At 35.5% G+C, this 1,153,433-nt stretch overlaps 1 protein-coding gene and 1 pseudogene across 2 annotated transcripts; both read left to right on the top strand.

Moving 5' to 3' along the window:
• The first annotated feature begins 322,199 nt into the window (after positions 1 to 322,199).
• On the top strand, positions 322,200 to 323,723 carry LOC125166232 (transmembrane protein 184C-like; annotated as a pseudogene).
• Positions 323,724 to 515,800: 192,077 nt separating this feature from the next.
• Positions 515,801 to 1,107,009, top strand: KHDRBS2 (KH RNA binding domain containing, signal transduction associated 2). Of its 2 annotated transcripts, XM_047859594.1 has the most exons (12): positions 515,801 to 515,891; positions 619,813 to 619,940; positions 748,779 to 748,895; positions 822,348 to 822,494; positions 907,676 to 907,803; positions 913,469 to 913,667; positions 964,210 to 964,225; positions 973,602 to 973,624; positions 1,023,239 to 1,023,250; positions 1,061,669 to 1,061,751; positions 1,087,329 to 1,087,387; positions 1,106,857 to 1,107,009. In XM_047859594.1, the coding sequence occupies exons 1-12, from the start codon at positions 515,801 to 515,803 to the stop codon at positions 1,106,952 to 1,106,954; spliced, it is 1,101 nt and encodes a 366-aa protein (XP_047715550.1). In that variant the 3' UTR covers positions 1,106,955 to 1,107,009. The 2 variants fall into 2 exon arrangements, with proteins under 2 accessions (XP_047715550.1, XP_047715549.1); XM_047859593.1 differs by lacking the exons at positions 964,210 to 964,225; positions 973,602 to 973,624; positions 1,023,239 to 1,023,250.
• The last annotated feature ends 46,424 nt before the right edge of the window (positions 1,107,010 to 1,153,433 follow it).

Raw genomic sequence — 1,153,433 nt, 5'->3', positions numbered from 1 at the left:
AAATATTACAAAGTGTTAATGGTGTTCGTTTGCTTGCATATTTGCTTTACACAGTGTTAAATCTGGGAGCATTGCTTAATGGTGAGGAGTATGCCACAGACTTATGTCCATATTTTTGATTAGGATTCTGACTCTGCTGTTGACTAGTTATGAATCTGAGCAAGTTATTTCACTTCAGCTTCTTTACCTGTCACTGGATTTATAACCAAAGGGTTTATTCTAAGGGATAACTCTTGTTGCGTTTTCAGAATATTATCTACATTCAATACACATTCAATAGCATTTTGCAATAGTGTTATTAATAAAATAATTATTATCCATCAGAGTAGGAATCTCTAGCCTTTAGGTGGAAAAGAAGTACATATTTCTAACAAGACAATGATTGATTGTTATGCTTATATGCTTATGGTCACGGGTCATGCCAAAGGCATGTGCACTAATAGTGACTTTGATATGTAGGAAAGGAGGGTTTTTAAATGCTAATCTGGAGGCAAAAATATCAAATAAGCAAGTGCCCATTGTGGCAATTTTCTGCAACCACAAACCTATTGCAGTTTTGGTGCAAGTTCTTGACAATCATTCCCACCTTGTATCATTTTCCAATTTCACTGGTCCAAATCCATATTTCTTCAACCCTAGGGTACATATATTTACTCTAAAATAGTCTCCATCACCAGACTCTCTCCACCAAACCTATCATGCTCATCAATTTGCAAATTAATTTTCAGAAAACACTGTTTTCATAATATCACTCTCAGGCTTCAAAACCTTCATTGATTTGTCTCATGCCTATTATAGAGCAAAGTTCAAGTGCTTTAACTTTCACTCAAAAAACTATATTAGCCCCATATACATTTCTAAATCTTGATTTGATTTATAATCCTGCATAATATTACTTCTCTAGATACCTTATCATTACATTCCATCACATATTATTTTATACACCACCTTACATATCTAGTCATTTAGATTGTGTCTTAGGCACTTCTTGAGGCAGATAATAAATTCAGTAAATATATGAATTCCATGTAATGCCTAACAGAGTGCTTAGCATAAAATAGATACTCAAGTGATATTTTTTTAATACAGTGGTAGAAATTTATATTCAACCTCAGGTTGGGAAGCTCCTGAACCAGAGATTATATAGCCAGTTTAGACAAAAATAAGTCATCTCACATCTCTCCCTCTTTCTCATCTTCAATGTTCATGGTAATAATTTTTCTTAAATATGTTTTTATATCTTATTTCTCCTTTTTTTTCTCCTTTTTTTCCCCCTCCTAAGTCTTGCCAAAATTCCCATCCTCCTTTCTCTGGATTATTGAAAGAGTGTGCGAGCCAATCCCCCTATTTCCAAATCAGTCTATTGTATCCATCTTTCTCACTGGTTCCAGACTGATTGTACCCAAGTTCTACTATGAATATTCTTCAATAGCTTCTGACTGGATGGAACATGGGATCCAAACTTTTTCAAAAGATACTCAAAGCTAATAGGTTCTGATCTTTATTTACCTCTACCCATGTTACATTCTATCTTGCTACTGTATGGAATTTCAGTACTTGCGGTTTTGCAATACTGCATTATTTCATGAGTACTTGTCTTTGCCCATTACGGAAGTCAGACCCTAGAGTAACTCCCAACCATCCCCAGCCTCTGGTGGCCACACCTTTGAATAATCCTTTTCCCTAAGTGTGGGTGATAACTGTGATTTGCTTCTAATCAATAGAATATGGCAAAAATGATGGAATATCAGTCTTGTGATAAATTTACATTATATAGCAAAAGTAAAGGGATTTTTCAAAAGTAATTAAGGTCTCATATTTTGTATTAATGAAAAGAGAGATGCTCTTAGGTGGGCCTGACTTAAACAGCTGAAAGCCCGTAAAAGGGAGAAATTACCTTGCTGGCCTTAGAGAGACAAATATCCATGTTTGAATTGCCCATATTGAAGGGACCTGGGTATGGTCTCAACCTAATGTCAGCTACCCACCTTCAGATGGTAGCAAGTCAGGATATCAGCCATACAGCCACAGGGAAATTAATTCTACCAACAACCTTAAAGAGCTTAGAAGCCAATTCTTCCCTAATGGAGTATCCAGATGAGAATGCAAACCAGGACACCTTGATCACAGTCATGTGAGACCCTAAGCAGATAACTCAGATAAGCGTGCTTTAGCTAAGATGACACAAGGAAGCTATAAGATAATAAATGTGTGTTGTTTCAAACAAACAAATACAGTAGTATTTGTAATGTAGCATTATATAACTAATAAATCATGCCATTGTCTTTGCCTGCAATATGCTTACACTCTGCTTTCTACTCAGTTCTGTATCCCACTAAAATAATCCTTTAAGAACCAACCTAAATATCACGTCCTCCATGAATCATTTTCTTATTTACTACCATTGGTTAGTGCCTTTTCATGTCTTCTCAGAGTGTTTCCTACCTATCTTTATGAATACTAAATCATATCATATTGAAGTTTGATTTTACCTATTTTTCTTCCATGAGCAATGACCTACTTAAGAGGAGAGCTCATATCTAAAAAACATTCAATATATGCTTTTGAATACACAAAATAATAAATTAAGTCTAAATATAAATTAATGTCATTTTATATATTTATCAGCACAGTTTTCTTATCAGCAGAATTTATGGGTTAATATCATACTTTGGACTATTTATATCTCACAGTTTCCTATTTAAAAAGGTGGTGGGGAGGGAATAATATCCTTGCAAAAGTACAGGTAACAGAAATTGTGAAAGTGGTAAAATTCAGGGAGAAGTATTAAGACAAAACCTTAAAGGATGATTTTTTTTAAAGTTATAGTTGGGCATGAGAATACTAGTTTAAAGAAGTGACTTGATCTTAATGAGAATGACTTCTACATTTTACAGTTACTCTAAAAAGAAATAAAAGGAGATGAATTAAACAGAAACAAGAGAAGAGAATGGTTGCTTGTATCTTGAATTCTGACAACGTGAATGAATGATGACAGTTTCATAGTATCTAGTTTATAACATGAGAAGTAAAACTTCAAAACCTACATAGCAGATGGTTGGATTAGAGGGAGATAATGTATGCTAAAAGACTAAGCTAAGTATAAAGAGTCTGATACACACGTGCTACAAAGAGTGATGACTGGATTTAAACATATCTCCTATACCATAGAGAAAGAGAACAAATATTTAAGTCTCTTCCACAGTTGGCAAGGTTTTCTGAGATGGCAATATGTTTTGATGACCCATAGGATGTAGTATGTCATCACAATGCAGAACTTCCTCCAATCAAACAAGTATTTTGTTCTATCTCTTAATATAACCAACCATATCAAATGTGAAATATCTAGAACTGACAGAGTGATGGTAAAGTTATCCACCATGATGATATCATATAGTCTATGATTTATCCTCACATCAAGAATTTAGTTTTATTAACAGAAAGAGAATGCAAAACACCTTCAGCAATGGCATATTCAAGGGCTTCGTGCTGCATTTTATTTCTGGTTGTAGAAACTCACTTCCGCATAGATATTTTAAAAACTATAAAACTATAAATCAGATAAGATATCAAAGCATGTATTTTTCAGAGTGATTATTTTTGCCAACAATTATACAGCTAACATGTGGCAAAGTATAACACCCCTCTCCAGCGTGGATTCTGAGATTTTTGTTGGTCAAAAGCCAATCAACCAACATACCAGCCTACTCCCACTCTGGCATATGAGGTAGGGGGAATAATTGTGTAAGAATTTTCTGTTGTTTCTGTACAGATGGGTGATTCTCTGAAAGAAAAGACTGAACCACACTGAATCTTTGAGAGAAGTGTCAGACTATTTGTAAAATTGGATTAATTATTCCTGCCCTGCCTATATCACAGAGCAATTGTGAAGATATGATGGATTAATATGGAGGATACTTATTTGAAAATTACATTATGTATTAGAAGTATATGCTACCATCTATATGAGTATATAGAACTCATTCCTAAATATTTAAGTTGATTATTCAGCAAAACCCCTTGAATCATGTAGAAAAGAAGATTGTTGAAGCTCTTTCTTGCATTCACCAACATAGGCCATTCTTTTTGATGCTTCATAAGATATTAATTTCATTTATCCCTTAAAGGATCAAGATTAATTAGTAACAGAGAAAAGAAATTAAGTCCTTGTCTATGCTTGTATTTCTCCATATGTGGGACCACATGGTCCTCACTTAGTTGATGGACATTGATCAAGCATATATATAATTTTTAAAATTCTCATTCAGTATTTTTAAATTAAAAAAATTATGTATATAATTATATATTACATTATAATATAGTATTATGTAATAATATATAATATATAATAGACATAAATACTAATGTGTGTGTGTGTGTAGAGAGAGAGAGAAAGAGAGAAAGAGATTGAAAATCCCTACCTTTGCTGGCCTTGAACATGAAAATAAGAGGCTCAGGAGCCAAGGAATGTAATACTCTCTAGGAGCTGTGGGTGGCCCTCAGGTTAGAGCCAACAAGAAGTCAGAGACCTAGGTCTTATATCTTCAGAGAACTTAGTTTTCCAACAACTCAAACTAAAGGGATTCCTGCCTTCCCTCCCAGTGCTTTCAGAAAGGAACACAACCTGGTAACATTTTGATTTTAGCTCAGTGAAAACTGTGTCAGATTTCTTCCTTACGAATCAGTAAAAAATCAATCAATCAATCTATCTGTGCTGTCTTAAGCTATAAAGTTTGTGGAAATTTGTTGTGTCAGCAACACAAAACCAATACAACTCTATTAGAGATTATTTATACAACCACAAACAGAACATATTCTCCACCTTTGAGAACTTTACAAATTTTCAGTTACTAGATAATAGTGGTCATTGGCCACTTAGAAAACTGGTTGTGTTAGCCATTAGTGCTGTTCAGAGATATTCTGTCTCTCTTCCTAGACACATAGTAAGATTTAATGTCTTTGTGTCCTTGAAGTAAGGCCTAGCAATTTCACTTGACTTGGCTAATAGAATGTGAGCAAAAGAGATGTGTTATATGAAGGTGGAACATTTAAGACTCATAACTTTACGTTCAGTGTCTTTTTCTATCTTTCACTATGGCTAGAGATGTTCCAGATCTCTCCAGATCTTTGATGAGATTAAGCAAAAGCAGAGCCCTTATTACCCCAACACACATGAAGTGTGAGTATTAAAAAAAAAAAATGGAAAAAAAATTTGTTTTAAGTCACTAAGTTTAGATTTTGTTTATTTCCTAGTATAACCAACTTTGTCTATCCTGGCTGATGCAGTGACCAAAAGGGGGGGACAAAAGCTCTTTTCATGTTCTGGACTTATTAATAGCTAAGTTCAGACTCTTAAAGATAGAGAAAAAACTGAGGGATGATGGAGAGAGGTAGGTGGGAGATGGGCTAGATGGGTGATGGGTAATAAGGAGGGCACTTGTTAAGGTGAGCATTGGGTATTGTACATAATTGATGAATTACTGAATTCTACTCCTGAAACCAATATTGCACTGTATGTTAACAAATTAGAATTTAAATAAGTTTGGAAGAAAAAAATAATAGCTAAGCCCAATCAGTTTCATCATATAAACTCAGTTTAATCATAAGCAGAAGTAAATACAATTATATTGCTTTGTTTTACAAAATTACACAGAAATATAACAGTGCAGACAAATTAGATGAAGTAATAAGAAAATCAAATGAAAAAGAGAATTCTACTTTCAGCAATAGTGGACTAATCTAAGATCAACTTTGTTACTGAGAATAATAGAAAAACTGACTAACATTACAAAATCATTGTGAAACCATCAGAGACCTCCCAAGGGAATAAAGATACACAGGACTTCAACATATGAAGTTGAGGGAATATAATTCAACCCATAGCACATATCACTGACCCAACAACTGTGCACTGGAAATTTCTACCAAGATTGACACATACTAGGTCGTAAATCTAGCTTCAACAAAGTCAAAAGAATTGGGATAAGAAGTCAATTAAACTAGCAATTCCTTTAAGAAAAGAAACAGATCAATTCTCACTATTTCCATTAGTTATATTTTATAAAGTGAACTCTGAATAAATTAATACTGAACAGCACTGCTCTTAGGGGAAATACATACATATATTTACAGATATCACATAAATTATATTCTTAAATAATAGAAATACTTATTCTGGTGGATTTTATTTTCTTTCTTTGGCAAAAGAAAAAACAACGTTCAGGAATGTTAAGTGACTTTCCTGGAGCTTCCCCACTAACAGGTGCCGGAGTTGGAGTTAAAATCCCATCCAGCTGGCACCAGAACCAGAACTTCTCACACTATACACTGCTATCCTTTATCATGCCCATCCATTTCTATATAAAAGCTGAAACAAGAAGGTTGTGTGTTGCCTTCTCCAAACTTAGCTGGGAACATATGCATCAGTTACTCACTTTTTTTGCCACACTATTCAAGTCCACCAATGCCCAGCAAAGTGATAGGAGTACTGATTTTGGGGTTGCAAAAAAATTTTAGTGACTCATCAAATTCTCAAATACAGAATCCATGAATAGTGAGGATAGAGTGTAACTAGAAAATCTTCATAAATATAGAAATTAAGTAATATACTTCTGAAAACCCAAGGGGTGAAGAAGAAATGCAATGGAAATAAAAAATATTTTAACATCATAATAATATGCAAACATCATATCAAAACTCATAAAAGATGAGAAAGCACAATTAATTAATATCAGGAATGAGGAAAAAATGGTTTCAGCTCAGATCCTACAAATGTTGCATTGTTTATAAGTTTTGACAAACTTTTTAATACCAGTGAATAATTTTATGGCAATAGGAGATAGTAGATGCAATAAAGATATCCTAGAGGGAAATATCTAAAAACACAATTATTAAGAAGACAAATGGAACACCTAAATAACTTTTGTATATTTAATGAAGAAATTAAATCTATAACTTAAAGCCTTTCCATGAAGAACATTCTTTCTCTAGTTGTCTGTTGAATTCTTCCATGCATTTTAGTACAGAAATAACACAACACACATACACACACACACAAAACACTTTTGTTGATATTATGAGCCAGCAGAAATCTTGATAACAAACCTCAACAAGAAAACTACACATATCCAAAAAGAAAAAAAAATGAAAAGAAAAAAAGAAATATAGGTCAATGTTTTTCATGAAAGTAGAGTTATATGATATAATGTAGAATAGAATCTGTAAGCTGACCCATAATAATTTGGACACTTGATTTATGAAGAAGGTATCATTGCAGAGGACAGAAGAAGGCAAAGCACAGAGTTGGAGATATTTAGAACATTTAAACCTGAAAATGAAACATCTATCCAGAATATATTAAGAAATCTTTCAAATAACTAGAAAAATAGAGACAATTCAATAGCAAAATGGGCAAGAATCTTGAACAGGCACTTCAAAGGTGAACATATTAGAAAGCCAATAAAACATGAAAAGATTTTCAGCTTCAATGATCATTAGAGAAAGGCTAATAACATCATAATGAGCCATCATTATGTACCTCCCACAAAACATAAGATGACAAGGACTATTCTGTTAATAGCAAATATTGGAAATATTGTAATAATGAAGAATTTACTAGATGTTTTTGGGAGTGTAAATTATGTTCAATCCCTCTAGGGAGCCGTTAGGCAGCATCCCATATAATTGAATATATTTGTGTAACTCAACTGCTAGTATACAAAACTGAAAGACATGAACTAGAATTCTAATAGCAGCATTATTGATAAAAATCACAATATACATGCGATAAATACACAAATAAAGTGCATGGATGAAGTAGAGATGATTTGAATGATGGTATGTTATACAAAACAATGAAAAAGAATTAACTGCTACGTGTAACCACATAGATTAATCTCATGAAAATTATGCTGAGTGAAAGAAGTTTAACAAAAAAATAATATTGCATAAGTATTACAAAGTTTAAAAACAGTAAAACCTTTCTATAGTATTGGAAGTTCGAAGATAAATTAAATTTGAATTGAGAGGGAACACAAAGCCTGATACAGTGACTCATAATGTCCTATTTCTTCATCTGTGAGTCTCTTACATTGTTGCTTTTACTTTGTGACAACTGGTTGAACTGTTCACTTATGGTTAGTTTACTCTTCTGTAGCTATGTTATAATTCAATGAAAAATTTTAAATAACTTTCAAATGCTAAAATGTGATTTAATTATTCAAAAACAATGAGACAATCTAATAATATACAGCAATTTTAGAAAAGAGCCTTTAGAAATCACCCCTCTAGGACTCTGCTTTGCTGGTAGAAGATTTATAATATGTTATTTGGACTTACAAAATGACAAAAGGTTAATTATTTAGATGAGTGATCCAGTAAAAAAAAAGTCAACATAAATATTATAATATTTAGTTTCAGCCTGCTATCCTGGAAAATTAACTTTATAATTAAAATTGTAAATGTTATTACAGAAATAGACTGCTAGAGTTGATTTTGATTTGGGAATCTTATGGAGTACATTTTAGTAAAGTCGAATAAATTTTTCTAGAAAACTCTATCACTTTTTAAAATTAGCAGCCCCAACTTCATATATTGTTAATTATAACTATGAATTACCTGAAAAAAGTCTTCTCTTATCTAGTCATTTCCACATACTCTCAGTAATGAAATCCATATTAATGTAAATGCATTTTAAATAATTACCTTCTGAAATAGCTCTCTGGTTGGAAGTTTGTGGACAAAACAAATGCAAAAGTATTGAAGTTGCCTCTATAGAATTAAATTAGTGATAGCACGTCTCTGTTTTGGACCATGTCTCATAGTTTGAGTGCTGAAGATCCAAGTATATCAAATCATGAGACTTCAAAATATTGCTACCTTATCAGGCATGTAGCCATTTCTCAACAAGATACTGTAGTTCTTAAAATTACCACATACTAAGAAAGAAGGGATCAAAGATTACTCAGGACTTTTGAATTGAGCCAGCTTCACAACAGTTAGTTTACCAACCATTTATCATAGAAAAATATAATTATAATTATACATTTGATTCTAATGATGAGCTCCATTTGGATAAATGCATACTAGCTAACACTGAGATTTACATCAGAGATTTAAAAAGTTAGCAAACTTATCACCTCTTCTTATTCCTAATTGTTTCACACACACACACACACACACACACACACACACACTCATACACATGTACACACTCCCTGTTTCTTTCTTGAATCTTAGAAAATCTCATAGACTGAAATAAAATGCGGAGACGGGCAAAAGAAGGTCAGTAAATATGTGTTCATAAAGGCAAAATAGGCAAGTAATGAACAGGCCTTAATCTAGTTATTGTTTATTGATAGAACAACTACTACACACATTTTTAATCTTTTCAGATTAAACAACAGTTCTTCAAAAAGAAAACCAGTTGTTTTTTATAACAATTTATGGTGCATAAAGCTATTTCATATGCCTGATCTCACTGTGTCCTTATAATCTCATACACTTGTCAAGGCAGTTTTATAGATGAGTAAAAGATACCTCAGAGAAGTTAAAGGAACAACTCAAAGTCATATATACTGATAAATGTAAATTGTAGCTAGAACCTCTTGATAAATCAAATCAATGCTTTCTCAGTGTGGTAGTTACTATTGCATTTATGTTGTCATACCAGAAAATATACCAAGAAACATTATGATAATAAACAGATTCTTTCCACTCACAAACATAAAATATACTCCTAATGTCTTCAGTAAACAATGGCTCAGAATTTCTTGGTTCTAATCTTTGTGTCACTTTTAAAATTTTAAGTATCTTCTTCAGAGTTCTCAGCTTCATAGATGCATAAATATTGAAAGTCAGACCTTGGAAAATTTTGTAAGTAATCGGAGCTTGATATTGAATAACTGACGAACTACTTGGAAATGATATTTACATGACCAATGGAGAGAAATGAGAAATACAGATCTTTTATTTATTTTTTTAAATTTAAACCCAAGTTATTTAACAGATAGTGTAACAATAATTTCAGGAGTAGAATTTAGTGATTCATCCCTTACATGTAACAGCCAGTGTTCATGTCAACAATGCCTATCGCCCCTTTAGCTCTTCTGCCCACCCAACACCTCGCCAGCAACCCTCAGTTTGTTCTCTGTATTTAGGAGTCTCTTACAGTTTGTTTCCCTCTCTGCTTTTGTACTGTTTTTGCTTTCCTTCCCTTATGTTCATCTGTTTTGTATCTTAAATTCCCCATATGAGTGAAATCATCTTATGTTTGTCTTTCTGACTGACTTATTTAATACTTATTTCTCTGACTGGCTTAGCATAATGTATTCTAGTTCCATCCATGTTTTTGCACATGGAAAGATTTCACTCTAGTTGATCACCAAGTAATATTCCATTGTATATATACACCACATCTTCTTAATCCATTCATCAGTTGGTGGACATTTGGGCTCTTTAAATACTTTGGCTATCACTGATAGCGCTGCTATAAATATTGGGGTGCATGTGCCCCTTCAACTCAGCACTCCTGTATTCTTTGGATAAATACCTAGTAGTGCAATTGTTGGGTCATAGGGTAGTTTTATTTTTAGTTTTTTTGGGGAAACTCCATACTGTTTTCCAGAATGGCTACACCAGTTTGCATCCCCACCAGCAGTGTAAAAGTGTTCCTCTTTCTCTACATCCTTGCCAACATATTTTGTTACCTGAGTTGTTAATTTTAGTCATTCTGACAGATGTGATGTGGTATTTCATTGTGGTTTTGATTTATATTTCCTTGATGATGAGTGATGTTGAGCATTTTTTTTTTCATGTGTCTGTTAGCCATCTGGATGTCTTCTTTGGAAAAGCATCCATTCATGTCTTTTGTCCATTTCTTCACTGGAGAAATCCAGTTCTTTTAAAGACTGGGTATTGAGAAATATTTATATATATATATATATATATATATATATGGAAAATAAATAAAATATATAACAAGTTAATGCTTCCATGAAAAAAGAATTCTGTGTTCTAGAAAATATATGTGTGCAAAGATTCAGTCAATGACAAATTTTTTAAACATATAAAATGATTACAGGCCCAGAAATTCAGTTCATAAGTTGCTATTCAGAAAAACATCTGTTTTGTAAAAAATGGTGAACCATACAACAGTCACAAGATCTTGGCTATAGAAACCCTTTCGTGGTCCTATCCAAGGTCAAATAGACCTTTGAAACTAGAGTTGGAGCTAGAGCTGAGGCATAACACTTCTCCCCCACGTCCATTACTCCGAAGAAGGTGACCACCACTGTCTCATTACATTAAGCAGTCTTGAAAAAGGGGTAAGGCGTGTAAACTCTGAAGATAGTATTATTTTCAAAACCTATTACCTATGTCACCTTAGGAAAACTCTCTGAGTTTGGATTTCTCTATGCATAAAATAGTAATAATGATGAAATCTAAAAAAGAAGTGAGAAAAATAAACACAAGGAAAACACTTTCTCACAGTTCTTGTCACATAGTAAGTACTCAATATATAATAGTTACTATTTCCATCTTTATTATTAATGTTATGTTTCTTTTAGTCTTTGATGTAACTAATGTAACACAATCTCACACCCTCAGAGTCATGCTGATCTTGTATTTTAAGTTCCCTGATAAGGTTAGCGATCCCTGAGAAACTAAGGTGTTTGTTTATTTTTATGCTGTCTCATATTTCTCATTGGTCAAGATGGATAAATCAGTGAGGTTTCTCATACCTGGGAACACACGTGTCTCACGACAAGGGCTGGCAGTTTTGTCATTAGTTTTCAACAGGTCACCATCTGCACTGTAATCTACTTAAACTCCAGGAAAAGAAAAGGTCTCAATCATACTTCACATTATTGCATTTTACTTGTTGGAAAAAGTGTGGCAGAGTGTTTTGGTTTGAGAAAAGGTTATTTTTTTGAGAAGTTGTAGGAAATGAAAATTGGAATTAAAAAAGCAAGACCAGATTTTAAGGAATCTATTTAGGACATTAAGCTTAAAAAATTAGACCAATGCTACAAAATTTATTTCATCTTTCAGGTCTACTTTGATGGATTATTAGAGGCTTTCAAATTTTCTGAGTTAAAAATGATTATAAGGGTATATCTTGTCTCCTCAGGAAAACTTACAGTCATCAATTACCAATGTCAGTGTTGAAATATGAAAGAACACATGAGCTGTATCTGCAATACTGAGCTAGAATATGTGGTCAAAAATAAGGACCAGAGGAATCTCAGATTTCAGAGTCTTTAAAGAAGATCAGTTTGGTTAAGCTCTGTAGGGCAGATTGAAGAAGCAAAGCTGAATCAGGGGTATTCAAAAAATCATGCAGATTCTTCACTACATATATATATATATATATATATATATATATATATGTATGTATTTTGTGAAGTTATGCCCAGAAGACTTACATCACTGAAGTATCTAAAGCCAACCTGCAATCTTGAAGATTGGTACTGAAAAGGAGATGTGCCTATCAGTCACAGTAGACTTGCTTATATTAACAACCCACTCTAAAATCTCAGGGGCTTAATGCAAGAAATGTTTATTTTTTATTTATGATATATATTGACCACCTGCCAGCAAGGAATCTCACTTATACTCAGGGACTCAGATTGATGGATATTCCACCATCTAGAAGAACCAGGCAAAAGAGAGAAGAGACCACTGAAAAGTCTTACTTTGGCAAATAAATGTTCCTACTGGAAAGTGGCACTTTAGTCCTGGACCACTGACCAGATTGGTCATGTGGCCCTGCCCAACACAAGGGATTAGGAGCAGTGAAGTAAAGTCCCTACATGTGCCTGGCCACAAAGAAGAAGTAGATATGGGAGAGCATTAGAAAAAACAATATTGTAGTATCATAGAAAAGACATATCTTACTTAGAAGGTAATGGAAAATGTCAATATATCTGAACTGGTGAAATAAGGGCTCCCTAGTTAATAATGGTAACAGTGATTGATAACCTAAGGTTGTCAGATACTTTGCTGCATGTTATAGCTCAATCTTCATAATAACTGCATTTGAGTGTCAGCACAGATTATTATTAATTATTGAATTGATATGGAGCCTAAGGCTCAGAGAGGTTAAGGGAATGGCGCTGGCTGTATGGAGCCATCTGTATCCCATATTCAAATGCAGTAAAGTAATATTTTAAATTATTGTTTATCCAAATGCTCATGCAATTCATTTGGGGAATCTTATTAAAAGAAGATTCTGAATGAGTGGTTTTGAGGTGGGCATAAGAATCTGCATTTGTAACATGCTCCCATGTGATGCTCAGGCTGCTGATCCACAGACCGTACTTTGAGTATCAAGACATTAGATGAACCACACATCATTTCCTGTAACTTCTCAGTCACCACAATCTAGATTCCCTCTCTGCCACTCTTCCATGTAGGAAGGCCTTTCCTACAAAGGCAGAACAGGAAGTGAATGATAAATTACACAAATGTCCTTGAACTTCATAAAACTTTTAGTAAAACTTTCCAAAGTGTACAGATGATAGGAAAAAAAACACATTATTTTTGAAACTATCATTTGGTTCACCTCTGAATTGCAGTGAGATTTCAGCTGATGTGTGGACTGGTGATGTATGCTCTGCCTTCTCAGCAACAGGTCTACACCCATGGAGGTGAGAGTTAAGAAGACAGTTGAGTGCTGACTCAGTACCAATTGTAAATTTCATTGTGTTTATAACACACTGATAGCTATTAAAACTGGTGTTTTGTGAAAATTACATTTATTACTTTCTTACTTAAGTCTCCACAGAGAAATCACTTTTTGCCACCTGACTACACATTTGACATTTTGAAAGGTAGGTGTAGCTCTCTATCGTAAATAACATCTTGAGGTCACCGTGTACTATTCAATTCAAAGCAGAGGGGCTGAACAGCAAAAAAAAATCTTTGTGCTTCAAGGACAAAACAAAAGACAATTGACTAAAAGAATCTCTTTGGGTCTGGTTAGTCAGAGAGATTTGGGGGAGAATTTGTCTGAGACTTTGGTGATCAAGTTTCCTGCCAGAATCTGAAGGGACACATCAATCAGGTTTGACACACTGCTGATTGCAACATTAAATCACTATCATGGGCTTGATTTGTCTCATCAGGTCAAGTGAAAAAATTTTGATGGTAAGCTTTTTTTCAAATTTTCTTATTGAAACTTCTCCAAATAAATCTGTATTTTGCATTGAGCTAAGCTAATCAACCATTAAGTTCTATACTTAATAACAAGATATTTAGAGTAGGTGCCATGTTTCCTGAAGCAGAGTAAAATTACTATTTTTACCAAGCTGGGGAATATTCACAATGTTAACTCTCCAGAAAGATATTTTAGTGGACTACAGGTCATTTTGACTTTAACTGTATAGGAAAAGGGAAAGATATAGAGGTTATCATAGATTATTGGACAAATGACTAATTATCCATAAAATCCACATTTGAATTCAGTTAATGTTATAACTTAGCACTCATGGAGATTGTCATGAGTCAATTTTTGGTTTACATTATATGCTAAGTGAAATAACTTAAGATGCTAAATATTTATGTCTTATTTAGAACCACTGGAGTATAAATATGTGAAATGCTAATATGTTTTAGGGATTCAGATACAATTGTTTACTTATTAGGGTATAACAAATCTGAGATCCTATTCCATTCCAAAACACTAGAGTAGGTATTGAGTATAACAAAGACAATTTACTGATAGAAACACTCTATCTTCATTATAGTGATAATCACTGTTCTTCTAAGATCTTAGATATACAAAACTTATCAATAACTATTATAAATAGGATGGCACCAATTTATATTGCCTCCAGTTGTATAGAAAAGTGGACATTGAATGAACATTCATCAGCACTATTACCATTATTTAACTTTTTCTAAGAGAGAGAGAGAACTCTCAATTTGGAGAGGTTTTGGTTATATGTGCTTTTATTCATTTGTATTTATTTTGTGAATTACTTGCTCATTTTAGCAGACATCTTCATCTTTTTATTTACTTAGAAAATGTCTTAAAGAATCTAACATTTTGCCATATTTGCAAAATGTTATTTATCATGTCAAGATATATAAGGATTAAAAAATCTGCAAGACTGTTTTTAGAGCTGTATTAGATTCAATTTGGCCATATTGGTATCATCTGTAAAAAGTGTAATGCCTGCTTTTGTAGACAAAGTAGTGGTTAAATAAATTACCAGATAATAAAAGCCTAGATTTTAGAAGTGTGCTCTTTAAACATTTAAAGTATAGATAATTTCGGGGCGCCTGGGTGGCGCAGTCGGTTAAGCGTCTGACTTCAGCCAGGTCACGATCTCGCCGTCCGTGAGTTCGAGCCCCGCATCAGGCTCTGGGCTGATGGCTCGGAGCCTGGAGCCTGTTTCCGATTCTGTGTCTCCCTCTCTCTCTGCCCCTCACCCGTTCATGCTCTGTCTCTCTCTGTCCCAAAAATAAATAAACGTTGAAAAAAAAAAAAAATTTAAAGTATAGATAATTTCAATCACATAGAATCTCTATCAGAGAATAGAAAAGGAGATAAAATTCCCCAACTATTTTTATGTAGCTGGAAAAACCACTGAACCTAAGCCAGACAAAGACAAGAGAAGAATAAAAATTACAGACTAGTTTCACTTATAAATATAGATGCAAAAGCTCTAATAAGAGTAATGGCATAATAATTGTGGAGATAATCCTAGAAATAAAAGGATTAAGTGAGATAAAAGAAGAATAAAAAGAAAAACCATCTGGTCACATAAATGGAAACAAAAAAATACCATTTGATAAAATCAATAACTCTTCATGGTAAACTATTTCTACTTAAAAATAAAAGCAAAAGAGGGGCACCTGGGTGGCTCAATCGGTTAAGCGTCTGACCTTGGCTTAGGTCATGATCTCGCGGTTTGTGAGTTCAAGCCCCGCGTCGGGCTCTGTGCTGACAGTTGGCAGCCTGGAGCCTGCTTCGGATTCTGTGTCTTCTTCTCTCTCTGCCCCTCCCCCACTTGTGCTCTGTCTCTATCAAAAATAAACAAATGTAAAAAAAAAACTTTTTTTAAATAAAAAATAAAAAAAATTAAAGCAAAAGAAACACCTTCAACATACTGAAGATTATTAAGTCAGTTGAAGGCTAGCTACTAAACATTTATGAAATAAGTTATAATTAATGGTAAAATATTGAAAGCATTTTATTTAAAATATGAAAATAGATAAGGATGTTTGCTATTCTTGATAACATTAAATATTATTAATAAGTTGATAAAAGTTAATAAAATATGTAAGAAAGAAGCAAAGGTATCATTATTTACAGGTAATATAATTTTATATAAGAAAAATAAGAGAAAATACAAACATACATTTGGAAGTAATTTTATATGTCAATATATAGCAACCAATTGCATTCTTACACAACCACAAAATTACTAAAAATGTAATTTAAAAATGTATCATTTACTAAAGCAACAGAAGCAAAGAATGAAAGCTATCTATAAATAAATCTAACAAAATATGTGTATTACTTTAATGGAGAATTTTATGTTATTAGTTACTAGTTATTTATAAAATTCTTAATAAAGGAACACATAAATAAATTATCATTTTGACTCAATATCATACAATGATGATTTTTTTCCATGTTTAAATATTTAATGCAACTCTATTGGAAATGCTAACAGAGTTTTCATTGACATTTTTAGGATGACTCTGACATTGACTCTGACATGACTCTGACTCTGGTATAGAAAAGTAAAGGACTAAAAACTACCAAAATTTGTTATATTGAAAGAACAAAGTGAGGTTAACTGTCCCATTAGATATCGAAATTTACTCTAAAGCTATAGACAGTCATATATTAACCCTATGGATAGACATATTAATCAACTACTTAGTGAATCAAGAGAAGTATTTCTATACGTGAAGACTTCACAAATGGCAAGAGTGACATTTAGATCAGAAGAAAAGAATGTACTAGTCCGTAAACAATCATGAAACATGGTAGTCTATTTTTTAAAAGTCAATTCACTCTTTCAGGAACCACATAAGAAAGAATTACATGTAATTGAACTAAATTTGAAAAGTAAAATTTACAGTTTTTAGAAGAGAAATGAATGTCTTTATGATACTTGGGTAAGGACTGTTTTTAAAAAGTACCAATGATAAAGGAAAGGAGTTAATTTGCATTAGAATTACAGAAAAAAATTTGTGTTATCTAAAATTGTGATAACAATTACAAAGATAATCCACACATTTGGAGACTATATTTGTCATGCATAAAATCATTATACATAAAGAGCTTCTACAAATTAATACAAAAAGGCAACTCAATAGGGAAGTGGGCAAAGGATATGAATATTTAATTCATAGAAGACAAACTGGGTGGGCCAAAAAATAAAATAAAAGGATAGTCAACCTTACCAGCAATCAGGCAGATGTGAATTAAAATCACAATAAAATGATATGCTTACCAATCACAAGAGAACTTTTGTACCTAGAATTAGCAAGCACTATGAGAAACAGAAACCCTCATTCTCTTGAGTGGGAGTGTAGTAGAACTCTGAAAATGCGATTTGATTCTTACTTAAGAAAGTCAAAAAGGTGGTATTCCCTAGGCCAAGTAATTTCACTCCCAAGTTTTCTCTCATGTGAATACAAGAGGACATCAGTAGGGTTTGCAATAGTAAGAACTAGAAACAAACGGTGATCTGCTCGAAGCCGAGCTATCCCAGTCTGATGGCAAGGCCCACGCTGTGGACGGATTGGTGACTGCAAGGCGGCCCATCGACAGTGAAGCTTCTTGTACTCCGCTTTTAGGTAATTTGGCCTTAATAAAAGTACCTGGGGTATTGTCTGTTGGGGAATTGCCCTCGACAGGCCCCCCTGGGAAAAGAACCATTAGGAAAGAAAAGGTTCCGCAAGAAATTGTACGGCCTAACATTTAGCCCTTGCCATTCCCTGTGGAGACTCCTCCACTTACAGGAAAGATAGCCTCATACATTTGCCAGCAAAGGAGGCCGAAAAAGGAGAGACATATGGATTTGAAAGCCCCACTCTGGCAACTAAGGAGTGTATCTCTGGGCACAGGTGACTTCAACCCCTAGGCATTCCAGATGATGACTGAACCTAGTTGGTTAAGGTACAGAATGTTTCATTGGTTCCTAGGTGCATTGTCTCTCTGAGAATGTATGAAGCATGGGTTTCTAAGGTTGTTTCGGCCCCTTCCTGGCACCTTGGACGGAGGCAAACACATTGTTCCTCTGGCTTCAAATGGTTCAGGGAAACAACTAAGAGGTCATGTCCCTGTAACTGTTTCACTTGAGGTGTTGAGAGATGGAAGGCCTTTCATGAGAACAGCAAAGCAAATGCTTTATAGATTATAGATAAAGGCAGATGCATAATAAAATAATGTATGAAATTAATCAACAAGCAAAGGGCAGGATGGAACATTATGAGAAAATCACCATGTTATTTCTTAAAGGTTGATTATATGTAGGAACATTTTCAAAATTAGGCAAAATTAGCAAAACATAGATGACGTATGCTACAAGGAAATCACTAGCAAATATAATGCCACGTTTGCTACAATAAATAGGCCAGTTCAACATACTGCTGTTGCCTGTGCCCATTTTTATTTTTTGTTTTAGTTTTTTATTTTACCTTTTTATTTGAGTTGTTTTATTTTAGTTTTGTTTTGTTTTCACTTTTTCACCGACGCTGTCCTTCCTCCGGGAACCCCTGGACCTGTTGGAGCTGGACTCTGGCTGATTCTCTTTTCCTTTTGAGGTTTATGGAAACTACTGTCCTGAGCTGAGCCACATGACTGGTTCTGGACAACAAATTTGGAAGGAAAGTGAATTGTACAATAATTCTGTTTCTTTCCCCACATCTGGATGACTGTCATTTTCTAGATGGAAGCCATTGTCACCTGGAACCCTGACAATTCCATAGAGCTGAACATCTTAAATTACAGCAGCCTGCATGAGCAAGGAGTAAATTTTTTTTGATATTTTTGGGGTGCTTCTTATTGCAGCCTGAACTTTGACTCTCCTAACTGACATACAACTCAGATATAATCAATAGAAGAATTAATAAAGAAATCATGGGGGGTTCTGGGTGGCTCAGTCGGTTGAGCATCTGGACTTTGGTCAGGTCAATCTCACAGTTCATGGGTTCAAGAGCCCCATGTCCAGCTCTGTGCTGACAGCTCAGAGCCTGGAGCCTGCTCCAGATTCTGTGTCTCCTTCTCTCTCCTGACCCTCCCCTGCTTGCTCTGTCTCTGTCTCTGTCTCTGAAAAATGGATATACATTTAAAAAAAAAAGAAAGAAAGAAAGAAACTGTAGAACACTAATATGATGAGATATTACAAAGCTACGAAAGATTAGTAAGCTAGAATTATACATCCCAACTTGAACACATCTCTCCAAAATAATTATAAGCAATTGCAATAGAATATATAGAAGATGATTGTCACATATAAAGATTAACAACTTGAGAGATGGTATTCTATATTGTTTAGTAATGCTAAATACTTATTAATAAAACATAATAAAATACTAGAAATTGAGAAACTCAACTTCAAGACAGTGGTTGAACTCTTAGAAGGGAGAAGAAACAAACTTGTTGAAACACTAAGGTGTTTTTATCTGTCCTCATAATGCCTTATTTCCTATGGTTGGTGGTAAATCTGTGGTGTGTGTTATATTTCTCTACATTCATAGTTGTCTGAATTAGTTCAGCTTTTTTTTTTTTAGAGCAGACTTCTTTGAGATTTCTGGATACCTCTGAAATATCTGTTTGGGGATGAAATGGTAAGTTATACTTATTTTTTTTTTCTTCTCCACTCTGCAGATGTACTTCTTTCAGATTTGGAATGATGTCACAGCTGATAATTTCCAATTTTGTCATCCAGAGTGGCAGCTTAAATATTTTTGGTATCAGCCATAATAATGATTTCTTAATCTTAAATCAAAAGCCATTCCTCAGTTTATGACCAAAAGCACTCACAAATTCAAGCATGTTATGAATAACTTCTCTTTATGTACCATTTTGGGAGTTGGATTTGCTTTGCTTTCAAAAATGTGAAATCTCTGCTCAAATAGTGATCAAGAGCTTTCAGTTTTACTAGCTAGAAGAAAAGAAAAAGGAAAAGAAAAAGAAAAAGAAATATCTGTGCTTGTGGAAGCCATATTATATTTATTTGCCAATTTTTGAAAATCATGTAAAAAATAGAAAGTCAAATTGCTGGATCTGATGTTTTCCATGATTTTGGGGGTGATGGCCAAGGCTACATGTAGATTATTAGCAGAGCCTGATACAAATACAGTGGGGAAATTATTAGGGATAGCTTTTTTCCAAATCAAGTCAACAAAATCACTTGTGTTTCCAGGCATAGTTCCACTTATCTGTGCATCGGGCATTGATATTTTTTTCTGATCTAAATTTTGCCTGTCAAATTTCAACTTTTTGATCAACATTACAGTTATAAAAGGATGTTGTCAAATAAGAATTTTTCCCTAATGGAATAAAAATTCTCAGGATGAGTGAAAACCAGGAGCTGGCTATATTGGGAAAGTTAGAATTTTTATCATCTCACATGCCAAAAAAGGTGCTATTGCTGCCAAACAACTTGCTTCAAAAGATGAGAAAACGTTATCGTTGAACCCAGAGTAAATGTTATTTCAAAAAGGAATTGTTACATTGTACTTTTTTTGCCTTAAGCCACAACTTAGCAAGAACATGTCCAGGGCACATGGTTTTACCAAGAACTCCAATTGTGCGTGACTTCTTTTGCTTGGCAGTGCAGAAAAGTAAACATTTAGAGTACTTCAAAACTTGGCTCTTTTGTGACAGCAAATTGAGTTTTGCTAAAGTCCTATCCATTTCAAATGGATCATTCTCAAAAAAAAAAATTCCACACAGTCAGAACAATTTTCAGGTCATTTTAAAAGTAAAAGTATATATAGCTTTCTTTTCTTTAATAATCTTTAATATATTCTAACTTTATTTGACCTCATGGAAACAAAAATGTGTCCTCGTCATAATGTTACAATAGTTTAATTCCTTTCAAAGGGAACTATTTTAGGAGTGAGGTTTGGTAATATCAGATATTTCTTTCTATGTTAGCAGAATCTTTCATTAAATTATTTTGCCCTTATTAGAAAGAATTCACTAAAAGATTCTGCTGAGAGAGAAAGAGCTCTCTATATATTATGGATAATAATATTCTCTACTACTACTTTTCATCATCACAGAGACACTTTTTTACAATATTATAAAGAGGTTATTCCTCAGTTTGGAAAATGGTGCATTCTAAAATATGCCTTAAATATTTGAGGGCTTGTGAGCATGTTTAATTTTTACTTTAGTTTTGAATATTCACTTTGATGTGATATTCATTTTTCCATGCCTCTTGACTTACTCCAGGGAATTTAGCCCTCAAATCACTGTATTATTTTTATGGTTGTTTAAACAGAATATGAAATTAAATGCTTGAAAATGCTTACAGTAGCTGAATTTATCATTGACTTTCAAGTGTTTATAAGAATAATCAGAATAGAAGACTAAAATAAAGGTGGTAAATTCACACTGTATAAACATTTTCTTATATATACATATTCAAACTTTTGCCTATGAAAAAGCAAAAATGTACTCATCAAATACTTACTATTGAATATAATCTGTAATTGATACTATCATATAGTAATTCTTCACAATAGATACTTCACATCTTCTGAAAATTTGTTTCTGTCTTAAATATTTTATAGTCAAAAGTCCCAAGATCTTACTTAGAACATGCCTTTTTTTTTAATGTGCAAAAATGTTTATGGCTGTAACTGTTCCAACAAGATTTCAAAATTTTGATGCAAGTATACCATGGGGAATAGCAGACAACACTATAAAAAACAATGAACAATACTGATATTCCATAACAGAAATTTTTATCGAGTGTTCTATACAAGGGACGGATAGTAGATAAGCAGAAACAGTTAACTTCTGAAGGTTTTCAGTTGTTGAACAACTTAAAAGCAAAAACAGTAATTGTAAATTAACATTAATAATCATGAATTCTCATTCTCGCCTTCAGTGTGGTGACATTTCAAACTTTTAGGACATATTTTTAATTTTTGGTGTTTGGTCACGCATGCCTTTCATAGTCATTGACAAGTATAAATAAGCCTTTGAAGTAATGAAATATCTTGTTATAGGAATAATAGTGATATAGCTTCAGAATAATTTAACTCCCTTGAACCAGAAGGTCAAATATTTTACATTTAATCCTTTAAATTGAGTTTCATGCCATTTATTCAGATTTTGACAAGGTCTTATAGTGCAAGTTTCTATATACTCCATGTGAATATTGAATATCTGTGGACGTTGCTGAAGACTACAAAATGTTCACTACTATTATGTTCAACAGGGGAAAATAACAAATAACCCAGCATTAGTGAGTTAATTAATCGCCAGAAATATTTATGTGATATTTAAAAACAGATTTCAGTTTGTAAGGCAGATTCTTCATGCAAAGTGTATTAAGTCCTACTTCAAATACTTTGATAAAATCTGTGAAATGAACCACAAAAAATGTCTACTGTGCTCTTGCCATTATCAAACTCATTGCTAGACATTGAGTGTACAGCAGTGGGCTTAGCATTCGAAATCTCTGTCTTCACAATGCTGAAATATACAGGATGCCCAAAGAATTGGGATGTGATCAGGGGTGGGTAAATAATTAGATAGCTATTTTACAAATTTAATGATAAAGTGTATAAAACAACGCAAATGAATTCAAACTGGTGGGTTGCTTTTGCATAACCATTCTAGCGAAAACTTTGTAAAACCTATATCAAATACTAATTACTTATTTTGAATAATTAAGATAGCGTTTATTATTTGAATAATGCTCAACTCAAAACCGTCAGTCTGCGATTTTAGATTTAAAAAAATCTATGTACCATGAACTATTAAAGTTTTTATTTTGGCATATTTCCACCAGGGGGCACTAGCCCTTTCTAAGTTGTAAATGTGCCAATCTCACAAATATTTATCTACAAATAATAATTTGTTAGTCTAAAAGTTAACCTTTTTAAAAAAAATTTTTTTTATTTTTTAGAAAGAGAGAAAGAGAGAGAGCAGGGGAGAGGCAGAGAGAGAGAGAGGTGGACAGAGGGTCCGAAGCTGACTCTACCCTGACAACAGGACCCGGATGTGGAGCTTGACTTCATGAACCTTGAGATCGTGAGCTGAAGTCCCACGCTTAACCGGTGAGTCACCCAGGGGCCCCTAAAAATTAAGCTTTTGAATAAAAATGCAGTGTTTTATTCCAGCATATTTACCTCTAAAATTTAGGCAGGCCATTTGATTTAAAAATGCCCTTTATGATATCAGCATTTAGACTGCTTCACTTTATTTAATCAACAACTAAAATTCATACTCTTGTGCCAAAAGGATTTAATTAATTATCCTTTGAATAGTAAAGAAAATATTTTCCTTAATTGAAATTAGTGGATTAAGTAATTGTTAAAGTAAAAACCATAAATCTTAATTCAAATGGATCAAAAGAATTTAGGGATTTTATTAAGATAGAATATATGTGAAAAAAACCCTATATTTTTTGTAGTCTATTCATGAGGCCTTACACTCTGTTAGTTCCATTAGTATGTCAAAATTCTGGTATATATTATTGTAAGTTATTTGTATGATTACAGGAATTAAATGCTTTCTCACCCTAAGATATATAGTGTTAGTATCTATAGCTCCTAGAATTAAAAGTATTCCCTACATTTAAAAGAGTTGATTTTCAGGTTGCATTTGGTTTTCTATTTTTATACCTATAAGAAAAAAAATGTGTAAGTACATTTTCATGAAACAATCCATCTGAAACATTAGTTTATTTATAAGTGTAATTGGAAAGAAAGGTTGCTATTTTTGTAATTTTAATGAAAGATTATCAAGGTGCACTACAAAAGTAACAAATAACAGCAGATATCACTGTCTAAAGTGCAGATAATTACATTGCTTGAAAGATCCATCTTAAGATAATAAGTAAGAAAGCAGAAGTCTACAGCTTAGATCAAGAGAAAGCATTGCTCACAGTGTTAATCTCTTAAACACTTAAAAGCCTCTATCACTTAAATGACAAATCAGTTATAGGGTCCTCTGTAAATCACTAGGCTGATAACCCTTTTGATTTCTTAATCTTTGTAACACTGCTGTAACTGTAGGTATAAGATTAACATGGCCTTACAAGTTTCAAAACTTAGTCAATCAAAAAAACAACGGCTTATTGAGCATCCAAAAGACACCCAGATAATTCCACTATGATAGAATTTGAACGTTAAACTCCTCCCAGTCAGACCCTACTCTCTCATTATTGTTTTGTATCAAATATCAACTTTCCTTTTAAACAATGTCAAAAAAACACATATACAAAAACTCTCTTGTTCATTCAAACAAGCAGTTATAATTTATTTTAAAGGGGTATAAACATATGTTTTTTTCATATATTTTACATGGACAAGAACAAGGAAGGAGAAAGAAGGTGGAACATGGTTACAAATTATTGTAAGTGTAGGTTAGTGGTTTCAGAGTACATTTTCTATTTACTCATATGTTCCACATTTTTGAAAGCTCATTGTGTGACAAGTACTATGCCGTGCACTGAAGATACGGAAAATAAGACAGTATGTGCCGGTCTCTCAGCAGAGTGTTAGCAAAAGATTCAAGGGGAGAGTCTATGATGACTTCCCTTCTTTGAAAGTGGATATTCCAAACAATAAATGTGTGTTTCAGTGGAATGCTATGCATTGCCTACATCGAGCATAGCCTGCAGGCCACGTGATTCTACCCTGTGCGTTGTCTTGAGTAATTTTGTGACTCTAAATTGGAGGTGACTAGTTGACATGCAGATTATGTCCCATCTGGTGGAGGTCCAAATGACTTCGTACTTCCAAATTCTTCCTTACCCTCATCCCCATGGCAAAACCAGTTTTGCCTCTATTTGTACATTTATTTCAACATATCTTTATGCTCTCTATAATTTGTTAAAACTTTTGTGAGCTGGTATAATATATATGTTTGCCAGCTCTGGTACCCTCATGAATGAAATAAAATCTTTAACACAGATTCATTTGTCTGTCTGTATGACAGTCACGGTTTTGCCTCATTTTTGAAAATTGTCTTTTAACTTGATACATACTTAGATTGGATAGGAGAGTTTGGATCTCAGAAGTTTCCTGGTAGCAGGCACCTGAATTCATGAGAGCAGATGACATCTCCCAGGGAAAGTGGATATAGAAGGAAGAAAAGGATGAAACCAGAATCTTGAGGAAGGCTACAATTTAAGAAGCAAGGTTTCAGAAGGATTCCCTTATATCAAACTTTTTTTTTCATTTAAATTCTATTAATGCAATTTTTATTTCTCAGTTCAGATTAAGGTTTTTATTGTTGTTATAGGAATTTAGGTTATAGGAATATAGGAATATAGGTTTTACATTGTTATAGGAATTTATAATTCCATATTTTAAAGCTAAATTTGTAAACTAGAGCACATTGAAGATAGTGGTTTTCAACTGCCAACCTTGTAATTACATGTGAGATTTCAAAAGCCTCATGACTTGGGGTGCCTGGGTGGCTCACTCAGTTAAGCATCCGACTTCAGCTCAGGTCATGATATCACGGGTCTTGAGCTCAAGCCCCATATCGGGTTCTGTGCTGATAGCTCGGAGGCTGGAACCTGCTTCAGAATTCTGTGTCTCCCTCTCTCTCTGCCTATCTCTCTCTGACCCTCTCCTGCTTACACTCTCTCTCTCTCTCAAAAATAAATGAACATTAAAAAAATAAAATAAAAGGCTCATGACTTGATTCCATCCCTGGAGATTTTGATTTAACTGATTTAGGGTGGGGCCTGGGATATTTATAAAGGCTTCCTGGTAATGTACAGCCAAGGTTGAGAAACACTGATCTAGAAAGGGAGGGTGAGGATGCTAAGGATAATGAGGAAGTGATAGTGAGGATGCTTTAAGGAGGTAAGGAGAGGTATGGAAGAAGTTAGTCTATAAGAGAGAAAATCCAAGGAAATAGAGCTGTTTAAAAATGTTTAAGTGGTTGTCAGATAATGTTCAGTTTTGCCCCATACATAAATAGGACATTAAATAGAGATAGTTAGGCTTCCACTAAGAGAGAAACTTAAAAATTTTAAATGTATTAAAATAGTATATAGACTGCTTTGCAAAATAGCTAAGTCAACACATAGGCATTCGAGGACGTCTAGCATAGTTATTTCTCTGACACAATATCGTAAATGTGTCCAAATCAGTCATCTTTTTCAAAAACAAACATTGACTATCCTAAAGATTGGCACTTGAAAGAAACTGGAGAAGTCCCATTGAATATATTCATTATCTGGGGGATTTAATACCTACCTCATGTTCTACATCCTAATCATGACAAATCTAGTGCTATCAGCTTTCTCTTTCTCAAGGTCAAGATAAGGTCATTTTCATAACATTCGAGTATCTCTGTCAGACATGGGTCACTGGTTTGAATAAGGACTCTACGGACATGTGGCAGAGTAGAAGGACACTGAGAAGAACATCCAGAAATTTTAAAAAGCATAGAAGTTATGTTGGGGGCACATAACTTATGGCAAAGAGATATGCATGTAGCTTTTTGGTTCTGTGGGAATCTACAGCAAGATAACAACAAAAAGAGACGAAGAATTTAGAAATAGCTTACAGCACATCAAAAAATATGAACTACCTTGAAGAGATGCCTAGGTGGCTCAGTCGGTTGGGCATCAGACTTCAGCTCAAGTCATGATCTTGAGGTCTGTGAGTTCAGCCCCATGTCAGACTCTATACTGGCAGCTCAGAGCCTGGAGCTTGCTTCGGATTCTGTGTCTCCCTCTCTCTTTCTCTGCCACTCTCCCCCACTCTCACTCTACCTCTCTCTCTCACTCTTTCTTTCAAAAATAAATAAACATCAAAACAAACAAACAAGCATGAACTACCTTGGGAAGGCAGGCAGTGGGGAAAGGGATGTGTGGCATGGCTTGAATCAAAAGCTCTAGAGACAACGACAAGGATATCTTCTGCTCTGAATATTTCCTAAGAGTATGAAGTGGAAAGTCTTGTTGGTTTACAAAACAGTTTCTTTAGTCACACCTGCTGCTCAAATCCTAATCACTGTGAGTTTTGCTTCCCGCAAAATAAAAGACTATGATACCTGTATACTTGCTGCACAAAATTTTACTTTCTTGTCTTTATTTATTATAAGCTATCAATCTCTTAAATGTCTGCTTTATTAAAGGAGTACTCCAAAAATGACATTTTAGGGGCGCCTTGGTGGCTCAGTCGGTTAAGCGTCTGACTTTGACTCAGGTCACGATCTCGCGGTCCGTGAGTTCGAGCCCCCCCCCCCCCCCCCTTGGGGCTCTGGGCTGATGGCTTGGAGCCTGGAGCCTGCTTCCGATTCTGTGTCTCCCTCTCTCTCTCTCTGCCCCTCCCCCGTTCATGCTCTGTCTCTCTCTGTCTCAAAAATAAATAAACATTAAAAAAAATTTTTTAATGACATTTTAAAGTAAATTTCAAATATACAATTAATTATTACTAACTATAGTCACCATGCAGTAAATTAGATCTCCGGATTTGTATACTTTGACCAACATCCCCCTGTTTGCTCCTCCTTTCAGCCACTGGTAACTATCTTTCTACTTTCTTGTTCTACAAGTCCAATTTTTTTAGATTCTACTTATGAGTGAGATCACAGAGTATTTGTTTTTCTGTGCCTGGCTTATTTCACTTAGAACGATGTCCTCTTGGTTAATCTACATTGTTGCAAATAGGATTTTCTTCCTTTTTAAAACTGAGTAAGACTCCCTTGTATATTTTCCTGATCCATTTTTCCTAATGGGCACTTGGATTGTTCCCAAACCTTGGCTATTGTGAATAATCCTGCAGTGAACCTGAGAGTGCAGGTTTTCTTCAAGTTCTTGATTTCATTTCCTTTGAATATATGCCCTGAAGTGGGATTACTGAATCACATGGTTCTATTTTTAAAAAAGAAAATGGGGGTGCCTGGGTGGCTCAGTTGGTTGAGCGTCGAACTTTGGCTCAGGTCATGATCTCATAGGAGTTTGAGCCCACGCTGGGCTCGCTGCTGTCAGCACAGAGCTGACTTCGGATTCCCTGTCCCTGTGTCTCTGCCTCTCCCCCACTCGTGCTCTCTCTCAAATATGTAAACATTAAAAAAAAAGAAAACAGGGGCGCCTGGGTGGCTCAGTCGGTTGAGCGTCCAACTTCAGCTCAGGTCACGATCTCACGGTCGGTGAGTTCGAGCCCTGCATCCGGCTCTGGGCTGATGGCTGGGAGCCTGGAGCCTGCTTCCGATTCTGTGTCTCCCTCTCTCTCTGCCCCTCCCCCGTTCATGCTCTGTCTCTCTCTGTCTCAAAAATAAATAAACATTTTAAAAAAATTTAAAAAAAAGAAAACAAAAAAATAAGATAATGAGTAAAAAAAAATAATGAGAAAATTCATAGTAAAGAAGGCAGAGAGTAGAGTGGTGGTTGCAGGGATTGGAGAAGGGAAAATGGGGAGTTATTGTTTGATATTTATGTTTTGCGGGTTAAAAAGTGCTGTGTGATGTGTGATGGTTGTGCTACAACAATGTGAATGTACTTAATGCTATTGCACACTTAGCAATGGTTAAGATGGAAGATTTTACATTGTGTATATTTTATCACACCTAAAATAAGTAATGATAAAATAATTTGTAATTTAACTTAAAATTAAACTAAGCAATGATAAAATAGAGCAGAATTTTTAGTCTTCCTTCATAATTTGTTTCTGATTTTGTATTTATATAAACATTTTAGAGATTATTTTTTAAATTTTACTTGTCTGAATACCCGAAAATAACCTTTGTACTTTTTTTTTAGTATTTTTTCTAGTCTATTTTTCTTAATTGAATATTGTGGGTTATTTTCTTTACAAAATCAGGTTTTGTAGTTAAATGCCAGTGCTTACTGAGCTGTGTTCAGTTGAGAGCAACTAACAAGATTTATGCTCTGTCCAGAGTAAAACTTACTAGACCAGCATTCTGATCTTGGTATCTATTTGACTTTAGTTTAAGAAAATGTAAATTCAACTCTACTTCATTCACTTTAGCAAGAAAGACAGACCTATTACATATTTAAGTTCTCTCTCTTTTCCATTAAAGGATATGGTTAATAAGAAAAATGAAATTGTTGCTGAAATAAAACATTATTAAGCCAGCTCCTCTCTTGAATAGAGTCACTCATAATTTTATTATACTTATTATACTGTCAGTTGGCTCAAGTATTATGTGATGCTGATATTAATCTTTTGATGCTATTTCTATACATAAAATATGTATTAACCTTTAACCAACAGTAATGTATATAGTAGGGCACCTGGGTAGCTAAGTTGGTTAAGCGTCCAACTCTTGACTGAGGCTCAGATCATGATCTCACAGTTCATGGGTTTGAGCCCAGGGTCAGCCGTTGGGAGCTAACAGCATGGAGCCTGCTTGGGATTCTTTCTCTCCCTCTCTGACTGCCTCTCTCTCTCTCTCTCTCTCTTAAAATAAACAAATATTAAGAAAAAAGGATATAAAACAGAAAAAAGAATAATCCTTTCTTCCTCTTTCCCTCCTTCCCTGTTTCCTATATAATCTTCCTTCTTCCCTCCACCTTTCCTCTCTTCTTCCCCTCCTTCCCTCCATGCTTTTGGATATATCTTCATTCTTTCCATCGCTTTGCCTTATTCCTTCATTCTCTTCTCTCCTTTAATTTCTATTTTTCTTCTTTTATGTCTTTGGCTTGACTTGGAACAACTCTACAAAAAGAGTCCAGTCACCCTGAAGGCAACTTTCCTTAACTGAAATATACCTATCAATAAAAAGAAGAAAACATTTATATTATGGATAGCTCCTTTCTGAACTATCTTCCTTATTTTTATCTTCCTTGATATCTTTATTATATAGAGAATTACATCTACTATCTTAAAGCTCTCCTTATTTACAAATTTCCGGTACATAACACACTGCTTGTTCATTCCTCCCTAATTTGAAAGCCTTTCAATCCCATTCTTTTTTCCTTCCTGGTATTTTCCTGACACTTCCTCCCCCATTCCTTCCCCAAAGCTCTCTTTTTTGTTTTCATTCTTTTAAATAAACTCACAAATTCAACTTTAATTTATAAGCAGGTAGTTTATAATTTAGCATCTCCTGATAATTTGTGCCTACCCCAAGCATGTATTTTTAATTAGGACAGGTTGACCTTTGCATTACTCTTTATCTTTCCCCTTCCATGGAGAAGCAGAATATTACTAATCTTTCTGAGTCTGTTTCCTCATTTATAAAATAGAAAGAATAGTAGTACCTGCCTCCTAAGATTCTTGAAAATCAAATGAAATACTGCATTTATAACACTTTTAAAAGTGCCTGGCACAGAGTGAAATCTTCAGTACATGATACCTGGTATTGTTGGGTTGTAGACATCAGTTATCCTCGTGTGGATTCCTTATTACCTTTGGCCTAGATTAGGAAAGTATTTTTCTAAATGTATTCACTTTTTCAGGTATGATTACTGATTTATTAGGCATTGTATTTTAAAAATAATCTTCTAAAATATCATTTTTATCATTTTACTACACTCCTCAAAAAGTGCAAAAAAGTACTGAGTATTCCTGATGTTTCAAATATTACATAAACATTCTTTCCTGACAATTCTGAACTTAATGTTTGTTTCCCCCTCAAATTTGAATATATGTCTCTCTCCCTCTTCCCCAAGTTCTTGCACTGAAGAAAGGCCATGTGAAACATAGCAAGAAGCTGGCTATTTGCATCCTAAAAAGAGGACTCTCATCAGGAACCAAATTCCCTGGCACCTTGATCTTGGACTTCTCAGCCTCCAAAACTGTGAGAAAATAAATTTCTGTTGTTTAAGCTACCCAGTTTGTGGTATTTTGTATGTCAATCTGAGCAAGCTAAGACATTGACCATAGTGATACTTCCTGAATTTTAATTTTCCATCATGAGAAATTCTCAAATATCTATATTTGATCTTTGAAACTTTTCTGTACTTTTGAATTGCATTTCATAGTAAGTCACTTCCATTGAGATTAATTATGAAAATAGGAACCAGTTGTTGGGAAGAGAAAAATGGAGATAAAATATGACACAGAGAAGAATAGACACTGTGTTCTTTTGCAAGGGAGCCATGAGAGTAATCAAAAAAAAGCTCGGGCTGTCTCTGGAACTACATTTTTGTCGTTGTTGTTTAGCTCTCACTACTGTTTTATTATTATTTTTACTGAAATATAATTAACATACAATGTTATATTAGTTTCAGGTGTACCACATATTGATTTGACAATTCTGTACATCACTCCATGCTTGCCACGATAAGTGCACTCACCATCTGTCACCATACAATGTTATAATATTGTTGACTCTATTCCCTGTGCTGTACTTTTCATCTCCATGAATTATTTATCTTATAACTGGAAGTTTGTATCTCTTAATCTCCTTTTTCTATTTCTTTTCTATTTCCCACCACCCACCTCCCTCTGGCAAGCATTAGTTTGTTCTCTGACTATATTTTTTAATATTTTAGGAGAGAGACAACAGACCCACCTAAGAATAACTAATTGGAATGTACTCCAGTAAATTTGCTTATTAATTGACTTAGAACTTGCTAAAACTATGTAATACAGGGTACTAAAAAAAAGGTAGTGATGGAAACTAATAGACCATAACAAAACTTGCATTTATATTGAGAAAAGCAAATTGAATATCATACATTTTAAACTTCAGTGCAGACTTAGATTGTAAGAAACATCATTTTTTAAAAGAAGAAACACCCTTCAGTTAAACTATGAAACATGCTGTCTTTTCATTTAGAAATTTTATACTTATTGAAAGAGATCTTTTCATCTTAATTTAACATAAATTTTACTATCTGCTTTTGTTCATCCATAAAAAATGAGCAAATACAGTTTATTTTTTTATTTTTTTTTTCAACGTTTTAATTTATTTTTGGGACAGAGAGAGACAGAGCATGAACGGGGGAGGGGCAGAGAGAGAGGGAGACACAGAATCGGAAACAGGCTCCAGGCTCCGAGCTCTCAGCCCAGAGCCTGACGCGGGGCTCGAACTCACGGACCGCGAGATCGTGACCTGGCTGAAGTCGGACGCTTAACCGACTGCGCCACCCAGGCGCCCCGAGCAAATACATAGTTTAAAGTATGACTAAATTTCTGACATCCAGAGTCTAAAGCATTTTTCAAGTCATCAGCAATGTTTATGATTTTTCTCACCATTTGATCTGATTTGTCATCAGATGCATTGGTGACACAGCAGTACCTTTAAAATTCCATAAGCCAATTAAATTATTAGTAGCGTGTTTCTAAGCAAAATTTGTAATTATGTACAGCTAGCCTGCTTTTGATCGTATTAATAAACACCCCTGATCACCACATTTCTTATCCCTTCCTCACCAGAATTTGACTCCTAAGGGTCAATAGATTACATCACTATCATTCCTTGGATATTTTTTTTATTAATTTTTTTTAACGTTTATTTATTTTTGAGACAGAGAGAGACAGAGCATGAACGGGGGAGGGTCAGAGAGAGAGGGAGACACAGAATCCGAAACAGGCTCCAGGCTCTGAGCAGTCAGCACAGAGCCTGACGTGGGGCTCGAACTCACAGACAGTGAGATCGTCACCTGAGCTGAAGTCGGACACTTAACCGACTGAGCCACCCAGGCGCCCCTCCCTGGATATTTTTATAAATTGAAACCCAACAGACAAGATTTGATTCTGGATTACCTGACACTTGAACATGCATTAATAATGAAAAATTGATGAAATTTTTGCCTTTTTGGCACTGATGGTAAAACATTTTCTTTTTTTTTTTTTTAATTTTTTAAATCTTTATTGTTGAGAGAGAGAGAGAGAGAGCAAGGGTGGGGGGAGCAACAGAGAGAGAGGGAGACACAGATCCTAAGCAGGCTCCAGGCTCTGAGCTGTCAGCACAGAGCCTGATGCGGGCTCGAACTCAGGATCTGCGAGTTCAAGACCTGAGTCGGAGTCAGACTTTAAACCGAGTAAGCCACCCAGTGCCCCGAGAGTAAAGCATTTTCAACTATAGGATGTTGTTGATGAAAAGATATGACCCAACTTCATTTAACAAGTTAAAAGTTCAAAAAAACTGTGTCTGTGTGACTATGAAATTTGGTAGATACCATTGAAAACTTTCTTCCATCTCAAGCCTTTACATCCTTCTCCATCTCTGCTTGTTGTTGTAATTCTAGAAGTGGAAACAATTCCAAGTAGAGAAATCAAAAAGCATCAAATATTTATTTATTTATTTATTTATTTAAAGTTTATTTTGAGAGAGAGAGCATTTAAGCAAGGGAAGGACGGAAGGAGAGGGAGAGAGAGAATTGGTAGCAGGCTCCATGTTGTCAGCTCCTAAAGCCCAATGTGGGGCTAGAACCCATGAACCACGAGATTATAACCTGAACCAAAATCAAGAGTTGGACGCTCAACCAACTGAGCCACCCAGGTACCCCAAAAGGCATTGAATATTTAATTGGAGTACTAGAAAGCAAGAAAGGTAGGAAATAAAAAAGCTTCTGGGTACATGTATATCTATAACAAAGCAAATAGGCAGGCCCCTGAAACTGTTAGGAAGAACCTGAGTGGTGCAAGGAAACTCAGGTTAGAGGGGAAACTGTTGGAGGAAAGTTGGGGTGGAATCAGGATACAAAAGGGAAATAGCATTCATTCACCAGGCTATTACATGCTGGGCATTACACAGATGTTTTACACATTTTGCTTATTTAACCCTCACAAAATTCCCATGAGGTAGGTGTCATTTCCACATTATGATTATGAAACTGAGTCACATTAATTGAGTCACATTATGTAAAAGTAACACGATAACATACCAGAAGTGTCAATACCAGTATTTATGCATAAACTTGCATATTACTCTACTTTGGCCTAGAACATTGTTTCACATCTTATTTTTAGAAGAATACTATCAATTATTTCCAAACACATTTCCATCCCTAACTTCTCTTATTGCATTGATTCTCAAAGAATGAGGCAAGAAAGACAAGAATGGGGCTCAAGCTGGAAATTCTCCTGGACAGAGAGAATGCCAAGCATGTCAACCCCTTCCTTTGAGAATATTTAACAAATACACAATGCATTTTCAACAAAGATAATTATATCCATATTAAAGAAAGAAATTATATACATATAAGATTGTCAAATGCTGTTTTAGGACATCAGTTGCATTTAAGATATCAGTCTAAGACATGCAATCTATTGCATCATTCAATTAAAAATAAACACTTGTCAAAAGTAGATGAGAAAGGACAGTTTATGGAAGAGATAAATGAAGAAGAGAGTGCATCAGTTTGTACCGTAAACATGACTGACTGACTCACCCTTTACTGATTTGGTTGGGATCAGATAGGAATGGAAAAGACAAGCTGAAAATAATGACCTAGATGATTATCATCATTTTCACTATCATTATAGCTACATGAATGCTTATTATGGGTCAGGAACTATGCTATTTACTTTATAAACATTAACTTGTTCAATCCTCACAAGAAACTTATTACTAACAGTGAATAACCAAGTATAATGGAAGGATTTATCCAATTAAAAAAAACTCATTTTAAGGCAAAATTCACAGCTTTTAGACATAATAAGTGAAATCTGTTATTGTTCCCAAAACACACGATACTGATTACATTAAAATTTGTAGGGAAACTCTCTCTGAGTTAAAAGTCTTTTGATAATGGTTTCATTAATTTGAAATATTTGATTATTAGGTGAAATGTGGGAAGAAAGACACCATGAATTTTAACCCATTTCACTGCAGTTCCATGGGCTGCTCTCCAGTGCTTGGAGAGAGTGAGAATGCTGGAGGAAGATGTTCTTTAAACTCTGCCTCAAGGAAGAGGGTTCCATGATCTCCTTGTAGGATTTAATGGAGCCCCAAGAAGTTCATGGAAGACTGTGCTAATAATGAAAACCTCTTTCTTCATTTTTCTTGGTCAATTTTTACATATTTTCACACATTTTAGACTAAAAAAGGGAAATATTTGAATACAAGGAAAAATATAAAATATATTCCACCTAAACCTTTGGAAATCAGATTAGACATTCCTCTGTGCTCTGATCTGTTGTAAGTAACGTATTAGGCACTGGGTCAAATTTAAATATTCAAATCATTCCACTTCTGCCTTCAGGAAACTTGTAATCCAGCATTCAGCCCTGGGGCAGCAAGGGATAATAACTGGAGTCCAGGAAGGGCTGTGTGAATTCTACTATCTGTTTACATTATTAGAATCTTATCTTAGTTCCACTGGCTGCACTTTATTTGGCTTAAAATGACTCAGCCCAATTCTGATTTTAATGGTGTGTGTCTAGCACAAGCCATCAATTGTTCTTATTAATCCACGGCTTGGTAGTGAACATTGACATATATGTTGGAAAAATAAACAAGACTTAATGAATGTTTAAATTGAACCATGACCTTGAAGGGCTTGCACAATATTGATAATTTGTCTTTTCAAAGTTGAACATTATCTGAATATAAACCCAAGGATCTGTATATGGAAGAGAACTTCCCATTCCTAAAATACATCATTTGATAGTAACAACGTTTAATAGACACCTACACTAAGTTAATGACAATCATTTGTTTCCTTAGAGATGAGAAGGCTTCCTGGCAGGAATCATCGTTACTATGAAATTAGGTTTCCCTAAATTGTTGTTACTCACTTTTTAATTAGTAGTTGACTCATATTTATTTCATGATAATCTATTATTTCATGAGTTACATGCTCTATCTGATTCTTGGAGACTGCTCTATTAACAGCTTTGAATGCAGTTTGTATCCTTAGTGCCCCAACTTTCCTTCTTACTGAATGCAATAAAGATTTAAAAGTATTCTAAAAGCAAAATTCATGTATCATATTTTTCATGCTATAAGATTCTTCAAACAAAAATCAATTAAGCTCAATAAGCTATTATTGAAAATTGGCCTTGAACTCAGGACTATATCCAGTAGGAGGGTCTAAGTGTAGGAAAGGGTCAAAAGAAATTATTACCAGTTGTAATTTACTCTTTCACTGGAGAGATAGAGCATTTATGTCATATATGTTCACACAGATATGAATTTATATATGATGAGTAGACATACAGAGCACATATGTGTACATGTGTATGCATATATATATTCATACTCTAAGTAATGTATTAGGCACTGTACATATATGTGTCTATATGTTCAACAGTTCAAGGTACTGAAAAAATTTTTATTCTAAAGTAAAACCTAGAAGTTTTTTTTTAATTTTTAATGTACTATATTTTAAAAGGAAGTATCATGCCAAGGTTATAACAACATAACTGTTAACTGCTCATAGAGTCTTCAAAGTTTTATATTTTTAATTTCTTTACTGAAAACATGAATGAAATGCTTTAATTAGAAATTTCATAGAGACGGTTTTTCAACCCAAAATATACAGAAAAGAGATTCATATGATCATAGTACTTTCTCTCTTGCTAAATTTTCTCCAAAATAGTTTCGTTGTGTAACTCTAACATTTTCCATGTTGAGTGCTAACATTTCTTATACGAAACTTCTATCAGACTCAGAACACATGAATCATTCATAGCATAGCTAGCTTTCATCCCCTCCTCCCCAAATCAAGATACTGGTGTAGAAATGTAAATTGAAACATGTCCAGGTCAGAAACAGTAAGCTTAAACTAATGATATACTCCTAATGATTTCATTAATCATAGTATTTCCACATTGGAAGAGGCTTTAATCTAGTCCAAGCTCCTGTCCAAAGCCAGAGTCTTTTCCAGAATATGTCATACATATTGCCATGTAGCTTCTGCTTGAACTAACTGCCTCACAAGACAAGCCTTTCTAATAATGGATATCTCAAATTGTTAGGAATTCTTTAAGATCTCTCCTAAAATTTCTGCTTGCTTGTCCTAATCCCACTTTTTTATACATATGCTTTAAATATTTAAAGTCAATAATTATGTTCTCTTCTATGTCTCTTGCACATACTAAATAAATCCTGTATCGTAAACTATCCATCATGTGACTTGCTTTATATATCTCTTCAGGTGTCTTATTAGTTGCCTTCCTTGGAGCATATTTCAATGGGTTGATGTCTCTTTAACATGGAACATAACTGAATGCCTTGGTTTAGGCAGAGTATGGCTTCAGATTTCAAAGAAATGATTATTTCCCCTTTTTGGTGCTTGTACTTGTGCAATATAAACTTGCACTGGGTTTTTCATGAATATTTCATATTGCTGATTCTGAGCGTGCTTTTTGTCAAATAAAATTCTTTCACATAAATTTATGGTAAGCCCAGATTCTCCCATTTTGTAGTTGAGATGAAAAGCGAACAAAGAAGAGAGAACAAAGAACAAGGTGATAGAGTTTAAGAAAGAAGAGTGGCTCACAGCGTGTAATGCAGCAGGAGACTGAGGAAGATGAGGCCTGCAGAGGAGGTTTGACCCAGGGAGGTCAGTGCACTCAAGCTTAAGATGGTAACTTCAGTACAAATGAAGTGATATAATACAGATATTAAGAGATTAAGGAATGAATAGAGTAAGTATGAGAAATTCCTTCAAGAATTTGGCATTAGAAAGCAAGGATGGATGCAGTTCTGAGAAAAAAAAATTGCTCTTGTGGTTTGTTTTTGTTTTGTTTTGCTTTTTGTTAGGACAGAGAAGACAGGAAACAAGTTTATAGCAATGGAGAAGGAGCTAGGGACTATTCTGCCTTCTTTTATACTTATAGTTATTTGTGTGCTGACATTCTCTGTGCAGTGTTATAAGCATCTTGAGAGTGGGACTGATTCCCATTCGGCTTCTTAGCACTGTGTCATTCACATAATAGGTGCAACACAGATATTTGTTGAAGTGAATTGTGTCATTTCTCCCAATGGGCATGTTTCTTCAAAGATTGCTGTGAGTAATTCTGCAATCACAGCAGCAACTTTATTTCATTTTCTGGTTTGTTTCTACCTTGGTCCATAAAAAATAAAATAGGAAGTAGAAAGGAGAAAAAAACAATTAAACAAAGAAAAATTATGGAAACATATCAGCAAATTTTTGTATTTTGGTTTTCTTCAACATCTGGATAATATATGAAGTTGAGAGAAAGGAAAGATCATCAAGGGAATGAAGTAAATAGACAAGAGAAGAGAAATGGGGACTGAGCCTTGAGACACTCCAATATTAAGAAGTGAAAGAAAGAACAGTTAAAGTTCTTTGGAAATGAACAGCCAGTGAGGGAGGAAAACAAAGAGAATTTGATACCCTGAAAGTCAAAAGAAGGTATTCAAAGAAGAGGAAATGATCTCAGTGTCAAGTAACTGTAACTGGGAACTGACAATTACCTTCAAAAACCTAAAGGTCATTGGTGACTTTAAAATAAAGTTTCAAGGGGCGCCTGGGTGGCGCAGTTGGTTAAGCGTCCGACTTCAGCCAGGTCACGATCTCGCGGTCCGTGAGTTCGAGCCCCGCGTCAGGCTCTGGGCTGATGGCTCAGAGCCTGGAGCCTGTTTCCGATTCTGTGTCTCCCTCTCTCTCTGACCCTCCCCCGTTCATGCTCTGTCTCTCTCTGTCCCAAAAATAAATAAACGTTGAAAAAAAAATTAAAAATAAAATAAAATAAAATAAAGTTTCAAAATATCCAGATATCACATACCATTGTGACAAAGACTGTGTGTCCTATTTTTCTAGTCACTTTGAGATTGGGCTACTTGTCTCCTATTGTGCTGTTTGGGGACTATACATTAGTATATTCATCAATATTAGTATTTGCATTATTCATGAATCCATTTCCCAAATACTTGATAAACACCTACTGTATAACAGGCACTGCATTAAGCCTTTGAGACACTGCAATGAATAAGGAATGCCTGAGATTTGCTTTCATGGAGCTTACAGTCTATGGCAGAAGTGATTCATTTGTTGCCTATCCACATACTGATGTCCTCATATTTTTTGCATATAGTCATAGTCTTCCTTTTTTTTTTAGCCATTGGACAGCTTTGTGCTACACTCCTTCCAAATCACAAGAAAAGAATGCTGAATACTTATTATAGCCCATTATGTTAATGCCATTTTTCTGCCAGTGACTAAAGAATGGGCATGTCAGCCACCGATGGCCATGAGACCTGAAGGGAAGTCTGTGGGTGGACTTCTGGGAAGGATGCCAGGTTAAAAACATTTTTTTTTCAATGCTTATTTATTTTTGAGACAGACAGAGACAGAGACAGAGAGAGACAGACTGTGAGCAGGGGAGGGGCAGAGAGAGAGGGAGACTCAGAATTCAAAGCAGACTCCAGGCTCTGAGCTGTCAGCACGGAGCCCAACACAGGGCTTAAACTCACAAACTGTGAGATCATGATCTGAGCTGAAGTCGGATGCTTAACTGACTGAGCCACCCCTGATGCCCAGGTTTTAAAAAGGGATCCGTGAAGGTCAAAGGAGTTTCTTTCTACTTCTGGACTGGTGCCAATGATGGGTTTCAAGACATGCTGTCCCAAAATATAGCATCTTGGCATATTGAATATTTTAAGCTGAAGGAGTTGAGAAAATGGCAGAAGCAAAAAGGTCACTCTGACTCCTCTCCCTCATATGAGAGGTGCCCTTCTTATACCTGGAGAAAAGGAACAACCTATCTCCAAAGATATAAGGATGCCAAGAAGAATCTAAATAGGCCTTGCTACATTTTCCACAGTTTACTACAATTACCTCAGACTCCTTTACCTATCATGTCTATAGGACTGCCCACTCTTCCTTAAACCTAGTATAAAATACTCAGGTCTGTTTCTTCAGATCTTCCTTTCCTTATGAAGGCTTCCATGTCATGCAGAACTTGTATTAGATATATTTGTATTTTTTTTGTTGTTAATCCTAGAAATATAAGACTAAATAAAGCATCATAGGAAGGAAAAATAAAAATGGCTACTAAGTGGAAATATGAAAATTAACCTGAAGGTGTCCTGAATACTTATAATATTTTGTTACTTGGGTTACTAAGCTCTTTATATTGTGGCTACTATTTGGATGTGTCAAATACATTCTGATATCAATCAATAAAAGCATTCTTGGTTGGTTGGAGAAGACCTAGGAAGAGTGATGAGGTAAGTGATGAGGTTTTTGGGGGTGATAGTGGGGTTCGTGGGGTCCGGAGCCGACGGCCAAGAGAGAATTCTTGAAGACATCTTTGGTGCAAAAAGGTGATTTATTGAAGCATGGGGACAGGAGTGCCAGCATGAAGAGCTGCCCAGGGATCATGAGGAGAGACTAGTTATATACTAAGGGAGTTGGGGAAGGTAAAGTCCAGGGAAAATTTCTAGGGAGATTTTCACATGCTAAAGAAGACTCCCAGGATACTGGAGGCCTAGTTATTGTCAAGCTAAGGTTGCATTTCCCTCTACCAAAGTATTAGCATTAAGACAGTAAAAGGAGTTCCTAGAGGAATGTTTTACTCTGCCTTCCTCAAGTATTTGTCAATGGGCTGCAGGCTCTAAGGAAATTTAGCTCTATTTGCCATTTCCTTCTGCTTTGTTTCCCACATCACTACGGAGGGGTGATGGAGACTTCCATCCAGCAGGATTAGGATCCCTTATCAGTTAGCCATTTGTTTTCCCCCTTTCCTTTGTTCTTGGGCAGCCAGGAGTGCTATCATACTTACCCCATCTGAGGGTGGGAGTGGTGGTGTTTGCAGCCTGTCAGCTTGCCTTATGCTCCTGCATCAGTAAGGGGAAAGAAAATGAACTGAAAAAATAAAGTTAAATGTCATATATTTGGTATATTGGAGGAAAGATGAATGAAGCAAAACAAGACAAGATAGCAAAACCAGTTTTGAAAGCAAATGACAAGTACGAATCATTTATGATGAGAAAAAAAACTAGTAAAAACAAGATAGAAGGGGCCAGCCAAATGTCCAAGGCTGGATACTCCCCTTGCATACTTTTGGCTTCTGTAATCTTGCTTGCCTCCTGCGTCCACCAACAGCCTGGATAGCACCACTGATAAGTGCCCCCTCCCTTTTTCTTTTGTCTCTCAGCTCTCTACCATCCCAGCAATAAAAGGAGGCAGATACCAAGGTTTCAGTCTCAGCCTTTGGAGGTGATTCTGCTGGGCTGGCACCCATGTGCAATAAACAGTCTTTTCTGATTCCCTGAGTGTGTGTGGCTTGTCCTTCCTGAGCGCTGAGTATTTGCTGTAACAATGACAGCAAATTTATGTAACAAACCTGCTGGTCATCTTTCCTCAAAGAAGGAATCATGTATTGATTCCACACAAGCAGACTCCATTTGGATAATGAATTCTAATATTAACCTAGAAATATAAAGATTGGATGAAAGAGATTGTTAAATAACAAAAGTGACCAAGAGCTACCAAATACATTCATTTACAAAGTTTTTTTTTGAAGCATATATTGTTAGGAAAAATCTGTTATAAGATGGCCGACAGGACTGATAAGGAAATTCCGGGATTTCCTTCCCACTCTGCTTACCACAGGTGCCAAATTACTACTAACGAGGGGTGTGGAAGTAACAGACTATACATTGTCCCCTCTGTTGATGCTCTGGGCTCAGATCTCTGGAAAATGATCTCCTCTGGGCCCACCGGTGTAAAATGAACCTCCTTCCTTCCAAGATCTCCAAGTGTCACTTAATTCTTCTGCCAGGTGATCCAGATCAGTTTCCGTAACATTATGACTTAGTGTAACTTTAAAAGCTAGTTTAAATGGTAAGTTCATGCAATTGTCTTCAGCCTAGTTAAGTTAGAGCACAGAGGAATGTTAATTCAAAATTAACCTCGGAAAATTTGATCTTTGACTTGTAAGGCAGAGTAAATACATTGGGGAAAGGCACATGCTATAAGTAAGTACACATCAAGAAAGAAAAAGGAAATGTAAAGGGAAGAGGGAGAACAGCAAGATAAAGGAATGCTGAAGACAACTACAAATTTAAAAACATTATTTTCTCGGGTCCTTATGATCACCTTCAAATATAAGGTAGCCCAGATTGAGACCTTTCTCATGGGAACTGATTTTTCTATCTTTAAAATACTATTCAAGTTCTAGTTTACGTCTCACATTTCAACAGAAAAGCTTTTTCACTTGTGAAATAGCACGTTACTTTTAGGAAGCCTGCAAAAGTCATGTGATGATCTGTTCTTAGTGTAAAATCAATTTTAGGATAAAGAAGGTTAAAAAAATTTGCCATTTAGTTTCACTGTCTAGAGATTTCCATCTTGAGTGTTACAAATACAACGAAAAATATACTTTTAGACTTTAAGATAAATATTTTTAATTTTCAGCAGCTTCTAAATGGTTAGTAATAAATATCAAGTTTATAACAGCGGAGCAGTGTATGGATTGTTTATAAGAATGAATCTACCATCAAGAGACATGGAATGTGATGGAAAGAACTGAACAACTCAAAAGGTGATGCATCTAAAAACCACATAATTCACTTTGGGAAGAAAGAACAGGGATTTTTAAAATACTTTGTGATTCATTCAACAGGAGCACTTTAAGTAGGAAAAAATATGCTTACCTTCAATCTCTGTTCTTTTAAAAGAATTTCATCGTTTCCATTCTCATTTTTAAATTGTTGATGTTAGAACACTATATAGAAATTTGAACAAAGGAAACAGAAGTATTTTAGAGCATGCCCTCCTTAAATACTACCAAATGTATTATCATTCTGCCTTGTGGCTAACCCCCACCTTCTATACTATTCAAATCAACATTCACAGAATTCAGAAAGAAGAAGGTGGAATAGAAGAAATGCCTTTATCTAGTCCTGTCTTGGGAACAATATTGTAATAGGTCAACTTATAAGATGTCAGAAAGCTTATTGTATAAAAGTTCGGCTTAAACTCACCTTTCATGAATAATTGAGATAAAAGCTTATGTAGTTCCCTATTAGGGTTATCAGAAATTACTAACCACCCTATCTCATTTCTGTAACTTCACCTGCTTGCTAAACAGATAACTTAGGTTGCAAAACGCTCCCCACCCCTTCTACCAAGACCTAGCCTAGGCAAGACCAACATGTAAAAAGTCAGGAACTCACTGTCCCACGGTATCTTAGGTGTCTATGATTGGTCATTTTAAACCCTCTTAGGACAAAGAACTTTAAATTGATAGGTTCCTGCCAAGACTAACATCTGTGTGTCACAATATGATTGGCTACCATGAAATGCTTGTAAATTGTAATTGGTTAACTAAATAATGACATACTTGCTAAAATCCATATAAGCTCACTGCTACCTTTTTTCCGGGCCATTCTCTGCACTTTTCTCCTTAAGATCAGCAGATCAGGTTTGGCCTGGCCATGAATAAAATCTTGCTCGCTTCTATTAGGCATCTGGTGGTTTTTGTTTTTTTTTTTTTCCGACAGCACCCTGTTTCAAATATAAGTAACATTTTGTGTATTATTTACTTGCTGTATATTAAAAAAATTTTTTTTAACGTTTATTCATTTTTGAGAGATGGAGAGAGATAGAGCTTTAGTGAGGGAGGGGCAGAGAGAGAGAGAGAGAGAGAATCCAAAACAGGCTCCAGGCTCTGAGATGTCAGCACAGAGCTCCACATGAGTCTCGAACTCATGAACCATGAGATCATGACCTGAGCCATGTCGGATGCCCAACCGACTGAGCCACCCAGACACCCTTACTTGCTGTATATTTAAAATAATCATACAGCAATCACTTGTTTTACTTATAAACATTTTTTTTCATTTAAATCTATTTGTATTAAATAAATTGAGGTATTGAAGGTTGTATAATTAACTAGAAATTTGGGGGAAAAAAGACTTTTCCATGTAGAAAGAAAGATGCTTCTCAGCAAGATACCCTAACGTAATTTTTTTGATTATTTCTTAAAAGAGCATCTAAACTGAATGCCAAAGATTTAATTTAATTTGGTCAGCTCCCCTACATTCAAGAAGCTGTACTCTTGCTCTCTTACAGAAAAACTGACTCATATATTCAATTTACATATAAGATCTAAATGAGTCTTAATTGATGGAATTAATGGGCACCTAGAGGCTGAAAAGTCTGACCATCTCAATGAGCACTTTGATTACCATTACCATTTGATTGACAAGTAAAGGAATGGGTTCTTGTTTTGGTCAAAACAGTTGAACTGTTGAACTGATCACACCTATGTGAGTTACTACTAAATAATTAATTTCAACTGGAAATGCATTAGCACCACTTAGGGGAAATAATGCTGCACCTCCCTCAGCTTACCTAGGCAATCACTTGATCTTTCTGACAGGTAAGATATAATTTAGAATTTAAAAGATGAGCAGAGCATATATGATTAAACATATTTTCAAATAGAAAAAGAATCCTGAGTGTGTATTGAAATATAAATACCAGCAATTCAAGTTTGGAGGAAATTTAGACTTTGAAACAGACAGCACAACTGTAGTAAAATTACTATCTGGATTGAGAGATTTAACAACTGCAAAAAGAGCCAGTATTTCAGAAGACATGAGGAAAGTAAACTAGCATCTTTCGTTGTGCTGCTGTATGAGGACTAATAAAATAGAAACGACAAAAGCATTTTTGGAACATGATTCCAATGCAGTCTTCATATACAAGTCATTTTATTGACCAATTTAAGTGTGATGCCCAGAAGGCAGAGTGAAAATACCTATTTAAGTGGTCAGTTCTAAGGGTTAGGTGTAAAAGCAAAACGGGGAGAAAAATTTAAGGATTGGGTAGGAGATAGTTGTTTAGGATTTATTCTTTTATCTGCCCAACCTCTACACATAGCAATTTTTTTTATTGTTACTCTCCAATGTCTATAAGAACCTTAGTCATAACACATCAACAATAAAGGCATTTGAAAGGAATTTTGTGTGTGTGTGTGTTTTAATATAAATATATAAAATTGGATAATTGTTATAGACTGAATGTTTCTGTCTCTCCCAAATTCATATGTTGAAAATGTAATCCTCGATGTAATGTTGTAGGAGGTGGAGCCTTTAGGAGGTAATTAGGTTTAGAAGAGGTTATCAAAGTAGAACCCCCTCATGACGGAATTAGTGCCTTTATAAGGAGAGAAAGTAAGAAATGTCTATCTCCACATGTTCACACTGAAAAAGGGCCAACTAGAAGGTGGCTGTCTGCAATGCAAGAGAGGAGGAAGATTTTTACCATGAGCTGAGCTCTACCATAAACCCACTCTGCCAGCCCCTTGATCTTGGACTCTCCAGCCTCCCTAACTGTGAGAAATAAATGTCTATTGTTTAATTTATGGTATCTTGTTATAGCAGCCCAAGCTGAATAGGACAGTAATACTTGTACATCTTGAGTTTCTCTTCTATATTATTTGTTTGTGTGGAACATAGGAAGTTTTTTAAAGCAATGCAAAAAACACAACTGAGATGCATTAAACCTGAATTCTAGGACTGGTACTTCAATCCATATAATAAATAATATAATATAATATAATATAATATAATATAATATATATACTTTTTACTTTACTTACTTTTAACTAGATAAACTTTACAGTAACTTCCTGTTTTAAAAGTGTTTGATTGGGGCGCCTGGGTGGCGCAGTCGGTTAAGCGTCCGACTTCAGCCAGGTCACGATCTCGCGGTCCGTGAGTTCGAGCCCCGCGTCAGGCTCTGGGCTGATGGCTCGGAGCCTGGAGCCCGTTTCCGATTCTGTGTCTCCCTCTCTCTCTGCCCCTCCCCCGTTCATGCTCTGTCTCTCTCTCTGTCCCAAAAAAAATAAATAAACGTTGAAAAAAAAATTAAAAAAAAAAAAAAAAAAGGGAATAGCAGCTCAACAGCTGGCTGCTGAAGTAGATGTCCAGATGGCAGAATACCTCCTTGGCTGTGTTCAGCACATAGCAGCCAGCACTGAGCTCCTGGATGGTGCAACTTTGGTGGCTCTGAAACTCTGACTTCACAGACATCAGGTGCTTCTGGCTGTTTGCAGCTGATATACCCTTTAAAAAAAAAAAAAAAAAAAAAAAAAAAAAGTGTTTGATTTTAGGAACCTGGGTGACTCAGTTGGTTAAGCCTCCGACTTCAGGTAATGATTTCATGGTTCGTGTGCTTAAGCCCCACATCGGGCTCTGTGTTGACAGCTCAGAGCCTGGAGCCTGCTTCAGGTTCAGTGTCTCCCCTCTCTCTGCCCCTCCTCCACTTACACTCTCTCTTTCTCAAAAATAAATAAACTTTAACATTTTTTTAAAGCAGTATTTGATTTTATAGCTACCATTGATGGAAAATGAATTAGATTGTCTTTTTTATAATCCATGAGTACAATAGAATGTGCTGACTTGAGTTTTTTAAAAAAGTATTTCATAAATTTTGAACAGACTGTCTTACCAAATATCATAAACTAGCTACAATTTGTTTCAAGTTTTTCCTTTTATTCTGCCATGTAAATGTATCTACACATGACCAGTGTTAAGGTGAGAGGAGGTTAATAAGTGACATACCTCTGTCTAAACTTCCTAAGTTTGGAACTGATTGAGCTTTATTATTGATACATCTACTTAAGGGAAAAAAGCTTTGATCTACAGTCAAACTGGCTTTCTATTGTGTCCGGCCTGCAACAACACATTCATCCCTTTACCCTTCTTATGTTATTTATTGGCATAATACATCTGAGATTAAAGATGAGTTTGCAGACCAAACACATGTATCCTGAATTGTTGCCTCACAGAGGCTTGGGAAAGGGGAGGTGGGCAGCCAAAAAAAAAAAAAAATTGTTTCTGTAGAATTTGACTAGATTACCCTCCCACCCAAATAAAAAGCATGGTTCAATGGATGTAATCAGTAATCAAACAGCTAATATTTTTCCCATATGGGCTAAGGATAAATAAAGGAGTGAGTAAAGAGACTAGTAGTGTTACTCTAGTAGATGTTGCTTAATATGGAGAAGTAAGGAAAAAGTATTTTGTATCTCCAGCTCAGCACTAGGGATTTTTACACTGAGATCCAGCTTTAATATGTTCAAAAATATTTTGAAAATGATGTGTTGTTTGTGTGTACATGAATGAACACATTTTTCTAAAATGTTCAGTAAAATAAATGGTGAGAATGAATTGTTTTCCTCACTGTATCCAAGTGAATGGATCAATATTTTCAGTTATTTTGACATGCACTAATAACTAATTCAGTGCATATTTAATTATCTGTCTTTGAAAGTCCTTGTTTGATTTCAGGGAAATGTAAATTCTATATAAGATGCTTGGTCATTCCCTAAATTTGTTAAGTTTGTACTCTGCATCTCACATAAAGAGTGAAACACAGTTATTATGCCATAACCTGATTGGCTTGAACCATCCATAAACATTAATATGAACTCTAGTCTTTACAGTAATTTTAAATAAAACTCATTGTTAATTCTTTTTTTAAAATATTTTTAATGTTTATTTATTTTTGAGTCAGAGAGAGACAGAGCATGAGCAGGGGAGAGGCAGAGAGAGGGAGACACAGAATCCAAAGCAGGCTCCAGGCTCCAAGCTGTCAGCACAGAGCCCAAAGCGGGGATCGAACTCACCAACTGTGATATCGCGACCTGAGCCTAAGTTGGGCACTCAACCAACTAAGCCACCCAGGCACCCCAAAACTCATTGTTAATTCTTTAAGTAAATAGTGAAGAGCACATTTAAGAGGAGGCATATGTGGGATTTTGAGACAGAAGTGGAAGTTGTAGTGGGGTCCATGATTACGATGTTGACATAATAACAGTTGTTGCTATTTTCTTTTCCTCCACTGCTTTCTCCTCCAGGTATCATTCTTCTATTCTCTTCCAGTAGGAAGACATACTGAAGGCTTTTTTGTTACATGCTTTCTTTTTCATATTCAAGTCTGACATCATTTACATAATTGCAGATGTAATAAGTCAAGACATTTTGTCCTTTCATTCACCCAACAAACATTTATTAAGTACCTGCTAGGTCACAGGTGATGAGCTAGGTTCAAGCAATACAGAGATGAATCAAAGATTAGAGCCTTAGAAAAATTTGCAGCTCAGTAATCTCTTCTATGTGTGCATATATACAAACTTATTTTACAACTATTCATAATGTATATATGTGTATATATATATATATATATATGGTATATATAAGTAAAGATATATTTGACATAAATATTATTTTAATGCACTCATATTTGTGTTAACAATAAATATTCCAATTTAACATAGTCACTCATTATTTAAATTTAATACAATAGTTATTCAAAGGTTTGTTTTTTAATTGAGTTGTGAGCAATATTTTAATAATAAGACAATGGATACGTGGGTGAAACAAATATTTTTTAGTCATTGTCAAGTTTTTGCATAGCAAAAGAAAGAAGACTATGTGTAATTTCCATATAGTCAGTTCAGATGAGATACAATTTGTAGCTATCAGAAAAATTCTAATTCACCCGTTGAACTTAGATATGAGGAGGCCAATTGATTTTCCAAACTTAAAGGATGAATTAGTAGTTGGTCAGGAAATGGAAAAGAAGACACTTTTGATTTGTAAGTCTTTTACTGTAAACACCTGATAACCCAACTATCCTTGGAAAGAATACAGTACCACAATTATTGGCTTTCTACATTTTGCAACCAAATAAAGTAATAATAAATACCAATTATATTTCTGTGAGACCCTGCAGAAAGGATTATCCTGAAGTCGGCTTTCTGCAAATCATAACGTATATAAAATTTCAGAAAGGAGCAATTTTAATTTGGTGAGATATCTGTTTCTTAGGGAAAAAAAGATACATGACAAAAATGTCTGATATATCACAAGTTAGGACAGTTTGGGAAGAATACTGTGACCATATGGAACCATAATGTATTATGTGGATGGAATAGAAATATCAAAAATAAAATGTGACTATTATAACTAGGGCATAAAATTAACAGAATTTTTCCTGATAAAAGAACCTATGAAGCCTAGTGGCTTAAGCAATAACCATTATGTTTTATCTCATTTTCTAAGTCCCAATAACATCTACCTGTAGTAATGTTTTGTTATATACAGTATTTCAGTACAGTCTAATAGACCTGATGTTGCAGATGAGAAAAGAGAGATGTCAAACTTGAAACAGCCTGCCTTTTGAGTATGATGGTGAGATAGAAATAATGGTTTACCCTTAGTATGGAATGCTCTCTTTACACATACATAAAAGAAAATTAAATTATTTAGTTTCTATGAACTATTTAACGGTTTTAAATTATACAAATATTCAAAAAACTGCCAGAGAAATAAAGAGAAGTAATTAACCCAGCCCAGGGGAATTGCACTGGGAGAGACTGAAAATTTCTTGATGTGGTGATGATGTTCTGGCATCATATTTCCTTTCTTTTTTTTTTCTTTTTTATATGTAGAAAGTATCATCCTTATCATCCTTTCATTCCGTAATCCCCACATCCATTTATTTTTTTCTTCTTCACTCTGTCTGGTCTATTTATATTTCTAATTATCCATTTTCTACCACCATCAACTAAAGTTTTGTGACAATTTAGGTAAGAATATAGGGAAGTGAAATAACTAGATCCAAGTCTTAATTTTTTTGCTTAACATCTTAAGAATCCAATTCGGTAATAATTTCGCAAATGATCCTGGTTTTCAGTGTGCCTTCAAGAATTTTTATACATGAACACTCTCTCTCTCTCTCTCTCTCTCTCTCTCTCTCTCTCTGTCTTTCTCTCTCTCTCACACACACACACACTAGAGGAGAAGAGGAGAGAGGAGTGCACCTAACAAAGCAATTTTCAAACCATACTTTGAGTGGGCCTAGAACTCCATCAGGTGCTGTGTGTGTGTGTGTGTGTGTGTGTGTGTGTGTTTGAGGTGGGGGCCATAGGTACACAGAAATAATATGGACCTCACTTGATTCAAGTCAGAAAATCCTTTAAGCCTAGTAGTCATTTGGGTAAATTTTTGGTTTGAATAAAATGTTCTGAATTTTGAAGAAACTTTGAAAATTAATTCCCTAGGATTTGCATTTGTTTATTAGTTGTGAAGTTCAATCCATAAAGTATGTATAAGTGAAAATAGTGGCATAAAATTATACAATTGCTTTTACTGTTTTTTTTTTCAGATGTTTGCTGAGTTCTTGTGTTCATGATACTCTGCTAAAATTATAGCGAGGAAGACTAAGATTATCAGAAAGACTAATTATCTAAGGGAAGTAAGACTTTAGCATAGTGATTAGGAAGAAAAGAAAGGGTAGCTTTGGGACATATGAAAGGGAAAAATGATAAAGGCACAGAAATAGGAAATTTTGCAGCGTGTTCAGGAAATCTTTTCAAAGGAATTCAGTTTGCCTGACACATATGTTATATAAAGATATAATGGGCAGCAGATACATTTGGAAAGGTGACTTAAGAAAAGTTCACAGAAGGCCTGGAAGACCAGACTTGGAGGCATTTGGATTGTATCGTACAGTAGGTGAATTGACTATTAGCGTCTGCAATAACCTCTTTCTGTTGTGCCTTCCTTCCTGTACAGTAGAGGGTAGAAATTTAAATGTCATGTTTCGTGTTCTACCATGTAGCTAGGATTCGGACTGAAGCTTAGGTTATACCAATTTGATGCGTTTGTGTGAAATTTGGAACCACAGAATTTTTCTGCAGCAACGTCCAACTTTCCAGTCTCTGGCTTCATGGATGCCAAGCAGCAGACGGTTTGCCAAGCAAAGGATAGTAGCAGCTGTCATTGCTAGAGAGGTATGTTCCACGGATGGCTCTCCATTTTCCACCATCCTGATTGGGCAGACTCCCCTAGTAACTCAGTTTGCCAATGTTGCTGTGGAGGTCATCTCTCAAGGCCCTGCCTCTGAGCTGTTCGACCATATTGTAAGCCCCTGATTCCTGTCATTAAATCAATGTTAGATTAAAAGGTTTCTGTGTCATGCATCTGAATCCTAAACAAAACATTGAATTTGATAGACAATGCAGAGGTCCTGAGTGTTTGAAGAATTTTGAATGAATTATGTAATATTCTAGATTGACCTACTCAGTCATATTTCACTTAAGCCAATTAAGGCTAAATTACATTTCATGCTGGATGGTGTACAAAGGCAGCTCAAAGTGTTCTGTGAGATGCGGAAATACCCTTGTGGGAATTAAAAATAGATGAAGCTCCAAATGCAATGTATGCCTTAGCAGCAGTGCTGATTTCAGATTTGAAATCTTAGGGGCATTGTCTTCCTATTATAGCAGTCCATAATGGAGAAAAAGAGAATATATAAGTTCTTCTGACCATAATAAGAACAGAGTAATTAGGAAAGTAGCTTGATTTCTCCATTCTTGCATGGAAAATTATAAATAATTTCTTTTTGCTTGTGGAATAGAAAGAAGATATAGAGCAAACCTGTGCTTGTAAACCATTCTGGCTTTTAATTGCCTTGCCTGGCTGATAAATCATAATAATGATAGGAAGAAACAATAAAGAATGGGTTGGAATTACTTTTTAACTGTTTAGAACCATTCAGAACAACATTATGTCTGAAAGAAAACATCAATTGTGGATTATGAATTTTAACTATTGTTAGTTCTCAAGCAGAAATGGTAATAAAGTAGTGAAGTTTCCAAACCATCAACATTTCAGCAATTTAGTCCCTACACCCGGTGAAAAGAAGTTGACTACATTCTGTAACAATTGTATCAAAGGCTATCAGATTATTGATGGCAGTGAAACCATGAACAGAGAAATGGAGAAAGCCAGCCTTCACTTTAAAGGGATTTGTTTTGATTTTCCCCAACCAGCTTGTTTTATGTCAGTAAAATCAGGTCGTGGCTATGGACCTGGTGGGACACAGCCTCCAGCTTCCTGGACATTGACTAAAGCTGGCTTATGTCCTCAATCTCCTAGTGTGATTTGGATCAGAGGACATTCTCCAGCACAGCCAAGTGTTTCTCGGTTAGAAGATTCCTATCACTCTCCCTCCTCCCCAGGGTTCCTAAGGCCTAGAACACTCACCCAGTGTATTGGTTCTCACATATGGAAAAGAGAAATCCTCACTCACACAATGAAAGGTTTGCAGGGACATTAAATTATAACATTGTGTTTTCAGAGTAGGCATGGAGCCCAGGAGACTAAGACTCATTATGTTTCTATGTTCTTATTAAAAAGTTATATTCTCTAGACTAGAAAATGGAAACCTTCAAACTTCAGGATAAATATTTTATAAAAACTAAAATTACTTCAGACTAAGAAGAAGGAAGTTGCATGTTAGTAATGATGGTTTTCACTACTGAAAATCACCAGCCAAGATAAAACGAACTGGATAAGGAAAAAAGTAATATAAACTCCCTGAAAGTATAAGAAATTCACTCTTTGGTTGAAGGATATTTTTAGTATTTAGAAAATAAATGAACATCATCATCTTTGTATTAAAAATAAAAATATAAAAATACCTATTTGTTAGCACATACCTTTTGCAACAAGAGCACACAATCATTAAAATGGCTGTGTGTGTGTGTGTATGTGTGTGTGTGTGTGTGTGAGTGCATGTCCATTTCAGGCCTGCTTCTAGGACGAAAAAATTAACTACCATTTTAGTTGGGGAAAAATCCATTTATTCCTCGGTATTTGAAACAGAACTACCAGTAAGACTGTCTTTTCTGGTGCAATTAACTTTTTCAATTTAACTTTTGAAAGTATCTAGAGGAATTAGCTACCATAAATCTGAACATTTTTTTCATAATTTATGAAATTTAGCCTGGAATATTTAAATGACTTATTTAAGGACACAAGTAACTGGTAACAAGCACAAGGTTCCTTTTTAAAAAAAAAATTTAAACATTTATTCATTTTTGAGAGACACAGAGAGACAGAGTGTGAGCAGGGGAGGGGCAGAGAGAGAGGGAGACACAGAATCCAAAGCAGGCTCCAGTCTCCAAGGTGTCAGCACAGAGCCCAACACAGGGCTTGAACTCATGAACTGGGAGATCAGGACCTGAACCGAAGTTGGACACTTAACCAACTGAGCCACTCAAGCACCCCAACAAACACAAGATTCTTGAGACCTTGTAAATGCATGAGCTTTGGGTCCAACAGTAGTGTTGGCATTTGTTAGCTATGTGTCTTCATGCATGCTCTGTAATCTATGTCCAATTTTTTTAATCTGCATTTTTATTCCTTTATTTCTTTTTTTTCAGAGATTATTACATAAGGGTGCAGAAAACATCTATTATTAATTGAACAATTTGACCCATTTATTTCCAAAATAAATACTTTTCTAGAATATGAAATTTAATATGGCCATCTTATAATTATTTGATATTGTTTGTTTTAAATAGTGAAAAGTATCTTCTTACAGTTATTAGAGCCATTTATAATAAGAAGGGGAATAATTAGATGAGTCTAGCTATGTAAACACAAAGAAAACCTCTGTGGTGACAGTGCAGAGCCTGCTTGAGATTCTCTCTCTCTCCCTCTCTCTCTCTGCCCCTCCCCTGATTGTGTTCTCTCTATTTCTCAAAAAAAAAATAAATAAACTTTAAAAAAATTTTAAAAAGAAAGAAAATTGACTTATTACTGAATAAACTCATTAATGCACATGTGCATAGGTAGCCTGCAAAAGACTACAAAATCAAAATGAAATTTTACCTTATATAATAAACCAAAGGAAAGACCAATAAAAATTATATTCTTGACAGACGAATGGTTACTTAAGAGATAGACTCCTTAGTTAACTCTGGAGGTGTGTGACTACATTTCCAAAGATGATGAGTTCCATGAAGTTAGAAATGTCTCTGTACTGTAAAACCAGAGCTTGGGTTTATATAAACCCTGGAGAGATTAATTTACATTCCAGAAGTTTAAAGCTAAGACTCAGGACCATTATGTTTTCAAGGAGGTCCCAATAATCACCAATATTATAATTATTACTACTCGATCTGCAATTTGTGTCTCTCCAAATGGTGCATAGGAGATAACGTGGGATTAATATCTACTACAATTCTGCTTCTGAGAGATGGGGGAAGGATCAGAGGTCAGGCAAAGCCATATCACACTTTGTTTTGAGATTGTTCATCATTCTTAGCTTGTTGTTGATGAACCATTTGTTTATTTTAAAATTATTATTTCTTTCTTGAATTTTGTTTTTGGCATTGGGGAAGGGAAGTTCTATGATCCATCCTCACTCTGTCATGTTACCTAGAAGTGCCAACTTTATGTTTTTTTTTCGGTTTGTATGTCATACACGCATTTAACATTTTTAATTGTCTTTCACATTCAGACTTAATATCCATAACCTCACCTCAAAAAAAGTTAATCCTTACATCCATATTTATTTATTTATTTAGTTTTAAAGTTTATTTATTTTGAAAGAGAGCATGAGCAGAGGAGGGGCAGAGAACAGAGAGAGAGAGAGAGAGAGAGAGAGAGAGAGAGAATCCCAAGCAGGTTTCATACTGTCAGTACAGAGCTGGACGTGGGGCTTGATCTCATGAACCATGAGATCATGACCTGAGCATATATCAAGAGTTGGATGCTTAACCGACTGAGCCACCCAGGTGTCCCATACATCCATATTTAAAAGAGTTTTCAAAGGACTGAATAGTCTGTTCAAAAGAAATCAGAGATCTGGTGTAGGTACTGACATTTATATGTAAACTATTGTTTTACAGATAATTGCTGCTGAAAATACTTTGTTGCTGCTAACAGTATTTGACCCTCCACTGTCTTCATGGCTGTGAACTGATATCCAAGTGTTACTAAAAATGACCAAGGCTGGCATACCCCTGTTGAAGGCCATGAGCTGATCAGCCCGTATTAACACAGAGGGTAATTGAATGCCTACTGTTCTGTATTCAGCCACCTACAACTTCTTGCACAAACACATTTCTCACAGTGGTGTCATCACTAATGAAATTTAGGAGAGATGAAAGTCTCCAAATTAGCAATGCGTCACTTAAAACTTCCAGCCTACTCTTTTTATAGCTTCCCTCCAGAAGCTCATCTTACTTTCTGTAATCATCACCAGAACGAATCACTTGCTCCTTGTTAAGCTTTTATCTCCATGAAGTGAAGGTGACAATGAAACACTTTTCTGTAAGACCTTTTTGGCAGCCATCCCACAACGCCTGCTGGCCTGTTTTGATCCCATTCCATATGTCCACAATTTAAGTGGCAATACAACTCTCTCTGAATTGTATCATACAGCACTGCAGGGCACAATCCTGTGTTACCTGGTTTTGGAAATAATCTTTTCAGCCTATTTCAATTTTCACATTAAAGAACTGGCTGCCTGAAACTTGATGATTACAGGCTTGTAAGGACAGGATCAAACAGAAGAAGATGCTAGCAGGGAGTCAAATGTGAGGGTTTTATTCTGCATGCATAATAGACTCTTTGTTCTCCTTTAATAAATTTGAAGCCATTGGGAGTGTTATTGACTCAGATACAGGCTTGCAGTTAGCTATTCTTACAAACTCATTCTAATGAAATGCTTAAGTGCAATACCTTGTAGAAAAGTAACTTCTAAGGTGTACTAACAAATATTTATTGATTGCTGGAGAGTTTAAAGAGTTAATATATAAATGAGTTTCAATCTGGAAGTCTTCCCATTTAATGAATCTCAAAGGAAAAAAAATGAAGTAATCAATTATTTTTCTCTTGATTAAAGACTGTGTGCATTGATTTTCTCATAGGAAGAATTTCATTTTCTTTAAATGAAATTGGTGTTAATGAACAGACATAGTTGTCCTTTTGTTGAATCTCTCAAGTGTGTTTGTTTTTATCTGAGATTTTCTAGAATTACTTTCTGTTAATTTAGTAATTCTTTGATGATAAGACAATTTTTCCTGTCAGTATATTTATAAATGAGGAAGTAAAGATTCATGACTATTGTTAAGGATTGATTTTTCTGTTAATTGAAAAACAATTTACTTGAAAGTGAATCCACTCTTAGTCACTACTTGGGTTAATAAACACAGATTTTGACATTCAAACATAATAAATTGAAAGATTTGTAGCTACACTTTAAATCAACAATTTTACCATGTATTTCCCTATTTATATTTTGAAGATGTTGGTGTGCTAATGACTGAAGGATGAAATTAGTCAACTAATGATTATAAAGTTTATCATGACCACATCAGCAATTCATTTTAAATTTAGTCACAAAGGCATTTTAGCTCATTTTTATTGTCACCTCTTTTTCCTGATTGATATGTAATTCCATCTGCAAAATTGCTTGGACTTCAAACTTTACCATGATGATGGCTGCGCAGCTCAATATCTGTTTACAAATAAATTTTAATATCCTCTTTGAACTTACAGGTACAGACAGATAAGACAAAACTGCCTATTTACAAATACTAATTTAGCTGCGGCGTATCCATCTTGTCTATCCTCACAACTTACATCAGGTTAAATTTCCTGAGTTTAAGAAACAATTTCTTATTATTCTTTCCAGCCTGCAGATCTAACCCATTTTTGACAAATGGTAGCCATTTAGTAAGTTCTGGTTAAATTATTGACTAGAACAGGTGTGACAAAATTGCCAAGGAGGCACCAAGCATAAATCCTCTGAAGGACTTAAAAAAAATCTGTAAGTTAGGGTGTGCTATTTTAACATCAACTTGAGTGTACCATCTTCTTTCATGATATATTGGAGTATTCAAGTGAAAGGCTTAAATCTGAATTTCACTTATATTGTATATTTTCACAGGGGTTTTATCATTTTTAATTACTTGTTGAAAACTTATTATAACTCTGCTATATAGTGGGTTGTGAATAAAACAATTTCTCTAATCTCATAAAGTTTTTTTTAAATGTTTTAATTATTTATTTTGAGGGGAGAGGGTCAGGGAGAAAGAGGGAGAGAGAATCCCAAGTGGGATCTGCAGTGAGATCAAGACCTGAGCTGAAATCAAGAGTTGGATGCCTAACCGACTGAGCCACCCAGGTGCCCCTCATAAACTTGACTTTCTATCCCTATGTTTTACTAAACAAACAAAAACCACATTCTCTGAAAAAGAGAATGGAGGAAACAACTGAAGTGTACTTTTGTATTGGTACATTAAAAAGTTACAGAAATTATAAAATAATAACAATAATAACATCACTTATTGACTATTAACAATTTATATACATTTACTGTATATACAATAAACTGAACCTGGCTATTGCTATTGTCACTTAACAGAATAGAAATCTGGGACCCAGAAGGAAGTATATTTGGGATTCTTGAATATTGAAAACTATGATCAAAATGAACGAAGCAGCACATAATTAAGCCTTCGATATAAAGTTCTAATTCTTTGATCCAACATTCAAATCCTTTTAGCATTTGCCTTTTGAATTACAGCTATTGATAGTTTTCTTCTTTTTTTAAAAAAATATTTATTTATTTAGAGAGAAAGAGCTGGGAAAGGGCACAGAAAGAGGTGGAGAGAGAGAATCCCAAGCAGGTTCCATGCTTCCAGCACAGAGCCTGATACGGGGCTCCAAGTCATGAACTCTGAGATCATAACCTGAGCCAAGATCAAGAGTCAGGTGCTCAACCAACTGAGCCACCCAGGTGCCCTGATAGTTTTCTTCTTGATATTTCACACTATGATTAGTCTCTCCACCACACTGAGCTGGTATGAGATGGTGATAAGAATACTAATTAGTCTAGTTCTCATGTGACTTTGGACAATTCTTTTCCCACCTTGCCCCCCCCAAGTTTTAAATTCCAGCTAGTTAACATACCAGTGTAATATTAGTTTCAAGTGTAGAATTTAGTGATTCATCACTTACATACAACACCCAGTGCTCATCACTAGTGCCCTCCTTAATGCCCATCACCCATTTAGCCCATCCCCAGCCCTCAACCCTCAGTTTGTTCTCTGTAGTTAAGAGTCTATTTCTTGGTTTGCTTCTCTCTTTTTTTTTTCATGCGTATATGGAATTTAAGAAACAAAACAAATAAACATGGCAGGGGTGGATCTCTAGTCCATTAAATACTCCTTTGAAAATGAGAAGACTCCATCAGACATTCTCTGAGGCTGTTTTCAATTCTTATTTTCTGCACATTTTCTTTGTTTCCTTTTTTAATTTAACTTTTGCTCTTCTTCTCTTAGCCTGAACTATCTTCTGCCTGAACCCTGCTTATTACATGAAGTTTATCTCAATTCCTCTAATCTTCCCAAATTTCCATAGACTATGGTGAGAGCTCTGACTTGTAGTGGTAGGAACTCCTATGCTCCGTTGTCAGTTCGAGTTCCCCTTATTGTGTGGTGACCTGTGGCAGAGGAAGAGAAGTGGGGTGAGAAACCAAATTGAAGTCAATGCTTATGTGTTTTGAGTGGGAATTGAAGCATAAAACTCTCAGATGAAAAAGATAGTGTGCATAAAATAGCAATAACAGCAAGTCAAGATTGTGAGATGGCAAGCAGAGAATAATGAGATATGATTTTGGAGACCTTAAAGGACAGATGGTGTTTGTGAAGGTGAATATATTGTTCCCAGCCAAGTTCATGCCTATTATGAGATATTTCACTGGGTCTGAGATTGTTCTGGACTCTGTGTGGTCTTCAATAGTAATTGAAGGTTAATATTGGTGACGAGGCTTGTGTTACAGATAGTTTAACTTTGTCCATTCTCCATTCTCTGCAGATCAGTGTTAGAAGCTTTCTACATTCTCAATTTGAATTGTTTTGTTAAATGTTATATTCTTACCTGTTTCAGTATCGATGGAAGTTTTCATAACCTTTCTTTTTAGTCATTTGTTTAGTTTCCCATTGAAGTATTTCTTTTATTTTATTTTATTTTATTTTTTTGCTTTTTAAAACCTTATTTCAACATAACTATGCTTACAGAAATACACTCATATTGGTTCACAGAACACAATTTCATTTTAACTTATCCTATACAATTTGAACCAAAAACATTAAAATAAAAAGAATTTGCAATCTGGTTTATGTTTCATCTACTATAAATGTATGTAAAGGATCCTCCTTCAAATGCCACTAAAGCAGGCAATAAGAACCTTGAGAAATTAGCCTTTGGTTTGCCCCAGAATAATAACATATATTGCCCTGTAAAAGTTTCTAAAATTGGTCCAACACAACATTGTTGTAATGTGTCAATGCCAGTTTACAAAGTTCAATAACCAATGAATGCTGAAAAAGGTGGAGAGAGCCTACGTACACATGTCAAAATGTAAAAGCTATCCATTCAGTTAACACTATGTCTAGATCACAAATCTATACAAACTGAGATTCAGATAATTTCTCGAATCTGAATTAACACTATCAATTCAATTCATTTGCTGAAGTCAACAAGGGCACTGCACATTAGCTGCCTTTCTGATTTTTGTAAAAAAGAAACCTGAACAATTTCCCCAGCTTTTCACATCAGAATTGCTATTATACTATTCTCAAGGTATTCCTTCTGTTGCCAACATTCACGGGGTGATGTGCACTAAGATCTGCTTGGGTTTAAATTTGCATTAGCACTCATATGCCACATAATCTTCCAAGTTCAAGACCACATGACTTTAGAAGTGACTCTAAAAAATAAAATGGCCCTTCTTGGAATACTAGGGCAAGACATCCAGCCATAGTTATAAGAGCCTTATCAAAAAAAGTACCCCTTGTAAATTACACCTCAATAAAAAAAGTAGCCCCAAAGAAGGAGCTTGGAAAGGAGGAAAAATATAACAAAATGTTTTGAAAACCAACGTGAATATATTTTCAAAAGATAGTTAAAAAATACACTTTCATAAGACTACCTACGATTAGACTTAAAATGTATTCTAGTATTTCACGTTTATCTCTGGTTAATAAACCTAACTTTATAAATAACATGTTCACGTTTAATTCCTTTATCAGAAAGGAAAATTATAGCCTCAATTCTATCCGGTAGAAGGGAAGCTGAACAAAGATTCAAACAGTTCCATGCAAATAGCACATTTTTGTTTTTCAAATGGAAAAATCTTCCAACTAGACCAGAAGTTCATATTACTAATAGGCTTTTCACTGAAACCATTCTTAACAAGTAAAAATACATGGCATTAAGGTTCGGAACCTAATATATCCTGACAATCAAGTCCTTGTTTTCTAGAAGAAAGGCTTCAAGTCCCCCTTAAGGTCCAGTAACAATGTTTTATTGAAATAATTTTAGATTTACAGGACAATTGCAAAGATTTGACACAGGGCTACCATACACCCTCTACGCAGCTTCCCCCAACATTAACATCCTATATGACCGCAGGAACATATTTCTTTTTTTGACAAAAAATTGACATTGGCACAATAACACTAAGCTACAGACATTTTTTTTTTATATTTCACCAGCCTTTCCTCCAATGTCCATTTTCTGTTCCAGAATCTTTTGTTGTCATGTCTCCTAAGTTTCCTTCAGTCTGTGACAGTTCCTCATCTTTCCTGGCTTTTCATGCTTCTAAAGAGTACTGACCAACTATTTTGTAGAATGTCCCTCTGCGTGGATTTGGCCGATGTGTTCTCATAATTGGATTGAGGTTTTGCATTTTTACTTGAATACCACAGAAATCTCTTATCATTCTCAGTGTATTTTGTCAGGGATACATGATGGTAATATATCATAATACTGGTGACATTAACTTTGGTCAGTTGGTTAAGATAATGTCTGGGTTTCTCTGCTGTAGAGCTACTGGTTTTCCCTTTGGAACTAATAACAAAATGGGGGGAGATACTTTGAGATTCTGTAGGTATCTTACTTCTCTTCAAATTTCCACTCACTAATTTTACAATTCATAAATGGATCCTGCTTGCAATAGTTAATATAATGGTTTTTTAATGATAGTTTCTTAGACTTCATATATTCTAAATTTAATAACTGGAATTTTTCTGTGAGGATGAATTGCCTTTTATAATTTGCTTATTCAAAATTTATATCACTATGGTTTTATTTTATGAATTTGAATCCAATACTACTGTTTATTTTGTCATTGAAATTATTCCAGTTTTAGCTAATAGGAGCTCTTCTTGGATAAATTCTGTGACTTTTCCACATTCTCTCATCCTTTTTGTGCATGTCCTTATGTTCTGATACTACAAGATGTTCCAAGTTCATCTTGTACTTTCTGGGACCCAGGGTGAGAATCAAGGACTTTTTCATTATAGAATAGTATTTGGGAACCACGATCTGGGTGCTAGATGTGTTGGCAGCTACTGGAGTATTATTGCTTCCAACCCCCTCTCAGTGAACAAAGCTGGCATATATGTATGTTTACTAATCCATATGCATCCATACACAACAATGTGTCTCTGTAATAATGCATGTTTGCAAGTGTATATGTATCTATATTCTCTATATTCTCTATCTATCTATCATCTATCTATTATCTATCTAATGTGATTGAATCATTTATATTTAAATGATTATTGACATATTAGGATTAAATCTATTATTTTGATAGCTGTATTCTATTTTCTCTCTGTTACTTTTTTCTTGGTTGCTCTTCTCTGGATTTAATTGATTCAGATATATATTCTTTCAACTTATTATTTATGCCACGTTTTGTATACACTCAAGTTTACAATATACATCTTTAACTAATAAGAGTCTACTTTCCAGTATTATTAATTTCTTTACATGCTACATAAGGGCATCACAAAATTATATTCCCAATCTACCCTGCCATCCATGTACTATTGTCATATTTTTTACTTTTACATATGCTATCAACAAGATACATTGCTACCATTTTTGCTATAGACAGGGAATTATCTAAGGACAATTAAAAAGAAGGTATAATTGGGGAGGAGCCAAGATGGTGGAATGGCATGGAGGTTTTTTCAGTGTCTCCAGTCCATGGAGTACAGTCAGACCAACAGTAGGCCATCCTGCATACCTAGAGGACTGATTTGAGGATTAACACAGTCTGCACAACCTGAACCACAGAATTCAGTGGGTGCGTGGCATGGAGAGGTGAACTTGGGGAGGGGAAGGCTGCAGAGAGCGGGGAGCCACTTTTGCGTGCAGAGAGAGGACAGATGGGGGGAGAGTGTGGGAGGATCACCTCTCCACAAAAGCAGCTGGAGAGAAAGTGGAAAACTGGAAACAGCCATAAGGACTGAGCTAAAAAGGGAGAGAGGAGAAAGGAGAAGGTTTAAATTCCATTAAAACTGTAAACAATGGAGTCTGAGGCTCTGCATCTTGATGCCTGGCAGTGCTCTGGTGGGAAGGGTGAGTCCCCAGGAGCAGAGTGGGGTCTGGGAGGTTCTCGGGCCACATGGGGAGAAGTGGTTCCACTGTAGGAAGGATATTTGGTGGCTGCTGTGAGGCCACCTAGGCCCAGCAGACCTCAGAGGATGGCCACATTCGCTGGTCCTGGAACAAGGTCACTGGGGATGAAGCCTGGTGCCAGACATGTGTGTGATTTTCCATTATCGCTGAGGTGCTGCTACTACACTGTCTTGTGAACTTTTTCTGGGGCAGGCTGGCACCTGGGCATTGGCAGCAGCATGGTCCTGCAAGCGTTCCTGGGTGTGGCCAATGCCCAGCCATTTCTTGGAGAGACCCTCTGCAAAGGGGCAGAGCAGGTCAAAGCTGCAGTCTTTCAGAGGTGGGGAGCCAGGGAAGGCAGCCACATCTGAGATGAAACTCAGGAAGGAGGTGCTGCCTGAGACTTGGTCACAGACAGTGTGGAAGCAGCGAAGGATAGAAGCCAAAGATGGACAGATGCACGATTGCTGATCCAGGAGAGCAGAGTTCCGATACTGGAGACTTTGTGGCTGGGTGGCACCATTTTCATCGCTCATGCACATGCACATCTGAACCTACAAGCGCCAGGGAAATCCACCCCACTGGGGTGGGCTGGTGGCGCCATCTAGTGGAGAGCAGAGCCATTGCACTGGGCCCTGGCCAGCTGGGCCAGCCTCACTCATCAAGAATGTAGGTCTCACCACCTGTTTAGTTTGTGGACTATGGAGCACTTCATGGTTTGACTTCTGGGGAAGGGGAAAGTAATTTCAGTCATGTTTCGGTCTGTTGGCCAGTCCATCTACTCAATTTTCTTTCTTTCCCTTTTTTTGTCTCTTTTTCATTTCTTTCTCTTGAATACAGAAAGAGAAAAAATTCATTTCTATTAAAAATATTTTTCTTTAATTTTTTTACTATATTTTTTACTTTTGTGTAAATTTTTTCAGATTCTATTTTACTTCTGTCATTTCATTTTAGTCTACTTGAGTGTATTTTTTTTCAAATTCTCAAATCATTTCCTTTTCCAACTCCCTTTTTTCTCTAATCTATTAAGCCACTTTCAACACCCAGACCAAACACACCTAGGATCTAGAATCATTTACTCAATTATTTTTATGAGTGTGTTTGTTTTTAATTTTTTAATTTTAATATTTTTTTCATTTTAATTTTTTGTTTTAATTTTTTCTACCTCATTAGTTCCTTTTCTCCCTTCAAAATGATCAAATGAAAGAATTCACCCCAAAAGAAAGAGCAAGAAGAAATGACAGCCAGGGATTTAACCAACACAGATACAAGCAAGATGTCTGAACCAGAATTTAAAATCACGAAAATAAGAATACTAGCTGGAATCAAAAATATATTAGAATCCCTTTCTGCAGAGATAAAAGAAGTAACAGCTAGTCAAGATGAAATAATAAATGCTACAACTGAGCTGAAATCTTGAATGGTTGCCACGGCAGCAAGGATGGACGAGGCAGAACACAGAATCAGTGATATAGAGAACAAACTTAAGGAGAATAATGAAGCAGAAAAAAAGAGGGAGATGAAGGCCAAAGAGCACGATTTAACAATTAGAGAAATCAGTGACTCATTAAAAGGAAGAACATCAGAATCATAGGGGTCCCAGAAGAGGAAGAGAGAGAAATAGGGGAAGAAGGGTTATATGAGCAAATCATGGTGGAAAACTTTCCTAACCTGGGGAAAGACACAGACATCAAAATCCAAGAAGCACAGAGGACTCCCATTAGATTCAACAAAAACCGACCATCAACAAGGCATATCATAGTCAAACTCACAAAATACTCAGGCAAGGGGAAAATCATGAAAGCAGCAAGGGAAAAAAAGTCCCTAACCTACAAGGGAAGACAGATCAGGTTTGCAGCAGACCTATCCACAGAAACTTGGCAGGCCAGAAAGGAGTAGCAGGATATATTTAATATGCTGAATCAGAAAAATATGACAAACCAAGAATTCTTTATCCAGCAAGGCTGTCATTCAAAATAGAAGGAGAGAGAAAAAGTTTCCCAAACAAAAATTAAAGGAGTTTGTGACCACTAAACCAGCCCTGCAAGAAATTTTAAGGGGGACTCTCTGAGGGGAGAAAAGATGAAAAAATAATTACATAAATAAATAAAGACCAAAGCAACAAAGATTAGACAGGACCAGAGAACACTACCAGAAACACCAACTCTACAAGCAACATAATGGCAAAAAATTCATCTTTCAGTACTCACTCTAAATGTCAATGGACTCAATGCTCTAATCAAAAGACATAGGGTAACAGAATGGATAAGAAAACAAGATCCATCTATATGCTATTTACAAGAGCCTGACTTTAGACCTAAAAACACCTTCAGACTGGAAGTAAGGAGATGGAGAACCATCTATCATGCTAATGGCCAACAAAAGAAAGCCAGAGTAGCCATACTTATATCAGACAATCTAGACTTAAAATAAATACTGTATCAAGAGATGCAGAAGGGCATTATATCATAATTAATGGCTTTATCTACCAAGAAGACCTAATAATTGTAAACATTTATGTGCCAAATGTGGAAGAACCCATATATATATAAATCAATTAATCACAAACATAAAGAAACTCATCCATAGTAACACCATAATAGTAGGACACTTCAACACCCCACTCACAACAATGGACAGATCATCTAATCAAAAAATCAATAAGGAAACAATGGCTTTGAATGGCACACTGGACCAGATGGACTTAACAGATACATTCAGAACATTTCATCCTAAAGCAGCAAAATATACATTCTTCTCCAGTACACATGGAACGTTTTCCAGAATAGACCACATACTGGGACACAAATCAGCCCTTAGCAAGTACAAAAAGATCAAGATCATACTATGCATATTTTCAGACCACAATGCTATGAAATTCAATGTCAACCAAAAGAAAAAATTTGGAAAGGTAACAAATACTTGGAGACTAAAGAACATCCTAGTAAAGAATGAATGGGCCAAAAAAGAGGTTGAAGAGGAAATTAAAAAGTATATGGAAGGCAATGAAAATGATAACACCACAACCCAAAACCTCTGGGATGCAACAAAGGTTGTCATAAGAGGAAAATATATAGCAATCCAGGCCTTCCTAAAGAAGGAAGCAAGGTCTCAGATACAAAACCTACCCTTATACCTTAAAGAGCTGGAAAAAGAACAGGAAATACAACCCAAAACCAGCAGAAGACAGGAAATAATAAAGACTAGAGCAGAAATCAGTGCCATCAAAACCAAAAAAACTGTTGAACAGATCAATGAAACCAGAAGCTGGTTCTTTGAAAGAATTAACAAAATTGATAAACCACTAGCCAGTTTGATCAAAAAGAAAAAGGAAAGGAACCAAATAAGTAAAATCAAGAGTGAAAGAGGAGAGATCACAACCAAGATAGCAGAAATAAATAATAATAATAAGAGAATATTATGAGCAATTATATGTCAGTAAAATGGGTAATCTGGAAGAAATGGATAAATTCCTAGAAACATATACACTACCAAAACTGAAACAGGATGAAATAGAAAATTTGAACAGACCCATAACCAGTAAGTAAATCGGATTAGTAATCAAAAATCTGCCAAAAAACAAGAGTCCAGGGCCAGATGGCTTTCCAGGAGAATTCTAGCAAACATTTAAAGAAGAGTTAACACCTATTCTTTTAAAGCTCTTCCAAAAAAATAGAAATGGAAGGAAAACTTCCAAACTCTTTCTATGAAGCCAGCATTACCTTGATTCCAAAACCAGACAGAGACCCCACTGAAAAGGAGAACTATAGACCAATTTCCCTGACGAACATGGATGCAAAAATCCTCAACAAGATATTAGCTAACCGGATCCAACAATACATTTAAAAAATTATTCACCACAACCAAGAGGGATTTCTACCTGGGATGCAGGGCTGGTTCTATATATGGAAAAAAATTAACGTGATTCATATCATCAATAAAAGAAAGGGCAAGAACCATATGACCCTGTCAATAGACGCAGAGAAAGAATTTGACAAAATACAGCACTCTTTCTTGATAAAAACCCTCAAGAAAGTAGGAATAGAAGGATCATACCTCGAGATCATAAAAGCCATATATGAATGACCCAACACTAATATTATCCTCAATGGGGAAAAACTGAGAGATTTCTCCCTAAGGTCAGGAACAAGACAGGGATGTCCACTCTCACCACTGTTATTCAACATAGTATTGGAAGTCTTAGCCTCTGCAATCAGACAACACAAAGAAATAAAAGGCATCCAAATCGGCCAGGAAGAGGTCAAACTTTCACTCTTCACAGATGACATGATACTCTATATGGAAAACCCAAAGTTTCCACCAAAAAACTGCTAGAACTGATTCATGAATTCAGCAAAGTTGCAGGATATAAAACAAATGCACAGAAATCGGTTGCATTCCTATTCACCAACAATGAAGCAACAGAAAGAGAAATCAAGGAATTGATCTCATTTACAATTGCACCAAAATCCATAAAATACCTAGGAATAAGTCTAAACAACGAAGTGAAAAATCTATACATTGAAAACTCTAGAAAGCTTATGAAAGAAATTGAAGAAGACACCAAAAGATGGAAAAAGATTCCATGCTCCTTGATAGGAAGGACAAATATTGTTAAAATGCCAATACTACCCAAACCAATCTACATATTCAATGCAATCCCTATCAAAATAACACCAGCATTCTTCACAGAACTGAACAAATAACCCTAAAATTTGTATGGAACCAGAAAAGACCCTGAATAGCCAAAGAAATCTTGAAAAAGAAAACCAAAGCAGGAGGCATCACAATCCTGGACTTCAACCTATGCTACAAAGCTGTAATCATCAAGAGTGTATGGTACTGGCACAAGAACAGACACTCAGATCAATGGAACAGAATAGAGAGCCCAGAAATGGACCCACAAACAGATGGCCAACTAATCTTTGACAAAGCAGGAAAGAATATCCAATGGAATAAAGACAGTCTCTTCAGCAAGTGGTGCTGGGAAAACTGGACAGTGACATGCAGAAGAATGAACCTGGACCACTCTCTTAGACCATACACAAAAATAAACTCAAAATGGATGAAAGACAGGAAGCCATCAAAATCCTCAAGGAGAAAGCAGGCAAAAAGTTCTTTGATCTTAGCCGCAGCAACTTCTTACTCAACACATCTCCAGAGGCAAGGGAAACAAAAGCAAAAATGAACTACTGGGACCTCATCAAAATAAAAAGCTTCTGCACAGCGAAGGAAACAATCAGCAAAACTAAAAGGCAACTAACAGAATGGGAGAAGATAATTGCAAAAGACATATCAGATAGAGGGTTAGTATCCAACATCTATAAAGAACTTATCAAACTCAACACCCAAAAAGCAAATAATCCAGTGAAGAAATGAGCAAAAGACATGAAGAGACACTTCTCCAAAGAAGACATCCAGATGGTCAACTGACACATGAAAAAATGCTCAACATCACTCATCATCAGGGAAATACAAATGAAAACCACAATGAGATACCACCTGACACCTGTCAGAATGGCTAACATTAATAACTCAGGCAACAACAGATGTTGGCAAGGATTTGGAGAAAGAGGGTCTCTTTTGCATTGTTGGTGGGAATGCAAGCTGGTGCAGCCACTCTGGAAAACAGGATGGAGGTTCCTCAAAAAACTAAAAATAGAACTACCCTACGACCCAGCAATTGCACTACTAGATATTTATCCAAGGGATACAGGTGTGCTGTTTCAAAGGGACACATGCACCCCATTGTTTATAGCAGCACTATCAACAATAGTCAAAGTATGGAAAGAGCCCATATGCCCATGGATAGATGAATGGATAAAGAAGATGTGGTATATATTTATATACAATGCAATATTACTCAGCAATCAAAAAGAATGAAATCTTGCCATTTGCAACTACATGGATGGAACTGGAAGGTATTATGCTAAACGAAATTAGTCAAAGACAAATATCATATGACTTCACTCATATGAGGACTTTAAGAGACAAAACAAATGAACATAAGGGAAGGGAAGCAAAAATAATATAAAAACAGGGAGGGGGACAAAACAGAAGAGACTCATAAATATGGAGAACAAACTGAGGTTATAGGAGGAGTTGTATGAGGGGGGATGGGCTAAATGGGTAAGGGACATTAAGGAATATACTCCTGAAATCATTGTTGCATTGTATGCTAACTAATTTGGGTGTAAATTAAAAAATAAATAAAATAAAATAAAATAAAATAAAAAATAAGGTATAATTAATTCTATTTTACCTTCATTTATTACATTTCCTACTCTCTATTTCCTTCTGTTGTATATATGTATACATGTATATATATATATACATATATATTGTTGTATATATATACATATGTATACATGTATATATATATACATATATATTGTTGTATATATGTATACATGTATATATATATATACATATATATATCTGTGTGTGTTTAGAAGTATATGAATTTGTGCATTTGTATTTATCCTATTTAGTGTTCTCTGAGCATCTTAGATTTTTAGTTGTCCTGGCATTATTTTTGGAAAATTCCTAACGCGGTATTTCTTCAAATATTTCTTCTGCTGCTTTCTCTCTTCTCTTTCTCTCATCCCTGATATTCAAATACTCATCTATCTTACAGATTTTGGATGCTGTATTGTTTTATTTCTCTTAATGTTTCAGTTTGGATACTTATTATTGACCTATGTATTTTTTTAATATTTATTTATTTTTGAGGGGGGGTGCAGAGCATGAGTGGGGGAAGCCTAGAGAGAGAGAGAGAGAGAGAGAGAGAGAGAGAGAGAAACAGAATCCAAAGCAGGATCCAGGCTCTGAGCTGTCAGTTCAGATCCCAATGAAGGGCTCAAACCCATGGAGTGGACCAAGAGATTATGACCTGAACCTAAATTGGGCGCTTAACTGACTGAGCCATCCAGGGGTCCCCTGAGTTTTCTCTCTTAAGCTTAGTTTTGAATCTGTTCTCAAATGAGCCTGACCTAGGTGTTGGGGATCCTTTTAAGCTGCCTTCCATGTCATCCTTCTAGCTTTAGACCTGTTTTATGATAAAAAATAGGATGTTCCAACCCCGTCCCTCCAAAAGGCATTATTAGTTTCTGTCATTTTGTTTTCCACTGCTAGAATTTCTGTGTGATTTTTTCTTATATTTTACATTTTTCTGTTAAAATTACTTATCTGTTCTTGCTTGTTATATACTTTTGCCATCAGAGAGTTTAATCAGAAAGCGACTGGGTGGCTCGGTCAGTTAAGCATCTAACTCTTGATTTTGGCTCAGGTCATGATCTCACCATTTGTGAGTTTGAGCCCCATGTCAGGCTCTGTGCTGACATTGTGGAGCCTGCTTGGGATTCTCTCTCTCTCTCTCTCTCTCTCTCTCTCTCTGTCTCTCTCTCTCTCTCCCTCTCTTTCTGCCCTTCCTGCGTGTGATCTCTCTCTCTCAAAATAAATAAACAAAAAGTTATGGTTTAATATGTTAACCAACTCAACAATTCAATTTATTTTAAATTCTCCATCAAAACTTTCCCACATCTGTGTCATATCTGACTATATTTCTTTTGATTGTCTTGTCTTAAGGGTGTTTATTCTTCTAGCCTTTTGGCATGCCTTTTGTTGAAAGATACACATATCATATAAGACTATACAGAGTAAAATACATGGTTTCTATGATTGGAAAGGGACCCGGTTTTCTTTCTTCTGGATGTAGGAGTTTGCATTAATCAAGTGAAGACTTGGGGTTGGTTAGAGTTTTTACTATTTCCATGGTTAGCTACAGTGCACATTTGGTTTAGTGTGAGGGCTGTTTGCCAAAAGGTTTTTCTCAGTGTCTGATCCACCCACAGTTTTCGATCTTCCTTTGTCGTATCTCAGAAAATATCTGTGTCTTGTAGCTCTCCCATTAACATTTATCTATTACTTTTATTCAGTAATTGTTTGCTTGAAGGCAACAGGGAGTTGTGCTCTGCTGCTCTGATTGAGCCTCAAGCGTTAGACAGGAACTGAACCCCTGGGTCCTGACATGGTCCTCACAAGTACTCCTGTTCTTCTTTCAGGTCCAGATTGGACCCAGCACATACTCAACCTCCCCTCCACTGGTGGAGTTGCTTTTACTTTTATTTTTTCCCTTGTTCCTTTCTTCCAGTTGTAATAAATTCTCACCACCCTCCTAAGGATAAGATTTTCTGTTGCTTTTTCCTGTCACAGATTCAAAAGTTTGTCCCACAGGTCAGATGAGGGAGAAACTGGACAGCTTCATTTCAGTGTGGCTGCCGTTCCCCTCCCCCAGGTCTGTGCCTGGAGTCAGTTTTTCTCAGGATTATCTCCAGGCTTCTCTCCAGCACCTGGTAAGTTTCATCAAGCGAGAGGGTATCACTTGGCCCATATATTTGGTCTCCAAGAGCTTCCCACTTTATCATTAGCCTGCACTCAGCCTCTTTCAATATGTCTTTTAAATTTTCTTATTATCTGAAAGACATTGCTTTCACAGAAGCCAGTGTTTGCACCTCCTCTTTCCCTGAAGGTACTTGCTTCTCCTGAGGTTTCCCTGCAGGTACTTGCTTCTTCTTGTGGTGCAAATTCGTATCTCTGAAAGTTCCTTTAAAAATCACACACTTGTATCTAACTCACCTTTTTTTCTCTTTCTTTCTTTCTTTCTTTCTTTCTTTTTTGAATTTTTTTTGTTTTTGTTTTTGAGAGAGAGAGAGACAGAGTGCAAGTGGGGAAGGGGCAGAGAGACACAGAGACACAGAATCCAAAGCAGGCTCCATGTTCCGGGCTGTCAGTATGGAGCCTGACCCAGGGCTCACAGAGAGAAAGATCATGACCTGAAACTTCTTTTCTTAAAAAATATTACAAGGTAAATACTTTTCATGTGTGCAGAGACTGTTATCGTTCTGTCACCTCTTTCTCTCCAAAACACATACTTGTATTCATCCCCCTTCTTTCTGGGTGAATTTTCTTTCTTTCTTTTTTTAATGCTAGGTACAAGCTTTCCCAGGCTTTCTTGTGGTTAAGTATGTCTTACTAACTCGATAAGAGGGTGTGCTATTTATGTAATATGGAATTTCCAGGAAATCTCTTAAAGATGGATAGAAGCAACACGTCTTCCTTTCAGTTCCTGCTCATTGGAATACGGAAACAGTAGCTGGTTCTCAGGCAGCCATCTCAGACCTGAAACTGCACACTAAAGATAATGGAGCAGAAAGAAGAACCTAGGTGCTTGATAGTGATTATGGGGCTGCAATACTAGGTCTAAATCTTCTATTTTGCACTTCTATATGTGAGAATTTTATAAGTCATGTTTGAGTCATTTTTAAAAATGTAGCCAAGGGGCATCTGGGTGGCTCAATCGATTGAGTGACTTGGGCTCAGGTCATGATCTCACGGTTCGTGGGTACAAGCCCCACATAAGCCTCTGCACTGACAGCTCAGAGCCTGGAGCCTGCTTCAGATTCTGTGTCTCCCTCTCTCTCTGCCCCTCCCCCACGCACTCTCTGTCTCTCTCTCTCAAAAATAAATAAACATTAAAACTTTTTTTTCAATGTAGCTGAAAATTTTCTAACAGATACGTCATGTTGTTATTTACTTTTGTAAGCTCATAGTAAGTGTCTATGAAACATTAATTATGTAAGATGTATATTTACCATTTGCATAAGCTATTTGCAAACTTTTATTGGATATTTTCTGCTATCAGTTACTCAATAAAATAAATATTTTTGGAATTAATATAAAAGCACCTATAATCTTTTCTGCATTATTTCCTAGATAGATTGTCTGAAATGGAATTATAGGTCAATAATCCTCATCTGAGACTGGGTGAGATGTATTTCAGAATTGAGAAGTTTTTGTATTTTTGAAAAATAACACAGTGTTTATATTATATATTAATGACCCTGCTGGTGGGGTTTGAGACAGCATACTCTTGTGAAATACATTTGTATTTCTACAGTAATATATTTAAAGAGTTATACTAAGCAGATCTGGTTTGCTGACAAATGATCTAAGAAAAAACTTGTTTCTCAGAGATTTTTGGATTTTGTAATTATGCATGAGATTTTTATTTGGTCCAGTTTATGAGTGAATTTTGTAGACTGTTATTAAATATGTGTTCCATTATTTTCATAATATTAAACATCAATATGATTATATGTTTGTAATAATTTTTTCATAAGCATGAACCAATATAATCTTTTGTTAGCAGTGTATGAATAGTAATTTCACTGTAGCATTACCAGTGCTAGTATTTTTTTATCCTCTTTTTCCAAGGTGAAAAAGGATATCTCATTTTTTTTCATTGTATAATTCTGTGATTGCTAGTAAGTAATGATTATTTGCAGTTCCTATTTTGTAATTAACTAACCCTTTGTGCATGCCTCTTGATTACTACTTTTGGGATTTTAACATTTTGAGTGACCTTTAATATGATATTTTTCAAATAATTGTTCTGGTTTATTATTTTTATTTTAAATCATTTTATATCATTTAAAAATATAGATATCAAATGCATGAAGCTTTTTGTCATTTTTCCCTTTGGATTAGAAAACTTTCCCACAAAGGAGATTTAGAAGTATTTACACAAGTTTATTCTAAACCTTTAGTTCTGGTTTAAATTGCACCCCAATAATTTTTAACTGCTTCAGCACCATTAATTTTATATTTTTCACCAACCTCACACATCTGTAGTGTTTTAATTACAAGTAAAATTTTATTTATTTATTTATTTATTTATTTATTTATTTATTTATGTTTATTTATTTTTGAGAGAGAGAAAGCATGAGCAGGGGAGGGGAAGAAAGAGAGGTAGACACAGAATCAGAAACAGGCTCCAGGCTCTGAGCTGTCAGCACAGAGCCTGACGAGGGGCTCGAACTCAGAAATGGTGAGATCGTGACCTGAGCCCAGTTGGATGCTCAATGGACTGCGCCACCCAGGCACCCCACGTATAAAAAAATTATATGCACAAGAGTAAAGAGACAACCTGCCGGTGATACGTCTTGGTCACCTTTGTCAGAGAGAATAACCAATAAAGTATAGGAAGTATTTCTGATAGCCACGTACTTCTCCCCACCCCATGCTTCTCCCAGGAGATATGGTCCATAAGTACGGGGCCCATTAGAGAAAGCATGTTTCACTGCTGGAACACGAGTATTTAATAAATTGCTCCTTTTTGTTTCCAGTGTTAAAAAGAAAAGCCTTATCCTAGAATGTGAAACACTGTATAATCATTGTCTCCTGTGTGTACAGGAGACCAAAATAAATTCTGACATATGTAAAGACTTGGGGAATACTATGGTCTGAGTTGTGGGCAAATGGAGGCTATTTTTAATTTATTTCCATTGATTTTTAAATTGGCTTTTTAATTATTATTTATTTTTATCCACTGATCCTAAATTGGTCTTTCAAATTGATCAATAAATTGATTTTTAGAATTCTTTGGTGGGCCACCAGTTGATAAAGTTAACAAATCTTAACTAACATCAAGAACTAAAGGAACACTTGGTGGATATTTGAAATAATATAGTAAGCTTTAGGCAGCAAAGTATGAGAGATTTCTTATAGCTTGTAGTTGTCTCATTATGAACCCAAACTGCTGATGATAGAAAGCTTCTTTGTATTATATATCACTTAGAATTAAACTTTTACTAAATAAGTGCTAGAAAAATGAAAGTGTGCTATGTTGAAATTTATTTAGGTTATTTTCTTATAAAATATTACATGTAAAATGGATATTACTAAAGTAGTGTAATCTGATTCCATACACTCAGTAAAAACCAATTTTTCATTCCATTCCTTAGCAAAAAGAAGCCAGAAGTGCCAGGTTTAATCCAACATAAGTGACTTTTATTATTAAAGGAGTTTAAACTTCAATAAAATGAAACTATTAAATAGATTAAGAAACAAGTTATGACTCAAATCTCATTTAAGGGTAGACAAGTGCTTCAAGTTACATACTTAAACTAGTTCATCTATTTCTTACCAGGGGCTGGGCTCGCCTATTCATTTCCTTTGCAGCTACCACAGAAATCATAGCTAAACAATAAATTGTAGTTTAGTGTCTCTTCGTTACTATCAATCCCATCATTTTAAGCAAAGCACTATAAAAAATTGGAAATATTCCAATGCCCATGAACATTGTAGAATCAGTTTGTGTTTTATCTCATATGACACAAGTAATTGAGTAAAATACCTCAGCTAAAGGAACTATTAAATTTCTCCCTCAGTGATTCTTTAATTTCAACATGTATCATTTGGTTATTTGTCCATCAAAGCTATGTAAGTATGGTCTTAGGCTCTCTGTTCCTGGATCTAAAGTGTTTGCTAATAATAGGTAAAATGTGAGAGAAGAAAATCTGTGGCAGGCCAGTGGATTGGAAGAACCAGCTGATCCTGTTACTTATAGGGCTGTACTCCTGAGCTGGACTTGGCATATAAATAATGGGTAGGGTATATAATATATCGAATAATATCTACCAAATAGTTTTGACAGTTCTCCAACACATGGCTTAACTGTCATCTTTATGAGTTCTTATGATACCAAAGAGCAACAGCAGTACAAAAATAATAAACAAAATTGAGGGGTGCCTGGGTGGCTTAGTCAGTTGGGCATCTGACTTTGGTTCAGGTCATGATCTCATGGTTTGGGAGTGTGAGCCCTGCATCGGGCTCTCTGCTGTCAGCATAGAGCCTGCTTCAGATCCTATGTCCCCCCCTTCACTCAGCCCCTCCCCTGGCTTGCACTCTATCTCTCAAAAATAAACAAACATTAACAAATTAATAATAAAAATGAGGCTTTTAATCATCATCTCCAAACAGGATGATTTTTGGGAATTGAGGTCATAATAAGATGAAACATTATTTAAATGACAGATGTCTTGGTATAATACAGATATATATTTGCCACCTACCACTAATTTTATGACCATCAGTTTGAACTTTTCATGCACACTCAGCAAAACAGTTTGAAAAGAAAGATGAAAAATTTTAACATTCAATTTCTGACACCATTTTTACTTTGCTCCTAGATCTATTTGTATTCATTCATTCATCTTCATTCAATCTTGATCTAAGCAAAACACAGAGCTTTTCATATAGAAGCTTTTATAAAATGACATTTAATATACTAACTGTATCATTTTTTTCCTGGAAGGAAATCTGTACCAATATAAGTAGCATAAACCAGTAAGTTAGCTTCTCTCTGAAATCACAGCTACTCTAAGAATGTCAGCATGTACAATGGCACCATAAAGACAAGCTGTTTGCTATCAAGGTGTGACAGCAGCACCATCTAATTTTCTGTAACAAAGCTAACCATTTACTCCCAAGCAAATACCAAATCAAGTTACTACAAAATTTTATATTTGAGACATAAAAACTTAAAAATTTGAACAAATTATTATATATCAACACAGAATTATAACATTTATACCTAATTCATGTTTATAAAAATGATTCTTGGCATATATCTAATGATAAGAAAATAATGACTAGAAAAGAGAAGAACTCGCTAATTGAAAAAAAAAGATCAGTGTCGATATAGAGACATCATGTACTGTGATCATTACATCTTTTAAATTTTTTTCTGTATTTTTACCTTATTAATATTCAAGATTTTTCTCCTCATTTCTTTCATTTGACAAAACATTTTTGAGAGTCTAGATCTAAGGTAACACATTTGGAAAAGAGAAATAAAGGCATGGTGTATTCAATATTGTTGCTTTGTAATGCATTACTGGAAACCTAGTAAGTTAACAAACGTTTCTTACTTCATTGCTTTGGGTCAAGAATCTGGACATAGCTTAGCTGAGTGCCTCTGTCTCAGGTCTCTCATATGGTTGCAGTCAAGCTGTGGGGATGGAGTTGTGGTTTCTTTTGAAGGTCAACTTCAGGGAGGATCCACCTCCAAGCTCCCCATGTGGTTGTTGCCAGGTCTTTGTCCCTATCTTCGTGAGGCTGTCCATGGGGCTGTCTCATAGCAAGGTGGTTGTATTCCCCCAGGGTCAGTGACCCCAGACAGTGAGAGTGTGCCCAAGACAAAAGCCACGAGTCTTCTTATAACCTAATATTACTTCTGCCGTACTCGGTTCATTAGAAGCAAGTAAACAAATCCAACCCACTATAAGGGTAAGAGATTATACCAGCGCATGACTACTAGAAGGTAGGGCTCATTTGGGATCACTCATTTTAGAAGCTGTCTTCCTTTAAGGAACTTATCCTATAGATATTTTTAACTTCAGATATCTTGGTAAGTTAACGTACTATGTTCATAGCATAATGTTTATTTAATGAATGAAGTAATGAATGAGTAGATATTTTATACTACAGTAACTTTTTATAGCAAGTATCACATATTTCTTACGGAGATTAGTTCCTGCAATATCATATGCAGATTTTCTTTTAATAGTTCCATTTCCAACATCTTCCTTAGCTTTCAAAAATCATACCACACTAGCTACATAGGAAGGAAAGAGCAGAATGCTAAACAGAGAGTGCTGTAAAACAATTTGTCCTCTTTCATTTGTGTGTAAGCTTCCCACTCCATTCTAGTATGGTTGGATAATTTAGAGAAATATTAGTTTGTTTTCATTCTCCTGATTTTCCCTTTTCCCAGATAATCAGATATCTTTTAATTTATTACCTTGGTATGTTGGGGAGAATGGAAATTGTAAATGGAAGGAAGTTGGATAGGCGTGTTGAGAGGATATGCTGGGGATAATGATTGACTAATGACTAATGACTAATTTCTCATCTGTATAGAAGGTTGTGAACTTGTAGTATGATATGTATTGACTAAAATAATAAAGAAATTTGATATTTCTTACACATATGAGCTGTGGTTTCATGTTCATATCTACTTATTGAGCTTTAAAATTGGACCTTACTTAACTTTCCAAGAATGGGACTGTAATAAAAACAAGTGAGAATTCTAAACATTGATTCTATACCATAAAGCTAGTTTGGAAAAAAGAAGTTTCGGCTCCAAGAATCATTTAAAAACATGAAGTTACTCTCTTCATTTTTTTAACTTATAAAAAAGTCCTTGTTTTTTTGTAAAAGTTTATATGTTTACTATATTAAGTAGCATTCTAAGCGTGTGATGTGAGGATGGTATTTTTTCTGAAAATATGTCAGTTTCCTTCCTGTGGGAATTTTTTTATTTTTTATTTTTTAATCTTTTTTATTTATTTATTTTTTCAATATATGAAATTTATTGTCTAATTGGTTTCCATACAACACCCAGTGCTCATCCCAAAAGGTATCCTCCTCAATACCCATCACCCACCCTCCCCTCCCTCCCACCCCCCATCAACCCTCAGTTTTTTCTCAGTTTTTAAGAGTCTCTTACGCTTTGGCTCTCTCCCACTCTAACCTCTTTTTTTTTTCCCTTCCTGTGGGAATTTAATAAAGCCTGACCTGGGAATTAGAGTTGACTTAGCAATACTGTTGTGTTCTAAGATTTTTACTTAAATATTGTATATACTTTTCCATATAATCACAGCAATTGTAATTTTTTGCTGTTGGATGGCAATTCAACAATTTCAGGTGCTGGGTTTACTTTAAATCTCTCCCTCTGCTGGATGTTTTATGGTGTGGAATTTACTTTGAAAGTGTCAATCAGTAGGGCTGCCTGGGTGGCTCAGTTGCTTAAGCGTCCAACTTTGGCTCAGGTCACGATCTCACGGTTTGTGGTCCAAGCTCCACATCGGGCTGTGTGCTGATAGCTCAGAGCTTGGAACCTGCTTTAGATTCTGTGTCTCCCTCTCCCTCTGCCCCTCCCCTGCTCATGTTGTCTCTCTTTCTCAAAAATAAATAAATATTAAATTTTTTTTTTAAAGAAAGAAAGTATCAATGCATGAGGAAGGGAAGTGTGAGTGTGCTTGGTCAGATGTCAATCTTTAAAAGTTTCTGAGAACAATTTGAATATAGCATGTTTTGGTAGGTGGATTTTTTTCCTCAAATAATTTTTTCTGTGATTGTGTGGATTTAATTTACCTGATCTATTTTTTTGGCTCACGCAGTATGAATTAAGGAAAGGAGACATTAAATCTCAGATACAATGAAAATGAAAATACTGTAGGTTTCTTCTTGATGTCAAATCTACCCTTAGATGAAATTTGTCAGTGAGAAATTGGAAAAAGAATTATTACAGGAAGTATAGATACATATCAAAGATAAATTTGAACATAGATCTCCACAAGATATTCCATAAAAAGATATCTAAACTTGGTTAAATATAAAACAAATACTTTCCAAGGAAGAAATGATTTAGCTTTTATAAGATTTGCTCTGCCCAAGGATCTCTCCAATAAGTGTTCTGTTTTGAAAGTCTCTGAAATGTACTCAAAGGAGTGATGGATATTAAGAATTCTGTTGACCTTTTCTTAATCATTAATAATGTCAATGGCTAATTCAAAATACTAAGGAGAATACCATCTAATGAAAATCAATAAAATTAAAGCTAATTATTAATACACAAGTTACAGTACAGTCAACACTTGCCTCCTAGGTGGCCCTCATGAAGCAAGCATATGTCTCTTTCTTTTTTTTTTATTTAAAAATTTTTTTAACGTTTATTTACTTTTGAGACAGAGAGAGACAGAACATGAAAGGGGGAGGGTCAGAGAGAGAGGGAGACACAGAATCTGAAGCAGGCTCCAGGCTCTGAGCTGTCAGCAGAGAGCCCGAAGTGGGGCTGGAACTCACAGAGTGCGAGATTATGACCTGAGCCCAAGTCAGACACTCAACCGACTGAGCCACCAGGCACCCCTGTCTCTTTCTCTTTGTATTCCCAGCCCAGAGAAAATACAGGACATGTAACAGGCATCAGATAAATGTTTAGTGAATTCAGGGAGTAAAACTGACACCACAGGAGACCCAAATCTTAAAAGTCACAACTGCTATTTCTGAGATATTTCCGTTTCCCTACAAATACAGGGTTCTGCATTTTAGAGGTTTTATCCCATTTAATTGTCTCTGATGTGGAATAGGTATCATTAAGCCATTGTTCTACATGCAATAAAAATATAATGTAATTCTTTATAAGTTTATTAGGAGACTAGGGGTTGGGACATAAAATTATGCCATCATAATATATAGATAAATCAAATATGGATAAATTCAGAGTAAATAGTACTGAATAGGTGGCAGAATGAAATTACTTACTTAACCTTGTACAAGAAATTTCACTGTTTAGAAATTACTTCCCTTCTCTTAGATTTGATTCAACCAAATTAGAACTAAACTCTTTTAGAATTGCATATTTGCTTTGCACCTGCAGAGCAGACATGCATGTGGATAGCCAGACCTTGACAAAAGGCAAGAACTAAGCTCTGAGGCGCCTATTCTGAACATTAAATCCATTAACCTGATAAAGTCAATATGAAAGTGTGGTCCTTGTTTCTGTGTCTCAAATGAAAAATAAAATCTGAATGCAAAAACAGCTATCAAAGAAAATTTCAACACAAAGACACTTGTAATATCAGGATTTAAAATTCACTTTATTTTGAAATATTTGTTTTTCCAAACATGGGCCTAATACAGAAATCCTAGCACTACCACTAATATTAATATTATATTACAAGAAGAGATGCATGGAATGGAAATATTATTGGTGTGTACAGATCTCATGAAGATCTTTCCATGGGTTAATCATTTCTTTAAACATTTGTGGAAAAAGCTAAAAAAACCCATTATTTTCTCTTTAATAGAAAATAGTGGCTACCCACTTCTCTATACCATATTTAACTACATTATGTAAGTGGATGAACACTCAGTTCATTTTGGGTAGCTTAATGAAATGGAGTTCTGTCAGGAAACATTTAATTAAAACATGATTATGACACTATTACAAAGATACTAAGGCAGTCTTAGTACATTTTTTTTTTTTTGAATTATTCCTTGGAGATATAATAGGAATTCCTCTTAAAGGTTTTTATCTCAGATTCAGATTACCTACATTTAAACTCCCCCTTAATAAGGCATCAATATGAGAAAATAGTCTTACAGTGGGCTACATACTTTTTCTATCATGTTCATTGTCCTCCATGTTAAAGATAGGAAAGGCAAGGGAAAAGAGAGATGGGTTCTTCCACACCATGTTTTAAAACCCCTTCTTCAAAGAAAATAGCACAGACACAGAGTCAGATATATATTGTTCCCTATGAACTGAACTAAACCTATTTTTTTAAGTATATATAAAATTTCCTTTTCCTAAATCTTCACATCTCTCGAGACCATACTGAAATCTATCATCGGAGCTACAGAAATATGCCTGTCATCCATTCGGCAGTATTTGCTTAAAGCCTATAAACCTTAAAATATGCCTTCAGTTGCCTATGCATTCACCTTGCAAACATTCAGCTGTTCCTTATTGATGAAATATTATTGGATAAAGGTAAGGAAGATTAACTTCATAACAGTGGCCTACAGATTAACAGATGCAGGAAGAGGCTTTTTTCTCCCTTTTTTCATACACAAATATACAGACATATTCTGTTTACTAGACAGAAAAAAAATAGTCTTAAGTAATTATGAGGGTTTTCCTTTCCTTCACTGCATTTCACAAATCTCAGAAACTGCAGGCTGATGACGTTGTTACTAAGCGTGGACAGAGATGTTAAAAATCTGTGTGGACATTTGTTAAAAACTTTTTGCTACTCTGAAGCACTTCTAGTATCTGCTTTTCAATAAAGGATTATTCTGAATGTGCCTTAAAGATTAGCAAAGCCTTCATCTTCAACCGTTTATTACTTGTATGAATGGGGAGGGAAATTGTACAAAGAGGTTTAACCAGGAAGAGTAGGAAAAAGCTCCAGTGACCTTGAAATATGTGTAGCTTCTACTCAGATTCTATTCTAGCCGTTCTGAATGTGAGTGAACTTCAGTGAAAGAAAATAAGACAATGAAAATTATTTATGCGTAACTAAGGCAGGGAGGCTTCAAAATGATCATTGGTTCTGCTATGTGCCATTGTGCAATAATAATTCAGCCTCACTTGCCAAATCAGGCATCAATTTGTTCAAGCCCTAGCTTTGCCACTTCTTTGGCTCTATGTCCTTGGAGACTTGTTTTATTATTGTCTCTCAATTTCTCATATGCATACTTACTGTAGATTTCTCAGATTTGGGGCTATTGTTTTAAGCACTTGAATCTCAATTAAGTCATTTCATTCACAATATGCTAAAATGGAGATAGTATCACTATGCCAACTTTGCAGACCAGGAACCTCAAACTGCAGTTGTAGGTAAGCTGTGGGTGTCACATAACTGTTAAGTGGACTAGTAGGGATTTGAACACAAGCAACGAAGTTGGGGCAAAGCATGTGATCTTAACCACTTCATTTACTACTTCTCAAGCTCCTAGGATGGATCTCACATAAAATGAATGCCTAGAGTCAGCCTCTTACACCGGCAATTATGTTTTCTTTTTTTATATTTTATTTAATCACACAAGAAATGAATTAGAAATATCATGGGCCCTCCTATTCTATATTTTGTTATAAGTTGAAACAGTTTACACAATAACAGAATGAAAAGGTAAAATATCTAAAATACCAATCAAAAGTTAGCAGTTTAATCACTGGGTGTATCCAGTGTCTAAAATAAATAATGAAATGGTGAAAATATAAACCGCTAGCAACAATGCCATGACTTTTGAGGAATACTCATGTGTATATCCTGAGATTTAAAAGAGGAAGCCTCATCTGGTGGAAAGAAGATGCACTGGCATCAAACTGATTAGGCTCCTGGGGTGTCTGGGTGGCCCAGTCGGTTGAGCTTCCAACTTTGGCTCAGGTCATGATCTCATGGTGGTTCGTGGGCTCAAGCCCTGCGTTGGGCTCTGCGCTGACAGCTCAGAGCCTGGTGTCTGCTTCTGATTCTATATGTCTCTCTCTGCCCTTCCCCTACTTACTTTCTGTCTGTCTCTCAAAAAATAAATAAATAAACATTAAAAATTAAAAAAAACTGATTAGGCTCTAATCTTAATTTACTAGTTGTGGAACCTAGGAAAATGATATGACCTATGTGAGACTTGGTTTCTTCACCTCCAACACTGGATAAATATTTAACTTTTAAGTAAAACTGATAGATGAGTTGAATGAACAAAAGTCTAGTATGGAATGTAAAGACCACAGAATTGATCCTAAATAGGTCTTAAAGTCACTAAAATAAACTCACTTGGACTGTCATACATTTCAGTAAACACAAAATGGCTATTATGATCTGCGTAACCGTACTTACTTGTCAGAGATGAATGAAAAGCACAAAAAGAAGAAATTGTCATATGGAAGCCCTACATATCTTTTCTTACATCCTCTCTAGAGCCTCTCTTGTTCTCTTTTCCCTTCTATCACTCTCCGTCTTTCCAACTCCTTTACCTTCTGTTTGAAAACAGAGCACTGCAGAGACTTGACTAGATAGCTGGGGAGTTGATTTGATTGCAACTCACATTGGCTGACTGAAGAGTTCACTCACTACCACACCAGCTGTTAACAAAGTGCCTGGTGCAAGCACAGAGCTTCCTGACTGGTTGCCAGGAAAGACAGAGATGTTCAATAATAACCCTCCTTAATATGGCGCGATTATAAAGACAGTTTGATGGCAAAACAACAGTTTGATGGAAAACTGAGGGCAGTTAATCTGTCCTCAGTTCCGTTGCACCAGAGACAACTTCTTTCTTTCTTTCCTTTCTTGCCTACTTGTCTTTGACCAAATTAATAAGAATTTTCAGGTGTTAAATTAAATACCAGAGGGAGCTGTACAATGCCATCAATATATTTTAGACAATGATGCTGTGATAGTGAAAATGAAATCAACTAAATGTTTTAGCTCTAGTACTTAGATTCCAAAATAAAAGCATGGCTAGTTTATATCAAATGTTAAATGCACACAATTGGAAAATTGTGAATATTTTTTTATTGCTCCAAATTTGCCATTTCATCCAAAAGTAAAAGTCCCCTAAAGTATGATTTTGTGATTGCAGAAATGAAATATTTCTGGAAAGAAGCACTCTACAAAAAAATATTATGTCCAATTCAGATGTCCAGTGAAAGCAAAATCACCCGTGAAAGAGCAAGCTCTGATGAAAGAGACGCTAGGATGACAGTTAGTGGGAAGTTGGACATCTGAGCACTTCCTGCCAGAGCAAAGTCATTTCTACAAAAGAAATAAAAGGATGCTGTTCGCTATCATTATTTACAGCATCTATGAAAGAGGGGAGAGTGCGCAGACAGAAAGACGCTTACGGGAGGTTTTTTATGCGGGAAGAAAAGAGGGTACATCACTCTCCCTGCCCCATCCTTACCTAATACTCTATCATCCAACCTTTCCCCTTTCTCCCACCATGGAGAGAAACACTTCAGGGATGTTGTGAAGGTAAGTCTGGTGCTTTTTCTTTGCTACCAACACATAGTACCAAAAGTGTGTGAGAAGGAAGCTGCATCCTGTAAAGTTGTTTTTCTGTGACTTACAGAAAGCTCCTCAACTTTTTGAATTGAGGCTTAGACCTAATACTTGTAAAAGCTGCACAAGACAGCCCATCTGGCAGTCATCCCACAGGCTCCTGTCACCATGCATCCATTCTACTCTCTTCAGCCAGCAATAGAAAATGGGCAGAAGCCTGTGTCTGTCTGTCTACTGGGCTGTCTTCATTATGAAGAAGCTGGAAGAATTTCACATATGAACATAAATCTTTATTGTATCAAAGGGAATATCAAGTTTCAGTCAAAAATAGACTTGTAAGACATCCTCACAAAAGAACTCTGTTGATATTGTATTATTATAATTACAGGAAAATCTAACATAGCCCATGTGGGGTACACATCATCTCACTAAAGGAAAATACATAATTCAAACATTATTTGGGGAATGCTAAAACAACAAAGGAGAAAAATATTAGTAACAATACCATTGAAAGAGGTAGAGCATTATTTAATCTCATCTTTAGTTATACTAAAGGTATGCTTAATTACGTATTAAAATTACAAGCTATACTGATCACATAAGTCTCTAGTTACATGCGCATCATAAAATTATATCATATAAATCTTTCCAAGCACAAGATCAGCCTTTAGTTGAATTCATGAATAATTAGCTGGGACTCAAGAGTAAAAATAAAATGCCATTCACATTCCTTAAAAAAATAGTTTCTTTTTCTTAAAATAAGTACATCAGCATATAAGTTTTGTTTACTCTTGCAAGTTAAGTGAGACCTGAAGTTCATGTGCAACCAAGTGGAATTTTTTAATTATATAAATCAGTTTGACTACACTGCTCAAGTGTTACATACAGTTATTAAAAGTTTCATTGCATTTGTTTCTCCACATCCTGCTCAATTTTAAGTAGAATTGACAAAAAATACATAGAAGTATAAAATGTGATGTTTTTATATACTTCTACATTGTGAAAGGATTGCTACAATCAAGCTATTAACATAACCATCACCTCACATAGTTACCACTTTGTGTGTGTGTGTGTGTGTGTGTGTGTGTGTGTGTGTGGTTAGAACACATAAGATTTGCTCCCTCAGTAAATTTCAAGTATACAATAGTGTATTATTAACCACAGTCACCATGCTATACATTACGTCTTTATTCATCCTGCATAAGTGATACTTTGTACTCTTTGAACAATGCCTCCCCATTCATCCCTCTCCCAGCCCCTAGCAACCACTATTCCACTATCTGCTTTTATGTGTGTGAATTTTTGAGATTCCACATACAAGGGAAATCATGCAGTTTTTATCTTTCTGTGCCTGGCTTATTTCACTTAGAATAATATCCCTAAGTTTCATTCATATTGTTAGTAATGGCAGGGTTTCCTTCTTTTCAAAAGCTAAATGGTACCCGGGCACCTGGGTGGCTCTGTCAGGTGAATGTCTGACTTCATCTCCGGTCCTGAAATCATGGTTTCTTCATGAGTTTGAGCCCCACATCCATCTCTCTGCTTCAGAGCATAGCCTGCTTCAGATCCTCTGTCTCCCTCTCTCTGCCTTTCCCCTTCTTGCGCTCTCCCTCAAAAATAAAGAAACATTTAAAAAATAAACAAATAAATGAAGGCTAAATAATATCCATGGTACATATTTTCTTTATCCATTCATCCATCAATGGATAAGTGTATTATTTCCATACCTTGGCTATTGTGAATAATACACTGCAACAAACATGGGAGTGCATATATCTTTTGGAAGAATTTACAGATGAAGCCATCTGGTCTGGAGATTTTCTTGGTTGGGAGGATTTTGATTATTGATTCAATCTCATGTCTCATTATTGGTCTGCTCAGATTTTCTATTTCCTCTTAATTCAGTCTTGGAAGGTTGTATATTTCTAGGAACTTAACCATTTCTTTTAGGTTGTTCAATTTGTTGACGTTTAATTGTTGATAGTAGTCTCTTATGATTCTTTGTATTTCTGTGGTACCACTTGTGATGTCTCTTCTTTAATTTTTTATTTTATTTATTGGAATCTCTCTTTTTCATTTATCTTTTTTTCACATTATGAGTTATGAAAATATATAAATAACAAAAGGAAATGTTGTAATTATGAAATTATTTAGGCATATTATAGACTTCTATAGCTTTATTGTGCAAGGACGAGGAGGATAGATCTAAAATGAACATGAATCTCACCATAATGTAGAACAGATTTTCAAGACTATCAGACAGGGGCTGATCTGACAGGCTTTGATCAGTTAATTCTGGAAAGATGATACCTTTTTTGTAATTATAAAGAGTATCATTTGGACAGAGCATGTACTGAACATTTTTACAAATTATATGTTATTTGGTTCTCACAGTAATCTTAAGAACTCAGTATTATTTCTTTTTAATTTTCTAATGTTTATTTTATTTTTGAGAGAGAGAGAGAGAGAGAGAGAGAGAGAGAGAAACAGAGGTGAGCAAGGGAAGGACAGAGAGAGAGGGAGACACAGGATCTTAAGCAGGTCCAGACTCCGAGCTATCAGCACAGAGGCTCAAACCCAGGAACTATGAGATATGACCTGAGCTGAAGTCAGCACTTAACTGACTGAGCCACCCAAGTGCCCCAAGAATTCAGCATTCGTTATCGACATTTCACAAATGAAGAAACTTAGGTTCAGAGAATTTTTTTTAAGAGAGAGAGAAGGTGCACACACCCTCATATTCAGAGAATTTTTGCAAATTTAAATTTTTGCAAATTAAAAAGTTCAGAGAATTTTTGCAAATTAACAACCACCATATATCTAGTAAGTTTTACATTAGTATTTAAACCTGAATTTCATCTCTTTATTCCTTAGAACTTGATTATTTTCTTCTCTAAGCAGGAAGCTACTTTTGCCTTTTATATCAGGTGCTGCTATTACCATTTAAATAATATCCATGATAAATCATTTCATTATTTTATTTTGTAATTATTATTATATGTAAGCTTTTTATGTTGTAGACTTGTTTGTAAGTCTCTCTCACACACACACACTCCATGAGGTAAATATTATGGTTCACCTAGACTGATTCTTTGCTACATCCCCAAAGAGACACTCAGGTTTCCTAATATTTCCATCCTATCTGATATTAAACTAGTTCTAGTCTCTCTGAGTGGGACATATATTTTAGGTTGTCTGATATACTATGTACCTATAATAAGATCCAAATCAGCACCAACTTTCTGTCAATAGAAATATTGCTGAGATTTTATGTGTCCCAGCTATTCATCTTTCCCTTGTAGCCTACATGTTACTTGAAAGCCATCTATCAATAATACATTTAAAAGAAAATTTTTATAAGTTAACAATACTGGCCACTACACCTGCATATCATTGAATAACAATGTTCTTTTCTGAATAACTATAAAAAATTTTCTCCCACTCCTACTACTGCACTTTAGTTTGTTCTGAAGATGTGGACTGGATAAAAGAGAAAATGAGAGACTTCTTAAACAGACAAGGACATTTCTTCAGTTATAATTTTTCAAATTATATAAAATTCCATGTGAATTTTATATCTCAGTGTTTTTCACCAACCTTAACATTAAGGAAAATTGTAACCTTAATATGTGCATTTCTATTGTAACCAAAATTAGTAAACTGATTAAGTCTAAGCAATACTAAAATATCAACAAGTGAGAAGAGACTTCAAGCTTCAAAAACCTGATCTACAGGCACCTGGGTGGCTCAGTCGGTTGGGTGTCCAACTTCAGCTCAGTCATGATCTCACGGTTTGTGGTTCTAGCCCCACATCCGAGCCTGCTTCGGATTCTGTGTCTCCTCTCTCTCTGCCCCTCCCCAGCTCACACCCTGTCTCTCTCTCTCTCTTTCAAAAATAAATAAAAATTATAAAAAAATTTTTAAACCTAATCTAAGATGATGGTCTATAAACTTTTATTTCCTGAGTTTATAAAAATGGGCTTTTTAAAAAGAAATACATGCATTATTTTACTGAAGTTCTCGTCTTTTTTTTCTTTTTTTTTTTTTGATATCCATTTATTCCGTAAAGAAATCTCTTTGCACGCTTCCCTTCTTAACAAATATGTGACAATCTGTCCCTCAGAGTGTAGAAAATGAAAATAATGTTATATGCTGTCATTCAAAATAAATGTAAAAAAAATAAAAGAAATGAGGTATGATTACAGATCATAAAAATAAGGATTGTTTATATTATTCCAGCTGAGCAGAATGAACCACCTGTTAAACGTCTGTTTTATGTATTATTGTCTTCTTCCAAAGGGAGGATGTCAACATAAGTCAACACCAATCATAATTTGTTTCCAACAAAACACTTATATTATTTTTTGTAAATCTATGGATAACAGAATTGATTCCAGACAGGTTGGGAAGAAATTATCTTTTGCTAATTCTTATACAAAGTTGTGTGTGTGTGTGTGTGTGTGTGTGTGTGTGTGTGTTTTCTTTTTCTTTTTCTTTTTCCTTTTCCTTTTCCTTTTCTTTTTCTTTTTCTCTTTCTTTTTCTTTTTTTCTTTTGTATGGAAAGAAGAAATTCCACAAGTTTGGATCTAAATACTGTCTTCCAAATTGATCTCCACAATTAAAGCTATTTTTACCATTGATGTGCAAGATAGCACAAATAATTATTGTGGATGTACATGTACCTCTAAAGAGAAATTGAAGATTCAGTTAATTAATATGGAATATTATCTATGTATCTCAATTTTTAAAAATCTACTCTTGTGTAACATTAACAAGATGCCAGATAGGAGTTTTCAGCTCTCACCACCCCTTCCCCTAGACACATTAATTTTTGCAACCATTCATAGATGAGAGTACCATTGTGGGAGCCCAGCAGTCCAGCAGACAGGTCCTAGCACATATAGGAGCAAAAAATCCAAGAACAGACATAATGAAGAGGATAGGATGAATAGTTTACTGGCATCATTCCTTCCCTAAGGCAGTACATTTTAGCATCAAGAGAGGAAGCCTTGGCCCGTGATTTCTCACACTGGAGAAAATGAGCATGTAGTGAGCACCCAGTTTTCCCATTTATGTGGGATGCTGCCCAAAAGGCCCAATTCTTTTTGACCCATCCAGAACACTGAGGAGATCAGCATGACTAAATAATTAGGGAAGCTTAAATTAGAGAAAAGAGGTGGGGACCCACAGAAACCAGGGTGCAAGAAACCAAACAAAAGTCTCAATTTCACTAGCCACCTCCTGGTTTTATCAAAAGGCCCAATGACACTTGTAGCACACATAACGCACAGACCCCTAATCCTCATATGCCACCAGCCCTCCATGCATCCCTGCCCTCAAACACTCAGTGTATACCTATCCCCCACAGCTAATACCTGGCCCACTTCACAGAAGGTGTGCTCAAGTCTCTATGGATACTGCACAGCCCTGAACAACCAATGGATCAGAGAATAAACCAAAAGGGAAATCAAAAAGTATCACAAAGCAAACAAATATAGAAACACAACATATCAAAACTTATGGGATACAGCAAAAGCAGTTCCAGGAAGGAAGTTTATAGTGAAAAATGCCAGTGTTAAGAAAAAAGAAAGCTCTGAAATATATAACCCAACTTTATACTGCAAGGGGATAGAAAAAGAAAAACAAACTAAGCAGAAAGTTGGCAGGAGGAAAAAAAATAAATATTAAGGGCAAAATAAATGAAATATAAAGTAGAAAAGCAATAGAGAAGATCAATAAAACCTAGAGTTGTTTTTTTTAAGATAAATAAAGTTGACAAACCTTTAGCTAGACTAACCCAGAGAAAAGGAAGAAGAGTCCAATAAGTGAAATCAGAAATGAAAGAGGAGACATCACAACTGCTAGCACAGAAATACAAAGGATTATAAGAGACTAGTATCAACAATTGTATGCCAACAAATTGGATAATCTAAAAGAAATTTATAAGTTCTTAGTAACATACAACTTTCCAAGACTGAATTATGAAGAAATAGAAAATTTGAACAGACCAAACATGAGCAATGAGATTGAATCACAATCAAAATCCTCCCAATCAAAGCAAGATCAATATCAGATGACTTCATGGATGAATTTTGCCAAACACTTAAAGAAGAATTAATTCCAATACATCTTAAAGTCTTCACAAAAATGGAAAAGTAGAGAACACTACCAAACTTGTTTTATGAAACAAATATAACCCTCATACCAAAGCCAGATAAGGACACAACAAGGTAAGGAAATTATAGGCCAATATCCCTGATGAGCATAGATTGAAAAACCTTCAACAAAATACTAGCAAACTGAATTCAGCAGTACATAAAAAGGATAATACACCAATGTCATGTGGAATTTATCTCTGTGATACAAGGATGGCTCAACACACACAAGTAAATGTGATGTACCACATTAACAGAATGAAATATAAAAATCATGTGATTATTTTAATAGATATAGAAATAGCATTTGACAACATTTCAAAATGTCCATGCTATCCAAAGTGATCTACAGATTGAATGCAATGCTTATCAAAATTATAGTGGCCTTTTTCAAAGTAATAAAAATATTATTTTAAAATTTATATGAAACTACAAGAGACCCCAAGTAAACAAAGCGATTTTGAATGGGAAAATCAAAGCTAGAGACATCACACTGCTTGATTTTATTTTTTAAATTTTTATTTTTTTAACGTTTATTTATTTTTGGGACAGAGAGAGACAGAGCATGAACAGGGGAGGGGCAGAGAGAGAGGGAGACACAGAATCGGAAGCAGGCTCCAGGCTCTGAGCGATCAGCCCAGAGCCCGACGCGGGGCTCAAACTCACGGACCGCGAGATCCTGACCTGAGCTGAAGTTGGACGCCCAACCGACTGAGCCACCCAGGCGCCCCGACACTGCTTGATTTTAAACTACCAAAGCTATAGTAATCAAAACAGTATGCTACGGATATAAAAACAGACACAAAGACCAATGGAACCAAAAAAGAGCTTTAGAAATAAATCTACACATATATGGTCAATAAACCTTTAACAAGGGCACTAAGAAAACACAATGGGGAAAGGATAATCTCCTCAATAAATGGTGCTCTGAAAACTGAATATCTACATAAACATGAATAAAAGTGGGCTCATATAACACCACACACAAAAATAACTCAAAATGAAAACCATTAAACTCCTAAAATATAAGGAAATATTTTGGATATGACACCTAAAATACAGGTTAAAAAAAAAGCCAAAATAAACAAGAGACTAAATGAAATTAAAAAGATTCTGTAAAGAAAAGGAAACAATTAAAAAAATAAAAATCTACTTGCAGAATGGGAGAAATATTTCCAAAGCATACATAATTAGCAGTTAATGTTTACTACATATATATATATATATATATATATATATATATATATATATGGAACTCCTGTAACTCAATAGCAAAACAAGGCAAAACCAAAACCAAATAGCCTATTTAGAAATAGGCAAAAAACCTAGACAGATACTTTTTCCCAAAGAAGACAGAAATGTGTAACAGGTATATCAGGTGATCAAAAGGTACAAACTTCCAGTTATAAGATAAATAACTTCTGAAGATGCAATGTACAGTATAATGCCTAAAGCTAGTACTAAATAGTGTATTTGGAGGTTACTAAAAGAGTAGATTTTATTTTTTAAGTTTACTTATTTTGAGAGAGAGAGAAAGAATGTGCCCGTGAGCAAGGGAGAGGCAGAGAGAGAGAATCCCAAGCAGGGTCTGTGCTGTCACCCCGGAGCCCATGAGGGGCTCAATGTCGTGACCATGAGATCATGACCTGAGCCAAACAAGAGTCAGATGGCTAAGCCACCCAGGCACCCTGAGAGTAGATCTTAAGAGTTCTCATCACAAGAAGAAAAATTGTAACTATGTGAGGTGATGGATATTAACTGAGCTTTTAGTGGTAATCATTTTGCAGTGTGTACATACATCAGATCATTACACAATATTAATATCATTTATGTCTCCATAAAGCTGGAAAAAAATTTTAAATGAAAGTGATAAGATTGTGACACAGAGAGGGGCCATGGGATTTTCCTCTGAGCCTCCTCACATTCTGGAGACAGAAACAGTATGATTTTCTGACAATTACCTAGTGCTTTATAAATGAAAAAGGATGTATTATGGTAAATGCAAAGATATTTACCAATTCTAATTTGAGAGTCACTCTAATGTTATTCTTTCTTACTTTCTAAAATGGTATATTATGAAAATAAACACAAATGGTTGGTAGCTATAATTCTTTATCTGCTTGTTCTTATTAACCAACCAAGAACAAAACTAAACTACAAGGAACTCATGACAAATAAAATATTCATGGAAATTTTGGAATATCTCCACTAGTTGAAGGATAAATTGTAAAAGGATGGTTATATCTTCATACCTCATAACAGGTTTATATTTTTGCAAGTATTTAACTTGATTTCATTATAGAATAAACATAATTTCTGCTAATTTCTAAAGAGATATTATTTCATCAGTGTATGTCTATGAGAAATATTAACAAAAATAATACATTAGTTTAAAGAACAAGGCAAATAAAACATGGTTCTGCTCTGAATAAATTTGAAATCCAGGACAGGGAGGCAAGCAAATACAACAGAAAAAAACAAAACAAAACAAAGTCAAAACACTACACAGAGATATAACCTCACACCTGTTAAGATGACTATTATAAAAAAGAGAGAGAGAGAGAGAGAGAGAGAGAGAGATGAGATTAGGAGAGGGAATCCCTGTGCACTGTTTATGGAAATATAAATAGGTACAGCCATTGTAAAAAACCCTATGGTGGTTACTCAGAGGATGAAAAATAGAACCACCCCAGGATCTAGCTATCCCCCTCCTTAATACATGCCTAAAAGAAATAAAATCAGTATCTCAAAGAGGTATCTTCTCTCTTCTGTTTTTTTGCAAACTTTTTTCACAATAGCAAAGTTATGAAAATAACCTAAGCATCTATTGATAGATGAATGAATAAAGAAAATGTAGTACAGAATGGTATGCTATTCACATAAAGAGAAGAAAATCCTGCCATTTGTGACAACATACATGAATCTGGATGATATCAGGCAAAGTGAAATAAGCCAGACACAGAAAGAAAAGATAGTGAATGATATCACTTACATGTGGAATCTAAAAAAGTTGAACTGAGAACCAGAGTAGAATGGTGGTTGCCAGGGGCTGGGTGGTGGGAGAAATGGGGATATATTGGTCAAAAGGCAGAAACTTTCAGTTATAAGGTGAATAAATTTTTGCGATCTAAGTACATCATGATGATTTTAGTTAATAATATTGGGTTGTATATCTAAAATTTACTAAGATGTAGATCTTAAGTGTTCTCACCACATTAAAAAAGAAAAGGGTGCCTGGATAGCTCAGTTAGTTAAGTGACAGACTCTTGGTTTCAGCTCAAGTCACGATCTCACAGTGAGATGGAATCCCATGTAGGACTCTGCACTGTCAGTGCAGAACCTGCTTGGGATTCTCTTTCTCCCTCTCTGTCCCTCTCCCACTAGTGCACTTTCTCTCCCCCTCTGTTTCAAAATAAAAAATAATAATAATAAAAAAGGTAAATATGTGAGATGATGGATGTGTTAATTAACCTAATTGTGGTAATTATTTCACAACATATACAAACATTAGACCATCATGTTGTACCCTTTAAAAAATAAAAATAAACATTTCACCATGCTTATAGTCTTTGTTTTTCTGTCATCAATTGTAATTCTCTTCCAAGCTTCCATTCTCATATCCTTCAGCAACCCAGCACAAAACATTTAAATGAAACTCAACTTTGTTTTGTTGTTTGAACATTAAATTATTTTATATTTAGGTCTCCTGATCTAGAATTTAGTAGACAAAAAGAGGATTCTTTTAAAGCATTTAGAAAGTGGAAAATACAGTCAATTAAAAAAAAATAACGTAAGGCAAAAAGAATATGGGAACTCCACCTCTTTTAAGCTTTAATTTCCACTTTTATTTCCACTATATTTATTCAGAAAATTTAGATGGTTTTACTTTTTTACTTTCAGCCACTGAATCATTATTCAGGAAGCAAAGTGATTGTTATAAAGGAGCACAAGAAAGAAAGTATGGCTGGGTAAATAAAAAGGTTGAGAAAAAAATAGATAATGGAAGCAAAAGAATTATATCAGTTCAGTGGCTAACAGGAAGAATGTACAGAAATGTAGTCATGAAAGGGAGACAAAATTTGGAGGAAAAATGAAATGAAAATTTTTTCCAATTTGAGAAAAAAATGAGGGAGTGATGAAATATTATAAAAGTTTCCAGACAGTCTTTTACTAGTTCATTCATTCATTCCTTTATCTCTTTACCCATAATTTATTCACCTATCCCTTATATTATGAAATAACTTATACTTTAGAAAAATATTCAAGTGTAGGAAGAAAAAATGTTTCTTTGGAAAATTATGCACTGTCTGGAACATATCCTGCCAGGTTATCTGCTGCTGTCTCTACAGGAATGGTTTTATAACTGTAAATTTAGAGAGTCAGTAACAGTGCCAGATAATTCTTGCTCGTAAACCTCTAATTCTGTCCAATGGAGGTAAAATTGACTTCCTTCCCCAGCTATAGATATTTTCCTATTCATTTCAATATTCTGGATTTATAATGTTCCTGTTGTTTGGATTCTCCTTTGGATTGGTTTTAATACATTACCAATTTCATCATTAGTGAGTTAAAAATTTTTAACTTGTGTTTATTTTTATATGTATGATAGTCATGGTTTACTTACCTTTGAAAATTGTTTTTTAACAGTCCTCTTATGGCACCAAAACAGACACATAGACCAATGGAATAGAATAGAAACCCCAGAACTAGATCCACAATCGTATGGCCAACTCATCTTTGACAAAGCAGGAAAGAACATCCAATGGAAAAAAGACAGCCTCTTTAACAAATGGTGCTGGGAGAACTGGACAGCAACATGCAGAAGATTGAAACTAGACCACTTTCTCACACCATTCACAAAAATAAACTCAAAATGGATAAAGGACCTAAATGTGAGACAGGAAACCATCAAAACCTTAGAGGAGAAAGCAGGAAAAGACCTCTCTGACCTCAGCCGCAGCAATCTCTTACTCGACACATCCCCAAAGGCAAGGGAATTAAAAGCAAAAGTGAATTACTGGGACCTTATGAAGATCAAAAGCTTCTGCACAGCAAAGGAAACAACCAACAAAACTAAAAGGCAACCAACGGAATGGGAAAAGATATTCGCAAATGACATATCGGACAAAGGGCTAGTATCCAAAATCTATAAAGAGCTCACCAAACTCCACACCCGAAAAGCAAATAACCCAGTGAAGAAATGGGCAGAAAACATGAATAGACACTTCTCTAAAGAAGACATCCGGATGGCCAACAGGCACATGAAAAGATGTTCAGCGTCTCTCCTTATCAGGGAAATACAAATCAAAACCACACTCAGGTATCACCTCACGCCAGTCAGAGTGGCCAAAATGAACAAATCAGGAGACTATAGATGCTGGAGAGGATGTGGAGAAACGGGAACCCTCTTGCACTGTTGGTGGGAATGCAAACTGGTGCAGCCGCTCTGGAAAGCAGTGTGGAGGTTCCTCAGAAAATTAAAAATAGACCTACCCTATGACCCAGCAATAGCACTGCTAGGAATTTATCCAAGGGATACAGGAGTACTGATGCATAGGGCCACTTGTACCCCAATGTTCATAGCAGCACTCTCAACAATAGCCAAATTATGGAAAGAGCCTAAATGTCCATCAACTGATGAATGGATAAAGAAATTGTGGTTTATATACACAATGGAATATTACGTGGCAATGAGAAAAAATGAAATATGGCCTTTTGTAGCAACGTGGATGGAACTGGAGAGTGTGATGCTAAGTGAAATAAGCCATACAGAGAAAGACAGATACCATATGGTTTCACTCTTATGTGGATCCTGAGAAACTTAACAGGAACCCATGGGGGAGGGGAAGGAAAAAAAAAAGAGGTTAGAGTGGGAAAAAGCCAAAGCATAAGAGACTGTTAAAAACTGAGAACAAACTGAGGGTTGATGGGGGGTGGGAGGGAGGAGAGGGTGGGTGATGGGTATTGAGGAGGGCACCTTTTGGGATGAGCACTGGGTGTTGTATGGAAACCAATTTGTCAATAAATTTCATTAAAAAAAAATAACAGTCCTCTTATTTTGTAAATATTTTGCAGTTAAAATTTTCTTTGGGGAAGAAAGGGGTCAGTGGTAGCAGTTATATGACCATAACATTCTGTGTGGGAATTTAGTACTTTAATTATAACCTCATGCCTTATTATGACTAAGAATGGATGGTTTCTTGAATTTAGTAGTTATCCGTATCTTGGTTGTTTACATTTTGAAGTAATCAATTAATATTCCTTTTATCAAGAGGGATATGAACATAGGGGGACAGTTGGATTCCATGGTACAAAGATTTCATATTTTATTTCCTAGAGCCAGAAAACATCTTCCAACTAAAGAAGTAAATCTCTGTGTTTCTCAGCGTCTTCCATTCGTTCTGATTTCTCCCATGTCCCTGTAACCTTAGCTAGTTGAGAACACCACTTACATCTATCTGTATACCACAGAACCATCTGACTATTCCCTAGCCCTTTGCCTGAGGAAAGACTAGTATTATCCTTTATAGTTTCCACTTTTATCTTTTATGAAGACTTGCTTAATGTTAAAGGCAACTCCTAGAGATATCTATATTTTCCAAAAATACTCAATGTTCATATTACAAATTTTATAGGAATCATAAGCCCTCACTTCACTGTATTTAAAGTGTAGGGTCAACCATAATTTTATGGTTATATTATTTTGCAAATAAATGAGTATTCTGACAATTTGCCTCTGTGTTGATTCCATTATAAAATTGATTTTGTCATGATGTCAGTAAAGTTACAAGAAAAATGTAAAAGAGATGAGAAATAGAAAAGGAGGAGAAGGAGAGGAAGGGGAAAAAGAATGATCAGAAAGGAGAAGGAGAAAAGAAATGAAGGAAATAGGAAGGAAGGAAGGTGGGAAGAAAGGAAGGTAGGAGTGAAGGAAATGGGGGGGGGGAGGAGGGAAGGGAGGGAGGGGAGAAGGAAGGAAGACTTTCTCCACTGCTCTGTGAGTAAAAGAAAGCAAATTCACTCATCATTTTAAATCCAGAGGGAATTTCCTTCTGGTGGTTTATAATTGGGTCAAAGATTTGGTTATCATTTAAAAAATTACTTTAGGCAGGGAGATTCAGTATCTGAAATTAATATAATTAGAGCTTTTAGAATAATAAAGCTTTTTTAGAAAAATCTTTATCCATTTATAATAAATACGTTAGTAATTTGTGACCTGTAGGACTAAACACTGGTTCCTGATTGAAACACACTATTATATTGTTTAACTTCAAAACTTCTGAAAAAGAGAGAAAGAAGTACATTCATAAGTACATTTTGAGTGTTGTATTATTGATTCAGTTCATAGACACTCTTGTATCTAACTGGCTTTCATCTTGTTTAATAATCCCTGAGCATCCTAGTCACGTTTTCAAAGCTGTACTGAAGGAATGCTAACTTATCCATTAAGATAAAAGACACAAAATGTCACTCTTAACACAAAGGGATTAGGGTCTTCGTATGTAGCATCACAACCCCTCTAGGCTAAGCGAGGAGGCTGACACTGAAGTGATAGATGACCCCAACGTCTATTATACACGGTAACACGATCCAGAAACTCTGAGTCACAGCTTGAGATAACTTTCAACTGCACATGTGAATTTTCTTAATGAGACTGCTTCTGAGACTATCCGTTTAAAAATAAGCTCTTGCATTCTTATTTCAGTACTCAGACTCCTATTTAAGCATACTACAGCACTTGATTTTATTAAAGGGCAAATTCATATTCAAGAGGTGGGGGGGAGTCAATCAAAAAGTGAATATGAAATAAAAGGCTTGCTTGAGAAGTACTTTAATAAATCTGGAGGACTTCTTTGTTTAATTTTTTTATATCTTACATAGCTTGATAGCTCATGTTAAATATTCTTAACACACACACATGCATGCACACATCACAAAGCAAACCAAAACACACATATCACAAAAGCAAAACAAACAAAACAAAGGGCCAGGGCAGAAACTTCTGGAGGTGATGGATACATTTATCATCTTGATTGTGTTGATGGTTCTGTAGATGTATACCTATGTCCAAACTCCTCAAATTGTACGTATTAAACATGTGCAGTTTGTGTTTAACAAGTATACATTACAAAAGCTGTGAAGAACTGGTTTGAAACTTTAGTTACTAAACTGTGTTCAGGAATTTTTTAATTAAATTGTGAAAAAAAAAAAGACCCACAGAAAACAAAAAACAAAACTAAGTAAGGATATCCTGAACCAGTCCTCCATAGTTTGGCTGAAAAGTCAGCTGATCTGGATGGTTTAAGCTTTGATCAGTCCGTGCCCAGTGGCCAAAAAAGTTAATGAGTCTTTTAAAATCTGAAGACATTAGTCAAATAATTAAAGAGAGCTAATTATCTTTAAGAAAATGCCCTCTTAGCACTATTGATGATAATAATAATCAGCAAGGTTATTTTAGAAGGGTTGGCATTTTCCAATTTGATTGACTGACAATATACAATGTTGGTATTTGGTTAATTTGCATGTCTTGGCCCAGGACAAAAAGACAAAAAATTTTAAAAGCATAGTAAACTAGAGACAGTAACTGAGAAAACTATTTGGAAACAGGAATTAGGGTGATAGTAAGCGATGTGAAATATAAATTCACTTATATGCACTGAAACCATGTATTTAAGATGAAAACTATATATATATATACATGTATATATCAATACTTATAATTTATACTTGTCATGGTATCATAAGCTATTGAAATGAACATGATGATTTTAATATGTATGTAATTTGTAGGCTGTATTGCAAAGAAATCAAACACTGTTTCACTGTTAAACACAGGCATTATTTTGCTAATATGTGAAAATCACTAATGTAATTACATTCATGCATCATTATGATCCATAAAAACAATATACTTCTATGCTAAGGCAATTAGATCAAACTTCATGAATAAGAAATTTGGTAATGTAATAAATTGATCTTCTGGGAGATGCTGATTTTTCTTTGTATGCTTTATGGCTTTGGTCTGTGTCTCAGGAATATTTTCATATCCCATCTGAGATAGAGTAGAATGACAATGAGAAGTATAAAAAAAGAAAACATGACTTGTTACATTGGCACTCTGTGTTACATTTGTTGCTTGGCTATGTTTAGATACTATTATTATGGTTTTGACTTTTTTTTCTGCATTTATGTGTTTATTTTGTACTGCAAGACACATACGTGGAGACCAAGTTATGCATCCTGTAATTTAATATTGAAATGATCAATTATGAAAGTGATTAGCAGATGTTTTCTTTATTCATTCTCCTAGCTTTGCTAATGCATGCAATTAGAATAGTCAGTATTTTCATGAAATGTTGACAGTACAATTGCCACATTATCTTACAAAGATCTCAGAAAAAACTACCAAGCACGAAGTACCAATTAAAGTGTAAATCCTTTGATTTCCAATTTAAATTTATAATTTATTTGTGTACAAAATAAGAATACAAATTCTGAATAGATATATATGCATGAGTATGAAAGACTTTGGTAGTTTTTATGCATCACTGGTAGGTTCAATGGCAAGGTAGGAATGTTATTTTGCCAGTGCTTATCCATATGTGGGTCTCACTGCTTATAAGTCATTTTGTTCCTTGTAAAGGCCCTAGGCTGCTGAGCACAGGCCTAAACTTCTGTTGGCCTCCTGCTTCCGCATACTTATTGATACTAAAGTCATTTCTTTTTATCATCAATTAGATTGAGTATAACACCTGGAAAACATAGGCTATTTTAAAGACTAACATTGATAACAGGTTATAAAAATAACCCAAGTTCAATTAATATATTCACTTCAGATATTCATACTATTTGAAGATAAAAGGCCATGGAAGTAAATATGGGATATCATCCAATTATATGAAATTATATCTTAATTAAGTACAAAGGGGAACACTTTAGCTTTAGAAATCTGGAAATGAATTATGAGCTTAAAAATTTATAATACTTTCATGGCTTGAAAAATTTCATTTTCACAGCTCTAACTTCTTCATTTCATGTTTACACCATTTCAATAATTTTGTAATTTCTCTACCTGCATATAAGATCTTAGCTCTCTATGTTTAGGCTGATGCTGTAGCTATTTTACTAGAATCCAAGTCATGTCTTAGTTCCATTCTTCACAAAAAGCTAGGTGGCCCCCAAATGCCCATCTCATAAAGCCAAGTTTCTTCGCTTGCCTCCAGAGCCTTCCGCAAACTGATCTCAATCTGTCCATTCACGAGCTGGGTTCTCCATCAAGTGCCAGACACATCAGACCCTTGGCCTTCCTCAACAACTCGTGCCGCTCTTGAGCCTCGGCAGTTCTTTGGGTTGCTGCCTCTGTGTGGAATAGTCTTGCCCATCTTTTCCTTGCTGTACCTCCACTCATCCTCCTAGGTCCAGCTCAAAGGCATGTTTACTTTGACACCTCCAAGATGGAATCATTCTTTCGTATGGAATATTGGGAGCATGTGTTATGTATTTTAATAATCGTATCTAATTTAATGATAAACAGCAACGATGAGAAAGCACCAGAAGCATGAACTCTGAAGTCTGAGAGAGTTAGGATTAATTTATGTTTGCTCCTAAAAGGGTGATTTGGGGAATTCTACTTAAACTTAATTAATTAATTTAATTAAATTAATTAATTAATTAATTAATTAATTTAATTCTACTTAAAAATAAATCGGCTTAAATTTTCTAATCAAAAAAACCAAGGATAATAATAGGACTCGTTTTGTGGGTTTATTTTGAGTATTAAATTAGATCATGCATATAGAACGTTGTGCATAGTGTCTGGAATATGTATCCATTTTTATTTCTTTACAGTTACTGTTCTAGGGAAAACACTAAACCTTTGATGTGCCTGTCTCCTGAATCATATTAGGCAAAACTTTTTTGATCTCTTCCCAATAGTAATTCAAAACACATGTCTCTTTGTATCATATAAACTATTTTATTAAAAACACTGAATTACGAATTTGTAAGAGCTTTGTATTTTTAGCATTTCTTAGATTTTACATACAATAATGTATCAAAACATCCTAGTTGGGTATAAATGAAACACCTAGATTGAATCTGATCAATCAAGATAACATAAACTCTTGGAAACATTTGATATCATTAGAGAATCTCTGAGTTTTACTTTTAGGTACATATACCATGGATAAGGTGTAATATTAATGTTGATACTGGTAATGATGATAATTATCACCTATTAAATACTTTTAATCTGACAAGCACTAACTCAGAAAACCTTCAGAATATTTGGACACTATTGTTATCCTTATTTTATGGATGAATGAATCTATTTTAAGTTCATTTAAGAATATAACATTAATAACTTTAAAAATATAACAACACATTTTGTCCATGTGACAAATGAGCGACTTTTAAAAGGTCTCTTATGCAAAACAACTAGTGTTTGGGTGAAGGGTATTCTAAAGACCTTTCTGGGTTGGCAGAAGTAAGGGAAACTGCAAGACCCTTCCTGCCCAAATAAACAAAGCTGGAGCAAAAAGTCTTGAACGCTTAGAAAATGCCAATAACTGCTTGATCTGAGAGGGAGTGACAATATCTGCACTGTAATTAAATTCCTAGTTCTGGGCCAGGGGCGGTTTATTAGAGCTAAATCTGATATGACCGCTTTAAATTTGAAATCTTATAAAAGGATTAAAGTGCCCAAGGTTGGCAACATCTCCAGGTTTGTGACAAAGCCAATTGTGTTGTCTCTCTGAAGTAAGGGCTTCAGAATTGCCACTGATGAAAACTAGTGACATCTGAATTAGAGTCAAAGATGACCAAGCACTGAAGAAAATTGCCACCATGAGCGAGAATCATCAGGAAAAATAGAGATTTAAATCCCTCAGAAGCCGGTAGGTATTAGAAATACCAGACGCAGAATGTAAAATAACTACATACAAATTTTTTTTAAAGACTCGTGGGATCACAAAACTGAGCGATATGAGACTATCAAAAATAGTCTTTTTCAAATACATTTGAAAAAGAATCAAAGGAAGTCTTCAGAAGAAAATGAGATAGTTAAGAGGGAAAAAAAGAGAAAAAGATGGGTGGACTAAATAGCAGGTAACAAGATGCAACATAAAGGAAACTAGGGAATGGAAGATCTGAAAAAAATATCCATATCATTTAGAGACAGAAGATGGAAAATATTTTTTTTAATGTTAAAAACTTTGGAGGAAAACAGAATCTCTAACATATGTCTAGTGAGTGTTTTCAGAGGATAGGATAGAGGAAAGGCAGATGAGGTTGCTATAATTATAATGAAAATAATTTTCCAGAACTGAAGAAAAATAAGAACCTATATTTATTAAATCACAATTCATACCAAACAGGATAGGGTAAAGCAAGAATAACCACAGACAATTCCTCAATAGCCCCAAATATATTTGAAAAGAATAAACTATCTTTAAATTCATGAAAGAAATTATCAACTTAGAATTTGGTACCTATAAAATATCTTTTTTTTAAATGTTTATTTATTTTTGAGAAAGCACAATTGGGGTGGGGGCAGAGAGAGTGGGGCGGGGGGGAGCACAGGATCTGAAGCGGGCTCTGCCCTGTCAAGCTGATAGCAGGGACCCTGACGTGGGGCTCGAACTCATGAACCACGAGATCATGACCTGAGCAGAGTTCAGACGATCAACTGACTGAGCCACGCAGATGTCTCTAAAATATATCTTTTCAACCAATTTGGGAAGTATTGACATTTTCACAATATTAAGTCATCTGATCCAGAAATATAAAATGACTTTCCTATTTAAGTTTTCTTTAAATTTTTTAACAATTTTTGTGGTTTTCAGAATATGTTTTACATTTTGCTTTTTAAATTTATCCCTGAATATTTTATCCTTTTTGATGCTATTATAAATGAAATTGTTTTCTTATTTTCATTTTTTGTTTGTTCATTCCTACCTCACAGAAATACAATACTTCCCAAAATTGATTTACAGATTCAAGGCAATTCTTACCAACATCCCAGATACCTTTTCTTTTTCTTATATTTAGAAATATAAGAGAACCAGAATAACAAAAGCAATCTTGTTAAAAAAAAATCACCGTTGCAAGACTCACACTTCCTAACTTCGAAACTTACTAGAAAGTTCAGTAATCAAAACAGGATAGTGTTAGAATAAGAATAGACACACAGATCAATGAAATAGAATTGAGAGTCTAGAAGTAAAACTCACATTTATGGCTAATGGATTTTTGACTACTGTACCAAGACAATGGAAAGAGAGAAATCTTTTCAACAAATGGTACCAAATTACCTGTATGTCTACTTGCAAAAGAATGAAGTTGGACCAATACTTCATGCCATGCACGAAACTTAACTCAAAATGGATTGAAGACCTAAAAGTAAGAACAAAAACAATAAAATTGGTGGAATAAAATCTATGAGTACAACTTTATAGCCTGGGATTATATAGTGATTTCTTAGTTGTGACACCAAAAGCGTAAGTAACAAAAGAAAAAAATCAAATATATTGGATGTTATCAAAATTAAAGATTTTGTGCTGTAAGAACACCAGCAAGAAAGTGAAAACACAATCCACTGAATGAGACAAAATATTTACAAATCATGTATCTGCTGTGAGACTTAGATCCAAAATATTTTTTAAAAACTTATATATCAACAATAAAAAGAAAAGTAACCCAATTCTAAAAATAGGAAAGGTTTAGAACAAACATTTCTCCAATGAAGATATATAACTGACCATTAAACATGTGAAAAGATGCTCAACATCACTAGGCATTAGGGAAATACAAATAGAAACCACAATGAGATATCACTTCATACCTGCTTAGGTCAGCTAGCATCAAAAAGACAGACACTAACACATGTTCGTTAAGATACAGAGGATGTACATTGGCAGTGGAGTTGTAAAATGGTGCAGCCACTTTGGAAAACAGTTTGGCAGTTCTTCAAATTAAATAGTCTTAAGACCCAGAAATTCCACTCCTAGGTGTTTGACTAAGTGAGTTGAAATATATCCACACAAAAACTTGTGCATGAATGTTCATATAATAACAAAAAAGTGGGAATAATCTAAATTTCCATCATATGATGAATGCCTAGACAAAATACCCATAAAATGGAACATTATTTGGCCATAAAAAGAAAATAAACATTGATACATGCTGCAGTGTGAAGGCACTTTGGAAATATGTACTAAGTCAAAGACACCAGACACAAAAGGCCATATCTTTTATGATTCCATTTATATGAAATGTCCAGAAAAGGCAACTGCATATAGATAGAGAGAAGGTAAGTAGTTACTAGGGGAAGGGGGGGAATGGATATGAGACTTGTTGGGGGGGTTGATGAAATATTCTAAAATTAGATAGTGATTGTGATTGCACAACTTCATGAATATACTAAAAACAACTGAAATGTACACTTTAAAATGGTGGGTCTTATTGCATATATATCAGATCTCAATAAAACTATTATAAGAATATAAATGTATATGTGACACTTGAAGGTATGTGAACACTGGTTGAATAGTTGATGATACTAAGGAATCATTTTTAATTTTTTAAAGCATGACAATGTTACTGTGGAATGCTTTAAAACAAGACCAGCTATGATTTGATCATTGTTGGATATAATTGATAGATACATGGGGGTTTATTATTTTGTTTTCTACCTTTGAAGAAGGTTGATTATCTAAATTTTCCAGCAAAGTGAGGGAAAAACAAGAGTAACATTTATAGATAGATAAATGTTATCTATAGATAGTATAATTATCAGCATGAAAAAGACTCTAGCTCCCAAAGAATTTCTTAGAAATAATAAAAAGCATGATAAGTTGGTTGTATAGATGATCATTGTACAAAATATCAATTGCATTTCAATACAGAAGCTATAGTGCAGTGCAGTATTTAAGATGATAATTTAGACTTAATATTTTGTTCAAAACAGAAGATTTTAAAGACAGAGAGCCTCTTGATTTGGTCATAAAGTGGCATTAGCCTTTTAATGCACAGAGTTGACCACAGACTAATAAAATTATCACATTGACATAAATTTCATAATAGAAAGTGAAAAATTGCCTAAAATAACACTACCCTTTGTGAGAAAGTTGGTAAGAATTTCAAATAATACAGAAGGTTCCATTCCAAGAACTATCCATATCAGATATTCATTTATCCTTCTAAACCAAAAACAAACAGTAAATTTCAGATAAGAGTATTTGCTATTCTCATGTTATATCAGTGTGTCATGTAACTTAATTAACATTTTATCTCTTTAATGACTTAGCAGTTCTAGTTTAAAAAATGCTTTCTGTAAATCTACTCTGTCTTATAACATGTTACATTCTCAGTTTGACTTTAGGATGAGGTTTTTATTTTACTTAAGAGATGAAAGCCAGTGTCGGGGGGGGGGGGTACGTATAAAGCATCTCTTAAGGAACATTGAGTAAAACCAAACTATCTTCTTATTCCTCACATAGAAATGTATTAAATCCTATAAAAATTGTTGGATATTAATGATTAGAAAATGTAGTACCAGCACACATTCAGTAAAATAATCTTTGCCACCACAACCTGGGGACCAAATACTAGCCTAACAAGGTATAATATCTAACTGAAAATAACAACTAACTAACTGAAAATAAGAAATAACTGCTGGTACTTGCATATTCAAATGATTCCTATAAATTCTAGAATTATAATGATTTTTCTCTCTTAAATTGTTGTATCAATATTTTAATTCTAACTAGGAAATACATAGCCTTTGAAAAAGTAATTATAGCTTCTTCCATTAAAAAATGAACTAAGAGGACTGATTTATCTCTTTGAGCGACTGAAATATTTTAATTTCTTATTGGGTGAATTAAATGGCATGTTTATTTTTTTATGGAACATATAACTGTTTGTTAGTAGAGAAGTTGCCTTCCTTAGAGTAAAATGTCAAGGACAGCATGGGATTACTTATATAACTTATGAGTACAAAAGTATCAATAAAAGTCTTACATAAATTATAGCGAATATTCAGTAATTCACAAATATAACTACGTAAGCCATGATGAATTTGATGATAGAGGTATGTCATTTGAGAATTGTTCAAAATCATGAAAATCTTCAATTCAATGATAAAATTTAGAATGTATTCTGAGTACACTACTTACTGTTAACAAATCTATTACTAGCATTCTCGGTCTGAGTTTCCTAATCTTTACTGAGAAAGATATTAAGGCATTATAGCAAGTTATTATTTATTCAACATGTACTGTTTTGTAAAGAGCAGTGTACAAGCCATTTGCATCAGAACAGATGCCTTGATCTCACACTGGACTTTTATGACTCAGAATATTTGGCCATTGTATCCAGAAAAACTACATTTTAAACAGATTCCCTGGTGATTGTTATATACCCTTCTATTTAAGGATAATGGCCTTAAGGAGAACACTTTGAGATTTCTCCATTGCTTTATGGAATCCTTACCTGTGGCTAGTTATCAAACCATGAAAGTCAGTGTCTTATAATACAAGGAGAATGTAATGGAAGTATTATTCTAGCTCTGTACTAATTTATGTGACCTTGGGTAAATCACTTCTCTTGTCTAGGCTTTAGTTTCCCCAACTATAGAATGAGGGATTAAACTAGATGACTTTTGATGAGCCTTTTGGTTTTACAATTCTATTCAAATTCAGTATGAAGAATGCTACGAGCTTATTCCTATGCTACATACAAGGGATGTCAACATTTCATCACACATATGGGCACACATAATTCCTGTTCTCATCTCTAGTTAAAATTTATTGTGATTTTACATGTATAGACATTAGAAAGAAGACATATGTAAAGCTATGTTAAGAGAAATAGCATTGTCATTAATTAGTACAGAGCTTTCCATTCCCCTGCCTCTGGAATAAGTTTGAAATGGAGTTCTGAAGTCTGGTTGTTTTCAGATATATAGCATCTGGAGTAGTCACAAAGAGGTGATGAAATTTCTTTTTTAATAAGCATAATTTAGGGGTGCCTGGGTGACTCAGTCGGTTGAGGTTGAGCATTCGACTTCAGCTCAGGTCATGGTCTCGTGGCTCATGAGTTTGAACACCCTGTCGGTCTCTGTGCTGATAGCTCAGAGCCTGGAGCCTCCTTCAGATTCTGTGTCTCCCTCTCTATCTCAGCTCCTCCCCCACTCATTCTCTGTCTCTGTCTCTCTCTCTCCAAAATAAATAAACATTAAAAAATATTTTTAAAAAAAGGCATAACTTGGGGCACCTGGGTGGCTCAGTTGGTTAAGCGACCAACTCTTGGTTTCGGCTCAGGCCATGATTTTGCGGTTTCATGAGTTTGAGCCCCACATGGTTCTCCACATTGATGGCACAGAGCCTGCTTGGGATTCTCTCTCTCTCCCTCTTCCTCTGCCCCTCTCCCACTTGTGCTGTCTATGTCTCTCTCAAGAATAAATAAACTTTAAAAAAAGCACAATTTGACATGAACTCTTTTTCTCCAGAGAAACTGAGAGAAATTGAAAATACTGGATCTGAGAACCCTGGACTAAGTTTTACTATGAATCTGTGAAAAAATATTTATGTTAAAATATCCATTTGAAATGCATTGCATACTGTAAACAAAATGATTTGGAATTTATAGCATATAAATATTGAAAAACAAAAAGCTCCTGTATGCTTTCTATCACTATGTCCTCTCAGAGCCTTGGATTTCACCTTGCATCACAGAAGAATATAACACTCTGTGGAGTACAATAGGGAATCTGTCGAAACATTACACAGCTGGCATGGCCCAGGCACCAAATAATACAACTATGTAGTTCATAGTCAAATGTTGTTCCATACCTATTGGGAAAGATTCCTTCCACAGCTAAGATCTATAAAACTCAAATCCCTTTGGTTTTAGAAGCTTGTTGAACTTTATATACATAGGAACAAAACTCTACTAAAATAACTTCTTTGGCCCAAATAAAGGATAATAGATCAGTCACTCATTGACTATTTCTGCAGTTCCAAAAAGAGGCCTATGGAAGTCTTCCTTTGTTATTCGCTGGAGATCAACAGCACTTTCTGCCATTTCAGCTGTTTTTCTTTGCATGATGAAATTAAATTTCCACGTCTACCCTTGTAAGAGCATCTTCTGAATTCCAATGTGTTGATTTAGGTGTGTGATTTTCCAAACAGTCTTTCAGAGCCTTGGAAATATTCCATTCACATCTCTGAGCACTGTATTTCTACATTTGTTTTCTTTTATTTGATTTCAAACTTACTCTGTGTCGGGGAAAAAAAACCTGCCTAATATCTATACATATTTTGACAGCTTTTCTTCAACATAGACTGGGTTTCTTTTCCCCTGTTTGATTATGGATTTGTAAAGTTTCATTTTGAGTGTTCAAACAATTAGTGTCAAGTGGGTATGCCATTTAAAAGTCACTGATTTTCTCTCCATGTATTCCTTAACTTTCTTTTTATGATTTGTTTTGGTTCTTTTAGGATTATTTACTCTTTTCTTCTTCTTTTAGATTGAATAATTCCCAATTACTCTTAGTTCAACTCTGAACAAAAAGAACCAATAAAAAAAGAATTCCTAAATCAATCACATACATCAAGAGACAAAGGTGACCACAGAGCTTGTGAAGGAAGCAACTTGTATTAGGTGAGCTAATAGTACCTCTGATAACTAACACATTGAAAAATATTAGTGACTTTTACAATAAAAACTTACTTCTTGTTCATACAGCTGCGTAATAAAAGTGTTCTTGATTAAGGGTTGGGTAAGTTTTCTGTCCTATCATTTAGAGATTAGTCTAGGAGACACTATCTTATTCTGCCAGTTAGTACACAAGGGAAGAAATGATGGAGAATGAATAACTTCTTCTCATCCAATCTGACTTGGAGGTGATGTATGTCTCTTTTCTTATTCTAGGGGTGGAGACTAGTCAGATGGTTCCATGTAGCTTCAAAGGAATCTCGAAATTGTAGCACCTGTCTTAACAGATGACTCTTAGGAACAGTTAACACCAATATGGAAAAAAAAAAGGCACAAATATTTGTTGGACTATGAGCTGTTTCTTCTACTTAACAGAGGTGAATGAAGACCTAATATCAAATGTACGAATTCACACTTAATATCCATTATTCTCAGCTGTATATTCTTTTATCAAAGGCACCTTTTGAAGCTAAATACTTATTCTCCATTGCAAAGACAACCATGCTATCTAAAATGTATATAGTTCAGAGCAGTTCTTATATTTTGAATTGTCCGTGTGTCTCAATATTTGGAAATATTATAATTACTTAGATATTAATTAAAAACTAAATAGTACAGACCTTCACTTTTAACAAGCATTTATTAATTAACTACCTGACTTAATATAACAATGGGTGGTGCTTTCATCATGCTGTAGTAAAAGTGATAAAATATTTTATTTGCTGTGTGAGGAATTTATAAGTTAGTTATCTCTTTGGTTCTAATTTACTCAGTTGCAAAATGCAACTTCCAGTACAGTTGTAATGAGACCACCAAAGGAAACAACCTTAAAGTTTATATTACATTTTATTGCACAGAGAAAAATTCTTCATGCATTTTTGTCTTATCTAGGGACTTATATATTCAATGAACAAAAGAAAGGAAGGAAAGGGGAGGAAAAGAAATAAGGATACAAAAGGGAAAGGGAATATAAAGGAAAAGAAAGGAAAGAGAAGCAAATGAGCTAATGTAATTTGGAGCAGGGAGCTTTCATTTTATTTTGCCTTTGAGATCAGGGTCTCTGTCATTGGCACTTTGGTATTTAGAGCAGTGCCTAAATAGTGCCTCATACTTAATTGAGAGTTAGAAAATGTTAATTTGAATGGAATTATTTATATCATAATTATAATGGGAAATATATGTTAGGATGATGGCCAAGTGTATAATTTAGGTGTGTTATATACTTAAATAGCATTGTAGAAAGAGGTACTTACACTCTGACCAAAGAAATCTTTGGAGGAAAGAAATGTGTACTTCAGAAATTCTTTCAATTATACAAATAATTCTACAAATTTATATTCCATTTAAAAAATAAACATTGGCATGAGTAAATATAGTAGAGAAAAGAAAGAATTAATCAAGTGTTAAAATTTTTTTTCACTCCCTGAGCAAATTTGATCTTTAAATTAGAATGCCTCAAATAAAATTTCACTTTCTATTGAAGAAACAATTCAATCATTATCATAGGTCCTTTTCGTTATGCAATTAAATATTACACTCTTGTTTTTTTAAGAGACAGAGAGTGTTAGTGGGGGAGAGGGGGAGAGAGAGAGAGAGAGAGAGAGAGAGAGAGAGAGAGAGGGAATCTTAAGCAGAGTCCATGCTCTGTGTGGATCCCAACACAGGGCTCAATCCCACTGAGATCATGACCTGATTCAAAACCAAAAGTTGGACGCTCAACTGATGGAGCCATCCAGGTGCCCCCAAATATTGCAATCTTATAAATAATTGAGAATCTTTAAAAACTCCTAATTAGGAAAATTGTTAACATGTAAGGTCTACTGAACTGCTGAAATCACAAGCATATTCTTGTGTGATCATTAATGCTTTGTCTTCTAAGAGGAAGATGTTGTTTTTATACATGGAAAAATGAAATGATAATTTACAATGTATCTCTTTAATTTACAAAGATGGACTGAAACTTTAGATATTTTTCATGAGAGAGATCATTTAAGAAATATATATGAAATATATACTCAAAGTGTTTTAGTTTGGGGAAGTACCAAGTGTTTACTCAAAATTTCTGTTTGAATATCAGAAATATTATCATTAGATTCTTATCATTGCAATACAATGAGTGCTTTCCCTTTTGGAAATTAACCCGCTGTCATTCCATAAGAAAACCTGAAAGAATGAGGGACGTCTGGGTGGCTCAGTCGGTTGAGCGTCTGACTTCAGCTCAGGTCATGATCTTGTGGTTTGTGAGTTTGAGCCCAGTGTCGGGCTCTGTGCTGACAGCTCAGAGCCTGGAGCCTGCTTTGGATTCTGTGTCTCCCTCTCTCTCTCTGCCCCTTCTCCGTTAATGCTTTCTCTCTCTCTCTCTCTGTCAAAAATAAATAAACACTAAAAAAAGAAAACCTGAAAGAATGCAGTTTTTTCCAATAAATTAAAAATTCTCTCTCAATATTAATTTCTCTCTCTCTCTCTCTCCACACACACAGCATTTTACATAAAATAATTACATTATGAAATCAATGAATTAAAGTTAACTACACTTCTCCTCACAATATCTACATTACTGAAACAACTGCTTTTCACAGAAACAGAATCTGTTTAACATACCTATGCAGACAGGTGCATGTTTTAACATCCTTGTTACTTAATTTTTTTCTTCAGATTTCCCAGGATTTATGATTAACTAGTTATGGATTTCAGGACAAGTCACATTGCATAACAGGTTTTCTGGGAAATATATTTAGTCTCCAGATCTGGATGCAACACTTAACATAAAAGATGAAGTATTGCTCCCCCAAATGTTAAAAATCGATTTAACAAAATGTCTACTTTTATTGTTATAAGATTCAGATATCTTCTTTTAAGCAACCACAAGGCTCAAGGTTGCATTAGATAAGTAATTTAATAATCACTAAATATTCAATGGTAAGGAAGTTACCTTTTTACTATTACTCTCAATTATAGCTCTACCTATCAATTTAAATGACAGTTACTAATGTGTCATTTAAAATTAACAGCTTAGCCAGTGTTTCTCAATTATTCTGAGATTAATGTTTCCCAAGGTACTAGTAGCAGGAGAAAAATATATCTTGACACATTTTATGAGTAGAATTGAAAGAAAATTATGTCAAAAACGATTTGGATAGACATTTAGTATCTCCTTTCTATGTTAAGAACATAGTGTCTCCAGTTATTCAGAATTAAGATAAATTAATATAAATTTACATACACTTTTAGGAAAAAAATATCCAAAATTAGAATCAAATTGTTTGAAATTGAAGTTAGCATTTGAAACAAGAGATATGGCAGCTGCAAATTAGTTTTGAACATGCTATGTATATTTTATTTATTTGGTTTTTGTTCATATAAGAAAAACTGCATAGCACAAAATTGATGAGCAAGGAAATAAATGTTTGTTGATTTTGTATTTAAGAGAAGATGGCAAAACAGGAAAGGCTTCTGACTTCTTTCACTGAACACAGTCTAGAGATGCTATAGAATGAGGATGTATTTTTTTTAATGTTTATTTATTTTTGAGACAGAGAGAGACAGAGCATGAATGGGGGAGGGTCAGAGAGAGAGGGAGACACAGAATATGAAGCAGGCTCCAGGCTCTGAGCTGTCAGCACAGAGCCCGACGTAGGGCTCGAACTCACAGACCGTAAGATCATGACCTGAGCCGAAGTCGGACGCTTAACCGACTGAGCCACCCAGGCACCCCTAGAATCAGGATGTATTTTATGCACTCCAATATATGCCACTGATGGAAGATACCCATTGTTAGAGGTGCCACATTAGACATTTTGAGGATCACTGTCTATTACCATTTCAGAGCAGGAAGCTGGAATATCATAGCAATGAAATCTGCAAAAAAAAAAAAAGATGGATAAAGAGATGAGAAATATTTTCAGGAATATGGGTGACAAGAGTTGAAGTAATATTTCTGTGTAATAAAAACCCTGGAAGAGGAGAAAAGGATGTGGAGAGAGTAATAATAATTTTAAAAATAATGTATCTGCACTACATGTTCAATGCAAGATTGTTCACAATATCCAAGACATGTCCCTCAGTTGATGAATGGATAAAGATTTGTGATATATATACAATAGAACACTATTCAGTCTCAAAAAATAAGGGAATTTTGCCATTTGTGACAACCTGGATGGACCTGGAGGGCATTGTTCTAAGTGAAATCAGCCAGATACTGAAGACAAATAGTACATTATCCCATTTAAACGAGGAGTCTAAAATTGTCAAACTCATAGAAACAGTAGAATAGTGGTGGCCAGGGTCAAGGGGAGGAGTAAACAGGAAAGCATCAATCAAAGTGTGCAGAGTTTCAGTTATGCAGGAGTAATTTAGTCCTACAGATCTTATTGTACAGCATAGAGACCATCGTTAACAATACTGAATTCAGATGCAAACAGGGTGGAGCCATAATGCAGCTGGCCTAATCTAACCTGGCAAATGTACAGTCGGATGGAATTGGAGAAGCATTTGGAATTGGACAGCTTTGAATTCAATTTTGTTGCAACAAAAGATTGCTAGAGCAGTGTCACGGTCCCTCACCTGTATAACCATATATCAATAGCTATTCAATCTCTAAAAGATTTACTTCCTATACTGAACTACTAAAGATTTTGCTGACAGATGAGAACAGTTAAGTATTGGGCATGGGGCTTTTACAGAGAGAATAAACAATGGTGGAAAATGTTGCTCAAATTATACATACAAGAGCTGACATTTGGTGTACGCAGGTTGAAAATGCTAAAAAAAAAACAAAACTAGCCTATATTGACGAAAAGGAGTTAAGCTTTCTTTTTCATTGATATGGAACAAATATGTTTAGATGAGTACTTGTCATTCAGGGAGACTCTGCATTAACTTTGATTCAAATATTGACATTGAAAAATAAGAGAAATGGCCAATTGGATGGGGAAAACTGAACCCTATTCCTTACAACTTAACAATTCTCCATGTATCTTATAATGAATACCCCCTAATTATACTTTAATAATGGATAACAGACCTGCTGTATTATATATATCTTATATTAGAAACACTGTATGAGGATAGCGGTACTACTTCTACTGATTCTAGTTTAACCTGTAAGAATAATATGACATATGATAATGGATATTCACAAAAAATATATTGACCTATGAAGAAAAAATCCAACTCAAAACCTTAGACTACCAAGTCCCTAGTCTTAATTATGCATTAGGTACCTACTGGGAAAAAATGAAAGGAGCTGAAGAATAGTTATCAAATTGGTAAAGCACTTGGAAAAAACAAGCTACTAAAACATATCAATAATTTGTAAAGTTTTTGTAGAATTAAGGAGAATCCTTACACACAGCTACCAAGAATCTGCTTTAACTGTGTATTGCTGGCTATTTTCAAAAACTATTAATCTAAAGCTAAGATCCTTAACTTTATAATTCACCCTATTGTAACATTAATCATTGCTTTCATATCTATGTTATGCATACATTTGTACTTGTTGGCTATATACAAATTAAGAAAAACTCAAAAAGAAATTAATACTGCCATGCAAGTTAATTTTTGCCATGCAAAAAATCTGATACTATAAGTGGCATCAAAAGTTGGAATGCTTGTGAGAAATTGAATTTAATTTAATCTTACTGAGGAATGTTTAAGACTGTGACTAAACTATATGCACTGTCAAGAAGATGCACTGTTAGGGGTAGCCCTAGGAGGTACTGATAAAGAATTACAAAAATCATGTCAGAGTAAACTTATTGTAACTGCTGATGCAAATCGAACAGGTATTGACTGTTTGCTGGGAGTACAATGATGTATGACAACTGGAACTTCAATTTCTTAAAACAGAGAAAAAATTCACTACACCTTTGTAGCCATTGCGGGCTACTTTCATGGATTCTGTTTCTCTTTATCCTTTTTTCCCCTCCTTCAATAATAAGCTTAGTGAATCCAATTTTTTTGAATTGGCACGTTCTTTGGGTTGCATTTTTTTTTTTACTTCTCTAACAGCTGCAAAGTATAGCCACAACTGAATTTTTCAAAGGTAATTTTTAAAAAAAAATTTTGTAGTTCTATTATTTATTTTTGAGAGAGAGAGAGAGAGAGAGAGAGAGAGAGAGAGAGACAGTGTGTGAGCAGGGGAGGGGCAGAGAAAGAGGGAGACACAGAATCCAGAGCAGCTCCAGGCTCTGAGCTGAACTAACAAGCTGTGAGATCATGACTTGAGCTGAAGTCGGATGCTTAACCAACTGAGCCACCCAGGCGCCCCTGAATTTTTCAAAAATGTCAGATCTAGGGCACTGGGTGGTTCAGTTGGTTAAACATCTGACACTTGATCTTGGCTCAGGTCATGATCTCTGGGTTTGTGAGTTTGAGCCCTGCATCAGAATCCTTGAGATTCTGTCTTTTCCTGTCTCTCTCTGTCTGCCCCTCTCCTACTCTCTCTCTGTCTCAAAATTAATAAATAAACTTAAAAAAACAACAACAAAAATGTCAAATCCCTCTTCATCAGCAAAATCCTTATAGATACTGTGATCCCAAGTTGTAGGAGCGGGTCCCTGGAATGTTCAAAATGTAATGTGCTTGTTATTGAGCTGGTCCAACATCTTGAGCAACTGAAGTTCAATCCTGTTGGAGATCATCAGGGGAGTTGTGTAGAATTTCCATTAGAATTGCCTTTCTGAGAAACAGAAAAGAGAAGTATTTATCCTCTCATCTCTGTGAAGCCCCAGTTTGTCAAGTTATGACCTATAGACAGCTAACTCCACTGCAGTTCCAATCTCCTGTATGTGTCAGAAAAGACCTCCCATCCTGGCAGTAAAGAAGCCCTGGGCAGAAAGCCAGAGATAGATAGTGTAGTTGAGGCAAGGTCTGTCAAGTTTTCTCCACACACAGATGCTTACCAGATTTGGAGTAAAAAGATACGCAGTTAGGAGGGTCACAATAAGTTTCTGGTATGATGCCTTCTCACTACCCATAAAATTATCATGTGCATTTTCAATTTTTTTAAAGCTTATTGAGGCAGAGGACAGAAGCAGGGGAGGGGCAGAGAGAGAGGGAGAGAGAGAATCCCAAGCAGGCTCCACACTGGCAGCATGGAACCAGACATGGGGCTCGAATTCACAAACCATGAGATCATGACCAGAGAGGAAAACCAACCGACTGAACCACGTAGGCACCCCCATTTTCACCTTTATTGTATTAATGGGGTAAGATTTGTTAATAAATTATATCATGTATAATCATAATTACATTCCCCATATAAACTTTACTTGGGCATGATGTACAAATAATACATAGCTGGATACAACTAATAATTTATTTAAGATATTTATATATATAATTAATGAGAGAAGTTATCTCTAGTTTATTTTTTCTTATTTTCGATCTTGATATTGCCAGTTTCTTCAAAAAAAGTACACATTTATACTCTGGAAGGAATGAAATAACAAACTTTACTTAACAGTTCTTAACACATATTTAATACTTAATAGAGTTTAGTTCTTTGGGAAGTTTTTAATTTTAATTCATAATTATCTATGCATATTTGTTATCTCTTTTTGAATAAGCCTTCACAATTTATATTATTATTTTTTGAATATGTCCATTTTATTAAAATGGCAAAATTAAAACTAAAGTTACATATAGCATTCCAATTTATAAAATGTCTTTTGAATCTGTGATTATGATTTGTTAATAATTTATTATGTTATGCATATAATTTTATTCATTTTTCCCCTTAGATTAGAATTGCTAAAGATTTGCTTAATTTATTAGGATTTCAAAACACAACTCATGGTTTTTATTTATAAATTCCACTGTTATTTTTTAGGGTCTAATTTAACATATAGCTGCTTTCATTAATAACTTCTGCCTACTTGTCTTTGAAAATCAATATACTTTGCCAACAACTCACAAAGCTACATAAAATCAATCTTTTGATTTGATAAAAATAAATATTTACTACTTTAAATTTCCAGAAATACAGCTTTGGCCCCATTTCATAAGTTTTGTTAAATGGCAGAATTTTGTTAATTTACACATCATTTGTATTAGAAATTTTGTATCTTTTTTTTGAAATGAGGGTTATTTGAAGGTGTAATGCTTATATATGTGTAGGAATCATTGTCATTGACTTTGTGAGAGTCATCAGGCCTCTTCACCAAAAAACATACACACATGTGCACCATTACTCAAAATTTTACAATAATGCCAAGATGCCTATCAATCACCTAAATTTGAACCAATTAGAAACTCACAATTAAAATAACTTTTAATAATTTCTACACAATTACTATTTATTTGTTTCTTTTTTTATTTTTCACATTTATCTGATTTTTCTAACAGGTTTGGTTGTAAATTTCTACTTTGGGGATTATATTAAAAGTGATTATTTGAAAAGAGATATAAATTTTTCTGTATATTTAAGTATAGATATTAAGTATATAGTACATGGCCTGTATTTTAGGAAGTTAGTCATCGAAACATTATGAATTGCATTATTTGGATTTACTATACAATTTTTATCTTTTTTATACTTCAAAATATCTTAGTCTAAAAAATACATGTTAAAGGATACTGCCTCAATACACAGGTTTTTGGATTTCTAAGAGTTTCTGTCTTATATATTTTGCTACGTATATATATAGGACTTCATACTTTCATTTGTATACTGACATCAATTTAATGGGATCGATTCTTTGATTTCTCTTTCTGTGGCTTCATTGTTGGTGTAATAGGAATGCAACTGATTTCCATGCATTGATTTTGTATCCTGCAACTTTGCTGAATTCATGAATCAATTCTAGAGGTTTTTGGTGGAATCTTTTGGGTTTTCCATATAGAGTATCATGTCATCTGCAAAGAGTGAAAGTTTGATCTCCTCCTGGCCGATTTGGATGCTTTTTATTTCTTAGTGTTGTCTGATTGCAGAGTCTAAGACTTCCAATACTATGTTGAATAACAGTGGCAAGAGTGGACATCCCTGTCTTGTTCCTGACTTTAGGGGGGAAAGCTCTCAGTTTTTCCCCATTAAGGATGATATTAGCATTGGGTCGTTCATATATGGCTTTTTATTATCATGAGGTATTCTCCTTCTATCCCTACTTTCTTGAGGGTTTTTATCAAGAAAGGATACTGTATTTTGTCAAATGCTTTCTCTGCATCTATTGAGAGGGTCATATGATTCTTGTCCTTTCTTTTATTGATGTGATGAATCATGTTAATTGTTTTGCAGATATTGAACCAGCCCTGCATCCCAGGTATAAATCCAACTTGGTCGTGGTGAATAATTTCTTTAATGTATTGTTGGAGCCAGTTGGCTAATATCTTGTTGAGGATTTTTGCATCTGTGTTCATCAGGGAAATTGGTAATGTTGGCTTCATAGAAAGAGTTTGGAAGTTTTCCTTCCATTTATATTTTTTGGACACCTTCAAGAGAATAGGTGTTAACTCTTCCTTAAATGTTTGGTAGAATTCCCCTGGAGAGCCATCTCGCCCTGGACTCTTGTTTTTTGGGAGATTTTTTTATTACCAATTCAATTTCCTTACTGGTTATGGGTCTGTTCAAATTTTCTATTTCTTCCTGTTTCAGTTTTGGTAGTGTGTATGTTTCTAGGAATTTGTCAATTTCTTCCAGATTGCCCATTTTATTGGCATATAATTGCTCATAATGTTCTCTTATTATTGTTTTTATTTCTGCTGTGTTGGTTGTGACCTCTCTTCTTTCATTCTTGATTTTATTTATTTGGGTCCTTTCCTTTTTCTTTTTGATCAAACTGGCTAGTGGTTTATCAATTTTGTTCATTCTTTCAAAGAACCAGCTTCTGGTTTCATTGATCTGTTCTACTGTTTTTGTTTTGTTTTTGTTTTTGTTGTTTGGTTTTGATAGCATTAATTTCTGCTCTAATCTTTTTTATTTCCTGTCTTCTGCTGGTTTGGGGTTTTATTTGCTGTTCTTTTTCTAGCTCCTTAAGGTGTAAAGTTAGGTTGTGTATCTTAGATCTTTATTCCTTCTTTAGGAAGGCATGTATTGCTATATACTTTCCTCTTGTGATTGCCTTTGCTGCGTCCTAGAGGTTTTGAGTTGTGGTGTTATCATTTTCATTGACTTCCATTTACTTTTTAATTTCCTCTTTAACTGCTTGGTTAGCCCATTCATTTTTTTAGTAGGATGTTCTTCAGTATCGAAGTATTTGTTACCTTTACAAATTTTTTCTTGTGGTTGATTTTGAGTTTCATAGCTTTGTGGTCTGAAAATATGCACCGTATGATCTTGATCTTTTTGAAATTACTTAGGGCTCATTTATGTCCCAGTATATGGTCTATTCTGAAGAACGTTCCATGTGCACTGCAGAAGAATGTATATTCTGCTGCTTTAGGATGAAATGGTCAGAATATATCTGTTAAGTCCATCTGGTACAGTGTGTCATTCAAAGCTATTGTTTCCTTGTTGATTTTTGATTAGATTATCTCTTCATTGTTGTGAGTGGGGTGTTGAAGTCTCCTACTATTATGGTGTTACTATGGATGAGTTTCTTTATGTTTGTGATTAATTGATTTATATATTCGGGTTCTCCTACATTTGGCACATGTTTACAATTTTTAGGTCTTCTTTGGGGATAGACCCCTTGATTATGATATAATGTCCCTCTGCATCTCTTGATAGAGTCTATTTAACATCTAGATTGTCCGATATAAGTATGGCTACTCTGGCTTTCTTTTGTTGACCATTAGTATGATAGATGGTTTTCCATCCCTTTATTTTCAATCTGAATGTGTTTTTATGTCTAAAGTGGGTCTCTTGTAAACAGCATATAGATGGATCTTGTTTTCTTCTCCATTCTGTTACCCTATGTCTTTTGATTGGAGCATTGAGTCCATTGACATTTGGAGTGAGTACTGAAAGATATGAATTTATTGCCATTATGAGGCTTGTAGAGTTGGAGTTTCTGGTGGTGTTCTCTGGTCCTTTCTAATCTTTGTTGCTTTTGGTGTATATATATATACATATATATTTTTTTTTTTTTCATATTTTCTCCCCTCAGAGAGTCCCCCTTAAAATTTCTTGCAGGGCTGGTTTAATGGTCACAAACTCCTTTAATTTTTGTTTGTCTGGGAAACTTTTAATCTTTCATTCTATGTTGAATGGCAGCCTTGCTGGATAAAGAATTCTTGGCTGCAAATTTTTCGGATTCAGCACACTGAATATATCCCGCCACTCCTTTCTGGCCTGCCAAGTTTCTGTGGATAGGTCTGCTGCAAACCTGATCTGTCTTCCCTTGTAGGTTAGGGACTTCTTTCCCTTGCTGCTTTCATGATTCTCCCCTTGCCTGAGTATTTTGTGAATTTGACTATGATATGCCTTGTTGATGGTCGGATTTTGTTGAATCTAATGGGAGTCCTCTGTGCTTCCTGGATTTTGATGTCTGTGTCTTTCCCCAGGTTTGGAAAGTTTTTCGCCATGATTTGATCACATAACCTTTGTACCCCTATTTCTCTCTCTTCCTCTTCTGAGACCCCTATGATTCTGATGTTGTTCCTTTTTTATGAGTCACTGATTTCTCTAATTCTTAAATCACGGTCTGTTGTTTTAATCTCACTCTTTTTGTCTGCTTCATTATTCTCTATAAGTTTGTCCTCTATATCGCTGATTCTCTGTTCTGCTTCATCCATCCTTGGTGCAGATGCATCCATCCATGATTGCAGCTCAGTTATAGCGTTTTTAATTTCATTCTGACTATTTTTTACTTCTTTTATCTCTGCATAAAGGGATTCTAATCTATTTTTGACTCCAGCTAGTATTCTTATTATTGTGATTTTAAATTCTGGTTCAGACATCTTGCTTGTATCTGTGTTGGTTAAATCCCTGGCTGTCGTTTCTTCATCCTCTTTCTTTGGGGGTGAATTCCTTCATTTTGTCATTTTGAAGGGAGAAAAGGAATTAACGAGGTAGAAAAATTAAAATTAAATAAAATTAAAATTAAAAAAATATTAAAACTAAAAAAATACACACACACACACACACACAAATCCAATAAATGATGCTAGATTTTAGGTGTATTTTTGTCTGCATGCTGAAGGTCATTTGACAGATTAGTGAAAAAAAGGGAGGGAAGGAAATAATTTGAGACTTTTAAAAAAATGAATACACTGAAGTAGTCTAAAATGAGATGATGGTAGAAAAATGGAATTTGAAAAAAAATTTACGCAAAAGTAAAGAATATAGTAGAAAAAAATTAAAGAAAAATGTTTTTAATACAAATTAAAAAAAATTATTTGTTTCTCTTTCTGTAGTCAAGAAAAAGAAAAGAAACGAAAAAGAGAAAAAAGAGAAAAAAAGGAAATCGTTTGAAAATTTGAAAAAGTGTATACACTGTAGTAGACTAAGATAAAATTATGGAAGTAAAATAGATTTTGAAAAAATTTACATAAAAGCAAAAATATAGTGATAAAAATTGAAGAAAAATATTTTAATAGAAATTGAAAGTAAAAATGAAGTTTTTTTCTTTCTGCATTCAAGAAAAAAATAGAAACAAAAAAGAGAAATAAGGAAAAATAAAAAAAGGAAATCATTTGAAAATTTGAAAAGGTGAATACACTGAAGTAGACTAAAATAAAATGATGGAAGTAAAATAGAGTTTGAAAAAATTTACACAACAGTAAAAAATATTGTAAAAATTAATGAAAAATATTTTTAATAAAAATTGAAAGTAAAAATGAATTTTTCTCTGTCTGTATTTAAGAAAAAGAAAAGAAGTGTAGAAGAGGAAAAGAAAAAAAAAGAAAGAATGAAAATTGATACATGGACCTGTTAACAGATTGAAGTAGGACTGGAATTCGTTTTTCCCTAGAAGTCAGACTATGTAGCACTTTATAGTCCATAAACTAAGTAGGTGGTAATACTTGTGTCTTGGAGAGGAAGGTTGGCCCAGTTAAGGGGGGGGGCCCTCAGTGTAACGGCTCCATTCTCCACTAGATGGCGCTGCTAGCCTACTGGGGTGGAGTGTTGTGGCGCTTGTAGGTGCATATGCATGGGAGCGGTGAAAATGTCACCACCCAGCTACCCAGTCTCTAGTATCGGAACTCTGTTCTCCCAGATCAGCAATCCCGCACCCATCCTCTGTCTTCAGCTTTCGTCCACTCCCTGTTTTTTCACTGTTCGTGACCAGGCCCCAGGCAGTACCTCTATCCTGAGTTTTGTCCCAGATGCAGCTGTTTTCCCCAGCCCCTTACTTCTGAAGGACTGCGGCTTTGACCCGTTCCAGCCCTCTGAGGGAGAGTCTCACTGAGCAATGGCCGAATGAGCAATGGCTTAATGTTGCTTGCACCCAGGAACGCTTGCTGGACCCTGCTGCTACCTGTGCCACAAGATTATGGCCAGGTGCCAATCTGCCCCAGAAAAAGTTCACAAGATAGTGTAGCAGCAGCATTTTAGGAATTATGGAAAATCACAACACACATCTGGCACCAGGCTTCACCCTTAATGACCTTGTTCCAGCACCAGCAAATGTGGCCATTTTCTGGGGTCTGCTGAGACGAGGTGGCTTCAACAGTCTCTACCAAATGTCCTTCCAGCAGTGGAACTGCTTTCCCTGTGTGGCTGGAGAACCTCTTGGACCCCACTCTGTTCCTGGAATTCGCCCTTCCCACCAGAGCACCGCTAGGTATGGAGCTGTGGAGTTGCAGCCTTTGTGCTTCCCTTATTTACAGTCTTAATGGAATTTAAACCCTCTTCTTTCTCCTTTCTCCTTTCTCCCTTTTTAGTTTAGTCCCTGTGGCTGTTTATAATTTTCAACTTTCTCTCCAGCTGCTTTTGGGGAAGGGTGCTTTTCCTGTATTCTCCCCTCCCCCACCAGTCTCCAACCTCTCTCCGCTCACAAAAGCACCTCCCTTCCCGTGTCTTCTTGCTCCCCAAGTTCACCTCTCTACTCCATGTACCTGCTGAATTCTGTGGTTCAGTTTGTGCAGATTGCTGTGCTAATCATCCAATCAGTTTTCTAGTGTGTAGGATGGTTTAGTGTTGGTCTGGCTGTAGTTCATGGATGTGAGACACACAAAACACTTCCATGCTGTTCCACCGTCTTGGCCTCTTCCATGGTAAATCTTTGAATATTGAAAAGTATCTGTCTTTTGATCTTACATTTGAAAAATGATTTGGATATGAATAGAGACTGTTTGTTAATATTGTTTCTTCAAAACTACTATCATGACTATATTCTCCTCTCTTTGTTGCTGTGGAAAAGCAAGAATTATATTCTTTTTCTTGAATGTTTAGATTTTTCTTTCTTTACTGAGTGCTTATATTAACTCTTTATTTTTCAAATTCAGATATTCTTCTAGAAGAAATTCATTAATGTAGCTATGAAAAATGAAAGGTTCTGCGATAAAGTTAGGCATAGATTATTTGTTACTTCTGCCTTTCAGAATTGTCTTATTATCTTTGAATCTGTATTTGCCTACTAAATTATATGATGAATAGAATATGCAGAAATTATGGAACTTCTGAGGCTAGGTAATAGGAAACCTTGTAACTTCTACCCAGGCTTTTTATAAAAGGTAAGGCCAAACTGTCAGATCAGAAGCCCAACTAACCAGAGATCACCATGCAAAGAGGAAGCCACGTTAGCCCCCAGGAAAGGTCATATGGAGAGAGATGGAGATGCTGAAGTAACGCCACCTTACCTCTTTCAGCTTTCTCAGTCCCAAGACTGTACAGGCATATGACAAAGCTGTATTGCATACACCAGCCCCAACAGATGCTACATGAAGCAGAGAGGAACCCCTATAGTATCCAGATTGAAAGCCCCAGACATATGGTCCAAGTCAAGCCTTCAAAACCAATCAAACTACCATACCTGAGTACTCCATCTTCATGGGAAAGATTAACTGATTCTGCCTAAATTTAAAACCCACAAAATAGTGACCATGACAAAATAGTTAGCTTTAAGGTAGTTTGTTAGCAATAATAGAAAACCAGAACAATTCCAAATATAAAAAGTAATGGTGTTTTCTTCTTTCCCCGCAACTTAAGTTTATACCATCATTTCTTTGATAATTTTTTTTTTTTTGGTCTTCACTGTTTTTTTTCTCTTTTGGTAATGCTACTATTTACAGATTTGATAACTTAGGTTTGCTCTCCATATCTACTTCAATACCTACTTCATATATTTTTTTTCAGTCTATCTTTTCACCTTTTTTCCCTGAGAAAATTCCTCTTGTTCCCTTTTAATTTGGGAATCTGGCTTATGGCCATATCTAATTGGTTCTTTTTTGCTGCATTTAGGTTATTAATTTAATAATTATATTTTATATCCCAATACTCTTTTCTTTCCCAAATTATTCCTTTTCTGTAAAAGCTTGGTCATCATATATCAATGCAGTATACTGTTAAGTTTCATAGTAAATACTGTTTGGATTGCTTTATAATGCATTCTCCTTCTTTTAGGAACTATGTTTCACTAGTCATCTGAATATTTACATTGGTTCTTGTGGAAGAAAATTGCTATAGGTTCTTTACAAAGTAAACACCTTATTAAATAAAATCCTTAACACCTGACTCAGACTTTTCTCTGTTTCTTCCAGGAAAATTGAGGTCTATAGAAAGATTTCTTTCTTATAATGGTAAATAATGAAATTCCAGATCCTTCCCTTAGAAATTCAGGTTTGCATAACTAACAAAGGAGTCCAAGAAATAATGAAGTATAGTCTTTCTCTGCATATTTGGGGAGAGATACTCTTTTGCATCATAAAACTTGTTTTAAATAGTCTCAGATGGTAAGATGTTAAAATGAGAACTTTCCCAAGAATATCAATTTTATTCTTTTGTGTAAAATGGATACATATATGAATATTCATAACTATTATTAACTTGTTCTGTTCTCTGTTAAATACATGTGCCCTTGATAATACATTTTGAATAAAGGAGTATTATGGTCTTATGAACCTCCCAAGACTTTAGAAATTCTTGCTACAATCTGTGAAAAACATGTGAAGATTGAATCTTATTCAGCTATGTTTTTATATTAACAACATTAAATTGACATCTTAAATAGCTAAATGGTTTAAATACTTAGTATTCTCAGCCAAATGAGAAGATCATTCACACTTTCATCTCCCATAGACACAGTAGAAAAATAAAATAAAAAATCTAAAAGTCCTTTAGATTTATTCTTTAATAAGTAATGACAAAATTTGTTTCATTTAAGTTCTTCTCTTTTGATATAATGAGTCTTCTTTTGTTTCTTTTGATTTTCCTCTATTTTCATACATTGACAAAAGAAATATTGATGGGTAATTGTGGAATATTATATCAGAGATTGCAGATCTTAATAAAATCCTTTATCTAGAAATAGTCTCCCTTTCATGTATTCCTTGACACAATTAGAGCCATTCTTCATTTGACCCACCTTCATAAGAACTAATCTTTGTGTCCTTGTTTCTCTCCATGGTTTATCCCCTTAGGGTACTAGCTTTGTGTTTGGGCTGCAAGCAGCTTACTCATGGACGATTGTCTCTAACCTCTGTTAGTAGTTTAGTAGGGCCATCACCAGCCTTTATCCTGAAAGGAGGATGTTAATTGAGTTCTGCAAGGTTGGGGAAAGACAAAGAAGAAATAGAAATTTTTGTGTCCACCATCTCTTCAAAATTTCACACAGATTAATAAATGAAATCTAGTTGATGCTACAACCAAGTTTTTTCCTCTCGCTTTGTACACATTTCTTCTGAGAGTTGTTGGAGGATTCCCTGTCTAATATCCACATTTCCCAATTGTACTGTTGGGTCATTTGGGCAGAAAAAAATGTTGGAACTTCAATTTTGGCATTGTTCTTTCAGTATTTCAATTTATTCTTTGAAGTAACACTTCTGACATGTGTCAAGTGAGTGGAAATGAGTGTTTATTCAATTTCTAAGAACATAACCTCAATTAAAAGGTTGCAACACTTTATATCTATCATTTATGTGCTCTAAAAATATTTGGTAAAATGCTGTTCTTATTCAAATGTTCAAATTCCTTTCGTATAATTTACTATCTTAAAGTTATTGTCCTTGATGCCAATATAATATATGGAGCAAAATAACTGATAAAATAGAATTAAACATTGAATCAATATTGGTTTTTGAATAAATTAAAGCTAGAATTTATGTCTTTGCATAAGTATTAATGTCTAAGTTATCAATCCATAAAGGACATATTAAAGAAAATATTAAAAATTAAGACCATAAATACTAAAAGCTACATGATAAAATGTCATAGATAAAATTTAAAAAGACAGTTTTGGAGTATATCATTGAATATATGGTAGGCAAACACAAATATATAAAGAGTTACTTTTTTTAAATATAGGAAAAATATTAAATAAATATAATTCCTGTAAAATAATTGCTAGTAAACAAATATAGAAAATTTCAATTTTCATGTATATCAAAATTGTTTAAAAAGCAATTAAGAATTATTCTATATCTATTAAATAAATAAAACTTAAAAGCAATTATAGTTCCCAATTCTGACTATTGGCTATTAAAAAACTGATATATGTCCTGGGTAACAATGTAGATTTTTGTAATATTTTAAAAGGTAATCTGCTAGTTCATATCAAAACATCTAACACCTTTGCACACTTTGTCCAAAGAATCTCTCTCTTTTGAAAATTTATTTCTTTTAAATAGTCAAAAATGTTAAATATCTATGAATCGATATACATGAAGATCTTCATGAATATGCTTCTTATAATAATGAATTCAAACTGTTGTAAAGTTTTGAATAAAAACTGTTGTAAAGTTTGTATAAAAAACTGATTCAGTGAATTATGGTGCCAAATTTAATGGAATGTTTGCTGAACACTTAATATTTAATAGTTTCAAGACACTAAAAGTTTAAGTATAAAAATGTATATAAGTGGAAACATACTTTTGTATGATGTTGAAACAAAACAGTAAATTTAAAAAGTATGCCTATCTTATGCTCATACCCAGGTAAAATAAATTTTATATACTAAAAAAAAACTTGAAAGACCTGTGGAAAAAATGTTTCTTGCAAGAGGGTTGGGATTCCTTATGACTTTTTTTTCATAAAATAAAAACAATCTAATGAGGTCATGAATCGGAGTAGAATCCACCATAAATCTAAAATTTTTTTTCCAATTATTACAATTGTAAATTTCAAAGAGGGCTTTATACAAATAATTACAATGTTTATATTTGTTTAAAGAAAATACCCGTGAATTGTAGAAATAGGCGAAGTGTTATGGAACCAAGAATTTCCATAATGCAGAATAATAAATAAATGAATAAATAAGTAAATAAATAATAAACAGAAGAATTTCTGTGATGTGGAATAATAAATAAATAATAAGTTGAATGATAAATATAATTTATACAAAGGAGCACAAGTTATGTGTGACATAAAGATGTTTGGACTAGCCTTCACAAAGAAACCATGATGGCAAATTGACTTTAAAAACACCATGAAAAACTACATTTATGAAAAAAAGACTGCCTAATCCTTAAAGCTATAAGGCACACTTAATTTTTTTAATATTATGACATTTGAGGGAAATAAGATTTTATAAAGATGAATTATTTCATCTCAGAGAATAATTGTGAGCTCAAAAAACCAAATAGACAGTGAAACTAAAATATTAAAATATTATCTATTTTTACCCCTGCAAGGTAGCTTAAATTAACTTGAAGTGACTAAAGGAAAATGAATAATAACCACATAATTAATGAAAAGCTGATGAAATTTTTATGTAAGGCAGAAAAGAATACCAATTATGCTACTGTTAGTTCAAGCATGTGGAGTGGCTCACTCAGGTGGGTATAATGACTGCCATTCTTTTTCTTCGTTTCTCCTTTTTTTTTGTTTTGTTTTGTTTTGTTTTAGAGAGAGAGTGAGTAAGAGTCGGGGGAGTGGAGAGGGACACAGAGAGAGAGAGAGAGAGAGAGAGAGAGAGAGAGAGAGAGAGAATCTTAAGCAAGCTTCACGCTGAGCACCATGCCTGACATGGGGCTTGATCCCACAACCCTGGGGTCATGACCTGAGCCCAAATCAAGAGCTGGATGCTCAACTGACTGAGCCACCCAGGCGCCCCCTAACTGCCTTTCTTTTGGAGCACTGAGCACATATACTCTACCTATACTGCATACAGCGAAGGTCCATTCTCTGTTTCTCAGACAAAGCATTCACAGGGAACGGTTTTTCATTCTCTGCCCCAATGACTTATTAGTTGTTTTTTTTTTTTTAACTCAGATACTCATTATGTTATTAAGATCATTATCTGGTTCAGTTTGAGAATTTAATATTTTATTCTTGAAAATATTTATGGTTTCAAATCCTGTTTGAGGAATATGATGCTTGTGACAAACTGCAAATAGCTAGGTAAGAGACTGAGTTAAGAATATAACTAAAATATGAACTAAAGTAAAAACCTCTGCTTACTTTCAGATTAATCATTTTTCCCCGATGCCAACCTAGACAGCATTGTATGTGTTGTTGACACTGTCAAATATGGCTAAATCATGTACTGACACCCTTCTTCAAGGAAATACAGCCTCAAAAACCAACTTCACTACTTTCTTGACTAATTTGATATGTAATATATATTGCTGTTTATCTTCTTTTGTCAGCATGTTTTGTTATAAATTTTAACTACTGTGGGTAATATGTCATGTTTGCCCTTTATATAGCTTTCAAACAATAACTCTTGTACTATCAAATTCCCTCTGAGAACAGTACATTACAGAGTTATCACAGATTTCACGTTTCCAATAGCCTTTTAAAAAAAGTCAGGGTCTTAATGTTTTCTAATTGAACTTAATATATATATTCTTTATGGTCTGTATTAAGGTTCTCTTCCAGAGAAACAGAGCAAAGAATCTGTGTGTGTGTGTGTGTGTGTGTGTGTGTGTGTGTGTGTGTGTTATATTATAAGGAATTGGCTCATATGATTATGGAGACTAAGAAATCTCTTTTTAATAAAAAAAATCATATTTACTTAGGCCCATTCAGACCGAGGCTAAGAAATCTTAAGATCTGCAGTCAGAAAGCTGGAGGCCCAGGAAAACCAATACTGCAAGTCCAGTTTAAAAATTGGCAGGCTTGAGACTTAAGAAAAGCGAATGCTTCAGTTTCAGTCTGAAGGCAGAAAATAAAAAGCGATGTCTCTGCCTGAGCAGGCAGGCAGGAGGAACACCACCTTACTTGTGGGATGGTCAGCCTGTTTGTCCTACTCAGGCTTTCCACTGATTAGATGAGGCCAACCCACATCAGGGAAGGTGATTTGCTTTATTTACTCAGTCTACTGGTTGAAATGTTAGCCTCGTCCCACAACACCTTCACAGACATCTGCAGAACATTTTTTGACCAAATATCTCGGCATCCCATGGCCAGTCAAGTGGACATATAAAATTAACCATCACATGGTCTTTGGCCAAATGAAACTTTGTGAAGAATGCCATAACAATACAAAACTGTCTGCTTTCTAACTCTACATATCTGCATTTTGAGGTGTAAAATTTTTATTTTGGCTAATTTTAGAAAGAGTGAAGTTGACCTTAAGTTTAAGACTAATGTAGGAAATCACACAGCATTTCAATCTTGCTCATTTAGCAGTTTGGCTACTTTTATTGTATTGATTTCAGAGAATTTTGAGGATCTTCTGAAATTGACTATATTTGTGTACTCTTGCCTTCAGCATTTTCAGATGTTGACCCTAATACAAAAAGAAAACTATAGCACAGAACAAGCTACATAACATTTTGGGGCTAAGTAAAGACTACCGGAGTTTTTAGATAGTGCTTTTGTGGTAGCTAGTTCTTATTAAGGAGTGGGGGTAGTTATTTTGTAGCATCCAGGATCCCTCTTGTGATTCCAGGGATTAGCTTATTTTCCATATTTAATTGCATCATAGGGCTTTTGACTTTAAGGTTTACTGGGGTTGGAAGCTCTCACTTTATATACTGAGAACATCCCAAGACATCTCTATAAGTGGTTGGACTTTTCTTTATAGAAAGTTTAGCTTTAGTGGTTAAAAGAAACATAGACTAGGTAACTCTAACAATAAACCTACAAAGAATGTATGAAAAATTTGAAGATGTGAGTTTTTCATGTAAGAATCTAAAAACTATCAATAAATAGTGGCTTAATCTCCTAAATACAAATTACTTGATCTCTTAAAGTAAAAGCTTTCATTGATCCAAACTTGTGTCCTCAATTAAAAAGGAAGACCACTTTACTTGATTCTAAAATCTCATTGAAACAAAAATCTTAACAAGTGATTTAGAGGGACCTCCCTGACCTGTTTATAAACTCATTACTTCTTGCCTCACAATAAATGCATGTGCTTTCAAACATGTATCGAATCTTGTTGCTTAGAAAACACTAATATTCTCTACAGACGCAGTGAACTGCTTGCAGCTCTTTGCACTGGCTCTACTGATTCTCATTCCTCTCATTTGCTCATTCTCACATCTCTAGCTTTCTCCTTTCTGAGCCCTACAGTGCCTATCCATCCTTCAAAACTCTGCTAAGGAGTCACTTTCATCCCCAGGAAACCTCTTCTAGTCCTTATCCACACATCAAGGTGTGTTAGATGATATCCCTCTTCTTGTTTCAGTGTTATTATATGAGTTCTTGCAATTCTCTTGCCTTAGGTGGCAGCATGGTGGGAAATAATGATTGGGATCATTTTCTGCTCCAAGCGATTACTAACTGTTGCAGGAATTACTATAGAAATGGATTCCAGTGAGAAAATTTACAGAGTCTACGGGGACAATTTCAAAAATGGCACAGTTCTTGGCATGAAATTATCGTGCTCACTTCAGTAGTAAGAGAGGCTGAACTATTTGTCTACTTTCTTTTAAGAGATAAAAGCATGGAGTGGTAGGAGCAAGAAGAGATTATTATAAAAGATGAAGGAAATGGTACTTGATTGGTTTCCCCTTCCTTAAAGCTAACAAAGAAAATTTTCTGCACAAACCAAAGACTGGCATGCTATTCCTGAGTGGGCATGTGTTTGTGCACTGAATTTATTGACCTACTCAGTGTTACTGGAGGCAGGGGGAAGGTTAGTATGGGACAGAGATACCTCATGATATGACCAGGCAGAGAATGGAAAAGAATAATTCACTGACTTTCCAATTCTGAAGCAGTACAGAAGGTGGATCCTGCCTATTTCTATGGGCCTTAGACTGGAGCCTTGGACTGACTGGGAGTCAAGATGTGTGAATCAGAGGTAAGCAGCTGAAGATTGCCCACAGAGGGCAGCAGGAAGATAGAATTCCTCCAGAGGAGGAAGCCTCCAGAAGCCTCCAGAGGCTCATCAATACCAAGGGAATCTGCTTGAGGTTGATTCCTTCATCAGCAGGGTCTGCATCACAGACAATGAGCTACAACAGTGGTGAATATCAACAATGAAAAGGTAGCAACATTGCCAGGGAAAGTCACACACGAGATGTTTTCTCCCTCAGACTTCTCACAGTTTTAACCCTAGAAGGTAAGCATAGGAAATATAGAAAGTTAAGCATAGTGCAAAAGAGAGAACTGCATGCCCCTTACTAATTCCCCAGACTAACCAAAGCTGGGAAGAGAGAGAGAGAGAGCTTTTTTTTTAAGCTTATATATTTATTTTGAAAGAGAGAGCACAAGTGGGGAAGGGGCAGAGAGAGAGGAAGAGAAAGAGAATCCCAAGCTGACTCTGCACCACCAGTGCAGAGCCCGATGCAGGGCTCAAACTCATGAACCGTGAGATCATGACCTGAGCCGAAGTTCGATGCTTAACTGACTGAATCACCCAGGCATCCTAAGAGAGTGCTCTGAATTAAATATGATGTCATTTATTACATTCTTAAAAACACACTTCCTTTTGTTTATTGTAATTCAATAATGTAAATTACACATATAACTGGAATTAAAATATAGAGAATTTAAAAAGAATAAAATCAGGAGGGAGACTGGATTATTTTACACAGAGCTACTGCTATATATAGGACTATTTATTTGGTCATTCCTTAATATGGTAAGGAAAATCGCTGTAGGTCAACTTTTTAAAGCAGTAACCATCCCAGAACTTTGTTTTTCCATACTGAACATAGGGAATTCTGTATCACCGCATCCATTAGGGCCGTGGTAGAGAGAAACTGTTTTAATATGCTACAGCGGCAGGTGATTTTAAAGGCAAATACTAAAGACTTGAGTATAAATCTCTAATTCTTCAAATTTCTACAGATTTTGCACTGATGGTAGGAATAGAAATTATTGGAACCATAAAAATGATAAGTTAAAATATAACTCTAAGGTGACTTTAAATTCTTAACTTGTAGTAATTACAGACAACAAAGCTAAATGTGTTTCTTGGCAGTTGACCTGTCTACTCAAATCCCAGGAGCAAATGAGTAGGTGTGAACTGGCATGGTGCCCAGAAGAGGATGGGAAGTCGATATTTAATAAGAACAACAACAAAAAAAGAGCTAAAATTGGAACTGAGCAACTTCTATATGAAGTGCCTAAACTAAGGTCTTCTTCTATCAGTAGAGACTGGTATTTCACAACAGAGACATGTGGAAATTTACATACACACACACACACACACACACATTTTTATGCATGCACACACACATAGTATTTGTGGTTTATGTATTTTTAAACTGACTTTTTGGAAAACCACATAGTTTATCTTTCTGCTTTCTATTCAATAAATTCTTTGATTTTACTCATTTCTAAATGAAATAGTTGCTTCAGTAATTGTGAAAGACAAATATCCTACCAAATGAATATTTACAGTCCAAATTAGAGCATTCACAGTAGGCAAGCAATACACTGTAGTTCCAAGTACTATGGTAATAAGCACCAGAAACCGACTAGCTTCTTATGAAAAATAAGACAGTTTTTGGAAGAAATTTAAAGCAACCTTCCCACTCCCTGCCAGAAAGATATAAACTATAAAATTTTAGAAGGCAGGTTTTTGGTGCAGCTACAGAGACCAAAGACAAAGGAACTGAATTCTGTTCCCCACTCCTGACTGAAAACTTTTCATGGAATTATATTAATTGAAGTGCATCTTGAAGAAGAGTAGGATTTTGATAGATAATAAAATAAATGAAAGGGAAGGACTCCATTCAAATCATCCTTTTAGGTTTGGTATCTTTTCCTTAGGAATGTGCGCCCACCCCCCCCACATCTATTTTTAAAAATCCTTGCAGTGAAACGTTAATAACTGGAAATTTTGAGTTATTTCCCAATCAGCTCTGTATTCACCAAGTTTAGTTACAGTCAATTTAGGTATCACAGTTAAGTCCTGTTTTGCTTTTTTTAAAAATCTTACCTGACAACTGTCTTTTAATCAGGTATGTAGTTAATTTATATTTAATGTGTTTATTGGTATCAGTGAATTTAAAACTACCATGTTATTTATTTTCTGTTTCTCTCATCTATTGTTTTCCTTTTCTTCATTTTCTGCCTTCTTTTGGAGTTAGTATATTTTATGGTTCTATTTATCTGCTTTTTTGACTTATTAGCTTCAAAACTTTTTATTTTGCTTCATTTTAAACAGTTAATTACCATTTGGGGTATTTAAAAATATTAAAAATTAACTTTATATTTGCTCATATATTTACCATTTTTGGTGTTTTTTATTCTGTTAGCATAGGCAGTTAGGTTCTAATAGGAACATGGAGTTAGGTTCTAACAGGAACATGTGGACGTCATGGGCAGCTATCAGGAAGTCAGAGACTGTCCAGGCAGGCTTCCACAAGAAGCCAGACAGGCCCTAGATGGCAGATGCCATGACAGGAGCCCCCTGGCCAAATTAGGAAGAAAAAGCACAAAACTCTGCTTTGCACCCCAAGTAATAAATATTTCACTTTCTACTTAACAAGTGTCAGTTAAAGATAGAAACCCAGTCCCCTATGGCACACATCTTCCTCTCTCTTCCTCTCTCTCTCCCTCTCTCTCTCTCTCTCTCTCTCTCTCCCCTGCTCTCATATCTTAAGAGTATATCTTGCACTTTAATAAACTTCCCTGCTTGCATCATTCATCTGCTGTGCTGAATTAATTGTCCTTGAATTCTTTGTTAAGACAAGACCAAGAACTTTTTGTGACTCCTTCAGGATGGGCTAGGTCAAGGTCCCAGGGTCATGGGTCTCTGCAGCTCTCCCAGCAACAATTCCATTGTGCAGATCCAGATATCCAGCTGACATCATTTTGATTTTACCTGAAGAATTTTGAAAATATTTCTTGAATAACAGATTCTGATGAAGAATACTTTCAGCTTCTGTATGTTTGAAAGGCTTTATATCACCTTTGTTTTTAAAACATATTTTTGCTGGATATAGAATTATAGTTTATGGTTTTTGTCTTTCAGTACTTTAGAGATACGTATTTTATTCTTCCATCTTTTGGATTTCTTTTTTGCTTTTAAATAAGAATCTATTGTCATTCTTTCTTTTTTCCCTCAATATGTAATATGGTTCCTCCCCTCCGCCCCCCAAATTCTGGTTGCTTTACATTTTTTTCTTTATCATTCGTATCAAGCAACTTGATTATCATATGTTCAAGGTTTATTGTGCTTTTTGGATCTGTAAATTACAGCTTTCACCAAATATGGAGAATTCTCATTTTGTGTTTCCTCCTTTCTCAGAGATCAACAGTTATAACTGATGCTTGTTGCCCAATGTCTAAAATTTATTATTTAATATAATTTATCTGGTTTTTTAGTTGTGTATTTTAGAGTGCAAGTTTGGTCTCTGTTATTCCTACCTGTCTGGATATGGAAGCTGAGCCCAGCAGTATTTTTCAAGATAATTTATATTGAAATTATTTGAAACTTACAGAAAAGTTGCTAGAACAGTATATAGAACTCCAATTTTCCTCAAGATAGAGAATTTGTTAGAAATGTATAGGATTTGCTTGCTACCCTTCAAAACAAACATACACACACACCCACATACCTCCATACACATTATTATTAGTCTTTTTTGAATCTCTTGAAAGCAACTTGCATACATAATGTCTCTTCACCACAAACACTGTAGTATCTATTTCACCACAATGTGAACCTCTTTGACGTAATCAGCATACATCCTACAAATCAGGAATTCATCATTGATATATCACAACCATTTCCATACACAGAACTCATGTAAAATTTTCCAACTGCACCAACAATGTTTAGCTTTAATTTCTTGCCCAGAATCTGATCCAGTTGTTTGTGTTACATTAGAGTTTTAAATCTGAAACAGTTTCTCCTTCTTTTCCTGTCTTTTCTGTGCAGGAGAGCTTTAAAGAGTACAACTCTTATATTCTGGATGAGGCTGCATGACCCTCCACCTGTACCTGTTAGTTGGTTTCTCATAACCAAACTCATTTCATAAAGTCTCAGAAATAATATTACTATTGATGCTAATTAGTATTACTAATTACTAGTATTACTAATGATGCTATAAACTTCATGCACTGTTTGGTTCCCGTTATCATGCAGTCACTAGGGGCGTTAATCTTGTTCACCTTGTCATGCTGGTATCTGCCAGGTTATTTTTTGCCCCCCACCACATTTTGACTATTTTTTCCCTTTCAATTGATCAGCATTTTGTGGGAGGTGTTTCATGATTATTAATCGAACTTTTATCCATCAATTTTATCCATTGTTGAATCCTACATGAAATAACCCAATATATGATGGTTGACTGAGAGAGGAAGAGAAGGGAAAGGAAGATGAGAGGGAAAGAAAGATGACTTGGGAAGAGCAGAGAGGCAAGGAAAAGAAGATAGAAAGTTATGAGAAGACGGGCAGAAAAGTGGAGATAGGAAGAGAGGGGACAATGGACAGGCAAAGCAGAAGTATTGTTCTGAACTGTTTCCATCTCTTCTTCAAAGAAAGTAAAATTGTATAAAATCATATAAAACCCTTGTCCTTGGTTTATATCTGACTAAACTTCATATTAGGTATTTATTATTTAAAATATTGTCTAAACAAATACTGTGTAGACTCTGACCCAAATCTAGTCATCATTTTGAAAGGTATTGAAATGTGAAAGGGCTGAGGGTTTGTTGAAGAGCAGTTTAGCATGTTATGTGTGCTCATTAATCCATAGGAATCCCCAGCTGATGTGGCCAACTTAAGTTTTATAGCATAGGGTTTGGGTCATGAATTTTAGGCATTAGGAGAAAAGTAGTGTCTGCCTGGGTGACACTGTTGGGTGACACCAGGGAAAAGGGTAAGAGTGAAGAAATCATCTTGTTCTTCCACAGCAACCCACACTTCAATCATAGCAACTGTAACTCCTTATTAGACTTCTGGACTATGCATTTGCATATCTATTCTATGATTTTTCTTTGTAGGCAGAAACCTTGGCTTACTCATTTTTATACACCATCCACTTAGCTCAATGCCTAGCCTATAATAGGAATTTAATACATATTTTTTGAAGAGACAAATAATGACTAAAGTTTTGTGGTATAGAGCTTGATGAATTAATAGGACAGTATCTGAGAAGTGCCTGGGTGGCTCAGTCACTTAAGTGTCTGACTTCGGCTTAGGTCATGATCTCATGGTTCATGAGTTTGAGCCCCATGTCCGGCACTGGGCTGACAGCTCAGAGTTTGGAGGCTACCTCCGATTCTGTGTCTCCCTCTCTTTCTGACCCTTCCCCACTCACTCTCTCTCTTTCTCTTTCTCTCAGATATGAATAAATGTTAAGAGAAAAATAAATAGGACAGTACCTGAGGCTGAGATTTGATTGCACAGACCTTCTGAATTTGTTGTATGGCCAGCAGGAGAAGTTCATAACAGTAATCCCTCTAACAACTCCAAGTGTAATGCAGCTACCTTTTAACTTTGAAACGTTTTCTCTAAGTGTTCAAGGCATTTTGCTTGGTCAGATCTTCAGGATGTGAACGGCTTTTGATGATCTGTGATCAGGTTCCCTGAAGGCAGTATCTTCACTATCAGGGGCACTTTTTCCAGATAAAGGGTAGATCCTGGGGAAAAAAAAAAGCCAATATCCTTAGGAGTTGAGACACAATTCATTCTCTTCCCTGTGGTGATTAATCTGTGAGGCAGAATGATAGAATGGTTAATGGTGTCAGCATCAAAAAAAACCCGAGTTGAACTCTTGACTCTGCCAAATCCTAATCAAGTAACCCTAAGGCAATTTACTTAACCTTTTTATGTCAGCCCTGGTCCCACAGTCAACAATTGGCATACTTCAAAGTGTGTAATTGAAGGGAACATAACAAGGGTGTGCAGGATTCAGGAAGTAATGGAGAGTAATGAAAAGCCAGAACTAGCAACAGCAGGAAACTGTTTCCACCTGGGGCCTGAAAAGGAAAGGAGGGGGAAAGGTGTAACCATGTTACAGAGACAGCTGGAGACACAGAAGTGGGACCACTAACTTGAACTATGGTCATGAGGAAAGTCAGTTCCTGCCAGAACCTTAGCAAGGTGAGTCAATCTCCTGATCTCTTCTCTTACCCTCGTTCTTCCTCCTTCCAAACCCAACCAGGAGACAAAAGGCCACGGAGCCCAGGAAAAGAAATCCTTAGGGGTCAGATTCTCAGTGTGCAGAACAGGGCAGAAAAAATGCAAAGAATAGATATTGAGAAAAATAGAGAATAAAGATATTCTTTAATCATCAATTCCCCTTTCTACAAATTTCCAATTATAATAATTTCTTCCTCATAGTTGAGGGTTGTGGATGAGATAATGGATGCAAAGCATTTAACATGAAGCTTAGCACATTGATAATACTTGTTAAGTATTAAAGTATCCTCTGAAATATGCCCAAGGCTTTGATCAGAGGGATCCTAACTTGTGAAGATAATTCTTCTCTAATTTCTTATTTCAAAACAGATAACTAGAATCCAAGAATATGTCTTCCATTTTCAGGATGTACATACACACATTCCTGGTGTGAGATTTGGATTCAGAAAGACCCAGGCTCCAATCTGGTCTCTAGTTTCTTTACTAACCATTTCCTTTTTCCTGAGCAATTGTGTATTTCATATGATCCAAGGTTTTTTAACTATAAAAATAAGGGAATAATATCTACTACTTTTCAGATGTGTATCAAAAATAAAACAGTTTGATAACATGATAGGTAGTCAGAAGTTAGTAATGGGATGCTTTAATATCATTATAGAAGCTAAATATGGTATTATATACTAGAAAGCATAAAGAGATATAATATAGATCTTTATTTTGTAACTCAGAGTGTTTTCTTTCTAATATTATAATTATATTTCATGGATAGTTACATGGCTAGTTCACTTTAAAAACTGCCCACAGATTATCCTACATTAATATTTCAATATCTGTGTATTGGAAACTAAGGCAAATATCCTCACACCAGACACTGAGATTAATATTAATATACAATCTACAAAAAGACAGCAAAACTCAATAATCCTCAAATAGACTTTTATGTTCTCCATTACCAAACAAAAAAGATAACAGGTTGACTCCAGATGTTCTCAGTAAAATGCCTTCTTGTTTAACCTGACTTTATTTTCCTTAGACTAAGCTATACGGAGTCATTTTGGACAATTACACAATTTTCCTTGCCCTGCTTGGTCAAGAGACTAGAGGGAAAATGTTTGGGGAAAAAATAGAATCACTCTACTTTTTTCTTAGAGGAAACCAGCAAATGTCACTGAATGAGAAATGTTCTTGATGCAGAAGAATGCACCAGTGATGAGCATATTTACCATTCTTGATGACTACATCAAGCCCACACCACCATCAGCATTCAGTGCAGAACCAAGACCTGCAGGAAACCATTCCATTTGTAAAAGGTCAAACGTTGGTGGCCCTAAGCTTTTGAAATGAAGCAGAGAAAACAATTTCAGAGCTATTTACTACCCTGTTCTCTGACAGCTTTTGTCCCGGCTTCCAGTAAGAGAGATTTGCTTTTATAGTCACAATCCTTTAAGTAAATATGATGCTTGTGGCTACAAAAATGCATTTGATTGCTTTCTTTGAGTCATAAGGCTTTTATCTTGTTTCTAAAATCATAAAGCCCACTAGACATTGCATTTTTCCAGGAGTATTGACTGGTGTCCACCCTATACATTTAGGTAATCAGATAAGGGTATAGATGATGATAGAGTAACTTGGGTAATGCAGGAAGGAATTTATAATACATGAAGGCTCTTTTACAGGAGAAGTAATGTGCCTTTTGGAGGGTAGAAAAATTGTTATTGTTGTTTGGCTGTAACATTTAGCATTTCTTATATAATTCCTAGCCTTTTGTGTATTAACAAGAACATATTTGGAGGTCCTTCAATACTGTTTAACAGAAAGAAACATACATACAAATGATCAAACTTGCTGTGATACCTCAAGAATACTGTGTCAATATAAGGAGCAGCAAATATAAAGCAGACAGATGTCTACACACAATCAGGTGTAGTTCCTATTAGGAATTGATGGTTGGAATATATTCTACATGTACTTTCAGTGAAATAAAGGCACACACGAAAAACATTTTAAGAAAATGGCATCTCTTCAATTTTAAGATTATTTACGTTTACAGTGAACATCCTAATTCATTTATTTCACACTTTTTAGAAATCCAAGCAATTCAGAGTATCATTACTACTTTCATTTTATAGGGAGGAACTTAAATGATTATGTGATTTTCCTGAAGTCACATAATGGGTAGAAAAAATTTGCTTTCAGGTAATATGAAGCAAGTAAGAAACATGAAAATGAAAAAGATGTATTCTCAAATGTTTTCTCTAGGGATGTTTTTTACACTGTTGTAAATATAATAAAGAGCTTTTCAAAATCCACTCAATGGCCATAAGCTATTTTAGGCCAACAATTATGGTACGGAGTTATTTTAGACCAACAATTATGATATGTTCCAAGATAGTCAACTGTGTTCAACATGTATATATATATAGCAGTTATGTAACAAGCTTTGTTAAACTATGGTTAAGAACGGTGGCTAGAAAAGATGAGATTCTTTCCTTCACAGAGTTCAAAGTCTTATAGATGTAGTCAGTGCTACTGAAGAAGTATTAAAGGATGTTATTGTGACATATAGATAGAGGGTCAGAAAGTCTTCACTAAGGAAATTCTACAGGAAAACTAAAGATTAACAGACAAAAAGAGTGACTATGGTTGTTAAAGAGAATAAAAAGGCAGAGATGAGTGAGGAGAATAACATTCAAGGTAAGGAAACAGCTTATTCAAAAGCTCAGAGTGAGACAGACACATGAGTGCACTTAAGGAACCAAAATGAATCCAAGAAGTCCAGTAAGACTGGATTATAGGGTTTATGATGGAAAAAAGATGAGGCTCAAGGACTTAAAATAAACTAACTGCATTAAGACTTATTAAATTAACTCAAAGGATAATATTGTCAAATCAGACTCCTAAGAATCAGCATTCTTATCTAGTATCAAGCTTTACTAATTATATGAAGGGTATAAGCAATCTCAAGAACTAGGAAAAACAGAGAAGTTTGGGACAACCAATGTGTAGCTCCACAGAGCCTTCTTGACATATTAAATGTATTCTTTGGCTCACATTTAAACACAAACTATCTACATGATGCATGGAGTCATCATTTACACAAAAAGGAATTACTTTCGTCATTACACAGGTTATGTAATAGTCTCCCTGGACCCATGCCCCGTAAATCCAGAGTTCATGTTTGTTTGCCATTAACAATGCTGTACAAATATAGTACATCATGTTCAATATGGAGAGCAGATCGAAGAAGAATAATATTATAGGAAGGAAGAACAGTTGCAAGCTTATGGAATGGTGAGCATGACTTGACCTGGGGTATGCCACAGTAGTGTCCAAGAGCAAAAGGCTGATGGGAGAGATGTTTGCAAGTCAGATTCCACGGGATTTGGTGATTAAATACATACAAGGAGATGAAAGAAAGAAAGGAGTTAAGGGTCATCTATATTTGAACCATGAGGCAGATGGGGCCATCCGCTGAGATAAGTAAACATCAGAAGAAGAGTAGATTTGGCACCTGGCTGGCTCACTCAGTTAAGTGTCCAACACTTGGTTTCAGCTCAGGTCATGATCTTGTAGTTTATGGGCTTGAGCCCTGCATTGGGCTCTGGATTGGCAGTGTGGAGCTACCTTGGGATTCTGTCTCCTTCTCTCTCTGCCCCTCTCCTGCTTGCTCTCTGCCTGTCTCTCAAAACAAGTAAATAGGGGCGCCTGGGTGGCGCAGTCGGTTAAGCGTCCGACTTCAGCCAGGTCACGATCTCGCGGCCCGTGAGTTCGAGCCCCGCGTCGGGCTCTGGGCTGATGGCTCAGAGCCTGGAGCCTGTTTCCAATTCTGTGTCTCCCTCTCTCTCTGCCCCTCCCCCGTTCATGCTCTGTCTCTCTCTGTCCCAAAAATAAATAAAAACGTTAAAAAAAAAATTGCATTTAAAAAACAAGTAAATAAACACTTTTAAAAAAGGTGTCAATCTAGAAGTCAAAAATGTGGTCAATTTTAGATACGTCAAGTGTGAAGTGATTAGGAAATGTAAAAGGAAAGTTTCTAGTAGGCAGTTGGATAAATGGGTCAGGACCTCAGTAAAAAGACCTGGATGGGAGAGTTGGGGGTTACTAGCACAAAAATATCCAGTGAGGCCATGGGAATGACTGAGTTTGTCTGAAGAGATCAATTCAGAAGAAAGCCAGAAGAAAATCTAGCCAGTTGTAAAGAGCACAAAGTAGGTAAGGAGAACAAAAGGACCTTGGTATGAAATTAGGAAGACAAGAGCTAAGTTTTAGATGAATAAAGAGAATGTTTGTGTAAAAGCTTTTGAGTGTCCAAGCAAGTGAAAATTGTTCTCTTGATTTAATAATGTGGATGGGACATTGGAATAAAGCCCAAATACAGAGATGGAAACCAAGTGGGTAAGTAACTTCTTGCAAGGGTTGTTTGTGAAGTCAGGAGCAAGATAGGGTTATAAATATAAGATTTAGATTCAATAAATTAATGAGACGGGTGCGTGGGTGGCTCAGTTGGTTAAACATCCCTCTCTTGATTTTAGTTCAGGTCATAATCTCACAGTTGTGAGACTGAGCCTTGCATCATGCTCCACACTCTCAGCGTGGTATATGTATTCTCTCTCTCCTTTCTCTTTGCCCCTAACCCCTCTCTCTCTTTCTCTCTCTCTCTGTCTCAAAATAAGTAAACATATAAACATTAAAAAAAGAAATTAATGAGTAATATCTCAAGAAATATGAGCGAGTGATTATGTTTGAGTGCTGATGGTGGAGCTTCAGCAGAAAGAACTTTAAAATGGAAAGATATCCTACTTAGCTCCTTATCTAGGCTATATTCAGTTTTGAGGCTAGTATCTTTTTCTATATTCCCCCACATCAGCAGAGCGAGCAGAGGGACCTATGCATAAAGGAGCTTAAGAAATACTTTTTGAAAAGTAATCTTTTTGAAAATTACTCTCTGAAGAAAAACTGAGTCCAGATTAATTCTTTGTTGGTATGTACAAGGTAAAACTTCTAAGTAGGAGTTCAGTATAACTGTTCGGGGTGCCTTTACTGCATTCTTCCTATTTTTTTGTTTTTGTTTTGTTTTAGTCTACCAAATCTGGTGAACATGCATATGCTTAGGAAATAAAATAATCCATTCACTTTAGCTTTGTCAAAAGATCTAAAAAAGACAATCTATTATACAAGTTATTACAAAATGCAATCCTAGTACAGAGAGGAATTTCAAGGACTTGCTATTATCCATACTACTTTCCTCTTCGGTTTTCTGAATAATGGAAAATAACTATATTTCAAATGAAAAAGAACTGGTGTGAATTGATACACTGATATGCTCATATAGGTCCTTACAATTTAAATATGAAAATGTTTGTAGGATTAAAAGTATTTGTTTTTGGCTTGTGACAACAACAATAATAATAGCAATAATAACAATCTCTTATTTTTAAAAGAGGTCATGTCACTGATTTCATCATCAGCATGATATTTTTTCCTATAGAAGAATATGCATTTATACTAATTCACCTCTTGATAATCAATGGCATTCAGTTGAGAGATTGTTTATTGAATTTAGGAATCAACTATTTAAGCAGGGAAGAGAAGAAGAATATTTGAATGTGAAGAGAATCACTACTTATCTTTTATAATATTATTTTTAATCAACTGAACTTATTAACTCTCATTGTAGAATTTTTAAGAATCACTCCTAAGTAAGAAGAAATTGATGTTTTACCTTTTGATTGAGAATTAGGCTGTTCAAGTTTTTAAATTCATCTAATCATCAAGGGTTACTTAGGATCTAAGTGCAAAATATCCATAATAACCTGCATTTCAGTGAATTCATTAAAAGAAAAAAAACTGCTGAAACATAAAATAATTGCCATGCAAGATAACATTTCTATTTGTTATAATTATATTGATGCTCCTTATTGCTTTCCGTTGTGAACATCCCTAAAATGCTATCACGTTTATGACTCCATAAATCTGGAAAATGCCTTACAGTGAAATAATGGTCATCTGTTTCTAAATTAAAATGATATCATAACACTGGGGGCCTACGTGTATAAAGTTGTTAACTCCTATAAGCAAAACATTAAACAAAGGGAAATCTTTCTCAAATTTGATATTTCTAAAATAGCTATGCAGATAAAGAATTTCAAAGAGACAGATAAGTTGTTTTTTTTTTTTACACTGAAAAATAAATTAAGATGTAGCCGACCTCTTGATCCAGGCTTGGCTAAATATATATGGTTGGAGATAAATAGTGGGAAGTGTAAAGAATTCAGTCAGTACTTTTAAATTAATACATGAGTAACTTCTGAGTAGGCATTCCTGAACAGAGTGTTCACAAAATGAATTAATATGAATAGATAGATAGATGCTCTGACCAAGGCCATGTCAGAAGAAAATGTATTACACTAATTGGACCAGACTTCTGCCATTGGGTCCTTGTTTTCCATTGAAAAGAATGTAAGCCAACAGAAAACTTCCCATACAAACTGCTTACTACAGCTAAATAAGATATAACTTTAGCTTGTGAATGTGCCTTCTGAAATAGTATCTGGAAATACCACCACTAGTATCAGTCTAAAGGTTAGGTACACTATGTTGCCTGTGACAAGAAACACATTTATAGGGCATAGTGTTGGAGGAGGTCATGGAAAGGATGTGATTTCAGAGCTGGGCCCTGGTCAATCAGAAGTTCTTCACCCCCTTCCTTGTCCTTGGAATGTGCATCCCGCCCACCGTTCCCAAGGTGGGAGCCATTTTCAAGGATGCAGACTTGAGAAAGCAACGCGTTGTTGGGACCATCTAGATGGTGTATGTGAGTGAAGAATCCCATTAAGGCCTCTAAAAAACATAAGATTCCGGCAGGTCGACTTGGACGTCTATTTGTCTTGCAGCTGCTAAAGACAAACCTCGTAAGTTCCTTTGCTTATCCAACCTGCCACCTACCAGCCTGGAGTGGCCTGCCTCTTTCTTCAGTCTCATCGTGCTCAATGTGCAGAGGCCAGTTTCGGATCTCACTCAGGAAACTCCCAAGGTTGTGAACCAACAAATAGTTTGGTTAATTCTTTACTAGACAAAAAAGAACAGATACCACATTTGAATGTGTTCAAGGAATGTGATAAATATATATGGAATTAATGAAGTGTCAGCACAGAATAGAAAAAGACAAAAAGGAGACAGTGTACTCTACTTAATCTTACTATGTCTGAGACTGAGTGTAAGCTACACGGTTTGCTCTCATTGGTTCCCATTTTGCTTAGGAATCCTGTGGCCTGGTCCCTGTATACTGCAATTCTGCTCTTTGTGAAACTTTATTTTATTACAATAGTTTCTCTGGTATACCGCGACGAGTCCAGTGCGAATCCAACCAGGATCCTGTTCTTGGATTCCTTACTAATTATGTGAATTTAAGCATAATTTAAGACTTGTCTGTTTCCTTGTTCAGAGTGGTTTTGTTATTTTCTCTCTTTGGTGTGTATGTGTATGTCTTCATCATTATATCAACACTGCAAATAAACTTTCTTACAGATATCTTTCTGGGGGCATTTGTGTGAGAGTTCTTTCACTAGATAAATGTTCCTCTGCCTTTCAGAGTATAATTGCTGGGTCATCAGTTAAGAGTAGTTTCCACTTTACTAGGCATTACCAAATGCTTTCCAAAATGGGCCAATTTACATTTATACAAGAAATGGATTAGATTTTTTTATTTTATCCTACATCTCCATCAACCCTTGATATTGTGATATTCTGTAATGTTTTCCAACCTTAAGGGAGGGAACAATTTCAATGATGTTTTAATTTTCATTTGCTGATTACTAGATTGAGCACTTTTCGTTTATTGTTAATCTGGCATCCCATTTCCAGAAATTGCCTGTTCCTGTCCCATGCCATTATTCAGTTATTCAGTTTTTAAAACCTTGATGTATAGACGGTCTTTATAGTATCTAGATATTAATTCTTTACTGCTTAAACATTTGCAGATAAATTATGCAAATCAGAATTTTTCTTTTAGCTTCTGTTACATTGCCATTTAATGAAAATATTTAATGTACTCCCATTTATCATTTTCTTCCTCTTACATTTTTGCTTTTTGGGTCTTACTTAGGAAATAATTGTCTGCTTTGATATTATGTTTTCTTCTCAAATGTTTTTCTCAAATGTTTGCTTTTTACATTTATGTCTTTAATCTATAAGGAACTTATTTATTTACTTGTTTCAAGATTCAAACATAATTTAGAAAACTCAGGAAGAGAAGGAAAGTCTCCTGTATTTACCTGGATTTTAATTTTTTTTCCTATTGCTTTTTCTTCCTTCCTAATGTTCCAAGATTTCTTTTATCATTTCCTTTCTTCTTGAAGCATTTATTTTAGCCATTCTGAAGTTACCTGGTGATGATTTCAAGCTTTCCTTCAGCTGAATTCTCTGATTCTGTCTTGATTTCTGCTTCATTTCTGAAGGATATTTTTCTAGATAATGGAATTCAAGTTGACAGTTGTTTTCTTCCAACACTTGACAATTTTCCCACTTCTTTATAGTCTCCACAGTTTATGCTGTAAAATCCACTGTCTTTTACAGTACTGTTTTTCTCCTACAAGTTGATTCTTGTCTGCTTTCAAGATTCTTATCTTTGTCTGCAGCTCTCAGAGGTTTGACTGATGTGTTTTAGCTTGGATTTCTTTGGGTTTTCCTGCTTGGGGCTAGCTCCGTTTCCAGAGTCTGTAGGTTTGTCATTTGCCACGGAGATAATTTCAGCTATTACTTACTCAAACACTTCCTTCTTTCTAACCACATTTTAAGTGCTCAATAGTTACATGTGGCTTGTGGCTACCTTATTGAACAGTTCAGGTTGAGACTATTTTGATCAATACAACCTACAATTTTATTTTCTTCATTGGCTTGGTTTAGTGTCAAGTATGGTGTCAAGTCTTTACTAGCCTCAAAACCTAAGTTTGTTTGCTTTATTCCTTAACTTTATTCTGAATGTTTGTAAAAGTAAGGATAAAGTGTTGGTTGGAAGATTGATGTCACTAATTGGGCCTGTTAGCTTTGTACTGGTAAGGGGGAGTTTTGGTCATTAATTGGTTACAGATTGTTGGCTTATTCATACATTCTCCATATTTAATCAATTTTCATAATTGATAACTTTCTAGAACGTATCAGCTTTTTATTTTAAAATTTTATAAATGCCTTATAAATCTACAGATTTTTATTTTATGTCTGATTTTGTTTAGCATATTTTTATCACTATATAGCCTTTTGAATTAACTTTATGAAGATATAAATTAAACTAAAACACACCATTTTCAGTATAGAGTTCATTGAGGTTTTTTTTTTTTTTTTTTTTTTTAATTTTTTTTTTCAACGTTTATTTATTTTTGGGACAGAGAGAGACAGAGCATGAACGGGGGAGGGGCAGAGAGAGAGGGAGACACAGAATCAGAAACAGGCTCCAGGCTCTGAGCCATCAGCCCAGAGCCCGACACGGGGCTCGAACTCCCGGACCGCGAGATCGTGACCTGGCTGAAGTCGGACGCTTAACCGACTGCGCCACCCAGGCGCCCCTAGAGTTCATTGAGTTTTGATAAATGTATTTATCAATGTAACTAACGCCATAATCAGAATATAGGACAATTCCATCATTCCAAAAAATTTTCTTTTGCCTCATTGCACTTAATTTTTTTTTTCCTTACCCTGGTCACAAGAAATCACTCTTCTGCTTTCAGGGTGACCTGGTTGGCTCAGTCCGTTAAGCATCCAACTTTGGCTTAGGTCATGATCTCATGGTTCACAAGTTCAACCACTGTGTTGGATTCTGTGCTGACAGCTCAGAGCTTGGATCCTGCTTCAGATTCTTCGTCTCCTCTCTCTGCCCCTTCCCTGTTTGCACTCTCTCTCTCTCTCTTTCAAAAATAATAAAACATTAAAAAAAAGACATCATTCTTCTGCTTTCAGTCATTAAAGAATCATTTTCTTTTTTTTTTTAATTTTTTAACATTTATTCATTTTTGAGGGACAGAGTGTGAGTGCGGGAGGGGCAGTGAGAGAGGGAAACACAGAATCTGAAGCAGACTCCAGGCTCTGAGCTGTCAACACAGAGCCCCATGTGGGGCTTGAACCCACGAACTGGGAGATCATGACCTGAGCCAAAACCAAGAGTCAGACGCTTAACTGACTGAGCCACCCAGGCGTATCAAACAGAAATTTTAACTTCTTCCTTTCTAATTTGGATGCCTTTTGTTTCTTTTTCTTGCCTAATTGCTCTCACTAGGACTTTCAGTACTATGTTGAATAAAAGTGGTGAGAGGGGGTATCCTTGTCTTGTTGCTGATCTTAGAGGGAAAACTTATATTTTCACTGTTGACTAGCTATGGGCTTGTCATATTATGGACTTTATTATGTAGAGATAAATTTCTTCTGAACCAAATATTTTGAGAATTTTTATCATGATAGCTTATTGATTTTTGTCAAATGATTTTTTTATATCTATTGAAATAATCATATGACTTTTTTCCTTCATTCTGTTAATGTGTGATATCACATTTATTGGTTTGCATATATTGAAACAAACTTGTATCTCAGGGATAAATCTTACTTAACCATAGTGTGTGATCATTTTACTATACTTTGAATTTTCTTTGCTAGTATTTTGTTGAGGATTTTTGTATTTTTGTTCATCTGGGATATTCACCTATGGGTATAATCTTTGTTGGGTCCTTGGGCAGATCCCTGGGTAGTAGGACTGCCTCCAAACTGTGGTAGAGGGAGGCTGAATTCAGGCCACAAGACTGTTTCAGAAACTACAGTCAGATCCTAATTTTGCAGGATTCTTACTGGAGAGGTGCCTCTGGGGTCCCTGGGAAGGTCTCTGGGTGAGAAAGCAGGACTGCCATAGGACCTCAATAGAGGAGGGCTGGAACATAGTCATGGGACTACTTTAGGGACCACAGTTGGGTCTGAGGTTGGTGGGTCTGTTACTGGAGTTACTGATGAATGTAGCACCTCTTGGTCCTTTGGCACAACAGGTTGGTGACAGAACGTGAATAAGCAGGGCTGGAGCCAATTCTCAAAGGGGTAGAGCTGCTTCCAGCCCATGAGTACCATGGTTGCAGACCTGCCAGTTGTGCATGAGCCTGCCTTGTCAAGGCTCCTGCCTTGTCTTGGGCTCCACCAGAGTTTCGTAACTTCCCACTTGGATCCCAGAGCCCCCAAAAGGCACTTTTTCCCATGGACAGCTGCCAAATATTCGTTTTTATGAGGGCTGTGGGATAGAGACCTCCTATTCCACCATCTTACACATGTTGCTCTTCATTGTCATTATTTTTACTTTAAAGTAAATTACTTTCTTAAAGTAATTTATACATGAGAAAAAATATCTATTGTATTTATCTACATGTTTGCCATTTCTGGTGTTCTTTATTCCTTTTTGTGGTTCCGGGATTTCAACTTGCATCATTTTCTTCCACCTGAGAAACTTAATAATTCTTTTTTTGCAAACCTGCTGAAAGTGAATTTTCTCTTTATTATTTCACTTTCGTTTTTGAAAGTTTTTCCCTTCTGTTGCTGTGAATGAAATTCTCACTTGACCTTAAGCAATTTAAAATCTTCATTCCAATGTCTTTTGGCTCGCATTGCCAAAAGTCTAATAATATTTTGTTCTCCTGTGTGTCTTGTGTCTTTGTTCTCTAGTAGCTTTTAAAATTCTCTTTATACTATTGGTTTTCAGAAAGTTGAAAATGATGTGCCCTGATATGCTTTAGTGTATTCTACTGAGGTTTTATTGAGTTTCTTGAATGTGTAAAATTACATTCATCAAATTTGAAAATCCCCCCAATATTTATTTATTTTCCCACCTTCTTTTTTATCCTTCTCATGAATTTCAGTTACACATATGGTATACTAGAGTATCTAATATTGTGTCCCTTGTTCCTTGTTTCCTTCTCTTCCTCCTCCTTTGCCTTCTTTTCCTTTTTCTTCTTCTCCTCCTTGTCATCCACTTCCCTTTCCTCCTTCTCCCTCTCCTTTCCATCTTCCTCCTCCTCTTAATTCTCCTCCTCCTTCCACTTTGGCAATGTTTTTCCTCTGTGTATTAAATTTGGATATTTTCTACTGCTGTATTAAGGTCACTAATCTTTTCTCCCACAGTGTCTAATTTTATATAAAGTCTATCTAGGAGATTATAGGACTCCTGTTATTTGTTTCCCTTCCTTATGTATCTCAGTCTTTCACTGCCTCTTGTCCAATGTCCGACAACAATTGTTTCTCATATTTTGCCCAGTTTCTAATTGCTTATAGCAATTAGAATGAAGACCTATACCAGTTTTTCCTTTGTAGATGGAAGCACAACTTCGAGGTATTGTGTATACATTATCTATATACTATATGTGTTTGTCAGTTTTTAAGTTATCACACAGTAAAATTGGTCATTCTGATGTGCATCGTTCTGGACTTTTACCCTTAAGTTGTAATTACCATTACAATCAGGATACAGACATTGTAATCACAACCCATCTCCATTATATCCTTTTGCATACATATTCTCTCCCAGTCTTTAACCCCTAGTAATAACTAAGCTACTCTATGGCTCTAACTTCATCTTTTTATCATGTAATATCAATGGAAACTAAATGTTGTCTACCCTTGTTTGAGCTCTGGGAATTCAGCAGTTGTTCTCTGCCCTATGTTATGAAGTTTAACTTCATAAATGTAACCTGGTATATGTAGAATAATGAAGAACATATTTTTTTTTTAAACCTAGCTACTTTCACTCAAAATAATACTATTGCTATTCAACCAAACTATTGCATGTGTCAATATTCCTCATGGCTATTGATGCCAAACATCTTTTCATGTTTGGTATTTTATGATGTCATATAGTACCTCTGAGAAATATAAATAATTTATTTTTAAATCATTGCCACTCTTATCTAATTAATTACATATGGAATAAATTCATAATTGACTTGCACATTTTGCAGCTGCCTTTCTTACCATTAAATATTTTCATGTTTTAGAATTTCATTTTGCATTTGCAAATTTGAATCAGAGTTATGTTTATATTGTACTAGTAATTGCCATTTTTCTTTTCCAACTGCTACCAGTCCAGTATTTTAACAATTTTATGGTTTCTTTCATCATAACACTAACTGACCTACCTCTTGTTCCAAACCAGGGTTCTCTACTTCTATTATAGACCATATTTCTTGTAGTGGTTTGGTAACTTGTATATATATTTTATCTCAAGTGAAACCTTTAATCTACGTTTCTAATAGTAAGCCTAACTTTTTGCTTTGTAGCATTTTGAGTTTGAGTCGCTACAAAATTTGATTCCCTGGCCTCCACTCCTTTTCCTTGATTGGAGTATAGCTACTGTACCACTATTGTCAAGGTTTTGCACTTTCTGCTCAGTTTATAATCTTTTGAGATAGTCATCTTTAATCTACTCCAATAATAACTTTTAGTTCTTTTAATATATTTTCTCTACCACAGCCATGATTTGGAGTAGAGGTGTCTCCCAACTTTTTAGACCACCTGGAATTTTTCCAAATGGTCTTTACGGTTTACACTAGCTTTAAAATTCTATGTAAATACTTTGTTTATATACAGCATCAACTTATTGCTTGTAACATCTATCAATATGCATCTCATTCTGTGATGTTACAGCTAATTCACATTTATACAGTATTTTACTTTGATAGAAATTAATTTTATATTTTATTATTTTATTTTATAATTGCTTTAGCATTTCTTTTTCAGAGCATAGTAAATGTTGGTACAAAGAAGTCATGACCAGTGTCCTAAATTAAGGACATTGAATCAGTTCTTCCGTATAGATCTTCAACTACATGCCCATTTTCACCTCTGTAATTGATAGTATTCTTAGGAAAAGTTGACACTTTTACATTCCTAGAGATTCAAGTTCAAATTAAGTTTGAGGAGTTAAATCAATTTAGGTGAATTGCTGAATAGACGCTTTTTCTTCACATCTTAAAAACTACTTAGTATGGAAGTTGAGAAAATAAGAGTAATAAGGTCAGTGCTCCAAAATGACTTCAGAAAAATTATGTGTACATAGGATCTTGTATCAAAAATAGTCATGAAGGGGCACCTGGGTGGCTCAGTCAGTTGAGCGTTCAACTTTGGCTCAGGTCATGATCTCCCGGTTCCTGGGTTCCAGGCCCGCGTCGGGTTCTGTGCTGACCGCTGGGAGCCGGGACCCTGCTTTGTATTCTGTGTCTCCCTCTCTGCCCACCCCCCCCCCCCCATCACACTCTGTCTCTCTCTCTTAAAAATAAAATAAAACATAAAAAAAATAGTCATGAGGTATGAAAGACAAATACATCTACTTCATTGCTGTACTTTAAAACTAGAATTTGCTTGTATGTGGTACCTTGAAAATGTGTTGTCTGTGTAAAAAAACTTCCATGGAATAAGTATGATAAAATAATTTCACACCATCTTTATGAGTCTTGGCATCATGAAGTAAGCGTGGTGTAATGGAAGAATTACTTACCTGATTATCAGACACTAATACATTAATACCAAAAGCTTGTGTTAAGAGTTTTTCATTTAGAAATTTCTAAGACTAAAGTCAAACTCTTATTATAAAGAATTAGCAATGACTGCCCTAAAACTATTTTTTAAATTGTATTTTATTATCTTTTTAAACAATAAAGCTCTGACTAAAGTCAGGATTTCTATTCTAAACAAATTACTTATGATTAACAGACATTTTATATAGGAGCAATCATTATTTAAGCTCTTTCTAATTAAAAACAGTTTTGGGGATTATGGGTACTAGAAAGCATAGTTGGTACCTTTTCTCACTATAAAATATACATCTCTCTTATATTTTATTTTATTTATAGCAGTACATAAGAACCACCTTATGGAAACTTTTTATTAATAGATATTACTGAACTCTTCAAAACAGCACAGGTTAAATAATTTTATATAAATTAGGAAAAACTAAAACAGATGAGTATATGTAACACTGAAGTTATGGTTTGGTGTTACAAAAATTTTTTTTTTGTTCTCTAAATTTTTGTTTAAATTCCAGTTAGTGAACATACAGTGTAATATTGCTGTCTGGTGTAGAATTCAGTGATTCATCACTTACATACAATACCCAGTGCTCATCACTAGTGTCCTCACTACCTATTTAATGCTTCCTCCTGCCCACCTGCCCTCCAGTAATCATCAGTTTGTTCTCTACAGTTGAGTCTATTTTTTGGTTTGCCTCTCTTTTTCCCCCCATGTTCTTTGTTTTGTTTCATAAATTCCACATGAGGAAATCATATCGTGTTACAAATTTCTAAGAAAAAAGTTACTAGCTCTCCCCTATTGAACTTTAGTCCATAAAATAATTTTCTTTTTATAGCCTCTTTATAGCATTCCTAAATTTCAACTACACAGCTTAAGAAAAGTGCAGCAATGATTTCTGCGATGGCAGTCTAGGCTAACTTTTATATTCTTACTGATTTTCTGTCTACTTGCCATCAGTTATTGAGAGAGGGGTGTTGAAATCTTCAATTACAATTGTGGATTTGTCTATTTATTTGTAGTTCTATCAGTTGATACATCATGTATCTTGAAGTTGTTTTATTAGGGGCATAAACATTTGGGTTATTATGTCTTCTTGATGAATTGAGTTATTTACCATTGTGAAATGACCCTCTTTATCCTAGGTAAAATTCTTTTTTCTAAAACTTATTTTGTCTGATTTAATATAGCCACTATAACCCTCTGTTGACTGATGTCAACATGGTATTTTTTCTGCTTTTTTTTTAATTGCAAAACTGTTTGTTATATTTAAAGTGGGTTTCTTGTAGGCAACACACAATTAGGTATTATTTATTCATCCAATCTGACAATCTCTGTCTTTTAATTGGGGTGTTTAAACATTTACATTTAATATGATTATGGATATATTTGAGTTTCATTCTACCATCATGCTCTTTTTTCCTATTGTCCCATATTTTCTTTGTTCTCTCCCCCTCTTTTTCAGCTCTTTTGGGGAGATTAATTAGATAGCATGTTATAATTTCATTTAATTTTATTTGTTGGCTTATTAGCTACAGCTCTTTTTTTGTTAATTTAATGGTTGGCTTATGTTTTATAGTATATATCTTTGATGTCAGTGCCTGTCTTTAAGTGATATTATATATATTTCATGTATACTATAAGAATTTTATAATAGTATAATATACTATTATAGAATATTATTATAGTATAGTATAATATAATATAATACATATAGTATAGTATAATATAATATAATACATTTCTCCCCTTTTGGTCTTTGTGCTGCCATATATTTTAGTTAACTATATGTCATAAGCCTCACATAAATTTTTATTATTTTTGTTTTACAGTTGATTATCCTTCAAAGAGTTTTGATAATAAAATAAAATGTATTTATTCACATAGTTACTATTTCCAGTCTCTTCATTCTTTTTTTAAGTCTACATTTCCATCTGGTATTATTTTCCTGCATTTCGAAGACCTTCTTTTGACATTTCTTATATTCAAGTCTATTAATAATTTTTCAGCTTCATTGTTAAATGATTCTTTATTTCACCTTCTGGTTTTAAAGCTATTTTCCCTGGATAAAGAATTCTGGGTTGACAAAATTATTTCTTTTATACTTTAAAAGTATTACTCCACTATTTGAACTTGCATTGTATATGACAAGAAATTTGTTATCTTTGTTCCTTTGTATTTTTTTGTGCCTTTCTGCCTCTGGTTCCTTGTATAATTTTCTCTTTGTTGCTGTTTTAAGTGATTTGATTGTAAATTTTTTTGGAGTAGTTTTCTTCCTTTTTTTTGTGCTTGAGGTTTGTTCAGCTTCTTTGATTTGCAGGTTTCTAATTTTCATCAAATTAAAAAAAAATGGCCATTAATTCTTCAAATACTTTTGGTGTCGCTGCTCCTTTCTCCTTTCCTTCTAATACTCATATCAGGAAGCTTGAAGTTGTTCCACAGCTGACTAATGCTCTGTCCAATATTTTTGAGTCATTTTTCTCTGTTTCATTTTGAATGGTTTCCATTGCTATGTCTTCAGCTGTATTTTCTGCATGTGTAATCTGTCATTTATCCCATCAAGTATATCTTTATTATTAGACATTGTAGTTTTCATCTCTAGAAGTACAATTTAGATCTCCTTAATATTTTCCATATTGTTTCTTTATATGTTCAAATATCCTGTAGCATCTTACATATATGGAAAACTGTTACAATAATTTACCAATGTCTTTATATAATAAATCTATTATATGTGTTTTTTTTATATGATTTGATTGGTTAACTTTTTAAAATTAATTTTGGGTAGTATTTTTCTCCTTTGAAGGCCTGGAATTTTTAACTGGATACCAAACATGGTGGACTTTGCCTTGTTGGTGCTGGATAATTTGGTTTTCTATAAATATTTTTGAATGTTATTTCAAGACATGGCTAAGTTACTCGGAAATAATTTGCTCTTTTAGTGCTTTATTTTAACGACAAACTAGGCAGTTTATGAATAGGTCTCAGCCTGGAGCTAATTATCCCCACCTGAGGCAAAACTTTTCTTAGTACTTTTCCCATTGCCTCCTGAATTATGAGATTTTTTTTTCACTCTGGTTAATGGGAACAATTACTATTCCTGAACACTGTTCCTTGGTGATTGTTTCTTCTAATCTGTTAGGGTAGTTCTTTACTGGGCTTTGCATAACTTCCTTAAAAGTGTGCATTGATCAATACTCAGCTGATTCCTACTCAAGTGGGAATCTTGCTTATATTTGAAATTGTCTTTTTGTGCTGTGTTTTCTTTGTGAATTCTGGAAGCTTTGGCCTTCCTGGACTTCCATGTCCGTCTTTTCAACTTAAGAAGTCCACTTACCTCTGCTTTGGACTTCCCTTTCCTGCCTGGAAACTTTACCCAGGTAGTAATCTGGGGCAATGTTAGGGCTTACTTTATTTATTTCTCATCTCCCAGGGAGCCCTGACCTTTACTGCCTGACGTCTGACATCTTGAGACATCATTTCATGTGTTTTAAAGACAAAGTCTTTAAAGAAAATGTTTTTCTTCAGTTAGGTAGGTAAGTCCAGTTTCTGTTACTACATTTTGGCTGGAAAGTCAGGGTTGTTTTTCATTAATTGTAATAATTTGAGCTCAGTATGCTTCATGGAGTCATTTTAATTTCATATCTTTTGAATTCCTTTCCTTCTTTAAAATATTGCATAATTTTTTCTCTTCTCTCCTTATTAACTAGAATGAGAAACATCTTACATGCTTCTTTATGGTATAGAGCCAAAAGTATGACTATTCCTTTAATAGAGACCTTTTTCTTGAAAAAATTATAACTGGGAAAACATTAAGAATCTTAATAATTCAAATCTTCATTTTGGTCATTCCACATATGTTATTCCATTCAATGCAGTCTTAATAGCAGACTGAATTATGTGAACCTTATGGTTCTTTACACACCATATATCCTTCCAAGGTTGCTTGCTTTGAATCTTGTAAATGATACCCAAAAAAGCTAACATACACCTCAATATTCTTTGAATAGGACTGTTTCCTTATCTCAAGACTTCTCAGAGCCTTAAACGTGTAATTTTCCAAGAGGTAATTTGGTACTCAGTACTTCCAAAATGTATTTGAATGTGATTTTGTTGTTGCTGTTTTGAATATACTTAAGTAATACATATAGGACAATATATCCTTAGCAAATATTTTGAAAATCACAAAGAAGTGTTCTTCTATGATACTAATTCTAAAAGAATTGCATTAGAAAGCATATTATTATCAGATATTTAAGTTGTACCACTTTTCTTTTATTAACGCAGAAGTCTCATCTAAATAAAAATCCCAAAGAATTGAAAAACAACATATCTTTCTGCTTTGTCAACTATTCCATTCATTAAATGCTCTTCATATTAATGTTAATAACACAATTGTGCTAATAAAATTAGAAAAGTAAGCATGAATATCATACTATCAAGAAATAAGGATTTATTTTGTTAGAGAGGAACCTCAGTTTTTCCATTTGAATATTTGTCTTGGTAGCACAAGATGTAGAAATTATAGTACTTGAATTTAAATTCAAATATTTTATTTATAAGCCAAGTCACTTTCTTTTAATGGAATCTATATTCATATTAGTTAATATTTGTTATTTTTTTCTATACTCCAAGGCTGTCAACAATTAATATTTCTTTTGGTGCATTTGAATATTTTTGTCTGTGGTTATTAATATTAGAGACCCTAAGTTTTTAGGAATTGCAAATTTAGTCAGTGGTTTGATTCATCAGTTTGAATGTAAAGAGTGCCCTGCTATTGTTACATTTACTAAAAGCATTAATTAACTAGACTACTTAATAAGTGGGTGTTCTGGTTAACTTAACATTGTCATAAAACTTTAAACATATCTCTTAGTCAGGAAATTGGATTATATTTTGGAGAAAATGCAGTGTACTCCTATTAATTAAATCTTTTGTCGATAATTGAAGATCCTGTCCAGTCTCAGGACCATCCTTCCGAATATCAGTGAAGTCTGGATTGTATTGTATATAATTGAATGGGGTGTTAGATGTATCTATTCAACTGATGGGACAAAACCTAGAAACCATTTGGTCTTTGGTCTTGTGAAAAAATTCTTACCTCAAAATCTGAATATAGAAGAAAAATGAAAACGTGATTCTAGTTCATTGATGATTCTGTATTATGTCTTTGTTCACGGAAATGTCTTTATTATGGTCAATTTTTTGGTATTGTGTGAAGGAAAAAGTGAATGCTGTTTATTAGTGATGAATCTTAGTGTAAAATCAGAGCTTGATAATTATCCAGCTGCTAGGGAGGAACATCTTGACTATATCACTTTAACATATATAATAGAAGGGGAAAATGAATGGGGAGTAAGGAATCTCTGCACAGCAAGTAGAAAAACACATAATATAAAACAGGTTTTAAGGCCTTTACTTACTCATAGGAGAAAGTCATTTATAGAGTTGATACTTAGGCCAAAACCATTTCCTTTTGTACTTTGTTGAGCCTTCCTCATCTGTTTCAAAGAATATGTAGCCATAAAAACCCATAAAATAAGATAGATCATTTCTTTCAGTATAGATGCTCATAGGATAGTACAAATTACAAAACTTCACCTCTCTGAAAATATTAGTGTTCACTCTTTTTTTTCTTACTTATATGGGCACAAAAATGGGCTTATGAAATTTCAATCTACATCATTGAATATTTGTTTTTATAAAAAATATTTTTAAAAGGCATTGTTGCTTAAGCATTGGAAAATTGTTAGTGACATTTTCTTATTTTATTCTGATGTCCCATCAATTTTTTTTTCTTAAGTATGATCAATTTTTTAACTTCCTAGGTTGTTCTTTCAAATTCCCACAAATCAGATTTGCTACTCTGCTTCATTGCTTCATGTGGTCTGAGATTAATCTGCAGAGTGTCAATAAATCAAAAACTCTTTTTATTCATGCACAAAGTAGATTCAATCAATTTTACCCACTGCTGAGTTTCTGGTATTATCAAATTTCTGATCTACCTTTGTGCATTTAATACATAATTTAAGAATGTGATATTGACTGATTATTCATTATTTTGAAGTACTCATGGACTATAGCAATATTTAAACGTTTCCAACTGACAAACATATCACCTCCAGTCGTTATTAGAGAACAATGTCTTAGAATTCATTTTCGTTTCTATGGTACGAAGTTATTTTATGTACTGGGGATATTATTTACATTACTTTTTTTACAATGTATCTGGTATATATAATTGCATTTGCTTTTATCTATTTTATTATATAAAATAGTGAATTATCTTATCAATTATATTCTTCTCCAATTACTATTTTTCTATTCTCTCTCTTTTGGTTAATTTTTTATTTTGAAATAATTCAAGCTTACAGAAAATTAAAAGAACATTAGAAAACATTACCACATTCTATTACTCATTTTATCTTATTTGCTTTATTGTTCTCTCTCTCAATATCTGTATACATATTCAGATTTAGATATATATTTTATATTTCTATAACTATCTTATGTTTTATATATTTTATATTTATGTTACATATGTGTAAATATTTTTTGAGAATAAACTGCAGACATAATGCCCATTATAACTAAAAACTAGGTACACTTTTTGCATAACCTTAGTCCAGTTGGTGGTGTGCTATGACTAGTTTGAATTGACTTGCAAAAGTTAAATGGGCTCATCTCTCTCTAACTCCTCTTAGTGAGTTCACATTAGTAGCTTGAAATCAGCAGTTGTGGGAGTGTTTATCACATGCAAATCAGTAAATGTCCCAAATCTGGGCTTCCTCACCACCACTTAGGGAGAGCCAGCTTATCCCTTTGGCATTTATCACCAACTGACTTAATTTATATTACCTTTATGTATTTTTCTTCTGTCTCTTTCTTATGGAAAACAGTAAGTATGGTTTGAACATAGTATGTGCTTAATGAACATTGGTCTAATGGATGAATTTCTTTTGGTTACAGCAATCCAATAGGTAAGGAAAACAATTTTATCTGAATGTGATGCATAATTCAATATGATAGCAAAATTATAGAAGTGATGTTCAAAATGTATGCTCAATTTTATTGTATATCAACAAATCTAATTTATTTTATAAGTAATTTAACCTTCCAAAAATTTAACTTAAAGCTTAAAATATTTAGCTCTATAATATTACATTAAATATGATCTTTTCAAATTTCACTAGAAGTGAACATTTTCCATTGTCACATACCCATTAAGCGTTGTATTTATTTGCCTACTTAATCAAGTAGTCTACTCATCTATAATGTGTATGAACACATCAAAATAGTATTTGTAGGGTCTGGCAAAGTAATCAGTTTTGCTTGTTTTACTTTTCCCAGTCAGCTGTCTCCCTAGATTCTCTCCCCTGTTGAGCCTATACCTTAAAAATATATATTAGTATGGTAAAGGCTTTCATAGGTTACTTAAATCATAAGGCTTTGACTCTAGAACATATTATCAGAGCTCTGTAGCACCAACTTCCTGCTTATTAATGGACGTTACTGAATGGCACATAATTAACTATGGTATGTATGTGTATACTTATTTCTTTCTTGCAGTATGAGTAAACAGAATTAATCCTTCTTCAACTATAATTTTGTTCATGATTTTCCATCCTCACTAATTTCTAAAGAATTTAAAAATTTTGAAAATTCTTTCAATCAAGTCATATTCCCTTTATTGATTTATATTTAACCTTAACTTTATGGGAGCTTTACTCTCTAATTTCAAAAAAATCCAATTTAATATCTCTTTTACCTCTTCCTTTTTCTAGCAAACACAATGTATTGCTTATCTTTTCCCTTGATCCAAAAATCTTCTTTGTTATCTCTGAAGATTATCATTGAATGCCAACTGCTTTTAGAATTTTTCTTGGTGCATCAGTGCCACTCAATAAAACCCTCACACTTTGAGTTGTGTTCCAGGGCTTAGTCCTTGGACCTTTACTCTGCCCTTCGGTGATTTTCTCCATTCTCATACTCATAAATATTATCTATAAGCCCCTAACTCAAAAATTATGGATCCAGCCTAGACCTGTCTCCTGAACCATCTGGAGTTGTTTATCCAACTGACATTTAGATGCCTCTACTTTGATAAATTAGAGATATGTCCAAAACTTATATCCCAAACTGAACAACTGTTTTTCTCTACCAACAATGTGGTATCCTCAAATGTCTCTCTTTCTAACCTCTGTTTCCAATGTCACATCTCTGACTCTAACCCTCCCACCTCCCCTTTATAACAACCCTTGTGATTAAATTAGGCCCACCAGTGTAATCCAGGTAACTCTATCTCAAACTCTAAAATAAACATATGTGGAAGGTCCATTTTGCTATGTAATTAATCTCAACAGCTGGGTAGCTATTCTACCTCTTATGTATGTTTCTATTTGTAAAAATTTTAAATTCACAAAGCTTAAATATGCAGTTTTAATAAACATGTACACCCATTCAACTTATATCTCTATCTAAATACAGAATAGTCCCATAAACCCAGCAAGTTCCTTTGTGCACCAGTCAATTCTTCACCCAGACACAACCATTATTCTGGTTTCTATCTCTATAGATTGGTTTTATTTGTTTTTGAAATTCATATAAATGAAATCAGATAGTATATAAACTTTTTACAACTGGCTTTCTTCAATCCATATGTGCTTTAGATTATCTATGTAGTTGTGTACAGCAATAGTTTGTTCCTTTTTATTGTCTAGTAGTATTCCACTGTATGAATTTGCCATGATTTATGCATTCTTTTTTTCTTTTATGAACATTTAAATGGTTTCCAGTCTTTGATCATTATGAACAAAACTACTATAAACATTCTTGTCTTATAGATAAATGTTTTTATTTCTTTTGAATAAATAAGAGTAAATTGCTGGATCAGGGGAAGACTTGCTATCTTTTTTCAGAATGGTTGTAACATTTTACATTAAGAGGCACATTCTTGCTGATATTTGCACTGCCAGGCATCTCAATTTTAGCCATTCTAATTGGGGTGAAGTATAGTTTAAATTGCGTTTTATGATGATTAATTATGGTGAACACTTTTTCATGTGCTCACTGGCCTTTCACAAAGTTTTTTGCACATTGTTAATTGGGTTGTTTCCTTTTTTATTATCGAGTTAGGAATTCTTTATATATTCTGGATATAAGCAGTTTTCCAGATATATGCATTGCAAATATTTTCTCCCAGTCTGTGGCTTCTCTGTTTTCTTTCTCAACGATATGTTTTGGTAAGTAAAAGTTGTTTGTTTGTTTTTAATTTGTGTTTGTGTATGTGTGTGGGGGGGTTCTTTTGAGAAAAAAAAGTTTAAATATGAAATTAGTTTTATTATTATTATTTTAAAATACTTTCTGAGAGAGCAGTTTAAAGTTCACAGCAAAAATAGAAAGGTACAGAGATTTCCCAGGTTCGTCTGCTCCCACACATTCGCAGCCTTCTCCATGATCTACATCCCCCACCAGAGTGGTACATTTTTTACAACTGATGAACCTACATTGTCATATCATAATGACCCAAAGTCTAGTCTACGGTAGGGTTCACTCTTGGTGATGTGCATTCTATTTTATTTATTTATTTATTGAGAGAGAGAGAGAGAGAGAGAGAGAGAGAGAGAGGAAGGGGCAGAGAGAGAAGGAGAGAGAGAAACCCAAGAAGGCTCTGCACTGTCAGTACAGAGCCCAATGCAGGCCCGATCTCATGCGCTATGAGATCACGACCTGAGCCAAAATCAATAGTCAGACACTTAACTGACTGAGCCATCCAGGCGTCCATTCTTAAATTTTTGATAAAACTCATTTTACTCAAATTTTTGAAACCTAGTTGTATATTCAAAAATTACTGTTTTAGTATTTGAGAATTGGGAATCTGAAGGAAGTATATGAAATGCCATTAGAAGACATTCTACTACTTCAGGCAACAGTATTTAGGAAGAAGTTCAAGATCAATAACATTTCAAAATATATAGTTGTTTTATGAAGTAATATGAAAATGTGCAAAATAATAAAACTGGACTATTATCTTATAATACATGCAAAAATTAATTAAAAATGGATTAAAAACTTAAGTGTAAGACATAAAACAACAAATGTCCTAGAAAAAAACAGGGAAAAATCTCCCTGATACTGGTCTTGGGAATGATTTTTTGGATAAGCACAATCAACAAAGCACAATTAAACAAGTGATGAGACTACATTAAAGTAAAAGCTTCTGCACAGCAAAACAAGCAACCAACAAAATGAAAAGCCAACTTATAGAATGTGAGATTATTTACATATCATATAATTGATAAGGGTTTACTAACCAAAATATATGACATACACCTCAGTAGCAAAAGGGAAAAAGGGCTGCAGACCAAATAGACATTTTTCAAGAATATATACAAATAGCCCAAAAAGTAAACGAGATGTTCAATATAACTAATCACTAGGGAAACACAAATCAAAACCACAATGCAGTATCACCTCACACTTATTAGAATGGCTATTATCAAAAAGACAAGAGTTAACAAGTGTTGATGAGGATGTGGAAGAAGGGAAACTTTGTGCACTAATGGTGGGCACAGCCACTATGTAAAACAGTATGGATACCGTTTTTGTTGTTTTTAGCAAAAGTTCATTTCTAAAACAGAATTCTTAATTATTATTACTTTCTTCTGTGCTCATTTTGAATATTCTGACGCTAAACAAAGACTAGAGCTAATTCTTATTTTCTGGTGGGTATCTATGATGTATGTTCATAGCTTATCAAACAATGACTCTAAGTGCCTAAATTCAGAATAATACTACTTGATTTTTAACATGCAAACTGCTTTTGGGGATCACCATTTAACCATTGGATAGAACTAAATTTTATGTTTTTACCTTCAAAAGGGAGATAAGCTGAATGTAGCTAAATATGATTAGATTAGCATTTCCAGTATTTTTAAGTAGTTCACTACTATCATGAGTTGTCTTTTTATTAAGCCACAATATGGGAAAATTAGTGAAATAAAATAAAGGAGTTAAACTTTCCCCAATCTATTATGTAAATGTAAACTGTTCTTTAAATGAATACATTTCAACAGTTATTACTTTTTAGTATCATAGCTGCCCACTAATGTCCATGTGCAAAGACTGGCAGAATGACTATCACTAGGTCGACATTATAGACATTATAGAAAATATTATATCATGGTTTTAAAGTATCTTTGTGAATTGATGGACTTTGTGACAGTTTATTGGATGAATTGGGAAGCTCTAGAAACTTGTCAATGTCTTCACTGTCTATAATATGTTCCTAATCTTAGGGTAATCTAAAGATTTATTTAATAGTTTATTGGGGAGCCTGGGGGCTGAGTTGGTTGGGCATCCAAATTCGACTCAGGTCATATTCTCACAGTTGAGGAGTCTGAGCTCTGTTTCAGGCTCTGTGCTGACAGCTCAAAGGCTGGAGCCTGCTTTGGAATCTATGTCTCCCTCTCTCTCTGCCCCTCCCCCACTTGCACTCTCTTTCTCTCCCTTTCTCTCTCTCTCTCAAAAGTAAACATTAAAAAATAAAAAAAAATAGTTTACTATTATAGTATCCAATAAAAGGAACCCATAACTGGCAATTCTTACATTGTATGTAACTATAATCAATTAATCAGAGTCATTTAATCTTGAAGAGTGAAAGCCTCAATAAGGACTATGCCATGTACTCTTGACAGTTAACAACCATGTAGCAATCTCATGAGTACAAGCTTCCCAATGCAATCAAGCACTGCCATGAGCACACATATCTGTTGGTCTAGTCTGAAAAACCAAGTCAGGATTTTAGAACTTTCAGTGGAGAGGCAGGTATCTTATCAAGAGTAGACTACTAGCTAACCCAAAATCAACTTAACAAAAATTGATTATACAGAAAAATAAAATGAGTGAGGAACAGCTAATGAGATTATTTGTTTGTAATATTATTGGTCTCATTTTTAAGTTTTTATTTTCTGATGGGTGTATGAGAGAATCTTTGTCTTCTTTATCCGTCTCTAGTTCTTAGTGTAGTAGGTTCCACTTGTGTAATGTGAGAGGAAAAATTCTTTGAGTGATTGCTTAATTCAAATGACCCCTTAGAACTCAGGAAAAATCCTAATATTGGCATACTAAAGAGTAGCAGTTAAAAAGTCATGCTTAACTAAAAGTCCTTATAAGCCTATTCTTCAGAATTTATATTCTTTAACACCTATTAATATCTTTCTGAACTCTAGGGTTTTTAACAATTTTAAATTTCAAATTTCAAATTTCAAAAATTTTTAAAAATTACAATAGAGTTCATCTACTTCCAGATTTTCAGAAATTATTCCTTTGACACGGATTGGCCCTTAAGCTAACAAGCTTTCTTTTAACTTTTTATTTTTTAAAGGCTTTTGGGGAGGGACTTCAGCTTCATCTCTCTATGTGTTAACAGAGAATTGTTATAATATATAATTATGAATTATCCTTGGGCTCAAATTTTTGACTGGTCAATTCCAGTTTATATACATGTTAGAGTTTGGTTTAAACAGCTCAAAAGAAACACTGAGTCAGCATTTAAAAATCAGGTGCTTCTGAATAAAAATACTCATTTCTGGGGCTGCCTGATACACTGGAACATCTGCCAGTGTTAGGACTACCTTCCCTCATGGCAAAATGTCACCATAGCTAAGTAGAACTGCTTCACAGAGAAGGAGAGGTACTGGATGGAATCCCTGCCAGTCCACTCCACTTGCATTATCTGACTGGTCACTGAAGCCATTTGACTTACAGTCCCTGATTTCATAGTAATTGACGTTAAGTTTGATCCCAAACATTTATTGAGTCTTTTCTCAATAAATGGAAAAGATTCAGAACAGAAAACATATAAAACTGAAGTGTATAGCTCTGTAGAGATAATGAGTCAGTAATAGCACACAGAGGTTCATTTTTTTTGGACAATGAACAGTATTAGAAATGTCATTAAAATGAAGGAAACTACTTCAATCAGTCAAACGTTTGATAGGAAGAGAATATCGCAGCGTTGTAAGGAAAAAATAGCACTACAAAGTAAAAACTAATTCCATTTATGTTAGCATAAGGTTTTTGAGAGAGTAGGATGAAAACAGACTCATTGTTGCTTCATTTAACAGTCATTTTCACACACAACAATAGTGAGTTAGATCCTGTGTGCTAGAAACCGCTTGAGAACACCAGTACTTGATTGGGAGGTGGATGAGTATGGAAAATGAAGAGCGGTTAATTTAGCAGAATAATCTAAATCATAATCAGTCACTTTTAGTTATAAGTCACAAAAGATGTCACCTATCAAAAATGTATAAGGAGTCCAAAGTTAAAAGAAATCACAAAATTTTGTGAATGAGTATGGAGCTGAAGTGTTCACAGCCTGGAATTAATTTGTGCTCACAGAAACAGAATTAGTTTCACCTTTTGACTAATAATATCTTTTCCCAAATAAATTGTAGAAAAGTTGCAAAGAAACATTTTCAATTATTTCTGAATGCAAATTAAGCTCTGAGAATCCCAACTATGACTTGACATATTAATTTGTTTAGAGCTCCATTTTCCTTATTGAAAAACAATCACTAATTTTTATTTTGGTAAGTTTCTTTCACCCAAAATATAGTAACTAGACATTCAGACTATGAAGGAATCTATATTAAAAATATGAAAAGATGAGTAAAATCATATTATAGCATAGAGGTAGAAGTATTCCTAAATATATATTTTTCAATGTGTTCAATGAAGAACCTGGCTACCTTAATCCATTTTGAATATTTACAGACCATTCCAAACCTTTTGAGAACCTTAGCCACTGAATGAATAGTTAGTCCTTTCTCTCACTTTAATCAAACGTTTCAGCATGAATTCATGCACTTAATTCTAGGGACCATTTCCTCTGAAATTATCCATAAATCTCCTATGTCCTATGGCAGAGAAAGTAAAATTTAACATCATTTTTTAAAGTCTTGAAATTAAACTATGTTGAATTTTTAATGGAATCCTAGGTTGAATATGACATCCACAATCCTTTGGGAGAGGTACTAAATACTTGTAAAAAATTTTTGGATGAGACTTTCTGGTGTGTTGCTACATATACATTATTAGTCACTCTAGTTCTTTTATTTCAAAGGAAATGTTCTTTATTCTTTCAGAAATAGGCCTTTAATCTTTGATACGATTTTTCCCTTATTTTAATATGGTCTGTGACCTTGAGCAAACTATTTACTTGGCTAGGCTTTTGATTAACCCCGTATAAGTTAAGATGACGAGTGTTTGAGCTTTATAAAGAATCTGAAATTAATTATATATCAAAATTTTGGTACCATGCATTTTTTAACTTTTAATTTTGATATAACTCTAGATTCATAGAAGTGTGACAAAGATAGCATAGTTTCTGTATAATTTTCATTTGACTTCCTGTAATGTTAATATTTTACAATGCTATGATACATTTTCAAAACTAAGAAATTAAAATTAGTATAATATTATAACATTAGTATATAACATTAGTATAATATTAGTATAGTATTAGTATTAGTATATACTAATTAATATATATATATTAGTATAGTATTGGTATTAGTATAATATTATTATAACATTAGTATAATATTAAAGTATAATATAATACTATAATACTATAGTATAACATTAGTATAATATTAAAGTATAATATAATACTATAATACTATTATTATATTATTACATATATTAGTATTTATGTAGTATACTATATATATTATACTATGTATTAGTATTTATATTGTATACTATATATACTAACATATAGTATAATATAATAGTACTATTATAATACTATTATAATATAATACTATATATAATATATAATAATATAATAAATAATATTAGTATGTATATAGTATACTATATATACTAACATATAGCATAATATAATAATACTATTATAATACTATTATATTATGTAATATAATACTATTATATTATATAATAATATAATAATACTATACATAATATATACAATATAATAATATAAACTATTATAATATAATATAATATAATATAATATAATATAATACTGTTATATAATATAATACTGTTATATAATATAATACTGTTATAATATATACTAGCTAGTATATATACTATATATAGTACTATATATTAGTATAATATAGTGTATAGTATAATATATGTATAATTAGTATACACACTAATAAACTATAACATATATAATATTAGTATAAACCTCAGGCTTTGATTTGATTTCACTTTTTCTACTGCCTTTTTTCTGTTTCAGGATATAATTCCAGATTTCATATTGCATTGAGTTATCATGGCTCTTTAAGTCTCTTTCAAACTGGGATAATTTCTCAGTCTTTCCTTGACTTCATGACCCTTACACTTTTGAAGATATTGGTTAGGTACTTTGCTAAATGTCCCTCATATTGGATATGTTTGACATTTTCTCGTGAGTAGATGGAGGTTTTAGATTTAGGGGAAGAATATCACAGATGTCATGTACTCCTTTCATTGCATCATATCAGGGGTAACGTGATATCAACATAACTTTTCATTGATGATGTTTACCTTGATCACTGGTTAAGATGGTGTCTGTCATGTTCCTTACTCTAAAGTTACTACTTTTCAGGGCACCTAGGTGGCTCAGTCGGTTAAGCATCTGACTTCAGCTCAGGTCATTATCTTGTAGTTTGTGGGTTCAAGCCCTGCATGGGGCTCTGTGCTGACAGCTCAGAGTCTGGAGCCTGCTTTGGATTGTGTCTCCCTCTCTCTCTGTCTTGTGGTCTGTCTGTCTGTCTGTCTCTCTCTCAAAAATAAATAAACATTAAAAAAATAATAAATTTAACTATTTTTCTCTTACCACATTCCATTCACTAGAAGCAAGTCACCAAGTCCAGCCCACTCATAGGGGAAGGGGAAATGAAGTTACTTCACCCACAGAGATGGGTATCAAAGAGCATGTAGTCATATATTGAAACCACATCATATCTAGTAAATTTGGGGGAGAAACTTTGAGACTATGCCAAGAGCCTGTTTCTTTTTAAAGATTCACCTACTAATTTTAACATTCATCAATGGATCATGACTGCTGTGATTCCTTCTACATCAATTAATTGTAATTTTTCTGTTAGAAAGATTTGTCCCTACTTTCCCATTCTTTTATTTATTCACTTATTTACTTATGTAGTATATCCTCCTGGAAATTTACTTTATTTTTAGCATGATAATCTGATATTATTATTATTTCTTGTATTGTTTAAGTTGCTTTCGTCATTGGGAGCTCTCTCAGATTATCTTGTGGGTCCCTTTGACATGACCCATCATGACTTTTGGCTTTATTGTGGGTATATATTCACTTTGTTACTTTGTGTCACTAGAAGATAATGCCTGATTCCTTTAGGAGGCTCTGAAGGATAATCTGTTCCATACCTCTCTACTAGCTTTGGTTGGTTGCTGGAAGTGCTTGGCATTCTTTGGTTGGTTGCTGGAAGTGCTTGGCTGGAAGTGCTTAGCTGCTCACCCCAATCCCTGCCTGTATCTTCACATGTGCCTTCTTCCTTGTGTGTCTCTCTGTGCCCTCTCCTGTCTTTATAAAGATACGTCATTGGATTTAGGGCCCACCCTTGGTACAGTATGACCTCATCTTAAATAATGACATCTGCAAAGACCCTTTATCCAAAGAAGGGAAAATTCTGAGGTTCTGGGTGGACATCGATTTTGGAGGGACACTATTCAACTCATGACAGTGTTTAGAAATCAAGATCTGGACGTTGCATTTTGAAATAATAAATCATTCTGTGTATATGTATGTGTGTTATACATACAAATGAAAATATATTTTGTAAGACGTTACAACAGACTTGATAATTGCATTGCTTTACTCCTTTATTTTACATTGTATTTTCAAGTCAAGAATTTCTTTAGTGTACTATTAAAGACACATGTAATCTCTGAATTTTCAGTATGTAAATTTCAAAATATTTTTGTACAAATCAAATCTGTTGTTCTAGGTGATAATGATGTTGTTAAAATAGCTTATTTTCAGTCTTTCAGATGACCAGAGAAAAGCCAAAACCATAAAATTTATATTGCTTCCAGTTAACTTAAAGTGATTTAAATTTCAATGTTTAAATGTGTTACATGTATTAAAAAGATACAGGAAAGATACACCATAGAAGCACAATGTATTCATTATCCACATTTAACACATGGTTTGGTAGATTTTGCAACATGAATTTTTAAAAACAAAGTAAATTATTCTAAAAAGAACTAAAATATTGGTATAAAATTAAAAACCTTTTTATTATGTATATTCAAATCCATATCCATAATCATCATATGTCTGCAAACATAACATTACTTTATGTTTGCATATTTATGCAAATGACATATTTATCATGACTTCTCTGCTAATACATGTAGATATAGTGAATTTTAATAACTATGTATTATACAAATTTCTGGATTTTAGAAAAATATAGAATAATTGACTATTAATTCATTTTTCTATTCAAAATTTAGGCTGTTTCATATTTCAATATTAAAAGTATTTTTCAATAGATATTCATGCACAAAGAATTGTTGATTCTTAGTGTATGTGGATGCTTAGCTCTAGTGGATATTGCTAAATTGTTCTTCAGAGTGGTTTTCCTTGTATTACATGTCTATGTAATTAGCAATGTAGGCAAGATTCTGCTTGTCCCAAGTCTATGACTATTTGATATTATCTTACAGACATTGTTTTATATGTATATATAACATATATTATTTTTGACAATTTGATAGATGTGAAATTGTATCTCATTGCTTTAACAAACATTTCCTTAATTTCTAGTAATATTGAGCTTTAAACATGTTTTTATTATTTTGCTTCAAGTTTTTATTTAAATTGTAGTTAACATATAGCATAATATTGGTCTCTGATGTAGAATTTAGTGATTCATCACTTACATACAACCCAGTGATCATCACAACAAATGCCCTTCTAAATACTCATTGCCCATTTAGCCTATTCCACACCCACCTCCCCTCATCAACCCTCAGTTTGTTCTCTATAGTTGTCTTTTATGGTTTGCCTCCCTCTCTTTTGTTTCCTCTTTCCCCTATGTTCATCCTTTGTTTCTTAAATTCCACATATGAGTGAAATTATATGGTATTTGTCTTTCTCTGACTTACTTATTTAGCTTAGCACAGTACACTCTAGTTCTATCCATGTTGTTGCAAATGGCAAGATTTCATTCTTTTTGATGAATGAGTAATATTCTAGTGTACATATATATACTAACTTTTCTTCCTTCCTTCCTTCCTTCCTTCCTTCCTTCCTTTCACTTTTTTTTTTAATTTGAGAGAGAAAAAGTGCGCCAGTGGGAGAGAGGAGCAGAGGGAGAGAAAGAGAGAAAATCTTAAGCAGGCTCCATGCTGAGTGTGGAGCCTAATTTAGGGTGCCATCCCATGATGCGGGGGCATGATCTGAGCCAAAATCAAGATTCAGACACTCAACAAACTAAGCCACCCAGGTACTACTATACTACCTTTTCTGTATCCCTTCATTAGTCAATGGACATATGGGCTCTTTCCATAATTTGGGTATGGTTGATAATGCTGCTATAAACATCTGGAAGCATGTGTCCCTTTTAATCAGTATTTTTGTGTCCTATGAGCAAATACCAAGTAGTGCAATTGCTAGGTCATAGGGTAGTTCTATTTTTAACTTTTTGAGTAACCACCATACTGTTTTCCAGAGTGGCTGCATCAGTTTGCATTCCCACCAACAGTGTAAAGGGGTTCCCCTTTCTCTGCATCTTCACCAACACCTGTTGTTTCTTGTGTTGTTAATTTTAGCCATTCCAACAGATGTGAGGTGATATCTCATTGTGGTTTTGATTTCTATTTCCCTGATGATGAGTGATGTTGAGCATCTTTTCATATGTCTGTGTGTCATCTATGTGTGTTCTTTGGAAAAATTTCTATTTATGCCTTCTGCCCATTTCTTCACTGGATTATTTGTTGTTTTGGGTGTTGAGTTTGATAAGTTCTTTATAGATTTTGGATACTAGCCTTGGTGAGATATATCATTTGCAAATATCTTCTCTCATTCTGAAGGTTGCCTTTCAGTTTTGTTGATTGTTTTGTTCCTTCACTGTGCAGAAACTTTTTATCTTGATGAACTCCCAAGACTTTTTTGGGGGGGGCTTTTTTTCCCCTTGCTTCTGAAGACATGTTTAGTAAGAAGTTGCTATGGCTGCAGTCAAGGAAGTTGCTGCCTGTGTTCTTCTCTAGGATTTTTATGGTTACCTGTCTCACATTTAGGTCTTTCACCCATTTTGAATTTATTTTTGTGAATGGTGTAAGAAAAATGTCCAATTTCATTCTTCTGAATGTTGCTGTCTAGTTTTCCCAACACCATTTGTTAAAGGGACTATCTTTTTTCCATTGGATAGTCTTTCCTGCTTTGTTGAAGATGAGTTGCTTCTTGCGGTAGTCCTATGGCCACTTTTGCCGCATCCCAAAGATTTTGGACTGTTGTGTTTTCATTTTCATTTGCTCCCATGTATTTTTTAAATTTATTTTTTAATTTTGTGGTTAACACATTCATTCTTTAGTAGGATATTCTTTAACTTCCATGTATTTGTAGTGTTTCCAAATTTTTTCTTGTGTTTGACTTCAAGTTTCATAGTGTTGTGGTCTGAAAGTATGCATGGTATGATCTTAATCTTTTTGTACTTGTTGAGACCTGATTTGTGACCCAGTGTGTGATCTATTATTGAGAATACCCCATGTGCACTAGAAAAGAATGTGTATTCTGCTGCTTTAGGAGGAAATGTTCTGAATATATCTGTTAAGTCCATCTGGCCCAGTGTGTCATTCAAAGCCATTGTTTCCTTGTGGATATTCTGCGTAAATATCAGTCCATTGGCATAAGTGGAGTATTAAAGTCCTCTACCATTATTGTATTGTTATGAATGACTTTCTTATGTTTGTTATCAATTTATTTATATATTTGGGTGTTTCAAGCTGGGGCATAAATATTTATAATTCTTAGATCTTCTTGTTGGATAGACCCTTTTATTATGATATAGTGCCCTTCTTCATCTTTTTTTACAGTCTTTGCTATAAAGTCTAGTTTGTCTAATATAAGTATGGCTACTCTGGCTTTCTTTTGATGTTAACATGATAAACTCCATTAATAGTTAACATAATAAACTGTTCTCCATTCCCTACTTTGTCTGCAGGTGTCTTTAGATCTAAAATGAGTTTCTTGTAGGCAGCATATAGATAGGTGTTGGGTTTTTTTAATCTATTCTGATACCATATTTCTTTTGATTGGAGCATTTAATCCATTTACATTTCAGAATGATTATTGATAGATATGAATTTAGTGCAAATGTACTACCTAAAAGTTGGTATTTCTGGAGATTGTTCATTTTTAGTCTTTGTTGCTTTTGGTCTTTCTTTCCTACTTAAAGAGTCCCCTTTAATATTTCTTGCAGGATTGATTTAGTGGTCACAAACTCTTTTAGTTTTTATTTTCTGAGAAACTCTTTATCTCTCCTTCTGTTCTAATAGCCTTACTGGGAAGAGTGATCTTGGCTGCATATTTTTTCCCATTTAGCACGTTGAATATATCATGCCAGTCCCTTCTGGCCTGCCTAGTTTCTGTGGAATGATCTGCTGCTAACCATATTTGTCTTCCCTTGTAGGCTAGGGATTTCTTTTCCCTTGCTGCTTTCAAGATTCTTTCCTTATCTTTGTATTTTGCAAATTTAACTATGATATGTCTTGGTGTTGGCTTTCTTTTATTGATTTTGATGGGAGTTCTCTGTGCCTCCTGGATTTGGATGTCTGTTACTTTCCCCAGATTGGGAAGTTTTCAGCTATAATTTCCTCAAATAGACCTTCTGCCCCCTTTTCCATCTCGTCTTTTTCTGAGACTCCTATGATACAAATTGTTATTATGCTTTATTATTCTTTGAGTCTTCATTTGTGACCTAATATTTTTCTTTCCCTCTTCCTTTCAGCTTCTTTATTTTCCATAATTTTATCTTCTATTTCACTTATTCATTCCTCTGCTTCTTTCATCCTTGTGGCCATTATATCTAGTTGGGTTTTCATCTTGGATATAGCATTTTTATTTAAGCCTGACTAGTTTTTAGGTCTTTTATCTCCGTGGTAAAGGACTCTCTGGTGTCTTCGATGCTTTTCTCAAGCCCAGCTGGCATCCTTATGATTATTGTTTTAAATTCTGGTTCTGGCCTATTACTTATATCTATTTTGATTAGATCCTTGGCCATGACCTCTTCTTGTTCTTTCTTTTGTGATGAATCCCTCCACCTTGCCATTTTGTCTAGGTCTCTGTCTTCTGTGTATTAGGAAAGCCTGTTATGTTTTGTGCTCTTGACAATAATGGTTATATTAAGAAAAGGTCATATACTGTCCAGGGCCTGGATTTTCAGAAAGTGTTTCTGGTGTCTGCTGTGTGCACTCTGCTGTTGTATTTTGGGTGCTATTTCCCTCAGGTCAGTCCTCTGCAGAGTTTCTTCTTGCTTGCAGTGCAGAGTGTTTGGACTTTGTCCACTGTGTGGTGAGTTTTAACTTGGTGTGTTTTGGTCTGCTTGTTAATAGAGACTATATCCTAGTTCCCCTAGAGCTAAAGCTTTGTAGCACTCTCTGGTCAGTAGATCAGATGGTGGGTGTGGAGTTGTTTCTACTGGTCTTCTGAGGGAGGGGCCCACTGCCACTCAGAGTCTCAGGCATGCTGGCCCTAATTCAGAAGCACCTGCAGATTGCAGGAGGGTGTCAGCTTGGTATAAATGATTCAAGCCTCCCCTGTAGGCACTGTGCTGCTCACTGAAGTACCTCTGTGCTGATGGATGAGGGTAAAAATGGCATCAGCCAGCTCTCTTATCCCCAGAGAGGGGAGTTTGCACCCCCACACCATTCAGGAAGCCCTCACAGAAGAGTAATCTCCCTTCTTGTGTCCCAGGCTTTTCTCAGATCTGTGCCTTCACTCTGTGTGTCTAAGCCATCTGCCCACCTGTCAGTGCAATGATCCTGGTATTTTATCCCATGCTGGTTGGGTTTAAAACTCCAAATTTTAGAGACCCACCACTGCATAAGCCTGAGCTGGTCCTCCAGAGGACAGTCTTGCTGAGCTGTGGCTGGTGATAGTTTGTCTCAGAAGGGCTGTTGCAAGAATGCATAAGGGCTCGGATTTATGCAAAGTGCAGCAAAAATCTGGTGTCTAGGTTAGCTGCCCTCAGCAGCTGCTTCTGCTCCTAAGCTAGTGAATGGGGCAGCTCAATGGTGTCTACCAGCTCTTTTGTCCCTGGGTGCAGTGCCTCCTCTCCCAAATGTACTCCAAGAAGGGAAACTGTCTCTCCCAATGAAACCCAGGAGATCCTCAGACTATGCTATCCGCACCTGGGCCTCTGCCTTCCTTCTCCACAGGAGCACTTCTATGCCTCCCAGAATCCACCTTGCCAATGGTGCAGACTTCTAAAATTTCAGACTTTGAGCTCCGCTCCTAGTAAAACCTTGTGATAATCAACCCCTCTCATTTTCTACATCAATGGTTTTAGGGAAGTGTTTTCATTGTGCAGTGACCTGCACCCTGTTCTCTCTCTCTCTCTTCTCTCTCTCTCTCTCTCTATCTCTCTCTCTTCTTTCTTTCCTCTCTCCCTGATCAGACTCCTTCCCCTCTGCAGCACTGGCAATTTTCTCCCCCAAATAACATCTCTGCACCTCCTACCTTTCATGATGTGGCCTCTTTTCTCCCTCTAGTTGCGCAGTTTGTTCTTTCAGTCCTCAGATTGATTTCCTGGGTGTTCAGAATATTTGATATTTATCTAGGTGTGTTTGAGGGTTGAGGACCTTAGTCCTCCTACTACCCCTCCATCTTAACTCTTCCTCCTTAAGTATGTTTACTGCCAACGCAGATTTCACTTTATGATTTGCTTGTTTAAATCATTTTATTTTTTTATTACTTGTTATGTTATTATTTATTATTTTATTTTTTGTTATTATTTTTAGAAACTTGTAATGCTTTCAGAAATCAAATATTGATTACTTATAGGTGACAAATATAATTTTGCAATTTTTGGCTTATATTTTAAATTTGTCTTTTTTTTGTCAGACAGAAAATCTAAATTTCAATGTAGTGAAATGAATCACGCTTTTCCTTTGTTTCATTTGTGTGTGTGTGTGTGTGTGTGCATGTGCATTATTTTAAAAATTCTTCTTACCCTGAGGATATATAACTATTCTTTTAAGTTACATGTTTATTTTACCTGGATTATAGTGTTTGATAATATAAGATAAATACTTCTATATTTTGTTTTTCCATTTGGACAGCCCAATGTTCCAACAACATGTGTTGAAAAATCCATCACCTCTATAGTGATATAGTTGTAAAATCACTATTTCTTGTATATTCTATGTTGACATATATGCATCTATCTGCTTTCTGGGCTACCTTTTCAGTTCCATCTCTCTATTAGTCTGTGTCAATATTATCATATCTTAATTTCAGCCTATTGTGCTATTTATTAAGTCAAATCTTATTTTAATTTTCTATAAGGGTGGTATAATGTACTGGCTTATCATATAATGTTTTGAGATAGCGTATTAGAGTTTAAATCTCAATTCTACCTTCTTTTAGTAATATGACATTGGCAAGTTACTTGGACTTTGTTTCTCAGTTTCTTCATCTTCAAAATATAGGCATTATTGGTTTCTATATAACCATGTTCTTTCAAAATTAAGTGTTCTTATTCATATAAAGCGTTAGAATTATTCTTGAAAAATAGTAACTACTCAATCATTAGTTATTATTTAAAATTATCTTGACTTTTCTTGGTCTTATACTTTTTGTTGTGAATTTTAGGGTTAGTGTTTTAAAGAGTTTAATTAACCCTATCCAGATTTTTCAATTGAAATTTCATTAGATTTATAGAGTAATTTGTATTCTCTAGCTGATTCTATGAATCAACTTTGAGCATCATTAATTTCTAACTAAGTTGTTATAGAAACTAATGCGATAATAGTCTTGACAAAACAACGTATGGAGTAGCTTTGCAAAGTGTCACAACTATAAAGTAATTTTAGAAACATAAGTTTTTAAGGAAAGCTTTTTTTAAAGTTGTATTTATTTGTTTTGAGAGAGAGAAAGAGCATGCAAGCAGGGGAGGGGCAGAGAGAGAGGGACAGAGAAAATCCCAGGCAAGCTCTGTGTTGTCAGCGCAGAGCCAGACATGGGGCTTGATCTCACAAACTGTGCGATCATGACCTGAGCCAAAATTGAAAGTTGAACACTGAACTTACTGAGATTCCCAGGAGCCCATCGTGAGAATTTTTTAAGGATAGAGGAGTAACCTACAATCATATAAAGTTAGGCCCTATGTGACAAATGGGGAATTTGAGGCTCTGAAGAGTGTGGCTTCATGCTGAGTATGGAGCCTGCCTGGGATTCTCTCTCTCTCTCCTTCTCTCTCTGCCCCTCCCTTGTTCACATGCTCTCTCTCTCTCAAAATAAATAAATAAACTTAAAAAATCCATTGATTAAAAAAAAGATTGATTCATTGTCATTAGAGAATTAAAGAATAATAACAGCTATTAACGTTAAAACCCTGCTGAATATTACTGTGTGTCTGATAACTGACCACACTCGAGTATTCTAAAGTGGCCCCCCATAAATAGGAACGTTCACTGATGCTTTGGAGAATATTTAACAGAGATTCTCAGCTGAGAAAAATGGCATATAAAAGTCAGGTTTTACTTACTTTTGCTTACCTCAAAAGAACTCTGGATTCCTTCTAAAGTCATATTCTCTGTTTTTTTTTTCTCCCAAGTTATTAATCGTTCAGTACTCTACAAATAATTAGAGGTTTGGAGGATGCCCATTAGCACTGATTTGGGGTTGATGCAGTATCAGACATGCACAGTACTCAGCAAGGCCTTTGGGGTAGTAGTTTGGGAAGGACAGTAAGGGTCCTGAGTAGGTTGTTCATGAAAACACCTAATTTCTGAGTCACACCAACCTTATTGTAAAAATCGTATTTGACTGCAACTCACGTTTCAAAATCCTGCTTTGCTGTCTTCTCTTTTGTGAAGCCATTTGTGACATTTCCAGAGGAAAAAGAGAAAATGGTTTGTAAATAACTTCATCCTTAAAAAATATGTAACTGTATCATAATTTATTGGGCTACCAGATGACTCTTTAAAAATGTACTTCAAAGGCCATTCATTTGGCACTACTCTTTGCAAACCACAAATAAAAAAACCTTATTGATTAGGTTAACAGAGGAAAATTTCTACTTCTTTTTCAGGTAGTTCTGCTGGCAGATTCTCAATTGACTTTATTATTGAGAAGGATTTTACAGAGGAAAATAATCATTTGTTGTTTACTCATAGGTCCTTTTTGCAGCAATTCACATTGAATTTGTGATTTCCAGTTCTCTTTGGAATGCACCTACTCAGATGAATATGATTGAAAGGCACTTCTACTTCAAAGTCTCTATTTTCAGTAGCTTGTTACCAAACTAATTAACTGGTGAAATGAAATGATTCATGCTTATTGTCAGTTGAAAAGTGAATTTAGGTATATGGAAACAAAATCCTTGATGTTATTTTGGAGGATCAGATTAAAACAATTACATATTTTGATAAAAATTCTTTGGTGATATGAGTTAACCTTGAATCAGAGTCATTTAGACAAGTAGATGTCCAAGGAACACTGCATTGTGCCTGTTTTTGATTCTCCTTGCCAAGAACATAGGTGTGGACTCATCATGGTAAAGAAGTAACTTTCATATGTTAAAAATAAAACAAGCTTTCCTGCAATCTTTAACACGTCACGTCCTATGCCTCCATAATGTTTATTTCTAGGAATATATGGGCAAAACCAGTAGTGGTTATAATATAATTAACAGCCAGCCACATGCAAATTTGTTTCTTCACTCAACTTTTATTAGTAAAGTAACACTGAACAAGTTACTTAAATATTCCGTATTACACAAAGAGAAGCAATACCTAATTTATGAGATTGTTATGGAAAGTAAATATGATATGGTAAGAAGTATAAACATTTAGACCATTTAGATATGGAGGCAGTTTTGTTTTCTTTCCCCCCACCTTCTTACTACTCACAAAGAATGGGACACAATTCTAAGAGAAAAAGTTAAGACCTTTCTGTCTTTATAGAAAGGAGAGCTTGTATCTCTGAGTAGAGAAAGACATTAGGAGATATCACCTGAGTATGACTAAGGAGGCAAGAAACCAGCCAATCTTAAGGAATTTGTACCCCAGTGGAGAAGACTTTACTCCCTTAGAACACCTGGGTGAGCAGATACAGTGAAGTCTTTGGAGCTGAGTTATATGTCAACCACTTAACTGGTCACGGAGACAAAATTTGTTTATGGCTTATGCTAAAGGTACTGTAACGTTGATGTCCAGTTGGGATCAAGAGGATTTTATCTTGTCAGCTTCCAACACCTCACCTGTTGATTGCCAGCAAGAGTGAGATGAGTGAGAGGCCACGTGCTCCCCAGCTGATTCCTACACCCCATGAACCCAGTACACAAACACAACATGCCAGACCATGAATAAACAATTCTCTAATCATACCCATATCATGGAGGGTATGAATTTAGCATAAATTTGAAACTGAATATTCAAATTTCACTTAGAGTATAGAAAGACAAAGACACAAGAATTTAAAAGAGAAATGAGAATCAGATAGTAGAATTTGAAAATCAGTTTCCTGAAGGTGATTTAAAATATTAAATGCTGTTAAAATCAAGTGGAATGATGATTGGGAAACAGCTTTTAAACTGTCAAGGACACTTGGTATCATTAAAAATAGTATAGTCACTGAATGTACACATGACAGAATTTACTTAAGAAGGTTTTAGATTGGGGGCGTCTGGGTGCCTCAGTCGGTTGAGCGTCCGACTTCAGCTCAGGTCATGATCTCACAGTTCGTGAGTCTGAGCCCCTCATCCGGCTCTGTGCTGGTGGCTCAGAGCCTGGATCTTGCTTCGGATTCTGTCTCCCTCTCTCTGCCTCTCCCCTGCTCGTGCTGTCTCTCTCTCTCTCTCTCTCTCTCTCTCTCTCTCAAGGAATGAATAAACATTAAAAAAAAATTTTTTTTAAAGAAAGCTTTAGGTTAAATGATGAAGGAATCTAAACTCAACTTGCCCGGAGGAAAATTTTCTATAACATGAACTCTTGCAACGTTTGAATGATCTCTTGGTTTGTGCCTTCTTTAACCATCCTATATTTACCATGTGGCTAGGGTGATATCTTCAAGTGATAAGAGGTAGATACAACTAGATCCACCTGGCTAAGGGGAAGAAGTAACTGCATTTCTCTTGGCTTATTACCTCAAAATTACCCTATGAGTGTTACCCTATCAGAACCTAAGCAGACTCTATTATTCTAAATATTTAAATAATTACTGATGTTTAGATGCATTACTCCAGTAAGTCATCTTTAAAAGAACACGAAAACAATTCTTTCTTGTATCATGTGAAGCATTATGTGAGATTATGTTAAGAGAGGTCTGTTTAAGATCCATCCTTCTGATACACTTGGTTAGAAGAATCAGACCAACCTCAATGTGTTCTTAAACTTGAGTATTTCTGTTGGGCTCTAAAAAGTTAATAAAGGGACAGTACAGATCCAATAGGCATTGAAAGCAGCATGTCCTATACTTGTGGGAAAATCTGCTGCAGGAGATCATAGTGTCACAGCAGAGTTCCCAAAACTACTAAGGAAGATGAATGAGGGCCTCATCTGCTCAGCAGTTATAGTTCTTGATTGAATATAAATAAAATAGCAATTTATTTTATGCAACCATTTCTGTGAACTTGATATGTGCCAACTCACAAGACAGAGGCCCATTCAGCAAACTATCAAATTAAAAGACCAGATGTTTAGGTTGTGGTGAATCTACCAAGAAAATGCCACTCGATGTAACTGGCCCAGGGGCCCAGCTAGTTTTCTGGTGAGATGTTACTTTATTGTACTCTTTTTTTTCTTTAATTTCTACTGCAAAGGAATCTGCTAAGATATTTAAATTTAATCTTGAATATATGAATCTGCAAAAGTGATTACAGTGCTTCATCCTTTGTAATAATCAAAGTTGTTTGTCCACTATTTCCTAAGTAACTAACCTTATTTCTAACATCATTTCTAATAGCTAGATTGGTTATAGGCAATTAACTTCTTTAGTAAAATTTAAGTCAATGTTGACAGTATGATTTATACTATTTTAACAAAGCCAATGAAATCACATTTTTATCTTTATTTCTTTGGAGTTATATCATTCATTTTATGACATATACTAGCTTTGTTTTGGTCCCAATATGCACACTTTTAAACTAGGAAAGTTCTTAGGTTGAAATATAATGGCTATAAATCATTCATTCATATAAAATAACAGTTTTTATGATGGAATCTTTACCAAAAAATCCTGATTTTTGTGACCACTGGTGACAATTTGCATCTTTTTTGTTTGTTTCTCTTTAGAGCAACTGTTTAATCATATAATGTTGATACATTTATTAAGTATACAATGATTATTTCAACCATATCAACTGATTAAAAAGTTAGATAAATAGAAAATACAGCAAATATCTAAAAACATAGAATATTAATTTCAAATGTTTATTTATTTTTGAAGGAGAGAGAGACAGACAGAATGAGTTGGGGAGAATCAGAGAGAGAGGGAGACACAGAATCTGAAGCAGGCTCCAGGTCTGAACTGTCAGCACAGAGCCCAATGCAGGGCTTGAACTCACCAACCGTGAGATCATGACCTGAGCTGAAGTCAGACACTTAATCGACTGAACCACCCAGGCAGATACTTAATTGACTGAGCCACCCAGGTGTCCCTCAAATTTCGAATTAGAAATCTAGATCATAGGTCAATGAACTTTTCCTGTAAAGGGTCAGCCAGTGATTATTTTAGACTTTGCAGGCCATATGGTTTCTGTTGTAACCATTCAACTCTGGTGTAGCGAAACAGCAACAGACAATATGGATACCAATAGGTGTAACTGTGTTCCAATAAAACTTATAAAACAGGCAGCAGGCTAGATCTGATGCATGGGCCGTAGTCTGCTGACCTCTGAGCTTTAGCATTCAATTTTAGTATATTTGCTGCCGAAGCAAGCACAGAGCTTTAGCATTCAAAGATAAATGCTTAAATTGTGACTGAAACATCAGTGAGGTAGCTGTGCTGTTTTGGAACTTAGAACTTTGGCATCTCAACATGGGCTTGATTCCTGGCCCAGCTCTTTCCCAACTCTGTGACTTTTGGCAAATTACCTAACTTCTCTGTGCTTCAAATATCTAAGTTGCAAATGGAAATGATATGAATACTTATTTTGTAAAAGTATTTGAGATAATCACCCTATATAATTTATGTAAAGTGCTTAGCAGAATGCATCTTGGCATATGAAAAGCAGTGAATAAACTTTAAAAATGTTATCACTTTTGTCTCACTTGGATTCTACATTATATATGCTATGTAATATAATATTATATGTACAATATATATTTACCATTTTTTTCTCACAAAATTATATATTATATAATTCATAATATATGTCATCTATGTAATACAACCTAAAATAGGTATTATTTGTTTAGGAAAAATTTTGATTTTGAAATTTTTGTTGGCCAATAACTTTTGGTGATTTTCCCCCTTAGTTTTATATGTATGTTACTTAAAATGTTTAAAACAGCTCTGTATTATTTTATTTTTTAAAATGTCAATTTATTTTGGGGGGGAGAGAGAGAGAGAGAGAGAGAGAGAGAGAGAGAGAGAGAGAATCCCAAGCAGGCTCCATGCTGTCAACACAGAGCCTGACACGGGGCTCCATCCCACCAACCATGAGATCATGACCTGATCTGAAATCGAGAGTTAGATGCTTAACCAACTGAGCCACCCAGGCACATCAGACAGCTCTGTATTATTTTAATTGAACACATTTTCATTTAGTTAAGCACCCCTATGTATAAGTTTGGAAATAGGTATAATAAGAAATGCTAAAGTCTAGACACATTAAGATGAAAGAAAGCTAGATAATCAGTTGCATTATTTAAGGGCCAGATTGACATTAAAAGAAGTGATTCAGAAGGTTTTCACATGTTAACCACCTGTTATGTGAAACACTAACATTATGAAGAAATAATTTTGGTCTTGAAATTAACGGGCTCTGTGCTGACAGCTTGGGGACTGGAGCCTCCTTCAGATTCTGTGTTTCTGTCTCTCTGCCCCTCCCCCCGTCTTTCTCTCTCTCTCTCTCTCTCTGTCTCCCTGTCTCTCTCTTAAAAATAAACATTAAAAAAACACTCAAAAAGCTCATATCTATAGATAAAATCACATAAATAGAAACTATGTATTAAATGCAAATGTAGAGATGTGCATGGAATATTATAGGAACACCAAAGAAGAGAACCTATAACAGGATAATGAGTTCATAGTGGACTCCTAGAGGAGGTACCACCTAACTTCTGAATAAAACTTCTTAGAATGTAAGTACCACAATACACACTGTTTATTAAATCAATATCAAAGAAACGGATCCTGTCACCTAAAATCCTATATTTAACAGTATATATTTAAGATTCCTAAATCTATCACAATAAAACCATCTTTCCCTTTAATCTAAAATAGATCTCTATTTTTTTTTTTTTTGGATCTAGCTATACATCCATCATGATATCATGGTATTTTCTGTGTTCAAATCGTCAAAGAGAATTTGGTTAGTTTCCAGACTATATAATAGTAGCTACATATAAATGGGAAGGAAAGCAACATTTTCAATGTAGTCTTTATTTTTAAGGGCTCTGATATTTGTTTCCTTAGATATACTTGCTTAAATTATGTTTTTGCATATGTCAGAGGAAGCATATTTTTCCTTGACATATCAGGGATTTATTTATAAGACCTTAGTTGAAAAAATGATAAATTATTTAAAATGTTGCCAAAATGAATTCAAATACTTGAATGCACAGAGCATGTCCAGATTGCACCAGATGTTTTTGAAGATTCCCAGGGATAGTATTATTATTTTTGAAAACAAAAGTAATTACTAATAGAATCCCTTAAGTATAGGTTTTATGTGAAGAAGTCATTAACAATGGCAATAATAAACTCCATTTCAGACATTGAACATTGAGTGCTTAAGCCAGAGAAATCACCTAAAAATCTGAGTACTGCCAAATTAAATGTTATTTTTCCAGATCTGAGACCATCCAACTTGACTAAATATGAATCTGGTCCTTGTTAGGCCCCAGAATCATTGCAATAGGGCGAGGGCTTCAAATTATGTTACATCAGTGAATGCTTATTTTCATCAATTAGCTTGCATTCAGCATTAGTCTCTGAGGTGTCATTGATAAATTTACAAGAATGTTCCCCAAGGTAATTTTCCAGTAGTGAGATATAAAGCATAGTAAAGACTTAAAGAATCATTCTTAAAATTAAATCTGTCAGAGAATGATCTGCATAGTAGACTCCAAATAGGAAAAACTTAACATCGATGGTACTGTCTGTCTGGAGAAACATCATCAGCATGTAATGGTGAAGAAATGCTAATTGGATCCAATAGGAAGGCTTAGAGGGCTAAATGGGAAGTTTGCCCGAAAGAGAGGCAAATTTGAAAATGGAAATAATTGCTAATAGGTGAGTAATGCATTATCTTTCTAAAATACTGTCAGAAGCCTCATCTCATTTAATCTTAGTATCATGTCAAAAAGGATTTATTTTTATTGCCATGCTGCATATAAAGCTCAGAAATGTTATTGAACTTGCTTAAAGACACAGGCCTAAAAAGAGCTAGAACTGAAATTTGATCAGCAATATTCAAAGGCCAAATTCTAGATTCTTGATACTATGAGGCAGATTTTAAACAGAATTCCTTCAGCTAAAACTGAGGTGAATTACTTGTAGGGGAGCAGGCACAATGGAATATACCTCTGATCACCTGAGTAACTGTCCTGTACAGCATGGGGATGGTGGTAGTGGGGCGGGGGACGGGGGGGCGGTGAGGTGGGCATTCTGACCCATTCAGAGTATATCCTAGGGAACTAGGGCAGAATACATGGTCCCTTGTTGATATTCAATCACAAATTCCCTTCCTCTCTTTTGAAATACAAAGAGAAATTATTTGCAAAAAAAAAAAGACAAGTAGGTTTCTAAAGCAAAAATATTTAAGCAAGTAATTTTGTACATGTTAAACTTCCTTCTCCTACAGTACTGGCATGCTGGATAATTTCTAAGTGTAGAGAAGGAAATCTTTCTGTGTGAGAGAAAATTTACTACATGGTAATGGCAGGGGAATTTCCTTGAGGGTATCCAAGAATATCAATGTTATGTAATGTAATTACTTTGTGTCCTGGTAGTTTTAAGTGAGACCTGGCTTTTGAAAAATACAGACTAAGCTACAAGGAGTATGAGACATAAATTTAGTTTAATTTACAGAGCACTGTTGATGTCTAAAGTGTTAGGATAAACAGAAGTGGACGCAGCCAGGTATCTGCCATCTAAGTATTTATCGTTTGGTGAAGAGAGATACAAAGACCTTTAATATAATGTTGCAGTAACTACTATAGAAGAGGTAACAATACAGTGAGAGACTAAGAGAAAGAAAGAATATTTTCACTGGGAAGGAGATATGGAAGAGGTAGTGTAGAATGAAAATAGGGAATAGACAATTGGAAAAAAAACAGTAGAAGAGGTAACCTAAAGAAAGACATGCTCTGAGAGAGATTTGGGATGGATCGATGAGACCAGTGTAAAAGGATCTTGTGAAGAAGATGGAGACCTAGAAATCTAAAAGACATAGTGTTAACATAGAAGCCAAGGAAGACAAGAGAGAAACTGTCTCTGAATGAATTCAGATCTTTAAAGTGGCCATTGGTTTTGGCACATCAAGATCATATGTTCATTTCCAGAACAGTTCCCAGGGAGTGGAAAGTGGTGAAAGAAGAAGGTAATCTCAGTGGATTGAAGACTGAAGGGAAGACAGAGTGATGATGGGAGGTGGTACGGGTGGGTAATATTTCTAAGAAGTGTGCTATTATGGGATGGATATGCTTAAGTGAGTAGCAGAGTTTCAAAAGAGCAAGTTTATAGGCTAACAGGAGGACTGGAAGAAAAGAAGAAATACCTAATGGGCACTGCCTTGGAGGACACTGGATCATTTTGGTTCAGTGAAAATGGGGAAGCTAGCCCTGAACAGAAGGAGGAATTTCTTCACCTGAGACTGGAAGAAAGAAACAAAATATGGATAAGGATATGTTAATAAGTAAAAGCAATGGGATACTGGAAGTGTCCAGTACTAATTACTTCAGTTTTCCACTTGATATAGAGTTAAGTTACCAGAAGATTAGATGGCAGGATAAAGCTGGGAAAATGGAATCCTCGGTGAGAGGAATGGAAGGTGGAACTAAGAACAAATAAATGTATAATTAAGTAGATTTGAGGGCCTCTGTCAGAAAAAAAACATTATTATTATTATTAATTATTATTATTATCCTTGTTCTATATGGTTGGTTTTATCTAGTAGAGCTTAGGAAACTGCCTACATATGAAGAAAGGGATAGTGGGATTGAGTCACAAATGCAATGTCACCACCATACAGTTGCAATGAAAAGTCAAGACTGCAAGATAGTTCAAAGTGTGAGTGAGTGATACTTCAGAGGGGTAGGCTGAGCACACAAAAAGGAGAGATCAGAACCACTTTATGTATTAGGTGAAATGGAGGGATAGAGGGATCAGAGTTATGATATTGGAAAGGAACTGCCTGGGAAGTGATGTCCAAGAGAACAGAAGCATGCATGGTAGTTTCTCTTTTCAGGTTCCTTTTCCTCAGTTCTGAATCTTACCTTCTGTGTAATAATTCTAATTGTTGGTGTTTTTTTTTTTTAATTTTAGAGAGAGAGTGTGTGCAAATGAGGGAGAGAGGCAGAAGGGGAGACAGAGAGAGAGACACAGACAGAGACAGAGAGATGGAGAGAATCTTAAGCAGGCTCCATGCTCAGTGTGGAGCCCAATCTGGGGTTTGAACCCACTACCCTGGGATCATGAACTGAGCCAAAATCAAGAGTCCGATGCTCAGCCGACTGAGCTACCCAGGTGCCCCCAATTATTTTAAAATATATGTTTTATTATTTCATGTTTAACTTTTAGATTCAAAAATTTCTGTTAAAAAAAAAAAGACTCCTATCACATCATCAGTGTCCCCATCACAGAACTGATTTGGGGAGGACTGTTCGGCAAGCAGCAGTTTCCTTGGATAGCTGATTCAGCTCGGGTGATAAGGGTCAGTTCTCATACACAATGCAGCTATATGAAGACAAAATGAGCCAAACAGCTAAACTGTAGACAATTTGATGTTCTCAGCAAGTGAACTTTCTCAACTGGCCCCACAGATTTCCAACTTCTGGAGGCTGCCTGGTAGTCACTACTGCACTAATTGGACTTGATTTATTGTGGGACAAGCTACTGTACATGCATTAAGTCACAGATTTTTCTAACTGCTAAATTGAGGTCACTGTGTTCAATTTAAGTGCTTTGGTTAGGTAATAATGCTTCTAGGTGGAGCAAAATATTTAACAAAAATAAAATGTAAGTTTGCATACAATTAAAGTGTAACACCCATAGGTCTGAAACTGGTTAGAGGCTATTTTAATATTAAATTAATATTGCATGAAGTTATTTTTATTCTGGAGGAAATATTGACCTAAGATTTTGTTAGAGTGTGTGGAAATCTCCCTTCAGCCATCCCTCAGTTTTCTGTTGGCCTGCTCACCTTTCTCTTCCTCACATTTTAAGATATCCTGAATTATCCATATTCAGTGTTTAAATAAGGATAGAGAATTACTGAGGAGAGATGGTAGTAAATGAAACTTGGTTTTTAATTCTTCATTCTAAGCAGAAAAACGTTTTCCAGAAACTTATTCTGGAGCTTATTCTAACCAAACAGTGAGCTTATTCTATTTTTGGTAAATTCACATCCTCTTTTTCACTTACAGGACTTTAATAAGATATCAAAGCCTGTATGTATATTGAATTATTTCCATACTGCTTAGCACTGTTCTAGATATTTTAGAACACAAAAGATGAAACCCAGGCCATGACCTCACATTCTAACAATCTAGTTGGGGCAGATTAGTATCATGCAGGGAATAATAAAGGCCAGGACAACAAAGTGAAATATGAAGTCTTAAATCTTGCACCTGATATTCATTTACTCAGCAAACATCTATGGAGCACCTCATTTCAGGTACTCTTCTAGGTGTTGAGAATACAGTATTGAATAAAACTCATTAAAAAAAGATATTTTGTAATGACTTACAGTGAAGTAGAGCAGACAGTAAGCAAGATAAAGAAGTAAATACATTAAAGAGTAAATAATGCTAAGTTGAAACATGAAGAAGAACGGAGTGTATGAATGTCAACAGGATGGGGTGAGGAATTTTGATAAGGTGTCCAGTGAAGGGCTCACTGAATATAAATCTGAAGGAAGTGAAGGAGCTGAACTGACTGGCCATGCAGTTAACTGGAACATCATATGCCAGGCAGAGGGGAGGTCAAGTACAAAGACCTCATGGCAGGATCATGTATGTTCAAGGGGGCAGAATAGTGAGAGTGGTTTGAACAGGGAGAGAACACTGGGTGATAAAGTAAGAGAGGTAATGGGGAACCAAATCATTAAACATATGTAAATCATTGTAAGAAATGTTGGCTTAACTTGGAGTGGGAGAGTTTGGGGATGAAAAGGAAATTAAGAATTTGGTAGAGAGAAAGGTTGTCTCCAGGATTTGAGATTTGAATGGGGTTTTGATGGGTAGATAGACTGAGTTGTTGTATCATTACTGATGAATAGCTCAATAATAGCAAAAACATAGTAAAAATTACTTTAGGGGTGCCTGGATGACTCAGTCGGTTGAGCGTCTGACTTCGGCTCAGGTCATTGTCTCGCAGTTTGTGAGTTCGGCCCCGCGTTGGGCTCTGTGCTGACAGCTCGCTCTATGCTGACAGTTCAGAGCCTGCAGCCTGCTTCGAATTCTGTGTCTCCCTCTCTCTCTGCCCCTCCCCTGCTCATACTCTGCCTCTCTCTGTATTGCAAAAATAAACACATGTTAAAAAAATTTAAAAAAAAAAATTACTGTAGTGTCCTTGAGGATAAGATGCCTAGTGAGCCTTGAAGTAGAGGACACATTCTGGGACTGGCTAATTGTGATGGAACTAAATTACTAATGACCTTGAAAGACATGAAAGCAATTTCATATATGATAAAATCAGAAATAGGCCATCTTGGAAGTTTCTGACCATCAGAGTTTGAATAAATTGGAGAATGACCAGAGGAGGACAAGAGATAAAACGACACAGAGAGAGAAAAAGAAAATTGATTTCTCCAGCAGTTTAAACAATCAAACTCCTATTCCTGACCTTCAGTGGACTGTGAATTTCTTCCTATGGTTTGTAAACATGGAGCATTTTGTAAGCCCTTGTGAAAAGAACCACTGATAAGGATAATGTAAGAAATGTAGTATGAGATCATAGAAGAGACTAAGAAGTAAAGAAAGTTAGATGAAGATAGAAGAGTTATGGATAGGAAAATCAGTGAAAACATATTTGAGTAAGCCAGAAAAACTGGAGTTCTATTAACAGCTTTTATGAATTTGATACTAAGAATGTTTTAATGTATTAACATTTATTACAGCGTCATAACCTGATCTTTAGATTACTTCTCACTGGTCCTTCAACTGTCAACATTTTGAGATAGACAGTGTTTTGAAGCCTATTTTTCTGACAGTAAAATAAAAAAAAGTACTTTAATGTTTGCCTCCTACTGCCTCTCTGACACAGAAAGATTTTCACACAGGTTGATACAGGAAGTAAAAATAAAAATTGCTTTTACTGAGCCATTGGACTGTGAAATGCAGTAAATTTCTAAATGGCAACAGTAGAATGGTATTTATGACGGTGGGGGATTTGCTTACCACAGGGTACACTTTTAGGTGGGTTCGGAATTTGTGAAATTCTATTTTTCTATATGTGACCTTTAGCGAGTATAGAAGATGGGAGAAAAATTCTTTTCAACCTTAACTGGTTTACAAGGTAATTAATCTCCAATAACTGGGTTGTCAGGGCCAGTGGGTGGTTAAACTAACTGCAAACAGAATCAGCCTAACTATATGGATTGAGTGTTCGTGATCCTGAGCAAACATCAAAAAGGGGTAGAGGAGAGTTTTATGAACAATGATATTGGAACAACAGCATTTCTATTATGTTTAATCAATTTTCAGTGATCTATTCATATCAACACTTGTTTGTTGTTCTTGTTGTCTTAGAGGAGACAACTCTGGCATGGAAACACAAAAAGACCTAATTGCCTCACATAATGTATTACTAATGGCAAGGCAATAAGAAGCAATGTTCTAAGAAAGGGTTCTAAAACTGGCCCTTGGACTAAATCTATGTACCCCAGACTCTCTTTGTAAACAAAGTTCTATTGGAATGCTTAGGTAGGTCGTATGCATGATATATGCATGGTCTGTGGCTGTTTTTTGGATACATCTATTGGAATGCTTAGGTAGGTCGTATGCATGATATATGCATGGTCTATGGCTGTTTTTTGTATACAATGACAGAGTTGAGTATTGCTATAGAGATGGCCTGGCTGCCAAAGACACATCTGTTTACTCTGTGGCTTTTTATAGAAAAAGTTTGGCATTCCCATTCTGAAAGTCACTGCTTATGATTATCACGCCAGTGGAAGGTAACATAAACATTCTGTTAATGGAAAGCAAAGGAAACTGGGAAAGAAATGAGTGGCAGAGATAAGAAATCATGGCAGTAAAAGAACTCATGGGCCTCATGAAACAACTTTTTTGAGTGTACTGTCTATGTACAGCTTATTTGAACTCCAACATCATCCAGTGTTTTATTATTTTTTTAATAAAAATAAAAAGTGGGGTATCTGGGTGGCTTAGTTGGTTAAGCGCCTGACTTCGGCTCAGGACATGATCTCAGTTTGTGAGTTCAAGCCCTGCATCAGGCTCTGTGCGGACGGTGTGGAGCCTACTTGGGATTCTCTCTCTCTCTCTCTCTCTCTCTCTCTCACTTTCCCTCTCTATCTCTGCCCCTGTCTTGCTCTGGTGCTTTCTCTCTCTCTCTCTCTTTCTCTCTCAAAAATAAATAAACTTCAAAAAATAAATAAAACAAAATAAAATAAAAATAAAAAGGTTTCCCCAAAATTCTCTAACACTGTCTTAGGAGGAGGTATTTCTTTTTCTTGCACCGAAGTACTACAAATACAGCTAGTATGCAATATAACACACTGTTGTTAATAATTATGCTTCTTTACCAAGGCAGTAAAAAAGAGGTTGTTGTTATTTTCTCATTCTCAGCCCCTTCTGTTATAGAAGCAATAGTGTCGTTTTGAGGCTATATGGATGAAAATTGCTACTTGATGAGATCAAAATGTAAAGGCAAAATAGATGAGAAATTCAGATCTGTTACATACCACATGGACTACTATTTATTTAAGACTGAAATTTGTTTTGTTTATTGAGGGGAACATCCATATTCTCTTTTTCTGAGAAGAGCTTTACATCACTTCAATCTCATCCATGAAAACTCAATGGACAGTGTAACTTATGAACATATGGGAAAAACTTGCACTGTGTAATGGGATGACGGAAACATGAATTTCAGATTTTCAGCACGCCTGCTACTTTGGCTGCTGCTATCACACCTGTTGCAGCCTGTGTTGAAGAAAATGGATTGATACATAATGTCTAAAAAGCCTATCTCCATTTGTCTCAAGAAGATTACTGTTAAATTTTTCTGAGGGAACTGTGTTTCTGTTTGTTTTTACAATAGATTTTAATTCTAACTTAATAATAGGCTCACATATCAAGGATGTTTAAAGCAGCAATTTCTCAAACTTTTTGGTCTCAGAACACTTTCATACCCCCAAATTAGTGAAGATTTCAAGAAGGTTTTTGTTTATGTGGATTATATTTATTACTGATATTTATAGTACTGGAAATTAAAACTGAGACTTCAAAAATATTTATTAATTCATTTTTAATGTTGAATTGTGGCAAAACACACTTAACATCAAATTTATAATTGACCTTTTTTAAGTATGCAGTTTAGTATTGTTAAATATACTCACCTTGTTTGTAAAATCAATTTTTTACATGACAATAATAAACACTACACATAGTGACATAAAGAATATATTTGTAATTCAAAATAACTATTTGTTTTTTTAATCAAATTTGATTTTTCCTCAAATTCTGTAAAATTTGCCTAGTTTATATTTTTGTAAGCCTCTTTAATATCTTGCTTAATAGGAGATGTCAGATTTCCATCTCTACTTCTATGTTCTTAGTGCTATATGTTGTTTGGTGAAGTTTATGAGGAAGTTCTGGCTTTGTTTAAATATGTAAGTGAAAAAGGAATTTTTTAATAGCCTTTCCGGATAATTGTGGATTCATCATGTAGCCTGCACTGTGCATGTGAAACTGAAAAACTAAAAACTATAAAAAAGGCATGTGACATTTTAGTATACTTGAAAACAATTTTGACCTCACAGATGCCCTGAAAAGGACTCATGCAGGTAAGTCCTCAGGCAGTATTTTTGGAATTGTCAGTCTAGAGTACAGTATCCTGTAAATCATGATATGACTTCTTAGATTTCAAACATTGTAATTATCAGAAAAACACATTTAAAATTTGTTTTTAATCATGGTAAAAGGAACACACCATAAAATTTACCATCTTAAACATTTTTAATGTTTATTAGTTTTTGAGTAAGAGAGAGAGGAGAGAGAGCATGACAGTGGGAGGGGCAGAAAGAAAAGGAGACAGAGGGTCCAAAGCAGACTGTAAACTGACAGCAGTGAGCCCAACGTGGGGCTCAAACTCACAAACCTTGAGACCATGACCTGAGCTGAAGCTGACGTTTAACCAACTGAGTGACCCAGGAGCCCCATCATCTAACCATTTTTAAGTGCATGGTTCAGTTGCATTAACTATATTCACTTGTTGTGCAACAAAACTCTAGAACTTTTTCATCTTGCAAAACTGAACCTCCATACCCACTGAACGACAATCCCCATTTCCTCCTCTTCCAGCCTCTAGGAACCACCATTCTACTTTCTATTTTTATGAACTTGACTACTTTAGATACTTCATATGAATGAAATCATACAATATTGTCTTTTTGTGACTGGTTTATTTCACTCAACACAATGTACCTAGGGTTCATCCATGTAGTAGCATGTGGCAGGGTTTCCTTCCTTTTAGATGGCTGAATAACATTGTGTTTTATGTATATACCACATTTAGTCTATCCATTCATCTACTGATGGATATTTGCATTGTTTCTACTTCTTGACTACTGTCAATAATGCTGCAATGAACATGAGTATGTAGATTATTTCTTAGAGATTCTGCTTTTAGTTATTTTTGATATATACCTAGAAGTGGGATTCCTGGATCATAAGCATTGCTGGATTGCTAAAAATCATTCTATTTTTAGTTTCTTGAGGAACCTCCATACTGTTTTCCAATGTGGCTGCACCATTTTACATCTCCACCTAGAGTATCCAAGGGTTCTCATTTCTCCACATTCTCCCAACACTTGTTATTTCGTGTATTTTTGATAGTAGCCATCAAATAGGTGTGAAGCAATATGTCACTGTGATTTTAACTTGTGTTTCTCTAATAATTAGTGATATTGAGCATCTTTTCAAATGTTTTCTGGAAAATTGTACATCTTCTTTGGAGAAATATCTATTCAAGTCCGTCAATTTTTAAATAGTTTTTTTTTGGTCTTTGATTCTTGAGTTATTGGATTTCTTTTTATATATTCTGGATATTATCATCAGACATATGATTTGTAAATATTTTCTCCCACTCTGTAGGTTGCATTTCCATTTTCATTTTGTTGACTGTTTTTGCAAATAACAAGATTCTCTCCCCCTCTATTTTTTTAAGACTAAATAATATTCATTTATGTGTGAACATTAACACTCTTTAAAACCCTTTGTCTTTTTGATAATAGCCATCAACAAGGTTGCCAAGAACATACAATGGAGAAAGGATAGTCTTTTCAGTAAACTGTACTGGCAAAACTGGATATTCACATGCATAAGAATTAAACTGAACCCTTATCTCTCATTATTTACAAAAAAAAACTTTCAAAATGGATTAAAAATTTAAATGTAAAATGTGAAACCAGAAAAGTAGCAGAAGAAAACAGTGGATAAAATCTTCTTGACTTTGGTTTGGGCAATGATTTTTTTTTTAAATATGACCCCCAAAGAACAGACAACAAAAGCAAAACTAAACAATTCAGATTGCATCAAATAAAAAGCTTCTACACAGCAAGGAAATAATCAATAGCATGAAGTCAACTTACAGAATAGATTATATTTGACTAAAATTGTTCTAAACAAGTAGTTTTAAAAAATTAAAACAACAAGAACAATTAAAAAGCCATATATTTCAGTCTTTACTATCTTCATACAAAGGAAAACCTTGTCTAATAAGCCTAGTCAGAGATTTAGGGGAGTGGCTAAACCTTTTTGGATTTGACCATGAAATTTCCCAGTCAGGTGAATTTGCCCCCTTGTTTTCTGTATCTTGTAATCTCTTCCGCCCCCTGGTGACTATGTGCAGTAAAGTAGTCTGTCTAGTGGAGCCACAAGAAGGGATGCTTGCCTTTGTCTCAGAGCCCCTTGGTCTGACACTAAACTGCCAATTATGTCCGTGTGCTGCATCAGTCAAGGCAGAAACCATTCCCTTGGGGAGCTCTCTGATAAAGTAGATCATTAGATTCAGGCCATGCTTCTCTATCTCTCTCTCTCCTGAGTGGAGGGAGAAGTCTGAGAGTTTGTGGTTCTCTCCACATCATGCTGTGCTATGCCAGGGAGTAGACGGACTATGATGGGCAAATACAAAGAACATTCTTACTGTCTTCTATCCAACTCTTTCTGGCTTTGTTCTTACCTGAGGTGCTCACCTTCTTAACTGGCTTCTGGAGTTCTCACAAAGGTAATTTTGGTCCTATATTATTACCAGGTCGGTGTTTCTATGGGGGAATGTGAACGTGGGCCCTCCCACTGCACCAGTGCTGACATCACTTCAGTAAGTTATTTTTGAAATATAAATTTTTATTAAATTAAATCTAATGTATTGTAAATAGAATTTTTACTAGATATTTTTGTTAAACTTTCTAAAATACCCTTTCCTTAGAAAATATTTTGGCTCATTTTATCTCTTTTTAAACCCTCAAGACACTTGACTAATTTTAAAAATCAGCTGACACACTTTTATGCAATGTTACATAAGTTAGTATAAGCATGACATTATAAATATCTCTTTTCAGTGGCCATGATTGGTTGCTTATTCTTTCATTGCTCATTTTGCTGGTTAATATATCATTATGAAGGGAAGCAGTTTTCAAGAGCTAATAAATTTTGTTAAGCTTTAAGTGGCTACAATTTAAAAAGTAAAAATATTTCCTACTATGACTTAGTTTCAGGTGTGCAGGTAAAAAAGGAGATAGCATACCAAAGTACTCAGTCCATATTAATTCCCAGTAGAATTTTACTCAATAGAATTTGTCTTACTTTATGCATAGAAAAGGTAGGTAATATAAACAAAATTAAGACATGATGTGTTTTTAAAAGAATTACAAATAAGAATTAAATAATTTTTTTTCTTCAAAAGAAGTATACCTTATTGAATATTCAGGGCTTTGATGATAGTTGATGAAAATTGTGTTCCTTTGTCCAGTTATAAAAATATCAACACTAACATATTTATTGATTTACAGAGAAGGCGTCTGGACCTGCTGGAAGCTATTTTCCTTATCACTTTATTGCAATGACCAGAGAATATTAAAACTGTTAAAACGTAAATTGTTTTAAATAGATCAAGCACATAAAACTACTGCTTCTGAGCATTGCAAGCCATGCAAATACTTTTTGTATTTAGTGTAAAAACCTTCAAAAAGAAAACGTCTACTTCTCAACAGTAACATTTATATTCTGAACCAAAGAATGAGTCTTTCAAATGCATTTGCATTAGACACACTCAGATTGCCGCTGCCTTTAGGGCTGAATCCACTGATTAAGTGCCTATTAAGGTAAAGATAACAGATAAAAATCTACTCTTGATTAATTACATATGAGAAAAAGTATATTTAGAAACCTGACTTAGAGGTTTTGTATGATTTTAGAAAATATAGTTTTCAAGTTCAAGATGATTTATCTAGAAACATCAACAATAATGGACATAAATTATAGATTTCTTTTCTCTTTACCCTTCTAAGGTGTTATACTCTATGCTTGCTTTACCTATTTTTCTTTATTTCTATATATCTCTCTGTTTATATAACTATCTATCAATGGCCTATCACTCTATTTACTTCTAAAATATTTTTCATTACATTAAAAACAGATATTTCAGTCAAGAGCTAAGTGCAACACTGATTAGTATAGGACATTTACCATGTTGGAAGCTCTTATGGAAATAACTTTTTAAGTTCTCATGAACAGGATCCCTGCAATCCCCTTATTCATTTTCCAAAGAGCTAGTGCAAATCTGACACATACTAGATGAAAACATGACTATCTGGAGAACTTAACTGGAGGTAGAGAAAGAATGAGAGATTTATTTAAATCCTAATGTTTTTTCTACCATTTTTGTCAAACACCGAAGCAGACTGACAGGTAACTGAACACTTCCTTTTCATATTTTAGGGCATTTTGGATATCAAATATTATGAAAATTACTCACATGTTAAAATTAAATAATAAAGATAGAATGCAGAAAGAACTTGAAAATAACCCATTTCTCCAAACTGCTCCTCCCTCTGGCTGGTGAACTAATGTAAATTATCAGCAGAAGTAGGGTCAGCCTGATAACCACCCCCCTAAAATTGTTGGCTTAGTTCTTAGAGTTTGCTCTGCTTGATTTTCCTTCTTCCTGCCCAGATGTTACTTCATTGATCTTCACCAATCCCTTTCACCTCATGTCCTCTTGATTCATCTTAGGCTGACTGAAATATCACAGTACCACCATCAGGATGAAATGTCATAATAACATTTACACAGCAAAATGCATTTCAAGACATCCTTCAACAATTGAAAGGAATATCAAAGCAATGGTCTTACAGAACATCTTGATGGCTCATATTCTTCTAGCTTATTGTGTAATATCAACAAATTCTTCACATCATAGAAATCTTGTGAGGTAGCCTGGTAAGCCTTGCACTATTGCATATCTACATATCTCTTGTGGGTGTACTTGTTTCTAGAATTTCTTCAAATAAAAAATGCAGAGAAATAATATCCATAGCAGTCAAGAGGTTATGGTCATTTATTATAAAATACAGCTAGGCATGCCGTGAAAATTGGTAAATCCTTATGATAAAGTAAAGCAAAAACAAGCCTGTCTTTTTAAAAAATATATGGCTCATCAGATGTATATGAGTTTGCTTTAATGATGGAATAATCTACTTTTCCTGTCCAGAATAATGGAATATTTTAGGTTAAATCTTTAGTCTTTTGGTGATCTGCTTCCGAAGGAAGACTAAGCCCTTTCATAAACTGAGTCATAAATAGTGAGGTAGATGCAGTGGGGAGGTAATCTGCAAGAAGTTACTGTAACTGAAAGAGTAGATAACCAGCCCATGTGTCCTTTAGGCTGTAACATATAGTTATTTACAGCCCTTAGTTTACAAAGATTTTGTTATAATTAAGAGACTCGTGGATCAATGCTACAAAGAAAACAAAAACAAAAACAAGACAATTAAAATCACCTTATTTTCCTGAATACTAGTATAAGTCCAACATACACAAAACCATGTAAAATATAGATACTTGCATATATAACTAAAAACACACTGTGGACTTAGAAATCACATTTTTTTTTCTAAATAAGTTTATTATTGACTATTCATGCTCCTTTCCTCCATAGTCCCTTTTGAGGAAAGAAAAGTTGTATTTGAAAATCCTGTTTAATAAATAAGATAAAATGTTTGCAGTTGGAGTGGCATGCAAATTAAAATGCAGTGTTTTACAATCTGAATTTAAAAGATTATCACCTAAACTTATTATCCTCAAAATTAAAATGACACTCTTATCCATCTATTATAGAATTACTCAAAAAATGATAAAGTGGGGAGCCTGAGTGGCTCAGTCGGTTAAGCCTCGGACTTCAGCTCAGGTCATGGTCTCACGGCTTCGGAGTTCAAGCCCTACATGGGCTGTCTGCTATCAGCCCAGAGCTTGCTTCTAAACTCTATCTCCCCCTCTCTTTGTGCCCCTTTCCGGCTTGCATGCTCTCTCTCTCTCTCTCTCTCTCTCTCTCTCTCTCTCTCAGAAATAAATAAACATTTAAAAAAACGATAAAAAGCTTTCAACTAAATTTGAAGACCACGCTTGGGATAGTTTGGCTTAACAAAAAAGACTATAAGGTACATGTGAAACTCCAATTTTCATTAGGGGACATTAAAAAATATAGTTTTTCTGCAGAAAAGGAGAAGCTAAGTATGAATTCTTTAGCTTCAGAAGGTATGCTTGTGTAGTTTAACGATATATAAGCTATGTGGCACTTAAAAGTCATGGGGCGCCTGGGTGGCCAGTCGGTTAGGCGTCCGACTTCAGCCAGGTCACGATCTCGCGGTCCGTGAGTTCGAGCCCCGCGTCGGGCTCTGGGCTGATGGCTCAGAGCCTGGAGCCTGTTTCCGATTCTGTGTCTCCCTCTCTCTCTGCCCCTCCCCCGTTCAAGCTCTGTCTCTCTCTGTCCCAAAAATAAATAAACATTGAAAAAAAAAATTAAAAAAAAAAAAGTCATCATTTCTATGCTCAATAACAGAATAGACTGTATATAAAAAAAACTAGACTATATATAAAAAACTAGACTATATATAAAATACATATGTAAGGATAGTATATATATGTGTAAATACATATATATGTAAATATATATGTATATATATATGTAGGTTATATATAGGTATGTATATATACTACTATTCTCTTTATGGCCATATTTATTATTTTAAATATGTGTTCTAACATGGAGTTTATATAATATATAGTTTATATATGTTTATAGTTATATATTATATAGTTTATATATTATATATAAAATAATACAATAGCATCTATCTCTCAAATTATATCAAGACATCCAGATCTCTCTTAATAGGCCCTACTTGAGCTTAAACTATTCAAAGAAGTCAGATCTTAAGAAAGGTCAGTCATGCTTCCAAACATCATGTGAAGAAGTAATTGGAGGGTCAGATTCACTGTATTTGCCTCTGCTGAAAACTCTCCCTGTAAAGTTGTTTTTCACAGAGTTCAGTGGGTTTCACAGATTTTAGTTCCTAAGGCTACAGCTTTTTAATCAAGACCTGTGCAGCCATTGTTCCTCAGTCATACCACTATAACAAGTTAGCTCCAGAAACTGGCACCATTTCCTACCCTTTCCTAATCCAACTCCATTTGGTGTGGCTTTGCAGCTCCTTCCATCAAAAAGGAGGTTATTCTTCTATTCCTTGAATCTGGGATGGTCTTGTCTCTTGCTTTGGCCAATGGAATATGATGGAAGTGATGCTATACAAATTCCAAACTGAGGCCTCAGAAGGCCTTGCACACTTCTCATTGTCTTAAAACTCTGTTGCTGCCATTTGAACAGGTTCAGGCTAACCAACTGAATTAAGAGTGACGTTATGCTCCTTCACCAAACCATATAGGGAGTGAAGGCTCTGAGATGAAATAGAACCCAGCCATTAGAGCAACATGAGCTAAGATCAGCTAAGCCTGGCTCAGATCAGCAAAATCACCACATAAACCATAGACATGTGAGAAGTAACAAATGATTGTTGTCTTAAGCCTCTAATTTTTAGGATGGTTTGTTATATAGAAAGCTAATCAATGCATTATTTGTCACCTCAGAACTTTAGAACTCTTCTGTGGAGTATACGGCACCAGTCCAGAGTAACAGTAGCTTTCTTCATATTGAGTTTTCCTTCCCTTTCTTGCCAATGGACATTAATTTATCAGTAAGTTTTGTTAATGAACTACAGAAGTGAAGAAGTTAAGGTCTGGACTCATAGCTCTCAGTACATTCTATTCTTCCTATGCAAATTGATCTCCTCAATAGGTATATCATTTCATGATAACAAGTACTACACAAAACCACCATAAAATTTAGGGAAGTGATGGATATGTTTAGTACCTTGATGGCAGTGATGGTATCATTTCAGGATACTCTATAGCTTCTAAAGTCCTTCACCTGCATAATCTCATTTTATAAATATCATTTCCCACAATTTTTTTTTTAATTTTTTTTTTCAACGTTTATTTATTTTTGGGACAGAGAGAGACAGAGCATGAACGGGGGAGGGGCAGAGAGAGAGGGAGACACAGAATCGGAACCAGGCTCCAGGCTCTGAGCCATCAGCCCAGAGCCCGATGCGGGGCTCGAACTCACGGACCGCGAGATCGTGACCTGGCTGAAGTCGGACGCTTAACCGACTGCGCCACCCAGGCGCCCCATTTCCCACAATTTAAGTAAAGAGAAAACTAAATCATAAAAATGAAATAATTTGCCTGATAAATTGAGTAAATGTCAGATTCAGGATTTAATCCATGGTCTTTAGACCCCAGACTCCACATTCTTTTCACACAATAATATTTCCCTTCATAATCAGCAAAATTAACATTTTGAAAAATGTTGATATTTCAGGTTCTGCATTCACTGGCAATTTAACAGCCTAAAAATGTCATTAAAAGTAATATGAGAAACTATACTTGTAACAAGTAGAGTGCACTAATTAATCCAGCTGAAATCTAATGCAATATGCTAGTTATTAGTGAATAAGGCTTGGCTAGTATCACATCAATTTAAATTTTATTTATGCATGAAAGAGATGACACTTTTTCTTTTTGCTGACTACTTTTTCTTTCTTATTTCCCCAGCATATTAGTTGAAAATGTTCTGCATATCAATATATTGGGATAGCCAGGGCGGGATGGCATAGTTCTTAATTTAACTAAGTACCAAGAACTGGAATTATCTATTCATCCATCCATCCATTTGTCCATCTATTCATGTATATGACTTAATATAAAATTACCAGTGGGCCATTATATGAATGTGATTTATACTTATATCTAGAGAATATTACATCTTGTTATGGATATGCCTACTTAGAAGCTAAGTCTTGACTTCAAAATATTTGGGCTCCCAGATGTAGACTGGAATAGTTAGCACAATATAGTGGGAAAAGATTTTAGCATCAAACAAACTTAAATGTGAATCTTCGATCTGCCACCAACAGGATGGTCTTAGATAAATCACTTAACTTTTCTTAGCTCCATTTGACAATGTGTAAAATGAAACAATTAGTTTATATATTCTATATTTACAGATATGTATAGCAAGTCTGTATGCATAGAATATGATATATAATTTAGGCACTTTATACATGTTGTTGTCATGAATAAACATTAAAAAATTAATAAAAGTGATGTTGCATAAATAATAAATAAATAAAAGTAATATTGCTACAGTTATATAGTAGCTAATGCAATCCTTTATATTATTTTTTAATATAATAGACGTTAATTTGTTGAAGGTTTTAAACCTGGTAAAAGAGAAATCCAGTACTCACATTCAAGATTGACTCATCATTTTACGACAACATATTTAAGCATCTATGAGGTTGAATCTATGTGAAATTAAAATACAGAAAGTAAAATATATAAAAAAGTTTTGACATATTTGAATTAATTTGTTGATAATTTTAGAGCATATAAGAAACAATGATGAAAAGCATTACTTTTGAAATTCAGTTTTACTAATAATGAAAACATATGTTTATAGAAATAATGGTTACACACAGAAAAAAGAATACCATCTTAATATTTGCAAAATCAAAGGAAAGGAATATAGGGTTATAGTCCTACAGGGCCAAAGAGTTTAGGAAAGAGTGTTTGAATATCCCAAGAGAAGGAAGCTTGTCCTAACAGCAGATGTAAGAAGCATTATGACCCAACAACCATACAAATTTCAGAAAAACATCCCTCAAATCTGACTACATAATTCTGAATAACCTCAGTGACAAAGAAAAATGTAAAATAGAAAATATCCAAGAAAGCGGCACGTTTGACCAATTAGCTCCATGAAAAACTCAGATTTGAAAAAAGGCAACAAAATATGGAGCATCTGGGTGGCTGAGTAGCTTAAGCATCCAAGTTTGTCTCAAGTCATGATCTCACAGTTTGTGAGTTCGAGCCCAGCATCAGGCTCTGTGCTGACAAATCAGAGCCCAGACCCTGCTTTAGATTCTGTGTCTCCTCTCTGCCCTTCCCCCACTCACACTCTGTCTCTTTCTTGCTCTCTCTCTCTCTCTCAAGAAAAAAAGAAAAGAAAAAGGAAAGAAAAGCAAAGAAAAGAAGAAAAAAGGCAAAAATGTGAATTTGAAGTGAGCATCAAATAACAAAGACAATGCTAACAAAAAATGATATGACAATATACTGAAAATTTCAATGATATGAAAACCTTACAGTGTTACGGGATGATATCTTTAGAAGCTAAAGATAATTGCTAGAGTCTTTTGTTTATTGTTTGTTCTTTTAAGAATGTTCAAGCTAGAAAATGAAGGAATAAAAAGCCTTTCTGGGGAGTCCTTTCAAATATCTGAACTAAAGAAATCTTTGCCCAACCCTTTAACAAAATGTAAGATATCATTCATAGTTCATAAGTTGTAAGTTCTTGTGTGATGCCAAGACACAGAGATGGGAATTTTTTACACTGTCAGTTTGTAACTTACTAACTGTACTACCTCAGCAGAATTATTTAACTTCTTTGTACCTTATTTTCTCACCTTTAAAATGAGAATAAAAATAGTCCTTGGCTCACAATGTTATTGTGAGATTTAAATAGGGTCATATAAGGTACAGAATTGTTGAATCATTCTATTATATACCTGAAGGAAATATGATGCTGTAAGTTAATGATACTTGAAAAAATATGTAAATAGGGTAACATATTTAAAGCATGAGAACCAAGAGGTCCATAGCATCATTTAATGCTTTCTCTTTCTATTACTCTACTCCTTGGTGTACTGATAAACTATTCATAACAAGGTGGGTGGGGTTGGAGGGAGGCCTCATTTGTAGTGTTTGCCAATGTCTATGGTGCAAATACTCTCATCATGGCTGATCTCATCTTTCATGAAGTCACTGAATGAGAGTTGGATAGAGATGTACCCTTGCATATTATGGTGTAATATTGCCATCATCCAGTTATCAGTAACTTCAGGAGCATAGACGATAGTAAAATTTAGTAAAAAGAAACTAGGAAATAATAAGTTTTGAGAAATTGTTACTTTGTTTTTAGAAAGAAGAAAGAAAGAAAGAAAGAAAGAAAGAAAGAAAGAAAGAAAGAAAGAAAGAAGAAAGAAAATAGGAAGGAAGGAAGGAAGGAAGGAAGGAAGGAAGGAAGGAAGGAAGAAGGAAGGGAAGAAAAAGAAAATAAGTCACCTGAGTAATGAATTGAAAAATATATATTCAAGGTGTGCCATGAGCAAATCTTACCTAGAATTTTAAGTTCTAGGAGAGCAGGCAGTGTCTGTTATATCTGACAATCATTTGACTCTCCACAGAACAGAGTAAATAAACAAAAAGTGCTTATTCATGGAGGGCCTGTTGGAATAAGAAGTACTATTTTAAAGATATCTATATCGATAATATAGTATTATATATCTGTATATATATAAATTTGGCTTTTCCATACTTTGTATTTATTCCATAATAAACTATATTACTCTTATTAGTATTAACAGCAAAAAGTAAAGCTATATAACATCCAAATCAAAGTAGTTTGTTTAGAAACAGAATTAGTCAACATTACAAGGATGTTAAGGCACGATTGTGACCTAGTTACAGTTGGATCCAAAGGTTAACACAAATTTTCACAGCTATCTCACTCCCTCCAACCTCCTATGGCTAGGAGTTGGTTTTATACTGTCCTAATCCCAACAGATTTTCCTCTTCATGCTAAATAGAATGGTCACATTCTCCCAGTTATTGTGATGTAAACCCAATAGCAAAGAAGTGTATTTTATATTTGACTTAGCCTAAAAATATCACAGAGGATTCTGATGGGCCCAGGATAGGTAATTAGGTAATATGCCCATCCACAAACCAATCACTGTAGCCTTGAAATAGAATATTTGAACTGACTAGTGTAGATCATAGTTTTTTAGTGGAGAAGGAGCAGTTTGCTAAACTTCCCAGTTCTATAGAAGAGATGATTCCTTAAAGAAAGGCACATTGGGAAATAAATAATATATGTCTACTGCAATTATGAAATGAAGGTGAAAGGTAAATTGGTAGCTAGAGGGGAGTATAAAGCCTAAGGAATTCTTATGAAATAAAATGTTATGTATGATATTTGTAAATTACCTAAAGCTAACAGGAACTATAAATATAGTAGATGGGAAGACTGGATTCAAAATGTTCTCAATTGGCAGAAATGAGAAACATAAAATGTAATTTCAAAGGAGCAAATATAAATTCCTACATTTAGGTTCAAACAGTTGGTTTTATATTTTAAAAAAAGTGGAAAAACAGGATTTATAGCAGTTCTACTGAAAAAGAAAAACATGAAGTTTTATTTAGCTTCAAGTTCAATAGGAACTGACAGCATGACACTGTTGCTAAAAAAGGTAATCCAATCTTTGGCTGTTGTATGGCTCAGAACAAAGAAGATTATAGTCTCCTAGTGCTCTGTGCTGATCATATTAAATCCAGATTATTGCCTCCAGTTTTGGATTCCATACTTTAAGAGCGACACTAACAAACTCAAGGGAATCCTGAGTGAGATGAATAAGGTCAAGTAACATCTTGAAATGACAGAATAAACTGGGTATATTTTTATCACAGAAGGGATGGCTTCAGAGTATACAGTATAGCCTCCTTCAACTATTTTCAGGTGTATCTATGGGAAAGGAAGATAATTAAGTCTGGGGTCTAGAAGGACAGAACAACACTGATAGAGTTCAAAATAAAATGAATTCTGGCTTACTAGGAGGATGACATTTCTTTTTCTAATTTTTTTTTTAATGTTTATTTATTTCTGAGAGACAGAGACATAGCACAAGCAGGGGAGGGGCAGAGAGAGAGAGGGAGACACAGAATATGAAGTAGGCTCTGGGCTCTGAGATGTCAGCACAGAGCCTGATGCAGGGCTCAAATCCACAAACCGTCATGACCTGAGCTGAAGTCAGACACTTAACCCACTGAGCCACCCAGGCGCCCCTGAAGGATGACATTTGAAATGACTGTATCCCAAAGTAGTGTGCTTTTTACTGGAGGTGTTAAGCTATACATTAGCACAATGGAGTGAGAGAGGAACAAATCACTAAGGATATGAATGAGAGCAGGAAGTTCTGGACACTGCTCCCTGCTAAAACACTACACAAATATTCAAAATATGTATATCAATTATATTCTTTTATTTGCCTTCTGCAATTTTACTTCATGCTGTCTTTATATGTTTTTTTAAATTTGATTTTAACAGCTTTATTGAGATGTATTTGACATACAACAAACTGCACATAAAGTGTATAATGTAGTGTTTTGACATATGTCTGTTTCTGTGAAACCATCAACACAATCAAGAAAGGGAACATGTCAAACACCTCTAAAGGTGTTCTCATGCCTCTTTGGAATTCCTCCCTCCCCAAATTTCCCTCACTCCAACTGCTTGCATCCCTCAGCAAACACTGATCTGTTTTTTTGTCCCATTAATTTGTTTGCAGTTTTTTAGAATTTTATATTGGATACTCTTTTTATGGCTTGTTTTATGCAAAATAATTATTTGTGGTTTATCCATGTTAATGTGTGTATCAATAGTTCAATCACTTTATTGCTTAGTAGTATTCTACTATATAGATATTGCATAACTTGTTCATGTATTCACCTATGCATGGACAATTGGACTGCTTTCAATTTGGGACTATTAAAAATTTTGGTAGAGACATATACTTTCACTTCTTTGTGTAAATATCTAGGAGTAAAAAGGCTGGACTGTATGTAGGTATATGTTTAACATTTTCAGACATTTTGGCCAATATTTTCCCAAAACGGTTTCACCATTTTACATTTCTACAAGAACTGCTTGTGAGTTCCATTAATTCCACATCCTGGGAATCTATTCAACTGCAGACCCTCTAATGGGTATATAGTGGTATCACACTGTGGTTTTAGTTTGCATTTTCCTAATTACTAACATTGTTAAGCATTTTTTCATGGGCCTATTTGCCATCCATTTGACTACTCTGAAGTGTCTAAGTCTGCCCATTTAAAATAATTAGTTTAATTTCCTATTATTTCACATTATAAACACAAGTTCTCTATCAGATATATTAGTGCAATATTTCCTCTCCATCTGAAACTCGTCTTTCATTCACTTAATATTTTTGAAAGAGCAGAGCTTTTAATTTTAATGAAGTCAATTTATCAATTTGTTTCATGGGTTATACTTTCTTAATAGAGTGTGCTAAGAAATCTTTATCTAACTAAATACTTATAAAGATTTTCTCAAAAGTTTTATTTTAGAAAGTTTATTGTTATTAGATTCTACATTAAGTCTGTTTTCCGTTTTGAATAATTATTTTATGTAATACACAGGATGAAACCAAATCCATTTTTTCACATATGGATAAGTGATTGTTCCAGTACAATTTACTGAAAGGATAACTCTTTCTCTAGTGAAATACTTCACATCCGCTTTATAAGAAGTCACTTTTCCTTGTATTCTGTTACAAAGATCTAGTTTTCTAACTTTATGCCAATACCAACCACACTGTCATTATTAACTAGCTTTATTGGAAATATTCAAATGGTGTTGTGTTAGAATTTCAACATTGCTTTTCTTCTTCAAAGTAGTTTTGCCTATTCAGTGCCTTATGAACTCCCATATGAATTCTAGAATCAGTTTGTCAATTTTTACTAAAACTCCTAGTGGGATTTTAAGTAGAATTGCATTGATTTTGGAGATCAATTTAGGGAAAATTGGCATATTTACAATAAAGAGCCTTACAAGTCATGATGACAGTATATCCCTCCATGTTTTTACATCCTTAATTTTCTCAGAAATGTTTTGGAGTTTTCTGTGTAAGGGTCTTGTACATTTTTTGTATGTGTATTTATCACTAACTATTTTTCCATCCTTTGTAGCTGTCGCTATTTTTTGCAATTTCAATTTCCAGTTTTGTTACTACTATAAAGAAATACAGGGGCTCCTGGGTGGCTCAGTGGGGTAAGTGTCCAACTCTCAATCTCCCCTCAGGTCACGATCTCGCAGTTCATGAGTTCAAGCTCCACGTCAGGCTCTGTGCTGACAGTGTGGAGCATGCTTGGGATTCTTTCTCTCTCCCTCTCTCTCTGCCTCTCCCCTGCTCACTCTCTCTCTCACAATAAATAAATTAACTTAAAGAAAAAAAAAAAGAAATCCAATCCGTGTTTGTATATTGACTTTATACTTTGTATGTATCCTTTCTGTAAATTCTATTAGATCCCCTATGAATATGAGCATGTTGTCTGAGAACAATCCAGAGAATAGCCTATGGAAAGATTATGGTTTTAATGTATAATAGCCTTCATGTCCACTCATGTTTGGGAGTTCTATCTCAAGACACAAAATGACACAAAAGCCAAATTTTGAGAAGGGCTAAAATAAAAATTCTAGCTCTACTTTGGCACTGCCTGTGGAGGTGACAGCCATCTCTTCTTCAGCGTCATGGCCACTTTCCTATCTGGTGAAGCCGAAGATTGTTAAAAAGAGGACCAAGGTGTTTATCCAGCACCAGTCATACCAACATGTCAAAATTAAGTGCAAGTGGAAGAAACCCAGAGGCATTGACAATAGGGTGTGTAGAAGATTCAAGGGCTAAATCTTGATGCCCAACATTGGTTATGGGAGCAATAAGAAAAGCACATGTGATCCATTGGCTTCCTGAAGTTTCCCATCCACAGGGTCAAAAAGCTTGAAGTGCTGCAAATGTGCAACAAATCTTACTGTGAAGAGATTGCCCACAGCATCTCTTCCAGGAACTGCAAAGCCATTGTGGAAAGAGCAGCCCGCTGGCCATCGGCGTCACCAACCCTAATGCCAGCCTGCACAGCGAAAAAGAGGAATATTCAGACAGCCTATGTGCATGTTGCATTTGAGTCTATAAAACCACAAAATAAAATAAAACAAAATAAAATAAAATAAATTATTAAATTAAATTAAAATTAAATAAGAATTCTAAAGTAAACCCTTCAAGTTTAAAATAACTTATCCATAAGAAGAAAATAATGAAGACAAAAAGAGAAAAAACAATAAGAAGAAAAGATACAAACTACTCAATAGTCATTAAAATGGGGATGTAGATGTCTTATATTTGATGTTCAACTGCAAATACAATCTTACTTTCCATTGAATATGGAAACCTCCATTCTAAAGTTTACATGAAATTTATGGACAAAGGGAAAAAACATCATTGACAACAAGAAAAATGTTAAAATAAAAGTATTATATTAAAATTTCTCAATAAGACAAAATGTACAAATATATAAGAAAGATATCATTCTATAAGCAAATTAAGATCCATTCTGTGTCAATGAATCCATGGCCTGATTAAAGAAAGCCCCTTTGAATAAATAAATAAGGTGATTTTAAAATAATGAACAAAAGCAGATGAATTTTGTTACTTGCACTCTTTCTTTACTACGTAGCACAAATTATTTTCTAACAAGATTAAATAATATTGTTGACAAATTTTATGTATTCCTACCTTTTTCCGTTTTTTAAAATCTTTATGGAGCCCTGTTATCTCTTTTGCATTTAAAACTCTTGACCATTTATTTGTATTTATCAAATATCCTCTTTATTTATTTTGTTAGTAGTTAGTTTATATTCAAGTTAGTTAACATACAGTGTAGTATTGGTTTCAGGAATAGAATTCACTGGTTCATCACCTGCATATAACACCCAGTACTCATCACAATAAATGCTCTCCTTAATGCCCATCACCCATTTAGCCCATCCTCCCACCCACCTCCTCTCCAGCAACCCTCAGTTTGTTCTCTGTATTTAAGAATCTCTTATGGCTTGCCTCCCTCTCTGTTTTTATCTTATTTTCCTTCTCTTCCCCTATGTCCATCTGTTGTGTTTCTCAAATTCCACATCTGAGTGATATCATATCATATTTCTCTATTACTGACTTATTTCACTTAACACAATACACTCTAGTTCCATCCACATTATTGCAAATAGCAAGATGTCATTATTTTTGATTGCCAAGTAGTATTCTGTTATATATATACATATATATGTGTGTATATATATATATATATATATATATTCCAGTTTTAATTTTTTGAGGAACCTCCATACTGTTTTCCAGAGTGGCCGCACCAGTTTACATTCCTACCAACACTGTAAAAGTGTTCCTCTTTCTCCACATCCTCTCCAACATCTGTTGTTTCTTGAGTTATCAATTTTAGCCATCCTGACAAGTGTGAGGGGGTACCTCATTGTGGTTTTGACTTGTATTTCTCTGATGATAAGCAAAATTTTTCAACAAGATACTAGCAAATTGAATTCAACAGTACATTAAAATAATTATTAACCATGATCAAGTGGGATTTATTCCTGAGCTGCAGGGCTGATTCAATATTCACAAATTAATCAGTGTGATACACCACATTAATAAAAGAAAGAATAAGAACCATATGATCCTCTGCAGAAAAAGCATTTGACAAAATATAGCACGTTTCTTGATAAAAGCCCTCAAGAAAGTAGGGACAGAAGAAAAATAACTCAAGATCACAAAGACCATATATGAAAAGCCCACAGTTAGTATCATCCTCAATGGGGAAAAACTGAGTTTTCTTCCTAAGGTCAGGAACACGACAGGGATGTCACCACTGTTGTTTAACATAGTGTTGCAAGTCCTAACCTCAGCAAGCAGACAACTAAAAGAAATAAAAGATCCAAATTAGCAAGGAAGAAGTCGTGCTTTCATTCTTCACAAACGATATGCTATTCTAAGTGGAAAACTGAAAGACTTCACCCAAAACCTGCTAGAATTGATATATGAATTCAGCAAAGTCACAAGATATAAAATCAATGTACAGAAGTTGGTTTCATTTCTATACACCAATAATGAAGCAGCAAAAGAGAAATCAAGGAATCAATCCCATTTACTATTGCACTAAACACCAAAAAATACCTAGGAATAAACCTAACCAAAGAGGTAAATGATCTGTACGTTAAAAACTATAGAAAGCTTATGAAGGAAATTGAAGAAAACACAAAGCAATGGAGAAACATTCCATGCTCATGGATTGGAAGAACAAATATTGTTAAAATATCTATACTAGCCAAAGCAACCTACACATTCAATGCAATCCCTTTCAAAATAACACCAGCATTCTTGATAGAGCTAGAAAAAACAATTCTAAAATTTTATGGAACCAGAAAAGACCCCAAATAGCCAAAGTAATGTTGAAAAAGAAAACCAAAGCTGGAACCATCACAATTCTGGACTTCAAGCTGTGTTACAAAGCTGTAATCATCAAGACAGTATGATACTGCACAAAAATAGACACATAGATCAATGGAATAGAATAGAGAACCCAGAAATGGACTCACAAATGTGTGGCCAATTAATCTTTGACCAAGCAGGAAAGAATATCCAATACAGAAAAGACAGTCTCTTTAGCAAATGGTGCTGGAAAAACTGGATGGCAACATGCAGAAGAATGAAACTGGATCACCTTCTTACACCATACACAAAAATAGTCAAAATAGATTAAAGACCTCAGTGTGAGACAGGAAACCTTCAAAACCCTGGAGGAGAAAATAGGCAGAAACCTCCTTGACCTTGGCCACAGCAACTTCTTACTTGACATGTCTTCAGAGCCAAGGGAAACAAAAGCAAAAATAAACTATTGGGACCTCATCAATATAAAAAGCTTCTGCACAGTGAAGGAAGCAATCAACAAAACTAAAAGGCAACCTGTGGAATGGGAGAAGATATTTGCAAATGACGGACAGGATAAAGGGTTAGTATCCAAAATGTATAAAGAACTTATCAAACTCAACTCTCATAAAAACAAATAATCCAGGGAAAAATGGACAGAAGATATGGATAGACACTTTTCCAAAGAAGACATCCAGTTGGCTAACAGACACATGAAAAAATATTCAACATCATTCAAACCACTTCTTGGTCTTTTATTCTTCCCCAATTGGGTGTACTAGGAGCATCATTGTATATATTGATAATTAAAAGGTTAAAAATAGAACAGACATGAACTCATATAGATATTTTTCTGATAAAGAGTTACCTCTTACATTTACTTACATGATCTATAATAAATCACATTTGTCCTTTAATCCTAATAAGGACATGGACTTTATTATTATATGTTGTAGATAACAGAAATTCAAGTTATAACTCACATTCTTTTTCCTTAAGGAAGTGCAACATAATCTCATTTTTTTTGGGGGGGTAGCTTTAGCTGTTTCATTCTCCACCACTGATCATATGGTCGTGTAGGCCAAAGACTATGTCTTAGAGTTGATTGTATCTTACTTCAATGCCTAACACAAGCTCTGTTCTTGGGAGATGCTGAGTCTGTATTTGTTAGTTGATAATGTTATATTGTAGGATAAAATCACATAAACTGTAAATAGTGCAGATGAATGTGAAATTATTAGGCTGGCTAAGTTCATTAAGTCCTTGTATGTAAAGTGATAAAAAAAAGAGAGAAATCAAATGGTCTGATCTTCTTCTGATAATTAAAAATTAGTGAAGTCTGACTTCAAAGGAAATGACCATATATCAACTACTTTCTTGCCTGACTTACCTGGAAAGTTAATTTTACTGACCACTCCAATATACCTATGCTTCCTGACTTTTTAAAATGCGTTCATTTATAACATCCAATAGGTTCTAAACCTAAACCTTAAACATGTCATGCTGTCATCTAACTAACAAAAAAAATGATTATCTCAAGGTTTGATATCATAAAAGTTATTATTCCTTACATACATATAATGTATCAATATGTCAATTAATTTATTGACCTGAATTAACATGAATCTCAGAGAATTTGTTTCACACCCTTTGGTTATGCAGCTCATTGGGCTAGAATTGGAAAGATAATAACAAACATTATATTTTATTGTCAAAAATATTCAAAATATTTTTTCTTAGGGAAATTAATTCTTCAATGTTAAGTTACAAAAAAGGCTAAATGCAAGGTAAAAAAATGAAAATACTATTTAGCTTAATTTGCTACATAGTTTTGTACTTACTTTGGTCCTAGTTTAATTATTTAGTGTCAACTTCTTTTCTACATAAAATTCTAATTGTATTTTCTATAGATATAGAATTAAGTGAAAAGGGTGCAGAAAAAAGCTAAGCCTGTCAACAGAGAAATTAGCAAAGGAAGAGTTAATTAAATGGAAAGAAATACATTGTTATGGTATTAAAAAAAAAAAACAGGGCAAGGAATTAAGTGACCTGGGTTATATCCTGGGCTCTGCTCAGAAAAATATGGCATTTAGTAAATAGATTCTAAGCCAATGTGTACATTTTATATGCATTACTTTGTTTACAAACTATCTCCAAGGTGTACTTTTTATATAAATTTTTTATATTACTTCATTTGGTTACAAAATTATACCCAAGATAAATATTATTCTTTTCTTTACAGATGAGGAAACAGAATTAGGGAGGTTAAGTAATTTGGGAAAGGTCACACAGGTAGTAAGTGCTTGGCTGATGTTAGAGCGAGGGAGTCTGATTCCAAATCCAGGTTCTTTCCATTTGTCATTTAGCTTATTTCAGACTCAATATGTTTATTTAGTTTTAAAAAAGGAAGGATCAGATAATCCTTTAACCTATGCCACTTTGTAGACACGACAAAGAAAAAATCAAAAGTTTAACTTAAAAAAGTATATGCACAATGACTGAAATAATAAAATAATGATAAAACAGATTGTCCATCTGTTTCTGTGGCAGCATCCCACTTCCTAGAATCCCCAACACCAAAATATTTTCTCTGCACAGGTTTCACTTATTTGAGTAAAAAAAAAATGAAAACAGCTATTACAGCCTGAAAAAAATTACAGCATTCATTTCTAATTCTAAAAAATGATGCTGGCACACTTTCACTAAACCAGAAAATACACCTTCCTCTCTTGTGAGCCCGATTCATATTTCTTTTATTAATTCAATATGGGGTTCATAGAACAATGCATTTTATGACTATTAATTCACAACCTGTCTTCTCAATTTTCAAGTGGAACTCCCCTAACTGTGAAAAGAGTTTCATATTAAATCCATAGTAGGATACGACCCATGGTTTTGTGCCTTGAGATTTCATCAGTGGAATTATAACCCCATAATTCATGGTTAACTGTTTGTAACTTCCATACTTGAATAGTGTATATTTAAAGTATGTTTATAAAGCATGGAGATGCAAACATTTCTAAATTAATTTTTGTGTTTGTATTATAGGCTGTTTTCCTTGATGTGATTTTTCTACTCCAATTTAATGAATTAAAAAGTGAAGCAAATTGGAAAATGAAAATGGTGGAAAATACAAGTGTAATTTCTTTGGATACTTTTATAGATAAGGTTAGAAGGACTGACTATTACTTGAAGTACCCAGCATCATCTTCAACATTCTCCTCAAATCCTGCCACTGTGAAAGTAAGGGTGCCTTAAATTTATCTTAATAGTAACTTTTAAAATAAGCTTTATTTCTTAAATTTGAGAGTTTAATAATAGGTTAGAAATGTTTTTTTAACCACTTGTTTATATTTCAGTGTGAATATATTCCTGATATTTTCTGAGAGCTTTCATTTAACAATCTTTATTAAATCAATTAATTAATGTTATAACTAGAGGCCAGACCATCCTAAGCAATGAGCTACATAGATTGGTCCTGTACTCATGGAGGATGTAGAGTGAGACTGTGGCTAGCATAGGTAGGTCAGGCCAAGATTCTCTGGGGTGGAGAAATTAGACTGGAAATTGAACGTGAGAAGTCTTAATGAGAGAGCTCCATGTGGAAGGAACAATAAGTGCAAAGATACAGAGATAGAAACAATCTTAGCATGTTTAAAGAATAGAAAGAAAGCCAGTGAGGCTTAAAGTTGGAGAGAAGAGAGAGAGGTCTGGAAGAAAATATTAAATAGATCTGCCAAGAACTAGGTGTGTAGAATATTGTGAGCCATGGTAGGGAGTCTGGTTTGATTCTAAGTATAGGAAGACGTTTTTAGACAAAAGAAGATTTTGATTCAACTTATTTAAAAAAAATATTCTGTATGTTCTTTGAAGAATGGATTATTGAGGCCAAGTGTAGAAAGGTATAAATGTAAGATGGCAATTTCTTATTTATTTATTTATTTATTTATTTATTTATTTATTTATGACTGAATGATGGAACATGGGGTTGCCAATGGAAATGGAGAGAAACATACTTAAGATATATTTTGGAAATCAAGTCAACAGATTCACCAATTAATTAATTGGATTCAAGGAAGAAGGAAGAGTTAAATACAAAGGAGCACCCTAGGATTTTTTACCCAATCTTACAGGTAGTTCCACTTATCATAATGAAGACCAGGAATAGGGTATAGTTATGGGTTTGGGATACTTAATGGGATGAATCAAGTGTCCTACATTCACCATGATAAATGAAGTGACTGTTAATCAGATAATGAAATGTGTAGATGGCAGCTGGATATTTGAATCTGGACCTGAAGGGATGCATTGAGATGGATGCAGACAATTACAAGTCAGATGAATACAGATGATCTTAAAGCCATAAATCACAAGAAAATGATGTAAGGAAAGTTTCAAAAACAAACCATGGCGTAATCTAACACTTAAGGCCAGCCATAACAGGAGCATTCAGGAAAGGCAATTGTTGAGGAAATGCCAATAATTCAAGGAAAATCAGGACCATATTTTATGGAATCCAAGAATGCAAAATGTTTCAGGGAAGCAGTGGCCATCTGTGCTGAGAGATTGAATAACATGAGGGCAACTAGGTGGCCATTGACTTTGGCAACATGGAGGCTAATGAAAAGGTTAAAAACACATTTAAAAAATATATTTGAATGAAAGGGAAGACAGAGGTAATGTTATTATGAGAAACCAAATTTTCATAGGTGCAGAGTAGCTCTAAGGCTAAGATTATGAGAGACAAATTTCTTGTACTTCATACATTAATGTCTACAGAATAGGTAAAAAGCATTTCTTATTCTACATGGTTGGCTTACGTCTTTGACATTTTCTTTCATTATAATCCAATGATGTTTTTGACTAATTAATTTGGAAGCCTAATTCCTGAAAAAGAATAAAAGATTTCCAGTAGTATTTACCTACTGAGTGCTTGCTACCTTAGTTACAGGGCTTCTCTTCTAATTTTGTCTTCCTGTACTTTGACCCTCCTTTAAGTTTTTATCTTTTACTTCTATTTACAAAAACATAAAAGGTAAGGAACAAATGACAGAGTTATCACATTAATAATTTTAATATTTAATCATCAGTTACACTATTATTATACTCCTTGATGGGAGAGTTATTTCAAATATTGGAAAGAATTCCCAGATGCCATTTAATGTCGACATGCCAAAATTGAGCACAACAGAGCACATACATATAACTAGGTCCAAGTATGCAGTTGGAAGCTATGCATATTATAACTTGGAAGTTTTCTCTTGTGGGAAAACAAAGAAGTAATCAATTATTTTATTTGTCATTCTTAAAATTCATAGGTACACAATACAAAGAATATCCTTTTGGTTTTTAGTAGAAAGAGGCTAAATTTATTCAAAATTCTTTATAAATTTTCAATGTTTGTATAACATCTTAAATATAGAAAAAGTGGCAAAAAAAGATCACCTCTTTCATGGATATACATGTAAGTATATGTACATGGTAAAGGCAAACTATAAAAGCTTTATAACACTGATAAGGTAATGTAAAGTGACTCTAGATTCTTACCAAATACCATATTTGTGTTGTTTATTTTCAATTTTAAAGTTATATGATAAAGTTAGTTATCCTTTCACAGCAGTAAATACTTTAAACTTAAATCTATATGAAAAGATAAATGTCAGCAAGGGATTCCAAAAAATAATCATCATTTAAAAATTTATCAAAAACTATACAAGAGAACATTTTTATTTCTTCAGGTTGACATAATATGTATGACAAATATTTCATGTATAGACAAAGAATATAACTCAAGGGGTACAACTTGAGTATATGTGTTTAAGAATTTAATTCATTTAGTAGTTTGAAATAATTTTAAAAGAGAAAATTATCTGTTGACATAATGCCTGCTTAAGGTGAATAGTACCAGTGTACTATTTACAAAAGAAATGATAAAAATGACAAAGTTTAATAACTGATGTACAAATATATGTTTTCATGCTGTTATCCTTTTTTGTATAATTTTATGTTATTGTTCTGGTATTCAGGCATTATTCTTTGTATTCATGAACATTTTACATTATTCCATGATGAAGAATCTATACCTCTAGAGAAGCCTGCTATGCTCATCTTTCTGGTAGGTAATTTTAATACAAAAATTTAAATCATTGTGAAAAGTATTTCATACATTTATGTTTTGAAGCCCTAAAAAAATGTAACCATTTTTCATTACAAATGGCTATTATGGATGGTTGCCTGAAAAGAATAAGAAAAGATAAAGATTTATAACATCACTGTTAATATAATAAATGTGGTCTATTTAGTAAACAAAATTATGTTAATGATGAAAAGAAATCTGAAAGAAAGTAATTATCCAAAGCCCACCACACAGAATCAATGTATAAAACTTAAAAGTCATATGTCTTATTTAACTCAATTCATAAATATTTTTAAAAATATGTCTTAAATGATTGCTAGCATGGTAATTCCTTTTAACAAAATTATGAGCTTTTAAAAATACATATTATCAAAAGATTTTCATCTCTTCTTATCAAAGAAAATCTCAGTTGCTTTTTATTTCAATTAAATAAATACACTTATTAAATAGGTATCTTACATGCTGAATTAAAAGGATGGAGAACTAAATATGATCTGTAAGTTAAATTACATAACATTTGTTATTTATCCTGAAAGATTACCTAGTAAATCCAATATTTTTTGTCTGTGTTTATAAATTGTTTCAAGATCTTATTGAATATCATCTGCTTACATAGTACCTACCTGAATAGTTTCAAGCTCTAGAAAAATGGTGATGGGCACTTATCTGTAATGAAAATATGCCTACCATTAGCTCTTATGTCCTACAGTTGGAAATCACATAGTGAATTAGTGACATTACTAGCTATCTATTATTAACTATTTTTGGCAGATCCTCCTGAAGATACTTTCAAGGACACTGGCTTTCATTTGTAAAAACTTTTGTTTGAGGTAGAAAATATTTTTTTCAATCTTTAGGCATCTATATTTGGAGTGCATCAAACTAGTGCTTTCCATGTTGAGCGTCTAAAGTGTTATCAACTCAAGGAGACCTAAATTTGAGGGCCCCATATTAGAATGCCACTTTGGTAGTTACTCTGTCTTCTCAGAAAAGGAAACTAGGAAACTAGATAGGATTGTTTTACTTGAGTTAGAAATATCAAGCTTGCTCATGAAGGGTCTTTCTAAAAAGTCATGGTTTCCTTTTAGAGAAAACGTTTTGTTCATCCTTTTTGAAAAACATCATACCATATTGATGTATTTAATTTCATTATACAAATTAGAATACGTTATTAGAATTTCCACTTTTAAATGTGACCCACTACTGGAAGAAGCTGATATTTTCAAACCATGTGACAAGCTAGTAACCTTGTTTCAATCAGAGGTTGAAGCTTTGCTGACCACTTACCTACCATAGCCCATCATGCCATACAATTGTTCCTGAAGTGTCTCCTTTATGACAACAAAAACAAATCCTATGAAAGATATTTGTCTTTGGGCCAGAAATATATGCAATTATAAAAACCCCTTGCTTTCCAACTACAGTGGTTGTGAGATTTATGAGATTCATTGGGAAAGGGGTTGCACTTTAGAATATTGCAATACTCTGTTGGCACTAAAAAATTAATGATACAAAGAACAGTCTGCAAGACAAAAAGTAATGGAAACATTCTATCGTTCAATAATCACTCTGGTATTTAGTATTTCAAGATGGGTGAGATTGTCTCCAATGTATCATTCTGCTAAATGAAAGTGTGCTTAAAAAAAAAGAAGAACCTGAGGTGTTTCTTAACAAGAAATTGAAAAAAGATCTTAATATGTCTAAGCAGTTGAAGCAACAGCAGCCAGAGTTTCCCCTTAAACTGATATGCTGTGAGATGTATTAAAAGCAACAGCTTTCTATAATTGTGGTATTCCAAAAGGCAAATTATTTCATACATGCGTAGCCTTTTTAAGAGACTTGAGAAAATAGAATTCAAATTCATACCTCATTTTCTTAAATCATAAGGTTTTCTATTAATTTTAAAAATAGCGTTACATAAATTTTGAAAAATGCTAGTGTGCTATTAAATGTCTCATTTATGTTTCATACACAGTTCTTAGAAATAGGGACTAATTTACTACTGAGTATTTATGAGTTAAGGAACTAAGGATTGAGAAAAAAAGAACTCTCAAAAGCTTAGGAAATTATAAAATATTTTTCTCGATATCAAAGAGAAAGATATATGTTCTGTAGGAAAAAGAACTAAAAGAAAGTAAAAAAAGATATATATCTTGCCTGGACTCAGATACAAATAATTATAAGATATCCATTCACCATGAAAGATAAGATGTGGACAATGTATTTTCTGTAATGACCGATGAATGCACAAGCCTATAAATGGCTCTAGTAAAATAATTGAAAACTAGTCCATGTATAATCAAGTTTCATACACGATTATGTAATTAATGAAAACTCATGATTTCAATAATTTGAGAAAAATATATGATTTCATAAGAATTCTTAGCATAAATGTCATTTTATTTCATTTCTTCTGCAAATATTTGATACTTTACCTACTTACACTCCAGTCACTAGGTACTAGGTATCCAGAAAAACAAACCAGACTAGGTTCTTCTTGAAGCACACATTTAGTGGGAACGTGGAAAAGAGACAACACCCAAGTATAAACGTGCATAGATAATTTTAGGCAATTATACATGCAATGTTATAAACTAAAGACAAGTGGGATCTGATTGGGATAAAGAGTGATATAGGGTGGGAGTGGGGATTTTTTATTCAGGTAGATCAGTGAAGACCTCTCTAGAAGAGAGTTTGGAGCTAAGTTCTGAATGCTGGGCTATGAAAGAACAGTGCTACTGGTTGAAGATCAAGTATAAAGAGCCTGGGGGAGAAAACACCTAGGGGTTTCATAAATGCTATTTGAATTTTGGTTTCAAGCTTGGACTATCATTGGTGCTCACACAAGAAAAGGTACAACGTTAATACTACAAGTGACAAAAATCACAGATTTTTTCATCTGCTGTACTCTTAACCCATACATCTGTTTATTTTTAATTTCAGTACAATTCCGCTAAAAATATGATCCAAATGTATTTAAGATTGCAAATATTTTCATTTCAATGACATAATTAAGTGATACTGTTGTCTTTTGAAGACCTTTAGTGATAAAGCACAGATTATACTTGTATCATTTCTGCTTAAATTCACATAACTACAATAGTGCAGAGAAATACCAGGGCTATACTTGGTTCTGTTTTGTTTTATTTTTAATTTAAATTCAAGTTAGTTGGCACACAACCATGTACTCTTGGCTTCAGTAGTAGAACCCAGTTATTCATCTTTTATATATGACACCCAGGACTCGTCCCAAAAAGTGTCCTCCTTAATTCCCATCACCCATTTAACTGATACCCCCTGAACCTCCCTTCCAACAACCTTCAGTTCATTCTCTGTATTTATTTATTTATTTTTTAATCTTTTATCTTTTTTTCTTTTATTTTTATATTTTAATTTTTTTAATATATTAAATTTATTGTTAAATTGGTTTCCATACAACACCCAGTGCTCATCCCAAAAGATGCCCTCTTCAATGCCCATCAACTACCCTCCCCTCCCTCCCACCCCCCATCAACCCTCAGTTTGTTCTCAGTTTTTAACAGTCTCTTATGCTTTGGCTCTCTCCCACTCTAAACCCCCTTTTTTTTCCTTCCCCTCCCCCCATGGGTTTCTGTTAAGTTTCTCAGGATCCACATAAGAGTGAAAACATATGGTATCTGTCTTTCTCTGTATGGCTTATTTCACTTAGCATCACACTCTCCAGTTCCATCCACGTTGCTACAAAGGGCCATATTTCATTCTTTCTCATTGCCAAGTAGTACTCCATTGTGTATATAAACCACAATTTCTTTATCCATTCATCAGTTGATGGACAATTAGGCTTTTTCCACAATTTGGCTATTCTTGAGAGTGCTGCTATAAACATTGGGGTACAAGTGGCCCTATGCATCAGTACTCCTGTATCCCTTGGATAAATTCCTAGCAGTGCTACTGCTGGGTCATAGGGTAGGTCTATTTTTAATTTTTTGAAGAACCTCCACACTGTTTTCCAGAGTGGCTGTACCAATTTGCATTCCCACCAACAGTGCAAGAGGGTTCCCGTTTCTCCACATCCTCTCCAGCATCTCCTGTTTTGGAATCTCCTGTTTTGTTCATTTTGACCACTCTAACTGGTGTGAGGTGATATCTGAGTGTGGTTTTGATTTGTATTTCCCTGATGAGGAGCGATGTTGTGCATCTTTTCATGTGCCTGTTGGCCATCTGGATTTCTTCTTTAGAGAAGTGTCTATTCATGTTTTCTGCCCATTTCTTCACTGGATTATTTGTTTTTCGGGTGTGGAGTTTGGTGAGCTCTTTATAGATTTTTGATACTAGCCCTTTGTCCAATATGTCGTTTGCAAATATCTTTTCCCATTTCATTGGTTGCCTTTTAGTTTTGTTGGTTGTCTCCTTTGCTGTGCAGAAGCTTTTTATCTTCATAAGGTCACAATAGTTCATTTTTGCTTTTAATTCCCTTGCCTTTGGGGATGTGTCAAATCAGAAATTGCTATGGCTGAGGTCAGAGAGGTCTTTTTCTGGTTTCTCCTCTAGAGTTTTGATGGTTTCCTGTCTCACATTCAGGTCCTTTATCCATTTTGAGTTTATTTTTGTGAATGGTGTAAGAAAGTGGTCTAGTTTCATTCTTCTGCATGTTGCTGTCCAGTTCTCCCAGCACCATTTGTTAAAGAGACTTTTTTCCATTGGATATTCTTTCCTGTTTTGTCAAAGATTAGTTGGCCATACATTTGTAGGTCTGGTTCTGGGGTTTCTATTCTATTCCATTGGTCTATGTGTCTGTTATTGTGCCAATACCATGCTGTCTTGATGATGACAGCTTTGTAGTAGAGGCTAAAGTCTGGGATTGTGATGCCTCCTGCTTTGGTCTTCTTCTTCAAAATTCCTTTGGCTATTCGGGGCCTTTGTGGTTCCATATGAATTTTAGGATGGCTTGTTCTAGTTTCGAGAAGAATGCTGGTGCAATTTTGATTGGGATTGCATTGAATGTGTAGATAGCTTTGGGTAGTATTGACATTTTGACAATATTTATTCTTCCAATCCATGAGCACGGAATGTTTTTCCATTTCTTTATATCTTCTTCAATTTCCTTCATAAGCTTTCTATACTTTTCAGCATACAGATCTTTTACATCTTTGGTTAGATTTATCCCTAAGTATTTTATGCTTCTTGGTGCAATTGTGAATGGGATCAGTTTCTTTATTTGTCTTTCTGTTGCTTCATTGTTAGTGAATAAGAATGCAAGTAATTTCTGTACATTGATTTTGTATGCAACATTGCTAAATTCATGTATTAGTTCTAGCAGACTTTTGGTGGAGTCTACCAGGTTTTCTATGTATAATATCATGTCATCTGCAAAAAGTGAAAGCTTAACTTCATCTTTGCCAATTTTGATGCCTTTGATTTCCTTTTGTTGTCTGATTGCTGATGCTAGAACTTCCAACACTATGTTAAACAACAGCGGTGAGAGTGGACATCCCTGTCGTGTTCCTGATCTCAGGGAAAAAGCTCTCAGTTTTTCCCCGTTGAGGATGATATTAGCTGTGGGCTTTTCATAAATGGCTTTTATGATCTTTAAGTATGTTCCTTCTGTTCCAACTTTCTCGAGGGTTTTTATTAAGAAACGTTGCTGAATTTTGTCAAATGCCTTTTCTGCATCGATTGACAGGATCATATGGTTCTTTTCTTGCATTAATGTGATGTATCACATTGATTGATTTGCGAATATTGAACCAGTCCTGCATCCCAGGAATGAATCCCACTTGATCATGGTGAATAATTCTTTTTATAAGCTGTTGAATTCGATTTGCTAGTATCTTATTGAGAATTTTTGCATCCATATTCATCAGGGATATTGGCCTGTAGTTCTCTTTTTTTTTTTACTGGGTCTCTGTCTGGTTTAGCAATCAAAGTAATACTGGCTTCATAGAATGAGTCTGGAAGTTTTCCTTCCCTTTCTATTTCTTGGAATAGCTTGAGAAGGATAGGTATTGTCTCTGCTTTCAACGTCTGGTAGGACTCCCCTGGGAAGCCATCTGGTCCTGGACTCTTATTTGTTGGGAGATTTTTGATGACTGATTCAATTTCTTCGCTGGTTATGGGTCTGTTCAAGCTTTCTATTTCCTCCTGATTGAGTTTTGGAAGTGTGTGGGTGTTTAGGAATTTGTCCATTTCTTCCAGGTTGTCCAGCTTGTTGGCATATAGTTTTTCATAGTATTCCCTGATAATTGCTTGTATCTCTGAGGGATTGGTTGTAATAATTCCATTTTCATTCAAGATTTTATCTATTTGGGTCATCTCCCTTTTCTTTTTGAGAAGCCTGGATAGAGGTTTGTCAATTTTGTTTATTTTTTCAAAAAACCAACTCTTGGTTTCGTTGATCTGCTCTACAGTTTTTTTAGATTCTATATTGTTTATTTCTGCTCTGATCTTTATTATTTCTCTTCTTCTGCTGGGTTTGGGGTGTCTTTGCTGTTCTGCTTCTGTTTCCTTTAGGTGTGCTGTTAGATTCTGTATTTGGGATTTTTCTTGTTTCTTGAGATAGTCCTGGATTGCAATGTATTTTCCTCTCAGGACTGCCTTCGCTGCATCCCAAAGTGTTTGGATTGTTGTATTTTCATTTTCATTTGTTTCCATATATTTTTTAATTTCTTCTCTAATTGCCTGGTTGACCCATTCATTCTTTAGTAGGGTGTTCTTTAACCTCCATGCTTTTGGAGGTTTTCCAGACTTTTTCCTGTGGTTGATTTCAAGTTTCATAGCATTGTGGTCTGAAAGTATGCATGGTATGATCTCAATTCTTGTATACTTATGAAGGGCTGTTTGGTGACCCAGTATGTGATCTATCTTGGAGAATGTTCCATGTGCACTCAAGAAGAAAGTATATTCTTTTGCTTTGGTATGCAGAGTTCTAAATATATCTGTCAAGTCCATCTGATCCAATGTATCATTCAGGGCCCTTGTTTCTTTATTGACCATGTGTCTAGATGATCTATCCATTGTTGTAAGTGGGGTATTGAAGTCCCCTGCAATTACCACATTCTTGTCAATAAGGTTGCTTATGTTTGTGAGCAATTGTTTTATATAATTGGGGGCTCCCATATTTGGCGCATAGACATTTATAATTGTTAGTTCTTCTTGATGGATAGACCCTGTAATTATTATATAATGCCCTTTTTTATCTCTTGTTACAGCCTTTAATTTAAAGTCTAGTTTGTCTGATATAAGTATGGCTACTCAAGCTTTCTTTTGACTTCCAGTAGCATGATAAATAGTTCTCCATCCCCTCACTTTCAATCTGAAAGTGTCCTCAGGTCTAAAATGAGTCTCTTGTAGACAACACATAGATGGGTCTTGTTTTTTTATCCATTCTGAAACCCTATGTCTTTTGGTTGGAGCATTTAGTCCCTTTACATTCAGTGTTATTATAGAAAGATATGGGTTTAGAGTCATTGTGATGTCCGTAGGTTTCATGCTTGTAGCGATGTCTCTGGTACTTTGTCTCACAGGATCCCCCTTAGGATCTCGTGTAGGGCTGGTTTAGTGGAGACGAATGCCTTCAGTTTTTGTTTGTTTGGGAAGACCTTTATCTCTCCTTCTATTCTAAATGACAGACTTGCTAGATAAAGGATTCTCGGCTGCATATTTTTTTGTGTTCATCACATTGAAGATTGACTGCCATTCCTTTCAGGCCTGCCCAGTTTCAGTAGAGAGATCTGTCAGTAGTCTTATTGGTCTCCCTTTATATGTTAGAGCACGTTTATCCCTAGCTGCTTTCAGAATTTTCTCTTTATCCCTGTATTTTGCCAGTTTCACTGTGATATTTCGTGCAGAAGTTCGATTCAAGTTACGTCTGAAGGGAGTTCTCTGTGCCTCTTGGATTTCAATGCCTTTTTCCTTCCCCAGATCAGGGAAGTTCTCAGCTATTATTTCTTCAAGTACACCTTCAGCACCTTTCCCTCTCTCTTCCTCCTCTGGGATACCAATTACGCGTAGATTATTTCTCTTTAGTGCATCACTTAGTTCTCTAATTTTCCCCTCATACTCCTGGATTTTTTTATCTCTCTTTTTCTCAGCTTCTTCTTTTTCCATAATTTTATCTTCTAGTTCACCTATTCTCTCCTCTGCCTCTTCAAGCCGAGCTGTGGTCATCTCCATATTAATTTGCAGCTCATTAATAGCATTTTTTTAGCTCCTCCTGGCTGTTCCTCAGTCCCTTGATCTCTATAGCAATAGATTCTCTGCTGTCCTTTATACTGTTTTCAAGCCCAGCGATTAATTTTATGACTATTATTCTAAATTCACTTTCTGTTATATTGTTTAAATCCTTTTTGATCAGTTCATTGGCTGTCATTATTTCCTGGAGGTTTTTTTGAGGGGAATTCTTCCATTTCGTCATTTTGGATAGTCCCCAGAGTGGTGCGGAACTGCAGGGTACTTCCCCTCTGCTGTCTTGAATAAGTTGCATTGGTGGGTGGGGCCACAGTCAGACCTGATGTCTGCCCCCAGCCCACCGCTGGGGCCACAGTCAGACTGGTGTGTACCTTCTCTTCCCCTCTCCTAGGGCCTGGATTCACTGTGGGGTGGCGTGGCCCATCTGGGCTACTTGCACACTGCCAGACTTGTGGTGCTGGGGATCTGGCATTAGCTGGGGTGGATCGGCAAGGTGCACAGAGGCAGGAGGGGCAGGCTCAGCTCGCACCTTCGGTGATCCGCTTCAGGAGGGGCCCCGTGGCACTGGGAGGGAGTCAGACCCGCCGGAGGGATGCATCCGCAAAAGCACATCGTTGGGTGTTTGCGCGGTGCAAGCCAGTTCCCTGACAGGAACTGGTTCCCTTTGGTATTTTGGCTGGGGGATGGGCGAGGGAATAGCGCTGACGAGCACCTTTGTTCCATGCCACGCTGCACTCTTTTGTCCGGGGCTCAACAACTCTCCCTCCCATTGTCCTCCCGCCCTCCTGTTCTCCGAGCAGATCTGTTAACTTATAACCTTCCAGATGTTAAGTCCCGCTTGCCGTCAGAACACACTCCGTCTGGCCCCTCCATTTTTGCAAGCCAGACTCAGGGGCTCTGCTTTGCCAGCGGGCTGCACCTCTGTCCCGGCTCCCTCCTGCCAGTCTGTGGAGCGCGCACCGCCTCTCCGCGCTTCCTACCCTCTTCTGGGGACCTCTTCTCTATGCTTGGCTCCGGATAATCCATTCTGCTAGTCTTTTGGCGATTTTCTGGGTTATTTAGGCAGGTGTGGGTGGAATCTAAGTGATCCACAGGACTTGGTGAGCCCAGCGTCCTCCTATGCTGCCATCTTCCCAGAAGCCCCTTCCCATTCTCTGTATTTAAAAGTCTCATGTGGTTTGTCTCCCTCTGTATTTTAATCTTATTTTTCCTTCCCTTCCTCTATGTTCATCTGTTGTATTTCTCAAATTTTGCATATGAATGAAATCATATGATATCTGACTGATTTGTTTCACTTAGCATAATACCCTCCAGATCCTTCCACATTGTTTCCCTTCCCTTATGTTCATCTGTTTTGTCTCTTAAAGTCCTCATATGAGTGAAGTCATCTGATATTTGTCTTTCTCTGACTGACTTATTTCACTTAGCATAATACCCTCCAGTTCCTTCCACTTTCCTACAAATGGCAATATTTCATTCTTTTTCATTGCTGAGTAGTATTCTGTTGTGTGTATACACCACATCTTCTTTATGCATTCATCAGTCAATGGACATTTGGTTCTTTCCATAATTTGGCTATTGTTGATATCATTGCTATAAACACTGGTGTTCATGTGCCCCTTCCAATCAACAGTTTTGTATCCTTTGGATAAATTACTGCAGTACAATTGCTGGGTCATAAGGGAGTTCTATTTATAATTTTTTGAGGAACCTCCATACTATTTTCCAGAATGGCCACACCAGTTTGCATTCCCACCAACAGTGCAATAGGGTTCCCCTTTCTCCACATCCTTACCAACATCTGCTGTTTCCTGAGTTGTTAATTTTAGCCATTCTGACATGTGTGAGGTGGGATCTCATTTCAGTTTTGATTTGTATTTTCCTGATGATGAGTGATATTGAGCATATTTCATATGTCTGTTTGCCATCTGGATGTCTTCTTTGGAAAAGTGTCTACCCATGTCTTCTGCCCATTTCTTCACTGGATTATTTGTTTTTTGGGGTGTTGAGTTTGGTAAATTCTTACAGACTTTGGATACTAACCCCTTATCTGATACGTTGTTTGCAAATATCTTCTCCCATTCCAAAGGTTGCCTTTTAGTTTTGTTGACTGCTTCCTTTGCCATGAAGAAGCTTTTTATATTGATGAGGTCCCAATAGTTTATTTTTGCTTTTGTTTCCCTTGGCTCTGGAGACATGTCAAGTAAGAAGTTGCTGTTACCACGGTCAAGGAGGCTGCTGCCTATTTTCTCCTCCAGGGTTTTGATGGTTTCTTGTCTCACATTGAGGTTTTTCATCTATTTTGACTTTATTTTTGTGTATGGTGTAATAAGGTGATCCAGTTTCATTCTTCTGCATGTTGCCATCCAGTTTTTCCAGCACCATTTGCTAAAAAGACTGTCTTTACTCCGTTGGATATTCTTTTCTGCTTTGTCAAAGATTCGTTGGCTATATATTTGTGGGTTCATTTCCGGTTCTCTGTTCTATTCCATTGATCTATGTGTCTGTTCTTGTGCCAATACCATACTGTTTTGATGATTACAGCTTTGTAATACAGCTTGAAGTCCAGAATTGTGATGATTCCAGCTTTGGTTTTCTTTTTCAACATTACTTTGGCTATTTGGGGTCTTTCCTGGTTCCATCCAAACTTTAGGATTGTTTGTTCCAGCCCTGTGAGGAATGCTGTTGTTATTTGGAGTAGGATTGCACTGAATGTGCATATTGAATGTATATCAACATTTTTAACAATATATGTTCTTCCAATCCATGAGCATGGGATGTTTCTCCATTTCTTTGTGTCTTCTTAGTTAGCTTTAAGCTTGAGTTTTAAATTATTTTTCTTTGAAGAAAGTTTCATAAATGTGTAGTTAAAAAAGGGGAGGAAATTTGTGCATTAACGAACACTACCAATGGAATGAAAAGTCAACTTACAGAATATAAGAAAAATGTTTGCAAATCATACATCTAAGTAGGAGTTAATATCCAGGGTATATAAAGAATTCCTACAACTCAACAACAAAAAATATGGTTTAAAAATAGGCAAAGAACTTGGGTACATATTTCTCAAAAAACAAAGTACATATTACAAATAAGCACATGAAAAGATGCTCAACATCACTAATCATTAAGAGAAATGTAAATCAAAACCACAATGAGATTCTATTTCACACTGGCTATTATGAGACACAGAGAGAGAGAGAGAGAGAGAGAGAGAGAGAGAGGGAGGGTGAGAGACAAAAACAAGTATTGCCGAGGATATGAAGAAAATTGGAACCCTAGTTATTGCTGGTCAGAATGTGAACTGGTGCAGTTGCTATAGAGAATGGTATGTCAGTTCCTCAAAAAACTAAACACAGAATTACCATATGGCCCAGTGATTCCACTTGTGGGTATATACCCCCAAAGAATTTAAAGCAGGGACTTGAACGGACATTTATACACCCATGTTCATAGCAACATTATTTACAATGCCCCAAAGTAGAAGCAATCCAAGTGTCCATCAACAGATGAATGGGCAAACAAAATGTAGAATATACATAGTGGACTGTTATTCAGCTTTAAAAAGGAAGGAAATTCTGGGGCGCCTGGGTGGCTCAGTTGGTTGAGTGTCTGACTTTGGCTCGGGTCATGATCTCATGGTTTGTGAGTTCAAGGCCTGCGTTGGGCTCTGTGCTGACAGCTCAGAGCCTGGAGCCTGCTTCAGATTCTGTGTCTCCTCCTCTCTATGCCCCTCCCATGCTCATGCTCTGTCTCTCTCTCTGTCTCTCAATAATAAATAAATGTTAAGAAAAAAAAATTTTAAAAAGAAGGAAATTCTGACACATGACACAACATGAATGTAACTTAAAGCTATGAAATAAGCCAATCACAAAAGGATAAATACCATGTAGTTTCACTTATATAAGGTACCTAGAGTAGTCAGATTCATAGAGACAAAAAACAGAGTGGTGGTTGCCAGGGGTTGAGGGGGTGGAGAGAATGAGGTGTTACTGTGTAAGTGGTACAGTTCCAATTTCAGAAGAAGAAAAAGGTTTTGGAGATGGATGGTGGTGATGGTTGCACAACAGTGTGGATATATTTAATGCCAGTGAACTGTATGCTTAACAATGGCTAAAATAATAAATTTTGTTATATGTATATACACAATTTATAAAAAGAAAAAAATGTAGTATTATTAATTGTTCTGGTGATGTGTTTTCCCTTGCCTAACATGGGATTCTCAAATAAAGAAATGTACATTTTGTTGCTTTGATTGTGTTAAATATTTCAAAAATACCATTGTATCTTATTGAAACAAAATAACTTGAAACTTGTTAGCAACAAAAGTTCTACATACAATTTTTTTCCTCAAATTTTCCTGATTAGAAATGATTATGAGTACCATGATGAGATATGAGAAATAAAAAAAATTAATGTTATATGCTAAAACTTATTGGCTTTATATATTATATACATTATGTTATACGAACAGACAAAAATAGAAGCTATCATAACATATACTTCAAATAAGTTTAATTTGTTGGTCATAACATGTGATACATTTCATCACAATTTAAAATGAATGCAAAATTCTAACAATTACACTACAGCCTTATCCCACTGGTTATTAAGAAAGTGATTTTTCTCTGGAGTCAAGCAATTTATAAGAAAGACTGCACATTGTACATGATGCCATTTTATATTAATAAACATTTGTTTCTAGTAATGCCATGGTGAATTCCCAAAGCATTGCTTTAATTAAGTGTTTTATTAATTAATGTAAACCTCATGTAGTGAGGATGAAATTAACTGCTTTCTTCCATCTCACTGAACTACTGAAACTTAAAGACAAAAGGTACCTTTACAATAGGGAAATATATATTGAAAGATGAAAAACCACAGTGGGGTTCTTACATTATGAAGTTGTCTTCCAAGAAGCATTTAGCCTCAAAATCATTTATCTTTAGCCCCAAATGACAAAAGCCGATGAAACATCCCTAGCCTCACAGAAGGCATTCCTGAGCAAAGGGAATGCACAGACACTAGGCAGCCATTACACCAGCGAGTGACGCCTCTCATCATTTCTGCTGCATACATGTTATTATAGTAGAAGGTAGGGGAAACTAACAATAACAAGACAAAAGAAATGTGGTTGCTGAACTCTGAGTACAAAATTGAGTATATTCTAGCACATTCTCTAATGTATTTGCATAGCCTAACCTCTTTGCCTAGGCCCACACAAGTGATTATTGCTAGAAACACAAAGCCATCTTGATTCTAGACTCATGTTAAAACATAATCAAAATCTTCAAGTTGAACACTGCTCAGCAATCCCTTCTTGTTCCCAAAGTCAATTCACTCTTTCTCTTCCAGATTCCATATTTCCTTGTATCTCCTCAAAATTCCATCTCCTTTTCCATCTTCCTAACTATTAAATGATGACCTTACTTTCCATTGCACTGAGAAAATAGAACACAGTTGACACTTGAACAACACTGGCTTGAACTATGGATCCACTTACGTGAGGATTTCTTTTGGTAAATACAGTGTAGTACTATAAATGAATTTTCTCTTCCCTAATTTAACATTTCTTAATAACATTTTCTTTTCTCCAGCTTATTTTATTGTAAGAATACAGTATAACATACCAAATATGTGTTAATTGACTGTTTATGTTATGAGTAAGGCTTCCAGTCAACAGTAGAGAGTACTTGAGTTTTAGGGTAATCAAATGTTGTGCATGGATTTTCTACTGCATGGCAGCTTGGCACCCCTAACTTTCATGCTGTTCAAGGGTCAAGTATAAGCAACTACCAATTATACCAATCCATTTGCCTCTGTGCTTCCACTCTCTCCCTTCACTCCTGTCCATTCTCTTGTCAAGACCAGCACCTTCTGTTTAGATCCCATACCCTGACACCATACCCTGGCTTCCTGAAGGAATTTACTTTGTAATTCTCCCCTCCCTCCCATATCATCAATATTCTACCTCACCAGGATTCTTCTTATGAGAATACAAAATAAATTTGTATTTTAATAATTTAATAATTCCCTTCCTTAAATCTATCTCCCTCTTTCTAACTGCATTACATTTTAACTGTATAGCAAAATTACTAAAAAGTAGATTTATGCACATTGTTTTCAGTTTCTCACCTCTCGTTTTCTTTTGAACATTCTAATCATGCCTTTGGACCCTCCTGAAATACTCTTTCAAAGGACTGCCTTGTAAAATTCCATGATGGAAGCTTAGTTCTTATCTTATAAAAATTATAAGCAGCATGGCACAACTATTTTGTTTCTTTTTTTAAATTTTAAGTTTCTTTCTTCCTTTCTTACTTTCCTCCCTTTCTCTTTCTTTCTTTCTTCTCTTTTTCTTTCTTTTCTTCATTGCTTCACCATAGAAATAAATCCAAAGATGAATAAAGAATTAATGGTCTCCCCCATTTTCTCTTGAGATAAGCAATATTAAAAACTTGTAGTCTACTCTTTCTCATTCACCATACAATCTTACACAATCATATGTATACATATGTATAGTCTGGTTTAGTTTTAGAAAATAGAATCATACTATATAAGTCTCTCCATAATTTATACATGCCTTCTGATTTCTCTTGCAGTAGCACCTTGAATATATTGGCAATGGTGATGGAAATTTTGTGTTGATAAAGATTCTGAGGGTGCATCTGGGCATAGTGAATATCAGGAAAAAAGTAATGTGTCTTTGGACAGATAATTACAATTCCTTAGTTACGATTTAAAAAACTGAGTAATGGGTAATTGACTTTTATTTTATGAACGTTTATATTTATATATGTCTAAGTTCATTATTGTGATATATTTTGTGAAAAGTATATTGTGAAATATTGTGATATATCACAATAATAAGTTTACAGTTACTCAAAGTAAGTTTCCTTGAAGTAATTTTACTGAATTCTAGTCCTGAATTGAGAACTGATACTGTTTAATGAAATAAGCAAATCATATATAGAATGCTTAGCAAAACTACCAAATTTGGAGTTCAATGTGGCTTTATATACATACTAGACTAATTACTTTGAAAAGTTCTATTCAGTTATATTCATCTAAACATGTTACCAGAGTTTATAGGGATGAAACATTTTATACTGGTTAAGAATACAAAATCTGAAATACAAGCACTGCTATTTAAACCTCCACTTACTGCCTGTGGAACCTTGGACACATTACCCCTCTGTCTCAGTTTCCTCACCTGCACAGTAGGGATTATAATGATATCTATATCATAGAGTTGTAGGAAGACTAAAGACAGTTAACACTTATTATGTGCCTAAAACAGTGCCTGACATAGTAAGTATTGTATAAACGTTCTTGAATAAGATATGAGGCACAAAGATGAATCCTTACCCTCACAAAGATAACCATCTTGACTCACACTTCATTACATGAACCCTTTTCTGTATCAAAAAATCACAGTCAACTATTATAGAGAAAGGGAAAGGTATTTACAAGTTAAACAACTTGAGAAAAGCATTGTTTTGTTATTGACTACACACAAAAAGAAATATGATACAGGTTCAATTGTTCAACACCTTAAAGTTGTTTGATGAAATATTTATAAAAATAATGTTTGTCAATGAGTGTTACTAAAGTCCTGGAAGCTTTTCATAATACGTGTTAGCCTATGTGTATCATATCTGTTAAAACTTTAATGTTGGCATGGAATTAGACCTGTATATAAACAAATGCCTTTAGCAAATTTTAAAATAATATTATTTTTCCAGATATTTAAGAGTTACACATATTTCCTATGGAGTAATATCTTCCAATGCATTTTACAAGGCTTTAGATATATGCATGATTTTACTTGAAATTTATTTTTCCTGGTTTTTATTCCTGTTCAATAACAAAGTATGAGATTTATTAATATATTCTCTATCACAGTGATCAAAATATAAGAACTAATTTAGAAAATTTATCCCTACTGTTTTTTGAGATAAAGAAAATTAATTAGGAAAAAAACGCATACATAGAAATAATCTAGAGATGTTGACTCTAAGTTATCCTTGCAAAAAGAGGATCTCTTAATTTTTTTTTCATTTTATTATAGGTCATGAAACATATCTGTTATCAGTGCTTTAAAATGGACCATGTGAGCAGTGGGTATTGTATGTAAGTGATGAATCACTAAATTCTGCTCTTGAAACCAATACTACACTGTATGTTAACTAACTTGAATTTAAATAAATACATTTAAAAGTAAATAATTAAAAATGTTTTAATGAGCCATGTGAACACCTAGGATATTTCACCCCTTTCCCATGACTAGACTTAGAAAATTTATTCAAAATTATTTTGTGTGACCATCCCTCATTTCCCAGTTAAGTTACTGAACCTAGATTCTTTCATTCATCCTTACGTTTACAGCTTTCACTTACTTTTCTTTTATTTTTATCCAGTTGACAGCCAGAATCTCATCTTTCCTATTGGGTTTCTCCTCTTAATTAAGTGATTTAATAGTCTATGCTGAAAAGCTTTTGCCTCACTCTATTTTCATTAAAGAAACATTTCCTGATTGTCAATTGTACTAAGGAATATGAGGAAGGCATTTAAAAAAAAAAGCCCCACAGTGATATCCGGAAGAGAAATACACATCAGTGAAACACTAGAGACCAATTAAAAGGCAACAAATCAGTAAGCCCATGATTATGTGGTATAATCAATATGCATGAGTACCAGGAGAATGAAATATTAGGGAAAATAAGTCTGGGATGTAATTAGGTCTAATTACATTCTCTGATAATAAGCCTGATCGTCCGGTGGCGATTTTACCTTTATTGTTTGAGGTTGTGAGGATACGGTCTACCCATTATTCATTCCAGGCAGTGAAGACATTGCAGCAAAGGATTACCTTATTCACCTAGAGAGTGTTCTTCATATTATTTCTCTCCCTGCGGCTAGTAATTGATACAATTTTGAGTTTTGCTTTTGTATGTCCATGTTATACATTTTTAAATATCAAATAGAGATCATATAAACATGAGATCATTATGAGCATTTTAGATTTAAAAAGTCAGCCCCCTTTTTTTAAATATTTATTTATTTATTTATTTTTGAGAGAGAGAGAGAGAGAGAGAGAGAGAGAGAGAGAGAGACAGTGCAAGTGGGGAAGGGGCAGAGAGAGGAGGGAAAGAGAGGAGGGCTTGATCGCACCAACCATGAGATCTGAAATCAGGAGAGGGAAGCTTAACTGACTGAACCAGCCAGGTGTCCCTAAAATATCAGTACCTTTATCATTTTATCATTTTGGTGAAATAATAATATATTTAGATTATAATAAAGAAACAAAAATTTTAAAGCAAAGCAAAATTTCCAGTCGTCTTCCTCCTCAAAAAATAGAATTTCATGTGAATCCAACTCTCCAGAATAGGCCATTATTAGCATGTAGTGACCCTCCACACATGAAAACAAGTACAAATCATAAATGTACTTTCATATTGCATGCATTACATGTACACATTTGCAACTTTTAAAAAAATTGCATAGGAATATATACAAGATGATCTGATTTTAAAAGCTCTGTCCTATTTTATTTAACAAAATCATTAACTGACCAAATTTGCTGCTATGGGCACTGATTATTCCTAGGTCTTTTTTACTATGACAAAGAGTTACTTGGTAACATTTTTATGCTTTAGGCTTCCATATTTGTTTAGACATATTTATTCACAGAATATATGTAAATATATCTGTATCTTTATCTGCCTTGATGTAAACTTGCTTTGTTAATGAGAAAGCCAAGTTTTATTTTCCCAAATATTCCTCAAAAAAAAGTATCATTTTGTGCTTCTATTAATAAGGTCTAATGGCTTCTTTTGTCTTACTTTATATTTTTAAGTATATTTAAGTATATTTTAAGATTTTGCTTAGGTGGATAATATTACCTCATTGTTATTTTATTTAGCATTATTTAATTATAATGATTTTAAACACCTTTCAAATTCATTGTCCATTTATATTTTGCTTTTTCCTTACCCATTTATATATTGTGTTTTCAGTCCTAATAAGGACTAATTTATAAGCACTCTTTGAATGTTAACAAATTTAGCCATTTAACTTTTATATTTTTCTCAGGTTCTTGTTTGTCTTTGACTTTTTGATAATTATTTTATTTAGAAAATTTTAATTTATATAATCAAATTTGCAAGCAATTCATTTTTAGAAATGGCATGTTTTCCCTTACAAGCTATACTATAACTTCAGTATAAGTTTAAGCTGTATCATAAACATTTCCTCTACTAATTCATGGCAAAGATAATAAAAGACTACTCAATAGACAAATGATTGTCTATATTTATATTTTATATATTGAAAACAGACACAAAATTGTAGGCTCGTTAGTATTTTATAGTTACAAAAGTCCAGGGCAAATTTGCACACATGACAGAAAACTACTGCCAATTACTAAGTTATATGGATTAGCGAATGAGCCAGCACACATTGATTAAAAATAGAGACCATATCACAAAATGTACTTTGCTGCTTTATCTTGACAAATGTATTTCAGTACCAATTCTTTGATAATGCTTCAGGGCAGACTAGTAAATTTCTTCTAACACATTTTGTGAAAATAGTTTAGTGTGAGTGATAATGAGGTCTCACTCCAGTTCTTAGCTAATGATTTGTTGCTGAGAAATGGAAGGAGATGGCTAGATATGCAATGGCAAGCTACAGAAATGACATTTAACAAGTTTCCTTTAATGGGGGAACTATTTTATCTTTTTGGAGTAGGAGGCAATTTCATGACTGTCTGTAATTTTAAAAGCCTGTGGTGAAACTGGAGTGTCACTGTAACTGAAAATGAAATATTAATGAATGAAACACACTTAGTTGCAATAACTAAATATATCTATGACTGCAGCGAAAAAAAGTAACATAACAGGCAAAGTATCTGTATTTACAAGGGCTGTCTCACAACTTTATATTCAACATCTTTTTTTTTCTATAAAATGAACCTTTATCTCTTTATTTCCACTTATGTGATATAAGAGCGCCTGCCTGAGATTTGATACAATATGTTAGAAGTTCATAAAGAAAAGAATTAAACAAATTTAATGTCGATCCAAGTTAGATGTTCACTAAAAGCAGTTTACAAGGTGCTCTAGGGTGTGTGCATCACCACAGGATTATGTATGTGATTTTACAAAGCCATAGTTTGGTCATAAAGAATTTTTGATGAGGGCAGAATTAAGATGGAGGTTAAAAAAAATAGATTGACTGATAGTACACTGTACCAGCAAATTATGTGATATAGGAACTGTGGTATTCATCCATTCCCTACTTCCCATTACACTCATATTTAAAATATATCAATGTGTTTATTAATGGAAACAGGGTTATATATGAATAAAAATTTCTTTAAATTTCTGTTCCTTCTTCAAATACAAATATCCTAGATCTCATTTTTTGAATAAGTGGTACATAGATTCATTTTTTTTTAAGTTTATTTTTTATTTACTTTTGAGAGAAAGAGAGTGAGTGGGGGGAGGGGCAGGGAGACAGAATCCCAAGCAGGCTTCATGTTGTCAGGACAGAGCCTGATGCGGGACTTGAACTACCGAACCATGAGATTATGACCTGAGCTGGAATCAACAGTCAGATCATTAACCAACTGAGCCACCCAGATGCCCCTTGTGGTACATGGATTCCTAAACTTTTCCCTTTCCCTTCCTTTCTCCTATCCTTTCTTTTTTCTTTCTTTCTTTTTGCTTTGCCATGGTTTACTCTTATTTTCTTTATATTTCACCGTATTTTAATATAGTAAATACTTGAAAGGTGCAAGCAGTCAAGAATTCAAAGGTCTATGAATCAAAGATGGATGAATGCAGGATCTATACCCAGGGGAGCTCATCATTTCATTTACAGGAAGGATTTACATTCAGGTGTGCCAGAAAAAGGACAGTACTAGTTTACTTTTATTTCCCCAATGTAATTATAATAGAACTTCCTTTGACTCTCAGAAATTTTCCAATGGGAAAGATAAATGATATGTTCACTCTGGATGTTGGAAATACTGGGGACTGTGATTTGCTTTACTTGATATAATTTCAACCAGTGCTTTTACTTTTCTCCCTTCCATTACTTCAACCTCAAGAGATTTATCCACAATTTAGTTCAAGCAAGAGAACTCAGATATTAAAATTTCAGCAATAACTGAAAAATTTGCAACTCAATAAGAATTAAGAATTTAAGGATTCAGGGGCACCTGGGTGGCTCAGCTGGTTAAGAAACTGACTCTTGATTTCTGTTCAGGACATGGTCTCATGGTTTGTGAGATCAAGTCCTGCATGGAGCTCTGCATTCTCAGTCTGGAGCCTGCTTGGGATTCTCTCTCTCTCTCCCTCTATCTCTGCCCCTCACCCGCTCATCTGCATGCACGTGGGCTCTTTCTCTCTCAAAATAAATGAATAAACTTAAAAAATAAGAATTTAAGAATTCATCAATCCTTAAATATAAAAATATTTGCTCCATTAGAAATGTTGAGATTTATTCATACTTAATGCAGAAAAAAAGTCAATAAATTAAATAAATAAAAATATTCATTTCATGATTAGAGTTTTAGTGCTTGTTTTCTAATTCCCTTTAATGTATTAATTGCCTGTGGAAGCATAACATTTTTTTGTTTGTTTTATATATTGTTTTTGTTTCTTTTCACAAGTTGAAGGAAACCAGGTGAGAGAAAACTGGAAAGTAACATTGAACCAGTTTTCACTAGTTTTGTTGTCTAACAAGTTCAGACTGATAAATATAAAAAGTAAAGACAAATAGAGAGTTTTTAGAGAAGATTCCCTCTACTTGGATAAACAAGAATTAATCCCTTTTCTTTGAGCAATATTGGAGATTTTATTTGAAAAAAATACTTTGGATACATTTCTGCATAGTTATTTAAACTACTGCTTCTAAAATATGTATAGTTGGCCCTTGAACAGCAGTGGTTTAAACTGTGTGGGTCCAGTTCTATGTGGATTTTTTTTTTCAATTCAATACTTTAAATGTAATTTCTCCTTCTTATGATTTTCTGAATAACATTTTCTCTTCTTTAGCTTACTTGATTATAAGAAGATGGCATATAACATACAAAATATGTGTTAATCAACTGTTGATGTCTCTGGTAAGGCTTCCAGTCAACAGTAGGGTATTAGTAGATAATTTTGGAGGGAGTCAAAAGTTATATACAGATTTTCAATTGTGCAGGTCAGCGTTCTTAACCTCCATGTTGTTTGAAGGTCATCTGTATACTTCAAATAAGTTATGATGAGTAAAATATCAACTGATGTTAGGTAGTGCCACAGGCACAATACTCACTTTAAAAAGTATGACTGCTTGCTAATTATTCATAAACACTGAAGAGAGAGTTTACCTTACTGATGCAGAATTAATCAGACTTCTTATTTAACATGAAATGCTATCTCCATACACCTGTCTATTATACACAAAATCAAGTATTATTTACATTCCGCTTAGAGGAAAGATTTCATTCACCATAGTGTTGTGGTTTCCTGGATTTATGTTTCATTACTTTTCATTTGTCTGATTTTGTTGGTTAGATATTGCCATTTATAACTGTCAAAGTGGGATGCATAAAGACAATAAAATCTCAACCTAAGTTTCTTATTTTTAGAGAAGCAAGAATGCATATTAATCACTAAACCAAAAATGTTATAGCGTTAGAATAAACACATCCAGACCACTACTGATTTACACAATGGATTAGAGAGGAGAATCATAAAACTTAACTGAGCTGGCAGGAAGCAAGAGTGGAGTCAAAGACACAAATAATTTTTCTCAGACCTAAAGGGCATTTATTTCCTAGAAATACTTAAAAGGAAAGAATATGGGAAGAATAGCTGTTCAACTTACATTCCAAGGAATGAAGAAGGCACATAAACATGACCTTTGTTTTTTTCTAGGAAATATTCAAAGAAAAAAAATTTAGTTTCACTGTGTCTGTTATGATTCTATCAAATCTTGTTAGTGTCATAACATCAATGTAATTACAGATTTTATGAGTCTATAATTTTATATAAAGATGAAAGATTATATTTCATAATTTTAGTAAATCAAATATATTCTTATTGGATACATTATACATATTGGAATCTACCACACATGCACAGTTAGGTTCTGGTGAGAATTGTTGAGTGACTTATGGTTACTGACCTCTAGGAATTCACTGTTCATTGCTTAGCAAACTATTTGTCATTTCAGCTCCTTCAGCTTGGACAAAAAGTCAAGCTATATATATTTCAACATTTTAAACCTATTATCATAGACAAGTTATTGATGCTACAATGGCAGATCATGAAATTTCTTCAGATGAATTTTGGGAAAACATGACTTAAAGCATGCAGTGGAAAATATTCAACCATGGTGACAGGAAGTAACAGAATAAAATGCATGTAGTACAGCAGAAACTTTTACTACACTGTGAAAATGATTTTGCAGGTTTTAAATCAAACATAAATGGGGTTGCAAAAGAAATAGCTGCTCGTGGGATGGTCGACACTGCAGCTGTTTGACACATGCTAGGAAGGCATCCAGAGGAACTTAGTGAAGGTACACTTACTGACATAAATGATGACAGAAAATGGTTGTGATGAAAAAGATGAAGATATCTCAGAAGTGATATGGGCAAAAACTTAACATCAAAGCAATTCTCAGAGCTATTTCGTGACTTTGAAAGCACAAAGGATAAAATGTTGGAAGTGGATCCAGACTTAGAAAGGAGTATGACATTCCACAAGGCATAGAAAAAAAAGATCCTCACTGTGTACTGTAAGTTATACTGACAAGGAGCCAAACACTTTTCAAACTATCACAGACATGTATTTTTTACCAAGATATGTAACATCTCAATGCTCAATGTTTTTAATGTTTGAAATTATACTATATAAAATTAAATTGTGATTTACTATTTTTAAATATCTCCATACATTTATAACTGACATTTAAATCGTTTGCCAAACTCATTGAAGGTAATGGGAGAATCATAAATTTCCCATTTGCTATTAAGATCACTTTGCACTCTTTCAGCTTCTACATTTATAATGTGATAACAGTACTGAGCAAGACAAGGACTGCCCACATTTACATTATTTAAAGGAAAAAGGAAAAATAGTTGTGAATCAATAAAAAAATTTAGTTTTTACTCATTTATTTTTAAAGATCTGTTCTCCTCATTTTTCAAGAGTCTCTTTTTGACAAATTGGCTACACATATGTTAATTATGTGAAGTGTATAATAATATAAATTCCAATTGAGTTTTTAAAATTCTAATCTAAAATATTTTTTGAGAAGCTAAAAGCCAGTGACCTGATGTGTTTTTTGAGATTCCAGAGAAATAAAAGAAATAAGCATGGACATTAGCAGCTACTGATCTAACGTTTTATTACAGTGGAATCTGGAAGAAGATTTTCACATGTTGGTAAAAATTAGCCATCTGAAAGGAAGGGGAAATTTACATACAATTAAAATGGGCCAAAATGAAGCTACCTAGGAATATAATTCAAATATTTAACATACATTTTAAAGAAGGTAATGGGCATGTTAAATTGTTGCGTTTTACTTGTTAGCCATAATATTTCATTAAATTTGCTTATGTATTTAATTCACACACCTCAATTTATATTAATATATATACATATAAAACATAAACTTTTGATTTCCAAGGTCTTCAGACCAAGTACATCTAGTTTTACCCATGATCACAGTTCATTCCAAAACTTGCCCAGCAGAAAAATTGACATTGGGTTTAAGGGAGCATATTTGATAACCATAAGGGTGATGCATCCCAGTTGTCTAAGTATTGTAAACTTCAGTGCTTACAATTCCTATAATTACAGATTCCAAATAAATATTTAGACATATCTGATGGTAATGGATGCTTATACATTTCTTTGACCATTACTGTAGCTGTAAGTTATGAAGAGAATATCCCTCAGGTAAGAGAACTGATTTCAGTAAATATTCATCACAAGTGAAGATGAATTAGGCATGGAGGAATGCTGTTCATTCATTGATTCACTGTATTAGGTCTCAGTGATTGTTATTTCTCATATTTTTTTGCACATAGTGTTTTCCATTTGTTCCCTCTTATTTTCTGACTTCCTCTGACTTTTTTCCTTCTTTTTTCTTCTCTCCTATTCCTCCAGTTTTCCTGGCTTACTCTTTGGTTCCCCTTACCAGCACATCATTAAGTAAGATAGTAACTTTAGGTGCCTCCAATGTCAGAGTTTGGATTGTGTTCATTAAAATAGCACAGCCTCTTTTTTTAATGTGTTTTATTAATTTTATTTTTGAGAGAGAGAGAGAAAGAGTGTGGGCAGGGGAGGAGCATAGAGAGAGAGGGAGACACAGAATCTGAAGCAGGCTCCAGGCTCCCAGCTGTCAGCACGGAGCCTGATGCAGGGCTCCAACCCATGGACTGTGAGATCATGACCAGAGCTAAAGTTGGATGCCTGACCGACTGCGCCACCCAGGCACCCCTAAAGTAGCACAGCCTCTTAAAAGTAATACAGAACACTGAGGAGACAATGATTTTATAGTATTTTTCAACTTCTCGTGTGATAATCATAACATAATATAAAATGTTACTGTAGATGAGATCCTGAGAGGCATTCAAAGAAACCTGAAACCCAAAGTGGCCAGAAGTTAGCACAATAAAGGAAAGCTTACTCTACAAATGATAATTGGCTTATATCTTCTTACCCTTGTTCCACACCTCTGTTCTCTTTGGTCTCACTCTTCCCATACACATACAAAACACATTGTAAATATTGCTTTCTGATTGTTGTTTCTCAAAATTGTTTACATGATCTATAATCTCTGGAGGCAGGGATTAAATTCTTCCATGGCTTTGGCACTTAAAAGCTGGAAATCTTACAGCCTGGTTTTGAAAGAGCTAACAGGGCTGTTTGTGTTCACAGAAGATTGTTCACAGAAGATTGTTAATTGATGTTTATAAAGCCCTGTGTAGACATTCTGAAATATGAAATTTTGGTTGATATACTTCTACATTTCAGTTTTATTTTTGTGCAAATGTTCTAATCCCATGGAATCCTAAACAATGAGTCACAAATAGCTTTCTTTGAACTATTTTCTGGTAGCTCAAAGAAAATTTATTTCCTTTGGGTGAAAATATCTAAGAATACTCCCTCCCCTCAAAAAAGATAGATTGAATGGCAGTTAGAGACTGCATTCCAGATGTTTTTCTTTTGTGTCAGTTACTGGGAAAACATAAAGAAACATATGCAGCCATGTTGCACCAGAGACTCATTGCAAAGGAAATGCCACAGCTGATGGAAATCCGAAGGAATGGGTGACTCCCAAAGGAAAGAATGGAACGGATACTTAAATGCCATTTGACAAAGATCTTCAGGCTAAACTTCTACTGATCATGATCAAGTGGAATCTTAACTTTAATCATGAAATAGAAAAAAAAACAACGGTGGATTTAAGCTATCTGAATATAACATAGCGAGCGAAGCATAGGAAATACAATCACCAAATATGGATTCATCAGCTAGATACAGATGGGTGAAAAATCTCTATGACAATTCTAAGTACAGTAAAATTAAATAGATCAGAAATACCTGTGTATTCCCCTAAAGAAATCATAAGGTGGAAAACTTTTGTGGCCTATTTCAATCTATTTCCATTACACTTATATTTTGTGGTACTTAGCACTCAAAATACTAGCACAAATCTAGGTATAGAAAACTGAATACACAGGGGATTAGGTGGAATATGTGTTCAGTCATTCATTCAAAAAACAGACATTGAATTCTTACTATGTCGTATCTGATTTTCTTGAATTCATTGTAATAGCAAAACAAAACAAAACCCACAAAAAGCAAAAAAAGAGAGCATGGATCCTCCGTGGAGAAAAGGGAGATATGAGCAGAATGGAGGAGATATCAGACTCTTGATCAATCTCTTAGATGTCTGCATTTTAACCATACCAGGAGGAAGCAGGCTTTCCAGTCTACCACTTAGCACAGGAGAGTCATCATGTCTGACCTAAACAGAATTAACCATTTCAATAGCACTTTTAGTGATATCACAAATCCTTTTTTCTCTGCTGTTTTTTCATCACACTAATATGGTAAGGCTGGCTAACCCAACTATCTAATTTCCCTGTACTTTCACCTCAGCAATCAAGCACCGCTGGAGAAATAAGTTTAATTATAAATTTAAGATGAAATAATATCAAATGGAAGCAAACTGGCAATTCTACTCAAGTTTTTCCTTTACCTCATTCTCATAATTGGCACATATATGTATGCACACACACATACACACACACACACACAAACTCTACAGTCTTCTTAAATCTCAAGTCTTTCTTCCTCCCATCAAATCCTCAAGTCTTTATGGAAGATATGCATTAAATAGCACAGGAGTTTTTCAATGCAACCATACAAAATTACCTATATCTGTGAATACCCTGTCCTCCTTCCTTCCTATTATAAGAGAGGAAAGATCCTTATTATTGAATGCACTATGAATCCAATGTATTCTTTTTTATTCAATAATCTTAGATAATAATCTTTTTCCTTTTATATTCAACCTCTACCTGGATGCTTTCCATTGGATTTTAGACATATTTGTATCTTTAACACTGGCAACAGACACACCTCAGCATGATTACTCTTTTCCTCATTCTTTTCCAGCTACTTTGGCAGCTTTCTCTTCTATTTTGTTAAGAAACACGTATTCTATATAAGCTTCTCTATTTTTGCATCTTGCTCTCATATTATAATTGCTGTGTGCTAGTATGGATATAAGCCCAGCTGCTACAACAGATATCCAAAATTAACAAAAGACTAAGAAAAAGCGAATTATCTTTTTCTTATAAAAGTTGGAGCTGTTGTGGCAACACCTTTCTGATAAGTTTTCAAAATCCTTGTCCCTTCTCTCTTGCTGCTCTGATATCCATAAAGTGTTGCATTTATCACGGTCAAAGACAGCTTACCATCATATTCACATTCCAATAACTGGGTGAAAGGAAAGGAGAAATAAAGAGCATTACTAGGAAGTTGTGCTATGTTATCTATAAATTTAAAATATGACTACATTTACTTGTGATGGTAGTTGAGAAATGTTGGCTTAATTTTGGAGATCAGGTGTACAGATAAAAATTGGAGGTTCTGTTACTCTGGAGGAGAAGATAAGAATGGATATTGGGGAACACAAAAGAATCTACCAAATACTCCAATTTTATATTTCTTCATCCAAAATAACTTCCACTAAGACTGATGATCATGTTCATGAATTTAATTCCAATAGGCCTGAGAAGCTAAGATGGAAGATTATTAGGAGGAACCTAGTCTTGCCTTTTCCCTTGAACACAACTAGATAAATATCAAATCATTTGGAATACCCAAAAATTTGATCTGAGGACTGACAGAACAAACTGCACAACTAGAGGGAGAGAAGAGGTCATATCATGGGAAGGGGTGTTGGAGACATAGTTGGGGGGAGAAGTGGATCTTGGGTGCTGTAGAGGGAAGGGAGCTGGTCACAGAAAGAGGAGAAAGAGAGAGAAACACACAGGGGGTCACATAAGGAAAACAATGCTCCAACGCTATTACTGGGAAAATTGGCTGATTTTCATGAGTTTTTGCAATCAACAGAGCTCAGGGGTTTAGAAGTCCACAGTGTGGGCAGTGTGGAGCCCTGAGGATGCTGCAGTTGTCCTGTGGAGAAGGAGGGCAGAGAGCCAGGGAGCAGACATCAGGATCTGTGGATCCCCTGGGACGTACTGGGAGAGATCATTCCCAGTACTGGGAGTGCATCTGGGAGAGGTGGCATTGCCTGTCTAGGGAGAAAAGAGGTGGCAGACACCATTACCTTCCCCAGATTCTCAGCATAGATGCAGAAATACCTGCTGAAGGTGACTAACTGGACACTGGCTCTTTGCTACATTTTACTCCAAATTCCATGTATCTGCGATTTGGTGCAGCTGCCCTCCTGGGACAAACCTGCATCAGTCCCATTGCAGCAAGACCCTCCCCTAGAGGACCAGTGTGAGTCTGCACCACCATAGGTCCTTAAATTTCGGAGTTTTAATAATCAGCTGGCCAGCCTGGATAGACCCCAAGGTGCATTGCACTGCTGTGCAGGCAGAGGCCTCAACACAGACAAGGTGCAGACAGGAATATGAGGGACACCTGGAACACATGAGGGGGGATTGTTCGCTCTTTGGGGAGGGCTTCCTGAATAGCATCAGGTGCACACTCCCCTCTCTGAGACCAGGGAAGAGGCTGGCACCATTTCTCTCCACTGCCCCTCAGCATAAACTAACTTCAGGAAGCAGCACAGCTCCAACAGTGTCAGCTTAAACTGCTTACACCAAGCCCCACTTCTCTGCACTCTGTAGGTCCTCTTTTTCTCCACCAAGTGTGCCTGAGAAGAAGCACAGTGGGCCCCTCCCCAGAAGACCAGTACAGATCCGCTGCACACGCCATGGCAACTGGCCATACAGTTTTGCAAAATTTCAGCTCTAGTGGAAATAAGATCAGGTCCCTTTTAACAAGCAGACAAGAGCACACCTAGTTAAAACTCACCACACTCTGATCAAGGTTCAAGCATTCCTCACTGCAGGCAATGAAAAACTCTGCAAAGGACTGACCTGAGGGAAAAAGCAGTCAAACACAGTAACAGAGTGTGCCAGCATATACCAAAACACTTCCTGAAGCGCCAGGCCCTGGACAGTATATATATGACCTCTTTTCATAAAGCCATTACTCTCAGGAGCAGAAAACATAATAGGCTTTCCTAATACACAGAAGACAGAGACTTAGACAAAATGCCAAGATGCAGGAACTATCCCAAAAGAAAGACCAAGAAAAGGTCATGCCACAGATCTTATTAAAACAGGTATAAGTAATATGTCTGATCCAGAATTTAAAGAAACAATCATAATGGTACTAACTGGGCTTGAGACAAGTATAGAAGACACCAGGAGTCCCTTACCACAGAGATAAAAAAATTAAAATAAAAAATTCAAAAAACCCTACAAACTAGTCAGGACGAAATGAAACATGCAATTGCTGAGATTCGAAACTGACTAGGTTTAATTACCACAACAGTGGAAGAATCAGAGGAACTAATCAGTGACACAAAAGACAAAATTATGGAAAATAATTAAGCTAGGAAAAAAAGCGAAAGAGAAATATTAGATCATAAATACAGACTTAGGGAACTCAGTGACTCCGTAAAGTGTAATAACATTTGTATCATAGGAGTCCCAGAAGGAGAAGAGAGGGAAAAGGGTGCAGAAGGTTTATTTGAGGGAATTATAGCTGAAAACCTCCCTAATCTGGGGAAGGTAACAGACATCCAAATCCAGGATGCACAGAGAACTCCCATCAAAATCAACAAAAGCAGGCCAAAATTAAGACATATAATAGTAAAATTTGCGAAATACAAAGGTAAGGAAAGAATCCTGAAAGCAACAAGGGAAAATAAATCCCTAACAAACAAGGGAAAGCAGATGAGGTTCACAGTAGACCTCGTCACAGAAACTGGGCAGGCCAGAAGGGAGTGGCATGATATATTCAATGTGATGAATGGGAAAAATATGCAGCCAAGACTGCCCTACCCAGCAATTCTGTCATTCAGAATAGGAGAGACAAAGAGTTTCCCAGATAAATAAAACCTAAAGGAGTTAGTGACCACTAAACCATTCCTGAAAGAAATAAAGGGGACTCTCTGAGTGGGAAAGAAAGACAAAAAGTGACAAAGGTAGAAAGAAACAGAGAAAATCTCCAAAAACTATAACAAAACAAGTAATAATGTCACACTAAATTCATATGTATCAATAATTACTCTGAATGTAAATGGACTAAATATCCAATCAAAACACATAGGGTGTCCAAATGGATTAAAAACAAGATGTCTATATGCTGCTATAAGAGACTCATTTTAGACCTAAGTTACCTGCATATTGAAAGTGAGGGGATGGAGAATGATCTATCATGCTAATGGACATCAATTGAAAGCTGGAGTAGCAATACTTATATCAGACAAACAATATTTTAAACCAAAGACTGCAATAAGAGATGAAGAAAAGCATTATATCCTAATGAAGGAGTCTATATAACAAGAAGATCTAACAACTGTAAATATTTATGCCCCCAACTTGAAAGAAGGAAACTATATAAAACAATTAATAACAAACAAATAGTAACCTATTAGTAATAACACAATAATAGGAGAATTTAACACCACACTTACATAAATGGACAGATCATCTAAAAAATCAGGAAGGAAACAATGGCTTTGAATGACACACTATACCAGATGGACTTAACAAATATATTCAGAACATTTTCTCCTAAAGCAGCAGAATACACATTCTTTTCGAGTGCACATGGGGCATTCTCCATAAGAGATCACATACTGGGTCATAAATCAAGCCTTCACTAGTACAAAAATATTGATATCGTACCATGCATATTTTTCCAACCACAAGCTTCTGCTATGAAACTTGAAGTCAACCACAAAAATTTATTTTGGAAAGGCTACAAATACATGGAAGTTAAAAAAAAACCTGCTAAAGAATGAATGTGTTAACCAGAAAATTAAAGAAGAAATAAAAAAAAATACATGGAAACAAATAAAAATGAAAACATGGCAGTCTAAATCCTTTGGGTTGCAGAAAAAGCAGTCATAAGAGGTAAGTATATAGTAATACAGGCCTATGGCAAGAAGCAAGAAAAATCTCAAGTATGCAGCCTAACATCACACCTAAAAGAGCTAGAACAACAACAAATGAAGCCTAAAGGCAGTATAAGAAAGGAAATAATAATGATTAGAGCAAAAATAAATGGTAGAGAAACAAAACAAAACAAAACAGTAGAACAGATCTATTAAATCAGGAGCTGGTTCTTTGAAAAACTTAATAAAATTGATAAACCCCTAGACAGACTTATCAAACAGAAAAAAACCCAAATAAATAAAATCATGAATCAGAGAGGAGAGCACAACCAATACCATAGAAATACAAACAATTATAAGAGATTATTATGAAAAATTATATGGCAATCAATTTGGCAATCTGGAGGAAATGAATAAATTCCTAGAAACATATAAACTACCAAAAATGAAACAGGAAGAAATAGAAAACTTGAACAGACCCATAACCAGCAAAGAAATGAAATCAGTAATCAAAATTCTCCCAAAAAACAAAAGTCCAGGACTGGATGGCTTCCCAAGGGAATTCTATCAAACATTTAAACAAAGAGTTAATACCTATTATTCTCAAAGTGTTCCAAAATATAGAAATGGAAGGAAAATTTCCAAACTCTTTCTACAAAGCCAGCATTACCTTGATTCCAAAACCAGACAAAGACCCCAATTTAAAAGAGAATTACAAGTCAATATCCCTGATGAATATAGATACAAAAATTCTCCACAAGACACTAGCAAATCAAATCCAACAGTACATTAGAGAATCATTAACCACAATCAAGTGGGATTTATCTTTGGGTTGAAAGGGTCCTTCAATATTTGCAAATCAATGATCATGATACACCACATTAATAAAAGAAAGGATAAGAACCATATGATACTGTCAATAGATGTAGAAAAAGCATTTGAAAAAATACAGCATCCATTCTTAATAAAACCCTCAACAAAGTTGGTATAGAGGGAACATACTACAACCTCATAAGGGCTATATATGAAAGACCCACAGCTGGTATCATCCTCAATGGGCAAAAACGAGACTTTTTCCTCTAAAGTCAGGAATAATTCGGAGATGTTCACTCTCATCACTGTTATTTAACGCAGTACTGGAAGTCCTAGCCTCAACACTCAGATAACAAAACAAAATAAAAGGCATCCAAATTGCTAAGGAAGGAGTGAAACTTTTACTACTTGCAGAAGACATGACACTGTATGTACAAAAACCAAAAGACTCCACCAAAACTTCACTAGAACTGACACACAAATTCCATCACAGGATACAAAATCAATATGCAGAAATCGGTTGCATTTCTATATACCAATAATGAAGCAGCAGAAAAAGAAATCAAGGAATTGATCCCATTTACAATTGCACCAAAACCCATACGATACCTAGGAATAAACCTAGCCAAAAAGGGAAAATATCTATACTCTCAGAACTATAGAACAGTTATGAAAGAAACTGAAGATGGGACATGAAGAAATAAAAAAATATTCCATGCTCATAGATTGGAAGAACAAACATTGTTAAAATGTCTATGAACCCAAAGCAATCTACACATTTAATGCTATCCTTATCAAAATACCACTAACATTTTTCACAGAGCTAGAACAATCCAAAAAATTGTATGGAATAACAAAAGACCTCACATAGCCAAAGCAATCTTGAAAAAGAAAAGCAAAACTGGAGGTATCACAATTCCAGACTTCAAGGTATATTACAAAGCTGGAGTGACCAAGACAGTATGGTATTGGCACAAAGAAACCCAGATCAATGGAATAGAACAGAAAACCCAGAAATGGACCCACAACTCTATAATCAACTTATCTTCAACAAAGCAGGAAAAAATATCCACAGGAAAAAGGACAGTCTCTTCAACAAATGATGTTGAGAAAACTCTACAACAATGTGCAAATGAATGAAACTGAACCACTTTCTTACACCATACACAAAAATAAATTCAAAATGAATGAAGACCTAAATGTGAGATAAGAAAACATAAAAATCCTAGAGGAGAACACAAGCAGTAACCTCTTTGACCTCTTTGCTGTAGGAACTTCTTACTAGACATGTCTCAGGAGGCAAGGAAAACAAAAACAAACATGAACTATTGGAACGTCATTAAGATAAAAAGCTTCTGCACAGTGAAGGAAACAATCAACAAAATGAAACCAAACCTTTGGAATGGGAGAAGATATTTGCAAATGAAATATCAGATAAACGGTTAGTTTACAAAATCTATAAAAAAAACTTATCAAACTCAGCATCCAAAAAAAGAATAACTCAGTTAAAAAATTGGCAGAAGACATGAACATTTTTCCAAAGAATATATACAGATGGCTAACAGACAAATGAAAAGATGCTCACCATCATTGATCTTCAGGGAAATATACATCAAAACTACAATGAGATATCACTTCACACCTGTCAGAATGGCTAAAATTAACAACACAGGAAACAACAGATGTTGGCCAAGATGTGGAGAAAGGGGAAATCTCTTACAGTGTTGGTGGGAGTGCAAACTAGTACAGCCACTCTGGAAAACAGTATGGAGTTTCCTTAAATAGTTAAAATGGAACTACCCTACAACCCAGCAATTCTGTATTAGATATTTTCCAAAGGATATAAAAATACTGATTCAAAGGGATATATGCACCTCAATGTTTATAGCAGCATTATCAACAATAGCCAAATTATAGAAAGAGCTCAAATGTCCATCAGCTGATGAATCAAGAAGAGGTGGGTATATGTATACATACAATTATAATGAAATATTACTCAGTTATTAAAAAGAATAAAATCTTGCCATTTTCAGTGATGTTGATGGAGCTAGAGTATATTATTCTAAGTGAAATAAGTCAGTAAGAGAAAGACAAATACCATATGATTTCACTCATATGTGGAATTTAAGAAACAAAACACATGAACATGGTGGGGCGAGAAAGATAGAGGCAAAGTATAAAACAGACCCAATTACAGAGAATAAACTGAGGGTTGATGGAGGGAGATGGGTGAGGAGATGGGCTAAATAGGTGATGGAGGAGGAGGAGATGGGCATTAAGGAGGTCACTTGTTGAGATGAGCACTGGGCGTTATATATATATATATATATATATATATATATATATATATATATATATTATATATAATATAGCAATATTGCAATATATATATATACATATATATATATATATATATATATATATATATATATTGCTAAATTCTACCCCTGAAACTAGTATTACACTTTGCTAACTAACTAGAATTTTAATAAAAACTTGAAACAACAACAATGCAATAGGCCTTTCTTCCATATTAGTCTGGTGCCAACTCTTAGCATCAATTGACACAGTTTACTTATTCCCTTCTTGAAATATTCTCTTAGCTTGATTTCTATGACACAACAGTCTCCTATTTCCTCTGATTTTTCTGCCATCTACTTTGTGGATTCACTTTTTTCTATCAGTGAAATTCTGGGATTCATCATGAGTAACACTATACCATTCTCTCTCTCACACTCTCTTTCTTCTCTCTCCCACTGCGTATCCTTCCTCCTGTAGGCAAATGTCTTGTATTAAGTATATTTCTCCTCTGTACTTCCCTGATTTATGTCACCACCAATCTAAGTACCTTCTAATGTTCCCCATTCCAGTTAATGACACCAATATGGTCCCAGGTGGAACAATTCTAATGTATAACACACTTTCTAGTTTATAGTAAGCACTTGATACATATTTTTTTTAATGTTTTTATTTATTTTTGCGACAGAGAGAGACAGAACATGAGCAGGGGAGGGCCAGAGAGAGAGGGAGACACAGAATTAGAAGCAGGCTCCAGGCTCTGAGCTGTCAGCACAGAGCCCGATGCGGGGCTCAAACCCACAGACTGTGAGATCATGACCTGAGCCGAAGTCGGACGCTTAACCGACGAGCCACCCGGGTGCCCCTTGATACATATTTTTGACAGAATAAATAAATGAGCCCATAGAACAATGAAATTATAGCACATTTATCCAGGAGAATCATTTTTTAAGACTATACTACACTTTGTACTTATTAAGGATGATAAAATTGAGGCCTAGAAACATGAACTTATTTTACAGAATCATATAACAGTGACAAGAAGTGGATTGAAAACAAGGTTTATCTGTCTGCAAACCTACAGTCTTTCTACAACATTATGTTGCCTATTCTTGAAAGAATATGAAAGAAAGCAGATTACAGGAGGAACAGAGAAAAAAAAAGAGAATGTGAAAATTAATTTTGCAATGTATTATATACAGGATACAAAGGAGAAGAATGTGGAATTTTGAATTCGAGTCATCAGGAAAAGATTGGCGCCATGAAAAGAAAGGAAAGATAGTTAATTGACTTTTTGACAGAATAAGTTTAAACTGCTGAGAATCTGTGTAAATTTTCCAAAGGTTATTTGGAAGAGTGATTCTATATGTACATCCAAAAATTGAGTATTGGAATGTAAATATAGGGTTAAGATGCCAGCAAAGGGAATATTAAGCTGGAAAAAAATATTACCTTTGTAAGAATTTTTCTTTGTAATGCTTTTTGGCTTCTTTCAATATGTTGGCTACAAGGCATACTGTCCAGTTTGTCATCAAGTCTAGTACCTGCCATTTTATGGAAAACTTTTATCACTTCTTACCTCGATAGCCTCACAAATCTCCTTTGACTGTGGTTTTCAGGACATTCATTATCCCATTCTCTTCATTATTTCTATGGGAAAAAAATTTCTTCTTTGTGTTATCAGATAATTCCTCTTTACATGTTCAGCTATGATTGTTATGTACAGATATGTTCATTTTATAGGATTCTTCTGAGTTTTTGAAGCAAATGTTCAGTCTAATAAAGCTAGATTATTGAAAGGCATGTTATCCTCACTTGACATATACACGGGTCATTCTCACACCCTTTTCCACTTTGATCCATATACAGATACAGAAATTGTCCTTGAATACCATTAACTTTTGATAGTCCTTCTATTGTACAACTATAACACAGACTGTTAGAATAGAGGGTAGATGTTGTCTGGATTCATTCATGAGAACTGGGAATGTGTCATGTTCATTTTTATTTCTTCAACAATTAGGCCATTTTCTGGCACAGAGAAGGCACTGAACATTTTTGGTGATCTGAAATGAACTGAGATAGTCAACTATTTTATATATCACTAAGAAGCATAATTCAAAGTTCAATTTCTACTTAAATAGGAAACTACTTATCCATTGCTTTAACTGATCCATGATTTAAAACTCAAAATGTTTCGGCTAAAATTTTTACAGGCCACGGAACAAAATGTTTGTTATCAGCATTTGCAAAGTTAAATCCCGCTATCGGTATTTTCTTGGGATAACATAATTAAAAAGCTAAGAAAAGCAAACAAAAACCCAGCATGGATAACCTGCTTCAAACAGTTGCAAAATTGGGGGGAATCTCTTGCTGTTGAACAGAGCACCACACAATTTGTCACAATTGTTGTAGTAATTGTGTCTGCCTTTAGGAAAAATCCAAAGCAGAGCCGAGTATTATACCACCTCAGCGTGATCTCTGCAGGCAAATATATCACCATGTGGCAGAGTGCCATGCTGAAGCAAACTGCCCTGTGCAAGTCTGAAAAATGATAACTTTTAATCCCTGTATGATGTATGGCGGTGTAACACTTAAACTGTTTTCCATTCCCTGATTTTTAAAGCAATTATACTGTAGGCTGCAGGGTACATTGTTAGCTGCATTTTTCTGTCTCCAAAACTTTTCTTTCCCTATTGAATATTTTTACAACATGAACATTTCCTAAATTACTATGGAAATGGAGTATGAAGCACAGAAGTTGTAAAAGCAGCTAGGAAGTCCAGGTTTTGAAACAAAGCCAGAAATAATGGCTTAATCTGGTATTCGGTTGTGATAAAATCACTCTTATTCACATATGTGCTCCCCTAATGATATTGCATGTGATTTTAATGTATCTTGAAAAACTCAAATTTTGAAATTGTTCTATAAATCATTGATGTTTATAAAGGACATGTATCAATTAGGAATTCTCAAATACCTTAATACCACTATAGTAGGTAGTTTTCCTCACAAAGTAAACTCTAATTGGAAAGTATCTGTGGATTCCCATTACATTTTTTATTATTCTAGGAGAAAAAGGAAGTCACTTATAAACATATTTAAATGCATTTCACTTGAGCCATCTTTACAGAGTTCTGTTTTCTTTGTGCTTAACTTTATAAAATGAACAAAAATAGTATGAAAGTTAAAGTGTTCACACCAATGACTAGAGAAAAACCAACCTTCATTGTAGTGTATAAAACGGTTGCCTGGTCTATGGTGAAAGTTAAAAGAAAATCTTGTTTTTTCTCTTCAGCCCCTCCAAGTTTGTAACTCAACAGAAGTAGAAGTTAAGTACATGCCATGGACCTTCATGTGTATTATAATAAGTTGACATGGAAAAAATCCTGCTCCAGAGGAAAGTTTATATTAAATGAGGTCATCAATTTGAAAGTAGGAAAGTAGGTGAATATGTTAACCCTTGATCTCTACTGGTGGGTCCATTTGTAAACTCATCAGTGCCTCCTTCAGTTTCCTTCAATTTCTATGGCTCTATAACTCTTCATAGGCACTCTTTTTTCACTCAATCATTCACTCAAAGCAAATCGTTGAGAACATCTAAGTGTTCTGTACTGGGTGAACCAAAGGTTGAGCTAACAAGACATTCAATACCTAAGTCCAAAAAATACATCCTGAAAAATTGTGATGTGCTCTTTGAATGAAAAACCCAGGGTAAGAGGAGAAAGAATAATAAGAAGGGAAATATTTAGATTGGGAGTTTTAGAAAAGCTTCCGATTATCTGACAGAAGTGTAGAAATGTTCCTGCTAATAGCTTATAAGTAGCTATTTTCATCAGAATAGAAACATGTTTTCTCTAAATGCCAAATTGGGACATTTTACTTTCAAAGACTATCCAACTTGTTACTCTAGTTGTCATGCTAGCAGTTTCCTTTTTTTAAATTCATAGGCTACACCAGGGCCAAGTGTTTAAGCCACACCAGGGCTAATCCTAAATTTTGGGGATTATCAATTAATGTACTGATTGCTACTCTGTTCAACAGAACAAAGCATTGACTATAATATACATGCTAAAACCACACATTCCTTCTCTCCTCCCTTAACAGCGGCTTAAAATCCAAGATTTTAGCGTATTGCCCAGAAGATTTCAGAGATAAGATTTATCTTGGCTATTACAAGCTCAAGTCAGTAGTTTTTGAACCATGAAGACTAGTCAGACAGGGCTGTGGGCTCCTGTCACTTTCAAAAAGGACTTCATGGGGCGCCTGGGTGGCGCAGTCAGTTAAGCGTCCGACTTCGGCCAGGTCACGATCTCGCGGTCCGGGAGTTCGAGCCCCGCGTCGGGCTCTGGGCTGATGGCTCAGAGCCTGGAGCCTGTTTCCGATTCTGTGTCTCCCTCTCTCTGCCCCTCCCCCATTCATGCTCTGTCTCTTTCTGTCCCAAAAATAAATAAACGTTGAAAAAAATTTAAAAAAAAGGACTTCATATCTAATTAACACCTGACTAGTGATCTCTGTAAAATTTTGTTTAAAAAAAAGTTCTGGGTTCTATAAAAGTGTAAAGTCACTAATTTACTTCACTATATCACTATTGTTTAAATTCATTTAAGGAACTTAAAGGAATAATCTCAGGCCTGTGGCATGAGTGGTTGCTCTCTCCACGACTTACACACTTATTTCATGTAGTCAGTACATTACAAAAATGACCCATACAAAAATGATAGAAATAGACAATAAAAAAGTTTCATCTAAGATTGGATTCCTTTTCTTTCAAAGTTAACATTTTTTTTTACTTTGTGCTGCCTCTCAGAATTGTCCCTGAATAAAATGCTTCCAATGAGGCACAATCTTATTGGATTGCCAGTACGAAAGTGTGAAGTAATATGAAGTCAAATACACTTCCATTACCAGCCCAAAGCCAGCACTAGGGAGAGCAAAAAAGACAGTGGAGCTCAATGCAGCCATCAACTTACTTCTCTGTGCTTTTACTCTTCCCCAGGACTCAAGCTAATTAAGAGTGTTCAGCACATGTCAGACTTAAAAAAAGAGTAAAAGGTCTAGTTAGAATGTTGGAGCCTAGAAATCTTCGGGAATGCCTCAGACTGACACCAGAAATACTGCTGGGCAATTCAAGGGAAGACAACCTATTGACCAAAGTCGATAAAATCACCAAGCTTGTGACAGTTTAGCAAAGGTAACGAATTTACCTTTGATAACCTCTAACAGCTATTTATTCTGCTACAATCAGGAAATGATAATAGATGGAGACATGGTCACTGCTATTTAGACCTAAAAGCATAGGAGACTTTGAATCTATTCTTGGGTTTATCACAAGATGGGGGAAGTCAAACATCAAGAAATGAGATGGATTTTTAATAAGCTTATCAGAATTTTTTACACTGAATTGATATAGTATTCAAACCAGTTTGAATACATATTTTTTTCTAATAATCCTTTTACTTTAAAAAATTTTTCAATGCATTTGATATTTATTTTCATAAATATTTTTATATTTCATGCTTATGTATTATAAAAATTGATAACTGCTATCTTAAATTCAAAGAAAAATTTCTTTTATTCCTCATTCTTGCTACACTTTCTAGCTATAGTTCCATTGCTTTTCTCAGTGTCATTCTTAAGCTACACAAAAGTCAATTTCCAAAATCCTAACTCTTCCTCAACACGTCTTCATTGCAGTGTAACTTTCCTCACTTACATAAATATTTAAAATCATAGTTTGGGGTGCCTGTGGGTGGCTCAAGTCATGATCTCATGGTTCCTGAGTTCAAGCCCCACATGAGTTCAGGGTTCAAGCTCTCTGCTGTAAGCAAGGAGTCCCCTACAGATCCTCTGTCCCCGCCCCCTGCCCCAACCCCCAACATCTCTGCCCCTCCCCCACTCGTGTTCTCTCTCAAACATAAAACCTTTTTATTTTTAAATTTTCTAATTTTTTTAAATGTTTATTTTTTAGAGAGATTTGCGTGCACGCATGCACATACATGCGCACACAGATTGGAGAGGGGCTGAGAGAGAGAGGGAGCCACAGAACTTGAAGCAGGCTCCAGGCTCTGAGCTGACAGCAGTGAGCGTGATGCAGGGCTTGAACTCACAAACCAGGAGATCATGACCTGAACTGAAGTCAGACATTCAACCAACTGGGACACACAGGCGCTCTAGTAAATAAAACATTAAAATAAATAAATAAATAAACTCTTGTAGTCTTGTCTTCAGCTTTTTTCTTCAACTATTATACAGCATTTTATCACTGTTTTTTTCTGTCCTGAAGTTATTTGCCCCATGCCTTCTATTCCATGGCTCTAGAATGTTCTTTTTACTTCTCTAGTACATTTCACTAGTTCCTTAGCACCTTCCAGTCCTCACATATAGGTACTCCAAAATAATCAATTCTGCCCACTGCTGGAATTTGAAAATCTCAGATAAATTCCATCACCCAGGATATCCATCACCTTTTTGAGCCTCATTTTTTTCAACCGTGCAATAAGCATAATAATAATAGTTAGCTACAGGCAAAGAATTGTTGGAATTAAATGGGATAATGTATGTAAAATTAAATTACAAATTTTAATAATAATATAAAGATATGTTGATGGATAACCAATCACATTGACAAAGGTGTGCATATGACACAAATTGGCCAATCAGAGACTTTGGTGGTGCTTTTTTCCTGACTTGTCAAGGAAGACTCTCTCTTTTTCTTTTTCTTTTTTTTTCTTTTTTTTTCTTTTTTTTTTTTTTTTTGGTGATTGATAAACTGGAAGATGTGGGCTAATTAGGTCCACTATACAAAGAAAGGGTGTTTGAGAAACAGAGAGAGACAGAGCCCAATGATACTGCTTGAGTTCCTAAATCCAATCATACTCTTGGAGGAGCCAATAAAGTATTTTTTCCTTATATCTGTTTAACTTGTATTTTAAGCTATCAAATGACAACTGATTAGTTTTGTATTTTTCTTCTTGTTCAAATCATAGTGGGTATGAGAATTCACTCTTATCAGGATGGAAGATAATCTATTTGCATAAGTATATTTATATTACTCATTAAAAAGTGTCAGAAATCTATAAAGAACCATACAATCATAAAGTTTTTTCTAATTAAACTTAACTTGAGAGCTTAAACATCCCCAAGTGCCTACCTTCTTGTTTGCTTACTTATATATCCATCTTGAATATCATCGCTCTAATTTTGTTGAAATATTACTAAACACATCATGCCCACAGCAAATGTCATTCACTTTTAAAAACCCTGTGTTACCACTGTAAAAGTGGACATCCTCTCTTGCTTCCCAATACTTTATTTCTACCTCTTTTATGGTAGTTCTCTGCTTTCATTATCTATATGCCTTTTAAATATCTCTTATTAAAGTATAAGCTTTCTGAAGGCAGGGATTTTATATTTACTTTTGAAGTTCCTTCAATATCCACAAGATATAGATAGATGATACTCTATTATTATTGGTTCGATTGAGCTAAATCATGTTCTTAGGGAAATGGAAAGAAAATTTATCTTTGAAACATTTAAAATTCCCTACAATTATCCACATGAAAACAATCAAGACAATCATAGGATTAGTGTGTCAGTTAGAAGATGAGTAGCAGAGCCCTTTCTGCCTTCCAAATTGTTAATTGAATATACAATAAATTGAGAGTATCTCTGCAGATACTATAACCTAATATACCTTCTGTAATAACTTTGATTTTTCCCAAATCTGGTATTGACATTAGGAGAACATTAGTACTTCAATCTTTTTCATTGTGTTTATGACATCCCTGAAATTATTAGATGGATATAAAGAGTTCTCCTTAAAGTTAAAGCATTAAGTAAATCCTTTAATAGTTCATTCATAGCTTGGCATAACTTAATAAGAAAATTCCAGTTGAGCCAGATTAACAGGATTTAGCTTTCCATCCAATGCATGGGATTTCTAGACAGCTCCTCCTCTACCCAAAATAACTTCATGCTACAAGAGAGTAAAGCCTAGCATGACTCACATCATGTATTTTTTACTCCTTATTGGTCTCAGGATTGCAATGCAAAAACATTATTTATGGGTTGTTTCTTATACATTTTTATTCTATTACTTTTGTATTACAGTCATTAAAAGAACTAACTTTAAGATTCATAAAAACAGAATCAAATGGAGACTAGTACCCACTAGTTCTCTGGTATACATACTGCCCATTAGTTTATTTTCCCACTCAGTTTGATCTCTTACCTGTAAAATGGGTTAATATGATGATACTTTGCACAAAGTACATACTTATTACATATCAGCTTAAAATTACATTGTCGATAAGATAAATAAATCTGGCAATGAATTTGCTAGGAAGCTATGTATAAATATTCAACTTTAAAATGTTGGAGCAGGGGCACCTGGCTGGCTCAACTGGTAAAGCATGAGACTCAATCTCAAGATTGTGTGTTCAAGCCCCATGTTGGGTGTGGAGCCTATAAAAAAAAAAAGAAGAAAAAAAAGAAAAAGAAAGAAAGAAAGAAAGAAAGAAAGAAAGAAAGAAAGAAAGAAAGAAAAAGAAAGAAAGAAAGAAAGAAAGAAAGAAAGAAAGAAAGAAAGAAAGAAAGAAAAAGAAAGAAAGAAAATGTTGGAGCAAATCTGAAAACTATAAACAATTCTCTTGAAAAGTGCTACTTTGTCCTTTATAACAGAAGAAAAAGAACCCTAGTAAGAAAATATCTCTGTAGTTTGGCTTTATGTGCTGTTCAAATTTTTTTAGCTTTCCTGAGCTATAACTGACAAATAAAATTTTGAAGTGTCAAAGTGATGATTTATGTACATATACGTTGTGAAAAGATTCTCACAATTGAGTTCATTAATACATCCACCATTTCACATATTTTTCTTTTTTTAGGTGAGAACACTTAAGTTCTTTTCTGTTAGCATATTTCAACTATATAATACAGTGTTTTCCACAGCGGTTGTACCAGTTTACATTCCCATCAGGAGTGAAAAAGTGATTCCATTTTCTTCACATTCTCATCAGCATTTGTTATCTTTTATCTTTTCAATAAACAGGTTTGAGGTGATATCTCACTCTGGTTTTGATTTGCATTTCCCTGAACATTAGTGGTGGAGAACACCTTTTCATATACCTGTTGATCATTCATGTGATTGCCTTGGAAAAATGTTTATTCAGATCCTTTGCTCATTTTTAAACTGAACTTTTTTTTTGTTTTGTCCTGTCTTGTTATTGAGTTGTATGAATTTTGCACAAGCTTCTTCCAGGGAGATTCTAGTGATTTACAGCAGGCTCTTTTGAGAAGCCCAGGTACATTCTGCTGGGGAATGTCTCTGGGGAAGACTGCAGTCAGCTCCTAGATGTGTGCTAAATTAGAAGCCTGACCCTTAGGCGGAAGCTTTTAAAGTATGCACATATGTCTTTTTCAGAGCAAGACTGGAAAATGTTTTTGTTTCGTTGTTTTGTTTCTATCTGCTCCCTCTCCATTGAGCCCTGGAAGAATAGCCAGGTAGTTCCTTGTAAGTCCATTAAGAATTCTTTCTTTTTTGGCTCTATTCTGTAGTCTCATGGACACAAACCCCATTGACTGTCAGAGCTAGGTGTCTTGGACACCTTTCCCTGAGGTGGCAGTCTTAAAAGTTGGGGTGCTAGATGTGGGGTCCCAACTCTTCTCTCCTCAGGAAAAAGCTGGGAGTTGAGAATCACCTCAAGATTGCATGGCACTATGCTGGTGGTGAGGTTTATGGTGAGAGGGTGCCTCAGCCTTTTCTACCCATTTCAATATGGATGATGTATTTTTTCATTTGCCTGAGGCATAGGAGCTGCTTACCTAGTTTCTGAATTTCTTGCAGACGGAATTGCTCCGTGTGTCAGTGTAGATGTGTTGTGTCTATGGAAGGAAGTGAGTTCAGACGGCTCCTATGTTCCAATTTTGGGTTAGACAAGTAGGTAGTTTTTTATGGGATCAGTTCTATCCAAGGTAATAAGAGTGACATCTGAAGATACAAAATATTCAATAACTGGGACCATAAGTGTCCATCTCAGAGAACCTTGGCGGGAATTAGAACTATCTCTTTTTCTTCAGTAGCTTAAACTATTATCATTAGTTATAGGCCATTTCAAAAAAAATATTTCTAAACTTACATTAAAGAATACCACAGGGCCATCCTCAGACCGAGTACCAACAATTTTGTTTCTACTCACAGAAAAAAGATGACTAGTGACTGGGCTGAACCCAATATTCAAAGAGAAGCAACAGAAACTCCAAGATTGAGAGCACTGAAATTATACTTGACATTTAGGTCACACTCACACATTTGGGAAAGAGCAAGTTGACATGGCTCTGAAAGCTTCACTGAAAGATAAGGATACAAATAAAACTGCTTACTAGATTCATGGGATAATGGGAAGGAATGGCTCTGGGTGGGCATTAGCTGTACTTTTGTTACAATAATAAGCAGAATCTGTATAAGTGTGTCAAAAAGGCTTATATAAGAATTATTGATAATAAAGAGAAGTTGGTAAGAACACGTGATGTTTGGTTTATAGCAAATTAGATTTGTAAGAGACACAGTTTATCATTATTTCCAGAAGATAATGAAATACACTACAGGAATAACCTATCATTACCTATAGCTAATGTCCTGGGGTCTTTACCCTACAATATACAGAATAAGGGGAGATAAAGTCTTAGAGGTCCAACAATTTATCATGTGATAATTGTTTGCATTAATGTACATACATTATTAACACAAAAAATCACATGCTGATATATAAGGTTTTATGCATAGTTTTGTTTGCTTGAATACAGAAAGATGAAATGTGGTTCTAGCATGTTAGATAGGGAGGCCTGACTGAATTAGGCCACTGGGAATGGAAACAGAAGGAAACAAAAAGCGGGGAAAGAGAGGAAGCTGGCAGTCCTATAGCCACTTACAGTAGGATTCACTACTATTCATTACCCACCCATTAGTATCACAGACTAGGGCCTATAAAAACTATTGGACTCCTAATGAATGTTGAAAGCTCCCCTCATATATCTTATGTATATATAATATTTTTGAATAGTTAATTTATGTTGACATCCTTTATCTCAGTTTTTTTTGTTTTTGCAAATGATTTCATGGGATATTAAATAGGAAAGCCATAATTAATGCTTGAGCAAACTGAATAGTAAATATCCCCCAGCTGCAAAGCTTCCACAAGGGAACGGCTAAATTTCATTGTTTTCATGGGGTTTGTCAGTGATTCAATGTTTAAATCAAACAAGGTACCCATTTTTACAACTATAATTGGTGTCAGTTATTAAGGTTGAATGGACTAGATTTGAAAGTGCATTCCACACACCCCGAGAAGCACAAATTCTTACACTGATGATTGATTATACTATGCAGATGAAGTTGAATGCTTATATTTGCCTCATATTTAAGAAGGGGAAATTATTCTTAAACTGACTTGTTTTGAAACATTTTGTGATGTCAGCAGAAATCAAAAGTTCCTTTAAAAGCAGGGAAACTCAGATAAGAAATCTCAAATTTCTTCTAATATAGTTCTATATATGTGAAGAATCTTGAGTTCTTGAGATTAGATTAGCCATTATTGGCCCACTTAACTTTATTCTGTCTAAATTTATAATATCCAAGTGTCTGATCTAGGTCTGATCAGTGTAGGTTTATATTAGAATATATATGAATGTGGCAAGATCCCTCACCTGTTTCTTTAGCTCAATCATAGAGGCAGAGGCCCTTCCTCCATGGTTTCACATATATTCACTACCCTTTTCTCTCTCTGTGTGTGTGATTGTAAAATTAGATACTTGTGCCTAGTCATGAATTTATTCTCTACTCTTTCTTCTTAAATTCTAATGCATACCTTTTCTAATCTGACCAATAAATTACTTTTTCTTTCATCTCTGATTTCATTCCTGTCCAGTTCTCTCACATATGCAATTTAAACAACTTTTTAATTGTGTATGTTTAAAATTCTAGAGTAAATTTAAATTATTATTTTGGCTACTTTCAGTCTTCTGCCTCTCCATATAAACTTTAGAATCAGTTTGCCAATCTCTACAAATAACTCCCTGGGGTTTTATTGAGATTGCATTGAATCTACAAATCAAGTTGAAAAGAACAGATTTCTTGACAATATTGAGTCTTCCTATTAGTTTAGGAAGTTTCATTTCATGAATATGGAATATCTCTCCATTTATTAAGTTCTTTTTTGATTTTTTATTAGCATTTTATAGTTTTCTACACATAGATCTTGTGCATATTTTGTTATATTTGTAACAAAATATTTCAACTTAGGGTGCTAATATTAATGGTATTGTGTTTTTTTAAGTTTTTATTTTATTTATTTGGGAGAGACATAGACAGTGTGAATGGGTGAGGGCCAGAGACAGGAAGAGAGAGAATCCCAAGCAGGCTCCACACTGCCAGGGCAGAGCCTGATGTGGGGCTCAAACTCATGAAACCACGAGATCACAACCTGAGCCGAAACCAAGAGTTGGATGCTTAACTGACCAAGCCACCCAGGTACCTCAGTATTGTGTTTTTAATTCCAAATTCCACATTCCACTTGTTCATTGATGATGCAAAGGAAAGCAATTGATTTTTCGATATTAACCTTGTATACCACAGTCCAGCTAAAATCCCTTATTTGTTCTTATTTTTTATATTATTGCATTTATATTTAAATATATTATAAAAAGGTATATACAATATTTACAATATTTATTGAGATTAGTTTTACCTCTTCTTGTAAATCATATAAATGTTATCATTTAATATGGACTTTTAGAGGCTTTTCTTAGCAAAATGTGATATTAATCATATTGTTTCATGTTTTCATAACTAATCCATTTTTATTGCTGAGTAGGATTCAGTTGTATGAATGTATCAAAATTATTTATTCACTTATTAATGGACATATGGGTTGTTAGCGATTTTGGGTGATTAGGTAGGCAACTATGAGTATCCGTTTACATATCTTTTTGAGGACATATGTTTTCATTTATTTTGAGTAAATATCTACAAGCAGAATTACTGTGTCATCATTTTAAACAAAGCCAAAATGGGGCACCTGGGTGGCTCAGTTAGTAAAGCGTTCAACTCTTGGTTTCTGCTCAGGTCATGATCTTAACAGTTTGTGAGTTCAAACTCTGCATCACTCTGTGCTGACAGCAGGGAGCCTGCTTGGGATTTTGTCTCTACCTCTCTCTCTGCCCCTCCCCTGCTTATTTGTTCTCTTTCTGTCTCTGTCTCTGTCTCTCTCTCTCTCTCTCTCTCTCTCTCTCTGTCAAAATAAATAAATAAAATTAAATTTTTTTTTTAAAAGCTAAAGAAATAACTCTACCCTTATTCTTCTCCTTCCAGTAACGTATGAGAATTTCAGTGGCTCCACATCCTTCCCAATATTTGATACTTTTTTATTTTATCCACCCTAAAGGGCATCTGACCCTTTCTCTGGCTTTTCCTTGTCTTTTTCTACAACCATCCTAATAGTGACTAATTTCCATTCATTCTACTTTTAAAATATATCTCTAACATTGTATAGTTATTCCAAGTGTGTCTTTGCTAACTTTAACTTTTTTAAGGCAATAACATTATTATTTTTGTGTAGTGTCATTCTTTAACCTCCACACAAAAGCTAACACAATGCTAGACATCATTCGAGGTTAAATGCATGTTATATTCTTAAATCATAAAATATATGAGATAAAAGGGACATTGTCTTGACAAATGCTTTGCTTTACAGATACTGCAAAGTATTCAGATTATACCCGTATAATGCAATGTTCAAATTGCAAATGGGGGAGTTCAGATGAGAAAACAAATCTTTAGCTTGTGATCCAGGACAGTGTACACAAAACTAGGCTGCTTCTCTTGATGGATTGACAAGTAAGTTGTTTTTAACTCTGATGCTTTTAAGAATTAAAAAGGTAAGGGCATGCAGATTAGAGATTCCCTAAATAATAACATATTCTCAGGAACGTTTCCCACCCTGTGGTATCCATGTGTGTTCCTAACTTGGTGCTCATGACAGCTTTTCTACCCTGGGAAACAATATCAAAGTTGGATTTTTTTTTCTCCAGGTGAACACCCTGAGATTTATTTGGAATGACATAAGAAAAATAAGGGGTTGTTTGGGTTTTTCAGAAGCTATAATATTTCAGTTAATATATAAGAATTCTTAATGTTTAAGAATTTTTAAAGAGATTTTTTACTATATTTATTATGTTATCTTTTACTGTCATAGGACTTGAAAAAAAAAAGAAAATACAACTCACTCCTTGGAAATTGTGGCAACCACTAGAGAAGCTTGTGATGTGAAGCACATCTTTACAGATATCAAAAAAAATCTAGATAAATCAGATGTGGACCAACTCTATGTGGATTTCAGTCTTAAATTACCAGATCAACATATGTTGCTATTCGTATTTTTTCACATAAATTATGCACAAAAGAAAAATTTAAATATCTACATTTTAAAATTGGAAATTAAGAGTATTTTATTATATTTCTATGAATTCTCTTCCTTTAAATATAATTATTATGGAGAATTCAGAGCATTCCAGAGATTATGGCAATTATTATCAGAAGCCTGGAATATGGGTAAAAAGTTGTTCATTGCCATGCTTTGTTCTTTGAAAATCTATTAGTATTGCCTTGATGTGTCTGTCCCATACATCTTAAAGAAGATATTTTGTAAATCTTTTTGTTATAATTAGTGTATAAAGACATGTCTTAAAACCTGTCAGAATATCTCATGGCACCTAAACTCAGACACATAACTCTTTTTTCTCTAAATTATAGAGTAGGATCTGGCTATTCTTAAACACTGACAGTAGTTTCATCACCTTGCCTGTCGATGCCTCTGATTCAGGAAACAAAGGCTTTTGCACTATTGTCATTGATTATTACAAGTGTTGATTCCCTCCCAACAAAACAAAGGTGTTACAGACTATTGTGTTGATGACATATTTCCACACTTGGAACCCTTGAAATTGTATTAAAATCCTTTCTAGGAGATTCTGGGGGGTTGAAATATAGCATCATATTATGCTTAAAGTTCCATGGCAAAGATAGCATTTTTACCCACTATATAAAATCTTTCCCCATTCTGTCAGATGAGACCTATACAAAGGCATATGGCAAGATATTGCTTGGTTTCCACTTAATCACCTGCTGTGGCATTGGACTCCTTGGGACCTACAATACAGTCCTGGAGTCATAAAGGCAAGATATGTTTTGTGGTTGGGGACCAAAGGCCAAATGCTTATAATATCCTTTATGTACAATTGTAGAATAATAGCAAACCCTCAGGGTGAATTTTTTTTTTGCTGATGTTGAAGATAAAATTTTTGGAAAACAAAATAAACACTGAGAAAGAAACCAGTAAATTCATTTCATTGCCAATGGCTTGACAGTTAAGGTTATAACGGATGTTGGTGTGTTCACAGAACTATAATTGCCTATCTTGGATTCTATTTTGGTTCTTAACTGTATTTTTCACAATATCTGAAAGCAAAAACATTGCAGGACTTAATGTTCAGTTTTTATTCATACCATGGTAACCCAGAGGGATCATGGATAATCTTGCTGTTGTAAACACTAGTCTACGATACTTCTCTGTATTAGTGAAAAAGATAGACATTATGAAGAGTAATTTATTATTTTAAATCCAAAAAATAATTATTATGTTATTCAATATAATTATATTATTAAAAATGACCATATGCTCAGTTCATCACAAAGTACTATTTAGTCTGAAGTATACTTTTACATTGAGGTTTCAGAGGGCTGTTTTAGACAGGGGTGATGTCTATCACAGGAGTGATAGACAGGGGTGATGTCTTACTGGTATTTTGCAACCAATTACTAATGTGAATTTTTACCAATCTATAGGTGGAAAATAATTATACTTGTAGCTTGTGAAAAGTATTTTCCAAGATATCTGGAAAAAACAAACTAGCAAACAAAAAACAACTGCCTTTGATTAAATTTTCAATGTCATATATATGTATATATGTATGTCATACATATATTCTTTAATTAAAATATTTCTTAAATAAAAGCCATTTAGAGATTGCATAGGTGCATTTAAAAAAATTTTTTTAATGTTTATTTTTGAGAGAGAGACAGAGCGTGAGTGGGGAAGGGACAGAGAGAGATGGAGACACATAATCGGAAGCAGCCTCCAGGTCCTGAGCACAGAGCCCAATGCGGGGCTCGGACCCACAAACCATGAGATCATGACCTGAGCTGAAGTCAGATGCTTAACCGACTGAGCCACTCAGGCGCCCCCATTTTTAAAATGTTTTACTGAGGTTTATTTAGCCTACCTAAAGTGTACAGACATTAAGTGTACAACTCAATGAAGTTTTATGCATATACACCTATATGACATCTATCGTACACCTAATGCTAAAATTTTAATCCCTTGTTATCTAACAACAACAACAAAAATCTGGCTCTTTTCTTTGGTAAGCAGGAGCTTACCAAATGGATTAGCTAAGCAAATTTATTATTACTATCATCATCATCATCATCATCACCATCATCATCATTTGTTTATTATATGATTGCTTTTGAGGCCAGGGGTGATGGTCAGTTTTATATGTCATCTTGGATAGGCCAGTACCCAGCTATTCACTCAGACACTAATCTACATGTTGTCCTGAAGGTATTTTGTACATATGATTATCAGCTGACTTTGAATGAAGATCACTCCTAACAATCTGGATGGGCCTCACCCAATCAGTTGTTAAGGCCTGGAGAGAAGACCTGAGGTTTGTCTCAGGAAAAACTTCAGCCTGTGGAGTGCAGCACCAGGAAATGAAATAAAAGATTTTTCAGGAGATACATTTATATTAAATCATAAAAGGTGATTTCTCAGCATCACAGTAATGTTAGTTTCAGATGTCTCTGATATCACAGTGGAGTCTTTTTTGACCCTAAGTTCTCCAGATTCCCTTCACTTTTCTGGCTTTTCTCTCTCAGTGCAGATTCCATGCCATGCCCATGCTCCTCTATTTGTACTTACGTGGTGGATTTCACAAGAGTAAATCTTTAACCCCAAGCCCCCTCTCCTCTCACTCTGTGTTCTCCTCCTAGACAACTTATCCATGATTGTGTGTACAACTGTACCCATATGATAATGATTTCCAAATTTACCTCATCCCAAATCCCTTTTCTGAAATGTAGATACATGTACTTAAATCTCTATCTGACATCTTGGTTTTAATGTCTTCAAGTTGCCTGACAGTCAACGTACTCAAAACCCAACTCTCAACCTTTTTCGCTAATGCTCCCTCGAAGCACAGCTGTACGTCCTGCATTGTCCAGGAGTCTTTGGAAGTCACAGCAAATGCATTATGTTCCAATGAAAGAGTGTTGAATAAAATTTACAGGAGAGTTAGTAATTACCACCTTTAGTACTCCTTCCTCAGCACATCTGTGTTGTGAGACCAACCCCTTTACTCTAAAAACCAGTTTCATCAGCTTTGTCTTGAGCATTGTAATGCTTTTATCTCTGAGTTCTTGAATATGTCCTCAAAAGCACAACTAATTTAATTTTGTGTATAGTTATACAGAGATATGGTATATCTCTTGTATACTTGGTAACAGATATCTGAATGATGAACATTTTCAAACATTATTTTACTTAATTCTCATAATAGTTCTTGAAATAGGTAATGTTATCCCTATTTTGTAGATAACATAATGCAGGCACAGAGAGATAAAGTATTTTCTCCAAGATCATACAAGCTAGCAGTAAAGTTAAGATTTAGATATAAATGTATCTGACTCAAAAGTCAATGAGCTTTCAACTTCATGAATCTAGAAATTGACATTTCCTTTGCTAATCTATAGCTTAAGACTTACATATTCAAGAATGACTTAGCTAATAGCAATTTTTATTTTTAAAAATTGAATCTAGTGTTCACTTCATATATTCCTAGAGATTATAACTCTCTCTATATTCTCATGTAACATAAAATAGCATTGAGATGTAGATTTATTTTAGCAAAAATATCATATTCTAGTATAACAACTGTCTAGTAAAAGGCTGTCTTTTTAACTCAGAGTAATGTGTGTGTCCACACACTTGAGTGTATGTGTTTAATATGTCACAACTTCTTTCTGTTTCCCTATTTTTTGTTACTCTGTGTATTTAAAATTCCATAACTGATTTCTACTTTTACTCATAGTATTTTAAATAAGGTTCTAAATTAGCTCATGTGAAAATGTTATTAACTGACTATTAACTTGTTCTTCCAGATCATGACTCAATAAAATATCCTGTGGAGAAGAAATGAGAATAATACTTTTTATTTTTTTCTTGCATAACAATTGAAACTTTTTCAGTAAGATTTTCTAATAAAAAAGAGACATTTTCCTCTCACAGTTTGAAAATTACAAACACCTCAATTCTTGTTTTAAAATAAAAACTGTCATTATGTCTCTCAGTATAGTGCCATTTGCAATAAGCAAGATTTTAATGCTTTTGATTTTGAAAATGAGGGTTTTTTTCCTCAGTCCATATGGTTTAAGTGTTTCCTGACATCTATTTACATCTTCTTTATAGAATTAGATTGTTTATTACCAATCATATTATTGACTCTACTTTCAGTTGCCAATTGTCCTGGCCTCTTCTTTCAACCCTGGAAAGCTCTAAGTAGCAGATCCTACTACTTACTGTGACCCAGACAAATACATCCCCTACCCCAACTCCTATCATCTAGTACCTGCTCTCAATTCCATTTTTTTTTAGTGTCCTACTCTCACATTATCTCTGATTCTTCCAAAAGGGTTTTTAATTAGAATAAAAGAAAACACAGGTAAATGGACCAGTATAGACCAGAAAAAAACCAAACAGATCCCAGGTGTATGTATGAAAGAATGAAAACATAATCTGTGGTCAAAATGTTTATGTCTATTTTATAAAATAATTCAAAATTTTACTAGCTTCTCAATATGTTACATTGGCTTAGAGGAGAAATAATTTGTCTTTTTTCATTTTTTAGCTTCTAAAATTAAAAAGAAATAGTAAAATGTAGTAGAATTTTACTCATTTTGATGAATGAATTAGATTATGACCAAAACAGGACATGAAAAAATGTTTAAAATTTTTTTAACGTTTATTCATTTTTGAAAGAGAGAGCGAGAGAGAGGGGATGAGCAAGGGAGGAGCAGAGACAGAGGGAGACACAGAATCCAAAGTAGGCTCCAGGCTCTGAGCTGGCAGCACAGAGCCTGATGCGGGACAGGGCTCAAACTCACGAACCGTGAGATCATGACCTGAACCTAAGTTGGAGGCTTAACTGACTCAGTCACCCAGGTGCCTCGATATGAAAAAATAGTTTATTATTGTTTTTTTAATTATATAGTAAGAATTTTCAGCATTAGGAAGACTATGCACAATTTCTCAACTAAAATTAAGCTATACATACTTAGGCTTTCCTTGTACTTCTCTCTCTCTTTCTTTCTTACAGTTTTGTTTTGTTTTGTTTTGTTTTGTTATTAAAGCCCTTACTTTTGTGTACTTCTCTTATTCTGTTAGTTCTGCTACTGAAAAAATATTTTTACCTAATATATTTTAAATTTTCTGATTAAAAGAGCAAAATTTCTACATAAATTGCATTAGCTATTGAAATATTCTTTAGCTACTTACCTAATTTAGTGTCTTTCTTTCTCATTTGTAAATATATACAGTCACTCAGAGTCATAATACTTTTCTATAGCACTCACTCTCTTCAAACATTGTTAAAATGCCCTTCTAGAAAATGGCATACTCAGGATACCACACCATTTTCCCTCATTGAAAATAAGTTTCCATACACAATGTAAAGCATGAACAAGTGTTGCAAGTAAATATAATATGTAATTCTTAGAATATTCTGTATGTAGTAGGTCTTCTAGTCTTCTCATTTAACTTCAGAAAGAATTGATTTAGCTTGAATTATTCAGATTCTACATCTCTTTGGTGGAGATAATTTGAGAAGTTTTACCATTTTAATAATTGAGTGTCTATCAATTCAATTAGCCATGTGGGACTATGGATCAACCATTTAGACCACACTCCAATTGAGCATGCTAAAATCCTTTTGTATGTGTTCAATTCTTAAAGCTCTCTGAGTCCCATCTCTGTGCTGTGCTTTATAGCCTGAATAATAGCAACATTGCTTACTTCCTTCAGGGAAGGTGTTTTAATGGCTGTAAAATGCTGCCTTGTTTTTAAATGCATAATTATAGGTTTTGCATTTGCCTGAAGATTTTAATAATTTAGAAGATGTTTTTCTAGTAATCAAAATGAAATAATTTTTCCTGATAATTACCTCAGTCACTTTTAAAGAGTCAATGATGAACATATTCATGCTGCGAGATATAAAAAGGTGATTAAATAGACTTTAGCATTGAATATATTTTTCTCTCTGCCATCTATTGAAATCACTGTTTAAATTTAGCACTTGTGAGAAATTGGTATTTTCTTAATGGAAGATAATTAATAGCATCTTTTTCATTTCAGGAAAAATAAATTTTATTCAAGTTTTTTATTTCCATCATTGATGACTGTAATTAATGTGAGGGAGTACCAAGCAGGCATGTGCAGAGGTATTCCCTGAGTCTAGAGAATGGACTCACTTCACAGACCACCTTCAGGGAAGCTTCTTAGACTGGACACCACCTCTAAAGAGACAGAACTATCTCAGGCTTCATTTGAAGGCAGTTCAAGATAAGGAAAATTTAAAATTATGAGCAGAGCATAGTACTAGGGACTCCCCACTACACTTAATACACAGGAATTCATTAAATAGAACTAGACTTTAGTCTTAGCCTTTAACTTTGGGTTAATGCACAAGGCTAGTTTTCATTCCCTTAAAGAAGACAATAAAAGCATGGCTTGGGGTTGGTTCCTGTTTTAAATGTTTATTTATTTTGAGAGAGAACGAGAGAGAGAGAAAGAGAACATGCACGAACAAGGGACAGCAGAGAGAGAGGATCTCAAGAAGGCTCCATGCTCTCAGCACAGAGCCTGACACGGGGCTCAATTCCACGAACCATGAGATCATGACCTGAGCTGAAATCAAGAGTCAGAGGCTTAATTGACTAAGCCATCAGGTGCCCCAGGTCCTTTTGGTTCTTTAAACTAAGTTTATGAGAAGTTTATTTAGAAACAAGACTGAGTAAAAGGTGTTGTGGGTAAATATGACTACGAAATAACACAAAGTCTAAGGTGTGTTCCTTGAGCAATTGAGTCTAAGGTCTTGTTGTTAGTAAAAATACACAGGATATCACTTCGGAGCTTAGTGGTCATGACTAAACAGTCACATCTCAAACATTTAGTTCTGGGCTGTTTAATTCTGAGTTTTATTTGGAAATAGAGAAGGCACTGGACGTTGTTATAAGAATATGGAGAAGAAAATAGTAGGGGATCAAGGCAAGGGATGAGAGTTTTCTCCACAATGTTGTAACAATGTCTAATGATTCCTGGGTCTACTCTATCTCTCAAACTTAACATTAAATAGTGTTCCAAGATTTTCTTTTTCATATAATGGGATTTCTCAAATATATCCTTTTTCTGGGAATAATTGTGCTCACCTACAGAACTGCTTAATTCTGCTTTATAAAATAGAGTGGTAATGAATGCTGATTCCCTCCTTTAATGGGCAAGTTTCTAGAATCTAAGACCTCAACTTCAAAATTAGCTAGCTGGCAATGATTAGAAAGAATTGAGTAGAGAAATCAAGGAGAATTACTGTAGCTTTGGAAAGACTAACATAAATGTACATTCCTTTCATGGAGGACAGTGGAAATGTCTTAAAACTCAAGGAATTGAAGGATTCCTTCAATTCCTTTGAAGGAATTATATTCAATTGAATATAACTCAAGGAAGTGGAGACATTTTGTAAAACAGTCTTACACTCTCAGATGAGGCAATTTAGGTTAAAATATGATTTCTTTATATTCTGATCCAATCATTGTTTGTTTTAAAATATTTACGTAAAACTAATTATGTGTCACTACTTTAGTAGAAGGTAATGCACAATAATAATAAAAAGTCATATGAGTATTTGAGTTTAAAATATGGCACCAATGCTAATTTCCTACTTTGGTACTGTATTAAAGTTATTTGAGATGTTATTATTGAGGGAAGCTGCATGAAGGGTACAGGGGAACTATGTGCCATTTTTGTGACCCCTTGTGAGATAAACTATTTCAAAATTAAAGAGTAATTTAAACAAACAAACAAAAACAGACAAGGTAGCTGTCTTCACAGAAGTCATAGCATACAAAATGAAACAGCAATTAAGTAAACAATTACAACAATCTCACCTGTAAGAGTGCTATGAAGCAAGACACTAAAACATAGCCTCAGAGATTTACACCAGTTATATAAACTTCTTTCTGGAAGTCTAGATGCTGACTGAGAATTAACTAAGTGAAAGAGTTGTGGGGGAGCATAGCAGGCAGGTGAGACAGTATATGCTAAGACTCCAACGTGAGAGATCTTGGCAAATATTTGGCGCCTAAAGAAGTCCTGATCATCTGGACTACACAGCAAAGTGGGGAAGGATGTTAAACATAAGTAGGGTACCAGATAATTCAGTACCTGTAGGGTAGGATACAGAGTACTAAATTTGTCCTTATAGCAATGAGATTCTTATGAAAGCCTCTAAGATGGTCTACATATTATATGACAATTGATTAGCTTAGGAAAATACATGTACTCTTTTTTCTTAAGAAAGTGGACATGTCTGGGGCTCCTGGGTGGCTCAGTTGTTTGGGCGTCTGACTTCAGCTCAGGTCATGATCTCGTGGTTTGTAAGTTCGAGCCCCACATCGGGCTCTGTGCTGACAGCTCAGAGCCTGGAGCCTGGTTTGGATTCTGTGTCTCCCCCTCTCTCTGCCCCTCCCCTGCTCATGCTCTGTCTCTCTCTATCTTTCAATAATGAATAAACGTTTTAAAAATTTTTTTTTAATTTTTAAAAAGTGGACACGTCTGCATGGGACAAGACTCTTTTGTCAATTCAGATATATAATGACTTATAGCATACTAGGATTGCTCACAATTTCAATGAGAATCTTTATTTGAATGTTCATTTTTTAAAAACTTTTAAACCAACCATACCACAAATACACACACAAATCCTAAAATAACAGCCCCACTTTCACAGTGACCACTCCCATGTAGTCACCACCCAGGTGAATAATTAGAGCATCAAGAACACCCCAGGAGCCCCTCTCATGCCATACAGTACCTTCCTTTCTCCCAAAAATGGCTGCTATGCTGAATTCCATTCTGAAGTCTAACTTTTGCCTGTTTGCACTCATATAAGTGGAATTATTATGTATTCTTTTGTATCTGCCTTCTTTCACTCAGTATTATGTTGGTGATTCATCCATGTTATTGCATGTAGCAGTAGTTTGTTCATTTTCATTACTGTTACTCTGTTCTGGGAATATTTACCGATGTATCAACTCCATTCTTGATGGAAATTTGTGTTGTTTATATCCACTTACTTTTAAGCATAGATTACAATGGTTTGGGTCATTATTTTAGTGTAGCAGGTTCATTTGTGAATTTTTTATATACATAATTTATGCCATAATACATAAATACAATGAATTATTAATGATATAATTTAACAACAGAGTCAAAATATTCTAAGAATACTGGAGAAAAATAGAAAATTAAGGAACTTTTTATTGATGAAAGAGTTTGAAATGAGTGGAAACAAAAATTTATAGTTTGGAAGACAGGCATTGAATTAACAATGTTCAAATCAAACATTTAATTTTATATTTTGGTGATTCATATATAGTTATGCTAGACATCTCAATTGTATTTCTTGCAGAAAATGGGAAAATAAAAGCTGTAATTTTATGGCTTACAACAAACATTAAGTTTCAAATTTTTTCTAAAAGCTTTCCTAATTTTTTTCAAGAAATTCTGCTGTATTTACCTATTTGCTCTACTATCCATTCACACACTTCTCCATCTTTGATATGTATTGTAGCAAAAAAAAAAAAAGTCTGCAAGAACAGCTCCCTTGTGTTTTTTTGTGAGTTTCTCTTCTAGAGGACAGCCTTAGAAGAGAGAAGTTACTAGGATGAGCTACCACTCTCACCCCTGGAATTAGTCTCAGAGCATATATGGTATTCATTTTCTCCCTCTTCTACTATCCATTTGAAATTCTCATCAAACTTGGCTACCACCTGGGTAGATTTTGATAGCTTACCTGGTGATGTGACCCAGACTGTCATTCCTACAGAGTCTGAGACTTCAGTAATAATAAACTTTGCAGGCTGGGGTTTCTTTGTGTATTGATCCAACAGTCACCATGTTGCAAAGGATTACCAGAAGGCTCTCCAGTGGATCACCAGCAATCCACACAAACTCTTCCCTGACATTGTTGTAACAGCAGCCCTAGCTTTTCTGCTGATCAGAGCCAACTATCTCTTGCAAGATGGTCATCCCTAACACAAGAAATCCAAATTACTCTGGAGGCATGCATAAATTATACTTCAATGGTATATTTGCTGGTCTTTAGAGTGAAGTCCTTCAGGTAACAGGACTTTTAATCATGTAGATTCCAGGGTTAGGAGATGGGGTACAATATTGTTTTTGAGTTCGCTCTTGGCCAAGGAGATTAGAGTAGTTTCAGAGGTTTCCACTTGATCTTCTCTACAATGATAAATATTAATTCACAGGCTAATGACACAATGTGGAGGTTATTCTAACTACCAAATATGGCAATCCCAATTATAAATGACAACTGGTGGGTCCACAAATGTGATTTGGATTTGGAAGTGGGCTCAGCTCTGGGAAATGAAAGAAAGTTATCATAGCTGTTTACTGAGGAGATATTCCTGGGCTTTATTGTTCCTCTTTCTTTTGTCTGAAAATATTAAACAGCAACCTTTTATGCAGCCTGTCCACTTTTACCCCTAGGTATACCATGCTCTCTTAACCATCTGCACAAGTCCATGCTGGTTGAGCCTCTTGGCTGTCCCTCTGATATTGCCAGTTATTATAGTACAGCCCCTTGTGTCCAGTGGTGAAGTTAGTCATCATCATCTGCTCTCTATTACTAGGAGTTAGGGGTGAGGGGAGTGAGCATCATTTCCCTGGATATTATGAGCCTAAACCATGTAATCAACTCTCCTATTATCATCCCTTGCTTGACCCACCCCAGAACTACTTAGTGATAACCATGCTGCTCTAACTCGCACATTCCTGATGACCTTGGTGAAAAGTATGCACTCTGGGTTCTTCAACAGGACATAATCCATTGTGGCCTTACATAATATGTTCATTCAGGCATGCCCATTTCCCTTGGCCCCTTCATTCCTTCCTCTGCTGTCTACCAGAGCAACTCAGGCATTTTTATTACAGCATTGGCTCTTGATTTCTCCAGGCTTTGAAGAGCCAATTTGATCCCATCCCCTGGAGTATTTTCCAGGGTATTAAGTCATATGTCCTCAAGTTAATGAATTCTCACTTATCCAGTCTAATGTCCCAGGTCCCTTGATCAAGCACCCTTAGTACTCCTCTGGTTCCTGTCAATACATGCTTATATCTCCTTTGATATATACTCTGTTTTTATTAAGCACAGCAACTACTCAGAAAGGTTATGTAGGGATTTTACTGTAGTTATAGGTCTGTCAGCAAGAAGGAGTAGGGGCCATTCTGAAATGGAGATTCCTGTTACCTTGAAGTAGGGAGGCCTCTGCCATCTTCCATCATGGGGAGTGGTAGGGAATGGGGAGCCAACTGTGCAAGCTAAGGGCATCAAAGAGATCTGCAGAGCTAACATGCTCAGAGAAACATCAATGTCTCCATCCTACACTTTACAGTCCCAGGTGTTCTCAACCAGGACCCTGACTATAGCACAAGACTTGGATGAGCTTTTAAATGTCACTGGAGCTCTGTGACTAATTACCAGAACCTCAGTTCTACTTAGTTGCATCAGCTATTCCACTGTAGGAGATAAGGCCTTTTAATAAGCTACTAAAGACACATGAAAGAGATTTCCTGGGAGAAGTCTATGAAGGGGAAAAAAAGAAGAAAATAAGAGAAGGTGGAGGGTGCCTTCAGATGTTAATGCATGTCTGGCCCCTTCTAAGCAGAAGAATGTAAAACCATAGTGCAGTACTGTGAAAGTTTGTCTAACCCCATGGGGAGATCCTTGAGCTGCAGCCACGTTTTTTTCAAAAGTCCCACATCTTGCAGGAAGGAGCCTATATCAGTACCCTGTCTGTCCTGTTAAATCGCTAGGTACAGCCCTCCAGAAATATGGTGCAAATGCAGGGATAGATCCAAAAGAGAAGCAGCTGAAGACCTCAGTCTTCTTTTCTTTTCTTTTTTTAACATTTATTCATTTTTTGAGAGACAGAGAGAGACAGTATGAGTGGGGGAAGGAGAGAGAGAAAGGGAGACATAGAATCCGAAGCAGGCTCCAGGCTCTGAGCTGTCAGCACAGAGCCCAACACAGGGCTCGAACCCAGAATAGTGAGATCATGATTTGAAGAGTTAAAGTGGTATTCGCCTGTCTGGACCTTACCTGATAGAATTAGGATAAATAATGTAAAAACCAATGTCACTTTTTTTCTTTACATCTAGCTTTCAGAAAATATTGGGGCGCCTGGGTGGCGCAGTCAGTTAAGCGTCCGACTTCAGCCAGGTCACGATCTCGCGGTCCGTGAGTTCGAGCCCCGCATCGGGCTCTGGGCTGATGGCTCAGAGCCTGGAGCCTGTTTCCGACTCTGTGTCTCCCTCTCTCTCTGCCCCTCCCCCGTTCATGCTCTGTCTCTCTCTGTCCCAAAAATAAAAATAAACGTTGAAAAAAAATTTAAAAAAACAAGAAAATATGAATATTACAATTTTCTTAGAACACCTTCCTGAATTAATATATTACAATTATTATCAATTTTAACGATATTCTTTTCCTTTAACTTACATTTCTAATTAACATGTTCTTAAAATCATAGCAAAAGTGAGTTAAGAAAGAACAAGAAATTCCCTTCCATAGAACATGTTTAATTGTTAAAGATATACAGTATTTATACTTAGAGACATATAATACTAATTCTATACTGCTGAACTTGACATTTAAAAAATTTATTAATTAGTTTAAAACTAAATCAATACATATACATTGCAAAATAGAAATGTGTATTAATTTGGATATTTTTCTTCCCTACTTATTGAGTTTTCAAGCCAATAGGTAAGGGTAATAAAATGCTCAATGATGCATTTAAAATTGTTAATGCCTTTTTTAATGGACTGTCCAAATACAGATTTATCTACCAGATAGATTCATGTTCACCATTTAGACTGAACTATAATGAACACATTTATCTGTATCTTGATCTCTACTGATACGTTTGACTAGACAAGTAACCTTTCTCAGTGTTTCTGAACAGTCTGCATTCAAGCATTATCAGTTAGCAAGACTTGCACAGTCTAACATCATCTATGATAAAGAGTACTATCTTTAACACACACACACACACACACACACACACACACACACACACACAAAGGAGGGAGGAGAGGGGAAAAAAAAGTAGAGGTCAGTAGAAATGGAGATTTTCTATGTAGTGTTATTTTATAAACTTATCTGACACATAAGGAAAAATTATGTGGATTGTTGACTTTGAGAATTATCTTAACGCTGGTCTTGTCTTCTGGACATTGTTGGTTCACCTTAGGGACTACCACATCAGTCACTTTTGGCCAAGCCTAAGCCCATACCAACCTGATCATTCCCTGTGGATTTTAGAAAGTATATGGTTCAATGGAAATCTAATAAGGGTGTTTTTTCCACTCATCATGAATAAACTCTCTACTATAATTGATCCAATATAAAAATGCTCTATTCACTAAATGAACTGACTGGCTGTTCCTGATGCTGGAGTAAAAGAATAAGCATGAAAATCAAGAGGTCTTTGTAGATCTCAGAGAATTTCTACCTCTAAGATAAAATCTTACTGATATATGATGCACTTGAAATCTCTTGGATTGTTAAGTCAAAAAAATCTAAAGGGGATACCAGCCCCTTTTTATTTAGTTGAACCATATGAAATTGCTGATATTTGACCATTTGGGGTCTAAAAAATAGCAATTTCAAAAAGTTCAACATGATAGGCTCCTAGGGACACCTGGGTGGCTCGATTAAACATTCAACTCTTGATTTCAGCTCAGATCATAATCTCATACTTCATGAGTTCAAGTGTCTACTAGGTTCCACGCTGACAGAGCAGGGCCTGCTTGGGATTCTCTCTCCCTTTTTCTCTGCTCCACTCCCCTCACAAAATAAAAAAAAATTAAAAAGAGGTTCCTAAAAGCTGAAACAATATCACCTAAGAACATCTGTTAAGCACGTGAGACTTCACATACATGTAAAATAACCTAATGCCATTTATAAAATGAAGACATTCAGTATAATCTGTGTGATTTCACCAAGACTGCAAAATACCAAAACCAGATTGTTCAAAGCATCAGCCTTTTCTCTCTGCTGACCTGATGATCTTGCAAGGTTTCAAGGTCAATGTGCCTGTAAAAGAATTAGTATAACAAATCCAAAAAGGCTCAGTCTTTCATCCTGACCATTGTACCTGTAGCAAAATGCTGTTACTCAGAGAGAAATTTGGGTGCTTTCTTCAGCTCTGTCACCAACCAGTCCTGTAAATTTTTACAAGTCACTGTCAGAACTATCCTTTTTACTTGGAAATAGAGGGTATTAACATGATGATCTGAGGTAATTTTAACTTTAAAAAATGATCCATTATGTGATTCCATTCTTGAGAAATGGCTTTGTTGGTAAATTGCAACTTGTTTTGCTTCTTGTAGCATTCTTCTGAATTAAATCCTCAACTTAATTAGAGCTTACTAGTGTTTAATTTTTATCTCATTCCCACAATTATAAGACCTGTTAATCTGACTTTATGTCACGTACCATTCATGGAAGCTTTCTTTTCGTAAATTTATAACCCTCAATGCTTGTTAAAATCTTTTTGGTGGGTTTTTGTGTTTAAATCATACATAAAAACTAGCAAAACGATTTTAACAAACATGAAAGGGTTATAATCGTAAGTTTAAGCTAGCTGCCCATGGTATGGTTTTTTGTCCCTCTTATTTTCACAGTTCTCTGATGGACATGTTCCCACCTGCATCCTACATAAAAGCCATTAATGTGCCCACACACAGAAGTCTGTGTGCCACAGGCAGAAGCCTGAAGATCTGATATCAGCCACAATTAGCACGGCCTCGGCCACAACTAGAGCCATGAACACGGTACGGCCAAGGTTGCTCTAGCTCTCCTGCCACGGTTGTGAAGAGGACTCCACCACTTGAGAATGACCAAGAAATCCAGATTTGCCCTTTGGTGCAGCTGCCACCACTTCTGCTGCAGCTGCTGGTGGGAGCACTCTAGGAGAAGGAAAAAATCACTTTTCTTTCCTATCTTTCATACTCAGAAAAGGACTTTTCATTAGCAGAAAGTAGCTAGGAGTCTGTTGCCAAGGAAATCTGGGATGTGTAGTTTCTGGCTTCCAGCCCCCACATTTCAGAAAAAGCATGGAAGGATGGGAATGAATCTGAGAGCCAACAAGTGCCTAATGGGTTACCCCTAAGTTTCTTGATCATCTATTCTTACCTTTGTACCCGTGTTAATATTCTATACACCATACACAAGACCACTTCATACGTTCACCTAAAAAGGCCACAAATTCTTTGTACAAATTAAGTTGCTCTCAGAAAGAGGGAAAATACAAGGACCTGGAAGTCTCCACATCTATCTCTGTGTGGCATTAATTTCTTTCCTAATTCATTCAATATCCATCCTCTGTATTCAGCAAACTAAAGACCAAATCATACTGTCAAAAACACTACCAGTACTCCTTACACAAAAGTAAAAGGGATAAAGTGAAATGAGAAATAAACTAATGAATATACATAAATGCTTACATATAATATACATTAAAATTACAAATACATAAATAGGCAAACAAGAAAATGTGCTTAGATGCTGTTATCCTCTTTCCTACAAATGGTTACCTAGCCATCTTTGATATTAATCACTGTACAGGTAGGTAGGTACAAAGAGAGAGAGGCAGAAATGCAGATGAATACGAACATGAAGACCATAAAGCATAAATACTTAACCATGAAGAGATATTTACTAATCAGTGGTTTGAGTACCAGTGAATCCTATTTCCTCCCACAAACTAATCTGAGATTCTGTAATGTAGACCCAAACCAAAAAAAAAAAAAAAAAAAAAAGAAGAAAGAAAGAAAAAAGGGACATGAGCAGACACATGTAGTATTTCTCACACTGTTTCAAAAGGTTTACTGACCCTCTGAAGTCCATCAACACACTATACATTTTCAACATTGGTCATTATTTTTCCTTTTTTTAAAATGTTTACTTATTTTTGAGAGAGAGAGAGACAGAGCAGAATGGGGGAGGTACAGAAAGAGAGGGAGACGCAGAATCTGAAGCAGGCTGCAGGCTCTGAGCTGTCAGCACAGAGCCCAATGCAGGGCTCAAACTCAAGAACTGTGAGATCATGACCTGGCCGAAGTCGGATGCTTAACTGAATGAGCCACCCAGGCACCCCTATTATTTTTTCTAACAAGACAAAACTAAGTAATACGCTCTAAGAAGAAAAGGAAAAGCAGCCTACCTAGTAATAGGGACATTTACTATACTTCTAGGAAATGAAAACAACAAAAATCTTCCTAAGATTAAAATGGCCACATAATATCAAAATCAGACTGTTAGTAAATGAGTAGGTAGTCCTTTGTTTTGAGCAATTTCAAAAAACACAGCACTCTGTTCATGAATACTACATCATCTTTGTAACGTCATAAATTTTACTTTTTAAGTAATATAAAACTAAATGCAAATTATTCACTCAAGATTGCTTATAATAATTCAAAAATCTTCCACAAAACATTGTATTTTATTCAGTTTATTTTCAAACTGACTCATTTGGGAAAACTTTTTGCATTATCAACTAAGAAATACATGAATTCTCTGGTGTAGGAGGAATAAAAATCATTTTCTTATGTATGATAACACTTTAGTGATTAGCATATGATAGATGGAGAGGTTTTGATTTTCTTTGAAAGTACAGATCAAACATTTTTCCAAAGTTTTTATGCAGTATTTTCCCTTTTTTCAGATCCTGTTGAAAGCTTTAGAGCTATGTATCTTCCCAGGGTTTCTTTAACTATACGCTTTTAATCATAAAGTAAGGATTGAATTCATTCAAACTCATAAATACTCAATGAAATTCAATTTATTGGTGATGATATTAATGCTACTTAAGGCTTTTGTTTATGTTACTAAATCAACAGAAGGAAGCAACCACCTGAAAGCAAATACCCAAGAAAAAAATAACCATACATTGTTTATCTGATTTAATATATAATCTTGAATAAGTTAATTGCGTTTGTTTTTTCTCAATACTATTTTCAAGTTATTTCAGGAGGCAGGTGAAAGAAAGATGGAGTGACAAAAATTAAAATTTAGTTTATGTTGATTTATAATAATTGTAACTTGAGTCAAACATCTAAAATTTAAATAATAAAAATACTTAAATTCAGATAACAAAATTAATTTCTTACAAACCCAGTTTGATAATTTTGTCATTATCAATGTTCATCCTTCTCCCACCCTGGGTTCTACCTCACATTTTGTAGCCTATTATATGCTTTTCAGGTATCTGCTTTCAACCAGGGACTAATGTTTTCTCAGATGTCAGGACAGGGATTGTTTGTGTTGGTAATGACCTGAGCACTCCTCTGGATATTTCTCAGGCACAATACATAATTCATGGGAAAGGGCTTCACTAAAACAAACGCTGCAATGGTATTTCAGCCCACTCCCTACTTGTCCAATTTTATTTCCTACTTTTATCCTTGAGAATTCTAGAAAGTTATCTCTTATAAGCTGAGAACCATTGTTTCTGCACTTTGACATTAGTTATGGAACCAAAAAGGACACCTCCCCCAGTGGATGCCCAACACATATTTACCAATGTAAAAATTTGAGAAATCTCAGTCAGATCAGTCACCTCAGTTTGAACTCTCCATGCAGGGATACTTTCATTGTTCATCTGCACACATACCTATTACCATCTCTCCTTTCTGCAAATTGGCTTAGTTGTTATGCTGAAGCTCTGAATCTATCACATAGCTTAGATTGCACACCACTGTTAGTATTTTACACAAATTTCTTTTGGTTTGTTAGCTTCTTTCTCCAATACAATTATAGGCAGAAATGTTAGCTGTGTTCTTCAGCAACCTCCTATGGCACCTAAAACGTATTTTCTTATTGAATGAAACATCAGGGGGTGAATTAAGCCAAAGGCATAAGCAATTGTAGATATTTATTCAACCCACATTTATTGAGCATCTACTCAATGTGAAACTCTATGCTTTTGATGTTGGGAATTCAAAGCAGAATAAAACAAAAACATTGATCTCATGGAGCACACTCCATTGATGTCGAAAGGAAATCACACGAAAAGTTAAAATCCAAGGCAATTAGTACTACTGTAAAGGAAAATACAAGATGCAATAGAAAAAAAAAGGGGGGGGATTATGTGTAGGGCAGAGTCAGGGAGAACAGGTGGTAAGGGTTAGAGTCTGCACTTCAGTTCTATAGAGATTTAATGTGATTACTTTATTTATGTATAATAATCTCTGGTTTCCTGGTAATAAATCTCATTTAGGTACATTGTTTTACCAATGTGAAAGAACAACTTATTCATTGTTAAAGCTCTATTTATACTAACTGCAACAACACAGTTGAGGACAATTAGAGAGCTTTTAGGTATTAGCTTTCTCATGAAAAGAAAAACCAATAACGTAGCAGCAATAGGAGCCCATTTTTGTTTCAAGAGCAGATTTATTTATCAATTTACTTTTAATCCTACCCACAAAGCAGCACAATCTGTGGGCTCATACTTTCAGTTGTAGATATGATTCATTCAAGCTACACCAAACCTCAGTGCAGCTTTATCTTCCCTGTTCATTTACGCCAAGTGTTCAACTTAAAAGGCAATCCAATATTGCCTAATTAAAAATCACATGCTTCATCTTCTCATAAGTTAGCTAAATTGTGCCTTTTAGTTTCAATACTGACTTGACATAACAATTTTCTTATACAAAACCACTAAAAGAAGTTTATAAAGCTTATAATAAACATACATAATTTCCTTAATATTTGGAAATAACTTTTAAAATACTTCTGAGCTTTCATTTTATGGCCCTGTTTTGGCCAGGGCTTTAGGGTCCTTGGATAAGCTCTATCGCAATTTTATTTGGGAGATGTTGAAGTTTGGGCTCAAAATTTTCTCCTTGCATTTTTTCTTAAGTATGGAAACTATACTTTAACCCATACATGTCTGGCCTCATCAATCTATAACCACAAATCACACTGTATCTCCTTTATAGAAACATATTGCAGCAGAAGCCTTGCACTATCTTATTTGAAGAAAAACATCCCAGATACTTTCTGCAACTCTGTGTGAGAACTATGTCCTCAATCCTTCCTCTGTCCACAATTTGCATCTTACCACATGCTGCCAGTTCTACAACTGCCCGGCCATGTCAAGAACACAGACTTTGTGGGAAGAATGCTGGCAGCCACAAGAAAGCATTGGGGAGAGGAGGACAGTGCCCTTCCTCCTTACAAAGTACCACTCTGGCTCTTCTTAATGCTCAGGGCACCCCCTGGTGGATGAGGGGAAGTGGCAATCATCAGCCATTTCAACCTCCTTCCAATTGCCTTCCTTAACTGCAAGGGGCTGGAGAGCTAAAAACTACTTTGCACAACCTCCCTTATAGCCAGAGTTATGGATGCAAATTAGTGTCTGCCAATAAAATGCACTCTCCAGATGAAGTGGACAGACATGAGTCTGCAGCTAAGCTGCTGTTGCTGGGAGCAATGGGGACATGCAGATGTGGAACATGCCTATACGGTGCCGTGGTCACTAGCTTTGGTTGCCCAGATGCAGGGATGCTGGACTGCTGCTACATAAGTGGGTACCTAAGCCCCAAAGTGTAAGGGACGGCCTCAAGACGCCCCTCCATCCTCACTGCGACAGAGGTAGTGGCTTTTCTGGCAGTCCAGTTAAGTAGTGTGTTTTAGGGGTTCATTCCTGAACACTCAGCCTATCATTCTTATGACAACTTCCTGTTTTAAAGACCTTTCTCCTTAAAATAGCAAGAATGGCTGCTATTTTCTGCAACTGAAGTATGACAGATATTCATTTTGAGTCTCTCTCATGGCTGCCCAAACTTGTTTCAGAGACTTTCTGCCTCATTTCACTACATTTGCAGCTGTTGCCATGGTTGATGAATGGTACACTCATTTTAGTAACCTTATTCCCCAACTACTTTCACATGGTGAGGGATAGTTGGATTTTATTCCTGAAACAGTTCTAGGGGCACGTAATGCCTTCTAATCAGGGACCTATTAGCTCCAGATTATGGAGAAAGAGGCAAGTCCCCTAGTTCCCCATACCCCTGATCAAAAATCTACTTCATCAGTTGTCCTAGAAATAACCTCCCCTTGCATAGTTGTCAATGGCAGTCTCACCTCCCTTCAGTTGAAACCCCAACACCCCACTCACAAGTTTTTATAATCACGATAGCAACTGACAAATACCCACTCCCTAAAGAAAAAACATCCTATTTTGTCTCTGTTTGCTTTATAATACTTACAATTATCATATCAGAGCAAGCTGTAATTATAATCTTATAGCTGCTGGCAAAATCATAAGCCAGAAAAAATGTAGTTCTTACTAATACAACAAAAGTGGGCATTTTGGGGGGCGCATGAGTGGCTCAGTTGATTAAGCATCTAACTCTTGATCTCAGCTCAGTTCTTGATCTCAGGTTTGTGGTTTCAAGCCTCACATTGGTCTCTGCACTGGGTGTGGACCCTACTTTAAAAAAAAATAAAGTGAGCATTTTTTATCAACACACTTATCCTCATGTTTTCCATGATTGAAAAAGCTACCCATTTTCGTAAAGACTTGAAGACATTAGTTAATGTTAAAATCAATTTTTGCTTTTATGAATATTTTCACTTCAGTCTTTTATTGAATTTATTTTAGATAAAATAATGTACTCTCTTTGTACATTGAATGGGACTATGATTCACTTGCATACATATCCACTTTCAGATTTTGACTCCCCAAAACCCATAGATCATTTGGTTTGCCTAAATTAATATGGTACCTGGCACATTTGAGTGTATAACATTTTAACTTTATAATGGAATTGTTCGGGGATTTTATTTCTAATTATTGATATATTCACTACTCAGATCTTGACACTTTAGAGTATGCTCAGCATATCCGCTTATTTATTGTACTATATTTAAGATACCATTCTTCCCATTGACAGATGGACTCTTTCCCTTGAAACCAGGCTTGCTTTATGACTTGCATGTCTAATAAAATGCAGAGGAAGTGATGTCCTGGGAATCTGAGGCAAGATCATAACCAGCTCTGTAGGTTCTAGCAAGACTTTTTGGAACATTTGGCTTAGTGCACATCCTTGTGGAAGCCAGCTGCCTTGATTTGTGACACTGAAGCTACCACAATGTGAGAAGCACGAGCCACATGGGCGATTCTCTGGAGGATGAGACACCATGTTGAGGGAGGAGGGATAGAGATGGAGGTGGAGATGGGAGACAGAGACAGATGGAGATGGAGATGGAGATAGAGATGTACAAAGAGGCCAAGGAGCTCTGGGACCCAGAACTGCAAATAAAGCAGCCACCTTAGAAAAAGATCCTGAAGAAGATCATTGCCCCAGCTGGTTCCTTAAGGATCAAAGATACAAATACTGCAACCAATCCCTTCACAAAATTCTGACCTCTGGAATTGTAAACAAAACAAAATGGTTGTTTTAAGCCTCTAAATGTTGGGATAGTTTCTTGTGACACAATGAAGAAAGCACAATAATTTATTCAATAAATATCTTCCAAAAAATAACTGCATAAAATAATACAATAATGACCGCATTAAAAAAGAAAGATCCTAACTTTTAAATGAAAACACATCCTAGTACTGACAATAAAAACTGGTAAGAAAATAATTGCACAAAGATTTGCTAAGAGAAATATTAGAGACATGTACAGAGTGTTGAGGAGAACAGAGGAAAACATATCTCACTCCTAGTGGGAACTAGGGATGAGGTGAAGAATCACAGAGAGTTATCTAAATTGAGACCTTGTATATTGATGGGAATCCATTATACAGATAAAGAAGTCAGACATCTAAGTTTCATGGAACAACCTACAAAGGGAAAATGGCACACGTTCCATCATAGTATCAGTGATATGGCTTAGTACACATACATAGCACAATGTGCACAGGGAAGGTGAAGGCAAAGTTTGAATGAAAAGAAAATCTTATAATTATTAAGTACTTTGTGGGCCATAAACAGTATCCTACAGGTAACAGAATTTTTTAAAGGATTCTAAAAGTGTTCAAACCACTATAACACATAGATCCTCAAATATTTGACAGTTCTAACACAAGTATGTTTCTAGCTCAACTGAAAAGCCCAAAAACTTGACAGTAGGTCTATATTAATTTTGGATGGAAAGACAGCAGTGGGACAGTGATCTGCTCCACACAGTCATTCACAGACCCAGAGTGAAGTAAAGTCCATGTTTCAACAAGTGATGTCCAAGGTTACCCCGAGAGTGCAGACCCAGCAGGCAGAAGGGAAAGAATATGGTGAATCAAACCTGTAATTCTTCATGAGCCAATTCCTGGAAGTGGCACATATCACTTCCGCCATATTTGCCTGGTTAGAGATCAGTCTTAGGACCACACCTAACTACAATGTCATCTAACCAGATGCCCAGAAAGAAGAGGAATCAGTTTTCCTGAGCAGCCAGCAGTCTCTGTCACCAGGGTAAAATTAATAGATCTTGACAACTAATTACTGTGACAGGGAAGGTGTTTAGGCTGACAGTCAGATTTCTCACTTGTGCAATTTAGTGGGTACTCATCTTTTAACTAGACTAAGAAATACAGAAAGAAAATGTCACCCACGGGTTTTATTATGATTAAATTATGTCAACATCAGGTTAACAGTTTCTATCACATCTCAGTTTTTTTGGATGAGGAGCCAGAAGCTGTGATGGGTTAAGTTCCCTAAAGTCACACAACTCTCACATGATAGGTCAGGAATCCAAGATCTATTTGATTTCATAGCTCACATTTTTAACTATGACCTCTAAGAACATTTGGAAAACAGCTGTAAATTGTATTATAATGTTCAAGAAACTGTAGATATAAATTTGCATGTCACAAGAGCACAGAGAATATTTGAAACTGGGCCTGTTTCTGAGTTTGCCAAGGGAGAATGTACAGAGAAATAAGAGGACCAAAGAAAGCCTGCTAAAATGAGTCTCTTAGACGTGGAGCTAGATCACAGCTCTACTGTGGCATGGCTGAAGAAAGTGACAGGACAAGTAAGAGCCAACTGTCTTTGAAAACTGAGAAAGGAGTCATAGGGGCACTCTAAATTTGAGACACCCAGTACTATAATTTCTAAACTAAGGAGCCATGTGATGTGGGAGGCTAACAGTCTTCATAAATGTAGCTCTCAAATCCTCAATACAGAGTATAGGTTGATGACTTACTAGGCAGTACTAAAAGATCAGGTCCTAGAAAAGTTGTTCTTGAGCACTAAAACATGCTCATAAAATTTATGTCTTATTGCTTCCTCTTCTATCAGGTTAACTATCAAATGCTATCACAGTGTTTGCCTTGCAGACGCCCACCATGCTTCCATATAGTGTATGACAGAGACTATTATCTTTTTACAAAGCCTGTGTCCTCTTCCTCCTGACAGCATGACCAGCCCATATTTCTCAGACTTCTTCCAACTGAGTTTGCCTATGTAACTAAGTGCTACTGGTCAGTGCCACAAAAGCAGACATTCTTGATGCAAAACACAGGCCTGCCCTTGTGTGTAGTATCTCCCATCATGCTCTTCCTCCACCCACTAACTCTAAATAAGTGATTCCATTCCTAAAGGATGTCAGATCCCCAATGTGAACAGAGGCATATGCACAAGTAGACTTCAACCTGAATAAGAAATACACTTTTACGCAATTAAGCTAATGTCCAGGATTGTTTATTACAGCTAGTGTTACTTTAATTAATGCATAGAAGGATAATGAAAACTTCCTGCAGCACAGACATGAAGGCAGATTGTTTTTGTTGGTTTTGTTGTTTTTTTTTCTTTTACAAGGATGAACATGTCACACTGCAAGATTTGGGGGGTTTAGCATTTATTATATTCTCAAATTCAGACATTTTCCCTTATGATCTTCCATACTAGTCCAACAGAATTCTGTAGAAAACATTTAAGTGGAGATCATAGGAAGTCAAAGTCATGAAGAAGAGAAAGGAGTATGAGAGGTAAGAAGAAAACTAGGGATACAGTGGGACAAAAGCCAAGGAAGAGTAGAAGTTAATGAATTTAGAAGTGATCCACAGAGTTAAATGCCACAGCATCACAGATTAGTTAAGAAAGAAGAAAGAAAGAAAGAAAGAAAGAAAGAAAGAAAGAAAGAAAGAAAGAAAAGAGGAAAAGAAAAGAAAAGGTAGGAAAAGAAGGAAAAGAAAAGAAAAGAAAAGAAAAGAAAAAAGAAAAGAAAAGAAAAAGAAAAGAAGAAAATTAAAGAAAAGAAAACCCCAAAAACAAAAACTTGAATTTACCAGTTGAGGTCATGAGTGCCAAACACTCAGAAAGTATTTATTTAGCTAAAGAAATGGAGATATTGGGTAAGGTCAGAGATGACAGACAGAGGGACCAGATCACATAGAGCTCTATAAATAAAGATAAACATTTGGGGCATGTCTAAATGTAATAAGAAATCATCAGAATTTGCCCTAGCTTTAGAAATTCTAGTATTAGAAATTATTTTCTTTAAATATTTGTCTTTTTTGAGTTACAAACATATAGGGAAATATAGGCATACCTCGAAGATATTGCAGGTTCAGTTTGCAAAGTATCACAATAAAGTGAGGCAAATGATTTTTTTGGTTTCCCAGTGCATATAAAAGTTGTATTTACACTATACTGTAGTCTATCAAGTGTGAAAAAACATTATGCCTTTAAAATGTACATACCCTAATTTAAAAACACTTAAACGCTACAAATTGCTAACCATCATCTGACCTTTCAGTAAGCAGGTTATCTTTTTGCTGGTGGAGGGTCCTGCCTCAATGCTGGTGGCTGCTGACTGATTGGAGTGGTGGTTGCACAGACGTTTGCGGAGGTTGTGGCAATTTCTTAAAATAAGACAATGAAGTTTTGCAACATTGATTGACTCTTCCTTTCACAAACAATTTTTCTGTAACATACGATGCTGTTTGATAACATTGTATCCACAGAACTTCTTTTAAAATCGGAGTCAATCCTGTCAAAGTCTGCCTCTGCTTTATCAACTAATTTATGTTTTATCTTTTTTCACTTTAGAGAGAGAGAGAGAGAGGACCCAAGTTGGGGAGATGGGCAGAGGGAGAGAGAGAGAACCTTAAGCAGGCTCCACACTCAGCACAGAGCCCAACGCAGGGCTCAGTCCCATGACCCTGGGATCATGACCTAAGCCCAAATCAAGAGTCAGATACATGCTCAAGGAGACCAGGTGGCTCAGTTGGTTAAGTGTCTGACTTTGGCTCAGATCTCAATCTTGCAATTTGTGAGTTCAAGCCCTGCATTGGGCTCTGATCTGACAGCTCAGAGCATGGAGCCTGCTTTGGATTCTGTGTCTCCTCTCTCTGTTACTCCCCTCCTCGCTCACACTCTGTCTCTCTCTCCCTCCAAACAATAAATAAGGATTAAAAATTTTTAAATTAAAAAAAAAAACAGTCAGATGTTTCAACTGAGCCACTCAGGCACCCCATTTCCATTTTATTCTAAATTCTCTATTGTCATTTCAACAATCTTTACAGCATCTTCTGTAGATTCATGTCAAGAAACGACTTTCTTTGTTCATCTATAAGAAGCAGTTCCTCAGCTATAGACTTTTGAAATGTATTTCTTACATAAAAAAGATCTGAAAGTTGAAGTACTTCTTGATCCATGGGATGCAGAATGGATGCTGTGTTAGCAGGCATGAAATCAACATTAATCTTGTACTACATCTCCATTGGAGATCTTAGGTGACCAGATGCATTGTCAATGAGCAGTCATATTTTGAAATACAGGAATCTTTTTTTTCTGAGCAGTAGTTCTCAACAGTGGGCTTAACATATTCATATTACAACATGTTGTAAACAGATGTGCTGTCATCCAGGCTTTGTTGTTCCATTTATAGAGCATAAGCAGGGTAGATTTAGCATAATTCCTAAGGGCCCTAGGAATTTTCAGAGTAGTAAATGAGCATTGGTTCCAACTTAAAGTATGCAGCTGTATTAGTGCCTAATGAGAGAGCCACCCTGTCCTTCGAACCTTTGAAGCCAAGCACTGACTTTTCTTCTCTAGCTATGAAAGTCCTAGTTGGCATCTTATTCCAATTGAAGACTGTTCACCTGCATCAAAGATCTGTGGTTCATGAATGATCTTGGCTAGGTCTTCTGGATAACCTTCTGCAGCTTCTACCTCAGCACCTGCTGCTTCATCTTGAACTTTGATGTTATGGAGATGGACGTTTTCTTTCCTCGAATTTCATGAACCAACTTCTACCTGCAAACATTTCTTCTGTAGCTTCCTCACCTCTCTCAGCCTTCATAGAATTGAAGAAAGTCAGGACCTTGCTCTAGATTAGCTTTGTCTGAAGGGAATATTGTGGCTGGCATAATCTCCTATCCAGACCATGAAGACTTTCTTCTATCAGCAATCAGTCTGTTTTGCTTTCTTATCATTTGTGTGTTTACTGGAGTAGCACTTTTAATTTCCTTCAACAACGTTTTCTTTGCATTCACAATTTGGTTAATTGTTTGTTACAAAAGAGCTGACTTTTGGCCTGTATTGGCTTTCAACAAGCCTTCCTCACGAAGCTTAATCATTTCTAGCTCTTGATTTAAAATGAGAGACAGGGGACCCTTCCTTTCACCTGAACACTTAGAAGCCATTGTATGGTTATTGATTGGCCTAATTTCAATGTTGCTGTGTCTCAGGGTACAAATAATTCTAAGGAGAAGGAGAGAGGCCAGGGATTGGCTGGTTAGTGGAACAGTCAGAACATAGTAAAACAGCATTTGTGGATTATTTGCTGTTTTATATGGGTGTGGTTCATAGTGCCCCAAAACAATTACAGCAATAACACTGAATATCGCTGACCACAGATCACCATAACAAATATAATAATAATGAAAAAGTTTAGAATATTACCAAGATATAACACAGAGGCATGAAGTGTGCAAATGCTGTTGGGAAAATGGCACCAATAGATTTCCTCACGTGGAGGATTGCCACAAACCTTCAAATTGTAAAAAATGAAATTTTTGCAAAACGCAATAAAATGAAGCACAATTTTTGGTACTGACTTGTTGAACTTTATTTAAAAGCTTGCTGGTATTTTTATGAGGATTACACTGACTTTTCACTTTACCTTAGGGAGAATTGACATGATTATGATGTTGAGTCATCCTATGCAAGAACAGAGGGCATCTCATTTTTAAAAGTCTTTTCAGTACCTTTCAGGAGTTTTTTCAAGTCTTCCTCATAGGAAGGGAAGCAAAAAGAATATAAAAACAGAGAGGGAGGCAAACCATAAAAGATTCTTAAATACAGAGAGCAAACTAAGTGTTCCTGGAGGGGTGTTGGGTGGGGGATGGGCTAAATGGGTGACAGGCATTAAGGAAGACACTGGTTGGGATGAGCACTGGGTGTTACATGTAAGTGATGAATCACTAAATTCTATTCCTGAATATATATATATATATATATATATATATATATATATATATAAAATATATATACATATATATTAAAATGAATAAATGAACATATATATATAATGAACATATTTATATATATATAAAATGAACATATATATACCATATAATATATACATATATATTAAAATGAATGAAGCCTTCCTTATATGTGTTTTACATAATTCTTGTTAATTTTTTAAGTATTTAATCTTTGTTGCTATTACAAATAAGTTTTCTCAAATATTATGTCCTTTAGCTGGTTACTGTCTACAAAGATGAAGGCTAATGATTTCTGTATGATAATATTTTAGTCTACTAACTTATTGAATTATTTTATTGTTCTATTAGTTTTTACTACTGTAATATTAGTAGTAGTTAATTGTTAGTTTTAACAATGATTCTTTGGGGCTTCCAAAGTTCACTATTATACCATCTACAAAAGAGATACATTTTTCTTATTTAAAAAACACTTGCCCCATTGATTTGTCAAAGAAATTAGACATTTCTTTGACAAATGTATATAGTACAATGTTGAAGAGTAGCAGAGATAGTGGGCCTTGTTCTGGCCTTGTTCCTTGTCTTATTAAGAATCTTTTAGTGTTTTCTTATTCTACAAAAACTAAGAATGCCTATTCTCTTGAGTTGTTTGGTTTTTTTGTTTATAATCAGGAAGAAGTATTGAATTTTGTTACAGTTTTCAGCATCTATGGAAATAAATTATTTTTTTTCTTTGCCACATAATAGTTTATTATATTGAATGATTTCTTAATATTCAACAACATTTTCATTACTAGAATAAATTCCACCTAATAACTTATATTATTTTCTTAGTATGGATTTATATTTCTAACATTTTATCTAGTATTTTTGCATGAATAATCACAATATTTCTGTATAGAGTTTATTTATACAGAATTCATAAAAATGATTAGGGAATATAATTCATTATAATTCCCTAAAACCATTTATAGAGCTCTAAGTCCATCTGGTCTTCTGAAGATTTAACACAGTTTTCCTGTAAAAGTATCTGGGTCAGTTGCTCTTACAAGGAAGGGGATAGATACAGTTAATTAATATCTCTGTTTCTTCTATGAAAATTGGTCTGCTTAGATTTTCTTTATTCAATGGGATCAACTTTGATCATCTATATTTCCATAGAAAATTACCGGCTTCAATTAAGTTTTCAAATGTATTCATAAAAAAGTAAATATAAAAACAGTGTCATGATTTTTGAAATTTCCTGTTTCAGTGATTCTTCTTTAAGCTTTTTCATTCTCTTAGTTGATACTCTACCTTTCTCAAGGATCCTTATTAAATTATTATTTGAGTTAAGCTTCTCATGTGCACTTTATAATTTTGTTTTTTTGGACATAATTTCTGTTCCTTTTATGACTATTTCCTGACTTCTAACAATTCTGTTCATTTCTTATTTTTTGTCTATTTCTGTTTCTAGTTTTGTTATCTACTTTTGTTTCTCATTCAGCATGGTTTTTCCTATCAACCAATGCTTACTGAAACCTATTTATTCAGTATGGAATGTTGTCTTTCAGTTTCTTCTGCTTGACAATTTTGTTTCAGCAAAACTTTTCAAAAGTTAATGTTTGTTGGACCTCATTTCCTGTTTTTGTGTGTGTGTGATAAATCAGAATAATGTTTGTGTTTATGTATTTTCTTATTTCCTCTTTGATTTCTTCATTGACCCATTAGTTGTTTAGTAGCATATTGTTTAGCCTCCACATATTTGTGGGGTTTTTTTCTCATAATTGATTACTAGTTTCATATCATTTGGCCAGAAAAGATGTTTGACATGATTTCAATTTTCTTAAATGTATCAAGACTTGTTTTGTGGCCTAACATATGATCTATCCTGGAGAATGTTCCATGTGAACTTGAAAAGAATGTGTGTTCTGCTGTTTTTGGATGAAGTGTTCTGTTTATATCTGTTCAATCCATCTGTTCTAAAGTGTGCTTCAAAGCTACTGTCTCCTTATTGATTATATGTCTAGATAAGATTTGATGATGAATTGGCTGTGAGGGATGATGGAAAGAAGGAAAAGAAGGAAAGAATAGAGTATATTCGTGGCTTGAGTAAATATGTGGTTGTGGTGACTTTTAACATAATGAGGAAGACTGAAAGAGAAGCATATTTAGGATTAAAGAATTCAGCTTTGACCTTGTTGACTCTGAGATGTTTAGTACACATCCATTTGGAGTTTCAAGTTTGACAATAGGCTTTATGAATCTGAAATTCTGGGTTAAAATCAAACATAGAATTACCTTGTTACATTGTTTCATCATTGGTCTTTGAGCTCTTGTTTCATTAAGTTTTCTAAAAAATAAAATATCCCAGAGAAATTTTCATCTTTGAGTTTCTTCCTCTAGATCAGTACTTCATTTTTCATTTACAAATTACGTTCTTTCACCTTAATTTACTTCCTCCTTACAGTAGCAGATTTTTCAGGGGCCACTATGCCTCTTCTTTATGTCACACTCATGTTGAACTTAGGCAGTTTTGTCCAAATAGGGAGAATTCAGCTAGAATTACTTCTGTACCCTTCTTTGAGATTGTTTTAATTGTCTTGTGCCTGGCTATTCTTGACCTGGTAGGGGATGCAGCCACTTACCATGAGGAGATAAATAAATTCTGATGGCTCCCTAATTTACCCACAGATCCTACAGGCTCTATTTCTGTCAGTGAGAGTATGATACCATATTTCATTTCTATATTTAGTCAGATTCTCTACGGCAACAATTTCTATTTTCACTTAACCATCTTATGTCTTTCCACCTTTTCTAGTCTTCACTCCTGAGTCAAGAAGGGGAAAAAATAATATATTCATAAGGCTAATTACTTGCAAACACAATGATCCAAGTGAGAATTGCCGCCATTTTGTTTACTCAGAGTACAGCTTCTGAGGTTGGGCTATGGGTACTTAAAAATTACTCCATGATATACCAGTTCTTTTCTTGGTTATAACCTTTGAGGTTTGTGGCATAAAATTAAAATCTTTTTCTTGTTTGTTTGATACTGGTGAGTTTTTGGCCAATTTTTTTTTTAAGTTTTGCATGTTATCAAGCATTGGAGAAGGAAGATTTGTCATCTGGTGTCACCCTACCATCTATACACAGAAATCCTAAATTGATAATCTATACAACATAGTAGTTAACTGCAAGGATCTAAAGGACTCAGTAGTAAAGATATGGAGGCAAAAGATTAGGCTATTGTTTTTCTTTTCATTTTCCTAAAAAATAATTTTGAAATTATAAAGAAGAAATAAAATTGAAGCAAGAAAATTAACAAGTTCAAACAACTTTTGTTTGCTTTCACATTGGAAAATATATGCGTGATGCAAGTTTGAACTCAGAAGGAAAGGTAATTTTTACCACGACTGTAAAAGTCACTTATATTGTGGGCATTGATTTTTAGCCTTTCACAATGAGCATACCTCTTATTTTTAAATTGTTTCATGAGAATCAATGTACCAATATCCATACAGCCACATAAAACTGAGAAGTTTTTTCGTGTTTACTGTGAGTTTTTGCTTTTTCTGTGCATTCTCAACTATTTGGCCATTCCTGGAAAGTTTCCTTGGATAAAATCTATGCAACCTGGGCTTAACTATATAGAAGAAAAGCCAAATTATTTATAATAGGTACAAGAAAACAGGTTCTAAAGAACTTATGAATATTTCAAAGCACTGTCTATGAGCAGACTCTACTTGTTGCCTTGAAAATTTTTATGCAGGAAAAAAAATGACCCAAACAACAAAAACAAAAACAGAGTGCCTGGGTGGCTCAGTCAGTTAAGCATCCATCTTCGGCTCAGGTCATGATCTTATAGTTTGTGAGTTCTAGCCCCGCATCAGGTTTTGTGCTGACAGCTCATAGCCTGGAGCCTGCTCTGGATTCTGTGTCTCCCTCTCTCTCTGCCCCTCCTCCACTCTCTCTCTCTCAAAAAATAAATAAACTTAAAAAAATTAAACAAAAACAAAAACAAACAAAACACAAAAACCCTAACACAGTGATGGCAAGATGTGGTAGCATGTCCTCACTCAGTTCTCATCTGCCAATGATAGACTTCACTGACACACCACAGCTCTTCTTCATGCTGAACAGAATGATCTCAGAATCAGTCTTGATAGAGCTACCTCTATTATTTTTTCCCCACTAACACCCGGATTGATAAGTAATTAGAACGAATGTGAATTTGCCAATTGTTCATGAGATCAATGGTTTTCAGCCTTGTCTATGCGCTGGAATCACCTGACAGCCACCTGAAAACCACTTCCGCCTGTGCACCACCCAGAGAGGTTGATTTCCTTACTCTGGAGTGCGACCTGGGCACCCCTGTAGTGATCACTCCCTGAGTGATTCTAATAGGCAGCCTGAAAAAGCCCAGATGGACCTCTTTAGTAAACACACACTGCCCATTCAGCCTGTGCTGACCTTCATTCAGGGAACTATAATTCTTTTCACTAAGGCCACTGCAGCTGCTCCTGTAGTTCAAAGATTTTACTCTCCCCATAGGATAGGTTTCCTGCAGGAGCCATGATACTGCCTCAGCACAAAGAACCCCATTCACGCCTGAGGGAAACTTCCTTCCTGCCCAACCTTTGCACACACTGTTTCTAGAGTTCTTTTTTAGTCTAAATTAATGTGTCTTTACATACATACAAATCCAGCTCCTAACTTAAAAGAAAAAATAAGTTTAGAGATACCACCTATTTTGTTTCCTTCATTTTAAAGAAAAATATATTGACGAGTAGAAATATCAATGACTTGTAAAAAGGAACAAACTTGGTAGTGGCAAAGCATAGTTGAGAATTCAGTCCCCTTTTCTAATTCCCAGGATGCTGATTTTCTAGGTTAATTATTTCTTAAACTAATGTTTACTTCCTTCACTGTTTACTTCCAAATGGTAAAAACAAAAGCGTAGGCCACTTTTATTACAGTAGTCTGATGCTATCCTCAGAAAAATAGTAACAAACTTTACCCTCTAATTTAACAGAAAGATCCTAAGGAAAAAGTGCTCTAGTCAGCAAGTTTTATTTTGTTTCCCCCAAATTCTTACTGACTTGCAGTACTAAAGAGAGCAGCAAAATTTGCTGTACTCCTCCTTGCTAATTTCCAATGTCTCAGTGAGATTTTTTTTCTTCTGAACTTTGACAAATTACTCTGAACTTCTGAGTTTATGGAGACTCAGTCCTCATTTCCAGAATACATTAAGTCTCACACTACTAAATAATTTACCCTGGAAAATAATGATACTCTAGGTAATAATTGGCTAGATGAATTCAGCAAAGACTAGAGATGTGAGCGATCTGGAAACAAAAGAAAACAAAACAAGAATAAGCTCAAAGGTAGAGAACAAATGGGATGGCGTGATTTAACTGCATATTTTACTGGTATGCAAATCAGAAATCTCTTTTTATGTAAAACCCAAAGCCAATCAAATAGTATAAAATAATGAATTGATTTTTTTAAATCTACTGTTGGGAAAAATTTATTATAGTAAGACTTTCACTATGACATAACTTACTACCCTGCAGAATCATATCACCAAGTTCAAATTATATTCACAGATTAATATCAACATACAATAAAAGCTTGACATAAAACAATCAGTGCAGGAGGCATTCATGAATGTTAATCTTCTCTAAGGTAATCATATTAAAAGTGTCATTGTAGTTGTAAATAAGTATTCTTTAAATAAGTATGCGCTCTGGGAAAGGTTAAATTTTTTTGTTTAAAAGGATTGATAGTTTTTTAAAAATGATTAACAATTTTATAGTGAAAATATTAACTCTGAAATGAAAATCTTTATTATGCCTTGGATATTTGAAACCTAGGTTTAGGCCTATCCATTCAGCATTGTAATAGGTAGACAAAGTAAGAAAACATACATAAAGGATTAACAAATAACTTATAATAACAATATATATGATGTCAAAGCACTTGCCTTGGATATTTATTTTTAATGAAGATCTTTAGATAAATAGGTAGAAAGGAAGAACAAAATTATTAAAATTAGATATAAAAGAGTAATGATTTCAATAAAATTTCATGTTCGGGAGGTATTAGGGTCTAATCAAAGGAAAAATTCAGCTCTCTCATTAGCTAGCTCTGTAATCTTAAGCAAATCTTAAAGTTTGGGAAATGTGTATGCTTTAAGAAAGGCATAGCCTTGAAAACAAGTGGTATGGATTTGCAGGTTAAATAGAAGGACTTCCTATCACCAAGTATCAGTATGTCAAGCTGTTCCAGGGTTTCAAAATGACATGCTCTCTTTTGAGTTAAGCTTCGTCTTATTCCTGGCAGCCCTTCTTGAAAAAAGGAAAGATCTCTGCATTAACCAGGAATTCAATGAATGTATTTCCAGACAGGAAACCGGTAGTGATTCCTGGGTGGAAAATTTCTTTGAAAAGGACAGAATGAGAATAATATGCCTACAAAGAAGGAAGGAATGTCTAAAAAGGGGAAAATATGTTTAAAAGAAGACATGTATCATAAGGCTAAGACATATATCATAAATTTTCCTGGGACACCTTATTCATCATAGAGCAATTTTACCTGAAGTAGAGAAAGTTTTCTTCACTGTCATTTAGTCTTTGGGTTGTTCCAGAATTGAGTCAAACAGGAGCCAGACTGCATTCTAAACATATTATTTGTATATATGTTATTCATATATATTAATTTCATTAAAAATATTGACTTTAAAATGAAAACAACTGGGGGCTCCTGGGTAGCTCAGTTGATTAAGCGTCAACTTTGGCTAGGGTCATGATCTCACAGTTTGTGGGTTCGAGCCCCATGCCGGCTTCTGTGCTGATAGCTTGGAACCTGAAGCCTGCTTCAGATTCTGTGTCTCCCTCTGTTTCTGTCCCTTCCCACCCCCCGTGATCTGTCTGTCTGTCTCTCTCTCTCCCAAAACAAAACAAAACAAAACCAAGAACAAAACCAAAAAAAAACTAAATAAACATTAAAAAAATAAAATGAAAACTACTACATTTCATCCAAAGGAAAGACATATTTTAGGAAGGAAATAAAGCCCATAAATCTATGAGGACAGATAAAAATTAGCAAAAATAGAAAAAGGAAAAATGTCCACCACCCTTTAAGCATTTCCTTGACCATTTAAAAATCTCTTGCTATTACAGTGTTTCTGAGATAACAGACCTCATCAGAACAGGAATTCAAGGAGATAAAAGGTCATTCCCCTCTTTGTTATTACTCTGAAACACATCTCCTTATTTTATTTTTTTTTTATTTAACTTTTTTTTATTTATTTTTGAGACAGAGAGACACAGCATGAACGGGGGAGGGGCAGAGAGAGAGGGAGACACAGAATTGGAAGCAGGCTCCAGGCTCTGGGCCATCAGCCCAGAGCCCGACGCGGGGCTCGAACTCACGGACCGTGAGATCGTGACCTGAGCTGAAGTCGGACGCTTAACCGACTGAGCCACCCAGGCACCCCATCTCCTTATTTTAAATGAAGTTGTCCCTATGCCTTTTCAATCTGCAAAAGTTATACAGCAGCATGTAAAAGTAATGCAGTAGCCTCTTCAAAGAAGCTTAAACCTGTGCTTCAGGCAAGTTGTTAAGACAAGAGTCTCACCAACACCAACGGAAGAATTTGGGGTAGAGATATAGAATGTAGCACTTCTAAAATTCTGAGAAGCACCATAAATGGCACATTATTCCAGTAAGAGGAACGTTTGAATCAGTGAGTTTGAGTATCTGCTCTATAAGGGCACAGTGAGGTCTACATAAGTAAATACAGGTGAAAGACATAGCTTTGGGACTAGTACATAGAAAGAAGCAAATATTAATTACAGGTATGCACTTTTAAACTATAATGGGGAACTTTTCCTGGAAAATTTTTCATTACTAGTTTTGACGATCAGTGACAATAATGCCCAAACATCAGCTTTGAATATTTATTTTTAATGGAGATTGGTAGAGTCAAAACAAGAGAAAGAGAATAAATAAGCAGTTATTTCAACAAACGTTCTCTGAAATATGAACTTTTGTTGTGAGCTATTCAGTTGTCCAAAACACCTGATCTCTCTTCTCTCTCTGAACATTCCAGGTGGCACAGCATATTGTTCTGCTCCCTTACCACTTTTCAAATCTGTTCATCCTCTCTGATGATGGGGTACAATAAAAATACATCGTTCCATTATTTGATCCTGTGTATGTCCCTTCCAATTGTAAATTTCTGCATGAATAGGCACTCAAGCCACTATTCTAAATCAGAGGCTGGCACTTGCATAAATTGGATTTGTAAGCAGAAGCCATTTACAGGTTTCTTTGCTTTTAGATTTTATCTAATGACAAGGAACAAACACATACCGAAGATTACTTTATTGCTTCTAACAGAAGGGCACAATATGATGGTGCAGTTAACCATAGAAAGACATGAAGTGAACCCTGATAGCCAGTGGGTCCCCAGGAGTGGGATCTTCCTCATCTGGTGCCTTAAGTCATCAGATCCCAATGGATGTTTAGTATCAGGAAGCCAATGCACCTGTCCATGCTACATCAGCTTTCTGAGGAGAGGGCTTTTGAGAAAAATGGTCCAGTCTCTTCCTGTTAGAGCCCAATCAGTTGAGCATGCTACCTCAAACCCCAATTACCTTAAAACTTTCTAATTTAATCCAACTCTCACCATTGGATCAAAATTAGTTTTTAGCCACAGAGTTTTACTAATTAGACAGGAGTCTAGTGAGTGTCTGAAAGGAGCAACATTGCCTGTTATTTCAAGCCCATGAAAAGCCATGTTAAGAGAAATTTTCCCCTAGGATTTTACTCAAGCTACAGGACAATGGTATCAAATACTGTTTTCTGTATGGCTTAAATAACCTTAATTTGATAAGCCCAATTTTGATTGTGTCCTGGAAAAGAGAACTGGGGTCTTGCTGATGTTGCAGAAAGGTGTAGAAGTGCAGTGAAGTGAAGATCCCAGCTTCGGCACATCAGACGAGACCCCAGAGCTGACCCCACCAAAAGGGAAGTGGGTGCACTGGATTAGTGGGTGTGGGTGGTGGCGTGCAGAAGATACAAAATATTGAATGGAGGAAAGACCACTCTTTGCTATAGCCACATGTATGTTTTCTCCTTACTCTCAACATGTATCTTTTTTATTTTATATAACATAACCATTTTCTTCAGGAAAAAAATTAGAAACTACTCAAAAATTATGTTAGGAGATCAATTGATACATATGGAATGAAATGGTATAACTATTAAATGCTTTTGTTGAGTAATACTTAATGATGAAAACATACACATGATATATTTTTTGGTCAAAAGATGCATGTTATGAAAGAATAAATTCAAAGTAATATTTTAGGAATCATTTTTGTGTATATATAACATACTTGTGTAAGAAGATAATAATAATGTGCAGGAGAAAATAACTAATTTTTTTCATTGTGGGATTATACCCATTTTTGTGTCTTTTTTTGTGTGTCTTTAGGCTCAAATAGCTTTTGGTTTAAGGAAATAAACTCTTTTATGACTTGTTTTTCTTTTGAGAGACATATCAATTTTCTTCAGGGGGCTCACGATAGGGGAGCCTGACAACACAATCGATATAAATTATAAAAAATAGAGCAAGGGCAATGACAGAGCCAAGATAAAATGCTGTTACAGAGGGGAACAACTGGTTGGGTGGGTTAGAATGGACTCACATAGGAAGTGACATCCAGATTGAAATAAATGTAGAAGTTCTTTGCAAAAGGCAATGTGTTTACTAAAATAGTATTAATATACTAAGCTCTGAAGAACTTTCTTATGGCCCTTTTTCGAACAAGACACAAATAATTAATAGTTGACTAAAATAACTACTCCTCAAGCTTAGTGCTATGAATCACTAAAGTAATCCATATACCACACCAACACTAATATTATATTTGTAAGAAGATTGAATTCTTAACCAATAATGATATGCTATTTGGAACAAAAAATGTCATATTACTTCAGTAAAATAAATGAAGAAATGTATCAGTTTGATTTTAGGAATACATTCATCCAAGTGTAAACTGACAAATAGGCTGATGATAATTTCATTAAGTAATAAAACCAAGATTAAGAAAGACTTGAAAACCTGCAATGTCATACAGAAGGGACTGTTTTAAAATTGCTCCTTCCTAGTCCTATTATTCACTTCTTAAATATATTTTGTATATTCTAGCTTTGAAATTGCTATTTAAAAAATAACACATACGTGAAAATGTTTGTGAAATGTATGGGTATAAGATGAAATTTAAAAACCCCCTAATATCCAAGTCCTACTCCATGGAAGTACCATCAGTGTTGATGGGGGAGTTATATTTATTAGAAATTTTTGATGGATATACATGTGTATGTACACACACACACACCACAGAAACACAGATTGCCCAAATTCCTCCAAACAAATAGGCTTACATAATACATACCATTCTGTAACATTTGTTACCTATTAACAATTTCTTAACAAGAAAGATAATAAAATGCATTTATAAGTCCATTTAGATTATCTCTTTTTTTTTTTTGTGAGAGAGAGAGGGAAAAAGTGCACGTGTGCAAACTGGGTAGGAGCAGAGGGAGAGAGAGGGAGAGAATCTTAAGCAGCCTCCACATTCAGCACAGAGCCCAATGCAGGGGCTCGATCCCACAACTGTGAGATCATGACCTGTGCTGAAATCAAGAGTCAGCTGCTTAACTGACTGGGCCACCTAAGTGCCCCATCTCCTTACCTTTTTTGGCAGCTTTGTATGAATATGCCACCACACTCTCCCCCTTGTTATTATGTGGCTTGTCCCTGCTCCTCTAGTCACACTTCAGATGTCACCTCCTCAGAGTTCTTCCTTGACCCCTCTATCTGATATAGGCCACCCATCTCCTCAATCATGCTCCTTAATTTTGTTTTCTTCATAGTATGTATCACAATCTGAATATGTATATGAATACATATATGTAATCTTAAATTTGTTATTTATTTTCCATGACTCCCACTAAAATGTAAGTTTTTATCTTGTTCACTTTGAATTACAAACCTTAGAACTAAACCTGGCCTATAATAGGCAATAATTACTTATTGACTAAATGACCAAATTTAGTCACTTTTTGGTAAATATTTTCCTAGTTCTCTCAAAATTACAAGCAATACTAGAAATAAGATATTTTTTATTTATTATTAATTCAAATATGTGTGTAAAAATATACCCAGTTGATTTGCTGGATTAAAGAATATGTACATTTAAAAATGCTGATAAACATTGCCTTCTGAAATTCACAGCAATGTGCACTCTCAACAATAGCATGTGAGAGGGTTATTTCTCACTACCTTGAATAATACTCATTGTTATTAAAAACCTAATCTCTGCCTAATAATAAATAAAACTGTATCTCATAGTCTTCATATTTATGTTGCATTTACTATGATAATTTTCACATCTGTCTATGGTATACATATATAATGGAATATTACTCAGCCACAAAAAGAATGAGATCTTGCCATCTGTAACAACATGGATGGACATAAAGAATATTGTGCTAAGAGAAATAAGCCAGAGAAAGACAAGTGCTATATGATTTCACTTGTATGTGAAACCTTAAACAAAACAAAACAAGTGAAGAAACAAAAACAGCAGAAACAGACCCATAAATACAGAGAACGAACTGGGTGGTTTCCACAGGGGGTGGGGGTGGAGGAAAGACAAAATGGGTGAAGGGGAATGGGAGGTACAGGCTTCCCATTATGGAATGAATAAGTCATGGGGATGAAAGGTATAAATACAGGGAGTATAGTCAATGATATTATAATAGCATTATATTGTGACAGATGGTGGCTACATTTGTGGTATGCGTTGCATAATGTATAGAGTTGTCAAATTACTACATTGTACACCTGAAACTAATGTACATTGTATGTCACCTACACTTCAATTAAAAAAAATTAAATTTAATACTTTTAAAAGTTACACATCTTTCTATATTTTAATTAATTTTTTGGTGGCCTTCATGTTCACATACTTTAATCATTTATCTTATGAGTTATTAGTCTTTTTCTCAGTAATTTGGATGAGATGTTTGTACATTAAGGAAATTCTTCCTGGGGCACCTGGGTGGCTCAGTTGGTTAAGCATCTGACTTTGGCTCAGGTCATGATCTCATGGTTCGTGGGTTCCAGCCCCACATTGGGCTCTGTGCTGACAGCTCAGAGCCTGGAGCCTGCTTCAGATTCTGTGTCTCCTGCTCTCTCTGCCCCTGTCCCACTAGTGCTCTGTGTGTGTGTCTCTCTCTTTCAAAAATAAATAAACTTAAAAAAAAAGAAAGAAATTCTTCCCTAATTAACTATGTGAACTAATTTTTCTAGATCTTCCTTTGCATTTGAAAATTCTTTTATGATATTTTCCCACACAAGTGCTTAAAATTTATGTGGGCAAACTTATTAATAGCTTTTAGGCCATTATTCATTTCCTGTAAGTGTTTTGTTTTAAATGATTTCATTAGAGTCAAACCAGTTTCTGAAAATATTAGGTAAGAATGATATACATAGATGATGAAGAAATCCACAGTCATATCTAGGAATAAAAGTCATAATTGTGAAGCTGCAAATTAAAAAGAAAATAAGATGAAAGTAGTAAGCCTTTGAAAGAATGATTTTTACTAACATTTAAAACAGCATTGAGTTTTAAAAAATATTTTAGAAGGGCATCTGGGTGGCTCAGTAGGTTAAATGCCTCACTTGGGCTGAGGTCATGATCTCATGGTTTGTGTGTTCAAGCCCTACTTAGGACTCACTGCTGTCAGCACGGAGCTGCTTCAGATCCCATGTCCCCTCCTCTTTCTGCCCTTCCCCGCTCATATGTGTGTGCATGCTCTCATAAATAAATAAATAAATAAATAAATAAATAAATATCGTTTAGAAATAAGAGAATGTAATTTAGTACTGTCTAAAATTTCAGTGCATTTTTCATAAAAGAAATTACATACAAATATTCTCGAAACAAGCTTACTATTTCTTGTGGAGACATTTAAGTCTCTTAAGTCTCTTAAATAGAACTTTAAAAGCTAAGAGTAAAAGGTTTATTTTTTATGAGAATCTATGTGGCTTAGAGATGGGACAGGTAATGCACTCACAACAGTTTTAAGTAATTAGTTTATTTATACCCTGAGTTAATCCACGAAGGATTTGGGATGACTTAGAAAAACACAACCAACAAAATAGTAAAACATAAATAAAATATCAGGACCAGGGAAAATATAAATTAGAATAGAAGGAAAAGACCAAGGGGAAAAGAGAACACAGATAAGCAGACATAAGATCCAAAATGGTTGTTATAATTGAAACATAAATTTGTGTCTGATATCCAAAAAATCAAAGCAAAAAGGGAAATGCTGTTAGTTACATTGTTTTCATTATCTATGAGGAGAAAAAAAATCCAGACCTTTGGGAGAAAGAAACCTATTCCTGGACCGCATTTTAAAACAGATTTCTTATGTAGATAAGCAACATCTAGGTTTTGAGTTGTAACTTAAATCTGGAACTGGAAATAAAAGTCATTTGTCACACATGCAGTTGCCTCCAGTACTATTTCCATCTGTAGCCAGGACATGGCATGTAACCTCCTCCAGTCAGTCATTGATTTGTGTTTTCATTTATCCCTGGCACCACCAGACCTGCTGCCCTCTCGGAGTTCATAGTTTAGTCAGGGATATGGAAATTCCCAGAGACGAGTAAAGCAAGAGAGAAACATTCAGGTAGCCCGGGGTTTAAACACAATTGGAAGAACAAGAAAGGCTTTTCTTGCAACATGCGTTTTGAACTGCATATGGAAAAATTTGTGCAAATTTTCAAGGTTAAAGAAAAGGGGAAGGCCATTATCACTCTGTAAGATTATAAAGTGGAGGCAATTTTAATACACATTGAAAGCATCCAAATTCAAACAGGTTTGTGTTTTGATCCAACAGATAGAATTAGTCCTTTCCACAAGATTTTTTTGTATTCAATAGACCCACAATATTTCCTAAAATGGATCATGGATAAATTGAATTAGTAACTTTAAATAGAAAATTCAATTGTATAAAAGTATCTTCACGTTGATTGATCTTCCCCATGAAGATATTTAGTTGCTGATGTTGAAGAACTTGCTCCAGACACAGAAAGACCTCTGTGGAAACTCTCCACCTATTCTCTGTCACATCACCTATTTCATTTTCTTCATTACAGTTCAAACTCTTTGAAATTATCATTATTAAGTCGTTGATTGTCTCCTACATAATGTACACTTAACAAAGGCAGAAATTTACAATGGTGTTCAGCATTGCTCAATAAAAACATGTTTACTAAATATATGTATGTATATATGTACACACACACACACACACACACATATATATATATATATATATATATATATATAGAGAGAGAGAGAGAGAGAGAGAGAGAGAGAGAGAGAGAGACTAGATGGATTCAGAAGTTCATGATATAAATTTAAGTAGACAATTGTAAGAAGGAAAAGAGGCAAGGTCAGGACTCAATGAGGTTAGAAAAGTCACCATGTCCCCTGGCAAATATTTATCACTAAAATGTTATTTTGATGACTGATTCCCATATATGCAATATCATAAATTTTAAAGATGTCCATATCTTTACCTATTTAGATTGCTGGTGTTGCCCAAACTTACTGTTTGAAAGCTACAGCACTGAATTATATTTCTGTCCTGGAGAAAGCTATCAACCTTGGAACACTCTTTTCTCTGACCCCCAACATTTCTAAAAACTTCTTTATTCTAAGAAAGAGAAGGTAAGTGTGTCTTATTTTGTTGAGAAAAACTCTGTAGAAGAGGTAGCGTATTTATCCAACATTTCCCAATAGGGAAGAAAACAAAAAGAAAAACAAAACTTAGACTTGACAATTCAAGGTAAGTTGAAAGTTGCAAGGTTTGTCACAAACTAAGAGGCAAAATATTCCTGATCTTTAAAATTATTGAACAATGTTAAGAAGTCTTCTATGAGGTCATGACATATAAATATCTGAGCAGAGATCAGATGTCTGGTATGTATAAGAGAACTTTCATATAGTCTGAGAGACTTGGCTGCATCTAAGTAGTGTGTTCACTAGTAGGGGGTGAATGACAAAAAAAATAGATTAGTCTACTAATTTATGTGGAGGTTAATTGTGGTTTAGAGCCAACAGTGCCTGGTTAATACATCACAGCTCAGAGCCTAAATTAATTTGATTAAAAACCATGTTGTTTTTGCAAATTAATTTTCTCCACGTGTTGCTTTCTGGTATGTCAAGACACAGCAGTGTCCTGATTAAACACTCACTAGTTCAGTATATGTGCATATCTTTGACTTAGAAAAAAATACAAAACAAAACCGTAAACAAGGCGCTTGTAGTTATTTGCAGTTGTACTTTTAGTGCCCAACATCCCATCAATCATTCTATGCAGAGGAACAATTCCACCTTGGTGTACCAGAAAGTTTGTACAAGTTCACATGGACCACGTTGGCAAGGATTGACTGCAGTCTACCCTAAGTCTGTAAAATACCTCATAATTTCTCTGAAACAGGTAGGGAAAGATAACGAGCTTGGTGAGGAGTTGCCACGAGGTCATTTCTCATCCACCTCTTTACCTCGAGGAAACTGCCACAAGTTGTTTCTGGTCCATCTCCCTAGTTTCATTTGAACTCAAGACTTTCACCTTATCCTTCTCTAATGCTTTAAAAAAACTTCTTGGCTTAGTATTCAGAGTTGACTCTTCAATGTCAGAGCAAACTACCAAGCATGCTGCATGTTTCCTGGCCTTTTTGAGTTAGTATCTTCCTGTGGGTCTTGGGACACAGAAGCTGACAAAATGCTGACCTTGCCACTGCCAGCTGTGTAAGTAATAAATTGTCTGAATTCATATGGGATACTGTCTCCTTACTAGCTGGGTCCATTGAATTGTGACAAGGCAAACTAGCAGCTGAATAGTGGTCCTTCTGGCCCTGGTAGGCACCATTTTGCTGCCTAGTGACTGTCTCATCACTTAATATTTTATACTCAGCAAGAGAGTTACCTTGTCTCCAGCCCCTTCTGGACTTGGTAACCAGGCTATAGAGTTTTGGAATGTCATAGAACTTAAACTGAACCTTCCAATGAACAATATCTATTTCTGATGTACCCCCTTCCCACTTGTGCATTACAACATGACCCTCTGATCTTGAGCTACATCTTGGAGGACAGGTGGGACAATGTGTTGTGGAAACCTAATCTTTCTCTGACACCTGTGTTACTGCCTGAGATACTCATGCATACATGCACAGAGATGAATTATCTCTGTTTTCTAATCTGAGCTCCATCTTGCATTAAGCAAACTTTGCTTGTGAGTTCTTTGCTTTTGAGTTCTAGGAAATCCATTGATTTCCTAGTCTCTCTTATTTTAGCATCATAATGAAACACACTATACATTTCAAAGATGTGCCTCTTTTAACAGCATAGTGGTTCTTTTATGCTTTTACAATTTTTGCAGCATGAGAAATTTACAAATATACCACAGAGTTTGATTATCTAAAAGGATATCATATATGCAAATATTAGAGCTTTCAGATACTATATTTTGATAAGGTTCGGAGACTAAGAAATCTTCCTAATGATTCATTATTCTTTCGAAATCCACTGAATGGGAAAAAAGTATTAAAGATGACCATTTTGCTGCAATCACAACATTTGCAGTTGATAGCAAAAGAAGAGAAAGAGTAGCATATCATGCCAGACAGCCTGTCCTGGCAGCACCATAACAAGTATGAAGAAGAAATATAGTAAGAATCTAAAACTCTGTTTAAAGTTAACACAAAAATCACCATAGCAACTTCTCTCCCAGAATACTGTCATGCCTTTCGTTAAAAAATATTGATATCTCGGAGGAGACAAGATGGCGGAAGAGCATGGAAGTTTTGTGTGTGTCTCGCATCCATGAAATACAGCCAGACCAACACTAAACCATCCTATACACCTAGAAAACTGACTGGAGGATTTAACACAACAATCTGCACAAACTGAACCACAGAATTCAGCAGGTACGCGGTGTATACAAGTGAACTTGGGAAGCGAGAAGGTGCAGGAAGGGAGGTGCTTTTGCGAGCGGAGAGAGGATGGAGACGGGGGGGGGGGGGAGATACGGGAAAAGCACCCCTCCCCAAAAGCGGCTGGAGAGAAAGTGGAAAATTGGAAACAGCCACAGGGGCTAAACTAAAAAGGGAGAAAGGAGAAAGGAGAAAGAAGAAAGGAGAAAGGAGAGGGTTTAAATTCCATTAAGACTGAAAACAAGGGGAGAGCAAAGTCTGCAACTCAGCAGCTCCATACCTGGTGGTGCTCTGGTGGGAAGGGCGAATCCCCAGGAACAGAGTAGGATCCGGGAGGTTCTCTGGCCACACAGGGCAAAGTGGTTCCACTGCTGGAAGGACATTTGGTAGATACTGTTGAAACCACCTGGTCCCAGAAGACCCCGGAAAAGGGCCACATTTGCTGATGCTGGAACAAGGTTGTTAACGGTGAAGCTTGGTGAAAGATGTGAGTTGTGATTTTCCATAATCCCTGAAACTCTGCTGCTACACTATCTTGAGAATTTTTTCCGGGGCGAGCTAGTACCTGGCCATAGTCTTGGGGCACCGGAGGCAGCAGGGTCCAGCAGGCGTTCCTGGGTGCAGCCGGCATTCGGCCATTGCTCGGTAAGACCGTCCCGCAGAGGGGCTGAACTGGTCAAAGCTGCAGTCCTTCAGAAGTAAGGGGCCGGGGAAAACAGCCGCATCTGAGACAAAACTCGGGAGAGAGGTACTGCCTGGGGCCTGGTCACGGAGAGTGAAAGAGAGGGGAGTAGACAAAGCTGAAGACAGAGGACGGGTGCGCGGCTGATCCGGGAGAACAGACTGGGTAGTGGATGAGGCTGTTTTCACCTCTCACGCGCATGCGCAAATGCACCTGCCAGCACCACCTCAGTAGGCTAGCAGCGCCATCTATCGGAGACTGGAGCCATTACACTGAGATCCACCCAACTGGGCCAACTTTGCTCTTCAAGAACACAAGTCTCACCACCAGCTTAGTTTATGGACTATAAAGCGCTACATAGACTGACTTCTAGGGGAAAAAGAAGCAATTTCAGTCCTACTTCAATCTGTTAGTAGGTCCATCTACTCAATTTTCTTTTCTTTCTTTTCTTTTCTCTTTTACACTTTTCTTTTTCTTGAATACAGGAAGAGAAAAATTCATTTTTATTTTCAATTTTTATTAAAAACATTTTTCTTTAATTTTATTACTGTATTTTTTACTTTTGTGTAAATTTTTTCAAGTTCTATTTTACTTCCATCATTTTGTTTTAGGCTACTTCAGTATATTCACCTTTTCAAATTTTCAAATGATCTCCTTTTTTTTTCTTTTTCTTTTTTTTCTTTTTTGTTTCTTTTATTTTTCTTGAGCGCAGAAAGAGAAAAACTTCAGTTTTACTTTCAATTTCTATTAAAATATTTTTCTTTAATTTTTTTTACTATATTTTTTGCTCTAGTGTAAACTTTTTCAAATTCTATTTTACCTCCATCATTTTATTTTAGTCTACTACAGTGTATTCACTGTTTCAAGTTTTCAAATGATTTCCTTTTTCTTTTTCCTCTCTTTTTTTTTCTTTTTTGTCTTTTTCTCTTTTTCATTTCTTTTCTTTTTCTTGAAGATAGAAAAAGAAAAATTCATTTTTTATTTTTAATTCTTATTAAAAATATTTTTCTTTAATTTTTTCTACTATATTCTTTACTTTTGTGTATATTTTTTCAAATTCTATTTTACCTCCCATCATCTCATTTTAGTCTACTTCAGTGTATTCATTTTTTCAAATTCTCAAACGATTTCTTTTTTCTCCCCCCCCCTTTTTTTCTCTAATCTGTCAAACCACTTTAAACACCCAGATGAAAACACACCTAGGATCTAGCATCATTTATTCAATTTTGTGTGTGTGTGCATGTGTGTGTGTAATTTTTTAATTTTAATATTTTTTAATTTTATTTTTTATTTTAATTTTTGTACCTCATTAATCCCTTTTCTCCCTTCAAAATGACAAAATGAAGAAATTCACCCCAAAAGAAAGAGCATGAAGAAACGACAGCCAGGGATTTAACCAACACAGATATAAGCAAGATGTCTGAACCAGAATTTAGAATCATGATAATAAGAATACTAGCTGGAGTTGAAAATAGAATCCCTTTCTGCAGAGATAAAAGAAGAAAAAAATAGCCAGAATGAAATTAAAAATGCTATAACTGAGCTGCAATCACGGATGGATGCAGCCACGGCAAGGATGGATAAGGCAGAACAGAGAATCAGCAATATAGAGGAAAAACATATAGAGAATAATGAAGCAGGAAAAAAAGATGGAGATTAGGGCACAGAGCATGATTTAAGAATTAGAGAAATCAGTGACTCATAAAAAAGGAACAACATCAGAATCATAGGGGTCCCAGAGGAGGAAGAGAGAGAAAGAGGGGTAGAAGGGTGATGTGAGCAAATCATAGCAGAAAACTTTCCGAACCTGGGGAAAAACACAGACATCAAAATCCAGAAAGCACAGACAACCCCCATTAAATTCAACAAAAACCGACCATCAACAAGGCATATCATAGAAAAATTCACAAAATACTCAGGCAAGGAGAGAATCATGAAAGCAGCAAGGGAAAAAAAGTCCCTAACCTACAAGGGAAGACAGATCAGGTTTGCAGCAGAACTATCCACAGAAACTTGGCAGTCCAGAAAGGAGCAGCAGGATATATTCAGTGTGCTGAATCAGAAAAATATGCAGCCAACAATTCTTTATCCAGCAAGGCTGCCATTCAAAATAGAAGGAGAGATTAAAAGTTTCCCAGACAAACAAAAATTAAAGGAGTTTGTGACTGCTAAACCAGTCCTGCAAGAAATTTTAAGGGGGACTTTCTGAGGGGAGAAAAGATATATATATCTTTTATATGTATATAAATACAAAAAGCAACAAAGATTAGGAAGGACAAGAGAACACCACCAGAAACTCCAACTCTACAAGCATCATACTGGCAATAAATTCATATCTTTCAGTACTCACTCTAAACATCAATGGACTCAATGCTCCAATGAAAAGACACAGGGTAACAGAATGGATAAAAACACAAGCTCCATCAATATGTTGTTTACAAGAGACCCACTTTAGACCTAAAGACACCTTCAGATTGAAAATAAGAGGATGGAAAACCATCTATCATGCTGTATCAAAAGATGCAGAAGGGCATTATATCATAATCAAGGGGTCTATCCACTAAGAAGACCTAACAATTGTAAACATTTATGCGACAAATGTGGCAGCACCAAAATATATAAATCAATGAATCACAAACATAAAGAAACTCATCGATAGTAATACCCTAATAGTAGGAGACTTCAACACCCCACTCACAGCAATGGACAGAACATCTAATCAAAAAATCAACAAGGAAACAATGGCTTTGCATGACACACTGTACCAGATGGACTTAACAGATATATTCAGAACATTTCATCCTAAAGCAGCAGAATATACACTCTTCTCCAGTGTACATGGAACGTCTCCAGAATTAACCATATTCTGGGACACAAATCAGCCTTAAGTAAGTACAAAAAGATCAAGATCATACGGTGCATATTTTCAGGCCACAATGCTATGAAACTCGAAATCAACCGCAAGAAAAAAATTGGAAAGGTAACAAATACTTGGAGGCTGAAGAACATCCTACAAAAGAATGAATGGGCTAACCAAGAAGTTAAAGAGGAAATTAAAAAGTATATGGATGTCAATGAAAATGATAACACCACAACCCAAAACCTCTGGGACACAGCAAAGGCAGTCATAAGAGGAAAGTATATAGCAATCCAGGCCTTCCTAAAGAGGGAAGAAAGATCTCAGATACACAACCTAACTCTACGCCTTAAGTAGCTGGTAAAAGAACAGCAAATAAAACCCAAAACCAGCAGAAGACAGGAAATAACAAAGATTAGAGCAGAAATTAATGCTATCAAAACCAAAAACAAAAAACAAAACAAAACAAAAAACCAGTAGAACAGATCAATGAAACCAGAAGCTGGTTCTTTGAAAGAATGAACAAAATTTATAAACCACTAGCCAGTTTGATCAAAAAGAAAAAGGAAAGGACCCAAATAAATAAAATCCAGAATTAAAGAGGAGAGATCACAGCCAACACAGCAGAAATAAAAACAATAATAAGAGAACATTATGAGCAATTATATGCCAATAAAATGGGCAATCTGGAAGAAATTAACAAATTCCTAGAAACGTACACACTACCAAAACTGAAACAGGAAGACATAGAAAATTTGAATAGACCCATAACCAGTAAGGAAATCTAATTTGTAATCAAAAATCTGCCAAAAAACAAGTGTCCAGGGCCAGATGGCTTTCCAGGGGAATTCTACCAAACACTTAAGGAAGAGTTAACACCTATTCTCTTGAAAGTGTCCAAAAAATAGAAATGGAAGGAAAACTTCCAAACTCTTTCTATGAAGCCAACATTACCTTGATTCTAAAACCAGACAGAGAGCCCACTAAAAAGGAGAACTATAGACCAATTTCCCTGATGAACATGGATGCGAAAGCCCTCAGCAAGATATTAGCCAACCTCCAACAATACATTAAAAAAATTATTCACCACGACCAAGTGGGATTTATACAGGGCTGGTTCAATATCTGCAAAACAATTAACATGATTCATCACATCAATAAAAGAAAGGACAAGAACCATATGATCCTCTCAATAGATGTAGAGAAAGCATTTGACAAAATACAGCACCGTTTCTTGATAAAAACCCTCAAGAAAGTAGGGATAGAAGGAGCATACCTCAAGATCATAAAAAGCCATGTATGAACTACCCAACGCTAATATCATCCTCAATGGGGAAAAACTGAGAGCTTTCCCCCTAAGGTCAGGAACAAGACAGGGATGTCCACTCTCACCACTGTTATTCAACATAGTATTGGAAGTCTTAGCCTCTGCAATCAGACAACACTAAGAAATAAAAGGCATCCAAATCGGCCAAGAAGAGGTCAAACTTTCACTCTTTGCAGATGACATGATACTCTATATGGAAAACCCAAAAGATTCCACCAAAAACCTCTAGAATTGATTCATGAATTCAGCAAAGTTGCAGGATACAAAATCAATGCACAGAAATCAGTTGCATTCCTATTACACCAACAATGAAGCAACAGAAAGACAAATCAAAGCATCGATCCCATTTACACTTGCACCAAAAAACATAAAATACCTAGGAATAAATCTAACCAAAGAGGCGAAAAATCTATACGCTGAAAACTATAGAACGCTTATGAAAGAAATTGAAAAAGACACAAAAAGACATTCCATGCTCCTGGATAGGAAGAACAAATATTGTTAAAATGTCGATACTACCCAAACCAAGCTACATATTCAATGCAATCCTTATCAAAGTAACACCAGCATTCTTCACAGAGCTAGAACACATAATCCTAAAATTTGTATGGAACCACAAAAGACCCCGAATAGCTAAAGTGATCTTGAAAAAGAAAATCAAAGCAGGAGGCATCACAATCCCAGACTTCAAGCTATACTACAAAGCTGTAACCATCAAGACAGTATGGTACTGGCACAAGAACAAATAAATGGAACAGAATAGAGAACCCAGAAATGGACCCACAAACAGATGGCCAACTAATCTTTGACAAAGCAGGAAAGAATATCCAATGGAATCATGACAGTCTCTTCAGCAAGTGGTGCTGGGAAAACTGGACAGCGACATGCAGAAGAATGAACCTGGACCACTCTCTTAGACTGTACACAAAAATAAACTCAAAATGGATGAAAGACAGCAAGCCATCAAAATCCTCGAGGAGAAAGCAGGCAAAAACCTCCTTGATCTTGGCCACAGCAGCTTCTTACTCAACACGTCTCCAGAGGCAAGGGAAACAAAAGCAAAAATGAACTACTGAGACCTCATCAAAATAAAAACCTTCTGCACGGCGAAGGAAACAATCAACAAAACTAAGAGGCAAAAGACAGAATGGGAGAATATATTTGCAAACAACATATCAGATAAAGGGTTAGTACCCAAAATCTATAAAGAACTTATCAAACTCAACACCCAAAAAACAAAGAATCCAGTGAAGAAATGGGCAAAAGTCAAGAATAGACAGTTCTCCAAAGAAGACATCCAGATGGCCAACCGACACATAAAAAAATGCTCAACATCACCCATCATCAGGGAAATACAAGTCAAAAACACAATTAGATACCACCTCACACCTGTCAGAATGGCTAACATTAAGAACACAGGCAACAACAGATGTTGGCAAGGATGCGGAGAAAGAGGATCTCTTTTGTATTGGGTGCAGCCACTCTGGAAAACAGTATGGAGCTTCCTCAAAAAACTAAAAATAATAACTACCTTACGACCCAGCAATTGCACTACTAGGTATTTATCCACGGTATACAGGTGTGTTGTTTCGAAGGGACACATGCACTCTCATGTTTATAGCAGCACTATCAACAATAGCCAAAGTATGGAAACAGCTCAAATGTCCACTGATGGATGAATGGATAAAGAAGATGTGGTATATATATACAATGTATATAGTATATATATACAATGTATATAGTATATATATACAATGGAGTATTCCTCGGCAATCAAAAAGAATGAAATCTTGCCATTTGCAACTATGTGGATGGAACGGGAGGGTATTATGCTAAGTGAAATTAGTCAGAGAAAGCCAAAAATCATATGACTTCACTCATATGAGGACTTTAAGAGACAAAACAGATGAACATAAGGGAAGAGAAACACAAATAATATAAAAACAGGGAGGGGGACAAAACAGAAGAGACTCATAAATATGGAGAACAAACTGAGGGTTACCAGAGGGGTTGTGTGAGGGGGGATGGGCTAAATGGGTAAGGGGCACTAAGGAATCTACTTCTGAAATCATTGTTTCACGATATGCTAACTAATTTGGATGTAAATATTTTAAAAATAAAAAAATAAAATAAAAAAATATATATTTATATCTCATTTTGATTAAAAGTTTTGTATGTATATGTGTATTTATTGTGTATATAAAAATATAATATATAAAGATCATATTTAATCATATTATTCAGTAATATAAAAATGGTTAACTAAATTAAGTGGCAGATGTTATTCCACAATGTGCATATAAAATATGTAATTACATAGAAAAATGCTTATCTTATAAGTGATAAAGCAAGATACAAATATAGCATACTCCAAATATATATGTCATTTATAGATAAAGATACACAAATATATGGGGCTCCTGGATGGCTCAGTCAGTTAAGCATCCGACTTCAGCTCAGGTCATGATCTCAAGGTTCATGAGTTTGAGCCCCGCATTGGGGTCTGTGCTGACAGCTCAGAACCTGGAGCCTGCTTCAGATTCTGTGTCTCCCTCTGTCTCTGCCCCTCCCCCACTCGCGTGCACTCTCTCTCTCTCAAAAATAAAATAAACATTAAAAATTTTTTTAAAAAGATACACAAATAGAGGGTAAAGGCTTTTTAAAATTAATCTAGCTGTTAACAGCTATTTGTGCTATCTTGAGCAAGGAGTACTAAGAAGTGTTTTGAAATTTCTTTTCTAATTTTTTTCAACATGCATATATTATGCATGTTGATGACAATACTTTGTAAAATATGCACACAGTGAAGGAAGTCATTCTCCTCCCCCTTCCCTCCTCCACTTTCTCCTCCTCTTCTTCCTCCCTATCCTCCTTTTATTTCTTTTGATATACAGTTCTATGAGCTTTAACTCATGCAGAGATTCTGGTAACTACCGTCACCAAAAGAACACAGAACAATTCCAACACCCCAAAGAATTCCCTCTTCCTACTTCTTTGCACTCAGACTCTCTTCCTATCCATAATCCCTGGCAGCCACTAATCTGCTCTCTGCTCCTACAGCTTTGCCTTTTCCGGAATATCAAGTAAATGGGTGACACAATTTTTATTTCCATCTTAAATGTTTTCATATTGTTTCAAATTAAGAAGTGAGGTTTTCACAAAATTATTTATCTGCAAAATGATTATTTTCTAAGAAGTGATTTCTGGATTCAGGATTGCTTATTCAGTGGGCATACTTTTTAATTGTTCCATATGTATTTCAAATTGCTTTCCAGGAGTTCGGCATCAATCTTTGCCTCTACCATTAGTGTACAAGGCTGTTCAATAAGAAAATGCTTTGCTGGGCGCCGGGGTGGTTCAGTTGGTTAAGCGTCTGACTTTGGCTCAGGGCATGATCCTATGGCTTGTGAGTTCAAGCCCTCCTTTGGGCTCTGTGCTGACAGCTCAGAGCCTGGAGCCTGCTTTGGATTCTCTGTTTTCTTCTCTCTCTGCACCTTCCCCGCTTGTGCTCTCTCTCTGTCTCTCCCTCTCTCTATCAAAAATAAACATTAAAAAAATTTTAATAAATAAAATGCTATCATAGACTGATGATATGATAGGTAAAAATTACATTTTATTCACCTGATATTTGGTTTTTTCATTATCAATTTGTTGGATTTCATCTAAGCATGTTTTTAGCCGTGCACATTTTCTTCTATGTCTCATTGATTTGTGTGTTTGCTCATGTTTTCTAGGATATTAGTGATATTTTTAATTATTAATTTGTAGAAATTCTTTAAAGAGAAGCTTTGTCTTATTTGTTGCAAAATGTTTCCCAGTTTGTCTTTCTATTTTAAGTATTGTTTTTAATCTGTTAAAGTTACATATTTTGTTAAACCTATTGCTCCGGTACTTTGTAACATTTCCTATTGATTTTAATTGAAGGGACATCTCCCCTACCTCAACATCAGTTAAATATTCATTTATATTTTTATTTTGTAAAAAATAAAATGAAAACAAATGTAATTCTGTATTTTCTTTAATAGATCAAAAGGTAGGTTATTGGATTTCTTTCTTTTTGTTTTAGTCATTGTGCAGTTGACTGTGTGTAGATCTATATTAGGACAGCAGATTATCTGAATCCAAATCCTCTGAAATTCACCCTCTATGCTATTCCAATTCTTAGAACTGATGAGAAATACATTGCGGTGGCCTCTGTCAGCCACTGTTAATTGTTTTCCATTTCCTCTCTTTTTCTTGCAAAAAAAATTATTATTATTATTATTTTTTACATACAGGCAATGTGCTGAGGCCTAAATTATAAATCACAATTGGCTTAAGATAGTCATGACTGTATGGTTAACCATGCGACTTCGGCTCAGGTCAACGATCTCAGGGTCCGTGAGTTTGAGCCCTGCGTCGGGCTCTGTGCTGACAGCTCAGAGCCTGGAGCCTGCTTCAGATTCTGTGTCTCCCTCTCTCTCTGACCCTCCCCCGTTCATGCTATGTCTCTCTCTGTCTCAAAAATAAATAAACATTAAAAAATTTTTTAATAAAAAAAAAAGATAGTCATGACTGTATTAACTGATTTCCCAACTTCCCTGATAGTAGGGTAGCTGTGTGACCCAGTTAGGGTTGCCAGATGGAGTACAAGACATCCAGCTAATTTGACTCTCAGATGAACAATGACTAATTTTTGTGTTCCAAATATTGCATTGGACATAGAGTAAAAATTAGTAATAGTTTACCTAAAATTCAAATGTAACTATATGCCTTATATTTGTGTTTGTAAAATCTGATGCTCACCTATACCCAGTTCTGGCCAATGAAACCTAATGACAAGTCTGCTGCAAGGATTTCTGGGAAAGTTTCTGCATTTCAAATAAAGGGTCACATAGGATTGGTTTTTCCTTTTGCCTGTTCTTGAATGTAGATGCAAAGTATGCAAGTGTAATGGCCATGTTGGGATGAGTGTTACCACAAAGCATTAGAAATGAAAGCCACAAAATGAGAGGACAGATTGAAAAGCTACCTGAAGCCTGGTCCCTGGCATAAGAGGCACTGGAGTCTGACTCCTGAATTTTTTCCTTTACAAGAAAAATAACTCCTATTTAAAAAAAAACCACTGTAAGTTGGGTTTTCTTACATTTTAAGCTGAATGAAGTCCTAATGGTTACATATTGCTTGAGGACCATTTCCTTCTATTTCTACAAGAATGCTTCACTTATAATGACAATAAATACATCCATTCATTCATTTAGCACTTACATTTTGAGCACTGACTTTATGTTTGGGAAGCACTGATTTACTAGATCACTCTCCCAACTATCTGCCAATGATTTTCCAGAATGTTGTAAAGCATAGAAAGTTGCTGGTGTTACTAACATACTTAAAATTCTTTAAAAAAAAATGTTATTCACATGCCAGATGCAATATTTGGGTCAGGGATTAGAGAATAGGGAATTTATAGTGTATCCTCTTAACTTTTGTTCAGAAAGCTAGCATAGCTCTTGGAAAAGTAAAAAATATATGTCACTGGTAATTTTCTCAATCTAACACCTTTGGTCTTCTAAGCTGTGAAAATTATTTCTAGATTCTGGGGATAGGTCATCAGGCATGGGTTTAGTAGTGTGGCTTTGTGCCACTCCCTATTTTGAGCATCATCTGACAATTGGATTTTCTCAGAAGATACTAGATAGTGCTATTCTTGGAAAATGTGACACAGTTGTCTTGTAGTCATGACTTAGTTACTATAAATTTTACATCTGTGTTGTAGCAGAAGATAATTCCTTCTAAGAATTGGCACATTTCCCCAATGTTATAGGCTTTGCATCCTCTTGTTTCACAAACATTGAGGCTTCGAGGAAGTGTAGGAAATCATGAACCAAGCACAGCCAATCAATTTCAATCCCAATGACATAATTTTCTAAAAATAAATCTAAGTTTTAGTTTGCCTAATACTTGTAAATACTATATTTAAAATAAATTTTATAGGGGTACCTGGTTGGCTCAGTCAGCTAAGTGTCTGACTTCCGCCCAGGTCATGATCTTACGGTTTGTGAGTTGGAGCCCCGTGTCGGACATCTGCTGTCAGCAGAGCCGGCTTCAGATCCTCTGTCCCCCACCTCTCTCTCTCTCTGCCCCTCCCCTGCTTGTTTCCTCTCTCTCTCTCTGTCTCTCTCTCATTCTCTCAAAATAAATAAACTTAAAAACAAAGCAAAAAAATAAAATAAAAATAAAATAAAATTTATATTAAAACTATATTGGAATGCTAACTACTCTATAAACAGTCAATAAGCTCTTTAATGACTGATAAATATTAATGGCAGATTAATATATTGATGTTTGTATCATGTTAATTACCTGACCATTTGGTTTCAGAGGAAAACTAATAATTATATGTCATATAGTTGGTGACTGCAAAGCTATATTAAGCTTTTCAGTGCTCTCTCATTGAAAAAATACATCTTTTTCAAGTGAGGTTACTCACTTTATTCAGTTAACTATAGTATACACAGTTTAAAAGCATAAACTATATGTGGTGCTGAATAATAGCTCCCCAAAATGTCCATGTCCTAATTCCTAGAACCTGTGAATGCTACCTTATATGGCAACAGGAACTTGGCAGATATGGTTAAGATGAAGATTTTGAGTGGGTAGATTATCCTGGATTATCCACGTAGAACTGGTATCATCACAAGGACGTATAAGAGGGAGGCAATGGATCTAAGACACAGGAGGTGAAGTAAAAATGGAGCAGATATTTGTGGATCTGAAGATGGGGGAAAGGACCATGAGCCAAATAATGCAAGGAATGCATCCCTCAAATCTAGAAAAGACAACCAAGATGTAACATGTCATTCCTGAATTTCTACCCCTAACAAGAAGAACAACTAACAACTAGTCAATAATAGGACATCTCTTAGAGGTCCTAGAGAGTTCTAGAACACAGGGATCTGGCGGAAGCACCATCCTATAACACAGCGATCAAGGCAGACTGCATTAGAAGGGTAAGAGAAGTGGCTACATGTTGACCCTCCCCCAGGCCAGCACAGCACCATAAGGAGAGGTCTTCCCTAAGTATTTGGCTTCTCTACTGGGAAAAGAAAACCAGTTGGAACTGGGACAACCAGCACCCCATCCACAGCAATGTGGGTCTGTCTCTTTGTGGGAAGCACCAGACTGATCTCATCCCACTGAGATTGCAGAGTAATCTGTGGAACCTAGCCCCTGGGAATCTTATCATGATGGAGGAGGGAGGTGGGGCTTACAACAACCAGCACTCCTATTTTGGCAGACTGATTTCATGCCTGCAGTACCCAAATGGTAATCCCAACCATCAGCTTTGCTCATCTGTAGAACCAAGTCAGTGGTGCACTCTGAGCAGGGAACTTGACAAGGTGAAGATCTGCTTGATTTGGATCCTCAAATGAAGACTTTAGCCAGTCCTAGAACCGGGTTGGCACACACCCTAGGAAGCAGCTGAGTCATAGCCCCACAGTTGTAGACAGTGTCTCCCAGCCACATGTGACCAGAAAGGCTGGTGGGGGAACACCTGGAAGCAGTCTAGCCTGGTAACACTCAAGCTCAGAGAAGGGCTGGCAGAGCTGATAACTTGCAGAGCAAAGCCAGTGGGCCTGTTCAAGCAAGGAACTTGGGGTGCAAGTCAGTTTGAGTTAAGACAACAAATGGCACTACCAGCCTTAGAGCTGCTTCTCACACTGTAGTGGGACAGAGAAACTAATCCATAGTCCTTCTTACTACTGAATACAGCCTCCAGAGCACACAGCGAAACTGGGTAGATGATTTTTCTACCTAGCAAAACCAGTGGCTTCACCTGATCAGGGAATTCAGCACACTCTTCTTGATGGATTCAGGTCCCCCAAACAATGAGTCCTATAGTCCCTGGGTCCCATCCTGCTGCCCTGACAGGGCAGGGAGGCTAATTCATAGTCCCATTCATAACTGAATATAGTACCTTCACTTTTTCCTTTGGTGACTGACACCTACAATCTAACCTCAGTGAAGCTATCTGAACCAAGAACAAAATTCTTGCCTAAGCAGGGGTATTCTTGTTGACTCTGAGGCCAGCTTCACTCTTGACCTTGTGTTTTAAATCTAAAAGATGACACATTCTCCTTTTAAGAGTTACCTCTTCTAAATTGAATTTCTATCATTGGCATCCGAAGTGTCTGACAGATAAACCCACTTATAGGTGTCTTGCTACCCACCCATTTTTGCATTGTGTTTAAGCGTCCTCATACTTCATATTTTCAACACATTGTGAGAATTAAAGCATCTCTTTTCCTCAGCCTGAAATTCACTGTCTTTAAATAAGTCTTAACAATCTTGAAACATCTTAGGTACAATTTAATATTAAAGTATCATTTCTAAAATAAGTGAAGTTTTCCGTATTCTTAGTTCGTAGTTGCAGTCTAACTTCTCTGTGTGCTTATAGCTGGTGATTTCCTTCAAACTTGAACTTGCAAAATGTACACTTCAGTATGCATCTTAATGCCTCTTATTACCCAGAATACATATCCTTCTTATGTTTAATCGATTCCTTTCCAAAAAAAATTTGTTTTTAATTTTTTATTAAGGGATTCCTTTCTGGGGATGCCCCATGGGAGTGAGTGAGAAAATCCTGGGGCCGACAGGTTTGAGTCCTCATCTCCAATCTGCCAGCGAAATCAGGGGAAGAGATGCCTGCAGACGTGGGAGGGAGAAAGCTCTACCGCGCAAGAAAAGAGCAAGTGGGCAGGCAGCGGCAGGGCAGAACGGAACTGTCTGCAGGGTCTATAGAGGCCGGTCCTGGGCGGCGCCACTCACCTCGAGGCCATGGTGCAGGCGGTGCTGTGGGCGATACCCAGCTGAGGACAGCGGCTCCGCCAGGGTATTCCACCGCCGAACTGGGTAGATGCGGGGTGGGGAAGAAAGGATGCTGCCGCCACTTCTCCCTGGTAGCACCCTGAGCGGCCGCAGTTGCCGCAGCAGTAGCAGCAGAAAGCACAACGCGGGCGGAGGGGGCGGCTCGAACTGCTGGTAATGTCCCCCAACAGCTGTTTCTCTGTAGCATGCGAGTTGACAAAACAACCAAAGAACAGGCCTCCCCGTTACAATCCCCATAGAGCTCTTTTTCCTTGCCATCTGGAGCTCATTTATGCGGAAACATGCCTTGCACTTGTACCTGGAGGAACTGGAGACAGTGGATTCGACCTTTAGCGGTGGTCATCTACCTGGTGTCCATAGCGGTTGTGGTTCCTCTGTGCGTGTGGGAATTACAGAAGCTGGAGGTTGGAATACACACAAAGGCTTGGTTTATTGCTGGCATTTTTTTTTTTTTCTGTTGATTATACCCATATCAGTCTGGGTGATATTACAACATTTAGTGCGTTAGACACAACCTGAATTACAGAAACCAATAAAAAGGATTCTTTGGATGGTACCCATATACACTTTACATATTTCAAAGCTATGAAATATCTTTGAAATATCTCAGCATTGCAATATGTAGATACCTGCAGAGAATGTTATGAAGCTTATGTCATTTACAACTTTATGGGATTCCTTACTAATTATCTAACTAACTGGTATCCAAATCGGGTATTAATTCTTGAAGCCAAAGATCAGCAGAAACATTTCCCTCCCTTATGTTGTGGCCCACCATGGACTATGGGAAAAGTATTGCTGTTTCGGTGCAAACTGGGTGTACTGCAGTATACAGTTATCAGACCATTCACCACCATTGTTGCTTTAATCTGTGAGCTGCTTGGTATATATGATGAAGGAAACTAGCTTTTCAAATGCTTGGACTTACTTGGTTATAATAAACAGCATGTCACAATTCTTTGCCATGTATCTTCTGCTGCTATTTTATAAAGTACTGAAGGAAGAGTTGGGTCCAATTCAACCTGTTGGCAAATTTCTTTGTGTAAAGCTGGTGGCTTTTGTTTCCTTTTGGCAAGCAGTTGTTATCGCTTTGTTGGTTAAAGTTGGCGTTATTTCTGAAAAGCATACATGGGAATGGCAAACTGTAGAAGCTGTGGCTACAGGACTCCAGGACTTTATCATCTGTATTGAGATGTTCCTTGCTACTATTGCTCATCACTACACTTTCTCATATAAACCATAGGTCCAAGAAGCAGAAGAGGGTCATGCTTTGATTCCTTTCTTGCCATGTGGGATGGTTCAGATATTAGGGATGATATTTCTGAGCAAGTAAGGCATGTTGGATGGACAGTCATGGGACATTCTAGGAAGAAGTTCTTTCCTGAGGACCAAGATCAAAATGAACATACAAGCTTGTTACCATCATCATCACAAGATGCAATTTCTGTTGCCTCTTCTGTACCACCTTCACCCATGGGTCACTACCAAGGGTTTGGACACACTGTGACTCCCCAGAGTACGCCTCCTATGGATAACATACCTGATGAAATGTATAATGACACTACAGGAGAGAAAAATGAACTTTCAGATAAATCTGTGGCCTCCTGAACAAGTGTGCAGAAGCAAACTGTGCTCCTTCTACCATGTTATTTCATCACCTCGTATCCCATTGCTCAGGATTTTGTGCTTGGGACAAGCCATAAATGATGGAAGGTTTCAACACAAAGAAGGTGAGAAAGCCAAGTACAGCTACTGAATTTAACTGAGTTTTGTATATCACAAATAATCAGTCTAAATATCCTAGACTTTGACTTGATTTCTTAACATTAGACTATCACATATTCAAATGGTAGAAAATGACTTTACTAAATGTTCCTGGTGTTGCATTGCTTTATCAAGAGGATGGACATTTTAAAAAAGTCAATGCTTCCTACCACTGCTGCATGAATAGAATGCTCTGGAATTTAGCAGAAAGTATAATTTGGAAATATGAATTAGTGGAACTTAATCATAATCATGTGCCACATATGCCTGCCTAACAATTATTTCTCTATTTCTCAACTGGATGTCTTTCAATAAATATGAATTCATCATTAAAAAAATTTTTTTATTAATACTAAGGTGTGAATAAATGACTGTCAGTTACAGGGTTATTAGTAACAGTGATAATCTTTAGATTAAAAATAATCCAAATAATAAGCATAGGTTGTTAAGTTCTAAAAGTAGAAGCTCAGGTATTGACAAAACATGCGGTGATTTCATGGGTTTTTAGGTTATCATTCTTGGATTTCTTAAGTCAATTATCGTGTGAAATACACAATTGAATTACATATTGTTAGGTGTTTTGTGACAGAAGGGTCTTTAGATAAACTCAGATATCTGAAGTACTTGTAGATGTTAAAGAAAATCACAACTGAGTTAATATCCATGGTAATGATTTTATATTCTTGCGGTTATCTTTTTAAAATCCAATCATGTAGGGGCACCTGGGTGGCGCAGTCGGTTAAGCGTCCGACTTCAGCCAGGTCACGATCTTGCGGTCCGTGAGTTCGAGCCCCGCGTCGGGCTCTGGGCTGATGGCTCAGAGCCTGGAGCCTGTTTCCGATTCTGTGTCTCCCTCTCTCTCTGCCCCTCCCCCGTTCATGCTCTGTCTCTCTCTGTCCCAAAAATAAATAAACGTTGAAAAAAAAATTTAAAAAAAAAAAAATAAAATCCAATCATGTGTATGACAACCCTCAACCCTAAATCTTTAAGTGGACTGTTGGCTTTAAGACAGAAAAAAGATACCTCCCTCTTTTCTTGTCTAACTCTAATAGATAACAAAAGAAATGAGAAAGAGAAATGGAAATATGTCTTGATGACCGAAAAATAGATATAGAACAAATATATATATATGCATATATCTATATCTATATCTATATCTATATCTATATCTATATCTATGCTTCCCATAATAGTAAAAAATAACACAGGGATGAGGATGAATGCCTAAAAGCATGCCTGCTGGTGCAGATTTCATGCAAAAGGGTTGGGATACCGGCTTTTCAAGGGTAGAGGACAACCTTAAATGGTAAGGCCAATGATCTCTTACTTGAAAAAGAAGATTTGCTTCAAGGATGAGAACTGTTGCAGAAACTTCCCTCACATTTACTTCATACTAGGATCTTGCAAGGGAAGCTGAGAAAATCCACCATCTTTGCATCTGCATGGCAAAGTGGAAGAAACCCACTGTGGGTGGGAAGCAGTTTTCAGCTAAAGAAAGCATGTGCTGGGGGCAAGATGTACTACGAATGGCTTGAAAATCAATTAAGAGATATATGTATGTTTAAGTGTATGGAGATAACCTCTAGCAAAGCCAGGGATTATATAATATTCAGAACACTATGGAATAATGGAGAGTAAAGAGGTGGTAGAAAGATGGATAGAAATTTCAACATTACTTGCAGTAGGAAATGAATAGGCACTGGTAAAAAAATAGATTAATTCCACTGAGAAAATCACAATTATAAAGGACCACAATAACATTTAGAGAGCATAAGTTTTTAAAATTAACAAAGGTAAACATACACAGTAAACACAGACCTTATTGAGAAAGAAAATAAATAAAATATAAAATCTAAAAAAAATAACATAAATTAAGATGACAAAATTAAAACAAGCATTAATTTTATCTCCATAAATATAAATGAGGTTTGGGGCACCTAGGTGGCTCAGTCAGTTGAGTGTCAGACTTTGGCTCAGGTCATGATCTCACCGTTCATGAGTACAAACCCCACGTAGGTTTCTGTGCTGTCAGCTTAGAGCCTGGAGCCTACTTTGGATTGTGTGTCTCCCTCTCTCTCTGCTCCTCCTCTGCTCTTGCTCTGTCTCTCTGTCAAAAATAAAGACATTTATAAATAAATAAATAAATAAATAAATAAATAAATAAATAAGGTTTGTTTACCTATTAAAAGAAAAAATATGCTCACATTGATTAATCAAGTAAAACCCAACTACTTGTCATATATAGGAGATAAAAAATAAAATAACACAGCAAGATTGAAACAAAAGAGAAGACAAAGGAAATTGAAGATTTAAAATTTCTCAGCATATTATCAGGTAATACATAGTTCTAAAAAAACTGAATCAAAAATACTTTATAAAATAAACACTGATCCACAATGAAAATTTTATTATCATGATCTATATACAAAGTAATTTCAGCAAAATCAAGAAGAAAAATTCATTAGTATGGGCCACTCTCAACCTATAATAGATTGAATTAGAAAGAAAAGAGCTAAATAACTTTATTACTTATATTGATCTAAATGATATAACTCAACTGAGCAGTTACATTTTCTATGTACACATAAAACAGTCACAGTATTTGACAAAAAATGCTCAATAATTCGAAACAGTAAAAATTCTAGAAACATTATGCTTTGTTTATAATGTAATATAACAACAAATTGTTGTTGTTATAACAACAGAAAATCAGTAAGACAAGAAAAAATGAATTAATTTATATACTTCTATTACTTCTCACTTTCTATCTTTAAAACATGTTTTAACATTTAATATTTTTCAGGATAAATTATGACATGGAAGATCAAGGTGTAATATAGTGTTTTACTTTGCATGTTTTCACATTTTATAACATAATATGCTATAGTATATTTTAAAATTATATATTTAAGTTATAATTATATACATACTCTTGTATATGCAGCCATTTCTGAAATCATGTATTAGAATTTGTAACTTTTAGACAGTGAACTTGAGGAAATAGTAGGATGAGACTTACTTTTCTCTTAAATTTTTTATCATTTGCCTATAAAACCTATTACATATTTAACAAGAACTGAAAGGGTTTGTAAAACTGCTTTATATAGATATTCTCAGTAAGTGCAAACATACATAGAAGGCATACTGCAAAGAATTAGCTGTTGTTATCTCTGTCAAGTGGGATTTTAGATAACATATATTTCTTGTTTATATTTTACCATATTTTATGTTTTAACCTAAAGTATGGATCACACTTACAATTGGAAACACCAACTATAAGCCTTTCTCCATTTTGGAAAATAATAGCAAGTCTATACTGAGATGGTGTCCCATGCTTCTGAGAATAACTGTAAACTCTTTAGTGTAGCATTCCAGGCTCTTTACAACACCATCCCATTTCATATTCCCAGCATTAGTGCCTGCCTTATCTGCTTCACATACTTTGTATCAGGCAAAGAACTGACTCCAAATTTTCATGGTTTATTGATAACTTCATGCCGTTTTTCATGTCGTTCTTTCTGCATAGAATAAATGTTCTTTCCTTTAATGAGTCTCCACCCCTTCATTTTAAAAAGTTTATTTAAGGGCTGCCTGAGTGTCTCAGTCGGTTAAGTATCCAACTTCAGCTCAGGTCATGATCTCATGGTTCAAGAGTTCGAGCCCAGGGTCGGGCTGTGTGCTGACAGGCTCCAAGCCTGGAGCCTGCTTCAGATTCTGTGTCTCCCTCCCTCTCTGCCCCTCTCCCGTTCACGCTCTATCTCTCAAGGATAAACATTTAAAAAAAAGAGTCTTTTATTAAAAAAATAAACTAAAAAATTCATTTCAATGTTACTTTAGTGATATTGGCAGGTAAAATGAATTACTACCTCCTCTGATTTCTTTGATAATGGAATTAAATGCATATATCTTATATGACACTGTGTAGCATGAATGTGTGTGTGTATGCAGGCGCGTGTGTGCGTGCACGCTTTGGGAAAGCACTGGAGGGTATGGCGAGAAGAGGAGGTAGTGGAGGAGAGATCAAGTGTCCAGTGCAAAGGAAGAGTACTACAGGAAGGGAAAGAGAGAGATGGAGGAGGGAGAGAGAGAAAATAAATGAGAAAAAGATAATAAAATTAGTTATCATTCCATCGAGCCCTCATCTCCAATATAATAAAAGAGATTTGAGTTGAGGTGGGAGATGTTCAAATTTAAACTTTTCTAACTACGAACAATTCTGCTTGCTCACATAGAAGAGATAGGTGATAACTTGATCTTCGGAAAGCATGTCTTTGTTGATGTCTATAATGGTAACTTTCCTGTGCTAAGCAGGTGTGCAAATCTAGAGATTGTTGTTAGCCATATCCTATATATGCTGATATAGGAGATTTGGTTCAAATGTTCAACAAAACTGTTGTTCAAGTAAGTCACAATTAATTCTGAATACTTTGATAAGAATTAGCCTAAGAACTATTTGGTAATGAGTTAACTCATTAATTTTTTTTTTCACTTTGACACCAATATTATAAGCATTAAAAAAAGATGACTTAAGCTGTGGGCTGCTTTAGACTGAATTTAGAAGAATAAAAACTTTATCCTGAATTAAGAACAGTGTATTTTTGGTCATTGATTTTAATGCCACAGGATATATCATATGACTTCCACAGTGTTCTGATTAAAAACAGAAACAAAAACTATAGCATTTCTTTATTTATTAGTCAATAAATATTTATGTATTTATTTATTAGTCAATAACAATGTTTTTGTTTAGAATTTTTAAAGGATTTTAGTTTTGAGGTATAGTTACCATTAAATAAATAAAGTTGTACTTCTCAAAGAACTATTTTTTTTAATGAAGTTTTAGCATGTTTAGGTTATTCTGGAATTCTGAATTAATTGTTTTTTGGTAGAGTCTAACAATTTTATGACCTTGTACAAAATTTCCAACTCCTGAGCCTCAATTGCTCATGATTAAAATATTAGTACTCCCCTCATAGGGTTCTTGCTAATAATTTCAAAGTGCATAGTGCAATAATGATTCCTATGTTAAACTTCTATTTTACTACTTGGGGAGGGGGTAGGTAAAAGGATTTAAAGATGATTTATAATTTAAGTATTAAGATAAAATCTTGTGTGTAATATTTACAGAATCAGTATTCTATGCCTCAAATGGCAATGCATGCACAGTTGAAAACAAATATGATTAATTAATGACAAAGCATTTCTACTCTTGATAACACTGTAGTGATGTGTAGGAGACTCATCCTCTCACATACAGAAATTAAACACTGTGAAAAATTTGAAAAAGTAACTTTCGATGAGATATTGGAAAACAATCTAAATCAGGCAGAACTGGAGGATAGATGATCTCTGGAAGGACAATGTTCACTAGGTGGTATCTGAATTTATATGGCTTTTCTCTCCATACAGTATTGGGTAGCCTGAATATAAGTGCAAAGTCAGAGTCTAACTAGTTTGAAAAGGTGAGACCAGAGTTCAGGAATACCAGAGAAATTAAAACATGAGGGGAATATTGGCAAAAGGAGTATCCACAGAGAGGATCGTCCAAAACCGGTCTATAAACTTTCCCTATACCCTTGATTCTTCTATACATTATGTATATGTAGAGGAGTATTGAAGGTGACCTACAGATAGCAATAGATGAAAAATCGAAGCACTGAGCAGGGATTTCAAATGTTCCCTTACTGAAGGTGAGGTAGAGTTTAGAATTTAAGTCCACAAAATTAACTACCCAAAAGAACAAAACTAAACATCTTCAGAGGAAGCTATCTGAATTCAGTGTCTACAATGTAATAGTCACAATGCCCAAAATACCAAAACAAAACAAAATACTAACTGTGTGAACTGGAAGGCAAATAGGACCATTAGATAGATACAAGAAAAAGTGATCAGCAGTAACCAAACCTAATGTTACTCAAATGTTGAAGCTGAAATTAGGAAACCAGACCCTCAAAGCAGCTATTTTAAAAATATTTGGACTTAAAGGAAAATATTGTCATAAAAAATAAACAGATGGAGAATCTTGAAAGAGAATTATAAAGCATTAAAAAACTAATAGATATTCTAAAATTAAAAAATAAAGTATATTAAAAGAAATCAAGTATCCCTCAATGGCCTTAATAAGCAGAGTGGAGATGCCAACAAACATGGTGAGCCTAAGACAGAGCAATGGAAATTATACTACCTTAAAATCCACATGTGAGTGAAATCACATGATATTTGTCTTTCTCTGACTTATTTTGCTCAGCACATCACTGTGGTTTGGATGTTGTATGTAAGTGATGAATCACTGGGTTCTACTCTTGAAACCAATACTACACTGTATGTTAACTAACTTGAATTTAAATAAATAAATTAAGAAAAAAATTATGCTACCTGAAGACCACAAAGGAAAACAAAAAAAAATTATTAAAAAAAATTTTTTAATGTTTGTTTTTGAGAGACAGAGACAGAGGATGAGCAGGGGAAGGACAGAGAGGGAGGGAGACACAGAAGCTGAAGTAGGCTCCAGGCTCTGAGCTGTCAGCACAGAACCCAACACAGGACTTGAACTCAAGCTGTGAGATCATGACCTGAGCTGAAGTTGGACACTTAACTGACTGAGCAACCCAGGTGCCCCAAAAACAAAAAAAAAATTTAAACAGTGAATAGAGCCTACCTGTCAGGCAACATCAAGCAGTCAAATATATATGCAATTAGAATTCCCAAAGATGAGGGGTGCCTGGGTGGCTCAGTCGGTTAAGCGTCCGACTTCGGCTCAGGTCATGATCTCGCGGTTTGTGAGTTCGAGCCCCGTGTCGGGCTCTGTGCTGACAGCTCAGAGCCTGGAGCCTGTTTCAGATTCTGTGTCTCCCTGTCTCAGACCCTCCCCCGTTCATGCTCTGTCTCTCTCTGTCTCAAAAATAAATAAATGTTAAAAAAAAATTTAAAAAAAAAGAATTCCCAAAGATGAGAGACACAGAGAAAGAGAGGGCGAGAAGAGGATATCAAATAAGACAAAATATAAACAACTGGCCAATTGATGCATAGGTTATTTAAATTTTCTTATTCCATTCTTGCAATTTCTCCATAAGCTTGAAATTACATAAAAAGAAAGAGGAACTAAAAGCAAAGAAAAATATTTTATGCTGCTTTTATTTTCTTCCCTTGAACTAAAGTAAAGTACAGTTTAAACATCTGATTCACCTCTATAATAAGTCAACACCTTTGGGCTATTTAATAAGACACTTTAGAGCAAATTAAATTAGATTATTTACAGTAATGGTTAAAAATTCAATTAAGGAAAAGTCCAACATGTATATAATACATGATGGCAGAGCTAATTATTCACATTCATAATAATCTTAGAGAGAGACTAATCTTTCCATAACTTTATTTTCAAAGACAAAGTAGTATTGAAAACAAAGATGAAGACTTAATTAAGTCTTAAAATAGATTCTGAAAAATTAACTGCATTTGCTAATTAATTTTTAATGCAGAAAGCTGTTCTATTGAGCAATATTAAATAAATACACCTCCAGTGTGTCAATGACCTGAAACCTTTACTTTTTCAGATTTAGGCCAATCTGCTTCTGAGATTTGGGCTAATTTTAAAAAAGAATTGAGAGCCTGAATTTGGGTCAGATTGCTCAAGTATGTTGCAAAGCAGAGCCTTTGCTTATCTTGAATTTTATACTTTATGCCCAGAGTCATACTTATTCATACACACACACACACACACACACACACACACACACACACACAACTGCAGAGCAATGAAACAGAAAGGTTAAGTTGTTCTAATATAGAAAAATAATATTCTTAAAGTTAGCGATTTTTCCCTGAAAGCACATTAAAGAAAATGAAGACCTTTTCTCTAAAAGGTGTTAAAGGTGTTTAAAAAGAATACTTTTCTCTAATTTAGATAGCCATGTTTTCAACAATGTTTTGTTATCAATATATAAAGTATGTTTAATATTTCAAGTAACTTGCAAATTAAAGATTGTAGTTTGAAAACCATGGTAGTGGTGTTATACAGCCTTAATGTTATTAGGTTCATTAACTTAGATTTACTTGTAGATACGGTTGTATACAAGTCAAACCATCAGTCTAAACAAGAGTAAATGTGAACAATGCAGAAGATGACTTATAACTTAATAAAGTGAGGTTTATCTAGTTTTTTCACTTTTTAATGTGTTTTGAATTACACAAATTATAGCTAAATTTGTACTTGTTAAAAATGTCAAATTGTACAGAAAATATACAAGAGAAAGCCTGCCTTCACCTTAGCCCCACATCTACGTTATTTCTTTTTCCAGATATAAACATAGTTAATATGTTTGTTTTTGTTTTTCCAGACCTTCTTAATTGTTATAAACTTTTATTTATGAATATTTGTGTATGTATATATGTATATATTTGTTTCACACATTTTCCCCTAATGAAAACTACTAAATATTAAAGTGAAGAGTACCTTTTTACTTAATAATATATCCACGCCATACATATCCTAATAGCCATGAAATAATTCTTTCTATATGCCTTCTCTTAAAATTATTGCTCAATATTCTATTCTACAGATATAACATATATTTCATCATTGTCCACTGAGAAAAATTTAAGTTATATGCAAGTTTTACTATACAAACTTGGATGCAACGAACTGCTGCTTCATACATCTTTTAGTATAGGTGAATTGCAGTGTCAAAAGCTTTAATAGATATTGAAAATCTGACTTCGAAAAGATAACTGATTTACAATTTCATCGTTAGCCTCAATGGTACTGTTTGCCACTCTCTTCGCAGCACTGACTACTGTAGAACTCTTCAGTATCCTAAGGTCATGATAATATTATGTTGTATTACTTTGCATTTTCCTGTGATTGAGTGTTTTTATTAGCCATCTTTTCTTTCCTACTTTTTTAAATTTTTAGGACATTTTTCTACAATGCTGTTAACTTTGCTCTTATTGATTTTTTAAGAATTATCTTTAGTTTTAGTTTAGTCTTTAGTTAGAATTTGTTTTCCTAAACTATTTGTGGAGCTCATGATATTCAATGATGAATGAAAAATTAAAGCTTAATATTCATTTATTGCCAGACATTAATAATAATGATGAACTCTGGAAAATTTAGACCAAACTTTTACTTTTATATCCCTGAATCTAGAAAATTCTCTAGGATTATGATAGGCACTCTTTAGGGCCAGTGGATGCTCTCTAGCAGGCCAATAAATTCTCTCAAAAATGTATGAAACTATTTGTGTTTGTTCATGTGCTTGTTTTTTTGTTGTTGTCGTTGTTTGTTTTTCTTTCTCTCCCCTGGGGAGAGCACAGATAATTTTTTTTATTCTTTCTTTCTTTCTTTCTTTCTTTCTTTTTTTTTTTTTTTTACAGGATTACCAATTTTCTATAAACGGATACAACTCAGGAACAGCCAGATGGTAGAGATGCATAGGGCAAGATGTGTGGGAAGGGGCATGGAGCTTCCATGATCTCTCTGGGTGGCTGACTTTCCCAGTACTTTCGTGTGTTTACCAACTGGGAAGTTCTAGATAGATTTCATCAGATCGTCAAAGGGGATCCAAACCACAGGAGCTTATCACTGTTTAGGACCAAACATGCAAATATTCTCACAATTTATTGTGTACGACTCATCTAACCTTGATTCCAAACCAGATAAAATGATACAGAAAAGAAAAACATGACTAATGAACATAAATGCAAAAATCTTGAGGCATTCATTTATAGAACCCACGCATATCTAATAGAGATAGTATACCATGATAAAGTTTAATTAACACAGAAACTCAGCAGTCTAGTACTAGCAAATTAGGAAATGTCAGCCCACAATAAATACATCATTCCCACTCTAACAGGCGAATACGATCACTTAAATATACTAAAAACCTTTGGAAATATTATCAATAAAATAATAAAAGCCTACTATCCTCACTCTTATCCAACCTGGGAAGTCTTAAAACAAGGGGATAAACAAGGATTGAAACCAAAGGCTCTCATTATTTGCAGACATTTTGGCTATTTACATATAAAATACAAAACCCTAAAAATAAATTATTGGAATTCATAACTGAGAAATTAATAGTTAAGTAAGTTTACTGAAGGAAAAAAAAATATGAAACTAGCTGTGTTTTTATTTACCATAATTAAACTGAAAATACAATTGTAATAGGATATCATTTATAATAGGATATCTGAGAAAAAGTCTACATTCTACTTAAGCATAATTACATACTTGTAAGATTTACAGAGTGTGAAAAGAGACTATTTAAAAGATATCATCAAGGAAAGTATATATGCTATACCATTGATGTCAATTATTTAAATGCATATTATTATATACATAAATATGTATATAAGATTGTGGTCATTCAATAAGTTAATGGTAGTTATCTCTAGCTGCTAAGATCTCATGTGAATTTTACTTTCTCTTTTTACTACATATTCAATTTTTTCATAAATTAACTTTTGCTATTTACCTAATTAGAAACTAGAAAATAGGTATAACATCACTATTGCAAAGCAAAAATCAAAAACCTGCAAGGTACTATGAAAATATATTTATCATCATGTCGCAGTGTATTTTTTTTAACTAAAACAATCATTGTGTTTAAATGGTTGCTGATAACAAGCACAGCAATTTACATCATTCTGAAAAAAAATTTGTTCCCATGAAAATGAGCTAATGATACTTATCTTACTTTAAAGTTTATCTGTTTCAGAAATCACCACAGAGAGTTATATACATATAAAGAATATAGCAAAGTCCCTTGTAAGCTGAAAAACATGAGTTCCTTAACGAAAGGAGAGTAAACACTAGAGGAACTGTCATGCCAGAAGCGTCATTTAAGCTGGGACATTGATAAAATCTGGGAACTCACCTGTGATGAAGAGATAATGGATCCTGCCAAAGGAGAGTAGAGAAAGAGGACAGCCAAACATGAAAACCTAGATAATTTCAAGATCAAGAACCCCTAAGGAAGTTACATATAGAAAATCAGAAAAATATTCTTTTGAGGAAGAAAAACAGACACCTAACACAGAGTGTAACCAAGTCCAAGCTCCTGCCCACCACAGGACAAGCTAATAAATCAAGAAGCAAGATGCTGGGGTAAGGAAAGTAACTTTATTTGGAAAGCCAGAAATCTAAAGAGATGGTGGACAATACTCCAACCCTTAGCATGAAATTCCAGCTTCTTTTATGTTAGCAAAAGGGGGAAATAGGGGGGGTTGGAATCAAAAGATGACTGACATCTCTAGACATCTGAGGAAGGTCATAAGACTTCTTTGTCCTTGATCAATAGATCTTTGTGTGCAAGGGTCTGGTCATGTCCTTTCTGTAAATTTTAAACAGCATAGTCATTTCTGTACCTGGTTAGGCATCCGACTCATGATCTAATGGGTTCATGATTTTGAGCCCGGTGTCAGGCTTTGTGCTGTCACTGCAGAGCCTGCTTGGGATTCTCTCTCTCTCTCCTTCTGCCCCTCCCCACTCAAAATAAGTAAATAAACTTTAAAAAAAAAAAAGCAGTTTTTGCAAATTTTAGCTGTAACATACCTGTGTGCAGGGCTAAGCAGAAGTTTCTAAGCTACATGTCACATGACCAAGGGAAACAGAAGCAATATGGAGCCAGATGTCCTAATTTCTCCGTTATAATTCCCCAATGTAAAAGGTCCATTCCATAATCATGTGGAATCAGGGACAAGGGGACATCATCTCTCATCTGACTATTTACTGCTGAAACAGGGTCAACAAGGGGCTATTGTGGAATAGAACAATTTGGCTTGACTTATGAAATATTTCTTTAAAAATTTTTACATTTTTTTAATGTTTATTAATTTTTGAGACATAGAGAGAGACAGAGCATGAGCGGGGGAGGGACAGATAGGGAGACACAGAATCCCAAGCAGGCTCCAGGCTCTGAGCTGACAGCACAGAGCCAGACACAGGGCTCGAACTCATGAACCACAAGATCATGACCTGAGCTAAAGTTAGGCACTCAACTGGCTGAGCCACCCAGGAGCCCCTGACTTATGAAATATTTCTCAGTGCCTCTTTTTGGTATTGGAGTCTTAGAAGTAAGACTTTTTTTTTTTTTTTGCATTTCTATGGATATAGTAGAAAAACACAGGTTAATGGTTGAAGCAAATTATAAACCCTAGTACCTGATTCCCAAGTGTTGCCAGTGAGAAGATTTTTAGATCTTGGGCTCAAAGCATCCACAGATGGAGTGAGGGCAGGCAGCAATAATCTGATAGATTTTTCTAGTTTGTAGTTCAAATGTCTCTGGTGATCTTTTTGAATGGCCTGTACGAAAGGCAAGAAGATTGTCTATGCATGAGCTATTGTGGCAGTTTCTCTAAAGTTTACCTCCAATTGACTAACTTCAGTTTTCAGTGCTTTAGGGAAAAGGGCAGTTTTAGTTCTCAATGATTTCAAGTGAAGAGAATGGGAAAAAAATTGTAAACTTAATTTGGAGAGTTAATCAGATAATTGAGGAAAACAGGAATTCAGGATCCAGACTAGTTTTATAAACAAACAATACTTAAAGACAATCAGAACTAGAATCTAGTATCCACAAAGGTGTGTTTCTGAAACATAATTTCATTCTGAAATCACCATTATTTTGATCAGAGATAACCAAATTAAGACTAATTTGTTTGCAAAATAAGTCCAGTTTTAACAGATTTGACCTAATTATTTACATAAATGCATCAAGAATAGTGATTGACCATACAGGTTCTTTCAAATCTGCCTTGCTAGAACTCTTTACAAGGAACTTCAGATTGGACTTCTAACAGCCTTTTAAAGCCAACAAGCAAGCCAAATATTTGCCATCAGATTTTCCTGCAATACCTGTAGATTTGGGTGGATTCCTCTCTTCTCGAGGTCCCCTAAATATCCTGAGGTCCCTGGACCTGCCAGGAAGTGACATTCTTTACTCACCTGGTAAGGCTGCTGGGAACTCTGTAAGCAAGGTATCGGGCTGATTTTTTTCCAAGGAGCTTCATTGGCTGCATAAAGTCCATCTTAGTTCCTTAAAGCTGTCTGGTCATCTCTGAGTCTATGCATGTCTCTCTCAAATATGGCATTCCAGTCAAAGTTCTGGTAATATAACCAATGTTTTCAATGATGTCCTGTTACAAGAACAGATTATTAACTTATGCAAATAGTTATAATTGTCATGAAAGAAAGAATACTCACTGAGACTTTCTGAATTCTGGAGAGTTCAGGTAAAGAAAAGATAAATGTTTCAGTTTGTGCACAAAGGAACATTTTATCAAATTTCTGTAAGTCATAGATGGCTTGAGAGAAAAAGTTTCCTTAAATCTGGAAGGGCAAACATTAGAAAATCAGTAATGTTTCAAACAAAAGTCATAAAAACTATAATCATCTTTCTCAACTTATTTAGTTCCATGTAACTAATTCTTGTTTTGTTTGAATGCAGGTTTTCCATTTGTTCCTGAAATCCTTAGTTCGGTTTTATGATCTTAAAGATAGCAGAAACCTGTATTTGTCAAAAGTCCTTTTCATGAATCTCCTTGCAGCTAAACACATTTGCAAAAGTATCAGAGTGAAATAATAACTGTAAATGACAAAAGACTCATAAATGAACTATGGGTAAAATCTGATAAGGGCTCATTATAATGCAGTTGACAAGGAAATCTGGTTATTTTTGTGACACACAACATTTCAATGATAAGAATTACATATGATCACATTATACCAGCACATATTAAAACTTTATGAATTTTGTATAATTTCTGGAACAGAATTGTAATTTCGGGAACAGAATATAAGCATTCACCTACACAATATAACCTAAGAAGGCTTATCATCATTTGTTTATTTAGTCAAAAAACCTAATTAATCAAAAAGACTTCATTTAGAATTTTAATTTGGGGGAATTCTGTTAAAAATGTCAGAAGGTTCTAAGGCACATACGTAAATAGGATTGATAATAAATTATTATAAAACTTAATATTTAATTTTCCTATTTAACCAAAGTGGCAAGAAGATATTCTACATAAGGTTATATAGTTGTTAACAAAATTTAGCTCCTTTAATTTTGAGAAGTTTTAAATTTTTTAGTGTTTAAAGCCTTGATGAAGACAAAACAGAAACATTGGTTTTCCTGGGATGATAAAGAAAAAAAAACTTATTTGTAATTTCTTATTAAGAGCAGTCCAACAATCTAAGAAAACTTTAACAGAGAGAAAACCAAATTCCAATATTAAACCATTTTACTTTTGAAGTATATTCATTATTCCAATCTCAGTCCTGACCATGTGTAAAATTATTTTCCAAATCTTCTACAACTTTCTTTTTTCATTCAGATTTTGTCCTATGTTTTCCCTTTGTAAACAACCAGTCTCATTTCAGGACAAAAAATTTTTTTTTCCCCTCAACAACAATGTATTCTCATTCCTCATACCTTTCTTAACCAAAAACACATCTTGTTTTCTTTATCATTTCTAACAGTCCTAATTATGTTTTCAGAATTTAAACTTTTAAGAAACCTTAGTCTCCAGTGAAAACTAAGTAGTAACCAATTGTGAACTTTTATACCAGAATTCTTTAGGTTGGCAAACTTATAAATATATTTCATAATATTTAGAAACATGTTTTTTATAGTACAACTTCCAACAAAACATAATACATGTTTACTAACAGACCAAGGTATTTTTAGTTTCTTTGTAACAAGATAAGGCACACAAACCAATTTTAGTATTAATGTTTCAGTATTTTCTCTTTTTTTGGGGGGAAAAGACTTAGGTATTCAATGAATTTAGCCCAATTTATCATTTAACTGAGCAAACCTTCAAAGTTTTAGGTTGCCAAAGATTTTGAACACTGTTTTAAAGTTTGCCTATAAACCTTTTTAGTTATTTAACCTACTTGCTCTTAACAATTATGCATGAAAACCTTCTGAGACAAAATTAACCACCACTTTAAGTCATTTTCTCTGACAAACTACAATAGAGACAACATGAGCTTATTTGACTTTTAGTAAACCTTGGAGGAATAAGCTTTATATTTAATGCTGATAACTCTAAAAACTCTATTTTAATTAAGCCAGCAATCTTGAATTAGCTTTAATATCAAAATGTTGCACCTGTGGCCACTAAAAAGGCAATCAGTTTGTTCCCCGGTGCTAATTTTACGTGGGGCTTCTGAGGGGAAATCTGAAGTGAGCAGTTTAAGTCCAAGGGAGTTGATTCATGCTGATTTGGGAGGTACTTCAGTTTGGAGCTCAGAAGGGGGAGTGCTTTTTGCTCCTTGATACTAAGGGTAGGAGGAGCAGGAGCCCAGGGCACTGAGGCATCGCCCACGGTGTAGAAACCACTTGCATAGGCAGTACCAGTGGCAGTGCAGGAACAGGAGGGGGTGGTGGAGGCAAAGCTGGCAGGGGTTCGAAGTTTGGACTAAAATTCTTCCATCTCCATCTTCTGTCTATCCGTCCTGCAAAACAGGCCTTTTCTCTGTTACTCATCAGCCCTCTGCACCATTTATTCATAATAGAATTCCTAAGGGACTTTTTTGGGGGGAATAAAAGGAATATTCCCTATCTTCCCAGGCAAAAGTTCACAGAAAGAACACAGAAGAAACAAAAGTATAATGAAATAATTCCCAGAGTACCTCTGTGAGCCCTGTTCCTCCCCAAAAGTAGGAGTTTCACGGGACCAAACAGCTTCCTAGACAAGCTAAGAGAGTCAAACCAAAACCCCCTATTTGGTGGCAACCAAATGGGAAGAAGAAAGCTAAGAGCCACTAATATTTGTAGAGAGAACATTAAGGTTCCAACTTGCAAAAGCTCCATTTTATGAAACAAATCGAACACAGCCAGTGTTGTCGAAAGTTACCACAGTGGCAGCAACAAACAGACCAAATTCAAGTGAACTGGCTAGTCTAACAACTATTGCCCTCTCCAACAGGGTACCTGACACAAAAGGAAACAATGTGGCTTCTCCCCAATAAAAAGTCCAAATGGACGGGAGGGATTTCCCAGTTGAACACACAGAGTGACTCACCCTGCTTTCAATTCAGTGAACTCTCAGAGGTCTACCCCAGGACCCAGCACAGGGTCAGCCAGCAGCTCCAGGAAGTCACAGAGCAAGTCCCCAGGAAAAACAGTCCCGCTTCCCTGCCCCGACCCCACAACTCCTCAGGACTTACTGGAAGAATCCTGGGGTGAGCCAGCTGGCAGCTGGTCACATGCTATTGATTCTGGATGGGTCACCAAAATTGTGACCAGGTACAAACTCATTCTGTTTGCCACAGGACAAGCCAGAAGCCAGTAAGTCAAGAGCAAGATGTTGGGGTAAGGAAAGCTACTTTTTTCGGAAAGCCAGTAATCCAAGGAGATGATGGAATATTGTCCTAAAGAACCATCTCCCCTTGGCATGAAATTCCAGCTTCTTTTTTCAGCAGAAGGGTGTTGGAGTGTAAAGATGACTGACATCTCTAGATCTGAGGAAGGTCATATAACTTCTTTGTTCTTGGTCAGTTGATCTTTGCACACAGGAATATGGTCAGGTTTTTCTGTAAATCTTAGCATAGTCATATGCTAATCATAGCATAGTCATTTCTGTATCTACTTCCTGTTCTCCTCAGGTGAGGTAGCTTTGGGATAAAGAGTGGTTCGTGCAAAGCTTAGCTGTAACATGCCCATGTGCAGGGCTAAATAGAAGTTTCTAAGCTATAGGTCACAGCAGCAAGGCAAACAGAGGCAATATGGAGCCAGATGTACTAAGTTTCTCCCTGTTACAGGAGTGATATCAGTTGCAGATATAAAACTTTTATGGGCTCTGCCCACATCTTTGAGCCATAGTCACTTCAGTGTCCGCTGGAGAATTTTCAATGCCACAGTCTTTCACCTAAGCCACTCTCCATGTGTTCATAATAGGCTGAAGAATTCCAGAATTAACACTTCTCTTGGTTCCTCGATTAGCCCTCCTCAATCAACACCTGCTGGTGGATTGGTGTATAAATATGCCAGTTCTTTCACCCCTTGGGTGAACAACCCCAAGACATGTGTTCGATGCTACTTCTCAGAATTTCCCCATGTTTTTGAGTTAGTGCCACAGTGTAGCTGAGTTAGTAATGTAGGTTTTATTGGCTGCCTTCTCCTTCCTACCCCAGTTTCCCATTCCTCTGCTAGTGTTACCTCCACTTTCCACCCAAGTCACTTGCACTCAAATCCTTATCTCAAGACCTACTTCCAGAAGAACCCAAACCAAAATAGCAGAAAGGTTGCAAATAAACAGTAATGACTTTGTTGGGAAAGGAGCAAAAGTTGACAATTTTCAGGTGATTATTGGCCAGAAGAGAGTTTTTTTCAGCTGTCAAATTTTAAGTCTAATGGTAAACTGTAGTCATGTGACTAAGTGGAGAGGAAGCAATGGTAATACAATAGGAATTTTTTTTTGGAATGTCCATGAATGGAAGGAGGAAAACTATTAGGAACCCTTACTTGCCATTCAAGATTCTTTGTTGAATGTCACAGACCTAGCTGCCCCCCATAGATCAGACCACCTCTCCCTCCTTTGTACCATAAGTAAATAAGAAAATATATCCAGCTTCTAGCTGAATGTATACTTGGCAACTGAGGTGACCTGCCTTCTGATACTAGTACTACAAGCCAGTGAAATGAAGCAGGTGGGGACAGAGAGAATATGGACAGAAAGTGATGGAAGACTAAGTAAGATCATTCTCAGAGCCTCTATTTAGAATGTTGGTGTTAGAATCCACAGGTCAGTTTCAAAGTATTATGTTAACAGAGAGTCTTTTTTTTTTAAAGTTTATTTATTTTGAGAGAGAGCAAGAGAGTGTGAGCATGAAAGGGGGAGGGGCAGAGAGAGAGGGAGAAAGAATCCTAGCAGGCTCTGCATGGACAGCAGATGCAGGGCTCAAACCCACAAACCCTGAGTTCATGACCAGAGCTGAAATCAAGAGTCAGACATTTAATGGACTGAGCCACCCAGGTGCCCCTAACAGAGACTTTGGCAACAGAAATTATGTTCTAAGTCAGAGATGATGCAAGTAAATCACATTTGAATCTGGTTAAAATGTGAAGAGAAGCAGCTCACTTTTTTGACATAAACCAGTAGCCTAGCGATCATGTTGGAGAGAGGGTGTGGTACTCAAAGGAGCTTTTTAAAAAAGACACATCTATGTTTTAGACTCTTATACTAGCAAAAGGAAAATATATAGGAATTGTCTCATTGTGTTCACAAATAAATGAAGTAACTGGATTCTAACAGATGACTTATCTTCCTCATTTTATTATTTTAGAAAATCTCCACCTGCTTTTAGAAAAATAAATAATGTTGCCCTATTTACAAGCAAACTTTTTAAAAAGGAGTTTAATAATTAAAATTCTTAAGGCTTTCTTAGCTTATGGTGAAAAAAATGATTGCTCCTATACAGAAACCTCTGGTTTGGAGAAAAATAGGCAGATATTTATTCCAAAAAGGAATATGTATTTACATTTTAAAGCTATTACTGAATTTTGAGACTAGTACTCAGAGTCCCTCTTAGTAAATAATGGCCATTTCTTCTTAAGAGACATGGTTGGATTATTTATTTACCTCTCATTATGCTGAAGTATGAGACATGTTTTCTTTATAACAAAGCAAAAATGTCTTTATTGGCTGCCTTCTCTTTCCTATCTCAGTTTCCCATTCCCATTCAGTGTATGTATGCATTTATTTATTTATTTATTTATTTGAGAGACAGCACAAGCAAAAGTGGGGAAGGGGTAAAGAGGATGGAAAGAGAATCCCAAGCAGGCTCCAGGCTTAGCGCGGTGCAGGGCTGAATCTCATGACTATGAAATCATCACCTGAGCAGAAATCAACACTTGGGTGCTTAACCAGCTGAGCCACCAAGGTGCCCTTAGCGTATTCTAACAATTGGGAATGGAATATTGCAACTAGCTTTAGAATAGCCAATAAACGACAGTTTTTACTATGACTGGATTTAGAACATGATGCCTTTACCTACCTAGTATCAAAGCAGAAGCAAAGCTTCACTCCCCGCAAGTTCACCATCCTAATGGACCTCCTGGTTCATATTCTCTCAATGCTCTGCCAATTTTGTAATACCCATTAGGAAGTTTCCAACAGTCTGTCCTACCTCAGTAAGAGGGAGAAAAGCAATATTAACTAGGAAAGAACCAGATGCAATGGTAATCTGAGCCATTAAAAAAAAAATCCCTTCTTGGGAAAGAAGAGTAATATGACACTGAAAAACTCCAATGTGGGTTGAAGAGTAGAAAAGGTCTCTCTGTTGTATGTTTCAAATGTGCATGTTGAGAAGAAATTACCTGGTAATTTTGTTAGCATAATCCACAATCCGCATAATGTAATACATGGAAGTCATGGCTCATTGCTAATTCCTCTTCTATATCACTTCTAGAATTGTGGTTCTGTTTTGATGACTAATTTTAATCCTTGGCAGTCCACTTCTATGAAATCTCGTTGGCTTACCCTTATCCCATCAGCAATAAATTGGACTGAATGTATGAGAAATGAGCCCACATTTATGGGGGCCTCAGATAGAAGGAGTCTGCTTTAAAGTATGATAAAAAATAATGTGAGATGAAATAAGCCTTTTCAAGATACACTTTTTAAAACTCCATCCTTTGAAATCTCCACAAGGAACTTATACTCCTGAAAATTGCCTGTCTGGAAGAGAGCAGTGTAGCCTCTTAACACTCTTTTTGAGATAAGTAATAGCTGATTATTGCCCCTGTATAATCATCAGGATTCTCTAGAAGAAAATGAAACATTGTACAATCATGCAGTAGGACTGAATGAGGCAGAACTTTTTACCTTTGTGAAACGAATTTCTTCAAGTAAGTTCTCTCTAAATCCTTGAAATAGCCAAAGTGAAGAGCAAAATACTATTTTCAGTGGCTTCAAACTCTACATACAGGATACCATGACATCAGAGATGACTGAGGGAGACGTACTAAGAACTTCAGAGCAACATGGCTAAAAAACAAATATGAAGACCCATTTAAAGCTGGTTTCAGTCCTGGATCCTTGTTTGCTTTGATGTTGGAACTGATTTTAAAATGCTTTTAAAGGATACTCTGGTGTGCCTTAAGGGGACAGCAAGGATAAAAATGAAAACAGATAGAGAAAATGAACATTTTCCAAAGAAAATGAAATACTCTCGTCACTCTTAAATGTCACTTGATTTCACAGATCCTATTTACCATCATTTAACAACTTAGAAAAGAGTATGCCTTATTAAAATATTACCCATTTAAGCAGAAATCTTCAGAAATCGACGAGGGATCATACTTAAACGCATAGCCTAGAGTGCAGTGCATTTTACATACTAGTTGATGCCCTCTCTTGGCAATAATAGTCAATCCTGGATTGCTTTAGGAAGAACTATAAAAATGTAAATTACTAAGACCTGATTTGGTCTTATTGCCTTAGCTAAGTTCTAACACTTAAACTTAAAATATATGGCTGCTGGAGCTAATTAATACTGGTTAATTTGCATATTCAAGAGTCTTCCCATAGTACTTCTTCTCTCTCTTAATATGAGATGACTCTTTCAAAGCTCATGAGGCCATTTAAATAGTGAACTGGATTGAAATTTGTGCCTTCATTTAAAAATGTTTCAAATTTTTCTCGAGCACCATATCCCAGTTTGGATTCTATCTTATATTCCTTACTAGTTCCCCTCTCCAATAAACAGAAGACAAGGACTATTTGGTATCAAATTACACAATTTAAATAGAAAGTAATGTCTTAAATTAGCATAATAAAAAGTTTTGGAAGTGATTGTATACTCATAAAATAATTCAATCATGCATTTAAATACAGCAGAAAGCAAGCCTAGAATATATATTTGCAAATAGCTTATAAGAAAATATCTACCAGAGTAGACTCATAACATAGCAAAAATGGGAATAAAAGAGATATATATTTGGAATAAAAGAACAGTGTTGTTTATTTGATATCAATATTAATTTTCCAAACTCAACAGTCTCTGATTTTTAGGTTACTTGGTTTCTCAAATAAATGGGAACTAAGACTAGATATTACAAGATATGACTAGATATTACAATATCTATTTAATTTTTCTTCATAAAATCCATCAATATTAACATTCTTCCTTTTTTTTTTAAACTTGAGAAATTACCTCCAAATGTGTTATTTTACAAAGTTAACATTAGCACTTACCACAGGACATTATGCCCCTCTTACTATAACCATCAAAGTATATAAGGGAAATTTAAAGATGTTACCATTATTGAAACAAGTGTATGGTCACACCTAGTGACTACTTTGCAAGGAAGAACAGAATATCCATAAGAGCTTATAGCCATATAGGATCCATAAATGGCTACATTAGAGATATGTAGCAGAATCTACCTCAACACAGATTGTCATCCATCAGACTTCATTTTAGAGTTCCAGTGTTTTTAGAACCCAAACCAGCCTAGCACACCTTAAATTTCAGAGCTAAGAAGCAAAGGGGAAAGAAGTGAGACAATTGGTCCTTCATTACAAGGCTTTAAATACAGTTGCAAGCTTCGGTTTTAAGATATGTTATCTAATGCACCTGGATCTCCAAAGTATAATTAATTTTTATGGTTACCTTCCTCCTGAAGGACAAAATGGCTGTTGGACATTTTATCCTTCAGCAAGTTATTTTCCTCCTCTCTTACTGTACTAGATCATCTCTTTCAACACTATTTCAGTGTCCAATACCAAACACCTGGAATTTTCATGAGGCTAAGATCTCTCAACTACTATTTCTAATTGAATGTCTTAGCATGTTTTGTGTCTATTGTGGAAAGGATATACAGTTTCAGTGGAAATAATTTAACAATACTATGCTTTCCGCACTAAGAGAAGGAAAATCCTTACTCATGCTCTCCTGCCAGAATTGCATATTCCTAATTCAAAAGCATGACTGGGAAATCCAATTATTTAGAGATTGTGGTATGTTTTCAAAGTAAAAACCTAGTATATGTATTAGAATGCATGAACCCATCATTGTTTTTATGAGCTTTTATTGCTTTCAGCGAGCACTTCCACTCTCAGCGATGAAAAACTTGTTCCCAGAAGCAAGAGGCCACCTATACTCTCTCTTGCTTCAAGTCAACCCTGAATAGTATATGTAAAATTGCAGAAATAACACCAACTGATGACAGAACCCAGCAACCCTTGAAAACCTGACTTGACTGCACTTTCAGAAAGTACTGGAAAAGAAGTTGAGGATGAGTACTTGATAGCACTCTCCAACTTCCACACTCAGTATCTGGCATCAGTAGTTGTTAGAAATACACATCATGCATCTTTTGAAAGCCGGGTATCATGCTTAGGGTACTGCCTAATGTAAGCATATAAAATAGTCTATTTGCATAAGCAAACTTACAGTGAAAGCTACTGATTAAATACTGACTGTTTATATATACATTTATAATATATATATTTATATGTAAATATATATATAAAATATATAAATATATTTATATTATTTTCAAAATAAGGTATTTGTAGCTTATTTGAACTTTACAGTATGTTAAAAATTACCTATGACCAAAGTCATGGGGTACCTATGGCCCAGTAAATGTAGGTAATAGATTTGATTCACACATCTAGAAAGCTGTAGAAAGCTCTAGAACCAGGTGCCCTCTCAGGACTCAGCAGAACTCGCAGGAAGGGCCTTGCCAGCTTCAGCCACAGGGTGAGTTCGGACTTAGCAGGTTTCAGCTATTTTGCCTCCACGGGGCTGCCAGGAGGCATGAGGTCAGGGTGGGTGGACTTGCAGTAGCACTGTGAAGGAAAAAAAATTGCCACAGTCAATATAAGGGTCTAGCATATCCTGATCTTTCATTAGCTGGGTGAGCACTTCCAGGGATAGATATTTCCTTCCTTTGAAAGGCAAACAGAGGAGATCCAACATGGCGGAGAAGAGGCGACCGAAGTTCCCTCCTCCCTCAAACACAGCAGTCTTGAGGTCAGAGGACTTCGAACTCCAAGAGTCCGGGTGGCAAAGTGACAGAGACGTCTCCCGGGACCCACTGGGACAACCTACCTGACAGGCCATAGGTGCGTGATTGCAAACTGGGAGAGATACAACGGGCGGCAGAGGAACAGAGGTGGGGATCCCCTTCTGCACAAAGGGAAGAGAAAGGAGAGGCTATAGAAGTGTAGGGCTGTATTTGAACAAGAGAAAAACCACAGACAGGGACGGAGAAAGATCCAGTCTCTAACTGTGGCGCCTTCTCCGGACTGGTGCCGGCTGCCCTGTTCACGCACCTGGGGAGGAGGGAACCAGCCCCGGGCTCAGTAACTAGTTCAGAGGCACAGTCCGCAGTGGGAGTAAGCAATCCCCTCCCCGGAGTGCTGTGGGAAGAAGGTATATAACCTTTCAGAGGACAAAGACCGCCTGCACCCGCCAGCCAGAGGACATATATCGGCGGTGCGGCACGCATTTCCCCGGGGTACGGGGCAGATGGAGCAGGACCCTTTAAGACATCAGGGTTTGAAATCCCAGCCGTGAGCCAGGGATGCGCGACAGGAGGCGGAGAGGGACAAACTGCATCTTTCACACCAGCGCGCAGCTACCTGAGGACTTGGAGTGGGGCCCTTTAAGACACCTGGGTTTGAATCCCATTTAAGCTCCAGGGAGGCTCTGCGGGAGACTGTGGAGCTGGGGGCTGGGACGGCGCCGTGTAGCACTACAAGGACTGCCTGAACAAAGTGGTTTCAGACACCCAGTCTGGGGAGGAGAGACTGGGGTTTCACCATTTTTCTCCCCATCACCAACAAGGTGGGCTTCAGGGAAGGGAAAGCAGGCCCACAGTAGAGGTGGAACCTATAGCAAACCATACCCCTCCATGTCTGGTACCTGGTAGCTTCTGGAGATAGAGGCTGACCAACCAGACGTCCCCTCCTCCAGACCAGCACTGCCGTTGGTTAATTCTTGGAGAATTCTTATTTTATACATACATAAAATGTGCATATAGGTATATTTTTTCCCTCTTCCTTTTCTCCTTCTTATTTCTTCTTTCCTTTAGTCTGGTTATTCTGGTTGTTGATTTGTTTAAACAGACATATTATACCTGTTCTATATCTCCTTTATTTTCCTCTCTCTCTCTCTCTCTCTCTCTCTCTCTCTCTGGATTAAGCCATATAGTTTTTCTGCCTGGTCAATTTTCTTTTCTTTTCTTTTTCTCGGCCCCTGTCATTTCTCTCTTTGTATGGGATAAGTCCTCTTCCACCACCACTGCCCCCCTCGTTTTTTTGTTTTTTTTTATTTTTATTTTTTCCAGAGCTACTTCAACGAACAAATCAAAGCACATTTGGTGGAGGCTCCAAAACATCACTACAAGTAGGGAGTTAAAGCAACCAGAATCACAACAACAGAGAGCACCTCCTGAAGGTGCCAGGCCCTGGGCAGTGTATTACTTCTCTTTAATACAGTAGTGCTCGCAGGTGCAGGACACATCACAAACTTTTAAAACACATAAGGGACAGAAAACTCGCCAAATGATGAAATGGAAGAATTCTCCTCAAAAGAAATTCTAGGAAGAAATGACAGCTAAAGAATTGCTCAAAACAGATATAAACAGTATATCTGATCAAGAATTTATAAAAATAGTCATAAGATTAATCACTGGGATTGAAAAAAGCATAGAAGACAGGAGAGAATCTATTGTTTCGGAGATCAAGAAACTAAAAACTGGTCATGAGGAATTAAGAAATGTGAATGAGGTGGGAAATAAACTAGATGCAGTGACAATGAAGATGGAAGAGGCAGAGGGGAGAATAAGTGAAATAGAAGTTAAAATTTTGGTAAATGATGAAGCTGAGAAAAAAGAGAGATAAAAATATTCTAGACCACGAGGGGAGAATTAGAGAACTAAATGATTCAATGAAATGTAATAATACCCATATCATAGGAGTTCCAGAAGCAGAGGAGAGAGAGAAAGGGACATAAGGTGTACTTGAACAAATCATAGCTGAGACTTCCCCAATCTGGGGAAGGAAACAGACACTGAAACCCAGCAGGCACAGAGAACACCTTTCAGATGTAATAGGAATCAATCTTCTGCATGATATATCATAGTGAAGCTGGCAAAATACAAAGATAAAGAGAGATTTCTGAAAGAGCTAAGGGTAGTAGCAGACCTATCTACTAAAACTTGGCAGGCCAGAAAGGAGTGGCAGAAAATATTCAATGTTCTGAATTGAAAAATATGCAGCCAAGAATCCTTTATCCAGCAAGAATGTCATTCAGAATAGAAGGAGCAATAAAGGCTTTCCCAAACAAAAATGGAAGGAGTTCATCACCACTAAACCAGCCCTACAAGAGATCCTAAGGGAGACTGTGAGTGGAATGTTGCAAAAACTACTAAGGACCAGCGACATCACTACAAGCACGAAACCTACAGATAGTACAATGGCACTAAATCCATATCTTTCAATAATGGTGAATGTATATGGACTAAATGCTCCAATCAAAAGACATAGGGTATCAGAATGGATTAAAAAAAACAAGACCCCTCTATTTGCTGTCTACAAGGGGCCCCTGGGTGGCTCAGTTGGTTGAGTGTTTGACTTCAGCTCAGGTCATAATCTCACAGTTTGTGGGTTCGAGCCCCACATCAGGCTCACTGCTATAAGCCTGTCAGCGCAGAGCCTGGAGCCTGCTTCAGATTCTGTGTCTTCTTCTCTCTCCGCCCCTCCTCTGCTCATGCTCTCTCTCAAAAATTAATAAATGTTACAAGTTAAAAAAAAGAGAGAGACCTATTTTAGACCTGAGGACACCTTCAGATTGCAAGTGAGGGGATGAAGACCCATGTATCATGTTACTGGAAGTCAAAAGAAATTTGGAGTAGCCATACTTCTATCGGACAAACTAGATTTTAAACTACAGGCTTTAATAAGTGATGAGGAAGGGCATTATATCATATGTCATAATTATGGGATCTATCCATCAAGAAGAGCTAACAACTATGAGTGTTTATGCACTCAGTTTAGGAGCACCCAAATACATAAAACAATCACAAACATAAGCATTCTTATTGATAAGAATGAAGTAATTGCAGGTGACTACAACTACTCCACTTACAACAATGGATAGATCATCTAGGCAGAAAATCAATTAAAAAAAAAAAAAAAAAAAAAAAACAAACAATGGCCCTGAATGATACACTGGACCAGATGGATTTGACAGATATATTCAGAACTTTTCATCTAAAAGCAGCAGAAAACATATTTTTCTTGAGTTTTTATGGAGCATTCTCCAAGATAGATCACATACAGGGTCAAAAAACAGCCCTCAATTAATATAAAAGAATTGAGATCATACCATGTACATTTTCAGATCACAATGCTATGAAACTTGAAATCAATCATAGGAAAAAGTTTGGAAAACCTCCAAATGCATGGTGGTTAAAGAACATCCTACTAAAGAACGAATGGGTCAACCAGAAATTAAAAATCAATTCAATTCAATTAAAAAATATATGGAAACAAATGAAAATGAAAACCTGAAAGTCCAAACCCTTTGGGATGTAACAAAGGCAGTCCTAAGAGGAAAATACATTGCAATCCAGGCCTATCTCAAGAAACAAGAAAAATCACAGAATCTAACAGCACACCTAAAGGACCTAGAAGCAGAACAGCAAAGAAACCCCAGGCCATCAGAAGAAGAGAAACAATAAAGATTAGAGAAATAAACAATATAGAATAAAAAAAAAAAAACAATAGATCAATGAAACTAAGAGTTGTTTTTTTCAAAAAATAAACAAAATTGATAAACCCCTAGTCAAACTTCTCAAAAACAAAAGAGAAAGGACCCAAATAGATAAAATCATGAATTAAATTGGACTTATCACAACCAACCCCTCAGAAACACAAACAATACTATGAAAAATTATATGCCAACAAACTGGACAACCTGGAAGAAATGGACAAATTCCTAGACATGCACACACTACGAAAACTCAAACGGGAAGAAATAGAAAATTTGAACAGACCCATAGCTAGTGAAGAAATTGAATCAGTTATCAAAAATCTCCCAACAAAATAGAGTCCTGGACCAGATAGATGGCTTCCCTGGGGAATTCTACCAAACATTTAAAGCAGAGTTAATACCTACCTATCCTTCTCAAGCTGTTCCCCAAAAAATAGAAATGGAAGGAAAGCTTCCAGACTCATTTTATGAAGCCAGTACTACCTTGATTCTCAAACCAGACAGAGACCACACCATAAAGGAGAATTACAGGCAAACATGGATGCAAAAATTCTCAATAAGATACTAGCAAATCAAATTCAACAGCATATAAAAAAAAATTCACCATGATCAAGTGAGATTCATTCCTGGGCTGCAGGGCTGGTTTAATATTTGAAAATCAATCAATGTGATACATCACATTAATAAAATAAAGGATAATAACCATATGATCCTGTCAATTGATGCAGAAAAAGCATTTGACAAAATACAGCATGCTTTCTTAATGAAAACCCTCAAGAAAGTCAGGATAGAAGGAACATACCTAAACATCATAAAAGCCATATATGAAAAGCCCACAGCTAAATAATCCTCAATGGGGAAAAAGTGAGAGCTTTCCCCCTGAGATCAGGAACACGACAGGGATGTCCACTCTCACCACAGTTGTTTAACATAGCATTGAAAGTCCTAGCATCAGCAATCAGGCAACAAAATGAAATCAAAGACATCACAATTGGCAAAGAAGAAGTCACACTTTCACTTTTGCAGACGACATGATACTCTACATGGAAAACCCAAAAGACTCCACCAAAAAGCTGCTAGAACTGGTACATAAATTCAGCAAAGTCACAGTATACAAAATCAATGTACAGATTGGTTGAATTTCTATACACCAGTAATGAAGCAACAGAAAGAGAAATCTAGAAATTGATCCCATTTACAATTGCACCAAGAATCATAAAATACCTAGGAATAAACTTAACCAAGGATGTAAAAGATCTGTATGCTGAGAACTATAGAAAACTTGTGAAAGAAATTGAAGAAGACACAAAGAAACAGAAAAACTTACCATGCTTATGGATTGGAAGAATAAATATTGTTAAAATGTCAATACTACCCAAAGCAATCTACACATTCAATGCAATCCCAATCAAAATTGCACCGGCATTCTTCCCAAAGCTAGATCAAACAATCCTAAAATTTGTGTGGAACCACAAAAGACCCTGAATAGCCAAAGTAATATTGAAGCAGAAAACCAAAGCAGGAGGCATCACAGTTCCAGAATTTAGCCTCTACTACAAACCTGTAATCATCAAGACAGTATGGTATTGGCACAAAACAGACACATAGACCAATGGAATAGAATAGAGACCTCAGAATTGGACCTACAAATGTATGGCCAACTAAACTTTGACAAAGCAGGAAAGAGTATCCAATGGGAAAAAAGAAAGTCTCTTTAACAAAAGGTGCTGGGAGAACTGGACAGCAACATGCAGAAGAATGAAACTGTACCATTTTCCTACACCATTCACAAAAATAAACTCACAATGGATGAAGGACCTGAATGTGAGACAGGAAGCCATCAAAACCCTAGAGAAGAAAGCAGGAAAAAACCTCTTTGACCTCAACAATTTCTTGCTCGACATGTCTCCAAAGGCAAGGCAATTAAAAGCAAAAATGAACTATTGGGACTTCATCAAGATAAAAACTTCTGCACTGCAAAGGAAACCATCAACAAAACTAAAAGGCAACTGACAAAATGGGAAAAGATATTTGCAAATGACATATCGGATAAAGCGTTAGCATCTAAATTCTATAAAGAACTTATCCAACTCAACACCCTAAAAACAAATACTCCAGTGAAGAAATGGACAGAAGACTTGAAGAGACACGTTTCCAAAGAAGATAGCTAGATGGCCAAAAGACACATGAAAAGATGCTCAATGTCACTCATCATCAGGGAAATACAAATCAAAACCACACCGAGATACCCCCCCACACCGGTCAGAGTGGCTAAAATTAACAACGCAGGAAACAAGAGGCAAGGCGAGATGCTGGCAAGGATGTGGAGAAACGGGAACCCTCTTGCACTGTTGGTGGGAATGCAAACTTGTGCAGCCGCTCTGGAAAACAGTGTGGAGGTTTCTCAAAAAATTAAAGATAAAACTACCCTATGACCCAGCAATAGCACTACTAGGAATTTATCTAAAGGATACAGGATTGCTGATTCATAGGGGCATATGGACCCCAATGTTTATAGCAATGCTTTCAACAATAGGCAAAGTATGGAAAAACCCTAAATGCCTATCAACTGATGAATGGATAAAGAAGATGTGGTTTATATATACAATGGCAATGAGAAAGAATGAAATCCTGCCATTTGCAGCAACATGGATAGAACTGGAGGGTATTATGTTAAGTGAAATAAGTCAGAGAAAGACATATATGTTTTCACTCATAAGCGGAACTTGAGAAACTTAACGGAAGACCATGGGGGAACGGAAGGGGAAAAAATAGTTACAAACAGAGGGAGGGAGGCAAACCATAAGAGACTCTTAAATACAGAGAACAAACTGAGGGTAGATGGCGGGGGGAGGGGAAAATGGATGATGGGCATTGAGGAGGGCACTTGTTGGGATGAGCACTGGGTATTGCATGTAAGTGATGAATCACGGGAATCTACCCCCAAAACCAAGAGCACGCTCTATACACTGTATGTTAGTCAATTTGACAATAAATTATATTTAAAAAGAAAGAAAGAAAATAAAGGCAAACAATCCCATTATTTGGATTGTTGGAAAGCCTAATTATTAAAAAATTCCTCCTTTTATTGAGCAGATGTGTAAATGAACAAGTCTTTTATTGACTATTATTAAAGAATAAAAAACATGACATTAAATCTGAATTCAGTGAGTTTCTTTGCTATTCAGAGACAAAATGGTATTGGTACAAAACTTCATGATATTTCAACTACAAGTAGGAATTCAATTCAATGAAATGAATACCAAGTATGCCTATGTAAAAAATGCTGTGAAGTGTGCAAAAATAATTGAGCTAAGAGTGAGAGGTAAGAAGAGAAACAATCAATTAGTGTTTCCTTTCAGTTATTGTCTAACTTAAACCTTGAAGAGATTTAGGGTGACAGTAAAACTTGTGACTGAAAATCTTATACATACCCAGTATGTACTGTTGGTTAATTTTAGATATCCAGCATAAAGATGTCAAAATAGTCACTTTCTTGTCAAAGAATAAGAGTGTCATTACCCACTCCCAAACAGAAAGCCAATACACTCCAGTCTGGTGTAATTTGGAAGAATATTGTGTAGATTATGAGCCATGAGATGGCTGTGCTCTAGGCTAAATCAAATCTTTCATCTTCTTATTTTTTTTTCAGAAACTCTGTTCTATTGATTATCTCTTCACTCACCTGAATCTACAAATTCTACTTATTCCTTCCTGACTGTCAAAGTAAAAATTGCACCCATAAAGTTAAACAGGTAAGAAAAACTTTATTCAAGGCTATCAAAATAGAGGACAGAGAGCAGAACACAGTTAACTCTGCTAAAAAAAAAAAAGGCACCATAGTTTTTAATAACTGGAGTGGAGGGATTGTAGGCCATTGGGGTTTCTGATTGACTTTACCCAAAGGAAGAACTTTTTGATACCTTCACGACAGGAGGTACTTTTACAACTTGAAGCAGTGCCCATCAGATAGACCCTTCAGCAGACACTGGGAGATAGGGTGCTACCTTCCTTGATGATTATATTCTTAAGGACATTCCCAGGTTCTTGAGAAAAACAGTCCAGAGGTGCCTGGGTGGCTCAGATGGTTAAGAGTCCAGGTTTTGATTTTGGCTCAAGTCATAATCTCCCAGTTTTTTGTGAGTTTGAGTCCCACATCAGGCTCTGTGCTGACAACCATGTGCCTCTTGGGATTCTCCCTCCCCTTCTACCCTTCCACCACTTACATCCTCTCTGTCTCTAAATAAATATAAATAAATAAATATAAATAAATAAATAAATAAATAAATAAATAAATAGAAAAGAAAAGAAAAGAAAAAAAAGGAAGAAGAGAAGAAAAAAAAAAAAGAAGAGAAAAGAAAAGAAGGTCCATGGTTATAAAACTAGCAAGAGGCTTTTTGAAAGATTTATATGTCAAAGGGTACAGAGAAAGAATTTGCAGGTATAACTTTTTTTAAGTAAATTCTCTAAGAAAAGAGAGGCCTAGAGGTGGAAGAAACCTGCCTAAAGTTTAATTAAACTGGGAGAAATGCTATGGCTATCTAAATGTGCACAAGTATTTCTCTTAAAACAATAAACAAACAAATAGATCATAAATCTTTCTTTGACCCCTTATTCTCTTTTGCTATGAAGTGATTTAAGGAGAAAATGATGAAGATGTGTTATCTGCTCTAAGAAGAATATTTTATCGTTGAATTGCCTATGCATGGTGATAATAACACAGACAGGTGTTTATTTAGTCAATTTATTATTGTTTTACAATTCTGTAGAGATAATGCAAAGTCTTATCACAGGCATGGTGGAAGAAAACACCCACCTTCCCTACCTACTACCCCTTTATACCACTGCCTCTATTCCCCTGTTTCTTGCTTTCCCTCTAAACCAAACATCTTAAGGGGCACCTGGGTGGCACAATAAATTAAGATCCAACTCTTGATTTCGGCTCAGGTCATGGTCTTGCAGTTATTGAGACAGAACCCTGTGTTGGGCTCTGTGCTGACAGCTCAAAGCCTGCCTGGGATTCTCTCTCTCTCTCTCTCTCTTTCCGCCCCTCCTCTGCTCATGTGTGCACACTCTCTTTCAAAACAAATTTTAAAAAGTAATAAATATTTAAACCAAACATCTTGAAAGTATTTTCCATGCTCAATGTATTTGCTTCCTCATAGAAGTCATGCTATGCTATGGAATTGACTTTTTCCAGTCACCAATAATTGAATAATTTATAAATCCAATTGGTATTTTATAGTCCTTATCTCATATATTCTCTCAGATGCATTTGACAGTTTGTAATGTAATATTTCTCCAGTTCATCTCCTGTCCACTCCTTATCCTCTTAAGTGGTCTTTCTTCCTCTGCCAGGTCTTAAAATGTCCATGTTTCTCTTTCAAACCATCTTGTCTTCCCACTTGAAATATCTGAACAAACAGCTTTTCCCATAGATTTGTGCACATGTATATTCTTATGACTGCAAATTTTAATTCTAGCCCATGTTTCTTTTCTAAGCTTCAGGCTTATACTTCCAGCTTCATTCTAAATATCTCCCTTAGCTATCCTAAGGAAATCCTAAAGTCAACAAAACAGAAAAAATCAACTCACTTCCAATTCTACTACTTTTCCCAGCTGAAAACCCAAGAGCTAACCTTGATTTCTCCTTCTATCCCTCATGCCAGATCTAGTTAAACAGAAACTTTTATATCATCTCCAAGTTACACATCTCTCAAACCTATCCTTTCCATCTCCCATGCTATTTTCTACCAAAATCAGGGCACAACACAGCTCATAAGGATTATCAAAACCTTCAAAGCCAGGAGCTCTGTGTAGTCGATGACATTGTCCTTTTTAGTTCAAATTTGTATTCTGTTCTTAGCACATTGCCCAGGACAAAACAAGAATTTCATAGATTTTTTTAACTAAGTGAATAAAGGTATACCTGATATTTTTCTTATTTTTATCAAAAAGAAACATGGATTTTGAACCTTTTCAATAATTACCTGAATATTTTCATTTAGAACCCAAAGGTACATGCCGTATATTATTGAATAGATAACCAGTAACCAACTTCTTTATCAACTGCAAATTTATCTGTTTCATATTTGAGCAGAACACAGAACATGGAATGAGCTAGGACCCTCCTCATCCCCACTACCAAGTAGGTCTGAGATATGCCAAACTCCCTATTTTAAGTATCTGTTTGACACCCTAAATCTTAGTAAATTAAAGCAGCAACCATTTTATTATATGCCGTGATCCTATGAATTGAATGGACTTGATTGGGAAGTCTTCTGCTCCGCAATCTGGAGCAGCAGTCATCAGGAAGCTCTCCTGGGCCCAGATGTCCAACCAAGGTCGCTCACTCATGTAAGCTGACATTTGATGTTGACTATTGGCTGGGAGCTCAGCTGGGGCTGCCTGGTTCTAATCCCACTTCATATCATGGCAGTGGGTCCCAAGAACATAAAAGTAGAGGCTTCTCGGCCTTTTAAGCTTTAGATTCAGAATTAGCTGAGCATTACTTAGCCCCATACTGTATTGATTAAAGCAGTTCATAGGGTCAGCACTGATTCAAGAGAAGAGAACTTCTATGGAAAGTTTTAGGTGATTTTTTAAAATGTTTATTTATTTATTTTGAGGCAGAGAGATAGAGAACGAGCAGGTGAGGGGCAGGAAAAGAGGGAGACATAGAAACCCAAGCAGGCTCTGTGATGTCAGCACCGAGTCCTATGCTGGGCTGAAACTCATGAAATCAAGAGTTGGACGCTCAACAGACTGAGTCACCCAGGATCCCTGGTGATTTTGATTATTGTGAGTGATGTTGCTGTAAATATTGGTGTACAAATCTTTGTGTGAACATATGCTTTTATTTCTCTTGGGTAAATACCTAGAAGTGGAATTACTTGGTCACATGATAGTTATGTACCAAAATTTGAGGAAATGCCAAGATTTTTTTTCCAAAGTGGCTATAGTTTTTTACATTCGCACAAGTGAATGAGGATTCTAGTTTATCCAGATTTTCACCAAGAAGTGTTATTATAAGTCTTTCTTATTATTGCCATCTAAATGGATATAGAATGGCATCTCACTGCGTTTTGATTTGCATTTCCCTGTTGCCTAAAGATGTTTAGCATCTTTTCATGTGCTTTTTCATTTGTATATACTTGTATAAATTCTTTGGAATAATATTGATTCAAATCCTTTGTCCATATTTTATTGGGTGATTTGAATTTTTACTGAGATATAAGGATTTTTTCTATATTTTGGATACAGTCTGTTATGAATATTTGAATTGAAAATATTTTCTCCCATTGCATGGGTTTTCTTTTCATTAGTCCTAATCACTTATTTTTAGTTTTATTGAGGTGTGATTGATATTAAAAATGCACACATTTAATGTACGCTCTTGATGAGTTTGGACATACGCATATATTTGTGATATTATCACCACAACCAAGATAATAAACACATCTTTCACCTCTAGGAATTTCCTTCTGTTCTTTTGTGGATCTTTCTTTCTTTCTTTCTTTTTTTCTTTCTTCATTTCTTTTGGAACACTTCACATGAGATCTATCCTGTCAACATATTTTAAAGTGCAAATTATTGTATTTTTAATTACAGGTACTGTGTTGTATAGCAAATCTGTAGAACTTGCTCATCTTGCATAACAGAAACCTTGTACCGACTGAAAATAATTTCCTATTTCTCCTTCCTTTCAGCCACTGGCAGCTGCCATCCTCTTTTCTGCTGCTATGAGTTTGGCCTTTTTCGATACCTCATATAAGTGAAATCACATTGTATTTATTCTCCTGTGATTGGGTCATTTCAGTTAATGTCCTCTAGGTTCATTTATATTATCAAAAAGGCAGGATTTCCCTTTTTTAAGGCAGAATAATTTCCATCATATGTGTATCCCACATTTTCTTTATCCATTCGTCTGTAAGGATATTTGGGTTGTTTCCATATTTTGGCTATTGTGAATAATGCTGCAGTGAACATGAGGGTACAAATAGATATCTCTTCAAGATCCTGATTTCAGTTTTTTGGGGTATATATTATCGCTTATGCTTTTGATGCCATATCTAGGAAAGCATGTTCATGAAGATATTTACCCCTAAGTTTTCTTCTAAGAGTTTTAACATTCTGGCTCTTATATTTATGTCTATGACTAATTTTAAGTAAATATGTGTATATGGTGTGGAGTAGGGGTACAACTTCATCTTTGTATGTTGATATCTGGTTTCTCAGTACCATTTGTTGAAAGGACTATTCCTTTCTTCATTGACACCTTTTCAAAAACCAAACCATAAATATCTGAGCTTATTTCTGTTCCATTCATCTATAGATTTATCTTTATGCCAGTACAACATTGTAATGATTACAGCAACTTTGTAATAAATTTTGAAATTGGAAAGTGTTAATACTCTAACTTTATTTTTCTTTATTAAAGTTGTTTTGTCTGTTCTGAATACCTTGGATTTCCACAAAACTTTGCTAACACCTGGGAAATTTTACTAATTTTTGATGGGGCTCGTGTTTAATTTGTAGATAATTTTGGAGAATATTGCCATTTTCACAATTTTTTTGATCCATGAGCTTGTATCTTTCCATATATTTACATCTTTTTAAATCTCTTCCAAATTTTTATTGTACAAGTTTTGCACTTCTTTTGTTAGATTTACGTGTATTTTATCCTTTTTTTGATATTGTTACAGCAGTTTTAAAAATATTATAGTTGTAATGTTCATTTCCAGTGCATACAGATGCAATTGATTGTATATTGATCCTTTATTCTGCTACCTTTTTGGACTCATTTATTAGGGCCAATAATTTTTTAGGGGATACCTTCGGATTTTCTGTATATGAAATTGTGTCACTTGCATATAGGGATATAGAGATAATTTTTTATCTTTCCTTAATGATCTGAATGTCCTTTTTTTTTTCAAATTTCAAAGACTTCAAATTGTTTTATTTTTGTTTTATAATTTTCTCCAGTTAAATGTTTTTGTTAGGGAATAAGACCACTGTACCCTTCACTCTACTCCAGAAGTCAGTCTCTGCTCAATCACCCTTGGGTGCATCTGGGCTCTTCAAACCAGGCAGATTGCCAAGTTTCAGGCAGGGTTCTGGCAGGAGATAGATGGCACATTCTAGTGTGCCCTTAATCCTAGGGTATTAACTAGGATATTAACTGAGGACAGTATAATGAATGTATGGAGAGTTTTAAGAAACAACCAATTTTAATAAATGTAAGGACACTGGAATGAGAATATTAGGAAGCCATTACAATATGAAACAAAAGGAGTGAGAGAAGAAATTGTTTAATGGAACCTGTAGAAAACTAAAAGCCCTGGAAATGGGACCATCCAATGGGATGCATCTGTAGATCCTACAGTATTATTTCCTCTCTCTCCTGAGTCTTTAATCACTGATCCTCCACTGGTCTTTTCCCCTCAGATAACACAATTCAGATGCACGGAGAGAGTTAAAGAAACTCCAAACTATCTCTACTTCCACATGTCCATCTCCTGTTGGTGCTTTCTATTGGGCATTCCCCATGAGAAGACAGAGGGGAATGGAGCCTGAGTGATACAGCTTATAGAAGTCATCTCTTGTGCATAGCAAAACGAGGAAAGGGAGAGAATGGATTTGGAAGGACAATTAAAAACTAAAAAACCCGGGGCGCCTGGGTGGCTCAGTCTGTTAAGCGGCCGACTTCGGCTCAGGTCATGATCTCGCGGTCCGTGAGTTCCAGCCCCGCGTCGGGCTCTGTGCTGACAGCTCAGAGCCTGGAGCCTGTTTCAGATTCTGTGTCTCCCTCTCTCTGACCCTCCCCTGTTCATGCTCTGTCTCTCTCTGTCTCAAAAATAAATAAACGTTAAACAAAAAAACTAAAAAACCCAATTGCTGTAATTATTTTAATGTTTATTTATCTATTGAGAGAGAGAGAGAGAGAGAGAAAGAGAGAGAGAGAGAGAGAGAGAGAATATGAGAGGGAGGGGTAGGGAAAGAAGAGAGAATCCCAAGCAGGGGCTTGATCTCACGAATCGTGAGATCATGACCTAAGCCGAAATCAAAAGTCAGACGCTTAACTGACTCAGCCATCTAGGAGCCCCAAAGCCCAATTACTTTAAATTTGATAGTAAAGATTACCATAGTCTGCTACTCTGTGTCCATTACTATAGCTGACTCATTTAGATATTTTTTGTTACTATGCATCCAGATTGAGATTGTAATTTAGCTTTACATCCTATTATTTACCATTTGCACTCAGCAAAGCTTATTACCCTAGTTTTAATTTTTGGTCCTCATCATCCCTACCAGCCTGCTAAAGAGGCTCTAAGCATTCCTTTCTTTACAGTAGTATGACCTATCCCTTGCAAAGTATGTATTTTCATTACATCTAAGGATAACCTAGCTACCAAATGTGCTTCTAACAGAACATGAATTTCAGTCTGTCTTGAGGTTATTTATATGTTAAAGAAAGCTTTGCTACTAACAAGGCAATAATTTAAATTTAGTAAAGTTAATGATAACTTTCTCTTTTTTAAATACAGTAATCCAGGGGTGCCTGGGTGGCTCAGTCGGTTAAGCGGCCGACTTCGGCTCAGGTCATGATCTCATGGTTTGTGAGTTTGAGCCCCACATCAGGCTCTGTGCTGACAGCTCAGAGCATGGAGCCTGTTTCAGATTCTGTGTCTCCCTCTCTCTCTGTCCCTCCCCTGTTCGTGCTCTCTCTCTGTCTCAAAAATAGATAAACGTTAAAAATAATTTTTTTAAATACAGTAATCCAATAGAGCCAAATGTTTTAAACTATTTTTCATCTGATATAATAAATTTATATAGATGACATGGAGAAAAACACTTTTTTTTTGTTTGCTGAGAAAGAGGAAATTCATCTAATTCAATGAATTCATCTAATTCATTCATTACATTGTCAAAATGAAGACAATTTAAGGAGTATGTCTTAAGATACTATTTGATACATTTCAATATTGAGTGTCTGAAATGAAATTATTCTCATTCTATGTTAGCAATAGCAGTGCGTTAAGTACTCTGAAGTCTAAGATATTATGGGGTGGAAAACTTTCCTTTGGCTGCTCTAATCAATTAATATAAAACAGATTAAGAGAATGAAAAGAAATTTTTAATTTTGTATTTACAGAACCCCAGAAAACTATGAGACAAAGAAGAGAACAAAGCAGGCACCTCTTAATACTTTTTACACAAAGAAACTATATATTTGTGAAGAATTGATAAGACAAAGAAATTTGGGCTTGGGGAAGTAATTAGTGAGGAAGTAACAAGTTTTATTTATCCAGTTTTTTCAGCCCTACATTTCGTATTTCTGATGATAAGGATGCCTTCCGTCCTGCTGGTACAGAAAGGATACTTTTCACAAGGAGATTTATTTTCTGCTTTCAAGGGGAGAAAGGAGGGTCAGAGTGTCCTTCTTGTACTGGCCATTTCTTAGCTAACTTTAATTCAAAACAATCAATATGTTGGGGTGCCTGGGTAGGTCAGTCGGTTAAGCGTCTGACTTTGGCTCAGGTCATGATCTCATGGTTTGTGAGTGTGAGCCCCACATCAGGCTCTGTGCTGACAGCTCAGAGCATGGAGCCTGTTTCAGATTCTGTCTCCCTCTCTCTCTGTCCCTCCCCTGTTCGTGCTCTCTCTCTCTCTCTCTCTCTCTCTCTCTCTCTCTCAAAAATAAATAAACATTAAATTTTTTTAAATAAATTAAAGGAAAAAAGATAATCAATATGCCAAAATGGCATATTTTGTGGTGCTATATTCTGCTTCTTTTCTTTTCTTTTTTTTTTTTTATGAAATTTATTGACAAATTGGTTTCCATACAACACCCAGTGCTCATCCCAAGAGGTGCCCTCCTCAATACCCATCACCCACCCTCTCCTCCCTCCCACCCCCCATCAACCCTCAGTTTGTTCTCAGTTTTTAACAGTCTCTTATGCTTTGGCTCTCTCCCATTCTAACCTCTTTTTTTTTTTTTTTCCTTCCCCTCCCCCATGGGTTCCTGTTCAGTTTCTCAGGATCCACATAAGAGTGAAACCATATGGTATCTGTCTTTCTCTGTATGGCTTATTTCACTTAGCATCACACTCTCCAGTTCCATCCACGTTGCTACAAAAGGCCATATTTCATTTTTTCTCATTGCCACGTAATATTCCATTGTGTATATAAACCACAATTTCTTTATCCATTCATCAGTTGATGGACATTTAGGCTCTTTCCGTAATTTGGCTATTGTTGAGAGTGCTGCTATGAACATTGGGGTACAAGTGGCCCTATGCATCAGTGCTCCTGTATCCCTTGGATAAATTCCTAGCAGTGCTATTGCTGGGTCATAGGGTAGGTCTATTTTTACTTTTCTGAGGAACCTCCACACTGCTTTCCAGAGCGGCTGCACCAATTTGCATTCCCACCAACAGTGCAAGAGGATTCCCGTTTCTCCACATCCTCTCCAGCATCTATAGTCTCCTGATTTGTTCATTTTGGCCACTCTGACTGGCGTGAGGTGATACCTGAGTGTGGTTTTGATTTGTATTTCCCTGATAAGGAGCGACGCTGAACATCTTTTCATGTGCCTGTTGGCCATCCGGATGTCTTCTTTAGAGAAGTGTCTATTCATGTTTTCTGCCCATTTCTTCACTGGGTTATTTGTTTTTTGGGTGTGGAGTTTGGTGAGCTCTTTATAGATTTTGGATACTAGCCCTTTGTCCGATATGTCATTTGCGAATATCTTTTCCCATTCCGTTGGTTGCCTTTTAGTTTTGTTGGTTGTTTCCTTTGCTGTGCAGAAGCTTTTTATCTTCATAAGGTCCCAGTAATTCACTTTTGCTTTTAATTCCCTTGCCTTTGGGGATGTGTCGAGTAAGAGATTGCTACGGCTGAGGTCAGAGAGGTCTTTTCCTGCTTTCTCCTCTAAGGTTTTGATGGTTTCCTGTCTCACATTTAAGTCCTTTATCCATTTTGAGTTTATTTTTGTGAATGGTGTGAGAAAGTGGTCTAGTTTCAACCTTCTGCATGTTGCTGTCCAGTTCTCCCAGCACCATTTGTTAAAGAGGCTGTCTTTTTTCCATTGGATGTTCTTTCCTGCTTTGTCAAAGATGAGTTGGCCATACGTTTGTGGGTCTAGTTCTGGGGGTTCTATTCTATTCCATTGGTCTATGTGTCTGTTTTGGTGCCAATACCATGCTGTCTTGATGATGACAGCTTTGTAGTAGAGGCTAAAGTCTGGGATTGTGATGCCTCCTGCTTTGGTCTTCTTCTTCAAAATTCCTTTGGCTATTCGGGGCCTTTTGTGGTTCCATATGAATTTTAGGATTGCTTTTTCTAGTTTCGAGAAGAATGCTGGTGCAATTTTGATTGGGATTGCATTGAATGTGTAGATAGCTTTGGGTAGTATTGACATTTTGACAATATTTATTTTTCCGATCCATGAGCAGGGAATGTCTTTCCATTTCTTTAAATCTTCATCAATTTCCTTCATAAGCTTTCTATAGTTTTCAGCATACAGATCCTTTACATCTTTGGTTAGATTTATTCCTAGGTATTTTATGCTTCTTGGTGCAATTGTGAATGGGATCAGTTTCTTTATTTGTCTTTCTGTTGCTTCATTGTTAGTGTATAAGAATGCAAGTAATTTCTGTACATTGATTTTGTATCCTGCAACTTTGCTGAATTCCTGTATCAGTTCTAGCAGACTTTTGGTGGAGTCTATCGGATTTTCCATGTATAATATCATGTCATCTGCAAAAAGCGAAAGCTTGACTTCATCTTTGCCAATTTTGATGCCTTTGATTTCCTTTTGTTGTCTGATTGCTGATGCTAGAACTTCCAGCACTATGTTAAACAGCAGCGGTGAGAGTGGGCATCCTTGTCGTGTTCCTGATCTCAGGCAAAAAGCTCTCAGTTTTTCCCCGTTGAGGATGATGTTAGCTGTGGGCTTTTCATAAATGGCTTTTATGATCTTTAAGTATGTTCCTTCTATCCCAACTTTCTCAAGGGTTTTTATTAAGAAAGGGTGCTGGATTTTGTCGAAGGCCTTTTCTGCATCGATTGACAGGATCATATGGTTCTTCTCTTTTTTTTTGTTAATGTGATGTATCACGTTGATTGATTTGCAAATGTTGAACCAGCCCTGCATCCCAGGAATGAATCCCACTTGATCATGGTGAATAATTCTTTTTATATGCCGTTGAATTCGATTTGCTAGTATCTTATTGAGAATTTTTGCATCCATATTCATCAGGGATATTGGCCTGTAGTTCTCTTTTTTTACTGGGTCTCTGTCTGGTTTAGGAATCAAAGTAATACTGGCTTCATAGAATGAGTCTGGCAGTTTTCCTTCCCTTTCTATTTCTTGGAATAGCTTGAGAAGGATAGGTATGATCTCTGCTTTAAACGTCTGGTAGAACTCCCCTGGGAAGCCATCTAGTCCTGGACTCTTATTTGTTGGGAGATTTTTGATAACCGATTCAATTTCTTCGCTGGTTATGGGTCTGTTCAAGCTTTCTATTTCCTCCTGGTTGAGTTTTGGAAGAGTGTGGGTGTTCAGGAATTTGTCCATTTCTTCCAGGTTGTCCAATTTGTTGGCATATAATTTTTCATAGTATTCCCTGATAATTGTTTGTATCTCTGAGGTATTGGTTGTAATAATTCCATTTTCATTCATGATTTTATCTATTTGGGTCATCTCCCTTTTCTTTTTGAGAAGCCTGGCTAGAGGTTTGTCAATTTTGTTTATTTTTTCAAAAAACCAACTCTTGGTTTCGTTGATCTGCTCTACAGTTTTTTTAGTTTCTATATTGTTTATTTCTGCTCTGATCTTTACTATTTCTCTTCTTCTGCTGGGCTTAGGCTGCCTTTGCTGTTCTGCTTCTAGTTCCTTTAGGTGTGCTGTTAGATTTTGTATTTGGGATTTTTCTTGTTTCTTGAGATAGGCCTGGATTGCAATGTATTTTCCTCTCAGGACTGCCTTTGCTGCGTCCCAAAGCGTTTGGATTGTTGTATTTTCATTTTCGTTTGTTTCCATATATTTTTTAATTTCTTCTCTAATTGTCTGGTTGACCCACTCATTCGTTAGTAGGGTGTTCTTTAACCTCCATGCTTTTGGAGGTTTTCCAGACTTTTTTCTGTGGTTGATTTCAAGCTTCATAGCATTGTGGTCTGAAAGTAAGCATGGTATAATTTCAATTCTTGTAAACTTATGAAGGGCTGTTTTGTGACCCAGTATATGATCTATCTTGGAGAATGTTCCATGTGCACTTGAGAAGAAAGTATATTCTGTTGCTTTGGGATGCAGAGTTCTAAATATATCTGTCAAGTCCATCTGATCCAATGTCTCCTTCAGGGCCCTTGTTTCTTTATTGACCGTGTGTCTAGATGATCTATCCATTTCTGTAAGTGGTGTATTAAAGTCCCCTGCAATTACCACATTCTTATCAATAAGGTTGCTTGTGTTTATGAGTAATTGTTTTATATATTTGGGGGCTCCGGTATTCGGCGCATAGACATTTATAATTGTTAGCTCTTCCTGATGGATAGACCCTGTAACTATTATATAATGTCCTTCTTCATCTCTTGTTACAGCCTTTAATTTAAAGTCTAGTTTGTCTGATATAAGTATGGCTACTCCAGCTTTCTTTTGGCTTCCAGTCGCATGATAAATAGTTCTCCATCCCCTCACTCTCAATCTAAAGGTGTCCTCAGGTCTAAAATGAGTCTCTTGTAGACAGCAAATAGATGGGTCTTGTTTTTTTATCCATTCTGATACCCTATGTCTTTTGGTTGGCGCATTTAATCCATTTACATTCAGTGTTATTATAGAAAGATACGGGTTTAGAGTCATTGTGATGTCTGTATGTTTTATGCTTGTAGTGATGTCTCTGGGACTTTGTCTCACAGGGTCCCCCTTAGGATCTCTTGTAGGGCTGGTTTAGTGGTGACAAATTCCTTCAGTTTTTGTTTGTTTGGGAAGACCTTTATCTCTCCTTCTATTCTAAATGACAGACTTGCTGGATAGAGGATTCTTGGCTGCATATTTTTTCTGTCTAGCACCCTGAAAATCTCGTGCCAATTCTTTCTGGCCTGCCAAGTTTCAAAAGAGAGATCAGTCACGAGTCTTATAGGTCTCCCTTTATATGTGAGGGCACGTTTACCCCTTGCTGCTTTCAGAATTTTCTCTTTATCCTTGTATTTTGCCAGGTTCAACTATGATATGTCGTGCAGAAGATCGATTCAAGTTACGTCTGAAGGGAGTTCTCTGTGCCTCTTGGATTTCAATGCCTTTTTCCTTCCCCAGTTCACAGAAGTTCTCAGCTATTATTTCTTCAAGTACCCCTTCAGCACCTTTCCCTCTCTCTTCCTCCTCTGGGATACCAATTATGCGTATATTATTTCTTTTTAGTGTATCACTTAGTTCTCTAATTTTCCCCTCATACTCCTGGATTTTTTTATCTCTCTTTTTCTCAGCTTCCTCTATTCTGCTTCTTTTCAACATACATTAAGAATATACAGTTTGGTCCATGGATGTTTTCCCTCAATTAAATCAAAGATTAGTATATATTGCCTTTAGTTTTTCTCATTTTCCTGTGATAAATAAATAGAAAAAACATTTCTTAAAGTTTGTTTATTCTTCATTCAAAACATTAGTTTGAAAACCCAGTTCTATTGGTCTTAATTATTTAAAAGTGATATTATTTGAAAAAATTCAATTAATAGCCTACTGTACTAGGTAATTGATAAAAATTTTACTTTTCTGTGGCTTCTGGGTGGCTCACAGTCAGTTGAGCATCTGAGTCTTGACTTTGGGTCAGGTCATGATCTCATGGTTTGTGAGTTTGTGCCCCACGTTTGGTTCCCTGCTAACAATGCAGAGCCTGTTTGGGACTCTCTCTCTTTCTCTCTGTATTTCACAAAATAAATAAGTAAACATTTAATTTTTTTTCTCTTCTAAAGGTATAAATGATTATAATCTATGTCTGTTACAAGAGAAAGATGCTTATTTTCATTATGTAGGCAGTAGAAGAGAAACAAGTTTGAAATGCTTGGAGCTGGAGTGGATCTTCAGAACACCTTCTGAATCATGTGCAAAAGTAATTTTGATGACAATTCTAAATATTTACCTAATATAATTGATAATGACCTGTAAAGCTAAAGTAACTTTATAAACTATCAATAATCAACAAATTTTGACCTATTATGCTAGAGAAAAATTATTTTTTTTTTATTCTCTCAACTTGTTACCTTACAAACAAGCTATCAGAGTTTGCAGCCAACAAAATGTAGAAAAATTAGGTGTGATTAATAGGACGGGTTAGGCAGTTAAATATTAAAACTAAACTTTTTCCTAAATTTCGTAATGATTTTGATGCATATGAGTTTTAAAATTTGTTATATTTGTGACTTCTTTTTCATTGTAAATAAATATTTAGTCGTGTGCCTAATGTGTTCTTTTGCTTAAATAGAGTATGGGAAATCGTAGGAGTTTCATGCTTCGCAAAACCTAGATTTGCTGCTAACTGATCATCTTCCGTGACATCTTTCTAACTCTTCTCTGAACAACTTCCCCACCTTGTCACTCCCAAACAGAAGCTCTGGGGTCGAATGAGGATAATTTCAAACACAGAAGAATCCACTAACTCTAGAAATTCCTGTAGTAGAATGCTCAGTTTATGAAGTAGTTTTTCTCTGGGACCAGGAATGATTAGCTAGGATGGGCATTTGGGGTCACACTGGATGTTCAGTATTAAATCCCACCCCATCCATATACCTGGAATTAAAGTGAAATTATTCAGATGGGTAAGAATTTTTTTTATTAATCGCTTCCCCCTTATCCTAATTACTCTAGCTAATTTAGAAGTCATGGACAGCAGAAAGTCAATGTTCCCCTTCTCTAGCAAAGGGAATTCAAGGGTATATACTTGTACTTACCTAATATGAAATTTCCCCAAATAAGGCAAAATGAAAGACATATTTTCTAATTCTTCTTCAGAAAACTCACCTTTCCCCTTTTTATATGGTGCCCTTTCTCCTAGAAAAAAGTAGTGCCGTCAGTGCTATTAGAAATTACTTAATATGCTTCTCATACTATACCTAGATTTCTGTCTAATATTTTTGTTTTAAGTCAAGTTGACAAAATTATCCAACTAGTGTATAAAGTAATTGAGGACAGAGAGAATACCAAATTCGTCACAAAAAATAAGAGCAAAAGTATTTATTAAGATACAGTATAATTTGAGCATTCTCAATGTTTGTGTAGTTAGATTCAGAGTAGTATGATAGTAATTAATCTTTAGTTACTTGGTGTTGATTATATCATTACATGTGATTTGAGAAAATGTTGGTTTCATAGTTTTATTGAATTATTACTTTTGCCCTGTGGATATTTATTCTAGTTTTGAATCTCTGTTTTAATTTTAAAGATTTAAAGTTATCTTTATGTTTTTAGTTTTTTGTCTGCTTCAAACATTATTAAGATATATTGGTACTTTTAAGTTAAGACAGAGGACAAAATAATAAATATGATCTAATATCTTTCTACTACAATATTTACCAAAAGAAATGACACCTTTATGATATTTAACTTCAATAGACATCATTTACCAAATGAATTAAAATATTATTTTATAAATAAATTTTAATTAGATGTAATCTTGGTAAAATATTACAAAATAGCGGTATAATCTATAACAAGAAAATAAAAATACTTAACTTTAAAGCAACTGGCAAAGTTATATTAGATACCATCAGATAATGTGATATTCCTGTAGAATATTACCACTTTAGCTGCACATTCATCCAGAGAATTAGATGGATGAGATGGATAATATCTTCTTAGGAAAATTTTCCAATTGAAATATCATAATGAATATAAATTTGTACTCAATTTACTAACAATGAATTGGCCCTTAGGCCACATTGATGCTGAATCTAACATAAATAGCACAAAGTAATCCAACTGACAGTGAAATTAGTTCCTGAGAAACTCAGGGAAATCTTATATTTGAATTGACAACTTTGTTGTATATTTTTAGAAATAGGTTTATTAAAGGCCAGTTAAAATATTTGAGCAGCTTTTGTTAAATATTTTATTAATCAATCTAAACGACTTTAACTTAACAGCACTGCCTAAGCAACAAAGACTAAACTCTTTGTCTTGGCAATCAAATTCTTGAATTCTGCCTTTAACAATGTTTCCTGTTTCATTTTCTTCCATTTGTCTCTCATGAATTCCTTTGCTTTAACAAAAACTTCTAGTTTTGCAAATGTGCTGTCACCACTGTTTCTTGCAGTTCTGTGGGGAAAGAGGAGGGGGGACATATTCTCTCAGTTTGTTTTTCTGCCCAAGTTAATTTTAAGTTTTTCCTTCCGGCTCAGGTTTCTCTTCTCCACCAGGACTTCCAAGACTTTTTCAGTCCACATGAATCTCTCTTCCCCTTATGAACAATTATTTAACCACTTTAACCACTCCTGTATAAATAAATCATATCCTGATTCTTTTTTTAAATTTTATTATTTAAAAAAAATTTTTTTAATATTTATTTTTGAGACAGGGAGAGACAGCATCAATGGGGGAGGGTCAGAGAGAGAGGGAGACACAGAATCTGAAACAGGCTCCAGGCTCTGAGCTGTCAGCACAGAGCCTGACGCGGGGCTTGAACTCACGGACCGTGAGATCATGACCTGAGCCAAAGTCGGATGCTTAACCGACTGAGCCCCAGGCGCCCCCGTATCCTGATTCTTTAATGTTCCATATGGCTTCACACTTCTTCATGTCTGAAAGAGTACACTCAAATATTTTGCACTCTAATTGCTATCTTCTGTTTTTGACCTCTCCTACACCATCACTAGCTCTCTCTCTGATAAACCTAGTTATCTTCCCTTAGTTTATCCACCTTGCCTACCTCTCTTCCTGCCTTCATTGCCTGGATCACTTTCACAGCTCTTTTTCGTGCTTCAAACCTACCTACCTCACACACTTCACCTTGCTGCACTCACTTGAAAAATCTGCCTGGATTGACTCGATAGTCTGCCTTCAACACATACAGTATGGTAGTCTCCTCTTATCCACGGTTTCACTTTCTGCGGTTTCAGTTACCCACAGTCTCAATGATCCATGGTCAACTGCAGTCCAGAGCAGATGATCCTCCTTCTAACATATCATCAGAAAGTCAGTAGAAGCCTAACATTGTCATGATGCCTGTGTCTTTCACCTCATTTCACTTCGAGTAGGCATTGATCATCTTACATCATTCAGAGAAGGATGAATACAGTGCCCTAAGATACTTAGAGAGACCTTATTTACATAACTTTACTGCAGTGCATTGTTATGATTGTTCTATTTTATTATCAGTTATTGTTGTTAATATCTTACTGCCTCATTTATAAATTAACTTTATTTTAGATATATGTGTTTAGATATATAGGGTTTAGAACAATCTCTGGTTTCACATATTCACTCGGGTCTTTTTTTTTTTTTTTCAACGTTTATTTATTTTTGGGACAGAGAGAGACAGAGCATGAACGGGGGAGGGGCAGAGAGAGAGGGAGACACAGAGTCGGAAACAGGCTCCAGGCTCTGAGCCATCATCCCAGAGCCCGACGCGGGGCTCGAACTCACGGACCGCGAGATCGTGACCTGGCTGAAGTCGGACGCTTAACCGACTGCGCCACCCAGGCGCCCCTCGGGTCTTGAAATGTATCACCCCCAGAAATGGGGTAGGGGTGGTACTGTACCTAAAAGATTAAGTGACTGCTGGAGAATTGCATAGCCATGTAGATCAATGCCATTGCACATCTGGACTTCAACCTCAGCTGCATCCTCAGTGACCTTTGAAAATTCCTATATGTCTTACCTAGCTTGCTGCAGTCATTCTTCAGTCATCTCTGCAAACTTTGCCCTTTTCTTAAGCCTGTTTCACAGCATACACTACATTCATGTTTGATAGACTTTCTGGCTTTTCCTCTGACTCTCAATGAATGGGTTAAATTGAATTTATTAGCAGTGAACTCCTTCAAGTTCAAAATCATAATAGCAAAGTTAACAAATTTGTCACAATATTCCTTTGTTTTGTTTAGTCTCTAAGAAAAAGACACCCCTTCTTGTCTTCAATTTGACAAATTCATCTCCAGATAATAGCTTTTTAATATCACTCTAATCCCTCTCACCTGTCCCATCTTCTCTTTTACTACATAAGTTCATCATTTTTAGCCTTTGAGGGCACTTTCCCTATATCTCGTGTTTTATCCCCACTACCAACCAAATTCATTGTCTGTATCATTACCAAAGTGATCTTTCTAAAATATAGATCTAATATGTCATTCTTTGCTCAAAATTCTCAGTGTCTTCTCTTTAATTTGTTTGCAACCAAATGTCTTAGCTTCTCTGTTCAGACTTATTGTGAGTCTGGCTCATCACTCAATTTCCCTCTAGCCACACTGAACTCCTTACAATTCTCATATGTCTTACATTCTCTTGTATTTGTTTCTGTGTGTTTTTCTTTTCATTTTTGCTTTTGTATATGTGGCTTCCTTGTCTGAAATGTTTTCTACCTGGAAAAATTCTTGTATGTAATTCAGCTTTGCCTGATCTATAACATTTGCCTGGATAACCCTATTCCAACCCTCTTGTTGACTATCTTGGGTCTCATACCCTTCTCTGTGCTCTGTAGCATTGGGCTTACACACTGCCCTTTGCATTTGCCTGTCGGCAAATGCAAATGTGATGATAGGTTCATTTTCCCAAGATCACATTAAAGTTAAATTCAAACCTTATTTCTCCAAAATTAGTTTATTGATAACTATAAAAATGATCTATTTTGTTTTGTTTTGTCTTAGACATCTTACATAAAGCTAGTTATCTTACCGTACATCTTTAACACATCAGACAAAATGAATAATAGCATTTTATACCACATGCCATAAAGTGACATTTATATTTTATGATTGGTGTACTTTATTAAAAAGTAGGCAATATTGAACAAAATACTTAGTACTAGTGATTTAGTGCTGGGTTTAAGGGACTACAATCTTTTGGCATGTGGTTAGTTAGCAGTGAGAACCTGTCTAAAGAATGGTTTTAAAAGTATGTTTAGATATTTTGTTATGGACACAGAAAAATCCCCATAATTTGTGATATTTTTGTTCATTCATTTACTCATTCATTATTAATTCATTCAATATATGTTTATTGAGCATCCAGTAGGTGCTGGGCACTGTGTTACTTGCTGGTTATATGCTAGTTACATAAATAGTTATGTTTCTGACTTTATGATATTTATAGTTTTTAAACTTGCCATTCAAGTTACAAGTGGCAATATATACCAGATAAGGATAAAGAAAATTGTTCTGATCTAATGCAGCCATTTACAGATATAGAATTGACAAAGACATACTAATGTGTTAACACCTGATTGAAGCTACAAGTAAAATTTCCATTAGGTTTCTATATAACATTCCATTTATGTTCTATATGAATGGTTAACCACTCAGTGTCTTTATTAGAAAACATATATGCACCTTATAGTGAAAGGAAACTTTTCAGTTACTAGTAGATATACTAGGTCAGAAAAAAAATGTAGGCATCTCTTGTTTAGAAATAAAGAAGAAAAGAACCCTTTCCAAATACTGCCATGAGTCAGTATGCTAGTCATTCTCATGTGCTATCCCATATCACATACCAGACTTGCTATTTATATTTTTACACTCATTTACAGACAAAAGTTCAAATATTTAGAAAAGATAATATTTTTTTCCAAAGGGCACACATCCAATAAATATCAGGTCAGAATTTTAATTCAGGACTGTGCTCTTTTTATTACCTAGGTGCTATATGATTAACAACACTAAGGTTGAACAGGTTTTCATCTGACCAAGGACACAGTGCAGTCAAACAATTCCTGGCTGAAGAAGTATCTGTAGAGTAGTAAACCAGTGCATCAAGGCATTAGGCCAGGAAAGCTTATTTGCTTTCAAGAAAACTGTATCCTATAGTTAGCAGAAAATAAATGTGAGCCAAAGTCAGTGTGAATATCTCAGCCCTCAGTAGATAGGACAACGGAGAAGGAATTACACTTTTGAACAGAATGAATAATATCACTTAATGGAGATGTCAATGGGAAAGATTTAATAGATGAGGATATATGTCCATCTGATAGATTCCAATGACGGGTTGCCAGAGAGGATTATTTCAGGAAAATAATACTGTACTGGATGAATTAGCGTCAAGATCTAGTCCTCATACTTTTAGAATTATTTTGTGGGAATTGAAGCCTTCAAACCCATCCACAGAGTTTCCTTTTTCTGCTTTAGATCGTGGATAAACTAGCACAAGTTCAATTTACATCATTTTCTACGTTTTTAAAATGTTTTTGTGACAGTCACAAATTGAGCCAAAAGTGATAGAGATATTTTCTTTTTGAAAATCTAGGATTGGCTTTCTTGGATTCCATATTTGTATGTAAACACTTCTTAAAATAGTTTCAGCCTTGTTTTTAGTTCTCATAAGGGAAAGAAATCAGAAACCTGTTATAGTCCCTTCTTGGTTTATTATTCAGTAATTTTTGAGTACCTATTTTTTAAAGTTATTTATTTATTTATTTATTTATTTATTTATTTATTTATTTATTTTTGAGACAGAGAGTACAGGGGAAGGGCAGAGAGAGAGAGAAAGAGACAGGGAAACCCAAGTAAGTAGGTCAGCGTGAAGCCCAACATGGAGCTTGAACTCACAAAATGTGAGATCATGACCTGACCCAAAATCAAGAGTCTGACATCCAGGCACCCCTTGAGTACCTATTTTGTATCAGATTCTGGCATATGCCAGGAATACAGAAATGTACAACAGACATAGTTCCTGCCTTCATGGAGTAGCGAGCGATCTAAGGTGAAAAAAACACTTCACAATTAATGTTTAAAAAAAAAACCCAAAACTTATAGCTCTGTGCCTTCTTGATATATAGTCCAAAATAACTCTTCCAAAATGTGTGTTGGCAAAATAACTCTTAATAAAAGATTAATTTGCTGTTGGTTATTCTAAGGACAGGCATTAAAAGGAATTTAGTAACTTCTTTAATATCTTCTGGTGTTTCTGTTATAAGAAACTGTGACAAGTATAGACTATCTGTTTATTCCTTATACTGAAAATCTTTTAGTGTTGCCTTCATTGTATTTCTCCTTACCATAGTCTGGTAGTGTCACCTGAATTTTCCATGGGGAATTTCTACTCTTCCATGCTGCACAACTTCAGTAGTTATCAATCAAGACGCCTGTGTTCATTTTTCCAAGAAATAGGCAAAGGACCCAGACCAGAATGATTTGAGTCTCTTTCCTGGGCATTTTAATCTATAGTCAAAGGACATAAAAACACCGATTAGTTGAGCTGATTTGTCCACTGCAACAAGACCCTCCCCCCCCCAAAAAAAATTCCCATTCATCCAACACCCTATCTTTTCCTGTTGCAGCTCTGTTTTCTGTATTTTCTGCAGTCAAGCCCTATCCTATGCGCTGGGGGTAGTATGGTGAAGAAAACAGATGTGGTCTTTGTTCTCCTCATACTCAAAATACTCAAGGCAGATGTTTATCACATAATCACAAAAATCAGTTAATTGCAAACTGAGATAAATAGGACCATAAGGAAAGATTGGGATGAGTCTAGCAGTTAGGTGCTTATTTTAGTTAGCATTGTGGAAAGGCCTAGCACGCTCTTCGTGTTTCTTGCTAGGTGAAATTTTTGAGATTTTATGGAGAATTATAGTTTAATTTGGTTGCATAGCTAGATACACATGAACTCACAGTGAAAGCCCCCAAGAAAGCAGAGAGAGCTAACAGGCTGCATCAGCAGTTTTCATTCTTCCTGGAGAACCTGTTGTACAAACAAAAGAATTTTTTTTATTCAGTAGAATGCTAGCATCATCAAAACTAACATGATATGAATCAAAAAAGGTGAAGCAATTATGATGCCATTAAACTTATATGAAATGAATAAAAGGCACTCAACACTTCAATATCACATACTTAGAGCATAGGTATAGCTAAGAGATAATTGAAGATTATGTGATGTTAAAACATCTGCCTTTATGATTGTAGTAGATATAGCTTCACATTTGTAGCCTTTCTATTTAAGTGTTATGTTTCCATTGGAAGAAAAGCACATAGTATTTCTCTATAGAAATCATTTTTCATGGTTAAAAAAATAAAACAAATAAACTGTAAAGTCATTATCAAAAAAAATTTGCTACAAGACTAAAAATATAAATTTAAGTGGAAAAAGGTGAAACTCAAGGTTAAATATTTATTCATTTAGAAGATTAACCATTTTCCCTAATATAATATGCATATAATAGCAAACAAACAGCACCTATTAGAGTGAATACATAATCTTATTTTTCTTGAACTCCTTATTTGGTTAAAAATATTTATAGGTGAGCTAATACCTAGTTGATGGATTTATAATATTTCTTATTGATCATTACAATAGAATTCTGGTACAATATTATAAATATTAACAATAATAGTTATTCATCAACAGTAGGTAAGCTCAATCTAAGGGGAAAATTAAATATTGATTTACAATATGAAAACTTACTTGATTTCTGACTTTAGCTATATATACTTGCACCTATGTTTTTCAATATTACCTTTTTAAAAAAACTTTTATATATTTATTTTGAGAGAGAGAGGGAGAGAGAAAGCATGAGCAGGGGAGGGGCACAGAGAGAGAGATAGAGAGAGAGAGAGAGAGAGACAGAGAATCCCAAGCAGGCTCTGCACTGTCAGTGCAGAAATGGATGTGGGGCTTAAACTCAAGAACTGTGAGATCGTGACCTGAGCCGAAACCAAGTCGAATGGTTAACCAACTGAGCCACCCACACACCCCTCATCATTACCTTTTAAACTCCTCTGGGGAAAACTTAATATATTTTCAGTCCTCAAGAAAATTATATTTACCAATGTAAATGTTTCCAGGTTTATCTGTGAAAATATATTTATGGACTCTGTATGAAATTTGCCATTTACTCGTCAGTGAAATAATTTCAGGTATACTCTACTGTAATAGAGTATTACTAGTATTACGACCTTTGTCATAAACAAATATTATGAATATATTCACATTTTATTAAATATTTTGATAAGACAATTTATTTAATCAATATTATATAATAGAACATTTCATTTGTTTTTCTTTTATTATTATGATAAATTTGCAATAAATGGTTTTATAAAACATTTTTATATGTGAATCTGGTTAGTTTCTAAGGATTAATACTTATAATTAAATTTTTTAAATTTGTGCTTGTATATTTTGATTTTTGTATTTTATTTTATTTTAAATTCCAATATAGTTAGCATACAGTATTATATTAGTTTCAGGTATACAATATAGTGATTGAACAATTCCATACATCACCCAGTGCTCATCATGACAAGTACACTCTTTAATCCCCATTGCCTACTTTACACATTCCAGTCTTTTAGAACTGATTTGTTTCCCTTTCTTTTTTGTTGTTGTTGTTGTTGTATATTCCTTACTTTGCAACAATTAATTTCATCCAATGTGTAAGCATATTTTTAACACTTATTTAGGTAATGATTACATTCCCCATCTTTTTAGACCACAAATTTACATTCTTGAAATTTTTTTAATTCATTTGTCATTTGAATAGACTGAATAGATACCACACATCTTAAACCCTCTTGGCATTCCTACTTGTCTTGGGAGGTGTGTATTTGTTTCTGCCACTAATCTCTCCATTATCTTCTACTGTTGAATAAGAAGAAGAAAGGAAAGCAAGTCAGTAACATTTTTCTTTAATGAAAAATTCTATCTATATGCTTATGCAGTATATTTTCTTCTACCTTATAAATGAATAGTTTCAGAAGGATTTAATTAAGAGTTTATATTCTTTTTGGAATTTTGTAGTATTTGAGGGATTTTTTTCAGATGTATAGAATTAAGTCTTTAGTAAGGAAAAATTACTTTTCTCGTTATAAAAACTTTCCATTTCTATCCCATTTTTTCTTTCTTAGATAACTTAGATAATTTAGGTTCTTAGTTAACACTTCATTAGGTTTTTTCTCCCCCCTTCTTCATAGCTATCACCTTCAACTGTTTTCATCTATTTGTCATTTTCTTTCAATCATTTGCCCAGTTTTATTCCCATGTAAAGTATTTTATTTTTCACAGTGTCAGCTCTGTCTTTATTAGTACAAAAAGAAGTTTTGCATTGGACCACTATAACTTGTGGTTACAATTTTTCTTATGTCATTCAGTTTTCCTTTTAAATGACATTTTATCTAGGTAAAATATTTTATCATCCTTTCATTGCATTCTTCATAAAATCCATGTTTTTTTAATTTGGCAGAGATCACATAGCACATAATACTTGAAATGGATTTCTTATTTTATTAAGGCTTATCAAAACTGTGCTTGTCTTCTATTTCAAATGTTATTTTTATTGTTGTTTATTTTTTTTCCCTAATAACCTCTCCTTTCTGTTGTCCATGCCCTGAATGGTAAGATGTCTATTGGTATTTTCTTGAATTGTAAGAGTGTCCCTCTGCATGCTTTTAGGATCCTCTTCTCATATCTCAAGAGATTTGGATGGCTGAAGTAAAGTGACATCAGGAATTCAGCATTTTGAGGTAAGTGGGGCCTTCTGTCAGCAGTCGTCTTTGTTTTCTTCCATGTGTTAGTCAAAGTGTTGCTCCCAAGTCCATTTGTTCTTCTTCATCACTCGGCCCTGTCTTCAGTCTGCCTAGCTCAGTGTATCAAGAATCCTGCTAGTCAGTTTAGCAAGAATCTCACACTCTTGATAGCTGATCACCCTGGCCTGCCTTCAGCAGGAATCCTGTGAAGTGAGCTTATCAAGAATACCCATACCTTTTGGGCGCCTGGGTGGTTCAGTTGGGTAAGCATCAGACTTTTGCTCAGGTCATGATCTTGTGGTTCTTGGGTTCAAGTCCTGTGTTAGGCTCTGTGCTGATAGCTCCCTCGGAACCTGGAGCCTGCTTCTCTCTCTGCCTCCCCAGCTCATGCTCTGTCACTCTCTCTGTCTCTTTCTCAAAAGTAAATAAAGGGGTGCCTGGGTGGCTCAGTTGGTTAAGCATCCGACTTCGGCTCAGGTCATGATCTTATGGTCCGTGAGTTCGAGCCCCGCGTCGGGCTCTGTGCTGACAGCTCAGAGCCTGGAGCCTGTTTCCGATTCTGTGTCTCCCTCTCTCTGACCCTCCCCCATTCATGCTCTGTCTCTCTCTGCCTCAAAAATAAATAAATGTTAAAAAAAAATTTTTTTAAGTAAATAAATACTAAATAATAATAATAATAATAATAATAATAACAATAATAATAAAGAGTACCTGTACCTTTGATGTCTCCTCTTAGTAATTTTTTATCCACTGATCCCATTATCCTCTTTAGCTATAATCCCCAGCTGACTTTGCTGCATTTGGAGTTGAGCCCTATTTCTCACCTTTATTGCAATAGCCTTGACACCTATTGCAATAGTGGTGAATGAGGTCTTTTTTTTGCCATTTTAATAAGTGTCAGAATAATTTTTTCTTTAACATGAGCGATTGCCTTTCAGCAACTCTTCTACCTACTGCTTCGTTTCCATTCTCTCCCTTGAAAATGAAGAGGGTTTAATAATCCAAATCATGAGATTTAAGATTACAAAATATTTCCTTTGTTTTAAATAGCATATTTTCTATTACTATGAAAATTAATGTAACATAAGGTAAATGCCTAATACAAGTGGCTTTAAAACACATCATATATGATTTGTGTGTCCATATTTAATCTGAATTCAACAATTTGTAATAGATAAAGTATGAACCACTGAATCTAACCAATTCCCTGTTTCTGAGTGCTGAAATCAAATTGAGAAATTATTTTTTAACACATATTCTGACTACTGTTCCATTTATCTGATCATATACAGACAAGGCTTACCTAAATGTCAAAAATAATGAATATATTACTGAGCTTGAATATAGTCACATTTCTTCGACATTTTACTCCCTTAACCACTTATTTATATCTTGGCAACTATTTGGAAAGATTTTAACATTACATCTTTTTCTCTTATTGTATTAAAAAAACATCTGGGAAACTGTTTAGGTAGAGGATCAGTTCAGTATTATCTCATCTGAACTGTGTTTGTATATGTCAGATGAAGACCTTTGATTCATTTTTTTTTAAATGCCTTGGCATTAGAATTATTGTTTTCAACATTTGAATTGTGCATGTATACACATGCAGATGCTAATAAAGGGAATTCTTAAGGGTAAAATAATCTTTTTAAACTCTATTTTTAAAAATTTGCACGAATAGACTGAAAACAAAACTATTTAAAATAAAATGCTATCTTATTTTTTCTGGTATCTATGAAGCTCTTTTTCAGCTAAGTGAATTTTTAAAAGACATGTATATCATTTATGAAGTAAAGACAACTCTATGCATATATTTCTGCTGAAGAACAGATAAGCTTATCTAAACACTATTTCATTTACCCAACTGTCAGCTTACATTTTATTACCAAATTTTTATCAAATGGCAAGAGTGACATTTTTATGTTCAGATGATGAATTATTTAAAACATATTTTTCTAGAATTATTATTTTTCGGGAATTCTAAAGTCAGTCATTGATAAAATGAAAGAAAATAATTACAAGTTGACCAAAAACATCCTTTTGATAGATAAATACATGACTTCAAAGATTTATGTTGATTTATCTTGTAGCTGGACTTGCATTCACATCTCTAAGTCTGAATTCTTTTTATTTAATTCATTATCATGTTCAATACAACTTCTCTCCAATTGGTTCCTTGTATAATTTATTCCCCAAAACCCCTGCTTGTCCTTCCCTGTCCTTATAATGCTCACACATTATGCCAAATAAAAACTTTGGTAAACAGTTTGAACTGTTAGGTGGTATTCCCTCCAACTCACTTTTTCTCTTATAAGTTTGAGGACCTCTACCTTAGCTAAACAAAATTATTTGTTACAGACACAAAATTGATTTACACTCTAAGCAGGTGAAGTTATTAATCTACCTTCATTTGCAACTCTAATTAATATTATTCTCCACAAAATATTTCCAGACTGATCCCTCTATGGTCTTTGACTTGAATGAGCTCCTGAGCCTTTGTATTTCCTCACCTCCTTAATCACTTTGCACTTCGGTATCCCTTAAGTGTTATTCTCCAAAATGTGCAGCATGGAGAAAAGAGGAAAATTAACAGGATAAGTTTGCTAATTTAAATTTAATTATGTACAGTGTAAGAATAACAGATTTAATTTCAATGCTGGTTTATGAGCATAGACTGTCTTTTCAAGAACATCTGTGTCATCCACTGTGATTTATTTTGCTACAAAGTGTCTTTGCACTTATAAAGAGTGGCCACTAGAGTGCTGCAAGTATCCATTCAAGTTTGAGTCCTTGCTCTGTGAGGATATTCTAGTAGTGATTAAAACAATAAGGCTGATCTATCTTTGGAACATATGGGCCAGTCTCAGTAAAGAAATGCTAAAAATTATTTAAACCATGCATAGTTTTATTTGCTAATACATTTATACTTATAACTCTTTCTCTGTTCATGCATTAGATTCAAGGTATAGAAGCTACTGAAATGAAGTCAATGTTTTAGTTAATAAAAATTAGTTTCCATTTTACTATCCTACCATCAGCACTTTTACAATATAGTTACTTTCTTTTAGCATTTAGGATTGAGTATTTATATGTCTCCTTTCCATAACAATTCTTAATTTCTATTCATTAAGAATATAGGCCATGCTAGAGATGAACTTTCATTAATTTTCTCTTTTAAAGTATGCTTTTAAGTTTAAATATCCATTCAAAATATCAATGATAAGGTTTTTGGGGAAAAATCTACTTTGCATGTGTAGGCAACAAGGTCAGGCTGCCCCAAGATGGGTCACTTTGGCATGAAGATTATTATTTTGAATTAAGGCAATCAAAACTCAGTAGATTCAAGAAAAGCTCCTTACTACCCCCTCCACTCCTAAAAAGAATTTAGACAGGGGACCTGATCAGAAAGAGATCAGTTATTACCAGAAATAACTACATTATGATAAGAACTAGGTATGGTAGACACAGAGGAACCTAGCAAAGCCTATCTGATCAGTCTTCTATGTCCTATTGTTTCTGAATGGCAGCAAACATTTGTTTGCCAAACATTTACTCTTTTTCCACTTCCTGTAAATTGCATAGCTTCCTTTTGAAGTCCTCCTCCTTAGATCAAAATACCTCGTTTTGACTGACTAACTTTGGGATTTCTGTGTGGATTCACTGTGTGGACAAAATTAAATTTTGTTTTCTCCTATTTATCCGTCTCTTGTCAATTTGATTCTCAGTCCAACTAGAAGGACCTTGAAGGACAGAGGAACTTCTTTCTCCTTGACCTGTTTAACTAGACATGTTTGAATTTTAAAGTTCAGCCTACCACCTAAATGCATTTTTTGTCCTTAGAAGTGAGTTCTTTGAGGACAAGGTACTGCTTTATTCATCTTCATAGTTATGATGTCGACTTCATATCTTTAAAAACAAATATGAACACTGATCATTTAAAAACAGGAGAATTAAATGTATTTCTTAGTAAACATTAAGAAAAGCATTTGATCTGGCATTTATGTATTTTATCATCTGTATTCTTTATTCATATTTACACTTGAATAACACTTTATATAAGATAATTTGGGATATTGTGATTCATTAGAATTATATATATTTCCTTCATCCCCATTTCTGATACAGAGCTCCTAAAACCCCTGAATTTCTTAAGTGATGAGAGTGATAAAGGTGTCTTTTGTTATGTTGATGAATGAGTTTCAGAATGCTTCTAGGTCACTTAAGGATGGGGCTGATCTTCAGGAGAATCAACCATGTGATTCAAGGGTTGGAACTTTCAGTCCCATCTCCTTGACCACCAGAAAGAGGGCCTGAAAATTAAATCAATCATCAATGGTCAGTGATTTAATTAATCTTGACTATGTAATGAAGCCTGCATAAATCCTCAAAAGGACTGGGTTCGGAGAGCTTCTGGGTAGGTAAACATGTGGAGATGCTGGGAGAGTTGTGCACCTGGAGAAGGTATGGAAGCCTAGAGCCCTTTCCTCTTGCCATGCCCTATACATCTATTCCTGAGTGATATTCTTTCATAATGAACCAGTAACTTAGTGAGTAAGCAAGTCTCTTGAGTTTGTGAGCCACTCTAGCAAATTAATTGAACCCAAAGAGAGGATCATGGGAACCTCTGATTTACAGCTAATCAGTCAGAAGTGTGGGTAACTTTGCAATTGCAACTGGTATCTGAAAACGGGAAGTAGAGGCAGTCTTGTAGGACTGAACCCTTAACCTGTGGAATTTGATGTTATTTCCTAGTAGACTGTGCCAGAATTGAGTTGAATTCTTGAATACCTACTGGTGTTTGAAAATTGCTTGGAGTAGGGTGGGGAACACATCGTCATGGTCGAATTAATCCAAGAACACCAAAAAGATACCTGATTCCTTTTGTTAGGATTAGAAGTATAGGGTAGTAATATTTTCACTTTAAATAAAAATTGAAATCAAGGTACAGAATTTACTTCATACATTAAATTATTAATAGATATTTTACTAAAATTCCTATCTCCTGAGAGAAGAATTATTTTTATCATCTTTTTCCTTGTGATAGAGTCTTGAACTTGCCGAAATCTCTGTTCAATCAGGTTATATCTCAACAATATGTAAGTTACAAGCATACCACTGCACATCTACTGAATAGAATCAGTTAGCTTCAAATTAATTAAACATATTTCAGATAAGACCAGGAACTTCACCAAAGTCAAATGAATAAATAAGAAATCAGTCATTAAGATCCCACTGCTGTTCATTTGTGTCTGAGAATAACAGGTTGCCCATTATGGACGGATAGAACCAGTTGATGAGATGAGCATTCATCTCTGCAGTTAAACTCTTTGGCTTCACGCTGCTTGCACGTGTCCAAACAGTTTTCTATGAAACTTGAGGTAGACCTGTATTTCCAGTTTCATTTTTCATAGTCTTCCATAAAAGGTACCCCCAGAATTTGTTTCTGCCTGCCTCTGTACTCATCATGCCCTCTTATTCTGAAATACCCCTCTGCCAAGACAGTTAAAGTTTCAGCTCATTGGTTATGCCTTCAATAAATCTTAAATTGGAAATAATTTCTTCCTTATTTGGAATCCCATAGGGTTTTGTTTACATATAATATCATGGTATGTATTTCTTTCTGTTCTACAAATTAAGCCCTATTTTTCCTAATGTATTTCTCTCAGATAATTAACTAATTAAGTTATTTATTCATTCATTCATTGCACAAAATGGAAAATGTATGGAAAATGTTGAGCAGGTTAAAAGAATAAAGAGTGACAACAAGCTATGTAGCTGGCCTCTGTGTAGATGACAGAAATGATCAGAGATCTGAGTGCCCAAAGGGGAGAGCCAAGCCTTGCCATTCTTTGAGGAAGGAGTGATCCAAAAAGAGGAAATAGCAAGTGCAAAGCCTAGGGGCAGAAGTCAACTTGGCAAGTGAAGAACACCAAGAGGTTAGCAATGGGGCTTTATTTTATTTTATTTTATTTTTAATGTTTATTTGTGAGACAGAGAGAGACAGAGCATAAGTGGGAGAGGGGCAGAGAGAGAGAGAGAGACACAGAATCAGAAGCAGGCTCCAAGTTCGACACGGGGCTCGAATTCACAAAACAAGAGATCATGACCTAAGCCGAAGTCAGTTGCTCAACCGACTTAGCCACCCAGGCACCCTAGCAATGGGGCTTTAAAGGAGACATGTTTAGAGGACACGAAATGATCTGACCACCATGCCTTATCTTCCCTTGGTTTCTTGTATCTCAGATTGCATTTAGTATACAGGGTTTTACACACAGAGTAATACTCAATGGTAATGCAATATAGTGATTTGGAGGTAAGAAAAATTTGGATTTGAATTAAATTTCATTTCCTTATTAGTTTAATGACCTTGAGCAGATTGCATACCCTGAGGCTTTATCTGTGTTTGATCGATGTTTTCACTTTCCAGTTGAAAACCTTGTATTAAGATCATTGACTAAGAGAGAAAAAGTTAAAAGGGTAAATTCTCGTAGGAAAAAATGTATATTTAGGATAATTAATTGAATAAACTTCTCTTCTAAAAAAAACATTCTGGAGGCGCCTGGGTGGCTCAGTCCTTTGGGAATCCGACTTCCGCTCAGGTCATGATCCCACAGTTCGTGAGTTCGAGCCCCACATCAGGCTCAGTGCTGACAGCTGGGAGCCTGGAGCCTGCTTCATATTCTGTGTCTCCCTCCCTCTCTGCCCCTCCCCCGCTCGCTCTCTCCCTCTCTCTCCCTCTCTCTCTTTCTCTCTCTCTCAAAAATAAACATTAAAAAAATTAAAAAATAAACATTCTGAAGGACATTAATACTCAAAAATTGGACAAAATCATTGAATTATTTTAACTAGCTAAAACTCCTTAGAGAACCTAACACCTTTCTTCACTGAAAATCACTTCCACAGAGACTTTCTTTGCTCTGAAGAACAAAGTTCTTGAAAGAACTGGGCTCGTTCATCTGGACTCCATTTTTTTCCCCTTTTCAACTTGATCTGCATTAAATTCTGAACCTCACTCTATTTTCATACTTAAGACGACTGAAAAAGATTAATGCAAATGATGTAAACTGCCAGTGGACAAACATTATATATTTTTGTTTAAATACTGTGAGGTTACAAAAATAGTCATAATCACTCTCTGCCATTTTTAATGGGCAGTAGAAATCAGGATCACTAGGCAAAATGGTTTTCTCAAAATCTGGAAAGCAATAAAATTTGTATCCAGCCAGCCAGAGTTGGTTTATTCTCTTTTAGGTAGAAGAATCTTCTGATAATATCTTATGTCCTGCACTTACTTGAGCTCTCACCTGCCTTCTTACATATGTGAATAGAAAATATTGACCATTGTAAATGTGAACTGAAGCAGTATCTTCATTTACTTTTCTGATCCACTCTCCAGAGCTAGCAACATCGTTAACATACTTCAGAATACTGAGGTAACTTTACTAGAAAATAATAAAATGAACAAAGTAATTTTGCCTTTTAATACATTTACTTTCAGCATATGCCCTGAAAAGTTAATATTTCCTCATTCCTGCTAACATTCTCTTCCCTTCTTTTGTATCTCCATATCCTGGAAAAGGTAACTTGTTTCTTTATATCTCTGTAAGTTTGCATTTGTCCTTTGGTACCCTATTTATTCTCCTTTTACCCTTTCTCTTTGAAAATTCCTAGTGTCATTAATTTAAAAAAATCTTCCTTCACCTTACCACTCCCTAATTAGAATTGATGAGATATCAATATCTGCAATGTTTCCTCATCATTTTATAGACATTAGATTCTACTATGCCCTGTGCTGTGATACAACTTGTGGTTTACAGTTTACAGCCCTCCACTAGATTGCATAACACTCAGAGATAGAAACCACATGTTATTAGTTTTTGTAACCCCAGAAATGAACCCAGTGAGAGGCACATAGTAGATATAAAATTATTATTTGATTAACTTCACCTTAAAGAGAATAGTATTTCTTTTGGAACTGGAGAATTTCCCCTCTGTAAATTGCCTAGTCTTATTCTCTCTATTCTCAAAAGAGAAAAAACAAAAACAAAAAAACAAACAAAAAAGAGATGGCTATCCGTAAAGTTACCTATCTGTAAGATACTGGCTGATAATTCTGCCTTTCCTCACCTAGAATTTCTCATCTTCTTTATGTCTTTACCATCCATTTGTGTTTTTTTGTTTGTTTTTTTTTGTTGTTGTTTTTTTTAATTTTTTTTTTCAACATTTATTTATTTTTGGGACAGAGAGAGACAGAGCATGAACGGGGGAGGGGCAGAGAGAGAGGGAGACACAGAATCAGAAACAGGCTCCAGGCTCTGAGCCATCAGCCCAGAGCCTGACGCGGGGCTCGAACTCACGGACCGCGAGATCGTGACCTGGCTGAAGTCGGACGCTTAACCGACTGCGCCACCCAGGCGCCCCTTTACCATCCATTTGTAAATCTACTATCATCCACTGAGTCTTAGCACAAAGTTGGCAAAAGTTATCATGAAACTATATCATGAAAATACTTGCTAAGACATCAGCAATCATCCCATTTTGGGAACTTCTAGAGTACTTATGTACCTCTCAACTTGGGCATTTATCCCAAGTACCCTTTGTGTAGAGTAAATCACTCAAAAATTCTAATAGACTTTTAAGCCTCGTGAAATTAGAAGCTGTGTCATACTCTTTTTGTTTATTTGTTGAATTCAGCACATGCTTTGCACATGGAAGATAATTAATCAATATATCTTGAATAAGTATATGTAGGTAAGGATATATTATAAATAGATATTTACTACTATTTATACCTATCTTATAAACTAGCTTACATTTGTGGTGACTTTACCCCAAAGCTGTGAGAGATAAGGAAATGAGTATTAAGTAGGGCTAGGCGAAATATTCCCTGGGAGCCAAATCCAGCCTGCCACCTGTTTTTGCAACTGTTTTCACAGTTTTCAAAGATTACAAAGTAATCAAAAGAAGAATATTTTATGCTACATAAAAATTACATGAAATTAAAGTTTCAGTGTCCATAAATAAAGTTTTATTGGAGAATAACTGCATCTATTTGTTTGGATATTGTCTATGGCTATTTTCATGTTACCACACAAAGCTGAGTAGTTGTAACTTGTGTGGCCCTTAAAGCCAAAAATATTTATGTTCTGTCCCTTTATAGAAAAAGTTTGGTGAGTCTCTTCATACAACAACAACAACAACAAAACAAACCCTGATAAAGCAAAATTGAATATATTAATGCTTGCAGTCTTTTTTCAACAGCAGACTTTTCTAGTCATCTCTCTAATCTTTCAAAAATGCAATGCCACATTTTACAGGATTGGAGTTTTTAAGTTCCATGTTCAGCAATAATGTATAGATTTCACCTGCAAGGGATTCAGATGTACACATATATTAAGACACACTCAAACCCACATATGTACAAAATCAATGCAGTATAATACAAATTGGAAGAATTATGGAGCAGTGTTAATTTTATGCTGGGAAATACTTGGCAGTAATGGTATATAAATTTAGCACAGATTTAATCATTTCGATTATCTGATACAGGTAAGAGTTAATATTTAAAATACTGAATGTTATTGAGTTTAACTTAAAAAAAATTAAAAACAAAAAGTATACTGGGGGCTAATGTGTTCATGTTCTTCCCAAATATTACACAAGCATGTGATGAATTTGGGGTGAGACCATGTCTAACTTAAGTTATATTTGATCATTTTAATTAAGGAAGACAAAGATTTTGTTGTGCTTCTTAAAATCTAAAATAATCCATTTGTCTAGAAAACTTAAGTTTGATTTTGTTCATTTCTTTGAGGACAGACTCAGATGAAGAAATTTCGATTGGTACTTAACAGGAGTCTTACAATAAAATAAACCAAATTTTTCCTTTTAAAAACAACATGAGGTTAAATAAATGCACTCATTTTAGCTACTTCTTTTCTTTTCTACCACAGACCTATCTCCCAATAATTTCTTCGCTCATCAGTCTAGCGGACTCTAAGCAGCTAAATTATAAAATGAAAGAAAACACTTAAGCCTCAGAGTGGGTAATCTTCCTCTCTTAGCAATCGCATAGCTAATTGAATCTCAACTCTTGGTGATGTACCGTTTAACTTTTGCCAAGTTAACAGACGTACGTGTCTGGGTTTGCACAACTGATAGGCAGTGGACGTCTACCACTATTTCATTTCATGTGTGTGTATTGATGAAGAAGTTTACCTTCATATTCACCTTAACTGACATTTACTATTCATTACAGTAAGCATCAATGAATGGTAATTATTCCAAAGTTAGTGCACATGATAATTATCAACCATACCACCAAATACCAGTTAACTTTAAGGCCCAGAGCATAATTCTAAAGCAGCCAAAGTGTCTATGATTCATGGTCAGCTCCTTTTGTGAACTCATATATGCTTCCTACATTCTTGCAGTGTCTCTGTTAAACTTGATGCAAACAAATTTCTAGCTTTCAAAGATCTCTTTGGTGTTCCACCCCAACCTGTCCTGTGACACAACTCCCCAACTAACATTATTTTTCCTTTTATCACATGATCACATATGCACCCATTTATTAACATTTCCATGTACCATATTACCTTTGGGAGAAATTATGTTAAATATACACATATATTAAAATGGAACATGAGTAATCAGAATAAATCTGTAATATTTGATTGGGTAATGATGATATATTAAGAAGAACTCTCTACATTTCTGAAAATACCAAGGTGCTACCATTAGAGTTCTCTCCACATGATAGGCCACACTTTGTAAAGTTGTGCCCTCATAATTTATAAAGTTACTTAATTTTTTGAGGCATTGTTGTTTAGAATAAAGACAAATGGTACCCTAATACCAATCTTATTTTTATACTCCTTTACCATGGTGTGACTCTTTCATCTATTTAATATAATCTTTAAAGTCCTACCCTGTTCTCAGTAAATGGTCTCAACATTTTCAATGACAGAATGTCATTTATTTTAATATTTAAAAAACAAGTAAAGTCCAATATCAGAAGCTAAATGTCTTTTTAAAACAATATTTATTCCATGTTGCACTGATTAAATAGTGTTATCAAAGAAATGTCTGGAATATTACAGAAACCCATTCAAATTTCATTTTCTCAAATTTATCTTAAGTTTAATACACTGAACAAGCACATTCTCTTTCCAAATGAATGAATGAGTGAATGAATGAATGAAAACAAAAATTAACCAACCATACCCAACAAAATAGAAGCCTCTATAGAAAGAATATAGAAATGGAATGAGGAAGAGGAGGAGATGTTAATAATGGCCTGACAGATGGGTAAACATTTCGCCTGATATTCTCTCAAAAATGTCTTGAAACTGTAAACATAACAGACTGTCATTGGATACACAAATGTAAATGACCCCAGCGCAAATCAGCAGAGGAAGTAACTGTCCAGTGAACCCATTCCAAATTGCCAACCTACAGAATCTTAAGCTAAATAAATGGTTGTTGTTTTAAGCAACAGTTTCTGGATTGGTTTGTTAAATAGCAAAGGCATAACTGTGACACACACAGGTCTATCTATCCTCATGATTGTACTATCTATTCTCACTCCCAAGCAGAGCACGGGAGGCAATATGGGCACACAAATGCCTAGCTTATTTACATTAACTCCAGCTAAATCACATAGCAATAAAATAGGTCTGCCTTAACCAATAAGTCCTAAAGTTTCTATGTGTATAGTGGGCTTTTTGTTTAGGTGTTGACTGCATTTCTTTATTACCAAATTTATAGTTAGTTCACTGAGCAATTTTTTACCAATACACCCCAATTCTGCCTCCCCCTCATTTCTTCCTCCAAGCAATTCTCAACCCATTACTTTCCTCATTATATTGTTAATCTCATGAGGACCAGGGTCCAATCACTTGGACATTCTTAAGGGGTACAGTTTCGTGTTACTTTAAATATCATGTCAGATTTTTTATTTTAACTTGACTCACATCAATCTCTCATGTTCTAAAAAACTGAAACATTTTTTAGTACCAATTCTTTATGTTAGATTTTCCCCAACCATTCCCCAAATTTACTAAAATATCACATTATTTTCAACTAATTAGTATATAAAATATTGATGTGTACAAAATATCACCAATAACAATCAGTATTAAAAATATTATTAAATATACACAACCCAGTAATTGTACTCTTTTTAAATGATCTAATCAGTTGCTCCAATACCATATTTTTTTAAAAAATCATCTTTTGTCAAATGCTAACTTCATCATATGGTAAACTCCAATATTAACTTAAATTTGCTTTTGCACTTTCTCATTCAGTTCCATTGAGCTATCTAGATCTAAGAAATCTCTTGAATTTTTCTATTTTTAAATGTACTGCAACATCTTCCATAGTTTAATTGTCCTGCTTGATTATTACTCTTTTCAGCATCTAAATGAAAAGTTTTTCATAACTTTTTTTGTTTGGTTTGTTTGGGGTTTTTTTGTTTTGTTTTTTGTTTTTTTAAGTAGGCTTCGTGCCCAATGAGGAGCCCAACATGGGACTTGAACTCACAATCCTGAGATCAAGACCTGACTGCACATCAAGAGTCTGATACTCAACTGACTGAGGCAACCAGGCACCCCATAAGTTAATTTTTTTAAAGTTCTGTTATTTATCAACTTCCACAGTAATCTTCTTTATGCTTTGATTGGGATTGTTTTGAAGTATATACAACAATTTAGGAAGACCAAATCATATGATTATCTTCATAAATATAAGAAGAAGCATTTGACAAAATTCAACACTGATTTATGTTAAATCATGCATAAAATAGAAATTTATGGATACCCCCTTAACATAATAAAATATGCATAAGTTAGTACAGTTGCTAGCCTGTTACTCAGAGGCAAAGTAACAGGGACTTTCCTGCTAAAGTTAAGAAAAAGATAATGATACCAATTCTACATTCTACTATTTAATATTCATTTGAAGATCTTAGCCAGTGCAATTAAACAAAGGAAGCAATTAGAGAGTGTAGATTTTATAATTATAGATAAAGTTATGGATTAAAAGGACAAGAGGCATATTAACTTATATCAGCAATCACATTTTAGTAACTTTTGTGGGATTCTTGCTTGACAAACTAAAAGATTATGTGACAAGTGGAGAAATGTGAACACAGATAATATTTAGAAAGTATTACTATTTTAGGTTGGATAATAATGTTGCAAATCTATTTAGAGAAGATTCTGGCATATTTTCAGATAAAATGATGTGATATCTCAAATTTCTTGCAAAGTATTCTGGGCTGAGGGAAGAGAGAGAGTGTGTAGATAAAACAAAATTGGCCTGCATGAATTGTCAGAGTTGTGTAATAGTACACTGATGTTCACTATACTATTCTCTCTAATTTGCCATATGTTTGAAGTCCATCATAAAAATATTTTCACATTTATTTATTCTTTACTCAGCCTTTCTTTGCTTATAAAGATGTTACTCCTCCAAGAAAACAACATATAGTCACCACGTAATGCCTGCCTTATTCACCTTCAGTGTTTTATTTGGAGTTTTGTTTTCTTGAATTTTTGTATTGATTGGTTGTATATGAAGATAACAGGAAAGGAGGAAGTTTAGAAGAGTGTATACTAACAGAATCTGACAAGTTCAGAGATCAGAGGGTCTGGAAGAGAGTAACAAATAAACATCTGCACAAATTTTTTATGGGAATAGATCCCATGACTCAAGATTCAAAAGCTGATGGGTGTTTTTACCTGTTTCACATTTGGTCTGTGTGTGTGTGTGTGTGTGTGTGTGTGTGTGTGTGTGTGTATGTATGTATAAAATGACTGTAAAGGAGATAGTTCCGCAGTTAAGTCCAGGCAAGTCAGTAAAAATAAAATCCCTATGAAGAATAATAGCATGGAATTTAGAGACACACTGATATATGTCATTTGCAGTATGTAGTTTTCAACTAAAAATTAGTAAATATACAAAGAAATAAAGTGTAGTCAAAATTCAGGAAAATGAAAACATTCAGTAGAAGCTGACTCTGATTAGGCTCTGATGTTGATTTTAGCTCACAAAAGAATCAAAGTAACTATTATAAATGTGTTCAAAGACTTAAACAGTAGGCTAATAAGAAATAACCATACATACATACATACATACATACATAAATGGAACTATCTTAAGAACAAACTAGAAATTATAGAGTATAAACTCTAATAATTTAAATCAAAAATTTACATCATGACTTCCATAAAACAAGCAATTGCACACATGGCCCAAAGGCAGTGAGATATGGTTGAATGGATGGTTGGATGGATGGATGGATGGATGGATGAATATAAGGTTCTAATCTTTCTAAGAAATGCATTTACCATTTCTCTGCTTGACACAACATTCCCTATGGGAAAATGCTTTGTGTAATTCTTTATGCTGACCTTTGTAATCAATTGTATTTGAAGTATTTCACATCTCTGTGCCCATTTCCTATCACCTCAAAAAATTAAGCAATAATAGCACTAAACTATCTTGTAATTTACTTGGTAAGAATAATGAATTGATCTACACAAAACACTTCATTAGCATAATGAAGCATATTAATGTTAAGTACTGTGATTAATACTTCTGATTGTGATGAAAGGGTATATGAAAGAGCTAGTAGAAATTTACAGCTCTCTAGAAAATCCTATAAACAAAACTCCCTAATGGCTCATCTTAGTTCAGCAGAGAAAAAATGGTTGTCATTTATAACAATTATGTAACAGTACCTTCAATGTACAAAATTTCAATTTTCCACTTCCTCTATTTCAGAACTCTAGATTCAGTGTAAATACAATAATTTTTAGACATGGAATAATTTCACCATATCATTTGGCCAAAATCCCCTTCCTGAACTTTCTAACCCCTTCAGCCCTCCCCAACTCTTCCCATTTATACACACCAAGCACATAAATAAAGGTACATACAGTGTTTCATTTTACTATAATGAACTTACAAAAGTATCACTATTTAATACAATACTTTTAGTTCTGTTGTTTCTATATTATAACCACATCAATTGAATAGTTTTTCTCATAAAATGAATATTAAAGAAGAATTCCACATGCTGTTAAAAATGGTAGAGTTAACAATACAGGCTTAAATATTGGGAACTTATGGGACACCTGGGTGGATCAGATGGTTAAGTGTCTGACTTCGGCTCAGGTCATGATCTTGTGGCTCAGGTCATGATCTCGTGACTCAAGTCATGATCTCAAGGCTCATGAGTTCAAGCCCCGCGTGGGGCTCTGTGCTGACAGTTCATAGCCTGGAGCCTGCTTAGGATTCTGTGTATTCATCTTTCTCTGCCCCTTCCCCCCCCCCCCCCCCATGTTCTGTCTGTCTGTCTCTGTCTCTCTCTCAAAAATGAATTAAAAAAATTGAAAATTTTAAATAATTGGGAACATATGTTTCTTCTCTATGATGAAAATTCAATATAATGACAGAAAAATACTATTTTAAAAGGTATATACTGCTAACAAAAAGTGAATGAGAGAGTTATTATTGGATGATATTTCTATCAAATTTCTGGAAAAAGAAAATCTGATGGAAGATGTTGACTGTTGAAGCAGAAGGATAGAAATCTTATGTAGAACACACGAAAGGTGATCCATTTAAAGAAGGGACAATTTATGGCAAAGGTTGTTAATGTTCCCCAACATCTATTTTTGTCTTTCTTCCTCTTGGTAATTAAAGGACGCTGACATCCAGCTCCCATTCTTAACAAGGAATGTGTCTCAGCTAGAGATTTTATATCCCAGCTTTCCTTGTAACTAAAGGCAACCCTGTAGCTAAATGCAGACCAATGAGATGCAAGCAGAATTTGTTGTGTAAAACTTCTGGGTGAAAATCTTAAAAAGAAAGATGATTCTGATTCCCCCGCCTTTCCCTTTTAGATTGGCAGGAAAATGGCAACAACCAATCTCCTAGCTGGGAGTCTATGGATAATGTCATGGAGTGGAGTCGCCCATCTGCCATGAATTACCCACAAACTTCTGGTCTTTTATGTTAGAAAGAAATTAACTTCTCTTTCTCTGAAGGATTGTATTTTGGAGTGTCTTTGTTAAAACAGCTTAGCTTCAACCTAACCAATATACCATTTTACCTGACAAAATCCCAGACAGGCTCCAGATCATGAGAAAATAATAACTAAAAATAATAATGAGAAATTGGGCTAAAAATATTATTATTTTGTAATTCTTTTTTTCTTAAAGTTTATTTATTTATTTTGAGAGAGTGGGAAAGGGGCAGAGAGAGAGGGAGAGAGAGAGAGAGAGAGAGAGAGAGAGAGAATCTCAGGCAGGCTCCACAATGTCAATGCAGAGCCCTACATGGGACTTGAACTCACAAACCATGAGATCATGTCTTGAACCAAAGTCAGATGCTTAACAGACTGAGCCACCCAGGCACCCCTATAATTCTTAAATAGAAAATTTGTTCCCCCTCACTCCACCCCTATAACATTCTCTTCCTCAAAATCTTCATCTGCAGTCTGTTAACGTAGGAGGAAAAATGAAGTGCTGTTCTTTTTGGAAATTAAACCCACTCTTAGTGAAGTGATAGGATAGTTACATTTAGATTTATGCAAGGCAAGAATTAGAGTGAGTTGGGTGAGAGTGTGGTCAAGGGAGGCAAGCAGAGGTTTGGATCCTGTCTTTATTTAAAATATTGACATTTGGGGGTACTTGCGTGGCTCAGTTGGTGAAGCGTCCAACTTTGGCTCAGGTCATAATCTCACGGTTCAAGGGTTTGAGCCCCACGTTGGGCTCTGTGCTGACAGTTCTGAGCCTGGAGTCTGTTTCAGATTCTGCATCTCCCTCTGTCTCTGCCCTTCCTCTGCTCATGCTCTCTCTCTCTCTCTCTCTCTCTCTCTCTCAAAAATAAATATTAAAAAAACCTAAATATTGACATTTTTCACCATGTTTTTTTGCATTAATTTTGATTTTTTAAAATATTGCTTTAAAATTATCTTCATTACTAAGTGTGTGGGGTTTTTTTTTGTTTGTTTGTTTGGTTGGTTGGTTTTTTGTTTTGTTTTGTTTTTGGTCACCAAACCACACTCTGTGCCAGAGCTAAGTGCCCCACTCACTCCCTTCTAGCTCCAGCCAGGGTTTCATCAACCCAATGTTCCTAGAGATCATTTAGATCTCTTCCAATGGTAAAAATGACTCACCGACAGCTCACTTTAAGTAAATTATCTTAGACAAGCTCAATACAGATGTGAAAAGGTACTAATTTTCTTACTCTTTTGTTTTTAATTATTTTTTCATGTTTATCAGAATTGTCCAAATATTTTCAAAACTAAATTACTAACAACTTTGTGTGCAAATTATTTGGGTACCGGTTACTTCTTATTTCTCAATTTTAGTTAAAATCTATTGATTTACCTTTTCAATAATGACAGAAATTTAGCTACTCTGTACTCTACCCAATATCTCAGTGCTCCCAATATAAGTATATTATATTTTTGTTTAATAGTCAGTATTTATTTTATTTTTACTATGTGAACATGTTTCACTGTTGAACCGAATAGTATATCAAAACTGTGTTTCTTTTCCTTTTTACTATTTTTTGTTTTCCTTTGATTATTATTTACATAGTTTTCTTTAAAAAAAATTTTTTTAATGTTTATTTATTTTTGAGACAGAGAGAGACAGAGCATGAACGGGGGAGAGGTAGAGAGAGAGGGAGACACAGAATCGGAAGCAGGCTTCAGGCTCTGAGCCATCAGCCCAGAGCCCGACGTGGGACAGAACCCACGGACCACAAAATCGTGACCTGAGCTGAAGTCGGACGCTTAACCGACTTAGCCACCCAGGCGCCCCTACATAGTTTTCTAGTAAATGCTAGGTAGAAGGGATACTTTTGGGTCCTTAAATCTGAAACATATCTTAATTCTACAAGTATAAGTACAAGTACAGGCTGTAGGTTTCCAGATGGAAAATTATTTTCCCTCAGAAATTTAAAGGTGTTATTTCCCAATTTTTCACCTGGAGTATCTGTTGACAATGTAGATGCCATTTTTATTCCCATTTATTTTCATATAATCCAGACTTTTTTTTTTCCTGTTAAAACCTTTTAAGTATTCCTTTACTGCTGGTTGTGTAAGGTTTCATGATAGTGTGACTTTAATGGGATTATTTTTCATTATTTGTGCATTTCATGGACATTTTCAGTTCTGAAAAATGTTCACTTTTTAAAGTTTATTTATTTATTGGGGGACGGTGAGCAGAGGGCTAGGAAGATAGAATCCCAAGCAGGCTCCATGCTGTTAGTACAGACAGGGGGCTCAATCTTATGAACCATGATATCATGACCTGAGCTGAAAGCAAGAGTTGGACTCTTGACGGACTGAGCCACCCAGGTGCTCCCGAAAAGTGTTCTTGTATTATTTCTTATATTTTAATAATTTCCTCCTCACTATTTTTTTATTTGTCTTTTCTGTAACAACTATTTTGTTATTGAACTTCTTTTATTGATCCCTAGTTTTGTGTCTTTTAACTTTACACTCTATTTTTTTTTTTGGAGGTTACTTTTGGGGGAAATTTCTTGGAATTTATCTTCAAACTCTTCTATTAAATATTTAATTTTTTACATCACAAGAATAACTTTCACAATTGAATGCTTGCCCTGTTATTGTTCTCATTTTATAGTATGCTTTTTTTCTCTTTTATGGAAATAATATTTTTCTGAAAATATTCTGAATATTTCTTTGAAATTTTCTTAGCCTTCTGCACTAGATTCATATTCTCTAAGTAATGTTTTCTTATGGTTTGTTTTGATTTCTCCTGTTCCTAAATCCTCTGGTGATCTTTGACTCCCTACTTTTATTTCGGCGGGAGGCACTAAAAATTTGAGTGGTGTTTCTATTTACAAGGTATGTACAAATACAAGGAGTACTTCTTGGCTGATAAATATTTGTTAGTGTACCTAAGTTAAATAGTAATACAGGCTTTCCTTGGAGAAAATATTTTTGCTTCTGGAACATATTCTTCCCTCCCAAACAGGAAGTTTTGATTGATTGATTGATTGATTGATTGTCTGGGTGGGCATGGGTGGAATAGTGATATTTGTCTAGTTGCTTGCATTATAGAAGAAAGGCAAGAGAAGGGCTTCATGTGTCTTATAGTTAGTGTATATATTTTTTCTCTATCTGCTATATTTCAGCCCTGTGTTTCATCTTTATGCTTTTCCATACTTTATGTCTGCAAGTAGAGAGCTCTTCTGATTTTTCAAGATAACTAATTTCCTGTAGGGATTGAAAAGATAAACATTTAAAGTTAGTTTACTAGATAGAACTAGATTTCTTATTGCTTATTCTTCAGTATGAATGCACAATAAAGCATACTAGACATTGAATGGAAGTCGACGGTATGTTTCATTGTCCCTGCTGCTTACTTTTAACATTATCTGTGCTTGTATATTTAAAGTGGGATTCATGGAGACAGCAAATAGTTGAATCTTGTTTATTAAGTCTGTCAGCCCCTGCATTTCATTCAGTCTATTTAGAGTGTTCATATTTAATGTAATTAGCAAAATAGTTTCCTACTCTTTTCCTTTTTACTTGTCCAGTTTTTTCTTTTTTCCTTCCTTCTAAAGTGATTCATTTTTATGATTACATTTTTTTCTAAAATATTGGCTTATTGGTAATACTTATTTGCAATTTTTAGTGGTTGGTCTAGGATTCACACCATATATTTGTAATTTATTATAATCTAATTTCAAGAAAAAATTTACTTCATGTATAGAGTGTAAGAGTCTTAGAACAGGATACCTGCTTTTCCTTTCATTCTTTTCCTTATGTTGTCAAACATTTTATGTTTATATACGTTATAATCTTTATAATGAATGATTATTTTCATTTAGACATTCAATTATCTTGTAAAGAGTTAAGAATATAAATAACTTTGGGGTATAGGTATTTTATACATTTTTATAATTATTTCTTATGTAGACAAAAATTTGCAATTGATAACATATTTCTTTTGGCTGAAGAAATTCCTTTTACTTTTCATTTAGTAGTACAGATCTTATAGCAATAACTTTCTTAAAGTTCTTATTTGCCTGGAAAAATTCTTTGTGAGAACTTCATAGTTTCAGCGAGAAGTCTACTGTTATATTTGTTGCTTTTTAGCCTCTGGCTAATTTCAAGATGGGTTTTTTTATTTTTTTTTGGCTTTACTTTTCATCAGATAATGGTAATCTTCCTTATAATTTTTTAAAATCCTGCTTAGGGATCTCTAAGTTTCTTGGAACTTTTGTTTGCTTTCTTTCAATAATTTTGGGGATTTTTGGCTGTTATCTCTTCAAGTATTTCTTCTATCTGTTCTCAACTTCTTTGTCTGGGACTTCAGTTGCATATATATTAGATGATTTACTACTGCCTATCAACTTTTGTTGTTCTGTTCTGTTCTATTTTTCTCCCTTAGCAGTTTCCAAAATAACTAGAAATGTAAAACATATCAGAAAGAAAGAATTAGCTAGTATATTCATTTCACTTTCTATGGTTCCCTATGTGTTAATTTATGTTATCTACCTTTCCATTAAAATCTCTTAAAATATTAATCATACAGAATACAGCTCTCATAAGATTTATGAAAGAGTATTTTGAAGGTTATTTGAAGAAACATTGAAAATATGATTTAAATATATTAAAAATATTTAAGTGAATTAAGAAATGAGTGAATAAACAATGTAATGATGATATTCTGAATAAAGAAAGGTGAAAATCAGCAAATTGGTTTTGATTTTGCAATGATTATAATGTCAAAAACATATAAAATAGCAAAAACTAAGCATAGAAAAAAGATACTGAAATTAGCAAATTTAATATAAATTTCTAAAATGCACAGGCAAATGTGAATGTGTATGTGTTGGGGGGTGGTTATCTCAGGTCAATGTTCTTTATAGATATGAGTTTTCTATCCTTTCAAGACCTAAGTAAATAATTTTACAGTAATAGGAAAGATATGGTAGTAAGGGAAGAACGCTTTTATAATAGATATACAGGCTTTTTAAATAAAACTAAATTAGAATCTCCGCTCTACCTACTTACCTTTCTCAATGTGATAAAGTCATTTAAACTTTCTGAAGTATGGTTTTCTCATTTGTAAAATGAAGGCAGAGAGACTTCAGATTGTGTTTCAAATCTGGAGATGACAGCTGCCAAGAACCTGATGCATAGAAGCTACTCAATATATTGTGGCTGTTTTTGGGGGTAAGGGCAACGATATGGAGGGAAGGTTGTTATCATTTGTAGGTATGTTGAAAATTATGAAATTTTTACTTGTACTTTGATTTTATTTTAGTGACTAATGAGTTTTATAATCTTGAGATATATATTTAACTTTAATGAGACTGCTTTTTATGAAATAAAAATATACTTTATAGTGTTACTGTGAATGTTAGAAAAATATTCATAAAGTGCCTAAAATACCTATCGGTAAACACTCCAAAAATAATAGTTATTGTTCTTATTAGTAAGTAATACTGCTATTATTTTGACGTTTCTTATGAAAGTCATCTGTTCATATCTAAGAAACTACTCTTAAATATTAAACCAAAATTTACCTTTATTATTCATAAGACTTCTACCCATTTTTTTAAACATGCTATTTCTAATGTGCTTCTCTTGCTCTTTGCACTCAGATTTCAACGATTTATGTTTCATGTGGTTCATTTTACTCTTAGCTATTGTTCTCTTATGTCATCATTAATCTCAGGGCCCAAACTTTCAGAAAATTCCTACCTTCATCTATTTCAGATCATCAAATAGAAATCTGTTCTAGATCATCGGGCATAGTTTATCTAAGTGAGCTTTTATCTTAGAAATGTGTCATTAATATTAGATTGTCTTGGATATATATGAATACTAATCAGTGATATGACGACACTTTCCATTTCTCTTATTCCTCTGCCTTTACTGCTTAAGGAGACCAACAGTCATACATGCTACTCACCACTTTGCTAGTTCCAGCTTTATAAAAATACCAGTATTCTCTGATGTGAAGTTTTATGACATATGCTCTTAATTTCACAAATATTTCATTGTTATAGTCTTTGAGGTTTTATGCACTTCCCTTATTTAAAAATGCATTATTGGCAAAGATTTTCTTACAATTAAAAAAATTTTAAATAGTTAAAAAACTATAAACAGTTTTAAAGAGAGTAACACAAAGAGTATGATTTTCATTTTTTAAGCTGATAACTGTAGTTGCCACATTTTGAAAAGAGTCTCAAGTAATTAGTCTGAGCAATAAAAATCATATAAAGCACTACATGATTGGTCTTTTGAATAAGGTATAGACAGATATCTCCTAAAAAAAGAGTGGTTAGCTTTTCAGAGAGGATCTGGAAGTCGTTTTGTAGAACAGGAGCTATCAGATTTAGTTTTTAAAAATGGCAGGAATTTTCAGGGTAGAAAAAGGGGATTATCCAAAAGCAAAAGAAGTGCATGAAAAAGAAAGCAAATTTAAAGTGTGTAATGCATTTATCAAATACTGAAATTTTCAGGAGGTTAGAGTGTTATTGCCCAATTAATATATCTGAAAAGTTGAGCCATTCAATGTTTATTGATTAAGTGGGACAAGGGGAAAAGGGAAGGTGGTAGGAAAAGAAGGAAGGGAGGGAGCAAGGGAGGAAGGGAAGGAGGAACTGAGGAAAGAAGAAAAGTAGGCTGAGCCATGAAAGGCAAGAAAGATATTTCTTCATCTTCAAGGGAGGCTAAGAGATACTTACAGATACCACAGTAGGTAAGCCTACAAGTGACAGAAATAGAGGAACAAAAGGCGTTTTTCCTATGATGTATGTGATAGTTAAAAATAAATTTATAGGAAGTTTATTTCAAAGTTACAGTAAGAGTGTCATAAAAACTGATAAGTTTGAAGGCTTTGAAAGTAGCCTTAAGAGCCTTATTGACTCAAATCAGAGAGCTCTCATCTCAAAACACTAGATTCATCAAGCAATTGCTTGGCAGAAGTGGAATTTAGGATCTGGTTTCAATTTAATAGAACTAAATGGAAAGATGAACTAAGATTATAAGCCTTGATTCCTTCAGCTCTCTCAGAGTAACTCTGTGTGTCTACTCTCTGGACTTCTGACTTCTCTCTTCTAGTAAAGCTAAAGATACCAGTTATTTCAGTCACTCTCTAAGCTGGGCCTGTCACACAATATGATGAGAATAAAGCTGAACAAAGAGTGATGCTTAATACATACATTTGATAAAATTTCAGAACAGAATCTTCAACATTTTTATTCTTCATAAGGACCAGAAATTATAACAAACTTGTAAACTCACACAAGTAATTAGTAGCAGAATCTAGACCACAATCTAGGACTCTCAACACCCACCTGTCTCCTCTTATCATAACAATGAAAAGGATGTAGTTTGCTTCCAGTAGTAAGGTGACACTTAACAGGATGCAGATAATGACAGGAAAATGGGAGAAAGGTGCCATAAAGTATATGAAGAAGAAGGTCCTATGTAACTGGAGAAGGGAGTGTCATTGTGTAGAGGTAAATTGCTTCTCCTACACAAGAAAGTTGAGTTCTTGAGGTGGGGCACCAAAGAGTCTAACAGTACACATCCTATGTATTGGAAAAGATGTCTTTTGGATTGTTTCTTAGGTTCCCAGATATGAGCATAAGCATTTATGAAAAAGAAGTTTGATGAAAACTGTCCCAACTTCTGGAACATAGAGATTTTATGCTGGTAGGGAAGTTACCTCAAATGAGAAACAATCAAAAAACATAAAGGTTAAATTTGGGACAGTAGTTTGTCATGAGCATGAAAGAATAAATCTCAGCGTAACACGAGTAATGAACTTGGATGTGACCCCAAGGAAACGGTTAGAAGTTCTGGAAGTGCCAGACCTCCATCTATGCACATTAGAAGCAGGTGTAATTACTAAGGGAATACATTCCCACATGTTTGGACTATCAATAGCAGAGATGATAAGGAAAATAGGAGAAAAGAGTTGGGTGGAGGTGCACTGAGGGCAAGAGAAATGACATTGTAAGTCCCTGGCATGAACTGAGGAAGAGGCAGAGAAGGGTGGATACACACTCTGTGTCCTAAATCATGAATTAGAGGCAGATGCAGCTGGGCTCCAAGTGGAACTACCATGTCCATGGTCTTCAAATTACCGGGCTCTCTGCTGTTGTACTTAGAGACTAATGAATTTACATATGAAGAACATCCATACCAAATTTATTGTTACCAGTCTTTTCAAGATGTGTTTCAATTTAATTATACACACATGAAATTTTTAAAAGATAGGTCAATATCTCAAATGTTAAAAGATTTTCCACTTTTTCTTCTTTTGTGGTTTTACTAATAACAGGCCTTTAAAATGAATTAATAACTCATTGGACAATAAATACATATTTACAAAAAAACAATTTTTAGCATGTATATGAGGAGAAGCAGAATATATCACCCCAAAATATGGGATAAGGAATATCTTAAGCTAATTATTTTTGAGAAACAGAAGACAAAGAAGCTCTGAAAACGGAGTAAAAGTTACCCTTTGTAAGAGACATTTATATTTACATTTGTAAGGAAAATCTCCATTAGTAAGAGTGTCTCTCTGTACCAGGAAGAGAATGATTAAACCTCTAGAAGCTCTATGCATGGAGACTTAAATTTGCATAATAACTTTACCCTTGTGTACTATGCTTTCCCCAGTAACCTTACATACATATATGGCACAAATTCTGTTGTTAATCATGACAGCGAATATTTAGAGTTCCTTTTTATTAATTTCCTTTATTAATTTAACTTAAATTTTGTTTAGTTCTAAACTTTTTTGCCAGTTACAAAAGCATGTAAATAATTACAAACTTTATGTTCAGACAGGGAAAATAAGCTCAAATATCTCCGTATCACTATATCCACAACTGCTTCTTTAATGAGAAAATAAAAACAATGTGCATAAATTACTGCAATTTTATTTCTCCTTCCAGGGTCATATATTTGCTACCAAAAAAGAATGAATATTCAGTAGAATATAATAGCTTTGGGAAGAATACACATAATTGCCTAATTCTACTTCCAGGGGATTAGTTTTAAACCTCCTAAAATATACATTGTTCATAATTATCCGGTGTTTTGCTTCATATAAATTTTTGAAATTGAACTTTTAAAATTTGAAAATATTTTCAAAAAATATCTTATAAGTAGTTTAACAAGATGTTAAAAACCAAATTCAACTGAGTAAATTTTAAAGATCTTGTGGCCTATATTCAATGATTCATGAATTGCGCATATAGGAGGAGCTGTGCAAAGAACTTTTATAGGCAGAAGGGAGTGGGAAGAAAGAGGTTATACTAGACAAAAAAGCAGATTGGTATGGCAAGGTCAGTTTTCGTTAGGGGAGAAAAAGGGTCTATCAGGCAGATTACCTAACTAGAGCTTATCAGGGAATTCCTGATTGAGTGGTTTAAGGCTCCATTGTTGGGAGATCCAAAACTGTATTTAAGTCTCAATTAGGGGACAAGGGGCTTACCATAACTGACTCCATTTTGGGCTTGTTGCCTTATTTTAAACAAAGATAAAAAATAAATGAGCATTAAAAACATTTTGATTTATTTAAGCAATCTATGCTTTGCATCCTTTTGGGGAGGAGTCTAGATTTTTACTTTAATAAATTTTTTTTGTATTAAGTAATTACTTAGTCCACATGCCTTTTATTTTTTTATTATTTTTAATATGAAATTTATTGTCAAATTGGTTTCCATACAATACCCAGTGCTCATCCCAACATGTGCCCTCCTCAGTGCCCATCACCACCTTCCCCTCCCTCCCACCCCCCCATCAACCCTCAGTTTATTCTCAGTTTTTAAGAGTCTCTTATGGTTTGGCTCTCTTCCTCTCTTTGTTTTTTTCCTTCCCTTCCCCCATGGGTTCCTGTTAAGTTTCTCAGGATCTACATAAGAGTGAAAATATATGGTATCTTTCTCTGTATGACTTATTTCACTTAGCATAACACTCTCCAGTTCCATCCACGTTGCTACAAAAGGCCATATTTCATTCTTTCTCATTGCCACGTAATATTCCATTGTGTATATAATTCACAATTTCTTTATCCATTCATCAGTTGATGGACATTCAGGCTCTTTCCATAATTTGGCTATTGTTGAAAGTGCTGCTATAAACATTGGGGTACAAGTGGCCCTATGCATCAGCACTCCTGTATACCTTGGCTAAATTCCTAGCAGTTCTATTGCTGAGTCATAGGGTAGATCTATTTTTAATTTTTTGAGGAACCTCCACACTGTTTTCCAGAGTGGCTGCACCAGTTTGCATTCCCACCAACAGTGCAAGAGGGTTCCCGCTTCTCCACATCCTCTCCAGCATCTATCATCTCCTGATTTGTTCATTTTAGCCACTCTGACTGGAGTGAGGTGGTATCTCAGTGTGGTTTTGATTTGTATTTCCCTGATAAGGAGTGATGTTGAGCATATTTTCATGTGCCTGTTGGCCATCTGGATGTCTTCTTTAGAGAAGTGTCTATTCATGTTTTCTGCCCATTTCTTCACTGGATTATTTGTTTTTTGGGTGTGGAGTTTGGGAAGTTCTTTATAGATTTTATACTAGCCCTTTGTCTGATATGTCATTTGCAAATACCTTTTCCCATTCTGTTGGTTGCCTTTTAGTTTTGTTGATTGTTTCCTTTGCAGTTCAGAAGCTTTTTATCTTCATGAAGTCCCAATAGTTCATTTTTGCTTATAATTCCCTTGCCTTTGGAGATGTGTCAAGGAAGAAATTGCTGTGGCTGAGGTCAGAGAGGTTTTTTCCTGCTTTCTCCTCTAGGGTTTTTATAGTTTCCTGTCTCACACTCAGGTCTTTTATCCATTTTGAGTTTATTTTTGTGAATGGTGTAAGAAAGTGGTCTAGTTTCATCCTTCTGCATGTTGCTGTCCAGTTCTCCCAGCACCATTTGTTAAAAAGACTGTCTTTTTTCCATTGGATATGCTTTCCTGCTTTGTCAAAGATGAGTTGGCCATACTTTTGTGGGTCTAGCTTTGGGGTTTCTATTCTATTCCATTGGTCTATGTGTCTGTTTTTGTGCCAATACCATGCTGTCTTGATGATGACAGCTTTGTAGTAGAGGCTAAAGTCTGGGATTGTGATGCCTCCTGCTTTGGTCTTCTTCTTCAAAATTACTTTGGCTATTTGGCGCCTTTTGTGGTTCCATATGAATTTTAGGATTGCTTGTTCTAGTTGCGAGAAGAATGCTGGTGCAATTTTTATTGGGATTGCATTGAATGTGTAGATAGCTTTGGGTAGTATTGACATTTTAACAATATTTATTCTTCCAACCTATGAGCATGGAATGTTTTTCATTTCTTTGTATCTTCTATTTCCTTCATAAGCTTTCTATAGTTTTCAGCATACAGATCTTTTACATCTTTGGTTAGGTTTATTCCTAGGTGTTTTATGATTCTTGGTGCAATTGTGAATGGGATAAGGTTCTTTATTTGTCAGTTGCTTTATTACTAGTATATAAGAATACAACTGATTTCTGAACATGGATTTTGTATTCTGTGACTTTGCAGAATTCATGTATCAGTTCTAGCAGACTTTTGGTGGAGTCTATCAGGTTTTCCATGTATAATATCATGTCATCTGCAAATAGTGAAAGCTTGACTTCATCTTTGCCAATTTTGATGCTTTTGATTTCCTTTTGTTGTCTTATTGCTGATGCTAGAACTTTCAACACTATGTTAGACAACAGCGGTGAGAGTGGACATCCCTGTTGTGTTCCTGATCTTAGAGGGAAAACTCTCAGTTTTTCCCCATTGAGGATGATATTAGCTGTGGGCTTTTCATAAATGGCTTTTATCATGTTTAAGTATGCTCCTTCTATCCTGACTTTCTCGAGGGTTTTTATTAAGAAAGAATGCTATATTTTGTCAAATGCTTTTTCTGCATCAATTGACAGGATCATATGGTTCTTTCCTTTTCTTTAATTAATGTGGTGTATCACATTGATTGATCACGAATGTTGTACCAGGTCTGCATCCCAGGAACGAATCCCACTTGATCATGGTGAGTAATTCTTTTTATATGCTGTTGAATTCGATTTGCTAGTATCTTACTGAGAATTTTTTCATCCATATTCATCAGGGATATTGGCCTATAGTTCTCTTTTTTTACCTGGTCCCTGTCTGGTTTAGGAATCAAAGTAATACTGGCTTCATAGAATGAGTCTGGAAGTTTTCCTTCTTTTTCTATTTTTTGGAAAGCTTGAGAAGGATAGGTATTATCTCTGCTTTAAATGTCTGGTAGAATTCCCCAGGGAAACCATCTCGTCCTGGACTCTTATATTTTGGGAGATTTTTGATAACTGATTCAATTTCTTCACTGGTTATGGGTTTGTTCAAGTTTTTTATTTCTTCCTGTTTGAGTTTTGGAAGTGTGTGGATGCTTAGGAATTTGTCCATTTCTTCCAGGTTGTCCATTTTGTTGGCATATAATTTTTCACAGTATTCCCTGATAATTGCTTGTATTTCTGAGGGATTGGTTGTAATAATTCCATTTTTATTCATGATTTTATCTATTCGGGTCATCTCCCTTTTCTTTTTGACAAGCCAGTCTAGAGGTTTATCAATTTTGTTTATTTTTTCAAAAAAACAACTCTTGGTTTCATTGATCTGCTTTACAGTTTACTTTTTAGATTCTATATTGTTTATTTCAGCTCTGATCTTTATTATTTCTTTTCTTCTGCTGGATTTGGGGTATCTTTGCGGTTCTGCTTCTATTTCCTTTAGGTGTGCTGTTAGATTTTGTATTTGGGATTTTTCTTGTTTCTTAAGATAGGCCTGGATTACAATGTATTTTCCTCTCAGGACTGCCTTCACTGCATCTCAAAGCATTTGGATTGTTGTATTTTCATTTTCATTTGTTTCCATATATTTTTTAATTTCTTCTCTAATTGCCTGGTTGACCCATTCATTCTTTAGCAGGGTGTTCTTTAACCTCCATGCTTGTAGAGGTTTTCCAGACTTTTTCCTGCAGTAGATTTCAAGTTTCACAGCATTGTGGTCTGAAAGTGTGCATGGTATGATCTCAATTCTTGTATACTTATGAAGGGCTGTTTTGTGACCCAGTATGTGATCTGTCTTGGAGAATGTTCCATGTGCACTCGAGAAGAAAGTATATTCTGTTGCTTTGGGATGCAGAGTTCTAAATATATCTGTCAAGTCCATCTGGTCCAATGTATCATTCAGGGCTCTTGTTTCTTTATTGATCCTGTGTCTAGATGATCTATCCATTGTTGTAAGTGGGGTATTAAAGTCCCCTTCAATTACCACATTGTTATCAATAAGGTTGCTTATGTTTGTAATTGTTTTATATATTTGGGGGCTTCTGTATTCGGTGCGTAGACATTTATAATTGTTAGCTCTTCCTGATGGATAGACCCTGTAATTATTATATAATGCCCTTGTTCATCTCTTGTTATAGCCTTTAATTTAAAGTCTAGTTTGTCTGATATACTATGGCTACTCCAGTTTTCTTTTGACTTCTGGTAGCATGATAGATAGTTCTCCATCCCCTCACTTTCAATCTGAAGGTGTCCTCAGGCCTAAAATGAGTCTCTTGTAGACAGCAAATAGATGGGTCTTGTTTTTTTTATCCATTCTGATACGCTGTCTTTGGGTTGGAGCATTGCGTCCATTTACATTCAGTGTTGTTATTGAAAGATATGTTTTTAGAGTCATTGTGATGTCACTAGGTTTCATGCTTATAGTGACGTCTCTGGTACTTTGTGGTCCTTGCAGCATTTCATTCACAGAATCCCCCTTAGGATCTCTGGTAGAGCCAGTTTGGTGGTGATGAATTCCTTCATTTTTTGTTTGTTTGGGAAGACCTTTATCTCTCCTTCTATTCTGAATGACAGACTTGCTGGATAAAGGATTCTCAGCTGCATATTTTTTTCCATTCATCACATTGAAGATTGACTGCCATTCCTTTCTGGCTTTCCAAGTTTCAGTAGATAGGTCTGCCACTAGTCTCATGGGCCTCCCTTTGTAAGTTAGAGCCTGTTTATCCCTAGCTGCTTTCAGAATTATCTCTTTATCTTATATTTTGCCAGTTTCATTATGATATGTTGTGCAGAAGATCGATTCAAGTTACGTCTGAAGGGAGTTCTCTGTGCCTCTTGGATTTCAATGCCTTTTTCCTTCCCCAGATCAGGGAAGCTCTCAACTATGATTTATTCAAGTACACCTTCAGCCCCTTTCTCTCTCTCTTCTTCTGGAATTCCTATGATACAGATATTGTTCTGTTTGATTGCATCATTTAGTTCTCTAATTCTCCCCTCATATTCCTGGATTTTTTGTGTCTCTTTTTCTCAGCTTCCTCTTTTCCATAATTTTATCTTCTAATTCACCTATTCTCTTCTCTGCCTCTTCAATCTGAACTGTGGTCGCCTCCACTTTATTTTGCACCTCATTTATAGCATTTTTTAGCTCCTCATGACTATTTCTTAGTCCCTTGATCTCTGTAGAAATAGATTCTCTGCTGTCCTCTATGCTTTTTTCAAGCCCAGCGATTAATTTTATGACTATTATTCTAAATTCTTGTTCCATTATATTGCTTAAATTGTTGTTGATCAATTCATTAGCTGTCACTACTTCCTGGAGTTTCTTTAGAGGAGAATTGTTCTGTTTCTTCATTTTGGGTAGTCCCTGCAGTGGCTCCAAACTGCAGGGCACATCCACTGTGCTGTCTGGGTAACTTGTGTTGGTGGGCAGGGCCACAGTCAGACCCAATGTCTGCCCCCAGCCCACTGCTGGGGCCACAGTCAGACTGGTGTGTACCTTATCTTCCCCTCTCCCAGGGGCAGGACTCACTGTGGAGTGGTGTGGCCCCTGTCTTGGCTACTTGCACACTGCCAGGCTTGTGGTGCTGCTTTGATGGGATCTGGCATATTAGCCGGGGTGGATCTGCAAGGTGCACAGGGGCAGGAGGGGCAGGCTTATCTTGCTTTGCCTTCGGTGGTTCCCTGTGGGAGGGGCCCTGCAGCACCAGGAGGGAGGCAGACTCATCAGAGGGATGGATCCACAGAAGCACAGCATTGGGCGTTTGCATGGTGCTTCGGCTTCGGGATGGCAGAGGGAGATGGTGCTTGCCAGTGCCTTTGTTCCCCTGCCAAGCTGAGCTGTGTCTTCTGGGACTCAACACCTCTCCCTCCCCGCTCTCTGAGAGCAGAGCTGTCGACTTTTAACATTCCAAATGTTAAGTCCCACTGGCTGTCAGAACTCACGCAGTCCGGCCCCTCCGCTGTTGCAAGCCAGGCTCAGGGGCTCTGCCTTGCTTGGCAGACTGCCCCTCCACCACCCTGGTTCCTTCCTGCCAGTCCGTGCAGTAAGCACCGCCTCGCCACCTTTCCTACCCTCTTCTATGGGCCTCTTGTCTATGCTTGGCTCCGGAGAGTCCATTCTGCTAGTCTTCTGGTGGTTTTCTGGGTTATTTAGGCAGATGTGGGTGGAACCTAAGGGATCATCAGGACCAGGTGAGCCCAGCGTCCTCCTATGCCGCCATCTTCCCCCCAAATGCCTTTTAATCTGCTCATGTGAGATACAATTCTATGTTGTAGCAAATCAAAATAATACATTCTGACATGTTCTGATTCTAAGTGGGATCTGAATATTTTATAGTGAGAAATAATTAAGCAGAACATTGATTTATCTAAAATCCTTACTGAAGCAGATACCTTGTGGTTCTGTTCAAAGTAATCACCTTATTTTTTCTAGAATATCCAATTTTCCATGTAAACAAGAGAAGAAAATGGACATGTGCTCCTACTGGTAAGGCTCTTCTTACTAGCCATCACTTAAAGCAGTGTTATTTCTGATACCAGAACTACACACCTCCACAGTGATCTGACCATTATTTTGTTTGAATTTTCCTAGAACATAAATTTAAGACCCTTGAAATAACATGAAACAACCAATGAATGACTCACTATATATATTTCATGAATAATATATGTAAATATTTATGAATTTATGTACTTATTCTCAGAATGAATTATATCTTTCTATATTTTAACAGTGTTTGAGATTTATTTTCTTCTAAAAGACTATGGTTTTGAAACCCCCTTTTTATATATAATTTAATATCTCATTTTATTTTTTTAATTTTTAAATGTTTTTATTTATTTTTGAGATAGAGAGAGACAGAGCATGAGCAGGGGAGGGACAGAGAGAGAGGGAGACACAGAATCTGAAGCAGGCTCCAGGCTCTGAGCTGTCAGCACAGAGCCCGACACAGGACTCGAACTTACAGACTGTGAGACCATGACCGGAGCTGAAGTTGGACACTTAACCGACTAAGCCACCCAGGCTCCCCTTTAATCTCATTTTAATCAGACTTGTAGTTATCAGATACGTGCAGATTCCAAATAAGTAATAGATTTACATAAATAGAAATTATATTTATTCGAAGCTTTATTGGAAATGAATTAATCTGGTCTTAAAGTTTTAGTATTCTTTTGCATTTTAAGTTGACTTTGGCTCAGTGTGATATTCAAAATTACTTTAACAAGGAAAGAAAGACATAATGATTGAACAGATACTCTTTGACATCATCCATTTCCAGGACCTGTTTAATTTAAAAAGTTAGAGGATTGAATGACACATTTTTCCTTCATTTAGTTTCCTTTATGTGATCTTGTTATATACCCAGCTGCATGATCCAAACATCACGTGTGTGTGTGTGTGTGTGTGTGTGTGTGTGTGTGTGAGAGAGAGAGAAAAAGAAGAACTAATGGCACCCAACCTGCTAAGTCAGAAAGCATGCACCTCTTGATCTCAGAGTCATGAGTTTGAGCCCTGCGTTGGGTGTAGAGATTATTTAAGTAAAACTTAAAAGAAGAAAAAGAGGAGAACGAGAGGGAGAAGGAGGAATAAGGGAAAGAAGGGGAAAGGGGGGGTAAGTAAGGGGGGAAGGGTAAGAGAAAGGGAAGGGGAATGGAAGGAAGGAAGGAACGAAGGAACAAAGGAAGGAAGGGAGGGAGGGAGGGAGGGAGGGAGGAAGGAAGAAAAAGACACACACAGGAAAGGATATAAATGCATGAAACAGAGCAACAAAAAACAGAAACAAAGAGAAGCACAGAGAGATAGAAGCAAGAAAAAGGAGCTTTTATTAATCTTTTATTAATCTTTCTCAAAATGTCTATTTGTGCAAAGAGTTTTTCCCTTCTTTTGCTAGGCATAAGGTCTTGGAAACTGGCACCTAAAAGAGAAGGCCCTATTGCATAGTGGTTTAGAACATGGGCTCTGAAGTCAGACTACCAGACAGTAATTTTATTTCCACCATGTAGTAACCATGTGACCTTGAGTAAGCTACTTAGCCATTCCAAACCTCAGTTTCATCAAATGTGATACAGAGAAAATAACAGTATTCACTTCTTCTGTGATAATAAATGGATAGTTTGTACAATGCTTAGCAATGCACCTGGTATAAGTTAAGTGCTCAAAGACTATTATAATTATGATTATTATGATTATTACTACAGCACATAGAAGAGATAAATAGGAATCTTTGGTGCTCTAATCAGATGATAAATTTTATGTATTTAAAAAGTATTTTTAACCAAAATAAATAGGAAATAACTTTACATCTACTCTAATCGGTGGACAAGTGATCAGTAAATATTATACCTGAAATTATTTTAACCTTATAAACTTTCCAAGGAGATATTACCAGCATCCACTGAATGAGATTACTAGCTATTAGAGCCACTGAAAAATTCCAATCTTGTTTTTCTAGATTTTTATTTTTATTTTAGAACCCTGGGCCTACCACAATGAATAGTTGCAATGAACCCCAAATAAAGAAAGGTGAATTTTTTTAAGTTTATTTATTTATTTTGAGAGAGAGAGAGAGAGAGCATACACAAGCGTGAGCATGCTGTCAGCACAGAGCTGGATGTAGGGCTCAAACTCATGAACCATGAGAGATCATGACCTGAGCTAAAATCAAGAGTCATATGCTTAACCAACTGAGCCATCCAGGCACCCCAAAATGGTGAATTTTTATATGTAGTTTTGGCCATAATTATCTGTTCCGTTTTGAAGGGAATTTAGTAAAAATACACATTTTTTGGAATATTTGACATAAAATGTGACATAAAGTATTTTGTATAGAAATAGATACCTGAAAGAAAAATTGAGGCTGCTCTTGTGTTGTGATACTAAGATTCTTCTTAGAATTTACAAAGCTGAATTCAAAAAATTGAGCATATTTTCAAAAGAAGAAAGAACATCAAGTTTTCTGATCTCTTACCCTTGATGTTCTAACTCCATATTGCTGTTTAAATGTAGCTTGCATAAGGTCATTCAGACTGAATCCATATTAATTTCTACATCTTGACCCACAACCATACTTGTCCATATCCTAAATCTTGAAAAGAGGCCAAGAATATGCCCACAATCTTTGTTCCTTTTTAAATAAAAAACAAAAAACAAAAAAAAAAAACAGGCAGAGATTAAGACAGGGATAAACATGTTTAATGTCTACCTATTCTTCATGCAGAATATTGGATTAGAGAGCCTGGATTATAATTTATTAATGTCATAAAATAAAAGAGCTCCAGAATTACACAGTGAAAACTGTGGATCACTCAATGGATCTTTGAAATGAAATTGCCTATATGTTGAATCTATCAGTCGAGATCATATTTTAGAGTTAATTTAAAGGGGAAGAGTTGGTAAGAATCAGAATTAACAGAAGAGATATGGATGGTTTTAGGGACAAAATTTTTTATTTGCCTTGATTTGAACTTTTAAATGAATAAATGAGAAAATATTATTGAATGTAATCCAACTAGAGAAGAATTTAAGAAGTATGAATTTTAAATATTTTTATCTCTGGACTGAGTAGTTGAGAGCTCACATGCTAACTATAAGTTTGCTTATTTCACTCACGACCTACATTTTAGCCTACTTTTAGTCCCCCACTCCCACCCCTAAATTGTGTTGAAATCTAGGGTGGAATTTCTAACACCCATACATATTTTTTTCCTTTACTTCACCTTTATCCCATCCCATGCTTGAGGTCTACATATCAATATTATCTTCCATGGTACACATTTAGGATAATACTTTTTAGTAGTAATGTAGGATAATTTCTTAGCTTATGGATATCCTTGTGGAAATGTTTCTAACGTACTTTCTTGTCACCAACACAGAATCTGAGAAAAATCATCCTTCTCTATTCTTACTGTGCATTTCTCTGCTTTTAGCACTTTTTAAATTTTGTTACAATAATTGATTTTCTCATCTACTTTTCTCTACTAGTTTATAAGTTCATTAAAGGAGCTATTGTTACTTATTCATCTTGGAATAGTCAGCACATAACATTTTGTGTGGTATTGTACTAAGAATTCAATCCATATTTGAAATAATGAATAAATGAGTAGATGGCATGAATGTAAAAGGAGAAAATAATGGAAAGGCACATTTCTCACAGGAAGTATTTATGAAGAGAATTTTTCAGGACCTCATGTGTCTATAAGTTTTGCAGAGACAAAAATAGACTAATTTATGGTTCACTCTTACCTCTTCAGATTTTTCCTGCCTTCACAAAATCTCTTGGAACACGCCATATATTATGGCTTAGTCTAGAGGAAGAGTTCCAATAATTGAATTGGTTAGAAAAATGGTGAATAAGTAGATTCCCCAACCAATAGTTCTTGTTAAGATAAATGCATTGCAGTGTTTTTTGTTGTTTCAGTCTTTTCAGGTTTCTTTCTCATCGTCATACATAATATAGGACCTGTTTAATCAATGACATGTTTTTAAGGTTCAAGTCAATGGAGAAGTGTAGGAAAATCAATTTGTAAATTTATAATTCATAACTCAGGCTGGAACACTGTTCTTGTTTACAGCTATTTCTTTATGATGTTAACTAGTTGTTACTATCAGAGGGCTTGTAACAATTATTTTTGGTTTCTGTCTGTTGATTTCAATAAAATAGAGGTTGAGCACAGTGAATTTCACTATTTGGTTGTCAAAACACAGCATAATGTTATTGAGTAAACTAAGGTTAATTACACATTATTTTAAATCAAACACTTATAGTGGCTAGAGTTTAGCTCACAGACAGAAGCATGAATAGTATTTGATATTCAAGCACTAAATCATCAGGTAAATTTCTAAAGCTTTGTTTGTGTGGATACTTTTAGGGGAGTACAAGAAAATTAAGAACAGTTGTGAGGTGTTCCAAATATGGGAAGCTTCTGGACTCATCCTTTGTTGAAATTTTCTTATTTATGCGTTAAGAAATCACAGTAGAAAACCATGCATCAATTTTGAAATTAGCTGTAATGAATAGTCGATCTAAAACTTTGAAGGAATAACCAACTCTGTAGTTTACTCTTCACATTTGCTATAATAAATGACAACACTTGATAAAAGAATATATTTAATTTAGCATTTTTTTATATCTTCAATAATTTTTTTTACAAGCTAAAGCCAATAATCATATATTTTCTTCGCTCATGGTCACTGGTTGAAAGGATTTCTGAACATAGGGTTTCCAGATAAAATACAAGAAATTCATTTAAATTTGATTTACAGATGAACAATGGGTAAGTTTTTAGGATAAGTATGTATGTAATATTTGGGACATAATTATAAATAGGTATTTGTCATTTAGCATTCAAATTTAGATGGGATGGAGCACCTGGGTGGCTCAGTTGGTTAAGCATCCGACTTTGGCTCAGGTCATGATGTCACAGTTTGTGAGTTTGAGCTCCGAGTCAGGCTCTGTGCTGACAGCTCAGAGCCTGGAGCCAGCTTTGGATTCTGTGTTTCCCTCTCTCTCTGTCTCTGTCTCCTTCCAAAAAATAAATAAAATCAAACTTAAGTGAGAATCTTGTGTTTTTAGTTGCCAAAGTGGCAACATTGGTTATAGGAGTTCTTTTAGAATGGATTATAACAAATAGATACATACTAGATAATTTACTTTCTTTAGAGTGTCACCCTCTTAAAAGTATGAACATCGGGCACCACATACTCTTATTGATTCCTAAGTTTCAGTATATGAGAAGCTGTCTCATGGCCGTCAGAATATTTAGAAATTATTGAGTCTTATTATTAGTCAGGAGAGAAAAAAGAAGTGAATTAATGGTTAAGGTTAGGGTTATGTAGATATAGTTTGTTTTTCTTTGAGGCAGGAGTTTAATGGAATGTGCTGGAAAACTGCTAAAATGCTAAAACTAGATTAGTAAAGAGTGTAACTTTGGTCTGATTTTTGCTTTTGAGATCCTAGGAGATAATCTCTAAGTCTTTGGAATGTCATGCCCAGTAAGAGTGTCTTTGTTTGCCTGGGGGCTTTGGACCAGCCACATAGTAATAATGTGATTTAGGGTGGAGGCTTTGAGCCACTTCAACAAGGTAATGTAGGGTCTTGGCTTTGGGTTCTGCATGGGATTTCAGCTCAGCCTCTTAAAAGACTAGAGACTGAGGTAAGCTGCTTGGATAGTCAACGAGGCTTATGTGATAGAACCGTAATAAAAACTCCAGACCTCATGACATGGGTGAGCTTCCCGGGTTGGAAGTACTCCCTGTGTGTTGTCACACGTAGATTCCAAGAGGCATTACAACTGTCTGTGACTCCATAGAGAAAGGACATCTGGAAGCTCCATGTTAGGAACCCTCCTGGACTCTGCCCTATGCCTTTCTTCCTGTGGGTGATTTTAATCTGTATCCTTTCCCATGCACTGTGACCATAAAGATAACAGCTTTCAGTGAGTTCTGTGAGTCCTTCTAACAAATTATCAAAATTGAAGGTGATTTGGAGAACCCTCCCAAACCTGCAGTTGAAGAAAGTCTTCTGTGGTCTGTATCCTCATAGCTGCACCCCTCAATTTGGTTTTACCTATGAAGAAATATCAATTCAATTGGTGAAAAGCTTTTAAAAATCAAAATAAACACCAAAAGGAGGGATCTAATTTTATACTAGTTATCTGTTGTTGCATAATAAATTAGATCAAAATTTTGTGACTTAAAACACCTTACTGTTAATTTTGTAGATAGATTGAGCTCAGCTTGGAATCTCTCTCCTCACGAAATTGGTTTAGGTTTGTCCACAACGTGGTAGGCTCAAGGTATCAGACTTCTTACAACAGTCCGACACCCCTCTGAACAAGTACTCTAAGACCACAGGAAAGCTGCAAGGCTTTTTTTTGACATAACCTTGAGAGTCATACAGCATTGGTTCATTTTTTTGAGTAAAAATTTCGTTATGTTGCTAATCCTAGTTTAAAGGGGTTCATCTACATGAGCATATAAATGCTCAAAGGCATCATCCACTGGGTGACCATTTTTATGACCATAATAAAATACTCAATATGATATCAAAAAAGAGTTGTCCATCCATAATTAACAAAACACCAAAATTATTTTTAAATGCAGTTAAAACAAAGATATTTTCACATCAACAAAAATTGAGAGAGTATGTAACAGATTATTAGTAAAAGAAATTTTATTTTTTAATGTTTATTCACTTTTAGAGACAGAGACAGGACACGAGCAGGAGAGAGGCAGAGAGACAGGGGGACACAGAATCCGAAGCAGGCTCCAGGCTCTGAGCTGTCAGCACAGAGCCTGACTCGGAGCTCAAACTTACGAACTGTGAGATCATGACATGAGCCAAAGTCTGGCGCTCAACCGACTGAGCCACCCAGGTGCCCCAGTGAAAGAAATTTTAAATGAGTACTTTGGCTAGAAAGAAAATAATCCCGGATGGACGTATATGATAAAAGTAAGAAGAATGTGCAAAAAGACTGATAAGCTTATTGCCAAATCAAATAAGCATTGACTGAATAAGACGATGATAATAATATACTTTCTTGGTAAGTGACAGATTATGTCAACAAAATTTAGTAAGAATTTAGAAAAATTATACATTACCACACAAGCTTCATCTAATAGACAGATGTAAAATTCCACTGAAGAAGTTGACAATATATTTTCAAGATCATACCAAAAATTAAGAAAAGTAATTTTTAAGCATACTTTTTAAAGTTTATTAATTTATTTTGAGAGAGAGAGAGATCACGCAAGTCAGGGAGGGGCAGAGAGAGAGGGAGAAGGAGAGAATCCCAAGTAGGTCCACACTATCAGTGCAGAGCCCCATATGGGGCTCGAACTTATGAACCACGAGATCATTGACCTAAACTGAAATCCAGAATTGGATGCTTAACCGACCAAGCCACCCAGGCACCCCAGGAAAAGTAATTTTAAAAGTAAATACAGATTATGATTATTTGAAATAAGGTTAAAAGCAATATTTAGCCAGAATTGAAATGTATAAGTATATAACTATAAGCATATATAGTTCTATAATCCAATTTTATGACATTAAAAAATTAGTACCTCTTATTGGTTGTCTCTATATCAGGAGTGGAAAAGTATGACTCAAACTATATTCTGAGAATATAAAGCTTACTAAAAATAAACCTACTAGGAATTTGTAAAAGTCTGGATGAATCAACAGCCATAGAAGACACTGAAAAAAGTTATTAAAGAATATCTCTGGACCAGACATTTTTAAGCTTGAATTATTTTAAACTTTCTAGAAATCAGAAAGTTACATGTTATGATACCTGTGGCAAAACATAAAAGGAGAGAATGTTATGCGACTTAATGCTAAAACTGACAATGAGAACATAAAAAAATGAAAAGCATAGATTAATGATAGCAGTTTCAGGTCTCATTCCAACTCTGACTCATTAGTAGTAGCTGCTGACAAGTATTATGTAAATAATGAATCATTAGCCTCATTTGCTTTCACCAATTATGATATCTGCCATGAACACATGTGGTTCTACAGATGACAAGCATTTTCCATTCTTGCTATAAAAACTACTTTGAAATAATGTAGATATAAATTCCCATATAACATCATTAGAATAGATTTCAACATCATAGTAGAAAATAATCAGCTACTATGATTAAGATGTGTTCACGCCAGGAGTCAAAGAATGATATTATCTTGGAAATCTATTAATATAATTTATCACATCAATAGATACAAAAAGAAAAACATATAAGTCTCTCAAATGATGGTATAAATTTAACAAATATTCCTGGTAAAGGACTCTTAAAAATTAGTAATGGCAAGATCTGTCTTTAATATGATGTAAGTTTTCTGTCATAAACTAATAGCCAACATCATATTTTGTGGTGAAACTGCTGGTCTTAATACTACCAGCACTGTATTTTATTCGTAGGTGTTTTGTTCCATTTTAGATGTTCTATTCAATGCAACAGACATAAAATTGAATTACGTGATTTGACTTTTAGAATTAAAGAAGGTACAAAATTATTATTCAATTAGAAGTTATAATGCAAAAGTGATTATTTTAGTAAGAGAAATTATAACAAGAAATAGTTAATAATAGCCCTAATTTTAAATGCTTAGACTTCTTCTAATTAGGATATAAGATATGAAAGACATTTGTTTTATGATAACAAGAAAAATATGAGCAAATAGTGACTATATTATTTTGTGTGGCTAGCAAAGAGCTATAAAACCTTGACATAAGGTAAAACCTTGAAATAAAACCTTGAAAAACTAAATTCCAGACAAAAACAAGCCTTTCTTACATGAGTAACGTAACAACTACCATACCTAGAGCAGGCATTTGGTCTGGGACAGGTAAATTGAGGAGTGGCCCTAACATAGAGAATATTTGCAGGGACAAACAGAAATCAGCTGAGCCTTAGATGAGGTAAGGGTAGATAGAATGGAATAAAATCAGGAAACCCCAAATACAGAAGCAAATCATATGACCAAACAATTTTTCCCTTATATACACACTCTGATTCAACCAAGAAAGTGCCATGGAGGAAGGGTCAGATAACAAAGAGTAATTGGATTGTACCACACATTCTCATGGTGTTAGAGTCCAGGGCTCTGACAGAATTGAAATGTAAGATACACAAAAAATATCTCAAACTGCTGCCCCAACACAATCCAGCTGAACTACTAGTAAGACCAATACTATATATGGTAAAACTTTGGATTGCGAATAACTTGTTCTGCAAGTGTTCTGCAAGGTGAGTGAACATTTCTAATAAATTTTAACTTGATAAACAAGCCCATGTCTGGCAATACGAGTTACATGACACCAAACGTCACATGATCACAACTGAACCAATGGTCTCTCTCTCTCTCTCTCTCTCACTCACTGTGGGATTGTGGATGATCGTCTCCCATGCTCAGATGCTTGGTCTCAGTCCATGGTGTTTGGCAGAAATCAGTGATTTTTCAGAACATTGGAAGGTGCCCACAACTGGCACTAGTGTATTTTTTAGCACTTCAAAGTGACCTATAGACAGTCCTTTACTTTTCCATACAAGAGTGAGTTTAGGAATGCTTTGCTTCATTCTAGGTCAGGCTGCCTGCAGATATAGACCCTTTCCTCTGCTGCCTTATTGCCAGTTACATTAAATACAGTATATGACAAGAGTTTATTTATACTGTACTGTAGTCAACATCCATGTGAGCATATACAATGGCTCCCATGCAGAAAAATATTCCATTGAGCCAGTAGATGGCAGTGATTCCATTAGTGGTAAAGAAAGTCATCCTACACAATAACCCTCCTCTCCCTTATCTCCCTCACAGCAGCCATTAAGGTTTTCAAAGGTAAATGAAGGTTAATTTGTTTATTTTTCTTTCTATTTTGCATTTTCTCTATTATTTTGTATTATATTACAGTATTGTAATCATTTTTATATAAATATTCTTGGGTTGTGGAATGAATCATCGGAGTTTCCATTATTTCTTTGCCTTAATATGCAAGTGCTTTGGATTATAAGCATGTTTTTGGAACAGATTTGCTAGCAAACCAATGTTTTACTGTACTTCCAAGAGGGTGGAAGTTGGGCTTGAATATAGGTGAACTCACTCCAAGTTCAGATCAATTTGAACTGAGGAAGACCAGCTGTTACCCTAACTACTTGACAGAGAAAAGGGCTTGTGTCAGTTGGAAAATAAAACAAACAAAAATATTATTACAAAATATTGCTGCATTGCAAATTACCCCTAAAGCTCATGTCTTAAAATACCAATTTTATTGGGGAGCCTGGGTGGTTCAGTCAGTTAACTGTCCAATGTCTGTTCAGGTCATAATCTAGCAGTTTATGAGTTGGAGCTGGCTCAGTTGTTAAAGTGTCTGACTTCAGCTCAGGTCACGATTTCGCGATTTGGGAGTTCAAGCCATGCATCTGGCTCTGTGTTGGCAGTGCGGAGCCTGCTTGGGATTCTCTCTGTCCCTTTCTCTCTGCCCCTCCCCTGCATGCTCTCTCTCACTCAAAATAAATAAATAAACTTTAAAAAATACCAATGTGATTATATCTCACAATGTATTAATATAAAGGTTTACATAAGCTGCTCTCTTTGAAAATGTCTTATCAACAAATGTTTTTTTAAAAAAAAGAAACTTGCCAAAATTTTTTTCTAGGTTTATGCACAAAGACACACTAATTATTTTGTTGTTCTAAAACCTTTGAAAATTCCAAATGGAAATATTAAAAATCTATTACCAGTTTAAATTAGGAATCTTGACTTGATGAAAACAATTATGTTCTATTTTTCTGTGAACTGCTCCTGCTAAGCTCTCTATAACTTCCCCTTTCCTGTGTTTGACATGTCCCTTAATGATATCTTAGTCTCAGTCCATAAAACTTTAGTTATTTTAGTTATTGAGAGTCTCATTTCAGTAATTAAAACTTGATCTTGTTCATTTAAATGAACAGTTTCACATTTAATTCAAAGCCCACCAGAAATAAGTACAAGTTAAAGCATGGTGAGTATGAGAGGATCCCTATGATTTACTAGACGAAGGGACAGAACAGCTTGGAATGAAGGGGCTATGGCAACCTCCAAAGGGAATATATATGGCCAAACAGCAGGGATTGGAGTCTAGGAGAGCCTCTCATTGATCATTACAACGTAACTGTGAGGGATCAAAAAACCAAGGTATCTTAGAAATTAACAAGTAAACACAGAAATATGAGGCAAATGCTGAAATATTTAGAAAATACCCAGCAGATGGAAGAAGCAAATTGCTGAGTTCCACCACCAAAGAAGAGCTAAATATCCTGCATCATCATGATGGATTAGAACAGGTGAACTCTTTCTTGATTTGAACTAATAAAGCTATAATACCAACAAACAAGTTAGGAAATGCTACATTGTAAACTCTTCAGAATTCTAAGTTATAAAACAGTGAATAAATGGAATTGCATTGAAAAAAATTAAAAAGGAGTCAAAATATTCCTTGTCCCCATTCCTGGCAGCATTAGGCTGAGAGTTCTAGCTATGGAAGTTAGAGAGCAAAGTGGTCTGCCCTGTTATACTGTGGTCTTCCAAGTACTCCTCCTCTCATTTTGGGACAAGGAGGACAGAGAGTAAAAGCATTTCTTTAGGCTTACCCTTATTGGACAGGACAATGTGAGTAATCCCATCCTTCCTGTCAAGATTGGGTACAGTGGTGTGGTGCTGCTAGTCATCATGGCTTCTCTGCCTAATACCAACTGGCTCTTTGTGCTTTCTGTATTTTGTGTGTTCTAAATCCATCTCCTAGTTATCCATTTGCTGGTTCATCAAAGGACTGGATCCCACCCACACATGATCTCCTGGCATGGGAGAGCTACATGAAATGCAACTTCCTCCTTTTCTCCCTCTCCAAGTCATGCCACCATTTACCTCACAGCTTTGTGCAGTGAAACCCTCTCCCTGAAGGTGGTCTTCTTGGAGGGATTGGCAAGAATACCTAAGATGCTACAACCATCTAAAGTATCTATTGGACCCATGGGAAGGCACTTACTTTACCGTTATGTTAAATGAAGGAGATCTAGGCTCACCTTTCAGCTCTGCCTCCTCTCCTCTGCCCTTTTTGTGCCCTAGTAGCAGAAGAAACTGAGCTGTCTTCATCACTTGCAATTTTACGGTTAGAGGGCATCAATTATTAGAGCTTAAGAAAAGCATGTTTGGGGCACTTTCTAGTGAAGAAGTTGGAAAGAAAAGAGACAGACTGGTTGTTGCTGCAGAATGTCATTCTTATAAAGACCATACTTTCTCTCTCCTGGTCCACTTATTGTATCTCTTTATTAGTTCACTAAAAGAGTTTGGCTTTCCTCTAATACCAGGGAGCATAAGGATTTTATATGAAGATCCAGGTATTCTGACTCTGGAGCAGTTATCATCTTTTCTGTAACTCCACTTTAATGACTGCATTATTTGCGTTAGCCACCCTCCTGCACCCACCTAAAATATAGATCTTAATCAGTACCTCGTAAGTATATCTCTGTGATGGAGATTTATGAAAATAGGGTAAGTTATCTATGGGTTTTTTGATCCTCTGCAATCATCTATAAACACAAAATGTATGCAAACCTGTGTCTTAGAGCATTTTGTATTGTCAAGAATGATATGGGTACATTCTACCCACAGAGATGAATGGCTAATGTACCTTTTAGGCCATTTTCAGTTGCATAGTTGACATTTCGGCATAAATAAAATATTCAAAGTAGCATGAAAGGTGCAAATTAGGATTGGTAATAGCTCTGGTATCAGATATATTAATATCATTTTCTGAAGTTATTATCTCATACAAAATTCTCTCGAGAAAGACAAAGAATGAGCTATATAATTACACAAAATATAGGCATCTTACAATTGCTTCCTGTGATGGCTCTTGAAATGATTGCTCTCCATGTGAATATTTTAGTAGTTGTAACTATCTAATTAGAAATACTTAGGTATAGTAAATTAAAAAGTTTATTTCATCTACTGTAACTCTTGAATAAATCAAGCCAACAGTTAAGCAAAGGAAAAGTATTCAGAAGTTTAAATCAAACTGAAGCAAAACATACCATTTTCGGTTTTGTAGTGCTTTCTGAACTTCTCAGATTGACAGATTGTCATCACCACACCTATGCCTCTAAGGAACATGGCTGGTTTTCTCATTGTCACAGAGCACAGAAGTGGTTTTCTGGTAGCAACACTAGCATTTCTGCCATCTCTTAACACCAAATTTGACACAAATGGAACACAACATCCTATAATTTTCCAAAAAGTGGCACCAGAGATGTGACACCATCTTAAATTACTGTCAGTTCTATTCCCTGAACTGATGGCTTACTGCCGAGAGAGGCAAAGCTAGAGATGAAATTCTCTCAGGATGACTGCATGGGATCTTTGTCAACACTCAAAATTCTGGAAATTTTCAATACTCTATGTGTGAAAAAAAAACCAAGCAATAAAAACATAGAGACATTTGAGTATTAAAGAGGCTTTACATTTCTTAGAAAGCAAAATCTATAATCATAATATATGCTATATTATTATCAATCACATCCCTACAGTTACAAACAATAGGTAGTTAAAACTCCATTGCAATGAGAGTATTTTATTTATAAGTTGACTTCTGTTATAGAGGGCTTTATTGTTGATATATAACTTACAGAGTGCATTATTTCACATCATTCCAATTCCCAAATAGCCTTTGTAAGGTGAATGGTTTTCCCATTTTATAAAAAAGAAACGGAGACACACAAATGTCATTTGCCTTATTTCAGATCATATAGCTAGTAACTCCTTGGCATGGAACTTGAAATTAAGTCCACTTCAAGGTCAATATGTTTTCTTATATGCCACAATTGTCTTTATAGCATGGAAGGGGCAAGGGGTGAAGTGGTAAGAGGACATACCTCTTAAGGTTTCAGTGACATATGGATATAGGACTTGGATTTGGAAAACATATAATATATTGGCTTTTGAACAAATGTTTTCAAAAAATTGAAAAATTACATATTGATCTCATTATGGAGGCACTATATGAACTACTCATCAACAAAAACAAGGGTGGAAAGGTGGATACTAGATACATACTCATTATTCATTGCACAGAGCAGGAACGGAGACTAACACACAATCTAAAGTCAGCTTTCAGATGTGTGGGTGGTTATCTCTTTTAGGACAATTCTATTTTTGCTTTGTCATTGTGACTTATGGCCTATAGTATCTGATTATTATGTCTCCAAAAAAAAGCAAGAGAAAATACATTCTGCTTGCAGAGACTTAAGAATTTTTTTCTTTAATTTAATATGTAATTCAAGTTAGCTATAGAACTCCAAACACCTGTCTCTTAGAAGTAACAGTCTAAGCTGGCAAGTCGGAAAGGGAAATTATCATTTAGTTTACTGACTTATTGGCACTCGCAACATTGCTCTGACTAACGAGGAAGCAAAAATAGGAATCAAGAAACTCAAGAGAGAGGAAGATGATTCTGGTGTGAAGTGCTGTTACCAAATACTAAACCAGAAGAGAGTGGCTTTGAGGTTTCAGTGAGCACTGGCTACTTGCTGTCTGACCAATGAGAGTGAATACCAACTTTATGATCTCAAGAGTCGCAACCACCCCTTAATTTCCTCTCTGTTATTATACTGCATGATCAGAATAGAAGACAGATTTTTTTTAAGTCAATAAGACATAAGAAATGTTGTCAGAGAGAAAATTTGCAACTACTTAGCCATTTTTTTTCAGCCCTGCAATTTTTTTTAAGGGTACCTCCCAATTATAGTATAAAGCTTTACTTTGACAATAAAGCCATACGGTCCTTCTGAAAATAATTCACTAGTAGCTCCAGACACTATAATCAGCACCAAATGCTAGGGAAATCCTGAAATAATGATGTCCTGGGAGGTAGTCAATATTCTGTCACTAAACAAATACATCCACTTGGCCTTTCCTTACTCGAGCCAATCAGAAGCCCGGCAGGCAGAGACAAGAGCAAATGGCAAAAGAAAGTACATTTTGAGCAAATGATAACTAGGAAATAACAACAGTGGAGAGCCAGGACTAGTGTGTGCAGAAACTGGAGATGAGAAAGCTCAATTTGATCTAAATTATCTAGCCATTCTTGAGGCATATTACTAGTCCACATCTGAAGTTCAAACTATGTTAGTCATTTCCATCATTAGGTAACATCTCTGTGCAGAGTTATACTACTGAGTAGACAGGGAAGAATGTAAGTCTTGTAAAATACTTAGTGATAGTGACTTATTGGATTATTAAATGCGTGTTCCATTTGGTAAGCACCTATTTAGATGTGGTCCTGTACCTTTGAAATTACAAATGGACTACTATTACAATATTTGAACCTAAGGTCACTATTAAGGGCTAGGGCTTCATGAGAACATTGAATCAAAGGGAACATAATAAGCAATAACAACCTGTCTTTATAGAGGGTCAGGACTAAGCCATATTATATACTGTTATTATAGTATACACGGAATTTATTCAATTTTTGTGAAGCATTTCCTGACACGTGTGATAGGCATATTTATTTTATGAAATATAACTTTATAAAAATGGTCCTATTTTATTGATGCTATATTTTATTTGGATAATTATGTTTCATTTTTCTCATTATAATCTGTGTGAAAACAGTCTTATCAAAGTATGCCAAACATGCTGGTAACATGTGGTATGCAAATGACAATAGTAACAATCAACTAGCTATTTTTAATTAACCTATTAACAGGGTGGGCCCATTGTCTGCACATGTTCTGAAAACAGTCAGTCAGTTTGGCCAAAAATGTTCTTGTCGGTTAACTTGAAAAAGGAAATGATAATAATGTATTTTGATTGCAGACATTTACTCAAGAATACCATTTCCATTTTCATTTAGGGTGTGGAGGTTTCCATGATGAAGGTGGGAGCTTCATTGTCACCTTTCTAATATGGAAAAAAAAAATGAATATATTCTCTTTTCCTACCATGTAGAGTTTCAAGATAACTCATATGATGCTGTGGATTACAGTAAGATATTATTGCATTTATTTTACTTGTAACATTTCCAATTCATGATGTAGCCAACTCTTTCAACAGATTCAAACTTGTGTTCAAACCCATGTATAAAATGGACATAATAATAATAATACATACTTCCCAGTATAGTATAATTTATATAAAATAACACACATTAAAATATTTTAAAATTATACCTAACTTCCCATGGAACTCACAAAATTTCTAAATTAATGAATTTAACTTCATCTTCCTTTCTGTCTGGTTATAGCTGAAATTTATTGAGGCATAGTTTAGATATAATAAAATAAATATATTTTAAATGTACAGTACTCTAAGTTTTTAAAACTATACCATTTAACCACCACCAAAATCAATATAAAGGATATTATCATAGAATAGTTTCCTTGTGTCAGTTTTTTACAATCTCCACCCACATCCCCCTTTCAGAAGCTACTAACATCCCTATATATCACCGGAGCTTAGTTTCCCCATTCTAGAACTTGATATAAATGCAATTATACAGTATATACTCATTTGTGCCTGGTTTATTTTGCTCAGCATAATTTCTCATTATCACCAGCACGACGTGGGAGGAAAGCTGACATATGCACTTTTTGAAATTCCACCGAGTTACAAGCCACCCAGGTGACAACCTGGATTATGGTAGAATATCACTGAATTTTCTTTTCATTTTTGTAACATTTCTGACCTATGGCATAGGCAACTGTATACAGCAAACTGATCTTGAAGTCAAAAGAACTGGCTTTTGTCCTTTAGTAATTAAATGTTATTGGGCAGTGATTTAAGTTCTCTACAATTCAGTTTCCTTATGAACAAAATGGAGATGATAGTAATATGTCAGATTCAATGCTTTAGTATAGATTAAATAACAATGTATATCAAAATGCAAGACTTCTGGTTTCTACCTAGCATACAGAAAACAGATAATCTACAAAAAGTATAACTTTCCTTCAAACCATAAGAGAGATTAGGTCACAGAGAAACTAACCAGTCTGTAATCCAAGGACAGGCAGGCACTTTCAAGTAGAAGTGGGGTATGAGTCCTGACTTCTGTAGGGCAGACCACAGGAGGAAAATGAAGATTCCATACAAGTGGGTAAAATAATTCAACTAAAACTTTTAATGAATGCTAAAGGTTCTGTGTGGGCTAATGTGAGAGTTTAGAAGCCTTAAGAGCTGCTGACCCAAAGGATGTTTGCATTAATTCATTGGCGCTTCTACAGAGAACTTCACTTGAATACTCAAGAACAAAGTGAAAGTAGAGTTGTTGACCCAATAAACCACCTCAATTTTGCAGGTTAGAGGAGGAGAATGTTCACCACCTTGGGAAAATCAGAAAGCCCCACTTGGACCCTTATCTTCTACAGAACAAAAGCCTTCATCTTTTTGGCGAAGAAGAGCAAACTATATTGACCCTAAGACGCATGTGAAGATCCACTGTGAAAGAAGAAGGGAAATATGAAAAATCCCTCTATCCTTCAGAAAGGGATGGGAAATAGTCCTCAGCTTGGACCATTAGAAATTTTCTTCACCTGGAGGAAGGACAGTATTATTTCAAAAGTCCCACCATGAAGACATATGGACACAGCATCTGCTTCAGACTGAAACTGGATCGACCACTTCTTCTGCTTTACACCACCAGGCTGGCAAGGCCCCCAAAACTGTCCAGTCCTGGAAAGGAGCAAAATTTAAAGGAGACTGTTGGTCTGATAAAGGAGGTTCCAGAAACCTGGGAGTCTTACGGACAATGAGGTAGGACAATTATATTATTAGCTCCATTTAACAGATTCGAGAAGTGCATATATTCTTTTAAATCTTAATTTTTCTAAGGTCACACATCCAGTAGAGCAGAGGCAATTAATCAAGAATTTAGAGGTGACTAGGAATAATTCCATGGAACTAACTGAAGAGGTGAAAGAATACTTTTTATAATTTTGTGTAGAGATATGATTTCTCTATTATAGAGCATATTTTGTGATATTTCATGGTATATGTAATGATGATTTATATTATACTTTTGTGTGATGGTTGACAGCCTGACATCTGGAATCAGGTAGTTTAATTTTGCTTCCTAGATCTGCTCATACTAGCTGTGTGAATTTGGGCAGAATACTTAACCTCTGTGTCTTTCAGGATTCCTCTCTATGAATGTGACTATAATAATAGCATTTAACTGATAGAGATGTTGTGAGGATTCACCGAAAAAATGCATATTAGTTACTTAGGGCAGTGACTGGCACATAATGTCCAATAACCATTAACTAATATCGCCACCATCATCACTACCACCATCACCATTATTGGGAATGGATATTGTCAAGAACAGATCAAATAAAATTTCCAAAATTAAAGTTCCATTGATGGAGAAAAGAAAGGCATAACATTATAATATTTTTTATTTTGGAGTAGAATCATTAATTTAAAATTTGTCACATTTTATTTTAGTTACTTATATATAAGTATATGACTATTTCCTATTAGATTTGATGTTCTTTGATTACTGCAAAGTTTTTTTAACTTCTAAAGTTTTGAATAGTTCTATGGATGTAGTGGTTATTCAATATTTATTGACTGACCACAAATGAATGAATAAAGTAATTGTCACCATTTATAGCACAGAACATTGGAAATGAAGCATCATTCATGTTTAACAGAAAGTTAATTGAAATAAGTAGCTATTTTTGATTAAGCACCTTTCTCAGTTATTTAAATCCTTTGGAAGCATTGAACTTGACTGTAATATAAAGGGATCACTTCTTTTGGGGACATGAATTAAGATACATTTGTTTGTGTTTAATTAGATGAGGACCTTTACCAATAGTAATTTCACTGAGTTCAAATTACAACCTTATTAAAAAATTAATGCTGAGTTCCCTTCTTATGAAGCCATTAAACAATGATCATCTCATTGCATCTTTAAGTTGAAAGGTATTTTCTTACCAGTACAGTTTTTTATTTTGCTACTAATTTGATAAAACAAATAGAGTAAATTCAATAACTTTCCAAAAAGGGCTTTACAACATTTTGTCAAAAATTTCTCTAAATGATAAGAAAGATTCATTTTCTTCTTTTGCTCGTGAAATAAAATAGATGTCTTTCTACTCATCATTTTGGTAATTTATGCTCATAGTTCATGGAACAGATATTTCCATAAAATATTCTGCATTAGTAGAAGATAGTAGCTAGTTGATTCATACACTAATTCAAAGAGGGCTGCTCCTCGTGTGAAATTAATCTTCTACCGTAAAGATCTATCCTGGAATTGTTACCCACATGGAGCATAATGTGCTTTTTCTCTATATTCCTGCTTGGATAGTAAGAATATATTCATATTGATTTGCAACAGTCAATACCATGGTAACGTATGAGTGTTCACTCTTTCGTATAAAACAATTACACTTTGAAATAATCTTTTCAGAAAACTAGAAGGCATTGAGGTGGATGTAGCTGTGAGTGTAATGTTCTGTGCTAATGAAAAAAGTGACCGATTCTTATAGTCTCAAAAATATTTTGTGTAGTAAAATTAGAGACATCTTAGATATTCTGGTATTTGCCTACTGATGGGATTAAAAAAGGTAGTATGGAATACTAAAAAAGGCAGAGATGGAATGTATGGAAATGACTGCTGTAAAGATCAAAAAGGGGTAAGTTGTGACAGACAATTCGTTACTTCAAAGTACAAAGTGAATGTGTGTATATAAAAGAGAGAACTAAGGGAGGTCTCTTTGAACATGTAAAACTATAAAAATGATGTCATCAACACACATGAACAGCATAAGCAGAAAATTAACAAGAAATGTAAAAATAAATGTTAGTTATAACCTATTAGTCATGGACATTGAGATACTTTGTAACCCTCTTGCACTGTTGGTGGGAATGCAAACTGCTGCAGCTGCTCTGGAAAACAGTGTGGAGGTTCCTCAAAAAATTAAAAATATATCTACCCTATGACCCAGCAATAGCACTGCCAGGAATTTACCCAAGGGATACAGGAGTGCTGATGCGTAGTGCCATTTGTACCCCAAAGTTTATAGCAGCACTTTCAACAATAGCCAAATTACGGAAAGAGCCTAAATGTCCATCAACTGACAAATGGATAAAGAAGATGTCGTTTATATATACAATGGAATACTACTTGGCAATGAGAAAGAATGAAATATGGCCATTTGCAACAACATGGATGGAACTGGAGGGTATTATGCTAAGTGAAATAAGTCAGGCAGAGAAAGACAGATAGCATATGTTTTCACTCATATGTAGATGTGGATCCTGAGAAACAACATAAGACCATGGGGAAGGGGGAGGGAAAAAAAAGTTACAGAGATGGAGGGAGGCAAGCCATAAGAGACTCTTAAATAGAACAAACTAAGGGTTGATGGGGGGAAGACGGAAAAGTGGATGATCTGCATTGAGGAGGGCACCTGTTGAGATGAGCACTGGATGTTGTATGGAAACCAATTTGACAATAAATTATATTTAACATAAAAAGAGATACTTTGTATTTTTTATTATAAGAGGATATGAAAAGTATTTTATTAAAATGCTTTTAATAGGAAAATGATATCTGTAAATCACTGCCACATTTTGTTAATTAGAATAAAGGATTGAGGATCAATCACCAGGGAACTTGCTAGTGGAACCTAAAAATCTGTCTTATTAATTATCTTTCTAAATTTTTAGCTTCCCACTAATTTAGGATAATAAATATCCTCATATATAAATAGTACATTTTTATATATACCTGTATATTGTGCATACATGTGTCTGTGTTTGCATGCATTGTTTTGAGAAAAATAAGTTTCTGTAAGCTATGAAGTATAATTTTATGTTATTATTATATTAATTCTGAAATGTTCACTCTACTTGGATGTCATCAGGTGTAGCTATACCTGTGCCTATGGAGGTTAGAATTGTTCTACTTCTGATATCTCCATTTCTACAATTCTTCTCTGAAAATGATCTCCATAGCTCCATCTCTTAACCGCTTGCCTATTTGTTCTTTGATCAGTTGTAAGCAGCCTTTACCTGTCCCTATTGTTCTAATTCTGAGCCTCTTCTGGACCTTCTTGACTTTTCTTGTCCCTAACCTGGATTTCCCCCATCATCTCTTTTTCCCTTTGATCTTGAACTCCTTGCGCCCTCTGGAGACCACCATGAAATAATCTTCTCTGACTTAAGAGGACCTCCTGTTTTCTTAAAAATCTTTACATTGATCTTTACTTGAATTCTTATTACATTATCCACAATGTCTTTACAATCCTCCAAATAATAAAAATAATAAAAGAAAACGGTTCCATAGTGCCCACAATGTGCCAGACATAGTCCTAAGCACTTTACATATATTAACTCATTTAATCCTCACAGAAACATAAAGGTATTTGGGTGGGAAGATTTTCAGGAAAAGGATCAGCTGTTACAAATGCAAGAAAAGAAAGTAATTATGGATTTTAATGTGATTTTCTGACCCACTTTTTCAATGAAATTCTTCTATAAAGTCAATTATCTTCTCTCATTAACCCCATTCAATGGCAGCTTTTAAGCATATCGTTCTTGAGCACCCTGTAAAATGTAATATTTGACCAGACTTCATTCTGAAATTCTTTCCTTTCTTTGCTTCTCTGATATTGCTTTGATTTAGTTCTTTTCTTATCTTTGTACTATTTAAACATTCCCATTTTCTTATTACTCTCCTTCTCTTGCACCTTGAATAAGAGCATTCTAAAGTTTGTGCTTTGACCCATCGGATTGAAACAGGTTTCTCTCATAAAAGCATCCAGTGCCCTCAGTGTAACTCTGACTCAAGCATGCATTCTGATAGACAGTTCAGAGCAAGCTCAGACTCATCTTGGCTATCAGTGTCCCACTTCAAGGGTATAATGTCTTTCAGCATTCTGCCCCCAGCATATTCTTTGAATTGGCTATTTAACTCAGGGAGCAGACCAGAAATTCAGCAAGAATTAATCTCTGGGGGCAGTCATCTACCAATGGCTTATGGGAACTGGTGGCTAAATGCCCTGGCCTCTTGCTTTTAGGTGGACAGTTCTAGGAGATAATTTTCATGCTTTTTGAAAGTCCTGGTGGCACTGAGCTCAATTATTTACAGCAGCGACCTTGATAATGCATCATTATATTTAGATGTTTCATTTCTCTGGGTCCAACTTTTCCTGCTCCCTCTCTCCTGCTTCCTGGGGTCATCTTACAAATAAATGACCTGCCTTAGTCTTGTCTCAAGTCCTACTTTCATGAGTATGCAAACTAAGTAAGCAGATAAATTTTTTTATGTGAGTCCTAGCACTTACAAAATTGGGGAGGGGGTCTCTTTTATAAGAAAAGAATAAAAAATGTTTGTTTTACAAATTTTAAAAAATCATATGACCACATGAAGCTATTCCTAGGGACCCTCCCATGGCCTTGGAAGGGGCACATACAAGTGATGGGCCCAGTATCATTATAAGTATGATCGTCAGCACAAAAAGCTTTGTATCTAGGCTCTTGGCACCAATGCAGTAAAGAATTAGACATCTGTGCCGAGTGAAAGCAGAGAACAGTTTTATTAAGGACAGTACACCCTCAGTGTGGGAGACCAGACAGGCACAGAGGTGGCAACTGCCCTGAGGCTATGGAGAGGTATAGGAGGAGTGGGTGTCCTTTCCTCTTATGTGAGAGGGTCTTGCATCATGGATAGGGTGGTCTCTAATGGAGGCTGCTTCTAATCATTTGGGGGACTCCTCCCACATTTTGGGAGGAAGAGTTTCTGACCCTACAAGGTTTATACTTGAACTGTCATGACAGCTTTCCTCCAGTGGGTGGGGCGGTGGTGGTGGCTATAACAGCAATGCAAATGAGTTATAATGAGTCTAGGGGCTATCCTGGGACAGAGGTAGAAGACGAGAGCATGGGCTTGTGGCTCCTGGGCACATTAGCCCCAGGGTCTTGGGGGCCACAAGGTCAGGATGTTTGCCCTCAGGCTTCTAATGTGTAATGTACTCACAACCGTCCTCTCCTTAGCCCATGTCTAACTAACTCCCTACTCTATCATTCTCCCCTCAAGCACTTGGCACTCTGAAATCTTTCAGTCAAGAGATGAAGGCTCCTCCACGCATTCCTCCCACTGTTCATATCTAGCTTTTATGTAACATCATTAACTTCTTGTCATATGTGGGTACTATTTGTCCACTACTCTTTTCTCTTGACACTCCCTTTCCTAGCAGAGTTAGCTATTATTTCTATGTGTGTTTTATCTGAGTCTGAGCTACAAATCTAAATAAATAATGTCATGCTGACTATACCATCCTGGATATCATCTTGGGACTTCAAACATAGTGTGACCCAACTAAGCACATTTCTTTCTTAGGTTCCTTTGTTCCAAATATTAATATTTGGTACCTCACTCCTTATATGCAGTTCTTTTTACAACATTCATTTCCAATTGTATCCTTTCTAATCAACAGCAGTTTCTAATATCTTTTGTCTGGATTTGAAAATATTCCTAAGCATAGGCTAAATCCTAATTGAGGTCACCAGCTGTACTGTCCAACCTACCAATGCAGCCAATACACTCCTTGCAGATTAACGTTTCACTATATGATTCTAATCACATTATTAACTTGCTTACATATCTTTAGGTCTTCCCACTTCCTAAAGTTAAATATAAATTTCCAATTCTAACTGTCAGTATATTAATCTATCATCTATCTATCTGTCTATCTATCTATCTATCTATCTACCCTAGATATTTAGGCAAAGCTGAGTTAGCAAAAAAAGAAGGAAAACATTTCTGACAAGAAACAACAGGAAAGGTTAAAACCAGAAAAACTGAGTATTTGCCCCCCAAGACTGTATGATTAGTAAATAGAAGATTTAGTATTTAACTCCGCCATCCTGGCCTCGGAGAAGTACCCCCTCATTCTTACTTTATTCTGCTTTCATTAAACACCATTGAAAGAGAATTAGTTATTTCAAACTTATATCTGAAGAAATTATGTAGAAGACAGGATATTGAGACAAAGGGATAAATATATGAAAGAGATAGCAATTTCATTGTGAGTTATATAGATATGTATTTCTTCTTATTTTTAATGATTGATGTTTGTTGGGTTTCCTGAATCTGAGAAGCACTTTTCATTAGTTCTGTTTAGTAGTTTTATCTGTTTGGTGAAGTTAGTATGGCCAAGTGCTTGATTCCCATCCAGGGATTGATTGGAAGGATAAGATGATTTGGTTGGCTACTTGAATAAGTTACTAAAGAAGAGTTATTTCTACATTGGAATTGGCCTGACATTTGGAAACTGTTCAGACAAAATATGTGAGCATTTTCCATGGATCAGAGAGATGAGTGAAGCAGGAAGGAAAGACAACCTGAGCCTAGTTTAAATCCTCTAAAAAGTGGCCAGAAGAGGAATGGGAAGCTAAGAGTGGAGTGAGATTATTAAAAAGGAGGATCCAAGGAAAATGTGTGTCCCATGATCCATTAAGTGTAGTCAAATATCACCAGTAGGGGTCCTTGAAGAACTTTTGAAAATATCCATGAAAGAAAAAAAGAAAGTTTTAAATATACACCAGACACAGACAACACAAATCCATCTAGGAAAGTTGTCAATCTGTGTAAGAACATTCTTTCTGACCTAACTCAACCCCCTCTTCCTGATTGGACGTGATGAAACCACAGCTAGCAGGCTTACAGAGTGAAAGAAGTACCAGGCATTCCTTTATCCCACATCAAGAGGCCAGCCAGCAGAGGAGTAAGGAGGGAAAGAAGTAAATTTATCATTAAATCTAAATCAATCTAAATCAGAGTTTTGATTATCATTGAGACTCTATATTTTCAATAATTGCTTTGAGACTGTATTGGGTCTTAAATAACTGTAGGCTTTTCTACTGCTGACCATTGATGAGGAAAGTCATCGTATACAAGTAAAGAGATACTGAGAATTAAAACAAAGTTACTTTCACAAATCAATTCTATAAGCCCTTCTTATTCAACATGCCAGTTGTCTATAAGCAATCAATTCTCAATTTAATATAATCAACCTTGATATTAAAAAAGACTCATTTATTCAACTGCCTAAACAACATATACAGGATAGGCACATCCTGTGAAGACAAATTTCTTTGTTAATCTGTACAAAAGTTTTTTTTTTTTTTTTTTTGCTGTTGTTCTTTGTTTTTGTTTGTTTTAGTATGATTAGACCAAATTTTGTCATGTGTCCAATACCGTTAATCGGGAAAATGTTAAGTACTGATTTGCTTAACATTGGAATCCTGCAAGAAGTAGCATATTAACATGATTAATTATGACTAGTGTCAGTCCTAAAAGCGGAAGTGGAGCCAGCTTCCAGGGAGGTAGATGGGCTAGTTGGGGAAGAAATAAATATATAAATCAAATCAGCATATTAACACCAGGAGGACTGTAAAACAGAAGCTATGAACTATCAAAAGGACTCAACTTATTATTTTCCCCTGTGGTTTGGATTTGTTAAAACTCTGCCCCCCAATATCTATCATTATCTAAATATATCTCCCTCTATCCACCTTTACTATATTAGTCTAAGCCACCATCAGCTCTTGCCTTTCTTTTTTTTTTTTTTAAATTTTTTTTTTCAACGTTTATTTATTTTTGGGACAGAGAGAGACAGAGCATGAACGGGGGAGGGGCAGAGAGAGAGGGAGACACAGAATCGGAAACAGGCTCCAGGCTCTGAGCCATCAGCCCAGAGCCCGATGCGGGGCTCGAACTCACGGACCGTGAGATCGTGACCTGGCTGAAGTCGGAGGCTTAACCGACTGCGCCACCCAGGCGCCCCGTTCTTGCCTTTCTTAACTATCATTCCTTGCCCTTTATCTCAAGCAGCTCTTCTCTATTTTGTTGCTGCTGTCAAATTTATTTGTTGTTATGTTTGTTGCAGTTGTAGTATCCATTCTTTATGGAGAACACGTTGTGTGTTGTTACATAAAAATTAACCAGAGGGGCACCTGGTAGCTGTCAGTTAAGTGTCCCACTTTTGATCTTGGTTCAGATCACGATCTCAAGATTCCTGAATTCAAGCCCCATGTTGGGCTCTGTGCTGATAGCCCAGAGCCTACTTAGAGTTCTGTCTGTTCCTGTTTCTGCCCCTCCCCCACATGTGTGTGCTCTCTCTAAATAAATAAACTTTTAAAGATTTAATGAGAATTAGATTATCTAAACTTTTACCCTTTCTCTTAAGATTTACTATATTCTTCACCTTAATTGTATTGATTTCCCATTCTCCATCCCTTGAATTTTGTTCATATCCTTACATAGATACCATGGTGGTTCCTTCCTTATTATTATCCATCTGTGACTCAATCCAGCCATTTACTGAATATTAATGTGGGTTGGTGTGGAAGAAAGACATTTGGGGATAGCCACAACTTTGGTTCAGGATTGTTGTCTGGAGCACCATAGGTCTCTTATGTCCGTTATCTTTCAAGACATGGCTTTGTTAGTTGTTTACATTCAGCTGGTTGATATAATACATAATTAAACCCCTTAACTCATGGTGTCTGTCTTATGAGAAATGGTTTTTCTCCTTCCTTTGTTGCAATTAATTTTGGCAATTTCCTTTGGTAAAAACCTGTCTCAAATGGAAAGAAACTTAGAGTTATTATAGCCTTTCCTTGAGTTCTAATTTCTCCTGAACTTGTAATGTGCTGAACTGAGGCGACACCCATATTTCTTCTATGACCACTCATTTTAGAGAATTGCTAGATGTATCTTTTAGGAAACTGATTCATACTTTTAGGAATATCTTAACCCTCTCTCATCCCCTTGTATCTAAGAATGTACGTGTAGGCTGGTCATGTGCCTCTATATTTTCGTTCAAATTTCAGAGTTCTTGACAGTTTTTTGATGGAATTTATGCATTGAAGTTGTGATCTCTTTTCTGCTTCATTAATGAAAGGTTTCTTTGTCTATATTTTGTTCGTTTTATTTTCTCTGATACGAATCAGTGGAAGTAATAAAGTCCAAATACCCTCACATTGTCATGAGTTTAGACCTGCATTTGTAATTACTTATTGGTACCAGTTATTAAGAATAATTTTTATAGTATTGATTTTCTTAAACTAATGTGAATAAACCCATATATATAATACTTAGGCTTTTACAAAATTTCTTTTACCCTATTGGAGATAACTGATCCATCTGCTTTCAATCTCAATTCGTAAAATTCTCATCTTCAATGTGATTTTCTGTCATACTGATAGCACAGCAAAGTGTCTCAAATAAAATACTATTCAGGGAGTTGTACTTAAAATTTGGCTTCAAAGTCTCAGTTTTTTCTTCTTTAAAGGTCTTTCCTTGAAGATGTATTTGCTTGACTAAAATATGACTTGAGATTTACAGCTAATTCATGCAGGAAAATGTGTAGTCCAGCTTTATAAATATTCAAGACAGTAATAATGAGAAGAAATATAGAGATTACCTTATATCTTATTAGTGGTCAGTAGTTCATTTTACATTATGCTATAGATTAAATACTGAATATTAGACATGGAAAAAAAGAAAGTGTTTTCCTTTGCAGAAATATAAAATGAATCCCTAATGCTTCTATTCCCCCATATTTATATGTTTCTTGTGTTCTCAGGACTTATATTAAAAAAATGATATGTTCCATTTTTGACACACAGGACTATTTAAATATTTTGATTCTCCATGTTCCATCAGAAAAAGCTATCACCTATAGCATTTTTTGTACAACCTCAATTTCTAAATGTAGAATACCAAATGAAATTCTTTGTCACTAGATTCAGATAGTATATATTAGGGCCTTGTTCTATAATGCTTTATTATTGCTTGGATTTAAATATATTTTTCTCAGTTGGTTGAGCATTCGACTCTTGATTTCAGCTCAGGTCATGATCCCAGGGTCTTGGGATTGAGTGCTGGGCTCTGCACTGAGCATGGATCCTGCTTAAGATTCTCTCTCTCTTTCTTTCTCTCTCTGTATCTCTCTCTCTCTCTCTCTCTCTCTCTCTCTCTCTCTCCCCCTGCCCTTCTCCCCTACTCTCACTCTTTCTAAAATAATAATAATAATAATAATAATAATAATAATAAATTTTTCTCAAACGACATCCAGGATGGATAAATTACCAAATTACCAAAATTATTTCATTATTCTTAGCACATGAATTCTAAAGGTATAGGAGACTCCAGTGTGATTCCTATTTAATGGCAGTGCTATTATTGTTAGTATCCATTAGAATATTGTAACTAATAAGGCCACATTTTTTTCTGTGAGAAAAGAAGTACGCTTGTTTTGTGTTTACAGGCTTGATCCTGCTTACAGCTTAGCTTCCTCCCTTTACAAGAACCATCCCATCTCATATTACTAACATGCCAGCTTGGTCTGCCTGTTGCTATGGTTTCCCAGCAGTCATTGGCTATGCCCTGTTGCTTGAAATTATGCTTAGGCATGTCCTCATAGAATTTCATCTTTCTACTGTGATTTTGGTTGTTCTCAGTTTTGCATAGAGCAGTAATCCATTTTTTGTAATCCATTTTTACACTGAGTTTATTTGACTGCAACAGAATTGAATGTCTCAAAGATTTTGTTGGCTCGGGATTTATGGGGGCTTGTCTTGTTAGTGGCAGACCCTAGACTTGTAATATCCCTACTGCTCATGGAGTTGAACAAATGGCATGGTCCCTGGATGGACTTTAATGCCCTCATGAATCTGGCATACTGTTTGCCTAAGATGAGTTTTGATGGTGACACAGCTGTTGGTTTCATCTAAGGGCTTACCCTTTTGTTCATTGTGACATGGTAGAAGTAGTGACATTTAGCAGCATCTGTGAAAATGTAGGCCTCATGGTCAAATTACACATTGTATACTACCACTATTCTATGGGCTATTAGCTTGGCTAGGACCATTTTGATCCACTGGTATCATATTTTGTTAGCTAGGCTTTCTGGAAACATGCTGGCTTTCTTTATTTTGTTCCCTATTTCCTGAATATCACACTGTTTAATATTTTGCCAAAATGGAAAATTCAATAATCATTTTTTATTTTTCCATCTCCAGTAAGGTTTTTATGTTCTTATGCTGTGATGCGATCTCCCACTTAAATGGACCTCAGATTCATTATAGTTATTAACGTTATTGAATAACAATTATTAAACATTCATTAAAGTAAGATCCTTTTAAAAGGAAGTACAGAATCAAAAGGAAAGAGGAGAATTTTATTTTGATTTTTTGAATCATCAATTTTTTGGAGATTTTTTTTCTACTTAAAGTTATTTTTTACATGATACTTTTAGAGAATTAGTAGAGAATAAAGAGAGAAAACAGGGAGGACACAAGGGAAATAAATTCAGACCAACCATTGGTATAATTGGTCTGGATAGAATAATTAAATATCATAGGAAGTTATACACTCACATTGCACACATACATTTATATTAAAGCCTTATAAATGATCTGCTAAGACACTTATGTATTATCAACTACATCTATCTCCAATTCATGCTCAGTCACTGCCCAGGAATATCTTAGAATTACATTTACAGGGTTAATTTTAGATGTGGAAAGACAAAATTACAATCTCTGTGTTTTCTAATTTGACTATGACTAGATAGTCAAATGACTAGGCAGTTTTATTGGTTAATAAAAACCCTGAAAGAATGGTAGACTTTTGATGTAGGAGATTTTAGAGGACAACGCATAAGGTACACAGTTTATTCTGTGACAGTTAAAAGGAAGTTACAGCATATTTACAGGTAATATTTACATATTACCTTAAAATTTAAGTTAAATTCAATGTATTTTGCAGCTTAGCATCATAAATTTGAATTTTCATCTAAGCCCACTTGTTAATTAGGGTAAAGAGTTTTCCCGGAGTGGTGAAAACATTGCTATGTGTATTATCAAGGATTATTGATTTGTAACCTGTGGATTTTAACCTCTAGAAGTTGTTAGTCATAAGAAACAGTATTTATTAGGGTATTTGCTATGTCAAATCATATTCACTCACTTAAAGCTTTATAGCATGTTTCTAAAAGGAGTGCATCTTCACCATGACTTTGGTGACAAATTAGCTCAATTTAGCTGTAACAAAACCAATCTGCATAAAAAGACAGTACAGAATTTCTTCCCAGTGGGAACATGGTAAACCTAGATTATAGTTACTAGCAAGATAAAAAACTTAAGTAAAATAAAGATGGTCTTAAAAATTATACATATTCTGAGTTCATGATCACACAGATTTTGAGAAGACAAGAGTACTAACAGAGGACTACGCTCTCCAACCCTCAAAATCTTAGCATTAATACTGTTACTGTTGATGAATTCCTGTCAATAACGCTACCTTTATTATGGACAGCATTTTGTATTATTTTATATGTGCTTTCCTTCCTCAGCTATTTTGGGCCTACTGGCTTGTGAACTCATTTTATCACTTGCTTTCTCTGTAGCCTCAAATATGTCACTTCAATTTTCTGATTCTCCTTTATCTGTAAAATGAAGGGGTGTTTTGTGAGAATCAAATGGTAGAAAAACATTTTTTCTTTAACTTTTTATTTTAATCACCCAGTGCTCATCACAAGTGCACTCCTTAATCTCCAACACCTGTTTCACCCATCCCCCCCTTACCCGCCTCCCCTCTGGTAACCACCAGTGTGTTCTCTATAGGCAAGCATCTGTTTCTTGGCTTGTCTCTGCCTCTCTCTCTTTTTCAAATGGGAGAAGTTTTTGATAACGATCTTGAACTGTAAAATAACACAAATGTTAATTGTTAAATTAGCAGCTGTAGAGGCCTATTTCATGGATTTCTGAGAATGGCATGTATTCCAAAGTTGAAACTGGTTTCTGTAAATACACAGAACCGTATTTATTTTACTTTAGATACAAAAAAAAATATCCTCCTTGTCACTAGCCAGTTACAAAATTGAAGTGAGTGAATATAAATGTTTTATGAGAAAAATATTTTTTTCCTCAAAAATTTTCCTTTGGTTGTAAGCCATTTTCTGCTTTTACTTCCAGGCTCGGAACATGACCCAATACATTCAGAAATTTTATTATTTTAGCTTCAAAACATTTCTCATCAGAGTAATTCAGTTATTATAATTGTCATAAAATATATAGAAAAGGGTAATTATGCTGATAAAAACAACCTGTTGCATTGGAAAGAGTATGGATTAGAGAGTCCAACAAATCTGGGTTCAAATTCTAATACTTCCACTTTCTTAATATGAACTTTGGGAGAACTTATTATTTTGTGCCTTGATTTGCTACTTATATAAGGACAATAATGCCATTTTTCCAAGATACTCTATGTGAGTGCTATAGGACATGGCACCTAAGAGCTTAAAAATGATAGCTTTTATCATAAGACTCCCATTCCCTATGGAACTATTGTTTACATTATTTCTTTGCTTAAGATTTAAAAAGTACTTTTTAGCTATAATAAAATCTGAAAAATTAACTATTGAAAAAAAAGCAAAGATTATTAATCCTCCAGCCTTCCTTCTTCTTGTTACATGCCTGCTTAGTCTCTTAGTTTATAGTTTTATACTACTTTTGTTTAAATAACAGTTTCCAGGCATTTTTATTGTCTAGATAGGCTTTTGTTTCTTAATTTCACTTTCATATTGTGGACCCCGGAATTAAATACACCATACCTTAACTGGTTGGAATGGTGATTATTAGAATAGAACTAATGTCTTTCTTTGTCTGGATATGTTTCTATTAATAGAATTTCTTTTCCAATTTCCACTTTCATTCTTAGACCACAAGAGAGTGACTTCTGGTTAAGTTTGAGTTCTACAGAGGGTTCCACTTGCCACCCCTCAAAGAACTTCTGTCTAATATCTATATTTCTAAATAGAAAATTTAAATACAAAATTTTATATTTACTCTTAATAAACTTTATCTGATTTTTTAGCTCATTACTCTAGCCTAATTTCATACACTTTTATTCTGATCCTGTCGTCAAATATTTTAACAATCCTTCTTGCTTTGTAACATTGACGGAATGCTTTATATGTCTTTAGAAATGCCTTGACTTTTAAAAAAAGTTAGATAGAATAAAGCTAATATGTAATCTTATGGCATACCCCTAGAGCAATTTCTTCAGGTTGACGTTTAATTAATAAATACTCATTTTTTGAGAGACTTGCTCAAATAGCCATTAGTCATATGCTTATACCATAAACTGGAGTCTGTTTTTCCACCTTATCCATAATACTATGAACATTTTGCTTAATGTAAACTAAAATAAAAACATACTATTTATAGAGCAGTCACTTTATCTATTAGTCTAAAGACCCAATTAGGGCATAGTAAGTCAATTTAATTTTTACATGATGCCTTTTAGCAAGGGTGGCAGTTATCAGTATTACTTTTGTATTCCTTAATAAATCAGTAATTTAATCTGCTGTAGAATTTTTATCTTGATATCGAACATACTGGTTTGATATTCCAGATTCCATTATTTTTTCTATTAAAGAATCCATTTCCATTTAATTTATTCTTATTGCCTCAAATATCATATTTTTGTTTTTACTTTATGGAATAACAAGTATATAGGGAGCACTTACCATGTGTTAAGCCCAGGGGTGATGAAAAGTTGGACTAGATAGACAAGTTACTTTTCCTCATGAAATTTATATTATAAGGAGTTAGATAGGCAATAATCGCATCACCTAATACATAAACAAAGGAAATCTAGAAGGAAGTAGATTTAGAAACGAAAAGAATAGATTGCTATGATAGAGCATAATAGAGACAGTTTTTTCTTTTTTTTAAAATTTTTTTTTCAACGTTTATTTATTTTTGGGACAGAGAGAGACAGAGCATGAACGGGGGAGGGGCAGAGAGAGAGGGAGTCACAGAATCGGAAACAGGCTCCAGGCTCTGAGCCATCAACCCAGAGCCCGACGCGGGGCTCGAACTCACGGACCGCGAGATCGTGACCGAGACAGTTTTTTCATAGATACAAGGTTAAGGAATGACTATGTACGGGATTCATATTTTATATTAAAAGGGGCCAGCTGAGTGAAGAACCAGGTAAAGAAAATTTCAGGCAAAAAGAGTAACGCAAAGACCCCAAAGAGAAAACAATATTTTTTTCTTTTCTTGAGTCGAATAGAGCTCCAGGTAGCTAAAGTGTAGTAAACAGAAAAGAGTGGCCTGAGAGGAAGTTGGAGATGTAGTCAGGAGTCAGATCACCCAGGAGATTGTAGGCTTCTGACAGGGAGGTTAGATTTTACTGTGTAAATTGAGACTCCATTAATAGACTCTAAACGGGCAGTGATATGATCATCATAGCATTTCAAAATAACTATTCTTGCTTCTGTGAACAGAAAGGGTAAGTAGAATGCACAGGAACAAAAAGGAAGAAGACTAGTTAGAAAGATTTCTAATATTCCAATGAAGATATAATGAATGAACTATTTTAGTTCAATTTGTCCAAAAGAAAAGCATACATCAATTCCAAAATTACTGACTCTCTGCAAATAATTCATAAATATGTTAAATGATCAATATGTTGAGTAGTAAATTTGCCAAATTTACCAATTTACTGGAATATGTTATTTATTCATAAAGTTTAGAGATATTTTGATTGAAATGGTTTCTGATTGGATGGGTTGGGTTTTTTTTTTACTTTTTTTGTTAAAAAATTTTTCCTTAATGGGGCACTGGGTTGCTTAATCGGTTAAGCGACTGACTTCAATTCAAGTCATGATCTCCTGGTCAGTGAGTCCGAGCCCTGACTTGGGCTCTGTGCTGACAGCTAGGAGCCTGGAGCCTCCTTCAGATTCTGTGTCTCCCTCTCTCTGCCCCTCCCCCACTCATACTCTGTCTCTCTCACTCTCAAAAATGAATAAATGTTAAAAAAAATGAAAAAATGTTTTCTTAATTTTTGTTTTTTTGAGAGAAAGAGGCAGAGAGACACATGGGGCATGAGTTGGGGGGCAGGCAGAGAGAGAGGGAGACACAGAAACCGAAGCAGGCTCCAGGTTCTGAGCTGTCAACACAGAGCCAGATGAGGGGCTGGAACCCACAAACTGCAAGATCATAACCTGAGCCGAAGTCAGACGCTTAACCGACTGAGCCACCCAGGTGACCCGAAATGGATGGTTTTAATAAACTTTCAAAATTTCTGAAATGCTTTAATCAAATAATTTAAGTTTTAATTCAATCTATTTTAAATTTAGTATGGGTAATTTCATACTGGCAAGCCAAAAATCTAGTGTATTCCTGATTGTTACTATTCTCTGGTTGGAAATGAGACTGTCTTCTGTATTTTTAATGACAAGTCTTGGGCATATATTCAATGTTGGAACTTTAAAATGAGTGAATTTCTATCTCCAATAAATTTAGAGTCACAAATTTATCATTAAGCTCAAACAAGTTAATATTTGAGAATTTCTTAAGGACTAAAATGTGAATCACTCTTAAAATAGACATTTAAATAAATCTCACCAGCAAATTCACTGCAAAACAACTAAAATAAATAATATTTAGCAGTATTAAGGCTACTATTAATCTCTTGAAATAATGCATGCTCCACAATATGCTGAAAACTATATAAATATTTCATATAAATGTGTTTGACAGAACTTGCATTTTTATGAGTTGGTTTTTATGCAATTGGTTTTACACTAATTTGTTTATTTAAAAAAAAGTTTTGGTGAATTGATCATTTGGCTCCTACCCTGATAGTGGCAAGGTAAATAGAGGCAAGTGGATATGATATTCTGGTTGGAAAGACACCACATTTGATGCCAGGCTGGATTTGAAGGATGGAGGAAGGGAGAAATCAAAGATTACTCCAACAGTTTGGAGTTTGAAGACATGGTGAGTGCTAGCATTATTCTCTGAGATAGGGAAATTAGGGGCATAACAATGCTTGCTGGCAAGGAGAAGGAATATCTCCAAGTTGATGTTTTTAATATACTTGGGATGCTTCTATAACACCCGTGTGAAGTTGTCAAGTAGACAGTAAGATATCCCAACCTGGATCTAACAGGAGAAAACTAGCATGGAGACAAAAAGTTAGGAGTCATTAAAATATGGATGGCAGTTAAGACCAGGGATGGGAGAAGAAAAACACACTAGGATTCCCTCCTGAAGTTCTCCAATATTTAGAGTGTACAGAAGTAACGTAAGTGGGAAACGAACTGAAAGGAGTAGCCAGTGCGATGTGCTGCTGCTAAAAATAAGAAAAGAGAGTTTTCAAGAAGGGTAGAGTTGTCAGTTGTATTCTATAAAATAGCCAAGTTTTATTCATTTGACTCCCCACTTACCTTTTTTTAAGGTTTCCGCTTCATTTTATTATCATGCTTTCTGTGCTTTATTTTATAAATACACACATATATACATACACACAACATATGTGTATTAATTATGTCTATCTTCCACTTCGTTGTTAACCATTCTTAACCATGAAGACAGGCACTCTGTCATTCATCTTCATATGCTTAACAGGGTATCTGGAACATACAAAGTACTCAGAAATACTTGTGGAATTGCATCATATTATTTCTAATAAGAACTTCATCTCAGTCACCAGCATATAAATATAAAGACTGATAAAACATGTAAGTGCAGCATGCATATTCAAGCCAAAACCAAGAGATTATTCCAGTCCTTACAGGGAATTTTAATCTTCCCACCTGAAAATCAAGTGTAGCTTTTTTGATCCAACACACATAATTTCTTTTTTATCTTTAAAGTTCTTTCTTTGACTTTTTATGAACATCTCTTGAAACTATACAGTTAAATCACAAATGCTGAGCTCAGAACAGAAAACTTGCAAAAAGCCGTGTCTGCTTGCTATATACCAGTGACTGATCTGAAACTGCAAACCGCACCTGTGGTGCTAAAATTGATTTTACTCATCTTTGCATATGTCATCAAGATCAGCAGGCATTTTGAACCATTACTTAAGATTTGTTAGGAAATGGTGGAGGTTGCAGTCTGTGAGAATGATTGGTGTTCTGAAAAGCTTCTTTGCTCATTTGCACATAGACAAAGGCCATGTGTAAGCTCCTCGACAAAGCTATAAACCTGGCATCATGCCATTATAGGAGCAAAAAATCCTAGAGATTTTTTTTATTCCTGAGGTTGAAATATTCACCGAAACAACATAAATGGGAATGAGTTCCATTCTGTGAGCTCACAAAATAATAGAGAATATAGCCTAGTGTATGTGAGAAAAATGTAAAAAAACAAAATGGAATGGGAATGAGTCTTCAAAATCAGTAAGGGTAATTCAGAGGATGTGTCCATATCAGTTAAGCAACCAACTTTGGCCCAGGTCACGATCTCACGATTTGTGAACTCGAGCCCCATGTCTAGTTCTGTGCTGACAGCTCAGAGCCAGAGTCTGCTTCAGATTCTGTGTCTCCCTCTCTCTCTCTGCGCCTCCACCACTCACATTCTGTCTCTCAAAAATAAACAAATAAAAATTATTTATTTATTTAAACGTTTATTTATTAGTAAGAGACAGAGCATGAGCATGGGAGTGGCAGAGAGAGGAGGAGACACAGAACCCAAAGCAGGCTCCAGGCTCCGAGCTTTCAGCACAGAGCCCGACACGGGGCTCGAACTCACAGACCGAGAGATCATGACCTCAGCCGAAGTCAGATGCTTAACTGACTGAGCCACCCAGGCGCCCTTTCAAACAAAAAATTTTTAAGCTGGCCTTAAAATTGAATCTATAGATTTTACTAGGGATAGATTTTCTAGCATTTCAACTTCATTTTTCAGGGTTATATCATTATAAAACTACACAATATCAGGATTAAGATGTATCTTAGAGGTTTTATATGACTCGAAGAAGGAAGGCCATACATAGGATATCAGGCAATATTGGGGGGAAAGGGTGGGAACAGCTGCTTTCTCATGTCAAGTTACATTATTTTTCTACCAAATCACATGTTTCTCAAAGATGAGATGAAAGTTCTTATCCCAATCTAGTTTAATACGTTGAATGTTTCCAATAAATATGATTGCAAAAATATGATTGCTAGATAATAACATGCTTTTAATTATACTCGAAATTAAAGTAATAACAAAAAATTCCTTTTTTATATGGCTTTGTCATGTATTATATGACTAATAATAGCAGCATATCAACTTAACATTAAAATTGGTCTTCATTGCCTAACTACACACCGGGATAAGTGAGAAAGGTGTGTCAGGGGCATATTGTTGAAAATTCAAATATTAGCATGTGAAATTGCTCAACCGTAAAGATTACCATTTCACATATAGTTATTTTTGAAATATTTCAATTGTTGATGTTTATTCCTCATCTTTTCCTATGAATTTTGCAAAACAAGAGATTCATTCAAAGTGAACAAAATGAAACCAAGTTTTTGTTTATTATCTTTAAAGTATGAATCACCTATAATAACTCCATTAGCACTAATGGAAATTTGCATGTAATAAATCCTTTTGGTGCCTGGAGAATATACCACAGCTCTTTTAAACTGTCTGGTGCTTTTACCCTTGTGTCTCTCAGAAGTGATGAGCCATCAGATATAGTGTTCCTGGAAAGGAATAGGAAGATAATTAGAGTATCTACAATTTTCTGTCTTTGCATATAACAGTCTTTTGTTTCCACAGAAGTGCATGCATACATATCTTAATACTCCCACACAACTGCAGAAAAGCTCAGGAAAAAATATACTGGATTACATGAAGGAGACTATGGTTATTACTAATGAGTATCTTATAAGAATTGTCTGTATTTTATATAATTACAGTTGATCATAAAAGGGGTTAGAGAATGTTACTTAAATCTGTAAGGACATAATGTCTATTTAACTTTAAAATGACCAGTTGTTTCATTAACCTAAAAATGGAGGGGTGACTTGGTGGTTCAGCCGTTTAAGCATCTGACTTCAGCTCAGGTCATGATCTCATGGTTAGTTTGGTTGGTTGAGTTTAAGCTCCTCCTGGGCTCTCTGCTGTTAACACGGAATCTGCTTCAGATCCTGTCCCCCTCTTTCTGCCCCTCCCACTGATTGCACTTTCTCTCCTTTGCTCTGTCTCTCTTTCTAAAATAAAATTTTTTTAAAAAGAAAAATTCTTCCAAGATAAAAATCAGACTTTAGTGTATACATCACTGGGAGTGTTTGCTCTTGTGTCTGAGTGTGCCTCTCACTTGGTGGTGCTCTTCATAAAAGAAAGAAGAAAGGAGCATGGCAGATTTGGGACAGATGGAAGTGCACCAATTTCACCTTCACTGAGTTTGAAGTGATAAAACAATTTCTGGAAAGAGGGGTGCACAATCTAGTATCTGGGGGAAATGTAGGGGCCAGAAAGTAGATTTGACAGGCATAAGAGTTGAAGCTGTGAATGTGCATGAAATGTAGTAAAAATAAATACAAAAAAAAGCAAAAGACAAGCCAAGCAGAGATATGCCTGTAATAAATTTAGGGATAAAGAGGAGAAACTGGAAACAATAAGAACAGTTGAGAGAGAGGTCTAAGAGGCAGGAGGAAGATGCACTATCATGTAAGACGAGAGAGAAGAGAGTTTCAAGGCAGAAGTGGGAAAAAAGGTAATGATATAAAATTCTGAAAGACATGAAATGAAGATTAATAAAAGATCATTGAAATCAGTAACCAAAACTCAGCATAGTTCAGTAGAGACAGAAGCCAAAATGCATGGAATTTCAAAGTGTCTCAAGTTTTATATATCCCACTTCAAGTAACCTTTATTGTTGTTTTTGGGATTATTCCAAGTAATCTGTGCCATAGATAACATTAGACACATTTCAAAATTACATTGCTTAAGGAAACAAAAATAATCCTTTAGATGAAAGTCCACATACGTAGGATCTATTTGCCATGAGTAGGGAAAATGTGGATTAACTACTTCATTATTTTAAGGCAAATTGATGCCCAAATTATTATGGTATAAGAGATTTTACTGGGAATTTTTCTATTTTTTAAGTAACAATAATATTTAATAATGTGTGAAATATACATACACACTAACACAATAGCTATACACTTGTTGTATATTGGGCTCTTCTTTTTCCAAAATAGCCAATTATAATAAAAGCACAGAAAATAAACTTGGCAAAATCTCAGATACTATCGAGCATGGAAAGGAGATGGTAGTGCCATAAGTGTGAAGAATGATAGCAGGTGCTTTAAGGATAAACAATTTACAAAGTTCTGGACTTTTAGGAACACATGGAGGGCAAGATTATTCTGAGATGCTCCATGCAGATTCAGTGCAAATTTAGGAGTTTTAGGGAACAAATATCAGTTATATTATCAACACAGATCATCTCAGATCATTACTCTCAGATCATCTGTATTCCTTGCCACATTATCCAGGACCATGATGACCTGGAAACAGAACCATGTTGCAGGCTCTAGCTTAGGTGTGACCTGCACTTTAGTTTGTATGTTAAGGATCAGTTGTTATGTGGCTTTGGACCTAATAAGTTCTGAAGTGAGTATCTGCTAGTTCTTGGATAACAATGGACTTCTGTAGGCCCAACTTCTTCATGGAAAACTCACAAAAATACTAAAATCAAATATAAAGTTATCAAAATTGGCTTATATTTTAAGTAACAATATCCACAACTAATTAACTTTTTAAAGAATTGTGGAATTGGGACTCCTGGGTGGCTTAGTTGGTTGAACATCTGACTCTTGATTTTGGCTCAGGTCATGATCCCAGGGTCATGGGATCAAGCCCCATCTTGGGCCCTGTGCTGAACATGAAGCCTGCCTAAGATTCTCTCTCTCTCTCTCTCTCTCTCTCTCTCTCTGTCTCTCTCTCTGTCTCTCTGTCTCTCTCTTTCTCTTTCTCTTTCTCTCTCTCTCTCTCTCTCTCTCTCTCTCTCTCCCTCCCCCTGCCCCTCTCCCCCACTTGCTTTCTCTCTCTCTCTCTCTAAAATAAAAAAAAATTAATTTAAAAAATAAAAAATTGTGGAATGTCTGTCAGCCCAGGCTGCCATAACAAAATACTACATAGTAGTTGGAATAAACAACAGACATTTATTTTTTCACACTTTTGAGGATCTTGAAGTTTAAAATCAAGGTGCCAAAATCAAGATGCCAGCAGGACTGGTTTCTGGTAAAATCTCTCTTCATGTCTTGTAGACTGCTGCTTTTCTCATGGTGTCTTCACATGGCCTTACCTCTGTGCGTTGGAATAGAGAGATGTCTGGTGTCTCTCCCTCTGCTTATAAATCCTATCACATTAGGGCCCCATCTTTCTGAGTTTATTTAACCTTAATTACCTCCCTAAAGGCCCTAACTCCAAATAAGGTCATATTGGCAGTTAGAGTTTCTACATATGAATTATGGAGGACACAATTCAGTTCTTAACAAATGGGATCCAACTAATCTAGAACCTCTTTCTGACAAAAAAAATGAGACATTTCCAAAATTAATCAGTCTTCTTTTACATGACTCGTTAAGTAAAAACTTTGGATAAAAGAAAATCTTACTCCCCATTAAAATATATTTATAAAAATATTCTGTTGCTTTAAGCAGACTGTCACCATGCCTAATTCATATTTAGTCAAACAGACAAATTTATTGATTTGTATCAATCCTGATAACAGCAATGATAGATTCTATATACTTAAATAGTAATTATGTGTTAAGTAGGGATAGTGGTAGTTAACTATCAAATATTTATAATTGAGTCTCTAGCTAAACAGTGAGTTAAGAAAAGTCCATGAGGGGCGCCTGGGTGGCTCAGTTGGTTGAGTGTCCGACTTCGGCTCAGGTCATGATCTCAGAGTTAGTGAATTTGAGCCCCTTGTCAGGCTCTGTGCTGACACCTCAGAGCCTGGAGCCTGCTTCATATTCTGTCTTTCCCTCTCTCTCTGTTCCTTCTCCATCACTCTCTCTTGAAAAATAAATAAACATTAAAAAAATTTTTTAACAGATGGTGCTTTGTCATATATCTTGTAATTTTTCTGATTTTGTTTTCTTTTTTGATTACTTTTTAAAGTTTTTATTTATTTTGAGAGAGAGTGAGAAAACAAGTGGGGGAGGAGCAGAGAGCGAGGGAGAGAGACAGAATCCCAAGCAGGCTCCAGGCTGTCAGCGTGGAGCCCAATGGGGGTCTCGAGCTCACAAACCTGTGAGATCATAACCTGAGCTGAAATCAAGAGTCCAGTTCTTCACGACTGAGCGACCTAGGCACCCCTGATTTTATTTTCTAAAGTCACAAATAAATTTATCCAGCTTTTGTTTTTAGAAATCTTGGGTTCATTTTTACTTCAATCCTTGCTCCATCTGGAATTTATTTTAATATAGAAGTGAAGATGATATTTAGCTTTATATTTCTTTCCAAAAAATCTGTTGTCACTATTGAAATGACCCATCAGTCTTTTTAGCATGCACCTCACCAAATTTTTTCATTATTTTATGTACATTTTTAAACTTAATAATCTTGGATTTTCCAAGTAAAGAGGTAATTTTGCCTGAACTAAAAAAAAGTTTAGGGGGGCCTGGTGGCTCAGTCTGTTAAACATCTGACTCTGATTTTTTTTGGCTCAAGTCATGATCTCACGATTTGTGAGTTCAAGCCCCATGTCGGGCTCTGTGCTAAGTGAGGCACCTGCTTGGGATTCTCTCTCTCTCTCTCTCTCTCTCTCTCTCTCTCTCTGTCTCTGCCCCTTGTGCATGAGTACACATGCTCTCTCTCACTTTCTCTTTCTCAAAATAAATAAACTCGAAAAAAAATTTTTAAGTTAAGAGTTTAAAAAAAGTGTTAATTCCATGATAATAATTATTGAATTAGCTAGAGGGGAAAATTTATAAAAGGTATGGGTCTAAAGGTTAACCTTTGGAGAATATCAAATATCATTTTACATTTAATGTTGGAAAGGGTAAGAAAAATAAGTAAAGTAGAAGTTTCTCTCAGAGGAATTGGAAGAGAAACATGAGGGAATACTGTTGCATAAGTCAGAGAACTTAAAAAAACACTAAACCTGGTGAAAAAAGCAATTTGGACTCATCTATATGCAAAAAAATTAACATTAGAGATCAAGGAAGGAATAGTATGAGTAAAAATGTCTGAGTTTGTAGATTATTCTTTCTAGAATTTTGAGATGAAAAGAAAAGAGAAACACAGTGGAAACTCTTTAAATCAAGTAAAGATGTTTTTAATCTGAATTTGAGATTTGTGAAATTTTAAAGGCAAAAGAGAAGTCATTAGAGGCAGTGGGTGAATGAGAAAGTTTGGGGCAAGCTAAGGATAGAATGCCAAACTAAAATATGTATCATTCCATAGGGTTAGGCTAGGCATTTGGGAAACCCCAAAACAACTAATGTGAAAATTAGCTGAATGACATCTAAGCTATTCAAATATGAATGTAAAGAAATATTCTAACAGTATCCAAAAATATCTGTATTGCTTAGTAATATCCATAACTTTCATTGAAAAGATAACACAAAGTTAAGAGAAAACACTTGAAGTGTTGCAAATGGGGATTTAGGCAAAATTAAGGGCAAAATTTAAACATACAGATGCTCCAGTAACTCAGAAGACAGAGCCAATTAACCTAAACTGATGTCATATGAAATTCTTCCTGAGAACTGAAATTTCTAAAACACAAAATTATAAATAATAAGAGCATTGGGTTTATTATCTGTTAGGTATCTGTCTTAGGCTGATAAATCATAGATTTTAATAAAATTCCTTTTATTAGTAAATATATTCACCTGTACCTGTCAGAATATTTCTGTATTCTTTGTGAGCACCAGTGGGCTTTATTTCCTCTTAATGTGTGTGTGTGTGTGTGTGTGTGTGTGTGTGTGTGTATGTACATACACATATATATACACACATACATATTTACAAATATACATATATATATATACACATACATAATATGTATATGTATCAGCAGATAAAAATCCATCATAAATATGTCCCAAAAAGGTCTTTTGGAAAGTGCATTTTCCAAAAATTATGTAGCATTTATATTTTATCTAGACTAAACTTAAAATTAATGGTGGCTCTCACGTAATCATGACAAAGCAATTTTAAATAGATATTTCTCTCTTTTTTTTGCAATATTGGGATAAATAATTTAAATTTCTCCATAATCTATATTAGGTTATATTTATTTTACTTTGATTAGATTGAAAACTGACTTTATTGCTGTATTTCTTGAACATTTCAAGGTAATTTTCAGAGTCTAACCGAACAAACACATCTTATTAGTCTCTCCCTGTGCTGTAATAATTTAAACAATCTTAAATACAAAGGAAAAGTCAATCTAAGAGGGGAATGTTGCAAGACAAATGGTCACTATATTTTAAGAATTATTTTTCCCAAAACCTGACTGGCATTCAATTAGATAAGGAAGAAAACCAGACAATGAGGAACTTGGTAGCATTATCCCTTGCATTTGACAATTTGCCATAACATTAAGCTATTTCCTGAATTAAAATTGCTATTGTTTTCAATTCTCCATAGATGAATATAAAGTCTCCATTTTGAGAGACCACGTCGTCTTGCTATAGTTTATGAATCCCTTGAAAGAAACCATGAGAAAATAAGTAATATTGGCATACCCAGTATATGAACTCTTTTTCCTTTTTATAATTTTATGTTTGAAAATAAAATATACTACATGTATTCTTGAGTGTGTCTTTATTTCAAGGTCTTGAATGTAAAATAACTCTACTTTTGGTCTTTTACAATTTCGATGATGTAGGAATTTTAAAATGTCGTAGGATGTCCACCCCCTCTCTGTGGCTGCAGCTTTCTTCAGGACAGATAGATAAATTGTAGACCTTCTAGAGTCAGTCTTAACTTCTAGAGTTCCCAAGGACCATTCAATTGAGAAATGATATTTCTCAAAAAGAAATGTAGCATTCATCTTTTATTCCAAACAAACCTAGATATTAATGGTGGCTTTCAGAGAATGATAACAAAGCAATTGAGCCTTATTTTTTATAGAAGAATACTTCAGTTTAAGTGTTCTGTTTATTTTTTAAGAAATGCTGAAAACACATTGCTTTGATTAATAATTTCCAAGAGCCTCCTAGGAACTTAATATGCAACTTCAGGTTTTCATTGACAAGGGATTTCCCACTTTTCATTTTAAATGTAATTAATTATTTCCATGTATATGAAGTTAATATTACAGCATGCTGTGTTCCCAACTGAAGAGACAGTTCAGTGTTAGGCTTTTTCATATTTGCCTTTGATCTTTATCTTAAAGAGCTCCTGGTAGCAGAAGCTTAATAATTTAGAGCCACAATCTTGACAAAAATCAGGAAGAAAAATGAAATTAGAATAGATGATAAAAGGGTAAAAATAAATAAACATAGAGCTACATACTTTTCTTAAATAAGAAGCTCTCAGGAGTTCATGGCCAAACAGATTATGCTGGGAGTACTGGAAGAATTGTAGATGATATTCCTGCAGTTTACACACTTCGTAGGAAACGGAGACAACCTACTTCAGAATTGGGCCACATATGCCACTGCGTGTGTGTGGGAAGTACAGATAATGAGGACTAGGAAAAGGGGGGAAATACTACATTTCAGGAGTACTCAACTGTTCAAATTCTTTGTGACAGCTCCTATTCACCAATATCCAAACTAAAATCCCACTTGCTCTTATCTACAATGGACAAATGGGAGATATTGGCAGTAAGGAGGCAGATAAAGGAAACCATCCAAACTATGAGGTATGTCTGGATGGCTGTTTCGAGGTAGTTTTTGGAATTCCGAAGAATAATCTTTTAACTCAAACATCTAACAGTAAGATAACGCAGCCTTGAGAATAGAGCTCAAAATAAATATGTGGATATTCTGGACTATAAAGTTTGTTTAATAATGAATAGAATAAGGGAGAAACAGATAAAATGAAAATAGAAAAGGTAATAGGATTATATGTTACACTCAGAAAAATTTCTTATAATCAATTTTTTCAGTAATATGGTTCCTATATTTCTTATGTCTAGCAACAAATGAGACCAATAATCTCCATTTATTGAAATATTTTGTATTTTTGACATTAGTCCCTTGGATAATTTGTCTTTCTAAAAAATCAATCAACTAGAATAAATTGCTTCTCTATGATATATTTAGTTTTTTGAGTTAACAGTTTAAATTTTGTATTCAAATTCATACTGGCAATTCTTCCAATAATTTATAAAAGTTAATATATTCATATTTTCCAGGAACCAATCCTTATTCCTAAAAATATTAAGAGATTACAAGTTATTTCATCAGGACTCCTATGTGGATCAGTTGGTTAAGCATCTGACTCTTGATTTCGGTTCAGATCATGATCTCACAGTTAGTGAGATCGAGCCCCACATTGGGCTCTGTGCTGACAGAGCAGATCCTGCTTGGAATTCTGTCTCCTCCATCTCTCTCTGACCCTCCCACATGCATGCTTTCTCTCTCTCTCTCTCTCTCTCTCTCTCTCTCTCTCTCTCAAAATAAATAAATAAACATTTTTTAAAAAGTTCATTCATAACATCATGAAGTGAGTTCTATCATATGCCGAAAAAAAACAAAAGGCCTGGGTCAGGAAGGCATTCTTTAAAATTTTACCCTATCAACAAATAATCTTTAAGCACTGATTTTATGCAAAGCAGTTTGCTAGGTTCTATGAAGTATAAGAAAAAGCAGCTCCAATATTCTTAAAGAATATTGCCACTGACCTTGTTCTGATTGCCATCTTTTCTTACCTTTATTGTTAAAATAATTATGTAATTGTTCTTTCCTCATCCATTTCCTTCTCCTTCAAAGCTGCATGAATTCTCCTGTCACACCCTTATCAAAATTTTCCTATTTTTCCCTTGCCCTAAATTGCTTAATATGCAGTCCAAGATTTTCCAATATGTGATTCCAGTCGATTTCTCTAGTGTTACCTTTACCAACATCCCTCCCATGTACACTATATACCCACATCACCAAAATGGTCATTCTGCAAGAATTTTGTGATTTTGCAGCTTTTCCCTTTAACTGACATGCCTTTATCTATTTACATTCATTTCTTGTTCATCAAATTCATATTCAAATTCCACCTATTCCAAGAAGTCTTCCCTTATATTTTTCTACCTTGAAAGAAATATCTCCTGTTCTGTGTTCCAACACCACCTAGTATATTATGGTGTTATTTCATTCTTCTTTTGCATCACATTTATGATTGCTTGTTTGTCTCCCCTTTGTCTTGAAACTATTTCAGTGTCTTTTTTTTTTTTTTTTTTTGGGACAGAGAGAGACAGAGCATGAACGGGGGAGGGGCAGAGAGAGAGGGAGACACAGAATCGGAAACAAGCTCCAGGCTCTGAGCCATCAGCCCAGAGCCTGACGCGGGGCTCGAACTCACGGACCGCGAGATCGTGACCTGGCTGAAGTCGGACGCTTAACCGACTGCGCCACCCAGGCGCCCGGGTACTATAGACATTTTAACAACATTTGGTCTTTCAATCCTTGAGCATGGAATGTCTTCCCATTTCTTAATGTCATTTTTGATTTTTTTTTTTTATCAGTGTTTTATGGTTTTCAGAGTATGGTCTTTCACCTCTTTGGTTAGGTTAATTCCTAGGTATCTTATGGTTTGGGGATTGATTCCTTAATTTCTCTTCCTGCTGCTTCATCATTAGAAATTCAACAGGGTTCTGTACATTGATTTTGTATCCTGCAACTTCACTGAATTCATTTATCCATTTTAGCAATTTTTTGGTGGCATCTTTTAGATTTTCTTTACAGAACTCTATATAGAGAGGATCATGTCATCTGTAAATAGTGAAAGTTTTGCTTCTTTCTCGCCAATTTTGATGGCTGGTTATTTTTTTTCTGTTTATTTTCTGATTGCTATGGCTAGAACTTCCAGTACTATGTTAAATAACAGTGGTGAGAATGGACATCCTTTTCTTGTTCCTGACTGTAGAGAAAAAGCTGTCAGTTTTTTCCCACTGTGGATGATTAGCTGTGGGTTTTTTTATATATGGCTTGTATTATATTGAGGTATGTTCCCTCTAATCCTACTTTGTTGATTTTTTGAGGGTTTTTATCATGAATGGATGTTGTACTTCAAATGTTTTTTTTTAGGGGTGAAAAAAATTATGTCAATGAATAAAAATGTCTTTTCCTCTAGGTTGCCCATTAGATAAAGGCAGGACCATATTGTGGTTGCTCTTGCCTTAATCAATAAATATATGCTGATTTTGATTGAAGGTAGTATAAATTGAATTGTTTTCAACACCAATTAGATGGAAAATGCTTCAAAAAGAATTTTGATAAATAAAGAGGGGACCTGAGGTTTGCTATGCAAATTCATACTAAAATGAAAATCCTTTAAGTCATAAATCACTTTGTAAGTTTCGTGTCTTGTCAGACACATTTTATATTTCAAATTATGGAGGGATTGAAAGTTGTAAGAGTAAGAGCAATTTCCGATATGTTAAGTTATTATCAAAGCAAATGTTTATTTTATAAAGAATCAATGGGGTTATTTAACCCTAGAAACTTTTGTTCGAATATTATTGGTTCTGGCTAATGAATGAGAAATTAATAGAGGAAAAATAAAAGAGTACAAGTGTATACCAGACTTAAGAAATACTAGAATGAGGGGCACCTGGGTGGCTCAGTTGGTTGAGCATCCAACTTCGGTTCAGGTCATGATCTCATGGTTTGTGAGTTCGAGCTCCACGTTGGACTCTGTACTGATAGCTCAGAACCTGGAGCCTGTTTCAGATTCTGTGCCTCCCTCTCTCTCTCTCTCTGCCCCTTCCCTGCTCATGCTCTGTCTCTTGCTCTCTCAAAATAAATAAACATTAAAAAAAAAAAAAGAAATACTAGAATGAGAAACACCCATGGCTTATCTAATTAAACCATGTGTGCTGGTTCCAGATACATTTGATGGCAGGGACATTTGCCTGGAGGGCAATGTTCTTCATGAAAATATTTAAATGTATCCATGCACTTTATTTATTTTTATAAGCCAATATGTCATTCATCTATGTATTTCCAAAAATTCCTTGAATCTATTAATAGTTTCGAGTTGTATCACAGCTTTAACAGATTCTACCTACTGACTCAAGCCAGTCAGTATTTACCAAGTGCCTGTGATAAACCAGCTTCTATTCTGATCAATGTTATTCAAAGGCATAACAGCAGACTCTGTTTTAAGAATGTTGGCTAACATAAACACTGTTCTAAAAGAGCATGATGAAACAGCCAGTGGTAATTTGACGCAAGTGTTACAAGAACCCTGAAGAGAAGCTCTTAAACTGTACTATTAGGGGTGGAGTTGGCTTTCAGGAAAAATTGAAGACTGTATGAAAACTTAAGGCAAAGTTAAGCAGTTGGAAGAGAGGGAAGATGGAAGAAGAAATTGAAATTTCAAGCAGAGGAGAAAGTGTGATTAAAGCAGGGAGAAGCATGAATCAGCAAAACTGGAAACTACTGACAGTTCAGGGTTGCTGAAACATAAACCATTCTCAAAGTGGAATAAAAGGAGTGACCAGTATTTCTAATATCTTAGAATTTGATAAATAAAACTATGGTTGCTTTCTCTTTTGTGTTACACATTAAAAAAAGAATTCTGACCTTTTAGGGGCGACTGTGTGTCTCAGTCGGTTATGCGTCCGACTTTGGCTCAGGTCATGATCTCAAGGTCCATGAGTTTGAGCCCCACGTCGGGCTCTGTGCTGACAGATCAGAGCCTGGAACCTGCATCAGATTCTGTGTCTCCCTCTCTCTCTGCCCCTCCTCTGCTCGTGATCTATCTCTCTTTGTCTCTCAAAAATAAATAAACAGAAAAAAAAATTCTGACCTTTTAGGACAATAGTCATAATAGGTAAAATGATAATGACATATATCATATAATATATAATTAGATATTGTAGATAAATATGTATTAGGTATAATAGTATGGATGTATTATATGTATATTATATGTATAATATGTATGTACTATATATACAATTATAACACATATTATATGTTATATATATATTATATAATAAGATTTCTTAAAGACTTATGTGCCAGACATTGCGCCAAATCCTTTGCATCTATCATCCAATTTTATCCTCCCAAAATCATCTGAGGTATGTAGGGTTATCAGCCCCAATTTACAGAATAAAGAAATCAACTTACTTGTCCAAATTTTACTGTTACCAGTATTGGAATCCAGATAATCTTAGGTTCCCTCACTGAACACTTACTTCTCTGTCTCTTTTTGAGGTAGTAATTAACCTTTCACTAATTGCGTTTTCAAGCAAAGAACTTTTCAAGTGACAAGTTTTTGTTCTAAGGCATTGCTTGTCATTTTCTCTGTTCTCCAGAATGATGTGGAATTTTCTCTGGAAAAAAATAGGATCCCATTTGTCACTGATTTTCTTTGAGAAATAATTATTTTTGCTCCCCAAAGCTCTTTAAGTCTCTACCCCACTTTTTGTCACTTTCTAAATTATAATTATCCATTCAGTCATTCAGGATTAGATCATGGTTATTACATTTTTAAATCTGTTCTCTCTTCTGTCTTTGAACTGGCAAGTTTCTCTCAAAAAATGGATGTACTTTTTCTGCTTTTTGAAGGAGATGATGTACCTAATGCTAAGACAACATCTATACTGTGACTTCTTAACCTTGATTAAATTAACTTTCTATTCTGAATCTACCCCATATCATATTTCTCCCTTGAGCTCAGACAAAATTAGTATGAATTTGTATTGTTCTTGTTTTTGTACCTTTAGAAACTTTGAATTATATTTCTGACACTTAAAGAGAGAACTATTGCGGCAATTTAGGCAACTTTCTTTTGATTTGTTATAATTAAATCCTGACCAGTCTCACCCCAAATTCCTTTTTTTTCCTCAATATTTCTCAACTAAAAAAATAGTTATGTGTGAGGCTTTTACCTTATGCTGTAGGTTTTTACTTCCTAAAATATTGTGGATTTAAAACTTAAAAGAAATGTATTTCTATCATAATAGAATTTGTGATTTTCTTTCAATGTTTGAATAAATCATAGCATCGTGCTGTAAAAATAGCACTTCAGTGGAGATTAAAAACATCCAGCTCTCCATTTGCCCCAACCCAAAGTCTTAATGCACTATATCCTTACTGTGAATCGCCTACTTTTTTGACCAGTGGCTCTCAGATGTTAGTGTGAAAAATAATCACTTGAAGAACTTGTTAAAATGAAAATTATCTGGCTCCAAACTAGGATGCCAGGGTGGGGTACAAGGACATCAGTCACAAGCTTCATTATACGATACTAATGCAGTGTGTGCGTCCTCAGGACATACTTCAGAATCACTGCATGAGACCTGCTACAAAACACTCATTTTCTCAGAGCTCTACTTTTGCTAGGGAAGCTCCTTGACATGCCTTCCATGGAAGCTCATAGCTCTTATTTTTTTTAAATAGTTTTATTGAGGTAAAAATTTATGTTCAGTAAAATGCATTTGCTGTAAGAATACAATTCAAGGATTTTTAGTAAACTTATTAAATTGTATAATCACTATCACAACCCAACTTGAAGATATGTCCTATAGCTTCAAAAGTTTCCTTATGCCCCTTTGCAGTCTGGTGTTTGCTTTCTGTCTCTACATATTTACCTTTTCTGGACATTTCAGTCATTCACTATGTGGTCTTTTTTTGTCTGCTCTCGTTTATTAAGTATATGGATTTGAGATCTATCCATGTTACAGTATGTATCTATCAGTGATTTGTTCCTTTTCATTGATGAAAAGTATTCCATTGTATGGACTTACCATGTTTTAAAAACATCTATTCTTCAGTACACAGATAATTTGACTTGTTTCAAGTTTTTGGCTTTTATGAATAATGCTGTGGTAATTTATGTATCAATCTATGTGGACATTTTTAACATTTTTATTTTTCTTAATTTTTATTTTCATGTAAGTGGTTTTTATCACCAGGTGTCAGGGGTGCTTGGGGTGGCTCAGTCAGTTAAGCATCCGACTTCTGATCTCAGCTCAGGTCACAATCTGTGTGTTGGACTCAGCACTGGTCATGGAGCCTACTTAAGATTCTCTCTCTCTCCTTCTCCCTTCCCCTTCCCCCTCCTCATGCATGCTTGGAGGGACTGTCACTTGTACTTATACCTTTTATACTTCTTTCAGTGTTCAGTGATGATGTCATATCTGGGATTCCAACAGCCACTGGGAGCCATAAATTAACCTAGAAGATAGAAGCCATATCCTTGGGTAGAACAAAAAATAGAACAAAAAATTTACTAAGTTGGAACAGTCCAAAAGCTCACCCTCACTTCTGATACAAACTGCAAATTGAAAAGTCTCCAAGACCACCCTTAGTTTCAATAATTTGCTAGAGGACTCATAGACCTCACGGAAAGATCATGATTATGGTATATTACAGTTAAAGATACAGATTAAAATTAGCCAAGGAAAGAGGCACATAGGGCAGAGCCCAGGAAAGTTCTAAACACAGAGAATCTAGCTTCTAGCTTTCAGTTTTTTGTCTTCTGACAGAGTTGTAGACAGCATTAATTTCCCAGCAATGATGTGTGACAATATGCACTGACTATTGTCAGCCAGGATGCTCACCAGAGCCTTAGTGTCCAGAGTCTTTATAGAGACTCAATAATGGAAACCCTGTAGGGTGTCCTACACCCATAAGCCTGACTTTACTCGAATTCCACTGATGCCATGTGATCCAAAGCTCCCATCCTAAATCACTTTGTTACCCCCTTGTCCGTCCCAAGGCCCCCAACCTAGATCACATTCTTGCTGTGACACAAAGTTTTCATCCCAAATCACATTGTTTCATATGACTGACCTAAGGCCCTGAGGTGTACACAAAAATATTTTTAACAGACAAGATATCCTAAGGGATTAGAAATTACCTCCTAGGAGCCAAAGGCCAGACTTCCCCTTGAATAAGGTTAAATTCTTTATTACAGAGACTGTCTACTAAGAGAATTTACTATACTCTCTAATGACAACATGAAGCCAAAATAATGTATTTGGACTTCCTATCTCTAGACTTTCTTAATGTGAGGGATTTTTATCTTATTTATGTCACTTTTGTAGAATAGGTTTTTTGCCATATTCAGCCAAACATCATACGAAACAACCAACATGGGTTATATAACAGATAACCCATAGAATAGAATGCACTCTATAACTTTGCCCTAACAATATATGAAAGACCTAAGAAGAAAGAAAGATAGTTTCTTTAAAAAAAAACAACTTTTATCAAAATATATGCAATTGTTGTGACTGCATGAACTTATAGAACTATAGGATAACTATCCAAATGTAAGAATATCATGTAAAGATACAACTAAATAAGGAATGGGTAACAACATTTTGGAAGAGGGAGTAAAATGCAGTCATATACGCCAATATTAAACATTGTTAACAGGTAGATGGGGGTGCCTGAGTAGCTCAGTCAGTTAAGCGTCCTAATTTGGCTCAGGTCATGATCTCACAGTTTGTGGGTTTGAGCCCCGCATCAGGCTCTGTGCTGACAGCTCAGAGCCTGAAGCCTGCTTCGGATTCTGTGTGTCTCTCTCTCTGCCCCTCCCCCACTCACATTCTCTCTCTCTCTCTCTCTCTCTCTCTCTCTCTCTCTCTCTCTCTCAAACAAATATTTAAAAACGCTTTAATGTAGATGATAATGTTGAAAAATTTCTCCATGAGAAATGAAATCATCCTTTAACTGAGAAAGCACTGAAATGGCGCTTATGGATCGTACATGTGTTAGAGGATTATTACTATAATTCTCAAATTACCAACTACAATGAAAGATGCTACAAAACTTTTCTCCACCTTCTGGATGATCAAGAGATTTGATATCCAAACGGAGTATAATTTCAAACTAAGAATGAGCGTACGGATTCATAATAAATTTCTGACACAGAAGTCAGTATACAGTATGATTGAACTGCCACATAACAGGAATTTAACAATAGCATTTTGAAAAAATAGCAGTTTATATGTATCAGTTATATGACATCTTAAAGTAGGCTGTCCAGAGCTGATTAAATTGCTTAAGTAAATAAGCAAGGATCCTGATTTATTCAAGATTTTTGTTCTGCTTTCTAGTTACATTGTCCCAATGGGTCCCAGACGCCTGATCTACCTCCAGAACTTGAGTTCTATGTCCCTGGCAGAATAAAAAGGGAAAAGTGCAAAAAGCAGAAGTTACATGCTAGATGAGACTTTCTTCCTTATTAGAGATACCATATTCTTAGAAGCCCCTTCTCAGTAAACATCTGTTTACATCTTGTTGCACATAGTGAAGTCTCAAATCCGCCCCTAACTGCAAGGAGAAAAGGGATATAAGCATTTTAACTGGGCATATTGCCCTAAACAAAAACAGCAAAGATATTAATTAAAAAACAAGTTAAGATCTGTCAAGAAAGAACAGGGGTGGGAGGGGTGGGATGTAGAATCTGGTCTCAGTGAATTTAGAAAATAGTAAAATGGAAATGATTTTTCATGATGTGATTTATTTCTATACTATTTCTACACATTTTTAAGTAATATTATGATTAAAATGTGAAATAAACCAAGCTAAGTAAATATTATTTAACCAAAAATGTATTATTGTTCTTACCATCTTATAAAGATATAAAAGAGAAAGGAAAATGTTTCAAACAACACTTTTAGTTCCCTTGTGGAACATAATGCTCTGGCAATGTGTGTTGAATTATCAATGATGCAAACATAACTACCATTTTATTAAATTTTAGCTTGTGTTATTTTATTTCAAGGAACCTGCTTATGGTATCAAAATAGATATTTATTTCCAATATTTGCAACCAAAACTTAGCACAGATATGTCAAAAATACCAAGTTTGTTTATAGATCATCTTTGAAAATGTGAATAATATAACAGAATTTACATGATCATCCATAACATTTCAATTTAGAACTTACTTTTCAGAGTAAACTAAGATGAAATGAGAGGAAAAAAGTCATAATATATGTTATATGATATTCTTGTCTCTGATTTTAACATGTTTAAAGTTTTTCTACTAAAAGTTGAGGAATACTGACTCAATTACTGTAAAATTTTACTTTTATATGAAGGTTTTTCTCTTTGCATAATGTAACTATCATTGTTATTAAATTACTAGTGTTTTTCTTACTAAATAAAATATTTTTTACCATTGAAATAAAAATTATGTCAGAAATGCTTCTCAAATTTATCATATATTGTCATGACTAAGTAAACTACGTAAACAGTGAGTGTAAGTAAATATTTTCTCTTTTTAAAGCAAATATTTATTTTCAGATAATTTTAGACATATAGAAATTTGCAAAGAGAATAAAAATAGCTTTTATATACCTCACATCCATATCGTTTATTTTAACATGTTACATTACTGTGGTACATTTTTCAGAACAAAGAAAGAATACTGGTATATTATTATTAAGTAAACTCTAGGCTTTATTTGAATTTCACCAATTCTTCCATTAATGTCCCTTCTCTTTTCCAGGATTCAATTCAAGGCACCACCCTGCATTTAACTGGTAGGTCTCCCTACTCTCCTCTGGTCTGTGGTGTTTTCTCAGTCTTATCTTGTTTTTCAAGGTTTTAGCAGTTTTGAGGAACCCCATCCATGTGTCCTGTGGAATTACCCCCAATCTGGATTTGTTTGATTTTTTCCTTATGGTTAGGTTTTGGGGGAAGAGAGGAAGTATTTTCTTTGTCATATCACATTGAGGGTACATTCTATCCACATGATATCACTGATAACGCTAAGCTTGGTTAACGTAGTATTTGGTAGGTTTCTCCACTGTAAAGCTACTGTTTTTCCCTTTCCCTATTCAATTCTTTGAAAGAGAGTCATTAAGCCCAGCCCACCCTTCTGAAGGGGGGGGGGTATATTTATATGTATGATTTGAATTCTTTTTTTTTTTGTTTATTTATTCTTGAGAGACAGAGACAGAGAGACAGAGCGTGAATGGGGTAGAGGGAGAGAGAGAGGGAGACACAGAATCTGAAGCAGGCTCCAGGCTCTGAGCTGTCAGCATAGAGCCCAATGTGGAGCTTGAACCCATGAACTGTGAGTGAGCTCATGACCTGAGCAAAAGTCAGACGCTCACTGACTGAGCCACCCAGGTGCCCCTTATTTGCCTTTTAAACAAGCAAACAAATACACCAATCAAATAAAATATTAGAGCTGTACAACTACATGGGTAAAAGAGCTTTGGTCATTTTCCAAGAAAGAAAAAGAATTACAAAGAAAAACTAGGATCCACATAAGAGTGAAAACATATGGTATCTGTCCTTCTCTATATGGCTTATTTCACTTAGCATAACACTCTCCAGTTCCATCAAAAAAAAAATTAATTAATTAAATTAAATTAAAATTAAAATTAATTAAAATTAAAGTAAAAATAAATAAATAAATAAATAAATAAATAGAAAAACTAGTGCATCAAAGACAGAAACAACTGCTGTCCCTTAGCCTAGGTTCCCCCAAAGCAAAGCTCTAGACTGTTGATTGACGAATATAATTTTAGGATGTAGAGCGAGGGATGAATAAACATAGAATTTAAAATACAAGCATATGTCTGCTGAGGTCTACCTTATGAGATGGGTACTCAGTCCTTCTGAGGGATCTCCAAAAATGTGCCTCAGAATTAATTTAAATTGCCCATTGGTCTAGAGTGGCCACCCTGTGGGTGTCAGATGCTTTTCTAAGAGACTGGTGCAGGAAGCGAGAGGTCTTGTGCAGGCTCAGGTGAGGTGCCCATGGGAGCTGTCAGCTAGGGCAATGGCTGGAGTTGAGAAGTGGGTGGGCAGGTCATGAAGAGGTACATAAGAGATGCAGAGATGTACAGACATGCTCCTAGGTTTTGTGATCATGTTCAGTAAAGTCATTCTCACTGTCTATCTACTGTCAGTAGAAAACCTGTATCATTAAAAATATTATCTTTAGTATCTCACAAACAAACGCAAACACTTCCTTATTAGCTTTGGTAGACTATCAGGACCAAACAGACACTAAATGGCTGCAAAGATATATTATTCAAATGACTTCATTTTCTCCCTTAAACATCTGAGGATTCATTATTTCAGCCTAGAGTATGGTTTCCCCATTGAGGCTCCTGACTGCAGGGTCTCTCTCTTCTGATACCTATGGTATTCTTCTGTCAGATATGTCTGTTTATTCTGTTCCTTTTGAACAAATTGATACATCGTACTGCAGCCTTAGCTAATTTTGAGCCTTAGCACAGTGCTTTCAGCATTTGGATAATTCCCAGAACTTATTTGTCAACTTGTAGTGTTCCTCTCTCTAAGAAGTAAACTATTAATTCTATTTTCCTGATATCATTGTTGGTAATTCTCATGGTCTATTGAATCACAGTCTCAATATGATAAAATTTCAAAACCATCTGCTTTAAAAATTAAGTCCTCTTTCTTGGAGTAACATTTTGTCCATGAGCTGTTGGTCATGAATATATCCTGCATATGTTTTGTTTTGTTTTGTTTTTAATTCAGGAAATTTAGAATTTCACCAAACATTTTCTCTGAATTTCACAAACATTCCTATAACAGATAATACTATATGTGAAAGTGTTTTATATATATATATATATATATATATATATATATATAATTACCAAGAAATAAAGAGATTAGTCAATTTTAAACATACTGGAAAAGTTTAAACTGAAACGTATATTTTTCTTATTTGTCCACCTCTTGTCAAATGGGATATTTTTCCTTGATAATTACATTTAATTACATTTTAAATTACACTTAAATTTAATTACATTTAATTTTACATTTTAATTACATTTTAACTACATTTGCTGGATTCCTTTGGATCTCATCAAAATAACTGCAATTTTTTCAGAGACTTGTCAGCATTTCAGATCATGATTAATAATGACAGAGAAACCCATTGTGTACCTACCATATGCCAAATATTGTGCTAAGAACTTCACATACATTTCCTAACTCAGTCCTCACAATCACCCAATCAACAGCTGAGGACACTGAAGCTTGCACAGGGGCCTAGCTCGTCTAAGACCACAGAGTCAATAATAAGAGTAAAATGCAAGTTTGTCCATCTCCATAATCAATGTGACAAACCTAATTTCGGCAACCTTTCAGAGCTGGCACCACTCTGGCAATGTTTTTCATTTGGGCCTGACACGCATTATCTTCTCAATTTTAATTCTTGGTGCATTTCTTACACCAGGCTTCTAAGCTTTACAACTTTGACAAGAATGTCTGTAGCTTTCTCACAACCTCAGTGTCTTTCTTGATTTAAAAATACAGAGGCTTCTTTTTACTGCAGTGAAAAAATGCATCTTACTACCCTGTTGCTGCTAAATACTACCACCCACCAATTCTTTATGGTTTCTGTCTCCTTTAATACACATTATGTTGAATCCTTTTCTTTCTTGCTTGTAAGCTTAATTGCTTTCTTTTCTGTTTCCTTCTCTTCCACATAAAAACATGCTTAAATGTCTCCTATTCTCTTTTTTATGCTATTTTGAAACTGATGATATTCCTTTAAAACTTTTTGACTCTTTGTAGGATCGAATTGGTGGTGAGAATGAGACTGAGCCTTTTTTTACTGAATTATAATCGACATATAATATTATATAAGTTTCAGGTGTACAACATAGTGAGTCAATATTTTTATACATTACAAAATGATCACCACCATAGGTCTAGTTACCATCTGTCACCATACAAGGTTACTAAAATGTTAGTGACTGTATTTCCCTGTGACTGTCACAGGAGATATCCCTGTGGCTTACTTACTTTATAAGTAGAAGTTTGCACCTCTAATACCCTTCACCTATTTCATTCATTCCCCATCTGGCAACCACTGGTTTGTACTCTTTATGTATGTATCTGTTCCTATTTTATTTGTTAATTTGTTTTGTTTTTTAGATTCCACATGTAAGTAAAATCATATGATAGCTATCTTTCTCAGTCTGACTTATTTCACTTAACAAGACACCCTCTAGTTCCATCCATGTTGTGGCAATTGGCAAAGTTTTATTTTTTTATGGCTGAGTAATATATATATATATATATATGTATATATATATATATATGTATATATATATATATATACACACACACACACATATATGTATGTATATAATATGCTTGTGGTTGTGATTTCACATAATTTCACATATCTGTATGTATACATATATATGTGTGTAGAAACATATATACAAATATATACACACACATACATACCACATCTTCTTTTCCGTTCATCTATCAGTGGACACTTAGGTTACTTCCATATCTTGGCTATTATAAATAACGCTGCAATGAACATGGGAGTGCATACATCTTTTCAAATTAGTGTTTTTGTTTTTCCCAAAGAACACACAGAAATTGAGTTGATGGATTTTGTGGTAGCTTTACTTTCAATTTTTTGAGGAACCTTTAGATTAAGATATTTGTGGTCTCAACTGTGGCTGAGGCTGGAGAAGACCTGAAATGGCAAAGGCCATAAAAACAAAGTGGAGGTGAGATTAATAAGTAAGTAAGCTTTCATTTCATTGTTAAGTAAGCTTTATGCACAACATGGGACTTGAACTCATGATCCCAAGATCAAAATCTCATGCTCTACTGACTGAACCTACCAAGTGCCTTAGGAGAGGGCTATTTTAGAATGAAGAGTTAGAATGGGCAGAGAAGAACTGATCCTGGCAGGTCCAATAGATAGTAAAGTCATTTACTTTCATTAGCAGAGAGAGAGAGAATGTGGACTTAGTTCATGAGACAGCTTCAAATTCTATCCAAGGTGGTAGGATTAAATTCAAACACCTGGAAGAGATATGTATGGTCCTTGATAAGGGAATAAAGGAATGAAATGGTGTTTCTGAAAGACGTTTCAGGTGAAAGTGAAGAGAGACCATAGTGGAGAAAACCTAGATGCAGAAATACTGGCTGAAATATATAACAACACAACTGATATCAGCCTAGGCTGATAATTGTCAAAGTAAAGCTAAAAATTATTCTGAAAATATTGTTGTGGAAACAACAGGAAAACATAATACTTAAATTGATATTGGATGGAAAGATGTACTGTCAGGACGCAATAAAATATAATCAAAAATACTTCCAAATGTTTGAGGATGATGGATATGGAGATTGACAGGCCTTATGGAATGGTAGGTTTTGTGGGAGAAGATCAAAAATTAGTACTCACAGTCACAATCCTGAAAGCTGGAAAACTTCTTAAGTTCTCAGAAAATAAAATGGTATTCAAAGATAAATTTCATAGTAGCTTATTTTTTAAATTAAAATTCTAGGGACATACACATTAAAACGTGGAAATTATTTCAGGTTGTGATGCATTTAAATGCCCTTAATTTGTGTAAATCACTTGTGTATTCAAATCGTTGACCTTTTGTGACTAGATCAATAGTCTCAAGGTGATCTTTAAATATCAGCCTCACTTTTTGAATATTAAGCTTTAGCTTTCTAATCAACTTATTTTTTTAACTATTAGAAAATTAATCTTGGAAAATGAAAACAGGTTATATCTTGATTTCTGCTATTTACATTTTTCCCCCTCAACTCGGATTTTGATACTGACCCTAATGTCTTACCTTGACCTGTGAATACAGGTAGAATTCAATTTTTACTATCTGATTAATAGATAAATATATCAACATGGACTCACCTACTCATTTTTAGACTTGCCAAGATTTTTCTGCTGTTTCTGATCTGGAACACTGTAGGAATTTTCTTTTTATCACTTGCCATTCATTAGTGTGTTATTTATTTAGCACCTAAAAAGTGCTAGCACTATTAACCCAGCTGTAACACAACACTTTGGGAAACCATATTCCAGTGGGTAGAAACTGACGATAAGGAAGTAAGTGAGTAAGCAAGCAAGCAAGCAAATGAATGAATTAATAAGTGAATGAATGGTGTGATTTCCAATTATGGAAGTTGCTATGAAGAAAATAATTATGGTATGTGGAGAGGAAAATCAACATTAGATAAAGTGGGCAGCCAAGACCTTTCTGAAGATTTGACTTTTGAGACAAGAACTAAAGAATAAAAAAGCCAACCTCTCTACAAGCCAAGTGAGAGTATCCCAGGCAAAGGTAATAAGAATTAAAAGTTAAAACTATAAAACTCTTAGAAGAAAGAATAGGAATAAATCTGCATGACCTTGGAATTGATAAAGGATTCCTAAACATAACATCAAAAGTACAGGCAACAAATGAAAAGAAATAGATAAATTGGCAGTCATCAAAATTAAAGCTCCTTTGCTTCAAACAGCACCATCAAGACTGTCAAAAATACAACATACAGAAATGGAAAAAAAATATTTGCAAATCATATATCTGATAAAGGGCTTGTATAGAATATGTAAAGAACTCTCATTCAGTAGTTGAAAGACAAAATAATTAAAGGATTTGAACAGGCATTTCTTCAAAGATAATACACAAAAGGTAAAAAGCACATGCAAAGATGCTTGACATCATTGGCCATTAAAGAAATGTAAATCAAAGCCATTATAAGATGCTGCTTCTTATCCAGTAGGATAGCTATAAAAAAAAAAAAAAGTCAGGGGCACCTGGGTGGCTCAGTTGGTTAAGCATCCAACTCTTGACTTTAGTTCAGGTCATGATCTCATAGATTGTGGGAGTAAACCCCATGTCAAACTCTGCGCTGACAATGTGGAGCCCTTTTGGGGTTCTCTCTCTCCCTCTCTCTTCCCTTCCGCCACTCACATTCTCTATCGCCTCTCAAAATAAATAAATAGACATTTTAAAAAGTCAGATAATAACAATAGTTGGAAAGGATGTGGGATTAGAACTCACATACTGCTTATAGGAATGCAAAATGGTGCAGCCACTTTGAAAAACGGATTGACAGTTTCTCAAACAATTAAGCATATAGTTGCCATATGGCCCAGAAATTCCATTCCTAGATACATACCCAAGGGAAATGAAGACATATGTCCACACAAAAATTACACACAAATGTTTATAGCAGCATTATTCATAATAGCCAAAAAGTAGAGACAACCCAAATATCCATTAACTTGACAAATGCATAAACAAAATGTGGTATATCTATAAAAGAGAATATTATTTGTCCAGAAAAAGGGATGAATAATTGATACATGCTATAACATAGATTAAATTTGAAAGTGTTATGGTGAAAGAAGCCAGTCACAAAAGACAACATATGATTCCACTCAAATGAGAATCCAGAATAAGAAAATATAGAGACATAAAAGTGTATTAGTGGCTGCTGAGGGCTAGGGATGGGGGACAAGAGGACAGTGGAGTGATAGCTAAAGGGCACAAGGGTGTTTGTGAAGTGATAAAAGTATCTAAAATTGCCTGCGGTTGTGATTTCACATATCTGTGAATATACTAAAAACCATGGAATTGTATACTTTAAATTATGTATATAATTATGAATTATGTAGTGAATTATGAATTCATAATTATGTAGTATGAATTATGTAGTATGTGAATTATATCTCAACAGAACTATATTTTTTTGAAGAAATTAAAGAGTCTTTGGGAAAGAATAGAAGGAATGCATCATGGCTGAATTAGAGTGACATAAATTGCAGATGAAGGGGTTGGCAAGGCCAGAACTCAGAAGGTCCAGTAGGCCCTGTGGAAGTTAACCTGTGGGATTCCCCTCCCTTCCCACTAACTCTCACCTCAGCAGCTGCCTGCCTGACAGCTGGGATTACCAGCAGGTCCTGAATGGCTGTTGGAAGTTACCTTCACAGCTTTCTCCATGAAATGTGACTTTTCTCTATTGGCAATACCAAACCTCAGCTTTCCTAAAAAAATGAATGGTAAAGATAAGTCTCATACCTAAGGCTGAATGTGGCTGTTTCCTTCTTATAGCAAGTTCTCCACTTACACACCTTGGGACTGGGTTCTCATCATCCCTTCTTACTTTTCAATCTCTTCTCTTGTCCTCTTCTACATTTCATGGGAAAACAGTTTAGTGTCTGCAGGATTAGGAAAAAAAACGGTATAGGTTTCCCTACAGGTCTGTACTTCTAGCTTTTAATTAATGCAACAAGACTCTCTTTACTTGGACATAGAGCATTTTCATTACAGCTGCACACAAACATTATGCCTAACAGAAAAGGAACAGGGCTCCCCATGTGGGCTGAAACCCACTAATCATTCTTGTTTCCATTTTGTCCAATGTGACATGGAATAGTAATGAATGAGAAGTGAAAATTATATAACCATAAGTTTACTGGAAATAGTAAATACATTGTTTATAAGAAAGGGAAAATGAGGAAAAGGACCATTTATTGAGAGCTTATTATGTACAACACTCAATACTTAAAGCACAAACATAATTTAAGCCTCTGAACAATCCTATCCCTTAAGTATTATAGGTCTGATTTTATACTAGAAAAACTGAGGCTCATTTGTATTATTACCTGTCAAAATAGCTACACACATGTATATAGGGCCTTTCACATTTACTACAGAGCTGGAAGTAGCAAGAACATGGACTAGGATACAATGTAGAGGGGGGTACTCCCCACACTTCCACAGTAAATTCCATAATGTCCAAAAATTGCAAATTTGAATATGGACTTCCAGGCTGCTATGAAAGTAGAGGATAGAATACACTTATTTCATATTGCTAGTTTAATTTATAAGTATGTATTGAGACATACAGTCTGTAGCCTCCTCTCTCCTCTTGTTTTTGATCCTTAATGTTGGGGCAGATTCATGTCTGTGGATATGAGTGTGCAGGGGTGGCAGTGAAGGCCTGAGGGATGGTGGGTAGTAGGCTAGGGAACTGAAATCATATCTAGGAAATACATTACATGAAGACTAGAGGTTAAAATATTATGCATAGAGTCTGGGAGAAATTATTCTGCTGTATGGAGAACATTTCTCTAATAAGTTCCTCTCTAGAAAGGAAAAAAGAATAGACTTGCTCCCCAGTTCAAAGATCAGAGCCCTTATGGAGCCACATCTAGCTGGGAGTCAGGGTAGTGGATTAGAGGGTATTTGCTGCTGACCAGAATAAGGGACTCCACAGTAACCTCTCCACCCTTGCTTTCTGAAGCAGTTCTCAACAGAGCAAGATTGTGGCTGACTTCCTGTGTGTTTCCGTGAGCAGATAAGGATTCCTTAGGGGAAAAAACCAACCCAACCACCACTGAGACTTAGACTGGGTAGAGAAATGTCCTTGGTCGAGAATATAACAGGACACATGAAAGTGTTCATCCACTTTGAGGATGTCAGGATGAACCCAATGAAGCAGGAACTCATGTTTTTATTGTCACAGGCCTGAAGGGCCACCATTGAAAGGAGTGTAAGGGAAGGTGAGGGAAGAAAAGAACACTGCTATCCATTATGGTGTTAGGTGCAAACCCACTGCAGATAGGTAACCTGATTGCTTGTGTGTTGGCTGCACAGATATTTCTCATTTTAAAAATGTTTTCACACCAAGGGTCACAAAGCAGCAATTCACAGATTGAATTCAGCTTGGTGACATTTTGCTTTCTACACACAGTGCATTTGAATATGATGCATTTAGTTAAGCATACATTCTCCAGTTCTCCATGTTCCCAAATTGTATATATCGTCTCTTGTATTCCATATTTACATTACCTAGCTGGCCCTGGCAGAACTTGAATTTGTAGCCTCTGGATTAAAATGTGTTGTCTCTGAAAATTAATATTTGTTCTTGGGAGATGAGAGTTTGTGTGTGTGTATCTGCATATGCATGTTAAAGGGAGATGTAGAGATAGGTGGAGAGAGAGAGAGTTTGGGAAAGATAAAGAGAGGGGCAGACACTGAGGAGAGACAATGTCAGAAGGCAGAGTCTGAGCAGAAAAATACAGGGAAATCTGTGCAGTCATTAACTAGTTTTGACTGATATGGAGACTTCATAATGGCCCTGATACAGAGTGCCTACTCTCCGTAGAATCTCTAGAAGGTTGGGACCCATATTAAAACTGAATAAGGGGGGTGCCTGGGTGGCTCAGTCAGTTGAGCAGCTGACTTTGGCTCAGGTCATGATCTTGTGGTTCGTGAGTTCAAGCCCCGCATTGGGCTCATTGATGTCAGTGCAGAAGTCACTTCAGGTACTCTGTCCGCCCCCTTCTGCCCCTACCATTCTCATGCTCTCTCTCTCTCTCTCTCTCTCTCTCTCTCTCTCTCTCTCTCTCAAAAATAAATAAACATTAAAAAAATGAATAAGACACCTAAGGAGAAACATACTGCTGTGGATTGAATTGTGTCCCCCAAATTTATATGTTGAGGCCCTAACCCTAATGTGACTACATTTGGAAATAAAGCTTTTAAAAGGTAATTAAAATTAAATGAGGTCAAAAAGGTGTGGTCCTAATATGATGGGATCGCTGGCCTTATAAGAAGAGGGAGAGAGAAATCTCTCTTCAAGTGCATACACTGAGGGAAGGTCATGTGAGGGCCCAGCAAGCAGGCAGCCATCTGTAAGCCAGGAAAAGAGCCTTCACCAGAGCCCAGCTATCCTGGTACCTTGATCTCTTATTCTAGCCTCCAGAAGTGTGAGAAAACAAGTTTCTGTTGTTTAAGCCACTCAATCTAAGATATTTTGCCCTGGCAGCCCAAGCTGACTGATACATGTACTAAAAAGAAAGAGGGATGGATTTCACAGTGAGCTCACCCCAATGATAATAGATAAAGTTTCCTCTCAAAGAGATCAGAAAAACAAAGTGCTAGAGAGTTGCATTTTGAGAGCAAGGTAGGAAGAAGAGAAAATGGGATATCTATATGGAGTTTAACTTGGGGATGCTCTTCTCTTGTACTTTGGGAAAAAGTAGTATTTAGACTAGTGTGAAAGTTTTCCATCCCCTTTACCATGAAATTATCCACAGCAACCTCATCTCTTAGGTAAAATATGATAGGTTCCCTTGATGTTGCTTGCTGATGTGGAGAATAAAGGTTTGAAGATATCTCACAAGCTTTTATTCAGAGGGAGAAATGGACTAAAGAAAAGAAAGGAGAGAGACAGACAGACAGAGAGAACCAGGTGATGAGCACTAACTTCCTGGCTCATCTTGGGGAGGAAGGAAGCACATAGTTGGTGAGGAGCAACTGCCAAGTGGATGAAAGGAGAAGGAATGTGAGATAGCCCTTCTTTTTCCCAAGTTAAGAAAGAGAAAGGTAATTTAAGTAATATTATATGTGTCAACTAGACTAACAAGACACAATTGTCTTGCAAGACAGGAATGATTCAAAGGCATACCTGACGTGAATCTGCTTCAATATATATTTGTGGGCTGATAATAGCTCATACCAAGAGAATATAAGGGACCAAATGCAAATCATCACAGCCATTTCCGCAGTGGCTGGTCCTGGGGAAGGGTGTGGTGATGGCAACAGGGGTAGGACTTTTTAAAGGTACATTCCTTACCTCCCCGTGTCAGTCCTAGAGATTCTGGCATACATCTTAGATGTGAAGGATGGCTCAGCATATAGGTCGACAGATTTTACTGCATTGCCAGACTCGTATTATCAATATATATGATGCATAGTATTAGGAGTGGAAATAAGTGTAATATAAACATTTGTCAGTAACAGGTCTGCACTAATTTTTGTGAGGCATGCACTGAGACTAAGGGTGATGTAATATTAAATCAGCATTAGCTACAAAGCAAGGATAAGATTTCCATGAGAAAAGAAATAATAATAATGCCTTGTATTTGTATTACGTTTGAGAGCTTACCACATACAATCACATAACCAAACTTAGTTAATCTTCACCATAGCCTGTAATCTAGGAAAAATAGCTATTACACTATTTTAACATTTTGGCAAGTCAGGATAATACATGTGTCGAGGTTTACTAAGTAAATAACCAAGAACATATTGAGTACACATCTGGTGCTTTGTCCATCCCTACCACAGTTTGTCCATCCATACCACAGGGATGGAGGGAGATGTGTGCTGTATCCATTACAGGGCAAGTAAGAGCCCCATACCCTCACCACAACTGGCATTTTCTGTTTTTATATCTCAACATTCTATTAAGGCAATAACCTAAGGAAGAATGCCCTAGGGCAACCCTTGGAAGTGCAAAATAAAGAACCAGAATCTTATCAAGGCAATGGAATTCCCTAATTTCTTGCTTAATTTTTTAAAGTCCACAGATACAGTTATCTTTAAACAACAAGAATAGAGTTCTAATGCCAAAATCCAGCATTGATATTAGGCTTTCTGTAATTTAAAAAGACTTACTGAGATTACAGAATTGTCAATGATATATTGAAGTTTAGGGAAAGCTTCAGAAGGTAGTCTTCAAGTAATTAGTTAATTAGTGTGTCTGTGTTTCCTTAAACCTTTGTTATCTTTCACAGTTGAATCTAAATAAGCAAAAATGTCAGCTTTCAACTCTAAGTTTTATTAATAATTAGCTTATAATCAGGGCACCTGGGTGGCTCAGTTGGTTAAGAGTCCTACTCTTGATTTTGGCTCAGGTCATGATTTCATGGTTCGTGTGTTCAATCCTCTAGCGGGCTCCGAGCTAACAGTGCAGAGACTGCTTGGGATTCTCTCTCTCCCTCTCTCTCTCTGCTTCTCCCCTGCTCCCATGTGCGCTCTCTCTCTCTCTCTCAAAAATAAATACATAAACATTTAAAAAATAAGTAGCTTATAATCAATAAGTAGATAGCAATCTATAGGTAATTTCCAAATCTGTTATTGAAATGAATAAACTAAATTAATTAAATTTCCATAATATACCATTATAGGTCTTTTTTTTCTTTTCCTACAAATCTAAAGATAACAAACAATATGAATTTACTATTTTCACTGGGTCATTAGATATTATAAATTAAAGTCTTATTGTAACATTATATTTAGGATTGGTTAAATATTTATTACTGGAACCAAGGACCGTTAGAGACATTTAGAAGGCCACGTGCATATTAGATTGATCCCTTTAAACTGGACTGTTGCCTTTGATATATTTGTAGTCTCAGCACTGAGCACATGACACTTGGCACATAGGAATAAACATTTAGTAAGTTTCATTAAAGGCAATAAATTACCACATTCAGAATATTTGAGGTATAATATTAGATTATAAACACTACAGTATCCCAACTAAAAATAAATCCAGAAACAAAATCAGAGAATAAGTAATCATTAACGATTAGCAGTATAGAGCTACATGTCTGTGAAAATCTCTTCCTTTCCTTTAAAAGTCATAATTTGAAAATTGCCTTGTAAATGTAAAATCCTACTGAAAAGTTAGGTTTCATTCAACTTTTATTATGTATCATCTCCCCCAGTGGGAAGTTTATTTCTTAATACTGAGAACTATGATTGATCTGTGAGTGCAGATTATGCTTCTCTGGGCTACTCTCTGATACTAAAATGTACTTTACTCCACAGATCATTCTATAGTATAGATGCACGTATGAATGGCATACTAGAATACAAAATTCCAAGTAGTGAGGGATTGATATTTGTCATTATTGTATACTCAAGGCCTTGTATACCATTGGCATATAATAGGCACTGAATAAATATTTGCAGAACATCAAAATTATAAAAATATTAGTACAGATAATTGTGCAGTGTATATCATCTGTTATAATACTATGTATCAGATGTAAATCACCACATTATGACATTTATTGAGCCATCATTCTGTGCAGAAAATTGAATTATACACTTGAGACAAAGCAAAAGAAGTATTTTACAGTGAAGCTAAAATAAAGCATATGAATTACTTAAAAGTCTTATTGACCAGGTGTTTTGGCATTTGCTAAGCATAATGATTATTTTTCTTTTACCCACTTTCAATAGCACTGGCAAGGAAAAAATTTTAAAAGGCCCAAATTAACTGCTTTGGGATTCTAGGACTGTATGTGCCTTTATACCCAGTGGCATGCCGTGATTCACTCTGTTACTTTTGGGGCATTCTTTGGAATCTGGAAATACTTCTCCCTTGTTTTTAAATTTTTTTCCTGCCCCTCAAATCTCAATACAAGAACACAGCATGCACAACTTTGAAATGTATCTACTTTTTCAAAGTGAACTAAACAAAATACTGGCAATGGTTACTCGTGTCTCTCCTTTTGTGTTTTCATTCTTTGGTTGAAGCTGGACCAGAGCTTCATAAATCTATAAGGAGTCATTACATTGGTGATGACCCTGACCTCAGCATATCAACAATGTCCAATGCAGGAGTTGACCCCATGCTGCCCTTTGATTAAATACCTAACTTTAGGGATAGAAGGAAAACGAATCAAATTTATATTTAGAAATAGAAAAAGAAAATTATGGTTATCAATGCACCAATGTCACCATAACACATGAATGCTTGCTGGAATTGTAATGAACAAAAGTTACAAATTTATTAAAAAGAAGGAAAATTATTCACGATGACTGTTTAATTTCTCAAGTATATACCAAGGGGACTTATAAAATCTCTTATCAAATCAATTTTATTTAAAAATAACTTAGTATATCTCTTAGAAATGTAAGATCTCAAAATAGTCTTAATTTTCTTGTGTTGTTTTTTGTTTGTTTGTTTGTTCTGCTTTAATGCTTTCAGTCTCCTAGCACTGCTTTTGCTACTCACCCAAGTTACCAAGATAGTTTGCAGCCAGTCTCCATACTGCTACTCCTCAATTATAGAGTGTCCCAAACACAACTTGTATAATAGTTTTCTTTGACATTCAATTTAAGAAACTATATTTATTCCAGAGGCTGCTTCAAGGGTAATAGACTAGATGAGTAGAGGAGACAAAAGACACTGTTGGACAGACTGAAGTCCTGAGGAAACATCTTTGGGAACAGAGAAATAACAATCCTTAGGCCTGGACAGATGAAAATTTAGAAATGCATTCTTTTTCAGAGAGTGTGGAAGTGATCTGGGAGCTCATTCCTAGAAAGAATAAGAAATGGGAAACAGAAAAAAAAAACGGGAAAATTCCACTTGGCCCAGTGGGTCTATTTGAATAGATAAAAATTATAGTGTGGACTACAGAAACCCCTGGGAAAATATTTATTATAAGAGAGGAGGTTCTGAGTATGCTGAATGAGTGAATATTATGTGAATTATTGTCCAGTGTAACTCCTTAGGATTTGGTGTGAGCGTCAGGGTGAAGGGAAGCAAATCCTCAGAGTTGTTTCACTGACAGAGCAGCAGTCACAAAGAGGAAAGATGTCCTCAGTTCCTTCTGTGGCTTTGTGCAAACAGTTGTACAGATGATGCAGGTGGGTGGGTGGTTTTGGCATTAAGAGAAAGATGAGTGGGGCGCCTGGGTGGCTCAATCGGTTAAGCGTCCGACTTCAGCTCAGGTCATGATCTCACGGTTTGTGAGTTCAAGCCCCGCGTGGGGCTCTCTGCTGACAGCTCAGAGCTTGGAGCCTGCTTCAGATTCTGTGTCTCCCTCTCTCTCTGCCCCTCCCCCTCTCGTGCTTTGTCTCTCTCTCAAAAATAAATAAACATTAAAAAATTTTTAAAAAAAGAGAAAGATGAGTCATGAGTGAGCAAACTAAAGCAGATGTGGCGGACAGTGGTGGCACTACTACAGGGAAACCAAGAGGATTCATTTTTGATACCTGTGTGAGAAATACATTTGGAAGGAAGCCTCAGGGAATGGTTGAGGTGTGGCGATACTTCCATTCTAGAAACGATGATTAATTCTGTTAGGGATTTTCTTTCTTTTCAAGATTTCAGGCCTGTCTGTGCAATTCCAGGATTTATATTTCTATCCCTGATTTGTAAAATGCATGCTCAACGGCATAATAACTGCTCTACCTCTATGACCTACTTGTACCTTGAAATCAGCATGAGCAAACCCAAATTTATTACTTCAGCTCCAAAAGCAGCAACTCCTGGTGACCTGCATGTTTTGATTAATGGCACACACAGCCTCCAACTTATCCAGAATGAAACCTCTGAGACATCTTTGACTCTTTCCTCCATCTCCTTGATAAGTTAAAAAGTCCTCATCTACCTCCCAAATGCATTTTACTTCCATACTCTGCTTTCTGTTTTCACTTCTCCAGCTTTTTTAGTTAATACCATTGATGATGACACCTTTTTTAGTTAATACCATTGATGATGACAAGAGCTGTGATTATTTAGTAAACACTTACTAGGTGTAACCAGTGCACCAGGGCCTTTCACGATTTACCTTATATAGTCCTCAACAAATCTAAAAAGGAGGCACTATTGTCATTTCTGCTTTCTGGATGGGGATAATGATCCCCAAAGAGATTTAAGTATTGCTTTAAATCACTGAACTAATTATCAACAGAGTCAGAAGTTGAGCAACAGTCTGGCTCCAGATTCCAAAATGTTACACGTGTGCTCATCTGACTTCCATTGGAGATGTGTTACTTTCTAAAGCACAATTCAAACAGACTCCTGCCTGAATCTCATCCTCCAAAACAGGTGCCCTCAACACTAATTTATCATAAATTATGTCAAAAATTATGTAATAATGTGAAACTTCACTTATGTGTCACATAAAATCTTCGATGGCTGTTCGTTACCCATACAAGTTGGTAAAAAGTTCCTCCCTGCAATTCCAGAAGTTTTTTTTTCAACGTTTATTTATTTTTGGGACAGAGAGAGACAGAGCATGAACGGGCGAGGGGCAGAGAGAGAGGGAGACACAGAATCGGAAACAGGCTCCAGGCTCTGAGCCATCAGCCCAGAGCCCGACGCGGGGCTCGAACTCCCGGACCGCGAGATCGTGACCTGGCTGAAGTCGGACGCTTAACCAATTGCGCCACCCAGGCGCCCCTCAGAATTTTTATGTTTTAGCATAATCTATAGTTTTCTCCTTATTACTTTCTGTTTTACTACATCATAATTCCTATGCAATCTCTGTAATTTTTCTGATATTATAGATCAGTGCCTAAAGTTCCTTGTTGCCACCTTAACACTTTTCTACTTGGTCTTCAGAGATATTTTGAAATAAAGTTTTAATGATTAGTATTTTTTAAAATTTTTTTTAAAGTTACATCCAAGTTAGTTAGCATATAGTATAATGATTTCAGGAGTCGAAACCAGTGATGCATCCCCTACATATAACACCCAGTGCTTATCCCAACAAGTGTCTTTCTTAATACCCCTTGCCCATTTAGCCCATCCCCCACCCACAATCCCTCCAGCAACACTGTTTGTTCTCTATATTTAAGAGTCTCTTATGTTTTGTTCCCCTCCCTGTTTTTATATTATTTTAGCTTCCCTTCCCTTATGTTCATTTGTTTTCCACATATGAGTGAAGTCATATAATATGTCTTTCTCTGACTGACTAATTTTGCTTAGCATAATACACTCTAGTTCCATCCACATTGTTGCAAATGGCAAGAGTTCATTCTTTTTGATTGCCAAGTAATACTCCATTCTCTCTCTATATATACCATATCTTCTTTATCCATTCATCTGTCGATGGACATTTGGGCTCTTTCCAAACTTATGCTATTGTCGATAGCGCTGCTGTAAGCATCAGGGTGCGTGTGCACCTTTGAAACAGCATACCTGTATGTTTTGGATAAATACCTACTAGTGTAATTGTTGGGTCGTAGGGTAGTTCTATTTTTAATTTTTTGAGGAACCTCCATATTTTTTTCCAGAGTGGCTGCAGCAGTTTGCATTCCCACCAGCAGTACGAAAGGGTTCCTCTTTCTCCACATCCTTGCCAACATCTCTTGTTGCCTGAGTTGTTAATTTTAGCCATTCTTGTGTGACTTGTGTGACTTGTCATCTTGTATGACTTGGCATCTCATTGTATTTTGATTTGTATTTCCCCGATGATAAATGACATTGAACATTTTTTCATGTGTCTGTTAGCTACCTGAATGTCTTCTTTGAAAAAGTGCCATTCATGTCTTTTGCCCATTTCTTCACTGGATTATTTGTTTTTTGTGTGTTGAGTTTGATAAGTTCTTTATAGATGTTGGATATTAACCCTTTATGTGACATGTCATTTGCAAAAATCTTCTCTCATTCCATCGGTTGCCTTTTAGTTTTGCTGATTGTTTCCTTTCTGTGCAGAAACTTTTTATCTTGATGAGGTCTCAATAGTTCATTTTTGCTTTTGTTTCCCTTGCCTCTGGAGACGTGTTGAGTAAGAAGTTGCTGTGGCTGAGGTCAAATAGGTTTTTGCATGATTTCTCCTCTAGGATTTTGATAGTTTCCTGTCTTACATTTAGGTCTTTCATCCATTTTTAGTTTATTTTTGTGTATGGTGTAAAAAAATAGTCCATGTTCATTCTTGTACATGTCTCTGTCCAGTTTTCCCAACACCGTTTGCTGAAGAGACTGTCTTTATTTCATTGGATATTCTTTCCTGTTTTGTCAAAGATTAGTGGGCCATGCATTTGTGGGTCCATTTCTGGGTTCACTATTCTGTTCCATTGATATGAGTATCTGTTTTTGTGCCAGTACCATACTGTCTTGATGATTACAGCTTTGTAATACAGCTTACAGCTTGAAGTCTGGAACTGTGATTCCAGTTTGGTTTTCTTCTTCAGGATTGCTTTGGCTATTCAGGGTCTTTTCTGGTTCCACACAAATTTTAGGATTGTTTGTTCTAGCTCTGCAAAGAATGCTAGTGTTATTTTGATAGGGAATGCATTGAATATGTAGATTGCATTGGGTAGTATCGGCATTTTAATAATATTTGTTTTTCCAATCCATGAGCATGGAATATTTTTCCAGTATTTGGTGTCTTCAATTTCTTTCATAAGCTTTCTATAGTTTTCAGCGTATAGATTTTTCACCTCATTGGTTGAGTTTATTTCTAGGTATGTAATGGTTTTTGGTGCAATTGTAAATGGGATCGATTCCTTGATTTCTCTTTCTGATGCTTCATTATTGGTGTATAGAAATGCAAACTATTTATGGGGCGCCTGGGTGGCGCAGTCGGTTAAGCGTCCGACTTCAGCCAGGTCATGATCTCGCAGTCCGTGAGTTCGAGCCCCGCGTCAGGCTCTGGGCTCATGGCTCAGAGCCTGGAGCCTGTTTCCGACTCTGTGTCTCCCTCTCTCTCTGCCCCTCGCCCGTTCATGCTCTGTCTCTCTCTGTCCCAAAAATAAATAAAATGTTAAAAAAAAATAAAATTTAAAAAGAAATGCAAACTATTTCTGTGCATTGATTTTATATCCTACAACTTTTCTGAATTCATGGATCAGTTTTAGCAGTTTTTTGATGGAATCTTTTGGGTTTTCCATATAGAGTATCATGTCATCTGTGAAGAGTGAAAATTTGACTTCCTCCTTGCTGATTTGGATGCCTTTTATTTCTTTGTGTTGTCTGATTGCTGAGGCTAGGACTTCCAACACTATGTTGAATAACATTGGCAAGAATGGACATCCCTCTTTTGTTCCTGACCTTAGGGAAAAAGCTTTCAGCTTTTCCCCATTGAGGATGATATTAGCAGTGGGTCTTTCATATATGGTTTTTATGATCTTGAGGTATGATCCTTCTATCCCTACATTTTTGAGGGTTTTTATCAAGAAAGGATGCTGTATTTTGTCAAATGCTTTCTCTGCATCTATTGAGAAGATCATGTGGTTCTTGTTCTTTCTTTTATTAATGTGATGTATCACATTGATTGATTTACAGATATTGAGCCAGCCCTGCATCCCAGGTATAAATCCCACTTGATCATGATGAATAATTCTTTTAATGTATTATTGGATACAGTGGCTAGTATCTTGTCGAGAATTTTTGCATCTATGTTCCTCAGGGAAATTGGTCTACAGTTCTCCTTCTTAGTGGAGGCTTTGTCTGGTTTTGCAATCAAGGTAATGCTGACCTCATAATATGAGTTTGGCAGTTTTCCTTCCATTTCTATTTTTTGGAATAGCTTCAAAAAAATAAATGTTAACTCTTCCTTAAATGTTTGGTAGAATTCCCCTGGAAAGCCATCCAGCCCTGGAATCTTGTTTTTTGGGAGATTTTTGATTACTGATTCAATATCTTTACTGGTTTATGGGTCTGTTCAAATTTTCTATTTCTTCCTGTTTCAGTTTTGGTAATTTATATGTTTCCAGGGATTTGTCCATTTCTTCCAGATTGCCTAATTTATTGGCATATAATTGTTCATAATATCTCTTATTATTGTTTTTATTTCTGCTGTGTTGCTTGTGATCTGTCCTCTTTCATTCTTGATTTCATTTATTTGGGTTATTTTCTTTTTGGTCAAACTGGCTAGGGGTTTATCAATTTAGTTAATTATTTCAAAGAACCAGCTCCTGGTTTCATTGATCTGTTCTACTACTATTTTAAAATTTTACTTCAATAACATTGATTTCTGCTCTAATCTTTATTATTTCCCATTTTCGGCTCATTTTGGAGTTATTTGCTGTTCTTTTTCCAGTTCTTTAAGGTGTAAGGTTAGATTGTGTATCTGAGACCTTTCTTCCTTCGTTAGGAAGGCCTGGATTGCTATATACTTCCCTCTTATGACCACCTTTGCTGCATCCCAGAGGTTTTTGGCTGCCGTGTTATCATTTTCATTGGTTTCCATATACTTTTTAAATTTCCTTTTTAACTTTTTGGTTAACCCATTCATTCTTTAGTAGGATGTTGTTTAGACTGTAAGTATTTGTTACCTTTCCAAATTTTTTCTTGTGGTTGATTTCGAGTTTCATAGCATTGTGGTCTGAAAATATGCACGGTATGGTCTTGATCTTTTTGTACTTGTTGAAGGCTGATTTGTGTACCAGAATGTGATCTATTCTGGAGAATGTTCCATGTGCAGTCGAGAAGAATGTGTATACTGCTACTTTAGGATGAAATGTTCTGAATAGATCTATTAGGTCCATCCGGTCCAGTGTGTCATTCAAAGCCATTGTTTTCTTGTTGATGATCTGCTGAGATGATCTGTCCATTGCTGTAAGTGGAGTGTTGAATTCCCCTACTATTATGGCATTATTATCAATGAGGTTTTTTTATGTTTGTAATTAATTGATTTATATATTTGGATTTTCCACATTGAGGGCATAAATGTTTACAATTATTAGATCTTCTTGGTGGGTAGATCGCTTAATTATGATATAATGCCCTTCTTCAACTCTTGTTAGTCTTTATTTCAAAATCTAGCTTGTCTGATATAAGTATGGCTACTCCGGCTTTCTTTTGGTGGCCATTAGCATGATAGATGGTTCTCCATCCCTTACTTTCAATCTGCAGGTGTCTTTAGATCTAAACTGGGTCTCTTATAAACAGCATATAGATGGATCTTGTTTTCTTATCCATTCTGTTGTTTCTTATCCATTCTCTTACCTTTTGATTGGAGTGTTTAGTCCATTGACATTTAGAGTGAGTACTGAAAAATATGAATTTATTGCCATTGTGTTGTCTGTAGATTTGGAGTTTCTGGTGGTGTTCTCTGGTCCTTTCTAGTTATTGTTGTTTTTGGTCTTTTTTGTTTTGCTTTGTCTTTTCTCCCTTCAGAAAGTCCCCCTGAAAATCTCTTGCAGGGCTGGCTTGTGGTCATGAACCTTTTCACTATTTTTTTATCTGGGAAATTCTTTATCTATTTCGAATGGTAGCTTTGCTGGATAAAGAATTCTTGGCTGCATAATTTTTCTGATTCAGCACTTTGAACATATCCTGTCACTCCTTTCTGGACTGCCAAGTTTCTCTGGATAGGTCTGCTGCAAACCTGATCTATCTTCCTTTATAGGTTAAAGACTTGTTTTCCTTGTTACTTTCATAATTCTTTCCTTGTGTATTTTGTGAATTTGACTATGATATGCCTTGTTGATGGTTGGTTTTGTTGAATCTAATTGGAGTTCTCTGTGCTTTCTGGATTTTGATGTCTGTGTCTTCCCCCAGGTTAGGAAAGTTTCCACTATGATTTGCTCATATAAAGCTTCTATCCCTTTTTCTCTCTCTTCATCTTTTGGGACTTCTATGATTTGGATGTTATTCCTTATGAATGAGTCACTGAGCTCTCTCATTCTTAAATCGTGCTCTTTTTCCTTAGTTTCTCTCTTTTTTTCCCTCTGTTTCATTATTCTCTATAATCTTGTCTTCTTAAATTTTTTTTTCAACGTTTATTTATTTTTGGGACAGAGAGAGACAGAGCATGAACGGGGGAGGGACAGAGAGAGAGGGAGACACAGAATCGGAAACAGGCTCCAGGCTCTGAGCCATCAGCCCAGAGCCCGACGCGGGGCTCGAACTCACGGACCGCGAGATCGTGACCTGGCTGAAGTCGGACGCTTAACCGACTGTGCCACCCAGGCGCCCCTATAATCTTGTCTTCTATACTGCTGATTTGCTGCTCCACTTCATCCATCTCTTGCAGTCATGGCATCCATTTGAGTTTGCATCTAGATTTGTTTGTAATTTCATCCAGACTAGATTTTACTTCTTTTATCTCTGCAGAAAGGAATTCTATGCTTTTTCAACCCCAGCTAGTACTGTAATTATTATGATTCTAAATTCTAGTTCTTGCTTGTATCTGTTGATTAAGTCCCTGGCTGTCATTTCTTGTGTTCTTTCATTTGGGGTGAATTCCTTCAACTTGTCGTTTGGGAAGAAAAAAATAATTAATAAAATAAAAATTTTAAATTAAAAAATTAAAAGCAACATAAAAAATCAAGTAAAGGAAGCTAGATCCTGGGTGTGTTTTGGTATTGTTGATTAAAGAAGCTTGATAGAGAAAAAAGGGAAAGAAAAGAAAAGAAAAAAAGTAAGAAAACGTTTAAAAATTAAAATCTATACAATAAAATAGAATAAAATGAAAAAGAGAGTAAAATAGAATAAAAAAATTTACAAAATAAAAATATAGTAAAAAAAATTTAAAAATTATAAAAACAGAAAATAAAAATAATGTTTTCTCTTTCTGTATCCAAGAGTAAGAAAAGAAACGAAACAAAACAAAACAAAACAAAAGGATGGACCAGCAAACAGAATGAAATCCGAACGAAATCACATCAGTTTCCCTTAGAATTCTAACTATAAAGGATTTTATAATCCATACACTAAGCAGGTGGAGAGACCAGTAGTGGTCCTCTAGGGTTTGGTTGGAACAGTTGGAGGGGGTTTGGTGTAACAACTCTTTTCTCCACTAGGTGACACTGCTTAACTTATGGTGGTGGATTGGTGTGGCACCTGTGTGTTTGTGTGCACATGCGCGGGAGAGGTGAAAATGGCGTCACCCAGCTTCCTAGTCTTTAGCACCAGAGCTCTGCGGTCTCACCAACCAGCAATCAAGTACCCCTCTTTTGTCTCAGTCTTCTGTTCGCTCCTCAATTCTACACTGTCCATGTCCAAGCCATCAGCCTGCCAGGCATCACCTCCCTCCTGAATTTTATCTCAGATGGGGCTGTGTTTCCAAACCCCTCATTTCTGAGGACCCTGCAGCTTGAACCGGCACAGTCTCTCTGGTGGACAGTTGCAGAGCAATGGCCTGGTACTGGCTTGACCCCAGGGACGTTCATGTGATCATGTTGCTGCAGAGGCTCAGAGATTGTGGCCAGGTGCTGGCTTGCCCCAGAAAAAGTTAGTGTGATCGTAGAAGCAGTGGTTCAGGGGTTATAGTAAATCACAACACACAACCGGCACCAGGTTTTACTGCCCCCTGACGTCTTTGTTTCAATACCACCAACAATGGCTGTTCTCTGGGGTCCGCTGGAACCTTTGCCTGTGGGAAGGTCATCTGGCCTCTAACAAATGCCCTCCTAGCAGGAGAACGACTTCTCCCTGTGTGTCCTGTGGGCTCCTTGGACCTCACTGCCTGCTCCTGGGGATTCACCCTTCCCACCAGAGTACCACCAGGTATTGAGCTGTGGTATTTCTGACTCTGCTGTCCCCTGTTTATAGAGTCTTAATGATATTGAAACCCTTTCGTTCTCCTTTCTCCCTTTCTTGCTCAGTCACTTGTGGGTGTTTCCACTCTTTTTCTTTCTCTCCAGCTATTTTCAGGGGGAGTGCTTTTCTCTGTCCTCTCTCCACAAAACAGTTCCCTACCCTCTGAGATTTCTCTCTCCCCCAGTTCACCTCTCCAACCCACGTACCTTCTGAGTTCTGGGGCTCAAGTCATGCAGATTGTTGTGTTAATCTTCAGATCAATTTTCTTGGTGTGAAAAAATGGTTTGGTGCTGATATAGCTACATTTTAGGGATGAGAGAAGCAGAGAACATCCATGCTGCTTGCTGTCTTGGGCCCTCCCTAATATGTTTTTGAAATAACCTTGTAGAGGGCATTATGTCTTTTGGGCTCCTATTGTACTTGGTCTGTACATCACTAAAATCCCTTAATTCACTTTCATGATAAGCACCTGTGTGAGTACTATTCAATTTTATTAGAGTACATTTACCTAGCATTGGAACTTGGCCTCACTAGTCATTTCCATTTTTTATTTTACACATTGATTAATTAATTGTATACTGAATTAAACTGAGCTGACAGAAGGGTAAAGGAAAGGTGTTTGATGTGAGAAATAACTGAGAAGCAGTGAAGAACATCAGGGACAAGGGAAATAAGAATATTTAAAGGATGATGAAGTCATTAGTAACATATGAACTCCAAAGCAGAGAGGGATAGGTCAAGAATGCAGTCATATCCCAGTAGAGTTTGGGGCAATGTCAGTTATAGACTGAGGAAAAGTTGAATTAATGGGTGAATTTACCAAGATGTTGTATAGCAGTGCAAAGAGTGTAGGGCCAAGATATTTTGAGGGAAAAACAGAAATATGTGAGATTCACACTGGATAGCTCAATTTTATAAATAAATTGCCAACAAAGCCATCGTCTTCTAGGGTTAAAGAAGAAAGAGCAAATTGATGACTGAAAAAGAAAGGAATAGGCTTACCATATCATCTACTACAGGGAAGGAGATAAGAACCCAACAAAAATGGATGAAATTTCTCATCTGCAGCAATGAGACCCAGCTAGTGAACATAGTGAGCATGATTTTACTTTATCCATAATGCTTAGATGTTGGAATAATTAAAAAACATTAAGTCATCATACAACACCATAAAAAATATATACAGACAGTTAATTTTGAATACAAATTTTGAATAAGTAATGTAATTTTTGTGTGTGTGCATTACAAAGAGTCAGTTGTAGTACTATGTATATGTTAGTTCTATGAAATATATTTTATAGAAGTAAGGTATATATATATTTATAGATGCATTAATTAAATATATAATATAGTTAAATTATATATTTTAATTAAACATAAGATATGCATATACATATGCATATTAAATGCCAAATTACAGATGGGAGGATAAAGTAATAAAATGACACTTTTTTCTAAGAACATACATGTGAATATTCAAATGCAGCTACTTAAAATGAAGTAAGTATATTTGTTAGGAAGATAATTCAAACAGCTCAAAATAATTTTTAAAACTTAACTTCCTAGAAAAGGTGAACTTGTCTTACTTGATTTGGAAGCTAAGAGCAAATGAATAACCAATGTTTCTATGGCATATGTTAGGTGCAAATACGTCCAAGTAATCTCTACACATCCAATGTGGAGTTAAAACTCATTACCCCAAGATCAAGAGTCACATGCTCTATTGACTCAGCCAGCCAGGTGCCCCTGATACAACATATATTTTAACTTAATTGATAAGAACCACTTAAGTAAAATGCAGGAAGTGGAGATCAGCTTGCTGAGGAATAAGAAATGAGTGGGAAATGAAAATAGATGTAGGTGTTCATAGATGTTGGTCTGTGAAGCATGGGTGAGACATAGGTCAATAGCTAAAGCATTCAGGCCCTCAAATTATTAATTTGTGATTTTTCAATTCCTTTATTTAATATTTATTGAGTGCAACTACATATCAGGCACTGAGATATTGTGATAAAAAAAGAAATGAGCACAAGAACTTGTCCTCACGGAACATGTTTGAGTGGCATGTTTACAGTCAAACAAATATTTAAAGATGTCTAAATGCTGATAAGAAAGAGCAAATGACAGGGAGAAATGGAAGATCCAGGAAAAATAAGATAATTGAGAGAGTGAAGTCTTCAATGAGATGTGAATTGATGGGGAGCAATAGTGCAAATCAGGTTAACTGATTGGCCTTAGAGAGGAGGAGACAGACTAAGCATTTCTATCTGATTTCACAACAACAATAACACTTGTAGATTTCTTCCAATACTCCAAACACTGCTCTAAGCTTTTTAATGCATTAACTTAGTTATTCCTCACAAAATTGCCCTAAAGTAGAAGTGATTATTCACATTTCACAGATGAGGAAACATCCCAAAAGAAGCATGTCCAAGGTCATAAGCTAATAAGTGGTGGAATCAGATGAAGATGCAGACATTTCAGAAATGATTAAACTTTTGAGGGAATGTAATATAAAGAGAAGAGTAATGTTGTAAGGGATAAAATTTTAGTGAAGAAGGAACTATAATGAGAAGCTGAGACTTGTAAGTGCACATCAAATTTTATCATTATTGTTCACAAAATTATACATTCCCTTCTAAACACAGCAAACAACTTCTACAATTGTAGACTGATTTAGATAAATGAAGTGTCATTTGAACAATATTTCCGTGTATTTATTTGAAATAAAAAATGGCTCAAATAGATTCTCTGTGACCAAGATTTTAAAATGTTAACACACTATATAAAGTGTTTCATTGAGCACATAAAATAAAAACTGGATTAAAAACTGAATTAATTGATAGCTAACTAAGCGATAAAGTGAATTAAGTATTGATCCTGAATACTTTAAGAATGAGTAACTAATTCACATCTGAAGTTGATACAAGGTATGCCCTACATAAAAACCAGTCTTTTATTACGAGAAATAATACAAAGATTAATAGAAGTAATTCTTAGTTTAATGAGTGCTAAAGAGGCATCAATTAGTTGAGATAGGAAGCTAGGTCAGCACTGTGGAAAAAAGATAACCTAGTAACAGCTATAATGAGAGAGTGATGACATTTGAAGGATTCGGACAATAGGAGTTGTCAAGAGAAATTTATGAAAAACAACCAGTTTTACATTTTGTATTTTATCATGACTTACTCTTGCTTAAGATGGCAACAATGGTAGAAGCCAGAAAATGGATTATTTTGAAATCCCCACTGAAACATTTGAACAACTGGAAAATATAAAGGTGTGAAATGGTGTGATTCTATTTGAATTAAAAAGAAAGAAAAGACAATCCCATTATTTCTAAAGAATGGATAGACTGAAGAGGAGGGACTAAAAGTGGGAGGTCAGACAAGTAAGAGGTTATGGCAAAGTGCATGGAAACATGGTGACAACATTAGTTAAAACATTGGCAATAGTAAGTTGGAGAGGAAGCAATAAATATGTAACATATTAAAAAGTAGAATCTACACAATTGGTGGCCTATTGGAATGCGGAGGTGGGGCACATGAGAGAATGAAACATGATTCCCAGGCTTTACACAACTACATGGATAGAGGTATGCCCAAAAGGATATGTGCTGGATTTCTTCCATTTCCTTTGCAAATACAACTTTCTCTGTGCTCTAAGAAGCTGACCTATGTAAACTATTCTATATTTCCTCTTGCCTTTTGGCTTGTGATTTAGATTAAGCCCACAGACAGAAGAAAGGATGGAAGAGAGTGAGGTCAGTATCTCTCTCTGGTTCCTCCCTTCAGTTTTACCTTAAGTCACGCATTTTCTCAAGGAAGTCTTCTTTACTTTATTCTCTGCTTCTGAGTTCTAGTAAACACCTTATGTCCTAGGCCCAAAAGCACCAGAGTTAGCAATAATCTTGCTGCTATTAGCCTAGGATTGTAATACTATTTATTATGGCCTCCCTGTGCGGAACCAAATCTCTGTAAATAACCCTTCTAAATATAAACATTCTTTACATTTTTCTAATTGGTTGGATATTCACTTCTGTTTGGGATCCAGACTGAAACAGATATGTTTCACTTTTATTTTAAAATTGTAATTGTAGAAATTTGCTATATATATATATATATATCTTCTGAAAAAATAAAAAAATAGTGGACATCAGATAATAATGGACAATGATCTCTGAGAAATAGAAAACAAAAAAGGTGAGCTCTGATTACTCCATCGCTTTGACTGCTGAGGGGAAAACTCTAAGCCAAGGTACAGAGAAAGCACCCAGCTGGAGATGGAGGTGACAGTGAAGAGACATCAAGGGAACTTGACTTCACAGAACAAAGTACCAAAAAGGAGAGAGCTGCACACAGAAAGAGCTCCAGAGAGTTCCCTGCAAAGGATCTCCCTCAAGTGTTCAACAAAAAACTGATTCGTTCATATGTGCGTGGAAACTACCCAGGGCCTGGGGAAAGAACAATCTGGAAGTGTTAAAGGGAACAGTGTCCAGCATCTGGGAGAGCCAGGAATAGTACCTGTTTCAACCAACTGGACTGAAAAAACAAAACAAAACAAAACCTAATAATTTACAGGATACAGAGTAGACTACTCGGGAATTGTCACCCCAGTAATTCAAAATAGGTATTCCTAGACTGAGCAATGGTCCCAGAACTGCCTAATAAATTATAGGAGAAAAAAAAGGCAGGAAAAGGGGAAAAAAGGAATATGGAAAAACAAAAAGAACTAAATATATATAAACCCATATATATTTATTATTTTATTAAATCTAGTGTAATTATTCCAATTGAAAGAGTTTCTCAGAGAGCACAAAGTCATAAGACCCAACTTTATGCTGTCTATAAGTAACCAAGCTTTAAATTTAAAAAAAATGCTAAAAGTGAAAGTTTGGTAAAAAATAAACTATGAAAACATCAATTATAAAAAATCTAGGGGCGCCTGGTGGCTCAGTCGGTTGAGCGTCCAACTTCTGCTCAGGTCATGATCTCAGAACTCACAGTTCATGGGTTCGAGACCCACGTGGGGCTCTGTGCTGAGCTCTCAGAGCCTGGAGCCTTCTTCAGATTCTGTGTCTCCCTGTCTCTCTGCTCCTCCCCTGCTTATGCTCTGTCTCTCTCTGTCTCTCAAAGATGAATAAAGATTAAAATAATTTTTTAAATCTATAGCAATATTATAGAAGATCAAAAATATTATGGAGATAAAAAAATTATTTCATGATTATAAAGGAATCAACTTATCAATAAACTATAAAAATCCTAAATGTGTATGCATCTAACAACTGAGCTTCAAAGAAAATTTATAGAAATTAAATAATAGAATTCCACAATTTCAACTCTATTCCATCAACTACTAATAGAAGAAAAAGTATCTTAAAGTATCTTAAAAAGTATATAACTTAAAAAGTATCAGTTAAGTGTCTTAAAAATATATATGTACCACACTTTTCTTCACATTTTCTACCTATCATGTATATAACCACTTACTACATCTTATGTATATCATATGTACATGATAGATGTGATGATCTATCTATCTATCTATCTATCTATCTACCTATCTACCTATCATCTATCTCCAATGTCACATATACATACATCATATTCCACACAAAAACTCAGGAACATTAACAGAGACAGACCTCATAATTAGAAATAAAATGTGTTTCAGTAAGTTTAACATGATTTACTTTATACTATGTGCTCTATAACAATGAACTAAAATTAAAAATGAATAGCAAAAAAATTCCTAACAATCTTTAAATATTTGGAACATAAACAACACACTTCTGTTTAATCATGAATAGAAGAATTTTGAAGGAAATTACAAATAATTGAAATGAAATGAAAATGACAACATATAAAATTTGCCATGATACTATTCAGTAAGATTCAGCTAAAGCATTGTTTAATAGGATTTATAGTTTTTAACATTTAGAAAAATAAAGCTTCAAAATCAATAAAAATGAACAAAAACTTTGAACATACGCTTTACAGATGAAAGTACACAAATAGTGAGTAAATTTATAAAGAAGTTCAACATCACTTGTAATCAGTTAATATAAATTTAAATGCATAAGATACTGCTACTCTTTCATTAGAATGGCTAATAGTAAAAAGTGGCAGTATCTAGTGTTGGCAAGAAATTACAGCAGCTAGAGCTCATACACATAGCTGGAGGGAATGTAAAATTGTACAAACCACTTTATAAAATACTTTGCCATTTTCTTACAAAATCAAATACTTACTTATCATATTTCTGCAAAATTCTTCTCATAGGAATATACCCTATAGAAATCAAGATATATGCCAATATTAAGACTTGTCCATGGATCTCATACCAGCTTTATTCATAATAAAATATTGAAAGCAACATAAGTGTCAAACAACAGGTGGATGAGTGATAAACTTGCAGGTAATGGAAAAGAACAAAAAAGGAATAAATTGGGGTGCCTGGGTGGCTCAGTTAAGCATCTGACTTTGGCTCAGGTCATGATCTCCCGGTTTGTGAGTTCGAGGACTGCATCGGGCTCTCTGTTGTCAGTGTAGAGCCCGTTTTGCATCCTCTCTCCCCCTCTCTCTCCGCCCCTCCCCAACTCACATGTGCCTCTCTTTCAAAAAATAAAAATAAATAAGAAAAGGAATAAACTAGTGATACTTCCAACCATATGAATGAACCTCGAAAAATCTGTTCACCAAATATAATGAATTATGTAATGTATAATTTGATGTATATAACATTTTAGAAAACACAATAAACTCATCAAACTGTATATTCAAAATGAGTGAATTTTCTTCATATAATTATTATTTCAATAATGTTTATTTAAAGCAATAACAACAAAAACATTGAAATGACATATTTAAAGTTCTGGGGAAAAGAAACCCAGCCACTGTTTAGTACCACATTCACTGAAATATCTTTTAAGAAGAAAAACAATGAATAGTTTCAAATAAACATATACAGAAGATTTGCATTAAAAGAAACTAATGGAGGGTGTCTGGTTGGCTTAGTAAGTGTCTGACCCTTCGTCAGCTCAGGTCATGATCTCATGGTTCATGAGTTCAAGCCCCACATCAGGTCCCATGCTGAGAGTGTGGAGCCTGCTTGGGATTCTCTTTCTCTCCCTCTCTTTCTGCCTCTCCCCTGCTCATGCTCTTTCTTTCTCTCTCAAAATAAATAAATTAAAAAAAAAAAAGAAACTAATGGAATTTTTCAGTTAGAAAAAAAATTGCTCCACACAAAAACATTGATATGTGTGATATGAAAACATCAATCAATCAGGAAGATGTAATAATCCTAAATTTATATTCTTACAATAAATTTCATAATATAAAATTCAAAACATATAAAGGCAAAACAAACTAGAATTAGAAATATAAATGTAGTTATCTGCAATCAATGAGAATTCTCTCAAGAGCTAATATAACAAACTGATTTTAAAAAAGTAAGAAATACAAATGTTTTGAACAATTTGATATAATTAGTATCTTTAGAATACTGAAAGCAACAATGAGAATTCGCAGATTTTGTAAGAATACCTAGACTCTCACCAAAAAATCTTAAGCTAAGCGATAAGGAAAGCTTAAACAAATTTCACAGAATTGGATTGATTCAGACTGTGCTTTCATTTTTTTTATTTTTCCTAGCTTTATTGGGATATAAATGACATACGACATTGTGTAAGTTTAAGCCGTACAATGTGATGATTTGATACATGTATATAATGCAAAATGATTACCACAACACCAATAGTTCCAAGTTTTTATTTAAACTCCACAACAGCATTAGTTCACACATCCATCACCTCACATAATTACTTTCTTTTCTGTGTGTGTGGTGAGAACACTTAAGATTTACTCTTTTAGTAACTTTCAAGTAGTATATAATACAGTATTGTTAATTATAGTCACGTGTTTTACATTAGACCCCCCAGAACTTATTCATCTTATAACTGGTTGTTTGTTCTTTGGCCAACATTTCCCCATTCCCATTTTCCCCTCTGCCAGCCCCTGGCAAGCACCACTCTAGTCTCCTTTTCTATGAGTTTGGCTTATTTTAGATTCTACACATAAGTGCGATCATACAATATTTGTCTTTCTCTAACTGATTTAACTTGGCGTAATGTCCTCAAGTCTCATCTATGTTGTTCCAAATGGCAGGATGTCCTTATTTCTCATGGCTGAATAATATTCCATTATGTATTTTTAAAATCTATATTTTAAATATACTTTATATTTAACAAGACATCGTTTCCATGTCTTGGCTAATACTGCAATGAACTGCTAATATCTTGAAGAATATCTTTTCAAGATAGAGATTTTATTGCCTTTGGATACATACCCAGAAATAGGATTGCTGGATCATATGGTAGTTCTACTTTTAATATGAGGGGAGACTTCATATTGTTTTCCACTGTAACAGTGTAAATTTATATCCCACTACCACTGCATGAGGGTTCTCTTTTCTCCACATCTTTGCCCACACTTGTTAATTTCTTGTTTCTGTGATGATAGCCAATCTCATAAGTATGAAGTGATAGCTAATTGTGATTTTCATTTGCATTATCCTGATGATTAATGATGCTAAGCATTTTTTTTCATGTACCTATTGGCTGTATGTATGTCTTCTTTGGAAAAATGTCTGTTCGGATCCTCTGCCCATTTTTTAATTGGATTGTTTGTTTTTACTACTGAGTTGTATGAGTTTCTTATATATTTTGTTCCCTTGGTATGTAGAACTGGCCCTGGGCCATGGATGAGAGGGGCTAGAAAAAAGCCCTAGGGCTCTTTCAGTTTCCACAGCCAAGACTGAATTCTGGGGGCACCTGGGTGGCTCAGTGGGTTGAGCGTCCGACTTCAGCTCGGTCATAATCTTGCATTTTTGGATTCAAGCCCCACGTTGGGCTCTGTGCTGACAGCTCAGAGCCTGGAGCATGCTTCAGGTTCTGTGTCTCCCTCTCTCTCTGTCCCTCCCCCATTCACACCCTGTCTCTCTTTCTCAAAAATAAAATAAACATTAACAAAAATAATTTTAAAAATAAAAGGCTGAATTCTGTAGACCCAACTCTGGACACATGGATGGATGTGTCTATTCCCAGGTCCCTGGGTGGACTGGTACATATGTTCACCAAAAGACTATTTTTAACAGCCCCAAGCTGAACTCCCCAAATGTCCATCAAGAACAAAATGGGTAAGTAAATGTGGTAAAATTTAAATAATGCAATATTATATAGTAATAATAATGATTATTATGCAATTATAATGAATTGCCACCCCAAATAGCATGGAGGAAATTTAAAAACACAATATTATAAATAATATCACAAATATAATATCACAAACATAAGAGGCAAGATACAAAAATTACATATAATTTGACTTAAATTTCATAAATATTTAAAACTTGCATACTACTCTATAATATTAGAAAACGGAATAATGGTTATCTTTGGAAACTGAGTAGAGAACAGGATGGTGAATAACAAGGGATTCTCCTGAGATTTCTCTACAGTTCTGTTTCTTGCCCTATATATTGGTTTTACATGTGTGTTAAGTCTGTGAAAACTTATTTACCTATATGCTAAGATTTGTAACCTTTTTTCTATATAGATTGGACACCAATAAATGGTTAAGATATAAAGCAACCACTAACAACTGGGAATGTGTTTGCATTTCCTAATATAGTGGGCATTTTTAAAATACATAAACTGTACCTATGAATATTTAAAAAAACACCACCAAAATCTTTTTGTCATCACCAATGACGTGAGCAGAGTTCATAAAGAAGGAAATAAAAATGTCTCATAAATATTGAGATACTCAATCTCTTTCCTAATAAAATAAACACAAATTCAAATAACACTAATATGTTTCATCTATGATCAAATTAGCAAAAATCCAAAAGTCTGACAACACACTATCTTTATGAAAGTCTGAAGAAACAGGGACTTGATACATTACTGATGGCAGCATAAATCAGTAAAAAAGGAATGGAGGGACACTTACCAGAACAAAATCAGGACACAAATCCAGAACACTGACAACACCAAATGCTGGCGAGAATGTGGAATAACAGGAATTCTCACTCATTGCTGGTGGGAATGCAAAATGGTACAGCCACTTTGGAAGACAATTTAGTGGTTTCTTAGAAAACTAAACACACTCTTACCATATGATCCAGCAGTCATGCTCCTTGGTATTTACTCATAAGGGTTGAAAACATGTCCATACAAAAACCTGCACACAGATGTTTATAACAGCTTTGTTCATAACTGCTGAAACTTAAAAGCCACCAAGATGTCTTTCAGTAGGTGAATGGATAAGTAAACAGTGGTACATTCACCTGATGAAATATTATTCATCACTAAAAAGAAATGAGCTATCAAGCTATGAAAAGACATGAAGGAAGCTTAAGTGCATATTATTAAGTTAAAGAAGCCAGTCTGAAAAGGCACCATACTGTAGTATTCCAACTATATGGCATTCTGGAAAAGGCAAAACTGTGAAGACAGTAAAAAGATCAGTGGTTGCTAAGAGCTGGGTGAGGGTGATGAATAAGCAGGGCACAGAGGATTTTTAGGGCAGTGAAAAACTCTCTATGATAGCATAGAGTCTCTATGACTCTCTATGATAGCATAATAATGGATACATGTCATTGCACATCTGTCGAAACCCATGGAATATGCAACACCAAGAGTGAACCCATAATGATAACTATGTGCTTTGGGTAATTATGATGCATCAATGTATGTTTATCCTTTAATTTATGTACCACTCTGGTGGGATGATGGTAATGGGATAGGTTATGAATGTGTGGGGGCATGGGGCATATGGGAAATCGCTATACTATCCTCTTAATTTTACTGTGACCTTAACTTCTCTGTGAAAAAAAAATCTTTATTTAGGAAAAAAAAGGAGGCTAATTTGGAAATATCTCTCAATATTTTAAATATTTATGCTCTGCTTGTAAAAAGGTTATCTTAGAGATGGGTTCATATACATGAAAAATGACATAACTTATCCTGTTTATATTATTAAGATATTGAAAACATCCCAACATTTGCATTAGTAGGTGTGTGGCAGTGCTCACAACATTATATGAGCTCACCAATATTATCTTATTTTTCTCTTTGTCACACTACATTTATCATTCTACCTGTTATTAGGTGGGACCAGGTGGCTGAGTCCCGGGGTCAAAGGAATATGCACAAAAGTGATGTGCCTGATTTCTAAATTCTCCCTCAAAATCTTCCATTCTTCTACCTGTACATAGCTATTTAGAATGTAGTGTTCTATGAGCAGGGGAAGTAGGTGAGTGAGGATGTTGGAATAAATAAGAATGTCTATAATATTATAATATTATATAAATCATGAGTTTAAGCCTTATATACTCTCCCAACCTAAGTAAATTAATTCATCTTCCTATTGTTTTTTAGTTTGCTGTAATAGGTGTTGCATTTTTTATGGAGTGCCTTTTCAGTTTATATTTATGTTTATTTCTTTCTACTGATATACTGTGTTAAATTGTTATTAATTCTTTATCTAATAAATATATTAACTTAATTACTACTACTACTACTACCTAACAAATATTGAACTCTTACAATTTTCCAGACATTATCTTAAATGTTTAACAGTATTAACCAACCTAAACCTACACAACACCTGTCTGAGATACATAACATTAGCCCTGTGTTATAAATAAGGAAAGTGAGGGATGGCAAGTTTCATTAACTTCAGAGTTAAATGTCCAGTAAGTAGCTGAGTTAATCTTCAAACATGCCCTTAAATGTAAATTTATATTCTTTTACTAAATTACCTTTGAATTCCCAAGAATTAATCACACTTGATGACTAGAAACTATTTTAATATACTGATGAGCATATTTGCTTATATTTAACTTATGATTTTTACATTTTTATCTATAATTGGAATAGGAATGTTAAAAAATTAAGTTTTGGCTCACTTATGTTAACTTCTTAAAATGATGGCAATGCTTAATTCCCTACTCTGAAACATATGGTATGGAATATGAATAAGGCTGTGCTAAGAAATTTGAATTGAACTCAACTGTACAACACTCTCAGATTGGAGATTTCAGGAGGTAATTCTTTCAATCATTTTCATTCTTTCACCTGATCATAATCTCTTTATATTGTAAAATTTTCTTGTGTCACATTTGGTAAAATACATTTTCACATAGAATTATTCTGAACCTACATTCGTATAACTAGAAAAAGTAGAATTTGTTTGCCAATATGCCAGAAACTTTTCCTTTGGAAAAATGATAACTTTTATCTGACCTGTAATTTGATCTTTTCTTATTTGAATGGGTATGCAGTGTAAGACTAGAATGTTCTGCTTCAAGAAAGCTTTCTTCTGCTTTCATAGAGTAAAAATAGTTTATACATGGAAGCCTCCCAGAACATCTGCTCTTTGTGTTCTATATTAACACATAAGGAAATATTACTATCAGTCCACTGTTTTAAATTTTAACTTTAAAGCTATACACGTTATGTATAAAACAAACTTAATTTTATTATTTTTAAAATTTTTTAATTATTTATTTTTGAGAGAGAGCAACAGAGCATGAGCAGAGGAGGCAGAGAGAGACAGACACACAGAATCCGAAGCAGGCTCCAGGCTCTGAGCTGGCTCCTAATGAGAGCCTGATGCGGGGCTCGAACTCATGAGCTGTGAGATCATAACCTGAGCCAAAGTCGAACGCTCAACCGACTGAACCACTGAAGAACCCCAACAAACTTAATTTTAAATTAAAAATTACTTTTCATTGAGGTTTTAAAATGTATTTCTATATTTTTAATTAGGCAGTTTTTTGGCACTATAAGAAAAATATGTCCAAATGCCAGACAAGTACAAAAAATTTTTTAAATAGCTATTGGCCTTAAATTGCCACCATACTTAAAAGTAGTGTTTATGTACACTAATTTCACTTTTACAGAAGTCTTTTAAAGTTTATTTCTTTTCCCAATGCATTAAAATACACTTAAAATAGCAGTAAGCTCTAACTATTTATTTGAAAAAATATTGCAATTTCTGTTTTGATCAAAATAATACATTCTGTAAGATACAGTTATTTTAGGAAAAACATATATCTCATCAGATACCAGATCTGTCGGCACCTTCATCTTAGACTTCCGGCCTCCAGAACTAAGAAAGAAATGCTTGCTGTTGAAAAAAAAAAGTTATTAATAAGATAAATTAATAGAAAAAGTGGAAAGTTGGAGAAAAGTCTTTATTAAGAAAAAGATATTACGAGGACTATACTTTTTAAATGTAAAATTGACATCAAATAGTAATGTAACTTCTAATATACCAAAAAAAAAGTGCCTATCTGGAAGTTTTGGGGCAAGATTGGACAAACCAGGGGTTAAATTTGGAAGAGGGCTGGGGATACTAACCTTTGTTCAAGCAGGTAACTTGGGAACCCCCAGGTGGCAAGCCATTGTCCAGTCTTATCTATTCCAACACCTGAGGGAACCAAGACAGGAACTTGCCCAAGTGATTTGGAGACAGCAAAGAAAGAAGACTCCAGAGAAAAATCGCCTGTCACTGAAAGTGTACAGTTTCCTGATTTAAAAGGGGCATAGACTAGGAGGAGGGTGGCCTGATGAAGCCCAAAATAAGTTAGGAAACATCACTGAGAAGGAAAAGTACCGAATGAGGACAGGGGGTAAAGTGTTGCTCTAATTGTTCAGTAGTCAGCTGGAAAGTCTTCATTTAAAGCTTAAAATGATTGGGTAGTCAATATACTATGTTCAAACATGCCAACTGAGTGCAAATTGAAGACCACTTATAGCAAAATATAATTTATATGTATATTAAATATTTGTTTATTCCTCTCACAAACCATTAGTAGTGAACTATATACCAAGTAAGTTCGTAAGCAGTGAAGCTTGTCTTACTGATTTAGAAATACAGCATACATGGGGTGCCTGGGTGGCTCAGTCGTCTAAGCAACTGACTTCAGCTCAGGTCAGGATCTCACGGTTCATGAATTCAAGCCCCACATCTGACTCTGTGCTGACAGCTCAGAGCCTGGAGCCTGCTTCAGATTCTGTATCTCCCTGTCTCTCTGCCCTTCCGCTACTCATGCTTTGTCTCTCTCAAAAATAAATAAACATTAAGAAAATTAAAAAAAATAAATATAGCATACCTATAATGAGAGCCTTTACTTAAATACTATTATATATATATATATGCATATACATGTACATATACATACACCCCCATTTATATATATATATTACTTTCACTGAGAAGAGAACTCCTTGAGGTAAGACACTATTAATTTCTCTTTTGTATCTACTTATCAATCAAGTGCAAATTCTTTCATATAATGAGTTTCCAATGACTGTAAACATTATATAGTTTGTGTTTTTATATAACCCCTTTCCCTTTGATTCTAATACTTAGGACAAACAATTTGCATGATGGTTTACACTATGTGGATAGTAAAATAACTAAACTCCTGGATACTGAATAATTGTTATGATAAAAAAAATTATTATAATTTTCTTTATTTTATTTTAAAATGAAGGACATTTCCTAAGGGAAAAGAAGGGTATTTTCTAGGGGAAAGAATTGCCCATATCACTAAATTATTATTTTTTCTATAAAAATGTATTTCACCCTTTTCCCCGGTGGATGTATTATAATTTCTCCTGGCTCGAATTGGCAGTGCCCTTTTATTTACTCCTCTTACTTCTCATTTAAATATCACACACTAGACTATCATTCCTGATTTTACTACTTTTTACTGCCTATGGGCTTTTCTTTCAACTCATTTAAAAGGCATTATGCTTTGATAATGGACTGTCTGAAGATGGAACTAAATTATAATTTTTTTAACTTCAATTTAATCAATGCCAGGGGCGACCAAGAGATATAGGTTTCTCATGAGAAGCTCTACTCTGGTTGAACTCTTTATATATTGTTCTTTATTAGAAAATGTTCAGAGTGTACATACATAAATATGTATGGATAAATATGTAAATATATTTGCAAAAGGAAGTTTCATTATTATAATTAATTAGCATGAAGACAGTATCTTGGAATCTGTTTGGCTTTATTTATAGGATGAACATGCAAGAGAGAAGCAATTTTTAGCAGTAGGAACACAGACCTCGGGATGTGGCAGATTAGCCTTGAATTTTTGTTCTGCTTTATTCCAGATTTGTAACCTTAGTGACATTTCTTAACTTCTCTAAGTTACCCATCTGGAAAATGATGATGACAAGCCCTATGACTAAAGTTTGAATTAGATAACATTGTAAATCACTAGCTTTCAAAAACATTAGTATTCCCTTTAGAGAAAAATGAGAGAAGCTTCTGGTTTAAATATAGGTCCTGTTTGGGTGTTCTCTTTTTTCCTCTAGAATACATAACAACCAAAAGGAAATGGCATGTTTGCACTGCAACTTAATCTACTTATGAGTAAGATAAAAGAAAAAAAATAAAAAAAGAAACAGCTCAGGTTCAGTGAGAACCCCTAAACTCACTGGTTATAGATCTTCTGGTGAAATTATGATTAATTATGAATGCTATGATGAATTTAGTGAATACCTTCATTTCTGAAGGTATATATACATTGCTTCATAGATTTAGCACAGATTTAAAACAAATATGATGGAAGGACTTCATATTTCTGAAATACATCCAAAATGAAGTCTTTATTTCTTCTCAAGTCTTGCCTCTTCAGTTTGTCCCCATTCAGTAATGATGACACCATCTATCAAATGGTTGTTCGTGGTGGTTCAGGTCACTTATCTTGGATTAATTTTTGACATTTCTATTTCCCTCACCCTGCCATATCCAGTCTATTGTTAACTCCTTTGTTCTCGACCTTCAAAATACATCTTGAACATGTCCTTTTCTCTCCATATCCACTATCGTGATAGTACAGGCTATTGCTATCTCTTATTTGATTACATCAGTCTCCTGCATTAGGTATTGGCTACAGTAACAGAAATCCGCCCAAAAATCATTGCTTCAAAAAGTTTGTTGTGTGCCTTTCCTAAAATAAAAGAAATGTAGAATTAAGTAATCCAGAGATGGTATGATGTTTCTATGAAGCTGTTAGAGAACCTAAGTCCTTCCCACTCACCATTTGGTATGATTCTCAAGCTCATGGTCCATGATGACTGCTAGAGCTCCAGTCATCACAAGGAGCACATGGAGGGAAGAAGCAAGAAGGACGTTTCTTCTGTTTAAAGGAAAGAGGGAAAAAATGCATGTGATACATAAGTTTGCATAACTTTGGGCAGAAATTAATCCCATGGCCTACTACTTAAAGAGGTCCTGTAAAATATCTTTGAATCAGTGTGACCAGCTAAAATTTTTATCTGGTTCTTGTCTGCCTCTCTCTGTAACATTGCAGTATACTCCTGGTATGCCTTCAGTTATCTAAGGTTACACTAAACTTTCTCCCACTGCCTGGTCTTAGCACATACCATGTTCTCTGCCTAGAGGGTCCTAACTCCATTCCTCCGCTGGATAACTCCTTATCTTTCAGATTTTCTTCAATATCACTTAAAATTATTTATTTTTGAGGGAGAGAGATAGACAGAGTGTGAATGGGGTAGGGGAAGAGAGAGAGAGGGAGACACAGAATCGGAAGCAGGCTCCTGTCAGCACAGAGCCCGATGCAGGGCTCAAACCCACGAACAGCGAGATCATGAAATGAGCTTTGCTGACTGAACCACCCAAGTGCCCCTAATATCACTTTTTTTGATACATCTTCCTGATAATCCAAACAAATCTGCCTCCTTCCATCAACCCCCTGTTCTTTCTCAGAAGACTCAAATTTTCCCTTCATAACACTAACTACCAATGACATTTATCTATTTTTTCTTGTTTGATTTCTATCTGCTTACTTTATCCACGAGTCTGAAAGTCTTATGAAAGTGAGGACCATATTTCTTTTACCTCAGTGTACAATGCCTGGACATAGTAGACACTCAATCAGCATTAGAAAGGAAAAAAAAAGGAAAGAAAGAAGGGAAGGATTAAGGAAAGGAGATGGAAATATAAATTCTTTTGAATACCCAGGGATGCCAATGTTTTTATGGAATGATTGGTGGTTTGGCATTCATCTTTCTATTAGTCATTTTTCCATTTTTCTTGTCTCAGTTACAGTTCAGAAGAAATACATTCAGTTCAACAAATACCCATTGAGCTAGACTTTATCTCAAATATGCAAACAATCAGAATTGTTCTTAAAATGCTCTGATTTGAAATAATGTTTTAAAATCTATCTTCATCAGATTCAACTTCCCAGGTGAAAATGAAAAAGGTTGAATCCAAAAGTTTTAATTCATGTTTAGACATTGCCTTCCAAGAAAATAGTCTGAATAGCTTTTGCAATCACGTTGGTGAATAAAGACTTTAAGACCTCTCTGCAAGTCCAGGCACAAAAATATAGGGATTAAATTCATGAAGGCCTTATAAAGTGCCCTGTCTGCTGCTGTAATTGTTTGTAAGGATGTAAAAATACATTAAAAGCCTTTTGCCTGTACAATAATGTATATGATTCTACTGAATATAAAATCACATATTTTCCCTAGAAATCAATCTAGTTGGATTAAGTGTCCCTGAATACCTTATGAAAGTTTGTCAATCCTAAACATCTCTTAAACTTGGTTTGTGTTTAATTGTCAATAGCAATATCTTGTTTTGCCTTTCCCTGAACGACACTTTTGCCTTCAGTGTTGAATATAGAAAACTAATTGAAATCAATGTTTATCTTGAATAACATTAGATTATTCTCAGTGCTCTTAGCTATTCTAGTCTGTACTTTGATTAGTTTTATTTAAAGATTTTCTGTCACATGATGTGGGTGTACCATTTGGATTTTCTCTATTTTTTTTCATCATTGATCCGGTTTTACTTGTTATTTTGGTTTCCCTTGTAGGAAATTAAAATTTCCTCTCATTTTACTTTCTACAAGCCATCTTTGAGACTTTAGTACATTTTTTTTAACTTATGCCAAAGAACACTCCATAAACATTGGTGAAACAGTGCACTGCCAATACTTTTAGCTGAGCTGTATTTTATTTTTAATGAAAGGATGTATTAGTATTCATGGGAGAATATTATATATTTTGAGCTCAGTCACATTTCCATTTGGCTGCTTTGTAGAAATAATTTTTTCTTTTTATGGGGAATTTATCAGAGAATTTTAAGAAAGGAAAAAGCTTTTGAAAACCATTACCCTGCCACCAGCAAGTCAATACAGTTTTGAAATAATGGACATCATCATGCATGAAAATTATTTTCATTTAAATAGAAGACAATTCCTCATTGACCACTATAATTACAGGAATGTATACTTAGAAATTCATGTGCCTAAAAATATGGATGCTGTGGTAGGCAGAATAATGGCCTCCCATCTATGTCTACAACCTAATCCCACGACCCTGTGAATATGTCAGGATTGCACTGAATTAGTATATTGTAACAATATACCACAAATTTAGTAGCTCAAAACAAGACAACTTTATTATTTTATAGTTTTGGAGGTCAGAGGTATAAAATGGGTCTGTGGGGCTGCATTGTTTCTGAAGGCTCTAGAACAAAATCTGTTTCCTTGTCTTTTTTAGTCTTCTAGAGGCCACATTCTTTGGCTGGTGGCTTCTTCTTCCATTTTCAGAAAAACAGCTTCACATTTCTCTCTTGCTCTCCTCATTATCTCCCTCTCTTCTTTTTCTTCCTTCCTTTATCTCCCTCTCTATTAATTTCCTTCCCTCTCCTCCCTATCTTTCTCTATGTCTGTCTCTCTGTCTCTGTCTCTCCCTTTCTCTTTTTTTCTCAGACCCCCATGCCTCCATTTTGTGATGATGCCAGGTCCCCATCTGTATAATCCAGAATAATCTTGTCATTTCAAGGTCCTTCACTTAATTACATTTGCAAAGTTTCCTTTTCCATGTAAGGTAACATAGTCACAAGCTCTGGGAATGAGGACATGGGCATTTGAGGAGGGCGTTATAGTTATACAGCCTCCCACAACTGCAGATGGAATTAAGATTGTTAATCAACTGGCCTTAAAATAGGGAGATCATTCTAGATAATATAAGTAGGCTCAATGAAATTATCAGGGTCCTCGAAAGTAGAGAGGGAAGTAGAGAGGTCAGAGTAATGCAATGTGAGAAGGACGCAATCTGCTGTTGCTGTCTTTAAAGATAAAGAAAGAATATGGAAAAGACAGACCTCCCATAAAAATGGTATAAAGACAGCATTGATGGCATACATATATTTTAACCCAGTGAGACCCAAGTGAAGCTTCTGAACTACAAAACTATAAGATAATGACTTTTTGTTGTCTTAAGATACTAAATCTGTGGTAATATGAGGCCATTGGCCAACAGCTATGTTGGATGAGTGCTGTATCTTAGCCACGCCTTCAGATGACTCCAGCATTAGGCAAAATTTTGATTGCACCCTCATTAGATCTTAAGCCAGAACCACCCAGTTAAATTAACCCCAGATTCCTGAACCTCATAAATTGTGTAATATAACCAATGTTTATTCGTATAAGTCGCTAAATTCTTGACTCATTGCATAGTAGATAAGTAATATAAAAACTGATATAAGTCTGGCTTATAGTAAGAATTACATAAATGACTGGTATTGATATAGTTCTCTTTTTTAAACATTTACTTATTTTCGAGAAACACAGAGTGCGAGTAGGGGAGGGGCAGAGAGCGAGGGAGACACGGAATCCAAAGCAGGCTCCAGGCTCTGAGCTGTCAGCACAGAGCCTGACCCGGGGCTTGGATTCATGAACCATGAGATCATGACCTGAACCGAAGTTGGCCGATTAACCAACTGAGACACCCAGGTGCCCAATTGATATACTTCTCTTAAGGGCAAATGAATATAGATGTGTCTTATCTCATCTACCTGTTCCTAAGGGAATTCCCCAAATCAGGAGAGATGGATAGTCAAATCTAGTTACTCTAGAATGGTGAGCCTTCCTGTTCGTTAATGTCTCTGGTATTTCCTTAGGGCTCTGCTCCTGTCTGCTTCTTAGAAGTGTCAGGATCACACTCCTAGTCCCAGACCTCTGCCTGCAGAGTTAGACTATGATTGTTTTGGTTTAGCTCGCCAGAAAGTGGACACATGAGGCCAACAGAAAGCTGCATGAAGAAATTTACAATTAACAACCGAGAAGGATAAAGTGTGCGTCTGTACACATGCGCGCATGTGTATAGTGAGTGAGTGCGGTAAGGCTTCAACATTTTGTTGAAGAATTGGATTACTTAATTGGTACTCAGGGCAAAAAATTTTTGAGAATCTTTTAATTAAATAGGAGAACAAGTTTAGATCCAAACGAAATTTACCAAATGTCTAATTGCGGTGAAATCTATTTAAAAAATTCTTCGTGGTTGATTTGCTGTGTAAGTAGCTTTTGATGAGCTAGGTTTCTAAGGAACCAGTATTTAATAAATATTATGGGCCTAAAGTATTTGTCTATTCTTGGTTTAGAGCAAATTAGGATTAAATTGGAAAGTACTGATAGACTTGTTTATTTTATTTATTTTTCATTTCCATAATGCTGCTTGCTCCTAAAAGTCTCAAGTTATTTGGTGGCCAATGAACACAAGATTGATTTCACTCCTTTAAAATTTCAACTCCCTGGTCAATTTGACCAGATTATGCTGCCGTCCTATTTGCATTCCTATTATATTTTTTAAGAAATACCTGAAACTTTCCGAGTCCTCTCATGTAATTATCAAGCGTAGCTTGATGTCATGAATGAAGTTAAGTTCTTTATTCTTTATACATGTACACATACAAGCATAAATCCCTTTCAACTAAGTAAACCTCCAATTCTGCTATATCATTATGTAGTGACTTTGAGAAAAGAATTGAATGAAAGAGAACAGTGTGTAACCAGAAAAAAAGTGAACAACGTGGGGGATTTATTAGCCCTGGAATCTCCATCAGTAAGTGAAATAAAGATGCATTCCACATATTTCCAAACTTGAGGTCTTACAGCAGCATTTTCTGCTTCTATACTTATTTTTACAAATTTATTCCAGGGGTGCTTGGGTGGCTTAGTCAGTTAAGCTTCCGACATCGGCTCAGGTCATAATCTTGCAGTTTGTGGGTTCAAGCCCTATGTCAGGCTCTCTGCTGTCAGCTTGGAGTGCTTTGGATCTTCTGTCTCCCTCTCTTTTGGCCCCTCCCCCCCCAAATAAATAAATGTTAAACAATTTTTAAAAAATATTCTACATTTTTATTTTGTTTAGCTGAAATTCACATAACAAAATTAACTGTTTTAAAGTGAACAATTCAGTGACATTTAGTAGATTCACAATGTGTTGTAAACACCACTTCCATCCAGTTGAAAAACATTTTTCTCATTCCAAAAGGAAACCCATTCCCTTTAAGCAGTCACTCCCATTTCCACCTCCCCTCAAATACTGACATCTCTTTCAGTCTGCATTCTGAATCTATGGATTTATTTGTTCTGGCTATTTCAAGTAAATGGATTCATACAATATATGAATTTTTGCACCTATCTTTATTTAGTGTAACATTTTCACAGTTTGTCTGCATTGTAACACATATCAGTACCTCATTTCTCTTGTGGCTGAATTGTATTCCATTGTATGAATATATCACATTTTGTTAATCCATCCAATGAATGATGAATTTGGGCTGTTTCCATCTTATGACTTTTGTGAATGATGCTTCAATAAATGTATGAGTATATGTATTTGTTGGAGTACCAGTTTTCTATTCCTTTGCATATACCCTTAGGAGTGGAATTGTTGGGTTATATGATAATTTTACGCTTAAATTTTGAGAAGTTATCAAACTACTGCACCATTTTATGCTCCCATCAGCAATGTATGAGAATTCCAGTTTCTTCATATCATTGCGAAAACATTATTTTCCTTTTTTTTGAAATAGTAATCATTGTAGTGGGTATGATGTTGTAATTACTGTAATTTTGATTTTCATTTTTCTGATGATCAATGCAGTTGAGCATCTTTTCATATGCTTGTTGGCCATTTGCGTATCTTCTTTGGAGAAATGTTTATTCAAGTCCTTTGCCAATATTCTAAATTGGGTTGTCTTTTTGTTGATGAGTTGTGAGAGTTCTTTATATATTCTGGATACAAGGCCTTTATTAGATATTATTTGTAAATATTTCCTCTCATTCTATAAATTGTCTTTTCATTTTTGGATAGTCAAATGTACTTTGATGCACAAAAGTTTTTAATTTGGATGAAGTGCAATTCATCTATTTTTTCTTTTGTTGCATGTGTTTTTGGTGTCATATCTAAGACTCCACTGCCAATCCAAGATCATGAGGATTTACCTCTATGTTTTCTTCTAAGGGTTTTATAGCTTTACATCTTATACTTAGGCTGTTGATCCATTTTAGGGTAATTTTTGTATATAGTGTGAGATGGGGTCCACCTTCATTCTTTTGCATTTAGATATACAATTGTCCCAGCACCATTTGCTGAAGAGACTATTCTTTCCTCTTTGAATGGTCTTGGCATCTTTTTTGAAAATCACTTGGCCTTAAATATATAACTTTCCTATGGATTCTCAATTCTATTTTATTATCTGTATTCCATTATCTGTCAATACTTATGCAAGTAGACACTTTTTTGATTACTGTAGCTTTGTAGTAAGTTTTGAAACCAAGAAATGTGAGTCCTTCAACTCTCTATTTCTTTTTCAATATTGGTTTGGATATTTGGGGTCTTTTGCAGTTCTTGGCCTTCCCTCCTTATACTTGTGAGGATTCAGAAAAGCAGTATTCCAAACACAAGAGTAGGCTCTCAACATGTATCACTTCTGTTCTCTCTTTTCTGCTGTCCTTTAGTTATACATTTGTGTCAGCTTAAATCCAATATGCTAATTTGAAAGCTTCCCAATCAGAAAACACTTTTCCCCTGTATATAGATAGACCAGCTTTGAGTGGTGAATTTTCATTTTGTGCTGTGGCATATTAGCATATAGTATATACATTCTAGCTCGGAAAGCATTACATATGAAAGATTTCTCATGGCACATGCTACTTCTGCTATTGGTTATTTCACAGACAAGTCTCAATTCCCTTCTTCCTTCCTGGAAACCCTAAAATATATCATGGAAGTGAAAAAGGAAACTGGAACTGATTTCAATTATCTAGTTAGTGAAACTAAAATAAATAGAAATATTAAACCAGCACCTTTTATTAGTGGGCTCTGCCAGAGGCTTCACTAGGTGAAAGCATGTCAGTCAATATTTTGGGCCTTTATTATACTCTATCCTAGGCACCAACGCATTAGAAACTTTAGTAAATATTAATGCCTTAAGTCTCCATTATCATTACATAAATTATTGAGCTACTATAATTTTATTAACCCATGATTCTTATTGTTTGTGTCTTCTACTAAATCCTTGAAGTAAGTAGTTAGGCTGGTGAGGTATCCCTAAAGTTGATTAGAACTCCGAAATAAAAATTGTGTCTTTTATTTAATAATACCATTTGGGCACTTTTTATTAGTCTGCAAAAATAAGCCTGAGTAAATGCCCTTTAACTTGGCCTTTCTTATAAGGGTTTGTGAAAGTATTGAATACACAGTTTGTACATTAACTGCAGGACATATTCTACAGCACATACCTTGATCATCCTTCAAAACCAAATTTAGTTGGTGCAAAATTTTCCATAATATACTATCATTGAAATAATAGTACAGTAAATGAAATATCTTAAAATGTTTTTGTCAGGACTAGAACTCATATTGAAAATGGGATATATCTTTTCTAAGATATACAAATCAATTCAATGGTAATTTTGGTTAAGTTATTTACACCATCAGAAGAAGGGGGCTTATCAGTAGTTGTAATTTATTCATGTATTGGCATATAATATTCTATTCCACAATCATCTATAGAAGAATCTCAATTTATTTACATTTATGTTTATTCAATTTTTGCATTAATAATGTTACTCTGAGAATATCCACTAAATAATTATATCTATAAAATACTTATTTGCTAAATAAATGGAGACTACACAGTGACATAGAGTCATTTATTTAAAACACATAGATCTGATGCTGGATAAGTGTATGCATAGGGTAGTTGAAAAATTTGCCTTTATTCAGTCATATCCTGTTTGGAAACAGGCAATAACTTCGAGTCAATTCTGAAGCATATTGATTTTTAAGGGTCAATGTAGTGTGTATGTTGTTATTTTATATGTCCGTCATGTGCTAAATACACAAATGATCCTAAAGATTAGGTTAGCATTCACTAAAAAAAAAAAAATCGTTTTAAAGCTACATTAACACTTTTATTTCTGTTAGAATATATTTTTAGGCATTTGCTGAGAGTTTACCTGGGAAAATAAAATTATAAATCTTTTTGATAATAACTAAAAGTTAGCTTACCATATTTATAATGACCTGGATATCCAGAGACATTGTATAATAAAATCAGCCCTCAGACAGATCTCCATACTATCTTCTTAGTGCACCTTTAATCATGGAAGGAAAAAAAAAACCTGTCGATGGATAATGTAATTGCTGTTGCTGAACATAGCAAGAGTTACTGCATCTTTCTGATTCGTGAAATCACGTTTGTACATGTCCCTCTCAACGTCATAGGCTTTTAATCTCTTGACATGCTACAATGCAAGATGCAGTTGTAATTATTGCACAATAATTTTTCTAATTTATACTCATTCCAAAATATTTACAATTTATTAGCTGTGGTTAGCATCTTATCTACCTTCCGTTTTTATAGTAGTTCCTGGCTACCTCTCTGAAGATTGGTGGCACGTTTCCCTTCATGTCTCTGTACAAACCAGGTGCAGAATGCACAACTTCCTTCAACTATGAAACATCCTACCCACACTCATCTAAAATGACAAGTACTCTCTACACATATCCTTAATTCTACATTTTAACTTCTTTGAAAATATGAACCAGAAGAGATCATTTGAGAAGCACATACATACAGAGTGATGACAATCCTTTGTGGTCCCCCTAACACTTAAAATTAAATCTGAGTTATTTTCCAACCATCAAATCTTAGGTATTTTGTCCCCTTCCATCCCTCACCTTTAATATTTTTCTTTTCTCACCCAGAACATTGCAGTCACATAGACTCCAGTCAGTTCTGAGGATAGGCAAATTCTTTTTAGTCACATGGCTTTTGCATGGGCAAATTCATCTGCCTGGAATGCTTTTCTCTGTTCATTTTACACAGATAGATTCTTCTTTTCCATTAGGTTTTTCGTTAAATGTCAACTCCTTAGCAAGACTGCAAGTCTACCTTGAAAAAAAAAAAAAGGTCTTTCCTTGCATTATATTTTTTAACTCCTTGCTTGGTCCCCTCTTGGGCTTTACTGCAGTCAGCAATTAGCAATTACCAGTTCTCTTGTGCATTTAGTTTTATTTTTCTTTCCCCTTAGAAAATAATCTTTCTGGGGCGCCTGGGTGGCGCAGTCGGTTGAGCGTCCGACTTCAGCCAGGTCACGATCTCGCGGTCCGTGAGTTCGAGCCCCGCGTCAGGCTCTGGGCTGATGGCTCAGAGCCTGGAGCCTACTTCTGATTCTGTGTCTCCATCTCTCTCTGCCCCTCCCCCGTTCATGCTCTGTCTCTCTCTGTCCCAAAAATAAATAAACGTTGAAAAAAAAAATTAAAAAAAAAAAAAAAAAAAAAAAAGAAAATAATCTTTCTGATAGGCTAGCTCTTTTTGATATTCAATAAACACTTATTGAATGCATATATACATAAATAAACTAAATATTTAATGTACAAAAAGGTAGGCTAAAGCAGTGCAATCTGGAGCTAAATGGTGCTGAGTGGACTCTAATTTTAATCTCAACTTTAGCATGAACTAGTTATAAGCTTTGAACATTTTTTTTCTTGCAATGAGAATTTTTAAGATCTATCTCTTAGTAACTTTTAAATATATAATATAGCATTATTAACTACAGTATCAGCCTATACGTTACATCCCAGGACTTATTTATTTTATCATTGCAAGTTTGTACCTTTTGACTACCTTCATGCATCTCACCCATCCCTCTATCAGAAGATAATTTATACACCTAGAGAAAAAACATTATTGGGAGCACAGACTCTTTTAAGGTGTTAGGTTTTTACATAGGAAAGCTCTTGATTAAAAAAAAAATTCCTAAAGAAATGTGTTTTTTCCTACTGTCAGAAAACAAAATTATCAGCGTCGTGAAATTTGATATCACAAAGTCATCACAGCTTATGTCATGAACTTTTAACTTTTATCACATTTGTTAGCCACATATTCCCTTACCATGGCCCCATGGTAACATACACTCAGTCTCTGGGTGGGATGAACATGGATGGCGCCAAGGAGATTGTATTTGTTACTTCTGGGTCACTGAACTTCTCCGTCTCCGCCTTCATTTCCATACCTACAAAGAGAGAAACCAATACTCATACCATGTTTTCCAGAGTGCTTCTGTGAAGGCAAAGTGAGATAATGGATGTGAAGTCACATTGATATTTTAAAAATTATATAAGTGAAAGATATTCTCCCAACCTTATCTTGAAAAATAATGAAAAGATTTGAATACGGTAGGAGAACTTGGAAAAGTTTTAGCATGCTTTATTTGTAGGGAAATTAGCCCCCATTCTTCTACACTGAAAACAGTGGAGGAGAGGCAAATTGGAAAACGAATGTGTCTGAAAAAAGACGGTGGAAAGATTGTTTTGTAACACTTGAAGCATGCAAGCTGCATTTTCAGGCTCCATTATTAAGGATGGGCACTGCTTCCAGTGTTGGTGATACCTGCAGGGTTTAAGTCTCCTTTAAATAGAGGTGGGATAGATACAAAGTAGCTCAGCCACAGCACCTGGTGAAACGCACTGTCACATCTAAAATAAGGAGAAAGGGGGAAATTAGAGCAACCGTGGTTACCTATTTTCTGGACTCTTCCTTCTTCCACTGTTTTCCCAATTCTTTCACAAACTCTAGTTAACTGATTTTATCGCTTTTTAGTTTTAAAATTCAGGCCTCTCCCAGAACCTTTCCTATAGATAGGGATTAGGGGAGGCGGGATGGATGGGAAGGAAACCAGGACTAAGTCAATACGCTAATGATTGTGCACTGGAAGCATGTTGCTGTACAATATCGCCCCAGAGCCGCTTTGTTTATCAATGAACATCCTGCTGCGTCTCCGAGATGTAGGTCAGGCTCATTGGAAATATCAGCCGCCGATCACAAGCAGTCTTCATGATATTTCCAGACCCGGTGCGCTGCTGATTCTTGCACACTGGAGTGCGTCTGAGCTGCACGATGGAGAGGGGGACACCTGTACCTTAGGGACGCAGGTGAAGTCCCGTCTACCTGATACTTTCCCTGGTGCTTTCTCATTCCCTCAGCCGCTCAGTCTTCATCTCCATCTCCCTTGCTGTCTTGGACCCGAGCTTCTCTGCTAAACGGGTGTTTTTCCCGCTCTCTCCTTTCACCGCACCTCAGCCGAAGACGGAGTGCTCCACACAACTGGGCATGCCTAATAACCAGGGAAAGCTTGGGCTGCAAGAAAGCTTTTGCACCTTCTGCGCTCCCCTCCCCTCTGCAGCTGCCTCCTGCCAGTCAGGCGATCCGACGTGCTGCGCGGCCCAATGAGAGTTCGCAGCTTTCGCGGGGGCCCGGCCTCTCGATGCGCCGCCACCAATGAATGGTTGGCGGAGGTGGGGCGCTCCCTGTTCCCGCCTCTCCAGTTAAGGCCGCTGGTGTGAGCCGGGGCTCGGCGCGAGCCAGGGACGACGGAAGGGACGGGCAGGTGTGGGCGCGGGGCCGCTCAGCCCGACGGCGGGAGTCTCAGCCACTCGGTGCATGGGCCAGTGAGGACGCGCGGAGATCCCCGCGCCGCGGCGAAGGCGGAGCAGCGCGGGAGCAAGGCGCTGCCCGGCGACCCTGCGTCCGAGCGAGCGGAACCTTGCGCTTCGCCCGGGGACGGTCCGAAGTCCGCGCTATGGAAGAGGAGAAATATTTGCCTGAGCTGATGGCAGAGAAAGATAGCCTGGATCCATCTTTTGTGCATGCATCGCGCCTTTTGGCGGAAGGTAGGACTTGCTCTCACAGATGGGCACAAATCACTGGCCGCCTATCTCACCCGCGGCTTGGTTAGGGGAGTGAAGTTGGGGAGGGACGCCTGTCTCCTTCGCCGAAACTGTCCCCCTGAAGATGCTCGCTTCGGAGCTCGGGCGGACGGAGCCCATTCTTGGGGCGGGCAGCAGTGCTCCTTCTCTACGTCTTAATTTGGGGAAGACCAAAGCTACGAGATATAATGGCAGTGGTGATGTGACCTGTTAGGATCATTGATGGAGAAACCGTAAAGTGTAGCGCGGTCAACAGGGATATTTTCACTTTGCAGAGGAAAAGGAAATCAGTTTGGAAGTAAATGGTGATGAGTGTAGTGTTCTAAGAGCTTCTTCGCTACAAATCAGCATTTATTTTTTATTTTATTTTATATTTTATTTTTTGCTGCATTCGGGAAGTGATTTTGATACCCTTTATCTAATTATAGCCTTTCCTATGGAAAGACTTAGAATTAACCTAGATGAAACTATGCATGTTTGTCAATGTTAGTGAATGTGGCAAAGGCTAAAGTGCTTTTCAATTTATTTGAAGTGTGATGATTGGGTACTCTGTGAGATACTGGCCCCTGGGAACACTCCACAATTGATCAACTGTTTTACCAAGTGTGCATTTTCTTTTGTGTACCTGTAATGTTAAAGGAGATTTCATTCCCAGAGGAACATGTATGTCTTGTCTTTTGTGTTGCTTTGAAAGGTTGTTTAAACAGACACACACACGCACACACACACACACACACGCACAAACTTATGTATGACAGAAATATTAGCCCAATTTCTCCATTCATCTTGAGAGAATGCCATCTATCTGCTAAAGATACAATATCTGTAATAATCTATACATGCCTTTTTAAAAACAACTCGTTTTTTTAAATTTTTTGATGAATGCTTCATTAATAATGAATTGCTTCATCATCAAATTGACTACAATGCAGTTTTGTAGCTTAGGTTGTTATGGACTTACCTATAGCAAAACTAAAAGTGACAACTTCCTCTTCCTTTCCCTTCTTCATTAAATGAAATGTTTTCTTTTTTGAGACTTAGTTGTACATGGAAGGAAAAATTGTAATCCTCCATGTATGATTCAAATAGCCATTAGGTTTAAATATTTTATTGATGGAGTATTATTTATAACAACAGTAAAGTTCAAGGTATTTTTTCCTTTTTGTATACTAAACAATTAAGGAAGATTTGTTATCAAAATCTTGAACATGTGAAATAGCTAAACTGCTTCTCAAGGAACAAGTTAGTTTTTTAGAGGATTTGGAAAGGTAAAAAGCAATGATACTTACTTGGTTACTGAATGAAAAAACTAGAAATTCAGATGAAAAGTTAAGTCAATTTAAAAATTAAACTCTCACTCTACTTTATTAAAAATAAAGATGACTGCATAAAAATGATAGGAATATTGAAAATTAATGAGTTAATAAATGCTTAAGTTAAGATTGTTCAAAATGATTAAAAATGCAATTAAGCCTTCTCAAATCATGTATTTCAGTATATCTTCCAGAAGTGTCTTTATTAAGCTGATAACGTCTTTAAAATGGAAAAAAAAGTTTGGAATTGATCATTTTCTCTGACCTGCTAATTGGAGTTCTCTTTGGGACAGCAGGCTCAATGATTAATTCATAAGTCATTGATGAGAGTTAGTGGAGTTAGTGTACATCTCAAAACTGCCAAACTAAAAAAATGCATATAAGAAACTCTTAGTAGAGTGCATAAGTGTTTCTGTGGCTGGTGAAACAGTCAGAAAAGGCTATGCCCTTGATTCCTTAGCATTTTATCTTTCCCAGGAACTTGATTTCTTGATATTTAGAAACATGTTCCAGCGTCCTTGTAATTTAATTTTTTCCCAGCAGGGGGAAGCATGTCCTGCTTTTGTAAAGAATTAGGAGGAAAAAGCTCTTAAATAGAAAAATATCTAAGTAAGAAACAAAGGGAGGTGTTCAAATTTCAGAGAAATCACAATGAGGAAAAGAGAATGGAGGAAGTGATGATTATAATCTCGGAGTATATAAAGAGCTATGCAAAAAAGATGCATAAGGTTTATATTAATTCTTTATTTGTACCTCAAGTTTTTAAAATGTACTTATTGAAGAGTAAAAGGTGAGTGTCCTTTGGAATCTCTAATAAATCTTAATGTACACTTTACATTATGGATCTTTTATTGTTTTATCCAGGGCCATTTGCCAAGATTTCCAGGTTTTGTTTCAGATCTCTATAGGAGAATATGTTGAGATGATTTTATTTCTCTTACCTGGAAATGCACTGATTGAAGGCAGTGGCTATAAATAAACCTGACATAGATATTCATTTGGAGAGAAGGTGCACACTGAAGTACATTTCAGTCAGTACTGTGCAGACAGTCTCAAGACTGAGTGAGCAATAAAAATGATCCAGATGATTCAGTTCTTTGGAATGATTTTCTGGAAGCTAATATATATAAGGTCAGTGATGTAAACCAATGAGCTTTCACAGTCATTTATTTTGCATTTTTGATTGGTGATAAATGCAAATCAGTGCTCATTTGCAACTACTTCATAAGGCCATGGGGTTAAAAGTAGTAGTTTGTTAATTATTTTAATTATTTGGATTGTAGTTCATTTTATTTCACTTGTTTCTGCTATGTGTTTTCAGTAGAAAGCTAATGGAAGAGCCCATACATTTTATGTATTTGATTGTTACTTAGAAAAGATCTTGAATAATATGGTTTGAAGAGTGCTTATAATATGTTTGACTAATTAATATAACTTTCCTTTTGTGATTATAATATTGTTTAATTATCCATTTGTTATGGAAGGTGCTTTCAAATATGATAAAACAGCAAACTCAGCATGATCCTTAAAGTTCCACTCAGCCTCTGAATTTGCTTGCCACATGAAATTAGGTGAGGTTATTTCTATCTAAGCTGCTTCTGGAAAGTGCACTAAACTGTGAATCCAGATACCTGGATTTTAATTCCACTTTTGCCTAAACTGAATGTTGATAAACTTCCCTTCCTCCAGGCCCAGTTTCTTTGTCTCTGAAATTAAGGAATTGGACTAGATGATGTATAGGTTTCTTTGTAGTTGCAGACTTCATTAGAATTACAAAGTTCTCTGGTTTGCAAGATTTCCTAACCTGTATTTTTCACAGATATTGGTAGATTCATCATTGTTTTGGTTGACTCATCAAATGAGGAAGTCAAATGTTGCCAAATATCCCAACAGTTAAAATGTTTTTTTTTTGTTTTTTTTGTTTTTTTTGTTTTTAGAACACTAGGTGGTATTTTTAAATTTGGGTGAAAAGCTTGACCTTCCATCTAGGATTGGCTTTCATGTTTGTAGATATGGAATGAACCTTTAAAACCATGAGAGAAACTGGGAATATTTATCACAAATGCTAACTTGCAGTGACTTAACTACATGTACATTCTCAGTAAGGATCATTATTTAATTTAAATTGTATTCCTCAAAATATTTTCCACAGATCATGGAGAGTTCTTAAATTCAGGAAAGGTATTGATGTAATGTCTAAAACTAGCTTCTGTTAAAAAAAATATTCATGTGACTTTCCTTTTGATTAATGTAACCCCTTTTTTTCTCCTAATACATTTGGGATAATCTGGCTTATGTTTCTTAAATAAAAAACAAAAATTGGCAAAAAAAATGACAAGATAGTTTTGATTTTCAATTAAAACACATTTATGAGATCATGGAAAAATTCTGCTTTAACAGGCAAAACCCTTGGGACAAAGTGTTGACACTTTTGTCTATTGTGAAATGTAAGGTATGTCATTTACCTCCTCTCTGAGTCTCAGTTTCTTCATCTGTAAAACAGGAAAAGTAATATCTACCACCCATGAGTGTTTTAAGGTTAAAACAATTCTGTTTGTAATAATATAAACCATATTTTATACAAACGTAAATAGAATTTTTTATACAAAAATAACAGAAACAGAAATTATACAAATATGAGATGATACTTTTAAGATTTTCCTTAACATTTTAATGGCATTGCAGACTTGACCTCAACTTGAAGCTTGACTTTGTAAGAAAATAAGCACTGCCTTTACTCTCTGAACCACTGCTAAGTGAAATTTGAACTCGGAGACCAAATTATAAAACAAATTATCTTATGAAAAATTATTCCAGTGAGGCTTTTTAAAATATCATGTTCCTTCAGTCACTGGTCACTTATTCATTGCTTTACTTGAGCTTGATTAGCCCTTGTCCTGTGTGTTTCTAAGGTAATTCCAAACCTTCCCAGGCCTTGCCATAAACCCACACATCCTTCACTCTTGGCAGCTGATTTCGTCCTCTGTTTTAGTAGGAAATGGATATATCTCTTCTGATGTTTTTCAACCTCGTATCACCTAAAAATTTCTATAATCCTCCTTACTGTCTTCCATTCCCAGAAGGTGAAATGTTTCTTTTTTGTTCTAGGGTGACTCATGTACACCAGTATCCTTAGTCCTAAGGCTCATCATGTCTTCAAGACTTGTTCTACAGTTATATCCCTTCTTCAGTATCTCCACTTTCTTCCTCCCTATCCACTCTTTTATTGTAGCAGCCTGTAGGCACGATCCAATCTGAATAACTTAAAAAAAAATAGTTTCAGTTTACCTCTTCAAAACCCTTCATTCTGGCTTCTGTCCTCATTCATCATTGTCCTAAAACCAGTGACCCTGGAGACAGAATCATCTCCTAATTGCCAAATCCAATAAAAGTTTTCTGACTTCTTATAAGGTCTCTTGGCTGTTTCCACTGCTGGTCTTTTTCCAATTTCTTGGTGTTTGCCTTAGCTTCCAGGCACTATAGTACTGTTGGTTTTACTCTTCTGTTAGCTCAGCGTCCTTTATCCCTTTTCTCCCCTTCCCAGCTGTGCTGCCAGAGTGATTCACTCAAAATCAAAGTTTGACCGTGTCACACTTTTTAATTATATTCTCTTTTACCAGGCTGCCTCTAACGCCATGCCAGCAGAGGGAGAGGGGGCATCATCTTTATACTTGGAGGCAGAGGTGAAAGTCCAGGCTCCCCACTAGGCATTCATTGATACCATCTGGCCAGGAAAGGGAGGAACATCTTGTCCCTGCTTCTTTTGTGGTCTCCAGGGACACCAGTAGTAGGGGGAAGGCTTCATTCCTGCAGGAGCATGATGAAAATTCCAGCAGAATGAGACCTCTCATACCACCCTGGTGGAGGGAGAAGGGCCTTGTTAACTGTTCATGAGTGAGGAAGTCCAGGATTTCCCTGTGGCCTCTGCTGCCACTGCAGGAGGCATCCTTACCGTGGGTGGAAATGAAGTCCCTAGTCCCCATCTAGTCTTTTCTGATTCCAGCCACAGGGGAAAACATATCCCTTTTTTTTAATTTTTAAAAATTTTTAAATTTATTTTTGAGACAGAGAAAGAGCATGAGCAGGGGAGGGGCAGAGAGAGAGGGAGACACAGAATCTGAAGCAGGCTCTAGGCTCTGAGCTGTCAGCACAGAGCCCGATGCAGGGCTCGAACTCACAGACTGTGAGATCATGACCTGAGCTGACATCGGACACTTAACTGACTGAGCCACCCAGGCACCCGAAAACATATCTCTTTACAGCTGGATGAGGCTGGGTCTAGGCTTCCTGTTTAAACTTTCCTGACAGAGGTGAACATGAGACACTGTTTGTTTGTTTGTTTTCTTTCTGTATTTTTTGGCTAGAGAAAGATGTTTGTCTAAAAGTTTTCTTTCCTGCTAGTTGCTCTCTTTCTAGTCCTTTGGCTAGCAGGCTTTTCTTGAGGTTTTTTTTTTTCTTTTTGTCTGCTCCTATTGACTTTTCTAGTTTGCCAGCTTCTCTCGTATCTACTTTGGTGCATATAAGGCACAAAAAAACCCTACAGAAACTACTCCTATCTCATCCCTTGGTCTTGTGGTACCTAGACAGCCTACTTTCTTTTTTCCTCCTTTTGTTACTGATCCCTGAAGTCAGATTTGTGTGTCTGATCTCAGTAAGACAATCTCTGAGTCACCTGGTTAAATTAGACAAAGTTTTTCTCAGAGAAGGCAGGGGGTCGGTTCCAAATCTGCCCTGTCTTTGCTGATCCTAGGGACTACGGGGACTAGCAAGGTATGTGCGTGATAGGGCAGGAACTGGATGGGCCTTGGAGCTTCTTGACAAGGGGAGGCTCAAAATTTCTGGGATTGTGTGCTGTTTTGGACATTTGGACTCTATCCAGGGGCCCTGGTGTGTTACACTTGTGTCTGCAAAACAAGCATTATCAAGTATCCTCCCTCCCTGGTTCTTGTAGGTAGTACTGGAAAACGTAACAAAGAAAAAGGTTAATAATTCTTGCAAGGCTGCAGACGAATATACCTATGTGCAGTGTGTGGGGTTATAATGGAGGAAAAACCCAGAGAAAGTTTACATGAATAAAGAAGCGTATACCTGCGCTCACTTTCACAAAGTATTCTATGTTTATATATGATACTCAGTCCCTATGCATTTGTGAATTTTAATTTATTTCTTTATAAAATTTTCTTATGAATGCATTGTACATTCATAGTTCATTAATTACATTTATAAGAATGAGCATGACCAGGATAAACCTTTTGGATAATGGGGACAATATTTTTCTTTACCTTATTTCAAAGTGACTTGGTAACAGGATACATGAAACTGGGAATAAAATGAGGTCTGATCATCATCCTTAGTTTTTTTTTTTAAATGTTTTTTATGTTTTACTTATTCTTTAAATAAGTAAAATAATGTTTACTTATTTTTGAGAGAGAGAGAGAAAGAGATAGAGTGTGAGCAGGGGAGGGGCAGAGAGAGAGAGGGAGACACAGAATCTGAAGGCTCCAGGCTCTGAGCTGTCAGCACGAGGACATGGGACTCGAACTCAGGAACTGTGAGATCATGACCTGAGCCGAAATCAGACACTTAACCAACTGAGACAACCAGGTGCTCCCATTATTCTTAGTTTCTGTTTGAGTATACAATCTAGATTGAAACTCCTTGTTCCCATAGCAGCTATAGAAGGAAAAAAAGTTTTAGAGGTAGTTTTTGGAAACCCTTGGAAAGAACTCTGTAGTAGTGCCTGCTTTTCTTATGCCCTTATTTGTTCATCCGATTTGATCTTTTTTTTTGTCTGAATATATAAGAAATGTATTTTAATTGGAATTATATTCTGGCACCAGTTTGTTTTTTAAAGCTATAAACAGTGTAAGGTTTAACACTTTCAGAGAATGAAAAATGATCCCTTTTGTCACAAAAATAGTTAATTTCAATAAAATAAGTGTGATATGCAAATATATTTATTAAAAATAACAGAGTACTGGTTAATAACTGATCTCCCAAATTACTGTTAGCAATTACCTGTGCTATATGACTTCTTCATTTTCTCAATGTTGTATCTTTTGTTAATAAACGTGATTGAATGTTTTATTTGTTAAACACTTGAGAAGTCATAGCCAAACATCTTGTTGCCCAATCATTATTAATGATTTTGGGAAACAAGTCATTTGTAGCATATCCTCCATTGCTTATCTTTGTCTCTTGAACACTACTTCCAAAAAGATTCTGCAATAGAGAGAGATAATAAACATTCGAGAACACCAGAATAACACATTTTTAGGCCATGTACTATAGATACCTTTATACTTTAGCTAGTGTGTGGGATGAATCCCATTGGGTTAGAGCTCTACTACATTTAACTATATAATCACACATGCCCTTCACTGTATGTTGGTAACACTTGTCTGCAACGTATGCTTTTGGTATTTGAAGGGGTATTGGATATTTAATTCATTGGTTTTTAAATAATCTGTGGGGGATTCAACATATACATAAGATATAAATAACAGTCTGTGGGAAGGTCTGCTAGGTTTTACAAACCAATGATATCGTGGGAATTCAAAGAAGATCATGACTCTTGTTGGTCATGGTTATCATTGGTTCTTTTTCTTCATCATCTTTGTCATTGCTGTCAACATTTATTGGGAGATTACTCCTTTGTCAGGCACTATGCTAGATGTTTTGCATGCATTACCACAATCAATTCATCAGCAATCCTATGTCATAGTTATTACCATTATCCTTGCTTTACAAATGAGAAGAATTAAGAATTAGAGAAGTCAGTTTGTTTTTTTTTTAAATTTTTTTTTTCGACATTTATTTATTTTTGGGACAGAGAGAGACAGAGCATGAACGGGGGAGGGGCAGAGAGAGAGCGAGACACAGAATCGGAAACAGGCTCCAGGCTCTGAGCCATCATCAGCCCAGAGCCCGACGCGGGGCTCGAACTCCCGGACCGCGAGATCGTGACCTGGCGGAAGTCGGACGCTTAACCGACTGCGCCACCCAGGCGCCCCTAGAGAAGTCAATTTGTAAATCTGAACCCCAGGCTTTCTTGCTCAGAGATCGTGTGTAACCATTACACCACGTTGCCCATTTTGAAAGAGACACAACTTTCGTTAGGCTTTGATGGAAAGGCAGATTTTAATACGCAAAGTGTGTTTAGGAGATCAGCATGGTTGTTGCCATTAACTTCTGAGATATGTTCCTGAATGCAAGTATTGAATGAATTATTCACAAACTTCTTCAATAAGGATAGTATATGAAAGGTTAGTAAGTTCATAAATGGGGAAATTTTCCTAAGTACAGAATTGGGTCAAAGATTGAGATAGCTGAATGTTTCTGAATGTCTTATTTTGACTGTGGTTTCTGAGGGAGTTTGGTGATGAGGTGGCAAGGAACAGTAGAACATTTTCAACCTCCCCCCCGCCCGCCCCCCCCCCCCCCCGACTGCCTTTTGAATCCAAAAAGTGATTGGAGAACTTTGTGTGATTTGCTGAGGCATTTTTTCTTTCTGTGTCTTTTAGAGAACTGCTTATGTATGCCGAATTTTTCTAGGGAGAAAGAACAACTATAGGTCCTCTCTTGGTGTCTTGAGGCGGTATTGGTTTTGTTTAAAATTTGGAAGTGAGCAGATTTCACATGTGGTCAGAAACAGATAACTCAGCAGCATGGCTTGATTAAAATGTTATCTATAGGTTCCGAGGTTTTAGAATTTAATAACTTTGAAACAGATTGGCTGGTATTATTACACTGTTATCAGAAATGGCACAATTGATGCCCATTTCCTTTAAAATATTAAAGATTAGATTTTACTCTTCTAATAGAAAAGCAGAATGAATGTGTTTTCTCTAGAGTGTAGATATTTTTAGTAGGTTCATGGAATTGTATGTCAGAAAATGATGGGCCCTGGCTACAACTCAGAAGAGGGAGCCTCTGTGACAGAAACTCGGTAAAGAGGCTGAAGGAGAAGGAATTTGTTAATTTGAGAAGAAAGGGATGACTGAAGTAATACTTTTATTGAACATACACCCTGGCTCAGTTCCTAACATTATATCCCAAAGGCAGGTAATATTGTACCTATTTGCGGAGGGTGGGGGGGAGATTAAGAAGCCGATTAGAGGGTAGCATACTCCAATTTGGGATTTTTAAGCAATAAGTCAGAGGTTAGGTAAACGTTTACTTGTAGTATAAAGAGTGTCAAAAGGAGCCATCAAACATTGAAGAATATTACTTGTTTAAGGGAATACCAAACATGGTTTGAAAACCGTTTTTGAAGAGTTAAATACCTGTTACTGTAGAATTTATTGTTTCCTCTAAAATAACTTTAATGAATTTGATTGGTTAGAAATTTGCTTTACATGCAACAATACACTCATTGTATAAAATAAAACTATAAAATGCAAGCAGTAGATGAATGAATACATAATAGAATACATTTCTTATATGTTTTTAGGCACGTAAATGTTATTTAAATCAGAAATTTAAGCAAGTGTTAAATTAAATTAAGTACCATCCATGTCTCCAGAGAGCCTAAGATTTTCTTTCTGGGAGGCAAAAACTAGAAGCTGCCTTTTTATCCATCCAAGATCTGGTGGAAGAGAGGGCCTTTAAGGAATTATGTGAAGATGAAAGAACATTTGGTGTGCTGAGGCAGATGGCATTTTATTATATGATATTGTTTTGGAATGGACTTTGGAACGATAGATGGCTATGCATTAAGCTAGTATTCTGAAATTAGTGAAAGATTGGAAATTGTGTCCTATCCACATAAGGAAAATCTGGTAGAATAAAGCGTTATGATAATTAAAAGCCACTTAATGGAATTAGATGGAAGTGGTAAGTGTTTGGAGTAAGTTGTAATAAGCTAAATGGTTTCTCTTTGAGTAAAATGAGTGGAATGTGTGTGTGTGTGTGTGTGTGTGTGTGTGTATGTGTGTGTGTGTGTTAAGCATATACTACACATGGTTAAGCATATACTACACATGGTTAATCAGTGCAAAACAGTACAGACTTGGTTCAGCTTTTTGTTTTTTTTTTAATTATATGTGCTCTGTATTACCATCTGAGACTTACATTTAGGTTGAGGAGGGAACAAGAGTTACAGACAATTAAATAAATGACCAGGATTCAGTGAAGAAGGATCTAGAAGACTTATACATGGATACAGCAAACAATATCTCCAAAGCCTGAAAAGAAAGAACATTTATTTGAATAGGTATAAATTAAGTGTAATATTGTGTTTTATAATAAGAAATACATATTTGGTCTTCTTCCCTGTCTTGAACAGGGATCCTAAAATTTTTGAAATTTCTTAAGTGTGCATAGCCATAAAGGTGTCTATTGTTACGTTAATGAAGTGACTTTTCAACCCCACCTAAAGAATGGGGCTGGTTGTCAAGAGAACCAATTACATAATTAGAAGGTTGTCACTTTCAGTTCTACCCCCACCTCTCCACCTCCCAGAAGGGGAAAGGGAGGAGGTCAAATCAATTGCCAGTACCAATGATTTAATCATGTAATGGAGCCTCCATAAAAATCCAAAAGGAGTGGGTTGGAGAGCTTCCTGGTTGGTGAACACATGGAGATTTAGGGAGAGCACTAAACTCAGGGAGAGCATGGAAAAACTCTGTGCCTTTTCCCTTTCCCTTGCCCTATGCGTATCTTCCATCTAGCGGTCCTAGTTATATCCTTTGTAATAAACTGGTAATCTAATAACAATGATGCTTTGTGAGTTCTGTGAGCTGCTCTAGCAAATTAATTGAACTCAAGGAGGCCATGAGAACCTCTGGTTACAGCCAGAGGGTTAGATGTACAAGTAGCAACCTAGATTTGTGACTGACATCTAAAGTCCAAGGAAGGGATGATTGGAATCCCCAATCTATAACTGGCTAATCAGAAGTACAGGTAACAACCTGGACTTGGTGTCTGAAGCGGGGAGGGGACAGTCTTATAGGACTGAACCCCTAGCCTGTGAAATCTGATATTATCTCTGGTTATACTGTCAGAATTGTTTGTGTTATGTGGAAAGGAACTCCCACCTCCACCGTCCAACTTTGGAATTGGGTCTGGATTTCCAAAAGATTAAGTATGTTCGGAAAATACAGTAAAAGAGAAAGCATCAAGAAAAGTGGGTCTAAAGAGAATAGTAGAGGCTTATTACACATAAGCAGAGGCTTATTCTTTTAAAAAAATTTTTTTTTCAACGTTTATTTATTTTTGGGACAGAGAGAGACAGAGCATGAATGGGGGAGGGGCAGAGAGAGAGGGAGACACAGAATCTGAAACAGGCTCCAGGCTCCGAGCCATCAGCCCAGAGCCTGACGCGGGGCTCGAACTCGCAGACGCGGGGCTCGAACTCGCAGACCGCGAGATCGTGACCTGGCTGAAGTCGGACGCTTAACCGACTGCGCCACCCAGGCGCCCCAGCAGAGGCTTATTCTTGGAAACTGTTAAGAAGTTTAGATTTATGTGTAAAGTAATGAATCATTTAAATCTTTTCATTTAAAGATTTTAAAATGAATCTTCTAAATCATTTAAAACTCTTAAAAAGGGCCAATGTGATGTCAGAGTTTCATGTAAAGCATAATGTGGCTGCACTATTGGGGAATGAATTCAATGGCTATAAGACATGGACAAGCCATCAGTGCAGCAATCAGAGAGAGAAGTTATGGTGACCTGAGTTCAGGTAATGAGAGTGCAGACATGAAGAAGTAGACAGATTTAATAGAAATTTAGCAAGTAAAATAAAAAGGATTGGATTGCCCAGAGGGGATGAAAAATAAAGGGTGGTCAAGACTGTTGTCTGAGTTGCTCCTTAGTAATGGTGCTGTCAGTTGAGTAATGGCTTAAAGGTGGTATTGGTTACTGAGATAGGAATTAAAAGGAGGTTAATGCTGAGTTCGGTTGGATATACATCAAAAGGCATGAAAATGCACTTGGAGAGTTGAGTTTGGAGAAAGATCTGTGCTACCTGTAAAGGTTTCATTAGCAGTTAGGTGATAAATTGACCAAGATAGAAGAGCTCATTGAGGGGGAGAACATATGGAATACAACGGGAAGGAGACTGAGGATAAAACCCTGAGGAATGTCAGCACTTAAGGAGAGACAGACAAAAGTAGTCTTTGAAGTTGACTAAAAGGAGTGTCCTGGAACATAGGTATTGATCAAGTAAGTTCAGTGTCAGGTTAATAGAGTATTGGAATGATGAAGGATTTGGTTAATATTTTCAAGTGCTGTAGATAGGCCAATTGAAGCAAAGATTAAACATTTCTAATGGATTTGGCAACAAGGAACAAATTGAGAGAGGTGTTGGAGAAAATCCCAAATTTCTTTAGGTTGAGAGTGAAGAGTGAGACTTGAGAGAATGAGGTTGGAAAACTCTTCAAACAACTTCAACTTCATTGAGGAGGAGAGCTAGGAGTAATGAATTTGTTGAACCACATGAAATCAGTAATATTGAATCATAATGACCTAAAACCCAGCAAGTTTATATGGTTTAACGTATATAAGAGAGATGTTTAAGTGTAGTGGTTAAAAGCATAGGTACTGGAACTAGACTCCCTGGGTTCTATTTTGTTCCTATAATTAAAGATCTGTATTATTTTGGGTGAGGTGGTTTAACCTCCATATGTCTCTTTTCCTCATGTGTAAAATGAAGACCCTAATGGTTCTAAACTAACAAGAAAATGACAGCCAAATATTACTTCTTTTGCTCACTTGAAATTACATAGTGATTCATAGACTGCCCTCCATTCCCTCAGCTGCCACCTTGCTCCCTTTCTTAGTGTTACATGGAGCATCCTTATACAAAACTACATCTCAAATCAAAAACTGTCAAATTAATCCCTACTTCTTTTCTAAGACTGTCTTTGAACTTGAGTCTTTCCTTATCCCAGATACATTGCATGCACTTGTTTTTTTCCTTGACAGTTCTTATTGACTTGTTGGCAATATGACTTTGTTGACCGTTGCCACTTTCTTGATATACTTTCCCCTTGAATTTGTGATTCTACCATCAATATAAGAATTTATCCCTTTTGTTCTAATCAGTGGAGGTATAATCCACAGTGAGCATGAGATGGGTGTCTCTGTACTCTTATATCCTTAAAGCTTGTACTATGAGCATTTCTCTATGCTGAGTAGCATTATAATGTGAAAAGATACATGGATTATTTTTGATAGGTTTGTTTCATACTGAAGGAAATATTGGCTATGTTGGACCTGAAAGAGTACACGTGCTTATGCAAAATTTGAATGATCAATTTTGAGGTTCAACATTCCTTTTGAAACATTTATCATGTGTGTGTTTATATGATATTTCTTGCTCTGGAATGTGGTAAAACATGTTAGAGAGCTACTATTATAGTAGAAAGGACACATCAAGTGAAGTCAAAATACTAGTGATTGAGTCCCAGATCTTCTATTTGGTTACTTTGTAGCTGTGGGCAAATTTCTAAATCTCTCTGAACCTGTATTTCCTCATTTTTGAAATAAGCAGGCTCTTGTTGATTATGTCATAGATGAACCAGTCACCTCATGAATCCTATGCAAGGGTATGTGCAGTGCTTATCTAATGGCAGAAATCAGTAAAGATTCTTTTCTTACCCCACTTTGCTTGCTTTGCTTACTATAAAAAAATTGAGGCAAATTTTATGAACAGTGAAATGCAGTTTTTAGGTATACAATTTAATGACTTTTGATAATTCTGTAATCTTGTATAAGCAGTACTCTTGGCATGATAGATAACATTTCCATCGGCCCAGATGCTTTCCTTATATTCCCTTCCCATTAATCTTCATTTCCTTTGCCAGCCACTATTCTGATTTCTACTGTTATGGATTACTTTGATTGTTCTTCAAGTTATATAAATAGAATTATAGACTATGTACACTTCTTAAGTTCAGGGTATTTTTTGAAAGTCATCCATATTGTTGTACTTACCAATAATTAATATTTTTCTTGCTGAGTAGTGTTCCATTGTATAAATATGTCACAATTTGTTTATCCAATCTCTTGAAGGTGGATATTTGGGCTGTTTTCAGTGCTAGCGTATTATGAATAAGCTGCTATGAATGTACCTGTGCAATATTTTTGCGAACATATGTTCTCTTTACTTGGGGTGGAATTGCAGGGTCTTAGAATGTATGTATGTAGTTAGCCTTTTTACATGGCATTGCCAAATAGTGTTCTAAAGTGGTTGCACTGTTTCACTCTTCTACCAGTGTTATATGAAAACTCTGGTTGTTCCGCTTCCTTGCCAACATTTGAAGTTCTTAGTCTTTAACAACAGTTATTTTAGTGGTTTCAAGTGCTAATTTACTGAGGCTTTAGTTTGCATTTCCTTGATGATTAATGATGTTGAGGATGTTTTCATGTGCTTTTTGGCCATTTGTTTATATTCTCTTATTATATGTGATTGGTTAGAATGTTGACAAACTTTTAATTGGATTGTTCATTTTGTTGTTGTAGGAGTTATTTGTATGTGCTGGGTCTGCATCCTACTGCAAACACCTTCTCCCAATATGTGGCTTAGCTTTTAATTTTCTTACGTGTCTTTTGAAGAGAAGTTACTTTTTGTAAAGTCTGATTTATCATTTATCATTTTTTTCCCTTATGCTTAGTGTTGTTTTTGTCCCCTCTAAAAAATCTTTGCCTACCTAAGGTCCCAAAGTTCTTCTCAACATTTTCTTCCAGAGACTTTATGGGTTTAGCCTTTAAGTATAATTAGAAGTAATTTTTGTATATGGTGTCAAGATAGGGTCAAAATGCTTCCATTTTTTTTTAGGATTTGAATATCCAGTTGTTTCAGTTTCATTTACTGAAAAGATTTTCCTTTGCTCATTGTTGTGTTTAAATGTTTGAAGATAATAGTGTAAATACAATGGATGTGTAGTGTTTAAACACATGAAATATAGAAAAATAAAGATCATAATGTTTAAGTATATGTGAACTACCTTACAGTATTGACCCTCCATGTGTTTATTTCAATATAAAAGGAAATAATGACTGCCTTAGGATGATTAAGCATGACATGTGTCTATATGTGCTTTAAAATTACATGTAACTTAATGAAACTTTTGCCTTTTCCTCATAATTTAAAACAGAATCTTTGAAGAAAACATGAATACACTTTTCTTATTATAATTGAGGAGAAGACTAGCCATCTTAGAGGCCTTGGCATTTACTGAACCTGACAGGTGTAGCATTCTACCAATAAAGAAGGAAGGTATTTGTGGTCATGAACACTAGTGATAGCTATTAAAACATGAACATTTGCACTTTCCTGAATTGCACAGCAGGTTCTGGTATCACAAAATAGTAGGGAATAGTGTACACAGCAAATATTTATTTTAAAAGGCCATATAATTTTAGATAATAGATTATATGCTCTTTCTATTTTTATAAGAAAAAAGCGTATTGTACTGAAACAATATATTGTACAGAATTGACAACCTTACCCTGGGTAAAAAGATACACATGTGAACGGACAGTGGAGACCTACGTCTACATGTACAATGATAGCCCATTTATTATCCCTTGATCTTCAATGTCATGTTAACTGCCAGCATCGCTATCACACTGAAAATGCAACATAAAGTTGTTGAAATTGCCCAAGGGCATAAATGACTGGTGACTTTACATTAATCCCTAAAGCAGGTACCAAACCACTATCATTTAGTAAACATGTAGGTACTCATCATGTCAACACTAATAACCAAAAAGAAGATTTAACAATGATCCAGACTGACAGAATACATCAGTCCTGACATCTGACAAGGTAATTCTTGGGGGAGTGTTTATACAGGCAGGAAGGCAACTCCCTGAAGGAAAATGATCATGTTGTGGGGTGTAGGGATGCAGTGGACAATTTCTTTTTGCATTTGGACGGGAATAAAAATGGATTTAGATGCCATCAGGTGATACAGCATTGTGAAGTACTAAAATGTGTTCCCATGGGGGTATTTAGAACCCCCTATAGAAAATTATGAGAAAAGGAAAAAAATAACTATTTTGTTTTTCCCAAAGGATATATATTGCTATATCCTTGGAAATAGAGGTTTTGATGAGATGACCTATGGATATTCATTTTATCTTGTATTTTAAAATTTTCATAGTATCAGACAATAATTCTTTATGTTACCATAAAAGAAAATGGCTTTTGAAATTTATCTGACCAATATGTTACAATGTATGACTTATACTGGGGTGCCTGAATGCTCAGTCAGTTGAGCATCCAACTCCGGCTCAGGTCGTGATCTCACAGTTTATGAGTTCAGATCCCACGCTGGGCTCTGTGCTGACAGCTCAGAACCTGGAGCCTGCTTCAGATCCTGTGTCAGCCTCTCTCTCTGCTCCTCCCCTGCTCACACTTGGTCCATCTCTCTCTCTCTCAAATATAAATAAACTTAAAAAAAACACAAAGAATGTATGACTTATATTAAATAGTAGTCCATAGAGATATTTAAATCTATGAAATAAACTGTGTTTTTATACACATCTCAAACTTTTACAACAATAGTCAGTTTAAGATTTGCATTGGCTGAGGGTTGCCTAGGTGGCTCAGTTGGTTAAGCACCCAACTTTGGCTCAGGTCATGATCCCGTGGTTCGTGAGTTCGAGCCCCACATCTGGCTCTCTGATGTTAGCGAGGATCCCACTTTGGATCCTTTGTCTCCCTCTCTCTGCCTTACCACCTCCTTCCCTGTGTACGTGTGTGAGCACCCATGTGTGCACTCTCTCTGTGTCTAAAAAATAAATAAACATGAAAAAAAAATAAAAGATTCACAATGGGTGAATAAGAGGGAATAAAGTCTCTGATGCATTTAATGTTTAGCATTAGTAACTCTTTTTGATCATTCCCAATTAGAATTGAAAAAACAAATACAATTTTCTTGAGTGCAATTTGCTTTCTAGTCCCTGATAACTGATATTATATTGATGTTTTATGGGCTTCTTTAAGTCTGTTTTGATCCCTATTATCTTAGAACCACAATCCCTTCAGAGCTCTGTTACAGACCCTTGTTCACCTGACTGCAGTCGAATGGATAAGAGTGGTTACCTAATTCTGGTGAGAAATTGACATTAAAACTGGAGGAAGCCAACCAGTTTGGACTGGTTCCTGTCCTAGAATAGAGGAAATCTAGGTTTAATCTTCAGACAGAACAAAACAGATTATAGAGTGAGGCGTGAGTTTCCTTTTGAGAAAGTCGAAGAAGCCCAGCTGACTTTGGTTCCTTGAGAGACCTCAGAATTTTTCCAAGATATGCACTTTCTGATAATTATTTAAGATAGCTCCAATTGCAATTAAAATAACTTTGACTAAGGAAAAACAGAACATGTCCCAAGGTAATAGGAATCTCTTGTAATATTTTAGTTTGGGTTCTCATAAAGCAGACCCCGAGATGAAGATTTGAGTGTAGAAACTTACTCTTAGTAGCACTAATTGTCAGCCCTGAAATGAACTAAAATGCCAAAGCAACTTTATTAGTCTCTAAAGAGTTAGCATTTTTCTTTGTTTGTTTGAATGTGGGTGAGTCTAATATAATTATATGTAAGTTAAAAAAGGCCTATATAATGCATACCATTATTTAAAATGTTTCTTTTCAAACCCTATTACTCCTAAGAAATGGAAATAAATGAGCAAGGATACAGTTATCACTTAATCCTGCTCTGTATCGACATCTGCACTGTCGATGGTATGTTAGGGTAAATATGTATTTCAGATTTACCTTCTATTCATTTGGGGTAAAGTTAAGTCCAAACTTACTTATCAATAGTTGTGTGCATAATGACTTACAGTTTTCTCCAGAAATAGACCTTGAAACAAATATTGGAGTCCTAGTTACTTATTTTGGAGGTGATCTCAAGAATTGGAGGTGATCTCAAGAATTGGAGGTGATCTCAAGAAATGGGGAAGTTAGACATGAAGGAAAGGCAGCCAAAAAATGATCTATTTCAATTAAATTACTAGTTCAGACAAGTGATGCTTAATCATACTGGGAAATTTTGGGAGCCAGCGTAAAACATATACAAGCTAAGGATGAGGGAGCTAGAGTATTTACACCAAATCCTATTAGCTATTGGTTGAAAGCAGCTCCTAGAGACCATTAATTTCCTGACAGGTCATGCTTGTCCCTTGGGGGCAAAAAGCAGGCTCTGACAGCCAGGGAGAGCCCTTAGGCAGGAAATGTATAGGTGCTGGCTGCTGGAAGATCGGCAGGTGTGCCTTGAAGTTGAAAGGATGAGGGGAGCTAGGTAAGCATAGACACTGCAATGCATCGGATTCTATAATGCAATGGATTGTTATTTAATCCATTTTTTTTTGTCTATGTCAGAGAGACAAAACATGAAACAATCCCTTGTGAGTTAGAAAAGAATCAACTAAATAAGGAGGAAGATGGTTGTCTACCCAAACTCCTCCTGCCCCTGCAAACAACACATTGATAAACATAAACTAGGTTTGGAGAGTACCTCTTCTGTAATGTTTCTATATGAATGAACTTTAGAATAATGCTGCTCTTTATTGAACTGAGGCAAAATATTGTAGCTGCCTGATAACAGCCTGCCACATTACAAATCACCACTTGCAAGGTTATACAAGGTGCCTTTAGAAAAAGCTAAATGAATTACTTCAAATAGTATGTTTGTATTCAAAAGGGAAATAGCTGGTAGTTTGGGAGTGACAGTCTTTTCTTTTGGTTTCAAAAGGCCCATTGCCACTCTTTGCCTTTCCATTTGCTGCTGGAGCTGAAAGCCTGCAGTGAACAGGTGAATAGAAGATACTCCTAATTGAGAAAGAAAATAAGAAAAGAATTTTTGTGAGCAGTCATAAGGTCTCTCGTTTGACTATTGTAATATTTATAGACTTTCAGGTTGGTTAAACTAAATGTAATTGAAAATACAGCATTTAATTTATTTTCTCAATCCCCCCTCAATTAACTTTCTTATTAAAAAAATCCCATACTTTTGGATCCTTTTCAACACATTAAATCTAGAGGAGTCTATTTAATTTAACTGCTAATGATATGTGTCAAAAACTACACACACATAAACACATGTATGTACATGCACGGATGATGTGAGGGGAGGTATGCACATACACACACTTGCACACACACATTACCCTAGTCCTGGCATTTCTGCCCATCAAGGTGGAAGCTTAAACTGGCTTGTAGCTGGGAGGAGACAACTGTTCATTCAGCTCGGGTGGCATGCAGGAGACAGCTTTTTCAGCGGTTCCTTTTTTCCTTATGCATCATTTGATGACCTGTTGTATGAGCAAGATCAATTAAGTTCGTTTTCTGTCTAAATAATGTTTTAGTATGTATTGTGCTACAAATGCTTCCAGGTATGCCTGTTTTCTCTCTTAGTTGACTTAACAATGTTTCAGGTAAAACTTGCGGCTTACTAGTTCTCTACTAGTTTGTGAACCCGAGCTCATTTAAAAATATCCTCCTCGTGGGGTGCCTGGGGGGCTAGTCGGTTGAGTGTCTGTGTGACCCTTGATTTTGGCTCAGGTCATGATCTCCATGATCTCACAGCTGTAGATTGGGCTCCACGGTGGGCATGGAGACTGCTTAAAAGATTCTCTGTCTCCCTCTGCATGTCTGTGCTCGTATGTGCGTGCATGCTCTCTCTCTCTCTCTCTCTCTCTCTCTCTCTCAAGAAAAAAAAAAAATATATATATATATATATATATATATATATATATATATATATCCTTCTCCTTACTGATATTAGCCAAGGTACAAATTGCCTATTATTATTACTCTGGATCCATTGTGTTTAGGTAGTTGGAATTGCCTGATTCGTGGGTAGGAGCAGGGACCTGAAACACTCGCTCTTTAGTTGTCGGTCATGAGAAATTGTATTTGTGGGATTTCTGGAAGGACAGCACAACCTTGAATGCCACTTAATCTTTGAGCTCCTTTTCAGCTTAGAGATTCAGTTTTTCTAATAAGGAATAGGAAAAGATAGGTCCAGTAAATTAGATGATAAAGGAAATAATGAACTAAAAATGTATATTAAAAAAAAAAAAGAAAGGAAAAGGCAAGATGGCCAATCAGTGAGGTCAGAAGTATGTGGCTATAAACTTCTACTATAATAATCTCAGTCATTGCAAAGCCAATCCATTCTCACGTTTCGCAGTGAGAGTAAGATCACTTGAAACTGTTCACAGTTCTCTGTGAGTCCTTGCAAAAAGTTTTGTAGTCGTATGAAAGGATGAAGATAACAGCAAAGGAAAAGGGAGCAGCCAACCTGTGATCTTTCCTGATGCCACACCTTAAGTGTAGCTTCAAAGAGCCACCAAGTTGAATTTGAGGATTACTATGTGAACAAATAAACTGTCTTTCTTCTGAAATTAATATAACAACCATATTAGAGTGCATGGAGTCAAAGAAATAGGGAGATATTTCTTTCGATCTTAGCATTTTTGTTGATGGGAATGAGTAATAAGGATTTTTGGCATGACATGTCCCTACAAAGAGAGCAGGTCCCTGAAACACGTTAGTTATCATTTCTAATACTGACATTAAAATATGGGACATGAAGGAAATATAGTCAGGTTCCAGCTAATATTTTTTCAAAAGCACGATGACTTAATCACTTCTTATATTCAATGATTTTTTTTACTACCTGATTAATAGAGTATGTATTGTTAATATCTTTTCATTTCTCTTTTTTTAAAAAAAATTAATGTGTATTTATTTTTGAGAGCAGAGTGCAAGCAGGGAGAGGCAGAGAGAGAGGGAGACACAGAATCTGAAGCAGGCTACAGGCTCTGAGCTGTCAGCACAGAGCCTCATGTGGGCCCAAACTCACAAGCTGTGAGATTATGCCCTGAGCCGAAGTCGGAAGCCTAACCGACTGAGCCACCTAGGTGCCCCAATATCTTTTTATTTCTTTGGCTGGATACTCAATTAAGTTGTCATATTAAGTCAGATTTACTTTAAATGAGAAATAGTATATTGTTGTTGTTTTCTGATTTCATTATATAGGTATGTATTTTACTGTACTTTTTGAGAAAAAATCTTCCCGTGGTTCTTTTATTTGCTAATAGGAAGGACAGTGGGGTCATCCTGAGGGCTCAGATCTTATTTCTGAAATTAAAGCAATTTCCAACTTGTACAATTGTGAGCAACTCAACTTAGTGCATGAATTAATTGTAAATATTACTCTGTAGGCATTGGTATAAAACCAATGAATAGAGGTCATTTGACCTAAGGCTTGGTGCACATTTTTGTAAATTATTGAATATGAAGTAGTAATCAAGAGAACCTAATAGCTAAATGTTATTATTTAAAGAAGTCCTATTTCATAAGAAAAAGAAACATTAGTTACATAACTTGTAAAAAGATTCTTAAATTTTTGTGTTATAGAGTGTGGTTGAGAAAAATATGTGTGTGTTTGCAGTGGCATGAATGATCCAGTAATGTTTTAAAATAGTAAAATATGAAAACAATTGGTATAATATTCCAGATGGAATTAAGAATCACTGCTAAACAGAAATCTTGTGTTGTTTTCATTGCAGTGGACTTTAATCACGTGTGGATAATATTTGGTTGAGACAATATGTAGCAACTCTTATTTTAAAAAATATTTAGGGGTGCCTGGGTGGCTCAGTAGGTTAGGCATCCGACTTTGGCTCAGGTCATGATCTCATGGTTCGTGAATTCCAGCCCTGTATTGGGCTATGCACTGGCAGTGGGGGACCTACTTGGGATTCTCTCTCTGTTCCTTTCTCTCTACCCCTTCCCCACTTGCATACTCTCTTTCTCTCTAAATAAAAAAAAAAAAATTGAAAATAGTATAGTTGAGGAGTGCATAGGTGGCTCAGTCAGTTAAGCATCTTACTCTTGATTTTGGCTCAGGTCATGATCTCATGGTTCATAAGATTGAGCCCTGCCTCAAGCTCTGCACTGATAGAGTGGAGCCTGCTTGGAATTCTCTCTCTCCCTCTCCCTCTGCCCCTCCCCTGCTTGTGCATACTCTCTCTCTCTCTCTCTCTCTCAAAATAAATAAACTTAAAAAAATAATATAGTTGATAATTTTTGTAATGGAAAAAAATGAGTTGCTATTACAACTGAGGATCCTCCTGGATCCTCAAAATACCTGAAAAAGAAGCTGGGTCTTTAAGCATGAAAAACCTTCCATATTTTATGTTGAATTATACATTTATAAGAATAATTTATAAAATTACTCTACAAAGTAAAAGCAATAGTTTTACTATGGAAATTTTGTACCACTGGATGTGCTTTTGAAAATTAGGTTGAACAAAATATACTTACTACAATTGATGTAGAAAATGCAAATATAAAATTCTAAGTTATTAATGAGCTCTTTCTCTGAATTTTCTTGGCAGATATAGTGCATGGCAGTGTCTGAATATCAGGTGTGTTTCATATAATTTTTATGTTTATACTCATAGTCAAACTTTGATCTCTTGCTTTTTGTTTGCTTGCCTGAATGTTTTAAAGGCAGGCATGATAGAATGTCAGTGTGACACAGTAAAGCTGAGTAAGGCACCAGTTTTATGTATATTTGATTTTAGAGAACATTTTCTTTCTAGAGAATATTCTGAATATATTTTCTATATATTTGTGGCTTTTTTCCCTACTATGGTTTGTTCATTTTAACAGGGGTGTGCATATGCACTCTTGTGCATTAAACATATTCTAATAATTTAACTTAGCAGATATTTATTGAGTATAGCTTGATTCAAGTACTGCGCTAGATGCTAATACACAAAGGTGATAAAACAATCCTGGCTAAAAATAAGCTTCTCGACCCCCATGGAATTAGCATTTCAGAATTTCACATAGTGTATCAGGTTAGATTCCAAATGAGGTTTAGTGAATTTCAGTGAATTTTGTAAAAAGCTGTATATTAAGAATTTAGTTTTTAACTTTATTTCTACTTTCATTGTTTAAATATGTAAATAAGTTAATATATGTTTGATTTTGCTGATAGTGATAGATTAACACTGTGACATAACTTCAAATGGTATGACTGACAGACATGTTTTAATGTAATTTCACTGAAAGTTAATTTATAACAAAACTAGAATTACTTTTATGATGTAATTGATAAAGGTTAAGTGCTAGAAATGCACAGTGGACCCCTGAGTCCTCATATCTGGTGTCTTGTACTAAAGGTGTATTGTATTTCCAGAGCTATTCAGATATTTGTGTCTAAATACTGGGTATGCGTCATGCCACTTCTTCATAGAATAAACAAAATAAATGTAGAGAAGTTTAATTTTTCCAGTTTTTGAATAAATATATCAAAGTTTCAGTTGAAAAACACCTAGTATGTGCCTATGGCTTTCAATAGCTATTTATGTGGACTTGGGATAGAGAATGTCTTTGCTAGGTAAGTGTTTTCAGAATATCATCCAATATCCAAAGGGCTATATAGTACCCCCAAATACGAGATAATGGTCATGAGCTTAGAATTAATATTTTTTGGATTAAAATAAACAAATTCCAAAAATTAATATATTTTCAGCTGATTGCCTGTGGACCAGATGGATAATACATGATTTGAAAAGTCATTTCTTAGCATTTAATTTGATTTACTTTGAGCGGTAATGAAAAACACTGCTTGCTTTCTGCTTTAAGAATGCTTGCTGGCTGGGGCGCCTGGGTGGCTCAGTTGGTTAAGCGTCCGACTTCAGCTCAGGTCACGATCTCGTGGTCCATGAGTTCGAGCCCCGCGTCGAGCTCTGGGCTGATGGCTCAGAGCCTGGAGCCTGCTTCCGATTCTGTGTCTCCCTCTCTCTCTTCCCCTCCCCCGTTCATGCTCTCTCTCTGTTGCAAAAATAAATAAACGTTAAGAAAAAATTAAAAAAAAAAAAAAAAAAGAATGCTTGCTGGCTAACTCTGTCATCATGGAAAATGGCTCATTTGTCTCCTGTTCAGAGGTCTCCTTATTTTTATACTATATTGGTAGGATTGTGAAGAACATACATACATCTCTTTAGTTTTAAGTCGTTGCGTATAATGAGTTTTGGTATAATTTTAGCAAATTATATTATATAATTATATAAAAATTATTATATAAATTATATAATATAATTATAATATATATTATATTTAGCAAAATAATAATACATATTTTTATACTATAAAATGGGAGTTACCTCAACTCATTGAGACTGGTGGATTTCTGTCAGTATGAAAAACACTACTGATGCTGCTACTAATTCTGATCTTCTAGCTCAACACTGGTTAGTAGTTCCATGGAGTTGAAGCATGTGGGCACACATGGAACAGTTGAGACTAGAAAAACTTACTAGGGCAAAATCATAAAGAAAGTGATGCCCTAATGAGTTGAATATTTATCCTTTTGGTAAAAAAGGAGGAATTCTAGATCCTAAGTAAAGAGTAAAAGTATCGTATTTGCTCAAATCTATTTAAACACTGCTACTTAAATAATTTTAGCACATTCATTTAGAATCCCTCCTATTTTTCACACTAAAAGCTACTATTATGGATTAACAAAAGCAAATAGATATATTTAGTAGTCTAGAATTAGATGTATTGCTGGTGACTACATTTCAGGAAGAGAAAAGTAAATAAATTCCTTAAAATGGGATACTGGAAAACAAAGACTGCACTAGCTGTTATGAATTACTGTTACTAGCTGTTATTAATTACTTTTTTTAATAAAAAAGTAAATAAATTCCTTGAAATGGGATACTGGAAAACAAAGACTACACTAGCTGTTATGAATTACTGTTACTAGCTGTTATAAATTACTTTTTTAAATAAAAATATTTCTTAGTTTTGCCTGGTTCTTAAAAATTTACTTAGGTATTATGTTTACTCATTATAATTAAAATAAAGGTGATGAAGCAATAGAAATGGAAATGGTTAGACCTAAAACTTGAGGAGAACTGTTTCCATAATCGGTTTTGGTTAAACCCACCACTTCAAAGGCTGATACATTTATCTGCAAGTATCCAGTCTTAAATGAGGTCACTGGGAATTTCAGATAAAAAAGCCAGATGGCTTTTCTTTGGACAGGAAAAGAGAAGCAGAAATCAACTGTGTGGTTAACTGCTTGAGAATAATGTGGAATTTTTATTTTCTTCGAAGCACTGAGGGGGTGACACACAAGTCGTGTGGTTTAGGAAGAGTCAAAGACGGCTGCCACTGTGTTCCATTCAATCTAAAACACAAAGCTTAACTCACACTTCTCTGGTAATTAGATTTTGTTAAAGGGACCAAGAATTGTATTTGATGAGGTCATTCCTTCCTTTGATCTGTGAGCACATTGTATGTTAGGTCTGAAAGTTTATAAGATTACGGCTCATTTTTACTTCATTTGAGCCTCAAAGAACTTTATTGAGTACATAGTATTTGCATCTTGCTGATAATGGAGCCAAGGTCCATGCAGCTAGAGTGTAGCCAAGCTCGGCTTGAACCTCGACCTTACTGACAGTGAAGCCTAGGTTCCGTGCACAGCACCGTGGGGCCTTTCGGACAGCAGCTGAGCAGTACCCACACAGACAAGTAACAAATTATACTCTGTATAATATTGGCCACTTAGAGCTACTTTGAAAATTAGACTTCATTATCAATATGATCCTGACATAAATATTGGAATATGTTCTCTCTGAATTCTGGAATTACCTATGATTATTTTCATTATATTTTTAGTAAATCCCAGATTTTCTACAATGGCATTTATTTTTTTTAGAATCAGAAAAGTATTCTTAGAAACTCTATCATGCTTTGGGTTGATGCTTTTAACAGGCACCATTCTTTGTCTATTGAAAAGTATCCATTTTCCCATCTTCATCTGTTAGAGCACAAGATTGTTTTCGCTCCTGGGTTAACTGGGACCTTGTGCTTGGGTTAACTGGGACCTTGAGAAGGGATCCATTTCCTCATTCCTCATTTTCTCCTCTGTACGATGAAGGCTCTGCACGTAACACTTCTGCACTAACACTGGGCACTCTTCAGAGTGCTGTCTTATCTGAGAGGTCACCCTGATGGAAACATGGACAGAACTGGAACTACCTGCCAGGGGCACCAGTGGGAACACTACCCATTTCCATGAGTTGCTAACTAGTTAAACCCGCTTCGGGCTTGAGGCCAACTCAGGTCATTCCTGGGATTGCAGGGCAAACATGTTTCTTGTGATTAGGTAAAAGACTAGGAGATGGGTGTGAGTTTATGCTTCTGGGATAAAAGCAAGGTGCTTGCTCCATGGTTTTTGTGTTTAAAAAAACCCAAACCAAACCAAACCAAAAAACTTGCTAGAGACAAGGTGAGTGAGAGATTATAAACTCTTGAAGTGAGAGTTACAAACTCTTGAAGTGAGAGTTATAAACTCTTGAAGTGAGAGTTATAAACTCTTGAAGTGCATCAGGAAAAGAGGGAAATAAGCATAAATGGCTGAAGTTACCTGTTCAAATCCTAAGCAAGCAAAATGGGGACCTTCTCTTATTCCGTGGAGGAAAATAATACAAGGATAAGAGAAGGTAAACTGCCTAAAGGTTTTGTGACACTAACGTAATAGTCACAGTGGTTTTTCAAAATAACTCTGAGTTATTAAAGGACAAATAAGTAGTAATAAATGATTCCAGTGTCTATTGTAGGAGGGTTAATTGCCTCACAATATTGTAAAATTAATCCACTTATATAGTTATTTCATATATTCTCATCTTTGATAGTTTTAATAAATCCAAACAGATAATACACCCTTGTTGAATGGAGAAGGCAATTAGCATTGGTTATGAAACATTGGTGATATGCCATTCAGGGTCCTGGTGCTTTAAATTTCCTTAAATCCACCTAACAACTCAATAATAGACTTGATAATTGAAATGGCCGTAGTAATCATAGCAGTGACATTTTATTGCTTACCATATATCCAGGAGAATGCTGAACTTTGTGATTAAGATTGAGATTGAGGATCTAGTCTGCCAGTGTTCAAATCCCAGTGACAGCACTTCCATTGTGTGTTGCCTTTGAAAAAGTTCTCTTCCACATACTTCCTTTTCTCTTCTGTAAGATGGAAATGGTATTTAACCTAACCCTTTATGGTAGTTTTAACAGTAAATCCATATGGTGCACTGATAAAGTTCATGACATACAGGAGGCACTTAGTGAAATAGCTATTGCAGCTTCCTCTCCCCCACTACCTTCTTATTATGCATCTGCACAACAACCTTATCAGGTAGATACTTTTTAAGCTTCATTTGTGGAAACTGAAGATGAAAAAGCATCAAAAACTCGCCCAAAGTCAGACAGTTTATATAAATCCAAGATCTTCTGTTTCTCTGTTCCATGTTGGTTTCTCCTGTTTTGCATCCTGAATGCACAGAAAGGACTCCTTTGGTCCCCTGACCATGATTACTTGATTATCACTGCTGCCCCACTGGCAGTTTTTGAGAAAAAAAATTACTTCAATTCTTCAAAAGTAGATGCAGGTAAGTAGATGCAGGTACTGGGCCAAACAGTAACAGATGACAAGTTTCCCTGGGATTACCCAGCCTGGAGTCAGGTATCTGGGCGGAGGTGACCCTTGTAGCTACTACCTAAAATTCTTCTGTGGTCCTGAGTTGAAGTTTTTTGTTTGGGTTTGTTTTTCAATTTCTTTCAATGCAGAATTTTATTAAACATTCAGTTTCCAACTTACCAAGTCCTGTGAAAGTGTGTAGGATGGTTTTACCTGGGATATGATGGTAGGATACCCTGTATTATGAGATGAAGCACCAGGAGGTACTTACTAATAAGTTCCAAAAAGAGCTTCATCAGGATTCACAGGCAAATTCACAGAATTCACATTACAATTTCTATACGACTTTTTTTTAAGCATGAGGAATGAGAGTAAATACAGTATTGTTTGGTTGTTAAGAGGGTTTAAAAGAAAGCAAGCTTGGTTTGAACCTCCAGGATTTGACTTCCTGCTCTGCAAACAACTGACAGCCTGGACTGGTTGTTAACTGGGGGTTCTCAGTGTTTCATTTGTAAGATGGAGACACCAATAGTATCTACTTTATGATGTTGCAACAGGCTTAGAATTATGTTGGTACTCATTTTAGCATCCAGCCAATGGTAGCAGTTGTTTATATTTTCTCTTATATACAACATGGACCTCTGATGTTTATACCACACTGTAGACTAATATTGTTAACACATTATAGATTACAAAGAACTCTCTTGGCTACTTTGGGAAAATAACTGGCATTCATTTTCTTCTGAGAAACATGTGCCCTGCATTTACATTTAGGGAGATATGAGACAACTTTTAGATGATCTACTTGTCACCTGGAAACTGCCTATTCTTCTCATTTTATAAACTGCCACCATGTGCAGTGATTACATGTGCATGGCCTTAATTGAAGTTTACCTTCATTTGAGTCTCAGGATTTGGTTTTGACTCACTACCCAGATTTTAAGAGTCATGGGGAAAAAACAATAGTAAATTATTATCACTAAAATTTATTTAGGACTTACAATATGCTATGTACTTTATTAACACTTTGCATACATTATCAAATAAAAAATAACTATTATAGTATTATTATTATCCTTCTATTATTTTTTTCTTGTTTTTGTTCCAGTACTTTTTCTTTGTTTCAAGTTATTATTTAAATTCCAGTTAGTTAACAGATAGTGTAATATTACTTTCAGGAGTAGAATTCAGTGATTTATTACTTACATAAAACACCCAGTGCTCTTCACAACAAGTGCCCTCCTTAATATCCATCACCCATTTAACTCCCTCCATACTCCCAGCACACCTCCCCTCTGGTAACCATCATTTTGTTCTCTGTAGATAAAGTTGGCTTTATGATTTGCCTCCCTCTCTCTATTTTTTTTTTCTTTTCCGTTCCCCTATGGTCATCTGTTTTGTTTCTTAAATTACACAAATAAGTAAAATCTTATGGTATTTGTCTTTCTCAGGCTAACTCACTCCACTTAACATAATACACTCTAGCTCTATCCATGTCCTTGCAAATGGCAAGATTTCATTTTTGATGGCTGACTAGTATTCCATCATGTGTGTGTATATATGTATATATACCACATCTTCTCTATATATTCATCAGTGGATGAACATTTGGGCTCTTTCCATGATGGGCTATTGTTGATAACGGTGCTATAAACATCAGGGTGCGTGTCACCCTTTGAATCAGTATTTTTGTATCCTATGGGTAAACACCTAGTAGTGAGATTGCTAGTTTGTAGGGTAGTTCTATTTTTAACTTTTTGAGCAACCTTCATAATGTTTTCCAGAGTGACTGCACAAGTTTGCATTTCCATCAACAGTGTAAGTAGGTTCCCCTTTCTCCACATCCTTGACAACATCTGTTGTTTACTGAGTTATTAATTTTAGCTATTCTGACAGGTGTGAGGTGGTATCTCATTGTGGTTTTGATTTGTATTTCCCTGATGATGAGTGATGTTGAGCATCTTTTCATGGGTATGTTGGCCATCTTGATGTCTTCTTTGGAAAAATGTCTATTCGTGTCTTCTGCCCATTTCTTAACCGTATTACTTGTTTCTTGGGTGTTGAATTTCATAAGGTCTTTATATATTGTGGATACTATCCTTTTATCAGATATATCATTTGCAATTATCTTCTCCCATTCTGTATGTTGACTTATAGTTTTGTTGATTGTTTTCTTTGCTGTGCAGAAACTTTTTATCTTTTTCCCAGTGGATATTCTTTCCTGCTTTTTGAAGATTAGTAGACCTCATAGTTGTGGGTCCATTTCTGGGTTATCTATTCTGTTTCATTGATCTATGTGTCTGTTTTTGTGCCAGTACCATACTGCCTTGGTGACTACAGCTTTGTAATATAGCTTGCAGCCTGGAATTGTGATGCCTCCAGCTTTACTTTCTTTTATCAAGATTGCTTTGGATATTAGGGGTCTTTTGTGGTTTCATACAAATTTTAGGATTGTGTGTTCTAGCTCTGTGAAAAATGCTGGTGGTATTTTGATAGGAATTTCATTAAATGTATAGATTTCTTTGGGTAGTATAGACATTTTAACAATATTTGTTTTTCCAATCCATGAGCATGGAATATTTTTCCATTTCTTTGTGTCCTCTTCAATTTCTTTCATAAGTGTTCTATAGTTTTCAGAGTACAGATCTTTTCCCTTTTTGGTTAGGTTTATTTCTAGGTATATTATGGTTTTTGGTGCAATTGTAAATGGGATCAATTCCTTAATTTCTCCTCTTGTGGCTTCATTAATGGTGTATAGAAATGCAACAGATTTCTGTATATTGAGTTTATGTCCTGTGACATTGCTGAATTCCTGTATCAGTTATAGCAATTTTTTGGTGGTCTTTTGGGTTTTCTGCATAGAGTATCATGGCATGTGCAAATAGTGAAAGTGTGAATTTTTCTTGCCAATTTGGATGCCTTATAATTGTTTTGCTTGTCTGATTTCTGAGGCTAGCAATTCCAGTACTGTGTTAAATAACAATGGTGAGAGTGGACATCCCTGTCTTGTTCCTGACCTTGGAGGAAAAGGTCAGTTTTTCTCTATTTAGAATATTAGCTGTGGGTCTTTTGTATATGGCCTTCATGATGTTGAGGTATGTTCCCTCTATCCCTACTTTTTGAAGGTTTTTTTATCAAGAATGGACGCTGTATTTTGTCAAATGCTTTTTCTGCATCTATTCAGAGGATCATACGATTGTTATCCTTTCTTTTATTAATGTGATGTATTATGTTGATTGATTTGTGAATATTGAACTCTCTCTGTAGCCCAGGAATAAATCCCACTTGAACGTGTAGATAATTTTTTAATGTACTGTTGGATTTGATTTGCTAGAATCTTGTTGAGATTACAGGGATATTGGCCTGTAATTCTCCTTTTTAGGGGGGTCTTTGTCTGGTTTTGGAATCTAGGTAATACTGGCCTTACAGAATGAGTTTGGAAATTTTCCTACCATTTCTATTTTTTGGAACAGTTTCAGAAGAATAGATATTAACTCTTCTTTTAAACAAATTTTTTTAACATTTATTTATTTTTGAGAGACAGAGGGAGGCAGAGTATAAGCAGGGGAGGGGCAGAGAGAGAGAGGGAGACACAGAATTTGAAGCAGGCCGCAGGCTCCAAGCTGTCAGCACAGAGCCCAACGTGGGGCTCGAACTCACAAACGTGGAGATCATGACCTGAGCCAAAGTCGGATGCTCAACCGACTGAGCCACCCAGGCACCCCTAACTCTTCTTTAAATGTGTGGTAGAATTCCTCTGGGAAGCTATCTGGTCCTAGACTTTTGTTTGTTGGGACATTTTTGATTACTGATTTGATTTCTTCACTGGTTATGGGTCTGTTCAAATTTTCTACTTCTTCCTGTTTCAGTTTCGTATTTTATATGTTTCCAGGAATCTATCTATTTCTTCCAGATTGCCCAATTTGTTGGCATATAATTTTTCCTAATACTTATGGTTGTTTGTATTTTTGTGGTGTTGGTTGTGATATCTCCTCTTTATTTGTGATTTTTTTAATTTGAGTCCTTCTTTTCATTTTGATAAATCTGATAAATTAATTTTATTAATTCTTTCAAAGAACTAGCTCCTAGTTTTATTGATCTCTTCTACTGTTTTGTTTTTGTTTGTATATCATTTATTTCTGCTCTGATCTTTATTATTTCCCTTCTTCTGCTGGCTTTTGGCTTTTTTCCTTTTAAGTTTGTTTGTTTGTTTAAAGAGAAGGAGAGTTAGAGGGAGAAGGAGAATCCCAAGTAGACTCTGCATTGTCAGTTCAGAGCCCCATGTGGGACTGGAACTTATGAATCATGAGATCATGACCTGAATTGACAGCAAAAGTTGGAAAAGAGTTGGAGCCACCTGGAGACCCCTGGCTTTTGGCTTTATTTGCTGTTCCTTTTCCAACTCCTTTAGGTGTAAGGTTATGTTGTATATTTGAGACTTTTCTTGCTTCTTGATGGAAGCTTTGCTTTTTGATTAGACTTTTTTTGCTTCTTGGTGCTATGTACTTTCCTCTTATGACTTCTTTTGCTGCATCCCAAAAGTTTTGGACTGTTGCATTTTCATTTTCATTTCCTTCCATGTATCTTTTACTTTCATCTTTAATTTCCTGGTTAACCCATTCATTCTTTAGTAGGATGTTCTTAAACCTCCAGGTATTTGTTGTCTTTCCAAATTTTTTCTTGTGGTTGACTTCAAGTTTCTTGTGGTTGTTGTGGTCTGAAAATATGCATGGTATGATCTCAGGCTTTTCGTACTTGTTGAGACCTGATTTGTGACCAGTACATGATGTATTCTGGAGAGTGTTCCATGTGCACTCGAGAAGAATGTGTTTTCCACTGCTTTAGGATGAAATGTTCTGAATATATCTGTTAAGTCCATCTGGTCCAATGTGTCATTCAAAGCCATGGTTTCCTTTTTGATTTTCTGCTTAGATGATCTTTCCATTGATGTAAGTGGGTTGTTAAAGTCTCCTACAATTATTGTATTGTTATTAATGAATTTCTTTATGTTTACTATTAATTGATTTATATATTTGGGTGTTCCAAGTTGGAGGCATAAATATTTACAATTGTTAGATCTTGTTGGTGGATGGACCCCTTTTTTATGATATAATGCCCTTCTTCATCCCTTGTTATAGTCTTTGGTTTAAAGTCTCTTTTGTTTGATATCAATATGGCTACTCTGGCTTTCTTTGGACATATATTAGTGTGATAACTCATTCTCCATCCCCTCACTTTCAATCTGCAGGTGTCTTTAGGTCTAAATGAGTGTCTTGTAGCCAGCATATAGTTGGGTCTTGTTTTTCTATCCATTCTGATACCCTGTGTCTTTTGATTGAAACATTTAGTCCATTTACATTCAGAGTGATTATTGATAGGTACGAATTTGGTACCATTGTATTATCTATAAAGTTGGTGTTTCTGGAGATTTTCTCTGTTTCTTTCTGGTCTTTGTTACTTTTGGTCTTTCTCACTCAAAGAGTCCCCTTTAATTTTTCTTGCAAGACTTGTTTTAGTAATCACAGACTCTGTTAGTTTTTGTTTGTCTGGGAAATTCTTTACCTTTCCTTCTATTCTGAATACAGCCTTGCTGGATAAAGTATTCTTGACTGCATGTTTTTCCCATTTAGCACATTGAGTGTATCATGTGGCCTGCCAAGTTACTGTGGACAGAGCTGCTGCAAACCTTTTTTTATCTTCCTTTGTAGGTTAGGGATTTCTTTTCCCTTGCTACTTTCAGGATTCTTTCCTTATCTCTATATTTTCCAAAGTTTATTTCAATATTTCTTGGTGTTGGCCTGCTTTTGTTGATTTTGAGGGGGAATTCTCTGTGCTACCTGTATTTGGATGTTTGTTTCCTTCCCAGCTTAAGGGAGTTTTCAGCTTTAATTTGCTCAAATCTTCTGCCCCCATACCCCCTTTCTTCTTCTTCTGGGACTCCTAGGATTCCAATGTTATTATGCTTTATGGAGTCAGTGAGTTCCCTAAGTCTACATTCATGATCCGATATATTGCTTTCCCTCTTCTTTTCAGCTGCATTATTTTACATAATGTTTCTTCTATATCACTTATTCATTCCTCTGTTTCTTCCATTCTTGTAGTTATTATAGTCACTCACTTTTGCATCTTGGTTATATCATTTTCATTTTGGCCTGACTAGTTTTTAGGTCTTTTATCTCTGTGGTAAGGAACTCCCTGGTGTCTTCTATTCTTTTCTCAAGCCCAGCTATTATCCTTATGATTGTTGTTTTAAATACTGGTTTGGGCATATTACTTATATCTGTTTGGATTAGATCCCTGGCTGTGACCTCTTCCTCTTCTTTCTTTTCAGATGAATCTCTCTTCTGCCATTTTGTCTAGGTCTCTATCTTCTCTGTGTTAGGAAAGCCTGTTATGGTTTGTGCTCCTGAGAGTAATAGCTATGTTAAGAAGAAGTCATAGACTGGTGCTTCAGGAAGTGTTTCTGGTGCATGCTGTTGTGTTTTGGCTACTCTTTCCCTCAGATTAGTCCTCTGCAGAGCATCTCCTTGTCTGCAGTGAGGGGTGTTTGGACCTTGTCCACTGTGTGGTGAGTTTTAACTAGGTGTGTTTTGGTTTGCATGTTAAAAGAGGCTAGATCCTATTTACCCTGGAGCTGAAGCTTTGTAACAGTCTATGGTCAGTAGACTTGGTGTGAGTGGAGGGTTTATGCTGGTCTTCTGCAGGAGAGGCCCACTGCTGCTCTGGCTCTCAGGCACACTTGACCTACTTCTGAAGCACCTGAAAAACGCAGAGGGACAGGGCTTCGTTTAAGCAGCTCAGTCCTCCACTGTGGGTACTGTGCTTCTCACTGAAGTCTGTCCGGGCTGTTGGACACAGGTAAAAATGGCATCAGCTCACTCTGTCATTCCTGGAGAAGAGAGTCCATGCCCGCCACTGTTCAGGAAGCCCTCAAGAAGAGCAAACAATCTCCTTTCATTTGTTCCAGGCATCCTTCAGGTCCCTGCATTCACTCTATGTCCGAGCCCTCTGCCCACTTGGCGACACCGTGCTCTTGTGTTTTAGGTTTCAAAACTCCAAATTTTAGGGATCTGGGACAGCATGGACCCACACTGATCATCTGGGGAAGGGTCTCACTGCCTTGTGCTGGTGCCAGTTTGTCCAAGAAGGGCATTTGCCCTAACTAACCTTCAGGGGCTTGGAGTTTATGGCAAAGTACAGCAAAAACCAGGTGTCCAGGTTAGCTGCCCTCAGCAGGTGTCTGTCTGTTTGTATGCTAATAAACAGAGCAGCTCAGTTTCTCCCACTAGGCTCTTTTGTCCCCAGAGAAGCAGTGCCTCCTGTCCCAAATGCACTCCAAGAAGCAGAACCGTCTCTCCCAGTGAGACTTCCAGGCCTCTGCCTTCCTTCTCTACAGCAGCACCTCTGTGCCCACCAGGCTCCACCTGGCAATGGCGGGACTTCAGACTTCAGACTTTGGGCTCTGCTGCTTGTTAAAACTTGAAATAATCAGTCCCTCTTCTTTTCCCCATCTGTGGTTTTGGGGAAGTGTTTTTCTTGTGCAATGCCCTGTACTCTGTTCTCTCTCTCTCTGTCTCTATCTCTCTCTCTGTCTTTCCTCCTTCCCTGATCAGTGCTCCCTCCCATTCATAGCACCAGCAACTCTTTTCTCCTCCAAATCACATATCTGCACCTCCTACCTTCTATAATGTGTGCAGTTATGCGGTTTGTTCTTTCAGTTCTCAGATAAATTTTCTAGATGTTCAGAATGATTTGATATTTGTCTAACTATGTTTGAGACTAGGCAAGCATAGGGTCCTCCTACTCCATCTGAATTTCTCCTACCATGGCTTCTTTATCCATTCATCAGTGGATGGACATTTGGGCTCTTTTCATAATTTGGCTTTGTTGATAATGCTGCTATAAGCTATTATTATCCTTTTATAACCATAATCTATTCCTTCACCTGTTTTAGGAGACATTAGATAGAGCCTGTTGTCAACCTTCTCCAAACCCTAAGTGTCCATTGCAATTAGAATGAAATACAGTGTATAAATCATGGTCTACTCTGTTCCTCCTTATCTCGTCTTGTCTACCTTTCCCATCTAATTTCATACCACTTAGATTCCACTACTAATTTTGTTCCAGCAGTGCTGGTTTCTTTTATTTTTCTTGACCAGTTGTTGATCATATCCTGTGTTAGGCCCTTTGTACTGACTGTTTACCTTTCTGGGAAAGCATCACCCCCAGAATTTCGCATGGCGAATTCCATTTCACCATTCTTGCCTCAGCTCAGAGTTGTCTCCCATGGCTGGATAAAATCAAGTGGTCCCCTTTCTCACCCTCCTCTGTCCCATTATCATCTTTTCTTTTACTGAAAACATTTGTCACTAACTTAATTTTATGAACTTATGTGCATTGCCTGTCTCCTTTACACATTTTAAATTCCATGACTGCAGAATCTTTTGTCTCTCTGATTCACTATACCTAGGAAAGGACTTGGCATATATTAAGCATTCAAATATTTGTTGAATGAATGGCTGCAGTTTGGAAAGGTTACAAAATGTGTCCATCATCTTGGAGCTAGTGAAGTGACAGAATTCAGTATATTTGAATGGAAGCCTATTGCTCTCTAAGGCAGTAGGACATATAAAATGCATGAGCAGCAATGAAACAAAACCATAAAAGTTATGATGTAATAGTTTTCTGACATTTGCTTTATTTTGTCAACCTTTTTGCAAGGAATAAATGCCACGTTTACTTCCTATTGCATTTCTACTTCCCATGTGCATGAATTTCTGTCAACAGTGATGTTCTGGGCCAGTCATTTCCATCTCTCTTAAAAGTTAGATTCTTGCCTGTGTTATTCTGCATGGCTACTAACTAAAGGGAGAATTCCCCAAATAAAAGAGCTCTGGCATATGGTCCCCAAGGCTATGTGTGTGGAGGAGAAAAATATTCCCACAGTTACACCAGAAACAGCAAAATTTTAGTATTTCAGAACTATAATGTCAATTGCGGGAGTTTCTAAGTCCAACATTCAAGTCATTTAAAATTTCTCAAGAAGTAGAAAGGCATTTGGGTATCAGGATCAGGTGGAAATATGGACTCCAGCCACATGAATTGCTGTCATAGTAATTATTACAGTAGGTACAAATGATTACAAGATATGTTTATTTATAAGAATCACTATAAATGTATTACAGTGATAATAGGATTATTTTTCTCTTCCTCTTCTTTATTTTCTTCCTTGTCCTTCTTCTGTGTGTCAACTTTATTTTTTTATATTATAGATATATTTTTAGAGAAAATGGAACCTGAATGTCAAACAGCTTTCAAGTTGTACATCTTGCAATTTTATTAGAGACAAAGAAAGGAATGGCGAGAGAGAGGAGGTGAGAGGGAGGGTGGGAGGAAAAAAGAGAGATTACCTTAAGGACTTTTCTGATCAGCAGAACTAAAAAAAAAAAAAAAAAAAACAAAAACCCAGGGAAGAGTCTTGTAGACCCAGCTTTGGTTAAGCCAACTCTTTTCCAGGTCAGGAGAGAGAGGAAAAGAAGGTAAATATCCCATGGGTGTCCATAATTTTGTGTGAATGTGCATAAATTATGTATAATTCACATGTAAACATACATAAGCCAGAAAAATCTCCTCTGCTTATAATGTAAGACAGTCTTGATACTTGAAAGCAGTCCTGTGATCCAAACACAATGCTAGAAATGCCATCAGGGAAATTAAAGTAGAGAGTACTCACTGGCCTCAAAAATCTTGTAATGAAATTTGGAACACATAAAACAAACAATATAGTTTTTTAAATGTTTTATTTATTTATTTTTGAGAGAGAGTGTGAGCAGGGTGGGTGTGGGGGGGGGGGTGGATCGAGAGAGAGGGAGAGAGAGAGAATCCCAACCAGGCTCTTTCCTGTCAGAACAGAGCCCATTGCTGGGCTTGATCTCACAAACTGTGAGATCATGAATGACCTGAGCTGAAATCAAAAGTCGGACGCTTAACTGACTGAACCACCCAGGTGCCCCAAACAACAATTTTAAAGTCAAAATCGTGTTTATATGCTCTTTATGGTATATATATGCATGTATTGGGGTGAGGGAGAGGAAACCATGGAGGATAAACAAGAGAAAAACACCCAGCGTTCCATTCTGAGGCTGTTATTGATAATGTGTTTATGTATGCCATTCTAGTTGTTTTATATTATAATTTACTTTTTTCCAAGTCATGATCATATTTTTTAAATTTTTTTAAATTTGTTTTTAAATTTTATTTTTGAGAGAGAGAGAGAGAGAGAGAGAGAGAGAGAGAGAGAGAGAAACCGAGCAGGGGAGGGGCAGACAGAATCTGAAACAGGCTCCAGGCTCCGAGCTGCCAACACAGAGCCTGATGCGGGGCTGGAACATAGGAACCATGAGATCGTGACCTGAGCTGAAGTTGGATGCTCAACCGACTGAGCCACTAGGTGCCCCTCATTATTATATTTTATACAAGGTTTTTGGTTTGTTATTACTTAACATTTTAAGTATAAATCTGTGATTCAAATTCAAGCTGTGAACAGATTAACCAGGAGAAGACACGAGACAACTTGAAAATTTTATGAAGTTTTCCTTCAAACTGGATTTTTAAGAAATTGAATATTTTAACTAGAGAGAACAGGTAGAGTATTGATGCTATTTGCTTTCTCTTAAGTAGTCACAAGTACTGTCAAACAAGGTTTAAAGACACTTTAACTTTATGAAAGTTTCAGAAAAATCAAAAATAAAATCAGTAAATACATATTGAACTGATTCATTCAGAGGCTATTAAACATTATGTTTAATACAGCGACATTTTACATAGTCTCTGGTTTCAAGGAGATTATAATAAGTTTGGTTGGAAATGATAGATAATTCATTAGTAAAAAAAAATCTAACTTCTACAATAAGATTTCAGTAAGCTGTTCAAAGTAATGAGAAGGCATACTAAAGTTGGTATTTATGGCTAAATGAATGAAAACATTTGAGTCTGAAATAGTCAGGAAAAGTTTTAGCAAAGATGTGAGGTAAGATTGTTTTTAAGGGATCAGTCAGTAGAGAGGAGCAGTCACGTTATTCTGGCTGGCATGATGGTGGAATGGAAGTACACAGGTACAAAGCATTGCTGCAAACCCATCGACCGTGAAATGTTCTCCTAGAGTGAATCTAGCACTCATAATGATGAGTGGTATCATCAAGCAATGAATATTATCTTTATGGTCAAAGTCTATTAAAAATATCAAAACCTGAGGGAAATAACACATCTCTAAGAAATTTATTATACCCCTTCTCTTATAAATTCAGCCAATAAATATTACTATGTGAAGTGCTATGGCAAGAATGCTCTTCTCCTTTGGTAATAGGTAAGCTACTCATTCGTGTTCACAGATGTCCCACTTTGAGATATTGTAAATGGTAATGGAATTGGATTTTAAATTACTTTCAGCATTTAATCTCTCATGGAATTCATACTCTTCTTCCAACTTTAAATATTGTTTATTTTCTTATCCCTAAAACTACATTTACCGTCTTCTTTCTTAAAAATTGTGAATTTGAAGTAAAAAGATGATGCCATGTGTGGGTGCAAGAAACGTCATCTAGTTTTTGTTGGTTTTGAACATTATTTCCACAATATGTGATTACATGAAAAGTAAAGTGTTAAGTATATATGTGGAGTTTTAGGTCCCAGAGTTGTTGTAAAGTAGGTATCCTCTAACCCATCTGTGGGCATAATTGTACAACTTCATTGTCATCTTCATTTATTAAAATCTCTGAGCATCCTTGGCTATTTCCGCCAACTTGATACTCTATTTATTTAATGAAACTTTGAAAACTTGTCATAAGAGTAGGCACTTTGAATTCAGACTCTCTAGGTTTGAATCTTGGCTCTGTCAATATACAATCTGTGATTTGGACCCAAATGTAAATCTCTCTTTGTCTCTGTTTCCTTACTTGTAAAAAGAGTGTGCATATCTCAAAGGTGAGTCTTAACAATTAAATAGTGGTTAGTTATAAAGTTATTCATACAGCACATGGTAAATGTTTTGAATGTTAAATGAATAAAAAAGATGCACAAAGGGCACTAAAAGTACTAGTCCACTTGCCACACATTCTTTTAACATTTTATTTTTAAATAATTCCAAACGTACAGGGAAAAGTTGTAAAAATGAAAATAGTACAAAGAATACCAGTATACCCTTTATCCAGATTCACATGTTTTAACATACATCATGTGTCTTTACTCCTAAGTAGTTTAGTTGAGGTATTATCTATGAATAGAAATATCCTAGTCCATATTTACAGTTCAGTTGTTGACTTCAGTAGTTGAACTTTGATGCAATACTTTTATGTAATCTATCATTCTTAATACAGTTGTATCAGCTGACACAATAATGTCCCAAAGCATTTACTTCTCCAGTGCAGGATCCAGCTTAGGATAAGGCATTCCATTGAAGAGTTAGGTCTCTTTAACCTCTTTTATCTAGAACATTTTCATAGCCTATCTTTATTTTTGATGACTGACATGTTTGATGAATACAGTACCACCATCTCCCCCCCTTTATTATTGATTTATTTAATGTATTTATTTATTGTGTGAGAGAGAGAGCGTGGGGGAGAGCAGAGAGAGAGAGAGAGAGACAGAGAGAAAGAGAGAAAGAGAAAGAGAAAGAGAAAGAGAAAGAGAAAGAGAAAGAGAAAGAGAGAGAGAGAGAATCCCAAGCAGGCTTTGCACTGCCATGGCAGAGCCTGATGTAAGGCTCCAACCCATGAACCTTGAAATCATGACTGGAGTTGAAACCAAGAGTTGGACGCTCAACGGACTGAGCCCTCCCCCACTTTTAAAATAGAACCTCCTGTATTTATTGTATAATTTTTCCCCTTGCAAGCAATAAGCAATGTATGGTGAGATGTTTCAAGATCCCTCTAGAATTAACATCCATTGATAATTGATGCCTGATACAGTTTCTACCATGATGATTAAGAAATGATCATTTTCCTACTCTGGCACTCTCTGCACATTACCACCCAGCTTTCAGCATTCTACTAAAAGCTAGAGCCCTCTTTTTCCATTCCTTGCTTGCTTCCTTCCTCGATCCCTCCCTTTCTCCCTCCTTTCCTTTCTTTTTTCTTGCCTTCCTTTTCATATGAACTGTGTTTTTCCACATTTGAAATCAAAATCTATATATATTTCCTAAATTAGGTTATAGAAATTCTTTCTCATTAGAAGTTATCTATTTAAAAACAGGTCTAAGACACTTGTCTAATTACATGCACACAGATCAAAGCTAGTTGTATTCTGAGGTTTGTATTTTATGGTATTATTTACAGGGAAAAATCAATAAGAAAGGATATTATGTACATGTACAAACAAGTCTAGACATGATTTATAATTCTAGTATACTATCAACAGTAGCTGATCTAGAGGAAGTTCTGTGTTTACTTTTGTAACTAAGCCTTTTTTCTTCTCACAGGGGAGTCAGTGTGCATTCTATATTCCCTGGGGTTGACTTCTGAAGGCTCTCTGGATAGCACACTATTGCCCCTGGAACTATTTCCATTTATCATGTTAAGTGATAACAAAAGTTATTTTCTTCTAATTTAAATCTAGTCATCAGTGAAAGAACAGAGCACTACAGTTAATGAAAAGATAATTAAAAGACAATATGTGGGTAAAATAGGTGCCTTAGTGGAACTTCTGAACATATGAGGAAGCTTCCTCTTTAAATGTGAACTTTAATTAAATAAATTTATCATATTAGTTGTCTGAGGGAAGGCTTTTTTATGGAAATGTGCAGCATGGACTTAGTCATTAGTAGACAGTAGAAGAATGTGTACTTTTCATAAACATGAAAGCCATTTTTATGAATATTCCACATGGAAAATAAGCCCTTTATAGAGAAATTGAACGTATGTAATGTTATTGGTTCACACACAAGCAGCAACCTGGCAGTTTTCAGTGTGGGTTAAATGGAAGCTTGTATTTCACAAATTATAGGGGTGGTGAAATGAAAATTAATTTTTTTGTTTTTTACTTTGAGTTTATTATTTCTTAAAATGTTTATTTTTGAGGGAGAGAGAGAGAGAGAGAGAGAGAGAGAGAGAGAGCGAGCACACACAAGCAGGGGAGGGGCAGAGAGAGAGAATCCTAAGCTATTAACTTTGGAGGATCTGCTATCAGGGCAGTGTCTGATGCAGGGCTCAGACCCACAGACTGTGAGATCATGACCTGAGCTGAAATCAACTGTCAGATGCTCAACTGACTGAGCCACCCAGGCGCCCCATTATTTTAGTTTATTTTAGTATGTATTACTCCTATTAGTAGTTGTCATATACTCTTATTCTATAAAAGAGTTATAAATTGAGGGAAGAGAAAACTAGACAAATTAATGTTTTCTTAACATTGCATGGTTTCGTTTGAAAAATTAGAGTAACCATTAACTATATAATTATCTAAATGAGGTTTTGGTACACAGATATGTTTATTCATGACAAATACCTTATCATGTTTAATACATTACCTTAGAAATTGATGCTTAAAAATAACTTTCAGGTTAAGGTAAGCTCTCAGTACTTCTGAAAATGTACTTTCCGGTATAGAAAATCTACTGAAGAAGACATACAGGTTGTGATCTTCCTTAAGGATATATGGATTTCCTGTATTTTTGCTCATTGGGACTGTAAATAAATGTGTAATGTCACATACGTATATAAATAATTATGGTAGTTAAGCAACAGTGGAATACTTTGAGAAATTTTACACATTTAGCCTATCAATTACTTCAGAAAATTTTTATAGAAATGGATGAATGAACATGTTTAACACATCTTTTAAATAGATTTTTAAACAGATTTTTTTCAGCACTGAGTTATAAAAGATTGATGAGACTCTTCCGCAGACATTTTTGCTAAATGTACAAGGTCAAAACGTAAAGGATTATTCAAAAATGTTACATTTATAAAGAATGATAGCATTTAAGTTCGTCTTGTTCTGTCTTCTCTTTGTATCCCAGTCCCTACATGTCCCCATTCTCTTTTGGACATAGTCTTTATCATGTATTTTAGTAGATTTCAATTCCTCTGTGGTGTTTTCCCATTTGCAGTTGCATTGGTACAGCATGTTTACTTTGCAATTATTTTCTAATAAGTCTTTTGCCTTTTGGGGTTTTCCCCTAAAATCAAACAATTCAAAGGAGCTCTGCACCAGTCTTTTGAAGTTGAAGACATAATGCCATCAATAAAAATGAGACTGGATCAAACATCTTGCTGGATCCAAGTTAAAAAATTCCCTTCTTTGTATTAGTAATTGTATCTAATTCTATTAATTACTCATGCTTTTATGTAACTACCTCTTTTTTTTTGTTGTTTGTTTGGTTTGGGGTTTTCTGTTTGTTTTTTTTTTTTTTGTTTTTTGTTTTTGTTTTTTTGTTTTTTTGTTTTTTGGATTTTTTTTTTTGAATCCTAGAAATAATGGAAGCTAGCACAGGCATAACAATGATTTATGGTAATTTGATTAAATTTATCATGTGACTACAAACTATGTATACAAACCATCTATAAAGTAGATTAACAGGTCTAATGTAGGCCAATAAGTGAGAATTATCAATTTATGTGTAACTTATTTCCTGGTTAGAATCTGTCGGAAAATAATTTAGACACTGAGATTTGCAATGGTATATTTGTTTCAGGATAGCATTCTGTTAAAGAAAATGTCAAGGAAGACCATTTGCTAATACTATAGGAAAACTCTTCTTCATTCCCACTGAAACTTTATTGGATTTGAAAAATGGAGCTATTTTTATAGACACCATAACAAGAAATTAATATCTATAGCCTCTTTATTGACAAGAGGAATGATGACATTCTGATTGCCTACAATTATTTAGTAGTAGTAGCTGAAAAATTTTAAGCTCTTTTTGCATCAGTTCCTATTTAAACCTTTTGTCTCTTTTCATAGTAGTGAAGCAGGAGTTATCCTCTACTTCCTTTGACGAATGAAGATCTGAGGCTTAGAGAATGTAAGGAAAAGAGTCAGTCAGTAAAACAGAAAGGTCTAGAATCCAGGTTTGCCAGACACCAAAGAACCTACCTTCTAAATACCTTTGTCATGCATGATAATACAGTAAAACCTTGGTGTGCAAGCATAATTCATTCCAGAAACATGTTTGTAGTCCAAAGCACTTGTATATCAAAATGAATTTCCCATAAGAAATAAGGGAAACTCAGATGATTTGTTCTACAACCCAAAAATATTCATATAAAAATGATTATAATACTGTAATATAATACAAAATAATTTTAAAAATACCAAATACAAAGAAAAATAAACAAATTAACGTGCACTTACCTTTGAAAACCTTCACAACTGGTGTGAGGGAGACGAGAGAGGAGGGTTATCATGTAGGATGATTTTCACTATCACTAACAGAATCACTGTTATCTGATGGCACAATGGAATCTTTTTCTTTTCGTGGAGTGTTAACAAGGAACCTATCCAATGACCTAGAATGAAGCAAAGCACTCCTAAGCTTAGTCTTGTATGGAAAAGCAGACGACTTCCATAGGTGCTTTGAAGTGACAAAAAATATACTAGTGCCAGTTGTGGACACCTTCTGACGTTCTGAAAAATCACTGATTTCTTCCAAACACCGCGGCACCTGAAACTGAACATCTGAGCATGGGAAACAATCACCCACAATCCCTCAGCGAGCGAGCGAGAGGGAGAGGGAGAGAGAGAGGAGAAAGAGAGAGAGAGAGAGAAAAGAACCATTGGCTCATTGGCTCAGTTGTGATCGTGTGACATTTAGTGTCATGTACTACTCATATGCAAACCACTGCTCTTTTTCAAGTAAAATTTATTAGAAAAGTTTGCTCGTCTTGTGGAACACTCACAGAACAAGTTACTTGCAATCCAAGGTTTTACTGTATTTGTCACATAGTTTCTTTCCCAAATTAAGATAGTCCATATTAGTATAATTCTGCAAAATCTCTTTTTTCTTGCAAAGCTAGAAATTCCTTATATGTGTTAAATGAATTCACATCTAAGCATATGTTCTTTTGGTGTCATCTGTACTACAGTTTCTAAGGAAGTAGAACCTAAATTTCATGTGGAATCATGGTCCTAGTGGGTGTATTTTAAAATGTACCAGAAATGTTAACCATAATAGTACTGTTTACCAGAGGAGTCAGGACAGAAAGAGTTGCTGTTTTCTTAAGCTTTTAGAGGAAGTTTCTCTCCTTTCTCTCTCAGGAGACAGTTTGTGTGTATGAGTGTATTTAGGATTGATCAGACGGCCTTCATCTTTATAAGGAGGTGTTGATAACATTATTTCAACCAAATCTTTTGGCCTAGCACTCAGTGATCTACAGATTTCCTCATAAAAACCTAAAATAATTCACTGTCAGGTAATTATTCAGTGTTACCACTTTTCATGTTGTGACTGATAAATTCAGTTTCTTTTATTTAAAAAAATGCTTTCTGTTTGATTCATACTTTTGTTTGAAATTGAACTCAATCAAAGGGGGCATGGCAGTGTAATATTTTGCTTTACCAAATTGGGGAAAATATTTTAAAAATCAGAAATCACTAAGATATGTATAGATATATTTCCCTGAAAGCTTCATTAAAGATACATGAGGGTTCATTTTTCTTTTCCTACTTTGTCAGCATTTGAAAATGGCTCTATATCTTTCTTCTGAAAGCTGACTTTGATTAAATGCCCTATATACTCTGCACTGAAAGTTTCTTCTTTTATTTTGAAAAGCAGGATATTTAAAGTTGTATGCTGTCGATTGCAAAGAACAAGAACAGAATTCCTGTTATATATCCTCCCAGTTCAGCTGATAAGAAAATCTGGGAAACTGCACTTGAAAAATGAATTGTTAGCAGTAGACAAGAGAGGGGAGTGGAGGTTTTTCTTAGGTCTCTCAGGTGTATCTTAGCTGAGAAAGTATGTTTTCTAAGGTGCAAAATTGTGTAACTCCAGCTGGCTTATATAACTTGCTGAATAATCAAAAAAGATCTTGTTCATTTCATGGAACTTTTCAGCCTGGCTGTGATTCTTTATCTTGGTTCTCTGGCTGTACATTCTCCCTTTTACTCATTTAGAGACAGGTCACTATAATAAGAACGCCTTATTTTAATACACATTCCTCCACAGAGATGAAATTCTCCCATACATTGAATAAGGTTAATATTAGCTTATAGGAGGGGTGATTTTCATATACCAAATAATTACATTAAGATTTGTAAATTGTCCATTTAGAGCACATTGTTTGGCATGAGTCCACATATGTGTATATATGTGTGTGTGACATGACTGTCAAGTTATAGAAATTCTCAACAGGCACATATTGGCACATCATTTCTCTCTATTTTGTGTTTAAAATATAGACAGACCCTTTTAAAGATGTAAATAAATGTTGTTTGCACTGATTCTTGCCAATAGCTCTTTCAACAATCACATACGGTTAGGTTAGAGCTTTGCTTTCAGCTGAAAGTGCTTAAAGTAGAAACAAATAAAATCCAAAGTAATTATTTGATGTTGAATTTTCAAAAGATTTTAGCCACAGTTTTGAAGTTAGAGGAACTACGGTTAAAACAATATTTAACAAAGTCTCTTTTAGAGTAGCGAACCTAAGATTTTCTTTGTGTAATATGCACAAGGTTAAAACATTCAATTATAATTTCCTTTTTAAGATATCTGGGCTACAGAAATGATATATTAATGAGATTAAAATGGTAGGAAAGCAACCGGAAAATGTGTTTAAAAGTAACAAAGAATACCAAAAACAAAGAGAATGCACTATACCTTCTTGTATGCAGTAACAAGATGAAGAGCTTTTTTGAACTGCACTTTCTACCTCGTGTTCAGATGTTTACTAATCAGACTTCAGAAACCCTCCCAGCTGTGTGAATATGTTGGCTGTGTTTTTAGTGTTCTGGTATATGAGGATCTTGCGAAGAAACTATAGAACTTGTAAAATGCCATAATTTTCCTCTCCTCCTGGGCAGAGAGTGACCTTTCTTGGTGCCAGCGAGGGTTGAAGCTGCTACCGTGTTGCTCAGAGGACCACAGCCCTGAGGTGTGGGGAGCGGATACTTACCTGGCTGGCTCTGCCCAGTAATCCATTTAATAGTCACTGGCTGTTCCAGATGCACGTGCTGAAGCATGGCAAGGCAGACGCAAACTGCTGTGTTCGGTAGAGATCTTCTAAAGACATGAGATTTGGACGCAAATAGGCTTACAGAGAACTGTAATGGAGATCTTTAGAAACAGATGTATTGTTTAATCTATTTCTACGTATCAATTTATGGTGGGACACTGGATTGATACCATGGTGACTCCATTCATCTACCTACATAGATAAGAATGTTGGATATCAGAAAAAATGCATTTCTTCTTTATACCTAAGCTTTATGCTTCCCTGAGGTCCAGCCCATTGTCTTTAATTTATTCTCACAATAATCTTTTAATTACCACTTGACAATGCCTACGTACCTCCTTTATTACCTATAATGTTGACACTTGTTACACTTCTCTTCTTTCTCTATCTTCTTTGTTTTTTCAAGCAGCTTGAGACCATGAGGAGACATTATAGACAGATGGAGTTCAACATGCTTTAAATTTGTTTTTAAACTACAGTTGCCTGACAATGGAAGAAGCTATTTAAAAAATAGGTAAATCCTATCCAGCTTTCCTTAACCTTAAGCTCTTTATGATATATAAAGACTTCCCTAACATAGAAGAATGTGGAAATATTTCAACTTGTGTTTATGATAGCCAGCAAAACCCAACACAAGAAACTGCTAAAGCAAGGGGCGCCTGGGTGGCTCAGTTGGTTAAGCATCCGACTTCAGCTCAGGTCATGATTTCATGGTCGTTGAGTTTGAGCCCCGTGTTGGGCTCTGTGCTGACAGAGCCTGGAGCCTGATTCAGATTCTGTCTCCCTCCTCTCTCTGCCCCTCCCGCACTTGCACTCTGTCTCTTTCTCCAAAATACATAAACATTAAAAAAAAAAAGAAACTGATAAAACAAACAAAAGTAAAAGAGAATAATTATGTGTACCCTAAATAAATTGTTAGCAAACTGAGCAATCTTTTTAAAAGATGACAGGAACGGGGGTGTCTGGATGGCTCAGTCAGTTGGTCATCCGACTCTTGATTTTGGCTCAAGTCATGAACTCATGGTTCATGTGTTCAAGCCCCTGTCAGGCTCTGTGCTGTCACTGTAGAGCCTGCTTGAAGTTCCTTGTCTCCATCTCTCTCTGCCCCTCCCCTACTGGCTTTGTCTCTCAAAATAAATAAACATTAAAAAAAAAAAAGATGACAGGGACATTAATGTTTTGTTCCAGGAGTGACAGCATGATTCAATAATTGGAAATGTGATTCATATAACTTATCACATTAATTGATAAAAGGGAAAAGAAGGCATGAGATGCTCTTGAAAACTATGAAAAAAGCATTTAAAAAATTCTAATAGATCCTTAATATACTGTCTGTAGGACATTTTATCTGTTAAAGAATTATATCTACCACTTCACAACAGTGAGGGTCTGTTGTGTCCGGCTCTTGGCTCGGCATTTTACATACCTAACTCATCTTTTCAGAAGTTAGTCAAGGTCAACAGTGTTATCTTTATATACAAAGACCCAAACGATTATGAGATATAGGATTTGAACCCACAGTCTGACTCCAAATCAGACTTTTCCATTAGTTTTCCATTAGCCCCTTGTACAGCACTTCTGCGTCCTTGTAGTTAAATTTTTTTTCTATATCATAACAATGAGGTGTTTTTGGTTTTGGTTTTTTACTTTTATTTTTCAGGTAGTATGTCTTTTTTTTTTTTTTTTTTTTTTTTTTACATCCAAAGTGGGGCTCGAACTCATGATCCTGAGATCAAGAGTCACATGCTCTACTGAATGAACCTGTCAGGTGCCCCTTATGTCTTATTTTTATGTCTTCTCAATATTGTGCTTTTTCTCTGTACTTCAAAGTAAAAGTAAAGTATAAGAAAATCACCCTAGAGTGTAGACATGTCAATATAATTCCTTTACATGTCTTCAGTTAGTTTACAAACCTGAATAGCAGTATGATTGTTTTCATTTTAGGTTTCTATGTTGAGGCCACTGAATCTTAGTGTATCTACTATATTGGAGTAATTTTTTACATTATAAATTTGAAATTTACCCACAAAAACGTGTAACTATGTCATGTCAATCTTTATTAAGAGACTCCCCGACCATTGTGGGAGCACATAGAAACTGAATGTTTCTTGCCTGATAAAACACTAAAATTTTCACAACAAATATCCTATTAAGGTGTGTATACATATGTATTACTAGAGCAACTTATACCATGCCCAGACAGGTAGCATTGCATCTTTTATTTAGTCCACTGTGTCACTTTCCTTTAATTTCATACTCAGAGGCTATAGTGATGCAAAGCTCACAGGATGGGAAGGCATTTCTAAAATGATCTGAGTATATACATACACTGTTTCTTCCATACCTTTTGTCATTCAATGAGAGTCATGATTGTGGCACCTGCAAAGTCTATAAAAGCAAAGAGTCATGTCCTGCAGGCGTAACATGCAGCCCAGCTTTGGATTGGATTTTAAATTGTGTTGGTGCCATAAGGGCAGACAGATGTCTTTAAAGAAACAAGAAAAGCATTGGTTCTGAGAGAAAGTACATTGTTCAGTACTCTACTTGTAAGGATGCAATTTATAAAACAGATGTATTTTTCTTTTTTTCTACAGTGCTACTGACTTTGACTCTGTTTTGGAGTAAAATTTTAGTCTATTAACTTTCAGGAAAAAAGCTTTTTTAAACTAAGACTTTAATTTGCTGTATTATCAAAAGTTCTCCTATTTAAATTTAGTAAATACCATTCCTCTAAAGTTTTGGTTTTCAACCAGGGTGATAATCTCTCCAAGGCACATTGGCAATGTCTGGAGAGACTTTTTGCTTGTCATAATGGAGTGAATGCTGCTGGAATCTAGTGGGTAGAGGCCACGGGTGCTTCTCAATATCTTGCAATGGACAGGAAAACCGCCACAAGGAAGAATTACGTGTTCCAAAATGTCTGTAGTTGAGAAACCCTGCTCAAAAATACATTCTTATTTTTATTTTCAGTAAGTGTAAGAAAAGAGATCATCAAGGGAAATAGGTACCCTAACTTCTAAGATTTTGATAGGAGTCTTTTATGCAGATGTGGCTAAAACATTCAGAAAGTTCAATCTTGTGCAACTGGTGGAGAATGGCTGGTAACATTCATATTGGTTCAAGTCAGTTGACATTTTCTCTCATTCTGTCTGTCCAAGACGACTTTTCTCTTGGATTACCAGTTTCTACCTAAATATTAGTAATGGAATGTTAAATATATGTTTTGTTATTTGAGATGAAAAATAGTATAAGTTCATTTAATAAAGGCTACAAAATAGAAGTTTTCAATTGTCATGCCAAAATCTGTAAGTTAGTATAGTCTAAACTTCCTGATATTGAAATGCTACAAACTGACATTTGGGAGATCCTTGGAACTCTTCCAACAAAATAACTCCTCTCCTAGAGAATAGAAGACCAATACAGCAAGGCAGTATTTTCAGTGTATCATATAAATAAACACCCATTTTTTCTTCTACTATAGTGGGCTCACAAACCTGAGACTTTGCATAATCATAATAATGATTGATAACATTTTTTTAGCAATAACTATGTACCAGGCACTATAACAGCATTTTATCATCCCCATTTGCAAATAAAAATTAGGCATATAGTATTTTAGTGATTTATCTAAAGTAACACTCATAGTTGATGGTGGAACTGATATTCAAACCACGTGGTTCCCATAATGGCATGCTGCCTTTCTGGCTCGTTGCAAATACTTGTCTTCAGCACTCTTATTAAGGATAGCTGAACACTGTCGGGAAAAAAAAAATCACACAGAACTGTGTGGAGTAGTACAGGTGTAAATGTATTTGCCAACCTCAGCTGACTTACTTAGTGATTAATTTATTTTGTCTTTGTATTTTCAGATGAACTGTTTAGTGCCTTCAGCACTTTCCTAAAGTTTATCCAATTTCAATTATATACCTTGTATCTTTTGTCATAGATAAAAAAGAAGGAAAAAAAAAGATAGTTTGGGGGTTTTCTATTAATTCTTGATGAGTGTTTGCCTCTGCATCCTCTTATGATGTCTAGTCTCATAGTCTTTACTTTTTCCTCACAAGGTTACCATGAAGATACCAAGAAGTTAATCAACCTTAAGCTTCAGGATCTGTCTTTTATATATTCTCTTCAAAGGCAGTGGAAAGGCTCCTAGCAATGTGTTCCCATGGTTTATTATGCTGGTATAAATTTGCCAAAATAGGACAATTTTACTTTATTTTTTCAATATTTTTTTTTCATTTTAAAATACTTCAAACCAGTAGAAAGGACACAAGTAAAATACCCATGTAGGAGAAAAAAAATGTTGATCTAAGTAACTTTGGGAATGAGTGCATTCTATCTGATCAAAGGCAAAAGGAACAGCACATAAGCATTGTATTTTATCAATAAAATTGTGTCGATAAAGGAGATAAGGGTTAATAGTTCTAAAACTACTATGTATATACTGGAGTTGAACAATGAGGTAAATGTATGGTGGATGGTAGGTGCCACTTTTCTCATTGCTGGAATGAGTGACTGCATTTGAGCAAGGGAAGAAGACTAGAATGATCCCTGTAGCAAGGATTCAGGTTGAAGACATCAATATGAACTCATGTATTATATTATATATAGGTTATAGACACTGTATATTATATATTCATGATTAATATACACACATGTATTTCCTTGTTCTGTCCTCTGAGAGAGCCTAGAAGCAATGACACTCTACAAGCAATAGGCATACTTGGAAACCAGATCTTGCTTTTTTTTTGAATTTTTACAAATTTTTATTTTTTTAATGTTTATTTTTGAGAGAGAGAGAGAGCGAGCGAGGGAGGGAGGGAGGGAGGGAGGGAGAGAGAGAACGTGAATGGGGGAGAGACAGAGAGAGATGGAGATATAGAATCTGGAGCAGGTTCCATGCTCTGGGCTGTCAGCACAGAGCCCGACATGGGGATTGAACCCATGAGCTGTGTGATCATGACCTGAGCCGAAGTCTAACGCTTAGCCAACTGTGCTACCTAGGTGCCCCAGATCTTGCTTTTAAATAAACTTGTACTTATTTTAAAAGAAACCAGGGTCTTTGGAGAAATCATTAATTGTGGAACCGAAGAGCAGGATATATACAAGATGAGCCTAAGCATCTTGTAGTGTTAGAAAGTAAAGAGGTTCTTTAAAAAAAAAAAGCCCACAATGATGGAAATATGTCAAAAGGGCACAAGAGCCCACTGAAAAAACTCCCAATGGCAAATCTGGAGCAATTTGAATAAAATAAATAAATAAACTGGTATTAGATTTTAACCCAAAATGTAAAATAAATAGCCATGAATCCACACTGATATAAATGATAGATAGATAGATAGATAGATAGGGAAAGCACACGGATATCCTATGCAAGAGAATTACAAATAATTTATGTAGATACTTTGCCCTCAAGGTGGAAGGAGGTGAATCATAACTCCTGTCTTCTTAAGTGTGGGCTGTGGAGAATCACTTTCTTCCAAAGAGAATAGTAAAGTAAGGAAGGAAAGTAACCTTACAGTAAAGGTACCTGATAGATGCTACCCAGCTAGGTAGTCAAGGTGAACATCAGTTGTGGTGTCATGTTAATAATATGTGTTCTTGTTATAATGTAGCAAGAATGTCATTTTAATTCTCTGGTATTTATCCCCAAAACATATTAACCCCGTCTATGCAGGAGAAAAACACCAGGCAAATGCCCATTGACAGATACTCCACAAAGTACCCGACAGCCCTCACAGCTGTCAAAGTCATTAAAAACAAAGAAATTTGAGAAAATATCATAGCCAAGAGCAGCCTAAAGGAGATTAGCAACTAAATGTATTATTCTGGATGGGATCATGAAACAAAGGACGTTAGAACAAAACTAAACTACGTGTGTGTATATGCATGCATGTACCTATTTATGTAGGCATGCGTGTGTGTGTGTGCATTTAAATAATCAGGAAGTCATTTTCATACTTGTAATTCAAATCCAGCAATTGGGAGTTCTTTCCCACCTTCCCGTATTCAATCTGTATATGCCTTCTCCCATAGTGAAAATTCCAGTTCCCTAAACATTGGTGTATTTCCTCATTTGCTCTATGCTTAGTTGTGTATGAACCAGTTACTGAATTTCTACACTGATGTCACTATCTACTAATTTGAAAAGCTCTACTAATTAAAGTTAGGATTGCTTGGCATTTCTTTTTATTCCTACAGAATGTCTAATAAAGTAGTATGATCAGAGTACTGTATTTACAGTAGTTAGAATTACCGTGTATGTGTGGTTACGTTTATGTTATTAATCTGATACATAATGAGGCATATTAGTTTCCCTTTGTATGTGGTTTTAGAATTTTTATTTTTAATTTATTTTAAACCATGTAAAACACTGATTCCTGTAGTTCCGTATTTTCCAGACTATCATCTAAATTCAGCCATACAACATAATACTTTTGGTTCTGGTTTCTTTCATGTAGGAAAATGTGTTTAAGTTCCAGACGTGTTCTGCATGAATTGTTAGTTTGTTTCTTTTTTATTGCTGAGTTGTGTTTCATGATACGGGTGTACCCTAGCTTGTTTATTCATTCACCTAGGTTGTTTTGGTTTTTTGGTAATTATGAATAAATCACTCTAGGTATTTTCCAATAGGTGTTTGTGTAAATGTAAGTTTCATTTCGCTTGGGTAAGTTCTGTGAAGTGTGATGGCTGTGTTGTATTATAACTGTATTTTTAACTTTAGAAGTAACTAACAAACTTCTTCAGATAAGGTTTTTTTTAATGTGTGTGTGATTTAAGCACCTTACTCATTTTGTTCCTTTCTGAGGTGATGACGTAAAAATACTATGTTTAATAAAATGCTTTTCTTTAAAAAAATGAAACTGTATTTTCTGAGAAAATGTGTCAGAACTAAAATTAAGGCCAAATAAATGACTCACTTTTTTTTTGGAGAAGGTTGAAAATAATTCTACTGACATACTTATTTGGGACTTACAACCAAAAAGGATTTATTCCCTTTTTTCTAAAGACAAACCTATAACTTTTTTAAAAGTGAGAAATGCCCATAAAAAGATAAAGTGAAATGAAAAGTAGAAAGATAACATTCTGACGATAGGCAATGCTAACATTTCTAGATGAAATTTTGCTTTAGATGCCATGTTAGAGAGAGGTAGAAGAAAGAGGTGAGTTGCCTGGAAACAGAGTCATATTTGATTTAAATATGTGCCTTCATGGGAAATATTAATGCTTGTTTTGGTTATACTTTCCTACCTTTGCTAACTTCATATACAAACAGGTTCAGCCTGAAGATATTTTCATTTGCTGCACTTCATCTTTTCATTTTGTCTTATTTCTAAAGACAGATTTACTTTGGGGATTATTGCACAAAAGAACAGTGGCAATTCTTCGTAAGTGCAAATTTAAATGTCCCCACAGTGGGTAGGATAGGGAAAAACGATAGCCAAACTAACACAGATTTAAACAGTACGATGAACTGAGCCAGAGTGAACTGATGTATGAGATGCGACTTGGGTCAGTCTGTCTGTGCACTTAAGGCCTCTTACAGAATGAGCACGTAGCAGTACTGAATGATATCCTGGAGCATAAAGGGGCGTATTTTTCATTCATGGGTATTGCTGAATTAGTATGCAAAATGACGTATACCAGAATTACCAGCATACAAATTACTGTATGAAAGTCACTTTTAAGAAATTTAGATAAATTTTAATGATATTTTCATTTTATATGCTGGCTCTTTGTCTAACTCATTGTATCTTGAATTTTTTATTTTCTCAAATTTAAGCAGTAATGGTGAGTGTGTATAGAAGGCATGATTATTAATGTTTTTATCAATTTATGATTGGTGTACAATACTTCCTAGGTTTTGAGAGTAAATTTAGTACTTTGGATTTGTTTTTTTGTTTGTTTGTTTGTTTTGCTTTAACAGGAAAAAATTTGGCACTTCCTTGCAGAGTTCAATGTATATAAATAATAATGTCTTGGAACTGTGTTGGAACAATGAGTATTTCCGTTTAATACTTGCAAGGGTTGATTGCACCAGTAAGTTCATAGAATGGTCTAGTTGAAGAACCTAACTGTATTTTTTTTTAACAAAGGAAAACTTTTTCTCTAATGTAGTTGAACTCACTACTTAGATTATGTACTATTTGAAAATGTAAGCACTAATATATCTATATCTGTATAGATATATAGATGTAAATATAGGTATATATAGATGCACTTTTTATGTATTTAAGTATCCCTGGGAAATTTAATAAGACCAGTATTTATATATATTGTAGAAGTCCCAAGCATTTTGAAACTACATAAATATTTGTTAGTAGTGACAAGTGACTTTTTTTTAGTATCTATAGGACAAATCTAAAATCAAAAAAAATTGTCTATTCATATATATTAAGTCAGTTTTGATGGAACTGAAGATATCTGTAGCTCTCCTTTGTGTCTCTTCCTTCTGAAGAGTGTGCCATTCTCTTACAAAAGGCTATTTTATTGGAAATGCATAATGTTAAACCTCTATTTTTTGACAAGAACATTAGCTTCTTTAATCATACCCTTAAATTTTAGTCATTATAAAATTGAGTTTTGTAGAGTATTAATGATTTGTCCAAGACCATGCAGTTGGATGTTGTTAGGACAAAGACAGAACTTACTTATCTTGGCACCTATGACTGACTATTCATTACATAAGATTAGGCTGGTACTTAGGTCTCTTTGATATTTTAAAGACATGGGGTCTCATAAAGGTGAAATAAAGATATATTCATACATAAAGCTTGTTTACATAAAGATATGTTCATTAGCCTAAAGTCTCAGAGGTGTGATAGTGGAAAGTATCAACTATTTTATCTATCTATCAATTGATCAATCAGGGGGAAAAAAAGTGTTGAGCAAAATAGTAGATTGGTATTGCAAAATTTTAGCCAAGATGTATATACAGCCTTTGCTTCTGTCTCTAATTTTCCAATCTCAGGTAATATTTGAGCTTTTTAACAGTGAAGAAACATTTAAATATTTCTCTTCAGATTCTACTTTCACAGTTTTCTTTTATTCCTCATAGATTTTCATGGCTAACATATTCAACACCAAGTTTGTAGAAACCTCCAAGGTTTTTTTCTTTTTAGTATCGTTCCTTTTTATGTTTTTGCTTTTTGTGAAGTTCTGATTTAGATTTTAACAAGATACTACCCTAACATTTTTCTTGTTACTAGATGGAGCAATGATGGAATGTTTCCCACTAGTGCCAACGATTGATGTTTTCTTATATTTTTTGCCCCCTTTCATTTCCCTGTGCATATTATGAGTGAAATATTTTTATGATCTTCTCCTTCATTGTGGAGGTATAGAGAGTGCTATCCAATAACTAATTTATAAGGAACTCTAATACACACACAGACACGCACACACACATATTAGGGGTTGTCAAAAATAATTAGTAATAGAGATTTCTTTTGAAAATGAGTTAGTTGCCTGTGCCAAGACAGGGAACAATTTTGATGGTTACTTACATTAAGACAATTCTATAAACAAAGAGACTATGGTACGACCTTAAAAATGATCTAATATTCTTCCTCTGGAATGAAAAAATGAAAGTCCAGATAGGTAATGTGACTTAGTCGAGATTATGTTAGTTTAAAAAATGCTGGGGCGGGCGCCTGGGTGGCTCAGTCAGTTAAATGCCCTTCAGCTCAGGTCATGATCTCACAGTTCATGGGTTCGAGCCCCGCATCGGGTTCTGTGCCGACAGCTCAGAGCCTGGAGCCTGCTTTGGATTCTGTGCCTCCGTCTCTCTCTGCCTCTCTCTCTCTCTCTCTCTCTCTCTCTCTCTCTCTGGCAAAAATAAACATTAAAAATTCTGGGGAAACCACAATGTTTGATCCGTCATTTCTGTAGGTTCACAATGAGTTTCAAAGTAAGTAACAGGTTTTCTGTAGGTTTACAAATGAGTTTCAAAGTAAGTAATAGGTTTTCACATTTTATAAAGCTCTGAGATACACCATAGAAGAGTTGTGGCATGTTGCTTGTTTCGGGAGGTAGATGGTGATGAAAGAACTACTTCACTGATCTTGCCATTCTTTTTGGTTAAGTTTTATTTAAAAAATTTGTTTTTAATGTTTATTTATTTTTGAGGGAGGGAGGGGGAGAGAGAGAGAGAGAGAGAGAGAGAGAGAGAGAGAGAGAGAGAGATGTTAGTGGGGGAGGAACAGAGAGGAGATGGAGACACAGAATCCTAAGCAGGCTCCAGACTCTGAGCTGTCAGCACAAAACCCAATGCGGGGCTCAAACTCAACTAGCTGTGAGATAATAACCTGAGCCGAAGTAGGACATTTAACCTACTGAACCACCCAGGCCCCCCATCTTTTTGGTTTAAATGGGTTAAGTTTTAAATGGGTTAAGAATGCTTTTCTATTTTAATCTTTCAAATGAGTGTCACTGAAAATGTTGCATTATTCCATCAAGTTCTCTGGGGGAATTTTGCATTTCCAATGTCTTCCTGGCAAAGTCTTTGGGACTATTCAGTAAGAAAACACAAGAAAAGCACACATAATATCTGGTCCCAGAGGAAATAAATGCAGTTCTGGGGCCAGAAGATAAAATTTAAAAATAAACAAAATTCTCTGTGATAATTATCCTAATTCTCTGTGCTAATTATCCTCAGAAGGATATGAGAAGATAATGTGACTTCCACTTTCAAGATTGGTATAATGGAGGCTGAATGCAAGCTGGTAAATAGGTGAGTTAGGGACAAGGGGCAGGTTGTGGTACCAGTTGATTCAACATTACGATCCTAACAATATAAGAATATCAAGAAGCAATTGGAGATACATATAAGACAGAGATAAAAGGGAAGTGTGAATTGGAAAGTAGGAAAAAGGCTGTATTTCTTTAATAATTTACCACCAGTGAATTAAGTATAGAGTCATCTTTAAATGGAGAGCTTAAAATAGAAACAGATCACGTGAGCATTAGTCCATTGATTTGTTGTGTTGAGCTGGCCCCCCAAAAACTAACATAAATGGAAACATCCTTAATTTGTAACACAATAACCACTCTATACTCTGTGTTAAATCTTTTATTAGGTGTTCATTATTACCAACCAGACCACTTACAAATGAAGTATTCTAACATTTTAAAAGTAATCATTTTATAGTTGAAATTTTTACTTAGTTGGGTTTTGGTGCAGAAGGAGAAATGGAGGTATACACCTGACCCAAAAACTCAGCTTTAATCTTTGTCAAATCTATTTTAGCCATTAGAGATGTTAATAGATCATGATTTTGTAGTGGCGCTAGGAGCTCTGCTGGAGGATTTATTCTGAAACGATTCCGTGAACTGGTTGCCACTCACTGCCCGCGTCAGGGAATGAGGCACTCAGCACCAAAGGAACATTAAGGAATTTGATGACATTAATGGCTATTCTCTCTATCAAACTTGTTCTCATTACTTTGTGGTTGTTGAGTTAGAGTTTCCAAACTAATACTTTTCACTTAAAAAATAAGATACGCTTTTAAAAATATTGTGTTTAAGTTTCCGATTGAGACATGAGAGGAACATCAAATATAATGTAATGAAGCTTGTCCTTTTCATGGTGTCCCCAGTACCTGGGAAATAAAAAGTACTCAGTAAATATTTTTTCACTGAGTTAATAAATCATTTGACTAAATTGCATTGATTCTTACATATGCAAGTTGCTTAATCTTCACAGAAAAGGGTGTTGTAGTTAGTAATAGACCTTCATTTCACACAGGAGAGACAGGGTTTGGGGGAGCTCAGATGATTTACTTAAGGTTGCCTAACTGATAGTAGCAAACTGAGACTGAAACCCAGTCTGTGTCTGGTACTGTTTTTTCTCCAAACCATAGGGGCTAGTTTAGGAGCTTGGTGGCCTGGGGCTCCAGGCTTAATGTTGCTTTTTATCAGTTAGACTGTTCTGAGCAGTGCATGTGACTTAACTGCATTTGTGCATTATTTCATACTCATAAAATTGGAAATTTGGAATACATACATAATTTCTTTAAAAATCTGTCTCCAAAATTATATAATTCTATAACACAAAACCCATTTAATTAATCTACAGTACTGAAATGTATATAGTGTGAGTTTTGATAAAATCCTATGTTTAGTTACTTTCTTATATATAAGACGTTTATCTCTAACTTAACTTTTTATCCTGATGATTTGTGCATAACAGTATATACTGACAGTAAAGAACAGTTTTTCCCACTCCAGTAGTTTGCTTATTGTCATGGTAGTCTATTGCTATAAGCCTGGACCACTTGCGAACTCCACCCTTGGAAATGGACTGACATAACTGATTAATAAATTTGTGAATACTCATTTCAGCCCCACCTGCTTCATCCTGACAGACAAGAACATTAGGAGAGAGCACACATCCAGATCTATTTCCACAGGGGGCAGATCTTTGTGAGGCTCCATGTGGGTTAATGAACACATTTAGCTTACAGACTAAAATTGCATTCTCCAACCTGGCCCCTATCATCAATGAAGGCAATATTTTGACCTTCACACAGCCTTTATTTTAGCTCTCATCTTGATCTTAACTGAGCATGGGAGAAAGGTGCTATTTTTTGAGGATCCCATACAGATCCCAACAGGACTTGACTTCATGATTATTGTAGGCAGCTGTCAAAGTGAAACCTAGTTTTCTGATTATATCTCACTTTCATTGAAAGATTTTTGAGGGGCACTTGGGTGGCTTAGTCAGTTGAGCGTGTGACTGCGGCTCAAGTCATGATCTCATGGTTTGTGGGTTCAGCCCCTGTGTTGGGATCTGTGTTGATAGCTCAGAGCTTAGAACCTGCTTTGGATTCTGTCTCTCCCTCTGTCTGTGCCCCTACCCCCCTTAAAAATATATAAACATTTAAAAAAATAAAAAATCAAGATGTTTGAAAACTGTGCTATTCTTAAAGATCCATATATTAAATTTCTTTTAAATGTTAAAAACTTGGGGCGCCTGGGTGGCTCAGTCAGTTGAGCGTCCGACTTTGGCTCAGGTCATGATCTCACAGGTTGTGAGTTTGAGCCCTGCGTCAGGCTCTGTGCTGACAGCTCGGAGCCTGGAGCCTGCTTCAGATTCTTTGCCTCCCATTCTCTCTGTCCCAACCCACTCGCATTCTGTCTCTGTCTCTCTAAAAAATTAATAAACATTAAAAAAATTTAAATGTTAAAAGCTCAGCAATTAACTTTATTGGTAGAGTATGAAAATTGAATCTTCAGTTTTGTGATATTGATAGCTTTTGGAGAAAAGTATTGAATTTCCATTTCATACTTTCAAGAGGCTAGGAATATTGAGATGGGAGTGGGGTGAAGGGACTGAGAAGGAGACTGTTCGATGTGTATAATGACTCCTTACTAGTTATTCTTTCTACCTTTCCATTGGAAGCCAGATATTGCTCTGGTGTCTGAGCCTCCTTCACCCAGCTCTGTGCTGAGGACACTACCCCTGCCACTAGTGTCAAGAGTAGGTCCCAATTAATCTAAAGCAGTCATCATATGACATTTTCTTAGCAACTGTGGGTCACCTAATATAGTCCAGTAAGACTGAAAGGAAGGACTATGGTCATGGTTCCAAGAATGGTCTTTCTTCATGGAAGATGTGATAAGGAACCATGACTTCTCTTTGGTGGGGTGGCAGAGCAGGGAAAATCAAGTTCTCTGTGACCCAGTTTTACTTTGTTCATGGACTCTAGTTCTCTGGTAGGTGTGCTTTAATTCTAGTATGCCAAATAATCACTTTCCTTATTATACCCATTTGAGTTTGTTTTCTGTTCTTAGCAGCTAAAACTAACCTCTAACTGATTCTTGTAAAACATTTTGAGAGAGAAAGTTTCAGAATAGAAAACAATGAGCGAAAGAAGATAGGAATCTATTTACCTGGCTCTATGAAGGTATGTTTAAATAAAGTATTAGACACAGTACAGTCATTGAGTTTCAGTGTGTGTGTTTCGGATAACTTTGTGTAAGTATCAGATTCATGGGTGCATATGTGTGTTTCAGGTATGTGTTTTGTTTCATTGGGAAAGTGACTGGTACTTTTTCCTGTTTTGGAATTACTTTAGCATATTGCACTGATCTAGCATCTGTAATGTTCATGTCAGTTTGAAATTTGTGTAAAAATCAAAATGTTCTCTGCCTTCTAAGAAAATTATTTGTCCTGATAATTTTGTTTTTTGTGACTAAAAATGATAGTGTAACTCAGATTTAATAGTGTAACTGCCCTCATGGAATACAGAAAATGAATACATTAGAGAGGCAAATTATTTAAAAACATATTAACCTAGGAAACCCTGTATTAATTCATTAGTATAAAATATGATAAATTAATATTTATAAGAAATATTTTAATAGTGCTGCATAAGAATTCATCAGGAGGCAATCAAGACAGATTGGTGTCTTGAGCAGTCCATCACAACGAAGTAGACCATTTATTCTACCTTATCTCAAACACTGTGAGTAATGCTTCCAGAGAAATCAAATTCTTCAGAAAGCTAAAACAAAGAAAAAATGAAAGATATTAAAGGTATTCTTTGGAAATTAAGATGTAGTACAACCAATATTTTATAATTTTTGCCAATTAGTTGCACCTAGATATGCATAATTTATTAGGCTTGATGCAAAGTATTGTTGGTGATTTTATTTTCCATATTGTTGAATATTCTTGGCATGTTTATTTCTGGGGATGTTTTACATTTGTGCTTAAATTTGGACCTCTTATACAGTGATTGGATTATGAGGCATGACCATATGAGGCAAGGACTATTCTATGACCTAGAATAGCATTTTCCCTTTGCCTTGACGCAATTCCCAGTCATTTACAGTCATCACACATTTTTATATGAGCTGCTGATCATATGGTGATTGACGGGCCCTAGGCTATTCAGAAAGAGGAAAATAATCAAACCAGTCAGATTCTTAGCACATGTAGTTGTTAAATTCCTGTTACTGGCAATATTGTCTGATATAGTCAAGCTGAAATATCATAGTTTGGGTTTTTCATTGGCCTCCAAATTTTTATTTGATTTTTTTTTCTCCTTACTTTGAAAAGGTTTTGGAAGGTAGTAAATTGGGTAATATAATAATATTTAAATAGTTGAAATATAATGATTAAAAATTTCTGCTAAGTGCTAGGAACTACTATCACTTTCCACATATGAAATCCTCTTAACGTGCTATAAAGTAGCAGGGCTAGGATTTGATAACTAGCAGTCTGGCTGTAAATTCAATGATAGCCACTACTGTGTAATATTGCTATAGTTTGTACAAAACAGTCTTTCATAAGGGAAAAAAGATCATTATCCTATTACAAACTGGAAATTCCAGCTGAATCTCATAGTTTTATTAACAGTTTACCTAGATATTAATTCTAATAGCTTTTTTTTAAATCAACTTAGAGAGGCTGTGAGTCACTTAATGATGGTAGAATACTGCAGAAATTTCATTCTTGGGCTTCTTCCGTCTGTCATTGTATTTGTCATTTAATTTCCTGCTAAATTTGCTCCAAAACTAAACAAAAACTGTCTTGTGCCATTTTATGAAACATTTTTTGCTTTAATAATTTATAGACTTGAGGAAAATAAACAAAAGGGTATTGAAATAAATGTAAAATATGCAGATAAAGCAAACTAGCCTCTTTCAGGTCTGCACATTGCATATTGAAGGACATAATTCATTCAGATTTTCAGCAAACAATGAGTTTGTCTTCCACCAACATGCCAATTTCAGAATCATGATCTCTAGATATGCATAAAGGGGATCACCAGGTTTTATGAGAATCAGTGTATTTCTCGTGCCAGTGTGTACAATAGGAAATAATTTAAATATTTAAATCTTACTTAAGTGAACACATTCCAAAATGATACACTAATCATATTTCTTCCTCCTGTCAAATATGTGATTAAAAGTTTCTTTCATGGAAGTGTGAATAGTTAACTAAAATTATATTGAGTTTACAGATGATGAGGGTAAATATATCCTAATCTTTATACCTTAGATTAGTTTTTAATTCCTTATTGTAAGGATGGTTTCTGTCCAATATAGAAAACATCAAAGAAAACAACACAAGTTTACTGTTACACAAAGTTCGGAAAGGTAAGAAAACCATCCTGAGTTGATTGGATTAGACCAGGGTTTCTCAGTGTGGCACTACTGACATTTTGGGCTAGGTAACTCATTCTTGTGAGGGACTGTTTTCTGTATTGCAGGGTGTCTAACAGCTTCACAGGCTTCTATCCTCCAGATTCTGGTAGCATCAGTTCTGAAGGAAACAGTTTCCTTCAGTTCTGAAGGAAAAATATATCTCCAGATAATGTCAAATATCCCCTTGGGGTAAAATCACATGCAATTGAGAATTAATGTATTACCCATTATTAGAGGAGTATCAAAACCAAAAATAGCCCAGTTTGAGGGGATGGGTAAGCCATCCAGGAAATGTGTGTGTGTGTGTGTGTGTGTGTGTGTTTATACTAACATATCAGATATGGGTATTTTTTTTAATTTTTAATTCTTATTTATTTTTTGAGACAGAGAGATACAGAGTGCGAACAGGGGAGAGGCAGAGAGAGAGGGAGACAGAATCTGAAGCAGGCTCCAGGCTCTGAGCTGTTAGCACAGATCCTGACGCGGGGCTTGAACTAAAGAATTGTGAGATCGTGACCTGAGCTGAAGTCAGTCACTTAACCAATTGAGGCACCCAGGTGCCCCAGATGTGGGTATCTTTGAGCATGCAACTTTTCTCTCTGTTGATATTTGGACAGTGAGTCATTTATTCTTTTTCTTTGGTGGCCCTATAACTCAGAAAGTCACAAAGTGGCATATAAAAGACATTGGAAACTTAAATCATGCTTCCACTCCTAAATATTTCATTCTTAAACACTTCATATAAAATTTCCAAGATGGATTGGACTGACTCTTGTTTAAGCATTACATACAGATAAATTCTAAAGTCAGCATGTAAGGAGAAAATTATACATGTCAAAGTAATTATTGAAATCTATAGGATAGTGCCAGGTTGAAAAATGGTATTGAACCTGTCAGTAAATTTACATAACTAGTGTTTCTGAGTACCACATGAGAAGGTTATGTTTACGGAGTCACATTCACATGTGTACTCATACCCTTCACAGACACATAACACATACACACACACACACACACACACACACACACAGAATGAACACACACGAGTACACACTGCATCCATGAAGATGTGAAAAATACTAAAATACACGTAAAAATGTAAAAAATGTAAAAAATGTAAAAAATACAAGTACAACAAGTGTACTTGTTGTAAGAAGTACACTCAATCCATTTCTGTTACCTCTCACACAATTTTAAATTTTCCTTCATTTTATTACTCAATTTAAAACAGTTTCTGGGCGCCTGGGTGGCTCAGTCAGTTATGCTCAGGTCATGATTTCATGGTTCATGATTTCGAACTCCGCGTTGGGCTCTGTGCTTACAGCTCAGATCCTGGAGCCTGCCTTGGATCCTGTGTCTCCCCCTCTTTCTTCCCCTCCCCTGCTCGTACTGTGTCTCCCTGTCTCCCAAAAATAAATAAACATTGAAAAAAATTAAAAAAAACAGTTTCTAATTTCCACTGTGATATCTTTGATCAATGGTTTATGAAATATATTTTTAATTTCTAAGTATATAGGGATTCTACTTATTTAATCATTTTTAAATTTGTTTCTAACTAAATTGTATTATGTAATAAACTACAGGCTGTGTATTATTTCAATTATTAAAGTTCACAAAAACTAGTTTTTGGATAAGCAAAACACAATTTTGTAAATTTGTGAACTTTCAGGTGTTATTGAATAGACTATTCTGTTAACATTAATGAAAAGTAGTTGTCTATCTGTTCATGAGTTTAAGTTTCAAATTGTTCAAAATACTGATTTCCTTTTTTTCTGTTCAATCTGTCAATTTTTGTAAGGATCAAGTTTAATTCCAACTGAGATATATTTTTAAATTTTCTCTCAAAGTGCTATGAGTTTTTGCTTCATATATGTTGAGGCCATACAATTAAGTGTTTAATTAAGAAGTTTTATATCTTCCTGAGAAAAGCTAGTTTTTGTGTGTACCTTTTTGATACTAACAAGACTATTACAGCTTTCTTTTCTTTTAGTGTATGAATAGTATATCTTTGTATATCCTTTTATTTCCACTGTTCTTTTGCTTTAACCTAAAGATTTTTTATAAAAAGTAAATTATTAAATATTTCTAATCAAACATTTTTCTTAAATTGGAACTTTAATTTCATTACCATTAAAAATAATCATTGATGTATTTGCTTTTAAATTTACCATAGTCTAAATGCTTTATGTATGTCTTGTTTGATGTCACTATACTTTTTCTTGTATTTGATATTAGTTATTCAATTTTTACTATACTGTGAAGTTAAGTACTCCTTTAAAAATTTTTTTTTAAGTTTACATCCAAGTTAGCATATAATGCAATAATGATTTCAGGAGTAGAATCAGTGATTCATCCCCTACATGTAACACTCAGTGCTCATCCCAACAAGTGTCTTCCTTAATGCCCCTTGCCCATTTAGCCCATCCCCCCCAACCCCCTCCAGCAACTCTCAGTTTGTCCTCTATATTTAAGAATCTCTGGTGTTTTGTCCTTGTCCCCGTTTTTATATTATTTTTGCTTCCCTTCCCTTATGTTCATCTGTTTTGTATCTTAAATTCCACATATGAGTGAAGTCAGATGATATGTCTTTCTCTAATTTTGCTTAGCATAATACTCTCTGGTTCCATCCATGTTGTTGCAAATGGCAAGATTTCATTCTTTTTGATTACTGAATAATACTCTATTGTACATGTATATACCACATTGTGAAATTATGTAGTCTTATGCTATTCTTTCATCTATTGCCCTAGAGATTACAATATATAATGTCCAATGTTGGAGGATAATAGTCTAATTTTAATTACTAATTCCACTTTTCTCCTTAGAACACTTTATTTCACTTACTCCTGATATTCTTAATATATGATTTATTCATGTATGTGTCTGCACATGTGTTTATACGTATAATTATATCAAATATGTGTGCCTATGTGTGCCTATTGTATAGTGTGTGTATGTATTGTTTGCTTATATATGCTGAAGATCCTGTTATTGTTATCATTTTATAAAGATGATAAGTCATTTAGATTTCCCCATATAGATACTATTTCTATTGCTCTGGTTTGCCTTTGCATGTTTGTGTTTTCATCTGAGATCATTTTTCTTCTGCTGAGAAACACTCTTTAATATTTCAGTTGCTTGTGTTTGTTGGTAGCAGATTCTCTCAGCTTGGTTTTGACTGATTGGCATTTATTTTTATTCTCTTTTTAAAAATATTTTTATTTGATATAGAATTCTAGGTTTCTGGTTGTTTTCTTTCACATATTTGAAGACATTATTCAGTTGTCTTCTGACTAGCCTTGCTGTTATTTAGAACTTATCTGTCAGTCTCATGCTCCCCTTCCCTTCGTTTCTCTATGTAATATATTCTCTTTATCTTTACTTTGTGCTATTTTATGTTGACATAATCAGATGTGAATTTGTGTACAATGCCAACAGTAATTAATTTTAAAAATTCATTTACTTGAACTTTCAGGATTCTACATTTTGATGCTTTATGTTGCCATAATTTTTTCTTTGGCTTTTAAAAAATAAGTCCTTATGATTATGAAAAGCAAATTATACTTCCATATTATGTATTTAAGATAGTTTGAGACGTTTTCTTAGAATCATACTTTTCTAATCAAGATATCAGTTGGTCATTCTACTAGAAAATATAGTGTCATTTTACTTATGAGCCTATCTCTGATATTCTAACTAATTTTTCATTCTCCACTCCCTTGGTACTTTGCTAATTCTTCTTATCACACTTATCACATGGTATTGCCAATTATACATTTTTAAACAGTTCTTCAAAAATAAAGATTGAATATCATTAATATTTGTATCCACAACACCTACCGTAGCATCTGGAATTTAGTAAGTCCACAATAAATGTTTAAATAAATTTTAAATATACTCAGAAATATTAGTTAAAAATAATCAATGACATGGCATTGAATATATACCCCTTAATACGAAACCACAAACTAGTTGTTAAAGGCTCCATTCTTTTTTTACCTTTTTTTAAAAATATCATGTTGATTGATCAAGAAGAATCTCAGTGTGAGTTTAGTGTATGATTTAAAAAATTTTTAAGCATTTTTATTTATTTTTGAGAGACAGAGAGAGACAGAGCACGAGTGGAAGAGGGGCAGAGAGAGAGGGAGACACAGAATCCAAAGCCAGCTCCAAGCTCTGATCTGTCAGCACAGAGCCTGACACAGGGCTCAAAGCTATAAACCATGAGATCATGACCTGAGCTGAAGTCGGACGCTTAATGGACTGAGCCACCCAGACGCCCCCTTTTTAAAAATGTGTGTGTGTGTGTGTGTGTGTGTGTGTGTGTGTGTGTGTGTGATTTCAGATTTGTGAGAGACTCAGCTTCCTTTTGAAAAGGGCACAGAGACATTTCGCATGCATTATTGAAGAACATGTATTATTCTCTTTGAATTGATTCAATGTTCAGAATAAAAATGTAGTGGAGATGTTGGTGATAACAGGAACAGTCTCAAATTTTGTTCTTTGACACCTAATGTTTTTCATCAGATCATCTTTTTTTGAGAAGATCTGAAGACCTTAAGGCCATACAACTTCTATAATCTGTTAGTCCACTTGCCCTTGATCCCCAAACCCTATAACTACTATTAGCATGTCTTAAGTTCATTTCAATAATAGTACTTGGTTCTCCAGCAATGAAAATTACACGTCTGGAAAATTTGTCCATATGCAAACTTCAGGTTCCTAATATCCAGCCAAGGTTTAGGGATCTAGGCTTTAACTTTACCCAAGTCTACCCTGTTCTACTTGAAACTTGCTCTTCTTCCACTGAGAGAAAAACTACAAGCACTGAATTAAGAAAAAAAAAACAGAAACAGAAAGAAGGAAAGAAAAAAATTGTCTTCAAGTTATTTGAAGAAAGTGGAGCAAACCTTAGTTATGTGACTTCTTTGTTTTGCTTCCCAACCCACCACCATTGCAATGCATAATTGTAGTGAATCTTACAGAACTAAAGTCTCTCAGAGACCTTTAAAATAAATATATTTTAAATGCTAGCGTATCTTATTTAGCCCATTTAGACCCCTAGCCTTTAAGTAGTTTATTGCTTTTATGTCATATAAACACGTCTGTGTATTTCATAAGAATTTTTAGATTCCATGTTTAAAAAAAACAGATTATATAAGCTTTTTTGAGAGATTTTGAAGGTCCACAGAATAAATCAGTGTGTCACCAGTTTAATTTAGAAATTATCACTCAACCATAATTTTGATCATATTAGTCAGACTTTTGTCACATGATTCCAAATTGTCATTGAACATTTTATGTAGCAGTGTAAATGTTTTTATGTATGGTGATTCTAGTACTTGGAAGTTGATTTTATTGAGTCCTTTGGGGATTTAAATGTAAAATACAAAAGGAGTCTTAACTAAAAATTTCTATGCTTCGGATTCTGTCTCCTTCTCTCTCTGCCCCTCCCTGTTTGTGCTCTGTCTCTCTGTCTCTCAAAAATAAATAAATGTAAAAAAAAATTTTAAAAAAATTCTGTAACTCATGTACAACCCGTATAGCTTATGATTAAACAGAGATTACAATGTTGACTGCAACCAACATTTGATCAACTCAACATGGATAAAGATGTTAATATGTCCAAAATGTTTGAAGTTTAAAAAAATTCTACATTGTGAAATATTTTTACTGTTATTTAGTTTTAAGTTTATTTATTTGGTGGGGGGGGCGGTGCTCACACAAGCCAGGGAGGGCAGAGAGAGAGAGAGAGAGAGAGAGAGAGAGAGAGAGAGAGAATCCCAAGCAGGCTCTGTGCTGTTAGTGTGGAACCCTATGTGGGGCTCGATCCCATGAACCATGAGATCATGACCTGAGCTGAAATCAAGAGTCAGATGCTCAACCGACTGAGCCACCCAGGTGCTGCTTTTCAGTGTTTTTTCTAAATGCGATAAAAAACCTTTTGGAGATATATGTAGTTCCTGGCATATAAATAAGCATAAAATTGAAAATTTGTCTTCAAATGTCCTGTGTTAATTTACAAAGAAAAGGCTGAGTAATTCACACTGTTTAGATATTATTTGTGGTTTGAAGAAGGTCCCAATTTAAGGAAGATGAACCAAAACTATAAAAACATCAAATGTTTATTGTTATTGCACTGGATTGGGAAGATAATGCTGAAATCTGTGACTCAGAATGGCTTAAATTGCTAAGAAGACTTTCTTCTCTTTTCTTTCTTTCTTTCTTTCTTTCTTTCTTTCTTTCTTTCTTTCTTTCTTTCTTTCTATGTTTATTTATTTTTGAGACAGAGAGAGACAGAGCATGAGCAGGGGAGGGACAGAGAGAGACAGAGACACAGAATCCAAAGCAGGCTCTAGGCTCTGAGCTGTCAGCACAGAGCCTGACAAAGGGCTCAAACTCATGAACAGTGAGATCATGACCTGAGCTGAAATCGGAAGTTTAACTGACTGAGCCACCCAGGTGCCCCAGAAGACTTTATTTTCTAATGTAAACATTAATATCTATTATTTTTTTAAAGGATATTTTCTTTTTACTCTGTTTAGGAATGGCTACTTTCTAGTACCTACTATTTCTTTTCATCTGTAAGAATTTTCAGTGACTTAACACACCAGACTGCTCTGTTTTTCCTTGGTCAGTTCTGTCTAGGAGGAGGAGTGGCTTATATGATTGAGGAAGGCACTGAGTGATACCCATCCTTTATCTCCTTCCTTCTGCAGAAAGTCTCTTTCCCATAGGAAATGTGTGTTTTCTCTGCTTCTCCTTGTCCTATAATTAAATGGGCAGCATTCCCACCCTCCTAGTGAGGAGATGGCTTAGCGCTGCATATGACTAGGTGAGGAGGAAAGTTATGTTGATTCTAGGGTTAAGAATTGGAAAATGCACTTCCTTGCATAACTAGGTTATGTTTTTAAATTTCTCCTTTATTGGTAATAACATGAACATGGGTATTTTGGTCTTTGTAGTGCCTCACTTTTATTTCTCAGCTGGTGCTGAATTTCCATAGGGATAAAGGATGCTGTCTACAGGAATCCTTTTTGCTTTCCAGGAGAACAATGACAAGTTTAATGAACTTACCCACATTTTTGTATATTTTAAATTTATTTTCTTCACTTATGTCTTGATTTACATGTGTATTTCTTTCCTTAAATTAACTGAAATAATAAACATTGTCAGTAACACATGAAGGAAAAAGTATTTGCGGGGCGGCTGTTGATAAAAGTGATGAAAGCTTTCAGCCAAGTTTGGGAGAAGTGGAATGGCGTGGAAATAAGAGGAAATTGATTATTGTGATCTGTTAGAGAGGGAAAGAAAATATATGTGAGGAGTACCTATAGTCCAGGTAGATTCTGCTACTGTGGGTAACATTTTATGTGGCAGAGACGTCCTAGATGTTGCTCAGCCAATTTCCTCTTTCTGAGTACTCAGATTAAAGAAAAAAAAAAACAAACTGCCTTTCAGGTAAGCTCCAGTTGTGTGAATGAGTTCTGATCAAAGGGATGTGAGTGAAAATGATGTCAACTATTTCTAGGCATGCTTCTTTTCTTTTTTCGATGCCTTCAATAAGCCTTCATTTTCTTTATAATGACTGGGTTTTATTTTTTGTTATCTGAGGGAAGATAGGTCTGGTAAGATCTTACTCAGCCATTACCACATGTCAACTTTTAAATGGGTTTATAGTTCATGTATGTTATTATATCTAGGAAGCTTTATTTTCTAAAATTTCATATTGTGACTGCTTTCCAGGGTTGCAGTTCTATCGAGCACTAAAAGAAGATCATAATATCTTAAAATTCCGTACCTGCATTTATATAATCACGCATGGTGGTTCTATTATGATAGACAATCCTTTTCTGCATATGGTGGAATCGTATAAAATGTGTGTAGTGGAGTTCAAAAAATAAAAGAGGGCAGCAGTCACAATAGTTATTTATTTTGCACCAGGGAATTTTGCTGTGGATGCATTTTCTGCAATATAAATCACATCTCAAAAGTAAACAAGTGAAGCATCAAAAGGCATAAAACGGGATTGGAGCATGCAGAGAGAAAGATAGAAGACAAGGCTGTCCAATTTGCCATGGACAAAATCTTGGAGTTTGACAGTTATCTTCTAAATATATTTTACACTTAAAGTAAATGCCGAAGTGTTTTATCATCATGTGTGTTCCTTGGCATAAAACCTATTTGAGAAAGCAAACACATATATATTAGAATTGGAAGTCTGAGGTATTCATTTTCCATTACAAAAAAAGATATTATTTCCCAGACTTGTTTCATCTTTGAAATCTTATGAATGCAACCTGACTTCTTTTTTCCCCTTTGAATCTACGAAATCTGTTCTATCAAGGGTCAGTTCTCTTGAGAATTTTGTTTGTATAGTAGTTTTTTAATTTAATATTTTTTAAATTTTTAAAAATTAAAAAAAAATTGTTTAATGCGAGTGGCGAAGGGACACAGAGAGAAGGAGACACAGAATCTGAACCAGGCTCCAGGCTCTGAACTGTCAGCACAGAGCCTGACGCGGGCCTCGAACTCACGAACTACTAGATCATGGCTTGAGCCAGAGTCAGACGCTTAAGCAACTGAGCCACCCAGGTGCCCGTATTTATGTAGTACTTTCTGTTGCAGAAATTTAATGTTCCAGAATGATATTACTTGAAAAGGAGTACACATTATATGTTTTGGTAAGGACTATCTGATGTTTACAAGAATTCAGATGCTTAATTTCTGATATTAAGTTTGTTTTTTCAGAGCTATCCTAATATAAGAGATAAACGAGGGGATCTTTTAGAACTGTGTGAGTGTTTGCACATATGTGTATTTAGAGAAAGAAACAGGTGGGGTTAGCGTAGCTTTATTTATTTATTTTCAGTATTCATTACAGATGAAACTTTGTAGTACATTAGAGTGTTACTAAGAAAAATTCATTGGCTTGGTGGTCTATACCTGGGGCTTTCTCTTTTATCTTTATTTTACAGAATATTTTACAGAGAGTTTCTTAACCTTATCTTTGAAATCATTAAAGTAAAATCAGTGATATTTAGTTTTATACTGAATCAGTGTTAATTGAACCATTCTTGTTCAGGTTTCTCTGATAAAATAATTTGTCCTATGAATAATGCTTGAATTGAAACACATGAAAAAATATGACTTTTCTAAAAAAGAGGTAATTATTTGCTGCTGACTTTAAAAATACTAAAATAAGGGGCACCTGAGTGGCTCAGTCCCTTAAGGTCCAACTTCACCTTAGGTCATGATCTCATAGTTCGTGAGTTCAAGCCCCTCATCAGGTTCTGTGCTGACAGTGCAGAGCCTGGAGCCTGCTTTGGATTCTGTGTCTCCCTCTCCCTTTGCCCCTGCCCCTACTCACATTCTCTCTCTCTCTCTCTCTCTCTCTCTCTCTCTCTTCCCCCCCCCCAAATAAATAAACATTAAAAAATTTAAAAAGAAGACAAATAATATGCTTTTTATTGTTCCATTGTGACTAGCATGTGTTAAGTGTTTATCAGGAAGTTATTATTTAACCAGAGAATTCTTTTTTTTTTTTTTAATTTTTTTTTCTCAACATTTATTTATTTTTGGGAAGGAGAGAGACAGAGCATGAACGGGGGAGGGGCAGAGAGAGAGGGAGACACAGAATCGGAAACAAGCTCCAGGCTCTGAGCCATCAGCCCAGAGCCTGACGCGGGGCTCGAACTCACGGACCGTGAGATCGTGACCTGGCTGAAGTCGGACGCTTAACCGACTGCGCCACCCAGGTGCCCCTAACCAGAGAATTCTTAAGAACATCGCCTTCCTTTTCTGCTGTTCTATCCAGTAAAAGTAGATGTCCTGGTATTCTTTGATAATAATTTTTCTTAACAGATAAATACAAACCAAATTATTTGCAATATTTCTTGCTTATGAGATATTAGTTCTAAATGGCATATCGTGTACTCTTCCCAGTATCTAATGATAGTATGGTAGCAAGCGTGTTTCTGTGTGTGTGCGTGTGTGTGTGTGTGTACATGGGCACACAGCCATATGCATATGAGGTATGTAGAACTTTATACAGTGTGTACTTTGCGGAGTGGTCTGTAAAGCACCAAGAGTGAAGCTCATCCACTTTCACAGAATAATACGATCTGCCTCTGTCTTACTCTGTCTTTGATTCTTCTCTTCAAATCTCCTTCCCTTTTGACTTACACTTCTTAGATACCAGGATGAAGAATGGTAGATGTTGAGAAGCACTTTTTGCTTTTTATATCATCCTTTTCCAATAATCATTTACTATTTCCTCCTTTAAAAAAATCCAGTACCTTATAAAATAATCTTTGCATGAACGCTCCCCCAAATGTAGAGATGGCATTATGGTTAACCATATGACAATCAGTGGGGGCCACAGATGTCAAAGACAGGTTAGCTTCATATAATAATGTTTACGTAAGAATAGAGTTTTGTTGGGGCGCCTGGGTGGCGCAGTCGGTTAAGCGTCCGACTTCAGCCAGGTCACGATCTCACGGTCCGTGAGTTCGAGCCCTGCGTCGGGCTCTGGGCTGATGGCTCAGAGCCTGGAGCCTGTTTCCGATTCTGTGTCTCCCTCTCTCTCTGCCCCTCCCCCGTTCATGCTCTCTCTCTGTCCCAAAAATAAATAAAAAACGTTGAAAAAAAAATAAAAATGCATTAAAAAAAAAAAAAGAATAGAGTTTTGTGGATTCCTTTTACATTTCTTTAGGCTTCTATGTACATCCTTTTGTTGTTGTTGCAAAGTTTTATTCAAATTTAAAATCCACTTTCCCATTGATTTTCATTTTGGCTTCAGGTAATTTGGGAGATAAATTGGTTGGGTTTTTTCCACTCACTCTCCTGGTTAAATAGATACCAGGTTTTGTCATGTGAGGACCCTGGTTCCTGTTTCTTTAGTGTCTGAGATTAAGCTGGTAGATAGATCCAGCTGCCTTACTAATCATATAAACCAAATTAGTCTTTGAGTTTGTGGATAAAATAGACATTGTAACACATATTGGAGTACATTTCTGGATAGCAAATCGTCCCATTTAAAATGATTAATTTTGATGTTATTAATGTGTTTATATATGTACATATATGATACTTTAATTTTTATATTATGGCTTTCAGAGTTAAAAGACAATTATTTTTTTTGTTTCCTGATGTGTCCCAGTCACTTTGAACAATGCCTATCACTAATAGATAATATTTGTTGAATATACAAATAATTTCTGAAACGTGGATACATAGATTGAAGTTTAACAATCGCAAGTGTAGGATTCCTTAAACATTTTTGGTTCTGCTCTTTGCTTATTTGTATATTATTCTTTTTCTGCCAATATCATTTTTTTAACATTTATTTTTGAGAGACAGAGACAGAGTGTGAGCGGGGCAGGGGCAGAGAGAACTGGAGACACAGGGTCCGAAGCAGGCTCCAGGCTCTGAGGTGGCAGCACAGAGCCCCACGTGGGGCTTCAACCCACAAGCCATGAGATCATAACCTGAGCTGAAGTCAGACACTTAACTGACTGAGCCACCAGGCACCCCAGTTAGCCAATGTCATTTTTATTAATGCTTTATGTATGTGTGGGTGGGTAGGTAGATAGCTAGAAAGATAAATATGGTTAGGTGGAAATTTTAGACTTCATTTGTTAAATGATGTATACTGCCTCAGCACTGCCTTGGTAGCTGAATATGGAGAAGACAGATCAATAGCGGTGTGCCTACATATGAAATAAGAATACTCACAAAGTCAGTAGGGAAAAATCCCATTTAGCCATTTACCCATCCATCCATCTCTGTCTGTGTATCTAGGTGTGCATCTATCAATCAGATATCTACCTATTTCTGTGTATCTCTGCATAGCATAGCTTCTTATTTCGTTCTTGAATATGGATGTATCATGTAAGCATACACGTATATACATGTCTGTATCCTGAAACTTTCAAATCCTGAAAGATTTGAGTGATGTCTTCAATATGTAAGGATAAAGAGATCAGGGGAATTGCTGGACTTCTATGTTTTTGAGGTACTGACAGATAATGAAGTTGAGTTGGGAGGTCAGTTATTAGAGTTGGCATGGGAGTTTGAAGAACATAGTTTCTGAACATTTGTTCACTGATTATAAAGTTTGGGAAATGGTATAACTTTACTATAAAATACTATTTCTAATGTAATAGAATGTGTATATTCGTTAGAAATGTACAATCAGAATAAACCTTTCAAGTAAGTTTATTTTCATATACAGCTTAGAAACTATATTTAAAAAACCCCAAGTATTTGCTACATTAGCCAATAAGTGACTATAAAGAATTTTTGACCCTAAGGGTTAAAGATGACTTTTTATTTTTATTTTTTTATTTTGATTTATGTTTATTTCTTTAATGTTTATTTTTGAGAGAGAGAGGGAGAGAGGCAGAGTGTGAATGGGGGAGGGCAGAAAGAGAGGGAGACAGAATGTGAACCAGGCTCCAGGCTCTGAGCTGTCAGCACAGGGCCTGATGTGGGGCTCAAACTCACTCACAAGCTATGAGATCATGACCTGAGCTGAAGTCAGACGCTCAAACGACTGTGCCACCCAGGCTCCGCAAAGACGACTTTTTAGATATCCACAAGAAGAAATTAAGGAGATAAATGACAAATCCCCCAAATCTTCATCGTTAATTTTTGAAATTTTATTTTTTAAAGTGCATAAATTTGAAATGTGTAAACATCGATAATACTGAACGTTAGCTATCATATAGACTATTCTACTAGCTTAAGTCACTATGCACAAATGACTTTATAACAATGACTAATGTTTTAAGGTCATAGGACAGTATATTTTACTCTTCTCACCCATTTTTCTGAAGCAAAATTGGAAGTTTGTTTCATAAATTAATTTAGTTTTGTTAGATGCATGTATTTCCCCATGGGTAGCTCATTGTCTTTTATTATTTATACTAGCTAGATGTCATTTATGTGATGTCTTAAAGTATCTTGGACATTTTAATATGAATTGCACACTATTGTTCTAGGCATCTTTAAAAATTCACAATGCTTTCTTACAACTTTCAAAATGTCTTTCAAATGTCTGCCACATTTGCCACGTTTTAATTACACCTTTTCTGTTCTATTTTTATGTAAGCTTCTTTCATCTGTTTATATAAGCATTAGAATTCTTATCCCTACTCTAAAATCTATATTTATAAATTCATGGACTTTGTCTCTACTAGACACACTAGAGGGCTTTTGTGTTTATTAGTCTGAAAGACTGGGCTCAAGAAAGCTCATTTTTAATGCTTAGTGTGATAAATACTTGAATTGGCAAGTACGTGTCTTACTAGAAGAGTAAACTCCTTCAGGACCCATTATTCTTAGAAGCAGTGTTCTTAGAGTAATCTTAAGGAACAATTTCTGTAAACGATTGGTGATGTATTGTATATGATACCAGTTAGAATTCATGCTGATCTGATTGGACCACATCTTTTCCTCAGTAAAATACAGGTTTTCAGAAATACTGTTTGATCTATGTTTACAATTGAGTTTGCAAGTTTTAACTTGATGTTATGGTAAATATCTTTATCACATTTTTCTCAGGTTATGATGGGATTTTAAGGAAAACGTAAGACTGTTAAATTTGCTTACATATCCAGGGGACCTTGAAGTTACTTATACATGACAGATTTATTTATTATAATCTAATACTCCATTTTTTGAGGGAAGATTTCATGTTCTGAATCCTTGTTCTGATTTTTTCCCACAAGATTAAAAGCTTATATAGTTACTTTAATTATTGTACAAATTCTTTTGTTCTTGGTTTTTTATCTTGCTTGGTAAAATGCAAGATGACAAAGTAGATTATAGAATGACCAACATGGTTCCATCCTTACTAATCCTGGGCCAGAAGGGCCCTGCTCTGAGCTCTTTGCTTTATGGAAACACCTTATTGTTCTCCTCTGGCTGTGCCTTCCTCATGGGGCAAGGAGTCTCATAGGACCGAACAAAATTTCTCTGCTAGAAATTTAGACACGATTCGTTTTTACGTTCATTCAGTGAAAACTTTATTGAGTGTCCAGTAACCAGGAGTTTTTTTTTTTTTCATTTCTTAGCTCAGAGAAGATTCTCAGAGTGCTGTCATTATTTCAAAGTATTTCAATTTTACTATAATAAAAAAATAAGCTGCACTTTATAACAAATGTATTTATTTTTCCAGGGGAGAAATTTTGTTGTGCCCATATAGAGTCACAGCCTCTATCCCCATTCTCTAGAGCATACTCTGAAACCCTCAACTTCCTGCCTGTTTGGCCCAAACCCACTTCTAGAGACTATTTAAATATATTCCTCAGGTCCATCTTTCTGAGGGCAGATCTCACTGCTAGTGTTTGAATGTAGCCTGAAGGTTTCCAAGGAGTTGGCTCTGTGCAGGGCATGTATAACTGAAGCTGGAGGTATAGGCTGGGTGTTCCATCTTCCTGTGGACAGACCACAACACATGTATGCATACACTGAGCCTCTTTTAAATTTTTTCTTTTTAATTTTATTTGAAAGACATGGGGGGAGAGAGAGAGAGAGAGAGAGAGAGAGAGAGAGAGAGAGAGAGAGAATGGCAGAGGGAGAGACATCAAATCTCAAGCAGGCTCCATGCTCAGTGCAGAGCCTGACATGGGGCTTGATCCCATGACCTGAGTCAAAGTCAAGAGTCCTATATTCAACTGACTGAGCCACCTAGGCATCCCATGAGCCTCTTTAAAAGAATGTGTACAGGTGATGTATGGCTGGAACATAGAGGTGTGGGCTGGATATCCATCTTTCCAAGGATAGACTGCACTACAGATGTGACCACCTGAGGCTTAAGAATTCCAAGATATACATAGTTCTTTGCAAATATGGCATTTGGTAATGTGGGATGGATGTCCACACAAATGTGGGCATGGCCTTTTTCAGTACTAGGTAGAGCTGAGAGTGATCCTGGCTCTTCCTGTAGTGTTATGGCAGAGAACTTGGCAGAGAAAGTTCTAGACATCTAAATTCTATTAGGCAATTAACCTAATTGGAAGCATACTGATTAGGGAGTAGTGAATGATGATACCAGCATTAAATAGGAAAGTCTCTTTGTCATGGTAAAAGAATAGAACTTATTTTATTAAACAGTTTTTTAACTTGGTTTATAACTTTAAATATTTCGACTTATGATATAGGGCCTTCTATTTGTAGGGTGGCCACCCCAGGCCCTACAAATGGTAGGAGTTGGTCTGGACAGTGGTTCCAAATTCTTTTTTCCAAGGGCAATATTTACATTTTATTGAAGACCTGAATTCGTTTTACTTATAGGATGATAGATCTTACAGGCAACTTTGAGATCATTTGGTTTGTTTCTCCCCCCTAGAATAGAAAGTCACTTTGTAGAATCATGACAGATGCTTTATTCTGCCTCTGTTTTAATATGTTTAGACATTGGCATCTTAACAGTTTACAAAACAGTACTCCCAATTATTTCTTTAATGTAAATAAAAACAACATTTTTAAATATTTAATTCTTTTTTCCCTCCATTTGTTCACAAGAAATAGAGCTCAGTGCCCTTATGTCCAGCCTAAGCCAAGAATCAGTGCTGGAACCATCGTGTCTGCAATGAGACTTTCGAATAGGGATGGGAATTTACTGATTTTTCTTAGGTAGACTGTGCACACTTTATGTAATTTTATACACACCATTCATTTTTACATTCATTCTATGAAGATTTGTTGAGTGTCTAATACCCAAGGACTTTTTTTTTCATTCCTTAGCTCAGAAAAGATTCTCAGAATGCTGTCATTATTTCAGAGCATTAATTTCAGTTTTACTAGAATAAAAAAAATATGCTGTGCTTTAAAACAAATGTTTATTTTTCTAGAGGAGAAAATTTGTATACTGACTAAGAAATTTCTCATTCAGGCATTGCATCTCCCTTAAATCTATTTTATTAAAAACTTTGCTGACTTGGAAGAACAATGTTATGATGCTCTGTCTTTCTAAGAGTTTATGAAGGAAACAAGTTCATTAGATTGTTAAACAGAATGTAAATGTCAAAATGTAATTGAAACAGAAACTCTGAGGAATCTACACAAAAATATTAGAACTAATAAATAAAAAAGTATAACAAGGTTGCAAAATACAAGATTATACAAAAGTAAACTTATTTCTATATCAGAAATGAAATTTCCAAAAATGAGTGAAAAGAATAACTCCATCTACAATAGCATAAAAAGGAATAAAACACTTAAGAATAAGTTTAATAAAAGAAATGTGAGTATTGCATACTGAAAGTTATAAAATATTGTTGAAAGAGTTAAAGACCTAAATAAATGTAAATGCATCCCATGTTCATGATTTGAAAGAGTAAATATTATTAAGATGACAATGTTCCCTTATTGACCTACGAATAATGCTATCCCTATCAGAATTAAGCTGCTTTCTTGCATGAACTGGCAAACTAGTTCACATATTCATAAGAAAATCCAAGGGACCTAAATAGTCAAACCAATCATGAAAAAGAGGAACAAATTTGGAGAACTCATACTTCATGATTTCAAAACCAAAACTACAGCAATCAGGACAGTGTGATATTGACTGAAGATTACACAGATAGGGCACCTGGGTGGCTAAGTCAGTTGAGTGTCTGACTCTTGATTTAGGCTCAGGTCATGATCCTAGGGTCATGGGATCAAGTCCCACACTGGAGCCTGCTTAAGATTCTCTCTTTCCTTCTGCCCTTTCCCTCTCTCTCTCTCTTTCTCTCTCTCTCTCTCTCTCTCTCTCTCTCTCTCTCTCTCTCAAATAATAATAATAATAATAAAAAGATATACAGATCAATGGGATATATTTGAAATTCCAGAAACATATCTTCACGTATAGTCAACTGATTTTTGACAAGGGTGCCAAGAACATTCAATGTGGTACAGATAGTCTTTTTAAAAAATGGTAGTGGGATATCTGGATATCCATGCAACAGAATAAATTTGGACTCCTACTTCACACCATGCCAAAAAATGAATTCAACATGTAACAAAGACCTAAATTTAAGAGCTGAAAGTATAAAATTCTTATGGGGAGTAACTTTTGTAACAATGAATTAGGTAGGCACTGGGTTATTATATATGACACAGAACGTAGATGACAAAAAAAAAAAGGATAAATTGGACTACATCAGAATTCACATTTTTGGGTGCAAATGATATCATCGAAGAAGTAAAAACATATAGATTAGGAGAAAATTACTTGTCTGATAAAGAACATGTATCCAAGAATGTAAAGAACTCTTACAACTCAATAATAAAAAGAATCCAGGGGCACCTGGGTGGCGCAGTTGGTTGGGCGTCCAACTTCAGCCAGGTCACGATCTCGTGGTCTGTGAGTTCGAGCCCCACGTCAGGCTCTGAGCTGATGGCTCAGAGCCTGGAGCCTGTTTCCGATTCTGTGTCTCCCTCTCTCTCTGCCCCTCCCCCGTTCATGCCCTGTCTCTCTCTGTCCCAAAAAAAATAAATAAACGTTGAAAAAAAAAATTTTTAAAAAAATAAAAAGAATCCAATCAAACATGTGCAAAGTATTTTAGACATTCCTCCATAGAATACATGCAAATTACATGTAATCACATTAAAATATGCTTAACATAATTAGTTATTAAAATGCAAATCAAGGGCACCTGGGTGGCTCAGTCAGTTGAGCATCTGATTCTTGATTTCGGCTCAGGTCATGGTTTCATGGTTTGCGGGTTTGAGCCCTTCATTGGGCTCTGTACTGATGGTGCAGAGCCTGCTTGGAATCTGTCTCTCTCTCTTTCTCTGCCCCTCCTCCTCTCTCTCTGTCTGTCTCTCTCTCTGTCTCTCAAAATAAATAAACTTAAAAAAATTTAAAAATGAAATCAAATTCATAATGATATACAGCTTCACACACACTAGGATGGCTAAAATAAAGAAAGGCAACAAGTGTTGATGAAGATGTGGAGAAGTTGGAACTCTTATACATTGCTGGTGGGATTTTAAAATGATACAGTAACTTTGGAAAGCAGTTTGGCGGTTCCTCAAATGTTAAGGATATAGCTACTGTTTGAATAATTCTACTCCTCGGAATCTATCCAAGAGAACTGAAAATGTATATCCACACAAAAACTTGCACACAGATGCTCGCAACAGCATTATCTATTTTATTGAAATAGTAGAAACAACCCATATGCCCTTGAACTGATGGATCGGTAAACAAAATGAGGCATATCCGTACAATTGAATATTATTTGGCTGATAAAAGGACTGATGCATGCTACAAAACGAATGATCTTGAAAACACAGTAAGTGAAAGAAGCAAGGCACAACAGAGTACGTGTTGTAGGAGTCCATTTTTTCTGAAAAGTTTAGAATAGGCAACTCCACAGAGCCAGAAAGTGGTTACTGGTTGCCAGGAGCTGCAGTGAGGGGAGCAGAAGTTTTGACTGCTAATGGGCATGGAGTTTATTTTTTTGGTGAATGAAATGTTTTACAATTTGATGGTGGTGATGGTTTCACAACTCTGTCAATGTATTTAAAAAATCTCACTGAATTGTAACTTTGAAAGCGTCAATTTGGGGTTCCTGGGTAGCTCAGTCAGTTAAGCATCTGACTCTTGATTTCAGCTCAGGTCATGATCTTACAGTTTGTGAGTTAGAGCCCCGCATAGGGCTCCATGCCGACAGTGCAGAACCTGCTTAGGATTCTCTCTCTCTTCCTATCTCTCTGCCTCTCCTCTGCTCTCACTCCCAAAATAAATATACTTTTTTTATTTTATTTTTATTTTTTTTTAAATTATTTTTTTATTTATTTTTTTTAATATTACAATGAGTTTATTTTTTTTTATTTTTTAATGAAATTTATTGACAAATTGGTTTCCATACAACACCCAGTGCTCATCCTAAAAGGTGCCCTCCTCAATACCCATCACCCACCCTCTCCTCCCTCCCACCCCCCATCAACCCTCAGTTTGTTCTCAGTTTTTAACAGTCTCTTATGCTTTGGCTCTCTCCCATTCTAACCTCTTTTTTTTTTTTTTTTTTCCCCTTCCCCTCCCCCATGGGTTCCTGTTCAGTTTCTCAGGATCCACATAAGAGTGAAACCATATGGTATCTGTCTTTCTCTGTATGGCTTATTTCACTTAGCATCACACTCTCCAGTTCCATCCACGTTGCTACAAAAGGCCATATTTCATTTTTTCTCATTGCCACGTAATATTCCATTGTGTATATAAACCACAATTTCTTTATCCATTCATCAGTTGATGGACATTTAGGCTCTTTCCATAATTTGGCTATTGTTGAGAGTGCTGCTATGAACATTGGGGTACAAGTGGCCCTATGCATCAGTACTCCTGTATCCCTTGGATAAATTCCTAGCAGTGCTATTGCTGGGTCATAGGGTAGGTCTATTTTTAATTTTCTGAGGAACCTCCACACTGCTTTCCAGAGCGGCTGCACCAGTTTGCATTCCCACCAACAGTGCAAGAGGGTTCCCGTTTCTCCACATCCTCTCCAGCATCTATAGTCTCCTGATTTGTTCATTTTGGCCACTCTGACTGGCGTGAGGTGATACCTGAGTGTGGTTTTGATTTGTATTTCCCTGATAAGGAGCGACGCTGAACATCTTTTCATGTGCCTGTTGGCCATCCGGATGTCTTCTTTAGAGAAGTGTCTATTCATGTTTTCTGCCCATTTCTTCACTGGGTTATTTGTTTTTTGGGTGTGGAGTTTGGTGAGCTCTTTATAGATTTTGGATACTAGCCCTTTGTCCGATATGTCATTTGCGAATATCTTTTCCCATTCCGTTGGTTGCCTTTTAGTTTTGTTGGTTGTTTCCTTTGCTGTGCAGAAGCTTTTTATCTTCATAAGGTCCCAGTAATTCACTTTTGCTTTTAATTCCCTTGCCTTTGGGGATGTGTCGAGTAAGAGATTGCTACGGCTGAGGTCAGAGAGGTCTTTTCCTGCTTTCTCCTCTAAGGTTTTGATGGTTTCCTGTCTCCCATTCAGGTCCTTTATCCATTTTGAGTTTATTTTTGTGAATGGTGTGAGAAAGTGGTCTAGTTTCAACCTTCTGCATGTTGCTGTCCAGTTCTCCCAGCACCATTTGTTAAAGAGGCTGTCTTTTTTCCATTGGATGTTCTTTCCTGCTTTGTCAAAGATGAGTTGGCCATACGTTTGTGGGTCTAGTTCTGGGGTTTCTATTCTATTCCATTGGTCTATGTGTCTGAAATATACTTTTTTTAAAAAGAAAAAAATTAAAAAAAAACTAAAAGCGTCAATTTTATGGTGTGTGAATTATAATCTCAAGCTTGATAGATATAGATTTATATAGATTTATAAATATATGGATAGCTATCTTTATATGTAATATTTATACATCTAATATCTATATAGCTAATTATCTATAGCTATACCTAGATATATCTCCTCCCAAAAAATGTAACTCAAGGAATCCTGTCTAACTCATCCACTTTGTCACACACACACACACACACACACACAAATCACTTTTTATTTATAAAATACTGTTTTGACACAGGAATACTTCCTCTTTTACCACAGCTGAGATTTGGAAATAAAGACGCCAAGTTTCAGCTATCTAAACAGTCAGGTTAAGTCTGTGAATAACTAACATAAATAAATGCTGTGCAGGATAGAGTGAAATAGGTTCTCTCTTATCCTGTTGACTCTTCCTTTAACTTTAGTTCCAGTGAGTCTCCAGTTGAGGACTACAACGTAAGCATGATGTTTTCTTCTACAGGTAGATTCATGGACATCAAGAATTACAATGACAGCAATAAAAGTATATCAAGTAATATTGTAAGCAATTTAGTTGTTATTGCCATTAGCACAAAGACAACAGCATGAAGTAATAATATTATTATCTGCATGTGATAGATGAAGAAAATAGGGCCCTATTTGTTAGGGCACTCTTAACCATTATAATATAGGATCCGAGCAATAGCAAACTTGATAAGTAAAAATGGGAAAAAGATTAAGTCACTAAAGAGAAAATATCTCAAATCAAGTTAACATCTAGCTCTTGAAATAGAGGACCAAATAATTATACTGAACCTGTCCACCCTGTAGACATCACATTCTATTTTTGCATTAAAGACTCAGCACATGTCAGAATTTGAAGATCCTTCAGATTTGTGAAGGGAAAAAAATATCATTTGTAGATAATGAAGCTTGGTACTAAAAGTGTAAATGGACTTGCTCAAGGTCAAGTAGTGAAGTACTGGGCCATCTTAGTAATAATGGTCATGGTTAATTCCTAGTTTATAATCATATGGCTTTGATAAAATGGGCATATTTTGGCTACCTGTGTTTGGCACGGGAATAGTAATGAAAACCGAACTTCGTGTTCTAGGACCTTGTCAAAATGGTAACAGGCAACAAAGAGAAATGAGAAGCTTTTCAACTCTTGTTTGTGTCTTCATATATTTATTTATTTAATTTTTTTTGATCTTCATATATTTAAAAAAGGAAAATGTCTAGTGTGACAAGGGGAGTGCAAAACATGTGACACAGTAGAAAGAAAACAGCAGACAGTTGCACCTTCTTGGGTTCCTCCAGAGTGGCTGGTACAGTTGTGTCTGTTGAGGACAGAAATCTCAAGATCCAGATTTCCAAGTCTACCATCAGCCACCCGTTCCCACATGCTACTGAGTGAGCAATGAAAAACAAAAAATGTTAACTGGGATTTTGCCACACAATCACTTTCTGGTTTATCATATGAAAACCTGTGCCATTTGTGAGATGTATGGATCCATTGAGATTAAATTCAGACTGAGTGCCAACAAGACACTGGTGCCTTTTCTTTAGGACCACGGCTTAAATTCATTTCTCAAGGATTTATTGCTTTGTTGATGAGGAGAGGCAGAGGAGGGCAGGCTCAAAGAAAATAAAACATTTCTCACTACATCTAAAGAAGAGCAACCAAAGACAGGCCCTTAGTGTGCATTTTGTTCAGGACCACAACATGGTGGTAAGAGGCCCGTATTATTATTTCATCTGCATAAGAATAACTAAAAAGAGGAATAGCAAGACTGAATGGAAAGTAGAATATCATCTTTAAGCACTATAGAAACTTTGTTTTCTAATGTGGCCCCTGATTATTCGACTTTGATTTATTAGATGAGTTTCTCTCTTTAAAATTGGTTAAAGATGATTGGGGTAAAGAGAAAATGTTGGCAAACTTTTTCTAGAGAATAGAAATTAGCCCAAACACCAAGTCCATAAATTATACCCTCTCCAATTTTTAAAGCAATCCACCAAAGTAGGAACTTATATATACCAAAGTAGGAATTTATGAATACACACACATTTATATATATGGAATCTCTTAATTCCTTCTATATACTAATGTCATAATTGAATATTATTTGCATATATTATATTCAACAATAGCGTTGATGCTAAGGAAGAGGACTTTGAATTATAGTTATGCCATTCGTAAATACTGCATATATATTTAATAAACTTCTAAATTTGCCTTTGATAGTTTGACTACTGAAATACACAAATAAGAAACTGGTAATGATATGAACAGCAGTAAAATAAGAATTGTTTCACCATGATACTTGCAATTATTAGTCACTAGATAATTAGCAATTGAAGACAGAATGTTACTTCTTTTTCTCCTTCCCAATGACATACATAATAAGAGACTCTCGGTAACATTTGCTGAATGAGAAAAAGTATTGGACAAAGAAATTGTGTCCCAACATGATGAATGTGAGGCGGGTCATATTCAGTTCTATTTAAATACCTTCTGATATTGGCATATTAGGAATTTTTAACTCCAGTGAATAATAGCTCACCTTTATTCAATTCAGGAAAATTGATTTTCAAGCACAAGGAATGCCTAATGTAATTAGACTTTTGAACATCTTGAAAATAAATTAATACAAATTCGAGCACATCTGGGTGTAGTATTTCTGTAAAATTAGTCTAAATGGTGAATAAATGCTGATTTAGATAATTAACACAGTAAAAGTAGACTCAGGAAAAAGTCTCTTAATTTGAACCAAATGAATGTAACTTGAGCTGCTGATTTTAAATGTGTTGTTTTCTTTTTATGAAGATAGTGTATCTCTAAGTGTCTATGGCAGAAGTAAAGTCTCATACTTTTCCTCACAAACATAGGATAGATGTTCTACTTGTTGTGTAGAAATGACTATAGTTGAATATGAATATGAAAAAAATCAGAAATAACTTAGTAATGACTACAGACTCTTCCCACTTAACATTAGTAATACATTTTAAAAAATAAAATACATTGAATAAAAATGCTGAGACCTTACTTTCCAATATTTTACATAAAAACATTATAATGCACATCATATCAACTCAAAAGCTTCAACCTGTTTTCTAAAATATAACTCAAATTATAGCTAAACAACAATGTTATAAGTAACAAGAAGTCATATTTGGTTGTAACATGCCTAAAATATCACTTGAACACTAAACGATAAGGCTGTAAAAAAAGTTGTGCTGAATACTTTATCCTCTCTTTTAGATGTTACTCCCCCTTTCTTTAGGCTTTTCAAAACATATAGATGAGATTAAAACCACTCCAGAATATAAAAATGTTGTATTACATTTTGTGGAAATAAATATGGATTTTAAAAGGATATTTTATGCTTTGTGAAAATGAATAGAAGTTTCCCCATGTAAACAACAGTCAGTGCATTTGAAAGTCACATATGTTCTAAGAAATTTTTGTATTAAAACCAAGAAAAATTGTTCTAGAACAATTTATTCTGACACACAGTCTGGTGAGTATTCTGATTTTGAGCTTATATTTCATTGTCCCTTGTCCATTGTAATGAGTGCTGGAAGTGAAGAAAAAACATGATGTTGTCCTGGCCTCAAGGAAGCCACAGTTTAATAGGGGAAAACGCTCATAAATAACACATTACAAAGTGATAGGAGCACTATTAAAGTGTACTGAGGGTAACCCAGGATTGGGGAAATCCTGCAAAATGAGTGTTCAATCTGGGCCTCCATGAAAGAGGAGTTCTTCACTGGTAGAGGAGGGAGGAAAAATCGTGAGTGAAAGCCCAAGGACTCTGAAAGCACATGGTTTGCTTCGGGTATGTGTGATGATAGAATGCAGTGTTTTCTTCAGGATGGCAAGACCCAAGACTAGAATGTGGCAAGAGAGGAGGAAGGAATGGTTTATCAATTTGTAGTGACAGAAAACATTAAGAATGTAACCTTCAGGCAGTGAGAGGCAGGTACCTGTTAGAGTGGTGACACTCATTCATTCAACCTAGAGAATCTGAATGCTCAGTATAGCTAGGGAATAACCAATACAAACACCACACTCCAGCAGAAAAGGGGAATGTGTAATGCTCAAATCCGTGTTTTCAAAATAGAGCTCAGATGTGAAAGATTAGTTATGCGTGGGTCTTCAAGGAAACTAGTTGAAAGCCCCTTGCCATGGGTGAGAATGGACGGCAAAGGGATCGGAGTAGTGGTGGAGCACCAGGAGGGGAGAAGCTGGATTTGGGAGGAGGCCCGAAGATGGAATTAATAGGGCTTGGTGACTACCGCAGGTAGAATGGTGAGGAGCAGGGAGGAACCAATGTTTAAATGGTTAAGAATGTGTTCTCATTCTTGTGTGACTGCAAAGATTGTAGTGGAAGGGAAGACGGAGAGAGAATAGGCTTTAGAGCTAAGGGGAACCCAGTTTGAGGTATACTGAGTTTTACCTATATAATTTTAGAGTGGAAATATAAAGTAAGAAGTAAAGAGAAGGAGAAGAAGAGATTTGAAACTCAGGGAGGTAGGTTGGGCTTGACGTCTGAAAAAGATGAAAGATGGTAGATACAGATCATGGCCATGGCTAAGGTCATCTGGAAGTGTGCTTAGTTCAGGTCACCTCAAAGAAAGTGATTTAATTCTAAGGATAGAAAGGGGAAATCAGGTGGAAGGAGCTGCATTACAGGAAGGTCTCAGAAAGCTTAGAACAGGGTTCAGGAAGGCAATGAGTCAGAGTAGCTGTCAGGGGAGACTTCTTACTCACTATATCCACATCCTCTCCACCTTATTCTCTCATAAATCTACTTCAGTGAGTGATTTTCATCATTCTTAGAAAGATCGCCAGCATCCTTCACCTTGCCAAGTCCAGTGATCAAAATGCAGTTTTCATTAATGAAACTTCTCAGTGGGATCAGTTGATTTCTTTCCCATGCCTTTTTTTTAATGTTTTATTTATTTTTGAGACAGAGAGAGACAGAGTACAAGCAGGGGATGGGCAGAGAGAGAGGGATACACAGAATCTGAGGCAGGCTCCAGGCTCTGAACTATCAGCACAGAGCCTGATGCGGGACTCAAATTTGTGAACCATGAGATCGTGACCTGAGCTGAAATCCGATGCTTAACAGACTGAGCCATGCAGGGGTTCTGATTTCTTTCCCATTCTTAAGGTGTTTTCTGCACTTGAATTTTGTGCTTTGCATTTTCCTGGTTTTGCAACTGTTCAACAAAACAAAACAAAAACATACAATCCCCAAAGGTGTTACTTGACTGAGTTCCCAAACTGGTGCTTACTACAAAATCTAACTGCAGTTTTAACCTCCCCCACAGAGATAGTCTTAATAGGTAAGTCAGGAATTTTTCAGACTGCACCAGTGAGGCTGCCACAGGGATCCTCTCCACCCCCAAAGAAAGATGAGGTAATCTCCATGATAAGACACCTTGCTTTTCCCCTAGAAAGCCCTCCCTGGACCAATCCTTTTCTTTTGCTAATAACTTACTTGCCCCTACCCTTCTATAAAAACCTTCCATTTTGTACAACTCCTTGGAATGTGCAATAGCAAGTACAATAACTCTTTACTTGCTAGATGGGGTGCTGCCCGGTTTATGAATAATTTAATAAAGCCAATTAGACCTTCAAATTTACTGGGTTGAGTTTTGTTATTTAACACAACCTTTGCAATCCTTTGCTGGTTTCCCCTCCTTTCTTCATCTGTTTAATTCATTTGCTCTCCTTTCTTCTATTCACTGGACTTAGTCCTTGGCAATCTTCTTTTCCCCATCCCAATCTACATCTATGAATTTGAGCATCAACCATGTGCTGATGTCTCAAAAATCAGTATGTGAATCCTCAACCTTTTCTGTGGGCTCCAGAATTACACCAACTTCCCATCATACATATCCACTTAGATGTTCCCTAACAATAATACAAGACAACTCATAATATTACCTACCAAGCCTGCTGTCTGCCAATCATTTTCATGTCTATAAATGCTGCTCTTCACCTACTTGCTCATGACAAAAACCTGAGAATCGTTGTTGATTCCTCCCTTTTTCTTAATTTTGTATTCCAATGTACAGCAAACTTCTACATTCAGAATAATCCAACCAGTTTTTAGATCTCCACGTCTAATACCTTACTTAGCCTTCATAGTATCCCACCTGATCTCGGGTAACTACCTCACAACTGGTCTTCCTGTCTCCTCTCTGACCTTTCTACATAGGACTGCAGAATAGTCTCATGAGAACACAAATCAATCAGATCAAAATGGTGGTAAAATTCTTCAAACTCTTTGCATCACACTTAGTAGAAAATAAAAGTTCTATATCATGATGTATTATTTATTGTTTCATAATAAATTACCTCAAACATAACAGCTTAAAATGACTAACATTTATTATCTCACAGTTTCTGCAGGTAAGGAATTTGGGAGAAGCTTGAATGGGTGGTTCTGCCTCAGGGTCTCTGAAGAAGTTGCAGTCATCTGAAAGTTTTACTAGGGAAAGAGCATCTGCTCCCATATGTTACTATTAGCAAAAGGCATCCAGAACATGGGAACTCTACACAGGGCTGGTTGAGTGTCCCCATGACATGGCAGCTACTTTCTCCAGACACATGATATAAGAGAACAAGGGGGAAAAAAACCACAAAATTTTGTATGACCTAATCTCAGAAGTCATACATCATCACTTCCGTCTGCCATATTTTATTCATAAAAACTGTGTTACTCGATCTACATGCAGACTACAAGGCCTTCATGATATTACTCCTACCTCTCTCACCTTATCCTCTACCATTTTCTCCCATATTTCCACCACTCTAACTACATGGCCCTTATGACACTTTATTAAGTATGTCAAATTCTTTGCAGTCTCAGATGCTTTGCACTTGCTCTTCCCTCTGCCTGGAAAACTCTACACCTAGATGTTCATGAGTTTACCCCCTTACTTAACTCAGGTCTCTGATCAAGTATTACCTCCTTAAAGAGACCTCCCTTCCCTCCCTCCCTCCCTTGCTTCTTTCTTTCTTTCTTTCTTTCTTTCTTTCTTTCTTTCTTTCTCTTTTTAGAGAGAGAGAACAAGTGGGGGAGAGGGGCAGAGAGAGAGAGAGAGAGAGAGAGAGAGAATGAATCTCATACAGGCTTCATGCTCAGTGCAGAGCCTGATGCAGGGCTTGATCCCGTGGCCCTGGGATCATGACCTGAGCCTAAATCAAGAGTCAGATGCTCAACCAACTGAGCCACCCAGGTACCCCAAAGACACCTTTTTAAATCACATCTATCTAAATATCACACCCTTCTCACCATTTTCTGTGCCATTATGTTTCTTTGAAACATTTATGCCCACCCAGATTATGTCATAATTTACTTATCCACTTACTTTCTACCTTATTTATCTGTAAGATTTAAGAGGACAGGAATGCTCTCTCTCTGCTTCACTACAATGTATCTAGTTCCTAGAATGGCACCTGGTACACAATAGACTCTCAGTAAATATTTATTGAATGAAGGGGTGAGTGAGTGAGAAGATGAATGATCGGTTTTGTGGTTAAGAAGCAGCAAGCAGAGATATGTGTTCTGCATTTGCTTTGCTGTGTGTAACTTTGTGTGTGTGTAGTGTAGCAAGAATTAAAATAAAAACATTGAATGCATTCAGAGAAGAGGGCCAAACCAGGAAGAATGTGAATGGATATATTTGGAATGAGTAGTAATAAAATATTCTATTTCTTTTAAAAGGTATTAATTTTAAACCTTAAGACTTTGTGTCTGACACTTTACAAGGTTGAAAAAAAATTAACTTGACCTCTCGTGTTTTGTGAAGCACCACTGCTTAGTGTTAGGTGACAATACTATCCAAAAGCTGCAACATATTTTTGACGAGGTTTCAAAAAATTAATTCCACACCCTGTTCTTACTATCACTATGGGATTATTTTTCTTATTCTTTTTCATTTTGTCCTATTTCTCATTTAAATCAATACATATGATATTACAAACATATACGTAATGATATTAGTCTGGTAAAGAAAACACAGACATGTAAGTCATGGATGTGCCCTCAATAATTAACAGTCTACCTAAAGACTAGGTGTAATCATGTGAAATAGGATAATATTGGCTGTCATGATCTGTTAATAATGGAAAAGACTTTGGTGAAACCCTATGCCCTGCCATCAAATGCCAACAGTTTTATGAGGATATTACACCTGTTTTACAAGCAAACAATGCATCACAAAAATTTTTTTCAATATATGAAGTTTATTGTCAAATTGGTTTCCATACAACATCCAGTGCTCATCCCAAAAGGTGCCCTCCTCAATACCCATCCCCCACCCTCCCCTCCCTCCCACCCCCCATCAGCCCTCAGTTTGTTCTCAGTTTTTAACAGTCTCTTATGCTTTGGCTCTCTCCCACTCTAACCTCTTTTTTTTTTCCTTCCCCTCCCCCATGGGTTTCTGTTAAGTTTCTCAGGATCCACATAAGAGTGAAACCATATGGTATCTATCTTTCTGTGTATGGCTTATTTCACTTAGCATAACACTCTCCAGTTCCATCCACGTTGCTACAAAGGGCCATATTTCATTCTTTCTCATTGCCACGTAGTACTCCATTGTGTATATAAACCACAATTTCTTTATCCATTCATCAGTTGATGGACATTTAGGCTCTTTCCATAATTTGGCTATTGTTGAGAATGCTGCTATAAACATTGGGGTACAAGTGCCCCTATGCATCAGTACTCCTGTATCCCTTGGGTAAATTCCTGGCAGTGCTACTGCTGGGTCATAGGGTAGGTATATTTTTAATTTTTTAGGAACCTCCACACTGTTTTCCAGAGTGGCTGCACCGATTTACATTCCCACCAACAGTGCAAGAGGGTTCCCGTTTCTCCACATCCTCTCCAGCATCTATAGTCTCCTGATTTGTTCATTTTGGCCACTCTGACTGGCGTGAGGTGATATCTGAGGCATCACAAAATTTTTAAGTAAACAAAGTGAACTCAACTAGTCCATGTACAGGATCACTGCCTAGCAAATAGAAAATTTTTAAAAAACACTAGGTATCATCCTTCTTGATGTCAAGTGTTATACAACTGAGAAGTTACAGATACTATATACTATGTTATGAAGCCTATGAGTTTGAGAATATATTAGGATGCCCTTTCTACAATTTGATTCCCATTTTAAGGTGGGTTGGTGGGTGGGTAGGAGGGAACAGATGGAGCCCAGAATGCTGACCGTGACTCGTTCAAGGTCATTGAGCTAGGGTGTGGCCTTGTGTTATGACTGAAAGGTAGTACTGACTGAATATGCAATACACGAATTGAATGGTAGGAGTTCACAAAGAGAAATCCCCATGAGTTACTCTGTACTCCGTCTGGGCAGAGGACCTGTGAGCTGAGACAGTGAAAGCAGCCAGGGAAAGAGGGGCAGGTAGATATCAGTACTTTCACAGTTTTGGTAAAGAAAACACAAACATGTAAGTCATGGATGTGCCCTCAATAATTAACAGTCTACCTAAAGACTAGGTTCGGGGTACTAAAATGAATTGGTAGTCATTAAAATAGTTGTCGTACAGTTAATCTTGTTGAAAACAAGTAGTTGGGTTATTTTTAAATCAAGTTTAGCAGTTTCTATTTCTGTTTGAATTATCAAAATGATTACTTTGTATGTATTTAATACTATTTGCAAAATTTGACTACGATTTACCATTAGTGAATCTGAAACAGTTATTCATGTCTTCAATAAAAGAAAAATATCATTCAATGATTAGGAACAACTTTCCATCCCTTAAAGGCTTTTGGAATTAGACCATTATCCACCATCCCTGCTGACTTTGAGTCTGAGAGATCCACTTTTTACAACATCTCTTATTGGTAGATCATTGTTCACACATAAGGCTCCTTTCTTATTATTTAAGCTGTTTTGTAAGAAACAGATTTCATTTTTCTATGGTGGGAAACACAGATTTAGGGCATAGGTTCTCCTTCTACTTTGTTAGTCTTTGGGCTAAATTCAGGGGCTTTGAAAATGAATAAAATAAATATGCTCAGACATTAAAATATAGAAGGAGACAGATATGAAGCATTATACTATCAAAAAACATCATAATTATTGCGAGTAAAGTGTACACAAAATGCTAATTCCCATAATGTCATCATTTGATAGATTTACTTTCCTTTTTTTAGAAAAGGAATTGAGGCTAATTTGCTTAAGATTATGTAGCTAGCAAGTGACAAAGCAGCTTTTAACTTCCAGAGTTAACTCCAAAGACCACAAACAGAACTTAGAGAAATTTTGTATTAGTAGATATTGTTGGCTTAATAATTGATTATTAATACAGAATATTAAATGATTTTAAAATAAAGTATTTATTACTTATTTCTGAAATGGTTTTGAGGTAGCTGATAATAAAGCATGAGTGAAATAAGGCTAAAAATGCTATCACAGCATTGAATAAACAAAAAGTTGTAAAGAGGGTGAAAAGAAAAAAAAATACACAAGAAATCCTTATCATAGGCAAGTTAGAACAAGGCAAATTTGCCTTAAAGACACTCAGCATGAGCTTCTTGGGAAGCAGGTAAGGCAAGACATAAACCTTCATGCCTCCCTCCCCAGAAGATATTTTATACAAGAATAAATTGCTAAATGATATTTTCAAGCAAAGTCTGGCCCGGTTTTTTTTTAAATCATTTTTGATTAAATAGCAATTCTCTCTACTGAGAATTGCTCTTCTCCAATTTTTAAATCCTTTTTTACCCCCTTGTTTTCCTTCTTGTATTTATAATATATGTTATATTAGCTCTTTGAACTCCTGCTTATTTATTTGAAAAGGGAGATAATTGTTACCCCACAGAGTTATGCTGCTAAAAATAAAATTCATATGTCAAAGTAACATTGGTATTTCTTCACCCATTCTTTGAGACTGACATTTGAAAGTCTGTATGTTTCTGATCAATATCAATGAAGTAAAATTTGTGCTAAATCATTTGTCAGATACTTTTATTATTATGTTAAGTTTATGTTTCACAAGCAGCAGTTGTTATTTATGGCATAATTAGCCATTCATTTTAGACTTAGATTTTTAGAATTTGAAATGCTGGAATAATACTATATTATAGAATACTGATGTCTGAAATTTTACATGGGGGATTCTAAAAAGAAGATGAAAAGTATTCTATATTGCACTCTTTCATTCTATTAACATTAATTAGTAAAAGTTTGGTTCTTATTCAAATATGAACATCAGAAAACATTTTTACTTAGAAATTAAAGGGTATAATTTGAAGGTGGAACATATAGGATAGCCTTTGCTTAGTTATATTATGTAAATCTAAGTTGTTCATGATCCATTTATAATAAGGACTTCTAATCATTAGGCACTTGAGCATTATTTGTATTATAAAGTCTATTCGGAAAATGTCCATAAATAAAAGAATTTTTTACAACCTCTTATTGACTTTTCGGTTTTAGACAAGCATAAATTTCAAAATAACTCAATACTGGCATCATTCCCTGTTGTTATATTTAAAGGTCATTTATATTTTATTGACAATAACTTGTTTTCTTCCCAGACTAATTCCATGTTCTTTGCTTCAATATATTTTACCTTGCATATAAATGTTCTTTTCTCTTATATCGCACTGAAAATTATTTCCAAAGTCTATTTGGTAATTAAATGTATCTTGATTTTTAAAAATTTCCTTAGAACTACAGGCTATTTGAATTTTAGAATTATAAGTCCTTGGAAGACCATGTATTTCACTTCATGAAAAAAATTTAAGCACACACACACACACACACACACACAAGAAAAGAAGAGAAGAGAAGAGAAGAGAAGAGAAGAGAAGAGAAAAAAATAGGCATAAACAGCTCTATGTAATTTGCTTGACTAAGAACATATTTATTATTATTTAGTATATAGTTCTAACATGATTGGTCATTCTTGGTGAAGTAAGTCAGCGTGTGTGCGCACACAACACACATGCAGACACAAGATCAATGTTATCACTAAGATCACTTATCTAGGGACTATCCTTTATTCTTCTTTCCCTCCCCCTTCACTTTCTATCTATAGTTAGGAGAGGATGTCTTACCTTCAGAATTTATCTGAAGTTTGGCCATTAGTGACTCTTCAACCTCAGTCACTGTTTCCCTCATTATTTCCTGATTTTTACTCATTTCCTTCTATATTTATCCTCCACACATGAGGTAGACTATAATTCAGTAGTAGTTATTGAGTTAATGAAAGAATAAAGTCATTACTCACATCGATTAGCTTTGATAGAATAACTGACATTCTTAAAGTCCCTGAATCATGCAAAGTATGTTCTTTTTCAAATGACTGGGAGATTAGTAATTTATCTTACCAAGATTGCTTAAAATATGCAAATGCCCAATTTTAAATTTGGTTTTAAGAGAAAAGTTAATTTATATTAAATAACTGATTTTTCATGAAACAAAATAATTGCGATTTCTCTTATTGTGTAATTATATGTCATTTATATTTAAAAATATGAATCTCTATAATGTTCTAGTTATAAAAATAAATATAACCATGATAACTTGTGTAAAGCATTAATATACAGACACAGCCAAACACATCAATTTCAAGGCTTTTGATATTTCTAAATTCTTAAGCCAACTGTATTCTGAAGGTCGAAAAAATGCTAAGTAGAAGTGAATGGGAGACCGCTATTAAATACTCAACACACCCAGTTTAGGAAGTGTGAATTATGATTGCTGAAAAAAATCACATGTATTAAGAAAGTGACTTGAATATGGAGGTATAAATTCAGATATTCAAATAGAATCCTCTTGACTGAAATTTTATTCATATTTTCAGAATGAGTTTAATCGAACTTTAAATGATTTGACACTGTTTATGCCTGGAGCTATAGAGTATACTAAACTACAAACATAGGTCAGATATCAAAATATTTTTAAAAATTATCAGCAAAATGAAAAGCCATTCTTGATATGTAGAAATTATATAGTATGATTCGTGAGTCCAGCCAGTCAACTTCCCTATTTCTCTGTGATGCTTTCTTAACCTAGAGATCAGTTTCTGGCTCCCTCTTCAGTGACATTTTACCATATCGCTCTAGTGCACTTGGTCCTTTTAAAGCTAATGTATAATTACGAGAATAATAATAAAAACAACAATGCTTTTGCCAGACACTTTTCTAAACACCTTGCTTATTAATTTAGTTAATCCTCATAATACACCGAGAGTTCTTTCCTAATTTCCAGGTGTGAAACTGAGGCAGGCATTTGCAGCATGTCATATTCTAAAGCCAGAATTGTGTTTTTTGTCTTTTTTTTTTTTTCTTAGAGCCAGAGCTTTAACCACTGTCTGGAACTAATTTTGTAGCAATTATTTCTAGTCCATTAAACCTTGCATTATTGTTTGCACCTCCAGGTCTCAATATCAATTTCCTTCTCTTTTTCACCCTTCTTCCCTCTCCCTCTCTTCCTTCTTCTGACCTTCCCTCTCCCTCTCCCTAGGTCACAGTCCTCAGTTCATGTCACATTATTATATAGTTTTTTATGAAGCAGTTTTTAGTCTGAATTGTTTTTAGTGTTTCTTCAGTTTTATTGCTTTAGTTTTCATCTTCTCAGAGCTCCAGGTATAGCTCCCGTGGAGATGAAGATGTTACCTATCTTCTACATCTTTCATTTTCTGTCAAAACTTTTCAACTTTCTGATTTTATAGTAGTGTTTAATTCTTTCCTTTGCTTCTATTTCTCTTCTTTTATCTATTTAGTCTTATGTTATTTCTAGTTTATTCTTCATTTATGATATAAACTATTTCCACTTCATTCCTGAGCTCTGAAGTTTTTACATGCTCCTCTAATTTATTGATTCTTATATAACCCATTTCTATTTCTGATACATTTTCCTCTTTTATTACTTTTCTAATTACATACTTTCTTCCACTCATGTTAATATTCTGTTTTTCTGCTTTGTTATCATATATTTCTCTCCTACTTTCATTTTCTGTCAATATATTATTTACTTCATTTTCCTTTTTTGTTTTCTTATTTAGTATGCTTGTATGAGGTTCAACACAATCCGTTTCTCTTTCTATTGTTTAAATGATTAAGTTTTGCCTGTGCTTTTAAGAGGTTTCTGTTGGAATAGACTGTTCAGCTTGGGTAGTGTCCTTGGTTTATGCTCCATTAGGATCTTGCTTGAGGCAGTTTTTCCCCTCTCAGGAAGGGACTTACCCTTAAAGAAGGACATTTTTGTTGTTTCTCTTTTGCTTTCTGAGGTCCTGGAGTGCTTATGCTGCCGTAGTACCTTCAGCTTTTTCCTCAGACATTGTATGGTCTCCATTGTTTATTTCAGAATCATTCATGATTTGAAGCTTGTATAGTCTTGTCCAGTTTTATGTTTTTTTTTTCTTTCTTTTGTTCAGATCATTGAGAATTCTATGTTAGAGGTCATCTATTCTTTTGAGAAGTACTTGCTTGAAATTCCTATGTTCTAGGACTCTTGGAACCATCTGAATTTTCCTTTTTCCACAATCTACCCCACACAGGACCCAGCAGAATTCCTGCTATGTTCAGTGTTTTCAGAAACCCACTTTTTTTTTTAAGTTTTTTTTTCAACGTTTATTTATTTTTGGGACAGAGAGAGACAGAGCACGAACGGGGGAGGGGCAGAGAGAGAGGGAGACACAGAATCGGAAACAGGCTCCAGGCTCTGAGCCATCAGCTCAGAGCCTGACGCGGGGCTCGAACTCATGGAACGCGAGATCGTGACCTGGCTGAAGTCGGACGCTTAACCGACTGTGCCACCCAGGCACCCCAGAAACCCACTTTTTAAATAGGGTTTTTGTAGATCGCCTGGATTGTGGGGATATTTTAAGAGTTTAGGGTTTTTTTTTTCTTTCTTTTTTTATACTAGGCATTCTGACTTGTTTCTATAGGAGAATTAGGTGAGGTTACTCATCTAAGCCATTGGAGGGAAATGCAAGTCATAGAAACACTTCTGCTCTCTTTGTGGGAATGTGCCTAGTATATTTTATAGAACAAAATATTGGAATTTAGTCAGATTAAGTATGTGAATACTTTATGAACTAAAATTACGCTCATATGCACATTCCAAAGAAATTCTCACACACCTTTTTTCACTCCAAGATGGATCCAGTATAGGTTAAAAAAAGATCTCACTGATTTATAGCTAACTTTTAACCCAACAACAGAGAATATACACCCTTTCCATGTAATGCTTATAAGTCCTGACCAAAAATTTACCCACTACGAAGTCCTTCATTGAATTCTAAAATGCAGAAATAATACAGGGGCGCCTGGGTGGCCTGAGCATCGGACTCTTGATTTTGGTTCAGGTCAGGATCCCAGGGTCATGGGATCAAGCCCTATGTTGGGCTCCATGCTGAGTGTGGAGTCTACTTAAGATTCTCTCTTTCTCGCTCTGTCCCTCTCCCTCTGCCCATCTCCCCTGCTTGTGTGCTCTCTCCCTGTCTAAAATAAAAAAATATAAAATAAAGTAAAATAAAATAAAAATACAAACAATGCAAATAAAAAGAGAAATTAATATCAAAGTTAAAGGCTGGAAAAAGTAAATGAATTAAATATGCAAATGAATCAGTTTTAAAAAACTTAAAAAAAAACAAGAAAAAACACAATTAAAATGATATGCCCAAATAAAATGAAAAAGTGAAGCAAAAGCAGAACTAAAAGTTCCCTTCGAAATATCTTCTTACCTAAAATCTATAAAAAATAACTCAGTAATATCAAGGAGGATGCAGGTGAGAGGAAGGAATCCTTTGTGAAGTGGAACATTGAATATTGATTAAATTTCCATAATACCCTAAGCAATCTACAGATTCAGTGCAATCCCTGTTTAATTCCTATGGCATTTGTTTTTCAGAAATATAAAAAAAATTCTAAAATGTATATGGAATCTTAAAAGACTCCAAATAGCCAAAATAATTTTGAAGGAGAAGAACAAATTTGGAAGATTTGCAATCCTGCTTTCAAAATATAATACATTGTATATATACTCCACATCTTCTTTATCCGTTTATCAGTTGATGGTCATTTGGGCTGTTTCTGTAGTTTGACTGTTGTAGATAACTCTGCTATAAACCTTGGGGGTGCATGTATCCTTTTGAATTACTATTTTTGTATTCTTTGGGTAAATACCTAGTAGTGCAATTGCTAGATTGTAGGATAGTTCTATTTTCAAATTTTGAGGAACCTCCATACTGTTTTCCGTAGTGACTGCACCAGTTTGCATCCCCAACAACAGTGCAAGAAGGAAAAAGTGAGAGAGAGAGAGAAACAGAAACCGAAACCAAGACTCTTAGCTATAGAGAACAAACTGATGGTTACCAGTGGAGAGGCTTGGGTTAAATAGGTGATGGGTATTAAGGAGTGCCTTGTTATGAGCACCAGGTGTTGTATGAAAGTGTTGAATCACTGTATTCTACACCGAAACTAATATTACACTATATGTTAACTAACTGGAATTTAAATAAAAACTTTAAAAAAACCCAAAAAACAAAAGCAACAACAACAAAAATATAATAACAAAGCAACAGTAATCCAGACAGTGTGATACTGGCATAAAGATAGAAATACAGAGCAGTGGAACAAAATACAGAGCCCAGAAATAAGCCCTTGTGTATATGGTCAGATGTTATTCAACAAGGGTCCAAAAACATACAATGGGGAAAGGACAGTCTCTTCAACAAATCGTGTTGTAAAACTGGATATCTACATGCAAAAGAATGAAGTTGGAGTCTTGTCTCACATCATACATAAACCTAACTCAAAATGGATTAAAGACCTAAAAGTAAGATCTAAAACTATAAAACTCCAAAGAAAACATAGGGGAAAAGCTTCAAGAATTGGATTTGTCAATGATTTCTTGGATATGACATCAAAAGCATAGGCAACAAAAGTAAAAAATAAAGGGAACTACATCAAACTAAAAGAAAACTTCTGTGGATCAAAAGAAACAATCAACAGAGTGAAAGGTAACCTATGGGATGGGAAAAATATTTGCAAATCGTATATATGTAAAGGGTTAATGTGCAGAATGTATAATGAAATTCTACAACTCAACAACAATAAAACACATAACCCAATTAAAAATGGGCAAAAGACCTGAACAGATAATACTACAGAGAAGATAAACAAATGGTCAACAGCATATGAAATGATACTCAAGATCACTAAACATAAGAGAAAATAAAAATCACAATGAGATATCACCTCATGCCTGTTAGGATGACCACTATCAAAAGAATAGAAAATACCAAGTGTTGGCAAGGATGCAGATAAATTGGAACTCATGTGCACTCTTTTTGCGAATATAAAATGGTGCAGTCATTATGGAAAATAGTATGGAGGTTCCTAAAAAAATTAAAATGGAATTACCATATGATCCAAAACAATTGTATATGTCCAAACAGTTGTATATGTCCAAAACAATTGTATATGTCCAAAAAATTGTATATGTCCAAAGCAATTCAAAGCAAGATCTCAAAGACACTTCCACATCCATGTTTATGGAAGTATTATTACAATAGCCAAGAGGTAGAAATAACTCGGATATCCATTGATACAGAAAATGTGGTATATATCTACAATGGAATGTTATATAGACTTTAAAGAGGAGGAAATCTTGACACATGCTACCACATGGATAAACCTTGAGAACGTTATGTTAAATGAAACACTCCACTCAAAAAAAAGCAAAAACTGTGTTATTCTACTCATATGAAGTACCTAAAGTGGTCAAGCGTAGAAAAGATAGTGAAAAGATGGTTGCCAAGGCCTGTGGGAGGGGGATGGAAAATGAGTGTTTCATGGTTCTAGAATTTTAGTTTTGCAAGCTGAAAACATTTTAGAGATGCACAGCCAACAACAGAATAGACTTACCACTATTGACCTGTACACTTGAAATTATTAAATAGGAAGTACGGTTATGTGTTTTTTTATTACAAAAAGTATAATTTCTTACTATAGCTTCCATCTGACTAAAACCAGTTGGGTACAAGGTGAATACACCGATGCCCACAGGTTAACTCTGTTGTAATCTCATAATTTTAGTACTATGGAGAGAGCCACTAAAAATAAGTCAATGAATGCTAAAGCAAATTCTTGAATGAATTTGGGCATTTGAATGAATATGGGCATTAATAGATAAATGGTGAAAGGAGAACAGAAGATACTAAAATCTATGTAATTTAACATTTTCAACAAAATGTAATCCTGTCCTAGTATATTAAATATGTTTTCCCAATAATATGGAAGGCAAATTTAAAGAGAGGCCATACAAACAAATATAAAAAAATTATTCAACTCCTCTACACAAAACTATTTAGTTATTGTTAGATGACCATGGATACCATTAAATCTTTATGGATACCTCTATTGTCTGAATGTTGCACAATGAACATGCATTAATTATAAAATAAACAAAGAATTATTTTAAAGTAAAATTTAAAAAGGAAAGGTGTTGTATACATTGCTTTTCCTGGCTTTAAAATCAGGCATATTTGGCTTATACCTTTCCATGACTACCCAGTTGACAAATGCAATGACTGAGCTGTTAGTCATGTAGAGGTGTCAGGAAAGACAAGATAACTCCCTGACAGTATCAGAAGGGCAAAAGACATATCAACATTTTTAAAAGGAAAGTGTAGAAATGAACAGAAAAAGCAGTGGAAATGGTATTTTATTCAACTCCATTTCTTGATGGAAAATTTATTGGAATTAATAATTGATCAAATTGCAAATGTTTAAAAATGCCTAGGGTAGTAGTAGTTTTGTAGAGAACAAATAATGTCAGACAAATTCAATTTATTTTGTGATGGAGTGAGTGATAAGGGAGAAACTATACATTTAATAGATTGGGAATTGAGTCTTTGGTCCCACATTACAATTGCCTCAAACTAGGTACGGTATTAGGTAGGTGCATGTACCCAAAGGGCAGTGATCAACAGTTCATTGTCAGGATCAGAAGATATAATGAATATTATTTCTTTGCAGTTGTCAGAGTTCTGTATGTAATAATTGTATATGGGATTGAAAGCCTGAATAGAGAATGCTTTTTGGTTGAAAACGACAGGCAGTTAAAATGACTTGCTGGAGTGGAATAGTGAGAATCTGATGTCCTCATTCTACATAGAAATTATAGATGTATTACAAATAACTTTTTTTCAAACAGTACAGTTTATTCTAAGATAGTAGTCTTCAGGGAAATTATAGTATATACCTGAAAAAAAGTGATTGTAAATGACTCTGTGCAAACCATGCAGTATAGCATTTATTCAGCCACTATGTGGGTAAGCAATGTGATCTTACTTCAGAAAGATTTTTTAATAATTCCACTTGAGCCAAACAAACGATATGCTAAAAGATTATCTTTGGGAATACTACAGGGATTTTATGTAATGTATGTGAAATCATTTTGGGAAAGATACTAATTACAAACAACAACAAAGAACAAAGCTCTTACATGCAATACAGTATTGCTTTTACCTCCAGAAGTAGTCAGATCTTTAAAAAATGTTTCAAAGCAATATAAATTAATATGGATTGAAAATTTCCATACTTAACAAATATCACCACCTTTCCTTTACTCCAAAATTACAGAAACAAAATTTTCTTGTTCCATCTGACAAAACTTTAAAAAGCTGTCTCAATATCTTTATTGTATTTATCCTTTACCCCCACACATATATATGCATGCACATATATATTCACTTTCTAATTGCTCATTTTTCCCATCAGAATATAGATTCCATAAAGGCAGGGACATTTTCTTATTTTCTGCTTTCTGTTTTATCTGTGGTACCCACAATAGAGGTTTAAGAGTCTTTGTGGAATAAATTAATTTTAAAACGAAAGAATAGATAAGTAATGTACATTTGCTCAAAAACATCCATTTTGGGAATATTCTCATAAGGCAAAATTAGTAATTCCTCTTAAACATATGGACAGATAATTTCATGTTGATGAATATGAATGATAGCATTTACAGATTTAATCCTTTAGAAGACTTTGCTATGACCCCCTTTATAATTGCCTTGAAGTTTTGTTAGAATACAAAATAATATGCTATTTAGCATTCCTATCCTATTATAGAGAATAGGAATAATTCTTAGTAAAAATAAAACATATAGCCTTAAAATATATTTTATTCTATTTATTGTCCTTAGCAAAGTTATGTTTGCTTAGATATTTTAAATAATTAAATGGCATATTCTTCCTCCCTTCCTTCTTCTTTGGTTATAGATGTTAAAAATTAAGTTCATCATTTGTTTCATGGCAGGCAGTCACATCTTCAATGATAACTTTTTAGTTAGATTTGACAGAGGTCATCTTAATATATGGTAGCATTCACGTAGCTGTTAACAAGGTGGTGTTTAGTCCTATCAAGATTCTTCAAAATCTTTTTTAAGAAGTCAAGTAATAAGAACAATCAGCATTATTTATGACTTCTCATTTCACTTACTGTTTTTTTCTTGTGAATTTTTTTTCAGAAATTGAAAAATTTCAAGGTTCTGATGGAAAAAAAGAAGATGAAGAAAAGAAATATCTTGATGTCATCAGCAACAAAAACATAAAGCTCTCAGAAAGGGTATTGATTCCTGTCAAGCAATATCCAAAGGTACTACAGTATATGCTTTGTTCCCATAGAATTAAGTAAAAATGATAAAAATAAGACTTGATGTTTCATTCATTGCCTTTCATGAAATCAATATTTAAAGCTTCATTATATTAGTATACACAAATATATGATACTGATATAGAAGAAAGAGAAGTCTTTGGAAGTACACTGATGAAAACAGTTTTCAACTAAAGACCGTAGCACTTTTATTCTATGAATATGTAAAACATAATTAGGTATTTTAATCATTCATTTAACATGTAAATGGTTCAACAATTTGTCCAAATATGCGCGCTCACTTGATTATGTTTTGGTTCATGTTACAGTGCATATTCCTATTGTAATAAAGAGTAGAATTAATGAAACTAAATATACAGCATTAGCCAATCCACAGGAAATTATTATATGCATGAAAGCAATCTAGTCTTTATTAGACACTTAGATTATAACCTGTAGTCTTCTGTAGTCAGGGTTTATTTATAAAAATAATTATGATACTGCTCTCTTGAGAGTAATTTTTCACTAGACATTTTCATATCATATGACGTTTGTATCACCAGAATCATGATTATAAGATAGAGCATTCAGTGGCATGGTTTCATCACTTATATTCATAAATTCTAGTGGGTAAAAGGAGTTTCTTTTCTTTTCTTTTCTTTTCTTTTCTCTTTTTTGATAAATTACATATCAAACAATGGAAACTCAGATTAGATGGTAATTTACTTTCTGAAGAGTGAATCATAAACAATGACCGTGTAATTATCCTAATAGTAAAGATTACAGAAATAAGTGCTCTAGTTTACCAATTATCTTCTAATATGATAAATTTTAATAAGTATAATTAAGTACAATACTGTGTTTATAATTATTTCAAACAGGAATAAACTGTTGTAGCCCACCAAACCATAAAATTTAACTTTCAGGTGAGGTTTTTGGGAATACTAGTTTTTGGTTTTTGTGTTTTGTTTTTATTTTTGTTTTAGCTAGACTTACTCTATTACAGGAAAGGTGCGTTCAATAGATATATATTTTACACTTAAGTTTTATTAGATTTATTTCATAATCATGTTTTATGAATATTAAATTGGGTTGCAAAATGTACATGAATATGTTTACTTAGTAATGAAATATGGTAGAAATATGGGTATTAAGAATGTCTTTTTTAAAGGAATTTGATTAATTAACCTATTTTGAAGTATAAGATCAGTTCTTTATATCATAAATTTAACTATTATATAACTTGATCCTGTTTCTCAGAATAACACTTGTCTGTTTGCTGGATATGGGAAAGCCAGTGACAGACTCAGTATCTCCTTCTCAATAAAACGTAGCTATATATCTCTGACCATATCAGGTTGGGAAGGTGTGAAAGGCTTTTCAAATTATGGTGGTTCTTCAAATGGCAATATGAGTGATTTTTTTTAAGTTTTTATTTATTTATTTTGAGAGACAGAGTGTGTGCGTGCATATGTGAGCCAGTGGGGGAGGGTCAGAGAGAGAGGGAGAGGAAGAGAATCCCATGCAGGCTTCCTGCTGACAGTACTGAACCCGGTGTGGGGCTCCATCCCATGAACTGTGAGATCATGAACTGAGCCGAAATCAAGAGTCAGACCCTTAACCAACTGAACCATCCAGGAACCCCAGTATGAGTGATTTTATACTGAATACTGCAATAGTCTATATTTGATGCATAATGGTAAATATTGAAACAAGAATACTGTATAGTGTCTAATTTTTGTGTGTGATTTAATTTCATGATTTATAGGAAGATATTCAAATAACAAAACTGCTTATTTGTATTGAAACAGACCATATCTCACCAGCAAATTCATGTATCTCCTAGAATTTTTAGAATCACAAAATGGTTAAGCCGGAACTAATCTTCAAAATCACAGACTATACAAAACTTTTATCTTGCAGATGAGGTAATTGGGAAATTATGAATCAGTCAAAGACATATCTTTGTTGCAGATGGAGATACCTAGACGTTGTTTTAGTTTCTTCACTTTTTGTGAGTCATTACATTTTTAACTTGACTGATATGCTCACATTTTTTGTTGTTGTTTTGTTTATTTAGTTTTGAGAGAGAGAGAGAGCATGAGCAGGGGAGGGGCAGAGAGAGAGGGGGGGAAAGAGGATCCAAAGCAGGCTCTGTGCTGACAGCAGAGAGCCCATGTAGGGCTTGAACTCACAAACCTTACGATCATGACCTGAACCAGTGGGACGCTCAACCACCTGAGCCACCACCTGAGCCCCTGCTCACATTTTTGTATTACTTGTTCATGTGAAAGGAATGGAAGAATGTGAAGAATGAGAGCTCCTAAAGTTAGTAGTTTTATGGAATATTATCAAATAACAACTTATGCCTTAGAAAACTTACCATTTTTAATTGATGAATAGAATGCTAAACCACTTTAAATTATTTTTAAAGGGACGTGCATTTCATACACCCCGTTATCACAATGAGAGAACTCTTAAGAGCCCTTTTACAGAAAAAGGTACTGAGAAACAGAACAGAATCATCTATCAAGTTGACCTACATTTGCTGTTGTTTGCTTTTATACTATAATAGATTAAAACCAACTTTTTGAAAGCTGTGTTTGTTTCAAAAGTGGTGATTCTCTCCTGCTGAGTGATTATTGCCTACCTCTCACAAAAATATCAGTGGGGTTGAGATTACAGTCACTAGACTTGAGCCATATTTGATGTACATTTGGGGCTGTAAAATGTGTGGTGTGTGTGGTGTATACTATGAACTGTTGAGCAGAACACAGTCATATTTATGGGTTTAAAGTTTAATCTTTTATAACAAAAAGTGATTTATCCCTCGGGGGGTACATTGGAGAAAGACCTACTTTTCATGACTTCTCTCAGGGCCATCTCTCCACTTGATGCCTGCTGTCTGTTTGAACTGGAAATTAGTGTATTGATGACACAGCCCTCTCCAACAAAGGGCATTAAATAACTATGGGAATTCTTGAGGAAATGGCCTTATCCTGACTTTAAGACATGACCTTTTTTGGATAGATTTTATTTCAATTAGTCTCCAGTTTCAAGTTGCTGACTTATTTGAGTAATACAAGAGATTGAAAGAAGTTTAAGATTTTGAATTATAGAAAATATAAGAATGCTGTTCAAACACATTAAGAATGATTTTATCTAGCTCTAGTGCTTTATGTTTAATCACTTAATTTGCAAAAATATGTCACATTACCAAATTATTATAATGAACAGCTTTTCTTATTTGTTTTCAATATTTCTGTTTGTAACAAGATTAGCAAAGAGATAGGCTTTGCACATTGATTGTTTGCATTTACAGATGTTTCAGAATCAGTGCAATTATTTCTTGATAGTCAAGTCTTCAAGGAGGTATTATGTGGCAGTGTGTTTCTCTGTCATCTTAAGCAATTCATGCAGAAGGCCTGGAGAGATTCATGCAGAAAACTCACCATCCTTAACATGAGCTCTTTCTCCTTAAATCCACACATACTGTATTTCATAGTCCAATATGCATTTGTTTTTTTAAATTTTAACATCTCCAACAGGTACGCATATTATAATCAGAATCGTTTTACAGTCTCTATCAGGAAAGCAGTGGTCATAACTCATTACTGTTGTCTGTGAACATTGCACACATAAACTTGACCGTGCCTTCTCATATCCAGTTGTTTATTGTGTTGAAAAAATGTGGATTGAGTTTTGGTTGCTGCTTAAAATGTCTTCAAAGATTGCAATATGATTTAGTATTGACTTGCCAAGCTATTACATGTACAAGAAAAGAATAGAACCATAGCTTGGGCTATAAACTTTATATTAACGAAGGCAGTATTCATCCTTGGAAGAATGAGAAAAATGCCATGATTTCTTGGTTCTCAATAAGCAGGTTTCTTACAGGACCTAAGGAACAAAGGTACATATAAGTGGCTAAGTCTGTATTCTGCTTTGTTACTGCTAGACATGCAAAAGGACCGTCTATCACAAGCGTAGACAAATTGAGAGCACATGAGAGGATGGGAAGGCGGCCTCTACTTGTGGGGGATCTACTCCTTGCTTTTACAACTACACCTGTTTGGCCACCTGGGCAATCCAACCTCTCAACGCCTTTTAAAAATATCTTTTGATGTTGCCTTCAGAATCCTCTGAAATGCATCAGACCTTTCCTTCAATTAAATTTGCCTCAAGGCCCACTTTTTAGTTCTCAACTTGAGCTACTGCCAACTTTTTAAAGCTGTAGATCACCAGGAGTGTAAATCGGCCCCAAATTTGGCCCCTTTTAAGATCAAACATGGCCACGTTCCCCAGAACTGCTTTTCAAATCAATTCCTTATGTAGATTAATGCAGAAAATTAAAGTTCCAACCTATGTTCAGAAGCACCACACTTGCCCTCTAGTTCGTGTTACTCTGCTCAGTCCCAGAGAGAGGGACTGCTTTTGTGCCTGTCTGGAACCAGTCTCTGAAACCTGGTGTGTCTTCTCACAGAACTTGTTTCTTTCTTTATACCCCAAACTACAAAAACCCAAATCCAAATTCTTGATGAGTGTTATCTTTCTAACTTTATAAGTAATCATCAGATCATTTAAGAATAAGTAGTAGAGACCCAGGGTTACTAACTGTGGAAGCTAGGACTGTATTTCAAAGCCAGTATCACCACCTACGATCTTGGAAACACCTCTCTATTTCTCTAAGCAATGTGGTTTTCTAAAAGCCATTCAGAAGCTTACATCCTAAACCTGTTTTATCTTTACCAGACAGAGACTACTGCATAGTGTTGCTTTTTGCTTTTCTAAAGGAAAGGGAAGAGAGGATTGATCGAGCTTTGTGATTTCAATTTCACTCATATCAGTTTCCTAGTCTCTCACCTGTGAATGTAAATCTCAATTGGAAAATAACATGACACTCAGATTCACATTTTCTATAAGAAAAAAAAAATTCCAAAATGCTATGGACTGCATTCTCTCTAGTAGAATGGCCCGTGAAATAACTGTTTTCTAGCAAAATTTAGAAATTTGCAGTGATGTTATGTCTTGTCCTTGTCTTTTCCAATGACCTTTTAACTGATGCCTATCCTGTGCATGTATGTATGTGTTTTTTAAAGTTTATGTATTTTTGGGCGCCTGGATAGCTCAGTCGGTTAAGCTCAGTCTGACTTTGGCTCAGGTCTATGAGTTCATGCCCTCCATTGGGCTCTGTGATGACAGCTCAGAGCCTGGAGCCTGCTTCGGATTCTGTGTCTCCCTCTCTCACTTCTCCTCCCCCTCTCACACTCTGTCTCTGTCTCTGTCTCTCTCTCAAAAATAAATAAACATTGGAAAAAACCAGAAATTTATTTATTTTGAGAGAGAGCAAGTGGGGGAGGGGCAGAGAGAGAGGGAGAGAGAGAATCCCAGGCAGGCTCTGCACTGTCATCATGGAGCCTGATATGGGTTTTGAACTCATGGACCGTGAGATCATGACCTGAGTTGAATCAAGAGTCGGATGCTTAACCGACTGAGCCACCCAGGCACCCCTTGCCCATGTGTTTAAATATTATTTTCTATTTAGTACTTAAAATATTTTTTGTCTCTGTGCAACACCTGTGTCTTCCTAATCCTGAATTATGTGCTTCTCACCACATCCTTTTTTTATGGGCTCAGCACAACCTCACAAAATTTGTCCTTGAAATAATCTTTCTTTACTATATCTAGATCTCTTAGAGAATAGTAAGTCTGTTTTAATTTCTTGTTTCCTTTCTGCCAGGTTATTTCACATTTACCTTCAAATGGAAAACTGAAAACTACTTCAAAAGGATCATTACAATGCAAGTGCCTTTTGAAATGTGTCCAAACCTGTATCCCAACTCAAGGGTTCCTTGAGGGTGAAAAGATCATCCACCTCATATTCCCTTCTGTAATCTTGCCATTCTTAATTTGCTTATTTGTTCATTTATTTAAGTCAGTGAGTAAGTTTCTTTGCACCCATTAGAATACAGATGGTTTTTCTGTCATTTCTTCTCTTGTTGCAGTAGATGTGGCTTCTTACATAAATAGATCTTTAAGAGACTAGAGAAGAAAGACAACTTAAAATTAAGGGACAGTACATTACCAATCAAATGGATTCCCATATTATTACTGACCTTGAAGGACTTATTGAGATATAGAAGCAAGTGAATTTGATATAAATTCAAGCACTGTATATGTTAAGATTAGCAGAAAAGCACACTTTCTTTGGAAAGGATACAGTAATTAAAAATTAACAACCAAACATCTAGATAAGGGATTACTGTTACTTGTAATACTAAGTTAGAACCTGACTATAACCAAATTTTGAAAGAAATTTAGATCGATGTAGAAAAATTGTGACTTTTTTTGGCTTTTTCAGATTTAAGTGATTGGTAAATTTATGTAACACATTTAAATGTCTACCATGTTATAAGAAGTGTTCTTAAAAATATATAGCTTTCACAAGGATATCAGAAAAAATAAAACGTTGTAAGAATTCAGTTATGAATATCAATGCAAGAGCTTTAAATTATTACCAAATGTTGTGTACCTGTGTTCATATCATCATTAGTCACAATAGCCAGAAAGTAGAAATAACCCAAATATCCTCAACAGAAAAATCAAAAACCAAATGTGTATATATATATATATATATATATATGTGTGTGTGTGTGTGTATGTGTGTATAAATATACATACATAACAATATTATTCAGCCTTAAACAGCAATGAAATTGAGCTACATGTTACAAATGGATGAACATTGACAGCATGTTAAGTAAAATAAGTCAGACACAAAACGACAAATATTGTATAATTTCACTTATATGAGGTACTCAGAACTGGCAAATTCAGACACAGAAAGTGAAATAGCGGTTACCAGGGGCTGTGGAGAGGTAAAATGGAGAGTTATTGTTTAATGGATATAAAATTTGTCTTTAGCATGATGAAAAGTTCTGGAAATGGGTGTGGTGATGATTGCACAACATCATGAATGTACTTAGAGTCACTGAATTGCACATTTAAAAATAAGTTAAACTAGGTCACCTCGGTAGCTCAGTGAGTAAGCCTCTGACTCTTGATTTTGACTCAGGTCGTGAGTCGGGCTCTACACTGACAGGGCAGAACCTGCTGGGATTCTCTCTCCCTCTCTCTCTCTGCTTCTCCCCAACTTGTGCATACCTCTGCTCTCTGTCTTTCAAAAGAAATAAACTTAAAAAATAATTAAAAGAGTAAATTTTATATCTATTTTATCACAATAAAAATGATGTTATAAAAATACTAGCAAATGCATTTAAATGGCACATTACAAGCAAAATAAATTACACCCAAATGTGTTTTATTTCAGGGATGCAAGACTGGTTTAGTACTGAAACATACTTTTAAAAATTTACTGAATTTTAGCATCAATCATTTGATGACATAGATTTCCCATTCCTTGTGAAATAAACATAGACATATATTCTATAATGTATGTATAATGTGTAATCAGAGTGAAGAAATCCTTTCTCAATAAATGTTGGAAAAATAACTAGTGAGGCATTTAGGGGCAAGGGAAAAGTAAGACTAAATCCCTAACTCATCTTTTACACCAACATAAATCTCAACTGGCCTAAGATTAAATGCAATAAAAAAGTAGAATATATTATGGGAAATTTATTTCCTAACATTTAATTGAGGTAAAGCTTTTCAAAAAGAAATGGAAAATACTAAAGCCGTAAGTAAACAATTAAAATATTTTGTAACATAAAACTAAAACTTCTGTACAGGGAAGAATGTAATGATGATTACCAGAATTAAAGGTCACAATAAAATGCCGAACTGGTATGACTATTTGAGAAATATTTGAAACACATAACAGAGAGTGCATTTTCTTTATATGTAAGGGGCTCAATTTTTCTATTGGACAAGAAATTAATGATACTGACACATGTACTATTTAAAGCAAATAGAAAAAAGTCCTGAACCTTACTTATTAGAAAAATCAAGTCAGATGAATTTGAAATGCCTGTTTTCTATCAGACTGACTGAGAAGTTTGATTATAACCAAAAATAATATTAGGGTATGGGGAAAAATACACTCCATAACCTGTTGCTCAGAGCACTGAGATTTGGGGGAGCAATTTTGCAAAGTCAATGAAAATCACAAAGGCACAGACTTTTGAAAACAGTTGGATATCTAACAATTTATTTAAGAATTACATATTTACACACATATGTAATGTTAAGTGAAAGCATAAAATATTATCGTTTGTTCCTCTTGAGTATAGAAAGAATCCACTTATGTTTATATATATATATACACATACAAGTTTAAATATATATATAGTATATGTATAAGATGATAGATTATAAGTAAGGAAGAAGGCCCTTTTTTTATTGTAGGCTCTTTGTGCTGTTTGAATTAGTTACTATTAACATGTTATCTTCCTAATAATAAAGGTATGTTAAAAATAGTTTGGGTGCCTGGGTGGCTTAGTAGGTTAAGTCTCCAACTTCGGCTCAGGTCATGATCTCACGGTTCATGGGTTCAAGACCCGTATCAGGCTCGGTGCTGACAGCTCAGAGCCTGGAGCCTGCTTCTGACTCTGTCTCCCTGTCTCTCTGCCCCTCCCCCATTGTGCTCTCATTCTCTCTCTCTCTCTCTCTCTCTCTCTCTCTGTCTCTCTGTCACCCTCTCTCTCTCTCTCTCTCTCTCTCTCTCTCAAAAATTAACAAAAAAATTAAAAATTTTTGGGCTAATGAAAAATTTAAAATAGAAACAGTGCTGTTTAGAATTTTTTCCTAGAATAGAGGAACAAATAAGAAAAAATAAGGATTATTGTTTTTTATAAATCAGACACTTTATTTTGTAGTTTACATATATATTAACTCATTTCATTTTCACAAAAAATTCTAATAATTCCTTCCTTCCTATTTTATGGATAAGGAAACTGAGTCTCAGAGGGGCTCATTTGCCAAAATCACATTATTAGGAAATTACAAATTCAGGATTTATATCCAGCCACTCTAATTTCAGAGCTTCTTGTCTTTACCTCCTTGGAATATGTGTTTCAATTACAATAATGTAAGTAAACGACATCGTAAAACATACAGTAGAAAAGTTGACTCCAAACATGACTCCTCAAAATTTATTATGAACTTCAAACCCAAATAAAACTGTCTTAATGAAGACACCATACACTTCTTTTTCTGGTTTATCAGTAAGTATACTGCTTAAATGAAGAGTGTATTCTAAAACTCAATGTTAGAGGAACAGCTAACTTTAGAACATCAAAATAACCCTTAAATCTGGGACCTCCCACTTAAAGAATTAAGGTTTTTGTCAGAACCCAGGGTGTATCAAACACTGAACAAAGCACAGTGAACTGTTTCATTCCTTCAAGAATACTGTGAGAGTTCTGAAGAAGAGACTAAGGTTTAAAAATATTTAAGGAGCTTTCCTAAAGCCAGACGATTTAGTAGTAGTGTTAACATTGAAATTCAGGTATGTTTGTACCAAAGCGTCTCTTTGCATTGAAGCGTAGTTATGATTCATTTTCTTTTTCTGTCAAGAGGCAATGAGACAACTCTGGACACAGATTGCTTAGATTGCAAAGACCCACAGATGGAAAAGCAGATGTATTTCTCCTCTGGTGTTAAGTGAGGCAGAAATAATAGACTCATTAGTTGGAGTGTATCTCATAGGTCGTATGGTCTAATCTTCTACCCAATTAGGAATCATTTCCAGAATATCTCTGATACTCATCAGCCTGTCTATGAATACCTCCAGTGATTAGAAACAAAGTTCACTGTATTATAAAACAGCTGGATCTAATAATGAATAGACGTTGCTTTTGAATTTTTTTCTCATTCAAATACATCTTTATCCTTATAAGTTGCCATTGGTCCTGGTTCTGCCTTTTGCATCACTGAAAAACTCACTTGACACACTTGAACCATGGTCTTAATTGAAGTATCCTTGATACATTGTCTTCATTTGGCTTCTAAACACCACAATTTATTTTTATCTCCTGTTAAAAACTGGTTCCATTTCTCAGCCTCCTCTTCTGGTTTCTCCTCTTACACAACTTAATGTTGGAGTTTCCTGGGGATTATCCACAGTGCTCGTCTCTATGTACATTCACACTTCCTTCATCATCCCACCTGTGACATGGCTTTATAGACCATATAAACTAATGATCCAGCCAAGACCTCTCTGCAAGACTTAGATATGGAGGGACCTACTTGACCTCACTACATGGAGGTCTAGACATGTCATATTCAATTGATATTCCTCTCACCCCACGCGTCTGTCTCACTGGTTGGCAATACCATCCTTTTATTTGGTCAAATCAGGAATTGTGGACTCTTCCTTGACTCCTTTCTTCCTCCCACATATGAGAGAAACAACTTGCCAGGCAAATATGTGGTAGTCTTATCTTCAAAATACATCAAGGCTCAAATAGCTCTCACCACCTCCACTGTTAACTACCTTGGCCTAAGCCATCATCTTCTCTTACCTGGATTAATCTGATGGCCTCTTAACCTCTTTGCTTCTACAAGTGCCTTCATCTGTCACTATGCAAGTAATCACAGTCCATTTACCCTTCTCTAGTTTTCTTTTTTTTTTTCCGTAGCAAGTATCACCTTCTAACGTACTTTGTGATTTACTTCTTTGTTATTTTTATGGTTTCTCCACAGTAGTATGTAAACTGCAAAATGTCAAGTCTCCATCTCTTTCTGGATCAATTATGTATCCCAATCACATAGAACAATGCCTAGCACATGGTTAGATGGTTTATAAATAATTGCTGAATGAATGAATGTAGAAGAACTACATAGCTTCTTTTCTAAGACACTCTTGATGGAGGAAAAACAGTTACTATAGAACAGACTCAGAGCAAGGATTTCCCTATTCTCACCTATTGCCTCTTACAGAATTTTCAGGGGACCTATCATACTTGTAGCAGTGACAGCACAGATTTCCAAAAGAAACCCCAGTGTTGCTGTCTTCACCAAAATCCCAGTGCTGCTGTAATCTTTCCAGACAACCCAAGTACAAGAAGAAAGCAATTACAGTGAAAATTTTACTCAATTCTAATGCCCAGATAATCGGTTACTTTACTTAACCAAATTTTCTAATTAAAATGAAGTTAAAGGTTAACTCAAATTACTTTCAAGTCATTTTTGAACATCATGTTATAATTTTATTATTTAATTATCCATTTTTAGTAAGTGCAGTATACTGAACACCATTTGACCTTTTACAAAAGAGCCTATGAGGCCCCCACTTCATAATTCTGAATATTAATTCCAGTTCATTCATTCAGGAGACATTTATTGGATCTATGTGGAAGTCACTTGGTATTTGACTTATAAATGTGAAAATTAAAAAGATGTTTTCTTGGGTCTCAAGACGTCCTATAGTAGGTTTAAACAATTGTCCTAATATGGCTTTGTTCTGGGGTGGATCCTGAAGCTTTGGAATTGGTGTTAGTTTAAATAAAAGCCTGAAGTCAGATTGTCCTTAACAATTTCTTTTAAACGTAAGAGACTGAGGCATTAAAAGTTGGCAAAAATATAGGAAAAGTAGGCCATTGTTTGAAAAAACAAAGCAGATGAGAAAAAAATGGAGAGGGTATTATTTGGGATGTAGAGCTGAGAGGAGCAGAGGGATAAGATCAGAGGAATGTTTATTTTACTGTCAAGTTCTCTCAAAGAGAAATTTTAATTTATATGGAGGTTTTTGCAACCTGCTAATTTTTAGTTCTGGTCTCTTCTCTGTTTTTGGAAAGAAATCTGTAAGAATATATTAAGATGTAGAGTTTTTGAGAAGCTAAAGAGAGCTGTGAAGAGACAGTATAATATACAGGGAAAATAATAGAAATTTGGACCAGATAGACCTAATTAGGTGTGAGTCACAGCTCCCCCTTCATTCAGCTGTGACAGTGGAAAGTTCCATAAACACCTTCGTCCTCAGCATTTTTCAGCTGCAACATGAGTATAATGATATGCCATGAAGTTTCATCTGGGATGAGAATATATGCATATACTTGGCAAGTATCGGCATACAGTGTAAGCTTGCACAAGTACAATCCCTAAGTATAGTGATTTTTCTCACTTAATAACACTCTTTTTGGTGGGGAAGCACCTTACTCTGTGCCAGGTTCTGTGTCTGTGTGATAGAACAGATAATTGGAATTATTTCCCTAAGAGGTCTATAATATCCTGAAAGGGAGACATTAAGAAATTAATAAAAATAGAGATAAAGTAAATGAAAGAGGAAAATGATTAAATTGGTGATAATAAAAGTTTTTATTTGTTGACTATTTACGATGTATCAAACAACTTTATCTGTGATTTATAGTATTACCTGATTTATTCCACTTAATATCTCTGTGGAATATGTACTATATAGAGAAAGAAATTGAGGCATAGATAATCAAATTGTTCAAAGTCATATAGACATTTAATAATTAAATAAGAGTGAAGAAAAGGTAACTTACATATAAATATTATCTTGAATATCTACAATGTTTATTTACAAACTAAATTTCATCCTTATTTATTTAAATACAGCTATAAAACATTTCTCATATACAGTCTCTACCTCCTTGTTCAAATGTTTGGAATTGAAAATTGAAGTTTGTGAATGGTCATAAATTGTCATGTATTCATTAAATTGAATATTGTGCATATAATATTAAATTATGAAGTGAAGTTGATATAAACTGTTGCTATTCCTGAATTTTACGTATTAATTCTTTGACTCATAGTTATATACCACTTTGTATAAAAACATGAGTACATACTCTGACAGTATATTTTGTTTACTTCCTATATTCCTATCTGAAGGTATATCCTTAGAGACATAAATTGATGCTGCTGCTAGTTTATTTTTAATTACATATGCCAACTAAAGGAGAGTGAAATGTTCTGTGTCTCATTTAGTTGGAAATCTTTAAGGGAGTTCCAAAACTAAGCAACAAATATTGAAGCTTCACAAAATTTTTCATTATCATTTGTGCCAATTGTAACTTTGTTTCATTTATATGATAGCCTGTGTAATGTGAAATTGAAAGACATAACCCATGGGCTTAGCTTACATCATTTTTATTTTCTTCTTTTAGAGTAAGGTATTATATTTAGCCTAATGGAAAAATTATTCATTTTATGGTGTCATAAAAAGCTACAAGTTTAAATTTTTGGAGAAAAAGTAATAACAGTTTTTTTGTATTATGATTTCAGTGATGGAATCTAACAAAATGCTTAGGAGAGTATTTCCCTTTCTGTACTCTTATTTATTGGAATTCAAATACAATGCTCACATTAGGTCCAAAATAGAATTTATATTTTGAGGTAAAGTTGTAATGAGGAAAGTTTAATTTCTGAAGTGGTCAGTGCTCATCTGAATTGTCATCAAATTAAGAAAGAACAGTTTAGGAAAACTTTTGATAGTTTCGGTTATCTGTTGGGATCTAATTTTAAAGCCTTCAAATAATTTTTGATTTTACAGTTTCACACTAACCATGTAGTTGGCTTTATTACCCACATTTGTTCATGTATCCCCATTATTCCATCTTGCTTTAGTACAATCTAAAGCTACTGAATTAGTGAAAAAAATGTTTTATTGTAAGACTTAATGTAGTCTTCAAAAATTCTCTATGAAATTGACTATTAAAATGTAACTTCTTGGTTGATAAAAAATATATAGTACAAGACACAACAAAAAAGCACATAGTTTAATGGAACTTGGGAAACATTTTTCACATGTTTATCATTTTTATGTTTGTATCACAGATGGTTTGAAATTATTAAAAGCATCTTTACACACAGTGAATCTGTACCTAAGCTATCAAATATAATTGGATCGATGGCATTACTAAGAACCTTTTATTTTTCTAGTATGGATAGAATTGTTTCTGACTACAACCTGGGAAATGTATGGGGAAATGCATTAAATTAACATACACAATTCTACTGCCAGACAATATGTTGTCTAACTAGACAGAGAAATTGCTGCAACTATATTTCACACATGTGAGAAAAGGAGTGAGCCCATTATATACTCTGAAATTATGATGGGATTTTTCCCCCAACACACACCAGTGGGATAGAGCACTCCAATTTTCACAAAAATGGAAAGATTATGCAGAAACTATCACTTTACCACCCCCCCCCCCATTTCCATTCTTCTTGCAAATGACTTATGTGAACTCTTGTATTTTTGTAAACTATAGAAGACACATCTGGGAATAGCTTATTCTGTGCATTCTAAAAACAACCATGTGAGAGGAAAATAGCTTTAGATTATGTGAATAGCATTTGTACATTAAAGGAAAAATAATAGCTTAGCGATAAAGTTGAATAAGATGATGATATGCATTTTTCTAGTCTGGGCATTGTTGAGAAGAGAGCCAAACCTAGTGGCCTTCTGTATACAAGGCAGAAGATATATGGATTATGGTCTTGGTCCAGGTCCCTTATGTTCTTCTGAATCAGTCCCTGGCAATTCTACCTCCTGCCATGATCTTCAGAACCATGTATTTGCTAATGGCTTTAAAATCCAAATCTTTAGCTGATATCTTTTTTGATTTCCAGATGTTTTCAGTAACTTAGTTGACATCTTCACCCGAATGTGCCTAAGGCCACTCAAACTCAGCAAGTTCAAAACCAAATTACTTCTCTTTTTAATAGAATCTGCTCTTACTCTTTCATTCCTATTTCAGTGGATGGCACATCATCCCCTTTGTTGCAAGGAGAGAAATTTGGGTATCATTTTTTTTTTGAACCAAGTGATCCACTGCCAAGAGTTCATTTTTGACTCTTGATTTGACTTTATAATCACCAAAGCCTATACATTCTTACCTTCTAAGCACAGTTCAAATCCATTTATATTTCTCCAGGACCACTGCCAACCCTTCCTCTTCTAGGCTACCATACATTTCTGCTATAGCCTCTGACATGTTTTGCAGAATTCAGTCTTCCTCCTTCTGATGCATTCTTCATAAAGGATCTTGAGTAAGTATTTTTACATAATGTTATTCTCCTGCCTAAGACCCTTCAATGTTTCCCCACTACCTAAATCCAATATCCATGATACTTCTTATATGATTTGAATGGTTTCACCCTCCGTTCAATCCTACTATCAATCGTCTCCATCTTTTGGTATATTTGCGGTATGACTAATCCTCCAAAATCAAAGGTTTGTGTGATTATATAACCAAAATTTAAACAAAATAAAGACATGTGGTCTTGCTTTTTTTTTTACTTTTATTTTTTATTTTTTAAAATTTACATCCAAATTAGTTAGCATATAGTGCAACAATGATTTCAGGAGTAGATTCCTTAGTGCCCCTTACCCATTTAGCCCATCCCCCTTCCCACACCCCCTCCAGTAACCCTCAGTTTGTTCTCCATATTTATGAGTCTCTTATGTTTTGTCCCCATCCCTGTTTTTATATTATTTTTGTTTCCATCCCTTATGTTGATATTTTTTGTCTCTTAAAATCCTCATATGAGTGAAGTCATATGATTTTTGTCTTTCTATTTTTTTAAATATTTTTTTTAACATTTATTTATTTTTGAGACAGAGAGAGACAGAGCATGAATGGGAGAGGGGCAGAGAGAGAGAGAGACACAGAATCAGAAGCAGGCTCCAGGCTCTGAGCCATCAGCCCAGAGCCCGATGCGGGGCTCGAACTCACAGACCACAAGATCGTGACCTGAGCTGAAGTCGGACGCCCAACCGACTGAGCCACCCAGGCGCCCCTGATTTTTGTCTTTCTATGACTGACTAATTTCATTTAGCATGATACCCTCCAGTTCTATCCACATAGTTGCAAATGGCAAGATTTCATTCTTTTTGAATGCCGAGTAATACTCCATTGTATATATATATACCACATCTTCTTTATCCATTCATCTATTGCTGGACATTTGGGCACTTTCCATACTTTGGCTATTGTTGATAGTGCTACTATAAACATGGGGGTGCATGTGTGCCTTCAAAACAGCACACCTGTATCCTGTGGATAAATGCCTAGTAGTGTAATTGCTGGGTCGTAGGGTAGTTCTATTTTTGTTTTTTTGAGCAACCTCCATACTGTTTTCCAGAGTGGCTGCACCACCTTGCATTCCCACCAACAGTGCAAAAGAGATCCTCTTTCTCTGCATCCTCGCCAACATCTCTTGTTGCTTGAGTTGTTAATGTTAGCCATTCTGACAGGTGTCAGGTGGTATCTCATGGTGGTTTGATTTGTATTTCCCTGATGATGGGTGATGTTGAGCATTTTTTCATGTGTCGGTTGGCCATCTGGATGTCTTCTTTGGAGAACTGTCTATTCATGGCTTTTGCCCATTTCTTCACTGGACTATTTGTTTTTTGGGTGTTGAGTTTGATCAGTTCTTTATAGACTTTGGATACTAACCCTTTATCTGATATGTCATTTGCAAATATCTTCTGCTATTCTGTCGGTTGCCTTTTAGTTTTGCTGATTGTTTCCTTTGCTGTGCAGAAGCTTTTTATTTTGATGAGGTCCCAGTAGTTCATTTTTGCTTTTGTTTCCCTTGCTTCCAGAGACATGTTGAATAAGAAGTTGTTGCAGCCAAGATCAAGGAGGTTTTTGCCTGCTTTCTCCTTGAGGATTTTGGTGGCTTCCTGTCTTTCATCCATTTTGAGTTTATTTTTGTGTATAGTCTAAGAGAGTGGTCCAGGTTCATTCTTCTGCATGTCGCTGTCCAGTTTTCCCAGCACTACTTGCTGAAGAGACTGTCATGATTCCATTGGATATTCTTTCCTGCTTTGTCAAAGATTAGTTGGCCATCTGTTTGTGGGTCCATTTCTGGGTCCTCTGTTCTGTTCCATTTATTTGTTCTATGCCAGTACCATACTGTCTTGATGGTTACAGGTTTGTAGTATAGCTTGAAGTCTGGGATTGTGATGCCTCCTGCTTTGGTTTTCTTTTTCAAGGTCACTTTAGCTATTCAGGGTTTTTTGTGGTTCCATAGAAATTTTAGGATTATGTGTTCTAGCTCTGTGAAGAATGCTGGTTATTTTGATAGGGATTGCATTGAATATGTAGATTGCTTTGGGTAGTATCAACATTTTAACAATATTTGTTCTTCCTATCCAGGAGCATGGAATCTTTTTCCATTTTTTTTTTGTGTCTTCTTCAATTTCTTTCATAAGGTTTCTATAGTTTTCAGCATATAGATTTTTCACCTCTTTGGTTAGATTTATTCCTAGGTATTTTATCAGTTTTGGTGCAACTGTAAATAGGATCGATTCTTTGATTTCTCTTTCTGTTGCTTCATTGTTGGTGTAATAGGAATGCAACCGATTTCTGTGCATTGATTTTACATCCTGCAACTTTGCTGTATTGATAAATCAATTCCAGCAGTTTTTTGGTGGAATCTTTTGGGTTTTCCATATGGAGTATCATGTCATCTGCGAAGAGTGAAAGTTTGACCTCTTCCTGGCCGATTTGGATGCCTTTTAATTCTTTGTGTTGTCTGATTGCAGAGGTGAAGACTTCTAATACTGTGTTGAATAACAGTGGCGAGAGTCGACATCCCTGTCTTGTTCCTGACCTTAGGGGGAAAGATCTCAGTTTTTCCCCACTGAGGATGATATTAGTGTTGGATCATTCATATATGGCTTTTATGATCTCGAGGTATACTCCTTCTGTCCCCACTTTCTTGAGGGTTTTTATCAAGAAACGATGTTGTATTTTGTCAAATGCTTTTTCTGCATCTATTGAGATGATCATATGGTTCTTGTCCTTTCTTTTGTTGATGAGATGAATCACGTTAATTGTCTTGTGGATATTGAACCAGCCCTGCATCCCAGGTAGAAATCCCTCTTGGTTGTGGTGAATAATTTTTTAAACGTATTGTTGGATCCAGTTGGCTAATATCTTGTTGAGTATTTTTGCATCCATGTTCATCAGGGAAATTGGTCTGTAGTTCTCCTTTTTAGTGGGATCTCTGTCTGGTTTTGGAATCAAGGTAATGCTGGCTTCATAGAAAGAGTTTGGAAGTTTTCCTTTCATTTCTATTTTTTGGAACAGTTTCAAGAGAATAGGTGTTAACTCTTCCTTAAATGTTTGGTAGAATTCCCCTGGAAAGCCATCTGGCCCTGGACTCTTGTTTTTTGGCAGATTTTTGATTTCCTTCCTTGTTATGGGTGTCTTCAAATTTCTATTTCTTGCTGTTTCAGTTTTGGTAGTGTATATTTTTCTAGGAATTTGTCCATTTCTTCCAGATTGCCCATTTTATTGGCATACAATTGCTCATAATATTCTCTTATTATTGTTTTTATTTCTGTTGTGTTGGTTGTGATCTCTCCTCTTTCATTCTTGACTTTATTTATTTGGGCCCTTTCCTTTTTCTTTTTGATCAGACTGGCTAGTGGTTTATTACTTTTGTTAATTCTTTCAAAGAACCAGCTTCTGGTTTCATTGATCTGTTCTACTGTTTTTTTTTTTTTTTTTGGTTTCAATAGCATTAATTTCCACTCTAATCTTTAGTATTTCCTGTCTTCTGCTGTTTTTGTGTTTTATTTGCTGTTATTTTTCCAGCTCCTTAAGGCGTAAGGTTGTGTTGTATACCTGAGATCTTTCTTCCTTCTTTAGGAAGGCCTGGATTGCTATATATTTTCCCCTTATGACCGCCTTCGCTGCCTCATGTGTGGTGTTCCATATACTTTTTAATTTCCTCTTTAACTTTTTGGTTAGCCCATTCATTCTTTAGTAGGATGTTCTTCAGTCTCCAAGTATTTGTTACCTTTCCAAATTTTTTCTTGTGGTTGATTTCGAGTTTCATAGCATTGTGGTCTGAAAATATGCATGGTATGATCTCGGTCTTTTTGTACTTACTTAGGGCCGATTTGTGTCCCAGTATATGGTCTATTCTGGAGAATGTTCCATGTGCACTAGAGAAGAATGTATATTCTTCTGCTTTAGGGTGAAATGTTCTGAATATATCTGTTAAGTCCATCTGGTCCAGTGTGTCATTCAAAGCCATTGTTTCCTTGTTGATTTTTTGATTAGATGATCTGTCCATTGCTGTGAGTTGGGTGTTGAAGTCTCCTACTATTATGGGATTGCTGTCGATGAGTTTCTCTATGTTTGTGATTAAGTGATTTATATATTTGGGTGCTCTCACATTTGGCGCATAAATGTTTACAATTGTTAGGTCTTCTTGGTGGATAGACCCCTTGATTATGATATAATGCCCTTCTTCATCCCTTGATTCAGTCTTTATTTTCAAGTCTAGGTTGCCTAATGTAAGTATGGCTACTTCAGCTTTCTTTTGTTGACCATTAGCATGATAGATGGTTCTCCATCCCCTTATTTTCAATCTGAAGGTGTCTTTCGGTCTAAAGTGGGTCTCTTGTAAACAGCATATAGGTGGATCTTATTTTCTTATCCATTCTGTTACCCTAAGTCTTTTGATTGGAGCATTGAGTCCATTGACGTTTAGAGTAAGTAGTGAAAGATATGAATATATTGCCATTATGATGCTTGTTGAGTTGGAGTTTCTGGTGGTGTTCTCTGGTCCTTTCTAATCTTTGTTGCTTTTGGTATTGATTTATTTCTCTCTCTCTCTCTCTCTCTCTATATATATATATATATATATATATATGGTTTTTTTTTCATCTTTTCTCCACTCAGAGATTCCCCCTTAAAATTTCTTGCAGGGCTGGTTTAGTGGTCACAAACTCCTTTAGTTTTTGTTTGTCTGGGAAACTTTTTATATCCCTTCTATTTTGAATGACCCTCTTGCTGGATAAAGAATTCTTGGCTGCATATTTTTCTGATTCAGCACACTGAATATATCCTGCCACTCCTTTCTGGACTGCCAAGTTTCTGTGGACAGGTCTGCTGCAAACCTGATCTGTCTTCCCTTGTAGGTTAGGGACTTTTTTTCCCTTGCTGCATTCATGATTCTCTCCTTGTGTGAGTATTTTGTGAATTTGACAATGATATGCCTTGTTGATGGTTGGTTTCTGTTGAATCTAATGCGAGTCCTCTGTGCTTCCTGGATTTTGATGTCTGTGTCTTTCCCCAGGTTAGGAAAGTTTTCTGCTATGATTTGCTCACATAACCCTTCTACCCCTAGGACCCCTATGATTCTGATGTTGTTCCTTTTGAATGAGTCACTGATTTCTCTAATTCTTAAATCATGCTCTTTTGCCTTCATCTCTCTCTTTTTTTCTTCTTCATTATTCTCTATAAGTTTGTCCTCTATATCACTGATTCTCTGTTCTGCCTCATCCATTCTTGCCGCCGCTGCATCCATCCGTGATTGCAGCTCAGTTATAACATTTAATTTCATTCTGGCTATTTTTTACTTCTTTTATCTCTGCAGAAGGGATTCGAATCTAATAATTCTTATTATTGTGATTCTAAATTCTGGTTCAGACATCTTGCTTGTATCTGTTGTTTCTTCATGCTCTTTCTTTTGGGGTAAATTCCTTCATTTTGTCATTTTGAAGAGAGAAAAGGAATTAATGAGGTAGAAAAATTAAAATAAAAAATTAAATTAAATAAACATTAAAATTAAAAAATTAAACACACACACACACAAATCAAATGAATGATGGTAGATCCTGGGTGTGTTTTGGTCTGGGTGTTGAAAGTGGTTTGACAGATTAGAGAGAAAAAAGGTGGGGGAAGGAAATTGTTTGAGAATTTGAAAAAATGAATACACTGAAGTAGACTAAAATGAGATGATGGAGGTAAAACAGAATTTGAAATAATATACACAGAAGTAAAGAATATAGTAGAAAAAAATGGAAGAAAAATATTTTTAATAAAAATTAAAAATAAAAATGAAAATTTTCTCTTTCTATATTCAAGAAAAGAAAAGAAACGAAAAAGAGAAAAAAGAAAAAAGAAGGAAAAAAGGAAATCGTTTGAAAATTTGAAAAAGTGAATACACTGTAGTAGACTAAAGTAAAATGATGGAAGTAAAATAGAATTTGAAAAAATTTACATAAAAGTAAAAATATAGTAATAAAAATTAAAGAAAAATATTTTTAATAAAAATTGAAAATAAAAATGAATTTTTTCTCTTTCTGTTCAAGAAAAAGAAGTGTAAAAGAAAAAGTGAAAGAAAGAAAATTGAATAGAGGGACCTGCTAACAGATTGAAGTAGGAATGAAATTACTTCGTTTTCCCTCAGAAGTCAGTCTATGTGGCGCTGTATAGTCCATAAACTAAGCTGGCGGTGAGACTTGTGTTCTTGAAGAGTGAGGTTGACCCAGTTGGGCGGGGCTCAGTGTAATGGCTCCGTTCTCCACTAGATGGCACTGCTATCCTACTGGAGGGGATTGTTGCCGCTGCTGGCAGGTGTGTATGTGTATGTGTGGGAGGGGTGTAAATGGCCCCACCCATCCACCAGTCTGTTCTCCCGGATCAACAATCACGCACCTGTCCTCTGTCTTCTGCTTTCTTCCACTCCCTGCTTTTTCACTTTCCGTGGCCAGGCCCCAGGCAGTACTCTCTCCAGAGTTTTATCTCAGATGCGTCTGTTTTCCCCAGCCCCTTACTTCTGAAGGACCGCGCCTTTGACCTGTTCCGCCCCTCTGTGGGAGGGTCTCACCAAGCAATGGCCGAATATCGGCTGCACCCAGGAACACTTTGTGGACCCTGCTGCTGCCGGTGCCTGAGACTGCGGCCAGGTGCCAGTCCGCCCCAGAAAAAGTTCGCGAGATAGCGTAGCAGCAGCGTTTCAGGGATTATGGAAAATCACAAGACACATCTGGCACCAGGCTTCACCCTAACGACCTTGTTCCAGCACCAGCGAATGTGGCTGTTTTCTGGGGTCTGCTGGGACCAGTTGGCCTCAATAGTCTCTACCAAATGTCCTTCCAGCAGTGGAACCGCTTTTCCCCGTGTGGCATGAGATTCTCCCGGACCCCACTCTGTTCCTGGGGATTCGCCCTTCCCACCAGAGCCCCGCCAGGTATGGAGCTGCAGAGTGGCAGACTTTGCACTCCCCTTGTTTACAGTCTTAATGGAATTTAAACCCTCTACTTTCTCCTTTCTCCCTTTTTAGTTTAGTCCCTGCGGCTGTTTCCAATTTTCCACTTTCTCTCCAGCTGCTTTTGGGGAGGGGTGCTTTTCCCGTATTCTCCCCTGCCCGGTCTCCATCCTCTCTCTGCTTGCAAAAGCACCTCCCTTCCTGTGTCTTCTCGCTCCCCAAGTTCACTTCTCCGTGCCGCGTACCTACTGAATTCTGTGGTTCAGGTTGTGCACATTGTTGTGTTAAACCTCCAGTCAGTTTTCTAGGTGTGCAGGATGGTTTATGTTGGCCTGGCTGTATTTCATGGATGCGAGATACACACTAAACTTCCATTGCTGTTCCGCCATCTTGGCTCCTCCCTTTGTGGTCTTGTGTTTTTAAAACAGTGTCCCGTCAGTTGATATTCTTCTCCTTAACATCATTCGTGATAACTCTTACTATTTTATCATTTTTGTTTCCTTGATTCTTTTACCACTTTATCTATAAACCCTTTAGCTTTTTTGTTTTATTTCCATGCACTTCTTAAGATGGATTGAAGAAACTGAGAGAATGCCAAGAAGTGAATCCTTCCACAAAGAGACATTAGCTGAAATTGCAAGAGCATATAAGTTGGAACCCTTCTTCTTTCTTTAATATATAGCCTAAAACACAGAGGTTATATTATTTGCTGTTTTTTTAATTCAAATTTTATATACTCTTGAAGTATTCTGGCTAGAAGTCCTATAAAGTCACTAAATAGTGAAGTCATTTCAGGGCTTTTCATTCCCTTTTCTTTCGTTCAAATCTAAGTTAGAAAATAATGCAACAGATGAAATAAGGCAGAAGAAAATAGGAATGGAAGAGGGAGATATCAAGAGAGAACACAGAGACAGAAATTGCAGTGACACCTGGTGGTGTGTCCCAGGAGCCCAGGCATATTTGTTTCACTTCTATGACTACCTCTTCTGAAGGAGCACTTGCTCGTGCCAAGCCTTCTCTGATGGAGCCTTTTATTATGCAGCATCAGTATCCTGCTTGGCTTCCCCCCTTTTGTCTTGTCTAGGAAGTATTGTGCCCATTCTACTACAAAGATGATTAATCCAGTGATAAAAGAGCTCCTGCTAATGAAAAAGAGAAAGCAAATACCCAGGATTCTAGTACCCCAAACTCCTTAAGAAGGATCTGTTTTGTTTTGTGACTTTAGGGTAGGCGGGTGTGGGATGATTAAGTAGGATGCCTATGAGAAATGTTTGAGATTGTTACCTTTAACTTCACACTAGCAACGCTTGAGTCAAAATCTTGGTGGAAGTTTTCTGGTGGTTGCAAAAGAATCTCCTTTGCCTTATACCCATGGTCCAAGAGAATGGAGTGCAATTATGCTAGACATTTAAAAAAGGTCAAGGGAATGTTCTTCATTCGGTTTAGTGACCAAGAAAAATGTGGCATCAAGGAAAGATGAGTGGGTCTGACAGTAGCTGTTCTTAAATCTCTGCCACTCTGCCCATGCATCATGATGCAAGTATGGCCTTGGGATGCACTGATCATATTTTATTATTTTCTCCTCATGTTTTAAAATATCAACAAAAATATTGGAATGAATATTTATATCACTTATCTTTAAATGCATACTCGTACAAAGGGGAACCATTGTGCTTATTCTTTTATTTTTAACAATATAAAGGCTGAAACCTCTTATCTTTTTTTTCTTCCCTCTTTTCAAGGGCCATGCATTACATTTTTTATCATAACACCAATCATAACACATTGTATGAAGAAAGTGCTCCCTTGCCATTTGAGATGAAATATGCACAGATTCCAAAAATATGACTCCATACTCATATTTTTTTCTTTGTTACCAGATTTTGTTTTACAATAAATAAGCATTAAGGACCTTCACCATTTGCTCAGCATTAGAATTATACAAGCAAATTTGGATTTGGAATTTGACTGTGCAGCATGTCCTTTTAAAACACTAAGCAGGTTATTCCCTAATGCTCAATTCATTCATAGTTTATGGTAATGATTTTAAGTCTTGGAAGAGACTGAAACTAATCCTTGAGATATGACCTTAAAATGTGAAGTTTAATGTTTATCCCATTGAGCAAGCTATAAACTGTGAAATAATGTTTCACAATCCAGGGTTTCCCCTCCAAGCCCTTCATTCACATACCTAATCACCAGTGAGCCTCACGCCGGCCCAAGCCCCGATGATATCAGGTGGATCCAGGCCTCCCTACATTTACCCTGTTGTGTTCATGGAATCTAAGTATGCAATTTAAAGAGCTTGTAACAGGCTGAAGATATTAATTTGTTTATTTCAGATCTGAGTTATGTTCCCTGAGGTTGCTTGTCATGCACAAGTTACTTCTCAGTCATTCCAGAGGAGTAATGTGTGTGTGTGAATGACAGCCACAGAGCAACCTGTTCCAATTTATGCCAGCCGTCTCCGTGGAGCAAGCAGGTGGCAAAGGGATAAATGAACCGCAAAGAGGAATTTAGTCGGGTCAAGATTTGAATATAGATTTTCCATCATCATCTTTAATGATATTTTGGACAGTCTCCTACAAAAATTCTATCTCTTTGGTTTTTTAAATAACTTGATTAAGTGAGTACTAGTATACCACACTAAGAACTCTTTTATGTCAATTATGTATTTTCTCAAGAGTCAATGGATTAAGTAAATAAAGTAATGCCTTTTCTGAAGCGAGTTACCCAACCCCATTTGTCTTAATATGCATAAGGATTAACATTTAATGAAATCTTATTGAGTGCCAGGCACTGTGCTTTTTACTTGTATTATCTCAGTTAAGCCTCACTTAAGTCCAATGTGACAGTATTATTTTTTTAATAATTTTTTTAAGTTTATTTATTTTGAGAGAGAGCAAGAGAGAGCATGGGGAAGGGGTGGAGCGGGAGGGAGATTGAGAATCCCAAGCGGACTCCATGCTGTCAGTGCAGAGCCCAGTCAGTGCAGGGCTCGAACTCACAAACTGTGAGACCATGACCTGAGTTGAAGTCAGATGCTTAACCAACTGAGCCACTCAGGCGCCCCCGCAATGTGATAAGGATTATTATTATTCCCATTTGATAGAAGAAGACACTAACTCATAGACAAGAAAAGTGTATTGCCTATCTGCATACCTATCAATATATGGACCTAGGTCAACCCAGACAGTTGGCTCTTAATATTAGCTGCACTGTTCTGTTGTATGTATTTTTACTTTCTTTAAATTTTTTACCCATATGATTAATATTTGCTGCATAAAATATATCCTTTTGAAGATACAGCCTTTTTACTCCATGTGTTACATGTCATCTTTATTTGAGATTAACATCAGTGCTGAATCTTTGTTAGGATAGCCTACTGACATTTTTTATTCATCTTGCAGTATTGGAAACTATGTGTATGTTTGTGTGTGTATGCAAGTGCACACGCATGCATGAATAACCTTTCTTCTTCTTGTGCTAATACCCAGTTTTGTTCACCACCCAACAGCTTGAATATCTTGCTGCCACTTCCTTCGGTGTTTATTTAACTTGTGTCTCCAAGATATGTGTCATTATCCATCTTAGATTATACAGGTCTGAAGAAGACTAAATAGCATATTTTTCTGTACTCTTAGAAGCCTTTTTCTTGCTTAAGGTAAACTTTAAAGAAAGCCCTATTCATCACTAAAGGGGAAAATCTTAAATCTAAAAGCAATCCTATTGTTTAATTTTCAAGAAAGCAGCATTTCAGGAATATTCTCAGAGAGAAAAAGATTAATTCTGGGACTGTGCTTATGAAGCATAGAAAAAGATGAGTTTTATGTGACAGTATGTGAATCCAATTTGGTTTTGGAACTGGAAGGAAGGGAAAGTAATATCTATTGACTGTACAACAAGGGGAGAGGTTCTGATATAATAAGTTCTTATATCCAATTTAGAGATGAGGAAATCAAGGTTAACAGAAATTTTTCAATACCTCAGGATTACATCAATAGTATGTGGCTAAGCCAGAATTCCATGGGCTGAGTCCAGAGTCCCTGTATGCTCCCTCTCTCCATCCTGCTGCCCTGTAACAAAAGATGCAGGTAAAATCTCTTGGGAGGGTGGGGGATGAAAGTTACAAAGTGAGGCTGAAAGATTGTCCGGGGAGAATTGAGATCCAATTAAGATCAAGGATGAGTTATAAAGAAGGATTATCTTTGGCTTTTGAGCTGATCTAAGAACATGATAGAGATCTGTCAGTTGCTTACAGAACTATACATTAAGATCATTAACACATTGATTTGATGTCTTCCTTATAAATTTCACTGGATTCTGGGAATAGAGATTTCTATGGCACAGCCCTAGACTCTGAAGGACCAACGAACTCCTTGTGGGAAAAATGGTTTCTACATTGAAGCAGAATATCCAAATAACTGAAGAGAGAAAAAAATAGTATTTTTCATTTGGGTGCTTTGAAAAGAGTCTATTTGGATCGAATATAATGTTTATTTATTTTTGAGAGAGAGAGAGCGAGCACACAAGTGGGTAAGGGGCAGAGAGAGAGGGAGACACAGAATCTGAAGCAGGCTCCAGGCTCTGAGCTGTCAGCACAGAGCCCAACGCGAGGCTCGAACTCATGAACCACAAGATCATGATATGAGGCGAAGTCAGATGCTCAACGGACTGAAACATCCAGGCACCCATGGATCAAATATTTTTTTAAAACAATTCAGATTTCAGTCTTTAGTAGAACACCATTTAGAAAGAAAGGACAACATTGTGGTTTGATGTTTGGGCACTGTAATGGGACTGCTCTGATCTCAAATATTGCTCTACTACTTACTATTTGCAATGAGTGCAAACAAGGTACTGTCTTTCCCATGTCAGTGATGTATGGCCATCTCTAACACAGGAATACAAAGAGTACCAACCCCATAGGGTTTTGTTTTGTTCCTTTCTTTTATTTTCTTTTTTCTTTTCTTTTCTTTTCTTTTCTTTTCTTTTCTTTTCTTTTCTTTTCTTTCTGTTCTTTTCTTTCTTTTCTGTTTTTTAAAAGTTAATGAGATAATGAATATAAAACACTCAGCACACCTTCTGAACCATGGTAAACAAGTCCCAATGTATGCTATAGTTTATATATATATATATATATATATATATATATATACATATATATATATATACGCACACACACACACACACACACGTGTGTGTGTGTGTGTGTGTGTGTATATATGTGTGTATATGTGTGTGTGTGTGTCTATATATATATTTTTTTCTTTTTTTTTAAATAAACCCTTCAGAATGATCCCTGTATTGACTGCCACCAACCACATGGTGGCAGCAAAAATATTATCAGGGCCATTACTGAAGAGCCATTTATTCCCCCATATGATGAGACTGGAATGTGGCAATAAATGAACCAGCCCAACAGAGTGGGATTGGATCTAGTATTTCCTCTTGGCTGGGTGACTTTCCAAGATGACCCCCGGCTCCCATTGCTGATCTATTTTGCCATGGCTTTAAAGTGAAGAAAGGAAGATTATTATGAATTCAAGATGTACTGCATGCCAGTCACAGAGCTAAATGCTTCACATCTGTTATCTCATTTAATCCTCTTTAATAATTTATGATATGGACACAAAAACTTTACTTCACATGTGAAAAAGAAAAATTGAGTTCAGTTGGGTTAGATAGATTGCTTACCGTCCAGTGTTGGTACATGTTAGTTAAAAGGTTAGAACACAGCTTTGTCTAACTACATAGGCCGATATGGATGAAAAAGCTTTTGATACGTATCCTTATATAACCATGTATCTTTAACTGGGTTATTTTTCTTTAATCTTTTTTCATCTTCATTTTTTTTTTTTTACTGTGGCTTATTCAGTTAAGTTGTTACATGCTAAATCATATTATACTTGATTTTAAGAGGGCTAATGTTTGTTGAATTCTTTGAAAGTGTTTTATTTGTTATATCAGTTAATCATCGCCTATATTCCCAGTAAGTTTAATAAATATTTGTTGAGCAAATTCCTTTTGTCATGCACTATGTTAGGCAGTAGAACTATAAACACCTGTAGTTATACTTGTTTCTTAGGTGCTCACTCTTCCTTCAACGATCTTTTAGTTTGGGAAATAGACAAGTAAGCAGACTGCTACAATACAGTATGAGTAGACCCTGTGAAGTGAACTGCACCGTGGTTTGAAAGCAAGTAAGACAGTCACTGTCCAAAACTCCAGAGTAAGGAAAGGCTCCTCAGAGGATCTGGAAAAGATTTAAGACATTTAGGAATTACTTACATGAAGAGGGAAGGAATAGGGCAGTGATGAAGAGGTAAGATTCCTCTAGGTGTTAAAAGTGAATACCCATTGCCCTTTCTGTTTTTGCCGTATTGTTATAAGTAACTTTGAGTGCAATTGAAAGAATTCTGGGTGTTTACTTTTTTTTCTCACTTGTTTTAGTTCTTAGGATGGACCTTGTGCTTACTTTACTTACACTATCATGCTTATCATGTTGCACTATAAATCTCTATTAATTCACAGCATCTTGTTTCTGAGACTAATGGGCGTCTTGGAGCTAAGGACTGCCTTTTACCTCCTTGTTCTTAGTGCCAAGCCGAGTGCCATGCTTATAAAGGGCAGTCAGCGAATGCTTTGTTAGATTAACATTTATGTCCATATTATGGACCTTGTTCTTTATAATGATAAACAGCAAGTATTAGAGGTTTGTTCTATGGTAAGAAAAGAGAATATTTAAAAAGAGGATACCAGGACTTTCCTTTTATTTGTATATTGGCCCTAATCAATTAAAAAAAATATGACCAAAGATAAACCATTTACAGACAATTTCTTTTTAATTTCCAAAGTCAATTCTTGAAGCCAATCTGTTCTCTAAGCATTAAGATAAAAATGTATGTCAACCTATTTGCCATGAATAGCACTTATATTTCTAGTTTGTTGGTTTCAGAACCTTTAACTTTTTACTATAGCTATGGAGCATGTCTGTCCTTGTTCATTTGCTCCTAGCTCCAAAATGGATAACATTTGTAGGAGCTTTGTATTATCCTTTCATATGCAGACTTTTGGGTGCTAAAATAAATTATTTAGTCACTGGCTATTTGACCTCCTCAGACACAGGTATAGGGAAAGGGAAAGAACCCTTGGTGTAAAGAAAAAAGATGTAATCAGCATTATCACACACATACACACCCTTTCTTAACAAGACACTGTAAGTGGTTTAATGATTACATTTATCATCCCCCTCCAGCCACTGCACTTCCCTATTACCTACCCCATGGAAACCTCTCAGAAATGTTGGCAATTGCTAGGGTTTAATTTGAGTTATTTGTTATTACACATCCCTCTTGTAACATATTATTTCTGTAAAAGTTCTTTGAATAGCAGGTGGTTTTTTTTAATTTTTTTCTTTTTTATTTATTTATTTATTTTTTTTGTGGTGGTGATCTGGAAGAATCATAGCTGCAGCCTAACATGATTTTGGGAAAAAGAAAAGAAAAGAAAACCTGTGATGGAATAGAACAAAGTGAAATTAAGCAGTGTCCAATGACCAATGACTTATGGGAAATAAGATATTTTCTCTTTCCCTCTGTAAAAGACACATTGATAATGTAATTTGTAAAGTCAGAGAATACTAGCTTACTAAACATATTGCTGTTATTTGGCAGATTTAAAGGAAGACCTTCTGCTTAGTAGAGCATTTCTGGGAAGAGGTAGGGGAAAAAAAAAACTTGCTTACTTCAGTTTGGGCCATCTCCAGAGTCTGAATCCCTAAGATTGATTGTCCTAGGGAAATTGAGGCAACATAATGCAAATTTCTAACCTCATGGGATTAGGCAACTCCATAAGCAAGAATAATGAGACATCCAAAATGTAATTTCTTTTTTTTTTTTAATTTTTTTTCAACGTTTATTTATTTTTGGGACAGAGAGAGACAGAGCATGAACAGGGGAGGGGCAGAGAGAGAGGGAGACACAGAATCAGAAACAGGCTCCAGGCTCCGAGCCATCAGCCCAGAGCCTGATGCTGTGCTCCAACTCACGGACCGCGAGATCGTGACCTGGCTGAAGTCGGACGCTTAACCGACTGCGCCACCCAGGCGCCCCCCAAAATGTAATTTCTGAAGAACCATTCTGAAGACTCATTGTGTGTGCGTGTGTGGTCATTTGAATGTCCTTTTGTAGATTGTATGTTGTGAACATTTTTAATGGTAAGAGATCTAAATAGCTGAAAGTAAATGTAAGTGCTGGGGTGTAGACTTGAGTCTAAACATGCAGAGTTTTACAGTGTGAGCTGCTCATCCACACATTCTCTAGGTCAAAGTTCAGAGCCAGTAGAAGAGCCTATGCAGATACTTTGTACCTTCAGATGAGTGTTTCTGCCAGTGTTTCAAATAATTAGCGTTGTCATAGACGTGTACACTTGTCATTTTTTTTCTTAACCCTTGAATTGGGGCTGGTGCAAAGGAGATAAATCTTGCTTTTTTGCTATTGGGGCACAGTGCTGCGATTAGTCCTGTGCTTAATTGTGGTAATCAATCTGGAAACACTTATGAAAGGTATAATTATGATTTAGGAGGCAGCTTTCTTTTGGTCACTTTATAGATGTTAGCACATGAATAGATTTTTTGTGCATGTGCTCCCTTTATTTTTCTTTTAAGAAAAATAATTTATTACTCTGTAGATAAGAGACCTTGGTGGTAGAATGAAAGCATTGTAGTAGGGAATACATTTTATAGGAATGGGAATCAAATCTGTAGAAACTCATGTAAAAACCATACTTCAAGATGCAGTGTATATAAAGAAATTTGTAAACCTTTTAATTTTCTTCTTTTACAATACGTCTAAAAAGTAGTTAATTAAAAGCAAGATAATGAGGTAAGGGATAGCTGAGAAAAGAAGCAGCAACGTGTGATTTCTTCAACTATTTTCTTTTGTTTAGGTGATTTGGGACACTGGTCACCCAAGATAGAAACAGTTTGGGGAGAGATTATGGAAACAGGGAGCTAGGACTTTTAGAGGCCTTTTTTGTCTTTCTGAGGTATTGATTTATAATAATTAATTTACTGATAATTAATAATAATCAATGATATTCTGAGTGTAGTGGCCAAGCAGTTTTGCCTTGTGGGTAGAATAAAGGCGAAATTACATGATAATTCTCAAGGAGAGAAATAAGCATATGGAATCTCTGAGAAGACAGATGTGGAAGAGACACAGAAAACACAAGCAATGTTTTTATTATTTCATCAACGTGATTACCAAATTCCATTTGAGGATCCTTTGCTGACTTCCAAATATGGAAGCTGAAGGCAAGATGAGTTTCTGACTAGAATGAAAGAACTAATGCAAAACTGACTCCAAGAATCAAAAGCAGGTCAGTGAGAGGAAGTTTTCATTCTCAGATGTGAGAAGCTGGAGAGGAAAAGGGTAAGTTAGGAAGGGGAAAAAGAGGTAACACTATACCACAGAGGCTGTATAGTAAATAGGATGGTCTTCACTCAAAGGAAGTATTATCTGTTTCTATGGACTGAATTGTGTCCTCCCCCAAATTTATATGTTGAAGCCCTTAACACTTCTCACATCAGATTTGACCATATTTGGAGACAAGGCCCTTAAAGAAGTGACTAAGTTAAAATGAGGCTAGGACAGTGGGCCCTATTCCAATCTGGTGTTTTTATAAGAGGAAATTTGGATTCAGCAAGAAGGTGGCCAGTTTGCAAGCCAAAGAGAGAGGTATCAAGAGAAACCAACCCTGACAACACCTTGATCTTGTATTTCCAGCCTCCAGAACTGTGGGAAAATCAATTTCTGTTGTTTCAGCCAATCAGTCTGTGGTATTTTGTTATGGAAGCAAAGCAATTGCAGAGAGTACTGAGTGGAGTATGGGCTTAAAAAAGGAAAGGAGGATGGAAATGGTTGCGCAAGTCTATCATTGTGCTAGAAATTACTGAATTGTACCTATAAAATGGACATACCTATAAAATGGTTTCCAACCTCAAACCCAGTTGGAAAAATTATAAGAATTATAACTAAGACTGTCATCTCTTTCAGGGGATAGGAGAGAGAATACTTCCTAACTCATTCTATGAGGTTAGCAGGACCTTCATACCAAAACCAAAGACATCATAAGAAAAAAAAAAAACAAGTGCAGACCAATTGCCTCTCCTGAACATAGATGCAATATCCTCAACAAATCATTAGCATATCGAATCCAAAATCGCATAAAAAGAATGATATTCTACAACCAAGGGAGGTTTATCCTAGGCATGCAAGGCTAGTTCAGCATTTGAAAATCAGTTAATGTGATACATTACATCAAGAGCCTAAGAACAAAAATCACACAATCATATCAATAGACAAAGAAAAAGCATTTGACAAATTTAAAAACCATTCATGAAAAACCTCTCACTAAACTAGGTATTGAGGGAAACTTTCTCATTTTGATAAAAACTATCTACAAAAACTCAGCAGCTACTATTATTTTTAATGGTGGGAAATTCAAAGCTTCCCCATTAAGATCAGGTACAACACAATAATGTCTCTTCTTATCCCTCTTTTTTACACTGTACTGGAAGTCCTTATTAATGCAATAAGGCAAGAAAGGGAATAGAAGGTATACAGATTGGGAAGGAAGACATAAAACTGTCCTTATTCACAGATGACACAATTGTTTCTATAGAAAATCTAAAAGAATCAACAAAAAACCCCCAGCTTGAGCTAATAAGCAATTATAGGAAGTTTGCAGGATTCAAGGTTAGTATACAAGTCAATTGTTTTCCTATCTACCAACAATGAACAAGTGGAATTTGAATTAAAAATGCAATGCCATTTAGATTACGACTCTGAAGTGAAATGTGTAGGTATAAATTTAACAAAACACATACAATGTCTCTATGAGGAACTACAAAATTCTGATGAATGACATCAAAGATGAATGAAGTAATTGAGAGATATTTTATGTTTATGGATTGGAAGACTCAATATTGTCAAGATGTCAGTTCTTCCCAACTTGATCTGTAGGTTCAATGCAATCCCAGTCAAAATCCCATCAAGTTATTTTATGGATATCAACAGATGTTATATAGAGTTTTTTCAAGAGGCAAAAGACTCAGAATAGCCAACACAATATTGATGGAGAAGAGCAAAGTTGGAGGATTGATACTACCTGACATCAAGACTTACTGTAAAACTACAATAATACAGTGTGGTGCTGACAAAAGAATAGACAAATAGGTAATGGAAGAGAATAGAGAACCCAAAATAGAGCTGCCCAAATACAGTCAACTGATCTTTGAAAAAGGAGCAAAGGCAATAAAGTGGAGCAAAGATATTCTCTTCAACAAATGGTGCTGGTACAACTGGACATCCACATTTAAAAAAATGAATTTAGACACAGACCTTACACTCAAAATTAGATTATAGACCTAAATGTAAAATACATAATTATAAAATTCTTAGAAGATCACATAGGAGAAAACCTAGGTGATATTGGGTATGGTGATGACTTTTTAGAGAAGAAACCAAAGACACGATCTATGAAATAGATAATAAGCTGGACTTTATTAAAATTTAAAACTTCTGCTCTGCACAGAATTAGAAGAAAAGCCACAGAGTGGGAAAAAATATTGTAAAGGACACATGTGATGAAGAACTCTTAACTAAAATATAAAAGGAACATCTTTAACTCCACAATAAGCGGTGCCTGGCTGGCTCAGTTGGTTAAGCATCCAACTCTTGATTTCAGCTCAGGTCACAATCTCATGGGTTTGTGAGATTGAGCCCCACATTGGGCTCTGCACTGAACATGGAGCCTCCTTTGGATTCTTTCTCTCCCTCTCTCTGTACCCCTCCCCTGCTCATGTGCAGTCTCTCTCTCTCTGTCTCTCAAAAATAATAAACATTAAAAAAATTAAAAAAAATATATCTCCAATCATGAATATTGCTTGAAACAACTTGATAGCTTCCCAGTGCACTAAAGAAATGTCCTTAATGTTTGACAAGGTCTGTTACATGGTTTCCCTCCCTAACTTTGTGGACATGCTGCTGTTTTTCATTAACATCATTATTCTTCATACACTGTACATTGTGCCACATGCAGTCTTATCTCAGAGCTTTTACATACCCTGTATCGTCTTTCTGGGATATTCTTTGCACGCTACTTATCTACCTGAAAACTGCTTATCCTTGAGATACTAGGTCAATGTTATTTTTGCAAAGGAGACTCTTAAATCCTTCAAACTCTATTAGGTAGTGCCTGTCATCAGAAAATGACAGTAAATATTGATTGGTAAGATGAACGTGAGATCCAAATAATTGAGTAAAATTGTGAAAAACATGTAGCTATTTCACATGAGCTTGGGTCCCCTAGAACATAGAAATTACATATCCAGGTATTAAGAGAACTTGAAGATAAGATTATTGAGCCACTGTCAGTGTTTGCTGAAGAAAAGAAACATGTGTATTAGGAGGAACTCTGAGGGACCCGGGATGGATATAGTGCCTGCTAATTTTTATAAAGCATTAGCGGATAGAGTTTATGAACCACTGACTGGTTGACTTGCTATCAGTCCAGACTGCTATCTTAAAAGAATTTATTTTAAAAAATACATATTTTGTTAACATCTAAAATAGGAAAAATGTGTAATTATAAATAGCTAGCACAGGTCTCTAAAGGCAGATCATGCCATACTAGCTTTTTAGGCAAGAAAATACAGTAGACTTAACATTCTTGCCTTTGTAAGGATTTTTACCAATTACTTCATGATATAATAGAGAAATACAGGGCACAGGGAAAAGTATTTAGGAGGATAGGTGCCTGGTTGAAATAATGTGCCTGGTTTTAATTGTCACTTTTGAAAGACATGTTTATTGGTGTGCTACAGAGATATGTTCACTACTTCTATCACTGGCTTGAATGTGGTGCTTAGAGTAGGTTCATCACACTTTTTTGATGTTTCAGACTGCAAAGGATGGCTTTTATATTGAATAACTGAATTAAGATAGGCTTTGTATCTTAAAAAGGGATAGTTTCAAAAGAGGTAAATAAAAGAATATGTATTTTGTTTCCAACACATGTCATAAGTCTTGTCTATATAAATCCATACTGTAGGACAGCCTTAAGAGCAGCATGCTATTCAGGAGAAGTGAGTAATCCTATTCTGCATTACTCAGATTCTTAGAATATTACATTTTGTTCTAAACATGACATTCTAAAATACAGGGAAAAAAGTACCCTGAGACTTAGCAAAAGGGAATTACTGTTACATGATCCACAGTTGCTCAAAATAATGTCCTATGAAGAAAAGTGCATGGGGAACTGGAAATTTCCCTTGGAAAAGAGAGGCCTCCAGGAAAGAAAAAAAAAGTAACAATCTTCAAACCTTTGAGGTTGATCCCTGAATGTGGAACAAGTACAAAGAGGCATTTCAGCCCAGTACAAATAATGTGAATGATATTGACTGTTGTCTTTAAACTGTTTAATACATGCATTAAAATGATTTTATCAATGTTAAAATAGCATGTGTCTTACCAAAACAACAGGCCATATGTATTTCTGAGTTCAGTATAATGAAAAAAAATGTAAGTAGTTTTTCAGAAAAGGAAAGCCTTTGTGGGAAGTGTGTAGATGAGTTAGGAATGACACCCATCAGCTTAATTAAAATAAATTGGTTTTACAATATATCACATAAATTTTATTGTCAGGAGAATAAGACATCAAGTGTATGCAGAAACTTTGCTAAAAGTTTGGGTATATTTTCTCATGTTTTTGCAAAAAGTTTGGATATATATTTCTCATATTTTTCAAACCAGAATAAGTCAATTATGTGGTAAGTAGCTTTTAAGGTAACCTTATTTTTGAGCTTAATAATTTGTGGATGCTAAAACAAGGGACTTTAAAACTCAATAATTCATACAAAGTTAATACTTTTGCTTTCCAAAATATAAGAAACCCTTGTACTTTAGATGTTGATGAAGTAAAATCAATATATAAAAATTGATATCTATCTATAATATAATGCATAAGTGTTTTCCTGGATACATTTCACCACTTGCTTGTTTGTAATATTAGATGTTTAACTACAGGACTTCAGAATACAGTTCTTTAAAAAGGTATAAGCATATAGCTGATGGAAACTTTAACATTTGTCTCTTCCTTCTTAAATTTATGGACATAATGTATCCTGACTTAGAGTAGTCCTATTTCCTCATTGACATGAATTTTTTTTTACTATTCATGTTGCTTATTCCATTGTGGTGTTCTAGATGTTTACTTAAGTTTACATGCTATTGATGTTTACTTTAGAATAATTATATTGATTATATTTTAGATGGAAAATAAACCCATATTTACATATAAAACAAACATGGTGATTAGGCACTTATGTTTATGGACACTAGTATTAAAGAGTTCGCTTTACCAACTACTTCTTTGGAATAAGGCTACATCCTGAGACTTGTGTTCTTTAAAATAATCTTGTGTTCTTATAGTGCATATGCAATCTCTGGGTATAGGTTTAGTTTATTACAACCTAAATAAAATCATAATTTCTGGTCAGTAGTAACAGATATATTCAGAGATATATAAAGATATATTCTGGGAGGATGTTTAAAATACAAATGAACTTGCCTGTGCAATTTGAGGCTAAATGCTGAGGTTTACAATTTGAAATTTATGTTTCAAGCAAAACTTAATTTACTCCATGCGATAGTAATAATGGTAATAAAATAGGATCACTACTTACTCTGCAAAAGGTGTGAGTTTTTACTGTCTCTGTTCCCAGGTGGAATATATTTTCATGTTTTGAAAACCGAACCTGCATAATATCTACAGTTTTTTAAAAAAAGACTATCTTGTAGGGAAAGCTACATGAAGTAAACAATAGCGTCAACTTTCAACTAGCTAAAGTGACATGAATATGAATAGATAGAATGGCAAAGTGTAAGAATCAGATCATCATACCTAACATACAACAGCAAATATTTTGGATACATGACCATCCAAATGTGTGTGAGTAAAACAGCAGCTTGTCAAAAACAGCTGTAGCAGACACTAATTGTATTCCCTCTGATATGTGCTGATGTTGTCCTACTTGAAATACCTTCAAATAGCTGTTTGAGGGATTTTTCTTAGTCCAAACACAGATCTTGTCACGTGTACCAAGAAAGTATTGGCTTTGGTAGCAGCCCTTGGCCAATGACAGATGGCACTGGGAGATTATTACTTAGTTTCTTCACTTCTTGGGTGGATAACCTGAGGGATGTTGTAGTGTTTCACAAAGGTCCCCACAGTTGCTCATAGCAATAACCTAATGATTAATAGCATTTTCTTGGCTTTCTTCCCTTCCTTTTTACTTACTTCCCCAGAATCCCCTCTCAACTAAGCTATTCACACTAAAGACTTTGTCTCAGAGTTTGCATGTAGGGCAATCCAACCTAAGAAAACTGTTTATTGACACTCCCAAAAGTTCTCATTGATATCCATGTAAATATACCCAAAGAGATACACAATTGCAAAATTGTACACTCGGGGAATATTAACCAGCAGTCTTTCAGGCTACCAGTCACATTTTTACCCATCAAAACAGAAATAGAAATCTAAAGCAAAACAGCAGTTAGACAGGAAGAAGGCAGCAGGTTTTCATTCTATTCCTATTTTGTATCCTCATTGTATAGACGTTGGCCTTTGACCTCCAGAAAACTGGCTAGAGTTTACCCACTGCTATTTTACAATATCTTGACAGATCAATCCTACTTGCCTGTCCTCATGAGTATCTTCTTCCTATAATTCCCACAGACTGAGTGTAAGCAGTAGAGAAGTGTAGAAATTCTGCAGAAGGGTGGGTAGTATAGATACAGAGAGAGAGCCCTGGGACTGATGGTTGTCATGTCCCTTTCTCTACTTATTTATTTTTATCATTATTGTTATGATTATTTTTTAATATTTCAAGTTTTTATTTAAGTCATAGTTAGTTAACATATAGTATAATATTAGTTTCAGGAGTGATTCATCACTTACATACAACACCCAGTGCCCATCACAAGTGCCCTCATTAATACCCATCACCCATTTAGCCCATACCCCTGCCCACCTTCCCTCCAGCAACCATCAGTTTGTTCTCTATAGTTAAGACTATCTTATGGTTTGTTTCCCCTCTTTTTTTTTCCTTTCTCCTATGTTCATCTGTTTTGTTTCTTGAATTCTATAGATGAGTGAAATCATGTGGTATTTATCTTTCTCTGACTGACTTATTTCACGTAGCATAATATACTCAAGTCTTTGTCTAATTTTGGTGAGTTAAGGTGTATGGACTATTTAAAACCACCCAGGAATATTTCCTACTCCATGTATTGTTTTATAAAGCATTAGGGAAGGCAAAACTTTCAGCTCAGGGAAATCACACTCACAAACAAGTTTTTGATACAATAAATTTCATTAAAAGCTCTATAGATCAGCTTTCTTTCTAACTGAAAGATCTAAGGGTACAGTGATTTTAGCACTTATGTAAATGTAAGGTACAAGAGGAAATCTACCTACCTTATATGTTATCATGTACCAGAGTAATGTGTGGGATAGGAGTAAGTGCTCAGAAAAACAAACAAAAAAGTAAATAAAAATTTATAGATTGCATAGATATATCAAGACTGGCTATATAAAAATATGATTATCATGAAGCCTAATGATAGAATCCTTTAAAAAAACCAAAACTTTTTCATCTCATTTAAAAACAAAGCATTGTGTCTATTGTGCACAGGAAATGATATTTTTTAAAAAAAGATTTGCTACTGTAAACAGAAGAAAAATAAGTATCTACTACACTGAACTTCAGTTCTGTTTTGTGGAGAAAACTGAGGCCATGTCAGAATCTCTTTCATTTATCCTGTCCCTAAAACCTAAGGACAGCTCCTTTGTCACATAGGATGAAGTTTCCTCTGTACTACTTAATTTCAAATTAGTTTTTTTTTTTTAGCCAATTCTTACATCATCTGCCAATCTTGTCTAGAGCCTTGTCTTCTTGTTTGTCAGTATCACCTTTCTGCAGGCTTTTTCTTCTTACTCAAAGTTAATATCTAAACCTTTCCCATTCAGAAAAGGAAGAATAAATATTTAGCTGCTGTCTAATATTTTTTCCCTCTTTTTAATTTTAACTTTAAAAAATAATTCTCATCGTGTTCACTTCTGCACTGCCATTAACTTCCAAGTTTACCCCATTCTGGCATTCATGCTCATTTCTTCATTGTTCAAGTCTGTTCTACATTTTTGAAAATGTTTAGCCTCATCTGACCCTGTGAATTAAATTTCAGTAGTTCTAACAATCAGAAAATACTTCATGTATTTTTCCATGCCTCCTGTGTAATAGTATCTCCACTGACTGTAAATCACTGTTCTCTCAGAACTGTTCTCTTTAAGAGCCGTAGTGGCATTCTAAGTGTAACCACCAATACAATTTCTTCCTGTGCAAGACTTCCATACTAAATTGTACACAATTAATCTCATTCTCCTTTTTAAACCTTTATATTTCCTTTGATTGTAAAGCACTGCATTTACCACTTACCCCTTATACTTCCCTCGTTTTCCTCTTTGCCTCTTTTCTCTCTATTGAGTCCTTAAATATCAGTGTTTCTCAGAGTTTCATTCCTCATTCATTGCATGTAACACTCCACACTAGTGATCCTTAATGCTTTTGGTTTTAATTTATGCATCTCTTTGAAACTCTATAGATAGCTATGGCCTTTTTGTTCCAAGAAGGGGGATGAGTGGGTGATAACATACATATTACACAAGGACACAGCATTTGTATATTTCAGAGGACTTAATGAATTCTCTGAAGCCCATTAGTGGACTTCTGATTTAAAACTTTTAATCATCTTCTCTCTTTAACTATCCATTGATAACTCTCTGAAATTTACATTATTTATCTTTATGTTTACTACAGAGGTCTCCCAACTGTACCAGCCTCTAGTCTTGCCCCAACAAATGCATCTTCCATTCAGTTTCCAGAATTATCTATAAAGGAAATCTATTTATAAAATTTAAGGTTTTAAATATCATGGGTTCTTCCCATTATTTGTACACTGTCTCTCCTGCCATTACTTCTTGTCATCTCTTGCACATGAATTACTTTTCATGATGTGCATGCTATTGGCCAGAAACTATATCAGTTATTTCACCTTGTTTATCTGAAAAATGTATATCTTTTTAAAGTATTGCTAAGAGATTTGGAATTCTTAATGGAAAGTACGGAAATCTAGGAGCTTAAGAGAGAAATATGGAAGAAATGTAATTAGGAAGGCTGGAAAATTTTTGTCTTTGCAATTATGGAAAGAGATTAATAGACGATAGGGTTTGGATTATTTTTATTCATATCCAGACATTTTAAATGTTCTAAATGAATATTTGAAAATAAATATGATGGGGAGGGTGAAATAATAGCAGCAGCAAAGGGCAAGTCTCAGTTGGCAAAGTCGAAAGTGGGCCTGGCATTAGGGGGCAGTAGCAGAGCATAAACCATCTGCAGAGAAGCTGGGTTAATTACTGCTAAGGCAGCCCTTATGGTTGATTGTCATTTAGTGAATGATTTGACTTATGTCATGTTACTCTAATGGTTTAGAAGTCAATGACCTTCTCATTGTTCTCATCAGTATCAAGCAGCTCTGATTAAGTGTATGTTGTATTGATAAAGGGGCTGTATAATGAGAACTATGTAGATTGAATCAATATTTAGGAGATGGAGTAATAAATGGTAGTCTCAGAATATATTTATATTTATTCGAGATTTGTCATTATATAGAAATGATAAAAAAAATTTTAACTTAAACTAAAAAGTCATTTTTAGAAAATATATGTTTCCACTCTTGCCTTTCCACTGGCATCCATTTTTTTTTTCTGAAAATTTTCGCTCTTGGAAAAGTAATACAATCTTAAACTACAGGTTTCAAAATGCTATGTTTTAAGTTTGTTTTTCATCTTAAAAAGTAAGAGTTGTTTTCAGCATTGCCCATTTCAGGATAAAAAAGGAAGCATTGCATTGGCTAAGAGAAAATTGCATAGGAAATATTACTTATGACTTACCAGTGGCTATTTTATACACTGCTTGGAGTAGTTTAAAATACCCAGTTTTACACTCTTCCTGTAAGAACATGCTGGCAGTTTGATAAGATAAAACATTAAATATGCAGTTTTGTTTATATTTAACTTTATTCTATGTTGTAATGACAGCACTTGTAGTTTTTGGTGACATTTCTCTATTTTCCTTAAATATTTCTTAAGGCAGTAACCTGTATAAGTCATATCTGCAAATATAATGGGTTGTAAATTCTAGTTCACAGTCAATTTCACACAGAACCATTTCCAGGTTTCATCACCCTCCTCAATGATCTTGACAAGCTTCAGTTATTCGTTGTTCCTTTTGTTTGGCAGCAGACTACCATTTTAGTTTTAAGTGAAAATGCAATATGAGCAACTCACTGTAGAATCACTTTTTTTTTATTAGCCTTTGAATTGGTCACAGTAATAAGAGATAACATTTTTGGGTAAGTTTTGCGTAAGTAGAAATTTAGAGGCCTACTTGCTTTACAAATAACAAGAATTTCACATAAATCACAATTGATAGTATAATTTTCTCCCGAAATATGTATCCTTTAAAATACCAGGCGAGTCTTATCAATATTGGTTTTATTGCAGAAGTGGCACTGCATCTTCAAGTTATCTGATTAGTCAGAAGAGCAAATGCATTCCAAGGGCACAACTGTTGAAAAACGGAGGCAATTACCGAATAATTGAAGCTTGTCAAGATCACCTAGATGCCTGAAGAGGAGCATATGATAACCTTTATGCATACAGTATTTGGAATCAAGAACAGAAGGTTATTGCGTGCCTTTGCAGGCTATTGCATTGATTCTAAGTCTTTGTCAGAATATAGTAGTGATCAATCATGGTTGTGCTCCTATATAGTAGAGTTAGTCCACAAGTCTGTCATTAACATCTGTCAATGGTGGGCCCAGGCAACGAAGGAATAGGAAATGTGCAAGTGAACACAGCAGCAAAGCAAACATGCAGAGCTGCAAACATTAAAAGGTTACACACTGTGAACTTTTTCATGTGATTTGAAGATCCCAGCTAAATAAATCTTACTGAACAATAATTAAGCCACTTAGAGGAAATTTTGTTCGTTTAACTTTGGGAACATCAGGATATAAACTCAAAGATTTTAAATAATTTATTAAACCTAAGTCAGGGTTTCTAAAGTAGTAGCCCATGCAGTGTGTTCAATAATCACAATATTTAAGAAACAGGAATTAGTGGACAGCATTTAAAACCTAAGTACTTCACATAGAAAATCTGTTTCAAAATATTATTTTTAAAAAAAACTTGGAAAAGAGGTTATTACTAGGCTTTTATAGCCTAAGGTCATTAATCAGTTGGTGAGAAGTAGTGGGTCTTTCCTTTAGATGGGATATGCCCTCTCTAGTTTGCTCAAGTCTCTAGCACCTTTCTATTGTTCACTGACACTGAAGACAAATTATCAGTTGTCACTTAATATGAATCTTGCAGTGCTTTTTAATTTATATCTGGAGTTTGCTTTCATTATTGTTTCCTGAATTGCCCCTGAAGATCTTGAGTTTGCAATTTTGCTCTAATTAAACTGATTTTGAAATTATATATCTAATATGGGTAATCCCCAAAGACTATCTGCTGTAGCATCAAGAAATCTAGAAGATGAAACAAGCAGTCTCTGAATCTGTGCATTACACTGATTTAAGAGAGAGCTGAAAGTCAATCAAATGAGGTTTGGCATCCAGAGGCTCAGACCAAACAGTAGGGAATGGGAAGGAGCACATTTCAGATAAGGATACCAGGCCAACTTTGCAGGTGCTGTTAGTGAATTCTTACATATGTCACCAAAGAACTATGTATGAGTCTTGCCTCAGGGAACAGAAGAAAAGACTGTGTGCCTAAACCGCTGTGCTTTTAAAGTGCTTGGCAAGCATTTGCCAGGCAGAAGGCAGAAATCTCATATGATTGTGACTGTTGGCTGTGGTAAAGAGGCCAAGCTAACCACTCACACTGACAGTTTAACATTAGTCTTACAGTGTAATTGGTTTTCTAATGTTGTTTTCATAAAGGAGAAAAAAGTCAAAGCCTTAACATCATAAAACATAATTTCAAGAAACCAAATCTATCATCTAAGTAAAAGCAAACACTATTCCATTTGTGATAGTCATACAAAATTAAGATAATCTTGAATAAACTATAATGGATAAAAACATTTATATAGTAATGGAATGCTGCTGAATCTTAAGTTTTAATGAGTTCCTCATATTTAAAGAAGCCTATCTCCTGATTGGGAATCATTTACTGAAACCACCTCTTAACTAAGCTTTATATATGATTTGAAAAAAAAAATCCATCTTCCTTAGTTCTATTTTTCATGTGTAAAGTGTTATCAATAGATTCCTTAGTTCACTAGAGTTGACAAACCCATGGACCAAATCCTTGACCTTTCCTGGTAAAGTTTTATTAGAATGTAACCACATCCCTTTGATTATGTATTGTCTACAGCTACATAGCAGAGTAGTTCAAAGAGACCATATGGTCTGAAAATCCCAAAATGTTTACTGTCTGGTCCTACACACACACAGACACACACACACACAAGCAATGTTGACCAATGTCTGAGATACTCAACTAATTTTCATAAATCGGACCAAAGTAGGCCTTGTTAATCTGGCTCAAAACTATATGCATCTCATGTTAAGAGGCATAATTTCTGGTGTTGATGGTGGGATTCATGGGGATTTTCTAAAATGCATCAGAAAGAAAGAAAATAAGAGACCTGACCCTTTTTAAACACATTAAAAGTGGTGCATAATGAACATAATATTAGCATGTTGTATGTTTCTACCGGGTACCTTTCTGGAAACAAACATAATGACTGAAAGGTTAACATGGTGACAAATTCATCACATTAAATCAGGCTAAAACTGTAGAAGAGTCTCCATTTTGCTTCCTTCCAGCTACTCAGGTTTCAGCTATATTGGCTGCCAGCAGTTGATTAAGGATAATCCATTAAAAGAGTGGTTTTTAAACTATAGTTGCACCAGGATCACAGGCAGGGCTTGTAAAGGGACAGATTCCTGGGCTCCACCCTCAGAAATTCTGACTCAGTGGGGTTGGCGGGGCGGGGGTGGGGGGGGGCTGGGGGCGGGGCGGGGGCAATAGTTTACAATTCTAACAATTTCCCAAATGATGCTGATTCAGCAGTTTGGTTAAGAGACCACACTTTGAAAATCACAACATTAAAGTATTCAGTGATAAGAAAATAAGGGATATCCTACTTGGCGTATTCACTTTTACATTGTTATAAGAATGATTTAAAAATTCAAGAGACAGAAAGAGACACAGCATGAGTATGGGAGGGGCAGAGAGAGGGGGAGACACAGAATCTGAAGCAGGCTCCAGGCTGCAGGCTCCAGGCTCTGCGCTGTCAGCACAGAGCCCGACTCGGGGCTCGAACTCAGGAACCACGAGATCATGGCCTGAGCAGAAGTCGGACACTTAACTGACTGAGCCACCCAGGCTCCCCTAGGATGATTTTAGCTGACAAGTATAGTAGTTTCCCTTATCTGTGAGGGATGTATTTCAAGACCCCCAGTGGATGCCTGAAATCCCAGATAGTATTGAATAATACATATGCTATGTTTTTCCCTGTACATACATACTTGTGATAAAGTTTAATTTATAAATTAGGCACAGTGAGAGATTAACAATAACAGTAATAAAATAGACCAGTTGTAACCATATATAGTAATAAGAGGAATATGAATGTGGTCTCTCTCAAAATATTTTATTGCACTCTATTCATTCTTCTTGTGATGATATGGGGTAATAAAATGCCTATGTGATGAGATGAAGTGAGGTGAATGCCTTAGTCATTTGTGACATGGCATTTAGGCTACTACTGACCTGATGATAAGTGAAAAGGAGGATTATCTGATTCTGGACTGTGGTTGACCATGGGTAACTGAAACCATGGAAAGCAAAACCACAGATGAGATTACTGTAGATTAATCATTCAAGCAAAGGACGGAAACTTTAAAACTACAATAAAGACTTGAATCTGAGTTCTTGTATTCATCAGCCAGTTAAAATCTCAGTTTTCTTGTAATTATATACTGGACATGAATTTCTATCTATCTTATAGGATTATTTTGAAGTGTTTTTAATTGCTTAATATTTTGAACATCACTGTTAAAATGTAAGACATTTACAAACATTTCAAAAATATTAACTAGTTTTTAGCAATGTCATTCATCAAAATAAACTGGATCATTTTGCTGATTTCTGTCCTTAACTATTTACCTCAGCTTATTCTCAATATCTTGTTAATGAACAGATGTGATTTATATCATTAGATACTTTTATGTACTTGCTCAGAACACTGTCCACCATAAAGATAATACATCATTCATTTAAAATGAGACACCATAGTAGACACCTTATATGTAGGACATATATCTCCCATTTACATTTATTTTTTTCTTTTATCTTTTTTTTTTTTTGAGAGCGAGAGTGAGAGAGAATTCCAAGCAGGCTGCACACTGTCAAGGAGGAGCTGGATGTGGGGCTTAGTTTCATGACTCTGAGATCATGACCTGAGCTGAAACCAAGAATCAGATGCTTAACCAGCTGAGCCACCCAGGTTCCCCCTATTTACTTCTTCATTCCCTACTGCTGTCCTCCTTTTCTGCTATAGTCATGATATACATGGACTCCATCAACAGACCTCTATAGCCTCTGGTTTCCTGTTTTCACCAATTAGGACCCCAGCAGGAAATCAGGGAGAAGAAGGATAGAGAATGAGGTGAAGATATCTCTTCCCCTGGTTCACTTCTGATATTTCTCAGGATGGCTATTTGTTATCAGTCTCATTGTTCCTCTTGTGGAATCCTGCTCTACAGCACTTCCTCTCCTGCTAACCTCTGCTCCTTCTTGTCTTTAGACTTCATGAAGGTACAGCTTGATGTTATAGGCCCCACATGGAGACTCACTTGTGCGACCCTTATATGCTGCTTTTATCTTTTTAAATATATCTTTTGTAAATAAGCCCTCTGAATTATTGCAATTTTAGTGGATCTTGTTGGGATCCTAACTAATAATAACACCCTTACAATGAGTTTATGAAATAAATATTATTTTACCATTTTACAGATGAGGAAGCTAAAGCTCCAAGAAGTGTCTCAATCCAAATTGAGTACTAATGTTCAAGAATGCAGTCTTTCTACTACCAAAGTTTCTCAAATGTGGGTACACATAAGGATTACTTGGAGTGTTTGTGAAACATTTATCAGTAAGCTTCATAGGCAGAAATTCTGATTGCAGTAAATGGGATAAATTTTAGAAATCTGCATTTTGAAAGCAAGCACAGGTTTTTCTGGATCTAATAATGTTAATAGTAATCTCATTACCTTTACAAATACTACTATTAGTTAACATTTGTTATGTTTCCTATTAGCTAGTATCTTCATAAAAATCATAATGAAGAATATGCCATTCTTACCTTTTTATAGATGAAGAAACTGATGAATAGAGAATTTAAGGAACTTGACTAAGATTATATACCTCAGATCAGTGGCTCAGGAATCTTATTCTGAGCCCATGCTCTTGCATACCCCACTCTGCAGGGTACCTTTGGGCCATTCTTAGTGAACTGTAGCAAACTACCTCTAGGTCCCCAACTTCACTGCCTCTCAATTTTCTCACCTTATTACATGTCTTTATTACTCTTCTAAGAGGATAATTCTATCGTGATTATAATTCTAGTATTTCTAATTTATTTTATTTTTTATTTTTGAGAGAGAGAGGCAGAGTGTGAATAGGGGAGGAGCAGAGTGAAAGGGAGACACAGAATCTGAAGCAAGCTCCTGGCTCTGAGCTGTCAGCACAGAGCCTGATGCAGGACTTGAACTTGCAAACTGCGAGATCATGACCTGAGCTGAAATCAGACGCTTAACTGACTGAGCCACCCAGGCGCCCCTTTTTTAAAATTAAAAAAATATATATTTATTTTTGAAAAAATCCTAGTATTTCTAATTCACCTCCTCATGCCAACACTGTGAAAAGAATAATACCATCTGTTTTGGTTTCTCTGTTAATTTTATCAGACAGAGTTATATCTCTACTAAAGATTTTGGAATTTTTAAAAAACAGTGATCATGAGCAATGAAGCTAGTTTTATTTTATATATATATATATATATATATATAATTTATGTATATATACATATATATACACATACATACATATGTATGTATGTGTATGTTTAATAGTTACATACAGATAACATGTCCACTCTTAAAATCTATGGACATTTTTTCAGCTAATCATCTACGAAGAATACTAGCTAATTTTTCCATTTTGAAATATTATATATAACATCTAGAACATTGGCTTCACATGATAAGAACAATTTGGTTCTATATTCCTATTTCTGCAGAGTAGTGTTTTCTTAAAACTCTAGACTGCTTTTCTTTAACAGAACTTTATATGGTGATAGAGATGTTCTGTCTGTACTATCTAATGTATTAGTCACTAACCAGCTACATATGGCTTTGAGCATTTGAAATATGGCTAGTGTGACTGAGAAACTGAATTTTTAATGCTATTTAATTTCAATTCATTTAAATTAAAATAGTGAGATGTGACTTTTGGCCATCATATTGGGTAACGCAATGCTAGAAAGCAAATAAACAGCATTCTTTGGTCACTGATTCTTTCGTTGACATATTTAAAGCATATTTTAATCTGGTTCTTTTATTTATTTATTTTTGTCTTTTTTTTTAATATATGAAATTTATTGTCAAATTGGTTTCCATACAACACCCAGTGCTCATCCCAACAGGTGCCCTCCTCAATACCCATCACCCACCCTCCCCTCCCTCCCAGCCCCCATCAGCCCTCAGTTTGTTCTCAGTTTTTAAGAGTCTCTTATGCTTTGGCTCTCTCCTACTCTAACCTCTTTTTTTTTCTTCCCCTCCCCCATGGGTTCCTGTTAAGTTTCTCAGGATCCACATAAGAGTGAAAACATATGGTATCTGTCTTTCTCTTTATGACTTATTTATATACACAATGGAATACTATGTGGCAATGGGAAAGAATGAAATATGGCCTTTTATAGCAACGTGGATGGAACTGGAAAGTGTTATGCTATCTAGGCCATTTTATTTTATTCTACTTTCTTTTTTAAAATATATGAAATTTATTGTCAAATTGGTTTCCATACAACACCCAGTGCTCATCCCAACAGGTGCCCTCCTCAATATCCATCACCCACCCTCCCCTCCCTCCCAGCCCCCATCAACCCTCAGTTTGTTCTCAGTTTTTAAGAGTGTCTTATGCCTTGGCTCTCTCCCACTCTAACCTCTTTTTTTTCCTTCCCCTCCCCCTTGGGTTTCTGTTAAGTTTCTCAGGATCCACCTAAGAGTGAACACATATGGTATCTGTCTTTCTCTGTATGGCTTATGTCACTTAGCATCACACTCTCCAGTTCTATCCACATTGCTACAAAGGGCCATATTTCATTCTTTCTCACTGCCACGTAGTACTCCATTGTGTGTATAAACCACAATTTCTTTATCCATTCATCAGCTGATGGACATTTGGGCTCTTTTCATAATTTGGCTATTGTTGAGAGTGCTGCTATAAACATTGGGGTACTAATCTGGTTCTTTTAAAACCTGCAAATAGTTACAATATTTAAGTCCTTAAGAAGATTTAGATCTTCTTCATTAATAGCTCTATTTCTATTGCTATTTAAATTTAACCCAGAGTATCAAAAATATATAGTTGGTTTATGTATTCTATGTCTAATGACTTACTCTTTTTTGTTCCTGTGATATATTTTTTATGAATGCATTTTTTGCACTTTGGAACTTTACTTTCTGTAGCTGTGATGGATGTTGTCAGGGTGCTCTAATATTTGAGCAGTCATCCCCCATGAAATCATGACAGTTACCTATAAGAATGCAATTCAATGTGTCTTCCATAAATCTTTAATCAAGTATATAACTTGTTGTGGGGTTTTAATAAAGTTGTAAACATAGGAAATTTAAAGCCATCATTTCATACTGTTTTAATCCATAAAACATAGAAAAATGGTTGTTATTTTATCCATCTTCAGCAAAATAGAGTAATTTTAACAAGCCTTGGAATAAATACATTGAATATGATACACATTTTTCAGTTAAGTCTGACATCCAACCTCATGAATAAAAAAGGTCCTATTTATCATGCAGTAATAGTCATACACATTATATTTATCATGTCTATAACGGAGTCAGTTATATCCTGAAACTCTTCTGTTACTCCATAGTAATTATATAATTATAATCATGTCAGGTATATAAGTAGAAAATAACTACTTTAAATTTGTTTTTAATTATATATTAATCTGTTTATTGGCTGGGATGTGGTTTTAAAATGTTGATGTTTTTAATGTGTTCTTATAATAGTCTTCATATGGAGGAAGTTATTAATTCTGTCATGCTTATGAATATCAACATTAAAGATGTATTTAGAAAGGTATAAATCTTAAATTTATCACTTGAATGAAAATAGTTAATGCAGTTCATTCATTGAACAGATGTGAAAGGCAGTTATTATTTTAAGAGACTGTGACACTCTCACTTTCTTTATAAAATACAATATTTAAGAGAAATTTGGACTCTTTGTTTTAAATAGTATCTATTGCCTAAAAATCATCCCTCCTACATTTCCACTAAAATACTTATTCAAATCCATCCTTAAAGAGAAAATCTTACACAGTGAATATTTGAATTCACAATCCATCTGTCCAGAATCATAGAGATCTTTTCATCAACTACAAACCAAAGGAAATAGACTGAAAAATTAAATAACAAGAATCATCTCAACCCTATGAAGTAACTACTGCTATTAGCCCCATTTGCCAGCTGGGGAAATAGGAACAGGGAGTAATTTGCCTTGAGGTCCTACAAGGAGTAAGGGTCAGAGCCTCGTTTGGCTCAAGAGTGAATGCTCTGAGCTACAACTCTATGTAAACACTTACTTAACTGTCTCTGCCCTGGAGAAACTGTAGACTAATAGGAGGGCATAGATTTGTAAGCATTTAAATGCAGGAAAGTTACTGGTTGCAGTAGACTCAAGTAAGCTGATACAAAAGGATAGAAGGAAAAGTTATTAATTGTATAAAAAGTGGGAGAGATATAAAACAGAGACTGTTTTTTATGTCTATTTTCAGTGGGTTCTCAGCATAACCCATGGTGCCTGGAAGATTCTAGGCATATAATAATGGCATGATTGAATAAGTGAATTAATCAAACAGTGAATGGATCAATCAGTGAATGAGAAACTACAGAAAATCATAACCAGAAGTGTTCATAGGATCTCAAAATGTTATAAGGAAACTAGAAATATTAGGTTTAAAGGTAAATATAGCCTTTATATTAGTAAAAATTTTTCAGATAATTAAAGACCAGGAAGATACATCCTGTATGGTTACAGAGGGCAAAAATTAGTAGAAATTATAACACAGTAAATTTTGACACAAAATAAAGAATTACCTAAGAGTTATTCCCATTTGTATCTTAATTTATGAAATTTAAGAAACCTTAGTCTAATAAAAACTTCATTTTCTTTTCAAATTCCATATATTTTACACTATTAGTTTGTAACCTATTAGATTACTAGTATGTTATAGTAAGAATTTTAAATTTTGTTCTATTTTTTAATTATTGAAGTGTAATTTACATGTTATATTAGTTTCAGATGTACAATATATTGATTTGACAGTTGTATACCTTCCTTAATTGCTCACCACAATAAGTGTGGTCATTATTGTCACCATACAATGTATTTACAATATTATTGACAATATTTGCTATGCTGTACTTTTCATCTGTGTGACTTATTTTATAACTGAAAGTTTATACTTCTAGTCCCCTTTATTTCATCCTTCCCCACCCCACAAAGCTTAAATATTTGTATTCATAAAAGGGAGTTTAATATGTTGGAGAATTCAGTCACTTTGGAAGACAGTTTAACAATTTCTTACAAAACTAAAGAAACTCTTATCATATACTTCAGCAATCATACTTTTTGGTATTTACCTAAGGGTTTGAAAATTTATATCCACACAGAAGCCTACACATAGATGTTTATAGCAGCTTTATTCATCATTGCCAAAAGTTGGCAATGTTCTTCAGTAAATGAATGGATAAATAAACTGTGATAAATCTAGACAATATATCTCAGTTTTAAAAAGAAATGAGCTATCAAGCCATGAAAAAAACATGGAGGCAACTTAAACATATTACTAAGTGAGAGAAGCCATTCCAAAATCAGATTAATTCCAAATAGATGACATTCTGAAAAAGGCAAAACTATGGAGACAAAAAAAATCAATGGTTGCCAAGGATTTTGGAGGAGAGGGAGGGATGAATAAATGGAGCACATAGGACTTTTAGGGTAAGAAATACTCTCCATGATACCATAATAATGCATACATGTCATTATATATTTGTACAAACCCATAGAATGTACAAGATCCTGAATAGTCAAAGCAATCTTGAAAAATAAGAACATAGCTAGAGACATCACATTTCCTGATTTCAACTATATTAAAAAGCTATGGTAATGAGAATAATATAATATTGGCATAAAAACAGACACACACTTCAGTGTAACAGAATAAATATTCCAAAAATAAACCCATGAATATATGGCCAATTAATTTACAACAGAGGAACCAAGAATTTATAATGGGGAAAGAATAGTTTTTTTCAATAAATGGTGATGGGAAAACTGGATAATCACATTAAAAAGAATGAAACTGGACCCCTATCTCACACCATACACAAAATCAACTCAAATAGGATTAAAGGTGTGAATATAAGACTGAAACAAATAAAAACTATAGTAAGATATAATCTCACACCTGTTAGAGTGGCTATTATCAAAAATATAAGAGATAACAAATGTGGGGGAGACTGTAGAGAAATGGGAACCCTTGTGCACTGTTGGTTTGCCCACCATGAAAAACATTATGGAAGTTCTGCAAACATTAAAAACAGAACTACCATCTGGTTCAGTAGTCCCACTCTGGGTATCTATCCAAAGGAAATGAAATTAGGGCATTGAAAAGATATCTGCACCCCCCCCCACCCCCCACCCCATGTTCCTTAGCGGCATTATTCACAATAGCCAAGATAAGGAAACAACCTAAGTGTCTGCATAAGGGTGAATGGATAAAGAAAATGTGGTATATATACAATGAAATAATATTCACTATGAGAAAGAAGGAAATCCTGTCCTTTGTGACAACATGGATGGACCTTAAGAGCATTATGCTAAGTAAAATTAGCCAGAGAGAGAAAGAAAGACAAATACTGTATGTTATCATTTACATGTGGAATCAAAAAGAAAAAACCAACTGAAGTCAAATTCATAGAAACAGATCTACAGATCTATCATTTGTCAGGAACTAGTGGGAGGGAGAAATAAGGAGAGGTTGATAAAAGGGCACAATCAACTATAAGATGAATAAGTTCTGAGAACTAATGTAAAACATGGTGATTATGGTTGATAACACTGTTATGTAATTGAAATTTGCTAAAAGAGTGAACTGAAATATTCTCACACTCAAGAAAAAGATTAAATGAAGTAAAAATGAAAACAAATGATATTGAAGGTTTTTTTTATTTCTTTTGAAAGCCCATGCTCCTTAGGAAGGTTCAATGGTTAAGTCGAGGAAACATTGGTAACACATAGTATTGTGAATATTTTAATTTTAACATTTCCAGCTCACACATAGTCATTGTGCATATCTTTTTTTGTTTGGTTGTTTCAGGTGTTTATTTAAATTTCAGTTAGTTAACACATAGGGTAATATTGGTTTCAGGTATAGAATTTAGTGATTCATCTCTTACATATAACACCCAGTGCTCATCACAACAAGTTCACTCCTTAATACTCATACCCATCTAGCCCATCCCCCCATCCACCTTCCTCCATTAACCCTCAGTTTGTTTCTCTGTAGTTAAGAGTTTCTTATGGTTTGCTTTCTTCTCATTTCCCTCCCCCCCCACTTCTCCTATGTTTATCTGTTTTGTTTCTTAAATTCCACATATGAGTGAAATCACATGGTTTCTGTCTTTTCTTGACTGATTTTGCTTAGCATAATACACTCTACTTTCATTCACATTGTTGCAGACTGCAAGATTTCATTCCTTTTTATAGCTGAATAATATTCCATTGTATATCTTCTTTATCCATTCATCAGTTGATGGACATTTGGTCTATCTCCACAATTTGGCTATAGTTGATAATGTTGCTGTAAACATTGAGGTGCATGTGCCCCTTTGAATCAGTATTTTTGCACCCTTTGGGTAAATACCTAGTAGTGCAATTGCTGGATCATAAGGTAGTCCTATTTTTAACTATCTGAGAAACCTCTATACTGTTTTCTAGAGTGGCTGCACCAGGTTGTATTCCCACCAACAATATAAGAGAGTTGCCTTTCTCTGCATCCTCACCAATATCTCTTGTTTCCTGTGTTGTTCATTTTAGCCATTCTGATGGGTGTGAGGTGTTATCTCATCATGGTTTTGATTTTCCCTGATGATGAATGATATTGAGCATCTTTTCCTGTGTCTGTTAGTCATCTGGATGTTTTTTTTTTTTTTGGAAAAATATCTGTTCATACCTTATACACATCTTTTGACTCCATTTCAGTAGCTTAAGTTTTGAATCTTTAATTTTATCAAGATAAGTGACTCCTCCTTACAAGGTCTCTACTCTAAACTCCACCAAATGAAATCCCTTGGTCTAGAGTTTAACAGGACTTTATCATATACCTCCTCACCATATTGTGAAAAATGTTGCAGCCCTGTTTCATGACTCACTCATTCAGCCATGTGGAAGAAGGCTAAAATTGACAAAAGGAGGGGTTAGGAGCAGGAAAACTCAAGTAAATAAAGGGTGTGCATAGTCTCTAGCTGTTCAGCCAGGGAAACCCATATATAAAATTAAAGAAATCATGGTTCTAAAGCTCAGGTGAGGTTTATCAGGTTCTTTCTCTGAATGGGAACGATCAAATAGCAGCCTAGGGACTCCAGAAAGAATAACAGAAAGTGGGAGAATTTGTTTAAATTTATGAAGAATGGAAAACTTTGAGATGTGGGAGAAGAAAAATCTTTCGTAGAAGATGTATTCTTCTAAGGAAGGAGGGAAAATATGCCAGAGATCTACAAATAAGGATTGATTCATTTCATGGTTGTTGTTAAGATTAGGGTAATAATGAGTACTCTTGAACTATGATTAGGAAGTTGATGAGTCAGAGAAGAGGAGGGTGCAAAAGAAACCATAAAGACAAATGGCATTTGTAGGTAACAGACTAGACTTACACAAAGCCGTTTTTAACCAGACCAAATTCTTTATGGATATTCTAGCTTATATCGATATCACTGTTTATAAGACTAAAAAAATCAGTGCTAAAATTAACCACAGTGGAAATAACTTTTTGTAATTACTGAACGTCTGTATGTAATACTGAATTACATGATCTGATAAGCCACAAGATCATGACCTGAGCCAAAATCAAGAGTCGGACGCTTAACTGAGCCACCCAGGTGCCCCCAGAGCTGATTCTTCAGCCAGTTTCCATTGAATTAAGAAAGAAATTCCAGTAAAAAGGAAATATGTGAATAAGGTATGAAACAGGTTTGTGTACGAAGGAACTCTAATTGTTCTGTGGCCCACAGCACAATTCAAAGGGGTATAAGTTGAGGGAAACACTTCAGAGAGTAGTAGATGAACACCAACTCATGTATCCAACTCTAAAAACTTGGGACTTTATTTTACAGGGGATGCGGATTCAGGGACAGCCTCTATCTTGTAAGAAGTTGCAGATTGCTTGAGATTAGTGCTCAAGATTGAGTTTCCAAGTAGACATTTATTATGTGACACTGGAAGCCAAAGAGGTGAAGAAGGTCACGCAGGCAGGAGCAGAAGGCCACGTTCAGATGCCTGGGGACAACAGTATTTAGAATCTCCAACTCTTTACAAGCTGTGAGGTAAGACGAGAACAGAAAAGTGGCCATCAAATTTAGCAGTATTTGGAAATATTCGTAACCTTTGCCAAAGCAGTTTAAACACACACTGAGACGGGCACATACAGGAGGAAAAAATGATGAATCAGTGTGATATTGTTTTATCCACCCACATCTTATCAAGGCTCAAAAAGACAGCTATTTACAAAGAACATGTCATTTGTTTGTATTTTAATTGATAAATGCAAAACTGCCAAAACCAAAACATACCAATAACAAAGGGAACAGTGTTTATGAATGTCCACAGGATGGAGACTACCACTGTCTGATGTTGTCGAATAGCATCATAGGATTTGCCCACCTGAACACAAGCATATAAAATGCATCACAGTGCAAGGTGCTAACATTCCCTTTTGTGGCTTAATGCTTCTTAAAAAAATTAGATACAACTTTGAGCAAATATAATTTATTGGATAGTGTGCAATATAAAATTATGGAATCAATAATTTGAAAGCATTAGAGGTTTGGCAATGTTGTATTGAAAAACAGAAGGCAAAATTTAAGGGCTTAGGATAAATTTGTAGCATGTTTTAGAAAACTTTAAAAAATAGGATTGGAGGGGCACCTGGGTGGCTCAGTCAGTTGAGTGTCCGACTTCGGCTCGGGTCATGATCTCACCATTTGTGAGTTTGAGCCCCGCACTGGGGTCTGTGCTGACAGCTCAGAGCCTGGAGCCTGCTTTGGATTCTGTGTCTCCCTCTCTCTCTGCCCCTCCCCACCTTACACTCTATCTCTCTAAAAAATAGATAAACATAAAAAAAATAAAAAATATGATTGGAGTTTGTCCTCAAGTAATAGATAATGCTGATGAAGCTGACCTTGTTTAAATGGCCTTATCACTCATTTGTAGTGGACACTGGTGTTTTAAGAGAATAAAGAGAGAGAACAGATTGTATATTATTAGAGCATGGAAATAGCCTCACAAAATAAGAAATTTGCTAATTAGAAAACAAAATTTTTCTGGAGTTTTGAAAGTTGATGTACCTTCAGCAATTGCTTGCACAAAGCAAGCCATTACACACACATAAATATATTTTTTTCCTCCGATTGATTCTGTCAGCATTCTATTTTTAGTGAAAGATCATCTCACAACTGTAAGATTAAGTTAATCCAGATGCTTAAGACTTTGGAGTGTGCCTTTCATTTTACCTTTGCCATTTGATGCTCTACTCTTGGAAAATTTACTTGCCCTCTCTAAGCTTTTATAACTCCATGTCTGTGAAATAATTAGTAATGAGATAATGGTAGCACCTACAGCCAGCAGCAAATTCTAATTCTGACTTCAATAGCAGGACGCCAGGCATGAACTGGACCATTAGTGGGTATGGTGTTCTGCACAGTATAAACATATCATCCTTGACTCTCTTCTCCATGGCCTCATGTTGTGGATACCCGTAATGTAAAAATTAATTGTGATTTATATTCAAACTCATTCTTTGTTGGAGTAAAGCAGACTTTTGAAATAAACGACAATCAAAACAATACTTTTGGAATTGAAAATTTACATCAATTTGGATACTTTTATTTTTATTTTTTTTTTTCAACGTTTATTTATTTTTGGGACAGAGAGAGACAGAGCATGAACGGGGGAGGGGCAGAGAGAGAGGGAGACACAGAATCGGAAACAGGCTCCAGGCTCTGAGCCATCAGCCCAGAGCCTGACTCGGGGCTTGAACTCACGGACCGCGAGATCGTGACCTGGCTGAAGTCGGACGCTTAACCGACTGCGCCACCCAGGTGCCCCAATTTGGATACTTTTAAAAGAAGGGAGAAACTGTGGTAGTTTAGAATCATTTTATCATACAGAATCAGAATCAACTGAACCATTCCTAAATTAAATGATTGGAAATGGGTGGACAACTGAGAAGTAGTTTCAATGGGCAGATATTAATTTCTTCTACTAAATACTTATGCCAGTAAAGTGATTCATGGATCTGGAAATTATTAAATATTGAATGTGATGTTTCTTCAATATTAAGACTCTTCAAATTTTCACATGATTTAAAAAAATTAACATAATTTTATTTATTTTAAATTAAATTTTATTTATCTTATTTATTTTAAATTAAAAAAAATAACATGCATAGGGGCGCCTGGGTGGCGCAGTTGGTTGAGCATTGGACTTTGGCTCAGGCCATGACCTTGCAGTTTCTGAGTTCAGCCCTGAGCTGTCAGCACAGAGCCTGGAGCCTGCTTCAGATTCTGTGTCTCCCTTTCTCTCTGCCCCTCCCCCACTCACACTCTATCTCTTTAAAAAATAAATAAACATTTAAAAAAAATTAAAAAATAACATGTATAGTGCAACATGAATTTACCATGGCTTTTGCTTGTTTGTTTGATTAGGATTAATAAGATTGAAGTTGGGAATGTGTACTCTGGAACCAACGTGTCTAGATTCCCCTTTAATTCTCCTGATTCTTTGTCTGTAAAATGGGCATAATAAGACTGTTAATGAGTTAATATAGATAAAATGATTAGACTAATGCCTAGTAAATGACAATGCATATTAAATGTAAGCTGTCATTGTTGATAATACCAAGATTATAACTTCGGTCACTTAGATCATAAGTTGATGAAAAAAATACTTCATAGTTGATGAAAAAAATACTTATACAGAATTGTAAGATTTAAAAAATTTTACATTTTATTTTATTTAATACTTTTTATGATTGATATTATTTCCATCCCATTTCTCAAATAAGGAAAAAATAGGCTCAGGAAGGATTAGTGACCTGCTTAACATCTTAAAACTATTATATTGTAGAAGTAGGTCACTAAAACATGCTGTTTTTCCTTTTTGTAAACTCACAATTGAAGAGAAAAGCCCTCCTAGCTCCTTTATAGAAAGTAAATGTTTCTTGCAAGTGACATTTTATTTGGTCACTCAAGCATTTTATGGACTCTCATTAATTCCACAGAGTGGGAAACAGTAATTTTTTAAAAATGTTTATTTTAAAAATAAACTCCAGGGGCGCCTGGGTGGCGCAGTCGGTTAAGCGTCCGACTTCAACCAGGTCACGATCTCGAGGTCCGTGAGTTCGAGCCCCGCGTCAGGCTCTGGGCTGATGGCTCAGAGCCTGGAGCCTGTTTCCGATTCTGTGTCTCCCTCTCTCTCTGCCCCTCCCCCGTTCATGCTCTGTCTCTCTCTGTCCCAAAAATAAATAAACGTTGAAAAAAAAAATAAAAATAAAAATAAACTCCAGTCTCTGAACTATCAGCACAGAGCCTGACATGGGGCTCGAACTCACAAATTGTGAGATCATGACCTGAGTTGAAGTCAGATGCTTACCCAACTGAGCCACCCAGATGCCCTGGAATCATTAATTTTTATTTTTTGTTGCATTTGGTTTTTCCAGTATATTGACATATAACTGATATATATTCTTAAGTTTAAGTTGTACAATTTTTTCATTTGATACACTTATGTATTGTGAAATGATTACTACAGTAACATTGGGTAAGACTTCCATCATGTCATGTAATTACTGTTTTTATTTATTTTTTTAATGGTGGGAAAACTTAAGATCTAAGTCTAAGCAACTTTCAAATATGTAATACAGTATTGTTAACTAACCCTGGAATTTATTGTGCCTTTGAGTGGCGTCTCCCCATTTCTTCACTTCCCAGCCCCTGGCAACCACCGTCTACTTTTTTTTTATATGTTCAGGTTTTTTAGATTGCATACATATCATAGAGTAATTGTCTTTCTCTGTCTCACTTATCTCACTTAGCATAATGCCCTCAAGGTCCACCCACACTGTCACAAATGGCAGGATTTTCTTCTTTCCCATGGCTAAATAATATTAAATTGTATGTATGTGTATATATCCATACATATGTCATACATATGCATGTATATGTGTATGTATATCTACATATCCCTATATAGATATGTATCTGTCTCATGTCCACTATATCCAACACAAGTTGTTTCTATATCTTTGCTATTGTAGATAATGCTGCAATGAATATGTGAGTGCAGATAACTCTTCAATATCCTGGTTTCATTTCCTTTGGATATATACCCAGAGTGAGATTTCTGAATAATATGGTAGTTCTACTTTTATTTTTTTGAGGAAACTTTATACTGTTTTCCATAGTGCTGAACAAATTTTCACCCAATCAGCAGTGCCCAAAAGTTCCCTTTTCTCCACATGTTCACCAACATTTGTTATCTCTTGTCTGTTTTATAATAGCTATTATAAGAGGTGTGAGATGAAATTTCACTGTGGTTTTGATATGCATTTCTTTGATTGCTAGTGATATTGAGCATCTTTTCAAGTACCTATTTGTCATTTGCATGTCTTCTGGGGAAAATAATTTCTATTAGATCCTCTGACTATTTTACTAATTGGGGTTTTTATTTATTTCCTATTAAGTTGTATGAGTTCTGTATATATTTTGGATATTAACCTCTTATCAGGTATATGATTTGCAAATATTTTTTCCCAATCCAAGTGTTTCCTTTTCATTTTGCTCATTATTTCTTTGGCTGTGCAGATGCTTTTTATATTTTTATTTTATATATTTTTTAATGTTCACTAAGATTTCTTTAAAAATCACAAGAAATTCATGATCATGTTCTCATTATGGTCTATTAATTTTTTGAAAAAATTTTAACGTTTATTTATTATTGAGAGACAGAGAGAAAGAGAACATGAGCAGGGGAGGGGCAGAGAGAGGGGGAGACACAGAATCCAAAGCAGGCTCCAGTCTCTGAGCTGTCAGCACTGAGCCCAACGTGGGGCTCAAACTCACAAACTGCGAGATAATGACCTGAGCCGAAGTTGGTCGCTCAACCAACTGAGACAACCAAGAGCCTAACAGTCTATTAATTTTTAACATAGAAGTACCATTTGCTTTTGACCTTGATATTTTTTTTTTGTAATTTGAGTCATTTTATACATTTTTTTAATTTAAATTTTTTTTTAATTTACATCCAAATTAGTTAGCACATAGTGCAACAATGATTTCAGTAGATTCCTTAGTGCCCCTTACCCATTTAGCCCATCCCCCTCCCACACCCCCTCCAGTAACCCTCAGTTTGTTCTCCATATTTATGAGTCTCTTCTGGTTTGTCCCCCTCCCTGTTTTTATATTATTTTTGTTTCTCTTCCCTTATATTCATCTGTTTTGTCTCTTAAAATCCTCATATAAGTGAGGTCATATGATTTTTGTCTTTCTCTGACTAATTTCACTTAGCATAATACCCTCCAGTTCCATCCATGTAGTTGCACATGTCAAGATTTCATTCTTTTGGATTGCCGAGTAATATCCATTGTATATATATATATACCACATCTTTTTTATCCATTCAACCATCGATGGACATTTGGGCTCTTTCCATACTTTGGCTATTGTTGATAGTGCTGCCATAAACATGGGGGTGCATGTTTCCCTTCGAAACAGCACACCTGTATCCTTTGGATAAATGCCTAGTAGTGCAATTGCTGGGGCATAGGGTAGTTGTATTTTTGATTTTTTGAGGAACCTCCATACTGTTTTCCAGAGCAGCTGCACCAGCTTGCATTCCCACCAACAATGCAAAAGAGATCCTCTTTCTCTGCATCCTCACCAACATCTGTTGTTGCCTGAGTTGTTAATGTTAGCCATTCTGACAGGTGTCAGGTGGTATCTCATTGTGGTTTTGATTCGTATTTCCCTGATGATGGGTGATGTTGAGCATTTTTTCATGTGTCGGTTGACCATCTGGATGTCTTCTTTGGAGAAGTGTCTATTCATGTTTTTTGCCCATTTCTTCACAGGATTATTTGTTTTTGGGTGTTGAGTTTGGTAAGTTCTTTATAGACTTTGGATACTAACCCTTTGATATATCATTTGCAAGTATCTTCTGTGATTCTGTCGGTTGCCTTTTAGTTTTGCTGATTGTTTCCTTCGCTGTGCAGAAGATTTTATTTTGATGAGGTCTCAGTAGTTCATTTTTGCTTTTGTTTCCCTTGCTTCCAGAGACATGTTGAGTAAGAAGTTGCTGCGGCCAAGATCAAAGAGGTTTTTGCCTGCTTTCTCCTCAAGGATTTTGATAGCTTCCTGTCTTACATTGAGGTCTTTCATCCATTTTGAGTTTATTGTTGTGTATGGTATAAGAAAGTGGTCCAGGTTCATTCTTCTGCATGTCGCTGTCCAGTGTTCCCAGCACCACTTGCTGAAGAGACTGTCTTTATTCCATTGGATATTCTTTCCTGCTTTGTCAAAGATTAGTTGGCCATACATTTGTGGGTCCACTTCTGGGTTCTCTGTTCTGTTCCATTGATCTGAGTGTCTGTTGTTGTGCCAGTACCATACTGTCTTGATGGTTACAGTATTGTAGTATAGCTTGGAGTCTGGGATTGTGATGCCTCCTGCTTGGTTTTCTTTTTCAAGATTGCTTTGGCTATTTGGGATCTTTTGTGGTTCCATACAAATTTTAGGATTATTTGTTCTAGCTCTGTGAAGAATGCTGGTGTAACTTTGATAGGGATTGCATTGAATATGTAGATTGCTTTGGGTAGTATCGGCATTTTAACAATATTTGTGCTTCCTATCCAGGAGCATAGAATCTTTTTCCATTTTTTGTGTCTTCTTCAATTTCTTTCATAAGCTTTCTATAGTTTTCAGTGTATAGGTTTTTTACCTCTTTGGTTAGATTTATTCCTAGGTATTTTATGTTTTTTTGTGCAACTGTAAATGTGATCGATTCCTTGATTTTTCTTCATGTTGCTTCATTGTTGCTATATAGAAATGCAACCAAAAAAAAAAAAAAAGAAAATCGTTTGAGAATTTGAAAAAATGAATACACTGAAGTAGACTAAAATAAGATGGTGGGAGTGAAATAGAATTTGAAAAAATATACTCTAAAATATAGAATACAGTAGAAAAAATTTTAAAGAAGAATATTTTGAATAAAAATTAAAAGTAAAAATGAATTTTTTCTTTCTGTATTCAAGAAAAAGAAAAGAAACGCAAAAGAGCAAAAAGAGAAAAAAAGGGAAATCGTCTGAAAATTTGAAAAAGTGAATACACTGTAGTAGACTAAAATAAAATGATGGAAGTAAAATAGAATTTGGAAAAATTTACATAAAAGCAAAATTATATTAAAACTTAAGAAAAGTATTTTTAATACAAATTGAAGGGAAAAATGAAGTTTTTCTCTTTCTGTATTCAAGAGAAAGAAAAGAAATGAAAAAGATAAAAAAAGAAAAATTAAAAAAACGGAAATCGTTTGAAAATTTGAAAAGGTGAATACACTGTAGTAGACTAAAATAAAATGATGGAAGTAAAATAGAATTTGAAAAAAATTACCAGAAAATAAAAAATACAGTAAAAAAAATAAAAATTATTTTTAGTAAAAATTGAAAATAAAAATGAATTTTTCCTCTTTCTGTATTCAGAAAAAAGAAAAGAAGTGTAAAAGAGAGAAAAAAAAGAAAGAAAATTGAATTGATAGACCTTCTAACAGATTGAAGTAAGATTGAAACTACTTTTCTTTTCCCCTAGAAGTCAGACTATGTAGCGCTTTATAGTCCATAAACTAAGTAGGCAGTGATACTTGTGTTCTTGAAGAGCAAGGTTGGACCAGTTGGGCGGGGTTCAGTGTAACGGCTCCGTTCTCCACTAGATGGTGCTGCTAGCCTACTGGGGTGTAGTGTTGTGGCACTTGTAGGTGAGTATGCACATGCACAGTTGCAGTGAAAATGGCACCACCCAGCTACCCAATCTCTAGTATCAGAACTCTGTTATCCTGGATCAGCAGCCACACACCTGTCCTGTCTTCAGCTTTTGTCCACTCCTCGCTTCTTCACTGTCTGTGACCAAGCCCCAGGCAGTACCTCTCTCCTGAGTTTTGTCTCAGATGTGGCTGTTTTCCCTGGCCCCTTACTTCTGAAGGACTGTGGCTTTGACCCGTTCCGCTCCTCTGCAGGAGGGTCTCACCGAGCAATGGCCGAATGCCGGCTATACCCAGGCGCCTGCTGAACCCTGCTGCTGCCGGTGCCCTCAGACTGCGGCCAGGTGCCAGCCCGCCCCAGAAAAAGTTCATGAGATAGTGTAGCAGCAGCTTTTCAGGGATTATGGAAAATCACAAGACATATCTGGCACCAGGCTTCACCCTTAATGACCTTGTTCCAGCACCAGCAAATGTGGCCCCCTTCCGGTGTCTGTTGGGACCAGGTGGCTTCAACATTCTCTACCAATTGTCCTTCCAGCAGTGGAACCACTTTTCCCCATGTAGCCTGAGAACCTCCCAGACCCCACTCTGTTCCTGGGGATTCACCCTTCCCACCAGAGCACTGCCAGGTATGGAGCTACTGAGTTGCAGACTTTGCCCTCCCCTTGTTTACAGTCTTAATGGAATTTAAACCCTCTCCTTTCTCCTTTCTCCTTTCTCCCTTTTTAGTTTAGTCCCTGCACCTGTTTCCAATTTTCCAGTTTCTCTCCAGCTGCTTTTGGGGAGGGGTGCTTTTCCCATATTCCCACCCCCATCTCTGCCCTCTCTCTGCCCGCAAAAGCACCCCTTCCCGTGGCTTCTCGCTCCCCAAGTTCACTTGTCCTCGCTGCGTACCTGCTGAATTCTGTGGTTCAGGTTGTGGAAATTGTTGTGTTAATCCTCCAATCAGTTTCCTATGCGTGTAGGATGGTTTAGTGTTGGTCTGGCTGTATTTTATGGACGCGAAACACACAAAAAACGCTGAATATGTTGATTACTTACAACTGTTTTTTGGTGGAGTGTTTGGTTTTTTTGATATATATGATCATATTAGGTGCAAATGAAGACAATTTTAATTCTTCCTTTCCAATTTGGATGCATCTTATTTCATTTTCTTGTCTAATCACTCTCCCTAGGAGTTTGGTACTATGTTGAATAGCAGTACTAAGAAAAGTTTGTCTTGTTCCTGATCTTACAGGAAAAGCTTTCAGCCTTTCATTGTTGAATATGATGTTGACTGTGGGCTTGTCTTATGTGGCCTTTATTATATTGAGACACATTCCTTCTTTGCCCATTTTGTTGAGAGATTTTATCATGAATGGATGTTGGATTTTTTCAAATGATTTTTCTTCATCTATTGAGATAATTATATGACTTATATCCATTATTCTGTTTTTATGGTGTATCACTTTGATTGATCTGTGTATGTTGAACCCAGGAAGGAATAAATCCTGTTTGATTATGGTGTATGATCTTTAAAATGTAGTGGTGTACTCAGTTTGCTAATATTTTTGAGAGTTTTTGTAGCTATATTCATCAGTGGTATTGGACTGTAATTTTCTTTTTCCTGTAATGTATTTATTGTCTTTGGTATCGGGGTAATGCTGGCTTCTTGAAATTATTTTGGTTGTATACCCTTCTTTTCAAATTTTGGAAGAGTTGGAGAAAGATTGGCCTTAATTCTTTTTAAAATGTGTGATAAAATTTTCCAGGTAAGCCATCTAGTGCTGGACTTTGTTTTATTAGGAGGTTTTTGATTACTGAATCAATTTCTTTACTAGTAATTGGTGTGTTCAGATTTTCTATTTTTTCATGATTCAATCTTGGTAGCATGTTTCTAGGAATTTATCCATTTCTTCTAGGTTACCAGTTGTGTTGGTATATCATTGTTCATAGTAGCTTCTTATGATCCTTCATATTCATGTGGTATCAGTTGTAATATCTCCTGTTTCATATCTATTTTTATTTATTTCAGTCTACTCTCTTCTTTTTTTCTTAGACTAGCTAAAAATTTGTTAATTTGGTTTATCTTTTCAAAAAAAAGCCCTTAGTTTCATTGATCATTTCTATTATTTTTTGTCTCCTCTGTTCTTTGCTGTTTCCTTTATTTTTGCTAAATTTGGGCATTTTTGTTCTTTTTCTAGCTTCTTACAGTATAAAGTTAGGGTGTTTCTTCTTCTTCTTCTTCTTCTTCTTCTTCTTCTTCTTCTTGTGAAGTAGGTATTTGCTGCTTTAAACTTTCCTCTTAGAACTGCTTTTGCTACATCCTGCAGGTTTGGTATGTTGTGGGTTTTTTATCATTTATTTCAAGATATTTTTTATTTTCCTTTTTATTTTTTCTTTTACTCATTGGGTTTTCAGGAGTTTGGTGTGTGTTGTTACTTTTCACAGATTTGTGAATTTGGTAGCTTTCCTTGTGTTACTGATTTCTAGTTCATACCATTATGATCACAAAAGATACTTGGTATGATTTCAGTCCTCTTAAATTTGCTAAGACTCGTTTTATGACCTGTCACATGATTTATCCTGGAGAATATTCCATGTGGCTTTGAGAAGAATGTCTATTTTGCTACTATTGAATGGAATGTTCTATATATGTCTGTTAGGTCCATTTGGTAAAATACGTTTCAAGTCCATTGTTTCCTTACTGGTTTTCTCTCTGGATAATCTATCCTTTATTCAGACTGAGATATTGAAGTCCTCTACTATTATTGTATTGTGTCTCCTTTCAAATATGTTAGTATTTGATTAATAAATTTAAGTACTTCCATGTTGGGTGTGTTATACTCATGTCTGTTATAGCTTCTTGATGACTAACCCCATTTTCACTGTATAATGACCTTTGTCTTTTGTTACTATTTTTGGCCTAAAGTCTATTTTGTATGATGTAAGTGTAGCTACCCTTACCCTCTTTTTGTTTCCATTTGCATGGAATATCTTTTTCCATTCCTACACTTTGGTCGTATGTCTTCATTAAAGTTGAAGTGAGTATCAGAATGGAGGCCTTTTGGTCAGCTGTGAAGATGGAGGATTAGGAGAGCCCAAGGTCACCTTCTCCCAAGGATACAACTAGATAAGACCCAGAGCACTATAAATAACTCAGAAGATGACCAGAAGACTGGCAGAGCAAACTCCACAACTAATAGCAGGGAAGAAACCAAATAGAAGAAGTTAAGAAGAGTGAAGATGTGGCCTCGGAGCAAAATGGACTGTGGCTATCCAATGTGGGGAAGGAGCCCATTGTACAAAGGGCAGAAAATAGACTTTCATGCTGAGGAACCCACAAACAGAGAGAGTTAATCTCCGTAATATTTACTTTGAAATTGAGAGGGGTTGAAATTCGTGAGTTCTTAAAACCAGTGGGAGCCTGGAATCTTAAAAAATCTGTGGGCTTAGTTTGGGAGAGCATGGAGGGCATTGAAAAACAAAAGTCCCTGGTTTTAAAGAGACAGAACAACACACAGCTTGTGTAGATACAGCCTAGAACTAGCAGTTTGAAAAACAATGGGGGCAGATGGGAGCAAGGATGATTTGTTCATGTCAGAGCACAGCCTGGAGAGACAGACTCGCAGGAAGATACCACAAGGGACCAAAGAGCTGGAAGGTACCATTTCCATTTCCTTTCCCCACCAGGATAAATAACAGCCACCTGCTGTAGCCAGCACAATACCAGCACTCCTTACCTAACTTTCTTGCACTGAGCCTTGCCTCCCATGCTTTGGCATATCTGCCCTTCCCAGTCAGGTTGGCCCCAGTCCAGGCACTTCAGACCCCTCCACCAGAAGATCAGCACAAATCCTGCCAACAATGCATATCCTGACCCATGTGTTTTGTGGGACTTCAGTTCTGGCAACAGTGGGGGCAGGTCTTGTTTCACAAGCAGACCACTGAACACCTCACTGCCCATGATAGGCAAAGAGAGCCTCTGCAGATAATTAGACTGAAGGAAAAAGAGGCCAAGACTCAATAGCAAAGCACGTGCAAAAAACCTAGGAGACATTCCCTGAAGTGCCAGGCCCTGGGGAATGGGGGACACTGCACAGCAGGGCACTATATGACCTCTTCTTCATACGGCTATTATCGTTAAGAGCAAAAGAAGTAGCTGACTTTTCTGACATAGAGAAACAAACACAGAAAGTCAGACAAAATAAGACAGAGAAATATCTCCCAAATGAAAGAACAAGGCCAATCTGCAGCAAGAGACCAAAGTGAAACAAATAGAAATAACGTGTGGTAGAGAATTTAAAGTAATAATTATAAAGATATCCACTGGTTTTGAGAAAAGAGTGGAGTATGTCAGTGAGACCCTTAACACAGATATAAAAAAGAACCAATGAGAGATTAAGAACATAAAAAATGAAATTAAAAATACACTTTATGGAATAAGTAACAGGCCAAATAAAGGAGAGGGATGAATTAATGACCTGGAAGACAGAGTCATGGAAAGTAATCAAGTTGAGCAAAGAAGAGGAGAGAAAATTATGCAAATTGAGAATAGTCTTGGGGAACTCAGTGATTCCATCAAGTGTACTAATATCTGCATTATAGGAATTCAGAAATTTAGACAGAAATTTACTTGAAGAAATAATGGTTGAAAACTTTCTCAGTCTGGAGAAGTAAACAGATATCCGTATCCAGGAGGCACAGAGATCCCCAACAAAAATTCAACCCAAAGAGGTCCATACCAAGACACATAGTAATGAACACGGCAAAAAGTAACAAAAAAGAAAAAAAAGTTAAAGGCATCAACAGAAAAGACATATACATACAAGGGAAACCCCATAAGGCTATCAGCAGATTTTCAAGCAGAAACTTTCCAGGCCAGAAGGAGTAGCATGATATATTCAGAGTGCTGAAGGGGAAGAATCTGTAGCCCAAAATACTCTACCCAGCAAGGCTATCATTCAAAATAGGAGAGATAGTTTCCCAGACAGACAAAAACTAAGGGAGTTCATTACAACTAAAGGCTGGTAAACCAGCCTTGCAAGAAATATTAAAGGGAACACTTTGAGTGGAAAGGAAGATGGTATTTGAGAGTGAGAATTAAAAAACAGAAAAGCAATAAAAATATTTATATAAAAATCAGTCAAAGGATTGACAAATGAAATCATGTAAAATATGACACCATATTTCTAAAACATAGGAGGGAGAGGAGTGAAGAATGGGCTTAAACCTAAGCAACCATCAACTTAATATAGACTGTTATATGCAGAAGATGTTATATACACACCTAATGGTAACTATAAAACAAAAACCAGTAACAGATACTCAAAGAATAAAGAGAAAGGGATCCAAGTATATCCCTAAAGAAAGCCAATAAACTGCTAAAGAAAGCAAAAGAAAAAAAAGGATCAGGGAAAATGTATAGAAACAATCACAAAATAAGTAACAAAATGGCAACAAATACGTATCTATCAATAATTACTTTGAATGTAAATGGACTAAATTCTCCAATTAAAAGATTTAGGGTGACACAGTGGATAAAAAAAATAAGAGCCCATCTATATGCTTCGTACAAGAGGCTCCTTTTTGACTAAAAGACATGTGCAGATTAAAAGTGAGAGGATGGAGAGATATTTATCATGCAAGTGGATGCCAAAAGAAAACTAGGGTAGCAATACTTATATTGGACAAAATAGACTAAAATAAAGACTGTTAACAAGAGACAAAGAAGGACAGTATATAATAATAAAGAGAACAATCCAACAAGAAGGTATAACAATTGCAAATATTTATTCACCCAACATTGGAGCACATAAACACATAAAACAGTTAATAACAAACATTAAAGAAATAATTGATAGCAGTACAATAAAAGAAGGGAACATTAACTCCCCACTTACATGGATGGTCAGATCATCCAAACAGAACATCATCAAGGAAGTAGTGGCTTTGAATGACACAGTCAACCAGATGTATTTATTAGACATATTCAGAACATTCTGTCCTAAAACAGAATGCACATTGTTTTCAAGTGCATACAGGACATTTTTCAGAACAGATCACATATTAGGCCACAACACAAGTCTTAACAAATCCAAAAAGATTGAAATAATATTATTGCATCTTTCCTGATGACAACGCTATGATACTAGAAATCAACCGCAGGAAAAAATCTGGAAAGAACACAAATACATGGAGGTTAAATAACACGCTATTAAACAATGAATGGGTCAACCAAGAAATCAAAGAAAAAATAAAAAATTACATAAAAACAAATGAAAATAGAAAAACAGCCATCCAGAATCTTAGGGATGCAGCAAAAGCTATTCTAAGATGGAAGTTCACAACAATACAGGCCTCCCTCAAGAAGTAAGAAAAATCTCAAATAAACAACCTAACCTTACACCTAAATCATGAGATTGAGCCTTGCTTGCATTGGCAGCTCCAGGGTCAGCACAGAACCTCCTTGGGATTATCTCTCTGCCTATCCCCACCCCTCTGCTCACGCTTGCTTGCATTCTCTGTCCCTCTCTCCCTCTCTCAAAATAAATAAAATACGCCTTAGAAAAAGAATATTATAAAAACCAGTTTATATGGCAATAAATTGGACAAGTTAGAAGAAATGGATAAATTTCTAGAAACATATAACCTACCAAAACTAAAGCAGGAAAAAAATAGAAAATTTAAACAGACCAAACACCAGCAATGAAATTGAATTAGTAATAAAAAAAAAAACTCCCCCAAAACAAAAAGTTCAGAACCAGATGTCTTCATGGGCAAATTCTACCAAACATTCAAAAAAGAGTTAACACCCATTCTTCTCAAACTATTCCAAACAATACAAGAGGAAGGAAAACTTCCAAATTCATTCTTTGAGGCCAGAATCACTTCAATACCAAAACCAGATAATAGCACCACAAAAAGAGAAAGACATGTTAATATCTCTCATGAATATAAATGCAGAAATCCTCAACAAAATATTAGTAAACTGAATGAAATAATATATTTAAAAAATCATACTCTGTGATCAAGTGGGATTTATTCCTTGATGCAAGGGTGATTCAGTATTCACGAAATAATCAGTGTGATATGTCACATCAATAAGAGGAAAGATAAAAACCATATGATCCTTTCAATAGATGCAGAAAAAGGATTTGACAAAGTACAACACACATTCATGCTGAAAAACCCTCTGCAAAGGAGGTCTAGAGGGAACATATCTCAACATAATAAGGACCTTATGTGAAAAACCCATAGCCAGATATCATTGTAAAGATTTGAGTTTTCCCTTTAAGGTCAGGAACAAAAGACAGAGATGTTAACTCTGACCACTTTTATTCAACCTAGTACTGGAAGTCCTAGCCACAGCAATTAGCAGAAAGAAATAAAAGGCATCCAAATCAGTAAGAAAGAAGTACAACTCTCACTATATGCAGATGAAATAATACTATATATAGAAAACCCTAAAGACTCCACCAAAAAACTACTAGAACTGATAAATGAATTCAGTGAAGTCACAGGATAAAAATTAATGTACAGATATCTATTGCATGCCTATACAGTAATAATGAAGTAGCAGAAAGTGAAATTCAGAAAACAATCCCATTTACAATTGCATTAAAAACAATAAAATATCTAGGAATAAATTTAACCAAAGACATGACAGAGTACAGTACTCTGTACTCTGAAACTATAAAACACTGATGAAAGAAATTCAGCACAACACAGAGATGGAAAGATATTCCCTGCTCATGGGTTGGAAGAATATTGTTAAGATGTCTATACTACCCAAAGCAATATACAGATTTAATGTAATCCAAATCAAACTACCAACAGAATTTTCCACATAACTAGAACAAGCAATCCTAACATTTATATGGAATCACAAAGAGACCTAGAATAGTGAAAGTGATCTTGAAAAAGAAAATTTGTACTAGAGGTATCACAATTCCAGATCAAGTTATTTTACAAAGGGTTAGTAATTAAAATGGTATGGTACTGGCATAAAAACAGGACACATATCAATGGACTAGAACGGAAAACCCAGAAATAAACTGACAATTCTATGTTTACCTAACCTTCAACTAAGGAGGAATGAATATACAATCGGAAAAAGTCTCTTCAAGAAGTGGTGTTTGGAAGTACTGTACAGCTACATACAGAAGAATGAAACGAACACTTCCTTTCACCATACACAAACATGAACTCAAAATGGATTAAAGACCTAAATGTGAGACCTGAAACCATAGTAATCCTTGAAGAGAGCATAGGCAGTAATCTCTGTGATAATAGCTTTAGCAACATGCTTCTAGATTTCTCTTCAGTCAATTGAAATAAAAACAAAAATAACCTATTGGAACTACATCAAAAGAAAATGTTTGTGCACAGTGAAGGAAATGATCAACAAAACTAAAAGGCTACCTACAGGATGGGAGAAGATATCTACAAATGACATATCTGATAAAGGGTTAGTATCCAAAATATATAAAGGACTTAAAAACAACACCTCCCCCAAAACCCAAATAATCCAATTAAAAAATGGACAGAAGACATGAACAGACATTTCTTCAAAGAAGATATACAGGTGAAGATGCTCAATATCACTCATCATCAGGGAACTGCCATAAAACTACAATGAGATATCACCTCCCACCTGTCAGAATGGCTAAATTCAAAAACACAAGAAACAAGTGTTGGCAAGGATGTGGAGAAAGGGGAATCCTCTTGCACTGGTGGTAGAAATGCAGATTGGTGCAGCCATTGTGGAAAACAGCATGGAATTTCCTCAAAACAGTTAAAAAATAGAACTACCCTATGACCCAGGAATTACCTTACTGGGCATTTACCTAAAAATACAAAAATGATAATTCAAAGGGATACCTACACCCCTATGTTTGTTGCAGTATTATTTATAATAGCCAAACTATGGAAGCAGCCCAAGTGTTTTCAGCAGATGAATGGATGCAGAAGGAATGGTATATATATGTATATATATACATGTATACATACATACATATATACATAAATACATATACATACACACATGTATACACACACACACACACACACACACACACACACACACACACACCTATATAGGAATATTATCCTGTCGCCAAAAAAAGAATGAAATCTTGCCATTTGCAACAACATGGATGGAACTGGAGAGTGTAATACTAAATGAAGTAAGTCAGAGTAAGGAAGATAACCTATGATCTCACTCATATGTGGAATTTAAGAAACAAAACAAATGAGCAAAGGAATAAAAAAGAGAAAGACAACCAAGAAACAGACTCTTAACTATAGAGAAGAAACTGATGGTTACTGGAGGGAAGGTGGGTGGGTGGATGAAATAGGTGATGGGGATTAAAGAGTACACTTATGATGAAAAAAATAAAATTAGATTTAAGAAATTATAAAAAAATGATGTTTTATTAAAAATGAAGTGAGTCTCTTACAAGGAGCATATAGTTGTGTCTTGTCTTTTTTTCTTCTTCTTCTTCTTTTTTAATCCATCCAGCCATTGTGTGTTCTTTAATAGGACATTAAATCCAAGTACATTCAGAATAATTATTGATATGTAAGGATGTGGGAATACCTTCCTTTTTTTTTCCTGTTTATTTTGTAGCTCTGTTGTTTCCTCCTTTCTTGCTGCCTGCCTCTCTTTGTGAATTGATGGTATTTTCTAGTGGTGTGCTTGGATTACTTTGTTTTTATCATGTATCTACTGTAGATTTTTGCTTATATATAAAACATCTTATAGATACAATAATCTATTTTAATGCTGGTAACAATTTAAATTAGAAGGCATACAAGTACTCTTTTATTCCTTCCCTGTATGTTTTTAATATCACAGTTTATCTTGTTTTTAAATATTGTGTATTCATTAACAAATTTTTGTAGCTCTATTTATTTTTAATGCCTTTTTCCTATAACTTTTATACTAAATTTAAGTGATTAATATCACCATATTATGATGTAGAGTATTCTTAATTTAACACTCACTTTTATCAGTGTCTTGTGTATTTTCCTGTTTCCTATGTTTTCTTTACCAATTACTATCATTTTGTTTCATCTTGAAAAATCTATTTCACTGTTTTTTGTAGTGCACGTCTTAGTGGTGATGAATTTTCTCAGCTTCTGTTTGGGAAAGTATTTATCTCTCCTTTATTTCTGAAGGATAACTGTGCTAGGTATTCTTCATTGTTAGTTTTTCTTTCAGCTCTTTAAATATATTATTCCACATTCTCCTGGTTTGGAAGTTTCTGCTGAAAAATCCATTGATAGCTTTATGTGGGTTCCTTTGTATGTCACAAGCTTCTTTCCTCTTGTTGCCTTTAAGAATCTCTGTCTCTGATTTTGACAGTTTTATTTTAATGTTTCTTAGAGAGATCTCTTTAAGTTGAATTTATTTGGTGACATATAAGCTTCATGAATTTAGATATCTAAATCTTTCCTCAGATTTGGGAAATTCTCATAGTTATTTCTTTAAAAATTTTTTTAATGTTTATTTATTTTTGAGAGAGACAGAGACAGAATGTGAGTGGTTTGGGGCAGAGAGAGGGGGAGGCACAGAATCTGAAGCAGGCTCCAGGCTCCAAGCTGTCAGCACAGAGCCTGAGCGGAGCTTGAACTCACAAGCTGTGAGATCATGACCTGAGCTGAAGGATGCTCAACCAACTGAGCCACCCAGGCGCCCCAGTAGTTATTTCTTTAACTACTTCCTTCCTCCCTCTACCTTCTTTTTTTTAAATTTTTTTATTATTTTTTTAACGTTTATTTATTTTTTGAGACAGAGAGAGGCAGAGCATGAACAGGGGAGGGGCAGAGAGAGAGGGAGACCCAGAATCCGAAACAGGCTCCAGGCTCTGAGCTGTCAGCACAGAACCTGACGCGGGGCTCGAACTCAGGGACCGTGAGATCATGACCTGAGCCGAAGTCGGACATTTAACCGATCGAGCCACCCAGGCGCCCCCCTCTATCTTCTTTCTGGAAGTCTAAGAAATCACAAATTGTTCGTATAGCATAATTCACATAGGCTTTCTTCATTGTCTTTCATTCTTAATCCTATATTCTCCCCTACTGGATAATTTCAGTAGTGCCTAAAGTGCCTACTTTCTAAATTGCAGATTCTTTCTTTTGTTTGATCCGTTTTGATGTTGGTACTTTCCACTGTGTTTTGAAATTTTCATTCATTGTATTCTTCACCTCCAGAATTCGTTTGGTTCTTTTTTATGATTTCTGTTATGCTTCTCATTTGTTTCTGTATTGTTTTCCTGATTTCATTGACTGTCATTCTGTGCCTTGTGGTAGCTCATTGAGTTTCTGTGAACAGCTATTTTGAATTCTTTATCTGGTAAATTGCAGATCTCTATGTCTTTCAGATCAGTTACTGGACAACTGTTTTGATTTTTTTGGTGGTGTCATGCTTCCTTAATTTTTTGTATTCTTTCAAGTTTTGTATTGCTGGCTTTGCATTTGAAGTAGTAGCCACTTTCTCTAATCTTTATTAAGTACTTTTGGAAGAGAAATATCCATTATATCCTGCTAGTCCTTTTATTGGATACATTTGTTTCACTCTTCTTTCTTGCTTTTGTGGCAGAATGTCTTTAGCTTGTTTTCATTCTCTTGATCCTGTAACATGGCAGGCCAGGTGCTCACAGCCTAGCCTCCCTTTTATTTTCCCACAACTGACACTAAAGCTCAAGTTTGTGGTCTCTTCCTGGTCTTCAGATTCAGGCCAGTTTTCTGCACATGTTTACTAAGCTGTCTGCCAAAGCTCTCTCTGCCATCATGAAGAATGGGCATAGAGAGGTAGCCACAGGATAGGGGTGTGTGTGGGTAAGGCCTGTACAGTTCCAGTTGAGAGGGGGGTGGGGTGGGAGTCTGCAAGCAAGGCATCCCTAGCAGTTTTGGGGCTGGCTTTTGATGGAATCCATGACACATTTAGTAGGATTCATGTCTCTTTAATGCCCTCCTAGAGTTTTATCTATAATCTCTTCTTGCCCCGAATTATGGAGCTCATGATTCAGTACTCTGGTTGTGGCAAGAGAGAAAGGGGCTTCTTTGGCAGCATCCTGCACAGCTCGAGTAGTGGATGCTCACTCACATGCTATCATTTTTCCCGCATGGGAGAAATCACAGGATAAGAAGTTCTTTCTTGGTCCTGAGCTAAGTTGCCTTGGAGGGATAGTGCAAGTAAAATCAAACTGTTTCTCCTATCCTCTCCAGTGCACCAAAATTGTGTTTTTTTTCTTCAATGGTGTGTTGAAACTTCTCTGCTGAAAAACCTGGACTTCCACAAAGGCTCATTCATCCATGGGTGATTGTCTAAGACAGAATTTTCCAGACCATCCTGGACCATGGCTCAAATGGGTAGGAGTCGGTTCATATGCTGCTTCAGAATTCACAACTGTAACCAAAGTCTGCCCATACACAGGTGGGCAAGACTCTTCCTGGGTCTCTTGGCATATGGCACTGGATCACACAACTCTCACAAGGGCACTTTTGTCCATGTAGTGATACCAAATTGCTGTTGTTAAGGGGGAAATATGATGAAAGATGTCTTATTCAGACATGATGATCCACAGAGTGGGCATATTGCCATCTTGCCAGCTCCTAAGCGTCATTACCAATTGTGTAAATTGTGATTACATTAAAGTTTGGGATTTACAGATTCTGTTAGTGAAAATATTTTGTCAGATCTCTGATTATTCCTGCTAACTTGTCAGATAGCTTTTCTCAATTGATAAATACCAAGTATCTAAGTTATTTCACACATTTAAAAAAGTCTCTAGGGAGAGTCAAATGTCCACAATATTATTCAGTTATGAACACATAAGCTGTGTAATTTTTTAAAAATAGCATTTGGAGAAACATGGAAAGATGATAAGGTTTGTTATCTCTCCATAAAAATGCCATGCCACAATTCTCTGAAAGAGGTTAAAACAAAGCAATATTTTTATTATATTTTCCACATTTAATATTAAACCTAAAGGTATGTTTCTGAAACCATTTTTTTCCAAATTAACATTTTGTAATTTATATTATCTCAGTAAAAAATATATTTTAACCATGTGAAAAATTATATTCTCATCTGTCCCTAGAAATTCAAACTTGGACTAGAACCATTTGCCCTTTTTTTCTTAATTTTAGATCTTAACTTAATCATGAGCTTATATAGCAGTCTGTATATTCCATGAAGCATCTGCTCAGACAAGAGACTGAATACTGTGAGATAATGTGTGCATAAAAATATTAACTCAGGGGCACCTGGGTGGCTCAGTCAGTTAAGTGTCTGACTCTTGATTTTGGCTCAGGTCATGATCTCAGGGTTCGTGAGTTCAAGCCCCACGCAGGGCTCTGTATTGACAGTGCAGAGCTTCCTTGGGATTCATATTCTCTCTCTCTCTCTCTCTCTCTCTCTCTCTCTCTCTCTCTCTCTCTCTCTCTCCCTCCCTCCCTCCCTCCCTCCTTCCCTCCCTTCCTCCCTCCCTCCCTTCCTCCCTCAAAATAAATAAATTTTTTTAAAAAAGAACATTAATTCAATTAGTTGTTTTAGGTTTTAGTACATAATGTAAGACACCTGTAGTGGCACAATTCCCTTAGATTAGATCCCATTAAAAGAGATATTTGAAGCAAACCATCCTCTGGGCAACTTTGTTGCTTTTAACCAAATAACCTCAAAGCATTTTGGATACCATCAATTAGAAATAAATGGTACTTTAAAAGAAATGATAGCTAACTACATAGAAACACGGGTGTGTGAATGGATGAATGGATGGATATAGAGATAGCTATCACAAATTTGACTCATATTTTAGTTTTTCTGTGAAATATTTCCATTTACATGAAAAATCCAGGGAGGATCTCTGGCTAAAGATGATTTTGATGCATTGGCTGCTCTGTTATTCTAAAAATGTTTGCATTGCACCATTTTGCAGAAGGCATGGTTTCTGTTGAACTTTTTGGTGGATAATCATTCTTATTTGTCACCACAAAGTAGTTTATATAAGTGTGATAAAAATACACAGGAAGTTTACACAGTAATTTAGCATCTTTATTAGATTTTGCTACCACCCTTCATTATATAACTCTTTTCATTTTTGGAAAGGATTATTGTATAAGATATGAGGTTGATTTTATTACCTTTTTCTATTTAAGTTCCAGTCTTCTGTTTTACTCTCCTCATGAGAAATCAGTGAACAGATTTGCTGGTGTATAAATCCCAGTGGAGATGCCCTATTTCTTCGGTGTTGCCTGAATCTCATGTGCCCAAAAGGTTTTTTCTGGTTCTGTTGCTCCACTGTGATATTTTAATATTTTCAGGGTAGAGATATAGATGACTTGAGCCATATGAATGCTCAAACATACAGTAATCATAATCATTTGTCCATCAAAGTTGCTATAATACGTCTTTCCCATTAACTGGAGAAGTCAGTCAGAAAGACATTTTCCCCCCAATTTTGTTAAGAAATACTGCAAGTGTAAATGGCCACATATAGGAATGCTTGCTCAGTTTAACTACAGACTTTCACATTTGTAATCATGATATGATATGTGAAGTGAAATTTAAAGTAAGAGGTGTTCCCTATTTTTTTTCTGTTGAGGCACCTTGTCTTTATTACTCCCCAGGAGCAAATTATTTTCTTAATTATTCACATGGAAATTATAAAATTATTTCTAATAAATCAGTGCTTCACAAAGAATGGCTCCTGGGCCAGCAGCACCAGCCTCACCTGGAAACTTACTGGAAATGCAAATACCCTGTACCCAGCTCATTCTTCTGAGTCAGAAACTCTGTAGTTGGTGTTCAGTAATATGTTTTTAGCATTCTCCCCAGTTGAATTAGGTGCAGCTAAGGTTTGAGAACTACTGTAATAAATCATCTAACTTGCCAAAGGAAAATTAAATTGATATCTAAAGTATGTACATTTATTATTTTTTTTTAATATTTACTTATTTTGGGGAGAGCACAAGCAGGGGAGGGGCGCAAAGAGGGGGACAGAAGATCTGAAGTGGGATCTGCACTGGCAGGCTGACAGTAGCACACCTGATGTGGGGCTCAAACCCACAAGCCAAGAATCATGACCTGAGCCAAAGTTGCACACTCAACCAACTGAGCCATCCAGGTGCTCCTGAGGTGTGTAAATTTCTTAAAACATACTTTCCACTTTCACAAAATACTTGTTGGACCTCACCATCAAATAACTTTATATAAGGTATGCTGTGATAAAGGCAACACATAAATGAGGCATTCAAAAATATTTATTGAATGAATGAATGAATTCTATGCAGACCCAGTTCATTTAGGCTTTATAATTGTATACTCATTTTAGAATTAAAAAACGTGATCCAATATGCAGCATATTTGGCATATTTTTATTTCAGGCAAGACTTAGTACATTGCACATTTTTTCCTAAAATAGTAATAAACAGATCTAGCTATGAATTCTAGGTACATACGTGGATACTTTAACTTTCAAAAGAGTCATAAAGTATGTCTAAAGTATATTGTATGAGAATACAATAGAATTAAATTGCAACAACTGATCAGGTACTGAATTTTGTTGTCAAAAGATGGAAGCATTTACTGTAGTTCTTTAGCTATTACAGAAGAATAAAATAGTTACTTCATATATCTAATGGCATTATTCCAAAGGTCCACTATACTTAGAAGCAAGTTCTAAATTTTAACACACAAATATATTAGCGGAGTAGGCTGTCAAAATGCACTTTACATTTTTTGTTATTTTGAACAGTTTTATTGAGATAAAATTGACATACAGACAATAAGTTGTACATATATGACATATACAACTGAAGCTTTTACGTGTATGTGCACCAGTGAAACCATCACTAAAATCAAGATGATGACCTCATAATGCCTGTTTTCCTTTCCAAAAGATTTTATTGTAGACCCTCATGCCTACCCTCACTATTCCACCTTAGCCCAAGGCAACTGCTGTTCTTTTTCAGTTACTATATATTAATGTGCATACCCTTGAAATTGATATAAATGGAATCATACAGTATGTGGTGTTTCTTTTTAAGGGGAAGGTCTTTTTGGCTTCCTTAATCCAGAATAATTATTTTGCAAGATTTTTTTCTGTAAGATTTGAATGGTAAGATTATATGTTAGGTGTATGTTGGCATTTTAAGAAACTGTCAGATTATTTTCCAAAGTGGTGGTATCATTTTACATTTTCCTCAGCAGATGTTTTTCCACATCATCACCAATACTTCATGTGGTCAGTCTTTTTAAGTTTAACCATTGTACTTGGTGGGTCATAGCATCATATTGTGGTTTTCATTTGAAATTCCCTAATGCCTAATAATATAGAACATCCTTTCATATACTTATTTACCACATGCACATCTTTTTGATGGCCGTCCAGATTTTTTTTGCCTGTCTTTTAAAATTGCATTGCTTTTTCATTATTGAATTTTGAATTTTATTATTTTTTTCTTTTTTTTAATGTAGATTTATATTTGAGAGAGAGAGAGAACCTTAAGCAGGCTCCATGCTCAGTGCAGAGCCCAACACAGGGCTCGATTCCATGACCTTGGGATCATGATCTGAGCCAAAATCAAGAGTCAGATGTTCAACCGACTGAGCCACCCAGGTGTCCCGAATTTAGAATTTTTTTAATGCATTCTGATTACAAGTCCTTTATTAAATATATGTTTTGAACATATTTTCTCCCAGTCCGGCACTTATCTTTTTATTTTCTTACTCTGAAGATCAGAATTTTAATTTTGATGGAATCCAGTTTATCAGTGTATCAACATTTCCCTTTATATGGAACTTGCTTTTGGTTTCATATTTAAGAAATCTTTTCCTAACCCAAGGTCACAAAGTTTTCTCATGTGTTTTCTTCTATAAGTTTTCAAGTTTTAGGTTTTACATTAAGGTGGATCCATTTTTATTTATTTTTTATTTTTTTATTTTTATTAAGAAAATTTTTTTTAATATTTATTAATTTTTGAGACAGAGAGAAACAGAGCATGAACAGGGGAGGGTCAGAGAGAGAGGGAGACACAGAATCTGAAACAGGCTCCAGGCTCTGAGCGGTCAGCACAGAGCCCGACGCGGGGCTCGAACTCACGGACCGCGAGATCGTGACCTGAGCCGAAGTCGGACGCTTAACCGACTGAGCCACCCAGGCGCCCCAAGATGGATCCATTTTTAGATAATTTCTATGTGCAATGTAAGGTTCTTAGAAAGAAATTATTCTTCTTCCTTCTTTCTTCCTTCCTTCCTTCCTTCCTTCCTTCCTTCCGCTCCTCCCCTTACCTCCTCCTACTTCTCTACTTGCTCTCCTCCATTTTTTTGGCATATATATATATATATATATATATATATATATATGTTTCCAGTACCATTTGCCAAAACGATTGCTCTGCTAAGCTGACTTTGAACCTTTGTTGTAAAAGCATTTGTACATATATGTGTAGATTTTTTCCTGAACTCTCTTTTTGGTTCTATTGATCTATCTTTATAATAAGACTCAAATAAGTAGTCTTACTCCTCCACTTTGTTCTTCTTTTTCAAAGTTGTTTTGGATATTCTAGTTCCTTTGAGTTTCTGTATGAATTTTAGCATCCATTGTTAATGTCTATCAAAAAAAGCCAGTTGGGATTTTGATTGGAATTGCATTGAGTCTGTAAATGAATACTGATGATGTAGATTTGGGAAAAAAGGACATCTTAACAATATTGAGTTTTCTAATTCTTTTTTTTAAGTTTATTTATTTTGAAAGAGAGAGAGTGAGTGAGAGAGAGTGAATGAGCTTGACTGGAGGAGGGGCCGAGATAGAGAGAGAGAGAATCCCAAGCCGCCTCTGTGTCATTAGCACAGGGCTGGGCCGGACAATGGGGCTTGATCTTAGAAAACTGTGAGATCATGACCTGAGCTGAAACGGAGAGTCAGATGCTTAACCAAGTGAGTCACACATGTGCCCTGTGTTTTCTGATTATTGAACACAGTGTATCTTTTAATTTACTTAAACCCTCTTTAATTTTCCTCAGAATATTTTGTAGTTCTCCACATATTTTTCAAATTTACACCTAAGTACTTAACATTTTTGGATATTTTAAATGGTATTTTAAATTTCAATTTATATTATTTATTTTCACTATAAAAATACAATTTCTTTTTGTATATTGACCTTAGTATACTATAACCTTGCTGATCTACCTCTTAGTAGCTATTTTGTAGATTTCATGGACTATTCTGCATAATTGGTCACATCATCTGTGAATGGAGTTTTACTTCTGTTTTCAAATCTGGATGCCAATTTATTCTTTTTCTTTCCTGACCGTATCGGCTAAACCTCCAGGGCAAGATTGAATAGAAGTGATGAAACTAAACATCCTTGTACAATACCTTTTACTCCACTAAGTATAATTTTAGCTGTAGGATTTTGGAAGATGCCTTTTATACAACCAATGAATTTTCCTCCTCTTCCCAGTTTGGTGATCATTTTTTGAAAGGAATGGATGTTGGATTTTCTAAAATATTTCTTCATTATCTTGAGATGATTAGAATGATTACTTAATTCCTCCTTTTTAGATTATTAATGCAATGAATGTGTGGATTAATTTTCAAATATTTAAGATAACCTTGTATTTTTGGATAAACAGCCCTTGGTAATCCTTTTTATACAATATTCATTTCTATTAGCTAAAATATTATTTAGAGTTTTTGAATTTATGTTCATGAGGCAGATTGACCTGTAGTTTCCTTATATATTTTTGTTTATGGTGGTGGGGTAATGCTAGCCTGACTGAATGGGTTTGCTCCTCTTCAGTTTTCTGGAGGAGTTTGTATATATGTGTGTCCCATACATGTTTGATAGAATTCATCAGTGAAGCCATCTTGACTTGGTTTTATTTGTAGAAAATTTTTTCATTAAAACACAAATTTTTAAAATGGATATAAGACTATACAAATTATTAGTTTCTCTTTGATGAGATATGCTGTAGTGTGTTTTTCAAGGAATTTGTCCATTTCTTCTATGTTTTCAAATTTATAAGAACAGTATTATTTATGACATTAAATTTTTTTTCTTTTAATATTTCTAGATTCTGTAATGATGTCACTTCTTTTATTCCTGTCATTGATATTTTGTATCTTTGTTTTTCATGACCAGTCTGTGCATATTTATCACTTTTATTCATCTTCAGCAAGAACCACTTAGTTGTTTAATTGATTTTTCTTTAATTTCCTATTTCATTTGTATCCACCCTAGTCTTTTTTTCTCTTCTGCTTACTTTGGATTTCATTTGTTATTTTATTTCCAGTTATTTAAGTTTGAACCAAGAGTGATAGATTTGAGACCTTTCTCTCTTAATATAAGAACATATTGACATTAGTTTCCCTTATAGAGTGTTTTGGTGAAACTGCAGGTGTTTACTTGTTGATTTTTGATTTTCATTTAGTTTGGAGTACTTTCTTATTTCTCTTTGGATTATACTTTGACTGCTATGCTATACAGAAGTATGTTATTTACTTTCTAAGTATTTTGGGATAATCAAGAGGTCTTTATATTACTGATATACAGTTTAATTCCATTGTGGTTACAGAACATACTTTGAATGATTAGAATCATTTTAAATTTAATCAGACTTGAAAAAACGATCAGACTGGGCTCTATTTTGGTAAATGTTTTATGTATACTTGGAAAGAGTGTGTATGGGCTATTGTTGGATAAAGTGTTCTGAACACTTAGCTCAAAGTGGTTGATAGTCTTCTTGAAGCTTCTATTTCCTCACTGATTGTCTTCCTTCTTAGTATTTTTAAGCAATCAATTTGTCTCTCAAAGTGATTTTAAAAAATAAAATCTTATATGTTTTCCTATATGCTTTTATTTCCATGTTCTTCATTCTTTTTTTTTTTTATGTTTTTTTATTTATTTTTGAGACAGAGCATGAACAGGGGAGGGGCAGAGAGAGAGGGAGACACAGAATCCGAAGCAGGCTCCAGGCTCTGAGCTGTCAGCACAGAGCCCGACGCGGGGCTCGAACTCACGAACTGTAAGATCATGACCTGAGCTGAAGTTGGACGCTTAACCGACTGAGCCACCCAGGCGCCCCTCCATGTTCTTCATTCTTTTGTAGATTTATATTTACCTGTGGTATAATTTTTCTTTTGCCAGAAGGGCATTGTTTACATTTCTGGTGATAAAGATCTACTACTGATGAATATTTTCAGTATGTCTGAAATTATTTTATTTCACCTATATTTTTAAGAGATATTTTACCTTGTATAGATGGACAGTTTTGTTTCTTTCAATACTTGGAAAGTCTTGTTGCACTTTCTTCTCAGTAGAATAATCTCTGATGAAAACTGTGCTGCATCCTTGTTGTTTGTTCCAATATTTTTTATTCTTTGGCTGCTTTTCAGATTTTCTCTTCATCACTGGTTTGAGCAGTTCAGTTAAGTTGTGCCTTGGTGTAGTTTTGTTCATGTTTCTGGTGTTTGGTAAGTGATGAACTTGCATTTTGGGTTCATAGTTTTCACAGATTTGGGAAAAAGGATCTTCAAAAAAATTTTTTTTGTGCACTGTGGGTGCTTCAATTACATGAAGTTGTCCCATGGTTCACTAATACTCTTCATTTGTTAAAAAAAAATTCCTGTTGTGTTTCATTTTGGATAGCTTCTATCTATATTTCTATATATATATTCTAGCTATATCTTCAAGTTCACTAATTTCTTGCTCTGCAATGTTTAATCTGTCACTTATCCCATCCAGTCTGTTTTTTATCCTAGGTATTCTAGCTTTCATCTCTTGAAGTTATCTGGGTCTTCTAAGAATCTATATGATTATATGTTTTTTGTTTTTTGTTTTTTTCTGAACTGCAATTGAGCTACTTAGAGACAGTTTGATTCTTTCAGGTCATGCTTTAATGGGATGCCAGGCAATCTTGGAGCAGTATTCAAGCTAAGGCTAATTATCTCCCACTACTAAGACACAGCCTTCCATAGTGTATGGGCACTATATCCAGTAGATGTGAATTTTTAGTTTTTCCAAGCTGACTTATGGGAAAGAGGACTATTCCCAGCCCTGTGTGAATGCTAGGCACTCTTCCCTTGAGTCATTTCAGGTGACTGTTTTTTCCACCTCAAATAATTTCCTCATATTTTTCTGCTAATCAGTATTATGCTGAATACTTGAGGGAACACCCTGGAGATCATGGGTACTCTTAGATGGACTCCAGATGCCTTGGTCTGTCTGTACTCCTAGGCTTGCCTCTTAAATTCAGAAAATGCAATGCATCTGTCTGTGATTCCCTTCCCTATCTCACTGCCTAGAAACTCTTGTCAAGCAGTAAACTGGAGTAGTCTTCGGCTTCACCTCATCTGTTTTCTATTTCTAGGGAGCTTTCCTTCATTACCTGATAAGCAGTACCTACTGATAAGCACTATCTTGGAAAGTGTTCCTCTTGCCCAATTAATATATATTTTTTTCTGATTTATTTTTGGTTGTTTCAGTCAGGAGGGTAAATCTAATCCTGGCTTCTCTATTTGGCCTGGAACTTAAAAAGCCACCTGTCTTTAGCTCTGATTTTTCACCGGTCGTTCCCCTGTAATTTTCTTCAGTATGTAAGAAAACCTGTATTTGAGGCACCAGAAAAAATGTATATAATTTTTGTATTTTATTTGCATAACTGTTTTTGGTATGCTATATGCAGTGGCTCAATATTTGCCCAATGGCATATCTTAATGTATGCTCAATGGTATATCTCAAAATTACATTTCTTTCAACTGTAGGCAGTGAGGAGTTTCATTTTTACTTGCAGAAAAATAAAAAAATATTATTGCTAGTCTGTCTCTGTGCACAACCGCACTAAATTAAATGGAAAAGGTTAAAAATATTAACTAGTGCAAATGGGCAAGTATTATTTTGCACTTGTGTTATCTCTGCTTTTGTGTTTGGTTATTAGTCTGTTAACATCCTTAGATTATTATTTGTTTCAATTATTATTCTAGTGATCACTGATTATTTTGGAAACATTAACTCAAAACAATTTACATTTTTAAATTATCTACTTTTAATGATATAATTTCTAAAAATAAATCTTAAATAGGAGCATATACAATATATTAGTCACTCTATTATAAATATTTAAATATTGCAATGGGTTTTTGAGACTCCCTCTATGTTCAAAGTTTGTGGGTTTCTTAATTGATGAGGTTAAAGGATCATGTATTTTTAGGACCGATTAAATAATTACTGTAGAATATAGTGCTTTACTATTATCTTATCAATATAACTGAAAAAAAAACATAGGCAAAAAATTTGATTTAGATATTCTAATTAAAGAATGTTGCTGAGTACCTGAAACAATGGCACAATTAGTGCATTTGCTTACATTTCAGGTCTTACAGACTCAGGGGAAAAAGCTCTATTAATATGAGTAACTTAATAGTAGAGTCATAGTGCTCGAAGAGTGTAAGATCATATTATGCTAATATGATTGATTCTTTGAGTTTCTGAATATGTGTGGAAAAAGGATAATGCAGAAAGAAAAAAAAGAAGAAAAGCCATGTGGCCCTTGCATTGAATTTTGGGCCCTTAATGATGAACTTTTATACATAAAAATGAACATCCCCTCAGTCCTTGTGTCAAAACTCAATTCCTGGTCTTCTATCCACCCCACAAATTTCCTTTACTTTTAATTCTTCCTTTTGCCAGACCAAAACAATTTTTTGATTACCCCTTCTCTCAGACCCCATATTCATCAGTCAAGAAGTCCATGAACTCCTCCTTTAGTATGTATCAAGAATCTCACTCACCATTCCACTATGGCTTTCCCTTTGATTGAGCCTCTGTCATCCCTTACAAGGACATTGCAGTAGCTTCCCAACTCATCTCCTTGCTTTTTGCTTTGTATTGCCTATATCTATTCACAATGAAGCAGTCAAAGTGATCTTTTCAAGTGGACTGTGATTTTCATCTGCTCAAAACCTGTGGAGGTCCCTGTTTCACTCCATAAAAGCCCAAGACCTTGCAGTTGCCTAGGAAGTACTATATCATCTGTTTCAACCTCACTCCCTCCTTTGAGTACATTGCCTCAATGACGTGCTTGTTGACATTTTTTAGTATAACCTGAGATGGACCATTGTATCTAGCTAGGTAGAATGATACCTTTTAGAACAGGATTATCTTAGGTAAAATTTGAATTATTTTGATTATTGAAGCCTAGGCTTTTATACCTTCCATATTTTACTTTCCCTACATTATAAATAAAAAATGAACTATCTGATCAAATACGTGAAGCTTTTAAGCTCAAGGCCACATTGCAAATGAGCTTTACTTCTCTTCTTCCTGTAAATTTGATTTTAAAATTCATGCTCTTTCAGGCACTAGAGATAGATTTTTCTACCCATGAACCTATTGGAGGACTACCCTGATTGGTAAATTTCTCTCCTCATCAGTTTGTTAATCTTTCTAAAAATCTACAGCTGTGACACAATAGCCTCATCTGTTTCTTTAGTCTAAAGATGCTTATTTTGTGCCTATTATAAAACGGGCACTGAACTAGAGTCTGGGTGAGAAAAATTAACAAAAGTCCTGCCCCAAGATATTTTACATTCCTATGGGATAATGACAGTAGTTAAATAGTTATAGAAATATTTAATTATGGTAGTTTTGATGGATTTTATTATAGGATCTCATCTAGAGACCTTGTCTCATTATTTCTAGTCTCATCTAGAAAATCAGATATAACTTCCCCAAGGAAGTGAGATTTGAACTGAGATCTGAAATGTGCAAGGGATATGTTTGCAAAGCCTGGGAAGGTGGAAGTAGACTGATAGACTGATAGATTCAATAGTGGAGATCCTGAAACAGGAAGATCTTTGGATAGGAACTGAATAAAGGCTGGTGTGTATGGAGAGTAAAGAACAATGAAGGGTGTGGTGCCAGAAGAGGTTAGAAATACATAGAAGATGAAGATTGTGGACCTTAAATTGAACCAAGGATTGACGACTTCATTCTAATCATGCTTTTCAAAATTTTTAGTATCAGAGTAATATATTATTTATTATTTAAAAAGTTGTCTTACTGAAATACACATGCATTACATATTTTAAAAGGGAGAGAATGAATGTTATAAAACTGGTTAGGAGGCCAATCCAGTGTGCCAGGCAGGAGATGGAGGTTGTTGGGTTGGGGTGGTGATAGTGGAGATGGATAAAAATGAAAGGAGCATATTTAAGGTGGAAAAGCAGCAGGATTGATATTGCTGCAAAATAGAGAGCTGTGTCAATGAAGATTGTATGTTTGGACTTTCACAACTGCATGGAGTGTGGAGTATAAGACCTTTTACTATAATTAGGGAATGTTGGGAAAGAATCATGTTCTCCTGATTGTGAATTCTGATTTAGGTATGTTGATTTTAGATACTTGCAGATGAAACTTGGTGATGGCCATTGGCAAATGGAAATTCATATATGGAGTTCTGAATAGATGCCTGTCCTAAAAATATGAATACTAGGTCATCAGCACATCGACAGTTATTAAAGTCACAGGCATCGATGAAGTAATCTACTCTTGAGTGAAAAAAGACAGTGTCCACACTGTAGCGTATTTTTTTAAGTTTATTTATTTTGAGAGAGACAGACAGAGAGAGAGTGAGCAGAGCGGAAGCAGAGAGAGGGAGAGACAGAATCCCAAGCAGGCTCTGTGCTATCAGCACAGAGCCCGACACAGGGCTTGAATTCACAAACCATGAGATCGTGACCTGAGCTGAGATCAAGAGTCAGACACTTAACTGACTGAGCCACACAGGGGCTACTACACTGTAGTTTATTCTATTTTAAATATAAAAACTCTCTAAACTGCCCTTCTTTCAATTTAGGGGCTTATTGTAGTAATTTATATTCCATTTTAAGAATGAACTTTAAGAATGAACTTTTTCTCTCAGTTGTTTGTAAATCTGGCCTTTCAAGATAATATCCTATGTGAGGAAAAGGCAGGCCTTGGGCACATCTGTTCTGTTACTGATCAGTGTCATACTCATGACAACCCTAAGGAGAAAATCTTTTAAGAAAATCATAAACTGGTTTGTGATGTTCCCTGGCTTTTCCTAGGCTTTTAAGATATGAACAAGAATTAGCATTGGACTAAGATGTGTCAACTTGATAGAAACACCTGCTTTTCGGGGCGCCTGGGTGGCGCAGTCGGTTAAGCGTCCGACTTCAGCCAGGTCATGATCTCGCGGTCCGTGAGTTCGAGCCCCGCGTCGGGCTCTGGGCTGATGGCTCAGAGCCTGGAGCCTGTTTCCGATTCTGTGTCTCCCTCTCTCTCTGCCCCTCCCCCGTTCATGCTCTGTCTCTCTCTGTCCCAAAAATAAATAAACGTTGAAAAAAAAAAAATTTAAAAAAAAAAATAAAAAAAAAAAAAAGAAACACCTGCTTTTCTAGAATCTTAACTAATTCTTTTCATGTGTCATGGTCTGTAGAACAATTTTGTTTGGTTTGATTTTGGTGTGGGGAAGGAGTGACAGTGGTACACATAAAATTATAAATTTCAGAGGGGCAAAACAGAAGTGCGTTTTAGCTTGTCTTTTGATTTTGAGCTTTAATGACTTGACTCTAGTTTCTGATCTGAACAAGTACCCTATATCTCTTCCCCATCACCCACATTTACTATAGATAGCAGATACATACGTGTTTTCTTGTATTCATATTACATTTTTGTTATTGAGTTGATAGAAATTTAATAGGTGCCTTAATAGACAACTGTATAATTGGCCCAGTTCTCTTCTGGCAAAAAGAGTTGTGTAAACACAAATGTTCCTTTTATGTCTCCTTTTCATCCATAGTCATAGCTGTGGTACTTTGAAGAAAGCCAGAGCTCTCTGACCTAGAATTTAAGACTATTAGTCACTGTGTTGAAATGCATTTAGAATCTTTGCAATAAATCCCTTTTCCATCTACTTCTATGCAGAAGTACTGGTCATCTCTTCAGATGGTAAGAACCAGGTTATTTGTTTTTCTTTCTTTAATAAGAGAACGTCTATCTTATTGTCAGCCATTAACCCTGTTTAAAAAAAATATATGGATTCTAGTCAAGATGGCGGCGTAGGAGGACGCTGGGCTCACCGCGCGTCTGCTGATCACTTAGATTCCACCTACACCTGCCTAAATAAACCAGAAAACCGCCAGAGGATTAGCAGAACGGAGTCGCCAGAGCCAAGCACAGACGAGAGGCCCACGGAAGAGGGTAGGAAGGGCGGCGAGATGGTGCGCGCTCCACGGACTGGCGGGAGGGAGCCTGGGCGGAGGGGCGGCTCGCCGGCCAAGCAGAGCCCCCGAGTCTGGCTGGCAAAAGCGGAGGGGCCAGGCGGACTGTGTTCCGACAGCAAGCATGACTTAGCGTCTGGGAGGACATAACTTAGCAGCTCTGCTCAGAAAGCGGGAAGGCTGGAGGACAAAGGGAGGGAGAGCTGCTGAGCCCCCTGATGACAGAGCTCAGTTTGGCAGGGAACAAAGGCTCTCGCCAGCGCCATCTCCCCCGCCCATCCCCCAGCCAAAATACCAAAGGGAACCAGTTCCTGCCAGGGAACTTGCTTGCTCCTCGCAAACACCCAACTCTGTGCTTCTGCGGAGCCAAACCTCCGGCAGCAGATCTGACTGCCTCCTGCTGCCACAGGGCCCCTCCTGAAGTGGATCACCTAAGGAGAAGCGAGCTAAGGCTGCCCCTCCTGCCCCCGTGCACCTTGTGTACCCACCCCAGCTAATACACCAGATCCCCATCATCACAAGCCTGGCAAGGTGCAAGTAGCCCAGACGGGCCACGCCACCCCACAGTGAATCCCGCCCCTAGGAGAGGGGAAGAGAAGGCACACACCAGTCTGACTGTGGCCCCAGCAGTGGGCTGGGGGCAGACATCAGGTCTGACTGCGGCCCCGCCCACCAACTCCAGTTATACACCACAGCACAGGGGAAGTGCCCTGCAGGTCCTCACCACGCCAGGGACTATCCAAAATGACCAAGCGGAAGAATTCCCCTCAGAAGAATCTCCAGGAAATAACAACAGCTAATGAGCTGATCAAAAAGGATTTAAATAATATAACAGAAAATGAATTCAGAATAATAGTCATAAAATTAATCGCTGGGCTTGAAAACAGTATACAGGACAGCAGAGAATCTCTTGCTACAGAGATCAAGGGACTAAGGAACAGTCACGAAGAGCTGAAAAACGCTTTAAACGAAATGCATAACAAAATGGAAACCACCACAGCTCGGCTTGAAGAGGCAGAGGAGAGAATAGGTGAACTAGAAGATAAAGTTATGGAAAAAGAGGAAGCTGAGAAAAAGAGAGATAAAAAAATCCAGGAGTATGAGGGGAAAATTAGAGAACTAAGTGATACACTAAAAAGAAATAATATACGCATAATTGGTATCCCAGAGGAGGAAGAGAGAGGGAAAGGTGCTGAAGGGGTACTTGAAGAAATAATAGCTGAGAACTTCCCTGAACTGGGGAAGGAAAAAGGCATTGAAATCCAAGAGGCACAGAGAACTCCCTTCAGACGTAACTTGAATCGATCTTCTGCACGACATATCATAGTGAAACTGGCAAAATACAAGGATAAAGAGAAGATTCTGAAAGCAGCAAAGGGTAAACGTGCCCTCACATATAAAGGAAGACCTATAAGACTCGTGACTGATCTCTCTTTTGAAACTTGGCAGGCCAGAAAGAATTGGCACGAGATTTTCAGGGTGCTAGACAGAAAAAATATGCAGCCGAGAATCCTTTATCCAGCAAGTCTGTCATTTAGAATAGAAGGAGAGATAAAGGTCTTCCCAAACAAACAAAAACTGAAGGAATTTGTCACCACTAAACCAGCCCTACAAAAGATCCTAAGGGGGACCCTGTGAGACAAAGTCCCAGAGACATCACTACAAGCATAAAACATACAGACATCACAATGACTCTAAACCCGTATCTTTCTATAATAACACTGAATGTAAATGGATTAAATGCGCCAACCAAAAGACATAGGGTATCAGAATGGATAAAAAAACAAGACCCATCTATTTGCTGTCTACAAGAGACTCATTTTAGACCTGAGGACACCTTTAGATTGAGAGTGAGGGGATGGAGAACTATTTATCATGCGACTGGAAGCCAAAAGAAAGCTGGAGTAGCCATACTTATATCAGACAAACTAGACTTTAAATTAAAGGCTGTAACAAGAGATGAAGAAGGACATTATATAATAGTTACAGGGTCTATCCATCAGGAAGAGCTAACAATTATAAATGTCTATGCGCCGAATACCGGATCCCCCAAGTATATAAAACAATTACTCATAAACATAAGCACCTTATTGATAAGAATGTGGTAATTGCAGGGGACTTTAACACCCCACTTACAGAAATGGATAGATCATCTAGACACACGGTCAATAAAGAAACAAGGGCCCTGAATGAGACATTGGATCAGATGGACTTGACAGATATATTTAGAACTCTGCATCCCAAAGCAACAGATTATACTTTCTTCTCGAGTGCACATGGAACATTCTCCAAGATAGATCATATACTGGGTCACAAAACAGCCCTTCATAAGTTTACAAGAATTGAAATTATGCCATGCATACTTTCAGACCACAATGCTATGAAGCTTGAAATCAACCACAGAAAAAAGTCTGGAAAACCTCCAAAAGCATGGAGGTTAAAGAACACCCTACTAACGAATGAGTGGGTCAACCAGGCAATTAGAGAAGAAATTTAAAATTATATGGAAACAAACGAAAATGAAAATACAACAATCCAAACGCTTTGGGATGCAGCGAAGGCAGTCCTGAGAGGAAAATACATTGCAATCCAAGCCTATCTCAAGAAACAAGAAAAATCCCAAATACAAAATCTAACAGCACACCTAAAGGAACTAGAAGCAGAACAGCAAAGGCAGCCTAAACCCAGCAGAAGAAGAGAAATAATAAAGATCAGAGCAGAAATAAACAATATAGAATCTAAAAAAACTGTAGAGCAGATCAACGAAACCAAGAGTTGGTTTTTTGAAAAAATAAACAAAATAGACAAACCTCTAGCCAGGCTTCTCAAAAAGAAAAGGGAGATGACCCAAATAGATAAAATCATGAATGAAAATGGAATTATTACAACCAATCCCTCAGAGATACAAACAATTATCAGGGAATACTATGAAAAATTATATGCCAACAAATTGGACAACCTGGAAGAAATGGACAAATTCCTGAACACACACACACTTCCAAAACTCAATCAGGAGGAAAAAGAAAGCGTGAACAGACTCATAACCAGCGAAGAAATTGAATCGGTTATCAAAAATCTCCCAACAAATAAGAGTCCAGGACCAGATGGCTTCCCAGGGGAGTTCTACCAGACGTTTAAAGCAGAGATAATACCTATCCTTCTCAAGCTATTCCAAGAAATAGAAAGGGAAGGAAAACTTCCAGACTCGTTCTATGAAGCCAGTTTTACTTTGATTCCTAAACCAGACAGAGTCCCAGTAAAAAAAGAGAACTACAGGCCAATATCCCTGATGAATATGGATGCAAAAATTCTCAAGAAGATACTAGCAAATCAAATTCAACAGCATATAAAAAGAATTATTCACCATGATCAAGTGGGATTCATTCCTGGGATGCAGGGCTGGTTCACATCCGCAAATCAATCAACGTGATACATCACATTAACAAAAAAAAAGATAAGAACCATATGACCTGTCAATCGATGCAGAAAAGGCCTTTGACAAAATCCAGCACCCTTTCTTAATAAAAACCCTTGAGAAAGTCGGGATAGAAGGAACATACTTAAAGATCATAAAAGCCATTTATGAAAAGCCCACAGCTAACATCATCCTCAACGGGGAAAAACTGAGAGCTTTTTGCCTGAGATCAGGAACACGACAGGGATGCCCACTCTCACCGCTGTTGTTTAACATAGTGCTGGAAGTTCTAGCATCAGCAATCAGACAACAAAAGGAAATCAAAGGCATCAAAATTGGCAAAGATGAAGTCAACCTTTTGCTTTTTGCAGATGACATGATATTATACATGGAAAATCCGATAGACCTCACCAAAAGTCTGCTAGAACTGATACAGGAATTCAGCAAAGTTGCAGGATACAAAATCAATGTACAGAAATCAGTTGCATTCTTATACACTAACAATGAAGCAACAGAAAGACAAATAAAGAAACTGATCCCATTCACAATTGCACCAAGAAGCATAAAATACCTAGGGATAAATATAACCAAAGATGTAAAAGATCTGTATGCTGAAAACTATAGAAAGCTTATGAAGGTAATTGAAGAAGATTTAAAGAAATGGAAAGACAGTCCCTGCTCATGGATTGGAAAAATAAATATTGTCAAAATGTCAATACTACCCAAAGCTATCTACACATTCAATGCAATCCCAATCAAAATTGCACCAGCATTCTTCTCGAAACTAGAACAAGCCATCCTAAAATTCATATGGAACCACAAAAGGCCCCGAATAGCCAAAGGAATTTTGAAGAAGAAGACCAAAGCAGGAGGCATCACAATCCCAGACTTTAGCCTCTACTACAAAGCTGTCATCATCAAGACAGCATAGTATTGGCACAAAAACAGACACATAGACCAATGGAATAGAATAGAAACTCCAGAACTAGACCCACAAACGTATGGCCAACTCATCTGTGACAAAGCAGGAAAGAACATCCAATGGAAAAAAGACAGCCTCTTTAACAAATGGTGCTGGGAGAACTGGACAGCAACATGCAGAAGGTTGAAACTAGACCACTTTCTCTCATCATTCACAAAAATAAACTCAAAATGGATAAAGGACCTGAATGTGAGACAGGAAACCATCAAAACCTTAGAGGAGAAAGCAGGAAAAGACCTCTCTGACCTCAGCTGTAGCAATCTCTTACTCAACACATCCCCAAAAGCAAGGGAATTTAAAGCAAAAGTGAATTACTGGGACCTTATGAAGATAAAAAGCTTCTGCACAGCAAAGGAAACAACCAACAAAACTAAAAGGCAACCAACGGAATGGGAAAAGATATTCGCAAATGACATATCGGACAAAGGGCTAGTATCCAAAATCTATAAAGAGCTCACCAAACTCCACACCCAAAAAACAAATAACCCAGTGAAGAAATGGGCAGAAAACATGAATAGACACTTCTCTAAAGAAGACATCCGGATGGCCAACAGGCACATGAAAAGATGTACAGCGTCGCTCCTTATCAGGGAAATACAAATCAAAACCACACTCAGGTATCACCTCACGCCAGTCAGAGTGACCAAAATGAACAAATCAGGAGACTATAGATGCTGGAGAGGATGTGGAGAAACGGGAACCCTCTTGCACTGTTGGTGGGAATGCAAACTGGTGCAGCCGCTCTGGAAAGCAGTGTGGAGGTTCCTCAGAAAAGTAAAAATAGACCTACCCTATGACCCAGCAATAGCACTGCTAGGAATTTACCCAAGGGATACAGGAGTACTGATGCATAGGGCCACTTGTACCCCAATGTTCATAGCAGCACTCTCAACAATAGCCAAATTATGGAAAGAGCCTAAATGTCCATCAACTGATGAATGGATAAAGAAATTGTGGTTTATATACACAATGGAATATTACGTGGCAATGAGAAAAAATGAAATATGGCCTTTTGTAGCAACGTGGATGGAACTGGAGAGTGTGATGCTAAGTGAAATAAGCCATACAGAGAAAGACAGATACCATATGGTTTCACTCTTATGTGGATCCTGAGAAACTTAACAAGAACCCATTTGGGAGGGGAAGGAAAAAAAGAAGAGGTTAGAGTGGGAGAGAGCCAAAGCATAAGAGACTGTTAAAAACTGAGAACAAACTGAGGGTTGATGGGGGGTGGGAGGGAGGAGAGGATGGGTGATGGGTATTGAGGAGGGCACCTTTTGGGATGAGCACTGGGTGTTATATGGAAACCAATTTGTCAATAAATTTCATATAAAAAAAAAGAATTCCACTATATACTATAGGAATGATTATATCATTAAAAACAAAATAAAAAAAAAATAAAAAAAAATATGGATCTTACCTCAATCTGCAATCTAGACTATCTGAATTCTAGGCATTCGTCAGATGATTTAACCTCAGACTTACTGATATCTAATACCTCTCAAAAGCTTGGTTGAGGGAAGTGGCATTGACAGAGAATTTCCTGAAGTTTATCCATTCATGTAGAAACTCTAAATTTTACCCCTGGATTTGGGGAAGCCACGTGAGACTTGTGTTTTGCGTATTATTCTTTTTCTTGACTTTATCTTACTTTACCTAAGGTCAGATCAGTCTTTCCACTTATTTTTTATTCTGTTTTACAATATATATTGTTGAAAGTTGTTTTATGGTTTTTTGAATAGTTTGTGCCTAATTAACTGAATAAAAGGTGGAGTACCTTAATTTGTCAGTTGTTCATAACTGAATGTGAAATACAAATATTTAAACATCTACTTAGCCTTCCATTGATTTCTCAATATTAAATAAACCAGTAATATAAAACTCTCCAAATCTTGCTATCAGCCCTTTCAAAATTAACCTGTCTGGTAGTCCATAGTGGTTTTATCTAAATTAATGCCTGAATGAAAGCTAGAAGCGAGACGGTGGATATTCTTTATATTATCCTTATCTAACATTCATATGCCTTACAAATGAACTGCTAATTGATCCTAAAACTATAATTCCTTTTTTAGCAATGGAAGTTAAATGGTTACCTTGCCCTTTCATTGTTCAGCGCATTTTTTCACTTTTACCTATAAGGTAGAGTCAGGGAAGAGTGATTAAGATAAAGGTCATTTATAAATTCATATCTATTCCAGAGAAAGAAGGTTTTAGGAAAACATGTAATAGGAGAGGCAGAAATGCAATGAAATATTATGTTCCTTTGAATCATGTAGGTATTTTTTTAATTAATAAAGTTTATTTTTTTTAGAGCTGTTTTAGGTTCACAGCAAAACTGAGCAGAAGGTAACAGAGAGTTCCTGTATACCCCCATTAGGAGGGCAATTCTGATTAGCATGAAGTATCTGTTTTTCCCATGAGCAGAGACCATAAGGGAAATAAAATAACATATATTAGTTCTTAACAATCCAACTTTATAGGAAACTTTTTTAGAATCTAGTAAAGTTGCTTTGTGTAATGTTGGTGCCAACACTTTCTGATGTCAATGGGTGCTGAGAGAAAACATTTGGAGCTGATCACCTATTTGGAGATGTTTATTTCCTTAAAGTTATTACCTATTTCCAGGTTGTGTTCATCAAATCATTCTCAAGAATATGATTTTATTGGCCTCTTTGTGATTATCATAGCACAGTAAATGCCATTTGGATGAGTTATGCAGCAAGATATCCAGGGCCAAACTCCAAATCCACTAAGTCTGACTGTGGGGGATGTGAATAAGGGATTCTTATATTGCTAGGGACTGTAAAGGACTATTGGAAACAGAATGGCAGAGGGAAACAAAACAAAACAAAACAACAACAACCCTGGAGCACATAGGAGGCAGGACTTTAGGAGATGTGTAATTGGATGTGACTAGAGATCAACAATAATAGTCCTTGCTATCAAGTAGGGTAATTTTATACTAGCTTTGAAGTTTGCTCCCTACAAAAGCCCAACCCTGTGCATCCACCTAGAGGCTCCTTGATTTAGTGAGGTTTCATTACCCAGAACCTGGATAATAATTATAATCGATGATTAATATGGTATGGAGCTTTGAAAATCACTATTCTTTTTTTTAATCCAAGTTAGTTAGCATGTAGTGCAATAATGGTTTCAAAAGAATCCAGTGATTTATCCACTACATAGAACACCCAATGCTCATCCCAACAAGTGTCCTCCTTAATGTCCCTTGCCCACAACCCCTCCATCAATGCTGTTTTTCTCTATAATTAAGAGTCTCTTATGTTTGTCCCCCTCCCTGTTTTTATATTATTTTTGCTTCCCTTCCCTTATGTTCATCTGTTTTCTATCTTAAATTCCACCTATGAGTGAAATCATATGATATTTGTCTTTCTCTGACTAATTTTGCTTAGCATAATACTCTTTAGTTCCATCTACATGGTTGCAAATGGCAAGGTTTCATTCTTTTTGATCACTGAGTAATATTCCATTATATATGTGTGTGTGTGTGTGTGTGTGTGTGTGTGTGTGTGTGTGTACACCACATCTTTATCCATTCATCAGTTGATGGACAGTGGGCTCCATACTTTGGCTATTATTGATAGTACTTCTATAAACATCAGGGTGCATATGCCCCTTCAAAACAGCACACCTGTATCCTTTGGATAAATACCTAGTGGTTGATAAGCACTATTCTTGATGTTTTCTATGGAATCCTTATAATAAATCATAGTATTATTACCAACCTTGCCTTATCAGTAGACAAATGGCAGTATAGGAGAGTGAAGTATATTTCCAAGGACTCCAGAAGTAAAGCAAGGATGGGACCTAGGTCATTTGGTTCTAGCATCTGTAATTTTTAACTCTGTCTCTACCTTCTGATAACCATGAGATAATATGGAAACTTGGTACTTTTTGTGGTAAAAAATTTGTATCATAAGGATTATTAAGTGGTAATTCTGGCAGCTCACTTGCAACTATGAATTGCAAGCATACGGGCTATCAAGTAATTACAGAGAAACATAGTTTATTGAGAAGAAGACGAAAAATGTCAACAACCTCATTTCTATGGAGTGAGCAATTTAAGTAGATTAATTTCATAATTTTATAAGTACCAATGGGATTATAGTTTCAAATTACTATTACTTTTATTTTCCTCATGAGTAGCACCAAGGTAATTAAATAAATATTGATATTTCATGTTAAAATTATTAGAAATTGATAGTTTTTTATGTATGTTATACAACCTAACTAAAAAAAAAAAAACAAAAAAAACCACGTAGAGTAGTATGATGCAATTATACCATTAGCAGCTCTGTGTATGAACTAGGTGACCTTTAAGGCCAATTCCAGCTCAAAGGTTTTATGAATATACTCATCAGGACCTCGCCCTGAGAATATAACTGAGTGTAACACAGAGTTACATGTACTGTTCAGTGAGATAGAGTATGGCAGTGCTATCCTTTTAGGAGGGTGCTGTGCTTCAAATAGACGCCCAGATGGTACTGTAACTATGTTCCCCATGACTGAGCAGCAGCTGAGTTGCAATGAAGGATGGATGGGACACGTTCTGCTGTTCCCAATTACTGTGTCACCCATAGGTTGTGGGAATGATATTATACCTGTGATAACTTTATTTCTCCTAGAAGGACCTGCCACTCTAGCCCTACAGAGTGGTATTTAGAGTACTTGTTGGTCAGTATTTTTTGTGACACTTGCTAAAGTCGTGTACCTAAATATACCACAAATCAGTGATGCTTCCACCTTCATTTACAGTAGTTTGGGATACAAATGACGTCAGGAATGCCGAATTTTGAATTCCTTGGAGAATTTTTCCATTTAAATGCAGGCTAGAATTTGTAGTGTGCATTTCATTTCAGTAACTTCTATGTCTTTTAAAATCAGACTGTTGGGTAATATACATGATACCTCTGTTCTTGCTGGTGCATAAACAGATTCAGGGCTCGTTGGATTATCATGCATGACTGTTGCTTAGTAAATGCTAAACAGATGCTTTTCTATAGCCATTGGGGGTTACAGGCAGATACAGCATTGCTCCATTATACAATTTATGCACCATAATGGGATTTGCTTTGCTACTGTATTATCTACCAATATACTGCACTTAACAGTGCCAAACACAAAATTGTTGACTAATACATATTATTGATAATGATTGTTAGTTTCTTTTGCTTTCTTGAGATAAATGAACCATATCTCTCTTTGGGGCCAACCACTCTGGGGACTTAAACCTGTGAGAAGATCCTATTAAAATAAATTCCAAGCTCTTTCAAGGATTAATTTCATGAGTACAGTTAAGGAGCTGTTTCTTTAAACAGTTCTTGTTGATACCCCCTCAAGTCCCAAATTATTTTAAAAAGAAACCTTCTTATTACATCATTTTATTTTTGTTTTTGTCATTGTCTTTGCTGTGCTGTCATTTCTTCATCTTTTATACCATCATCTACAGCCGTAAGCATCTGCCAAACATTTATTGAGGCTTTTTTTCCCCAGAAAAGTTTTTTTTGTGCTCCAAAGTCCACAATCTTTGTAGGAGACATTTTCATCTGGGTGGATACTCCAGTTAGATGAGAGCTTCTCAGTTCCTTGACTATCGCTGTTGAGTACTCTTTCTCAGAACTCCTGTCTGCAGCTTCATTATGAGTTTTGCCTAAATCTAGAACTGCTTCGTCCCCCCCCCTTTTTTTATCTTTTACATACACTTTACACACAAACATAACCACTGCGAAGAGTGAGATAAAACATAGATTCAAAAAAGTATGCAAAACAAATATGTAGCTTAAAGAATTGTTATAAAACTGAAACCTTATACTTAACACATAGCTTAAGGAATAGAATTTTACTTGACTCCCTCCATGTACTCCATTCTAATCAAAACCACCTGCCTCTCACAAAAATTAGCCAGCTTTCAGATTTTTATGGTACTTTTAATTTATTTTACACTAAACACTTTCCTGCAATTCTTTGTAGTTTCACCACTCAAATGTTAATTCTTCAACCGTAAAACTTTGATCATTTGTTGTTTCTTTTCTATCCCTGATTTTTTCTTACTATTTAATGTTTAGAAGGACTATTTTGATTTGTCGAGTTTCTCACAGCCTAATTTTGTTCTGTGATTGCTTCTGGTATAGTCTAATACGTTCCTCTGACCCCTTTATTTTTACACACTGGAAACTAGAACCAGAAACTTTATCACTTAGGTTTAATCCTTTTGACAGGACCAGACCTACTGTATGTAGTGTGGCTTGTTTTGATGACGTCGTCAGTTGTTGATACCCGGTGCCTGAATCTGGTAATACTTTGGGAGATACAAATTGGTAATTTGTAAAATCTTTTATTGCTTTTTATTTATTAGCTAGAATAACATTACAAATAAATGCTTGTCCTTATCTTCAATTTGGCAGAATAAATGTATGACTCTTACAGTTATGTAACAGCTTTCAAGATAATAAATTGACTCCCTACAATTTGCCAAAGTTGGAAAATCCACTTACTTTAAAGTATCTTTCTGAACTCAGGTTGAAATATGTTTGAAAGGTTTCAATACATTATAATTTTCACCCTTTTGGAAACTCAGATTATTCCAAATTAGGCTAGTTGAAGTTTTGTTCAGTTTTAAGTTGATTTCTGAGTTCTTTTGACATCACATTAGTGTATTTTAGTATGACAGTATTTGATAATTTTTTCATTATCTGCCATGGCAACAAGTCTAATGTTCCATACTCACCTTGTTGATTTTTCCACCCCCAATGTACTTTTTGTCCAATAAGCTCTTATATTTTAGTGGAAAATGTTATACAAGACCATAGTCTGTGGTAGGGATTCCCATGTATTGGTCAGAGTTTCTGGGACTTTTCAGTAACCAAGCACTGAACACAAGACAGGGCACAGAATACAGAGGTATAAGCATCGAGTTCTCACTGATACCCTCAGTTAAGGACTTTGGGGTTTTTACTTAACTTTGTCTATATTACTTTTATGTAACACCCATACCACAAATGCTTGCTCTCCAGAAATATCTCTTGTGGTAGAAAGACTTTAACACGATGCCCAATGACCCCACCTTCTATTATTCATCCTCTTATAATCCCTATTTCTTGACCACAAGACTTGTTTCTGGGTTTTTTTATGTTTATTTATTTATTCATATATATCAAGCATCATTCAAATTGACAAATGGAGTTGATAGACACAATTAGACACAATTTCCAAACTCTTTGAAACATTAAGGATTGAGTTTTTAATGTGCATTGGGAGTTACTTTCCTTATCTTTACTTAGCACTTACTCAGATTTTCCGCAGCAAATGCTAAATCACCACGAAGTCTTCAGAAGCCCTCTAGCCACTCTTCTTAACTATTAGCAGATCGTAGTTTTCACTAATTCCCAAGGAATATAGACTCCATCAGATACTGTCCCCTTTCTGTATTTCTAACACTAACTTTATGCAAGTTCATTATTTTGTTGGATTCCTTACCATCCCTTCCTTTCAAGATCCCCTCTTGCATGCATTTTCAGTGTATAATAACATTCCATGACCATGCAACCCTACAATTAACCCTAACCCTGACTCTAACCTTACCTCTCATTTTCTGTTTGTTTCTCAATACATTGACATAAGGCCTTATACCTCTCATCATTCTAGCGAAAATACCTTCCTTAGTACCTCCCCCAGTTTCCTGAGAACTAAGTGCCGTGGACTTGGTTCCTTCACAACACTTTGTATTTAATACAAGGTTTTATTCACTTATCACATTAAGATTTTACTACGATGGATTCAGTACTTTGTGTATTAAATAAAAAGGAACTGGGATTTTCTGTAGCATGTTTTTCCATTAATTTTTCCCTTTTTTTTTGAAACTTTCTTTGCTTCCTTAGCAGTAATCTTCCCTATTCTTTTAGAATTCCCTTTCATGCTCTCTTCCACTTTTATCCCCCACTCCTCTACTTTGCTGATCCTCAGCTGTCTTTCCTTACTCTATGGTCTTCCTGGCTTATCCATTGAATTTTACTTTTCTTTTTTTTTCTTTTTCCACCTACATGCTTGATTGCCTTAATTCAGAACATCTATCTGGCTAACACAGTGTTACCTGGCAAGCCTCATGACCTTTTGTATCTCCAATAAATAATATGATTATTTCTTAAGCACCTTAAGATTTTTAATTTATCAAACATAATAGGTAGTTAATATGAGAATGAGTAGGTACTGAAGAGTACTTCTTCAGAATTCTGAAGTATAGAATAATATCTAAATTTTAATTTGTAGAAACTTAAAAATATGCAGATAATTTTATGAGGTCATTTGATTATTAGATGTTTGAGCTTCACTTGTATGTGTTTAAAATGTTTTGTTGTAATGATTTTTATAGGCACTCGTGTTAATTTACATGTGGTATAAGAATTTGGAATTCACTGAATCATGTATCCTCCTTGAAGGAAAAGGAAAATAGTTGTAATTTAATTTGCCATGAAAATCATGTTTCTGTAATGGGTGAAATAAGTTTAATGAACTATTTAATGGAAGAGCTTTTCACAGCTGAAGCATATTTAGAGAAATGTGAGAAACCATGATTATAAATCCACACAATACTTCATTAAGACTATTTACAGAAAACACATTTTTCATCTTTAATGATGCAACATGAATAATTTCATGTATTTTTTCTTTAATCTTTGTTACTAGTTCAGAATAATTGTATTGTTTCCAGAGAAACCTTTAACTGAATATTACTTCTTCTGCTTCTTGTCATTTTAATCATGCCTAGGAGACATATACATAAACATCTTTCATATTTTCAGAAGTGGATCTGAGTATATACCTGTATGTTCTCCTGGGCTTTCTATTGTTCCTCTGGAAAAGTGCTGATTTCCACAAAGTTCTCATTCCTGGGTACACATGGCAAAGTGCCATGACCTTTTTCTCTTTACTGACTGCCTCCTAGGAGCTCTGCTTATTCCACCCAGAAATGGGGAAAATGTCTGCACCAGCTGGAGCTATATCACCAGAGCTCTCCAGCATCATTGGATAGTGGTGAATCTCCAAATATCTCTTTGGCTTTTGTAATGGTCTCTTGTTCTTCAGAAGCTAAAAGTCAATCCATGAAGGTGAGCAGAGGCAGGCATTGAATCATCTCCTTTATTTTCCTCCTCTTTTTTCACAAATCATACCTCTTCCTTTAGCCAGGCATTATGCAAAGAGGTACCAGAGGTAGATAAGAAGCCTTTGCAATCCCCATTTTCTTATATCTCTTTAGATTTGCGTCTTATAGGACTATGTGACCACACAGAAATCTGTACTTATTGAAGGAGTCCAAGGAGAGAATAACAAAATATTTGGCTTATAAACTTCTCTAACATATGAAAATTAGGAATGTATTCTATTCACCATGGAATTTGATCCATGGTTACATTTAGTTATTTCTGTATCTTTCTTGGTGATATCCATTTTTACCTTCTTAATTGTTTCCAAAAAGATAATATTAAATTTGGCAAACAACTGATGTGAGTAGGTACTTTGGTGTAGCCTATTGTAAGCCTCTTAAATACAAACATCTATATAATAGTTTAACACTGAATCTACATTTTTCAGGATTCCTTTGATTACAAGTGACAGAAATTCAATTTGTGCTAGCTTCATCCTAGGGAGATTTAAAAGGAGATTGTTTTGAGATGTGTAGCACAGAATTAAATAATAGATTTTGCCACATTGATTATTGATTTAGAGGGAGGACTCCCTCATATGCTTGCGGGAAGGATTGAGCATTCACATTTGGGGACCTGAAGGGATCAAGCTGGGCCTCAGAAACAACTAGTAGGCAAGACTCAGACAGCGCGAGAGCTCACTATTGATCTCCTGTCTGTATTTCTCTTAAGTTTTAACTTCATTCTCTCCCATTGACATCTACTTTCTGCACATGACCGGAGAAGAAGCTACTGTTAACTCTTAGTTTCATATTTAGAGTTCATTGCAGAGGATATGCTCTCTTGTCCAGCTTTTTTTGGTGTGTTTGTTTGTTTGTGTTTGTTTTTTGTTTTTCTATCCCAAGAAAGGGCAATGACTTGCATGGATTAAGTCATGTGTCTACCGCTGTGTGAGTTAAATGTGTGGAAGTAGATGTGGTAATGAAAGAATATGAAATAGTTACCCCCAAAAGGAAAAGGCCAACACAGAATAAATTCACTTGCTATTCTTAATTTTAATCCTTTAAATTCCCTTTTTCTCAACTCAGACCAGGACAGACACACCTTTCATTAATAAATGTGCAAAATGTCCATAGTAATATTCCTGTAATATGCGGTATTGTTTCTTATCTTCTTCAAAAAACTAAGGATTGTTTTTGGCCCTTTTCCTTGTATGAAGACTGCTTTTTCATAATCTTTAATAATTTTTTTTAGTAACTTTTTTCAAAGAGGAAGTGAGATTGGGCCATAATCCAGCTCCAGTTCTGGAATACCATTATCCCCTCTTATGAGAGGAGTCCAACTTTGACCCAGCCGCCTCCTAAAGTAGCTGTTTGAGTGGCAAATTATCAATTCCCACTGGCTGTAAAATTATTTTTTTCATTCTAAATTATCAGATGAATACCCTTTGGTGTTTTGTGATTTCTTGCAATTTCTAAATTTAATTTCTTCAATTATTGCCAACAATAGCAATAGCATTTCTGTTTATCACTGATATTTTGCTTATACAAGATACTTAAATCTGATTCTACCTAGAGAAAAGGGGGAAACAAGTAACTTTAAATGTAACTTTAAATGTATAAAGGTACTTTATGTATGTATAAATGTACTTTAAAAGTAACTTTAAACGTATAAAATTGTTTTCCATGACCGTCTTTCCATCATCCAAGGAAACAGAGCGCACTAAAAAAAAACAGAGCGCACTCTGATTGACAGACTTTTACTGAAGAGGATATCTATGTAGTATGGTCAGTGTTAAGAGTAGCTGACAAGGATTGATGAGATGTCCAGGGATAGTAACAGTGAAGAGCCTTACTACTCTTAAGCCTAAAAAGCCAAGGGAAGATAAAGAGACTTTAAATTATAGAAGAGGACTAACAGAAAAGAACTGTGTCCTATAATAGAGGAACATAGTCAGTGGCAAACAAATGTGCATCAAGGAAGGAGCCAGAAAAATAGTGCTCTGATTTCTCTGTCTTATTCTCCAGTTATTTGAATTGTCTCTCATTGGCCAAATCCAACCAGAAGCCAAAGGGAGAGAGCATGGAGACATCAGCTTCCACAGACTAACACAGAGAAGCTCGGGGGCACAGACTAGGTTGGAGAAAAATAGGAGATCTGAACGGACAAATGGAGACTATCCAGAACAATAGTTAATGTACAACATCTCAGTCCAGTTTGTTGTCATAAAAAAGAACCACAGACATCAGGGCACTGCTCAAGTTCTATCACATACTTGATTGAGGGAAAAGTATCTTTAATGCTACATTTTGGCTCACTTAAACATCTGGAAAATCTATAGGTTATCTCTAAGTTATCCCACATAGTTAGAGAGACTATATTTTCTTAAATCCTTGTGCCTAATATAATAACAGTCCTTGAAATATTTTCTGATGTTATTCCATGAAAGCTTGGGTATGCCATTTAGCAAATCCACATGAGCACTCTGTCTGTAAGATAGTACCCCTTGTAGGTTTGGATTAAGAATTAAATAAGATAAAGGGACTCCTGGTTGACTCAGTTGGTTAAGCATCAGACTTTGCCTCAGGTCATTATCTAATGGTTCATGGGTTCAAGCCTCGCATTGGGCTCTGTGCTGACAGCTCAGAGCCTGGAGCCTGCTCCCGATTCTGTGTCTCCCTCTCTCTCTGCCCTTCCCCTGCTCATGCTCTGTCTCTCTTTCTCTCTCTCTCTCTCAAAAATAAACAAACATTAAAAAAAATTAAATAAGGGGCGCCTGGGTGGCGCAGTCGGTTAAGCGTCCGACTTCAGCCAGGTCACGATCTCGCGGTCTGGGAGTTCGAGCCCCGCGTCAGGCTCTGGGCTGATGGCTCGGAGCCTGGAGCCTGTTTCCGATTCTGTGTCTCCCTCTCTCTCTGCCCCTCCCCCGTTCATGCTCTGTCTCTCTCTGTCCCAAAAATAAATTAAAAAAAAAACGTTGATAAACAATTTAAAAAAAAATTAAATAAGATATTGAATATAAAACATTTAGCATGGTTATTAGCACATCACAAACATTCAGTAAGTATTGATCAATGTGTTTTTGGCTCACCGTGAAGAATGCTACAATAAACTGCATTATAAAACATGTCTCTGAATGTATTTCTACATGTAATTGAGAATCTCTCTATGTGTAGTGCCATAAAAATTAATTTCACATGTTTCAGTATATTTTGTAGGTACATGTACATCTGTATTTATCTATAAATATACCCTTTTTCACATTAGGAATGTTATGAATTTTATAACTCATCTTTTTAGTAGGCCTTTGGCCGCAAGAAAGCTCATGGTCAGAAGTGCTATCTTAGAAACCTTATAGTGTCTCCATGCTTGCACATCTGTAGGCACTAATTTTTAAACTGTTTTGTAGTGTTTGGTACAGCATTTTATTGTGTGATTTTATTTGTAAAAGTTCTTTTTGTAAAATTAAAGGAGTTATAAAACTATAAATGAATACATCTTCTGAGAGTAAGGTTTTAGTTATGTGCAAACTTGGGAAGATGTCTGTCTTATCTCCAGTCATCTTAGGGTAAACATTAGGAGTACAATTAATATTTATCAAATTGAAAAGATCCTCAAATAAAGTACCTATTTTTCTAAATTTATGCATGCAGCAGCAGATTTTTCTTAGAATTTTCTGCAATGGCAAATATAAAAGACAGTTAAAAATGTGTAAATTCTTGTATGTGCTGCTACATGATTCCTGACTTGTATTGTGGTGATTATTAACTTAAATAAAGCCATCCTTTTTTAATGGTCATATTTTACAAGTATGGTTAATATGTTAATCTCTAAAGAATAGTATATCAAGTTCATAGAAAAATCACTTTTTATTTACAATAGGAGATTAAAAAACATAGCATACTAAATAAAAACATAGTGAAGTGTGCATCATTTCACTGAGAAACCTAAGACCTACTTTATTCATAGTGGACAGACAGTTAAGGATAATGGTGAATTATTTTGTGTGCTTAGTTCATGATTTAAAGCAATTGTTTTGAGATGTGTAGCACAGAATTAAATGATAGATTTTGCGGGGCGCCTGGGTGGCGCAGCCGGTTAAGCGTCCGACTTCAGCCAGGTCACGATCTTGCGGTCCGTGAGTTCGAGCCCCGAGTCAGGCTCTGGGCTGATGGCTCAGAGCCTGGAGCCTGTTTCTGATTCTGTGTCTCCCTCTCTCTCTGCCCCTCCCCCGTTCATGCTCTGTCTCTCTCTGTCCCAAAAATAAATAAAAACGTTGAAAAAAAAATAAATGATAGATTTTGCCACATTGATTATTATCCTTTTGCAAGTCAGTTGGCAATGAAGTTTGCCTATGGAGAAGTAAGATATTAATTATAAAGATTTTGAGAAGAAATCATTTAAAAATATAGCTGACTTCTTCTCTATGAGCGAGTCTCCCAACAATGACATACAAAATTCCCTTTCAGTAGCAAATGCAAAAAATATTGATTTTCTCTAAAGTATGTCATTTGCCATTTTGCATCAAAGCACTTTAAAACCTTTTAACACCACGGAAGTAGAAACTGAAGTACATTAAGTACGCTTTCTGTGGTGTAATTTTCTTCAGAATATTAGATCTTAGGTGTAGAATAATTATTACATTTCATACACACTTTCATGAATTTAGTAAATTTTTCTTTCAATTCCTGTCATGACTCTATGATATAAATAATCACAAAGAAAGTGTCCTTTTTTCACTTCCTCTGATAAAGAGTAAATTATAAATTAAGATTTTCTGCCTTTAAAAGTCAAATAATCAGAAACTTCATCTTTATTTTGGGGAACATTTTTAAAAATTCTGCAGGTACGTAGAGTGAAGTCATATTAGAAGATTTTTTTTTGAACGTTTATTTATTTTTGGGACAGAGAGAGACAGAGCATGAACGGGGGAGGGGCAGAGAGAGAGGGAGACACAGAATCGGAAACAGGCTCCAGGCTCTGAGCCATCAGCCCAGAGCCCGTGAAGATTTTTAAATATGCTTTAAATCTCTGATAAATCTGTGAAAATCTGATAAATATGTTAAGAACCTCAACAAAAGAAATCACACACACCCCCAAATAAGAGTATTTTATATTATAGTTCATTACTTGTATATTATTTTATGATATTGGTCGTAGAGTTCTAAAGCACAGTCAGAAATTTCTAAATTTCTCTGCTACTTGGAATTCACATTTAGGCTGTATTATGTTCATAAAATATGTCAAGATGTTACGTGATTATACTGAATTACAAAACTGCTGAAGACTACTTTAGGTGATTTTGCAAAAAGTTGTCATGCAACACCTTATAAATTCTTAGCAGTATTTATTAAGTCACTTTGCTAAAGACAACCAAAAATGGCATTGTAGCTACATTACACAAGCACTTTCAAATGTGTAGTAAGATGCATTTTTCCTTAGGTTTCACTTAGAAAGATAAATGTTGTATTTCCTAATTTTTTTTTAATCAAGGAGACATTATGCCTATTGTGTTGTGCGTTTCTAATGTATTCCGTTTGTACACCAATCTCATATTTCCCTATAACATTTCTCTTATTAGATCATCACTTATTAATTCATCAATATATTCTTTCCATCCATTAATTAATAGAGCACCTACTATGTGGTGAGATGCCATAGGTCAAGGTGGTTAGTTAGGGCAGTGAGTCAAACCAAAGGTAACATTTATGTTTTTATTCACTTACTGTGATAATGCAATCAAGGTGCCCAAAATGGTGCCAGCCATTTTTCTCCACAGAATGACACTGGATGAAGGCTAAATGGATGTAGCATAGATGGGGGGAGTTGTCTCTCTACCAAGGAGTCCCAACAAAAGACTCCTGACATTTTGAGGGAATGGAGGCGGGGAAAGGCTAGGAGTGGAAATTACTAAATCAGAACTGGGAAAATTGCCTCATTCAAGACCCCAGATAAGGAGTTCTTCATAGAGGTACCTAGGACTAGGAATTCAAGTGTGTATAGAAGCATGACTGGCCTGGTGGGCCTGAGTCCTTGACTGCAGCTCCTTCCAGTAAAATGCCATTCAGTAGCTGTGCACTAACTCTGATATTGAAATAGCGGCTTCTCCATAGGAAGCCTGTCTTGCAAAGTTTTGTCATGGTTAGGTTCTGAAAAGAGTGGGACTGAAAGAGAGATTTGATTAATTACTGTCAGGCTGCTGACATGGTGTTGCATGGATATTGGACCACATACGTAGTCTTTTGGGTCTGGATACTGAAAGCAGGGCCTCTATTGCCTACAAAAAGGTAATAGATTACCTTAATCAAACCTATCTTTACATGCTCGTAGTACTGATCTGGAATTGTGCTCACTACAGAAAGCCTGGGACCAGGAAGAGTTACCACTAGGAAAATGGGATCAGAAAAATTATGCCAATCAGGCAAGAAAGATTTTTATCCTTATAGGAGTTATGGTAGAGGAAAAATCACCTACATGAAATTGAAACCCCAATCCTGTGCCAAAAAAGTTGGGATCTAGATATATATTCCCATATGGTATATGAATCTTAGGCCATTAAAATCAGCATAAAATGTAAAGATGTATAAATATTTATATATTACAGCATAAAAATGTTCATATTTATAAAATCCAAGTCTGATTCTCACTTTTCTCTCAATCTCTCTCTCCTCTCCATTTTCTCCTTTACACACACACAGACACACACACATAAGCTCATTTTAAATAATTAAATAAGATATGTAATCGAAACAGCAATTTAAAATAAGTATGGAAGAGTGATTCTAAAAATCAAATTCATGTTGAATTTGATGTTAAACAGCAAAATTGATATAGCTGAACATAAACAATTACCTAGGTTATCTGAGAAAAATCTTCTAGGGTGTAGCTAGAAATGAAATTATGACAAAGTGTTTAGAATCCTGGAGGACATGATGACAATACTTAACTTTATTTCTAATTGCAGCTTTAAAAGAAGGAAAAGATTATGTGTGTGCATATATATATATCTTTATTTCTGTATATAGAAGTGTGTATATATGTGTGTGTATTTAAGTTTATTTATTTATTTTGAGAGAGAGAGAAGGAGAGAGAGAAACCCAAGCAGGCTCTGCACTGACAGTGAGGCTCGAACTCACAAACTTTGAGATCATGACCTGAGCCGAAATTAAGAGTTCAAGAGTCGGACGCTTAATTGACTGTGCTACCCAGGAGCCCTAGCTTTATTTCTAAAGCTGCTATTAGAACTAAAGCTAAGTATTATCATTATGTGTGTGTGTGTGTGTGTGTGTGTGTGTGTGTGTGTGTGTGTATCATTGGATCTCCCCATCTAGTCAATAAAAACATCCATCTCCTCATGTATTTTATCTTTTTTTTGTGTGTGAGAACATTTAAGTTCTACTTTCTCAGCAAATTTCAATTACACAATTCATTGTTATCATCTACAGTCACTGTATTTTACATGAGATCATCAGACTTTGCCATCTTATAGCTAGAAGGTTGTACATATTTACAAACCTCAAAATAGCATATTTGACCACATAATGACCAAAAATATGTGATACAACTACAGCCAGACATACTTAGCTATGAATATATATATTGAAAAACAAAGCAACTGAAAATTACTTAGTTTTATATTCATCTCAAGATAGAAAAATAAAGTTAATATAAATAAAGTAGGAGATAAAAAATAAATTTAGGACCAGAAAGAAACATAATAAAATGAAAGAAACAATCAAGAGAGCCAATAATCCCTAAAGGAAAATTTCTTGAGAAAAATTGTCAAAAAAAAAAAAAAACCACCTCTGGTGGGGGACGCCTGGGTGGTTCAGCCCGTTAAGCATTGGGCTCTTGATTTCAGCTCAGATCATGATCTCAGTTGTGGGATGAAGCCCTGTGTAGGGCTCTGCACTGTGAGTGGAGCCTGCTTGGTATTCTCTCTCTGTCTCCCTCCGCCCAGACATGCTCACGTGCTCTCTCTCTCTCTCTTTCTCAAAACAAACAAACAAAAAAAAGACTTTAGTGATACAGATCAAGAAATATTAGAAATATTAGGGACCAATAACTGATACTAGGAATGAAAATGATACATACGTATACATAGAGTATTGTCAAGAAATGTGAGGGGTCTGGGTTTTGCCACATTTCCAAACTAACATGTTAGCTTGCCACAATTTCATCGAGGCTGGCAGAAAATACAACTCTTGAGTCAGAGACACACACAAGCAGCATACACATTGGTCCATTTTTATCAGTTCCTCTGTCCCCCAGTCTTCAGAGGTGACACAAATTAGACCTTATTGAATGCCTGCATAAGCAGTGGGTTGCATTATAAGAGGGTAACTGAACTGAAACATTCCAAAATGTGAGGATAAGGGGGAGAGGGTATGATACTTTAAAACTGTTTACAGTAATCATATGGGTAGGGTTCTATTAAAATTGTTATTCTCAGATTATTGAATGTGTAATTTGGGATAAAGCAAATGAGTGTACATGGGATGGAGTAGTTTTCTATTGCTGTGTTACAAATGGTCACAAACATAGTAGCTTAAAAAAACACACAGTTATTATATCACAGTTTCTATGAATCATAAGTCCATGCATTGCTTAAATGAAAACTCGCTTTTTATTGAATTAGCATTTGGACACGGTTTGTGTTTAAGCCCTTTGTGCGAGTGAAGATTCAGCCTTATGCTGGTGGGTCTGTGTGTGGTTTGGGTGATGCTTTCAGGTCTGCTCTGTGTCTGCTCTGATTGCTTTTAACAGGGTGCATGCAGCCTAGCCATGTTCATAGCCTTTTTGGCCCTTGAAGTTGATTCTAATCGACAATAATAAAGTGGAGGCTACCAGCTCCTATACCTGATTTGGGACAGTAGTGCTGAAGTTCTACAGAAGGAAGCAGGCCTTAAGTACAAAGCGATCTGCCCCTCTCCTGTGAGGACAGATATTATTTGGGACAGAGTGGAGAAGTACATGGCTAAGAGTGTTGATGAATAGTGGAGACCTTGGTGGAGAACAATTAAGAGGAAACTTAGAGGGGCGCCTGGGTGGCTCAGTCAGTTAAGTGTCCAACTTCCGCTCAGGTCATGATCTTACGGTCCGTGAGTTCGAGCCCCGCGTCAGGCTCTGTGCTGATAGCTCAGAGCCTGGAGCCTGTTTCAGATTCTGTGTCTCCCTCTCTCTCTGCCCCTCCCCTGTTCATGCTGTCTCTCTCTGTCTCAAAAATAAATAAACGCTAATTTTTTTTTTAAAAAGAGAAAACTTAGAGCTGTATGATAATAACAAAAAGGCACAGCAACCAGAAGTTTGAGAAAAACAGGGAAAGACACAGCCAAGAAGACCCCTTTTGCTATTACAATAAATGCCTATATTAAAAAGGAAGAAAGCTCAAAATCAATAAAATAACCTTCCACCTTAACCTAGAAAAACAAAACAAAACAAAACAAAAAACCTAAAACCAGAACAAGCAAAAGGCAGGAAATCATAAAGATTAGAGCAGAAATAAAGGAAATGGAGAATAAAAGAAAAAACAATAGAGAAAATCACCAAAATCAAAAATTGTTTCTTTACAAAGATTGGCAAAATTGATATTTAGCTAGACTGACTAAGAAAAAAAAAAAAAAGAGAAGCAGTCAAAGCTATTAAACTTAGGAAAGGAAGTGAGGACATCACTACCAACTGTAAAATAGTAAAAAAGATCATGAAGGAATATTATAAACAACTGTATGCTAACAAGTCAAATAGTGAAACGGATAAATTGATGGATGCAAATTATCAAGAACTCGAGAAATAGAAAATCTGAATAAAACTTTGACAAATACGGATTAAAAATAGTAATTAAAAACTTTTTGCAAAGCATATCCTAGGTTCAGATTCTTCACTGGTAAATTCTACTAAGCATTCAAAAAATTAATTTCAATTTTCCTAAGCTCTCCTAAAGATTAGAAAAGGAGGGAATACTTCCCAACCATTTTATAAAGCCATTATTCTGTCTATTTTAGACAAAGGTAGCAAAAGAGAAAGGAAGCTACAGGTCAATATTTGGTATGAATGTAGGTGCAGAAAATCCTCAGTGAAACACTGCACACCAAATCCAGCAATATATGGAAAGGATTGTATGCTCTGAAAAAGTGGGACTAATCCCAAGAATGCAAGTTGGTTTCATACCTATAGATCAATTAATGTAATACATTATTGTAATTAATAAAGTGTAAAACCATATGATCATCTCAACAGATGCAGAAAAAACATTTGACAGAATCCAACCCTCTCTCACTACCCACCAAGCTAGGATTATAAAGGGATGTCCTCAACATGAAAGAGCGTAGCTATGGAAAACTATGGAAAATGCACAGTTAACATGATAATACAATGGAATATTTCAACAATAAAAAGAAATAACCAACGATAAAAAGAACCAAAAAGTGAACTTTTTTAACTGAAAAAAGTCAGTCACTAAATGCCATGTATTATGTGAAACTTGTATTTCACATTTATATGAGATGTGCAGAGCAGGCAAATCTGTAGAGATGTAGAGACGTAGAGATGTAGAGAAGGTAGATTTGTGGTTGCCTAGGTTTAGGGATGTGATAGGGAGTAAGTCTAATGGATATGGGGTTTCTTTCAAAGAGAACACCAACATTCTAAGATTTGGTATTGACAATGGTTGCATAACCCCGTGAATATACTGTGACTATACTAAATATGAATATACCAAAAAATATACTGTGAATATACTAAAAGAATAAATTGTACACTTTTAGTGGATGAATTTTATAGTATGTGAATTATACCTTAATAAATAAGTTCAAAATATTCAAATCAATAGCTGACACTTTGTGAAAGAGTCATGTCAGATAATGAGGACTGGGCAGCTATGGCGATTTTATATTTATCAGCAGAACTCTGAAGATAATCTTTAGTTTTGACAGAGTCCATTGTCCTAAAAGAATCAAGTCGAAGCAGAAGAATCATTGAGTTTAATATATTGTGTTTCTGTTTCTGGTATAAGAAGTTGCCTTTCAAATATGTAGTACCTTTTGTATTTTCTAGTATTACTAAATGGGTATAAAGAAGGACTTGCAATCTAGATTTCCTGTTTTCTCTTCTAACAGATCCATATCAGTTTCAGTTGAGGATTTCAGAAAAGCAGGTAGTAATACTACTTGTAGTCAGGTGAAAAGCATCCTGAGTAGTCTGCTCACAATACCCAATCTTTTAACCAATGTTGATCAACTTAATGATATTTAAATGAGATAATCAAATCAACTTTCTTCTTACTCTACTACTGAATTGATATTTAACCTTAAGGAATTAAGATATCCTTTTAGAATGGTTGGAATTGTCCATACTGTATGCAATAAAATCCTAAACAATACAATAGTTGATTTTTACACAGCCTGAACATTGGAAAAAGTAGGTAGCATTTAGGAAACAGAAAAGCGGTTGCATGATTTAAGTTGTAAATAAATGTTTGTTTGTTTGTTTGAAAGATTTTATTTTTAAGTAATCTCTACACCCAACATGAAGCTTGAACTTACAAACCTGAGATCATGCGTCATACCCTCTACCAACTGAGCCAGCCAGGCACCTCTAAATCTATATTTAGAATGAAGCTCGCTAGGGTCAAAAAACACTGTTTCATGTGCTTCTATATTCCTAGTGTCTAGAACAGTGCCGGTTACATAGTAAATACTCAATAAACACTTCTTGAATGATTATGTCGTTATCAAGCACAAGCTCATATATTGATTTCATGACATTGCGTAGAGAAGAAAAAGTCCTGTAAAGGACAAATATCTCTAATTTGGACATGTAAACACAGTTTACAAGGGACATATGTGACATTTAAATAAAGGATTTAGTTTAGTTATTTTTTTAAAGTTTATTTTATTTTGTTTTATTTCATTTCGTTTCATTTCATTTCATTTCATTTCATTTCATTTCATTTCATTGTATTTTATTTTTTGAGAGAGAGAAAGCACATGAGTGCAAGCAGGGGAGGGACAGAAAGAGAGGGAGAGAGAGGGAATCCCAAGCAGGCTCTGTGCTGTCAGCACAGAGCCCAGCGCAGGGCTTGATCTCACAAAAGGTGAGCCGAAATCAAGAGTTGAACGCTTAACCAACTGAGCCACCCAGGCTCCCCAAAAGATTTACCTTAGAAATTCAGGATTCTATATGATGGCACCATTGTGATTTATTTAAAGATTTTTAAAATTCCAAACTATACAAATATAACTGACTTAAGATGTTATTATAGTGACTATTTGAAAAGCCAAAGAAATATCTGCTAAGTATTTAAAGTGCAAACATGCAGATAAAAAAAGAGTTATGTGCCTACATGTCACTGTACTGAGTAAACACTTAATCATTAACCTCTACAAATGACTTTATGGTAATCTCATCATATAGTATTTTAGAAGCATTTTTATTCAGGCAATTGTATATGTTGAACAAATTAGTGTTTGGGTTTGAGCTGTGGTTATAATTAAGATTATAGTTGTTTTTTAATGACACTTTTCACTTAATGATAGTGATTTAAATGAATCTTTCCAAATAAAAATAACTTGAGCTTGGAGAAGGTGCCCCTAGAGTTGTATAAATATGACATAGATGGGCTCAGAAGACATTTAAGGATGTTCCACACCGGATGAAAAACATTTAAAACATGACCAAAGGCTCTTTAGTTGTCTACGAAAGGAGAATATGATTTACACACATAGTGCTGAAACATAGGAAAGAATTATTTATAGCAGAACAAATAGGACATGAATTGTATATGTGTTTGAAATTATTAAATTATTTACATTATTAAAATTATTAAAATTTAAAACTGGTAAATTATTTACATTATTAAAATTCATGTCCAATCATTTTTTATCAGCATCTTGCCAAGTTTTTTGCTGTTTCTGTAAAACATGGACTATTCTGTACAATGGCAAAAGACAGTGTGATTTTTAACCTTGACTATGCTTTTTGGAAACTTCAGAGACAAATATTGATTAAGCCCAAGATATACTGAATCACCACATTTTTAAAGGATCCACATTTTTATACTTGGTATAAATGGATTCTTCTTCTCCAACTCTGTATGCTTTCTTCAAAATTCAAATATTTCCCTCTGAAGTGAGCAATCCCAAATGGGATTTTATGATCTCATGGGGAAAGCATGAGTAATTGCTGCTTATGTTTTTGGTAGGCCTTTGTATTTACACTCTTTTAGTTCATATATGTGTTGACATTTACTGTTATACTTTGAAATGTTATCTAAATTCTGAGTTTAAATATAATGTAATGATTGGTATTTTAGCACAGAATAAGAATTCTTCCTAATTGCCAAATTCAATGATCAGTTTGTTTTCCTAGGCTACCTCCATCTGTAGCCTCTGCTAAAATTATTGTTTCCTGATTTCTCCACCTCTTTTGCTTACTCCTTCTATTCCTCACACTTCAGGCAGCAAGATGCCTTTAAAGAAAGTTAATGGGGCGGGGGAGGGCGCCTGGGTGGCTCAGTCAGTTAAGTGTCCCACTTTAGCTCAGGTCATGATCTCCCGGCTCATGATCTCGTGGCCTGTTAGTTCAAGCCCTGCATAGGGCTCTGTGCTGACGGCTCGGAGCCTGAAGCCTGCTTCCAATTCTGTGTCTCCCTCTCTCTCTGTCCCTCTCCTGCTAGTGCTCTCTCTCTCTCTCTCTCTCTCAAAAATAAAGACTAAAACAAATTTTTTTTAAATAATAAAGTAAGTTAATCAGGCCTCAGTTCTCTTGTTCTACCCCTACTCCCCACCAGTCACCAGTTCAGAGCTTCAAAGGCTTTATACTGCTTTTACCTACGACCAGAATTCTCAACAGGGTCATAAGTACCTGAATATTTTCTCTATGTTTGTCTCCCTTCCAGCCACATTTCTTACACCTCCAAAGTGAATTTTTACCAGTTTATCAAACGTCATACTGGGGTTTTTTCATGTTATTTCTTTTGCCTGGAAAGTCTCCATCAGAACTCCCATCTTTTGCCCCTGCCTCAGCTTCCTATACATCCCCTCTCTGCTTAAATGCTAAGTCGCAGGGAAAGTTTTCTAAGGACTCCAGTTTTACATTCCCCTGTAATCCTAACCTTCTTTTAGCACAGTACTCAGAACATAATTGTCACTTGATTCATATTTGGGGATTGAGTGATTTATTAAACAAATCTAGCATTCTTTTGTTTCCCCCATTCTCTTGTATTCCTCCAGACCCTAGTCCTTTGCCCCTCTTCCTTATTTTTCTTTCTAAATGTAAGTGTTCCTCAGATTTCTCTCCTGGACCTTTTTTTTTTCTTTTCCCTTATCCCTTTCCTGTAGTAATTTCTTGACTTTTAAGTAGCACTTCTATGTAGAAAATTGCTAGACTTATATTTTTATCTTAACTCTCTCTCTCTCTCTCTCTGTCTATCCATATATGGCTACTAGATTTCTCCAATTGGAGGGCATGGGAAATGGATTATAACCCAGGTTTCCCTCTAAAACTTTCATTCTTGTCTTCCACAATTTTATTAATGATACAATATATTTTCAGCACTCCAGATTTAGAATGTTTTGATTAATAATTCAATATCCTTTCTTCATATTCCTCCAATTTAATAAATTGCCAGGTCTTATTGCAGGTACCACCCCGGTCTCTATTTCACTTCCTGTCCTCTTATATTTTCTATGACTGCCATTCTACTTTACGCTCCATTATCACTATCAACGTTACACCAAACAACTTCTGATAGGCTCCTCCATCTTTAATTCCCCAACTCCTTCTCTAACCTCCCTTTTTAGAGTTTTGCTATGTGCCTGCCTTTTTTCCATGCCCAGCTTCTGCCTCCTTGTTCAAGGTTTAACAAAAACATCAAACTTCCTAAGCTTTCCCATAGGGAAACAATTTCTTCTTCCTTTGAATTTTTGTTGCACTTAATGTACTTCTTTTATGGCATTTACCAGTTTCTTTTAAAAATTTTAACAGCTTATCTATACCCTTTTCCCCCCCACAGGAGTATAAGTTTCCTGAAAGAGTATTTATATCTATGTGGTTCACTTTGTATCCTCCATACATTTCACAAGTTCTAGGTGCTAAACCAATGTGTTTAGTGAGCAACTGAATTGATTCCATCCTTGATTTTATATAAATATGTTTTTGAATAACATTTAGTTTATGATAATATATTGATACTATCTTTAATGGTTCTAAAACATTCTCCCCTACTCCTGGCATTTTCTTGAATATTCATCCATGTCTATTTTGTTAAATTGGAAGTGCTTTTCTTTATAGAGTTCTCTGTTAATTCCAAGTGGTATTATTTAATTCTACAGACATAGCTTGATATTTTTGTGGTTGAAGAAAGCTCTCTTCCTTTACTCACCAGTGTCCTTTGATGATTGCTGAGATGAGTACCTGAAGTATTGTCTTTTCCTGTCTGTTTATACAGAAAGAATATTTTTTTAATCTGTAACTGTGGTCTCTCTTTGTGCAGTCTGCCCAAATTTGCTTAACTTTTTTTAATGGCAACAAACACAAGAGTAGAATACCAAAGGATGACTTAACGTTGAATTCCCAAATACAGAACAGCAAGCAACTCTATGAATTCCTACTCATTAAAAAAGGGATTCATACTCAATTCAGGAATAGGATAGAGATGAAAATGGTGTTCAAATATAAAGAAATATTAGGACAAGGGGAATTTGAGGATCAGGAAATGAGGGAGCTCAAATCCAGTTGTGGCATATGAAAAAGTAGATGAAGCCAACAGCAGAGACTAGTAATTCAGAGATTCTTCACAAGTGGCCCTGGTGATAAACCCTGCCCTTTCATTGCAAAGCAGATGTAATTTTAGTGCCCACAAAAGGAGAACTAAGGCTAGGTGTATTGCCTCTTCTATTTGAGAAGAAACAGAACTGCCGGAATTAGTTTACAAACATTTCATTAGAAGAATACTACATGGTAGGGCACATCGGTGGCTCAGTCTGTTGAACATCTTACTTTGGCTCAGGTCATGATCTCACAGTCTGTGAGTTCAAGACCCACATCAGGCTCTGTGCTGACAGCTCAGAGCCTGGAGCCTGCTTCAGATTCTGTGTCTCCCTCTCTGTCTGCCCCTTGCCCGCCCTCTCTCTCTCTCTCTCTCTCTCTCTCTCTCTCAAAAATAAATGAACATTAAAAAAAAGAAAAAAAAAGGAAAATGCCACATGGTAAAAAAAAAAAGAAAAAGGTTTATTTTATACAAGTATTGATGAAATATTTTAAAAAGGAAGAAATGAACTAATCAAGAAAAAAGGGTAAAATGAGAGACTGGAGATTCTGGAGTACTCTGTACTTAAAGGGTGAATTGGTAAACCTTGAAATACATATACCCAATATTATTGAAGTTTATTTTCACCTAATTTTCTTTTGTTTTTATTTATTTATTATTATTATTATTATTATTATTATTATTATTATTTTAAGTTTAAATAGGCTCCACAGCCAATATGGGGCTCCAACTCATGACCCTGAGATTGAGAGTCATATGCTCTATTCTTGGAGCCAGCCAGCCCCCATATTTTCACTTAATTTTAAACTGTTCCTGGATTTACTCTGTTAAAAAATGTCCCTGAAATATTTTGCTTAAGATGTCCCCATTTTTATGAAAAGCAATTGCTTTGCCACAAATTATATTTTATAGCTTTACAAATCCATTGAAATGTGTTCTCTTGGTTAATTTTACTTGACATGATTTAAATATTTCCTTTTAGGAAAAAAATTAAAAATCTGATTAAAATTGCTCAAAAGGCTTTTTGAAAATAAAAGTTATTACAAAACAACTGTTCAGTGACTTAAGCATAAATGAATTTGACATCCACAAATTTAATTTTCTTTAAATACATGTGGATAAAATACTTTCAAATTATTTGAAGGTATTTAGCATACTGAAAACACAGCTGTGTTCACTCTATTAAGCCTTAGGAATCTTGGAGGTTCCCAAGTTACGAAATTATAGATAAATATTGAAGACACTATGGTGTAGTGTTTGAGTTATTTTCCATGTTGAAAGAGATTTGCTTTAAAGAAAGGTTAGAACCAACTGTTTTCAGTGAACTGATAACTCACCTGTCATGACTATGTCATTTGACTTTGTTTGGAAGGGCACTGAATGTAGGCTGAAAGCAGAACAACAATAACAACCACAAAAAAACAAGTCTTAATTAGAACAACTTTTGTGTTGTGTGTTTTCCGAATTTATCTTAACATAAATTTCCCAAAACTAAGCACTGTATACAAAATATGTACCCGCTTCATGATTACGTCTTGTTTTAAAATATGAAACAGAAATGGTATCCATTCTTTGGATGGAAGTGCCTGCCTTTACAATAGAGGTGGCCATGTGAGGAGGTGTTTGTAAACATTTCTTCTCGTCACCACACTTTCTGTGAGATCATCTATGTAGAGGACTTAGTGCCCAGCACAGAGTGACCCTTCAAAATATGTTAATTGTAGCAAGTAATAGTAGCCAATAATCGAAAAATCATTATATATTATAAATATATAAAAATAAAAATATTAATATAAAAATAAAAGAATAAGGGTTACTGAAGTCAAATGTCAGTATAGGTGTCATACTATTACAATCTACTGAAAAAAATAATAATTGTGTAATAATAACAACCCACTTTATAAAACTGAAGTATAACTAACATGATGTTATATTAGTTCAGTTTTACAATGTGTTGATTCAACAATTCTATACATTATTCAGTGTTCATCATGATAAGGGTATTCAGCATCTGTCACTACAGAATGTTATTAAAATATTATTGAATATATTCCCTAATCTGTACTCTTTATCTCTATGACTAATCTGTTTTATAACTGACAGTTTGTACCTCTTAATCCCCTTATTTCAACTATACTTCCCCTCTGGCAACCACCAGCGTGTTCTCTGTATTTAAGTGTCTGTTATTTTGGGGCATCAGGGTGGCTCAGTCGGTTAAGTATCTGACTCTTGATCTCAATTCAGGTCTTGATCTCAGGGGCGTGAGTTTAAGTCCTGCATTAGGCTCCAGTTTAAGTAGGTGTGGAGCCTACTTAAAAAAAAAAAAAAAAGTAAGGGTCTGTTTGTTTCTTTGCTTGCTTTTTAGATTAGATGTATAAGTGAAATCATACAGTATTTGTCTTTGTTTTAAATTCTGAAAGAGACTTATTTCACTTAGCATAATACCCTCTAGGTCCTTCCATGTTGTTGCAAATGGCAAGATCTCTCTCTCTCTCTCTTTTTTTTTTTTTTTTTGCTGATAATATTCCATTATGCATACACTCACATACACACGCATATACCACATTTTCTTTATCCATTTATCTATCAGTGGACATTTGAATTACTTCCATATATTGGCTATTGTAAATAATGGTGCAATAACAAGAGTAAATATATCTTTTCAAATTAGTGTTTTTGCTTTCTTTGAACTACCCGCATTTACTGGGCACTTATTGTGCATGTATTATTATCTTTATTCTTCCCATTTACAGATAAGAAAAATGAAGTTAAGGGGAAGTTAAGTAATGTAGCTAAATGTATATAGCTAGCAAATTTACAAACCCATGTAATTGGTCTTCACAACCATGCTATTAATTATTATGCTCTAATTGTTCACTGATGTTGGTGCATTTTACTTACCCAAATAATAATTGGGAAAAAAAGTTTTCGTGCCATTCCTCATTGTTGGCTCCAAAAACTGCAGATATTAAGGAAGAGATAAAATCACATAAGCAAACTTAGAGTATTATAAATAAATACTTGTTTGCAAAAGCAAATGGTAGACTATGTTTATAAATTTTAAAAACACATTAAAAGTTCTGCATCTTTAAAATAATGTTATATAATTAATGTTACTCATAAAAGATACTTTACATCAGTTTAAATCTGATTATACAACATCTTCATTCCATTGAATCTATGTGTTCTATTTCAAAATGTAGAGTTTGGGAAAGAATTGAAAGGGTTGTCTCCCTTACAGCTTTAGACAATTTGGTTTCAGATTGGTCACTGGTTAGAAATGAAGCTACTGTATTGAGAAAGAAGTGTTAGGAAATGTGTCACAATAATCAAGGCAAAGAAAAGAAATCTCTCAAGAGTATAGCCCATATATATATTTTGTTAATAACCTGTCCTCAGCCAGGAATGCGTGAAATGCAATCTCTTCCTTTCAGTCATAAGCATTCCCAGTGGAGATATCACGTTAAGTGCTTTGGTTTTTCTTTTCTTTTCTTTTCTTTTTAAATGTGTTTATTTATTTTTGAGAGAAAGAGCATGAGTGGGGTAAGGACGGAGACAGAGGGGGACAGAGGATCCCAAGCAGGCTCTGCGCTGACAACAGTGAGCCCAAAGCAGGCGTAGAACTCACAAACTGTCAGATCATGACCTGAGCCAAAGTCAGACAGATACTCAGCCAACTGAGCTACCCAGGTGCCTCACTTTGGTATTTTTCTATCTGATGTTTTACTGCTACCTGTGAAGGGACAAGAAAGTTCTACAACAGAGTATTGAAGAGAAGTTCAGTCAAAATTTACTCAACTGGAATTGATCTATTTGATTTTTTAAGTTATGTAGTATTTAATGCATTCAAGTATATGTGTGCTTTTCATGTAGAGCATAAAATAAAATGGATACTCATGAGCCCCTAAGTTAAACTAAAGTCTAAAATATTACTTACCACTTTGACATCACTGTGTTTTCCTTTGATCACATTCTCCACTGTCCATTCCCAGAGGTTACCAAGACCTTGAATTTTATGTTTATTATTATGCCTGTTATTTGAGCATTAGATTAACTACCTAAGCATTTATTCATAAACAAAACGTTGATATTGCTCATTGGGTTTCATGAAAACAATGTAATATGTCTAGAACTTGAATTTTTTACTCATAATTTTATTTCTAGGATTTAATAATGAGACTTCATGTAGTTGTGGGTAATTTATGTTCACTGGTATAAATATCCCACTATGGATATGTCGCAGTTTACTCAATCATTTGTACCATCATGATTCTGGGAGATAAATAGGATCTACTCTCTAGATAATTGTTATAATCTATAATTTAGGACTAGCATGTTGTTGAAAGAGGTAAGGGACAGGACCTTAAGAGAGCTGTCACCCATGGGCAGTGAAGATCTGAGTCTGAAGCCTGACAGAACCTAGAACTGGAAGCTTGTGGACAGTCTGTGGAGCTTTTATATACACGGAGTGGGGGCTCATGTAGACGTCAGTAAAACAGCCATGTCTGAGCACCATGATTTGCCAAGAATAATGGATGACAATTCATGTTCATCTTCCTCGTCTCATGCAACTTCCTGTTATTGACAAAATCCCAAAACAAAAGGAAAACATATGTAGAAGATCTGGGAAACACATCTCAGACATAAACAAGTGTTGATATGGGGTCAAGTTGACAGCATACCATTCTTGAATTGATGGCTTTTCCCAATTATTTTTGCTCTTACAAGCTTTGAGACTTTTAATGTTCTTCTACATGCACCAAGACTTACCTGCAGAATATACCTGAGAACAGAATTGCTGAGACATGGGTTAAATACATTTGCAGATTTACAAGACAATGGCAAAATAGTTGAATCTATTTATATTCCTGTAAGCAGGGTATATGAATCTTTGTGTCTCCACATTCTGACCAGTGTTTGGTTTCTGACTTCTACCATGATTGGGTGTATAAAATGACATCTTATTGTCATCTTAATTTGACTTTTATTTAAATTCTAGTGAGGTTGAAATTTTCATGCATTTTTCTTTTGCTGTTCTTTCCTCAATGACATATTCATGATTTTATCTTTTATTTATTAAGATAAAAATGATTTTATCTTTTATTTATCTTTTATTTATTTATTAAGCTGTTTGTCTTTTCCTTACAGTTTTGTACTTGTTTTTGTAAACTAATGTTTTATTGCTAACATAATGTAAATAGTTTTCAAATTTGTGACTTACGTTTTCGTCTTTGTGGTTTATTTTAATAAATAGATATTCTTAATTTGAATCAAACTTTTACTGTTAGCATGTTTTATGTCTTGTCTTAGAACTCTTAGGCATTATTTTCCTTTATTTTTCTGTTAGAAATTCTAAAATTTTGCCTTTCACTCCTAAATCTATAATCCATCTCTATTTATCTTTTTTCTATGGTGTAGGAAACAATTTCATTATTCTTACTATGGGTAGCCAATTATGCTCTGTATTAGAGAGTTCCTTCTTTCCCTAACATATTAGTTTTCTGTTGTTTCTGTAATAGTTAACACAACCTTAAGTGGCTCGAAACACAACAGATTTCTTATTTTACAGTTATAAAGATCAGAAGTCTGAAATGGTTCTCATGCACTAAAATTAAGATGTCAGTAAGGCTGCATTCCTTCTGGGGGTTTTATGGGAAAATCTGTTCCTTGATTCCTCTAGCTTCTAGAAGGTATCCTTATTCTGTGCCTCATGGCTTCCTCCTGTCTTCAAAGCCAGCAACTGCATGACTCCAACCTGTGATTCTGTTGCATTTTTCTTTAATGTATAAGGACATTGAGCACACCTGGGTAATCTAGGATAATCTCTTCATTGCAAGATTACTAATTTAGTCAGAGTTGCAGAGTCTCTTTTGCAGAGTAACATATTTACAGATCCTGGGTATTAGGCCATGGGCATCTTTAGGGGGCCATTATTCTGCTTTAGTGATCTGTACTGCCCCTGGTATCATACATCATTTTAACATAAGGAGGAGTTTGTTTCTGGATTCTGGATTCCACTGCTCCATTTTCTATCTGTGTTCCAGGACTATACATATCACATTGTCATAATTAATACAGCTTGATAATGAATCTTTGTATGTGATAGGCATAGTCTTCAACTTGTTCTTCTGCTTCTGAATGCTTTGACTGTTCTTGGACTTTGATGTTTTCATACAAATTTTACAACCAATTGGTAAGTTGATCCAAATCCTATTATGATTGTAATTAGAACTGTGTTGAGCTATAGATGTAATTGAAAATACTAGAAATTGAGACTTCATGTCCATGAACATGATCTGCCTCTCAGTCTATGTATATCCACTTGACAGCTTTATTAATGTATTTTATATATTTTCTGTAAATGTTTTGATTATACAAAATTCAGTTTATTCTTAGGAAATCTTATTTATTTTTTACTGATGCTGTAAATGATCTCTCTCTTTTAAAAAAATTACTAATTATATGTTGCTTGTGCACAAAAATACAATTTATTTTTTATATTGATTTTGTATGAAACACCTTGCTAAGCTCTTTTACTTATTCTGATGATTTTTCTGAAATTACTTTAAGCTCTCTCTCTCTATATATATATAATATATATGTATATATATAATAGATATAAATTTTATATCTATTATATATATTTTGTTTCTTACTTTCTGATGTTTATGACATTTATTCAGTGGCTTGAATCTTCATTGTTGAAGAAAACAAGAATGTGGATCTTTACCTTGTTTTTAATAATATTTTACTCATAAATACACTATTCTTATGGGTTTTTAGTAGAAAGCTTCTACTAAAATGAAGGAAGTTTCCTTCATTTTTCAGATGATATGAGTTTTACAAAGATTGGAACTGAATTTCATAAAATTATTTTTCTGTTTAAATAAAATGTTAGCCTTTTTTCACATCCAAATAAAACGTTAACCATTTTTTCTCCATTGTTATAAATTAAGGGTTATAACTTAGGGGTTATAAATCTTAAACTACCTGTGTATCTGTGACAAACACAACTCAATCATCATGTGTTTTTTTGTATATATAGCAGGCTGGTATTTTGTTAAGTGGTTTTTATTTCATGAGTGGATTTGCTCTATAAATTCTCTTTTCTGATATGCTTTTATATCAAGGTTATACTAGACTGCTAACTGAGTTGAGGGATATTTCCCCATTTCTTCCTCTGGATAGTCTGCTATTAGCTCACAACCATAGGAATTTCCCAGTGATTTTCAAAACTGGCTCCCGTACACGCAGGGCAAGAACAGATTGAAGAAAGAGGTAGGCCACTCCAGATTGGTAGGTGAAAGGTTTAATAATCAAGGAACTTCTATATGAGACTTGTCTTGGGTGACTGCAAAATGAGTAGATCTTAGCACCTGCCCACCACAATCTTAAGAGTTTATACAGACGCCTTAATATGGTTCAGTCATGTTTACAGTCCAGATGGTCTAAAGGCTGTGTCCTTAAAGTGGCTCCTACTGTGGGAACAGTGGGTGGAACATAAATTCCAAGGATAAGGGAGGGGATAAAGAGCTTCTGCTTGCCAAAGTCCAGGTTGTGGGTCAATTGGCAGTCATATCTCGACGACTCCTCCAACATCTGCATAGATTGGAATGATGTGTTTCCTAAAAGTCTAGTGAAATTCCTATGTAGAAGTGCCTGCAATTAGTATTAGTTATGATACTGTTCTTAAATATTTCTATGTTTTCAACCTTCTAATTTTGCCTCCATTTTTAATTGAAGTACTATTTACGTACTGTGAAATGCACAGGTTTCAGTGTACAACTTGATAAGTTTTTTTTTTTTCAACGTTTATTTATTTTTGGGACAGAGAGAGACAGAGCATGAACGGGGGAGGGGCAGAGAGAGAGGGAGACACAGAATCGGAAACAGGCTCCAGGCTCTGAGCCATCAGCCCAGAGCCCGACGCGGGGCTCGAACTCACGGACCACGAGATCATGACCTGGCTGAAGTCGGCCGCTTAACCGACTGCGCCACCCAGGCGCCCCCCAACTTGATAAGTTTTGACAAAAATGTACCTATACTTTCACACAATATAGAACACTTCCATCACCCCAGATGTTTCCTTCAAATCACTTTCCCGTCAGTCCAGTCCTGGCCTTCTATTTTCCATAGGCAACCACTCTTAGGAATTCTACCACCATGTATTATTTTGGCCTCTAGAACTTTGTATTAATAGAATCTAATGTGATATACTTTTTTTGTATCTGGCTTCTTTCACTCAACGTAATTGTGAGATATATCCATGCCATTATATTAATCAGTGAATTATCCCTTTCTATTTATGTATAAACTTGTTGATCTTTTCTCCTTGGATAGGCATTGGTTTATTTATAGTTTAATGGTGACTGTGAGTAAAATATTATGGAAACTCTTGTACAAGTTGTTTTGTGAACATGTGCTTCTATTTCCCTTGGTTAAATACCTAAGTAGAATTGCTAGGTCATAGCAGAACTCCATGTATGACTTTATACATAATAGCCAATCTTCCCAAGGTAGTTGTATCGTTTTAAACTGCCAACAGTAATTGCTCCAGTACTTCCACATCCTTATCCTCATCAATATTTGGTCTTTGTTTGTTGGTTGGTTTTAGTAATTCTGATATATGTGTGTTTAATTATTGACTTGATGGAATTTTTTATAGATTCTAGATACTAATCTTTTTTTTAAGTTTATTTATTTTTGAGAGAGAGAGAGAGAGAGAGAGCGAGCAGGGAAGGGGCAGAGAGAGAGACAGATTGAATCCCAGGCTCTCAGCACGGAGCCTGACACAGGGCTCAGTTTCATGAACCGTGAGATCTTGACCTGAGCCAGTCAAGAGTCAGACAGACGCTAATTGACTGAGCTATGTAGGCACCCCATAGATACTAGTTTTTTTTAAAGTTTGTATTTTAATTCCAGTCAGTTAACATACAGTGTTACATTTAGATACTAATCATTTTTCAGATGTATACACGGGGAATATAGTCTCCCAATCTGTGGCTTGTCTATTCAGTTTCTTAGTGGTTTTGGGATCAGCAAAAGCTTTAGTGAGTGCTGTTTGCTTCATATTAAGTAACTTTTCCCAGTTTAACTTTGCAAAGGCATTCTTCTATGCTTTCTAACTAGAATTTTTATAATTTTAGATTTCATGTTTAGATCTATGATAGATCTCAAAATAAAGTTTGCCTAAAAGCGAGGTGGGACAGAAAAGTTTTTCTGTGTGTCTGTTTTCTTTTGGTGTTTTGTTTTGTTTGCATATGATTATCCAAATGTTCTAGCTACATTTGCTAAAAAGATTTGCTTTCCAAATATTATTACTTAGGCACTTTTTTCTGAACATCAATTTACCTTGTAAGTGTAGTCTTTCTGAACTTTGTACTGTTCTATTTATCTACTTTCCTATAGGTACGACAATCCACACTTCAGTACAATATTAAATAAATGTGGTGAAAGCAGACATCCTTGAATTTATCCTAGACTTAGGGGAAAAGCATTTAGTCTTTCACCACTCAGTAGGGTGTATTTCTTACTACAGGATTATGGATTTTAAAACATATAGAGAAAAACTCTCGTTTAGAAAGAAGTTACTTAGTTTTATTTATCTTTGTTTTTCATTTACCCAACACAGCTTTTGGTGCATTCTACGGTTTTTGGTGCATTCTAACCCCTTTTTTTAAAAATTTTATTAAAATAATTTATTTCTTTATTTTTGAGAGAGAGAGGGAGAGAGAGAGAGAGAGAGAGAGAGAGAGCGCGCATGAGTGGGGAGGGGCAGAGAGAGAGAGGGAGACACAGAATCTGAAGCAGGCTCCACGCTCTGAGCTGTGAGCACAGAGCCCGATGCGCACTTGAACCATTGAATCAGACTTTGAGATCATGACCTGAGCTGAAGTCGGACACTTAAGCAACTGAGCCACCCAGGCACCCCAAAGCCCTTTCTATTTCTTAAATTAACAGGTTAAAGATTATTCAAGTCATTTGGTGTGGAGTATGTTAGTAACTGACAATATACTCCAATAACTGCTTTTATTTCACTTGTTTTTAACTATGTTTTAGGAAGAATAACATACTGAATAGACCCTCTAGAATTTCCTTTTTAGAGAAACTGTTTTGTATGTATGCACTATCAGTAGTGTTTTAAACTTTTCTGTATATGTGTAGTTTTCAATATTCTGTTTGGAGAGAAAAAGCTTTTAGTAATTTTGTAACCATTGTGCTCCTCCCTAATTTCTTTTTTGTAAGTGATTTATTTATTTGATTATGTAAGTATATGACATGTTCAATATATTATTGATTTTGGCAGTCTTTAGGAAGAGGCATCCTTCTTAAAATGGATCGTAGATGAGAAGATCTGAAATAGTTTTGTGTGTGTATGTGTCTCTGTGTGTGTGAATGGCATAACTCTCTTTTGCATGGTAAAGTTTGAAAAGCCCACAGCCCATCATTTATTTTTGGTGCAAATTATTACTTTTTTCTACTTTAAAACAGAATTCTATTGATTTTGTTTCCTAGTTCAATTTTGTGGGGAAATTGCTTGGACCAAGAGGAAACTCCTTGAAGAGACTACAGGAAGAAACAGGTGCTAAAATGTCTATCCTGGGCAAAGGATCAATGAGAGATAAAGCAAAGGTACTGAACTTTGAATTTGATATTTAACACATACAGGAGGTTACCTGTAACACTGATGGCCAAACTTACAAGCATATCTGCACTGTTGTCCCATCATTTCCTATGATTTTTCACCTTCTGGGACCACCCTATTGCACTCCCTGTTGATTCTTCTATTTTCGTAAAAATCAATTACCTGCCTTTTTTTTCCCCAGAACATGTAATTCCATATCTTTATTCTCTTTAGTCCTTTGTGTAAATTGTTGTCAAATCTTTTCACTTTTCCTGTGTCTTCTGTAGGATGTTTCTATATGTCTCTGCTCATTTTCTTTAATTCCCTGTCTGGATCCCCTTTCTCTCTTCAACTATGTCACCTAATCACATCCATTATATCATTGTCTCTTTTTATCTCTTTGCTCCATTTCACTCTGGCCCTCTTATCTAAAGCAATTTCAAATACTCATCTGCAAATCTAAGAGAATCCCACTTCTTTTCTTAAATGTTTCAATTTACCTGACCTCAAAAGAACAAATAAGCTAAGAAATATATGAACTTTGATATTTGAAATGATTTCCTTCATATCTGAACGACATCATCGTCCCATTTTATAAAGTGAAAGCAATTTTCAATGTGTTAGAATTCACTGTTTTGGAAAAATAACAACCATTTATAGAGATTTATTCATAAAGGATCCTTTAAGATTCATTGAGAAAAGGTGGGTGTGTTAAGGTAGTATTATTTGATCAGGCCATGCTTTTCTGATTCAGTATGTTACCATGGAAAATATAATTTTCAAACATTTATTTCTGAATATGGGAATTCCTTAGAAAATTGTTTAGGAGTTCTCCCTTTTAACTGTTAATGTGAAATCTTGAATAAATTTATAGTGGGAAATGTCACTGTACAGATAGCTCATAATCTTACAATGTAAACTTCATATTGTGCGCTTTTTATATTCTTCAAACTTTCTTAAGAGTTAGATCAGGCATCATCTCCCCAACAGGGATTTCCTGAACTCCTGTGACAGGCTAAATCCTCTCATCACAACGTATTTTATTGAAATGTTTGGTTTCTCTCATTAAACTGTATACTCCCATCAGCTGGAGAAATATCCTTGTCAGCTTTGCCTACTCAGAGTATCTGTGTAGTCCCTCCCTCTGTAGCTTTCAAAGTAAATGAGTATTTATTGCTTTTTCCCATATATTTGGAAGTTTTTTTTCTGTTCACGAAGTTGTACATTGGATGCCTTTTTTCCTGTTAGGTACCAGCATAAGTATTTGAAAATCTAGGAGGAAACAAATTTGGTTCTATTAAGTTTCCATTATGTTTAATTTACTAATATTAGCTGTTGCTTGAAATCCAGGTTCTCATTGATTACTTTTTGGGTGATCCATCATGTTTGCCTATGCTTCAACTACTTTCATTGTTCTTTTACAAAATGAAAGAAAATAAGAACATTTAAGAACAACAGTAGGGGTGCCTGGGTTGCTCAGTCGGTTAAGCCTCTGACCTCAGCTCAGATCATGATCTCACGGTTTGTCGGTTCGAGCCCCATGTCGGGCTCTTTGCTGACAGCTCAGAGCCTGCAGCCTGCTTCAGATTCTATGTCTCCCCCCTCTCAGCTCCTCCCCTGCTTGTGCTCTCTCTTAAAAATGATAAACATTTAAAAAATATTTTTCATATTAAAAAAAGAACAACAATAATGTATTGCACTATAAACTCCATTTTATAGAATCTAGATAAGATCTTAACTGCCAAGGGTGGTGGGCACACAGATGACATAAAACCACAGACGTGGATATGCAAAAGTTCACCTTAGTAAACACTTTATTAAAATAAAAAAATAAATCCTTGTTAAAACATTGATTACTATGCTGCTGTTTTACCTCTTCCCAACATGACCTGATCAGGAAGAAAGATTTTATATGTGATTTTATTCTTTTAACAAATAAAACTCATATGATTCTTCTGTGGAAGTATCTCTGTGTGTATGTATTATCCAGCCACACAGGAATATATTCATGCATTAATTGCAGAAGTATTTGTTGCTATGTGTCACACTATGTGCCATCCATAGTCTCCTCCTAAAGTTTACATTCCAATGGCAGAGACAGATAATAAATAAGTGAATAAGCACAATTTAATAATTATTATGGATTGAAATAATACGGATTGTTTTTCTGTGTTGACTCTGCTATTAAGATGCTACACAATGTATGTCCTAAACTTGATCTTTGCTTCACGACAAAAAGGAGATACTTGGGTAGTTGTCTAAGTCAGGACAAAATAACTATGCAAAAGTCTTGCACTTCTGCTATGTGCTTACCTGTAGATTAAATATCATGCTCTATAGAAAATAAATATTAGACATGAGTCAAGCCCTCACAAAACTTTTAATTTAATTAAACATCCTGCTATGTTTAACACTTTCTTTTTTTTAAATTTTTTTTATTGTTTATTATTTTTGAGAGAGAGAGACAGAGAGACTGAGAGCAAGCAGGGAAGGGGCAGAGAGAGAGGGAGACACAGAATCGGAAGCAGACTCCAGACTCTGAGCGCTCAGGACAGAGCCCGACGCGAGGCTTGAACTCACAGACCACGAGATCATGACCTCAGCTGTAGTCGGCCACCCAGCTGACTGAGCCACCCAGGCACCCCTGTTTAACACTTTCTTTAAAAAAAAAGTTAAGAAAGCATCAATCATTGAATTAGTAGGTGGAAAGAGTGACATACTCATTTAATTTTATAATTCTAATAAGACGTTTTCATCCTTAGCAAAGCATGACATTTTAAGATTTATTCTAAGATCATTATAAAATTGCATGGTATAGAAAATAGTTCTAGTGGTTTAGTGTAGTAAAGAGATTCTACCAAGTTTAATGTTTCTATTTGTGTTATTTTGGTTTTGATGGATTTGGGGGAAATATTCCTTTTAGTTTTGTGATACCTAGCCAATAACTCTATAAGCAAAGAAAGGAAACAGAGCCAAAACAAAGTGAAATGTGGTAATATCCAAGGTAATACCAGTGGCAAAATCCTACCGTATATTCAATATTTTATTCCCATAGTGGTCAGATCACCGAATATATGAACTCACATTTTACCTAAAACTATGCAGGAATGCTTGAACAGAAGCTGGCTTTTAAATTGTGATGATAAAGGTATTCTTAGAGAAAATTAGGAGGTAATATATACAGCATGTTTGCGATATTTCAAAATATCTCAGGAAATTAACTGGCAGTTCAGAAATTTCTTTAAAGTCTACGTCCCTCATGCACCATATGGCCAGCCAGTTCGAAATAACCATGCAGCTGCTGGCTTCACTAGCGGTTGCTTCTGAGCAATCTTCAGGGGTAACTTACTGTAGCTTCGGATAGAGTGTTGCTATTTTTAGTGATGCTGATGGCAGAGATTGGTGAGGGAGAACAGAGGAAGCAGTGGTCTACAGGCTTATCTTTGAAACGAGTGAGGAGCAAACATATTATCTTCAAGAGAAAAGGTTTGAGAGTTTAGAGAAAATCAGACAAAAGCCAGTCACCCCGATAACAGTGAAGAAACTGCGGAAAGCATCAAAGCAAATTTCTTGCATGCTTCCATTGTCCTTAAATGGAAATCACAAATAGACATGTTGCAAATAAATGATGTTGTAATGACAGGTATTCTGGCATTTCTATTAATAAGCTTGGTTGAAATTTTGGCATGTAGTCTTAGAACATGCTGGTTATTATATGTTAAAAGTAAAGTGCCATTTGGTGGAGTTTTATGTGAAACTGTGTGATAATTCTCTAGGCAAGCCTTTCTCTCTTTGATGTGCTAATATCATGTGCAGTTTCTATTTTATAATATATCTTCTGTATTGGGTGATGGCTACTTTAGTAAATCCTTTCTGATTTCATGGCAATTTGATTTTCATCAACAATAAAATCAACCGAAAACCTTCAAAGTGATGCTGCTGCCTGGTGGGTGTGAACCCTGTACCAATCATCCTTCTCTCATTTGGCTTCTGGGCTATGCCTCACATCAAACAGCACTGTTAGTCTCTCAAATCCTGAAGGGGAGAGGCTCTGCTCACTGCCTGTCAGTCAGGCTGGGATCGGTTATGTAGACTCCTGTTTCAACTTTTTAACAACCCCAACAACAAAGCAACTTGTAATCCCACAAAATCAAGAGCCCAGACACCCTGATTTTAATTTTAGCTGTGCCCCGTAATAAACTGCACCGTAGATCAACAATATTTTTTCTCAGCTCCCCTCTGCAGGACAGAATGCTTAGCCCAATCGTGACTTCCAAACAGAGATAGGGGAGTAAGCATTATTCTTTGCTTAAATATCACTTGAGTTTGTGAAGGACAAAGAGTATATCAGAAATTACAGATAGGTGGAAATTTATTTTTTATTTATTCACTGCATTCGTCTGTTTCTTGGATCTGAATTTTGAGAAATTAGATTTTAACAGACTAAACGGTTACACCTGAGCAGTGGCACATGTGCTAAGGAACACTGGATTGCAAACATATATTTTGTGAGAATACAAGGAAAGCAGTTTTAATGGTGAACCAACACAAGGTTATATCAACCTATGATATATTACGACTCCAAGTGACCAAACAATTAATATAGTCAGGTTTGAGTTGAAGAGTGAAATATATCATCACACTAGTGAGAAATAATTTTTACATTAACATCTTCAACCCTTTTATGTGTAAATAATTTGTCATTCATTGCAGTGGGCTTTGACCTAAGAATGAAAACAAAACAAAACAAATTCCTTAAATCTATCCAAGCTCTGGTCTTCATAAGCTTCATTGACAGAGCATGAGGTGGCAGTGTTTTGCATGTTGTGAATCAAAATTATATATATGTTTTATTTTTATTTTTGTTTAATGTTGATTTTTTGAGAGACAGAGTGCGAGCCGGGGAGGGGGGAGAGAGAGAGAGGGAGAGAGAGAGAGAGAGAGAGAGAGAGACAGAGACAGAATCCAAAGCAGGCTCCAGCCAGTTAAATGGAGAGGCCAGTGGGGAATCCCAGTGGAGCCCAGCGTTTGAGTCATCCCTTCCCAGGCATTACACATGCAAGTAAAGAACTCTCCAGATGGTATCGGCCTCTAGCTATTTGAGTGATCACAGATTGTTGGAGTCCTATGTGTAGCCCCAGGCTCTGGGATCAAAACACATTATCCCCATTGTGCTCTGTCTATTCCCTCACCCACAGAATCCATGCACATAGTAACATGCTTGTTATTTTAGGCAACTAAGTTTGACATGATTACTTATATAACATTAGATGACTGGAACATATTCCTACAATTTTATTTATAAAATTAAAAGATTCTCAACATTGTGAGCAATTTTCCAAATACTGAATTTGTTCTCTTGTGTTTCTGCTGCCCTCTCATGGCAATTACTACAGACTTTGAAAATTTCTGGGGATTTGTGTGAGTTTGTGTATTTGGTGTTTTGATTATTTTGTTATTTATCTGCACCTTATTTTGAAGCATATGTCAAAGTTCTGTTTCAGAGTTGCCAGTAAGAGAAAAGGCTTCCAAGAAAGACAATTCAAAGATTTCCAGAATGTTTGACTTAAAAAGTATTAAGCTAGTCATAAAGCTGGTTTAAGGCCTTTGTACCTTTGAATGTCTACTTTAATGCCAAGAGACTCAATCAAGGTTAATTGGTTAGGTAATTCTTATTTCTTTGTAAGGTTTCTTAATTTTATTACAGCCTGCGAAAATGAGTGCTATGGCATTTTGTCAGGGATGTTACATAGATCCCAGAAGGGGAAGGTATTGCACCATACGGAATGTACTGCCCCAAACCAAGACTGGGATAGTTTTCTTTCTTAGTCCCTCCTTTTGACCAGGTCAGATTGTTGAAGGTTTGTTGTAGCCAAGAAAAGGACCATGTGGCATTTTTGTGCTGAGAACATTAACTGAGTTTGTTACTTCATCAATCATTTCTTAACTTTCTTACAGATGGTGGAATTTAGATAAGGGATCAAGTTATACAGTATACTACCATCAAGGTTACCTGCAATCTATTTACCCATTGACTTCTTTCTTTACCAGTTTCCTATGTTAGCGAAGAATTTCTAAGCAGAATCCTAAGGTGATTCAATTTACTGATATACATTCATATACTATTAATATATTTTATAATATTTAGTGCTATATATATGTTTAGTTGGCTTATCCCTCTCAACATATGTTTTTTAAGTATTAATATTTGCTTTGCTTTTTTAAACTAGACCCAATCTTCGCTCTGCCCACACATTACAAATTCCAGTAGACACATAAGTATCACCAGAGCGAAGCAATAGACCCACACAGATAGACAATGAATATATTGGGTCTATATAATAGGTCAAATGAGAAAGAAAAATTTCCCAAATAACTTTATTTTGCTCGTTGTAAGAACTACTACATTTTTAGTTTTATGGGTAATTTTAATGTCAAACCAAGTAAGAATGGTGATCTAAAATTAAAAAAAAAATTATGGTTTTTAACTCTTAGAAAAACCTTTGATGGAAGGTTGTTATTTGTACATTTTTAGAAAGATAGTGTTGCATGTTTGTTTTAAATTGTTAGAACTTGACCCCAATAGATGTTCTTTGAAGAGAAATTTGGACTACTTGTTCTAGTGCAGCTTGGGGAATTTAGAGATACAGTTAAGAGGATAATGGGACCGGAGTAATGTTAAAGAGAAAAATCCTGCACTTAAGTGCACTATCAGCACTAATTCAGATTTTGAATTTCATTAGTTGCAGTGATGTTTTTGACTTTGTACTCTGTTTTCTCCTTATTGTTTTCTTTAATTTCACAAACCATTCAAAAGTTAAATAGTAATCTAGTTTTATCAGCCATAAATACACGAATCATTCGTAGTTGAATAGTGTTGTCATGAATACTTGAAATTTTGTTTGAGCTCTTGACAACCCTTGATAAAAAGTAGAGAGCTCTTTTTTCTGGTTATGGTTCATGATGCTAAACAGAGCCCAGAGAAGGACAAAGTAGCCAAACTCCTTAGTCTAACAGATAATATTACTGAGTTCACTTTTGCTTTCTGTATTGGTTCACCAAAATTGAAATCAAAAAGACCGAGTAAACATAAAAAAAATGTTAAATAAAAAAAAAAAAAAAGGCAGTGGGCGCCTGGGTGGCTCAGCTGGTTGAGCAACCGACTTCGGCTCAGGTCATGATCTCACGGTTTGTGAGTTCGAGCCCCACATCAAGCTCTGTGCTGACAGCTCAGAGCCTGGAGCCTGCTTCTGATTCTGTGCCTCCCTCTCTCTCTGCCCCTCCCCCACCCATGCTCTGTCTCAAAAACAAATAAACATTAAAAAAATTTAAATAAAAAGACCAAGAAAAATGAAAAAGCCAGGATACAAATTAAATTTTATGTATTTTGCTATGAACACAATAATTGCACCACTTGACTTTTAGTGGCTGAGACAAAGTTTTATATACTTCCTGGGATGCCATTCACAAGGCATTCTCTGTGAACTGTGCTTCTAATTGTCCAATACTGCTTGTCACCAGCACTTAACCTAGTTACAGGAGTGACCATACCACAAGTCAGTACAGGACACACTTCCATGTATGTCTTTCTTAATATCTAAATATCAGAAATTACCTAAACTTCTTTTTTTAAGTTTATTTATTTTGAGAGAGAGAGAGAGAGGGAGAGAGGGAGAGAGTGCAGGGGAGGGTCAGAGAGAGGGAGAGATAGAATCTCAAGCAGGGCTGTGCTGTCAGGCCAGAGCCAGATGTGAGGTTCAGTCTCACAAACTGGGAGATCATGACCTGAGCCTAAATCAAGAGATGCTTAACTGACTGAGCCACCCCGGTGCCCCTAGATTTCTTGTTAGTATATTTATTGTTGAAATGTTACTTGCAAAGATATTTATTGTGTCACATACTTTCTGTGCAAACAACATTTGTTTTAATTTTGGTAATACTAACATTTAATTTTTTTTTGCTTTTGAGGTCAGGGTTTTGAGATGAACTGTGAATGTATGCCAGTATTCTTGCATGTAGTTTACCCCAGATAAGGCATGCCTAAGCTATAGGTATATAGTTGCTAAACAGCTACAATTTCGCATCACTATGGGGTCAAAAACAAAACAAAAAAATGTAACCATTGATTTAGAAAACTTGGAATATCTGCAGAAGTTTTTATGTTCACATTTCTAAGTTTATTAAGCCCTGTATTTGCTGCTGCTTCTTTCTCAATAGTAGGTTTACTGTTTTCTCTTCCTTTTGATATTTTGCATGTTTTGAAAAAAAATTATTTCAGTTATTTGGCACTTTTATGGGATATTTTCCCCCATTTTTCTTAATTTTCTTCCTTTCACCTGTCTACCTTAAAACAATTTTAGAGCTAAAATTATTTAAAATCAGGAAAAATTTTCCAGTGTTTGAATACTGAATAGCTCTCATTTCTATTTCCCTGAATATTACTGAAATATGTGAGAGATATTTATTTCCTCAGCAGCACCACCATCATATTTACTTAAATCAAACTAAGTCAACAGTCACCACTATCAAACCAGGAGAATAAGCAGTAAAGAATAAGAGGCCATCAACTAAACAGACACAGCCTTCCTTGGGCTGAGTTAATATTTTCAGGATCTCAGGGTGCCTGGGTGGCTCAGTCGGTCAAGAGTTGATTTCGGCTAAGGTCATGCTCGGTTTGTGAATTTGAGCCCCACTTGGTTCTCTGTGCTGACAGCTCAGAGCCTGGAGCCTGCTTCAGATTCTGTGTCCCTCTCTCTGTGCCCCTTCCCCACTCACATTCTGTCTTTCTCTCTCTCTCAAAAATAAACATTAAAATAATTTTTAAAAATATTTTTAGGATCTCAATCCTATACATTTTAGATTAAAAGTGATATCCACATTTTAAAAATAATTATAACTATAACAATCTTAAAGCATGTAGAAACTTTTATTTTGATTATCATTTGTCTTAAGGAAGAATTCATAATATGGATAAAGCAGAATTATGTTTTATGGGCAATTCTATATCTTTAACATAATAATCTGGATCGTAATAATTAAACTTGAGGAATCCTTAATATTATGAAGGTGACTGTGGGGTGGTCTTAATTTTCCCTGAATTGATCAGAGGTGTAAACTATGTGTTTCCATATTATACACATACACATGCACATGTACATTGGCTTATATAATCTTGGCAGAGAAGTTGGCAGAGAAAGTGAAGATGCTAGCTTATTTAGTTCATTAATTTTTATAACCAAAATATATTGTTGCCCAAGAGACAGTAGTTTGCTTGAGATTACTGCGAAATTATTAGGAAATATTTAATTATATGAGGTAAAAAAGAAAACATAAATAGGAGGACCAGTTTCATGAAAATACTTTGTTTAAACTGGCAGATTAATTTCAAGGAGCCATAACTCTGGAAGCAATAGACTTCACTAAATTTTATCTTGCTGTTTCTTAAACTGCTACACCCAAGGTAAGAAGAAAATGGATCCAAATTGCTTTAAATAATATAAAATTACCTGCAGGATATAAAAGATTGAGTTGACTATGATTTTTCATCATGATCTAGCCTCTTTAAAACTGAGTAGCATAGACTTGCTTTGGATTCTGTCTTCCTCTGTCTCTGCCCCTCCCCACCTTGTGCTCTGTCTCTATCTGTCTCTCAAAAAATAAATAAATAAATGTTATTTTTTTTTTTTTTAATAAAAAGATCTCCTGGGAGGCTCAGCTGGTTGAGTGTCCAACTTTGGCTCAGGTTATGTATGATCTCACAGTTCATGGGTTTGAGCCCCGTGTTGGGCTCTATGCTGACAGCTCAGAGCCTGGAGCCTGTTTCAGAATCTGTGTCTCTCTCTTTGCCCCTCCCCAGCTCATGCTCTGTGTCTCAAAAAAAAATAAATAAATAAACATTAAAAAAAAATTTTTAATTAAAAAAAAACTGAGTAGTTTAGATATAATTTATTTGTGAAAATGCTTTCATCCAACCTCTGTGCTGTTTATCACAGACAGTATGCACCCCAGATGGATGAAAAAGGGGAAAGGGACCCTGTGCCGGGAGTCCCTGAGTTAACAGCCCATATGTTGGGGTGTAACAGTTGTCTGCATTTCATGACAACTCATACAGGGAAGAAGGTCACCACTTTCCAACCCTAGTCCTGTTCTTAGGGCAAGAAGAAGAGCAGCATGAGCTTTTGGGGAAGTCTGCCTGTGTTAGGAGCCCAGAGTTTCCTCTTTAAGAGGAAAGAGTTTCTCTTCATCCCTCTAGGTTTGTAGGTCAGAAAATTGGTCACAGTATGTTTAGTTGCAAGTGTAATAGTTTCTTCCACATTGCTATGAATTCTTAAGGCTATAAACCAAAAATGTCATTTAAGTGCACATGTTTTACCTCTAGCCATTGTTTGTTTGTTTGTTTTTTAAAGCCACCAGGCCTAGATCATATTTTTTTGTCTTTTATTAGGGTATAATTCACATATGCAAAAATCTAACACTTTTTAAAAAATTTTTTTTGGATGTTTATTAATTTTTGAGAGAGAGAGAGGGAGAGAGAAAGCATGAGTGGGGGCGGGGCGGAGAGAGAGGGGGACAGAGGAACTGAAGCAGTTTCTGTGCTGACAGCAGAAAGCCCAGTGCGGGGCTTGAACTCACAAACTGTAAGATCATGATATAAGCCAAAGTCTGATGCTTAACCAACTAAGCCACCCAGTGCCCCGAAAATCTACCACTTTTAAGTGTACAAACGTACATAGTCATGCTTGTACCATCACAATCAAGATAGAGCATGTTTCTGTCACACCAAAAATGTCCTTTGGGCCTTGCCTCACACTCTGGTCCTAGGAGATCTCTGATCTGCTCTCTGTTACCATCTTTTAACTTTTCCTAGAATTTCATAAACTAATTTACACACTATATAGCTTGCTTCTGCGTTGTTTCTCTTGACACAATGTTTTTTTGAGGATTATCCATGTTGATGCATGTATCAATAGTTTGTTCCTTTACATCACTGAGAAGTTTTTCATTGTGTGGCTACACCAAAATTTACCCATTTTTTGATGATTATTTATAGATTGTTTACAGTTTAGGCTATTATGAATAAGGCTGCCGTAAAGATTCATATATGTCGTTGTATGGAGATATGATTTCACAATAGAGGATTTGGGAATTATTCTTTGAAAGTTAAAGAACAAGGACGTTAATATAATCTTTTTCATTAATATAATACATTTACCACAGGGCTATATATTTTTTTAGAAAGTTAGAAAGAAGTATTCCTAATGTGTTGGTCATAAATTTACTTTCTGATTTTTGGTATGGTTTACTCGACACTCGTGACATCTATTAGTTCCGTGAAAGACTATTTTATTAGTTATTCATTTTTCATTCTGCAAATAATCATTTCTAAATTAAGGTTTGGGAGAATTTTTTTTTCAGCAGTGCCCTAAATTAGGATACCAGAGTTCAGATGCAAACTGGAGATTCTGATTCCCAAGCCAGAGAGATGAGATTTGTTAGATAAATGAAGCCATCTGCATCATTTTAAATAGTTCTACCAAATTGATTCATGAAGCGTCTAATATTTCCATGTAATTAGCAGTGGCATTTTCAAATCTCTATAACTGAGAGGAAAATTTAACCTTCTCTGAAGAATTGCACACTCTAGGGTTGATACTTTAGAAAATTATATTGTTCTAAGGGAATACTCACCAAAGAATTACATCAGACTTTGAACAGATGCTGCAAGATCCCTGTTTTATTGCTGGTGCACCGGAGTGGTGATATTAAAAGTCTTCATCTCCTCCCTCGCATCTGATGTTAAAACAGATTTCCCATTTCTCAGCTCTGACAGTTTAGTGGTGAATCTCTTGTGGCTGTTCCAAAAAAAAATTCTGCTTTCTCTTCTTTTCTCTTCTACTGTAAAATTAAACTCTGGGCATTAAGTTCAATGTCTATCTTTCTGTTGGGACTGTAAGGAGTCTTTCCCTCTAATGAAAGATGGAGGGCTTATTTCAAAAGATAATGTCTGTTTTTCTCTCACTCAAAGAATTTTATTTCTTACTATAAGTATTTTATACCTGCATATGCACTTTCACCTAAAAATAAATAAACATGCAAAATCTATGTATAATATTAATAGATTTTTATCCAAGATGTAATCTGTGAGCCTCACATCATATCTCATATCATTGCTTTACTAGGGGAAAATCTTAGAGACTGATTTATTATGAAAATCCACAAGCCTGGTAATATCTCATACTCCTGCTTTCTCTTTGCTGCTTAGATTTCTGATCTTTTTCTCCTTCATGCCGTATCAGAGGCATTGAATGCAGATGAACCACTCAGCTATTTTATGTTATAGAGGATAGATGCACTTAGATCGTTAATGTGGAGAATGTTTGTCTTTCATGGCCTATTGCATGGGAGTTACAAATTAATTTCTAACCCTAGTTATCTTTCCTCATGATGTTAGTGATTCATAAATTTTTTAGACAACTATAGTAGGTGATAGATGTAGTTTACTTAAAAATATTGATACATTTTATGAAACAGTTTCATAAGAAGGATGTTAGATAAATCAGGCATGTTTTATAAATTATTTGAAGGTTTTGTCTAGTACCATACATCATCCATGTTAAAAAACAAATAAACAAATAAACAAAGACTCTTCTCTCCCAAATGTGAAGTAATAAATGATAGTTGGTCATATTGATGTTGATAAAAAGTATTATTGCTATCCCAAATATTTTATTGTGTCTTTTAACTAAAACGTGGTTATGAATTTTTCTATATTTTTAATATTATTAAAGTATATGCTACCAATAATAAGATTTGGGTAATTATTATATAAAATTTCTAAAATATAGGGGCGACTGGGTGGCTCAGTTGGTTAAGCATCCGACTTCGGCTCAGGTCATGATCTTGCAGTCCATGAGTTCGAGCCCTGCCCGCATCAGGCTCTGTGCTGACAGCTCAGAGCCTGGAGCCTGTTTCTGATTCTGTGTCTCCCTCTCTTTCTGACCCTCCCCCGTTCATGCTGTCTCTCCCTGTCTCAAAAATAAATAAACGTTAAAAAAAAATTTTAAATATAAAGGACTATTACCCATACTTAGTGGAATTATACTGTACTTTGTGACCATATTTGACTTTTTGAGGGCTTAAACTCTTTAGTTTAAGGATAAAATTTGCCAGATCCATCTCCACATAAAATATTACCATTTTTATTGTTTGTTCAAATAATTTAACAGAATTCTAGTTATAGCTTGGAGCAAATAACTTCACGACACAAGAGAAAAAAAAATTATAACTTTTTAATCTTGGTTATCTTGCAGACATATCTTATTACTCTAAAGCAGAGAGTCTTGTGAATTATCCCATGTGTTGACAAGCAACTTTTCCCATTCTGCTAAAGTGATTAGTTAAGAGTTGAACATTAATTAATTTATTTATATTTCTTTTTATTTTTTACTTATGTATTTTACTGTTTCAAGTTTTTATTTAAATTCTAGTTAGTTAACATATAGTGTAATGTTAATTTCAGGAGTAGAATTTAGTGATTCATCACTTACATGTAACACCCAGTGCTCATCACAAGTGCCCTCCTAATACACATCACCTGAGCCCATCCCTTGCCCATTTCCCCTCCAGAAACCCTCCGTTGAACATTAATTTATTTAACCAGGTGTTTTACTAATGTCTTTAAGAAAACGAGTTGCCAGTGAGCGTTACTAGTTTGATTTTGCACATACATTTCCCCATGCATGTAAACATACCCTGATATTTTAAAAAGTACAATAGAAATATATGACTGAGAGCTTTGACAAAAGATACATGGTGAATACAATGTAAGTAATATAGGTAGAAAGAAAATAAATAAAAAACAGTACAAATAAGATAGAAAACACAAAATACTTAGAAACAAATCAGCATGTATACCAAAACTACGTGACAGTTATCTTCCACCAACCTCAAAATGCAAGTGGGTAGAGATGAAGCAATGAAAGCTGCAAGATTAGCATTTGTCGAGGGAAAACGGAAACAAAACAGTGTGGTTTCTGATGGCACAAGTACAGGCAGATGCCCAGGTAATAATATTTGTCAGGTAAATCTAAGAATAGAAGCTGACCCTTGAGAGGTGTTTTATTTTTATTTTTATTTATTTTTATTATTTTTCTTTATTTTTGAGACGCAGAGACAGAGTGCAGTGGGGGAAGGGCAGAGAGAGAGAGAGACACACACACACAGAATCCAAAGCAGGCTCCAGGCTCTGAGCTGTCAGCACAGAGCCCAATGCAGGGCCCAAACTCACGAACCTCGAGATCATGACCTAAGCTGAAGTCAGACGCTCAACCGACTGAGCCACCCAGGTGCCCCTCGAGAGGTGTTTTATACCTGAATTTATGGGTGAAGTCATTGAGTCCACTTCAAGATCTGAAGATACTGGGAAAGCCTAGGTTCTATGAACTCTTGAAATTCTAAGACTGAGCTACACAATGAGAAGCTGCTGGGCAGAGCCCCAAACTAAGCAAGGAAGTTAAAAAAAAAAAAGGGCAAAAATAGAATATTTAAATTAAATGGATCATTGAGCAGATAAGGTAGATTTCAGAAGGCAAGAGGCTATATTTTTTTATCCTTTTGGAAAACTAAAAAGAGGGGGTGGTAGTGTTTACTCCACATACTGAACAGTAAAGAAAATCTCTCTTCACTTAAAAATGAGCAACAGGAAAGGATTTTGGCTGAATTACATAGGGAGCTATTTTAAGAAATGATAAAGCATCAGAATGAAAATCAAAACAGAAAGATGCACACCAAACAAGTAAAACATGTAGTTTCATATTTAATAGCAAACTAAAAAAAGGAAGTATTGAAATAACCTCAAATTATTTAATTGGGAAAAGAGAGATTCATAAAGAGAGATGACAGGACTGATGAAAGAATTATTATGACCCAGTAATTAAACTACTAGGTATTTATCCAAAGGATACAAAAATGCTGATTCTAAGGGACACATGCACCCCAATGTTTATACCAGCACTATCAACAATAGCCAAAGTATGGAAAGAGCCAAATGTCCATCCACTGAGGTGATGAAAAAGAATGAAATCTTGCCATTTGCAACAGTGTGGATGGGACTAGAGTATATTACGCTAAATAAAATAAGTCAGTCAGAAAAAGACAAATATCATATGATTTCATTCATATGTGGAATTTAAGAAACAAAACAGATTAACATAGGGGAAGGGAAAGAAAGAATAAGATAAAAAGAGAGAGGGAGGCAAACCATAAGAGACTCTTAAAGACAGAACAAACTGAGGGCTGCTGGAGAGGAGGTGGGTGGGGATGGGCTAAATGGGGATAGGCGTTAAGGAGGGCACTTGTTGGGATAAGCACAGGGTGTTATATGTAAGTGATGAATCACGGGTTCTACTCCTAAAACCAATACTACACTGTATGTTAACTAACTTGAATATAAAAAATAAGTAAAAGAAAATGAATTATTAATAAAAGTAAAATGAATTTTGGAAATAAAGAATAAATTAAGAGAAACAAAAGAGGGGTGACTGGGTGGCCTTAGTTAAATGTCCGACTCTAGGTTTCAGCTCAGGTCATTATCTCCACTGTTGTGGGATTGAATCCTGTATCAGGTTCTGCTCTGAGTGTAGAGCCTGCTTAGGATTCTCTCTCACCCTCTCTTTTTCTGTCCCCTGCCCTGCTTGTGCACACCCTCTCTCTCTCTCAAAATAAATGAACTTAAAAATAGAGAAACAAAAGAATAGAATTTTAAATAGAATTGTGAAATCACTATGTTGTTCACCTGAAATTAATACATTTTATGTCAACTATACCTTAAAGAAATTTAAAAGGAGAAACAAGAGCAACGAAAAGCAAATAATAATTTCTTAAATTTAAATATGATTAGAATTTGAAAGGATGTGTATATAGAATACAGGCAAAGAAATCCACCATATATACAGAAGGAGTTCTCAAAAAAGAAAACACAAGCAAAGGAGCAAAATAAAAAGCCATAATGAATAAAATTTTCCTGGAACTAAAAGCATTCTTGAAACTCTTTATAGAGGGTTGCCTGGGTGGTTCAATTGGTTAAGCGTCCGACTCTTGGTTTTGGTGCAGGTCATAATCTCATGGTTTTGTGAGTTTGAGCTCCACATCTGGCTCTGGGCTGGCAGCATGGAGTCTGCTTGGGATTCTCTCTTCCTCACTCTCTGCCCCTTCCTTACTTGTGCTGTCTCTGTCTCTCTCAAATAAATAAATAAATAAACTTAAAAAAAATAAAAGAAACTACATATAGAAACATATATGAACATATAGAAAATGTTCACAATGTACTCTGGACAATTGTATTAGATTTACCCTAAAAGGTATTAGATATACCCTAATAAAAATAATAATACTTAAAAAAAAGTCTTTGTTAATGAAAGCAAAAATACTAAGTCACTTATGAGAGGGGGAAAAAAATCAGACTATCTCAGCAATGGTTTTTGCCAGAGATAATCAACTAACCTAAATAAGATGCTGTGAACCAAGAACTTTTATTCAGCCATACTACCTCTCTACATAAAAAGCTTAAATTGTAAGTAACACACAAGAACTAATGAAATTATATTTCCATAAGTTCGTTCTGAGTAATTTACAATGCAAAACAAATGTAATGGGTTTACTGTGTTATCCTTATGTTATATTGTTAAATGACCAAAGCATAGCCAAGAAAATTATGTATATCATCCTATCATTTATATAAGAAATGAGAAGTGTAAATACAAGTAGGTAAATTAAAACTGTGAGCCTGAAGCTCCTTGTCACAATAGAAGGTAGGAAATCTGTTTACTTCAGGGTTAAGTACAGAAGTCTTAGGAGCCAATTCGAAATGGCTCCCCCTGTTCAAAGACAGGACAATTTTAGCATCAGTAAGGACAATAATTTCAGTGAATTGAATACATCAAATATTTTTCATTTCATGATAGAAGCATGCGATACCACCTATGACAACTACTTGCTAGAAAGTTGTATCTAATTTTTACCAAGTCTTTAGATATAATGAAAAATTTAGAGAAAGTACAGGAGAAGGAAGAACATGTTAAGCAACATAACAATGATATAATAAAAGCTGTTCTCTCACAACACTACAGGGGGAAAAAAGTGTCTTAGTATCTTCTAAAAGAAAAAAAAATGTGAGGAAGTAAGACAGTTTGAGGAACAACCTAGAAATTAAAAAAAAAAAAGACTTAGGAAACATCGAGTCTGATCACAATACATGCACTTAATTTCAATCCTCAAAATAAGAAACAAAATGTAAATAATTAAATTGGATAAATGAACACTAAATTGATAATAGTGAAATTAACATTTTATTGTTGATTTTTGTGGGTGATGATAGTAATGCAGCTATGTTTTTTAAAAAGTCACTGTCCTTGTGGAGCCTGAGTGGTTCACTTGGGCAAGCATCAAATTCTTGGTTTTGACTCAGTTCACAATCTCACAGTTCATGAGTTCGAGCCCCACATTGGACTCTGCACTGACAGCACAGAGCCTGCTTGGGATTCTCTCTCTCTCTCTCTCTCTCTCTCTCTCTCTCTCTCTCTCTGACCCTCTTCCATCTCTAAATAAAAAACAAACAAACAAACAAACATTAAAAATATAAAAAATGGGGGCGCATGGGTGGCTCAGTCAGTTAAGCATCTGACTTCAGCTCAGGTCATGGTCTCACAGTTTGTGGGTTCCAGCCCCTCTTCAGCCTCTTTGCTGACAGCTCAGAGCCTGGAGCCTGCTTCAGATTCTGTGTCTCCTTCTTTCTCTCTGCCCCTCCCCCAGTCACACTCTGTCTCTCTCTTTCTCTCAAAAATGAACAAACATTGAAAAAAATTTTTTTAATTTAAAAATAAAATAAATAATTAAGGAAAGTAAATAAATAAGTCTCTGTCCTTTAGAAATACATATTGAGACAGATACATTTTTTTTAGAAAAAAATGTAGATATATGGAAGAACAGTTTTTTCAATACAAAAAAAATTATAAAATGCATTTTCTAAAGTAATAAGTGCTAATTACAAAATATTCCTCCCACAGATGGAAATACCCCAATATCTTTAAAGGTACTTCATGGAGTAATAAAAGTTAGGAAGAGGAAACTTGTAAGCAGTTGATAGTAGTAAAGTTGAGACAAATGATTCAGGGAAACATGTCAAATTAAACATAATGTCTGAGACAATAAAATTTAAATCATCATTAGCATAGTATTTTAGCAGAATTGCATGCCATTGCCTGACCATCTCTATAGTGTGAAACTGGGACACGTATCCATCAAAATTCAATTTCAATTTTATTTAGTATAGGAGTCTCACAATATTGACAAATTTAGAGATGTTTGCTCATCATGAGAGTAATTTTCTTCTGATTTTTAGATATGAAAATGATTAATTTTTAATACTCATTGATTTTTGTAAAATAAATTTTTGTTTTATGCTTTAGTTTAATTGCTGCTGTTCTGGCTTTTTTACATGTAGACAAATAGAGATTTTTCTGAATTGTTTGTACAGATCATGTATTCCAGGTTTCTATTTGTGTGTTATTGGTATTTGTGAGGATCATGATAAATACTTTTAATATACTTTAATTGTTACAATTAACAATTGTTACAAGAAATTTTGCATTGCCACAATAGAACATTTCCATTAAATTACCTTACAGGGCTACAATTAAATAGACTGATGAAAAAATAAAAGCTCAAAGCAGCAATTTTTTAAAACCCAGAGAAATTAGATCCCTTGATAATTCAAAAATATGACAAACAGAATTTAAATAGCTAAAGAATGATTTGGTTTGTAATATAACATTAAAGATTAATTGTCTTGTTTAGAAAGATTGATGTCTATAAATTATTTTATCTTGATAAATTCTACAATAATATATTTTGCTTTCAAAATGTGTCTATAGTAAGTCATTTTGATTTTTAAATTATGACTTTAAATAAGTTTAGATACGACAAGACTGCAGTAATTTATGGTTTTCTTAAAAAAATTATTTAGGGGCGCGTGGGTGGCTCAGTTAAGTGTCCAACATCGGCTCAGGTCATGATCTCACAGTTGGTGGGTTCCAGCCCTGCGTTGGGCTGTGTGCTCACAGCTCAGAGCCTGGAGCCTGCTTCAGATTCTGTGTCTCCCTCTCTCTCTGCCCCTCCCCTGCTCACTCTCTGACTCTCTCTCTCAAAAATAAACTTAAAAAAAAAATTTATTTAGAGGGGGCTCCTTGGGTAGCTCAGTCGGTGAAGCATCTGACTCTTGATTTCAGCCCAGGTCATGATCGCACGGTTGTGAGATCGAGCCCCACTTTGGACTTGTCACTGGGCGTGAAGTGTGCTTAAAATCTTTTCTCCTTTGCCCTGTGTCCCTCATGCAGTCTCTTTCTCTCTCTTTAAGAAAAAAATATTTAGAGGAATTTTAACAGTCTGTGCTTTAGCTCCTTACATGCAGGTGCAGAGACCTTCACAGTTATGCAAGATGATAAATGGGTGGAGTGGAAAGTAAATATTAAAAAATGTTTAAACTTTGTAGAATATTAATATTTACTACAATAATATGTTAATTAAAGTTGTGCGCATATATAACTCACCGATGTGTTTTTTATATAAGAAGTGCACCTTCAACAAATTCTTTTTGTCAAGGTATATGATCAATAAACTCCAGAAAAGGAACTTTTAGTGCCCTGAAGATGCAAATAACTACATAGATGCTGAAAAAGTAATTGTTTAGTTTTAAAGAACAATGGATATAAGGTTAAAAAATATTGGTTTTGGTTTTTTTTAGCAATATTTACATTTTGCAGAGTAAATTCATTGCATATATAAGTAATTTAAGAAATTATTTAGGTATGCAAAGAAAATAATTATATCAAATAATCTCAAATTTATTATGTTTATAGTCTTACATTGTAAATATAGTGCCGACTGAAAATTCAATTTACATAAGGGTCCAAAATGTTGTAGAAGCCATAAGGTTTTTTTTCACTGTTTTTGTTGTTATTTTAATGATAAATATAATAATAAACATAATTTTCCCTTAATCTCTAAAACTATCAGATCTTTACTTATTTGAGTATTCCACAAATAATAGTCACAAAACTACTAATTTTTGAGTAAAAGTAGTTTTTTCAAAGTAGGGTGTTGTTTTAAGTCACAGTTTTGCAACTAAACAAGAAATTAAAGTTGTATGGAAACCAATTTGACAATAAATTTCATATTAAAAAAGTAAAATAAAGTGTGGATAATGTCAATTAAGTCTGAAAAATGAACACTGGGGAGCAAACTTGTCTTTATGATCAATTAAGATTTTATAAAGAGCATCTGTTCCAAAACCAACATTAACTCAAGACCATTTGACTCAAACCTGCTGTTTTTCTTACAATCAGACTTTGTAGTTTTGTACCAACTCCACTAAGATGTATAAACACATGGCCAGGTTGTTTCTTGTAGACAGAAGTTGCTTGATAAATTAATATTTTTGAAAATGTGACACATATTTCAATAAACTCAGTTTTTTGAAACTTTCTTACATACATACTAGTAAATAACTTTTGAAAAAATAAGTTCTAGGAGCTTCTGGGTGGCTCAGTTGGTGAAGTGTCCTACCTCAGCTCAGGTTGTGATCTCAGAGTTGGTGGATTCAAGCCCCCCGCCCCCTGCTCGCATCAGGCTCTGTGCTGACAGCTCAGAGCCTGAAGCCTGCCTCAGATATTATGTGTCCCTCTCTCCCTGCCCCTTTCCTACTCATGCTCTGTCTCTCAAAAATGAATAAACATTATGGGACACCTGGGTGGCTCAGTCAGTTAAACGTCCGACTTCGGCTCAGGTCATGATCTCACGGTTCGTGAGTTCAAGCCCCGCATTGGGCTCTGTGCGGACAGCTCGCAGCCTGGAGCCTGCTTTGGATTCTGTGTGTGTGTCTCTCTCTCTGCTGCACCCCATCTTGCGCTCTCTCTGTCTCTCAAAAATGACTAAATGTTGGAAAACAAAAAAATGAATAAACATTAAATTTTTTTTTTTTAATTTTTTTTTCAATGTTTATTTATTTTGGGACAGAGAGAGACAGAGCATGAACGGGGGAGGGGCAGAGAGAGAGGGAGACACAGAATCGGAAGCAGGTTCCAGGCTCCGAGCCATCAGCCCAGAGCCCGACGTGGGGCTCGAACTCCCGGACTGCGAGATCGTGACCTGGCTGAAGTCGGACGCTTAACCGACTGCGCCACCCAGGCGCCCCAAATTTTTTTTAAATAAGTTCTCCTAATCTTACTTAGACACATGCTTAAGATGAAATGCAAAATATTGTTTTGAAGGTACTGCATATTTATTCTTTCACATATTCCAGGCAGAGCATCTTGCAATATTTCTAAAGTCATAGAAGCCTACCCTTTTGAATCCAGGCTTTTAAATGTTTCTCTTGGAACTTAATTTTGATGATGGCATTATGCTACTTCATTGCAAAAGCTGGTGCCAGCTCTCTGGGGACCACCAATAATTTTTTTTGCTACCATATGACATAAAGAATTATTACAAAAAAACAGCAAAAACCAAAGAACTTAAATTCTGCAATAAAGCAATTTTATCTGATAGGAAAAATCTGTATATCATGCATATACTGTTGAAAGATTACATTGATGAAATTAGAATCTGGAAAATTTTTGAAGTGGGCTTTCTGTTAAAATTTGATGGTTGCCTATGGTGCATTAGAAACTAGAAGCTGAGGTAATATTCCAAGGAAGACAGTAAACTTAGTTAAAATGAAATAGGGGAAAAAATGTAATGAAAAATCACAACTGAAAATAGGTAAAACATACAAGTTATAATTGTTCTAGTAATCTTAATTGGTATTTTTTTCATACAGAACACAAATAATTTGTCCAGAATTTTTTTTCCTAGTGAGATGATTGATAATGAAACACAGGATGGAATACAGATTCTCCAGATTTACTGTTTTGATACAGGACTGATGAACTCAAATACGCCTATAGCCTTTGGCAAACCTGAGAATGCTTTAGAATATGATAAATTCCCACTACAGTTGGCTAATTAAACATTTTCACTTCATGAAGAGAAATCACTTTTCCAACTTTATACGCAATCCGTTTGCAAGGTGAAATCCTACCAACTTATTGAGACTTTTTCTAATATTTGATTTAACACATGAGCAAATTTTACTTTCCTTCATAGAGTGCATACTAACTCTTTTCCAAATATCATTTAGCTGTTTATTTCAAGGGCCTGCTCTTCTTCAGAAGATTTTGTTGCTATTTCCATTTTATTCATTAGAAAGATTTCTTTTCCTTTCACAGACTCTAATTTTGTTTCTGTACTATCAATAGGACTAAACTGACTCTTGAAGGCATTATATGTTGTACTATGTTAATCCATTTTAGAATTTCACTTTTTACACCTACATTTTAACCTTCAAAATGAAAGTGTAGTATATTAATACATTTAGGGTGACATCATTTTGGTGACATTAAGAAGGATAAATGTGCCTTTGGTTGGCAAGTAGATGACTGCTATTGGTCATGACTCATTATCCTGTCACAGACATTCTATTTCAATAGATTAGAAACCTCACTCCTTCTTTATATTCAGTGCAAATCATACATTCTTCAGTGCTTCATTTTATTTTCTTATAAAGTGCAGGAGGTTATTATTCATAGCTAAACTATGAGTTATACAAAGTACACTTCATAGTTCTTCCTATTCAGGTGTTGGGAAGGTGCATTATTATTTTTTAAATAAGTACTTGGTAATATTGGAGTGAATTTATAGTTTTCTAGTGTTCTTGTTTTCCTTAATGTTTACATTTTTTTTTACAATTTTGAAAAAAAACATCAAATTTCTTTACAAATTAGTCTCAGAAGTCAGTGGAAAATATATGATGTAAAGTTTTTCTTTCATATTGAGGGGGTTTGCAGAAATGAAAGATTATCCTTGAATATTGACATGACTTTAATCATAAATCTAAATTTGACCATGCTATCAAAATATCGTTGTATTTCATGGGCAAATTGAAAAGGACAAATTTCATCTTAAGAATGTGGTTGAGAAACATAAGAAAATGGTTATCTTGATGACTATAAACAGTATTCTAAATTAAACAATAAATAAGCTTTGGCTCAAGGGCTTCATTACCTTCCAGGAGAGAGATAAAGTAAATTCTATTAACTCACCTGGACATAGCCTCTGGCTGTTTAACCAAAATAGCTTATAAGTGTAAAAAGAGAATTTATGAAAGGGCAAAGGTATAATGTGACCACTTAGGCTTATGCAGTGAATAGTCATTAAATTTGGTTCAAGCAAGGGTGCTTGGGTGGGTCAGTCAGTTAAGCGTCCAACGTCAGCTCAGGTCATGATCTCACAGTTCAGGAGTTTGACCCCACTTTGGGCTCTGCGCTGACAGCTCAGAGCCTGGAGCCTGCTTCAAATTCTATATCTCCCTCTGCCTCTGCTCCTCCCCCACTCATGCTCTGTCTCTCTCTCCTTCAAAAATAAATAAAAACAGTAATTTTTTTTTAATTTGATTCAAGCAAAAATGACTTTATCTTCATGTTTAAATTATCCAGATCTTTAGATTATGCCCTGCACTTTCAGTTAGCGTCTATGTAAATGAGCAGCTCCATATTTATTTGAAGCGACAGTATATTCATATAGTTATATTTATGTATACTAGTGATACCATAGCTAAAAAAGAATAAATATATGGAGATAGAATATCTTTCAGTAACATTTTTCAGTACAGTGATCAGAAGTAATGAAAAAAGTTTTCCCAATGCAAAACATAATCTTATGACCCTAAATATACTACTACATTGATTTTATATTGGTATCTTGTCTTTTCAGAATTTACATTCTGATTGTTACACTTACTCAGATTCAATCTACTTTAGTCTATATAACAACATACGAGGCATGGGTGAAAAATTTAGGCAGAGTTTTCAAATTGTTTCACTGAAATCATATATGAAATTATTTCACTAACAGCATTATAGATAGTAGGATCTATTGATATGACATGCTGAGAAGTCGTAGAATGGTATACTGTAGCTTCAGAGTAGGCTTTTTTAAAAATTTTTTACAGTTTATTTACTTATTTTGAGAGAGAAAAAGAGAGAATATGAGCAGGAGAAGGGCAGAGAGAGAGAGAATCCCCATATTGTCAGCGTGGAGACCAAAGCAGTGCTTGAACTCAGGAACCACGAGATCATGACCTGAGGCAAAACCAAGAGCCAGATGCTTAACTGACTAAGCCACCCAGGTGTAATTGAGAGTAGGCTTTAATAAGTTAAATATATGTACTTAAAGAAGTATACTGTACACCATTAAGCTTCACAAAAATAACAAAATAGAGTAGGGCCAATAAACCAACCAAGAATATAAGATAGAATAAAAAAAATATTCAGTTAATCCAAATGTAGGAAATAAAGAGATAAAAGATAACAAATGGCACATGGGACAAATAGAAAACAATATTAAAAAAAAAGAAAATTAATATGATAAGATTTAAACCTAACCATGTGAATATTCACACTCAATGTAAATAGTCTAAACACCTCAATTAAAAAGCAGAGATTGCCAAATTGGATAAAAACACAGGTCTCAACTACATGATGCTTACAAGAAGCACACTTTAAATATAAGGCACAAATAGTTAAAAGAAAAGGAAGAGAATGCTAAAATTAATCAAAGGAAGTTGGAGGGGCTATATAAGTATTACATAATTTAGATTTCAGATAAAAGAATATTATCAAGGATAAAGATGCTCAATTGTTAGTGATAGGGATTTGATAATAAAAGGGGAAAATTCATCAAGAGAACATAACAATTCTAAAGTTTATGCACATAACAACACAGCTTCAAAATATATAAAGCAAAACTGTTAGAATTGCAATGAGGTATAGACAAATCCACAGTTATAGCTTGAGAAATACCCTCTCTCAATAATATATAGAATATGCAGGCAATTAGTAAGGATATGGAAGAGTTAAAAGGCATTTTTGGTAAGTGACTTAATGAACACTTATAGAAATATTTCCCTCATATAAATAGCAGATTATATATTCTACTCTCAGGTGCTCACAACATATCAGAATGCAAGAGATACCAGTAAATCAGTAGCATTAAACATATATTAAAAAAAGACAAATGTCAAATCAATGACCTTTGCTTCCACCTCAAAAACTAGAAAAATAACAAACAAAACAAAGAAAGATAATAAATATCAGAGAGAACATTGCTGAAATACAAAATCGAAATATAAGGAAGAATTTCAAAAAAGTGTTCTTTGAGAAAAATCAATATAATTGATAAACCTCTAGCCAGACTACTCAAGGATAAAAGAGAGAAGAAACAAATTATTAGTATTAACAATGAGACATTACTATGGATCCACAGATATTAAAAAGATAATAAGAAAACGTTATGAACAACTTTATGTCAATATATTCTACAACTTCAGTGAAAAAGAAATATTCTCTAAAAGATACAAGCTATTGCAGTTCATTAAAGGAAGTAGCCTGATAGCCTTTTATCAACTAAGAATTAACTTTGTACTTAAAGCTTTCCCTAAAAACTCTATGCCCAAATAGCTCCATGGGTGAATTCTACCAATTGAATAAGGAAAATATAATACCAATTCTGCATAACATCTACCAGAATTTTGAAGAGGAAGAAGTATTTTCCAATTCATTCTATGAGGCCACCATTACCTTCATATCAAAATTAGATAAGTACATTAACAAGACACAGAAAGAGAAAGAAGAACCGTATGATAATCTCAATTAGATGCATTAAAAGCATTTGACAAAATCCTGACACCATTCCTAATGATAATACAGTAAACTTGGAATAGAGACAGACTTTTTCAACCTTATAGAGAGCATCAATGAGAAACCTGGGGGTAACATACTTAATCCTGAAAGACTGAATATTTTCTCCCAAGTTTAGGGACAAGATAGAATGTCTGTTCCCACCATTTCTAGTCAACATTTTGCAGAAAGTGCTAGCCAACGCAGTAGGGCAGGACTGTTGAATTAAAGGCCTCCAAATTGTAAAGGAGAAATAAAACTGTCCTTAGTCACAGATAACATGATTGGCTATTGAGAAAATCTATTGGAATGTCAAAAAAAAAAAAACAACACACACACACACAAAAAGCAAAAAACAAAGAAACTAAAGCCAATAAATGACATAGCAAGATTGCAAGATACACAATCAACATACAAAAACCATTTTCTAAATTCTTATAAAAAATAATTCAGATGTTTAAATTAGGAAACCATACTATTTACAAAAGCATAATTCTGAGGATTGATGAAAAACATTAAAATGTATTCAATTCAGATTTACATTTCAATTATGAAATTTTGTTTTCTAAGTTAAAATTTTATGACACATGTTCCTTTTTGCTATTTTTTAATAGAATTTTATCATCTTTTGGTGCCAAATATGATTATTCTACTTTGTCATTTAATCAATTCCTGTCTAAAGCAGTTCTTACCTTCCTGTACAGATTTCAGGGCACTACTGAAAATCACCACTGTTATGTGACTTTAGGCACAACTTCTTATTGGTTAGGGAATGAAAATTATTTGATAGAAAAAAATGGATAAATTGGTTCTACCAACATATAGTTGTTTTCATTTGATTGTTTTGTTATGATTTGTTGAATATTTCTTATCGGGACCTAATACTTTCAGGTAATAAAATTTGAATATAAGAAACTACAGTTCTATTCTGACTTCAAATAATGTATATATATGTACATACATGTATATGTATACATGTATGTACATATATGTGTACATATAATATCTATCTATATCTAGATATCTATATACATATATACATATATACATATATCTCTATATACATATACATATCTATATGTGTGATACATATGTATCTATATACATATACATATAATACATATCTAGATCTAGATATCTATCTATATATCTATATCTATATCTATATCTATATCTATATCTATATCTATATATCTATTTCCTTCTTACCTCAATACTTTATTTGACTTTTGCCGAAGCTATCAGTTTTCAAGTATTGCCTTGTTTTTAATTATTGAAATATAATTGACATACAATGTTACATTAGTTTCAGGTGTACAACATAATGATTTGACAATTCTATACATTGGGCTGTGTTCACCACAATAAGTGTAATTATAATTTGCTACCATATATTATCACAATATTATTATTTATGTTCCCCAGGCTGTTTTTCATACTGTGACTTTTTTATTTTTTAACTGGAAGTTTGTATCTCTTAGTCCCCTTCACCTCTTTTGCATAGTACTCCAAGCCCTCCTTTCTGGTAGCCATTAGTTTGTTCCTTGTATTTATGATTCTTTTCCTGTTTTTTTGTTTGTTTTGTTTTTTAGGTTACACACGTAAATGAAGTCTTATGGTATTTGTCTTTTTCTGTCTGATTTATTTTACTTAGCATACCTTCTAGGCCCATCTATGTCACAAAATGGCAAGATTTTTTTTTTATGGCTGAGTAATATTCGATTACATATACACCACATCTTTTTTATCCATTGATCTATTGGTGGACACCTAGGCAGCTTCCATATATTGGCTATTATAAATAATGTTCAGTAAACGTAAGAGTGCAATATGTTTTTGAATTAGTGTTTTCATTTTATTTGAGTAAATACCCAGTAGTGGGATTACTAGACTATGTGGCATGTTGGTTCTATTTTTAATTTTTTTGAGGAATCTTCATACTGTTTTCCACAGTGGCTGCACCAATTTACATTTCCACCAACAGGGCATAAGTGTCCCCTTTTCTCCACATTTTTACTAACACATGTTATTTCTTGTCTTTTTTATATTAGCCATTTGAACAAGTATAAGGTGATATCTCATTATGGTTTTGATGTGCATTTTTCTAATGATTAATGATGTTGAGCATCTTTTCATGTGTCTGTTGGCCATCTGTATGTCTTCTTTGCAATAATGTCTGTTCAGGTCTTCTATACACTTTTAAGGAGATAATTTGTGTTTTTGCTTGGTTTGGTTTGGTATTGTGTTGTATAAGTTCTTAATATATCGGTTATCAAGTATTTTCTGAACACTTACTATATAGTCAGCAACATGTTCAATGCTATTTTATTTCTTCCAGTATGACTAGAATCAAGTGTTCTCTACTAATACATGGATGCAAAAAACAGCATCCCAGGTTATTTCCAAAAATTATTGATGTGATAAAGCTTTTTAGAATGGTTGGATTTGATCATCCTGCCTCATTCTACCATTAAATATAACCTTGGGTTGAAAGTTGAAATTCCCAAGGACAAGCTAATAGAACCATGGAAGGGGCAGTGAAAGAAAAAGAAAGGATCCTTTTTGAGAAGGGCTCCTTAGTTGCCACTATTTGTGTTTTTTTCTGTCTTGGTCTGGCTACTGATTAATGATTGATTTAAAAGCATATTTGAAAGTCTAAACCTGGGTGAGGGAAAATCAGCTTGAGAGAGTTCAGGAGGAAGGCTAGTGACTGGGCATAAATGGCCCCATCTATCTTTGCTGAGTGAAGTTACTGAAATCATCACAGCAAGAAGGAAAATCCTCAAAAAGCTTACCATTTGTAATTCAAGAGGGAATGCTAGCTGTACCACCTTTATGAGAGACTTAGAAATGACATTAAATGTATCCAATTTTCGAGAGAACAGTTCTAGCTGTCATTAGTAGGATCAGAAAATATAAAGGCTTTCCCTGTGATTTGAAACAGTTTAAACCTAGATGGAACTGCTATTTTTGCCATCTGTGTGGGCTCCTCTGTGTATTTCTTGGATCCGACCATGAAACTGGAGGTGGAGTAGGTGAGTGGGGACACAAAGTGCTTCAGAGTTTTGTCTGGAGCGCTGGAAATTGTCACTGCACTAGCAGGAGGATCACAGGGCCTTTGGATAAAAGGCTGATCATGAACTAGACTGATTTTGACAGGATGTTTCTATTAGAAGAAGATAGACTGATTAAGATGAAGAGTGGTGGAGTGTGAAAATACTGCAGTAGACATAATTCATGCACCGATGTCTCCCCAACTTTTCCCTACATCTTGCAAAGCTAAGTGGGCCAGGACATGGGATCTAGCCTGGGTTCTTGCCATTTCAAACTATGTGACATTTCAGAAATGTTTTTTTTTATACCACTGACAGTGGTGTAAAGACTCAGAGTCTTTATTTGTGAAAGTCAAATTGCATAAATAGGAAATTCTTCTAATTCTATAATGTTGTCATATGCACTTTATTTGTGTATTAATGTATAATTTTAGCAGCATTAAATATCATTGAACTAGCAATATAGTTATTATTTAATTATGTAGGTTTGAGAGATGCAACAGGAAAGAATCACTTTTAAATGTGCCCCTGATGTGTTAGCATCAAACATGTCCAACGCTGAACACATTTCGTGATTTTGGTTTGTCATCACAAATGTTTTTAGTCTAGTGGTGCCCGGGTGGCTCAGTCAATTAAGCGTCCAACTCTTGGTTTCCACTCAGGTCACAGTCTAATGGTTCGTGAGTTTGAGCCCTGCTTCTGGTTCTGCACCACCATCCCCTGCTTGGGATTCCCTCTCTCTCTCTCCCTCTGTGTCTGCCCCTCTCCTGCTCATGTTCTGTCTCTCAAAATAAATAAACTTAAAAAAATGTTTCTAGTCTTCCTTGAATACATGCTAGGTATGTTTTGCCAAGACAAAAAACTCACAGTAAGAAAACCAAGGCTAGGAAAGTAAAGGAGATTAGACTTATCTTTGTGAATTAAGAATCCTCCTAAATAAAACCATACTCTTATTGTTTTCTTATAGAGTGTGATTTATATAATTCATTAAATATATGACAGTTTTATGACCAGCTACCAAAAATAATTGCATTCAAAAAATATTTCATGTGTCGTATGACTAGACAGAAGTAAAATCTAAGATTTCCCAGTTCAGGAAATAAATAATTTTAGAATCCAAATTAAGTGTTGAATATTAGTTAAGAATGAGAGATTATTCAGTTAATCTTTGTTATGCTAGTAAAAATAGTTAGATTTCATATTGTTTAAATTCCAGTTTCAGGTATTGCATTACAATATGAATTAAATTACCTTTTCTCTCTCTTTTTTTTCTGTCATTCATACTCTGTCTAGCCAATAATATTATAAAAAGTTTCAAAAGGAATCAGATACAATTTGTTATGTCTAGACTCCCAGGTAACTTAACTGTCATTTAGTTATTCAGAGAACAATTTGGAGCTTGCATTTTGACAAGTTGTTGGACTCCCTTGATAAAATAAAACTTCAATTAAAATACTGAATACAAAAAGCCAAGCTAGAAAAAAACAAACAAACAAATGAAACCCCCAAACCCACAAACCTTTCTATCCCTAGGAAGACAGGAAGCAAGATCTTCTAGTACACATATACGTTATTTATGAAAAACTATACGAAAGGAAAGATGGTACAATTGATTCTTAGAAAACATATTTGAAACTAATATTTTGAAGACTGAAAAAAAAATGTATACACTTCATTAGGAGTAATGATACAACCTAAGAAATATATGGGGAAATAAGTAATATGTATTTTATTAAAATACATTTTCAATTGATACACACAGCACATAGTTAATACTATGTTTTCATAATATTTTCTTAGAAATATAATCATTAGTGTCATTTATATCTCATTGCAACAGTTAAACACAGTATTCAGATGTTTCAGTCAAAACTTTGTAGTAAGATTCTGGGCACACATACAGCTTTGAGACCCAGCAAACAAACATCCTGCAGAATCAGGAGTGGGAAAAACGTCTCTCCTTCTCATGGTTGCTAGTACTGACACCTCTCTGGTTTGTGCCTTTTAATCAATTCCTTCTAAAATTATATTAATATTATATTTTTGGGGACTGGGTGATATATGGGAATGTTGAATCACTATACATCTGAAACTAATGTAACACTGTATGTTAGCTAACTAGAATTAAAACAAAAACCTAAAAAGCCAAAAAAGTGTTATACTCTACAAAAACTAGTTTTTGTAAAAATAATCATTAAAACTATTCATTAAGTGTCATAGACTCTGGGTCTGGAGTTCTCTCTTGCCCAGCAAGAGAGCTGAATCAAGATTAAAATGCGAGAGAGGCTAATGTCCAGAAGGAGACAAGAGCCCCGAGTAAGCGTCCTTGCTTCGTTTTTATTAGGATCAGAAGGCTTACAAGTGTGATGGACCTGCAGAAAGAGACAATGAAACCGTGAACATTAACTCATGTGTGTGACAGAAAGGGGGTTTTGAAGATATGCAGTGTTAGGAGTTTGGGTCAATACAAAACAAAATCCTGGTGCCCGCCAGTGGTTGTTTATGGCAGGTATGAGGGGCCAAGTCTGTTTATCTTAGCTTGCCTAGGGAATAAGACAGATAGAGCATGCTACCTCGGGGTCAACAAGGCACCTTTCTTTTGCTAATAAGCTCCACTCAGAGCAACTTTGCCCTGCTGTGGTCTATAGTGGTTTACCTGTTTACCTATTCCTGTCTTCCCTCCTGTGAAAACAGCTTTCTGCTATTGTACTAAATTGGTGGGGAGGTGGGGTGTTTCTGCCCTGAATACCTAATCTTTTGTGTTTTTTTAATGTTTATTTATTTTTGAGAGAGAGACAGAGAGACAGAGCATGAGCAGAGGAGAGCCAGAAAGAAAGGGAGACACAGAATCTTAAGCAGGCTCCAGGCTCTGAGCTGTCAGCACAGAGCCCAAAGGAGGGTTCAAACTCACAAATTGTGAGATCATGACCTGAGCTGAAGTTGGACATCTAACTGACTGAGCCACCCAGGCGCCCCCTGAATACCTTATCTTGATTACCTAATCTTAGATGCTTTCATCCTGACGCTTCCTATTCCTATATGCCTTGTTAACCCATGGGTGCAAGCTCAGGGAATTCCTAAGCTTATTCCCCACAATTAAGTAATGCACTAATAATAGTAATGAACATTTATTATATGACTATTATGTCTCAGGTACTATGCTAATAAATTTGTGTGTGTAATCTAGTTCAGCCCTCACAAAGTTATTTGAAAAGTTCTTTTTGTACATATGTGAAAACAGCATTAAATAGTTTAAGAAAGTTAACCATATCCACGTACTGTAAACAGTAGAACATGTATGTCACCCTGGGCAGTAAACTTCAGAACTTTTGGGCACCTGGGTGTCTCACTTGGTTCAGCATCTGACTCTTGATCAGAGCTCAGATCTTGATCTCAAGGTTGTGAGTTCAAGCCCTGTGTTGAGCTCTGTTGGGCATGAAACCTACTTCAACAACAACAACAACAACAACAACAACAACAACAACAACACAAAAACCCCCAAAAATGAAACAAAGTTTTTATCTTACACTGTCTCATTTTTATTAAAAAAAAAATAATACGGATAAACTTTGCTAAGATTTTAAATTATATTAAATGTATCATTTTGGAGTAGTTACATAATAATGACTGTACTTCTGATAACATTTTTTCTTCTATGATTTTTAAATTGTTACTTAATAGAGGTTAAAGTGTAGAGAATATAAAATAAAATTTTGTTTCCACTGCAGTTTGGTCAAATTGTATCAATAAATTATGAGTAATGCATTCAGGGTGTAATATATTGGAAATAATTTAACCAGATCATCAATCAGAATTTTTCAAGTAGCTTCAAAATTAGAAATACTACTAGGTAGAAATCCTACTTCCTAAGTTTCTTTGTGCCTCATAGCTCTCCCTATTGGCTGCCTGGTAGTCTGAATAAAGTGCTTATAACCTCCCACCCTATGAAAGGGCCTTCGAGATTTTATCAGTTAAGATTCATTCCATAGGCTCTCCTTTGAATTCCAAAGAATTTCCGTTCTGCAACCAGACCGTTTTGCTAGAATGAAGAAGCTATTCAACCACTTGGAGTATGGTTTGTGATGCGATCTTCCCTGTTAGTGTCTTCTCGGTTCCCAAGTCCTCCTTCCACACTACCATCTATTCATTTCATCAGTCGATATGTCTTTATTAATTTTAAAGTTTTTTATTTATGTTTAGAGAGAGAGAAAGAGAGGGAGGGGCAGAGGAGAGAGAGAATCCCAAGCAGGATCTGCACTATTAGTGTGAAGCCCAGGGCAGGGCTCTAACTCACTAACTGACAGATCATGACCTGAGCTGAAGTCAAGAGTTGGAAGCTTCGCCAAGTGAGTCACCCAGGAGTCCTTCAGCCAATATTTATTGAGGACTAACCATAATCCACAAATATTCTAGAATCTAGACACTGGAGATATCACCTAAACAAGGAAAACATTTTCCCTACTTTCATTTAACTTAAACTCTCTCTTTATTAAAAATGTTTAATGTTTATTTATTTATTTTGAGAGAGAGAGAGCAGGGGAGGGGCAGTGAGAGCCGAAAGAGACAATCCCAAGTAGGCTCCATGCTGTCAGTACAGAGCCCGACATGGCACTCGAACCCATAAACCGAGATTATGGCCTCTGCTGAAACCACGAGTTGAGTGTTTAACTGACTGAGCCACCTAGGTGTACCATCATTTACCTTAAATTCTATTTAGGGGTGTTGTAGAAATGAAAGAAAACAGACAAGCAGGCAAATAGACCGGAAAGCCTATCAGGCTGTGGTACATGCCGTGTAGGTAACTGAAATAGAGTGATGTGATAAGAATGCTTGGTTGGCTGCTCTAGTTAGAATTGTCAAGAAATACCACTCTGAGAGGGTGACGTTGAAGTTGCGATAACAAGCTGACTATCAAGAAGAGGTGAGCCAAGATCAGAGGAAGAACATATCAGGTAGCGGGAAGAGCAAATGCAAAGACCAGAGGAAGGTACTTGCTTGGTGTGTTTGAGACACGTAAAGAAATTTTCCTTGAATGTAGTAGGTAAGGACGGAAGTGTCACAGGGTCAGGGACATTAGCAAGGATTGAGATCAAGTAGGGCGTTTAAGCCAGAAAGAACAGTTTGGGTTTCATGCTAAGTGAAGTGAGAAGAACTTGAAAAGAATCTGATTTATACTCAAAGACACTGTCTCTGTTTAGTAAAAATGTTTGTGGGTGAACAAGAGTGGAAAAAGGGTAACTGGTGAGAAATCTATGGCAGTGGGTGGTCACACAATATATATGGTGGTGAGATGGAACAGGAGACCAGGAGAGAGGGAAGTGCATGCCTTTCGAGTGTGTTTTGAGAACAGAATCTGCAGGGCTAATTGTTACACATGATGTAGATGGTGAAGAAGAGTGAAAAGCAAAAATAACTCGTGGACTCTTGGGGTAATGTGAGTAATTGCTGTCTGGTAAGGCTGTACTCATAAAGTTTAGTTGTAGGTGACTAGCAGGCATTTACATGGACACATCCAGAAGGGAATTTTTTATATGAGCTTAAAGATCCTGGGAGAAGTCAGTTCCTTGGTTCAGGTCAAGAAACATTTATTAGATGCTATTTTCTATTTGCTTGTTTTATGTGACCACCTCATACCACTTCTTCCTTTTTGTTTATGTAAATATTGCCCTAAATCTGTTTCTAGGTCATTAAAAATCTGTACTGCTCTTGGAAACAGTTCTAACAACTTTATATTTGCTGAATTCATTTTTTCATGGTACATTTGAGAAAGTTTATAATAAAAGGAAGGCAAATAATAAACTAAAACAAATAGTAATAATGATGCATAGCTCACACTTACTGAGACGTAGTATGTGTCAGGCATTGCTACAGGTGCTTTGAAAGATCTGTTATCAAAAAATATTAATCACAACAGCCCTAAAAAGTAATTTCTAATAAAAATAGGAAATCAAGACCACGAAGCTAAGGAGCGAATGTTCAAGCCAAGAGTATTAATATTATCACTGTCATTGAGCCCAAAGTGAAACTAAGTGTCCTGTAGTATATTTAGCATAATTCTTGTGGTTGCAAAGGAGAAAACATACTAGCTCTTCAGGGGAGGTAAATATTTTCCTAGTACTATATAATGAAAGCGTTCTCCTACATGCAGTATTACTTAGGAAGTATTGCATTGCCATCTTTCATTAATTTTAACATGCATATTTTTAACATTTCCACATATCTGAAATTGGGGTGAATATTACAATTATGAAGAATCAAGCAGCAGTTGTGATATAGTTGTCATTGCTTATGGACTTCAAAACTTGCAGACTATGTACTTGGAAGAAAGTGCTGGGGACAATGGTGAGGCATTCTGTTAAGGAATGCTGATTCATCAGATATTCCTCATCGCACAAAGTTCATATTGTGTTGTGAGATAAACTGCATTGATGACTTTGTTCTTCACCCTTCTGTGTATTCATTTCTTTACAATGCAACTTCGCAGTGCCAGCACCAATGATGGGAGTGTGTTGGACTGCTACATACTTTGGCACTGGACCCTTGTTTTGACCAATGGAGAGTTAGTTTACATGATGTAAATAGAGGCCTGAAAAGGAGCTCATGTATATACGCCATCAACATGAGAACTTTCCTAGTGTAGCCTGTTGGAATATGAGACAGAGTGCTAAAGCCCAACTCCACCAGCCAATAGCCATCTAACCCTCAGACATCTAAGAAAATTTAACCAACGTTAGCAAATGCAACGCCCAGCCGACTTCAGATACGTGGGCAACAGGTGTTTATTGCTTTATTCCATTGAGTTTTGGGCAGTTTGGTAGTCAGCAAAAGCTGATACAGAAGAAAATAACATCAGTAATTTTGAGTTGAAAAGTGATTCTGAAAATTCATGCTCTGAATGTGAAAAAGTTTTAGAAATGAACCAGTTTATTTTGCTAATATTTTAATTTTTTGCATTTATACAATATAATGATTTTTAAACATCTGTAATTCTAAACAGGTTCTGTCAATAACATAAAATAAAAGTCATAACAAAGAAAGCAATATTTTAAAGTTAAACTGAGTATTTTTTTTCTTTTTTCTGTGGTTCATTAACTATAGGTAGGTCTTACAATTAATAGTACCCTTATATTACATGTAAGTACATGACTGTATCATTTCCCTGTTTGTTTCTTACATTGAAAAGCAGACTGTATCATTTCCCTGTTTGTTTCTTACATTGAAAAGCAGACACTATCTCATATATATCATTGGATTAATCAGACATAGCTTTGTGGCTTGCACATGATTAAGTCAATAAATATTGCCAATCACTTTCTATACAGCAAAATCATTAATTATTAATTAATTAGCATGCATTCCTCACTATCACTGTCTCGTTTCACATGACTGAATAGACTTCAGTGCTAAGGTAAAAAAAATATTATTTTATCGATTTTTAATATAGCAGAATGTATGAGAGATAGCAAGAAGATTTTTGGAGGTTGGCTAAGAAATTCATTTTAACTTTTAAGATCTTTATTAAATATTCAGTTTTAATATGAATAGAAGTAAATTTACTTTGCATCTCAAAAATCATAGTTAAAAATGCATTCTCTCTATCCTGAAATGTTTGTTATTGGTTGAATGTCACCAAGCTGTGAAATTGTTTACTTTGTGTTTTTATTTTCATATACATTGTGTTACTCCTTTGTAATGTTGATTCTTGTATAGTCTTCATGATTGTAAATAGTATCACTTGATTTTTCATGACAGTTTTGTCCGTATCACAGGAGGAATTATGGAGTCTATTTCTACCTGATTCATTTTGCATTCTAGATGCTCCTTGAGTTCAGCATTTGCATTTCTAGACAGATGGCAGAATCCTGTTAAGTTCAGTTTTGATAATTTCCTTCACGCTAACCTGGTTGTACATTTTTAGGGGCAAGTATAAGTTATCAAAATGTTACCATCCTTATATACCTACTTATTACTTAATAATGAGCTCTTGGCTCCAAGCCACCTGGGTGACTCCGTTGGTTAAGTGTCCAACTCTTGATTTTGGCTCAGGTTGTGATCTCACAGCTGGTGAGATCGAGCCTACAGCTGGTGAGATCGAGCCTGCAGTTGGGCTGTGCAATGGCAGCACGGAGCCTGCTTGGGATTCTACCTCTCCCCTCTCTCTCTGCCCTGCCCCCACTCATGCTGTCTCTCTCTTCAAATAAATAAATAAAATTTAAAACAAATTTTAGGGGCCCCTGGGTGGCTCAGTTGGCGAAGCGTTCCACTTCAGCTCAGGTCATGATCTCACTGTTCTTGAGTTTGAGCCCCTTGTCGGACTCTGTGCTGACAGCTCAGAGCCTGGGTCCTGCTTCGGATTCTGTGTCTTCCTCCTCTCTGGCCCTCTCCCACTCACACTCTTTGTCTCTCTTTCTCTCAAAAATAAATAAACATTAAAAAAATTACAAATTTCTTTTTAAAATAAAGTGATAACCTGTACTAAGACAGATTTGTTTGTTTTTGGAAAACTGGAGGTGGGGTATGCAGGCCTCAATTATCTTTGCTGATATATTTTTCATCATTATTTTAAAAAAGATGAATTTCCAAAAAGCAAACATTTTGGACATGCACTGTGTAATTAAGAGTTTAACAAAAATTTAATTACTAATATGTCAATGAAAACTAGTAAAAAAAATAATGGTCGTGTTTGTCCTTTGTCACATTTTCCTGTGCTTCGTGTTGATCTGTGCTTATCAGTCAAATTTTAGGTATACATTTTTGTTGTAGTTCTTTTCATAAGACATTTCACTTGTATAAGCCCAAGAATCGGCTATATTAGAAATGTTGCTTTAACGTCTAAGAAAGATTCTGATTACTTTATAAAAGGTCCAGGAATTGCTAAATTTTATATAAAGTTCATACACATAAGATTGAAAACCTCTGCTTTATTATTATGTGAGGTCGTGCCTTTTATTTTAATGCACAATTATTGATAGAATCTATCTAAACTATGTTTGAGAAAAAGTCATATAAAGTCAGAAGTGTCAGAAATAACAGGTTTCAGGTGATAGTTTATGGAATATGTTGTCTTTGTGGCCTCCCACTCTGTGCTATTCTACCCATTAACGCATGTCCAAACCACTGCAATTTCTAATGTCTCCTTGTCTAACATTGTACTTCTATAGGTACCTTCTATAGGTTTTTGTTCACTTACAGACACTGTCACATAGTTTCCATGTTACAATTTTGTCACTCAATTATTCTTTATGATTTTTTAAAGTAAAGCTGTATGCTTCTAGATGACAGAAGTTATCCTTTATTTTTTAAATGCTGATTTATTTCTTTATTTTGAGAGAGAGAGAGAGAGACAGAGAGACAGAGAATCTCAAACAGGCTCTGCAGCTGTCAACGTAGAACCTGATGCAGTGCTCAAACTCCCAAACTGAGATTGTGACCTAAGCCGAAACCAAGAGTCAGAGGCTTAACTTATTAAGCCACCCAGGCGCCCGCAGAAGTTATAATTTAAGTGTGTGTGATCTATAGCAATTCATCCAAAACAAGAAGCTGTACTTAATGTGTGTGAGAAGAGAGAGATATTCCCTTTTATAGGCTTGGCGTCATAGAACAGGTGGCTGTTAGAGAATGTTAACTGTGCAGTTTTATTTAGAGGCCTACCATGTTTAACTGTTTTCCCAGTTGAGAATAATTATGATGACAACGGCAGTGACTGCACTTAAGTAATTGTGTAGGCCACATCCTTTACTTCTTACAAGAAGCCTCTGAGGTAGGAATCCTTGCCCTGTTGTACAGAGGAAGAATTTGAGGGTTTTGAAACATTAAACAACTTGTCTAATATCAAGTCATACCTACCGATGGCAGACCTGGGACTTAAAATCCGATGTGTCTAACTGTGCAGAGGTTGTGTTCTTAATCTACTACCATGCCATCAGAGCTCCTTCTATACAAAAAATGGCAATTTATTATTTTAAACTGGAAAAATTTATTTCCAAGTGAAATTTCTCTGGTGCACTGTTATCCTATAGTTACTAATGTGGTTTTCAATATTGCATTTCATGTAGTATGAAACTGAATTTGAGAGAAAATGAGAGTTTAGCAAAATATTCAATCAAATGTAGACTAATTTTTTATCAGACTCAGCTTTAGGGGGTTAACATTTGATGTTAATCGTACCTTAAATCAGATACCATACACGACATGGATATTGAATTCCTCTGTATTGATTATAGTTAAAATTTATAGACTTGTAATAAAGATAATGATAATCATGATATTTAAGTCCTGAGACCTATGGTAAATTCTATACATATATTTCTTTAATTCCTTACAATAATTCCAGTGAGGTAGTTACTATTACCGTCTTCATTTTCAACAAGGATATTAGTGTCATGTACATAAAGTAAGTTACTCAAAGTCACATGACTGACTAGTAAAAGTCTTTTGTGTGATAACTTTAGGCTTAAAAAAATCCCTCTTATGTGGAAAAAACCTGAAGCATACGATACTTTAAAATTTTTTTAATGTTTACTTATTTTTGAAAAGAGAGAGACAGTGTGAGAGGGGTAGGGGCACAGAGACAGGGAGACACAGAATCTGAAGCAGGCTCCAGGCTCTGAGCTGTCAGCACAGAGCCCAATGCAGGGCTGGAACCCCACCAACTGTGAGATCATGACCTGAGATGAAGTCAGACACTTAAATGACTGAGCCACCCAGGTGCCCCTATTTTTCCAGACTTTATAATTATATCTATGGGATAATCCTCACGACCACTTTACTTTGCCACCATTATTCAACATGACAGAGAAAGATTGTTTGGCTCTTCAAAGCTTTTTGTTTATTTATTAATTTAAAAATTTTTTTTTGCCATGTGCATGCTTTACCTGATTTTTAAAATTTATGCATGAATTTATTTCTCTGCTTAACCCATCAGATGTATGATAATTAATGCCACAGACCACATTTTATTTATGCTTATATTCTCATGCAATTTTAATTTGTTGAATTAATTATTACCTATCAAAAATAGAATGTGAAACTTCAAGTGTAATTAGCATTCTGTATAAAATCATTAAAACATACAGCTATTTAACAAGGAACAAACTCACACCATGTCTCACTTTTTAAGGTATATCAACTAAAATTCACTGCAAGTAAGTTTAATAACTGAAAAATGGCAAAGCTTTTCTTTCTTTCTTTCTTTCTTTCTTTCTTTCTTTCTTTCTTTATTTTTTCAATATATGAAATTTATTGTCAAATTGGTTTCCATACAACACCCAGTGCTCATCCCAAAAGGTGCCCTCCTCAATACCCATCACCCACCCTCCCCTCCCTCCCACCCCCCATCAACCCTCAGTTTGTTCTCAGGCAAAGCTATTCTTTAAGTCAAACTTTTACTCATACATTTAAAAAACAAAACTGCCATTTTATGTCTTCATATATTCGTCATAGTTTTAAAGGCATTTTTGACACTAGAGAAACAAGAAAATTATAAGATACACTTTTTGCTAACTCCACTCTTGAATGACAAAATCCATTAGAGGAATTCTGCAAAAGTAAAGAAAATACCAGGCAGAAATGAATTCCTAATTTTGTATGTTAAAATATGCCAAGCATTGATCATATATAAACATGCAACTCCTCAAATAAAAAAGTTGAAAAAGTAACACATTCTGATTGAAATATTACACAATTTTGCTATTTGCTTCATCAGAAAAGTTCTCATTTAGGACAAAATATCGCTTGCATTCAGGGTCACCAAAAGCAAATAAATAAAGATTATTAACTGGGTATAACCTTCCTCGACAAGATATAATAAAAAGTATCTTAAAGGGGCACCTGGGTGGCTCAGTTGGTTAAGAGTCCGACTGCACCTCAGGTCAGGGTGTTAGGGTTTGTGAGTTCGAACCCTGCAAGGGACTCTGTGTTGACAGCTCAGCCTGGCGCCTGCTTTGAATTCTGTGTCTCTCTCTCTCTCTCCCCCTCTGCCCCTCCTCTGTTCACACACTGTCTCTCTCTCAAAAATAAATAAACATTAAAAAATTTTTTTTTAATCTAGACAAAGTAATAAAAAAAAGGAAATTATTTAAAGGCACTGGAATCCTTATAAAAATAAGGAGAAGCTGCAAGAGAATTCTCAAAAATTACAACTATAAGGGAAAAGAATTGCAAGTATCGAGAAGGCTTTCCAGCTTCCATGGTGACAGGAAATGGCAGCAGGAACTAGCCTATCATATCAAGGAAGCAACCTCAATTTTGTCTTACATTTATGTAAGTTTTATTTTGGTTAATATGGCCTGCTGTGAGTTTCCCCATTTTTTTTCTTTCAATGTCATTGTATCTTTTTGTTTTAGTTGGGTTTCTTGTTAAGGATCACAAAGCTGGAATTTTTTAACTCAATCCAACAGCTTCTGAATTGTAATTTAGGATTTTATATTATTATATTTATTGATATATTTAAATTTCTCTACCATCATTCGTAGTTATCTTGATTTGTTTTGCTTTATTACATTTCTTCATTTGTTTTCTTTTAAATTTCAGTTAGAACTCCTTATTGTTCAATTTTTCCCAAATGTGGTTGAAAATTATATATTCCGCATCAAACTTTGTTAACTTTGAAATATTTACTATGCCCATTTACAGGATAAAGTTAATATTTTAACTCCACCCATAGAAGAAATTAAGAACATTTCAATGCCTCCTGAATTTATATTTTATGGGTTCCAGTATTTTAGTTCTCTCTCTCTGTCTGTCTCATGTGTGTGCGTGTGTGTGTGTGTATGTGTGTGTGTGTGTGTGTGTGAGTGCCTGTGTGCCCAAACACGCGAGCACATGTGGGACTGTATTCTAAACCATCTTTTAGGCATTATTATCACTGTCTTATTTTTATATAGTCTGTATCTGATTAGATTTGTCAATATGTTTACTTATTTCACTGCTCATTTCTCTTTGCATCTCTGGCCTTCATGTTGATATCATTTCCTCCTTGAAATGTATGTATGTATATATATATATATATATATATATATATATATATATAAATTTATTTGGAAAAAATATTGAACATTTAGTTTTCATTAACCTGAAAATGTTTATCTTGCATTTCTTCATGCAAGATTTTTTTTGGAAATATAATTTTAGACTGGCAGTTTTTCATTCACAGAATGTCAAAGTGGTCATTGCACATCTTTCTGGCTTCTCTTGTTGCCTTTAAGAAGTCTGTGTCAGTCTAACTGTCATTTTTACACAAGTAGTAATCTTTCATTCTGCTCCTCTGGCTACTTTTTCAGATTCTTTATGTCCTTTCATCTTTTTTTTTATTTTCTCTCTTTTGCAGTTTCACTACTATATATCTAGGACGAACTTCTTTTCTTTATCCTACATGTGATTCATTTTGATACCTGAATCATTTCCTGGAGATTCTCAACTTTTGGAATGCTTCTTCTTCACTCTATTTTCTCCTTTGGATACTACAGTTGAACATAAGCTAGACTGTCTCATTCTATATTTCTTTTAATCTTGTTTTTCACTGTTTCATCTCCTTGTATGTATGTGTTACATTTGTTATAATTTCTTCAGCCTCTACTTATCTTTTAAGATGTATTTCATCTGTTTTTTTAATTGAGATATAATTAACACACAGTATTTTTTAGTTTCAGGGGTACAACATAATGATTAAATATTTGTATATATTGCAAAATGATCACTGCAATAAATCTAATTAACATTGTCACTATATACAGAATTCTTTTTTTCCTGTGATTGAAACTAGGATCTATTTTCTTACCAACTTTCAAATATGAAATTCAGTATTATTAACTAGAATCACCATGCTGTACATTACATCCTAAAGGCATACTTATTTTATAACTGGAAGTTTGTAGCTTTTGTCTCCCTTCACCATTTGGCTTACACACTACCCCCAACTTTGGCAACCACCAATCTGTTCTCTGATCTGTGAGCTTGGTTTTATTGTTGTTATTGCTGTTGTTTTGGATTTCACATATAAGTGAGATCATATAGTATTTGTGTTTCTCTGTCTGACTTATTTCATTTACCATAATACCCTCGAGGTCCATCCATGTTGTCATAAATGGCAAGATTTAATTCTTTTCTTTATGCTTGAATAATATTCCACTGTATACATATACCATACTTTCTTTACCCATTCATCCATTGATGGACACTGAGTTTGTTTCCATATCTTGGCTATTATAAATAGTGCTGCAGTGAACATGGGGGTGCATATATCTTTTCAAGTTACTGTTTTCATTTTCTTCAGATCAAACTCAGAATTGGAATTGCTGGATCATCAGGTAGATTTATATTTAGCTTTTTGAGGAGGTTCTACACTGCCTTCCATGGAGTCTGCACCAATTACATTCCAACAGTGCATAAGGATTCTTTTTTTCTCTATATCCTTACCAACACTTGTTATTTCTTGTCTTTTTGATAATAGCCATTCGAAAAGTATGAGGTGATACCTCATTTGGTAGTGTTATGCATTTCTCTAATGATTAGTGATGCTGAGCATCTTTTCATGTACCCGTTGGTCATCTGCATGTCTTCTTTGTAAAAATGTCTATTCATATCCTATGGCCCATTTTTCAATTGGATTTTTGCTTTTTGTTACTGAGTTGTGCAAATACTTTATGTTTTGGGGTATTAACCCTTCTTTTTATGTGTGTTTTGCAAATATTTTCTCTGATTCAGTATGTTACCTTATTTTGTTGATGGCTTGCTGAGCAGAAGCTTTTTAATTTGATGTAGTTCAACTTGTTTATTTTTGCACTTACGTTTGCTTTTGGGCTCCTTCCAAAAATTCATCATCAAAACTGATGTTAAGGATCTTACTGCCTGTTTCCTTCTAGGAATTTTATGGTTTCAGGTCTTACATTCAAGCCCTTAATCCATTTGGAGTTGGGTTTTGTACATTGTATAAGATAGTGTTCTAGTTTCCTTCTTTTTGTGTGTGGCTTCCAGGTTTGCCAACATTATTTCTTGAAAACTATTCTTTCCACATTGCATATATAGACATACCTCAATGACAGTCGGTTCAGTTCTAGACCACAGCAATAAGGCTGTGGCTTTTTCCCCCCATGTTTTTCCTTTATTGGGAAGCAGAAACAGGGCAGATCATAGGGCAGGAAGCAGTGTGATACCTCCTGGGGAGACCCAGGACAGTGGTAGCCAGAGTCAGGGACAGCCCCATGGCCAGGCCTATGCCCCACATCACAGAGGTGGGAGGAGAGGTTGACCACTCTACACCACAATCGGCAGCTTTTCCCAGGAAGGTCAGTGGCCCCATGGTGATATCCACTTCTTTAGTCATGTGCCTGTGATTTTGATTTCAGGAAGACCAACTTGCACCTTGGTCTCTCTAGGTGGGATAGCCTCCTGGAGCGGCCTGGAAGTCCACAACTACCTTTGTTACAACAGTTACAGATGTCAGCCTTCTACTGGGAACCACCTGTTAGAAGACTTGATGAAGGAACAGGCATTGTTTAGTTGATAGCGGACTTGGTCAGCTGGAGTGACTTTCAGATGGCAGGTGATATAGATCACGTTTTGGGGGTCATTAGCAAAGTGGAACATGTCCACTGTGAGCTGGAGAATCTCTGGCCTGCGTCTGGGGGCTTTGAAGGCAAAAGAGGCATCAGAGACATCGTCCACGAGACAGCTGGGAAGTCCACTATGGTGTGATGAGGGGAGGCAAATGAATTTTTCAGTTTCCCAATGCATATAGAACTTGTTTACACTGTATTGTAGTCTATAGTGTGCAATAGCATTGTATCTAATAAATAATGTACATACCCTCGTTGCCTTAATGTTGGTATCTACTGGCCAATCAGGGTGGAGTTTGCTGAAGTTTGGGGTGGCTGTGGCAACTTCCTTAAATAAGACAACAATGAAGTTTGCCACATTGATTGACCCATCCTTTCATGAACAATTTCTCTGTAGCCTGCAATGCTGTTGGACAGCATTTTGCTCACAGTAGAACTTCGTTCAAAATTGGAGTCAATTCCGTCAAACTCGCCTGGTTTTATCAAACTCTCAGGTTTTATCGTGAGCTTGCAGCAATTCAGGCCTATCTTCAGGCTCTACTTCTAATTCTAGTTCTCTTGCTACTTCTACCACATCGGTAGTTATGTCCTTTCTCTTGAACTATAAGAGGCCATTTTAATTGCCTTCATTTCAATGTTGCTGTGTTTCAGATAACAGGGAGGCCCAAGGAGAGGGAGAATGGCTGGCCAGTGGAGCAGTCAGAAAATACACAACATTTATTGCTCAATTTTGCCATCTTGATATGGACATGGTTCATGGTGTCCCAAAACAATTACAGTAGTAACACCGAAGATCACAGATCACCATAACAAATATAATCAAAATGTAACAACAGAAACACAGAGTGGGCTGATGATGCTGGAAAAATGGTACCTAGAGACTTTCTGAATGCAGGGTTGCCACAAACCTTCAATTTGTAAGAAATGGAGTATCTGTGATGCGTAATAAAACAGGGTTTTCAATGTTCTCCATTACATCTATTGCCTTCATTACATGAAAAAATTTATGTGTAATTTTTTATAAAGAGGTTAAGTCAGAAGACTAGTGCCATGAATGTTGTATTATAGATAATCAATACTAATAAATATAAATGATAGGTTAGTGAAACTGCCAGAATGCCTATTATTTTATTCCCTGACAACATCTGGAAAAATTTTTCTCTCCAGGGTGGAGTTTTAGGTTAAATTAGTATGTTATTCTTCATATCGTTAAAGTTAACAGAGTTTTATCCAAATATTATTTAAAATGATAATATGATAGATAAGATTTGTCACCTAGTAAAACTGTTGGGTACTTTCTTTTTAAAGGTATTTTGTTTTGTTGTTATTGCCTTTATATTTTAATATATTTTATAAATTAAAAATTATTTCACAAATATTTGGAGGAAGCCACCACTTGGAGATAGTATTATGAAGATAGACAAGGACTCTTATCTTAGTTAAATTATGAATAGGAAAACAAATTGGAAAATCAGTTGCAAAATTTGTGTAATTTAGCCAAAAAGAAAAGGGATGATGTTTTATATGCGTTAGATTTATCTATGAAAATTTCTACATGTAAGCAAATGATGGGAAGTAGTAAATATACTAATTCTCAAAATGGTTCTGTTAAAAGTTCAGGAATTATGAAGCTTAATTGTCTCAGTTTTCCAACTTATGTACCTTGAAATTATGTCATAGAATCTCATATTTCAATTTAATGTATAGAATATAAAATTAACAGAAAACAACATTGTAAGAAATTTTACCTATACCATACTTTCTTTGTATAATGACATTTGTGACTAAAGATAATTATGGAAAAAGAACATAAATTAAGTGTTTTTATGATAGCCATTTGTAGTACATTCTTTGTAATTTTTATTGAATCAATTAAATTTTAAAATAATTTTAATGATTTTTATATTGATGAATAAAATATTATAATTTAAATTTTCAGATACATATTTTACAACAAAATAACAAATGTAGTATATAATTCGTTACAGCAGAAAGATGCTTATATAAAAGAATCAACTATGATTTTATAAATATTCCAATGTAGTAATTATTATAGATAGAAATGGTAGAAAAGATCGGTATTATATTTCATTAGTAGATTTGAAGAGACAGTTTTATCAGAAAAGTCCCCCAACACCAGCTGAATAACAGATATTAAAAAAAAAAATCTTAGCTCTTATTTTATTCATAATTTTAACAATAGCAACATGCCGAGTAAAGCACTCACATCCAGTGTAATCCCCATTGCCTTTCACACATGATCCATCCTTTAATAATAGAAAATTTGGGAGACTCAAGAGGAAAAATATCAAACACTTTCGGTTGAATTAAAAAAAAAATCACATTGGTGACTATGCTTCCTAATGGCCACAAAGGAAACTTAATAGCAAAATTGAATGGTTTCAGTAGCCTTCGCTCTCTGACTACTCAAGGAAAACACTCTTAACTATTTGGTAAATGCCTTACAGCGATCAGGGAACATTACATCTCCCATGTTTCATCTGAAGTGAGTACAGTGCTGTAAGGTGCTCAAATTTAATTTTCTCTTTGATCTACTTTGCAAGTTCTCTTGCTTCTTTCAAATAATTTCTCAAATAACCTTCTTTCAGGAAGAGCCCTGCAAGATAATCCACCTCTCTTCAAACTCAGTATGAAATAGATGTGTCAGTAGTAAGCACAAAGAAAATTGAAACAAAATCTGGTACCTTTTCACCCCTGAGATTTGTCCACCCTAGTGTCATTTTAGTTCATTTCCTGTATCTGTCATTAATGTTTGCCCAGATCCTCTTGGTTGTGTCTTGTCTAAAGGCCAAACTATTTCCCTGGTGTTGAGCAAATTTAAAAACCAATGCATGCAGAATCTATGAATGACTTGCATTAACACTCAGAAGTCAATTATTTACCAACTGCCCCAAATTAAATCTTATTAAGACTATGGTTTACTATCACTGAAGCTTGCTTTGTTGCTGTTATAAATCTTGGCTTTCTGTAATCTTTTTCCACCCCAGACAATTTCAAGTTTTTTGCATTTTTATACAATTCTCTCAAAACTAATGCTATTTTTTAAAAAAAAATTAATTTTTCCAATATATTCAGTGTTTCTAACCATAGCATTACAGTAAATGGAGTCCCAATATGTAAAAAAATAAATGATTGTAAGGTTTTCAATTTTATGTCATCAGCTTAAGAAATAAATTTCCTTAGTGATCCTCCATTCATGGAAAATAGTATATTACCTATCTGATGAAACTCTGGGTATATTTAACCAGTTTTAAACTTTAAACTAGAAATTACTGACCCATTAACTCCACTAATTAGGCTGAAACCTAATTTGCATGTTCTTTAAGGACTTTGCCCTTCAGTTGCTCATCTGCTTTTACATTTCACTAATCATTTAAATTGACCTTCTCAAATAAGGTGACCAAAACACAATGAGCTACACCAATAATATTGTGACTGATGCAGAAAAGAAGGCTTACTTCTCAAACACCATACATCATTCTTCATACATAAATGTTGTTACTTCTCCAAGCAATATTCCTTTTGAATTGTTTTAAATTTATTTCTTTGTATATCAATTAAACATGCTTCTGAAGAACTTTAGATAAGTTAACAGTTTTTTTATAATAACCAGATTCATTTTTATTTTTGCTATTGAAGGACCATATGTTCCCAATTTAGGAATCATTTGAAAATTGTTACATCTGTAATTGATCATTTAGAAGGATACTGATTAAGTCTCACAAATCTGTATGATATTTGATTTGAAACTTCTATCTCTCTTCCCCTTCCTTCCATTATTCCATACCAAGTTTGCAGTAAGTCTCTCAGTTTAATTCTAGAGCCCATTGTTGCTTGTCCTTTTAACAATAGTGTGATTATCAGGGATAGTTAAAAGTATTGCGTTTCTATTCCAAATCTAATCAATTGATACCTTGTTGGAATCCATGTTGGGAATGATTCTGATTCTGACGTTGCATTTGAGCTTAGCAGAAAAAAATTTAAGATCAATTAGTGATGTTTACTATGCTCTGTACCTGGGAAGATGGTAACATTTTTGCTATAACTGTGCTGTCACTTGATCTAAATGAGTTTTGTGCTTTTAAGCCAGAACTCACAGTAAGATGTTTTACATCATGACTCAGCACACACACATAGGTACACAAGCATATACACGATTGTGACAGGTTGAATGTTGCCTTCTAAAGATGTCAACATCTTAATTCTAGAACCTTAATTACATAGTAAAAGAGACTTTGTAGATTTAATTAGGTTAAAGATCTTAAGATGGAGAGAATATGCTGGATATCCATATAGGCCGAATGTAATCACTAATGTCTAAGAGGAAGGTAGGAGAATCAGTAAGAAAAAATATATGTAAAGATGGAATGAGGAGATCTGAAGATAGAATCAGAGGTTGGAGATCAGCTTTAAAGATGGAAGGAGGAGGGGCGCCTGGGTGGCTCAGTCTGTTCAGCTTTCAGCTCAGGTCATGTTCTCATGGGTCCTGAGTTCAAGCCCACATCTGCTCTCAGCACAGGGCCAGCTTGGATCCTGTGTCCCCCTCTCTATCTCCCCCTCCCCATTGCTTGCACGTGTGAGCGCTGCAGGCACATGTGCTCACTCTCAAAGATAAATAAACGTTAAAAAAAAAAAAGAAAGATGGGAGGAGGAGCCATAAGCCAAGGAATGCAAGCATCCTATAGAAACTGGAAAAGCAAAAAAACATTTCTCCCCTAAAGTTTCCAGAAGGAATGTAGCCCTACTGATACATTGATTTAGACTAGTGACCTCAAGAAATATAAGAGAATAAATTTGTATTTTTTTAAGCCAGTAAATTTACGGTAATATGTTAGAGCAATAACAGAAAACTAATTCATTAATATGTAATTAAAGAAAAGTTTTATCAGATGATACTTACTAAATGTGTATACTTCTTTCTCAAATATTAATATATGACATACTCTTTGATATTATTATTCTATTGTATTCATTGTGTTACACTTTTCTTTTAAACTAAAAAAAAAGGTCTCCTTATGTAAAACAGGGGCACTCAGACCAGTGATCACCAACTGACCTAAGTAAGATCTGCACTTGAAAAACATTGATCTAACTTTATTTTCTTTTCATTTTTTGTTATAAATCCTAATGAATCTTAAAATTTATTATAAATCTTTAATTTTATATCCATAAGGTTTACTACTTTTTAAATTAATATAGTTTTTAAATGTTTATTTATTTATTTTGAGAAAGAGAGAGAGAGTGCTCACAGCCAGGGAGGGGCAGAAAGAGAAGAGAGGAGAGTCCCGAGCAGGCTCCGCCCTGGCAGCGTAGAGCTGGACTCAGGGCTCAGTCTCAGGAACTGTGAGACCATGACCTGAGCTGAAATCAAGAATCAGACGCTTAACCAGCTGAGCCACCCAGGCACTTCATAAGTTCTACCACTTTTTTAAAAATGGCACCATTTTTCCAGTTTTTAATTCTTAGCACTCAGTCTCTGCCTATTAAAATGTACTTTCAAAGTCATGTATCTCATTTTACAAGCATACCTGCTATAAATGCAAATATTATGGATCAAATCATTAGGTCTAAATGATGCATTTAGTTATTAAAAAATAGTTTGAAGTATTAATTTGCACAGAAGCCATGCTACATGATGACAAGGCAGTGTTGAACAAAATTATTATAAACCTTATAATGATGCATCGTATGTTTTAGAGAGAATTAAAAACTGCTTTTTTTCCCCAGATATTTTAGTTCTCTCTAGCTTTTTAAAAAAAATTTTAAAAATGTTTTAGTATTTATTTATTTTTGAGAGAGAGACAGAGTGTGAGCGGGGGACAGGCAGAGAGAAAGAGAGACACAGGATCCGAAGCAGCCTCCAGGTTCTGAGCTGTCAGCACAGAGCCTGACATGGGGCTTGAACTCATGAACTGTGAGATCATGGCCTGAGCCAAAGTCGGTTGCTTAACTGACTGAGCCACCCAGGCACCCCAATTGTTTCTAGCTTTTGTTTGTATTTTATTCCTATTACAACTTAGATATACATCCACTTGGGCTCAGCTATAGTTTCATTGATGTTTATCTTGCTTTTGTCTTTGTTATTAATGAGAAAATAATTTGAAATAATGTCCTTTAATTTCCACCATATTATAAGGAGTATTTAATCTTTAATTTTATTTTTGTTTTTTATAATGAACATATGTTTTTATATTTTATTAATATAAAGTTTTTGTCAAATAGACACCACAGCAAGTTTAATGGGCAGAAAAAAACTCAAAAAAGAAAATATATCTTTCCATGATTTAATAGGTATATTGTCCTGAACTGGCTTTAAAATTCAGTTTGTTTTACTATTACTGAAACCTCCTTGGGCTAATGATTTATTTTCCTGTATGAGTTGATTGACTGAAATCAGTGCAATACGTAAAATAATTTTAAAAATATTTGTAATTTTTTTTTAAGTTTTATATTTGAGAGAGACAAAGAAAGTGCGAGCAGGGGAGGGGCAGAGAGAGGGAAGACTCCCAAGCAAGCTGCGCCCTTTCAGCATGAGCCCAATATGGGACTCGATCCCATGAACCATGAGATCATGACCTTTCAAGAGGTGGATACTTAACCAACTAAGCCACCCAGGAGCCCCCAAAAATATTTGTAATTCTAACTACTTTCAAAACTAATTGTGAAATTTAAGAGAGGTCCTTCCTTTGAGTTCATAAGTACAACATGTGCGTAGAGTATGGAAAAGAGTATGGAGAAAACATCTTTAAGTTATGTCAGCATTGATGCTCATAATAATGAGGCTTAACCACATTTTAATTTATAGAAGAGGTTTTACACATAAGTATTAATGTAGCAAATGCCAATTTCAGTAACTACACAAATTTAATTGGAATTCATTGGCATCCTTTTTTGGAATCTTTTTATGAGATTGCTTGTTTGCTAATAGAGAAAGAAAATATTGCATTTGTAGAGACTGTTAAAAAAAGTCACTCAAGAATGCGTTTATTTGGTTAGGAGGTGATTGATCTTGCTGTAATGGAAAAGGGAACTGTAGAAATTGGTGGCCATTTACCCCAATGTGAATGAGTCCAGTCATGTTCTGGGCCTATTTATAGGTTTAGTTCAGTCTTTTTATTTTCTTAAATTAATGAAAAACTTTCAAATTGATCTGTAATTTGCCATATAGATGTATAAATATAAAGAGTTCAGAAGCAAAATAAATGAGAAGAATTAGTCAAGGAAACAGAATTTAGAAACATGACTAAGTCTAAAGCTGGTTAGATATAGTTTAAAAATAAATATGTACATGCATGTTTATATCTAAAGGCAGGATGAAGTTATACTTACACGAAGCAATAGCAATTGGTATGATTTTGAGGTGAGTTTTGGCATAAGAGAGGTCAAGAGAAGGAAAAGGATGTTGATTCTACCCTGTACTATGCAGATTAGACTCTTTTAGGAGCATAAGAAACAGCAACAAGTATATTATGGATAAAATTTTGCCAATGAAGTATGATTACAAAATTGTTGTTTGAAATACTTATTCACGGAATTAATCCAATTGCTTTTTACTCTTCAAAATTGCCTCAGTTAAACTGCTTTAATGAATTTTTATTTCAATCATGGCCTTTCAGAATGCTGTAAAGTATTCAATGAGTCTCCTTCATTCAGGTTTTGAATTTAATATATTGAAGAGAAAATATACTTCATTTCTAGTGCCACTGTATGCATAATAATTGAACTGAAGTTAATCTACACCTATAATTCAGTTTTAAAATGAATTATGATTAATACATCTTCATACTGTTTGAGTTACTTTGTCAAACATTAGTAAACCAAGCATATTGATTCTAGTTGATTTTAGTGTCCAACTTCTGTGTCCAAAGCATTTTTCACAGACATTTTTTGGAACACCTAATTCCTCCTGAATGTGCTATAGTCATTGTCTTCTCTGTAATACTATGCATGTCTTGTGGAAGAGTACTCTTCATCTTTGGAGCATGGCAACCGAATATCATTGGTGCTTAGGAAAAGAACATATAACCTGGGTTGGGAGTTAGTTTGGGAGAAGGCTTTGAGAGAATGTCCTCCAGAGTTAGTGATATATGTTGTCTCTAATTATACTCTAAAGGGCTTTATTGAGGATTAGGAGGATTCATAGCTAGTTGAACCCTAAAAGCACTAAGTTAACAGATAGGTGTTAAGTTGGAAGAAGGTCCTAAATTGAGGCAAGACAATTTTATCAGTGGACTGAGATGGGAATGTCAATAACATGTTCACCAAATTTGTAAGACAGAGAACTTGGGGAGAAATGTTTGGGACAAATAAGTATAGATAAACTTGAATAATATACTGCATCTGATTCTTTCAATCAAAAATTTTAACAGCTAACTTCAAAATATCAATGATATTACTTCTGAACATTCATGTTCACACACATGTTCACATACATATGCAATAGCTCTAAAGGTGTCCATTGACTAGAAGTTAAAGAGGAGTCAAAGATGGGACAGCCTGTATTAGCTGCTATTTATGTGCCTTTTCACTCAAGACCAATGAGATGATAGTTACTGTCTCTCTACTGTGATAAAATAATACTCAACAAATGTACACAGTTTTAAAAGCTACATTTTAAGAGGAATGTTAGCAAACTAGAACTTATTAGAATGAGTCCAGGATTGTGACAGGTACAAAAATATGGTCTAACTTAGAAAACAAATGATGGAAATACTTTAGCTTAAAAATATGTGTGTACATGTTTATTTTCAAATTAAAAGACTATCATAATGGGGGTGCCTGGATGGCTCAGTCAATTAAGCAGCCAACTTTAGCTCAGGCCATGATCTTGCGGTCTGTGAGTTCAAACCCCAATCAGGCTCTGTGCTGACAGGTTGGAGCCTGGAGCCTGGAGCCTTCTTCAGATTGTGTCTCCCTCTCTCTCTCTGCCCCTCACCCACTCGCACTCTGTTTCTCTCTGTCCTTCAAAAATAAACATTAAAAAAAAAGACTATTATAATGAAGCAATACTAAAGTTGAGTGTGACACATGAGAACAAAAACAGCAGTGTATGGAAGTTTAATTTCTAGATTTCAACTCAATTTGGAGAACTTTATTAAAAATGAGGGTCATTTGGATTGGAGTAAGTTACTTTCTCAAAGGGAAAATATTTCCATTTTGTGGTCTACCAACCATTCTTTGATGTAATACAATTCAAAATATACATTTTTTAAAAAAATATATTGTTTATTTTGAGACAGAGAAAGAGAATACAAGCAGGGGAGTCTCAGAGAGAGAGGGAGAGAGAGAATCCCTAGCAGGTTCCACACTGCCATTGGAGGGCTCAACATGGGGCTTGAACTCATGGACAGAGAATTAATGACCTGAACCAAAATCAAGAGTCAGTTGCTTAACTGACTGAGCCACCCAGGCACTCCTACAATTCAAAATATAGAGAGAATAGTTTTCTAATAAGAAGCCAAGGGTGGGTGGTGGAGATTTTTAGCAACCTTGATTATAAAAACATTTAGGAAAAGAGATATAATAACCAAATATACACTTATAACATAAAACTAAATTGGATACAGAGATATATTTAGTGATTTTTTCCTACTCATTTTATATATATAGTACTTTTATCATAGTCTTGACATCAGTATCTTCATTAGTCAATTTTGGGGTCATCTAAAAGCTTTCCTTAGCAGATCATTGTCATTTTCATGTAAACTATTTGTGACACAGAACTTTCTGAATGTCTAATTGAAAATTTCACCCCAAATCACACATGCCATTTAATAAAGCATTAATACATTTTTAACATCTGTCCTGTAAGCATATTAAACATGATAGTATTGCTTTTAAAAGTGTTTTTTTTAAAAAACTGTTTACATAGCCAATTGAGGTGTCATATCCCCAGAAAAAAATTATACTTGTGCTCAATTGCTTGGTGTCCTTTCCTTTTTTAACTAATATTATTAGGCTACCTATAATATCTTAAACTAGTGTGCCTTGATGGAAGTCTTTATAGACTAATGTTCCTTTCACAAACAATAGTTTTTTTTTTTAAGTTTATTGTTTTATTTTGCAAGAGACAGAGAGAGAGGAGCAGAGATAGAGGGAGAGACAGAGAGCCCCAGGCAGGCTTTGCATTGTTAGCCTGAGTTAGCCTGATGCCAGGATTGAATTCACAACCCAGGTGATATCATGACCTGAGGGGAAATCAAGAGTTGGATGCTTCAGTGACTGAGCCACCTGAGTGCCCACAAACAGTAGCTTTGTGTTTAAAATGAAGCAGTTAGGAGTGCCTGGGTGGTTCATTCCACTCTTGGCTTAGGCTCAAGTCCTGATCTCAGGGTTCGTGAGTTTGAGCCCCACATCAGGCTCTGAACTGACAGTGCAGAGACTACTTGGGATTCTCTCTCTCTCCCTCTCTTTCTGCCCCTACTCTGCTAGTGTTCTGTCTCTCTCCTCACCAAAATAAAATAAAATAAACTTAAAAATAAAATAAAATAAAATAAAATAAAATAAAATAAATCAAATAAAGCAGAGCAAATAATAGGGGGCATGGGTGGCTTAGTCTGTTAAGTGTCCAGCTCTTGATCTCAACTCAAGTCATGATCTCAGGTCTTCATCTCAGCGTCATGAGTTCAAACCCTGTGTTAGACTCCATGCTGCACACAGAGCCTACTTAAAAAATAAGTGAGTAAATAAAAATAATATAAAAAATAAAATGAAGTAATTGCTAAAGCCCCATATAATATGTGAATTTGAAAGACATGGATTTAAGGCATTTAGATAAGTAATTGGCAGGGAAAAAGGTGGTGAGTCAACTGAAAATGAGACAGATACAGTTTTTTATACATTGCTGATTTTCTTCCTTTGAATTGTGGTACTAATTAACTTCACCCTCCTTGCATATCTCCAGGTATCCTTCTGTAGGGTAGAGAATTAAAGTCCAACTCCCCAGTAGGGATCACAGGACCTCTATGCTCAGATTCAGCCTAACTCTTCAACATTAGATCATGTTGCACTCCATGCATACCTGCCCAGTGACACTTGGCAGGAGCTTTTGCTGTTCCTGACACAAGTGCATGGATTTCTGCCTCCATGCCCTTGCTGCTGATTAAGGCTGACCATCTAATTTAGTGTCCAAACCTGACCACATTTGACATGAAAGGAGGTACTATTAATTATTGGACAAAGACAATGGTATAAACATGGTTTCTCCCAAGGCAAACATATTATAGTCATGAGATTCTTTCTTCTTAACCTACTCCCTCATCATTTGCAAATCTCAGTCATCCTTAAATTCTAGCTGAACCAATGACCTCTTCCTTAATACTTTGTAGACTATGAAAGTAGACCTTAAATGTGTTGAAATGTAAAGCAAAAAGTCACTTTAGTTTGAAGTACTTTTCTTCTAGTATTCTGAAATATTATATTAGTGTTTTTTTTCCCTTGAAAACTGAATAATTGTTACCATTCTAATCATCTCAGTTAATTGTACCTTTTGCATTATGTTGGACTACTTTCACGCAATTCAAGGACAGTCCCTCCCCTCATCCAAAGAGGCAACACATATGCACTTCAAAAACATCTCTCCCAGTTTTAAAGTTTTTACCATGATCTACAAAGCCCTATAGTAGTTGTCTACATATTCCACTTCATGTCTCATTTGCCTCCACTTTATTCTCTATGAGCAAGCCACACTGGCTTTTTTTTTTCCTCTGTTCCTCACACATGACAAAATTTTCCTTCCTAAAGACATTTTCTCGGGGCGCCTGGGTGGCGCAGTCGGTTAAGCGTCCGACTTCAGCCAGGTCACTATCTCGCGGTCAGTGAGTTCGAGCCCCGCGTCAGGCTCTGGGCTGATGGCTCAGAGCCTGGAACCTGTTTCCGATTCTGTGTCTCCCTCTCTCTCTGCCCCTCCCCCGTTCATGCTCTGTCTCTCTCTGTCCCAAAAATAAATAAATGTTGAAAAAAAAAAATTTAAAAAAAAAAAAAAAAAAAAAAAGACATTTTCTCTTATCTTTAATTTCCCCACAATACCTCTCCCACCTACCCACTCTTCCTTTGGCTTTGTGTAGATAAGCACCTTCTCATTACTCAGCACTAAGCTCAGAGAAGCCCCTTGACCACCGTATCCAAATAATACTCTGTCCATCTGGTTCTCCAACCCTTGTCTTTTGTTTAATTTATTATAATTATAATTTAATATATATATATATATATATATATATACACATACATATAATACATAATGCAATATGTGTGTATATAATATACTATATATGTGTGTGTATATGTATGTGTATATATATAATTATATATATGTAATAATTATATCCCTTTATTATTTGACTTCTCCCACTAAAATGTAAGCAGACTGGCCTCAGTTGCTGCTGTGTCCCTACATTTTAATTATGCTCCCACAGCAGAGAGGCTCAGTAAATATTGCTGAATGAATATGTATGCCCAATAGTAAACTTGCATAACTTTTCTTCTGACTTCTGTCACTTACAAGAATTTATTTTGTACAAATGCTTTATCTGTCCATGTAAACAATGAGCTCTCTAAGGTCAGGATTTACTCCCCAAACTTATATAGCACAGTGCCTTCACATGAAAATGCATCTTAAATGTTTATTAGTTAAATCAACATATATGTTTGTAATTACTTAGAACACAACCATCAATGCAGCCTTTCCAGATACCTATTTTTCAGAAAAAATCTGTTTGTTTCAAAAGGAGAATTAATAGATTTCCTTTGACCAGAGGTGGCCTCTGGAATAAAAGTAAATCACTGTCAATCCCTCATCCCAAACAGGGTCTTTAAGATGGGGACTGGTATACCTTTGGAAAACTCCTCTTTGCAGAATTAAGAATGCTTGAAAGTTAAGGTCTTGTTAGAATTCCTTATTAGAAGGTCTTTGTAATATTCCTATGACCACTGAGAGGAGGGCCTTGAAACATATCCGGTAACTCTCTTTTAGCACACTAAGAAGAGTACCTTTTTTGCTAAAGGCCATGGCCTTCCTGCCAACTAGTTCTTCCAGTAGCTAACATTGAGATAAACAGCAAAACACCCTGCAGGTCAGAATCCAGCCTCAGGCCTGTCTTACTTATTTTTATGCTATAGGATAAGATATGATTATCAATATGGGCTTAACAGTTATCATTGAGCCACACGTTTGAGTCCGTTCATTTTCTAAAATTTTGTCTGGTTTATTCAAAGAATCCTTTGTTTCCTTAAAAGTCAAAATGCAGACAATGTTAACCTATTGTGAGGTATAAATATATCATAAGTAAGAAAAACGCTAGTATAATTCCAGAACATTGTGGATAGTCAGTACATGTTCTTTTGTTCTGTTTTTGGCTGAGTCTTAAGTAACAACGTTAGCACCAAGGCAAGACAGTTGAATATATACCCTCACTTCAAAAAATAATGTGCAGGGGCGCCTGGGTGGCGCAGTCGGTTGAGCGTCCGACTTCAGCCAGGTCACGATCTCGCGGTCCGGGAGTTCGAGCCCTGCGTCGGGCTCTGGGCTGATGGCTCAGAGCCTGGAGCCTGTTTCCGGTTCTGTGTCTCCCTCTCTCTCTGCCCCTCCCCCGTTCATGCTCTGTCTCTCTCTGTCCCAAAAGTAAATAAACGTTGAAAAAAATAAATAAATAAATAATGTGCAGTAAAACCCTGGATTGCGAGTAACTAGTTCTATGAGTGTTCCATAAGATGAGCAAACATTTCTAATAAATTTTAACTTGATAAACAAGCAATGTCTTGCAATAGAAGTAGTATGTGATGCTGAACGTCACATGATCACAATTGTGCCAATGGTTCCTGAAATTCGCTTCAATATACGAGTGTTTTGGATTATAAGCATGTTTCTAGAATGAATTATGCTCTCAAACTGAGGTTTTACTGTATATGGTTTTTTTGTGGTGGAAAAGTGGAGGGCAGTCATAGACCTTCTCTTTTTGACCTATGTTCTCTAGACATATCTGTCATTGCTGACTGCTACTGTTACAGACACATTTGCTGTCAGGCTAGCAATGGCAGGGAGGGGGCTAACCTGAGAAAAGACTGGATTAAAACTTTGCAAACTCTAGTATTTTTTTTAAATATACACTATCTTATCAGTGGTATAGGACAAACCCTAGTTCCTTACAATGATTCTCCTTGTCCCTTCCGTTTACTCAGCATCCAAAGATGTTTGTTACACTGAGCTTAAAAAAAAAAGAGTGAGTTTAGGGGCGCCTGGGTGGTTCGGTTGTTAAGCATCTGACTTCAGCCTAGGTCATGATCTCATGGTTCGTGACTTTGAGCCCCGCGTCTGGCTCTTTGCTGATAGCTTGGAGCCTAGAGCCTACTTCAGATTCTGTGTCTCCCTGTTCCTCCCCCACTCATACTCAGTTTCTCTCTCTCTCTCAAAAATAAGTAAACATTGAAACAAAAAGAAAAGAATGAGTCTAAACCTCATTTAAACATAGGTAGGGGATGATGGAAAGATTTTTAGATAATAGCACGAAAAGAACACTTGTCTCAGTGTTGGTGAGGGAGAAGTTCCTCTCTTAGAAAGATCTTTTCTGGGTGATATGAGGCAAGATATGCACCAGCAAATATAAAGTGTCATGAGGAGCCCGAGTCTGGGTCCATAGCTCCTCCTTCTGAATACTTTATCCAAAAAAGTGATTTCACAGGTTTTAAGAAAACAAAATTGCAAAAGGGCTTTCCATACACAAGAGAAATTTTGTAGTACCTCCAGTTTTACACATTCAATTTCAGATTGATGGTAAACAATGGTGCTTGAAAGTTAGTTATAGAAGGTCACTACAGCCCTCCTTCCATGTGCTCTAATGCTTACATGTTTTGGGTGTCTCTGGTTTGGGATTTGTATTTTGTAGCACTGACAGAACATTCTGTAAGTCTGTAAAAACAAAGCAGAGATGAGTTCTTCAGGAAAAAATATATGTATAAAATTAGCATTTACTTACTACCACTTTGCTCTGAGACATTATCAAATATATTTTTGCTAAGACAGAGTGAAGGATAGAAAGAGAAAATGATTATGTAATAAGATACTGCAATATCCAAGAGATCAAATTCCTGTCTCCCATTCCCCCTGGGAAGTATTTATTATCTGTGTAACAAAGCTTAAGTGTTCATTTGATTAAAACAATTAATACAAAAGTATATAGACATTATACATCTTATTAACATTTAGATAGGATCTAAGAAACATCCTTTAAGTATATGCTTTCCTCATCTACCTGCACCCCTCCCATCTCTCACACGCACTCCGCCCACACACATATACACAAGATGCCTATAGAAAAACATACTCCATGTTTAAATGAATCCATGGCAGGCGCCTGGGTGGCTCAGTCGGTTAAGCGGCCGACTTCAGCTCAGGTCACGATCTCGCGGTCCGTGAGTTCAAGCCCCGCGTCGGGCTCTGTGCTGACAGCTCAGAGCCTGGAGCCTGTTTCGGATTCTGTGTCTCCCTCTCTCTGACCCTCCCCCATTCATGCTCTGTCTCTCTCTGTCTCAAAGATAAATAAACGTTAAAAAAATTTTTTTTAAATGGAGCCATGGAACCAAATATCCTGATGGAGGATTCAATCAATATTAATAATATAATTCCAAATATTTATGATATATTATTGAGAAGATGTTACTGTTAAGATTCTATGGAGCAATTGTTTCTGCATTGCTGGCTGTGTGAAGTCTAGAAAAATATATGTGATCTGAACCTTGCAAGAAAAACAAAGAAACACAGGGATTTGAAAGAGGATGATGATTGCAGAGAAAGGTGAGGATTTTTTAGTGATTGGAGAATAGTGTCTGCAAAGGAGATGGCAGAAGAGGTAACTTATGAGCTAAGCCAGTGCCAGATTAAAAAGGTCTGCAATGCCATGTTCAAATTGTTGCATTTTAGGCAAATAGTGTATGGGTAGAGAGTTGTAAGCAGGAACTAATATGATCCGGAAACCCTTTTTTCAGAAAGCTAAAAGTGGCAACAATAAATATTCTTCTCTTATGGCATTTATTGACCTTGAATCTATGCTGTAAATTTGGATGCCCTTTCACACTGATACCAGGTATATTCTAGTCAGTGGTTAGCCACTTTATGGGTCCTAATGATGTTTGCTTCTCAGTCTGGTTGCTTGATGAACAGTATAATGCATTTGTTCAAAGTAAAGTCTTCCATATCATATCTTCAAAGGCCAAATTGATCTGTCTGCTGCCATTGCATTTCCAGTGGGCAGCGTCTCTACAACTCCGCGGGAACTTCTTCAGCAGCTTTTGTGGCCTTTCTGCTGTGGTTCTTGTTTTCTCTTCTCTGTCTCTAGTCACTCCAGCACGCTCGGTCAAAGCTGTTTTGGCATCTCCTTGTTGTGTCCTCTACAAACGTGTCTGGTTGTGCAAGATGTCCTTCCCAAAACTGATATGCCACCTCTAAATTTTCTTTCAGAACCAGGCATCTGGCCTATTGCTCCCTGCCAGCTTGGACTCATTAGTATTTGCTTTTCTGTTATTGGTTGGCAGTGACGACTTGCCCTTTCAGCATCACGAGGCTTGGAAGCAATTCTGGCAATATCTATCAGGGTAAAGATGGCTTTGCTGAGATCCCCTTACCCAATTCACTAGCTGTTTTCACTTCTTCATTGGGGAAATGTAATTAAAACAAAATTTCCCAGCCCAGAAATCCTTTCCGCAAAAGTTGTAAAGAAAACACTTTTATTATTGAATAAGCATTAAGCCAGAATGTGATGGGCATCACAGGCAATTCCCTAAGAGCTTGCAAACATAGAAAGGAATCTCACTCTTTTATGCATCCAGGCAGATACAACCCATTACATACTTGTTCGCAACATAAACAGTAACTCATCCTCAATAAGAAGACTTGACAGCACCATTTGTCGCAGAATTCATCCTTTTACCTGGTTATTGGGGTGATTAGTGTTAGCCAATTGGCTTCATCCCAGGGAACAACAGACTTACTATATTTTTATGATGAGAGGTTGTTTTGCACCTTGGAGCAAGGACCTACCAAAGTTAGGCTTCTGCCTCCCACAGAAACTGGGAAGTAGGAATGTTATCTATCATGATGTTTATGTTTCAAAGAAATGGCTTCCAAGTCCTTGAGATGTATATTTCTAGGTAATAAAGTTAACAATAGGCCTATCTAGCTTCAAAAGTATTTATGCACATTTCAAAGAGAGGAAGACCTACCTACAATTACAAGTTTTCTAAAGTAAGTGCTTTTAGAAAAAGGAGGGAAGGAAATCAATTACCAACAGGGCTAAGTAAGCCTCTTAAAAGCCTCTTTTAATTTGTATTTGTTCTTACCTTAGAAGTCACATTTTTTAAAACCATACAATTTTTGTGTCTGCATTTTTTCTCCTTCACTGCTTCCTAAAATGTGTTTATTCAAGTGTTCATGTTTCTCTTCCTGCAAGTCAATTGGCTTATGTTCAAATAGCATATGTTGAGATGTTCTGCTTGATTTTCTTGACTATGGGTGCTAGTATTGTATGCTACTTTTATTTGTCAGCTTAGATAGGGTTGTTGAAATTGATTAGTGATGAAGTCCTTTAAATATTGAGTGGAAGACAGAGGGATTTCCACCCTAGTGGGCTTCTGGTCCCTGGTTTTCCTGGTTTCTCTTGGCCTCAAAGGCAAGGCATGCCTAGCCTACTTTTTGGTTTCTTCTCAGCTTCTGAGGTCAAGCAGAACCAGTACTCTGCCATGTCCTCAAAGTGCTCAGATCTCTGAGTACAGACACTTCCGAGGATCCATTCCCTCTTTCTGTCTCACCACTGGGCTCCAACACTGTTCTACAAGTGGTTTCACATCCCCTGAACAATTCCTCTGAACCTGAATGGAGCCCATTTATATCCAGTTGAATTTGGAAAAGAGTCTAAAGAAGCATATTTACATAATTGTATTCCCAGATTGTTCTATTCCCACAAAACAAATGTTTGTGAGTACCTTAATTACTAAGCAAATGATTTTTTTTAATTTTTTAAAATTTTTATTTATTTATTTTGAAAGAGAGAGAGAGAGAGACAGCAGCGGAGGGGCAGAGAGAGAGAGAGGGAAAGAGAGAATCCCAAGCGGGCTCCACGCTGTCAGTTCAGAGCCCAATGTGGGGTTCAGTCCCATGAACTGTGAGATCATGACCTGAGCAGAAATCAAGAGTTGGACGCTTGACCCACTGAGCCATCCAGATTCACCATAAGCAAATGACTTTTAAATAAAATACAGGGACACAAGCCACTCTTTCTTGTGTTAATTCAGGACAACCTGTTAACCGTATAGGTTCCATTTGGTCAAGCTTGATTGCTTTATTTTCCTTGAATAGTGAAGTAGGTCTTTTATTGTGTCTAGACACTCTTTTCACTGTTTCAAATAGCACACTTTCATAGTTTGAGAAGCTAGACCATTCTTGTTGTAACATAGAATGTATGATTCGATTGTCCTGATTTAAGATTCATTCTCTCTAATAAACCCTCAACTACCAAACTCAAGCATAGGGAATATTCTGGCACTATCCACTTCTGTCCTTTTAAAATCCTGACCTACTTGAAAAGAATACCATGCTTGGGTCCCTCAATGTTTCTGGTTCTTCACTCTTCATGAATCTAGATGGTGTTAGCAGAGAACAGATTCCTTTCCCATTGTTGACAGTTTGGAGTATGGATAGCTATAATCTGTAATAGTTCTTGCCACTATCAATTCAAGAGGGCCGGAATTTGTAAATGAAGGCAATAAAAGCCTGAGGGGTGTGCTTGAGGATCAAACCATTGCTTCTCTATCATGTATTTATGTACCTCCATTTGTACAAAAACCCTTTGTGTGTATAAATTTTGGACAACTAATTTGTAGTAGCATAAAAGAATTTTCACATATGTGTATTTAAAATTGCTTTTAAATTGACAATTCAGACAAATCCCATTCAGACCAAGGTATAAATAATAAATGTGTGTTTATGTGAACTTCTTGATGGAGAAAGCTGTGCAGACAATAGACTTATTTATTCCTGAAGATTTATGTTAAAAGAAAGTTCCCTGGGGCATTAAGAAAAAAGCCTGCAAAAAGCACTCTAGTAAATTATAACTCTGAGGATAAAATATGACAAAAATAATCGCTAATGTAAAAACCACAGTGTAAAACTTGAATGTACTCTATATTATATGTTTTCAACTTTTTAAAAATTCCTGTCACTGACAGAACTACTTCTGAAAGAATAATTGGGATTTTTGGATACACTAACTCTTTCGATTTATATATGTTTGAATACTGTTTTGAATCCTGGGTATTTAACATAATAGTATTTAGCAATAGTCATATTTAATTAGTGCCTACTATGTTATTACTATCATCATTTTACAGGTGAGGAATTCAAAGGCTGAATTAGTAAGGTCACTTGCCCAAGTTTTGCACCATTAATTGGAAGAGCTGGGATTTTAACCCTGGCCATCATGAGCTGTTAAGTATCATGATATGTGGCCTTTCAATGTTATATGGTCCATGTGACATACTGTAGACAATACATTTGTGGTTCATTTGAAAGTTAAAATTCAAGGAATTACATGTGGTGAAGTTAATTTTTCCTTATCTTTCTAAAACACGTGAGCTCTTTGGCCTAGAGTAATTTTCAAATATACATTCTCTTAAAGTTACACATTTAAATTAACTTAATAATAAGTAAACCAGCATTGAATGGATGTACTCTTGCTTACATCGAGGCAACAGTTAATTTGAAACTTTTATAATTATATTCTTTCAAGTGAATTTAATGCTCATAAAAAAACAACCATTAACGTAAGAGTGCACTTTATAGTCAGGCAGACTAAATTCAAATCTCTTACATATTGAATAATTGCAACCAAGTTTCTTAACTCCTCTGAGAGAAAACCTTTAACTTTTTCTGAGGGTTTTTAGTATGCCCGACACTGTACATGAGAGACCTTGAGTTTACTTGTTTTGTAGATGAAGAAACTAAATCTCAAAAAAAATTTAGTACTTTTCTATTATACCACAGATAATAAATATCAGAGCCATTAGTTTAAATTTAGGTCATTCTGACTCCAAAATTCTTTTTTTTTTAACTTTTCATTACATTCTGCTGCTTCCATTACCTACCTCAAGGGGTTCTATGAGGATGAAATGACATAATGTGTATAAAATACACAGGAGCAGCTTCATTGTAGATACTGAAAGAGTAACATGAATTGTTTCCGTTTTGAATTTTCCTAGTAGTGTATCTTAGAAGATACTCTATTTGGAAAGTAGTATTTTCTACTACTAATGTCTTAAGTAGCAGAATGAGGATAGCTGTGAAGGAAAGTCACATGGTGAGTCATGAAACTTTAAAACTATGAGAAACCTTAGACATCATCATATCTAATGTTGTCTATTGTCTTCTGTTTAGTGAGCTTGTGGAATATTCTCTTACCCAGAACTTTTATACATAAACAGCTCTAAATTTGGTTGACATGGTTGAATGGCATAGAGGAGAATCATTTTGCACCAAGGTGGTCAACCCTCAGAGCTGCATAGAGCACAATTTGAAATTTTTTTCTCTAGTAACTTTCTCTTCTTTTACATATGAAGGAAGCCACAAGAGCAAAATACCTGCTAAAATTTGCAGTTGGTGGAGGAGCCATGGCTGGAAGAGATGTTATACTCAACACCTTCTAAGTCTTGGTCCCATACACTTTCTTGGACCTAGGGCTACATAAAAGTGTCTACAGAAAAACAGTGCTTGGTATTTGTTCATAGTATTTTTGAAATATTTGTTCTTATACATAGAAAACAATACAAAAATTTATTTCAGTCTCTAAGATGGAAGCAATTGTCGATAAAATATTACTGTAAAGTTTTTATCATTGGAATCTTCTCTATGGACTCTAAAACTTTCTAAGGTTCATTCCTTAGAGAGCAAAGAGTAAGCACTGTACTTATACAGCTATTTGATTCTCCTGAAATTGGAGTAGCCTAGTAAAAACCAACCTAATTGCCAATCCCATTATACAGTAAGGTAGCAAGCCATAGGAGGGACTAGATAGGAGGGGCTGTTGTAAATAAGTGTGCTTATTCTAACTTGTTTGTGACTAACACCACAACACTCTTTTGAGTTATAAACTTCTATTTTGTTTACTTACCCAGACTATGTGCTTGTAATAACAGAACAAATACTTGATATGGTATAAACTGCAATTGCAAAATCATTTGCTTACAAAATAAATTATCATTGAATATACATATATGATCTATACATTGTTCATTAATAGGAGACATTGAATGTAATAATAATTTGGAGATAGTTCTCCTAAGCCAAAAATAGTCATGTTAGTAAAGATAGATTACTACAGGGGCGCCTGGGTGATGCAGACGGTTAAGCGTCCGACTTCAGCCAGGTCACGATCTCGCGGTCCGTGAGTTCGAGCCCCGCATCGGGCTCTGGGCTGATGGCTCAGAGCCTGGAGCCTGTTTCCGATTCTGTGTCTCCCTCTCTCTCTGCCCCTCCCCCGTTCATGCTCTGTCTCTGTCTGTCGCAAAAATAAATAAACGTTGAAAAAAAAAATTAAAAAAAAAAAAGATAGATTACTACATTCCAAGGTCTCAGGACAATAAATGGTTGAGCGCTTAAAGAAAACCTTAGCCTGAGCAGTAAAGATATGGTTTGATGACAGAAGAAAAATGCAGCATGATTTTCACCCTTAAGTAATTCATTCAATGAGAATTTATTGAGTATCTTCCTCAGGTTCTATCAGATACACTTATATATGAAGAGTAATTTTGGAGATGAGAAAATGATGAAACAGATATATATAAAGATAAATTGTGAAATATAATGAAGATGCTGTAATTGATCTAGGAACAAAATATTGTACAAAAATCATAAGTTCACGTAACTATGAAAGCATTTATAAAACGGTAAAATCTCTTTACCTACATGTTTTTGATTTGAAAGTTATTCGATATTTTTTTTAAAGTAGAAAGGAAGTATAAAAATGTAAATTACAATAACAAATACAGCAGGTATAAACAAGTTTGGGAACAAATACCACTGATTGATGGTTTATAAAACTTGGAAAGCAGGCAGATTATTATAGACATTAGCTTCACTATTTTATGGCGGAATAAATATTTGGCAAATCTGTTGAGTCAGTTATGTGGTTGAGACTAAAGACTACTTCAAATGTGACTAAATATTTAAGAGAAACAATATAGCATATATATAACATATATGTGATACCACGTATATACATCTAGAGGAACACATAGTTTAAAAAATGATGGATAGTACATCAACTCAGTTACTCAGGTGTTCTCTCTGCTGGTGCTGTTGGTAATGGGATGCCTTTCAGGAGATACCAGAGGGACAAAATAACCCAAATTCTGGAGTAGCATAGCAGAGGATTACATGGTCTACCTCATGTTGTGAGCAATTTATAACATATTTTTTTAATTGCCCAAAGTAGGTGAATACTTCTTAGTTTAACAAAATGGAAACATTTTCTTTCACTAGAGTCTCGTGTGTGTGTGTGTGTGTGTGTGTGTGTGTGTGTGTGTGTGTGCAAAAGAGAGAGAAAGAGAGAGAGAGATTCCAAAGGGTCATTCCAAGTAGCATATGATGATCACCACGGTGACTTCTAAAGACAGTAGGGTCAATTAACTGATATGCCCTTTATGTCATTGAGCTCCATAATAAGTTGGACATGTACAGTTGGAAATTAGCAGTCACTAACTAAATTACTTTGGTTATTAGGGGTGAAAATAATTTGAAATTTCCTAGGAAATTCCACGTGGGAAGAAAGAATAATACAAACATTAGAGACAGCAAAGAAAAAATTAAAACTGTGTAATGAAGCAGGAAAGGAACTTGTGACAATGAGGATTTTTTGAGTTGTCCATAATGAGATTATCAATGTGACCTCTTTGCTTTGTACCCCTCTGCTATTTCAAATGAAGTCTATGCCACCCATAAATAATTTTAAGAGTGGATATTTTAGATTATTTTAAGAAATTTTAAGTTTTACATTAAAATTGACAATTGGCAGGTCACTCAATGTGAGTGCATTGGGCTCTGCTCTCACAGCATGGAGCCTGCTTAGGATTCTCTCTCTCTCTTTCTCTCTGTCTCTCTCTGCCCTTCCCTATTCATGCCCTCACTTTCTCAAAATAAATAAATAAATAACTCAAAAATAAATAAAAAAATACGTAAGTAAGTAAGTAAATAAATAAATAAATAAATAAATAAAATTGACAGTTGGCAAATCCAGGGATCAAGTGGCTGGACTTAGGACCACAACACAAGGGGACATCTGATTCTGTGTCCTATTTGGGGAAATTTTTCATTAGCCAACATGATATATCCACTTGTAAGCTGACTTAAGTCCTTATTCCAGACAATAATGTGGGTACAGAGGGTCCTAACCACCCTGCCCCTGCTATTGGACAAGCTATGCAGGAAAATAGAGAATGCTTCATGAGGTACATTTGTTTTAATAATACAATATGAATATCCATGAGAAGTTGTATGAACTAATATGAGCTCAGTCTTAAAAACTTTGGGTGAATGCCTTGTTTGGAACTGATGGTTGCAACAGAGGGTTAGTTATAAACAGTGTGGTTGGTGCAGGATCACTAGCAATTTTTAGGTAAGTCATTCATAAAGTAGGGGCTGAGTACTGAGAACCTTGAAAATAATGGTTTCACCCATTACATACATACAGCTACTAAGGAATCAACACCTTTTGGGAGAGGGAAGAAGAAATTCATGGCAGATGTGCTTAGTGTATAAGGACCTGTAATCTGCCGTAGGATACCCTGGACCTGGGACTTAATACCAGGAAATTGCTGGGAGACCACTGGCCATGATATTCCCAAAATTAGATAGACATATCCATGGGAATATCTGGATGTATAAAATGTTTACTTACATTGAACATACCTATACCAGTACATACCTGTAGTGATTAAGAACTTGACCTTTGATATGAAATTACCTGGATTCTAATCCAACCCCATGATTTATAGTCTGTGTAACTCTGGACATATTTCTATCAGTCCCCTCATCAGTAAAATGAAGCAAATAACATTATGTACCATAAAGTAAAGTTGTGCGTACAGAATTAGATAATCTATGGAAGGTACTTTGCATACCCGTGACCTAAGAAGCAATATTAAAATTATGACTTCAATTCCATTACTATCCTTGTATAGAGATACTTGAGGAAACACTGAAAATACTAATAGTCTATCTTAAATTGTGTGGTTGTTGATATCTTTTAAAATATTTGTACTTTGGGGAATTTTTTCAAGTTTTCTTCAGTGAACATGCTGTTTTGAATTAAGAGGAAAATTTTCTAATTGTCAAATTATTTCCCAGTCAAAAGCATTCTTTTGTGGAAGATAAAACACAATTGATAATTCCTAAGAGAAAGTTTCCTTAAAAAATCCTTTTAACAATTAAACACATGAATGCAATTCAAATTAGACTCTATTTCGTGCCACACTATTCTCTATAAAATAACTGGTGAAAACTGATATGTTTTACTTATATTTTACCTTAGGGTATAACATGGGAATAGAATGTTTGGGGATATGTAAAACTAGATTTGATATTTGTAATGACTTTGTTTTGAATTTCTTATGTTTAGCAACCAATAATTGTACTTGAAATAATTAGCTCATAATACCTTTGTAATAGCTGAACATCACAAACCATGTTCTGAAGGTCAGTGGTTAAAGTAAATGTCCTCAATGGAATAAATGTACCTTTTTCATAGAAGATTAAATAATATCAACTGAGTGCACAGTATTTTAAGCAGAAATCTGAATCACGTCAAGCCAATTCACCTTCCAGTGTGTGCATCTTGCATTCTTTTAATTTATTCCCTGTGCCCTTTTCTTTGCTTTTATTAGATGTAGATTCACTCTTCTGTAATGTTAACTTAGGAATAGTATATGTCAATTTACACTCAAGATTTTTCTAATATTTTTAATTTCTTAATTTTTTTATTTATATACATATATATTATTTTTTTTTACACTTCTTGCTATTTGTTCCCTGTTCTATCTAGTGTAACTTGCTAGGGTACAATGCTCTTTGTTATAAAACATGGAAAAGATATCGGGCAGAAACATGAAAATACTACTCACTGCCCCATTCACAATCAACTTATAAGATAATGAATTTACTGCAAAGGTAAACTTTTCTTTTTTTCAAAATATACTTGGAACTCTTGTTCAAGAAATACTTCAAGAGATTGTATTAAATTACTGTAAATGTACTTACTGGTCTCTAGACACTTGCGTTATACAGGATGGCTGTGATGTCTGCCCGTATTCAAATGAAACTTGGAGGTTTATGTTATAAATCCAACTGGAGGTATAGTATTGTTTTTGAAAATAAAATTTAAACATTCTGGAAGACATTGGCTAGCTATTCACCAAGATTAGATTTAATAAATAAGTATTATTTTAACTAGCCCTGAATGAGGACTGAATGCAGAGACAGCTAGTTGTCATCCAGTATCCATTCTCACTTATTTCCATCATAAATGGAACCCTCACATTTTAGTCTCAAGGCTACTCAGCCTGAAACCACAATTATAGCTTCCATAGCATCCAGGGCCATGGTGTAAGTACACTTTTCCCAAAGAAATGTGACCAGAAATGACGTATGAAACGTCTGGCAAATGTCCTTGAGAATAAGGTTTTTGCTGTCTGCATTTTCTTTCTCTTTTCCCTGGAGTGGAATTTAGAAGTGATTATAGGCAGCCTTCTTCATCAGCACACAGGAGAGCAACATCTTAGGGGCTGCTTGAATTCAAAGAGGAGGAACCAGGATCTCTGGATGAGTGAAGAGATGAACCACCTATTCCTCTAGCTGCTTATAGCTTAGACTCTTACTTGAGAAAGAAAGAACTGTTCTTCATGTGTAAGTCACGTTTACTTTGGTCTCTGTTGGAACAGTCAGACATTATTTCAAATGCTACTTAAAATATAAGAAACTATATTCATTATTAAAATAAATTGGTGGAGCATTTTTAGTGTACAAATGTTCTTCAGTTTTCTCAAAAGTCACAAAATCCTATGACCTCACTATTATTATATAAGTCTCACAGATAAAGAAACTAAAGCTTGGGGAATTCTGCTCTATCAAAAGTTACCCTTGGCTCAGTCCATTGAGCATCCAACTCTTGATCTTAGCTCAGGTCATAATCTCACAGTTTGTGGGATCAAGCTCTGTGCTGACAGTGTGGGGACTGCCCGGGATTCTCTTTTTCCCTCTCTCTCTGCCCCTCTCCTGTTCTCTCTCTCTCTCTCTCTCTCTCTCTCTCTCTCTCTCAGAGTAAATAAATAAACTTTAAGCAAAAAAAGTTACCCTAATACATGAGTTCACATATAACACACCTGGAAGATAGAAAGTTTAGTTTTGAAAATAACCAGTAGTAGCTCACAATAGGTTTTGCTGTGTTAACTTTTCTCCTTTAAAGTCTTTATCATTGCTAACACCTACCTTACTGGATCCTGGCTGGAAACCTAATGGTTGACCTCCAGGAAGTTGCTTAATATCTAAGGACCTCAGCTTCCTCATCTGCTTGTATAAAGGGTGATTGAGGAGGTGAGAGGCAAATGTGCTTTTTAATAGTAAGTTACATTTTGTTCGTGAACATCAGCCTAATGGCTCAACTGCGAGAGATACCTAGTTAGGCTCACTTTATTTGAAAACCTTTAAAATAAGTATCATAATTTTTGGGGTGCCTGGGTGGCTTAGTCAGTTAGGCGTCTGACTTCTGCTCGGGTCATGATCTCTGAGCTGTGCCGACAGCTCAGAGCCTGGAGTCTGCTTCAGATTCTGTGTCTCCCTCTTTCTGCCCTTCCACTACTCGCACTCCGTGTCTCTCAAAAATAAATAAACATTAACAATTTTTAAATGAATATTGTAATTCATATATGAATGCCACACCTCTTAGTATTAAATGTGGCTAACAAGTAGTCCTTAATAACCAGTGGGAAATCAGCTTAGGAAGTATGGAGAAAGGGGCATTATGAAGAATCCTCTGATTTAACCACCTCAACACCTAGGTACAAATGAAGCTGACCCCAGAGATAATGAGCAGCTTACCTCCCAGCAGAATCCAAAGAGGAAAGAAATGTGTACTATACCCTATGAGTGGTGTAGTTGTTCAGGCAATCGCTACTTCTCCCTAAACTGAGAAATGGGCACTAGGAAAACCCCTTTAAGTAAAAACTCCTAGTTAGCGATAGGAAGAGTGCTTAGGAGGGGTTCCTGGGTGGCTTAGTGGGTTAGACGTTGCACTCTTGATATGTTCTCAGGTCATGATCTCACGGTTTGTGAATTCGAACCCCCATCAGGCTCTGTGCTGACAGCTCAGCTCATTCTCTTCCCTGCTCATTCTCTCTCTCTCAGAAATAAACATTAAAAAAAAAAAGTGTGCTCAGGGACACTTGGAGAGTAGATTATTAGGCTGAAAGGTGTTACTGTTAGATTTGAGTGGGTGGGGCTGGACAGAAAAGCAGGGACACTGTCCCATCTCTTTCATGAGCTTCCCTGTATTGAAATGATGGAAGTTTCTTTTTAAGATTTTTTTTAATGTATTTTATTTACTGTGAAAGAGAGCATGAGTGGAATAGCAGCAGAGAGAGGGAGGGAGAGAGAGAATCCCAAGCAGGTTCCACACTGTTAGCACAGAGCCTGACTTGGGACTCGATCTTACAAATGGTGAGATCATGACCTGAGCTGAAATCGAGAGCTGGGCGCTTCACCAACTGAGCCACCCAGGAGCCCTGAAATGATGTTAGTTCCTAGTCAGATAAGCACATGAACGTGGGTCATACAGTTACTTATTGGAAATCAATACCAAATTTGCCTTTATTTATCCAGTTTAGGTCTGTTCATGTTACTTTTCTAATTAATCCCCAAGTAAAGCTAAAAATTACTTTTTAGTTTTTATCATTAGATATTTAGTGAAACAACTACAAGTTTATTGGGGATAGGAGTCAAGAAAAGTAAAACATAATTAATATTATTTATGTTCACATTTTAACCGAAATTCTGCTTCCTTGAAACCCTAGAAAAATACAAATCTGGTTGCAAAAGGTGCCAGGTTTGAATCCCAAGTTTGCTGAAGCTGCTTAAGGTCTTTTAAACTCAGCTTCCTAATCTGAATTGTGAATAATGTGTAAGGTTATTGTGAGATTAGAGATGATACACATCAAATACCCGGCACACATTAGCAAAGTATATGGAATTGTGTGCTGATTTGCTCTGTACCTGTGCTGTATTAATTGGGATACAATAATCGCTTGGGTACAGTACTAGAAAAAATCTGATCTAATAGAAATATGTTGTTGGTTAAGCGAGGATACATAGCTCATGCAGAATCAATGCCAACGTAATACTTAACCACCATCCTTTGAATATACTCCTATTGACCAAAATGCAGCAGCAAACGATTGAGAAGATGTGAGTATGAAGCTAGATGACAATCTGGGCCAGTGGGGACATAGCCTGGGATATAAACCTTGGTTTTCCACACTTTAATGGAGAGCAAGTAACCTTTTCACCACTTCTCAAAAACTGGCTAGAAAGTTCTGGTTTTCTCAAAGAACAGTTATAATCTTTAGTTTATTTTCTGAAAATTTTATTCGTCACACACAAAAATAACCCTTTTCTTCCACAACTGAGTGTTGTACGCTGAAAAATTAATGGCATTTCTGTAACTTCTTTTCAGGGGCTTAGCATTTTCATTTAGCTGATTAAAACCTATTGTAGATGATAATTATGCCAGCTTTTTAAAAAAAATCATTCAAACACTCAAAAATGATTTTAAAATCTTTAAATGTACCAGATTTTTATTTCTCAGAGGGTTTCTACTTACAGAAAATTTGCTTAGATTATTCCCTTTTGTCATATTCTAAGTAAATGTTAAATCAGTGCAAAATGGGTGGATTTGTATTTCTAAAAATAACCTCTTTCACAGGAAGAAGAATTAAGGAAGAGTGGGGAAGCCAAGTATGCCCACTTGAGTGATGAACTTCATGTATTAATTGAAGTGTTTGCTCCACCTGGGGAAGCTTATTCACGAATGAGTCATGCACTGGAAGAGATTAAAAAATTCCTGGTTCCTGTAAGTGTCTTTCCTTTTTCGCAAAATTGTTTCTCATAAGCTTTTTAAAATGTGCCTTTGATATTCACTGACTTTCTAGACAGAAAGTCATACTGCAAACTAATTATTTGTTGAGTTGATAAGAAGGTAAAAAAAAAAAATAGAATACAACAAATGCTTAGCGTAGGACCTGGCATGTTGTCATCACATAATGATGGTTTGACAGTGTCCTCAGTATATCACATGCCATACACCAGTTCATGGTTATGAAGAATAAGACAATTAACATAATTATATATATATAATTGAAGTTGTATACTTTTCTCTTGTGTCTTAATCACTTGGTAGTTGACATGTATTCTTGGTAATTTATAATTAATAGAGAAAGCAGGTGTAATGGGACAGGAGAGATTAAATATGTAATATTTGTAACAAGACAATGATGTTATTTGAAAATATCAAATGCATTCTTATCTGACATTATGCCAGGTGCTGACTCATTATAAAACACTATGTCAAATAATCAATATTAATACAGCCAGACATTTGTTGACCTCAAACAAAAATTGGGAAAATAAACTCATTGCGCTCTATGAGAGCACCAGAGAGCATTCATTTAGTAAGGCAGCAAATTCAGGGTTGCACATTGGATAGAATTCTCTACTGATTTTCTAAGAAATAGAAGAAGGTTAAATGAATGAAGCTTTTATAAAGGTTGACAATTTAGCATTCTAGGAAGAGGTCATTCAAATAGAAATCTTGGCATCAGGCTTAGAGCTGGGAATAGGATAATTGGAAGAGAATGCTGAGTAAAGTTTTCTGGAGTGCCTGGGCAGAAGTCTTTGGCAGAGGAAGAAGACAGTAGCTAAGATTAATCTGTTCAATGAAGGAACACTGTAGATTTCTAAAGTAAGCAATAAATTCAGAGGAAATGGTGGGTAAGATCCATTGATTGGCAGTGATTTTGAGAATGGGAAAAGAGAAGAAGAAAAACAGAATTTCAGAATGTAAAAACATCAATATCTAACCACATAATGTATTTATATGCTCAGTTTAAAAATTTCTTTCAAGGGGCGCCTGGGTGGCGCAGTCGGTTAAGCGTCCGACTTCAGCCAGGTCACGATCTCGCGGTCCATGAGTTCGAGCCCCGCGTCAGGCTCTGGGCTGATGGCTCGGAGCCTGGAGCCTGTTTCCCATTCTGTGTCTCCCTCTCTCTCTGCCCCTCCCCCGTTCATGCTCTGTCTCTCTCTGTCCCAAAAATAAATAAAAACGTTGAAAAAAAAATAAAAATAAAAATTTCTTTCAAGACAAGGTTATAGAATAATCCCATACCACTCTGATTGTTCCCTAACTGTATATGCACACAGAATTTCTGCACAATTTATTATCTGGTGCTTATCAAAACACCTTCCTAAACAGATCCCATATTTCATAATCATAAGGATGCTATATTCTCTCTTCCATTTGCCTCCAAACTAAATGCCTAGCTGTTGGGTACACAACTTTCCTATATTTAGCTCAGATCAGACCTCTAGTGATATAGGTGGTGTAGGAAAAGGCTAAGACTACCGATATTACTAACTCATTTCATGCCTATAGACAGATAATTTAAATTCTCATAGCTTCAGCTTATTCATCTTTAAAAAGAAGATAGGGGCACCTGGGTGGCTCAGTCGGTTGGGCGTCCAACTTCAGCTCAGGTCATGATCTCACCATCCGTGGGTTTGAGACCTGCATCGGGATCTATGCTGACAGCTCAGAGCCTGGAGCCTGCTTAGGATTCTGTGTCTCCCTCTCTCTCTGCCCCTACCCCGCTCAAGCTCTGTCTCTGTCTCTGTCTCTCTCAAAAATAAATAAACATTAAAAAAATAATAAAATAAAAAATAAAAAAAGATAATTATAAGTGATTGACCTCTATCACAGTTTTTATGAATATCAACTAGGGTAATGCATATGAAAGGACAGAAAATTATCAAGCACTATATAAATGGATGTTTTCAATCTGTTGTACTAGGTAGAATCTTGGGATAACTTTTTGAACTTATATGTAGAAATTTGAAGTTATATGTAGAAATTTGATGAAATATGTAAGATGAAATGCTATTTCATTGCTACATATATTTAGGTCCTAAGTTGTAGACTAGGTTATAACCCTATTTTACTATAAAAGCCAGTATTACATCTCACTTACCTTTTCAACCTTGTGATACCTGTAATCATTTCATTTGTAACTTATCCACTGAAATATATACTCCATGAGGGCAGGGCTGGTAGTGTCTGTCTTGTATTCCCATCATTCAGCATTGTGCATGGCACAACAATTATTTGTTTGAGAGTCTGACTGATGGAATGGCTGATAAATAGGCACCAGCAGTGATGCAGATATAAATAGCTATTTAGGTCAGGTTGGGGGAATAGTACCTCACAATTAAGATTCTCTCTGTACACATCCAGATGAAGACCAAAAATCTCACATTGGCTAGCATGACCTGTTCCTGCCTGTCTCTGGGATTTTATCTCTGCCTGTCCAGCTGCTCACTTTCTGTGCTCCAGATATGCTGGCTTCTGTTCATCCTGTATTCCAGGCTCTCCAGGGTCACTCCTCACTAAGGCCTTTCAAGATTCTTCTCCAGAATACTGACACGCCTGTCATTCAGATCTCAGCTCACAAGTTAGCAATGCAGGAAATTCTTTCCTGACCACACGGTCCAAAGTAACCTCCCTACATTTGGACAGTCCTATTATATTTTGTTCACAATACCACTGGCTGCCTGATTTAACAGTGCAATTCACTGTTTTGTTATGTTTTAGCTCTCTTTGCCTACTTATTTTCCTCATAGCTCTTATAAACTATTATACATATATATAATACATATATTATATATATACACACACACATATATTACTTATTTGTTTATTATTGGTTTTCCTGCTAAAATATAAATGTCATTAGGGCAGATATTGTCTAGTTTCACTGCTTTATTCTCTTATTTTGAACAATGCCAGGCATGTGGAAAGTAAATAAATATTTTTTAGAGGTGCCTGGGTGGCTCAGTGGGCTAAGCATGTTGGTTTCTGCTCAGGTCATGATCTCAAGGTTCGTGAGTTCAAGCCCCACATTGGTCTCTGTGCTGACAGTGTGATTCTCTCTCTCCCTCTCTCTGCCCCCCCCCCACTTGTGCTGTCTCTGTCTTTTTCAAAAATAAATGAATAAACTTAAATTTTTATTTTATTTTATTTTATTTTTAATATAATTTATTGACAAATTGGTTTTCATACAACACCCAGTGCTCACCCCAACAAATGCCCTCCTCAATGCCCATCACCCACTTTCCCCTCTTCCCCACCCCCCATCAACATTCAGTTTATTCTCAGTATCCAAGGGTCTTTTATGGTTTGCCTCCCTCCCTCTCTGTAACTTTTTTCCCCCTTCCACTCCCCCATGGTCTTCTGTTAAGTTTCTCAAGATCCACCTATGAGTGAAAATATATGGTATCTGTCTTTCTCTGACTGACTTATTTCATTTAGCATAACAACAATAGCCAAAGTATGGAAAGAGCCTAAACATCTATCAACTGACGAATGGATAAAGAAGATGTGGTTTATATATATAATAGAATACTACTTGGCAATAAAAAAACAATTTTAATACATAAATATTTTCATAAGGGTGAATGGGTGAATAAATGATGGAATGAATAAGCTTTTAAAAAATAAATAACCTGGGGCTCCTGGGTGACTCAATGGGTTAAGTGTCTGACTTCAGGTCACGTCATCATCTCACAGGTTGTGGGTTCAAGCCCCACATCAGGCCCTGTGCTGACAGCTCAGAGCCTGGAGCCTGCTTCAGATTCTGTGTCTCCCTCTCTCTCTGCCCCTCCCCAACTCATGCTCTGTCTCTATCTCTCAAAAATAAACATTAAAAAAATTTTTTTAAATAAATAACTCTTCTGATATCTCTCAATGTTGTATTAGCAGATTTTACAATCAGTGAAAGTCCTTCTACTTGATAAATTTTTCCCATTTGCCTTGTTTACCTTAGCACCAGGCAAAGGATGGCGACTGTCTACTTCATCCTTCACCATAACCAGAGGAGGCAAACATGAACAACCAGTTCTTTTGTTATTATAAAAAATTACTTGGTGATCCAAGTTTCTTTTGACATTGATATTAAAGTCTACAGAAATGCTAACATATCAGGACATTAAAATTTACCAATATAGGAGGTGAAGAATTATAGCCAGTCAGAGGCATGCTAGAACTACCTAGAAAGCTAATGTAGACTAAGATACTTGAGTCCCACTGCCATCTAATTCTCTATGAAATGGAGTGTCTTTCCATGGTCAGAGTTTTTATATTCCTCCCCCACCCCAACATTTCTTTTCTTTTTTTTATTTTGAGAGAGAGAGAGAGAGAGAGAGAGGGAATGAGTAGAGGAGGGGCAGAGAGAGAAGGAGAGAGAATCTCAAGCAGATTCCACACTCATTGCAGAGCCTGATGCAAGGCTCGATCGCACGACCCTGAGATCATGACCTGAGCCAAAATCAAGAGTCATACACTCAACTGACTGAGCCACCCAGGTACCCCCCACCCCAACATTTACCCAGTGTGCCCTATATCCAGAGTTTGTAATTGTCCAAGACTGCTGACTTGAGAACATACAACTCCTCATGAAATGTCTGCATGTTGTAAGATGTTGCAAAGCAACAGAGTTTTAGTACTTTAAATGAATTGTTAAAAGGCAAAATAATTATTATTACCTTGGGAGAAAATTTCTAACTTGTTGATTTCCATCTAGTTACTAGTCTTATCAAAACAAGTTGAGAGGCAGGTCAATAAAACATCAATAAATTGCATTTTCCTAATTTTAAGTCTCTAATACTTTGAGCAGATACTCTATTAAACTTTTCATCTATTGCTAATTTTTCTTACAAATACAGATTAGGCAAATTAAATTGATTGACAAATAGTGACAAAAAGCATATAAAATCCTAAACTAATATATGTTTCAATAATGTTAATGCCCTTCTCTTCCCTTATAGTGTATAAAGGGGTAAACAAATATTGTCCTTATTATTATTAGTAGTAGTAGTAGTACTTTCTTTTATGTTCAGGCACTAAGACTGCCACGTATGGTTGTGCCTTGCCCAATGCTAGGGGACAACATTTACATTGTAGTTTGCGAATGAGACCCCCTGTTATCCTTGAATTCAACTTCCCTTTTTCCAACCCTAGTCATCAGATTTCCTTAAAATAATGATGCTGTATTTCATTTTCCTAAATCAGTTAAATCACCTTCAAATAAGTTGAATTAGGAAGTTTTACTTGTGCTTAATAATCAACTTGTGATTGAAGCATAGTACATTGTCTCATAATTAGAATTTATGAAGTTTCAGCAAATTCTGCTCATTGAATGTGAGTTCATTCATTCATATTTTGTTTTTTGGGTTTTTTTTTGATGTTTATTTATTTTGAGAGAAAGAGAGAGAAAGAACACACCAGAGCAGGAGAGGGGCAGTGAGAGAGGGAAAGAGAGAAAATCCCAAGCAGGCTCTGCACTGACAGCATTGAGCCCAACGTGGGGCTTGAACTCATGACCCGTGAGACCATGACCTGAGCCAAAGTTGGAAGCTCAACTGATGAAGCTACCCAGGTGCCCCCATTCTTTCATAGAAAAGATGAAAGGATGGGTTTCCACACAAACAGGAAATTAGATTTGTGTCACAGGTAACAAAGAGATTACTTTGTTACCAGCTCAAGAGTTAGTTGTTGACAGAATTAAGAGATCACAATATTCATTTCTACCAAGCCTGGTCATGGCCTCAGAATCTTTCTCAGTGCAGTATGCTAAACATCACTATAATATTAACAGAGCTGACAGAATTTGAAAGTCTTTGTCATACCTGGAATATGCCTTTAATGATCATTATTAGAAATTTGTATCATTTAAAGAAAAAGCATTATACATACATATATATATATATGCACATATATATATAAAGATAGAATAGACTACAACATAGACTACATTATATTGTACATTAGTAAAGAATAGAATATATTAAAACAATGCAACATAGAAAAAAATGCATCATTCCAGGTTATTTCTTTCCTGCATCAGATTGGATGTATGTCTTGGTGACAGTAGTGATTCTCAAAATGGGGCAATTATCATTTATGGTTTGAGATTAGAAACCTGTGTAGGAAACCTCTCAGGAATGTGACTATGGAGGAAAAGTAAATTCTTTCCATCTTTGTAGAAAAAGCAAAGAGAGGATATTCTTGCCTTCTCTTCCTCAAAAACTATAATCCTAGCTCTGACATGGGAAAATGGCACTGATTGCTTAATATTAACAATCATACAGGAAAGCAAATAAAAGGAAAATAGAAAAGAAAAGAAAAGCAGGGCATTTTTCAATCTAGGAGATAGAATATCTAAAACTTTCATGCATTGAAAAAAATTTTATAAAATTTTGAAAGATTATAAACCTAAGAATGTGTCCCTGAAATGCATGTTATAATTTGATAAAAAGTGGTAATTTGGTCACAGTCTTTTATACAAGTGAATATGTAGGGAAAATGATGCATTAAGTAAAAACCCACCAGTCAACAAAAGTACCGTTGGTAGTTGGCAAGACCTATAGACAAGGTGGGGGATGGCAGCTACATTTTGCCTGGCTGATGACAGCAATTCAGCTTGTATAGCAACAACATCCTATAGGCAAGATAATGATCAGTAAGGGAATAAAAAAATAAAATTCAATGCAGAGAAGGAAACAGAGTCCACACCTGGGTATCATTTCTTCATTGTTGTGGTGGTTGTTAAAATGTCAAGAGGTTCCTCAAATTACTCCCTTCAAAACCAGTTAATTCTCTTTTCTCTCTCATAATAGTGTGGCAACTGATAGCACTAAGCACAAAGCCACATGTATTTATGTAATTATTATTTGCTCAGAAATTGTAATGCCCCCGATTTCGAATCCAAGAGACCACCAAGGAGCTGATACCGATGCAAATGCACGAGGGTTTATTTGCAAGCTGGAGCTTGGGCCCAAGTATACCCGACACAGCGGAGCAGGGACTTGGACCCCTAGGTTAAAAGGTGTAGCAGTTTTATAGGGGCAAGTGGCCAATGAGATTGTAACACACACAGAAAGTTGCATAGTCATGCCAGTCCACATGCAGGTGGCCAATTGAATTACAATTTACCCTATAATAACTGTTTGAACTAGCCTATCACTCTGGTCAGAATTGGCGCGCAAGTTTGGCGAGCAAAAGGCAGGGTTTACATTCTTTGGCGGTTAGGGGTTCTGCATTCCTAAATGAGCCAGTTTCCAGTAAGGGTGTGCTCAGCGGCTTGACTAGGGTGGGGGAGTGTCTTAAGCAATAAGCAGGTCATGTGGGGGTTATACATGAGATGGTGGGTGTAGCACAAACTGGAGTTAGTCTTGCTCTGCTTGTCCAGGGGTAGGGGATTTTTGTTAAATTCCTTGGATCCCACAAAATGTTTCCTGTATTGCTGTAGTACTAGGATCATATTCTGATTATTTTTGGAGAAATTTATAATCATCTAACATTAAGTATTTCTCCTTATCTGGTAAGTTGTAATAGATAATACAGACCTATGACTTAGAAAATAATTAAAATTATTACTTGTTCTTAGAACAGAACTAATAATTTTTTTTTTAATTTTTTTTTTCAACGTTTATTTATTTTTGGGACAGAGAGAGACAGAGCATGAACAGGGGAGGGGCAGAGAGAGAGGGAGACACAAAATCGGAAACAGGCTCCAGGCTCTGAGCCATCAGCCCAGAGCCCGACGCAGGGCTCGAACTCGCGGACCGCAAGATCGTGACCTGGCTGAAGTCGGACGCTTAACCGACTGCGCCACCCAGGCGCCTCAATAATTTTTATTATGTAATTATAACATTAATTATAATAACATAATTAATAAGAATAACATTGTAATAACACAGTTTATTATTGTTGTTGCTGAAACCAGGGCCACTTTACTATTGCTAATTGATTGGCATAAACTGAAAGACAGATAAAAAGAAGAGTGGATAATTATTTGAGTTTGATTTTCCACAAACCCTAATACAAGTATCTTCTTACTCTTCATGATACAAATAATCAAATGTTCACTTTATGAATCTAGGGTAGGATGTGATCATCTCCTTTCTATCTTAAGAAACAATTTGTCACTAATTATTTCTGGTCTCATTTGATGTCAGGGATCTGAATTCTCCAAACCCATTGTTTTTAGGAGTTTTTATTATTTTTTAAATGCCCTGCATTCTTCTCTTGTTTCTGTCATCACCTTGGTTTCAACTTGATGATTTACTCCTTCCCCATTAACTGACATTAAATCACAATAATTGCTTTTGCAATTCCAAGTTTAGTCATTAACATGAAGGCTTAGCAACATTCCTAAGCTTATTTGTGTTATTAAAGATATGTGATTCCTAAGGATACAGGTTTAATCTCCAAGGCAAAAAATCTTTACCTCTTAACTTCATCTGATTCTTATTAGTATAAGGAAATTTGTAGACGATCAAATAAAAATTTTATATTATATTCAGAACATTTACTGAATGTTAATCCTACATTTGTACACAGGTACATAACAAACATATGCCAACACTGACCTGCAAGTACTTTTAGAGATGGCAACAACTTTAAAAGACTCGTGACTATTGAAGAATTTGGTACAAAAAAAAAAGAATCCAGGGAGAAAAGTAGCTCAAAAATCAGAATCTGTTAAATAAAGTATATAATTTTTAGCTGAAGAGTATAAATAAGTAATATCAATGGTCTAATCAATGCAAGGCAGAAGGTTTGTTTAAATACAATTCAACAAATATTTCTGAACGTCAAATATATGCTAGGCATGATTCTAGGAATTTGTCTCACATCAGTCACTGTCCCTGTAGAATTTATGGAAGCTATTTTCAAGATTTAAAAGATAAATATTATGGAGACGTATTTAAGAGAGAATGGAAAATGGGAGACCAGATTGGATAATAAGGACAATAGGGACAGTAGTAATGACAGACCAGGCAATGTTGATCAAAAAGAAAGTGTTAATTCTAGAGTCAAGAAAAAATGAGAATTGTTTCCTAGGAGGGGTTCAAGATGACAGTGTAGGAAGATCCTGAGCTCACAGTCTCCTATGGACACAACAGATTTATCACAACATATGGAATAATTTACTCAGAAAAATATCTGAAACCTGGATGACTGATGCCTCCACAACAAAGCACAAAGGGTGGTGTCAAAATGGTTAGGAGAGGCAGAGACACAGTCTTGCCAGGAAAAATCGCACTCTAGGCATAACAATCCACAATTAGGAGAGATCTCAAAAATGCAGACATTTTCCTTGAGAAGTGAAGGTCTGTGCTCCACGTCAAGCACTCCCACCCCTAGATTTTGTTCAGGACAGATGAGCCCCCCAAAACCTACAGGCAGTTGTCCAAGAAAGCAATAGAACTGTAGGAAATGGAGAACCCACTCTTAAAGGGCTCACACATAGACTGACTCATCCCAGGACTTAGCATAAAAATGCAAACTGGATAAGCACTTGTCCCATGTGTGAAGGACAACTACTTACTAATCTTGGGGTGTCTGCTGACGAAGCAGGAGCTTGTTGGAACTCTCTCTGGGACAGAGACACTAGCATATGCCATTTTTGTGATCTCATGCTAACTTGCTAATGCTGGCACTGGCAGGCGCCATTTTGGAACTTTCCTCTAACCTGATACTGCTGTGAGATATGGTTCTTGGAAAAGATAAACAAAAGTGACAAACTTTTAGTTACACTCACCAGTAAAAATAGAGAGGACTCAAATAAAATCAGATGTGAAAGTTACAACTTTATCACAGAAGTACAAAGAATCATAAGAAACTACTACAATTATATGCCAACAAATCAGACAAATAGATAAATTCCTAGAAACACACAATCCTCCCAGACTGAACCATGAAGTAACAAAAAATACGAATAGGCCAATTTCTAACAAAGAGATAAAATCCGATCAAAAATTTCTCAACAAGCAAAAGTCCCAAGATCAGACAGTAGCACTGATGAATTCATTCAAAGACTTAATATTTATCTACCTCAAATTCTTCCAAAAAATTGAGGAAAAAACAATGCCTCTAAATCCAAGTTTTGAGGCCAGCATTACTCTGATACCAAACTAGACAAGGACACACACACACACACACACACACACACACACACACAGAAGAAGAAAGAAAGAAAATTACAGCCAGTATCCCCGATGAACATAGATGTGAAAATCCTCAACAAAATATTAGCAAACCTAATTCAGCAGTACATTAAAGGGATCATACACCATGATCAAAGGGGATTTATTCTAGGGATGCAAGGATGGTTTGACATCTGTAAATCAATCAGTGTGATATTTCATGTTAACAACAACAAAAAAAGATAAAAATCATATGACAAGCTCAGTAGATGCAGAAAGAGATTTTGACAAAATTCAATATCCATTTATGATAAAAACTCTTAACAAATGGGTATAGAGGCAAACTTCCTAAACATAATATAGGCCATATATGACATATCCACAGCTAACATCATACTCTGGTGAAAAACTGACCGTTTTTCCTTGAAGATGAGGAATAAGACGAGGATGCCTGTTCTTGCCACTTTTATTCAACATAGTATCGGAAGACCTAGCCACAGGAATAAGACAGGAAAGTGAAATAAAAGTCATCCAAAGCAGAAAGGAAAGGAAAAACTCACTATTTGCAAACGACATGGTACTGTATATAGACAACCCTAAAGTCTTCACCAAAAAAAAAAAAAAAAAAAATGTTAGAACTAATAAATGAATTCAGCAAAGTTGTAGGATACAAAACCAATATACACTAATAATAAGCTATTATATAATTACATATATATGGTTATAAATATAATATATATAATAGCGTATATGTATAATATATATTTATAATAGTGTATATAATTATATATACTAATAACAAGCTATAAGAAAGAGAAATTACGAAAGCAAGTCTATTGACAGTTTCATTATAAAGAATAAGTACCTAAGAATAAATTTAACCAAGGAGGTGAAATATCTGTACTTAAAACTCTAAGACACAGATGAGATAAATTGAAGACATAATAAATGGAAAGATATCCTGTGCTCGTATATTGGAAGAATTAATATTGTTAAAATGTTCATACTACCTAAAGCAATCTACAAATTCAGTGCAATCCCTGTCAAAATTCCAATTGCATTTTTCACAGAAGTCGAGGAAAGAATTTTAAAATTTGTATGGAGCTGCAGAAGATTCCAATACCCAAAGCAATCTTGAAAAAGAATAACAAAGCTAGAGGTATCATACTCCCTGATTTCAAACTATACTACAAAGCTGTAGTAATCAAAACAGTATGGTATTGGCATAAAAACAGATAGATAAGTGGAATAGAATTGAGATCCCTGAAAAACAAACAAACCACAAACATATGAACAATTAATTTACAACAAAGGAGCCAAGAACATCAAATGGTGAAAGGGCAATCTCTTTAATAAATGGGGCTGGGAAAACTGGACAGTTATATACAAAAGAATGAAATCTGGCCACTGGCTTACATCATATTCAAAAATTAACTCAAAATGGATTAAAGACTTGAATGTAAGACCAATATACATAAATTCCTAGAAGAAGTGGTAAGCTTCTTGACATCAGTCTAAGCAACATGTTTGTGGATCTGACTCCAAAGGCAAGGCAAACAGATGTAAACGTAAATGAATGGCACTATTTCAAACTAAAAAACTTATGCACAGCAAAGGAAACTATCAAAATGAAAAAGCAAAATGAAAAGACAACCTATTAAATGGGAGAAAATATTTGCAAGTCATATGTCTTATAAGGAACTGATCTCCAAAGTATATGAGGAACTCGTATAACTCAACAACAAAAAACAAACAAAGAAACAACCATATCAAAAAATGGACAGAGGATCCGAATAGACATTTTCCCAAAGAAGACATACAGATAGTCAACAGGCACATTAAAAGATGTTAAACATCACTAATTGTTAGGAAATTCAAATTAAAACCATAATGAGATACAACCTCACACCTGTTAGAATGACTTATCAAACAGACAAGAAATAACAACTTTTGGAGAGGATGTGGAGAACAGAGAACCTTCATGCACTGTTAGTGGGAATGTAAATTAGTATAGTCCATATGGAAAACAGTATGGAGATTTCTGAAAATATTAAGAATAGATCTACCATATGATGCTGTTATTCCACTTCTGAGAATTTATCTAAAGAATGTGAAAATACTAATTGGAAGAGATATATGCATCTCTATGTTTATTGCAGCATTATTTACAATAGCCAAGACACAGAAACAACTGCAGTGTTCATTCATGAATGAATGGATAAAGGGAATGTATTATATTTATATATAATGGAGTACTACTCAGCTATAAAGAAGGATGAAATTTTGCCTTTTGCAACAACCTGGGTGGACCTGGAGTGTATGGTGTTAGCTGAAATAAGTCAGATGGAAAAAGACAAATACCAGAGGATTTCACTCATATGTGGAATCTGGAAAACAAAACAGATAAGCAAACAAAACAATACAAAAACTCACAGATAGAACAGATTGTTACCAGAGTGGAAGGATGTTGTTAGGTGGGAAAAATGTGTGAAGGGGGCCAATTGTATGGTGATGGATGGTAATTACACCTGTGGTAGTGATCACTTTGCAGTATATACATTTATCAAATTACAGTGTTGTATACCTGAAACTTATACAATGTTATATTCCAGTTGATCTCAATTTTTAAAAAAAAGGAAAATCAATTGCATACAAGGAATACTACCATACAGACAAGAGTTGGTTATTCAGTGAGACCAAGAGAGTCCAAAAGAGAGAATTGGGACAGGGGTCTGAGGTGAAGGGTGTATGAAGAAAGAGAAAGAGCGTGTTTTCATTAGTTTCTTGAAGGTGTTGGTGACCCACAGTTAAAGAGTCTATTTCATAATGAATATTTTTTAAATGCAACAAGAAAAAAGTAGAGAATAGCATATTCTAAAACTTATAGTTTTTGCAAAATCATGTATTTCTGAAATTATCTTCAACTTCTGTTCTAGCAATTAGTTTTTACTTCTCAAATAGCTTATTTTGCAGCTACATAAGATACAATGTAAGCTTATTTTGAATTACTCTTCTTTGATTAACTGATCTCATTTCATGTTCAGCAAACTGCAATGGAAATATATTGATTCCCGTTGAGAATATTCGAACTAGATATCCAGGGAACTTGGAAGAATCCTTACTCTTCTAAGAAATATATCTTTTATATCATCTCTAATCTTTGTTTTTTGTCCTTTCTCTGTCTGTTGCACCCAATTTCTCTACATAGTGTATGTGAAGATGCATATACAGGTGACCCTTGTACAATGTGGGGGAGGGGTGTCATCTCCACCCATGTAGTTGAAATTTTGTGTATAATTTTTAACTCCCCCAAACTTAATTACTAGCATCCTACTGTTGACCAGAAACCTTACTGATAACATAGTCAATTAACACATATTTTGTATGTTTTATTTGCTATATACTGTACTCTTACAATAAAGTAAGCCAGAGAAGAGAAAAAGTTATTAAGAAAATCACAATCATAATGTAAGAAATTACATTACATTTATATGTATTGTATTAACCAAAAAACAACAACAAAAAAAACATATATAAGTGGACCTGTGCAGTTCAAGCTCATGTTTTTCAAGGGTCACTGTACAACTCCTTAAAGGACAAATAGAAGTGGGTTACTGGATGTTCTGTCCTCAGTATTGTACAAATAGGAATTGGTTTTATTTTTCCGTAAGTACGTCCTTTCTTATTCATTACCAACAGTTAGAGCAAATCATAGCTTTCCACTCATCCTCCTATAAAAAGAGTTTCAACTTGGGGCTTCTGGGTGGCTCAGGTGGTTGAGCAGCCCACTTCGGCTCAGGTCATGATCTCGCAGTTCGTGGCTTCCAGCCCTGCATCGGCTCTGTGCTGACAGCTCAGAGCCTGGAGCCTGCTTCGGATTGTGTCTCTCTCTCTGCCCCTCCCCTGCTCATGCTCTGTCTCTCTCTGTCTCAAAAATAAATATAAGCATTAAAAAAAATAAGAGTCTTAATTTATACAATTTTAAGTCCAGTTCTAATTTATGATTTCAATTTCAAGTCCAGTTCAAACCTCCACTCCTCCCTGAATTTACAGTTTGGGAGTAGCAGTGGGAAGGGAGGCATGGTCTATTCGTTTATCTCCTCCCACTTTCTCCATGCTCCAACTTCTAGTGCTCCTAGAGCTCCTTGAATGGTCTTGGAGATGAGGTAGGAAGTGATAGGAAATTAGAGCAAGATGGGCTATAAAACTGGTCCTGTGGTAATTTGGTTGGTTTGGTTGGTTTGAGTTATTTATTTTCCTCTGATGAGATTTATGGATGATAGACTAGTATTGTTGCCATTCCTCAAATAACTTGCCTTCTTCTTTTCAGCTGAGCATGTCTGGGAAGAGCACAGGGATCTGATGTGCAGTCCTTTTCTCTCAGAGGTGTCTTGATGCTATTCTCCCATCTTCTTGCTCCCAGGGTTGCCTGTGAGCTTTGTCCTGTGTACCTAATATCTTCATTCTCTCTGAGAACTTGAAGGGTTATTGTACCTTGTCCTTGGGATTGAAGAATTTTACCAGAATATGCTGAAGCTGGCTCTTTTCTCATCATCTAGGCCTGGAAATCAGTAAGCTCTTTCATTTGATAGTGGCATTAGGTCTTCCTTTCAGGGAAATTATCTCCCTAGTATTTGTATATTTTCTTTTCTCTACAGTTTTCCTTTTTATTCCTTGGTAATTCCTACACCTTATGGCAAGTTTCCTGAATCTTTTTCTTTTTTTTTCTTTTCAGTTGCCTTTTGCTATCAATTTGCATCCTCTTCTCATTTTGTTCATGTGTCCATATGGTCTTCTAAGCCACAAATTTAGGATTTAGCAATGATGATGCTGTCTTCCATTCCCTTGAATTGTTTACATGGAATCATGCAGATATTGTGCTTACTTTTTTTGTTTTGTTTTGTATCTTTAGAAAATACTGTAACTGTATTGGCTTAGGTATTTCTTCTGTTCTTCTGTCTAGGTTTGTTTCTATCCTCTCTGGCAGCTTTATTTCACTGGACAGGTTTTCTGACTGCTCTTACTCTCTCCAGATGCTCTTTCCATTTTTTTTTCTTTCTTTCTATCTTGATGTAGACCTGTTTTTTAGGTACTGTTAGTAATCACCAGTCCTCCAAAGCGTTAGAAAGTACATCAGTCTTCCCCACTTGGACCAAAAATGTAGAACTAGGCAGGCCACCAAAAACTTGGTGAGAACTTGAAAAATACCTTTGTGTTCTCCAGTCTCTTTTGACCTTCCCAGACTCGAGGGCTCATTCATTCTGGTTCTTCTTAGCCTCTTGCTGGCAGGGAGAATAGGCCTACTCAAAGCAAGTCTGTGTGGCAACTTTATACTCAGATAAAGTGTATATCTTTGCAAGCCAAATTCTTTCTCAAATATTCACTCTACCATTACCATTCTGGGGTTTTCCAGCCCTGGATTTCATGTACTCACTCAACCCACACCCACAATCAAGGCCTATGCCAGGCAGTTTTCTTACGTAGGTCTCTCAGAAAACTCAAAGCCTATCATGCACATGAGCTTCTGAGGGTCTCAGCCTTTATTTCAGCCAAAATATGCTAGTATGTTACAGTGGGTAAAGAAAGAGAAAGGCTCTGCATTTAGGTCACTATCTTCTCAGGATTACTAAGGTCTTCCACAGTTAGTTTAATGAGTTCTTTTTATATTTAGCATGTGGAAGAAATAATCCAATGTAACTTTATAGGTGCCAGACATTGGAGTTTGAACTCTGTATATCATGTGACAGTTCCAAGGTGAGTATTTTGTTTTGTAATGAACCAGAAATTACGTATTTAAAATACAATACGATAATATATTCTACAAGAGAAAAAGCAGAGTATTCAATGAACATGTACCCCTATAAAGACCAGATACACAGTCATTTCCATATGTATTATACAGATGTTGTCAAGTTAATGTGCACAAATACTAGTGAAGTCCTTTCCTTAATGGTGGAAATATTAAGATAAACCTATTTGGGAATTCAGAGTATTCACTTAAGTGATAAATGTGTCAGTAACTATTCTTATTTGCCATTAATAGTCAATTATGAGTGTAATATTCATTTTACTATGGTTTTCGATAGAAAAAATAAAATGCTAATAGCTTATTTCTACTCTCTTTGTGTATATCTTTTGCCAGAGATTTCTCTTTTGGGAAGAAACAGTGGCATTTGTTTAGAATCTATGACCTGCTAGGCATTCTGGTGGGTAGCTTATCAACATTACCTTTTGTGATCCTCATATAAGCCTAAGGGTGTATAATGCTTATGAGGAGGTTGAGTCTGAGAAAGATTGTGTAGCTGCATAAATAGCCTGAGTAGCATGGCATAATGAAACCCCCCTGACTTTAAAGCCCTAATTTTCTCACAACAGCGCATTGTTTTCCACATTAGACAATAAAAGAATAGAATGTTTAAGATTTGATCCAGTAGACCTCCGCATTTAATTACAAAGCTATTAATCGGCAACAAACTACACTTGAATAAAACACAGAAAATATCACCTTTGCATAGTTCCATTTGGTTTTTACCATTGGGTATTTTGAGCTTCAAAGTCTGTGTGTGTGTGTATGTGTGTGTGTGTGTGTGTGTGTGTGTGTGTATAAAATAATCACTTATGGTATTTCTATTTATAGAACCAATCATTGTTATTAATATTATATAACTATGGAAACTTGTCCCTTTTTAGGGCAAATTGCTTTGGAGATTCTTAAAAATCTCCAAAATAGCAGTTTACTCTTAGATTGCTGCCATTTTCCAGATGCCCTTCATTTCTTTAATTTTTTCACTTTCTCTATTCTGAAATTATAACAAGAATAATAGAATCTTAGAATCTATTTTGTTTCAACCACATCTTTGATCCCAGAGTCCACATTCTCCAACTAGTATTTATCTTTGTTTAGATCAAAATAAATTTTGAGCATACAGATTCCTATAATAATTTTACCCAACCTTATCAGTCCTATTAGCAAGGGCACATTGAAGGTGATAGCAAACACCTCGTGGTATTAGCCCACTTCCCAGGGTGAGTTCCATTTTATCTTCTCTTCCCTTCTTAGTACTAATTTATGTTTCATTTGAGAAGTTTGAGAAGCTTTAAAAAGACATGTTATAAGCAAGAGTAGATTTCAGAATCAGAGTAAGATTCTTTTAAAAGTGAAAGGAGGACCGCCCATAAATAGAAGTAGCCAACTACTCTCCTTAAACCCATTTTTAAGCTACAGGTAGGACAAGGGTTTAGCTAAAATTAGTCTGCATGAAAAGTACAGACATTATCTTATTCCAAACACATTTTTATTTTTTAAATTTATTTTTTATTGAAATTCCAGTTAGTTAACATATAGTGTAATATGAGTTTCAGGTATACAGAATAGTGATTCAACACTTCAGTACAACACCCAGTGCTCATCACAAGTGCCCTCCTTAATCCCCATCACCTATTTCACCTAACCTCTTACCCACCTCCCCTCTGGGAACCATCATTTTGTTCTCTATAGTTAAAAGTCTGTTTTTTGGTGAGCCTTTCTCTTTTTTACCCCTATGATCATTTGTTTTGTTTCTTAAATTCCGCACGTGAGTGAATCATATGGTATTTGTCTTTCTCTAATTTATTTCACTCAGCATAATATTCTCTAGCTCCATGTCATTGCAAATGGCAAGATTTCATTTTTTTTTTATGGCTGAGTAAATATTCCATTGTAAATATATACCATTTCTTCAGCATCCATTCATCAGTCAATGGACACTTGGGCTCTTCCCAATTTGGAAAGAGCTATTTGGTTATTGTTTTTAGTGCTGCTATAAACAACACGGTACATGTATCCCTTTGAATTAGTATTTTTGTATTCTTTGGGTAAATACCTACTAGTGCAATTGCTGTATCATAGGGTAGTTCTATTTTTAACTTTTTGAGGAAACTCCATACTGGCAAACATATTTTTAAATATGAAACACACCTACTGTCTAAGAAATAAATAAAAGACCATGTATAAGAAATATGATTTACTTAAAATATACTGAATTATTAGAATTAATAATTAGCTAGTAAGTGCACAAGTTTCTGATATAAAGAGGGTAACTCTTTCTCTAGAACCTAGATGCCCTAACCAAAATAGGGCAAAACACAGGTCATGCCTATAAGAATGATAATGTCAACCTTGGGTCCTATGAGTAAATAGTCAACTTCAACTTCTATGAGCAGAGAGAATCTTTTTTTCCAAAAATTCTTCATTTAGATACTCTGCTACCCTGGAATTAAATCCAACCTAGAAAGCATTTTCTATGTTAAAGCTTTTATCCCCACACCTATATATTCATTTAATTCATTTCACATTCATTTATTTAATTGTAGAGCTAGAAAGAATTTTTAAGTTCAGGCCAATTAATAGTTTCCAAAGCAATTTAAATTTTAATGGTTAGGAAGAAAATAATTGAAAATACTTCTTTTTTTTTGCCAACCCCCTAAAAAAATTTCAGAGCCATGGGTTTCCAAAGAGGGTAGTTTGAAAACTACTGGTGGAATCTGACCCTCATTTTACCAGTGAAGATACTGAAGGTGAGCATGGTTACCTGAGCTGTCCAAGGTCAGGCAGCAAAAGATGAATGGGTCAGATGCCTTCTTGTCAGGAAAACTATCAAAACGTGAAGGCCCAATTGCTAAAGATCTCTCATGTTCTATCGGAGAGGATAAAACAAGTCACTTGCAGATGGCGATGGTTTAAGTTAGCATTAGGCTTCTCTGTATTTGAAGCATCCTATATGCCTATTTCTTATCACACAGACAACTCTGACTTATTTTCTTTCAGTGTTTTCCAATATTGTTTTTAGTGGCAAAGCAGGCACAGCTTTCCCTTCTCATTCTTAGATGCTCATTAATTCAAAATATCTTCATAAGTCTCTTCTACCTGGTAACTTCTTCCTTGCTTCTACTTTCTTATTTTCATGGCACAAATGCATTGTCCTTGGTGAAAAGTACTTTGCAGTTGTTTTAAACATAGGTCACGAATGTGTGACAGAGCTTTTATGGTAGGAGTAGGAACATTAAAATAACATATTTTGAAATTATACATTGCCAGGCACTCTAAGGAATACTCTTTCATCTAACAGCAAGCTGATGCCTCCTTACGTTATAATCTGGTCATTCTCACAGTTAGCAGTAATGGTTAATAATGCAACATATTAAGATATATTTAGAAAGTAGACTGCAAAAGGAAAAAAAAGGATTGACACAATAATGAACGTATAATAATGGTTATTCTCAGGAATAAAAACAAAATACCATTTGAAATGCCCACTTTGGAGTTTCAGGGTCGTCTCGCCTGGGTAACGAAGTTATAGGTTTAACCAGTATTCCATACACTATGGAGAGAGTGGTTCTATTTCAGTGAGACCCTTCTGGTTAAAGTGAAAAGTGATTCACTCAGATTAGGTCAAATAAGCATGAATGGAGGGAAGGGCATAATAATAAAATGGTATATATTTTTTATTTTATATTAATAGTTATAATTACTATATTATATAGTTATACACACTCAAAAACACATATGGAGAGAGAGAGAGAAAATGAGACAGGCAGACAGCCTAGGGGCAGATTCTCATGGAAATCTTAAGAGTAGGAAAGATAGTAATAAAAGGTCTTACAAAGAACTACAGCCTGGGTGTCCCAGGCACAGTAGGGTCTCTTGAGAAGTATCTTCGACATTAAATGGTCCACTTCTCTGTGTGTCTGTTCATTTCTCAACTTCTTCTCAACTGTCTTCTTTACCTACCATCCTTCTGTCACTTTCCTGTACATCAGTCATGCTTTGTGCCTCTTCCAAACTTTGTTTTGCCATCAGAGCCTCACTCCCTCTCACTCCAGGCCCTTGAGATCTCTCCTTTGGGCTAAAGCTCCCACTGCTGTTTTTTTGTTCTATCTTCTTGTATTGATCTGTGATTACAGATTCAAGGCAAACAGCTTGGAAAATTGGCTTAAATATCAAAAAACTTTTCAAACAAATGTAAATCTTCTCTGCCCCAAATTTCATGGATATAGTGTCATCATCAAGTATTAATTTCTTCACTTTTTTCCTTTCTTCGTTCTTTCCTTTCTTTCTTCATTTTCCTTTGTTTTTTTTTCTTAAAATTCAATGGAGGCATTTATCTATTTCTTGTAAACATTGGGAAAGAAATTCTACTCTAGTCTAATAATTCAAACATAGCATAATATTATAATTTTAACTTCATATGTGTTGCTACATTTGTATGACTTTATCTGAACTGGCTAAATTTTTTTTTTAATTTTAAAAGAGCACAAATCATATTTTCCTTTAAAATGTATTCCAGCTAAAAATGCGTAATGTTTGAGCACCTGGGTGGCTCAGTTGGTTGAGCATCCAGTTTCAGCTCAGGTCATGATCTCAGTTGGTGAGTTCAAGTCCCACATTGGGCTCTGTGCTGACAGCTCGGAGCCTGGAGCCTACTTCAGATTCTGTGTCTCCCTCTCTGTCTGTCTCTCCCCTGCTTGTGCTCGCTCTCTCTCTCTCTCTCTCTTTCTCTCTCCCCCATCTCAAAAATAAACATTTAAAAAAAATTTAATGTTTACAGATCTTAGTTCATAACACTATCCCATCCATTTAATAAATATGTATTAGGAATTGTTTGATAAATTGCCCAAATAAGTTTTTAATGGTTGATATTTAGAAATTAGAAATATAGGGATGAATAAATATCTGATGATGCTACTATTCAGGGAGGTATTTCCTTAAATATAGGATAGGGAGAGGCAAGAAAAAATGAAATATCACCTTATTCTAATGGTTCATGGACTCGAAATCCACCTTTCAAAAAGATGAAGTCAGGGTTAGAGTGGTTATGAGGTACTCATGCAGCTAGGGACAGCATTAAGAATTTGGAGGGGAAAAAATATGTGAGGTGATGGATGTGTTAATTAACTTATTAGGGGAGGATCTTTTCACAATGTATACATACCACATTATAGCCTTTAAATATCTTACAATTTTATAATATAGAGTATACCACAATAAAGCTGGAAAAAATAAAGTAAACTTTATGTTATTCATAAGACAAAAAAAATACAAAAACCAGACAGAGAATTGGACTATCACATCATGTGATATCAAACAGACTTTGGCTTCTTACCACACTGTGTCACGCTTAATTTCTCCCACCATATAGATCCCTGATCACTCTGAGATCACTTCAGAATCAGATGAAACCTCCAGATACTCTGCCCAGAAAAATGTGCAGGTACATTAATATGTTACACAAAAGTCCAGGGGGATTCATATTCATGGATCCAAGATTAAGAGCCTTGCATTAGAAGCATCAAACTTTAGTATGGGAGAAGGAAATACAAAAATGCAGGACTGACACTGTATTAAAATGCTAAATTTATTCTATATTAGAAAATTAAATCATCTATATTGAAAAGCACAGGTCATTTTGCCTCAAACTACCTGAAGATAATTATAATAGAAAAGTAGGTTTTCTTACAGTTATCGTCTTAAATGAATGAATTTTTTATCTTATGATGAGGTAATTTCATCACCAAACTGTAATTCATTACTTTTCTCACTTCCAAATTTCATTTTAAGCAGGATACAAGTACCATATCAATTATAGTACATTAGAATATATTTCATCTAGAGATTTCTTCCTCCAAATATCAATCATAAGATTTGTCTGATTGAGCAGGAAAAGGATTCTATATAGGCTGAAAAAATATGAAGCTTTACTTTCTACTGCCAACTGACCCTACACTACTAAAATCAAGAAGTGGAACTCACTATAAAAAATAGACGGAAGTTTGAAGAAACTTGACTGTGGGTTATTTATTCCATTTTAGATTAATTTATTGGAGTCATTCAGATTTCCACTTCCAACTGAAGTGATTCACTAAATATTATCCATCAAAATATCAGTAGCCCCATGGCCCTCTACTCTCCCGTACAAGAAAATGCCTTAATATTATCTACTCTAGAAAATCTTTACCATAAACCAGAATACCCTTATCTGTAAATTGTAACTATTATTCCTTTCTGATTTGGGGGGAATAAAATTAATTGTAGAATATTATCATGGAAGAAATAATTTTTCATATTGGTGACCCAGGTGACTGTTTTTAGATAACAGATTTTCCACTACCCCATGTCCAACTGATCTGGAAAATACCAATCCTCCCTCACCTTGTGTTCTCCATTAGCACACATTGGACATGCGGTTAAAGGGGAAAAAGTAACTGCAGGAAATAATTTTAATCTGAAAACTAAACATCTCCCCAAATCCCTCTTGACTTTTATTATCTGAGTTTAAATAATCAGAGCTTGAGAAAGATCAGAAAGTCTAATGTCCTCTGTCCTCCTCCCAGGCCTGGTTCTGGGCCATACCTGCAACAGTTTGGAATCTGGACCCTCTTGCCTCTTTTCAAGTCCTTCAGGCTTTCACACCCATAAGCGCTATGACTGATATTGGGAGCAGGTATTTAGAGTGCCCTGAAACTGGTTGCTGCTACATAGCAAACCCTTGCCAAGGGGTATAGAAAAACCCTGTGAGCCCCTATCATTTTCTTTCAGCATTTCCCCTTTATTTGTTCCATCTCAGTTCTATTAAGTCAATGTCAGAACCCTTTTCCAAACAGCAACAAAATTTAGCTAACCCTCCTCTTCATCCAAGTGCAAGGACTAATAAATCCTCCAAAATATACATCGATATTCACGAATGACATCTATAATTCAGTATACAGTGAAACATTAAAATATCTCAATATTTCTAGGTATCCAGATGTTTCCCCATTTGCTGAACAAAATGTACACATATTTGACTAAAGACTTTTTTTATCCTGTTGACAGACACTATTTTTGTCTAAACACCTGTGTGGAAATCTGCTTAAGTGGTTTTCTTTTGAAGCACATTCCTGCCACTGCTGTTTGGCTCATTCATCTGTTATTTATGTTACAACTCGAATGTCAGAAACACTTGAAAGCTTGACTAAGACAATGATTTCTTAATTTCTTTTCAGATAACTCCATGCCTTAAAATCATATTGACCAATTAAATTCCTCAGAAGTTATTTTTTAAAAAATTCAAAAATCCAATCACAGCAAGTAATGATAGTCTGTTAATTTTAAGGAGGAAAAGTTCATCCTTTTTCAGAAATTTTAATTTGATCAGTATGCTAGTGCAGAGCTAATATGCTGGAAAGAAGTACGAATTGACAGTGAAGGTGCTATTTGCCCACCCTTCTATCCTCTTTTCTCCTTGAAGCCCAGCCCTCTGAAGTAAAAAATCAGAGCTAGGAGGGCCTGGGTGGCTCATTCGGTTAAGCATCAGACTCTTGGTTTCAGCTCAGGATATGATCTCATGGTTCGTGGGTTTGAGCCCCACATCACCTGCTTGGGATTCTCTCACTCTCCTTCTCTCTCTGTCCCTCCCATGCTTGCTCTCTCTCTCTCTTTCTCTCTCTCTCTCTCTCTCTCTCTCTCTCTCTCCCTCTTTGTCTCTCTCTCTTTCAAAATAAATAAACTTTAAATAGAAAAAAAACATCAGAACTAGATTATACTTTACAAGCCCATGCTGCCTGAAATTACTGCATACACTGTTGGCCTCAATGAATATTGATTGATGGAAGTGGCCTCTTCACAACGTGAAAAGGTTAAAAATGTTTAACTGAGTTTTTACACTTGCCAGAAAATTTTCTACAACAATATATGTATATGATATTTTGGGGTTTCTAAAGAGCAACATGATTCCTCCGTAGCACCACCATAGCATCAATTTTGTTACAATGAACCATAAATGATAGTCCTTTTAGCTTCATTCTTGAGTTTTATTCCACATAAATGTAAGAGGTAATGGACTGCAGTACAAGGGAGTTTGATACTTTGTATTGCAGTGTATTCAGAAGGAAGGAGTACATTTATGTGTCTATAGTCTATCTTTAGATATCACTACATTTCATAAAGTCAGCTGGAAAGCAGAATTAAAATTGGCCATCCAGGGCACAATATGAGATTCTTAACAGGTGTATTAATTTATGGAAAAGCCTATATAGTTAGGTATAAAGGAAGAAATAAAATTTCCTCAGGCTTACTTTTTACAATATTGCTAAGATTATCATTCCAGTATAGATCACAGGTGTGGTTATCAAGAAGAGACCTTTTACTTGGATTTATCTGGGCCCATATACAGACTTTCACATCAAAATGTGGAGGAGGAGGGGGGATCTGTAAGATTCTGCAGGTTCTGTGCCCCAGTCAAACTGAATTAGGGAACTTTCTTAATTTAGAACGAGTTAGAACATCATTTCCCAAAATATTCTGTGGAGCATTCATTCTACACTGTGGTCTGTGGGAAAAGAAAAAGTTAGAGGGTCCCTATGGTCAATTAAATTTAGAAAATGTTCCTGTCTGTATTACCTTTTTAGAGATTCATAACCTCGATTACCATTTTAAAGGCTCTGAGTGGTCCTGAAGTAAAGAAGTGGAACTAACTTAAAATAATGGCGTTTACCTCATCCTAAATTTTCTGTATCCTCGGGTGTTCTCTTAGATTACTAAAATGCCATTGTTCATCTTCTCATAACATATCACGTAAATCTAAATGCCATAAATTTATAATAACCTTAAACCATAGCTTCACCTCATGTTCCAGATGTAGTCTTACAGAGCCAAATTGACACAGAATAGTATCTGCTTGCACCAGTGCCCTGTCCCGTCATGTTTACGGGCCATGTTTTATGTCAGTAATAAATAGTAACCAACGTAAGTAATATTTGGTAATTAACAAGTCTGCTGTTATCTTTGTGAGAAATAAGATCAGAATGATTAACGGGCTTAACTTGAGTCGTTTCTATTTAATCATATCTGGTTCCAGAAGAACAGACGTAAGCCACACATTTCATATCACATCTAACATGTAAATTAGTTTCCCTTTTGATAAGCTGAAAATTTGGCCTTCAGAGTCAATTTTCCATATAAAGAGTGGGTGGAATATAGGTTGCACATCTGATTTGTATAAAATTTTACTGTCACAACCTGAGAGTTACCTGGCCTAAATAACTGGCATTACTATCTTTTTTTTGTCACAAACAATTATATGGTGATGGACGCTAATTAAACTTTTAGTGGTGATCACTTTGAAGTGCATACAGATGTTGAATTATAATGTTGTAACCTGTAACTTACATCACTTTTTAAACCAATTTTATCTCAATAGCAAAAAAATGAGTCATCTTTATAAGAAGGGAATCAGTTTTTAATTAAAAGGAGATTGTGAAGCAAAAAAGAACAAGAAAAGACAATCAATAACGAAAACCATAATTTTTGGTATACATCCTCCAAATGTATTTATCACAATTTACTGATTGTTCTCTAACTATAAAAAGAGACCCACAAATTTTAAGTCATGCTGGGAAATTTAGTGGTTCTTGCACAACATAGTAGCCATACATTTTATATTAATTGAAAGGTAAAATTCACATGCAAATGTAGATGAACAGACACCTTTGTGAAACCTTGATGCTGCCCACAAAACACAAGAACACAAAACGAACAAAAAGACCTCCCAGTATCTGCAGCCCATGGTTTGGGAATGACTGCAACAAAGCAGAGAACCAGGGGCCACACACGTTATTTTATCTATGTTAGAACAGTTTCCTGAGAATACTCTTGGATATACCCACAGTCACAGCCTTACCTCAAGCCAATGGTAAGATGGTAACGTTTCCTTTTACCAAGACAGGCATCCGAAGGAGACTATTTTTACTACCATTTATCACCCCTACCAGTTCTGTAAATCAGTGATAACCAAAACTATCTCTGTGTCAGTCAGTCCAAAGACTAGCTCTTTTCAACTTAACTGTAAACTTTCAAAGCATATGGTTATACATTTGATTGGCAACACAATAAGACCTGCCCTTCAGATTCTGCCAGAGATTACAAACTCAAATGCTCAGCTGCCCAATTCCTATCAAAGCTTACTTGTGAGACATAATGTTTACTGAAGATTGCCTATAAGATATGTGTGCCTTTAGATCATAAATAAATGTATGAATTACATTTCCTAGGGTATTTTCCATAGATCAGAGGGCCCAGGAGATACTTGTCAAAGAAGAACACACACACACACACACATACACACACACACATTTCTGCATGATCACATTGCCCTACAGACTGACATTTTCTAAGATAGCCCTATAAAAGGTGCTATTGTTTTTATTCCATGGCATTCACATAGTCTATTTTCAACATAGTAGCCAGAATGATCCATTTTAAACCAAATCAGATAATATTAATCCTGTGCTCAAAGCCCTCTGGCTCTGAGGCATTCTACTTCATGCTGAATAGGACTGAAAGAATTGATGGTGGCCTTCAAGACCCTGCATGAGTTGCTTGCCCGTAGTTTCTCTTCAATCTCAGGTTCTGTGAGTTTCCTTTGTGCCTTCTGCTTCAGTCACTCTAACTTTCTCACCTAACCTTGAGCAAGTCAGCCTTGTTCCTACTTTAGGGCCTGTAAACAGGCTTTTCCTGTGTGGGAAACCCATTCCCCTTGATTCGATATTGTAGATTTCCTCATCTTTTGCAAATCTTTGTTCAAATGTCATTTTTTTTCCCCAAAGAGTCCTTCCCAAAGCCCTACCTGAAACTTCATCTTGCTTCCCCTGACAGCACTCCTGATTTCCCTTACCCTGCTGTATTTCTTGGCCTATCTTTTTATATAGCACTTATCACCTTCTAAACTACCACATAATTTGTTTAATTAGTGGGTCTCTTGTTTGCTGTCTGTCTCTCTCTACTACAATATGAGATCCAGTGATTTCTGGTTTGTTTATTGACTATCACCAAAGCTAAGAAAAATGCCTGGGTCATAGTAAGCACTCAGTAGATAATTGTTGGATGAATCAATGAATGAAAGCTTATTGTAGGTCTGTTGTCCCAGCATAATGTAATGCTCACCTTATTGGGAACTCAGGGAGAATTTCTCTCAGGTTTCTCCTTATCCTTGACAATGCCCACTTCCAAGTTCGGGACTAATGTGAGTCCAAGGAAAAACAGTAGTAAACTCATCACCAGTTCCAGTGCTGTTTCAAATTCTGGTCTTCTTCCCCTATCTGCATTGATACTTTTTAGAGCCTTCAAAAAATTGCTTCATGCATTCAGTGGGAGAAACAGTGTGGAATGTACTTATTACATCTTACCCTGTGCTGAAATCTCTCCAATTTCTTCTGCTTTTCTTCAGAATCTCTCCAATGTTGCTTCTATTCTTTACCTCATTGAGATTAAGGCTCTAGGGGCACCTGGGTGGCTCAGTTGGTTAGGCCTCCAACTTCGGCTCAGGTCATGATCAGACAGTCCATGAGTTTGAGCCCTGTGTCGGGCTCTGTGCTGACAGCTCAGAGCCTGGAGCCTGTTTCAGATTCTGTGTGTCCCTCTCTCTCTGCTCCCCCTCACTCACGCTCTGTGTGTCTCTCTCTCTCAAAAAATAAACATTATTTTTTTTTAAATTTTACTCAAAAGTTACTCTCAAATGTTTGTAATTTCACTCAAAAATGAATTTGTATAGAGGAAAAACAATTGGTTATTTTCATAGGGCAAGTTTGTTAAAATGCTTAGAACAGTTTATCTGCAGCTGAATTTTGTTTATTTTGGTGGAGACATACTGCTCCTTTGTTGACATTGTGCAGATCTGACTTTTCTTATTTATTTTATAAAACCCGTCAGTATAAGCTAGTCATGGCTTTATTGATCTGAGGTTCAATGTGTCTATTGCTTCTGAATTATCCCACCTTATTTGACCACAGTATTGTGGAAAACATCAAACCACACATAATTGTAATTATTAACAATCAGTTGAGTACAAAAACACTCTGCTTGAAGGTAGTTTTTCCCTGTGTTGCTTCACAAATGTAAATTAAAATAGCATTTTTATTTTCTTATTTGTAATTGTTCCAAAAAGCAGTAGAAGGGAATCAATGCATATGAGCTTTTTAATATCCTTTAAAGAGCTATGCTTTAATATCTTTATAATAGTGAACCACAACTGACTTCCAGACATCTATTCTTCCTTTTGTATAGTGCTTTTTCAGGACATAAAATTATCATGTGGCTTCAGTCTGGTTTTTCAAGAAACATCGGCTTATAAAGACCTCAAGGTTTTAGCAACTGTGTATTTAAATTATATATTTCTTTTTAAAAATACATATTCAGTGGGAGTTTATGCACATTATTTTGGCTCTGAATTTGACTTATAATGAAAGTTAAAACTACTTTCCAAATTATGAAGATAATCTCCAGGAATGCTGTGCAATGTTGTATGTCCAATGTGTATGTAAACATATTCTTTCTCCATAAATTATTATTGACAGCATGAAGTAACAATTAGCAAACTAGGGTCATTTACTACTGATAATGTTTATGTGAATATATGTATCATTTGCCTAAAGCTTTGTGTGGATTGCAATTCAAAATATGTGAAAATGTTGATTGGGTCTAGATTCCATCTGTGTGATTCAAAAAGGAAATAACAATATATTTTTACTCTCCTGGAAATTTAAGGACTTAATGCAAAGAAATGGATTAAATTACTCTTCTAGTTTAATGAACTGAAGTTTGATTCTAAGTCACAGATTTTTAAATCTTACCCTGGTATAGAATTAAGTTGGTATCTGCTGATTGTTCTGGACTAATACAAAAGTTTTTGGGTGAAGCCACCATTAATGGAAGCCACCATTAATCGTTTTTGGAAGGACGATTAATCCTTTCTTACTAGCTGCTTCATATCAATAGAAGGATATGGGTCTAAAGAGATCAGGGGCAAAAGGCCTGGAAGATATCCAAGGCTTATAGAGTTAAGGGTAGGGCAGATTGCTAGACTAAGTGAAAGCAAGTATATTCTCTAAACCCAGGCAGTGAAGCAGATTTCAGAGTACAGGAGATCAGCTCCAGAAAAAAAAAAAATTAATAGAGGGGCTAAAGGAGGATGCCTGCTGAGCCCTGGGAATCACCACAGAGAGCCATTGAAGCCATATTAGGTGCCTGAAGATTGCAGAGAAACATTTAGCAACAAAGGTCAGTAAATTTAAGCACTGATTCTAATCTCCATATTTTGTCGACCAGTCTTGGTAGCAACAGTGTTTTCTGAGACAAGGGATCCTTATTTTTTTAAATGAAATCAGAATCAAGCCTTGAGTCAATTGAAAAGGAAAAAACATATACCCAGCTGGAATCTAGGAGCACAGAGGCAGGGAGTCAAGAAACTCCTGACAGTGGAACGTAAACATACTTAATATTTTATTATAAAGGTAAGTTTTAGGGGCACCTGGGTGGCTCAGTCTGTTGGGCCTCCAACTTTGGCTCAGGTCATGATCAGACAGTACATGAGTTCGAGCCCCACATCGGGCTCTGTGCTGACATCGTGGAGCCTGGAGCCTGTTTCAGATTCTGTGTCTCCCTCTCTCTCTGACTCTCCCCTGCCTGTGCTCTGTCTCTCTGCCTCAAAAATAAATAAACATTAAAAACAAATTTTAAAAAAATTAAGGTAAGGTTTACTTTGTTTGTTTGTGTGTTTTGTCTTCTAATATGGCTGCCATGGAATAAAAGACTTGACTTTTGTGGTGAATCTAAAACTGTATTGCATTTTACCTAACCCATAACTGTCTTCGTATTTTTGCTTTCACTTGGCAGAGTCTACTTTCTATTACATTGTATTTTTTGTTTTTAGTCCTGTTATATAATTAAGAATAGTGGAAGCATCAAGAAACCAGACTGTATAATCTCATGAAACCCTTAATTGACTTTGCTATTAACTTTTCCAGTTTCCCTGCAGAAATTGTTTCTATCGATATTTTAATTTCATGTGAGTCAAATGACAGGAAGTAAAGCGATTTCAGCAGATGGTTGCCACAAACTACACACTACATTTCAGAACTGGTCTACAAAATTCTGCAGCTTGGCAATGTGTGGTGGATCATTTTACTGTCTGTTAATGCCAAAAGAAATCTGGCTGAAACGTGTGTGTTTTTCCATTTAATGTATTCTCTAACTTTATTAAGAGCTAGCAGACTTGATTTACTTGTGTCTGATGTATCCATAAAATTTAAATTCAAGAACTTTCACAAGTCAGTGTTTCCCATTTGCATTAACTAAAATTTTACTACATCTAAGATTAAATCTTTAAAGGAATCACTGATAGCTTTAAATATGACTTTAAATATTCTTTTCAGTAGGCATTCCTTTAATGCAGGTTGTTGAAAACTTTGGCTATCAATGTGGTAACTAAGAGTACTCCCTTATATTTTTAACCCAAATCAATATTTCCATTCTTAAAGATCTCAGCCAACTTTCTGTGAAGTAGGAGGCAGTGTTATTTGCTACTAAGTGTAAGGGCGGAGATGCTGGGTCAGAAGGCTAGGGAGATGTAAAAAGCTTTTAAATTTTTGTGGACAATAGGAGCGATCAGGCAAACCCTAAAATGTTTGAAGAACCACATGCTGTTGGAGTGGCATCAGTTAAGGTTGTAACAGTGCCACTGATGGTGGGGTGCATCTTTCTGCAGCATTGTCTGTCCCTCCAGCTGTCCACAGTAACCTGAGTATGGATATTAAGAAGCAGAGATTTGGACTGACTCACAGTTGGGTTTGTGTCAGGTGGGTTTGATGTAGGGACAAGAGCTAAGAAAATTGAAGGCATTATCAAGAGCATGGTTTGAATTACAGATCATGGGGTCAAAGCTCAACAGACGAGGGAACAAAGACAGAAGACAGGAGGGCTGCAGTAAAGAAAAGAAATCAGATAGACTACGTATTACACTGAAGAAAAGAATGAGTGTTGTAGAGGTAAGAACACCTAAAATAGAATAGGAACACAGTTGTAAACAAAGATGGTGGTGCTTATGTGGAAAATTTAAGACTCAAGAGTCTGGCCATTAAGTGGGTCATTGAAGTGGAATAGAAGGAAATACCACTACGGTGAGAACTAGAAAAATGGATGAGGTCTTCATATGGCTATTTGAATTCTTTATATTAAGGATGGTTTGAAAAAAACAAGCAAACTTTAAAGTCAGGAATGAAAATGACATCTGGACGTCTTACAGACAATAGTATATGAAGAAGCATAGCCAAATGGTCTTTTCTTCAAGAGTGCAAGCATTTTTTGCCCACCAAACAGGAATCTAATCACTATAAGCAGTGTTGACGAGGGTAGAGGAAACCTACTTCTCTTTATGACCCAGACAGATACAAGATGTACAGAAATAGTCTATGCTAACTGGATTGCAGGTAAAGGAGAGCCAGGCTGTAGTTAAGAAGATGTGAATTCTGTCTACCAACAGACTGAGAATGTAAAGTATTTTGTTCTGTTGTGTCTTTTGTTATATCACAGAAGTTGACTACAGAGAACAGAATCAAATGGCTTAGGTGTGAATAGAGAGGTCAGAGATTGGGTTAAGGACAAGAACCGTAAGAACATTTATGAATGAGAATGGGGGGATAAAGGTAGATTATAGTAACGATGATGACAAAAACAGCTAACACCTATTGAATGCTTGCATTTGTAAGGTACTGCTTTAATTGACTTAACTCAGACTTCAAGACAATCAGATGATGTATTACTGTTTTGAACTTTAAATGTGTATGAACTGAGGCACAGAGTGTTTTAGAGACTTTAGGCACACAGCTAATATGTAAAGAAGCCAGGAAGATTGGTGGAGTATATCTTTATTTGCAATCAAGTTATAGGTATATGTGGAGAACAGTGAATTTTTCTGGTCCCTTTTTTTTTTAAGTACTAGCCTAATTGACCCCTCGTGGACTTTTCTTTCTGTGCGTGAACAGGGTGGGAAGGGGATTGGTGGAGTTCTGTGATCTGTTTCCTGAGTGCTCCCTCCCTGTGGCTTCGGTAGTGGCTATGCTGGTTAGCAGCCTGGGAAAGTAGCAGATGATGTACTGTTGGAAAGTGTCTGAGATCTCTAAATAAGAATGCCACAACAGTGACCCAGGAAAATCAAGGAGATAGAAGAGACAGGCTGTTTTTTTCCACTTTCATTGGTGAACCATATGATGGTTATCAGTTTACATTGTGAAAATTAATAAAGGGAAACCTCACTAAACTGGAGGAGGGAGGCTGAGAAGAAGAGGCTACCACTCAACATCAGTTACAGGAAGAAGAATCAATTACAGACTCTAGTGAGGTTTCCCTTTATTAATTTTTACAACATCCTATGATATCCTCTAAATGCACTAGTTGATATTACACAGTTTTAAAAGTCATTAGCAAAGATTTATGAGAATCAGAATTATAGGTAATGGAAATGACATGTATTGATACAGTATGCTTTGAGTATATAACACAAGTGTGTTAAGAGCATCAACTCTAGAGCCAGATTGCCTGCATTCAAAGAAAGCCTTGCTCTTTTGTTTACAGGCTGCGACTACGGACATAGTCATAATTGTTCTGTGCCACAGCTCCATCATCTGTATGTTGAAGATAAAAACAGTGTTGATCTCACAGGATCTTTCTAGGCATTTAGATAGGTAAATGGTACTTAAAAGTACTCAGTAAATACTAATGATTATTATTTACATTATGTCTTCATCTATCTATTTATCATTTATCTATTAGTAATCTACACACACCCCCATGGACTGAGTTCTTGGACTAAAATAAAAAGTAAGCACTGAAGACAGTGCTAGAACTTGGCAGGTGCTTCCGGAAACAAGGACATACCCCTGATGCATGTTTCTCAGTATTATGCCTGGTGGCTCTCTGAGATGCCTGTGGAGCATCCCTCTGCCAGAATTTCTCTGTAACTATTTGACAGACCTTGATTTTGTGGCAACTTTGTCCTGATGTCTGTTGATTCACTGTGGTGTTTCCATTCCCATCTGTTTCCTTTCTCGGCCCATTTTTCTTTTTCTTTTTCAGTCTAGAAACTTGTCGTAGGTCTTCTTTAAGTTACTTACTCACAGCTTTCTTTCCTCTCTGCTAGCTGCAAAGTTAACTGTAGTATCTTGCTTGGGTTTTATTTGCTGTGGCCCATGCCCTTCCACTCGCTGTTTCTGAGTCAGCCTCTAAATTTGTTCTGTCTCAAGCTGCACTTGTATCTTCTAAGAAGGCAGAGAGGTCATGGCACTATATCTCTCCAACAGTATCAGCAAATTGTTTTGATTTCTAGAGCATGGGTGGGTCATATACTTTTTATTTTCCTATAGAAGAATGGATTTCATGAACACAAAGAGAGAGCTTTGTTTTTTTACAATTTTATGGCTGAGAGCAGTACTTAATCGTTCTAGTAGCTTCCTTTTTCAGTTGGTGGCTGAAGGGCATTATTGTCACCAGGCATGAGAGCAGCAATGCCATAATGCTAGCAATATTAAGTGAAATTCTGCCCTTTCTGTCAAAGCTGAGTTGGCATAACAAGAATTTTCCTTAAAGCACTTCAAGAATTGTAATGATATTCCCAAATTCCAATTTACCTTTCTCAGTTTAGGTGGTTGTATTCAGCATATGTTAGTGCATGAATGTGGAGGCATTGGGTCAATTGCAAAAATGCTTACTGTTCCAATCTTTATCTTTCTAATGCTTATCAGTATGTGTGCCAAGGACTTATTATAGTTTGCAAAACCCATAACATTGTTTGAAAAGTCATGCTTGATTGTTCAGAGTCAGAGTCTGCATGGTATCACTTAAGCCATGATTCCCTCATCTTAAAAACAAAGGATCATAGCTTCCCTGCCTTGCACTGGACCGTTATGAATATCCAGTTACCTAATATATATGAAAATGTTTTGAAAATCCTAGATAAACATAAGATTTCACATTTAATGAATACATAACACATTTTGGGAATTTTCTAAGTTGAACTAGATAGAAACATTTAAAAAAAAAAACCCTGGGGTTGGTGTCATTATTCACAGTTTTTACAAATATAACAGAAAGAAGTAACTTCTAAAGTATATGTTCCAGAGTAAACATCATAGCCATACGGCTGCAATACAGCCCCCTGGAGAGGACAGTGGGATGTCCACACTGATGATGTGAGTTGAAATGGAGCAAAATGATTAGTAGGGAGACTAAACTGGTTGCAAGTCATGGTGATGCATCGGGAACATGTGTAATGCAGGTGACACCGTAGGCTGTGGTAAGTATTATATAATCTCCACAGTTCTGCTTTAATTATATTGATAAATAGGTGGGAAAACTGTACTTGGTTTGAGGATACAGTGTATAAAAGAAGGCAGATGTATGTCATGGGATAATCTATAAATTTATTAAAAAACATGTTTAACTGGTAATTACTAACTGTGAGTTTATGCTCAGTGTACTCAATGAATAGTCTTAACAGTCCAAAGCGAGAAAATAAAAATATTATTATTGCAAGATAATGGAAAAAAAGATTAGGTGGAGAATCTAGAAATGTTTTGTAATTCCAGTCTTCAGTGTAGGGACACCAAAGCCATTGTCCCTAGTCAGGTCTCCCTTATTGTGATTCTGACTTACGTATCTTCAGGTTTGCCTTTTCAATACAGAGTTTTTAACTGAAAAGCTCTTCTAATCAATGCTTTAAAAATAATTAAAGTCATCAATCAAAAATGAAAAAATGGAACAAAGTTTTCTGCTATGTGTTCTTATGATTAGTTGTTAATGAAAATGAACTAGAAAATGTTTATGGAGTCTTCTGAGTTTTGCCTCATGATCATCAAAAATACACAGTATCATTAATGGCAATTACATCATTATTCTCCAATACAGTGTTTTGGGTATAGTTAGAGAATTCTGGTAAACAGAATTGGTCTAAGGAGTGGTTTTCTTTGATTGTACAGATAATGTTTTACTTCACTTTAGCAAGGCTATTTGAATTGCAAAAACTATAATTATAGAACCTTTCTAATGTGTTTTCTGAACTTCTCTGACAGTATGCCAAAAAAAAAAAATCCTCAACAAGAGAATGAGAGATTACTTATGCAGACACTGATGTGATAAACACCTTTTATTCACTTCAGGTTAAGTTGTGCATTTTAAACATGGCTGTAAATAGCTCTGTCAAGGTCACTTTATGGCCACTAACCCAAGATTGGTGCATCCTATAAAAGTATTCAGTAATTTACACTGTATGCTGATTTTCTAATCCTGCCTTTGAATGTCTTAAAGTACCTTACTGTCAAGCTAATACATTTAAAGGAACTGGATGACTGAGCAATCAAGACATATTAGCATGGCAGGATGTTGTACAAGTGCCCTATATTCCTGACCATTATGTTGGAAGGCCAGTTTGCAAGCCTCTTAAGAAATACTTGTGGAGGAAAAAAAAAAAAGGTAGCAATACTAGACTATTTCTAGTACAGTGCTAATACAGGGGGGAAAAAAGTTGATTTTTAAAAACCAAAACATGCCGTTTTGCATGTCAATTAAAAATAGTTGGCAGAGGGGCACCTGGGCTGTTCAGTCAGTTAAGCATCCCATTCTTGATCTTGGCTCAGGTCATGATCTCAGAATTCGTGGGATCAAATCCTATATAGGACTCTGTGCTGACGCAAGAGGGACTTTTGTATGGGACTCTCCCCCCTCCCCCTGCCTCTTCCCCACTTGTGTGCATGCACACGCTCACTCACTCTCTCAAAACTAAATATATAAATTTTAAAAAATTTAAAAAAAATAGTTGGTAGAAAAAAATGGTTGATTGATAACTATAAATTATGCAGTTGCTTCCTCACCCCCAGTATTTTTGAGAGTTGTTTTAAATCCACACCAAAGCCCTCCTCTCCAAAGGAGTTTACTCTTCATTTGCACATAGAACCATTTGTCAATTTCAGGTCTACCTTTTTAGAACAGCAAAGACGTTTTGTCTACAATAATTGTCTTTCAAAAATCTTCCTCTAATACAGTTTCACTGATATCAAAGTTTCTCTTATTCTTGTCCATTTTTGAATAGTGCTTACTGTTTTGTACTTTGAGATGAAAGAACCTTAGAACAGAGCAGAAAATAGCATGAATTTGCAACCAGTCTCCACGCCATCTCATACCTCATGCTTCTCTAGAGAAAAAGTTCAGAAGAAAGCTTACCTATTGGTATTGGTATATGCCTATGATAATCGTTACTTCAGTCACCCCAGATTTGTGCCTAGTAAATATTCTCTCATCAGGAAAATAATATTGGTAAGATTTTATCACTATAAATATCATGAGAATTTATAAGAGTAATAGCATATTTAAGTTTGTTGCATACTTATAAACAACAACAAAAACTACAATCACGTGAAAAAATGGCAGTGGGATTTCAAATTCCTTCTGTCTCTGAAGGGAAGCTTGACATTCAGCCTTACCTCAAGGAAAATCAACTTAAAGCAAATATCACTTCAAATCCTCAAAGGATATCTTATCTTACACATTTTAAATCTTGTAAAGATAAATAATCCTACTCCAGGAAGGCCAATAAACCAAAAGCTAGCATTGTTGAAATGAATCAAGTTAAGAGGATTTCATAGAAATTAAACACTTTCCTAATACTCAGTGTAAAGAATATTAACACGAAATCCACAATCACATCAGTATCATTGATTAATGGGGAAACAGACGGTAGGTCTATCTATATGAAAAAAAAAGTCTAGGATTAAAAAAGTCTTGGAACATCTGGAATGTTAACTTTTAGTGAGCATTTCAACACTCTACTGTCTTAATTCAGGAAATTCATTTCCTAGCATCTGTTTCAGAAGGAAGTTGGTGATATCAGTAGTGATTACTATAGGATCATTTACACCAGAGTAATATATTGAATTTTCCACATCAGCACTTACTGTTAAATAGCAAGCCATTCAACTCTTGGAACTGTATTGTATCCAAGGGAAGAGCATTAAGACACAAGCAAAAAATTTTCACACGGAGATCTATTCCGACAATATATCAGCTGCCATCCAATAAGCTTGCCAAAGACAGCTATTCTGTAAGATACAAAAATTTTCAGTCACAGAGCCACCCACCTTCCTGTTGATTCTGTTATTAGGTTTTTTTTTTTAAGGGAAAAAAATGACAGCATTAACAGCAGCCAGTATATTTGATTCCTTTGAGAACTTTGAACTGTAATAGAATACCACATTTTGTTTTTGAATATTATGCAGATAAACTTACTGCTAACCCAAGAAAAGCACATCATTTTTTAACGGTTAAACTAGCTCTAGGTAGTATTATCTATTTGTATTTCAAATTTGCAATATGAGGTAAGAGAATGGTAGATAAAGCAACTTGTAGGTATTTTTGCCTTTAGGAAGGTATCTTGAAATCTGGAAAATACTGGGGCGGCTGGGTGGCTCGGTTGGTTGGGCATCCGACTTCGGCTCAGGTCATGATACCTCGGTTTGTGACTTCGAGCCCCACATCGGGCTCTGTGCTGACAGCTCAGAGTCTGGAGCCTGCTTTGGATTCTGTGTCTTGCTCTCTCTCTGCCCCTCCCCTGCTCACGCCCTGTCTCTCTCTGTGTCTCAAAAATAAATAAAACGTTAAAAAATTTTTTTTAAATAAAATAAATCTGGAAAATATTTGTAAATGAGAATATAAATAAATTGTTAGGGGGTGTGGGCTATTCTTTTAAAATTTAGTCTCAATTTTATATAAATACATAAAAAATATGTATTTTGCCTGTGAACATAAATCTGTGAATAAAATTATGTTAGCATAAATGAATATGGGTGCCATTTGAGTTACAGAATATACATAGAACAGCATAATTGTGAAATAAGACCTGTAGCTTCCTCTTCCTAATAGACAGATCTCAACTTTCCTATTGAAGACAATGTCTTTTACTAATAAAAGGTCATTCTGTGTGTCAACCTTAAAAAACCATGAAATATATAGCAAAAACAGCACAGGAATATTCATCATTGTGACTTGTTAGAAATATAGGGGATTAGCAAACCTCTCTTTCTCCTTCTACTGAGTTCAAAACAGATTGAGAATCAAGTCACAAGTCAATATATGACCAGCTTTATTTAAGATAAATCAACTAGCTTTAATTTTTTTACATCAATAGGCTTTAATTTTTAGAGCAGTTTTAAGTGCACCGAAAAATTGAGCAGAAAGTACAATTCACATATAACCCCTTTCTCCACAGTTTCTCCTATCAACATATTGCATTAGTGTGGTACATTTGTTACAATTAATGAACCAATAGCCAGTATTAATTCTCACCCCTAATTGAACGGAAGTACTACCTGTTCAGTGGGGAAGTAGGACAGTCACATACTTACTCCACAGATACTCCTCCTGGACATCTATACCATAGGGGTAATGAGAATGTCTTCCTGTCAGAAGCTTGGCTCTCAAAAAAGGAAGGGAACAAAGGGATGAGCCAAATAGTCTAATTTCTTCTCATAAATCAGCTAATGCGCTATGCATCCTGTGAGAAGATGGAAAGACCAGGAGTTTTCTTCTTAGTGAAGGCATTCCACATGGAAAAGTGAAAAATGGGGCAGGAGGGCTTTGCCACAATGTTATTCTCACTACCAGCAACACTAACATCATGACCACTGATTTGTAAGGGCTTGTAATACATGATATGTGAACTGCTTACCATGCATTATTTCAAAATCATCCTCACAATGACACTTTACGTCAAGAATTAGAATCTCCATTTTACAACAAAAGAAATTGGAGTTTAGGAAACCTACTTAGAAATACACAGATTGTTGGATATGCCAGACTCATCCCTCCTGTTCTTCAGTTACCAGGATGATACTTCTGTAACCTCCAGAAACGGCAATCAAATGGCAAAAGTATAAATGTGTATTTTAACTAAGATTTTCTTCAGCTAAAAAAGAGAACTCAGGATTGCAAATCACTCTTTCTATGCAACAATTATTGGTTATAAAAATGCAATGACAGGGCGCCTTGGTGGCTGAATCAGTTAGTTAAGTGTCTGGCTTTTGAATTCGGCTCAGGTCATGATCTCACGGTGAGATGCAGCCATCATCTGGCTCTGCTCTGCCCTGACAGCACGGAGCCTGCTTGGGATTTTCTGTCTGTCTCTCTCTCTTTCTCTCTTTGTGCCCCTCCCCTGCTCCCGTGCATGCAAGCTCACTCCCTTTCATAAATAAATAAATAAATAAATAAATAAATAAATAAACAAACATGAAAAAATTAAAAAATGCTGTGATATAAATCACACAGAAGGATAATGAATAATTTTATACAAAATTAGATTCCTATATAGGAATATTAGTTAAGTTTATAATTAGTTAGCTACGTATATAATTTTCTGTACAAATGCCTTGTTCTTTGCTTGAATTTTATGTAATTTGCATTTCTTATAATCATTTGCCTTCCCAGAATAGTTTCTTCCCAAGTATCTATGGTATAAATTTTAATTTTATATAAATAAATTTTGTATAAATAAATTTTAACTGGCATTACATTTTATTTTTTTTTTTAATTTTTTTTTCAACGTTTATTTACTTTTGGGACAGAGAGAGTCAGAGCATGAACGGGGGAGGGGCAGAGAGAGAGGGAGACACAGAATCAGAAACAGGCTCCAGGCTCTGAGCCATCAGCCCAGAGCCCGACGCGGGGCTCGAACTCACGGACCGCGAGATCGTGACCTGGCTGAAGTCGGACGCTTAACCGACTGCGCCACCCAGGCGCCCCTGGCATTACATTTTAAATGCCAGTCTTCAGAGAGTTCGGTTTCTTAAATATTGTTCTTAGGCAAATTCTTAGAAATTAATTTTCCCTGTATGTACTTTTAAGATATCTACTTTTCTATAGCTACCCTAGACCTTATTCTCTCATGGTTTGTCATAACAGTGTAAAGGGTTTGTTTGTTTGTTTGTTTGTTTGTTTTTTGTCTGTACCTAAAATCAAGGGTGTGCCTGTCCTGCTGCCATATACAAGTTGTTTTCAAAATTTTTTAACTGACAACTACAGTAAGGTATGCATTTCATACTGTGATTCACCATACTCACGTTTACAAATGTGAGCTAAAAGTTTCGTAGTACATATCCTTATTGCTCACACTATACACCAAAACTTCACATTGTTTCTCTCTTCATTCTTTAAAATGTTTGTCAAGACCCACTAGGTGGAGTTAACTATACTTCAATGTATATTTTTTAAAGACCCACTAGATTGTACTTTGAGCCACTATTAAGGTATGACCCACACTGTCCTGGACTGCAATTTCTAATTCCTTTGTCAGGGACTTTTGGCTACAAAGCCAGATGCCACATTTTCCTTAGCCTTTCCATCCCTGTTTTGCTCCCCTTTGCCAAAAACTCGTTTGTTCATTTGGAATATCTACTTCATACTACACATCTGCTTCATACTACAGAGCTCATTTCAACAAATATTTAGGGAGCTCTTTATATTTGTTGGGACTGTGCCAGGAATGCATCTATCAGAATGTCATTGTCTGAGGGTGCCTGGGTGGCTCAGTTGGTTAACTGTCTGACCTCGGCTTAGGTCATGATCTCACGGTTCGTGGTTTCAAGCCCCACATCGGGCTCTAGGCGGACAGCTCAGAGCCTGGAGCCTGTTTCACATTCTGTGTCTCCCTCTCTTTCTACCCATCCCCCACTCATGCTCTTTCTGTCTCTCTCTCTCTTCTGTCCCAAAAATAAATAAACATCAGAAAAATTAAAAAAAAAAAAAAAGAATGTCATTGTCTGTGCCCTGGAATTGAGTAATGAATTGTGCAGTGTTGTTAATAGTGAAAATGGATCACTTTGTGGTCTATTCTGAATCATTATTTTGGGTCTATTGTGCTGTGAGATTGTGCTTGTTAATCCACATTAACTGACACACGAGTACCTACCTTGATTTTGCAGTTGTCTTCTAATAGATAGTGGTAGGGAATGGACAATTGTTGGCTAATATCAGTGGGTAAGTTGTAATATACAAGATTGACATATAGTTTTAGCTAGAAATTTTGGGCAAATCTTCCTTCTTGATTCTTGATTCTTTGATTTGATCTGATATATATTTCTAGAGTGAAAACGAGAATACAGTTTTAAAAGACTGGATATCTGTGGAATTTTTATCCATTTGTCCAGCTCAGATCATTCACCTCTCTTTTCTTCTCTCTTCTAATACCAGAAAGGCTGACCCCTGAATCTGGTACCTATCTTACTTGCTAACCTGACTTAGGTGGGGTGCCTGGGTTTGGCCAATGAGATCAGTATCAGGGATGCAGAAGGTGAGAAGAGAGAGTGAGAGGTCTGGGTATTTCACCCTGCTGTCCTTCCTGTTTCAGACCTATGTGTCTAGGAGTAGTGACATCCCCCTAGTCTCTCCTTCATGATCCCAGAATTCCTGTAACCATTTCCTCCCCTTGCTCCTTTAGTTCCAGTGATGGTCGTGTCTTGCTGTGCTGCTGGATTTAGGATGGCTTATCCTCTCTAACCCCTAAGTCTCCAAGTAGCCCTTTCTTTAAAATCTGTTCTATGAACTTTTTGGGTGACTTTAAATTCTTGCTAAGATTTTTTTATACTATTAGCAATGTTTTTTTTAGATTAGCAAAATTTTTTTGTTTTTTAAAAAATATTAAATCTTACTAAGATTTTACTAACATAGTATTTTTTTTCTTTAGCTTAAAAAAGATAGGTTTAAAGCATTTGAGACAGGCCTGACTTTAGTATAAGTATTTGAGCTGTTTGAAAGCCACTGAGCTAGAACATGTCCTACACACAGGTCTTATGTCAAGCATGACAACAGCATGGGTGATTGGAGTCTTTATTTTTATTTTGAGAATGTGTTTTCTCTTTACCACTCTATCTTAAAACATGAAGGGGGAGGATAGAATAGTGAAATTTCCATTAGAATAGTGAACATTTCCATTATGATATGATATTGCTAAAGGAATTTAAACTATATGATTAGTCTAGTGGACATCAGTGTGGACCTAAGTTATAAGAAGGAGTACAGAGTTGATATATAAACATGTTTATAATGTCTGGTTGTTTTAAATGCAACGGAGAGCCTTGATCCTGTGATCTCTGGGTACATTTCTGAATCATCTGATATCTATGCCTGGTCCTTTTATCTGCCCAGTTTACTTACTCGTACCTTTGTGCAAGGATTAGCTGTGTCTCTTCTCTCTCCCCTCCCCTCCTTTCCTTCCCCTTCTCTATCTCTCACCTCACTGAGTTTGTCTGTGCAAGCCTGCTTAAGCACATGCACATGTATGCACATGCACAAACGCGCGCGCGCACACACGCACGGAACATTAATGTGATTCATAAAGGCATAATTACCAGTTCTTTATTTACCTGGATTTTGGCATTCTGTGTGCAGTCTTACTCCTTTTTCTAAGTGAGAAGTCATTTTAGTATGAATAACCTGTTATTCTTTTGTGTTTTGTGCTTGAGAGTGTCGATTATTTTTATTTATACCTATCATGTTTCTGTTTATTTTGAAAGGTGTTATTTGGATTAATTTTATGTGGAAGTAATAGAAAGAAGATAAAAATCAATGAAGGACATTTAAAATTAAATCCTTGGAAATTCAGTGTGCAGGGAATAGATACTAACACGTTACCAAAAAAATGCTTCTAAATAAACAAAATTTTACATGTAGATATTTCTATGTGTACTTGGGTATTAAATTCAGTCAAAAATAATGATGTGGTTCAAGTGTGTCTTTTGTGTCTTGCTAACTAAAAAATGTTTGTAGGAACTGAGAAGCTGAAAGGGAAAGAGAAATGGTAATACATTCAGCCCTCTGGCTATGCTAAGCACATTTTTTTTAGTACAATAAATATTTGAACATAATTGTTTCCTTATAGTAAAATTTTAACAAAGGACCTTCCAAAAAGGCAATTATTTTATTTTCATTAAATTTATTCATCTTAAAAATATGTTTCTAAAGTATTGAGATGTTTAGTAATAGTTTTTTTTATAATTAATGAAATATTAATTTTTAATAAAATGAACTTGGGCCAGACAAATCTTCATTTGTATATTTTTATGATCTATATCATTCCATGTAGGTTGTTTAGTATGGGTACTAAATTTATTTATTTTTGGAACATTTATTTGCCAGTACACTATTGTCAAAGACCTTTCTATTATATTTTTATAATATCAAATATTTTTATTGATCTATTAAACATTTTAATTGGTATTATTACCTTTACCTTTGAAGAATAATGGAGTTAATATCATTAACCCCAAGACTTATAAATTTAAATATATGAAGAGATTTTTGCCAATAATTTTTCTCTTTGTTTTTTTGACTTAATATCATTAAGAACAATATCACTTATGATTAAGAATATTGATTCTGGGTCTACTGGCTGGCTCAGTCAGTAATGCTTGCAACTCTTGATCTCGGGGTCGTGAGTTCAAGCCCCATGTTAGAGATGGAGCTTCCTTAAAAAAATAAAAATTAAAAATATTGTTTGAAAGGAAGTGCCAAGAGAAAAAAGGGGTGGATTTGATTCTGTGTTGAATGACAGGGGAACAAAACATTCTGCTACCACTTTTTTCCTAGGGAAGTAGCAGAAAAGTTCCGCATTGATAGAAAAATCTATACTTTTTCAGCTACATACTCTGTGACACCTGTTGTCTTTCTTTCAATATCTAATGAACCAGTAGGTCCTTTGATTTCTTTGCAAAGTTTTATAATCAGAATCAAGGAATTCCATCCACCACATCTGTTCTTCAAAGAAAAGATATTCTTGAAGTCTAAAATGTAGCTTCCTTTGGAAGTATAAAGAACCAAGTAAGATGTGGGAAAGATAACTTATAGTCATACATACACCCCATTCCTCTACGTATTTTAATTTTTAAATTTCTGTGGCATTAGTTAGACCACTAGATATCTGTGCATTTTTAACTAGCTTCATTCAATCATATATGCAAAAAGAACTTATTAAGGTTCTACCTTGTACCAAGTACTGGTATTGGGAAATGTCAGTGCACAAAACTTATCCCTAAACTGATGGAGCTTATGTTCAAGCAACTGCTGGGGGTTGGGTAGAAGATAAATATGAAATAAAAATAAGTAATTTAGAATTTGACATGAAGAGTAAGTGATTTTGATTTTGTGCAGTGAAAAAGTAGAGCAGGTTGTGGTCAATTGCATATGCCTCTCATAGAACTGTTTCACTCCTCAGATTCACATTCATGTGTTTACACATAATGGCCAGATTAACCCTACTGAGTTTCATAATCTCAGCACGTTGGTATTTCGAACCAGAGAATTCTTTGTTGTGAGGGCCATACTGTGCATTGGAAGCTATTTAGCAACATCCTTCACCTCTCCCCACTAGATGGCAGTAGCACACCCTCCTCCTCACTCAGTATGACCATCAAAAATGCATCTAGACAATGATAAATGTCTCCTAGGGAGCAAAATAGTACCCAGTTGAAAGCCACTTAACAACATGAATAAGGGAAGTTTTTTTTTTTCTTCCAGAAGTTGTATCTAGAAAAAAACTTGCTTCTCTTGAGGAGCACACTTCCCACATTTTCAAATATGTAATGCCAACCATAAGAGCAACAATTTTAGGGGGCATCTGGGTGGCTCAGTCAGTTAAGTGTTCAGCTCGGGTCACGATCTCATGGTTTGTGAGTTGGAGCCCCGCGTCACGCTCTGCACTGGCATTGTGGAGCCTGTTTGGGATTCTCTCTTTCCCTCTCTCTCTGCCCTTCCCTGCTCACTCTCTCTGTCTCTCTCTCAAAAATAAACTTAAAAAAAAAGAGCAAGATTTTTTTTTCTCTTTATAAAATCTTTCCTTATATTTCTAGTTCATCTTTTTGTATTTTCTCAGAGACACTAAATCCTGTGTAGAAAGTAGTTGGTGTAAATACATTAAGCTGCCTTTGTCAGTTTTCCCTTTCTTTCCACTTCCGTTACCAATCTACTAGGCTGAGCATCTATCCTTTTACAACTGAGTTATTGCAATGCCTTCCTGCCTCTTTTCTCCCGTGCCATAATGTACAACACTGACAGATTAACTTTCTCAGACCAACGATTTAACAACATAACATTCTAACTTAAAGTATCCTCAGTAAAGGGGACCTGGTTGGCTCAGTCAGTTAAGCATCCTCGACTGTTGGTTTTGGCTCAGGTCAAGATCTCCCAGTTAGTGATTTCAAGCCCTATATTGGGCTCTGCACTGACAGTGTGGAACCTGCTTGAGATTCTCTCACTCCCTCTCTCTCTGCACCTTCCCTGTGCACGTGCATGCTCTCTCTCTCAAAATAAATAAACTTAAAAATATGTATCCTCAGTAAAGAAAGTTCAAATTCTCAAAGTCTGTTCCAGGTCTTTTGCCCATCAGTCTGCTCAATGTGAAGCTATAATAATTATTACCTCACAATATTCTTTGTTCATCCTTACCTCCATAGCATAACCTGTTTTGGTTTTTGGTTTCTTTTTTTACTAGAAATACTTCTAACACTTCAGTTTTCCTAAATGTATGGGGATTTATGTTATTTATTGAGAACAGTTTTAGTTCACAGCAAAATTGAGAAGATACAGAGAATTCTCATTTACCCCACAGCCCACACATGCATAGCCTCCCTCCCCACCCCCGTTATCAGTATCACTCACCTGAATGGTACATTTGTAACCAAAGATAAACCTACATTAACACATAATAATCCCCAAAATCTGTAGTTTACCTCAGGATTCATTCTGGTATTGTATATCCTATGGGTTTGGTCAAATGTGTGATGACATATCCATCATATTGTACAGAATATTTTCACTGTACTAAAAATCCCTTGTGCTCTGCCTATTCTTCCCTTAACCCACACCCCTGACAACTACCAATCTTTTTATTGTCTCCACAGTTTTGCCTTTTCCAGAATGTCATATAATTAGAATCATACAGTATGTGGCCTCTTCAGATTGGTTTCAATACTTAGTAAGATGCATTTAAGGTTACTCCAGGTCTTTATTTGGCTTGATAGCTCATTTCTTCTTACTACTAAATAACATTCCATTGTCTGAATGTACCATGATATCTATCCTGTATGTATTTATCAGTAGATACTTGTTTATTCACCTACTGAAGGATATCTTGATTGCTTCCAAGTTTTGGCAGTTATGAATAGAGCTGCCATAAACATCCATGTGCACTTCTCGTGTGGACTAAGCTTTTAACTCCTTTGGGTAAATATCAAGGAGTGTGATTGCTGGATTGTATGGTAAGAATATATTTCTTATGTTCAGTTAGACAAGAAACTGCCAATTGTCTTCCAAAGTGGCTGTACCATTTTACATTCCCATCAGCAATGCATATACTTCCTATTGCTTCATATCATAGCCAATCACTGTTCCAAATTTTGGCCATTCTAATAGGTGTGAAGTAGTATCTCTTGTTTAAATTTGCATTTCCCTCAAGAATTGTGATGTGTATGCTTACTTGCCATCTGTCCATCTTTTTGGCAAGATCTTTGGCCCATTTTTAAATAAGATTGCTTTGTTATTGCTGAGTTTTGAGAGTTTTTTCTGTATGTCAGTTGAGTCTTTTGTTAGCTTTGTCTTTTGCAAATATTTTCTCCCAGTCTGTGGCTTGTCCTTTATTCTTTTTACATTGCTTATTAATTATTTATTTCATGGTTCATGTCTGGTGTTGTATCTAAAAAGGCGTCACCATACCCAAGGTAGTCTAGGTTTTCTTCAGGGTTATCTTATAGGAATTTTATTGTTTCACATTTTACATTTCATCTGTGATCCATTTTGAGTTAATTTTTGTAAAGGATTAAGTCTGTGTCTAGATTCAGGTGTTTGTGAGATTTTGTTTTTATTTTTGTTTGTTTGTCTGTTTGCGTGTGGATGACTAATTGTTCCAGCACCATTTGTTGAAAAGACGATCTTTGTTCCATTTTCTTATCTTTGTTCCTTTATCAAAGATAGTTGATAATATGTATATGGGTCTACTTCTGGGCTCTTTTTTTTATGCTTTTTTTTTTTTTTAACGTTTATTTATTTTTGGGACAGAGAGAGACAGAGCATGAACGGGGGAGGGGCAGAGAGAGAGGGAGACACAGAATCAGAAACAGGCTCCAGGCTCTGAGCCATCAGCCCAGAGCCTGACGCGGGGCTCGAACTCATGGACCGCGAGATCGTGACCTGGCTGAAGTCGGACGCTTAACCGACTGCGCCACCCAGGCGCCCCATACTTCTGGGCTCTTAATGATGTTTCATGTATCTTGTTTTCTGTTCTTTTGCTAATACCACACAGTCTTGATTACTATAGCTTTATAGTAAATCTTGATGCAGATAGAATCAGTCCTACAACTTTGTTCTTCACCTTCAATATTGTGTTACTTATTTTGGGTCTTTTGCCTCTCTCTATGACTTTAGAAATGTTGTCAATTTCTGCAAAATAGCTTACTGGAAATTTGATTGAATTTTGCATTAAAGTTATAGATCAAATGGAAAGAATTCACATCTTGACAAAATTGGGTCTATCTATCCATGACATCAAATATCTCTACATTTATTTAGTTATTCATTGATTTCTTTCATCAGAGTTTGCGGTTTTCTTCATATAACTCTTGTACATATTTTGTTAACATTTATGCATTATTTTAATTTGGGGCATGCTAATGTAAATGCTACTGTGTTTTTAATTTCAAATTCCACTTGTTCAATGCTTATGTACAGGAAAGCATTTGACTTTTGTATATTCACCTTGTATCCTGCAACTTTGCTATAATTGCTTTCTGGAGAGATTTGTCAGTTCTTTTGAATTTTTACATAGATGATCATTTCACCTGTGAACAAATACAATTTTATTTTTTCCTTCCCAATCTGTGTATCTTTTATTTCCTTTTCTTATTTTACCGCATGTATCAAGTACAATGTTGAAAAGAAGTGGTAAGAGGAGTCATGCTTGCCTTATGCCTGATTTTAGTGGAAAAACTGACTTTCTCGCCATTAAATAGATATTAGCTATAGGGTTTTTTTAAAGATAGTCTTTATCAAGCTCAGAGAATTCCCAGGGAATTCTTAGTTTCTTGAGTTGTGTTTTTGTTTTGTTTTGTTTTTTAGTCATGAATGGGTGTTGGATTTTGTGAAATGCTTTTTTATTGATCTGTTAATATGATCGTGTGATTTTAAAAAATATTCTGTTCGGGGGCGCCTGGGTGGCGCAGTCGGTTAAGCGTCCGACTTCAGCCAGGTCACGATCTCGCGGTCCGTGAGTTCGAGCCCCGCATCAGGCTCTGGGCTGATGGCTCAGAGCCTGGAGCCTGTTTCCGATTCTGTATCTCCCTCTCTCTCTGCCCCTCCCCCGTTCATGCTCTGTCTCTCTCTGTCCCAAACAAAATAAATAAACGTTGAAAAAAAATATTCTGTTTATGTGATACATTACATTAATTAATTGCTTTTCAAATGAGTCACCCTTGCATACTTGGGATAAATCCCAGTTGGTCATGCTGTTTAATTCTTTTTAGGTATTGTTGGATTCAATTTGCCAATATTCTATTGAGGCTTTCTGCATCTGTGTTCATGAGACATAATGATCTGTAGTTTTCTTTATTTGTAATATCTTTGTGTAGCTTGGTATTAGGATCACTTGGCTTCATAGAATGAGTTAGTATTTCCTCTGCTTCTATCCTCTGAAAAAGATTGCAGTGAATTCGTATAATTTCTTCCTTAAGTGTTTGGTAGAATTCATCAGTGAACCTATGTAGGCCTGGTGCTTTCTGTTTGGGAAGGTTATTACTTATTGATTCAATTTCTTTAGTGGTTATAGGCCTATTAAGATTGTCTATTTCTTTTTATGTGAGTTTTGGCATATTGTGTCTTTCAAGGAGTTGGTCCATTTCATTGAGATAATCAGTTTTGGGGCCACAGAAGTGTTCATAGTATTCCTTTATAATCCTTGTAATATCCAGGGCATCTATAGTGATGTCCCCTCTTTCATTTCTGATATTAGTAATTTATATCCTCCATTTTCTTGTTGATTTAGTTTGTTTCTAGTTTGGCTAGAAGCTTTATTTTTTTTAATCCTTTTGAAGAACCAGCTTTTGTTTTCATTGATTTTATCTATTTGATTTCCTATATTCAATTTCATGATTTTTGTCCTATTTTGCATTTTTTCCTTGCTTCTGCTTACTTTAGATTTTTTTTTTTAATTTTTTTTTTTCAACGTTTATTTATTTTTGGGACAGAGAGAGACAGAGCATGAACGGGGGAGGGGCAGAGAGAGAGGGAGACACAGAATCGGAAACAGGCTCCAGGCTCTGAGCCATCAGCCCAGAGCCTGACGCGGGGCTCAAACTCACAGACCGCGAGATCGTGACCTGGCTGAAGTCGGACGCTTAACTGACTGCGCCACCCAGGCACCCCATCTGCTTACTTTAGATTTAATTAGCTTTTCTTTTTCTAATTTCCTAGTGTGGAACTTTAGATGATTGAGTTTTCCTACTTTTCTAATGTATACTTTTCTTTCTGCTTTTCTAACATATACATTAAGTGCTATAATTTTCCCTGTAAGTACTGCTTTTGCAGTATGCCACAAATTTTGGTAAATTGCATTTTTATTTTATTTATGTCTTCTGGATCTATCTGTTTTCCTATAAGATTGAGAATTAACTCTTCCATGAAACCTTCACATGTCATTTATTCAGAGTGATGTAGACCCTGTTTAATACACAGTGATTTTATGTGTGTATTAACTTGTTAAAATTTAAATATTTTATCTCATTTAAGTCAACACTAGATTATAAACTCTTTGAAGAGAAATAGTAAAACTTATACTTACATTTGCTCAGACCCCAGTGCTCTAACACAGAAAAAATGCAGCAATGTATTAGTGATTTGAATAGATTATTTGGAATTGTAGAATGTGCACTGAGAGCATCTGGCCAAGATGGTGAAATTAGCTGACAAGAAAAATAACATCTACTACCCTACTCATATGCAACTACTGCATTGAAAAATGGGGGGCTAATTAAAATTAAAAGGAAGAAAATGAAGTCTCCAGGTGCTGGAAGTTAAGGGAAAATTTTCAGTACTACCTAGGAGGATGTCCTGGTAGCTCCTGGGTATAACGCTGTTATAAAGGATGGAGTTTAATTCTGCTTAGAGGTCAGAATAAAGACAGTAGGCCATGTGGATCTAAAAGGTACTGAACCTGAGCTTCCTTTATAAATATAGTTACCAAGCAAAGGAAATCCCAGTGGAAAACCAGTCTATTGGCTGAAACTGTAAGTACAAAATCAGATGGAAAGCCTGTGGTTTCTAGCCTTGTAATAGAACTAGGTATGTGATCTCAATTCTTACCTTATGCATTTACAGCAGAAGTTCGCAAAGAAGGAAAATATTAAAAGCACCCAGTAAGTTCAAGAAACATGGGGCACATTAGATCCCCAAATAAGTCAGTAAATTTCAAAACATATGAGATACGTTGACATCATGCAGCAGAGTAATAACAGCTAAGGAGCCATTGATATTGGAGGAATCTGAAAGTTACTTTAAAATAAGAATTTTTAAATGGGCAATCAATAAAATAAGAAATGTGGTTCACAAGGCATGAAAAAAAATGTTAAAAAAGATACAATGCTTTGCAAAATACCCACATATCAATTCTAGACAACTAAATAAACTAAACTAAAATTAAAAAAAAAAAAAACCTCAATGGAATGGGTTATAAGGGTGGACCAAATACAACTGGGGAGAATATGAATGGACTTGAATGGATTTCAAGTGATTACCTAGAATGCAGCATCGTGAGATGATAAGAAAATCATGGAGGAAGGAATGAGAAGTTCCTACCATGTTTAGTAGAAGTTCAAAGTGGACCAAGGAAGTGGGTCAGATGCACTCTTTGAAAACATATTTTCTGAGAATGGTTTAAGAACTGAAAAGAAAATTAAGTCTGTAAAAAGGAACTAAAAGTCCTGGAAAGGGTAAATTAGACATATGTTTGTCATATTATAGACTAAAAAATAGCAATTTTTAAAAATTAGAGTTTTTATGGAAGAAAACTTTTCATTAGCCAAACTAGATACAAACATAAAAGAATAGCATTTTTAAAGCACTGACAGAAAAATAATTATTACCTACTTTCAGTTCAATTCCTGGCTAAATTGTCATTCAAGTCAGAAGACAATAATGTATTTTTCAGACTTATAAACAACAAATTTATCAGCTGCAGACCTTCACTGAAAGAACTACCAAAGACATACTTCAGCCCAAAGGAAAATTAACATAAAAGGAAATAATGGAATACAGGACCCAATATTGAGAAAGCATAAGGGTCAACTTCATTGACTTGAAAAAATAATAATGAGAATATATGGAGGGTGGGGATGTTAAAATAATTGCATTAAAATATAGGCTAACACTAAAATGAAAACCAAAAAATAGGTGGCATTTCACAGTAAAGTGCACACATTTTCAGGAAGAAGAGTCCCTATGGGGTAGGCTGTGAAAGAGTCCCTATGGGGTAGGCTACTGATGTTGATGAATGCTACACTGTATTGGAACATTTTGGTCATTTTGCATGTTTAAAGTGTATAGTAGAACATATATTTTTCAAATTATTACAGGGGAAAAAGAAAGAGAACAATGATCAATCTATTAGAAGGCAAAAAAATAGGGAAGTTGGGAAACAACAAAAACAGAATAAAAAATAAAAGCAAAGAATAAATACAATAAAATATATGTATATGCTACAATTATATGTGTCGATATAAATGGATATTTAAAAACAATATTGACTGGAACCAGAAAGTTACTACAACACTAGCAGAGTATACATCATTTCTTGTTTATGAATGCATTAGTGATAGAATAGAGAAAATTAAAAATTTAGTCCCACAAATTGGAAGAATGCACATGGAAGAAAGGAGGCCATAAAATGAAACTGGAAGCTGGAAATTTTCACTTTAACATTATTATTGTATAACCTATGCTGAAATCAATATGATAGGATTGTTATTTTCTGAAGTTTTCTGTAGTTAAGTAATCAAGATGTTACTCTCTGAAATTGTCTGTGGTTAAATTTTGTTTCCAAAAATAAAGATGGGTGAAGAGCCATGCATTCTTGCTCCATCTTTGGCCTCAGGTAAATGGTTTTTTACCTTACTGGTCCTCAAATTTCATTAATTTTAAAATGAGTGGACTGCACTGAATTGTCCCATTCAATCTTAATACATTGTGCAGAATATGAATAATATCGAGGATTTAGCAGCATTGAGTCAAACAGTTTCACTCAGGGGAATTTCCTCCCCTTTTGCAGAAAAATGTGCATAATTTCTATTATGGCATTGTAAAACCTCAGATAATATACTCTGTGACTGTAATTTTCTAGTTGATAAATAGTAAGTATCATACCCATTCTGACAGTCTCTGACACAGTGCTATGCAGGAATGACCTCTAAAGAACTGCCTGGTTGGATACATATATAATCTCCCTTTCTCCAGTTGCCCCTGCCCTTGCTCTCACTCACCTCTTTGCCTGATCCCCACGGGAGACATCCTTTTGTTGCATTGCAGCCATTATCTCCCTTCCTGACTTGTCCAGTTGCTAATCAAGGACACAAGGGACAGAGGTGAGACTGACAATGGGAAAGGGGAAAAAGAAAGATAAGTAAACTTCATACTCATCTCTCATTCAAAATCTACTAACTTCTGTAAGTTCCAGGGATGATAACTCTCAGGCAATATTGAGTGTCTCATGTCCTCTCTTTAGAGATCTGTTTCTCAACCCCAATCCTCAAGAGTCTACCTGAATTCTTTTAATGAAAAAAAATAAGGTCTTAGAAAACAAGAGAAGTATGATATGACCATGAGTTTACTGAATCTCTTAGCCTTTTCTAAATTTTCTGAGTCTTTGCCCTTATAAATCTGAGAGAATTCTATCACCCAATTTGGAATTATAAGTGCATTTTCCCATTCATAAAAAAAATAGTAATACCACCTTTGGCAATTTTATGAGATTTCTTTTAGTTTCTAAGACAATAAATTCAGGCATTCTTAATCAGGTTTCTATTAAGAAAACTGACCTTTTAAAGTCAAGAGTAAATTTCAATGAATAGATCCTACACAGAATTGTGCAATTTTTTAAAGTTTATTTATTTATTTGGGGGAAGGGGAGGGCAGAGTGAGAGAAGGATGGAGAATCCCAAGCAGGTTCCATGCTGTCAGCACAGATCCCCACGCAGGGCTACATCCCATGAACTGTGAGATCATGTCCTGAGCCAAGATTAAGAGTTGGTCGCCTAACTGACTGAGACACCCAGGTGCCCCCAGAATTGTGCAACTTATACAGAAAAGATAATCTACCTCTTTAATTAGATGGTACTTGTTGGATGTGTTTCTTTATGTCCAAGAGAGTAGATAGTAACCATTATACACTTTATGGTGGCTTGTAACTAAAGTGATATCTCACTTTTCTATAAAATTCAAGAATTGGCTAGTCTGCAATGCTCTTTCAAAAGCATGAAATTATAATATACTTATGTATATGTGTATATATATGTGTGTGTATATACACACATATATATAGGCACCTTGGTGGCTCAGTCGTTTGAGCATCTGACTTCGGCTCAGGTCATGATCTCACAGGTTGTGAGTTCAAGCCCGGCGTCGGGTTCTATGCTGACAGCCCATGCTTTGGATTCTGTGTTCCCCTCTCTTTCTGCCCCTCCCCTGTTCACCCTCTGTCTCTCTCTTTCTCTCAAAACAAATAAACAGTAAAGAAATTTTAAAGTATATATATATAATATAATATAATATAATATAATATAATATAATATAAATAACTTGTTAAAATATATTCTTTGATTTTAGATAAATCTACATATCAATATATATCCTTACAATTTCAAATAAAAGTTTTTATATCCAATATTCAGATTTTTTTGTTTGTTTTTGGAAATATTATTCTCTTAGCTTTTTTTTATTTTTTTAACGTTTTTATTTATTTTTGAGACAGAGAGAGACAGAGCATGAATGGGGAGGAGCAGAGAGAGAGGGAGACACAGAATCGGAAGCAGGCTCCAGGCTCTGAGCTGTCAGCACAGAGCCTGATGCAGGGCTCAAACTCACGGACTGCGAGATCGTGACCTGAGCTGAAGTCGGACGCTTAACCGACTGAGCCACCCAGGCGCCCCTCTCTTAGCTTTTATAAACTTCCAAACTTTGTAAAAATTTCAGTTACTTGAAGGTTTCAGCAAATGACTATCAGAGGTTTATAGATCCATGATCGTACACCCAAAATCAACTTTATTTACATTTTATTATATGACAATATACAAAGGAGTCAAACCATATTTTCTTACAGTGATTTCCATTAAACATTCATATGGGTGGTAATTTTACACACAACTTTTTAATGTTTTTATTAAAATTTCTTTTTGCCCATTATAAAGATGTATAGAAAATATTCATTGCTTGTGTGTAATATGACTGAATTCTTATTATGTACATTGGGAGTGTTTATTTCAAATATATAAAAGAGTTGTTGGTTTGAAACAAAAATTATCAAATTATCTGTCCACCTGAGTAGAAAAATTTCATGTGTTCATTTTGAATTACCTTTCTTTAAGTACAGAATATATTACTAGGTTTGGACATTGAAATGACATAAAAGTCTACTGAAGCCTGGTACTTAACTTATTCATTAACTAACTTAACTTCAGTTAACTTCCCCTTTACTTGTTTTTATTATGATTCTCCTTTTTTTTCTATGTCTATTCTTATTAAACTCATAGTCACTACTCATCTTTCTTTAGGAGATTAATGGAGTACATTGTCACATGCCAATTCAGAAAGTCCACCATTGGCACACAATGGTGCAGGTTGCACTCGTTGAGCATTTTCTGTAAGAATTGCCAGTTATTGGGGCGCCTGCGTGGCGCAGTCCGTTAGGCATCAGACTTTGGTTCAGGTCATGATCTCCTGGTTCGTGAGTTCAAGCGCCGCATCGAGCTCTCTGCTGTCATCACAGAGCCTGCTTCGGATATTCTGTCCCCTCTCTCTTTGTCTCTCCCCCCGGCAAAAGTAAATTGAAACATTAAAAAAATTGGCAGTTATGAAAACTTGGCCGTTTTTCAATACTTCTGTTTTAATTGCCTTTTTAAATAGAAATGGCAAGCCACGGAATGTTAGGGTTGGGGAGGAGAGAATTAAGTAATCGAATAATCCTGATCTTTTATTACCTGATGAGAAGACCAAGGAAACGTAGAGAGATGATATGTTTCAGTTCATGCAAAAAGCAAATATAAACAATAGCTTCATCCAGCAATTTTGAAGATATTATATATATCTTTAGATTAACTTTCCTCTGTTTAAACACTTGTTAAAGGATAGTTACATCCTTTCCAGCTTGTTGGTTTTCTGCTTGATTGAATTTGCATCCACAGTACAGTTTTGTTATATTTCATGATAATCCTCAAGAACTTAATAACATTAAAGAGTCCCGCTCAATTGATCCATTTTGAGTAAACTATTTTATCTCTCCCTGAGATATATTCCAGATTGCTAAAATATTCCCTGTATCACTGGATTTTTTTCTCCCCACTTCTGAGTAAGTTGAATGTGAATGATTGAAGAGGTCTTAATAACCCTTAGATATCCAGATGGTAGAAAATGGCCTCCGGGCAGACTCATATTATATTGCTATTAAGATGACTAAGTGATGGAAATTAGATACTGGAATAAATTGTTCCCCAAGTCATTTTCATGCAGATTAAAAAAAAAACTGATGGGAGCTTTTGATTTTGGCCTACACCCACACATGTTAAAGACAGCTATGATGAATCAATCTGAAGAATTTGCTTTTAAGGTGTAACTATCAGTAAAATAAGAATCTTCTTCCAAAATTGTTTTTCTGATAATTACTTGAAAGAAAAAGACCTTACAATCATCTGATTCAGACAGAATATAACATCAGTTGGGTACATTTCTTTTAACATTTATGAGTGCTTTGAAAACTTGTTCAAAAACTTGTTCAAAACTTGTTAAATTGTTAACACTTTTAACAATAACAAACACAATTGGGCATTACAAAATGATCCATAAGGCATCCAAACAATGGAAACTAAATGTCACTGGCATTTAGAATTTGCATCACTTTTTGAAAGTTTGATTTTGCAAGGATGTCCAAAATACTATTATTCTAGAATATTTTAAAACTAAATACCTTCTAGAAATAACCAAGCAAACGAAAAGAAAAATGTTGGCCAGTACTTTTGGATTAACTATTTAAGTAGAACTATTACAACACTGTACAATAAACTATTACCTTTCACTAAGGTATAATTTGATGACAAAGGGGGAGGGGAAAGCTGTTAAACACTCAAGCACAGAGCTGGCATGTGTTATTCTAATAAAATGATAAACTCTTGAGGTGTTTCTGACTGGCTTAGTGGGTAGAGCATGCAACTCTTGATCTTGGGGTTGTAAGTTTGAGCTCCATGTTGGGTATAGAGATTACTTAAAAATGAAAAAAAAAAAAACTTAGAACTCCTGAGTTCTAATTTCTAATCCTCCATGACTAATTTCTTTATGACTTCCCATATTAGCACTTCTTTCCACTTTATTTTATGGCAATGTGGACAACCACATGGAATAAAACCTCACTGTATTCAATGTTCCGATAGATTGTTGTTACACTTCCTTGCCCAATTTGGATTCTTTTTCGGCCACCTTTAGAGGAAAAATATTTGCTTGTAAGAGACTTGAAATTTTTATGCAATTTTATATGTAAATATGTGCATTAAAATATGATATTTTGTGGGTGCCTGGGTGGCTCAGTCAATTAAGCATCTGACTTCTGAATGACTTAGGTCATGATCTCATGGTTGGTGGGGTCGAGCCCCAGGTCAGGCTCCACACTGACAACGTGTGGCCTGCTTGGGATTCTCTTTCTCCCTCTCTCTCTCTACCTCTCCCCTGCTCATGCACACTCTTGCTCTTTCAAAATAAATAAACTTAAAAACAAAAGATGCTATTTTAGGGGCATATGAGTGGCTCAGTCGGTTAAGCATCTGACTCCTGGTTTCAGCTCAGGTCATGAGATTGAGTCCCATGTTGGGCTCTGTGATGAGCATGGAACTTGCTTAAGATTCTCTCTCTTTGTCCCTTTTCCCCTCTCCCCCACTTGTACTTTCTGTCTCTAAAAAGAGAAACAACAACAAAAAATAAAATAAATATCCTATTTTGTAATTAGTAGTAATATTTATTTTCAAATTTCACTGCCAAAGAGCTGCCAGTAGTGTTTAAAAATAGTGTCAACAATGGAAAAAGGAGACTCATACAAAAAATAAATTTTATGGTCTAACAAACAATCCTGGTTTTATAATCTTTCCAAAGCATCATGAAACCTGTTTTTTACCATTAATGTGGTATAATCATAAATTGCCTTTGCCTTAAAAATATAAGTAGAAATACCAAGCATGATAAAACTTAAGAAAGCATAGATGATCTGTTTGAATAATTATTCTTCCTGTAGTGTAAAAATATAATGACCCACTTGCCATCCTCTTTTAACTCCATCTCATATACTAGCATCCTACTATAATGTGTATTTGTTATGTTTACACAATCTTAAATATACTAGAAAGCATTTTGTGAGTAGTCAGATTAAAATGAATGAAGTAATTGTATGAGATATTTGATCATTGTGAATAACAGTATGAATAATTTAGAATTTGAAATATTTTTGCCTCAACAGAATGGGAATTATACAAATAGCAGACTCATATTTCCTCTTCACTAACCTGTTTCCACATAGCAATTTTATAATTTTATCATGAAAACAGTGTTTTTCTCCTCTGGAGATTGGAGAGTTGTAAATAAGGAGGAGGAAAAAGCAATGATTTCCTCTAGAATTCATTCAGCTTTGCTTAGCATTTTACACTAAATAAGTTCCAGGGACTACAATTACTGAGAAAGTATAAATTTGAATGTAGAAGCCGAAAAGAATTGCTGTATTATATACTGAATTTGAATAGGCAATCAAAATGTGAATTGATAACAACCACATTGTTTTCTGTAGGAAACTTCCATTTGTCTCTGGAAATTTTAACATTTATATAATGAGGTAAACACAAGAACATGGTTTGCTCACCAATCAAGCAGTACGTAGAACCTAGCCAGTATTTCCTCTGACACCAGAAAGCTCTCCAAGTGTAGGGAGTATCCAAGATCAGTATAGGGGGTATCCAAGATCAGGCAGAGTTCAGTAACAAAAGTCAACAATGTCAATTTCTTCACCCGTGAAATAAATCCCAATAATCATCTGTTGTCATAGCCCGTTTTGTTTGTAGATACATAACTATCACATGCTGCAATTTTGTAGCTGATTGAAAAACTCAGCTATAAGATTTAAAATAAATATCTTATCCTTTTATGTTCCCATTTCTCTGCAACAGATGTACATTATACAGTGTTATGCATTGCAGCGTATTTTTATCTGTTTTTATGAATTTAATCAACCTGAATTTTCAAAGTGATACATTATGAATATAGTCGCAGGACTTTCTTGAGCCATCAAATTTTTAGGGTGTTCAAGGGACCGATTAGGGAGTTTGGACAATCACTTCCTTACCTTTGGCATTTGAGGAAATTTTACTTTGGCGGGGGGAGAGTGGAATTCATTTATTAAAAAAGATGTGGTAGCCCCAAGAGGTTTGACTTGGAGACTTCATAGAAGATGCCTTCTATTCTCTATAATGCCCTGGGGGTAGTAAGCACACTCTTTGGAAATTGTCAGTACCTAGTGGAGAGTTCTCAAATTTTAATGAGTCCCATTGATGTGACTTTCTTTATGTTTTTTAGGGCAGCTTATAATTGAGATTTTTATGTTTCTTATGGGTAAAAAGGTGACTTGTTCATAATAATAATCCCAATAGTCAGCATGTAGTAGTAACTACATCATTTTTTGTAAAATAAATCTGTTAATCTACCACAGGCCAACCCGCTGTTTGTTTTTTTTTTTTAATTTTTTTTTCAACGTTTATTTATTTTTGGGACAGAGAGAGACAGAGCATGAATGGGGGAGGGGCAGAGAGAGAGGGAGACACAGAATCAGAAACAGGCTCCAGGCTCTGAGCCATCAGCCCAGAGCCCGACGCGGGGCTCGAACTCACGGACCGCGAGATCGTGACCTGGCTGAAGTCGGACGCTTAACCGACTGCGCCACCTAGGCGCCCCCAACCCGCTGTTTTATGTTTACTATCAGTCATCCGCCAACAAGTCTATAAAGTAAACATTTCTACTATTTTTACTATTGTTATTGTTTTTATTGTTTCTGAAAACTTAAGCACATTTTCTGTCCACCCAGCTATTTGTTGACAAAGTCAGTAATCTAAAGTCTGCCCTATTCCACATTTTAGGCATCTTCTCTTGAGCTACATTGTGTCAACTAGATACTTCTGAAAAAAGAATTAGATGATGCATGAGTGCTATAAGCATGATAGTGATAGTGAATGAAGTCAGAAAGCCAGAGACTTGTTTGAAACCCTCTACCACAATTTTCATTTATATGCAAATTAGAGATCATTAATATATGAATCCAGGAAAATGGTGATTAGTCTGTGGCCCATTTGTGTCTCTTTCAAACTTTTGTTTCTGGATGACATCCTTCACTTTCTTAGCTTTGCTCCCCCACCTCCTTGCTGACAACATCAAAAACTCTTGCTTCAAATTCTCCCCTGAGTTTCAAACCCACAGGCTTAGTACCCATCCTGCTGGATACCAAGATCTTCCGTGGTCAGTAATCCCAGAACCCTGCTGCCTCGTGAGATCCATCTCACAGACTGTGCCAGGCCCCAGTCACACTCCAGTTTGCTGTAGCTCTTTGAGTGCAGGGACTTGGAGTCGAGCACTTATCTGGTAGTACCACTTGTCCCTGGTTTCCTGTTTCCAAATCTGTACTCCGAACTCACACTTGCTTGCTGCCCATCTCCAGCATGTAGACAGTTAGTACATCAGTAGGGAATTCTACACCTTTTCAGTCTATTATCTCATATAGCACTTACACTGTACTTAAAAACAAAACAAAATACAAACAAATTAAGGAACCTCAGTAACTCTTTTGTCTACCGGATCAATTTCATACTCCTACAAATGATGCTTTCACAATCTGCTTCCCAAGCCCATTCCTTGCTCCATCTAAGCCTACCCACTCCCACGCCTCAAGTCAGCCACAATTGATACTGCTTACACAGTTCTTTAAAAAAAACCAAAATACATTCTGCCTTTGCACATATGGTTCCTCCTGTGATGCTCTTTGCCTCTTTTCCGTCACACAGAATCCAACTACATGTCATTGTTTCTCTACTATAGTTCTACATACCCTTGGACCTCACTCTGTAAACCCACTGTACTTTTATAAAATGCCAAAACATTTTTCACAATCATTTTATATAAACAGTTACACTTTAATAATTATTAATAATTCGTAAGTAATTATAGACATGTCATTTAATGTGTCAGTTTTCTCATTTTTTAAAATAGCAATAATATCACTACCTACTTTATAGGTTTGTGAAGATTAGAGATACGATACACACAAAAGAAAATCTTAGTACACAGTAAATGCTCAATAAGTAAGTGTTCCAAGTAATACTATTTTACTTACGTCTGTTAGAAATTTTATTACTCCACAAAACTGTGAATTTTTTGGAGAAAAGGCAATATTTATCTTTGTAATTCTTCATGACTGGCACACAATATGTACTCCATACATTCTTACAAATTAGTGAATTATTACTCTTTAATGCTTCTATGATATTAATTTTCAATCTTGCATTTTTCTTTTTTGAAAGTGCAGATTGCACAAATATCAGTAGTAAATTGGATAATGTCACTAAATAGTGATTTAAAACACATTGGAACCCTCTGTACCTGGTATATACCTGTGAAACAGAGCACCCACTCCACTGTTCTGCCTTTTGCTGAAATCTTAGTGATCACTCTTCTAGCAAACTAATTTTGCAAGTACTAATACAATCAATTCAATTCAAAGCCTACATGTTGTTAGAGTCACCACGTTACAAAAAAGATGCTCATTTAAGTGAAAGAATTCAATAGCCTAACATTAGTAATAGCAGTTTTAAACCCAGTCCCGTATTATTTATACCTTTGGTTTAATTAATCAGTCCCGTTAATGTCTGACCACTCTACTCCAATTACCATTATGGAGTTAAGGAGAATGGTCTAATTTCAGCTAGATAGAAAAACAATGAGTGGTTATTAAATACATAGAAAGAGTTCTCCTCCTCAAGACAGATGTGCTTGATCTGTCTGTCTGGGTACTGGGTTGATAGGTTACAGCAAAGAGGTTATTAATGCCTCAACTGTTCTGCTACTTCTGCCATGGCCTCCATCCTGCCCACTACTCTCTGCACTACAGATCTGGGGATCTTTTTAAAGCATATATCATATCACATTACTCCTCCATTTAAAACTTTCCTTTTTTTTAATGCTTATTTATTTTTGAGAGAGAGAGAGAGAGAGAGAGAGCATAAGCAGGTACAGGGCAGAGAGAGAGGGAGACACAGACTCCAAAGCAGTCTCCAGGCTCTGAATTGTTGGCACAGAGCCAGATGCGGGGCTTGAACTCATGGACTGCGAGGTCATGACCTGAGCTGAAGTTGGACACTCAAGTGGCAGAGCCACCCAGGCGCCCCTCCATTTACAACTTCCCAATGATTCCTAGTGCACTGAGGATAAAGGCCAGAGGCTGCTCCAGCCACACCGGTCTCCCTGATGTTCCATAAACATCACAAGCCTATTCCCAGTGCCAGGTCTCTGTCTTCCTGTTTCTGCTTCCATAAAACTCTTCATTTAGATCTTTTCATTCACCCCCTTGAGTCTTAGCTCACAAATGGCCATATGAAGACTTTCCTGAGTAAACCCTATTTAAAAATTGAAATTACTACCATCTTCTTCAGGATTATCTATTTCCCTTCCCTATTATGTTTATAATATAGCACACATATCACATATTTAATATTTAATATAGCACATGTCATCACACATTACTTATCTTACTTTTTTATTATCTGTCACTTTCTACCACGAAAATTTTAGCTTACTTCCAGCCAGGATTTTTGTCAATTTAGTTCACTTCAGAATTCCTGTGCTGATAACATTATAGTGTCTCAGTAAACACTGAATGAATGATTCAATCCATAAATAAAAAACAAAATGCAAGGATAATTAAGCCAACTTATCGTGTTCCACATTTTAAGTTATCATATATTCCTGTATAACCACTAGTAATAATAATTGATGTATAATAATTGATATATCTTTTCTACCTAGAATTAAATTAATGAATAGTAAATTCTAAGTTGAATAAAATCTGTGGATATAAGTAATTTAGGTAGAATATTTACATAACCTTATTTTTTGTTAATATTTTAATGCATTCCAAAATCCCACATTTTATAAGGTAAAGACTAGATGTGGTTATCCAAGTAGACATATTTATCTATATAAGAATAAAAACAAATAGAAGAAAAGATATAAATAAAACCTTAAGATCAGTGTTAGACTTGAAAAAATTATAATTAAATTGAAAAAAATTAAGGATTAATATAATAAAAAGCTATATGTAAATTTTTATTAGATTTATTATAAACTAAGTGATAAAACCTCACACCTATTTTAAAGTGGACAGTTTGATGTTTTGGTATATGTCTAATCTGTGAAACAATCACTGTGTTCAAAATAAAGAATATCTGTGGGGCTCTTGGGTGGCTTAGTCGGTTAAGCATCTGACTCTTCATTTTGACTCAGGTCATGATCTCACAATTCATGAGTTTGAGCCCTGAGTTGGCCTCTGCACTAACACCACAGAGCTTGCTTGAGATTCTCTGCTTCTCGCCCATTCACTCTCTCTCAAAATAAATAAATAAACATTTAAAAAAAGAATATCTTCATCACCCACAAAAATTTTCTTTATGGTCCTTTCCTCCCAGCTACCCCCCAGCCTACTTACTGTCCCTGGGATCACACTATAGATTAGGTTGCATTAAATAAACCAATTTAAGAAGAATTGCCTACTTAACAATATTGAGTCTTCCAACCCATAACATAGCATATGTACTAATTAATTAATTAATTTATTTATTTATTTATTTATTAAGTTTTCTTTAATTTCTCTTAGCACAGTTTTGTAAATTTCAGTATGCAGGTCTTTTTGTATCTTTTGCAAGATTATTTCTCTCACTTTTTTAATTCTGTTGTAAAGTATATGGTTTTATATTTTCAATTACTAACTGCTCATTGTAGTAGATAAAAATGCAGTTTATTTTTTCTATGTGTATTTTATATCTTACAGCATTGCCAAATTTACTTATTAATGGCATTTATTAACTTTGTAGTAAATTACATTAGATTCCTTACATAGATAAATATGTCATATGCAAACAAAGGTACTTTTACTTTTTTCATTCCAATTTAGATGCCTTTTATCTTTCCTTAGTCCTATTCCATTAGCCAGAGCCTACGGTATAACATTGAATACCATAACATTGAATAGAAGTGGTACAAGCAGATTTGCCTTTTCTCTAATCTTAAGGAGAATTACTCAGTTTTCAACATTAATATATTAGTTGTAGGTTTTCCAGAGATACTCTTTATTATGGTAAACAAGTTTGCTTCTATTCCTATTTTGCCAAGGTTATTTATTTATTTATTTATGTCAGAAAAATATTCCATACTCTTCATATTTCTGAAAGAGTTTGTGGAGACTGAGAATTTCGTTTGTAAAAGGTAAATTTCATCAGTGAAGAAAACTGGGCTTGGATTTTTCTTTGTGAGAACGTTTTTTCTTAATCTATAAATTCAATGTCTTTAATAGACAAAGTGATATTTGAGCTGTTAAATGTATCATTTTAAGTAAACTTTAGTAGCTTTTGTCTTTGGATTTGTCCACTTCACCTAAGTGGTTTACTTTGTTGGCATGAAGTTAGTCATAATATTTTATTATACTTCCAATATATATAGAATTTGTAGTGGTATTACCTCTCTTGTTTCTGATATTAGTAACTCATATCTTCTCTTTTTCTCTTCATTTTATTTTTTGAATTCTTATTTATCTCTCTTTATTTTGGAAAGTTTCTCTTGCTATGTCTTCAAGTTCACCCATCTGTTTTCCTGCTGTGTCTAATCTATAATAGTCCTAATACATTTTTCATTTCACACATTGTAATGTTCATCTCTAGAAGTTCAATTTCTAGGCCTCTATTTCCCTCATGTCTACTTAAGTGTTTCATTAAATGGAATGTAGTTTGTAACAGCTATTTTAATATTTTTAACACCTAATTCTAACAATTGGATAAGTCTGGATCAGTTTCAATTCATTGATTTTTCTCCTGATTATTGATCATATTTTATTGCTTCTTTGCTTGACTGGTAATTCTAGATTGATTGCTAGACATTGTGAATCTTACTGTAATAAGTGCTGGATATTTTTTTTATTACTGTACATATTGTCGAACTTTATTCTGGAATGCTATTAAGTTACTTGTAAACTGTTTGATCCTGCTGTGTCTTACTTGTTTATTAGTCAAGACCAGAGAACTGTTTAATCTAAGGCTAATTATTCCCCACCACTGGCACAAGACCATTTTGAGCACCCTAAATTGCTGTGAATTGTGTGAATTGAGTTTCTAGTATAGTTGGTTGTCCTTCGCTATTTGTCCCATGTAAGCAACACAGACTATTCCCAGTAGTCTTCTGGTGGTTGTTTTCTTGGCCTTAGCTAGTTTCCATACACACAGGCACTGTAGATAACTCTGTTGAAAACCAAAAAGGGATCCTCTTCAGATGTTCAGAGTTGTCTGTCTTTGTAGCTCTTCATTACTCTTTCCTAGGATTTATACTTGTTGGTCTCCCTGAATTCTCAACAGTGTCTTTATAACTCAAGGAATTTTCTGAGCTTCTCTTGGATTATTCCTCTCTGTGCAATGGCATGGAGATTTTCTCAAGGTAGTAAACCATAGGGCTTACCTCATTTGTTTCCCATCACTCAGGTATCACAATCTTTAATTACCTAGAGTCCCTTTGAAACTATTGTTGTTTTTTGGTGGATATTTTTGGATATATTTTTCTATTTTGTTGTTGGTGGTGGTGGTGTTGGTGTTGTTGCTGCTGCTATTGTTGTTTTTTCAGATCAGGGTGTAATTCTGTTACCAGTGATCCCATCTTGGTTTGAAACATAAGTTTCTACAAATAGATTCTTAAAAATTACAAATAACCAATAAAAAATGAATAGACTGTTCAGAAAAGAGGATATTCTAATGGTTATTAGAAAATATTCACCATGGGATGCAGTTTTTATCCATATATATGGCAAATAAAAAAAGATGATGACTTTAATATTATTAGTAAAGTTGTACAAAATAAGCACTTTAATATCCTGTTGATAGTAGTGTGAATAACACAAACCATTTTGAAAAGTCCAGTAATGTGTATAAAACATTTTCTTAAAAATAACACACCATTTGACACAATTATTCCTTTTCAGAGACTCTAAACTTGGAATCAAAAGGAACCATGTAAGGAATGATAATCATAGCATTGTAGTGGCAAAACAGTGGAAAACACTTAAACATCCATAAATAGGGGAATGGTCAATATATTATTAAATTACACGTATCCTATGAAAAACTAATTAGCTACTTTACAAACACTGAGTTCTGTCTCATTGACCCTGAGGAATGGCCATGATATATCATTCAGGTAAAAGAGAAACTTGACAAGCAACAGAATAATATAATAATAATAAAAATTTAAATAGAAAAAAGAAAAGAACAATGGAAAAAGTGAAAGGATAAATTCCATCCTATTTATTTTAACCTTGAGGATGTGTTGAAGAGGTGTCATGGATAGGTTATTAGTTTTTAAAAGATTATTAATATTTGTATCATATGACTTGCTATACTAAGTAAATATTCCTTAAAAAGTTAAAAAATAGGGGCATCTGGGTGGCTCAGTCAGTTAAGCATCTGATTCTTGATTTTAGCTCAGGTCATGATCTCATGGTTTGTGATATCAAGCCCAGCATCAGGCTCGGTACTGATAGCGTGGAACCTGCTTGGGATTCCCTGTCTCCCTCTCTCTCTGCTTCTCCCCCACTTGTGTGCGCTCGCTCTCTCTCTCTCTCTCTCTCTCTCTCTTTCAAAATAAATAAATAAACTTTAAAAATAAAAAAAAATTTAAAAATCCCAGGAATGTTGCCAACTACTCTCCAATATAACTTGCTAAAATATGCACATACATATTGAAAGAAAATCAATAAAGAAGGCTGCTTTAATGTGTATATAATGCAACTCAAGAATTTAACAGAATATACTGTTTGTCTAGGATTGCAATAAATGATATAAGAACACTTGCTGAGAGATGCCATTTAACATTATAAAGACAAGGCACTGGAAATGACAGCTTACATGTCCTTAGCTTTGATCTGTGTTGCTAATGAGCAACAAGGATCTTGCCATGCAATTTAAGGTGAGACTACTGGTTGGAAGTAATAACCTGGTATTTTATGTTTTCCTTGTTGATGCATCTTTCCTAAATGAATCGAATTAAAAATTTTTGTCTGGAACATTTATTTCTTTTAAACTTTTCTTTGCATTTTAGTTTTGTTAAGTTAAAAAATGTCTGGTTTTGAAATGGGTAATGACACTGCCTTAGCTGCTTCCCAACCCCCCCCCCCAAAAAAAAACTTGCTTGGGATTATGTTGACATTTTATTAATTTTCCCTTTTATGGATTAATTTGCATGAGTCTCTTATTTCATTGCAAGTGTTTCTCTTTACTTTCTTTCCAGCTGCATTTATACAAAACCTTTTGAAAGACATTTTTTGTTATTGTTGTTTTATTGGTCTTTCTTAGACCTTCATTTCATACCAGTGATATTATGTTCACTAAGTCTAATTATGCTCTGGCTGCAAACTCTTAGAATTGGATCTTTTCCAGATACTCAGTCGAGAATAGCTTCAGACTTGATTGTTTGTTAAATGTACTGTACATAGAAACAACCCTAAACTGATTCATGGCTATGAATCTTCCTGAATTCATCAAATCAGGGTTTGCCTACACATTCTCACCCAAGGCCTTAACCTTCTAAGGATAAATAGCCAAAAACATATCTATTATATTTCATAACTTACTATAGTCCTAAGATTGTCTACCACTTTAGAAAAATATAGGATAAAATGTTTTCACCTACATTTAACACTTGAGTATTTTCTTTTGGTTAAAATTTGTCTAAGAAATAACTGATATGGCAGACTTGCCTTATCATTTCAAATGAGTGGTACATCAGAATAGGGGATCCAGTAATCTGCATGGGAAAAATAATAGCTAACATTCATCACATGCTCAGTAAGTGCTAGACACCATCTCAGGCAATTTACATATGTTTATTTATTTAATCCTCCCAACAGCCATATTATTTTGTTTATTAGTGTTATTAATCTGGTTTTATAGATAAGAACATTTAGGCCCTGAAAGGCTTAGCATTTACATTAAACCACACAGATAATAAATGTCAATGTCTGAATCTGACCCGGTAGTGGGACCACACAGTCACATTCATAATTACTACATGACATTGTCTGTCCAGAGTCCAATAAAGATAATTCTATTTTTTTTCTCACAGTTTTAAAACTTAACTCTCCTAAAAACTGGCATGGCACCTAAAAATATCGTGAAATCAAACAACTAAATGCTACCACTGTACAGTAATGTTACAATCATGTTTTTATCTCCTTTAAGCTCTTGAGGTCTTGTATCATTTTTTTTTAAGTAGAAATTGATTTTTGTTCCAACTAAAAATACATAAAAATGGATTTTCTCACACAATTCTTAGAATTGTAAAAGGGGACAGAAAGGTACTGAAGTGATATTTCACCCTCATGACCCGCTGAAACTGAAACACCCAGTGATAGGACCCACATGGAAAATACCAGTCTTACAGCTCCCAGAGAGTGGGAAGGTCTTTACTTCTTTCTTTCTTTTTGTCTTCCATTATATTTTTTAAAGTTTATTTACTTTCGAGAGGGACAGAGACAGATTGTGACCGGGGGGGCGGGGGGGCAGAAAGAGGGAGACAGAATCCGAAGCAGGCTCCAGGCTCTGAGCTGTCAGCACAGAGCCCCATGCAGGGCTTCAGTTCATGAACTGCGAGATCATGACCTCAGCTGAAGTCGGACGCTTAACTGACTGAGCCACCCAGGCACCCCCTTATTTTTTTAACTTTTTAAATGTGTATTTATTTTTGAGAGAGACAGAGCATGAGCGGGGGAGGGGCAGAGAGAGAGAGAGAGAGAGAGAGAGAGAGAGAGAATCCGAAGCAGGCTCCAGGCTCCCAGCTGTCAGCACAAAGCCCGACGCCTGGCTCAAACCCATTAACCGAATGGTGAGATCATGAGATGAGCCAAAGTCAGATGCTTAACTGACTGAGCCACCCCAGTGCCCCTTTTCTTATTTTGTAAGTAGGCCAGTAGTTTTCAAAATTTGGAAAAGTATGGTGGTTTGATAGTTATTCTTTTTAGATTTTTAAGCCACTGTGGACATGACCAGAAATAATTCATAATGAGGAAATTAAACAAAAGATTACTTTTTAGAAGGGAAACACTAAATGAAAGATCATGTTGTAGTCGTGTTTCTACAAACTGAAATTATGCAAAAACTAGCCAGTATATCAGGGCTGGAGGAAACAAGGAGGGTCTTACAAGTTAGCTGGTCTATGTGAATAATTTTGACATAACAGTTTCATCTAATCACATTGTGCATTTAGATCTCATCAAGCTTTGTACAGTCAATTTCCAGCATATCAACAAATGACTATGCAGTCATTTATTGCCCATTTTGTTATAATGCAAGCTACTCAACCCCATTTCTCTGTGCCCTGAGCCACACTTCTGTTGCTCTAGTTAACCGTTTCTTGAATCCTTTACATATCTTTTGTATTTTTAAAAATTATTGCACAGTCACATATTTTATATCACCCTTGGTCTGCTGTGTGTTCTGCTTTTCTATTTACTGATCCTTGCCCTCAGTTTTAATTCTCTTTATAATTTTACACGTCACATACACATAAATGCATACTGCACAGACACACGAGTGTAAACGTACATGTGTGAAAATAACATATGGTCATGTAGAGGCTCACCAGATAGTTTGAGTTGTCTTCATGTCTCTAGAAACGGAGTCTGGTTTTATTTAACTCCATTCGGGGGTAAGAAAATAGATAGTTGAGAGAAAAAAGGTGATTTTGTTACGTCACACAGACAAAATCCACACTAGAGCTCAGAATTCCTATCTCCAGTCCTAGAAAGTAGCCTATTCAATTGACAAATTTATTTATATCACCTGCTTATCTAGTAGCAATTGATTAGTCAAACAGCTACCATACTTGTTTTACATACGTGTCAAACACAGCCATATACCACCAACACCAACAACAGGAGCAGCGATAATATCAGCTTGGCAACAAGGGCAATGTGCTCTTTGATTTCCATTTCTTTTTAAAAAAGAACACAGTGATTTAGAAGGACAGCCCCCATACAGCACATTATATCATGTGTAGAGCAAGGACTTGGAGCTCTGATTCAGAAAGCTGTGCTATTTTGATTGCAGCATGTCCAGGCTGACAGGATCTCAGAACTAGAGGAAAATAAAAAAGGAGGAATTTAACTGGGATAGAAATGAGAAATGTAAGGCACTTAAAATGTTTTCTGCTGCTAAATCCTGCTTCTGATTTGCCTCACATTCATCATTTAACCTCTGAGTCTGCAAATGGGGGTAATAATCTTCCAACCCCTCATCATTCACCAAGGTGCCATAAAGATGAATTTGGTCTACTTCTGATGCACTTAAAGTTCCTTAGAGATTGGCAGTGCATATTAGAGGAGTTTTCAGTAGCCTCCTACCTCTGACAATGAGAAAAGAAATAATTGGGTAGCACCATGATTTTTGAAGCTTGTGTAAATTGTTTCAACTTGATGAAAATTCTTTATTTCATAGCATCATGCTATCAGAATAGTTTCCTGATTGATTTTTTAGTAAATTTGATATTTTAGAGCAGTTTTATGTTCACAAAAAAATCGAGAGAAAAGTACAAAGGGTTCTCTTTTATACCCTCCCCCCCACATATGCATAGTTTCCCTCATTTTCCACATCCCCTACTGGAGTAGTATGTTTGTCACAATTGCTTAGCCAACAATGACATATAATTGTCATCTAAAGTCCAGTGTTTACATTAGAGTTAACACTTGATGTTGTACATTCTATGGACTTTGATAAATGCATAACCTCATGTGTTGCTATAGATTGAACATTTGTCCCTGCTTCCCCCCAAATTCATATGTTGAAATCCTAACCCCAAGATGATGGTGTTAGAAGGTGGGTGGGATCACCTTTGGGTGACCTTTAGATTATGGTGGTAGAGCCCTCATGAATGGTATTAATACCCTTATAAAAGAGACTCCTGGGAAAAAAGGTCATTTATTAACTAAAAAGACCCTCACCAGACACTGATTCTGCCAGCTTCTTGTTCTTGAACTTCCCAGTCTCTAGAACCAAGAGAAAGAAATTTCTGTTTTTTATACCCAGTCCTATGGGTATTTTGTTATAGCAGCCAGAACAGACTTAGATATGTCTCCACCATTATGATATTGTACAGAATAGCTTGGCTGCTTTAAAAACCCTCTTTGTTCTACCTAGTCACCCCTTCCTTCTCTTTTTTGCCCCTGACAACCACTAATCCTTTTATCATCTCCATAGTTTTGCCTTTTCCAAAATGTCATATAGTTGGAATCATCTAGTATATAGCCTTTTCTGATTGGCTTTTTTCACTTAATAATATATATTTGTTTCCTCCATGTCTTTTCATGGATTGATAGCTTATTTCTTTCTGACGTTGATGATATTCTGTTGTCTGGATGTATACCACAGTTTGTTAATCCATTCACCTACTGCAAGATTTCTTGGTTTCTTCCAAGTTTTAGTAATTGTGAGTAAAGATTCTATAAACATATGTGGGCAGACTTTGGGGCTGATCTACATTTTCACGTCCTTTTGTAAATACCAAGGAGTAGTATGTTTGTTGGATTATATAGTAAAAGTATATATACTTTTGTAAGAAACTTCCAAACTGTCATTCAAAGTAGCTGTACTATTTTGCGTTCCCACCAGCAATAAATGAAAGTTCCTATTGCTCTACATCCTTGTCAGAATTTAGTGTTGTCAGTGTTTTGAATTTTTGTCATACTAAGAGGTATGTAGTCATATCTCATTATGGTTTTAATTTGCAGTTACCTAATGGCCTATGATGTAGAGCATCTTTTCATATACTTATTTCTAATCTGTATGTCTTCTATGGTGAAGTGTCTGTTCATATCTTTTGTTCTTTTTTTTTTAATTTTTTTTCAACATTTATTTGTTTTTGGGACAGAGAGAGACAGAGCATGAACGGGGGAGGGGCAGAGAGAGAGGGAGACACAGAATCGGACACAGGCTCCAGGCTCCAAGCCATCAGCCCAGAGCCTGACGCGGGGCTCGAACTCAGGGACTGCGAGATCGTGACCTGGCTGAAGTCGGACGCTTAACCGACTGCGCCACCCAGGCGCCCCTCTTTTGTTCATTTTTTAATCAAGTTGTTCATTTTCTAATCGCTGAGTTTTAAGAATCAAGTGTATATTTTGGATAATAGTCTTTTTAAAATTGTTTTTAAGTTTATTTATTTTGAGACAGAGAGAGAGAGAGAGAACAAGCAAGGAAAGGGCAGAGAGAAGGAGAGATAGAATCCCAAGCAAGCTCTGCACCATCAGTGCAGAGCCTGATGTGGGGCTCAAATTCACAAACCATGAGATCATGACCTGAGCCGAGATCAAGAGTCAGATACTCAACCAACTGGGGCACCTAGGCGCCCCTGGATAATAGTCTTTTATCAGATGTGTTGTCTGCAAATATTTTTACCCAGTCTGACTTGTCTTCTCATTGTCTTAAAATCCCGATTGATTTTTAAATTTTATCCTACATTATTGTTCAGGTTGTTTATTGGCTTTACAAATCCGTATTTGCATTTGATGCTGAGTATAGAACTTTCTTTGTAAAGCTTAGTTAAGCAGGAGTTGGCAATTCTTCTCATATTGATTTGTATATGTAATATACTATAATTATATTCTAACTAGTGATAAATCAGAGGATGTGATATCCAGAAAGTTTGGGTGGAATCTCAAAATTCTAGTTGTGTTGCAAATAATTTAGAGATATAGCAAAAGTAATTTTGTGAGAGTTGAATTCTCTGCCTTCACATGCACACCTTCACCTATATAAACATCAATTACTTAGCACAAATATAGGTCTTAAACCAACAAAATTTTACATGTATCCTTTTAGCTTTTTAGAACAAGGCCATATGGAAATCACTCACATTAAATTCGAAGTCTCAACGGCTGATTTGCAAGCATGAGGCTAATTAAGTTTAGAATTAAGTATATTTTAGAAACCTATAGAAGTCAAACTTCTTGGAAGAATGTTTTTGTTCATTATAAAATCAAGATTTGGGTTTGTATTTCTAATCTATAAATTGTCTGGAGGGTGATAAAAGAAAGAGAACCATAGGTCTGCTCTGTACTTACTGATGCTTTGGAAGCAATATCCGTAATACTGCAGAAGACAGCCAATTAATGGCTTTTGTGGTTTGCTAAATGCCTGAGTAAAGTTGAGATGTTTAATAACCACAAAAGCCCTTTACTGCCACTAGAGTCCTAAGACTCCAATTGCAATTCATATTCTATACCAGCATTAAAACTGGTGTAACAAACCAAAGTATAAATCTCTTTTTATAGCATTTTCTTTCTCCTCAAGAGGATTTGCTGATACTATTTTTTAAATCTTTTTTTTTTTAAATTCCTCTTTGTTTCAGTGACTTTGCGGTAAAGAAGTATGTGAAATGAGATGGTTTGCAAAGCAAAGTGTCATTTAAGTATGTGTTTTGTGAAGAAATTATTATATAAATAGATAAGTACACCACCACATTTCCATGTGCACATAACACCCTAATCATTTGTATTTCAGTGCTAGAGTAGGAAAGTAAAAATTCAGTAGCCTATCCTCCTTTGGATGTCTATGGCAGCCTTTTTCATGAGAAAATCATATGGAGACACCTTGGGGATTATTTAGTTGGATTATTATGACCACATTTTCATTTTCCAGCTATAGAAATAGAGCCAGAAATGACTCGTTCAAAGGCCCAAATCTCGTTTAAGAGCAAAACGTGAATTCTGCCCTCAATCCAATCTTCATTTTCTCATGTCTGGACTGCTCTAAAAGTCTTCTGCAGCAATTGAGTTTCTGCAGAAGAAGCAAATAACATCCCTGCCACTCCAGTCCATCATCCACATTCCTGAGTGATCCTTCCAAAACCTGTACATGGTGATACCATTCTGTGAATACTCATTGTCTTGAGAACACAAATCTCCAATCTCCCAACCTTCAATCCATACACCCTTCTACTATCCACCTCAGACATGATGTTTTAGGAAAATTGGATTATTGACTATTCTACCCTGTTGCTTTTTTGTCCTGACTTCATGACATTTAAATCTTCCCGGATACTTTTTTACTTCTAACAAATGTCCACCTCCACTCTCCTTTTTGACCCCTAAATGCTTTCATGTAAGGGCATTTATATTCTTTTGTATGATTAATAGACTATGTCTTTTGCCTTCTTTCTTTTTTTTTTTTTTTTTGTAAACAGGGTTCTTAAAGACCTGTATGTCTACCCAGAAGACAAGCTACCCATATAGGAGAGAATCATATCACACCTTAAAAGTCCCAATTTAAAAAGCCTCCTTGTTTACAAATAATGTTTACTTTCCTTTTTTAAGAATAGAGAGATATGAAGGGAACTCACATATCTTTCCCATCTCGGTGATGATACCATGATTGAGTCAGTTGCACAAACCAAAATTCTGGGAGTCACATTTGAGTCCATTTTCTTCATAACTCCCCATATCTGATCTATCAGCAATGTCAGAAAATTCTGCCAGTTTTCCCTCCAAATATGTCCAGAAGTAAGCAGTGGATCTTCCTCTCCACCACTCTCCTTGGTAGCAACAGAAGAGACTGTGGTAGTGAGCGTACGAACTGCAACAATAGTGTCTTCACCTTTCTCGCTGTTTCCACTCTACCTCCATTTTAACCCATTTTCCTAATAGCACCCTTCGTGTTCCCTTTAAGATATTAAACTGGTTATTTCACTGTCCAGTTAAATAATCCCTAGGCCATCTAATATACTTAGAATAAAACAAAAAAAAGCCAGTATGATCTAGCCCCTGTCTACTTATCTGACCTAATATCACTCTCTCCTGTGCTTACTAAATTCTTGATATACACGCACCAGAACTCTCTCTGACTAAATTCTTGATATACGTGTACCAGAATTCTCTCTGTTCCTTAGGAAGCTCAGCTTCTTCCTGTCTCATTGCCTTTGCCTTCCAGCTACCTGGAAGACTAGTGATCCAGACCCTTGCATGTCAGGCTTCTCTACATTCAGGTCACAGTTCATATGTTACCTCTTCAAAGAGGCTCTGACTGACTTCCCATCTAAACCAGCTTTTCCAAGCAGCCCCTCCGTAATGTTGCCCTGTTCCTTTTTATCACAGCATATTATTGTCTAAAATAAGCTTACTTATTCCTTTGTTTGCTTTTTGGTTGTCTGTTTCCCTGCTTTAGAATGTAAGTAAATTCAATGAAGGCCATTTGTTTACTGTTTTTGTGGCACCTAGAACAAATATATAAACAAATAAGTATATTTGCTGTATTTAATATAGAGAGTGTTACTATATTTAATAATAATATATTTTTTCACTGAGGAACGCAATTGTCCCAGATGCCCCTTCCTGGCTCCTGGCCTTATTATGTTTGTTCAGGTTCAATATAAATTATGCTTTCTATCCCTAGCTCTGAATGATATGAGCCTGCACTGGTAGTATTCTAGATCTTTAGAACAAAATAAGAATCCTACCTTCAAGCAAAGGGCAAGAACACTGTAGATAGTATCCAGATGTTGCTTGATCTTGCATTTCATAGGAAATGAAGGAAAACTGAAGTTCCTTTGACTGGTCTCCCCACCTCTTGAGAGCCCATAATTTCTCCAGTTGGGATAAAAGCAAATCAAAGTATAACCTTCACCACGGACCATAGAACTGATGTTGATGAATCCTAAAGCATGTTCTTTATAGAACATTTAAATGGTTACCTTCTTTCAATCAAAGTTTACAGAATAAATCTTAAATCTTAAAAGTGAGTGGGGAAGGCATTAGGGAAAAGTTTGTGACCTGAGTGCTAACTCTCAATACTATTTCTCCCTTGGCTTTGATGAAAGACTTGACAGACACAAGTATCTTGGTAGGGAAACTGAATGGTCTTGAAGTACCTGATACTGTATGTGATTCCAAGAGAGCAGACATTATCTTTACTCTTTGAGATGAAGAGTTAAAGAAGGAAGAGATCCAAGGCCTGAAAGGAGCCCTAAAAACAGACCATCAATCCCATGTTTGAGGGGATCTGGTGGCTTCCTGCAGTGAACCTTTTCTACAGAATAATTGATTCTGACAGCCTGCCATGTATGTTCATTATGTGGAGGAAGGAAAGGGGGCTGCCTGATTCAGTTGACTTTAGTGCTCTTGAGGAGAGCTATACACATGGCCTGTGGGACTAGGGAATATTAGGAGAAGGCTGAGGACAGAGAGCTGTGCTGTCCCGGTTCAGAGAAACCCAGCATGTCAGCTGCTCTGCGTGAGCCCATGACAGCAAAGAACCCAAGTCTCCCTCACCTGATGAAGAGGCTCTAACTCAAGACCCATTCAGAGGCTGAACAAACCATCCCACAAATAAACAAATATGATTTACAGTCCATTAAAGGACCGTAGTAAATTGAGGAAAAGGAATCCAGCTGAACAATTCAACAGACAGTTCCTATTGAGGCAGAACTAATGGAAGCAAGGAAAGGAAGAAAGGATGTACACCCAATTCCTCTAACTTCGAATCAGGGTTCTTTTCATTTTGCAATTCTAATTTCTTTCATGAGGCTACTTGGGAACTTTCACATCATATTTTGATGTGTCTTCAAATACTTCTTCATTGTATTACATTCATATATCACAAGTCCATTTCTTCAGTTACTGATCGTGGAACTAAAGTTTTTCATCAGGTGTTTGTTGCTTTACTTTCTTGAGTTTTCAGTAGCTGAACTCTTTAGTTAGCATCCTTCACCTTAGCTGGATACTCTCACTCCTGCTTGCCTCTGCTCGACTTCTGTCCTACATTCACCTTTCCCAGCTACTAAATGAGTCTGCTCTCTTCTAGTATAACTTTTTTTTTAATGTTTATTCATTTTTTGATAGAGACAGAGAGTGAGTAGGGGAGGGCCAGAGAGAGAGGGAGACACAGAATCTGAAGCAAGCTCCAGGTTCTGAACTGACAGCACAGAGCCTGACATCGGGCTTGAACTCAAGGACTGTGAGATCATGACCTGAGCCGAAGTCAGACGCTCAACCAACTGACCCACCCAGGTGCCCCCTGCTCTCTTCTAATTCAACAGTTGAAAAAGTAGCACTTTAATTATTTTTAAGGGCTAATCTACTGTAATGTGATTAAATGGTCAGGAAGAATACAAAGTTTTGTTGTTGTTTTTTTAAAGATTACATTTGGAAGGAACTGGTAACTGCAAGCCAAATAAAAGGACAAGTTTAAACAAAAAGGCATATGCAGCATATTTTATACCCTTCTCAAAGAGCTTCAAAAAAGTTGCCATGACTGAGTAGGTTGTTGTTTTCCTGATTAAAACACTCAGAAGGAATCATCACAATGTTTTCATTTGGGAAAAAACAAAGAACTTCTAGGAGAGATTTTCTCATGAGCCATCCAGATAGGTCTTCTCAGTTAACACTTTTCTTTCTAAAACAGAAAGGTAGAGTTCAACATTTTTTAATAAAACAAAGTAGAAAGGTAGTAGCCACTAAAAACATCACTATAATATTGGGAATAAATCAGTTTTCAAGTCTAAGAAGGCATCTATCCTTGCCTAGAAAGAAGAACATTTCATGAACAGGTGTAGGGATCTAGTTTTCCGTATTCACTTAAGTTCTGCTGGTTCAGGGGCTTTCCTCTACTGTGTCTCCAACACCTACATCAATGTCTGACATGTACTTGCTGCTCAAAAAGACATTAAATAAATAAAATGGTGATTTATTTAGCAAAATTCCTTTAAGCACTTTAAAAAATCTGGTTGGTTAGATGCATTATTACCACCTTGAATATATAAATTTTCTATGTCCAAGGAAGGCCCAGAATTACAAGGTTATTAATAAAAATCACCCACATGTGCCATATTCTATCAGTGTTTTTCATGCACAGAATTTGTACTCTCTTCTAAATATATACTTGTCATGCTGATTCTTTGTTAAGAAGAATTTGGACCCATTTGATCAATGTACCAATAACTATCACCAATTCTGTGTTAGCCAAAAGTTTGGGTTTTTTTTTTTGCATCCCTAAATTAAGGTTGATATGATATGCCAAAGTATTAAATCAATGCCTATTTTAACTTAAAATTGAGAGAGAACTCCTGTATCATGTGTGCAAGTAAAGTTGCCAAGGAAATTTGCAGAAAAAAATGTCATTTTGGCTCTGTTCAAACAAATGGAACTTGGTACCTTTAGAATAACAACCCAAATCTCTCATTTACTGTTATCTAAATATTTATCTATGACCCTAAATCCACCCTGAGGTAGTGGCTGATTCTTATATGCTGGGATGGGTGAAGTAATGACACCAAATACGTAAGTCAAATACACCCAATTACATGAATCCTTTGGTGCTCATTCAAAAGGTCTTGCTTCCTAGACCTCATATATCTGTGGTTGATGTTTGCTAAGGTAAAATAAAACAAGAGAGAAAATAAGCCAATAATCCTGCAAAATATCTACCTAAAATCTGTATAATTATTGTCTTATTCTTTGATGATTTTTATATAGTGTGCAAAATTACTTTATAATGGGGAAAAAGAAAAAAATCTTGAATAACAGTAGTTGCCATCCATAGTGTTTCAAGATACAAAGTCCACATTTTTACTTTGTGATATTTGATGTCCTTTGGTGAATAAGCTTTATAAAGCCTTTATATAGACCTTATGCAGAGTCATGCACCAAACAGATTCTTAATAAATCTAAATTGACTGTTCTTTGACCACATTTTGTTAATGAGGTTTTCTGGTACCACGCCCGGGCTGATTAAAACTCATCCTGTGTTGGCTAAAAGATGTTATCTAATAGCCTAAGATGTTTTTCTAAATAATATCCAGCATAGCACTAGTTGTTTTCTGAAAGAGCTTCCTACCCATTCCAATCCAGCTACAGATTTGATATTGGCACAGGACCCATAACCTCCCGCACTTTCTTGTTTATTACTCTAGTGAAAGTGCCCTAACCTAATTGTTTGTAGGGGCTTAGGAAATCCCAGATCTCTTTGTCATGGCCCAGACGGGTTACAGTCTGCATTTCATTCTCCCCTGATGTTGTCTGACAGTCTTGGCATTGGTAGAGCCAAATATACGTTCACATGTTACCAGTGGTTATAATCACAGTTTTAAATGTGCAGCGCCAATGCCCATCAGAGTCTCAGAGGAGGGAATTTGGCAGGAAAATGGTCCCTCACTGTGCCCCCAGGTAGCCTATCTACACCTGTCATCACCTGGCATCAACACGCAAGTGAAATAATCTTCCCAATTTGTATGTGGGCAAAATGCCATCATAACAGATGGACATGAGTGTATGTAACTGGGAAATTATGCATATACATTAAATATGCAGACTATGAGCATGAGTCCTTTCTAGGAACATCCAAACATCTGTCTGCTCTGAGCTTTTGTGTATGCTGTTTACACCATATGCCGTCACGGTGGGAGGGCTTTGTCGGAGATGCGAAAAGGAGCACTCATGAATTTCATGGAAATTGTTTCATAGGGCTAATTTGCCTCACCCTAAGCAAAAGGAATATAGAACAAGTAGTGTGAATATCTTTGTTATTATTTCAAGACAGCAATTTTTAAAAACTGATTTTGGTAGCAAACAACCGAAATTTTTGGACATTGTAGGAAAATAAAATTAAAATTTGAATCAATTCTAAAAATGTTTTTGTATGATATGCATGTGTTATTTAAGCCTTGATAGATTCATTCAAAAGTTCACTGTTATGACCCCTTCTGTCTGAACCCAAAGCTGCAGATCAAACCAATCAGCATTTTTAAAGCAACTTAGTTTGTCTTCAAGGTAAAGAGTATTTTTAGAGTGCGTATGATTATTTACTGCTGATATAGCCAAAGTAGTAAAGCATTCTTTATTATTTGAAGTGTGGAATCCCAGGACTGGAATCTTTTTTTTTTCTTATGAATATAATTTATTGTCAAATTGGCTTACATACAACACCCAGTGCTCATCCCAACAAGTGCCCTTCTCATGCCCATCACCCACTTTCCCCCTCCTCCATCTCCCCATCCACCCTCAGTTTGTTCTCTATTTAAGAGTCTCTTGTGATTTGCCTCCCTCCCTCTTTGTAACTATTTCCCCCCTTCCTTTCTCCCGTGGACTTCTGTTAAGTTTCTCAAGATCCACTTATGAGTGAAAACATATGGTGTCTGTCCTTCTCTGACTGACTTATTTCACTCAGCATAATACATTCCAGTCCCATCCACATTGCTGCATATGGCATGACTTCATTCTTTCTCATTGCCAAGTAGTATTCCATTGTATATATAAACCACATCTTCTTTATCCATTCATCCGTTGAATCTTATTTAAAATAATAGTAAGTTTCATCTGTAAGTATAACTTTCATTTTTCTTGACAAGAACAATTTTATAATATGAGGGTTAGCTTTATTTCAAAAATTTTGAAATACTCTGCTTTTGCATACAAGTTAAACATATATTTTATTTTTAATATTTATTGTTTTATTATCTCATCATTTATAATAAATGATATTTAATATTTTATTTATTAAAATATCTATGTTATTATTTATTTATTTTAAGTGACTGGAAATTAATTTTTCCACTTTTGTTCATCCTGAATTGTCATAATTGTACCTTTCTTTGTCCTTTATGAACTTTATCACATGCTTAGGTAATTATTTTTCTATATTTATGTCTTTATCTCTCAAAGATCTCTTAATATTATAGTAATAAATGAAATAATATCATAAAATGAAAGTTTTCATAATTACTATTTATAAACTTATATTTTTACATCTCAATGAATATGTTGTTAGCAAATTGGGCATAAAAATTGTAAATGCCATAAAACTACAACCACACCTTCGTATGTATACATATTTCATGACCCCAGCACCTTAGAACTCAATAACACCAGGTGAACTAGGTAGTGATATATTTTTGATAAGATAACATTTACAAGGTAAACTTGGAAGGTTTTGTTTACTCGTGTCATTAAGATTTTATATAACTAAAGTATCAGCAACTCATACCACAGTTAAATGTCCAGCTGGATATACTAGCTTCAGGTAGACTCAGGTTCTAGTTATGAAAGATTAATTCAAAAATAGGTTTGTGCTTAATGAAGACTGGAAGTAAGCACTATAATATAAAATTACAGATTTTAGGGTTTAGAAAATTATATTTATGTTATAAAACAATACACAGAATATATTCAGTCTAGGAAGTTATTAGTATCAACTATTCCTACATGCAGACATTTAAAAAGTTCTTTTCCATATTTATTTGAAACATGTAGATGCTTCATTACTATAAATACAGAAGTGTGTATATTTTGGTTGTCTAATTAGACAAACCTGAGTTTATTTAAAGGCCTGGTCATTTAACATTTAATGATCCAAACACTGCAGTTAATAAGTGACATCTTCAAGGATACAAATTTGCATTAAAAGTAGATTAGAAAATTCTAATCACTACATTCTTTTACTAATCTCTTATACAATCTTTGTGCTTCTATTATCATAAATATGTGTAGATGACTTTCATATTTACTCTCCCTACTCAGATCTGAATTTCTAAGATAACCCTTACTGTCACTTTGGCATTTTACATTTAAGCTGATTAAGACCAAATATAAATTCTCCACCTCTACACTTTTTTCCTCATTCCTTCTTTTATCTTGTTAAGGTTCTACTTCTAGCCATCTCTGCACCTTAAATGTCTTTTGTCCCTACCTTTCCCAAATATATCATATACTTTCCAGTTGAGGACTCCTACTAAATTTTTTCGTGGATGCCCATTTTCTTTCTCCGCTACCCCATCACACACATGTACCCACAGTTTTTCATCGTTGCTGCAATTTATCTGCACCTACCAAGTTGTTCTGATCTCCAGCCTAAAATATGTTGATGACTCTTTCATATTGTCTTACTAAGTGAAGTGTTACAAAAAATTAGGCAACATACAATTCATTTTCTTAAAAAATATCAATAACCACCCTTTTTGGTAATCAATAATCAGTTCACAGCTCACATTTAATCTGTATATGACCATTTTTAAGTAAGAGAATGGCAAGCACTCCAATTTAATCAGAGCATAAGGTGTGTTGAACAGAACAGGCTCCACCAGCATTGACATTAATGTATTTACCAAAGCTCTCAGTTTTGTAATCTTAGCAACTTGGTTTTGTTAACATTGTGTATGTTGGTTTGTGTCCTTCAAGCAGCAGATGCCAAGTTGGGATTATACACATAAGGATTTTGTTAGGGAAAATTCTCTTTAACACAAAAATAAGGAGGGAGCCAGAGAAAGCTGGAGAGCCCTCACACTACGATATCTGACCCAAAGGAAAGAGAGGTAGAGGGGCCTCGACTGCCCTGGTGCAATGAGATTAAAACAAGTTCAGCAAGGCTATCAGGGAATCCTTCAGGTATAGGAAGACGGGTCTTGTGACTCCCAGGAATGGGCCTATTTTAGCATCTTGACCACATTTAGCCATTGACTAAGAGTCACTCATGGGGAGCATGGCATTGGGGACAAGAGGTTTCAGAACAGAGCAACTGGAATTTTTAGTCAATTACATCTGTAGTTGGAGGTTTGTATTCTCCTGACCACCACAACCCTGGAAGATGATCCATTTCTCAAAACAGAATATCTAGTTAAGCTCATAGAAAACCTGATTGTATATCATTATATATCAATAATAGTTGTTTTACTTACACTAAGAATTAACCTGCAGTGTCAAATATTCTTGTTAAAAAATAAACAGATTCTCTGCATGTTAGCAGATTTCTGTCTAGGAGCTGAATTCCAATCTGCAGTTGGATTCGTGAGCATAGACTCTGAATAAAGTGTTTTAAGTGGACAATTCAAACTTTAATGACACCAGGTATGACATTAGTTATATTTCCCTCCATAGCAGGGCTACACATACCCCAAGTAATATATAGATCACATCTGGGTCTAAGCACCCTCCTTTGGACAGGACAGGGAAAAGACTGCTGAAGTATGCCCCTCTGACTTTGGTCTCTTGTGTTCCATGCTGAGCAGTCCCCTGTTTGTTAGCTTTTGCACAAAACAAACGACCACAATGCTGGCTTAAAGCACCACTTTATTATTTATTTCTACCAGTTCCGGGGGTAAGTAAGTGATTTTTTTATGGTCTTCATCAACTTGACTCATATTGGATGGCCTAGGATGACCTCATTCTTATGTTTGGGATAACAGATGGGATGGTGGGAAGGAAGGGGTGACTGGAGCCTCTCTCCACATGGTCTCTCATTATCCAGGAAGCCAGCCTGGCTTCTTCACCTGGTAGCATAAGTATCCAGTGACAAGAAAGGACAAGCTCCAGTATGGAAGGACTTTTCAAGTCTTTGCTTTTGTTACATTTCTTGTTCAATTGACTAAGGCAAATCACATGGATAATTCCAGAGTCAGTGTGATTCGACCTATCCAAGGTATGCATTCAGGGAGGCCTGACCAAAATGGGAATTATTCTTTCCTGCTCTCTGAATAAGTTCCTCCTCTTTCTTCCCTATTTTCTTCTCAGCCTCATCTTCCTCTTCTTTAAGATTACACAATGAATAAGACCACATCCACATTATTACATTTTCTGATTCTGACATAAAAGTAAATTTTTACATAAATTAAATTCATCTAAAATTTCTAAATTTTTATTTGTTTTTAATTTTTTTAAATGTTTATTTATTTTTGAGACAGAGACAGAGCATGAACGGGAGAGGGTCAGAGAGAGAGGGAGACACAGAATCTGAAGCAGGCTCCAGGCTCTGAGCTGTCAGCACAGAGCCCCATGCGGGGTTCGAACTCACGGACCGTGAGATCATGACCTGAGCCGAAGTCGGACGCTTAACCGACTGAGCCACCCAGGCACCCCTAAAACTTCTAAATTGTTAAGTTTCATTGTTTCCAACAATGATCTCTCTTTTTACAATTTTTAAAGACCCTGAGAATTCATGGGTTTTCCTCAGATAAGAAATCACACAAAGATTCTCTTGCAAATTAGGAATATTATGTGGGAAAATTATGGAATTAATTTTTCATTTTAATTATGGAATTTAATGGCTGGTCAGCTCACTCAGAAGTGGCAATTCATCACACTCCCTGATCCTAATAAAATAACAGACATGTATATTCTCCCGTTTGGTGGTTACTTGAATGTGAAAATTAAGAGGTATAAATTGAATATATGTGACTTCTTAGAAACTAGTTTTCTACTGTATAGTTCTTCTGTCAGCCGGCTGTGTTCGCCCCTTATGAGGTGCTGAAGAGGATGAATGTGAAAGCATCATGTTAAAAATCAGAAATTTTATGCTTTGGAGTGACTAGTACTTTTCTTGTAATCAAGGCAGTTTTTGGAGCATGACATAAAGTTGTACATTAGAAATCCTTATGGGTTGAATGCATCCCTGCCTTTTTCTAAACAGAGGTGTGTGGGTGAGTAGCACAGTTTTCATGTAATATTACTGTTAACGTATATATGCAGAGGTAAACTGGCAACATTTGGTGAAATGATACACTTGTTTTTTGGGTCCACAGCTAGACTTCCAACATGATTTCTGTCAGCCTGCCCTTCACAAATATTTCTAGTGTCCACTTCTAGTCACCTCTCCAGCACTAGAAAATTCAGCAGATTGATTTCACTTAAACATATGTTTGCTGAAAAAGAATTTAATCAGATTAGCCACTTGGTAAAAATAACCAATTATTCAGTTTTGTACTATTCAAGCAGGTGTGTGTGTGTGTGTGTGTGTGTGTGTGTGTGAATAAAAGGAGAAACAGGTAAGACTGATATTTGTCTTTAAAGAGTATTCATCTTTAGTGCCTCACATCCATTCTTTGGTCCCATTGAAATGACTGATAAATTTCCACACTGACAAAAGAGAAAGGTAATCCCTTTGACTTGGCTACATCTGTGGTTATCACTGCAAAATTTGCCTTTTGCTATGGCTATCTTTCTATCAGCCCAATGCTAGAACACATAGAAAATTCCTTACTTTTAAATATTGCCCATCAAGCTGGTTGGATTGCACAGCTTCTCAGTTTTCTGAAACTGTGCTATATTATTTGCACTTCTTTATGATTTTAACACAGTGTCTACCTCGGGCCTTGAGATTGCACCTTTTTGGTTTATGCACCAGGAGCTATTTGAATGTCATGCAGTCATTCGCAATTTACACATATCACCCCAGTAGAGTTGTTTTTCAGTAATCTTTATGTTAATCATAACTGTGGTACATTCCAAGATTTTATTCTATATTGCTGTCTTTCCTTTTCTGGTTAACACATCAAGTGATATCCCAGCACATTTCATCTGATTTCCTGCTGAGTATTTCCTTGATAAAAGAAGCAACTTCCCATTTCTCTCTATAAAAATAGGAATTTAAAGTATATACACTTTTACATCATTTCAGATTTTCATAGACAAGGCTCCAGAAAATAGATGAAAAATGTCCTTTCATACTGTGTTTGTTCAGGTCTAAGATCCCCATGCCCCATTTTAACTGATCAGGTCATGTTTTTTGTTTTTGTTTCCCTAGGACTACAATGATGAAATTCGTCAGGAACAGCTACGTGAATTATCTTACTTAAATGGCTCAGAGGACTCTGGTCGTGGCAGAGGTATTAGAGGCAGAGGGATCAGAATAGCCCCCACAACCCCTTCAAGGTACATTAGCTCTTACTTGAAATAAATTAACTGTAATCAAGGATGGCAAGCCTTTACTGATCTGCTCTGTGCCATGATCATAGCTAGGAATAAACAACATCATCAACAACAACCACCACAACAAAAGCAAGGACAGTGAATGCTTATATAACACATAGGAACTTTCATAAGTTAACTCATCAAATCTTCCATGCAGGGTTAAGTATTATTCACAGGTGAGAAATTGAGGTACAGAAAGGTGTTAAGAATATGCCCAAGGTTACACAAGCAGTCTGACTCTGGAATTCACAGGTGGAACTCTAACCAGCTATCCTAGGAAAATCAGAGGCGCAAACCTGAGACTTTCTTCTTTGTGGTTCTGTCTCCAGGATTAGGGCATGCAGATGATACAATTTTTTGTCTTTTTCAACCAGGATGACCTTGCAGGAAGAGAAAACTATACATTGGTCTGTGCGTTGAGTGGCCCTCGAATTGATAGTCCTTCTGGATAGGTAGAGACATAGGTGATGATAGATAGACAGACATTTAGATAGACAGGTAGATAATACTTATACCACCAGTCCAGAAAGCCAGAGCACACTTTTATATGGCTGATGGTAAGAGTATTTAAAATTCAGTTACGTTTGACTTTGCAATGTCCTTGGTCAACAGAGAAGATTTTACTTGATATTCACTTTCCAAAAATTTGGCATCTTTCTGCATCAGAGTTTGTTTTGTACGATTCTGAATTAGTCAAGCTTTCAACAGAAAGCATTGGTTTGCAAAGAGGTAAAGCAAAATATACTAATAGCCTTCCTGCACAGACTGTGTAATTCATTCTCTTTACCTGATTATAGTTGGCCTTCAAATCTCTAAAAGACATAGGTCTAGAATATTAATTCGTACATTGCATAGAAATCATCTTATGAGATTTTAGGATACTTTGCTGATTCAATTTATTTAGTAAATTATGTCCTAATTATTGTTGACCACCAGTGTCAAAAAAAACACTGTTTTAACATTTAAGTCATAAATGCCTCCATTTTACAGTGAATCGGGGGAAAAAATTAAAAATGATGAATTTCCAAAAAAAATATATCAAGGCAGTAACTATTTAAAGGTAAATTCTGGCAATTCTGAAATTTACATTTGACTAAAGGAAAAACTTCTGAAAATCTGTGAGAGCTTATTATTACATTTTTATCTCTAAAAATGAAAAAAAGAGCTCTCTGATGCTGATAAAGAACATTTTTCATTGCTAAAATTTAATGTGACATACTTTTTTGTGGACGTACTTTTATGGAATAAGTCATTTATAAAACCTTGTACATTTCTAACCTCATCATGATGGGTTGTGAAATGACATCATTGCAGGTAATCTTAAATTGATTAAATCATCTGCTTTAAATAACATAGCTGTCACTTTTGTGATTCCAAAAATAGCAAATTTTGTAGTTTTACATGATGTAAACTAATAAATATTTAGAAAATCTACAGAGGGGACAAGTTTTTTTCTATTCTTTTTCTTTGAAATTGGGACCATCTTTTAAAAATAATGCATTAACCTGCGTTTTAAGATTATAAAATCTTCATATTATTAGATTTTGTTTTATTGAAGTTCTTTAATGTAATATTATATTTGCATATTTGAGTGGACCCTATAAGATTTCAATTTCAGTAAAGCTTTATTCTAACATATTAGTCTCTTTAATGATTTAATAAAGAATAGTGCTTTGTGGTCCCGATTTTTAAATGTTAGAAGAAAAATTTCCTTGAACATTTTTGGTTTTTAATATCCCATATATATCATACAAATCTAATACTACATATGTATTATGGGAAAAAAAGATAAAATTAATGTTGGAATTTAAACCTCACTTCAGTGCAATATTGATATCATTAATGTATTAACATTAATGAAAGTAAATGGACCAGAACTCTGTTGTCTTTTATTTCAAACCACATGATGGAATGTATCTACAGTTAAAAAAAAGAATAAGGAAACAGTTTTACAAAACAGAAAATCATATTGATTAGAAAGTTCTTGAAAACATGAGTTAATGGATGCTAATTTATACATACTTATTAAATTATGACTTTATTGAGTTATTCAGTTATATTTATATTAAAAAAGAATGGTGCCTGGGATATTTGAAAACTTCTATAATAATTTGTTTAATTAAAACGATTTACATTGCAAATGTATCTATGAAAACTACCTAATCCTCCAATCATTATGCATACCAGAGAACAAAGCATTACATTTATATAATAATTCATAGTACATATTTGAAGAATTAAGATATTTGACATCTCTGATGCACTTCATCACTATATATTGAGAGCAAACTGTGGAAAATAAAACATTAGGGGCAGATTTTGAAGGCTTTTGTTCATTAATTAATGAGAATTAATACAGAGAATTAATGGAGTTTGTTGAAGAAAGGAATAATCATATTTGTTTCTAAGAAAGACTGCTCAGTCATTACTGTGAGTGATAGAGAAGTAGAGCAATCAAAGAGAGACAGACATAAAGACCCTGATTTATGGCAAGGAAGCCAGTGAGGAGACAAGTCCATTATCCAAGACAGAAATGCACAGCCCTTGTATAGAGATACAGGGCTAGATTAGAGATAAGAATTTATAGGAATTAGTACTGTATTAGATGTTGGGGAAGAAAGAGTGGCCCACACAAGGATAACTCTTTGACATCTAGCTTAGTTAGAGATTAATGACATCAAATAAGATTTGGTGAGGGACCAAGTTAAACAAAGACTATAGTTATTCCTATAATTATCCAAGATCTATGGATTTAGTAGGACCTTGAGCAGGTGACTTGTACTTTCTGTGACTTGTTACTCAGCCTTCAAAGTTTCTTAGAAATGTCTACATGACAACCTTGTCAAGATTTTTGAATTAGATGATACATATAGGGCAGTGGTTCCCAAATTGGTCTACATACTGGAATCACTGAGGGCTTCCTGCCATTAGAGGTTGTGATTTAATTGGCCTGGGGTGTGGTCTGGAATTTGGAATTTTTTGAAGGCCTTCAGGTAAATTCTGAAATGCAGACAAGTTAAGGAACCTCTGATATAAGGCATATAATCCAGGATATGGCATGTGTTAGGAAGGAAACAGGTAACAGTCGTCATTAGCCTTAGAGAATGCAAGGGTCCAAAGAGCGCATTTTCCAAATAGTAATCCACAGTGATAAATATAACAAGTTCAGTGAAATGGGGACTGTAAATGAATCCAGTGGATTTGCTACCAGTGAAAAGTTACTGGTAATCTCAGAAAGAGTATTTTCAGCAAAGTGGGGAAGCAATAACTAGATTGCATTCAGTTCTGGAATGAGCAGGAGGTGGAGTATTGAGGACGGAAAACTTTTGAGAAGTCAGAAAAATGAAGAATACTGTAGTGTAGACTCAGCCAGGGACGGTATCCTAAAATAGATGATGTGAAACTTCAGCTGAATTGGAGAAAAGAGATATGAGATTAAAATTCCAGGGAAAGAACATAGTGTACGGAGGTGATGAGTCAGATTCAGGAAACAGGTTTTCTAGGGCTGTGTCTGGGACACAACTGACGGAGGAATAGGATGAGAAATTAGATTTGATGTGAGCATCATATAATTTTAAAGCAGGAACAGTTGTTATAGATTGAGAGATCTGATTTTACCCATTAGAAAAAAAAATCCACCTTAAACCCAGGGAGTTACAGTCCTTCCTTGTGATTATTCATTAAAATAAGACTTGTGAAAATCATTTACTACCCACACCTGGACACTTTTGAGAATGTTAAAATGCTAAACTAAACAGGAAGCTAGGACAACAGTTGTATATCAGAATTATTCTGGGCAAACCTGGATGTATGCTCACCCTGCTGAGGAAACAGACCCTTGGAGGCCCAGTGAAGGTAAAATTGGTCTTTACATCATTTTTCATAGATGTGTTTTATATTATGATGATAATATAGTATATTGTGTTCTCAGCTATTGTTGTGTTTGAAGTGGGCACTGGGCCTTCTGGGTCTTTTGTATTTCACCTTCCCCAATCTAGGAGAGCATTCTCTATACATTAGACTTACAATAAGTTCTCTGATAATTTCTATATTCATCAGCTCTATAATCTATTTAAAACGTTTAAAAGCTTTACCAGCATTCTTACTGTTCACTCACAAAAGCTCATTTTCTGCAAGCAAGAAAGAGCCAGCTGACTGCTATTCATAGCAGAAAGCCTAACCTACATCCCCCATCTGTGGGTACAGCCAAGCAGTGTGATTGTTGACATCCCAATGATCATCATTTTTCCCAAAGCTTTAGTGTTCCTGCTGAAAGCAGTGCTTTCTGGAGGCCAGCCTTTCAGACATAATAAAAAGTGAAATAACCACGCTTTTGCCCAAAGACTTCAAACACTCAACCTTTCCAAAGGCCTTGGAAAACCATAAAAGTTGGCTGCAACCATTTGATCTTAGGCTTTTAATACAAGTTACTTTTGTGTCAAGCACTGTAGTACAGAGCATTCAGTCTATTCTTTTATTGCAGAATCCTAATGTATTTCACTAACACCGTAGTTACCATAGGAAAATAAATTATATTAGTGACTATACCAGTTCAGGGGGTTGTATGCATGATGACAAATCAGTGACAATGAGTTCCAATTTCAGTGACCTTAAGCTTAAGCTACTATAATAAACAGAATGATATCACCATGCTTAGAGTTCCACATTTTATTAAAGTATGAAAGCGCACACAGATTTTTTCGTTGTAAGTTACAACGTTGCACTCACTGTCAATAACCTCCAACATGGAGGAGACATTGACATTTAGCAGCTCAGTCTCGTAGATGGTCCAGTAAGCCATACAGGTTTCCCCTGCTATCCAAAAGTAGAATATACCTATGAAATATTTCATAAACTGAAATGGAATAAAGCAAAGAAGCAATTGCCATTAATTTCTATGAAAAATTTTTGAGTGCTCTCAGACCCCTCAAAAAATGACCTCAGGCTTTTCTGATACCTTAGGATACATCTTGCTAATGGATGCACAAAGTAAATGGAGATAAAGCACAGATGCTCACACAGTTCAAAGCCCTGGCAGGTTGATGGTAAGATGCTGAGTGTAGTACCAGGGGAAGGAGCTTGGTGGCTCCACTCTCGCTGCTTGGGGTGCGCACTGGCCCTATAATGGCTCGCTAAAAAACAAATACTAAACTCTATTTTTGTTTTTCGCCTTTTTCATAAAAGCAGAAATCCCCTTCTGAGATCTTTCAGTTAGCGAAAACAGGTGCTAAAGTCAGTCTTTTGTAAAAGCAAAGTGGCATAAGGTGAACTTTTAAAAGGCAGAGGATACTTACATGTTACCAGAAACTCTGATTTGGGTCTTCTTGGCAAATCTGGAATAAAATGAGAGTGCGTTGGTTTGTGTTTGGTTGTTTGGTTGGTTGGTTGGTTGGTTTTCTATAGTAAAGTATTTGATACGATTTTCATTATAAGTAAGTCATAGGTAGCATTTACAAAATTTATTCTACTATAGACGTCAAATACTTTACATCCTCAAGAGTCTCAATCACACACACACGCACATGCATACAGAAATATATTTGGTTTTCTTTCCATCACTGTAGTCTGTCTGTTTCAGTCTCTCTCATCACTGGATTCTCATCTGTACATGACCTGTTCCTCCTAGGGGCCGTGGGGGCGCCATTCCTCCTCCCCCCCCACCTGGACGGGGTGTCCTCACCCCTCGAGGGACTACTGTGACTCGTGGAGCTCTTCCAGTGCCTCCTGTAGCAAGAGGTGTCCCTACTCCACGAGCCCGCGGAGCACCGGCAGTGCCGGGATACAGGGCACCCCCTCCTCCAGCCCACGAGGCTTATGAAGAATATGTAAGTACCCTGGAGAAACCCATTGTTAGGAAGATCTCAATTCATTGGGTAACAAGCTAACCCTCAAAGACATTCATATACCATGAATATAGCAGATGATGTTTGCTGCAGAAGGCAAACGTCATTTGCATCAGAAGTTAATCAGTGCATTTAAACAAGAGCTTTTTTTGAGAAAAGCTTTTATTTTACAGGGACCATGATTGTTCGTACCAGTTAAGTAGCTTGCATTTTAAGAATTTTCCTATCTTTAGAAGATCAATCTCAAAAGGGAAATAATTATGAATATAATGTAAAATGTCTGACTATTCAGAAGCTTCTGGAACATGTTAAAGACTAGCATAAAACTCACTTGGCAGTATTTGACTATTATTGTATTATAAACTGTGGTAATAATGTAAGACCATGTGGTTTGTCTTTCACTTAAATATCCTTGCTCTGTCTTTCACCATATGAAACATATGGAATTGGCAGATATGAAGAATTCAAAAAATATAGAATGAACAGAAGACATGTAGTGTCTGTAAGCCGTCCCCTCGCTTCCCAAGCACTCTGTCACTTGATACACCCTTTGATTTTTCATCCAGGTTGTTAATATTCCACTGGTCACATTGTATTCTAGTCCCTGTGACTAGAATACTGTGAAAATTATAAAAGGGCACAGTTTCCTATTCACTTGTGTAACCATAGTAAATCCACTGTAAATGTTAAAGTGAATTGATACAAGCCAGTCGTCATCTTATGAAACAGATTCATTTTGTCTTTAACCTTTCCAGCATGCTCATCCCTGGTTTAGGGTATTATTTTATCCAGCCACCCACACACGTGCTGTCTTCTTAAATGTCCTCTGTAAATAGTTACTTATTAAGCATAAACTCTTCAAGGACAGTTACTGTCACATGTGGGGCACTCAAAACACATAAATGTTCAATGAAGTGGTTAATAACCAAGTAAAACTTAATCCAAAATATAGTGAACATGATTGATAGGTATCACTAAGAATGTATTAGTGCTGAGTATGTTAGTGTTTAGGAATGACGTTACTGCTTAGTATGAAACATTGACTAATATTTGCAAGAGGGAAGAAAAGTTATGTTTAGAAATCCATTTCTACTGGCAAAGGAGAAACGTGTTCATCTAAAGTATCTTTTGATACCAAAAAACTTAGATATCAATATCAGGCATCAATATTGAAAAACTTAATCTGAAAATTACAAAATTAGAAACAAAATATATTCTACCCTGTAAATATGACCACAAATTAGAAAACACAGAGCCTAGTCTTGATTTTGCCATCTCTTTCCTGAGAAATAAGTATGAAATAAGTAGGAATATGTATGCAATAAGTACTTGTTAAATGAATGAATTAAAAATCCACAATGGGATGATGGAATTTTTTTAAACCTCTCAGAAGCCTTCTATCTCTGCCATTTTTATGTGCATTGTTTTGTTACCATGGTACTTGTGTCTTCCAAACAGAAGCTTAACCAGTCAGATCTCTATTTCAAAAATTAAAAGAGAGAGAAAACCTTTTTAGGTCATAGTGGTCAACATTGTTATTAATCAGAGAAGTTACAGGGCATGGAGGGCACTGTGAAAGAGAAGAAGACTGGCAAAACATTGTAAGCTTTTGTGTAGCTACTAACACACGGTAGCCTTTCACATGCATTCCAATTTATAGTTGGATAGATCACTGGAATGCAGGCCAAATAAGAGTAAGCTACAAAAGCATGAAGAGTTTATAGAAACATGAGTGAACGGGTTATATACTGAATAGGAGAGGGTGGTTTTTAGAGTAAGTAAAAGAAAATATGTAAAGCCATACTATCTGAATTTTTTATTTAGATTCTAAGGTATTTTATTTAGATTCTAAGGTGTCCCTTTTATTCATTCACTCAATCATTTACTGAGCCTCAGTCTTATTTCAGGCACTGTTCTCAAGGTCCTGGAGATGTAGCTGTGAACAAAACAGACCAAACATCTGCTTTCATAAAGTTTGCGTTTTAGTGAGGGGAGACAGAAAACAAACATATATCAACAAATGAATGAAGTAATGCCAGGTAGAGATAAGTGCTCTGGAGAGAGGTGGATGGAGGACACTATAGTAGCATGGGCTGTTATGGAAGGTCTCTCTGCCATAAAGACTTGAACAAATGCCTGATGGAGCAAGGGTCCAGGCTGAGAGGATGCCTCCATAAAGGGCATCCCTGGTAGAGGAAACAGCAAGCACAAGTGCCCTGAAATGGGACCTTCCTGGAACATTTGGGGGCCAGCAGCAAACAGAACATTAAAGCTGGAGCAGAGTGTGTGAGGCAGAGGTCGTAGATGAGGTCAAGTAGATGAGGCTTTTGGAGTTTTGGGCAGGACAGTGCCATGATCAGATTTATGTTTTAAGAGGCTCTGTTGACATCATGGAAAACAGAATATGGGGTAGGAGTGGGCCAGTAATAGAAACAGAGACTGCTGAGTGACTCATTGCAGTATCCTCCACTGGCAAAATGATGACTTGGAGGGGATGAGAAGAGAGATCAGAGTGTGAGAGCACTGGGAAAATGATCTGTTAGGTTTTGGATGATAAAATAGATGTAATGTGTGAGAAAAGAAAGTAAAAGGAATTTTTGCAACGTTTCTGTGAAGTGCAGGTTAAACTGAACCTTGAGCTGAGCAAGTGGGTTAAATCCAGATGTCCTTTATTGAGATGAGGAGTACTGGGGAGGGAAGCGGAAAGTCTGGCCTGCGGGAAAGTCAGCTGTGTTGCTGGGGGGACAGGACCTGACTTTTGAAACATACAGCAGCAGCCGGAGGTTTGCATTCTTGTCATGTCACTAGCTGTGCAATTTATAAACACTGAGGCTTGGATTTCCTGTCAACTTGGGTTTTCCTTTCTACTGGAAAGGGGAATTGTGCTCATCTAAAGTATCTGTTGTACAATAGGAGGTGTCAATATTGAAAATTTTAGACAATCTTAAACGTGCAAAATTGGAAACAGAAAAATACATTCTACCCTGTAAACAAGCCCACAGATCAGGAAACACAGCCCTGTCTTGATTCTGCTCTTTCCTGAGACATAGTATGTATGAAATAAGTACTTGTTAAGTGAGTGAACTAAAAATCCACAGCAGAGATGGGGGGGGCGGGGTGTTATATGAATAGAAAGTCATGAAGTCCAGTAATAGCAATACCATCAGGCCTTAAGAAAGTGCTAGAACGAGGAACTAGAAAATTGTCAAGAATCTCTTTTCCTATCTCATTTCCGTTCTCTGCATATATGTTTCCATTCACTTTAGTCTACAATCTACTGGATTTTTGGCTTCTCTTGATCAACGTATGTCCACCCCAGGGCTGCCACATTTGTGTCCAGTTCTCGTCACCTACAGACACTGACTGGCTGTCTGTCTCCAAGTCCCAGTCTAGATCCCTAGGTGAGGGAGTCATACTCACCCAGGCTTGTCAGGTGTCCAACACTAGTCAGTCAGCCATGACTAGGGACAGTTTCTGGATGTTAAGTCTGGGATCTACTACTTACCAACCAGCAGTGCAAGGGAAGAGTAAAGGTCAAGTTCACACAATATGAGCATGGTTATTGGGGGCCCAGCCCCAAGGATAATATGGGGAGACACTAGTTACCAGAGAAGGAGAATATATTTTGAACTTGGCAGATTTCCCAAAATATATCTATGATAACATTCTCTTGATACCAGGCAAAAGTAGATAACTGTTCTTTAAATGCCCTTTTATGCCATGTTTTATAAAAAGCTGTCATATGTCATATTTTAATTTTTCCCCTGTAAACAATTCAATGATTATGTACAGAGTTTAATACATGGCTGATAAGCTGCTGTCAGCATCTCTGAAGTCTCAGACCAAGCTCAGATTAACACTCAAGAGCTGCTATTCTCTGCTCTAATTTTAAACTATTGATTCCTCTGTACGGGGTAAGAAAAACAAAAGTTTAAGTGTTTCCGTAACAAAATAATAGCACCATGCTGAGTTGATGGTGAAAATCTCATAGGAGTTCTTAACTTTCAGATAAAATTTCTAGAAAAGGTTCCCTTTATTATAAATGACACTGTGAGCCAATTCACTCCTCAGACTTCTCTTTCTTCCCTGCTGGGTCCCAGCATTACATTTCTGACCACACAGAATGGATATAGGTAATCAAATCCACTCCTCACAGCCTGCCTGACAAGCAACAGCTTACAGTAAATGAGATTGCTGTTTAAAACCATCATTAGTGTTAGCAGAGTCTAAAAAAAAATGTGAATTTTGGTTTAATTGTTATACATCCTAATCCAGACTTTAAATATTTTAAAGTTTCTTTGCGCTGACCTTCTACTAAGAAGTACATTTAAATTTTACAGATCCATCATCATGATCAAAATAGATTTGCAGAATTGAAAAGTAGAGTTCAAAAAATCTCCCACATAACAAAATATGAAGTTGATCATCTGTATCAGTGGATAATATGTTAAGAGCGAGTAAACCGAAACATAAACTTTTGAATGCCTACTAGGTTCCAGTCACTATTTTAATTAACTTAATTTCATGATAACACAACAACCAGTTATCGATGAGTGATTTTAGTAGGTGAGGGATTAAGACTTGCATTCAGTTTTCTGTCTCCAAACCTCTGTATCTTTGTCATCATAAGATATCCTACATGGTACTTGCTTCACAGAGAACTCACATGCACGTATACAGACCATTTGTTCTTCACACCTCCCATCCAGACCACTAGTCCGGGCTTGAATCCCCTCAGCAATATTTAGGACATCTACCAGCCTCTACAGGAACACCTCCAACTATGGAGAACTCAGTACCTCCAGAAGCTAGGTGCTGGACATTCACAAACTGTGGTTAAAGAGACACTACCTCTGTTCTCAAAAAGCATGCCATCTAGTGGGAGAGACAAAGAATTAGTCTAACAATTAACATAGAATATGTAATTGCTTTAGGCTCTTATCTTACTCTACCTTCTGTTAGAAGTAAGTTTTGCTCTTATCTTCTCGCCCATAACTTAAACATCCTAAAGGCTGAGAGACTTTCTTACATTTATTTTATCTTTGCAGTTCTAAGTGCTGAGTATTAGCAATTGAATTGAACCTATTTATGATATTGTTGGAAAGATGTTATATCTATGCACACTCACGTACATATACATATTTTATATAAATATTAAATGAATGAAAGTAAAACACAGCATATTTTAAGTGTCAAATAGAGACTACACCTGCTTCCAGTAAAGAGAATTATCACCATGGCAACGGGTGTTTTAGAAAACCTCTAAGAAGGCAAGGAAGACAGCAAGAGCAAACCAAGAAAAGTAAGTATAACTTTGAAAAGTAGAGAGAGGGGGTAGGAAGCTCCCTGCAAAAAGGAATGCTAAGGGGGAAGGCAAGAAGAGGGACCTTTCAAAGGAAATTGTAAGAAGCTAGGAGAACAATTTGGGGAAATAGGATTCATTTAAGAGAGCAGTGAACATAATATAGGATTACAGATGACCTTAAAGGCTGAGGTTCTAACTTTACTGACTGTCATTAACAACCACCTGACGGTTTTTCAGCAGGAGATTAAACAAAGATTTGGGGGAATTTTATGATCCTCAATTGTTCATAATTTGCAGTTTTATAATTCTCAATTATTAGGGTGGATTGGAGAACAGAGTGAAGAAAGGAGAGATGATTTAGGGAATCAACTGCAGTGAGACTTCCTGAGATGTGGCCTTGAATTATGGAAGCACAGGAATGGGATTAAAAGTATCAAGGCCAAATATAACACTGAAAATGGAAATAATAGGGTTTGTGACAAGTGAATGTGAGAGGAATAGGAAAAGCCAGTCAGGGCTCAAAGGTACGCTTGTATGAGGGGCAAGATTGAGATAGGAGGGAGGGCTATAATGGGGAGGAGTGGGCAGTGAAGAATTGAGTTTGAAGCTAAACAAGGTCCTTTCCAAGGCTTACAAATGTCCTCACGGGGCCATGTCTCTGAGTTGCAGAGGTAAGGTCTTTCACCTGCTATCAGTTGAGATCACTCCCCCACCTGTCACACTTCCCCTTGGGTAAGGTGATACCAGAGGACAAGGTTGTTTGTGAAATTGTGCTCAGTGAAGTTCATTCATCTCGAGTTTAATAGGATATTTTTATTTGCATGATCACGTATTGCTAATGTTCTATTATAGAAATAATTCCAGAAATATTCTTCCCATCTTGCCTGGTGTCATGACACAAGTGTTCACGGACACAGATCTGACTTATTTAAGTTGGGAACTCAGGCACTAGTGCTGGAAATATTTGGTTAGTGGTGGAAAAACAAGTTTGAATTGTATGGGGGCCAGAAATGTTCTGTTGAGAACTTTCCACATTATTCAGAACATAATAGATATGAAAGAAATGTGATAGAGCCTTCCCCAAATTTGACACTAATCCTCATAGTCTATAATGTAACCAGTAATGAGTTGTAAAACTGAGATAAACTTTCAAAACTACCAATAATAATAAGTGTTTTTCTATCAACCATGCTGGAGGAAGAAGAAATCAAAACAGTTTCCTTTCCTCTCTATAGAAAATATTATAAAGTCATTGTCATATTAGAGGTGATCAAAAATTCTGCCTTCAAAAAATAGGAAAAATAATCTAGGTGTATATTAGGCAACTAGTGAATGAAAATATTGTATATGTTGTCTGGAGCTTTTCATGTTTGTATTTTCAGTTTTTAAAATTTTGCAATTTAGGGGCGCCTGGGTGGCTCAATCGGTTAAGCGTCCGACTTCAGCTCAGGTCACGATCTCGCGGTCTGTGAGTTTGAGCCCTGCTTCGGGCTCTGGGCTGATGGCTCAGAGCCTGGAGCCTGCTTCTGATTCTGTGTCTCCCTCTCTCTCTGCCCCTCCCCATTCATGCTCTGTCTCTCTCTGTCTCAAAAATAAATAAAACATTAAAAAAATTTTTTTTAATTTTGCAATTTAGCCATGATTGCTTTTCTCATTCAAAATAAATATTCACTTTCATGCCTAATATACATAATTTTGTAACCTTTTTCTTAAAGATAGATGCAAAATTGTATATCTTCAGGACCCACAAGCTCCTTTAAAAAATTTTTTTAATGTTTATTTTTGAGAGACAGAGAGTCAGAGAGAGAGCGAGAGAGTCAGGGAGAGGCAGAGAGCAAGAGGGAGACAGAGGATCTAAAGCAGGCTCCAGGCTCCAAGCTGTCAGCACAGTGCCCAACACGGGGCTCGAACTCACAAACCGTGAGATCACGACCTGAGCCGAAGTTGGACACTTAATTGACTGAGCCACCCAGATGCCCCAGGACCCACAAACTCTTAGTCTGTCCCCCATAGAAGAAAACAATGGCAATATTTATAGGAAAATGGATGGTATATATAGGGCTGGTACAGTGGGGTGGGGTACTGTTTAAAGAAAAAACCTGACCGTGTAACCAGAGTTTATTTCCAGTACTGAAAGTCTGTTCTGCTATGCTCAGCTACAGCCATGTTGCTGCTGTTGATAAGTATGCTATTCCTTGTGGAGATGCTATCCTTTTCACAAAGGTTGTGTGGAAGAATTAAATGTGCAGCTGAAGACACACAACTTCCAGAAGTGTCCATCAGAAAACATACTGTCAACATAAATATTTGCTTAAGTAAACACTCTCTTATGGCTTATATGTTGGTGTAACATAAAAAAAAAAAAGAAAACAAAACCCTCAGGTACACAAAATAGTTTCCTGCTTCCAAAGACATAGATCCAATTAATTTTTAAATTAACTCAAATCTTTTCCAACAGTTAATATCCAGATATCAAAATGGTGCATGGGGGCACAACAGAGGAAGAGAAAATATCAGTTCAATGCTACCTGAGAAATTTGGCCATGTATAATCAATCATGTTAACCGAATTTATAAAATTCATTTTGACAAATTTTTGAAAAGCTTTTCCCTTCATCAGTCTTAACTAAGCCTATCAGCATTAAAGCTCATCCTATCAACTGATTACAACTCTGAGGCATCCTTTCAGTAACAATGAGAGAACTAGAAAATTCACTGGTAAATCAATAGTCCTTAAAATTTCCATAAATGAGTTCAGGCTGCCAACCTTCAATTTCATGTGTATGGAACATTTTTTGACAGGAGAGGGAAATAAGTATTAAATGATAATTGAAATCAATTCTTGTGCCATTTTTGTGGAAGGAAAGATTATGAGCCTGATCTATAATGCATTTCGAGGGGAGCCACATGTGGTGATTTTCTGTGTAATAGTCAAGAGCCTTCACCCAACGAAGAGAGATTTTTATTAGAGTTTCTAGATTGGATATTTGTATTCCATTAAACATTCTTGTTTGAGTTTCATGCTCTAGTCTCCCCTTAGTAGAGACTAATTTACCAGAATGCATTGTAGGATTTTGTTTTTTGAAATGTAACCAATATTTAAATTAAACAAAACATGTGAACTTAATGAAATATTTTTTGAAACTATCAGATAGGCATAATACTGCAGTGCTTTAAATCCCCATAGATAGGTAGTGTTTTTTAAGGATTATTAAAATATTAAATTATTTCCCCAAAATATAAGGTAGCATCTTTTTAAATTGTGTGCAGTTTTCATCTAAAGTTGAAGCTTGAATAAACCATCCTTCTTCTAACATTATGTTTTAGGTTTTAAGTCATTTTAGAACAGATGCAGATTCTTTTAGTGGCCACAACATAGGATTGTATCCAAACCTCTACCTTATAATTACCATGATGACTAATGTCTTTTGTAACACTTACAAGGAAGAACATAGTGTTTCCTCTCTGTCCCTTTTTGAGATGACTGTTAGCTGATGGAAAACATTATAAAGTATTTAAAGTTTCCTTTAGGCTCTGTTGTTATGGTCCTTTTACAGTGTCTGGTATAGATACAGGGAGGGAGAGCAGTGGCAAACATGCCCCCAAACTGCCACTTCCTCCTTCAGTTCCACCGTTTTTTGTTTTTAAAATTATTAGTGTATTTTAGGTCATATTATTTTCTATCTTCGCTCCATACACGTGGTCTAAGGATCAGTAGTAAAAGTGAATTGAGCCCTAATTTCTTTCTATAGATATGTTCTTAAAAGGCTGTGCTGGGTATATCATTTTTTTTCTTCTGAGTTCATTATGATTTTGATTATGATATCCCCACTAAAAATTTAAGACCCTAAAGAAAGTGACAAATCAGACCTAAGAATCCTAAAGTCATTTTTCTTTTGCTGGTCACAAAGCAATATTCTATGTGTTTTGCCAACACCACCCTTAACATTCTCTGGCAAACAAAACTTGGTTAAATACAACATGCCTTGATTGTCAGTGTCTTTTGCAGAAAACCAAATAGGAATGGTTAAATAGGATTGAGTCCTTGTCCATATTCTGGCGCTCTTTCATTATGGATTCCCCTTTTAGGTGAAAATAGTGGCTGCTAAATCTTGCCATCAGTCACATATCTTTGTGATTATTTTCTGTGGTATCTTATGAGTTAAAGGCTTCTACTGGGGAAACTACAAATGTTCTTTGCAATAACTTTTAGTAATCTGAACATTTGAATTAAGACAATTTCTCTTCCGTTTTGGAGATGAGAAACTTTACTTTCCCTTTATATGAAACTATGTTGTGGATTATTTCTGTTTTATATTTCTTAGAAACAAAACAGAGAATATACCACTAATGGGCTTTTAATTTTTTTTCCATATTCCTTCATGTAACTGCAGCCCTTCTTAGAACCTCTGACCTATAAACATCCATGTAAGGTAATTTGTTCTCTATTTTACACTGTCATGGATACTAATGGAGCTGGAGAGCTGTGGATACAGCTGGTATGAGGGCTGGAGTGAAAGCTGAGGGTGCAGAGGATGAGCAATTTGTTCTTTCAGGCGATCTTTCCTTTCTTCTCAACCTCCACAAATAAGTCCAAAATCTTCCCTGTGTGTCTTCTATTCTTGATGTAAGAAAATAATTAAAACAACAAACTCATTTGATATGAGTCACGGGGGTTGTGTGTCATAGGGAGTGAAAGAGATTTTGCTTTTAATGTTCTTATTGTTCTTCCCCTTGTAACACTACTAGATGCAACTACATGAAAATAAAAGCCAATGTCCTTTGCTGTAATTTCAGCCCATGTTATAATTTCTGTTACATGGCAGTCTTTTTTATTAAATAATGTACCTGGAATTTATGCATTTGCAGAATAATAAATAACTAGCCAGAAGAGTAACTGGAACCCACCACTGATATATTCATCTGGTCTGCATCGGTACAGAGCACCAGCTGGTGTCCATTCTGCTTGGTCAAACCTCAGATCTGATTGGTTGGGGCCCGAGTCGTTCTGGCTGTTAAATGTTGTACCACTTCCACGTTGGTGAAATTCTAGTAGAAATACAATGTAACAGATTTTCACAAATAGGCAAATTAAGTCAACTAAGCTTAGAGATTAGGATTCCTTAGCCAAGCCATTGGGGCATTTGTCCAAGCCAGATGGTTGCACTGCACCAAAACCTCTTCTGATCACAGTTACAGCTGATGGCACTTGCGACTTCAGAATTCCCAGTGCTCTGCCTGTCATCATGCTGAAATTCATCACTGTCTCTTTCCTGGACAATGTGTCCCACATCTTTAGAGAGAATGGGACATAATCTAATTTACCTCACCCACTTTACTTCATCATATACATAGAGTCCTCTGAATGCAAAAAGCCACCATGTGCTTTTGGATGTCACAGAGTCTTATCTAGTCCACTACTTTAGTTTACGTTGAAGAAATTAAGGTCCAGAAAATGAATGACTGAACTAAAGTCACACACCTGGTAATGCCAGTCACAGGTTTCATGACTTTTCTTGCAATGCTTTTTCTAACAGACATTACAAAAAGAGCAAGAAAATCACAAATGCATTTGCTTATGTATCTTCCAGTTAACTAGACTAATCATCGGCACCCATGTTGAGCTTTAAACTTTTCTAAAATTTACAAGGAATAGATCGAGAGGATGACATAAGAAAATGTTTGAGTCCTCATGCTAAGCAGATTTACCAGTGAAGTTTATGGGGTCCAAATTTCTCCTTTGACTGTGTCTTCCCTTATCAGGAAACTGAAAGCCTTCTAGAAGTCACACACATACACGCACGTGTGTGTGGGTAGGCAAGCACACACAGGTACATATCGTCTCTATTTTATGTTTTTTAGTGACTGACAAATAAACCAAAAGCAAACATAAACAAAAGGGGAATTCCAGTTTTCCTTTACTTATCAAAATATTTTCTTGTTAAAAAAAGGATTTATAGAAATGTAAGAATATGCATTTCTCATGTTCTCTCTTACTTCTTTGTAAAACTCTACCCGACAGTACAGAGTTACAGTTGTGAAGACAGGAGTGTAGTTTACTGTCATGTAGAAAACATACCTATGAGGTAGGAAAAGGTTTGAGGAGATATCTCTATGGATTTAATAGGTAAAAAGTACTTGGTCATTAAGCCGGAACAGACTCCTGTGTTTGAAACCAGATTTTTACCAAACATATCTATTCCATTCTACATTCCAAATGTAAGTTAAAACATATTAAGCAATAAACTACAGAATGGAATTATACACATAAAGCTCCAAATGTAATGAAACAAAAAAAAAATTTGCTATATAGATCACATTTAAGGTTTTCTTTTACGTAAGAAAATATAGTCTTAAAATTTAGACAACAGAATGTGATAGTTTTCATTTGTAATTTAGGCAGCAAATAACCAGCCCAAATAAATCTACCAAATCTTCTTCCTCCCAAAAAGTAATCTCCATTAAAATTTCTTCCAAAATAACAGGTTTCATCCAGCTATATTCCCCTTTTTTCTATTCTAAGCTCCTTACAGGGCTTAATATAACACCATATTTTCTCATAACACCACATTTTCAGCTTTCATTTCTAAAGCTGTCTTAAACCTTGACTCTCCCTATTGACCTATTTGTTTGAGAGTCTCCAGTTATTTCCATTCTAACAGTACTTCTTTTCCTACACCTGTGCATCTAAACCTTTCATCAACATCTCCCAAGTTAGGATTCCTCCTGATTTGTCTACTTCTGTTTAGTTGAACCCCCAAAATGTAAAAGTCATTTTTTGAGTCTTTCTTTGCTTTTGTTTCAAATGCTAAACTCAGATTAGTTTTCCGAAAATGCTAACTTTATCATGTCACTCCTTTGTTAGGAAATATCCATCTATCTCTTCCCATTACCTAAAATCTAAAATTTCAACTTCTTAATTTTACATACATGATATTATGAGAAGATGAAGAGCAGTAATTTTACAAGCTTATTGTTAACTGAGTTTCATTTTCAAATGAGGTTTGGCCAAGAATAAACACAAAATAAATCTAAAAGCAAGAGAGAAAAATCTTAAATTTATATAGCCAATAATTAACAGCAACTTTAATATATATTAAATACATTCTTACTATATTAAAATATAAATTCTATAATTCTTAATATATTAAATTCATATATATTCTGAAAATATTAAAATATATTGTGCTATTTGATTCAGTTTTACCTAATATTTATTGAATGCCCATTCTTTATGATATTAATTTCTGTAGGAAGAGGCATGATGGATGAAAATGGTGGTCACTTTTAACGCATGTCTATTGTACGTTAGGGCTTTTACATACATAATCTCACAACAATAATGAAAAGTAAGAGGTATAATTCTTGTTTTTCCATTAAGGAATTTTGGGGTCAAAGAAATAGATAAATCTGCCAGTCACCTGTCTGATACAAGAGCCAGACAGATCTGTCTTCAAAGCTAATACCTTGTTGGATATAAAGATGTAAAGGCAAAGCTCCTGGCTTTAAAAGGGCAACGGGTAACACACTTGCACAAAAAACAAAGCTTACAGGTTCAGGGCAGAGTATACTTTGTGAGGGAGGACTCAAGACTTCATTGTTAGATATATACTGATACTCTCCTGACCTACCTCTCAACCAGTATAAAGTAGTTATGACACCTGCTGGAAATTCCATTAAACTAAACCTATCTGTAATATTTTGTATTTGCTTTGCTTCCACTCAGGTCGAAGAACTAATCAGTTATAATGCTATTTGATGTAGTGCAAATATAGGCATTTACAGGAAGAGCAACCAATAATCTTCAACTTTATGGTAGTCAGGATAGAAAAGACTGAAGCAGTTATACACATACTGAAGTTCTTTGGAAGTCTAGAATATTAAAAGTAGCCAGAAAATCCAACAATGATAATAATAATTATTATAATCATAATGATATTGATAATGGAACCAACTAATATAATTAAGTACTTACTTTGAGCCAAACACCATGCAAAGTTATTCACCTTCAACATCTAATTTTTACCACATTATTATGTTGGTATTATGTCCATTTTACAGTTGAAGAAACTGAGATTGAAAGAGGCTAAGCAGTATGCCCAAAATTAGCTAGCCACAGAGCAGCAGAGCTAGTATATATATAAGTAAGATTGCAAGGGCATTGCCCATAGTCTCCAAGCTATAACAGTACAGTACTTAACAGATGGCAGGTGTTTGCCTAGGTGCTACACATAGACTCAAGTTACCTTCCTGGCACTTCTGTGAAAAAAAGTGCTATTGCTTTCTTAGATAGGAAGGATTATATGTAGGGAGAAGTTCAGGGAAAGATTTAGTAGCTGAGTCAACATTATCCAGGTAATGAGCTGCAGGAGCTGGGATTTCCAACCAAACAACCTGGCTCCAGTCCACCCTGCTCTGGTGTCTATAGGGAAGCTTAGCAAAAATATCATTTGGATACTTAGTTGCAAATGATTCCAGTAGAAAAAAATGAGTGGGGTATTTCAAGGAACCGCCTAGTAAATCTTCCTGGTCTAAAGTGAACAAATAAAAACAAGGACTTGGTGGAGGAGGGGGCTTGAAAGATGAGTTGGGGCAAAGTGATAAAATGAGTTGTGGAAAAAAATGCCTCGAAGAGAATTTAATTGTAAGATGATGGTTAGTGAGAACTGGCTGAATGCTACCGAGACATCCAAGAATGAATGTAACTGTGCACATCAGCAGGGACTGAGGCAAGTAGACACCGAAGACAGGAAACACCATCGAAAGCCTATGTAATAATATCTGTAGGAGTGCAGTTGCTAAGAGGGGACAATATGGGAGGCATTATGGAAGATGTAGTAAATTAATTAAACCAAGTAATTCCAGAATTCTGATCATTGTGCAAAAGACTTTAGGTAATTAAAAAATAGAAAATTATCCAATACTATTTATTTTTGGCTTAAATATTAATTGGACATTACAGAATGTTTATACTAAGGCTAGTTAACACTTTTATCCTCTCACATAATTGCATTTGTTTTTTGTGTGTAATGGTAACATTTAAAATCTACTCTCAACTTTCAAGTATATAATAAGTATTATTAATTATAGTCAACATGCTGTACATTAGATCCCCAGATCTTGTCTTATAGGTGGGACTTTGTACCCTTTGACCAATATCTCCTCATTTCCCCCACCCTCTCAACATTATTTTCTTAATCACACATCTTTTTCCTATAAATGTTTTCCGGCATATCTATGTCATGATAAGAGCATCAGTTAGGAAACATTTTAGACAATTGTTTATGAAATCCACAGTCTTTAAGTGAGATTTTAAAAGATTTGGAAGAGAAAAATGATACTTATTTTTTTACCAAAAATAAAATAATATAATGTAGTCATATCATGACTGTGGATTTTTTCAGCCAAATGCTTGAACCACTTTCTAAAGAGATGTTTTAAACATAATATCATAACAAAGTGGTTTTTACACTATTTTTTTTAGAAGCATCCATCTGTCAAAGGCAATTTTAGCCCTTGTTCCAGTTATATAATAGTGAGGAACAAGTGTTTTGTTTTGTTTTCCTTGGTAGTTTTATATTTATGATCTCAGAAGTTACTGAGATCTGTTTGCAGGACCTCAGCAGCCCGTCAAGGGACCAGTGTAGGGTCTGGAAGAGCTGTTAGGCCCTGAGGGAGCTAACCGGGGGCTGAGTCAGAAGAGGGAGGCACAAAGCCCAAATGCACTGCAGGTGAGACGGAGGGAAGAAAAACCAGGGCTTTCCAATTACCAGAAAGATTCTCTTCCTCTTCCATATAGCCTCCATTGAATTTTCTATTTGCACTCCTAGGAGAGTGTTTAGAAGATGCTCTATAGGAATGGTGGAATTGTCATTCTCCCAATGTGTTTTCTGGTCATTTCTATCTCTTCTGGTTTCTTGCCTTCCGTCCCATTCCTCCTGGTCATTCAGACAGGCTGGAATCAAGACTTCTAGAGAGTACATGACACTGCTAGTCCAGTGCAGAAGTCAGCCAGCAGACCTTTCCTGCAGAGGACCTGGAGTGAACATTTTTGGCTTTGCGGGAAATACAGTCTGTGTCACAACTATGCGACTTTGCCATTGTAGCACAAATGTGCCATACACAATATGCAAATGAATGGAAGTGACAATGTTCCAGTGAAGCTTTATTCGGGAAAAAACGGGTGACAGGGCCATTTTTAGTCCAGGGGCCATAATTTGCCAACCCCTGGCCTAACGTGTAGCACCCACTGTATTTTGTATTTATCTCATGACAGATATCAGAATCAAATTTACAAGGAACATATTTCTGCAATGACGGCAAAAAAAAAGACCCTGGAATTTTAGCTATGTGAATTATCTAAGGCCTCTCCTTTTCTCATAGGAGCTGCATGTCAAAGAGGAGGGCTAAAACATTACATAAAACCATATCAAATTCACTCCATCACTAACTGCCAGAGATGCTGTTTTGCATAGAATTATTTTCACCTCCAGCCCCTCCCGCCCTTTTAATTTAAAGATACATATGTGATGTAGCACACTGCCAAATTGCTTGCTAAAACAGCTGAATACCATTAAGGAAAAAAAATCTCATTTTCAGCAGAGCTTCTGAAGGCTGGGTGATGGAGGCACCGTGCAGGTGAGTGTCTTGCTAAATGATAAATGAGCTTGGATCCTCATAATTTTTAGAAGAATGTAGGTACAGTAATACCAATATTCTATATAGCTACATACTTCTGATGATAAATTCTCCTGTGTCACCTCACTGGTAGTGCTATGTCCCCGCCATTTGTAATAATCTAGTATTGTAAGCTGCTGGCAGATAAATATTCATACAAGTGTACTACTTGTTTTCTTCTGAAAGAACCTGTTAGCCATCGTGCTTCAGACAGACTCAAGTTTAATGCATCCTTTAAAAAATGTATTTGGCAGTAAAAATGTTGTGAAAATTGATCTTGTTATAAAATTTAGCACCTTAGATTTGACATTAAGGCCACTTAGAGACTTCAGCAATCAGTAAGGCAGAGAGGGAACAACTGAATTTCAAGGTAATGGTTAGGAGGCCGTAAAGTGAGAAATTGGAACAGGTTACAAAACCCAATCTTTCAAGTTGGTCATTTATTTGTCAACTACTCCAGCTCTAGGATACTCTACAAATACAAACAAATAAATAAATAATGCTTGCTCTCTGGCATTTTTCTTAAATCTGACGAGAACAAACCGGAGTCTTTTAAGATTGCTTCAACATCACAGAGAATCAGCAAGAAAAATCAGAACCCAAGCAGCAAATGACAAAAAAAAAAAAAAAAAAAAAAAAAGAATATGATAATCTAATAAATACAAGAAAGGGATAATTTTAAATTTGCAGAGTCATAACCAATATGCTAGTTTGACTTCAGAAATAAAGTGATATAAAATTAAACCTTATGGGCATGGAGAGTAATTATCAAGTTGATAAGAGAAGGTGAAAAGTCATATTTGTCCTTGATACTCATTGGCAGCTTGATTTTAGTGACATATGTTACAGTCATGACACAACTCAATAGAAGGGTGGATGTAATCCTGCATGTAAATGTGGGAAGTTCCTTGTTCAAGGCTCCCTCTGGTCTGTGAAGGACAGGTGGTTACAACTCATGTAATTGCAACTCATTTCTTAGAGTTACACCTGCCTCAATCCTAACAAAGTATGAATTGTACAATTTACGAAGAGTGCCACCTTCAGGCAAGAGTGGATAGAGTCTGAGTAAAAACGATAGGAAGGACTTCATTTTTTGGCACGTGTAACATGCATATTTTATAAGGTGTTCTTGTTTACCCTAGAACTTGATTTTTATGGACAAGCTTGACATCCTGCTTTATTTATAAACCCTACCTTCAGCCTGACCTATCCCAGAACATTACTTGCATTTTCACATTTTCACACCTCCCTGCTTTTACTCTGTAATTCTTTTCATCTTTTACACACACACACACACACACACACACACACACACACACACTTTCTCTCTGTCTCTCTCTGTTATATATGACAGGTATACTCAGCTTTTCGGATCTCCAACTCAGAATTCACACCACCTTTCTTTGAACACCTTAAAAAGTGATGCTTGGTTCAGTCTACCTTTAATGTGGTTAATGACATATTTGCTGTCTCTTTCGCTAGATTGTATGCCCTATTGAGGGCAATCTCAGGCTTATTCTTGTTTATTTTCTGCATTATTTTGCAAATAATAAGTGGTCAATAAAAATGAAGTAAGTGAATGACTTTTATCAGTCTGGCCAGATAGCTAAAAAGAAATGTGGAACCCCTTCCAGGAGATGGAAGGATATAAAAAATCCCAGGAGGGTTTTAAATTATGGCATGAGTTCTGACTAGACTCCCAGACTAATACAGGATGGCGGTATGGTCAAAGGAGGCTGTGCCATATTCATCTAGGCTAAACTCCACCTAGTTTTCTCATTTGTGCAGATCTGCTTGACTCTCATCACTGAGATCTTTCAGACAGATTTAGATGAGGTGCTTATCCCATCACCTATGTTGAGCTGTGTATTCGTATAACCGCAGCTTTCTCTACCGGGGTCAACGTTGTGGTGGAGACATTAAAAAAGAGACACCCGAGCAAATATTGACTAGTTACTGATTAGGTAAATAAAGTATTTGCTTAGCAGTAATTACTAGTTTTGGTGGAGAAGCAGGGGGAAAGTATGCACATTGAGGTAGGAGGGGGCTCAGTGACATCAGTTCTGGATCTAAATTAGAGATTACTTTTGTACTTGTTCTGCTAGTTATTTTGTTTTGTCAGTATGAATTCTTATACAATATTGACAAATATTTTAAATGAGGTACTTTGTGAAAAAAGGTGTCAATTATTAGATTTCTTAGGAAAAAAATTAATTCTCAGCATTTATTTTTGATGACATTTATTATTATTAAAGTTATTTATTATGCATGTGTGTAATGAATGATGGTTACTATTTCTTATGTGAAAATTGTCCTAAAAATGAATTAATTCCTCTGATATTTAGCATGAAAACAATATTATATAATCAAAGGCAATTTTCAAAAATTAAAAATTCAATAATCCCACTATCCTAACAGTTTTGTTCATTATTCTTTATTGCTGTGAAGTTTTATGCATATGAGAGTTTATTTCATTAATGGGGACAGTTAAATAATAATATTCATAAAATAAACATGCATAAAGCTCACAGATTAAAAACTAAGATGTAACCAGTCTCAAGCCACCTATACATCTCTTTTCAATCATCTGTCCATGGTAGCATCTCAGATATAATATCCTGAGCTGAATAATAACATCACCTTGCTTTCGTCGCCTAAACATGTAGCTCAAAATCACTTATATTTGTATTGTTTAGTTTTATTTATTTTAAACTTTATAAAAAGGGACCCAAGATTGCATATTCTTAATTTGAAGATTTATTTATATTAATGCAGGCAGCTGTACCTTATTCACTTTCACTAATAAATATAGCAGAATTTTAAAAATCCATTTTGTTGTGTATAAACAAACAAAATGGGTAGTCTCAGTCTCTCTCTCTCTTTTCTTGTTTTTTGTTTGTTTTTGGTTTTTGGTTTTCTTTTTTTTGCTTTTATGAACAACACTGCCATGAACATTGTGCTTACTTACTGGTGCTGGGCCATAGGGAATGAGAATGTTCAACTTTTTGAGATAAGTTGTTTTTCTAAGCAGAAATTATACTATGTTACCTGGTATGTTATTATAGTCCCTATTACTCCACATTCTTACCGACTAATCAAATATGAAATCAACTTTTATTGTGCTTTTGATTTGCATTTTTATGATTACTAATGAGATTTGTTATATTTTTGCATATTTATTGGCCATTGCTATTTTCTCTGTTGGGATATTCTTGCATGACTTATTCCTGTTTTTCTACTGGGTTGTGTTTTGCATTTATTTGTAAGAGTTCTTTATGTATTCTAAATACTAACCCTTTGTCATTTATATTTGTTTCTTAAATCACCCCCTGGTTTGTGGTTCATCCTGTGTTCTTTTTTGATGCTTAGTGAATATAGGTTATTCCATGAATGTGGTAGCATTTATCAGTTTACCTTTCATAAAGTGTGATTTTTGTGTTTTAATTAAGAAATCCTTTCCTATTACGAAGTATTAAAAATCCTTGCATAAGTTTTCTTTTGTAAAAGTATTGTCTTTTCCCTCCACATTAATTGGCCAGGAACAGATTTTATGTATGGTATATGAAGAGACTTAGGTTTCATTTTTTTACCCCCTTCATGGTTTACCAATCAAATCAGTGCAGTATATTGAGTATCCTATTCTTGGCCCATAAGTGTGCAATACTAGTTATTTTATGTATCAAGCTATTATATGTATGTAAATCACTTTGCAAGCTCTCTGGTCTCTAGTTTTTCTTTCTGCAAGCCTGCCTAACACCTGCTTATCTTTCATAGCTTTTAAATTAAATTCTGATACATAATCACACAAGGGTTCTATTTCCTCTTCTTCCTCAGGACCATCTTGGATTCCCTTGGTTCTTTTTTCTTCATATAAGTTGACTTTATATATTCTTTGGAAATGAATTAATGTCTTCATGAGACTGAGTACCCATTCTGTACATGGCATATCTCTCTATTTAACTCTTCCTTAATTCCCTTTAAAAAGTTTCATGCTTTTCTATGAAATCTTTCACATCTTTTAGCTTAGGTGTCTTACATTTTTTTGTTGCTTTAATACATGATACATTTAAAAAAAAGCAATAACATAATTACTCTACATGTTTAATTTTGTTGTATAGCAATTAATTAGTGTGTATTATCATCTCCAGCGATATTATGAAATTTCTTTCTAATTCTAATAATTTAGAATTATTACAAGTCTGAAGGTTCTTTGGACCTATAAATTTGGACCTTCATGCATTACATTTAACCTAATAAAACATACAGTCGGTCAATGTTTTAAGCCTCCTCCTGAATAGCACAATGAATGCAGAATGAATTTGTTCTAGTGTTTTTCTCAAATAGTATGTTATTATTGGGTAATTTTTTAGTTTACTTCTTAATTTAAAGTTCGAATTTATTGTTTCATATGCCTTTTTTTAGGTTTATCCATTTATTTCTTATTTCCTGACTTCATTGTGTTTTCTTGCTCTAAAACCTTCTTTGGATAAATGTTTTTTTCTATCTACAATGCTTTCTTTTTTTTTTAATGTTTATTTATTTTTGAGACAGAGAGAGACAGAGCATGAACGGGGGAGGGTCAGAGAGAGAGGGAGACACAGAATCCAAAGCAGGCTCCAGGCTCTGAGCTGTCAGCACAGAGCTTGACGCAGGGCTCGAACTCACGGACCATGAGATCATGACCTGAGCTGAAGTCGGATGCTTAGCCAACTGAGCCACCCTGGAGCCCCTACAATGCATTTTTTAGAAGCTCATTTTGTCAGTCTGTTAACAGTATTTCTCTCCATTTTTATCTGTCTAAAATGTCTTTATTTTTCTTGTTCATTGAAAGATGCTTTCACTGGATATAGAATTTGGTGTCACCATATATATTCCTCATTATGTTGAAGATATTCAGCCTGCTTCTACTACTGAGAATTCAGCTTGACTCTAATCTCTGCTTATAGGAAATCTGTTTCTCTGCTTTTAAGACCTTCTCCTCATCTTTGATGTACTACTATTCTTTACTATGAAGTGTCTAAGTGTGGGTTCATTTTTATTTATTCTGTGAATTTTTAAGCTTTGCTAAATTTGTGAACTAGCATTTTTCATCAATTCTACAAAGCTTTTGTAATTTCAAAAATTTCCTCTTCTCATCCATTCCGTTATGTCATTCTCAAACATTGATTATAATACATTAAACTTTCTCATTATCTTCTTTGTGTCTCTTAAATGCTATCCCTAATTCCTGTCATTTGCAGGAATCTGTGTAATTTCTCAGATCTTTCTTCCAGTATATTTTATTCAATCTGATATTTGGTTTGGTTTAATTATTATAACCTTAACTTATAGAAGTTCTAGATCTCAATTCGGTCAAATTCTATTACTGCCTGCTCATTCTTCTCGATTACCCTCTTTCCATTTATGCAAACATATTAAACACACATACATCCTTGCTGTCATTCTGATACATGCAGTCTTTCTGAATATTATTTTATACTTTGATGTTTATGTTGATCCATATTCATGATGGCTGATTTTCTCATGTGTTTAATGAAGCGTGAGCTCAGAATCCTTGGAACCATATTAAGACTATGTTTAAAGTCCAAAGATATACAGATTCATAATTCCCAGGCTTGGGGGAGCACTACCAAACAGAACTAATTAACCGGATTTTCAGCTTGAGGGTCCTTGGACCAGTTGGTTTTATGAATATAGGTCTAAACCCCTTGTGAATGAGAGACATTTTCTTTTTGGTTTCTTTCAGAGATGACACCCTTTCAGGAAGGTATTTCCATTGTTTTTTTCTGCTGGATGACTGTTCCTACTTACCTGCTAATGTCTCATCCTATAAAGCAGTTCCAATATTTTGTGGGATTTTTTAAACATGATTTTTTCCTTTCTAGTTAGTGGTAAAGGCACTATATCTCCTGCCCCAGACATACATGCCTCCTATTCAAAATCAAACATTAGGCAACATGCATGTAAGTAGATATTCTAAGAAACTTGGGCCATATAGTTTTTTTTAACTTTTCTGGAATCACACTTTATTTTATATCTGCTCATTTATATGATTAAAAATACATATTTCAGAATATATTTTATCCTTCTTGCTCAGGTATAATATATTAAAAACATTTTCACTGAATTTCTTACTCATGGTCTTTCTGGGAATAACTTTTATTTTTTTTTCTCTTTTTTACATCTTTATCCACATCTAGACATAATTGTAAATTTATAAATTCCAATAATGTACAACTATATAGTAATTAGAATACTTAATTAGATTATAGCACTTTTATGGGTTCCCAGAGAATGTGACAAATATACAACTCTTATGTAGGAACTAGCTATTGTATGTAACATTATAAAGTTAGTACTTTAGAGAAGATACCTTTTGAACATGAAAACTTAATCTCAAATTTTTATATGCACTGATTTTCTTATTTTCAGACAATATAATTGTGAAATTTTTATTTCTTTGTAGACTTCAGTTAAAGGAAAGATTTTCGACCTTTAGGAAACTCATATGGCCAACATGTTGTAAAAGTAGTATAGTAAGATAGGAAGCTACTGGGTTTTTTCTTCTAGTTTTATTGAGAAATAATTGACATATATCACTGTGCCAGTTTAAGACAAAAAGCATGATAATTTGATTTACATACATTGTAAAATGATTACCACAGTAGGTTCAGCTAACATCCATCATCTCATATAGATACAATTAAAAAAAAAGGCAAGAAAAAAAGTAAAAACAACTCCTTGTGATGAGAACTCTTAGGATTTACTCTCTTAACAATTTAGCTATAGCCTTCATGTCATACATTACATACTTGTACATATTTATCTTGTAACTGGAAGTTGGTAGTTTTTGACGCTTCTTCCAGTTCCCCTCCACCCCCTGCCTGGGGTAATCACAAGTCTGATCTCTTTACCCATGAATTTGTTTAGACTGCATATACAAGTGAGATCATATAATTTTTGTCTTTCTTTCTCTGACATTTCAGTTAACATAATGTCTTCAAGGTCCATCCATGTTGTCACAAATGGTACAATTTCCTCGTTTTTTATACTGAATAGTATTCCATTGTATATATATCACAATTTCTTTATCCACTTATCCATCAGTTGACACTTCAGTCGTGTTCCTGTCTTGTCTAATTGTAAATAATCCTCCTCTGAACATGAGAGTGGAGATGTTTTTTCAAGTTAGTGTTTTCATTTCCTTTGGATATATTGGAAGTGGAATTGAGGGATCATATGGTAGGTTGTGTTGTTGTTGTTGTTGTTGTTTTAAGGATCCTCCATACTGTTTTCCATTGTGACTGTACCAATTTACAATCCTACCAATAATGCACAAGGGTTCCCTTTTCTCCATATCCATGCCAGCATTCGTTATCTCTTCTCTTTTTCATGGCCATTCTAACAGGTGTGAGGTGATATCTCATTTTGGTTTTATTTGCTTTTCCTTAAGGTGAGTGATGTTGAGCATCTTTTCTTATACCTGTTTGCCTTTTGTATATCTTATTTGGAAAATTTCTATTCAGGTCCTTTGCCTATTTTTAATTGGATTATTATTTTATATTGTTATTTTTGCTGTGAGTTGTGTGAGTTCTTTATATATTTTGGATATTAATTCCTGATCAGTTATGGTTTGCAAATATTTTTCCCCTGGAAGCTATTGGTGTTTGTAAGGTAAGAGATGGTCTTGATACCACTTATTTCAATAAATTAAATATTGTAAGTGTATACGTTTCCATAAAATTTCAAGTGATTACATTTTTATAAATGTCAAGAATCAAAATTTGAAACAAAATTCAAAGTCATAGCGTAGGTGTTAAAGGTAGAATATAGAAAAAAACTAATATTTAAAAATAATAAAGGGTCTATATTATGTGAGATTCTAAATTGCTTAGCTGATAAAAATAGAAGATTAGAGTTAAAAATTCAGTATTGAGTAATCTATTCCCTCATGAGTAAATTTGGCCTTTCCAGATAATAAAGAAGCAAAATCTTGTATGATGTTATATTGTTTTTTGTTGTATTAATTGCACGGAAGTTTCTTAGAAGTACAATATTAAGTCTATCAGAAACAAATGGGTGTTACAGGGATTATAGGATAGAGACTAGGAATACATGCTTCTGAAATCCTCATTTGGCTGTATCAAAAATAGAAAAATCAACTCAATAGGGCTGGTTATTTGACAGTATGGCTAATTTAAACCATGCCCTGATTCCAATCTTGAATGCATTTAGTTCTTTATGGTGAGTCCCAATTACTTGACTTTTTGAGTATTCGTTGACTCTGGCATTTTTCGGATATTGTACAATTATAACACGATGTGCGATATGATATTAAATATGAGATGTATCATAATATGGTACAATGTAAACTTTAAATAATACAATTAGCAAGTTGAATAGGTTTAACATATACACAGAAGTATATTGTCAGTGAAAAATCCACATCATGTTATAGTCTGTCTTTTGATGAAGGAGGTTATTGGATACTAAGAGTTTCAAAGTTTTACAGAGAGCAGGAGTTGCCACAAATGATTTATCATCACATTGGCATTGCCCTATTTGAGGTTTATGAGAACATGCTATTTGATCACTTCCTAAAGCTACAAGGGAAGGTCAGTGTGTGTGGCGCTGTACGTATATAAGTTTCTGGGCTTCACTCTGGCAACAATATCTGTATCTTATGAACATGGGCTTTTTCTTAAAGATGCTGTGACAATTTCAATGGTTATTTTTAAAATATGTAATAAATAGGGTCACCTGGGTGGCTCAGTCGGTTGAGCATGCGACTTCGGCTCAAGTCATGATCTCAGAGTTTGTGAGTTTGAGCCCTGCGTGGGGCTCTGTGCTGACAGCTCAGAGCCTGGAGCCTGCTTCAGATTCTGTGACTCCCTCTCTGTCTCTCTGTCCCTCCCCTGCTCATGTTCTGGCTCTCTCTCTCAAAAATAAATTAAAACATAAAAAAATTTAAATATGTAATAAATAGCTATATCCTCCATTATTCATGGAAGGATTGATTCTAGATTCTTTCAGAATCCAGAGAAAATTATTTTGAAGAGACATGAAAAGAAAATAAGGTGTAACGACAGCCTTTTTTTTAATTTTTTTATTTCTTCACAACACTGCCTTATTCCTTACATGAATGCTAATTGATTACTTGTGACAATTTTTAAGCTATAGCTATAATTAAGTTGATGGCTTTATAAAATAGAATATCATAAAATGTCATGGAAATCCAAGAGAAATATCTAAGCATTCTTTTAACCTATATAGTGAAAGTTATATTTTAAAATTCTTTTTACTCAATTTACATAGTCATTTTACTATATAAGTTGAAAAAAGAATGAGTATGCTGTTATATCCAAGTTTTATCTAGCATACATTTTCCCATATATTTCTGAAATACATAATTTAGAAAATACTGGAACCCATGAGTCTTAAAGGAAAAAAAAGGAGGGAGGGTTTAGGAAGCGTTGTCATTTATTGAAAGTTTATTTGGCACTATTAGCATTACTTGAACTAGTTTATTATATTATTAAATGTGTCCCATAGCAAGATTACAGCCATGCTCATCAGCACAATATTTAAAGAGGGTCAGGGACTTGCCTCTTATAATTGTTCTCACATTCTAGATAGAAAAACTGTTTCTTCTCAAAATGTTCCAGTAGCACTGTGTGTAAAAACACAGAAGGATAAACAAAACTACTGCATTGTATTGCTGTCCTCACTCTACCTCCAGCAGTCCCAGGAGTGTGCCTTAATCTCTTTAAGTGCCTGCAAATCTTAAAAGTCATTGCTATTGAAGTCTTAGCAAAAAATTCACCTATCCACCTATGGAAGAGCGTATGTGTGTATATATATACATATACATATGGTGGTTTTACAAAATGTCACACTAACTCAAGTAACCCGAGAAAAAACCTTTTAAATCTGTCTCCTTCCAAAAACCTAAGAAGCACAATAAACTCTCTAAATAAAATTTACGTCTAAAAAAATACAGTTATTTTTCAAAATAAAGTAACTATCAAATGGACTTTTCATGATACCCCACAATATTCTTCTATATTTCAGGTAAGTTAAAACCATGACATTTAAACAGGTTTATAAAGATTGGGCAAACTTCCTTCAAATTCAGTCATCTGTGCTGAGTAAAAATAAGTAAGTGACTCTTAACAAAGAAATAAAAATAGAGGAGCTTCGTTTTTGTTATTAGCAGAAAAATACGATAGCCAGCAGTTTTCAGACAAATCAGTTACTTGTTTTCTACCTTGCTAGTGGTGAAGATTAGGAGAGAAGAAAATGAAAAAATGAAAAGAATTAGGAAATTCAAATCAAGGTGACATAAGCCAAGGAGATGTTGATAGAATAAGTAAGCAGAAGAAAAATTTAGAGTATATGGTAAAATTGCCAAGGAGAGAACAAAATTCCATGACTTGAATTTGACAACTGTTTCCAAATTTGCAAAATTCTTGAGACTGTGCCAGAAACGGTGAATTTTATCTTTAATAATTCTTCTCTATATCTTCCATAGGAATATTGATATTTAGCTGTGACCAGGGAAATCCTGAAGAGAGACTAGCTTGCTCAGTCTTCCTTCCCAGCAAGGTGCAGACCTGTGACTAAGTTCTGGCCAATATAAAATGTTGTGTGGGAGTTTCTAAAAATCTTTCTTAAGACAGTGTAAAAAATTCTTTTCCTGTCCATTCAGCCAGCTGTCAGAAAGGAGATGCTACCACATGGACTTTGAGGTCAAAGTTGTGCAGGATAGAGCAGTAGTGACACAGGGAGCTGACATTTAGAAAACCACATCAATCCTCAACCACCGGCCTTGATTTTTAGGCAAAAAAGCAATGAAATTTCATCTTGTTTAAACTACCCTATTTGGGGGCTTATGTTTCCTGACCCTCATCCTACTGGATACAGAGACAAAATTCAGCAATTATAAAATGTTATTCTTGCTATAGATGTATATCAATTACCATTGTGTATGCACAGATAGAGATACAGACTTGTATATTTGATATATCTGATGTATATATTGATTTACATTTGATATATATTTTTGACATATACTGGTGTATATCCCATTGCCTAAGTAACCTTTGCTTTCTATTACATTTCTACATTCAGTAGATTCCAGAATGTCAGCTGGATGAAAGAAGACAAAAAACTTTGTAAATATTTTAGTTCATTTCTTCATAGTCTTTCTTCCAGTGCCTAGGCTTTTGGTCACATACATGTATTTATGTTTATGCAATTTTTTTTTTACTTTTCCACAATACTACAGTGTTAATACATAAATTTTAATAGCTGTAAGTTGTTAAAGTACACAGCAAATGCATTTAATGGTTACGAACTGTAAACTTGATAACTAAAAATAGCTTTGTTAGGCAACAAACTCAGTGAGTAGATTCAGAGAACGGCGCTAGAAAGCTGTAATTTAAGCAAGAACTCCCTGAAATAACATAAGGCCCAAAGAGCAGAGAAAACCAAAGCTGAGTCCATAGATAAGGGCTGAATCTAAGGCCAAGGAAAGTAAAGATATCAAATACCACTTTGCAAAGGCCAAAGGAAGGACAGTCTATAGTCAGAGCCGAGAGCTCATAGATCAAGGGCAACATCCTAAAGGCACAATACCCAAAACTGTGTGTGTTTGTGTGAATGTGTGGTTGTGTGTACAAGGATGGAGAAAACAGGGTCTTGGCATTTCTGTAGGTTGTTCTTCCTTAAATGATTGGATGTGGCAGGCAAAGTTAATTAAAGTGATCCTTAATAAAGCATAGTCACATTTGTAGGTGGCTTTTAATTTTTCATTATACATAATAGTAAAGAAAAGTAAACACAACCATGTGTACACACACACACACACACACACACACACACACACAATAAATTTTTGAGATTACTTCCATAAATCATTTATGAGTAGAATGGCTGGGCCAGATTTTACTTTATGGTTTTATTAAATGTCTTTATAAAATTTTCTTAATCACTTCCCATAAAAGTCCTAGCAAATAAGACTTCCACCAGTAATCTTTAATCACACCTGGTATTATCAAATACTTAAAAGGAAAAAAATATTTGATAGGTGACAAAATCAATGTTACTCTGGTTTACATTTCTTTGATTAATACAGAAGGTAGACATTTTCTTATAATTTTCAGTTTCTCTTCAGTAAATTGTATATTAATATCTTTTGCCTATCTTTCAAACATATACTATATTCTATTTCACTAATGTAGTAGTACATAAAGAATGAAACTTGGTGAATATGTCTTTAAGACATACATGTTAGTTTGCTAGATTTGCCTTAACAAAATACCACACTGGGTCACTTAAACAACAGAAATTTCTTTTCTCACCACTGAGGAGCTGACTGAGGAGTCAGCTGGCTTGGTTTTTTTCTGAGGCCTCTCCCATTTGCTGCCTTCTTGCTGTCATCCCATGGACATCCCTCAGTTTGAGTGTTGTCTATGTCCTAATCTCGTTGTATTGTAAGAACATCAGTTGGGGCACCTGGGTGGGTCAGTTGGTTAAGTGTCTGACTCTTGATCTCAGCTCAGGTCATGATCTCAGCTCAGGTCATGATCTCAGGTCATAATGGCACAGATCCTCCTTGGGATTCTCTCTCTTCTTTCTCTCTCTGACCCCCACTCTATGCACTCCCTCTCTCTCAAAATAAGTAAATAAACTTAAAAAAAACCCACCAGTCATCTTGGTTTAGCACCATGCATATAACATCATTTCATCTTAATTACCTTTTCAAAGGCCCCATCTCCAAATCCAATCCATTCCAAGGTACTGGAACAGGTTAGAACTTCAAAATATTTTGTGGAGACACAGTTCAGCCCATAATATCCAAATGCCAAAAGGCAGGATTTACATTGTATTAAAGCAAATAGGATATATATTCTGTTTGGAATATATATATATTATAGGAATTATATATATATATATATAGGATATATATATATATATATATATATATATATATATATATATATCCTAACAATACTGCAGAGGGTAGACTGGATGAGAGAAAAAATGGAAATGAGTGATGAGTTGGAAGGCTGCTGAAACAGCCTAGGAGGGAAACCCTGAGGTTCTCAACCATGCTGTGGCCAGAGTACTGGGAATGAAGAACATTCAGAAGGCATTTTCTGTTTCTTAGACAAGTGATTTACAACCTTCTTCAACAAGAATGAGCCTGGAGCATGTAACAAAATGCCTATGGTAATGGCTTATGACAACAGTGATGTAGGTAAGAGGACGTAGGTCCATGTTCTAAAGCATCCTTGTTGCCCTGCCCTTCTCTTAGGCCCACCCCTGGGGAACCCACTACTGCTCCCTCCAGAAGCACTGTGTTAGCCTTACCCCTAGCAACTGTGCGCTAGACTGACAGGAGAAATTCAAAATTTGAAATCAGACTAATGCCTGAAATTACAATAGTTCAATTTTAAAAGAAAGCTTTTGTGTATTTTAAATAAATTTTGGGTTGGGGCTCTTGGGTGGCTCAGTCAGTTGAGTGTCTGACTCTTGTTTTGGTTCAGGTCATGATCTAATGGTTTCATGAGTTCAAGCCCTGCGTGAGGCTCTGCACTGGCAGCACAGAGCCAGCTTGGGCTTTTCTCTGCCCCTCCCCAACTTGTGCTGTCTCTGTCTCTCTCAAAATAAATAAATAAACAAACAAAAAATTGTGGAGGAGGTGGGCAGGGGGATTGGCTAAATGAGTGCTGGGCATTAAAGAGGGTACTTGTTGGGATGAGCGCTCGGTGTTACATGTAAGAGATAAATCACTGGGTTCTGCTCCTGAAACCAATACTATACTGTATATTAACTAACTTGAAATTTTTTTAATAAAAAAATAAATAAAAGTAATAAGTAAATAAATTTTGGGTCAAATGACCCTGATGATTGACTCTGAATTTTTCAAAGAGCAGGTGCCTAAAATCCTTTCTGGAAGTGTGATTGGTAAAATTGACATCACAGGGCTAGAGAAAGCTGGAAATATTAACAGAAGTCTTCAAACTAGAATAGACTAATTTTTCACGAGTACAAATGTATTTCCTAATGGTACAATAAAAATGACTATTGTTTTCCCAAATATTAAGTAGCCACATTTAGTTACATATTTAATAATAATGACTTAGGTCTGGCCAAAAAAGCAGGTACCAAGGGAGTTTATTTAAATAGTAACTGAGCTATGTTGGAAGTCTAACCTATGGGTACCAGATTTTGGACTAAGTATTTATATTAGTTTTCTCATGGACATTAAGATGGTCCATGGATATGGGTACTTCCATCCTAGTCAGTGAGCTACGGATCTTTCCACAATAACAGCTCTGCCGCATGCAATTCTCTGTTTCCACCATAAGGCTAAAATTAGTTCTGGCAAACCTTTAAGCACAAGGAAGATCTTAAAAGATCTTTATCCACTATGAAATCCTAAAGGGGCTTAATCATGGTCTGTGATTCATATTAATAGCATTCTATGAATCTCATTGAAAGCTCCTTCTGTGTTTTGGGGAAAGATTTAGTTTAAAAAAAAATCTCTTTATTTCTCTGAGGGACATTACTTATCAGGCCATTGAAATCCAAAATCAGTGCTAAGGACAGAAACATTTTATTGGACTTAGCAAGTTAGTGGTTAAAATAAACCCATTATTAATTATCCAAAAATGGCTGCTAAATTCTTTATTTTAGAGCTCAAGAGATTTTTAGTTTAATAAAACTTAAATTTTTGTACTTTGTAGGTTTTTTTTCTCTCTAAGGAAAATGTTTCAAAATAGTATGCCTTTTATTAATATATAAGCAATTCCTTTTTTATAGTTTTTTATGCTTATTTGTTTTTAAAATTTTTTTTAATGTTTATTTTTTTTTTTGAAAGAGAAATATAGCACAAGCAGGGTAGGGGCAGAGAGAGAGGGAGACACAGACTCTGAAGCAGACTCCAGGCTCTGAGCTGTCAGCACAGAGCCCAATGCGAGGCTCGAACCCATGAACCATGAGATCACGACCTAAGCCGAAGTCAGATGATTAACCTACGAAGCCCCCCAGGTGTCCCAACACATAAGCAATTTTTAAGTGATGTTTGAAAACAAAAATAGCTGTTTTAATAAAGAAAAGTATTACTATTGAAGTTTAATTTTCAAAGAAACAAAATCATTACGTTCCAGGCAAATATGGGAATCCATGCCAAAGTTTCTATTTAACTCATTAATTACTGAGGGGAGAGGTAATACTGTGATCAGTTCAAGGAGAATTTAAGAAGTTTGGGTATTTGTAGGTAATTTGACAAAGAAATGTCAAAACAGCATACAAACTGGTTAATTAGATACAAACTGGGTGGTATCTAACAGGCCATCAATCTTTGTGACTGTCTGTTGCACCAGACAGAAATCATTTGCATTTCTCCTGGAGAAAATCTACAAGTTAGCAAACAAAATCTGGGACCTTTAATGAAAAGTAAACAGTGAGATGAACCAAATTCCTCCCTAGACCATCCTTGGGTAGCTGTTGCTTCTGTGTGATATTTAAAGATTGTGCTGTCCATCTTTTTGTTTTTCTTCAAAGTTCTGAATAACTTTTCTGGGGACAAAATGCATAAATTCAAATTTATGTGGAGATACATTTCTTTATTCAAAATTATACATCATGTGTCTGCTTTTCAATTCAACTTGGGTTGAAAATATAAATAAGAAATTTACCCTATCGTCAGGTAGTTTGCAGCATGAAAGGGAATTACAGAGGTATACGATGTGTTATGATAAATACAATAAAACAGATATGAATGAGTAACGGCTGGAATTCTGAAGTGGGCTAGGGATTTCACATTCAGTGATCAGGGAAATTCCTTAAAGGGATGACATGAGCTATAATGCATTGAAAAATAGATAAGATGTTTGAACCTCCTGGGATCCAGGAGATATACCTCCATCTCTTCTTAATATATAATTTTGGTTGCATTTCCTTCTATATTCATTTCTAGATGAAGAGTTCTCTACATGTTAGCACTGTTCATACAACACTGCAACCTGCTTGTTCTCTTGCATATATGTTAAGCAATTTCCTATAGCTATGTTAATCTGTAGGAGATTGCATGTAGAAGGAAATAGAATAGTATATTTCATAAATGACATTTTGTAAAATGGAGACTGCAGACCATCTGCATCAGAATTAGGAGACTTGTTTATGGGGGTGCCTGGGTGGTTCAGTCTGTTAAACGACCGACTTCGGCTCACGGCATGATCTCACAGTTCATGAGTTCAAGCCCCATGTCAAGCTCTGTGCAGCTCTGTGCTGACAGCTCAGAACCTGGAGCCTGCTTCAGATTCTGTGTCTCCCTCTCTCTCTGCCCCTCGCCTGCTCACACTGTCTCTTTCTCTGTCTCTCTCTCTCAAAAATAAATTTAAAAAAAAATTAAGAGAGTTGTTTAAAAACCAGTTTCCTGAAACCACTTGCCCTTGACCATCTTGTACCTGTAGCTCCTGTGTGTAGTCTGGCACATAATGATACTCACGCAGTTGCTTACTAACCTGAACTTTAGGAGCTAGTATGGTAACAGATGACTGGTTAGGGGTTAGGGATCACCAAAAGTGTGCCAGTCAGTAAACCAAGGAAGGAGAGGAGAATGCAAAAGTATTGAATGAATCCCAGTTATGGGCAGGCAGTGACTTCTCAATGTAACAACAATAAAATCAGTTTGTAATAAGCAGAAGCAACCACTTTAGAAGACTTTCTCAAATGTTTTCTAACCTATGAAATATAATTAATTGATTATATGCATTGCTCTGAAATAGCATACCTATATCTGTTAATAACATCCAAATTGTTGCGGAAATAGAATTAAAAGCAAAATCCTCTCCCAACACAGAAATCCTTTCCACAAACATAATATAGGAAAAAAAACTAAGTTCTTTTATTGAATGAGCGTTACACCAGATGCGACGTGCATCACAGGCAGTCCACTACAAGAATGCAGAACGAAATCTCACCCTTTTATATAGCAAAGTTGATGCAACCCATTCCACATATGTTTTCAAGGTAAACAATAATGAGTCCTCAATGAGTTGAGAAATTGACAGCACTATTTGTCACACATAGTTTATCCTAACTTTATCTGGTTATTGGGGTGACCATCCATGTTGCTAATCTTTATCTGGTTATTGGGGTGACCATCCATGTTGTTAATTGGCTTCATCCAGAGGAAAAACAAACTTCTCATATCTTTATAAGCACAGGTAGCTTTGCTACTTGGAGCAAGGCACTCACCAATGTTAGACTCCTACCCTCCCACAGAAAGTGGGAGACAAGATTTGGGTGCTATCTCCCTTGATGTTTACATCTCAAAGAGATGACTCCCAAGTCCTTGAGAAAAACATCCCTGGGTCATAAGATGACAAAAACCCTATCTAGTCTTCAAAAGGATTTACATACATTTCAAAGACAGGAGAAAGTATTTAGAGTCACAAGTTTTCTCAAGTAAATACCCTGAGAAAAAGAGGGAAAGGAAATCCCTTATTTTCACCAGAAAGAAGTTAATCTCTTATTTTAATTTATATTTGTCCTTACACTGTAGAAGGTAAATACTGGGAGAAGCACTGTGTGACCTTATAAAACAGAAGAAAAAATTAGAACCAATTTCTTCATCTAGGTAAGTTTTTGTGGTTTGTTTTAAATGACCATAATACATTTTATATAAAATGAAATTTTCACTCAGTAAATGTTTGAAATGAAGGTACATTTCTCAGGAAAAACTGTGATAGTTATAATTTATTTGCTCTCTGTCTGTACTGCACTAAAAGCCATCATACATGAATTGCCATAGCTGTCATTTCATTGGAACAAAATAACACTTTTATTCTATTTTTAAAATACATTGAAGGAAAAATTATTGTAAATGTATTTTTTCAATGTTTTGGTGTTTTCATGCTATAAATTACTCAGTAATGGCCTATATGTATCAGGTATATTTCTTTTGCAAGGGCTTTATCTTACATTTTTAGAACCACCAGATTCTTCAGTGTTTATTTTTGGAATTCTTACCTTATAGAGGTATTTATTTATTTAATCATTTCAATTTCTTTATTCTTTGCTTCTTTTCCCCTTTTTGAATTTAAACTTTAGGTAGTTAACATACAGTGAAATATTGGTTTTAGAATAGAATTCAGTGATTTATCACTTACATACAATACCCATGCTCATCATAACAAGTACTCTCCTTAGTACCCATCACCCATCTAGCCCATCTCCCACCCGCCTCCCTCTGTCAACCCTCAGTTTGTTCTCTATCATTAAGAGTCTCTTGTGGCTTGTTTCCTATATGTTCCTCTGTTTTGTTTCTTAAATTCCACAAGTAAAATAATATGCTATTTGTCTTTCTGTGGTTGACTTATTTCACTTAGCATAATACAGTCCAGCTCCATCCATGTCATTGCAAATGGCAAGGTTTCATTCTTTTTGATGGCTGAGTAATATTCCATTGTGTATATGTACTACATCTTCTTTTTTTTTTCTTTAATTCAACTTTCTTTTTTATTTTTTAAAATTTACATCCAAATTAGTTAGCATATAGTGCAACAATGATTTCAGGAATAGATTCCTTAGTGCCCCTTACCCATTTAGAACATCCCCCCTTCCACAACCCCTCCAGCAACCCTCAGTTTGTTCTCCATATTTATGGGTCTCTTCTGTTTTGTCCCCCTCCCTGTTTTTATATTATTTTTGTTTCCCTTCCCTATGTCCATCTGTTTGGTCTCTTAAAATCCTTATATGAGTGAAGTCATATGATTTTTGTCTTTCTCTGACTGACTAATTTCACTTAACATAATACCCTCCAGTTCTATCCACATAGTTGCAAATGGCAAGATTTCATTCGTTTTCATTGCCAGGTAAAACTCCATTGTATGTATATACCACATCTTCTTTATCCATTCATCCATCGCCGGACATTTGGCCTCTTTCCATACTTTGGCTGTTGTTGAGAGTGCTGCTATAAACACGGGGGTGCATGTGTCCCTTCGAACCAGCACACCTGTATCCCTTGGATAAATGCCTAGTAGTGCAATTGCTGGGTCATAGGGTAGTTCTATTTTTAGTTTTCTGAGGAACCTCCATACCATTTTCCAGAGTGGCTGCACCAGCTTGCATTCCCACCAACAATGCAAAAGAGATCCTCTTTCTCCACATCCTCACCAACATCTGTTGCTGTTAATGTTAGCCATTCTGACAGGTGTAAGGTGGTATCTCATTGTGGTTTCGATTTGTATTTCCCTGATGATGAGTGATGTTGAGCATCTTTTCATGTGTCGGTTGGCCATCTGGATGTCTTCTTTGGAAAAATGTCTTTTCATGTCTTTTGCCCATTTCTTCACTGGATTATTTTTGGGTGTTTTTTGGGTGTTGAATTTGATAAGCTCTTTATAGATTTTGGATACTAACCCTTTATCTGATATGTCATTTGCAAGTATCTTCTCCCATTCTGTCAGTTGCCGTTTAGTTTTGTTGATTGTTTCCTTCGCTGTGCAGAAGCTTTTTATTTTGATGAGGTCCCAGAAGTTCATTTTTGCTTTTTGTTTCCCTTGCCTCCAGAGACGTGTTGAGTAAGAAGTTGCTACGGCCAAGATCAAAGAAAGTTTTTGCCTGCTTTCTCCTCGAGGATTTTGATGGCTTCCTGTCTTACATTGAGGTCTTTCATCCATTTTGAATTTATTTTTGTGTATGGTGTAAGAGAGTGGTCCAGGTTCATTCTTCTGCATGTCGCTGTCCAGTTTTCCCAGCACCATTTGCTGAAGAGACTGTCTTTATTCCATTGGATATTCTTTCCTGCTTTGTCAAAGATAAGTTGGCCATACATTTGTGGGTCCATTTTGGCGTTCATGAATCAGTTCTAGTAGTTTTTTGGTGGAATCTTTTGGGTTTTCCATATAGAGTATCATGTCATCTGCGAAGAGTGAAAGTTTGACCTCCTCCTGTCCGATTTGGATGCCTTTTATTTCTTTGCGTTTTCTTATTGCAGAGGATAAGACTTCCAATACTATATTGAATAACAGTGGTGAGAGGGACATCCCCGTCTTGTTCCTGACCTTAGGGGAAAGCTCTCAGCTTTTCCCCATTGAGGATGATATTTGTGTTGGGTCGTTCATATATGGCTTTTATGATCTCAAGGTTAGCTCCTTCTATCCCTACTTTCTTGAGGGGTTTTATCAACAAAGGATGCTGTATTTTGTCAAATGCTTTCTCTGCATCTATTGAGAGGATCATATGGTTCTTGTCCTTTCTTTTGTTGACGAGATGAATCACGTTAATTGTTTTGCGGATATTGAGCCAGCCCTGCATCTCAGGTATAAATCCCACTTGGTCATGGTGAATAATTTTTTTAATGTATTGTTGGAGCTGGTTGGCTAGTATCTTGTTGAGTATTTTTGCATCCATGTTCATCAGGGAAATTGGTCTGTAGTTCTCCTTTTTCATGGAGTCTTTGGTTTTGGAATCAAGGTGATGCTAGCTTCATAGAAAGAGTTTGGAAGTGTTCCTTCCATTTCTACTTTTTGGAACACCTTCAAGAGAATAGATTTTAACTCTTCCTAAAATGTTTGGTAGAATTCCCCTGGAAAGCCATCTGGCCCTGGACTCTTGTTTTTTGGCAGAGTTTTGATTACTAAGTCGATTTCCTTACTGGTTATGGGTCTGTTCAAATTTTCTATTTCTTCCTGTTCAGTTTTGGTAGTATATATGTGTCTAGGAATTTGTCCATTTCTTCCAGAGTGCCCATTTTATTGGCATATAGTTGCTCATAATATTCTCTTATTATTGTTTTTATTTCTGCTGTGTTGGTTGTGATCTCTCCTCTTTCATTCTGGATTTTATTTATTTGGGTCCTTTCCTTTTTCTTTTTGATCAAACTGACCAGTGGTTTATCACTGTTGTTAATTCTTTGAAAGAGCCAGCTTCTGGTTTCATTGATCTGTTCTACTGTTTTTTTTTTTTTTTTGGTTTTGATAGCATCAATTTCTGCTCTAATCTTTATTATTTCCTATCTTCTGCTGGTTTTTGGTTTTATTTGCTGTTCTTTTTCCAGCTCCTTAAGGTGTAAAGTTAGGTTGTGTATCTGAGATCTTCCTTCTTTAGGAAGGCCTGGATTGCTATATACTTTCCTCTTATGACCACCTTTGCTGCGTCCCAGAGGTTTTGGGTTGTGGTGTTATCATTTTCATGGACTTCTGTATACTTTTAAATTTCCTCTTTAACTTCTTGGTTAGTCTGTTCATTCTTTAGTAGGATGTTCTTCAGTCTCCAAGTATTTGTTACCTTTCCAAATTTTTTCTTGTGGTTGATTTCAAGTTTCATAATGTTGTGGTCTGAAAATATGCACAGTATGATCTCGATCGTTTGTACTTGCTGAGTGCTGATTTGTGTCCCAGTATATGGTCTGTTCTGGAGAACATTCCATGTGCACTGGAGAAGAATGTATATTCTGCTGCTTTAGGATGAAATGTACTGAATATATCTGTTAAGTCCATCTGGTCCAGTGTGTGGTTCAAAGCCATTGTTTCCTTGTTGATTTTCTGATTAGATGATTTGTCCATTGCTGTGAGTGGGGTGTTGAAATCTCCTACAATTATGGTATTACTATGAATGAGTTTCTTTATGTTTGTGATTCATTGATTTATATATTTGGGTGCTGCCACATTTGGCGCATAAATGTTTACAATTGTTAGGTCTTCTTGGTGGATAGACCCCTTGATTATGATATAATGCCCTTCTGCATCTCTTGATACAGTCTTTATTTTGAAGTCTAGATTGTCTGATATAAGTATGGCTACTCTGGCTTTCTTTTGTTGACCATTAGCATGATAGATGGTTCTCCATCCCCTTACTTTCAATAATGTTGGAGTTTCTGGTGGTGTTGTCTGGTCCTTTCTAATCTTTGTTGCTTTTGGTATTGATTTCCCCCCCCGCCGTCTCTCTCTCTCCATATATATATATATATATATATATATGTCTCTGAGAGGAGACAAGATGAAATATATATATATTATATATATTAATATATATATTAATATATATATAAATTAATATATATATTTATATATATATATATATATTTCATCTTGTCTCCTCTCAGAGAGTCCCCCTTAAAATTTCTTGCAGGGCTGGATTAGTAGTCACAAACTCCTTTAATTTTTGTTTGTCTGGGAAACTTTTTATCTCTCCTTCTATTCTGAATGTCAGCCTTGCTGGATAAAGAATTCTTGGCTGCATATTTTTCTCATTCAGCACACTGAATATACCCTGCCACTCCTTTCTGGCCTGCCAAGTTTCTGTGGATAGGTCTGCTGCAAACCTAATCTGTCTGCCCTTGTAGGTTAGAGACTTTTTTTCCCTTGCTGCATTCATGATTCTCTCCTTGCCTGTGTATTTTGTGAATTTGACTATGATATGCCTTGTTGACAGTCAGTTTTTGTTGAAACTAATGGGGGTCCTCTGTGCTTTCTGGATTTTGCTGTCTGTGTCTTTCCCCAGGTTAGGAAAGTTTTCTGCTATGATTTGCTCACATAACCCTTCTACCTCTATTTCTCTTTCTTCCTCTTCTGGGACCCCTATCATTCTGATGTTGTCCCTTTTTAATGAGTCACCGATTTCTCTAATTCTTAAATTGTGCTCTTTTGCTCTAATCTCCTTTCTTCTGCTTCATTATTCTCTATAAGTCTGTCCTCTATATCGCTGATTCTCTGTTCTGCCTCATCCATCCTTGCTGCCGCTGCATCCATCCGTGATTGCAGCTCAGTTACAGCATTTTTTATTTCATCCTGACTATTTTTTATTTCTTTTATCTCCACAGAAAGGGATTCTGATCTATTTTCAACTCCAGCTAGTATTCTTATTATTGTGATTCTAAATTCTGGTTCAGACATCTTGCTTGTATCTGTGTTGGTTAAATCCCTGGCTGTCGTTTCTTTGTGTTGTTTCTTTTGGGGTATATTCCTTAATTTTGTCATTTTGAAGGGAGAAAATGAATTAATGAGGTAGAAAAATTAAAATTAAAAAAATAAAATTAAAAAATATTAAAAGTAAACACACATACACACACACAAAAAAAATCGAATATATGATGCTAGATCCTAGGTGTCTTTTGGTCTGGGTATTGAAAATGATTTGACAGATTAGAGAAAACAAAGGGGGGAAGAAAGAAAAGGAAAAAAAAGGAAATCGTTTGAGAATTTGAAAAAATGAATACGCTGAAGTAGACTAAAATAAGATGATGGGAATAAAATAGAATTTGAAGAAATATACACAAAAGTAAAGAATATAGTAGAAAAAAATTTAAAGAAGAATATTTTTAATAAAAATTAAAAGTAAATATGATTTTTTCTTTTTCTGTATTCAAGAAAAAGAAATGAAAAGGAGAAAAAAGATAAAAACAGGAAAAAAGGGAAATTATTTGAAAATTTGAAAAAATGAATACACTGTAGTAGACTAAAATAAAATGATTGAAGTAAAATAGAATTTGAAAACATTTACATGAAAGCAAAAAATATAGTGAAAAAAGTAAAGAAAAATATTTTTATAGAATGAAGAAAAAATGAAGTTTGTATCTTCCTGCATTCCAGAAAAAGAAAAGAAACGAAAAAAAGAAAAAAAGAAAAAGAAGGAAAAAAAAAGGAAATCGTTTGAAAATTTGAAAAGGTGGATACACTGAAGTAGACTAAAATAAAATGATGGAAGTAAAATAGAATCTGAAAAAATTTACACAAAAGTAAAAAATACAGTAATAAAATTAAAGAAAAATATTTTTAATAAAAATTAAAAATAAAAATGTTTTTTTCTCTTTCTGTATTCAAGAAAAAGAAGTGTAAAAGTGAAAAAAAAGAAAAGAAAGATAACTGAATAGATGACCTGCTAACAGATTGAAGTAGGACTGAAAGTACTTCGTTTTCCCCCTAGAAGTCTATGTAGCGCTTTATAGTCCATAAACTAAGCAGGCGGTGAGACTTGTGTTCTTTAAGAGCGAAGTTGGCCCAGTTGGGCTAGGCTCAGTGTAACAGCCCCGCTCTCCAATAGATGGCGCTGCTAGCCTACTGAGGTGGAGTGTTGTGGTGCTGGTAAGGGAGGATGCGCATGCGCGAGGTAAAAATGGCCTCACCCACTACCCAGTCTGTTCTCCTGGATCAGCAATCGCGCACCTGCCCGTCTTCAGCTTTCGTCTACTCCCCGCTTTTTCACTCTCCATGACCAGACCCCAGGCAGTACCTCTCTCCCAAGTTTTGTCTCAGATGTGGCTGTTTTCCCCGGCCCCTTACTTCTGAAGGACCGCGGCTTTGACCTGTTCTCCTCTGCGGGAGGGTCTCACCGAGCAATGGCCGAATGCCGGCTGCACCCAGGAATGCCTGCTGAACCCTGCTGCTGCCAGTGCCTTGAGACTGCGGCCAGGTGCCAGCCCGCCCCAGAAAAAGTTCGCGAGATAGCATAGCAGCAGCGTTTCAGGGATTATGGAAAATCACAACACACATCTGGCACCAGGCTTCACCCTTAATGACCTTGTTTAGCACCAGCAAATGTGGCCATTTTCTGGGGTCTGCTGAGACCAGGTGGCTTCAACAGTCTCTACCAAATGTCCTTCCAGCAGTGGAACCGCTTTCCCCGTGTGGCCCGAGAACCTCCTGGACCCCACTGTGTTCCTGGGGATTCGCCCTTCCCACCAGAGCACCGCCAGGTATGGAGCTGTGGAGTTGCAGCCTTTGCGCTCCCCTTGTTTACAGTCTTAATGGAATTTAAACCCTCTCCTTTCTCCCTTTTTAATTTAGTCCCTGGGGCTTTTTCCAATTATCCACTTTCAATCCAGCTGCTTTTGGAGAGGGGTGCTTTTCCTGTATTCTCCCCCCACCACCCCCAGTCTCCGTCCTCTCTCCGCTCGTGAAAGCACCTTCCTTCCTGCGCCTTCTTGCTCCCCAAGCTCACTTGTACGCGCTGCATACCTGCTGAATTCTGTGGTTCAGGTTGTGCAGATTGTTGTGTTAATCCTCCAATCAGCTTGCTAGGTGTGTAGGATGGTTTAGTGTTGGTCTGGCTGTATTTTATGGACGTGAGACACAAAAAAAACTTCCGTGCTCAAGGTATTTAAAGCCTGTAAGAAATATCTTCTAGTGTGAGAATTGAATTATAAATCTCTGTAATTACTGCAGGACTTCTTAGTGGATAGAGAAAACTGAATTTGCAAGCAATTTATTATTAGTATTATTAAGTTTTAACTCTAGTTTCTGAGATGGAAATATATTTAAATCCAGAAATATTCAAAATAGGGCAAAACTCAATTCAAACAGACTTTTTTTTTTTAAACCTCATTAACAACAGGTAGATACCAACCAGGCACTGTGTAACCAATCAAGAAGGTAGTGATTCATGTACAGGACATGTCAATATGATTCATTTTATGGAAATTATAGCCACTTTAGGGTAAATAAAGGTAGCAACTATACTTTAGATTTCCTATTACATGAGAAATTCACTTATAACTTGACATATAAAGTATTATGCATGCAGAATATAATTTTGTCAGTAGTCTAGGACTTCTGTGTTACACTTGCCTTGAAATGGTAATAATGCTAATATTAAGGAAATGAAGGATGTATAGCTTCTATGAAACACTACTACTGTTCCTTTGAAAGAATGATGGATACGGGGTGCCTGGGTGGCACAGTCACGATTAAGCATCAGACTTCGGCTCAGGTCATGGTCTTGTGGTCTGTGGGTTTGAGCCCTGCGTCGGATTCTGTGCTGACAGCTCGGGGCCTGGAGCTTCGGATTCTGTGTCTCCGTCTCTCGGCCCCTCCTCTGCTCACACTCTGTCTCTCTCCTCTCTTTCTCTCACAAAAATAAAAGAATGTTTAAAAACATTAAGAGTGATGAATAGAGATTTATATCTCAGATTTAGTTTCCCCACATCCACAACTAATAGCAGTTACTGAGAAATTTTCTAAAATTCCCTTGGTGTCAACTCTGATCCCCAAGGTGAACCAGAACAGGGAAGCAGTATACCCTCTGCCATCACATACTATTGGCAAAGTAGGAAAATGCTCATCATATACATGTTTGCATTCAAAAGCTATACAAGTCTTTTGAATGATTTTTGTGTGGGTTCATGTCAGTCATACTTAGTTTAAATTGACACATTCTATAAAATCCAAAATTCCCAAAGAAATATATCATGACATATATTAAATAAAAACTAAATAATTAAAATTCCTAGAATTTACCTTATTTGTTGTTAAATATTTTTTTCACTTTCTAACCATGTAATATTTATGTAAACCAGCCTTAATTTAAGAGGAAAAAATGCAAAGCAGGTACAGTTCCTGGAGTAGGGAAACTGAGCTTTGTTGATTAATTTAATGAGCAAATGTTCACTGAACAGAGACCACGTTCAAGGTGGGGTAAGATAAAATGCTGGAAATATGAAATGAATGAGAGATAAGGAAGATAAAGATAAATACTCAAATAAAATTTATAGTAGAATATTAAGTTCAATGAAAAAGTTTTACATGATTTCAGAGAGAACTGGGATATCAATAGAAGCTATTACTTCCTTCATTTAACCATAAATTAATTTTATTTATTTACTTATTTGTTGCTGGAATTTCTACTTTGCATACAGCACTGTTCTAGTCAATGGGGTTAAGACAAAGTTATTGCTTTCATGAAATTTCCATGTTACCTGTGATTTACATACACCCTAAGAAAAGGATAGAATATCAACAGGAGTAGGTGAAGTGAAATCAGTCTAGGCAGTGGGCTAACACAAGGATCATGTCGAGAATATATGAGGAAATAGGAATATATCTGGCTGGAATATGAGGCGCATATAGGAATTAGTAGAATATGGTAGGAAGAAAAGCCAAAATATCAGACTGGAAATTATACTAAGATCAAAAGGAAAGTGGTATTCAAGGTTTTTGAAGAGGAACACTGTAACAATGTGCTTTGGTGAAGGTTAACTGTGGAGGAGAAGTTAATGGGGTGGGGCTAGATTGGGTGATGCCACTTATGAGATCATTTTTATAGTCCCAGCGAAAAGTAATAAAGTTTCTGAAATCATGGAATAAAGTTTGAGAAATATGGTATCCGAGGCCTTTAAAAGGTATTTATTTTTGTCTGAAAGATAGAACTCTGTTTCTATAGTTTCCAAAAACTGAATCACACAGTAAAAACAGCATAATCCTGTTCCTTCACCCCCTACCCAAAAGCAATAGGATATACTAAAAAACAAACAAACAAAAACAGCTCAGATTTTAATGCAGTGTGAATATTAAAATGATTTAATTCTCAGGGTGCCTGTCTGGCTCAGTTGGTTAAGCAGCCAACTTCGACTCTTGTCATGATCTCAGCTTCCTGAGTTTGAGCCCTGCATCGGACTCTGTGCTGACAGCTCAGAGCCTGGAGCCTGCTTCAGATTCTGTGTCTCCCTCTCTCTGCCCCTCCCCTACTCGCATTCTGGCTCATTCACTCTCTCTCTCTCAAAAATAAATAAACATTAAAAAATTAATGTTTATTAAATTTAATGTTTATTATTTTTTTTTTAAATTTAAAATTTAATTCTCATCTTAAAAAGAAAAGATTGCCAGATTAAGCACATTGAAGAAATTCAAAGAGAATGAGACGTTCATTGAATGCAAAAAGTGGTAATATACATCGAATGTGATAGATCAAGTGATAATTAGGTATCTTAACAAGTATATTTTTGAAACTAATCCTGGAATCTTAATGAAAATGTAGGATAGTGGTTTTTATACTTGAAATGCTTCCTAAATTAGTCCACATAAGCTTTCTATGAGCATGTGGAAAAATAACAGCCTAACAGTGTCTACTATGAAGATGCTTATCACATGAAAACATCAATAATGTGCATTTTTAAAAGGCATAATTCATATACCATACCATAAGTCCTTTTAAAGTGTAATTTCAGTGGTTTCTAGTATAATTCCAGCCATGCAGCCAAGCCCACAAACTAATTCTAGAGCATTTTTATCATTCCAAAGTGAAACTCTATGCCCATTATCAGTCATTGCCTCTCCATTCCACTGTCCCTCCAGACTCTGGCCAGTGCTGGTCTACTTTCAGTCTCTGTGGATTTGCTTATTCTGGATAGCTCATAAAAATGGAATCATATCTGTGGCTTTTTTTGTGTCCGGCTTCTTTCACTTAGCATGTATCAAGGTTCACCTATGTTGTAACTTGTGCGAGTACTTCATTCCTTTTTATGGCTTAACAGTATTCCCTCGTATGAGTATCCTACATTTTGTTTATCCATTCATCAGTTGATGGAAATTTGGGTTGTTTGTACTTTGGGGCCATTATGAATGATGCTGCTATGAACATTTGTGTAAAAGTTTGTGTGTGGATATATTTTCAATTCTCTGGGTATATGGCGAGGAGTGGAGTTGCTGAGTCATATTACAACTGCGTTTGACTCTTTGTGGAGCTGCCAGACTATATTCCAAAGCAACTGCACCATTTTATATTCCCTCCAGCAGTAATGCATTAGGGTTCCAATTACTCCGCCTTCTCACCAGCACTTATTATTGTCCATCTGATACATGTATTTTGTCAACAAACTTGGAAGCATGCTGATGCAGTTGAACACCGGGGCCTTCTTAGCTCTTTAGACATATGAGACACAGCTCCTCTATCAGTACTCGGAAGCATTAGGAATCTCTCCTCTCTTTACTGGGGAATTTGGGTCACACGTGTAAAGGTAATATAGACTGTCATTATTCAAAACAAGGTTTGGATGTGAGTGTTTGTATCTCATTGAATAATGAAAACATGTCTCACACAGCTAGGATGCCAGGCCCTGTCAGCCTACACAGCGGTAACCAATTTTGCTCTTCAGTATGTATGTCACTGTAATCCTGCATAAGTAATAGCTATTAGATTCCCAATACTAAACTGGTGTTCTGACCTTGTTTTGTCATGGGTAGTAGCACAAAGCACCTTAGCAGCTTTCGGATTGGGTGGCTAGGTAAACATTGCTTTCAGTTAAGATCCAGCAGGAAAGCAATAAGGCAGCAATTTCAGATGTCATAGAAGCCAAGAACACATAGGGCGAGGTGCATTTTCTTTACACAGCTCAGAATATAAAGGACAGACATTCTTCATCTGCCAGTGCACCGAGAAAGGAACAAAAATGGGTTAGCATTGTTTAAAGCTCATAAACTGCAACCATAAATCAGCAAATTAGCTAATGATTGCCTCTGGGTAGTGATACATGATGAAAAACAAATGAGGAAAAGTACTCAAGCATTGCACTTGGTAGCTACTGAAAAAATTAAAGTTCCATCTTCATAAAAAAACTGTTTAAGGGATGTTATAAAGGGTTGTGCCCTGGTAGCAGAACAATTACTGCTTCAAATGAGTATGTTTTATAATAAATGCTACCACATCAACTGCGCTTTTCAATGCTGTTGTAAATGATTCATACTGTTCCCAGGAAGATGCAAGTGTGGGGCTCATTTAGGAAGATGCAGTCAATCCTGTCTCGGCAGAGAGCATGGAAATAACGAGTGTTTAATCCATAGTACCAAGACCAGGGCCATGTCACCAGTCAGGACCCAATAAATATTTATTAATGAGGTTGCTTATAAAATCAGAGAGTAACATTAATCTTTGCAAAGCCAAATTAATCTTCTGGATTTTGTTTACTTTCTATATCTACTTTGCTGCTTTATTTTAAACATGATGAAATTTTAAGAGGTTGAATTCTTTTATGTTACAAAGATATTCAAGAAGTATTTACTGAATATTCTCCACCTGTGAAGCACCTTTGTAGGAGAGGAGGAAAATTTAAAGACATGGAGCCTGCCTTCTGGGGGAGCTGACAATCTAGTAACCATGCAAAACAATACCTAGTGCTTTTATTTTATTACCTATTTTCAGAGTATTTAAATAGCAGTAAGGGAAAGGAAGCTGTAAAGACTGGTATATTCCAGTTAGAGTTTATTAGATGCTTAGTTTACCTTAACATTAAGGGAACTACCTTTTCTTTTGATTAGTACTAGCAGAGCTCAAATGGCCTGAGATTTTAGGACCCTGGGTTGTTTTAAGGGCTACTGTAAGACTACAAGTTCAGATTTATTGTGATAAAAATTTTAACCTTCACACTTATTTCCAGAATATAATAAATACATGTGAAATAGATGGCCCCCAGCAGTCACTGAGGCCCCTTGTTTGGGCTGCATGTCTTTTATTCAGTTCATAAAGAACATTTTCTATGTTAGTAGGATGAAAGGTGGAGGTTGGAGTTAGGGAGGTATTCTCTGCCCACAGAGCAGCAGGATGAGAACTGCAGTTCTCCTTCACTCAAACCTGAGCTTAATGAGCTCAGTTGGGATGCTGACATCGAGGACTTGCTATGGAATAAAGCCGGCACAGAAGTCACCGATTATGACAGGCATCACCATGTGCCATCCCAATATGCCATTTTGGATTAGAAGGTGACTTCTCCCTTTGTCTCAGTGGGCACCTGTGGTTGTTTTTATCTCTCTTGCTGACCAGAACTCCTAAGAGAAAGCCAGTTTATTATCATATCTTATTCTTGATGCAGCAAATTGTAAGCTTCAAATTGTTCCTCTCTTTCCTTTTTGTTTTTTGTTTGTTTGTTTTTTTATTTGTTTTTAGCAAGCTCTGGTCCAAAGAACTGAAAGTAACTTTAACTTTTTATGTGTTACATCAATTATTAAGGAAAAAAATGCTATTATTAAAGGTACTAGAGTATGTGCTACAGTTGAAATATATGGACTGAGATGTTGCAAGCAACCAAACAAAATTATATTTAGGTTATCTACTTTTACAATGTCAAAAGTCATTATTTTTGGTGATGTAAAAAAAAAGAAAGAAAGAAAGAAAGGTCCCCTGCTACTAGTTTGACACAGGCAAGCATACATTTTTAAATATGTGCAATATCAGTATCATTTTTAATGTAAATCTTAGTTTTTTTGTTCAAGCTTCTATCGTTTAAATTGGAAATGACATGGTATAAAATGGCCCTTTCTCTTTGCTCACACGATTTTTTGTTTTTATTTTTGTTTTTGTATTCTTGCACTAGTAGTAATTGAGAATAAATATCATTAGATAAAGGTAACAAAAAAGACTAGATAGGTAATTTCACTGAAAACATTTTGCTTAGAATTAATGCACAGTCATTATATGGATATTTTCATACTAAACTAAATATTTGCTCAGGAGGAAATGCATTAGTCATGAACTTCTGCACTCCTTTTCTCCTCCATCTCTCTTTATCATCTGTTCTTCCTTCTTCCAGATCCCACATGCTATGCATGCTCCTCCTTTCAGGCAGTATTTTTGTTTCTTTCTCATCTGTCTGAACACCCATGTTCTTGACCTTTCATCAGCTTTCAGTAACTTATTAACACATCAGTTTTCCTTTCATTCTCTTCACTTTGTACCTCTTTGCTAACATCCTTATTCTATAAATCATTTCATTTTTACTATTCTAGTAAAATCAGACCCATAAAAATTATTAAAAGACTTAGAAAGTTTATTAACTTGTCCAATCTCACATGAAAAATAAGTAGCCAAGCTGGGATTTAAACCTAGCCAACCATGGACCCTGTACATTTGACTATTATACACTTTCACCTCTTTAGAGATTAGCATTGGGCTCTACCCATTCATCCACCTAGCCATCTGTGTGTTCATTTATTCACTCTTTCACAGATGTTTATTATTTAGTGGTTTGCTACTATCTATGCTCTTGGTAGGCACAGGATATTCAATGCAAAGCAACTAGAAACAGCCGCGAAGTAGGGTGAGGTGATAGATAAATTACACGGTAATAAATACATAACTACAAATTATATTCTAATTGCAGTAAGAAAAGTATATCTTGCCATGAGACAATATGAGTGACTCTTTTAGATTGGAGGCTCAAAGAAGCTTTTTTTCCTGGGAAAAAGGCTTTACCATGAGATCTGGAGGATGTGAAAAATTAGCCAGTCAAGGGGAACACCATTCCAGCCAAAGGAAAGGCATCCGCAAAATCCCTCAGGTGGGCAAAGGGTTAGCCTAGTCAAAGAAATCTAGAGTTACTAGAACATTTTAGGAGGGTGGTGAGAAATGACCTTGGAGAGGTAGGCATGGCTAGAGTAGTCAGCAGCTTTTACTCATGTTAACTATTTTTTTAACCTGATGCAAAAAGAAATCTTTGAGCTTTTAAACAAGAGAATATGTGAACATATTTGGATATTTTTAAAGATTGCCCTAATTGTACATAGAATGGAATTTGCGGTAAGCAAATGAACAAATAAGAACCAGTTATGAATCCATTACTTAGTCCAAGTGAAGGATGATACTGGCTTGGCTTGCTGTGGTGATGATGGGAATGGAGAAAAGTAGATGGATTCAAGTATGTTTCTATTTACAAACAATACTGGAGCCTGGATAAATCACAAATCATCATAAATCATCACAAATCATCCTGGGCTTCAGTGTCTCCTTTATATCTTTCTTAGATTTTATACTGAATACAGGTTGAAGAAGGAAATATAAAGAGTTTTGATTCCTTAGAAAAGACAGCAGGTGCTTTCATTATTGTATCATGACAATGGCATATATAATTATTTTTGAGGTAAATTATATATAAAGAAATATTTCCAAGATATATGAAATAATAATAAGAAGAAATAAACATTATCATGTTATTTGTTTATGAGAGGGTTAGGAACATGATATGGTTTCCTTATTTTTTTGTATCTTTGATTTAAAAAGTTTTTTAACATTTATTCAATTTTGAGAGACAGAAACAGAGTGTAAGCGGGGGAAGAAGGGCAGAGAGAGAGGGAGACACAGAATCCAAAGCATGCTCCAGACTCAGCTGTCAGCACAGAGCCCCATGCAGGACCCAAACTCACAAACCACGAGATCATGACCTGAGCCGAAGTCAGATGCTTAACTGACTGAGCCACCCATGTGCCCCCTGTGCATTTAATCATTGTTCAACTATAAATGAAATTTGATTTAAGGACTGTTTTAGTGGGAACATCTCAGAAATTAAGATTTATATAATATGTATGACAACATAAGTTTTTTAATTTTTTTAAGCTTATTTATTTTTGAGAGAAAGAGAGTGAGCAGGGTAGAGCAGAGGGGCGGGGTGGGGTGGGGAGAGAGAGAACCCTAAGCAGGCTCCGTGCTATCAGCACAGAGCCCAGTGTGGGGCTCGAACCCATGCACTGTAAGATCATGACCTGAGCCTAGATCAAGAGTCAGACATTCAACTGAGCCACCCAGGTGGCCAGACAACATAAGCTTTTTAAAACAAAATTACTTGTGTATTTCCAAATTTTTACTTGACGACATTTGTAACCTATATGCGTGAAAAGTATTACATGTCAACACTGAACTGAGACCATCCGTCATTAATCCCTTTGGAAAAATCCACATGCAGGCAGAAAGAATCTCATCAAACTAGTGTCTTCCTTTGTACTTTCCCAAATTGGTTGTCCCTTTTCTTAGATCTAAAGAAAAGTGTGTTGTGTTTAAATTCTTTCTGACTTACACTTGTACCAGATCCTCTTCTGGTAATTGTCTAGGATCAATGGGAGTTCTCAGTTATATATTTCCCTTCTTGGCTGTCTAAAGGAATATCTGCATCATATTACTCCTAACGGTGTCCAGGTTCTTCACCTCCGTTTCTGGTTTCCATGCTACTGGTTCCTGAGTTTCTAAAGGATGGTGATCACAGAAATTGGTGAGAAAGAATGTTCCTGTACAACAGTTGATGGTCTTCTGGAAGCTGTTAGTTAACTGTCCCAGAAAAAAAAAAACAAGCAAACAAAAAACCCCCAAAAACACAAGTGGTAACTGGTCCCTAGCTCAGTTTCCATATGGTACCTAGGGCTGGTTAAAAAAAATGGCAGTTGGTCTTTTTAACATTGTAAGTTTTGAGTCAGGAGCCATCCCTGCTGGTGTAATCTCTCCTTACCTGTTCCCACCAATCATATAATCATAACACTGAAGAAAAGGAGAAATAGGGCAGGAATAGTCATTCTAAAGTAAGTGTCTGAATGTTTCTGACTTACTCTAATGCTGGCTGCTTTTTTTAGTTCATAGTCACGAATCCATTGCCTTTGATTTGTGGTTTTATTGTGACCATCTTCTCCACCAAAATAGTTGGCTAGTCATGTCTAGCTGTTGGTGCCTAAGGAAGGGATTATCTCCAGAGTAAAATGTTTAGTGACAACAGTTGCAGAAAAGAATGCAGGACCCTGTGTTAAAATTATATCCCACATGTTCCTTATTATTTCAGTAGTTTCTAAAATGTGGAATAATGTACACTTTGAATAGGTATGTGACACTCAAATACTAATGCTTTGTCTTGAGTTAGTGATAGAATAAAACATGTTCTGATTTTTGAATTATATTTTCTTGTTGCTTTTTAAAAGTTATAATTAGAGGTGCCTGGGTGCCTCAGTCGGTTAAGCATCCCAGCTTCGGCTCAAGCCATGATCTTGCAGTTTGTGAGTTCAAGCCTCACCTGGGGCTCTGTGCTGACAGTTCAGAGCCTGGAGCCTGCTTTGGATTCTGTGTCTCCCTCTCTTTCTGCCCCCTCCCCCTAGTGCCCTGTCTCTGTCTCAAAAATAAATAAGCATTAAAAAAAGTTATAATTAATATCAGCATATTTACTGATGTATGTAAGTTTCAAAAATATGAAACATGTCTTATATGGAGTGTGTGCATAAGGGAAAAAAAGATTCCTGCATTTCAGTTTAACTCAGAATGGTACTCTATGTTTAGTATACCTTCTTACACATTTAAGATCTTTTAAAAACTCCTTATACCCCTGGTCTAGAAGGGCTGTGTCATGGAGGAATGAATTCTGCTACTCCTTCTCAGTAGATAAATTCTTTTTTTTTTTTTTTTAATTTTTTTTTTTTTCAACGTTTATTTATTTTTGGGACAGAGAGAGACAGAGCATGAACGGGGGAGGGGCAGAGAGAGAGGGAGACACAGAATCGGAAAGAGGCTCCAGGCTCTGAGCCATCAGCCCAGAGCCCAGATAAATTCTTAAAGTACAAATAATTTGTTTTCAATATATAAATCCTTTAAAAAATAGCATTATAGGGGCACCTGGGTGGCTCAGTTGGTTAAGCGTCTGACTGGCTCAGGTCATGATCTCGGGATTCATGGAGACTGAGCCCCACATGGGGCTCTGTGCTGACAGTGTGGAGCCTGCTTGGGATTCTCTCTCTCCCTCTCTCTCTGACCTTCCCCTACTTGCTCTCTCTTTCTCTCAAAATAAATAAATAAACTTTAAAAATAGCATTCTATCTGCATATTATGAAAAAAAGAATTTTAAGCCTGTTGTCAACACCAACAAATTAAAGTGTAAATACTTTGGTCTCCAAAAAGTAATATGGTGGTTTTGGGTTACTAAACCATCAATGCTATCAGTCTATCGTATGTATGTGCGTATATGTGCATATTCCATCTTGAATTTCTACCTAATAGGTGTAACACTATAGGTATAACACTATCTAATAGGTGTAACACTATATCTAGTCACAGCATCATTATTTTTAGTCACTTGACACTTCATCCTTACTAAATAATTGAAGAGAGGTCATAGACATCCATTTTATTTCTCTAGTTAGTTATAGCACTGGTGTCTGAATACAAATTAGATTCGTCTGTTGCAAATAACACAAGGCAGTCACAGGATTTTTCATGCTGCAGGCACATTTTTCTTATTTATTGGAAGCATTAAAAATGTGTCCCACCTAATTTTATCTGAGTAGATAGATAATAAAACATGAAAAATTTCATAAAGTAAAAAAGAAAAAAAAAAAGGCCAGCTGCCTGATCTTCCTGTCGTTTGTCGGCTTTTCAGGTTCATCAAATGATGCATGTGTCTTTCATATGGAAAAATTATGAAATCTGCCTTATATGGAGTCTGTGTAAAATGAACTAAGGTTTTTGCACTGACTACCGAAACAGCCACATAGGAAGAAGAGGGCCCCACAGTGGTTTGAATAACCACGTTGTGTCAAACAAAATGGTGGCAAAGAAGAGACCATGCTAGGTGATATTATTGGGCAGACACATAAATTACCTAAACAGTTCTTGTTCCATGTAGTAGAGAGTGAAAAGGAAGCCAGATTGGGAATCAGAAGACATTGTTATTTCAGCTCTACTCCTTATTTAGATGACTTGTGTGTAGCACTTACACCTTTGTGAACCTCAGGACTATCACTTGAAAATATAAGGAGTGTAGTGTAATGTGGTTTATTAAATTGCTCACAATCAGTGTTTATCATCCTGGGAAACTTTCCCACGGATATAACAAATATAACAAATTTTCACTATGTGCATGAAAGGCTGAGGAAATAAATAATGGTTATTAGATTTACAAAGCTGATTAATTAATCCCTTCATAACCTGCAGCATATACTTCATTTTCTTAGTAGCTTGACTGTTCCTATTAGAGTTTGTCTTAGACATGTTATATATATTATGTGCAGTGATGACACGGTACATTTATGTCTGTAGTTTTGGAATCTAGAAATGATGTCAATACAATATTGCTTTATTCTTGGAGAGTAAACCAAAAATTTTCTTAAGTGTTTGGGAAAACATCATGTACATTCTATGTTAAAATATTAAGTCCTTGTCTTTTCTACAGTATTGTGTTTTATTCAAAGCTTTTTCATATTCATTATCTCAGTAGATCCTGGCAATGGCACTGTGAGATGGCTCACGCTGATGGCAATATCTCTATGCCATGGAAGAGAGAAATGCAACACTATGATTAATGAGCTGTGCCCAAGGTTCACACACAACTGATTAGTAAAAGACCCCTGACACTTACTCAATGATTCCTTGTACACCTCACTGCTACTGCAGTTAAAACACATTAATAAGAAACATTTAAGACAGAATTACTGTGTAGAAATGAGAAGAGTGTTTTTAAGGAACCTTCTGCAAGTGATACAGTCTGAACTTGTCATCTCCATCTGCATTAGTCAGAATGTTAACAGATTTTGGCTGCATCTCTACAGACTTAAATCTCCAAAATTCCAATGATGGACCTTAGCGTTTCTCACTTTCCTAATCAAATTGGCAAATTAAAAAATCTAACAAGAATAAAATTTGTGATAGAGAGGGCATCATTCTGGCAGAAAGAATTCCAGTGAAAGACTGAAATGTACTTTGCATCCCTTTGCTTTGCTAAGCGTGGGTGCTTAATGTTTGAAAAAAAGAAAGGAATAAAGAGAGAGTGAGAGATGAAGGAAGGAAGGGAGGGAGGAATGGAGGAAGGAAGGAAGAAAATGAATTAAAAGGTAAGTTTTCTATCAACAATTTATATATTTATTATTTTAAAATTCTGCTGGCTCAATCAGTTAATCTTCCAACCCTTGGTTTCGGCTCAAGTCATGATCTTGCAATTTATGGGCTCAAGCCCCATGTGAGACTCCGTGCTGACAGCATGGAACTTGCCTGGGATTCTCTCTCTCTCTCTCTCTCCCTCCATCTTTACCTCCCCCTCTCGTGCTCTCTCTCTCTCTCAAATAATTTTTTAAAAATATTTTTAAGAATATTTCATCAACTTGCCCTATTTTCAATGTACCCTTCCTAATGAGAAGAGCTAGATGGTAAACTCTGCTAACTATCACTAGGAGGAGGGAAGCAAGTCTCTACCTTATGATTCTAGGCTGCTAAGGATGTTGGCACAGTGACATCTTTGAATTTGCTTCCAGAGTAACAAACATAAAAAATGCAAATACAATAGATGCCCTTAAACCAAAAGGAATTAACTTTTGGAAATATTCTTTACTGTAATTATGATAAAGAAAATTAAAACAGAATCAGAACTACCAAAGGTGAAAAAAAAAACTCATACTCTCTGCTGTTAATTAGTTTTATGATGCTAAGTGATTACATTTACATGTTCACTTCATTATGTAGTTTCATTGTGTCTTGTATTTCATATGCTGATTAAACACATATTTTTGTTTTTAAATAACAAGACTGAAAAAACTTTTGGGTTCCCCAAATGAAGAAAGTACAGTTGGCCGCACGAAATAGTTCTCATCATTTGATTCACTCTGTCTTAAGAGCATTTCTTTTTTTTTTAAGCTATTAATGTTTTGTAATATATACAGAAATAGTATGAATGGTTAAAAAGAAGTAAAATGGAAATACTCCTGAGGTTAATGGAAATATAAATGAAGGCTTGTTTGCATGTAAAATGAAAGTAAAATGATCTTCCATTTAGAAAATCTACCCACAGATATAGATCAAGTTTTTACTATTAGATGTTTGTCCATTTCTATTCTATGTCCACGTATAGTCTACAGCCAAACTCTGGTTGTAATGGTCACTTGAAAAATGTTCAAATGGGGGTGCCTGAATGTGTCAGTTAGTTATGCATCCAACTGTTGGTTTCAGCTCAGGATATGATCTCAAGGTTTGTAGGTTTGAGCCCCATGTTGGGCTCTGTGCTGACAGTGTGGAGCCTGCTTAGGATGCTCTCTCTCCCTCTCTGCTCCTCCCCTGCTCGCGCTCTCTCTCTCTCTCTCTCTCTCTCTCTCTCCCTTGCAAAATATATAAGTAAAGTTTAAAAAGGGTGGGGGAGAAAAAGCCTCAGATGAAGGGTAGAGGGAAAAAGGGAGATAGGAGAGACAGAAAAATGGTGAGAAGGAGGGAGGTAGAAGAGAGAGAGAGGTGGAGGAAAAGACAAACTCTTTTCTACTTTTTTTTAATTTTAAAGAAATTGAGAGTAGCTCAGGGATATTATGTTCTTTCAATAGGTTTTCTCAAAAAGTCCCAGAAATGTTTTGCTGGAAACAAACTGGGCACAAGTTCAGTGTAACCGTAGTATTTTTCACACCAAATGTCTGGAGCTGCACTTGCCCTTGGAAGAGCTTTTCAAGTCATTAAAGCCTGTCTTGTCCAACTACCTCGAATGATGAATGATGGAGAACTATATGCTAGGGTTTCATTTAATTTGTATCTGGAAGGAATGTTATAGCTCACAACCAAATGTCTTTCAAATAAACACCTTGTTGATTGATGTGACGCATCATAAGACAGAAGGTTTTTTGAATTGGGAATATATGATAGAAGCTGAACATATGGTATTATATAGGAAAAGAATCTCTTCCAGAATGTGTGAATGAAATAGCATTTTCAAAGCTATTTCAAAAATATTACATTTTAGAGATGTTAGCAATTGCCTGGCCTAAAATTTAATCAACAGCAAGAGCTTTGAAAAGACTCCAGGACAAAGAATGTAGGTAATGTGAAAAATGTCACTCAGACCAGAAAGCATTGCTAACAAATTGTCGTGATTCTGTGCCACAGGAATCATTCATACCAATGTCAATAATAGCTCCACAACCTGTAATTTCATAGATACTGAGATATCTAATGTAAACAGCCTGCCTATTTTGTCCTTTAAGTTCTATTCTGGTAAATCCATTGAAAAGTTTAAAAAGAAGTGGTGCTTTTTAGGAAAGTTGTTAACGAAAAGAAATTACCAGATTGTGACTCGTGTGTATCAGTGATGATCAGCGTAAATTGCATATGTCTGACCTAAATATACAAAATTTACTTTCAATTTATTATGTGATAAGTTTAAATTTTACTTATTTATTTTGAGAGAGAGAAAGGGAGAGAGCCTGTGCATGTGTGCATACGAGTGAGGGTGGGGGAGAGAGAGAATCCCAAGCAGGCTCCGTGCTGTCAGCACAGAGCCGGATGAAGGCTCCATCTCAGCAACCATGAGATCATGACTTGAGCTGAATCAAAGGTCAAACCCTTAACCGACTGAGCCACCCAGGTGCTCCTCAGTTTACTATTTTAAAGATAAAAATACGAAGCCTAAATCTGATCTTCAACAACATTTAGGAATTACATTCCTTGCTCTGACTTAAAAGGAAAACAGTTACAATTCAATCATACAAACCCATTTAGACACAAAAGGCTTTGACACTCCCATCCCACAAGTCTTTTAGTTTCCAAATATACCAAAGGTCAGCAGCACCCAGATTATGACTGGGTTCCATCATCTATCTTTCTCCATTTGGACCATTCTAAAGTAGTTTGGTTATCATCAGCTGCCCCTAATGGCTTGCAAAGTGCTTGCTGCTGACCACCATACTTCACAGCTTAAAATAGGCTCTTACAAACATTTCCTCATGTGCTCTCCCTAGCAATCCTTTGAGAGAAGTATTCTTATAATCTGGTTTGAAGAAAACAAAACCGGGGCTTTCCCAAGGCAGAAGTGGCAGCTGATTTCAGATTTCTTGATGTCAAATTGCAGCCTTTATTAACTTTATCCTGTTACTAACACTTTTGAAGTTATTTGAGGATTTGAGACACACATAGAAGAAAGAGACTTTTAAAGAAGCAGGTATACAGGCCAAACTCCAAATCATGATTTAAATAACCTTATTTCTAAAGCCAGCCTTGAGTGAAATATCTGTTCATTATAATATTTAGAAAATTTCAAACATTTAATACTTACCCACTTTTTAGGATACAAATATATTCACTTTATATAATGACATCCCTAATTATGCTCAGAGTGTGTTTATTATAGTTAAGATTGCCCTTGGAAACTTATGGAAAATTATTATGTAATCAAGTTATTCCTTAAGTTATTCTTTATTAGCATATTTTGAACAGCTAGATAATTTCATCTGTTTGCCAATGAGGAATTTTTTAAATATGTTATCACTGTGAGATTTAAGAAGATATTTAAGAAATTATAGATAAACCTATTGACTATATTATATACATTTAATGTGACTGAACATATTAATTACTTTCATTAAAAAAATATAGGAAACTCCCAACCAGTGTAACTGAGTTACACTGTAAAGTTTCTTATATTAATCAGTTGCTTGGAATTCTTCTCCGGAAAAAATATAAATATTGACTGTGATCTCAATATCCTTCAAAAGTTCCTACAAATCGTAGTATAGATGAAGGAAACAAATGATAGTAATATTAAGTAGCAACCTATAATATTTTATAAATTGAAACTGAGGGTACATTATCAACCTTAATACACACACACACATTTTTCCTTTTGCTGTCTTCAGGAATTGTGCAATGCTGATACATTAAGTGTAACTAGAAATGTTACTTTTTATTTATGATTTTTAAAATCTATAATGTAATAAGATATTACTAACAAGTCAATCATTCGATAATATTCCAGAATTAAAACAGCAAAAAGATATTGCTAGATGTTCTTTAAGGCTAAGAATTCGTTTGGTATAGACACTACTGAACATGTCATACAAAGGCTTAAGGAGCCTTGATCCTAGTAACAGAGATTTACCAACTTTATAAAGAGTGAAATCACTGAGCCTTAGACCTGCCAGTGTGTTCATTGCACTTTTTTAAGGAAAGAAAAAAAAGTATCTGATCTAACTACATTTTTTCTCAAATTGTCAGAAGTATCTTTCCCATATTCTCATATCTCTGAAAAAGAGGTACATCTTAGAGTCAAGAATTTGAGAACATTTTTTACATCCTTAATGGTATATAAAATCATGGCCTGTCTTATAATCATCTTAGATTTGATAAAATGCCATGTTACCAAATGTCTAAATTATCTACATCTCTAATATTTTTAAATTTTATGATCATGACTAGTAAAAAGTATTTAGAGTACACTGTTACCAGTAAGCAAGCATATATTTATTTCAACTTCTACTTTACCCTTGGCTCAGAGGTAGAATGGTAAGCTAGCTTTCCCTGGGACCGAGGCCATAACATGAGACTTACATTGGGAAGCCAGAGATACAAGTGCCAAGTTAAAGCAGACAGACTAATGAGAAAAGATTGGACTGCCAGTTCTTTGTCAATGAGGAAAAAAAGAAAATGAATCAAAAGCTTCAAAAAATAACTTCTGTACAGGACACAGAAATGCAAAATTCGAGAATAAATGGAGATTTCAACATTCATCTCTCTCCCTCACATTAGGGAAAATTGCAGACAAGCTGACAAAATTTTCTATTGCTCACCAGTTATTCCTTCAGTTTTTTTGTTTGTTTGTTTTTGTCTTTTATAGACAGTTTGAAAAGGATAAATTTGGGGGAGACTTGTATAATCGGCATTAGAGAAGCTCTGTAACAACAACTGCCAAAATTATAGATCTCAATATAACTTTCCTGCACTTCATCCTGGACTTGTCCTAAACAGGAAAAAAAAAAAAAAAACAAAAAAAAAAAAAAACAAAAAAAAAAAACAAAACAAATTCTAACCACTCAAAACATGACTAGGCTGAGGTGAGTCCACATTCCTGTATTCTAAGAATTGGCTTCACCCACATCAGTATGCCCTTGAGCTTCTGATGTTATCTGCTTCAAAAGTTAGGACATGGAAAGTGTGGATTCACATTGCAAATTTGCCATATTTCTTTACTTTCAAGTTTCTCAAGATGTTATCTATGTATAGCAAAAACATCCATTTTTTCAACTTATTTAAGAATAGATTCAAAATAGTAAGTTGAGTAGAAATTATACAAATTTTCTTGCAATTATCCTGAAACATTAATGAGTGGGCAAAAGAAAAAAAGATAAAAGCAGATTTTAAAATTTGGCTCCTATTTTCCAATGTTGGTTTCTAGTTGGGCTCATCAAGTCACAGCACCTGTTTTCTCATTCTGGACTGAACTCTCTCTAAAGTCCCACACTATGGGTCCAATCTTTGCCCTCACCATTTTTTGCTGCACTAAAGATTGGATATCATGTATGCTTCCAGTTTTAAATTGATGCATTACTATCGACTCTTATGAAAATTATTCAGTATATGAGTTTATGGAGATTATTTTTTTAATTTTATTTTTATTTTTCAAAAATTTACATCCAAATTAGTTACCATATAGTGAAACAATGATTTCAGGAATAGATTCCTTAATGCCCCTTACCCATTTAGCCCATCCCCCCTCCCACAACCCCTCCAGCAACCCTCAGTTTGTTCTCCACATTTATGTCTCTTCTGTTTTGTCCCCCCTCCCTGTTTTTATATTATTTTTGTTTCCCTTCCCTGTTCATCTGTTTTGTCTCTTAAAGTCCTCATATGAGTGAAGTCATATGATTTTTGTCTTTCTCTGACTAATTTCACTTAGCATTATACCCTCCAGTTCTATCCATGTAGTTGCAAATGGCAAGATTTCATTCTTTTTGATTGCCGAGTAATACTCCATTGTGTGTATATGTATGTATATTTATATATACACACACACATACACACATACACACACACACACACACACACACACACACACACACCACATCTTCTTTATCCATTCATCCATCACCAGACATTTGGGCTCTTTCCATACTTTGGCTATTGTTGATAGTGCTGCCATAAACAGGGGGGTGCATGTGTCCCTTCGAACCGGCACACCCGTATCCCTTGGATAAATGCCTAGTAGTGCAATTACTGGGTCATAGGGTAGTTCTATTTTTAATCTTTTGAGGAACCTCCATACTGTTTTCCAGAGTGGCTGCACCAGTTTGCATTCCCACCAGCAATGCAAAAGAGATCCTCTTTCTCTGCATCCTCACCAACATCTGGTGTTGCCTAAGTTGTTAATGTTAGCCATTGTGACAGGTGTAAGGTGGTATCTCATTGTGGTTTTGATTTGTATTTCCCTGATGATGAGTGATGTTGAGCATTTTTTCATGTGTCGGTTGGCCATCTGGATGTCTTCCTTGGAGAAGTGTCTCTTTTACCCATTTCTTCACTGGATTATTTTTGGGTGTTTTTTGGGTGTTGAGTTTGATAAGCTCTTTATAGATTTTGGATACTAACCCTTTATGTGATATGTCATTTGCAAGTATCTTCTCTCATTCTGCTGGTTGCCTTTTAGTTTTGCTGATTGTTTCCTTCTCTGTGCAGAAGCTCTTTATTTTGATGAGGTCCCAGTAGTTCATTTTTGCTTTTGTTTCCCTTGCCTCCGGAGACGTGTTGAATAAGAAGTTGCTGCAGCTAAGATCAAGGAGCTTTTTACCTGCTTTCGCCTTGAGGATTTTGATGGCTTCCTGTCTTTCATCCATTTTGAGTTTATTTTTGTGTATGGTCTAAGAGAGTGGTCCAGGTTCATTCTTCTGCATGTTGCTGTCCAGTGTTCCCAGCACCACTTGCTGAAGAGACTGTCTTTATTCCATTGGATATTCTTTCCTGCTTTGTCAAAGATTCCCTGGCCATATTTTTGTGAGTCCATTTCTGGGTTCTCTATTCTGTTCCATTGATCTGAGTGTCTGTTGTTGTGCCAGTACCATACTGTCTTGATGATTACAGCTTTGTAGTATAGCTTGATATCTGGGGTATGGAGATTATTTTATATTTCCAGCCTTACTTATAATGAAACTATGTTTCCCACTATGCTTAACAGACCTATAGATATATAGTTTTAATAAACATGATGAATGCATATATATTTTTAAAGATGAGAGAGAGAGAGAGAGAGAGAGAGAGCGCGAGCATATGTGCACACAAGAGGAGGAGGGGCAAAGAGAAGGGGAGAGAGAATCCCAAGCAGGCTCTGTTGAGAGAGAGGAGCCTGATGCAGGGCTAGATCTCATGGACCATGAGATCATGACCTAAGCTGAAATCAAGAGTTGGAAGCTTAACTGACTGAGCCATCCAGGCACCCCTATATTTTCTTTTGTTAGATCCTTTTGATTTCTAAGTTTCTTGGGTTTATTTTTCCTTAACTCATTTTACTTTCTTTTATTTATCTAAAGTCAATAATAAAAGGAACTATTTAGAATCCTCAGTCTCAAGTAACATACACACACACACATACAATCTCAACTGCATTCCTTCTCTCTCTCTCTCTCTCTCTCTCTCTCTCTCTCTTTCTCTCTCTGCCTCTTATTGTTATATGAACAGCTATTACCAAATTAAAGTGAATAGAGAATAGCCCTATAGACTTCTCGGAGTCAAAGGCTAAATTTTTCAACATTCATTTTACTTTCACTTAATGGTTTTCAGGATATATGTTAATAATCCTAATCCATTGCATACTAACAAATATAAATGTTTCAAATGCTTTCACTTGCAACTTGAGGTTCATTTATTTATTTGGCAGATTGCAGAGTTTCACTTATGTGCCAGATATACAATGATATACAAATATCAGGGGCGCCTGGGTGGCGCAGTCGGTTAAGCGTCTGACTTCAGCCAGGTCACGATCTCGTGGTCCGTGAGTTCGAGCCCCGCGTCGGGCTCTGGGCTGATGGCTCAGAGCCTGGAGCCTGTTTCCGATTCTGTGTCTCCCTCTCTCTCTGCCCCTCCCCCGTTCATGCTCTGTCTCTCTCTGTCCCAAATAAATAAACGTTGAAAAAAAAATAAAATAAAATAAAAAAATAAATAAAAAAAAAATATAATACAAATGAACATAAGTACACATGAAAGATAGCAAAAACGTACAAAGATAAATAAAATATTGTATCTGACATTGAGGGTCTCCTGGCTGGGCAAAGAGGATCTATATGAGAAATGGTGTAAGAGAAGCTCATTAAAGGGCAGGTGAGGAGCAAAACAGAATGGAGACACACACTAAAATGTGGAAATAGTTACCTCCCAGCTGCCTGGGGAACACAGACAAGATACACAGAAGAGAGGACTTTTGAGCTAAGACAGAGAATGAGTAATACAGTTAGTGACTTAATCATACATTATGATGAGCTCTTGATGTTTTATAAAATGCTAGATTAACATTGAAAAACAAACGAAAATTGGTAACAACTGTACAAAGAATAATGAAAGAGCATTTATAGTCCCCCACCCCCACACTCAGCCTGTAACCCCCTTTGCTAATCTGAATCTAACATTTAGGTGTTAACCCTGAGGTCACATCCTCAGAGAAACCTTAGTTGACACCAAGTGTAGATTTGGTTCTCCCTTTTATAGTCTCTTAAGACACCCCACACTTTTCTTTTATAGGCTTTATCACAATTTGTAATTAGATGTTGTCTGTGTGCTTATTTGTGCACTGCTTCCTCATTAGATGCAGGATCAGATTGCCAAATTGGATACATGCATCAAAGATTTTACCCAGCGTTAAGGATATAGGCAGTCCAGACACTCTGGCAAAGGACAGAGTTCTGGAGCATCAAAAACTTCTTCCAGATCCTTCCTTCCCAAATCAGACATGTCCCAGAAAAATCAGTGATGTCTCTAGGTGAGTCCTGATGGTTACCTTACAGAAAAAGGAACACTTAGATTATGCAAATCTCCATTTTGTATCAGCTGTGAACTGAATTGTGGCCCCTCAAGATTCGTATGTTGAAGCCCTAGCCCCCAGTGTGATGGTATTTAGAGATGGGGCCTTTGGGAGTTAATTAGGTTTAGATGAAGGCACGAGGGTGGGCCCCTCATGATGGGATTAGTACTTTATAACTAGAGAAACCAGAGAACTTGCTCTCTTCTCTCTGCTATGTACGGACACAGTGGGAAGGCACCATCCACAGAGAACTCTTACCAGAACCAGACCATGATCTTGGACTCTGAGGCCCCAGAACTGTGAGAAAATACATGTCTGTTGTTTAAGCCGCCCAGTTATGACAGCCCACACAGATTAATACAGTATTCTTGGAGAGTTGTCCAATTATGTATATTCTCCAGGGAACTATGCCTTATAATCCATACACTCATTTATGGACTATATATGGAATTTTTTTTAGCCAGGGTCATCCTGCCTAGCACTTTCAATAGAAAAAGATCCCTCCTCCTAGCAAGTATGATGTGTCTGCTGACATGGGAGGTCCAGTAGACCAAGAAAACAGACTGGGTTTTCTGTCTTCTCTTTCCTCCAGAACAACACCCATACACCTGCTCCCTCAAAGGGAGTGAAGGGACCATAGACAGGATGCTTTACTATGTTCATCCCAACTGTAAACTTGAGGACAGTGACTCTTTTGTTTACTGCTGTTTACCTAGCACTTTGCATACTGCCTAGCACATAGCTATTAAAAGAATGAGTGAATTAATGATGCTTACTAACTACTGTGTAAAACTTTAACTTCCACTTGTTCTCAATACGCTTCTTTAAGCCCCAAGAAGTATATTCTACTTTTAGTACTTGGTCATTGGATTCATCATTGAACTGACTATACTATATTTTCTTTTTTTTTTTTTAATCTTTTTAAATGTTTTTATTTACTCTTGAGAGAGAGAGAGAGGAGACACAGAATCCGAAGCAGGCTCCAGGCTCTGAGCTGTCAGTACAGAGCCTAACGCAGGGCTCGAACCCATGAATGGTGAGATCACAACCTGAGCTGAAGTCAGACACTTAACCGACTGAGCTACCCAGGCACCCCTGACTGTACTGTATTTTCTAGTGAAGCAAACAAGTGGCCAAACTTATGTAGTCCAAACTATTTCCTGAAATTATGTTCTTGTAGATTTAGGGTAATTGAAGAAAAGAATACAGGCTTTTCATAAAAATAGTTGAAAATATGTCTCCAAAGAATCACTGACTCTAGCAAATAAGCATTTTCATGGCAGATAGGAAACAATGAATTGTCCTCTTATTTTGAAAATTCAACATGAGTTTCTTGAGAGGGTAGGAAGATTAAATTCATTGCTAATTAATGAATACCTGTATACTACCTGTATGGGCCAGGTTGCCAGCATGGACCAGATAGTACACTCTCAGATAAAATTTGAGAGACCCCAGTGAAGGGACTATCTCACTTAGGAATGGTGAAGCTGCCAGAACCTAGTAACAGCAGGGAGCCTTTAGAATTCTGCCATGAGGGGACAACCAGAAGGCACTATTATGGAATCTGTGAAAGCAGTCACACAATGGCAAAGGGGCTGCCCCACAAGAGCCACGGTCAAACCTTGGTCAAGCAGCAGACAGCAGACATGGTCGTGGAGGATAATCCTCCTCCTGTCTTTCTCTTCCTGTCCTCAGATTTCTCTCAGTGCCTTCCGTTGGCCTAATTTAAGAGAATTCTTGGAGGCGAAAAGACCCTACATGACACAGCCGGTAGAGGTCAGCCTCCAGGACACATAGAGTGGATGAGGCAAGAAATAGGTGTAGAAAGGGAAACAGAAAATAACCATTAAAAAACCCTAAAAATGCCACAAGTTGTCTATGAAGATCAGGGCCACATCTGAAAACATGTTAGGAGAAAAGCAGAATGTTTGGAAATACCCCTTCATTTCATCATTTGTAACCTTACATCTATTTCATCAGGTTAAGGAGGCCTTATCTTCTGGTTTTGGAAGGGAGAGATCGTTCAGGTGGTGACATCCTAATCTAGCACTGTTTCTTTAAAATATTATATTTAAGAATCAGTTTTGTAGCTCTTACTGTGTGGCAGGTGCTGCTTTAAATTTTTTTTGTTTGTACAAATGCTGATTTAATTTTATCTGGATCCAGTGATATGAAGTAGACTCTATTCTCATCATCCGCATTCAGTGTGCTAAGGACACCAAGACACAAAGAAAGGGAGTGGCTTGCCCCCTGGTTCACACAGATAACAGGTGGGGGAGCTGCCGTCTGAACCCAGGCTCTTGGGCTCCAGTGTCCATACTCTTAACTGCTACAGCGTGCTGCTGCTTTTATGGGGGACTTGTTGCAAGACCAGTTTCCCAGCACAAATAAATTTTAAATGGTGACCACGTCAACAGATCAGAGATGGTGATTTTTTCCCCCGTGAATTTTCACAATCCTCTCAACTATATTAGCTTGTTTGTAAGACTGTTAGGAAAAATGCATTTTCTACTCACGGTCAAACCTACAGCAAAAACCAAGATAATTTTGGTGTAAATATACACAGACTGGGTGCTGTTTGTCAGAGCCTGGGATTTAGAGGATTAAGCGGGATTAGATGCAGAATTACGGCAACGATGAATGTGACTGAATCTAGCGTGATTGTTGTTAATCCCTCACACTCAGAATGTGTTTCCCAATATGGAAGCACTATTTTAAGTTGATAATTCATTTACTTTCCTAAGAAAAAAAATGTATGAATTGTTAAATGATAATTATTTGACAAATACAATTTTTAGAGGCCTCAATAACTTTTATAGAAATACCCTTTTAACAGAAATGAATTCTAGTTTCAGAACCTAAATTATATCCTTTTCCAAATGCTTTTGGCTAATGAAATAATTTATCCCTTGATTTCAACTAAAATAAAATTAATATTAAAGTGAATACTGAATTAAATTTGTAATAAAAAGATGAGTCTCTATGAAAATTTTCCAGATAAGAGCTGTGAAATAATAGATTTTAAGCCCCCTAGCACATTAAATCTACCCAGTTTTAATATCGTCAAAGTGGACAATCAGCCATTTGAGTGACATGACTATGATTAATGCATTACTCTCATTTGAAAAATATGTAAATTTTATTTTTAGGAAGTTTAGGTTTCCAGTAAAGGTCTGGCAGTCATTTGCAGACAATCTAGCAAGTGAACAAGGACCACATCATGGTATCACCTAAAACAAACTTATTATTGAAACATATGATTTGATGTCTTATTATTGCAACTTTAACCACTACTTCTGTGTATTGTATGAATTTTCAGGGTACCTTAATTTCCCTAATGTATTTGAAAGTGGAAGTTCTAAAATACATGCCTCCTGGTGCTCAGATCCTAGGGCAAAGTAGAGTTCTATGCTTTCAGTAGATGTTGACTAGACAAGACGTATGAATAGGAACACAAGCTTTACTCAGTTCAGAGCTTGATTGGCCATGAACACAGGTGTTCGATGACCTCAAAATAGTCTTTGAACTTTTAAAGTCTTGCATCTCTTGTATTATTAAAATGAAGAGGGAAAATAAAACTGTCTTTTGGGGATACTCTGAAGGTAAAACTAAATGCTTTTTCTTATCACCAAATTAAGAAAGGATCAATAATAGTCAACATTCTTACATGATTTAATTTGGATTAAAGATCTGATATTTTGGAGTGTGTTATTTCAGGCAGTATTTCTTCAGTAAGAGACACATATACATGTTTTACTGGTCCCTAGTTCCTCCTAGTTTTATTTTGTAATCTCCAGATTTTGTACAAGCCACACATTTTTGAAAACTGTAAATTTGAGCAGCCTTTACTTCCAACACAAAGTCATCCAAAACACACATAAATACTCTGAAGGCAAACCATGTTATAGGGAAGTGACTATTCCGAGATACCTCCTGATAGTGAGGAAAACAAATAATGGAAAATCATTTTGATACTATTACCCCATTGATGAATACAATCATTAAAACTAGTTTGATTGTAATGTGATCACATTCTGAGAAAAATAAACCTATGTTAGGACAATATTCTGGAAGATATTTTGTTTCTGTACTTGCTCACCCGGGGCACTAGGCTATTCTCGATAAGTTCTAGCCAAACTTTACATCTAGAAAAAGCATCTTTAAATGAGAATTTTAGGAATAATAGCAAGGATATATTCCAAAAAACAACTCAAGTGCTTTATCAGAACAAAATGTATTTAAGATATTTTTAGCCTAACATGAAAAATTTTATGCAACTCTTATGAAAGATTCCAATATAAATTTCTAACTTCTTCTCTCTAAAGTGCTAGAGGGAACCCTTAGTGACAGCTGTGGTATGGCAGCAGTGCAGTATATGTCACTTGTTGACTATAGAAGACATGGCCAATCCATCCTCATGGCCCCTTTGCTACTGGATCCTCAGAGGCTTAGAATCTACCTCAACTCAGTAAACTGGTTAGAATGACCACTTATTAATTACTCAGCACACAAGTGTTAACCTAGGCATTGTGTAGGGCACTAGAGATACAACAGTGAAAAAGTCATTCTCATGGAGCTGACCAACTTGTGGAATACAGTTGTGAAAACAGCTAATAGTAGTAGACTGTTTCAAGGATTCCAACAGAAATAATGTAGGCCGCCATGGATAACAGAGAACAGAAATACAGATCTCTGCAAAAGGGGATGGGAAAGAGAGAATAATGTAGGTTTGGATTACAGTCCTGTGACACATTGGAGGAGGAAGATAGTGTCTGAGATAGAGCTCTCAGAGGGAGACAACAATACTGACCTGGTATACTCACAGAACTGAACAAGAAAACATGAGTATGGAGTACAAATAGGTTAGCCTGCAGAGTTAACATGGGGCTACATAAATTAGAAAATTTTAGGATATTTTAAGAAGTTAGACATCTACCCTAAGACAAATGAGAGACCATTAAGGGTTTTAAATATTTTGGAGAAACTTCTGACTTTTGTATGGAGAATTAGTGAAAAGAATGAGAAGATGGGGGAGAACCATGTTAAGAGGCTGAAGCATGAATCAAAGTGAGAAAAGTGGTGATCTAATATGAGGCCAATGGCACTGGGGATGAAGAGAATTGGAGAGATTCAACACATGTAGAGGCTAAATCTGACAGGACTCAGTGGTCAACCAGATATGGGAAAGGAGGAGGACAGATGGTTCAAGGATGATGCCCAGCTTTCTGACTCTGGATACTAGATAAATGTTAGTATCATTTACTGCCATAGGTTATACAGGATGAAGAACAAATATGGGGGAAGAAAATGAACTCCATTTTAGTTTTAGGTAGACTGATTTGGAGGACCCTGTGGGTCATCCAAAAAAATAATAATAGTAACTAATTAACAGTGGGAAATACCGGTCTAAAGTTCATCAGAAAAACCTGGTTTGGGATCATACAATTGGGATTTATCCATAGAAATAGGTACTGAAATAATTTAAATCATTAAGGTTATTTTGGGTTTGAGGATATTTTAAGAAAAAACAAGAAAGCACTTCAAGTAATAAAAACATTAAAGGGAATTCCTGAAAATTCTGAGAAATTTCATACAATGGGCCAACTGTGTCTTCTGACTATATAAATGAAGAAAGTTTTATGTGGAGTGAATATCCTAGCAGGTTCAAACATTAGACTACTCTAGATACCTGTTGAATCTAGACTTTGTTGAACTAAATGCTTACTCTACCAGGAATCCCCTTTCTTGGTCCTTAGGTGTGGCATAGTGTGCTTCTAGAGTTACATAAAGATGAAGAGACTGCTCTACTAGAAAGGGGAAAATAACCTGCCAATAATGGAAGCAGTCTATAGGACACCCAAAACCTAGCTAAAAGGTTTTTTTCCCTAAAGCTTTAAGTGGGGGGGAGAAAAAAATTCATCGTGGCAATAAAGGAGCTTCTGCCTCTCATCATTGTAGCACCCTGTGGAAGTAGAGTAGGAGCGAAATCAAGGAGAGATGTAAAGAGTAAGCTGGAATAAAAGTGTCACGTTCAACTCGGAGATAAGTGATCTTAGAAATGTCATCTTACCATTTGTATGCTTTCGGTATTTTAGTTCATGGATGCCTGTCCATTAGCACTGATAAGCATCCAGAAGGGTCCTGGGTTTTTATATTGTTTAAATAGTGCCCCAGTACATTCTAACAAAGGTGGTCTGCAAACTACATTTTGAAAACCTCTGAAGTAGGGGGAAATTGAAAACCAAATATTCCAAGACAGACATAATTCAAGTTACTGAGGGGTGAACTTGTATAACGATAAGGAAGCATAGAGGTCTTTAATCATGCTTAATCTTAGGAAACCAAGGGAAAAAATAATAATATTCACAGGTTTAAATCCAGGTTCAGTTGGCTCAAGTAGTCAGTGTATATAGATATCCCAATTCTGAGTAAAATTCTCCTTATAACCACTGGGATTCTATTCAGCCCCATTAAAGTTGATCATTACAAACTTGAGAGGAAGAAGATAAAGATGGCTGCGCAGGTAGCACTTTGCTTGCCCCGGTTATCTAGTGTTTAATGTCACTTAATTTCTCTCCAAAAACTTATGAAAAACCACATCCCTAGTAAACACTGTTATTAAATGTGTTGCACATGCACAGAAGAGGCCATCAGAAATGATGGCCCACTTTTGCAAAAGTGGGTTGTAGAAGTTTGTGATATACAGATTTCCATAAAAATGGCTACTGATATGAATGTGACTGCCAGAGAGTCCCTAAGGGCAAAGTTATTCCAGTCAGGAAGCATGGATTGGTTTGATTCTCCATTTCTCAACAAACCTAAATTGATTTTCCAGAATTAAACTCTCCCCAAGATAGAGATTTGTTAATCTAACTTCCTGTTTAAAGTAGCTAAAACAGAATTTGTGTTCTGTAACCTCAGGCCCTGTCAAAACTGTCCCTTATCCAGTATTCTTCGTCTTCCTTATAGTACCTCCATTCACCTATTGCTCAAGCAAAAAATGTAGAATTTTTTTTTCACTTCCCATGTCAAATCGATCAGAAAGTTATGTTGATTACACTTAAAACCACATCCAGATCTTCCCATCCATAGTATGGCCTGATCTGAGCTATTATCCTCTCTTGCCTGGAAATTCATGAAAGTCTTCTAATGGCTTTCACCCCTAACTCCCTCCAATAATTTACCAATAACCCATTCTTTCCCAGCAGCAGGAATCAGCCTTCTTTGAATATAAATCAGATATCACTCAACTGCTTACAATTCTTCAATGTCTTCCCATTGCTATTTGACAAAACAAACAAATGCAGTTACCTTTCACAGGAAACCAAGGCCTCTTGCTACCTTTTCTCTTCATTAATTGTCTTGCTTGCTTAGCCAATTAGCTGTATGTGTGTTGAGAACAAGTTTCTGGAAACAAACAGATTATCTAGGCTTGCATTTAGGCTTTACTGCTTTCTAGCTGGGCCAAGTGAATGTATCTTCCTATGCCTCACCTAAAAATAAATGATGAAATGGAATGTACTTCAGAGACAGTTTGGACAAAGTTTGTTGAGAATGTTTGTTGAAATTCTCACACTTGTTCATTCTTCAGGACTTTGACACCTGCTGTTTCCTTTACCAGAATTGCCAATTCCTAAGTCTTGGCTTGGCCATCTTTTCCTCATCGGTTGGGCTGTTGGAAGATAGGTCCTTAGGATAGCTGCCCTCATCAGCCTGCTTATTTCCCTCATGTCTCCTAACTTCAATGATTTTAATGTCCATTTTTTTTAATTTTCCTGTATTTCTTCACCTAAGTTATAGGGGAGTGGGAACTTACTTTCCCTATTACCCAAAACAATATCTATAGGCAGGAATCAAATTTACTATAAAGTCCCATTTGGAAGAGTGAAGAGTGTTTGTAGATTTCATTTAATCTCAGGAAAAGCAGTGTCCTCAGTTACTAAATCAATAAAACAAGAAACAAAATGCTGAAAACACAATGTAGATATTATATATAGATATCTCTGTATCCAGCACGGGCAGAGAAGAGACATATCAAACCCAGAACTTTGGATATCTCGCAGGAAGAAGGGGCAGTGGGAATCACAGCAAGGACAAAGTGAGCTTCACAATGTTGTTTTATTTCCTCAAGTTACATTGTATTATACAATATTTTGAATAAATTAATATAAAATTTTAATTTAAATTATCCATTAAAACTGGGTGGAAAAAAACTCTGCCCTCAATCCCTCATTACCTCATGTTCTTTGGCCTCATCAGTCACATTCATTTCCCTAAGATTATTTGTATGATGAAATTATTATTTTATATTTTACAAATTAAGTATGGCCTGCCTTACAAAAGGGCTAAAGGTTTCTCAAATATTAAAATATTAAAGAAAAAGATATTGGGGAAAATTAAGAGAGAAGAGAGAAATTTAAAAGATGTAATTAATTCAATTATGTACTAAAGTTACTATTGAGAATATTATAGACTTTCCCAAATCAGTAAAGCAATTCACAGTAACATGTACAAGGATGTGCATATTCCTACTGGGACATTATCCTAGACAATAATTGCTTAAAAATAAAAGTCAGATTTTCACTTTGTCAACCTAGAAACAGCTCTACTATCTTTCTAGACTTAGCAGGTTCTGGAGAAATGGCTTATACTAACCAAAGAAATGGATGAGTATAATAAAAATGTCAATATAGCAGTTTTGCTATACACATTTCCAATGAATGTCATATCATTTTCATTGTCCATTATCCAAGCTGTCTGGTGAACATGGAACAACAGCAAAAGTAAACTAGGTAGACCCTAGACCCTGATAATACTGTATTAATTCCCTGTAGCCAAAACCAAATGCATCCATCCGGGGTGGGGGGGGTTCTCCATCCACTTGGGGGCTAACTCCTTGGTCTCTCAGGAGGAGTGCAGAGAGTTCACATTCCCAGCTTCTCATTGTTGGAGCTCCCACTTCTCTTTTTAGTCACTCCCTCCTTTCATCATCTTATACTATTATAACAACTTTCAATAATAACCTCTTGAGTGTCCCTGACATCATTGTTTCTTTCAACCTTTCTTCCACCCTGATGCCTGCTATCCATTTTTTTTTTTTACTTCATCATGTTTCCCCAGGCTAATAGTTGCATTTGAACAATGGGAAGGTCTTATTTTTTAAAAACCTGGCAATAAAATGTCCTTTCTGAATTACAAGTGATGTGAAGAACAATAGAACTGCTTGTTATTTATCACAGAAGATATTATCTTGGCAGGATGAATATGAAACAGCAGGTGGAATTCCTATTGTAAATCATGTGGCATTTTCAGGAATTCTCCCTGTGATTCAGGTCTCTGGGTTTTGAGATGGGGAATATAGGTAGTATATTAAAAAAAAATGCCTTTAATATGTGGAAGTTGTCAGTCAAAACATAGAACTACGCATACACAGCCCTGGGCATAACAGCACTCTAATTATAGAAACTCTGGCTCATCACCAATGTTTTAACACTTGATTTATTTCCTGTTCAATTTGTTCAATAGAGCCAGAGTTAATTGGTTTTCCAAATGAGTGTTAAAAATATAAAGATCTAGCTTCATTAAGTGGAGGCTATACTTATTATGCACCAGTGACCTGTAAGTCTATGTAAAGGTTAGTAGGGTAAGCTTTCTGGGCGCGGTGTACAAAACTGCAGCTTTGACTTCGTACTAATATGGCTAAAAACTAATAAGTATTGAAAGCCACAGTTGCTGGTAAAAATAGAGGTTTTATGAATTGAAATTTCCCCCAAACAAAATATATTTATCAAACAGACTATCTAAAATCATAGCATTTTCTTTTTCAAATCTAATGTTTTTTTTCTTCCAGAAGAAACATTTAGAATTTCCCTACAAGCAAAATGAAAAAGAAAAAGAGAAAGAAAGAAAGAGAAAACAAAAAAGAAGCAAAAAGTCTATTTACCAGTAGAGAGTTAGCACATTGTGAGGTTTTTAATATACTGCTTAGCATTTCTATAATTGCCTTTCTTCTATAGCACAGCAATGCATTTAATGTGGTATTTTGACCATAAGTAACAAATAGAGGATTAAACAAAAGAAGGCAATGGGCCTATTAGAACAGTTTTAGACTTCTACATGTGCACAAGAAAATCATAAAGCAATGATCTTATTTTCCAAAATAAGTGCCTTTAAAAAAATAATAACTTCAATATCATCAGCAGTAATGCTGTTTTCATTACTGTTAAATGTAATTTTCAGGAAATATCATCATCTCTTTGCAGAACAGTTAATTATTTAGGGGGAAGCATTTACATTCTTTGTAGAGATGCAAGAGATCTCAGGTTGGTTTGGGAAAAAAATTCAGAAAAGCCATATGGGAATAAATACTGATTTCATACCTCGTCACCTCTGTGTAGTGTTTTAGTGGCCACCGCCATGTTCTTTGTTTCTGGAGACCATGACCAAAATATCGTCAGGTAAACTGTCTTAAGTAGGAACACCAAAATTGAAATCGACTAACTTCTAGCTGTGTTATCAATTGTAGAAAATAAACGGTTTAAATTAGGACAACTCCCACAGATTTAAGAAGAATATTTTATGCATAAAAATATTGATATAAAGAAAATTCATGTAGGAGGATTCTAAATGTCACCTTATATGAATATGGTGAGTTAATTTTGTTTCGTTACATAACATCATGGCATTTCACATTTTAATAGATTTATTCTTTAAGAGAAAACTAGGCTTTCTTTGGCAAATTTAATTGTAAAAATAGAGAACACTGTTCTATTAGTTTCCTAAGGCTATGGTAACAAAATAGCACAAACTGGGTGGTTTTTAACAATAGAAATTTATTCTCTCATAATTCTGGAAGCTAGAAGTCTGAAATCAAGGGGGCGGCAAGGTTGTGCTCACTCTGAGAAGATAGGTTGAATCCTTTCTGGCTTCTCCCTAGGTGCTGGTGATAGCTGGCAATTTCCACATCAGGTCACATTTACAGGTTACAGGGGCTGGAATTTCCACGTATATTTTGAGGAACACAATTCAGCCCATAACTGTTTGGGGGAAATATTTTCTAGATCAGAAGCACTGTGTGTAATTATTTAACTCAAATTCATTTATTTATTTTGGCAAGTGGTAAGTCTGATAAATGTATTATTCCACCACCTTGGATTTGGTGGGGGGTGGTGAGGGTGAGATGCAGTTCACTAAGGAAGTTTTGATATTTGTGAGAGCTCTGTTTAACTATTTAACTGTTTAACTGTAAGCTGTTTAACTGTTTAACTGTTTCTCTGTTTAACTGAAGAGCATAGTTGAAATCCTTCGTATAATAAAATCTGTTTTTTTTATTGATTCTGCTTTAATATTAACAAATATTCTAGTAGAACTTATTTAACAATGCATTCAGCAGGGTTTTTTAAATTTTTTTTTAACATGTATTTATTTTTGAGAGACAGAGACAGTGCGTGAGTGGGGGAGGGGCAGAGAGAGAGGGAGACACAGAATCAGAAGCAGGATCCAGGCTCTGAGCTGTCAGAGCCGGATGCAGGCTGGAACCCGCAACGTGTGAGATCATGACCTGAGCCACCCAGGCGCCCCTCAGCAGGGTTTTTTTAATGTACTAGTTATTATCAACATAGGGTTTATGGTGGGTTTTCAGGCATAAGTTGTACATAGCCTAGAGTTATATAACCTAGCCAAAGAGGAAGAAGGCCTCCAAAGTGAAAGTAGAATCCAGAACTCATTTGCTCCGTTGAGTAAATTAATTCCACATTTTCTCCCTAAAAGCAAGAGCAAAAAAAATTTCCCCTCAATAATTACTTCAGGGATAGAAATGTTCATGGAGATCAAGTCTGTACCAGGCTTCTAATAACACCGAGGCCATGGACCCTAGGGACCAGTTACTTTCTCTCAAGTCCATGGCCATTGACCCTAAGAATAATCCCAGCTAACTTCTTACAAATGCAAAGTCCAGGACACTGTAAATATATGAATAGATGAACAAGAACACAAGTTTTTTGCTAAAACTTCAAGTTAAAGTATGCACTTAGCTACTTATGGGCAAGTAATGTCATTTGGAGGAATGGAACATTATTATCTTCATCATATTATTTATTCTCACTCCCCACCCCAGTCTCTAAAACACAAACAAATGCTTATAATTCCAAATTTTAGGTAAGACTAAACTGTATTAACATCATGCACACAGTTTTTAATAATATTTATTTTAGCCCATGGACTAGATTGTAGTCATTTATTTTAATTTCAATCAAGGCAGGTTGTTACATTATATTATTACAGAAGCCAACAGCAGCTCAAAGTCATGATTTTTGTTGAATAAGTAAACAGCTGTTTTGCCTTGAAGAATCCATCTGACATATTTTTACCACTTCAAAGAATCAGAGAAACTCTCAATTGAATGGAACTTGAAGGTCATCTTGTGTACATTTTCAGCAAGATCTACATAAAGGAATAAATAAATTCAGTGGTTTCTTTCATTAATCTCACTGGAGTTCAACTAAACTAAACCCAGGACTGAACCATTTGTTCAGCATGGGGGTAGGAGTAGGATAGGCAGTCCAGCAGATTCTGGACAGCAGTGGGAGGTGGAAAAACACAAAGCAATAATGGAGGGATAGTGGCAAGCAAGTGCAACAGAACTACCTCTGTGAGCTGGGAAGGCACCAAGGAGGAAAGAAATATTTCTTTGTTATAATTAGTTATAATCTAGTTCATTCCAGAACATGAGTTAATTTCATTTAACTCTTATGGGATTTGACTGCATTGATATTGATAAAGTAAAAGCAATTCTTTCTAGTAGCTAGATGATGAGCAGGGAACTGAGCATTCAAATAGAAGCCATACCTTGTGGGGCATCTGGGTGGCTCACTCGGTTGAGCATCCAACTGTTGATCTTGGCTTGGGTTACGATCTCATGGTTGTGGGCTTGAGTTCCACATCAGGTTCTGCTCTGACAGCATGGAGCCTGCTTGGAGTACTCTCTCCCTCTCTCTCTCTCTGTTCCTACCCCGCTCATGCTCGATAGATAGATAGATAGATAGATAGATAGATAGATAAATAGATAGATAAATAGATAGATAAATAGATAAAGAAAGAAAGGAAGAAAGAAAGAAAAGCAAGAAAATAAACCATACCTTGCAAGATAGTACTATGATTTGCAAAACAGATAAACTGTACCAAAATATGATATGCAAGATAAATTATGTAATCTCAAACTCTTTTAGTGTTAGCTCATTCACACCTTTCAGATCCAAAAACTATAGCAAACAGTAACTCCTCACAGACTCATGTGGCCCCAACAATTTCTTAGTTTACAAACTCTGACAATCCCTGCCAGTTCAATTGTCTGCCTAGTTATGTGTCTTCTTGCAACAACAAACTAACAAAAAACAATTTTTTTTGCCTGTAGTTGGGTTCTTGGTGGTCAGTGAGCTATAATAATATAATAGCAAGAATAATTATAAGCACAATATTATCATGTCTTACATCTGAGTAGTATCTGACTCATTAACTTCACTAACTTTTCATCTTGGATCATGAAGAAATGATGATCAAAATACCACAATGCTTTTTTTTTTATTCTAAGCCCTGCATTTGGGTTTAGATTTTATTTTCTTGCAACTTTTCTTTCTTTCTCATTTCCTTCTCCATTACATTTTGATTTTTTTTTTAATTTTTTTTTCAACGTTTATTTATTTTTGGGACAGAGAGAGACAGAGCATGAACGGGGGAGGGGCAGAGAGAGAGGGAGACACAGAATCGGAAACAGGCTCCAGGCTCTGAGCCATCAGCCCAGAGCCTGACGCGGGGCTCGAACTCACGGACCGTGAGATCGTGACCTGGCTGAAGTTGGACGCTTAACCAACTGCGCCACCCAGGTGCCCCGATTACATTTTGATTTTAAACAGAATTCGCCCCAGTACATTTACATGCACACATGATATTCGATGGTAGACTAAAAATCTTTTACTAGGACATAAATCCCATTGGTTCCAAGCTACGTTGGATTCTGAGTGGTTATCAAAATCAAACAGTAGACATCTGGCAACTTAAAATATGATTGTAACATACATGTGAAAAAGATGTAAAAATATATGCAAATGAATCAGAATACTTGATATTGCAAAGATAATGCCTCTCAAACTTATCTGCAGATTCAATGTAATTTCTGCAAAAAAAGAATATTCAATATTTGTATAAACATGTGAAAGTATGCTATTGTCAAGGGTGACTAGATTAGAAAAACCAGGTTCATATCTCAACATTAAAACTATGGTTTTGTAATGTATACTTTTTGAATTTTTGTTTCTCTTTGTAAGGACATTTTACATTACATGTGTATTTATTGTTTTCCAAAGTAGTGATTTATCTTATATTTTATCTTTTCATTGATTAGGTTGACTTATATAAAATCGATTATCAATCTTTGTGATGTTAACAGTTTCTTTAGTAAAAAATATTCAAGTACATTAGCCATTAAGTTATAAGGTAGCTGATTGGCATTTTTTTCCATTTCTGTAATATCTTTATACTAATTATGCCACATACTGTTGACTTTGGATGAGTTACTTGGTATTTATGGCCTTTGGTTTTCTTCTGAGTTATTAGAAAGATTAAATCAGGTGACTTCTGTAAAACTCCTCATTAAGGGTCTAGCATTTATTAAGCACTGTCCTCAGAGCATTTCTCATACATTTTTGAGGACCTACCATGTACCAAGCACTGTACATAGTACTGGAAAGTCAAAGAAGGATAGGATACTATTAATGAACAACTCATGCCCTAAAAATCTGGAGGACACAAAATCCCATGGGTTATTTTAGAGAGTGCTAAAAGGCTGGTGCATCTTGATGGTTGGAAAGATGTAAGAGATCAGATGCTTTCTTTGCAGAATTTTTAAGTTGAATTTGAATTACAGTCTAAATTTCTATATTTCAATTACTATAACTGTAACTAAGAAATATAAGACACTTTAGGATTTGAAATGAGGTAACAGATTATAGGAATGTGAAAAAATATTCAGACTGACATTTCATACATTTTAAGCTATTTTTTAAAATTACATTCCTTTTTTTCTCTCTTAGTAGTATGTATTTGGACTGAATCAACATACCAATTCCTCTCCTCTACAAAGAAAAAAGGAAGCCAAAAGTAGAAAATTAAATGAAATTTAATTAAATTCGGCATAAAAATGTGTTTAAAGCAAGGCAAGAGAAATTCATCATTGTGATTATAAAGGAAGGCAGTCTCTAGCATTAACATGATATCCAGCAGTACAAAGTAAAATGAAAAACTAATTCATACAGAATCATGAAAGATGCAAAGATTTTTTTCCATACTCTAAGACAGGCAGATATGAACTTTATTGACTTTTCAGAACAATGCTTAAAGGAGTTAACTTTTTTTTCATTATATAAAAGACTTAAAGACTATGATATAGGAGCTAAAAGGCTATTAATGCAATGGTGTTGGAACTGGAATAAGAAAATGTAACCTAAACTGTACATGAAGAAACTTCAGATTTGATCATGGGCTGAATATAAATCTCAAAGAAGTGAAAGTTGGGAGTTTTGTGACATTTAAGTATCTGAAAATGATAGCAATATGAAAGAAAGGCAATGAGAAAAATGTCCAGTGGATTTAAGCCTGGGAATAAATAAACCATCCAAGTAAAGAAGAACCAGATGAAGCAAATGGTATTGAAACTGAGGTATCAGGAAGCATGTTCATTCTAGATGTCCTTTCCTCCGTACCCCCAAATAACTTTCACTGTGTTCTTCAGGGCATACTGCATTGTTTTACTCTATTCTGACTTAAAATAGGTAGCTTATTGTATTTAATTCTCGGACGCTTTCTAAATGTTTTAGGTTTTTGTAGCTGAGTCAATATTTTTGTCATAACTTTATGTTCTTTTAAAGTTTGTAATAAATGGTATTTAATAATCCAAAATCTCTCATGTATATGAACATTAGTATTCTTTTTAACATGAATTTTCTTGAGATCTCGTGACACAAGCCATAGATTTTTCTTCTATGATATATTACAAAATTTTCTTTACACTACAAATCTTTCTTTACAATGATAAAACTAAAAATATTCAATAACCAATGTACCAGGATTTCCCCCATGATTTATACAGCTAAAATTCTAGTTACAGAATGAAAATTGCTGCAATATTTATTCATAGCCTTGAAGTGATTGAAAAGAAGAGGGTATCAGAGTAGGGTCTTGATGAGAATGTGTCAAAGAAGCTCCATCACATTTGTCAGACAATTTTTTGAGGCTGACATTTTCTGGGCACAATAGTTTAACTTGACTTTGGTTTGCAAAGCTTAATAAAAATTTTTGCAAACCACATTAGTTCAGATATCAATAAAACATTGGCTTTAGGTTTCTTTATTGATTTGACAGGAGCTGAGAAGAAAGCAGGAATTTGAAGGTCAATGTTTTAAGATATTTTGCATGCACCTATTCTATTAACTGGCTCAGCATTAGGATTGCTAAGCATTTCAGGCTTATGTGTAGTAATACCCTTTTAAATGAAAAGTTGCCCAAGTTTTTAGCTAACCAAATGTCAAAGCATATACTTGGGCAGTAAACTAATTGGTAGCAAACCTCATTAAGAATTCTGGATGCAGTAATAGCTTTTCTTCAATTGCCACTGCCTTTAATGAGAAGCAGAACAACAGAAGCCACATTACTGGTCTGACAATTTGTTCTATTGATTTATTATGCCTGCTCTGCCACCATCTACATGAAGGGACTACAAAACATTAGTCTCATATTAGTGCATTTTGACTTCTACAAATACAGTAAAAGGAGTCTAGTACTTAAAAGTGACACCATTGCTTGGAGCTTTTTTCCAGTGTAGCCCACTGGCTACTATTAAGATAAGAAACTTGTGCTCAGGAAATCATTACAGATTATTTTTATCTCAATCCTGGAAATGAAGAAATGGATGTTGCATTTAACAAATTGTGTTAAACACATTTTACGCCAAATTTAATTAAATTTCACTTCGTTTTTCTACTCTTTTCTTCATTCCTTTTAGAGAAGAGGAACTTGTACATTGCTTTGGTCTATGTAGATATCACCAGAAGAAATAGAAAAAAGAAAATTAGAATTTAATTTAGAAAGACAGCTAAGAGTATATGAAATGGCAATCTGAATATTTTTTCATATTCTCCTAATGTCTTACCTCATTTCCAATCCTAAAATGTCCTATTTTTCTGTTTGTGGCAATTACAGTAATTGAAATACAGAATTTTAGGCTGTAATTCATATTCAACCTAAGAAATTCTGTGAAGAACACATTTCTCATTCATCTCTTTTCAGTGTTTTATATTTAATGAGTGCACACTCCAAAGATATGACTCTGTCCGTGACTCCCCTGGTGCCATTTTACAGAATTATATTTAGGAGAAAATAGATCATGTCACTGGGAGAAATCACATTTGCCCTTTGGTCAATACTTCTTCAGAAATCTAATGCTGAATCCCAATTTCGCTGTAATTACACAGACTCCTAGTAAAAAAAAAAAAAAAACAAAAAAACAAAAAAACTTGCTTAATGGAACTAGAACTAGAATTCTGGTTTATAACCTTGCATCACATAGACTCTCAGTTTTATATTTTGTTTTAGGCCACATCTGAATACTCCAAGTTCCTATTAATGGATTAATATTAATTTCTGTATCTCTCTAGCAGACATACATAGAAAGTAGGTGCTTAATGTGATTGTTCCCTGGAAATAATTCTACCTTTAAATATTTAAGAAGAATCAATTTTATAGATTTAAACTACTAATGGGAGTTGAGCTAATGCTCTCACATTTTACTTGACGTGTGTATTTAAAATGAAGTAAATAAGCTTGCCAATGGGAATATTCCTTCTCAAATACGATGCCCACCGAGTGATGAGATGAGGCCTACTGAGTGAGCATTCAAGCAGTTGCTTTATTTGAATGCCTGAATGGGAATTTAATTTGTTCTTCAAGTCTCCCCCTAACATGACAGTTGATTTAATATTGTTATCCAGTAGGGGTCCTCTGGCTGCATTATTATAGTGATGTGTGGTACCTTATTCACAAAGTACAAATATGTTTCACAAAAAAAAGGGATATTTTACAGGAATGTAGAGTACTTTCATCATGAAGAAATTTGACATTGGAAAGACAGGAAGCAAATTACACTAATTTAAAAAGTCGCAAGTGTTAGAATCTAGTGACTGTCGTTTCTATAGAAATTAACCTACCCTTTGCAATAATAGAAGACAAAAACAAAACTGGTAACTGGATTAAACCGACTTGTGAGATTCAAACAATGTTATCATAGTAAGAAACTTTCTATTTGGGAAACCAATGCACATACCAAAATATAAACTTATAATTAAAACACATGTTTAATTAGTATACATGTTTGTATATACTTCATTTTAACCAAATTCACTTTTCTACAGAAATATCTATATCTGTGTCTATTGCTACATAACAAATTGCCCCAAAACAATTTTGCTTAAAACAGTAACAGCTCTGTTATCTCTCAGGAGTTTGGGGAGGGGGAGGGGTCAGGAATTTGGGAGTGGCTTGGCTATGCAGTTTTGACTCAGGTCTCTCCTGTATTTGAAGTCAGGTGGTATCTGAAGCTGGAATTGGTGGGGATACTAAGCAACTGGGGGCTTCTTGGGCATCTCCCATTTTCACATAGACTCAAGGCTCTCCATGTGGTCTCACTTCTTGTGGATTAATTTGGACTTCCTCACACCATGGTGGCCCCAGGGACATTGTACTGCTTACATGGCAGCTCAGGGCTCCCAAAGTGAGTAGCCCAACAGAGAATCAGGTGAATGCCATACCACCTTTTATGACCTGTCTTTGAAAGTTACATAGTTTCTAACATTCATTTCTAACTTAGTTCCAAACCCTGCTCTGATTTAAGAAAAAGAGGCCTAGATTTCACTTCTTGAAGGGAAAGTATGCCCATATCACATTGTAAGAACAATAGGGGAATAGGAAATATTGTTGCATATGTGTCTGGAAACTAAAGTCTGCCACAGCATCAGTGGTTAGACATAGTCTCTGAAACCTGACTGCTTAGGTTCATGTCCCAGCTCTACCATAATCTACAGGAGTGACTGTGCACACAGTGTTTAACATATACCTCAATGTTTTTATCTCTAAAACAGGGATAATAGTTCTGCCTGCCCTAAAGTGTTGTTATGAAGATTAAATGAGATAGTATGTGTAAAAATGCCATTGGCAGTGCCTGGCATGTAGTAAGTATGATTAAGTGTCTGCTGTTATAATTATTCAATTGTATTGTCCAGATAAACTTGAAAGTATAAGAACATATATGAGTCTGTGGATTCTTGATAACAAATAGTGTGTCTAAATCATCACTAAAGTTCCAGGGTCAGTAGGCTTTTAATATTTTTCCTTTCAAGGATGCCCCTGTACATTCAGTCCCTCTCTAGAAGGGTTGCTGGGAAAGACCTTGATTCTTATCCTTCTTAATAAACATTGTTTCCATAGGTAAAAGGGCTGCCTAGAATTCTGTCTTTGTGTCTGCAAACAACTGACAAAATTTTTGTTTCCAATTCTCACTCACATCTAACAACCAAAGAATTGATTATAAGGAGGAGCAGTATGACTCAGTCCATGATTCAGAAAATACATTTTGAGTCCATGAAAACAAAGTCAAGATTTAAATTAAGTCAGTATTGGGGCGCCTGGGTGGCTCAGTTGGTTAAGCGTCTGACTTCGGCTCAGGTCATGTTCTCCCGGTCCGTGGGTTCGAGCCCTGCGTCGGGCTCTGTGCTGACAGCTCAAAGCCTGTTTCAGATTCTGTGTCTCCCTCTTTCTCTGACCCTCCCCTGTTCATGCTCTCTCTCTGTCTCAAAAATAAATAAATGTGAAAAAAAATTTAAAAAAAATAAATTAAGTCAGTATTGTAGTCAAAAATGCTCATTTCGGGAAACTTCTCTGATTTCCCTTCTTTAATCCCCATAAGCTTTTGAGATAATTGCTTTCAATTTTTATATCTGTTCTTTATCAGGATCCATACTTTCTGTCTCTATACCATCTTTCTCTTTCTTGTTCTGTCTCTCTCTCTCTCTCTCTCTCTCTCTCTCTCTCACACACACACACACACACACACACACACACACACACACACATTTGATTCGCCCTGCCATCCCTCTGCCATTCCAAGATGGGGAGGGTGGAGGCATGGATGTAGCTCTCTTTAGGTTTCTCTTCCACAACCCCCATCCAGGCTTTAACTGAGGAGAAAGATCTGCCAATGAATAGATGAGAAATGGCTTTTCTGAAGCCCATGACTACAAATTATACCCAGAGAATTGTGTAAAATTTTAGATAAAATACTGAAGGAAGGACATTTATATCTCCCTACCTCACCTCAAATAAAACTTAAAGCATATTCTAAGTATTGCCTCTTGCTCTTAGGTATACAAGAGTCATTTCAGACTTATTTGCCCATGTTTGGAACTAGACTCAGGGTGAAAATATTGTAATTTCTTCTGTACAGACTTAGCAAAAGTCTTTAGTCATCAAAAGTTTAACTAGTGTCATATGAAAGTGTTATCTGCATAATATTGAAGTTCTGTTTCACATTATCAACCATGCTGATACATGGGAAATGTGAGCAGAAGTCCACTTTCTTTGTCTTCAATTGGGTATAGTGATGTTACCACTGTATTGGTTAAGAGAATTGTATCAATTTCCTATTTTTGCATTGCATACTTAGTAGATCAAAACTTGTTTCTTTATTATTCACAGTTCTGGAGGTCAGAACTCTGAGTGGGCTCAACTGAGTTTTCTCTTGGGGGTCTCACAAGTATGAAACCATGATATCAGCCTGGTTTCAATCTCATCTGGAACTTTGAGTCCTCCTTAAAACTCATGTGGTCATGGAAGAATAAATTTTTTCAGCCGGGTAGATTCTGCAGCCCTTGATTCTCTGCTGCTTGTCAGCCAGGGCTGACTCTCAGATCCTGGAGGTCACGCACTTCCTTGCCATGTGGCTTCTTCAAAGCCAGTGATGACACATTGAATCCTTCTCATGCTTTGGATCTCTCTGACTTTCTCTGTCTCCAATTGCTATCTGTGACCAGACTTAAAGGACTCGTGATTAATTCAGGTCCACCTGGATAATACCCCTATCTTAACGTCCACTAATTTGAGACCTTAATTATATCTGTAAAATCCCTTCACAGTGGTACGTAGGTTAGTGTTTCACTGAATACCAGGAGAAGTTTTGTGTACACCAGTGGCCAAGAATCTAAGGGGCCATCTTAAAATTTTACTTACTATACGGATCAAGTGGAATCAAACATAAAAGTTATAAAGCCATTTTAGCAAATTTCCTGGAATAAATAAACACTCAAGTGTTTGTTACCATCACCAGTCTTGTCACAATGGTCATCATCTGCAGAAGTGGGGAGGCAGTGACACCTTACGTAAGTTTTGACTAAATGCAGCCAAAATGAATTAGGCCAAAATGTTGCTCATTGGTCTTCTTTCTTTACCAGATATGTCTAATGAATTATCAATTCATTAGAATGAAATGTGGAAACAGATATAATTCCATTAGACATTGTCTTAAATAATACTGAATCATTGATGGTCAACATAAGTGCTGTCACCTCCTCTAGAAAACTCTCACTAATGCTGTTTCCTCCCTACTTCCATCCAAGCTTAATTAAGGGACCCTTTTTATACTCTTTTAGAATCATCTTTTTTTTTATCGTACTTCGTTCTCCAAGTAGTATTTTGACTCTTCAGGGTTAAAAAATAGTGCCTAAAATTCCCAGGGAATGTCCTGGCACAACAAAGATGCTCCAAAATTATTTGTTAAATAAAAAATAGCAAATGGAAATTTGAGAAAACATTTGCTCTCATATATAACATGCTATCTAAAATGAAAATAAGGAAAAACTGTTGATGTAGTGTAATATACAAAAAATGTAAAGGAATTAGAATCATGGTAAAAATGAGAATAACTGTTGTTATCACTCCTGTTATCATGATTACATAGTTGTATTCATGCAAACGGGTAGTTGACATGAGGGAAATCCAGCATATCCACCCAGGATGTCCTAACAGACAGGTAAGTACAGCAGCACCGAATCTAGGAGCTGATGATATTTAGATATCCACAAAAGTAATCTGCATGGGGAAGGGCCACGGTTACAGTTGTTTAGAAGCAAGAGTACTATTCAAGTGTGAAGGACCCACAAGAACAAGATGCTATCCCAGTTCTAAAGGGGAGATAAGTAAAACTAAAAGAGGAACTTTCGCAAAGGTGAATAAATTAAAAAATGAATTTCCATACCAGGGTATGGGATGGAGATGCCTGGGTCAGAAACAGGAGTGGACACATGAAAGCCGTGCCCCCTTCCTAGAGCCAGGATGGGACCCGTGTCTGACCAAAGAAGTAGATCCAGCCATTAAGTTGAAAAAGGTCCAGAATCGGGACGATTCTGAAAACAGCACCTAAGAGTAAGATTTTTTTCCCAATTAGTTTACGTTAAAGGAGGTAAATGTAGCACTGCCTACACTACTATGCAACTACTCTCCAGTGTAGAACCGCATTACTGTATTTGAATATAATGTAGCATTTGCTTTGCTGCTCATGAGGAAGGAACGAGGGGAGTCAAGGCACAGTGAAAAGGACAGTTGTGATCGCCTAACTAAAGATCCTTGTGTTAACAGTGAGAAAAACTATGTTTAAACATATTTTCAGGGGTGCCTGTGTGGCTCAGTGGGTTAAGCTTCTGATTCTTGATCTCGGCTCAGGTCATGATTGCAGTCCTGGGATGGAGCCCCGTCTGGGGCTCCATGCTGTCAGCTTGGGATTTCCTCTGTCTCTCTCCCTCCCTTTCTACCTATCCCCCACACTCGTTCACACATGCTCTGTCTCTCAAAATAAATAAACATTTTTTAAAAAGTACTTTTAGACAGGATCACCTGAGTTTCTATTCTAAAAATATAATTAGCAGAATATACTTCATTTATAAAGGATTTGATGGGGCGCCTGGGTGGCGCAGTCGGTTAAGCGTCCGACTTCAGCCAGGTCACGATCTAGCGGTCCGTGAGTTCGAGCCCCGCGTCGGGCTGTGGGCTGATGGCTCGGAGCCTGGAGCCTGTTTCCGGTTCTGTGTCTCCCTCTCTCTCTGCCCCTCCCCCGTTCATGCTCTGTCTCTCTCTGTCCCAAAAATAAATAAACATTGAAAAAAAATTAAAAAAAAAAAGGATTTGAATCACAAAAATATGAAATCAGCTTCTTAATCATTTTCCTTGCAAGAGTTTTGTGCCAGCATTAATCAGGACCAAGAACTCTGATTTTTATCTAATAGGATAAAGAACCTTCAGGCTCTAGCACAGGTCCAGGCAGCATCATTACAATTCTAAACTTGAGGTTAGGATGTAAAAACTGTGCCTTTTGCAGTCTTTCTGATAGGCATATTATATTGAAAATCTTATCACTGAGAGATGTGTGTATGTTTACATTGGCATAAACATAACTTAGATACTCATGTTTTTATTAATACATGTAACTTATTACTTTATAACTTTCACATGCAATAATCAATATTCCAATATACCATTTTCATAATACTATTGAACCACAGTGGAAAATATAGTGTTGCAAATAGAAAGACATGAATATAGAGGGACAAATAAAGATTATACCTCAAACCTCTTACTGCCCATCTACCTATTTTTTCTTCTTCTAAATATTATACTAGTGCATTCCATGCCTAAATGGGTATAACAAAATGGAGAAGTCCAGAGTCATAGTAGTGTTGATAAAGATTTTGGTTTTATGTCAGGAGGATTTACTTGAGAAACTCAAACTGGAAGGGAACTAACTAAAAATAATCTACCAAAGGAGGTTCTGTGATGATGTGCTTTAAAATTTTTTTGCTTTCATATTAGAAATTCTAAGTTATTACTTCATTTCATTAATGTGTCATAATGATGGCAGTATCTCTTGATTATTTTATCGAACAGATACATTATTCACAAAACGATGAAAGAAAGACCTAGTAAGCTTAGAAATAAAATACTTTTCCTTTTTTTTTTTTTAGAACAGCAGGACTCTTCAGTGAAAAGCCCTCAAGATATTCAAAATGATTAAATGGAAGGGGGGAAAAAGACACTTATATAGCATATATCTGTGCCTGCTTAGATCTCTGACTGCCTATTTAATGCTCTTAAAAAAATGTGTAATGTCTTGGAACAGAAACCTTGGGGACAAAAAACTGCAGCATTTAAAGCTTACTGTACTGCAATTCATGACTGATGCTGCAAAGCCTAGTGAAGGAAACACAGGGCTCATCGATGTTTCAAGTGCAGGATAGTTTTTGGCTTGTTCTTTTGACTCTGTATCTGATGGCTGCTAAATATTCCACAAAAATGGAGGGTATCTGTCTTTATCAAGTCTTTAATTCTCTATTTATTTTTAGAGTATTTTAACAACTTAACATGTCACTAAATAATCACTTAATTAAATCTTTTGAACAGTATTTTTGTCTTATATTAGTATATGCCTAACTATCTATACTATAGACATATACTACTGTCTATGTATGTATAGGGGTTTTTTGGTTGTTGTTTACTTAAGAGAAAACTACAGAATAACTGGGAAACATAAAAAGTATCTTTCTAATTATATCGTTTAAATATTAAATAAGCCAAAATGCCTCATTACCCAAGGCATTAACGTAATAAGAAAGAAAAGGTAATTATTTGCTTTTATGATGATTGTTGTGGCCAAGCAGAATAACTATAAAATTTACAATTTAGAACTCATTCTAATATCATAAAATTCTATAGTTTTTAGACTACCTTAGGAGACAGAATAAAATGCATTTGTATGAAGAAAACATTTATGTTGTATACTTATAAACTAACTATAGTATTCCTTAACCAAACTAACCATAACAAATCACTCTTTTCTAATGATGTTACATGCCTTTAAACAAATTTCACTGGTACAAAATGTTGTCTTGCATTTTCTTTGCTGCTTTGGCAGTAAAAACATAGATCATGCACTTTCATGCTCAGGAACATTAAGATGAAATAACTCACATCGCATAGGTTTCTTTGTTTCTCCATTTGTGTGTTTCCACTCTTATGCAGAATGAGTTGTGCATATAGTCTGATAACAGTGTGATGGATGCATCAAAATGACTACTCTGGGGAGTGATGTCAGCATCATGGCAATGTAAAATATTCCTTTTTTTTTATCCCCCCATTTAAACAATGAAACAGATATCCATCCACAAACTAAAAGTACTTTTGTGTGTGTTGTGGAATCTAGCACCATACACCAAGGGTTCCAGGAGGAGGCTCACCCACCTGTGTGTCCAATAATAGGCAGAATGACCTAGGTATTAAGCTGTAGAACCAAAGGAGACAGTCAACATGTCAGATCTCTCTTGCCCTGGTTGGGAAAAACCCTGGAGAGTGTTGACCTGGGCACATACCCACGCATAAGAGGGAATTTTCTGAAGCTCAGCCCTCCTTAGGGGAGATTCTAGGACACCACTGGAGAAAATAAATAAATAAATAAAATACAAGTTTGGTCACAGAGAAGGCAGCTGTAAAACATTCCTAATGCTACTCTCCCCAACAAGGAAACATTGCATAGGACTGCTCTATCCCTTGTGGGGGGAAAGGAGAACAGTGAATGATTGCCTATTTACCCCAGTTATGTGGGACACAGATATATAAACCCGTTTCTTTCCGGCAATACCCAGAGTACTGAGGTGGTACCTTCATGACTAGGGGGTGGAGGAGGTTGAGAAAGAGACAGTTAAGGGTTTTTGCTGACTGTACTCAGTAGAAAGTCCATCCATTAGCCTCTAGGAGTAACATACCGTAGGACCTTTCTACTAGGTCCCATAGGCCTGCAGACACTGTCTGGAGGGGCTAAAATCATACCTCCCCCCACTCTGGCTGGTTTTTTGTATACACTCCTGAGTGCTGTGGCAAGAGAGCTCTTAAACTGATACACACCTAGAAAATAGGCCAGGCTCTCCAAAGCAAGGAAGAAGTCACAACCTTGAGCGATAGTGCCATCTTCTGGAAACAAAAAAAAAAGGTTTCCAGTAGCCAGCCTGGTGACTTGCAAGAACCAAAGACATAAAAGCTTAAGAAAGAATCCTGCCACAGGAGGGAGCAAGGACAGTGGAGCAGGTATGCCCACCCAGAGAGACAGATGAAACCCCAACCAATAAAAACATCATTGAACAGAATACCTAAACAGAAGGCAATTAGCAATGGTTTAGGTGTGTCTTCCACTTCAAATGTGAAAGCAGCAGCACAAAACTAAAAGAGCATGGAAAATCAAGGAAACATGCCATCAAAATGCAAAATAGCTGTTTTGGAGAAACCACAAGCTACAAGAAAACTCAGACATTTTGACTAAATCTTGAACAAAAAATATATGATCAACATAAGATTTTTTTGAAGAGACATAAGTCATAAAAAAAGGACCAAACAGGGATTCTGGAGCTGGAGACTTCAATAAATGAAATGAAAAAATGTAATAAAAAGGCATTTGCAGCAGAGTAGAACAAATGGAAGATAGAATAAGTCAGTTAGAGGACAAGAATTTTGGAATAACCCAGTTAGAGGAGAATAAAGGAAAAAAGAATGAAAAGTGGTGAAGAAAACCTATTTTATCTATGGGATATCATCAAAAGAACAAATATTGCAATAATTGGGATTCCAGAAGGAGAAGAAAGGAAGAGCAGAAAATTTTAAATCATAGCTGAAAATTTCCAAACCTGGGAAGAAAATTGGACATCTAAGTTTACAAAGCTAATAGATTACCGTTATTATTATCTCAGTGCAAAAGACCTCTCCAAGACACATTACGATAAAACTGTCAAAGATCAAAGATAAGTAAATAATTCTAAAAGCAAAAGAGTAGGGGGGTGGAGAGAGGGAGGTTTTAATCCTCAAAGGAACCGTCATTAGTCTATCAGTGGATTTCTCATCAGAAATCCTACAGGCCTAGAAATCCTACAGAAATCCTCGAGAGAGTAGAATGACATACTCAAAGTGCTGAAAGAAAAAAAAAATGCCAACCAAGAATACTCTATTCAGCAAAGTTATCTTTCAGATATGAAGACGAAATAAAGACTTCCCTAGACAAACAAAAGCTAAGTGAGTTCATCACCACTAGACCTGCATGCAAGAAATTTTAAGAGGAATTCTTCAAGTTGAACTCAAAAAACACTAGTCAGTAAATGAAAACATATGAAAGTTTACAGCACACTGGGAAAGGCAGTCACAGAGTCAGACTTAGAAAACTCCAAATCTGTAACAGGATGGTGTGTTAACCACTTAACCGTACTATAAAGATCAAAGGAAAAGAGTAATAAAAGCAATTATAGCTACTGTAGTGTGTTAAGAAATACACAAAATAAAATAGGCAAATTATAACATCAAAAATATAAAAAGGGTGGGAGTAAAAGGGTGAAGCTTTTATAGATGATCAAAGTTAAGTTCTATCAGCCTAAAATGGACATTTTATCTATGAGATGCCTTATGTAAGCCTCATGGTAACCACAAAGCAAAAAGCTAGAATAAAAGATAAGGAAAAAGGAAATAGAACATACACCACCAGAGAAAACCACCAATTTACAAAGGTAAGCAAAAACAAAGGGAAAAGAAACAATGGAAATGGAAAACAATAAGATGGCGTTAGCAAGCCCTCACATATCAATAACTCTAAATGAAAATGGATTGAATTCACCAATCAAAATGTAGATTTTGAAGAGAGGCTGGATGGATTAAAAAAACAAGACCCATCTATCTATATGCTGTGTACAAGACTCACTTCAGTTTTAAAGACACTCCTGAGCTCAAAGAGAATAGATTGAAAAAGATACTTCATATAAGTGGAAACCAAAAGAAATCAGGGATAGCTATATTCATATCATAGATAATAAACTTTAAGCCAAAAATGATAAGAAAAGAAGCTCATTATATAATGATAAAAAGGTCAATCGATTAAGAAAATATATAAATCATGAATATGTATACACTCAACACTGGAGCACCTAAATACATTAAGCAACTACTAACAGATTTGAAGAGACAAACAACAATACAATGATATAAGAATTAAATACCCAACTCACAGCAATGTTTAGGGCATTTTTCAGCCAGAAAATCAACAAGAAAATGATGGATTTGAACCATACATTGGACCCAATTAATCCAAAAGACATTTTTAGAACATTCTATCCAACAGAAGTAGAATGTAGGTTCTTCTCAAGTGCACATGCAACTTCTCTAACAATAGTTAGAACTATTGTAGGACACAAATAAAGTCTTATCACATTTAAGGAGATTGAAATCATACCAAGTGTCTTCTCCAGTCACAATAGTTTGAAACTAGAAGTAAACAAGAGGAAAGCTGCAATATCTACAAATGTGGAAATTAAATAACAGTCTCCTGAAAAACCAGTGGATAAAAGAAAAAAATCAAAAGCAAAATAACAAACTATTTCAAAACAAATGAAAATGGAAACACAATATGTGTAAAACCTATGGATGCTGCAAAAGCAGTTTTGAGAAGGAACTTTATACTGATAAATGCATATATCAGAAAATAGATCTAAAATAAACAACCTAACTTTACACCTCCAGGAAATACAAAAAGAAGAACAAAATAAGGCCAAAGTTAGTAGGAGGAAGGAAATAACAAAGATCAGAGTAGAAATAAATTAGGTAGAGACCAGAGAAAAACAAGAGAAAAGATCAATGAAATTAAGGAGTTAAGCATCCTACTCCTGATTTCAGCTGTGAGGTCATGATCTCACAGTTTGTGGGATCGAGCCCCACATCGGGGCTCTATGCTGACAGCAAGGAGCCTGCTTGGGATTCTCTCTCTTCCTATCTCTCCCCTCTCCCCCACTTGCTTGTGTGCCCCCCCCACCTTTCTCGCTCTCAAAATAAATAAACTTAAAAAAGTTTTATGGTACAATGGGATATTGTTCAGCCATGAGAAAAAAGGAAATCCTGCAATTTGCAACTACACTTAGACTTTGATGGCATTATGCTAAGTGACATAAGTTAGAGACATATACTGTATGATATAACTTAAATGTAAAATCTAAAAAAGCCAAACCTGTAAACAGAGAGTAGAATGATGGTTATTTAGTTTAGGTTTTTCTTTTTTTTTTCTCTTTTTCTTTTTTCTTTTCTTTTTTTTTCCCACCAGAGGCTGGCAGGGGCTAGGGGAGAATTGGGGATATGATGTTGAAGAGTATAAATTGGGAATTACTATATATGTAAGTCCTGAAAATCCAGTACACACATAGCATTGTGATTATACTCAGCAATACTGTATTATAAACCTCAAAATTGCTAAGAGACTATATCATAGTTGTTTCTACAACAAAAAAGAAATGATAATTATGTGATGATAAAGGGGTGTTCACTAAGGCTAAGGTAATAAGCATACTGCAATATACAAATGTATCAAGTCAATACATTGTAAAACTTAAAGCTACACAATGTTATATGTCAATTATTTTTCAGTTTTCAAAAAAATGACCACTCTACCTAGAGATAGTTTCACTAATCAGGTCAAGAAATATTTTTTCGGGGCACCTGCGTGGCTCAGTTGGTTAAGTGTCTGACTTCAGCTCAGGTCATGATCTCGCGGTTCGTGAGTTTGAGCCTGCATCGGGCTCTGTGCTGACAGCTCAGAGCCTGGAGCCTGTTTCAGATTCTGTGTCTCCCCCTTTCTCTTAGCTCCTCCCCAACTCGTGCTCTGTCTCTCTCTCTCTCTCTCTCTGTCTCTCTCTCTCTCTCTCTCAATAATAAAGAAACATTAAAAATTTTTTAAATAAATATTTTTTCAGTCAAAACACTGAAATTGTTTATACCAATGCATGTATTTTTGTCTAAAGTAGTTGTGTTTGTGTGCATGTGTATATTTCTATGTATACCATACTGACATGCTATTATCAGACTATTTTATGAGGTCAGTGAGTTGCTCTTCCTTAGAAGACTATTATGTTAAAATGGGGCAATGTTAGATAATGCATGTGACATATAACCAATGAGGGTAGAACTTGGAATTTCCTAGAAAGGGCCTGACAGCCCAGAAGTTGGCAGTGGAAAAGAAAACACACTAATATATTTGGGAGAGTGCCCAGTACTTCTAAGTGCTTATAAAGATGTTTGTAAAATGAACATGATGGAGACTTGAAGATCAGTTACTATTTTTCTTTGTTATTGGTCCTGCTCATGCTTCTCGCTTCCAAGTTAACAACTCTGATCCTATGGGTCCATGTTGATAAAGATGGAAATATCAATACCTATCTCACTGGGTTGTTATGAAAATTAATGAAATAAGATATATCTCAGATGCAACTAATGAGGTATTAAGATGCTGTTATGCATGGATAGGAAACCATGTAGCCCTGTGATTGGCATAGTATGTCATCTCAGGCTGGACAGACATTGTCCCATTCTATTTATTCCTTCCCCTAATTGCAACATGAAACCGAACCCTCATTTTTCCTTCTTTTTGTGTTAAAAAACTGTATGTTCAGCCAGGTGTCTTCAGTACTATTTAGTGTGTGTGTGTGTGTGTGTGTGTGTGTGTGTTCATTCTCTTAATTTACTAAGAAATTGTTTAAAGTGTGCCTGGATGGCTCATTCAGTTAAGTGTCTGTCTCTTGGCTTTGGCTCAGGTTCTCATGGTTCATGAGTTCAAGCCCCACATTAGGCTCTGCGCTGGCAGCTTGCAGCCTGCTTGGGATTCTCTCTCTCCCGCTCTCTCTGCCCCTCCCTGACTCAAGCTGTCTGTCTCTCTCAAAATAAATGAATAATTTTTTAAAAAGGCTTCCAAATCATTTTTTAAGAGAGAGAGAAAGCCTAAAATGCATCCAGAGATGCTCTGTTAAAGCAGAAGCTTCTTTTTATAAAAGATCAGACTTCTTAGTTTTATTCTCTATTATCACTCAAATAATTTAGAAAACTGGTGATATTTGTTCTGCACATTCTGTTTTGCATTTATATGGAAATATAAAATACAGGTAGCTTGGAAACTCAAGTTCATTATCAGCATTTTATAGAGTAATAAAGAATTCTCATTAAATAATGGACAGTCATCATACTCCATGACATATTTTCAAATGAAACCACCTGTTCTTATAAACAATTGCTGTGGCACACAATATATAGTGTTAAATTACATCCTTTGAAAGTCTGAAAGTTAAGGATATGGCCCCTTTTAAATATAATTTAAGTATGAAAGAAATGTCACACATAGCTAAAATTACCACCATGCAAAGCATTAAATATTTTTCAAATTCCATAAGAATGTGTGTGGTTCTTTTGTTATTATATACCATATTTTGTCAATTATATAAATATTATATTTATTTATATAAAGCCACTTACTGGTAGGTTTTAATGTAACATTTAAGAGGAATGGATTCAAAAGTAACTTCTGCAAATATAAAATAATGCTTCCTTTGTTTAATACCAAACTCTCATCATTTGAATCATGCTTGAGTGATATTTAATTGGAAGTTAATATTTGTTGAATCAAGAAAACACTGAAACATATGTTGAATTTTATATGTTACCTATCAAAAATTACATAAGTTGAAAATTATTGAGGCATTCCAAAGAAAACCAGCTCTCTATACTAGTAGAAAAGAGTTGAATAACATGTTTTGTGCTTGTCTGTCTTACATAACTTCTCAAATAAAAAGCCAAATTATGAAGACCTCAGACAATATGTGAAATTATAAAAGACTTGTATTTTCAATGATCTAGAAGGTAGAAAGAATAACTTTATTAATGTTTTCATTTTCCAAAGGAGGAAACAAAATTGTCTTAGCTAAAAATGACAAAAGTTGAGACTAACACCCATTCCACCTTATTCCAAATCCCATGCTCTTAACCATAGGCCATGTTATTTGTTCATTTCCTTCACTTCCCTTTGTTTTTGTTTTTGTTTTTTGGGTTTTTTTAATATATGAAATTTATTGTCAAATTGGTTTCCATACAACACCCAGTGCTCATCCCAAAAGATGCCCTCTTCAATGCCCATCACCTATCCTCCCCTCCCTCCCACCCCCCATCAACCCTCAGTTCTCAGTTTTAAGAGTCTCTTCTGCTTTGGCTCTCTCCCACTCTAACCTCTTTTTTTTTTCCTTCCCTCCTCCATGACCTTCACTTCCCTTTGAACATCCTAGCATTCAAGGATTCTATGATAGTACAATGATGATAACCACCCACTATTTCAGAAAAAAGTACTCAAGTCAACTGAAAAAAAGATGATTGAAGTAGGGCAGACCAATAAACAAACCAGAGTATAGTGTATTATCCACTTCTCAAATATATAATTTACAGTAAGAAAGAGGTAAAATATAAAAATGATCTTTTGGGGAAGAACAAATGATAAGCTGCATTGATCTGGAAAGGTACTACACAAATAAGAAAATTGTGGCAAATAAAACCTTCCATGAAACTAAAGGAAGAGAAATGAAATTGGAATAAAAGTGGTATCAAAACCATCTTTTTCTTCTTACATTAGTGAACATTGATTTTTTTTAATATATAACTTCTATCAGTGAATTCAATATGTCTGCCTTAAGTAAAGCAGTTTTTCAAGATGTGCAAGTACTTGTGTATTACAAGTATAGCTTTGAGTGCATGTGGCCCCCCCATCAAGTTATTACCTGCAAAATGTTTTGCAGCAGGAGATTTAATCTTGTGTGTAAGCTGACATGCCTCCCTTCGAGTACTCTTTGTGTTGAGTTTGTGCTGGATTGCAAGCCATGCCCAATCATCCTTCTTTCCCTAGTATTTCTTTTTTTTTTTTAATGTTTATTTACTTTTGAAAATTTTTTTTTCAACGTTTATTTATTTTTGGGACAGAGAGAGACAGAGCATGAACGGGAGAGGGTCAGAGAGAGAGGGAGAAACAGAATCGGAAACAGGCTCCAGGCTCCGAGCCATCAGCCCAGAGCCTGACGCGGGGCTCGAACTCACGGACCGTGAGATCGTGACCTGGCTGAAGTCGGACGCTTAACCGACTGCGCCACCCAGGCGCCCCTCCCTAGTATTTCTTAACAGCGTGCCTTTCACTACTTTGAGTACAGCATTTATAGTGTATACATAAGAAGACTCACTACGTAACTACAAGATAGTATAGAAAATATGCAAACAAGGGCACCAGTGTGGCTCAATTAGTTGAGTGTCTGACTCTTCATCTCGGCTCAGGTCATGATCTTGCGGTTCATGAGTTCACGCCCCGTGTGGGCTATATGCTGACAGCATGGAGTCAGCTTGGAATTCTCTCTCTCTCTATCCCTGCCTCCACCCTATTCGTGCTCTCTCTCTCCCTCTCTCAAACTAAATAAGTAAGGTTTAAATAATTAAAATAAAAAATATGCAAACAAAAATATTATTTTTCTTAATTTGTAACAGAATTTGTCAGCTTCACTAAAATTCTCTGATTAAATAGTCTTTGAGGAAATACTTTTTAAAACCATGTATATGAGACTACAACAACTTTCTAAAACTTGTAAGGAAATATTTTGCCTGACACTTTATGAGGAAATCTTGATTATATTTCAAATTTCCAGTGTTTTCATAATTTGCAAGCGTCCACCATTTTGATTCCATGTTCTTTTATATCATTGGATAAGATCCAAATATTTTCTGACATAAAAACAATATTTCTAAAAAATGTTTGATCTATTAGTGAATTCTCATCCAGTCAAATCAAAAGGTATCACATTTAACTGATTCATTTTAAATTTGATGCTAGATAAAAATTATCCAACACTAAAATGTACAGATACTTTAACAGCTTAGAATAATGCTAGCTAACATGCCATAGAAAACATCATTCTCCTTTATGGAAACAACAACTTATTTGATAATTATAGAGGTGTCATTAATGACCAGGGCTTTTGAACCATTCTGGGCTGCATTTTCCGGGTTCTGTCATTTACTCTGCTCTCAGGCACATTACTGGATCACTAAACCTCAGTTTCCCCATCAGTGATATGGGTAATTACATCCCAGGGTTATTGTGATTATCAAACAAAATATATAAAATTTTTGATACTCTGCTCAGCACATAGTGAGAGGTCAGTAAATTGAACTTAATGAATGTAATTAATTAATTAATTAATAATTAATGTAGTATATAAAGATTTCATTGTCTTAATACTGTACTACCAAAACTCTTTAGCCTTTGACTACTCTTACAAGTTGGTTTTACATTGAATATATATATAATGCCTTTTTGACCAAAGGCATACTATATGTGTGTTACTATCCTGGCAGCATGCTGAAAATGAACTATAAAGCAATACCGAAATCATCATCACTTAGGTAAATTGTCATTGCCCATTGCCATGTGAACTGTTCTTATTATAACATGTGATATCAACTCCCTCATAATTCAAAGGTAATGCTATAGTTGTTGATGATTATCATCTCTTTATGAAGTAACATCTGGGAAAATCAGTGTGAATTCATTAGGAACACAAATATTGTATGCATATAGCCATTAAATAATTGTTTGATTTGTTTTGTGGCAACTGTTGTAATTTACAAAGCAAGCTGGTATTTCTGAATCTATGTTTTTTAATTATGTGATATTTGCAACATACCAAGAGATATTCAAAATATTGTAACACATCTCCATATATTCACCAACTAATATTAACATTTGGCATTTAACCAATTTGTCTTTTTTTTAATTTATTTTGAGAGAGAGAGAGCGAGCGGGAGAGGGACAGAGAGAGAAGGAGAGAGAGAATCCAAGCAGACTCCACACTGTCAGCACAGAGCCCAATGTGGGACTCGAACTCATAAGCCATAGATCATGACTTGAGCCAAAATCAAGAGTTGGATGCTTAACTTGTTGAGCCACTTGCACCCCCCAATTTGTCTTACAGAAAATATTATTCGGGCATCTGGGTGGCTCAGTTGACTAGGTGTCCAACTCTTGGTTTCAGCTGAGTTCGAGCTTTGTGTCGTGCTCTGCGCTGACAGCATGGAGCCTGCTTGGGATTCTCTCTCTCTCCCTCTCTCTCTCTACCCTTCCCCCACTTGTGTGTCTTTCTGAATAGAAAGAAAGAAAGAGAAAGAGAGAGAGAGAGAGAGAGAGAGAGAGAGAGAAAGAAAGAAAGAGAAAGAAAGAAAGAAATGAAACATAGTTTTGTTAAAACTCCCTTGCTTTTTTTAATTTTTTAATTGATTATTTTATTTTTTAATTTGCATCCAAGTTAGCATATAGTGCAACAATGATTTCAGGAGTAGATTCCTTAGTGCCCCTTACCCATTTAGCCCAACCTCCCTCCCACAACCCCTCCAGTAACCCTCACTTTGTTCTCCATATTTATGAGTCTCTTCTGTTTTGTCCCCCTCCCTGTTTTCATATTATTTTTGCTTCCCTTCCCTATGTTCATCTGTTTTGTATCTTAAATTCCTCATGAGTGAAGTCATGTATTTGTCTTTCTCTGACTAATTTTGCTTAGCATAATACCCTTTAGTTACATCCATGTAGTTGCAAATGGCAAGATTTCATTCTTTTTGATTGCAAGTAATATTCCATTGTGTGTGTGTGTGTGTGTGTGTGTGTGTACATACATACATACATACATACATACCACATCTTCTTTATCCATTCATCCTTCGACGGACATTTGGGTTTTTTCATACTTTAGCTATTGTTGATAGCACTGCTATAAACATTGGGGTACATGTGCCCCTTCGAAACATCACATCTGTATCCCTTGGATAAATACCTACTAGTGCAATTGCTGAGTCATAGGGTGGTTCTATTTTTAATTTTCTGAGGAAACTCCATACTGTTTTCCAGAGTGGCTGCACCAGTTTGCACTCCCACCAGCAGTGCAAAAGAGATGCTTTTTCTCCACATCCTCGCCAACATCTGTTGTTGCTTGAGTTGTTAATGTTGGCCATTCTGACAGGTGTGAGGTGGTATCTTTTTGTAGTTTTGATTTGTATTTCCCTGATGATGAGTGATGTTGAACATTTTTTCATGTGTTGGTTTGCCATCTGGATATCTTCTTTGGAGAAGTGTCTGTCTATTCATGTCTTTTGTGCATTTCTTCACTGGGTTATTTGTTTTTTGGGTGTTGAGTTTGATAAGTTCTTTATACATTTTGGATACTAATCCTTTATCTGATATGTCATTTGCAAATATTTTCTCCAGTTTCGTCAGTTGCCTTTCAGTTTTGCTGATTGTTTCCTTTGCTGTGCAGAAGCTTTTTATTTTGATGAGGTCCAATAGTTCATTTTTGCTTTTGTTTCCCTTGCCTCCAGAAACGTATTGAGTAAGAAGTTGCCAAGGCCAAGGTCAAAGAGGTTTTTGTCTGCTTTCTCCTCAAAGATTTTGATGGCTTCCTGTCTTACATTTAGGTCTTTCATCTATTATGAGTTTATTTTCATGTATGGTGAAAGAAAGTGGTCCAGGTTCATTTTTCTGCATGTCGCTGTCCAGTTTGTCCAGCATTGTTTGCTGAAGAGATTGTCTTTATTCCACTCGATATTCTTTCCTGGTTTGTCAAAGATTAGTTGATCATACATTTGTGGGTCAATTTCTAGGTTCTCTAGAGTTCCCTTTCCATATCTCTTTATCCTGACCTCCTCACGTAGAGGTAATTAGTTTACCTATGTTGGTGAGTTCATGTTTGTATCTTCATACTTCTACTACATTTTTATATATCCATATAATTAAGACATGACATATACACATCATTAAAGAATACATTAAAGAATGATTTGCACATGCCATGTCTTACTTTACAAGGTACATATGGCATTGACCATACTCAATGGCATACATATATTATTCTGTTTACCTACTTTTTTTTACATTTCACTTTTTTGATTTAGTTACTTATCTGAAATCTGTTTTATAAATGTGGTGAGGTAGATTCCATATCTTATTTTATTAAGCTTACTGTCCCAACGCCTTTATCAAATAGATAATATTTCACTACTGATAGTTTCATCATTGTTTATAATGTCTACAGTGTCATATGCTAAATTCACATATATGCATGATCTGTTTCTCAGCTTTCTCTTCTTTTGTTTTTATCCCCATATAAATTCAAGGATATCAGTCACCAAAGCTTTGTAACAAGTCTTGAAATTAAGTAGAGAAAACCCCAAACCACTCTTCCTAATCTTCATACTTTTCTTGGCTATTATTTACTGTTTTTACATCCATATGAATTTCAGGATGTACACACATATATATAAATTTTTTGTGATTTTTCTTGAAGCTTCATTATACTTGTAGATTAATTTAAGGAGGGCTGACACCTTTATGATTTTGAGTCTTTCTATTCAAGAACATGATACATTTCTCCATTCAGAATATTCCATACCAAAATCATACTTACTCCTAGGTAACATTCATTTGGGGGGAGAGTATTTTTAAAATTTCATTACATTTTAGAATTGTTTGTCACTCTGTCTTTTCATGAGCAACAATGGAAAGAATGTGAATAGGATATTGGTATAAAATAGGATAATACTTTGATATTTTCAAAGTACCAAAACCAAAAAATTGCCATTCTGCCAGCAGATCCTCATTAAACAAAATTTTGAATTTATAAAAAAAAGATTCCAGATGGCAATTATAAATTTCAAGAATGAATAAAATATTAAAATATGTTTTTTAAAGTGTACAAGTATTAACTATATAAGATAAAATGGTAATATATGAATAAAATAATATAGAGTTTAAATGTAAACATAAATTTATATATAAATGAGTAGCATGTGCTACTCAGGGCAGAGGGGCAGTGGATGGAATTAAAGTGTTCTAATGTCCTATTTTTTAAGGTGTTCATACAGATATTAACCTTATACTATACTCTGATAAATTAAGTATGCTAACTATGACAAAATAAAGACTTTAATGAGTTAGGGAGACAAATCAAGAATAGAAACAGAGGGTTCAATTTCCAAACTAGCAGAAAGCAAAACTTGAAATGAGAAAACAATTTTTTTTCAACAGATTTAAGATAGAAGGAAAAAGGACACCTGGATGGTTCAGTCAGTTAATTTGATTTTGGCTCAGGTCATGATCTCAGGGTTTGTGGGATAGAGCCCCATATCAGGCTCTGTGCTGGCAGTGTGGAGCCTACTTGGGATTCTCTTTTCCTCTCTCTCTGCCCCTCCCCCTTCTCTAAATAAATAAGTAAACATTTAAAGAAATAGAAGGAAAAAACAAAGCAATAAAACACATGAAGGACAAATCAAGAAACAAGATATGATGGCAGGAATTAAATCCAAACATATCAGTAATTAACAAAACTTATAAATGGACTCAGTTAAAAGACAAATGTTATAAAGTAAAAGGATGGAAATTTATATCAAGGAATTTTTTAAAAAGAAAACATTTAGTGACTTTAATATCTAAGCAGAATGACAGGTAAAAAAATACTAGAAACAGGGTAACTTCACAATGCTAAAAGCTTCGACACATCTATAACTTGTAATGAGTTAAAATTGTTTGCAGTGCATTCGAGAACTTTACACTGACATTCTTTTAAGACACAGGAGATGATTTAGGAAAATTTATCATAAAAAGACTCTAAAGCAAATCTATCCTACTTCAAAGAACTCTGAGCACATAGAGAATTTTCTCTGATATCAATGTATTTAAAGAAATAAGAAACATATGTTATATAACCAATGCTTTAAGGAAAATACCATAATGGATATTAGAAAATATTTATAATTCAATGATATTAAAAATGCTACAAATCAAAACTTGGAAATGTAATTAAAGTAGTATTTAGAAATAAAGTAAGAGCCTTAAAGCCTTATATTATTAAAGAATATAGGCTTAAATTTAATGATCCAAGCAAGCATTTTAGGAAACAAAGTGAAACAAAGAGAAAAGTAAAACAGTCCCAAAGAAAAATGTAGAAGAATAAGAGAATTGATGAAATAGAAACATTTGCAAGAGAGACTCAAAAAGAAAAAACAGCCAGAAGTTGATTCTTTTTGTTAAGAAAGAAGAAAAAATAAATTTGGCAAACCTCTGAATAAATAATCACAAAAAGAGATAATTCACAAATTACCAAAACTCACAATGGAGACTCAGTTATGGAGAGTCAAATAACAAAAGTTTATTATAAGTAACATCATTGTAATAAATGTGAGAGTTTGGATTCAATTTACAAATTCCCAGGAAAAATATAACATGATAAAATTGTCTCATAATGAGCACAGATGAAAAAAAAAATCCTAAACAAAAAATTAGTAAACTGTATGCAGCATTGATAATGATAATTTAACAAAAGAAAATATACCATAGGAAAATTAGGTTTATCCCCAAACCCAAGATAGTGTAATTTAAAAATCAGTGAATGAACTCATCAGAATAAGGGATTTAAAAAGAAAATTCAGGGGCGCCTGGGTGGCGCAGTCGGTTAAGCGTCCGACTTCAGCCAGGTCACGATCTCGCGGTCCGTGAGTTCGAGCCCCGCGTCGGGCTCTGGGCTGATGGCTCAGAGCCTGGAGCCTGTTTCCGATTCTGTGTCTCCCTCTCTCTCTGCCCCTCCCCCGTTCATGCTCTGTCTCTCTCTGTCCCAAAAATAAAAAAAAAAAATAAAACGTTGAAAAAAAAAAAAAGAAAATTCAAATGATTAGTTTAGAGTTATTTTGAGTACCAGGTGGAACAATGCAGGTGAAGAGGTTTTGTTGTTGTTGTTGTTTTGGGGTTTTATTTGTTTGTTTGTAAGTTGAACTGTTAAAGAATTATTCTTGCTGGCTCTGGCTGCTGTTGTCTGCTTCTGCTTTATTTAAAGGAAAAAAAATCGCAAGTAAGGTGTATTGTGAGAGCCTTGATTAATTTCTTTAGCAATGGCTGCTTTACATTTCACTCATTTACACATTTCAAGTCTAATGGATTAGAAATCTTGATGAAACTGAAGGGGAAATGCTTCAAAATAAGAGGGGAAGGTAGAAGATCACCTAATGAGGAGATGCTGGTAGTATTTTACTTTTACAAGGATCTCCATTCTGTTTCTAATAAAGACATCTTTTGACAAGCACCCTTAATATGGAAAATGCATTACTCATTTTGGTCAGTACAATCTATAGTCTTGTTCTGGATATAGAATTGCCATTGATTTCATTGAAATCAACTCAATAGTATCCGAACCAACATGTATAATAGATAATTATACAACCTCCTTCTAAAATATCATTTCCCAAGAATTTCAATTAACTTTATAATAATAATCTCATGGAAAAGTGTACAATCCCTAATTAACAATAGGACTCACCCTTTTGTTTCGTGAAAGCAGTTGACCACTAAAGTGCTATGTTGGCTAAGTTTTGTTTGAGCCCTCTCTTCAGTCTGAAAACAAATGTTCCTCTATCACCTGCTTCTTTATCTGTGCTTTTATTTCAAATGAACAGTGTTTTTAAGATCTACAATGTTTTCCTTTTCTCATTTCTTTCTAATCCTCTACAATTTCTGTTGTCCGATATCTCTCTTTGAGTTTTATCAAAACAGTGTGATTTCCAGAGGAAAGAATCAACTTAGAATTTAGGCAGGACTTCAGATCTTTTTTGTTTTTTTTTTTCCTTCTTCTTCTTTTTTGCCACTTAAGTGCTGTAGGACTTTGACCACATGGGTTTTTGACAATAAAGTAAGCATGAGAGCACCTTTACTATATACTTGTGACATAAATGTTCTTAGGTAGGTTTGTACTGGTTACCATTGTAGGTGTGATCATGCATCCTTTAAAGGTGCTCCATTTACTAACTAAATTATGAAATTCTAACCCTAAAGTAATATCTTGAAAACTATTCTCCCGGTCATGAGACATATAGGAGTAAGGAAGTTATGGCAAACTAGCACCATTCTTAGAGCAGCCTAAAAGCCTGGTCTTTGTGCATCAAAATAAAATTTTAGAAACATAATTTACAGGGTCTGTAATTTATTTGATTGTTCTGAGTTTTCTTTTGGCTAATCACCATATGTTGGTCTTTAAAACATATGTTACCCTCTGTGCAGATAGTTCCTTGCAAAAAACTAAAACTATATTTTCCTTCTTTTTATGTTTGTGTGCTTAGTGATTATACTTTTTCAATTTTCTTCTTTTTTCTTTCATATTTAATCATAAACCTGTGTATATAATTTTGTCTTTTGCCCTCACTATCAGTTGCTCTAGTAAGTGTGCACTCTCTTACTATGTCCGTGCTATTCTCCTACACCTTTTACAGTCTTCAATCCTCAAGTTTTGACTTTTCAATTTATCTTTGCCAATTGCTAATTATCTACACATACTCTGCATCCATTAGGTTTGCAACAAATACTAGCTAATAACTGAATATGTATTGTCTAAAAATAATTACAAATATGGTCTTAATGTTTACTGAAGATTATTAGATGCCCGGCACTGTTGGGTTTATACAGGTTACAGGATAACTACTATTATCACAACCACTTTGCAGATGAGAAAACAGGCACAGAGAGGTTAAGAACTTGCCCAAGTAACTAAGTGGAGAATGTGTGATTGGAGCCCAAGAATTTTGAGTTTGGAAACCCCACTCTTTACTTCAATCTACTGCATCTACAATTCATCATTTTTACACATTTCTTGGGTTTAGTCTGTAAAAATAAAAAGAGAAAATTCTGTGTCTGTCTTTCCAAACATTATGATATATATGATTTCTATAAATATAATCGGTTAATTGGTGAACATATCACTTCTTAGGAATGGCAAATTTTGTATAAACTTCAGTCAGTTTGTTTTTAATAAACTTTTTTTTTATTTTTTTAATTTTTTTAAGTTTTTATTTATTCATTTTGAGAAAGAGAAAGAGAACAATTGGGGGAGGGTCAGAGAGAAGGAGAGGCAGAATCCCAAACAGGCTCTGCACCAAAGCTTGATATGGGGCTCGAACTCACTAACGGTAAGATCATGGCCTGAGCCGGGGTCAAGAGTCGGACACTTAACTGACTGTGCTACCCAGGTACCCCTTAATAAAACTTCTAATTCAAAACTGTTCTCCAGGAATCAGCATGCTAACTTAAAAAAAAAAAAAGACTTGGGAGTTTTAAGTTTAAATAAAATTAGCTTATATGAATCTAGTTTACAGTAGAGTTTTGTTTACTTAGATATGTGATGTCTACATTTGATAACAAGGGGATGTTACATTTGCATAAGATATGCAAGTTTATGTTTAAAAAGCCAAATAAAAATATGTGTGATACTACATAAATATCTCAAGATTAGATGTCAAATGTATATCCACTGATATTTTATATGATAAAATAAAGCAACATTTGAGTTCCAGCTGGGGGGAAAAAAGCCTATTCTTCTACTCTCATTACAAATGATTTGTTTGAATTGAGAATAAGCCTAGAAATAATAACCACTCAAATCTCATCTAACAGCTATAAATAAGAGGAGTTTTCAATAATTTGTGTTTCCTGATACTTCTTTCTTTAGTCACAGATAACATAGGCCAGAGTCAAAAACTGCCAGTATTTCAGAGCATCAAAGTGGCTGAATAGGATTTTTTTTTCCAACAATATCTCACTGGGAACTCTGTTTCTTATAGCTTATGAGGTCACTATTTTGCCTGTATCTGTAAGTACAAACTACCCAAATTATTGAACATTGATTTGGAACACTTGTAGAAAAAAATAATTTTTTGTACTAACGCAAGTTCACTAAAATATAGTACTTAGACAATAGAGTTCTCTAACAATCAAACATCATTATATAGTGACATTCTGTTGTCATTTCCAAGGAAGAAGAGAATAACTTTCCTAAATGGATCTGATTGGAAGAAATCTGGAAATATGCAATTACTCAAATTGGCATTGGGCCAGAAGACAAGTTAAGACCTTGATATTAGTGAAGAATACCAGAACATTTAGATTGATAATAGGTCAAACCAATTTACAAAGTAGACAAAACAAGATAAAACAAAACCCCCAAATCTTAGTAAGAGAAAGGATGAAGTACTTAATGTAATACTTTTGATTTTCTTTTTTAATGAGAGGCATAGATAAAACTGAGTCTTCACTTTCTAAAGAAAATAATTCTGTGGTTTCATCTGTAATAAACAACCACAAGAGTTAAAATATGTAAATCATTCACTGTCTATAATAGCATCTATCATATAATATTCTCAAAAGTTTCAGGAAGATTGAAACTGTGATCACGGTAAAGTTGCAAATCATTTCACTCATAATTTTATTGTAAACAGAGATGGACACTCTTTGGCAATTAACTTTATTTCTAGAAATCTGTCCTAAGGAGATAATGAGAGATGAGGTCAAAGATTTATATGCACAGATGTTCATTACAGCAGTATTTATAATAGCCAAATGTTAAAAGCAAACTAAAAGTCTAATAAAAGGGAGCTGGTAAAATAAATCATTGTACATTCCTAACTACACCATAATTCTATGTACCAAAATAGTATACTTTTGAGAATATTTAAAAATAAGAAAAATAGTTTTTTAATATAATATTATGTTTAAATATATATTTATGTATAAATGCATTTATTATATATAATAAGTAATATATATGCATATACATTACTGACAGTTATGTAAAAATATAGAGAGACTTATGTAAAGTGTAAGTAATGAAATTTATTTAACATTTTGTATTGGGATTATTTTTGGATCACGATATTAAGACAAAAACCAAAATAATTTCCTATTCCTGTGCTAAATAATTCTATGACAAATTCTGTGCTGGGGAGGGGGTTGTGTGTGTGTGTGTGTGTGTGTGTGTGTGCTAAGCAGTACAGAGAACAGGTGAAAATATCTAAGCTATTGTTCCTACTCCTGGAAATTAAGATTGAACCTTAGTTTATTTGCCAAAACTAGTGCTTAAACATAAAGGCAGAATTCAGAATCTTCTGCCTTGTTATTCACATTCACCAATCCAGAGCTATGTCATAAATTCTGCCTGATCTCAACTAATTCCTTTACTTTCCAGATCCACCTCAAAATCACTCAGCTCATGTTTTGAGACTTTATACATACATAGTCTGTTCTGATTCCCATCTGAAGGCACTAATAAATGTAGCTTTGCTTGATCTAGAAGGTTATTTGATCTTTGCTTTTCTAGCAGTCTCTTTACATAACCACAAGTGATTTTAATTTTCAAAATATTTTGCAAATTTCTCCAATGAATGTGTTTTAATTGATTTAGCAAATTTTCCACTCTGCATCCATTTTACTTTCTTCCTCTCTTCACTCTTTCTTCCTTTCCTTCTTTTCATCACTTGATTAGGAGAATTAAATAAATATAATTTAAAGACTAGCAGTGTTTACACTTTTCAAACTGTCTTAGAGGGGTGCTTAGTACCTACTACATGGCTGATCAAGGGGTACATGTGTGTGTATATGTGTGTGAAAAAGAGAGAGGCAGATACAGAGACTCCTACTGTCTGTATGTATATATGTGTGGCTTTGTTTCATTTTAGCCAAAGATCTAGTCAGCATGAAAAAAGATATAAGTAATTAGTGGTTGTATTTGCTTGAATAAGTTCAACTGAATAAAACTGGGAGGAGAAAGAATAAAAGAGGTTCACCACATTAGACAATGGAAGCTCATTCCACATTATTACTGTTATTATATAGTCACAACATGTATGCAGTGTTTTTCCTTCTTTGGCTGTGGAGGTGAGGGAGAGGTAACATTTCTTCCCCCCTCCCCGACCGCACCCTGTCCTAAAGCAATTTTAATACAATAGTTTGTAAACATGAAAGTAAGGAGCAAAGTGATCCCGATGCTTTATTCCCCATTTCTTGGAAATATAATTTTAAAAAGACCTCCTCCTTGAACCAATCCCACAGAAAAATATTTTTTATAGACTTTAAGTCTTTATGATCTTTGTATGTATACGCATATGGACACATTTCATTTTCTCAGAAAGGGTCCAGTTGCACAGTTGCCCTTTCACCCTAGTATATTTGTGGGATAAAGTTCAATACATATATTGCTAGGTTCTAGAGTATGTAGAACATTAAATTTTGATAAATCTTGTCCAGTTACTCTTCAAAGTGGTTATACAAATCTGTACTCCCACAATCAAAGAACAGGAATATTACTTTTCCTGCATTGTGAATAATAGCTATTTGCAATTTTTGTTGAAGTGAGTGATATAGAAAAATAGCTTCTCATTTTATAAAATTTGCCTAAGTTTGAATATTAGATTCTGAGTAGCATGCCTTACACTCTTTTTAATAGTTTTTAGTTTGTCTGTTAATGCATATATTTTTAAAAACATAAAATTTATGTTAACTTAAAAATTCTAATGTTGATAATAATTTAAAAATGAAGCACTAAGATTCCTGTAAGGACACAGATGCATGTGCAGTGTTCTGTTATTTTTATTAGGTTGAACCATGTGCAATTTCCACTTTTGTAGGTTAAAAAAAAATCAATAGATATTGTCATCTTCATATGATTCAACCTAATGATTCACCTAATATTTCATATTTTTGCATTTAATTGCATTAAAAATTCACACCGTGTTTTACTTGAAGAATGTACCAGATACCATGCTAATTTCTAGATTAAATTGATTTATAACACAAAATTGGTATGTGATGAGAGGAATCATATTCTGGAAAAAAAGCACTCTTACTCATATCTTGAGTGATTTCTCACACATATTATACTCTTGGTATAGATTTTTTAATTTACTATTTCAAAATAATTAAAAAGAATCTTTATAGAATGCTGAATGACAAAGTACAGTCTTGACAAAAGTCATTAAATGAAATAAACTATGTTAAAAAGTTATCAATTACTATAACGATTAAAGTAATAAATACTTTTCAGGTTCTTAATTAGAAGCTATATACCAGAACATGAGGCTAAGATTGCTAAAACACTAAAAATCTTTAGGGATATGTATGTGTTTTTGAATTAAATAATTTATAATTAATTAAATATCTGAAGCTAAATATTAAAGTAATTCTGGTTTAGATAAGTATTTTCAAAAAAATACTTCTGTCTGGGAAGTCTACACATATTGCTAGATTTAATTTCAGGTTTCTTTTTTTTAACTGAATAAAAGAAACATACTTGGTAGAGTCATTCTAAGGTTTGTTTTCATGTGCCTTTAATGAGATTTGAGTGCTGTGATTTAATTGCTTCAATGATTCACATTTTCTAATCTAAAAGGGTGATGCCTGATATTATCAAGTAATTTTTAACAACCATTCATAATAATTAAATGTTGCATTTTCCTTCTAATATAGCAGTTCAGTAGTTTACATATGATTAACAACTAAGCTCAAGCTTGTATAGGTAATGACTACACTTATTAATCTCCCACACATATTATGATTTTACGTAAAAGAAAAATGCAATTAGTTTTGGAGAATAAATACATGTTACATCATTTTAAAGAAGATAACAGAGTACTACTTTTTTAATGGATAACTATTTATGTGGCTTCATTTCATCAAGGAAATAAATTTGATTTTATCTTTCAAATTCACTTGTATAAAACTATTAAGGAAATGTACTTTTAGGGCATAGGACATGAGTTTTGAAGGCAGAGCCTGTATCTTTTTGTCTTCTTTTGTTTCATTTGTATTCCTTCAATAAATATAAATTAGTACTGGCTACATGCAATGTTAGAAACAAAAGATTCAAAGGAACTCTTACCCTTCTGGAGAGACTGACATATAGATCATTACAATGCAACATGGAAAGTGCTGGGCTAGGGAGACATCCATGTGTTTCTGACCTAGACATGCATGTGTTTCTGACCTAAATCAGAATGGTCAGAAATTACTTTCTGTAAAGAGTAGTGTATGTGCTGAGCTAAAGGATGAATACAAATGGATCAGGTTAAGAAAAAGGAGGAAGACATTCTAGAAGAAGAAGCAAGGTATAGGAATGAACAGGAAATGGGTGATGGGAGGAAGCTGATTACAAATAAATTGTATGATGTGGAAGGCTGAGGATCTTTATTCTTTCCAACACACTTTATTCTTTCCAAAGTGATTCCATTGTGTAAATATTGCATTTTCTCTCACAAGTTATGGCAACTTTTAAGTCTTGTGCACAATTCTCACTCCCATGTAGTAGCATTATATATTTGATATATATTATATATGGTACAGCATCCATATATTTGCCATAACCTGACCATGGACAGAGTATACTCCTCCACTCTTTGATTGCCTATGTGATTTGCTTTGGCCAATGTGATACAGTGAAAATAAAATAAGAAAAGGCATGAAGTGTACTTGAGTCCTCTTTTGCTTTTGCCATTTCCATAAGAAGAATATATCCTGAGTACCTCTCTAGTCCAGGAAGGATGAGAGACATGTGGATGCAACCCCCTGCCTAGGACAAGTTCAGCCATGCCCAGCCTAGATCAGCCCAACTGCAGACACCTCATAGACACATGACTGAAAAATATGTGCTTATTTTTGTGTGCTATTAAAGTTTTGTGGTCGTTATGCAGTAATAGCTGACTAATACACAATTTTGAGTGTAAAGCTGCCAAGTTGACAATCAACATACATTTTCTGAATGGAAGAGATAACTTTGTTACTGCTTTTTGAGAATTACATTTATCTAAAAAAAATTTAAATCATATTAAACTCTCACAAACTCCCCTGGAACTGAAAAACAAACCAGGACTCTGGCACAGAAAGGGCTATATTGTATTTGAGCCATTCAGAATTGGCCTTTTGGGGCACCTGGGTGACTCAGTGGGTTAAGCATCTGACTTCAGCTCAGGTCATGATCTCACGGTTTGTGGGTTCAAGCCCCGCATCAGTCTCTGTGCTGACAACTTGGAGCCTGGAACCTGCTTTGGAATCTGTGTCTCCTTCTTTTTCTGCCCTTCCCCTGCTCTCGCTCTGTCTCTCTCTTGCTCTCTGTCTCTCTCAAAAATGAAATAAACATATAAAAAATTATAAAAAAAGAAATGGCCTTTTATGTTTTATAATAGAATAAAACTAGCAACTAAAACCAACTGATTGATCTTATGGGGTGCCTGGGTAGCTCAGTCCATTAAGCAGCCAACTATGATTTTGGCTCAGGTCATGATCTCACACTTCGAGGAATCGAGCCCTGTGTTGGGCTCTGTGCTGACAGCACACAGAGATTGCTTGAAATTCTGTCTCTCCTTCTCTCTGCCCCTCCCCTGTGTGCTCTCTCTCTCTTTCTCTCAAAATAAATAAACATTTAAAACCAACCGATTGATCTTAAACTCATGAGGTGATAAATCCTGGACTGGTCACTGACCTAACGACAGGGGTACAAATCTGAATCCTGCCAAAATAATGAATAGGTGCTTTGTTTATACAGCAAGACTACTTTCTAGAAAAAACAAGCACAGACAGCTCATTGCCTACACAACATCAAACTTAAATGGGCCCGGATATTCCCAGTCAAACACAACACGGCTCAGTCAGTAGTAGCCAGAGACTTTGATCTCCTAATGTGTGATAGAAACTCTGAATTTTTAATTCTAAAATATAAAACAATCAAAATAAAACAAAAAATAAACAGGCAAACCAACAAGCCAACCAACCACAAAATACGTCTCAATTTCCCTTCCTGGATATGTATACTTCTATATGCCCCCTCCCGCCAGTAGTTCAGAATCTTAATTTGCACACAGGAATCATCAGTGCTCAGGATCATGTTTATATTCCCCGGATAAAACCGACCTCTCTTACTGTTGTGCCAAAGTTTCACAGTGAATCTCCAAAGAGGATTTAAAAACAGTTCATAACAAGGTTTGTTATCCTCTTCTCTTTGTCCCCGGGACATCAGCAGCATCTGCTCTCCATTTTTAAAAGCTTGGGAAAAGGGAAATATTTGGAAATTTCTAATCTGGATATTGTTAGTTTTGCTCATCTTATTTATTTTTTACTTATTTGTTTTGAAAAATAGGTCTTACTGATGGCATTGAGGTATCTACACTTCATGTGATTTTGAAAAAGAAATTTGTAGAAAAATATTAGCCTGAGTTTAGAAACGTGGATTTCTTAAGACTTTCTTTTTTATTATTTTTATTTTTTTAATGTTTGTTTAATTTTGAGAGAGAGAGAGAGAGAGAGAGAGAGAGAGAGAGAGGGAGCGAGCTGGGAGGAGCAGAAAGAGAGGGAGAGAGAGAATCCCAAGCAGGCTCCAGATTGTCAGCACAGAGCCCAAGACAGGGCTCAGTCTCACGAATCATGAGATCATAACCTGAGCCAAAATCAAGAGTCGATGCTCAACTGACTGAGCCACCTGGGAATAATATCTGCATTTAATCAATTTTTATTTCATTCTTTGTTTTGCAAAGTCATTCCATATAAGCATGGACTTAAGAGTTACTGTATGGATAAATTATATACACATTTGTCTTAAAATGCTCAATATAATTCGGTGTCTCCAGCTAGAATAAAAGGGGAGTTAGGTAATCTATGTAAATAAAATTAAATCCTGTCTTTGTGTCATTACATCATATAAAAACGATTGGGCATATTTTCCTCAAATTTGGGACATATGTTTGGGATGTTCTATTTGTAAATATTGGCCAGAGGCTCACACAATTGTCCAGGTGCCTCAAAACAAAATGCCATGGTTTTCCATAATAAATGAATCTGAGGTACAGGGAGAGGCATAGGTGCCTCATATGCAGGCTTATGCCATTGAGAGAATACAAAATGGTTTCATAGAAGAGCCCCCAGGTGAAACTCAGAAGCAGATAATCTGTAAGCAAGTTGATTCCTATAGAGGCAACAGTGGCTAGCAGGTATATATTTATTATCAATGGTTTATTCTATTCCCAAACAGCTAAATTATAGATTTCAGAAGGATCCACAATTAGGTTTAAATGAATGTTGTTTGTTAGAAGGAAATTACTAGAGAGACATAGCTGGATTTTTTTGCACGGGAGGAAGATGATCTTGAATAGATTCAGGGAATTCAAGAAGAGAAATAAAAGTCACATGTGGTAAAACATAGTGTTACATGTTTCCCAAAGTCAACAAGTGTTTTACATTTTGGTACTGAAGATACATATTTTTTTCCAATTTTTTTCTGAAAAAAAATGTGTCTTAAGTTTAGCTAAATTAAACTTCTCAGACCACTACTCAAGTCATTGATTAAATAAAGCCTGTCTGTTTCGTGGATAAAAATGTGCTGAGGCTACATCATGTATTTAAAAACATCTCTACCATGTTTTTATAAGATGCACAGAGAGTTATTCTACTGATATGCAACCCAAGAGAGGAAATAAAGTACTGTAATTTGGTGAGTTTCTTCTACTTTTATAGTATTTTATGATTGAGCTCTATCTATGAATGCTAAGCAATCAGCTTTAGTGTCAGACAGATGTGGGTTTCATTCCCAGCCCAGACACATTCTAGCTATGTGATTTTGGAGTTTATGCCTCAATTTTATGAGGAGTAAAGTGGGGATGGATACTACATACCTCTTGGGGGTGTAATCAGAACAAATTATGACATTTAATGTAAAAATGTGCCTACAGTATCATATCCATTGAATGTTAGTTGTTATTGGTATTCACATAAATTTTAAGTGTAACTTGTTTATCATTGTGCATTGTCATATTTTCAATCTGGGCTGGTTTCTGATTGGGTGGTTTAAAAAATAATGGCATTTTTCATACTTCCTGGTCAAAAGTTCTCACTATTTCCCAATTTGAACCATTCAAGAGAAGTATATTATTTTCCATTATTTTCTACATATTATCCCACTTTTTTCTTCCTGTGATGCTAACTACAATTTTCTTGAAAAACACACTAAAGATCGGTATTTTTTTCATTCCACAGTTCCCATATGGTCTTCATCCTTATATTATTGCTACATTTGTTAAGACAAACATCTAGCTTTTACTGTTATATTATCCCACATCGTAGCAACTCTAAGAGGTGTATTTCCTATGGCATCCATGGGAGAAGAGTTCTAAGTTGGGGGATTTCAGATATTAGTGGGGTGCCAAGAAGTGAACCCAAGAAAGATGATATAAATGTTCTGAGTGTCACTAAAATAAAATAAACATTCTTAAATTACATTTTATTTATTTATTTATTTATTTATTTATTCATTCATTCATTCATTCATTCATTCATTCATTCTGAGAGAGACAAAGAGAGGTGAGCAGGAGAGTGGCAGAGGGAGAGGGAGAGAGAGAATCCTGAGGAGACTCCATGCTTAGTGTGGAGCCTGACATGGGGCTCAATCCCATGAACTGTGAAATCATAATTTGAGCCAAAATCAAGAGTTGGACGCTTAATCAACTGAGCCACCCAGGCACTCCTACGTTTACATATATAAATCAATATTATTAAATATTTAAATCAATATTATTAAATCAATATTATTAAATATTAAGAGTAGAATTGTTCTACTCTTGTTGATGGATGGCAGGATAGGAGGATATTTAGAAGTTGGGGTTATGACTGAGAAAATGTCTACTAATATTCCAAATTGTCTGGTAAATTAAGTACTCCCTTTCCTCCCCTGAAAGCAGTTACAAATTGCCTACATTTGGACGATAAGCTTAATAGAAATGAAGGAAATACCATTGTGGAAAGAGTCTGATGCACAACACACAACAGGGATTGGGCAGGAAATGAGTGGTGGATTGTCGGTGAGCAAAGCACTAGGAAACAAGGTTACAGAAGTAAGTGGAACCAAATTGCTAAGGGTCCAAAATCAAGGCAGAGAGGTTTGGCTTCCAGTCAATAATCAATCTATTCTTTCTGACATCTTGTCCTTTAAATTGACTGAACAAAGAGATCAAAAAACAAAATCTAATGTCTCTTGACATTAGGGGGTGGAGTATGTCATTTAGGACTGACAGTGGAGTGAAGAAATGAAGGAAGACACAAAAAAAGCAACTGTAGTGTGGTGGCACTAGGTCCTGGCAAAGACCAGTCAGTCATCTGTGCTGTCTTTAGAAAACTGTCCTTTATGCTATGACACCTCTATCCATAGAGTGTGTATTTTTAGATTTTATTGTAGCTCCCTATTTTATTTTATTCTTCTCTGTAAGTCATGTTTATTATGCTTTCTGTTTGGAGACACATGGTACTTGAATTTGCTGTCAGATTAACCAGCTATGTGGTCTTAGGTAAATTATCATCACCTCTGTAAATTTCCTCATGTGTAATTTGAGGAAAGAAATACTTGTTTCATTGAATTGTGATAGGGGGTTTACACATGAGATTCAGGATGAGAAAGAGACTTACACAATCCTGGGCATAATAGCAATGCCAACTTTACTCAAATACTTTAGTGCCAAATACCATGTTGTGCATGGAATTTAATAAATCCTTGAAATTATGACTGTTAGAGCTGGTATTAATATATTTTAGTAGTTGTTCATTGTCTCAAAGACATGTTCTGGTAAGTAACTTTATTAAACAGTATGGTAGATGATATAATATTAAAATCTTAATGTTTTTCTTTTTATGGCTGTGTCTTATTGTATTTCATACCCTTAATATGACTGCTGAAATCCTGGAAAGATATCAAACATATGCTGTTATGTTCTTTCCTAAATTAAAGAGGGTATTTCTTTTGAGGTTTCTATCACCAGAGAACATAGACATCCTAGGTAATATTTTTCCTTCTACACATGGATCTCTCTGGACACTTTCATTGTGTCAGTTTATAATTCCGCTCTGTTCTTTCCCAAGTGAGTAAGTAAGAGTGAGAATGAATTTTCTCATTGTTTTGCCATGATTTCTTGGCATTCTCTGCTTCAATACTTATTTGCAAATGAAGAGCAAAATGACTTCATTACTCTTTCACTGCTTTTCACAACAGCTTCTACTGTTGCTCTTTGTCAATGGGTTAATAGCACAGCATGGCAAAATGCACCTTTTCTCTTCTTTATTCAGGTCCTCTTCTAAATATAAAACTGGAAATTTATATTTTATCAAATCCAGAGTAATTTTTAAATCATAAATATTTTTAGGTGACCTCCACTTAACAGCCTAAAATACAGCATATCAGACTGTAAAAATGGTCACATACAACATGACCTTTATATTAAAATGCATTTTTGATATAAACAAAATCACCAAAGACACTGAAACAAGGCCAAAGACACCAAAGACACTGAAGAAAGACAATCAGAGAAGGTCAACAATACGATTTTTTTCACTTTCAGTGAAAATGATACAGATACATTTTGAATTAAAAGTAAAGTAGGTTCTTTCTAAATTCTCTGTAAGTTAAATCAAATTTTAAAATCAATGAGTTCACTATTTTCAATTCTCTATACTCTTGTTGACAACTGAGAAATAGCTTTTATAATTTAAACAATTACCTCTAATAGTTCTATTTTATTAATCTATATTTAATCTAGTTTTTTGTAAATTTAACATGAGTTTTAAGTTTTTGAATTTTTTGGAAAAAGTAAATCAAGGCACACCTGGAATATGATGTAGAAATTATGAACCAAAAGATAGTCCCTATCTACCCAAATTGTGAATAGAAATTCACAAACTGCACCTGCCTTGGGAGGATAATCATAAAATGATGTAAGGTTTCCATGTAAGTCTAAAAAGTGCTGAGTAAGGCTCTTCATTTTCATTTTGAAACTTGGGATAGTCTATTGTTATTGGTTTGATTTCAATACTATATCAGTCATATGCTTTCATTGTATAAAAAAAATCCCCTTTTTAAATTTTTTTTTAATTTTTATTTTAGAAACTGCCCCATTTTCAACTCTGAAAGGGCTCCTTAATGATCTCTTAGCTGAACCTGGTCAGCAATGCATGCTTACTGCTGTTTGGCATAAATCCTCCAGGGACTCTGGGCCTTTCATTATACTCCTCTTATCCATCACTGTTCAGACAATGCTCCAAATTCTCCACAATAAAATCCAAGAAACCTACATACACTGCCTCCACAGTATAGCATTTAGAGATACAAGAGTATTAGGAATCAACATATTAAAAGGTTTAAATGTTCATTTATTCATATGTTTAGTTATCCAACAAATATTTATCAAGCTCTTTGTGCCACGGGCAGAAGAATATCTGAGTGAGCAAAACAAACACCCCACCATGTTGCCTTCCATTCTCAATTTCCACTCCCCACTTCTAGGAGTTGCCTTTGATTTCTCTCTCCACTCCTGGGCTTTCTTCTGTTCTGAGTTCCCAGGTGAGAAGGGACATTGGGAGGAGGCTATGTTAATATACATTTAAAAATAACTTGGAGATCTTAATGAACAAGAAGATAGAATAGATCCCAATAGAATAGATCCCAAAGGCACAACATGGAGTGAGGAGGTGAGATTTACAAAAACCAAGGAAGAGGCCTCCCTCCAACCCCCCACCCCTGCATCTGGCTGGAGTGTTTGAGGATTTGGGGAACAGGAGGGTCAGGCTGGCTTACTACCTGAGGACTGTGAGAAGAGAGGCGGGTAAATAAGATTTGGGAGGACCTTTTGCTCTTTGTTATAGCCCTATTGCTACCTGTTTGAGAGACTAAATGTTGCTTGTTGTTTAGGGCCATTGGCATTGGACTTGAGCTTCTTCCTCTGTGACACCATGCTGAGACTGGCTAAGAGTCTGCCCTATTTTATTGGAATACACAAGTCCATAAAGGATTCTTTCCAGGACAAAACAAAAAAAATTGGGGAGAAAAGTGACCAGTTTCTCCACAGAGAAACCTGAGAAATAGTTACAGAGAGGTTGTGTAGCATTTCATTTTTCTAAGGCATTTCCCCAAATTGCTCAATGTTTTTTATTCTTAAGGATTATGTCCTTGATTTATGCTAGTCTTATTACTGAAGTATATGAAACATAACTAGTGAAAATTAACCCTTTCTCAGTTTAAATCATTTTGTATTGACATCTACAAATTATTCATTTGCAATGAAAAATACCGACTTTTCCTTCCTGTTCCCACCCTTCATTCATAGTGTATTTGATATTGTATTTATATTATTTTGATATTATAACTGAACTTATATTTTTGTTAGTAATAACAGAGATTACAGAAGTATTTTGCAAGCCTAATGAGACAACACAAATGTAGTAAAAATTAGGTCTTGTGTAATTTTATGGTACCAAGGCACCCATGTTTATTTGAGCAGATAAATTTCTCTCTGCCCCCAAGTACAATGTATATATTCGTATCACCATTTACAAAATGGAGATGTGTTAAAGGCAGAATGCAAATAGCAGTTAATCTGGTTTCAAACTTCATAGTTTTCTACTGCATCACGCTAATCTCCCAAACTTTTTATAACCTTCCTCTGTAATGACAGATCCATTTAATACATATGTATTTATTTCAGAGAATTTCCATCAGCAGGCTTTAAAGAATTTGTGCTAGGCGATCTTTATTTGACATTTATGGTGTTAGTCTCCAGATAAATAGTACCAACCCCTTAATGTAATGATTTGCAATTCTATTTTATAAATATTCAGGGGCATATTAGTTGATGTGTACAAAATCTTCCAGATTAAAATGAACCATTAGAATTTTGTAAACTGATATCACCAGCATATTATTGCTATAATAGGAAACATAAAGACAGTGTCACTGGCACAAAATCAAATAGGTGTTTATAGGAATTGGTAAGCAAACATGTACTTGTCTTCTCAAGTATGTAATAGTCAAAAGTGTCAGTTTTGTAATAGTCAAGTATGTTTGCAATAGTCAGTATGTAATAGTCAAAAGTGCCAACCACCTTGATTAATTCCAAAGGAGGCAACACCTGTGATTGACAGCATCTTTCTCTAATCTGCATCCTTATTTGCATCATACAAGCATTACATCTCTTCACTGACCACATATTTTAAAGCTTGAGAACCGTTTCTCTGGAAAGCCTTGCCTAAAATTAGACAACAGAAACAGCTATTCCTTAGAGCATCTGAAACCAGTCCAGTAAAAATACAGTTAGAGGAAATATGCTGAAAGCAAAGATGCTACAAATTTCATTTCCAACACCTTTCAATCCTGACTCTTTGCCTGAGTCTTACAACTAAAAATATATTTAATATTAATAATAAACAACATGTGATAGAAAAAAACAATTATCTTTGACAGTCAATTATAGAAGAAATTTTCAAAACTACTCAAGAATTTCTCCATGGCATTTCCCAAAGTGTCACTTACTAAGACTATTTGTGTTAACGTCTGTCAACATATTTAGATTTTATATTTCATATGAAGGCACCCTGCCAAACAATTGGTATTCTATAAGTTTCCATGATTCCTTATTTCCGTTTCAAATAAGTTAAAATCAGGAGTGTCATAAAATATTCAAAAATGTATCATTTTCTATTCTGTTGGTAATGGTTTTGTGTTTTTCATGGTGTATGTTTTTGTTTTTTTACAAATCGTCCTCTCCAGAGTGCTACCGGTCTAGTGGTACCAAGGACACTTTGGAATATTGTTCTTTGTGATTTCCACTTTTGTTTGCAAACTTTCTCTAAGAAAACAATACAGATGCTTTTAGAAGAACAATTATAAATTTATTGAATTTCTCTCACCAATAAGAACTTTAGAATGTTTAGATAGACCATATATAATTGAATTTTCCAATTAAAAATAATACAGCATGCATTTTAAATAGTTCATCTTTTTTTTTTTGGATGTAGTTTAACATTAGCGCATATTTTTTGTATGTTACTTTTTCAAGTTATTTTATGAATAAGTAAACAAGTATAAGCAAACTGAAGTCTTCTCCAGTAAATTAAGTTTGCCATTTAGTGCCTGCCCACAGGTTCAGACCTTTAAAAAAGTTAGGCCAGGCTTAAAAGACAGCATGTTCTGGAAGAAGACAAAAGTTAAAGCTGAAGCCACAATCCTTCGCACACATTCTGGTTCCTTTAGGCTGCTAGTGTTCATTTAATTTTTGCTGATTAGCCAAATCCTACCATCATGATGGCCATCAATTGTATCAGGCAGCCTGTCTGTTCACCATAACTTGAGGCTAAAATGTGCTACCAGGGAAAAATGAAAGAGCTCTTACATTTTCTAAAATAGTTTGGTGTTTTACAAACGCCAAGGCATGAATCACCTACTTGGAGCATGTGACTTCATGAGCTTTACTTCATCTGTACTTAGGAGAGCTTGCTAACTTTTGGGGTACCACTAAAACCTAGCAGATGAAACACAATTCTTAAATCTCAAAAAAAAAACTGGAAAAAGAGAAACAAGAACAGTAAATCCACTTTAATTATATTTTCATAATATTTTAATTATGAGATATAAGAAGGTTTGGAACTATTACAACTGCTTTTTTGTTATACATTTAGAAGAGTACTGTAAGAGAGGAATGGACACACCATTTTAACTTTTGTGTTTTTAAGAAGCATGTAAAGCATCATGCAGAAAAAAAAATGAATAAGGCAGTGTGAAAGTTCAGTACTTTTGGTGGGGCAGTGTTAGATAAGCCATGGGTTGGTATCCATCAGAGTTATCAGCATTGCTAACCTATCTATACAAGCAGATGTCTAGTTAAGAATGTTTTGCTTTATTCTTTTGAATACAGATAGAGTGACTACTCTCTTATGCTTTTTCCACTGAATTCTTTGAAAGGATTGGAGTCCTTTGAACATCAAACTACCTCTATGCAAAACCACTGCTCTCATTAATATTTTAGATAGCTGCTGATGGAATACTATCTACTACACACAAACCGAGCTTTCATTTCAGCAACACAGCAATCATTTATTTAGACCCAGTAGTATTATATCCATTTTATAAGTGGATAGAAATCATCCACTACAGGTTGATGAATTTGCTTAATGTCATATAACAGAACTGCATTGTATGTTGGACTCTAACTAGCTTTGGGAAATATACTAATTCTCATGGGCCATATTTGATACAGCTATAAAATAAGGCGAGGAGGAGGAGGAGGCTAACTTTTCATGTTACTAAGTTATGGCAAATACCACATACAACATTGAACTAATCTATATTTGGAATTTTGTTTAATTGTTCAAATTCAGCAAACACTTATCAAATGTTTAATATATACACCAAGCTGGCAATAGGGACAGATATTAAGATGAACACCCAGAAAAAATCTACCTGTCAAAAACTCATGAACTACTGAACGAGAGAGATACAAGGCTATACTAACAAGCAGAATATTAAGTTCAGATAACAAGTGCTCTGGCCAAATGGAGCAAACATGAATTGGATGTACTCTTTCACCTAAAACAACAAAGAACACACAAAACACATGAAACAACAGCTTTATGACACTGAACACTGGGCATTGATGGACAGCAGTATCTGAGAGATGGGAAACCAATGAGATGAACCCAGCAATTGCCCCCGCTTACAGACTTGAGAGAGTTTCTGGGCTGTGATATAGTAAGGAGGGTCTCAGGGTGAGTTCACCAGACTCCCGGAATTGAGCTGGGAATCCAGGGAAGCCAAGGCAGATAGAGATTCTAAGAGTACTGGATAGGAGAGAGATGCACAGACAGTGAATTCCAGAATCTGCAGAATATTGATCAGCACACATATGTGAATAAATATCTGAGTTTGGGGAAAAGATTACTGCCTAAAAGAATCAATAGTAACAGGATCCAGCATTTACACAGGACTAGGAATAGGGCCCAATCCCAATTTTCATACTGGAAAACATCATTTATTAATGAGGCATTGAGTAGAGTACATACAATGGTCTCAAGAGTGGGGAATAATGAGCCCTAAGCTAAGTACTGCTGTGGTCCACCTAACAGATTCTAAAAATCAGAAGCAAGGCTGAAAAGAAAATTTGGTTTCCATGTAACTAAACTGCATCCCAAAACAAAGCTCTAGAACATTTATATGAAAACAAAAATATCCAACACTGAAAAAAGTAAAATTCACAAAGTATGGCATCCAACAGAAAATACCAAACATGCAAAGAAGTAGGAAAACCCACATCATAAAGAGAAGAATCAATTAAAACTTACCCAGAATTTGACACAGATGTTAGAATTAGTAAAAAAGACACTGAAATAATTGTTATAACTATATTCTAATTGTCCAAAATATTAAGCAGAGACATGGAGAATATTTTTACAAGACACTAGATATGATAATTACCAAATGTCTAGATATGATAATTACAATATGTAAGATGAAAAAGAAACTGAATGAGGTTAATAGCAAATAAGACATTGAAGAAATGATTAGTGAACTTGAAGACTAGTAATATAATAGAAACCATTCACAATGAAGCACAGAGAATAAAAAAATAAACAGAACACAGTTATGGAGTAATTTCAAGAAGCTAAGTATAAAGGAGTAAAAAAAAGGGAGGGATAGAAAATTATTTTTAAAAGATTTTAGCCGGAATTTCTCAGTTTTCATGAAAACTATTTAAACCCGCACATCCAGGAAGTACAATGCACACTAAAAACAAGAAATGGGAAAACTACTTTAAGTCACATCATAATTAAACTGATTTAACTAACAACAAAGAGAAAATTATAAACCCAGACAAAGAAAAAGGACACATTATGTGCAGGGGTACAAAGATAAGGGTAATAGCAGATTTCTCATAAGAAATAGTGCATGCAAAAAGACTGTGGAGCAATTTTTAAAGTCTGAAAATAAAAGGGAAAAAATCTGTCAGTTTAGAATTCTATACACAGAAAAAAAGAAATCTTTCAAAAATGAAGGTGAAATAAACACTTTTTCAGACATAGAAAATCTGAAATAATTCATCAACAATAGATTCAAACTACAAAAAAATATATATTAAGGTACTTAATAGGCAGAAGTAAAATGGTTATGAAAATCTGAATTACATATGGAATGAAAAGCATCAGAAATGATAACTACATGAGCAAATACATAAAATGGTTTTCTTAGAACTTATATTGTTTAAAAACATAATTGACTAAGGGGTGCCTAGGTGGTGCAGTCAGTTAGGTGTCAGACTCTTGATCTCAGCTCAGGTCATGGCCTCACAGGTTCATGAATTCGAGCTCTGCATCGGACTGTGTGCTGAGGGCATGGAGCCTGCTTAGGATTCTGCCTCTCATTCTCTCTGCCCCTCCCTGCTTATGCTCTCTCTCTTAAAATAAGTAAATAAACTTAAAAAAAAATTGACTAAGATATATGAAAATAAATTGTATGACAATAGCGAAACAGCACAGGGGAGAAATGGAAGTAGACAAATGTAAGATTCTTACACAGTAATGAAGTGGTGTATCACATGAATGTAGATTGTGACAACTTGAATATTTATACTATAAATTATAAAGATACCACCAAAATAACAATAATAATAAGATAACAAGGGAAATTAAACTGGATGATAAAAAATACTGAATTAACTCATGAGAAGTCAGAAAAGACATAAAAAGGGAACAAAGAACAGATGGGACAAATTGAAAACAAATAGCAAAATGATAGTTTTAACCCTAACCATGTCAATAATCACACAAAATATAAATGGTTCTAAATATCCCCATTAAAAGGCAAAGATTGTCACATTGAATAATTTTAAAAGATCCAACTTTATGCAACTTACAAAAAATGTACCTTCAATATAAAGATACAAATAGGTTACATATAAAAGGATGTAAAAATGCAGACCATTCTACTGATCAAAAGGAAGTTGATGGGAAGTATGTGAAAAAATTGGAACCTCCATAAGTTATTAGTGGGAATGTAAAATAGCGCATAGACTGGAAAACAGTTTGCCACTTCCATAAAACTACACATAGCGGTACATACATACAGTAATTCCATCCCTTGGAATATATCAAAAAGAAACAAAACATATGTCCATACAAAAATTTATAGCCAGATACCCAGTGCAGCATTATGCATAATAACCGAGAAGTAGAAACAATTCAAATACTCATCACCAGATGAATGGATAAGCAAAATGGAGTATATCCATACAGTGCAATATTATTTGGTAATGAAAAGGAATGAAGTGTTGATACCTGTGTCAACATGGATGAAATATGTTAGGTGAAAGAAGCCAATTACAAAAGACTACAGAATGTGTGGTTCTGCCCATATTAAATGTCTGGAACAGGTGATTTTATAGAGATAGAAATGAGAATAGTTGTTGGCTAGACTAAGAGATTTGCAGGAATGGGGTAAATGAAGAGTGACGGCTAATAGACACAAGCTTTTTTAAAGAAATGATGAAAATTTAAAAATTAGTTCATGTTGATAGCTCCCTGACTCATAAATATACTAAAAAACAATGCCTTGTAAACTGTAAACATAGGAACTTGATGGTTGTAAATAATATGTCAAAAAAGCTATTTAAAAGCTTGAGTGGCTATTTTAATATTAAAGTAATTTTCAGAGCAAAGCATATTAAAAGGGAGAAAGAAGAAAATTTCACTATGATAAGGAGGCCAATTAGCAGTAACATAACATCACAAAATATGACAATCCTAAAATTTTAATCCCTTAATAATAGCACTTCAAATATTTTAAGTAAAAACTGATAAGATTGTAATGAGAAATGGATAAATCAGCAATTAAAGTGAGAGTTTCAATACTACTCTCAAAATTGACAGAACAAGTAAACAGAAAATTAGCAAGGATATAGACGACTTAAACAACACTACCACCACATCCTAATTGTTGTTTGTAGAACACTTTACCCTACAATAGCAGAATAAACACATTCTTCTCAAGTTCATGTGGAACAGATTAAAGGATAAAGACTTACCTCATAGACTACTATTTAGCAATAAAAAAGAATGAACTTTAGGGAAAGCCAAAGCATGGATGAATCTCAAAATAATTGTGCTAAGTGAAAGAAGGTAAATGAAAAAGAGTACAACTATATGATTCCATTTATGTAAAATTCTAGAAAATGCAAACAAATCTATAGTAACAAAAACCAGACTATGTTTCCCTGGAGACAGGGGCTGATGGATATGTTTCTCATCTGGATTGTGCATTCCTGTGTCAAATTGTATACTTGAAAAATGTTTTGTGTGGTATACCATGTGTTAATTATAGTTGAATAAAGCTGTTAAAAATTCAGATAGCTAGATCTAAAAGTGACAGGGAGGAGAGATAATTATCTAATAACTATTATTTTTTAGGGTCTCACATTTCAGTTAAATGGACTGCTGTTTATTTACTGATAACCATTTCCAGATAGGAGTTATTTGTTGATAAATGCAATTAATTATTAAAGTAAAATTTAAAAAAGAATCTACTGATTTTTATGCATGATTTCAAGTTAATGACCTCAGGCACTGCCTAGGTTCTTATGATAGATACTTTCTTATAGGTTCTGTGTTTTGGGGGCTTGGGGTTGTTTTGTTTCTTGTGTGTTGCTTTTTTGTTTGTTTCTCTGTAGACTAGTTTTGGTGAAACTTCAGCCTTATTAGGAACTTTCATCCATAGCCTAGGGCTAATAAGGCTCCAAAACAGTGGTCCCCAAATCGGTCTGTTCATTACTATAATCTGGAGAACTTTAAGAATTTACCAGTGCTCCATCCCTAGTGCAGACCAATTAAATTAGAATCTCAGGAGGGGGGCCAGGCAAAATATCAAGAGATTTTATTAAATAATTTATTTTGATATCTAACTTCTAAAGCATTTCTTTAGAAAATATGTTACACCTAGTCCTTTTTGGTGTTCTATTTTCACACATCCTTGAATATAAAAATAAGATCGATACATAGGACAACATACGTGTCAAACTATTCAGAGAAGAGAGTGCCTAGAATGAATCCTTGCAAAATGTCATGATATATTAAACTTGTTAGATGTAAAACTGTTAAGTATATCCATTTGGGCTCAAGCAGATATTGTTATACTCATTTCTACAGTAAATTTGGTATTAAAAGTCAAAACTGTAATGACAATTTCTGGAGGAAAAACTTGACACTGAAAAATGTCTCATTTGTTAACTGGGTTGAAAAGCACTGCTATCATTTCAATACCTTACATTGGCCTTCAAAGTTACAGTTTAAGAAACATTCTTTTAACTTCATGCTTGTTACTGATGCCTTTACACACTCCTTTTTCTTGCTTCTATTATTTCTTGGCTTACATTCATTCCACAGTCAATAAGTACCATTCACAGTTGATGCAGCATTTTCTTCCAATAATCAATTACAAAGATTTGTAAAACCAGGAGCAAGGTCCTATGTAAGGTCCTGCTTCAAGTGGGAAGGTTGATGCAAAGAAGCATAACATCTAGTCCATACCTGAAAAACAATTACTTTCATGACTTCCTAAAAACCTGCCCTTGTGTGCCTCTAAACATAGTCTGGGTTTATAATCCTTGATTCTCAAACCTGTACCTCAATTTAGAGGGAGACAGAAGTTCTGGAAGTAGTAACAGGCTCACCTTTCACTTACTGAGCATGAAGTCTGCAGCACACATAGGACTCACGCTTGGGGACCTCGCAAAGCTATCCTGCCCCACTTATGAATAATGGAACAGGTCATCACTTTATTTTTTGAGGCGCTCGCCAGAGGACCTGGATCAGGTGTTTTGTTTTAAGGGTTGTTTTTTTTTTCTTTTTAGGAGTCCCCTTGCTTAACGTGGGGCTTGCACTCATGACCCTGAGATCAAGAGTCACATGCTCTATTGACTGAGCCAGCCAGGTGCTCTTCAGATGCTTTGTTTAAATGCAGACAACTTCTAGGTTCTCCACATTCTGAGAATCCCAGTTAAATTGTTGCCTTTTCACTCCTCCACATCTGCATTAACTACCTTCAACTGCTGTAACAAATTACCACCCATTTAGTGGTTTAAAACAACGTAACTTTATTCTCTCAGAGTTCTAAGAATCCAGATGTCCAAAATCAAGGTCTTGGCTGGGCTGTACTCCCTCTAGAGATTCTGGAGAAACTCTTACTTCTTCCAGCTTCTAGTAGCTAGCAGCATTCCTTGGCTTGCGACCGAATCACTCCAGCCTGTGCCTCTGTGGTCACGTTGTCTTTGTGCGTGCGTGCGTGCGTGCGTGTGTGTGTGTGTGTGTGTGTGTGTGTAAAATCTCCCTCTGCGTCTATTAAGGACGCTTGTGATGGTATTTATAGCCCATTCAGATAATACGAGACAATCTCATCTCAAGATCCTTAACTTAATTGCATCTGCAAAATCCTTTTTTCCAAATAAAGTAACATTTACAGTTTCCTGGGACTGGGACATGGACATATTTTGGGAAGTAATTATCAGTCAACCACACCATGTCACAACACACATTAATTGTAGATGTGGATAACAATTCGAAGCTTTTTCTGCATGTCTGGCCAGATCTCCACACTTCCTCTCATCTCCCTACTTTCCTCTCTTTCATTTAACCCTGGGGAGGAAAAGAAAAATCTCAACACTACACAAATATAAACAAATGATCCACAATTTGTTCAGCATAACCATTACTGAGTCACTCAGTGGAGCTGACTATAAGTTATAACCTCTGCTTAAAGAAAGATGTTTAGGGGTGCCTTGATGGCTCAGTCTGTTGAGTGTCCAAGTTAGGCTCAGGTCATGATCTAGCGGTTCGAGAGTTCTAGCCCCTGTGTAGGGCTCTGTGCTGGCAGCTCAGAGCTTGGCTCCTGCTTCGGATTCTGTCTCCCTCCCTCTCTCTGTCCCTCCCACACTCGCCCTCTGTCTTTCTCAAAAATAAATAAATATGAAAAACTTTTAAAAGAAAGAAAGAAGTTTACATACATTCTCCTGAACAGTTACTATCACCGTCTTCTTTCTGAGAAGTGCCCATATAGTTTTGAGGGTACCAGACCATTCAAGTCATGATTCTTTATCCCCCAGAAATAATGATAGGTACAAAGAGAAGCATGTGATCTTCACTGATCACTGAAGTTTGAAAACTGAAGCTAAAAGAAAAACTTCTTTCTTTGGTTAGCTGCTAAATAATGTGACTACAGAACAGCTGGTGGCTTTATTGCCTGCAAATTGGAGATGCCTGACAGACAGAGAGATGAGAAATTGAAAAAAATAGGAAAGGGGAGAGAGTGAGGAAGAATGACACAAATGGTGTGTTTATGGCATTCCTAGAGCTACCTTTCCTTCCAGTCTGTCAACTACCAAATCCAAGTACTTCCAGTTGGTTTTCAGACACATACATGGCCATGAAGAATATAGTCAATGAAAGTTAAGAACTTAGATCCCAGTGAATTCTGCAAGTCTTCTTTTTAAGTCACTAATATTATTTCAGTCAAAAATACATCTTATTCAGACAGTGCTATAAATCTCAGTCTCTCAGGAAAGCCTGCCCTGACTACCTTATTAAAATTTACACGCCCACTGCCCCTGTTCCAAAAACTCGGCTCTATTTTTTTCCAGATATCTATCTCCACATAGCATAATATAAACTACATTTAATCACTTTGTTTATTCTTTGTCTCCATTTTAACCATCAACTAGAATATCATCTCTATTTATGGAGAGACTGTTGTCTTATTTACTCGTGTATCACAATCACTGGATTAAGTCCCTGGCACCTTGCAGACACTCAAGATATATTTGTCAAGCGAAATAATTAGGTTTTCAGTTTGTTGAATTCTGTAATATTAGAGACAAATATTAGAGAAAGCTAATGAGATGAAGGTTTAAAAATAATGCAGTTGAGTAACATGTCTTTTTGTATTTTAGTTATAATTGTGTTGGATATTTGGCTTATAGAAAAGCAGATTTAGGAAAAAGATTAGGATTTAGAATCAGCTAAAGCTAGGTCAAGTCTTGTCTGCTATTTATTAATCTATGAGATCTTGAGTGAGTGACATAACCCTATTAAACTTATTCTAGTACTATCAAAATGTTGAATGGGACTTTCAGACCCAGGGCAATCTGACTAGACTTGGCCTAAACCCCAGACCACACCTGTGATGTATGAGGGCCCTCCCACTCTTGCCTGTAATTTTTGGTGCCTTACTTTCTGTTATGGCCTGTGTTGTGTCTCACCCATCTTAAATTCATATGTTGAAGCCCTAACACCTGATGCATTAGATTGTGATTATAAGGAGACAGGGCCTTGAAAAAGGTAATTCAGTTAAAATGGGATTGTTAGGGTGGGCCCTAATCCAATATACCTTGCGTCCTTATAAGAAAGGAGATTAGGACACAGATACCAGGAATGAAAACCAAGAGGAAAGACCATTTGAGGACACAATGAGAAGGTAGGCATGTGCAAGCCAAGGGAAAAGACCAGAAAAAAAGTAAACCTTCTGACACCTTGATCTTGAACTTCTAGCCTCCAGAACAATGAGAAGACTAATTTCTGTTAAACCACCCAGTCTGTGGTATTTTGTTATGGCAACTCTAGCAAACTAAATACACATGCCCCAAGCTTTTTCTGACAACAGGCCCTTCCATCAGAGTGTGCCAATTTGGTTAATCCCTAGAATTGAATTTATAGCTCCTTACTCCTTTTCTAGGTGAAATCCAGCACTATTCAGCATTTAGGTATTATGTTTATTTAGCAAAAATGTGATGGATTGCATCGTGGACAATTCAGCCTTGTGTCATTTAGCTAATCATTCTGCCCCCTTTTCTCTGAGCATCTTTCCCATCTATGTGTCACATTATAAAGTTTGGATTCTTGCAATAGGACACAACCTGCTGTGTGTGACCCCTTGAGAAGTTTATTTCATGCCCAATTCTTACTGTTTCTGTCATAGATAGACCCCATTGCCAAATTGGCTGACTGTTCCCTGGAATTCAAATGATTAAAAATACACATACATTACCCCCTAAATGTAGGAATCAGTATAGAGAAACTATTAGTAGTTATAGGGGTTAGGAAATTGAGTATAAATTTTGAAAAAAAGAATAAATGAAAATGCATGGTTATTCAAGAACTTAACAAGTTGAGCCAGTGTGGTCTCGTAGTCTGTGAGTTCAAGCCCTACATCAGGCTATGTGCTGATAGCTCAGAGCCTGGATCCTGCTGCGGATTCTGTGTCTCCCTCTGTCTCTGCCCCTCCCCTGCTCGCACTCTGTCTCTCTCTCTCTCTCTCTCAAAAATAAACATAAAAGAAATCATAAAGGATATCCTCAGTTGTAAAATGAGGATGATACAAGTAGTAGCCTCCTAAGAATGAATGGAGTAAGCTATGGGAAGTGTTTACCAGGTCCCAGAATATGTCATTCAAAATTCTTTACTATACTATGACATATTATAAAATTCCATATTTGTATATTTCTATTTGTTATGCTAATAATAGCAATAACATTACAATCACTACCATAGTTTTACTACGGGCATATCATGACACCATTCATATGGAAGGCTATGCAAGATAAAATCAGAAACATAGGAATTTATCCTTGGAAAGATCTATAACATTTGTCAAACTTGACTAATCCCTGGGATGATTAATTGCTTCCTGGTTCTTATTTTTTTCTTCTTTTGGTCATAAATGAGAAGGGAGGCAGGAAACAGGGAAAATAAGAGAGAGGGAAAGAAAGAAATGTTAAAAGTTTAGAAAGGAAATAGTATAGGGGCATAGGATCAGAAGATGGATTTGTCTGGGAACACTTGATTGCTTTCCAAAGAAATGGGCTGGAGCTCATGAGCAGAGCCCTGCCCCGCCCCCCACAGGTGGATTAGCGAGGCTAATGGTTATAACCGACATTGCTCGCACATAACTGTCCAGGACATATAAAAAGGAACACTGGGAGTTCAGAAATGCCAAGTATGTGCTATGTGGCTACAAGAGTCTTATCTATTTATTTATTTGTTTGTTTGTTTATTTATTTATTTTTATTATTATTTTTTAATAGAAGAGCCCTAAGGAGTTTAACAGAAATCTAGACAGAATGAGCCTGAACCCTGTAGACTGGCCTGGCTTGTTCCCTTTGGCGTTCTCTATATTTACCAACCCCGGCACAAGCCTCTCTACCACCATCCTGCTTCTTTCTCTTCTGTTACCATTTGTCACTGGAACAAAAGTATGCCTTTATTCACTGGTCTCAGATTTAAGCATAGCACAGACTTTTCAAAACTGACCTTTCAAATCTTATGATGCTTTTCTCAACTCCTATTTTCTTCTCCCTGTGTTCATATCTCCTTGTGGCAAGAATGTTCTTTTGCTGTTCTTGTTGTTTAAAAAAAAATGGATAATATCACACATAACATGTTTCTGGTGCCTTCTACTCTTTTCCACACAGTAATCTTATGTATTCTTAAAATAACTTCACTAATATTACACTGTATATTCACTAACTAAAATTTAAATAAAAACTTGAAACTTCAAAAAAAAGTTCATTTTGAGAAAAAAATAACCTTTCATTTTCAATTTTGTGAATGTTGAAAGCTTCCTTAAGTACAAAACCCAGAGGTCATTCTATTAGTTTATAAGGAAACATTAAAGAATATAGAACTGACAACATAAGATTCTGCTTTAAAATAGCAGTCTTGAAAGCATCGAAGATCCAGGCATATGGGTCTATTTGTCTCTTTTGTTGATTTTTTAAAATGATTATAAGAAGGATAAGTGCAGAATCAGAAAGTGTTTTTCATTTCCCTTAAGCTCATTTCTCCTTGCTGTGTTTGGATGTTTGCATATTGAAATTTTCTCAGAACTATCAAAGATGATTATGTCATTAGTAGTATCTTCATTTTATTTCTGGGTACTCCCAAAAAAGTCAGTTTATTGACTTTATTGAAAATGCCCTCCAAGTTCCCAATCCGTTTCATTCACTAGAAAGCAAAATCACGAGAAAATCAAAGATACGTTATACAGTGAGACAGAAAAGATGAAGAGAGAGTGGATGGCAGATTCAAAAGATATATTATTTTTGCTATCAAATGAAATCATTTATAAAATCTAAATCCTTTGGCTTTGTCTCCCTCTTTCCTTAAGTTTGAACTGAAAAAGAAAACACATCAAAAAAGTTTTGGTAGCTGAGTGTTTCATATGTATCTTTCAGCAGTGCTGCAGTGTCCAATATGGTACCAAGTAGCCACATATGGCCACTTATTTTTAAAATTAAAATTAAATAAAACTAAAAATTCAGTTCTTAAGTCACCCTAGCCACATTTATGTACTCAACAGCTACATCTGACTATGACCGCCATATTGGACAGCACAATTCTTAGGAGGCTACTACTTGTATCACAGAAATACCTACTGGAGAGCACTGCACTTATATAAAGTCTCCCCGTATGAAATATAAGAGGCATTTTAACATAAGCCAATGCAATGATAAATTTGGAAAGAAATTAATCACCACAGAGTAAATGAATAGTTAATAAAATAATATAGCAATCTGAATGATCTTTTGATACCAAATTGAGTTTCTATATGACAAACTGATATTTTTAGCCCATATAGCTAACATTTGTGAGTTATAGTAGAACATGTAAAGATGTTTAATAAAGCAGAATGCTCTATACCATGGTTTATAAAATTTTTTAGATTGACTTTTTTAAAGAAATCTCATGTAAAACTTAAAACACATCCAGTCTGGTTACAGTGAAGACAGAGGGCCCCTGCCTGCTCAGTCTTTCAGGCTGAGGGTTTCCAAGATACTTCTGAATCACAAGCCCCAAGAAGAACCTGAGTTCCCTTTAAAAAAGAAAAAAAAAAAAAAGTAAACTCTGACCAGAGTAGGTGAGAGAAATTTTAAAAGTAGAATGTTAAAGGTACACCTGGGTGGCTCAGTCCATTAAGTATCTGACTTCTGCTCAAGTCATGATCTTGCAGTTTGTGAGTTCAAGCCCTGTGTTGGGCTCTGTGCTGACAGCTTAGAGCCTGGAGCCTGCTTCGGATTTTCTGTCTCCCTTTCTTTCTGCCTCTCCCTTGTTTGTGTTCTCTCTCTCTCAAAAATAAATAAACATTAAATAAAAAGTAAAATATTAAAGATCAGGACTAAACCTACTTCAGCAGTGAGACTCCTCCCTACTCAGTGTCAATATACTTTATTATTAACTTAGTTAATTTGAATGTTTACATCTTCTCCATGAAAATAAGCACTGCTGAAACAAAATATCCCAGAAAAATAAAATTGGTAATGCTCTCATGACTTAGAACAAGATCAAGCTTTAGAAGACAATTCATGTTTTTCATTCAAAGTATCATAAGGTTAAGGATGAATAGAAGGGCATTGTTCTATCTTGATATATTTCTAATCATAGGAATCTGTAAATATTAGAAATGCCTTCCCCTTTGGATAATGCAGGAATTTTTGTTACACATAGTACCATGTAACTGAAAAAAGTCACCATAAAAATGAAGATTACTTAACTGGCTTATATGAAATCATTATTTCATTTTGATTTGCATTTGCCTGATGAATAATTTATTAGAAAGTGATTGTATAAAACAAAATATCAAAATTGCTTTATTTATGAATGTAAATGATAGATTCTTAAATTGTTTTTTAATTGAAAAAAATGTTACTAAAGATCATAGCTCAAATAGTTTTGGGGAAGAAATACTGAAAAATATTAAACAGATACATCATGCCATCATACTCTTGTTTTGCAAGCCATTAAAATCCCTGTTTCCACAACCAAAATCTTATTGCCAAGAAGTATGACAGGAGTCAATATGGTGTGTTAACTTTAAAGATTCTATTTTGTTTTGTTTTCTAATTTATTCCCTGCTATAAACAGGTTGAATCAAATCATTTGCATCAGATTCCTTACAACAACTTTTTTAGTTTCTTATAGCCTAAAACAGCAGCAACCTCAAGGCCCTTTATGGATTATTGGAGGTAAAAAGACCTTTAAAAAAAGAAATTCTAAAAAAACAAAAAACAAACAAACAAACAAAAACCACTCCCCTTGTGTGGCCAGCTCACTGAATTCCTATGATTAGAAATATATTAAGATATGACAGTGCCCTTCTATTCATCTTTAACCTTTTGGTACTTAATGAATGAAAAAGATGAATTGTTTTCTAAAACTTGATCTTGTTCTTAGTCATGACAGTATTTGTCTTTTTTTCTGTTGAGTGAATTAGAAGGACTTAGACACTTGTAACACTGATTTAAAGCATTTGCTTTGGATTGTATTCTGAAGTAGGACTGATGCTTATGATGCAAAGTACATAAAGCATTAATTAGCACATTTAAAATGAATCCATTAGCAAACTAGCACTCATTAGTATATTACTTTAAACTTCCAATTTCGATAGTCATTGTTCTATTCATTAACTAGATTGAACATACTGCTGTCTGATTCCTAAAGTGTTAAAAGGGGTACCTGGGTGGCTCAGCCAGTTGAGCATCCAATTCTTGATTTTGGCTCAGGTCTTGATCCCAGGGTCATGGGATCAAGCCCCACATCAAGCTCCACACTCAGTGTGGAGCCTGCTTGAGATTGTCTCTCTCCCTCTGCCCCTCTCCTCTGCTCACACACACACTCTCTTTCTAAAATAAAATGATAATTTAAAATAAAATAAAAATAAAAGGCATTTATAAAATAAAGTAGGAGAATCCTACTAATAAATGAATCCTCTCAAAAAACATAAAGTTAACAACTTTTCATGGAATAACTAATGGAAAATAACTAAAATATTACAGGATATCTAACTTAAATTAAACCATGGAAGAATTTTTTAAATAGCTACTACTTCTGTCTGTCCTCACCAAACACCAGGTATTACTATTTTTATTAATCTAGAGCTTGTGATGTACTTTGGTTTATTATATACTTTTTTATCAGAAAACTTTAAAATGTGTTCATGTATAAGAATCACCTACTTGGAAACTTAAACCACATTTAATAGTATTGATCACCAAAAATATAGATAGATAGCTTTGAAACTTGTAAAATCTTGGAAATTAATTTTCAGTCATTCTTGCCAATAAAGAGAAGCTAATTTGAAACCAGGATGGTAGAAAATTTTAATATTCAGAAGAAGCAGGGAGTCACACTAAAAATGTGTATCTATGTTTTAGGATATTGTATGTCACAATTCACAATGTTTATTGCTAGTAATAGAAAACAGTTGTTTTAACCATTCCCCTTGGTTAAAACACTATAGAAGTCTAGGAAGCAAAAGAAGTGCAGAATAAAAAAAAAGGAGAAAGCACCTTCAATTTTTCCGAAGAGATAAAATTAAAGGCACTCACTATGAGCTGCTAACCTAGCCTTTAGATATTCAATAAACAAGGAAACAATATAATCATCTATCTATCTTTCCTCAATATCAAACATTACTTTTAAAGGACTCCTAGATTTCATGCATTTTGCTTATCTCTTCTTGGGAGAAGCAATCTACTGTGGACCCTGACTGCCTTTGCACTTTCTGCCTGGGCATGCCAAGAATACAAGGCCCTATTATCCATGCTGTTTTTCAGGGCTTTGTTTTGAACAAGAAACACTGAGGGATGAGGTAACACCTCCCACAGACAAAGAGCAGGTTTGCTTCTGCTTAGTTTAAGATCCCTGCAACTCTCTACTCCGTCCCTGTAATGCAGCCCAATGACTGTCAAGAATCCAGCTTGGCTCCACCTGCACTGCCCCCCTGGGTGGTGGGACGCATGGATTACAGGCACAATCCAATATGAAGCTCTGGCTATTACTCTACTGTGAGTAATGAAGTCCCTAGTTGCCTCATGTTTTCTGCCAGCATCCATGAAACAGTAATAGGTTAGCTTATTAACTTAAAAGTAGATCAAAATCTCAAACCCTGCAGGGTTATTGACATTTAAAGATATAACACTGTTTTTAAAATATATAATAAAAAATTATCAGCCCAGCATGTTTTGAAATTATTTCCTCATGTGTTTTTTCTTTGAAAGAATTTATTTTTAAGTAATCTCTACACCCAGTGTGGGCCTCGAACTCAAAACCCCGAGATCAAGAGTCACATGTCTACCAACTAAGCCAACCAGGCTCCCCTTCCCATATGTTTTTAACAGCTAAAACCTCAAACTATATTTTCATTATTATTTAAAACTTGCATACTCATAATGATTTTAAAATAGTCATGAGAATTATATTTTTCCATTAACAGTATTAGGCTTTTAGTAAAATAAATAGACATTAAGCACTAGACAGTGTCAGAGACTAGGTTTGAATTCTAGCCGGGCCATTTGCTGATGGGCTGTGACCTCATGAAATTACTTGTTTCCTAATGTGTAACATGGATGTGTAAAGGTACAGAACATACTTTATAGGGTTGATGTAGGTTTTTAAGGAAGTTCTGTGTGTATAAGCACTTCATGTACTGGTACTTAAGGGTCTTCTCATACATGCTGGTTGTATACAAATCCAAATGCTTTTCACGTGAATGTGATATTATCAATTTTATCTTGAAATGTACATAACCTCTAGATGTACCTACTGAAGTTTGTTATTTGATTTTACTGGGCTTATCTAAATCAGAATTAACCTCCCCAGAGATTAATTTTGTAGTGTAGATATGCATGTGCATATAGCTGTCAGAGATGGTCTTATAGATCTTTGGGAGCTTTTAATTTCCAAAGATTTCAGATACATGCAATTTCTAACCTTCATACTGAGTGTACATGTATATGGAAAACTGATTAATAGCCATAATCTACATAGGAAATAAGGTATTATAGAGTAGCTCTTATTAGGGACTTATTCACTGATTTCCATAGCAAACTTTCCAAAAATTCAAGGTTTTGTCTCATTGCAGAACTAGACTGTTAGGTGTGGTGACTCCCCACCGATTATGTGGACCCTTATGCTGTAGGATGGTTTTGAAGAGATAATGACTTCCCACGGTGAGTGAGTGAGCTGACCTACTGCATCAGTAACAAAAGCTACACGTTGGGGGGTATCCATAGCCATGCTGCTCCAAACCAACCAGCAATCTCTAATAGGCAGCCATTCTTTCAGTGGGAAAAAAGAAATGGAAGATACTATTAAAATCCTTTCTGTATTGTAAGAAATCCATCTATACAGCACCAAACAGGGAATGCATGATTTAAAAAAAAAAAGCAGTAGGGAGATATTCACATAAAAATAAAACTTTTAAGAAAAGAAGCATGAGAAATTATAAATAATCCATAATTTAGGAGATACTTGTCATAAGCATTGATCATTACATCCTGTGGGAATACTACCTATTAAGACATTGGGATTCTGTGTTTAGTTTTTGTTTTAATAATATTTCATGATATATTTTTTTTAATTTGTATAATTATAAAGAAGTGTTATTATAGTAACAAAAGATCATATATGAAGTGGACATTCTATGCATTTTATGATTTAACTCACTAAGTTAAAGAAGGAACATATGTTTATAAGAATTAACCACACTTCATAAAGAAAGTTAAATGTCAAGTTCCTATCTGACCTGTTAATTATATTCAATAACATTAAAGGGCAGCATTTGCAAATTGCTTCTGTGCCTAGTATTTTAGTGTTTGGTGACAAAATTATGATCTTGACCCTAATAATTAAATTACTTAATTCTAACATATTTATTGGTTCTTGATTGCATGCTTGTCTTTATTCTCTTTTTCTCTCAATTGTACTAGAAAATTCAATGTTATTTCCTTTTATTTTCTTTTAATATCCACTGACCTTTTACAGAAAATAAAATCTGAAATGAGAATAATAGCAAATGCTAAATCTGTCACTAATGCTTGTTAAATTTAAAAGTCTTCAGAGAAAGTGGGGGTATATAACAGAGTGAAGATGACATTTCGTATCATTTAAATTTCCAAATGATTTTCTTCTGGAAGTCACAATAACTTACTAGCATAATAAGACATTTTTGCTTCTCTTTATTTGATAAAAAATGTTCATTTTTATAGTTTCTATATTAGTATTAGGTTGAACTATAGAAATTGCCAATATTTGACATTTTTGACCTACAAACATGGCAATTTCATATGATCCAACTTAACTTTCCAGATAAGTAAATTCATTACAATAATCATTAACCACACTGTCAGTAACAGAATTTAATATTTTGGAAACAAATTTATGCATGCCTAAACTATGCTCTGAGATGGTCTCAACTATTTTTGAATGATGAGTCCCTTTTTGACTTATAAGAAATCTTCAGAAATTCCATAAATGAGTGCTGATTAGAAAAATCTCTCTATATAGAGGAAATTCAATATATAATCTATTTATGTTTCCCTTATTGTCAAAATGTTTTGGTTTGGTGTCTGTGGGGGCAGTAATGTGCACACAGGGACAGCCAGAGATTCTCATAGGTACAGGTCAATGTTAAGAAAACACATCGGTGTGGGCATCTTTTACAACAGGATTTTAAACAAATAACATCTTTCTATTAAATCAAGACTGATCTTCTTTTTAGTGTGGGTTCTTCTGGTAGAAAACATGATTATATTTATTATACTGGGTGTTTTGCCTTCATTTCCTAGTGAGATGAAGACCAATTAAAGAGAGGAGTGGGGCTTATAACACCCTGTTCATGTAGAACATGAAGTAGCCTAAGCTTTTCATCTCAGTAGATACTCTGGTGGTTGTTATTTCAATGGTCATCTATCTGTTGATGACTTCCAGAGCTCTATTTGTAGTCCAGACTACCTAAGCCTCAACCCCCTTGGTCCACCTACCTGAAACCAACTCGCATGACATCAAGGTCATCTGCAGGTTTTCTAACTGCCTACCAGAGGAACATTTAATCTCCTTTGGAAGGAAATAGTGTCAGCCAAAGCTTTCTCAAGTTTCCGTACACAGTATTGAGGAGAGTTCACTGAAAGATTACAAGACATTGTTAGAAACAGTATCAATTCAATACAAACCAAGGGGAAAAAATAAAGGCACTGATGATTCAAATGTTGGAGTTGTCATCCAGGGGATTTTCAGTAACTATGATTAACATATTCAAGAAAATAGAGGGGGAAAATGGAGCCTAGTCCCAAAAGACTTGGCATTTTTAAGAGTCAAAAAAGTAGGTTACAAAATGCAGATGTATATTTTGTCATTCCACTGCTTGAAAACTTTCCATGGCTTCCTTCTCTACAGGATACAAATAAACTCCTTACCATATCATAGGAAGAATTTCAAACTTTACTCCTTCTATTTCTTTAACCAGACTTGCCTACCATTTCATAGATATTTTCTGCTTTAGTTAGATCCAACTACTAGCAGTTCACCAAACACAGTACTTTCTTTTATGGTGTCATGCATTCTATGGTTTTATGCATTTTATGCATTTTATGGTGTCATGCATTTTATGGTGTCATGCCTCCTACAGTAGGCCAAGAGCAGTGGCATGCTACAACTGACTTGTGCTAGCTCACAAGACCCTGTGTAAAATTTTTAGGGACTTTGTGAATTGGTTGTTAAACAGAGCTATTATTAAAAATTAAATTAGGGGTTCCTGGGTGGCTCAGTTGGTTAAGCGTACAACTTCGGCTCAGGTCATAATCTCACAGTTCGTGGGTTCCAGCCCTGCATTGGGCTCTGTGCTGAAAGCTTGGAGCCTGGAGCCTGATTCAGAATCTGTGTCTCCCTCTCTCTCTGCCCCTCCTCTGCTCATGCTCTCTCTCTCTCTGTCTGTCTCAAAAAATAAACATTAAAAAAATTATTAAAGACAGAGATAGTTAATATTTTCATCAATATGTGATTACTTTGTTACAATCTATGCTCTAGATTATTTATGTCTGTTATTTTTGTATGGTGGAAATAATATATAATAGTGTATTACTGTTTATCTCTTCCCAAATTTGTTGTTTTTCATGCTAATAGCTTGACATCACCCATAGTATAAGTATTTATACCATAGTACCAGTAAATTCTAAAAGCCAGGACTTGATCTTTTATTATGTTGATTATTTGGATTTAAGAAACTATGGAGAAAAAATGAATAATACAGATTTAACTTAAAATTGTGTTATGGTGGATGTCTGGATGGCTCAGTTGGGTTAAGCTTCTGACTCTTGATTTCTTTTCTTTTTTTTTTTCAATATATGAAATTTATTGTCAAATTGGACTCTTGATTTCAATTCAGGTCATGGTCTCACAGTTCTTGAGTTCAAGCCGCAAGTCAGACTCAGTGCTAACAGCACAGAGCCTGGTTGGGATTCTCTCTCCCTCTTTCTCTGCCCCTCGTCAGCATGTGCGTCCAAGTGTGTATGTGTGTGTGCACACAATCTCTCTCTCAAAAAAAAAAAAAACTTAAAAAAATAAACTAAAATTTGTTATGCCTATAGCCTTTACATTGTGACCAAAACACAAACTTGAGGAAATGTTCTTCCTGGTATATGAAAACCATGGTCCAATTTAGAACAGAGCTGCTCACATAACTGACAAATGAGTAAAGTTCTGACATACATAGTTGAGGTTTTCCTTTCATTTTACTTGCCAACATTAATGAAAATTTCAAGTGACATTTATGTCAGCATTATAATGTTCATGGATATAGAGGAGTCTTACTTGCTGAATAAGACAGTAATATGTAGGAGACACCATTCCAATGTCTTCTCCCTTCAGAATTTTTCCCAACAGATGATTTGGCATCTCTCACAAAAAAACCAAAATGCCCAAAGAAAAAAGATTCATTTTTTTCTGGAACATGGTCATGAAGAATATCTCTTCTATCTTGAATTCCTTCTGCTTTGTTGCACTCTAGGGATAATGTACCAGTTTTTCCTGGTGCTTTTAAAATTTCAATTTTCAGCAGTTTTATTAGGATGTTCCCAGGTGTATTTTCTTTGTATTTATGCTAATTAATGTTCATAGAGTATCTTGAAAAAAGAAGTAATCACGTTTTATCTATGTTGTGATTTATTGTGGTATCACTGCAATAGCAGAATTATAAAACTTATTTTACAAGAGATAGCATGTCACACTGAAGTTGTATGTGTATAAAACTTATATATTTTATCTATAAGTTCTGTGCTATAAACTTTAATATAAAATACATAATCTTAGAGTATAAATGTAATTTAGACATTATACATATTTATAAATTTGATTTTTATTTGTAAAATGTGTGCTTATGTCAGTAAAATTTACAGTGAAATTATGTACATACACACACACACCACACACATAAACACATACATGCAATTTTTTGAAGAGCCATTTGTTAATCATTTATCAGAACACCACAGGCTGAGAACCTCTCAAAGACAGGAATTAGGTCTTGTTTTTCTATCTTTATTGCCTGGATAATAAATTCAGTAGCTGATACAAAGTCTGGTGAATTACTATTATTTTAAGCTTATATGGAGAGCTAATAGTACTTACATTTGAAAACCCAAAATTGGTGCAGAAATCATAGTTCAAGATGGAGTGTTCAAATCAAATTGAAAAATTAGTAACATAATAAGGCAGAGAAGTGTATTTTTCAAAGCAGATTTGAAAAGGGCTGGCTTTGTACAGCTATGTATTTATAGTAATACACATCTGTCCTGTATGCTGCTTTAGCCAGTACTCATAGAGTGTATGTATAATGAGACCTATAATTCATAAGAAACTATGAAGAAATCATCATCTCCTTTTAGCGCTCAGGCCTTCCTGTCTGGCTACACTTCACATTGTAACATAAGCAAATAGTAGAGGACATGGTGAGGATCTGGAAAACAGTCAAGACTGTATTTTCTAAGGATCTGCTTTTATTTGGTTCAAAGAACAGAAAACTGAACAACTTATAATTTCACAAATATGAAGGAATTCTATATCTCATAGAAGAGATATTCTTCATGACCATGTTCCAGAAAAAAATGAATCTTTTTTCTTTGGGCATTTTGGTTTTTTTGTGATAGATGCCAAATCATCTGTTGTCAGCTAGAAGAAAATAAAGTTAAAACCTTTTTTAATGTTTATTTATTTTTTGAGAGAGACAGAGCATGAGCATGAGCAGGGGAGGGAAGAGAGAGGAGAAGACACAGAATCCAAAGCAGGTTCCAGGCTCTGAGCTGTCAGCACAGAGCCTGATGTGGGGCTCAAATTCATGAACCAACCGTGAGATCATGACCTGAGCTGAAGTCATGCTCAGTCAGTTGACTGAGCTACCCAGGTGCCCCCAAAGTTAAAACTTTTAATTTAGGAAGTGTTTTTGCTTTTACTGGGACACCAGTAGGAAATGTAGGAAATGCTACTCTGACACCCTGATAACTTAAGTAGCATCTGAAAGAGTCTTAGTTTTTTAGTAGAAATGTGTGAATAGGCTGAGACATAAGATAGCAATTTCTTCAAAGGAAACAGCAGAAACAGTAGGGCAAAAATGGGAAAAATGTTTTTTATTTCTTAGTTGAATATTCATATTTAATTTGAATCTCTTGCGGATACCAACTGACTTTTTAGGGTGCATGTCTATTTTACTGATTTATCTCAGAACATTACCAGCATGATCCATAATTTTACTTGTCCTAAGAAAATTACATAAATACTTATATCAAGTGTTAGAAAACAAAAATAGATTATATACAAGTATCCACATGTACTTTCTCTTTTACAGTAAGGAGAATTATTTGGGGACTACTATACCATATATTTTATGAAGTTGTGGGTTGCCAGGAAAGATCTCTATATATTCTATGGATTTTCTGTGTAAGACTTAAAAAAATAAAGAAAAGTGTAAGTGAGGAGGGAAAATGTATTAGTCTTCCACAAACTAAATGGTAAAGCTATTCTTCATAAACAGAGATAATACTACTGTGTAATCATCATTTGAAATATTTCTCTTTTAGTGGTGATAGATGAGAATACTCTCCTTTGTGCTAATTTAACAGTTCAATACATATTTATTGAGCAAATACTCTATGGAATAAACTATGCTAAGCACCATAGGGTATCTAAAAAAGTGATTAAATTATGATAGAATCCATGCTTTTCAGGAGCTTCAATTCTAAAAAAAAATAAAATAAAATTGTAAAAATAAATATACAGTATATATTTAGTACTGTACATATAATATATCCTAAGTACTGATGAGATAAAAACAACAGGCTATTAGAATTCAGAGAATACAGGCCTCTGGGTGGCTCAGTTATGCGTCCAACTTCAGCTTAGGTCAAGATCTCACGGTTTGTGGGTTCAGGCCCCATGTTGGCTCTGTGTTGACAGTTCAGAGCCTGAAGTCTGCTTTGGATTCTGTGTCTCTCTCTGTCCCTCCTCCGCTCATGCTCTCTGTCTCTCTCTCTCTCTCTCAAAATAAATAAATAAACATAAAAAATAGAATTCGGAGAATAGAGCGTTACCATAAGCTTGAAAGAAGCAGGAAAATTTTCCTAAAGATCATATAATAACTTTTAGACATCAGTAGCATTTCAACAGATAGAAACAAGAAAAGCAGAAGAAGTTTAGGGGTTAGAAACTCTGAAGACATGTACTTGCCCCCTCCTTGGCTCTTCTAGTTTGGGACACAAACACAACAACAAAATGGAACTAAACAAAACAAAACTCACTTGTTTGCTTGTTCCTCATGGAATCAGAGCTCGTGAGTCCTGAGTAACAAAGGAGGGTGAATGAAGCCATATTTTTATAATCTTGATGGAGAACAATAGCATGGATGCTTGAAAAGATGGTGCAGTCCCTGAAACACCTGTGGCAAATTCAATTAATCCCCTAGTTACTGACCTCATGATCCCCAAGACAGAAAGCTCAATTGTCTGTTGCAGCTATGGGAAATCCCAGCTATGATGTTAACTGTTGTTCCACCCAAGGGGAGATGAAGCCTTGAATTGAGAATAAGGATGCCTAAACGTCACCTGAGAACACAGGAACCTCATGTCCACACTCTAATGGTTGCTAATGTGTGTGTATATATGCATGTGTGTTGGTGAGGTATGGCTGTGTAAATAAAACTATATATTTTATAGGATGGCTGGAAGATTAATTTATAGAATTCTCCTATTAAGTAAAAAAAAAAAAAGAATAAGAGATATTACATAAGACACAAAGGTAAAAATAAAGCACCAATGCAGACGATCCAATATCTCACTAATAAGAGTACTAGAAAGAGAGAACAAAAGTACAATGGTATTTGCCAGAACTGGAGAATATAAGCTCCCAGAATTGAAAGAGCTCATTGAGTACCCAGCATACTGAATGAAAAGAGATACACACATACAGGCACAGCATTATAAAATTTCAGAATGCTAGAGGTAAACTTTGTAAAAGCATCCATAAAGGAAAGAAAAAAAGTGAAATGAAATAAAATAAAACTAGGTCACATGCAAGTAGCAGGAATTCTCAGCACCAATATGTAGTGATGAAAACACTGAATCAAAGCTCTCAAAAATTCTGATTGAAAATCATTTTTCAGTCTAAACTTCTACACTCAGTTACCTGATCCAGTGTGGGATTAGAATTTAAAAATCTAAACCAGATAAATGTCCAATATGCCAACAATATCACATATGTAGTATCCTTTCCAAAATATTGAAGCAAAATGTAATTATGAGAATAATCAAACAAGTTCAGAATGTGAGACAGTCTACAAATAATTGGTCTAGACAACTCAAAAAGGCAGTGTAATGGAAACCAATAAAAGTCTGGAGGAGTTTGATAGGGATTGCATTAAATGTGTAGATTGATTTGGGTAGTATAGACATTTGAACAATATTTGGTCTTCCAACACATGAACATGGAGTGACTTGCCATTTCTTTGTGTCATGTTCAATTTATTTCATCAGTGTTTTATAGTTTTCAGAATACAAGTCCTTCACCTTTTGGTTAGATTTGTTCCTAGGTATAGTATTGGTTTTTTGTGCAATTGTAAATGGAACGGATTCCTTAATTTCTCTTTCTGCTGCTTCATCATCAGTGCACAGAAATGCAACTGATTTCTGTATGTCGATTTGGTATCCTGCAACATTACAGCATCTTTCACAGTGCTAGAAGAAACAATCCTAAAATTTGTATGAAACCACAAAAGATGCCGAATACCCAAAGCAATCTTGACATAGAAGAGCAAAGCTGGGGGCATCACAATTCTGGATTTCTGTAGTGATCAAAACAGTATGGTACTGGCATAAAAACACACATATTGATAAAGTAGGACAGAACAGAAAACCCAGAAATGAACTCACAACCATATGACCAATTAATCTGCAACCAAGCAGAAAAGACTATCCCACAGGAAAAAGACAGTCTCTTCAACAAATGGTGTGAAAACTGGAAGGCAGCACCACTTCCTTATATCATACACAAAAATAACTTCAAAATGGATTAAAGATCTAAATGTGAGACATTAGGAAGTCTAGTTAAAATCCTAGAGGAGAGCACAGGCAATAACCTCTTTGACACTGGCCATAGCAACTTCTTTCTTAGATATGTCTCCTAAAGCATGGGGAAAACAGCAAAAATAACCTATTGGGTTTACATCAAGATCAAAAGCTTCTTGCACGGTGAAGGAAACAATCAACAAAACTAAAAGGCAACCTACAGAATGGGAGAAGGTATTTGCAAATGACCTATCAGATAAAGGGTTAGTATCCAAACTCTATAAAGAACTTCTCAAACTTAACCCCCATAAAATAAATAGGCAGAAATGGGCAGAAGACATGAATAGACATTTTTCCAAGGAAGACCTCCAGACAGCTAACAGACACATGAAAAGATGCTGAAAATCACTCATTGTCAGGAAGTACAAATCAAAATCACCATGAATATCACCTCACACCTGTCAGAATGGCTAAAGTTAACAACACAGGAAACAACAGGTGTTGACAAGGATGCAGGAAAGGAGAACTCTCTTACACTGTTGGTGGGAATGCAAACTGGTACAACCACTCTGGAGAACAGTATAGAGGTTCCTCAAAAAGTTAAGAATAGAAAACAACCCTATGATCCAGCAATCACACTATTAGGTATTTATCAAAGGATACAAAAATACTAATTAGAAGGGATACATTCAGCCTGATATTATAACACCATTATGTACAGCCATTATGTACCATTATGGAATCAGCCTAAGTTCCATCAACTGATGAATGGATAAATAACAGATATATATATATATATATATATATATATATATATATATATATATATAATGGTGTGTGTGTATATATATACATATATATATATATGTATATTTATATATAATCTATATGGGGGGGATATTACTCAGCCATAAAAAAAGAATGAAATCCTGCCATTTGCAATGACATGGATGGAGCTACAGAGTATTATGCTAAGTGAAATAAGTCAAAGAAAGACAGATACTATGATTTCACTCATATGTTGAATTTAAGAAACAAAACAAACCAGCAAAGGGGGGGGGGGAAGAGAGGGAGGCAAACCAGGGAGAAAACAAAGAGAGGTAGGCAAACCAAGAAACAAACAGACTGTTAATTCACCCCTGAGGTTGGGGGTGGGGGGGTAGATGTGTAAATTAGGTGACGAGGATTAAGGAGGGTACTTGCTGTAATGAGCACTGGGTGTTGTATGGAAGTATTGATACACTATATTGTACACCTGAAACTAATATTACACTGTATGTTAACTAACTGGAATTTAAATAAAAACTTAACAAAAAACCTGGAGGACTACATTAGTTCTAAAAATACTAAGCAGACATAATAACCAAATGCAATTCACAAATCTTGATTGGATTCTGATTTTTAAAAGGTAGCTGTAAAAGATGTTTTTGACGATAGCAAAATTTTGACTATGGACTGCACAGTAAATGATATTGGGGATTATTAGGAGTGTTTTTGGTGGGAATAATACCATTGTATTTATGTAGGAGAATATCCTTATACTCAGGAGATCCAAGCTGAAGTATTTAGGGATGAAATATCAGATATCCAGAATGGATAGAGAGAAAGAGAGAGAAAGAATAAGTATCACTTTCCAATATACCACTTAGTAAAAGTTACTGAAAGAGATATTTCAGGAAGAAAAGAGAACTAGTGAAAATGGAATTTGGTAAAAGATTTCATATACAAACAGTGGTGGTGGTGGTGGTGGGGGGGTGGTCCTTAGGAAAACCACTCTGCTCTCAGTCCAGACCAGAGTGCAATAAATTGGCCTTGTGAGAGAGACTCTCCAGGTAACACAAAACAAAATGATAGATTATCTGGTATTGTTGAATATTTTAAAATATGATTGCTAGTTTGATATAACTGTTGGGATAATTAAAAACAAATAATTTGAATTATATAGAAAATCAAGAAAATAATAAAATGAATGAGGAATTATTAACATTAGGAAAAACAAAAAGTATGTGAGAATAAAAAAATAAGTGTGTTAATCTATTTGGAATCTTAGTGAATAATATTTATTGTTATTTAATGATAATGTAGATATTGACTAACGAAAGTTATGATGAAAACTATGTTAATGTGTAGGGAAAATATGGGGAAGAGTCTATAACAGAACTAAATCCTTTACAACCTGAAGGGCTAGCCAATAGGAAATAGTCAAAATTCATAAATCAAGGAATGTTAATTTAACCATATTACTTAATAACACAAAAATTAATACTAAAATAATAGATGAAAAAAACTTAAAGAGAACCAGGGGTTAGAGAGGGACAAGGAAGTGCTGTTTTTTGGCCATAAACCCTTTAGTATTATTTTTAAATAATCTTATATGTTAAAATTAACTTCCAAATATTTAATTTTTTAATTCAATAGGAATCTAATTAGAATATTCAAAGATCAACTGGAGAAACTATTGCATACTGCAGAGCAAAAATATGATGAGATGGAAACCATAAGTGGAAAAATAAAAGAAATTGAAGTCAGACTCCGAAAACCCCATTTATAAATAATAGCATTATATAAACAGTAAACCAGATGGAGAAGTCATAATATTTTTAAAACTTTCTTAAATTCATGAAAATTATTAGTTTTCTGATTAAATGGGATCAATGATCTTAGTCAAGATTGAAGTAGAAACTTTCATATCCACACATTTTTTAAGTTTCTGAACACAATAGAGAGATTTATAATCCTCCAGACTGAAATGAAGTTATGAACTTGTGGGATGGGTTGGAAATGCATTCCAGGGAAAGAGACATACCAGCAAAGGTCCAGAAGCAGAAAAACCAGAGGTTTTTTCAGAAGTAGGGAATAGTCCAGGTGGATGTGACTACAAAGGGAAATAAAACTAAATCTCTCACTAAGTGATCGGATAACTGCTAGCTTGCTTTCACATTCTGCAATGACAAGTCTGCCTTAGCTTTGATACCATTTTAGTTAGATAATAAGACTCACCACCAACATCATTTTGTTTATGAGACTTAAAAAGTATAGAATGCACAGCAAAATAAATGGTCCTTCTTTTTTTTTCCTCTTCCCTTCCTTCCCTCTATCCTCCCTCTCTCCTTCCATCCCTTTCTTTCTTCCTTCTCTTCCTTCTCATCTTCCCTTCTTCCCTTCCTTTTCCATCTTCTTTCCTTTTTCTTCCCCCTCCCTTTATTCTTTTTGTTTGTTTTGCAATGATGACTATCATTTTCTCACTGCAAGTTGATCACAATTTAGGGATCCCGTTTTTATAGGGTAAGAAAAAAAAAAACTCCCAGTGGGGCTGTAAAAAATAAAACCACCATTATGTTAGCACACTATCCACCTATAATATTTTCAAAAAAAATTTATTTTTCATTCATTTTATTCAGTACTACTGATCAAAATTCTGGATAAATCCTAGAGCAGGTATTGCTACTTCAATGATGTGCTGAGTCCAATTATTAAACATATTCTGATCCATGAAATATTATTCAAGGTTATGAAAAAAATTGTTCATCTAGTAAAATCTGATGCAGAGTAACTAAGCAAACATAAAAACTAAATTAAGGTCACATTATATAAAATCTCATTAAGCAAAAACAGACCAAAGTTAATCAAGTTGATTGCTAATAGGTCTCTCTACCATTTTCTGCCTCAGGGGTATGATGATGGCTACGGGGGTGAATATGATGACCAGACCTATGAGACTTATGATAACAGCTATGCCACCCAAACGCAAAGGTAAGGCATTTGCTGTCTAAAGCATCCTTGTCAGGATTATTTCTAATCCTGCTATTTTGTTTCTTGTATCAGAGTACCAGTTATATTATGTGAGAGTTTCTAGCAGTGGTTTTTCTCCATTGTCTCTCTAAATTACTAAATTGCTTACTAGACTGAGGTAAAAGAAAATAATCTAGCAATTGTTAATAATGGTAGTGTGTTGGGAAGACTTGGTGGCTCAGTCAGTTCAGCGACGGACTCTTGATTTAAGCTCCAGATAGGATCTCAGGGTTTCTGAGATCGAGCCTGCTAGGGATTCTCCCTCTCCCTCTGTCTGCCCCTCCCCAACTCATTTGCATGCGTGCGTCCTCTCTGTCTCTCAAAAAATTTTTAAAAATAATAGTGTGTTATTTTAAGACTAGGTGATTATCATAACCAGTAAAACTCATTAAATAAGTTTTATGTAACAAAATACTGTTTTAGAAATTATTTTAGTAAATTCATAATTAACACAACAATGAAACACAAAGCACTTGCTCAATGGAGCTTTTTCCTCCTAAATGTAATTTTTAAAAAATATTTATGTATTTATTTGAAAGAGAAAGAGCATGCATGCCAGCAGGGGAGGGGCAGAGAGAGAGGGAGAGAGAGAATCCCAAGCAGGCTCTGTGCAATTAGAGCAGAGCCAGATGTGGGGCTTGATCTCAAGAACTGTAAGATCATGAACTGAGCTTACATGAACTTTTGAAATCAAGAGTCAGATGTTTAACCAGCTGAGCCACCAGTCACCCTGTAATTTTTATTTGTAAAACAAAAGATACAGGAATGCTTTTAGTGCTCTGAAAAGGGAAAATTTGTAAAACATCTTATGGAATGAATAATTTCTTTCCAATTTTGATGGATCTCTAAATCATTATTGACTATATCTCTTTAGATTGATTAAATTTGAAATATCAATGGATTTTTACTTCTTTAAAGTCATTTTTTTGAGGTAGTATTTACATACATTAAACTTTGCCCATTTAGTGTACAGAGTTTGTATGAGTTTGGCAAATGCAAACTATCAAGTGACCAACATCAAACTTAAGTTATAGGGCAATTTAGTCAGCCCCAAATGTTTTTTTATGGCTCTGTACAGCCAACTTTTCCTAGGCCCTGGAAACCACAATCAGTTTTTTGCCATTACACTTTTGACTTTTCTAGAATGTCATTTAAGTAGAAGTGATACAATATGTAGGCTTTGGGTCTGGCTTCTTTACTTAGCATGATGTATTTGATATTTATTTTATGTTTTTACATGTATCAAATTTCTCTTCCTTTTCATTACTATGTAGTGCTTCATTGTTAGGATGTGCTATAGTTACTTCATTCATGGGTTGAAGGACATATAGGTTGTTTCTGTTTTACTTTTTTTTTCAGTTATGTAAAAAAAATTGGCATTAACAAATTCATTCTTAGAAAAATCAATCTTCTAAATATTTTTCTGAAAAAAAAAGTTACAATTATCATGGGAAAGTAGGAGGAGTCCATATGACAGTTAAGTAATTCTTCACTACATATAATTGATGGGAACCAATAAATTAATTGTTGCAAAATCATAGCATTGTCCATTTATTGATGAACTTTAGTGGGACTCACAGAGATCTGGATGCTTCATTAAGTAATATTTGGAGGGGAGGTGACAAAGAAAGAAACAACTTTAAGGTCATTGTGGAGTGGAGGAAATCTACATGTACTGCATAAGGTGCATTTTGTATGGTCTGAAGGACAACATAGTGAAAGGCATGAAGGGAAATTCTACTTAGAATATTGTGGGCAATTAGGAAAAAGATGAGTGTGAACTGATACTTTTAAAGCTAAGCATAACATATCATTATAGAAATGACCATCTTCAATTTTGAGTAATTGGTTAATTCAAAGTATGTGAAATAGAAGGGCTATCATGAGCTAAGGGTTTATATTATGGGTGATATCTTAATTGTCCCAATTGCATATTGAAACACAGCACAATTATTTAGGATGGGGGAAAGTTTTGCATCATGTTACAGACACTGAATATTGTATGCAAACTGGCTGTATATATATATAGCATCTGCTAATATTTTCAGTCAAATTATTAGCTCATTCTTGTATATTAGTGCATAAAAATGGTAGTAATAAAGTTCTATAGCTTGTTTCAGAAATGATTTAGTAGAAAAAACAATTACCACTCACTAAAAACACAACTAGAACAGAGTAAAATAATTTCTTGATTTAGCTCTATAGAGCTACATTCAGCTGATAGAGATTTTGAAATAATTTTCTGAAAGTGAGAGACTTTCTGCATCTTTCTCTGGTGAGACTTAAATGTGCTTAACTGACCCTAAGACACAAGGAAGAAAATTTGGGGATTAGAATAACTTATTTTTGAACACCTAAAAAGTGAATGTTAGAAGAATTGAACTAAGTATGCATAAAAAGTAATAGAATAATTTCAGAAAAAATTTCTCTTAATGAACTATAATTTATATGTAAAAATATATTTTCTATGCACTTCTGCTATCTTCTTTTTTCCCTTTCCTATCTATTCCACTTCCTATGGCTAAATTCATCCCATCCTCGTGGGTGCTGCTCAAAGCCAACTCTTCCAAAAAAGTTTTTCTTAATCCTTTATTTGGGAATAACCTGGTTTTGCTCTATCAGCACCATACATTTATTTCTCTATGGCACTTTCTCTCTCTGTCTTACATTTTACTTATCACTTTTACTACTTTCCTAGAATCTTTGTCTCATACCTTCATGTCCCTCACAGTATCTAGTGTTGAGTCTTTCATAGGGTATTACTGAATAGATGATTGTTGAATACATGAATGTCAGACCTAATGCCTACCTACACTGTTAAGATACAAAATAAGAGCCTCTTGGGGTGCCTGGGTGACCCCATCACTTAAGTGTCTTGGTTTTGGCTCAGGTCGTAATCTTATGGCTTGTGGGTTTCAGCCCCACATCAAGCTCCACACTCTCAGCACAGAGCCTACTTGGGATTCTCTCCCTCCCTTTTTCTCTCTGTCCCTATCTCTCTCTTTATCTCAAAATATAGAAATAAACTTAAAAAAAAATAGAGCCTCTCCCCTCAAAGGAGAATACAACATGCAAGATTCTATGTAATACATTTATTGACAAAATATTTATATATTTCTGAGATATCTTAGTGTTTAACCAGAAGTGATAAAGAAAACAGATCATGAACTTAATTAAAATGATACTAATATTCTATGATACAGTAATTATAAAATATCTATTTTGGTCAAAACATATCCTTGATATTGGTAGAGTATCTGGCACACTAGAGGTTCTCAGTAGAGATTTGTTTAATAAATGAACAAAAAATAAATGAATGCATTAATGAATGAATGAAATTAATAATGTCATTTCAGAAAACTCTGTGAGGAAGAATTTTTAAATATAGTACCAATTTGTAATAGAAATGGATAAACACTGAGAAAATTCATGACATGATCTATTAAATTCCTATATTTAGATTATTTCTATCAATCCAACTATGCCAGCAGAAGGGAATATTAACAGTTTAGTTAGATAAGAACTTATTAAATGATTATATGTGTCAGAGAGTATACTTGCCATGCAGTGACAACACTTATTTTTTGAAATTTTTAATTATATTTTAATATTTGCCCCTAACAATTTGTTTGAAGAGTCATTTGTGAGCTGTGTATATATTAAAATAACTATATTATAAGTGAAACAACTATAGAGTAACCAAGTATTAGAACTTATAAGTGAGAGAAAGTTTATTTTTATAAGAATCAGTATAGAACTATTTCTCTTTAAAGTGGTGGCTCTTTAATTGGACTTTTAAAATTATGATTTGGATTTATGGAGGAAAATGGAGAAAGTTTCTAAAGTTGACCAAAGAGAAATATATGAGCATAAAACATCTCCATCATTTATAAACAATGTGAATATTATTTTGGCACTGTCATGGCCAAAATTAGAAGAAATTCCAATTTAGAATCTGAAAGCAAAATAGCGAATTATGTGTGACTTAGCAGAATTGATATAAAAAAATAAAAATCTTTACAGAAAGTGGTCTTTAAATGACTAGTCGGCACAGGTGAATACAGAATTTGTAGAAATTATAGAGTAGAATCTGGCAGGTACCTAAATGGAGTAATTATATCATCTTCAATAGAGAGTCTAAGGGAAGTTCACAAGGTAACACACTAGAAAGGTTCACCTGGAGTTCAGAAGCTATAACAACTTTAATTAATCCCCAGTTGTCTTGTAAGGTGTCGTTAGTTCTGGAAATTTTCAAACGGATCAGAAAAGGGACTTCTCTGAAGATTCCTTAGGAGGCAGCTCAACATAAATGACATATTAAGGACTGGTAAAGAGGACGATGATATCACGGGTCTTGGACCATCTTTTTCTCTTGCTCTGTGTCTATGAGAATAAAAACTTAAAAAAATATGGATTGATGAGTTTATTATGCAAGTATCACCTTGCAGTATTAGTATTGCAGTTTCCAGGGGAACTCAATTATTGAAGTCTTTGGATTAAGACAAGTTACATCCTGTGATTAACAACTTTAATTGGACTAAATATTAAATTCTGTCCATGTTCTCAAACCCCATTTTTTATGTACTCCTCAAAGTCATTAACATTTTCAGAGATCAATCTTCTGAAATTATGTAAATTCATAAGGTTTTACCAACCAATTGACTTTTCTCAATGCCCAAATTTTTGGCAAGAATCTATAACAAACCAAAGCCATAGATGTAGGAAAAAAAATTTATTGGCATGCACTTAAGCTCAAATAGTAATATTGCAAATGAAAATCAAAAGACCAATTTTGATCATTAATTCTAAGGGCAATTTAATTTGGGTGTGAAATGTTAAGAAACTATAATTTTCCAGTGTAAATATTTTTTTTTTTAGATAGTTGAGCTTTATTTTATTGTTTCATTTCTACATTTAATTCTGAATTAAAAAAATTGTTTATTTGTTTTGGTTTAGTATTTATAGTCCTTCTGAAGAGATAGCAATGTAGTTCGTTTTGCTTGAATATTACATCTACCCTTTGCACCTGGGACGGAACTATATATTTTCTTTCCAGGTGCTTAAACCCTAATTGGAATATTTCCCTTTATTCTATTTTTTAAGTTAAATTCAATTTAGTTAACATACAGTGTAGTATTGGTTTCAGGAGTAGAATTTAGTAATTCATCACTTACACAGAACACCCAGTGCTCATCCCAACAAGTGCCCTCTTTAATGTACATCACCCATGTAGCCCATCCCCCTACCCACTTCCTCTCCAGCAACCCTCAGTTTGTTCTCTGTATTTAAGAGTCTCTTATGGCTTGCCCCCCTCTCTGTTTTTATTTTATTTTATTTTCCCTTCCCTTCCCCTATGTTCATCTGTTTTGTTTCTTAAATTCCACATATGAGTGAAATCAAATTTTCTTTCTCTGATTCACTTTTGCTTACTATAATACGCTTTAGTTCCATCCATATTGTTGCAAATGTCAAGATTTCTTTTCGATTGCTGAGTAATATTCCATTGTATATATACACAACACATCTTCTTTATCCATTCATCCATTGATGGACATTTGGGCTCTTTCCATACTTTAGCTATTGTTTATAGTGCTGCTATAAATATTGGGGTGCATGTGTCCCTTTGAAACAGCATACCTGTATCCCTTGGATAAATACCTAGTGTTGCAATTGCTGGGTCATAGGGTAGTTCTATTTTTAATTTTTTGAGAAACCTCCACACTGTTTTCTAGAGTGGCTGCACCAGTTTGCATTCCCACCAGCAGTGCAAAAGAGATCCTCTTTCTCCGCATCCTCGCCAACATCTGTTATTGCCTGAGTTGTTAATGTTAGCCATTCTAACAGGTGTGAGGTAGTATCTCATTGTGGTTTTGATTTGTATTTCCCCGATGGTGAGTGATGTTGAGTATCTTTTTGTGCGTCTGTTAGCCATCTGGATGTCTTCTTTGGAAAAGTGTCTATTTACATCTTCTGCCCATTTCTCCACTGCATTCTTTGTTTTTTGGGTGTTCAGTTTGATAAGTTCTTCATAGATTTGGGATACTAACCCTTTATCCTATATGTCATTTGCCAATATCTTTGCCCATTCTGTCAGTTGCCTTTTAGCCAGTTGCTGTCAGTCAAGGTCAAAGAGGTTGCTACAGTTTTCTTCACTAGGATTTTGATGGTTTCCTGTCTTACATTTCCTGTCTTTCATCCATGTTGAATTTATTTTTGTGTATGGTGTAAGAAAGTGGTCCAAGTTCATTCTTCTGCATGCCACTGTCCAGTTTTCCCAACACCATTTGCTGCAGAGACTGTCTTTTTTTCCTTTGTAAATCTTTAACTTCAGATTTGTATAATAGGCAAAATATCAAAATGGAAGACTTTGCTTTCCTTAATTCATGAATCAGGTGAGGAATTCACTAGGAAAAGAATCTTATTTTCTGTAAATTCCAAGTGACTGTGCTAGGAGAGCAAATATACATCTCTTTCTGATATTTAAGTTCTCAAAGTTTTCTAGAATGAAGACCCTTTTTTGAATAACTGTATTGGTCAGGGTCCACACAGTAGAGGGGGAAATTACTCTTAAATTAGGATAATTTGAGAAAAGTTTAATAAGAGAACTATTTTCAATAGCAGAGTATAGGGAAACCACAAGAGACAATACGATGCCCTGGCACTAGTATCCTTGGGGCAAGGTGTTTGTCACCAAAATTTGTTTTGAGAGGAAACAGAGAATTCTATTTGGAGAGGTCTCCTGACAGGAACTCAGACTTCTGATTCAGAATGGTAGCTCTGGTCATCCCACAAAGAGAAAAGTTCAGGGAGTTAACGCCCTGACCTCACTTTCCTCCCTCGTTCCAGTCTCCTACTCTTGGTCTTATTGGTTGAATACATTAGGAGGCAGAAGACAAGAAACCTAGTATATGGAGTTGCTGTTAGTCATCCCCAGAATACAGAGCAGGCTGGAGGGAAGAATGGAAGTGGGTAGGCAAAGGGAAGAGAGCCAGCACAGCATACAAAAATTGTATCATACGCTCAACAACTAATAATTGTACATACTAATGTCAGTTGCTTGAAGATGTAAATAATGACTTGAATCATTATGGAAACAGTAATGCTTTTAAATGAATTTGTATTTTATTAATGAGAAAGCATCTACATACTTAAAAAAAAAGTCAGAATACACAGTGACCATACAAATGTACATTTGGTGAACCAATGGGTTCTCAGACTCCTTCGCATAATTTCTTGGCTCCTCAAGGGTCAGAGCCCACACAATGGGAACCAGTGCTGTGTTGTTCAGAGACTACTTGAAACTAATGATTCATAATAACTAACATTACTTTTGGCCTAGCCGTTGTGTTAATTCTTTAGGCCAATTTGTCTCATTTAATCCTTGCAGTAACATTTGAGGCAGAAAGAACTGAAGCTTAAAAATGTCAAGTGATTTTCCCAAGTTCATTCAGGTAGTAAATGTTGGATTCAAAATCACATCTTCTAGCTCCAGACGCCTTATACATAAAGACTAATAGTGTCTGAAAATACTAAATCAATTCACTGAGTCAACAGATTTTGTTATTACCTGAACAAGCCACAGAGAATATGCATTTAATATAATAAAAATGTAGTAAGTCATTTGCATGCTTTTCAAAAGGTTCTGACAAAAGGATAATTTCAAGAAAGAAAAACCATGTGTTTAGGCTGTAAATTTAATGCGATCCCTGTATTTGATACTAAGAGTCTATGGAAGCCCTTCTAATGAAAATTTAAGTGTAAGTCACTGCAGTTATCCAGTAATTTAATAAAAGTTATCATATTAAGTATATAACAGCTTTTCCTATTCATTTAAGTGGTACTATTCACTATAAAATGACTCACCCTCATTTTGTAATTCAATTCTCCTATGTTTCAAACTATAGTCAATGATGAGATTGAATTTACAAAAGGTTATTGGATTTGAGATATTTTCCCAGTTATTCTACAAGTTAGTTGTATTTTCATGCCATCTACAGACCTCTGCATGCATGAACAGTGCATTGGCTACTGCTTGGATTTACTTCAACAAAGTGAGAATCCAGCTCTTGATACACTATTTTTTTTGTCCCCATCTGGAATACTTATTTTAGGCATCTAGGATACTTGCTGTTGATTTTAAGGAAGAATGTGTTTTCGCAAATTATCCATTTATTGCATTTGTTGATTTTTTATTACTATAAGATTAATTTTGATAACTACTTCCCTAAATAGTCAAGTTGTATTTAAAATATAAAGGGCAATAAAGGGCACCTGGGTGGCTCAGTTGGTTGAGCGTCCGACTTAGGCTCAGGTCACAATCTCACAGTCTGTGAGTTCGAGCCCCGCGTTGGGCTCTGTGCTGACAGCTCAGAGCCTGAAGCCTGCTTCAGATTCTGTGTCTCCTCTCCATGACCCCCCCTCTTGCACTCTGCCCCTTTCTCTCACTGTCTGCCACAAACATGAATAAGCACCAAAAAAACATTTTTAATATGCAATAATATATCTTTTGCAAGACTTTAATAAGAAAAGCTAGAAAACTATTTTCCCTAGTCATTTGAATGATGAGCCTCCCAAGAAAACTTAAGGAAGTGTCCCAGTTAGTAACTGAAACCTGTTTAATCATTTACTGAGATGAGGATATGTCAGCATGTCAGTCATTTCTTCTCAGCAGATTACTTTATAAATGGAGACACACCTCAACTAGAAACAGGAAAGTATTAGGCAAACCATCTGCAGTGAGAGCTTTGGAAAAGGGAGCTGTTAGATCATCGTAGACTCTTGAAGAACCTGATGTGTTGCAAAAAGTCTAGTATTAAGGCCAGTTAAAGAGCCTAAGATGAAATTCTGACTTCAATAGTAATTAAAGATACTTAGCTCCACCAAAAGAAAAAAAAAACATATTTAGGGGCGCCTGGGTGGCCCAGTTGGTTAAACATCCAACTTTGGCTCAGATCATGATCTCACCATTCATGAGTTCAAGCCTCACATGGGTCTTGCTGCTATCAGCACAAAGCCCACTTTGGGTTCTCTGTTCCCCTCTCTCCCTGCCCCTCCCCCACTTGCTCTCTCTCTCTCTCTCTCTCTGTCTCTCTCTCTCCCAGAAGTAAACATTTTTTTAAAAAATAAAAACATATTTAACAGGTAGTTATCAACATATTTAGGAGTCACAAATGCTCACAAGTGTATATAATTGTCAAGGTGCAACAATAAGGAGTGGTGGAGACTGGCAAACTGGAAAGTGCATGCTCTGTTGAAGGCAACTATCTTCTGTTCAAGTTTACGATATCATGGCCATATAGTTCATGTAGAGTAAAGGGTACAGGGGTGTTAGATGTTTTTCCCCATGAAATCCTGTTTTCCAGTTACTGTTGCTGCATAACAAACCATCCAAAAGCCAAGTGGTATAAAATAACCATCTTTACCATGCTCTCTTATAATTGAGGATTTTGTATATCAGGAATTCTAACAAGGCACAGCAGGGTGTCCTGTTTCTTCTCCCCTACATCTGGAGCCTCTCAGCAAGAAGGCTCAAAAGGTAAGGATAACTCAATGGCTGGGATATGGAATCATCTGGAGATTCTCCTCTCATCTGTCTGGCAGCTGATGCTAGATATCAGCTGATACCTAAATTGGGACCACTGCTTAGAATGCTCATGTAGTATTCCACATTGCTTAGCTTCCTCACAGCATGGCAGCTTAAAGCACCAGATTTGAGTACTCCACAAAACAGAACAGAAGCTGCATTGTCTTTCATGACTTAGCGTCATTCTGTCAAGTCCATCCAGATTCAAGAGAAAGGATATGAGACCTCACCAGTCACTGGGGAATGGGAATGGTTCAAGGATAGAAAATGATATTCTGTCCATTTTTGGAAAATGGAACTTGCCACATCAGTTTTTCAATGCAATGCCCTGATGTTTTAAATGTTGGCAACTAATTTTTGAAAGTTAAACACTATAGGGACTAAATCAAATATAACTGTGGGTAGCCAGGTCATTGTTTTCTAAATTCTGTTCTACACAAAATAAACAAGATAGAGAAGTCAGTATCCAGAAAATGCTTCCAAGGGCACAGTAATAAAAGAGTCCTTCAAAATGGTTATTTGGGGGCACCTAGGTGGCTCAGTTGGTTGAGCAACTGATTTCAGCTCAGGTCATGATCTCACAGTCTGTGGGTTTGAGCCCCACATCAGGCTCTGTGCTGACAGCTTAGAGCCTGGAACCTGCTTCAGATTCTGTCTCCCCCTCTCTCTGCCCTTCTACTGCTCACACTCTGTCTCTCTCTGTCTCTGTCTCTTTCTCTCTTTCAAAAATAAATAAACATAATTTTTTTTAAATGGCTATTTGAGGGCACTATATGGTCCATGAAGGATGTCCTCAAGTCCAGGAGTAGACTCTTTGGAGACAATTAGTGAAGAAGACAGACATGCAAATAAACATGTAGCATGTGATAAGTACTTATGCTAGAAAGAGGTGCCAGAGGATATGAGAGAACATAGGAAGCCATCAAGTAGACAGTTACAAGAAAGTACCAGAAGCTTCTTTTTTTTTTTTTTTTTGAGGGAGGGAGGGAGAGAGAGAGCGTATGCAAGTGGGGGAGAGGGGAAGAGGGAGAGAGAGAATCTTAAGCATGCTCCGCGCTCTGTGTGGAGCCAGATGTGGGGCTCAATCCCATGACCCTGGGATCATGATCTGAGCCGAAATCAAGAGTTGGACGCTCAACCAACCGAGTCCCCCAAACGCCCCCAGAAGTTTTCTTTTTTTTTTTTTTCAACGTTTATTTATTTTTGGGACAGAGAGAGACAGAGCATGAACGGGGTAGGGACAGAGAGAGAGGGAGACACAGAATCGGAAACAGGCTCCATGCTCTGAGCCATCAGCCCAGAGCCTGACGCGGGGCTCGAACTCACAGACCGCGAGATCGTGACCTGGCTGAAGTCGGACGCTTAACCGACTGCGCCACCCAGGCGCCCCTCCCCCAGAAGTTTTCTTAAAAAGAACTGATGCCAAGCTGTGATTTAACTGGGTAAATAAAATTTAGCCAGACAAAGGTATATACAAAGACAAAGATATGAGGATATAATTAATAACTAAAGAACTGCATGTCCTTCAGGTGACCTAAGATACTCAAGAATGGTAAAGCATATTTAGCTGAAATGATAGGAAAGGAACAGGAAAGCCTAGATATAGCACTCAGATGTACAAAAAGGATGATTTTTGGATAGAGTTTGAGGTTGTCATCATATCTAACAGTTGGCAAAACCAAGTTCATCTTTGGTGACGGTTATGATCATCTTTTTTTTGCGTCAGCCTGATTGGTCATTTGAGCTCAGCAAGTTCTCTATTAGTTGCTATTCCATCCTTTTTCTAAATGATCCTCCTGTGCTTTCATTGTTGTCTTTTGTTTTTCAATCAGTTTGCACTTAAATTAACCAAAAAAAAAAAAAAAAAACAAACAAACAACAACAACAACAACAAAACGGTCTTACTTTATTGCACTTGAACACTGGTAATGAGAGAAGGGAGGTATTTTTCTTGAAACACCCATGGTCAAGATGAAAAATATGGACTTTGTGATCTTGAAACTGTAGAGTAGGGGAGAGAAAAAAAAACATACAGAACACTTTAGATCCCTGGAGAACCTCAGAAAAGGAAACAATTTATCTCAGATGCATGTGGAATAGAGCCAAAATAAGATACATATATTAGTAATTCCCCATAATTAGATTCCCCTTTATAATAATCTCAACACCTTATTTTACTGTTTCACTAAAGCTGTTTATAAAGAGCTATTTTCTAGGGGCTAGAAGGAGAACAGTGAACTATATGGTATATGTAAGTACAGGTATATGTAACTATTCCATAGTTACAATACTGTGGACTAGATGTTTCATATTCAGAACTAATTATATTTTATAAAGGTAGTACAACACATAAATTATATGTTGCATCTGGGCCAAAAATATATATTTATCTCATTGTATTGAAATAAATGAGTGACTATAGTAGGCAGGACATAAATAGCTATAAATAATCATTTTAGATAAGAATTTTGTTGCCTAATGATTTCGACATTCAGTTGAAGAAAAATTGGGAGTTCAGAGTTTTCGGATTTAGAATTCAAGTGCTATAAGTAATTGTGAATTAGTATTATATAATATTCAGTAAGACCAAATTATAGATGTGTGAAAAAAGCAAGAGTGGAGTGTGAAGGGCTAGTCAGGAAACACTTGACCATTTCTAAAATAATACAGAGCAGCTGCTATATGCAGAGGCCTAAACTGAATATTTCATAACATTATCACATGAGGTAGACAGCTTAATCCTCAGATCATAAAGAAACTAGGTTTCCAATGTTTACCTTGCCCAGGCATAGACAAGGTTCAAACTGATTTGTGTACAATTCCAAAGACTGGGTACTTTGTACTAATACCATAGTGCTCACACCTCAGCTTATTAGGAAACTCTTAAACTGAAGTAATATCTTCTCCCCTGTAATCTCCATTTATATATATTGACCAGTAATCAGCTTGTGAAGCTACACATAATAAATCATTTTGGTCCACATACCAGCCTTTATGAAGATAATGTCCCTCTATCAATATCCAGAATGTGATAGAATGCATTCTTGGCTACGATTCCTCACCCTCCCTAAGTTCACACCCTTTGCTCTGTGATTTTTCAGTGTCTCTCCTAAAAGAGGCAGAGTGTTTGCCTCCTCATTATCCTGTATCTTGCTTTGACTAATGGAATAATGTCACATCTGAGCCTACACATTAAGAGGACTATGCATTTCCCACTTGCTCTCTTGCTGTTGCCAGAATAACTTCTCTAGATAGCTATTAGGCCCTTAGTCTTGACTCCAGAATGAAATGGGAAGTCTGCACCTCAAGGAGTCCAATCCCAGTTCTATCCAAGCTTGAAACAGAGCCCCCAGTGATCCCAGCCTCTGGGAAACCTCTAGCCAAACAAAAACACATGACCTAAACAATTGTCTCTTAGTGCATGATATTAATGTTTTGTAATTGTTTGTTAAGCTACATTATTGTACCAATAACATGTAGTATCCAAGGTCAGTACTCACATAGAATGGTTTTCCTCAACTGTTGTCTCCGGTTGACTCCAAGTATGGAGTCCAGTGACTCCAGTTGTCCAAGTATCCATCCTGAGGTGTGGCACAGTGATCTCAATACGTTACATCAGAGGAGAATTGCCTGGTGCAAAGCAGTGACATGATTACATCCTGTATAATAATGCTTCTTATTTTAAAGCACTTCAACATCATCTGACCATTGTCATATCATTGGGTTTTATTGAATTTGTTTTCAACTGAAAATCTAGGTTCTTCCTAAATGAACTTCTGTCAAGCCAGTTCTCACACCATCCTGCATCTTTGCAATTGATTTTTTTTAACCTAAACGCAGAAGTGTACATCTCTGTGACATTTCACCTTGTTGTTGAGTCTTTCTATTGTTGATTTTGAACTACTTTTTTGAATACTCATTCTGAAAGTCAGAATATTAGCTATATATCTTAGCACATCTTATATTTCTTTATCAAGTACTTTTCAAAAAAATTTTTTTAGGAAGACAGAGTACCAAGGACATAGTTCAGTAGCAACCTTTAAATTGACATTGACCACTAATTAAAATTCTGCTTGAATAGTTGTAAACATAGCCACAAATCTACATGGCTGTACTGTCAGGCAGCATACAAACTATTCACAAAGAAATTATGTAGTATTTTAAAACTATTCATTTACTCAACAAGCATTCATTGAATGCCACTATTTTGCACCTATATATTCAAAACAAAAAAGGCATAGCCCGGTTGTTGATTTATACACAATTAGTGCAGTTTGTTTTTTGGGTGGTTTTTTTTGTCTTTTGTTTTATTTTATTTTATTTTATTTTATTTTATTTTATTTTATTTTATTTTATTTTATTTTAATTTTATTTTTTACAAAATATGATCCTGGACTTCTGCATGAGAAACACCTGCAAATGAAATTGCAGATCTTGGGGTCTTGCGTCTTTGTGATGCTTATGCACACTAGGTATTGAGAGTCCTTGAGCTAAAGGAAGAGACAGAATTTAAAGAAAATCCTCATTCAATGAGAGCTGCTCTATATGAAGATGTCAGCAAGGCAAATGGGAAGGGGTAACACCTTGCCTGGGAGGCCAGGTAATGCTTTAATAAGCCAACCATTGAGCTAGACCCCAAGAGGATGATGGATACCTTCTTTAGTGAAGAAGTAGAGGAAGTTCCATCTAGATTGAAGGATACCATGGTCAGGGGAATGGGGTGATGAAATGATTCATGATTTTGGGAGACATTCTACTATGTCAGGGTGTAGGGTTTGTAACAGGGGAGTGATAAGGAAAAGGCTAGATAGGTCATTAAAATGTAGATACAAAAGGGACTTGTATGCCGTACTAAAGAATTACCACTCAGAGTCTAGGATTAGAGAAAAGGGAAACATGAAAATACACAATTACAATTCAGTTCACAGCATGCCACAAGGATGGTGCACAAAGACACAGCCTCACCTGACTTTAGTTAAATATTGAGAGTTTCTGGAAGAATGTGGCTTTGTTTCCTCACATAAAGAAAGACTTGTCAAAATAGAATCATTGTTATTAATTTATATACTTTCCCCAGACTTTGTTTTATTTGTTTAAATTTCCAAAGTCTGGTACATGAAAATAATCCTTTAATAAGTAAAAAGTGGTTCTGGAACATTATGCAATAGAGGTGAGATTCCATTTCCAATTTGAATGGGGAAGAATATAAATCACCATTAACACATAGCCATAGTGCAGTTTGCACCAATGAATTCAGTCTCAAAGTCAACTAGAATGGAGTACTGAAATAATTAGAAATTATACTGATGTTTACAGAGCTGAAATCTTACTGATATTCATGAATTATGATTCATCCAAAAAACTAATGTGTATAAGTTGGAATTATGTCCATTTCAAACTAGGGTTCAATAACTTCTATGCATTTGTACAAAAGCATGTAACAGCTCATTTAATAATGTCATGTATCACTGAGCCTAATTAATCAGTCACTTGAAGGTCTTATTTATAGAAAATAATTGCTATGTTCTAATGATAATTCCATGCAAAAAAACCCCAGAAGATTAATGTTTTTGTTATAAAATTGCTCACCCTTCATTTATGTAATAAAGGGTCAGAGTAAGCAAAAAATACAAGCTGATTTGGAAAAAAATGATTAAAGAGAGTCTATAAAAATAGACCATTTTCAGAAATGTATGTGTAGTGTTGAATCCAGAAAGCAAAAGTATATCTAAATGTATTTCTCTCTCTCATTTGGAGCATGAGGTTGTACTCTCAAAATACCCATTTTCTATAAAGCAGATCATTGCAAAGCTGATCATAATTCTACACTAGATGCCTTATATGGACCATCTATCTTGATCATTAATCTATGAGCAGAACAAATATGTCACTTCCCTCATGAATAATCAGCTTATATTTCATCCTGTGAACATTAAATACCATCAACTGAAACTTAAGAGGGCATGTATGGTTATTTCATGTTTCAGAGTATTTCAAGAAGATGAAATCTCTATCAGCATTGCAACCTTTATGAATATGAAAAGGGGGAACTTTATGTCTGTGCCTTTATTGATTGGACAATTACCCATTATTAATATTTACTAAGTGCCTGATATGTACCAGGCACTTATCATGGGGCTGTCTCAGGTTATCTCATTAATACTTGAGGTAAATATTATTATTGCCATATTAAAGGTGAAGAAACTGGAGTTCAGAGAGATTAAATGATTTGTCCAAGATGACACAGTCAATGAAAATGGAAAATAGCAGCTTTCAGTGTTCAGTTCAAATACTTTTTTTTCTGTATTCTGTGTATCATTTCTATAAGAAATACTGATTTTCCTCCAAATGGATCCAAGAATGGATTGTGGACTTTTTCTGTCTCATAACAAGTTACCTTTGAGTGAGAAATTTATATCTTTGACTTTCTTAAAGTAAATTGTCCAGGATAACTGCGAAGGGTTATTTGTTCTCTCCCTCTCTCTCTCTCTCCCTCCCTCCCTCCCTCTCTCACTCTCTCCATCCATCCATCCATGCTCAATGTATTTGGTTTACTAGTTAATCTTGCAAGGCACAAATTTATATTCTATTTATAAACAAATACGGCCACTCTATAACACAATACTTTTCTGTGTAACACTATTGGTTGGATTGAATGAATGAATGAAATCAATGAATGAATTTCAAAAATATTTTAAACTATGCAAACTTGATGGAATTCCAAAGATACTTTAGAAATACATATGTATCTAAACATTGATCTTCTCCCTTGTTAGAACTCTGTGAAAGCCAACATTTCCATGCTGACATTTGAGCATGAAAAAAAGGTATTTGCATTTTAGTTGAAACATGTACACATTTAAAAAGGAATGTATTTCATATAATATTTTGTAGCACACACACAAAATTATCAACATATGTTCAATGTTTAAGAGAGTTTCATTTATTTAAATTTTTTTATTTCTGCATTAAGAATGTATAAGTTATGCAGTTGAGTTTAAGTGTTTCATGTGGTTTATTTTTATACCAAGTTTTTATTTACTAATAATTTCGACAATAGTGAATTCTCAAAAGAGAACATGATCATATATGTGAGCACTGATTTCTAGTATAATAGTTAACTTGTATGTTTCAGTTCTCCAGTTGCCCTCAAAATAAAGGCCAATTTCTAAATGGAAAATTCTTGAATGGAAAACAAAATTTATAAAAAATGAACACATAAGGGTGGTTAAGTAATTTAAGCTATATATTTTTCATATTTAAACCTCTTATTAATTACAGTGGTATTAGTATTTGTGATTTTAATCTAAAAACATGAGATTAAGAATTTTAAACTATACATAGGTGGATTCACTCATAATTAGCAGCGATAGTATGTTTTCCTTCCTATGTTTTTCCTGTATAACTGGATGTATCGTAGTTGTGTTTTATATCTATCTGTTTTAATAATTCAGAATATTTCATTTCTAAGCCCTTGAAATTAATTGGTAGCAGCCCAATAAATATTATGAGTCTTCATTTCTATCTACTTGTAGTATTAATCGTGGCAGTGCATTGAGGCCACCATTCATTTGTACAAATTAGTTACCAAATTCAAGCACATTTGGTTGCTTTTCAAAATGTATCAGTGTGTTGCAATCATAATCTACATACTAGGTTTACAGGTTTGTAAGTAGTACTTTCATGGAGCTTTATGAAACTTAACAGAAGGCTTTAATCATCATGTAAGTAGATATAAAAATAAAGAACTACCAATTCGAAATTTGAGGGTGGGATCTGGGCTGAAAACTTAACCTTTACTTGACAAATATTTCTGGAAATACAGCATAAATGTACAACATAACAAGGCTTCAGCGAAAATGCTTAGGAGAACATTTTTTCCCCAAAATTTTCACAACCTAATAAGCCACAGTGTTCCCCAATGCATTGCTAAGAGAATGAGTACAAGATCCAATCCCTTTAGCCAGTGCCCCATATTTTTTAAAAATGTTTTTATTTATTGTTGAGAGGGAGGGAGAGAGAGAGAGAGAGAGAGAGAGAATGAATGAATGAATGAATGAATGAATGAATATGTAAGCAGGGAGAGGTAGAGAGGGGGAGACACAGAATTTGAAGCAGGCTCTAGGCTCTGAGCTGTCAGCACAGAGCCTGGGGCTCAAACCCAAACCCAGGAACCATGAGATCATGACCTGAGCCAAAGTCCAATGCTCAAATGACTGAGCCACCCAAGTGCCCCAGGAGAGCAGTTTTAAGAGTAAAAATTTTAAGAGTACTTAAGGGCTAAAAATAGGTAGTTATAAGTCTCTCATATTAATACATTAATCAAACCCCTCTATCCCTTCTCCTAAAATATCATTTTAGATATTTAAAAAGAAATATTTTTAATTTTTTTTATATTTGAGAGAGACAGAGACAGTGTGAGTCGGGGAAGGGCAGAGAGAGCCGGAGACAGAATCTGAAGCAGGCTCCAGGCTCTGAGCTGTCAGCTGTCTGACGCTTAACTGAAAACCACCCAGGTGCCCATAAAACATTATTTTATATTTTTTTATTTTTATTCAATTTTGAAAATAATTAATGAAGCTTTAGTTAAAACTCATCCTCATCTATCTGTCCTACTTCATAGACACAGATCTTACTCCAGAATCAAGAAAAGATTGAAGTGAAAGACAACATAGTATAAACTAAACGCAACTAGAACTTATAAATGTGGAAGCTTTAATCTTTGGAGGACCACAAAGAGCAATGGTGTATTTGTAACGTGTTTAATGATCTCTGGTAATTTTTATATCCTACCAAAGTAAACAGCTGGAAAATTAAGCAATGTGTGGATTTTTAATAAACTGCCTCCCCTATTTTTTTTCCCACTTATACCAGTCTAACTGGTTTGATGATATGAACACATCTTCTAGAGCAGAGCTCTCACTTATATTACTGCCAGTATCTCTATTTGTAACAAGTGAATGTCCAACACATTTCCTTTATGAGCTTGGTTAGTCTCGGTAGCTCATGAACTAGCCTGATCCATCATCAGTGTGGTTTCTCCCACCACACAAACACGGACACCAACTGCTAGATTGTGAAGCACCATAGAAATGTGTTATTATGTCACAGGTGGGTGCACTAAGAACTTGCTTGGAAAAAATAGTTTGATTGTGGTGATGATATTATTTAGTTTTCTAGAAACCGCATTTCATCCTAATGTTGTCTATTGTGCTCACTGCCACTTGATTAACTGTCTTAGTAAACTGCTAACATAGTCTATTTAGGGAAAAATGCTCCTCTGTCCACCAAAAAAGAACTGGAATTTTCCATACCTGATTTTCTTTCTCGTTTTATAATTGATCATTAATAAATTAATCTGATCTCTTTCCTACCTCTTTTACTTCACTTCCTTATATATTGGGGTTTTTTTTTCCTCCAAGTATTTTTTAGTGTCTACAGTCTTGATATCAAAAGGCCAAAATGTGCACAATTTTACTAATAATTACATATTGTTTAATAAGTCATTTTAGCTAACATGTTATATCTTGATTTTATATATGTCCCAATTCCTAGGAAAGTTATATATGCTATAACCACCACAGTAATTAAGGTCCAAACCACCAATAATTGTCATTTTAATGAACACTTCCACAATTGTCGCAATGTATTTAGATACCTTGAGAGCTAAATTTTCTAAAATATAAGGTGGAATAACAGTGAACTGAAAATTAAATAACCAGGTTGTGTTTAAACTGAATTTGTTCACTTTATTCACATTTCAACATTATTAACATGTAAACGAAACAAATGTAATAAAATGATAGTTTCTGAAATAATGAAAAGTATAGAGCCAACAATACAGTCTACTCTCTCTAGCTAAATCTTGTATTATTTTAAAGTTCAAATATAATATAACAATATAAAAATCACAGATGCATTGGTCAGTTACAATATTTTTAAGCTGTCAATCTGAATTTCATTCATATCAGAAAATAAATTTTTTTTCACTGCTCCCATTACTGTCACTATAACTAGATATTCCTTCTGAAGCATACACAAAGTTTTACAAAGATATTTATAGCAAGATATTCTAAGATTATTCATGTTCAAACACAGTCATGTCATCTTTGAATTCTTTTATTCAGTAATTTATTCATTCAACAAACGTTTACTGGATGCCTGTTTATCTTCAAGGGACTGCTTTAATTGCCACCATATTATTTTGGATATGGGGCATAGCTTCCTTAGTAAGGAGATCCACAATTCAGTGGCCTAAACAAGAAACAAAGTTTATCTCCCTCACATATAATAGACATGCACAAGTAGGTGGGCTCTGCTTCATGGCGCCATTCAGGGATCTAGGCTACTGGAATGTCATCGGTCTTAGTTTGGCTGCTATGACACAATACCATACATGGGGTGGCTTACAAGAAGAAATTTATTTCCTAAAGTCCTTGAGGCTGTAAGTCCCAAATCAAGGTGCCAGCATGGTTGGGTTTGAGTGAGAACTCTATTCTAGGTCATAGACTTCTGTCTTCTTCTTGTATCTTCACATGGTAAAGAAAGAAAGAGCATGAGAGCTCTCTGGGATCCCCTTTTCAAGGGCACTAATCTCACTCAGACGGGCTCCACTCTCATGATCTAATTACTTCCCAAAAGTTCCACATCCTAACACTATCACATGGGGGGGTTAAGATTTCAACATACAAATTTGGGGAGACAAAAAGATTTGGTTCACTATACCATCATTAACACAGTTTTCCAAAATAGTTCCAAGTCATTCACATTTCCAATCAGTTACATAAAGTTGAAATGAAGTAGAGGACAAAGGAATTTACTTTTATGCAGATCATTAAAACATTTTTACACATCACTCTACATCTATGCTAGGAAATATAATTCTGAGATAGTCTTCCTTACTCAAAAGACAAATGGACTTGGAAGGGATAACTAGAAGTCTTCTCTGTCCAACCCTCTGGCTATGCACATACAAGTGAATACACTTCTTCTCATTAAAACAAAGATACCTACCTACTACCCAAGAGAGAAAATCCAAGTTCAGTTCTAATTACTGCAGCCAGCTCAAAATCCAGAAACTATGGAAAATATACAAAACTACATTAGGTTTTGATATGGTTCTTTGAGGTCTGACAACCTATAAAATGATGAGCAGATTGTCTTTGCCACTCTCAACTTTCTTCCCCATACATAATACCCAATATAAAGTGGTGGAAAAGGAACAGAATCGCACAATAGAAACTTTCATTGGGAAACACTGAAGGCTCCATAGGCAATAACAATTATAAAATCCGCCAAGTAGACATTAAAAGACACCTAAGCAACCACGCTGAAGTAAGTTTTTTGGGTAGTGCATCTGGCAACCTTGTGCGTTTTTTCGTGTTTGTTTGTTTTTGTTTTTTTTGTTTGTTTGTTTTTTCTGGAGATCATACCAGATTTACTAGAAGGTTCTTCTTTATCCTAATGGATAAATGGTCTTAATCCATAGCCGCATCTGTATTGAGTCAAGTATAGTGTGCCCTCGTTGGGGACTTAATTTTTACAGCCAGCATGCTTGTACATGTTCAGGAACCTAAGGAATGTTCTAGGGATCATACGTGGCAGTGAAGTCTAATGGGAAGAGGTGAGGGCATTTTTGAGCAACCCTCATCTCTTCTTTCTGTCATACAGAAACAGCTGACTTCTCTAATCCTGCCAAACCACAAGTTTCTGAACACTCTTTCATTTTAAATTATAGAACTCACACATAAATCAGGCAAAAATAACTTCTCTTAGCAAAGTTCTTCACTTCTGTTTCTTCTGGAAAAATGGCCCAATCTTATTTAAGCACATGACTTTTGTAAACCTTTCTAAAAACAGCAGGATTAAGAACATTTGGGCTTTGTTCAGCTTTTTCCTGTAGTGTCAAAATATATGCAAACCTATATGCAGCCTACTGTTCCAAGTTCACAGGCAATGGCATAACAAGGCCTATTAGCTTTCTACCCTACTATAATTTTTCTCCTTGTACTCTCCACTCTCCCACTAAGCTAATGCCCAGTATTTGGGGATTTTAATGGCAGTTGTACACTTCTCCATACTCATTTCTTTGACCAATTGTTGTGACAGAGAGATTCAAAGTTCAGTGGCTCAAACAAGATAAAAACCATTTTTTCCCCCACAGCAATCCCTAAGGTAGGCAGTGGTTTACACTAAGTCTGCTCCAACATGATCATTTAGAGACAGAAGTCCCTCTCATGTTGCCACCCATGACTTCCTAAAGTACTGTCTTTATTTGCATGGTAACTGCCAGATCATTACTTTGAGTGCCTTCTACCAACTAAGGAGATGACTGCACAAGTCCAAGATGAGCTTGTCATTGAATTGGAAATAACCTCAGGGTTGCCACTCTGACTTATGTGTACACCCTGTGCTTCCTGACTTAGTCACAAGGACACATCTAGTTGTAAGGATAGGTGAGGGATGTATTTATTCGCAGTGCAGCCATTTGTCCATGCAAATGTTTTCTGAGGGAAGAAATGAGAAGTAATGTTTAGACAAGCAAAGGTATGGACTCTGACAGAGACCACTATGCTTATTATCTGTTATTTTGCATTATCCATTATTTTACAAATATCTGATATGTTCCACTTTCCTGTTTTTAGAGTAGCTAAAAGTTAAAACTCCCTCTTGTTGTGGATGTATCATTTAGGACAGACAATAACTGTAGTTTCTTTGTCATGGTCTCTCTCTTTTTGCCATCCCTTACCTTCATCAATTAAAATTGAAACTGAGGGGGCGCCTGGGTGGCTCAGTCAGTTAAGCATCTGACTCTTGATTTCAGCTCAGGTCACGATCATAGTTGTGAGATGGGGCCCCATGTCAGGTTCTGTGCTGAGCATGGAGCCTGCTTAGGATTCTCTGTCTCCCTCTCTCTCTGTCCCTCCACCACTAACTCTCTCTCTCTTGCTCTCTCTCTCAAAATAATAAATAAGTAAACATTACAAAATTCAAATTGAAATCCAATGAGAAACATAATAATGCCACTAGACAGAGTTTGGAGCTAGTGGTCTTCATACAGCACTTTGCGAAACATAGGTTTTTTCAAGGAAACATGATTGATTGTGACAAAGGGAAAGAGAAGCTGCTGTCGATGCCCTCATTTTCTCTTCATCCATATAAATGGGAGGAATGCTGCCTGTTAAATCATATTCTCATGACTTCCATCTCTTGATCATCCAGGGAATCAATGTAACATCTCTCAGAAATTTGCGACACATGCATGAGGGTTCTCAATGAGGCTGTATCACCCCTTTTAAGCTAAGTATGTGAAAGAAGAGAGAAACGTCCAGCCACTAGCCAATGGCCTTAGACCAAGGGTGGGAAGAAACACATACTACCATACATTTTTTCTAGACCTTAGTCTCAAGGGTGGGAAGAAACACATACTACCATACATTTTTTTCTAGATAATTTGTGTATAGATATTCCGGGCAATGCAGGCTGCACTCAGTAATCTCTTTTTCCCAACTACTTTGTACTAAAACTGAGTAAGTGAATTCTCAGTTGCCTCCCTAATTTCTCTCTCTCATTTTCACCTCTAATACATAGACTTGTATTTTCTTTTTTGCTTCTCTTTTCCTTATAATCAATGAAATCTAAAGTATTTAATGTAATGAGACCTACAAGATTGCCTTGAGGGATAATGACAACCACAACATTTTAGGCCTATCTCTCCTTTCAACCTAACCCTTTGGTATCTGTGGCTCACCCTCAGCCGTTATATAATTTGGTATTTGATCTTAAGCCATTTTCTTGCCACACTTCATCACTGGACCAGTGGCCCATAGATTTAATAAAATTCTTAGAGGAGACTGGAACTCCAAAGTTAAAATCTCTGCTTTTTATTGAACACTTGGGGAAGAGGATTATTTTATGTATGGAGGTGTTGCTTCCTAGGTAAACATAAATGAGGATCTGAATATTCCAAGGTAGAGTAAAACCTTGGTTTGTGAGCATAATTAGTTCCGATAATATGCTTGTAATCCAAAGCACTTGTATTCAAAGCAAATTTCCCCATATGAAATAATGGAAACTCAGATGATTCATTCCAAAACCCAAAAATATTCACATAAAAATGATAATACTGTAATATAATACAAAATAATAAAGAAAATTAAAAATATAGCGCAAAATAAATTAACCTGTACTTACTTTGGAAAACCTTCATGGCTGGTGTGAGGGAGATGAGAGAGAAGATTATTGTAGGACAACTTTCACTATCACTAACAGAATCACTGCTATCTATTGGCTCAATGGATCTTTTTCTGCATGAGGGCCATTGTATCTGCTCACACAGATGTTGACTATAGTTTAGTATTAAGAAACTTTTGTCATATCCTGTATTTAATGTAGCTGGTAATAAGGCAGCAGAGGAAAGGGTCTATATTTGCAGGCAGCCTGACCTAGAATGAAGCAAAGCATTCCTAAGCTTACTCTTATATGGAAAAGCAAAGGGCTGCCCATAGGTGCTTTGAAGTGACAAAAAAATCCACTAGTGTCATTTCTGGGCACCTTCCAGTGTTCTGAAAAATCACTGATTTCTGCCAAACACCATGGCCTGAGACTGAGCATCTGAATAGAGGAGACAATCACCCATAATCCCACAGCAAGAGAAGAACGACTGCCTCAGTTGTGATCATGTGACATTGGCAACACGTAATACTCATATTGCAAGACATCACTCATTTATCAAGTTAAAATTTATTAGAAATGTTTGCTTGTCTGGTGGAACACTCGCAGAACAAGTTACTTGCAGTCCAAGGTTTTACTGTACTTAAAAGGAATTCGTAATCTTGACATTATTTATAAATTTATCTTATATACTATTTAAAATTATAAATGAAGATTCAAGCAGAGGATGTAAAATGAAGGAGCTTATTTGAGGGGAAATATCATATATCATAAATTATAAATATAAATGTGAATACATTAATATAGTAATTTATTCTGAGGACATCTCAGAAGTAACTAAAATGGCTAAAGGAACAGTAAATGGCCAACTGTTTCAAATGGTGCTAATGTAAAACGAGGACCATGTCTTGACCACCGGATTTGAAAATGTCAGGATATTGACAAGAGCTGTTTCAGTGGAGACAACAGCCTGATTGGAATATCTTCAAAAGCATGTGGAAAGCAGTAAAGAGAGTGAACAGTTGCCTCTTTTCAAGAAATTTTTCTGTAAAGGGACAGAGAAAGGGCAAGTCACTAGAAGAAGATGTGGGGGTGAGGGAGGACTTTTTTGGGAATGAGAGATATATGAAATGCTTGGATGCTAGTGAGAATGGTACCTTAAAGGGGGAAGTACCACTGCAGGACAAAGTGATGACAACTGTAGTGGGGGAAGCCTGTTAGTAACTTGAGTAAGAAATGAAGGAAGGACACCTTCTTGTCAGTTATTGAAACACAGAAACATGTAGCAAAATATTAAGTAAAAATAAACAGCTTACATATTTGAGAAGTTCATGGACATGCCGTTGAAGGGCTAGAGGGGAGTATAAATACAATTTCAGTGTTTGGAAGTAAAGATGAAATTGATGCTTAAGGTAACAGCATTAAAAGCCACATACAGTTGACCAGATTGTCATCTTGTATAGCATAGCACTTTTTCTTGGAAATAGACCTTTATAACTTTCCTCTTGACAAATTTTGAAGTATGATACTTGTGTTTTAAGGAAAATTTGATTTATAAAATTGGAGGTTAGAGATAAAAAATTTCTGAGGTGGCATGAGAAAATCATAGCGCTCCTTGTTAGTAACCTGTATGTCTTACAGAGTATTTTTTAGGATTGTGTTTTATGCTAGAGGTTCTTGGGATATTACTTTAGCACACATTTTGCTTTCAAATTCCATATGAGTTTCTGGGTTGATTCCCCCTTATTACAGTAGCATTGATTGCTGTCTAAATCTGTTGCAGTGTGCCTGAATACTATGACTACGGTCATGGAGTAAGTGAGGATGCCTATGACAGCTACGGTAAGACGTTTTCTTTACTAAAACTGTAAAATCAGAACATCCATCAGTCACTGACAACTCAGAAATTACTTCTATCTTTCTACCCCCAGTTTTTACAGAAGTCCAGACTAAATTGATTAATGTAATTTCAGGGTGAGATCTGACGTCCAACAGCCAGTCCCAGAAAACTGGACAGATCAATTTTGATCAAAATTTCAAAAGCAATTAATCACAATCATAGATCGTTTTCAACAGCAACAGTGAGCATTTTGAATAGTGTCTTACATGTTCCACTGTGCCCATTGTCTGACTCATTGATTTGACAACAATGCTGTGTCTTTCCTGCTGTCACAAAGATCATCAGGGCAATATACAGTTAAAATATTTTACAACTTTTAAGGGCAGAAAATGTGGCTTTCAAGTTATTTTTTTATAGCGTGCATAGGCATAGTTCTTAAAAGTGCCACATAATGCTTGGCATGAGAATTAATCAAACAGCATGTCAATCTATAAAAAGAATTAATTTCAAAAAATACACCATTTAGTTAAAATACTTAAAGTTAATTGTAATTCAATTCAGTAAGATTTATTGAGTATCTGTGACATATCAATATAGTATATCACTTTTGAAACGTAGTTTTTCATCCCTTAAAATCTATATGCAGTATCACCAGTTAACCACCTTGAAAACACTCATGTAATTTTTTCAGCCCCCAATTTTTATTGAAATAATACCAAGACCTCTCCATTTCTCTTTATGGGGAGCAGTAAAAGAGATCATGAATGTTGCCTCTGTGTTGGGGCTCCACATTATGAAGGTGCGGTGCTCCATAAAGATGCGGAAGGGAAGGTCCAGAGCTCAGTAGGAAAGGAGGAAGTGCACCCTCCTTGGAACTAGAGTTACCAAATAGACTCAATTCTCTAAGGCAATCATGAGGCCAAGCTCAGAAATAGTAGAAAAATAAAGCACCCCCACAATGATTGCCATTCATAAGCTGATTACATACATATATTTTATCATTTAGTTTTTCATAATAAGTTGAACTATTAAGTGTTTTGAGCTCCATTTTATAATGAGGAAACGGAACAACAGAGGTTAAGCCGATATGAGAGTACAGCCATGAGGCTCGACTTCGGTTTTTATATTCTCATCGGTGGTTGGAACGCTATTAATTGCTGCTACCATACATGAAGTACCTACCTATTATGTCTCTGTACTGAGCAATTTGTAACGAGGATTAGAGATAACAGAAATAATCCTCATTCAACATTATATGTATATCTATATAATCTAGTCCCCATTAGACACATACAGGGTACACACTCCTGTTGCCATCTGCATTTGACAAATAAATAAGGGACTAAGGCTCAGAGCAGTAAGTAACTTGCCTGAGTTAAACAATTAGCAAATGACAGAGCAAGAATGTGAATTCAAGTGTGTCTGATTTTGTTGTTGGGAAGTGGGGGGCAGAGTTCAGTCGACCTAGTGAGAAAGAACAGGACCTGCTACTTTAAACCTGACTTTGTTTTAAAGGAAGGGAATTGAGCTCAGTGAGATTTCTCTAAATCCTTGCAGCTGCTCTCCCACTAATCTAAGGTTGTCTACAGTATTTTACAGGAAAATAATTAGTCTAAAATGAGCACTAGGCTCACTCTCTCTCAGATTCCAGCTTCTCCAGCACCAAATGAACCTAATCTCCCTGCTGTGAGAGACAGGCATATTCTCCAAAATAACTTAAACATATTTTCAGAAATTATTTCACAGAAAAAATAAGTGATAGACAAGTTTGCACAGGTCTGGCTCAGTTGGTACAGCATTCGCTTAGTTCAACAGAGCAATAAGTCAGTCTGCATTGTTCCAAGCATATTCTTAATCAAATAGGAATCAAGCCATATGCCTTGTATAATTAGTTACTAAGGACGATAGATGAATAAGATACAGCATGGGCCTTTCTTTAATTCATTCAACTTTGTGCATATAGGTATCACCAGGCTGTAGGAACATGATGTTGTACACAATAGACATTTTCCTTCCTCAGTTCCTACTGTTTACTGTTGAGAAACAGATGCGTACATATAAAACTCGTGCCATATTGGGGTGCCTAGGTGCCTTGTTCGGTCAAGCATCTGACTCTTGATCTCATTTCAGGTCATGATCTCACAGTTCATGGGATCAAGCCCCACAATGGGCTCTGTGCTGACAGCACAGAGTCTCTTGGGATTCTCTCTCTCCCTCTGCCCCTCCCTGCTTGTGTGAGCTCTCTCTCTTTAAATAAATAAATAAACTTTAAAAAAATGCACCAGATTATAAACCATATGATACAAGAGAACGTCAGAGAACATTATTTATGTAACAAATATTTATTTAGTGGCTAACACGTGTAAGCCATTGTTCTCAATTCTGGAGATACTGTAGTGAACAATCTCTTCACACTTACATTATTATTTATAAATCACTTTTTTAAAAAATGGAATCATTGCAAAATACAATCATTGCTTTTTATACTTAGCACAACAATTTGAAGAAAATCACACCTATGAGCTTTATTTTATGGAATTACATGTAGTAAAATCAATGGCAGGGATGAATCTGACGGTGTAGTTGGGTAATAGGAGATGGGTTTTCTCTTTCTCAGTTATTTACATTTTAAAATGTTACCACCATGTAAGGTAGTAGAGAAAAGGTGTGAACACAAACTATTGCTTCTCAGATCTTATAAGGGACACGAAGGGGGCCATGGTCAGGAGAGTGGGGCTCACCTCTGTAACCGATAGGTCTTACATGATTCTTTCTTGGTTATTTGATTCTTCTGCAGCAAAGTCTCAAGACAACCCCTTTTATTTTAAAAGCTACACCTACCCAAAAGCACTAGATTTCATCCTGGGTCAAATTACAATTTACCAATAACCAATTCTCAGCACATAGAAACAGTTGATAAATTATTTTTTAATGAAGTAATGAAGAAAAGGCAGAAAAGGATTTGACTGGACAGAGTAAGAAAGTTATTAAGTAGGAATTTTTACATAGTAACCTAACCTATTTTATTAACTAAAATGTCAGCTAAATTGACCATATTCTTAGCATTTGAAGATTACGTATATACATGTACCTAAAAACAGACTGATGTTTAGGGCCATGATTTTTTCTTTGACCACTAGGATCTGTTGCCATATTGTGACATTACTGAGCAAGCATTAATTCAAGAATAAACTTCACATTCAAGGTGTTTTTATTCTTTGCTTGAAAATGTTGGTATGTCAACACTCTATGCATTCTAATTTAGGAAGTGCTTCTTGATTTTCATGTCAGAAGGATAATTGTTCAGGAGAGAGTTTAGTTATTTTATTGAGGTCAGAAGTGATGATATCCCAGGTGCTGAAGCAAAGAAATCTAGCTAATATGTTGCAACCTTCTTTCCTGGTGTAGATCTCATAGAAAATGATATGTGTGCAGTGCAGTGGAACTGAAGGAGGAGCTGCTCACAAGCCAGGATTCAAGCTGTCCAAGGTCCATTCCACAACCCCATAACCCTCTCAGCTCACTACAACCTATCTCTGGTATACATTAGGCCACAGAAGGGGGATCAGAGACTCTGAACAAAAGCAATTCTGTTTTAAATGATGCACATGTGAAATTGATTTTATTTTTCTAGATTTTGTGGGGGTTTTTTTGCCACAGGTGTTCAGAAATCTAAGCAGATACATAGGTCTGATTAACCTAACAAATAAGTTATTTTTTTTCTTATTCTAAAAGTAATACACTTCCACTATAGAAAGTTAGTTTTGAAAAAGACAGAAATTTTCAAACCATCCTGAATTACACTACTATATTCATTCTTTACTTTTTGTTATATATTTTGCCAGTTTTTTAATCCATCATGATACACATTTGAAAAGAGAACACAAAATAGGATACTTAATAAAAATTCTTTTAAGATTTTCCAATCATTAAATAGTTTGTTTTCAGTTCTGAATCATTACAATTATACCTTGACAAAATGCACAATTTAATATACTTTCACATGCAGTATCAGAATTAACCACTACTATGATCAGTTGAAAATGATCCTGCTTTTGTATAACCAGGAAATAAAGAAAATACTTGCAGTCTATCCATATTATTACTATCTCATATAGTAATGAGATTTAAATTTTCAGAATTCGCATACGCTCATATCTTCTATAGACAATAGTAAAAGGGCCAAGTCAAAAGCTGAGAAATAGTAAGCGCTCAGCATCATAATCTTAAAGTCTAATTAATAAATTAACATGCATTATATACATCCAGATTTTAGTGTTAGCTTATTACACAAAGGGAGCTTCAAGTACAAGTTTCTTGTTGATAGGTTGCTTATCCTATCATATCCAAATGGGCAGATGATAAAATTTAAATATGCATGTGGAACAGTTATTTGAGGACCTATTCATCTCAAATACAGATTGGTTGATGTTTTTTCATTAATTTTCCATACCTTACATATTAACTCATATTCATTTATAGCTGACCTTTAATGAGTTGTGCACAGACTTAAATCAGTAACACTTAAACCTTGCATCTCCACTGATTTGTTCAATTCCTTTCTGAATTAGTAATTTCTCTCTGTTACAGTTTGATTGTATCATTGGTACAGATATTAAATCTCAATGGGAAGTCTGTATTTTTTATAAAATAAATAGCCCCGCTTCTCACTTTCCTGGCAACACTGCAGATTTGGAATGTAAGTGAGAAGGCTCAGAATCAGTTGCCTCTCCTGCTCAGGTTGGTGGAAAGACCTGTGTGGTAAACAGCTTTGGGAAAGGAGGAAGGAATGTTCTTCAGGATAATTGGATCCTGCATTCAAAAGACTCACAGATGGAATCTCTCATTTAGGATTCCTTTAGAAATGATTTGAAATAAACCATTGGAAGTAAAAATCCAATCATTCAGTGTGATGCTTCACTCTGAATCTTCATAAATTGTGTGTATCACCAGATTAAAATTATATTTGTGTCTTTCAGGCCCATAATTCATGTTGAAGTGGCAAATATGTTGACTTCAGAGAAAAACATGCATCCTTTTGGACTTCATCACAGTTAGATTATTTAAGATATTTGCATACAATTTAATATTAATGATTAAACTCTTTTCTGGTAACACTATAAATATAAAATTTTAAATATTAAATCTTTTCAATGTGAGTACTAAAATACAACATATATTATTTATTATATTTAATATTTACTGTTTTCATGTGTATTAAACATTTCATTGATCTTTAATTATTATTAAATTAATATTTAAATATTAGGTTTCTGATAACTTGAATTTACTTTGGATCACAAATATTTGACTTACAGGAATCCAAATCAGTTTCTTCATTTTAAGAATATTTCCTAACTTATCAGAGTCATTATAATTGTTTTGGTTAAGTCTGAATAGTTCATAATTCAGTAAGGGTGCATTTTAAATATAGTGCATAGATTAGCTTGGCTAAACAATGTTTCACATAGGAAACATTCTCTAAATTCTCTCTGAGACTGACAGCTAAGAATGGACGGCAAGATTCTCAGAGAAAAGAACTGTTTATTAAAATGTATTTAATGTATGAACTGAAGAGCTAATTATGCATCCATTCTTTAGTGGCATTTAAGATGACAGCTGTGTGGAAGCAAGGAGGATAATATTAATACACTGTCTTGAAATGAATGAAAGCAAAAAGAATTTTGTGCTATATTCTAGGGTATTTGAGTGCCTCACTTCAAGACGATTGCAGAACACAAAACCCATTTTGTGTTCAGAGGCAGGAATGATTATTATCCCAGTATGAAAATAAGCCCTGAATTGATTTATCTGTGAAAACAGCAAAAGAAAATGAAGCTAACTGGCAATCATGCCATCCATGTGATTCAAGAACAAAGACTGTCCATTTTTAAGAGTAAGTGGAAATATAAATTTGAGGAAATTGATTTTACAAATGAATATGAGTTCCTTAATATGGGCAAGAATTTACCAGACATTTTAAAAACTAATGTATACAACCAATTTATTTTTCCTAGGACTTATTAATATTGAAATTGCTACATGATAGGCTACTGAGAAAAATACCACTGTTATTTATTCTGTTTAACTTTTAATATAGATTTTTAAACTCTATTTTTAACCAAAAAGATTAATGAAATGGCGCTTCTAAAGTATTTTTTACGTTTACTTATTTATTTTGAAAGAGAGAGACAGTAAACAGGACAGGGGCAGAGAGAGAGAGAGAGAGAGAGAGAGAGAGAGAGAGAGAGAATCCCAAGCAGGCTCCACACCCTCAGCCTAGACCCCAATGTGGAGCTTGAACTCACAATGCATGAGATTCTATGAGATTAATTACAGATTTTAGAATCACCTGGTTAACCTTGAAAAAAATACCAAAGTCCAGTTACTACCCAAGATCAGCTCCATCACAGTTTTGGACATAAGAACTGGGCATCAGTTGAATAGTGGTATCAGTGGTCCTATCCGAAGCTAAAGTTGAGAATAAGTTTTAGATACATACATGGGAACTTGATGAAAAGTAGCCAATGATCTTAATATGAATGGTCAAAACTGTGCCAGGCACTTGCATCCTTAAAGGCACCACACAAGTTATGCACAGGCTGCCTTTAGAACACTGGGTACTTTAAATGCAAATATTGTGTTATAGGACCTGACATTTTCAGTTCACTTTAAAAAAAAAAAGCTGTAAGTTTAAGTAATGGAAAATAGAATTTGTCCTTTTTTTGAACAATGGTGTGCTGAACAGTTAAATCTTAAACTTGACGTTGTCTAAAATACACCCAACAGATAGAGAGTCCACAAAAAATTATAGCCCACAAGCACCCAACAATTCTCTTGTTGAGACAATAAACCAAGCCATAGGAAAGTTCTTTTATCACTTTCTTTTCTGCTGAGCTAATGGGGCAATCATTTTAACTGATGGGGAGGGAGGAGTTGAGTGATTTATTGTCAGAATCTTGGGGTGAACAGATCATGTACAAAAAGTATATTCAATATGACATAGATTTTCATTTAGAATATATAAAACGAGCTGTTTTTAAAACACAAAGTACAGAATACAAAATATAAAGCTGGGAAAACATTTTCTTAGAAATACACTAGCAAAGAAAAAAAATATACTAGAGGCCTACCACCTTAGGGGGTCTTTATAATAAATTTCCACAGTTTGGGGAGATTTTTATGTTTATTAAAAGAGGATATGAATTTTAAAAAGACCAGGACACCTTGTCCTGAAATAAATGTGTAACATACATTTATCAAATATGTCATAATTTATTGAATGATTCAGTGGGAACTGATATATATGCTGAAAAAAAGTATGCCAGTTGAAAATATAATTATGATTATTGATGACTAATATCAGTGTCTTTTTGTAAATGACCTAACCGTATGAAGATCTTGTCAAACCTTTAGTTCTGCTGGTAACAAAATATGCCAGGGGATGGGGAGGATGGATCTAGAACACTTAGGTCAGTTTCTCTGGAGCCTGGCAACTGTGCAGGAAGATTCCAGAAATCCCCTTGTGATCAGGGGAGTATAGCAGCAGAAGATAGACAGATACCCCTGGAGGCCATTAGCATTCGGAAATTCCAGCAGGGATAGGTCCAGTTATGGGCCAAGAGCTAGGTAGGATTTGGCTGCTGAGAAGACTGGGGAGAGCAAACAAAGAAATTAGGGTGAGTGCTTAGAGTTAGCCCAAATGTCACAAGTTAAGGGCACAAGTGTCCACAAAACTGCCCCTACTTCACACTCCAGTCACACATTTGGGAGACTCTAGACCACCCTCTCTTCTGACCATTTGGCTATAGATTTGGAATTCCCACTACCCCCTTGGGTTTGATAATTTTTCAGAATGACTCACAGAAGTAAAGGGCTTCTGTAAAGAAAGGGCTCTAACTTACAATTAATTTTATTGGAGCAAAAGGAAAGAAAGCAGAAGGAGGCAAAGAGAGAGATGCATAGAGCATGGCCTGGGTGAATCCCAAATATGAAGCTTTGAAAGTCTTCAGGATGGCACTATCCCTCCCGGCATACTGATGTGTAACAACACACAAGGTATTGCCAAGCTCTTGAAAACCTCAGTGCCCAGAGTTTTCATTATAGCTCCATGATGCAGCATGAATGCCTGAATCATCTCCAACTCCTGCCTCCTTTTCTCTCCAGATTGGGCTTATATCACTTGGTTAATGCCCAAATCCTCTAACCTCCTGGTTGGTCTTTCAAGTGGGACCAGCCCACATCCTGAGTCATCTCATTAGCATGAACTATCCTGTGTGGTCTGAGGAGCCACCACTGATAACAAAGACCTTCCCATCACTCCAGGACATTCCAGAGTTTAGACTTAACTTCACAGTAACCAGGGACAAAGGGCAGCCAAAATGTTTGTTTCCAGAGGGAGAGGGTGGTGGTAACAATGTGAGCACCCACCTGGGAAAGCAGGCAGAGGCATGCTGAGAGGAAAGCAGAGTCAGAGCTGGTCACTGTCAACATTTTGCTGAGCTTAAAACCTGGTATTCTGTAACTCCCATAACTTGGTGTTGCTCTAAGAATATACTCTGGGCTCATTTCTGTTCTCAAGTATAGAAATGACAGATGTGAGGGGAGTAAGGCAATCAAAACTGTTACAAATTCAGTTTCTTTGTCTATGAAGCTATGCTACCTAGCGTACCTTCTTCACTGAGTTGAGGGCATTATTGGAATTCTTAGAGAAGAGAATCATAAAATAGTATTTTGTATCATCATTCTTATCCTTCCATTATTTTTCATAAAGTTCTTATGTACAAAAAAAAGTCTGTGGCTGAATTCTGCAGACTTTTGATTGATTCAGGATTTTATTTCACAACAGTAAAAGTATTTTTTAAACTCAACTCACAAAAGATTCTACGTTGTGTCCAATTATCAGCCACCTTTTTTTTTTCTGTACCTTCCATTTTGGAATATTTTGCATATTTTTTCTCTTCTGTTTTTCATTTTTAATGTTTATTTTTGAGAAAGAGAGAATGTGAGCAAGGGAGGGGCAGAGAGAGAGAGAGAAAGAATGTGAAACAGGCTCTAGGCTCTGAGCTGTTGGCACAGGGCCCAGGGTGAGGCTTAAACTCAAGAACCAGGAGATCATGACCTGAGCTGAAGTCAGACCAGACGCTTAACTGACTGAGCCACCCAGGTGCCCCTATGCATATTTTCAGTATGTACTACATTTTAAAAATTCATATTTGTTTTTATATCAACAAATGGACTTTGGAGTCAGTTTACTTATCCGTTTCATCGTCCACGTGGGCAATGGAAAACAGCTGCTTTCAAAAACCACTTAGGGACTTCACCTAAGAGCTTCTTCAAAGACTAAAATGAATTGCACTGTTTTCGAGGAACTATTGGTATTTAGGAGAAGTTCCCCAGTAGCTAAGAGAAGCTTTTAAGAAGCCCCAAAACACCCAGCCCATCTCTGGCATGTGGGATCACTACCAGAAATCATCATTATCATTCTTAGGATGAATCAAAATAAGCAATAAAAAAAACTAATCTATAAATATTTACTAGTTGCTAAGGGAAATATGTTTTTTCTCAACATATTAAGCAAAATGAAATCATTAATTTGCTGAAATACAACAGGTATCTAAAGTTTGTGTCTTATACTTGAAACCTTTGGTTCGTTCTACTTGTTTCTTCCCCTAATTGGTCCATTTCCATGCAACAACAAGATGACCTTCCTTTTGAGAAAAAGAGTTTAAAATCTTAACTATACCAACAACACTCATTGTATTTCAAGACCCAAGACATTTTTTTCAATGAATACTGTAGAATACCTGTACTTTAGTTGATCATCAAAGTCATCAACTCCAGTGCTCTAAAATCAAGGGTCAGATCATGCTAGACTGTGCATGGAATTCCTTGCTAAGGAATTTGGACTTGACCTTGAGTATGCTACAAGAGCAATTGACCAGGCAGGCCTCATCATTTGTACTAAGAAAAGTCCCTCTGGCTAGAAGGTGAAGAAGAGTAGGAATGTACACATACACACATTAGGGGAATGTGTGTGTGTGTGCGTGTGTCTACACACACAAAGATATACCTATGTATAACATATTACAACATATCACATCATATTGTGTGTGTAGACACACACACACACACACACACACACACACATATATATATATATATACATATATATACACACACACATTTAAAATCATGGAAAGACCCAAAAGATATAACTAGGTAGATGAGCACTCTGGGCAAAGATGAGAATGGCTTGGCATGGAATAGGGTTGGTAGGGATGGAAAGAGATGGATGAGTTAAATGCATATTAAGGAATAAAATGTAATAATCCACATTAAGGAAGAAAAGACAAAGCTTGATGATTGATTAGATTGACTGAGCAAAGGTGAGAGGATGCCAAGGGTTTTGATGAGTAACTAGACAAGTTGTAGGTGGTAGCATCAGTCTCTGCAATACAAAACTTGGGAAGAGCATTAAGTATTTGGAGAAAAAGATGAGTTTAGTTTTGGGAAACACTGACTTTGAAACACCTGAGGAGATGCCCCTCAGGCAGTTAGATATACATGTCAGAAGCTCAGAATGGTCTGTAACAATTAAAATGTATCATCCGTATGCAGATTAAGAAACTTACCACCTGCCAAAAAAGTCTTTCAAGTAGAGGCAGAACCAGAATTCAAATGCAGACCTGGCTAGAGAGCCCTGAGACTCCCATTCGAAGTGAAGAGATCTGAGGGAAGGCTATGGCTTCTTTTATGGGTACAAATGAAGGTGTAAAATATTTAAGTAGAATTAATTTATTCAATAAATAATTACCAAGTGCCTGCCATGTGCATCACAACCCTCTGGAGTTGAGAAGAGAGTGCTTAGAAAGGCCCAGCCCTCTGATACTCTCTAGATGGAATATTCCAAGTGTTACTTTTTTCTAACAGGGAATATCTAATTAAAAATTTGAAATAGTGATAAAAGCTGTAAATGCTTCTCAGAGGCTGACTGAATTTCCTGAGAGCGTAACTGATGGTGAACTCAAAGTTAACTCTTCTTAGAACATAATTCAGTATGTTCATCTGTGAAAACAGATGCTGGTCACCCATATTTCCCCTTCTGTACTATAATATTTTACCCTCTGTATTTTGTAACAATAAACTCTGCGATTACACATGGTGGCAATACAAACTATGTAGATAAAATTGTTGAACCATTAGGTGCCAACGTTTCATTAATATTTTAAAATGCTCAGGGCAGAGCAGACATGCTTTCTATGTTAGAGGAATGAACACCTAGATTTGCACCTTAACAAATTCAGTTCAAGCAGCCCACACTCTTGTTAACAAAATTAAAGCTATGCTCTCACTCATTTAGCTAATAATTTGTTGTAGGAACCACTAGTTATAAAGTAAATCAAGGGGATTAGAATAAATGAAGTCCTATTTCCTAGGCAAGAAAAGGAGAAAGGGAGTGGAAGCCAGGAGCTTCTTTCAGATGAAGGCAGTGGTAGAAAATGGTAAGATGATTATAGATAAAAATTCTGGGTCTTCCAGACAAACTTTCTGAGCTATAATTTTCTCATCTTTAAAAGGAAGACAACGTTGGCACATACCTTACAGGAAGTTGTGAGGATTTGCTAATAATACACATAAAATGCCCTACACTGTATTTGGCCCTTGGAAGATGTGATGACAGGGAATATCTCAATTTTTTTTAAAAGGATAGGTATTTAAAAATAAAAGAAAATGCACATTGTTATAGTGAGTTACAAGAACAAAACATCTAATCTAGCATATTCTCTTTGGGAATAAATAGCAATGACAAAACATGTAAGAATATATTCGAAAGGTGCTTTTAAGTAGAAAGATATGCCTTAGAGAAATATGAGAAATTTAACTGAGACCAACAAATGGAGTGGCTTAGAGCCAGGTGAATTTTAATCAACCTTGTAATGTTCTTAAATGACTGGCAAACCAGATGCCAGTGGTTTGTAATAATAGAAATTAGATTTCCCACTTTCCTTGTGGTTTTTACATACTGGTTTCTAGTATACTAAAAATAAATAGCATGAGCTCTCCCTTTTTGTTGTGGTATTTTTATTTTGATTTTTGGGGGTGTTGTTGTTGGTGTTGTGTTATTGGTTTTATTTTGAGAGAGCGCAAGAGAGAGTGAGAGCGACAACAAGAGTAAGAGAGAATCTTAAACAGGCTCCCCAGTGAGCACAGAGTCCGACACGGGGCTCGATCCCACAACCCTGGGATCGTGATCTGAGCTGAAATCAAGAGTCAGATGCTTAACCCGACTGAGCCACCCAGACACCCCTTATTTATGTTATGGTATGGTATGGTATGTTAATGTGGTGAGTTAAAAAAAATTTAGGTTCTTTTTAAGATATCAGAACTATATGGCACAAAAACAGACACAGAGACCAATGGAATAGAATAGAAACCCCAGAACTAGACCCACAAACGTATGGCCAACTCATCTTTGACAAAGCAGGAAAGAACATCCAATGGAAAAAAGACAGCCTCTTTAACAAATGGTGCTGGAAGAACTGGACAGAAACATGCAGAAGGTTGAAACTAGACCACTTTCTCACACCATTCACAAAAATAAACTCAAAATGGATAAAGGACCTAAATGTGAGACAGGAAACCATCAAAACCTTAGAGGAGAAAGCAGGAAAAGACCTCTCTGACCTCAGCCGTAGCAATCTCTTACTCGACACGTCCCCAAAGGCAAGGGAATTAAAAGCAAAAGTGAATTACTGGGACCTTATGAAGATAAAAAGCTTCTGCACAGCAAAGGAAACAACCAACAAAACTAAAAGGCAACCAACAGAATGGGAAAAGATATTCGCAAATGACATATCGGACAAAGGGCTAGTATCCAAAATCTATAAAGAGCTCACCAAACTCCACACCCGAAAAACAAATAACCCAGTGAAGAAATGGGCAGAAAACATGAATAGACACTTCTCTAAAGAAGACATCCGGATGGCCAACAGGCACATGAAAAGATGTTCAGCGTCGCTCCTTATCAGGGAAATACAAATCAAAACCACACTCAGGTATCACCTCACGCCAGTCAGAGTGGCCAAAATGAACAATTCAGGAGACTATAGATGCTGGCGAGGATGTGGAGAAACGGGAACTCTCTTGCACTGTTGGTGGGAATGCAAATTGGTGCAGCCGCTCTGGAAAGCAGTGTGGAGGTTCCTCAGAAAATTAAAAATAGACCTACCCTATGACCCAGCAATAGCACTGCTAGGAATTTATCCAAGGGATACAGGAGTACTGATGCATAGGGGCACTTGTACCCCAATGTTCATAGCAGCACTCTCAACAATAGCCAAATTATGGAAAGAGCCTAAATGTCCATCAACTGATGAATGGATAAAGAAATTGTGGTTTATATACACAATGGAATTCTACGTGGCAATGAGAAAAAATGAAATACGGCCTTTTGTAGCAACGTGGATGGAACTGGAGAGTGTGATGCTAAGTGAAATAAGCCATACAGAGAAAGACAGATACCATATGGTTTCACTCTTATGTGGATCCTGAGAAACTTAACAAGAACCCATGGGGGAGGGGAAGGAAAAAAAAAAGAGGTTAGAGTGGGAGAGAGCCAAAGCATAAGAGACTCTTAAAAACTGAGAACAAACTGAGGGTTGATGGGGGGTGGGAGGGAGGAGAGGGTGGGTGATGGGTATTGAGGAGGGCACCTTTTGGGATGAGCACTGGGTGTTGTATGGAAACCAATTTGTCAAAAAATTTCATATAAAAAAAAAAAGAAAAGAAAAAAAATTTAACTACCATAAAAAAAATAAAAAAAATAAGATATCAGAACTATAAACAACTAGCTATGTAGGGTCTAGCAAACTGTGAGCATAAAATCAGTGCTCTCAATAATCTCCATGATATTCTATATCCTTTCTAAATGATTCCTAAAGTTAATGTACTCTGAGGGTGGCATTTTAAACCTACTTCTGTAAAAATAAACATTAAAAGTTTGCTTTCCAGGTACTTAAATGATGCTGACTTTTCCTAAATTGGTGCCTTGTTCCAATGCTTCAATTTCCCCACCAAGAACCTAAACTCAATATTGATAGCATCTCTGGAACAGAGAACACAGCTTTGTAGCTTTAAATATCATCCAGATTTTTCTTTCCTGCTCTCAATGCTCCCCAAACTAGGTGGTCTCAGGGCAGGAATGAGAGCACATTTAGAATTGCACACCACTGGGGCGCCTGGGTGGCTCAGTCGGTTGAGCGTCCGACTTCAGCTCAGGTCACGATCTCGCGGTCCGTGAGTTCGAGCCCCGCGTCGGGCTCTGGGCTGATGGCTCAGAGCCTGGAGCCTGCTTCCATTCTGTGTCTCCCCCTCTCTCTGCCCCTCCCCCGTTCATGCTCTGTCTCTCTCTGTCTCAAAAATAAATAAAACGTTTAAAAAAATTTTTTTTAAATAAAAATAAAAAAAGAAATGCACACTACTTAATAAATCTGATTCTGCTAAAAGCAGAATATTTGAGATGCAGAAGCTTTTGAAGTCACTAGAATAACATGGAAAGCACAAGAAGAGTTACCTGGGTAATTTACACCCCTTTATCAAAGTATAATATTCCTCAATGATGCTTATTAGCATGTAACAGAGATGCATTCTATGGAATTCTGTAAGACTTGACTCAACTGGGGGAAAAAATCAGTCTAAATTAAAAGAACAGAGGTGAAGTAATTTTTAAAAGATATATTAATATATTTCAAATATATGCAACACTATCCCCTAATTGCTAACAATGTGTCTGTAAGAATTCTGTTTTACTTATTTTACAGAATTGATTTTAAAATCCTTTTTGGTTAGTAACATCATCTGTTTAAATGTAGCTTACAGATACTTATGGTGTTCTTCCTATGTATCTACCACAACAGAAGGGCTCTCCCCTCCTAGATCTTAGAATCTAGTTTAAGAAACAAGGCCAGGTGATACAAAATAATTAACATAAGAAAGTCTTCAAAGAAGGTGAGTTCTCTTAAATAGGTTCAACAGTACCTCAATTTTTAGTTACTCTGTATATTTGCTCAGAAAATTACTTCTTTGAGATGATTAGATGTTAGAGCTCAATCCAAGTTCAACTGAATAATGAAAATTAGTAGCTCTCTCTCCTCTAGGCCTTCCCCAGCATTCTCTTCAACTATAAATGTACTATAATCTATGAAATTTCATACTAGTTTTGTCCTGTGATCTCCTAAAGACTCCTTAAAGTATCCTCATACTCAGGGCTCAGTACAATGACTAGCATATAGGAGATCTTTAGTAAAGAAAAAAAAATTATTTCATGAATGCTTTGTCTCCTTCCCTCTTTATTTCATATACTGTATGGTACATTAAAATCTGAATTGGTAAGCCTAGAAATGGTGGGAATTTGATCAAGTCACTGAAGCCTATTTCTCATATCTTCATTTACTATTTCCACATCCCCAATTCGGTAAACCATTCCAGTAATTTCAACTTGTTAGGCAGCTATTTTGCACATTCTCTGAGGAATTATTTGTTATCTAATTGCTCATTCACATCCATAGTCTAGCTAGTGCTTCTCATATGACAATGATCCTGATACTGAGAGCATCTTACATCCTTTATTATTTTCCAAAAGGACAAAGAAAGATTACCTCTAAGTTTCATTGTCTGTGTTATATTTAAAATGGCATCCTACACCATATCATGGGAATAGAAACCACTGGCAAGGACTCCAAAATTTGTATGAATCTCTAAATATTTTAAGTCCATCTTGTCTGCAGAATAGTAGAACCCAAAGAAAGACAAGCAATTTCTAAGTCTATTCTTGGGCCTTTCTTTATACTTCAAATTTTAGAGAATTCCCATCATAAAAACCTTACAATGATTTGTCTCTTCCTATGCTTGGTTCTTTTCCATGTGCAAGGTTCTATGGTGGCCTCACATTAGAATCTCTTTAGATGTCTAAGCATCACTTCTATCTCTGATACTTGCAGTGAAGAAATCCAATGGTAGGCAACGAGGGGACTGGCTGACTCTGTAAGGCTCAATGACACACTACATGATGATAAAGTTGAGTCGGTGCTCTCCAGTCCAGATTCAAAGAACATAACTTCACTAAAAGAGGCTGGCTTGTATGATCAGGTGATTGTAAACATTTGGCCATCTATAAACATTCTGATATTAGAAAAAAATGTAGACCAAGGAAATTTGGCACAAATAGAAATAATACCTTTCCTGATCTCAATTCACTATTAGAACATGAATTAAGTGAAATATATCCTGATTCCTCTGTTAATGGGAAGGAATCTCAGAAAATCTAAAACTTTGATTTATGTAGGAAGTCATTTTGGCTGCCTTTCTGGTCACAGTTGTCCTAGACTAACAGTATTTCCCCTTCCAAGACTTCAGCAAGGAAGAAAGAACAGTACAAACTTACAGAGAATTAAAAGAGCATATTTTTGTACAATGACACATGCTTTTATACTTTTTTGTAATGGGATTCTACTATCATTTTTTATGGAATCCAGTCACGAAATACTTTTGCTATTTAGCTACCTGACCCTCTTGAGTAATAAGTCTGACTTTAACTCCAAAATATTTAATATTTCTAGTTCTAAAGCTTTTCATATTAATATCAAATGTCTTCAGCTCAAATATTATGTTTGTAAGGTTGTCATTGGGAGCTTTTTCTGCCTCATACATGCTCTGTTTATTCATTCATTCATCCTGTCTTTCATGCCATCTTTCACTGTGTTCAACCCCTACTAGGCACGGCACTTTTTCCAGGCACTGAGGATACAACAGTGAATAGCGACACTCCCCATTTTAACGTTAGCCAAAAGTTAGGAAATGAAAGGTTTTAGCCCATACATTAGCTTCCCTAGAGCTTTAGATAAAATCAAGTACACCTAAATCAATGAGTTCTTATTAAATACTTAATGTGCCCTGGGGCCGGTTCTCAAGATTATGTCAGTTTAAAAGTTCTGACAAATCTAAGGTAGCTATGGCAGGTATTGCTATCACTCTGCTTATGTTGTTTCACTATTTTGCAGAAACTACCAAGAACATTAAGCATCTGACAAAGGATCCAGGACTGGGAAAACTTGAAACTTATATTATCTCAGTTTCTGAATCCCATAGACTACAACCCAGGGATCTCTAACACTCTAGCACAGAATGAAGCAAAACATATTATATTCCTTTCATTAAATGCATTAATAAAACTGATTAGAGTTGGGGGCATCTGGGTGGCTCGGTCAGTTAAGCATCTGACTCTTGATCTCAGCTCAGGTCATAATCTCACGGTTTATTGGGTTTAAGCTCCACATTGGGCTCTTCACTGACTGTGTGGAGCCTGCTTGAAATTCTCCCTCTGCCCCTACCCTACTTGTGCTCTCTCTAAGTAAATAAGTAAACTTAAAAAATTAAAAAAGAACTGCTTAGATTTTACCACTAGAAGACAAGGACATTGACATATTCTTGATATTCATAGTCAAAGTATAAAACTCATATTACATAAGACCAAGAAGGCACTTGCTAGTTCTGGAAGTAGAATTGGTTTTCCCTTCTACTACATCAAAAAGTTTTATTTAATCCAAAAATAAATACATACAATTATTTTTCACAGTGTCTTACTGAGAAATTAGGGCAGCTTTAGGAAATCCTGTCCTCAAGAGATCACATCAGAAAGACCAACATCCACAGTATCCAACCAAAAGAAACAACATAATCTAGAGCAGGGATCTGAAAATCTTTTCTGTAAAAACCCAGACTCCTTCACATCCATTTTAGGCTTTGCAGACAGTACGGTCTCCCTCACAATTACTCCATTCTGCCTTTGTAGAGTGAAAACAGCCATAGACAGTATGCAAATAAATAAGCATGACTGCATTCCATAAAACTATTAAAAAAACAAAAACAAAAACAAGCAGCTAGCCACATGTGGCCATAGTTGGCCAACCCATGATCTAAGTAGATCTGTATTCTGAGAAAATGTAATATTTCTCATTTTTGTTTAGTTTCTCATTTCTATTTTATATCTTATCAAACACTGAGATAAACTTAAGCATATACCTTAAACAATGGAAAAGATAAATTTTTCATTAGGTATCATTTTTAATAAAGAAGTTCTGATGAAGAATATCTCCCCAAAAAAACATTTAAATGCTATTTTTTTCCTATGTTGATAGGCTTTTAATACTTGTTCTACATTGTATATCACTCTCCTTTGTTTTATATACAGTATAGTGAGTACAATTTAAATTTTTCTTACTGCTTTTCCTTAATTTCCCTGAACTGTGTACAAAAATATTCTTAGGGTCACTTGAACTATGTAGAGACATGCCCTACATCAGTTGGCCTCAATCTGCAGTTTCTTTCCAGTTGATATGTCCATTACCATCATTATCCTATATATTAGCTGTCAATGTCAGTGTGTCTCTTTCTACTAATCCCTTCTATGTCCCTACTTCCTTTCACCAGAGCTCCTTGCATAAAGTCAGCTCTCAACTGAAAACTGAATGAGGATTGAAAGACCCACATAACCTAGCTTCAGGAGTTACATAAAAGTAATCATGACCCCAGTATTAAGTCCCCAGCCCTTTGAGGGAGGCCTGCATTCCTCTTCTGGGAACACGGACTTTACAAAGGCTATTTTCCCCAATACTCAAAAGCTTGCCATCTTATTTCTTGTTGTTGTTGTTGTTGTTGTTGTTGTTTGGCTAGGTTCCAGAACACAAAGTTACTGGAAAATCTGATTAACAGGTAAATGAGGAGTTTTCTTAGTGTAGTAATACCTCTTTATTTTCAAAGTACTTGTAAAAACTGACATGAGCATATTCTTTATTGATTTTACTGCTTAAATTTACTCTGTTCCACTGTCACTAACTTTGTCTAAGATAGTTTAGCAGAAGGATCTCATCCTGTACCACTTAAGAATCTTCTAGGGGATCAATGGAAAACAGCAAGCCCCAGGTGTCACCCTGTAGTTTTCTAATCATTAAGTTTGGGAGACAGAGAACAGGCATTAGTCATTTTTGGTTTGGTTTTGTAGTGTCTTAAGATTCACAGGTTGTTTCTCAAGTTAATCAAAGGCTAAGCACCCCTAGATTCCTATATCCACTTTCTTTTAGATGCCTGCATAAAGAATAAAATATGGAGTGGTTTACACAGATACTCTTCTCTTTTGTGGCACAAAATTTTGCACTTAATAAATGTGGAATTATCCAAGGACTTTAACTTTCTCTTCTTCGAAGAACGCCCTGCAAGTTTAATTACACATGGCTGCATTTCAAAATATATACTTTTTTTGATGATCTCACCATGTGGAAAACATAGTAAGACTTTAGCCTTCAGTGTTGAGATCTTTTTTTTCTTTTTTTCTGGGTCAACTCTTGTGTCTTAAATGACTGTTTTTGGTAACTGTGAAATCATGTGAATGTTATTGTCTTTCTCTTGTTCATAGCACCAGAAGAATGGGCCACAACCCGCTCCAGCCTGAAGGCACCACCGCCAAGGTCAGCCAGAGGGGGATACAGGGAGCACCCCTATGGTAGATATTGAAGGTCCTTCTCACCCGTGACCTCACCTCAAAGACAATTCATAGCCTGTGGTCTCCACATAAACAGCAACAAGACAAGTAATAGTCCTTTTTTTTTTTTTTTTCCTATTCTAGGGATAACTGCTCATGATTTCTCCCATATATTTCTTGTATTTCCCCCTATACTGTTGGCGTGACATTGACACTAGTATTATTTTACAAAACGGACTAAAAAAGACATTGGCAAGCACTGTCTATAAACCATTCAGTAGGATGATATTCTCCTGGTTGTTTTTCATTGTTGTGTGTAATCTTTTTTTTTTCTTTTTTTTCTTTTCCTTTTTTTTTTTTCTTAAGAAAGAGCATGAATCTGTTAACAGATTTTGAGTCTCAATCAACTAGCAAAAACTTTGTTTAGGGTTGCTAAAAGACTGTAATATGATTTTTGAACTAGCTGATAATAAAGTTGTAGATAAGATGTTTTAACCTGTCTTTTAATATCTGTTAGTTAGATGAAGATGTTCGATATTAAGTTTGTAAATTTAATTTTAAATGCTGTTTTAATGGAGTTGAAAACAAGCAGCTACTGTATGTATGTAGCTAACTGAATTTGTTCAGTGTTTTAACCTGTATTTGTTAAAAAAGAAAAAAAAAAACACACACATAAAGTTCCATGTGTAAGCTACTCTAAATAGGAAACCACAATTTGTCAAATATGTTTGCCATAATTTGTCAATAAAGCTGAAAACTTTTGTAAAAACTAAATTTGGAATTACTTGTTTTCTAGCTTTAAATGCCTGCTTTATTTCTTCTTCAAGAGATGCCTAAAATGTTTTCTATTTAAAAATTACAAAAATGAACCCAAGCCTGTTTTAAGATATTTGTGTAATACTTAAAAACTGTATTAATAACTTATGGTTGTTAAATAATTTAAAAGTTAACAAACTAAACTGTTACATGAATCATGGTTAGTAAACACTAATGTATAACATGTTAATGGAAAAAAATGGATTTAGAATAATAAATGGATTTTAAACTATCCTCTAAGCTTTATCTTGCTAAACACAAATTCTGATTGACTTGTTTGCATTAGCATGTCTCTCGTGAGAAAGAGTAATGGAGTATAAAGAGGTAAGAGTACCACTTACCACTGTCTAAATGCCTAGTTCTTCAACCTTTGAGTTTCCCCGCACATTAAATATCCCATCCAACATGTAAGCATTGCGTAGATTCACTTTATTGTTTTCACTCAAAGGAGTGCGTGGACTTCATTTGCGTAGTTTATAACAATTTGTTTTGACAAACAAATCATCAGTGTCACTGGCCAGTTGTTGCTATTCAACCTCAAAAACTTTATTTGTAATTTTCAGTGCTAAATATCACCGCCCTTGAAGGCAGTTTAGAGGGCTGATATTTCTTTTGAGACTATCAGACTTGATGGCTGATGATTATTAAGGAAATATGTCGCAGGACTCAAAGGATGACTAAACGTTAAACAGGTAACACTAATAGTAACTCTGTAATTTTGCCTATGCAACAGTAATGTTAAATATTCTCAGTTATTAAGTTCCTGATAGTTAAAAAAGTAAACCTACAAAAACTTAACAAATAGGTCTATAGGCTATTAAAACAACTAATTAACATTAACTAGAGGCACCAAAATTATTTTACAATATATAACCCTCAAGGTAATAAACAGAACTAAAATTAACAATAATAGTAATGCAACTCTTGCTAACATCAAACGTAATCTAAATTTTGATGGAAAAAGAAAGCAAAAGACTTGATGGTAGGGACGAATGCCAAAACTGTTCATCTTTTAAATACAGTTTTTTTGTTTATGGTGGCTTTTGTCGATGTGATTGGTTTACTTTTTTGCTGCTAACCAGCTTAGGCATATTGCTGTTCAGTTTTTGCAGCTGGAGTTGCATGCTAATAGTTTTATGAAGTGTGTGTCTGTCATTGATTAAAATTGTAAATGTTTGCCTTGCACAAAATGCTGTTGAGTTATATTTAATTTTCCTTTTTTATTCTTTCTCACTATTTCAGGTATCCACAAGCAAAGAGCACATAATTGAATAGCAGATGTGATGGCCTAAGAAGGATAGAGGTAAGCTTATTTTTTATCCTCTCCGAAATAGGGAGATAATCTTTACCAACACGGAGCTATGGCAGTGAGCTAGGACACAAAATGCCACTTGTTGAAATACTGAAAAGGTTGAGACTGTTGTGAAGGAATGGAGTTATTTTTATCTTCTTTGAAATAAAGTGATCTAACTTGGTATTTTCCTGGCAAGGCTTTCTGAGCTTATTCAGAAGCTTGTCAAATGAAACGTGAATTAGTTGTTAATCTTCAGCCTTTTTCTTTGCTACGAATTACTGTATATTGCCTTTCCCTAATTGTACGAAGGAAGAGTATTCAAACCTTTAATCTGCATTTAAGAGAAGGAAATCACAATTGTTGGCTGAGATGGAGGGAGTGGGAAAGGGAACCCCATAACCAGCCTCTCGCCTACCTTTTGTCAATGAGATAATATTTATTAACATGAACATTTATTTAGTCAAATACAAAAACTAAACTTGCTCTTATTTTCCCCAGTTATTTCACTGACTTGTCAATAAACTTCTTGTTTCTCACCTGCCATTCTATTTGATTCAGCAAATATTTACTGAATCCAAAGCGTTATAGGAAATTGAGACTTAATTTCTGTGCACAAGTAGAAAACTTTAGCCAATAAACCTCAGACTGAAAACAATGTAAGGGCAGTTATGAAATCCACAGACTGACTTGAGGCTCAGAGAATTGAAATGGCCTTGCCCCAGTGTTTGTTTAAAATAGGAGTAAAACCCCAAATTTCTCCTTCTGGGCCTGGTCTTCTTTTTACTACACAAATATCTATAATACCATGTAGCCTTAAACAAGTGCCATAGGAGCAGTATGAGAGAGCCTGGAGATATCTTTATGACTAAAGGTAGGACAGAAACTAAGGGACCCTGAGATGAGAGGGGTAGCCTGTCCATTGATGAGGATCAAAGCGCCACCTGGTGAAGGGAATAGGCTGTGTAACTTCATGGAGTCCAAAAAGTTCAGGAAGTGTTTGAAAGGAAAGCAATGGACCCTGAAATCCAGATTCATGAAGGCACAGAGGTAAGGTCAAATCAGATGGCTGTCCTTGAGTGCTATGTTAAATTGTTCAGATTTTATGCGAAAAATAAAAGGAAGCCACTTTTGGTTTGAAGTAAATAATCAGAGCTAAGGGAAGTATCCCAAAGAACCACGGCAAACCACACTTTTTAGTCATTTTTATAATTACTAACTGCCTCTTCATCTGGGAGAACTTTTCTAAAAATTCAAACTGTTAAGATAACTATTTAAAACTGCAGGTGCTTCAACTAATCAAGTCCCTTTGTTAAGCCGCAGAATGAAAGATCAAAAGTTACAGAGAATACAATTCTGAAATTTCCTTTCTCAGTAACATTCCATACCTGATTTGACTCTTTAAAAATGTTACTGTTTTTATAAACCAAGGGGAGAAAGAATCTCTAATCCAGATATCCTGCATAGTATTCTCCTTTGATCCTTTTCAAACAATAGGCTTGATCTTGTAAAGCAATGAAAGAGAAACCAGTCACTGTCTGTTATTAGTTTGATATAGTAATCAATATGTTTTTGTGTCCACTGGAATTCTTTTATTATTGCTGTTGTTGTTTCATCACCCTGTGGCTTTCTCACCATTCAGGCTATATCTTTGAATGCATTAACTCAGGGCAGGGCTGTCAGAGCAGAAACATCAGTGCTGATCAACAGAAGAGAACATTCTTGGCTGTGAATTAAAAAGTAAGAGTTCGTAAAGCACAAAAAAACATGATTTGTGAGAAAGCTGATTTTGAGTTTCAAAAGCCTGCATTTTGAGTAGGCTTTAACTAGCACATAAAGTTATGTGTTAATAGTAGACTCCAATCGATCAATCAATCAGCGATTCATCCACCAAACTTTGACTCTTACAATAATCAGAAGTGAATATAGTAGGTTTCTCCAGCAATGGGGAATGATAATTTCCCTAAGTTAGTGGCCTTTTAGCAGAAACCTTTGATAGAATGAAACTGTTCAGAGTGCCCAAAGGGTGCCTTCTTCTCTTGTCAGTATCCCACAGTGATGCCCCATCCCAACGTCATCCCTTCATGACATCACATCTGCTCTTACTAGTTTCAGAGTGCTGGCACCCAAAGATGGCAGGCAAGAGCTACCTTGCCATTGATATACAAACATTCTCAAGTCTGACATTCACTTCTGCAAGTCATATAAACTTGCATGGCAAATTAAGGTTTATAAATGATAGTGCATTCCATGTAAGTGCAGCTTGAAGTTATCCCTGTGGATATCTTGGATAATATGGAATAAGGTCTTTGTGCCTGCTATTTGTCCAAAAGAAAGTTTTACTACACTCAAGTATGATTCAATCAGAATCAATCTGATGCAATTTAAGAGACCAAATAGTGCTTTTAGGTCTTATTTGTACTATTTAGATCATTTTTATTTTCAGTATATTAATGGAACTAAGGCCATTTAGCTTAATAACAATTGAAGCACTAACAGTTTTTAAGTAAATTTGACACAAATGACATATTAAAGGTTCCCATGAATTCTTTCTTCTCAGGGAAATAGTTTGTTTTCAAACTGTATTATTAAGAAATTATTCTTGTGCCTTTAGTTCTTCAACTTAAAAATAAACCATTGTGAAAACCACAAATGTCCCTTAACTCTACAGCATTCTCTCTCATTATCTCTATGTCTCTTGGTTAACATAATATAGAAGTTTATATGTTTCTGGGGTGCCTGGATGGCTCAGTCAGCTAAGTGTCTGACTTCGCCTCAGGTCATGCATGATCTCACAGTTGGTGGGTTCGAGCCCCACGTCGGGCTCTGTGCTGACAGCTCAGAGCCTATAGCCTGCTTCAGATTCTGTGTCTCCCTCTCTATCTGCCTGTCCCCTGCTCACACTCTGTCTCTCTCTCAAATATAAATAAACATTAAAAATTAAAAAAAAAATAAATATAGGTTTGCTTATGGTTTTAAGGGAATAGAGAACAGTGATCAGTAACCTGAGTTGGCCGAGTGTCAGGTACCAGTGTCAGTATCAAGAGACCACCTGTTACTGAAAACTCCATTCACTTGCTACTCTTGAAGGTTCTATGGGAATGTTTAATATTTTACTGCAAAAAAAGTGTGTAGTACATGATGAAAATATCCTATTTATGTGTTTTCTGAGCATATCTTCCAGGCAAGGTACTATCATTCTCACATAAAAACTTACATGAAACATCTGTGATCCTTATAGCAAGATTACCCCTATTTTATAGAACAGGAAGTTGAAGTCCAGAGGTTTAACTAATGTCACACTAATAACACATAGAAAAGCCAATATTTAAAACAAACTTTGAAACCCACACATTTTCCAAAATGGTGTGGTGATCTCCAACTTTGAATGAATTTAATTGAAAAGAGAATCTAAAATCTGATAACCTTAACATAATTTCTATTCTATAGAAATATGATAAACATTGACTTAAAAAAAAGATTATGATAAAATATTTTAACTTGAAATGCATCTTTACTTTGATCTTTCCTCAAGCTTGTCATTCTTTCAAAAGTTCTGATTCCATCATAGAAAAATGTAGATGAAAGCATACCACATTTGTTGTAAAGCATGGCTACTTACTGTCTTCGGTAGTACAAATGAATTCATTTATAATCTAGATTCCATTTGACATTTTAAAAAACACTCACATGATTAAATAAGCATGAAAGCAATTTCAGGCTTTTATTATTCAATCTATAAATCAGGACTCAGCTTTAAAGTACGAGAGTCAGTTTCAAATCGGAAATATCTTTGTATAATCCATGAGGTCATGTGTTAACACAAGTGAAGGTATCACACATTGTTAAATATTTTAAAATGAAGTATTTCCTGATGCCAGTATAATGTGTAGCATTTCTAGTTTCCTACTAAAATATCTGAGTTAACAGTAAAATACCTGTTCTTGTTGACAGGCAGGCACTAGTCTTCCATATTCACCAGAAAGATAAATTTCCTAGTCTCGTTACATAGAATTTATTAATTGGTACTTGAAAGATCACTTGCAGTGAGAGAAAACAGGTCACTCTACTTAATACGCTGTTTTATATCTCAGTCTCTTATACTTTATAGTCGGGCAAGTTGAGAAAACAGGAGAGGAAGCTCTCTGATTCATATACCACTGGATGCCTTAACAATAGCCAGCTTATCTGACTTTATCAAAAAAGTAAATGCAGAATGAGCTGTCTTAAAAATTGGGAGCGAGCTTCTAAGCACTAATTTAGTTAACATTTCTGTTCCATCATGTTTCATACTTTGCAGGAGGATACAGTGAATGGTCTACTCACAAGAGAAATTTGGAGACTCTTAGATCAGATCTTTGTAGAGCCTCTGGAAGCAAATGTCAGCACTAGACATAGATTTTCTGTCACCTCAGTGCCTCTCAGGATGACTTCTATCAGTAGGAAAATGTTTCCTCCCCTCTGTCTCATTCTCTGTCTGCCCTACCACATGTATACCATATTTCCTATATTCTACTCTCTTAGCCTACCATTTTTGACATCAGGACATTTTTCACCTTCTCTGATATCATCTTGCCCCTTCCTTCCCAATGCCTTCATCACTTTCCCAATTGTACATGGGTACATGAGAAAACAAAAGAAAGGCAGTTGATGACTACTAGGGAAAGAGCACTGTCCAACCTATTCAGCAGATTGCCATGTTAAGAAATGTTGTCTTTATCACAAAACCAGTATGCCCACTGTAAACCAAAAAGTATGCCAAGAAAAAAAATCACATTTAATTAAGGCAGATAAATAATGACCATTAGGATTTATATATAACCTACTGGTCACAAAATCTTGCATTCTTAGCTATAAAGGGGAGGCAATAGGTGAGAAAATGTCTCCAATTAGTCTAAGTTCTCTGTTTCAAAATACAAACCTTAATATTAGAAATAAACATACTAATGGAATTTACTAAGATCAGTGCATAATATCTGTGACTGGAATGGAGCTAGTTTTAATGTCTTTAAATAAGGAAGATTATATTTACATGTTGCATAAAGATCATCTTCTTAATGCTGAATTTTTAAGCTGTTTCTTTCAACTTGCCTGTTGGAGGTTTAAGAATACAAGTTGACCTATTGACCACTATATCGTATTTAGAACTAATATTCAGAACATATCTGCTGCTTTATGCTTTCTTATAAAGGACTAATTTAAAAAAAAATTTAATGTTTATTTATTTCTGAAACAGAGAGAGACAGAGCATGAGTGGGGGAGGGGCAGAGAGCGAGGGAGACACAGAATCCGAAGCAGGCTCCAGGCTCTGAGCTGTCAGCACAGAGCCTGACGCGGGGCTTGAACTCACAAACCATGACATCATGACCTGAGCCGAAGTCAGTCGCTCAACTGACTGAGCCATCCAGGCACCCCCAAAGCACTAATTTTTAAAATAAGTAATACCACATTCCATCAGAGAAACTTCTCTGGAATCCTTTTATCATCAATAATCCCAAAGTACAAATTGGTTTAACTTCTTAAAGACCTTTTTTCATTTCTAGTAAATAAATCATTCAGGTAAAAATAATGGTATCTTAGAATATAGCAGAATTGCCAATGAATTGGAGTTTTTTGATATATATATATATTTATATATATATACATATATATGAGATTTACATATGAGTTTATATATATTTATATATATATACACACATATATGTGTATATCTGTGTATATATATATAAAAGAGAGAGAGAAATATATATGTTATATATATATTATATATATTATATATTTCTCTCTTTTTTTTTAACAAAGTAATTCATACTCAGGGTTAAAAAAATTAGAATATGATACAAATATATAATGTAAAAATCCAAAATCTATAATCCTAATCCTCAGAGACCACTCTTTTAATAGATTGGTTTATATGCCTTTTTTTTTTTAACCTTTATTTATTTTTGAAAGAGAGAGAGGGAGACAGAATGTGTACAGGGGAGGAACAGAGAAAGATAGACAGACACAGACTCTGAAGCAAGCTGCAGGCTCTGAGCTATCAGCAGAGCCCTATGCAGGACTCAAACTCACGAACCACGAGATCATGACTTGAGCCAAAGTTACACACCTATCTGACTGAGCCACCCAGGCACCCAGTTTATATTCCTTCTGATTTCCTTTCTCTTCCTATTCTTCTTTCCTTCCTCTATTCCTCACCTGCATGTTACTTATTTATTCATTTGAAATGGGATTCTGCTGTATATACACATGTAATTTTAATTTTCAGTAGAGAGCTGAATTTGGTTCTTTGTGAAAAAGTGAGCTAATACCTATTTCCATAGGGCTGATTTGTTTGTGGAGGATTAAAGTTGCATTGTTTATATTATGAAACTTTAAATCACAATAGAGGCTCTACATTGTAAGCAAAGTTACTTTAACTTACTAAGCTTCAGTATTCTTAGAACTAAAAAGGTGATAATAATACCACTACTCATAGTATGGTGAGGTATGTAAAGTCATACAGGTGTGGTTATATCCTCCCCAAATTTAGTTAATATTCTCCCCCAAATTATTTTTCCTTAACTAAAAATTTTAACTTTAAGATATCTTCATGCTGTGTATCAAATGTGTAAATAAAAGCTAGTTTGATCCAATACCAATACTTGTATGATCCGACTCAATTTGTAACTTAGATGTTTCTAAAGTAATCTTTACTGGGGCTCCCACGTGGCTCAGTCCTTTAAGTGTCCAACTCTTGATTTTGACTCCAGTCACGATCTCACGGTTTGTGAGTTCCAGCCTGCGTTGGGCTCTGCGCAGATAACATGGGGCCTGCTTGGGATTCTCTCTCTCTCTCTCTCTCTCTCTCTCTCTCTCCCTCTCCCTCTCCCTCTCCCTCTCTCCCTCCCTCCCTCTCCCTCCCTCTCTCTCCCCCCCCCCTCTTTCTCAAAATAAACTTTAAAAATAAAATCTTTACTAAAATAATCAACTAGTGTAGGCCTTAGACTTCAGATGTAAAAAAGTTTGTCATTATATTCATAAGCAAACATGTATTGGATATCTTCACAACAGGTGTTACATATTTATACACAAGAATCTTATAATAATGTTGCAAATATGTAGTTCACATTGAAATAGGGGTAAAAATGAAAGTGAGACTAGTGATAATTTGATACATTGTTTCAATAATAATAATGTGAAGAAAGAGGCATTTGCAATCATGGAACACATAAGACATGTCAAGCACAGCATTAAGTATTTTGAGGAATAACTTTATATCTTTTCTCAACAACCCTCTAACTGAAGTTATAGGGTATCTTCATTTTCTAAATGAGAAAACTGGGCCTGAAAAAGAAGTCATCTCCCCAAGTTCACATCACTGGGCAGTGGGGTAGACTCTAAACCCAGGCAATCACAGAGACCTCATCCTTAACCTCTGCATTCTACTGTTCCCTCTCTGTCTTTGATGATAAATTTTATAGTAAACTAAGTTTGAGAGGAAACCAAAATGCAGATGTGTAATTCATTCAAGCTAGGAAAAAGGAGTTAGAAGAAATTCTATTATGAATTTCTAAACAATTTCTATATACATAAACCAAAATATTCAGAATACTTCTTTTCCCTGAGTTTTCTAGAAAGTGAGTCTTGTATGATAACCCTAAACTCCATATATGTTGACCCTGACCATATTTATTTGCTCACCTTACTTAAATGGAATCATGTGTATCCAAGTTTAGAAGTTAGCCTTCAGGGAGACTGAGATGTCCTAAATAACACAACATAAAACTTCAATGAAAAATGAATATAAACTGGAAAAATGTATTTCTATAAAAAATAGTAACAGTTAGTTATCTGTTTACTAATGGCATGCTCCATTGTATTGATTTGTCTCAATCTGTACAACTGCAAAAATACATGGAGTTTTCCTTTATCTATATATCGATGATAAACACTACTGAAATGTCTTTTATATTTTATTATACTCAATGACAGGACACTGGATGAAGGTGGACCTGAGGACAAAAATGATTTAGAAAAAGCAGGAGTGCAGCTAGAAAGCTGAGAAAGACCCATTAGAAGTACGGGGAAGAAAGAGGTAGCAGCATGAAACATGAGATACAGCACTCCTTATATCCTTCAGGGAACGTAATGTCCTGAGATCTAAAATTTTCATAAATCATCATCATGTGCAACTTGATAAAGATTCTCAGTAAGAATTTATGATTTGTTACATTTAGATTGTTAGGAAGACATCTAATGAAGGATTTTATCAAATGTTAATTACTAATAAGTAAAACTTGATAATGAGTTGATTTGATTGCCCAGAAGTAGGAGAGGACCACTAATTAATTATCTCAGGATTTAAGGCCAAGGTTCATGTATTTATAGTAATATTCAAATTATTTATTGAATCCACATAGTTTTCCATCACTCATTCTATTCACTATATCATTCAAGGAAACACCTTAACCTACAAATTAGCCTAGAAATAATAGCCTGTGACTAAATGAAATAGAGTCAAAAGAAAATGACAGCTAAAAAATATTCAGTGTATGCAAATATAGTCTGCTGAGCTAAATCCTTTCTAGCTGTCACAGAAGAAAAAATGTCATCAAGAGCAGCATCTTGGTTTAAAGGTATTCAAGATGTCTTTTGAGAAAGACTACCCTGGCCTTACCTTTCTATAACAAAAATCTTTAAAACAAACAAACAAAACAAACAGGGCACCTGGGTGGCTCAGTCGGTTAAGCATCCAACTTCAGCTCAGGTCATGATCTCGCAGTTCATGAATTCGGGCCCCGTGTTGGGCTCTGTGCTGACAGCTGGGAGACTGCTTTGGATTCTGTGTCTCCCTTTTTCCTGCCCACCCATGCTCACACTCTGTCTCTCTCTCTCTCAAAAATAAACACTGAAAAAATTTTTAAAAAAGAAAAATCTGTGCCCTCTTGGAAAAAGGCATCAGGTTGTTGGTTTTTTTAACTTAGATAGTATACTGGACCAGACTGATGGGATTTATTTATCAAGTATAACTTAATGAATAAATATTTATCAATATACTTCATCTGTTTCTGATCCTTGTATTTCTTATGTAATATTTATGATTATGTAGGTTATATTTATATGTAAAACGCTAATATAAGTTCACACAACATATTTTTATCTATATACCTATCTATTATGCCTTGATACTTTTAAAAACATTTACAATAATAATGTATTTATCATAACAGCTCCATGAAGAAAGCAGGTCAAATTTCCTTATCCTCGTTTTAAAGATAAGAAAACAAAATTTCACAGCGTTGAAAGGTTTGTCCAAAATTGCATGAAGTCTAAATGGTGGGATTTGGGCTGGGACATTAACCTCTCCAAAATAACCATCTTGGAGACAATAATCTCTCCAAAATAACCATATTAGTGGCCAGTGGCAGAGGAAAGAACAATCAAGGGTGAATGAGAGAGAACACAGTTCGTGTGCAGTAATTATTAAAACATTTTACAATAAAACATAGGGCCAAAGTATTGAGACTTACTTTTACCTATACATAAACGTTTACTCATAAACTTACTAATTAATATTTAGATGCTTCCTAAACACATGCCATAATATTGAATACTTTAAGGAATAGCCTATTGGTGTCAGCTACATATTAAATTACTCAAATTGAGACCCTAATGATTACAGAACTGTGCACTTAGTTTATAAAATCTAAATTAATATTTTTTTCTGATTTTAGCTGAAAGAGAATGGAATTGAAATTAATTAAAAATGTAAAATACTAAGTAAGAAATTAATGGAAGCATTCTAACTTGATTTATAACATCAAAACTGCAACTCCATTTCTTTAGCAACTATGATTAAAAGAACTTCAGAAGAAAACAAAATGGGTTATTATCCTACCACTAGACAAGAATTAGCATAACTTTGGCCATTGTTTTTCTAGTACTTATGTTCAGTCCCATCTTTAAAAAAAAAAAAAAAAAAAGGACTTTATGACTACTAGATAATTGAGATTTTAAATGCTCTGTGAGTTTCAAAATCTAATTTTGGCTCAATTTGCAAAGGCCAAAAAGAGTCACTGCAATTTCCTAATTTTAAATCAAGCACTCTTGTTTTAAGGAAAAGATCCCAGAAGGTTTGAGTCTAAATTATACAGATCATCAGTTGATCTTGATTTAATTTACTAAACAATTTCATTTAGCAGTGCAAAGATTTGGGCTTCTTTCATAGATGTATAGTCATCTGAAGGGATTCGGGTATTTAGCCCATAAGTACCAAGATCAAGAAATGCACTTTTTATTTATTTATTTTTTTAAGAATATATATGTGACCAGGGACACCTGGGTGGCTCACTTGGTTGAGCATCTGACTCTTGATTCCATTCAGGTCATGATCCCAGGGTCGTGGGATGGAGCCCCGTGTCTGGGTCTGTGCTGAGCATGAAGCCTGCTTATGATGGTCTCTGTCTCTCTCTCTCTCTCTCTCTCTCTCTCTCTCTGCCCCTCTTTCCTCTTCTCACTCTCTCTCTCTTAAAAAAAAAAGAAAGAAAAAGAATATGTGACTAATTAAAATATTAGGGCTTATTATATAAATATAATACAGCACCTTAAGTTGCAAATAGTAAAATAAATACATGTAGTGGATGATGAAATGATCCTTGCTGCCTCCCTTCCCCAAGGTAGGAGAAGGAAGGGTCTAGGAACATAATATAAATGAGAGATGACTTTAACTATGTCTATGATGTCCACACCAAAAAAGTTAAGATATTGACAGGCTACAGAGTATTTCTAGATTATGCATATATTTATAAAGAGAAATTATTTGATTATAATGTTTGATAAATATCTAAATAAACATTATTTCCTACTCTTCTGAGGCTAGATTTGTTTTTAGTGATTTTAAAATATACCATAAATACTTTATTTGATTGATTTTCTAATTAGACTTCATTACAATAGTATTATACCTATTTCTCACAATAACCTTGGTTGTTAACATTAATATATTACAGTTACCGTCAATTTTATAGAAAGGATACATACCTTCTTTCTCAAATACTTTACATATGTAACTAATATTTTTATTCTTAATATAAGGACCAAAGACAACATCAAAATATAATTAACTTATCAGACTATTGATTCCTAAATATAGTACTTGTTTTATTTATCTTTTATTTTCTTCAATGTAAAATATTGAAATCAGAATTTGGGAACAAAAATTTCAGGACAAGGAGTAGTTCATTGATTTGTAAATGACTATGCATTGTAATGGAATTAAATTTCAAAATCAAATTATTGGAGTACAAAAGAAGCAGTGAATGATCTTTATGATTAAAAATATAAAAACAAAACACGGTCTTGCTGACTGGTGTAGAAGACCGATTTCACAATCTTTAATTCTGGGTATACTGGTTCCTTCAAAAGATATTCAGATCTTACCAGAACTTAAGTAAATGAGTAAGATTCTTACTGCAAACTGTAATGGAATTTATATAAATTTTCTATTTTCCATGTCATATATTTCCCAGCACCTAATATTACTGATTAGGCCGTTTTGAAAGTTTCTTTTCTTTTCTACTTTAAGACAGTGAAGTTTAGAAAGTTGAGTGATAATCAGTCCAAACTAGGACATTGGCCAAAGTCAGCCAACAAACTACTAACTTTCTGTTCCACTTTGCATTTATGGAGAATCTAATCATTACTTTTTTTTTTTTTTAAATTATTTTTTTTTTCCAACGTTTATTTATTTTTGGGACAGAGAGAGACAGAGCATGAACGGGGGAGGGGCAGAGAGAGGGAGACACAGAATTGGAAACAGGCTCCAGGCTCCGAGCCATTAGCCCAGAGCCCGACGCGGGGCTCGAACTCACGGACCGCGAGATCGTGACCTGGCTGAAGTCGGACGCTTAACCGACTGCGCCACCTAGGCGCCCCTAATCATTACTTTTAAGTGACACAATTCCTTTCACATTTCAAAATATGTCCTTATAATGTACTTAATAGAAAAAATGTACCACATAAAACACTCAAGTACCATCCAGTAGCTCTGATTACATTTAACACCAATATTTATATATTATGTTAACATAATGACACACAAAGTTTATTCCTGACATTTTATTTCCTAAAAATATTTTCCTCTACTCTAAGCTTTGACATATGAAAATCAGCTATAGGGGCGCCTGGGTGGCTCAGTCGGTTAAGTGGCCGACTTCGGCTCAGGTCATGATCTCGCGGTCTGTGAGTTCGAGCCCCGCGTCGGGCTCTGTGCTGACAGCTCAGAGCCTGGAGCCTGTTTCAGATTCTGTGTCTCCCTCTCTCTGACCCTCCCCTGTTCATGCTCTGTCTCTCCCTGTCTCAAAAATAAATAAAACGTTAAAAAATTAAAAAAAAAAAAGAAAATCAGCTATAAAATAACTGGGGAAACATACTATATGAATTTTTCATTGGAAGTTATATTGAGGATTTATTATCAGTTAATCTACCAAGCCCACCCAACACATTCAGATTTTTATGTCACCTGTTACTTGCTCAGTATAGCTTCAACACAGACTAGAAATCAATTTGAATATTAATTAGTTTCTAACAGTATGTAGAGTTTGAAAAGGTGTATCCAGTTAAGTTGTAATGAATTTAGTTTTAATATCAGGTAATGATACATTTAAAAATAATAATACAAGTCAATCACTCTGCTAAAATGTTTCTTAATGTGCTGTAACACCACACAGATGTATTTATTACAAATAATGAGACTGTGGTGCTAAACTAATCAAATTCAAATCAATTCGATTACATATGTTTCAGTGAAACACTATTTAAGAAACACAAAATGAACTAAAAATGAAAGGTTCATTGCCTTGTAAACAAAAGCAGTGAGATTTAATCCTCAATCAACCAGGTGAGAAGTTTGTCATTTTTCACTTGTGTTTTTAGTAGGAAGTTGTCAAGAACATTTAACATCTCTTGAACTTGCTATCTCATTTGTCCTTGTTTATGAACCTCGTGTCCTTGTTTATGAACCTCGTGTAGTTATGAACCTCGTGTATGAACCTTGTTTAAACCACAGGACAGGAAGAAGAGGACAGCCACAGTTCTGTTAAAATATATACATCAGCATTTGCAAATACTGTGTGTAGTGTTCAAGGATCTGTAATTTGCAAAGGAAATTCGCAATATCTTTCATGTCCTCGGTTCTTGTTTTTTGTTGTTTTTGTCTTTCTTTCCTTTTCCTGTGTCTGATGGTGCCCAACCAATTTGGAACAATAGTGAGTACTATTAATTAACTGCCCTAGAGTTGGAGACCAATCAGGACTCTTATCAGAAGAAAAACAAGTGAGCAATAGAACACTGCTATATCCAAATAACTACAAAAGTCAGAAATCACTTTTTCTCATAAATTCTAAAGTGCCAATCTTTCAGTGAAAGTGTCTTTTTAGTAATTTCACAAAACTTCTAACAAAAGAGGGTGCTGACCTAACACATTTTTAATCAACCGGCACTTTCTGCTAAGTCTTTATGTAAGGAAAGTAGAAATATTAGCAGGTAAAAAGTTAGAAAGTAAGAAAGTCCTTGAAATATAAAAGCTGAGCCTTTCTTAGAATAATAAACCGTCTCACTTTTGACCTAGTCTGACCTGGTCATTTTTAATTTTAATCCTATTTTGATCTTCAATTTGAAGGCAGCAAGGCTCAGGCTACATAGATCATTTCCTTCCAAAGTTTGATTTTTCTGTCATTTCACCAGGCAAGTAGAAGATTTTTGAATATCAATATATGTTCTATATTGCCTAGCTGATAATTTGAGCTACTGTTAGAATTCTAGGAATTTTTTATTGTAGTTGAGGTTCCATTAAACTTAGTTCTCAAATAGCTTCTTAGAGTTTATTCATCAAATAATTCAGGGTGTAAAAGTAGCACATAAACATTAATTGAACAGCCATTAAGCAGTATGACTGTTTGTTTTTGGTTGATAGAGGACATAAAGTTCCATACCCTGTGGTGGAAAACAATTAGGTCTTATGACGAACACGCCATTAAATATACTACTACCAGACTTAGACCAGTTTCACTTTACAGAATGTCAGTCAGCCATAGTTAGAAGCCTGCCCAAGTTATAGGAAGTCATATTTTTACTGTCATGACTTAGCTGCTTATAAATATTGTAGTGTGCCTCATGCCTTATGCTAATGGCAATGACTAATGGTTGTCATTATCTTCATTCAATCTCATAAAAAACTTCCTCAGGAGAGACTGATCATAGCTACAATGCTGCTTAAAGTTAAACTGGTTTTCTAAAACACAGAATATAAAAAGCACTTAAGGACAACGGGTTGGATGGGTAATTTATTTTGTTTTGAGTATGTCTGACAACTGCTGCTGCTGCTGTTAAATTTGCCATGAACTGAATTGATATACCATATGGGAGTGCCTTAGAGATGCCTATATGTGCGACTGCATAATGCTTTAAATTGTTCTGCTCATCTGGGACTATAGGTGAAGATGTATGATAGAGAAAACAAAAGAAGGAATAAATCTGACACTGAAGTTCAATGTTTTAAACGATGGAGGTGAGCCCCCTCATCTGTTTGTGATTTCATTTGTGCACTCTGCTTACAAGACAGGTACAGAACAGTTTGTTATGTGCCCAAAAAGAAGTGCTTAAATGGATGAAGCAGTTCTTTGCATCTGATAGAAGCTAAGTGGGACATTCAATGAATGTTATAATTCAATGAGTTATAATCTGTTATTCTTCCTAGCTATGATAAAACTATATTTTTACAAGGAGTGTACATTTTAAGGTGCAAGAGCACTGAATTGAACTAGGTTGTAATTCAGGATATTGCTATTACCATAGTAATGATAGTAACAATTACTTATTCAGTGACTAGTTTTTTTACCTAGGGCTTCCTACATTGTAGCAGCATAGCAGTGATATGCTGATTGTCTTGTGTACACAATTTTCACGTGCCTTATACCTTCAGAGCTTGAGGTTATGAATTTCTGTGCCCCAGAATAAAATTAAAACAAAAATCAATCAGGAAATATATTTTGTTGAGAGCTTGTGATGAATACTCACACAATCTTTGTTAATATGGAGATGGGGGACAGAAAGTTCCTGAGGAGAGGAAATGTCATCTCCTATACATGACACATCTTTATGGAGCCTGTGTCTGAAGAGTTACCTTAGTCATCCTTCCCAATACCACCTTTTTGTCTTATTGTATTTATTTTATGATTATTATTAAAAAAATAATTTGTGAGGTGCCTGGCTGGCTCAGTTGGAAGAGCATGCAACTCTTAATCTCAGGATCCTGAGTTCAAGCTCCATTTTGGCTGTAGAGGTTACTTAAATAAACTTAAAAAAAGCCATTTGTTTCAAGAGTATAAATTACAGTGTATATATAGTTTTTTAATGAGACAGGAAACTACGTAAGAGATTTCAGAAGGTTTCTCTTGAAAGTAATTAAAATTTAAAGGGGCACCTTGGTGGCTCAGTCGGTTAAACATCTGACTTCGGCTCAGGTCATAATCTCACAGCTGGTGGGTTTGAGCCCTGTGTCGGGCTCTGTGCTGACAGCTCAGAGCCTGGAGCCTCCTTTGGATTCTGTGTCTCCTTCTCTCTCTCTCTGCCCCTCCCCCACTCGCACTCGGTCTCTTGATCTCTCTCAAAAATAAATAAACATTAAAAATTTAAAAAAATAGGGGTGCCTGGGTGGCGCAGTCGGTTAAGCGTCCGACTTCAGCCAGGTCACGATCTCGCGGTCCGTGAGTTCGAGCCCCGCGCCAGGCTCTGGGCTGATGGCTCAGAGCCTGGAGCCTGCTTCCGATTCTGTGTCTCCCTCTCTCTCTGCCCCTCCCCCATTCATGCTCTGTCTCTCTCTGTCCCAAAAATAAATAAAAAACGTTGAAAAAAAAATTTTTTTACATAATAAATTAAAAAAGAAAAAACATTAAAGTGCATTTTCCTTGACCTAGCCAGAGAGACTTTAGGAAATTCTTCAGCTAAGTTATAAATACAATGCAAACATCAGTGACTCCTATTTTGTCTCACAGGAGTTTGGGAGAAGGCAGCAGCATTATTTTGTGCCCATCTTGAAACTGACCCAAACATACAATCTTTTCAAAGAGTTCCATGTAAATTCTTCTGCACAGTCTCACACTCCCTTAGGAATTTGTTTTCAGCTAGAAAATATAGTGTAGATAAGGTGACCATGCACCCTGGTTTATGCCTGTTGTTCCAGTGTCATTATTTTTTTTTAATGTTTATTCATTTTTGAGAGACAGAGACAGAGTGTGAGTGGGGGAGGGGCAGAGAGAGAGGGAGACACAGAATCCAAAGCAGGCTACAGGCTCTGAGCTGTCAGCACAGGGCCCGACCCGGGACTCGAACTCACAAACCGTGAGATCGTGACCTGAGCTGAAGTCAGACGCTTAACCCGACTGAGCCACCCAGGCGCCCCTATTCCAGTGTAATTATTAATAGCACCACCTTTCATTCTCAAATGTGTCCCAGTATGGATGACTAATTATGGTTAACTTTATAAATAATAATAAAATGTTAATAATAATAAAATAACCTTTATTGGAAGCTTGTCATTTGTCCAATACTGAAACGCTTTCATGTAGAGTGAATTCTTCACAACAACCCAATGAGGGAGATATTTTATCGTTCCCATCGTATAGCTGATGAAACAGAGACAGAGAGACTGAATAGCATGGCCTCCTGTCATAGTGGGCAAACCTGAAACTAGACAAAGGTCTGACTCTTTAACAACATAGGCCAGACGATGGTACACTGTCTTCCTATTTGCTGGTTGATATGAGTAACTTGGTTTTACTGAATACAGTCAAAGATTATCAAGACTTGTAATTTATTATTCTTCCTAGATGTTATAAAACTATATTTTTATAAGGAATGTGCATTTTAGGATGCAAGAGCACTGAACTAGGTTATAGTTCAGGATATTACTATTACTATACTAATGATAATAACAATTATTTATTCAGTGACTAGTTTTTGTACTTAGGGTTTTCCTTGTGTTTTCTGACTCTTAAATAGCTCTGTGAGGCAGAACATTTCAACCCCACAAATGCGTATGGATTGCTTTAGCTATGAGCCCTAAATTGGTTCAGAGGTTAAAAGGAAGATTGGGGATCATTTCATTTCGGCAGGCCTCCCCAACTCTGACATTCTATGACTAGATTAGATGTCTCTGGTAGTAACTGGTTATCAGGCTGTAAGGCATGAAATCTGTATGCTGAAGAAAATTTGGAGGGGGAGGGTGAAGAGACTTCCTTAATAGCTCATATTTATATTAGCTATCATGCATTGAGTGCTTACTAAGGGCATGCACTTTATAAACTTGTTTCTTTTGTTTTTCTCCTCACCATAGGCCAAATAAGAAGAGGATTTGGATTTGAACAAATGTAAGTTTGAACTCCACTATGCTAGAATTATAGTACCTTTCTATGAAACTCTCTAGGACTTGCCCTAATTCAGACACTTTTCTGAAGGCCAATATTAAAGATGAATAAATAATATTTGCTTATAATCAATTTTGTTCCACCACTGTGTAAAGAATATGAATAGAAAAGCAGATATGAGCGTATTATATAGAGGTTGTTGCAAGGAAATTCCTTTTTCAGAAAAGAAGTAGAAATTCTTCCTCATGCAGAATAGGTTCTGTGTGCTGCAGAGAACAAAGTAAATAGAAGTCTGTGCCTATACCCAGAAGATGCTTAAAATTCACTTGGGGATTTAAGAATATAAATGTATAAATATGGATTATATGGATTATATGCTATTATAAGATACCAAATCATATAGTGTAATTTGAACAGTGTTTCTTAACTGGGAGTACATTATGTGTGGTGTGCTTTAAAAATACAAATGCCCGGACCATATTTGCATTGATTTAATACGTTTCTGAGGTTGGAGCCTGGAAATGTGTATTTTTTAAACTCTGCAGGTGATTCTGAAGTGACTATGAATAACAACCACTGATTAAAATATATGTGGAACATATTAATATGTTAATTATGCAGCTTAAGAAAGAAGAGGTTAATCTGGGCTGGGATTTTAAAAGATGGCTTCATAGAAGAGGTGAGATTTGGATGAAAGTCAGATATGGACAGAAGGTAGGTAAACCGGAACTTTTTTTTCTTTTAGCTCAAAATGAAATCTTGCCTTTAAAGTTTTCTTCCTGCATTTGAGATTCCTATTGGATTACTTTGGAAGAGATGATACAATTTGTAACACCTGGAAATGTTCCATTATCTTTTGATATGAAACTCAGGTTTAAAGTCTTGCTTGAAAGCTTGTATATTATTATGGATTATGTATTGATATTATATATATATATATATATATATGTATGTATATAGAGAGAGAGAGAATCAGAAAGATATACATATATATATATATGTATAGAGATTATAGATTATGCTACCTTTAATAAAGACTTTTTGTCATAATTAGTAAATGCAGTTTACACTGCAAACTGCCAAGGACAAAATCTATATTTTATTGAAATATGAATTCTTAAATCTTTATCATAGACGTTGGTATCTAAAATATGCCTCTAACATATATTTGTCTATTGAATGAGTGAGGTATTTAGGTTTACTCAGTTTATTCATTCCACCTTGTTTGTGGGGAAAATTCCAATATTCTCCACTTGAAGGATCAAGCATTTGATCTATGAAGGTTTTGGTTAGTTTGGTATTTTGTTTCTTGACCCAGAACCAGTGATCTGGCAAAGACTTTCAACAATCATTACTTTATAAGAGTAAGCTTTTAGGCTTTTTCTTTAGCAATTAAAAAGATGGAAGGGAAAGAAGAAAAGTGGAAAAGGCAAAAGAGTTGTAAGCATCTTAGCAGCAGGAGGCATTGTTCATGTACGTTTGTACCCAGAACAACTGGTAAACCCCTATTTTCAGACCAGGCTCTCCACGGAGGACAAAATTGCCAAACCTGTCAGTGGGAAGGAGCGAGCCTTTACAAGCTTTCCCAAGCTTTCTGCAGACCTGCTTTTTTGTAGAATAGGGTTGCTTTGCCATTGATGTGGTTTGGGGTGTTAACTGTTTTAAAGGAGTGACTGCCATAAAGATCACTTAGAAACTTTATGTTGCCGCATCGCATCTTCCCAACACCAAACATGCCAAGTTTTCTTAGCATTTTGTTAGTAATGTTGTCATTGTTTATATATATATATATATATATATATATATATATATATATATATGTTTATATATATATGTTTATATATATATATAAACATATATATATATATAAAGAAGATATTTATATTCCCCCAGTGGAATTTTATAATACTTTTGGAAACAGTTTCCTAGGGGAGAAAATAACAGAAAGAAGAAAGAATAAACAGAAAACAAAACACAGACGAGAAAAGAATATGGTGACATGATGACAAAGCTTTTAATTTATTATTCATGTATGTTTTGGAGAATAAAAAGGAAAGTGAAGGCATTACATGGTGTTTAGTTGTGGACATGTATTTGTAAAACATTTTTAATGTGAGACAGCTGTGACAATAAGGGCAGATATTTATCTTTGGTATTAGAGAAGGGACAGGTAGGATCCAGAAGGAGGAGCTTGGGTAGAAGCAGCTCTCACAGAACAGGATGGCTGTGAGCTCAGCCTTGGTACCACTCAAGGGAAGTCCTAATTGTCCATCCCCATTCTTTCTGGTTCAGACATGGCTCTAGGCTAGAGGGGCTTTAACAAATGGCCACTCTTCCTTAAAGGACCATTAGATGGACTCTTGAGGTGACTATATTCTGTAATAGACACATGGAATTCTTAGGTTAACCCAAACCCAGAACTTCCAGATTGCTAACTGGACTCTTAGTAACCATACCAACTGCAAAATAACCTAAGGATCTGTGGTTTGAAAAATGACTGGTACCTGGCTCAAGGTATATATCTACTGATCATCATATAAATAGCTGCACTTTTTCGGCCTCTCCTCTCCCCTCTCCAGCTGCCACATGACTGCCTCATCCCAGACAAGCCTGATTATCATCGGCGAAAAACATTCCAGCATAAACATGATTACAAAATTCATTATAAGCAGTGATTGAATGTGAACATATCTAAAACAGTTTAATTCATATTGAGTTGCATAAAACAGCTGAAAATAAAATGAATTTGTGTTTTAACAACATTTCAAGAGTGGATCATCACATCCATAGCCTACATGTTGTCTTGAATACAACAGTAATTTCAGTCAGCCTCTGGGATGCTGGACCCATATGCCAATGATCCAAATATGTGCATCTCTTCAGTGACTTCACTTTGGTAGTCAAGTGGACTCTGGTGAGACTACCTATACCATGGAAATTGTCCAGGGCTTTGTCTTAGTTCAATCCATTCAGGTTGTTCTTTTAAAAAACACCACAAACTTGGTGCTTTTAAACAACAGAAATTAATTTCTCTCAGTTCCATAGCTTGGGCATCTGAGATTAGAGGGCCAGCATGGTTGTGTGAGGGCCCTCTTCCAGACTGCAGACTTCTCCTATCCTCGCATGGCAGAAGGGCTAGGGAGCTCTGTGAAATCTCTTTTATAAGATCATCATTCCCCTTCATGAGGGCCCCACCTTCTAACACCATCACATGGGTGTTAGGATTCTAATACATGAATTTGGGGGGTGGGGGCAGAACAAACATTCAAACCATAGCATGCTACAAATCACGGCTTTGTTTTTTCTTTGGCAGAAAGAAAAGCCAGTTTAGCAGCACACTGTTGAGTTACTTGCACAATTTAAAAGAAGAAACCCAATATAAATGTATGTCTGTAATTAAGAACACTGCTTGCTAGGTGTATATTTAAAAAATCACTGCTTAAGAAAGACAGTATTTTGTTACACTGCTAAGGCTCATATCTCTTATTATGTCAGTTAACCTCCCCATCTCTTTTAGTCCCTCTCTCCTTAAAATAAGAATATAATAATACCTACGTCATAGGATTGTTCTGATGATTAAATGAGTTAATCTATGTGATGCATTTTTAAAGTACCCGGCACAGGGAATGTAGGTGCTCAATAAGTATTTTCTATTACCATCAGCAGGAGATGAAACTATATGGTATTTTATAGTCTTCTCTGAAAAGACTGCCTATTTTCAGTGTTATTTTCCTTGTTGAGCTTTTACATGTTTTAGAAGCCCATACCTAACTTCCGTAAGTTCTGTGAAGATCCGTTAAATGAAAGCATATCAAATCACTTTGAAATGCATAAAGTACTATGTAAATGAAAGGTGGAATAATTATGTTAAAGCCATCATCTTGAATTTTGTTTATACTGCATCTTTGAAATGAGCATCAGATTTTTCTCTAGGCAGTTACTGCTCCTACAGAAACAAACACAGATGGTGCCCAAACCTCCTACTGAATAGTTCTAGGCAATGGCATTTATCAAAATACCGCAGGTCACTAAATGTGCAAAGACTCAAAACAAACCCCACATCTCAGTGTCAGGCCAGCATGGTAATTTAGGCAAATAAGCCTTTGTTTGATAATTCAGGGATTTTCTGATTTGTAGAATGTACTAGCACAACAAACAGAAAATCTCAATGTGGGCTAAGTTTTACAAAATAGGACATTAAAATGCAATTTCTTTTAGAGGAAAAAAAATCAGCGTTCTTTACTGATGAGTGTTTTTGCCAAATTAGAACTAAGTTTGGGGGTGTGCATGCAGATGTTCTGATGTTATGCTGACCTTCTATCCACGAAAAGCAGAGAAAGAGGAAACATGTTTTAAACATTTTTTTTTCTTATACTCAAAACTTCTAAGAACCCATTCTTTGGAGTGAAGGCTTCCTTTTGTCAGCAAGATAGTCCTGTGATTTCTAGAACTTAACTCTCTTGATGGCGTCTTGAGTGGTTTTGAGAGAGCCCTCTCTCTGGCTCACTAGGGGACAGGAAAATCTGACCCCTGAGGCTTCCCTTCCCAGAGGGCAGTCTCAGGGGAACTGTAGCTGGCTTCTGCCAGTGAGACTTGAGGATGGGGACACTGGGAGGACACCGGAGATGGGGAAGAAGGGAGCAGTCAGGGCCCTTCTCTCAACATCGTTTGTCTCCTGCACCTTCTCAGGCAGAAGCTGTGTCTCTTCCATGCCCGCCTCCCAACAACGAAGCCTGCCACGGTTCCAGTTCTTACCTGGGTAACCCATGCCTCCTGCCTTACAGCAGCCTCTTCTTAACCTGTGTCCCTGAAGCTAGGGTTGGTTACAGCTCATTCCTGTTGCCTCACTTTTCTCTGGTTGGCTTCTTCTCTTTTTTTTTTAATTCATCTGTAATGCTCTGTTATTTTTTTTTCAATATATGAAATTTATTGTCAAAATGGTTTCCATACAACACCCAGTGCTCATCCCAAAAGGTGCCCTCCTCAATACCCATCACCCACCCTCTCCTCCCTCCCTTCTTCTTTTTATCACCTGCTTCGTGTTTTAATCAGTTCCCTGCATTTGAATCCTTCATTTAATGAATATCACAGGTAGATCCCATTTTCCTTGACTGGACCCCGACTGACCCAAGATCTAACAAAGGCAACCTGGTCAACTGAATTCTTAGGCAAATAACACTGTGGGAAGTACAGTTCCTCTGTACTCATCATGAAGATCTCAGAGGTCCTTCTTGAGCATGAACTCTTGCAATCACTGTTCCCTTTGCAGCTCTTCCCCTTAGTTACATGATAAATCTTACCTGGAGCCTGCTCTATGCTGCTTATCCCTGAGATGGAGGCAGAGAAAAAGTATGTTTCCTTGTTTCTTTTAACCTCAGTGTCACAAGACTCTCAGCCATTACACTTGTCAGCCTAGTCTAACCCCTTTTTCTGGCCACACCTTGCAAGTTCACCTATCGGTTGTGATTCTCACAAATGTTAATACCTTTCAAAGAAAGTCGAAAAGGATGCCAGAATCCGCAGATTATTCTCACATATAAGAACAACAAGACTGGAGGGGTATCTGGGTGGCTCAGTCAGTTGAGCATCTGACCTTGGCTCAGGTCATGATCTCGTGGTTCTTCAGTTTGAGCCCTGCATCCGCTCGCTGCTGTCAGCACAGAGCCTGCTTCAGATCCTCTGTCCCCCTCTCCCTCTGCCCCTCCCCTGCTTGCACTCGCCCAATAAAAAAAGTAAATAAATACTTGAAAAAGAATGACAAGATTGGAATAGGATCTATCAGCTGTTGTTATTCTAAAATTCTGCCCCTCTTCTTTCTTTCCATGAAAGGAAGTTTGGGTCACAAAACAACTCTGTATCTTAAAATGGTTTTAAGGAGTTTAAATTAGTTCTATGAATACCATCTCAATCCAAAAGTATCAAACTAGGGTTGTACATCCCGTGCGTTTACTAAAATTAGTTTGGACTTGAACATCGAAACATACCTTAATGCTGAGTTTCTAAAAATAATATTTTATAAAGGCTTTTCATGTTTTTCCTACACTTCATCCTACTGCATTGTCACACTTCTCCCCCATCCTGAAAGGACCCTCCTTCCTCCTATTTTCTTGTGTTATCAATTCTCAAATAACCATCTTTCTAGGAGTGTTCTCTAAACTTTCCTACACATCATCAGGGTGACGCTGGTTGTCGCTTGTTCGGGTCCCCAGACTGCAGTGTATGATATATATATATGCCTGTGTCTCTCTGTCTTGAGTTAGCCTTTAAGCTCCAAAATGAAAGAACTATGTTTCCTCTTTGTAGTCCTGCTGCTCCATAACTTCCTTGGCACTCAGGGATTATTCAAAAATAGATTTGTTGAACTGTTGCTCAAAGTTCCAAGGCCTCTCACGCGGGACAAAAATTAATTTTAGAATCATGGGATGAAACGTTTGTTTCGTTTTTGTACTAGGAATATTTTACTAACAAACATAGAAGAGACACTGATTATTCCACAAATTGCCTGGTGTTTGTGCCCCACATATGGAAGTGCTATGTTTTATCGATAAGCAACATTGATAAACAGGGAAATAGGCACACAAGTACTATAACAAGTTTGGAACGGAGCTTCTCAAATCTTTGCCTTGTTTACAGTCTCCTTCAGTAGAAGTTGCATCCTCTGTGTTTGGCTTCCTAAATTTAAGCCCTAATTTTCAGTGTCCATCTAACTATATTCCCACTGCCTCCACCATCAATAAAATAAATGCCATGCCTCTAACTCATTTCCTTTGAAAAGGATGAGCTCAGCCATGCTCTGTTTCTTCCATTTATAATGGCTCTCTTTGCACATTTTGGTCCATTGCCTCTGGTGCCATTCCTCATGCATCTGTTTATTCTACCCAATTAGACTCAGATCTTTGTGGTCAGAGGTACTTTTCTATGTCCTCACAGCATGTTCACAACATAGGCTTATGAACTAAATGTCTTCTCGATTTCACCAGTATCTGTGCTAGTATTTTTAGTTCCTTGTCAAATGAACATGTCGGTGTGTTACAGCCATGGGCATTTGGTCAACCACACAGAACACAGCTCTGAGGTGTTCCATTATTCCAGGTCAGAGAGTCTGTGGACTAGGCTGGGCAGCAGGGGGACAAGACCCCCTTTGCCACTTTTCTTTAAAGCCTTATATCCCTAAGCTACTTCCCCCCTAAGGACTCACCATGGCCCTTCTAGTAGTTCCCACAATCCATAACTGGTTCTCTGTCAAGGAACCTGTTCATTTCTTTCATAGCACTTAGGATAATTTGTATCTAGCTATATATACATATATAGAGATACATATATAAGTATATATACATATGTACATATATATGTATATGTTTATAAAGTATATGTAGAATAAGCACATAAAGTAAACAAGTTAGATTTATATAAATGTGTAAAATATAGACGTAAGTATAAGCATGTATATGTGTAAGTAATATACACCAAAAAAAACCCATTTGTGTTGGTGTATACATGTGTGTGTTTTCATTTTTCTCTTTCCCTCTACAGGTTTTCTTCACCATGACTTGCTTCACCACTTAACACCCAAGCCTAACACAGAGCCTGGCACATAGTACATACTCAGAAATATTTGTTGAATAAATAACATGTGAATGAATAAAGCTATGAGAGCAAAGAATTCTTTCCAACTTTCATCACATCAGATCTTACATTGTACTGGCCAAAAAGTGAAAGGAAGAAAGAAATGGAAGCATAGAAAAGGAGTCAATGTTCTTCTCTCTACTCCAAAATTTCACAGACTTGCAATAATGTCTCCTCCAAGAAAGAGCCTCCCAGACTTCTCAGTTTGTTTTTATCTGGAAAGAAGAAAGAGGAAGACAAGAAAGTCTTTGCTGCTCACTGTTGGTGCTACCCACTAATAAAAACAAATATTTCAGCAAAAAGTTAACAGTTTGCAAATACCGTAACAAAAACGAATTGGGCATTCCTACATTTACCACTGCAGCCTTCTGTTTCCTCTCTATGAGCACAGTTCTGATATCTTAAGGATATATCGATACTATGTGCACCCCATTCCCCTACCTAAATTTCTGATCACTAAAAAGAAAGAGCAGGACATAATTACAGGAGTAAGCAGCAGGGTATGGTTTTTGACAACAAGGACAGTGAGCCCGACTGCCTGATTTCAAGTCCTGGGTCCACTATTTCCTAACAGTGAGATCACAGGCAAGTAGGTAACCTTGCTTTGTTTCTGTTTCCTCATCTGCAAAATGGAGATTATAATAACACCTAACTCATAGGGCTACTTACTGGATTAAATAAGTTAGAACATGTAAAGCCCTTAGCATAATGCCTGGCACATAGTAGACACACAGTAAATGCTCACTAATCAATCATATTCTTAGTTTTTGTATTACTGTTTTTGTGAACAATTCCAAATTAAAGCAGGTTTACTTCTAATGCAGAAGGGATTAATTCCCACTAAGACTGAGTAAGGAAAAAAAGAGAGAATGTACATATAAGTAACAGTTAAGTATAAAACGGAAAATAGCCATAGATGCATTAGAGGTATAAAATGACATGCTAGAAAGAATTCTTAAGGTTTTGTTATGTCCTCTTGAGCAGTTTTTCTTTAATTCTTACTCCTGATAGAAAATGTCCCTTTATATAACTTTTAAATACCAAATATGAAGATTATTCTTGCTTCATGTTTCTTGTTCTAAAAAATTTGGAGAATAGCTGATCACAATCTACTTTGTAATACCCCCAGCCAAAAAGCAAAAACAAAAACAAAAATGAAGACAAAAAACAAAACAAACAAAAACACCCCAGCCTTGTTAAGGCCTCACAAGTAATTTACTTCAATGATTTTCAAACTTAATCATTTAAAGGCAATTCATATTCCCCATAGTTGTTTGAATTCCTTTACCTTAACAAGAAAGGCATCAAATTTTCCATGTTAACAGTATAACATAATACAATAACACCTTTAGCTCTTAAAAAAAAAGAGGAAAAAATCCTTCTCCACTTGACTGCACCTTTCCCTGCTTATTTGTTCTTTATGAAAGTATAAAATGTATTTCATTTAACAAATATTTATTTAGTTTCTATTATGTGCCAAGCACTATATTAGAAACTAGAGTTCTTTTAAAAAGCCAAAAAAAAAAAAAAAAAGCAAACAAAAGCAGTGAACAAGGCAAAGTATCTATTTTCATGAAGCCTGGAGTCTAGAGAGGGTTTGATATATCTCGATTATAAATATCTCAATTATAAATTAAGATCATTGTTACCCCAGAAATAAATGGAGAGCTTGAGATTGAATAATGAAGGTGGGTAGAGGGGAGGATGAGAGCTATGTTGAGGCAATTACAGGAGGCCTCGATGAGGAAGGGACATTTAAGCTACACCTGAAGGAAGAAAAGGTAACATCCATTCAAATTGCTGGGAGAGGAGCACATTTCATGTAGAAAGAACAGCGGGACAGAGGTCGTGGTGTGAAAAAGAACGTGCACAAGTCAGTGGGTCTGTAACTGGACACCAGTGAGCAATGGGAAGCAATGGTGTGACAAGAGCTAGGAAGGCGAGTATAGGTGAGATCACTCAGGGTTTTCAGATTGGGACATTCTCCGGACACGGCTAAAAGGTATATAAACAAGGAGCTAGGGTAAGCAGGATCTATGTTTCAAAATAATCCTGCTTGCTGTATGGAGAATTCATCGAAAGGGGATATCAGTAAAAATAAGAAGATGACCTAGCAGAGTATTAGAGTACTCCAAGCAAGAGAGATTTCTAGCTTAGACTGGAGATTTGTCAATGGAGATGTAGATGACTAAATTATGAGAGATGCTTAGGAGGTAGAAATGACAAAACTTGATGAGACTGGAAAGACAGGAACCATGTATGACTCTTAACCTTCTGCTTCAAATCTGCCTGATAGCTCCATTTACTGAAAAGGAAAAACTAAAGAAGTACAAGGAGTTCCATCTTGATTGGGTCAATTTCATGATACCTTCATGACACCCCAATGGAGATGTTAAATAAGCATTTGATTATATTGATGTGAAGCTGTTATATACATGAGCCAGAGATGGCCCCTAGGTCATTTATTTCTTCACTGCAGGCTGAGACCCATTAGCTCAAAAGCCCGCCAGAGACAAAATCAAATTTTTACACATCCATTTATTTTTAAAATAGGCCAAACAAGAAGATTTTTTTAGCCATTTAGAGCCTTCCTGTTTTTGCATTTCCCTGTAAAATTTCATCCCATATCTGCTAGCACTAGATGACCCCAGGGCCATGGAAACTCCAACCCTGGCTGCCCTTCTGAGCTCTCTGACCCAAAGACTGCCTGCCAGGCTGCTGAGCCACAGTGCCTACATACAGAAGCCCCCTCTCCAACCCCCCCACCCCCCTCAGGACTTCCCCTGTCCTCCTCCCCTTCTGAGCAGCAGCCCTGGGCCAACATCAGTGGACAGACCCCTGCTGTGCGGGATTTTCCCAAAGAATTTACCAAAGCAGCTCCCAATAAAGTTTGTGAGTGCTACTGCCACCTTGTGGTCACATCTTTTTCCTTGATCAGCCACAAAATCCTTGAATACCCCCTAAAACTCCAAGGAAAGATGTGTCCTCAGATGTCTCCCTGGATATAAGTAGCATAGAGATGGCACTAAAGGCCTCCGAGTGTCAATGATACTACCTCAAGAGGAGTATACAGAAATAAGGCAGGAGGGTTCAGGAGTAAATCTGAAGTTTCAGAATGTGAGATCTAGTAAAGAGGAAAAGCATGCAAATATAACCACTTGGTTAATTCCTACTCATACTCTATCACTCAGGCCAGACACTGGCTCCTTCAGGACAAAACCCTGTCTCTTCCCCCATCAAGCCAAGCTGCATTGGAATGACCGCCCTCTTCTCTGCTCCTGTGGTTTTTCTATGTTTCTGCTATACCACATATTCTTGGTTAGTATTTGTCTCCACATGAGGCGGTCCTTGAGGCAGAATGTGTGTTCATCTCTAAATTCCAAGGATCTACCACACCACCTGACAGTGCAAAATACAGACTTTCTGACTGAACAGATGAATGAATTGCACAATCTGACTGTATTAGAATGGGTATAGGAAAGGGTCGTGCTGCTCATGTGGTGGCAGAGGGCTTCAAGTGTTTGGGGAACACTAGAACATCTTTTGCTTCCATGATGATGGTATGACTGGCCACTTCTCTTTCTCATTACAAAGTCAGATTCCACTCTTAACTCTACATATAAAGATATTGGGACACTGGGCTCCCCAGTGCTGTACCATACGGACTATGTAGAGATAACAGAATAACATGAAAATATTGTAAGTAATTAGAAAGGCAGCTAATTTCACAAAGACTCAAGCTGGCATAATACAGAAGGCCTTTTTAAAGTATACCTTACAATATCATTATATTAATTCGGTTTTGCTTCTTTGTATGAAATTTAAAATAAAGAAAAAGTGGCATGTTAGGTCAATTTGTATAAGATCTGAATATGAGTTACCTCTGAGATAATTCTCTGCTCTTAATTGGAACCCCTTTTTGTGATTTCACTGCCATAGCTTTTGATTCTCATTTAGAGGGGCAAGGCTGGTCTCAGAATGCAATGGCGGCATTAGATCATTGCTTCTGTATATTTTTTACTAAGATACATGTACATCATTCACAATTTGGCCTGTGAAAACAAAAACTAATACTAGAGAAGTCTGTGACACACATCACAGCCTTTAATGATGTAGAATAAGCACTCATAAATACTTCATAGCAAATAATAAATAAATGAAATGCATAAAAGATGATGGAGGCTAATTGAGTGATATGCGTTTATCTTCACAAAAGGTCTCTAGATACATCGTGGTACAATATCCTCTACTTCCTGAACTATGAAACAGAATCAGTTGTAAGACATAGTTAATGAAGGCTTTTCAGTAAAAAAAATAAATAATCAGCAACTTTTTGGATATTGATTATGAGAAGCACCCTGATTTCAAAATTTAAAAAGTGTGTCTTATAAATGATTTTTAAAAGCCCTATGTGTCACAACTAAAAACGGAACTGAATTAATTTCTATGTCAGGGAGAAATGGTTAGCAAATGTTTTAGAATTCAGTATTTAACTTATGTAATTATGATTATATATAACTGTAGATAATTACATGTTAACTTATATAAACATTATGTTTTATCGACTTATTGATATCTGTTGGTGAAAATACTGACTGAGGTTGGTACCTCCTTTGAGATATGAAATAAGTAAAATTTAGACCTAAGTATGAAAATCCCACACACTAATTTATTATTGTTGCTACCAGTAAACATATTTTCATAATGTTTTAGCATCTATAGGATGCTTTCACAATCATTTCTCGGTAATCTGACTTTATCCTTAGATCTATGCTATTAGAGGTTATGAAGATTAGAGGTTGTACATTTGAATACATACCATATATATATACTCGTTTTCTACAAGCTTTTTCCTGATAAAAGTTAGATACAAAAGAGTCCAAATACCTAATAAATCTTTCTGATTGCATAGGTGATGAAGTGTGTTTTTCTGGAAGGTGTTTTTCTGGTATTGTGATTGTCAAGGAACCTCAGGGACTGTTCTGAACATAGGCAAAAGCCAAAGTACAAAGACCATAGTCTTTATAACTTTGTAAGCTCAGGAAATCAGAATAATTATCTTCTTAATGATGGACAGATTAATAATATATACTGAGGCCTCTTTCTACATTTCACCAGTGCTTTACATTTGCATACCAATAATAATGCCCATATAACTTTTTTTGTTAATATTTATTTTTGAGAGACAGAGCATGAGAGGGGCGGGGGAGGGCAGAATTAGAAGCAGGCTCCAGGCTCTGAGCTGTCAGCACAGAGCCTGATGCGAGTTTCAAACTCACGAACTGGGAGATCATGACCTGAGCTGAAGTCGGAAGCTTAACAGACTATGCCACCCAGGCACTCCTATAAATTTTTTCTAATATAATAAATGGTCCTGTCGAGGTGAGGAGTTTGTGTATTCTTTTTTTCTTTTTCCTTTTTCTTTTCTTTTTTTTTTTTTTGGCCCTACCTACTTTGTTTAAATCTAAAAGTGCTCTCTAAACACAAACTATTATACTGCACATGCTGCTCCAAGTGTTCATTTATTGTTCATTATGGAAAAACATACCTCTATCTACAGCACTGTGTGCTCATTTATATAACATTCCTGTAACTGGAAACTACCAAAAGGAAAAAATGCCACTGTGTGGAAACATGAATGCTTTCTTGCAGGCTAGGGAATTGACAAGATCATGCCATTACTGAGCAACTAAACATGGTTCCAAGCACTTTACACGGACTGACTCATTTAATCCTCTCAGCAACTTTAAGAATAGCTGTTATACTATCTCTGTTTTACAAATAAGGAGATTTAGGCTCAGAGAGATTAAATAATTTTCCATAATCATACAACTTGTAGATGTTAAACTGTCCAAGGCACACACACACAAAATATGTGTTTCCTGGAAGAAATACGAGTGCTACCACCATCATAATCATCAGCCTAAAAAGCAGTTCTATTGACATGGGAAATGGGGGTGTTATCAGAGGTTATATAGAGAAAGTAAGGGTGATCCATTATCACATGAGTTGGAAACATAAAGCTAAACTTTTTTTTTTTCTGACTAATATTTCTGAGCCTTTAATATTATGCTCCATAAGCCTCCAGGGAGGCATGTAGTTTTCCCAACACATCTGACCACCCATCTCACTACCACCCCCTTCCGCATACAATTGCATTCCAGGAAATGCTATGCCAAATCCTAAGGCTATCCATCTCCCGTGCCAGAGCTCCATGAACTACTTATTCAAATACATTTCCTTCAAGAAATCTTTCATATCACCTTCATCCCTACAAGAAATATCTTTTTAAAATTTTTGAAATGTCTGATACAGTAGTAGTTAATATAAGTTCTAACAATATATATATTATATATATATATTATATATATATATATATATATCAAAAACACATATATGTCTATATGTATACAGATCAGAATACACACACACCAGAATTTACACATTTAAGTGAACTATCTTTTAAGTGGCCACCATGGGGAGCCATGCATCACCCAAATAATTTTTAAAATTCCTTTGGGGAACTGGCTTTAAAAATACATCTTGGGGCACCCGTGTGGCTCAGTTGGTTGGGCGTCCAACTTCAGCTCAGGTCTTGATCTCACAGCTCATGGGTTCCAGCCCCGCATCAAGCTCTGTGCTGAAGCAGAGCCTGGAGACTGCTTCTAATTCTGTCTCTCTCTATCTCTCTCTCTCTGCCCCTCCCCAGCTCACACTCTATCTGTCTCTCTCTCTCTCAAAAATAAATATTAAAAAAAAGTTTTTAAAGACAAAAAATATAAATAAATAAATAAATAAATTGAAAACCACATCTTAAGTATCCTCATGATTGTCCTCATCCTTTCAGAATTGAAGAATTTCTGCAAAGAATTAAAACTATTTGTAGCAAAATGAAATTGAGAATGTCAAGTAATGAAATTGATTTTCTTACAAGACTTACAAATTGGTTCTGAGAATGATGCAAAAGTGGATTAGAACATAGATGTTAGAATATGATGGTACGGTTTAAACACACATAGGCTGATGACACGCCTGCTCTGGGGAAGCAAATGCAACTTGTTACATTATGTGAGGGGTTATATATTTCAGTGCCTCCAAACAAATTAACTATATGAAATTCTTAAGTATATAAGACAATAGTTAACAAAGGAATTAGTGAAAATGAGAAAGTGTATGTCCCTCCTTGCAGATAAAAATAAAAACTAAAAAAATTCACTCCAAAAAACAAAATCTTCTGTTATTGAAGTAAGGGATGGGTAAAGGGAATATCTTCTGTATGAGTCCTTTTTTTTTTTTTATCTCTTAAGGCATCCTTTGAGTTATATCTGCTAAACCCTAGGACTTTCCAGACATAATAATAGAAAAGTGACTAGGCTTGGCTTCAAACAGACCTGATTTTGAATCAGATAGACCATGTATAGATAAGTTACTTAATCTCTCCAAGTCTCACATTTCTCATCCAGCAAGTTATTAAACCGAGAGGATTAAATGTAACAATGTAAAGATGCACTTAAACTAATGACTGTTACAGCCTCAAATAAATGGCAATAATGTATTTAATAATTAGAATTTAAACACCTTAATATTTAAACATGTGGAAACACTGCTTTGCCTTGATCTCTATCTTTGCATAGAATTTTTAGTATTCTTTCTACCAGCCCTTTAACCAATATTTACTAAACATATCCTAAGCACAGAGCATTGTGCCAGAGACTAGGGATGCAAAGGTGAAATGAATAAGTTGTGTTCTTAAAATCTTAGGATTGATTGGAGGGGGTCCTAAGTGGCTTAGTCGGTTAAGCATCCGACTTTGGCTCAGGTCATGATATCACCATTCGTGAGTTTGAGCCCCGCTTCAGGCTCTTTGCTGACAGCTCAGAGCCTGGAGCCTGCTTCGGATTCTGTGTTTCCCTCTCTCTCTGCCCCTTCCCCACTCGTGCTGTGTCTCTCTCTTTCTCTGTCTCTCTCCCTCTCTCTCTCTCAAAAATAAATAAGCATTAAAAAAACAAACAAACTTAGGGTTGATTAAAAAAGTGAAGCTCATACCATGTTGCAATACCAGTGAGAAGAAATAGTCCAAGAAACATACACATGAAGAGCTGGAAGAACCTTACAGAGAAAGAGGTGGTGTCTGACAGAGACAAGAAAGACTAAAGTTCTATAGGAAGATGAAAGAAGATTCGGAGGGTCTCAAGCTGAAACGTATAGAAAGAGAGGTTTTATGTAATTACAACATTTATAAGCCTAAGAGTGGAGACCCAAAGGTAGAGTATTTTCAGGGAAGTGCAATTTGTTCTGTTGATTTACAGTTTCAAGTGCTTAAAAGTAGACTCCAGACACATTTGTGAGGCCTGAAATGCTGAGTGAATGGAAGTGGACTTTGTGATAGCATTTGTAAGCCACTGCTAGCTTTTGAACATGAGACTGGTCTAAGTGCCATATTTTAGGAAGCCTAATCGAGAACCATCTGATAGTGTGTGTTGAAGAGGAAAAGATTAGAAGCCAAAAGACCACCAGGAAAGATGCTGAAGTAGCCCCCAGGAAAATGGAGGTGCGTAGCTGTCAATAGAAAGAAGGGCATGTTGGTGATTGAAAGCTGGAAGGCTGAAGGACTTATTTGGAAGCTGGGTTTCTTTATCAAGCACAAGATTCTAACAGGTTTTATGCTTTTGGGGGTGGTTTGGGCATGCTTTTGGAGATAAGGTTAGCAGCTTTTGTATCATCACCTGAAGGAGTTGTAAAGAGGAGCTTCTTTCGGAGAGTGGCAACAAAGATGGAAAGACAAGAATGAGTATGAGAGAAAGACTTGACAACACCAAGTCTAGTGTTCAAATCACACATTCATATGTGTTCTGTCTTTGCCCTCTGGCTACAGCATCTGCTACTTGGTAATGTCCACAGCTTCTGTATCGACTTACCTGATCCCTCGTATGTCTGTTAAAGGAAAGTTTTCTTATCATTTCTCTTCCATGACATTAAGGGTGACTGGATCCAGGTCAGCCAGCAAAGACAAAAATGTATTCTTTGCTTTTTACAGGGCTGCTGGTCATTCTCAGCATAAGAGAGTAAAGTCATCTGGGGGCAGCAGCTGGCTATTATGTTGACACTAACATTCTTCAAGCCAGATAGTTATGAATAATAAAAAGGGGGTCCTTAGAGAAGGATAAAATGCCAGAATGACTTACTAAGCTCCCCATAGTCTTCTGTGCCATCCAAAGGAGTAGGACATTGTGTTACTAGTGCAATGTTTTCACATGTTCGGTTGGCTCCTAAGTGTTGGGTTAAACATTGTAAAATGAAATTTTAGACAAGCCACTGGAGTCCCTTAGAATAAATATATAAAATGACTGAAAGATTACTTTCCTATGGTTCTTCTATAGAACTTTATATATCTATTTGAACTTTCAGTGGAAACATTTACACTTACACTGAACTAGAGTGATATTGTATAGTGAACACTATGTAGCCTCCACTCTGCTTCAATAATTATCAATATTTTTTGCCAGTTGGTGCCAACTATTTCATTATCTCTAGTACTTTTTTATTACAATATTTTATTTTATTTAAGTTTATTAATTTATTTTGAGAGAGACAGCATATGCTTAAGCAGGGGAGGAGCAGAGAGAGAGGGAGAGAGAGGATCCCAAGCAGGCTCTCCATTGTCAGCATGGAGCCCAAACACAGGGCTTGATCTCGTGAACCATGAGATCATGACCTGAGCCTAAACCAAGAGTCAGACACTTAACCAACTGAACCACCCAGGTGCCCCACATTTCTATCTTTAAAAATCTATTTCTGACATAATGAACACACTTCTGTCATATCATGTCTCCTTAATATCATCTAGTACCTATTCTATATGCACATTTCTCCAATTATGTCAAATATGTTCCTTTGTAGTTAGTTTGGTCAAATCAACATCCAAACATGATTCAGACATCACTTTTAATTATTATGTCTGTAACAGTCCTCCCTTCATTTATTCTTGACATTTATTTATTGGAAAAACACATTTCATTTCATATTTTATAGCCGGGTTGCCACCCTATTTTCTACTTCTAAAGCAAAACCATAATTCATTCAACATCCATTCAACTACTGTATAATGAATAGTTACTATGTACGGGACAGTATACTAGTGCTGAATATGATTCAAAGATGTCTGTAAATCATGGTCCCTACTGCTACAGGGCTTCACAATCTGAAGGAAAAGCAAAAATAATAATGCACAAATATAATGGCAACAACATGTCAGTAGAAGTTAATTAAGCTGTATAAGATGCTATGTTTTAAAGGCAGAAGCAGGATTTAGAAGATAAAAGGATTTTTTTAGGGAAGTTGGCATGTGACATGGATGATTTCGAACGGCCAGCAATTCAACAGGCATGAGAGAGCTAAAAAGAGAAACTCATCCTATGACTGAAAAACTTGAGGGGAAAGGAAAAAAAAAAGCCTTAGAGGTGGAGGAGGTAAGAAATAGCATTCAAGAGATTATAAGTGAAATAATTCAGCTGATTCAGGACATTTGTGAAAGAGACACAGGTAAGTAGGGGGCAGATTTGGGAAGATTTTGAATGGAAGGCAGATTGCTTGAACATGTCTTCTAGAACAGGGAGACATCAACTCCACTCATTTTTCTATATATTGGAGACTGTGGGACATGATGTAAACATAGACATTCCATTAGTAAGCAACATGCATCAGCTTATTTCATAAGGAAGCTTAAAAAACTGTTTATGTATTCCAATAGCAATCATTTTCAAATATTTATAGCAAGCTGGCAGAGATAATTTAATGTTTTATTTTGCCCAACAGCTAGATGCACTACTTAGAGGAATACAAACAAACTGGAGCTGATTTAACCAACACATACTTCCCAGAAGCTGAGAGACCTTCATGAAGCAAGGATGAATTATTTGTGGCATAGTATACAACAATAACAACGACAGCTGAACAAATCTACCATAGGAGAAATAGAAGATAACCATTAAGGATAAATATACTAGCCCTGAAAACCTCAGACTCTACCATTTTCATCTACTGTGAAAATACAGTAATGTTTGTAATATGTCTTTGTTTTTGCTTATCGACAATAAGTATATACTGACCCGGACATTCTCTCTTTACTAGCATAATGCCAATGGATTTTCATCATTAAAAGATCCTCAAATGGACAGTTGAATTTTCAAAGCTTTCAAAGAAAGTATATATTGAACTTGTAGCTTGGTTGGTAAGTATTTTCTTCTTGCATGCTGATTCTATGTATTCCATATCACATAAATTTTAAAATATTTTTGAGTGTACTCATATACCAGAGTTTGTGCTAGACTTGTGAGGAAATAAAATTCTGCATAAGGTGTTGTCCTGCTATTCCAGAGGCTTATATCCTAATACACATAACTAAACATATACCTATTGAAGTAAAATTATAAGCAGGATTGAAATAGAGGTTTAAAATTGGATTAAGTTCAAGTTTTTCAACAGTAGCACAATTGACATTTTAGACCCGATCATTCTTAGTGGTGGAGAGCTGTCCTGTATTGTGGGATGTTTAGCAGCATCCCTGATTTCTACCCACTAGAGCTATAACACTTTCTTATTAGTGACAACCAAAAATATGTGCAGATATCACCCTTATCTAAAGACTGAAAAATCACCTGTAGTTTTAAACCTCTGTATTAGATGGAAAGTCTTATGTGCGTGTTGTTAATGAAGAGAACTTGCAATTGGGGAAATCCAGGAAAGTCCATAGAGGGGAGGGTGGCTGGTAGATGTAGGCTGAGAAGAGGAGAGCATTTCAGGAATAGAAGAGATAGTGAGAAAATGGCCAAACTGGAGATGAGAAGCCAAGTGGATAAGTATAAATTATGTTCCAGAGTCACATGCAGCAGTCAGTGTTCAGGAGGTGGTTAATACAGAAAAACTGAGCAAGTAAAAAGCAATCAAATCATGGAGGTCCTTGATTATATGAAATAAAAAGATTCTTTTTCATTTTGTAGGGATGTCATTGGAAAATATAAGTGAAATGAATAAAGCATCATTTGGAAATGTTAAAATGGCAGTTCTGAGCAGAATGATTTGGGCAAATGAGAAAGTCCATTTTAGGTGTGAGACTCAGTTAAGGGCATAATTTGGCAGAAATTGGAGAATGTATTTGTGGGAGATGTATTTCTCAACACGGGATGACAGAAGCAAAACAAGTGAAGAAGTAAATTCAATAGCTCGCTTCTATATTTGATCTCATAAATTGTTGTTGAAATTGTTTTCTCATAATAGAGTTGACACTTCATGACAGAGCTGATTGGCAGATGTGCCCAGATTCTCTGGGATTCCATGAAGTGGAAAGTTGTAACTGATGTTGAAGAGTATAAAGACAAAGACAATATTATTCTCAGAAATAACTCTCTAGTGACATAGAAACTATGAATGAATCTAGGCATTTAAATAATCTTGGCGATGAAAAGTACTCAATTAAAATTCCAAGGCCTATTGGGGCACCTGGGTGGCTTAGTCGGTTGGGCGTCCAACCTCGGCTCAGGTCATGATCTTGCAGTTTGTGAGTTCGGGCCCCAAATCAGGCTCTGTGGTGACAGCTTAGAGCCTGGAGCCTGCTCTGGATTCTGTGTCTCCCTCTCTCTCTGCCCCTCCCCTGCTCGCACTCTGCCTCTCAAAAATAAATAAACATTAAAACAATTTTTTTTTTTAATTCCAAAGCCTAAAATTTGTCTGCTCAAGTTAATATTTATCCACGTGAAGGTTCACACCACACAACCAGACTTTTGAAAGTCTCATTTCTCTCATGCCTTTAGAGAGTTTTGATTGAAGTTTATCTTCATGTCCCCTCTTGGAACATGAAATATTAAGACAAGACATAATTCAATTCCATGTGATATGCAACTGTGACACTAGCACCTCAGAAAACCCCATCTAAAGGGTTAAAATACATACTCAGTATTACTCTTGATTCGTAACTACACTGTTCATTTGCTCTGAAAATATTTACTGTCCCTCCGAATAGTAAAAGCTCTTGTGTTCAGATGATACGGTGTTACAAATAGGGAGTAAAGGAAGCAACAAAGAGAAAGTCCTCATTAGTCATCACTCTACCTGCAACCCCACATCTCCTTCTGTCCTTGCCCAAGTCACCACTGACTTAGATCTGAGAAAGGGACATTTCCTGATGTCACAGAGACCTTCTGGTCTTTGTTTGCCAACAGGCTAGTATTTTCATTGTAGAAGTTCTTAAACTTACCCTATTTGAGATTATGACACCAAAAAATTAAAACATAGTTGTTTTCTTTTTTAAAAAAGAATATAGATTCAGTAAGAGATTAACTGAATAAGAAGAAATAAGGATTTAGGAAAATCAGTGGAAAAAAATTAATCTCAGGCACAAGAATTTTGAAAAAGCAAACTCTAGTTTCATAAGCAGGGAATTAAATATTGGTGGAAATTGAAGAAAGGGTTTTTGTTTATTTGTTTTTTTTCTGGCAGTTAGATATAAAATAAGTAATGACTGGAAGAAACTTGAATAAGTGAGACAAGAGACTGAGGCAATAATCCAGATGTTGCTCATTTATCAAAAACAATTTATAAGGATCCTCAGTATTAATGGCACTTTATTAGATACAAATTAATGCTTACTTGAACTCGGGCAGTGACTGTAGAGATGGAAATGATCCTACTGAATATTAATAAAATGATTAAACCAGCTCACTGTCCATTTTTTCATGAAGCCTTTATTCCTACATTTATTAGGCTTTACGTAGTTGAAATGGATCCACAATTTGGGGATGCTTTCCTAAAATAAACTGCATTAAGAATCATGGGGAGAATTTTGCTGATAGTTGCTGATCAACTGCTTGTAGTCTGTACTGAGATGACATATCTTTTCTGAGTGAAACAGCACCAAGTTGTAAAGATGAAGGGGAGGAGAGTTGGTGGGGAGCAGTGCAACTCCCTCCAAGTTTCATGAAAAGCTCTATTTCTGTCAGTCACCAGATAGTTGAAATCCATCCCAATCTTATAAGAATGCTTTTAGTGAGTTGTGACTGTGTTCATTAAACGCAATGAATGTGCCAAATGGCCACCATTATTGATCACTTCAGCCCTGTGGCTTCAGACTGGAAATGGTTTTCAAGGGTCCCAAAAGTGATTTCCAATTTTTTTTAATTAATTTCATCTGCAGCACTGTGGACTCATTCCAGCCACATCTGATCTGTGCCATCAGGCCACTGGGAGTAACTGCTAATGAATAAAGAAACTGCATTTGAAAGACTTTTTTTTTTTTTGACAGAGAGACTTTTTTAATCCTGTATAATTTAAAATTTACCCGCATTATTAGACAACTCAGTTTTAGTTCCACTTTTGACTTTTGCTTAAAGTATGAATCAAAAAAAAAAAATCTGAATGACCCAAGAAATCTAAAAATATGATTGAAAAGTGAAATCTCTCAGTCATTCCTCTAGCTTGTCAACATAATGTTCACCATTTGGAATTTTTGAAGTAATAGTAATTACAATTAGATGCTTTTTCAGTATTTTATAAAATTGTTAAGTGATATAAAAGAAATGAGTTTTCTTTTATGTAAGTTCTTTGTGGAAGGATAAAATATTTAAACATAATCAGTGATCATATTCATCTATTTTAAATGCTTGATTAATGTAAAAGTATTTCATTCTATGTGTTAATATATACTCTTTGATGAAGAAATGTCCCTGGGCTCCTATTTTTATTTCTTCAATCTTATAGCCGACAAACATTTGTTGATACAACTGATTTGTGTTAAATGCAGTACAAGGAACTGGGTATGTGAGGGTATATTAGACGTAGCTCCCCATTTTCAAGGAATTGACAAACTGGAACATGCAGAAAAATGTAAAAAGTGCCGTCACTGAAATGAGTACTTAGAATACATAAGTCAGAATACAAGTTTTGTATCCTTTTTCCAGTATATTTAAAATCCTGACAACAAGAATCTCAGAATTTTCCTATGAAAATGGCAACATGAACGTGTGGCTTCTATAAACTGTTCAATATCCTCACAGCATCTAAAGAGTTTGAAGAAATCTAAAGTTAACTAGTAGTTTCTTTTATATAAATTCATTAAACATTTCCCATACTCTGACATTCCTATGAAATCTTTAAAACCCACCACATTTTATTTGGGGACTATCTTTCTGAGTCAGAATTGTTTTTTTTCCCGTCTCTGTTTCTTTCCCAATTTTCTCCTCAATAAGTCTAAAAGCAGTTCTTTTATTTCTCTGATAAATATGATTTATCTGCTTTTGAAAGAAAAAAAAAGGAAACACTGAAAAACCTGTGGTGCATTTTCTGCTTCAGTAAATGGGTCACACTTTGTCAAATTCTGAATATATTAAGCTTTTGTGAAGTTCTGTTTTTCTCAAATACTAGGTTGCTACACTGGATATCAAAGGGTAATTTATTTTGTTCTAAGTAGGCTTTTACTCAGTTCATTTTTTTTTTTTACCTCAAATCATGAATACTTCAAACAAGATAACTCAGATAAATTAGAATGTTTAAAGAAGGAGAATATTGGTTTTCATTTATATTTGTGAAATTGCATGCTGCCCTTCATATATGGAGATGATTACTTCAAACTGAGATCTGTAAGATATCTGCTTTGCTAATTTTCTTGTGGCAGTGATGAATTTGATGCAATCCATCCCTAAGAAAAATGGCCCTGTCAGAAAGTAGCTTCTACCAACAGGGAGATCAACATTTGCTGTCCTCATAGGGACTGACCCTAAAGCATAGGCACCACCAAATATAACTACATATTAACAAAGGTAGAAAATATGTATAATCAAGAATATGCCTTTTGCTATCAATTGCCTAAACATTTTTGGTTGAATCTGAACATTCACTTTTTGTATCCAAACTATTTTTTTCAATTGTTTATGCTATAACTGTAAGGAAGAACCAATATTCCATCAAACTCTCCCACTAAGATGATAAAATGCAATATGTACATATTCTTTTTTAAATAATTTTTCAATTTTAGAGAGACAGAGAAAGCAAGTGGGAGAAGGGGAGAGGGAGAGAGAATCTTAAGCAGGCTCTACACCCAGCAAGGAGCCCAACAACACAGGGCTCAGTCACCATGAGATCATGACTTGAGCTGAAATCAAGAGTCAGATGTTTAACTGACTGAGCCACCCAGGTGCCCTGCAATATGTATACATTCTAATTTAAGACGTATTTTGTTCTAATAATGCACCCAGCATAATGTCTGGAATATCACAAGTGGTCATAAAGTATTTCTTTCCTCCATTTCTCCATATTTATCATGATAAATTATTTTGAGAGGGTTTAATTCTCATACTAGGTCCATTTCTAAGTGCCACATAACACACTTTTTTTTTCCCTGAAGATTATTTAGCATTAAAATAATATTTACCAATTACCAGATAATATTAAACTTTATTTCGATTTGCACATTTCTACCAGCCATCCTCAAATTATTTGGTGCCAGTCTTTTCACAAACACAATCATTCCCATTTTCTTTCAGAACATTTTCATAAAGCTAGAAAAACAACACCAGCCCTGTTAGAGGAATAAATGGGCATGTAAGTGGACACTAATACCTACATCTGGCAACCAACTTTTACCTTCTCCATATAATCTATTTCCATATCTCTTTCAAACCCTGTATTTACATCTTCAGAGAGTTTCATAGTCTTCAAACCAATTACCAGTTGGGTGCTCCTGTTGATTGATATATGGCTTTCTTTTCTCCTCCAGTTTCAGCCAAATGTCCATTCTTGAGGAAGAAATATTGAAATAAACTCAGACTCCAGACTCACATTCTGACAATTTGTGCTATCCCCACAACCACCATCCTACAGTGAGGTCTCCACTGCTTCACACAAAAGTGGTTGACATTGCTTACCTCCCTCCTCCAATCCCCTTTCACCTGATTGCCCTATTGAAAGAAAGCTTTAGAAGCATTTCCACCATATTGTTGCTCCCAGTTTGAAAACTTAAATGATCTTCCATTTCTATCAAATCAAAATTAACTATGTCCATTTAAGGCCCAATACTAACTCATCTTTGAATGCCACTGATACATTCATCGTCAAAACTCAACAGACAGCCTTTACACAAAGTCATGGGCACATATATTTGATAATTAAATTTCATTCAGGCACTATTGTCTTGAAAATATTTTCTGACCCTTCCCCCTTGTTCCTGATTTGGGTGAGGTATACCTCCCCTCTCAGTCTACCTCCAGAAAATCCATCAGAAAATGGAACATACTGCATTGTCATTTTTTGCTTATTTGTCTCTATCCTCCATTAGAATGTAAGTTTCTAATGGGCAGAAACATTTCCTATTCATCTTTATAGCTCTAATTAATATCTACCAAAGTATTGACATGTATTGGCAAAGTATTGGCATGCTAAAAAATGATTATTGAAAGAATGACATTTCCTAAATAAGGTACTATATTTCTGATTCCAAAAACTTACTGATGTATCTCTTCCAGGTAAAATGCTTTCTTTACCTCTTTCTCTTTCTTTCTTTTTCCTACCTCCTAAACTTGGATAAAATTTTACTTCTTTGGAAATAGTCAAATGTTCATCAGAGAAAGGGAGATATGACTTGAGCTCCCAACTTAAAATAACTTCTTTCTAAAGCAATAGTGCCTCTCACCAAGGAGTTTAAAAAGCCACAGAACCAAAAGACACCAATAGGTAGTATATGCAGAATCCTGACAAAAGTCTTCAGCATTCAACTCAGCCCTAGACACAAGCACCAAACTCCAAGATGTCATTCTTTGGGGTAGTTTATATCCCCCATACATAGAGCCCAGCTCTTCCCTTTTAGTGATATGATGAAATCCATTCCCTGCTCATCCCTCTTGCCACTGTGTCCTGGCCACTCTCCTCTCTTGCCCAATGTCTAAGGACCCCTAAAACAGAAAACCCACTCCATTGGTACCTATTCTGCACTTCTTCATTTCAGGCATTAGTCCAGAATTGACTCTGCTCTGTAAGTATATACCATATTGTTGCCATAATACAACCCTTTATTGTATGTGAGAAATTTCCCAAGAAGCCTTTCTCAATATGTACCTCTGGTTTGGTTCTAGGTACTTTCCTCCAAAGATAATCCTAGTCACTGCCGACAACATCGGAAACTTCAATAGACAGAACTGGAGGCCTTCACCAGAAAGCAGTCCTTTACTCATGTTTTTGCTCTACCTTTCACTCCTGAAATCAACTTTGGTATAAGTATGATCCTCAGTTATCAGACCCTATCATACATCTATGAAATTTGAAAATAAACAGGTGTTTAAAATATGTGCATATCTACATTTCTTTCGTCTGATTTCTTATTAGCTCAGTATAATATTTAACAAGTAGTTAAAAAAACAGGAGTAAGAAAGTAAAAATAAATGAAATTTTCAGTCACTATCTCATTTTATAGACTTGTCATGAGCACACTATGCAAGCACACACGAGTTGTGTGTTTCTACAATGTCAGCTTTATTTCAGTCATAAAGCAAGGTTAACATAATTATGAAGCAGGTTCAGGATTCCAAACTCAATGACATTTCACCACGTGATTAACTTGGCTTCTTACACAGCATACGGAACAGAACACAAGACAAGTACACAACAAACAACATACACAGGGTTAGGAAGATAATGAACTAAACACGAAGTTAGTCTGTGAGCACACAGTTGAGATAGGGCCTCAGTTGGGTCTGAGTGAGCTCTTGGCACTTACTGCTTATTATGTTCAAGCAGTGAAGGATCTCAGTTCTGTTCAGAGATCAACTGAGCAGAGCCTTCGGCGGCAGCTGCTTTTTAAGTGGTCAGACATAGAGGGGTCATGGTTGAAGAGTCTGACAGTTTGCTACAAAAATCCTCCCTTTTTAAAGGGATTTAATCATTCTTGGGCCCCTGCAGACCTCCTGTCTTTCTGCTTGTTGTAAGTTGTAGGGTGTCAGCTGATGCTGGTCTCAATGATACTTCATAGCTTCAGTACCCCTAACTGCCTGCATCATTGCTTGACACAGATCCCTGCTTGACATGAGTGACTCCATCTTGCTCTCTACAAGACCATTATATCAATACATAATTTTGCTATCCCTTTGAGCTTTAGGAGTTCATTGTCAAATTCCCTACTGCGTGTCTTTAAATGTGTAGTGACCCACAAACCTGTAAATGGTGGAAAGAACTATGTGAGGGAAAACATTAACTCACAGGTGTAGGACTATGAAATCCCTACAAGATTATATTTGACAAAGCAAGACCTGTAAAAATGTATTTCCACTGACAGTAAGTAAAAATAATGTGGAATCTTATGAGGAAATTTAAAATTTATCTAATAAATTTAGATC

The sequence above is a fragment of the Prionailurus viverrinus genome, chromosome B2 (genome assembly GCF_022837055.1).
Source record: "Prionailurus viverrinus isolate Anna chromosome B2, UM_Priviv_1.0, whole genome shotgun sequence".
Lineage (NCBI taxonomy): Eukaryota > Metazoa > Chordata > Mammalia > Carnivora > Felidae > Prionailurus > Prionailurus viverrinus.
The sequence above is the reverse complement of the archived record's forward strand: the minus strand, read 5'-3'. Positions and strand labels throughout refer to the sequence as shown.

What these genes read in the sequence shown, in the direction of transcription:
- KHDRBS2 (XM_047859594.1), top strand. Translation starts at nt 515,801, where the DNA reads ATGGAAGAGGAGAAATATTTGCCTGAGCTGATGGCAGAGAAAGATAGC. An exon ending in CTGTCAAGCAATATCCAAAG is followed by an intron (nt 619,941 to 748,778) that starts GTACTACAGTAT and finishes TTTGTTTCCTAG; the next exon opens with TTCAATTTTGTGGGGAAATT. An exon ending in TATGCCACCCAAACGCAAAG is followed by an intron (nt 1,061,752 to 1,087,328) that starts GTAAGGCATTTG and finishes AATCTGTTGCAG; the next exon opens with TGTGCCTGAATACTATGACT.